Source organism: Hypanus sabinus, chromosome 7 (assembly GCF_030144855.1).
Source record: "Hypanus sabinus isolate sHypSab1 chromosome 7, sHypSab1.hap1, whole genome shotgun sequence".
NCBI classification, from domain to species: Eukaryota; Metazoa; Chordata; class Chondrichthyes; order Myliobatiformes; family Dasyatidae; genus Hypanus; species Hypanus sabinus.
The window spans coordinates 138,250,976-139,127,373 of NC_082712.1; the positions used below are offsets into that span (position 1 = coordinate 138,250,976).

Here is an 876,398-nt window from a genome sequence, read left to right on the forward strand (position 1 = left end):
AGAAGTGAAAATAATAGATGCAGCAGTTAGTGATAGAAATTCCCACAAAATAATATCACTGCACAACAATTTTTTCAAACGTGTTGCTTCCTCAGAATTTTTTCTTTGTTTATGATAGACCACTTGAAGCTAAACACAAATATAATTTCAGACTACTTGTATTATGTAGGAATTCGGAGAAACAAGAAATTAACTTTTGTCGAACATGATGTGTTTAATGCATAATGGTGCTAACGCTTTGCAGAACTTCAACAAAGCTAAAAATGTTTTGTTGATGATTTTCATTTTTACTCAGTGTCTGAGGCCTCTCGCTTCACTGTCCAACAATAATCAGCCCAGCACTGATGGACTCCAGTTGCCCTGATACTCTTTGTCCATGACCACAATGTCCCAGAGAAACCTTTCACCGTGCTTGCCACCAACAGCACCAACTGGGAATGCAGAAAATGAATCTTTAGTCAGATGTTGCACTTCATAATTCTGTATGCTTGAAGCACATTATCAGTCAGTTCCGTGCTCTGTAGTTGCCAAGAAAATGTTCAACAACATTCTTGAATGCCTTCCGTGTGATTTTGATAAAATGGTTGAGCATGGTGGGAGTAATGTTCCGAGTTGCGTTGATTTCAATGCAAGTATTGTGTGGATACGATAGGTGGGCTAAGAGCACGGATCAGCTTGTAGAATTATGACATTTTAGCCATTAGTGAGACTTGGTTGCGGGAGGGGCAGCACTGGCAGCGCAAAGTTCTGTGGTCCATTGTTTCAGACGTGACAGAGTGGGTGGGATTAAAGGGGGAGGGGCGCCATTACTAGTAAGGAAAAATGTTGCGGCAGTGCTCAGACAGGACAGGTCAATTTTGCTTGTAGACAGCTCAATCAGAAAGGCTCTGGCAAATGTAGATTGGGATCAATGTTCCCTCTAATTTTTAGTAGTCAGTGTGCGCAAAAATCTTAAGTTGTGTAAATTTTTTCCTGTGACAAAAGTATGTGCACTGAATGCACACATGGCACAGTTTATGTAGGTTTACAAAATATTTGACATAAAACTGCACAGAATAACAACAAAATAACATACATATTTAAGTCACTCAGTTATTTTTTCTCTCTCCTGTCTTTGGCATTTACCCATTCTTTGTAAACTCTATCTAGACTAATAGAACACCCATCCAATCGATAGCTTTTGATTCTCGTTAACATATCCAAATGACATTCACCTAAACAGTTTCTCAGCTTGTTTTTGAGTTGATTCATTAGGCTAAAACCTCGCTCACAGTCCGCACTAGACACAAGAAAGGTTCCCACAATGTCCATCAACTGTGCCAGGTCACAAAACTGTTCATTTTGAAGTACAAATGTCACCATTTGAGCAAAATTTGAAATCAGTTTGGATTTAATTTTTTCTTGCACGGAAAATTTGAAATCATTAAACTGTCTAACTATAACAGTATTTTCAGCTAGAAAATCATGATATTTTAGACATAAGGCATTAACTTGTTCATCGCCAAATGTGAAGTTTATGATATGAAGATGGCTGCCACCATGATGCAGCTGTACAAACCGGAACAGGAAAGGTGAGGTGATGTAAATTAGTGTCGTGCATTGTGGTATTTGAAAAACCAACTAACTAGTTAACAGAAACATTTAGCTAAAAGATTATTTTCAGTAAGTATAATTATTAATTACTACATTATTTTTGGTAACTAACCTTTTGTGCGCACATTAATTTCCTTTGTGCACTGGTTGAAAAATGTGTGTGCACGCACACAGCTTAGAGGGAACATAGATTGGGATGGGTTGTTTTCTGGCAATGGGATGCTTAGTAAGTAGGGGGACTTCAGAAGTGAAATTTTGAGAGTACAGAGTTTGTATGTTTCTATTAGGATAAAAGGCAAGGATAATAGGTTTAGGGAACATAAAGGTCAAATTAAATTTATTATCAAAGTACATATGTCCCCATAAACTACTCTGAGATTCATCTTCTTGCGGGCATACTTAGATTCAATGAAAAATCACACAGATGGATAAGCAACCCAAGTGCAAAAGACGACACACTTTGTAAATAGCTAAAAAATAAGAAAATAAGAAATAAGCAATAAATATGGAGAACATGAGTTGCAGATTCTTTTAAGAGTGTGTCCATGGATTGTGGAATCAGTTCAGTGTTGGGGTAAGTGAAGTTATCTCCTCTGGTTCAAGAGCTTTATGGTCGATGGATAATAACTCTTCCTGAACCTGGTGGTGTGAGATATGATGCTCCTGTACCTCCTTCCTAATGGCAGCGGTGAGAAGAGAACATGGCCTGGTTTATGGATGCTTCTTTCCTGTGCCAGCGTTTCTTGTAAATGCGCTCAGCGGTGGAGAGGGCTTTATCTGTGATGGACGGAGCTGGATCCACTACATTTTGTAGATTTTTCCATTCAAAGGCATTAATGTTTCCAAACCAGGCCATGATGCACCAGTTTAGTATAATCTTCACCACATACCTATAGAAGTTTGTCAAAGTTTTAGATGACATGCCGAATCTGCACAAATATCTAAGAAGATAGAGGTGCTGCTGTACCTTCATTGTTATGGCCTTTGCATGCTGGACTGTTGTCTGAAATGACTATGCTGAGGAATTTAAAATTGCCGACCCTCTCCGCCTCTGATACCCTGATGAGGACTGGCTCATGGACTGATGGTTTCTTCTTCCTGTAGTTAATAATTAGCTCCTTGGGTTTGTTGACATTGAGTAAGAGGGTGTTGTTGTGGCACTTGTTCAGCCATATTTGCAATTGCCCTCCAATGTACTGATGCATCGCCACCTTTTGATTTGGCCAGCGACAGTGGTTTTCATCAGCACACGTAAATATGGCATTAGAGCTGTGCTTAGCCTCACAACCATAAGTATAAAGTGAGTAGAGCGGGGGGCTAAGCACATAGCTTTGTGGTAAACCTGTGCTGATGCTGATTATGGAGGAGAAGTTGCCAAACTGAACTGACTGAAGTTCAGTTTGGCAACTGACTGGTGAAGAAGAAAATGGAGGTGCATTCAGCAAGGAGCAAATGAAGTGCTGAGGAGGATAAGTATATGAGGGCTAAAAAATAAAAGGCATGAGCTTGCTCTAGCAGACAATTTGAAGGAGATTCCCAAGGGCTTCTTCAGCTGTATTGAAAACAAAAGGGATAGCAAGGGTCAAAATGGATCCACTTGATGATCAGCGTGGTCATCTATGTCTGGAGCTGAAAGAAATGAGGGAGATTTTACATTTATTTTTTGCATCTGTATTTCCTCAGGAGACACACTCAGAGTCTATCGAACTGAAGCAAAATAGCAGGGAGGTCACAGACCAGCTAATATTACAGATGGGGAGGTGCTTGCTGTCTTGAGGATACGTCTCCAGAACTTTGTAGGAGTTAGTGCAGAAATTGCAGGGGTCCTGGCAGAGGTATTTAAAGTATCCTTAGCCTTGGGTGATAGGCTGGAGGTCTGGAGGATAAGAAAGGTTCTAACGTTATGCCAGGAAATGATAGGCCAGTGAGCCTGACGTTGGTAGAGGGTAAATTATTGGAAGGTATTATCATCCAATATACATGACAAAAACAATGGGTCCAGCACTGATCCCTGCAGCACACCACTAATTCCAGGCCTTCAGTCAGAAAGACAACCCTTCAGTGTACTACCACTCTCGGGCTTCTGTCACAAAGCCAACGTTGAATCCAATTCACTTCATCCTGAATGACAACCGACTGAACCTCCTTGATCAACCTCCCATGTGGGATTTTGCCAAAGATTTTGCTAAAGTTCATGTAGACAACATCCACTGCCTTTCCTTCATCAGCTTTCCTGGTAATCTGCTCAAAAATACTACAGGATCGGTTAGACATGACCTATCATGCACACAGCTATGTTGACTATCCCTAATCAGACCCTATTTAATACAAATACTTACATATGTGGTTCCTTAGAAACGTGGTAAAATGTGCTGAAAAGTGGCAGATGGAATTTAATGTAGACAAGTACAGTATGTGGTGGTGCACTTGAGTTTAAACCAGGAATGGACTTGCACAGTGAATGGTAGAGTGTGGTAGAACACAGGGATCCGAGAAAACATATCCATAATTCCATGAAAGTGGCATCGCAGGTAGCTAGGCTCATAAAAACAGCATATTGGCTTTCATATATCAAAGTGTTGAATCTAGGAGGAGGGATGATACGTTGAAGGCATTGGTAAGCCCAAATTTTGAGTATTGTATGCAATTCTGGTCACCTTCCTACAGGAAAAATATCAATAATATTTAAAGAGTGCAAGGATGTTGCCGAGAACTAAGTATCTGAATTAACAGGGAAAGGTTGAAGAGGTTCGGACTTTATTCCCTGGAGCACAGGAGAGTGAGGGAAGTTTTGATAGAGATATATAAAATTGAGGGACACAGTTAATGCAATCAGGCTTTTTCTACTGAGTATGGGTGAGAATCGAACTATCGGTCATAGATTAATGGTGAAAGGTGAGGTATTTAAGGAAAACGTGAAGGGGATGTTCTAAGCTCAAAGATGGTGTGAGTGTGGAACGAGGTGGCAATGGCCGTTACAATATGAACATTTAATAGAAGTTTGGATAAGTTCATGCATGAGAGTGGTGTTAATAAAGGGATGGGATTGACGAATAAAAGCGATCATGTCATGAACCTTCTTAACCACCCTATTGACCTGCTTAGCCACTTGGAGGGACCTATGAACTTGGATTCCAAGATCCCTGGGCTCATCAATACTGTTAAGGGTCTTGCCCTTACCAGTGTACAATCTCTTTACATTCGACCTACCAAGGAGCAACACTTAATATTTTGCCAGATTAAGCTCCATCTGCGTCTTCACCCATATCTGCAACTGGTCTATGTCCCGCTGTATTCTTTGCCAGTTTTCTACGCGATCTACACTACCAATCTTTGTATCATCTTCACACTTACCAGCCTACCCATCTATATTTCTGTTCAGAACATTTATATACAACACAAACACTGGAGGTTGCAATACAGGTCCCTGTGGTCCTGCTGGAGTAAGTCCCTTCGATCCTTGGCTTCTGCCTGTTCTTGCTGAACCCTTGAGTCATAACCTCCCACTAATCTCTGGCCCACTCCAGCAATGGCTGCTCCCACAATGGTCACTTCACTTAAACCTAATATCTTTTTTATTGTCCCTTGCTAAATTACTAATAATCCAAGCAATCCCCTGCTCTGCAGAAAGTCCCGACAGCCTGCACTCTCTTTTTATAACTGGCACATAAAGTCCACAAAGATCTGGTCATGACTCAGGTCCACCTACGTGCCTTTTCCCCATAACCTTTAATTCCCCTCTATGCAATAATCTATCCAACTGTGGCGACCCATTTCCTAGCGTATCCGAACCGACTCACAATTAGATAGCCTACGGGGGTTTGCGAGCACAGAGCTTTGGAGCCTCTGCGCCATGGGGGGCCGGTTGACAGAGGCTTAAAAGTGAGGCTGAAGTTTTCGAATAAAGTTTTTTCCTTCGACTGCAGTTACCGACTCCGTGTCGTAATTTTAGCGCTGCGTGTAGCACACCGCTACACAACCTTGTCTTTGTTACGAATGTGGAGCAACTCTGATAGGCCAAAGGGTGCAAAGTCGCCCCCTCCTTTTTGAGAATCACAGGATCGCTATTACTTCAGGTCTGAGACCCAGGAAATGAGAGAGATACACAGCATGTCAGTAATGAGAGAGACACAGGAACAGCAAAGGCAGTTGTTATAGACACCGCAGAATACACAAGGTTTGGAATGTCTCCTGACATAAGTGGAACGGAACCACTGATTACTGCTATTGTCCCTTGGAGAAGGAATTGTGTATTGAGTACTGTTCTATTCACTGAAACCCCTCAGGGGACAACCAGAGTGGTCTGGTTGAGGGATTGCATCATCCCAACCTGATTGACATCTGAGACCCCGTGAGGATAAAAGTCGGGTCTGGGGAACACCCCTCAGACACACCAGGAGAAACGCTAGAAATCCGGTGACAGCGTTTTATAGCGAAAGCCGGTGAGGGCTTGTGTGTGTCCTCCCTTGCCTGGGTGGCGGGCTCATCACGGAAGAACGGTTTAGCTAAAGGAGAGGTCACACTTGAACGGCCACAACAACGAGACACCAACGGATTGAAATCATAAAGGAAGGTTGGCAAAACACTTAGCGGTAACTGTTCCCATTCTCCTATTTCTCTCTCTCTCCAACAATTGCAACACAGCGACAAACAAACGACGGCAGCCTGTGTGAACTGAAGTGAACTTTATATTTCCATCGGACAATTCATTATCCCCTAGACAACGATAGAGCTTATTTCTTATTGATTATTATTATACCCGCACTTTTATGTTTAGTATTGATGACGTATATTATCTGTATATTTGCATTGATATTATTTTTGTGTACTTTTACTAATAAATACTGTTAAAAATAGTATCATCAGACTTCAACAGACGTCTCTATCTTTGCTGGTAAGTAATCCAGTTACGGGGTTCATAACATCTTAAATATATTTACTGAGGTAGCCTCTGCTTCACTGGGCAGGGGATTTCACAGATTCACCTCCCTCTGGGAAAAGCAGTTCCTCCTCATTCATTTCTGTCCTAAATTTACTTCATCGACTCTTGAGGCAATGTCCCCTAGTGCTAGTCTCACCCACCAGTGAAAACAACTTTCTGCCTCTATCTTATCTATTCCTTTCAAAATTTTAAATATTTCTTTAAGATCTCCTCTCATTCTTCTGAATTCCAGCGAGTTCAGTCCCAGGCAACTCAATCTCTCCTCATAGTCTAACTCCCTCATCTCTGGAATCAACCTGGTGAACCTCCTCTGCACCACCACCCAAGCCGGTATATCCTTCCTCAAGTAAGGAGACCAGAACTGCACGCAGTACTTCAGGTGTGGCCTCACCAGTACCCTGTACCATTGCAGCATAACCTCCCTGCTCTTAAATTCAATCCCTCTAGCAATGAAGGGCAACATTCGATTTGTCTTCCTGATAGCCTGCTGCACCTGCAAACCAACCTTTTGTGATTCATGCACAAGTCCCTCTGCACAGCAGCATGCTGCAATTTTTTTTTACCATTTAAATAATAATCTGATCTTTCATTTTTCCTTCCAAAGTGGATGACCTCACATTTACCAACATTGTACTCCATCTGCCAGATCCTTGCCCTCTCTCTTAGCCTATCTAAATCTCTCTGCTGACTCTCCGTATCTTCTGCACAATTTGCTTTTCCACTCAATTTATTATTATCAGCAAACTTAAATACACTACACTCTGTCTCTTCTTCCAGAATGTATATCTGCACCAAACCCTGCGGCACACCATTCGCCACTGATTGCCGACAAGAATGACACCAATGTATCCCAACTCTCTGCTTTCTGTTAGATAATAAATCCTCTAACCATGCTAATATATCACCTCCAACTCTATGCATCCTTATCTTATGGATAAGTCTTTTATGTGGTACCTTATCGAATGCCTTTTGGAAATCCAAGTAAATAACGTCCATCTGTTCCCCTCTATCCACTGTGCTTGTTATATCCTCAAAGAACTTCAATAAGCTTGCCAAACAGGACCCGCCTTTGCTGAATCCATGCTGTATCTGCCTGATGGATCCATTTCTTTACAGTTGCCTCACTACTTCTTTAACAATAGCTTGAAGCATTTTCCCAACTACAGATGTTGAACTAACTAGCCTAAAGTTACCTGCCTTTTGTCTACATCCTTTTTTGAACAGTGGCGTGGTATTTTCTATCTTCCAAACACTGGCATCTGCCCGGAGTCCGGAGAATTTTGGTAAATTGTCACCAAAGCCTCTACTATAACTTATGCCATTTTTCTCAGTACTCTGGGATGCATTCCATCAGGACCAGGGGACTTGTCTATCTTCAGGCCCACCAGTTTGCTCAGCACTACCTCTTTAGTGATAGCTATAGTATCGAGGTCCTCACCTCCCATTGCATCCATAACATCTCTCTTTGGCATGTTAGATGTGTCCTCCAGCATGAAGACCAACACAAAATAGTCATTTGAAGCCTCTGCCATTTCCTCATTACCCAATATTAATTCATCTTTCTCGTCCTCCAATGGATCCACTTTCACTTAGCCACTGCTTTCCACTTTATATAATTATAAAAACTTTTACTATTCATTTTAATATTGTGTGCTACTCTATTTTCATAACCTAGCTTCCCTTTTTTTATTCCTCACTTAGCAGTTTTTTATTGCTTTTTAAAATTTTCCCAGTCTTCGAGTTTCCCACTACTTTTAGCGAATTTGTATGCATGAGCTTTTAGTTTGATGCCTTCTTTCATTTCCTTAGTTATCCAAGGCTGGCTGTCCCCACCCTTACTGTTCTGCTTTTTACTGGAATATACTTTTGTTGAACACTGTGAAAAATCTCATTGAAGGTCTTCCACTGTTCCTCAACCATCCCACCACATAGCCTGTGTTCCCAGTCTACATGAGTCAAATCCTCCCTTTTCCCATGAGAGTCTCCATTGCTTAGACATTATACAGGGTTTTAGATCGAACTATTGTACCCTCCATTTGTATGAGAAATTCAGTCATACTGTGATCACTCTTTCCAAGAGGATCCCTAACTACAAGATCATTAATTTTACTTGTCTCATTTCACAGGACCAGATCTAAGATAGTATGTTCCCTTGTAGTTTCAGTAACATGCTGTTCAAGAAAGCCATCACGGATGCATTCTCATCCAACTTGATTCACCCAATCTACATGCAGGTTGAAGTTCCCCATGATAACTGCTCTTCCATTCCTACATGCCTCAGACATTTCTCTGTTTATTGTCTGTGCCACTGTCATGTTATTATTTGGTAGCTGATAGATAACTCTCACCAGTGATTTTTTTCCCCTTTACTGTTCCTAATCTCTACACAGATGAACTCAACATGCTGCTCCTGAGATTTTATATCATCTCTCACTATCGCCCTGATCTCACCTTTAATTAAGAGTGCTATCCCACCTCCCTTACCTTCCTGCCTATCCTTCCGTATTACCTGCTATCCTTGGATATTTAAACTCCCATTCCTGTCCACCCCCACCCTGCAACCACATAATGGCCACTAAATCATACCCACTTGCACTGATTTGTGCCACAAATTCACTGACCTTGCTTTCGACTACTATGGGCATTCAAATAAAGTGCCCTTACTCATTGTGCTTTTAAAATCTTGTAATTTTTTACTCTTTTGTTTGACTTCACTTCACTCCTACTTTTCTCTTTTTTATCGTTATCCACTTCTTTCTTTTTTACTTTGCTTCTCCAATCTGTTGAACCCCCCCCCCTCCCCCAACACCCTACTATTTAGTTTAAAGCTCTATCCACAGCCCTAATTATGTGATTCACTAGGATCCAGGTCCCATCACGGTTCAGGTAGAGCTCATCCCATTGGTACAGCTCCCACCTTCCCCAAAACCATCGCCAATTTCCCATGAATTCAGTCCCACTTCTCCCACAGCAATTCTATAGCCACACATTTAACTCTCTAATCTTCTTGACCCTCTGCCAATTTGCATGGGCTCAGATAGTAATCCAGGGAATACCACCTTTTTGGTTCTGCTTTTTAATTTAGTCCCCAGCTACACAAATTCCTTTAGCAGAACCTCTTGTTCTACCCTGTGTTGTTGGTGCCCACATGGACCATGACAACTGGATCTTTCCCCTCCCAATGCAAATTTCTCTGCAGGTCAGATAAGATGTTCCAAATCTGGGCAAGAGGCAGGCAATACAACCTTCGGGGTGCTCTATCCTCGCGACAGAGTACCGTCTATTCCCATGACTGTACTATCCTCAATTACCACAACATTTCTCTTATCTCCCCCACCCCTGAATGCCCCCTGAGCTACGGTGCCACAGTTAGGTTGCTCATCAATTCTACAGCCCCCATGCTCATCCACAAAGGGGGAAAGAATCTCAGAGCTGTTGAACAAGCTCAACTGTCTCCAGCACTGTCTCTTGGATCTGAGGCAGCTAATCTAATGGGTTGGACTCCCCTGTGAAACAGAGAATCCAGGTAACTCTTTCCTTCCCACAGCGTTTGAAGTTCAGATTCCAGGTCATCGACTTTGAGCCTGAGTGCCTCGAGCAGCCAACACTTGCTGCAGGTGTGGTCACCGGCAACCACAATGGGGTCCACCAGCTCCCACATCATAAAGCTACAGCACATCACCCTTATTTTACTTAAATAGCTGCAATTTAGTGACTTTTCCTCCAACCACTACAAAATCCATACCTGTGCCTCCTTGCCAAAGCCTCTTAAGCCAAAGCCTCAAGTTCCCACTCCTACACTGGTCCACTCGCACAATGGCCTTCCTGCTTTGACTCTGGTTTACTTTTATTTGCTCCTGCTAATGATTCACGAATTGATTAGTCCACCACTAATACGCCGAGCCCCACGAAACACTCGTTTTTTTAAAACTCTTCTCCTTGACCTGTGCAAAGCTCTCTCTCACTGAGAATTGACTGGTCCACTGCTAATTCACCGAGCCCTGTGAAATGCTCCTTTTTAAACTCTTCTCCCTAACCTCTGGGAAGCTCTCTCTCTTCGAATTGACTGGTTTGTTGCTAATGCCAAGAGGGTGATTGCCCTTTATTTGAGCTGTAACGTCAGTTCAGAAGTTACTGCTGTAACAGTAAGCTTGTTGTGCAAACCCATCGAGGTTGCTAATAACCCTTAGTAAGGATATCTCACAGTCTGACATTTATGACTTCATACCCTCCAATGTGGATGATACTTAATCACCATTGAACTTGGCAGGTAGGTAGATCTTCAATATATTCTGACATTGATAGTATCCTCCACTTACTTCCCCATGCCTTTCTCTTTCCTTACTGCCACTTACTCTTCCTTGCCCACCCCTTTTTCTCACTCCCTCTCCCTCTCCTCTCCTCCTCCTCTCCCTCTCCTCTTTCTCTCCCCTGCACCCCACCTTCCAGCAGATAAATATCAATAATGGATATGCAGTTAAGCCCCTAGGATGCTAATTGTTCAGTGCCAAAGATGTGTGTTTAACCATACTGGGCTGGCCATTGCAAAATTGTGCCTCCTAATGAAGGACTCAGTCTAGTGGATCAGCCTTACGCAAGTCAAGCTTCCATTTACCTTTGCTGTCAGTGGAGATTCAACCGTTAACTCTGTCCAGTGGATCTTCGAATTGAACTTTATAGGCCAGAGCCCACAATGTGAAAAACTTTAAGGGCATTGTGCAACCTTAATTTTTAATTTGTGAGGTAAACTTCAAAAAACATTGCAGCTGATGTGCAGACATGTCAGAAAAAAACTCTGTTAGCTGTAGTCGTCCGTAAAAGTCCGCTGCAGGAATAGGCACTTGGACTGGAAAAAGGAGGGCAAGCACAGTGAGCGGTCAAAAGAAGAAATGGACACCCTGAGGCATTGCAGTGACTCTCTGAAACATGAGTGAGCAGATAAGTATCAGCCCATTGCAGCTGAGGGCTGATGTTCTGGAACCTGAAAAAAACACAATTTAAGTCAAGCACAATGCATCTTGTATAGTCAAAGATCCTTTCAACACAGTTAACTCTTCCACATGGAACTGCTGGCAATCTACATGTTGCCAAGGATTTCCTCTAGATGGCACCAAATTGAAAATGACCTCCGATTGAGAGAATTTTATTCTCTGGAGCCTGGTGAATCTTTGTTTCCCGTCTCTTTGTGGCCACAAAATATTGGAATTTAAATTAGTGGTTTTTAACACTGTTTCTGAAAAGTGCCTTGTAACAGACCTTGAATTTTAATTACTTTTAGTTGAACATATTAAATTAGTGCAATGAGACAGAAAGTCAATGTTACAGAATGATTTCAAGCAAATGTTCACCATGGTGGAATATCCGGGCACATTGACCAGTTAACTTCAAATTCAAAATTACAAAGCAGCCTTGCACAATCTTAGGTCTGAGACATGGTTAATGTGCTTTCCTCTGTCACCAATTTTGCCTTTGCCGTTTCTTGATGCTGGCATGTTGTTAAGTTGGAACAGCAGATTTGAAGTATGGTTGGAACTCAAAACAGCAATAGTTATTTTTTTGTTCTTTCATGGGATACAGGTGATCTGACAATACACTGTCAATCACGTCTGGTTGACGAGCTCTGGGATGTGTCACAGCAGTATGATTACCCCTCTGCATCTGAAACAGTTATATATGATGCTGGGGAGACCACATTCCAGGTAACCACCCCAAGCCAGCAAAATCTGGGTCAGTGTATTGAAAGGTTGAAGTAAAAACTATTGAAAACCATTTTTAAAGGTGGAAGTAAAATTGTCTCCATTTGATGAATTTTTTGAGCGTTCTTCTGTGGAAGATATTTCTTACAGTTAATGTGAAGTTATTACTTGTGTTGTTTTTAATTTCTCATGGGACTAACTGTGGGATATATATTAAAACAGAGATATTGATAAACTGTGAACTCAGATGAAAAAATGGATTGCTTCCAGGTTTCAGGAGAATGAATGAGTGCCCGTAAATTGGATTTGACAATTATTGGTTACTAAAAATCATTTTGCGTGCTTAAACGGTGGCAGTATTTCGTGTTTTTTTTATGGCCCTTCCTCATATTCTCCAGCTTGGGTAATGAACTTAATACATATTGGATTAGCCTGATTGTCACAATTAATCCTAACGATATTAAAAACAATCTAACTGGAGACCTGTAGTTTGGATGAAAACTAATGAAATTGTGTTGTGCTGTCACTGTTGCAGTGTGAATTTCAGACGCTGAGGAATTCCTCACTGAGCTGGTGAAGGTGTTCTCAGTTGAGCTGATTCCAAAAGTTTAGATGAATTACTTGTAAGTCGTGGTACTAGAATTTGATTCTCCATCATTAGTGAACAATGAAATGAGTGCAAGCAACACACGCAAAATGCTGGAGGAACTCAGCAGCATCTAGTAAAGAGTACAGTCGACGTTTCAGGCTAAAACCCTTGATCAGGACTGGAGGAAAAAAGACAAGGATTCAGAGTAAGAAGGTGGGGGGAGGGAAGGAAGAACCACAAGGTGACAGGCGAAGCTCGGAGGGGGGAGGAGTAAAGTAAAGAGCTGGAAGTTGATTGGTGGAAGAAATACAGGGCTAGAGAAGGGGGAATCTGATTGGAGAGGACAGAAGGCCTTGGAAGATAGAAAAGGGGGAGGAGCACTAGAGGAAGGTGATGAGCAGGCAAGGAGATGAGGTGAGAGAGGGAAATGGGAATGGGGAATGGTGAAGTGGGGGGCAAGTTCGAAAAATCAATGTTCATGCCATCAGCTGGAGACTAGCCAGACGGATTATAAGGTGTTGCTCCTTCAACCTGAGCATGGCCTCATCGCAACAGTAGAGGAGGCCATGAACTGACATGTCGGAATGGGAAATGGAATTAAAATAGGTGGCCACTGGGAAATCCTGATTTTTCTGGCAGATGGAGTATAGGTGCTCGGTGAAGTTGTCTCCCAATCTACATCGGGTCTCACCGGGAAACAGGAGGCCACACCGAGAGCAGATGATTTGGTAGGTGACCCCAACAAACTCACAGATGAAGTGTCGCCTCACCCAGAAGAAGTTGTACCACTTGAAATGAGAACTTACCTTGCTCGAAAATCAACCAATCTTCCCAGATTTGCCAAGTGACTTCTTTAAAAAAGCATGAATTGTGCATCTGATACCTGCTACAATTGCACAGCCTGAACGAATATGACTCATAACAACTGGCTGATGTAGAAAGATGGGATTTCACTGGCCCATGGAATAGTGGACCACTTGCAGGAGAGAAAAAGTACAATGTTTATACTACGATTGACATGAAGAATGTGCACCTGGAATTGCACTTAGAATTTTCTGTTCCTCTTTGGGGTAAATGTAATCTTCATATATTGAAAGGCAAATAATTATTAATAAACATACATATTTTAGATATAATCTAAACAAACCATACAAGGGGGTTGTATTACTTAAGTAAAAACATTTTAACAAATGTAATCTGAATACTGATGCCTGAATATATCCAGTATAACTGACCTTACTGCTGAATTATGAATATTTCCAGCAGTTTCTGATCAATTTGCCAGTTACTTTTTGTTTCAATTATTTGTCATGTTGATACATACATATTTGTGTGTGGAATTGCAAGTTTTTTGTCCTTTTGAACCTTGGTCAGTATTGAGGTGCCTCAGGGAACCAAACTGCAAAGTCTCTCAAATCTAGAGAACACACACTACTCCTGACTAACATTTGAATGATGACCAGCCTGCTATTGAGGCACTGGAAAGGGCAATAACTTGCACAGCATTTTAGGCTAAAGGAATTTTTTTTCTCTTCTTAGAACCCCCCGTACAAAGAAAAAGACAAAATGTACATACATCACAGCCCCTGCAATTCTGTTTGAACAGTTGTATTGATCATCTTGAGCCAACTGATGTGTAGTTTCTATTAACATTTCTTAAGATGTTATTCTGAGTTCAAAGCTTCTGATTTTTAAAGGGCATTTTTAATTCGGGGCCTCATGGTGTATTATGCTGGAAAAAACATGGTGTTAACAAAGCCATAATGTATAGATGCATGAATGCATTTGCAGGGACCCTAAGAGCTGGGTTTGTTGTGTACAAGCTGTTTTTTAGTTATATACCTTACCAAACAGTAGTAATGCTAAGCTGTCACAATTGGGGAAAGGGTATAAGTCTTCAAAGAATCAACCCCTGCTTCCTCTTTTACATTTTTTTTTCTCTAGAGTTCAGCCAGGAACATTATTTTGAACTGATTCTGTTTCTATAGCCTGCTCGAAGCTGGGTTTGCTGCCACATTCAGAAATAACTTCAAGGTACAGTATCTGACTGGCTTTCTACTCATTTTCAAGCCTCTTCACTTCCACCTTTTTTGATTGTATATGGCTGTTAATGGTCTACTGAAAAACTGAAAGGTCTACATGGCAGAGGTAGCAAATGGACCTTGATCAAAAGCAGATCTGTTTGTACTTTTTTTTAACATGACCTTTAAAGGTTTCTGTATAGTTCAGTACGTGGCACTGTTTAATTTCTCTCTCTACCATCTTTCTAAGGTTAAGGAATGCCACAAGGTTTTTGAAAAGGTGGAAAGAAAATGGATTTTGAACAAAAAAAAAGTTCATAAGTTCAAAAGTAAATTTATTATCAAAGTACATAATACTACCTTGAGATTCATTATCTGATGGGTCTTCCCAAAGAAACAGTAGAATCAATGAAGAACTGGCCACAACAAAGGCAGACAAACAACTGATGTGTAAAAATCCAAATTGAGCAAATACAAAAAAAACACAAAATAATAATAAATAAATAAAAATATTGAAGCATTAGGAGAGGCAGAAGTTTATTTGAGAAAGGGCACAAACTACAAATACTAGAGGAGATGACTTACTGAGACAGAGAGGGTTAGAAAGGGAATTCTGTTTCATGGTTCTTATGTAGTGAAAAACATATGCCTGTATGATTATAAGGAGCCTTATTGCAAGTGAAGGATCCTAAAATTGTTGTCTGGGTTGGAGCGCTGATGGTAAAAGAACAAGCAGATCTTGGCAAACTTGCTGAGTCTGTAGAAATCATTCTTAAGCTTTTGCACCATTGTGCTATAAATGTGCTTGTCATGGATATTTTTGCCTACTGTGTCAACTTTTAGCCTACTGTTAAACAGTTTTTGTTAAAATGAAGGCAGATCTGAACCTTAACCCTAACTCTATGATGTTTAAATATGATATTGAACATACCAATCCACTTCCAATAAGTAAATTAGCTACCAACCCTTGACAGGTTTTGTTTAGTGTCTCAAATTTTCGCTCTGTTAAACTTTACCTGCACATCCAAATTAGTTAGTTTTGACTGCAAGGTTAATTTTTCCTGGTCAACAATTAAACATGATAAAAATCTGATTTAGTATTATTGTGTGCAAGGTCCAATAACAAATCAGGTTCAAAGAGGAGATTAAGGTGGGTTGGGCAGGTTATTAAAAACAATGCATTCCTGAACTTGTCAATGAAGTTGCTTTATTTAGAGTCCCTCAAAAGAAAGCAATCCAATTGGTGACTTACAGAAGTTTGGCGATAACATATTGAGAAAGGATGAGGTGTGATTTTATGCAAAAAACAATCTCACCTCAAAATCTCAGCAAAACCGAAGAGCTGATTATTGACTGCAGGAGGCAGAAACTGGAGGGCCAAAAACCAGCCTTCATTAGGGGATTGGCGGTGGAAGGGCTCAGTAATTTTAAATTCCTTGGCGTTATTATTTCAGAGGATTTGTCCTGGGAGCAGCACTTAAGTGTCATTACAAAGAAGGCATGGCAGTGCCAAAAAAAGCAGCATTCATCATCAAGGACCCCTATCAACCTCTCTCAGTGCTACTACCATCAGGGAAAACGTACAGAAGCCTTAGGCCCTACACTTCTACGTTCAGGAATGTTTATTACCCTACAGCTATCAGGATTCTGATCCAGTGTGGATGACTTTCCTCACCCCAGTGCTGAACTAACCAACAACCTATAAACTTACTTTCCAGGACCATACAACTCATGTTCTCAGCATTACTTATTTTTTATTATTTGCATGATTTGTCTTCCATCATGATTAGTTAGTTGTTTGTTGGTCTTTGTTTATATATAGTTTTTCACAAGTTCTATTTTCCTGTAAATGCTTACAAGAAAATGAATCTCAACATAGCATATGGTAGAGGCAGTTCAATTTTGTCATTTAAAAAAAAATTGTACAGGTATATGGACAGGAAAGGAATGGAGGCTTATGGGCTGAGTGCAGGTAGGTGGGACTAGGGGAGAGCAAGTGTTCGGCACGGACTAGAAGGGCCAAGATGGCCTGTTTCCATGCTGTAATGGTTATATGGTGACATACAGAGCACGTCATTTTTTTCTAATTCTTGGTCAGCACTGAAATTAGTAAGACATATACTGTATAAAATGTGAAACTGCTTCATGTCATTTAAATGACAAAACTCAATTTCACCGAGAAATCCCTCATTCTGGGTTAAACTCCAGATTTACAAATAAAGATTTCAATGGGAATGGAAAGGTTGTGGGAAAGGTAAAAAAAAACTCCATCTGTAAATGTACCATAATGTTTTAAAATTATTTAAAAGCCGTTTATTCTTGCTTGTTTTTAATTCTTGTCATTTATTCTCTAATATTCAGTGGTAAAGATCCTGAGAGTGTCGATATTGCATTTTATTTCCTGCAATTTGTCTGTCTTATTGGTGATTTAGTAAGCAGATAATTAAATCACCTATGAACTGGTGTACCAGGTAATTTATGATTGTTTACTTTGTGGCATTTTGCAGAGGGAAAAGTTAGTAATAATCACATCAAATTTCATGAAATCTTTATCTAATCTAAATCATAGTTTTAATAAATAGCATGCAAGTTCTAGTGTTTCAATGGAGAATGTTGGTCATAAAAATAGAACCCCTTATTTTGCTACTAACATTAATCATTCTAACTTATTCAATATAGCATGATTCTGCTTCCTTATACAACTACTTCAGAAAAGCACAAAAAAACCCAAAACAAATCATAAAATAAGATTGAGATAAATTAGTTTTCCTTAGACAAGAGGGTGGAATTGCTCATTTCTAAAGGTGAAAGCTGCTGACAACAAAACACGTTGCTGGGATGACCCAGCATAATTAATTATGCAACTGCAGTTTTATGTGGATAAATAAGGTAGAACTGAAATGGGGTATAGAATGTGAGTGGATGAACACTAACCTGTGATTTCAATATAAACATTCATGTCTGATAAAAACCTTTGAAAGGATCTCAAAAGTTTGTTGGGATGTTAGTGAGTGTGACTGAATTTGCTGTAATTCTGGTTAAACTGGCTAATTACTTTACTTTGGGTGCTTTACAATAGAAAGGTCATTAAAGCCATGCAACATTTCCAAAAAAATTAGGTAATTTCAAGTCCTTGATACCATCTCTATGACAAGCATATTAATTGCTCTCCATTGAACAAAAGCAAAAGGTTTAGTAGAGTATTTTAAAGCTATTAACTTCTGGTCGTTCTTGAGTCCCACATCTCTATTTCTCCCTTCTTTGTATCCATGATGCCTCTGAGGCCCTCTGCCTCTTTGAGTTTCCTGATCCTGACACTCATTTTCAGAGAGCATATGCTTTCCGTGTGTCCCCACCCTACTGTGTCAAGCTGATGTGAGAAATCTTAGCTACTTCCTTGAATAGAGGCCCAATCACACTTTCACCCCATTCCTTTACCAGGTCGGTCACTTTCCCCCCCCCATATCAAAAGCATAACTATGGGGATTTCCAAAAGCAGTGAAACAATATACTCATTTCTTTGATGGACACGTGGAACAACTCCTTTTTCAAATCCGTTCAGGTCTCCTCCCTCCATAAACTCTTCTGTTAAATTAATGCTACTTCATGCACCGTTTCTCCATAATGAAATAAACCTTCCAAACAAGCATTCAAAATCGTGAAATATTGGGGAGCTACGATCATTTAAAAGGAGTGAGATATTATAATTGACCTTGAAGACATTTCTGCTTCCTACAGATACTTCAAATCACAAACAACAGTAAATCTGCATATGCTGGAAATCCAAGCAAAACACACAAATGCTAGAGGAACTCAGCAGGCCAGGCAGCATCCATGGAGGGAAAAAAAAGTATAGTCGACATTTCAGGGCAAGACCGTTCAGCAGGCCTGCTGAGTTCCTCCAGCATTTTGTGTGTGTGTTACTTCAGACAGTTACCTTTGACTTTTTAAATTTTATAATCAACACAATCTTCTCCAAGAAATCTAAATATATGCACGAGATTAAAATAGTACATATATTGGCAGTGTTTCTGTGAAATTCAATGTGAAAACTAGCAAACAGTCCTTTGTTGTAAAGATGTCAACTTTTATTTTATATATATATGTACAATATGAACAGCTAAAAATGTTTCTCTTAGCCTTCATTTAAACTCGACTAAGTTTTTAAATCCCATAACAGTTATCAAAAAATTGGACTAATGATATGCATCTATAAATTACAAGAATGAAGTACAGGTGGAATACCCCTTATCCAAAATGCTTGGGGCTGGAAGTGTTCAGGATTTCAGATTTTGGAATATAATGAAGTAGCATGGGATCACCACCATTTCCAACACTGAATTTATATGCTACTGGTAAAAGTGGTCTTTGTCTTCACTTGTTCATCACATACAGTAGGTACTTAACAGTAAAAATGACATACCATTAATATAATGAAAATATGATGTGTACAGGGTAGCAAAAACAGCACAGCAGCGTTGGGAGAATACCTGAATCAGCTGTTGTTGAACAAGACCAAACAGGCTCTCAGTCTCCACCTCTGATGCTCTGTTTTGACTAAAAGGTTACAGTACATTGTATTGTATTTTTTAAAGATTTTCTGTAATGTATGAAAACAATCAACATCATAGACTTGTTCTGGTGCTAGATTTTCATGATCAGCAAATACTTTAAAAGTTTAACGCCATTCCTTTTCGTAAATTTCTGCAACAAGCTTGCAGAATATTCATAATTATCTTCAATTTTCAGTTCAACCTGATAGATCTTTGCTTGTTTCATGATCTGCATACCATTAAGGCATTTATTAATTCCGATGCTGATGATGTACGAGCAAGATCTTCATATTTTGCTTTATTCAGGGTTTTTCCATTTTCCATTAACCTGTTCATTACATGTGGTCACTTGTCAACATTGTCTTATGTGCAAAGACCTACACACTGCCCGAGACCCTTCCCAGCACTTGTGGAATTTTACCATTTGTGATACCATGTCAATGCTCAAAAAAAAATTCGGATTTTGGATATTTTCAGATTTTGGAACTTCTGATAAAGTGTACTCAACCTGCACCATTTCATCTCACTTTAGACATTACATACAGAACTTATTTAAAATGCAAGGGATAAACCTTGTAAAAATGCAAGCACAAAGTGAGAAAACTCAAGATCATTTTCACAAAAGATTCAAAAACAAATCAAATGTAGGAAACATTTGGGACAATGTTGGTAAGAGCAAGTCACATACTAACTCAGAAAATAAACCCAATGGCATTCTCTGCTCAGTAAAATGTATTGTAATTAAACAAGCCTGAACATTGACCAGGAGACCTTGTTAAAGGATAGTACTAGTTTGTAGATGACTTCACAAACATCATTTTATAGTTGCTTTTCAGATCCTGCTTTTTGGTATTTGCATCTTCTGACTGATGTTCTTCACTACTGGATTTCACATCTGAAGAATAATCCTTTGACTGACCTTTGTTTTCAGAATCATTCAAGCTATTGGTTGCCAAGTGTCCACCAGTACTGACTTGTTGGTCTGAATCTGCTGGTTCAGGCTGTAACACAGGTGAAAATTATGTCCTCCAGTACAATCGTCAATTAATTGCTTTTAATGCACGCTCTTCATAGTAAATTAACATTAAAGTGCTAATGGTGCTAAGCTGCTTCAGAGCTTCCATTCTAATACCATACTCCCAATCCCAGATGGCTCTTACATACTACATTTTATTGCATACCCCCCCCCAGACAATAAGAATTAAGTATAACAAAAAATGGATTTGAGTTGATAATTGATTAACATCGTAGTCAGAATTATACAACCACAGGCCAAATTTTACCATAACTAGTGTTCAAATTGGCTTTTGTTAATCAGGTCTGCACCTTCAGCAAAAGCAAGACCCAGCATGTGAATGCTAGTGACAGTACTGAACCATTCACAATGAAGTTCAGCCAGACAGTCTATCCTGGCTTCCTCCTGAGATTCTCACCATGACAGAAGCTGCTCTTCCGTTCAACTGGACTCTTCCTATGTGAGATTGACAAATGGGGAAACAGCACTGGATATAACAAAGGCCATGGAAACAAAACATATCCTAGCCGTACTATTGAAAACCTGCACTCAAACTAGCTGCACCTCCAGACAAGCCATTCATTCCAGTACTATTACAACACCAGCACCTACTAGAATGATATCCATGTACAAATTGATTGCAAACAAAAACATCTATTAACACCTGATAAGCCTTCTCACAAAATAATAGAAGTGGCTATAACAGGGAATTTATTAACAAGCTGTTCACTATTGCCCAGACCAAAGCAAGTTTATTATGAAAGTATGTTTCACCATATACCCTCCAGAAATTCATTTCCTTGTAGGCATTTGTGGCAAAGCTTGTGGATACAAAGATAGGTGGAGGGATAGGTAGTGTTGAGGAAGCAATGCAATTGCAGCAGGACTTGGACAAATTTAGCAGCTTTGGGCCTGTACTCACTAGAATTTAGAAGAATGCAGGGGATGGGGGAAAAGAGGAATCTCACTGAAACCTACCAAATGTTGAAAGGACTAGACAGGCTGGATGTGGAGAGGATGTTTCCTGTGGTGGGGGTATCCAGTACTCGAGGGCACAGCCTCAAAATTGAGGAGCAACCTTTAAAACAAAGTCAAGGAGGGTTTTTTTAAACCCACAGAGTAGCAAATCTGTGGAATGTTCTGCCACAGACTGTGGTGGAGGCAAAGTCTGTGGGTATATTTAACACAGAAGTTGATCATTTCCTCATCAGTCAGGGCATCAAAGGATATGGTGAAAAGGTAGGTGTTTGGGGGTTGAGTGGGATCAGGTAAGAGTCGTGGTATGTCAGAGAAGTCTCAATAGGCTGAATGGCCTAATTCTGCTCCTATGTCTTGTAGTCTAGAAGAAAATACAATAGAATCAAAGAAAAACTACACACCTTTAAGGTTTACTGGGACTACTTTGCTCTAGACTCAACATCTTTGTCTAAACATGGACCAAAGTGCTGAATTCCAGAGGTAAGGCAAGGGTAACTGACTTTGATCGAGGCCAGGTAAAGCGACAGTTAACAGACACTGAAGTGAAGTCTACAAGGCTGCTGACATTCGATGTTGTGATAATGATGTGTGCAGTCCCAGGCTATCAATGAATCTCCATCTAAATGAATGAAGCAATGTCTACTGAGAAAATTCAATTGCTCTGACAACCCCTCACAAGTGTGGCCCATGCATGCACACCAGAAGTCAAGTTGGGTAAGTCACCAGGACCAGTCGAGATGTACCCCGGGCCACTGTGGGAAGTGATGGAGGAGCTTGCTGAGCCTCTGGCAATGACCACTGCATCATCAATGTGGACGGGAGAGGTTCTGGGGGATTGGAAGGTAGCAGATGTTGTTCCCTTATTCAAGAAAGGGAGTAGTGATAGCCCATCAAATTATATACCAGTGAGTCTTACTTCAGTGGTTGGTAAGTTGATGGAGAAGATCCTGAGAGGCAGGATTTATGAACATTTGGAGAGGCATAATATAATTAGGAGTAGTCAGCATAGCTTTGTCAAAGGCAGGTTGTGCCTTACGAGCCTGATTGAATTTTTTGAGGATGTGACTAAACACACTGAAGGTAGAGCAGTAGATGTAGTTTATATGGATTTCAGCAAGGCATTTGATAAGGTACCCCATGCAAGGCTTACTGAGAGTAAGGAGGCATGGGATCCAAGGGGACATTGCTTTGTGGATCCAGAACTGGCTTGCCCACAGAAGGCAAAGAGTGGTTGTAGACGGGTCATATTCTGCATGGAGGTCGATCACCAGTGGTGTGCCTCAGGGATCTGTTCTGGGACCCCTTGTCTTCTTGATTTTTATAAATGATCTGGATGAGGAAGTGGAGGGATGGGTTAGTAAATTTGCTGATAACACAAAGGTTGGGGGTGTTGTGGATTGTGTGGAGGGCTGTCAGAGGTTACAGTGGGACATCGATAGGATGCAAACTGGGCTGATAAGTGGCAGGTGGAGTTCAACCCAGATAAGTATGAGGTGGTTCATTTTGGTAGGTCAAATATGATTGCAGAAAATAGCATTAATGGTAAGACTCTTGGCAATGTGGGGGATCAGAGGGATCTTGGGGTCCAAGTTCGCAGATTGACTCTGTAGTTAAGAAGGCATATGGTGCATCGGCCTTCACCAACCATGGGATTGAGTTTAAGAGCCAAGAGGTAATGTGCAGCTATACAGGACCCTGGTCAGACCCCACTTGGAGTACTGTGCTCATTTCTGGTCGCCTCACTACAGGAACGACGTGGAAACCATAGAAAGGGTGCAGAGGAGATTTACAAGGATGTTGCCTGGATTGGGGAGTATACGTTATGAGAATAGTTTGAATGAACTTAGCCTTTTCTCCTTGGAGTGAAGGAAGATGAGAGATGATCTGATAGAGATGTACAAGATGATGATAAGCATCGATCATGTGGATAGTCAGAGGCTTTTCCCCAGGGCTGAAATGGCTGGCACAAGAGGGCATAGTTTTAAGGTGCATGGAAGTAGGTACAGAGGAGATGTCAGGGGCAAGTTGTTTTTTTTAAAAAAAAATGCAGAGTGGTGAGTGTGTGGAATGGGCTGCCGGCAGCAGCGATGAAGGTAGAAACAATAGGGTCTTTTAAGAGACTCCTAGATAGGTACACGGAGCTTAGAAAAACAAGAGGGCTATGGATAAGTCTAGCTAGTTCTAAGGTAAGGACATGTTTGGCACAGCTTTGTGGGCTGGAGGGCCTGTATTGTGCTGTAGTTTTCTATGTATTGTGAAGAAATCCATTACCTCACTGAAGCCCAATCCACAGTGTCGCCTGTTCCTTCCTGACAGCTGGCTGTCCAAACTCTGATGAAACTGATGTTCCAATTCCTCATTTATTTTTTTCTCTTCATCACCTTTAAAGAAAAGCAAATATCTTCATAATGGTAACTTATTGGCCACTCTGAGCAAGTGCAAGATCGTTTGTCAAAACTGGATTAGTACATGGAACTACGACATTGCAGCCATTACAGAAACTTGGTCCAGAGAAGGGCTGGACTGGCAGCTCAACATTACAAGGTACTGTTACATATCCACAGTTTGATCTCGGGACTGTGGGATGATGTAATTGTCTCTTGACTGTGGGGTGACTTTATGTCACGTGACGGCATGATCCAAACCGTATTTAAACTAACCTGCGGTTTGTGACACGGTTCTCATTTTTATTTTTGATGCAATGTTGTTGTTGCACGTTTATTTTTCCCTTACAGTCCAGTATCGGAGAGTGAAGGCATTACCAGAGTTATCCGAGTTCAAAGGATTGGATAAAGTTAATGTCGTTCAGCGTTTTAGGGAATGATAGACCTTTGACTTTGTTCAGGAATCGTGGCATGCATATTTGAGTTAAACCCTTGCAAAGTCAGGAAGGTTTGTGCAGTGACCACCCTCCAGTCAAAAGGTCAGTTCCTTTTATTTCCTCGTGATTTCTGCGAACAAGGCATCTACCGGCTGTGGGATTGGCAGATTGTCGTTACTTCGAAAGTATCGTTTGTTTCAGGGAAGTCTCTCCTTACTGACTATATAGATCACATGGACCTTTGAATTTATCACTTTAAGTCTGTGCTTGGATGAGAATTCATTAAGAACAGTTTCTAAGTTTGAATGTTTGTGCTGCCTGTTAACTTCAGTTAAATTATTCATTTGTTTATTTTTCTAAGTTTTGAGTGGAAGTTAATAAATCTCGGGATTTGTTTTAAACTCTGTCTCAGTTTCACATTCATTGCTGCTGCATTTGTAACAGCTCAGATGTTTTAGATGTGGCAGGAGATAAATGAAGTGAGGGATTGCTTTATGGGACCATAGTTGCACAAAGAGGACATCTTGGAGAACTCATCCAGTAAGGTCCTTTTGGTACAATTTGGGAATAAGAAAGGCGTAACTGCTATATAGGATCATAATAGAGGACTTAGAACCTTAAAATATATAGAAATAACCAGGTTACTATAATTGATATCGAATGGAACTCCCTTAGAGCCGGGGTGTAGATAGGGCAGAATTTGTTAGGTGCATCCAGGAGAGTTTCTTGAATATGTAGGTATTGGGCATCACGCTATCGTAGTGTTGGTGCATGGCTAAGTGGTTAAAGCGTTCATCCAGTGAACTGAAGGTCACTAGTTCGAGCCTTGCTGAGGCTGCATGTGTGTCCTTAAGCAAGGCACTTAATTACACACTGCTCTGCGACGACATCAGTGCCAAGCTGTATGGGTCCTAATGCCCTTCCCTTGGACAACATCAGTGGCGTGGAGGAGGGAGACTTGCAGCTTGGGCAACATCTGGTCTTCCACTAAAAAAAAACACCTTGCCCAGGCTTGTACCCTGGAAACTTTATAAGGCGTAAATCCATGGTCTATCAAGACTAACGGAGGCCTACACTACTACATACATCGTAGCAGTTAGCACAATGCATTCCAGCATCAATGATCAGGACTGAAGATTGTGACAGGGTTTACTCATATTTGAAAAGCACAGATTTATTAGATAGAGTCAGCATTACTTTCTCTTGGCAAGAACCTGTCTCAGTAATGTGACTTGAGATTATTTTCAGGAAGTGAGACAGATGATTGAAGAGTGTAAGGCAGTGGATGTTGGACTTTAGCAAAGCATTTGAGGAAGTCTCTATGGTACGCTGATCCAAAAGATAGTCAAACAGGATCCATGACAAGTTGATAAACTGGATTGAAAACTGACTGATCATAGCAAAGGGCCTTTCTTTGTAATAATTACTTGAAGAAAAATGTAGGTGTTATGATTAGTAAGTTTGCAGATGACATAAAAATTATAGCTGTGGATAGTGAGAACACTGTCAATTTCATAGCAAAGATACAGCTCAGTTGGAAACCCTGGGTAGAGAAATAGAATAGTGTTTAATCTGCATGATGGTACGTAATGGGAGGTCAAAAGGGAAAGTATACAGTGAATAGTAGGACCCAATAATAGGATTAGGTACAGATAAATCTTGGAGTGCAAATCCAAAACCCAATAGAAGCAACAACACAAATGGATAGAACAGTTGGAAATAAACATGTATGGACTGCTTCTCTTCATTGATCAGGGTGCTTAACAGAAAAGTCAGTAAGTCATGTTTAGGCTTATGCCTGTTTGGTTACATTTGGAATATTGTGTGAAGTTCCAGTCACCACACTATAGAAAGGATGCAGATACTCCAGATATTTTGGCATGATTCACTAGGATGTTGCCTTAACTGGAGAGTAATAGCTACAAAGAAAATGGAAGATAACCCCAGCGAACAACCAAACCAAGGGCGACATCCTTCAGAGAGGTCACAAAGCTGTTTCTTTCACACCTTATTTTCCTTTTAAATGTGGTTCTGCTACTGTTGGAGCCTGTGATCTACATTGTGTTTTCAGGCTAATTGAGTGACCTGGCACTTTGCTGACTGACAGGTTCTTGAGTTTTCAGGTGAACCATGCTGTGCTGCCTCTGTGGTCAGTTAACTTTGTCATTTAGCAGCCTCTGCCGGTGGTTTTGTATAGTAGTCATTTAGGTCATGTGATCTGTCTCTGATGACATCATCAGTAGGTATTGAAGCAGTTCTTCATGTTAGAGCTGTGGGAAACATGTCTTTTCATTCTGACGTTCAGATCTTTAAAAACATTGTCGGTATGCAAAAGTAACCTTTGGGTTTATCATTTATTGATGTATATGCATATTTTCACATATCAGATATCTGAATGTTTTGTGTGCAGCTAAAAATACAGATGGAATATTCATGTGGGCCACACATTCCTACAGACAAAAAAGGGATTTAATACAGCCTGACAAGGAACCATTTAATTCTAAATTGTATTTTTGTAGGCCTCTTTAGTAATGGCATTATTTTCTTGGGAGTATCATTGTCATTGTTTTATATTTTATGTTCTTAGGACTGCCTTTTAAAGTTTTATGGAGTGCTGGGCAAGCAAGGAAATTTAAGGTACCTATACAGGCAATAGGCATCATTGTATTCAGCAGATGATTTAATTATTCGAGGTTGAAAGGGATGATATTTGTAAATGCTAAATTCCCCCTTTTAAATAATAAATAGCTGTTTTTAATGTAAGTATTGTAGTAAAACTTTTGACCACTGTCAGTAAGAGTAGGTAATTGTGTTTGCTATGGGGGTAAATTGACTACGAGTATCCTAATGGCACAGAATGCATTGGTGCCTCAAGAAGGTTCATGGTGGGATATCTGCACATGGACTTTGTTAATTAGCTGCTAATTAGAGCTCAGAACGAATTAAATTTAATCATTCACAAATGTAGAAAGTTCCAAGAGCATTTGGTAGTTAAATGTTTAAGATATAGCTACATATAAAGCAGTTTTCTCAACATGCTGTGGGCAGCCATGGCTTACATTTCCTTGATTCCAGAATGTTATGGCAATTGTTGGTCTGTTGACTGCTTCAGTAACACACACATGTATTGCATCTGAGATTGAAATTACTTGATAGGAAAACAAGCCATTAAGTTGAATCCTGATAATGTGTAAACCTGGCTAGCTTGTAGTGAGAATATTTGCATAAGATACATTGTAAATAGCAACATCATGCTTACTAGTAGCCTATCTTTACGATACATTTGGAACTTATTTGTATACAGTATCTTGTGTATTATCGTGCATCATTTGTGGTATAATTAATACTTACCTTAATGGAATTTTGGATGCTTTTTGACTGTGTTTTTCTTTGTCAGTTTTACCCTACTGCCAGTTGCTACATTAAAGAAAGTCAACTTGGAACATCTTTCTCAGTGTAGTAATTGGGGATGGAGTTTATCTGCCTGTCAATTCATGTAAAGCATGTGAAGAGGACAGAAAAGCATGCAGCCTCTAGGCCTATAAGCCATGATGGACTCCATTTATCGCCAAGGAAGATGGAGATCATTGAGGTGAGTGCAAAAGATGAGTTCAATGCCATCTACTAGCCTCACGCTTGCTGCTGTCAGAGGAAGGTGCCTGTGTGTGATGGTCCCTCTCCCCCTTGCTCGTTGCTCTGGAAGGAAGGTCCCTGCATTTGAATGGTCTTTTTCCCTCTCCCTCTTGCTCGATGTTGCTGGAGGATTGTGTTAGAATCTTGGCTCTAAGGCATGATTAAATCAACACGGTTTGTGGATTGGACTCTGTAGTTCATGTTAAGTGTTTCTGGTCCCTAGTCACTTTATTTTGTTAATATTTTGACTGGGGTTGCCTGCAGATAATGAACGACAGTGCTAGTTTGAACCAAACTGAACTAAACTGAATATGCCCGGACTCTTTTACTTTAGTGTTTTCTATTCTGCTCTCCGCTCTTTTGCCATTTGCATGATTTGTCTTATCTGTGCTGGGGATGGTGGGGTTGATGTTTTTGAATGGGTTCCAGGGTTTACCTTGTTTTGCGGCTGCCTGTGGGAAGATCAAGCTCAAGGTTATATACTGCATATATTCTTTGAAACTTTGAAGTTGGATAGACTTGGACTGTATCCTCTGGACTGAAGGAGAACCTTCATGTTCCAACATAAAACTGAGAGGCAACGATTGAGGAGATAGCCTTTTCCTTTTAGAGGGCATAAGATATGGTAAGAATGGGCATGTTTAAGGGAGATTCGTGAAGAAAGATTTTATTTTTGTTATACATGCACAACAGCAGGTGCTTGGAATGCACTGTCAGGGGAGCCGGCATAAATGGATATGACAGCAATGTTTAACAGACATTTACACACATGATCAGGTAGGAATTAGAGGACTGTGTGGCAGGTGGGATTAGCAAAGCTGGCATCAGCTAAAGGACCTGTTTCTGTGCTGTTCCATCACAAAAACAGTCCAATCTATAAAATACACAGCAATAGTCTTAATTTTCTCTTCTGTAATTACTGTTAGATGATTTTTAAAGCTAACACTAAGTAGCATTCAAACCAGGAAAAGACACGGTACACCTTTTTTTCAAAAAAAAAAGTTCCTTTATACTTTGTATAATTTCTGGACCATAATATCTCTGATAGAAGTCTCATTGGCAACCATTTTAATGTTTTTAATTATGGGATATCTGTAACCCATCTAAGTAAAAGCACATACATCCCATCCCCATAAACAAAGGGAAAATAAAAGCATTTACAGTAACTACAGATTTTTCTGACACCATCATGAAATTGCACTTCTGGTATCATCCTTGTGAAATCTCACCATGCCAATGCCTCCATTTTCTTTTTACAACATGTCAACATGCAAGTTGAACATCATTATAAATAAAAAGAGTGGGGGGGGGGACGAGAAAAAATATCTTACCCCTAGAACTTCCCCCACTAAATGGAAATGAAAATTTCCAATTCAGGTAAAAGCTTAGTAGGACTCATTGTCAGAGAGATTTTTAAAATCTATGTAAATGTTTCAATTCATTTTCAATTACTGTTCTTTGACATGATTTGCATAAACCCATTGTGATGAACAGAACTACACAAATTGATGATAGACTGCCTTCATTGATAAATTGATAAATTCAAATGTACAACCAAGTATTCAAAATAAGTGGCAGTACAAGGGGCAAGTAAATTAAAATTGCTTAGAGTCATTATCAACTCTGCATACAAGCTCCATTAGACTCTGTAACCCCGAACTCTCACCCCATACCTCAGTGTCTGCAGCAGAAATTCTAAAGGTAGCCTTTTGCTCACCCGTTCTGAAGTGCGAAGTTGACTTGTGATCACCTGGATGTGCACGTCCACCGTGATCTTTCTAGAGAAAAGAATCATTGTGTCAAAAAAAACAAGACTATCAAAGTAAGCTTCCATATTGGAGGAAAAAGCTTAAAAAAAATTGCTTTTCTCAAAGCAAAATAAATTTCAATTCACACAAGGCAATTAAAAATTACAGGCAAATAACGTACTCAATTAGCCTATGGAAAAATTCTGACTATTGCAGAGTCTCTTTATGGTAGTGTTTTATTAAAAATGAAACATGTTTTTGCAAGTTGTCAGACACTGACCAGCTAGTGGCTTCATCAGCATCTTGTGAAACTCAATTAAAGTAGTTACTAAATGGAGACATAAGGCTGCAGATGCCGAAATCAGCAGCAAAATTCTGCTGGAGGAACTCAACAGTTCAGGCAGCAGTGGTAGAGGGAAACAGATACTTAACCATAATACTTCAGATCAAGACCAGTTATCTGTACATAAAAGGAGTAGAGGAGAGTTGAGAGGGAGGGGTGGGACAAGAGCCTCCAAGTGATAGGTGAATTCAGGTGAGCAGGGGTGATTGGCAGCTGGAAGGAGGGGAGGAAATAGCGACAAATAGCCTTCTTTGCTGGACATCACCCACTCCACTGAGGCCTTCTGGAGATATGATTTTAATACGTTTCCCCAATCCCATACAAACTAGTCTGTCCTCTACCTCCTCACCACTAGGGTGAGTCCAAATGCAAATTAGAGAACAGCATTCTCACCTGGATAGTTTACAAACTTTCTCATAAGCACTGAATTCTCCAGTTGCAGGTAACCTGCTACCCTCATTTACTCACCTCCCCTGGTCAATCCAGGTCCTTCCACACACACCCTCAAAAACAAAACCCCTCAAGCTCCTTGTCGGTTTGTTCCACACCTATTCTATCACCCACCACCCACACACTCCTCCCACTGGATCCCCTCAATTCAAAATTCAATATGTAATTCTTTAACCCAAACACTGATTGCAATTTTTCTCAGTTGAAAAAGCAATGATTAAAAGGTGTTTGACATCAACTAAGAAAGGATCAGGAAGGCACTGTTCATGAGAAGCATGTTGCTTCTGATGCCACAGCAATGTATTTGATCCTAAAAGGAACTGGAACAGCCTTCTCTTCTGAATGATAACAAAAACCCTGAAGTCATCTGGATACTAGGATTCAGATTAATGAATAATAGAGATAGTACCATAAGTAAATCAGAACTAAAAAAAACTAGATTTGATTCCCAATTGCTATCAATACCAGCATAGACTTGTTTTACAAATTGAGGTGACCAGTCTACCATGCCAACAAAGAACTTCAGCTTACTACCTTAACTCATCTCAAAAGTCCAGATTACAACAGTCCTACTAAGCCTTCCACATTTATGACTATTCTAGATGGCTTCAATATCCATCTAGGCTTTGAATTAATCTCAAATTTGCAAGTACTGAAGGCTTATTCAGTGACTATGAATGGAAGAGGGACTATGTCCATCAATTACAAAGCAATGAAAGGTCTTACATTGGAGAACCAAATGCCCAATCTGCAGATTTGCTTAGCTGCAAGAGAACCTGCTTAGGAATTCTTGAATTTGTTCAGCACTACTCCATATAATGGCAATCTTTGATATTGGATATCTGCAAAATAGGTGCTTCTGTTCCACCATCTCTTATCCCTAAAACCACCTTTGCAAACCCATTTTAAAAGTACTGAGCTGACGCAGACCTCTGCTTTAAGTAAGCAACATCCAGTATTAAATTAAACCAAATGGCTTGACTTCCTGGAAGGTGACATGCAAAAAAGAAACCCAGATCAGTGTTGATTTCAAAGTTAACGATAAAAGATCAACATAACCAAACACAGATAACTGGGATACCATACAAGACCTTAATACCACACAAGAACTTAAATGACTGCAAGCTACTGAATGCTGCATCAACTGGTTCAACTGTAAATCATGCACACAAATAGCAGCAGTTTCAGTCTCACAAAAATGGACATACTTGGTCAGCGTAAAATGCAAAATCTTAGAAATCATCATCTAACTATAACAGATAGCCAAGGAATTGCTCCCATGCAGAACACAGCTGGAATCACTGGCACCACCATGGATAAAAGATGGCCTAAGGTGATAACACCAATGATGATCATTGGGGACAATTCATATTGCTAATATATTCAACTGTCCAAGACAAACATCTAGCTTTATTTATAAAAAATTTCCCAACCCTCCCCCCAAATTTACTGTTCTTTCTTCTGCTGGAAAGTGACCCAAGGTCCAATGCAGGGTCGAGGAAATGCCTGTGACTGGACTGATATCAATGGGTGAAAGGTGAAAAGTTTAAGGGGAACACGAGAGGAAATTTCTTCACTCAGCTTTGAGAGAATGGAATGGGCTGCCAGCACAAGTGGTGCATGCGAGCTTGATTTCGACGTTTAAGAAAAGTTTGAACAGGTACATGGAAGGTAGGGGTATGGAGGTCTATGGGACTACCCAATTTAAATAGTTCAGCATGGGCTAGATGAGCCAAAGTGCCTGTTTCTGTCCTGTACTTTTCTATTACTATTCACATTGTTCTTACCTGCAGTTATTTCTTCCCAAAACAGTTTTATTGTTAAGTCAAGATAGCAAAGCAAAATAAACGTAGAAAGCTGGCTTCACTGAGAAATAGAGCACTCAACACACTGCATTTATTGACACTTAATTAGCTACTGGCCACAATCCCTCATTTTCGTATTTATTAATTAACTTTTTCCAGATCTGCAAGCTTCTGAAAAACACTGCTCCAACTATCTCTGACCCATCTAGTCCATGCTTTTCTACATCCTTGATTCCTTTGACCTAGCATTGGCAGCTGAGCCAAGTTCTCTGCTTGTAATCACTCTGCTTTTCCTTCCCCTTTCTTAGTCAGCCTCCCTCTCATGGTTTGTCATCAAATTTTTGCCAATGATATGCTCTGGGATAAACTAATTATCAAATGCAAGTTGCTGTTGTGGGTAACAAATAAAAAAGTGACTAACTCCTAACAATAGATATTTGTCCCATAAAGATGGAAAACTTTGTATTTTTAGCATCCTTTAAACAGCAACATGCTCTCCCAGGCACAGGTTAGGGTAAACAAATGGACAAACTTACAGTTATGTAGTACCTCATCACATCCTCAGGATGTTCCAAAGCACTTTACAATCAATTAAATACTTCTGAGGTTCATTCACTTTTATGATAGCAGCCAGTTTGCACACACCAAGATCAGACAATTAAGTTGTATTGTTTAATGGAAGAATGCAGTCCAGGACATCAGGAGAACTAAGCTCCTCTTCAAGTTGTTCCATGGAATCTTTACCATTCACCTGAAAAAGCAGAATGTGCCTCATTTTAAATATCTCATCTAGAGGGCTGCATCTACCTCTGAAAATACAGCACGTATTTAGTACTGTATTGGACTATCCGCTCAGATAATGGCCATAAGCTTTGGAATGAGCTTCAAACTTATATTCTATTGATTCAGAGAAAGGTGATGATGATTCAGCAAATCATCAATTTATCCAGTCAAAAGCAACACAAAAAATGCTGAAGAAACTCAGCAAATCAGGCAGCATCTATGGAAAAAACAGATTCCACAGCTGACATTTTGGGCCAAAACCCTTCTTCAGTATTTGGAAAGGACAAGGGAGAAACACAAGAATATAAAGTGAGGGGGGGGGGGGGGGTGGGGAAGAGAAGAGAAGGGGAAGGAGGCTAGCTAAAAGGTGAGAGGTGAAGCCAGGTGGGTAGGAAAGGCAAGGAGGTGACCCAGGGGGAGGTGATAGGTAGATAAAGAGACAGAAGGTGGGAGGGGGGGAAGAGGATTTATTTTTCATAAATTGTAAGGAGAAATCAATATTCATGCCATCAGCTTGGCAGCTACCCAGACAGAATACAAGCTGTTGTTCTTCGGCCTAAGGGTGGCATTACCGTGGCACAAGAGGAGGCCCCAGACCAATTGGAAGTGAAACGTTTTGCTACTAGGAAGTTCCACTTTTGGCTGATGGGAGTAGAGGTGCTCGAAACAGACCCTGTAGGATTAATTGGGGGTAGCTGAAACAGCAGACGACCCCAGCAGGTACGCAGGTCAAGTGCTGCCTCACCTGGAAGAACTGTTTGGGGCCTTGAATGGAGGTGAGGGAGGAGGTAAATGGGCACAGATATACTAGTCTGCCTGCAGGGAGATTAGTAAGGAGGGGTGAAGGGACAAGGGAATCACGGAGGGAATGATCTCTGGGGAAAGTGGGGGGGGGGGGGGTAAAAGATACGCTTGGTGGTACGATCCATTCGGAGATGGCGGAAGCTGCAGAGAACAAATGTGTTGGGTGCAGAGACTCATGAGGTGGTAAGGACAAGAGGTACTCCATCACTGTTAAGGTAGTGGGAAGAGTGTGCACATTTAGAAAATGGAGATGCAGCTGAGGGCAACATCAATGGTGGAAGGGACACCCTGTTCTTTGAAGGAGGTATTCTCTGATGTTCTGGAGAGGAAAGCAGCATCCTGGGAACAGATATGGTACAGACAAGGGAAATGGAAAAATAACAATTTTATAGGAGACAGCGTGGGAAGAGCTACAGTCAAGGTAGCTGTGGGAATAGACAGCTTTACAAAAGATGTTGGTTGACAATTTGTCTCCAGATATGGAGGCAGATTAAGAAAGGGAAGGGAGGTATCAGAAATGGACCAAGTGAATTTAAGGGCAGGGTAGAAGTTAAGAAGCAAAATTGATGAAATTGACGAGCTCAGCATGGGGGAATGAAGCAGCACTGATGTAGTCATCAATGTGGTGGAGGAAGAGGTGGGAAGCATTACTAAGGAAGGCTTGGGACATAGACCATTCTACATACCCAACAAAAAGGCAGACATAGCTGGGGCCTGTGGCTATTCTGAATCTGGAGAAAGAAAGAGGAGCCGAAGGTTAAAAAAATGTTGGGGGTGTTGGTAGAGGGGAATTAGTTGGTTCTTTTATTGGGAAAGAAGCCATGAGCTTTAAGGCCTTCTGATGGGAGGGGAGGAGGCGAAGGAATACTAGTGTATAGGGATTGGACATCCTGATGCAAATGAGGCAGTCAGGGCCAGGAAACTGAAAGTTAGTAAGGGGATTGAGAGCACAAGAACTGAATCAAGGGGATGGAATGGAGTCACGGTATGAGTACACGAGCTCAGTGGGGCTGGAGCAGGCCAAGACAGAAACAATGGGCCTACCTGGACCATCAGATTTGTGGATCTTGGCTAGGAGGTAGAAGTGAGCAGTGTGGGGTTAGGGAACTGAATTTGGTGGTAGTGGCTGGGGGTTCTTCAGAGTTGATGAGGTTAATGATGGTTTTAGAGACAGTTTTCTGATAGTCTGGAGTGGGGTTCTCTTCAAGGGGTAGGTATCTTTACCTTTCCTACTGACCTGGCTTCACCCACCACCTTCTGGCTATCCTCCTTCCCCTACCTCACCTTTTTATTCTGGCGTCTCTCTCTCCCTTTCTTTTCAGTCATGAAGAAGGGTCTCAGCCTGAAACATTGACTCTTTATTCATTTCCATAGATGCTGCCTGACCTGCTGAGTTCCTCCAATATTTTGAGTGTTGCTTTGGATTTCCAGCACCTGCAGAATTTCTTGAATTTATCTATCACTCCTGGGGTATATTTGGACAAATTCAGAGCAACAGTACTCTCATTCTCATGTAGAGTCCAGATAGCTAGTAAATAATCTTTGAAGAAAATGGAAAATTAGCCACAGATTCCAAGTGGTCATATAACATTGTTACTGCTCTTCAGGCTCAAACAAAAAAAACCCCAAAAACTTTAGAAAGAGGATGGCATCTGAAGAGTTTCGCCTATTTTCCTGTTCCGTATTAAAATTCAGTACAGAGTAACCTGCAATTTACCTTCCCAGCTCCCATCAGCCTCAGGAATTTTAGCTTCCGCTCATCGTCACCTAAATCAGCTGATTCCCAGGTTGTACTAGATCCATTATCCTATAGGCAAAAGGAAAGAATTATAAGAATTTTAGAACAACCCAATAATGGACTTCATACCAATTGTACAATATTACAGTAATTTCACAAAAACAGAGCCAGTTAAATTTTTTGTACATAACTATTCATTTTAACATCCTATGGTCAAGAACAATGCAAGTGGCTTTAGCTCAATTGGCACCTAAAATATTTATTTACAACCTACAGTATTAATTTCAATTCCTTTACACTTCTTGGTATTAGTTAACATAACCTTATTGACGACAATTCTCAGCTTTATATTAACATATAACTTTATATTATTCCTTCTAGTGGAACAGGTGAGCAACTCCAGTTCTTAGAGTCAACATCTCAGAGGATCTATCCTGGGCCTAATACAATAACAAAGAAAACATGCCAGTGGTTATTCTTCATTAAGAGCTCGAGGAGATTTGGTACACCAGGAGACTCCAGATTTTTTATAATATAGATGTGCAGTGGAGAGCATTCTGACAGGTTGCATCATCACCCAGTGTGGAAATTCCAATGTGCAAGATCAAAAGAGAAATTTACTCAGCCAGCTCCATTACAGGCACCATCAAGGGCATATCCAAAAGGCAGTGACTCAGGAAGGAGGCATTTATCATTAAGGACCAGCGGTGTAGGGACATACCGCTAGAGAGGAAGTACAGAAGCCCGAAAATCCACACCCAACATTTTAGGAACAGCTTCTAACCCTGCACTATCAAACTTCTGAACGGTCACAGAACACTACTTTGCTATTCTTCTTTTGCACTACTACTGTAAAATATAGTAATTACTCTTCCGCTGTATTGCTACTGCAAAGCAAATTCACAGCACGTCAGTAACATTAAATTTGATACTTTCATTTTAAAAATCAGGTTCAAATCCGGAGGAATGTTTACATTTGAGCAATCTAACAACTTGGAACTAGGACCATATTGTTAGCGAACATCGAACGGAAAGCAACAAAATAATCTTCGTAAATATTTAAGGAAAGCAAACTCGCTCTGGCGCGGACTGATGATAGACAAACAGGTCACATCTCCGGTAACACATAAGATGTTGGAGGTACTCAGCAGGCCAGGGGGCATTTTATGGAGGAAAATGGAGAGTTGACATTTCGGGTCAGTGTCTCCGTGAGGTTGCACTCCCTATATTTAACTGACACACACCCACTCAAACATCTGGAGTATCACCCAGTACCCCCACTCCTTCCCCGTGAAGCATCGAGAACGAACTCAATCACCAACCCTTCTCTTGGGCAGAAAAGTTTGCTCTGGGTGAGTTTCTGGGTTAGCCCCTTCTCCTTGTGCAAATTTAAAAAAAAGGCAGGCAGTCCCTCGGGGCCGGGGGGTGCAGCGTTTAACACGCAGCCTCGGCGAGAACCGAAGCCCGGTGGCATACACAATAGGCCGCTGCTGGCGGCTTCCTCCAGGACTTCACCTGCACTCCCGCCCTACACCCAGGCTTTCTGCCCACCGGGTTAGCTCTCACACGCACACCACAAGCAATAAGGGGCGATTTACATTGGGTGAGGCAGGCCTCTTGGCACTGTGCTCCTTCCGGCTACCATCAGCAGAACTCATCTTGTCCTCTTACTCGGGCGCGCACTTGCCCAACCTGCCGCCTCGTTTTAATCCGGCCTCACGTTCCCAGCACCCTTTGGCTCGCCGTTCCTGCTGCATGGTGGGACATGTAGTGCAGTGCTGCCGCTTATGTCCCACCAAGAACTGCAAACGCACTAGGACTCCCATCATCCAACATGCTGCTGGCCAGAACGAGCCTGCTGTGTTGACTTGGGATTGGCACAGTGGGCAGAGAGCATTGTGCTGGAGAGTGACCCACTTTTCCTTATTTCCAATAAACCAGGATTGCACAATGTTAGCAACAGAAAGACGTGCTCCTAAAAATATACCACGATCTTTGTATCACGTATCTATGAAAATTATAATGACCTCACAATATAAATAAAAGCAAAAAATGTTGTTAACTGACAAGGGTCTCTGAAACGAAATGTTAATTCTGTTTCTATTTTGACCTGCTGAATATTTCCAGCATTTTCTGTTTTTGTTTTAGATTTATTTTACATCAGCACAGGGACAGGCCCTTTGGACATCGAGGCTCTCTGTCCTGAAATTTGATGTTTCTATTTTGAAAAAGTGACTCAGACTCTCTACCTTATCTATGCCTCTCATAATTTAAAAATTACTATTCAGGTCTCCCATTAACCCCTGATGCTCCAAAGAAAACAATCCAGATTTGTCCATTCTCCTTCCCTTTCCTCCATGGTCCACTATCCTTCTGTAGTCCTCTACTTCTTCCACCTATCTCCTCTCAGGTTCATCAACCCTCCCCAACCACACACCATCCCCCTCAGCAGAACTGCCAGCTTGTATTCCATCCCCTTCCCCTCACCTTCTGTCTCTTTGCTTTGCATTTCTGATTATGGGTCTTGGCCCAAAATGTTGGCTGTTCTGCATAGATGCTGCCTGACTTGCTGAGTTCCTCCAGCACATTCTTGGCTGTTGCTTAAGAGTTCCAGCATCTGCAGAGACTCTTATATTTATCAAATTTGTTGATCCTCTCTTTATAGGTAATATTCTGCCACTATTCATTATTGCATAATAATCCAAAGCTATATAAGACTGCAACATGACTTTTTTACTTAACACCCTCTCTGATAAAGGTAAGTATGGTATATACATGAGGAAATCTGCAGATGCTGGAAATTCAAACAACAACACACACAAAATGCAGGTAGAACACAGCAGGCCAGGCAGCATCGATAGGGAGAAGCGCTGTCGATGTTTCGGGCCGAGACCCTTCATCAGGACTGGTATGGTATATGTCTTCTTTACCATTGTATCTACTCGTATTGTCACTTTCAGAGAGCTATGGGCTTGCATGCCAAGATCCCTATGTATCTTAGAGCTCTTAAGGTTCCTTTGCTGCATACTTTCAGACAGACAGACATACTTTATTGATCCCGAGGGAAATTGGGTTTTGTTACAGTCGCACCAACCAAGAATAGTGAAGAAATATTGCAATATAAAACCATAAATAATTAAATAATAGTAAGTTAATGTGGTGAACTATGTGCCTGTCTGGACACGCCCCCTTCTGACTGCTCCTGTGGCTCCTCCCACAGGCCCCTGTATAAAGGCGATCTGAGGCCTGAAGCTCGGCCTCAGTCTCCAGGACATGGTATGATGGACACTCACTCCTGGTTCCTTCTTCCAGTCAATAAAAGCCGATATCTCGCCTTACGTCTCAGTGTGAGTTATTGATGGTGCATCAGTTAATCATACCAAGTGGAAAAAATAAGTCCAGGACCAGCCTATTGGCTCAAGGTGTCTGATACTCCGAGGGAGGAGTTGTAAAGTTTGATGGCCACAGGTAGGAATGACTTCCTATGACACTCAGTGTTACATCTCGGTGGAATGAGTCTCTGGCTGAAAGTACTCCTGTGCCTAACCAGTACATTATGGAGTGGATGGGAGTCGTTGTCCAAGATGGCATGCAACTTGGACAGCATCCTCGTTTCAGACACCACTTTCAGAGAGTCCAGTTCCACACCCACAACATCACTTTCCTCTTAAATTTGAGTACCACTCCATGTACTTGTCCATTGTGATTAAACCTCACCTGCCCACATTTTTAGCTCGTGTATATAATGCTGTTAGACAAACTGCTTCACTCTCAACAACTCCATCAACATTTACTTCCTAATCAATCTTCTGCATGTTTAAAATTTTTCTGCTTTTCTTTTCATTTTTAATGTAAATTGCAATTTTGTTACCAGTGTCAATAAGTGTTTTATAAGCGTCTGTCAAAGTCTCATGACCTAGTTTCTGTAGTATCATGGGCTGGTGAGATAGACCAGAAGAGGGGGAAGAGAAGTCTTAGAGTAGCAATAGTGGATGTAGCTGCTGTGGTGTCAGCAACCAAGGCACCTAGCAAGGAATTGCTGGAGTAGACGTGGAAGGGTAAAGGAGATGATTTGCTACAGCTGTGGCTTCTCAGGCAATGTCCTGAAAAGCGAGGAAAGTGTGAGAATAACTTACCAAAGCAGGCAGAATCCACAGCAGTGCCCTCTCCTATCCTGATTTGACTGCTGTCCAGATTATAGAGCTGGTGAATCTAAAGATGATTTGTGAGATGCCTTCAAGAGAGTGAATTCAAGGAAAGCTTTTGGTCCAGACAGAGTTCCTGGCTGAGTACTGAAGACTAGTGCTGACCAGCTGGCTGATGTACTCACAGATATCTTCAATCTATTTGTCTAGCAGTGTATAGTCCCCACCTGCTTCAGGCTGGTTTCAACTGTACTGGTGCCCAAGAAGAGTGTGGTAACCTGTCTAAATAACCATCATCCAGTGGTACTTACATCCACAGTGATGAAGTGTTTTGAGAGGCTGGTGTTGAAGCACACCAGCTCCTGTTTGAGTAGCGACTTGGATCCGCTCCAATTTGCCTACTGAAGCAACAGGTCTACAACAGATCTCATTGGCTCTTCACACAGCCCTGGAACATCTGGACAGCAAAGATGCATACATCAGGATGCTCTTTATCGATTACAGCTCGGCGTTTAACACCATCATCCCCTCTAAACTAATCAGTAAATTCCAGGACCTAGGCCTCAATACCACCTTGTGCAATTGGATCCTGGGTTTCCTCTCTTGTAGATCCCATTCAGTTTGGATTGCAAAAACATCTCCTCCACAATCTCCATCAGCACAGGAGCACCTCAGCGATGTGTACTTAGCCTCCTGCTCTACTTGCTTTACACCTATGGCTTTGTGGTTAAGTACAGCTCCAACACCATATACAAGTTTGCTGATGACACCATAGTTGCAGGCCATGTCAAACTGGGTGATGAATCAGCATTCAGGAGGGAGACTGAAAAGTTGGCTGAGTGGTGTAATAATAACAGCCTCACACTCAATGTCAATAAAACCAAGGAACTAATAGTAAACTTCAGGAGAGGGAATCTAGAGCCTAGACTAGCCAGAAATCATTGGAGAAATCAGAGGTGGAGAGGGTCAGTAACTTTAAATGCCTGGGTGTCACTATTGCCATTGAGCATGGAGGCCCCCCAGGGCCGTGTGCTCAGCCCACTGCTGTTCACTCTGCTGACCCATGACTGTGTTGCAACACACAGCTCAAACCACATCATCAAGTTCACTGATGACACGACCATGGTGGGTCTCATCAGCAAGAACAATGAGTCAGCATACAGAGAGGAGGTGCAGTGGCTAATGCACTGGTGCAGAGCCAACAACCTGCCTCTGAATGTGAACAAAACAAAAGAGAAGGTTTTTGACTTCAGGAGGGCACTCTCTGCTGAACATCGATGGCTCCTCAGAAGAGATTGTTAAGAGCACCAAATTTCTTGGTGTTCACCTGGCGGAGAATCTCACCTGGTCCCTCAACACCAGCTCCTTAGCAAAGAAAGCCCAGCAGCATCTCTACCTTCTGCGAAGGCTGAGGAAAGTCCATCTCCTACCCCCCCCCCCATCCTCATTACATTCTACAGAGGTTGTATTGAGAGCATCCTGAGCAGCTACATCACTGCCTGGTTTGGAAATTCCACCATCTCGGATCGCAAGACCCTGCAGCAGATAGTGAGGTCAGCTGTGAAGATCCTCAGGGTCTCTCTTCCCGCCATTACGGACATTTACACTACACGCTGCATCCGCAAAGGAAACAGCATTATGAAGGACCCCACGCACCCCTCATACAAACTCTTCTCCCTCCTACCTTCTGGGAAAAGGCACCGAAGCTTTCAGGCTCTCACAACCAGACTATGTAACAGTTTCTTCCCCCAAGCCATCAGACTCCTCAATACCCAGAGCCTGGGCTGACACCAATTTACTGCAACTTACTGTGCCTATTGTCTTGCTTATTATTTTTTGTGATGCCTGCACTGTTTTGTGCACTTTATGCAGCCCTAGGCCTGTAGTCTAGTGTAGTTTTTTTCTGTGTTGTTTTTATGTAGTTCAGTGTAGTTTTTGTATTGTTTCATGTAGCACCATGGTCCTGAAGAACGTCGTCTTGTTTTTACTGTGTACCGTACCAGCAGTTATGGTCAAAATGGCAATAAAAAGTGACTTGACTTGACTTCAAAGGACCCATCCTAGACCCATAATATAAATAAAATTGCAAAGAAAGGACAACAGCGCCTCTACTTCCTCAGGATATTGTGGAGGTTTGGCATGTCATCAAAAACCTTGGCTGTCCTCTATGTGGTGGAAGGTGTGCTGACTGGCTGCATTACGGCCTGGTATGGGAACACCAATGCCCTTGAGCGGAAAATCCTACAAAGTTAGTCCACCAAAGACAGTTATTACCCCTCAACCATCAGGCTCTTGAACAAAAGGGGATAACTACATTCATTTTAGGACTCTTTTATTTTGTTATTTCATACTTGTTATTTATTGATATTTATGATTAGCAGTTTACAGTTCCTGATGTTTACAGTTACCGTTCTATAGATTTACTAAGTATGCCCACAGAAAAAGAATCTCAGGGTTGTACATGATGACATGATACACTCTGATAATAAATTTTATTTTAAACTTTGAGGTCAGACAAACAGCTGATGCCAGTGTTGGTCATCCACAGATGCACACGAGACATTTATTAGGGGCCTGGCAATGTGAAATGTTAGTGGACATGGGGTCAGTATTATCAATAGCAGATCTAGCCTTGCCCATGAACGGAGAGACGATTACATTACCAGAACAGGAGGTGAAACAATGAAAGCAGGGAGAAATCAACCACAGGCATACAAATAATAATGTGCATTTTAAAGACTATTGTTCCAATTTCTGGAGCAATCACTGCTTTGAGTCTTGTAGGTAGCCATTAGGAATGAAAGTGTAGATGCCGATGCATAGGGGTATAATAGGTAATTGCGGAAGGGGTCTGAAGTACGGGGCAGTTTTGCTGCCCTATTTGATTAGATCCTCCTTAAACACAGAAACATAGAAAATCTACAGCACAATACAGGCCCTTTGGCCCACAAAGTTGTGCTGAACATGTCCCCACCTTAGAATTTACTAGGCTTACCCATTGCCCTCTATTTTTCTAAGCTCCATGTACCTGTTCAAAAGTCTCTTAAAAGACACTGTCATATCCACCTCCACCACCGTTGCCGGCAGCCCATTCCACACACTCACCACTCTCTGTGTAAAAAACTTACCCCTGACATCTCCTCTGTACCTACTCCTCAGCACCTTAAACCTGTGTCCTCTTGTGACAACCACTTCAGCCCTGGGAAAAAGCCTCTGACTATTAAAGTTTGACCTTTTTTGGAACAAATTTATTTTTGTCCAGGAGGGCCAAGAGGAGGGACTGTGAGGGCATATTTTGGAGCTATGGTGTATAGCAAATATTCATTTCAACAGCAACCAGTCTTCAGATTTGAATGTGGATTGCAGATTGAATTTAAAATACAGTTCAAAACAATGGGCTTCTTGGGGCTGCAGACCGGAGTCAATTGCAAAGCAGAAAACACCCTCCATTGACTTGAGATGTCTGTCTATGCATGAATGCAACTTAGAGGCAATGGGGATTAACGTTCAGTCCATTGTGTCTGGAGTGTTGTGGTATGAAGTTCTGGTGTTTGAAAATTGCATGTAACTCAAAGGAAGCATTGTCAACCCAAAGTATTGAAGTAAACAATGTGATTGTAACTATTGAAACTGTGTTGAGTTACCATTGATCTTAAGGGTATATAAATGTGATGTACTTTGAGTTTACAAGCCTCTTCTTCCAAGAGTGCCTCAGTATGATGCCTGCTCATTTTGCTGAATAAGGACTTTTAAATACACCAGCTTCAGTGTCTCTCTGATGACTTCGTTCACAGTCACAACATCTACTTTGAGCAGTCATGCACCTGAAATTCCTTGAGTCAGTAATGGTTTTGCATTTCCCCAGAGTAGCTTTGAGCATATCTTCTTTCTGTTTGGTAAACTATTGACACGAGAGAATGGAGCAAGAAGAAAAGATTCGGTTTCACAGATTTTGGATCTGGCTTGCGAATGATGTGGCCTATCCGACTATCACTAAGACTTCAGTAGTGGGAATGTTTACTTATGAGAATACTTTGTTACACAACCTTCCAATTAATTTGGGGCATTCTGTAAACAATGTTAGTGTGTTGCTGCTACAGGTCATCCAGCACTCAGAAGTATAAGTGAAGGCTTCATTCAAAGCTTAGAGCACAACTTTTGAGTTTGCTCAGGTGCAATTATGGTCTACATGTTGAAGCTCAACCACTGAGCTAAACATTGAGTTGAGTATCTTAGATTCTGGGACGAATTTGCCATAGGTTGAACTGTTTGGCATTTGTTTTGACGATCGGCTGAGCTCCCACTGGAGGTTTGTTGTTGGAATTGAGAAGCAATATTACAGCAAGAAAGACTGAGAAGTGTGTTGTGGCAATGCCACATTCTTATTTGGCACTGATCCTCACTGACAATGGAAGCAGTTCTGCAGTGTCACTCTTGGTGAATGTTATGCTTTTCACGCTATCAAAGAGCAAACATAAAACAAGTACGAATTTCTGTTGATAGCTGTATTTGACAACCCTTGACAATTGATGATGGCTTGATGAGGTCTAAGCAGACCATGTATAATGGCTGGTGCTGCTCCCTGCATTTTTCTTGAAGATGTCATAAGTTGCCACTTATTTTCATCTTTGGAAGAGTCCACAATGTCACTTAGACTATACAGCAAGCGAGCAGATTTAGGTCATACAGCCCATTGGGTCTGCTTCATCTTTCCATCGTGCCGATCCTGGTCCCACTCAACACCATACACTTGCTTTCTCACCATATCTTTTGATGCCCTGACCAATCAGGAAGCTATCATCTTCCATCTTAAGTATGCCCATGGACTTGGCCTCCACCACAATCTGTGGCAGAGCATTCCACAGATTCTCTACTCTCTGGCTAAAAAAAATTCCTCCTTATCTCTGTTCTAAAATGTCGCCTCTCAATTTTGAGGTGTGCCCTCTAATTCTGCATACTCCCACCATATCCTCTCCACATCCACCCTATCTCATTCTTTCAAAGGCAACACGAGTGAATCTGCAGATGCTGGAAATAAATAAAAAACACAAAATGCTGGCAGGACTCAGCAGGCCAGACAGCATCTATGGGAGGAGGTAGTGACGACGTTTTGGGCCGAAACCCTTCATCAGGAGTGAAGTAACATGGGATGGTCGAGGAGGGATAAGAAATGGGGGGAGGGATGAAGTAGAGAGCTGGGAAGTGATAGGCTGGAGGGAAATGGGCTAGGGGGAATGTGGAGAATTATGGGAAATAAAAGAGAAAGAAAGGTAGGGCTGGGGAGAGAATGAAGTGAGGGGGGAAAAGAGAGAGAAAGAGAACCAGACTAAAATTATAGATATGGATGGGGTAAGGGGGGGCAGGGGTATCAACAGAGGTCAGTGAGTTGGATGTTCATGCCAGCAGGAAGGCGGGAGATAAGGTATTGCTCCATCAACCTGCGTGTGGCCTCATCTTGGCGGTAGAGGAGGCCATGGACAGACATGTCGGAGTGGAAATGGTCTGTGGAATTGAAGTGTGTGGCCACAGGGAGATCCCGCCACTGCTGGAGGACTGAGCTCCTGTGTTCGGCGAAACGGTCTCCCAGTCTGCGGCGGGTCTCCCCAATGTATAAATGGCCACATTGGGAGCACCGGATACAGTATATCACCCCAGTTGACTTGCAGGTGAAGTGGTACTTCACCTGAAAGGACTGTCTGGGGCCTAGGATGGTGGTGGAGGGAAGAAGTGTGGGGGCAGGTGTAGCACTTCTTCCGTTTGCAGGGATAAGTGCCTGGAGGGAGGTCGGTGGGGAGGGATGGGGAGGATGAATGGACAAGGGAGTCGTGGAGGGAGCGATCCCTGCGGAAAGCTGGGAGTGGGGGGGGAGGGACAACTTTTGTTAGGTTTCAATGAGATCCCCACGCATTCTCCTAAATTCCAGTGTGTACAGGCCCAAAGCTGCCAAATGCTCATCATATGTTAACCCCTTCAATCCCAGAATAATCTTTGTGAACCTCCTGTGGACTCTCTTCAATGACATCACATTTTTTTTGAGAAATTGTTAATGATACTGCAAGAGTGGTGACCAGTGTCTTATCTCAGGATTGTTTCCTTGGTTTTATGTTCTAATCCCCTTGAAATGAATGCCAACATTTGCATTTGCCTTTTTTTTACCACAGACTCAACCTGTAAGTTAATCTTCTGGGAATCTTACACAAGGACTCCTAAGTCCCTCTGCACCTCTTAAGTTTGAACAGTCTCCCTATTTAGATAATAGTAGGCACTATTGTTCCTTTTTCCAAAATGCATTATCATACATTTCCCAACACTATTCCACCTGCTCCTTTTTTGCCCAGTCTTCCAATTTGTGCAAGTCTTGCTGCAATTGCATTGCTTCCAAGGCACTACCTACCTTTGTACCATCTAACTTTGTATCATCTACAAACTTTGCCACAAAGCCATCAATTCTATTATCCAAATCACTGACAAACAATGTGAAAAATAACGGTCCCAATACTGACCCCTGAGGAACACCACTAGTCACCAGCAGCCAACCAGAAAAGCCCCTTTTATTCTCACTCACTGCCTCTTGCCTGTCAGCCATTCCTCTATCCATGCTATTATCTTTCCTCTGTCACCATAGGATTTTACCTTGTTAAGCAGCCTCATGTGTGGCACCTTATCAAATGCCTTCTGAAAATCCAAGTAAATGACATCCACTGCCACTCCTTTGTCCACCCTGCTTGTTTCTTCCTTGAAGAATGCTAGAAGATTTTCCTTTACAGAAACCATGCTGACTTTGACTTATTTTATCATTAGTCTCCAAGTGTCCCAAAACCTCATCCTTAATAATAGACTCCAACACTTTCTGAACCTCTGAGGTCAGGCTAACTGGCCTATAATTTCCTTTCTTTTGCCTTCCTCCCTTCTTAAAGAGTGGAATGACATTTGTGATCTTCCAGTCCTCTGGGACCATGTCAGAATCAAATGATTCTTGAAAGATCATGACCATTGCATCCATTATCTGTTCAGCAACCTCTCTCAGTATTCTGGGATGTAGTCCATCTGGTCCACTTTAAGACCTCTGAGTTTGCCTAGCACTTTTTCTTTTAAGAGTAATGGTACTCACTCCTGCTTCCTCACACTCATGGACCTCTGGCACACAGCTAGTGCCTTCCACAGTGAAGATTGATGTAAAGTTCATCTGCCATTTCTTTGTCTCCCGTTACTACCTCACCGGCATCATTTTCCAGTGATCCCTTATAATTTCTCACCTCCCTTTCACTCTTTATATAACTGAAAAAAAACTTTTAGTATCCTGCTTTATATTATTGGATAGTTTGCCTTCATATTTCATCTTTTCCCTTCATATAGCTTTTTAGATGCCTTTTGTTGGATGTTAGCAGCTTCCCAATTATCAATTTCCTACTCAGGTTTGCTACCTTTATATGCCCTTTCCTTGGCTTTTATGCAGTCTTTAACTTACCTTGTCAGGCATGGTTGCCTAACCCTGCCATTTGAACACTTCTGTTGGACATAACTATCCTGAGTCTTGTAAAGTATTCACAGACTCTTCAGCCACCTCTGTTCTGCCATCATCCCCGCCAGTATCCCCCTCCAACCCATCTGGGCAAGCTTCTCCCTCATGCTGCTGAAACTCCTTTTATTGCATTGTGATACTGATTACGTGACTTATGCTTCTCTCTCCTAAATTGCAGTATGAATTCAATCATATTATGATCATTGCCTCCTAAAGGTTCCTTTACTTTAAATTCCCTAATAAGATATTGGCTATTACACAACATCCAATCTAAGATAGCCTTCCTCCTGGTAGCCTCAAGCACAAGCTGCTCTAAAAAGCCATCTTGTAGACATTCTACGAATTCCGTCTCTTGTGATCCGACAACAACCTGATTTTCCCAATCTCCTTGCGCATTGAAGTCCCCCATTACAATTATTACATGCCTTCTGCAGCTTCATTTGCAATCTCAGCCCCACATCTTGGCCACTATTTGCAGGCCTATATAAGGTTCCCATAAAGTATTGCTTTTACTCTTGTAGTTTCTTAACTCCACCCACAAGGATTCTATATTCTCTGACCCCACCTCTTTCTGAAGATGTAACTCCATCTCTTACCAACAGAGCCACACCACCACCTATGCCTTCTTGCCTGTCCTTTCAAATCAAAGTATATCCTTTGATGTTAAGTTCCCAAATATGGCTGCCTTTCAGCAATGACTCAGTGATGTCCACAATGTCATACTGACCAATCTCTAATTGTGCCATGAGTTCATCCACCTTATTCTAAATGCTATGCACATTTATATGCAGCACCTTCAGTCCTGTGTTCTTCACCCTTCTGAATTTTGCCTCTGTGGTACAATTTCTCTCTTCTATCTGTCTGCATTTGTACCCAATCATCAGCTTGTCCTTCCTTACATTCAAGTTGCACCCATCATCTACTTGTAAACCTGCTGGCTCAGCCTCAGTTCTATCGTACTTGTTTTCATCCCCCTGTCATATTACTTTAAACCACTCCCAATACTTCTAGCAAACCTGCCTTCAAGAATATTGGTCCCCCGCGGATTCAAGTGCAACCCGTCCTTCAAGTACAGGTCATAACTGTACCAGAATAGTACCGATTACCCAGAAATCTGACTCCCTGCCCCCTGCTCCAATTCACCCCCTCACATTTATCTGCCACCTCATTCTATTCCTTTTCTCACTGTCGTGTGGCACAGGCAGCAATCCTGAGATTACTATCCTTGAGGTTCTGCTTCTCAGCTTCCGTCCTAACTCCCTGCATTCTGTTTTCAGGGCCTCCTTTCTTTTTCTACCTACGTTGTTGGTACTAATATGCACCATGACTTCTGGCCGCTCACACCTCCTTTTCAGGATATCATCGACACATTCAGAAACATCAGGGAGCCTGGCACTTGAGGTGCAGACTACCATCCGTGCTTCTTTTCACGTCCACAGAATCACTTATCTGGGCCGCTAAGGACAGAGTCCCCTATTACTGCTGCCATCCTCTTCAGTTCCCTACCCTCCTGAACCACAGATCTAGACTCTGTGCCAGAGGCACGGCCGCTGTTGCTTCCCCCAGGTAGGTCACTCCCTTTCCCCCATTCGATGCAGCACTTTGGTTGCCAAACAGTGGCAGCGCAGAAAAGCAGCAAATGAATTGCTAAGTACTTACTTCAGCTGGATGCATCCCTTTCTTGAGGATAGACATCTCCAAAGCATCCGGGAATATCCTCTTCTTTCCAGACAGATGTGGTCAATGAGGCTATGAAGCTGTGACAAAACCTTCACTGCATAGTTTTAGAGTTTCATTGGCAAAAGGACCTGTTTTTGTGCTGCACTCTTCTATGTTCTGTTTCAATAAGGATCCCGTCTACTCCCATAGGCCTTGTTCATTTTAAAATTCAAATCCGGCTTCTTGACTTTCTGTAGGTTAGTGACAATGGCTTTGATAGACTGCTGGGAAATGGCATCAACTTCATCCCGCCCAGGACAATTGCAGTTGTGGAGGTGTTTAACCAGATCGGGAGAAATCTGGATTTAAGTAATATGATATTGGAAAATGCTTAGTAGCAGAGCAGCATAATGTGTGGAATGTTGCAGAGAGCTTGAACTGCAATTGAACATTTGATGAACTGCAAGGTATCTCATCATGTTTTTGAAAACATTCTGATTATACTATATTCATCCCATCGTTAACTTATACTTTCTGTATGTATTTAACGATTCAGCTTCTGGCATTTTTTGAGTGTTTGCCAGTCCTGATCTTCAGTAGCATGGGGCTTTTAGACCACTGATGACCCCGAAGAAGTCATAGCTATTGGGGTGTTGCTGAATCTCTTTCATTCTGTCAATCCATTAGGACTTGTATTTTCTTCTGAACCTCTGCCTTTAGCTGTCTGTAAAGCTGTTTTTCTTTAATTCTCTTGGCTCAAGGCAGAGTTCCAATCCGGGAACTCGTTGCACATGTGGTTAAGATCTCTTTTTAATCTCCTGCCCATTCTCTCAAACCATTCCTGACCCCTTTTGTTAGAAGAGACAGGTGGCTTCAGGTCAGTCATAAGGTGTCGAGGGTATGCAGCTCCAGTAGCTTGGGATTTGACAGGTTGTCTAGGAGTTTGCAGGTTGTCTGTGAGATTATGTCTAAGAAAAAGCTGCGTGGTGAGTCTTTGAAAGGGTCAACATTGATCTTGCAGCAATGCTTCTGTTGATGCTGATGCTTGGGGCAGGTTGATGGAGATAGTAGAATGGCAGTTTGTATCAGGTAATGCAGACATCTTTGCACTGCCTTGCTTAGATGATGATATATTCTAACAAGCGTCAGTGCTCGGACTGGGGTTGTTGTCACAGCATCCTATGAGCTCACTCTGATGAAACAAGATGTTCATTATCAGAAGGTCATTCTACAAGTGTGCTGTGGATGTTTGAGCCCTGATGGAATTAGCCTTCGCTAGTCCACCCTTGCTGACCATCCCTTACCAGAGAGTTACACACACACGATGCTGGGGAGCTCAGCAGGCCAGGCAGCATCAATGGAATGGATACACAGTAGGCATTTCGAGCTGAGACCCTTTCCATCAGGACTGGAAAGGAAGGGGGAAGGTGCCAGAATAGGGATGTAGAGAGAGAGGAAGGACATCAAATCAAAAGTGATAGGTGAAGCCAGGCGTATGGGGTGGGGGGTGGAGGGGATGAAGTAAGAAGATTGGAGATGAAAAGGCAAAGGGCTGGAGAAGAAGGAATCTAATAGGAGAGGAGAGAGGACCATGGGAGAAAGGGAAGGAGAAGGGGCACCAGGGGGAGGTGAAGGGCAGCTGAGGAAAAGTGGTAAAAAGCCAGAACAGGGAATTGAAGGAAGAGGGAAAAGAATTGAATCAATGTTCATGTGGTTGGAGGCTGCCTAGACAGAATATGAGTTGTTGCTCCTGCAGCGATCATCAGCCTCATCATGACAGAAGATGAGGCCATGGATCAACATATCAGAACGGGAACGTGGGTATGAATTAAAATGTTTGGCCACCGGAACATTCCACTTCTTGCGGAAGGAGTGGAGGTGCTTGACAAAGTGGTCCACTGATCGGCATCAGGTCTCACCAGTGTAGAGGAGACTGCATCAGGAGCACTGGACACAATAGGTGACCCCAGTAGATACACATGAAGTGTTGCCTTACTGGTAAAGGCTGTTTGGGGCCCTGACTGGAGATGAATGGACATGTGTAGCACCACTGCCGCTTGCAGTGATAAGTGCCAGGAGGGAAATTAGTGGGAAGACACAAGAGGTACACTGAGTGAGAAATCCCTGTGGAAAGCGGAGAGTGGGGGTGGAGGGGATTAAGATATACTTGGTAGTAGAGTCCATTGAGGATGGTGGAAGTTGTGGAGAATGCTGTGCTGAAAGTTCATGGGGTGTTGAAGACAAGAGGAACTCTATCCTGGTAAGGTGGCAGGAAGATGGGATGAGCATGGATGTCTGGGAAAAGGTAGAAATGCAGGTGAAGGCAGCCTCAGTGCTGGAGGAAAGGAAGCCCCATTTCTTTGAAGAAGGAGGATGACTCTATTCTTCAGTTTTCTCAGTTCTTTCGTCTCCACCACATCTGTTCCCAGGATGAGGTTTTTCTTTCCAGGACGGCTTCATCCTAGGAACAGATGTGGTGGAGACAAAAGATCTGAGAAAAGGGAATGGCACTTTTACAGGACACAGGGTGGGAAGAAGTACATTTGAGATAGCTGTGGGAATTGGTGGGTTTATAAAAGATGTTGGTAGACAGTTGGTCCCCAGAGATGGAAGCAGAGAGTCCAAGAAAGGGAGAGTTGCCAGAGAGTTATGTTCCTTTCCATCCTGCTGAAGTCACTCAGAGGACCAATGTTCCTTCTGAGATGCGGACCAAGACTTTTCAAGGTCAGAAATGAGTTTCTCCTTGCTTTGTCTTAAGCTCTTTTTAATCAGGGTGCATACACTGGCGATTATAGTTGGCATGAGCCAAAGAGTCGCAAAGACATTCACTAATTCTGTAAGGTGAATCACTGTTACAACAGGCCAGCTCATTCTCAAATGCAAAATGCACTCTGTGAAGGTGGTTTTCCACATCCAATTTGCAGCTCCAGAAGTACATGTATCCGTGTTGATGTACTAGGCATAATTTTCTTTCGAAATGTTTCCTTTCTCAAAAAAACATGTTTGTTAAACTGTCATTCCAGCTACGAACCAGATAAAACGAATAAATGCCATTTTCCCAACATAATTTTTTACATGCTAATACATTTTTGAACAGATAAAATTTCTGTGTAAAATTATATTTGCTTTATTGTTAGCTGTAATAACTAGCCTTTATCCCCAAAATTACAATTCATAGAACTTATGTAAATATTTAAAGAAAGGAAAAATATTTCAGTTCATCTAATGTCGTTCAGGATTAGCAGATTCCAAATTGCCACTTCTAATTGTAATTGAATAACCAAGAAAACAACAACTAGTAACTTAATTAGATTATTTGTGGCATATTCCAGCAGTTTTTTTGTTTCAAATATGTTATATTAAAATGGGTAAACATCCAACATGTAGACAGAAATTAATAGGCTATTACAATTGGTATCAAAAAGAGTACCTTGTGTAAATCGATTATACCATATTCATAAAAAAGCAAAATAAAACCATATTTAAAGCAATTAATTACACTCAGGGGAGTAATTGATTATGAAAACTAGAAAGTCCTAAAGCGAAACACAGTGGCTGCTGTAAATCCAAAATAAAAACAGAAAATGCTGGAAATGACCATCAGGTCGGGTCATATCTATGATGGGAGGAAAAAAGATCAATGCTTTAGATGATTAACCTTTCATCAGAATTTTTGAGAAAATTGAATGTTAAATGTTTCCTTCTCCATATATACCGCCAGATTTGCTGGATATTTCCAAAACTTTCTTAATTATTTCAGATAATTGTGGTTAGGGCTTAAGAAGAAGTCGGCTTAAGTAGTGCCATAGGGCATAAAAGTTAGTAAAGAGTAGGGGCGATGAAAAGACATTTTAGCTATTATCCATGCACCTATCCAAACTTCTCTTATACATTAAAATCGAGCTTGCACACACAACTTGTGCGGGCAGCTTATCCAACACACTTATGACCCTCTGAGAAGAAGTTTTCATTCATGTTCCCTTGAAACTTTTTACCTTTCACTTTTAACCCATCACCTCTAGTAATCCCACCCAACCTCGGTGGAAAAAAGCCTGCTTGCATTTACTGTATGCATACCCTGCAAAATTTGTTTACCTCTATCAAATCTCCCTTCTATTTTTTATGTTCTAAGGAATAAAGTCTTAACCCATTCCTTATAACTCAGGCCCTCCAGTTCCGGCAACATCCTTGTAAATTGTACTTTCTCAACCTTATTTACATCTTTCCTGTAGATAGGTAACCAAAACTGTACACAGTTCTCCGAATTAGACCTCACCAATATCTTATACAACTTCAACATAACATCCTATCTCCTGTACTCAATATTCCCTATACTTTCTATCTCTTTTGAAAATGCAGTTTCCAAAATGCGGTATTTCATGACTTCCTTGTTCGTGTACTTAGTTTTCTTTTTTCAAAATGTGAGTCAGTGTACTTTTCAATTGCTTTCTCAATCTGGCTTACTCCTTCCAACGAAGTATGCATTTGGAGAAGGAAGTCGGAGGATCAGAACTGGAGTGCGGCGGGAGCCATTTTGATTTTTTTTTCCTTCTTCTCATTGGAGTTAAGAGTGTCGGGACTGTGCAGGCGTGTAAAGCGGGGAACATTTAAAAAAGTAACACAGCCTTATACAGCGGGCAGCATCGTTAGCGGGCAGCGGAGTGAGCCGCGAGCAGAGTGAAGGCTTAAGGGCTTTGGCTCAACGGGCTTAGGCGGAAGCGGACAAGGCAAGGTAGGTTTAGGTTTCAGTTTTTCCTGTTATTTGAGGAAAGGGGAAGTATGAGTGTGAGGGCAGCTTGTTGTTCTCAGTGTTGGATGTGGGAGGTCCTGGAGTCTCCTAGCCAGATGCACCGAGCTGCAGCTCCTAAGGGACCGAGTTAGGGAACTGGAGCTGCAGCTCGATGACCTTCGTCTGGTCAGGGAAAGTGAGGAGTTGATAGAGAGGAGTTACAGGCAGGTGGTCACACAGGGGCCAAGGGAGGCAGACAGGTGGGTCACGGTTAAGAGGGGGAAGAGGAAGAGTCAGGTACTAGAGAGTACCCCAGTGGCTGTACCCCTTGACAATAAGTACTCCTGTTTGAGTACTGTTCGGGGGTGGGGACAGCCTACCTGGGGGAAGCAACGGTGGCTGTGCCTCTGGCACAGAGTTCAGCCCTGTAGCTCAGAAGGGTAGGGAACGGAAGATGAAGGCAATAGTAATAGGGGACTCAATAGTTAGGGGGTCAGATAGGCGATTCTATGGATGTGATCAGGAGACCCTAATGGTAATTTGCCTCCCTGGTGCCAGGGTCCAAGATGTTTCTGATCGCGCCCATGATATCCTGGAGTGGGAGGGTGAGGAGCCAGAGGTCGTGGTACATATATGTACCAATGACATAGGTATGAAAAGGGAAGAGGTCCTAAAAGGAGAATATAGGGAGCTAGGAAGGGAGTTGAGAAGAAGGACCGCAAAGGTAGTAATCTCAGGATTACTTCCTGTCCCACGAGACAGTGAGAGTAGGAATGGAATGAGGTGGAGGATAAATGTGTAGCTAAGGGATTGGAGTAGGGGGCAGGGATTCAAGTTTCTGGATCATTGGGACCTCTTTTGGGGCAGGTGTGACCTGTACAAAAAGGACGGGTTACATTTGAATCTAAGGGGGCCAATATCCTGGTGGGAAGGTTTAATAGAGCTGTTAGGGCAGGTTTAAACTAATTTGGCAGAGGGATGGGAACCGGAATGATGGAGCGGAGGAGAGGGAAAACAGAATTAGATCTAAGGTAGTGAGCAGTAAGGATGTCAGGAAGGACAGGCAGGAGATGAGCAAATTTGCAGCCATTGGGATGAGTTGCAGTGCAATAAAGTTGCAGTGCAATCGATGCAAAAAGTACCAAGTACTGGACTTAAGGTGTTATACTTAAATGCACGCAGCATAAGGAATAAGGTGGATGATCTTGTTGTACAGTCACAGATTGGCAGGTATGATATTGTGGCCATCACTGAGACGTGGCTAAAGGATGCATGTCTCTGGGAGCTGAATGTCCAAGGATACACGGTGTATCGGGAGGATAGGCAGGTAGGTAGAGGGGGTGGTGTGGCTTTAATGGTAAGAAATGATATTAAATCATTAGAAAGAGTTGACATAGGATCGGAAGGTACAGAATCTTTATGGGTTGAGCTAAGAAATCGCAGGGGTAAAAGGACCCTGATGGCAGTTATCTACAGGCCTCCAGACAGCTGCAGTGATGTGGACTACAAATTACAACAGGAAATAGAAAAGGCTTGCCAGAAGGGCAGTTTTATGATAATTGTAGGGGATTTTAACATGTGAGTGGATTGGGAAAATCAAGTCGGCACTGGATCTCAAGAGACAGAATTTGTAGAATGTCTACAAGATGGCTTTTTAGAACAGCTTGTTGTTGAGCCTACTAGGGGATCGGCTGTACTGGATTGGGTATTGTGTAATGAACCAGAGGTGATTAGAGAGATGGAAGTGAAGGAACCCCTAGGAGGCAGTGATCACAACATGATTGAGTTCACTTGAAATTTGAGAAAGAGAAGCCGAAATCCGATGTGTCGTTATTTCAGTGGAGTAAAGGAAATTACACTGGCATGAGAGGAAATGGCGAAGTTTGACTGGAAAGGGACACTAGCGGGAAGGACAGTAGCAGAGCAGCAGTGGCTGGAGTTCATGCGAGAAGTGAGAAAGGTGCAAGACAGATATATTCCAAAAAAGAAGAAATTTTCGAATGGAAAAAGGATGCAACCATGGCTGACAAGAGAAGTCAAAGCCAAAGTAAAAGCAAAGCAGAGGGCATACAAGGAAGCAAAAATTAGTGGGAAGACAGAGGAGTGGGAAGTTTTTAAAAGTTTACAAAAGGAAACTAAGAAGGTCATTAAACGGGAAAAGATGAACTATGAAAGGAAGCTAGCAAATAATATCAAGGAGGATACTAAAAGCTTTTTCAAGTATATAAAGAGTAAAAGACAGGTGAGAGTAGATATAGGACCGATAGAAAATGATGCTGGAGAAATTGTAATGGGAGATAGGGAGATAAGGAGATGGAGGAGGAACTGAACGAGTATTTTGCATCAGTCTTCACTGAGGAAGACATCAGCAATATACTGGACATTCAAGGATGTCAGGGAAGAGAAATATGCGCAGTCACAATTATGACAGAGAAAGTACTCAGGAAGCTGAATAGTCTAAGGGTAGATAAATCTCCTGGACCAGATGGAATGCACCCTTGTGTTCTGAAGGAAGTAGCAGTGGAGATTGCGGAGGCATTAGCAAAGATCTTTCAAAAATCGATAGGTTCTGGCCTGGTTCCGGAGGACTGGAAGATTGCAAATGTCACTCTGCTATTTAAGGGGTTAAGGAACCAAAAAGGAAATTATAGACCTGTTAGCTTGACATCGGTGGTTGGGAAGTTGTTGGAGCTGATTGTCAAGGATGAGTTTACAGAGTACCTGGAGGCATATGACAAAATAGGCAGAACTCATCATGGTTTCCTTCAAGGAAAATCCTGCCTGACAAATCTAGTACAATTTTTTGAGGAAATTACAAGTAGGCTAGACAAGGGAGATGCAGTGGATGTTTGTGTATTTGGATTTTCAGAAGGCCCTTGACAAGGTGCCGCACATGAGGTGCTAAACAAGATAAGAGCCCATGGAATTATGGGAAAGTTACATACGTGGATAGAGCGTTGGTTGATTTGCAGGAAATAGAGAGTGGGAGTAAAGAGATCCCATTCTGGTTGGCTGCTGGTTACCAGTGGTGTTCCACAGGGGTCTGTGTTGGGGCTGCTCCTTTTTATGCTGTATATCAACGATTTGGATTATGGAATAGATGGCTTTGTTGCTAAGTTTGCTGATGATACAAAGATAGGTGGAGGGGCCAGTAGTGCTGAGGAAACAGAGAGTCTGGAGAGAGACTTGGATAGATTGGGGGAATGGGCAAAGAAGAGGCAAATGAATTACAATGTTAGAAAGTGTATGGTCATGCACTTTGGTAGAAGAAATAAACGGGCAGACTATTACTTAAATGGGGAGAGAATTCAAAGTTCTGAGATGCAACGGGACTTGGGAGTCCTCGTGCAGGATACTCTTAAAGTTAACTTCCAGGTTGAGTCGGTGGTGAAGAAGGTGAATGCAATGTTGGCATTCATTTCTAGAGGAACAGAGTATAGGAGCAGGGATGTGATGTTGAGGCTCTATAAGGCACTGGTAAGACCTCATTTGGAATACTGTGTGCAGTTTTGGGCTCCTTATTTAAGAAAGGTTGTGCTGACATTGGAGAGGGTTCAGAGAAGATTCACTAGAATGATACCGGGAATGAGAGGATTAACATATGAGGAATGTTTGACCACTCTTGGACTGTACTCCTTGGAGTTTAGAAGAATGAGGGGGGACCTCATAGAAATATTTCGAATGTTGAAAGGCATGGACAAAGTGGATGTGGCAAAGTTGTTTCCCATGGTGGGGGAGTCTAGTACAAGAAGACATGACTTGAGGATTGCAGGGCGCCCATTCAGAACAGAGATGCGAAAACTTTTTTTAGCCAGAGGGTGGTGAATCTATGGAATTTGTTGCCATGGGTGGCAGTGGAGGCCAAGTCATTGGGTTTATTTAAGGCAGAGATTGATATGTATCTGAGTGGTCAGGGCATCAAAGGTTATGGTGAGAAGGCGGGGGAATGGACTGAAGGGGAGATTGGATCAGCTCATGATTAAATGGTGGAGCAGCCTCGATGGGCCGAATGGCCGACTTCCGCTCCTTTGTCTTATGTGTATCCTCCAAGCTATCGATTTTCATGTACTTTTAGAATTGTGCGCTCTAGTTTAAGTTCTTTGTTTGATCATTTAATCACTCACATTTCTCAGCACTGAATTTCATTTGCCATATGGCTCCAAGTTTTGGGTCATATTTAAGTTTGCGAATGATGCTGTGCATAACCAACTCCAAGTCATTAATATAAATTAAGAAAAGCATTGATCCATGTTCTAAATCTAGGAAACTCAAGGGAATATTGCCCTCCAACGGAAAAACTTCTACCATACTGACTACTTTCTGTTCTGTTCCAGTGTAACCATGCTGCTACATTCCCTAGTACTGCACGGGCTTTCAATGATGAGCCTATGAACCAACCAATGTTTGGAAAACCACGTACCATCAACTTAATGTCCCTCACTGATCCAATTTTCAACTTCCTTTTCTTCCCAAATCTTTCTCCCTAATTCCCACTAATGCATATAATTGCAGATTTGGTGCATATTTAAAAAACATTTCGCAAGACCCCCTCTCTTCCTTTCGCTTCCCCCTTTCAATCCACTTCTCTTTCCCTTCTTTCCCAATCCTCCCCTCCTCACCCCAGTGCTTCTCTCATGTCCTTTTCCTTGTTCTCACCTTCTCATTTGTAACACCACAAAAAAATTAAAACCTGATTCTTTCAGATAAAGCTCTAATTAAAGTCCTGTTTCTTCTCTGTGAATGAACAACTCAGACTATGTGTTACAGCAGGTTAAAATTGGTAGCACATAAAATGTGTTATATTTAGAAGTCTTTTTATTTTCACCTCCTTCTCCAGAATTTGTTAATAATTGTGATGTCAATGTACTATTTCAGAAGTCATTATTCTATCTCTTGTTCAGTATCAAATTATTCTAGTTTTTTTTATCATTTTCAAATGGCTGTTTAAACACCCAGCCAGTCATCTGCAGCACAACATAGAAAAGATGTTATTTTCCAGATAGAGTACATCGAAACCCACCACCATCAGAATACAAATGAAACTTTAGATTTTACAGTGATTCTGCCATTAGTTTATGTCTTTGCTCATCACGTTGGAGTCAAAGTTGTATCTCGGAGCATTTTGAAATCAAGGCACCATTCAACCTTGTGCCACTATCACAATTCTGCTCTCTTCTGCTCTGAGGGTCTGTCAGATTCAAGTTTCAATAATGTGCCATTGTCAATCCTCCAGCTTGGCCCACTGGGGCCTGTAAATTGGCGACAGACCCCCAGTTGTTATGGTGCAAGGTCAGTGTGTCTCCAACATCAAAAGGCCCTGTGGACACCTGACAGAGCTGCAGTAAGGCAGGAACCAGTGACTGAATTACTGATGCTTTTGTTGATTTCAGGTTAGATACTGATGATTTGAGGTGGCAAATCTTCCCTTTAAAATAAGATCTTCAAAATCTTTAAAATAAGATATTTGAACTTTGAAGATCTCCACAGAGCTTTGCGTGTGTTCAGGAAATGTTAAGTTAACATACAGACAACCAGGCACAGGTAGGGAGATAGGTAATCAGAAAACCCCAGAAAACATCTTCTTTCTGGTCCTCATGGTCTCCTTGATTACATCTGTGGGAAGTGCACCCAGCTGAAGTTCCTGACAGACTGGGTCAAGGTCCAGGTCTCAGACTGGTGGGACAACACAGATTAGAAAGATAGTAGCTTTATTTGGCACATGTGCAACAAAACATAGAAACATACAGTGAAATGTGTTGTTTATGTCAACAACCAACATGGTTTGAGGATGTGCTGGGGATAGCCTGAGCGTTAACATAGCATGTCCACAACTTATTAACCCTTACCCGTACATCTTTGGAATGTGGGAGAAAGCGGAGCACCCAGAGGAGATCCACGCAGTCAGAGGGACAATGTACAAACTCCTAACAGACAGACACAGGAATTGAACCTGATTTCCTGATCAGTGGTGCTGCAAAATGTTACCCTAAGTGCTATCCTTCTGTACTGCTCCCACCACCAGCAGCAGACCAACAGGACAAGTAATGGCAGTAGGCAGTCAGCGTAGGTTTCCCTGCGACCATTCCCCTCACAGGCAGGTATATCTCTTTGGATACTGCTGAGGAGGATGTTCTTTCATGGGGCTCTCAGCAGTAGTCAGATCTCTGGTACTGTGATTAGCTCTGAAGCTCAGAGGGAACGGGTACACACAGAGTGATAATTAAGGGAGACTCAATAATGAGAGGCACAGATTCTGTAGACACAGAAGGGATTCCATGTTGCCTCCCAGGTGCCAGGGTTAAGGATGTCTCTGAGTGGCTGCAGAAAGTTCTCGAGGGGGAGGGTGAACAGCCCACGGTTATTGTACATATTGCACAAACAGAGAGACAGGGATGAGCTACTGCAGTGTGAGTGAAGACCCCACCCCCTCCGCAATACTCAGCACGACCTCAGGGAGTAGATGTGTTAAGAAATTGCATATAGTTGTGAGAATAAAATGGGACTGCTGACAAGAGATTTCAATTCTCCCCGTATAGACTGGGTCACCTAGAGTGCAAAAGGTCTGAACCTGTGTGGTGCATCCATGACAATTCCCTCACATTACATAGGAACCTACTCAGGAAGGAGCATGCAGAACCTTCCCTTAGGGAATGAGGTGGGCCAAATGACTGTAGTGATAGCTGGGGAGTACTTCTGGTCCAGTGGCCACTGTTCTACTAGTTTTAAAATAGTTATGGATGTAAAGATAGAACAGGTCCATAGGTTAAAGTCTTGAACTGGAATGGAGCCACCTCTGAGGGCATTAGGCAGGATCTAGCTAGGGTTGACTCTAAAGAGGAAGGAACAGTTGGCAAGTATGGGGCTTTTGAAAGGGTCATATCCAGAGTCCAGGAGTAGCATGCTCCTGTTAGGGTGAATGCTAAAATATCCATATTCAGTAAATCCTGGCTGACGAGAGATACTGAGTCTCTGGTCAGACAAAAGAAGGAAGCATACATTGAATGAATCACTTGACGAATAATACATGTTTAAGAGCAGGTTTAGGAGAGAAATTAGGAGGGCATAAAGTGGGTATGAAAGGGATTTGACAGGTAGGGTAAAAATAATCCCAAGAGGTTTTTCAGTTATATTAACAGTAAAAGAGAGACCAGGAAGAGATCAGGTCCATTTAAGGACCATCAGGGACGTGTACATCTGGAACTGCAGAAGATGGCTGAGGGTTTGAATGACTATTTCTCATTAAATGACTATTTAATGAAGAGAATATTATGGATGCCAAAGAAGTAAGTAGTGAAGTCTTAGAAGATATTCATATTACAGGGGAAGAGATATTTGCAGCCTTAAAGCACTTTAAAATGGGTGAATCCCCAGGGCCTGATCAAGTTCACCCCGGACCTTATGGGAGCCAGGAAAGAAATTGCAGAGGTCTTTGTAGAAACATAGAAAGCCTACAGCACAATACAGGCCCTTCAGCCCACAAAGTTGTGCCGAACATGTCCCTACCTTAGAAATTACTAGGCTTACCTATAGCCTTCTATTTTACTAAGCTCCATGTACTTATCTAAAAGCCTCTGAAAAGACCCTATCGTATCTGCCTCCACCACCATTGCCGAAGTTCCACTGTTGAAGACTAGAGAGTGGATAATGTTCCATTGTTCAAGGAGAGTAGCAAGGAAAGACCAGGGAATTAGAGACTGGTGATGAGGAAAGTTACTGAGGGAATTCTGAGAGACAAGATCTACAAACACTTGGATAGTCAAGGCCTAATTAGGAATGGTCAACATGATTTTGCATGTGGGAGGTCATTCACATCTGATGAATATTTTTGGAGTTTTTCAAAGAGATGACTAAGGGGATAGAGGAATGTATGGAATTGGGTATTGTCTACATGGCCTTTGACAAGTTCCTGCATGGTGGGCTGATCTGGAAGGCGTGTTCACTTTGATTTAGAGGAAGTCAGTCAGATGGATTCAGAATTGGATCAATGAAAGAGAGCAGGAATGATGGTTGAAGGTTGATTTGGTAACTAGTGGGTGCCCCAGGGGTCATTGCTCGGACCTGTGTTATTCATTATTTATGTAAATGATTTGGATGTGAATATACTGTACTTGGAGCAATTAGCAAGTTTGCTGATGATACTAAATTCAGGGACTTTTGATAGAGAAGCAAGTTATAATGAATTACAAATAAATCTTTTTCAGTTATGGAGATGGACTGAGGAATAGTGAATGGATTTTAAATTGGAAAAGTGAGAGGTGATGCATCTTGTACTTCAAACCTGGAAGGACCTAGTAGAGCTAGTAAATGGCAGTGAGTGAATGTTGTGGAATGGAGGGACCTGGAAGTACCAGTACACAGTTCACTGAAAGCAGCCACACAAGGTGATAAAGAAGATATTTAGCATGCTGGCCTTCATTCATTAGTTGAAGAGTAGGGGCATTATTTTGCCATTATCTAAGCTGTTGCTGAGACAGCACTTAGAATGTAGTGTACAGTTCTGGCCACAGTGTTATAGGAAATAAATTATTCAGCCGAAAAGGTGCAGGAGCATGAGGATGCTGCCTGGACTGGAGGGCCTGAGTTATAGGGAAAGATTGGCCAAACTGGATCTTTAATCCTTGGAGCGTGGGAGAATGAGACGTGACCTCAAAGAAGTTTATAAGATCGTAAGGAGTATGAATAGGTGTACAATCACTATCTTTTCCTCAGGGTTGTGGAGTCCAGAACTAGAGGGAATAGACATATGATGTGAGTGATTTAGAAGCAGAGGGTAAGTGAATCAGCAGCCAAGTGAAGTGATCAAGATGGGTACAAATGCAATATTTAAGAAGCATTTAGATAGGTGATGCACCATCAATAACTCACTCTGAGACGTAAAGGCGAGGTATCGGCTTTTATTGACTGGAAGAAGGAACAAGCAGTGAGTGACCACCATACTACATCCTGGAGACTGAGAGGCCGGGCTCAGGCTTCGATTGCATTTATACAGGGGTCTGTGGGAGGAGCCACAGGAGCAGTCAGCAGGGGACGTGTCCAGACAGGTATATGTAGTTCACCACAATAGGTACATAGAGGAGAGAGGCTTGGAGTGTTATGGGCCAAACATGGACAGCTGGAACTAGCAGTGAGGATGCTGTGGTTGGAATGGACCAGCTGGGCCTAAGGGCCTCTTTTCGGGCTGCATTCCTGAATGACTCTATGACTAGTTGTCCTGCATTGGAAAACAGAGGGGCTGAATACTATTCTGATGCATCTGGCAGAGTGGGTGACTCAGCTGTATAGTGGTGTTTGGTGGGAGCAACAGTTCATGGAAGAAAGTGGTAAAGGCAGTAGCTTCTGTGGCCATTTTCATGAATACGGGATGGCACAAAGTTCAAATATGTCACAAAATATTGTGGGCTTATAACAAGAAATGGTAAACAGCCAGAGGCTGTGGTTCATATTGGTGCTAACAACATAGGTAAGAGATGAGGTCCTGTAACATGAATTTAGGGCTTAAAGTAACTGATTAAATAGCAGAGCCTGCTAGATCTATAATTCTGGATTAACTTCTGGTGCCAAATGCTAGGAAGTACAGCATTTGATCAGATGAATGTGTGGCTAAACCAGATGCTACTAAAGGGAAGAAATTTAGATTCCCGGATAATGGCCATTTCTGGGGAAAGTGCAAGCTGTAGAAATGGGACAGGTTTTCCCTGAACTGGAACATCGTGTGGGGAGGTTCGTGAGTGCTGTTTGGGGAAGTTTAAACAAACTTGTAGGTTAATGGGGCACATAGTAGATGTGTGGTTGGCGGGAGTTGCAGTCAAATATAAAAGAAAAACAAAGTAAACAGAGGATACATACACTTCATAAGGCACTTATAAGGAATTGAAGGCTACATGACATCTATTTTAATGCAAGGAATTAAACTAGCAAAAGAGATGAACTGAAAACATCAACTAAGAAGGGCAGGACTGGCAACTCAACAGTCTGGGCTATGGAATTTCCTGGCATTGTGGTGTGTGGGGACGAGCGACAGCCAGGGATGTAAAGGAGATGGCAATTCAATGTCAATTGAGTACAGTAGTCAATTACTGCAGTGTTGACAGAGGATATCCTAATAGAAGGTTGAGTGTAGAAACAAAAGGGGATGATTATTTTGCTGGCCTTGACTACCTCTCGGTTGGGTGACTGGATTAAAGCATGGGATTAAAGAGAAGTTAGCAATTTGGATCCAAAATTTGGGTTTTTAATAAGACGTAAAGGCTGATGGTTTGAGGTTGTGTCTGTGACTGGAATTCAGTGATCTGTGGTGTACATTCTGATTGATATATAGGATTAATTCTGGCATCCTTGCTGTTTTGTTCTGCACATTAACAATTTGAATGTGAATGTAGGAGCTGCAGTGTGTAGGAGGAATTAGGAATTGATACGAGAAATGGTGGTGGAGTTGACCATGTGGAGGGTAGTTTTAGATTACATCACAATATTGAGGAATTAGCAAAAAACGGGAAGAGTAATAATAGTGGGAAATGGGAGGTGATGCACTTCGGGATGACCAGTGGGCTAGGACAAAAACAATGAATGGATCACTGAAGGCAGCTGCGGAGGTGGATCAGGTGGTTAAGAAGGCATACAAAATTATTGCATTTTATTAGTTGCATAGAATACAAGCGCAGGGAGTTTACACTATAACATGGAGAACTCTGTGACTCTATTATAATCAGAAGGCTCTGTAAACTGGGCACTTTTTCAGTCGTATTTTGTTTTTACTATTTACCCTATCATCCAGTAAACTGATTTCTCCTTATCTTACTTCTGATAAAGGCTCTTTAACCAGAATGATTAATTCTATTTCAATAGACTGCCTACCATGCTGAGACTTTCCAGTATTTTACATCTTTATTTCAGATTTCTTTATGTCTGCTGTTTTTTTAAAAAACATTTCTAGCAAGGAACAGACTACTTTAGATTCGAAGGAATGAAGTACAGCCCTAGTACAAAAACTGGGTAATTAACTAAAATATTTTGGCTTGGATTCTGAAGCATTAATGAGATTATGTCAAGTGATACATCAGCAAGGACATTGATACATGAAATGCAGGCAGCTGGAAAATAAGTAAGAGAAATTAGATGGAGAATGTTTATTCTATGGGCTCCCATGCATTCAGTCAGCCCAACACTATTACAACTTGGGGTCTTCAGGAGTTCAATTCTGGTGCCAATCTGTAACATGTCTCCATATGTCCTCTCCATAGAACATGTAAGTTTTCTCTGGGTCCCCAGGTTTCCTCCCACAATCCAAAGATGTAACAGGTAGGTTAATTCATTATTGTAAATTGTTCCATGATTAGGTTAGGGTTAATTAGGTTTGTTGGGGGTTACTGGGGCGATGTGGCTCCAAGGGCCAGAAGGGTCTATTCTGTGGTGTATTTCCAAACAAACGTATAAAAAAACAAATGAACTTCGTGGATTTTTTCCTGCCATTCTCCATCTACACAAACAGATCAAATAGGGAAATTGTGGTTTTGTATACATAAAATTGCAATGAAAAGCAATAGTTAGTGAGCTCTGCACTGTGGCTTATGGTAGTCTACCAAAGAGATTCCATGGACCATTGTGGATTATTTTCACTGTTGCTTTTTCAGAAACTCCTGTGTATTGGATCTGTTTGGCATTATTTTCAATATCTATGGCCAGTTGTTGAGAATGTGCGTTTCCAAGGGGTAAATCCATAGAGCAAAGCAAATTGACCAGGGACATTAGAAGTGGAACCCAATGTGGGAGTACTTTAAAGAGGAAGATTATCAAAGAAAAATAGAGATAGAATTGATTGATGATGAGAAGGTTTCCCTTATCCCAAATGATATGCTCTAAAATATTGACAATGAACTTTTGAAATATTGGAAAGATATTTTTGATATTATATCTGCGGTTTTGAATATTGATTTACAACCTCATCCTATTACCGCAATTTTTGGTTTACCAATGTTAGATTCACAGCATTTATCTTCTTCAGCCCGTCGAATGATTGCATTTCTAACTTTGATGGCTAGAAGATCTATATTGTTGAATTGGAAAGAAATTGATCCTCCCAATGTATTTAATTGGTTCTCTCAAACTATGTTATGTTTAAATTTAGAAAAAAATTAGAAGTGGTACTTTTGAGACTTCTATTAAATTTGAAAAGTTATGGAGACCATTTATTCAACATTTTCATATGATGTAATATGACCCTTTGCCAAGTACATTTGATTTCCCAGCTTTTAGCTTATGTACTTTGAGAGGACCGGAAGTGACGGCATTGATGAATACTTATTTTTGTGAGATATTATAAACAGCCCACTTTTTTTTTCCTTCTCTTTTGTTTGTTTTTTTTTCTTTTATATTACTTATTAGCTATAGTTATTAGATTAGATTAGTTAGTTCTGCATTATATAAATTTTTTTTTGTTTTTTTTTCTTTCTTTTTTCTGTTTTTTTTATATTATACATTATGAAATATTTAGATTTACTATGTCCATACATATATCTTATGGCTTATGTCTTGGTAAACTCATTTATATTGTAACTATTATGTATGTTTTTTTTCATATGTAATGGAATGTGTATGTTGGTAATTTCTTTATCAATATATCATCTGTATTCTGTCCATATTATTAATATTAATAAAAAGATTTAGAAAGAAAGAAAGAACTTTTGAAAACTGAGTATAGAACGGAATTGCATGAAACCTGGAAGCCAATGAAATAGGCTGATATTGCTACTGATTTGAAGCAATTAATTCTGACGTGAGGATTTTACACTTCTGAGACTTTCAGCAGATTTGATGAAATTTCAGCTGTATTTAAATGCACAAAATGAAAACTAACAGTTTTTACAATTGTTGGATCAAAGGGAGCAGACTCAATGCTGCATCGATCATTGACACTAGAAAATGGGGCAGTGTACATGCCTCTGTTTGTAACAGTGGCACTGAGATGGAGATGGTTGAGATCTTCAAATTCAGGGTACTACTTCCAAGGAGCTCACCTGGTCGAGCCACCTTAGATGACATAGCCAAGAAAACACAACTGTGCTTCAAGTTGCTTAGAAGACTAAGGACATTCTGCACTTTCCCAATGACCTGTGCTAACTTTTATAGATTCACTACAGAAAGCATCCTATTCGGAAGCATTACAGCTTGGCATGGCAACTGCTCTGCCCAAGAGCACAAGCCATTGTAGAGAGTTGTGAAAGCAGCAGCTCAGTCTACTGCAAAAGCCATTCTCCACTCTGTTGATTCTGTCTATATTTCCTGATGCCTTGAGAAAACAGTAGAACATAATCAAAGACCCTTCACACTCCAGCCATTTTTTCTCCTCCCCACCTTCCATCAGGCATAAGATACAAAAAGGTCAGAACATCTACCACCAGGCTCAAGGACACTATTATAAGATTCCTAGACAGACCTCTTGTACAACAAAGATGAACCCTTAATCTACCTAATCATTGTTCTTACATATTATTTGTCTACCTACATTGCATTTTCTCTACAATATAGCCTATATTGTATTCTGTTATTGCTTTCCTTTTGCACTATACATGGAATGATCTTCCTGGATGGCATGCTTGTCTCTATATCAGTACTTGACAATGAAAAACCAATTAGCAATGGAATTGTTGTTCAATCCAATCAGGGGAAGTAAGGACATACATTGACTTTCACCAGGAAGCTGAGGAGCAAACAGTAGGAACTTCCTGAAGTGCAATTCAAAAGTATTAACATACCTAGAATATAGAACAGTACAGCAACATATGAGTCCTTTGGTGACCTATATAAACCTACTTCATGATCAATCTAACCTTCCCTTCCTACACAGCTCACAGCCCTTAATTTTTCTTACATCAATGTGCCTTTCTTAGAGTCTATTACACATCCCTATTTTATCAGTCTCCATCCCCGTCTTTGACAGTGTGTAACAGGCACCCACAACTCCCTGTTTAAAAAAAAATCTACCTTTGACATCTTCTCTAAACATTTCTCCACTGACAAGTGAACTTTAATGCAATGGACAACTTGCATTCATCTCTAAGATCTGTTTGGTTAGATACAGATACATCATCTCAGAGGTTAACATAAAGAAAGACACTGCAGGAGGCAGCTGGTACTAGCAAACTTGCCATGTAAAATCTCCACAGAAGTGGAAATGATGGAGTCAATTTCAGGTGAATTGTGAGAATGTCTGCAGTGGAGATTGGCAAATGTGGCAGCTCAAGAATGAGAGGGGATTTGATAGAGGTCTACAAGACTATGAGAGGCATAGGTAGGGTGGATAGTCAGTACCTGTTTCTCAGGGCACCAATAGCAAACACCAGAGGGCATATGTACAAAATTAAGGGAGGGAAGTTTAGGGGAGACATCAGAGGTAAGTTTTTTATACAGAGGGTTGTGAGTGCCTGGAATGGTTGTGGAGGCTAAAACATTAGGGGTATTTAAGAGACTCTTGGACAGGCACATGGATGAAAGAAAAATGGAGGGTTATGGGGTAGAGTGGGTTTAGTACTTTTTTAAAGGATTATATGGGTCAGCACAACATGGAAGGCTGAAGGGCCTGTACTGTGCATAGTGTTCTATGGTTCTATGGTTCAAGTGTTAATGACAGGCCATGACCTGTTGCTTTTAAATAGAGTAGTAGAATTTTAATCCATGACCATGCAATGCGACATTGATCACTTAGATCCAGTAATTAAACTCATGGTGCCTTGCTAGCATTCTCCATTATGTAACTCCTCATTTCCACTCAGATTTAAGCAGTGCCCAACTGTGAATTAGCTCCTTGTGAATGGCTCCCATTGTGAAGGCAAATGCTGGGTGAGATGAGTGGATGAGTTTAGTGCAGAAGGGAGGGAGGAGGGTCATTGGTGGTCATAACAGTAAATGGAGGATTTTATTTCATGCGTTTTGCTGTGTGAGGAAGTGATTGGTGAATGTTGCAGATGTCCAGGTCAGCAGTGTTGATGGCTGATCTGGTAACAGCAGTGCCTCATCCTCTTGTTGTTCTGCTTGTTCTCGTTTTCTATCTTTTTCCAAGATGAGCAATGAGCTTTCTCGTCATCCTGTGTCCATCACTTTTCTCCTGTTTGGAATGTTGCTGAAACCGCAGCATGTCGCTGTTATTCTGGCCATCACTGCTGGCGAATACTGAAGGGAGCCATCAGCACTCTCCATTCACCTGCAGCACTCCCATTGTTTCATCTGTGATAGATCTAATGGTTCCCATCGTAATGCTCCTGCACATCGTAGAAGGGGTGCGAGTATTATTTGCTTTTCGTGTCCCAGCTCATGTTGAGTTCCTCGAACAAAGAGATCTGGAGTGTTGGGAAGCTTCAGTGTGAATGTTTTCTGACACTTCCCAAGGCACCCTGCTGTCGAGCTCCTGTTCCTGGGCTCGCCAAATGAAAGAAAATGATCCTTTCCAATGCAACCACCATATTGTTCTAGTGAATCAAATGTACTTTTACTGTTCAATTACTGCACAGTTGCAGAGTTTTTGAAATTCACAACATATGTGTGGCATGTTGCTTGGCTGTGCACCAAGTCAACTGCAGTATATCCTTTTTCTCCCTTCCTGGTCTGAAACACGGCAGCTGACTAACCTTTAGTCAGCTGTAAAATCCAGCCTGAAACTAATTTAGGCCTAGATAGAGTGCCTGTGGAGAGGATGTTTCCAATGGTAGGAGAGTCCAGGACCAGAGGACACAGTCTCAGAATGCAAAAACATCCCTTTAGAATAAGCTAGAGGTTAGTGAATGTGAGGAATTTATTGCTACAAGCATCTGTGGAAGCCAAATCATTTGGTATATTTAATGTGGAAGTTGATAGGTTTTTGATTAGTAAGGGCATATGTCTTATAATATCCAGAATCTCTACATTGGTGTTTAGTAAGCTGTGAGTTGTTCTTCCAGTCATTATTGGGCAGATAGATGGACAAATAGCTTTTACAGTTTATAATTATTACACATTGCTGTGGGGGTGTTCTGTTTTCCACAGGTGTGCAGTTCATGGGTCTCTGTATCAGAGAGGGTTTCCTGAGGGTCCTTTCAGATTGACAAACGTATATTCAAATATCCACAGGAACTGCAGTTCAATCTCACTAGGCTATAAAAAGTTGAATCTAAATTAAATAAAAGTTGATTTTAAAAATCTCATCTCACTAATGTTTCCAAAGGATCCAAATTGCAATAGTTATTCACCCAGTTCACTAATTTACATTCCAACTTAATTGAATAGTTTATTTCAAATGTCTCCATTAAACTTGGTTACTGGTATGTTGGAGCTGGATTGGCTGTTGAAGACCAAATACATGAACTATCCAACCAAATCCAACCCATCTCTGCTTGGATGATAAAATTCTTTTAATTAGCACTGTTTCTCTCTCTACACATGCTGATTGGCCAGCTGAATGTTTCCAGCAATTTCAATTTTATTCCATAAATCTTTAAACTGGAATAATTGTACAATATCTTGATGAAATGAGGCAATTACATCTCAAGCAGAACTCTTAAGCCAAAATAACTCTGGTCAATGCTGATATTGGAGACAACCTTTCCAATATCAGCTCTGTGAAGATTATTAAGTACCAATATATAACATTCTCAATCCTTTTCTGTAGCTCAGGATGTTGAATGAACTGTGAATAATGCAACTGACAAAAGCAGTTTTTGATCATTTGTTAGTGCTGAGTTCTGCCAGAAAAGCAGTAGAGCCTGTAATCTTAGGACTGTGAACACAAAAATATTCCTGATGCTGATCACTCTCCAGTAACCCTTGCCTGATTGCAGTTAGAAGACTGATGCTGATTTTGCAGAGATCCGTCTTGTGACTGAAAACAACAGCAGCGCGTTTATATTGCAAATTTAACATAATGAATTGTGCCCTGATGCTTCGCAACAGAACTGCTGATAAAAAATGTCACAGAATGAAATATTAAGCCAGGTCACCAAAATATGTGGTTAAGATATGGTTTTATGGAATATCTTCAAGAAGGAAAGAAATTATAGAGATGGTTTTGAAAAAGAGTTCCAGAGCATTGGAACAATACCAAAGAGAAGAAATTAAAAACTAAAATATCAACATTAAAATTATAGGGTTTCTGGATATTATGGGCTAACACAGTTTCAGGCTATAATTTACAGCAGAACAAAGGGAGTTGGTTAGCTACTGCGTCTCAGAGCTAGTCTGCATAAGAAGGGCATATCGCAGTTTGCTTAGTGCACCACCATTCAACATGTTACATGTTCACAGTCTTTATTATAAATGTTAAAACTCTGCAGAAATGCAAGAGTTCAACAGTGAAATATTAAATAAGCAGCCAGAATTGTTGGAAGGCAAATATCTTGAGTCACACACACACACACACACACAGGAACGCAGCAGGTCAAGTAGTATCTAAATAGTATCTAGGGAGAGGAATAAAGAGTTGACATTTCAGGGCAAGAGCCTTCATCAGGGCTGGAACAGAAGGGGGATGACACCAGAAAAAAAAAGTGGGTTGGGGAAGGAGCAGTAGCTGGAAGATGATATGTAGAAAAGTTGAAGGGCTGTAGAACAAGGAATCTGACAAGAGTGGAGACTGGAGCACGGGAGAAAGAGGAGGAGGAACATCAGAGGGGTTTGCTAAGCAGGTGAGGAGAAGAGAAGATGCAAGAGGGGAGCCAGAATGGGTAATGGAAAAGGAGAGAAGAGGAAAGCAGGAGAAACTACCGGAAGCTGGAGAAATCAATGTTTATCATGCTGTCAGGTTGGAAATGTTGCTCTTCCATCCTGAGGGTGGCTTCATTGTGGCAGCAGAGAAGGCCATGGACCTACATGTTGGAATGGGGATGATGAATGGAACTGAAATGGTGGACCAGTGGGAACTCCTCCCTGTTGCGGACGGAGTGAAGGTTCTCAACAAAGTGGTCCCCAATCTCTGCTGGACCTTACAGATGTAGAAGAAGCTGCAGCGGGAATAGTGGATAGAGTAGATGACCCCACAGACTCACAGGTGAAGTGTTACCTCACCTGGAAGGCAGATATCTTATAAGATTGTAGGTCTGGAGAGGGCAATTTAGATAGGGATAGAAGAGGTGATCATGAGGGAGGGATGTTAAAAAAAAGTTGAAATTATGTTATTCTTCCACTGGAAACCAATGATTATTAATGAACACAAGTACAGTTTGCATTGCCATCAAAGGCCAATGTGAAACAAGCATTCAATGTGTTGAGTGCCATGATAAGCAAACAGGAACCAATTTATCCCAAAGTCCTTCAAATCATTGCTGGGTACTTTAATCAACTTTCTTGAAGAAATCTCTGTCCAATTATTATTGTTGTAATGTGACCAAAATCACTGGAGAGACACAGAAGAGATTGGAGACAGAAATGTTTTATTCAAGAAAAATGAGCAGCAAGCATCACATTGAGACAGTCTTGGTGGAAGAGGCCAGTTTGACCCAATATTACTTGACATTTTATATGCTAAAGATCAAAGGTAACAGCAAGACAATTCTATAGTGACAATGCTTCCTTTGAATTGCGTAGTTTTCACACACCTCCTTCTTCACACCCACACTCCAGACACCCAAAATGAATGCTAATCAGTATTATCCAGTTTTCATCCAACTGGTGTCCACAGCTTCGAGAAAACTATTGTTCAGGACTGCATTTTAAATTTAATCTACAATCTACGTTCATGTCTGAAGATTGGTTGCTGTTGAAACTAGTATTTGCTATATAACCTAACTCTAGAATGTGCTCTAATAGTCCTTGCTCTTGGCCCTCCTGGACAAAAATAAATTTCTTCCAGGAAAAGCCAAACCTTAAGGAGGATCTAAATCAAACAAGGAAGCAAAAATTCCCTGTACTTCGGAGTTCCCTTTCTCAATTATCATAAGTGCATCTACATCTATGCTATCATCCTAATTGCTACCTAGAAGACTCTTAAGCAAAGATTGTTCCAGATATTTGACTAACTGTCTTTAAAATGCAGCTTCATCATTTGTTTACCTGTTGCTTGCTTCCCTGCTGGCTGACTGCAGTTTAATCACATTCTTTATCGTCACCTCTTCATGCATCAGGCTCACAGGCAACAGTTCACACTCCATCTCATGACATAAGATTGTCAGAATCTTGATGACCAGTCTCTCAGATCCTCTCATCGATGTACAGGAGGAGTTGGAGTGGTCTCTATTTGGAAAGCTGCAAAATCCTCACCCCATTGGTGCCCCTTTCCAGCCTGTCCAGCCGATTGTTGACCTAACCACTGAAAGGGCCCAGCTACAGTAAATTCTTTCTTGGTCTGCCACGCCAACCAAGTTGTTGAACCTGGTGTCTGTGCTGTAACTCGAATTGCCTCCCATTCATTTTTCCCCAACTGTTTTTCTATACTGAGCTATGCACCTGATCATCTGCCTAGAGCAACCAGCATTCATTAAAGTTACCATTATACTTTAACATGCCATTCATAACTTCCTGTCACACTCTCTCAGTGTCCTCTGCCTTTGTGTTTGCTGTGGGTCTGCTTCCATCAGCTGTAGTCCAGTCTGATGCAGTTAGCTGGTGTTCATGTCACAACCACAGATTCAGCAGCACAGCAGATATGGTAACTGCGCTTGTGAATATGCATATGTTAACTAATTATTATTTCATTGTGATGGTATTTAACTCCATTCTTTTTGTCGTAGTGCTTGTCGAAACTTGAGCAAAGCACAGCAATGTTTCACTGCCTGCTTGCATTCAGCCTTGCCTGAGAAATTGGACTGTCGAGTCAACTGACTCTAAAGACTAGCAGTATTTGTTTTACATTTAGTTATTCCTTCCAGCTGCGGCATTGGCTTCATTTTCCTTTTGAGAGTTTTAGTTAACGGCCCTGTTCAGCCTAGTGCTTATTGTTTTCTTTTCCCTCTAGCTGTTTGCTTTAAAGTCTGTGAACTATTGACCCGTTTCAGCCTCTCTCACTCCACACTTGGGCCATATACAAATGTAGTGACAATTCATCACTTGGGTTCTCTGCAATTACACTGTTTCTGGGTACACTTGATCTCTTGCTCTGTCTGTGAGGGAGACGAGAAGATGGGCCATATGGTTTAACCTGACTCCAGTGTATAAATCATCTCCTTTACCCTCCTCCTATGTGTATTTCAGCAGTTCCTTGCTACTTGCCCCAGCTGCTGGCAAGTTCTCAGTAATGTCACAGAAGCTACCTTCACTACAGCCAATTTAACTTCTTTTCCCCGTCCTCTAGTCTGTCTCACCTGACCATGATTAGGTCAATCCCACTGCTATCCCCAAACTTCCTGGTGGGTTGAGTTCAGGCCTCCCTTCAGTATTTTTAGGAAATCTGGGTTATCCCTCCCTGGATTATCCAACCTTGAATACTCCTCATATATTCAATATTTATGCTCTGCCTAATCCATGGCAGGCTCATCAGCTCTCTGCATCATTCTCCAGTTACTCACCTCTACCCCCCCCCCCCCCCCCGGTGACTGCCTCACTTCCACTTTAAAGAAGTGATATCTCTTTTCATTGCTGTTATTCCCAGTAGTTGCCCATGTACCAAATGCACACTCTGGACCATACTGTCCCACTTATTTCTCGGGCACTTCACTTTTACCAATGTGTGCATATCTTTAGGGTCCCACTGGTGCATTTCAATCATTTCCTTGAGCTTGCACCAGAATTCTGCATTTCTGAAAGTGACTTTAAGTGTGGGCAACTCTGATAAAATGCTCTGCAGCTCCCTGGGGTGAAAGGTTAAGGGTCATAATCAGAGTTAAGGGCTGGCTCAGATCATCAGGATTCTCAACTTGATGTTGCTTGACCTCAAGTGGTGCCACCCCGACGGGTATATCTGGGTATAACCTCTCCCTCAGGTATCTCCACGCTAATTCCCACACTATGCAAAATATAAATAATCAAATAATATTAAACAGTACATACTTAAAACCACAGACTACGTACCCTGCAATATGCCACTTATGTGTGACTGAACTCATAATGGCTGTTATATTTCTTTGCATTTAAAACTGTTACACAAAGGTTACAGATGTATTTTTAATACACACATACTCACAAATGTAACTGCCTCTAGGCAGTTCCTGAAATGAGTACTCCACGTACTCCACTGGTATCCTGAACAGTTAGTAACTGCTCTGCCACAGCTGTTGACTACCCTTCTGTGATTCCAGTTTGGGTCAGAATTGCCACTTCTCATGTGAAATGGCTTTCTCCAAGTTGTACCTGGACCTTTTACTTTTTTGCCAGACCCGGACACCACTGATCTGACCCTCAGCAGATTGTGGATCTCTTGGTTCATCCAGGGCTTCTGATAGAGGAAGAATGTAATTGACTTTGTGGGGCTATACTCTTCCACGACTGACTTTATAAAGTCTGTGACCACCATGGTGTACTCGTTCTGATCCACCAATAAATCCATGAACCACCCTTCAATGATATCAGTGCCCAAGAAGAGCATGGTAACCTGCCTCAATAACTATCATCTGATAGTACTTACATCCACTATGATGAAGTATTTTGAGAGGTTGGTGATGAAACATATCAACTGCTACCTGAGGTGTGACTTGGATCTTTTCAGTTTTCCAACAGTCACGACAGGTAGACAGCAAATCCAATTTCATTGACTCTTCACTCAACCCTGAAACATCTGGACAGTGAAGATGTATACATCCAGATGCTCTTTATTGACTACAGCTCAGCATTCAATGCTCTCATCCCCTCAAAACTAATCAATAAGATTCAAGATCTAGGCCTCAAGACTTCCTTGTGCAACTGGATCCTTGATTTCCTCATTTGCAGACACCAGTCAGTTTGGATTGGCAAAACATCTCCTCCACAATCACCATCTGCACAGGTGCACCACAAAGCTGAGTACTTGGCCCCCTGCTCTACTTCTTTATACTTACGTCTGTGAGGCTATGCCATATGTAGGTTTTCTGAAGCCAACGCTGCCATTGGCTGAATCAAAGGAGGTGACAAATCAGCATATAAGAGGGAGATTGAAAATATGGCAGAACAGTGCCACAACAACAACAACCTCTCACCCAATATTGGTAAAATCAAAGATCTGATAATTGAGGATGGGGGTAGGAAACTGGAGGTCCACAAGCCAGCCCTCATCAGGGGATCAGAAGTGGGGAAGGTCAGCAACTTTAAATTCCTTGGCATTATGATTTCAGAGGATCATAGGTGCCATTACAAAGAAAGCACAGCAGTGTCTTCACTTTCTTAGACATTTGCAAAGATTTGGCATATCATCTAAAACTTTGACAAACTTTTATAGATTCACAATGGAGAGTATTCTGACTGGTTGCATCACAGCATAGTATGGAAGCACCAATGTCCGTGAATAGAAAATGCTACAAAAAGTAATGGATACAGCCCAGTCAGTGACAGGTAAAGCCATCTCCACCATTGAACACATCTATAACAAATGCTGTTGCAAGTAAACAGCATCCATTATCGAAGACTCCCACCACCCAGGCCATGCTTTCTTATCGTTGCCATCAGGAAGGAGGTAAAGGGGCCTCAGGGCCCATACCACCATCAGAAACAGTTATTACCCCTCAGCCAGAGGCGATAACTTCATTTAAATTTGCTCACACCAACACTGAACTGATCTCACAACTTATAGACTCACTTTCAAGGATTCTTCATCTCATGTTCTTGAAATTTATTCCTTATTTGTTGTTATTATTATTATTATTATTATTATTTTCTTAGTGTATTTACATAGTTTGTTGTCTTTTGTATGCTGTTTCTTTGGCCATCCTGTTGTGAGTGATCTTTCATTGATGCTATTGTGTTTCTTGCATTTACTGTGAATGTCCGCAATAAAAAGAATCTCAAAGTAGTATGTAGTGGCATATATGTACTTTGATAATAAATTTAATTTGTATTTTGAGTGAGTGAGGTTGCTCGCCAACAGTACTTTGTGGGCAATGCATTAAGATTGTCCTGATGTGGCCAATGCCATTTTAGTTGTATCACTCTGTCATGTTCATGAAATAGAGTAGACAGTCAGCATCTTCTCCCCAGGGTTGAAACGTCTAATACCAAAGGGCATGATTTAAGGTGAGGGGGGTAAGTTCAAAGGAGAAGCGAGGGGTAATTTTTTTTTACACAGAGGGTGGGGGGTGTCTGGAATACACTGCCTGGGGCAGTGGCAAAGGAAGATACATTAGGGACATGAGACATTTAGACAGATACATGAATGTTGGGGAAATGGAAAGATATGGACATTGTGTAGCAGGAGGGACTAGTTTAGTCGGCCATTTGAGTACAACATTGTGGGCTGAAGGGCCTGTTCCTGTGCATTACTGTCCTATGCTCTATGTTCAGAAAAGTAGAAAAACAAAAAAAAACTGCAAAAGGAAAAACACGGATAATAAGGATTAAATTGACATAAGTATTATTTCTCCAGAGTGTCAGACCATTTGATGGATGATAGCGGAGAATTTTTCTGATCACTACCCATTCCCTCTGATATTTATCAGAAAAGGTAGTGTTTGCAGAACGAGATGCAGCTAACTGCAGCACATTTGCAAATTAATTTCTTTGCTCCAAGGCAAATGAGCATTAATAGCATGAGGCGAGTATAACCAGAATTTACGACTGCAAGACTGAACGTAAAGCATGTTAAGGTTTAAGCTTTTTTCAATTAGCTAACAGATATTTCCTATAAAATTTTAACCAAATGTAAAAGGTTTTCATAATGACCAATTAAGAATGACTATGCCAGAATATTTCAGTGATTACAACTAAACTTATTAGCTAAATACTTTGTCAGAACTTGCAAACAGATTTGCAGGTCCCATGCTACCATTCATAATGTACTTTAACCTCATTATAACAAATTGCAGCAGTAATTATCATGGCATTCACAGGAAATGTGGAACGTGCCATGAAAACTTCCCAGCCCTAGCATTCTGAATTTAAGAAATAAATTCAAGAAAGGAGTTCAAACTTAACTATGAAAAAGAAGTACGTGTATAAAGTTCCTGCATACAATACAAAGATGTCAACCCAGAACTTTTTAGTCTGACAAAAGGTGCATTTCCAATTAGTTGTCTACCACTTGCTCTAGTACCACTGTCTCTAGTACTTGCAGCTCAGTCTTTATTGAAGGGAAACTCTGTTTACATTGCATTGATAGAACTTGAATTCCATTGCCTGGAAGAGCACTGCACTTAAATATTATGACTGATTTGCAAATACCTTATCCAGTTGCAATTTTAGGAGTTGATTTTTGCCAACAGTTTGGACATTAAAGAATTTCCAAGATAATTAAAATGGGATCTCAAACTGAAAAATGCTGATTTAGTGATCAGAGCACGAGTCAAATCTTGGTAAAGTGAAGACACCAAGGCTGGATTATATTTTGGAGACACACAGGAAAATAGGAGCAGAATTGTTCATACCAACCAAGTATGCTCCTGGCTCGTCTGCCTCAGGTTTCATCTGCTTTTTGGTATCACTTCCATTTGTCCCTCAATTCCCTGATCTTTCAGTAATCCATCTACTTCCTGTCATACACTCTCAGTGATTTAACGATAAAGCGATAGACTCACTTCAAGGACTCTTTAACTTGTTATTTCATGCTCTCATTATTTATTGCTGCTTATTTACTGTATATTTGCATTTACATAATTTGTTGTTCATCGATCCTATTTACAGTTACTGTTCCAGAGATTTGCTAAGTATGCCCGCAGGATGAAGAATCTTTGGGTTGTGAGTGGTGACGAGTATGTACTCTGATAATAAATTTTACTCAACACTTTGAACTTTGAACACAAGTCTCTTGAGATTCACCACAGTCTGCAAGAAGATGCAGTTTTAAATGACTCCTCCTAATCTTGTAACTAAATTCAGCATAGTCCACAGAGTACAGCCAGAGCCTTTGGATCATTTCCACAATTGGTAATGCACTTCAAACTGAGGAGTTAATAGAATAGTACTATGGAAAAACGATTCAAACTTCTAAAATCGTATTACAGGTCCACCCCAGGTTATAGCAGGGTTCCATTCCCTTGAACTTTTCGTAACCTCAACAGTTGACATGTCAGAAACGTGGCTGACAACCAAGTTCCCACAGGGCAGACAACAACTGAGAAATCCACATCTTAGACTCCCAAACCCTCAGTCCCATCTACACAGGTTGAGAGTTTATAAGCTAGGGAGAACTTGTACAATGAAGTGCTAACCTTGCTTTCTGAAATATTCTCATAGTATCACTCATATTCAAATTAACAGTATTTTAATACTATTCCAGCAATCATAAAAACTGGCTAGCCTATTGAAAGAACTCACCTGTACTTGCCTGCAGTCAGATAAACTAGCTGAGGAGACAGTCATCCAAAATAAGTAATTTTTTTCTGATGCAGATGCATAATGGAGAGAAAATCAAAGGAAATTAATGGAATGAAACATGCATGTTTAACGTACTGCTGAATTTCACAAAATTGACTTAAGATGTTGTGTTTCTCCAGCTCTTTTAACAGAAAATACAAACTTGAAAGCTGCATGTTAACTAAAGGAGCAAAGATTCTTTTGGTTATTGAAATAAGGATTTGAATTTATTTGTTATCATTTTATTTTCTTTATGATAGCATTAATTTTATATGAAAAATACATATGCAAAACTAAGTATTCCTTTCTGAGAATCCAATTATTGTCAATTAGATTTCTTCAATATTTCCCTCAAGAATTACATTACTATCCAAGGTAACAACAGGTGGCTAGCTAGACCTTTTGCCTCATGAAAAGGCACTTACATCCAGGTCTGTTCATTAAGCCACAGAGAATGGAATCTACTGACTTTTTTTCTAATCGTGGAATACAAGAAAGTACAATAGTTACTGGTCACTTCTAATTACCCTGGATGGGATCTTGGAATTGAAATTATGTTCCTGAACTTGCTGCTCTTCCCCTCCGTTGACAGTTCAGGCCAAGACGTTCAGGGAGAGACCCTTCATCGGAAGTCCTGATGAAGGGTGTTGGCCTGAAATAGTGACTGTTTATTTTTCTCCATCGATGCTGTCTGACCTGCTGAATTCAGCATGCTGTGAATATTTAGAGTACTTAAGTCAGATTTTATTCTCAGTGGCTTCAAAATCACACGTAGGGCAATTGTGCCCTTTGGAAATTGCTTCCATTTTGCTAAGTGCAAGTACCAGGTGCTTGCCATCACCTAGGTGATAAATGTATTTTTTCAACTAGGAAAGTATAGAGAAATATCATCAAGAAAAGAAAGTAACACCAAATTCACTCCATCCTCCATCAATAAGCAAATGGGAGAATATTTTTCTATGGATAATGTGATGGAAATTAACTTGAGAAAATGTGTAGTTTTAAACTAGACACTTTCTGAAAGTATAATATGTTAGAAGACTTAGTTATGGAGAACACTTGGCAGGTCTCCCATTTTTCATTAAAAATAAGTTTCACCAAGTCATTTTTAATAGGCAAAGTAAAATCCACTGGTAGAATACTGAGTATGATTGACCTAAGCACACAGTGCTAAGTTAGCTGAGAACTGAATGAAGAATTAGATAAGTATTTAAGAATAAAAAACATGTTTTATTTCAACTGTGAATGTGCTGCACAATAACAGATTGTATTTTTGGAATTCTTTTGACATTCCTTTTAATGTGTGGACTTCGTCCAGAGACCGAGCCGCAATAAATACAAGTGCAGTAATTGAAACTGAATTGCTGAACTGCTGTTATATACCAGGTTCAGACTTTGCAGGGCTACCAGAACATTCTTTCAAAGAAAGTCGGCCAGAGCACCCAGTCTGTACTCTCATTCAGTGAACCCTGTGGGAAATGGTTCTGCCTAGTCTAGTCAAATGTATCCCTGGAGGTCTCATCACATGACTTACAATTTCAGCCACTCAAGTTGCCCATTTACTCCTCTCTTGAAGAGGTGGCATATTTACTATCAGTTCTGGCGGTTTGGTAGACCCTGAGACACTACCTGGAAAAGTGTCTCATTAAAAAATGTTTCAGTTATATATAGTGCTCCCCCTTAGAATTTTTTAAGTAGTTACACTACCATTTAGATATTGAAAGCTCATTCAAATAGCTGAATGCATTTACTATCTTCCATTAATGATTTTATGTGGTTTTCAGTTCACAGACACTCTGGAGTCTATACAAATCCAGGGAGCACAGGCACAATTCCTTTTACATAGCTCAATAATCCATTTAAATAAATGGGAAGTGGCATGTGGTTAGGTTTTATTGTGCTGACGATAGGACAATAAAATACCACGCCTAAGCTTTAGGGATACTTTCAACAATCTCCACTGTAGCTGTTCCTGTCTTATTACTTTCTGCATAACCACAGGTGCATGCTTCACTAATTGAAGGGAAGTCATGGAATGTATCATAATAATAAGATGATATTATTTCACCAGGGCATTGCAGAATCTTACACTGACAACAATTCTAAAAGTTAAGGCCAGTAGAGCTGGTGTCTCACAGCTCCAGTGATCCAGATTCACTCTTCATCTCCAGAGCTGTTCCTCTATGGCCCACACATTCTCCCCATGACTGCGTGGATGTCCTCTGGGTCATCTCATTTCCTCCCACATCCTGAAAGCATGCACATGGTAGGCTAATAGGCCACTATAAATTTTCTCTTGAGTGCAGACGAGTGGTAGAATCCAGGATACAGTTAGTGGGACATCAAGAGAATGAAATGGGTTAAAGTAGGATTAATGTAAAAGATAATGGAGGCTTGCTGATCAGCATGGGCCCAGTGTGCTCAAATGCAGCTTTCTGTGACCATCTTTTAAAGTGAAGACATTGAGTTCCACAATGACAATTTTCTGATTCTAAGGATAGAAGAAGAAGTAGTTTCAGGCAGTGATTGCTTAAGTAATATTGCATTGAGTCCATTGTGTTAAGTATCAGGCATCCATGATGGCTGATTCAACACAGTCCCGTATTTTCCAAGTCACACAGTTCAGAGAGTTCTTTGCAAAGTTATGTTAAAAAAGAGAAACATATATTAAATACAGACCGTGCAAAAACTACAGGAAGTCTAACATATACAGAATTTCTGTGGATAAATTTTAAGGATGATCTGTGCTGTCAAAATAGTTACAACAACTAACTTGGACTTTAAACATGAAAGATCATGCCCATGTTATCCTTAATCTTTCTAAAGGAAAGTAAATGTGCTGACCTCTATATCACTGGATTCTAAGTCTTTTGAAATCTTTTTTTTTCACACAAAAAAGGATATAATTTAAACTCCAAGTTACAAAACAAAACACAAGGATCCAGGCTGATTCCAGAACTAAATGATTCTTCTGGCTTCCATGGCAGCCTCTTGCTCTCGAATTATATGAAACATCTACCAAGGAACAACTATTGAAGAACACTTCACCAAAATCTATGCTACGCTGATGATCTCTTCTTAAAAAAAAGTTTAATTGTAGAGCTCCTAATGTAGCCTTGAGGGAATTTCAAAGAAAGTAAGGTAAGGTTAGAGCCTGATGTGTTTAAAGTTCAAAAGGATTTATAAAGATCATTACAAAAAGAAATTAATCTTCCTTTCCCTTAATAAATTAGCCATCAGCTTTTGCCAAAAATTCTTGTTATATTCATTATGTGGCTGAATTCTAATTTCCAGTTGATGATGTGACTCATTCAGATATTAATATCTCGTCTCAAGCATATTTTTTGAATGACTTTACTGAATGAAACTTGCATTTGTTAATCTAGCCAGCATTTTCTTCAGAATGTTTAGCATATCCCAATGTGGGCAGATGCTAGTCTTTCCTGGTGTGTGGTCAACTCTCGTTCATCAAACAAGAATCTTGGTTGAGGATGATGAGTCTGTTGAGAAATTGAGTGACCTTCTTTACATTTGCTCCAATTTTCTTATGTTCTTATTGGCTGACATAAGGCTGATAGATAGAATAGGAAAATTGAATCTCAAATGGCCCTTTTTTGAGCGTAGAACAGAGTTTGTACTTCAATAACTGCTGCTTGGAAGTATGAACATCCGTCGTAATCCTGCCTTCAGTCAAATAATTTGCTGATTCCAAACCAAAAGAGCAGCAGATAGTGGAAATCTGAAAACACTGGAAACATTCCGGAAGTCAGGCATCATCTGTGAAAAGAGAAAGAGAGTTAAAGTTTCAATCACCAAGTGGACAGGCTGAACTAGCAGTTTGATGAGCTGCTATGTGGAACCACACACTAGTGAGAAGCAATACCTTTAGGAAAGAGAATGAGCATTAGAAATTGGACAACACAATACCGCCTCTTTATGAGCAACTTGATTCAGTTTCGGTGAAAACTCAGACAGGAAAAGCATGGACTTACCAAGCGATCAGGAAGTCGACAAGTTTCCTTTGGAAGCCGCCGAGAGCAAAAACTCTCAGCACGTCAAGGTGATGGATCACCTGTTGTGGTGACCAACACGTCCTCCTCTAGATGTCAGTTCCAGGATCTTTACTGCAGGTCAGGGCCAGCCATGTAGAATCAAGCCTTTGTGAGGCATGTTCCAACATGACTGAGCACGCCAGAGACCGTGGAGTCCTCTGCTCATCTATGCCTCTGGTGGGTCCCTTAAAACAAATTCCCTGACACTCAGCTCCCCAGCCTCCCTCGACTGCAATGAATACTCGCCCTCCCACCAATACTCTTTTCATCTTCTTCTGATTTTATTAACCCCTGAGTCAGTATTCACCATAACTCTGTGTGTCTCCTTGGCTTCTCTCCAGAGATCGACTCACTTGATGTCCACTGCAAGCTCAGCAGTTGCAAAGGATGCATACGAGAAACCTTTAATTGTTGAAGGCCTATTTTTATAGCACACATCACCATGTTCCCTGTGTACTACTGAATTGTAGCAAGCCCCCAAGCAAAACATTTGCTAGTCTGCCACACACAACCCCGTTAACAGGCACCATTCAGTTTCTAGGCAGTAAGGTAGAGACTTCAGCTTTCAATTTTTTGCACTTTTTTTTTTATTTTGATCTGAAGTCACTGGACCTGAGAAAACTGAATAGGACCTAATTGATAAAAAATTTACAGCCCCCTTAAGCTCTAGTAAACAGCTTCAAGCAGATCTGGCTATAAAAGTAGTACTCAAACCAAATTTATATTCCTGAAATGTGTGTTATAGATACCACATTCTCTCCTAACATTACCACCAAAGGGGAAGGAAAATTGCCTGTGGCATTTATTGCTGTCTGGTAATTTCTTTTATATTCTAAACATCTGAGGAGTTCTGTTTTCTTTTAAATAAAGAGAGGTCTTTAATTTCCACAGAAAATGTTTATTCAACCAGACTTCCCTCATTTGTGTGTTGAACACCCCTAGAAATTGCTTATTGGAAATAACAGCAATATATCATGATTATATCTATTTTAACTACTAGTAACATATACAAAGCATTTGCTTAACTCTATACATATTATATGCAATTAAATATATTGGCAAATATATTTGTATGTGTATACATGAGAGTGTGATATTAGATGACAGAACTACTTTACCTGAAGTACAGAATTGGAAACAATATTTTGATAATGTGTGACAGTTCATTACATAAATGACTAGCAGTTCTTTTGAACTAGACACAGAGCTGACCAACATTTCTGAAGCTTATTGAATATAATGGTAAAATTCTGCAATTGGTTATTTTTGTGAAAATCTCTTGCTCTTTTCCTTCAAGCGTTGTCCCATCTCAGCCTGCAGTCCTCCAGGAACTGGCATTTTCCTGGACACCCATTCTTTGAGTGTGAGTTTGGGTTATGATAGCTTAATCTGGGCTGATATTTTAGCACGTGTTCCACACCAGCCCACCTGGAATTTTCAGTTGGACATGGCTAAGCTGCTGAGGCCAGCAGATGGTGCTCTAATTTTAATGAACTGGCTTGATATCCATTGCCATGAATGTGTGCCAGATGGGATCTCTGGTAGTTCTGGAAGAAAGCCATCTTCTTTGTGGACGGGGGAAGACAGAGAAGTGATTGCTGTATTATCCCATATAGAGCTGCATTTAAAAATAGAAGGCCCAGTTTCACTGGACGAAAGCTATCTGCACTTCTCACCTAATATATTCAACCACTATGGGAGTGTGATTAGTGAGGTGTAAAAAAAATTCCCAGCCCAGAACTTGCCTCCAACTGACTGTGGTTCATTGAAGAAGTTATCTTATTTTGTGCAATGAAAGTGTCTATCAGCGTGAAGCTGGCAGGAAAGGTCAGGATCTGGCATCTCTTAAAAAAGAGTCTGTGGGTGCTGGAAATCTGAAACAAAAAGATGGGAAATGCTGAAAACACTCAGCAGGTCAGCTGGTATCTGTGTACAATTAAACAGTTAACATTTCAGGACTAAGACTCTGGTCCTGAAGAAAGTTTTTCAACCTGAAGTATTAATTGTTTTTCATTCACAGTTGTTGCTAGATTTATCACTTTTACTAAACTTTCAGAAAATTTAGAACCATCGGAAATGGAGAATTCATATACCAGTAACCTACGAGTATTTATACGGCACTATCTATGCAGCCGAGAGGTTTCATGAGTAGTCAGCACTATTTAAGATTATTTTACACTAGTTTATATCCTCCTCCAGCCCTTAAAGGGAGGTACATTCAGATGGCAGCTGATGCTGGCAAGTACTTTGGAAGTCAGTCTGACTCAGGAAAATGCTACATGAAAGAGTGCTGTCTCCAAAACTTTATGACCCTGTGCTGGAGGTTTTATTCCAGGACATGGAAAGAAGGTGGTGTGCTCCGTCTTCAATGAATCACAAGGTCCTCCAGGCAAATCTCTGAAGACAGTGGGAACAGATGGCCCGTAGCAGGCATAGAGAGCTGTATGCAATTTATTTCACTGAATGTTATCAGGCATCTGCTCATCATGCACACGAGCACAAGGACGGGCAAAGCCACACCATAGTGAGAAAAGGAAAAGAACTGTTGATCAATGGGATTTGGATATGTGTTCACTGGCATTGTAATTGGATAAGTTGCACATGACCAGGTTAAATGAAAACAGGCCAGTGGGTTAACTGCTGCCTCCTAATCAATAGACTGTCACCCAGTAGTAGCTGGTTGCTTGCTGCAGTGTTCAAATACTGATGACACAGCAGACTGCCGTGAAATGAAGACATTATGACTTATGCTAGCACAGCTGACACTGATTTTTATGGTTTAACACCTGTGGTTTTATACCAGCTGAAGATGGAGAGTGTCATTCCTTGAAGCTGTGATAAATGTCAGAGATAAAATACAGTACCTGTAAAGACACAAACACGAGGAAATCTGCAGATGCTGGAAATTCAAACAACACACACAAAATGCTGGTGGAACACAGCAGGCCAGGCAGCATCTGTAGGACTAACTGAAAGGAGAGATACTAAGGAATTTGTAGGTGGTGGGGGGAGGGGGAAATGCGAAATGATGGGAGAAGACGGGGGGGGGGGGATGAAGCAAAGAGCTGGAAAGGTGATTGGTGAAAGTGATACAGAGTTGGGGAAGGGAAAGGATCATGGGACGGGAGGCCTCAGGAGAAAGAAAGTGGGGGGGGGGGGGAGCACCAGAGGGAGATGAACAGGCAGGGTGAGGGGCAGAGAGAGAGAAAAATAACAAACAACTAAATATGTCAGGGATGGGGTAAGAAGGGGAGGAGGGGCATTAACAGAAGTTAGAGAAGTCTATTTTCATGCCATCAGGTTGGAGGCTACCCAGCCGGTATATAAGGTGTTGTTCCTCTCTTTTCCTTCGCTACATCAACGACTGCATTGGCGCTGCCTTCTGCATGCATGCTGAGCTCATTGACCTCATTAACTTTGCCTCCAACTTTCACCCTGCCCTCAAATTTACCTGGTCCATTTCCGACACCTCCCTCCCCTTTCTTGATCTTTCTTTCTCCGTCTCTGGAGACGGCCTATCTACTGATATCTACTATAAGCCTACAGACTCTTGGCCTATAGACCTGGAATATTCCTCTTTCCACCCTGTCTTTTGCAAAAATGCTATCCCCTTCTCACAATTCCTCCATCGCCATCGCACCTGCTCTCAGGATGAGGCTTTTCATTCCAGGACGAAGGAGATGTCTTCCTTTTTTAAACAAAGGAGCTTCCCTCTTCCACCATTCTCTCTGCTCTCAAATGCATCTCTCCCATTTCCCACACATCTGCCCTCACCCCATCCGCCCACCAGCCCACTCGGGATAGGGTTCCCCTCGTCCTCACCTACCACCCCACCAGCCTCCAGGTCCAACATATAATTCTCCGTAACTTCCGTCACCTCCAAAGGGATCCCACTACCAAGCACATTTTTCCCTCCCCCCCACCTTTCTGCTTTCCACAGGGATCGCTCCCTACATGACTCCCTTGTCCACTCGTCCCCCCCATCCCTTCCCACCGATCTCCCTCCTGGCACTTATCCTTGTAAGCGGAACAAGTGCTACACCTGCCCTTACACTTCCTCCCTCACCACCATTCAGGGCCCCAGACAGTCCTTCCAGGAGAGGCGACACTTCACCTGTGAGTCAGCTGGTGTGGTATACTGCGTCCAGTGCTCCCGGTGAGATCCAACGCAGACTGGGAGACCGTTTCGCTGAACACCTACGCTCTGTCCGCCAGAGAAAGCAGGATCTCCCAGTGGCCACACATTTTAATTCCACGTCCCATTCCCATTTTGATATGTCTATCCATGGCCTCCTCTACTGTCAAGATGAATTCACACTCAAGTTGGAGGAACAACACCTCATATACCGGCTGGGTAGTCTCCAACCTGATGGCATGAAAATTGACTTCTCTAACTTCCGTTAATGCCCCTCCTCCCCTTCTTACCCCATCCCTGACATATTTAGTTGTCTTTCTTCCGAGGCCTCCTGTCCCATGATCCTTTCCCTTCTCCAGCTCTGTATCACTTTCGCCAATCACCTTTCCAGCTTTTAACTTCATCCCACCCCCTCTGGTCTTCTCCTATCATTTTGCATTTCCCCCTCCCCCCACTACTTTCAAATCTCTTAGTATCTCTCCTTTCAGTTAGTCCTGATGAAGGGTCTTGGCCCGAAACATTGACAGTGCTTCTTCCTTAAGATGCTGCCTGGCCTGCTGTGTTCCACCAGCAATTTGTGTGATCTGTAAAGAAACATGTGCAGTAAATGGCATGGTGCCATATGGGGAAGTCGGCAATCTTTGCAGACATCCCTCCTCTACTACTCCCTAGCACGAAAATGAATGTCAACTTTCTCAGATTAGAGAGAATCAGTGACCTTATGTATTCAGACTTGGGTGGTTAACTGTGAGATGCTGCAAATATCTCTAGCTCCAGCCTTGAAGGAAGTTGATACATAAAAGCATTGGGCTACATTTATTTTGACAAGCAATGGTAATAAAGTCCCCAGTCGGCTCTGAGGTTTCAGTTAAATGCAGCTGTCCTGCATGCTTTCTCTCATTGTAGTTCATTTCAAAGAACCGTTGCCCAAACTCTCTGGGCAGTCATGGCCTCCTCCTGAGAGCCCGTCTCCCTTTCCCCCCTTCCCTCTTCTATCAGTTTGACATGCTGTGCATTCTCTTTTCTCAGCTTTCCATTCATGTTGTATTCTAAAGAGGATACTGGTGCAACTATGGCTGGCAGCAACTGGTTCATGTAGAATCCTGAGTCTTTCAGTATCTCTTACTTCAATCTCAATAAGCTTTGGGAACTTTAAACTCGAGGAGAAAGCAAATGCTTGTACAATTGTGGCAGCCCATTAAAATCAACCCTGAATCCACAGTCAGTCAGTAAGGCCTTGCAAGGACTAGGCCTCAGCTGGTGTACCATCGAGGCTGCTCTGTGGAACACCTAAACAGGGAGTAAAGCAAGAGATAGAATCTTTTATTCTTTCAGAGTTTGTCAGACTTTGTATCGACCTTTATCTCCGATTTTCACACATTCAAAAACTCTTAAAATAATTTAAAAATGTACTGGAAAAGTAACATCATTTTAAAATGTACTGGAAAAGTAACATCATTTTTAAAAACTAATAATTAATTAAATAAGTAAAATAAGGAGAGAATAACTGAACTTGGCTTTCTGTTTCCAATTTCAGGTTTGGGAATAGGGATTCCTACCCAGTGTCAGATATGACACATGTTGGATCACAGAGGTGAATTTCTTTGTGTAATGCCAAAGAATCCCAATAAATTCGGCATCTCCTCTAGATACAATGAGGTCCAACGTGAAGGCAAAATGATAAAAGTTCTTCAGCTGACCTAAAACCTGTGAATTGTAGAACACTAACAATTTTCTCTGTACTGTTGGCACAGCTGCCTCAGTTCCATCTTGGACCTGCTATATAGTCAAATAACACTTCAGCCACAGACGGGCAATAATTGATTAGCTGGTGGCATTCAACGTGACGGTGGGCATGAACTTTTTAAGGCATGCGGTGAGAGAATTCTGGCTGATGGTCTTTCTACAGTAATGCAACAATTTAGTGTGCCATTTGTGTTAGAACCACCAGGATCTCTCTCTCTCTCTCTCGTAAAAGGTGTCTAAGGAGAAAGTAGATCTCCTTAGATATCAGAGGACCACCTCTGCCTTGAGCTGCAGGAGAGGGTCAGTGACTTTAAATTCCTTTGTGTTATAGCCAGCTCATAGCTGGAGGATCTATTTTATTTTATTTATTTAGTGATACAGTGCGGAGTAGGCCCTTCTGGCCTTATGAGCCCTGTTGCCCCAGCAACATCTAGTAAACCTGATTAACCCTAACCTAATCACGGGACAATTTACAATGACCATTGAACCTAGCTGGTATGATTTTGGACTGTGAGGGGAAACCAGAGCACCCAGGGAAAACCTATGATGGACTCCATACAGACAGTGCCAGAACTGAACTTCGAACACTGGAACACCCCAAGTTGTAAACATGTCGCGCTAAATGCTACAGTACCATGGTGCCCATGTCCTGGGATCAGCACATAAGTGATATCACAAAGGAGGCACGGCAGCGCCTTTACTTTCCTAAAAGTTTGCAGGGACTCGGCAAGTCATCGAAAACTTTGACAACCTTCTATAGAGGCACCGAGCAGAATATCCTGCTTGATTGCATCACTATCTGGTATGGAAAGACCAATGCCCAGGAATGGCAAAGTCTACAAAAGGTTGTGAATGCAGCTCAGTCCTCATCATCACTGGGCACATTTATAAGGAGAGCTGCCAAAAGAAAGCAGCATCCATCATCAAGGACCCTCATTATCCAGGCTGTGCTCTCTCCTCACTACTACCATCGAGGTACAGGAACCTTGGATCCCACAACGCCAGGTTCAGGAACAGTTACTCCTTACAACCACTGGGCTTCTGATCTGGCGTGGATCATCCTACCTCAGCACTAAACTGAGTGCAATCCTTATAGACTCCCTTTCAAGGGTGGTTAGCACAATGCTTTACAGTCCAGCGACCCGGGTTCAATTCCCATTGCTGCCTGTTAGGAGTTGGCGCGTTCTCCCCGTGAACATGTGGGTTTCCTCCGGGCACTCGGGTTTCCTCCCACAGTCCAAAATCTTACTGGTTGGTAGGTTAATTGGTCATTGTAAATTGTCCTGTGAACAGGCTAGGGTTAAATTGTGGATATGCTGCGTGGCGCAGATCAAATTGCTGGAAGGGCCTATCCCATGCGGATCTCTAAATAAATAAATAAATAAATAAATCCGAGGCTCCACATTTCATGTTCTCAGTATTATTTATTTACCTTTTTTATTATTTGCACAGTTTGACTTCTTCTGCACATGGGTTTTTTGTCAGTCTTTGTTATTTACAGTTTTTCATCAATTCTATAGTATTTCTTCATTTTCCTGCAAGAAAATGGGTCTCAAAGTAGTATTCAGTGATATTATGCACTTAGTTAATAAATTGACCTTCAAATGAGTGTGATTTTTAACTCATATTTCTCCTTGGTGTTTACTGAAGAGAAAATCTTTATGTTCAATAGATAAGGGAAACAAGTGAAGATGTCTTGGAGGACATTAATATTATCTGGGAAGAGATATTTGCAGCCTTACAGTGAATTATGTTGGGTAAGTTCCCAGGGCTTGACCAAGTGTATTCGCAGGCTTAATGAGAGGTTAGAGAGAAAATTGCAGAAGAACTTGCAGAGATATTTGTTTCATTGCTAGCCATTGACGAAGGTCCTGAAGAGTGGAATGTGGTTAATGTTGTTCCCATTTTTCAAAGAGGGTAGCAAAAGCAAGTCAGAGAACTATACTGCAGTGAGCCTGACATTAGTAGCGGAGAAGTTATTGGAAGGAATTCTGAGGGATAGGAGGTACTGGCATTTGGACAGAGATAATATGATTAGTGTGATGTTGTGCATGGGAATTCATGCTTAATGATCCTGTTGGATTTTTTTGAAGAGTTAACAAAAAGGATATAGATGAGGGTGGGGCAGTGAATATTGTATATTTGCACTTCAGCCTTTGACAAGATCCTGCAGAGCAGGCTGGTCTGGAAGGTTAGTCTCTATGGAATCCAGAGAAAGCTAGTTCGGAAGGGTCTCGGCCCGAAATGTCGACTTTACTTCTTCCTGGCCTGCTGCGTTCCACCAGCATTTTGTGTGCGTTGCTTGAATTTCCAGCATCTGCAGATTTCCTCGTGCTTAAGAACTACAAAATTGATTTGAAGGTTGGAAACAGCGAGTGGTGTTAGAAGGTTTCTTTACAGAATGGAGTTATTCATTATTTATAGAAATGATCTGGATGCAAATGCACAAGTCTTGATCAACAAGTTAGTGAATGACATAAAATTAGGAGGTGTTGATAGTGGAAATTGTTATCAGATTTTACAAGGGGAACTTGATCGGTTAAGGAAGTGGGGTGAAGAGTGGCTAGTCAATTTCAATAAACGTCAGTTGGTACAATTTGAAAGTCATATCAAAGTAAGACAGACTGTGAATGGTACATCATAATTGTATACTATGAATGGAGTGCAATGGGACAGAGTCACTTAGGAGTACAAGTGGATAATTCACTGAAAGCGGTATCACAGGTAGTAATAATGGTGAAAAAGGTGTTTAGCACACTGGTCCATCAATCAGAGCATTGACTACAGGAGTTGGGATATTGCATTACGGTTGTATAAGTCATTGTTGAAGCCACACAGAGCACTGTGAACAGTTCTGTTATAGGAAAAACAAAAAGTCTGAAAAGACTTACAAGGATGTTGCTAGAACTAGAGAGCCTAGGTTATAGGGAGAGGTTGGCCCAGGCAGGGGTGAGGGTGGTTAGCACAATGCTTTACATCACAAGCACTTAACCATCGGGTTCAATTCCCATTGCTGTCTGCAAGGAGTTTGTATGTTCTCCCCATGACCACGCGGGTTTCCAATGGGTGCTCCAGTTTCCTCTAACATTCCAGAAGTGTATGGGTTAGGGTTGGCTCTGTAAGTATGAGGTTACTTGCAGCCTGCCCTCAGCGTGTCCTCGGACTGTGTTGGTCCAAGGCACAAAGTGCTGCATTTTACTGCACGATTCAATGTTTTGATATACATGTGACAAATAAAGCTAGTCTTTTATCTTTTAGAGCTATTTAAAGTGAACCTGAGGGGCAACATTTTCACACAGACAGTGGTGAGTGTATGGGCAGAGCTGCCAGATGAAGTGGCTGAGCAGATACAATGGGATCATTTAAGAAGAACTTGGCAGGTACATGGAGGGATGAGTCTCAGGAGGATATGGGCCAAACTCAGGAAATTGGGACCAGCTGCCAATTGAGCACCGTGTTAGGCATGGACTTACTGGGTGGAAGAGTGGCTATCAGGTGACAAAAGATATTTGTTGTAAACCTGTCTTCATGTGGTGCAGCAAGCTTTTAATATGTTGAAATGATTCTCCTCCTATTTTGACTGCCCTTGATCCTTACAAAACTGGGTCAAGTGAATATCTGGAGCTGTGTTATTCTTCTGTGTGCTCCACAGCTTCAACACATACAGGTATGAACAGCAAACCGAGAGAGAGGAGCTGCAGCACAAAGAGAAAAGAAAGGGAGAGAAGGAGTTGCTTTCTGGGCAGTCTGTTAAAAAAAATACAATGTAAGTGTGTCTCCAGTAATAACAACACTATTTCCCAAAGCACCAGAGGTCCTCCTTTTACCTTCTCATTGTTACTGAATGTCAGTTTCTGCTGTATGACAAAATTTCAACCCAATACAAAGTTAACATACAAAAAATATATGCATTATATCATGCCATTTTCCAAGAGTCAGCCAGTTACTCTTGTGTATCCATTTAGAATATGTCTTCAAAGTATCTTTGTACTTCTCCGTTTACAACAGTTCATGAAATTGACTACAGATGACTTTGGAGGATAACCTGTATTGAAGCTGTACTGAATCAGTATGGGTGTCAGAAGTCAAAACTAGCTTGCTGATGGAAACAGGAAGAGCACTTATGCTTGTCATCAGCCTTCTTCTCCAATCCACACATTTCATGTCCTTATCTGAATTCTCCACAGCAAAACTCACGTGCAACTTCACTGGCATGCGCGCTGTACTTTATCCTGGCTCTTCTCCACGCCACTTGTCTTCACCACATGGAAGCTTTCCTCTCTAAATTTCACGCATTATCAGTATCTGAGCTGAGCTGTTGGCTGTGAGCATGAAATCAAGTGTCACTCTGCCTTGCTACTCCATCAATGAAAGTTCAAATTGTAGTTCTGAGAAAGGCATGTGTGTGCATGTAACCGGGTTTAGGTGGGTGGAGGGACTATGAAGGCATTGAATAACATGTACATGATACAACATCTGCACCTTGCTGCTCAAAAGAGGGTGTAAGTAAGGTGGCTTGTGTTGAGTGAAAATGGTAACACGATACCAACATCTTTACTGCTTTCAATACAACAATAGTAGCATTCTCCACTGCAGTCATCATTCCTGTGCTGCCTAAAGCTGTCACTCACGACTGAGTCACTTGCTTCTAATGATATTGTCCTTCTGGGTGTGCTTAGCTTGCAAACCAAAGATGCGTGAAATTTTCAGGCATGCAGCGTGTTTGGGTAATCTGGCAGTCTTGGTTGTTTTCAGATACTGAGGTACGTGAATGTGAAACTTATGGCAGTGTAAAATGTAAGGAGATAGAGTGCAACATAGCAGTGTGAGTTTGATTGTTAAGTGAACGATGAACTTGAGTAGCGCTGGGGCTGGTAGTTCTGTTTGTAGAATATGGTATCTGAAGTTGATATGGGTGAAATTCATAGATTGGTTTATTAGTGTCACCCAGTTTTTCATAGGAACAGAGGAAAAATTTGGAGTCAGTTTGGAATCTGGCTACACACAATCATGAATGCATAGAGGTGCAGAGTAGAGGGCTGAGGATGCAGTGGGGCTCCAGTGCTGAGGATAATTGAGGCAAATGCTGATAATTTGCTTGGAATTATAGTATTGAAGGCAGAGCTGTAGTCAATAAGCAAAGTCTAACATAGGCATCTGCACTGTTCAGACCCAACTGCAATGGGTTGAAGTTGTTTGGCAGACATTAAATAATATATGCCATACCCCCTCTCTTGATCGTCCTGATGGTAGATGCTAGATCCAGCCGGCAGTAATCAATATTACCTTATTTTTCAATGGATGTTCATAGGTACATTTAACGTCAATGTATACAATATACATCCTGAAATTCTTTTTCTTAGGTGCTAGGATGATAGTGGTCTTTTTAATGTAGATGGGAACCTCAGACTGATGCAGACAGAAGTCATTAAACGTCCTCCATGCAGGTCATCTTGGTTGGACTGCAGGCAAAGACTCCAGTCTAAGCAGCTTCCCCTGCCCTCTGCATAGAGGGGCTCTTGGCTCCTTGTAACACTTAGGAAAATTGTGGAGCAGGTTCTGTCCTATCCTGTGCCAATTTCTTTTCTTGATCTCCAGGCCCTTCTTCTTCAGGACAATGCAACCTCCCAGTAAAAATACAGGCTGCTTTACACATTGAAGGCTAATTATAACTGATGTTTGCCACTAACAATAGTGGGACATTCCTGAAGCATCCAGGAATTAGAGCTGGTTTTATGTTGTGCACTTTATGTATGAATAGCAGCTTGAAGTTGTTGTGCTGAGTGCCATTCTCAGCCGCTTTCAGAGTCTGGCAATTTCTGGATTAACCTTCTTCCCTTAACTAATCTAATTTTTAATATTCCACAACTTGCTCTTTCTACATAGTGGTCGCCAACCTGTCAATTGTGATCAACTGGTCGATCTTTGAGACTTTCCCAGTAGATCCTGAGAAAAAAGAAAAATAAATACACAAGTACTGTTGAGATTGTTTCTGGGCTGCAGGGTTTTAGTTCCGATCTTTCTGCCCAGTGCGCATGCGTGTAGCTCCCCTGCCACGCACTACAGTGTACTTCCGTGGTCACCAACCACCGGGCCGTGAGGAAACGATATGAGTCAGCTGCACCTTTCCTCAGTCCCTGTCACGTCCACTGTTGAACCTGAATGCACACGAGGTCGTCAGTCGCCTAAACACAGTGACACCCTCACGTGGCCGGTGGGAAGTGCCATTGCTGTTGGCCTGGAGCATGGAGAGATGGGCGCCGCCTCTGAACCTGTTTACCACACCGAATGACGTGGGGAACCCGCTGCTAAAATATTCACAAATCTCATTCGGGCTCCGGGTTTCATAAGCAGCAGAGCAACTACTGCGCTATGATCTACTGAAACAAACTTTTGTCAGCCGATAGATCCTACAAGGGGGGTGGGCGTCCTAACGCACTCCTCGCTCGGTCGGCCGCTCTCTCCGGGCTGCGACTACCACGGCCCCGGTACAGGAACAGCCACACCTGGCCAAGGTGTCTGGCGGTGGGCGGGCGGAGGTTGTCTAATGAGGCAATGAAACCCTCAAAACTGCTTCAGTACCCTGAGTCCAAACACCCTGCACTTAAAGAGTTTTTTTGAGTTTTGAGTTTTTTTCCAGCCGAAAAAACGTGAACAAGAGGGGCAGAAGCTAAGTGCCGAGAGCCACGTAAACTAAATTGTGAAAAAGACTGGACTGGACATAAGGAACCTGCTTCGAGTATCGTTGTATTCTGGTCGTGATTAACACCCCCCCCCCCCCCCCACCTCCTGCTGGTTGGTCCACAAGAATATTGTGAATATTAAACTGGTCCACGGTGCAAAAAAGGGTGGTGACCCCTGGTGTTCATGCATCATCTCTACCTCCAGTTTGCGAGGTTCCGGTCTTTCTGCGCATTTGTGTAACTAATCGATTTGGGGTCGACCTCACCTTTCACTAAGGCCGAGGTATGGGATCTTGGGCTTAAAAAGTTTGGTGACTACTACAATAGAGGGACCAGTGTCACTAGATTTAGTCAAAAGACATCTGGCAGCTCTTACCCTCAACAGTACTCCTACCACTTCCTACTGAATCTGAAATTGTTCCATCTCCGATATTTTGATATGAAGGGTTTGACAATGGTAGAAGTATCTTCTTCTCAAAAAAAAAAAGAATTTTACGGTTCTACTGTAGAGATAAAAGAGACTTGTAGTAAAGCTAATGATAGGAAATGACGACTGTCTTCATACTCTAGTGATTTGATATAATTAATCACTGAAGAAAAGACTTACATTGCTAACCCTTGCACTTAGAATAATTCTGAGATTATTAAACATGAGACCACAGTAATTAATGCATCACTTAACTTCCCTTGAAAAATGTCAATTGTATTTTTACCCTTCTGTTTCAAAATGAACAACTTTCCATCATAGAAGTACTTTCAGCTATGGCTTGTATGAATACGTTTACTTTACCCCCATGGGTAATCATTTGTTTCTTGATGTTATCATGTTGCTTCTGATTGCCCTTTGTTGTCCTTGTTCACATCAAGGACATTCATAACTGCACATCTGTCAAACCAGTTCAAACTAAGAATTTCTCCAAGTATTCTTTTGTTCCTCCTGTAACTCCTCAACTATTCTGCCTTTAAGGAAGTAATGACAGATGCATGCTTCAGAATCAGAGTCAGGTTTAATATCACCAGAATACATTGTGAAATTTGTTAACTTAGCGGCAGCAGTACATTGCAATAAGTGATAATGGAGAAAAAAATATAAATAGTAAGCATATGTATGCATATTAAATAGTAAAATTAAAAAAACAGTGCAAAACAGAAATTAAAAAACTGTGAGTTAGTGTTCATGGGTTCAATATCCATTTAAGAATTGGGTGGCAAGGGGAAGAAGTTGTTTCTGAATCACTGAGTGTGTGCCTAATGCTTCTGTACTTCCTACCTGAAGGTAACATTGAGAAGAAGGCATATCCTGGGTGGTGGGGGTCCTTAATAATGGGTCCTTTCTGAGGCACTGCTCCTTGAAGATGCCTTGGATACTATGTTGGCTTGTACCCAAGATGGAGATAACTGATTTTACAACTGTGCAGCAGCCGCCAACCAGCCCCATACCAGAGAGTGATACAGCCTGTGAGAATGCTTTGCAAGGTACATCTGTAGAAGTTTTTGAGTGTTTTAGATGACAAGCCAAATCTCCTAATGAAATATAGCCACTGTCTTGCCTTCTTTATAGTTGCATCAATACTTTGGACCAGGTTAGATCCTCAGAGATCTTGACACCCAGGCACTTGAAATTGCACTCTTTTGTTGCAAGTATATCTTTCCTTGGTTAGGGAAAATAGCCTTGTGCACACTATTCTTGGTGAAATCTAACAAGGTCTTTGTATAATTGAAGGTGTCTCTATTCCAGTATTTAATTTGTTGTATCCTGTGCTCTCAGCCATTTCTTCAAGTGGAACAAATGAATGAAATGAAATTAATGAAATTTTATTTTGGTCAATGCAAACATAACAAAAACATCATTTGCAACAATGATTTCATAAGGAAAAATTAAGTAATAAAAATCTTTAAAACAAACTGAAAGGGTGTAGGCTGAAGCTACAGCTTGTTATGCCTACCCCTCTTACCTATACAAAAACATATTAGGCATCAACCATCACATCAAAACAAAAAACTTTTTAACACAAATCCAGTTCCAAGTATCATTTATTTACATTACTCCCATTCATTTTAAATCATGTATTTTATATTTGTTCATTAAATCATTTTAAAATAGTTTTTAAATCTTGTTAAGTGTGGCGTATGTTTTTAAATTCTCACTACAACTGTTCCAGAGATTCACCCCTCTGACTGAAATACAATGACTTTTTACATTTGTTCTTATCCTTTGTCTTTGAAATACACGGTGTTCCTCTCAAATCATGTTCACTTTCTCTCATTTTAAACAATCTTTGGATACTTTGTAGTAACTGTCTATTTTTTACTTTATACATAATTTGTATTATTTTAAAATCTACGAAATCTCAGAATTTTAAAGTGTTTAGTTGAATAAGTAGTGGATTGGTTGGCTCATAATAACTTGTCTTATTTACAATTTGTATGGCTTTCTTTTGGAGGAGAAAAATGGAGTTCGTATTTGTTTTGTATGTATTTCCCCATACCTCTACACAGTAAGTCATGTATGGGACTATAAGTGAACAATATAATGTATATGAAGATTCCTGATTTAAGAAATCTTGTGCTTTGTACAGTATTGCAATAGATTTTGACATTTTTGATTTGACATATATAGGGCTTCCAGATTAATTTCTTATATATTACCACTCCTAAAATTTTTGTTTCAGATACCTTATCAATTTCAACATCATTTATTCTAGGGTTACTATTTCAGTTTGGTACATGGTTTCCAAATATTATGAATTTTGTTTTACTTAGATTCAGTGATAATTTGTTAGTATCAAACCATTTCTTTATAACTTTTAGTTCTTTCTCCACTGTTTCAGATGTTCCCCACTACAAAATATAGTTGTATCAACAACAAATAATATACATGTTAGTGTCTGAGAAACCATACATACACTGTTTATATACAAAATGAATGGGAATGGACCAAGCATGGAACCCCACAAGTTACCCTCAAAAGTTTTGAATTTGAGTTGTTTATATGTACATACTGACACCTGTCTTCCAAATAACTACTTAACCAGTCATGTGCCACCCCTCTAATACCATATCTTTCTAATTTTGTTAATAATAATTTATGGTCAATGGTGTCAAATGCTTTTTTTAGATCAAGGAATATTCCCACTGTGTATTCATTTCTTTCTATAGCGTTTGATATTTCTTCTACAATATCTATTAATGCTATTGTAGTGGTTCTGCTTTTTCTGAAACCATACTGGAATTGTTGAAGCTGGCCACCGTAATGCCACTGATCTTAGGAGAAGCCAAGATGGCTCCTTCATTTGGCATTGATTTTAGCATACACTTGCTGGCCCTCTCATTGTTGACGATGTAGATTCTTTTGGGGCCTCCTCCCCCCATTTGCAACTTGATTGTCCGTCACCGTTCTTAAATAGATGTGGCAGAAATGCAGGGCTTTTGATCTCATGAGATTGCTTATGTTTGTGTATTGCATGCTGTTATTGTGGTTAAGACCACCTTGTAGGCCAATGTTAAACTTTCATTAGATTGACAGCTTCTTTACAAGTAGAACTGCTTCTACTTCCAGCATACCCATCATATCAGATAATAACTAGAGAGACAAGCAAGGATATAAGTTATAGATTATAATGGTGTGTCTTTCTGCTCCTATTGACGATCCACAACACTTCATGACTGGCCAGTTTTGAGATGTCAGATCTGTTTAGATCTATTTAATTTATCATGATCGTCATGAAACATATGTGATGTGACATGACTCTACATGCTCTGTGCAATGGTCATTTCTACCAATACTGTAAAGTACAGATGTGTCTGATAAAGCTGGGTTGGTGAGAACGAGGACTGTTTAGCATTTTGGTTCACATTCACCACCTGCACTTGACCCAGTCTTTTCAGATGTGTGTCATTCTTGCTATTTTAATAAGCTATTTTAATTTTAATAAGCTATTTTGAACAAATTTTGATAACTATTGAACTTTCTTTTCCTGTAGAACTTTATCATTGTATTTCCCCTTAGTAGGTATTTCTCTAATTGATAAACGTGAGATTGTCCAGATGCTGGAAATGTTGAGAAGTGCACACATAATACTGGAGGAACCCAGCAAGCCAGACTGTCGCAACCACGGATTCGGCGGCGCAGTAGATACGGCAATTGTGCTTGTGAATTTGCACGTGTCAGCTAATTATTATTTATTCCTGATAGTATTTAACTCCTTACTTGTCATCGTGGTGCTTGTCGAGACTTGGACAGAGCACAACAACGCTTTGCTGCTGTTTTGCATTTGGCCTTCCCTGAGATATTGGACTTTCAAGTCAACTGACTCTGAACACCAGCGATATTCATTTAATGTTTAGATGCTCTTTTCAGCCACAGTGTAGGTTTTGTTTTTCTTTTGAGAATTTTAGTTAATGGCCCTGATTGGCCTAACATTTGTTGTTCTATTTTCCCTTAAACCCTGTTTGTATTAATGTCTTGTGAACTATCGACCCACTTCAGTGTCTCTCACTCCGCACTTGGGCCATATCCATACCCAGTAACACAGGCAGCATCAATGGAGGGGAATAAACAGTTGAAGTATTGGGCTGAGACCTTTCATCAGTCCTGTACTAGTTAATCTGTGCCAAGCTGTATTCAATAACAGAGCAATGCTCCCCTTGTTTAGCTACTGCTATTGTAAAAATAGCATACTGTCACTGGAGGAGGTGTTGACTTCATACTTTGCTGCAGATTGATTACATGGTGGTAGAGCTGCAGAAGTCACATCTCTATATTAGAGTAAATGTTTGGACATCACTTATACAGACCTGTGCAAAAGTCTTAGGCACATATATATAGCTAGAGTGCCTAATACTTTTGGACAGTACTGTATTTGTCAACATGAAGCTGAGAGTATGTTTGTAAATTTGGCAGGGGCAAAGGACATTGGGAATGGTGAGGGTGGACGGGTGTGGGACAAGTGACGGAAAAGGAGAGCTGGGGTGGGCTGGGGTTGTTGTGACGCAGGCTCAGATACACCCACCCCTGAGACACCAGGCAAAGTCATTTGATTCCAAACAATTGGTTTATTGATCATAACAGAATGAAAAAGCTTCTAGAGCTTTTCCAGTGTATATGGCGAATAAACTCTTCTCGGTCTTCCAGGTATCAGGTACAGGTATCAGTTATAACTGACGTTTCGATGACAAACACTGCCATCTTCATTTGTTACCTGTACCCGGCTGGAAGCTTGAGAAGAATTTATTTGTCATTGCAGAATATCTTTATGGTGCTTCATCCCACTCTGTCTTCTCTCCCTTTCCCAACCATTATTCCCATGATTCCACTCTCCTTGTCCCCTTCCCACTCTCAGTCAACAAGAGACACCCATATCTGAAACAGGTTTATAAAATTTGTTTTTTTTTACAGTGGAAGTACAGTGTAAAACATAAAATTACTAGAGTATTGTGCAAGGTTTTATATATATATATATTTATGTGTGTGTGTGTCTGAAACATTTGCACAATACTGTATATTATCTATGTTTATTTAATATTTGCAAATATAGCTTTTTACTTCTATCAGAACAGCAGCTTTTGACAGCTGATTGTAAGTTCTGTGACCTTCAATAGTAAAGACAATAAATACCGTGTTAAACTTGAGGTGACTTACAAGTGTTATTTTTTAAAACACTACCGTCTGGTTATTCTCCAGCACCTTGGTATGAACATCGAATTCTCCAACTTCCTGTAATTCCCTCCCTCTCCCTTCCCACATCTTACTTCCACTCTGCCTCCTCTTCTAGCTGCCTATCACCTCTCTCATGATTCTGCCTTTTTCTACTCCCCATGGTGCTTTCCCCTTTCCATTCCTTCTTCACCTCGCCTGTCTATCCCCTCCCTGCTTCCCCTCCGCCACACCTTAAACTTTCCTCTGATTGGTTTTTCACCCTCCCCTTCTTTATAGGGCCCCTGTCCCCCTCCTCCTTCAGTCCTGATGAGGGGTCTCGGCCTGAAATGTTGACTGCTCGTTTCAACGGATGCTGCCCGACCTGCTGAGTTCATCCAGCTTGTTTGGACGTGTTGATTTGACTACAGCATCTGCAGTGCATATTGTGTTTATTATTTTTTAAAATATGGGCTCAGCTGCAATATCTTCCATTCTGAGTATTAATTCTTTTTGGTAGCCTGCCTGCAGTTTTGACTTAAATTCTTAAATTCTGTATTGTGAGTGTAATTTTTTTTTCTTAATTGTGATTTGCCTTTATCATGCCAGTAAATTATTTCTTCTGTGGCTTAGAAAATGAGGATTTATAAAGTGTGTATCTGAATCGAAACCACAGAAGTGGTTTTTTTTTGCAGTATGAAAGTGTTTCTCCTCTGACTTCATAGAATTTAAGGTCAATTGTAGTTTGCAATAGAAATTGAAAATGCTGGCAATATGCAGCCTCTACAGAGAGAAGAACAGAATCAAGGCTTTCCACAGAAAGTTAGACATAAAACAAATTTTAAACTACAGAGAAAGGAGGTGGGGTCAGAGAATACCAAAGGGTGGAGAGTGCAATAGGAAAACATAAATGATGCAAGGAGTTCTGGTGCTGCCTGAAAGAGAATGGTAACTGTACTGAATAATGTAGCATCTCTAGCACAAATGGAAGTGGATGGAGTTGAATGAAAACTGAAATTATCTGAAGAAAAGGGTAAGAAAACTGTATGTTGGAACTGTGAAACATGTTGAAGCCTTTGTTGGAGCTGAGATGCTGTTCTTTCAGCTTATGTTGAGATTCAATGGAACAGTGTAGGAGGCTAAAGACAGAGAGGCCAGAGTAATGGGGAATTAAATTGACAACAACTGAAAGCTCAAGGGTAATTTGTGGATTAAATGGAGTTTGGTAAGCTTTAAAGCAATCTGGGGTTGACTTCCCTAAAGCCAAGGCAATCGTATCATGTGCATTGAATGCTATACACTATAGAGAAACTATAGTTAAATTGCTACTTCATCTAGAGAGAGTGTTTGGCACCCCAGGTCACTGAGGCAGAGAAGCATTTGCTACTGTTAGCTTCCTACACTGGTTCAGTGAAGTTCAGCATAAACTGAATAAACAATGCCTGTTCTTTGAACTAGTCATAGTACAGGCTTCCACATGAAGGGATTATTTTCTCATACTTCTTCCTACTTAATAACCTGAATTTGCTAGTCCTCAGATGATGGAGTTAGATGTTGCAGTTGAGAAGAACATCAGTTATTCTATTCCTAATGGTTTATTATTGCCACATGTACTGAGATACAGTGAAAAACTTGTCTTGAATACTGTTCATACAGGTCAGATCATTGCACAATGCACTCAGGTAAAACAGAAACAGGATGCAGTATAAAGTGGAAAGTAAGTGCAATGCAGGTGGATTATAATGTGCAAGGTCATAACAAGGTAGGTTGTGAAGTCAAGATTCTGTCATATTGTACAAAAGTTCAATTCAAGCATCAGATAACAGTGGGATAGAAGATGTTCTTGAGCAAGGTGGCACATGCAGTGAAGCTTTTGCGCCTTCTGCTTGATGAAAGAGGGGAGAAGATTGCATTGGCAGTAGCTAAAAAAGTTATCGCAGTTACTTGGAAATCTGATTTATATTTAACTGTGGATCATTAGAACAATGAAATATATAGTTGTATTCCACTTGAAAAAATTACATATAATCTAAGAAATGAATGTGATATATTTTTGAAAATTTGGCTCCCATACCTACAAAAGATGGGATTAAATGTATAGGTCCTTTGAAGATAAAATTATAAAGTAATTGAGGAAAGTAAAAATAAAAATAAATATTATTTTGAACTCCATGGAGCATGTGGGGATTCTCCGATATCCAGGCAATCTTTTTCTTCTTTCTTTCTTTCCTTTTTTTTCTTTCTTTAGATAAGGGTTAAGGGGAGGGGGGAGGATTAATATTATTTTTCTTTTTCTTCCTAATTTTTCATTACATTTATTCTTCGTAATTTTCTAAAAAATTAATAAATATTTTTTTTAAAAAAAAGAAAGAGGGGAGAAGAGAGAATGTCCAGGTGAGTTCTTAAATTATGCTGGCTGCTTCACTGAGCCATTGAGAAGGACAGACAGAGTCCATAGAGAGGAGACTGGTTTTGTGATGTATTGAGCTGTGTCCACAACTCTCTATAGTTACTTGTGGTCATATGTAGAGCACCTGGAATACCAAGCCAATACACAAAAAAGTAGAATGCTTTCTATGCTTCATTGATAAAAATTGGTGAGGGCTGATGGGATGATGCAAAATTTCTCTAGTCTCCTGAGGAAATGGAGGTGTTGATGAGCGTTCTGGGCCATGAAATCAACATGCTTGGACTGGGACTGGCTATTGGTGATGTTTAATTCTAAAACTTGAAGCTCTCAACCCCCTCAACTTCAACACCTCCAGCAACCCCTCCCCCAGTGAACTCAATGACCAGCTCTTTTGTTTTGTTGACATTGACATGAAGGTTATTGTTATGTCACTAAGTATCCTGCTCCCATTGTTATGAAGCATCATCCTTGTGCAGTTAAAAAGCAAATCTTATTGCAAGTTGGGAAGCACCAGAATCAAATTGTTTTTCTGTGCTAAATATTCTCCAGCACAACACACATTGGAGGAACTCAGCAGGTCAAGCAACATTTATGGAAATGGATAGACAGTCAACGTAGGGTCTCAGTCTGATATGTCAACTACCTATTCATTTTCATAGATGCCACCTGACTGCTGAGTTCCAGCATTTTGTGCGTGTTGCTCTGGATTTCCAGCATCTGCAGACTTTCTCATGTTTATAAATATTCTCCAGTTGCGTATCTGGCAACATGTGAGTACCTGCAGAAAATGTCTCTTTCTGGATCGTCATATCTTTTGACCAGTTTATTACTATGTGAAACAAGATGGCGCCGGTAAACCATGTTGACTTTCAGAGGGCTACCTACAATACTTCTAAATATGCTTCTTTTGAATTACTCTCACTGCACTCTGAAGCTTGTAATTTTTCTCACTGCTGCCATCATGAAGAAGGTACATGGGCTTCAGGACTCACACCACCAGGTTCAGGAATAGTTACTACCCCTCAACCATCAGACTCAAAGGGGATAACTTCACTCAAGTTCACTTGACTCATCATTAAAATGTTCCCACAACCTATGGACTCTCTTTCAAAAGCTCTTCATCTCAGCTTCTTGATCTTTAATGCTTATTTATTTATTATTATTATTTTTTTCTTTTTGTATTTGCTGTTTCTTGTCTTTTGCAGACTGCTTGAATGTCCAGGATGGTGTGGTCTTTCATTGATTCCATTATGAATTTGTTGAGCATGTCCACAAGAAAATTAATTTCAAGGTTGTAAATGGTGATATATATGCACTTTGATAATAAATTTACTTTGAACTTTCAAGGTACAGTATAGTAAAAGTGCTCTTAATCTTGCTTGATTTTTATCAGCCAGACCTTCCCCAGTAGAGATGGAATTCCCTAGCATTTTTTTGATAAATATAGTAAATTGACATGCAAAGTGCAAATGCCAAATTTTGAATGTTTATCTACTTAGGGTATATTCAACAGTTTACGGACAAGCTCAATGTTTAATGCAAGATCCAAAAAAAGCAAAGAAATTAGAAAATTACAAAGGGTAAGTTATTTAGTGAAACAATACTTTCACAGGTCATTTCACCTTGCTTCTGGTTTCTAGTTCATTTATTTCAAATGGCTTTACAGTTTTAGCACAATTTTAAATAAGATACCTTTCACACTGCGTAGCAGGATAGGATTTGTCATCTGCCCTATGATGCCAGGGCAATGTCTGTGAGGAATTTTATTACTCTTCCATTTCATGTTCTTTAGGTTATCACAGTTTCACCATATCTTTCCACCTGAGGATATGTTGGCTTGATGTACGAACCAAGTGGTTTTCGTATACACCCAAGGCTTTCAATATAATCTGTCAAGACAGGCAAGCTGCAACTCCCCCTATCCCCCCACCCATTTAATTGTGGTACAACTACATTTGGTGCATGTAAAGTTCAGCCAGCCATCTTCCTTGCCATTGTAGGTTGCTATACACATAAAAGTCATCCATGTGAAAAAATAGTTTTGGTGTGACAAGCTACTTAAGACTTGCCAAGTGAGAACTATTAATGTCCTTCAATAATCTAAAATGAAAACTTACCATCCACATCCCATCAGTTTGTAATGCCTTCATATATATTGAGATGTAGCAGACATATGCCAAGCGGTCAGGTTTTTATTTTGCAGACCAATTATTTACATGTTGCTGCAAATTAAATATTTTAGACTACAGGCGGTCCCAGGTTATGGAAGACCAGACTTGTGGTGAAGATCAGACTTCACCCAGATTCTCCCATGTCAAAAGTAAGGTTGGCTGCTGTTCATCCTTTTGAAATACAAAATCACTGCAACCCAAAAAGAACTTGAAACTTTTTCCTCCCAAGCCAGAAATTTGGTGATATCTTCCTTTATCAGTAATCTACGGCAGTGCAAAAACACAGTAGTTGTGTGTACGTAAATCTGAAGATGTTGTTAGTCCCATTCTTTTTTTAAAGTACGTAACCAAGAGAAATTGAAATATTATCATTTCACAATAATTTGATATTTCTTCCCAGATCAAACAATAATCTAAAGCATCCCCATGAGAAATTATTATTTCAAACTTCACTTAAGACTGGAATCAGAAGTAGTTGATAATCATTAACCCTAATAATCATCAATAATTATTATTATTAACATTATACTACCTAAAAGGTTAATTTCTCTGCCATAAACAGACATTTCTGTTCATTACAAAAAATTCTGTTTATGGACAGTATTCAAGAACAGATGCTTATGTAACTTGGGGTTTGCCTGTACTTGTGAAATTGGCACAAAATAAAATCAGGTTTAATTGGCATCTGTTGTAAAATTTGTTGTTTTGCGGCAGCAGTATATTGCAATATATAATAATAAAAAACTGAACTACAATAAGATGCATGTATATAATTATTTTTCTCACCCCTTATGAAAGGTGTGTATGTGTATTTTTCCCTCAATCTCGAATCCTCTACCTGAAGCCAGGAACTTGAGGGTTCAGTGCAGCTTCCTTGCTGTTCTTAGTAGTGCATTCTTCTGGACCGAGATCTAGATGTTGTTCCCAGGATTTGTTGGAGCTGCTCTCCCACGCCACGTATCACAGCACCAAGTGCTCCTATCACCACTGGGATTACTGGCTTTAACCTTCCACATCCTTTCTATCTGCTCTTTCAAGCCCTGGTATTTCTCCAGCTTCTCAAGTTCTTTGTTCCTGATGTTACTGTCATTTGGCATTGTCACATCTGTTACCATTGCTTTATTCTGTTCCTTGTCTGACATTGCTATGTTTGGTTGGTTCACCAGTACTTGCTCATTGGCCGGTACTTGGGAGACCCACAAGATCTTAGCTCAGTCCTTCACTGCCTTCTCAGGAGTTTCCCATTTGGATTTGGGAGCGTCCAATCCATAGTGCAGATGTTCATGTACACAATTCCTGCAACTTGCTTGTGCCATTCAGATGCCTGCATCTTGCACCCTGTTACTATGTGCTGGATGGTTTCAGCAGATTCCTTGCACTGTCTCCATCTTGGGTCTTGTCTGGTGTGATAGACCCCTGCTTCTATTGCTCTTGTGCTCAGCATCTGTCCTTATGCAGCTATGAGCAGCATCTCTGTACAGTCCCTCAGCCCTACCACTTCCAGCCATTGGTAGAATTTCTTATCTCTGATATCTGGCAATGGTACGTCCCGTGCAGTGGCTTGTCCTGCCATGGCCTCTGGTCCTCTGGCTCTGCTTCATCCATTTCATTTCCTTCTTCCCTGCCTGCTGTCTGAGGTATTCTCCCATCAGGTCATCCTTAGGGGCCATCTTCCTGACATACTCAATGTTTGACATTTCTTCTAGGACTGTGACCTTTCCAAGTACCTAATTTCCTTTATTCCGGGGGATGTACAGTCGCTTGACATTGGACTTTGGATGGAATCCTCCTTGAATTGTTAGTAGTTTCCATGTCTTGATGTCAGTGGCTTCCAGTTTGTTCCTCGGCCCGCACACTATTGTGGCTGGGTATCTGATGACTGGCAGGGCGAATGTGTTGATGGCTCTGATCTTGTTCTGCCCAATCAACTGGCTTTTTAGCACTGTATTTGCATGTTACAACCTTCCTTGTGTGCTCACCATGGCTTCATGCACCTGCAGGATCCCCAGGTATTTGTATATGTAATAATAGAACAAAAAGAGAAGGAAAAAAGTAGTGAAGTAGTGTTCATGGAAATCTATTGTCCATTCAGAAAGCTAATGGTGAAGGAGAAGAAGCTGTCCTTGAAATTCTGAGTGTGTGCCTTCAGGCTCCTGTATCTCATCCTTGATGGCAACAATGAGAAGGAGGCATTTTCTAGGTGATGAAGTCCTTAATAATAATAGATGCCACCTTTATGAGGCATTGTCTATTGAAGGTGTCCTGGATGCTGGGAAGGCTAAGGATGGAGTTGGCTCAATTTACAACTTCATGCAGCTTTTTCCAAATCTGTGCAATGCACCGTCTATGCCGGACAGCGATGAAACCAGTTAGAATGCTCTACATGGTGCATGAGTAGTAATTTGTGACATATGAAGTCTCCTCGTGAAATACAGCTGCTGCCATGCTTTCTTTGTAATTGCATCAGCAGGTTGGCCTGGGATAGATCTTCAGAATTGTTGACACCCAGGAACTTGACACTGCTGATCTCTCAAAGAGGACTGTTCTGTATTCTTTTGACTTCACCTTCCTGGAGTCCGTAATTATTTCTTGGTCTTACTGATGTTGAGTGCAAGGTTGTTGTTGTGACACCACTCAACCAGCTGATCTGTCTCCCTCCTGTACGCCTCCTTGTCACCATCTGAAATTTTGCCAACAATAGTTGTGCCTTTGGCCACTTTATAGGTGGCATTTGAACTGTGCCTAGCTACACCATTGTGGGAGTAGAGAGAGCAGAGCATGCATCCTTGAGGTGCACCAGTGTTGATTGTCAGCAAGGAGGAGGTGTTCAAAGGATGTGTATTCAGCCCACTGCTCTACTCTCACTACACAATTCACCTGTCTAGGAACACAATATGTTTGTGCATGCATACATAGGCAACAGCATGTTCCATGATGACAGATTAATTATATGGTCCTTCTCAGAGCCAATTGTATTATCCTCAATCCCAATCTTAGTAAGATTGCTGTCATAAGGTTCTTTTCTTACTTGTCCAATTATAGCTAGTATATTTTAAAAAGTGTTTTCTCTTGTCAAAATACACTTTACTTCCCATTAACTTTAGTGCTTTAGCCTGATTCCCTTGGTTTTTGTTCTATATGCTAACCCTTGGCATTCTCTGAAGATGTAGTGTCAAGTTCCAAATGGAAACTGATAGTACCAGTACTACCACTTTACAATCTGCCTTAATTCCTTTAGTTGATATCCATTCTTGGATAAGCCGTATTAAGCTTCAACTAAGGAGGCTGATGCTCTTTCCTTTAACTGACAGCAAACTATCCATATCTCTTTGCCATTTATTCCAATGGCTTCCACGGCCACCATCTCTGCTTGGCTATCAGCATTCCCACTGCCCAGATCTAAAATTGGAGTGAAACAGTGCACGGTGAATAAGGCTCCAGCAGCCGGGTTCATTTCCAGTCTCCGGTGAAGTCTGTGTTGAATTTGCATGTCCTTCTTGTGACTATGTGGATTTCATCTGGGTGCTTTGGTTTCTTACTGCACTCCATAGATGTCTAAGCTAGCACCGTATATTATTCTGTGTGTTTGACTGGGTGTAAAAAAATCTGTATTGAGGTTGAGGGAATTACATGAAGAATAAATTGAACTAGCCTAAGGTAACTGTAAATGCCAATAAGGGCGTGGTAGGGTAAAAGAACTGTTTCCATGCTGTAGACTCTAGCAGGCTGAGTTAGTTCATTTTGACATATAACGTAAAAACAATCAGTCCCGACAAAGACCCCTAGTGGAACACCACTAGTTACCAGCAGTCAGGTAGAAAAGGCTCCCTTTATTCCCACTCTTTGCCTCCTGCCAATCAGCCACTCCTTTTTCACCAATTTTTCAATCTACTGGAACCATTCCAGAATCTAGTGATTCTTGAAGGATCCTTACTAATGCCTCCACAGTCTCTTCAGCCAACCTTTTCAGAACTCTGGGATGTACACCATCTGGTCCAGGTGACTTACCTACCCTCAGACCTTTCAGTTTCCCAAGAACCTTCTGTCTAGTTAAAGTAACTTGACACACTTCATGACCCTGACACCTGGAACTTCCACCATACTGCTAGTGCCTTCCACAGTGAAGACTGATGCAGGATACTACCTGCCGGTTCTGCACTTTCCCTGTAGCTACAACACTTCATGCTGCATTCTGCTGTTGTTTTCCCTTGTGCTATATTGATGCACTAATGTAATGAAATATGTTTGGATGGCATAAAAAACAAAGCTTTTCACTGTACCTTGGTACATGTGACAATAATAGATCATTTGCCAATATACATGATGAGGTAATGTGGAGTAACATAACAAACTTTGCTCAGTTTGCGTTGCAGGGATCCTTGGTGTTGAGCAGACATGGTAAGTGTCACTTGATGATGTGCTCTATGATGTTATGATATTCTCTGAGGCTGTATCTCCATACGCACAACTGATTCTAGATCACAATCAAATCACAAGTGAATACTTAGCCAGATTTTGACTTGCATTGAGAGGTCAAGTGCAGGTGTTGCACTGGACTGCTTTAAAATGGAAAATCAGAACTACGCCATAATAATGGACATTCACCTGCATAGTGTGATGCTCCTGGTCTGAAACATTGAGGGAGAAGAATCCCTTTGTTTAGTGAAAACCACCACAAGGAGCACACTGCATCATTGAAAGTCAGCCATCAGCACAAGCCTTCCTCATCATGACTACTTCTGCGTAGCCTGATGAAATGAGATGATACCGTTTTTTCATGTGTAACGAACTTATTAATGTAAGTGTGCACTACAGACTATGGTAGTGGTTGCTAACCTGTCAATCGCGATTGACTAGTTGATCTTTGAGACTTTCCCAGTAGATCCCAAAAAAAAAAGAAAAATAAACACACAAATACTGTTGAGAGATTGTTTCCGGGTTGCGGGGTTTTAGTTCCATTCTTTCTGCCCAGTGCGCATGCGTGTAGCTCCCCCGCCACGCACTACAGTGTACTTCAGTGGTCCCCAACCACCGGGCCGCGAGGAAATGATATGAGTCAGCTGCACATTTCCTCATTCTCTGTCACACCCACTGTTGAACTTGAATACACATGAGGCCATTACCCAAGCACATCAGGGATCACTGGTTGGCTTCGGGTAACCGGCCAGCAGTAAGTGCTGTTGCTACTGGCCCGGAGCGGGGACAGATGGGCATTGCCTCTAACCCTGTTTAGTACACTGAATGTCCGTGAGGAACCCAGTGCTAAAATATTCGCAGACAACCTAATTTGGGCTCAGGGTTTCGTAAGCAGCAGAGCAACTACCTTGCTGCGATCTACTAAAGTCATCCCTTGAGACAAACTTTTGTCAGCCAATAGATCCTATAAGGGGGGCGGGCGCCCTGTCGCACTCCTCACTCGGTCGGTTGCTGTCTCCGGACTGCGACGCCGTGTCCCCAGCACAGGGACACAGGGACCTCATCCTCTCACCCCACCCACGACCAGCCGCACCTGGCCAAGGCGTTTGGCGGTGGGCAGGCGGGAGGGTGTCTAATGAGGCAATGAAGCCCTTAAAGCTGCTTCGGTACCCTGAATCCATGCACCCTGCACTTAGAGACAAACCCATTGAGATTTTTCAGTGGAAAAAAAGTGAGCAAGCTCAGAGCCACGAAAACAAAATTGCGGAATAGACTGGACATAAGGAACGTGCTTTGAGTATCACTGTATTCTGGTCGTGTGTAACACCCCCCCACACCCCCCCCCCCACCGTCGGCCGGTCCGCAAGAATATTGTCAATATTAAACTGGTCCGCAGTGCAAAAAAAGGGGTGGTGACCCCTGGTGTTCATACATTATTTCTGCTTCCGGGTTGCGGGGTTGCACTTACGGTTTTTTCTGCCCCAGTGTGCATGCATGTAACTGATCGATTTGGAGTCGATCTTGCCTTTCACTTAGGCCAAGGTAGGGGATCTTGGGCTTAATAAGGTTGGTGACCACTAGACTATGGGATATTGTCATCTCCAGCAGTAGCCTGGAAGAAGTTAGACCCGTTAGAAATGTTGTCCTTGTCTGGCCTTCACTTTCACACTGGGTTGTAGCAGATGGCAGATTTCAGTCACGATTGTTTTTACGAAATGAATATATTACTTACAATTTTTCTTCCTGAGAATGAGCAAAGATTTGCACATGAACACCCTCAGTAACCACAGCCTACAATGTGTTCTTTTCTTCCTCTTTCTCCTCTTGATCTTTATTCACTCAGCCATATTTGACTACTAGATGAAGTATGTATCTGTAAGCAACTTGTTGCAGTATATACTGGATACCTAAACAAATAGAAATATTTCAATGCTCATCCAACCAGCGGTTGTTGCCATGTAAGTTTCAGCCAAGTGGAGAAAAGTTCCAAATACACGTACAATTTCAGCAAAAGCAAGAAGATTCCACTACTCTGCAAATAGGTCAATATCTCTTTTAGTAGCATTTTTTTTTTCATTCCATTTAATATAGCTTTTAGTCATGGAAATTCAAGATAAGATGTTGCCTAAAAATATATAATTCTGGCATCGGAATCAAATCACGTTTGTATTCCATTTGCCTGCAAGTCCAGGCCAGAAACTGGAGACTGGCGGTCTGTGAGTTTGAGAGTCTAGGCCCAAGGACTGAAGTCTCAGAGGTGACCTGTTCTGGGGTCTGAGGCCTCTATGTGTCTGGGGAGGAGGGGAGAGGGGTTGGAGGGTGGGAATTCAGGCTTGTTTTGTTGTTGTTTTGGCATGTTCTGTTGTTGTTGCTGCTGATTGTGTTGTTCCATGTTGTATGTTGTGTTCAGCATTGTGGCCATGGTATACTTGTGCCGGAATGTCTTGTGACTCTTGCCAACTGCCCCCAGCACATCCTTGGTTGTACTGGCTGTTGACACATTTCACAGTACGTTTTGATATACATGTGATAAATAAATCTGAATTTGAATCTGAATTGACATCATAATCTGCTTGTTCTTCATGTTATCAGTGGTTATGAGCACGCATTTATGATGTTCAGTATGTTTTACATCAGAAATGTCCTAATTTCCGAATTTAATTACAATGTACTCAATCCAGATCTACCCCTACATCCTCACATGATTAGCATTTGATATTGTTTTAAACATTGACTTAGAAAATGAATCTTCATAAAATGAATTTAGGATTTTCACTGCTGAAGTGTATAGGATTATGTGAATCATATTCATTAAAATGTGATTACAGAGGCACTTTGTAAGGGTGGCAATCTTGGGCTTCTTGCCACCTCTTGAGGAAGCTTCTGTGGGGCCTTCTTCCAAAATATACTATATATGTGGATGAATGTTATTCAAAAGAAGCCAGATTGCACATGAATATGAAGTTATTTATAATTTCCAGCAATGATTTAACAGTACAGCTATGCAGTAATAATTTTCCCTCTTTCCCTGAGGGGAAACCTAATATTTCTCTTGACTAATTCTTATTTTTTGTCTTAATGGTTAAGAAATGTGAAGTCAAAAATCATCCTTGCTTTTTAGAGCTTCTCAGGGTTCTTTTCAGCATTGAGATTTAAGTTTCAACAACACTTGACACGGAGATTGAAAATTGCAGTGAGCCAATTCAGCTGCAAACTGCTAGTGTTATCCCTTTTCCCTCAACAGATGAATTGAAAGTGCTCTAGCAAGAGCAAGAAAAGAAGGAGAATTTCTCGAAGCATGGTACTCTATGGAAGGAACCATCAACAAACACATCGACATAGATCTGGTATATGAACCCTAAAGGGGAAAAGGGAATCAATTATGTAACAATTAATAGATCGCTGGCAACCTTGGGATCTGGACAGAGGCAAACACTTTCAATGCACCTCCCTTGAAGCTGGCCAATCAGAATCTTCCACTGCTAAACCGTTCACAGGGTTTTGAGCCAGACCACCAGATCACTAGGTCTAATCAATATCCATTCAGACCCCGGTGGAGTAAGTGCACTGATGATGGCTTCTTGACTGGAGCTGAAATGGCTGTAAACATTTTGCCTAGCTTGGTGATCAACTAAGCTTCCAAATAGCCAACTCAAGCTACCAATATTCTGCAATGTTTTAAAGGTATGTATTCATCGAAAGGATCTGTCACGCTATAGAGCATATGCAATTCTGATAAGAAGTATACACCATGAAACTTAAATGAGAGCACAACCCAGAATAATGAAGAAATGATCACTATTGAATGAAGAGTTAACCAACGGAAGAGCATGACCCTCCTTGGAAGTCATCCCCACAATCTGAACAGACTAGATAGTGACAAGGCAGCGTTGTATGCCTGGCTCAGAGTTGGGGACCTCTTGCCAGAAACCAAAGGGTTCCTTGTGGCAATGCAGGACCAGGTGGTTAACACAAAAAATATCAAAAATACTTAATAAAAGACCAACAAATTCAAGACAGTAAGTGTAGAAAATGGCAAGAGAAACCAGAAACAACCCAACACATTATAGGACCAGCTTAATTCACCTTGATTACTTACACAGGCAGAATCAAGTGGTAAACATCATTCACCAAAATCTTAAAGGAAACCATATCTTACTATAAGTACAAGCCTAATCCAGTTTTAGAGTCAGAGTCCCACAAATTAGGTTACGAATGATCCATTATTACAGATAGGACAATCCATAATGATTGTCTAGATATATAGTAATAACAAAGGAGAAACAATCAAGAACAACTTACTTAATGGATATAGCCATTCCAAACACACATAATTTACAGAAATCAATAATTGAAAAGCACCAGAAATATGCTGAATTAAAAGAGAAAATTAAAAGACCTTGGAGCATGAACTTTGTCCCGATAGTGCTATGTACATCTGGTATTATTCCAAAGACACCACGCAATAACATTGAATAATTAGGGCTGCGCAATGTAAATGCTCAGAAAGCCACAATACTAAATAACACTCGAATAGTCCAAAAGTTCCCAGCAATTAAGAAACGAGTGTTTTTGGCTATGCCTTTACTTCAGGTTTTACCAGCTTGATCTGAGAAAAAATTAATAACCATAATAACAATAATAATAATAATAAATTGCAATAAATAATAAGCAATAAATATTGAGAGCATGAGATGAAGATTCCTTGATGGTAAGTCCATAGGTTGTGGGAACATTTCAGTGATGAGGCGAGTGAAGTTGAGTGAAGTTATTGTCTCTGGTTCATGTGCCTAAAAGTTGAGGGTAATAGCGGTTCCTGAACCTGGTGCTGTGAGGCCTGAGAATCCCCAATGGCAGCAGCAAGAAGAGAGCATGGCCTGGGTGGTGGAGGTCCATGCAGTCAGACTCATTGATCTTCTGTGGTAATCTCCCACTTTTTACTCAGTATGCTTCTTTTATATTTTCCAGTAAAATGTACAGTTTTACATTGTGAAAATCAGAATCAGGTGAACCAGGATCCGATTTATTACCATTGACAAATGACATGAAATTTGTTGTTTTGTGGCAGAAGTAAAGATCAAAGACATAAAAATCTATAAATTACAAAAATATATACATAGTGCAAGAAAGGAATAATGAGGTGAAATTGTGCTCCTTTACTCAGATCTTTTCCTATTCACTTAACCTATCCCTGTATCATTTGTAGTCTCCTAATTTCATCTTCTCAATTTAGTTTTTTGCCATCTTTATGTGATCAGCAAAATTCACAATTTCAGCCTTGTTCGCTTCATTCAAGACATTTATATAAAATGGGCAAAAATATAAATCCAAGCATATAATTTGAAAATCCAAACACACTGCAGACACTAGAAATCTGAAACAAAAAAACACAATGCTACAAAAGGTCCAGAGATTCTACAAAATAAAACCAATATTGTGCAAAACAAATACTTCTTGAATGGTAAATGCAGCAGAATCATTTTGTTTAGTGATAGCGTCTTTGTGGACGTTAAAATATCTCTGATATTTTAAGTAGGTTGGTGTGTCACGGGAAGATTTAATGCATGCTAATAAATGGTAGTCAAAATAAGTGAAGATAATTTATTTTGAAAGTAATTAAGATTTACATTTATGTAATTTCTTTCAAGTCCCTTTTAGGATGTCCCAAATTGCTTTAAAGCCAATGAAATAATTTTGATGGGTAATCACTGTTGTAATGTAGGAAATAGAGCAACCAATTTGTGCATGCAAACAGCAATGTGGTAATCACAAAAATATAAGCTTTCTTGTGTTATTTAACAGCAATAACTCTTCATTATTCTTCAGAGTTTCCCATGAGATCTTTTAAGTTCTTCTTAAAGAGAGCAAGCAGCATGGAACTGCCAATAATTCTCTCTGCAACTGCCCAAGAGCTGAGATCTCCTGTGCTAACAAATGCAAATGTGGAAGAATTTGAATGCTAGTTAACCTATTAGTATGCTCTGGCGCTAGATTCCAAGGTTGCAAGTGGTAGGGCCTAAACCTGCTGAGATTCCTTAGCACTTACAATGTGCACCCATGCATTCATGGTAGATGTTATAATTGTAAGAAAGAAAGTTAAGAATAATGGAGCTTTGCCAACTATCAAAGGTTCTCAGTAGTTCTGTCAGCAGGATTTTCTGATCCAATATTGTCATTTCAAGCCAGCAATTCTGCCCTTGCAGATCCAAACCAAGTTATCCAAGTAGAGCTCTGAGAAATCTAAGCTGCAAAGCAGGCAGCTTATATTTCGTGCCATGAATACCTTGTATACAATACTGTTTTTGCTGAGTTACTCAGTAGGTCAGGAAGCAACTGTGGAAAGAGAGACAGAAAGAGAGAACTAAAGGATTTTCACCCGATTTCTCACTGGTGTTACAAACTGTAGCATCGTGGGGAGCTAGAACATCGAGACAGTGAGTGCAACTGTCAGAGTTTTCTGCACTCGAGTGACAGCTCTCTCCCTCTCGATGGTGAGTGGGAGTTTGCTGCTGATCCTCAAACTGGAGGAACTCATGAAATAAAAATGATGCTACACGCTGTAACATCAAAACAGCAACTGTTTCTCTCCCCTCTCACTGTGGAAGGTGTGATACCTCCCTCCCTTGTTAGCGACACAGAGAGCCTGAGGGTTGTCGAACAGTAGTTTTTAATGGACTGTAGACCCCCATGGTCTCTCTTTGGGGCTTGCATAGTGGGTGGTGGCAATGCTGATGCTTTTTGCTAGGATAATTTGGAGGAGAGTTGATGCTGCTTGAGTGTGGGAGGGGCAGGAGGCTTTGGGGTTCTGAAGATCTTTCTGTCATTCATTTCTTCTGTTTTGAGGATGTCTGTGAAAGCAGGAATTTTACATTGCATATTGTATACAATCTCTGATATTAAATGGAACCATTGAACTATTGAATTAAACTGCCTATTGCTGGTCTTCAGCCACTTCCAGGTATGCCCTGGAATTAGTTCATCTGGTGCAGGATAAGAATTCCTGTTCATCTGAATGGAATTTCTGATCTGGAGATTCGAAATGAGAGCATTTTCTCTTTATTCTTAATGTTACAAAATTAATCACAGTTACAAGGTGCAATTAAGAGGAAGGGTATCTAATATATTATTTTAATTAATTCATTAATTGTGCCTAGTTTAATTTTATTTCTAACTGGACACAATGGTATGTCTATAGTTGCACAAAAGAATTTCTGGGCCCTTGAACCTCCTCAAGGCTCTCAGGAACATTATCAGATGCAGCTTAGAAAATAATCACATTTGTTAAGTATTATTTCAGGTGATCAAATATCAGGTGAAATTAATAGGTTTTAAAGAACATCGTAGGGTACAACAGAGAGACAGAATGAAAATCATTCATTGGCCATGGGAAAATGAAGGCAAAGCTATTAGTGGTTGAGAAAGGAAAACTAGAGGAGCATAGAGAATTGGAAAACTGTAAAGATTTTACAGAGATGGGGAGATGTTAGGCCTTGAAGAGATTGGAAGCTAAGAGAGGGCTTTTCTTGTCTAATGTTGTATATTATGAGAAACTACTAGCAAATTGAAATTTTTTTTATTTTTCCAAATTTCAACTGAAAGCACAGGGAAAGGTCAGGGTCTAGAATTTGCTTGGAATAGAGTACAGTGAAGATTTACTAGAATGTTACCTGGGTTTCAGCACCTAAGTTACAGGGAAAGGCTGAACAAGTTAGGTCTTTATTCTTTGGAGTGTAGAAGGTTGAGGGGGGACTTGATAGAGTTATTTAAAATAATGGGGGGATAGATAGAGTTAATGTGGATAGGCTTTTTCCATTGAGAGTAGGGGAGATTCAAACAAGAGGACATGGGTTGAGAGTTAGGGGGCAAAAGTTTAAGGGTAACACGAGGGGGAATTTCTTTACTCAGAGATTGGTAGCTGTGTGGAATGAGCTTCCAGTAGAAGTGGTAGAGGTAGGTTTGGTATTGTTATTTAAAGTAAAATTGGATAGGTATATGGACAGGAAAGGAATGGAGGGTTATGGGCTGAGTGCGGGCCAGTGGGACTAGGTGAGTGTAAGCGTTGGCATGGACTAGAAGGACCGAGATGGCCTGTTTCCGTGCTGTAATTGTTATATGGCTATATGGAATTAAGGAAAGCCACTCATGCTTTTAGCCCTAAATCCTGATCCCTTGGAAAACACTATCAAAGAAGATGGTTCCAATCGGACTGTAGTCTCCACAAATTTACTTTGACAGTTGCGCTATAAAACTTAGCCAGGCTGATCTGACTGTCAAAACCGTTAAATGGCTTGAATGTTTGTGAATTTAATATTGCAAGTAAAATTATTAATTAAATTATTATTTTTTAAATGATTAAACATTGAAAACACCTAGAGCACTAAATTGTACTTAAAACTGCTGAAGTTAATTAACTTGAATCAAAAAAATGCAAGGTATCTAAATTATGACAAGAATGAATGGCAAATCTGCCTCTGAGGCAGAAATAATTGGGGTCTGTGTTAAGGTCAACCCAATGAATCTTTGGAAGCTGACGAGTATCACAGGACGGTAGTGTAACAGTTAGAGTGATGCTATTATAACTTTGGGCGTTGGAGTTTGGAGATCAATTCCAACACTACTGTAAGGAGTTTGGAGGTCCTCCCCTGAATGCGTGGGTTTCTTCCAGGTTCTCTGGTTTCCTCCCACATTCCAAAGATTCACCGGTTAGTAGGTTAATTGGCCATTGTAAATTGACCTGCAATTAGGCTAGGGTTAAACTGGTGAGTCATTGATCTGGAAGGGCCTGTTCTGCTCTGTATCGCAAAATAAATAAATAAATGACATTTCAGAACATTTTTTAAAAAAGCACATTTTGAGAGGTGAATTCTTATACTGAAAGGATACAGGAAGGATGTTCAGGAATAAATAGGGTGTAGCAGACCTGCCATGGATAGTGACTTGGTGATGTGGATCAAACCTAATTGTGGGGATTCAAGTAAACATTTACAGAATCCTTTCCAATAAATTGTCAGGTTGTGAATCCTTGGATATGGTCTTCAGTCATTCTGAGGGTGGAGGGGCATTGTGTCAAATTGATCTCTTAATTAGACACCAGAGGAATAGTACCTAAATAATCTTTGTTCTTGCACGAGGTAATTTATTTAAGTTTTGTACACTTTCTACGACTTGCTTTGCACACATATTGTCTTCCTTTAATTAAAATTTTGTTCTATAGTTTCTGGAGTGCTTTGGTGAAAGTTGAAGTTCATCTAAAATAATTTTGTTATGAAAATTTGCTCATTAGTGTGACTGCTGCTGGAGGTGCCCCTGTCGTGCTTTAATTGCCACAACCCAGTCACAAGTTCAACTTAGCTAACGTGTGGAAATGTACTTTACCTGTACTAACAAAATGGCATTTTTTTTCTGTAACTAGATGGAATCTGTATTGTATCAGAATGCTTTGCTGATAGTGTTCGTGCAACATTATGCTGACGGTACCTGAGTCCTTGACAAACTGCAGACCAGCAGATGTATTACTGGAAGAATGCCAAGCACATTGATTAAGCGGGACTGAATGCACCTTCTGCTTGAACTGAACTGAGGCAGGGATAACCGTACTTTTGTATAAAGAGGTAACTATGCAGTCTGTTTCTTGGAGGCCATCACTGTCACATGAGTGGCGATGGTCTCCCCTTGCTGCAAGTAAGATAAATGTACTTATGATTGATCCACTTTGTGTTATTTGTTGTTTGTTGTGGGACAAAAAGGTGCTTGACAAATGTCATGAAAATATTAATTTTTTATTTCCTCAGAGAATTTTCCACTTGTCCACAGATTTGTATGGGAGCGATACAAACTTAGACATTTGTCGTACTTAGATATCAGTACAATAGTGTGAGGGAACATCTGGATGCTCTGACAAAAATGTGAGAAAGGGGAGCTGGGAAGCAGGTGGGCAGGCCAATGTGAATAAGTTAAATTAGTTTCAGTGGGCATGCCTTTGTGGAGCTTTGTGTTTATGGAGCTTTGCTTTTGCTTAGTACTAACTTAGATTTTCATAGCCAAAGTATGATTCACCTGTCTTAACAAGCCAATTGAAATTAGTAAAGAGTTGCAAAGACTTGGAAGATGTTTGAATATTTTACATTGTGTTTGATACTATGGTGAAGTCATAGTCCATATAGAAATAAATCCAGTGATGTTCCACTGAAAATTCAACTATAGTGTGGGCCCTGAATCATAATTCACTTTTACAATGGTAGCAATGTTGATAGCACCTCATATGGAGGAATATCAAGAGTTCTAAGCTAAGTTTGCTTCAGTATCTTTCTCTTGACTGGGTGAGCTCTGACGTGGGTTACCAGTAACTAGGACAAGTGACGCCCATTTGCAATGGGAATGAGGATTTCACTGCTGAGACATGCCAGGTTTTTGACCGTCTGGGAAATGGAAGGGACGCAGCAGATCAGATACTTCAGATCACATTCAGAGCTGGATTACACCTTGGAAATCAGGATCTTCACAGTGGCATGTGGCTGGAATGCGCCTTGGAGGGCTTGAAAGATGAGCTGTCTACTCGGGAGATGCCTACCGACCTCGAAAACCTCAACAATCTAGCCTTCTGTATTGACAAGCATCTTATGGAACCACCTTCCAGATCATCAACCAGAAACACAGATCCATTCCCAGAACCATTTCAGGCTGCAGGGCACTCATCAGCAATGCCACCAGAACCCATTCAGTTAGGGGGAGCTCCCTGAACCTCCCCCCACCCCTGTGAGCATAGGTGGAGAAACAACGTGTGCTTACTGCAGAGCAGCTGAACACCCACACATCAAATGCCCACTGCCTCCAGCAGTGGCACCATCAGATAGAGATGAGGGGCCTTTTACCTGGTAAACTCCCCCCGGCCCCTCAATCCAGCACCGTAGCCTGACTCACTCTCTCCGTTCTCCTTCACACCCTGAAAGCACAACACAGCAGGAGGGTCTGGGGGATTCTGGCACAGCAGGCAACTTTCTGGACCAGACTCCACACTTACTAAAATGACTGAATATCTCACTGAACATCCATGCAAGAAGCAACGCATATTGTTGAGGCTTTGAAGTGAGCATTAATGTTTTAACACAAGAGCTTCTGCAGATGCTGGAAATCCCGAGGAACACACCCAAAATCCTGTAAGAGCTCAGCAGGTCAGGCAGCATTTAGGTAGAGGAATAAGCAGTCAACATTTCAGGCTGAGATCCTTCATTTAAAATGGAAGAGGAAGAAGATCAACTTTTTGAGCTCCTAGAATTTCAGTCATTGTAAGTTCTCATCCTTATGTACTCCTTAGAGTCAAGAATGACTTACTTTCAGTTCCAGAGGTTTTGAGGTGACTGATGAGGATGATGTGGGACCTACAGATTTTGCCACTGTGGGTCATAATGTGGTGAACTCTTTCCATGCTCCTGCTTTGACAAGATCTTGCATGGGAGGTTAGTCATGAAGGTTCTGTCACTTGACATTCACATCCCGACAGCTCCATGCACATAGAAGTTTCTGGTAGATTCTGGTGCATCAGGCAACTTTCTGGACAGGACTCTGTATATGTAACTTGGCCTCACTTCTGAGCTTATCTCTCACTCTGTCTGCACCACAGCCATTGATGTATGCCCCTCAGGGTCTGGGATAGTCAGAGCATGCACTTGAGCATCGGAGAGCACAGTGAGTTCACCCAAGCCCTCTTGATCGAATTCACCCTCTCAAGTTGCATTACCTATTGGGATATCTCCTCACGACCTTCACTCTGTCTGGTCATCCAGTTCATCTGCTGAGTTGGGGACCCATCTACCAGACCACCTGCCTACAAGTTCTGTTGACTTCACCCTGTAAATCTGTGGAGACAGAGGAAACACTTGACATAACCAAACTCCCTAAGGGATACCAGAACTCAGCTATTGCATTCTGTAAAAGGGTGGTAGCACTTTGTCACTTTTCAGACTCCTCTCCTGGACACCACCTCTCCCCAAGGTCTTCTCTTCTGCCTTTCTTCTCCAGACACCCAAGCCATGAATGAATACATTGTTGAAGTACTACCTCATGGCTTCATTCGTCCATTCCAGTCCCCAGCTGGCGCAGGATTCTTTTTTGTCAAAAAGAAAGAAGTGGGAAATGGGGGGGGGGGGGGTCTCCGTCCCTGCATTGACTATCATGGACTCAACAAGGTCACCATTAAGAACCATCATCCTTTCCCCTTGATGCATAACACATTCAAAACACTCAGTAAGGCCCAGATTTTCACCAAGCTGGATCTACAAAGTACGTAAAATCTGATCTGGCATCCGCCAGGGGGGAAGAGTGGAAGAAGGATTTCATAACACCCACTGGCCATTATGAATACCTGGTGATGCCCTTCAGACTTCCCATCAGTCCAGCCATTTTCCAAGTCTTCATTGACAAGACCCTCTGAGACATACTACACAAGTATGTGTTTGTCTGCCTTGATGACATCATCATCTTTTCTAAGAGCCCCAAGACCACATCTGTCATGTTCATTCACTACTTCAATGTCTGTTCGAAATCCAGCAGTATTGCAAGCTAGAAAAATGCTATTTCCACACCCCAGTCATTTCCTTCCTGAGATGTGTCCTTTCATCCCAAGACGTAACCGTGGATCCAGTCAAAGTGCGTGCCATTGTTGAATGGCACCGATCATGTTCCCTCAAACAACTACAGTGCTTCTTGAGCTTCCCGAACTTCTACTGTCATTTCATCTGAAACTACAGCCAGATCGCTTCCCTCCCCAGGTCACCTACCTCTCAGATAACCTGGTCTGCTGCCATGGACCATGCTTTCAAGAAGCTCAAGAGATGCTTCACAACTGCACCCAGTCTCCACCAATCGAACTCCTCCGGACCTTTTGTGGTAGAGGTGGATGCATCTGATGTAGGCACTGGGACCATCCTTTCTCAGTGTAGACTGGACAAGAAGACACACCCTTGCACCTTCTTCTTGCTCAAGTTCAACTCTACACCATGCCATTATGTAGTGGGAGAAAGGGAGCTACTTGCAGTTAAATGGACCTTGGAGACATTGGCTGATGGAAAACACTAAGCCCTTCCTGATCTGGACTGACCACCAGAACCTCATATCCATACAAAAGACCCACCAACTCATCAGGCTCACTGGGTTCTCTTCTTTGAACAACTCAACTTCACCATCTCCATTCAACTAGGCTCCAAGAGCACTAAGGTGGACACCCTATCATTACAGTTGAACCCAACTGAAATGGAAATGGACCCTCAGTGCATCATTCCATCCACCCAGATCCTGACCCACAATCATCTGGAATCTTGAGAACCATATCCACCAAGCTCTACAGTACGAGCCTACTCCGATAAGCACCTTTAACAACTGCATGTACATGCTGGCAGCCATGCACTCTGAGACACTTTAGTAAGCCCACTCCTCACCCTACTCCGGCCACCTAGGTGCATGATGGACTCTGGATTTTCTGTATCTCTGACTCTGTGGCCCACTATGATCGCAGATGTACGTCTGTTCTCAATGTGCTCAGTTCAGTTCTTCCAACCAGAGTCCTCTGGACTCCTGCAGCTCCTGCCAGTTCCTTATCAACATGGATTTCACCACAACTTTGCCACCTTCTGATAGGGCCATGGTGATCATGACAGCTGTGGACTGGTTCTCCAAGGCGGCCCACATCATTACCCTCCCCAAGCTTCCGTAAGCTGTTGAGGTGGTGGACTTAGTTCTCCAACATGCAGCTCGCCTCCACGACTTCCCTCAGGACATTGTGTCAGAACAGGGCCCACAATTCTATTCATGCTTCCGGTGAACTTTCTGTTCCCAATTGTCATCTGGCTATCATCTGCAGTCCAATGGGTAGAGCCGATCTGCAAGTGGAGAAGTCTCTACAATGCTTCATAGCCTCTAACCCTTCCACATAGAAGAAGTATCTTCTCTAGGCAGAGCTATCTCTCAGTTTACAGGCCTCCACTGCCAGGTATATGATACCCTTTGAAGCGCTTAATGTCTCCCAACTCACGTTGTTCCTCACAGAGGAGTCAATAGTAGAGGTCCTACCAAGTCCTACAGGCCCCTGGTTTGCGGCTGGAATGCTTGGAAGACAGCATGGAGGGCCATCTTAGCTGTCAATTGCACCTTCTGCCGCCAGGCCAATTATTGATGGCACCCCGCCAGACTGTATACAGCTGCCCTCATGAATCTGCCCCAATGCACTGACTCTCACAAGCTCTCCCCCGGCTCATTGGTCCTCTCAAGATTATCCATTGCATCAATCCAGTCACTTACCACTGTCCCTCAGAATCACACCTACCTTCCATGTGTCCTGCCTCAAGTCCATTGTCCATGGACCACTCAACCCATCTTAACCTGCACCTCTGGAACCTAGAATGGTGAAATGTGGTCCAAAGTACATGGGTTGCTTGTTGATGGATGCACATCATTGTGGATAGGGTGTACAGTAACTGGTTGACTGGGAAAGTTACAGCCCAGTAAAGGGCTCTTGTTTCATCTTGGATCATTCATAGAGGAGTTCTAACAAGCCCATCCGGATCGCACTGGACCATCGGCTGCCAGCCCTAGGAAAGCGTAGGGTGGAGGTCCTGTCAGGCCTGCACAGCCAGGCACCCCACAGTCTCTAACCAACTAACAGGAATCACCCACCACTTGTTTCCAATGCATCACCTGCAGCCTATTTAAACCCAGCTCTCATCCACAGCTTTTGTTGACCAATTGAAAAGTCAGCCTTAACCAGTTGCTCCTAGCCTTCAGTTACCTAGTTGTAGAGTTTAGTACCTGTTGTCTCTTGTTTTGTTGACCTTCGTGGTGTACTATTTTGCAATTTATTATTAAAGTTATTGTTCACCGCTAATCATCTCTGCTGATTTGCTTTTGCGTCAAGCCTCCTCTACACTTCCTGACACCCTCTTCCTGTACAAGTTTCACTTGGAACATGTACATTTCAATGAAGAGCATTGAGTATACTCTGTTATCAGTGGGTGTCATCCAAACAGTACACATACATGATATATTTCTTAAACCAAAACTAAATATTTCAACTTTTACATAATTCCTTCCTAACACTTTGGAAATGGGAAGCATGCTGAATCTGCTGTGCAGTAAAAGTTCATATGTGAGAGAGCTTCTGATTTAAAAATTCTAAACTATGCTGTTCTATGTACGATGTGCAAAATATTTTACCCAGTTCATTCCCTTTCTATTTTAGAAGATTTGTACATAAAGCAGTGAGCATTATACATTCAATTCACTTAAATATGTGTTGATACTAAAAATAAATGCAATTACAAAAGTTTCAGGCATACATTTTAATGAAAAATGGATGTATGCTGTCCTCAGTTTTTTTTCATTAAAAATCTCATATTTATAAAAGTCCTCTAACCGAAGCTCTACATTGGTCTTTTCGCCAGACTTCTGTCTCCACACATGAAATACAATATAGAACATTACAGTCCAGGAACAGGCCCTTCAGCTCATGTTGTCTGCACTGAGCACAATGTTGGATTAACTCTATCTCTGCTGTCTGTACATGACACATATTCTTACATATTCATGCGTCAAACTGTTATATCTGAGTTGGATAAGTTGCCAGGACCAGATGAGATGTACCCCAGGCTACTGTGGGAGGCAAGGGAAGAGATTGCTGAGCCTCTGGCAATGATCTTTGAATCATCCATGGGGATGGGAGATGTTCCGGAGGATTGGGGGGTTACGGAGGTTGTTCCTTTATTCAAGAAAGGGAGTAGAGATAGCCCAGGAAATTATAAACTAGTGAGTCTTACTTCAGTGGTTGGTAACTTGATGGAGAAGATCCTGAGAGGCAGGATTTATGACCATTTGGAGAGGTATAATATCATTAGGAATAGTCAGCATGGCTTTGTCAAGGGCAAGTCATGCCTTATGAGCCTTAAAGAATTTTTTGAGGATGTGACTAAGCACATTGTTGAAGGAAGAGCAGTGGATGTAGTGTACATGGATTTCACCAAGGCATTTGACAAAGTACCCCATACAAGGATTATTGAGAAAGGAAGGAGGCATGAGATCCAAGGGGACATTGCTTTGTGGATCCAGAACTGGCTTGCCCACAGAAGGCAAAGAGTGGTTGTAGACATGTCATATTCTACATGGAGGTCGGTGACCAATGGTGTGCCTCAGAGATCTGTTCTGGGACCCCTACTCTTCGTGATTTTTATAAATGACCTGGATGAGGAAGTGGATGGACGAGTTAGTAAGTTTGCTGATGACACAAAGGTTGGAGGTGTTGTGGATAGTGTGGAGGGCTGTCAGAGGTTACAGCGGGACATTGATAGGATGCAAAACTGGGCTGAGAAGTGGCAGATGGAGTTCAACCCAGATAAGTGTGAGGAGGTTCATTCTGGTAGGTCAAAATGATGGCAGAATATAATATTAATGGTAAGACTCTTGGCAGTGTGGAAGATCAAAGGGATCTTGGGGTCCGAGTCCATAGGACGCTCAAAGCTGCTGCGCAGGTTGACTCTGTGGTTAAGAAGGCGTACAGTGTATTGGCCTTCGTCAATTATGGAATTGAATTTAGGAGCTGAGAAGTAATGTTGCAGCTATATAGGACCCTGGTCAGATCCCACTTGGAGTACTGTGCTCAGTGCTGGTTGCCTCACTACAGGAATGATGTGGAAGCCATAGAAAGGGTGCAGAGGAGATTTACAAGGATGATGCCTGGATTGGGGAGCATGCCTTATGAGAACAGGTTGAGTGAACTCAGCCTTTTGTCCTTGGAGAACAGAGGATGAGAGGTGACCTGATAGAGGTGTATAAGATGATGAGAGGCATTGATCATGTGGATAGTCAGAGGCTTTTTCCCAGGGCTGAAATGATTGCCACAAGAGGACACACGTTTAAGATGCTGGGGAGTAGGTACAGAGATGTCAGGGGTAAGTTTTTTACTCGGAGAGTGGCGAGTGCGTGGAATAGGCTGCCGGCAACAGTGATGGTTGTGGATACAATAGGGTCTTTTGGATAGGTAAATGGAGCTCTGAAAAATAGAGGGCCATGGGTAAGCCTAGTAATTTCTAAGGTAAGGATATGTTCGGCACAACTTTGTGCCTGTATTGTGCTGTAGGTTTTCTATGTTTCTGTGTTTCTATTTGCTTCTATCACCACTCCTGGCTATCCATTGCAGGAACCTACCACTTTGTGTAAAAAAAACTTGCCCAGCATATCTCCTTTAAATGTTCACCCTTCACTTTATGTGCATATTCTTTGCTATTTGATATTTCTACACCGAGAAAAAAAACTCTGACTATCCATGCTATCTATTTTGTAAACTGCTATCTCAGCCTCTGATGCCCCAGAGACAACATCCCAAGTTTGCCTAACCGCTTCTGACAGTTCATACCCTCTAACGCAGGTAGTATCCTGGTGAACCACTTTCCAAAGTCTCTACATCCTTCCTGTAATGGGGCAACCAGAATTGCATACAATATTTTGATTGCATAATAACCAAACGTTTAGCTGTAACATGACTCTTTACACTTACACTCAATGCCCAACTAATGAACGCAAGCATGCCACACACCTGCTTTACCATTCCATCTACTCATGTGCTACTTTCAAGGAGCTATGAATTTAATCCCCAAGATCCTGCTTTACATCAGTTCTGTTAAAGATCCTACCATTAACTGTATACTTTCCCCTTACATTTGACCTTTCAAAGTGCAACACATCACACTTAAGTGAATTAAATTCCATCTGTGATTTCTCTGTACCCATCTGTAACGAATTACTATTCAGCAATGGACTTTGACAGCCCTTTACATTGTCCACAACTTCACCACCTTTCCAACACTATCCTGTGTCTTTTAAGGCAAGCCAATTCCGAAACCAAACTACCAGGTCTCTAGTAATTCCATGCATCTTAATCTTTTAGATAAATTTATTATGAGCGGCCTTCTCAGGTGCCTTTCTGAAATCCACGTAGACAACATTCACTGCCCTACCTTTTTTTAATCTCTTGGTCTCCTGCTCAAAAAACTCATTTGAGTTTGTAAGACATGACCTGTCCTGCACAAAGCCATGTTGACGGTCCCAAATCAGGCCGTAGGTTTTCAAAATTACATAACTCCTATCCCAAATAATCCTCTCCAATTGCTTCCCTACCACTGATGTGAGGCTCACCGGCCTATAATTTCCTGGATAATCTCTGTTTCCCTTCTTGAACAAGCAAACTACATTGCCTTTTCTCCAGTCCTTCAGGACCTTGCCTGTTGCTAGTCAGGATACAAAGATCTTTGTCAAGGCCTTTTTGACTTATTCACCTTGATGTTCTTTAAAAGACCCAGTATTGCCCTCTTCTTGAACTCCTAATGCCGTAGCACACTAACATGACCCACACTAACCTCACTATCATCAATGTCCTTCTCCTTGGTGAATACTAACACAAAGTACTCATTTAGCATTTTGCCCACATTCCAACTTCAAACATAAATTCTGTCCTTTATCCTTGAGTGGTCTTACCCTCTCCCTAGCTATCCTCTTGTTTTTAATTTAAATGTAGAATCGCTTGGGATTCTTTTTAATCTTACTTGTGAAGAACAGTTTATGAATCCTCTCAGCTTTCCCTGTCCCCTGCTTGAGCTCTTTCCTGTTATCTCTATGAATAATAGCACAAGAAACAGCATAAATGATCAGTTATCACTGTACATTGCAGGATAACAGTGTTGTTTGTTCTATCACCTGCACACTTCAACAAATAGCTTAAAATTGAACATATGTTGAAGGTGAACAAACATTCAACTTCTATCATTCTCAATACTGGTCTTTGTTTCAGAAAAGCAGTTTACACATAGGAAACAATGAAATTCTGATCTTAAAGCAAATTGTAAGAATATGTTTCTCATTTCCTCCATTGCAAAACCTGATTTGTTTTAAAGAATAGCCAATCATTCATTCAAATTGACAGAAATCAGGGATTACATTTCAAATCTGATATATGGAGATGGAGGTGCAGTGAGAGGATCAATATGCTTCTTAAAATTCCAAATGTTTGCTTTGAATTGATTTCATTCTCTATTGTTTAAGTAGTAGGATGGCACTTATTAGAGGCAACAAAGGTGCTAAGTACTTATTTGCACAGAGCAATGTTAGAATAGTTAATGAGTACTGTTAAGGAAAGGGATATTCAAAAAATATCAGTAGAGCATGCATGGTAGAGGTAATAATTGTGTAGACCATTGTTCAGTACAGTGACTGGTAAGGTTGGTTGTGCTTACATTCAGTGAATCACTTGGTTCTGTATGAAAATGGCATTTGGGCAGATAAGTGGCTAGCAAACGACTAGAGCAGGGGTGCTGAACTTATGGCACATGTGCCCAAGATGGCACATGCAAAAAGAATCGTTGGCACGCACCATGCAGTGCTGCCCCTTGATTCTTTAAACCACATCCATAATAAAAAAGCTGCATAATGATTATCTTTACTGCCAAATGAAGCAGCAAATGACTTTTTACAACCCGAGAGCAGTGAGACGTTTTCACAGGAAATGTCTCACGCCAGCTTGGCATCAACTAGACAGTTGCAAGAACACTTGATGTTGGATGATAAATTTTGAAATCCTCACAGACCTGGTGTACACATCAGTATTTGGATAGTAAATGGTTGTAATAACATTACTACTTTGAAAATGATGTCATTTTTTAATTGTCTTTTTAAAAGACTAATATCAATAATTTTTGAACAAGTTTTCTAAAATAATTTATTTGACAATGTCTCTGATATCCTTTTATTAATAGTAAAAAAATTGCACATAAATAAGCAACAAAACTCATCTTTTTTCCTTAAAAGGTTCAGAATTATTGTTACGAAGTGATTAATTACTGATAATATCTGCTTCAAATTGCCATGACACAAGACAGAAGATTTTAGGAGATTATCACAAATTTGGCACATGCTCTCAGAAAGGATTACCATCCCTGGACTAGAGCGATACGGGCCAAATGCAGGCAAATGGGATAAGTGCAGATGGAAACTGTGCTTGGTATGGATTGGGCTGAAGGGTCTGATTTTATGTTGTACAACTCTGTGATTCTATAACTCCTTTATACGAAGACCAATTCTGATTCACTGCTTCCTTCATACCCACCCAATATAAAGCTCATCTACCAGGATGAGGCTGTGAACCTGAAGAGGAGTAAGGCATGATGCACCATGATGGAGAGGATCGGCAGACTTTTCTTTTATATCTTGGGTCTGGGTGTGAACGTGGCTCATCAAGAATAAATAAAAGTTTTTGGATAATAGTGTGATCACCTTCTGCCATGGTTGAGGTTAGATCTTTTTCTCCATCTGTATCATAGCAATACCTGTGTTGGATCAGAATGTTTTGCTTTGTTAAGTGGCTGTATAGTTCCAAACTTAAATCCCAGTGTGTCAGAGGTAACTGATGATAAAAATGGTCCAACTACTGCATATAGGTGCTCCAGTTCACTTCTGTTAAGGAAAAATGACTTAATTATTCAGCCTCTCATTCCTACTGGGAAATCAGCTGTTGACAGCTCTCCAAGGGATGAGGACTCTGGAGCTTCTGTTGATGGTTATTTACTGGATGGGGTTGCAAGCCTCTCGCCCAACCCTCCTCCTTTCGCAGCTGGGCTTGGGACTGTCCATGGTGGAGTTTAAGGAAAAATTAGCTGGAACTAAGTCTAAAGCTTATAACCTTGTTGAAAAATAGAAGGAAATGTATGGAATTTACACAATGCCGGGATTAGTAGTTGCTGGGAAATGTTACTTTTTTTTAGTGTTCTGATAAACTCAAGTTCACCAAACGACTGGAACATTGCAAATGCCACTCCACTCTTGCAGAAGGAAGAGAGGCATAAGAAAGGAAATTATAGGCCAGTTAGTCTGAGCTCAGTGTTTGGGAAGATGTTGGAGTTTATTGTTAAGGATGTGGTTTTGGGCTACCTGGAGGCGCATGACAAAATAGGCTGAGGCTTGGATTTTCTGAAGGCCTTTGACAAAGAGCCTCACTTGAGGCTGTTAAAAAAGTAAGAGCCCCATGGTATTACAAGAAAGATACTAGCGTAGTTGCAGCAGTGGCTGATTGGCAGGAGGCAAAGAGTGGGAATAAACGGAGCCTTTTCTAGTTGGCTGTCAGTGACTAGTGGTGTGAAACAGGGGTCTGTGTTGGGACTGCTTCTTGTTACGTTATATGTCAATGACTTGGATAATGGAATTGATGACTTTGTTGCAAAGTTTGCGGATGACATGAAAATAGGTGGAGGGGCATAGTTTTAAGGAAGTAAAGAGGCTACAGTAGAGCTTAAAGAGATTAGGAGAATGGGCAAGAAGTGGCAGATTCAAAGATTCAGAGTACATGGAATTCAGTGTTGGGAAGTGTATGGTCATGCATTCTGGTAGAAGAAATAAAAGGGTAGACTATTTTCTAAATGGAGAGAAAATTCAAAAATCTGAGACACAAAGGGTCCTGGGAGTCCTTGAGCAGGGTTCCCTAAAGGTTAATGTGCAGGTTGAGTCTTTGGTAGGGAAGGCAAATAGAACATTAGCATTCATTTCAAGAGGACTAGAATATAAAAGCAGGGATGTAATGTTGAGGCTTTATGAAGCACTGCTGAGGTTTTATTTGGAGTGTTGTGAGCAGCTTTGGACCCCTTATCTTAGAAAGGATGCATTGACACTGGAGAGGGTCCAAAAGAGGTTCATGAAAATGATTCCAGGATTCAATGGCTTGACATATGAAGAGTGTTTGACGACTCTGGGCCTGTATTCATTAGAATTCAGAAGATTGAGGGGTGACCCAATTCAAACCTATCGAATGGTGAAAGACATTCATAGAGTAGAGAGGGGAGGATATTTCCTATGGTGGGAGAGTTTAGGACCAGAGGACATTCTTTTAGAATGGAGTTAAGTAGGAATTTCTTTAGGCAGAGAGTAGTGAATCTGTGGAGCTCTTTGCCACATGCAGCTGCAGAGGCCAAGTCTTTATGAATATTTAAGGCTGAAGTTGTTAGATTGTTGATTGGTCATGGCATGAAGGGATACAGGGAGAAGGCAAGAGACTGGGCCAGAGAGGAAAGATGGATCAGGCATGATGAGATGGCAGAGCAGACTCGAAGGGCCAAATGGCCTGATTCTGCTCCTCTATCTTATGATTTTATGGTTTAACTCATCTACATCCCAAAGTGGATGAGAACAGAAAGGGGTGAAGATGGACAGAAATATCTTGAAATAACACATCAATAGTAGGTCTTTGTTTCAGTACTTTATTGGAAATCTAACTATATTTTCCTGCTTTCAGTCTTCCCATATGGCTAACCTCCGAACATTCTGCACTGTGTAATTATCCATATTGTCCTCCACATGTGGGCTTAATACAGAAACAGAGAACTAATTTGTCCACCAGGAATGTTGTTGCAATGATTGACATGCATTGTACAAAATGGAAGACTTATTACTGCTTGTTTTATTTGAATGCAATTTAAATCTGCTTTTTATTACTTCTGTTACAATACACAGAATAAATAGTAGATTATACAGTATATCAGTCTGTGGAACTCAGCATCTGTTTCACTAATACAAGAATCCCAGGAGTTTTGCAAACTCTATAAAAAGAAAACATAAGTGTATCATTGATTCCATTGAGTGTCTTACTGCTTGGGGTTCATGTTTAGTTCAGTGGCTGGAAATGGAGATTTTATACATTACCTAATATAATGTTATTAGAATGTCAGTAATACTAAAATGTACTGCAGATGAGACCAAATTTGGACCCATAATTGATGAGTAGGAAGACTTGCCTGTCTATTTTTAAGTCATTATTCATTGTAATACATGGCTTGGTGTTAACACTTCAAAATACACTTAATTTAACGTGATCAATTCATTGTATCCTTTGAAAAAGAAACTATCTGTTCTCTGTGTTCACAAGGATGGCTTCTTCTTAAATGCCGCTAGTATTGCGGAGATATGGAAGAGAGGGGCTCTTGTCTGCACAACATAACTCACTCCAGTAAAGGTCTCAATGCTTAACTGGTAAAGAGGAAAATGAGGGAAGCTTAAGCCGCTTATTCTCAAGTTCTGAGCAGGAACTTGAGGTTGTTGTTTGTTTCCTTCAACTCGTAGAAATTGGGATTACCCAGTGTTGTATCCAAATATATCCAGTATATGCTCTGGTAGTAGATCGATGTTTAATTTTTAATGAGGGTTAACATACTGCCATGACCATTGCCTTTTAGTTAATTAGTTAATTTATTTATTTTTGAACTCTTGATTCATCAGTATTCCTATTTGAATTTTATTAAAGAGAACGCAGTCAAGTCATCTGTAGCAACCTAAAAATTATTTTAAAAAAGACCTGAATAAACCTAAAAATGAGCCGAGCTGTGATATACAAGATTCAATAAATCATCACAATGTGTTACATGTGAGTAGAAAAAGATAGTGACATTACTTAATAAATGATGTTGAACCAAAAGAGAAACTGAGAGAGATTGTGGAAGACTTAGCAGTTACCAGATTTAATTATTGTGGAGGATCAATTAATAAAACTTGCAGAATGCTGAGCTGAATTGGCAAATCAATACAACACAATAGCAATGTCATAATGATATGGCTGAATAATATTACAGTCACATTTTGAATATTTCATTGGGCTCAGGCAGTCAGTTACAAGGGAAATTTCAAAGCTCTGGAAGCAGTACAAAGTGCGCCATGAAGCTGATCCTAGTGTCAAAGGAATGATTTATGAAGAGAGGTTTGATAACTCGAATTCTTCTTCATTGATGAGAATAAGATAGTGTCTTGTGCAGTTGTTTGATAATAAATGGAACAGAAAGTGTTTACCACTATTCCTTAAGTTGGGATGTTGATGATCCTTTTGTCAAAGAACTGGAGCAGTGCATCCTCCAGGTGTGTGCATAACATTCCTTTCATAACCTCACATTCAGTTGCAATTTTAGGTGTGCTGTGTCCTTAATGACAGTGGAAATTCACTTAAGTATCAAATGCTTGCATCACTTGAAGGAAATGAATTTATTTGTGTAATGAGGAATGACTGTCACCCAGTGGCACTTACGTGCGCAGTGATGAAGGGTTTTGAGACGCTGGTGTTGAAGCATATCAGCTCCTGTCTGAATGGCGACCTGGATCAGCTCCGATTTGCCTACAGAAGAAACAGGACTACAGCAGATTGTTGGCTCTTCACACAATGCTGGAGAATCTGGTCACCCGGATGCTCCTTATTGATTACAGCTCTGCATTTAACACCACCATCTCTTCAAAACTGATCAGTAAGCTTAAAGACCTGGGCTTCCCTTGTGCAATTGAATCCTGGATTTCCTTACTTGTGGACCCCAGTCAGTTCAAATTGGCAAAAACATCTTCTCCACAATCTGTATCAATGTCGGAGCACCGCAGGAACGTGTACTGCTCTACTCGCTTTACACCTGTGACTGTGTGGCTAATTTCAGCTCCAACGCCATATACAAGCTTGCTGCTGACAACACTGTTGTGGGCCGTATCAAAGGTGGTGATGAGTCAGCATATTGGAGGGAAACTGAAATCTTGGCTGAGTGTGTAATAACAACAACATCTCACTCAATGTCAATGAGACAAGGAACTGACAGTAGACCAGGAGAGGGGAACCAGAGGTCCATGAGCCAGTAATCATCGGAGAATTTCAGGTAGAGGTGGTCAGTATCTTTAAATTCCTGGGTGTCACTATCTCAGAGGACCTGTCCTGGACTGATCATATTAATATTATTGTGAAGAAAATGCCACAACACCTCTACTTCCTCAGGAGTCTGCAGAGGTTCAGCATGTCATTGAAAACCTTGGACTTTTATAGCTGTGAGGTGGGAATTGTGCAGGCTGGCTGCATTACAGCCTGGAATGGGAACACCAATGCCTATAAATGGAAAATCCTACAAAAGGTAGTGGATTTGGCCCCGTACATCATGGTAAAACCCTCTCAACCATTGAGCACATCTACATGAAACGTTGCCGTAGAAAAGCAGCATCCAGGCCATGCTCTTTTCCCATTGATGCCACCAGGTAGAAGGTACAAGTGCCTCAGGAGTCACACCACCACGTTCAAGAACAGTTACTATCCCTCAACCATCAGGCTCTCGAACAAGTGGAGATAGCTACACTCATTTAAGGTCTCTGTTATATTGCTATTTCATGCTTGTAATTTATTGATATTTATTTACAATATATCTTCAATTGCGGTTTATTTACAGTTTACACTTGCTTTTCTATAGATTTGCTAAGTATGCCCCCAGAAAAAGAAACTCACGGTTCTATATGGTGACATGTATGTACTCTGACAATAAATTTTACTTTAAATTTGGAACTTTGAGGAAAAGGATTCATTTCTTTTGGAAGAATTTCTTGAAATGTTGAGCAATACCTCATTTCATTATTAATTGTGAACAGTGTTGATCTTTCTTCGCCTTCTCCAAATCTACCAGCTTTTGTTGATGTAGCTAGTGATCTTCCTTTAAGTTCAATCGTAATGGGCCCAAATAAAAAGTGTAGCTATGAGATCATGAAGTTTGGCTCTCTGCATATGCGCACTTTTGAGTTGATATAAATAAGTGTTATTCAGGAGCTGGAAAGCTGCATAAATTTTCTACCTTCCCTAGCCTAGAGGTACTGAGGACAATTTATCTCCACCCAGACTAAAGAGTGTATTGTGTATTTAGCCTGCAGAGATTTGTCTATACAAACACTCTTCTGTACTTGTACGGTAACCTGTCAGATGGAGTGGAGAACATGTTCTTTGAAAGTGTAGACAGTGATCTTGCAATTTAAGAATTATTGTATGAAACATGGTACATTCATGTTGCCCTACTTACTACATTGGTCTTCTGAAAGAAGTTAAAGGAAGCAGAATCCCTGTGCGAAATGCAATATTCATCCTATTCATACATAATGAATAGACAGCATACATAGAGCAAAGCACTTCTGTAGTCTAACTGATGGTATTTAATAGAGGCAGATTGTAACAGGCTTGAATCCAGGAAGATTTTTCCTCCAAAACACAATGAGCAATTGTCTGACAACAGTACAATTCATGGAAGTGCTGCAGACTTCTGGTCCATGGGTCAAGTTTAATTATGCCAAGTGTAATTATATTGCCTGTGCTGAGGTATTAACTACGTACTTAAGGGAGCTCCTATGTGGAAAATAACAGTAGAAGTGTATTTTTCTAATAACTGATAAAACTGAAACTCCATACCAATATTTACCTACAAAAAATATTCTGCAGTTTTATTTGATTCTTGCATCCAAATTAAATAGTTCCACATTTCCCATCTTTCATTCTGTTTGCCTTGTAGATTGGGCAAATCAACTTCGTTTCTATGTCTAATCTTTTATGATTATAATCTGAATATATGCAAAAAGATGACAAGAGGAACTACATATTTTAATACTAACCTTTCAATAGATTGCAGATTTAAAAGCTGAAGCCCATACAGCCATTACATTAATATTTCAGTCTTAAAAGTATTACATTCCATGCTATTCCCAAGTGGAGCAAATTAAGATATCTGAAAAATTATTTAGTGTCTATTGGTTATGTCTTGGTATGCTTTTCACTGCAGAATTCCTCTTCAAATAATTTAGATAAGAACCCTTGTGGAAAATTCAACATTTATTGAGAGAAATAATAGGACGTGCCATCATATTACTTGACCCCACTAATCTCATGAAAAGCATTGCTAGCTTCCATATTAACTAACTTCTGCCTAGATTCACTGAGTACCTGATCACTGAGAATGAAAGGGAGAGAGAAACATATTACAAAAATGAGAAGATCAGGTGATGCTGGAAATCCAAAACAACACAACCAAAATGCTGAAGGAACTCAGCAGGTCAGGCAGCATCCACGGAAAAGAGTAAACAGTCAACGTTTTGAGCCGAGGCCCCTCGTCAGGACTGGAAAGGAAGGGGAGAAGACGGTGGGGGAAGAAGGAGGAAGAAGTACAAGGTGGCAGATGATAGGTGAAACTGGAAGAGCGGAGCGGGCGAAATAAAGAGCTGTGAGGTTGATTGGTGAAAGAGATAATGGGCTGGAGAAGGGGGAGTCTGATAAGAGAGGATATATTGTCTTACCATGTCTCAGAGTTTCACCCACTAATGAAATAATATTGGAAGAATAGACACATTTTGAAACTGAAAAAGCACTTCATGATATAACAGAGTGGCACTAGAACTGCTGGGGGCCAGGGAGGAGGGATTAGGAGTTCCACGAGGGCTGCTGAAGTGTTAGTTGTGCCGTTTTATGAGATATATAATGAACCAAGGCTGCCTGAGGACATACAACGGTGATGAAAGTTACTTACCCACTTTTAAAACCTCATTTTCTTTCTCCAGTGTGTGTTTTAAATATGTTGTTTTGAAACTATAGCCAATATGACGATTCTGAATTGATCCCAAAGTTTCCAGATATTAATGTGAATCTACTTCTCCATCATCTGAACCTGTGTTGGCCAGATAATTGCGTACTGGACAATAGACTGTAATTTGTCATCAATATGTCCTCTCAAGATTGGTTCTATCATTATTTTACTAATTAAGAATGCCGCAATATAATTCAGCAATATCTTGTAAAGTAAAATCACCACTGCAGAGAATTTTAACTGCAGATATCTGGAACTAATCAAATATCTGGCATCTGGTGTCAGCTTGTAGAATGTCTCTGTAAGGATATTTATGGGTGAGCCACACTCCTCCCTGGGGTTATTGGAAGGGTCTAGAATACTCCCACTGGCAGTCTGCAGATCTGATGAGATTATGGTGGTGTGATGACAATTCCTTTACACAGCATGTCAATACAACTTCATGATAAGTAAGTATATCCTTAGGTGGATAATCCTTAGAGGCCTGTGGTTTGCTATATACTGTATATAACGTCCACAAATAATACAAGGAGATTATGTTTGATAGAAAGAGATGTATAATATTTGTGCAAATCATTTGTTATCTGGAAAAAGGAATATTACTTAGAGGAAATCAGGGGTCAAGCTCTTTTATTAGTATTTTTTTTCTTAAACAAAAAGAAACCACGCCAAAGTGCAATATCATAATGAAGTGCTAAACCACTATCACGTGAGCTCTTCAAGAATTCCGTCTCTCTGTGGAAATCAACAAAAACAAGTGTAAAGTGATTAGCTAGGAACCTATGTCTTGCCTGGTATGTTCTGAAAATTGATCTTTGATATCAAATCAGGTACCTTAACTATCAAATTGAAAAGTCAAGCAATTTACTACAGGCATCCACAGGTGCCAAGTCCTGTTGGCAGAGGATGAAAGATGGAGAGAGAAGAGGAAGCTGAAAGTTGGTGGTGCATTGGATTGTAGGCAAGCCAGCACCCAATACCGCTCTGGATCTACTGGCTTGTAACTGTCCAAAAAAATGTTCACTCCCAAGATGTGTGTGTGTTGCAAATGGCCTCAGGTGCACTGACATGTGTAGACTGGCAGACTGTGAGAACCAGGCATCCACCTCAGAGAGTGTGGGAAATTCAGATGAAGATGTGGAAAACTTGGAAAATTACTATGATTATTAATATGTTATGAAAATAATGGAAATCAAAGTATAGAAAGCAGTCTTTGATTAAATATATTCATTTCACAACCAAATGGGGCCTAGGTTATGGCCATGTGGAACCCCACATTTGAATTATTGTACTGTATGCTATGACAAAAGCTTAAGATTATTTTGATTTGATACAACAATATGGAAAATATCATGACATTGATAAAACTCCAGAAATCTCTCCAAATGAGGTTTTTTTTAACCTTTTGAGGGGTGGGGTAACATTTTCTGCTGTACTGATGTTAATATAGAATATACACAAAAAGTGATTACTTATTTGAATTCCTGAATACTCTACAAATCCATGTGATTATATGTGTCAACACGAGTGAATCTGCAGATGCTGGAAATAAATAAAAAACACAAAATGCTGGCAGACATGTTGATTATATGTGCCTTATGGTTTTTATTGACTTTACCAAAATAAACAACAGACAAATATTTTTCTAAAAATGAAATGATTCACTCTACTGAAATCGGGCACTGCACTGCGAGTGCCACCAATGACATAGTTTTTAATGTAGAATTTTATAACAACATTTGATGAAAAGTGCTTGAACTCAGCTATCATTGTGACAAATTTCAATGTTGAGGGATCACTGATGACAAAGTACCACTAGGTTGAATATATATGTTGTACTTTATATTGGCCACTTTTCAGAAATGCTTATTTTAGGGTAGTGTTATAAATGCATGCTAGCACACATAAAGCTACCACTGGTGCAATGTTATCACATATTTTCTAACTCTAGACATGTATCCCTTGCCAAAAATCACTATTAGCATTATTCCCCTCAGGTGGTACCAACCAACCTTACTGGCTCACGGACTATTAGTGATTTTTCAAAACTTCACCAGAACAGCAAAAGAACAAAATAGTTCAGGGTACAGTCTTCTGAAAAATTGTGGGTATAGTGAATATTGGTTCTGTGTTAGATGTAAAATAAATAAAGGATAACACAAGCAAGTGTTTCGATTTCCATCTGGTTTATTTCCAAGCCAAATGAGAGAGTCTGCTTTTGCATGATCTTCCAGTGCCAGGAGTAGTAGCAGGCACCAGGTTCAGTTACATAATCACGATTGAGCTAGATGGAATACTTCATGGACGTGTTTCACCTCATCAGAAAGAGTGGCTTACATGACATACTGAGGCGATCAGTCATCTTCTGTGCAGTGTTGATGATAACAAGTGTAGCTACTAGGGTTATAAAATGATAAAGCACAAAATAAAACCATTCAGCCCATAAACAACATTGGCGTATTCAGTCTTGCTTCATGGGTGATTAATTCAGTGCTTTTCAGTTATCTAATGATCAGTGGCTTTATTTTATCATGGCAAAATAAATACAATTAAGACTGAGGTGGATGGGAGGTAAAATGAATTAACTTAAAATTATAAGATGATGAGAGGCATTAATCATGTGGATAGTCAGAGGCTTTTTCCCAGGGCTGAAATGGTTGCCACAAGAGGATACAGGTTTAAGGTGCTGAGGAGTAGGTACAAAGGCGACGTCAGGGGTAAGTTTTTTACTCAGTGTGGTGAGTGCATAGAATGGGTAGCCAGCAACGGTGGTGAAGGCAGATACAATAGGGTCTTTTAAGAGGCTTTTAGATAGGTACATGGAGCTTAGTAAAATAGAGGTCTATAGGTAAGCCTAGTAATATCTAAGGTAAGGACATGTTCGGCACAACTTTGTGGGCCGAAGGGCCTGTATTGTGCTGTAGGTTTTCTATGTTTCTATGTACGTTTCTAAGTTCCTGTGCCTCACTTGATTTCCGCTCTGCAAGATGGGACTTTATTCCCTATTACATGGCTGATGGTTCACCAGTTAATCTACTTACTAATGAAACCTGAAATTGGGATTCTGTGATTAGAACTTGGTTCTTCTTTTCTGGCTTCTCATAATCTCTTAATGTCTGGGTAATAGACATGATTTTTTCCCACTGCTCTCAAGAATTATAATATTAGAAATTTCCCCTGCTTTCATTCTGCAATATGTACCTAAGCATTCAGCTTGTGTAAGTGGGAAATGTAGAATTTCTTCTCATAGTGAGACATCATCTGTTCATATTTTATGCAATTTTGATTTGTGATGTGAGATAAACCAGATACCAAATGACCTAACAGGAGTTGGTAACCTTAGTTACTGAAATGCTTTGCAAATCACTGGGCAGAGCTTTAAGCAATGTTTATAACTATGTTACTGATTTCAACTCAATGAGGCAAGACAGAAGATGCCTGAGCTTGTCGTGTGCACAAGCTATTTCATTTGTCCTTGAGATATTTTATTCTTTCACTTGCTTGACAGCTTCTTCCACTTTCCTCATAGCTCTGGTGTACACAGAAGCTGTAAATATACATGTAAGATAAGTTGCTGCTGATGAGTGGAGTGTGATCTTGCTAAGAAAGTTCCGTGCTGGTGAATGTAAGATTATAAGAACTGTACAATGAAAATGACAATGTAGCTACCTAAATGTGAAGATGCTTGCTTAGACTTTGTCAGCCTGTTGGGAGCTGCATAGCGCCACTTAAATCCAGCACTGCAAGACCAATAATTTGGTAGGGGAGATGACGGCTAGTGAATATAAGAAATAAAGCAAAGGGTATGTCATTCAGCCCCTTGTGCCTCCTAGCTAATTATTAAAGTCATGGCTAATATTTTACCTAAGAGTTGCTTTCCTGTACTAAATCCTAATATCCAATAATATATTGTTCTCTATCCAGAAAATATGTGGTGACTGCAACATATTGCATAGCTCTCTTGGGTTGAGGATTCCGACGATTCACTAACCTTTGAATGTATATGTTTTTCATCTCCATCCTGAATTGCTGACCCTTTATTTGGAGTCAGTGACTCCTGGTTCTATTACCACAGCATGGGTGAAGTTTAGATCAGTACTTACCTTGTCTGGTAAGGATTTTGTACATTTCAATGAGATCACCTCTTATTCTTCTAAGCACTGGAAAAGTGTCCTCAAGTGTTATCCTCCCATTCCAGGAATCAATCTAGTGTATTTTGTTGTATTACTCTCGTAATTATGTTTCCTTGGTTAGCTACCCTAGATCTGTAGATAATAATCCAGGTACCATCTCACAACTATTCAATTTAGTTTTAAAGGATGCCTTTACTCCTTCACTTAAATCCCTTGCAATTAATGCCTACATTTTGGTTGACTTCTAAATTTCTTGCTGTTCCTACATTTTAACTTCCAATGATTTGAATGCAAGGGCATCCAAATCCCTCTAAGCTCTGACACCTGTCAATTTTTGACCATTTATAGAAAACTATCTTTATACATTTCTATCAAGATGCATGATTTTTATATATTCCGTGGCCACTTCATAAGCTGCAGGAGTTACTGAGTGTATTTAAGTATGTTTGTGGCCTTCTGCACTGCAGCCCATCCATGTCAAGGTTTGATGTGTTCTGCATTCATCTATGATGTTCTGCACACCACTGTTGTAATGCATGGTTATTTGAGTTGTGATTGCCTTCCTGTCAGTTTGAACCAGTCTGGCCATTCTTCTCTGATCTCTTTCATTACCAAGGTGTTTTTACCCACAAAACTGCCACTCACTGGATGCCTTTTTTTTTGCTTTTTGCACCATTCTCTGAAAACTTTAGAGACTGTTGTGCATGAAAATGCCATGAAATTAGCAGTTTCTGAGATACTCAAACCACCCCATCTGGTACCAACAATCATTCCATACTCAAAGCCACTTAGATCAAATTTCTTCCCCATTCTGATGTTTAGCTTGAATGACAAATTAAAATCTTGACCATGCTTTTACGTATGGGGTTGCTGCCACTTAACTGGCTGATTAGATATTTGCATGAACTAAAAATGTGGCCAGTGGGAGTATATGTAATATTTAAATTTGAATAGGGCTTACATGGTTTAGAAAACTGAGAAATTTCAATACGTAAATTATGTTACAAGTGTCTATGTAATTTTTGAATCCATTCTTCATGTGCAGAAGTAGACCATTCGGCCCCTCGAGTCTGCACCGCCATTCTGAGATTATGGCTGATCATTCACTATCAATACCCAGTCCCTGCCTTGTCCCCATATCCCTTGATTCCCCTATCCATCAGATATCTATCTAGCTCCTTCTTGAAAGCATCCAGAGAATTGGCCTCCACCGTCTTCCGAGGCAGTGCATTCCACACCTCCACAACTCTCTGGGAGAAGAAGCTCTTCCTCAACTCTGTTTTAAATAACTGACCTCTTATTCTCAATCCATGCCCTCTGGTACTGGACTCTCCCAACATCTGGAACATATTACCTGCCTCAATCCTATCAAATCCTTTAATTATCTTAAACGTTTCAATCAGATCCCCTCTCAATCTCCTCAATTCCAGATTTGATGAAGTTTAAAGCACAGTTTCTGTTGGGTGTTAAGATCTCACATATAAGATGTTAAGATCTCAATTATACATTCATGCAGTTAGCAATCCTCTGATTAGATCACAATTTATGGCACACAGTTAATACAACAGTAATTACTTTTCATATCCCTTCATGTTCTAGCCATCAGTGCAAACTCCTTGACCCACTGCCCTCTGAAGCCTCAATGCCTCTCTATTTCTAGATTCTGGTGCATCACTCATTTTAACTGTTCCACCTCCGTGACTTGAGCTTTCCACCACCTTGATCATGAACCCTGGAATTATTTTCCAAAACTTCTCTTCCTCTTTAACATTCTTTTAAGACACTTTATAAAACCTACCTCTGAAGAATCTTTGGCCATATGTAGAATTTACCTTTAATGGGGTTCAATTACAAATTTTTTTAAAAAAAATTGAAATAACATGTTGCGGTAATGGTACCATATAAAATCAATTTATTCCTGAATTGTTAACTTGCTGTTTTTGTAATGAATTGCTGTGTCAATGCCATACAGGATGGATTCTGGTGATGACCATTTCTAGCAATGCAATGTCATTTTAGATTTAAAACAAAATATTCACCTCTTCTGTTCGGTAGATTTTCAAATCTACGTAAATCATTAATTTATAAATCTTGTAATTGCCTGCTTATGCATTGCCTTTGAGGTTCAAAGTTCAAAGTAGCTTTAATATCAAAGTATATTTCATCAAATCCCACCCTGAGGTTCATTTTCTTACAGGCTTTCACAGTAGAACAAAGAAATACAATAGAGTTAATGAAAAACTACACACAAAGTCTGACAAATAACTAATATGCAAAAGAAGACAACTGTTCAAATAAAATAAAATATTACTAATAATAACCAATAAATAAATGAATAAATAAATAATACTGAGAACATGAGTTGAAGGGTCCTTGAAAGTGAGTCCACAGGCTGTGGAATCAATTCAATGTTGAGGTGAGTGAGTTAACCCCTCTGGCTCAGAAGCCTGATGGTTGAAAGGTAAAAACAGTTCCTGAACCTGGTGGTGAGGGACAAAAGGCTCCTGTACCTTCTTGCTGATGGCAGCAGTAAAAAGAGAACATGGCTGAGATAGCTTCTTCCTCTTGATTTTTAGTTATGTCAGCTATGGTTACAATAATAGCATTGTCCTAATTCTTGTTTAATGCATATAATATTATAATATTAATGCAGAGATCTCCAGATCAATTGCTCTGTAGAGAAACACCACATACATAATGAAACAATTGTTCTACATGGGGTGAAACTAAACATGTGATTTATCTAGTAGTGTGAGAATATGTTCACAAGCTCTACAACTATTCAAAGCAAACATCTTCTTCTCAACATAATTTATACTAATAAACCATTATGGTCTTTATGACATTCCCTAAATGGTGTTAGATAGACTTGCAACACACATAAAATGCTGGGGAGCTCAGCAGGCTGGCAGCATCTATGGAAGAGTAAACAGTTGATGCTTCGGGCTGAGACCCTTCACCAGGACTGGAAAAAAAGATGAGAAATTAGGGTAAGGAGGTGGGGGAAGGGAAGGAAGAATTATAAAGTGATAGGTGATGAGTGAAAGTGGGAGGGGGAGTAGGGAAGTAAAGGGGTGGGATGCTGATAGATGAAAGTGATAAAGGGCTGGAGAAGAGGGAATGTGGTAGGAGAGGGCAGAGCTTCCCAGCCCTTTCTATCACCTTGTCCCCCACCATGGTTTCACCTATCAACTACCACCTGGTACTTCTTCCTCCCCTTCCCCCACCCCCTTCACTCTCTACTTCTCATCTTTCCTTTAAGTCCTGATGAAGGATCTCAGCCTGAAATGTTGACTGTTTACTCTTCTCCATATATGCCGCCTGGCCTCTGAGTTCCTCCAGCATTTTGTGTGTGTTCCTTTGGATTTCCAGCATCTACTGATTCTCTTGTCTTTGTTAGGTAGACTTACCTGGTCTGTTGCCCATTAATAACATGGTCTATTTTTTTCCACAACCTTCCCTCCTTCACCTCTTCTTCATATTTTCTAACACGTCAAGTCTCAAATTTTAGTAGTACGGGCTAACATAGACATCATAAATTTCAATAATGACACTTATCCTGTATATTCAAACCTTTGGGTTATATGTCATTCATGCAGAATGCAGAGGAGACACTAGTTGAGATAGTCATTATTCTGTAAGTATGATATTGATAACCTGTTCAGTATTAACAATAGACATTACAGATTCATAAATGACATTCTTTTTGTTTGGAACTCTAATACATATATATTTTCTCTCATTATAATTTTAAGAACTCTGCTGAAATTAAGAACTTGTGTGCACCAAAAACAAATAAAAGAATACTGCTGGAAATCTAAAATAAAAGTGAAAGCTGGAAGTACTCAGCATGCCAGGCAGCATCAGTGGAGAATGAAAGAAGCTTCAGATCAGAGATTTTCATGAGAATTATAGTAAATAAGTGTTTTATTAATTTCAATATAAATGCTCAAATATACTGTACAGTATATAGAAAATTGTGATTCATATTGACAGATATTCCAGAAAATTGAAAAGTATCAAGGAGAGAAAATTGTTTCCACCCCATTTTATTCTGTGATAGCTCTATTGTTACAATATATAGCATGCAAAATATGCAAAATATAGCTGAATAGCTAAGTCAGATTAGTATTTTGATTACCTGTCTAATAGAAATTGTAAAGTTATGACTTAAAAGCATTCTATTTAAGATTCTGACTGTCTTGCATAAGAATAGATTATCTGACTTGATTCCAGAATCCTCAGTGGAGGAAACAAGTGATATCTTATAAACCCTCCTGCAGAGATGCCAATACAACTTCTCTCAAGTTGCCCTTGTGCCATTCGAATCATCCTCGTGCAGATCTACTGGGGAATTGCCAAATAGTTTCAGCAATCCAGTTAATATATTTCTTTTTCTATAGACTATCCAATTTCCTCTGAATTTTCTTTGTAACAATTCTACTTTTGTTCTTTACAGCTACTCCTAATATCTTCAGCATACATAATGAGCCATTAAGTTATATAAATTATATGGTATACTCTTTTTTGCCATATTGGGTCAAGCTGGTAGAGCATGTTAAAGATTCTTTGAATACCTATTTAAATGCTTAAATAGCTGTAAAGTTGGGTTGAGGTTGCATATGATGCTGTGTTTTGTTTATATATGAGTCCTCATTTTACCTCTGCAAATCCAACAGTATTTTAAAGCAATGTTAACTTTGATGGCAATCCCACAAGCATCCAGATTATTTGAATTCTATTACAAATTAATTTCTGAGTAAAATATAACTGATTAGATTTGAATCAAGCAGCATGCACAAAATGCTGGTGGAACGCAGCAGGTCAGGCAGCATCTATAGGGAGAAGCGTTGTCAACGTTTCTGACGGAGGGTCTCAGCCCGAAACGTCGACAGCGTAGCTCCCTATAGATGCTGCCTGACCTGCTGCGTTCCACCAGCATTTTGTGGGTGTTGTTTGAATTTCCAGCATCTGCAGATTTCCTCGTGTTTGAGATTTGAATCAACATTGGTTCATCCAAGTTTTCCAAGAAAGGTCTATTCTTTCTTGTCTGGAGGTTCAGTATTACCAATGAGAAAAATAACACCTTTATATTATTGATAAGATGCAATGCAAGGGTTGATAGTGTTTGAATTTATTATACAAATGTCAATTATATGAATTACTAACTACAGTATATATAATGCCAAGATGATTGTAGACTTTTGTGGTTTCTTTACAGATATTATTTACCTGAATTTGTGTATTTCAGGGTGTTGGAGACAGTTTGTTGAGTATGAAATGTTATTGATCTGTCATCAAAACTGAAGTGTAAAAAACAAAATGACTAGTCGGACAAAGTAACGGAATCTACCATGACTTGACTAGGTAAGTAATTTCATTTTGTTCAGTCATTAATCCCTAAACTACATTCCTTCATTGTATAATAGTGGTATTATTTAATGGTGAGATATAATTCATCTGTTCTTTCTCATTTTGAATTTCAATTTGGTGACAGTTATAAACACTTCAATTGTGGAAGATTAATTTTTGACTAGACCAACAAAATAAAAGTCCGTCCTTTCTTCTTTGATATAGCTTGAACAAGAGCAGAAGTGCAGACACTTAAATCTAGACAATGTCCTACTTTTGACACCAATCTTGAATCAATCTATCTCACTATAAGGTTCATCTGGATTTATCTGAGAGTTAAATGTATTAAGGTGGTCTTCAACAATTTCTTCAATGAAATATGGAACATCATCTGAGCCATTCATTTTAAAGATTTATTGACTGATAGAAATTATCAAAGAAAGAAAGGATTTATAAAATACCTTTTTTTACATTCTATCACAGAAAGGTCCAAATTTCTTTGAAGTATAATATCTGATGTCACCTGGAAAGCATGGAATCTCTTTTATGACCGCACTAAATTTTTATTGGTGCCCATTTGATGAAGGCCTTGCTGGAAGAGTTTCATCAGAGGGACAAAAAGTCTGCTATCTCTGTTTTCAGCCTAAAACTGGCAGATCTATACTTTCCTCAGAAATCCTGTATTATTATAAACATAATGTAAAAGCAGAAGATATGAGATCATACACTTGTGATGAAATCTCATAGACCAGGGCATTAACTCCTCTTTCCACAGACGCTGTCCGGCTTGCTGTGTATTTCCAGCATCTTTCATATTACTGCTAATTGCTCGTGTGTCTTTCTACAATGCAATAAAACCATGACAAATCTTTTAAGTGGCATCTTCTTATATATCTACATTGCTTTCCCCCATAACAACATGTTCATTCTTTCAGTACTTTTCTGTCTTAACCATTTTACATTATGAACTTGTACCAAGGAAGACACATTTTATGAAGAATTTAACAATATAAATCCCAGAAAATAAACACCTCCTTAAAATCATATAATTTCTAAGATTAATCAATAGCCTTTTTAAAGTTTAAGTATTGCACCTATAGTCCAAATCATTAAATACCCTTAATACAGGATAAAATCGAAAAATTTAGCAAGGATAAGGCACTAAACACGTCGTGAAATGTGTTTATAATTAGTAGTTATTTTGTAGATGGCGTCAGTGGGGCAGTAAAGGAGGTTCAATACATAATAAAATTAGATATATACGGCCTCACATACAGTTGCTATTGCAATGCGCCGAGGCTATGGAGATGTGACCGAACCCGCAGAGCTCCCCCGTGGCACCTTCTTAGGGAAATACGTTTTGTGCCCAATGTTCACTTTCTATCGATGTGTAAGTTCCCACGTGTATATTACTTGAGTGAGGCGTTAGCTCATGTGAGGTCAACACTCCGGAAGATAAAGTTTACGTATATATTTGTTCTATTGTATAATATTTAGACAGAAACATATTCAATGAGAGTCTCAGGGGTTGTTTACCACACACTTTAAACACGAAATTAATGGCCATAAATATGTTTTCAAAGTACATATTGAAATCGCCCGGAGAACATGATGTATTTTAAGTTCAAAAGAAAATGACGCTCGAATTAGAAGCTAATACACATTATCAGAAACTTTTAAAGGATGAGAAGCCGAGATGCAAAGTCGACGCATGCAAAGCAGATAGTCTTTCACCGTACTGTTCCTAAACAAAAAAAAAACCGTACAAAATGTTCCAGTTTCTTTTAATACATCGACTTTTGTTTTTTCTTTCAAGGAAGTAAGCATTTCGTGTGTTAATAAAGTTCACTATTAGCTCGGCCGTAGTTTTTTATGTCTGAGAAGTAAATCTGTGATCGAATTTTAACACCAAATCGAAGCATGAGAAAAGTACCTGAAATTATCCATTTCAGTGCAGCTAAGGAGATTGCACAATAGCTTTTACTCTATTTCTATTTTTCTGCGATAGAAAACTAAAGCCGGAAATGAACATTTGCGTTCTGAGTTAATTGTTCATTCCAATAGTTGCGCTTTGAAAACATTTCACTATTCTTATTTGTGTTATATTATTATGCTTATTTTAAAGATTATTATATTTGTAATATTCGGTGTATTGCATTTGTACTATTAACTATGAAACAAGCTAGATATATTGTTCCAAGATAATATTTTTGATATAAATTGCTTATATTTTCGTTTACTTTTAAAAGGGTTACGGATATATAAAAAAGTTAGTCGAAGATGGTTTGCAATACCGAATATAAGCAATTGGGGGCGTCTGAAGCACACAGACTGGCTTAATAATTCACTCATTGTAAAACGTTCTACCTGTCCCTTTCGTCACTCCCTCTTCTATGAGTAAAGCAGAGACTTCAACTTGAAATATATCTTACCAGAATCAGGCTGCAAATATGCCTTCGTATTTTAATTTGATGGTAACCGATCACTAAATACTAAGAGTAAACATAAAGCTTGCAAAGTAATTTTAAAAATCTTTGTCAATTATTTATAGTTTATTTATAACATAGCAGTTAGTAAAACGGAACGATTTCAGTTCACATTTTTATGAGGTTGGACATGGAAAAGTCAGCGGTAAACTACAGGCAGAAGCTAAGAACTTCTATTTTAAATGAACAAATCGCTCAGCATTGAGGCTATTTAGACTTTAGTTAACAAGGAAATTTTCTTCAATTGCACGAACGTTTCTTTGACAAGTAATGTAGTACTTAAATGAAACACATATTAAGAGATGAAGAAAACTACGAAAACATTTATTTTTCGATGCCGTGAACGTTCGATGGTCTTCTTGAATTACTCAGTTGCTGAGGAATAGTAACAGTTATTCCTAAGCATAACATTAAATATACATACTACTTAAAAATTGAAATAAAAGCGTCTGTGGAAATGAGACTGTTAATTTCACCGAAAGGAAGATTTGTTAACGCCCCGCAGGTTTAAGTGAAGTGAAAATTTCTTTCTCGTTTTGCCTCTTGCTGTACCCCCCAAGCCTCTCTCCACGGCCTCGGGAATTGCGGACTGTGAATGTTCTCTCTTTTTTATGTAATCCACGAAATATTTGTCCAAATCGCGAAGGATTCATTTCCAGGCCCATAGTCACGTCGCATATATGATTTAGTACAAACAATTGCTGTTTTTAGTGATATCCAAGCTATATTAAATGAATATATCCATCTTTTCTCTGGCCTGTTACGCATTTTAGTCACCAAGCTTTGCAGCTAATATTCGACTGCGGTCGGACCACAACAGTACTTGAAAAGTTTGCAAAAAGCTTCCCCAGGGTGGCGGGAGTCGGGTGGGGGTGTAATATGCGAATTATTGCGTTCTGATAAACGATTATTGAATTTGGAGTTTTACTGCATTCTGCTATTCACAGAGAATTTCGCCAGTCATGGTGCATTCTGTAAATACTTTTACGCAAATAGAAAACCACTCTTGCTGAACAGTATTTCTCAGGAAGCATAAAGGACTGTTGTTCTTTCCCTCTCAGACTTTTGACACTAGCTAATCGCTATGATCGGAGCATGCGTTGTTTCATATTTTATCTATATGAAGACCTTCCATAACCTCAGAAGCATTTATTAGAAGTTGGAGCTAATTTGTTATCTGCTTATCCAATGCGTAACTGTCTAGCGCCAAACTCCCCAAACACTGAGGCAAACACTTGTCTCCTCCCATCTTTTCCCCACCCACCTAGCCTCCACCCTCGGCTCCTTCCTGCCCTAAATTACCCACATTTTGCAGCCCGTAATGAATTTACTGCCTTGTTTTATTTCTCGGGTATCCCTTCTAGATAGCGATGCTTTGCTGCATCGTTGAGAATTTGACGATAATCCTTGGAGTAGCTAGCTGCTCCCTCCCATCCACTGGAAGCTTTGATAACAATTCAGCAAATGCGACAATAATTCAGTTTTCTTTTAAACTGAATTGTTTAAAGGGGGCTCTCTGTCTCTGTGCTGTCTTTACCGTGCACAGAGTCTAACTAAACTAGATTTTATTCCCGTTTTCTGCATTTAATTGAGAGAGTGCTGCTATTCCTGATGGATACTCGACTCAGAATGAAAATCGGGATTTCTATAAGCATCGTGTCTATGAAGGAATACTAGTTAATTGAAGAGACATCGCCTGATATGTACTAGAAGAGCTTTGCATGTAGCACTTTCCGCTATATTTGTTACATAGACATATTTTTGAAGTTAGCAACTTTATTTTCTCTCTATTCTTACAAATCATGGTATCTGGTTTATTTCACTTCCGACAGTTGTGTCTTGTCAATAAAAGTAAGGTCGGCTGAGATTATTTCAGGGGAACTCCATCCATTTTCAGTGAATTAGTTCAGTGAAAGTGACATTCTGTCTCCTTTTTCTATGATCAGTTTTTAAATTTTAATTCATTTTCCAATTAGTTCTTTTTTTTAAAAAAAACGAGGAACTATTATTGACCCAGAGTTTGCTAGAAAGTGAAATGTGTTGAATCCCTCGCAGCCAATGCACAGTTTGATTTAATTATTCATTTTTTGGTGCAAGATGGTGACGCGTGTGTTATAGAACAAAGGGAATGTGAAAATGAAAGGCAGAGATTGGGGTGGGGGTGGGGTGGGGGGTTGGTGGAGAGGGGGAGCTGACGCTAAAAATCAGCTGGTAAAGGTAAACCTCCGGCTTGTCAGTGCCACTCCTCTCAAACCGGCCTGGATGACTCTTCCATTAACACAAACTGCTTTTCCAACAGCATCCAGCCCTCATTCCTTGTAAGTACAGCCATCCTATTAATAGCATGCCAATGTTATTTACAGTATTGTGTAGCTGTGTGTCTGCTGTCAGCGTGCTCACACCGCCACCGACAAGGCAACGCTTGAAACTTTTATTTTCACTTACTTAATCTTGTACCAGAAATTAAAATATTAAGATTCTTAGCTTGTTTTGTGTGGGCAGGTAACATTTAAAATCCAAGGGAAATATTATTTTGCGCGCCGTTCTGTTTTAGTTCTTTTGTGTTTCCTTTTTTGAGCTTGCGGTCAATTGCTTACAAAAATAATTGTGCCTGAACTGTTTGTACATAAAGTAAGCATTCTGCATTTTGCTGAGTAACATTTGCTCTCCCTCACTTATATTCATTGGGTTTGCTGTCATGTAAAAAGGCAAACAATGGTTTCTAACTGTTAACCTGAACGCTCGCTTTAAATCTGAGCGCCCGACTCACCATATCAGACACCGAGTATATTTAATGAACACTTTGAGGTAAGTTCCTTTAACTTAAACATATATTGCTTTTAATAGTAAGAATTTATTTAAGGCTGTTTTCAGTTCCTTTAGGCTCGGCAACAACACTCTGGGTAACTTTCACCCATACCTTTTCGCTTTTGTCACATTCCTTCACAAGGTTCCATTTCCCGTAGTTTTACTAATCCCACTTGAATCAGACAGGCCATGGAATCTTTCTTAATGTGAATTGTTATAAAAAGTACCTTTAGTAAATGCGATGGGGGGAGGAGGGGGCGGTCAAATGCTAATGTGGTAGTTGTGTTTGGGCGAGGGTGGGCGACCGGTATCGATTTCATCCAGTTTATCGGTAAGACTAGCGCAACACTGAGATGGTCAATGAAGATTGGTCATATTTCATAAGCTTAGCTGCGATTTAAAGACAAGCGCGTAATAAGAGATTCAAAGGACTGAGGAATAATTTTGTCTTCGTTCTTTGTGATAGACTAATATGTTCGAAATTGGATTTAACTTTGTTTTGGATGTACGAAAGAGCTCACCAGATGTTTGTCTCAGAACAGATTTTGGACTGATTTATTCTCGGTCTATGTGTTACGAAATTCAGCTTCCCAACTCACGCCGTGTCATTTTGTTAAAGTTGGAGGCGTCTATTCTCTTGCGCGCATCACACTAGCCGCATGGATAGAAACACAACCATTCGTGTACACTCTTCAAGCAAACACACGCACGCTCGCGTACCTGGAAGCACCTACTGCAAACCGTGTGCCAGTGCCAATAGCTGTCACCTGGGTGAGCGGAATTGTCACGAGCTGTCAGTTTCAAAGTAAAAGTTTCTTTAATACATCCAGACTCCTCAAACTGCCTTTTTTGCAGAGCTGAACAACGGATCGGCTCGAAGCTGCTCCAGATTGGCCGTTGCGCAGGGCTCCCTGTGTGCAATTGAGAAATAAATCGGGGCTTTTGATATTGTTGCGGATGGAAATCTATTAGTTTTGACTCTGTCAGTATTCCCAAACTCATCAACGTGGGCGGGGGAGGTGTTCTTGTCCATTTTGTTGCGCTGTTGGGTTTTATGCTGTTTTTATCGATACTTAAATCCAGTATGAAGGTATTTAAGGCATGCCTCACCCTATAGCGTTAGGAGACGCAGGAAGTCAACCATCATTGCGGACTTGGGCAGATTTGTATCCATTTCCGCAGGTTGTGGTAGGCGGTTACATTTAAACAAAACAAAAGTTGTGACATTCAGGTCGGCTCCGTGAAGGAGAAAGGGCAAGATTAGAGCCCTCCCAACACCCGGCTACCTGCTTCCCATCCCCAGAAAATGCCTATATTTTTGTTCTCGCCTACTGTGCCTCCAACCTGGAACATCGCATCATCCTGACACGAGGTCAAAGACACGTTATTGGCCCAAATGCCTTAAATTCACTGACAAGCTGCACTTTTAACAAAGGTCGATTGTACTTGGTCAGCCCTGAGTTTTTATTTCCGTTCTTTGTATTAGAGAAGACTCCGCTGACTTACAGCGATCAGCGATTTTGCACAACTCCTTGCATGCCTTAAGTATTCACCGAAGCGGACAATCCCTCCCCGTGTAACCCAGGTTGTTCCAGACTCGTTATGTTGGAGTGTTATTCTCCTTACGCAGTTCCATTTAGCTGCAACTTCATGCAAAATGCATCGAATCGCAAAATGACCAACGGGAACTTGACTTAATTTTCAAATACTTGAGACGTCTAGTTGTTTTCACATTTTTGGTATGTTTACTCCCTTTGAACATACCATTAGCTTTTTTTAAAAAAAACATCTTAATAGGAGCGGATTTGGGGAAGAAGCTGCCATTTGATAAGGAAGCGATAGGTGACAGTTCCTACGGACAGAACAACCAGGTCAGAGTTGATACGATGGACGAGTTTGCACTGAAGTTGTGTCAATATATTAAAGCACAGCCATGAAGGCTCGCGTGTGCACAGTCTTGTCTCGAACTGCGGGCAATCTCTAGTCACATTGCATTACCATGCTTAATGCACACAATAAATATTAATATGAAAATCACTTACTTGATGTTAAAAATGTCAATGCAGTTCCCAGAATAGGTAGAAATGTTGCTTGTAAGTTAAGTTTTTAAGTTAGAGACACACAGAACTTTGTAATAAATTGCACCCCTCCACTCCGTGCAGTGCTAAAGTTTGTGTGCGTGAATCTGGAATGTGACAGCATTTACCCTTATATGTCGGGTTAAGATTACGATCAAGGTTCTGCTGTTAAACAGCTATCCTTGAAATATACAATCTGCTAAACGATTGGCACCGTGTTGCAGTTTATTAAATGAGGCATTTATACATATTTGTGTTATATTCAACATTGCAGGCATGAAATTAATCTGGAATCTGAATTTCTTTCTGTATGCAGGCAATGCAGATTACTAACCGGAGTGGTAGTTTTCGTGATGGTACCTGTTACGCGTTTGCTAGCTTTCTTTCCTTTTCATTTCGTCTAATAATAAGCTACCTCAGTGAACACTTACCGACAGCAATAGATAGCAAAGCTTTTGTAATTCGGTATCATTTTAACGGAGAGCTGGAAGTTTATCTGTATTGATAACAACTGCCGCGCAAGGGTGAAAAGGGGTCATTTTGTGCCTTTCAGTACAGAGAATCTGCAATATCCGAAATCAAAGCGTTGCTACTTCAAATGTGATTTCATGGGGGTGGGGGGGGGGGGTTGCTGGATATACTTATAAGCTATGCACCCTTACGGCTGCTGCGTTGTAAAATATAATACAGATTGATTACATTACCAGCTAGGTGTCAGTTTCATTGATGTTGCCGTTGATTCCAGGTTCAGCGATATGTCACCTTATACATCATCTTCATACCGGCTGACATCAATAGTTTTAACTCCAGTTGCATAATCAGATTGGGCAGCGAAGTTTCAGATTTAAAAAAAATCCTTTTAAATGTGGTTCTCTCTGCTGGCCACAAGTTCAGTGATAACATCTGAAAATGCAAGCCCGAGAAAGAAAGAGTAGCTTAAACTGAAAAAAGGAGGGTGCCTGGTGTCTGTCTCCCCTCCCTTCCCTAAATATATTTAATATTACTTTAAGTGCACGAGATAATTGACTTATCTGAGACTGATTATCAAATCTCCGAGAAGTGGCGGCCAAAGGGTTAATGTGTAACTCTATCAGATTTCCGAGTTGCACAGCATCGGTAAAAATGTTACACACCAGATGATCGGCGCGTATTTCTCAGTGTTAGCTTTCGCAGCCGTACTCTGCGATCCGAATAACAGCTCCGGCAAGCGCCGTTCTCTCATGAATCCAATCAATTATTCTCAATAGTCTTATCACAGCCGCGGAGATCGACCCAGTCGCTCTCTCTCCAATGGTATCACTTTCCGTACAAACGATAGGTATCGAGATCAGTGCGTTTTTTTCCCCAAAGGCCAGCGTGTTTATAATGTGGCGGTTTCTTTAATTAAAATAATAGCTTTTTAAACAACAAAAAAAAGTTCAGGAACATTAACGCTGGAATTGGCAGATTTTCTGAAATGCGTGGGAACGGTAGAGGCTGTGGTCTGTGCGGATCGGCGAGGGAGGGAGGGGAAGTTGGGTTTTCTTTCAGTTTTGATGCGTTACATTTGTTCGCGTTTGCGAAGTTCAGCAATCTCTGACCAGCATGTGGATGTAAATAGCTGGCAGTGTTGTATGTAGCATGAGTTGGCCCGGTGGCTGGCCGATCTCTTCCCCTCTTGCCTCAGTCCCTCACTCTCTCTCTTCTCTCTCTCTCTCCCTCTCTCTCTCTCTCTCTCTGGTTTTGGGAGCAGTAGACATCAAGGCTGGTTGCGAGGGGGGAGCCATAAGATCAATGCCCTGGCCATTCACTTTCTGATGTTGCACGACGGGAAATGCTTTGAATACTTGCGACATGGCCGCTGGAATTGATCGCCAAGATTGACAGCACTAACCATCGCCTTCACTTGTTCCACAAGAGAATAGCAATATTATTTTTCGGCAGCCCACCGGCAACTTCTGCCAGCGATTCGGACACCCCCACCCCCATCACCCCCTATCCATGGCCTGGGGACGCTCCAGCTGACTTTAAGCTCTTCGTTCCAGCTCTTTTGTTTTTTAATACATAACGATTGTTTTAAAATTGTAAAACGATTAGACACATCTAACGACACGGGATAGCTCGGAGCTGCGTCTCGCCAGACTGGCTTCTAAGGTAACCGGGCAAAACCCTTCTGTTTTTGTTTTTGTGTGTGCGCGCGTTGCTTGTTGTGTCTAGAGTCCTTTGCTTGTGTGCATTTCTACGGATTTCTTCTTAAGGGTTGTGCTGTGGCTGGAGGCTGATTTTTTTTCTCTCTCTCCGTTGTTGTTGCGATCTGGTTAGGGTCAGTTTGTGCGGAAAGGACAGCGCGCCTAGAGGTTGCTCCGCTAACAAACCGCACCCCCCCCCCCCCCCAACTTCAGATAGTCATCTACAATCTAAAAATCCTTGCGAGTTATTGCAAATTGAAATCTTTATGCTCCCTGTACACACATGAAAAAGTCTCCCCCTCTGCTTAGCAACCCCTATTCTTCGCTTCCGCGATCCGCTCTTTACGCCAAACCGCACGCTTTGGAAGGCGATCATCCCATACGCTAGGAATCAGAGTTTTACCAAGCAATCCGGGGTGGGAAGGAATTCAGACCCCGGCGTTTCCGAATACAAGTGGGAAAATAAGATTTTCGGGAAAGCTATGATTTCGTTTTGATAATAATAGTGTCGCAGCACCTTCAATAAATAACGCGAAGTTTAGTTTATGTTGCTCTGGTCATCCGTGCAGTATCGAAACAATTAGCAACAGTTTCCTGATACAGACAGGCGGCAATTTCGACTCTGTCCACACAGCGGTACTAGATGTTAAGTACCGCCCGCGGAAAGCCTCTGATCACAGAATTATAAAGTTGCAATCTGGACGCTTAAGATGCTGCCTGATGTTTATATTAAACTATAGTTTTCACGCAAAGAATTTATAAGGCTGGCATTTCTGTGGTTTTATCCATTCCCGCCTTTGTCTGAGATAATCTCTTCTTTAGTAAGTTCTGCTGGGGTCATGCAAATTGACCTGAGAAGAATGCACAAGCACGTAAATTAAAATAAAACAGGCATCCGGAGACCGACCCATAAGGAGACAATACCCAACCTTTCCATATAGCAGACTTACTTGGCGCGATCACGCACTTCTGTCAACTACAGGGGCCAAACGTGAGTCGTAAAATTTATTTTGAAACACCACTGATAAAATTATTTTTGAACAGTACTGAAATGTAGGACTTCACGATTTCCCCCGAACTGAATGCATATCGATTAGATAACAATGACCGTATTGTTTAGAAAGTTTTATGTAGTTTTATATTCATGCACCCAATTTCCTTATAAAATCAGAGTATTTACGTTTTGTTTGGCGTCGATCTCATCTTTAAATTTGGTTTTAATTTTAATACGGTATGCACTAATGCATTTTCTTAACAAATACACACTTTAATTTAATTTGGGGTATTTCTTTCTGTGGCTCCATCGGTGACGTGCTGTTTGTAATCCGATTAAGGTATTTTTCTATGAAATATTGCAATATCTGTTCTCCCCATTGCGTGAAAGAAGGAAAGCGTTAAATGATATCTCTAAATGGGACATTGCCTGTTTACCAGTTAGAACTTACTTATGTTATCGATCTGATAGCTGCCTTTCCTGAATTCGCACTTTTATGGTTGAAAAAGAAGAACAAGAGAGAAATTTGAAAAGACAATTAATGTTGTGCCTGTTACTGTTTTACCTCGGTGACGGGAAGGGGGGGGGGCGTTGTGGGGAGGAGAGAGTGAATGTGAAAGTTGTCTGGGGAGAAGAGATTAGCTCTTTCTGACATTCGGGTCAGGGGTGTTTCCCAAAATACTGAGTCAAAACTTTCACCAGAAAAAAAAATAATTCGCATGTTGAGCGCAGATAAGAAGCGTGTTTAACCACATCACATCTGTTTACTGAAAGTTTTTGGAAGTCATTTGCAATATTACATCTCTCCCATTTTATTTAGCATGACACACAAACCACTTTCTGAAATGATGCGAATATGCGCAAGAATTGTCATCTTCGACTGATTTTAAAATGTCTTTATGAAAACGGTCTGCGTGACTTAGCTATACCTTCCTGTGCATGGTTTAAAAAAATGTACTGTTTTCTCTTTATGATTTGTATCTGCTGTTCATAAATAGGCATAATGAAATGGTAAACCTGAAGGTAAACATCTCGATTAGACTCTAGTGATGAATTGTTAACTGTATTGAAACTCTTTATTAGAAATTTCACCTGATAAGACATATGTAGAAAACACACTATTTCAGTTTTCTACTGTGGTTGCGACTAATCGAGAATTATTCCGAATAACTATATATAATGAGAGTCTCACTGGAAGGTATTTGCATGATGCATGTACTAAACAATCCTCTTATGTTAACAGCAGTCTTTTAAAATGACGTGTTCTGTTTGCTTTCATGTGATTTCTCTGCACAGCAAACGATTATCAAGATAGATTTTATTGACCGTTCCTATAAGTTATCGAGACGCACTTCATTTAATAACCATTCTTCGTTATACATAATGCAGCTAATGCTGTAAGACTGTTTGTAAAACAATACCCTGGCTAGTCCTAGTGTTAGGGAAAAGTTGATCTGCTAATGGCATTTTGTTTTGAACAGCTGTCTGACTTGTTGCTTGCTGTTAAAGTAACTTCCCTCATAAGGTATGGTGGCACTGAAGCTGAAAGGATGTCCAAATGGCACATTTATAATTAGATTGCAAATTCAGCAGATTGTGTCCATACTACAGAGCTAAACTGCAATGTCTGGGATCTCAATAGAGGCGTCTTAAAAAGCGACTCCACTGAGTCTTGGATTATTCTCTTTTCACATTCTTCAACCTCTACAGCCGCGAACAGCAGGGACACTTGATTAAGGCAGTATATATTTCACATAATAAACACCTACCGAGGAGCTACAAGGCTAAAGTTTGGAGTCAACAGCGGGGGTGTGATATTCAAATTGTTGACAGATATAGACTCTGCAACCGCGATATGCCATTAGTTTAGTTCATATTCAACATTCTACAGCTCAGGTATAATTAATTATAGTGAAAAGCAAATTAAGAAGCGTTCATATATTCATATTTTCAGAATTTTGAAAAAGATGTCACTATTCAATATTGATTTTATAGCAGTTTACAATTTGATATTTTGTACGACCTGTGGATCATACATTGGATATTCAAATACCTAATAAAAATTGAAGCCAAAGTTAGACAATAATAATAATAATAATAATAATAAAGAGATTCAGGAATATCCATTAAACTAAAATAAACAAAGAACAATTTTGGAGTAATTTTACATTTCCTAATGTACCATTTATTGATTGCTGCTCACTACCGGCCTTTTCAATCAAGACAACTTTTTAAAGCAAAAATCCCATATCATTTCATCATAAGGATTTTTTCCCGAAATCAGTTATTTGAACTATGATCATTTACAAATCAACCTAAAATTCAGTATCGTTTACACTTCAACCCTCAGCCAAACTACAGTTTTTTTTGCATATTCACAGACTAAATGGAACGCATTTGGAATGATTTAAACTGCAGCGGTAATCATTATTGTTTGTCCAAGAAACGCGTCTAATTTATAGTACAAATTGAACTTAATGAGAATATGAATCAAAGGCAAAATTGCAAAGGGACCATCAGCAACTTGCATTTCAACATCATCGTCATATTTCCCATGAAATGAAATTCTGAATAATTTAAAGGTAGTGGGAACTAAATGGATAACATTCTTCTGAAGTTTAAAGTAAAAATCAAAATATAGAAACATTTTAACTAGTAAGACAGAAAACAAATTCCCTTTGCTTTTGATGCTCTTCGCAGTATCGATGTAATAATGTAGTTTGTATACAGTATCACCCAATTTCGGTGGGGCCATGGATAATTAAGGTTGAAAATGTACATATACCCTAAACCCTGCGATTGGAGAAAAAATATTGTTCCTTCTTAGAGAGCCTGTGCCGCTCCAGTTAATAATTTGATTAGTTATTATAATGGAAAGTCAATACTTTTTGCTGACTGCCGTACGACGGAAGTTGCACCTGGTTAAAATAAATGCTCTCAAAATAATAATGTCATTTGTTGGAGAACCAATAGCTATGTAAATTGTACATTTTATTTTGCAGAGCTCTGGGAAAATATTTGTTTAACGTGCAATTCAAATATAATTTTTGAGCTAAATACATTAGCTCATTGATGCACGTTAGCATTTCTAGGGTTAATTGACGTTTTGCACCGCTCGAAAATAAACCGTGACGGATATAATCCAGGTTATTGTAGATTCATTTTATTTCTTTTTTTAAGGTCAAACTAGTAGGTTTGAAAGTTGAATTTGCGGTGTTCACTTTCAAAATATTTTTGTAGTTTGAAATGTTGCAGTTGGGGTATACAATCGGAGCCTATGATTCTTCCCTATCTATCATCCCACCGACTCTTTCAGATGAGGAGCGCAGATGGCTTCCCCCTTAAATAACTCTTAGACTCGAGATATCACCGTATCCAGCGTATTTAGACTTTGCAGGTGCTGCAGACCCAGTTTGTGCTCGCCTGAGAAGTGAACTAGCCCCGCCTATGTGCATCCTGAGCACCTTTTTGTGGCGCGTCCATTCAAACAATGCTTGTTCCTTATGCGTGTCGTTTGGACTGGACAGAAAATCTGTGCAGGCGCAAAAGGGGAAAGAATGGAGGAAGAGAAGCGAGTGAGAGGAGGGAAAGGAGAAAAAGGAGACAGAATGAAGAGGAAGATCGTGCTGGTAGCCAACGGCAAACGTTAGAGAGAGACACGAGAGCAAATGCTTAAAGAAGCTGAGTACCGCGAAGGGAATGATCGAGAAAACACTTCTTGACGCAAACAGTTCAGTTGTAGTTGAAGAGCAACTGTGAAAAAATTAAAAGGAGGTTGCAAGAGACCGGGATAGGAGTGTGGGCTGTCAGACAGGGTTAAGGTCGGGACTGGCTGACAGAGTCTCAGATTTCGCGTCACAGCGGGCACAAGTCAAAGCAGCAGTGCGAGTAGGTCTGAAAGGACATTGTGGTGCCGGGGTTACTCAATTCAACCTAACGCAGTTCACCCCTGCAAGATATGAACATCCAACACAAATACGCGCAACCAAAGGTCCCATCATATAGACTTAAAATTGCTTGACATGATATTGGATTGAACCCCCCCCCCCATCTCCATTAGAGAATAGACGTTGTTTGCGAACGGCTTTTTGTTTTTGATTTGTTTAACAAGCTCTGTTGTGTAGTCCTCAGTTGTGTGTGATTTTGTTCGTGCAGCAGCTTGGAGTTGGTGAATCTTTGGCGATTTCTCCCTCTAGGCTTGGCAAGCACTCAAGATGTAATTTTCGCAAGACTCTTTCTTCTGCAAACGGATACAGCCACAGATCCGTTCATTCTGCAGGCTCCAGCGAGCGAAGCCCCAGCCGCAGCAGTAGTCAGTAGTAGCATGCACCACTCTCCAACTGGCCGTGTGTTCGGGAGAAAGTCAAGAGAACTATCCATTTCTCTGGCTTCTCTGGAACAGGTCATAAAGTTTCGAAAAGTGCACTTACTGTATTGTGAATTCAAACTAACCCAGTCCAAAGAGCAAACATTTTGGAGTTTTCAGCAATGTATTTTTGAAAAAGTGTGCCAACAGCTGGAGATATATAGGAACAATTCTTATTGAGAAAACACACGGAATAGTTCATAGTCTCTATGGGGCCCATATATTGTCTGCATATAGAAATAGATGAACTCTCTTTAAAATATTGTTATTTCAGTATTAATAGTGTTATTTAATAAAATAGGATTTTTCTATTTTGCAAAAGTGGGAAATAGATACGAACTGAACGTTTTCTTAGCCTTTCTTGTCTCACGTGTTTGAAAGCAGTTGTGCTCCCTAACGCCTTGATCAAGCCCTGAAGACTTATTCCAAGGACGTAATGGAAAACAATCGTCAATTATATGGAATCTCAGTTGCTTCTATTTAATCGTTGGTCTTTTTTTCATTGAATAGCTGAAAAACAATTGAGACAACTATGACTTCATTAACATGTCGAAGTAATTATTTGCTGACAAATCATATTTCTTATTAAACATGCAATACTCAAGTTTGTAACAGGAGACTAATCATAAGCAAAACATTAGGTATACAAACGGAATAATGTTTAATTATTTAGACTCTAGGGAGAAAGTGCCCATTCCTGAAGTTGATTGTATATGTGTATGTATTCTTGACATGATGCAAATATGCTTCGATAATCCTCAGAGAGTTCAATTGTAATTAACAGATCCCAAAGCTGCACCTTGTGCACAGTCATACAGCTGCATTTTTAAAAACTGTAGTGTTTAAGTAGCACTTAACTCTTATGCTTTATTTAATCTGTAATCCAGTGGAATATATTGAGTTCATCAAGATGCAAGATATATTTTATCTGGCTATTGACTGTATTTGAGGTCTACAGCAGTAAACTATTGACTGCAGAATTGTAGAGTGATTAATTGACTTATAATACCCAAAGTCGAAATCTGAGAGTATTATTGCACAGCAGAGGACAATTCTGTGACCTGCCAACCAAAGATTCAGTTTATGGACCGAAAGTTGTGATCACTATTAATTGGACAGAATACTGTTTTAAAATGGGAATCTGCTTGACCGATAAAGAGTCTGCTGTGACAATTCTATGTCTTATAGCCTCTGTTCTTTTGTACATGGAAGTCGTCTATTGCAGACAGTTGCTTGTTGATACTAATTCAAAATCAGTGAGATAATTTTTTCTTTCCATAAAGGAATAAATCTTCCTCCAATTTGATTAGAGTTGTTATTCTAGATTCAGTAGAACCTGTTATCACTAGGATTTTAGTTAAAACATAATTGTGGGTGTAAAGGCATTTTGCAGTGTTTCTGTTTGAATTGTAAAGTGCAATAATTATGAATATTGCCCTCATGCCTTACACTTGCTAAGGAAGAAATGGAGCTTTAGAAATCTAATGTGGAATTTCAATAGCTGTAAGCCTACTACTGAGAGCAGTTTCACGAGTTTGGTATATCACTCAAAATGCATATTGCCACATACATTTCTTTTAGTTTAAGCCTAATTTTCTTTTCATTTTTTGCATATTGGCATCAAATAAATGCGTGACAACACGGGAAATATATACCAGATGTATTTCATGCCTGAAATCTTTCCTGTCATTAGAAATATAATTCTTGTTATGTCATCCTGGGATTGAAATTTATGTCTCTCAAATGACTAGACTTGATTATTCAAAAACAACAAAGTAGTGAGTATATCCTGAATATATGAAGCAAAGACTGGACCATGGCACTTTCTCACATCTTCTGGGTGTAGCCCAAGTCAGTTGAATGATTACAATTTTATCCAATATTTTCTGGTCTCAGGTGCCATTCCAGATGGAGTACGACTTACAGCTTTTGGACACTTTCTATTACCAACTCAGATCTATGATTGGTGGTTGGTAGATTGATCATGAAGAGAAACACAATAGAGCTTGATTTTTATAGTTCCTCGATGTGCACTCTCCAGCAGGGGTCATAGGATAGGACTCAGAAGTGAAGGCAAAAGTTTTTCCTGAGCATCTTTTGCTCATGACATTGTCCCAGTTGAGATCACATTACTCCAGGCAGACCAGGATTTAACTTGGCGCATACCTTGCCCAACTCCATATGAGACTGTATAGTACATTTACCTGGGGACATTAGCTAAAAATTCCTTATGAACCTGTGGTAATATTGTAACAATCATTAAACATATAATGTGAATATCACAATGGGGTGACCAACAGCTAAAAATCTTTCAGATTAATAAAGAACACTTTTGAAAGATGTAATGCATCTGGAAATGAAGAACATAGTTGCTTGGGATTAATTTGAAGGCAATAGTCACCCTTTTGTTCTGTATACAGATTATTGGATAACATCGAATTTTAATCAACCAACTCACTTGAAATAGTGCCCCATATTAATATAAATCATTGACTCAACATGTATTGATGGATTAAAAACAATTCCACTCTATTTTAAACAAACTGAGTTGACCTGGTAGGTCATAGCCTTGTAGAAAGTTGATGTAACATGGTTGACAGGACTTGGTTAAGGCCTTGCCCCTGTCATTCACATTAGGATGTAATAAGAGCTCAGTTAATGAAGTATTTACATTATTTTAGCATTTGAGGCAAGCCCATTAGAGTGAGACCCTTCCATATATTGCAGCATCTTGTGCATCTGTTGAAATGTTTGCTACATTTTCATTAAAGTGCAATGAATCATAAAAGTAAAGATTAGCATTATTATCACATTTACATTGAAACATACAGTGAAATACATCACATTGCATCATTGATCACCACAGTCCAATGATTGTGCCGAGGAACGCCACAAGTTTTGCCACACCTCCAGTGCCAACATTGCATGCCCTCAACTCACTAAAGCAAATTTTAACTGTATGTCTTTGTATTATGAGAGGAAACTGGAGCACATGGAGGAATCCCACACATTCACATGGAGAACATAAAAAAATTTTTACAGACAGTGATGGGAATCAAACCCTGTTCAGTGATGCTTGGCACAATAAAGGGATTGTGCTAACCACTATTGCAAAAGAGAAAAATATCTTGATCAGTTTTAAGAATGCAATTTAACAATTCTATCATTGTTAATCATAGGTTTGAGCTTCCTTGTGTACAGGGGATCCCTTGCCTTCTAGTGAACCACAAAATGCTTCTGCAACATTTAGGCTGTTAGAAAAGATGAAATATGAAGGCAATGAGTCAATGATATAAAAGAGGGTACCAAAAGATTTTTTTCAGATACATGAAGAGCAAAAGAAAGGAGGGAGTTGATATTGGACTGCTGGAAAGGTAGTAATAGAGGACAAAGAAATGGCGGATGAACATAATGAGTATTCTGCATCAGTCTTCATTGTGGAAGACATTAGTAGTATGTCAGAAATTTGAGAGTATCAGGGAGAAGAGGTGAATGTAGTTATTGTTACTAAGGAGAAGGTGCCTGGGAACCTGAAAGGTCTGATGATAGATAGTCATCTGAACCAGATGGATTACATCTCAAGGTTCTGATAGAAGTAGTTGAAGAAATTATGGAAGCATTGATAGTGATCTTTCAAAAATCACTAGATTCTGAAGTGGTTCCAGAGGATTGGAAGATTGCAAATGTCAGTTAACTCCTGAAGAAGGGAGAAAGATAGAAGAAAGGAGATTGTAGGGCAGTAAGCCTGATCTTAGTGATTGGGAAGAAGTTGGATTTGATTGTTACGGATGAGGTTTTGGGATACTTGCTTGGTCTGCTTGGTCTAATTTTGCCCCTATGTCTTATGCTTATGCAGTCGGTAGCATAGATCACAGATATTTTCCCTATTAAAAAGACCAGGTAATTCTTTATAAGTGAAAGACCATACTGACTGTTAAAATGTTCATGCAGAGAAGGCCCAGGCTTCATTTGTGCAAAAAATCACTTGTATACAGTTAGCAAAATTAATCAGTTTCATGCCTTCTCTTCACCTAAAGCTTAACACCTCCAATAAACTGTTCAGTTATTTTCATGAGAAGCTGTAACATTCTGAAATATAGCCCTAAGCCTTAAATTTGTGCGGTCTAATGTTAGTGTGTAAATGCTGCACAAATCTGTATGAAATTCTTCAGTGCTCTATTTTAGTGGTGTCAATAAATCATTCTGTATGTTTAATCAGCACTAATATACTGTACACTAAGATCTCACCATATAATTTGAACAGTATAATGTTATTCACTTTGAGCTAAGGACTTGTTGATAATTTAAATCTATTATTTATAATACTTTCAGGTTTTGTGCAATGCAGTTTTTACTTTAAATATATTGATACTTAGAACATTTTCTTAAGATTTAATCAAAGCCCTAGAGATGGCATTTTCAGTCATCTGTATATCATTGCATTGAATAGTGGTATGATCTGTGCACAAATCATATCTGGATCATTACTACTAAATGCCCATATATAAAGAAACCAATATATGGATATCTTGAGCTCTGGAGATGACAGCGGGTGGGTGGATGAGAGATAGAGTCATAGAGTCACAAAACATGCCCTTTGGCCCATTTAGTCCATTCCCTGCCATTAATCTGCCTAGTCCCATTGATCTGCACCGAGACCATAGCCCTCCATACCCCTCCCAGCTATGTACCTACCCAAATTTCTCTTAAATGTTGAAATCAGTCCCACATCCACTACTTGCATTGGCAACTTGTTACGCACTCTCACCATCCTCTGAATGAAGAAGTTTTCCCTCATGTTCCCCTTAAGCATTCCACCTTTCAACCTTAACCCATGACCTTTAGTTGTAATCTCACCTAACCTCAGTGGAAAAAGCCTGCTTGCATTTACCCCATCTATAGCCCTCATAATTTTGGATACCTCTATCAGGTCTTCCCTCAGTCTTCTACATTTTAGGAAATAAATTCCTAACCTCAGTTACCTGTGACATAATTTTCAATGAATTATGGATGTCTGGCCCAGATCCCTCAGTTGTACCTCACTCCTTGGTGCCCTACCCTTCACTATTGAAGACCTATCCCGTTTGGTCCTCCCAAAGTGCAACACCTTACGCTTGTCTGGATTAAATTCCATCTGCTATTTTTCAGCTCAGTTTCCAGCTGGTCCAGATCCTGATGTAAGTTTATATAGTCTTCCTCACTCTCCACTAGACCCCCAGTCTTCATGTCAATAGCAAATTCACTGGTCCAATTTACCACATTATCATCCAGACCTTTGAGATAGATGACAAACTACAATGGACAAAGCACCAGTCCCTGCAGGACAGCACTACTGACGGGTCTCCACTCAACGAAGCAACCATCTAACACTCCCTGGCTTCTCCCAAAAAGACAATGTCTAATCCAATTTATTATCTCAACTTGAATGCCAAGCAACTGAACCTTCTTGACCAATCTCTCATATGTGATCTTTTCAAATGCCTTGCTAATGGCCATGTAGACCATATCCGCTGCCTTATTTTCATCAACTTTCTTGGTAACTTCCTTGAAGAACTCTATAAGGTTGGTTAGAAATGACTTTCACACACAAAGCCATGTTGACTATCCCTATTCAGTTGGTGTCCATCCAACTACGTATATTTCTGGTCCCTTAGAGTACCTTGCAATAACGTTCCAACGAACTGTTATTAGGCTCATTGGCCTATAATGTCCTGGCTTATTCTTAGAGCCTTTTTTAAACAAGGAACAATATAGCTATCCTTCAATCCTCCAGCACCTCACCTGTGGCTAAGGATGACTTAAATATTTCTGCCAGGACCCTTGCAATGTCTGCACTAGTCTCCCAACGGATCTGAGGAAAACCTTGTCAGGTCCTGCCAATTTATCCACCCTAATTCGCCTCAAGATATCAAACACCTCCTGCATTGTAATCTCTATAGGGTCCATAACCTCATTGCTGCTTTGCTTCACTTCTATAGACTTTGTATCCGACTCCTGAGTAAATACAGATGCAAAAAAATCCATTTAAGATCTCACTCATCTCTTTTGTCTCCATGCATAGTTACCACTCCAATCTTCCCAATGAACCATTTTTGTCCCTTGCAATCCTCTTGCTTTTAATGCATCTGCAGAAGTCCTTAGGATTCTCCTTCACTTTGTCTGCTAGAGTAACTTTTTAGCTCTCCTGATTTCTTTCTTAAGTGCTTTCTTGCATTTCTTACACTCCTCAAGTACCTCATTTTTTCCTACCTGCCTATACCTGCTATGAAACTACTTTTTTTTTCTTAACCAGGGCCTCAGTATCTCTCTAAAAACAAGGTTCCCTAAAACTGTTATCCTTGCCTTTTATTCTGACAGGAACATTCAAACACTGTACTCTCAAAATTTCACCTTCCCGTTTACCAAATACACCTTTGTCAGAAAACAATCTGACCCAATCCACACTTGCCAGATCCTTTCTGACACCATTGAAGTTGGCCTTTCTTTAATTTAAAATCTCAACTCAAGGACCAGACCAATCCTTTTCCATAAGTACTATTACCTTGTAAGTATTGGTATTATGATTCCTGATTGAAAGTGCCTCCCTCGTTCCCTAATAGAGATTTAGTATCACACTTTCTATGCTTGGGACTTCGATGTACTGATTAAGGAAACTTTCCTGAACACATTTGACAAACTCTATCCCATTCAGACCTTTAACTGTATGGGAGACCCAGTCAAAATGTGGAATGTTAAAATCACCTATCATCACTACCTTATGATTCTTGTTACAGTCTGCGATCTCTCTACAAATTTGCTCCGCTAAATCCTGCTGACTGTTTATTCTATTCTGTAATCCCATTAATGTGGTTATACCATTCTTATTCCTCATTCCTACTCATAAAGCTTTACTTGATGAGCTCTCCAGTCTGTCCTGTCTAAGCATTGCTGTGATATTTTCCTTGACTAGATGCGACCCCACCCCCTTTAATCCCTCCAATTCTATTGTGTCTGAAACAATGGAACGCTGAAACACTGAGCTTCCAGTCCTGCCCCTCCTGCAAACAAGTCTCACTAATGGCTACAATATCATAATTCCTCATGCTGATCCAATCCCTCAGCTCATCTGCCTTTTCTACAATACTTCTTGCATTGAAATATATGCAGCTCAGAACATTAGTCCCACTATGCTCAACCTTTTGATTCCTATCTTTATATGTAAGCTTAATAACATTTTTCTCAACTATTGGTTCTGGCACTCTGGTTCCCATCCCCTGCAACTCTAGATGTGTGACTAATTCCAGTATTAAAGTTACATTATATTTTTGGAGTCAGGTGAGATCTCATTCTGCATTATAGCATTGAGACCCTCTCAAGGTGATCACCGGAAAACATTTATGCTTGATATCAAATGGAACAGAAGAGTAGTGCAGTGATGTGGCAGGTTTAAAAAGCACTCAGGCAGGTCTGAAAAAAATTACTGCTAAATAGTTTTAACATGTATTTTAGGAGCTCCATCCAACAAAATATTTAAAATCTAGCAGAACTCTGCATCTATGCATGTATAATGTTATCAATTTGGATAGTATAAAGTGACATTAATCTAATGCTGGCTGATTCCTGCCAGCTTTCCCATCTTTTGTTATTCAGTAGCAAGCTCTTTAGCCCCCTCCACATTACTGATCAGAACAAATTTAATTGGCTCATTTTGTCACTCTACATCTTTTTGTGTTGATGTGGATCTCACTGGACCACAAGAATATATTTTGAAATTAATGAAGGTGGATTGAGAGTTGTGCTCTTGTATCTAAGTTTGAAGCTTTTGGGCTGAAGTCTTACTTCAAGCAATTATGCACAAATTAAGATTGACCACTGTCTTAAAATTGACAATAATCTTGTAATTAGATGTGCAGAAACTTTAGATTAGGAAGGCCAAAGACTTTGTCTTGGTTCCTCTTCACCTTCTGATCTCAGCATTGGACACCCTCCCACCCCCAGTAGCTGTCCAAAATAGAACTGTTGTTCACAACATTTATTTGACCTTCTTTGAACATAGTATCACCAAGTTTGACAATAATACTTCCATTACATTTGACTGTCTTCTCCACAGCTCATCTGCTGATGAAACTTTAATCTCTCTATAGATGGCTGCTATATTATACCCTAATTCTACCCTTTGTGTGCTTTATGTCGCCAAAGCCGGGTCGTACATGTCTCACTCTTCATCACACCTTGTATATCCAGGACCTCAGTGCTGAGTGACTGAGTTCAATTCTGGTGAAACAGCAATGCAAGTTCATAATTATCATTCTTGCTCTTAAATCCACATCTTGCCCCTCTATATATCTGTAATCTCTTCCTGATCAGCAGAATAGGACTAATGGGTTTGCTTATGCATGTGCTAATCCAAGAGTTTCTGAAATGCCCCTAATATATCTGCCGCTCCCACTAACCCTGGTACCATGCACCCTGCATTGATATGATAGGAGGAATGGCCTCCTTTTGTGCTTTAACAGTTCATACATGTATTATTTTAGATAACTATGGTTCTTTAATTCTGACCTCTTGAATTGACAAATTGAAGAAAATTGAATTGCATGTACATTGACAATTGTGTCTACACTTGCAAATGTTCTAAGCTTTAATTTTCTTCTATTACCTTTTTAGCTTTCTTCCCCCAAGACTTCACATAAAATATTTTCCTTTGTCCTGGATGATCATTTGCACGAGCAACTTATGTGACCACAGCCAAATTTCATACAACAGGGTATATTACAAAACAGTACACGCTCCCTTGGCCCACAATTTTGTATCTACTTGAAGATCAATTTAACCCTTCCCTCCTACAAATCCTTCACTTTTTCTATCATCCATGTGCCAATCCAAGAGTTTCTGAACTGTCTCTAATCTATCTACCTCTTATCACCAACCCTGGCAGAGTGTTCCATGAACCCACCACTCTCTGTGTAAGAAATGTAACTTTGACATCCACCCTTACTTTCCCCCAATCACATTAAAATTATGTCCCTGGTATTAGAAATCATGCCCCTGGGATAAAGTCTCTGGCTATCAACTGAATCTTGCCTCATATCATCTTATATACCTCTGCCAAATCATTTCTCATCCTCTTTCGTTCCAAAGACAAGAGCCCTAGCCCGCTCAACTTATCTTCATAAGACATGCTGTCTAATCCAGGCAGCATCCTGGTAAATCTCCTCTCTAAGACTTCCATATCCTTCTGATAATGAAGTGATCAGAATTGAACACAATATTCCAAGTGTGGTCTTACCAGGGTTTTATGGAGCTGCAGCATTATCTCCGGGCTCTGGAACTCAATCCTCCAGCTAATGAAGGACAATACAATGCTCACATCTCTACATTATAGGTACTATATAAATACACATTGACGTTGCCCATACCACAAACAGTGCTTTCACTGCTGCAGTTGGTTGCTTTCAGATGAGATCATAAACTAAGTGCACTCTCAGGTAGATGTAAAAGTTGTCACTATGTGATGGGCTGAGCTTGTGAAAGATGAATCATAAATCACGATTGTGAATCTTTTTCTCTTCAGCCCTAACCATTTTCCCACTGGCTCCACTCTAATAATAAAACGTGATATGTTTTAGAATGCAGATATGTGCAGCTGTATTCACACATCAGCACACAAGCAGATAGCTATTTTAATGTTTTTTGATACAAGAAAAATGTGAAATTGCCATAATAATTTATGCTTGTTGATCCCTCATTCTTCAATGCAAATAATGGTTTCAAACTGAAATGTATATACAAAAGCAACCAGAAACTAGTATATTCAAGTTTGTAACAATATGCATTATTTTATTTGTGTGATGCTGTGACAATTTGACATTGAACTTTATTGAAGGAGAGGATTGTGTAATCATTTGGAACATGTTTACAGTGTGTCCCTGGGACAATTTGCCACTGGCAATATCCTGGTTGTGTATTTCCCGTTAGTCAATATAAAGCACCTAAGCTACACAGCTCTGTGGAGTCAACGAACCAAATACCAGTACTTTACCAGAACCGCTGTTAGAGACAGTGTAAAATCCAATGTAATCCTTCTTGGATTTCCAAATACAAAGCACAGTCAGAGTCCAAACTGGGAATACATTGCTCATTGGTCTTATGTCCCTTGTTTGAGTACAACTTCCATGTCAACTTTAACCACACCATAAAAAGCAGTATTACTAAGCTGTCCTAGAGTGCAACCACAAGTGTAAACAGCAGGCGAAGGCTAACAGACATTGTTCTAAGTACCATTGCTGAATCTGTCAGTGATTTATTTCAAAACTGCAATTTTCTGAAGCTCACAGTGTTCTGCAGAGGCAGACCTTGCCTCTTTGGCATTGGTGGGGCTAATTTATCAATACACAATTCAGCAGTAAAATGAGGTTTAAATGCTTCTCTTTTTCTCAGTAAAGGCCCAGCTTTCAGTCCAGATTTCAACCTTGTGGAAACACTATTTGTGGTTTTATTATTTTCACTCTTTCTCCTTTTACTTGTTGTAAGTTGTAATTTTAGGACACTGGAGGTATTTGGTGATAGTTATTACAGCTGAGATCTGATATACACACAGGCAATTTATTAAAGTTTTGTGAACTGCATTTTAATGTTAAAAGAGCAGTGATTTGGTGCCCTGGTATTCGGTGCTTACATCAGGTATGTGTTTATCTGCAGTCGACTGTGCTCTGTATCAGTTTGCATAGCTTAAAAAAAATAATGTTTAGGTCTGGTATGTTAAAAATTGTGCAGACCAGCACTTCACACCTTAAAAAGGCAAAGCTTCTCTGCAGTATTTTATTCTGTCCATGTCTTTTGAAAGCAGTAGAATTCAGCATTTGGAAGCACTGGAATGCTGTTTGTTCTATTAAATTTAACTTAAGAGCTAGCTATAATGCTAAAATAATAAAAACAGACCTATTTTCATCATAAATCCTATCTCAAAATATAATTATGCCTGTTGGAGTTTTAGCTACATGACTAAATGATGTACTGTATCTAATCTACATATCTTTTTACATCTGGAAGCTAATAAATTCCTTTAGCAATAAGGTTTTTTTAATGGTGTAAAATGCACTTTCCATCTTCATGGCCATCCACCCAGCAGTTTCAAATAATTATATTTGCAGATAGTTTATTATGATAACAGGGACGACTTTACTAAGAACTCTGATTTAATAGTCTTGCATTCTAGAAGCTTGAAAATGCTTTGTACTTTTGAACCTTTCGTCCCACAGATTTTGCTTATTCCTTCCACATTCCTCTAAGATATAACAAAATGTAAACATTTAAATTCTGTTTAATTAAATATTCTATGTTTTTGAAAAGAAAGTTTCACAACCAGTTTTAGTAAAGAATGAAGATTGTTTTTAAATTAGCACTTACATTTGCAGTTTTTTTAGACAATTCTTACATTTTTTGGAATGCTGCTGCATTTTAAATGCCATAAGCGTATCCTTCCAGAGTGAAATAGTTTTACGAAAAATAAGTTCACGGGGTTAGTCCTTGTGTAAACTCATGTGAAGAGGCAATTGTCTCCAAACACTATAACGAGGTTAATGGTGGAAATATATTTTAGCAGTTAACATTTCAGAACATCAAATCAGGCAGAGGGAGACACTAGGGATGATATTATACAGATACAGTATTGGGAGATTATGTGTATCTCATTAGTTTAAAGCTGAGAAGGATAATGTGGCTCAGACTCCTGATTTATTTGACCGCGATACTTCGAAAAGAAAACTAGGTTTTTTTCATGTGCACATTTGAGTGATAGTAATCGAACTGTTACTTGGGCTTTTCAATGTTACTGGGAGGAAAATTTCAGTTCTTGATGCCAGTATGTCTAGAGCTTCTAATAGCGTCTGCTAAAACTACACTTTTTATGCTACAAAATATTTGCCTTTATCTTCTTTTAAAAACTGACTAAAAAAGTTATATATTTTTAGCTTAATACTGGAAGCATTTATGTGTCATAATAATTTGCATTTATTATCATTGCACCATATTTAATCTTGTACATTATGATCTTCATAATAACCCAACACTAATTTTTGAATGAAATTCATCAGATGATATATGAAGAACCAACACTATTTTACTGAGGCTTTGCAGAATCTGGTTTAAATTCAGTCTGTTTAGATTGGAGCCAAAACTGGGCTAAATTTTCACCTTTAATTTACAGCAGTGCTATTTCAATTGCAAAACAAAAAAAACTGGCTTAGACCTTACTAGGGAGGAAAATTCTATTTTTGACTTTAGTGCTGACCGCCGTTGTCCAGCTAATCTGTACAGATGAAAGGCTTTTGATATATTTCACTTTATATTTAGAGATGTTAATTAATAGACTATGTCCCATACTTACTTCTTTCTATCAGAATTGATTAAATTCACCCAGACTGATAAATTTCTGATTTTAAGTACCTTGCATGATCAACCATCTCCTTCTGATACTTGGCTGAAGAAATGGAGTGATGAGGATTAAAAATAAATCAGGTAACTCAAAGTGAAGCAATGCCTCTCCAGCCTGACATTCCCCCACCCACACATACCTGTAACGCTAACTTCCTAGTGTCTGGACAGGAAGGGTTGAAATTGCCACCGCCACAGCTGCTGGTGCAGAATCTGCACTTGTGTCAGCAATCAGGTCAAACTGCGTTGGCATAAACAGTATTAGCATTGTTGAGCCAAGCCAAATATTTTGCCCACTGGGTCTACAAGTGAAATGAAAAGTTTATATCGAAAGTATCAAAATTCTGTTTCCCAGCCAAACTTTGACTGATGGTTTATGACTAGCAGACAATTAAGAGTGCATATTCTTAGTTAACTCCTCTAAGACTAGTGTAGCTGATTTCCCAGGGAGCTAAAAAAAAAAATCAAAGGCATTATATTTTACAGCAAATAAATGGAAATCAACTTCCATCCATTTTATCTTTTCTCCCCTTTTGTGTGGATGGCAGTAATTCACATTTAGATACATGATCAAACAGAAACAGATTTCTAATTACTTCTCATGTGTATAATACTGGCCAGTAGATCCTATTTCAACCTTTATTAGGTGTGGAAAACAGATGCTTATTGATTGAACCTTTATTATACATTCTGCATAGTTTGATTTTCAATGGAAAACAATTTTATTTTCACAATTTTGTGAAGAATTTATTCCAGGTAGACAATCTACAACTACCATTTCTCTCCTAACCTGCATCCTTTCCCAACCGTAAGCAAGTTAAAATGAGCAACACACACAAAATGCTTCAGGAACTCAGCAGGCCAGGCAGCATCTATGGAGGAAATGAACAGTTTCATTGGTACTGAAGAGCCTTGGGCCAAAACGCTGACTGTTTATTTCCCTCCATAGATGCTGCCTGACCTGCTGAGTTCCTCCAGCATTTTGTGTGTGTGTTGCTCAAGATTTCCAGCATCTGCAGAATCTCTTGGGTCTAAAATCATCCCCAGGTTAGTTAACAAAGAATTTTTTCAATAATGAACTGGACTAATTTCACCTCATGTTCTCAATATTTATTGATTATTTTTTATTGTTATTATTTCTTTTGTTTCATGTCTGCACAATTTGTTGTCTTGAACACTGGTTGAATGCCCAAGTTGGTGCTGTATTTCACTGATTTTGTTATGGTTATTATTCTATGGATTTATTGAGTATGTGTGCAAGAAGATGAATCACATGTATATGGTGACATACATGTAATTTGATGATAAATTTACTTCGAAATTTGTATGCTAATAGGATGTGTATCTGTAAAGTTCCACTTATAACAGTAGTCATGAGATCCAGATCAAGGTAGGAACCCTTTCAGATTTTTCTTTAAACCAGGCTGACATGACAGTTACAGGACTAGCAATTGAGACATTACTAGTTCAAAAAGAGGTTATTGAACTGAAATGTTCACTCTGTTAACCTTTCCCATAGACATTGCAGACATGCTGCATATAGTATTTATATGCATTTTCAGTTATTTTCATATTTCTGGCATTTAGTACATTGTGCTTATGCTAGGCCATATTCCACGCTGACTATTTCAGGTAATTATTTTTCACTAACATCTGGAGTTTTTTTTATTTCTTGTCTGCCTTGTACCTGCTGATTTTTCTGTGTTCCTTCTTTCCCTCCCCAAATTCTCTGAATCTTAAAACTCATTTATCTGTAACTATTCCTTAACTCTTCCAATAGATCACTGACCTGAAAAGTTGCCTGATTTTCTTATCCCAGGGGCTACCTGATCTTCTATGGCTTTTTAAAAGTCATTCTAGTATTTTAATTTTATGGCCATGTATGAAACTGATTTTTGCTAAATCTGGTCATTGGTGGCACAGCAAAAGAATAAATGCCTGAAAAGCTAAAGACAAACATTATCATGACTGCAGCAAAGTCTTAAATGATGTAACTGATTTTAATCCCCTCAGGAAAATCCAAGGGAGTGCAATCATTGTTGTCCATGTCCAGAAAATTAACTAATAACAGATTCATAGAGAAATAGTGAAGACAAGTGGTATAAGTCATTATTTCTCTTCACAAAATGCACTGTTCTACTAAATCTTCAGTCCAAAATACCAAGCATTTACTCCTTCCCTCTCTATCTAGGGTGAATTAGAACATGATATCCTTAAGTGGCCTTGCTCAAGAGTGTGTATTTTAAAGTAGGTCTTGATAGTTTGATTGGCAATGTAATGAGATCATTGCCTTGAAACTTCTATCTGTTGATAACTGGGTGTTTTTTTTAATTTGTTTTGGTTTGCATATGTTTTTTGTGGGAGAAATACCCTCTGTCTTTGCCTTATTGCATATCTGGGGCTATGTGAAGCTGTTGGTGGTGCCTAAACTGTCCTAGTGCAAAATTTTCCATTATTCAGCATTAACAATGTGACAGGGGTGATATAAATGTTTCTGCTGTGGTTGATATAATGTCTGCTGCAGCTCAGATTTTCTCTGCTCTCCAAGATGGCAATAGGTATTTCAGAACTAACTCCATCTGTAATTGTTTCAAGAGTGGATTCAAGTGTTTCTTGAGTCCATATGTCGAAAAGATAGTTCCTCCACTTTCAAAAGTACCAATACTTATGTGCATATGTGAGGCAGACCACAATCTGATGATTTGTTGCTGAATTAGCCTCTTTGGCTTTAAGGTAGATTTGGTAGCACTAGCAACCTGCGACTGTTAGAATTGATAAGTTCATGATGGTTGCAAAAGATGTATTTGTACCTTTGACTCTTCAGCAGCTGTTTTGCTTGATGGTGGTAAGAATGGGCCAATAATTTGTGTCTTGCTGCTTATCAGCCAGGCTGAAGATGATGGAACTGTCATATAATGGCAACCATTGGACAAGATACATTTTCTGAACTGCATGTGACGATACTTCGAGCTGGTTTATCTACTGATATTTGCAGTAAACCAATGCAAATATATTGCCAATCTGTGAATGCATGGCCACTAATGTCACCTAAAACCAATCTCTTTCTATGGCGCTGGCTGCGCCCATGTTCCCACATAAACAAGCACAGAGACAACACACAGACCTGTGAGCTAACAGATGAAAAAACAGAACAAAAAGATTCAATTTATTGGAAGAACATACAAAATAAGAAAAAAAACGTATATTGAAGTTCACTAATGCAAATATTATTGTCAGGATTAGAGATGTACATATGTAATTCTTGTTCAAGATGTGGACATCAGCACCCAGTGTATCGATTGGTTGACAAACTTAATGAACAAGGACAGTTCCTATATATCAATTGACTCCCAAGGTTGGTGACCAAGCAGTGATTCACAATTCTGGTCTATGTTTTAAGAGGCCGATAAGGATCACCATACCCAAAGCTGTGGGAGGGTACTGTTCGGGATGGAAAGCATTTCCATATCAAAGGGCTGAGTGTGCTCAGCAGTACAGTAATTAAAATGCAGTGGTTTGGGCTGTCTCTACTGGCATTGAGGCAGAGTGTTGTTGAAAGTGAGTGCAGTGTGCAGCGGTTACTTTGCCACATTTTTCTGCAAATACACTTATAATTTTCTACAAACATCAATCCCAGTCCACACTCTTCTGTGGCTGGCTTGCTTACAATCCAAAACCATTAAGAGTTGAAAGTATTTTTCCCTATCAACCCTCTCATTGTGGGTTTGTGCATTGACTATTTTTATTCTGCTTGTTTGTATTTCCTTCAGCTAAATTGAAAATCAGACTGTTTTCTGTTTCTATTGAAAGGGTTGTTTCTTTACACTTGATTTATTCCCCTCTAATTCCCCTTCCCCATTTAGAAAGCACCCGTGTGTTATCCAATTACTGTTACTGGTATATGGTCTGATATCATTGCTATTATAAACAGTCTATGTCAGGCTCAATGGATGGAGGAAATCAGTTCTTCATTACTTCCTAAAGAGAGAATCTAAATGTTGTATTTAGTGCCATAAAGTGGATCGATTGAAGGGCACTGACTGTGCCAAGGTTTCAAAATAAATAAATAAGATGGAATATATACATATTAGTATATAAGTAATTTCCTGCATTCAGCTGGGCATTTATTTTTCATTAATTTTGGATCTAATTTAAGGAAATTCATGCTTCTTAGAACAAATATGTTCCTCTGTTTCATCTATCATCTCATCATGTTGCATTAAAAATCTGCAAATGGTTTCTAAGTGCTTAAAAACTCACTTTTATAAACTTCAACACGAGGAAACTTTATAGTTCTTATCTCAACAATGTGTGCTCATTTTATTTCAAGGTATTATTAGCAGAGGCATTTAATTCAGGTTAAGAACTGCTATGCCTAGTTCTCATATTCGTTGCCCATGAGTCAACTGCAGTCTTCGTCTCCAGTGCATGTTAACAAATTAGTTTTGAGAACACTTCCACAGGCTTGTTTTCCACATTACAATCACATTTTCACCATCCATAGGCTGAACTTTTTCCTCATGACTTTATCTCCATTATGGTCTATTAGCCACCGATAGGCATTCTCTTCTTCAATCCTTGCCACTTATATCTTTGTTTATAAAACTTCTCTGAACCTTTTACTTTAGCTTGCATTGTCAGGTTACCTGTCCAGTGTTATATTTTTTCTTTATTTCTGCTTGTTTCTGTATCTATCATTTCCCTTTGCTTTGTGAAGCTCTGAAATGTTTTAACATATGATGTGCTTAAAAATGTTACCAGTTGTTCATGCAATCATCTAAAGTATTGCATAAGTGTATATAAGAAACTATAACAAATGAAAATTATTTCTTAACTGAATACAAATAAGTAGAAATGGGCACAAGTTGCACTTATGTTAAATCTACTCAAGTGTTTGTCTGTAGAGTGAATAACATGGAAAAATTAAAGAAGAGGCTTGACATTAATTGGTGGACAAATATAGGTCACCTAATCTAGAAATGAAATGCTTATACAGTGTATATAAACATAGGGAAATGGTTTAGTCTTCATCTGTGCCTGTACTAGGGGTTCTTGAAGCTGACAGCAGTGTCTGAATTGGAAGAAAATTCATTTCCCAGGATAAGTTTTCATCGGGGTGAAAAGCAGAAGGAGAAAAGTCAGTTAATGAGCCACTCACCAGAAAGTGGAAACATTTTGACTCCAGCCATGGTTGGAATGTATGTGATAAGTGTAACAAAATGCACCTTCTGAGGCAGCTCCTTTTCCATGTGAATTATGAATGTTACTTCTTGAAATAATTCCAATTCCTTGACATGGAGAAAAAACACAATAAAAGCAATGCTGTTACATCACAGTAACATTAAATACTTTGGATCTTCAGTATTATTATGATTCCTGTTGACGTGCTCCCTGGTGTGAATAAAGTGGTCTATAGTGAGAGTCACATGGTGTATCCTTACTTGGGTTTATGGAGCTTAATATTACTTTTTAGGGGACATTTGTAAACTATTGTATGTGTGTCACCAGTTTATTTGAGCAGTAAAGTGGTGTTAAGAAATAGGGGCAGAAGGAGTTCGTTAACCTGATCTCATATTTTTCTATCTTTGAAAGAGAAGGTAGATTTATTTCTAAATATCACTTTTAACAAGTCGACACATTTACTGTGGAGTAAAAGGAATGCAAAGCAGTAAAAGGAGAGATAACTGAGAGCACTTCTGAAGAGAAAAGCTTAGGTAGGGAACTTAGTGGTAGAGAAATTTCAGTCTTTACTGTGGAAGACACTAGCAGTATGCCAGAAATTTGAGTGTCAGCAGGCAGGAGTGTTGTTGTATTTCTAAGGAGGTGCTTGGGAAGCTGGACGGTCTGAAGGTAGATAAGCTACTTGGATCTGATAGACAACACCTCAGGGTTCTGAAAGAAGTAGCTGAAGAAATTATGGGGGTATTAGTAATGATCTTTCACGAATCACTAGATTCTGGAATGGTTCCAGAGGACAGGAAAATTGCAAATGTCACTCCAATCTTTAAGAAGGGAGGGAGGCAGAAGAAAGGGAACCATAGGCCAGTTAGCCTGACTTCAGCGGTAGGGAAGATGTTGGAGTCCATTATTAAGGAAGACATATCAGGGTACTTGAGGGTGCATGATAAAGTAGGCCAAATTCAGCTTGGTTTCCTTAAAGGGAAATTTTGTCTGACAAATCTGTTGGAATTCTTGGAGAAATAACAAGCAGGATGGATAAAGGAGAGTCAGTGGATGTTGTTTACTTGGACTTTCAGAAGGCCTTTGACAAGGTGCCGTACATAAGGCTGCTTAACAATGTAAGTATCTATGGTATTACAGGAAAGATACTAGCATGGATTGTCTAACTGGCAGGAGGCAACAAGTGGGAATAAAGGAGGCCTTTTTGAGAGGACTAGTATATAAAAGCAAGGATGTAATTGTGAAGCTTTACAAAGCATTGTTCAGACTGTATGTGGAGCGTTTTGATCTGTTTTGGGCCCCTTTTCTAAGAAAAGATGTGCTGGTATTGGAAAGCATCCAGAGAAAGTCCATGAGCATGACTCCTGCAAGGAAAGGGTTAATGCATGAAGAGTGCGTGATGGTTCTGGGCCTGTACTCACTGGAGTTTTGAAGAATGAAGTGGTGATGTCATTGAAACCTATTGAACAATAAAAGGCCTACACAGAATGGATGTGGAGAACATGTTTCCTATAGTGGTGGAGTCTAGGACCAGAGGGCACTACCTCAGAAGTGAGGGACATTCATTTAGAACAGAGTTTGAGAGGAATTTCTTCAGCAGGAGGGTAGTGAACCTGTGAAAATCATTGCACAGATGTTTGCGGAGGCCAAAGTATTGGGTACATTTAAGGTGGAAGTTGATAGGGTCTTGATAAGTCAGGGCATTAGACGTTAAGGGGAGAAGGCAGGAGAATGAGGTTGAGAGGGATAATAAATCAGCCAGGATGGGTTGTTGGAGCAGACTTGATGGTTTCAGTGGCCTAATTCTGCTCCTCTGGGGAAATGTGGAGGTGCGAAAGATGATTGGATGAGAAATTGTAAACTGTTGATTACTAGGGCTCTTACTAATGATTAAACCCACACTCTAATGCTTGGTAAAACTGAGGCATCATGTTGTTCCTCTATTGCCTCATTTTAACTACTGTGCATGCACCAAACTATATACAGTCCTCTCAGAATGTTGTTAGTATGGATAAAACAACATCTTGTAAGAACACAGCAGGATAAGGTAATGGCAGGGAAAGTTACTTTGTGGAAGGGAAAGTAAATAGCATGTTCCTACGGAATTTGAAGCTCACTATAGGAATGCACATTGCAATTTTGAACCTTTGGGATCAGCCTGAACTTGTGTGTGCATTGACCGGGAGGATGGGTTTGCTCACTGGTTTAAAGAGGTTTTTGAAAAAGAACAATTGGGATGGATGTGGATTCACCCTTGTGGATCTGAAGAGAGCTCTGGTACATTGTTGGTTTGATATCAGCCAAGTAATTCAGGGTAGAGTGATAATTGGCTTTGGAGGAACGTGCATGCTGTCAGCATACGAATCAGAGCTGATCATAGTTTTCAGGTGAATGGGAAAAATGAGGAGTAAAGATTTCAACCTGAACAATGCTTGTAAGCTGATTGGCTGGGATGAGGAAGGTCAATTTCTAGGCAAAGTAAGATTGAATCAAAAAAATGGATGGCTGTGGAGATGAAGGTACAACAGTCAATACTGAAACTCATAAATGTTTTCTGTATTTTGCGGTGATCAGTGGCTCTGAGAGTCTTGTTATTGTGAGAAAGTTCATTGTTAGAAGTTGATATTAAATGTAAACCTCCTTGTTCCATGTGTCAGTAGCCTAGTTGCTAAGTAGCAATGCACAGGAAATCAATGCAAACAGGCCATCAAGAAGATAATTTTAATTCCTTCTGTGTATTTGTACCCAGCATATATTAGAACATTCAAGAGAGGAAGCAAAAAAAACTGACAGAACCAATAAGTGGCCAGGGTATCTCACTTAACCCAAAGCAACACTTGAATAAGCCGAATGTTGAAAGTTATCACAGACAGACAGACATACTTCATTGATCCCAAGGGAAATTGGGTTTCGTTACAGTCGCACCAACCAAGGATACTGTAGAAATATAGCAATATAAAACCATAAATAATTAAATAATAATAAGTAAATTATGCCAAGTGGAAATAAGTCCAGGGCCAGCCTATTGGCTCAGGGTGTCTGACACTCCGAGGGAGGAGTTGTAAAGTCATGGCTTCACTATCCATGAAGGGATTTTACTGAAACACTAAATTTATATACAGACCCAAGCAAGTATTTGAGATATTAAGGTGGCATTTACTTCTAGCCTTTTGACTTCCATTGAAGTCTGGCACCAAATATTAACTTAAATATCCTGGTAATTATTAATAAACCTTGCAAAGATAGCAGGATGGTAAAGATGTTATCAGTATCTCTAAATGGGAAAGTTTGCAGAAACAGGTTTTATAGGCAGAATTGCTGAAGCTTAACAGTATTGTACTTACATTATGTGGCATAATCCTTCCCACAAATATCCATACTCTGAGGGGCCATTTAGCAGTTACTGTGCAGCTGTTACACAACGTTTTAATTAACTCTTGCCCCTTTCCCATGTTATTGTGCCTGAAATGATCTACATGTTACTTATTGCAATCACATCTGAACGATGTTGAGCTGCCTTCACCAAAAGCCTTCCAAATACATGGGGGAAACATTATTAATGGCACACTCTATAAAATGAATAATAATAATAATAAAAAGAATAATTTAAACACTTGTGTTTCTCCCTCCTGAGAGTGTTTAGTATAATTAAATTTGAAATATTTTTCTGTTAGCATATAGTTAGCTGCACCTACCTCTTGGTCAAATGTGATAATATATCTAGGATAATCATCACAAAATGTATTGTTTGGGTATGGAGTTAGAATTAGACGTTCCAGAGGTTGCAATTCGTAGCTCTGGTAGCCATTGTAATTTGTGGCCTTAGGAACTAGATTACACTGAAATCAAATGACTAGTTAGTTTGTATACAAACACTATAAACAACAATGTCACTGTGCAAATTCTATACATAACAAAGAAAGTGAAATTGCATTTATATTGCTCTTTCAAATTTCCAAAAATGACTGGAAATCATTTTTCACTCTGGAGGAGTGATCTTCAGGTTCATAACACTGGAAAAAAATATTGCCAAACAACTGGATTCCTTGGCAATTTTAGTTTGCTTTTTAGTCCCAGCAAACATCCAACTGGTCCATTGAGGATATGTGCAGGTCCACTTTAAATAAGCAGTATGCTCCATTTAGTGACATAGAGTAAACCTTGTTTCTGTAGTGCATTTGACTAGAATCTTTGTAACACACGAAGCAAGTTTTAATAAGCAAAGAATATTGCTACTAAATTAGGATATTAAAAATAACATGATTTATGCCCAGAATCTGCTGAAAGCCAGCAATACTATTAGATTTATGCCATGTGGCCATTTTAGTAAATTTCTTTATTTTTTCTGTCTATATCTTAACTGTTGTCTTTATCAGTTTGGATATGTCCAACGAGTATAATCCTGGGTTGCCCTTAACTTCTCCCACCATGGAAAAACAATGTTTGACAGGATATCATTAAAGCAGTGGCTTGGCCCTATACGGAGATGTGCAAAGTCCTGGCCTGTTACTCAGACGGCACATACACAATGAATAGAGTGCCCTATGTCTAGATATATTGCTTTCTTCTGTGTGCTATCTTAACCTTCTGCTATTTGAATGTTTAAAACTACTGGATATAAAATCATTCCTGTGGAAATGATTAACTCAGTCTTATGCAGTTCTTTCTATGCTTCTTAGTACTAACATATTTATAATAAATTAATTGATGCCTCTGCTGAAATGGGGAAAAGAATTTTACTCAGATGAATAAAGTACTTTCCCAAAGGGAATTTCAAGGTCATGGCTGGTTTGTTTGAGTTATTAAGTTTAGATAGAAGCACTATTCTCAGAGTTTTTGAAAGTTATTTGGAAAGTTCAGTCAACTTCATACTGTTTGAAAGTGTTAGTGTGAGAGTACAGTTCTTTTGCTTGTGACATATAGTGTTACTATTCTATCACTTTTTCCAATTTCCACTTTTTTCAGCATTCTCTTTCACACCGGTCTGGAGATTAGTCCAGCACCCATAATGACAACACACCCAAAATATATGATTTATTACATCAATCTAAGATTAGATTGCATATCATTTAGAAGTGTCAAAGATTAGGATTAATTTCTTTTTTGCCCATCAGATACTGGACATGAGGCGGACTAAAGGGGAGAAGGCATGATTCAGGGGAGAAGAACCTATTCTATTTTACTGCTGAGAATTAATAAAATCAAACATAGTTCAAATAATTAGCACTTTCAGAGTACAATAGTAAGACAAATTTGTGATGGTGAAGAGGTTGGAAGGTATGATTTCAACCTTATTATTTAGGGTAATGGATCCCATTTTTTGCTTTAGAAATGTCTGGGTATGTAACTTAGAGGTGGACTGTCCAATCCGAAACACAGACAAGAGTGCATTCATCATACGAAGGGGAGTGACTGCTTAGATCAATTTGTGTTTGTAATTCAGCGATCTGCAGTTTGTTATTCTGAAACTGAATTTTCATTGATGTTTTCAATTACAGACAGAACGGGATATATTCCAGTAATCAACAAGGCGCCACATTGTCATTGTGGTGAACAGTTACAAGTGAAAGCAATTAAATGTACAGTAGAATCCTCTCATATGCAATGGGTCAGGATTGACAAAAGGGAAAAAGTTGCATAAAATCAGACTGGAATATTGTGGTTCTGCGTAGATAAGTGCTGACTGTGTACCAAACAATGTTGTGATTTGATAGCATTTGTATCAGTTAGATTACTGTCAGAAGTTCATTTTTTTAAAATGTATGCTCATATGCTAGCTATATGCATGTGTGCGTGTGTTAGTCCATACTTTGAAAAATTGAACAGCAATAGGTTTGCTAAGAATTATTGGTGTCAATATGTGGAGATAATACTTTATTTCCAATGTGTGGCGTCTAGCTGTCCCATTGTAAGAATTTTCTGCTCTTACACTTCCACTCAAAAAAAGCTCTAACTTGCAATATGAGAGTTTTATATTCTTATCTTAAAATATTGATCCAAGTTGTCATAGACTCTGATTAATAGTGATGGGTGCTGGGCACTTTTCAAATGTGGCAGCATTAATGGTGTGTACGTTACTTTAAAATTATTTTTGTATATATTTGAAGAAGAAGATTAAAGGGGTCCAAAACACCTAAGTGTTGAGAACACCCCTTCAATGCAAATCAGTGCATTGGAATTTGCAATCTATAATCAACAATGAAGGGTTGTGGGGCTTTTTACTTAACATTGAATCAAAATGAACAGCACTGAGATTATATTACAACTTTGCGGTTTCTGTCATCATAAAATTAGCTGAATGAATTTCAGAAATGAAAAGTAAATGCTACCAAATAAATTAAATATTTTTCATATTGGCGAGACTCTTATAAAGGACAAAAACACTGAGAATGAATCTTAAATAGACGATTTGACACAGAAAAAAAATCTTTAGAAGTGATTTTAAGTGTCCCAATGTTGCGACTTCTTGTTTAAGGAGGTACATTGCAAATCCCTCTTCAAGAAAAAAACAAAATTTATAAACATTTTCATTGTTTTTATTGAATATATGAAACTTGAAATATGAATTCTTAAAATATAGTTGAAGGGACACGGAGAGCTTCACTGTTGTAATCAGGATGTGGTGATGGAAACTAGTCAGTTGTTTAAATACATGATTTAAATAAATATGATACTGACATAAAAACAATATACCATATCAGAAATCAACCACACCTCTGTAAGAATTAAAATTCTGTACCAAATGATGGCTTGCATGGATTTACCCTTAAATATTTATATTTTTTGGCATGCAAGTTACTCTGATCATTGTTTTTCAGAAATCCTATAAAATTCATATTTTCAATTATAGTTCTTTATCTATATTCAGGTCAATGAAAATTATCTTAAGACAGTTGTGAGTAAGAATGAGGAGAAGATTGCAGTCCATTAAATGCTGCTTGGTGTATCATCATTATAAGAATATTTAAACAATTAATGTTCATAGATTAACATATGGGGCAGAGTGGTGCAGTTGGTAGAGCTACTGCCTCAAAACTCTAATCATGTATGTTAACTCCTGACCCCCCCCCCCCTTGCTCTCTGCATGGACTTTGCATGTCGGGACTTCCTCTGTGTTCTCCAGTTTTCTCTACAACCCGAAGGCTTATAAGTTGGTAAGTTAATTAGGCAATTAAGTAAATTATTCTGAGTATGCAGCGATGGACTCGGGTGAGTTGGGAGAAAAGGCCGCAGAGAAAATTAATGACAGAATGGAATTGCTGTATGGATTTGATGGGCCAATATGGCTGATTTCCAATGATATATGGAATTGCTATATGGCAAACCTTCTACTAGCTACAGAATATGGAGCACACGAATACAGGAACCAAGTGGTGGTTATCTGAAGCACAAATGGATATTCAACTAATAATGTCTTTTGTTGAAAATGTGGTAAATGCAAGAATCTTAAAAGGGAAATCGCGTATCATTTATCTCCGTACCTCTGCTCCACTTAGGGGCTGGCTCATGATAAGCTGCCAAACTCACCATTCCTCAGGTAGAGTATTCATTTTTGTCATGACTATTAACGGACAAGCTCAGTATAGGCCAGATCCTACCCTTTGTAATGTCCATCTGAATTTATTGGCGAATAATCTCCAGAAAGGACCCTGCTTCATCTGTTCCCTTCTTAACTTTGCTGTGCTGAGGACAACAGTGATATTCTTACTGTCATTCCACTAATTTAGTGCAGGACTGAGATCAAAGCTAGCCATTTACTTTATAATTCAGTGACGTACAGGCCAACACATTTCCAAATGGTCTGCATTGATATTACTGAGGTTGTGTTGATCACTGGACATGGTCTGGAATTGAAATTTTGAACGTTATTTAACCATGGAGGTTGACATTTAAAAGCTTGCTGCAGAAAAATTATCTCTCTCATAGTTCAATAATCCTTCACACCCGTGGAATACATTAGAGTGACACGTGTAGAGGCTGCTGTTATGAAGCCACTTTATTAGTTAAAATAAAATACAGATGGTGCAAAAGTACTGTCTAATCATGCAACAGTGTTTTAGGAGAGAGTTGAATCTTGGGCTAGTTTGAATCTAATAAATAATTATCTCTTATTTTATAATTGATAGTAACTCTATCCTGATAGTGTTTAGATTTGGTCATATAAAGTATAAAATGAAATGTGAAAATACAATTGAGTATAGTCAATTGCAGTTAATAAGTATTATTCATTTGATTTATTCATGTGATTTCTGAGGTATCTGGTGAGTGAATGACAGATACCACCTTGTCTTAGAAATAATGCTTCTTTTATTTTCCATTTAGTATGGCATTTTATCGTGACTCAGCCCCTGAAGGGGAGCAGGGGTAAGGAGATAAATGGAGCTGTATTAGTGTGCAAGCGGCAGAGTGTGTAACAGAGAGCTGCTGACTGAGTGGCAGTGGAAACGGCAATATAAAATATGAGCACCTGAGAAGTGATTGACAGAATAAAATGAAGAGTTAAGCATTCCTCTGTTAGAATGAGCAAACATAATGTTGAGGGTCAAGTTACAGATAACAATGGAAACGCAGACGAGAAGTAAGAATTCTAAGAGTGAGTTTTAGGTATGCACAGTGAATGCCAGAATGATTAAAGTGAATGACAGGATTGCGATTCAGTTTGAGGACGTCCAATGAAAGTACTTGACCCTCAGCATTATGCTTGTAAAAATTATTCCCTATAACCGACTCATAGGTCTTTTTTTTGATATGCTTAAAAGGAAGGGTGACTTAGGAGAAAAATCTACTGTATCAGACTTTAATATTACCCCTTTTGTTCATCTATCCTTTAATTTTACCACATAAATAAAAACAAAATGCTGATTTCTTTTTTTGTTAATCTCTTTCCACACAGCGTAAAACCAAGTGGAAAAAATAAGCAAATATAGCATGTCTCTCAGACGGTAAAAATGTTGAACATGTAGATGTACATAATGAATTTTAAAGATCAGAATTATGTATCTCTGAGATTTTGAGATTCATTCAAGGGGTTTAGATAATAGGATAAACAGCGTAAGGTTCCCAACCATACTTTTGCCACCTAGCACCATGATTGTGTTGACAGCTGTGTAACACACTCCCAGCCATCTGTTACTCTCTATGGCCTGGAAATGACACAGTGTGATATTAGCATGTGTGTTTGTATGATTGACTTTGTCTGCTATTTTGTTGAAGCCAGTAACTTGGTTATCCTAAATTGTTTAGGATCCTCTATAAATATAATAGAGAGGATAATTTCATTTAAATGCACTAAGCATTTGTCAGATATTATCACTGTGTAATAATTAACTTATGTGTTATACAGTGGGGAAGTGGCATATAAGAGAATATTCCCGTTGACAGGCTGTTGATGGTTCAGTTTAATGGTGGAAGCTGGACCCTGATATAGGTGCATGAATCTTGTAAACAATGTTGGGTAGCAGCGGTAGGATTGAGCTGTCAACACAGAAATAATGCAAAGGGCTGAATGGGATGTACTGACACCATCTAGAGCAAGAGTGTTGCAAGGCATGTGAGAAGGCAGGAGAATGGGCTGGAGAGGGGTAGGTAATAAGTCAGCCATCATAGAATGGTGGAGCAGACACAGTGGGCTGAATGGCCTAATTCTGCTCCTATGTCCTATGGTGTTTTGGTCTACTGAGTGGCTGAGGATCACCAACTAGAAGCAATGGAAAGGTGTTCTTCCTTTTGAGGAGGAAAGTTGTATGGTCTGGACTGGAATTATTGGAATGGCCTGTCACAAAATATGATTAGAAATATGATTATGGAAAGATAGCTACACAACCTGTTAGAGCAGGGCTTTCCAAACTTTTTTATGCCATTAAGCAAGGGGTCTGTGAACCTCAGGTTGGAACCCCTGTGTTAGAGGAATGAGCATAGGTTAGCGGCATTAACCCACAACAGATTTATTAGAAACCAATATGTTGTTCAAATAATAATCATTTTCATTCATTTCATATTTTGCTCTGAATTTTCTGACATCTCGCATAGATAAAACTATCCCGTTTGGCTCTATCCGCTGCTTTCTCCCATAGCACTGCGAATGATCCTTTCCAACGATAACGACAATGTATCTTTGTGAATTGAGGAGTATAGATTTTATTTCCTTAGATGGATAATATTTGACTATTCACTTGAGAGAGGCTGGCTATCTCAGCTCTTCACATGGGTAGTGCTATCATCAGTGAGGGTTAAAGTTTTCTGCACGTTTATGACGCTGATGTGGAAAATAAGATGAAGCATTTGCACTAATCATGGTGCTCGCTGCTGGAGTAGTGACAGTACGGCTGCCCTGCCAGCCCTTGCTCTTGTCAGCTCCTGAGAGGAGCAGAGAAGTAGTTTGTTCCTGACAGCAGACAGCCCCTCTGCTGGGCCCTGGTTTCATGTTACATTAAGTATTAGTGCTGTTCTTTCAGGAGCCATTATGCTTTGACATCAAAGATCGACTTGCAGGGCAGTCCTATGTTCCTCCGGATTTCTGCTAGAAGTTATCAGGCATGGAATAAAACATATATAATTAACCAAAGGCTGGGAGTGAATCAGAGTTTTTAATCCTGTTATTTTTGTTCCAGCGCAAGTAGATAGTTTCATTTGTTTATATATATCATCGAAATACAAATGAATATTTAACATTTAAATCGATGAATTGGGGTCTGTAATGCTTTGTTTCTTAATGGCCCTAAAATTATGTAAGTTCAAGGAACATATGTATAACTGATTTGTTACTGATGACAAGTCCACCTACAAGATCCGCATAACACAAAATCATGGTGTGACTGGTTATTCCATCTTTTTAACCACAAAATTCGTGTTCTGGTGACTTGTACTGATGCTCATCCTGATTCTTTTATGGTCTGTCCGGAACTATTGAGGAAGGCACTGCAAAGTAATAGTCTTAAGTGAGCTGTACGTATGAATATTTCCAAATGAATTATGGTAGCTACAAAATTTACATCTTAAGTAAACCAGCCTCTAGTCTACAGTGAGAACTGTATTTCAAAAGTATGAACCGGGTTGAGTGTGCCATTTGCTGTGGGCAGACTTTGTTATGGGTACCAAGCACTCAAGTTGTTGATGTAGCTTGCTTCTGGGAGAATCACTGCAAGGGTAAATTTAAATTTTTTTCTGGGAGCAGCAGTGACCTCACAGTGCTTGAAGCTCATGACAAATGACTGGCTCTTTAGCAAATGTAACTCTGGGACATGTGTTGATCTCAAATAGTTCAGCTTTGAGTTTCATTGGTGTATATTGTCACAGCCCAGAAAGTCAACTGTTTATTCCTCTTCATAGATGCTGCCTGTCCTGCTGAGTTCCTCCAGCATTTTGTGTGTGTTTCTCTGGATTTCCAGCATCTGCAGAATCTCATGTGTTTAAGATGCCCTTTTTTGATATTATAAGGGATAGTCAATTTTCCACTCAGATGAAGGACTTCCATTCTAATATGTGACTATTAGCAATGAATTCCTACAGAAAATTAGATTTTCACAGCTATTCCCTGGAGCCCCTCTGTAGACGGCTTGTAGTTGTTGTACCCTCCTCTTTCTCAGATCATTTCAGTTTGTCTTTTAACTTTGCTGAATTTAGCATGCAGCTGTGAACTATTTGGCTCTGTATTATAAACCAGATCTTGGGAGTACATTCTAAAGTGTTCTGCTGGTCTCCCTTTGTGAATCAGTCAGAGTGCATCGCACCTGCAATTTTTACCAGGTTAACAATGCTATGTTATGATATTTTTACAAAAGTACTAAGTCTGCATTTGATCACATCACATCAGGGAGATTCTTGATGAACAGGGAGACAATTGTTACTGGGGATAGACAGGAATGTAGAGTTGGGGCTTCAATCAGATCAGTCATGATGTTATGGAAAGCTGGAGAGGGCTTAAGGGACTAACTGGCTTACTCCAGTTACTAATTCATATGTTCATATGTTTGACTGCCATGGTGACATGTATAGACAATGACCAGCATTTGGCTCACTACTCCCAGTCCTTGACCACCCAGACTCAATCATCCGGATGTGGAGGGCTGGATAAGCTGACACACCGCCCCTGAGCAATGGATGCCGAAGCTCTACAATGCTCAGTGCTTGTGTGCTCCCTCCCCCGACAGGAACCCCACCTCCTCTCAAAGTTGGGAGGTATTTTGACAGTTTTAAAGAATCTCTGATTAATTAAAATTGAAGTGCATAATAAGAATATTACTATTTAAAAATATATATAACCCTGTGAAAGACTTAGCAAATAATGAATGCATTCAAAGAGGTAAAAATAGTAAATTAGGCTACTTTTCTGTAGGCCATTGAGAAACCCCCTTTCAAATCAATAGACTTCTGACCCTACACAAGGTCAGCATGTTCAGGCTCCAGCATTAGGCTTCATGTGGAGTCAAGCAGTGGAGTGAGGACGGAAATGCACTGGCATCTTTCACTCAGTTTGTCTCAGCATCAGTAATTCTAGCAGCAGCCAGCAAAGCCCAGCATAATATGGGACTTACTTGTTGCTAATGTGAACCAATTTGGATGGGGCATGGGGGTCCCTCTATGGGAATTGATATTCTAAGAATAATATAAAAGTTGATGATATTATTAAATCAAATATAATGTTTCATTACACTGCCTGTACATGACTTGTTATACATTTTTATGAGCATTATTTTTGACGTCTATGTCGTGGTGATAAAAAAGGCGATTATATGGTAGGGGTTAGTCACAGAACAATTGCGTTGATTACACAGCTGCAGTAAATGAATGACAATTTGGAGACTCCAGTCAGGCTTTTATTTGTGAAATATATGGTGTAGCTTTTGCAAATATGTAGGTCATGTGAGAGTATTTCAAGTCAATAAGAAGTACAAGCATCTCTCCCTCATCTATAGCGAGGGGATGACAAAAATCTCAAATTCGTTTATTTAAAAAGAAGTCTGATTTGATTCCTTATCAGAACCTGAAATCCCACTATTCTGCCTCACTACCAATTTGCTCCACTGACAGACCTGCTAACACTCAATTCAATTTGTCTGGGGTTCACCTCCGTAGGAATTTGCTTAGCACTGTAGTTTGTGCATGTATTTCGTCATGTGAGCTTTGGCAGTCCAAAGCAGGAGAGGCCAGTGATAAGTCTGGATGCAAAATATTGATCACAAAAGTAGAAATCTATTTCTCTCTCCACAGATACCGCCTGAATTGTTGAGTATTTCCAACATTTCCTCCTTTCATCCCATGTTTTGTTTTCGTCCCAGTTTAGTGCCTCATGCTAGGTAGGAGAGAAATCGGTCTTGGTTTCTTAAATGAAATGATATAATAGGAGAGGATGGGAATGAAATGGCTTTTGATAATGAGTGCCATTGCATACCAGAACTGATACGTTATCACCCTGAAGAAGAGGTAGGAATGGTTAAAATATTACTTGTGCCGAGTTAGTTTAGCCTTCAGTTTCACTAGTTTGCTTCATAATTGAAAAGTGTGATGTCTGTCTGGACGGACGTGAGCTTCAGCAGCAGCATTTTTCCATGATCATGATCTCCCTGCGTATATGGTAATCATATGGTCACTCATATCTCTACAGCCTATGCAATTGACACGTTGTTCAGTCAGGTGGAATGAATGGGAAGAGGGGTGAAAGCAGGAAAGAAGGGTACTGACATTATCCAGCTTTGTCCTGACAGTATGACAGCTGGTGGTCTTCGAGAAATCCATTGCAAAGGCCTTCCTGACCCACAAATTGGCAAGCAGCCTTTGAAGGAAAAGCAGAGATCATAAAAAAAATTCCACTGGCATTGAACCTGCTAACCCGTGTAACTGCCTAATGAATAACTGCTTTAATCTAATCAATATGACCATAAAAAATAAGGCTGTTCTGCATGAGAGCCTCGTGGTCTCTGATGTCTGGGTGGTGGTATGGTGGGAAGGAGTCGAAATCACAACTCACAAATATTGTGTTACAAAGCAGTGCAAAAACTGCCACTAAGCAGAACACAATAATGTTAGAGGAAATAAAGCATAGGACTCCAATCTCTTACCACCTCCACCCTCCTCCTAAACTCCCCACCCCCCACAGAGGGCGCCTGCAGTCCTGTTAATGAGTAGAAATATATTAAAGCATTTGTTGTTATAATCATACTGGTTCATTGTACAGGGCTAGGGTTAAGCACTGTAGCATTATACGTTAATGAGTTTTGATTGGATTGGCTCTCCATGTTGGCCTATAAAAACAGTTATGAAAATTAGAAAAAGTCAACTACGCCAAACACAACTTTTAGTTTACCCCACGGACGAGCTAGTTATTTTTTACAATTACAGGTAACATAAGTCTGTCGGCATTGTTCTGTTCTTCCCATAACTCAGAGAAATGACTCCCAGTGACAGATTTGTAGTGAAAATTTGTTTTGCAACTTTTTTTTCTTTCTCAAGAATTTCTGGCACAGGCTGAGGAATTAAATAAAGAACAGAGTGAAGTTTGTTTAATTCAGCATGTTGCATATATACTGAATCCCAGATCTGCTCTGTATTTACATGTTAATTTTTGGAATGACCAGGGTGCAATTATATTTATGGGCCACTCTCCTCCCAAACCCTCACCCCACATTGCCCCCACCCCAAACTTTACAATGGTAGCTTTGCTGCAAATACTTTCTCAGTGAAATCAGCCCCATTACAATAAAATGCTTTATTGTGCTTTTGGAGAGTGACACACAGGAAATCGAAAAATATAAATTCAGAATGCAAAATTCAAGGGCTGTGGAATGTATATTACTCTGACAGCCATTAGTCATGCCAAAAATGGAATTTGTTTTCTGGAATAACTGTTTTTTTTGGAGCTTGTAACTCTTGAAATATTTGTTAAGTGAAATTGTACATTGAAGCATTAATTATATCATGGTGATGTACAGTAGCTGTGAGATGTGCTTCTTTTTGTTAAAATCTTCCAAAAAGGAAGTGTCTGGTTAACTTGTATTCAAGCCATTTGATTTTTAAACAAAAATTAATATTTTACTAGGGGGGCCTTAAAATCATTAGTAAAATTTACTGACCTGTTAGCGAACTCCCACATTTAGTGTGGCGATGCGTAGTTCATTTGTACGCCCATCAAATAATAAGACATTTCTATGTGACTACAGAACACAAGTTATTAAAGTTTAATTTACTTTTTCATGCCAGAGTACACAGCAATGCAATGCCTGCATGCCGTGTGTTTTGTCATTAAGACATTAAAGGAGCATCTCCAGAGCTATACAGACTTTAACTGCTAGGCAATAATTATCATAAATTTATCCAAAAATGTGGAAATGCTGAAAGAATAAGAGCAGAAATTTAGGATGATAAAGTAGACATCATTAATGCAACACACACAAAACGCTGGTGGAACACATCAGGCCAGGCAGCATCTGTAGGAAGAAGCACTGTTGACGTCTCGGCCCGAAACGTCGACAGTGCTTCTTCCTATAGATGCTGCCTGGCCTGCTGTGTTCCATCAGCATTTTGTGTGTGTTGCTTGAATTTCCAACATCTGGAGATTTCCTTGTGTTTGCATCATTAATGCACATCATTGTCAGGAAAGAATCAATGGCTGTGCTGTGAAGAGAGTGCAAAGCACAAAGTTCTGTGGTAAGCACATAACTGATGATCTAACCTGGACCCACAGCACTTCCTCACTAGTCAAGAAGGCGTAGCAGTATCTGCACTTTCTGAGGAGACTGTGGTGTACAGTGGTCCCCACTCCCATTCTAACAACTGTCTGGTGGCATCATTGTGTGGCACAGAGGCTGCAAGGCATCAGGCAGCAAAACCCTACCGAGGATAGTAAAAACCCGCCGAGAGGATTATCAGGATCTCCCTCCCCCCACATTTGTGACATTTATCGGCAGCATTGCACCCAAAGGGCCCGAAACTTTTTTTGAGGATCACCACCACCCATCCAACAATCTCATTAACCAACTACCATCAGGAAGGACTTGTATAAGCATCAGAACTAGAACTACCAGACTAGGTAACAGCTTCCTCCCTCAGGCTGTGGAATAATGAATTCCCTGCCACCATTGAAGTCTCATCAGTCGGTCAGGCCGCTGTTTGCTGTTTACATGAGTGTTTTGGTTTATGTGCTGTGTATGTTCTGTGGGTGCACTGTAGTCTGGAGGAACCTTTGGTTATATATGTGCAACCAGATGACAATCAACTTGAACTTGAACTAGACAATGTTTGAAAGACAGAAAATAGGTGAAATAGAAAGGAATAGAATCAATATGGCAGACAGTAAGGTGCAGGAAAAGAAAACCAGTGAATATGACAGGCTGTGAAGTATGAAGAGCCTACAGAGTGGAGCACATGCGTAGGTTAGTGTAAAATGCAAAGGAATATTGCGAGAACAGAGCAATAGAAAGGAGGAAGTGCATAGCAGTACAAGATTCAGATAGTGAGACAGACTAAGATGTGGAAAAATAGATAAGGAGATATATCAAGAGCTGGACTCAGACAGAAAGCAGACTAAGCCAGAGATAGTGAAGTAAAGATTAGGAGCCAAAAGAGACAGTGGTGATGAGATAGAAAATACTGTACTTCATTGTTGACTCTACCTCGATCTTCAGAATTGGAATGTTTTGCTCTAACAGTCCATTATGAACTCAGCATTAACATCGCCAGCAGCACAATCTTAACTTCAAAACAGAAACTGGGTGTTATATGTTGGGTTTGACAGCTAATTGTGAATCAAGTTAAAAGGTGAATTATCCAGTGATCAACAGTTGATCATCACTAGGAGGTACAGCAATAAGATATTATTCATCATATTAAACCTGAATATTCTGACATTAAGATGTTCAAATTTTGCAACACAGAATATCCTTTGAGGTACTAAGTAGTAAAAAAAAATCCAGGAAGTTACCTTTGGCTAACCACTTCAACATAATATATGAAAGGAGAGAAAGTATTTTATTTCAGTCACTGGTCATAAGTGTAGTTATTGAACAATTATTTGTATGTTCATATGTCTGAATTCTGAATAAATCCAGTTTTCAGCAGGTGGCAAAGGATTATCGAAGGTGTAGCCCTGAGACATAAGCATGGGAATTAGAAATGTCACACTTGTGTGGTCAGGATTACTCTTCAGAAGCTGAGGTTACGATTTGTTGCAAGGTTTAAGGTACATGGCTTGTGTAAAGTAAACTTCACATTTGATGTGTGAACTCTCAATGTCAGCCTTGAGAGCAAAAATAAAATGTTTCAATTTGCAGTCCTGAAGCTCTAATCTTGATAAGCACAAAATCCACCCTACTCTATCTTATTAGTAGTGGCCTTATCATTCTGAGCACTGTTGCCTGCGGTAGTTATTCTCATTTGTTTGCTTCAAGCAGTGAATTCCTTTACTGAAAACAAATATACTGAACATAGCTATGCCTTCAGTTCTGCTTGTTGTGAAGTTTATGTTTAGATTTCCTCATCAATGCCAGACAAAACTATTAGATCAACGGGTGCAATTCAGACTTCTTTACAAGGGTATCTTTGAAATAACTGGGCACTCATACAAATGAGTGGAGGGGGAAAGAGGATGTGTTTGAACCAGGAAATGATTGGGACCCCAAGAGATTGTTGCTCCATAGAAACTATATGGAACCTCAAACCTCAGAACTTGCAGTCGAGTTTCACATTCTTCCACATAGTTGGTGGCAGTTTCCAGACCAGGTTTCCAAAATAGTTTTCCGGTAAACTTCCTGTGAAGCTAATAATACATCCTTGTACATCATGGTTAGAAGTTCATGGAGTGAGGAGTTGGGATGGTGGTGATATTGGTGAGTAATGGAGGAAAGGATCCATGCCTCACTGTCATCATCTCTGTATTGTTTTGAGGGTGATGACCACTAGTGATGATTGTTAAAAGCTCTCAAGAGGCCAGAGAGGTTTTTGTGGCATATTGTTTGTCCAAGACATTCCCTGCACATTGCAGCATTTTGCAGGATCTGCATGCAGGTGAGTTTAATTGTATTTAAGTAAAGTCTATTATGGAAATGGATCAACCTTGATGCTATATCTCTTGATTGTAGGGTAACTTACGCAATGTTTCTTTCTCATATCTCAGCACACAGATCTACAGCAATGTCCTGAGCTTGTACGTGACGGTATGATATTACTTTTCAGTGAGAAATTTATAGAGCAATGAAACAAAGTGCTTATCCTTCTGATTAGCTATGGGTAGTTTTTATTTCTTCAAAGTAGGTGGCCAATTTAAGTAACCTTCTACTATTTTCATTGCAGTATGTGTTTGAAGATTTATGAATTTTTGATGAGAGATAATTCAAGGGTGTGAAAATCTCTCAACTAAACCAATTTCTGCCTATCCTAGCTGTATTCAATTGACAGTGTTGTCCTCTAACACAAGGAAAATTGTGAAAATGGTGTCTGAAAAAGCTGCATCTTTACCGTATAATCTGGGGAGACATTCCAATGGGCGAGTGCTATATTATTGAAGATGTGAACCTTTAGATAGGATTTTAAAGTGAATATTGAACAAATCCCATTGTACCATTCCAAATTAATTCTGGTATATCAAAGAGTATTAATACAGGTTGAGTACTTTATCTGAAGTTCCAAAATCTGAAAACCGCCGAAATCTGAAACTTTTTTTTGAATGCTGATGCAACGTCATGAACTGAAAATTCCATAAGGCACTGGGAAGTTTCCCAGGCGACATGCAGGTCTCTGTACTCCACAAGCAGTTCTAGGAAGTGGCCTCACATATGTAGTGAACAGACGTTAATAAAAAGACATTGAAAAACACTATATAAAGCAAAAAATGAAGATCTCGATTGTGTATTGAAAAAATGAATTCATCAGCGTCTGAGTGAACATATGCCGCTTAACAGTATGCTGATCATGAAACAAGCAAAAATCTATCATAATGAACTGAAAGTTGAATTTAATTGTGAATATTCAGCAGGCTAGCTGCAGAAATTTAAGGAAAGGTTCAGTATTACATTTTTTAAGATTTAAAAAAAATTAAAGATAATGTGTCTGGTAATCATAAAACAGCAGAGAAATTCATTGATAGGTTTGTGAAGATCGTTGCTGATGAAAATCAAACACCAGAACAAGTCTACAATGCAGATTGCTTTTATATCATACATAAAATTAAAGAAAGTAAAATACAAATATAGTGTACTGAAAACATTTAATCAAAACATGGCATCATAGGTGGAGACTGAAAGCCTGCTTTTGTTTGTTTTTGTTCAACAGCTGATTCAGGTATTCTGGTGCTTTTGATATATTTTTATTTTATTAATAGTATGTAAATGTTTTATTGTTAAGGATATATGTGTGATGAACAAATGTAATACCAAGTCTACTTGCCAGTAGCACATAAATTCTGAGTCAGAACTAATGCCAGTCTCAAGCTACTTTACTATATATTCCAAATTCTGAAAAAATGAAGCACTTCCGGTCCCGAGCATTTTGGATAAGGGGTACTCAACCTGTATATGTTAAATACTTGTTCTATTTTTTGTCTTAGTATTAGAAGGTAGTGTTGTTACAGTTGATTTTTATGGCTCAATTAAACTTTTTGAGTGAAGTAATAATTTATTATATGAATTTAGTTATTTTTGTTTTTGAGTCATTTGCAGTTGCAACATTTGCTGCTTTGCACACACATCTAAGATATGAAGACCTTACATTTGGTGCCACAGTGTTTTATGATTAAGCGTGATTTACACCAGTTCTTTGAATAGATAGTCAAGCAGGTTGGGGTGCAGAGGTTTTCAAGGAGAAATGATCATGGCTAATGTGACTTCTTTATCAGATTGATTCTTGGGGTGGCAGATTAGATTAATTAGGCTTGTATTCACTCTTGTGTAGATGAAGGAAAGAATTTAACTTAAAAAATATAAATTTCTGATAGGTGAAACAGACAGGATGGAAGATGGACCTTTTCCGGACTGGAGTATTGAAAATGAGGGGTGTCAGTTTACAGGGCAAGAGAACTAGGACTAAGATGAGGAGACATTTATTTGACTCCAAGGTGGTCACCATGGATAATTTACTTCCATAGAAGATGGCGGAGACCAGCTCACAATATTTTTTAGGATAGAGTAGCTACACATCTGGATGGAAAAGGCAGTGATGTGTATGCAGCGAACCCATAAATATGAAATTGAGATATATGATCTGCCATGATTGATTATGCATTTCTGTTGCTATTTGGTAGCACTCCAGGAATATATCACTTTTGCTCTTTGTACGCTGAAAATCATTTCCCAATTGCAGTACAGACAAAATGGCAACTCACCTAGTAGGTCTTAGGGGGTTCATGATAGATATCATCATGATTTTAATAAATATTGTGTCAATATTAAGATGATGTGAAAGACAAAAAGAGCAGAAGAGGACTTTATATTGTACTTTCATGTAGTGGTTTTGCTATTTAAGGGAAAAAAAGTCTTTGTTTAGCAGCTTAATTTTCTAGTACTGAGGACATTATGAAGCCTGAAGTTTTGTATATTTACAAGGGAAGAATTGGTCATGCTCAGATTTGGCCACATATCATCAACAATGGCAAAAACATTGACTTATGCATGAACTAAACTCCTAGATTGTCAAATGTAGAATGAAAAACCCTCAAAAGTGTTAGCCAAACAAAGCTGTGAGGTAGCAGCTGGCTCTTTGTCTAATGTCTCACAGCAAAGTACTGTTGTACATTTCCTTTGCAGCTTTCAAAATATATACATTTCCTATCAAACAACTTCTGAAAAAATAACACTTAGCAGACTATTTTCAGCGGATGTTACAAAGTCGTCTTGTAATTTTGAACTGAACCAATGTTTGTCTCCTTTTTTGTGATATTCAGTGGAACAACCAAAATACTTCACCTTTGCCTTGAGTATTTTTCCCCCAATCACTTATAATGAGAGGATATTGGGTACAGTAGCATAGCGATTTACACAACGCTTGACAGTACCAGTGACGCGGGTTCAATTCCCGCTGCTGCCTGTAAGGGGTTTGTACATTCTCCTTGCGGGTTTTCTCTGGGTGCTCCAGTTTCTTTCCACAGTCCAAAGACGTACCGGTTGGTAAATTAATTGGGCAGTGTAAATTGTCCTGTGATTAAACTAGGATTAAATTGGAGGATTGCTGGGCGGTAAGGCTCGAAAGGCTGGAAAGGCCTACTTCTGTGCTGTATGCCAACAAATAAATAAGTAATATTATTTTTCTCTTTCCCTACAGATATTGCCAGACCTCCATATGTTACAAAATTTTCTGTTTTCCTTTCAGATTTCTAGTATCTACAGCAACTTAGTTTTGTATTGACTCAGAATAAAATTTATGAAAACCAGGCTGAAAATGTGTTACCACAGGTAAAATTTCAGTCTAATAATCTTTGGTTGCCTTGTTCAGATCATGCCATAAGAAATATTAACAGAGACTGTTTAGTGATAGGTGATTAGAGAGTTCAATAGATGTAAAAATTGTTGGAAGTGTAACATGGAGTGTAGATTTTCAATCACCCACTTTAATCTGCTGCCAGAAATCATTTTCAACTTTTCCCCAACTCTTGAACACCTTGGCAAATCAGATGGATTGTACAAAGCAGCTTAGCACAATATATGCAACTTTTGGCATCTTAAAGATTCCTCAGACATTCTACTGGCACCTCTATAAATAACAATTGGAGATGTTAGAGACAGGTTAATTATTTTATGGAACCACTGTACAAAGGCAAATAAGAAGTCTCCACCACCAATACAAAAATGTGGTCCACCTAATCTATGACCCTACCCAATTCCCATTAAGAGTCAATTAAATGGAATTGATTAAGATGAAGGATTCAATATGTTATGGGAAAAGAGAAGTCTTGAACATTGAAAGTAAGCAAATAGATTAGGTTTATAAGTGTGCATAATTATCTGGAGCTAAAGAACATGCTGAATGAAAAGGGTTGCCCACATTAACACCGAGGAGTGGAAGAGTGTAGAAGTATGTGATTCTTCAGAATTCTCCATCCCAGTGAGTTGTGATTCTGAATCTGTAAGTTTATTTAAGGCCCAAATAGACAGGTGAAACTGCAGATACTGCAAATCTAAAAATAAAAATAGAAGGTGCTGGAAACATTCAGCAGGTCATATGGCATCAATGGAAAGAAAAACAGTTAATCTTACAGGATCAGGGCTTCGTTAGAACTGAGAAAGAATGGAACAAAAGGCAGTTCCAATAGCAGATAAGGTGGGAAAGGGATGGGTAAAGCAAGTGCAATATTGCTCATAGCTTGAAACCAAACTGAAGAATCATTATATGCATCTAAGTATTATTTTAATTCTTGCTATTAACCCATATGGTCCCACCAGTTAGAGATATTTATTCTTCCCATTACTCTTCCATCTTCCCTACTACAGAGCTGACAAATTTTTCCATCTTACCCAGTACTGACAGAGTTAATTGTTTCTTTTTCTACAAATACTGCTTCCAACATTTTTTTTTTGCTTGGAAAGATAGATTTTAGGCCTAGAAGTAAAAGGGTAATGTGAATGAGGCAGGATAGCAGCCAAGGATAATATCACCCATAATCATTTTGGATGACGGTGCAGGCTCAAGGGCCTATTTTGAATTTTCGTACTTCTACTTCTGATGTAAACTGAAATTGGAATCTGTAAGTATCCATGTGGAAGGTTATGATGTAAAAAACCTCAAAGAAAATCCTTTACTAAAAAGTTGAATAAATCATGGAGAATATATTCTCTGAAGCGATTGGGTAAAACGCTTCTCTTCAATTCATTGTGTTCTAAGTACAAAAGCACAATTTCATCTTATTTCTTAGCATTAATACCAGTGCTTCCTCTAGAGATAATTTTGCAGTGACCTCATTCCAGTTAGTTTACAGACTGCTAGTTAGCACAGAGCACTAATTTCAAGCTGTAGGAATGGACAAAATACTGGCAGGGTAACAATTTGATTGGTTTGTTTATCACTAAATTCTTGCTGTTGTGTTATCTGCCAGGATTCCAAAAAAGCATCAGATGTCAAGATAGCAGTGTAGGATCCATTTAGTGGATTCTGACTCAGGAAAAATGGTTGGTGATTTTGAACTGATGTTCATAATGATTGTGGAAACTCGAGAAATTTTCAGGAATGATAGGATGAAAAGTAGTGATAAGTGAAAAATGAACAGAATTACTACCATTTCAGAGAAATAATAGTTTGCATATTAATATGCAAATATGATGATAGTTATTACCAACACTTTGGGCTAATGTTTTGAGTCTTATAAAAAGGAAATATTCTTTATGAATTGCACAATGTGAGTGTGTATATTATGTTAGAGAGCTTTCTGCTGAACCACCTGTTGTAGCCAATTGCAGCAGAAGCCTGAATGTACACTTTGTTCAGCCTCCTTAATTGAGAGGTTACCTTAAGCTGGTAGTTCCCACCTGATCTTTTCAGGGCATTCCGCCAATCATTGACACTGAATCTGCTTAAAATAGGCCCAGATCATTGTGTGTTAAAGAGCCGCTGAGACTGCTGCTGTAACACATGGAGTTGCTCCATTAAGAGAATCATTAATGGATTGTGTGCCACACCACAGTCATCTTAAGCAGCTGCCTTATGCTTGGAAGCTAGCTGAAAAAAATGCATTAAGGTCCCAAATATGCCCTTGTCAATGGGAGATCTAAATGAATACAACAAGAACTCTATTGGGGTGATCATTATATCCCACAAATAGGCAAAAAAAAAGGGGGCTACAAATATTTACTTCAGACAGCCTGAAGCCCTGGCAGTGTTCCTTGTTATCACCAGCTCTGCGGTGTACTGGACAAAATGCAAAAGAAATATAATTTACAAATTACAGTTCTGCACCTCCAGAACACTTAAGAAAATGGAACATTTTAGAAATAATCTGCACTTGGCAGAAAGAAGATGATAATCACAGTAACAGGATTAACCTTTCCCTGACTCATTCCTTCCCTTCCCCCCCCCCAACCTTTTGCACACCACTAAAGATGGTTGGAGGTCAAAGGTTATGAATAAGGCTCATTCTCTGTAAGTGTTTTATTACCAGTCATTTAGTTTAAAATGTAATTCCAAATGATCCTACCTGTATGTCTAATTCAGGGTGCTTACACAAGATCATTAGTTTGGCTGATTCTTAATTAAATTGAACTAAAACTTTCTAGCAGATTTTTAACAAATATTTCATCTTTTTAAAATGCATTAAAATCATATCCTCATTGTATTTGCCAAATTTATTTAGAGAATTTTTGAGTTCTTATAATATTTGTCTTATCTGTTGCCTTCTATCCCCTCCTCCCACTTGTCTCGTTCTGCCTCTTTTCTTCACTCCCCTTGTTTCTTTTCATCTTTCATTTTTCCTTTTCAAATCATCCCTCTGTATTAAATTATGTAGGATGCCGAAAAAATTGAATGACAGCAACTTCTGAAGGCCTTCTCATCTTGCACCAGGTTGAAGCAATTATACAAGTAAATCTCAGCCCACAAATGTCACAAATTGTAAAATGTTGATCTTTAGCCAAAATGTGGCTAATCAAGAATAGGTTTATGTTTTAAAGTAGTACCAGAAAGTCATAAAAACATCACAACCTGATCAGGTTAAAATAAGGACTAAGAAATAAGCAGATGCTTTAATGGGTTGGCACAATCTACAATTTAGTGACTCCCTGCTGCAGGTAATCTCACAAAGAAATAAAGGCATTTCAAGTTCCCCACAACTGCCTAGATGGTTCAAAAATTCTACCCAATCTACCATCAGGATGCACAGACCAGGAGGCTCCTGAGTTGATCCCTAGCTTATCTCAGCCAGGCCAGCAGTAAGTACAAGATGCAAAGAGACCTTGGCTGTGGGAAAGCTTTTAGAAATTATAAACAGGGGTAAAAAATGATCAGGCTCATGGAGATATTTGAATTAAGAAAGCATAGCTAGCACAGGAATTGCTGAATGTAATTTGTGTATGATTAACATGAATGATGTTTTTGATAATGTTTCAGAAAAGTCTGATGAAGTGCATTCACTAGACGTCTACATGGTTTCTTAAGAGGTATTTGATAAAATCCTACTCTGAAGGCTGAGATGCAGGAAAATAAAGTCAGAAGCAGCATTGGTAGCAAATTGGGTTATTGGTTAAGAGTAGAGAGCATAAGTGAAAGATGGAAACATTGGTGTTTCCTAGAGGCCAAAGATAGTCAGCTGCTTTCCTTAGATAAATAATAATGGCTTAGACATGTGTATGCAATGTAAAATTGGCAGATTTGTAATGATGCAAAGCTTGATGGTGTGGTAAACAGGGAGAAAAACAGTATTGTACATCTCTTTACTGTCTGTAGGTTGTCTAAATGGACGAACAAGTGGTAGATGAAATTTAACATAGATGGGTGTGCAGAGACACACTGCGAAACAAAGGATAAAGTTAGATATGGTCTAAATGGCATGGATTAAATAGATGTGAGGGCGGTGAAGAAATTGAGTATATAAGTGTAAAAACCTTTGAAGTTGCATGGGATATTGAAGAGTGACCAGTCGGCATAGTAAACCCTGGATTCATACACTGTGTACAAAAGCAGGGAAGACGTATTGAACCTATTTAAAACACCAGTTCGGGCACAATTGGGTTATTATGCCTAATTCAGAAGACCTAGCTTTAGGAAAGAAGTGAAAATCTACTAAAGGACTTGGGCTAGGTTTCTAGAATAGTTCCAGGAGCGAGGGATTTCAGCTATAGAGGTTGAGTTGGGGAAATGGATTTTTTTCTCCTTGCAGTAAAGGTAACTAAGAGGAGATTTTATGAAGGTATGTGACGGCCATATGTAGGTAAATAGAGGGAAGCAGATAAAACAAATGGGCAAGGGATATGAGTGGTGTGTGAGGAAGGGCATGTTTATATTATGACAGTCATGATCTGGAAGTCAGCAAGGATTTTTTGAAAGGGAAAGAGATGGTATTTGAGATTTTCATGGGAAGACTGCAAGGCCTTGAGATTATCAGCATTGCTCTATTAGGAGCTGATACACATGGGTTGAATAGTCTCCTTCTGAACCATAATCATTGCCTGATATTGTGATTCTTTGATTTTAAAAATTAGCAGGCTTGGTGAAAAGACAAAATTGATATGGCCAGGAGAAGAGCGGAATATCCAGTATTGAAATTTCTGTTCATTATCTGGTAGTATGTGCTGGAAGGTATGATTGATGGGAATAGGGTTGTGTCACTGTAGCATTTTCCATCTGTCTGTTGGTCTTGACTGTCCATGCTCAGAGATAAAATATCAGCATTTGTGATGAAGGTGCTTATTTGGGAAGAGATGTAATTGCAACATCGACCACCAGGCTGAGGCTGTGGGTGGAGGGAGGCAATGTAATAGTAATTTTGGGACTAATTAGTTGGATGTTTGTTAATAAAGATTACTTTTTACTTATCACATATACATCAAAGTATACAATGAAATGTGTCGCCTGTGTCAGCGACCAACACAGTCCGAGGATGTGCTGAGGGCAGTCCGCCTCCTGCATTGCTAAGCTTCCAACGCCATCCTTGCTCACCCACAATTTACTAACCCTAACATCTTTGCAACATGGGAGGAAACTGGAGTATCCAGAGGAAACCTCTGCGATCACGGGGAGAATGCATGAACTCCTTCCAGAGGGTGGTGGGATAGTTGGTCTGAGAAAAGAAGCCTTGTCTTTGCACTTGTTGAAATGTTTGGTGAATGTTCTGAATTCCCAAGAGAGTTCATTAATATTTAATATTGTTATTTTAAGGACTTATTCTTAAGACACAAGATTAATGAATTTTCATGAAAGTTTATAATATAATTGCAAACATATACACTAAGATGAATTTAATGAAAATTGGCAATGAGAGTTACGTATGATTTACAGAAAATAATATATTTGTACTCATATAATAATTTGTAACAATCTTAACATCTTCTATACTATTTGTCGGAACAAAGCCTTTTAAATGTACTATGTGCCATTATAATATGGGATATTAAAAGAGGCTTTGCATTTAATAAATGGTCAGTTGGCAAACACTTTACTCAGTGTACAGTTGATCTATAAATGCCAGCAATGTCTGATAGCTGGTTAGCTGATTTTAGTCTGGTTGGAAAAATAGCTCTCCTACAGATGTTTTTTCTCGTGTCTTCCAAGGGGAGGAAACATCAGTTCCTGATCCAGTTTGCTATCCACTGAAACCTGCTGAAAAAATACATTTGTATGAATACTGCTAGAGGGAAGGTAACTTGTCTAATTTCATTTTTAAGCCTAAGATGTCAGTAAGCCATTAGTCATGTCAAGTATTGCAGTCTAACTCAATGTGACTTTGACTTTTGTGTGCAAATGGTTACTTCCTAGTATCAATGAATAACAATAAGAAATGTTCATCCTAATTGATTTCTCTTTCCTCCCAAATGCAGAGATCAATTCCAGGAACAATTTTACAATTGGCTTAGATTGTTAGAGCAATGATCATTTTTTAAAAAGTATGGCCAGTTTATACATGACAATACCTATATATAGTATTTTAAAAATTGGAGAATTGATTCCATTCTCCTAATTTATTTCTCATTAAAGCCAAAGCAAGAGTTTTGTAGGGAAATGGCATTGCAAAATGTAGTATCAGGTACTTAATTTCAGTCTATTTTACTGCCTCCGCACAATCTGTTTAAACTTACTTTCATGTGTTAATAACTAGGATTTAAGTGAGTTGCTCAGTTATCTGCTTATCTCAAATTCCTCTGCTAGTAATGAAACTGGAGTTAAAACAGCTCACTGGCACAACCTGATATCACTGTTACCTTTCTTTATGTTTATTTCTTTTTGATACATCCTGTACACCTACATCCTCCACTCTACAAATTTTCACTGTCTCGGGGAACTGACTGCCACATCTTTCTGTTAATTTTCAGATCTTTCCTTGGTGTTCCTGCATTCCTTTGTATCATCCATTCCTTCAGTCCTCACTGAGCATTACCCCGACCTTCATTCCATTAATGTAGATTTTCATTTTGACTCTACTTCCAATACTTCCTTTCCAAATGTCTATTTTTCAGTTTCTCTAAAAACTTCCTGTAATTCTCCTTCCAAGTACTGATTTACTTTGCCCCTACCCCTTCCTGTTCTGCCTACCTACATTACTTTGTGAAGTTCTTTGAGATAGGTTCTTTGTATCAGCAGGAGCACAATGGAAATGCAGCTATTACAAACAGTCAAAGTGCTACACCTGCCCATTCATCTCTTCCCTCACCTCCATTCGGAGCCCCAGACAGTCCTTCCAGGTGAGGTAACATTTCATCCGTGAATCTGCTGAGGTTGTCCATTGTGCTTTCGATGGGCCTCCTTTACATTGGTGAGACCCGTTGTAAATTGGGCGACCGCTTTGGAAAGCACCTCCACTCCATCTGCCAAAAAGTAGAACTTCCCAGTGGCCAAACATTTTCATTCTGGTTCTTATTTCCATTCTGACATGTTGGTTCTTGGCCTGCTCTTGTGTCATAATGAGGCCACCCTCAGGGTGGAGGAGCAGCACCTTAAATTTCATCTGTGTAGACCAACCTGAGGGCATGAATATTGATTTCTCCTTCTGGTAGAAAACAATACTCTCCCCATCCCTCTTCTTCTATACCACACTCTGGCTCCTTACCTCTTCCCACCTGCCTATTACCTCCAACTGGGACCCCTCCTCCTTCCCTTTCTCCTTTGGTCCACTCTCCTCCTATCAAATTTCTTTTTCTCAAGCTCTTTACCTTTCCAACCCACCTGGCTTTGCCCATCACCTTCTAGCTGCCCTCCTTCCTCTTCCCCCACCTTTTTATTCTGTTGTCTTCCTCCTTCCTTTCCAGTCATGAAGAAGGGTCTTGGCCCGAAACATCAATTGTTAATTCATTTCCACAGATGCTGCCTGAACTGCTGAGTTCCTCCGCCATTTTGTGTGTGTTGCTTTGGATTTCCAGCGTCTGCAGATCTCTCGAGTTCATTGTTGGTTTGCTGTGATGTTTCATTCATTTGTTAGCAGCTTTTTGGGGCAGCTGCTTCTTAAACCCAAGTCAGCAGTCACCTAGACTACACTTCATTTCTGATGTGTTCCAGCAATCAGAGTTCCATAGAACTCTTTTCTCTTTATATATGAGCACAGTGCAGGGCCTCATCCAAAGGCTGTAATGACAGAAATATTATTGCCGGCAGTGAAGTCCCCCTCCAATCTTTCAGGTCATCTAAATGCTGGGCATCAAACCTTCTGCTTCAAATGAATGCAATGTCTTTGAAATTAACAACCATTCATCGGCACTCAGGTCCTGATGTAAACTTAAAAACATATATTGCCTAAAGAAAATAAGGTTTAAAGAGTAAATTCGCAGTCAAATTAAAAAAATAAAACTAACGAAAAAAAGAGTTTTACTTTTATCCCAGCAGCCAAATTCTTCCATTGATTCGAAAAGCTCACGGTATCTATTCCAGTTTAATCTTGTATAAATTTGGAAGGATTATTTTTTGTTTTTGGAGATTCAAGCTCTCCAATAAAGCTACGTTATGAGTCCTCTGGCCAGTCAATGCAGAAGACCCAGAGCTTGGACTGTGCTGGGTGGAAGGCCTCTGTTTTAGAATGGCTCAGTTAAGGGTACACCTGCTGGTAGTTCCTTCATATATCATAGCAGAAGGCTCACTTTGGTATATATATTCACATATTTTTGTCTGCAGTTCTGACACAACATGCTTTTTAAAAAATTTATAGTAGGCCAAAGCTTATACTGAATATAATACTACATTTCTAATGCTGTCTGATCAGTACTGATCATCATTCAACCAATCAGTAAGATTTTGAAATGCAGGGATAAAAGCTCCAAGACACTCATCTATTTTAATCAACAATTTTATTGTCCTGTCACTGTATCTCTCAATCTTGTAATCTGCAGGTACATATAAATACACAGGCTATAACCTTTAAAATTAATTCATGCTGGTAGTGAACAGGTTAAGATGTTAGGTGGAAAGTGCATTAGATTAACACAATTCTCAAGCATTTTAGAAATAAGTAGGCTAGTGACTATATTAAAATAATGCACAAATGAATTAATGTGAACCTCTTAACTAGTAGGCTATCAGTGGAAACAATTTCTTTGTGGTTCAGAATTTTGTCTGACTTCTCTTCAAATCACTTAAATACAAATATTTAGTTTAACATCTAATCATTCTTCTTCCCCACACAAGGACCCCTCATGCACAAATTCGTCTATTATCTACCCCTCCAACTCAAATGGCCTTCTCATCCCAGTACTTTTTTGGTTGAAATGTATCAATGCAAATTAGCCAATCAATAAAATCTAACTGACTTCATTGGTTAAGGGAATCTAGAGGAAGTTTTGCACAAAGACAATTTTTAAAATTTGTATTAACCTGTTTGACAAAAATGCAATGAATAATTCACCTTGGATACAAAATGACTGCACAGGGTTGCAGAACAATTGAGCTTGTGTGATCACATTAGAAGTGAAGAAGCTGTAAGTGGAATTGGTAATGGATTTGTAGCAATGAGAAGTGGTTTTATTTTAAGTGTCTTGTGTATGAAAGCAATTTGTTGAATATTGAAAACTTAAGTTTTCATTCAATGTGTTAGGAAGAGCGAAAATAATGGTCCTAATTTTCTGGAGTCAATTATTCAAGAACATCTGTACATATTCTAAATGAGACATCATTACATACACATGGAGTGGGTGTGTGTCTAGAAATGTAGTGTGAATTGCACACATTATAGAGGGGAGTGAGTCATGGCAGCAGCCAGGGAAACCAGTAAATGTAAAATATATTCAAAATACTTCCTCTGTCTGACTTTTTTTTCATTAATCGACTGAATACTCAACTATTTTGGTCTGAGGTGAATGAGAACATTTGTGACAATAGCAGACCACCATAGTGAAAAGTCTCACGATTACTTCTGTTTATCAATGACATCTTTTGTGGAAAACGGCAGGTTGGTACACTTGTGTCTATGTTAAAATCTTGCAATCTTGCCCAGAATCAACAGATTAAGATCTCTAGTGAATTTTGCAGGAGATGAGATTGTAAGCCCCAGCCTGTAGTTGCAAAATACCCTTATTATTAATATTGCCAATCTCAACCAGAGACGGTACAGGAAAAGTTACCACAGTTTTAGCTGACTATAATAAAATTGCATCAGTTTTCTTACCAAGCTAGACATTACTAATGACAACCATGAGGAAATCTGCAGATGCTGGAAATTCAAGCACCACACCCAAAATGCTGGAAGATCACAGCAGGCCAGGCAGCATCTCTAGGAAGAAGCACTGTCAATGTTTTGGGCCGAGACCCTTCGTCAGGACTAACTGAAAGAAAAGATACTAAGAGATTTGAAAGTAGGAGGGGGAGGGGGAAATGCAAAATGATAGGAGAAGACTGGAGGAGGTGGGGTGAAGCTAAGAGCTGGAAAGGTGACTGGCAAAAGGGATACAGATGTGGAGAAGGGAAAGGATCATGGGATGGGAGGCCTAGGGAGAAAGAAAGCGGCAGGGGAGCACCAGAGGGAGATGGAGCATAAGCAGAGTGATAGGCAGAGAGAGAGATAAAAAGGGGGAGGGGGAAAAAGCAAGTATATCAGGGATGGGGTAAGAAGGGGAGGAGGGGCATTAACGAAAGTTAGAGAAGTCAATGTTCATGCCATCAGATACGAATGACAACTTCTATTGTGCACAGCAGAGAGTATCCTATACCACAGCCTGATAGTGGAACAGCAGTGCCCAGGAGTGGAAAATTCTACAGAAAGTGATCCATCACAGGCAAAACCCTCATCACCATTGAGCACACTTATTAGGAGCACTGACAAAAGAGAAGAAAAACATCCATCATCAAAAACCCCCTTTATCTGTGTCAGGCTCTCTTCTCACTTCTCGTACCTCCTACCATTTGGCAGGAGGAATGGGAGCCTTAAATGCCACCAGGTTCAGAAACAGTCATTACCCCACAATCATCAGGCTGCTTAACCAGTGTGGACAACTTCACTTACCTCAGCCATGAGCTTATTCCATAAAATACAGTCTCACTTTTAAAAACTTTACAATTCATGGTCTCCATATTGCTTAACAAGTGAGGCCAATCTTTTCTGCTCCATTTTTTTAGCACTCATCAATACTTGCTAAGGATAAAACAGAAATGGTTGATCTAAAACACTAATATCTTCCTTTGGGCAGATCTTAAGAAGTTTGAGCTTCAGAGATGGCATCTAAGCTCTAAGTGCGACTGTGCAGAGGGTATAAAGTTATTTTACTTAATATTGTAAAGAATTTTTGTTTTTCAAATGGAGTGACTCAAAATTCAGCTACCCACTTTTGATGTGCCAGACTTTACTTGTTGCTTGAATGTTTTGTCTGAAATTAGAGTGGTAAATATCTTAGTATCATAAAACAAAACACATGACAAAGAGTCTCCTGACTCTCTTTGTCTGTTAGAAACTGTTACGAGTTTCTACTCTTTCCCAGTTTTTATTATGTGTCAATTGAAGGAGTCATTAGTAATGCAATTTTGATGCAATTTTATTATAGTCAGCTAAAATTCTTTCATTTATAGTTTCCTCCTACATTTAGACTTGAGTATTATCTTTAGTGCTGCACTCTATTAAGCAAGTTTAATTTTGCTAGGAAGAAAAATGGTAGGTGTGAAGCTTATTAAAATACAATAATAATGCTGGGAATAGTTCTCAAAGTGGTGTTTTTTTATACTTTGGTAAGCCCGAAGACATATAAGAAGGAGAAGGAGGTATTACTTTCACTTGTATTAAAGTATCTATTTTTTAGGTAAATGTTCAGACTGAAAAAAAATTGAAAACTGCTGCTGATACGTAGACATCATTGAGCTATTCTGGAAGTTTGTGCAAAGAAGTGCATAGATTATCTATTTTGCAGTGCTGTAGCATGAATGGACAATCCAGCAGGATTTGGGTGCAGATATGTTATTGTGATCAGGAATTGGCTGACAATTCAGCACCCTTAAAAAGATTCGGTGTGGTTATTTCTCAATGTTCCCATCCTAAATTTTGATGTAGTTTGGTGCTGAGTGAATGCACGTAACGGAAGATGACACTGCCATTTAATTTAAGCATTTTAAAATGTCTACTCTGTGAATTTATTAACTCTGGCAGTGCTGAAGCATGCCCACAGGGGGATGGAACTTGAATGAAATGATGTCCCTAACACATATTTTTACAGTGGCTCTTCAGCAATTATTTGCTCCTTCCACTCTGCTTTTAAGCTAATATATTAAAAACAACAGGGAGAGAATTTTTTTTCGCAGACTAGGATTAGTGAGCTAAGGATAAATTGGCCAGAACAGTTTTGTGTTGCTGCTTAGAATAGTCTTGCTTTTATTTGCCAAGGCATTAGATGAATACTTTATCTGGAATAGTTCTGGCTAAAGTTATAAGCAGAAACTCTGTAGGCTACCAATCTGTAAATGAAGTGATAACTGAGGAACTGTTTCATGACACAAATGCCAGTTTTAAATCTCACCTGCTGTAAGAAGGTCAAGTGACCTAAACCCCACCCAGAATTTGTGTTTTGATGTTGACTTACATCAATTATTTACCTTTTGTCTCAGAATATTTAATTTCTTTTGTTTCTCTTTCCTAAATTCATGTTTGAACTTTGTTTTTACTTTCCATCTTCTTCTCTGGAGCATGGTGGTTTGTGACGAGATCCAGTGGCCCTCCTGCACTTTGCCTAATGCTGCTTTTCTTCTTGTGTGAGTTATGACTACAGTGATGGTCTGTTTGGCACTGGGAAGTGCTGGGGGAAACAAGAAGATCATAGCCAAGCCTGATCCCATCCCTATTTATCATTATTTTTGGCAGCAGTGGTAACTAGAGAGCAATCAATAGGAGGAAGCCTGGTTGAATTTTCATATCCATGCCAATGGAGCTATAGGCCAGTTCTTGTATCCCAAATGCTACATAACTGCTCAGTTTCCTCACTAATAATGAGGATTCAATCTGAAACCTTTTCATGCTTGTATATCTCAAATTCGCATAGGGCATTGAACCATCAGGAGAGGTCTTTAGCTGTGGCTTGTTACATTAGCATTAAGTCCAGGAAAGCTTTTTCAGCTGAGTGATTGAAACATTCTGCTGAAGTGATCTGCGATTTATAATCTCATTGGTAGCTATTACTGTGTAATGTTATTTTCTCAAAACACTGCTCTTGTTTGGCTTGAAAATAATGAAAACCTTGTGTCTAGTCCTGTGAGCCAAATTGTGGTGACCTTCCATGTGACCCACCTGTCGAGCTCTCACAAATGATAATAGTTACCTCATGCTACCATGATCTGAAGTGTACTATGGTGTCTGCTACTTTAAAAAAAGATTACTCTTCCAAGTCCTGTAGCAATTTGCATGAACAGATAAGCCAAAGTGATACCCGCTGCAATTTCCCCTTAAGCCTTGCTTAAGATGTTTTTGGTCACCAAGCTAAAGAATTGTGTAGACCCAATCTTGTTTCTTTGTCAGGCATGCTTTAAAAAAAAAGACCAAGCATTGATTTAGTAATTCCCATATAAAATAATGTTTAGTGAGCAGAATATAGGAAGATTTGAATCGGGTAATTCCGAGCATGGTTGGAGTAATATGGAGGGAGAGGGAACAAAGCAAGTGTTTGCAAGTATAAGTTCCAGTGAATTGGAATAGGGTCACAGGAATAGAGGCGTGGCCAAACAGAATTGACTAAGGTTATGGAAGTACATGAAGCCATTGTATTTGGACCTTTTTTCATAAACTCTTTTCCCTTACCATTACTTTCATCCCTGATTGCATGGATGAGGCTAAATTAGACTGTTTCCTACTCTGTGTTATATTGACCCTTAGATGAGCTTTGGGCCACATTTCTATCTCATCCCAAAGGTTGTCTAATCTCACCTTCTGAGCATAGTCATATCCTATCTCATATTCCAAAATTTCAGCCGTGCCATTGTTGCTTATAGATTTCTTTATTTCGGTCACATCTGACTGGCCTTCCTAAACTTACTTACTGCACGCTATGCCACTGGCGTTTAGGGCAGCACTAAAGGTCCTCCACCTCTGCTGTGTTTAGGGCTTCCTTCACCATGTCAGTAGCTTCCTGTTGATTTTCACTACTGGCAGTCATACAGGTCCTGAGTGGAGACCTAGGGATATCATTGCATTCAGATGCAGAAGGAATCTTCATTGCTGATTCCATAACAGTTTTGTTTTACCAGTCAGATTTGTTAGACTGTTCTTAGTTTGGCCTCTACACTTTGACCTGTTTGGCATGGGTGACCCTAGAAACAGCCAAAGCATAAAGCTCTGACTTTAGCCAAGACAGCTCAACAGGTCACTGAGGCACACAAACCTCTAAAACCAACGACAAGTTTGTGGACCTCTTGGAGGTCCCTAAGCTTACGGTCTTTTAAAATTATGCTTGACCATATGTAACTCACCAAGTGTAATTCACTATGTCATGTCGCCTACTCCCCAAGATCTCATCTTTTGCCCAGGATTGACCTTTAGAACATTCCTTCAGCTGTCAAGCCGTTGCTTTGGAGTTCATTCACTATACCTCTTCAACTATCCTTCCTCTCTTAAGGTACTTCAGGGTCTACCTTGTTGGTGAAGCTTTTGATCAAATACACTAATATCTCCTTATGTGACTAGCGCCTTGTATTGTTTTACCACCAGGTAAATTAATGTTGTCGTACTTCAATATTGTAAGATTCAATGATCTTGTGCATTAATTCTACTTTTAAAAGCCAAAGAAAAGCTATTTAGACCATTAGACATAGGAGCAGACTTAGGCCATTCTGCCCATTTGAGTCTACTCTGCCATCCCATCATGGCCGATTTATTATACCTATCACCCTATTATCCTGTCTGCTCCCCGTAAACTTTGACCCCCTTACTAATCAAGAACTTATCCACCTACACTTTAAATCTACCCATGTATTTAGGTGATATTCTTGTACATAACCTCTCTTATTACAAAAGCTTTCCATTTCATCCTGTCACCATCAGGAAGTTGCTGCTTAAAGCAGCTGTCGTTGTATTGTGGTAAAGCCCATGTTTGTGCAGACTTCCTACAAACAGGTGGCATGTAGTGACATGAAAGGAATTAAGCAATTGGAATGATCCATCTTTGCTACATCTTCCTGAATATAATCTTAACACATTGTAGAAAGTTTATTTCTGGATTGTAGCTGTTTGCACGAGAATATATGTTGGGGTCTTGACATCATGAGTATTGATGTTGTGTAATATATGAATTGCAGTTACATGAAATATTTTATGCCATCTGGACACATCTGTTGGAAATCAGATGGAGGTTTGTAACAATGAATGAGCTATAGGAAAAGAAGTTTTATCTTTCTTTACAACAGAAAGGATTTTCAAGTCATTTAGCAAGAAATGCATGATAAATCAAAGTTGTTGAAGGCTACAAAGAGAATGTGTAAAATCATCCACGGTCTGGGGGTTTTAAGGAAATAATGCTGGTTACTGTCGACAAGCACAAAGAAATGTCCCGAGGCAAAGGTGAGGATCTGTAGGATTTGAAGCAACCAAGTTGACTTTAGTTTATTGTAAATATGGGCACTGTAATTATTATTTCACCTTTATTATAGTTCATGCGAGTATAAATTTGCTGCCTTTATCTATTTATTTATTTATTTATTTATTTATTTACTGATCTATTTATTATTTTTTGAGATACAACGTGGAATAGGCCTTCCGGCTCTTTGAGCCACACCGCCCTGTAATCCCCGATTTAACCCTTGCCTAATCATGGGGCAATTATCAATGACCAATTAACCCACCAATCAGCACGTACTTGGACTGTGGGATGAAACTGGAGCAGCCGCAGGAAATTGTGTGGTCACCGGGGAAACCCCTTACGAGCAGTGGCGGGATGATCCCTTAATAAATATACTATTGTGAGCTGGTTACTGTTCTAACATTGCAAGAAGCATGAACTTGCAAAGGCTGCCTTGTCTAATTTGTTCCTATTGTGTGAAAGAGCAAGAAAAGTTATATTTCAGATTTAGTATCCAAATAATTGAGAAAATGAAAGGCAGAGAAAATCTAGGTGTTGAACTAAAAACAGAAAATGATACCGATGTTCATCATGTGTGGGTAAAGAAATAGTGTTAAGGCTGTAATGAAAGGTCATTGACCTGAAATATTAACTTTATTTCTTGCTTCACAGATGCTCCTCAATCTGGTGAGTGTCACCAGCATTTTATGTTTTTATCTCTGGGGAAACATCTATCACTTTTGTACAATGAAATTAATTGTAAGTGACAACAGTATCAGATTGTCTAAACTATACTTTGTGATAGTATCTCTCTCAACACCAATATTGAAAATGTAATCATTTAAGAATGCAGATAATTATCATTGATCATTCTACACTTCTCTGTTTGAAGACAGAGGAAATAGAAATCATAACAAGGATTTACAACTGATGGCTGGTCAAATATTCATTTTATATTATAACTCTTGAGTTAAAATTAACTCAGAGGTATGTAATATAAGATGGGGAAAGTGGATTTTTATTGTTTCTTAACAACTTGGATATTGACACCAATACAAATTGCTAGATTTGCTGAAGGCACCAAACTAGAGAGTGTATTGAAGGTGATAATGTTAGCAAATGTCTAGCAGAAGGATTTAGACTGGTTACATAATCAGACAGACAATTGGCAATTGAAATTTAACCTTGAAAAATGTATGCTGAGAGCATGTGCATCATAAGTAGGCAATGAATGAAATTGAATTATCCAACTTGGAAAGGCATTTGGGAGTTACCTCAATAATGTCATTTTCAATGTTTGGGCAATGAAGGAATACAATAATAAAACAAATGGATGAATGATGTAAGAACAAGAGAAAGTCTGTCAGCCCGTGTGCTAGGTTCACCATTAAATTATATCATTGCTAATCTTCATATGGAGTCCATTTTCCGATCCTGGACTGAGCAGTTAGACAGCTCCAGAGAATGCAGTCTTACGTCATTTGGGGTTGGCACTCCATGCAATTTAACTTCAGTATTTTGTCAAAAAATGATAAGATCTGTCTAACAAATGGAGAAATGGAGCTGAAGCCAAGCATTATAAAGAAAATGCTAACTAAACTAAACTAATTCTGTAACTACCAGAATCCTTACTGTACTTGTGGAGTATAAAATATTTCTAGTTTTATCAAATAGTTAAAGTGCCCATCATTTAATGTTGCAACTTTGAGGGACATATGTAGATAACAAGCAAACTTTGTGGCTATTTGTGCAAGGAAAATAAATACATTTGTTCTTGTTTTTGAGGTTTCAATGATTCCACATGCTCTGGAATAGACTAGTAGGCTTACTATTCCAAAACAGAAATTAAGTAAGAAACCTCAAATGATATAAACAGAAGATAACTTGAGAGGAGCAGTAGGGAGGAAAATAAATCATGTGATGAGAACCCGAGCAGCTCACGCATGCCAGCAGCTCTCTACCATTTATTGGCTTCCATTTTAGTCCAGCGTTTTTCTAAATACTACTGTTTCTCACTAACTAGCTTTATTTATCTGAATTTTCTTTTATTACTGTCCAAAGGAGATAATTTATTTATCAGAGACCCCTCTACTTATTTCATGCTTACTAATATAGAGATTACATCTCATTCAGGAATCGTTAGTTGAATTCCAGAAATTGACCTGCTGTAGACTTTCTGTTCATTTGGAAAAATTATAGATTTGGCTCCGCAAGTCTGGTCACAGGAAGATGCATGATAATTTCCCGTGAAGTCAAGCTTGTTGAATTGCTCTCTTTAACCTCTGTATCATTGTGGCAAAGCACTCTCAGATTTTGCTGCAGGAAGCTAGTGTATTAACCTAGTCCGTGAGCCTTATTTGTCTGATTGTGTAAGCTGTTATTTTCCTTGTTTTGAAGATAAGCTGTCCTGCAGTCAGTATCAAATTTATCAAATTCCAGTTTGAAATTCTGCTCAGTGAGGCAAAAGCTTGAAAGAAACAGCAGCTTTTGGATGGAGATGATTCTGATATGTGAAAACAGTTTCTAAGCAATCTGTTCGTCTTTTGCTTAACCTGTATTAATCATGCCACTGAAGGTCCATTAGGCAACATTTATCTTCTCCAGCTGGTGTTTTTTATGCTGCATCTTTCTGCCCAGAGTGCATTACAATCGGCTCATTCCAGTTCATTGTTCTCCTGATTTTCTATGGAAAGGTTCTTGACCCCACTGTGTTATAATGGGAAAACAAAATATATAGATGCTGAGTTATGAAATAAATGCTAGCTTTATGAGCTGTGATATCATTGGAATGATAACTACGTGGAATGTTCCTCTGTTATTCTCAGCATGGATGCTGCTTGGCCTGTTGAGCATATCCACCATGTCTATTTTAATTATAATGGGATCTTCATGTGAGTTCCTACTACATTTTAATAAGGACACAGATCTTATCCTCAAATCAGTAACTTAGTTGTGATAAAAGCCTATTTGATTACACCTCATCCAGGAATCATTAGTTAAATCTTTAAATCACTGCCACACCCACCTGATGTGGTTATGAGCCAGGTAGATTAAGAATGCAGGATTTTCCCTGTCCTAGGTTAATTTTAGTCATTTTGACTATAATAAGAGTAAAATTGAATAACTACTGCGAGTGCTGTTGGTTGAGGGAGAAATCAGTCACTCATGAGTGGGGGACATTGGCTAACAAAAGTGGTTAGCTCAATTGTGGGGTCCCTACCATGTCTTATGGTTTAGTAGCTTCCAATTCTTATAGAATTGGTTTACACTGAACAATGGTTCTAGCAAAATACATGCTTTCAAGAGGGCAGTTGAAAATTGATTTGGAAAAGAAAGAGTCACTGTTGCACTCAAGCTTGAAGTTTCAGTGTGTGGTCAAGCTATACCAGTAATGTTTCCCATGATATTGGAAGAGAGCAGACCGTGTTTGGTAATCAAATTTACTTCTAACAGATCCTGGCAGCTTCTTCTACTTTCTTAACATATTGATTGCCTGATTGGAGAGGTAATTTGACCTCTAGAATTCAAAGAGCATAGTTTTTGGACGAGAGCGTTAAACTCAATTATGTCAGTGCACAGTGAGCAGACCTTACATTTGTTTCCTATAAAGAAACAGCTTGGCAGCAAACAAAACCATTCAGATAGAGCAGCTGTTAAATGGTAAAGCAATCGAGTCAAATATTTAACTAAAGGCTTTCAATTGCTATTAAAACCAAAGGTTGAAAGTTCTCATTTATGTTTTTATCTCTGATACAGAAGAGCACCAAAAAAATGTAATCCTTGGAGCTCTTTCGATATCCATAAGTGCTGCTGCTTTATTTGCAGCACTCAGGCATCCTTTATAAAATATTTTGGAAGTCTGAGCAGAATACGTCTCTCAGTATTGTTTGTAAGATAATATAGACACACTTCATTATTGGTTTTGTGAATTAAGTCAGCTCCATGGTCAATGACTTGACCATGAATTTACTGCAGCCAAAAAGGCAGCTGATACCCCTGAAGTAATGTAGGTGCTGTAGTTAAATGAATGTTATTTTATTAACACAGCACACACAAAATGCTGGAGGAGTAATATTGAGATGGTGAGGAATTTTGAAGATGAAATAATTGGAGTGGTGCCTTTATTACAGTACATTTTTTTGTGAATAGAGTGAGCTAGATGGCTTGAAATGCTCTGTTTTTTTCAACTGTTTCTTACATTTGCATTTTTTGATCATGGCTGGTCATGGGGTGGTTTAAGCATGCTGACTGCCTTATGCAGTGTGGATTCAACATTAACACGATGATATTAGCCTTTTTATACTCTCGTTCAAGGTCTAATTTAACTATACTCTGAGTTAGGATTCATTCACTGGACTTAGAGACAAACTTTGAATTTTGAATTTCAGAATTTTAGCTTGCTTTTATCTGAGGTGAAACTAACACCAGACCAATAAAATTTAAATTCAAAGAAATAAGAGAATTGGAATCCTTTTTAGTAGGTAGTGAACAAATGAGGAGGACACAGTGGGCAATGTGTAGATCCTGCTTAGCCCCCCCAAGTCAGGGTCATGTAAACCCATGGGAGCAGGTGGTGGATGGTCATCCAAGCATATGGTACATATCACGAGTCCTGGTTATGTGACCACCGACACCAGGCAGACAATTTATTCAGAGTGTTGATAATGGCTGCGGTTACCCATCTTGTAAAGGCACTGTCCAGAAGAAAGCAAAGGCAAACCACTTCTGTGGAACAACGTGCTAAGAACATTCAGAGTCATGGAAAGACCATGGTCATCCATGTCATACGACATGGCACATAACAAAGGAATACTCTTATCAGAGTAGCACATTTTAAATCCTTCTTCATTTTTGTTTAACATGTTCCTTTAAAAATCTATTCCTCAAATCAAAACATCTAGCTTGGGCCAGTAGTAAATCTGTGTTATTGACCCCCCCCCCCCCCCCCGATAATGATTTGTACAGCTTTGTTTCAACATACTTTATTGGAGTACTTCTGTGAGATTCTGCTTCCAGTATGGAGTAACAAGTCTAAGTACATGAGAATCAAGTTCAGAGTTATGGTTCAGATATTTGATAAACAAGTACTATCTAGTACAGCTTCAGGCCATGAATCGAATCTTGCAAAATTGTCTTTACCTTTCATCTATAGTTAGGTACATATTTCTTACAATTCTTAGACTTGTCAGCATTCAGATCTAGATGTTTGTGCAGGGCAAAGGTGAAACTGGAACCAATGAAATTCATTGCTTATAGTCTGGTGATATGCTTAGACCAATTAGGATTATTTTCCTGTCCAAGCTCTGGAAATGTTGGAATGTAAGATCTTGCATTGGTACAGGTACCCTCAGTCATTTTGGTTGGAAAAATGTTGTGTTATTCATGACAAACGAATTGAAAAGATACTTTAGTCTTCTAGGCAGTAAAGGATCAACCACCTACACAGTTCAGATAAACATGATTGAACCTTGCCATCAAGGCCTTTTCAATATAATATGTTGGGAAAGAATGACACTTCTGGTCCAGAAATACTTTGCTGAGGAAACTATTTATACCAATTGAATAGTTTGAAAAATATACCAGTCGTTTTTTTTTCCCCTAATTTAATGTTCTTTCATCTGGAGCCCAAGTAAACTATCAGAATGTGACCAACAGGGTGATGTGCAAAACTGTTTATTTTTCAACTTCACTAAAGTTTCCATCGTGTAACTGTAAAATTTCCATTCTCAAAGTGTCCTTAAAGGATCTGGAGAAACAAAACTGGGAAAGAGTTCTATATTTTGAAGACTGTAATGGATGAGCTGGAAACAGGCAGGATATGTTATGGGTGCACGGATTCCGAACACAGTTACAGAGCAACTAGTAGCCCCAGGGCAAACATTAGCCATGGTTGGTGCACGTTCATTGAAAGGTAATCATTTGTGTTGGGGTAACTATCTGAGCTGCTGTAATGTTCAAGTAGCATGTTGCTTCTAGGGTAAAGGGAATCTCGTATCACATGTGAAACTCCTTTTTATTCTGTTTTTTTTTTGCTTTTGGGTAATAGAGGAGCTAGTAAGTCTTTTTCCTAATTTGGTGGGAAAATAATGGGTTGAAATATTCAGGCATGTGTGCAGATTGAGTTTATTATCTCTATCTTTATTTCCACTAGCCACAGGAACTGCTGAGATATTCAGACTGAGAAATGATTTTTTACGAACATAAACAGAAGATTTTCAAATAATTTATAAAGTTATTCTCAACACATCACTATAAAGACATTCCTTTTTCTTTATCACCACCATAAATGACTTGTTTGAAAGTGTTGACTTGTATTGGTGTAAATTTATTGGCACTGGTACCTCCCCGAGGTGAATTTGAAATGAGTGGGTGATTGACTGTGGGAGTATATCACTGCTTAATTTGGAGCAGGAATCCCAGCTAATTTCTTCAGTAATTAGGGCAGAGTTATTGAGGCAAGTGTATTACGTACTGATGTATTTCTTGATTGGTATAAACTAATGTAGAATAGAATGAACTATGGAATCTTTCTATGTGATTCAATTAGTTTGTAGGAAGCAGCAGAGCAGGTGAAGCAATCTGATAAATTGGTAAATTGGTTTATTATTGCATCATGTAGTGAGGTAAAGGGAAAAACTTGACCTGCATAGTGTTCATACAGATCAATTAATTACAACAGCGCATTGAGGTGGTAATAGGGAGAACGGTAACAGAGTGCAGAATAAAGTGTTATAAAGAAAGTACAGTGCAGGTAGACAAATGCAGGTAGCAATGTCATAATGAAGGCAAGAGTCTGAGCTGGCATCCATCTTATCGTACCAGGGAACTTATAACAGTGGGATAGATGCTGTCCTAGAGCCTGCTGGTATGTACTTTCTGGCTTTTATATATTCTGCCTAGAGGAACGGGGAAGAAGAGGGAATATCTGTCATAGGTGGGGTCTTCGATTATGCTGGATGCTTTACCAAGGAAGCAAAAAGAGTAGACAGAATTCTTGGAGGGAGGCTGGTTTCCATGATCTGGGCTGTGTCCACAACTCTCTGCAGATTCTTACCGTCTCGGACAGAACAGTTGCCATACCAAGCCGCAATGCATCTGGAAATGATGCTTTTTCTATGATGCACTGATAAAATTGGTGAAGATCAAAGGACATGCCGAATTTCTTTAGACTCCTGAGGAAGTAAAGGCGCTGGTGAGCTTTAGTGGCCGTTGCGTCATTGTGGTTGGCCCAGGACAATCTATCATTCAATCCTTGGGACGTGAAGCTATCAATTCTCCATCTCTGTGCCAATGATGCATTGCCCCACCTGCTGAAGCCAATGGAAGGGTCTCGGCCCAAAACGTCGATAGTGCTTCTCCCTATAGATGCTGCCTGGCCTGCTGTGTTCCAGCAGTATTTTGTGTGTGAAGCCAATGACCACCTGTTTTGCTAACATTGAGGGAAAGGTTGTTGTCATGATACTGCGTCATTCCTTCTTGTCCTCCGACTCATTGTTATTTGAGATACAACCCACTACAGTGGTACCATCTACAAACTTATAGATAGAGTTAGAACAGAATCTAGCCACACACTCCTGAGTGTACAGGGGATACTCCTGAGGATGCAGCCTTATTGGGACACCAATGTTGAAAATAATTGTGGGAGCGGCATTGCTGCCTATCCTTACTGATTGTAGTTTGTTGGTCATAAAGTCAAGGGTGTAGATGCAAAGGGTGGTATTCAGCCCCAGGGCTAGAAGTTTGCAGGTGTACTTGTTTAAAATAATAGTATTGAAGGTAGATCTATCATCAACAAACAAGAGCCTAATGTAGGTGTCTTTACTCTCCAGATGCTTCAGAGAAGAGTGTATGGCCAGGGAGATGATGTTTCCCATAGACCTGTGTTAGCAATAGGCAAACTATAGTGGGCCGAGGTTGTCTGGGAAACTGAAGTTAGTGCATGCCGTAACCAGCCTCTCAAAGCACTTCATGACGGTGGATGTCAGAGTCATGGACGGTAGTTATTAGGCATGTTAGCTTCTTGTTTTCCAGTTGCCGGGATGATAGGGGTCTTCTAAAATAAGTGGGAAATGCGGGTTGAAACAGGGAGAATTAAAAAAAAGTCTGCTAATATCCCTGCCAGCTGATCTGTGCAGGATCTAAGGAGCATCTTTCAAAATGGAAGTTAGAAAAGGGAGGTTTGCTCAGTAAAGTCTTGTGTTGTATATCAGCTTGTCTATTTTCAGAGTCTTTTAGAGAATAAAATAAAGCACAGGTAAGCTGAAGAGGATGTAAATCTTCGTGCTGCAGCCTGTGGCTTTTGCTTACTCAATTCTATTTTTTAAACATTCCCTTCAGTTTCGAAAGACAGTTAGTGAAAGATAAATCAAAGTCCCAGTTTTTGCAAAGATTGCCTTTCAGGAATCAATTGATTTCTGGTATTTAGCAGCAGCATGAACAAGTGAAGTGTAAGGAATGTAATATTACTGTTTGAATAGAGGGGGGCAATAATCATTCTTGTGAAGACCGATGGCTCTCACCTTAACCTGAAAGTCCTGGATCAATTGGTTCCATTCTGCTTTAATTTACCAAATTGTTTACTTGCAGTTGTATAATGCAGGGAAATAAGCACGCACTTTGACTGCTGGCTTGAAGTAGTAAACCAACTCATTCAAATGAAGAAGCAGCCTAATTATAACCTTTCTAGGTTAGGCAAAAGTTTGAAGAAATGAGGCCAACTATGCTCTTTGTATTATATATCCCACTGATGTCTGTGCAGCCTTAGTGTCACAATATTCTCCTGAAGTGTCATGGATGCAGTTCTTATTGTGATAGCATTTTTTAAAATCCTTTCCCCCCCAGAAATATCACAAACAATGTAAACATTCCTATCTTATCACCACTTTGGAAACTGAATATTCAAAATTACCTCATACTTCCCTGACTTGTGCTTCTGCAGCCATAGCTCAAATTTCAAATCTGTCAATCACTCTTTATTTATTTAATGTTGGTACCTACTATTCCTGTACACCTGACTTTTAATTCTCCCCTTACACTTCCCAGTCTAAAGGCAGGGTTAATGATCCCATGCAGGATTTGATGATGCTGCTGGTTTAGTTGTTAGCTCCCTTCAATCATCCAACATTTAGCTTCCACAACTAAAACTACACTCCCTCACCTCATTCGTTTTATCTGCTTTCTCTATCACGCTCCTGATCTTGATGATTTTCTCAAATCTTTCAACCCTGTCTCAAGCAGGATCAAATCTATCAGCACTGCTGAAAACACCATTCTTGCTGACTTCAGTTTTCACTCAATAATTGCTGCAATGGTGATGCTTGTCTGCTGATCAGGCTAACACTAATTGGGAGTCTTTTGTTTTGCTGTGCGGCCCTGAATAACTTATCAATTAGCTTTTACACCCACCTCTGATCTTGTGAGTACTCAACTATGGTTCGGAAAGATATACTCTGTAGAACATTTCCACTTTGTTTGACACCATAGATCAATTGACTGTGAGCCTTTGAAATTTTTTTTGCACCCTTCACTTGATCCAATTGCTACTTTCACTCTTCTGTCTCTTCTAACTGTGCATACAAAGAAACTGGTACTATTCTATTCTCATGGGTTGATTTTCCCCTTGTACCTCAGGTCTGTCATTTCATTGCTCAATTAAAAAACATCTGCATATCATATCTGGGACCTTGACTGGTATAAAACATACTGAGACAACATCACCTTGTTTGTCAATTCTGTATTACTGCAGTCTGAGTTTTAACTATGCACTTTATAATGGTGGCATGTTGGACCTCTTAGCAGCTGTACATTTCAGTCTATTACCCATCTTCTGTAACCATTGTGAGGTTTTCTTTGTTTCTTTGTATTAGTGTAGAAGCAACAAACACTCAGTAAACCAGAAGCACTATGTTTAAGACTATAGATGAAATGACACAGGGTCTTAGAAAATTCTTTGCTTCCACTAAATTAGCTGGTATCTTATCAACCTAGAATTTATTTTACATTCTACATACTTTAGTTTCTTTAGATATGCACTGTCAGTCACCTTGCACTGCCATCGTTGTTCATTGGTGGGTCACTACTTTACTTCAGCTTGTCAAGCTGAAGTTTCTTCATGTATCTCACATGTCTATTCATTAGTTGCTACCTGGAATGATCTCTGTTTTAGTTTTTAGTCTTTATTCATATACTTCCAACTGAAGTTCATCTGATTTTTAAAAGTGATCCCTTACCTCAGCTCTATTGCAAAACTTAACTCTAGGAACCCTGATTTCCTCTTAACATGTCAAATACTAAGCAACACACGCAAAATGCTGGAGGAACTCAGCAGGCCAGGCAGCATCTATGAAAGAGAGTGAACAGTCAATGTTTTGGACAGAGAACCATCATCTGGACAGCTGTATCTATAGATCTCAAGTCAGTTGAAATCTATAGGAATTTCAATACATTTTGTTTTAGATTTTGGATCAGAAGCAAGAAAAGCTTTGCTTATTTGGCAGCAATTTTTCTTTTACACTTAGCCAGCAAACTTACTCTGTTTCACACTCTCTGTCATAGACTTCCTAATTTTCATTAATTACTCAAAACTTCTATGATGTTTCTTTGTGCTTTCATTCTCTTTAAAGATTGTAAATATTATACTGAACACCTCTATATCCCACAGTACTGAAAACAAAAAGTCCTGAAATCTACTCAGATTGATGCTCTGTCAGTGAGTTGAATGGCTTCTTAGCCTTTATGTTCTTTGGGCTGTTTATATCAAAGCTGGCCAATATCTAATTAGTATTTTATGATTTCCTTAATCTCATTCACTTTTACCAGCTTTCATATTCCCTGAAATGTTGGGCTTGACTTTGCATAGTTTGAAATTGATTTCTACTCTCTTCAGGTAACATTAATCGATGATATATGCCGATGTCTTTGGGGATTTCTACTCTCTTCAGGTAACATTAATCGATGATATATGCCGATTTCATCACCTTTGGTGGCAACATTGGAATGAAATCACTCACAATATCATTCTCCCACAACATCACAACATAAAAGGATAATACCTCTGACTTTTGCCAGACCACAATACTTGATTCAGATATGTAGAACATGGAAGACAGGTTTGAAATCTCTTTGGGGATTTTGTCTCTTCCATTACTTATAGATGCCCCAGATTTCCTGATGGATTATGAGAAGATAATGAAGATTAGTGTAGGACCTACAACACAGAAACAGGCCCTTCAGCCCATCTAGTCTGTGCCCAAGTATTAATCTGTCTACTCCCAGAACATAGCCCTCCATGTACCTATACAAATTTCTCTTAAATGTTGAAATCAAACCCCCAAACAACCACTTCCGCTGGCATCTTGTTCCACACTCTCACTGCCCTCTGAATGAAGAAGTTCCTCCTCATGTACCTGGTAAACATTTCATCTTTCACCCTTAACCCATGACCTCTACTTGTACTCTCACCTAATCTCAGTTGAAAAAGCACTGCACTTGTGGCTTGATTTCTTGCCTGTGACACAGTAAGTTATCTAAATTAGACCTAATTCCTGTATCAACTACCAAATACAGAAGCTAATTACTGATTTGTGGGTAATAAAATGGATTGAAGGGTTCTGTATTTGAATTTATTTGTATATTCTGAATTTGTGTTCTCATTACTAGACTCATTTTTAATATTACATCAATATTTGACATTACCATCATTTAGAAAATAGTTGTGCCAATTGCTGCACGGTAATCCTGATGCAAAGCAACACTTAGCAATGTTAAATTAAAACAATTTGCTGATATGTTTTGTTCATAATAACATTGCTTATCTTTAGAACATTCTGACTCCTTGTATGCCCAATAGTCTCTTCAGCTGAAATTCATAATACCCATATAATTAAGTTACGATACAAGCATCGTGAGTCTTTATTATTTCAAAAGCCCCAGAGTGTGCTGAACACTTGCAGTACATACAGTGTATTTCAACACATGATATCATTAAAATTACACATGGTAAAATTATTATTCTAGCAGATTCCTGATGAAATCCAATATCCTATTTTATTTAAACATTTTGTTCACCTTTTGAAACATTTAAGTTGTACTATGCCTTGAATTGTTTGTTTGTGTTATAATTCTTCAGAATTGTGAGAAGGTTCAGATAGAAGGAATGCCATGCATTAATATAGTGCCTTATTGTCTCAAAGAATCATCAAAGTGCTTCACACATAATGGGAAACATTGTATTGGTGCAGTTACATAGGTGAATGCAGTGACTACTTATTTCTCATCGGGTTCCACAGATGGGAATTAAATGAATGGCAAATCTGTTCTACATAAACTTAATTGATTGAAGGGTATTGACAAGGATGACACTAAGAAAACTATCCATGGCTGATTTAAATTTTGCTCGGCCTGACATAAACAGCTACTAGTTGCCTTTATAGTGCTGATCTTCGTAATGATCCTCAGTACCCACTGCATCTTGTTGAGGAATTTGGGAAGGGATACAGATGCATACTTTTTTTTCCATTGGAAGGCTCATTGGAAAATACGAATTAACAGTTAATGACTGTGGTAACATTTGCTTTCAAACTACAGAATGATTTGTGGTTAAATGAAGACGTGGGCTGCTGGAGCCAGTTTCTTGGCACTCCCGCTCTGATTTCTCCCGTTTTAGCTCTCTTCCTCACAGGCCCCAGTGCTCCTGCGTATTAAAATTTAAGATTACAAATCAAATCTCTTTAGGTGGGCAGGTTGCTTTCTTCAAAGTGATAGAAGAAAGCTGATTTTAAATTATGATCGGGCAGCTGGTGAAAAGGCAGCCATAATAATAGCCTTTGTGACCAGGTGTTAGAGCAGCACTGAAGTAAAAGTGAACCGCCCTTCCATTACCACCATCACAATTACTGCCAGTCCATCCTACTGGGAACATCACCTTCCAAAGAGGAGAAAATTAAAGGAAAGACCCACTATCAGCCTCTTAACTCCTTATTTTATCTATTTTGATAGACGGTGTATATCTTGATAAAATCAACATTCAAAATGAATAAGATTAAGGTTTTATAATTGTGTGTGTGTGTATAATAAGTGAATATAAATGACAGACCACATCAATCCTGTTGGCGAGCCAGTCAATAAACAAGGATGAAAGGCAGGTGTTGTTCTACAGGTATTACACTTGACTCTATGGGAATAAGTGATGTGAAATAGTTGTAGTCCCCATTTGAAAATAAGGTGCTGGAATTTCAGCTGTTAAACACCACCATTCACATTCTCGGAATGTTTTAAAGCATTTTATAATAATTCAAAGATTGTTGCTGGGTAGCAAAACGTGGCAGCCAATTAAGGTACACAAAGATCTTCCAGATTATAGCCCATTTATGTTTTTGATCCTAAAGACAATGAGGAACTCTGTAGCTGATCATTATATTTACAACCATTTATAGCTATCCCGTCAGGAAGCTTGGGTGTAAGGTGAATGTTTCCTTGGAAAATAGGCAACTATGTCAAAGAGATATCTGGCTCTGTGGTGCCCTGGAATATATACCCTGATTACATATTTAGAACTTACAATGGGGTATGAGCCCATGGTCTTTTGGTTTAGGGATGAGAACACTGCCACTGAGCCAGTGTCTGGATTCACAACACCATAAACATCAACTGTGGATAGCTAATCAAGTGGGAGGGCTCAGCTATTTAATTCAAAACCAAAATCATATAAGTTGTATTTGTTTAGAGGTGTGTCACTATTTGAATTTTTCCTTTGAGATACACGTTTATAAATGCACTCTTCATTAAATTATATCTCCTACAAATTGATGTTTATGTTGACTGACCTGATAGTAAAATTTAGTTTCAAAATGGAGTGGCAGCTCTAATTTAAATTTACATTTTTTATAGCACAGAATAATACTGTGAGGGTGTTTTGTACGGTGAAATTGAGCTTCATGTCACAGAATGAGTTTCAACCTCTCAATCCCTTTTAGTGATGCATCTGTCATCAGAACTATTTCACTATCTATATCTCCCTGAAATATTCTCGCTATCAGGAATAATTAACAGAGATAACACCATTTGAATCTTAAAGAGCTTGAAAGGAATCAAATTAATGAAGGAGACTCATAAAAATATTTGTCACACTTGAGAAAACCATAAACCTGGCTAATTTGGGAGTGTGTCAGTATAAAGCAGACTATGTACCTGGCCCAGTTTTGCCACGATACATAACCTAGACCATGGGATACTCTTATTTTTTAAAATAGTTGAAAATCATCCTTCCTAAATAACAGAGGGTTAAAAAATAATGGGCTTATAACTGGTTACTAACAGCAGGCTACTGATACATGATGATGACCAGTAAATATAGACTAGCATTTTCTGGATTTTCCGGTGTTCAGTTTGTGCTCAAAGCTATCCCAATCCAAAATGATAAGACTCTGAATAGCAAAAAGGCCCTGTGTAGTGGTAGAACCATGTACAATAAAATGTCAGCATGAGGATAGGACTTGATGAAACTAAGGAAAAATCCTTTGACTTTTGTTCAAACCACGCTTCCAGTTTTAGCCTATTCCTAAACATCGAGAACTTAAAATCCCGAGAGTTCCTAATATTCACAAGCCAATAAAATCATTCAAAGATTCAAAAAATCTTAAAAACAATTAAAATTAAAAAACGTAACAACTTTATTTACCCTATACTTACCTAAGTTCCTTGTAGACCATTCTTCTCCACTCAAACAAATGGATTCACTGTCCTGAACCAGATATGAACTAATGTAAGCTCAGCAGGCAATCTCAGCTCTGCGTCCAAAGGTCATGTATTCATGCCCTATCTTATGACTGAGTACATAATCTGAGAATATATCAAGAATGAAACTGCTGAGGATTGTATTGAGTTTATGCTTTGCTGATGCACTGCATGAGGAGTCCAAAGTTGACTTCAGTCAGGGAACCTCCAGTGAAGGATGGCTAGCAAGTTCAGAACATCCGTGTTCTCATGGAATCCTGAACTTGGTTACACTTGTGCTGAGAAAGCCCAGCAGTTCAAGGCAGAACTGCTTGTATTTCCCAGCATGCTCTGGCCTAATGTCAAGGGACAGGAGGAGTTTATGAAGCTTGATTTAATCATCTACTGTAATGTTTAGTAGAAATATCGCCTATCCAGATTATCTTGAGATGCTGTCACTATTCAGCAAAAATTACAGCAGCCAATCAGAAGGAACCTAGCAGCATTGGTGTTTTACAACAGCTGTTTCATTTGTTGTGGTTGGTTAGTTTTGTGTTGGAGTAATACGTGCTCTACACTGCAGCATACTGAAGAAGTATCAGAAGGCTCACGGTCATCTCTCCTCTGGATCTCTTTCTGTTCTGTGATTAGTCTTTGTCCCCTTATTCAGAGGCCTGGATCCCAGCAGGCAATGAATTTCTTGGATGGGATCTTATGCAAACATATTTAACAATTTAACCCTAGTGCTGTCTTGAAGGAAAGTCTCTGTTCAATGTAGCTCTTATATAGCCAGCAAATAGCTTCATAGGAAAAGCTTTGAGAGGGCATTGCCAAAATGTGGAAGCTTAATTTTCATCATCTTTGATTTGTGGTTGTCTCAAATTTTAATTTTAATTTCTCCTATTGTGTATTATTTTAATATTCAGTGCAAAACACACATTTACAAAATTTTCAGGGTTCATGTCCATCATGAGTAAAACTGTTAAATGTATTAAAATAAGGAAACAGCAGAATGGTTCTAAGAAAGAAGGGGTGTAAGCATATGAGAATAGGTGAAATTATCAATAAATAGCATTAAATCTCTTAGTGTGAGTGAATCCTTTCACAGTTTTAGTTTCACCCTGAAGTAAGTCATTGCTCCCAATGTCAGAGGGTGACACTTTCCACCAGCTTCTGCTAAGGCCACTTGAAGAATCAAATTGAAACAAGGAGAGGCAGCTACTTAATAGACCTCTGTTCTAACTGATTTTCCATTCCACAGTCCCACTGCTTCTCCATTGGTTAGAAACTGTGCAACAAGTTATTTAAATTAAAAAAGTGAAAGCTGCATTAGCCTTCCCTGGCTGCCTCTGCTGTGTGTATCTGGATGGAGGCGGGTGTTTTGGAAAGATCTGTCATGAAATTGAACTCATGTTGCTTATGTTTATGTGAGTTTGGAAGAAAGCATCGGGCCTACTGTCTGTGTAATTGGTACTTCAGTAAAGCATAGTAAAGCTGATTCTAGAAGCTGTGCGCCATTCATAACAGGATGCTTATTTTAAAGGAGGAGCCCTTGGCAAAAATTGTTACATTAGTGAGGCTCAAACATCTCCGAGTAGCAATGCTGTAACTGAGAAAGTGAGAAATTACCACGTGATAGGGAAGTGTGAGAGCCTACGGGGAGGGTGACTATAGTAGAGGGGAAAGATCATGGGGAGGGCAAAGCAATGTTTGGAGTTTAATCATGATCATGTGAAGTGATGGATTGTGGACATTTCAAGACATAACATGGATGGTGGGGTCCTGTAGGGATTGAAGAACAGAGGGATCTTTGTGTACAGTTACAAAGATCTCTAAAGATGGTAGTGCTAGGTAAATAAGGTGTTGAAGAGACAGTTCCATTTGTTTGCAAGAGCATAAAGTATAAGAGCAGTAAGATAATGTTGCAATTTTATAAAACATTGGTTAGTCCACAGCTGGTGTACCCCATGATCTTCGATCTTTACACTACAGGTAGTACTGAACGTGTACAAAGGAGATTCACCAGGATGTTGACTGACTGGAACATTTCATTTATGTGGAGAGACTGGAAACATTAGACTTGTTTTTCTTGGAGTAGAGGAGCTGAGGGTGTATCTAACTGAGCTATACAAAGCTACGAAGAGCTCCGATGGGATAGATGGCAAGAAACTTTTCCTTATAGCAAAGGTGTCTCAAATCTAACAAGATAGATTTGATCAAAGAGGTGATGGTTCAGAGAGAATCTGAGGATTTTTTTCCATTCATTGTGGTTGGAATTTGGAATACATTGCCTGAGAGTTTGGTGGTGCCAGACAGTCCCATAATATTTAAGTGGTTTATAGATAAGCCTTTGAAATGCCAAGATACTGAAGAGTTCCTCTTCGTCCCTTTGGCGCATTGGGCAGCATTTGCCATTTCTTTAGCATTTGTCTGTGTTTAATGAGGTCGAGTTGCTAGCTTGATGCTCAACCCAGCATGCATGGAGAATGTGCAAGGAGCCGGCTGGATTTGAACTCGCCTCAAAGTCTGGTGTGGATGCCACTACGCCACTGGCTGGCAAATGACATTGAAGACTACAGGACAAACACTGGAAAATGTGGTGTATATGGATGTACACTTGATGCTGGGCACCTGTTTCTATGCTTTTCTCTCTATAACTCTAGTTCTATGGGCTTAATGTGTGATTGAGAAGCTAAGATATAATGGGTTAGGTGAGAGATGACAGGATAGATGAGGAGTGTGAAATTCCAGGAAAGGATGAGAAAGTGTTATTTGCTGGTGAACGTGAAACATCATGGGGTGGGCAAGAGGCCGTCACATGGCAGGTAAGATAAGAAATGGAATGTACTAGTACTTGCCGTATGTCAAGTTTACCGATAGAATAAGTCATAGCAGATGGGCTGGAATTCTTACTCTGTATGCCGGTTACTGTTGCACACCATAAATTGGCACTGCAAACTCCTTACCTAGAGGCAGCCCATATAGTTCTGGAACACAGTTCAATTCCAAACTATGTTTTATTTTGCACTTAGAAATTGAATGAATGCTACATGGCTTCCACAATAATCTTGTTTTCTGCACACAGATTTAAACTGAGATTTTCTTTATGGGTGCCCAGGGTGATTGGTAAAGATCCTGAAGTACAGGGTTGGCAAATGTAGCATTGAGGATGCGAGATTGCTATGCAATAGTGAGGTAGGAATTCACCAGTTAATATGAGCTTAAAGCCTTGTTTGTAACATGGAGAATGAATGATTGCTGTGTAACCAAAAGAGTCATACATTATTTTTTTTATTGCAGTGTGAGAAAATGTTCTCTGCAACAGGGTAAGAGATTGCTATATGTCAGAGAACTTAAGATTGTTGCACATCAGAGCAATGAGGTTACTGCATATTGGAGATTAAGTGATCACTGAATCACTGACAATGTGAGTGATCAATCTGTACTGGACAGATTGAGAGAACGCTGTGTATTTGAGAGAGAAAAAAATCATCAGAATATATATTGGACAGATCACTATATTAGACAGAATGATAGATCACACTATATAACTGGGAGATTGTTGCACATACTATATTGCTGTACATTCAAAAGAGTGAAAGATTGCTGTCATTGGAGAGTAGCCTTTACATAAACATTGGTGAAATTACTGTACAGCATTGCAGGGGATTACTGCATGCGGGAGAGCATGCTTTAGATTATATCAATATGGGAGTTCCTCAGAAAAGTTTTCTGAGCTCAGCTTTTTTCATTGGTTCCATCCATAACCTTACCTCCTTGATAAGGCCAGAAACAGGGCTGCTTGCTGATGTGTTCACTCCCATGCACGGCTCGTCTCATAATGAAGCAGACCGTGACAAACTGCAGCATGACCGGGACATCATCCAAGCGTTGTTTGAGAAGTAGTAAGCAATATTTATGTCATAAATGGGAGCTGTTTATTTTCAGCAAAAGTTTGGGGGGGGGGGACCCTAAGCAGCTACTTTGCTCTTCAGTGGTACTTCCTCCACCCCAAGTACCCAGTGCTGCTAACTTATCACGTTGACTTGGATTCCAGGTGCTGGATCAAAGTTTTCTAACCCTCCATCTAACTCCACATTGACTGCAATGGGTCAAGAAGATGGCTCATTTATTTCCTTTGCGAGACAACCTGTCAAAGGCAACCGGGTATCATGGCAACTTTACCTACATCACAAAAGACAGATAAATATTAAAACCACATTAGCATAAAAAGCAATGTCCCACATGGCTTTCCAAGAAAACGTTATCCCATATACCCGCCGCCTTAATAGTGATAGAGGCCCTCTTGTCCTTACCTACAAACCCATCAGCCTCTGCATTCAATACATTATCCTCCACAACTTCTGCCATAATCAAAGTGATCCCACTACTAAACATATCTTTAACTCCACCTCCTCCCCCCACAGGGATTGCTGTCTCTGTGATTCTCTTGTCTATTCATCCCTCCCTACTAATCTCCCTCACAGCACTTATCCCTTCAATTGGTCTAAGTGCTATACCTCACCCCTCATTTCCACTCAGGATCCAGGCAGCCCTTCCAGCTGAGGCTGTGCTTACCTGCGAACCTGCTGGGTTATCTATCGTGTCGGGTGCTCCTGGTGCGGCCTCCCCTGCATTGGTGAGACCCATCATAAACTGGGGGACAGCTTTATCAAGCACCTGCTCTTCACATACCAGAAGTGGGATTTCCCAGTGGCCTAACATTTTAAATCTCATTCCCATTTTTATTCTGACATTGTCAGCCCACGGCCTCCTTTTGTGCCAAGGTGAAGCCACCCTCAGGGTGGAGGAGAGACAACTTCTGTTCCATGTGGGTAGCCTCCTATTTGAAGGCATGAATACCCACCCTGTGTCCTTCTATTCCCCACTGTGACCTTTTACCTCCTTTTCGCCTGCCTATTACTTCCCACGGGTGTCCTACTCCTTCCCTTTAACTTATGTCTCACTCTTTTCTCCTGTCAGGTTCCTTCTTCTCCAGCCCCTGACTTTCCCACCTGGCTTCTCCTATCACCTTCCAGCTGGCCTCCTTCCTTCCCCCATCTTTTATTCTGTTATCTTCCCCCTTCCTTCCCAGTCCTGATGAGGGGTCTCAGCCAGAAACATCGACTATCTATTCACTTTCACAAATACCGCCTGACTTGCTGAGTTCCTCAAGCATTTTGTGTGTGTTCCAAAAGTTATAAAATGAATCCTGAACTAGGAAAGAGAAGATAAGAATAGTGATTCATAGCTAGTCCATTCTTTGATTTTGTTTGCACGTTGGTATGGTCCTTGAGGAGGGTATTGGAGTAAAACCTCATGAGATATGGAAAGAATTTGGAATGAAAGCAGATATGAGGAGCTCAGCCAGTCAAGCAACATGTGTGGAAGGAGAAAATAGTCAGTGGTTGACTCTGCTACCAATAGTGACTGAAGACAAGGGTATCAAACAGACCAGAGTCAGAGTAAAGTGTTGGTTGAGAGAAGATCAGGAGATCCATGAGACTTTAAAAATAAATGGGCACAAGCTTGAGGGTCAGCATTTGAGATCACTCAAGGTAATTGAAGACAGGAGAATATGTGATCAAGTGATAGAACAAATGAAAAAGTATTGGTTGAAGTGATTTGGTCATGTTGGGAAATGTATAGAAGGTAGGGAATAGCAAATTTATAGGGCACTGAACATCTAGGATGACCAAATGTGCATGTAGATGTGCATGTAGTGGGAGAATGACAGAGTTACCATAATTAAATACATATTAAACATATTAATAAAATAAAAATATTAAAACCAAATTAAATAAATAGTAATAATAATTTAGGTGGTACAGAAATTAAATCTCATCCAAAAGCCACGACGAGAAACAAGATTGGAAAAGAATTAGAGTGCCTTGGAACTATTACCACCCACTGTCTTCCAACTCCATCCTTTCATCATCCCTCTTCTCACCTGGTTCACTGACTGTCTGCCAATCCTTGCCTCAGCCCTCTCTTCTCTCCTCCTTATACTGGTTATCGCTCGTTATACTGGGTTTCGCCCCTCTGTGTTCCCATTGCCGATGCAGTCTCATTGTGAAATGTTGACTGTCCCTCTGTCTTTACAGCTGCTGAATAGCCCACTCTTCCGGCACTTTGTTTTTTGCACCTTGAGATGGTCCCTGGGGAGGATATTGGATCATTTTGCATGAAAAGAAAATCACAAGGCTGAGAATGATGCTTTAAATGATACATTAAATTGGCTGAAAGTGGATGTTTTTTAGTTCTCAATTTTAAATAAGTACCTTGACACAATGGAGTAGTATTGGGCTCTTGATTGTAGTGATGGTAGATAGTGAATGAAGTGTATGGAAGAATATGTAACATAAAGATAACACTCAGTTTTAGAACAATATACCATAGGCCTTTGTATATCTGGGAGGAATTATATATCATTGAATGTGCTGTATGCCAATGCAGTATATTCTGTATGAAATATATATTTAACATAATCTGGTATATACTTTATTTAGATTGCAATATATTGTATATCAAAGAGCATGTGCTTTTTCTCACATATCATGAAAGACTGCTACATATTAGAAGGATTATTTCATAGGAAACAGTGCTATAGATCAAGAGGTTGCTGTGTATTAAAGAGAATATTATGTGCAGAGAAACTCTTTGATACCAGAGGAATGTTTAATATTATGAACAATCAGTACAATTTAGAAAATGTTTTATAACAACGATACTGTATGCACTGTATATCACAAATTATACTATGTATTCAAGGAACTGGTGCAATTTAGAGAATGCTGTACATATAAAAATGTTCTTTATCGAAGAAACTTAGATTTTGCATGCTGTAAAATTAAATAAGGTGTTCTGTTCCACTGAATCACTGATTATGTGATTCTGCAAATTTTCACTGTACTCCAACTACTTTCTTGTATATTACAAATACCAATGCATTATGCAGAGACCAATATACCAGAAAGAATATATTACATCAGATTGATTATTACATATTAATAGAAGTTCTATATTGGAGGGATAACAGTATTTCACAGGCAGCACTCAAGGGAAACAACATACACCTGAGAGAAAGCGATGTGTCAGAGAGGTTGTATGAACGGGCAACTACTCAGTCTAAGAGAGGGAATTTCAATGATGGGAAGAAGAGCCATATATCTCTGGGATTTCAGTACATTAAAGAAATTATTTTACTCCTACAGAAAAGTTTAACATTTTAGAAGGCAATATTGTTCGATCTGGGAAGTTTCTACCAGAAACAAAGTGGAAATGTTTGAAGATACCTGTTGCAGAAATAATGGAGTGGAGTTCTCGATGCTGCAATTGCAGAGGTCTGAGGCAGACTCCACTATTAATCCTGGAGGTCTGGTGAGAGAGTAGGGATCCATTCACAGCCTAACAATGTGCTGCATGTGGCACCACAACAAATTCCTAATGCATGTAAATGTATAATTCAAAAAAAGTTGATCATTGATCCTTGTATATCTCGGGAGAGTCCTGAGGTTTTTCCAGAACAACGTATAACTTGATGCATTTCTGCAAATGTTTTAAATCACTTTCTCAGGTGGTAAATATGTTTGTACACAGAGCTGAGCGCTATATTGTTTTATCAATTTATTCTGAATCGTCTGTACCATGTAAATTTTAAATACAGCTTTGATTTAATCAGTTCTTCTGCTGACAATATTGGTTACTATTGGGAACATTCTTTAGATATATAACTCTTTGATGGATGAATTACAGTTGAATCAATCGGTATCAAGGTTTGCTCCTCTAAACACTTATTTCCCAGCTGAGTTAAATTGAAGCTTGGTTCTCGTGTATGTCAGTGCTGTGAGTGGTTGAAGGGTGCTGGATTTTTCACAGGCTGGAGTTGCTATTGGATCAATTCCCTCCTGCTCTAGGCTGAAAGGCAGGTGGTGGCATGTTAATAAGGGTTTGTGGTTAACATTACCATGAACTTACTATGTCAAGGGCAAGAAAGAATCTAACAGAAACTAACAGGTTCTTACCAGAAACCTGTTGCCCATTAAGAATGCTTGTTCTACTTTGTGGGATGTGGCTTAAGGCAAAAACAAGTGCAAATCACTGACATAATTTAAAATATTCACATAAGGTTTTGTTCATTGTTCTCCATCAAATAATACTTCTGCCTTACATGTGATAGTATAGCCATTTGTATTGTTTTCTCAATATTTGTGTTGTACTCCTTCCCCTCTCCAATTTTCCTCTTCTGGCTTCTTCTCCCTCCCTTTCCAGTCCTAATGAAGGGCATTGGCCCAAAACATCAACTCTTCATTCCTCTCCATAGATGCTGACTGACCTGCTGGGTCTCTGCAAAGTTTTGTGTATAGTATATGTTTGTTTCTGGAACTTCAGCATCTGCAGAATCTCTTCTGTTTATGTTTACAATATTCTTCTTGGCAGTTTTGAGAACTTTATGTATAAAGCCAAGTACAGTGAACATGAGCTTCTAAAGGGAACTGGGCCAGTAGAGGGAGTTGAGGGCTGTCACACATTCTTGGGGGTTCAAGTAATGTTTATGAGCCACTCTTGTTAATGCTGTTTTGCTTTAAGTCAACATCTGAACTCAATTGTATTCCAACATTTGATCTCTTTTAGGTGTTTATAGACAATAAACACTGATAGCATTAGATGCTAGAAACCAGCTCTTAATTGATGGGTAATACATTTCCATGTTTTTGTCTCACATGCTGCAGTCCCAGAATGTGAAAATTACCTTGTTATAATAACATGCCTTTTTCTTCTCAGTGTACATGGCATGATCTGTTGAGAATCACCTGATCAATTATCTGCCATGATGTCTGCTGGTAGGATATGGTAGAACATATCTTGTGAATAAATACGGCTTCATGGTTGCTATCTAATATTTAACACAAGAGATTCTGCAGATGCTGAAAGCCTAGAACAACCCATGCAAAATGCTGCAGGAACTTAGCAGGTCAGGCAGCATCTATGGAGAGGAATAAACAGAAAATGTTTTGGGCCAAGATCCTTAATCAGGGGCTCGGCATGACATGTCAACAGTTCATTCCTCTCCATGCTGCCTGACCTGAGTTCATCGAACAAGTGGTGAACAAATTGATGAACAAATGGCAGTTCTTGCCATTTTGAAGCTTTGTACTGATGTTCCCATCCATTGATTCCTTTCAGTTATCTATAGCTCATCTTTCCTTTTACAGTTCGACGTACAGTATTTACTGAGTATTAGTTTATCCCAAAGCAATGTGTTGGGGAGACAAAATCTTGGTGTTTGATCTGAAAGAGATCTTTTCCAAACACAACTCCAGGTTTAACTCTGAAACCAAACCCAGCTCTATGTCTAATCCTCACTCTACCCATGACTTCCACATAAAACCCAACTTGGTATATTTAATAAGTCTGAGCACAAGCATAATTCCCATCCAATATCTTCCATCCTAGTCAGGACGTTTTCACTTTGGGACAGTATACAAAACTCTCAAGAGAAACTGCAAAACTAGGAGGCAATGGAATGTTCAAACAATTAATTTAGAAGGAGTTAGCTATGATAGTAGGGGCTTACTAGGACTATGCACCGGGAAACCTCTAGAGGGTGGTGCCATGGTATCTTCATTTTGTGGCATCCAGTTTTCCATTCCAAGGGCAGCATTTGAACATTCATGAGCGAGCAAAGCATTAGGCAGATCAGCCTCGGGAAGTCAACAAGAGCTATATGAATTCCTGGAGATTAAATTACATGATTTTCTACCCTCATCCTCCTGGCCTGTCAATCATCTTTTTATTTCCTTATAGCTAAGCCATCAAGGAAAAGATATATATATTTAAAATATTTCTATAAATTTACTTCTTGATTTTGTGATTTTGGCCTGGTGATTTTAGAAACAGCAGAGCAACTTCAGGAAGCCTAAACACCACTTTCAATTCCCTAGATTAAGACCAAACGTGGAATGCCTAGAATCTGCTTTGCTGAGGTCAGGTAGGTCAACATGGAACAGAAACATTTGAACTGGATGGAATATATCATTCAAATCCACGTTATATTTGTGACTGGTCTTTCTGAGCAGGCTGCTTACCAAATGATGTGATGTAGTAAGGGTTCTGGAGCAAATCTATTCAGAATGGAGCTGCCAATACATTTTAAGAAGAATAGACTGTAATTGAACGCTGTTATTAAACAACACTGCAATGCTGAGTAATCCCTGACTGGAACTAGTCAGCAAAATAAAAGATCTCTTGAGTATTAAGGGTAAAACTGCCTTCACACCCAGCAGGAGGGCTACATTAAATTAGTACATATTGTATAGTTGCCTCCCTCTCAATTAACACAATCAGTATTATTTAATTTGGCATTCTTTCTATCTTTAAATGTATGTAATTGATTTTGATTTTTCTTGAAAGCAGTAGAGTAATTTGCTTCTGTACGTGCTTTATTTCTTGCTTTTTTGTGGTTTGATTTGTTTCTAAAAGGGGTCACTGCTACTCTCATTCAGACAGGAACTTTGAGTCTGCCTAGGGTTTTGCCTGCCCTGACACTTGTCCAAGATGAACAAAATGCTAGACTTTGATATAAATGCCAGTGGCTTCATAAGGTTGGGCCAGAGTTCGCTTTGAAGTGGAATCCTTTTATAAAGAATGACTATGGTATCCTTAGTCTTGATCTCCTACAATGTTTATTGCCTATATTAGAAAGTGATTTTAAAGTAAAATTCAAATGAAATATCCCAATTTCTAAAGGCTTAAACTATTTCATACAAAATATTTATCAAACAATAATACGGTAGTCTTTTCAGAGAGGAGAGGGAAGTCACTACAATTAATTAACTTATTACATTTAAAAATATTTAGTGAATTAGTATCAGAATCATGTTTAAAATCACTGGCATATGTCATGAAATGTGTTGTTTTGTGGCAGCAGTACATTGCACTATATAGCAATTAAAAAACTGAATTACAGTAAGGTGTATGTGTAAATGTGTGTGTATATTATATATATATATAAAAAGGTTAAATTAAATAGTTCAAAAAAAGTAGTGGAGTGAGGTCGTGTTCATGGGTTCAATATCCATTCAGTAATCTAACGACAGAGAGGGAAAATCTGTTCCTGAATCATTGAATGTGTGCCTTCACGCTCCTGTACCTCCTCCCTGATGGCGGCAATGAGAAGAGGATATGTCTTGGATGCAGGGGAGACCAGTGCCCATGACAGTATTCATGGTATCAACATGAAATACCTTGTTGGATATTATGGACCAATTTTAGCCCAGATAGACACTGACTCAAATTCATTGGTAACATTCAGTTGGTAACTGTCAATTGGTACTACCTCACTCCTCTCTCCCCCATTCCTTCCAATGCACATCCCCTCCCATAGCACCCTCCTGTCACTCTGCAGATTACACTTTGTTTAGTATCATTCTCCCAATAGCATGATTGAGTTTGCAAGTATTAGTAATCCTGGCTGCAAACCAATTTCTGGCACTCCTTGGCACAATGCACTGGAACGTCAATGTATTTCCTGATTTAAAAAATAACTACAGCTGCATGGACCTGCCCCTTATTGATTTAACAGGAGGTGAAATGTATGTATACAGTTTTACAGAGTGCAGATTTTGTCTTCCAAAATCTGTTCTTTAAAGATATGGCTGCTCTGCTACCATGATATCTCCTCAATTTCAAGTCAGTGGTGCTGCTGACAATACTATCTGGATGGGTAAGTGTATATGGCTCTTAAAAAGGAAATGTATGATTTGAGATTAGGATAAAGCTTGTTCAGGCTCTTTTTGTCGTTTCTGATACCAGCAATACTAAGCTGTTTCTGTCAATAGCAAAAGTGAGCTCTTCACCAACACCATAGGAAACATAAGGAAGTCGCTCCATTGTGAGGCATGTAGCTGCCCAGCACCAATATTTAAACAGCATTGCAGCACATACTTGGTATTGTTGTAAAATATGCTGAAAGCTGGGTACTGTCACTAAATGACCTGACCTTTTTGATCTGTGAAATACTTACCATATGTGGAAATGAAGGCTAAATAGAATTAGGCAATTCTTTTTTCTCTTTTAGAAATGAAAGACTGTTTCTTTATCTGGGTTAAAGGACCTTTTTTTTGGCATTTTAAACCTGTCCACCAATGCTTACTCATCCTAATTAATTACTGCTTTTTGTCAATGTTATGGATACAGTTTACTGTGGATATTTTTAAACTGGCCTCCACATAAGTGGAGCCTAATAAGAATGTAATTCTCATTTGAAGACAAAATTGGTGAGAAATCTTCTGAAAGAGGATACAGGAGGAAGCAACAACATACACCAAAACCTTGGCAATGAGCTGCAAAAGGCAAGGCATGGCATACTCTGTATTGTGACAACTAACACAACTAGTTGGTGCAGTCTCCCACTACCTTTATCATTTCAAACTTCTGAATCACTGAGTGCACTCTTGAAGCCCAAGTGACCATTTTATGGAGCCAAACCTGAATACATCAATTTGCAGGCTGTTCTTGGGGAATGAAATGCATTCTTTTTCAAATGATGTCCATGTTAATTTTGTCCATGTGTCACAAGGTACAGAAAAATCACTCGATAGGATAACTATACTTCCTCAGTATTGTACTGAGTAGCGTTAAAAACACATAGATAAGAAAAAATTATAGATGGAGGAATCCAGTTCTGCCATTCACAGGAATGAACATATGTGCATGTAGATCGAATTATTGAATTTAATGGGTGCTTGTCAGTATGTAGATTGGGGGTTCTCTGTTAATTTTTTTTTTCTGGATCTGAAAAAAGTAGCATGATGGCCTTTTAACACAGTAACTCAATGAGTTGCTTTGTATGCCTCCCCTCTCTCTGTGAAAGGAGACATCTCTCTTTCCCTTTATTATTACAATTCACAAGTTGAATTGTCGAATGAACGATTAGTTTGTGTTGTGCTGCAGATCATGGTCTTTGCTGGGGGTCATGCTGCTGCATACCCGGTGACGTTTTCTTGCGGAAGTGGGTGGGGTGGGGGATGGTCATTGTTTGGCTCCTGCTTGTGTGTAGTGGGAGTAGGGGGGGGCTTTGGGGTTCTAACCATTTAATTGTCTCTCGTTCTTTGGAGCACTCTTCGGTTTTCGTGGATGTCTGTGAAGAAAAAGAATTTCTGGATGCATATTATATACATGTCTCAACTTTAAGTTGAACTGTTGAACTATTGAACATCATGGCCAAGAAATGCATTTATTGTCTATCTGTAAAATGCCCTACAGAAAGCAGTTAAGTGCAGCTGTGTTGAATCACAGAATGTCTTCTGGATAGGAGCTCCAGGAGTTAGATCTAGTAATACTGAACAATTAGTAACATCTTCTGAAATCAGAATGTTGTGGTAACAAATGAAAATTTGCAATATAAAATTTCTGGAATATAATTATGTAGTAGAATCTGCTCACAGTTTTGAATATTGGCCACATAAGGGATACAAATAATATTTTGTGATTACTTATTTTGAATAAAAATTTCAAATGAATGCCCACTTCCCTAATTCTGGTTCAGAACTGGAAGTTATTTTGAATCCATTTATTGCTGACGTGCACGATGAAAACATCACAGTTTGAAAAATCCGCATAAGCTGTTCTGAGTCATTGGTTTAAGTGAGTTTGAACCCTTCAGTCAAAACTCAAACGGAAAGATGCAGAGAGCTGCTGTAGCTCAATTCATTTTTTTTCCCCTTTTAAGTTTTGTTTCTGTTTTGTTCCTTTCAAGCTTTCTGCAGTGCGTCTTGCTGCATGGTGTCTGAACGAAGGTGTTATCTATCTGACAGCAGGACAGAATTTGGTCGGTCATCCAGCTTCAGTGGGTGTGGTTTTCTCTGTTTGTCTTGCTTCTTTTGTCACATCTAGACATCAGGGTCACTTTAGAGCATTTTCTCTGCCCAGCTCCCATTCTGCTGCCCCATACTATCCCTAAGACATCTATATCTTGAAAGCTTTTAGTTTTTTTCCCACAGAAATTTAAACTCAGCTTTTCTTAACAGCTGTTTATAATACGTCCACATGTAGTTGTTTGGTCAACTTTAATAAGAATGGTTTGCTACCATCAAGTAAGCTGCCTTCTATTCTGTGTACAAGGCAGCATATTTAAAGATCCAAATCAGTTTGCCATGACCTTAAGAGCCATTGTTTGTGACACAGAACCAGGTTAATGAGACAGTTAATGAGATTCAAACACATTGTAGAAATGTACAATGATTGTCATGTTAATATTGAAAAGAATCACTGATATGTGTTGTGATCATATTCCTGCACATGTGCAGTAGAGGATGATATTGCAAACAATGCTTGACAAGTTCCCAGTATGTTCTAGCTTTTGCCAGTAAATAATTACCAAATAATATCACCCCTTTAAGCTGTTCTGTAGACCACATATCAAAACTATGAACTCAAAAGTCTTGTTTACAAAGCAGTGATGGAATTTCAGTCATCCAACTTACTGGCTTCCAATATGTATGATTAATCTTTTACACACTACGGCTGCTGCTTGGTTGGATAGAGGTGTGTTAGATTTGAGAATTGACGATCTACAGGAAAGAGGGCACTGATGCTCCTGATTCTTTCTTTCACCTGAAGTATTAATCATGCCCCTTTTTTTATCTTTGGTGTCCTTTGTGTGCACACAAAGTGAACAAAACTTTGCCATGCGACATCTTGTAGACCATCTGTATCAATCAATTCAATTGCAGACTCTTTTGGTGTTCCTGCGATGGAATCTTCGAGATACTCAAGAAGCAGAAATGAATAAATGAGAAAATCAGCAGATGCTGGAAATCCCAGCAACACGGAAAATGCTGAGGAACTCCGATTTGATTTTGATGAAATTCACAGAGGAGGTGGAACAAAATTCTTACCAATGATGACCAATAATCTGTTGCTGACACATAGATAGAGGCAGCTCTGTCTAGATTAATAAGATTATAAGAATCTAGATGATTCAGATATTGGTATTGTAGCTTTTCACAAATAAAACAGTGAAAGTGTTTTATATTTAAGAAAAGCTGGAGTAACTTTTTTATTGAACACCAAAAACTGAACACAAAGAGCAGTAAAATTCCTTTATGTAATTTACCTCATCACATCAGACAAGCCTCTTAAAGTGAGCTGTTTTCTTGCTGGCGTACTCAGTAAATCCAAGAAATGTAGCAGAATCAATGAAAGACTGCACCCAACAGGATGAACAAACAACCAAAAGACAACAAACTGTGCAAATACAAAAGAAAACAAATAAATAATAAATATTGAGGATGTGAGAGAAAGAGTCCTTAAAAGTGAGTCCACAGGTTGTGGGAACAGTTCAGAGATTGCTTTAAATATACACAAATGACTTGGCCTACACGGTCTGCTGTGGCAATGAATTCCACAGATTCACCACACTCTGGCTAAAGACATTCCTTCTCATCTCTGTTCTAAATAAACATCAGTCTATTCCAAGTTTGTGCCCTCTGGTCCTACACTTGTCCACTATAGAAAACATCCAATATCCATTCTATTAAGGCCTTTCAATATTTGATATGTTTCAATGAGATGTGTTTCCCCCCCCCCCGCCATTCTTCTAAACTCCAACGAATTCAGCCCAGAGCCATCAAGTGATCCTCATTCTGTACACTAACCCTTTCCCAAAATCATTCTAGTGAATCTCCTCTGGACTCTCTCCAATGCCAGCACATCCTTTCTTAGACAAAAACTGCTCCCAGTACTCCAACTGAAAAAATGTTTGATAAAACCTCAGAATCACATCCTTGATCTTATATTTTAGTCTTGTTGAAATGAATACTGACACTGCAGTTGCATTCCTTACCACTGGCTCAAGCTACAGGTGAATGTTTAGGGAATCCTGCACTTACCCCTTTTCAGCTCTGATTTTTGAATTTTCTCCCTATTTAGAAATTTTTCTATGCCTTTATCCATTCTATCAAGTGCATGACCATACACTTCCCTACACTATCTTGTCAGGCAAGATTTCCCCTAAGGAAACCATGCTGACTTTGGCCTACTTTATCATGCACCTCCAAGTACTTCAAAACCTCATCTTTAATAATGGACTCCAACTTCTTCCCAACTATTGAATTCAGGCTAATTGACCTATAATTCCCTTTCTCCTGCCTTCTTCCCTTCTTAAACAGTAGATTGACATTGGTTATTTTCCAGTCCTCTGGAACCATTACAGAATGTAGTGATTCTTAAAGATTATGACTAATACCTCCACAGTCTCTTCAGCCTCTTTCAGAACCTTGGGGTGTGGTCCATCTAGTGTAGGTAACCTATCTACTTTCAGACATTTCAGGTTCGCAAGCACATTCTCCTTAGTAATAGCAATGACGCTCACTTCTGCTCATTGGCACGCTTGAATTTCTGGCATATTGCTAGTGTCTTCCTCAGTGAGGGCTGACAGAAAATACTTATTAAGTTCATCTACCATTTCTTTGCCCCCATTACTAACTCTCCAGCATCATCTTCCAGTGGTGTAATATCCACTCACGCTACCCTTTGGTTCTTTATATACCTGAAAAAACTTTTGTTATCCTCTTTGATATTATTGGCTAGATTTACCTTTATATTTCATCTTTTCTCTCCTTACGTCTTTTCAAGTTGGCTTCTGTGTTTTTTAAAAAGTTTTTCAATTCTCTAACTTCTGCTATTTTTTCTATATTATTTGCCCCTCTTTTGCTTCAATCCTTCCCTTGTCAACCATAGTTGCCCTATTCTCCCTTTAGAATACGTCTTCATCTTTGGAATGTAACTATCCTGTGCCTTCCAAATTGCACTCAGAAACTCCAGCCATTGCTGTTCTGTCGTCATGCCTGCTGGTGTCCCCTTCCAATCAGCTTTGTCCAGCTTCTCTCTCATGCCTGTGTACTTCCCTTTACTCCACTGTAATACTGACACATCTGACTTCGTCTTCTCCCTCTTGAACTACAGGCTAAATTCTATCATATTATGATCACTGTCTCATAATGTTTCCTTTACCCTAAGCTCCCTAATCAAATCTGTTTCATTATGCAATATCCAGAACTGCCTTGTCCCTAGTGAATTTAACCACAAGCTGCTCTAAAAAACCATCTCATGGGCATTCTACAAACTCACTCTCTTGGGATCCAGCACCTGCCTGATTTTATAAATCTACCCGCATTGAAGACCCCATGTCTGTTGTAACATTGCTCTTATTATATGTCTTTTCTATTTCCTATTGAAGTATATACCCCACTGGCCATTGTTCAGGGCCCTGTATACAACTCCCATCAGTGTATTTTTACCCTTGCAGTTTCTTAATTCTAACCACCAGGATTACAATTCTACCAAACCTATGTGACTGTTTTCTAAGGATTTAATTTCTGTTTTTACCAGCAGTCACTCCACCCCCTCTGTTACCTGCCTGTGCTTTCGATACAATATGTATTCTTGGATGTTATATTTCCTACTATGAACGACTCAGTGATGCCCATGGTGTCACACCTGCCAGTTTCTGGCCATGTTACAAGATCATCCACTTTATTCAGTGCATTCAATATACTGAATGCATTCAAATATAACAACTTCAGTCCTGTATTCATCACCCTTTTTGATTTTGCCCCTATGTTACTGTATACTTCAATTGATCCCACTGACTGTAATTTTGCCCTCTCATTTGCCTCTTCTCCCTCATAGTCTCATTACTGCATTGATTTGTATTTCAGCTGGCTCATCCTTAGCCCTTTCATTGTGGTTCCCAGCCCCCTGCCAAATTAAACCGTCCCCACAGCTCCAGCAAATCTTCCTGCAAGGATGTTGGTCCCCCTTGGATTCAGGTGTAACCCAACTATTTTGGGCAAGTCATACCTTCTCCAGAATAGATCCAAAAGATTCAGAAATCTGAATCCCTGAACCCTTCACCACTTCCACAGCTACTCATTCATCTGCACCATCATCCTATTCCTATCCTCACCAGCACGTGGTACTAGGAGTAATTCAGATATTACGATCATGGAGGTCCTGCTCTTCAGTCTCTAATTGAACTCCTTATACTCCATCCCCTTTCTACCTACTGTACATCATTGGTTCCAATGTGCACCACAACCTCTGGCTGCTCACCCTCCCTCTTGAGGATCTTCTGCAGCCACGCTGAGACATCCTGGACCCTGGCACTTGGGAGGCAGCACACGATCCTGGATATGCACAAGGACGTTTTATCTAGACTGGTTCACCTCACACTACCAGCTTAACTGTCTATAAAATTCTTTAAATATAAGTACTTATTGATCAAGACCTTAACACACAGTCTTTCCCTGAATAACCAATACTCAACTGAGGTCTTACCTTCAGAACCCTACGTTTTCATCTGATTGAGTTCTGAGCCCAGCATGATTTTGAACTCTTTCCTGACATCCACACCCAACTCTATATTTACTTCAATGTCAATTTTATTGGACAGACACACTAGCCTATTAATCTTCTCTCTTGTTTTCCGTTTTCCTGATCCATTTGGACCTCTTCCCCTGGTCTTTGACTCTCTCTAGATCTGAGCTGGAATGACAATGACAAGGAGCTGATTATTGACTACAGGAGGTCCATGATCCAGTCCAAATTGGGGTATTGAAGGTGGAGAGTGTCAACAACTTAAAATTCCTTCGGGCCATCATTTAAGAGGATCTGCCCTGGGTACAGCATGTAAGTGCCATTACAAAGAAAGCACAGTAGCAGATCTACTCCCTTAGAATTTTGTGAAAATTTGGCATGTCATCTAAAATTTCAAAAAACTTCTATATCTGTGGAGAGTGGAGAGTATGTTGACTGGTTGCATTATGACCTTATATAGAAACACCAATGCCCATCCATCGCAGGTAAAGCCCTCCCACAGTTGTGAATAATGTTTGATGTGCTAAGTGACAAACCAGTCTGGTCTGCAAGTTTCTTTGAACTCAGTCATAATGGTGCAAATAACTTAAATCAGTTTTGTGCGATTTGATGCAGGTCGGTTAACATAATCCTATTGTCTTATGTTGATTACATGTGACCTAAAAGACGCATTTTCAACAAAAACAAAACTGAATATTGGTTTGAAGTTTAACTTTGTCAAAAATAACTCTGACCCTTTGGAAATGTCATGCTGCTGTTCTAGAAAGCTGAGGTTAGTAATAAGCCATTTGAGCCCTGAGTAAATAATGTGAATATCCATCACAGAGCTGCATGATTTAACCAATAATTTTGACTTGGAATATTTATTTTATACTGCTTTTTATCTAGAAGCAAGTGGACGTTGTGATGGTCAATGGCAGAGCTAAAGCTGATGAAGGACAGTTGCTGAATAGAAAATTAGGATTGTTGCTGCTGGTGTCTCATGTGGGTCAGTTTACTTTTACTGCAGCTTGAGGAAGAAGATGTTACCATGGTTGCTTTCTTCCTTTGTCCACCTCCTCAAGATCTAGCTCCAGCACGGCTGTTGGAAAAGGCTATTCCTTTACCATTGTAGGTTCATCTAGGAATGTCTAGCATCCTTGGAGCTTGGATATCCTTCCTTCTGAGCACTGTAGGGCTTCTCCAGAGCATTACGCATAACCGTCAAGACATATGTGGCAGCTTGGAACACTGATAAGTTATGTGGATTGCACACAAAAGTAATGAGACAATTGCTGTAGATGGTCCTTTAGTTATTCTTTCGCTTCCATAGGTGGCACGGCGATCATTGTAAGCCAAATTCATCATTCCTGCTCTCAGAATTCCTGCATAATTCACTGCCTGCTCAACTTGCTGGTTCCAGCACGGGATAGATTAGGCACTTGGCACTTGCAATTGATATGCATGACATCAGAACCACAGAGAAAACCTGCAATCCGAGTAAACTCCCTGTTTTGGCTCCTTCTGCTACTCTAAGAGCTTGTGGTACACTTAAGCCCCTCCGAAAAGAGAATTTACGTAATCTCTCATAAAGAACAGTGAATGTCATCTTGCTCCTTCTGAAAGCGGTCAAAGGCATAAAACTTCATTGTATGATGATCTCTATAGCCACACACAATGTGGTCCTTGCTAGCTTGGAAATTGAGGCATGCTATGGTAAGTTCCAGGAAAAAAATACTCTGAAAATTCTCCTTCTCTCCCCCTCCCTCTTCCGTCAGTCTTGTAATCTCAGTAGAAGGGAAATGCCAATAAAATGCACCTATTCTAGGAGCAACTAGATTTGTGCACCCTCAGCATCTGCGACCACAACTTGAGAGCTATATAACTCAAAGCAGTTTTAGAAACTAGCAACTGTAACAATAGTCAGAAGAATACAGCCTGGAGCCAATGCGGATTCAGCACTCTAACCCTTTAAATGAAACTCTTTCAGGGTTTCTCCTGTTGTTAAATGTAGGTTCAACCATCCAAGGTTAACAGGAATGATGAGATCCAAAACATCAGCACTGTGGACAAATCTACATTAAGGATCTTGATTTCTAACCAACCCTCTTTAAGTTTAGTCTCTAGAAAAATCACAATCCTGATATGAAGTTTGTAAATCGAAGTGATTCAAAAATTATGCCCTTGCTGCTGGTTTACAAATGCTCCAGAAAAGTAGCTAACAAAACTTGGTGTTACTGAATCTTGTTAGTAAACTATGGGTTAGAAGTGGAATGATCAGTTTGGAGCAAGAAAACAGTTAACTAGGTCAGAATTACAGGTTCCACTGAGAGGTTTGCCAAATATTCTATAGTACTGCTTGATTATCCTTAACAATCAAAAAACGGTTTCTGCTAAGTCTTCTCTTGGAGAATTACATTCATAGTGTACACTTTAGAGTAGCTTATACATGATCTGTTAAGGTAGAACCTGTGATCTGTGGAACTAGTTGCCTTTCGCTCCTCATGCTTCCTTATGTACTCGAGGCATTTTTTTAAATACCCATTTAATTCCACTATGACAGAGACACTTCAGCTGTTATGCCTTAGGAAGATGGTGCATATACTGATGCAAAAGAAGCTCAGCCTTAAAGTTGAAAAAAACCTACCTCCATTTAAGATCTGGCCTTTTGAAGAATGAAAAGTGCCTCAATTGGCTACTGAACCATGCTCTGCAAGTTTGACTATTTCCTGGTGAAGTCTAATTTGTGAATCATTTCATCTCTCTTGAATGGGCCCTGATTATTTGGCTGTTTGCGGGCTCCTATCCTTTTCAGATTGCACAAGAAAGGAAGGCTGATAATCTGAACAGTGTTAAAAAATAACCCTTGCTGTCCATTGTACTTGCTGCTTCTCTAAGCATGCCTAATAGGTGATATGTGGATTCAGACAATGAAAATAAACAGCATTGTTAATGCTCAGAGGTTCTGCAGAGATGTAACCATGGATATTGTGAACCAAAAAAAAAGTGAGTGTATTGCATTAGTTAAAATGAAAATTTATCAGACGAGCTTTATAGTTAGAACTGTATGTCTGCCACCTTTTCAAAATGCTTTTTATTTTGCGCAGTGGAGGAGAAATGTAGTTTGATTTTACCACATATATGCATGCAGACCCTTGAATCTTCTCATCACTGGGAAATAGATTTCTTTACTCACAGACCTTTCCCATCTTTTTAACCATGAGTATGTGCTGTCTGCTACTGTGTATGCTTGACTCAAAACTTGTAAAGAGAATGTTTTTACCTTAATTGACTACTCTTTCCTCAGATTACACAGTTCACTGGATTTACAACCTAAATTACATACTGTCCCATCTTGTACTATGTTCTACATGCTTGTTGAGATAAGTATCCATTAACTTTCCACCAAAAATACATCAAGTTTAAACATACGTGTTTGGTAGAACAATTTCCTCTTTTGGGCAACATAATGTCTCATATTGAAAACACTGATTGCTGTGATGTCTTAGAGCAATGTCTGGAAATGAGTTGCGAGTTTACAAGTAATAAAGTATATTTGACACTGAAATGCTTTGATAGAAGTCTTCTGTCAGCATATATTGAAAACAATTAACATGAATTATTTGGGAATAGTGATGACTTAGACAGTAATATTTGGATAAAACTATAACTCTTGTGAATTTTTTGTCACATTATGATTTCATCAGAGCTAATGTTTGCTGCTGACCATTCTTGGAAAAAGTAATTTGATGTGATGTGACCGACTACTGCAGATCCCCACATTTAGAAGGAAAAAATTTGCATTTGTATAACAGTTTGCCACAAAATACCTCACAATAAAGAGCTGTTGAGGTAATATCACTATTCTTATTAAATAAGCACATAATCTGTGCATATTCATTTATGGTTAATGGAAAAATAACAAAATATTGACAAACAGATGACTTCTTTGATTTAACATAATTAAACACTTTGTTGAATGCCTGCAATCATAGGCTTTTGCAAAGAAAGTAGAACAACACAGTTCACTCAACAATCATTTAAGTAAGATATAAGACTCTTGACTGGTTGTGTAGGGGTCAGAACCAAGATTCTTGCACTCAGCATCAACAACATCAAGGAATTGATTGAGGACTTCAGGAAAGGAAAGTCGGGAGAGCACACATCGGTCTTCATTGAGGGGTTAGCGGTGGAAGGGGTGAGCAGTTCCATGTTCTTGTGTCAGCATCTCTGACCATCTATCATTGATGAAATCGCAATGAAAGCTCTATTCAATAGGAGAGTTGGTATGTCACCAACAACTCTAGCAAGTGTCTACAGGTGTACGATGGGGAGCATTCTGGATGGTTGCATCGCTGTCTGGTACGGAGGTGCCAATGCATAGGTTCATTAAGGCTTCAGAGGGCTGTAGACTCAGCAAGTTCCATCAGAGACACAAGCCTTCCCACCACAGAGGACATCTTCCAAGGGTGGTGCCTCAAGAAGGTGGCTCTCATTGTTAGGGATCCTCACCATCTAGGATATCCCCCTCATTACTACCATTAAAAAGGAGGTACAGAAGCCTGAAGATCCCCATTCAGTGCTTTAGGAACAGCTTCTCGCCTCTACTATCTGATTGCTGAATGGACCATAAACACTACCTCACTATTCCTCTTATGCAAAATTTACTTATGTATTTATTATTTTGTAGTAATTTGTTATTCCTGCAGTGTACTGCTGCCACAGAACAGCAGATTTCATGACATATGTCAGTGATAATAAACCTAATTCTGATTCTGACTCTTGTGGGTATGGCCAGTGGTCCTATCCAACAATTTATTGGAATTAATTGGCTGACCACTTCTGCCCAAGGTAAAATGATCGAATCTACCTTTTTAATACTAATAATACCACTGTATGCTGCTCAAACACAACTATACCGCAAACAGTAGCAAGGGTAGGAGGCGAACTCTAACCTTCTACGCCATGTGCATACATAACCTTCAGAAGATAGTGAATTGCCATATGCAATATTGAACAGAGAAGTGTTATCCAATTAATGATGGATGCCAATAGAGCATGTTTTAGGTCAGTGTGGGTTGGGGATTTTGCTGCAGGAGTAGTAGAATCAGGGTGGTGCTTACAATGTGCTGACTGGTGCTCACTGAGTGCTGCGTTGCACGACTATGTCTCTGGAACCTTGTGTTGATCATTTAGGTATTAATCATTTTAGTTTAAGTATTAAACTGTTATATATTACAGTTTATTTATATCCCAAAACAAGATGGTTCCAATGGAAGAGGAAATTATTATATCTCATGGGTCTCAAATTTATTCCATCTGATTCTTCCTTTGATAGGTGTGTGATACAAATAGAAGGACAAACTGTTCTTCTCCCTCTATTTGTCCTTGTTGCTTCCTTCTGTCTCAGAATTATCTTTTATGCTCTTATCTTCTGCTGACTGCTGCAAAAACCATCGTTGTTGTTTTAGGCCTGACTTCTTCAGGGTTCATTTGGCTAGCCTCCATATTAACACCACTTTTGGAATGGACAGACATAAATCAATACTCTATCACAGTTATACTCTTTAATATTCAGAAACTCCTCTTGAGGGGTCAACTTTAAAAATTGTCATTTGTTCAAATTCCTCCTTGACTTTCTTTGCATGCTTATCGACAAAGTGTGTGTTCTCCATTCTTGACTTCCAGAATACAAGAAAAAATTGGAAACAGACAGTACATATTAAGGTAATAGATTGTATTTTCACAAGTAAACTTAAAAAAAAGTTCTTACAGTCTATTGTACTTTGAAATGTTTATCTCAGGAAATGCTAATCCTAATACTTAAACACAAGAAAGTCTGCAGATGCTGGAGAATCCAAAGCAACCCACATAAAATGCTGGAGGAACTTGGCAGACCGGGCAGCATCCATGGAAATTATTAAACAGTTGACGTTTCGGGCCAAGACCCGCCTTCAGGACTTGAAGATAAGGGGCGAGACATCTGAATAAAAAGCTGGGGAAAAGGGAAGGAGGGTAGTCAAAAGGTGATAGGTGAAGCCAGCTGGGTGGGAAAGGGAAAAGGCAGGAGAGGAAGGAGTCTGATAGGAGAAGAGAGTGGACCATTGGAGAAAAGAAAGGAGGAGGGGCCTCAGGTGGAGGTGATATGTAGGTATGAAGAGGTAGGAGGCCAGAGTGGGGAATGAAAGAGGGGAGGAGGAGGAAAACATTTTTTTATCAGAAGGTGAATGTTCATATCATCGGGTTGGAGGCTTCCCAAGCAGAGTATAAGGTATTGCTGCTCCACCCTGAGCATGGCCTTATCACGCCACTAGAGGAAGCCGTGGACTGATCTGTTGGAATGGGATTGGGAGTGGCCACCAGGAAGTTCCACCTTTTGGCGGATGAAGCAGAGGTGCTCGACGAAGAGGACCCTGAAATTTACAATGGGTCTCACTAATGCAGAGGAGGTACTACGTAGACTGCTTCTAGGGATGTGCCAGGACAGAGAATGGACAGAGAAGTCACAGAAGGAGAAATCCCTGTGGAAAGTTGGTGGGGTAAGAGGTAAAAATGTGTTTGGTGTGGCACAAGATGTGTTAGATGTGGAGGCTGATGCAGTGGTAGGTAAGGACCAGAGGAATTCCATCCCTGTTAAGGTAGCAGGAAGATGGGGTGAGTGCAAATGTTTTGAAATTGCAGGAGATGCAGGTGAGAGCAGTATCAATGATGAAGGAAAGGAAGCCATGTTCTTTGAAGGAGGTTATCTCTGATGTTCTGGAAAGGAAAGGCCACATCTTGGGAACAGATGTGGCAGAGATGGAGGAACTGAGAAAAGGGAATGGAAAACTTACAGGAAAGACGTATAGTCAAGATAACCATGGAAATCAGATTTATAAAAGATGTCTGTCAGCAGTTTGTCTCCGGAGATGGAGACAGGGATGAAGAAAGGGAAGGGAGGTGTAATACCAAGTGAACTTAAGGGCAGGGTGGAAGTTAGAGGCAATGTAGATGAAATTGATGTGCTCAGTATGGATGCAGGAAGCAGCACCAATGCGGTTGTCAATGTAATGGAGATGCCAATAGTTTGTCTCCAGATATTTAATATTTGTCTTTCTTTAAGACCAAAATTTTTGAAGTAGTGCTTGCAACTCAGTAGGATATTTAAATAAAGTTTTCAGAATATTTTAGTTTCTGCACAAATAACATTTTTTGAGTTGATTACAGGGGATCAGTCTGTACATCATTATACACTCTGTTAGTGACTTTGGGAGTTTTGTATTTCACTTCGTATCGAGCTCTATAATAAAAAAAATCAAACACTGACTTTCACATCACAGCTTCAAAATTCAGACTTAAGTTATACTGTGCTGCTCTAAAATTGTACTACACAGGAGTGTCTAAAGATGGTCATTGGCTTTGATGCAGAATGTACACTCAAGCAGTGCCATTAAAGCCTCTATAGATCTCAGAATTAGAATCATTGACATATGATGTGAAATGTGTTGCTTTGTGGCTGCATACATAAAATATACTACACATTACAATAAGAAATGTATAAAATGTAAATAAGTAGTGCAAAACTATTTAGGTAATGTTCATGGGTTCAATTTTGTGTGTCTTCATGCTCCTCCACCTCCTCTCTGATTACAATAATGAGACAAGTTTATGTCCTGGATGGGAAGGGTCTTTAAAGATTGATGTGGTCTTTTTGAGGCATCTCCTTTTGAAGCTGTCCTCGTTGCTGGGGAGTCTAATCGTAGTCATCATGGAGCTGGCTGAGTTTCCAACTTTCTAAAGCTGTTCACAATCCTGTGCAGAGGCCGCTCCATACCAGACAGTGATGCAACCAGTTAAACTGCTCTCCACGGTACATCTGTAGAAATATGCTAGAGTCTTTGGTGCATCTTAGCTAGCAGTTTAGCAGCAATATTTTTCTAATAATACAGACCATAAAAGTCTTGATTTTTAAGCAAGTCCCCATCCTCCTCCTTTAATAAACTGACACATATTGTTATGCAGTCAGAAAGATAATGATAACTTCTGATACCCAGCACAGTGGCTATCAACTTCTTCTGGATTGAGACCCAACAGGCAATAGGAAAGTTGGAGAAAAGTCTGATTGAATTCTTACCAAATATTAATTTAAAGTTCTATTCTAGCTGGGAGTCATTGACAGTCATTAGGAGTCAGAATTTTTCTCTGGTTTTGAGCTCAAGTTTAGTCTCCCTTATTTCTACCCAACTAAGATTGAGAAGATCAACACATAAGTAGTGTTTATATAGTTCCCTATCATTGTAGCTGTGTAATTATCAACTGAGAGAAGAAGAGCTAACTTTCAAAAATAGTTTCCTATCAAAGGTTCTTGGAATGTGTATCTTTCGGATACTGTTGAAAATGCTGCCAGTTTGAACAATTGTCGTGATATTGATTTTTTTATACAGAGGCTTTGCTGAAGGCTTTCTTCATGCCATTATTATGAGCAGTGATTAACAGCAAATAGAATTCCATCAGAGCAGTTCTCTTTACCTCATATATTTTATTTTCTGGAATTTTCTTCATGAGAGATGCACATTATCTATCACATCGGCTATCGTATACCTCAGGTAAAGACAAGTAAATACAGTTGACAAAGTTCATTTTCGATTTATCTTTATTGGAAAATGTCACAAAGACATTCCTTCATCAAAAAAGGGACACTTTATTTTAATATGGCATAAAAATCCTATTACAGTGTGCATAATCAATGAGAAATGTGATGAAAAGGGGCTTTGCGTCACTGTGTGGCTCTGATAATTTCATCATATGATTTACTCTATAGAGTCAATGTTAAATACTTTTTTTCCAGGACATTGGCACTAGTTCAGTTTTTCATTAAAATCAGACCTTTTATTGTTTGTTTAAAAGACTTGAAAGAGCTACATATTAATGTCACATGTCATATGGAGGCAGTTACTATAATATACACTTAAGCAACTAGTTTTACTTTTCATCACTTTAATATGTCTATTAACCTTACTGACATTCGGCTCAAAAGACCATATTTATCAGATAATTTTCCATCACTCTGTCCAACCCAAAAATTCTTTGGAACTATTTGCTAGATTAACTGCACTGCAGGAATCTCACTCTGTTTCTTTCACTTGCTTTATACATGCATCTTGAGTTTTGATGCCTGAGATTAACAGACTCCATGAATGGCAAACGCATCAGGGATCGGGTTGAGAGGACAGGCAAATGAAAAGCACAAACATCAAATGCTTCCAATCTGAAATAACAAAATAGGTTGTTACATAAAGGAGGCCAGTCAACACCTGTAAATTCAATAAATAAAATTTTCACCAACACTCTCTTCTTGCGCATATATATATATAAAAGTTTGTGTGTGTGTACAATAGTATGTAGTGTACATATATATGTACTACAGTATATATGTGTAATCAATTTATGAGTGTGTGTGTATGTATAGATATAGATTAGGTTAAGTGTATACACACTCATTCAAATGCAAGTACACACATGGAGATATACTTAAGAGTGTAACAATATACAGGAATTCACAAATACAGAATAATCACTAATTCCTGGTGCTCTTTAAGCAGTGGGCAAATGTAACACTTATTTTTAGAGTGATACTGAGCAATTACTCAATGTTGAATAACTGCTGGCTGCCATCAGTCAATGCAGAGTTATTTCAACACCTTAGCCTCCATTTGGGTAGCCTCTAACCAGATGGCATGAACATCGATTTCTCAGACTTCTGGTAATGCCTCCCACCCCATTCTTTACCATCTCCCATTCCCTTTTCCCTCTCTCAACTTATTTCCTTGCCCGCCTGTCACCACCCTCTGATGCTCCTCCCCCCTTTTCTTTCTTCCATGGCCTTCTGTCTCTTTCACCAATCAACTTCCCAGCTCTTGACTGCATCCCGTTCCCTGCCCCCACCTCCAGGTTTCACCTATCACCTTGTGTTTCTCTCTCCCCATCCCCCCCACCTCTTAGATCTACTCCTCAGCTTTTTTTTCTCCAGTCCTGCCGAAGGGTTTTGGCCCGAAATGTCGACTGTGCTTTTTTCTATCGATTCTGCCCGGCCTGCTGAGTTCCTCCAGCATTTTGTGTGTGTTGTTTGGATTTCCAGCATCTGCAGATTTTTTCTTATTTCAGAGTTTTTTAAGGAGGGTTTTACATCAGTATGTTAGAACAGAATCAGATTTATTATCACAGGTGTATATTGTGACATTTGTTTGTAGAGGAGACAGCTTGCTAAAGTTCCTCAATATTACTTTCTATTCAAAGACTCCTGCTGGAGAGTGAATTTGTTTAAACTGGCATCATGGTCACACAGAAAGAAAGGACTGAAAAGGCTGTTGCTGTGCTATATTCTTCGATGTTCTTAAGACATGGACACAGTAACAGGTGATATTTAAAGTTGTATCTTTTTTGCCTCTCTCCATTGGACGGTGTGAAGTCTCACACACAAATTCTTTGGAAACCTTGTTTTTCCAAGGTTCTATGTTTTCAGAAGAGTGGGGAAAATTGGAGATAGGTGTCAAAAACTAAAGGAATGTAGATTGCCATCATGTATGATAGATCACTAGATTCTAAAGGACATGTATTTCTGAGTCTAACTACATGTTTATGAGCATTAGCATCTATCATGAGACAAGGAATACATTGGGAAGTCACAAACATTTTATTGATTAAAAATCTTAGGTGAAGGACAAAGCTAGGACATCTGGACAAAATAAGTTAAGTACTAACATTGAGAACAGAATTTATACGATACAGCTCCAGTATAGAGATTGTGGCTAGGAATGAGCGGAGTGAATAAATCAACTGAAAGAGTAAATGATAATGAATCAAGAAGTGATAAGTAATGATGATAACTGAAAGTTTATTGCGAAGATAAGTATGAACAGATTTTTGGAAAGATGAGTCAAGAAATCAAGAGTTTTGATGAAACTAAAGACCTAATTATCAGGATGCTAGGAGCCGACTTTGGCACCAAAGGAGGATAAGACTATAAGATTTAGGAGCAGAATTAGCCATTTGGCCCATTAAGTCTTCTCCGCCATTTCATCATATTTGATCCATTTGCTCTTTCTCCATATCCCTTCATGCCCTGACTAATCAAGAACCTATCCTCCTCTGCCTTAAATGTATATAAATACTTGGCCTCCACAGCTGCTTGTGGCAATGAATTCCACAGATTCACCACTCTCTGGCTAAAGAAGTTCCTTTAGGATTTTCTGCACAGGCCATTGTTTAAGAGATGTTTGGATGGGCACTTGGACAGTTGGGGTACGGAGGGCAATGGTTCCAGTGGTAGTCGATAGGAGTAGGCAGTCTAATTTTGTCATGGACTAGATGGGCCAAAGGGCCTGTTTCTGTGCTGTACTTCTCTATGACTCTCTTAGAGTTATAAATGCAGGGGTCTGACAGGTTGAGGAGGATATTGTGGTAGGCAATGAGATTGATGAAAGTTGTTGATGTGGCAGAGGTGAGGTTAGAGAAGGTTTGAAGATTTATGCAAGCACAAAAACTTTAATTTTAATCTGCCCCTTCCCAGCACCAACCCACCCTCTCTACCATACTATTGTTTGAATGGGCCTTTGATTTTTTTTTGTTTTGAAATCACTTCTAGCAGCCCATTGATAATTTCATGATGGAGGAATGGTGATTAGTTCAGTAAAAGATGGAGGCAATTATGCTTTGGATAGATTGGAACTCTCACCAAATTCATTGGCTGTTTCAATGTTTACTGTGGGCTTTGTGCTGTTTGACATTGTTCCAAAACATTGCAGGAGTTTTCAAGTGGAATTCTTTGCCTATGAACTAGTTGTGGGATATTAGGATTGCGTAATGAACACTGCATCAATATAAGTTCATTTCATCATGGAAGGTGGAGAATTGGCCAGCAAGGAGGATATTGGAAAAGTCTAAAGGAGAACATTGACATGGAGAAGAAAGAATATGCAGATCATTAGAGGGACAGTTAAATTAAAACTAATTGATAGAAGCCTACCTTGTATTTTTCAAAACCTCTAGAAAGGATTATTCATCAATATAAAGAGTTTCACTATTCCATCAAATACTTAAAAGAGGTAGGCCATAGGATGGCTTTTTAAAATTTGAATGCTAAGGATACATTGAGGACGAAGAGGAACTAACACGTGAATTGTTTCAGATTATCACCAACCTTAGGCGAATTAATAAAGAAAAGCAACACAGAGTTTCAATCACGGGAGCAGCTAGAAGTTGGAACCCAGAGAAGAATTAGACAAAGGATGTGAGAAGTACTTTATGTCATAGCCACATAGTAACACAAGAGGTACTCAGATAACTTCTCCAGATGTGGCACAGTGTTTTTGTAGTACACTGTGCCACTTTAAAAAAAACTTTAAAAAATAGTTATTTCCCACTGTTTGTTTTCCTGCCAGACTATTTTTCATATGTGGACATGAAGTTAGGCTCATGGGTTAAAAATTAATTGTGCTTTGACTAGCACTGTACTGCTTTTGCATCTAGTACCTTTCCAGAGTCACAATCTGTTGCAAAGGACAGTCAGTCACTGTAATTAGCTATACTTCCTCAGGGTGGATGGGCAACATTTTATATTCTGTCTGGATAGCCTCCAACCTGATGGCATGAGTATCAATTTCTCATCCTGTTAAAAAAAGTTCCCTCCCGGTCCTCTCTTCTATTCCCCACTTTGGCCTCTTACCCCCTCTCACCAGCCTTTCACCTTTCCCTGGGTCTTCTCCTCCTTCGCTTTCTCCAAAGGTCCACTCTCCTCTCCTATCAGATTCCTTCCTCTCCAATCCTTTACCTTTCCTATCCAACTGACTTCACCTATCACCTTCTAGCTAATCCTCCTTCCCTCCCCCCAGCTTTTTATTCTGGCGTCTCTCCCTCTTTGAGTCCTGAAGAAGGGCCTCAGCCCAAAATGTTGACTGTTTATTCATTTCTGTACATTCTGCCTGACCTGTTGAGTTCCTCCAGCATTTTCGTGTGTGTTACTTTGGATTTCCAACATCTGCAGAATTTCTTGTGTTTATCCTTCCTTCAGTTATCTTTAGAGAATTGATAAAAATTTGAAAAATCCTGGAGTTTTCCTTCTCCAGAGTAGCGAGGGTAGCAGGAGGGGTCAGTCTGCTAAGACTGAACTGCTACGGATCAAACACCTCAGTGAAAATACAACCACTTAAAATAATTTTAGCAAATAAGTAGCAGGACAGAAGTTTGTTCTTTCAGATTCCAAGCATGCACATTAATGTTAATGAGGCCTTTTTTCAATCGACATGAGAGAATGAAGGCAGCAGCACCTGCCCCTCACGGGGAGGGGGGAGGGGAGGGGAAGAGCCATTGACTGCCAATTGTAGAATATCCCTGGAAGCAGCAGCTTTTCCTTTTATTCAGCTGCTCTTTGCAAATCCTACCAGGAAGTGAGAGTCTTCCTCAATGGCAAATAGAACCATGTTGTCTGTGATCTAAGTTTAATTGAAGTGAATTCTTGATGTAATGAGATCTTTACTTGTGCACTCGCTGGTTCCAAATATCAGTCCGGAAAAAAAATGAGAATGGAAGTAATGAAACTTACAGAACATCACTTTCTGTCTGTGTAAGTATGACAGAGAGAGGGGCAAATTCACCCCGAGCAAGGCAGGTGCTAGTTTCTTTAAAAATAGTAAACAGAGGTGAATATTTTGTTCTATTTTCTGCATCTCTTCCCTTGCTGGAGAGGAACAGATAACCTTGCCGTAGATTAGACATTTAATTGAAGAATCAAATTCACGACCCTTCCCTTTAATTCGCTTCCCATTTCTGACTATATACTTTTCATTTTTCCTTCATTGCCTCTCAACTATAAATGCCCTCCTGTTGGTTGAAAGGGTTTGGGTGTCAGGCGAGGACAGGCTAATCTGTGGTGCTACCACACTTAGCTGAATTTGCAGTGGTACTTATTATCACTGCTTATATAGATGACTGGCACCTTGGATGAGAAGGGAAACTGTTATCTGTGGGACTGCCCCCTTAAATGAATCAGCACATCTAGTGCAGGAGAGAGAACTGGGAGGAAACAATTTTTAAAAATCGCTGAAAATGTCCATTATGCACACTAATATTGGACAAATACCAAAATTTAAACTGATCTGGTTTGAATTCCAAACTTCATTTCTGAAATACAATGGGCAGTCTGTCCCCGGTACAAAAACAGACTTGTTTGGCCATTCTTTGTTAACTCTGTTCAGTGGCATCCTACCTGACGTTCATCTGCTTCAGAAATCAGTAACTTGTAGCATGGATATACTTACAATGTGTGAGAGTTGGATCTTTAAATTCTCAATGTGGATCAAGGAAAATGCCAGTGATGTTGGTCTATGGCAGGCGCAGTGACCTAATTTGACATTTAAATACTTATTAAACCACTAAGCTGCTATATCAACTTTGGCCTACATGGTAAATCAAGACTGTATTTCTCAGCTAGATAGTGATTCTCTGAACCCAGGGATGACTTTTAGATTTAAGGTCTCTAAGACATAAATTAGCAAGGGTAAATATGCTTAACACTTTAGGAGCAAACTCTCTTTCTTATTCTCATTCTAAGCAGAGAATTTAATAAAACTTTGTATAGTTGTATATAGTAAAACTGTGAAACTATTTTCAGAGTAAATACTGTTTGTGTTTTTGATGTAATTGCTAGGAAATGTACGTTACACTGGGTAATTAAAAGATCACTTATTATATATCAAAGCTAAGTTTAGGACATCATATTAGGTAACACTGTATTTCTTCTCTGGATTGAAATTTGGGTGAAAAAAAGTTTAAATATAGTAGAAACTTTGGGGGTTGTATCTGTTGGTTCATCAAGTAGCAACACATTTTTCAGATAGGCTTTGATCCAAACAATTTTAACTATGTGACCACTGGGAAAAGATGGAATAATAATATGGGTAAAAAATAAACCAATATAATCCCAATATCCAGAACCTATTGGAATGAATACCAGACATAATCTATTTAGGAACTGACCTTCAAAGACCACTTGTAAGTTTGCCATTTCTTATGTATAAGCTCTGGATGTAAGGTGAAAGATGTTGGGGATTAAAGAGATAAGGGAAGAATAAATATCATCTTTATCTGTGAATTCACACGATGCATTATTTTTGTCTTGCAATTAACCAGAAGCAAATATTCAATGAACTAAAAATTAGAAGTTACAGCACTATAATTCTTTATGAATACATAGTGGCTGTATTATTATTGTAAAAATGATGATGGCCATGTTCTTCCCGTACAGAATATATAATGTTCGTGTTACGCTACATGAATCAATTAGTGCTGTTATTGTGTGAAGTGTATAACATGTTCTATATAGTACTTATTGGGAGCACAATTCTATTGAAAATCTTGTGCCTGCATGCTTGTTGATAATTATTCTTCCCTGTTGTATAATTTTCCATTGCGTTCTACCAATCAGTTACTATTGTCACTTGTGGTTTGGGATATGTCCACAGGATTGCTAAATCTCTTCATCTGTACTGACCATAACAATTGCTAATACTGTGAGAAATTGCTGCAGAATGTCATGAAGAAATACAAAAGACTTGTTGGATTGTGGTGTAGAATTGGTATTTGTCTACCATTTTCATTGTAGTTTAGCTTTCCTATGCTTGTTTATAAATTTTATATAATCACCTATCGATGAATATATGTAATTGTTCAGTGTTTTTTCTAGTAATTGTAGTATAGCTGATTCTGTATTCAGAAGCTGGTTTAGCAGCTTCTCAGCTTTTCTGCAGCAGGTGTCACACCACTTGAATCTGGCTATTTAATAGGTTAATTGTTATGACTGGAATGTTGTTTAGCTCTCGCCTGGGTATGAGAAGACTATGATTTCTTTTTCCTCATTTTTTTTTGTTGTTTGCTTTTTGTTTTTGTGACACTTAATGAAACAGCTGCAAGCACCAACTTTCAGTCTTGGTCAATATTACAGGTCCAACAGAATTTAAGTTTAAGAATAATCCAGAACTTCCCTGTACCTGCCTCAGCCGTAAATTAATATTAATCTTTAATTGACTATTAAAAATGGAAGTGTAAATATGCATATTATAAAAGGCACAGTACATATGATAAGGTACATCAATTTGTTTTGCAAAAGAAAAGATATATACACCTGTTTTGTGAAACATAGGAATTTTGGTCCTTGAGGGCCTTTTGACAGTTGGCCTCTGGATGGAACATAGTCCTTAACTTGCTCTGTCCTTCCCTCATCTGCATCACTAGCTACTTGAACCATTTTCATACAATCCACTGTTCTTCCATATCTTCATCTTAGGCAGTCTTTTGCAACTGAGCCTGTAAATTAACAGCACATTGTTATGACCCTATCAATATTAAACTGATAAAGGGATTTGATATCAATAAATTTTGCTTTTGTGCATTGAGAATCCTTTTTACCAGTTCAACTTTTATTTGCTAAGTAATTTAAAAGGTTTGTAATTCCCTTACCTAAATGCAATACCTCAATTTAAATGTGTCAAAATTAATTTCCCAATTACATGGCCATTTTGAAAAGTTTGTTGCAGTTTGCTTCAGTATTGTCAATATCTTCCTAATTTATTGTCACATGTGAAATTTGACTTAAATTCCATTTCCTAAATTATTGTTAAATTGTGAATTGATCCCAGTATTGATCCATATAAGGCCCACTTTCCACCTACAAAATGTTTGACCTCACTTTTTAGTCTAGTTTATTCTTTTACTGTGCTTTGATCACATGGGGAAGGTCCAATTTTGGATTAACCTTATCCATCTCTCTCCTCTATTGAATGTATTAAACTCTTCAAACAGTGTTACCTATAATTGATATTGGTTGAAACAGTTTGTTCTCTATATGGCCATCTCCAATTGCAAAACCTTCAATTTCTCAAATATTCGTATCGTCCCATCTGCAGATCTCTTTCCACAATTACTCATCTTGCTAAGAGGTTTTAGTTCTGTTTGTCAGCCTTAAATTGCAGTATTGCAAAAATGTATTGAGAACTTGAGCTTTGACCTCCTGTGTTCCAGTGTTATTTTTCCATCTCTTTCAATTTGTTAATTCTGCAGTCTTGTTGTCAATTTTAGTCCTTTTATCACTTTGACCACAGAATGCTCAGCTAACATTCCCAGAGTTTGTCTGCTTCTTGACATCTTTCACCCTGTTACAGATTTTAACATGCACCTTGCTATCTTAAAGTAGCTCATTCGTAAAGTCCTTTGAATATTCTTTCAGCTACCTATTGCCTTCTTGTCCATTTCTTGCTTACAAAAAAGTACATTCTCCAAATTTTCATTACCCACTTGTATTTATATCTGTATGTATAAAAATATGTATAAAATATGATTTAGTGCTCATCAAAGATCATTATTTTAAAAAGTTAGAAAGCTACAAATTAGTTTTCTTGCATTCTCAATTATTGAGTGATGGATACTGATGGCTTTTACTCACATAGTTTTAGCTTTAGATGCATATGTTATTTGAAAGCTGTCAAACCATGTTAAACATGACTGCACAGCCGAAAGCCCAGGCGGCCTTGATTCAACATGTATCCATGTCTAGAATGCGTGTTTATAAAGTTCCAGGGAGCATCCAATTCCCACTTCACTTATATCAGCAAGACTTAACTCACTCATTAATCTAAATTCTTTTGCAACTTTAATCTACATGTTTAATTAATCATAAAATGAGGCAGTAAGTAATTTCAGCAATGTGTGGCTTGTTATCAGATGCATTTAATCACTCCACTGTGAACTCATTTGGAAACACCTGAAGATGTCTAGAGTGGTTTGAATAAGCATAAATTATTCTTTGTCAGTTTACTTAGTCCACTAGCAAAAGCAGCATGTTAGGATTCCACTTAGTTCCGGAAATATGTAGAATGTCTGCAAATAGTGTGAAATGTCATGCATCTTCTTTGGTTACTTTTAATTCTCTTTTACTTAAAAAACATTCTGTGTTCAGTCCGTAATCAACAAGCGCATAATCCCACTCACTCCTTCAGTGCAGCACAGAGGGAATGCTGCACTGGTGAAAATACCATTTTTTTAGATGAGAATTTAAACCGAAGCTTTTACTTGTGAGTAAGTTAAAGCCCTTGTTGAGGCTTTACATAGATGATTATTGTTTTGTGTTTTATTTTCTTTGTGCCCCAATAACCTGTATCATCAAGTAAGAATTTCCTAATCACATCCCTCTGCAATTGGATTCTTGATTTCCTCATTGGGAGGCCACAATCATTGATACCATCTCCTCACTGACAGTCAAGGATGTGCGCTTAGCCCACTACTCTGCTCGAGTGTGTGGCTAAGCGCAGCTCAAATTCTATTTATAAATTGCAGAAGACACAATGGTTGTTGGTAGAGTCTTGGATGGCAATGAGTGAGAGCGGGTGGTGTCACAATAACAACCTCACACTCTGTATCAGCGTGACCAGGGAATTACTTATGGACTTCAGGAAGAGGTGTATGGGAGAACACGCACCAGTACTCATTGAGGGGTCAGTGGTGGAAAGGCTGAGTGGTTTTGTGTTCTCGATTGTCAGCATCCTTGAGGATCTCTCCTGGGCTCTGCTTCATTATGAGTTTGAGATGATCTGGTGCATCACCAAAGCCCCTTGCAAACTTTTTCTTATGTAGGGTATTCTGGCTTATGTAGGGTATGGAGACTTCAATGCACAGGATCATGAGACTGCACAGGATGGTGGACTCTGCCAGCTCTATCATGGGCATGACCCTCCCCATCACTGAGGACATCTTCTAAAGGCTGTATCTCAAGAAGAGGGCATTCATCATGAAGGACTCTCACCGTCTGGGACATGCTCTTTTCTCATTACTACTGTCAGAGAGAAGTAGGGGAGCCTAAAGACATACATTCAATGATCCATCTTCTCCTCCATCACCAGATTTCTGAGTGATCCATGTACACCACCTCGCTATTCCGCTTTTTATGAACTGTTTATTTTGTAGGTTACAATAATTTTATATATTGGCACTGCTGCTGCAACACAACAGATTTCATTTCATTCAAGACAGTGATCATCAACCTGATTCTGATTCTGACGGGAACAAGAGAAAACCTGCAAATGCTGGAAAACCGAGCAACACACACAGAACACTGGAGGAACTCAGCAGGCCAGGCTGCTGGAGAAAATTACAATGGAGAATCTTTTTTCCCTATGGAGAAAGTACTGTCGACATTTTGGTCTGAGATTCATCAGCAGGACTGGAGAAAAACAGATGAGGAGTAGGTTTAAAAGTGGGGGGGGCAGAGGGGTAGAGAGAAACACAAATTGATAGGTGAAACCAGGAGGGGGAGTGATGGAGTAAGGAACTGGGAAGTTGATTGGTGAAAGAGATACAGGGCTGGAGAAGAGGGAGTCTAACAGGAAGGTATGGAAGAAAGAAAAGGGGGAGTTTATGGGCAGGCATGGAGATAAGGTGATGGTGAACGAGGGGGGTGGGGTCATTACTGGAAGTTCTAGAAATCTATGTTCATGCCATCAGGTTGGAGGCTACCCAGACGGAATATAAGGTGTTGTTCCTCCACATGAGCGTGGCCTCTTCATGACAGTGGAGGAGGCCATGGATAGACATATCGGAATGGGAATGGAAAGTGGAATTAAAACAGGTGGCCACTGGGAGATCCTGCTTCTTTTAAATATGAAATGATCTGACATTTCATATTTAGCCACCATTCTGTGTATTAAATGGCATCTTAGCCTGTTCCTAGCACATTTAGAACATTACAGTAAGACTCACTGGTCATTTGCCTGAGAACTTTGGCTGTTTCTGTGCTCTCTTTATTACCCTGTACAGTATTCTACTCTGACAAAATCCAACTCAGTAGAAAGTAAGGAATTGAACCTCCTTTTCAGTAATCTTATCAACTGAATCATCAAAGAGTTTTCTTTTTAATTGTTTCCTATTTTAGTTGGATTAAAATTCATGCTTCATACAGTGAACCAATTTTAGATTGTTATTTATATCTATAAATAACTTGAATAATTTGGATCAGAAGTGAACTTCGGTCAGAGTTATTCAGCTGAACTGGACTCAGTTCCTTCTTGTTCTAAATAATGAACAAAATAATCATAGGCTTTCAGGTAGAGTTGGTGCAGTTCAATATTGTTCCAGGTTTTAACATGCAGTAAATGTGAAAGGAACAGAAAATTTAAAAAAAAACTCAAGTAATCTTGTTTATGATTTTGCATGATATTTGCATGTGCAACTTTCCTAGACGTCAAACTACATACTCATTGATAAAAATGTAATTTTGTAATACTAGGGGGTGTACATTTAATGTGAGAGAGCTAACTTCAAAAGATATGTGTGGGGCAAGTTTTTTTTTAACTTGGTAGTGGAGACAAACACGATAGAGGCATTTAAGATACTGTTACATAGTTACGTGAATGTCCCAAGAATCGAGGGGTAGGGACATGGTGTGGGAAGAAGGGATTGGCTTAATGTGCAATTAGCAGTTTAATTTGGCACAACATTTGGGGCTGAAGGGCTGCTTTACTGTCCTATGTTCTAATATAACTAATTACAAAATAATTAGCCTAATAATTTTGCCATATGCCTTATTATAATTTTAGGGATTATGATATTGATCATGTGGGCTTAATAATGCACATGTACACTGTCTAGAATGTCAAATAAACCAGATATCCCCAGACCTTTCTGCTTCCTGCATATTACTCGGCACACCCTGTTTGTTCATTATTGGCTGAAAATCCACGGGGTAGAGCACACATATAAAATCAGGTGTTGCATTATATATGGCTAGGATTATCTCTTAGTCTGGTGTGTCACACTATTAGTGTATGGGCCATTTGCTAGGTCAAGCACATGTTCGTACCTTGGTCTTCCTTCAGTCTTAGCAGTGCTATGTATCACAGATTTGCAGAGTAATCAGCCGGTCAGTCGAGAAGGGTCACCACAAGGCTCACTCACACTCAGTAGAACACCAAGTAGTACTTTAGAACTGGCTGCCCTCAGATTTAGTTGTGTTTCGGTGGAAAAACAGGGTCAAAATTGTTTTCTTTTACTAAAAGAATGCATTAGATTCTGCTCTAAGAGGCTTCCATATTCAAAGATAGGAGCAGGCTGTTGCTCAGAGTTTAAGCTGCCAGTACTCAAATTGGTTAATGCTGTTGGGCAGCTTCTTTTGGCTACATTTCCACTTACCACATTAGCCAAACTGACTCTTGTGTCGGTTTCAGCATTAATGCTTACAGATGTCTGGAGAAGTGGAAAGGGAATGAATTGTGGCTCAGAAATTAGAGTTTGCCTAATTTTCTTTTTTTGAAAGTTGGCCACAATTTGCTCTCCCTGTCCAGTGACATGATAAATGCTGCCTTACTAATCAAATAGAACAGTAGTTCCTTATCCCTTAAAAATAATTTGAGGTAAAAATTAATTCTGTGTTAATCATTTTAATTTTGCTCCTTTCAGATGCTTAAATTAGCTCATATTTGAAATTTTTAAAAGAGTAAAATGAAGCCAATATGTGATTAGGAATTACAATTGAAGTTTAATTGCTTCTCAATTATGTCTTTCAACAAGCATGTAAGAGATACTAATCATTAGCTCCTGAATAGTTTGAGTTATGTGAAGGGTACTTGCACACCTTGCTTACGTTCCATATATCATTGCAGTCCTTTTCTTTTTCTTCCCCACCCCACCATCACACCATGTGTCCACTACTTTCTCCACTTGTTTCCTGGAAGCATATATTCCTCCTGGATATGATTCAATGGGAACTTGCAGATTTCTGACTTAAAGGTTTCCATTTTAAATGTGGGCTTGGACAGTGAATCGCATTTGTCTGTTTGATGATGAAGATAGATAAGAATCTGAACATAATGACCATACCTTCCCAATAGGCTTAGTGGAGAGGATGAGGATTGGAAGGTCAGGCAATTTATTTTTTAGCCATTGATACCATGGATTGGATTCCAATCAGTTACCCTGGTGTTATGGTCTGCACAGTTCTTGACTCAGTGGAGGCCTAATCACATTTTCAGCAGAGGTAGAAATACAGATGACTTCAAAAAGTCACTCATTAAAAACAGAAATGTTGGATTCTTTTTCTACATAGAATGCCACATCTCTGCTGGCCTCAATGGATCTGAGAGCAATTTACTCCACAGCAAACAAGCTATTAGCAGATACTTATGGGGCTGACAGAAAAATAATCAAAGAAGTAGGTAAAAGGTGACAATGTGGGGTTGGGTTTGGACTGTGTTTGTGACAGTCTTAACTTCTTGTCCATGGAAAATGTGAATATATTGTTGAGTAGAATGTGCAGCAATGGAGATGCACCAAAAGGGTTCTAATATTGTGGTTAATTTATCCCCATTACACATGTCACTACAGAAAGTCAGGCTTGCCAAACAGCAATGCAAGAAGCCTGTAAGCCGATAAGTTAGACATCTATATTCTGTCACATTGATCACTTACCAATCTGAACTCTTCTGCTCAGGTGTCCAATGACCATTTGAGTCCAGGTACCATTAGAAGAATGCCAAATGGTTACGACAGCATTATAATACTGAATATCGTGGAATTCCATTTCTGTACAAAAGTCACTGCAAGAACAAAATTAAGTGTTAATAATTCATAGCCCTAATCTTTAATAAAGAATATGTTCATATGGTAGTACACTGCCAAGGGATTACCAAGTATGCAATAGTTACTGTAGTTAATAATCCTGCAAAAGACACCTGAATGAGCACCTTCTCAAACTCAATTGATACCTGCAGTTTGGTTAATGTGTTTAAATAGAGTTCACAAATCAGAAAATGTGCAACTTTCACCCAAAGATGATGAGCAAGCTTAGTCAGAACAAGCTTGCTTTTTTTTATATGGCCCGCAAGCATTGGTTTGAAGGTGATGTTTACAGAAGAAAAGCAGCACAGATTGTATCTCTTCTCAGGAACAGCCCTTTGACAGGATTTCACAGGGTAGAGTCATTGCCTGTTTTATAGCAGCATTCCTGCCACCCTTTTTTACCATTAACACAGTTTAAAGGACCACTGCCATCAATAATTTCTGATTTGCAAACCAGACCTTTTATATTCATATCATCCATCTTACAAAGCTTTATAACGTTACTGAGATAAATCTTTTGCCATTGCATTTTTTGTTCTGGCCCTGTTATAACTATCAGATGCACAGTGTCAGATGGGCTCTATGACACTGTGTCTCAAACCCCAAATTGGCAAATTAATGACTCATTATATAATCACAGCAAAAAAATCTGAACAGCATGAGATAAATTTAAATTGTGCAAGCTAATAAATACCTCAAGTATAGCTGAAGCCTCTGTTGAGAAAGCTATGTATTGATGCTGATCAATACAAACCAATTTCTGGCCCAATTACTGTACTGATCTGTGCTGAGGTAGCTGATTGCAGCCAACATGTATGTAATTTCCTTTCAGTTCTCAAAAAGTTCTAGAGGAGCGTGGCACGTGTTAACCTTTCGGATGTCACCTTTCTGTTAGACAAAGGGCCTAATCTGAGAAGTTAACCTGGTGTTCCTCTGTTCAGCTGATGAAAGGGCTACAGCCAGCAGTAAATCAGCCAGGACACGGGTTCTTGATTGCTGTTCAGTAGCATCTGTAGGAAAATACCCATGCTTGGGTTTTGGAGTATAATATTAAAGTCAGATGTGCTGATTTTTCTATTTAAATAGCTTGCCAATGTTCATTTTAAACTCACGGATTATAAATGACTATTAGATGACCTCACTTGAAACGGAATGATAACTGTTACCTCCTAATTTACTGTGGACCAGTGCCTTCAAGATTAAGTTCGGAAATAAAGTTAGGTCCAAAGAAAAAGCAGCGAATAAGTGTTCTTAAAAAATTCTGCTGTATCGCCCCTTGCAATTTCAGATGCACTTTATCTCAATTTTTCTCTTAGGCAAAATATATTGAACAATTTTTCAGAGATTTATCTAGTCTGCTTTTGCTTCTGAAAATAAGAAAAATATCCTCCCAGCTGTGAATTTAATAATAATAATAGCTGAGAAACTACTAATTACTCTATACCTCCATAGCTGCCTAATGCAATGCATCACTTAAATTAATTAATGATTTCAATCATGAACTTTTTGAAAAATGGTACAATTCCTCCCATGTCTACAATGCAGTGACCTGGGAGTGTGAAATCTGTATTATGTAGCAAGTAACCAATTAATTGATTCGCAAATTACTTAAAGTTTGTTAAACCCAAGGGAGCAGTCAGGCTAATGACAGAAGTCCTTTTCCCTTCCTCTGATTGTTTTTAAAAAGCCATCAATCTTGGCACTTCACTGGCCCTTTTGAATGGTACCTGTGATCCAGCTCAGTTACCTGTGGACCACAGATCTGCAGTCAAATATTTTGTTTAAGCATTGGCTAAGTGGCTGCTACTGTTCCCTGGTATCAGGCAGCCTAATCTCAGCCCCTATTAGCAATTGCTGTCATTCAGACACACAGTGTCTGGCTGATTTAAATAAAATGAAATGAAGATAGTTGTTTCTGGTCCCTTGGCTTCAGTCATTGCTATAAACATATGCTCCACGTCCTGCTTCTTTCCATCTTATTTATGACTTTAATTTGTTGTGTGGGCTGTGTTAGAAATTAAATTTAATACAATTCTCCGAGGGACCCTGTCATATAATAACATGGTAATTTCTGTGTATCCTTTTGAAAAATGAGGAAATTAATTCTTCTTGACATGTTCTAATTATTCCAGTGTGAATGGCAAACGTACTTTCCTGGCCCCTGAAGTGTTATAGGCAAGTGGCTGCTTTGCAGCACTGAGGTGCTAATGCTGACCAGCAGTGCGTTTAATTTGAAACATGAGTAGACACCTTTCAACACACCTTAGTAATATGGGAGTGCTTTACAAAAATTAATTCACAACTTATTTAGCGGCTTAGCCTCGGGGTTAGATTTTTTTTCCCAGTCTGGTGTTGGTTTCTGAGAGGAATTTTTATAGATGTAATTCATTATTTTTTAACCTACTGTATTTCATTAATTGCTCAAATGCAACTCAGATACGTTAAGATATTAACAAATAGTGTTTTCTCTTCAGTCATCTTTACAAAATAAACAGTTACTGACCTTGGGATTATTCATTTTGCCAACTGGTGGGGGGGCGGGGGAAAGAAAGAAAACAAACTCACAGATTTAGTCATCTTTAGAAACATGACCTACGTAGGACCAGGAAGAACTCTATGTTTACTGAAAATGAAGTGACCCAATGGTAACTAAAGAGACAAATTTGCCAATAGTGAAAGAGAGGAGCAGACCTTTTTGAAAGAAAAGTTGCAACATTGGAGGTTTGAAATGAATTTGGTTCGGTGGGCTTACACTGCACGTTTGTGCTGTGTAAGTTAGTTTCAGCCAGGATAGAGCTGAGGTTATTGCAATTGATTTTGCTGTTCCTAGGCTACAGAGGCATGGAGGAGGAGGCTGGAATTCAGCTATGGTCTGAACCTTAACTGCATCTACTCTAAACTCACAAAGGAATTAAAGCCACTTGGGGAAGGCACTAGAGTTTGGCCTTGTGCCTACCAAATGGCAATCCAGCCATACAGCTTACTCTGAAAAAAATGGGAAAAAGGTTTTCAATTTTTTCAACAAGAATGAAAATGATTATGTGTCAGTGATTAGTGTTGATGGCAGCAAAAGATTAAGTTTCTTCTGCAGTACTTTATATGTAAGCAAGTAATGCAAGATTGCAATATAGAATGGAAAAGGATAAATATGGCATACATTTTTGTATTATTGGTACATAAAATCAGACTAAATATCTACTCAGACATATGTGCCTCAGAATTAAGTTTCTTTTAGGAATTCATCTTATATTTTTACAATTCTGTAGATGATTTGCCTTCCATTTACCAAGTTTATGGATTTAAAATGGTTTATCATGTAGCTTTTCAACACCTCCACATTCTAATATGATGCAATGCTTTGGCAAGCATTAACACAGGAGTTACACTGTATGTCATGAAGCAAATCCTTCAGCATACTGTCCCCAACATATTGTTGTGTTTTTGAAATCATCTGTAGTCTCACCCATGTAGGAATAGCAGAATGCTTTCCTTAAAATACATATAGAACTTCATTTGCTGAATTTAAATTCCCTAGCTGCTATAGTGGGACATGAACTTGTGTTGGGGTATGAACTAGGGTCTACAAATCTTTTGTCCATGTTTCTTAATTACTAGTTGAGTCATACAATTCTATCTATCAGACTCATACTACATAATTGATCCTTACTGAAGCAGTTGTCAATGTCCTTGAGCTGTAGAGTTGGAAAAATGTCAAATGGAAATCCTTAGTCCTATCACCTCAGCTTCCAATTGTTTGTATGTTTAGGAGAACTCTATATGGAAGTGAGTGAATGAACAATTGGGTGTTTATATTTGTGTGTAATATATGCTTGAATATAGGAGTTCGTTGATTGTCAGAGTTAACCAGCTGGCTGCTTAACAACACTAATGAGGATTAGATCTCACTAAGATATATGCTGTACACTGTGGAAACCAAATAATGGTCCCAATGTGGCTTTCCATTACTGGGGCCATGTAATATTGCTGGCTCTGAAATCAACATGTCTTGAAAAATTACATATTTTCAGGCATTAAAATTGTGATGAGTATTACGGTAGGATTCTGCCTTGTACAGATTGATGAAGTCTCTGGTTTAGGCAAAACTCTAGGCCACCCAGTAAAAGACCTGGGGAAATAATTGCACAAGATGGTAAATTTGTCACCTCTATTCTACCTCTGTTGTCATCCTATTTGTGCTGAGCAAAATGAGCTAAAGTTGCCCATGAGTCAAGTTTTATTTTACAACATAATCAGATAAACGCTTCATTCCTCCTGCTCTACTAACGTCACTGGCCAAATAACTTCTGTGGTCTGTTTTTATTATCATTCAGTTGTTAAAATGTTTGAACACTCCAAACACTTGTTCGATTTGAAGGCTCCATTTCTGCTTGGGCAGCTCAGAGAATTACGGGGACTAACCTGGGATGATCCTGGTCTGTGCATTTAAATTCTGCTTTAAACGCCCCAGCCAATGTGGGTACCTCTGTACAGTTAATGATGTGGCATTCAATGGCACAAAGTTATCCATCTGGGCATGAGTCCTCTGAAGAAAATCTCTTTGCTCAGATAAATTCATAACTCCAGTAAAACACTGGAACACTGGCGGCTTCCATTTCTTTAGCTCTTCTTTCTATCAGCGTCCTGTCAAGTGTGTACGAGTTACTACACTTAGCTGCTGATTTATTTTATGTACCTGAACCAAGAACATAGTGTTCACTTTGCTGCTCCTTTCTTTCTATATGTTTACTAAGTAACACTGATACCGCATTAGATCACACTACGTTTAAGATCATGTTACCTGTCACATGCATTGTGAAATGTAGAATCAGGTTTCACTTGCCTCTTAACACAGTGAAATTCAAGGAGAAATTGGTTTTGGAGTAGGCTGGCCGTGAGGGTCATAAAGGCAATTGCAAACCAATACTATATTGAGAGGAGATCAGTAACAGACTAACACATATAGAAACGGACATTGATAATAAAACCACACTGAATACTCTTATCGATAACTAACCGATTTGAGAATGAAACAAAGTCCAAGACTTTTCCCATGTTATTTATCACAGATTATTGACAGATCAACATCATATAGAACAGGAGATCAGTATACTATAGAACAGGGATTATCACAGCTACTTATTCAATGTGGCACACTGCCATTCCAGACTTGTAAAACAGTGATCTGTATCAGACCAGTTGTATGCAAGAGCAAAGATAAATGATGTCAGGTTTGTGTAGTTAGTTCCCATGATTTAAAAGTTAAAACTACCAATGTGAGTCAGTTCATAAGATGTGCTCAGCAACAATAAATTAACCAGTTAATGCTATCTTTTGCTTGTGTGTGCAGAGCAGTGAGAGATGGTAGCATTTGATCCTATCTCATTCCTTGAAAGTTTTGCTATTTTTGTTGGCATTTGAATGAGAGAAGTATTTGTTTGTAGCAGAGCATGTGGAGGAGGAAACAAACACTTTCACAATGTCATATCAGTGGGACTTGGCCAGCTGGCGCTTAGCAGACTTGTGGGGGAAAGTTTCATTTGGATGCAGTTATCAGTTCCATTACAACTTAGAACAGTTTGTTTCCTAATGAGCTGCATGGCAGGGAGTGGGTGAGGCCGAGGATCAGTGCCAGCATGCATGTGGATGGAGAGGGAGACTGAGGACTAAGTTGGTAAGTACGCTGCTGCAGCTAAATCAACTCCGAGGAATGAATCTTCTCATCAGTTGAAGTGTCCATGCACATGGTGCTTGTATTAACCCCAATCTTATACTAGATTTTACTGAATTACAAGTGGCATATCTTGGTTCCAGTCTTATATAGGAAAGGCTTTCCCAAGTAGAGTCTTTCTGTTTTTAAAATAGTTCCATCATTCTACCTTGCACTGTGCATTCAGATAGAATATAACTTGTTCATTTTTTCCATGAGTAATTGGAGAACAACATTCATCTTGCAATGATTAAATATCTGTACACTTATATGCAATACAATATTAAAGCAGTATTTTGAACCTGGCTTGGGAACATCTTTAACATTATAAATATTGGCTACATCCAGTTAAAATTAACCAATTGAAAAGTGCAGTTGCCACTGTTGGGCAGAGGTAGCATTATTAATTACTATTAATTAATTATTATTAACGGGGAATAGAGAGGTACGTGTAGTTGAGGTTACTGTCAAATCAGCCATGGTCATAATGAATGGCAGAACAAGCTTGGAGAGCAAATGACATCCTCCTGCTCCTGATTTTTATGTTCACACGTAGAAATGTAAGTCACTTACAAGCAAAAGAATAATAGTATGACTCTGAATCCAAGTGCTCAGAGGGCAGTCGGTGGCTGCACCTGTTGTTGTCTGAATGATAATAGGAATTGTGGCAGAGGGCACTGGGTACATTAGTCAGGCATTGATACCGTGCTGGTGAGACATCTGCCTACTTCTGTTGCCTTACCACGTGCATTGAAAACTGTGGAAGCTACAAAAATCATGAGCTCTCTTGTTGAATGGATCCATGGACCTTCTGCACAGATTTATTTGAGGCAAATATTTCACAAATTTTGCACAAGGTAATTGTAAGATTATTTCCTTTTGGTTTTTGCTTTTATTACAAATATGCAATGGTAAATGGTTTCTTGCTGAAGGAAAATGACAGCCACCTTTTCCAGAAATTCCACTGAGTACGTCTGAGCATGAGTCATCCTTGCACGTGTGGTGTAATTTCTTCCTTGGGGCTCAAGAGATAACATCTTTCTCTTATTCAAACTTTTCTTGGAGCATTGCAGAAACATTTGGTGCACATTGTCCTGAGAGTGCATGTTGTTTGCTCTCTGGAGGTAACTAAGTTTCATTACTACTACCCCAGACATGGACATCTGATAGGCTAGGAAATTATCTACCTTCATTGTTCCATGTCCAAACCCCAGTTCCCTATCACCCAACATCCCCACCCCAAAGCTCAATAATGATTATTCTGATCCTCATGATCTCTGGCCCCTTCCTCCCCAGCATTCAGTACCTCCATGGTCACAAAACATGCCCAAGTAAGTCCATGGTGACTAAATTTCACCCTCCACCCCTTTCCTATATCACTGCCTCCCAAATCAAGTTTCTGAAAGAGGAATTGGGTAGGTGGCAATTATATTAAAAATATGCAATGAGACTTGATCCTCAGGGAAAGTGAAGTTTTTAGTGGTGGGTCAACAACTGATATGGTTTGCACCCCTTTAAGGTGCACTATTATTTCTGAGCAATATTTGTAAGTATTATAGTTGTTAACTAGGGCATTGTGTTCAGGGTCAATTACATGCTGAGCAATTTTCATGGTTAGTTGCTTCATATGCTGTGTGGTTGTCCTGAAGAGATAATATGGCATAATTTTGTCTTTACTTCAGCATAACTGTTGAAACTGTGGTAAACTTTGTTCTTAAGGTATGGTTTTCTTTTGCAGTTTTACCTTGAAGACTTAACCCTTCATTGGGTATAATTAGGCTGAAAGAAGATCTAGTTTGGAGCTTAACATCCAAGGATACACATTGTGTTGAAAGTACATGCAGGTCGGCAGTTGGCACAACCTCAAAATTGAGGGGCAACCTTTTAGAACAGAGCTAAATAGCTAGAGGGTAGTGAATCTGTGGGATGCTCTGCCACAGACTATGGTAGAGGCCAAGTCTGTGGGTATATTTAAGGTGGAAGCTGATTGTTTCCTAATCAGTTCGGGCATCAACGGATAATGACGAGAAGGCCACATGAATAAGGAGTTGAGTAGGATCCAGGATCAGCCATGATGGAATGGTGGAGTAGGCTCAATGAGTTGATTGGCTTAATTCTACTCCTATGTCTTATGGTCTTATAGAGGTTGGGGGGGGTGCGGGGGTGTGGGATGGCTCTGTTGATAAAGAATGAAATCAAATCTTCAGAAAAAGGTGTTATAGGATTGGAAGATGTAGAATCCTTGTGGGTAGAGTTAAGAAAATAACAGGCATCCTTTAGTCTCGTGAGACCATGGATTTGCGTCTTGGAAGGTTTCCAGGGTGCAGGCCTGGGCAGGGTTGTATGGGAGACTGCCAAGTTTCCCATGCTGCAAGCCTGCCCCTCTCCACGCCCCGATGTTGTTCAAGGAAGGACATTAGGACCCAAGTAGCTTAGCACCGGTGTCGTCGCAGAGCAATGTGTTGTTAAGTGTCTTGCTCAAGGACACAATGCGCTGCCTCAGCTGAGGCTCGAACCAATGACCTTCAGATCACTAGACCGATGCCTTATCCACTAGGCCATGTGCCAACAGAGTTAAGAAACTGCAAGGATAAAAAGACCCTAGTGGAAGTTACACACAGGCCTCCTAACAGAAGTTAGGATGTGGGTTATAAATTACATCACTAGATAGAAAACACATCAAAAGGTCAATTTTGTGGTAGACATGGGGGATTTCAATATGCAGATGGATTGGGAAAATCAGGTTGGTGCTGGATCCCAAGAGAGAGAATTTGTAGAAGCCCATGTGATGGCTTTTAAGAGTAGCTAGTGGTTAAGCTCACTAGGGGAAAGGTTATTCTGGATGTTGCATAAGAACTGGATTGGATTAGGGAGCTTAAAGTATAGAAACCTTTAGGAAGCCGAGATCACTGTGCAATATGAGAGAGAGAAGCCAAAATCAGATGTGTCAGTATTACAGTGGAGAAAGGGGTATTATAGAGCCATGAAAGAGGAGATGGCCAAAGTTGATTCGAAGGCGACACTAACAGATATAATGACAGAACAGCAATGGCTGACATTTCTGGATAAAAATTCAGAAGGTGCAGGATAGGTACATCCCAAAGATGATGAAGTAGTTTAAAGCCAGGATGATGCAACCGTGGCTGATGAGGAAGGTCAAAGACACCATAAAAGCAAAAGAGAGGCCATATAATGGAGCAAAAATTAATGGAAAGTTAGAGGATTGGGCAGCTTTTAAAAAACAAAAGAAGATAAATAAAAAAGCCATAAGGAAGAAGAAGATGAAATATGACAGTAAGGTAGCCAGTAATATCAAGAGGGTAACAGTTTCTTCAGATATATTAAATGTAAAAGAAAGGTGAAAATGGATATTGGACTGCTAGAGAGTTAGTAATGGGGGGACAAGGAAATGGTGGACAAACTAAATATATATATATTGCATCCATCTTTGCTGAGGAAGACATTTGCAGTATGTCAAAAGTTTGAGAATATTGAGGACCGTAGTGAGTACAGTTGCTATTAATAGGGAAAAGGTGCTTGGGAAGCTGAAAGGTTGGATGTCACCTATCCCAGATGGACTACACTCCAGGGTTCTGAGTGAGGTAACTGAAGAGATTGTGGAGACATTAGTAATGATATTTCAAGCTGCTGGCATGGTTCAGGAGGTCTGGGAAATTGCAAATGTCACTCCATTCTTCAAGAAGGGAGCGAAGCAGAAGAAAGGAAATTGTAGGCCATTTAGCCTGACCATAGTGGTTGGGAAGTTGTTGGAATTGATTATTAAGAATGAAATCTTAGGGTACTGGGAGGCACGTGATAAAATAGGCCAAAGTCAGCATGGTTTCCTTAAACAAACATCTTGTCTGACAAAACTGTTGAACTTCTTTGAGGAAATAACAAGGAGAATCAGTGGATGTTCTGTACTTGGATTTTCAGAAGGCCTTTGACAAGACCCTGCACACAAGCCAGCTGAACAAAATAAGAGACCATGGTATTATAGGAAAGATACTGGCATGGATAGGGGATTGGCTGATTGGCAGGAGACAAAGAGTGGGAATAAAGGGAACCTTTTCTGGTTGGCTGCTGGTGACTAGCGGTGTTCCACAGGGATCAGAGTTGGGACTGCTTTTTACGCAATGATTTAGATGACGGAGTTAATGGTTTTGTGGCCAATACAAAATAATTAGGTAAGTGTTGAGGAAGCAGGGAGGCTGTTGAAGGACTTAGACAATTTAGGAGAATGGATAAAGAAGTGGCAGATGGAATACAGTGATGGGAAGTCTATGGTCATGAACTTTGGTAGAAGGAACAAAAGCATAGACTACTTTCTAAACAGACAGAAAATTCAGAAATCTGAGGTGCAAAGGCAGTTTTTGTGCAGGTTAACCTAAAGGTTAACCAGGTTGAGCTGGTTGTGGGGACGGCAAACGCAATGTTAGCATTCATTTTGAGAAGACTAGAACATAAAATGAAGGGTGTAATGCTAAGTTTTTATAAGGCATTAGACAGACTGCACTTGGAGTATTGTGAGCAGTCTTGGGCCCCTTATCTAAGAAAGGATGTGCTGACTTTTGAGAGGGTTCAAAGGAGGTTCCCTAGAATAATTCTAGAAATTAAAGGGCTATCTATCATATAAGATTCATCTGATGCCTTTGGGACTGTGCTCGCTGGAATTTAGAAACCTATTGAAACCTATTGAATGTTGAAACATATAGATAGAATGGATGTGGAGAGGCTGTTTCCAATAATGGGGGAGTCTAGGACCAGAGGATACAACCTCAGAATAGTGGAATATCCATTTAGAATGGAGATGAGGAGGAATTTCTTTAGCTAGATGGTGCTGAATGTCTTGAATTCATTGCTACAGGTGGCTGTGAAGGCCAGGTAATTTTTGGGTGCATTTCAGGCAGAGGTTGATAGGTTCTTAATTAGTCAGGGCACAAGGTTATGGGGAGAAGGCAGAAGAATGGGTTTGAGAAGGAAAATGGACCAGCCATAATGAAATAGCAGAGTAGACTCGATGGGCTGAGTCAACTGCTATCTTTTATGGTCTTATAGTAGTTCCCCAGGTTTAACTACCTTCATGTTCCTCACCTGGTTTTTAACAAGTATGAACATTGGCAATGATGTGAGGCACAGATATTCCGCAGTAATCTCGCAACCATAGGAATGTGTTTCAGCAAGAGCTTCCAGTCCATTGTATCGTGTGGCTTACTGAATTGCAAAGTGCAGAGTGCAAAAAAAAATCACTCATAGTTAAAATAGGGCAAGAAAGATCTTATGGGAGCTCCTTGACCATGAACTTTCTTATTGTCATTATCCACAGATACTAGCTGACCTTAGAAGTTTTCTTTTCAGTATTTCCAGCATTTTCTCTCTCTATTTCAAGAGAATTAGCATGAAACAAGTATGGATAAGAAATGGTGAGTGAAGTGAGAATGGTGAATAGTTCCCTGGTAATGATAAGACCTGTATTATTTCAAATCTGATTTAGGAAAGCAAGGCAGATTGTCCAAATTTACATATGACATCAAAATAGTAGGGTCAGCTGCATCTAAGATGGCAGCTAAATACATTGAGCTAGATAAAATATGGCAGAAAATAGAAACAGTTTAATATATATTAAATATAATACACTACTCTTTAGATGGCTGGCTACTGGTTTAGCAGTATCAGCACCTGGCTTCGAGGCAATTGGTCTTGGGTTCAAATCCAGCCGCTTTCCATCCCTGCAGGGTTGAGCATCAAGCTAGCAACTTGGCCTCGTAAAAAAAAAATCAGATAAAATGCGAAAGAATTGGCAAGGATGCCACTCGATGTGCCACAAGGCGCGGAGAGGAATCACAACTACTCTTTAGTAGAATAAATATGTAAACTAAATAGAAAGATGTACTGAGAGCTATAGTGTAAGTGGAAGGACACTTAAGCTAAGCTGTGAAATACGAATGTATGCTAAAGATAGTAAAGGACAACTTTAAGATTTATGCTGGGAACATCCTAAGATAAAATGTGTTTATCATAGGGAATTAGTTCTGAGAGGAAAGAAGTGGAGATGGAACACCATAAGCATAGGGGCAGAATTAAGCCATTCAGCACCCCCAGTCTGCTCTGTAAAGTAATGGTAGGTTCCTCATGGAGGAAGTATAACATTTTCCACATGTGTGCTAAGATAAACAGAATAATACTTTCATCTTTGTCTAAGTTATGACTTTTTAGAGGTAATTAAGAGCAGTAACTATATCTGCCCTTGGCTTCAGTTTAAACTAGGGAAGTGGGTCCAATTGTACCACTGCTATTACCCACCAGCCTAATTTATTTCAATCAGCAGTGGTTGGAGATTTGAAATCCCCAGCCCATATACTCTGTCAATGATGGATACTTGAAAACTGTTGACACCCAGCTATTCAAAATTTAAAATGTAGTTAGCATTTGAACACAACTATGTTTGCCAAACTTGAGAACAACACAAGTATGGCCATGTAATTTCGTTCTCCTGGCTTCACCTGACTAAGAAAGTATTGCTGACAAGCAGATTTTGAACTAAAATATCAATTAAGTGGCCTAGCTTCCAAAACTACAAACCGCTATTAACATCTGCCACTTGTCTCAGCCTTGATGGAAAGTTCCAACTATTTTAAACAAATTAATCAAAAATGATGTCAGCTGGACTTGAGAAATGAGCTGTAATATTTGTTTCAGGCTGAACAATTTTTGTCAATGTTAGAACATGGCACTCAGTAAAGAAACTACAGTTCATGTGCAGAGGCTGTAAAAAGGCAAGAAAAAAAAGCCATAATCATTTTGCACCTTATTACATCTCTTAGAAACATTTCAAAGTATGTCCATTACAGCAAATTACTTCATAGTGGTTGTTATTTGGTTAACTGCTATTGTCAGTTTGTATAGAGCAAGCCTCCATATAGAGCAAAGAAATGGATGAACATTTTATCTGGTTTTGTTAGCTGTTGGCCAAGGCAGCAGAAAACATCCTGCTCTATTTTGGATGTTGTTGCAGGGTCTTTGAAACTGAACTATCAGAATGAGCAAATGAGAGTTTGTTTTTACACTGCAACTGTAAGAACTCTTTCTCATCGCGACCATCAGGAAGCCTAAAGATACACACTCAATGATTCTGGAAAAACTTCTTTCCCTTTGCCATCTGATTTCTGAATGGACATTGAATGCCTGATCACTACCTCACTACTTTTTTATTTCCTACTTTTTGTACTGCTTATTTAATTTAACTATTTAATACACTGTATACAGTCAGCCCTCCTTATCCGTGGGTTCTGCATGCACGGATTCAACCAACCGCGGATCGGGAAAACATGGAAGTTCTCTCTCCAGCACTCGTTGTTTGAGCATGTACAGACTTTTTTTCTTGCCATTATTCCCTAAACAATACAGTATAACAACTAGTTTACATAGCATTTACATTGTATTAGGTATTATAAATAATCTAGAGATGATTTAAAGTATACGGGAGGATGTGCGTAGGTTACCGCGGATCGGGATTGAAAAAAAACCCAGAAGTTCTCTCTCCAGCACTTGTTTAAACATGTACAGAATTTTTTTTCTTGTCATTATTCCCTAAACAGTACAGTATAACAAATATTTCCGTGGCATTTGCATTGTATTAGGTACTATAAGTAATCTAGAGATGATTTAAAGTACAGGCAGTCCTTAAATCAGATTTGTATATAAGTCGGAATAGGTACATCCAGTATTATTTAGCGTCAGTTAGTCAAACGTTTGTCTTTGTATATAGTATATATTTTACCTTTCTATGCATATAAAACACTTAAGAAATGTATATATTTCAATAATTAAACCACTGCGTTGCTTAGTAATAATTGTAGCTTTCATCGGGGCAGGGTCTTTCACATGCTCCATTATTCTCACTGATGGCGTTTCGCCTCTTTCCGATCGCTTTATTATTTCCACTTTGTTTTCAATCATGATCGTTTTCTATCAACGGAACAGAAACACTGTGGATTCAGCAGCAGCTGCGGGTGGCGGGTCTGGAGCTCCCCGGGTCCTAAAGTCCACCACACTGAGACAGGTTAGATACGGGACTTGAGCATTTGCGTTTTTTGGTATCCATGGGGGGGGGGGGGGGGGTTGGTTCTGCGGATAAGGAGGGCGGACTGTTTGCCGGTGATATTAAACCTGATTCTGATTCTCATGACATATCTGACAATGCAGGCCATCTTCTATCGCACACTTTAAAAAATTATGAGAACAGATTTTTAAAAATTCTAAACAGAGCTAATGTGTATACATTTCTGTAAAGAAGAGTGTATGAAGTGGGGTCATATTGAGATTTCCAATTATGGAGATGGGTGGACATGGGAAAGATCTCCAGGATGAACTGCTAATGGCTTAAGGTATTTGCGATCTCATCATCCTGTGCTTACTGGAACAAGTCAAACAAGCCTTTGATTCTTGGTTGATATCATCTATCCCACTTTTGCTCTTCATTTTAGTCACCTGCATGTAACTCTCATTCTGCTAATACTAAAGGACAAAGTTACATTTGAGAGATTTTTGTCCAACAGGAGATCAAGAGGGACATAACTAAGAAAAGCTATATTTTGTAAAGTTTAAAATTAGAAAATAGTGCTAAAAACAGAGTTGGTGTGTGCATATTGAGGCTTGATGAGTAGATTTCCTGTTCCCTCTTTTCATGCACTGGTAAATTATTTGCATTAATTTATCAGATTAGAGAATGGGAACAAATAGGGTACACTCCAACCAAAGCTTTTAAACAAATTGTTGAGTAATAAACTTGGAAATGTTGCACAAAGTATTTTTCAACATGCATCAGCATTTTGCAATAGAAAGGTATCAGCCAAGAACTTCCATCCAAAGGTTTGAACACGGTTACATTTACTATTATTATTGTATCCTCTGAGCAATTATTTAACTTGCTCTCAGATAAAGGACACTGTTGTCTGGTCAAGATCTACTGGTTATTTTCTAATCATTTTAAATACTGATTGTACACTTAAAATAGATTTTTCAAATAAGTTTTCTATCATGAAATAGAACATGGTCTTAATAAACAAAACTAAACAGTAACTTTGACATGAGTTGTCACAGTAATGCAATTACGAAAATGGAAGTTCAAAAGGAAACATTAGTGACTTTAAATTGATTCTCTGTTATAGAAAGATAAATTTTAAAATCATACGATTTTGCTTTTTTTGGCTGTGGTTCAGTCTATACGATCAGAGATCTATTATTAAATTGTGATTGCTTTATATGGTTAGATGTATTCCTTTGTGAGGTCTAGCATTATAGATTATGTGCTGTCTTTCAAATTGAGGTTATATGTATGTACATAGCACAGTTTATATCACTGGTGCGATTTGATTTAAATAAATTGCTTTTGCTTTATCAGGGTCTTTAAGAGATTTGTCTTGCAATACATGTAGAAATAATGAGGGATGGACACATATTTGGCAATTATTAATTAGTTTAGCTCAGATTTAAAAACTTGAAGACATACCAATTACTCTGTCCTGATAAGGGTCTCGGCCTGAAATGTCAACTGTGTATTCATTTCCATAGATGCTGTCTGACCTGCTGAGTTCCTCCAGCATTTTGTGTGTGTTGCTCTGGATTTCCAGCATCTGCATAATGTCTTGCGTTTACAATTACTGTGTTATTTAAAATGGATTTATTTTTATTTGAATGGCATTAAGACATGGGGAGTCAAAGAACATACCTTAACACTAAGTAACTTTCCACTACCCCTACTCAAATGTCCCCATTATCTGATTCATAAAAGACAACAAAAGAGAGATAGTAAAATGTTTCCTCAACTTTTCACAATCCCACAAGCAAAGCCATCCTTGCAGTCCAAATCATTCTAGCAGTTCAGTCCTGTCCTGCATTCCCCATAGCCCAAACTGTTCCTAGTGAGGGAGTGCTCTGCTCTGAAGCAAAAATGTTTTAAAAAACTCAAAAGATGTGTAAAATGTGGAGAAAGTCTATAGCATTCTATTGAGACCCTGTTCATTAGATGCAACACAACATCTTAATTTTATAAGGAAGTACATAATATATACAGTCAGGGCAAGAAGGATTTAAGAAATAATAAACTATGAATTTAGCTTATTTTAATTTGAAATAAACATTTGCTGAGTGCTTCATCTCTGGCTGACATGATGGGGGTGGGAGGGGGGTGGTTGAGGCTGAGATGAGTGAAAGCTGCCAGGTTGCAGGCACCACAGTATGGAATGAATTCAGCAGCCGAATTTACTGTAAAGTCAAAAATCTGTGCTGTATTAGTGGGACGCGCAGAAGCTGTGTTAATTGCTAGCTTGTATTCCATATGGTTCTATTTTAACAGAGCACATTCAGTGCAGATGGTCGGAAAGTGAGTTGGACAGCTTCTAAACTGCCTCTGACTGATTCATACTGTGAATTTTACTAAACTTTAATGTTTAACTGTTCTGTTTGTGGAATTCTTTAATGTGTGGTTCTTTTAGCCCTGAAGTGAGAGCACAGTGCTGCCTAGTTAGCCTCCTTTGTTTAAAATTGGACTCCCTGAAAAGCAAATATTATGATATATGCAGTCACTCTTTTCCTTCTGTCTTGAGTTTTTTTCTCTCTTGTTCACTTCCTTCATGAGCATGCACACAATACAGATTCAAACCACACCCTTAGTTTGAAAGAATAAAGAAGCAGAGAGCTTTTTTTTCAAAAAGAACAAAGTTTCAATGTAATCCCTGGCTTCATGGTTTTTTTTTGTGTGGTGCTGAGGTACAGAAGGCCAGGCACTGAAAGGTGCTGAAGAGCGTTTTGCAAACAATTCATGCTGGAGTTGTTCACACTTTACTGCCTTTACTTCTTTGTATTATGCAGCCCCCCCCCCCCCCCACAAAATGGATCCTAGACCCTAGAGATTCTAAACCATTGGAGATCCTTACTGCACTTAAGCATCAGAAAGACCTTGCAAATACTATGTGGCATATCATTTCTAATTAAATGTGTTATCATACTTGTGACCCTTACTAGTTTCGGGCAGAAAGAGAGTACCCGAAGAGAATTTGAGAATTGGCTGGGTTTGTGTCATTTTCCAAAGTGGGCTCTGTTCTACCATTGGCAACTTTCTGACCCTCATTCTTGCTAAAGAAAAACCTTCAACTTTTCTGCCTTCCCTGCTGAGGTAGGGTTTGTTCAAATGGCCATTCCTGAGGTCCTGCTGGCATTTCAACCTCTCCCAAGTGTCTACTTTTCTGTGAGTTTGGATAGATTGGGGTGGGAGCATGGGGTGTTGTATTTTTGCACAGGCATTTGAGCAGGTTCTGCCAAAATGAAATGTAGAAGTGATCCTAGTGGGTAAACCAATAGGATAGAAAAGTTGAAAATTGCTTTTGATGATCAAGACACAACTTAATTAGAAGTCTGATCTCATCTGCAACTAAAAGTTAAATGTGCATTCTTTGATTGCTGAAGTCACTCTGGAGCAATAATCACTGCTTCTTATCATAGGCATAGAGACCAATTGGTATACCCTTAGTACTTTTCTGGTAGTGCACTTAAGTTTCATACTAGTTGGGACTTGAGCTGAATAGGGAATAAGTAAAGTCTTTTTTAGGGCAGGAGAATTGGGTATAGAGGGATAATAAATCAGCTATGATGCTATGGCGGAGTAGAGTCAGTGGGCTGAAAGGTTTAATTTTGCTCCTATGTCTTATGGGTTTTCTTCTACAATCCTCCTCTAAGCACAGCTGTTTTTTTAATATTTGGCCTTTGTTAATGTTGTAGAGCTGTGTGTAGTTTGGCCTGGCTTGGGAACTGCAACTCTGTTAGAAAACATCTGAACATGTTGACACATTCCAATCCATTGTTAAGTCAAAAAGCAGTTCTTTCAGATTAAGTAAAAATAGCATTGCAATAACATTAAGACTGTGTGGCAGGTGCTGTCAGCCTATAGCTGCAAAGTTCACTAGTTGACTCATCCTCAAAAGATGTAAGATGGTATTACAATGCAAACTGTCATAATTTTTTTCAGAGTGCAGAGTAATGAAGGAGAATAGAGATGCATTTGTGCTCCAGTGACATGAACCATGTAGTCAGACTGGGTTCTATGTACTGTTATTTTTGTTTAGATTTTGTATTGTACTCATTGATGTCTGCAAATATATGAAATAAGTATCTAATATTCATTATTTTATATTGCATATTTTGACCGAAAGGTAGTGTTGGTTCAGTTTTGCACTCTGGTGTAAAAAAGATGACCACAGTAATTATTTACTGTATAACTTGATTCCAAGCATTGAACATTAACATTTTAAAATTAGCTTTCTTTTTTAAAGTCTTTTTTATGTGCATAATTGAATGGATTGATGTGTCCAACTAGGAAAGGATCCAAGCCCTGATTGTATCTATGAATCAGTGCACTTGTCCCTCTTATTCTTGCATTAGGGTTGTACTGTTAGCTCTGAAGGGCCAGTCTACATCAGAAGTTAAGGTTTCATTAACACAAACCATTCTGCAGTTGCTGGAAATCCAGAGCAACACACACAAAATGCTGGAGAAACTCAGCAGGTCAGGCAGCATCTATGGATATGAATAAACAGTGGAGGGTTTGGGCTGTGATCCTTCTTCAGGATTGGAAAGGAAGGGGGCAGATGCTAGAATAAAAAGGTGGGGGGAGGGGAAGGAGGACAAGCTAGAAGGTGATAGGTATAAATTGAGGGTGACCTCTTACACTGGTGAGACTTGACATAAATTGGAGTCCGCTATATCGTCCACAACTGCTCCTTCCACCAGAACTGGAATTTCCCACAGTGGCCAGCCATTTTAATTCCTATCCCCATCCCTGTTCCAACATATTAGTGCATGGCCTGCTCTTCTGCCACGATGAGGCCACTCGGAGTGGAGGAGCGGAATCTCATATTCCATCTAGTAGCATCCAACCTGAGGGAATGAGCATCAATTTCTCCTTCTGGTAATTTTTATTTTCTACTTTCCCCCCCCCCTCCCCGCCTTTCCTATTGCTCTGTTCCCCACTCTACCCTCTTACCTTTTCTCCACACCTGCCTATCTCCTGCTCCTGGTGCTCCTCCTTCTTCCCTTTTTCCCATGGTCCTCTCCTATCAGATTCCTTCTTTTTCAGCCCTTTATCCTTCCCACTCACCTGCCTTCACCTATCACCTTCTAGCTCATCCTCCTTTCTCTCCCCTCACCTTTCTATTCTGGAATCTTCCCTAGTCCTTTCCAGTCCGGATGAAGAGTCTTTGCCTGAATCACCAACTGTTTATTTATTTCCGTTGATGCTGCCTGACCTGCTGAGTTCCACCAACATTTTGTAGCCTGTGCCCACTTCTCACGATCAGTCACATAGAAAAGGGAAAATTTGACTACTTTTCTTTTGCTCTGCCAAAATTCTATAAGAAAGGGGTGAATGTGACATCATTTTGCCTTATGTAATACATAGTCACTTCAACACGTGTGAAATATTTTCCCTGATCTTTTACAACCCTGTGCCAGAGCTGTGTAACATTTTGCCAGTGGAATATTTTGCTTTATAATAAATGATCACCTCTGGTTGTGCTTTTGTCTTTGCTGCTCCATGCCTTCTTGCACGTACCTCGCCCATCTTTGCATTCTTATTGTGTGACAATCTCTTGATCCTTCCAGCTATTTTGCTGAAATCAATCTCATTCTTAAGGAAAACACAGATCCACATGAATACAAGTGAAATTAGTGTTTCATTGGCAACAATGATGAAGAGCAGGATAGAATCACAGCAAAATGCTGTATCAGATATACCTGCTTTGAATGAAAACATCATTAGCCAAGCATGTAATTTTTGATAGGAGTCCCGCACTCTGCCTGACATGAATATGATACAACTGGAGCTGAAATAACCACTGAATTAGCCTTAAATTCAAGTCATGCTAATTAAAAGTAAATCCATGAAAAATACCGTAATATAAAGGCTTGGGAGGACATGGAATGCACATTCCTATAAAGTAATAGACATTGAATCCTTTGGTGCTTTTGAAATGTAAAGATATTTAAACAATTTGGAGTCCAAATGCTAAACACAAGAGATTCTGCAGATGCTCAGAATCCAGAGTAACACACACAAAATATTGGATTAACTTAGACGGTCCAGCAGCCTCTATTGAAAGGAATGAATAGTTGGATTTTTAGGCCTGATGAAGAGTGCCAGGCTGAAACATTGACTGTTTATTCTTTCCCATAGATGTGGCCCGGTACCTTCAGCATTTTGTGTGCATTACTGTGGCATCCAAATGTTTTGTCTAGGCCCAATGAAAATGGGAGCATTGATCCTGGGGTGCATCAAGCTCCATGTGGGCTAATCCACAAGTTGTGCTCTAATGTACAGATTAGCTTATATAAGTGTTAATGTGGTTCTGTGACTGTTTGGTGCATGAAGCCTTGCGAGCAGAGGGCCTAGCTTGAATTGAAGTCAGAAGGGAATATGTGATAAAGGCAGAGTTCAAACCAATGAGAACAACTCAGACTTGTAATTTTTAGTGCATCAGGATGCATGGTGTCGAATTGATAAAACAGAGTGCACTGATAAATCTTTTGCATGAAGGCGAGCTTTTTTGCTTGGTGTAAAATGATTCTCTATTCCGAGGATCTGATGTATAGTTGAAAGTGATAAAGATGATGGCTCATTGGACCAAGCTAATGTAAATTTTGTTAATAGAATGTGCCTTAAAGTTGACTGGAAACATCGTCTGTTAATGATTGACTTATCATATGGGGACAAACATAATTGTGCTCTTGATTGGGGCTGTCTTCAGTAATTTGTTGCCTACTCACTGAAGCCCATCTATAGTAATGTGCATTTGAAGGGTTTAATTGTGTGACATGAATGGTGAACAATGACTTTGGACAATTTGCTAAGCAGTGTTGAAGCACTCAGTGAATTAATGCAAGTATCAGAAACTTCCCCTGTGCACACCTTTGTATCAGGGTGTACTTCATTACATGTCTTTTCATCTCTTGTCCTTAGCCTCTATGGTTGTAATAGCAGTTGTGGCTGCAGTGGATTCCCCTCTCACTTTCAGACCAGAGTTGTTTCTATTGAGTGATACCAGTTCCCTACTTATGAAAGGATTGGTGTTCGCCCTGTGTATTTTGGAAAATGCACGCAGTTGGTAAAAGTGCAGATGATTTTAATGTTGTCTGTTTCCTCTGGGAATATTGAAGCAAGGTCTGTCCTAACAAGGCAGCAATGATATGCATGATGTCACCGTGCTGGCCGAAATATTTGGCAGATCCTGCTTTGTTTTAAGTGACCTTGCACAATAGAAGTTCGAGCCCATGTTCGCTGTGATTGGGGCCCTCCGTTGGTCAGGGTTGGCCATGGATATTGCATCCTAGCAGTCTAATTGAAATACAAAACAGTACGCAGGCCAGGGCAGTACAGTACGGAAAGCAACCTGTTGTCCAAGCAGCTGGCTCCCCCTCTCCATGCTGCTGGTGAATCCAAAGGAATGACAGAGACCGATACCGTTTGTCACCAGCGGCTTCACAAGAGTTGCCAGTCAGCGTTGAACTCAACGTAGGACTGCCTCAAAGATTCCAGCTCTGGATTCTTCCTTGGAGTTTATTCCCAAACCCTTTCCCATGAGTGGGTATAGCCGCAAGGCATCGAAGGTTTGAGGTCAGAGTTTCCTTCTCCTATATGACCTACCAGCCATGGCAGATGAGCTATATTTGCCTGAAGCAACTGGTTTTAAGGTGCTAGTAACCCATCCTTGATTCTTCTCCTGTCAGTAGAAATAGTTCTGCTGCGCTTATTAGCTAAGCCATGTCAAAGCCAGGAGCTGGACTTTGTTGTCAGAGGCTATTTGAGATGCACGCCTAGTGAAGGCTTACCCCCGCTCTTTCCCCCTGCTGTGACAGCCTTAATGAACCTTGCTGTGATTACATTTTTTAGATTTACCTTTGATGTTAAAGTCATTTGGAGGGTTGGTTACAGGAGTATGTAAAGCTCCTGTGAGCCACCATTTGCAAATTTTGACTAATAATAATGGTAATGTTCTAAATGCGCAAAAAGAGCTTCAGCAGATTTAAAGAGTTGTGGTGAGATAATGGAAATTTGGAGGTATGAGGTCAAATAAAATGTTTAAAGAAGAACCAGGCTTTTAATAAATCAGATTGGTGCTTTATCTGGAACTAATGTCAACCTGTGAGAATAGATGTGATGTGCAAATAATTTTTGGTGCAGGGTAAAACATAGGTGGCAGGGTTTTGGATAATCTTAAGCTTACAGAGGCTAGGACATGAAAAAAGGCCAGGAGTACAGTAGAAAAATCTAACAAACAGATGGTAAAATGGTAGATGATGCCTTCAGCAGCAGATGAGTTGAGAATGGTAGAGTTAGTGACTATTGGTCGTCATCATGATAGTGTGGATATCTGTTTAGTAGTTTATCCCAGGTGGAAATAAACAAGAAGTTTGCAAATGATCTATTTTACCTTCTCTGCAACTGAACACTACATTGTTTTCTCACATTTTAAATTCTGACAATGGGTCTTGGACCTTGAATTTTAATGTCCTGATATAGAGTTTCGACCTGAAATGTTATCAATTCCTTTCTTCCCATAGATATTGCTCCACCTGCTGAGTTCTTCTAGCAAGTCGTTTGTTGCTTAAATGCTAACTTTATTTCTCTTTTCACCAATGCTGACTGACCTTCTGATTATTTCTTGCTTTTTTTTCTGCTTTCATTGTAAACTTCTGAGGAAGTTTCCCAAGGAAAATGGTGAGATTAGAGTTTCTGACTTTCCAAATAGTTGGTTCTGCTCCTCCTGTCAATATAAGACTAGCAGTCTAATAGGGAAGAGCTGGTTGGTAAAGTATAGTTGAACAGCATTGTGGAACCTGATATCCTGTTGAGGGGTGGCCTATAGATCCTGGAGGAGAAAACATTGGGAATCGCTTGCATGTTATGATGTAGCTACGGTATAAATGATGGAAATGAACAGGAATGGGGGAATGCCTTGCCATCAGTTGGGCAATGGTGGATGAGGATGAATATGTCCAAAATGTCAAAATTACGGAATAAGGTGAAGAAGCTTGAAAATGGACCATTTAACTTTGCCATAATCAAGTAGGGTGCAGTTTATAAACTAGTTATGAGCTGTTTTAGTGTATTTGCAGGAGAAGAACCTGATTGGAGCAATAATTAAATAGCATGATAACATATATATATATAAACACAGAAGCAGGGATAGGCCATTCAGGCCTTAATACCCACACAACCATTCAGTAAGTTTATGACTGAACTTTCTCCTCACTTCCCCTTTCTGCACTAACTTCGATTAATAGATTCACTTAATCTAACAGCAGTCTCTGAGTTACAGGGTTCCAAGAAGGACAGGTAGGGGTGTGTAAATTAAAATATTTTGTAAAAGATCAGCTTGGAAGAATTCCTTTGCTCTGAAGATGGGTGATGATGGGAGATTGAAGGGCAAGGAAGAGTTCCCAAATGGAACCAAGTAAATAATATTAACTAAAGCTAGAGGTAAGAATTGAAGTTACTGGCTAACATTTTAATGAAAATAATCTCACCTCACTTTCCTGGAAAAAGGAGAGCTTGTCATAGAACCTCAGGGGTGTAATAAATGTAAACACCTTCAAGAATGAGGGTGTTCATTAGTGGTAATCGCTATAGGGAAGGTTATCGTGAGAATTCTATTTGACCGCCTTTTTAAAAGAACTGGTCCCAATGTGGAAATGCAGATTCCACCCAAGAGGTACAAGGATATGATTTTTACTACACGACAAACTTAAGAAAATTATATAGTATGGAACCAATCACTTTTCTTGACCATTTTCAGTCTCTCAAAAGCATGTAAAACGTGAGGCATTTTAGAGAACCCTACTCATTTTCTCTGTTTTCTATTATTTGTTGCTATTATCTGTTTCTATGTTGACAACATAGTAAGTGAAAACAGCTCTAAAACAGAAAGGTACTGGATGTCCAGAATCTTTAAAGAAGAAGCATTCAAATGCTGTGGTCAAACATTATCCCAGTCAACACATTGGTCTCATCAAGACTCACCTCTGCCAGAATCTGTGGCTCCCATAGACCTCTCAGAAATGCCATAGAACCAAAGCATCCTTGACTTTGTGGCACCATCTACAAAGAAATGAATGGGATCGAAAGATCAGAAATGGATCTCTTGGACACAATAAGCTTGAGTTGGCCACAAGAGTGAAACTAAACAATGATGCAAGTTTAAACTACAGTTGCAGAGGAAAATTGATAGAAAAAGTTTGGTTTTGTATGCTTGGGAAAAGAAGGCAGAGATGGTGAAGTGGATGTTTCACAGGCAACTGAATGTATTGGATGAGGGTGGAGGAGACAGTGTAAAGGTCTGGGATTTGTTTTGCATTTTAAAAGATCTTGTATTTTTTGCTTTTGGTAATCACTATCATGATATGCTCCCTTCAAGACAGCTCAAACTCAGCACAAATATTCCCGATGGCAATTACGTTCTAGGTTCGCAGCAGCCATGCCACTCACACACTGACTCATGGGAAACGCGTCAGGGTTTTTCATGATGTCATTCAATGACATTTGGGTCTCTGAGTGAAATATCCCCACACTCCTGCACACAGCCCCGTCCCACCCCACCAAGCCTCCACAATCAGCTGCAACAATGGGTCCACACCTCAATTGAGTCACTGTTCTTTATTCATAGACTTCTTGACCTTTAAAAAAATGGCAGAGAGGCTGCCAGCACTGGTTTCAGTTTAATTAAAAGTACAGGGCATGCCCTTAAACCCACAGTATGAAAATAATCTTAGGTAAGAACATGTACTTTTTTACACTTACTTCACTGTTTACAGCATGATGTATGTCTTGTGACTTACTTATAAAGGTAATTGGTCATGACCTATCGGTCAATTTTTTGTCATTAAGTAATTAAATTGAACTACTCTTATTGATGACATCATTACATGAGGGAAATTCACAAGCAAATTAAACCTACGTTGGCCTGAATTCCAACCGGAATGCCTGTTCAATTACCTGGTGCTGAGTTATCAACAGAAAGTTGGTGCACGCTCTTCAAACTGGGCAACAGATGCTTTTAAAGCACAATTTATGCATAAACCATAGGCAAAAATGGGTCCAATTTCTAAACATATGTGCCTGGGGAGCTGCAGTTTCAGTGGTGTATAACGTGAAAAGAGAATAGCTGTCGTGAAATTCGTACTAAAGTGGCATGTTATTGTCCTCTTGGAGAAAGGGCATTAAACAGAATTTAGACCTAAGAGATTCCAAGGCTAATAAAATAAATCTTATTTTCGGGGATAAAATGAACCATTCTTATTCCTGTTATTTCTATGTTCAGTGATGTCTCTGTGCTTCCAGTTGGACCTTGCAGGGGATCCTTTGAATATTTTGACATTTATAATAAAGTATCTAGATAGTGACAGACTGGTCACATGCAGTGCTGAAGAAACCAACCTAACCATTAGAATTAAGTTCCCCCAGAGTTCACTACAGGGGAAAATGAAAATTGCTCCCGTTTCTTCACAAGAAATAGCAGAGCCAGTCATGAGGAATAAATGGACTCGGAAAATCATCAACACTTGGTGAGAAGGACAAAGATACAATGTCAAAGCTCCTCAGTACTCCAGTGCCAGTATTCCCAGGGAACATCTGAAAGGTGTGACTGAAAGAGGAGAGAGTTCCAGCAATGCTCATCTGTTAAAGAACAGGCAGCAGATTGCTCATATTGTAAAGTTACTTGATGGTGCTCAGTTTTACTTTGTGGTGGCAGAAGATGTGACTTATGTGCAAAACCACACACTACAAACATCTCTGTTATTTGTTTGGCAATAGCTAAGTAAAGGGGAGATACGGTTCAGTGACTTTTGGTCTTTTTATAAAGTAATTTTTCCTGTTGTTTTTACACATTGTCAGTGGAGTTCACTTAGCAATCTGCACTGGGCATCTGCTCTCTGAATTTTGTCTTTTTTGCTGGATTGTGTGAAATGTCATTCCTTAAACAATCTGGGTCTTAAAGCAAGACAGATAAGAGTTTTGAAGAGTGAAAGGTGTGAAAGCCCTGTGTTTTTTTTTGGCACATTTCTTTCTGTGTCTTGCATGGCTTTACCACAATTTTGCTAAACAATGAAAATGTTATTTTAAAAGTAAAAGTAACCAGTGAAGGAGAGCTGTTTTATATGTGAGACTCACACACACACACACACACACACACACACACACACACACACACACACACACACACACACACACACACACACACACCTGCTTTTTCTCAGCTTGTTCAGCATCCCTCTCGACACTTTGAGTGACATTGTGCGACGCAAAACCATATGTGGACTACAAGCTACTCTTCAAATGGTTTGGCACAACAAAATATTTGTGAAGTCTTTCATTGCATTTCTTCATGAATTGTGATCTGGTTGACACAAATTTTCATCAGAAAATTCTGCAGGTAAGTGCTAATCGGTTCACTACTTACATAGAAACCATATTTGCTGTTGGTAGGCATAGAATGTACTTTGGGTGAAGGGTGGGACAGAAGAGCAGGTGGATTCCTAACAATTGCTATTTTTTATCCAACCCTTTACATTATATTTCTCAAAGGACTGTCCGATGCTGATATATTATCAAATTATTCGACCACTGGAGGTATCACTATAAAACCCCTTGCACTCCCTGTGTTTGGTTACTGGCCAAGCTTAACAAGTGTGACTAAATTTATATTTCCTATATTATTTTTAAAATATTTGAATAGCTACATATGCATTTTAAGTGTTGAATAAGAATGGAATTAAACTAATCTTTGAGGTAAATTATAGGTAGGAGGGAGAGTGGTATTTTTTGATGCACCTCTCAGACTAGTTCAGTTGTCCCAGTCAGCATTATTTACTGACTGTGGAGTTTTTGAAACCTAGAAAGCTTGTCAAGAAATGCATAGGTTCAAATTGGCCACTTATTTCCTGCTCTGCCGGATTTCACATATCATTGGTGGGGGGCTATGTTGAAATTACTTCATAACTTTGGTGAGCAATGCAGGTTGCTGTGAATTCTTATTCACACCGTATCCCGATGACTCCACGCACAGCTTCTGATCAAGACATAGCTTCCAGTTATTCATGGGTCATTCTTGATAAATGATCAGAAGTTCATTTAAAGAAAGGGATGAAACATATCTGATAAACTCCCAATAAAAATGTTGTAAAATATTTTAAGCAATTTTTTCAAAGGCAAAGGGAGAAACTAAATTAAATTAGTTCTGCAGCTTTTTGTGGTAACCTGTTTTGATCTTATTCCATCACAAAAAAATCTATGGATTATAACATTGCTAGCTCTAGACAATATTTGCACACTAGAGAGAAGCCATTCTCTGTAATTACAACAATATAGGGACAAAAAAAATAATTTGGCAAATGCAGTTTACTTTGGTTAATTTTAAGTGAAAATTCAATCATTTGAATGAAACAATGTAAATAAAACAGCAAACTCTGTTCAAAAGTTGTGAATGAAGAAATGTTCATTGCTTTGATGTACAATGAATGTTAATGGAATACAAACAAAATTTCATCAGACGTGAATTGGATAAGCATATAAAGCGCATAATGAAGAAAGTGGATATTGCAGGTATGGTTATTCAAAAAGAAATATATTTGCTGAAGTGGAGTTAAATACACAGTTTTACACAGCAATATTGTGCTAATTTTAGTTCGTTCTATGTTGAGGCCAATAACACAGGCCAGCTTTTATAAAAGAAGAATAAATTAAAATAATGTGCATCAACTATTCACAAATGTTGATTTCCCAAGAGACTTTAAGTGTTCTCTTTGTTTCTGCCTGCTCTCCCTCCTTCCATCCACTTCTCTGGTTTTATTTTATACTGGCAGAGTGCAGTGGTATTCACTGTGTCCTTCTCCTAAGCGGTCATCAGTGACCTCTGCCATAAAGTGACAGGATGCAGAATCGAAGTAAGCTGAGCCTCAGTAGCATGTCTCCTTCAGCCAAAAAGGAACAAGCTTGCAGAAATAGAAATGTATAGATGGTCTATATATAACCTAAGCTTTCTTTAAGTTCTTTGCTAGTTGTATCTCTTTACTTGGTATAACAATGCAGGCTGTTACTCACGGACAGAAGGAGAGCTTCAGACTTGGTTGAAGTAAGACCATAAAACCTAAGAGCAGAATTAGTCCATTCAGCCCATCAAGTACGCTCTATCATTACATCATGACAGATTTATTATCCTTCTTAACTCCACACTGCTGCCTTCTCCCCATAACCTTTGACATCCTGATTAATCAAGAACCAATCAACCTCTGTCTTAAAATATCCAATGACTTTGCCTGCACAGTCACCTGTGGCAATGAATTCCACAGATTCACCACCCTCTGGCTAAAGAAAATTTTCCTCACCTCTGTTCTAAATGGGTGCTCCTCAGTCCTGAGGTGGTGCCCTCTGGTCCAAGGCACGCTCGCTATTGGAAACATCCTCTCCACATCCACTCTATCTAGACCTCTCAGTATTTTATAGATTTCAATGAGATCCCCCCTCCACCCCTATTCTTCTAATCTCCAGTCAGTACAGGCCTAAAGCCATTAAACTCTCCTCATATGCTAACACTTCCATTCCTGGGAACATTCTCATAAACCTCCTCTGGACTGTCTGCAATGCTAGCTCATCCTTTATAGATAAGGGCTGCTAAATTTCTCACAAAACTCCAAGCGCGGTCTGACCAATGCCTCGTAAAGCCTCAGCATTACATTCTTTCTTTTATATTTTAGTGCTTATGAAATGAATGCTATCATTACATTTGTCTTCCTTACCATTGACTCAACCTACAAGCTAACCTTTAGGGAATCCTGTATGAGGACTCCTTAGTCCCTCTGCACCTTTGATTTCTTGAATTTTCTCCCCATTTACAAAATAGTCTATGACTTTATTCCTTCAACCAAGTGTACAATTCCCTACACTATATTCCATTTGCCACTTCTTTGCCTTTTCTTCCAATCTGTCTAAGACCTTCTGCAGACTCCCTGATTGCTCAACACTACCTGCCCCTCCACCTGTCTTCGTATCATCTGCAAACTTGGCCACAAGCCATCAATTCCTTCATCCAAATCATTGACATATGATGTGAAAAAGAGTGGTCCCAACACTAACTCCTATGGCACACCACTAGAAAAGGCCCCTTTTATTCTCACTCTTGCCTCCTGCCAATCTTCTATCCATTCATGTAATACAGTGGGCTGTTATTTTGTTAAACAACCACATGTGCAACATCTTGTCAAAGGCTTTCTGAAAAATATAAGCAACATCACCTGACCCTCCTTTGTAAATCCTGCCTGTTATTTACTTAAAGAAAACCATGCTGACTTAGGCCTGTTTTATCATATGCTGACAAGTACCTGAAACATCATCCTTAATAATAGTCTCCAACATCTGTCCAAGCTCTGAAGTCTGGCTAACTGGCCTATATAAAAGCATACAACCTGGTGGTATGAATATTGATTTCTTCTTCCAGTTAAAGAAGATTCCCTCCCCTTCCCCTCTTCTTCCATTCCCTACTCTGGCCTTTTACCTTTTCTCACCTGCCTATCACTTCTCCCCCAGGTTCACTCCTCCTTTCCTTTCTCTTATGGCCCACTCTCTTCTTTTATCCGATTCCTTCTTCTTCAGCCTTTTCCCTTTTCCACCCACCTGGCTTCACCTATAACCTTCCAGCTAGTTTCCTTCCCTCTCCCTATCTTTTTCATTCTTTTACAGTCCTGATGGAAAATACATTAAATTCCTCCACAATTTCTTTATCCCATTACTAGCTCTCCCCCATCATTTTCCAGCAGTCTGATATCAACTCTCATCTCCCTTTTACTCCTTATATAGCTGAAAAAAAAGTTTTGTATCCTCTTTTACATTAGTGGCTAGCTTACCTTCATATTTCAATTTGTCTCTTTTTTCATTTGCTGTCTGTTTAAATGCTTCCAAATTCTCTAACTTTTCACTAATTTTTACTCTATTATATACCTGCTCTTTTGCTTTTATGTTGACTTTGACTTCCCTTGAAAAGAACTGTTGCCTCAACCTCCCTTTAGAATACTTATTCATCTTTGAGATATATCTTTCCTGCTCCATTGTAAGTATCCCCCTGAAGCACCAGTGAATGCTGTCATCCCTGCTAGTGTCCCTTTCCAATCAACTTTGTCCAGCTTTTCTCTCGTGCCTCTGTAATTCCTTTTACTCCATTGTAAAACTGATACATCCAATTTCAGCTTCTTCTCAAACTGAAGTGTGAATTCTCTCATATGATGACCGCTGGTTTGTAAGGGTTCCTTTACCTTAAGCTTCCCAGTCAAATCTGGGTCATTACATTATTATATCTTGGAGATCTGTCTTAAATACAATGAGTTGTGTCTTAGTACTTTGATTATTTGGATTGGCAGTGAGTCCAAAGGTAAAGATTTTGTTTCAGGTTAAACCTAAAAGAAAATCCAAACCAAGTTCAATTGGGCCAAATATTGTGTAACTCTGATGCGAGCCAGAGGCGTGGAAGATAAAGTATATCTCCCACATATAGTGCTGTTTATAATGTGAAACCTCCAACTCAGACTTAACTGGAAATCACTCTAGCATGCAGTCCCTTCTGAAGATTAATAACAAAGGATTTGAATGGAATTTATTAAGGTGTTGTAAAAAGTGATGTAAGGGATAGTTTGCACAACCTGCATGCTTGCAATAAAGTGATATGTTCTGACGAAAGATGTATTGTAGTACCTGCCACAAAATTAGAAGTGGTTTATTGGGAAGCTTGAGAGAACCGTGATTGAACAAATGAATTTTGAATGGGCAATAATTAAGGTACAGTGGAACTGCAAGAGCTTCTGCTATTTTAAGTGGTGCAGTGTAAGCATTTTTAATATCAATTTTCTTTTGTGGTAAAATTATCTTCAGTACATAGAGTGACATAAATAAAAAGTGTTAATTATTACAGATAATTTTTGCTGAAATAAAATTGCGATAAATTGTAAAAGCTGCACTTTGAGGAGTGGTTCCATTAGAATAAAACAATTGCTACAGGATGAATGAATGGACCTGCACAGTACTGTCACAGGCCACCATGTTAGGAAATGAAAAATCATACTCCAAACGTTCGAAGACTTTAAACATGAACAAAAGTAAGGAGGAACAAGGTTTAGGGTGGAATTCTGTGGATAGGTTGATTAAGTGCAAAAGAGGGCGTAAAAACAGCTTGTCATACTGGTGAACTGAGACAGAGCTACGTAATGAGACTGGTGTGCCAAACACGAAATGCCGGAAGAATTCAGTAGGCCAGGCAGCCTCTATGGAGACAAGCATAGTCGACGTTTTTGGGCTGAGATCCTTCAGCAAGACCCTTTTCCAGCATCTGCAGATTCTCTCTTGTCTGGTGTACTAAATGCACCTTCTGCAGCTAACAGATTCTATCTACTCTACTTTTTCAATATTGGTATTCAATATTTTTTGTCAGATGGATGAATTTTGTAATACTGAGTTTAGATTTTCACTTATAGATAATGCATTTATAGTACCTTTCAGGCAGTAGAATTTCCCATTACCCCATATTCCTCCTCAGTATTTCACTTGGAATTCCCGTTTTGGGCACTTGGCAGCAATTTAGATAAAGGTCAAATGATGTGAATTCTGAAAATTGATGGAATCATGAACATTAACAAGGCAATTTCTCAAAGCTTTGATCATGATTAAAATGGATCTAGATATTCAATTGTCCAGAATGATCCTTTTCATTGTCTTCTAAATTCATCCACATCTAAGCAATCTTAATCCTGTAGCATATAGGGGCTGCAAGGCTGTGCTCTGCTGGTGGTATATTCCAGAAGCTGAAGTATGCATGTTCTTATTTAGGACTGGGCAGAATCAGTGTCAGACCAAAATGTATAATCAGTTGTGCAGATTCCATCATTTTAAGTAGCGCCAATTTGGTTGTAGTATTGGTTCTGGGAGAGCCCTGTCTTCAAATGGAAACCATCTTGGCTTATTTTATTGGAAAGTAAGAGAGATTGAATTTGAGAAACCCTATTAAAATCCTAGAATCAGCAATATGTATGAGCTGGATAGTCTGTCACCAAAAAGGCAAATAGAATGCAAAGAAAGAGATCAGGGCATCCTAGCCCAGCCAGATGCTGATTTCCCGGTTTTTATGGCTTGTACAACTAAATCACTAGACCTCCATGGAGTGTGCCTTGTTTATTTTTAGATAAGTTTTGGTTTCACAACTCTTAAATTGGAACGTTTTGAAACTCAGAATTGTCAAACTCCTCTGATGGTCCTGAGATTCTGAGATTGAAGAATTGTTATTGCACTCAGTTATACATTCACTCATTAACTGTTATCAGCCACTTCAGACCTCATAAAAGAAAGATAAAATAATAAATTGGACTATTGAGCCATGGGGTTATGAGGTACTTGTGTTTACATAACACCTCGTCATGTTACTGAAGCCATCTCGAATGAATTGCCTTTTTAAGCAATCACTGTTATTATGTAGGGAAGTATGGGTGGTTGAGAGTTACTTTACACATAACAAATCTTATGGATAGTAGTAGAATGATCAACTAGCCTGTATATTTTTGGATTTGGTTCTAATGATTGATGAAATGTCAATCCTGTTTCACTCCTGACAGATGCTGCCTGGTCTGACATCACCGATTTATCAGGGCGCCAGTTCAATGCTTCATCCAAAGTATCACAATTTAGATTTGCACTAGTGTGCCAATATAATCGATGTGTCCCTGTGGCGGTTTGTGCTCTGGATTGCTGTTGACATTTATTATGCAGCAGAGAACCCAAACCAACTAATTCAGTGTTCTTGAACTGGAAATCTGAGGAGCAGGCAATGTAGCCACATCTAGTTGCTCTTGACAGTCCTTGCTGGGGAGGCTGAAGGTTGAACTATGAAGGGAATGGAGGGCTGGCTAGGCTGTGCTTTCCTTTTGTGCTGTTTGACATTGCTCAGAGTCCAGAGACATGGACTTCAGGAACCAAACTCCATCATTAATGTGCAATGCGACATTGAACTTGGAAAATACACGCCATTTTCTTCTTCTCTCTTTTCTCCATGTAAGCTGCATGCATCCCAAATTCTGTTCTTCCGTTCCTCTTTTTCTCTGAGCAACAGCAGCAGGTCCAGCCAGGAAATGAGCAGTTTTCAACCAGTGGTCTTAACCTATGCTTTGTGAACCCCAATATATGGATTTGGATAGGTGGCGAGGTGGCAAAAAATTGAAGGAATGGATGTGAATTTACTGCCTACAAAAAGGATGCAGTTAACAGTATGAATCCTAGCACTTCAGGAACCAAACTCCGACATTAATGTGTGATGAGACTGGAAAAAATTAGCAGTATGAAGCATGGTTATCAATCACAAAGAGATTTATCTTTGTGCCAACTGAAGAAATTCATTTCTTTTTTTTTCCCTTTGCAGTATGTAGGGAATAAATGCAGATTTAGGAATCTATAGTGCTGTATATACTGATAAAAAGACATCTCACTACTTTTATGTTGTAATTGGGGCATGTAAAGATTCTATTAATTTTGTGAAGAAGTCTAAAGTGTGAAAATCAAAATAATGCATTTCATGTTATTGATGTTTCTTCATGTTAAACTGTAGAAAAGCTATACTAATTATTCATATAATCTAAATGAATTTACTGGAGGAGCTTGAGTGCTAACTTATAAAAGACAGGCAAAGGAGATGTGATAAATAGGATTCAAACCGTTAACTGCATCCTTTTTGTAGGTGGTAAGTTCACTTATCCGTTCCTTCAATTTTTCACCATCCCACCACCTATCCAAGTCCATATATTGCGATTCACAAAACACAAGTTAAGAGCACTGGTTGAAAGCTGCTCCATTTCCTGACTGGGCTTGCTGCTGTTCTTCAAAGAAAAAGAGAAACAGGAGAGGATTTTGATTTGGGATCCTAGCTTACAATGAGAAAAGAGAGAAGAAAATGGCATCTATTTTCCAAGTTCAAAGTAAATTTATAATCAAGGTAGATATACAGTGTGTTACCATATACTACCTTGAGATCTATTTTCCTGCAAGAATTTACAGAAACAATAAAGAAATACTATAGGATTTATGGAATACTATACAACGACAGAACTACAACTTATGTGCAAATGAAGTCAAACTGCGCATATAAAAAGAAAATAATTCTGAAGACATGAGTTGTAAAAGGCCTTTGGTCATAGAATCAGTTCAGTATAGTGATGAGTGAAGTTATCCCCACCGGTTCTGGAGCCTGTTGGTTAAGAGGTAATAACTGTTCCTGAGCCTGGTAGTGTGAGCTAAAAGCTGCTGTACTTCCTGCCTGATGGTAGTAAAGAGAAAAAAAGCATGGCCTGGATGCTGGGGGTCCTTGATGATGGATGCTGTTTTCTTGTGCGAGAGCTCCATGTAAATATACTCAGTGGAGAAGAAAGGGCTTTGCTTGTGATGGCTGAGGCTATATCTACACTTTCTGTGTGTGGTCCTTTCCATTCCTAGGTATTGGTGTTTCCATACCAGGCTGTGATTCAACCAGTTAGGATACTTTGCACTGTGCATCTATTAAAGTTTGCCAAAGTTTTTGGTGAAATGCTGAATCTAAGAAGGAAGAGGTCTGTTGTGCCTTCTTTGTCACGACATTTATGTGCTGGTCCCAGGACAGGTTCTCTGATATGTTAATACCAACAAATTTCAAACTAGTGATCCTCTTCACCTCCGATCCTCTAATGAGGGCTGGCTCTTGAACCTCCAGCTTCTTTCTCCTGTAGTCAATATTCAGCTCTGTGGCTTTGCTGACTTTAAGCAAGAGGCTGTTGCTGTGGCACCACTCAGCCAGATTTTCAGTCCCCTCCATTCTTCGCCACGTTTGGTTCGGCCAGCAACAGTGATGTCTGCAAATTTAAATACAGTAATGGAGCTGTAGTTAGCCACACAATAATATGCCAGTATAAAGTGAGTAATGCAGTTGTATTTTCTTGTACAACTACACAAATATTTCACTTGGCAAGTGGCTGACAGTGAAGAGAGTTATGGGAATTGGAGTTATTTGTGAAAAATCTCATGTTTGAGTTATGTTCAAAAGGAGTTTTACGCAAGTTTAACGGATTTAATGACACATACATTATGCGTGTTATCCAACTACCATGGAGTGCTTCCTCTTTCATATTCACTGTATAATGGATAACAATGGACAAGTTAATATGGAGAGCTTTAATTGTAATACAGTAAATTTTGCTACTTCTAGTTTTCGATTTTACTATGTTTTGGTAGTTTAAGTTTTAATTTAATAGGGTACACTATGATGACTATATATTTTATAGCATCATAATATTATACAGATGAAAATGATTAATCATCTTGTTTGTTCTGGCAAAAGCAAATTATTGATGCAAACAATGTACAAGCTCTGTGTACACTGATCAGGGATCAATTAGATTTTGGCAATAAGTTTAAAATATCTGTATGAATGAACTTTGTGAGTGTAAATTCATGTGTATGATGGATGGCTGATGGTATATGCTTCTGAATATCCTTTTCCGTGTGAGTGCTAATGGGTACATATAGGCAAAGATTTTCCTGAGTTTATGTGTGTGGATGGGTATGATATGAATATTGTGTGAAATTATGCTGCAACATTAAATAACAGAGTGCAAAGTTTTATGTGAAAACTGATGACTGTGTATTAATGTGGTAAGGATTTGGAGTGAAAATATGGTGTCTCTATGTATCTTCATATTTGTTTAAGGAAGTTTTAGTAACACCAATAAAATCTTTTATTGCAATTGAACTCTCACACTATCCCAGGAGTCATGTATACAATGGTAAATTTTAATGAGGGTCTTTCTCTTTTGTCCGTTGTGTAAGGGTGTTGTACGTCTGTCTAACAGGCTTCAGGGTTAACCATAGGAGTGTACACAAAATGCTGGAAGAGCTCAGCAGGCCAGGCAGCGCCTATGGAAAAGAGTAAATGGTAGAAGTTTAGAGCCAAGACGACTTTATTAGGAGTCCTGATGAAGGGTCTTGGCCTGAAACATCGACTGTTTACTCTCTTTCATAGATGCTGCCTGGCCTGCTGAGCTCCCCCAGCATTTTGTGTGTATTACATTGATTTCCAGCATCTACAGATTTTCTCTTGTGTGTTAACCATAGGAACATTTTTAAGAAAACGAGAAAATATAGTGATATAATGCTTAGTATAATGCAATTACTAATTGTATGTACAGCAAATGTAATATTTGTTAAACAGAAAGATTTTATTGAGGTTAACGGTTTTCTTTGAAGGTTTTGTAACACACATACCTTTCTATTGGATAGAATTGGTTTCTGTGGATAACTGCATAGTGTTACAAAGTGAGTGTAAGCATCCTTGTTTGTTAAATTTTACCTGCTTTTGTGTATTTTGTAAGTGTTCTGTATATAGATTGTTTTATATGAAGTGAAATTATTAGGAATTTTGTCTCTCCCCACAACTACCACTACTTTATCATTTCCTGTCAGAGTCACCTCATGTACAGATACTCCTGTGCCTTGCATCATTTTATTGTCAAACTAATAATCTACGTATCTACACTTATCTTATATTTTTCTCAAGTAAAATACTCGAGATTCAACAAATCAGACAACAGCCTTGGAAAAATATTAAAGTTTCAGTTTCAAGCTACCAATGATTTTATTCTGTCAAGTTCACGTGGTATAATTCTGAGCACATATGCAGCTTAAGATCTACTCACATTCCATATGTCATAGCTTTATTTCTAGAGCGATTCCAGAGTTGATATCATTTTATATTATAATGTTCTTTTTATTTTGTTCCTTATCTTATGTTTTTTTGTGCTGCATTGTATCTGGAGTAATAATTATTTTGTTTTCCTTTACACTTGAGTATTGGCAATGACAGTAAACAATCTTGAATCTTGAGAAGTTAACATATTGTGATATTGCTGATATAGTTGGAAGACATTTTCAATAAATGATCAAAGAGTTAACAGAGGGTTAAAAGTTTGTGAGATTACTGATACAACAGGATGCAGTAACCTAACCTGAGGTGGAATTAAGAGATAGGCTGTTGTGAAAGCAAAAGATGGCCTGTATGACATCACAATTATAATAATATGAAAAAGGATTTTAGTGATATAACAACACTGAATGGTTTGTAGTGGCATCACTGGCTTGGCATAGCAACAAGGAATGGCCTAATATGACATTGCTACTTCAACAGATTGGCCTGTAATGGAATTAATGGCTTAGCAACCAGCCACCCTTGTTATGATCTGGCACTTGACCAGCCTTCGTTCTGTTCCTTGCCTTAACCAGCATATAATTGTGTTTTTCAAGTGCACCAAGCCCTAACTACCTCTGACTATTGAAGAAGTGAGGTTATGGATTGTTCTCAGAGTGAATATTTAAAAAAAACGAAGTGAGCTCTTTTTGTGTTGAACTGATTTATACATCACACCTTGGGAAGAAGGGTTTAAATATGTATAGAAAACATTTCCAGTATTCAAATATCCAGTATCTGCACAATTTGAATACATTGAATGGATGATGAGAGAAAATAGAAAGTCTCTCTTGAAAACAGTATTGCTTTACATGGTTGGATTGGGTGAGTTTTATTTCATTATTCCCCTAACAATTGTGTTCTCCCTTGTAATAGTCTTGTTTTCCTTAATGGGACATGTGATACGCTTATGGAACTCTCTTGTCTCTGCCACTATTAGTAAGGATTGTCTTATGGGTACTGACAAAATTTTCCTTTTTGTTGGACAATAAAGAGGAGCATTGCATTACAAAGGCAGCTTTATGTTGGATTTGTTTTAGGTATAGCTTTTCCCTGCTTTCATTTTAGGGTGTAATTAGATCAATTTTGTGGTACACTACAAACACTCATAACTACTAGTTTTGAATCATGAGCATCCTCTGGAGTAAAACACCACTGTATGTGGTGTACACTTGTTTGAAGATCTTGTCTAATTTTATTATTAAAGAGACAGTGCAGTCATTCTTTCTTTAGGTCTTTATAGATAGAAGGCCTACCCGACATTCTCTTTTGCTTACCTCATACTAGTCACACAATCCTCTCTGTGTTTGAATTGATTCAATTGAAGACGATGACACTGGTACTGCAGAATTCAGCAGGGTTCTTTATTCACAACTGTGCTGGACCTCTTTTGTACAGTCCTTCAAACTGAATCTCCATCTCTGTTAACACATTCGGCACTGACAGACCTTTTGCAGCTTTCTGCTTGGCCTGCCAAGTCAGTACCTAAGGACTTAAGTGAGCAGACTCACACTGATCTTCAGAACATGTCTGCTGTCTACCAACTCAGATTATAGCTCAACAAAACTGAGGCTTTGTTGAGAGGAAAAAAAGAACCTTGTGCGATTTTTGTTGCTCCCCCTTCTGTTGAAGCTGCTGACTCATGCTAGTATATAATTCCATAAGGACTGGCTGTCCTCCAATACCTGGCTCGAATGGACATTATTCATGTGTGATCCAGACGGTGCGTATTTGGGGCCTGTTAGATTGGCAAGGTTGTCATTCCTGGCTGGACATTTTCTTGGAGGTTCCATGAGATGACTTCCTGCTTCGCTTGCCTCACCCAGTCACACTGGCCTTTGATCACCTTTTTCAATATTTGTACAATTTGTCAACAAATAGGTTGAAAGGAAATGAAAAATCATATAATAATTTAATAATTCTACTATTTTCACATTAGTTGCTCACAGCTGCTTCCAGGAACTTATTATTTGACTCATGGAGATGCCAAGATAATCTTGAAGGGTTAGGAATACTATTACTTTGGAAAGCTGGTGGGCTGGGAGAGGAAAATTGCATCATACAACCATGCCTGATCAATCCACACATGATATAGACATATGAGTGCTTTCCAGCTTGGGAATCAGAGCACTGTGACCACTGGATTCTTGGTTGCCACCTCACCAGGTGGCCTGGGCCTTTTATAGGCCTTATTGCTGATCTGCATGAGGCAGGCCAGAAATTGAACTTGGAAATTTCTTCACCACCCTGGATCATCACCATACAATATACTTCTCCATTGGGCAGATTTTCCTTTTACCGCTGCTGAATGGAAACACAATGAACACAGATGAGTTTCTCAGGTCCCAGCAATCTCTGTGTCACTGTGCACCTTATAATCGTGTACAAATTGGTGTGCTAAATTGACAGGTTGGGCTCTGAGCTGAATTTAAGAGCTTACGTGGGGAATCTAACATTTTCCTTCAAGAGAAGCAGAAATTTTCCTCCCCGTTTCACAAAGAGTCAAAGAGAGGATATGCCACCTCATCAGCTTATTTCTAAATTTTACTCCTTCCTTACAGCATGACTCAAGAAACAATTCCTTTCCTCCCCCTCCATCCACCCCCCCCATGCTGCTTGGCCCACTGGTTCCTGCAGCAGATTGATGCTAGTCAAGAAGCCTCCTGTAACGGTACTTAACTACAAGTTTATAGATGGCATAGCAGACCTGAGCTGACTGCCACAACTTCTGTTCTTGGTGTGAGAAGGTTACGAAACTTCAGCACCAGAATGGCTTTACATTGGGAAACTCACTCCTACTTTAAAATTTTCTCCATGGATAGCTTAGTATCTTTATAGTAATTTCTCTCAAACTTCATTGAAATCAATGGATATTTCGTATGTATTCCATAGATACCATCTTGCCAGGTGATTGACAGAAGCAGTTCTTGGCGTGATTTTCACCTTGGTAAGTGAAAGGTTAGCAGCAGTTCGAATGATCACTAACTGTTGAAAATGATGTCAACTCTGGAGTGGCTCTAGAGATAAAGCTATGACAGCTGGAATGCGAGTAGTGCATGTTCTTAGATCTTAAGCTGCATATGTGCTCAGAACTATACCAAGAGAACTTGACAGGATAAAATCATTGTTAGGTGGAAACCTGAAATGTTAACATTAATATTTTTTCCGAGGCTGCTTGTGTGTTTTGTTGAATATCTCTCATATTTTACTCAAGAAAAAAGTAAATACTGAAAGTGAAAAGCATAAATCAAATAACATTTGGACAATAGGTTGTATTTATTATGAAGTACTCTTATAATTTATTGAGGAAAACAAATTGATGGTAAGGTTTGGTGGATCATGATTCTGTTGACTATGCTTGGAGTGTATCCACCAATGGATATAAAGTGCCTTCTGGGATGTGCAAAGAGATATTTCATCTGCTTTTTTAAAATGTTCATTCAAAGGCTGTGGGTTTCATAGTCTGAGCCAGCATTCAGTTGTCCATCCCTAATTGCCTTTGTATGGTCAGACCAGTGCTTTGTACAATCCTAACATAAAATCCCACTTTTATGTTAGATTAAATTCAAATATGTCTGACCAATGTTTTTGATGTAATCAAGAAATTGGTAACTTTTTACATTCTACTTGGTCTTGTTTTAAAATTCAACCATTTTGGATAAATTTAAGACTTTTATTGGAACAAATTACTGGAGTACAACTCCCACATAGTCCACGATTATTTTTATTAGGAGACATTGAAGGGACAATACCAAAACTTAAATTGAACAAGTATCAGAAAAAATTTATAAAAATCGCATTGGCAGTAGCCAAAAAAGTTATCGCAGATAGTTGGAAATTTGATTTATATTTAACTATGGATTGTTGGAATAATGAAATACATAGTTGTATTCCATTTGAAAAAATTATGTATAATTTAAGAAATAAATATGATATATTTTTGAAAATTTGCCTCCCATACTTACAAAAGATAGGATTAAATACATAGGTCCTTTGAAGATAAAATTATAGTTATTGGGGAAAGTAAAAAATAAATATCAAAATTATTTTGAACTCCATGGAGCATGTGGGGATCCTCCGATATCCAGGCAACCTTTCTCTTCTTTCTTTTTTTCTCTCTTTAGATAAGGGTTAAGGGGGGGAGGGTTAGTATTATCTTTCTTACTTTTTTACGATTACATTTATTCTTTGTAATGACTAAAATTTTATAAATAAATAAATAAATCCCTCTTTTTGCACATTCTGAGCCTCAACTTATGAAGGCAAGTTTGTCACAGCCTTTCGTTGCCATCCTTTCTAACTTGTTTTCCATTTCTAGGGCTTAGGACAGATCCCCAAAGTCTACGTGTTCATCAACATTCCTTAACATGCTGCTTTTTGCATCTAGTTCCTTCTTGACTTTACCAGATGCATCAACTCACAATCGTTGGGATTAAATTCCATTTGCCAATGCTCCACTTAACATTATATCTGATCTATTTCCTTACCATCTACAATACTGCCAATTTTCATGTCTTCTGCAGATTTACTGATCATACCTCCTGCATTCATCCTCTTATCCTTTATGATACATTAGTATATACAATAAGCAGCAAGGCACCCAGCACTAATTCCTAGGGTCCAGCACCGATTATGGATCACCAATCAGAAAATCATATTTTCACCACTCCCTCTGTCAGTTTGGGATACAGTTGGTCAACTTTCCTTGGATCCCATGCACCACTGTTTCTGGACTGGGCTATCATGCAGGATCAGGACCTTACTAAAGTTCATTTGGACAACATCTACTGTATCATTTTGCTGTTACCAACCTTCTTAATTACATCCTCAAAAATAAACCTCATGTTAGTGTGGCAGGACTTTTCTCTGCTCCAGACTTCCAACATACCCCTCCTTGAACATAGTATCTTCTATACTTTTCTCATGGTGAGTGCAGATGAGAAGTATTAATTGAAGACCTCATCCACATCTGGCTCCATCCATGGATTACCCCTTTACATCCTATGGGGGCCACTCTTACCCTGACTACCCTCTTCCCCTGATATACTTATAGAGACTCTCCTTAATCTTACTTGCCAAGGATATTTCCCTTTTAATGCTCCTAATTTCTGTCTTAGGTTCTTTCCTACATATACTATATTTCTCAAGAGAGTTCTTTGATCCTGTTTGGAGGATCAGTCTTATCTTTTCCCATACTTAAGTATTTGAAACTTACTGAAGTATGGTCACTGCTCCCAAAGTGTTTTCCCACCACTACCTTCCCACTTTCATTTCCTAAGACAAGTTTCAGTACTGTTCTGTTGCCAGTATTGGTGTTTTTTATGGTGTAGAAAGGGTAAAAGGTGTCATTAATGATAAGGTGCTGGGGCTCCACATAGAGAAAGTAGATCTGAGCAGAATTTGCAATGTGTTGCTGTGATTTGGTTTGCCATTTTGATAATTTAAAGTAAACAGAATAACACATGCTGTATTTCGCAAAGTATTATGTATTTTCTATAAATGCCTTATTACAAGTATAGATATTTTTCCCCCAAGGTTCCCTTGTATTCTTGATGGTGTTCTAGTTGAGAATGGGCCTGAGAATGAAGTGTAGATAGAGAGGAAAAGTATCTTAAGAAAGTAAAAGGAAGGAATTATTGAAACATAGTCGTTCATATTCTCTTTTCATAGTAATAAATCTGAATTCAAAGCTGTCTATACATTGAATGGAGCAGGAAATGCACTCACATATGTTTGTTAAAAATTGTCATTTCATAATTGTTCCTGTCACTTTCTATTTGTATGCCCATCGCATTGATTGTGTGACGTTTGCACTTTTCACATGTGGTAGAATTGTTGAAATGAATCTATCTATGCTAGTATCATAAAAGTGAAATAAAACAGCAGGCAATATACTGTAACAATAAAGTTAAAATACAGTTTATCTGTAAAATTAGCAGATTACTCTCCTTTAAGGCAGTTTAATCCTTCCTTGTATCTTGTTCAGTAAATTGATCTAATGTATATGTAAATTTAAGGGCATGTTTAGTTTGGGAAAGTGCTATGGACTGCTTGTTATAAATAGTCTCTTCAGATATGTGCCAATATGTGTTACCTGGAAGTAGTTGTGTAACAATTTCACTTCAGATTCAATGGGTGTCAATTGGACTTTGAGTGAGAGTGAAGAGAGGGTAAAATGGTAAAAGCATTTGCTATCATCTCTTCATAGATATATTGGACAGCTAATCTAATAGCATCCAGTTTACACAATTCTCCAAGTCTAAGTTACCCCTCCAGGATATTTTCTGGGTTACTGATAGGATTATGTGTCTTGAACCATAATTCATATCACTTTAAATTGGCAGGTTAATTTACCTCGTGAGTAATCTCTATAATGCAGAAATTCAACCACTTTAGGAATACATTCCTGATCAGAGTGGTTTGGTTTTTTTTAAGACAGCATTCTATTCTCTTGCCCAGGATGACAGTTAAACCCTCACCCCCCCCCCCCAAAAAAAGGGATTTTTTATTGTGTAACTCAAAAATGATGCTCCATGTACACAAAGCAATGCCGTCACTGTGTTGTATCCTGGCCAATTAATGGCTTGTTCATTTCAAACCAGCATGTTGCCGTGTTTCAAACAGCAGAGAGTTGCAAACTGACACATGGCAAATTCAAACTGACATCATTAGGAGCTGATTGCTGGGGTTAGATCACTCAAAGACATTGTGCATGATTTCATCATCTGTCAGTTACGGGTTTTTCACACTTGTAAAATAAAAGCACCATAATTAACCTTTACCGTTGTGTAATTAACCTTTACCAATGTGTAATTAACCTTTACCGTGGAGCACTGGCCAATTTCTTTTATTTACATTTGTTACTGGTGATAGAAGATGAAACAGAATGGAGCCAGTGTACAGGACAAGTAGGTGGAGGAAGTGATGGAGGAGAATTTGGGCTGTTCAGTGTTCCCTGTGTATATATTGACATAGAATAGAATTTACTTTAAGCATTACTGTTACATCTTTGAGCACCTGTTGATTTTGAATATATAAATTTCAAATCGGCTTCAAAGATTCAGGCTTTTACCTAATACTTAGGTGTATGTATGCTCAATTTCACTTGGAAAAAAGAACTCCTAAAGCCAATAATTAGCACAGATTGATGAGATGGGCAGTAGAAGCCATCGATTCTTATGGCTGACTTGTCATCCAAGGTGGCTTCTTGGACGGTGGAGGAAAGAGTGGCACTTCTTGAAGCTGCAGATTTTGGTTTTTGCCTGTGCTATAGTCGGGAGAAAGACTGGTGGCATTGATCCATTGATCAAAAGCAAAGAGAGCCAAAACAGTAGTTGAAAGTGCAATTATCAAAAGGACAAACCAACTAAAAATATAGCAGAGTGCATTGTGTGTGACAGGTATAATACTACTGTCATTTTATACAGTGTATTATTTATGTTGCCAGGGCCAATACCACAGGTGATCTACTCGAATGTACTAAAAACAATTAGATCTTTTATACCAGGTGTCATGCACTGTTACCTATATATAAAAAAATTCAACAGATGAGGGAAGTACACCAACTGTTGAATGCTGAACACTTCTGTTCGAGGTCCAAAACTAACTGGCAATTCCGAATTAATAGATGTCTTAACCAACCAACAATAAACACGAAATGATCTGAATGTATTTTACTTACTAACAATAACACTTGTATTTTGTCAGAATAATGCATTGTGTACTTACTTATTGCACGTCATACCACTGGCATTTAGGACAGCAATGAAGGTTTTCCATCTCTGTGGTGTTTGAGGCTTCCTTCATCATGTCAGTAGCTTCCTCTCAGTTTTCACTGCTGTCATTCCTGGGTGGAAACTCAGATGTAAAAGGATTCTTCATTGCTGTTTCCATAACAATTTTGTTTTACCAGTCAGAGTTGTTGGCCCTGGGCTGAACTCCTGAAGCTGGAGGACTGGTGGACCACTTTTAGTCTGGTCTCTACCATTTGACCTGTTTGGCATGGGTGACTCTACGTAGAGCCAAAGAACAAGGCTCTGACTCCAGCATAGTTTTCAGGGTCATTTAGGTATGCAAGCACCCAAACCCTGACAAAGTTGTGGCCCTGTCTGAGGGCATTGAGTACTGCATAGCATAAAAAGGCCTCCATTACATAGCATCTCATCTGCTATGCCACAAGCAACCACAAAGGAACTCCACTAGAATTGTATTAAAATAGCAATGCAATAGTGACATCTCACTCTCCAGATGCCACCCTCCAGGTATCATGGGAGATTACAGACCCAGAATAATCTTCCTGAGCTAGCTGCCTTTGACGTCTGCCTCTCACATGCAGCCTCAAACTGACAAGCACATTATGACCTGTAAAGTTTCTTGAACAAACACAAATAAAATCTGAAAAACAAAATGATTATCTGTGGCCTTGAGAGATCTGTTTTTCACTTTAAGAGCATGACATGCTATGTGTCTGGAGTTTAATACTTCCTGCTTTCTGTATGGTTTATGTATTTCCACCCTTTCTCTATTTTCATGCAGGTGGGTTCTGATAAGTGATGGTATAAAGTTACTCGTGCAATGGCTGCTGGAAGAGATTTGCTTAATTGGCAACTTCTCAATACATCCCGAAATAGTCCATAATCAAGTTGTTCAATCATCTGGGTGCTATTGTAATCAAGTCTAAATCTGATCCGAACTCTTTACAAAGGCTGGCAGTGAGAATCTTGGCTTGTTAGTCTTGCCTTAACAGAGGAATATGAAGCCAGTTTAGTACACATAATCATCTGGAGGTCGATTGGGAGAGCACAGACCAGAAAACTGGCCTTTTTGGGATGGCTGTTTGTACTATGGTGTTCCCCAGCCATAAAGTGTTGGAGCAATAGTATTCATAAACATTTATTTACTATTGAAATAAGGAAACAGTAGCCACAATGTATTCAATAACTGCACATTAAATGTAGAAATGATGTGCCTGGAAATTGGATGTTGTCCCTTTTTATAAATTCTAAAGCCAAGTCTGCTAAAGATCATGAAATTGGCCAAAGTATATTGAAAACAGCCCAGTAGATGGTTTACATCCAGACTGATGTGTTAAAACAAGACCATCAAAGTTCCCAATGGGACTGAGTTCAGTTGGGCATGACTTCTGACAACTTGCTGTGCATAATCCTAAAAGGTTATCAGCCCTTAAAAGCATACTAGATGGCAAAGGGGACAGTCATACACGATATCACTGCCATGGAGAGAGAAGGAGCGAGAGAGGGAGGGAGAGAGAGAGAGAGACCGCAGGAGAGAAAGAGGATTCTCAGAATCTCTGAGAGACACTTGGCATTCTCAATGGTGAGTCAAATGCCAGTAGGATCACATTGGAAGTTCATGGCAAGAAGTAACTCCAGGTGTCTCCTCCAGATGTGAGAATCTGTTCTCATTTGAGCAGTGTAAAAATAAATTCCATGTCCTCACAAGAAATGCCACAACTCTGACAACAGATATAATGAGCCAGTTCAGTAAATGGATCAAGAATTCATTTATTGATATGTTCTGATTAAGGCAAGTGTTAGTGCCAAGCAGATGTGAGGCTTATTCAGAATCAGCTGGGTTCTTTCAACTGTTTACTGATGAACTGCAATGGTGTTATGAACTGCTTTGGGGAGAGGGTCCCATTGGATACAGTGCTATGGTTTTTTAGTGTCATTTTTAATCACATCCCTATGTCAAGGCTGTCAATACCACTGTCCTTGGACATCAAAGGTTATGGTGTTTGAGAGGAAAAATAAATCGGCCATGATTGAATAGCAGAACAAACTCAATGGGCTGAATGATCTAACTCTCCTAAGTCTTATGGTCTTATGGTCGAATGGTCTGTTAGGAGATGAGATGTGGTGTTCTGCTGGGATTTTCCCAGTAGCCTTCCTTTGTCCTTGAGCTCCTCTTCCTCCTGCTGATTTTCAGTCTGCATCTCATCCCCCCCACCCCCGGCTCTGACAGAGGGGAAAAAGTAACAGCTGCTAATACATTGTTCCTGTAGGAAAATGGCTAAAGCTTTTTGTGTGTAATTCCATATCAGTAAGAAATTTGCACAGTGAGAAACTGAAGTTGCTTTCACTGCAGGTTGGGCCAATTTAATAATCTTCATCCAGGATCAGAGGCCATTTTCAGATTGCAGCTTTCCATATACAGCAATGATGTATCTGGACCAGCTGTGTATGATATATTGAGCACATCACACTGATGCAGACACCAGAATATTACTTTCAGTAGTCCTATAACACTTCCCACAGTGGCCTTTGCACTTCCGTGTCCTGTAGCAATTCACTGAACTATTGCCAGGAGCCAGGGAAGAAGAGGTTAAACCTCACTACACAGGATCCAACTTCCTGGATGGTGCCACCTGGAGAAAATGTCTGTCCACTCAGTCTCCATGAGGATGAACATTGATGCTGATGCACCATCAATAACTCTCAGAGACGTGAGTTAAGGTAGGCTTTTATTGGCTGGAAGAAAGCACAAGCAGCAAGCGACCACCACACAACATCCTGGAGACTGAGGAAGGGGCTGTGCCTCCAATCACCTTTATACTGGGGTATGTGGGAGGAGCCACGGTCAGTGGGAGGAGCCACAGGAGCAGTCAGCGGGGGTGGGGGGGGCGTGTCCAGACAGGTATATGTAGTTCACCACAGATGCACTTCCCAAAAACATGTTTTAGTCCACCAGGAATATCCTTTGGTGCTCTTCAACTAGTTTAACATTGAGGGAGTGGAAGATTTCTGTGGAGTAAAGGGCCCAGATGTTAATGAGAGCTGCAATCTGCTGGACCAATTCACGCATGAGCAGACTTGTCCATGTTTTGGGCTGAAACCTTGCATCCATCCTCATTGACAACTATTTTCTTCCCTCAGATGCTTCTCACCTCACTGAGTTCATGCAGCAGGTTATTGCTCCAGATTCCAGTACCCACCATCTCTTGTGCCTCCATGAGCGAGAGCTCATATTGGGCACCCGGGTATAGCCTGCACTCACAGTAAGCCATAAGTTTTGGCAAGTCCCAGAGCTTGACATCGACCTCCTCTGAGAGACCAGTCCAAAGACCCGAGTACAGTGAGATGTCATTTTGTAGAATGTAAAAGTGAGATTGTGACTGATTGCTGATATGAAAGGTGTAGGGAGGATGTAATGTCCTCAGGGGTAGGATCTTCACTGGTGGGTGTGATTTTGCTCCATACCCCAGAATCCCTGAGCGACCTGATCACAAAGCTGGCAATGTCACCACTCAATGACTATATTGGCAGCTCAAATGCTGTTTAATAGCATTTCCCATTAGTGTAAGTATATCTGAGCTTTGGTAGGCATACAAAATGCTGGAGGAATTCAGCAGGTCAGGCAGCATTCAGGAAAAGGAATAAACAGTTGATGTTTCAGGCCGAGGCCCTTCATCAGGCCTGAAATGACAAATGTGTATTCCTTTTCATAGATTCTGCCTGACCTGCTGAGTTCCTCCAGCATTTTTTATGTGCCCTGATGTCAGCAGAAATAGGAAACTTGTAACCAATCAGGCAATGTGTTCCCCGCAGACTGTTGAATAAAGTTCAGCCTTTATGCCAGAAGGGCATAAATCATTCAGTACTAGTGCTACCACTGGACAGATGTCTGAGTCATGGAATTTGTTAAACTTTATAATATGAATGGAAGTAACTAGCCCAGTTTCCCCAGTGGAGCCAATTTCACTGAAACATCATCTAACATGGGCGTTAAATTGCTTCAATGAATAGTTGTGCTTTAAAAAGGGTGTTTATTGATCCACTTCTATGCTACTATCTATAATAAACATCATCAACGTCACTGAGCCAATTGCTTTGTTGTGTTTTTGCCCAGCCCACCACTTTGGTTGTTTTCTCTCTTTATTTTCTACCCAATTGCAACTTTTGTTTGCTTGATCCTTCATCTGGAGCCTATTTCTTAATCCTGTTCAAAATCCTCATCTCAGCTGGAACTGCATCACTGCCTCCAACACAGTCTCTAGCCTGTCAATTCTCCTGTTATCGAGTTGCCCACAGAACAGAGTCTTCCAAGGCTGCTTCTTTTCAACCCCACCAGTCTAATCCCCGTCATGTGGTCTATGCTGGTCCTCCCCCTCCCCTTTCCCTGTGATGTACCCAAGGTTTTCATTCATTAGGACTCCTATCTGTTTTTGTTAATGACTCCTTACCCACCTTGATTCTGCCTGGTCTCTCTCCTCTGCCACCTTTTATTTGAGGGCTTCTGAATGTATATATGAATAGGGAGGGAAAATAAAGGGCAGAAAGGAGTGGATTAAGTGTGCAGCTTGGTTTAGAGGTTTCCCTTTTTAACACACAGCGTAATGGTCACCTGGCAGCAAGTCATTAGCATTTCCCTCAGCCCCTCTTCCTCACAAAAAAAAATCCGCACCACATGCTAATTAGAGGTTTTGAAACTAAGCAACCTGTGTAAAATCAGACATTTTAATTTGCAGGTTTAATGGCTGTATTATGATAACTGGCTTTGAAATGTGCTTCTCGTGTTCCATCAGTGTACACCAGATTAACAGAGGCTGACAAAATTAAAAACCTTACAATGTGACCTTTGCCTGGGATAAAAGGCTGTTTCATAACAATTTCCTTTTGTTCTTTGTTTGAGCTATTACTCCAAAAGGAGACTCCGTTTAATCTAAGTAAATGCATCATTACAGGCCTAATCCATGTCCTTCTGTCAATGTCTGCTTTAATTAAATGAGAAATGCCAGCTAAAGGATCTCACACACATGGTTACGATTGGAGTGGGAAAGGCTGGTTGATTGGATCTGGATGAACCTGAGATTTCATTTCATTATTTTATCCTCGTGTCCAATTGTGGGGCTATTAATTTATAGCATACAAAAGACTCAGATGAAATTTGCATAAAATATACTTTAAAAATGGCCATTTCACTTATTTGTGTTGATTGTTCCCCTGTCTATGGTTATTAAATAAACTTGATTGTACCTTGTTATGTGATAACAACACAGTAGTTTCAGGTCATCATGAACTATAATCACAAAAGACTATTAACTTGAACTCTTAAACACTACTGCCATATTTATAATAACATATATCTAGTTCAGATATAACAGAAAATGGTTGTCTCATTGGAAAAAAAAATCACAGGTTTTACAAATTTAAACAGAAAACTTAATGGATTTATTAATACTTTGGAGATCAGAAACTTTAAAACAGTGATGTTTTTTTTACCTGTCTTTATGGATGACCTTTGTAATAAGATTGCCACAGCTACTGTTTGTAGTTAATATTTCAGTAATATTTGAGTAATATTGTAAATATTGTTTGATTAAGCATCCTTTGTTGTTTATGGGTTAGATATAAAAGTACGTAAATGGCATATGCAATTACACCACTACATCATACGAACACACCTCATTTAAAGTACAGGCAGTCCCCAGGTTACGTATGAGTTCCTTTCCTGAGTCCGTACTTAAGTTGGATTTGTACGTAAGTCGGAACAAGTACGTCCGGTATCATTTAGCGTTAGTTAGAAAGATGTTTGTCATAGTATATAGTATATATTTTACCTTTCTATGCATATAAAACACTTAAGAAACATATGTATTCCAATAATTAAACCACTGCGTTGCTTTGTAATAATTGTAGCTTTCATCGGGGCAGGGCTTGTCACATGCTCCATTATTCTCACTTTATCCGTTATCCTTTAAAATTGTTCTGATCTTTGACCTTCTGTAGCCTAATGCTTTTCTAATGACCGATGGCATTTCACCTGTTTCCAAACGCTTTATTATTTCCACTTTATTTTCAATCGCGATCGCTTCCCGTTAATGGAACAGAAACACTGCGGGTGTTGGTTCCCGATCTCCACTGGCTCCCGAGGTCCGCTGGGTCTTAAGGACGACCGCACACCGTCAACGGAACAGAAACACTGCGGGCGGCGGGTCCCAAGCTCCGCTGGCTCCAGAGGTCTGCTGGGTCCTAACAACCACCGCACTGAGACAGGCTGAATGGGACAAGTGGGGGCTGTACTCGGTTTGGGTATTTGATCATCCACAATATCCCGTGTGGGAATTTAAACTGGAGGTGGCAGTGTTTTTTTTTACGAGGTTGAGTTGCGAGCTCGATATCAACCCGGCATGGATGGTATGAGAGTCACTGGATCGGCATCAACCTGGCACGGGAGCAGTCTATCATGGGATCGAACTCGAAAACCTTTGTTCTCCAGCCCGGTGCTGATCTCACTGTGCCACCAGTCAAGCGGAAAGGTGGGTGGGGGGGGGGGGTGGCAGGGTCAGAGTGAATCTTACTAAGAAAATTTTAAGCCAAATACAAAGTTAGACACTCAACACAGTATCAATGGCAACGACTTAAAATGGTGGACGGCGTTGCGATCCGACTTAAAATGGCGGACGGCATTCTCCTTCCTCGGTTCATAAGTATGAGTTGTCCGTCAGTTGGACGTTCGTAACTCGGGGACTACCAGTAAAATCGAATTTAGGTTTGCATTTCCAGCTCCCTGGTTTTCCTTTCAATTAGTTTTATGTTTTGGAGTTATAAAACATAATAGTTACCAACAAAGTTTTTGCCCAACTGCTAACTCCAATGCAGTCCTAAGTGATCTTTGAAAATACTATTTCCAGTCCTGTTAATATTAAATACCCTCATTGAAACATCTTTAAAATCTTAATGTACGCTCAACGGCTCATTCTGGACATTGAAAATTCACCCAAAATATTGCCCTTCTCTCAGATATTTCTGAAAATATTATGGCGGTGCTCAAATCTCTGCTGAAATATTCACAGAATCTGAAGTGGATAGGTCTACCCAAATCTGATTCCCTGAAATTGTTTTCCATCCACCCTTTTTCTTTAATGTCTTGTTTTTTTCTTAACTAAATTATACAAAATATAAAAAGAATGTCTGCCCCAAGAGGTGACGGAATAATTTTTCTCCTTTTATCTTCAATCCCTGGTTGTGTAATGTGTAACTGAATAGATCTCCTTGTAGCATTGAACCCTGGAATGCTGTTATAAATGGTTGAAAGATGGCTGCTGTAGTGTGTAGTAATGTGGGTTACAAGTGGTTCTGTGTTCCAGAATGATGCCCAGAATGTTCTGGCCTCATTTAAATCCTGCTGTACAATATCATAACTCTACCAGGTAAAAATATAATGTGAAGGAAGAGAAAAGAATCACACAGCTGAGAGGCTGCTAATTGAACGCAAATAAGTAATGAAAAGTCTCCTGAATACTTAAGTTACTTAAGTTAAGTTATTTTTATAGGACATTCAGTCCTCACCCCACCTTTGCAAAGTGTCATTAGTTAAGTGGTCTTCTGCCTTACTAGATGTCCATAAAAATCGCCTGCAGCGTTTTGAAGAAGAAGCAACTAGAAACCAGAAATGTTATGATGTGTTTCTGGTTCCTGGTCACTCCCTTTTTCGTTTGTTGCTATTTTTTGCGAATTTGATTGGGGCGGGCTGTAGTTAACAAATCACACAGCACTAGATTGGACAGATCTGAATATGCTTGGACTCTTTCGATGATGACTTTGTGGGTTGGTGTTTTATATTCTGTGTTTCTCACTCTTTTTTTTGCAGTTTGTGTGATGTGTTTTATTTTGTATGATGGATTTGATGTGTTTCTTTGAACGGATCCATGGTTTTCCTTGTTTCATGGCTGTCTGTGGGTAGGTGAATCTTATGGTTGTATACAGCACACATACTTTGATAATAAATGTATTTTGAATCTTTAAATCTTTGAATCTTTGAATTGGAGTTTTCACACCAGTAAATTGGCCAATATCTACACCTCAAATACCTTAGTAATCCAGTTTACATGGCCATTAACTTATTGACGTATGTGAGACCTTACTTATTCAGGAGAGTGCTGTGTGTTCCATTTTACAACAAGAATTACATTTCAAGGTTTTATCACATCTGTTGCGATATGCTTTTCTTGTCGATAGAGCATACTCTAGCTGTTAACTGGCATAAGCAATGCTGGAGCCCAATGAAAGAATTTTATTTAATTTAAAATTTAAAATTTAAAGAATAAATTTTATTTATAGATGCACCGTAGAAAGCATTCTTCTAGGGTGCATCACAACCTGGTATGGAAGTTGTCCTGTCCAAGACTGGAAGAAGTTGCAGAAGATAGTGAACATAGCCCAGCACATCACACAAACCAATCTTCCATCCTTGGACTCACTTTACACCACACGCTGTCGGAGCAGTGCTGCCAGGACAATCAAGGACACGACCCACCCAGCCAACACATTTTTTGTCCCTCTTCCCTCCAGGAGAAGGTTCAGGAGCTTGAAGATTCGTACAGCCAGATTTGGGAACAGCTTCTTTCCAACTGTGATAAGACTGCTGACTAGACCAAATATCTGGACCTAACTTGCACTACCTTACTTTCCTTTTTCTATTTTCTAACAATGATTTATAATTTAATTTTTTAATTATATTTACTTGGGTTTGTACTTCAGGGAGCACGAAGCGCAGAATCAAATATTGCTGTGATGATTGTACGCTCTAGTATCAATTGTTTGGTGACAATAAAGTAAAGTAAAAGTGTGGGTAAACTTGAGAACTTGCCCTGATGCCAGTTGATATAGGAGAAGCAGTAAAAAATCCATCCATGACATCTCTCACCTCCTGCTAAATGCAAGCTGGAAATATTCCAGGATGGACACCCTGCAGAAATGTCTTTGTTCTACTGTGAATGCCTGCAACAAAATGAATCTCAGGGCAGTATATGATGACATCCAGTATACGTACTTTGATAATAAGTTTACTTTGAACCTTGGAATGGCTTTTGGATCACAGGCTCTTCATCATTGATCTTGGCTGGAATTTCAGGTTATTTGTGTTTATACAGTAAAAATGATGTTGCACACACAAAAAAAAACATTAAAAAGAGAGTAGAACCATCACGCAAGACAATAAAATAGGACAATCTCCCCTTGGTTAGCCTACATGTTAAGTATTCCAGTGTTTCACCTCTAATTTTAAGCAGGTTAAAGCAACCTGTTAAGTAAGAATTCTGTCAATAAAACAGATCTGGTGATGTTAATCAGGGCAACATCTTCAACTAGTAGATAAAGTTGGCCCTTTGAACATTTTGTGATTTTTAAAGTCCACATTTATGTTGGATAGAGAAAGAGCACTGGTAAATTCAGTTTTTCAGAACTGCTTGTTTTTGTCTTATTTATTCAGATACACTTAGGATACAGTAGGGTCTTTTAAGAGACTTGTAGGTATATGGAGCATAGAAAAACAGACATTTATGCAGTAGGGAAATTCTAGGCAGTTTCTAGTGTAGGTTATATGGTCAGCACAACATTGTGGGCCGAAGATCCTGTAATGTGCTGTAGATATTTATGTTCCATGTTCACTCAGAGAGCAAATTAGGCAGTGTGTGGAATATACTTTATCATGGGTGAACTTATCAGTGCTTGCATGTTATTTCTATGGACTTAAGTCATGATGGATTTGGATTTTGCATACTGGAAATGTAATGGCAAGCGTAATTAGCAAATGGAACAATGGGAATGGTGCAACAGTGCCTGTGTCACCATATAAGGGAAGGAAATAATAGTGTGAATGTTCCTATATTTGATTGGTAAACCATTAACCCTTAGTGGAGGTACAATTTCTAGAGTAGGTTACATGGTTGGCACAACATTGTGGGCCGAAGAGCCAGTAATGTGCTGCAGATATCTATGTTATATGAACTGTTTTTGGGAGAAGACTGAATTTTACTGTGGCATTCTTCCACAACTAGCTTTTGTTTGTATACTTTAGGCGTCTGTTGTGAAGAGCAAATCTCCTGAGGCCTATGGAACTGTAGTGCATTCCAACTAATTTGGCTGTTGGTTAATTGGGACAGCCACTAATTTGGGACAACTCTTAAAGAAGAAAAACTGATTGAGATAAAAGCTGGGATTCCCTTCCTTTATTTGGGACAATATACTGCTCAATTGGGAAAGGAAACTGTTGCTGAACAGCTTCTAACTAGCATCAGATGTGTATACTTATGAGGCCATTAGAAATTACACTGTGCTTAGAGAGAACAATTTTTAAATGGGTTCGGTTGCCTGCACTTGTGTTCAAAAAGCAGTGACTTTTGTTACTGATAGTTGGTGAGAAATACGATACAGAATTGCTTTGCTCCCTGCAGCTTCAAGCATTTGGCATCTTTAAGCCTGAATGCTTGAGTGAAAATAAAATGATTTCACTACTTCAACTAATTATGAACTACGAAGAATTTGGAGGTATCGACAGTCATCTTGAATGTTACAATGAAGGTGAAGATTTGAAGGATGCAATCGTTGACATCATTGTATGAAGGCAGTCCTTTATCTACACTAGGAGTCTGCACTGATTTTGTTCATTTACAACCAATCAAAGGAAACTGCAGCATACACTGGAAGAATTCTTCCCTCAATAATAATTAGGAGCTAATCCATTGTATTATAGTGCTGTGGTAGAATTGATAGTTTTTAAGTTTTTCTGTATTTCATTTAAATACTTTGTTACTCAGTTAAATGGCAGTTAGTATTTTGTATACTTTTAAAAAACTTTCCATGAAACTTCGGCTAATTAAGGTAGCCGCTTAATTGGGCCAAAATGTACTTGTCCCAGTATGTCACAATTAACTGGTCTTCATTTGGAAGTGGGAAGGGACAGTGGCAGAAGTGATGCTCTGTTAAAGTGAACGTTGGTCTTATATATACTTGAGTGATGTTCTAGATGCAAAACCTCCTTTCTACCACTTATTAATTGTAATTAAATATAGTGGAGAATAGCAATTAATTTGAATACTCACTTTTTATTAGTATGGAAATGTGCAAACCTTGTCAAAGCTGTCATATTTACATACATGGTGTAAAAATATTTAAGACAGGATATCTGTTTTTCAGGTAGATGCTGAATAAATCTCAGCAGCAAGATGTTTTCTACTTTCCTCATTCCCCACAAGATATCTGACATTATTTGATGTAATAAAAAGGAAAAGGGTGTAACAGTCAGATTCTTAATTAATTTTGCTTAACCAGATGAAGATAAATGAAGCATGTTGTGGTTCATGACAACGAGAGGTCCATTTAATGCTTTTTGCTTCTATCCTTTATTCCCTCATTCACTCACTTATACCCCTTTTCTTCTGCCTCTATCTTAGCATCATAAGCAGGAATTAATAGTTCTGGGGAATGGTCCTCAGGCAGAGATTGGTGACATCTGTGCATTGCTTTCCTCTGTTTCACTTATACTCTGTTCTCTTCAATCAAGGCTTAATGGAAATTTAAATTCCCATAGCTATAAGGAAGGTAATATAGCCCATGTACTTAATGGTATGAATAGATCCAACAACACATCACAAAGCATAAAAATCTGGGTCTCATATGCTGCCTGTTCTCTATCAGTCTGGTCCTCTGCATTAAAAAGGGTATCATCAATGGTGGGAATATGCTGCATATCCTATTGAAAATACCACAATGCAAAAATGTCTTGCTGCCCACTGCCCTTCTTTTCTATGATTCTCTTTCCCTGGTTTTACTTTTATTTTTCTCTATTAGCTGTTTCTGAACAATTATAAAGCAGCAAACAAAGGCTTGTTTTTAGCAGCTCCCAGGCATTGCTGTTTAAATTACCTTTTCGGACAAAAAGTGACTGTCAAGAGATTCTGTAATAGCCCCTGTGGACAGTTTGGGATGGTGCATGTATGGCAGTACAGACTTATCATTATGCCACCCATTCTCCAGTCGTTTATTTTTTCAACTATTAAACAATAGGTTGTTGATTGTGTGGACAAGGCCAGAACAATTATGTTCTGTGTTTAATGGTAGACCAGCATTTTAATGCCCTCTTTTAATAATGGTCTCATTATTGTTTTTTTTCTCCTTAGACTGGGCCTCAGGAGGAGGAATATTTTGTGGAGGTACGTCATTATTTTGCAAATTTCGTTTAGCCCATCATGTTGTATGTGTTACACAAAAAAAAATCAGAGCTAATTAAAGCATCGAGATAGGCCACTGGTATTCAAGCACATAATTTAAAAGGTAGCATACATGATTGGCTGGCTAAAAGGTGGTAAAAAGAAGGGATTAGGCCAGTTGCTGTGGTAACTCCCACTTTCCATCAACACAGAACAATGCACTGTGTTTCGCTCCCACCTTGGCGCAGAAGTTGGTTTTGTTTTGAGAGGAAAGGGCTTTATGATGAATTGGAATTCAGCCTAGCAGGATGGAGTTTTAAAGCTGTTAGAGGAGACCTTTGGGGATAACAGAGATGAAAGGTCACGGCAGACTCCATGGACACCAAAGGTCACTGGCTTTTACAACAATACTTTGTCCTCTGTGATTATCGGCTAAATGAAAGGTGCAAGCTTGCACTGAAACAAATATCTCTGCTTTACCAGGTGGATTCCTTCAAAATGGCTTTTAATTCACTGTTCATAAAGGTTAAAGGAATCTCTTTTTAACATGCTCTTTGTTGCCATTTTATTTTATTTACCTTTTCCCTGTCTTGTTTATTTCATTCATCCACATCAACACCTTCCAGCCTAAAGACTATAAATTTTCTGGAACCTTGTGCAGGTGATTTCAGCAGGGCACTACTCAATAAAGGTGTCAGGATATGAGTAAGGTTGTCAAAACCTCCCGTGTTTCCCAGAAGTACTGATTTATAGCTGCATTTCCTTGGACACTTGCTGGAGAAAACTCACTTTGCATCTGTCCATCTCAATGAGCTTCACTGAACCAGTCCTATCCTTGCCCCCATCTTGAATACCTTTTAATTCCTGCCATTCCTCTTTTGGAATTTCCTACCGGTTGGTTACCTTGCTTTGGAGACGGTGAAATTATGGTAATGAGTTGGCATTAGCAGTCCGCGGGAATAAAAATAAGCTGAAAGGAGTCAGACCAAAAGAGAACAGAACAGGATGCTAGTAAAATTAAGGAGTGGGGAAAAACATCTGCATTCACTGTATATGGCTTAAAGGATAAAAAACTAACCTACTTTTAAGGAGTCAGCTGGGGCATTTCAAAGTATTTTTGCTATTTTGCCCGAGGGTTTCAGGATTGTGTGTCACTACAAATGCCTAAACTTAAAAAAAGCAACTGTGACACCTGATGCACTTTTGGGGGAGTTCTGCATTGTCAGAGGTGCCATCCTTCGAATAAGATGTTCCACTATGTCTCGGGTATGCCCCTGTGCCAGTAATATGAAGGTTAGAGGTGTTATATCCTAGGTATTCTGGCCAATATTTACTCCTCAATAAACAGAATTAAAACAAATAATTTGGCCATTGTTCAATGTGGCTGCAGGTAAATTGGGTGTCACAAATTACTATAGTGACTACCCTTAAATGGATTCATTTGCTTTTGGCTAGGGTGAAATTGTTCTGATCTTTATAGATACAAGTTATTTTTCCTTTTAGATTTTCTCCCCAGTCGCCTGTCATTCAGGAAATAAGCAAGTTACAATTACAATGCTACAATATATGCAGTTTGTTAAGAGATTAAATGGATATAAAATAATTTTGCTTCTTTATCAGGACAATACTGTATTACAAAGTAATGCAGGTGTTACCATCAGTGATGCATCTATGGAACTGATAGGTAAAGTGAAATGCATTTTCCTTTTCACATACGTTACTATTGCACACTGACCAAAGTGTATGAAGTTAATGAACTATTAATACTTTAATGGTTACTGTGGGACTATGTGCAGTAATAAGCAACAGATGTGCTATGGGTGGGGAACCAATAGGAATCACCATTCCTATGTATGTCATTTAGGAGTCTGGTCTTCAACATGTTACTTGTGATCAGGGTAACTGAGGTGCTAAGAAATATTGAAGTCATTTTGTTAGTTGATAAGTTAGAAGGAGTATAAATTAAAAAATAACAATTGTACCTTAGGTTCAATGGAACTACTCACAGAAATTCCTTGCCATAGTTATGGGGATGAGTTAAGACTGAAAAGGTAAAAGAAATTATTGTTTCTATATAGTGGACTTCATGTTCTTGTTCCAGGATGTGGTGAAGCCCTTAACAGCAGATGATATACTTTTGAAATATGATCACAGTTGTAATATAAAAACATGCAATTACTAATCTGTATATAGTGAGCTTCCACAAGCAACAATATAATAATAACCAGATTATCTGTCTTGAAAATATTGATTGAAGCATTAATATTGACTAAGTAATCAGAGATAACTCCCTTAATACAATGCCACGTAAACTTCATCCGCACCTAAATTAATGGATGGTAACTCAGGTTAACAATTTGTTTGAATGTTCATTCCAACAAAATAACACTTCTCATTACTGCAGTGCAATGGCAGCTAATATTTTTATACTCAAATCTATGGTGTGGGATTTGAGCTCATGGACTTAAGAAGAACTGCTGCTAGCTGCTACGCAGCTGACTCCTGGAAGCTAAGCTGAGAATTTGATATTTACTGTTCTACTATGTATTAATAAGAACAGGGCAAGGAGGAAAAGCCTGCATGATTTTGCTGTGGTTTGATTGGAACAAAATGCGGAAATAGAGAAGAAGGAAGATGTGGAGAGACAATAACGTTTTTAAATAAATAAATGATCACAGACTAGTGCTGGTAAAACTACAAAATGTGTTGATGGGCAGATCAGTTTTACAAGGCTTGAATCGCAGAAGTATTTAAAGCATTGTATAGAAATTCCACTTTGTTCATTTTTAACAGACAGAGTGAAAACTCAGATTTTTGAAAGAGTTCTGAGATGCTGAATTGGTTTCTGCTTTTATGAGAGCTGAGTCCCTTGCCTACTGCTCATATATAACTGTTGCTCAATTCTTTATTCTGCTAGCCAGCTGCAAGCTGCCCTGGAATAAACTGGTGTGTGGTGCATACACAATGGTTCTCTGTAAAATCCAAATGACTTCTGCACTGGCAATATAGTAAACAGCTGCTGCATGTGACAGTACCCCATACTAACGTCCTTCACTAGACGAGAGGAGGAAGACTTTAAATAACTTATTAACTTTTGTTTCCTGAGTAGTGATGGCATGTCTATGATCTCAGTATTAACATGCAGCATATTAAATAACGAGGCTCTATCTGCCTTAAGAGTCAGCCATTGCTTAGAAAACCATGAATTTTCCCTTCCCAAAGCCCTCAAATTCCACCTGAGATAAGGAATGGGACTTTGGGCACCTGGAGCAGTTATATTTCAATCTGGTTAGTGAAGTAGCTTATCATGATATGTCCAGGATTTGGAGACAATTCAACTTCAACACCAAAGATATAAAACAATAAAATAAATGGCTGTAATTCAGAAAACATCTGCATTCTAAAATGCTGAAAAACGGCTCTTAGTAATTAGCTTCTGAATATTGCTTTATTTTCTGTTAATATTATTGGCCCTGTAGATAACACTCAAAGTGAGGCAGTTGCATAATAAAGACAGGTAATTGTAATGTTGCAGCCAGCAGTATCTTGTATACGTATACAAAAGTGAAATATAATAGATGTTGAAAATCTGAAATAAAACAGAAAATGCTGTAGGTAAGAGCCCTGACAGTTTCTTTGGAGAGGAAAACAGTATTGACTTTGCAGATTTCCATCAGAATAGAGTCAGTTGGCTTGAAGTATTCATTCTGTTTTTCTTTCCATTGATGGTACCTGAGCATTCCCAGCATGCCTTGTATTTGTTATGGTTAAATATGACATTTTTTATATTGCTTGTAAACTGTGAAATTCTTGCAATGCATACCATGCTTTGTTTACCTACTGGCTTGTTCTGAGATTCTGCAAAGTCAGTCAGTGGATGAGCAATGTGATATGGTTCCTATACATTTCACACTATGTATATTTCAAACCTAGACAGGTTTTCTAGAGGCAAAAGATGTAGAGTAGAGAATTTATGCAGCAAAGGTCAATGGATAATCATCTGGATCCTAAAAAGTAAGGATTATTAATGGTATTGGAACATGAGGCATCGATTCCTCTGACCTTGAATGGTCAAATGCCATCCATTCTATTTACCCATTGAGTTCTCCTGCATCATTCTGACCACAGTTAACATACCCCAGTGGTCGACTATAATACTGCGTGATGCCATCTCCAAATAAGAAACTGTCCATCCTGACGCATTTCAAATCATAGTTGGAGGCTTCAACCAGGCTAGTTTGAAGAAAACCCTGCACAACTACCATCAGCATATAACCTGTAGCATCAGAGGTCTTAACACACTAGGCCACTGTTATATTAAGATAAGGAATGCCTACCATTCCAAGCCCAGAATGCATTTCACTGAATCAGACCACTAAGCTGTTTTTCTCCTACCTACATACAGGCAAAGCTCCCGAGGTTAGGACAACAGAGATGAGGTCATGGGAAGTCAGGAGAGTGGCTATGGGATTGCTTCCAGTCAGTGGACTGGACCATGTTCAAGAACTCATCTGTGGATCTAAATGAGGTTTTGTCGCAGTTTTTATTAAAACAGTTGTAGATGAGTGTGACCTACAAAATCATTCAGAGTCCCCTCAATCAGGAGCCCTGGATGAACCATGAATTCTGCAATCTGCTGAGGGCCGGATCAGAAACATTCAAATCTGCTGACCATGCAAGTTACAAGAGGCCCAGGTACAATCTCTGGAAAGCCAACTCATAGTTGAAGTGGCAATTCCAGACTGAACTTGAATCATTGAAGGCTGTTCGCCAGTTGAATTCTATCACCTCTTATAAGTTTAAATCAAGTGACATAGGTGACAACAGGGCTTCATTTTCAGATGAGCTCAAGCCTTCTATGCCCACTTTGACCATCAAAACATGGAGGAACCATTACAAACTCCCACAGCCTCTCATGATCCTGTGATTTCAATCTCTGAGGCCAAAGTGAAAGCAGGACGGTGAACCCATAAAAAGCCTGTAGTCCTAGAAACATAGAAACATAGAAAATAGGTGCAGGAGTAGGCCATTTGGCCCTTTGAGCCTGCACCGCCATTCAGTATGATCATGGCTGATCATCCAACTCAGAACCCTGTACCTGCTTTCTCTCCATACCCCCTTATCTCTTTAGCCACAAGGGCCATATTTAATATCTAACTTCCTCTTAAGTATAGCCAATGAACCGGCCTCAACTGTTTCCTGTGGCAGAGAATTCCACAGATTCACCACTCTCTGTGTGAAGAAGTTTTTCCTCATCTTGGTCCTAAAAGGCTTCCCCTTTATCCTTAAACTGTGACCCCTCGTTCTGGACTTCCCCAACATCGGAAACAATCTTCCTGCATCTAGCCTGTCCAAACCCTTTAGAATTTTATACGTTTCAATAAGATCCCCCCTCAATCTTCTAAATTCCAGTGAGTATAAGCCTAGCCCTGATGGGATACCTGGCCAAGTACTAAAGATCTGTGATCATTAACTGGCTAGGATGTTCACAGAAATTTTTAACATCTTGCTTTGGCCGTTTGAAGTACTCACCTACATCAAGCAGGCTCCAACTATACCAATGCCTAAGAAGAACATGGTCTCCTGCCTCAATGACTATCATCCAGTAACACTTAGCTCCACAGTGATGACGTGTTTTTAGAGGTTGGTGGTGAAACATATCAACTCCTACCTGGAAGTGACTTGGATTCACTCCAGTTTGCCTACTAGAACAACCGTTCCACAGTAGATGTCATCTCATTGACTCTTCACTCAACCCTGGAACATCTAGTCAGCAAAAGTTCATACATCAGGATGCTCTTTATCAACTACAGCTCAGCATTCAATATCAGAGCCCCTCTAAATTAATCAATAAGCTTAAAGACCTTGGTCTCAATAACTCTTTGTGCAATTGGATCCTGGATTTCCACATTTGCAGACCTCAGTCAGTTTGGATTGGCAATAACACCTCCTCCACGATCCCCATCAGCACAAGTACACCACAAGGCTGTGTGGATAGTCCCCTGTTCTAATCGCATTACACCTATGAGCATGTGGCAAACATAGTTCCAATGCTATCTTAAAGTTTGCTGATGACAGCACTGCTTCAGGCTGAATCAAAGGAGGTGATGAATCAGCATATAGGAGAGAGATTGAAAATCTTGCTGAGTGGTATCATAATGACAACCACTTACTCAGTGTCAGAAAGACCAAGGAGCTGACTATTGACTTCAGGAGGATGAAACCAGAGGTCCATGAGCCAGTTCTCATCAGAGGATCGGAGGTGGAGAGAGTCGGTAATTTTAAATTTTTCAGTGTTATTCTTTTGGAGAATGTGTCCAGCACATAAGTGCAATTATGAAGAAAGCATGCAGAGCTGCTACTTCCTTAGGAGTTTATGAAAATTTAGCATGACATCTAAAACTTTGACAAACTTCTATAGATATATAGTGGAGAGTATCTTGACAGGTTGCCTCACAATCTGGAATGGAAGCACCAATGCCCTTAAATGGAAAACCCTAAAAAAACTAGTGGATATGGCCCAGACCATCATGAGAAAAACCTTCCCCACTGCTGAGCATATCTACATGAAATATTGTCACTGAAAAGCAGCATCCATCATAACAGACCCCCACTTCCTGCTCTCTTCTCAATGCTGCCATCAGGAAGAATGTACAACAGCCTCTGGAGTCACACCACCAGATTCAGGAATAGTTAATACCCCTCAACCATCAGGCTCTTGCACCAAAGGGGGAACGTTACTCAAGTTCACTTCATTATTGAAATGCTCCCACAACATATGGACTCACTTTCAAGGACTCTTCATCTCATGATCTCAATATTGAATACCTAAGTTGTTATGGTCTTTCATTGAGTCTATTAAGGTTATTGTTCTGTTATGGATTGATTGTGTATGCCCATAAGAAAATGAATCTCAGAGTTATATATGGTGACATTTACGTACTTTGATTAAAACTTTACTTTGAACTTTGATTTCTTTTCTTGTCTTTGGCTTGAGGTCAATTATATTATACTTGTCATTTATCCAGCTTGGACTAATTAATATTATAGGAAACAAGGGTTGAACCTTTGCTCATTTGGATTTGCGGAGCTCATTATGGGTTTCAAACTGAACTCTCTTTCATCTTTATGATGATATTAGACCTAGAAATTGAGTCATCTAATACCACATTTACATCCATTATGTGATCCAAACTCAGGCAAAATTCTTTAAGATCATGCACTTAATGGGAATTTTAAAAAGTCTGAGATTTTTGTTTCGGGTCCTTGTGCTCTGCGGGAAATTATCTGACTCAGAGGTGTCCTGTGATACTTAATTTGTGCCTGAATCCTGTGATGACTGGTCACATCAATTCGCCACTCATGAAGAGGTAGAGACCTTTCAAAGACTGAGCAGGTAACCAAGGTACATCTCTACTTTGATAGTCCTTGTTTAGGTATGTCCTTATCTGGCTCTTCTTTGGCAACGTTCCCCCCACCCACCAGAAGCCACACCAGACCAATGCGACCCTTGCCTAACTTACTTTCCCTAACATTCGGGTGGCTAATTTATTCTTCCTTGCCCTAAAATAAGCAGATTTACTTAATGTGCATTGTGATGGAGGAGGTTGTAGGAAGGTAAGGCTTTTTCAGTGGTGTAGGACAATTGTAGTGTTATTCACTATAAAAACGTCCAGGGGTGGGTCTAAAAACCAGCCCTGATAAAGGGTCTCAGCCCGAAACGTTAGCTGTTTACTTTTAACCATAGATTCTGCCCAGTCTGCTGAGCTCCTCCAGCATTTTGTGCATGTTACTTTGGAGTTCCAGCATCTGCAGATTTTCTCGTGTTTCTGAAAACCAGGTGCTCGTTGGTATGTCACAAAATAACTGTGACATTAAAGATGCCAGACAATTATTAGACATTATTATTTGAATGAATCAATTTCAGTGCCATGGTGTCATATTTTAGAAACATTAATGTCATAGTTAATTCCTAAAGAGCAATAGTAATGTTAACTTTGATTCCCTTCAATGGAATCTCCATAACATCTGCTATTCAGATGATTGGTGATATTATATCATTTTAGCTGATTACTGCAAAACCAACAAAGTAAGCTTTACCACTTCCATCAGGTCATAGGAAATTTATTAGCAGCTTTAAAATATCGCAGACAACTTGATATGAATTTGACAGTGAATAAAAATGAATTCAGATATTATTGGTGTATTTATCCGAGAGATGGAGACTAATAATGTTGTTACTTTGACTACCAGTGAATGGCTTCAGTGCCCTTATGTGTGACTGTGCAATGCTTTTGCTTTTACCCACCACAGATGAATTTCTAGGCAAATATTTCTATGTCTTATTCTATATGGTCTAGATTTGATTTTATGATTTGTCCTTTCACCACATCCCACCATACCCTCCAATACACAAACCAACCCTCCTGCTATCCATTACCATCGCTTCTGCTTCAAAGAAATGAATTGTTCTGTAATAACCTAACAAGTTCCTTTATTATTTAAATACCACTGTAGATCACACGTCCCAAAACTTGGTATATAAACACACATGTCCCAATCTAGGTTGTAAGCCAGAGTAGTGCACAATTTCTTCAGACCTTTTGTCCTGGACCCATTCTGATGTTGTACCCATTTATCAGGATTCCCACCCCAAGATTTGGTGTGTAAATTTGAATTCTGTACCCTAGATGGGGTCTGATCAAGGTATTGCATATCTGAAGCATTACTTCCTTACTTCTTTGTTCTATTGTCGTATTAAATTACATTTTTGTACTTGTGGACTAAGTTTCAGTATGCATTGACGTTTCATTGCTTCCTAGTTTATGTTCACTCACCATTAAACAAATACTTTGATTTGTCTTTCTCAGATCTAAAATCTGTAACTTCTCAGATTCATGTGTATTCAATTCTAATGACATAATTTTGCCCACCTACTTAATCATAGAATAAATATTCTAGAAGAAATTGATGATTCTATCTGGGAATAATGAAACAAATGGAAGATACATGATGGGGAACTTTGCAGGATTCAATACAACTCATATTAATTTTTAATTTAGAGAAAGCTGTTCAATGTGTATTGCAAATGTGTAGAAGCAACAAGTTATGCAAAATATTACCCAAGTGGATTAGTGAAAATGTTGAGAATGATAAATATAGATTGGGGAATAATGGGGCATGAGTTGGATGTAAAAGGAATTTTGGACTATGTAGGTTATACCCAAATGGAGAATGGGGTCCCAAAAAGTAAGGAGAATAATAAGACTTACTACATGATACCCAGTGGAAAACAGCAGGAAATTCAGAGGAAATCTGTGGAATTACAGGATTTGTAAAAATGTTCAGTAAGGAACAATATAATACATAAGGAATATTTCTGATGGGATACCTTTTACTTAGTTTAATATATAATTGAATAGATTCCATAGGGGTTTAATGTTCTTTTTTAATGGCTAACATCTGAAAGCCCTGTTGATATGTCAGACACTCTAAAGACATTCTAAAAACATTCCATTACTGGTAACACTTTCTGTAAGAGAATTTGGTATTGTGGGCACATTGAATGACATCATTATTTAAAATGAAATTGCAAATCAAAGTTAGTTACTATATTATGAAAGTTGTCTAATACTAAATGACCTTTTTAGTACATGTGTGTGTTTATTTAATATTGATATGCCCAATAACTTACAAGGTGTCTTGCTACAAGATGTTGAACTATACCAAATGTTATACAAATATCTAATTAAGTTTAATTATTTTCTAATATCTGCAAAGTAAAACCATGTCTAGCAGATGGTTTTTGCAAGCAAAACACTTAGCACTGAATGGAGGATTATTTTTAAAAATTTGCTGTAGGAATGCCTGATGCTTACAATGGATGTTTGAATAAAGGAAGCAGACCATACCTTAACATTAACATTCCTTACCTAGTTGCACACAAAGAGAATTTTCCTCCTCTCAGTAGACCATGATTCCATTAAACTCTAATACTTGAAAATTCAGGCCTGCGTGACGGTGAGGCCAATAGTTTTGTGTCCAGTTCTATTCACATCTGACATTTATCCAAAACATCTATCTGAAGGAATTGTTGTTTAGTAATTGGGACTGAGAAACATGATTCTTTTTTTTCTCTCATTTTTCCTTTCTTCTTTCTTACCTTATGACATGAAGAAAAAGTTGTTTGCTTAGAGATGGGTGAACCTTTGGAATTCTCAAGTCTATTCTCAGTCGGTTATTAGCCATATACAAAACAGATTGATAGACTTCTGTCTATTAAAGGAATCACCGGATGTGGTGGCTGGCAGGAAAATGGCATTTGAAGTGGAAGAACAAGCATGATCCTGTTGACTGTAGGACCAATGTGGCCATAATTTTTCTGCTCCTATCTGTCATGCAGAATAGAAAATGTAGAACTCTCCAGAATAGGAACAAGCCCTTTGGCCTATCATGTATTCTCCAACCATGATGTCAATCTAAGCTAATCCTATCTGCCTGAACATAGTTTACTTATGTTCTTATACTACTGCTTTCCCAGTAAACCACCCTGGATCTGGGAGTATTCTAAATGACTTTGGGACATTCCCAACTGTCTGGCTCAGTACAACACTAAACACTTTATTAACTATTACTGCATTCCTGTCATGGAAATTAACACACAGTCAATAATTAAATTGTTCTTATAAATCCTTATTGAATTAAGCCAATCCTTAAAAGTCAAGCCTTAAACTAATTATAGTTTTTTTTGCTTTCAATTTGTGTCGTTATAATGTAAAAGTTAAACTGTACAAACTTGATAAGGCAAAACTACCATGCAAGCGTTTTGCTTCTTTATTGGTGTGTGCTTCAGAATCCAGTTAGGAGATTACTGAGCATTATTTTAATAAATGATCTCTTCTTTAGGTTCTTCGTATAGCCTTGAGTGATGTTCAAATTTGCTGCATTGTTTTATGATCATCCTTCTGTTGTGTTACCTCTTAACTGATGGATTGTGAAAGATGACCTTTGTCAGCTCCCAGCTATTGTTTGTAGAATGGTTGCACATTCCCCAGGCTGTGAAAGGGCACATCTGCCATAGTGTTCTGGAAAACCTTCAGAGCAAAAGCTAAAGGGGAGGCTGATCAGGAGATAGAAACAGAATCTCTTTTGCTTTCCAAATATTTGCCTGGCCTTCACAAGCTATTTGCCTTTCACTGTTTACACTAGCTATTTAAGCATGCTTGAGCCAGATAGAGAGAACAAGAGAGAAGCAGAGAGAGACAAGGGAATAATGCACTCTGCTGACACAACTCATATTACAGCTGATCACAGGTATTCAGGTTCAGGCCGAGACTCATTTGCAGGTGTTTACAATAAGAAGCAACTTATGAATTATTATGGATATTGCCTGCTTTTTCTTCTGGTCAACTTCAGTTATAAATTCAACATTGATGTGATCTAGAAATTAACACGGGATCTTAAACTTTCATAACTCATAATGTTATTTTGATTTGAAAATTATGAAGGATGTTTGCATGTTGAAGTGCCTTTTTACAATGACGTACATCCAGTTTTCAAGCATCATTTTATGGAACTTTTAAGGACTCTAGTTTAAAATTGGAAGGAGTAGACATGGGTCAGAGAGTCAGGATATACACCTGAGTTTTAATGCTAGCTGAGTATAACTAACTTAAAAGCACACATATTACAAATGAAACCTCTGTATCATACGACAAACATGTAGAAAGACAATGAAATTCCACTCAAGAACACTTTTAAGATATGGTTTAAGTTTTAAATTTCCAGAAAATCATGGAAATTCCAAGTAACTCAGTTAGTGGCAGGTACAAAGCAATCTTAGAAAGGAAATGCTGTTAATGTGTGGAGTAGAACTACTTTAAGAGTCTGGTCATGTTTGGTTCTTCACCTGCTGAAAAGCTCCAAATGTTCATCCACATTCTTCTATGCAACGAGAAGGTTAAATATTGTAGGGTAAGTTTATTTTTCAGAGCCCTGAATTAAGTTGAAATTGATATATGTTACATTTTTGCTTTAATGGTGATGCAAAAAATTTTTGAATGTTGGTATAAATCCAACAGTAAACAGTGCACATGGTTTTTATTTTACTAAGTTGTAGAATTGTTGGAGCATGCTTTATGAGGCAAGGATGTAAGAAGCATGGCTTTGCTTCTTCGACCGCCCTCTATAAATTCTTTGTGTCTTTCTGCACTGGGGTTAATTATGTGAGGCACTCGTCCAGTTATGGTTACAGCCTATTTTATATTAAATCATATAATAATTGAGAATTTACATTTTATTTTCCAAATATTATGTGATTTAATATAAAATTAAAATCTATCCAAAATGCTCTATTGGGAGCAAAACAATTGTACCTTAACTGGCAAGCGTTAGGAAAATTGATGTGGATTAGAATTAGAATGAGAAGCAGTATCAGACTTATTATCACTGTATTATATGACATGAAATTTGTTACTTTGCAGCAGTACAGTGTATAGAAATTAAATCACTAAAAGTTACAAAATAAATAGTCCAAAGAAAAGGAATGATGAGGCAGTGTTAATAAGCTCATGGGCCATTCAGAAATCTGATGGTGAAGGGGAAGAAGCTGTTACTGAATCGTTGAGTGTGGGTCGTCAGGCCCCTGTGCCTTCCATTAATGAGAAGAGGGCATGTCCCATTACTGAAGGTCCAGCTGTTGAAGGGGGTCTCGATGGTGGGGAGGGTTGTACCTGTGATGGAGCTGGCTGAGTTTACAACCCCTGTGCAGTCTCTAGCAATCCTCCGTACCAGGCTAAGATGCCTGCAGCCAAAATGATTTCCACCACACATAGAACATAGAACAGTACAACACTGTATGTGCACTTCACCCATTGATGCTGTGCCAACCTATATACTTTGCTAATATCCACGATCAATCTATCCTAACGTCCTTCAGAGCCAATAACACTCTGATTTTCTTGCATTCATGTACAAATGTAAGAAATGTTTTAATGTCTCTGTTGCATCATCCTCTTGCACCACCCCGACATGTGCTCCAGATACCTATCGCTGTCTGTGTATACCCCTAGAAATTTTGGAGAGTCTTTGGTGACATACCAAGTCCCTTTTAACTTTCAATGAAGCCCAGCCATCACCGTGCATTCTTTGTCATTACATCAATGTGTTAGGTTACAATTAAGTTATATAATTGTTATAAACCGTTCACACACCAAGCTCAGGAATTGTATTTAAAAAAGTTCGGAGGGAAAAGAAACACTTTTTATTTAACAATTATTAACAGGATCAGAACTTTGAATGGAAGGCTTTTAAAACAAATAGCATAAATAGGATTAAGTGCCAACAGATGCAATTTAATGGAGCAAAGTTTGAAGACTAAGTTAACAATATTTCTATTTAAATATAACAAATTGGACCTTTTGTGATTGCTGTGGTTCTTTGATTTTAAAGGGTTATTCTGAACATCTGAGCCTATTTTTCCCAGTTGTAATGCTTTGAATAATTTGAAAAATGTTGATAGATTTAAGTGATTTCATTAAAGCTGTGAAAATGATTATGGACTCACTAGTATCATGATGGACACTCTGATTTAGCTCAGGTTTTCTTCTGCTTGTATAAACCTCTTTAAGTATATATTTAAAGAAGAGTTTAGCATGGAGCATCAATGTTATATTGCTTGGGCAATGGTCATTAATACTGATAATTGAGTTCTGACCATAGGCTTGCCATGTGATGTACGGTGAAGAGGAGGAAAGTCTGGGATTTTCATATCATAAGAAAAACCTTTCAACTTTTAAATCTTACAAAATCTGGCTGAACATTTAAAATTTATTTTACTGCAAGGGCAATGTCTCTGAGCCAGGAAAGAACTCACAGCATTTTCCTGTAACTCAAAGTTGTACTGTAGGCACACTGTCTTGTGCATTCTGGTGCTAGACTTGCTAGCTTTAATATATTAATAATCCTTAATTGCATAGTATTGGCGTTAATCTCCCTAGAAGAATCTGATAGTTCACTAGTTCTGGTAGTTCATCACTTGATTATCTTGTTTGATGGAGACAAGCTCCTCAAGTCCATCCGTAGTCCCTAAACTGTAGAATGAGAGACAGCCGGATTTGCTTCTGCAATAGCATCACCTTTTTGATCTCCATTGTCTCGATCTGATCTTCACAGTACAAAAAAAGATGAAAGATGAGAGCTTTTTGAAGGAAGAGGTCTAACATTCTTTCAGATCCTCTTGATGGACAGTTCTGTAGCTGAAACAACTGAATCTGAGGGTAAATCTGATGGCCTTCTCCTGGTTCATCAGCTCTGATAAACCCAGGATGATAAAGGCTGGCGCTCACATCTGGTAGACAAAAGCATTATGCTATGTCATTGATGGTTACCAAGAAGTTAGTAAAATGCAGTACATCCTATAATTTATTGTGTTCCTTTACAATTTATTTAAAGAACTACAAGTCATGTTCCATAAAAATGTGAAATTCAATGTATAGATTTTCCACTGTTGTCTGAAGTGATAGTTCACATTGCAATTCGTACTGTCTAATGGAAAGTTCTATTAAGTAAAGATTTTTTTTAAGTGATAACATTATTTCATTGAAATAGTGTGGAGTTCTTTTGGATACTTGGACTATATTACCAGATAATGCCCAAATAAATGCTCCAGTTCATAAGGAGAGAGCACACATTTTCAATATATTGTTTACACTGTGCATTGGAAGTATAGTTGACTAAATTTCAAAAAGCATTATAACCACATTGGCTCAGTGTTAAAGAGGCACATGCAACTAAAGAAATGTTCAAAGTAAATTTTATTATCAAAGTACATATGTATCACTATATAAAGCCCTGAGATTCATTTTCATCTGTAATTTTCTCATGCATTCATACTTTAAGATTTTTCAAGTAAACAAAATATTCAAAGTTAACCAATATAAACAAGAGAAAATACAGTTATAAGCTTCAAAAGTTTCAAAAGTCACAATAATATTTTTACTCTCCATTATCAACATTGTAAAGTATTCTGGTGCATCCATTTTTCCTATACTGTAAGCTTAAGCATTGCTCCAGATCTCCGAGAAACCACAATTTTGATCAGCTTAAGTATGTTTATACCACAGCCTTTTATTTCAGTGACTGATTTCTCTGAGTAGCTGGTATTTTCCTGACCTGTGGTTTGCTAGCATTGACTTCCTTTAAACTAGAATGTTGAACCATCACCTATGCTCACCCTAACATTCGTATTATATTTTAGAATTGTCCTTGTAAATCATTTTTCAATTAACCTTCCACACTTTCTGTGTGATTATTTTCCATTAATTTTCTGTCTTTCTTTTTTGGTCTACCTATCAGATTATTCTCTGTCAGTAATTGCTGATCATGTCTATTATTTATTTTATGTTGTTTAAATGGTATGCTGAATAAATTGTAGACTCCTGTCTGCAAAGAATAGAATGTGTGGTCTGCATGGCTTTTGAATTAATTACTATGTGAGGCTGCTTTGGCCAGTTAGAGGAAGAGCAGTCAGCATTTGGTTAGAACAAGTGATGTGCCAAGAGACTGTGTCAATGAAATTCCATCTTCTCTGGCTCTCTATCTGCTGCAAGGTGTTGACAGTTAATTCCAGCGACAACAGTAGTGAGGCCAAATGTCTATCTCTTGTTATTTTTAGTCAAATTAGATCATTTTTTTTCAACTGAATGTATGCAGGGGAAAGCCTTGCTGTAACTAATGAACTATTGTCCATTTGGTCCTGAGCACAGAGCTGTTTAATCGAAGCAGTGTTCAAGGTAATTTTCTCAATTTGTCTCAGCAGAAATCTAATTACGATTTGTGCACGAAAAGGGCACAAAATTGCTTTTCTTTGGGCTGCATGCTGTGAGCCTTTCTTTCCTTTCTGCAGTGTGTGTGCTTGAATCCAGTTCAAGCTCCCATTTTTGCTTTTAGAAAAAGATGCAACGTTTGTGGAGGAACATTGGCTCATTCTGTGGAAGCATCCCAGATGTTTGAAGGGCAGTGGTACCAATTCAAATACCCAGCCTTCTCTTGCCAACAATGACTTCATGGTTAATCGATGAGCTCTAGTCCACAAAACAAGACACAGTGCTCCTAACAATGGCCATGGATGCTTACTTCCTTTTAGCATATTTGCATGCAATGATCTTCAGTGTCCATCTACTTTCCGGTAGCTGGATAAATTAGCTGGTTCTAATTTGCAATTGTTGGCATTTTTGGCCCGTCTTTTAGAGTTTTCTCACAGTCCCTTTCACCCTCTCAACTAATTGTGCCCTCAGTTCCACAGAGACACTTGTGATTTTTTTTCTCCTGTTTTTTGGCATCATCTACTTTCACTCCCTGCAACACCCCCCCTTCTCTGTTTCTCTCTCTCTCTCCCCCCATCTCTCTCTGTCTGTCTGTATCCCTCTCTCTCTTTCTCTCTCTCTCTCTCTCACACACACACACACATACACACACACACACACACACACACACTCTCTCTCTCTCTCTCTCTTTCTGTCTCTTAGCTGGCCATTTTAATGTGGACTGTGGGAGATTTTACACTTGATTTGTTGAATTTGAGCTCTTAGCTGTAAACTCGCACCACACAGAAGAAACTATCTTTGTAAATGACAGAATGGACCTGGCCTGAATGGTGCTTTGTTTACTGTTTTCCTAGAAGGGGCCCCTCTATATTTCATCTGTCAAAGTTGCTTTTCTTTCTTTCAACAATGCTTGATTGTTTTCACGAAAATTCAGGTTCCATAGACAGGAGAATTCTGTATTATATTTTCCTGCCAAATTCCAATCTCTGTTTTCCTTCCCCTGCGCTCACAAAGGGCTCATAACTTACTGTCAACTGTGAGCTGAACCACAAAGCTCCACTGTTGCTCAGCAAATAGGCACTATTGGATGATGGCTCGATTGGCTGTAAAGTTTGCTTAGCTAAAGCAGCAGTGGGAGAAACCACGTTAGGCACTGACTCTTCAGAAAGACTTGCCACTTATTCGCCCTTCGACCAATTATAACTTTCTTTTATTTGGTGAGGAGGAAGGGCAACTTTTTATTGATAAAAAGGGCCTTGAACAACTTTATCCTCTTACTTTTTTTTCCTTTTCTGTGAATGAATACAAGGAGAGATTTGGGATTTTTGTGACAATGGCTTACAGTGATTCTTAAGTTAGGCAAGACGAACCTGAGATGTTATGCCATCAAGTTGTGAAGTCGTGGATGCTACAATAGGCCAAAGTAGAAAAGGAAAGTGGAAGAACGACAATTCAATGTGAGTGAAATGTAGTAACTCGGTAGGCAGTTTTGTCTGTCTGTTAATCGATTAGGCTAATCTGTCAATTGCTACTTAAATGTTTAAGGGAAATCTCCAAGGGGGAGTTTCATTTTTTTTTCAATACTAAATTTTTAAATTGATTGATTTGAATTATACAATAGTTCCAGAATTTTGAAGAAATTTGCAGCGTTATGGAAACATGTTACTGGCTCCGAGATGACTGACATTCATGAATGCAATCAGTTCTGAGTTGAACTTAGACTCAGGTAATTTAATATCACGGTAACATTTACTGCTGCCTTGCTGATAGGCATTCTGCTATGGTGTGCTTAAAACTATAGTATCCCTTACCTAATTATTGCTAAGTCATTTTGAGATCTGATTTCCTTCTTGTTTTTTAAGTAACGGTGTCCAACTAATTAGGAATCATTGCAGAGATACAATGGAATTAACGTAGCAAATTTCAAGAAATAAAAAATATTTTTCCTAACATATTCATATGAGTACTCTGATATTTTATTACAAAATATTCTTTAAAAATTATATATAACTGATATTAGTTGATTATTTTTCTTTTGTCTGGAAATTCTTACCTTCCTTTTATTCTTAAAATCAATGTTTCAGTTTTCAGTTGTTTTTTTGATTTGTCTTGAGTGTGTAAACTCCTTTTGGGAGGTGGGTCTTGTGTAATGATCACTATTAATACTCTGTCACTTGAAATGTTTCCCCAATGAACCATTAGTAAAGCTTGTCTTATCAGTAATAGGCCCCAGGACAGGGTTACGGACGACGTTCAAACTCATCTTTTGACAGGCAAAAAAAACTGAAGCGTGCTATAAATCATGGAAAGTTAAACTATGGCAAGTGACTGTTTTTACACACCGCCTGTATAAAGACTGTGTCTCAACTGTGTGCGAGCCACAGGTTTTCACTCAGGAAAATTTTGCTCGAGAGGGAACAACCTGTGCTTTCATACGCTGTGCTCAGCCCTCCAACCCCTGTCAATGTAAACATTGTTCCTCTGACAGCACACTATTGTACCCAACATTTTTCCACAGCATGAAAAGAAGTTCAAACCAAGATTATATTTTTAGACCCTACATTAACTTAGCCTTATGAATTCTCAGCTTGTCTCAACTTGTTTGTATTTCTGTTTTTATAATGGTGGTTTTAACAGTCTTGTTTTATATTGCTTGGCAATATACTGCATACTATAACTCTGTTTTTCTTTTCTTTTTTTAAAAATAGTTTCGAAATAGGTCATTCATAAAGCTAGATTTGATAGCATATGTAATGTGTTTTCTTGATTTTAGGATTTCAATTAACTCATTAATAATCATTTAATCATCCACAAATGATTACTTGATAGCCCATGTATGATAAGTTTCTGAAAAGCTGGATGAACTAGGGTCAGCTTGACAGCTAAGTGCAGAAGGTGTAGGTAATGTAGTTATGGTACTCAGTGTAGAAGATCTATTATGAATATGGTTAAATGTTTTTAATCTATTGGTTTAATAATTTCATATCAACGTTTAGGTCAAAAGTTGACAATTAATCTATTTAGTTTTGTGGCACAATAATGCTGGTATTGTTAGTGCAAGAGAAAATAAAAGTTTATGGAGGTTTTCTGCATTTAAATTCAGTGGCAGTACTACAAATGTTTTTTACTTATGTCAGATGAGCAGCTGCTTTGTTGCTTTATCAGGTTGCATTTTATACTCTGTGGTGGCAAACTCCAATTAATGCTGCAATATTCATGCTTCAGTCTTTATCAGTAGGTGCAACATAGCAATCCTGTGAGGAATATTCAAGTCTTAGTGCTGATAAATTGGGTAGGCAGTGAACATGCTGTAAAGAGCTGCATTTATTAATGTCTAAATGTGATTTTCAGAATTATATTTTCCTTAATTTTAAATGCAAAATTTATATTCACCTGAGAGTAATAAGCAAATATTTTAAAAATCATCGCAAGGAAACAAAGTTAAACTAAATAAAATTCAACCAAATAAGCCTAAATGCAGTACTTTCTGCTATTCATGCAGTGTGCATGTTACAAAAAGAATTACCTCCAACAAGACTGAAATGGCAAATTTTTGTTAGCATTTGGAGCTAACTCCACACTGTCATACAAAGTGATTCCATTACACCATTGGCAGGAATATGGTACCGATCTTTGGAGAAGTCTGAAACGATGAAGGAACAATCTAAAAAAGATGACAATAGTAATTAAATATAGAACAATAAAAGACAGATAATGCAGGTTCAAGGGGTTTCCTGTGTTCATGTGCCGTTAAGTTTCTTGGCTTTAATCAAATAACTGTAATCATAAGTTTCCCTGACCCTTGTTTGCTGGGTACTAATTAAATAACTGTAATTATGATTTTACTTTTGAGCCAGAGCCTCTTTTATCATTTCAATGATGTTTTTTTTTGCATGGTGTTGATCAAAAATTGTACACTTTCACTGCGGTGGGTGACAATTTGATTGCCATCAATAGTGGAAACAAGCAAATGCTGTCAAGTAGCAGTAAATCACAAACCAGGGAGCCATTGGCAACATGATTTAACACCTAATTCGTTTTCCTTCTCCCTGGCTTATGAAACTTCAGTGAGTCAACATTACCTCATTGAGAGAAAGGGTGTAGGAAAACTTGACATCTTGCATATACAGTTGTTTCGGTCTGTGGTGGCGGTGGTTGTATATTTTGACCACATTTGCCAAATGAAATTGCTGATGAATTAACAAAGCTGATGATGGGTTCATGAGGCTGCTGATAGATTGTAAAAGCTGCTGCATCATAAAGCAGAGCAGATGAGGTGATTTGACAATTTGTACTTTTATAGAACATAATTCAAAAGGATAATTAATATTTGCCTTTTGCAACTATGCCACTTCGTGATCAGGGTTCATAGAATCATGGAAATTTTGCAGTGTGTAAGGAGGCGTACTATTTCTTCGTGGTATAGAAACTGTACCAACCTACTTCTACCTTTTGGCAGTAGAAATATAGCCATAGGTCTCTAAGACCATATCCAAGTGGTATATAATGTAGTGAGATTTTCTGCCTGCACAATCCTTGTGGGGAACTGGATCCAGGCTCCTGTCATTTTTTCATTGACAATTAAATCCTCATCTTTCTTCCACTCTTTTTATTCTAACACCCTCTGGTTATAAACAATACACTTCTAATTTTGTTTGAGTTTATGTTAAAGACAAAATTATTTTATTTTCAGGGCTGTTCAATGGGAACTCTTTGGCTTCTCTTCTTATTGATTGATAGAAGAGTGAAATTTTAATTGCACCCACTAATGAGTGGGCGATTAAAGTGCCCCAGAGTGCTTGGATATAGAATTAACACTTGATTTCCAATGCTATTGATTTTAATCTGTTTGTACAGTATAGGCAGCCATTCAAGGCAACCAACTTAACTTTTTGATACATTTTCAAACTGGGCCATAATGATTACAAAGGATCCTGGCTGCAAAATTGACTCGGGCAGAAGGAAAGTAATTACCAAGGTTTAATGCAAAAAAAACACAAGTTGCTGGAGGAACTCCGCAAGTTAATCAGCATCTATGGAGGGAGAGTAATTCTCAATGATTGGGTTGAGAACTGCAGGCTGCTCAACCACAGAGTTCCTCCAATTGGAGCCAGTCAGAAGAGACATGGGATGTTAGCAAATAGATAGACTAGACAGAGTGGAGTTTATGAAAGGTCGAGTTATGAAAGCATATAAGATCCTAAGGGAACTTGATCGGGTAGAAGAGGTATTTTCACTTGGTGGGGAGGGGGTGGTATGAACAATAAAACATAGTTATAGAAATAAGGGAAAGGACATTTAAAACTGGCGTGCATTGAAACTTTTCTTTTAGAAGGTAGCTGATCTTTGGAATTCTCGGTCATCTGAGGATGGTGGACGCCAGATCATTTTATATATTTAACATGGAGATGGATAAATATTTGAAAGATAGGGGAATGGAGGCCTCTGAAGACCTGGCACAGAAGAGGACTTTAAGCCAACATTGATCAGCCAAGATTGCATTGAATGATGGGGCAGACATAAGGGGCTCAGCGGTCTACACATGCGCCTACTTTCTTGTGTTCTTACGAGGAAATCTGCAGATGCTGGAAATTCAAACAACACACACAAAATGCTGGTGGAACACAGCTGGCCAGGCAGCATCTGTAGGGAGAAACGTCGACAGCGCTTCTCCCTATAGATGCTGCCTGGCCTGCTGTGTCCCACCAGCATTTTGTGTGTGTTGTTCTTGTGTTCTTGTTTGTCCTTGTATTGAAACTTGGCTCTTTACTTGAATCAGAGACTGGGGACCTAGCTTTGAACCTCCCTCATCTCACCTATCTACTTTGCCATCTAACTTCCTGAAACTGCTGCTATTTCTTGAGATAATCTAGTGGTAAGGCTTCTTTGTATCTGCCCAGAATCCCCCTAGAGCTGAAATTATAGCCAAGGTGACTTCACATTATGGTAATCCTTACTTGAAAACTGCTGGATTAGAAAGAAGTACATTTGATTGTAAATCACACAAACAAAAGGGGGCTGACATCTCGATCTTCTGCTCATTGACTGTTGATTGCTATCTGATGATATCAGCTTGAAAGTAAACTGTGAACTGGAGCATTAATATGAAACCGCCCCACCGCAAAATAATGACAGACTGCATCTGCAAAGCATCTTTAATATTAAGGCATTTCTTGGGACCATATTATACAAAAATAACACTGGGCCACATAAAGTAAGGTACCTCTGTCTGATTTGCCCAGAGATCTTAGAGTAGGTCGAAGGGCTGGCACAACGTCATGAGCCAAAGAGCTTGTACTGTACTGCACTATTCTATATGCTATGGACAAGGATGGACTTGATCTTTAGAAACCGGAGTTTGCGACTGGAACTGGATAATTGCTTAAAAATTTTTCAGGAGATTATTTCTGTTCATCCACACTGAACTAGCAGTCTGTCTTGCAGTAGATACTACCTCATGCAGAAGGTAAAGGAGGGCCAGCGGTGAGGAGCCCTGAGATAGAAAAGAGAGGCAAGTCTAGATGTCCATTAATCAAGTCCAGATTATTGCCTGGACGATCTATATTGGCTGCAGTAGTACAACATTCAATGTAAAATGTGTATAACGGAAAATCATCTTTTTAACCAGCATTTTGGAACCCTTCCAGCTCAATTGAGCTTGGAAACAGTTAATAATTGCTGATCAGATAAAATATAGTAAAGTTAGATGAAATGATTCTGTGGGTTCTTGGCTACTCCTCCTGCAGTTGATTTAAGTGTGCCAAAAGCAATTAGTGAGCAAAGAACACACAAAGCCAAATGCAATCCCACAACAGCCAGAGCGAAGTTCAGAAAGTGGCTGCATTATTGAAATGAAGTAAAAGTACAGTAATTATGCTGTTACACATTTAAAATATGTGCATAATACAACATATTTACAATATAAATTTAAGCAATAGCAGGAAAGATGTATGTTCTCTCAGTGTAAAGAGCAATGTCAAGGTAATGCACGTAATTTCTGCTGTTTCTAGCTGTTCCTGCCCTGCTGCTGCCTGAAGAGAGTGAAGTTATTTTCATGATGGTTGGCATCCTCTAAATGTGAAACTTCTTAAAGTACTTAACAATGATCAAGGAGGCTGCTGTAATTATTGTTGGCAGCCACTTTAAGATATAAGACAGGTGTAGTGGAATATTTAGAATCATGCTCATCAAACCCAGTGTGAAAGGCAGGAACAATTTCAAAATAATTAATCATCCCAGAGTGATATCATTAATTCATCTGATCAAGGTGGAGATTATTTTGTTTTAGTTTTTCATGGGCAAATCCCAACATAGTAAAATGATTGTAAATTAATTTAACCAGTTAATTTGCCAAGTTCTAAATCCAAAGAGCTGTGCTTGTCGGATGTGATTTCACTGTGTTCAAATGCAAAGACAATGCCATCTTTTCCTGTTCAGTGTACTAATAAAATCAAAAATTGACTTTAATATTGAAATTAATATTCTGAATATTAAAATAGAATTATATTTTTGATAAAATTGATGAACAAGAAAAATATTAAGACTGAAATTAACTTGGTGAAATTTAGTCATTTCTTTCATCTAATAATTTCAATTGGCTAAGCAAAATATTCTTGAAAAACTTTAAACAGCTCAGCTATCCTAAGAATGAAGATTGTTTAATTTATGGTTAAAACTAAAATGATATCGAGAAACATATTTTATCAGAAGTGGAAGTGTTCATTAGTACAAACAAGAACAAGATTTTGACCATTTGAAATAGTAATACATTGTAAAATAGATTCTAAAAGTCTGGAGGCTTTTTATAAATAGAATTTCTTATAGTACTGGCTAAATCAATCAAAATAGTAGTTGTATCTAGAGCAACACACAAATGCTGGAGGAACTTAACAGATCAGGCAGCATCTGTGGAAATGAATAAACAGTCGAAGTTTTGTGCCGAGACCTTTTTTTTTATTTCTTTAGATGCTGCCTGGCCTGTTGAGTTTTTCCAGCATTTTGTATGTTTTGCTGTGCATTTCCAGCATCTAAAGAATCTCTTGTCTTTATGATTAGCTGTATCTGTAGTTCTGTAAAAATATGACTGGCTTAGCTTCATTGGTAGATGTTATTGAAATGCTCTGCTAAAGCTACAGTAATAAGCAGCTGATTTAAAGTTAAGATGTGTTCTTTTGTTTCAAAAAGAATATTTTAATTTGAATGTAGCTGGTTGTCTAGCATCATACTGATCTCGCCTCTGATGTAACTTACTTGTCAGAGAATTTTAATTTTATATTCTACTTCATAAACTTGAGCATGTTCTCAGGTGTCATTTTATTGTGGTCCTGAGGGAGTGGTGCTTTTTCAGATATCTTTCAGGTGCAGCGTTAAATCATAGTCACCTTCCGTAACTATAAAGAATACCACAGTATTGGAGAAGAGAGTTCTGGCTGATGTTCATCTCGCAATCACTAAAACAGATTATGTAGTCATGATTTCTACATGTAGGGCATTTTTGTGTGTGCATTGGTTTTGCATTTGCACACAATACAACAGAGTCCTTTAAAGTACGTACTGACTATAAAGTGTGTTGGGGCTACTTCATATTGTGAAATGTACTATATAAATGCTAGTGCTTTCTTTAAAATAGTTAATAATAAAGCTGTTGAATTTGTGATATACCTAGTACTGGTAACATTTTATGGGACACATGCTGAAACAGAGTTCAGGCAGCATGAGTATCTAATAAAATCAAGTTTAATTGTCATTCAAACCATACATGGACACGGCTAAATGAGACAGCGAATGGGATGTAATACTATTAACTTCTAGGAGTATCATAAATAGAAACAGCACCATCTCATCGAAATTTACCTAGATTACATGAAAATCTTGCATCCTGGCACACTCCTTTTGAACTGTTTATAAAACTCTTATCTATAAAGTTCTAATGGAAGCAACCTATATCAAGTTCTTACAAAGCAATGCCACCCTCCCAGCTCTGTATCCTGGTTAAATTATCCTCTAATTTTGGTTACCCAGGATACATAAGGAATTAATTTTTCTCAAGATCAACTAGTATTATATGTTAGAAACCATGCATCTAAGGATTATTCTTGCCTATAAAATTTAACTTCTTGTTGGTAGATTTTTGTCACACTTTGCGTCAACTTCCTTCATGGCCAGTTCTTACAGATGAAAAACAATCCGATTCTCCTCCAGCAGGATGCCATCCCACCAGTAGGGCAGACACTTGGACTTTGCAGTTGTCTTCATATCATAGTCTTTATTTCTGGAGAGAAAAGAGAAGGAAGCTCCTTTCCTTTGACTACCACGTTTCTTTGCTTCCCAAATTGGCATATGTTTGGCTGCATTACTGTAATGGCAATATAAAATTACTGTAACACTGAAATATAAGCACGGAATTTATGACTGATTTATATCTGGGGTGCCTTAGACCAATTAACCAGCTTCAAATCCTGCACTTGAAATCTACACATGTCCAATGGGGGAAAAAAGTGGGTGGTGTAGGAAGGAAAGTAGCTTTTATTTATAACATATTTTATGTCCTCATTATTCTAGAGGGCTTCACGGCCAATGAATTACATTCAAAGTGTAGTCATTCTTGTTATGTAGGCAGACATGGCCATTAATTTGCATGCAACACAGTCTCAGAAACAATTTAGTGGGGAGAAAGCCAGCTGACAATGGTACTGGTTCTTCCGGTAGTGTTGACGAATATTTTATATGCACATGAGCAGGCATGAGAGGTATTGTTTGGCTTCACATCGGAACGGAAGCACCTCTGACTTTGGAGCAGTCCTGTGAAGCTTTACTGGAGTGTAGGCTAGACTACAGGGCTCAGGTCTCTGAACCGAGCTTCAACTTCCATGATTCTCATACATGTCCTTGGTACAACCAAGAGAGATGTACAATAAATGATACCCGCAACACAAATGTCCGTAGACAGCACATTTTGTACAGCTGGGTGAAGTAAAATGGCAGAGGTAAAGTTATACAATGCTATGTAATCACTTGTATCTAGGTATAGTTCATGGTAAACCTCAATCTGTATGAGCAAAAATAATCCACATCACACCATAAACAGAATTTGTATTTCCCTTTGAATTCTATTATCATTGATAACACAGGAAACTTTATTGCATGTCTCCATAGTGATCTTAAAGTGACTGCCTGCACCTCCCAAATACACGATCATCTTAATAACCATTGTGAAGGCAGGCCGACACCCCGTGGTGTAATTCTTTTTCTGCTTACTGTATATTTCATAGTGTCACTCGCTTCTCAGTGATATCCATTTGTTAGTCTCCTTTGCAATCACATTGCTGATTTGACAATGCTGTGCATAAATTGCCTGAACAGATTCTGTGAACTGTTTTTGGTACTGATGTATCAGTATTGAGGAACAATGACAAGTGGCAACAATCACTCAAGCAGATTGCAGAGAAGATTCCTTTTTAGCCAAAAATGGCTTTTTGTTATGGGAACTGCTGCTTTGCTTGAGTCATGCAGCTGAAATAATGGTTATGTGTATGGTTTCCAGAAAATTTGACATGGTGCTTGCTTCTTATTGTTGGGTATGTTCATTTTTCTATCTCTGAATAGAGCTCATCCACATAAAATGTGTCAGCATGGTATTTGGAGTGTTACAGTTGACTAATAAAGTATGATTGACAGTGTGTAGACAGTCTTTCCACTGGGTGAATGAAGCTACCAAGTAATGCGCTAAAGCCTGACTGGGTAGGTTGCCAGAAAAATGTTTTACTTTTTTACAATACAAAACAGGTGGCAAAGATTCAGTGTGAAATTATTTGATTTTTATGCAAGGAACAGAGTATGGCAAAAACAGCACAGTAATATTGTGCCTCCTCAATCTCCAGGATCCTGGCAAAGAAAATATAACTCTTGGCTTGAGTCACTGGTGCCTCTGATAGTTTCTGCTACTGAATGAAGGCTTTTCATTTATATGCTGTTGAACAATCGTGCACAGATGATAGAAAACTACTGTATATTGCAGCGTATTAGCAAGGAAGACTTAAAGAAAAACTAGCTAAACATGGGGGGAAAGGGAACATATGGTAATGGAGTAAGATGTTGTAAGAAGGGGAGGAAGGTCATGATAAGCACAAACAGTTGACACAGATATAGAGGGTGAAATGACTTGCCTCTACACAGTAAAGTACTATATTAAAATGACAATTTGTGTCAGTCTTACTGGTTAAGTGCTTTAGACAGAAGCATGCCTGAAAGAAAAGAAAATACCATCCAAGTCGTAAAGGTACCAACAGCTGCACTTCCACCAAAAGCAACAAATAAGTCGTTACTTGCAGAAACAAAAGTAAGATCTGCTGCTTCACTACGTTTTGGGGCATTCCCGCCTTTAAAATTGACTGCAACTCGAGTCTCCCTGAGGATATGTGACTTCCCAGCAGTTACTGATAGAGCCTGGAGGTATGAGCCTCTCAGTTCCTGTGACATGACTAATTGTTGTTTAATGAGTGGCCCAAGTAGGATTATAAGCTTTTACGGTATGTATGTATTAATCAATCAATCAGTGTGCAGTGATAAAAGCTTATCCTTCTTTCATTCCATTGTGCTACATAGCCTGAATTTCAAAACAATTAAGATTCAAATTAAGTCAGTGAAACTAATTCAATGTGCGCAGAGTTTTGTCACATGTTAAATGATATTTGTGAAGGAAATTAATGTTTTATCAGTGTTCACATTTTCTCAGATGGGAATAAAATTTGCTTAATGTTACAAATGGTATTGGTGATCTTGTGAGTTTAAAATGTCAAAAAAGCTGCATGAAACATTCAGAGGATGTGGAATAGATTTGGAGAATGTTATTTTATTTCTTTGAATACTTTTCTATTAAGCTCTTCTTAAGAGGGTCTTTGGTGGTTCAGCGCCTGGTGTAGTAACCTCTCACTTATTAGAGAAGTACTGAACTGTGTCACAGTGGAACAGCAGTTAGTGCAGCTCCAGTGACCTGAGTTTGATCCTGATCTTGGTGTTTGCCTGTGTGTGGTTTGCATGCAGTCACCTCATTGCATAAGCATCTTGTAGGTGTTCCTCCTGCATCTCAAAGATGTGTTGCCAATAAATTACCCCATACAGTAGGTTAATACTGAAAGTAATAATGGGCATGTGTAAAACAAAATGAGCTGCAAGACTACATGGGAATAAAGAGAGGGTTAATAAGATTAATAGGATTCTCAAATCAATAAGCCTGAATGGACTGAATGGCCTCTTTCTGTGTTGTGATGAATTAATGAAGTGAGATCTACTGATTGTATGTGCTATGTGATACTGAGTGTTGGCTGGCTGATTGGAATTCAAGGGTTAAGATACACTAATGAGCTGGGATAAACTTTATTCAAATCTTAAATCCTATCCAGTGATCTAGAGTTAAGAAAGGGAAAACTTGCTTTATTCTAGCACTGTCTCGTGAGCCATCAAAGCCTAAAACAATATGATATTAAAAATTCATACAGTTTGCAAAACTTTAAAAATTGTTGGGGCACAATTTATACAGCAGTAGGAAATAGGAACATTTCAGAGTCTGACCCAGATCTATGGACAGCTCTTGGCTATTTTATTATTGCAGAGGCCTCTCATTAATGTGCCTTAAAGTTTCAAAGTGTGGAGTTTCCTATCAATTACAGCAAATCGTTCATCATAACTTCATAAACATTGTGCAGCATTTAAGAAAGCTATTTATAGAAAAATCTTATTGGCTCCCTAATCCCCAAAACAATAATAATAAGATATAATACTGACAGAAATTGAAGGCTTATTGAATGTTTAACTTTCAGAATTAGGTAGAACAAATAGATACAAAATAGGTTTTGATTTTAAATTGTTATTTTGAGAGTTTCCTAATTCTAGTTTAATTACATGAACAAAAGAAGCTCAAGGTAGAAATATTAGAATGTCTTCTATATTATCTTTGGAGTAAAGTTTGCATTGTTCATGATTTTGTACAGTCTTTCAGTTGTACATGGTCCAATTATTTAAACAACTTAGCAGTATGAGCAGCTTATTGATTACAATCAGTTGAGAGCAGTATTTTGTGCTAGCTCTCTCAGCCTGTTACCTATGTATCATTGACATCTTTGTTTATACCTTATGTACAGTACTGGAGAGTATTCAACACTGAAAGGAAAATGCCAGTAATTTTATAATTAAAATGTTAATTTTTCATTGTGACCTTTTTAGCAATTTTAGAATTGTTTTGCAATTAAATTTAAAAACTGCTCTGCCTGACATTTGACTCAATAACTTAAAGCATCACAGAGTGGGGTAGAATAGCTTTTGGAGCCTGCCAGCAACCACTAAAATAAAAGATGCCTTCTCGTAATTCATTTTAAATTTATTTAAAAAGCATGTTTTTTGTCATCAGCCCGGTTTAGTTGTGACTTTGGTGGCCAGCTGCATTTCAAAGTGCTGTCACAGTGAGAGAGGAATGATAAACTAGTGTTATCAAGGACAGTCTGTGACTTGTGAGTCGGAGTTGAGAAACCACAACTTTAGCTCGGCAGAAATAGGATATCCGTTTTGATATGGGGAGACACTTGGCACTGTTAGCGAACTGTAAAGGCAGACAGCAGTAAGTCCATAATGCTAACTAATTATATACAAGTAGTTGTTGAATGTAATGCTATATGTAGGGAAAATTCACAAGTCAAAACATCCCATCACATCTGAGCTGTAGGCATAGAGTTGTTTTCGGCTGCTGAAACCCAGTGACAGAATTGCCTAAGTTTAAATATATCCCATTAAAATTTACCATGTTTGTGGGCTGTATGATAAAGTAACCTTTCCAGAGTTCCTAGTGAAACCGTAGTCCTTTCATCATTTTCAGTTAGTTGTCAGCAGCATCAACATTTCATTCCATTGTCTACTTCTTTTACATGGAGAAACATATCCTGATCAAGCAGTGATATGTTTGTAGCCTATTTTATTAAGTACACTGACGGATTGTTTTGCCTGGGAATCATTCTGTCAATGAATAACCCTTGTATAGATCTGGCAATCACTGCCAAGACTCAGGAAAACAATAAGAAAAGAAAAACCGAGTGACAGAGAAAGAGGAACAGAGGTTAACAGAAAGCATTGAGAAATACTGAGGAGAAACATAACTGTAAAGATGACATACTGAGAAGCTTAATAGAATATTTACATAAATTAGAAGAAATTCAATGAATTGTAGAAACTTCCCATTTTCACATTTTAAAAAAATTCATAAGTTAAAAAAGTGTACTTGTGACTGATCTGTAATTTTAAGAATATTTGTGCATAAGCAGTGATCACTGTCAGTATTGTTAGAGAACTGACTGGGTGAATCACAAATATATAAGGGCGATGAACAAACTTACACAGATGTGAGGAGAGGATTGTGAGTTGATTACAACATCACTGAATTATAATTCAGCCTACTCATGTTCCCTGTAAAATATCTCAACCAATGCACCCTAATAATCTATCCAAAGACTGCTGTTTACCTCAACAATCTAATGCTTTGTGAATTCAACACACATACCTAACTCTCTGTTATATAGAATTATAGGATAAAAATCAGAATCAGGTTTAGTATCAATGGCATATGTCATGAAATTAGTTAACTCTGGGGTAGCAGCAGGATAATGCAATACATGATAATATAGAAAAAGATTGAATTGCAATAAGTGTATGTGTGTGTGTGTATATTTTATACACATGCATATAAAATAATTAAATAGAATTAAATAGTGCAAAAACAAGAAATAAAAAAGTAGTGAGGTAATGTTCATGGTTTCAACATCCATTCAGGAATCGGATGGCAGAGGGGAAGAAGCTGTTCCTGAATCACTGAGTGTGTGCCTTCAGGCTTCTGTACCTCCTTCCTGATGGTAACAATGAGAAAAAGATTTTGGATCAAGAACATTTACAGCACCAAAAGAGGCTACTTGACCCCAATGACTCTGTGGTGATTTCTTTTAACATACAGTCTGAAACTAATCTCACTTGAACTCCATTTACATGAACAAATTGGTGAAAAGATCAGGGCAGCAGTCATTCCTGGTGATCAGATCTCAGAAATACTCTTGGTACTTCTGTCAGAGCAGTAGATCGAAAATAAATACAGTTCACTTAGCTGTATCAGTTGATTTGGGTTAGTCATTTGGGAATGGAGCCTAACTTCATGCAAGAGCACCTTGAAACTGTTTTTCAAAGAAAAAGCTGTGGTATTTTTGACTACTTCTGTTTTGATTGATGATCAAGGTTTTATGATTATTTATATCACACTCAAATTTGAATTGAGATCTTATCCAAAGCTCATTACATGTGATATTTAAAATATAGTACTGTATCAGAGTATGAAGGAAGAAAAGACCAGTACTCATTTAGTTCCCTATTATGTCAGAACATCCCAAAATATGTTGCAGTGATGGATAGTCTTTGAGGTGCAGTTGCTGTTTTGTAGGCAAGTGTTGTCACCAATTTGAATGCGGTGAATGATTGGAAAACTACAATGCGAGACTGATTACATGCTTACAGCCTGTTGGAGATTGATGTATTTTGACTCAGTTATGATATAGAACCAGGTCATGCTCTTCATATGTCTATGCTTGTTACATCACGGAAAGTCGCCATTATGCCCATCCAAACTGTGTTCACTTCAAACATGGCTATCCTATTCCCTCTCTACTGTTTTCTCAGTAGCCATATGAACTATTCTTTCTTGTGCCCACCAACTCAACATTTCTTTCATTTACCCTAAGTGTAGACTACAGTAGTCAATTTTTGATGTGGGAGGTAACTAGAGCTCCTCTTAGAAACCCAGGTGACAGGAAGAACATGCACTAAGCACAGAGACAACACCCTGAGGTCAGGATGATACCTGGGCCACCAGAACTGTGAGACGGGCACTGACTGCTGTATCTCTACGGTTCCCTACCTGTGCATGATGCCTCCAGCTGTACTTACTCTTTTCATTGTTGTGGCTCTCATTGTGTTTACTGTCATAGCCATCTCGCAAAACAGAGCGATGTGCACTGGGGCCAGGCCTCGAAACATCACAAGCTCAAGTCTTTCTCTCAGATGCTGCTGAAACTGTACAGGCAACTCATGGAGTCAAAAACTTTCTTCACCATATCTGTGTCTCTGGCAATCAGGGACATTTAGAAGCTATTGAAATATTTCTTAAAAATAAATTAATTTGTAAATGTTGTAAAGATTAATCAAAAATTTAACTTAAATTAAAAAGGTCCAAAAAAAATCTTGGCTTCACTTACTTGTTGGTGTAAAGTTGACAAGTATTGAAGTGGCCATCCATAATGTATTTGGCCTTTCAGCTTAGAATGATTTGGATCTGCCTCTGAACTCCCTATATTCAGTGATGCCATGGGATATCCACTGCAGTAGTATAGATGAATGAAACCACTGCTAGTCATCAGTGCAATCTGGCCAAACACTGTCCTACAGTTCTAAATCAGGGTGAGAAAAAGTAGAGGCCATTGAGTGAAGTTAATACAAATAAAATGTGTATTTAAGTTTTCATAAAATAACACTACATGTGACATTCTTAAATTTAAATAAACCCTGTCTTTGGATTTAACTTAAATGAATTCTTGTATAAATACATTTCAATTTAATTTGATTAAAGGAAACAACTTTATTGGCCGAGTGAAAATGAGGGTATGTTATTCCTAAAGAAAACACCTCATAGCTCAATTTTTAAAAATTAAGTTATAATTTTTCAGCAGACTGTTTTCACAGCTGTGCTTAAGCATGTCATGCTTTAAGAACTTCAATATTTCTTTCACGTACTCTGCTGTGGCCATTTGAAAGTAACTTATAGGAGGTGAAAGGCTTTTGTTTTTGTTTCTCAATCTACCATCACTAATATCTGTTGCAAATTCAAACAGGTTCCCATAAAGTGAATAATCAATTCATCACAAAGTGTTGTTTATTTTATGGGGCAATATTCAGCGACCAATTTACCACTTTGAGAACAAGATCACAATAATGTATTGTCTGGGGACGTGAAATGGAGCACGTCCTGTATACCTACAGTCAAATCCTTTTAAGTGAAAATTCCTGACTCGATTGTTTCTTCCCTGTGCCTCAGACCCAACATGTACTCATTCCATTTTTTATACCAGTAGACCTGCTTCTTCCATGTTCAGATTTTATGTAAGAAGAGTATGCTGGAAATATAATTTATTTGAATAGACTCTGTAAGGGAAAAAACATTATTTCAGGCAGGGTACTAATGTGAAGATCTCATCTAAAATAGTAACTCACCTTTCTTTCAGATTGACCTGTTGTGCATTTGCTGCATTTTTATCTTTAAAAAAATGATCTGCTGACATTCCTGGACTTTTCTTTCCTTTCCCAGTATATTGAGGGCTAGGAAGCTGTTTATATTGTAGACTAGGAATGAGAATTTTCACTGACAATGCTTATTAAACAAAATAGCTGGATTAAGTCTTCATAGTGTTGGATTGGAATGAAAATGTCATATTGCATATTTAAATGGGATTTAGAAGCATTATTTAAATAGCAGATGTAGTATTTTAGTTGTTCTGGGACTTGAAATTCTTTGGAGAACTGTGTGTTATCCCTTTGAGCACTGAATGTCCTTTGCAGCTTTCTAAATTCTCACGTTTCCTGTAAGATCCACAGAAAGAATTGTCTCTGACTGTCTTAATGGTGAACATTATAATGTAGAATTGGAACAATATGTGTAAATCAACCTGTCAATTCCATAATATCTTAAAACCTAATGTCTAATGACATCCATGTGTATGGGATAATTAGAGAATGACATTGGCGGTAAATAGATCAGCACAGAGGAACCAGAGACCCAAGCGAATGCAAATGTTGAAAAACTGAAATCAAAATTAAAATAAAGGGCAGATCGAATAACACCTGAAGGGTAAAGGTGAGTTAGCATTTCAGCTTTGGTCCTTCACGAGGGCCACATGGGAATTATTAACCTAGTTTCCTGTCTCATTTTTGGATTCTTTTAACCAAACTTCTACAGTAAAGATTTGGAATGTGTTGCTTTTAACATTGCATTTTCAAACCAAGTATATTCTCACAATTTTTTTTAATAAATGGCACCTAGAACAGAGTTGGTTAATGTGCTAATGAAGATATTCCCTCCAAAGGCTGTGAACAATAAGCAATTCATTAACGTCTCAGTATTCAATAAACACCTTACAGCCATTTTGGTAACATTACATGCAGATAAGTTATCCTGATTGAAATAATTTTAACTGTTGCTCTGCGTTTTCATGCACTGTGAAATAAAGCAGCTGTTTACATCAAGCTTCATCTTACCAAACGTCTGCCCTGACCACCTTCTGGGGGATTGAAGAAGCACATGTGTGAAAGATATGAATGTCCTTTTCAGCATACAAAGTGATACTATTGTGATTGTATCATAGAAGTAGATAGTAAGCAGTCTGGAGAGCTTTCCATAAATGTTCTAACCATTTGAGGGGATGGCAGATGCGACTGAATCTAAAAGAAAATTAAGCCAAGACCCACTTTGGTATCACTTCTGCTTACTTATGCCAAGTTATCAATTGCATATTTCTGACATTTTATTTCCTGTCATTGAAATTTGTAATAAATATTGGCATGCAAGTGTTTGAATATTGGGTCAGGTAAATGATAGATTTTATCAAAGAGAAGATCCATTAGTAAAATGATATTTCAGCATATATAAGCAAAGTTATAGGTTTGGCTTGTCTAGTGGAAATTTCAGTGTTTAAAAATTATCCTGTCAACACATCCCCAACACAATGAAATGTAATTCTTACTTATATTATGTTCCATTTCAGCTATTTCACAAAATGTCACGGAACTGTAATTTGAGAATAAAGATTAAAACCACTCGATCTAGCTAATCTGGCTACAAGACAACAAACAGGATATGTACAGTTAATAATAGTTACATTTTTCTTATTAAACTGATAGATTTTCATCCACTTTATTGATCTAACAATTGATCAGTTGCACCAGTATATGAAAACACTGCCCACCAAACAGCAAAACAGTTATCCTTCTCAATCAGCTATATTTCTGTTGTATTTGTTTGTATCTGTGTATTGCCTCGGTCATTTATATCTCACAGGTAATCCAACATAACATATGTTACCTGAACAGGTTGCAGAAATTGAGTTTCATAAATGCAGAGTAAAGCTTCCTTTCAAACCATCTAATGTACTGAAAAGTTTTTGGGTTACTGCTTCTAACCTCTTTACTTTTGAACATTGCAAGCCATTCACACTATTTGTTGTGCTATCTCAGTCAAAATTAATATCCACCCACCACATTGTGAAAATAAGATAAAACACAATTTTTTTTTGATAAAGAATTTTGAAATTCTGAGGGAGTGGCATGAATAAATTATCTTCTCTATTTTTACTGAATTTTATTAAAACAGATGAAAGCCCATTAAGCGCTTGGTTAATGGACAATATTGCTTAATTAAAAGAGTTGGGCAAAGTGGATGATTTTTTAAATAAGGATAACTACGGGCAGAGATTTTGTGCCTGTTTCATGGTGAGAACAATTATCTTTTTCATTGTTTACCATTTGCCTTCCATCTTTATGCAAGCGAGTGAATGACACAGGAATTATCAAAGATTTGTAATGCACGGCAAGTAAGTTCACATAAAATTGATTTAATTGTTTCAATTTTGAATCGACAGGAAGTATTTGTAGTTGGTAATTGAGAGATATGAAACTGAATGTAATCAACTTGCTCATTAGTTCCAGTAATATTTACTATCTAAGATAAAAGTAAATGTAGATTAGTCAAAAATTTGAAAGGCCACAAAAAGCTTGTATCCTTTTTCTGACATCAGATGTTTTTAAGCTGAAGAATGATCATTGCATAGTCTATTTTAATGAGTGACATCAGAAGAAGTGTGGCTCTAAGTAACATGCAATCTGTTTGAGTGATGTGACTATCAGAGTAGAATAGTAGGTGATGCAGATGTGCGACCTGCAGCTGTGCGAAGTGCGTGAGAGTGCTGGGACCACGTGAGACCATTAGAAGTCCTGATCAATAGAGCTTGCTGGTTGGTGAGTGATGTACTTCAATGAGTTGTGCCTGATAGTGGTGGTGCAGATGCTGGATTATGGCATTTGAAAAACAAATCCAATAACCCAGACTCCCCTGTGGGGCCTTGACTCTTGTTCCTTTGCAGTCTTAGTGCACCTGGGAAACGCACTAATTCTCTGCTCATTTGTTTACCTCCAATGATAAGTCTGTTGTAGAGTACTCCATAATCCTCTTCAAAAAAATTTGGGGCTAAATTCAATAACACTTAGCAATGGTCAGAGGATCACAATGCATGATTAATCTGTACTTATTGATTATAAAGCAGGTGTTGCAAAAATCTTGTCTTCCTTATTAGTTTTAATAATTGCACTGTTCTGCCAGTGGTGTGCTGTATTGACTGGCTCCAAAAACCAACTGCTTGAGTGGCCAGCTCCAGTTAAAACAAGCCCTAGGTCTAAACTACACTCCCTAAAGAGAAGCAACATTGGATTGAGCAGGTTTCGGCAGAATGTTTCCAAGATGAATCTGACTCGCAGAACAGAATGGCCATAGGTTTGCAGATGCAAAACCTTTTCAGAATCTGCGGTAGAGAAGGCGCAAAGTAGGAGAGATACCCTGCGTTCTCAGAGATTCAGTGTCCCAAGGTATGCCCAGCCTGCAAAAGACCAACAGTTAAGGACTCACAGGGAATATTCTATCAAATGCATAATCCACCATCTGCACCACCACTGTCAGACGTGGCTCACCGATGAGTAATCTGTGTTGGACAGCCCACCCAGTGGCCACTGCACTCTTGCACGTTTAGCATCGCTGCCACAGCCGCAGCTATTCCATTATGCTAGCCACATCGAGTTGTACATTACTCAGAGGCACTCTTCCCTACAGCAGGGCAGCATAGATGGCAGTCGCTTCTGCGGGAGGACAAGTGCAACCACATGTCCGAACCAGTATGGAGGAAACTAAACAGGCAGTTGTTGAGGCTGAGATAGCTCTGGCAATGAAAGAAGATGATTGCAACTTTGTGCCTAATCTTTATATTCCATCATAACCTCAACCCATGCTCTTTAAAACTGCTGTAAATCTGCACCTCTAGATTTCACCTTATGACTGTCTTTATTCACTTGAAAGATCCATGAGCAGAAACTTAGACAGGAAAGAAGGCTAAGAAAGCTTTCCAAAACTGTAGTTATCAACTCTGATATTGACAGTGTATGTGATTTAGAAGATAAAAAACTGATAGGCTGTGTAAATGGTAAAAAATTGGACATACAAACTGTAGTCAGCGCATGGGGAAAAGATAATGCATGTGATGGCTCGCTGCATGGCTATTCCCTATGGTATTTTTTTCCCTATGGGAATTTCATAGGGAGACTTTGATGGGCAAATGCTGACAATTGCTTTTTTGTTTGGGATGTCATTGCTACCACATGATAGTCTTTGAGGCATGTTACCATGCTTTTCTTGGAAAATGGCTTGACTGAAGCCTGCCTGAAGCAGGTGGATACCTCAAACTGTTGAAGCAAGAGGTTGAACTTATCCAGCCATTGAATTAGCAAAGGTCTTCAGTACATGGCATGGCCAGATGCTTCCATTGGATGCCCCCTGCTGATGAATGCTCTTATGTTGGCCTCTGTGAATGAGATCACAAAGTCGTCGGGGGACTGTGGGGTTTGTGAAGGTGCTTCCATATTCCGTCGGTCAAGGCCAGCATTAAAGGCATTGGACATACCTAATGAGATTCATCTGCTATTGAGATATTGTGGTGGTAGGTAAATTGGAATGGAATCATCAGTCCTCAGGTAAGCGTTAATAAGTTTCATGACCAAACACTCAAAATACTTCTTTGCGTGGATATAAAATAAGTGATGAAGTGCTTCGAGAGGTTGGCCGTGAAACAGATTAACTTCTGCCTGAAGAGTGAACTGAATCCTCTCCAATTTGCCTACCATCAAAACAAGTCAACAGTAGATGCCATTTCATTGGCTCTTCACTCAAGCCTAAAACCTCTGGACAATGTAGACGCAAACATCAGGATCCTCTTCATTAACTACAGCTCAGCATTCGGAACTATCGTCCCATCAAAATTAATAACTAACCTCCAAGACCCAGGCCTTGGGTTCTCTTTGTGGAACTGAATCCTCTATTTCCTCACTGGCAGGTCCAGGTTAGTGTAAATTAGCAACAATATCTCCGCAAGCACCAATCGAACAAGTGCACCACAGTGACGTGTGCTCTGCTCACTTTATGCTTATTATTATGTGGCAACGTACAGCTCCAATGCCATATTTAAATTTGTTGACGACACCACTGTTGCTGGCTGAATCAAAGATGCTGACAGATTAGCATATAGGAGGAAGACTGAAAATCTGGTGAGTAGAGCCACAACAACCTCTCACTCAACATCAGCAAAATCAGAGAGCTGATTATTGACAACACGAGGAACACCCTGGCACTAACTTATCAGAGGATTTGTTGTGAGACCAGTATTACAAGGAAGGCACAACAACACTCTTACTTCCATAAAAGTTTGCGTAGACTCGTTCTGTCACCAAGCACGTTGTCACGATTCTACAGATGCACAGTGTACAATATCATAATCATGGCATAGTGAGGAAACATCATTGCCCAGGAACTGGAAAGACTACAGAAAGTGATGGATACAGCCCAGTCCATCACAGGCAAAGCTTTCCCCAGCACTGGGTACATTTACATGTAGTGCTGCCACACAGCATCCATCATCAAAGACCCCCACTTTCCAGGCTGTGCCTTCTCCTTGCTACTGCCATCGGGCAGGAGTACAGAAGCCTTAGGTACCACACCACCAGTTCAGGAAAAGTTAATACCCTACAATCATCAGCTTTCTGAACCAGGGCGGATAACCTCATTCACCACTCCTTTGAACTGATTCTATGACCTACAGAATCACGTTCAAGGAACCTGTACAACTGATGTTCTCAGTATTTTGTTCATTTGCAGTTTTCTATAGCTTTTTGTAAATTCTATTGTATTTCCCTTTTCCTGTAAACGCCTGCGTGCTGCACCTGCAAGAAAATGTATCTCAAGGTGGTACATAGTAACAAGTCTGTACTTTGATAATAAATTTACTTCAAGGTTTGAAGTTTGAGAAGTCTGCCAAAAAGCCCGCAGCACCAAATGCCTCTAGAGCTTTGCAGGGAACTTGTAGCCCATTCTCTTCCATGTGAAAATAATAAGCAACTCTAGTGGCACATTTGCTTCTCCAACCACAGCGGTGACTTGCAGGAAGAGTAGGAGAGGCTCCTATAATCTCGCAGGAAGGTAGCCCCCTTCCTCCCTTTCTTGCGACGTTGCCACTGCATATGGCAGCCGGCCTGCATTGCTGCGGCACCTGCAAAGATGGTGGAGGCAGCCAGGTCTACATGTGGACGTCCTGTCAGGCTTTCTGCATTTCCCTTCTATACTCTTCCAACAGCTCTGCTGGGTCACTGGTATGACACTGTATCAGAATGTCAAGTCAGAAACGTCACACTCAAGGTCAGGACTAAGAGGAAGTACAGGGGTGCTTAATTGACTTAAAATCATGTCTTAATGCTTAGGGGTGTTTTGTAATTTTTTGTGTAGACTTTCATTTTTTCCTGATGGTCAAATGGTCAGCAAACAGGGGAAGAGTGATTTACACAGCTGATATTTTGTGCGGATGGGACATTTACCATCTTGTCTTTCCCTCTCCCAAACCTAAAATGCTGACATGACATCCAAGTCTCGACTTCACCACTCCGTTCACACAGAAGGCTCATGGCCTGAAACCGCGGCTGTTTATTTTTCCTCCGTAGGTGTTGCCCGACCTGCTGAGTTCCTCCTGCATTGTGTGTGTGTTGTTTAGGATTTTCAGCGTCTGTAGAATCTCTGTATCTGTGAGGGATAGTGGAATTGGGACTGTCAGTCGATACTGGCTCAAAAGCAGAAAATGCTGTGGATATCCAGCTGGCCGGGCAACTCTTGTGGAAAGAGAAACAGAGTTAATGGATTTTGTCAAAGGTCCTTCATCAGAACTGAGAAAGCGAAGAAAACAAACTAGTTTCAAGTTGAAAAATGGGTGGTAGAGGGATAGGTAGGACAAAAGGAACATCACTAATAGGGTGCGGCCAGTGTTGCTGTGGTGATAAGCTATTTATGAAGCCATCTGTTTGATAGATTAATGAGCAAACTTAGAAGGAAAGAAAACAAATATGGGAACATGTAAAAGTCATAAAATATTGGCTAGAAGTAATAATCATTGAATTGTGTGTCAACAAATTGAGTGTCAGCAAATAGAGAAAAAACACATTAATATTATAAATGGATAATCTACATATAAATCTGTGAGTTCTGCTACAAACAGAGAAAGCTAGTTGTCTGAAGCTGTTGAATATGACATTGAATCCTGATGGTTGTGGAATGACGTTATGTTCTTCAAATTAACTTTGGGCCTCACTGGAATTAAAGTGACAAACAGCTGGAAACTCAGTGTCACCCATTTGGACTGAATGGAGGAGCTCTGCAAGATGATCATGCAGTCTGCATTTTTGGCTTTGATGCAGATGAAACCACATTGTGAGTAATGAATATAATACACTAGATAGGGAAGAAGTCCAATTGAATCTCTGCTTCATCTAAAAGAACTCTTTGGATCTCAGGCTGGTTGGAAAAGATAAGATAAAACTGCCTATTTCTGTCTGGAGCCTCCCATACTTTTCCAAAGAGACCCAACGTAAATGTGATGAAGGGCCACTAATTTCATCTCTGGTCACATTGCAGGCCTCAAGGCTCAACATCTAATTTGACAATTTCACATAATTTATTTTCTATACTGCCCAGTTCTGCTAATGCATTATCCATCAAATGTTTTCTCTCTTTACTGAAGCCACCTGACCTGCTGAGCATCTTCTCTAACTTTGACTTGCACTTTACGTGTCTAACAAGATCCTTTGCTTTCTCACTCTAACTTCCCTTATTAATCATCTCAGCATCATGAGAACATGGGCCAGAGATACTTTCTTTGTCCTAACAATTCAACCTCAACTTCTCTGCAATTTATAACCAATTACTTTTCTGCTTTTCCAATTCTGACAACGGGACTTTGACCTGAAGCATTCACTCTCTCTTTCTGCTTTTATTACCTGACCTGCTGATTTTCCATCATTTTCTCCTTTTACCTTCACCAGAAAGATTTCAACCATTCAAGGAAGCTGCTCATCACCATGAAGAAGGATGGAAAAAATTGGAAGTGAAGTAGAGGAATATTATAAGTGGTGTTAAATGGCAAGATCGAGGTGAATGCCAATAAACAAGTGTCATTTGACCTTGTTATATATTAACTATTAAATTTCAATATTACACTCATAGAACCAGAATCATACAGCTGGTCATTTGATTTATGATGTCTGCTCTGGCTCTTTGAAAATGCTGCACAATTGGTCCCACCCCCCTTATTTTTTTTCACCATAGCCTTGTGATGAAAGAAAAATTGGTCTTCATTGAAAGGTCATGCGAGTGCATAGGTCCAATCAGAAGTGTGTGATGCTTGTAGTCTTCAGTTTTAAAGTTAATGAGAGCTTGGAACTATTGAAATGGGCTATTTTATGTAACTCGCTGTCAGCCACCCACAATTCAAGTACTCTTCATTATCTAGGAACATGAAACTTGTAAATCATTAACATTAAATATGAAAGACAATTGATCAGAGAATTTCCTCATTATGTATAATTTGGCTTTAAATTGCTGTCACAGTGATTTCTCAGATGTAATTTTGAAATATTTATGTGTTTTTCAAAATATTATATTTATTAAAAAGTCCATAATTAGATTAGTGAATCTCATTAATTTCTTATTCTCTCTTATATTAATATTTTCCCCTGGAAGACAGAAACTTTGCACTGCACAACCTCCATAAATTTTGAGAGTTGTAGCAATAGCTGTTAAATCCTTTTTGAAACATGGACTGCTTCATAAAAGTCCTATTTAAATAGGGATTAGCTTAATTATTTTATCTTGCACCTGATATTTCAAGCACTTCATTCACTGAAATATTCATGAAAACATGTGACAGATTTGTAAATTTTGTCTTTAACAGTTATACACTGCTTTATGAGCATTTTAATCAGGATGTATTTGCTTGAAGAAACCATAGGAGGAAGTTAATGATTTTGCTAATTTGAAAAATGCTGGTATGATTACCTAAGGTGAACTGATTTGGGCATTTTACAGAATAGAGTACAAAGTAAATTTACTCTCTGCAGCAAGCAATCAAGAAGTAGAACCAAAATGCTTATTTCCTTTATTTGCTTCTGTTGTTTTCTTTTTTGTGTTTAAAATATTTTCAAACTGATTTTTTTTTCTTATTTCCCTTTCCTCCTAATTCCTCTCTTAAAACTGTCATATTTCATTCCATTTTTCATCCTCTTTCCTCTTTTTTCCCTCCTTTCTTTCTCAATCTTGTCATTTTCTCTCTTTTCATGTTCCAGTGTTTTCATTGGCTATGATTATCTCTAAGAAGTCTTTCACAGTACATCTAATACCTGACTTCAGCTGGAAGAACAAACTGTTGACCCTCTGTTTGCTTGAGTCAATAGTTTGTCTCAGAAGCATTCTGTGTAATGGAAGAGGTCAGGTAGAGCAGACAAGGTGTCAGCTCTTCAGCTAAGTAATACAACCCCAACTGGGACTTGGCAGAGTTCCTGTGCACAGTGAATATTGTGATTGAATCAGTCCCAGTACTTGAAGTGAAACCCACTGAGAGTGTGCACCTGGCAAGATTGAAGTGAAAAATGAAGACAGCTATTGAAAATATTTTCTAACTCATTGTGAAAGAGATTTGGATCAATTTGTTACCATCTCAATTGCATCCTGGTCAAATCAAATTGGTCTTGAGACATAATTCCAACACATTCTGGACAAATGCAGCACTGTGTTTTGTGACAAATAACATGTCAAACCATCTGAAAAGATCATTATTAAACTATTTCGAAAGCTTGAATCTGCAGTGACTACGAAAGCCCAGTGTAGTTCTGAGCCACAGAAATCAGGTACAGTTGAAATAACTGACCTTGCATAAATACCACCAACTGGTATTTCTCATGAATAGTCAGGGCAAGATTATCTGCATTTTAGGCAAAGCAACTCCTCACTTTAGCAATAATCCCTCTTGGCAGCATTCTTAGTTTTTCACTTTGTTCCATTCCAGAGTGACTTGATATTACCACTCAGTATTACTCCTGCTTCCTCCATTGATGCCTCTCAGCAAGTGTTGGCTCTACCTTTGGTGTTACTTCTGGTTCCTCTCCTCTGCAATGCTTTCAAATCAGATATTCTGAGAGGAAGAAGTAGATGAAGAATGATATCATCATGCTGGTGGTGGGGGGGGGGGGGGAAGGAGTGCTATCTTAAATTGGAGGCAAAACTTCATCATGTGTTGAGGAACACAGTTTTAAGTAGGTGTCAGGTTCTGATTTTCGCCAGTCAAAACTGTTGGATGGTAAGGTCAATGCCTCAAACCACTGTGAAAGTTCCTAATAAGATTTACAGCCTGTTCAAAAACATGAGCATAGGAAATGGAACTGGCTGTGTATGCTTTCTATGTGCCAAAGATAGTGGTTTTAGCCAAGATAGATTGAAATAGTGAACAGTTCTGGGTGAAATTATGTGTACGGGACATTGGCCCAGGTATTTCCATGAGCAATTCAACTTAGTGCAGCTGAGGCTTACTCTGCATTGTTAGCATGGTTACGTGACACATTTTCAATGGCTGTGGCAGAGTTTTTGACCTTCTCACAGAAAAAAATTTGGAGGACATGGCACACAGGGTTAGGAAATGGGATGGCAGTTGAATGTTCCACGCGCTGTCATTGAGATAACTTCTACACTTGCTAGCTTCACATTTCAGTGGTCAGCATCGTGGAAATGATTCTGTGATGGTTGCTTCACTGGCTGCAGCCTCCTTGTACAAACTGCTACTGATTTGTTTGCTACAAAAAATTGGTTCCTTTACTAGCCCATATCTTGGGGTAAATTAGGGCCAGAATGATGGTTGCTCAGGATGGATAACCATGTAGGTGGTGCCCAGATACAAACAAGCACACCCTTTCCCTCTCTCAATGTGCATTACCTCATCTCAATGAGATGTGGCTGCCGCGGAGAGAGTAATTTTTTCATATAATCGACCGTAATCTCTGTATAGAAGTCCTGTCAGGAGCTGCACTGTCCCTCTTTTCGCAGAGAAACCTGTGTGATGAATACCATAACTCTTCTTTCATCTAACTTCACAAACTTTTTCAAGAAATCCAAGTGAGATTTGCACAACACATGATTTGCAGATTTAAAGTGCTCGAAATCCCATTTCCAGATGATAGACTTCTAAAACATAAATTATGCATACAAAGCTAAGCAAAGTCCAGGCATTGTTACCAAACTAATCTTAAGTTTTAACACTTTCAAGGAAAGAAGCAAGTTTAATTGACTCACAGGTTAGGGTACAGTAAGCCTGCGTCACATTGCACCTTCAATGTAACTACATATCATAGAACTAAATCAGGCTGGCTTTGAGTTATTGTATGTTTAAAGTTTTCAAAATGGTATGTATAAGGTGTTGGTAGCTTTGGACATAATAGGGTAATTTTGTCAAAAATTTCCTATAACTGAATGAGGTTTCATGACAGCATCACTGGATAGGTGGTAATGTAGATACTGGTGAAAATGGAAATGATGTTTGTCAGAAATGCACCACATTGTCAAAAACTATCGAGCTCTAACTGTCATATGTGGATGAGATAATTGTGCTCAGTTTATAAGGATTGTACTATAATAAGTGCCAGCTTATATAGGAGAAGAGTACTGAAAAATATGAAAGCAAACATTGTATTTGGGAGCCAGAACATACAACTATCATTCCAAAACCTTGGCTTAATTGTCCTTTATTTTAATTTAAAACAGCATACTTCTTTTCACTTCAATAGAAACTAAGCTGGATCGAGCTGAACATTTGAGTCTCATCATTTAAAACTTTATGATTCTGTATTAGGACCCAAAGGAATGAAAGACAGAATGGATGTGATCATTAAACAAGGTGCCTAGTTTTGAAATTAAGATGAAGTTTATTTTGCAAATTGCAGCACACTGAAAACTAGGCATATCAGCGTTAGAACAAGGCGTATTTCATGTGCTTGGGCTGTGTCATTATAAATGCTTTTTCTGCATATGGTTCTGTGTGTTTAGGATTGTGGCTTAAGAGTGATTTGCAGATTTATTTGTGTTACACTATTGTCAGGTTAATCTCACTTTCAGACCTCTCTCTCCTTCCATTTTCCTTCTATTCTTTCTCTTTCAACCACATATATTATCTCCTTCTCTTTTTGGATCATTTACATTGACAATTCTCCAATTGTCTGCTATTGGTTAATGCAGGCATTTAAGTGGCTTCTTGCTCCACCAAACTAGTCTACTGAGTCTGCAAATTGACTGCAATTCCAGAAACATGTAACTGTGAATAAATACAGGGTAAATTTTATGCTTTGTATGCACACATGTCAGTGTGTGTCGGGCTATATTTTTTGGTAACCAGAGGGTCATGTAACAGTCTGTGTATTATAATTGGTAATCAAATCCAGCCTTTTCCCATTTGAACTTTAAGTGATTGAATCTCTGGTTTTCACTTTGCTGGTGCACCCTGTTGCTTTTTACCATCTTGAAGGAATCATATAAGCCATGGTGATTACATCACTAACTTCAAACGGCTCTTTGGGATATGCACTTTCCCTCATAGGCCTCTGTATTTGCCCTGTGCATAACAGTACGTAGATCCACACAATATAAATCTATTGGTTTACAGCAATTCACTCCAGTGATTGTTGGAGAGTTTGTGCTAATTCAGGTTTTATGACCCAATGGTTTTGCTTTTTTGGTCCAGTTATGTTCACTCTGCAACTTTCAATTTCCAAAATTCATTTGAGATTGCTATTCTTAGAAAGAACTGCTGTTTAGTGACCTGTTGCAATGCTGCTCTTATGTGTTCTATTACTGAGTAGGACAGTATAAAATGACTTAGTGTACTTTCACTTTTACCACCAATTTCTTTCTCTTTGTCCTGACCTATTGAGACTGAATGTCTTCAGCTAAGTGGGTTCTTGTCCAAATTTTGGATCTTTACAATTTCCAGAAGGAACTGATGTATTTAAAGGTGGGAAATACATTTTTCTCTACTTTCTTAAGAGGATTCATTAACATTGATTCCTGTTTATTCCATTTGCTCTAAGTTTGAATCAGTACTGAATGAGTGAATCTTTGACAACTCGGCTTTCAGAATGAATTTGGGTTGGTTGGGTCGAAGCGGAGTATGGAGAGGGAGGCAGGGAAGTGCATCTTACAATGTAATGCATTAACCAGACGATAAGCCAGACGGTTGTAGGGTTAGAGACTGGGCCCTTCTTTGCGGAGCAGAGAATGACACAGATTTTAAGGATGACTCACTTTAAACTGTCAGTAGACCCCTAGTGAACTGAGTTTGATAGACAGGGAGAAGCACTTTATCTGTCCGCACTCAGACCTGGCAAATGAAGGAAAGATCTTTGACCAAACTGTCAACATTTGATTGTAAGGGACCTTTTTTTTCCTTTGATGGATTCTCATATGTTGTGCACACCCAGGCTTTTTACAGTGGCTTTCATTGCAGAGTTGGCAAAATCTGTGGGATCCTCAGTTTCCAATTCTCCTTATGAATTCTTCACTAATTTAGGGATCTCTGGTATTGCTGCCAGAATCAAAGTATTGCCAGATGGAAAGCATAGTAAGTTCCATTCTCCAGTACTGAATTAACACTCACCCTGATGAGTGACAGATTATGTTGGCTTACATTCTCAAAATGTTCATTTTAAACTATAATTCTATTTTCTCTAGAGTTTTCTCTTTTAAAAGCATTGATTCATGGTGAGTTCCACAGCACTCAGAAGTGTTTAACCACCTACCCAAATAACCAATCTATATTCAGTAGCTTGTGCCTTAAACTGTTCTCCTCTTTAGTTATTTTAGAGAGATTCAAATGTTCAACCTTCCACACAGAGATAATATCTATTAGTGGTGAACTGTAAAACAAAATGATGGAATAAGTTTTCTATTCTCCATTTTATTTTTTTCAATTCTTCATTCCAGTCAGGTGTTGTCAGGACATTATAATAACCCAACAGTTATCCCATCCAGACATGGCAACTAATTTTTTGCACAGGAAGCTCCTCCCATTTCAACATTATGATAATATCCAGATTGACTTTAACTTTAAGATCTATAAATGAACAAATAATGATGATAGGCGGTATCCATCATTAAAGACTCTCACCATCTTTGCGTAACAATTAGTGAGGACGAAGTACAGGAGTCTGCAGACCCAAACTCAGCATTTTAAGAACAGTTTCTTCCACTTTTCTATCAAATTTCTCAATAATCTATGACCGCTACTTTGTTATTCAACTTTTGTACTATCTACTTATTTTGATAAGTTACAGCACTCTACTGCACTATGTGGCTTACACTACACTGCTGCCACAGAACAACAAATTTCAAGACATATGTCAATCTTAATAAACCTGACTTTGGTTCTGATTCTGATATTGATAAATGATAAATATTGGTCAGAACACCAGAGAAAGGACTCTTCTGCTCTCAAAAATGGGATATTTGGAGATCTTTTTAATTCATGTGAGAAACAGATGTGGCTTTAGAATTAATTGCTCCTATTCTTTAAATTTTTTCTGCAAGGGATTCTTTGGGACAGCACAGTGACACAGCACTGGGTGATGCAGTAGTGTAGCAGTTAGCACCCCTGCCTCACAGCTGCAGTGATCCATATTTGATGGTGTCTGCTCTCTGTGTGGAGTTTGCATGTTCCTCCAGTAATGGTTCCCACTGAGTGATTTTCTCCCACATGACAAAAATGGCCAGTTGTGGGTTAGATGGCGACTGCAAATTGTCCATTGTGCAACGGGGGGGGGGGGGTCAAAAGAAACTGGGAGCGAAAATTTGTGAGGATGTGAAGTAAGAAAAATGGAATTAATGTATGATGTTGACAAGTGGGCTGAAGGACCTGTTTCGGTGTTCTATGACTCTGTAAATTCAGATTAATTTGGTTTCTGGTTCAATGGAAGATCTCCTAGTGTTCTAGGTTATTTGCTAGTTTCTGTTTCAGTTTTAAGTTTATCCGATGTCGAACGGAGAATCAGATTTTTGAGCACTTGACTCAGTTGGATGATTAACTGTTGCTTTACAAGATGTGGATTGTACTTCTAATGTACCTTGTTTTGCACTTAATAAAGATGAATTGAAGGCCACAGTAATTAAAATTTGAAATCAGTAAGGTGGGAAAACCTGCTGATTGGGAAATGCTTGCAAACATCAAGTTTGAGGCCAAGGGAAACTTACTTTCACTTTATTTAGGATTACTGTGGTCAACATGTGAGCAAGGCACTACCATGCCATGCATTTTACAAGGAAAGGCTTAAATGAATTGGAAGTCTTGCTAACATGCAGCAATTTGGATGATGCTATTTTTTAGTAAGCTGTTTAAAAAAGTAATTTTAGCCAATGTCTCTTAGGATGTACTTAAAACTTAAAACAAGTTGCTATTGCATAGATGAGATCAGAGGTATTTTGTAAAGGTTCTGTGTTTACCTTTAAAGATGAGGCATTTCTCTGAAAGCCTTTGGGAGTTCCTGCTCTGAGATATAATCTGATGTTCCCAATTGTCTGCATGGCCAGAGGCTTTATGAAAAATTATATTGTACTTTGAATTTTATTTTTCTTCATCATGTACACAACTATTATCAGATAAGACAGAACACAAACCAGGGAGTCAGGAAGTTTTGGGCAGTACATGTAATAAAACTTTTGGGAACTTTGGCTGGGAGACAGGACTAAGGAGAAGGGGAAAATAAGGTGGAGATCTGGTATTAAGATTATTTTGACAACACCTGTGCCTTGCATTCCATAAGATGCAGGCAAAAGTCTGGAATAGGTTACCAACCCTAAGCTACGGCTGCTGTTTAACTTGGAGAATCTAAAGAAGAAAGAAATCAAGTCTATTGCCAATTTTTTGAAACAATTATTATCTAATTGTTTAAAAGTTGCAGTTTCCGAGCTAGAGAATCAGCAGCGGCTCCTTTCCATCTTACGGTCAATCTTGGTGTTAAGACAGACAGTGGATATAAAAAGGCCATGTAATATCACTTGCCTAGGTCTTTCTGCTTGGCTTTCACCCCAAAGATCCCAATAAATGTTTGAAAGCATGTTGTGATGAACCCTGGCATGTACTTCATCCATTGACACCTCCATCCTCACACTCAAGGGGCTTTCTTTGGCAGCTGTCCACCAGAGGCAGTCCTATGACTCCAAAGGGCAACTGATAGATAGTGGTAACCCAGTAGGGAGCAAGGTCCCACTATTTTCTGGTTGCTCATTCTTTCAGAATCATTACTAAATGATCAAACCTAAATTATGTGGTAATAGTGGGCTCTCTCTCTCTCTCTCTCTCTCTCAGCAATATATTTATTACCTGTATTTAAATTACTAAGCGTATTTGAACACTTGATATTATTTCAGTGAACCTGTATTGCACTTATAGTAATTGAATCTGTGTTTTATTTTCTTTATATTTTAACAGTAGAATGTCTTCCAAGCAAGCTGCCTCTCCGTATGCTTCTTCTGCTGATGGAGAGGAGGCAATGGTCCAGGAAAGAATGGTACGGGAGAGGGAAAGGGAGGAGCTCAATGACCAGCACACACCCTCGCACCTCCCCCTGCATACAATAGTAATCAACAAACCTCATCCTGAGGAGCTACAACCGGTTGTCAGCAGTCTCCAGCCAGACAGTGATTGGGACAACATGGCTACCACCCAGCACAGAGCAGTAAGTACATTGCCTGCACGTTTGCTAATATTTAATAATTATGTTTCCGAGGCTTTGCTGTCCAAATGTACCTTATATAAATTTAGTCATATCACTTACAGCTATGTGATTTTTAAAACATCTCTGCCACCCCTGGAGGTAGTGGATAATCTATTTCAAAGGCATAGATAGAGTGGATGTGGAAAGAATGCATTCTATAGCGGGGGAGTCTAGGACCAGAGGGGCCAGCCTCAGAATAGAAGGGAATCCCTTCAGAACAGAAACGGAGAAGAATTTCCTTAGCCAGAGGTAGGTGTGAATCTGTGGAACTCATTTCCACAGACCGCTGTGGAGGCCAAGTCACTGAGAATATTTAAAGCAGAGGTTTTGATTCGGAAGGATGTTAGAGGTTATCGGAAGAAAGCAGGAGAATGGGATTGAGAGGGATAATAAATCACCTATGATAGAATGACAGAACTGGCTCAATAGGCCCAATGGCCTAATTCTACTCCTATATCTTCTGGTCTTATGGTTTACTTTGCACCCCACCAGATTTTTATATCTATTAACTGCAATGGAAACAAGTATCTAGTGGTTGTAAACTGTTCTTTGATCTACAACCACTTGTTATCCACCTAATACTAAAATTCAGTCATACCTATCCTTTTTAAAAATGCAATGCCTGATGACAAGAAGAAGTGTCCTCCTCAATTTTTGTCTTGCTTTTTCAAGGAGATCGATCTGTTCAAAGGTACACATTGAAAGGGTGCTTGTAGTCCCAGTGTGTATCACCCAAAATAGTCATCATTTGATGCTGGTCTTGTGCAATTGTTTAATCAGATAAAGACAAATTATTCTTGCTCAGTATCCACTCATGCGCGTATTTCTGAGGCTGGTAATCTAACAATGGGATTCTTGACGTTGGTTTTCCAACCTTAGTTCGGGATGTTGAGATCGATAGCTGTCTAGCAACTGTTGCACTGACAAAGACCAAGTCTGCGGTCTTCTTGGGTTCTATCCACGTGCAGCGTACTGTGTAATTAATTTATCCCTGGCCACTAAGGGATCTCAGAAGTTCAAAGATGCATTTTACTTATAGTACAAGTAAATAGTAAATGATAAATGGAACTGCTTACAAACATTCAGTATGCTCATATGAATTATACTTGCCCTTTTTCACAAGATGCACTAAATGGTTTTGCTGTGACAAGCACTCTGTTGATTTTAACCTGAAAACGCTGTAAGCGTGCTCTTCATAAAATGCAAAGAAAGGGCAATACTTGAGGAACACAGTTCTTCTCAGTGGTTAATCTGGCATGCAATTCCTCCTATCTCTCACCTCCCTGCACAACCCACAGCGGCAGCCTTGCCTGATGAGAATACATGTAATCCAGTACCTTGATTGCCTTTTTTGCAGCATGAAAACAGGGGATGAGAAATTGGAGCTGAAATTGAGACCTCCTGGTGTATAAGTACCATTCTTTGCATACCTGATCATAATGCTGTGATTTTACTACTTGACAACAAAAAAACATTTGGTGTAATTATGATCATTTAGAAATTATATAGTTCCTATAAAGTAATCAATAGTTTTCCATGCCCTTAGACATCCTTATGTTGTTCTATGTTAATAAAGATTTAAAACATGTTACTCTGGCATTTGGAAGAAGACAAACCTAAATTTTCTTAATTGATTGGCCACATTAGTTCTGTGAGCAGAATCATTGCAAAATGATTAATGCAGTTAGACTTGTCTTACAAATTAAGTTTACCCATTAACTGTTACATTAAGACTGCTCTGGGTTTAGATAGCTTTAACAAGAACATTGTCAAATGTTTCAATTGAAAATATTTGTAGGCTAGAAATGAAAGAGATGACTCTTAATATTTTATGTGTATGTAGGTGCAGGGACAATCCTTTCAAAACTTCTTAATTAAACCAAGGTAGTTAGCAGAATTCCAGTTGTGCAGATTCGAATGAGTTGTTGAATTTGGGAATCGAACAGGAAGGAAGAACAACTGAGTGAGTCAGAATAAACTCGGGAAAACTGAGTTCAGACTTCAGAGCTATGCAAGGCCAGTCTAAAGATATTGATTGACAAACAGGTGGAACTATACAAGATGAAGTGTTCGATTAAAGTCAGAAAAGGGAAAGTATTGCTAAATTTGTTTAGATTTTGCAAGTCTCATGGACGATGTGATGAGAAAGAAATGTTTGGGAAAACTTGTCAATGATTTGATTTTAAAAGAAATTCCAAGCAGCATGTGTTGATGAAGACATCAGAATTCCATGAAGTGGATGACATCGACTTCAAGAGTTCAAGTTGAAAAGATTATGTCTGTTTCCATATGAGGTCAGTTACACATTAGGACTATGCAGTAGATTTATCTATTAAACGGCATTACTGCAAGACCAACCAGTGGCATTTGATGTTAACTTGGAAGCAACAGGTAATGTTCCCCAAAAGAAAGTCATCAATCTCAGGCCAGTTGAGTTAAGCTCTGAGTTATGTACTGTTAGCATACAGTATGACTATTGAAGGTGTTTGTGAGATGCCTACTAGAAATGTTGGATCCAAATAATCATAAAAACCATAATGTGAATCTTATTATAGTTGACTGAAAATATGGTTTGTCCATACTTTGAAGTACTAAAGTAAGGCCAATGTCTTCGTAAGGCCAATGTCTTCGTAAGGTAGAAGATGATGTAGTCATTGGGAAGCAGCAGAATTGGATAAGAATTGTATGGCACTGCTTGGGAATCATCAACAACCTGAGCAAGTTCCTGCCGCATTGAGGAAGATAAGTCACTCAGAAATTCGGTCAGAAGAATGTGGAAGTGTGAAACAAGCAATGAAAATAATCAAGGAGACAGTCACAACAGAGCAAATATTGAAATAATTTGACAATACGGAGGTGCTTCAGAATAAGTTCTTAGAGCAATGATCTTGACAGCGAGTCAGCTGACAGTACATTGAAAGAAATTTGATAAAGATTAAGATGTATTATGTGCAAATATAGGAGGAGCTACAAGATATGACCTTTGGATTGGTGAAGCTTCATCAATATGTTTAGGGGACAATTTTGCAAGTGTACAGATAATGAAAAGCATTGCTGTTAAGTTGCTGCAGAGTCAAACGAGGAGATTGCAGACCACATGAGTGAGGAGGGAGGCATACAACTTAAAAATTCAGTATTACCAGGCAGACAATCTCTGCAACCAAGACACTTCGCTGAATCCATTGCAAGGTGACCAGATCTTCAACTAACCAGAGCAATTGATTCCTTACTATGACAGAATAAAATGATAAAGCAGCATTCTTTCATCTGGGAGTGAATGACCGACTCTTCATTTTGAGAGTAAGTATTAGTGGCCAGGCTGGAATGGAGAAACTAGGGAGCATGTACTGGAACACACTGACTTACAGAAAAGTATTTATATATGCCCCTACCGTGTTCTCCTCACTAACCTGTCTTTGTCATCCAAATTGCTGCATATAATATATTTTGGGAGGTTTTTAAATGCAAAAAGTATTAAATAAGTAAAGTCAATTTTGTTGTGATGATTATTCTGGTTGGCAGGATCTTATTGACCTGGTCTGGAACTTATGCCTACTTGTAATTAACCAAACAGATAGTAGAATCTGTAGAAGTCACTGTGGTCAAAGAAATAGCCAGGTACCAGTGGACAGGTGGACAAACTGTTCTGTCCAGGCAATCAAAATTGGGGAGAAGCAAAACTCAAAAGGAATATGTGGATTTATGCTTGATTAGAAAGTGCGAAAGAGCCAAAAAAACTTTGATTCCTATTACTAACCATGGAACGGAATATCATCCAATATTTTCTGTCTTCAAAGGTGAAAGTATAAAAAATATGTTTCTGACTCAAAGTGAGAGAGGGTAAAAGAGAGAGGGGGAAAAAAACTGAAAAGCCAAAACAGATTGAGAGAGGTTGAAATAGTATGTGATGGGCAGTCATCAAGCAGGGAAAAGTAAAGAAATTTGCTTTTAGATTTCAGCCTAATAGTTGTGGTACTGGAGCTAATGTAATGGATACAAATCCTGGTAATTCCAGGCCAAGTTAACAGACTGCAAGACACCAATTTGGAATTGCACCGATTTGGCACTACTGAAAAATTATTAATACTTGTAACCTAATTCGGATTCAGGATTTGAGGTAACTTTCACATTGACAATTCAAGTTATTGTGTTATTAAGTAAATTAACTTAGCTAATTTTTGAAGCCCTTTTTCTTTGTTATACATTGTACAGACCCAGTTTGAACAGATTTCCCCAATGTCGACACCATTTTCTCCAATTTTCTTTGCAATATCTCACAGTTACGACTTGTAGAGTAGATCCCCAGTTCTGGATTGTCAGTCCTTTTCCAGAACCCACTGCCCCATCCTCAGGATTGCTGTTGTCAGAGGAACTTCCATGAGAAAATGTCTGTTACATTCTGTTAGGAAGGTTCTAACTCTGCTGGGGATGAAAATACGCACTATCTTTAGTGACAGTTTAATACTTGTAGTACATCTGAAACCGTGATACAATGTGATGTGTCATATTGAGGTTTGAGGGATATTGATCATTATATTCCCTATTGATTAGGACTATTTAGTTCAGTCTAGTTTTTGTACTGTGTCATGTAAACCATGGCCCTGAAAAATGTTGTCTCATTTTTACTATGCACTGTACCAGCAGTTATGATGGAAATGACAATAAAAGTTGACTTGACTTGACTATTGAAATATATTATTTTATGTATTTTGGGGAGATTTTCCTGTTCATACTGGGGATAAATTACATTGCTGGGGAATGGATTGTTGTTAGCTCCAATGTCACTACCGAGCATTTTAATTTGTTGGTTATGGAACAGTTACATGAAAGAAAGAAAGCTCTCTCTGCTACGTCACATATTCCCAGGTTGAGTATAGCTTCAGTCAGATGCAAAGCAAGATATTTTCTAGTCTGTTCCATTATGTACATTTAGGAATGGCAAGGGTTAATTGGATTTATAGAGCACTACAGCACAGAAACAGGCCCATTGGCCCATCTAGTCTCTGCCAAGCTATAATTCTGCCTTGTCCCATCAGCCAACATGTAGATCATAACAATCCATACCCCTTCCAGCCAAGTATTTATCCCATTGTTTTGTAAATTTTTTTCATGCAATTCACCATTCTCAAGTGTGACATTTGACAAACCAAAATGAAATTCTTCCTTCATATTTTATATCATTAGGTGGATAACAAAGTAGTTGCCAGTATGCTGCCTATTATCACTCTGATTTGGTTCAAATGCCTTATTTCTCTAGTGATTTCTTTATTAAATAGTTGTATTGTAATACCTGTCCACCTGGACAACATTTCTACTAAGAGCACTGAATTCCAAAAAAAATCTCTTGGCCACAAGTTAGAACTCCAGACTCCACTAGAAATATTATTGCATTATTCATAATGCAACTGAAGAATCTGCTCTGAATTTAGCTACTTTTTCAAGGACTGATGCTCTTCGTGCAAGAGTTAAAATCCGTTACTTCTGCTGAAAACACCAACAAGTGGGCAGTAGTCTAAAAATATTTCTTCACAGAAAATTTCTGCAACATTGACCTTTCTACAATTGTCAGAATTCTATTCAGTATTGAATCTAGTCACTTTGGCTGAGTTTTGACATCAATAACTCAGAGGTCGAATCTACTTTTTTAAGGATTGATTTATTGTTTATAAGCTCTGTTGTATTTTATATTATTAAAGCTTTGATTTGGCGAGAGCAGAGCCATGTTTCGACACCAGTATAATTCGAGGGTAGATGTCAACTGAATATTGTCTCTTGATGTATCCCAGCTTGCATATTAAGTCCCAGTGCAGATAATTGAAATTCCCTATCTGAATTCTACTAAGTATTATTTTATTTTCAGCAGACATCTGAAAACTGGATGACTGCATCAATTTAATTTAATTTAATATAATTCAATTTAATCTAATTCAACTAGTATTCGGCAGGGTGGAGGACAGAAAGAAAAGATTATGGATGGATTTGAACTTCCATATGCCTACTTGGCACAGAACATTTTGCTTCGATGTGGCTTTCATGTGTATATGTTCTAAATGGGATTTTTTATGTCAGAACAGAGAAATGGTACGGTATTAATACTTACAATCATAAAAGTTAACTTTTTTTATTAATGTTGAATACCTTTAGAAAGTGATAAAGGTTTCACTAGATCTCGTGTCTTACTGACAGTCTTTGAAACTTCTATTTACATTGTGCAGTGAGAATTAATTAATGCCATCATATTTTATTTCACATTCTCGTTTATAGCAACTTAAAAATTCAAAAGCAGGGCCATCACCTATTGAAGCTGCATTGTATCAAAGAACCATGATTAGGTTATGCAAAGTTTGGGACCGGATATTACTGTATACATTGTAGAAAGACAGAAAGGTGGCAGGAAGGAAGGAGCTCAAAGTTTAGTAAGTTGGGTTTTCAGTGAACTGTGCAGAATGAATTTTCACCATGTTTTGAGTGCTTAGTGTTTAACCTGCTGCTGAAAACAGATGAAATTATATTTTATATCATGGTTAACATTAATGTTTGTGAGTAAAGAGGCACAAGTTTTAATCTGCAATTTAAGGAAACAAGTTTCTCCTGTAACTCTCAAACCAAGATGTGAATGCGTATCTCGTTCAGGAAATGTATTCCTATCTAGTTGCATAATTTGCATGTTTGTCTTCCAGTAGTGTGGATGAAATTGATGATCTGACTTCACGTGCTTCAGTCTCAATTGCATTATTAATGTCATAGAGATAAATAAAAGCAGCAAGGCTCAAGTGCTCCTCAGAGACACTGACTTACTGATCAAAGGCAAAGCTGAAAATCTCCCGCAGGTTTGGAAAACAAATGGCATTCACAGTCTAACAAAGTGTGCATTGCTGATTCTGAGGAGCTGTCATTGTGCAATAATCAATATGCAAGTATTCTCACTCTTGTCACTTGCATCTAAAATATACAAATCTGCAGAGAACTTAACTACTTGCATCCTTAGAGTTCCCTCTGAACATGTTACTCCTTGTTTCATTTAACTGTGTTTAAATGAAGGAAACAATAAAACAAAGGCTGGTTTCCTTTCATCCTTTCGATTTCTAACTCCTTCTTATTTACTTTGATATACTGTTATCCTGTGTCAGCAAGGGCTGGAGTGCAGAGAAAGGGAAAAACATGTGGGACACATCCAGACTGTTTGTTCTTCATAAAACAATTGCATTGTGGGAGTAGTTGATATATTTTTATATTGTTGGATGGGGGAAACGAGTGCTTAAGAAGCTGAGGAAGTCCACGACGCATACAATAAGAAAAGGATGCACAGGGATATGCTACCTGTAAGGAGTTTGTACATTCTCTCTGTGACCGCGTGGGTTTCCTCCCACGGTCCAAAGACGTACCTGTTGATAGGCAAATTGGACATTGTAAATTGTCCCATGATTAGGCTAGGGTTAAATCGGGGACTGCTGGGAAGGTCGACTCGAAAGGCTCGAAGGTCCTATTCCGTGCTGAATCTCAATAAATAAATAGATTTAATAGTCTTGCCAAAGCAAGAATATATTTATCTATTGTACTTAATAATCAGAATCAGAATCAGAATCAGAATCAGACTTTAATCGCCAAGTACCTGTGCACATACAAGGAATTTACTTCCGGCAGATGTTGTCTCTCTGCTCATAACAATAATAATGAAAAATATAAATGAATGAATGAATGAATAAATAAATAAATAGATTTAATAGTCTTGCCAAAGCAAGAATATACTTATCTATTGTACTTAATATACTCCATAGTGAAGTAAATCTCAGGATGACTGTATTCAGGTTATGCAATTGTCTTGCAGTTCAGGCCACATCAATAAAAACATAGCATTTCATTTTTATAGTGCCTTTAGCTTAGTAAAAGATTTAAAGTGTTATTGAATGACGTTTATCAGAAATGCATAAGTGAATGTTAGGACAAAATGGTATTTTATAAGGAATGTCTGAGAGAGAGGGATCTTTAGGAAAGTGGGGGTGTTAGAGTATGATGTACCATGGATGAGCATGAGGCATGGGGTAGAGGAGGGCAAGTAACTCAAAAGATTATATGGCTGGAGGAGGTGAGATATGGAGAGGGATTAAAACATAAACTGAATTGACCCAAAAACAAAAGCTAATGGAGATTAGCAAAAATAGCTGTGCTGACCAGATGAGGTACGTGGTATGTGAGCAGCATAAAGATCCAGTGCATAGGATGCAATCATAAGGAAAGCATGCCAGCATCTTTACTTTCTTAGGAAGTTAAGAAAGTGTAGCTTGTAATCTAACATTCTAACAAACTTCTGCAGATGTCCTGTTGAAAGTATTCTGATTGGTTGCATTATAGTCTGATACAGCAATTCAAATGTGCAGAAATGTACGAAGCTGCAGAGAGGAACGGCCTTGCTCTATATCTCACAGACATGTCCATCTCCATCATTGTTAGCATCTATAGGAGAAGCTGTCTTAATAAAGCAACATTTGTCATCAAAGATTCCCCACCGTCCAGGCCTTGCTATCTTTTTGGAGGAACAGAAGCCTGAACACCAGGTTGAAGAGCAACTACTTCGCTTCAACTATTCAGTTCTTGAACCAATTGGCAAAACCCTAAACACCACAGTTTAGCAACACCATGGCATCTTTTGATCACTGTGCACTAAAATGGACTTTTTTTTGGTTCTAATTGCTTTTTCTTGTAAAAGTTGTGTGTAATTTATGTTTATGATTTGCTTGAAAAACTGACAAAGGTCACCACGGTAGCGTAGTGGACAGCATGACACTATTACAGCTCGGGGTGTTGGAGGTCAGAGGTCATTTCCAACACTGTCTGTAAGGAGTTTGTGATAGCGTGGGTTTCCTTTGGGTGCTCAGATTACAGTCTATGTTCCAAAGATGTACTGGTTAGTAGATTGATTAGTCATTGTAAAGTGTCCTGTGATTAGGCTCAGGTTAAATAGGTGGATTGCTGGGTGACGTTTGTTGGGCTGGAAGGGCCTGTTTCACAATGTGAGTTTGAAAAAGATACAATAAAATAAAAATAAAATGCTCGATATAAGGCAGGGTAGTCAAGAATAATAGGGGCAGGATAGACAAGGGAGAGTCAGTGGATGTTGTTTACTTAGATTTTCAGAATGCTTTTCACAAGGTGCTGTACATGAGGCTGCTACTACTAACTATTCCTACTGAATGTACTTTTTCTGGACTACGATCTCTGCTATCCGCAGCCTGCGATTTCCTTTTGGGAGTTGTGCTCTTGAAATGTCTGTACGAGTTTCTGTGGTATCCTGAAGGATTCAGCAAACTTGACTCTCAAGAATGCAAGTACAGCTGTGGTGGCCATTGCTGGAGCAGACTTTGGGCCAGATTGAAGTGGTGGCGGCTGGGCCCAAGAGGGAAAAACGAACCCAATGTTCAGCCGATTTAAGCACAGTGCCAGATGAAAAAGATGAAGGCCAAAGGACAAACCAGCGTTCAGTTCACTACTCTATGAAGCTGTAATCTCCTCAACCCTGAACTGCAGCCATCAGCATTCAGTTCAGCGCTGAACTGGCCCCATGAATGTGGATTCACTTTTGAGGATTCTGCAGTTCATGTACTGTGTATTGTTTGATTACTTTTTTATTGTTTGCATGATTTGTTCTTTCTTCACACCTTGGATGTTTGAGGGTCTTTGTGGTTGGGGTTTTTTGTCGATTCTATTGTTTCCTTTTTTTGTGGCTGCCTGCAAGAAGATGAATCTCATGGTTGTCTATATTATACATACTTAGGTAATAAATGTACTTTGAACTTTAAACAAGGTAAGAGCTTGTGTATTACAGAAAATATACTAGAATAAACAGAAAATAGGCTGACTGGCAGAAGGCAAAATGTAGGAATATAGATTTCCTACAGTCGGCTGCCTCTGTCTAGTGGTGTTCCACAAGGGTGTGTGTTGGATCTGTTATATGTTGGTGATCTGGATGAAGGAACTAATGGTTTTGAGGCCAGGTTTTCAGATGATACAAAGATAGGTGGAGGGGCAAGTGGTGAGGTGGTGTCGAGGAAACTGGGAATCTGCAGAAGGACCTAGATGAAAGTTCAATGTAAATATATTATCGATGTACATATACAGTATGTTGCCATTTACTACCCTGAGATTTATTTTTTGTGGGCATTCACTACAAGTACAAAGAAACAAAGCTAGACAAGCAACCAATCTGCAAAAGACAACAAACTGTGCAAATCCTAAAGAATAATAATAATAGATAAATAAGTAATAAATAATATAGAGAGTCCATAGGTTGTGGAATCAGTTGGGATCTCAACGTTGGGGTGAGTCAAGTTATCCAGTCTGGCTCAGGTGCCTGATAGCTGTGGAGTAATAATTGCTTCTGAACCTGGTGGTGTGGGACCTAAAGTTCTTGTACCTCCTTCCAGATGGCAGCAGCAAGAAGAGAGCATGGCCTCAATGATGGATGTTGCTTTGCTGCCACAGTGCTCTTTGTAAATGTGTTCAATGGGGGAGAGGGCTTTCCCTGTGATGGACTGGGATCCAGTACCTTTCATAAGCTTTTCCATTCAAGGCTATTGGTGTTCCCATTCCCGACTGTGATACAACCTGTCAATATACTCTCCACTGTGCATTTATAGAATTTTATCAAAGTCTTAGATGATATGCCAAATCTTTGCAAACTTCTAAGAAAGATTTGTCATGTCATCTAAGACTTTGATAAAATTCTATAGATGCACATTGGAGAGTATATTGACAGGTTGTATCACCTGTGCCTTCTTTGTAATGGCACTTAAGTGCTGGATGTGGGACAGATCCTTTGAAATGCTAATGGAAACGTAAGCTACTGACCCTCTCCATCTCTGATCCCCTGATGACGACTGGTTCATGGACGCCTGATTTCCTCCTCCTGTAGTCAATAATCAGCCCTTTGGTTTCACTGAGGTTAAGTGAGAGGTTGTTGTCGTGGCACCATTCAGCTAGATGTTCAATCTCCCTCCTGTATGCTGATTCATCATTACCTTTGATTCAGCCAACAACTATGGTGTCATCAGCAAACTTAAATACGGCATTGGAGCTACGCTGAGGCTCAAGGTCATAAGTATAGAGCAACTAGAGCAGGTGGGTAAGCACGCAACCTTGCGGTGCTGATAGGTAAGGAGAAGTGGCAGAGGAAGTACAGTGTAGGGATGTGTATGGTCATGCACTTTGGTGGAGCAATAAAGGTGTAGACTACTTTCTAAACAGGGAAAAAATCCAGAAATCAGAAGTGCAAAAGTACTTGAGAGTCTCAGTGCAAGATTACAGAAAGGTTAATTTGCAGGTTGAGTAGGTAGTAAGGAAGGGAAGTGCTATGTTAGCATTCATTTTGAGAGGGCAATACGAAGATAGGTGGAAGGGTAGATACTGCAGAGGAAGCAAAGTGTCTGTAGAAGGACTTCAACAGATTGGGAGAATGGGCAAAGAAGTGGAATATATGGAAAATATGATGAAAAAGATGGAATATAGCATAGTGATTTGCATGGCCATGCACTTTGACAGAAGGAATAAAGGGCTGGACTGTTTTCTAAATGGGGAGAAAATTCAAAAATCAGAGGTACAAAGGGACTCAGGGGCAGGTTTTTGTACAGGGTTTCCTAAAGGTTAACTTGCAGGTTGAGTCGGTGGTGAGGGAGGCAAATGCAATGTTCGCATACATTTCCATAGGACTAGAATATAAAAGCAAGGATGTAAAGCTGAGGCTGAGGCATTGGTCAGACCTTATTTGGAGTATTCTGATCAGTTTTGAGGTCCCTGTTTTGAAAGGATATGCTGGCATTGGGGAGGGTCCAGAGAAGGTTTAGTCAAGTCAAGTCACTTTTTATTGTCATTTCGACCATAACTGCTTGTACTGTAAAAATAAAAATGAGACAGTGTTTTTCAGGACCATGGTGTTACATGAAACAGTACAAAAACTACACTGAACTACGTAAAAATGACACAGAAAAAAATCTACACTAGACTACAGACCTACCCAGGACTGCATAAAGTGCACAAAATAGTGCAGGCATTACAATAAATAGTAAACAAGACAATAGGCACAGTAGAGGACAGTAAGTTGGTGTCAGTCCAGGTTCTGGGTATTGAGTCTGATGGCTTGAGGGAAGAAACTGTTACATATTCTGGTCATGAGAGCCTGAATGCTTCGTTGCCTTTTCCCAGACGGCAGGAGGGAGAAGAGTTTGTATGAGGGGTGCGTGGGGTCCTTCATAATGCTGTTTGCTTTGCGGATGCAGCGTGTAGTGTAAATGTCTGTAATGGCAGGAAGAGAAACCCCAATGATCTTCTCAGCTGACCTCACTATCTGCTGCAGGGTCTTGTGATCTGAGATGGTGCAATTTCTGAACCAGGCAGTGATACAGCTGCTCAGGATGCTCTCAGTACAACCCCTGTAGAATGTGATGAGGATGAGGGGTGGGAGATGGACTTTCCTCAGCCTTCACAGAAAGTAGAGATGCTGCTGGGCTTTCTTTGCTGTGAGCTGGTGTTGAGGGACCAGGTGAGATTCTCTGCCAGGTGAACACTAAGAAATTTGGTGCTCTTAACGCTCTCCACTGAGGAGCCATCGTTTATGAGAATGATCCCAGGAATGAAGGGGTTAATGCATAGAAGCTGTTGATGGCTCTGGTCCAGTGGTTACTGGAGTTTAGATGAATGAGGATAGATCTCACTTAAAGTTAACGAATATTGAAAGGATTAGCTAGAGTGGACATGGAGAGGATGTTTTCCATAACGTGAGAGTCTAGGACTAGAGGGCACAGCCTGAGAATAGAAGAATGTCCCTTTAGCCAGAGGGTGGTGAATTTGTGGAATTCATTGCCATAGACTGCTGTAGAGGGTACATTTAAAACTGTAGTCGATAGATTCTTGACTTTTAAGGGTATCAAAAGTTACAGGAAGATGGCAGGAGAATGAAGTTGAGAAGTAAAATATGTCAGCCAAGATCAAATAGCAGAGCAGACTCGATGGGCTCCTAATTTGGCTCCTATGAGTCAAATTTAAAACCAACTTATGCAAACTCTGTTTCCATTTCAGTCAGTCAGTCACCAGAACAAATAAAAGAAATATGAAATTTGTTATTTTATTTGTTATTAACTTTGATCTTTGATCTCCCATCTTTCTGGAGGAAGTTTCTGTTCATCCAGTACAGGAAGCAGCCTGAAAATTTTGCGAGTGGAACATTTGGGAAAGGCACTCATGAGGTACTGCTGAATATCACTAATGTGTTTTTGATGTCACAAGGGACTGCATGCAATTTAAGAAAGATTGTGGGTTCAGGATTCACCGTTCCCAGCAGAGGTAGTGACCTGTGAATGGAAAGGCTAGCCAATGAAAGTGATCGCTGACTGGGTGGATTCGAATGAAGCAGGTTAGTACATTTCTATCCATTTGGAAGAGAGATGCTGCAGTGGGATTGTGTGGTCAACCATGTCAAAGGCTGCAGACAAGTTAAAAGGATTGAGAACTGTCAGTCATTTCAAACCTTCGATGAGAATCATCGTTACTGTGATGGGGGGGACGGACAAAACCTGATTAGAATTGTTCAGACAGATCGTTCTAGAGAAAGGCAGGCACACATTTGGGAAGCTACAGCATGTTTAAGGACTTTGTGGAGGAAGACAGATAGAGGTGGGGTTGTCACCACGCATTTTTCTGAATGATGAATTTGCATCTTCAGATGACATGACATAGTTCTTTCAACTATTTAGATCACCCACTGGGTTGAAGTGAGCTCATTATGGGGTGTAACTTGACATTTCAGACTGGTATTTCCCCACCTGCATAGTTCTGAATGAAAGTGAAGGGTCAGTGACTAATGTAAAAATAATTGAAAGTTATGATAAGCGGGACACACACACACACACACACACACACACACACACACACACACACACACACACACACACACACACACACACACACACACACACACACACACACACACACACACACACCCCTACCTGGTTCAATTCTGGTTGTATGGGAACCAATACCTAAGTAAATGGTGCTTCATTAAAACACTGGAGGGCAGGAAACAAATAGCAGAGGCTGAACCATGCCATAAAATTGCAAAGTATCAGAGTTTAGGTGATGTTGGTAGCATTCTTGAGTTCTACTTTGTTCAGTGATATCATCTGGATTCTTCTAATGTGATAACAAGCTTTGTTGCTTTAAGCAGCTCCTCTTTAAATTGGCTGAGGAGAATATTCAGGTGAATTATTTTTTCATGTGCTTAGACAAGCTGGAGTGAAGCTGGAATTAAAGTACACGCCTTGTCCTCAATGATTGACTACATGACCACTTGACAAGTTTCAATGGCATTTGCTTTTGATTTTTCATAGTCAATCTCACAGCACTGAACTTCAAACTGCTTGGCTTCGTAGCTGTCTTATTTTACATGAAATCCACCATAAAGGGAACATAAAGGACACATTAGAACTGTACTCAAAGAGAATAAGAACATCTTGTTTGTGCTGCTGTCGCAAAACAATGAATTTTGCGCGATATGTGTTGGCCGTCCGTCGTTCCCAACAATGATGTAACCTGTGCGGGAGGAGTTTTATAGTGAAAAATATGTTGCACTGGTGCATTTCCACTCTCCTGGCCTCAAAAATCTTGGTCCAATGGTACGAAAATCATTCACAACTGGAGACTTCCTTGGCTGCAATGGATTACCATGACTCCTTCTGTGCTTTGTCATGCCCTTTGCTCTCCATGAGGGGTGGCAGCACCACCTTCTTGGCCATTGGTTCTTGTAGTTGATCGCATCTGCCCAGTCCACTAGAACTGGCTTCGCAAGCCAGGATAGGCATGTCTCTTTATCACTGGGGGTGGAGGTTCTTGGCGACCCTCACATTGTTTAACCTGTCTGTCGAAGCAGTGTACCGGGATGTGGCCACTGTCACATACAAACAGTTACCTGGAGGCACAGGTGAGATCTGGGAACCAAAGGTGGAAGAGCTGCCCCTGGTCAGAACATGACAAACCCACCACCAGAAGTGCTACCCCTTCCTGACACCCATCCCCTGTGTTATAAGCAGGTGATAATAAACCTGATACTGATTCAGAACAAAAATCATTTACTGTTCTTTTGCCAATCCTATCTGATCTACCACATATTTCCAATATTTTCTACTCTATCTGATTACTAGTATTTGTAATTTTTAAATTATTTCTACATGTATGATAGCATTACAGCCTTCCAAAATGTAACATATGTACATGAAAATACTGAAGTTTTAAATAAAGTATAAACTAAGATCTAAATCCACGACTCCTTACTATTTTGGCCTAATTCTGCTCCTATATCATATGGTCTTACTTTCTTTTAAATTTCCTTTCTGTTCTGTAATTTGTATATTGTGCACAGTTAATTTTCCATTTAACGTTCAAAGTAAATTTATTATCAAAATATGTATACTACATACAACCTTGAGATTTGTCTCCTTACAGGCAGCCATAAAACAAATCCAATAGAACCCTTAAAACAAAAGACTATCAAATACCCAATGTGTAGAGAGGAGAAAAAAACAAATTGTGCAAACTATAAAGTAATGAAATAGCATTCAGAACCAAAGTACATGAAAGTGAGTTCGCAGCCAAGCATCACCGCAGCCGATTCAGAAGCTTGTTGGTTGCGGGCCACAGCCGCAGTTTAGTGCAGACGAGTAAACCTTATGGAGCAGTGAGCTAGAATGGCCCATCCCTTGCTGCTTGCCTCTGGCCCCAATACTCTGACCTTTTCAATCTGGCCCAGCGCTTAAATCATCCTAACCTTGGTTGTTCCTTGCTCTCGGATCTAGGCCCTGCCACTTCAATACACTCTCAGATCTGAGCCCTGCCACCTCAATTCAATCTGTACCCAGCCTTTCCAATTCACTCTGTGCTTAAATCCATCAAACTCTGGTTCTTTCCTTGCTCTCGGGCCCGGACTCAACCCAGCCTTGCTTCTGCTTGCCTCAGCACACTCTGCTGCATCAAATTGCCTCCAAGTCCATTCCAGCAATGGCCAAACATTGCTTCATTTCCCGCTGTCTGGCCTAGACCCAACAGCCTCAATTTAGCCTGCACACGCCGCACTGCAACTGTCCTGCACCTTCGAGTTTATGCTCATGTCACATGTAACAAAGACATTAAGCTACATTCAGCAAGACAGTTTCAGGAGCTGCTGGCATTGGGTGTATCTCCAAACTTTGACTAGATTAAAAAGTGTTCCCAGGAAAACTCAACTGACACAATTGAATATGTTTGGGAGGTGACAAAAAATTTGACAAAAACTGAGGGATTTGACAAATCTTTCAAAGCTTTTGTGTTTTTGTTACACTAGAGCAGATACTACAGTTTTGTTAAGATCATATTGTGTGTGCGTCTGTGTTTTTAACATAGTATTTGGAGCAGGAATTGTTCTAGATGTATGTCTGTCGCAAGATTACAGGATAAATACAAAAGGGTCGAGGTATACAGCACTAAAGGCAGCCATTCAGCCTTTTAATGCTTTTTCTCTGTTTGAACAGTCCTTCCCTCCTTTTCTTTTTTATATCACTAATTTTTTTGCAACACCAACAAATTACATTCAATATAATCAGTTGCCGATTATATTTTGACAGTTTAACCCAGCCACCCCCTTCTCCACCCCTCCCCCCACCCCCTCTTCCCCCCACCCCTCTCCCCTCCACCAACCAACTCAATAGTAGTGCATACACAGACAGAGCATTCTTATTTTAACGGAAGATCTTTAAGTTAGATATCAAATTTGTCCAAATTAAGATTGTGTTTGGTCATGCACCATTTACTCTTGCTGATGATAATTCCAGGTAAGAAATGTCCAAAAAGCTCCGAAGCCAGTGAGTACTTGAAATATCATGGGGAGGTTTCCAACGCTGGACTACAATCTTCCAAGCTGCAGTCAGGCCTGCCAGCCAGATTTTGCGTGTTTTTTCCGTAAGGGAAAGCTGGGAGTCATCGTTTAGAAGATGTACAGCGGGATCCACTGTAACTGTACCCCCGTTAGTTCTGTAAGAGTACTGATGACCCTCCCCCATAAACCAGAAACCGCTGGACATTCCCATACAACATGTATAAAAGAGCCAACGGTTCCATGGGGACACAATGAGCAATATGAGTCAGGAGCCAGTCCCATTTGTTGTCCAATTCTCCGTGTTAGATATGCTCTATGACAAAATTTCAAGTGTATATACTGATGATTTGGGTTTTTTGAAGCACTGGCGGCATTATCCCAAATTGCATCCCAGTCTAAGTCTTGTCCCAATTCAGATATGTCCCTATCCCAGGCTTTCATTCCTGATGTGGGCATATATTTCTGGCAATTTAATTTATCATAGATATATGACACTATCTATCTTGGAGCACTCTGTATCCAACATAAAATGGGATGGTCCTTTAAATCTGACCCCCAGGGAACCCCATCAGTTTTATAAGCTGATCTTACTCTAAAGTAGAAGAAAAGAGAGTGTTTATCAATATTATATCGAAATGCCATTTCTTGAAAGCTAAGGATAGTACTTGCCCCATTAATATCTTGAAGAGTAGTAATATCTTTATCCTGCCAATTTCGGTTAGTGAATGGTTCCCCCCCAGATAGAAAATGATTATTGTTCCATAATGGAGATGATTTGCACCATACACTTTTAAATTTTAGGAATTTTTCTGCTGCTTGAGGCATATGTGTTAAAATTGGACTGTAATACAAATCACATTTTTTGGTAGACATACCCATAAGGAGAAAGTCCTTCAACCTTATTGGTGCTGTTAGCTCTTGTTCTATATTTTTCCATGACAAAACTTTATCCTCCTCCATCCAATAGCTAAGACATTTTAATATAAATGCCCAGTGATACAGTTTAAAATTTGGACATGCCAATCCCCCACCTGACTTTTTGAATTGTAGAGCTGACCACTTTATATTGGCCTGTTTACCGTTCCAAACATATCATCGTAGTAAGGAGCCCAGTTTTTGCCAATATCCTGCTGGAGGCGCAAGTGGGATCATTGAGCTGATAAAATTAATGCGGGGTAAGATGTTCATTTTAAGACCGCTATACGGGCTGGGACTGATGCTGGCAGGTGTCTCCATCTATTAACATCTATTTTTTTCAATTTGTTTTAGCCACAGACGATAGGGAAGTATTAACTTTAATACTCAAGTAGAGGACCTCATTTGTAACATTAATCAGGGGAGGGAGAGACACCTTACTTTTATCTGTATTAATCAGCATCAGTGCTGATTTTGACGGATTAACTTTGTATCCTGAAAGAAATCCAAATTGCTTCTCTGTTTTTAAAACATAGGGGAGAGTTTGCTGAACATTTGCCATATAAACTAATGTGTTGTCCATGTAAAGTGATATCAAATGTTGTACCTATTGTAATAGGGGAGATCTGAGGAGAGTTTCTAATTAAATATACAAGCGCTTCAATAGATATAGTAAAAATTAAAGGAAACAAAGGGCCCCCTTTTTGTGTGCCCCATCCTCTGTCAAATAACTCTTAAAAACCTCCTCCCGGGCTGAGGGATTAGCATACAGTATTTGAATCAAGTTGATAAATTTATTGCCGAACTTAAATTCTTTTAGAACTCTCCAAAGATATGACCAGTCAAGGCGATCAAACGCTTTTTCAGCATCTAGAAACAGCAGGCCACGGACAGGCAGGATTTTATGTGTTGCACTCAGTACGGATAAGAGCCGGTGAATATTATCAGATGCGAGACATCCCCTGTTAAAGCCCTTTTGATCTGGGCTAGTTATTTTCCCAACTACTGTCTCAAGTCTACTGGCTAAGACTTTGGAAAATATCTTGAGGTCGGCATTTATCAAGGAGATTGGATGGTGATTGGGTGGCTGCAAGGGGTTCTTACCAGGCTTAGGTATAACTGTGATCTGGGCTGTGTTTAGATCTCTATGGAAAGTGCCATTTCCAGTAGCATAATTTAATGTATCTAGCCATACTGGTCCAAGAATATCCCAAAGTGCTAGGTAAGGTTCCACAGGTATGCCATCTATACTTGTCATATGGCGCTTATTTGTAGCTTTGACTGCTTTGAATAGCTCATCCAGTGTCTTAGGAGAGTCTAGAGTTTTGGTGTCCTCTAATGACAACTTAGGGAGGTCTAATTTACTAAAGAAAATCAGTGAAGCCATTCTCAGAAGGAACTGAGCCACTTGTATACAGTTCTTTAAAGTAATTCTTGAATGTCTCATTTATTTCCTCTGTTGAAGATACTACTCCATGTTAAGCACATTTAATTGCTGGTAAAGACCTTTTTAGCTTCCTGTTATTTGAGTGTTGGTGCCAAAAGATGGCTCGGTCTGCTGCCTTCTGCGTAATACTTATGTTTGGTTATATGGATCACATATTCTGCCCTGCTTCTTAATAAATCATTTAATTCTGCTTGTTTTGCTTTGAGCTTGTTTTCTTTTGTTATGGAGTATCTCCCTTTGAGATCATTCTCCAAAACCTTACGTTGTTCTTCAAGTGTGGAAATCTTTTGAAGCCGGCTTTTATGTAGATGGGAACTGAATCATATGGCGTTATTTCGTTAAAAAAAACCCTTGATGGAGTCCCAAACCACTGTCACATCTGAGACACTATTTTTATTCAAATTTATAAATTTTGTGAATTTTGTTCTCAGTTGTGTTAGAAATTCGTCATTTCTTCCCTCCACTTTTGAACAACCCTCCTTCACCACCCTGACTTCTCTATCTCCCAAACTTCTTCATTAATCCAATTTCCCCCAAAAATATGCAGAATGTCCATGACAAAACACCTAATGATTCAACAATACACAAACACTTCGTAATCCCTCTGCTAATTTACAGTGAAAATTTTAAAACTGATGGTGTTCACAATTAGAGGAAAGTATTCCTGACTTGGACATCAAACGCTTCAATAGAATGTCTAAAGCATTGTATTGAATCTCATGCAGGCCCACTCTAGGAGGGTCGATATTATAGGTCCCTCCTGGATCATAATTTCCCATACTTGCCACATTGCTGAGCAGTCTGATCTCCATTGTACACAACTGTGATATCCATGTTCACTTTATAATGGGTTCCGCAGAATAGCAGGTTGAGCTCATACCGTGGCTAAACTGATGAAGTTTAGCCTTTTATAACATTTCACCTCTGTTCAAGCATATATAAGACCATAGGAGCAGAATTAGGCCAATCAGCCCATTGAGTCTGCTCCAAATTATATATTTGATCTACTCTGATCTGTCTAAGCTTCCGCACACTTCAGGATCTTACATAGAATATCCAATATGCCTTTTTGTTTCCCTGCCGAATATGTTACCATACACTTATTCATATCACATTATACTGTATACCATTTGTCCATTCTGTTAATCTATCCACATTCACAAAAAAACCCTCACATGTTGGGCTAAACAGAATGTGCTGGTAATACTTAAAAGCTCGGGCAGCATCTGTGAAAATAGAAACAGGAATTTCTGCCTCTGCCAACATGATACCACGACCAGAACTCCTCTCCATTTGTAGTACCGCAAAAGGATTGTTCTTTTTGTGAACCTTTAGATGAATCTCCCTTCTCCACTGGCATACGTTCCTCTTCTCATTCCATACAACCAGAGTGGATGCAAAATCTGATCTTTTTACTTTCTTCCAAGTGAAGCAGTGTTTTATTCTACACCAACAAATGTGATCTCCTCTATTTGGAGAAACCAAGCACAGATCAGGTGACAATTTTCTCCTGTCCATAATTTCTACGTGTCTCAAGGAACAAGAGTGGACATAACACTGATCCATAGGCCACGCTACTTCAAACTCTTCCAAGCTCTTTCCCAACTTCATCAACATACATTTCTCATAATTACACTATTTAGCAACATTTCTGACCTTTGCAAATGGAAACAATATTGAATTTGGTACCAAGGTTACCAAGCTTATGTAATGGTTGCTGATTGTCCTTCAAATACTGTTTAATCCCTGTCAATGTCTCCAGACAGAATGAAATATTCTATTCGAGACTTGAATTCAGTTTTATTTGCAGTTGAATCTTAGCTTTTCCTACGTCTGATGTTAATTTTGCTTTATGTGAAGGAGCTGCCTGAGCTAGATTAATATAAATGCTACCCAGCCTTTCATAAAAACAAACCACTTCAACATTCACTTCACAGTAACTGCCTGAGAGGGATTGCGTTCCAAGCTAAATCTTAGTTTAGTGTGAGTTGATGAATAAGAGAGATAAATATTAGATCAACAAAACTAGTAGCCTTAAAACAAAATGATTTGCATTTAAGTTCCAACCACTGTTAGCTACTGGAACAAAATTCTGGCAATTGAAATAATGCAATGAGATTAAAAACACATTTTGCTGCATTTTTTAGTGGTTTGGTTGGCAATTACACTGCTTAGAATGATACAGAGAGTCACCCAAGGAAGCTATCAGATTTAATCCTTTATCTGTCCTCAGTTATCTGGCCTTAGTTGGAGTGATGATGGCAGCCAGATGATTGAGATCAGTGTATCTAAGTGAGGAAGTAAGAGGAAAGGTCATTCCATAATCAGAAGCTAATCATTTCCTTGGCAGAATATACAAAATAAGTATTAGAAATAGAATGTTAAGGCACTGACTCTTTTTGAAATAGATGAGTTGACATGTACCAAGATCAAACTTACGTCCTTCTGTAGCTGTGATTTAGGGTGTTATGTTTTGCTGTTTTCCTTGGTTTCTTAACAACAATTTGCAAATTTGATAGCACCTCCATCCTCTCTCACCTCTCTTGTTCTTTCTTCATCGAATTGTTCTTGTGCTCCTAAAAATTGTTGGATTAGGGTGTAGAATTGTTATTTTTCATACATTTTTTTCTGTAGTTTCACTCTCTTATGCTTACTTGTATGTTTTAATGTGATCACCAACAGTGCCTAGAAAAAGTAGCCTTGGAAGTTTTCAAGTTTTATTCTTGTACAACATTGAATCACAGTGGATTTAATTTGGCTTTTTTGACACTGATCAACAGAAAAAGACTTTCATGTCAAAATGAAAACATATATCTACAAAGTGATCAAAATCAATTACAAATATAAAACACACAAAATAATTGATTATATAACTATTCACCCCCTTTAATATGACACACCAAATCATTACTCGTGCTAATTGGTTTTAGAAGTCATATAATTAGTTAAATGGATATCACCATGTGTAGTCAAGGTGTTTCAATTGATTGTAGTAAAAATACACCTGAATCTGAAACGTCCAACTACTGGTGAATCAATATCTTGGCAAAAACTACACCATGAAGACAAAAGAACACTCCAAGCAACTCAGTGAAAAGGTTATTGAAAAGCACAATTCAGGAGATGGATACAAGGAAATTTCCAAATCACTGAATATCCTTTGGAGTACAGCTAAGTAAATTGTCAAGAAATGGAAAGAATATGGCACAGCTGTAAATCTGCCTAGAGGAGGCTGTCTTCAAAAACTGAGTGACCGTGCAAGAAGGGGACTAGTGAGGGAGGCCACCAAGAGACCGACAACTCTGGAGCAGTTACAAGTTTCAGTGGCTGAGATGGGAAAGACTACATGTACAACAACTGTTGCCCAGGTGCTTCACCAGTCACAGCTTTATGGGTGAGTGGCAAAGAGAAAGCCACTGTTGAAAAAAAACTCACATGAAATCTCGACTAGAGTTTGCCAGAAGGCACGTGGGAGACTGTGATGTCAGCTGGAGAAGTTTTTATAGTTTTATGAAACCAAAATTGAGCTTTTTGGCATCAAACTAAACACTATGTTTGGTGTAAGCCAAACTCCACACATCATCAAAAGCACTCTATCCCTAACGTGAAGCATGGTGGCGGCTGCATCATGCTGATGGGGTGTTTCACTGCAGCAGGCTGTGGAAGACTTATGAAGATAGAGGTAGCAAAATCCAGGGAAATCCTGGAGGAAAACCTGAAGCAGACTTTAAGAGAACTGCGACTTGGGAGAAGACTTATTTTCCAGCAAGACGACAGTCCCAAGCATAAAGCCAAAGCTACACATGAATGACTTAAAAACAACAAAGTTAAAGTCTTGGAGTGGCCAAGTCAAAAACCAGACCTCAATCCAATTGAGAATTTGAGGCTGAACTTAAAAAAAACTGTTCTTTCACGAACCCCATGGAACCTGACAGAGCTTGAGCAATTTTGTAAAGAAGAATGGGGGAAAATTGCAGTATCCAGATGTACAAAGCTGATAGAGACCTATCCACATAGACTCAAGGTTGTAATTGCTGCCAGAGGTGCATCTACTAAATACTGACTTGAGGGGGTGAATACTTATGCAATCAATTATTTTGTGTTTTCTATTTGTAATTAATTTAGTTGAATTTGTAGAGGTCTGTTTTCACTTTGACAGGAAAAAAGCCCTTTTCTGTTGATCAGTATTAAAAAGAGCCAAATTAAGTCCACTGCGATTCAATACTGTAAAACATGCAACCTTCTGGGGGGGGGGGTGGAATGAATACTTTTATAGGCACTCTATATATGTGTAATTGTTCAGTAAACTTTCTTTACTAAGCTGATTCTTTACTTTCTAGAAGATTCTCTGTTTCTCTGCCGCAGATGTCACAACAGCTATTACTGGAATTTTGTTATCTCCAATCTGAGTATGAGACAGTTGCGACTTTTTAAAAAACTTTTTTTTTGTTTTTTCTCTTGTAACTTTTAATAAAATAGCTGTAACCACTGAGTTTATGCCTCATGTATGACTTCCAAAGAACTTCTGGATTAATATCAGCAGATCCAAGAATATACAAGTAATGTAACTTTACACATATTTTGTATACTGTCCCTCTGCTGTCACATCTGGAATCAGAATCAGGTTTATGGCATATGATTTGAAATTTGTGCAAAATTCTTAGGCGCATGTACATGATTAAGACTTTTACACAGCACTGTGTTTGTCAATGTGGAGCGGAGAGCGAGTTTGTAAATCAGTAGGTTGCACTCAGTTTCTATGTACAAGCTGTGATACTTATGGCTCCTGTACTAGATTCAGACAATTTAGTGCAAATTCTGCCATTTGGAGAGATTAGTAGGTGAAACATTTTAGAATGCTCTCAAAACTTCCTTAAAGAAATGTAACATCCACACTGCTTCTTGCACATGGCAGTTCAAAGTCGAGAAAGAGCTTTTGGGATGTTGTTGAAAACCTCGAATCTATAAAACTGATACACACTGAGGTCCTACCTAAGTGATGGAACTAATAACACCAAGAGTATTTGTGAAATGCCAGCCCTGTCAGACACCTCCTGCTCCATCTGTTCCCACATATTGACCTCATTAGACACCTCAGTATTCCCAAAACCAATGTGAACCTAGAGGGATTGTTTAAGAAGGAGAAATGCCAAAGACGGAGGCAAGTGAGGCTCCCCCCACCCGTCATTCTAACCAATTTTTACAAGAGTGCCATCAAGTGTCCTAACCAGCTGCATCACCATCCGGTTCGGGAATTGAAAGGCATCTGACCTCAAGTCCCAACAAAGGATTGTGAGGATTGCTGAGAGGATCATCAGGGTCTCTCTTCCACCCATCAGAAATATTTATCAGGAACTTTGCGTACACAGGGCCCTTACTTTTGTCAATGATCCCTCCCATCCTTCCAACAATATCTTTGACCCCCTACAGGAGCTAGTGAAGCATTAGGCCAGGAACTGTTAGGATAGGAAACAGCTTCTTCCCCCAGGCCATAAAACTACTGAGCTCTCTGCCCCTACACAGGTCTCATCACGTACAGTGCGATGTTCCTGTAGCGTTATACCATTTACTGTTTTAACTTATGTTGTAAAAGCATATTTTTATTCATTCATTTATTTATGGTAATATTACTTTATGTGTTTTGTGTGTGAGTTATATGTATGTGCTGTGTTGTACACCTTGGTCCAGAGGAACATTGTTTTGCCTGTTGGTATAAATTTCAATGTATGAATGACAATAAACTGAACTTGAAATAGGCATGCCACAGTGCCCAGAATTTTTCCCTACTTCCCTTGGCCACAGATGGATTTTATGGAACCCAGATGCAGGAATTAAATGAGGAGACTCTCATCATATGATGTTACATCACTGGTTGCTAGCTCAGAGTTTCATTTGTTAAAAAAAAACATCTGTTTACACTTGTGCACATTTTGGAAACTTCTGCTCCAAAAGTAGCATCTCATTTGAAGGAAGTGTGAATCAGAGAGTCTGTGTGACTATTTTGTCACAGTCCCGAGTAATGACTAGAAGACTGTACACAATGTTCTAACTTTGCAGTTCCCAATCTTCTCTCCTTGCAAATTTGAGCCATTTATATATTGTGCTCAAATTGGTGCCAATGCTTATTTATTGTCTTTTTCACTGGCCACTTCTTTCTCTCCTCTTTTCTTCCCTGAAGGTATTTGAAAGTAAGTCTGTCTAAAGAGAAATAGTAAATAGTGAAAGGTGTTGACAAAAGATTGTTTTGTACTGTGAACAAACGGGCTTTAAAACTCACTGCCTGCAAAGATGGTGAATGGCAGAGCCCTTACCAATTGAACAAGTTTCTAACTCAAATTTTCCAAAGATGTCAGAAGTTCACTCATCTGGTTATTGTGTTAATTTTGTCAGTAATTCTCTGAATGCCACTCAGCCTGGGCAATATCATGGCTAACGTCCATCTTGTGTTGACCCAACACTTTTTCTAGATAGTGATACTGATTTAGTTGATAAGACTTGTTCTTTTCACAGTTCCTTGGATACCTCTACTCAAAGGTCTATCAGTGAGCCCTGGATTTTAAAAGACGTCATTTCTCAACTTTGCTAACTTGTTGATCCTATTGTTGCAGCAAAGGTTGAGCACTCCTTATCCAAAACCTTTTTTGAGAACTGACATGATGTCACAAATGGAAAATTCCAGAAAGTGCTATGAAGGTTCCCAGGTGATGCATAGGTCTCTGCGCACCACAGAGAGTTCTCAGAAGTAACTTCACGTAAAATATAGAAAATCACTTTATGAAATGAAAAATGAAGATCTTGAAATGTATTGATAGAGTGGATTTGTCACTGTTGGAGTGAACATATGCCATTATGAACGTATACTGATCATAAAACAAGCAAAGAAATTGAAGACAGTTGTGAATATTCAGCAGGCTGGTTCCAGAAGTGTAAGAAAAGGCATGGCATTATATTTTTAAAAATTTGTAAATAAAGCATCTGTTGATCACAAAGCAGCAGGGAAATGCATTGCTGATGAAAATCTTAAGAGTTGAATGAACATATGTGTGATGATCCGTGCAAGACAAAGACTGCTTACTGGTAACACATCAGTTCAGATTCGGGAATGATAGCGAAACCAAACAGGCAATGACTGTCCACCTGACAAGCCAAGTAGTGATAGCTTACCTTTCTGATGGTTCAATGTACATATTATTGTTTCATATGCAAAATTATTACAAAGCCTATTTAAAACTACCTGCTGGTTTTATGTCTAAGCTGTATATGTAATGTCAATGGTTCATTTTTAAACTTGGGTCTCATCCCCAAGGTATTTCATTATATAGATACAAATATTCTAAAATCCAAAACACTTCTTTCTGCAAGCATTTCTGATAAGGAGTGCTCAACCTGTGCTTAATATTGGACAGGCTGTAGGCACGGAGGAATGTAACAAATCTGAAGCAGAGTGTTCTGTCTTAGCAAGGGCCGTACCTTTGACCCGTGCACCGACACCCACCACGATGCTCAGCTTTTCTTCAGTCACATGCATCTCTGAGCCTACTTCTTTGACAAGTACCCCCCCCCCCCCACACTGATTACCCCCTTCCCATGTCTTAACCCCCCCTCCTCTTATTGAACACCCCATCTTGGGCTTCTGCCTGTTGTAGATCTTTTCATCTCTGTCAACCACTTCTCTTTTCTATTCCCTCCCCACTTCTTCTGAAGGCGTTGTTTTCCCCCTCCCTGAACCAATTCCAACCTCACCATCAAACCCATTGAAGGGGGGTTGCTGTTGTAGCTTGGTGGACTGACCTCTAGCTTGCTGAGGCTAGACGGTACCTCACTTACCCCTTCCATAGGACCCCACTAAGGAGCATCAGGACATTGTCTTATGCACCATCACTGAAGATCTCCCAGCCACTGTCACCAACCTCATGGTTCCAGGAACACACACTTCTCATTTCTCCCTCCTACCCACGATCCACAAACCGGACTGTTCAGTAAGCCTATTGTTTTTGCCTGCTCCTGTTCCACTGAACTCATGTCTGCATACTTCAACTCCATTTTGTCCGCCTCCCTACCTACATCTGTGACACATCACTTGCTCTCCATTATTTCATCCCTTTCAGTTCCCTGGCCTGGATTACCTTATTTTCACTATGGATGTCCAGTTCCTGTCTTCTTTTGCCACCTGCCTCTTTCTGGCATAGGACCTAACTAGTTCTGTCTGGTGGGACTGTTTCTTGCCCTTCACAATTTGTCTTTCAGCTTCTCCTACTTTCTCAAACCAAAGGTGTAGCCATAGGCACTCACATGAGCCTCAGCTACATCTGCCTTTTTATCAACTACAGGCAGTCCCCAGGTTACGAACGAGTTCCGTTCCTGAGTCCGTCTTTAAGTCGGATTTGTACGTAAGTCGGAACGGGTACAACTGGTATTATTTAGCGTAAGTTAGTCAACCATTTGTCTTAGTATATAGTATATATTTTACCTTTCTATGCATATAAAACACTTAAGAAATGGTTGTATTTCAATAATTAAACCACTGCATTGCTTAGTAATAATTGTAGCTTTCATCGGGGCAGGGCCTTTCACATGCTCCATTATTCTCACTTTATCCTTTACCTGTATCCTTTAAAGTTGTTCTGATCGTTGACCGACTGTAGCCTAAAGCTTTTCCAATGACTGATGGCATTTCACGTCTTTCCAATCGCTTTATTATTTCCACTTTATTTTCAATTGTGATCGTTTTCCATCAACGGAACAGAAAACTGCAGATTTTATGTTCTATTGCTGAGCAGCAGTGAACCATCTGATTGGCCTATCAGAGTTCTCTTTAGGCACAAGTTGACTTGGTCAGCATTTCTGATCTGGCTGTTGTTCACGATCACATTTAATAAAAAAATACAGCAGCAGCCATGTGCGGCGGATCTTGTGCTGCTCCTGGTCCTAAAGTCCACCCGTACTGACATAGGTTAAATGGGACAAGTAGGGGCGGTGCTGACTGGAAAAGGGGGGTTAAAGTGAATCTTGCTAAAAATATTTAAGCTAAATACAAAGTTACACACTCAACACAGTGTTAATGGCAACGACTTAAAACAGTGGATGTCATTCTCCTCCTTCCGTTCGTAAGTACGAGTTTGCTGTAAGTCGGACATTCATAACTCGGGGACTGCCTGTATGTGGACCAGCCCATGTTCCAAGCGTACACTGGTAATACTGCACAACCTCTTCTCCACTACATTCAACATGTACAAACAAGCTGGATGAACTCAGCAGGTTGGGCAGCATCCGTTGAAATGAGCAGTCAACGTTTCGTGCTGAGACCATTCGTCAGGACTGAAGACGGAGGGGGCAGGGGCCCAATAAACAAGGTGGGGGAGGGTGGAAAACCAATCAGAGGAAAGATCAAGGGGTGGGATAGGCAGGAGAGGTGAAGAAGGAATGTAAAGGGGAAAGCACCATGGGTAGTAGAAGAAGGCAGAATCATGAGAGAGGTGATAGGCAGCTAGAAGAGGAGACAGAGTGAAAGTGGGATGGGGGAAGGGAGAGAGAGGGAATTACCGGAAGTTGGAAAATTCAGAGTTCATGCCAAGGGGCTGGAGACTACCCAGGTGGTATATGAGGTGTTGCTCTTCCAACCTGAGTTTGGCCTCATCATGGCAGTAGAAGAGGCCATGTATGGACATATCCGAATGGGAATGTGAAACAGAATTGAAGTCGGTGGCAACCGGGAGATCCTGTTATGCTCCTCTTATGTTGACTCCTTCATTCCCAGAATCATCCTCGTGAACCTGCTCTGGACTCTTTCCAATGAAAACACATACTTTCTGAGATATGGGGCCCAAAACTGCGGACAATGCTCCAAGTGCAAACTGACCAGTGTTCCATAAAACCTCAGCATTATCTACTTGCTTTGATATTCTGGAACATTTGAGATGTCCTCTCTTTTCCAAAGAATGGGCTTTCCTTTCCACCACCATTGATGCTTCCCTCATCTGCATCTCTTCCTTTTCCTGCAATTCTGCCTTCTCCCCATCCTCCCACCATTATAACAGGGATGATTATTACCTTTTTTGCTTATATACCACCTCATGAACCTCTGAATCCAGCACATCACTTCCACCGTTTCCGATGGGATCCTACCGTTAAGCACATCTTTCTCTCCCTGCCCCCTCCGCTTTCCAAGGGTATCAGTCTCGATGTGACTCCCTTGTAGGACCGTTTCGTTGAGCAAATTTATCCCCCTCCACTGATGCTGCCAGACTTGTTGAGTTCCTCCAGCATTTTGTGTGTGTTGCTCAAAATTTCCAGCATCTGCAGAATCTCTTGTGTTTATGATTGTAACATATGTTGGCCACATAATGAATTAACTTAGGATTTTATACTTAACAGGAGATGACTTCTATTAGTTATTGTAATATTGATTTTTATCTGCATCCAACAAGTGAAATGAGGAAGCTAAAGGCAAACAAATTTTTGATGAAAATATTGTGTAAAAGCCTTGGATAATTTTTCATAATTTTTGACACAGTATAAAGCCAAGACTGAAAATTATATAGCTACTTTGTAACTGTCAATTATTCTGTGTGTAGCAGTGTTAATGAGTCCGCAGAATCACTTTTTATTTGATAGAACCACCTCAGTTACACCAGGATTTTGGTAACATTGCTTGATGTTGTGAATCTCATTTGCAAAAAAAAAATGTAGAATGTTCTGCACAAGTGGCAACTTCTTTTCTTAAAATAACTTTTCTACCAAAAGAGAGATTTGGCAGGAATGGGATTGCATTTTTCAACTGCTTTTCAAATCGTTTTTCACAGAGGGAGTGGAATGTATTGTGTACTCCTAACAATATGAGATGTATTCGGGAAGTCCGTATCTAATCAAAACATATTTGGTGCTTGTTACTTGACCTCTTTATGTTAACTATGTAAGGAATCCAGTAATAATTTTATTATTGCACCCTTGGGCCAAGATCTTTAAACTGTTTGGCCATAATGGAAGTGAGATTGCAAATAATTGTTTTTTTAACTCTTGGCAGCAATATAACTTCCAGTTTAATGACATCATAAGATCTGAGATCCTTAGAATGTTATTTGACTTACACCATATAACCTAATTTGTGCAAAAATTAGCAGTAGAAGTATATAAAATAACACAAGGTAAAGTTGCAGAGATTGTATTTAAAATTTTCTGAATGAGGTAAAGAATTGTTATGTAAGTAATTCATTTGCAAATTTATTCAAAAAGTTAACATTTATAATTTCATCATATTTTTATAAGCAGCATCCAGAACAGTTCTTTCCATATACTGAATTCGTGAATCAAGGGATGAATTGCCACCACTTGGGATAACAAATTGTAAAAAAAAAACAATTTTCTCATGCCTGAGACCATAGTTTATCAATACTTAATCTCTTTTTATTCTTTAAGTATTAAGTGTTATCACAATAAAGGATATTCAATGGTCTTATAGCTGTCCTCGTATGTGCTTGCAGACTTTTGTATCTTCCGGCCAGTGGGAAGGGGAAAAGAGAGAAGGTGGGTGAGATTTTTGATTATGCTGGCTGTTCTACTTGGGCTTTATTGAGGCAGCGAGACGTGAAGGTTGAGATGTTCAGAGTCTGAAACTAGAAGTTTGTCCCCAGTTGTAGAATTCAAGTGACATCACATTGAGCCAGTCAATTTTGCTTTTGTTCTCCGTGTTTAATCACCAGAATTAGGTAAATTATATTTTGCCTTTTGTTGAAGTAAGCCTTTGAATGGGACACTGTTGCCCATTATTGTATATCTGACCTTGAGTAATATGATTGATTCATATTTAGCCTGTAAATTTATCAGTGTGTGGGACTTTGCTTTTGCCATTATTGTCTGCATTGATTTCACTGTTGGAGTGTAATTGTTCCCCTTCTTCTAGGAAAAGCACAATACTCATGCATTTCCTTGTGATATTAAAAGGTGTCATGACACATTCAGAACATTTCATCCATCACTGAAGGTTTGAACTTTCACTGAATTAAAAAACACGACGACTAATCTATGTTTCAAGTTGTGTCATGTTGTGGCTTATGTTTATTTTATTTAGAGAACCAGCATGGTAACAGACCCTTCTGGCCCAACGAGCCAGTGCTGTCTGATTACAGCCACGTGACTAATTAACCCGTTAACCCATAGGTCTTTGGGATGTGGGAGGAAAACAAAACACCCTCAAGAAACCCACACGGTAACGGGGAGAACATACAAACTCCTTACATATACCACTGGGAATAAATACAGGCTGATGTTGCTGTAATAGTGTTACTTAACTGTGAAATTTCTTCCATTCCGGCTAAATCTTGACTTCAGCCTACCAAAGCTTACCATGATGGAATTGAATGAAACTTCCAGGTGTCAACCTGAACTCTACAACTGGTGCCCAACCTCTGGGTTCTAGCCCTGAACATCACAATCTACACATCTCACTGCCTCAGTAGAACAACCAGCAGAGTCAAAAGTACAACCCATAATCTCTCTTCTCTCCCCCCACCCCCGTGAGCACATACTACTGAGCTCAAGGACAGATTCTGACTCACTGCTGTAAGATTATAGAATGCCCCTAATTCTAAGATGGACTGTTGGCCTCAAAATCTACTTTGCTGTGACTTTGTACTCTGCTGTCTCCCTTCGCGGCACTCTCTCAATACTGTCACACGTCATTCTGCAGTATGTTACTGTTTTTACCTTGTACTGCCTCAATGCACTGTTGAAATGAATGGATCTGAATGGATGGTATGCAAGAAAAGATTTTCACTGTAGCTTGGTGTATGTGAAAATAGTAAATCGATTTACCAATTTCTCATTCTTCCTTTGAGACATCCTTAAAATGCATTTTGGTTGTCTGCCTAAAATGTTCCTTATGTTGCTGAGTGTTCAACCCTCCCTGATAAAGTCTATCTGAAGCACCTTGGATGTTTTAGTACATAAAAGGCAGCCTAAAAATGTAAGTTGCTAAGAATTGTTATTAAGTTACATGTGACATTTTGTCAACACTTTTATTCCAATGGAAAACCCCTAGGAGCGACTCCCTCTGCCCACTCGAGAGTCTGGATGCATTTCATATCGGGCTTTGGCTCATCACCTGGATTGCTCACAAAAGAGAAAATTTGTAATTCTAGTACCTCCTGGTTGCCAGTTAGGCAAAAACATTGGCAGACGCTGGGAATCAGACAGCGATCCAGACGGCACTGGCCTGTTTATCTGCAAAATAAATCTGATGTATTCCAACACCACTTTAGCAAAATGAAAAATTAATTTGCAGTAATTAACTGTCAGAAGCAACATACAAAATGTAACTGCCAAAAAAAACAATCTGATGGTATTCTGTGAGCCCCAATATGACCATCATTGGCTGATGATAAAAGTTAATACTTGAAAAGATGAAAACTGGGGTGATTTGTGACATATTTGACAAAGAATAGAATATGGATGGTTCTGTCATACATTATCTGGGAAATTTCTAGAGCTTCCTTGTGGCACTATCATACCTCAATTAAAATATTTAAAGCATTAGGACCTGAAAACTGATTGAAAGAGATAAATACTTCAGATGTTTCTCTGACATTCCTGTGTCTGCTTTTGAGCTGGAGATGCTGACCAATTTGAAATGAGATGGCGATAATGTTAAGGTTGGGTCTCAGACAGTTTTTTTTTAGGGTCATAAGAATGGTTTGGGGCACAAAGATGGGAACTAGGGGTCTAAATAGGATTTAGGGACTATGTTCCTACATGTTCTACTTCTAAGGCCAGGGACGTGAACCTGCGATGAAGGACATCCAAGGAGAGGTGTCAGACTAACAAGAACTGTGGACGTAGAACAGTGGGGATGAGGGCTGCTGGTCCCCCAGGTCAAGCGAGTCCCCCCTTATGTGAAACTAACATTTGTCTGTCAGCTAACTAGTAGCTGCAGTGGTTACTCCCAATTCGAGGCAGTTAGTAATGAAAAGAAAAGTTGTAAAGGAAGTGTTTGATATTCCATGTATCTTCATGTGGAAGAAAGAAGTTTATAAATATGGATATGCCATAGTATTTGAACCTCCTGCCTTTGTACACTAAAACCAAAGTAAAATCCCTTGAGCTGTATGTATCAAACCGTGTTAATGTAATATAATTTAAAAATGATTCTGTGTTGTGGATTGAGGCATCTTAGAGCAGCATTTCTTAAAACAATATGTTCTGTACAAACGAAATTATATTTGATGTTTTTGTATTTTTGTTATTAATATTAAATTTTAGGAAAGAATTTTGCTGGCACAGGGATTATAACTTACTGGCTCTTATAGGTAGAAAAGCCAAATTAGAGGTTCATTCTGGATTAGGAAATTTGAATTTGTTTTAAAGTATGGTTTTGATAAGAGGGAAAAGAAATTACTTCAAACAAAAATTCTGTCCAGAAGAGGTCTGAACGTTCTCCCTGTGACTATGTGGATCTCCTCGGAGTGCTCTAGTTTCCTTCCACATTCTAAACCTTTAATAGATTAGTAAAGGTTAAGTTGTGGACATGCTATTTTGGTGCTGGAAGTATGCCAACATTTTTCAGCTCATATTTGGACTGTGTTGGTCGTTGACACAAACAACGCATTTCACTGTATGTTTCAATGTTTCAATATACATGTGACAATAGTGCTAATCTTTATCTTTAAGTAATTCCCTTAGACTTCAATTTGAAATGTGGTTGATATCAGTGGTGTTGTTAGAACACTATGCCATGAGTAATTATATAAAAGCCAATTCTACTTCACCAGTAAAGATCACCTTACACAATTATGAATTTTAAGACTATTTTCAGCCTTAAATTATTTGAACATTTTACTCTAAACCAGAAGAATGGAATGATCAACCTGGTAAACTTTGATATAATGACATTGGAATTCTCCTGCTGGCGATTACTCTCAGCATTCAGGTGATTGCATTACCTATCATATGTTCAGTTAAGTGGTTGTATATTACAACATATAATGGCTTCAATTGTTCTTGCTCCAGTATTTAAATATTTTCCTTATGTACTCATCATTCCCATTGTGTCTCTCTTCAGAGATAAAATTGACTGGGTTTTAACATACTGACTTAAGATAAAGCATGGTTAAATGATTGAAATTGCTTTGACTAAAGTTGTAACAGTGAGAACCTAAGTCTTTTCCTTCTTCTGTGATGTATAGCTCTGTAGTGAATGAGTTCAAAACACTTTGGATGTGTTTGATAATAAATATTATTTGAAACATTCTTCGATCAAACTATGACACAATGTACAAAGAGATGTAAACAGTATCTGTTTTGATAAATAGGTATCATATCTCATTTAGAGAACATTTGGATTATTGCATCTTTTTCAAATTTCAAAGCAGATTTATTATGAAAGTACATACACAACCCTGAGATTCATTTTCACAGTATATACCAGCTGGTGGTGCAGGGGCATCTGCACCAGACTTTGAGGTCAGTAGCCCCGGGTTCAGATTGGCCAGCTCCTTGCATGCTTTCCATCCGTGCTGGTTTGAGCGTCGAGCGAGCAGCTTGGCCTTGTAAAAAAACAGACAAAAATGCTAAAGAAAGGGGAAGATTGCCACCCGATGCATCACAAGGCATGGGAAGAAACAACAATTCACAGTAAATACAAAGAAACAACAAAAAAAAAACAAGCTAAGTAATAATAAAGGAAAATAAACAAGTGCGAAATCTCAAAACATGAGGTGAAGAGTCCTTGAATGTGAGTCCATAGGTTGTGGTGACAGTTCAGTTTGGGGGGAAAGAAGTTGAGTGAAGTTGTTCTGCTTATGTTATAACCAAGCAGATAGAAACAGGTGGCTGATGATGTACAGGGATGACATCAAAACAGTAAGATTTATAGCTATTAGGGAAATGTGACATGATGAACCTTTTCTCTCTTAAAAAGGGAAACTCAAAGGGAATATGGTCTTTAAGGTTTTGTTAGTCGGCGAGGGGGTTTTTCCATTTGTGGGAGGAGCAGATAACTTTAGAATATGCAAGGAAACCAGAGCACCCTGAGGAAAGACCTGTGGTCAAGGGGAGAATGTACAAGCTCCTTACAGACAGAACTCGTTGTTCAAGGTATCTAGAAACTATCAGTAGGGTAAGTCCCCAAAAACAAATAGGGATTCAGAAGAAATTGATGTGCTTAAAATTTTGCACTGAAAATTTTGAAGTCATTGCTGCTGAGTGTGGAAGGTTTGGATAATAAAGATACATTTAAAGGGAACTAGGTAAGCGTGTGAGGGAGGTTATTATAGTGGCTTCACTGACGCAGTTAGGTAAAGAAAAATAGATAGAGGCTTATGTATAGCATAAACACCAGCAAACAATTGTTGGGAAATGGCCTGATACTGTAACATTCTTTGCAATTTCCCAATACCAATACCGTCTGTGCTGTGAAGTACAATTTGTACTGTTTTCTAATAATATTAATAAAAATAGATGTACTTATAAAATTAAAGCACAGAAGAAATTCACAGGTGCTCATTTGGGATTTTGGAAGATATTCACAGAACCCAAGAAAACGTATTACAGAACAGGATATCGTTCAGTCCTCACTCCATAAGTTTTGCCACTATCTTTACTTCTTTAATCAGCTTACTATGTGAATGTTGTTAAATCTATATTAAATGCAATTCCCTCAATGACTTCTCAAAAACATCAGATCATAATCTTCTCTTTGATTAGTCAGACTGGAATAAAAATGGGAAATTCTGGAAATAATCAGCAGATCAGGCAGCATCTGTGGAGAGGGAACATGATCTTTGGGTCAGTGACATTCGAATATCTGCAATATTTGGATTGTGGGTGGATTGGATCTTTCCTTAGCAAGTGTATGTTGACTATCATCGATTAATTTAAGCCTCTAAATAAATGCTTATATTAGCCTAATTCTAACCATATTAGAATTGATTCCAATATTTTACGTTCTTTGAATTTTAAGCTTAAAGTAGCTACTAAATACTTACCATCCATTCACATTTTGAAATAACTGTGCTATATTAGAAGGCTTCCAATGTTTTGGTACCTTTCCTGCAGCAAATAGAAATGGCGGTCAGAGCCTTGGCCGCTCCCACTCTTTGTTTAACAGCCTGGAAGATGCTTCTATTAGAATTGGCAATTTTATCTACTTTAAAAACTGTTAAACATGTAAACACTTCATTTATTCTAAACACCTGAATGTTTTCACATTTTACTAGTTTATCCCATTCATTATTTCACATTTGTCAATGTGGATTAAACACCAGCTCCCAGCACCTTTCACCTTGTGTTTCTCTCTCCTTTCCCCCCCCCCCCCCACCACCTTTTAAATCTGTTTCTCATCTTTTTTTCCATAGATGCCACCTGGCCTGCTCAGTTCATCCAGCATTTAGTGTGTAATACATAAAGTAGGGCTGGGAGCTCCCAAACCTCCTGACACTCCTGCAAGCTGTGCACTCCTTTTGCCTCAGATAGGCCCTTTACCACCCTTCTCCCTCCTCATCACTATTGACTCCTGCCCCTCCCTCCCTTGAGTGTCTCTCTAATTTCCCCTTGAATCTCTATCCTCTGCACCCGTACAGGATTGAGTATTATCATGGGCAACATGCCCTTTCAGAAAACAGTCACAGGGAATTAATTCAGTCTTGCTCACATCCACTGCCTTGCCACATAGACTAAGCTTTTTGGCCACAATATGTACTACTCTTTCATTAGTTATCTTCTTATGTACTTATCAAATATTTTTAGATTTCCTTTGGTTTGACTTGTCTGTTTTTGTTGTACTCACTATGCTTTCATAATATCCCTTTATTCCTATACTCTCCTTCTTCGCTGAGCAGAATATTTTCCTTTTTTTACATTCTGTGAGCTATAGTGACTTAACTCAGCAAATATTTGGACGATCGTTCAAGTTACATGGAAAGTTAAGGCCATTTTATTGGAAGCAATCATGGAGCTATAATCATTGTCATTATAACATGGGAGGTTAGGTTGACACCTGTTCACTATAGCAAAACCTAAAAGTGCTGATTAGATTGTGACATTGGAGATCAGGAAAATCCTATTCTTTGGCTTCTCCTCTTTTTGTTTTCACATGTTACTTTCTTAAGATTATGGTGAGTAACTTCATGTTGTCAATCATCTCGACTTAAAGATGGCATTCCTTGAATAAAGTATGTCATTGGTCTGTCTTTGGGACTATGAATAATCGGAAATTCTAGATTGAAAAGATGAAATTTATTGGATAAGATTTAGCAGCTGATTGCCTTCTTGTAAACCCTATTAGAAACCCTATTCAACAAAAAAAGTGTTTATCTGGAATCCCACTTTGTGAATCACAATTACACCGGCACCATGAAATATTAATGAGTTCACGGTACCAGTGTAATTGTGATTCACATAGTAGGATTCCAGATAAACTCTTTTTTTGTTGAATTGTAATTGATGATTAAGGAATACACAGCGTGCTATTATTTGGATGTGTGTATAAATTGTGACTCTATAGAAGAGATTGAATCTTGATAATTACAGCGATTGTGCAAAATGTCTCCTCAACGCGCAAACCCATTGTAAACTCCACTTCTCGTCCCAAGCAGCGAGTCAAATGTGCATGTTGATTAACAACTTCTGCCTGTGAACGTGTGTGTGTGTTTGTGTGGATTGCTTTTTGAATGTCTGCCAATAGATTTGAAAAACAGACCTTGACTATGTGCACACAATACGCAAGTATTGTTTTGTGGCTGGCGCTCACTTCATATTGTAACACAACAATACACTCCTTACACATCGCTTGCTCAGGCAAAGCAATACCTTAATTCTCTCAATACTGGGATAGAGGAGGAGTGAGAAGATTTGGGTTGACTGGTGGAACAAACCTACTGACCAGAATGTTGCACCACGTGTAACATGAAACGTGCAGCAGAACAGCAAGCATTCACTTTAAGCTTTCTGCATTCCTGCATGTTTATAAGGATTATCTGTCTTGGTTTACAGCCAATCACTCTCCTCCTTTCTTTAATTGGACTTCTCAATGTTTAATCTTTTATGTCAATTTGAGCTCTTAAAGGTGTGGCAACTAGAGCCTGGACAATAAATGTGTTTGTGGAATCTGTGCAACTAGCTGATAATGTTAAATTACATGCAATTACTGGCTTTTAGGTATTAATGCTCGTACATAGCGGTGATGTGATTTTGCAGTGACATCTTTGCCCTAGTTAATTTATGAGAGGTCACTTTTACGTTGCCCTCACAAAAGTCAAGCTAAATCATCTTTGGCTCCATGCGCAAAATATACACCAGAGTATTGGCTGTCCATTGCAACCACAACCACAACCCGATGTTTGGTCCATTCAGGTGAATGGATCACAACGTGTGGAGGTGGGCGCTATCCATGGCTTCCACCCTTGCACAGGCAACCAAAGATGAATTTATTTAACATGGTTTTGTTTGCACTAGGCCTGATACCATCTCCTTAATGGTTGAACTCCAGTTCAATTATCATTCAACCATACATGAATACTGCCAAACGAAACAGTGTTCCTCCAGGGTCAAGATGCAAAAGTTATACACAGCACAAGGCACAGTTAGGATATCAAGTAAACACACAGCCGCGCCGAAATATATATATATAGCCCAAGTCCCTGAGTGACATATCCTGTAAATTGATGGTGAACGTCTGTTATTGGCGAGAACAAGCAGTTCTCAACAGTCTGCAGGTGAACTTGCGCGTGCACACACACACACACACACACACACACTCTCTCTCTCTCTCTCACACACACACACACACACACACACACACACACACACACACACACACACACACACTCCAGCTTGTCATTTCACCAATTAAACACTGGAGGGCAGCACCAATGGGAGGGGCCTGCCCCAACCCTGCGTGGATGCTATGTTACACCGCCTCTGGTGTCTCTTCTCCTACACTGCTGCAACAGGCAAGCCTGTGACTTGAGGCCCAGTTCTTGCTCCAGCTGAGGCCAAACTGCTCTCCTGCTATTTGTCTCGCCAATAAACAAGGGGAAGAGACTTGCAGCATTTTGCTCTCTGACTGATTATTATGTTTGTCATGCACACACATCTCAGAACTCAATGCAGATGTGAACTGGGATCTATCTGGCAAAAAACGTCAGCAACTGTACACTTACATCAAGAATAATGAAATTCCAGGCTAAACATAGGTTTATCCCAGTAAAAGGGCATATTCGCCAGAGATTGTGTTAATGCATCACAGTCATATAACTGAGCGACAACCACAATTGAACCTCTGAAACATGGTGTAATTAATACTCTTTAATTAAAATATTTAAATAAAGGTCATTAAAAGATGTGACTGCCTGTACCTATTATTTTTGGTTAGAAATTATCCCAAGATGTCTACACTTGTTTGTGCTTTGAGAGCCTGTGTGATATCTCTGTGGTTGCAAATAATAGGAGTGTTCAGTAGTAGAAGAGAAACCCACATTAATCTGAGCAGAATTAAGCTCTTTGTAATTAACTGAATTATATTACACATATGGGATTACGCTGCTTAAATTGAAAAAGCACGTGTTTGTACTGAGCAGATGATACCAGAATCTAGGGAAGCTATGGGGGAAAATGGCATCAAGTTTATTTCAAATTTCCTAGTTTATGCTGCACAATAATTTGATTATGATGAAGATGGACAGAAAAGATAAGCTCCTGTGCGGAGATGAATGGTTCACTTCAACCAGTTAGGCATGAAGTTCTAGCATTTGTTTTCAACTGCAAACGTATTAAAGGGTAATTTTTATGTGAACATATTAATTATAAACTGGAGTAGGCTACTTTGCCCCACAAGCCTGCTCTGTTCTTTATTTGTTACTTACTTTTATCCCTTCTTGAATAAATTTATATAAAAGTGCAATAATTTAAAAATGAAGAAAACAATGGTTTTATTTATATCTTGCATTTCTGGATATTCCAAGTCACCTTTAAGCCAATGTAGAGGAATTCTATTGAAATGAAGGAAAAATGTGTCCTATTTATGCATTGCAGAAAAACAAAGAGTATTGTGACAGTGACGTGAAAAGATATTTCAGTGAATTTGTTTGATGAATAGCTCATATTTTCTCATAATTATTCCATGGGATTATTTATATTCACCTGTGAGAGCTGGTTTTAATGGTACATCGGAAAGGTGGCTCTTGCAACAGAGCAGCATTCCCTCAAGAGGTAGCCAAATCTCAAATCTCTGAATTGGGACTTGAACTGACAAATGTCTGCTTCAGCGATGGGAATGCTACAATTTCAGTAAAAATTAGTTTCCTCCTTCATGCCTCTTATTGGCTCTGTTTATTCAACCAGCTCCTGGCTATACAACACAATCTTATGTAACTGGCTGCTCCACATATGTCAGTAGGCAAACACGCAGTGAGAACAGATGCACTCTATCAACATCATCGCCAGGTTTCGTCAGGGAGTGTGCCTGCAGGGAACAATGAAGTTCTGCAGAGCTCCTATCTCAATCAACCTTTAAAAAAATCCCCAACCAACAGAATGTATTCAAATTCACCAGATACAGGTTTTATTTCTGAGGATTAATGAAATCTAATTTGTTCTGTGATTCTCTGCAGTTCTACATATGGAGGGTCTTGGGTGACACTTTCGACTTCTTCTGTTACTTCTCATAACCTCACAAGAAAGATGTAATATTTGGCTTGGTCTTAGTGTCAAACAACACCCATTGCTTGAATCACTGCGTGGTATACCAGCAGAAACCTGTGTATAGTGATTGGATCTCACTTTTGGGGGAGTGCTGAAAGAGTTGTTAATCTCAGGAAATACCAGAACTGTGGAAACTCATCCTTCATGTTTTATCTAATCGAAAATTTTCATTATAACTTGGCACAAAGAAAGCCTCTTCATGCTGATTATCAATACTTTCCTTTTTTCATCCCCTAATTTCATTTTCACAGAACTTTTATAGCTTTAATGTAATGAGAATCAGGCTAATTCTGTTTGCTAAATTCACAAGAGACTTAGTCTAAGCTTTAAGGATGAAACCATCAGCATTGTGTACCCTTGAGAAAGTTACTGAGATTTGTATGTGATGTCAGTATTAAAAGATCTTGTTGTCAGCATAAGCAGCATTGATTACAGACCAGATTATGAATGAGGCAGGCTAGGAATTAAAGCCTCCACCCAAGCAGCATTATGTAATGAGGTCACATCACTGGTTTAAGCTAGCATATCTGCTTGAGTAATCAGACTGTATAGCATGCTAAATTTACGAGATTTATTAAACAGTTTGTGATGCTATTCTGGGTGTATGATAGAGGTGGCAGAAGGAGGCATTGAATGCATAGCTTCCATTCTATGGAGGCCTTTCAGATTCTTGTAGCAGGGTTTCAGAAGTTCATTGCTGGGCTAACGGTTTACAGGTGGGGAAATGTTGCCTCAGTGAGGATGATCTGTCCAAACGCATTTTTTAAAAATACTTTGTAAGTACTATAGTCACAGTTCCAGTCGCCTGGGACCAGTTGTGAACTCCAATGCTGCCTGTCATCATGTGGATTTTGTCTGAGTGCTCTGGTTTCTTCCAATGTCCTACAGACATGGAGACTGATAGGTTGATTGGCTGTTAGAGTATGGGTGAATGATAGAGCTATTGAGACTGTGGAGAGAATAAAATAGAATTAGTACAAGATTAGTGTGAATGGAGTTCAGTGATTGGTGCAAACACATTGGGCAGAAGAGATGGTTCATTATATTGTGACTCCATGACTATAAGTTAAGGGATTCACTGCATTTCTTAGTAAAATCCATTGTGTATTGTTAATGATATTTTTTGCATAATAATTGGTAGGTTGTTCATGAAGAGTATTGGCCCAAAACATCAATTGTTTATTCATTTCCATAGTTGCTGCCTGACCTGCTGAGTTCCTCCAGCATTTTGTGTGTGTTATTCTGAATTTCTAGCATCTGCATCATCTCTTGTGTTCAAATTGATGTTGCTGAGGTGTCTATATCTGATAGGTATTTATGACTTCATCTAACAACAATGCTTTTTGTAAACTAACCAATCAAACAGACACACATCACAATACTTGTCATGGTAGTATTCACAAAGGTTAAGACTCCAGCCTGAATTGACAAAGCTTTCCATGAGCTTTCCTTAAGTCTTTTTTTTAACAGGAAAGAAGGAATCATCACTATTAAAATTCTACTGAATGTCATATAAGTAAATGACATGAATGGTGTTCATGGTGATAACATTTTATTAAATCATTCGGTCCTCCCAAATATGGGAAGAGGAGGAAATTAGCTGGATTGGATGGGGGTGCGTAGTGTGTATTAAGTGTTTGAAAATGACTTCATAAAAGATACTGCAACAATTTTGTGTTGGTGCTGAATGGGATTGTATCAATATATACTTATTTTTCTCTTTTTAATAGGATTCTGACAACAAAGTCTGTTCCTTGTACTCCTTCCGCAATGCAACTACCTCACCGCACAAGCCAGAAGAAGGGGGCCGTGAGCGCAGTGACATGATCACTGGAGTAGGTTTTGGAACACCTGAGAGGCGCAAAGGAAGCTTAGCTGATGTGGTGGACACATTGAAACAGAAGAAGCTCGAAGAAATGACAAAAACTGAACAAGACGGTAGGCAGGGGCACCTTTTCCCTTTTGAGTTCACACATGGGTAATAAAACCATTTTGGTTTGGTAGCCAATGCAAGTGTATAGGATTGGCATGGCAGAAAATGATCTCCAGAGGTTGTCATGGTGATAGTGTTTTGATGCTTAGTTAGTGTCCTTTCTTTGGTTAAATAATGTAATACCAAAACTCTTCAATGTTTATTTTCTCTTCTACTTCAGTCATGAAGCACACCGATGTAACATTAAGCTAATAAGATCCACCTTATCCATGAGTTACAATTATGTACCAAGAAAAGGGACATTGCCCCATATCATTCAACTTTCACATCGTAGCAAGGAGAGGGTCAGTCATTAAAATTTATTCATACTGACAAAAGAGATCAGCAGTGACTAACTAGATTAGAGTATGAGAATTTTCAGTAAACTTTTCTGCCAAAACATAAATAAGTCAGTTTTGTATTGTATATATACTTTTCGATGTTGATTTTGTTTGAATTGAGATATCTGAGAATGCTGCATCATTAGCAAAGGTAGGGCAAACTACTTAACAGCTAACCTTTCCCCACAAAAGGCCTTGTTAGATTATAATTTTAACCTTTACTTGGGAATGAAAAGAGACTTTTTCTCTGTTGAATGTGTAATTAAAGCATCTTTGTATTGGCTTCCCATATCAGTATATCTCTAGTGTGTGAGATCATAAAGCTTCTAAAATTAATTTATTATTCAAATTGAACTTTATGGGTTTATGACACCCAAAACTTGGTTTAAACTATCAGGGTATATTTTGTGTGGGACTATTTAAACTGATAGGTGACTTATCTTTCCAGCTGCATGGATAAGCAGGTAGCACCAAGTCTCTGTTGTTTTGAGCATTTCTTTAAACTACTGAGTGGATTTCATCGATAAGACATAGAGTATGTCCAAAACCAGATTCTAGACCAGCACAAGCTGTCTGAACCCACCCATCATTCTCAACAAGGTTTGCAACTTTAACAATGAGCAAACAACAATAGAGTCAATCAGAATAGCAAACTGCAGATCTCAGAATGCTGTACAACACGCTTAATGCTGCAGCCATTACACTTAGAATCTTGCAGCACCTATGTAACAAAGATATTGTTCCTGTAGGTGTGTAGAATATATCTTTTGCATGGGGAAAAAATGTTTCTTTTGAAATAGAGACAACTACAATATCGTATTTCTATGTCTGTTCACAGAAGCATCTCAGAAAATGCCTTCTTGAAACTGATTGCACATTTGTTATAAGTAAAATGTTTTCACTGATATTCATTGCAAGCTAGTTTTACTGGAAATGTTAAAAGTAGAACCTATTTTGTAATTGTCTTTGGCCTGGCAGAAGCTTTGGTATCCTTAGCAGACTGCAACTAAAATGTTGACTTAAGAGTTCACCATTATTATAGCCATGTAATAAGATGAATGGTTTTCACCATTACTGGAGCCAATCAAGCACATACTTTGTATTGAATCTTCATTGTCCTTGAGGTGTTGAAAGAAGGCATGTCTTTTGGGAGGGCGTGAGGCTGGTGGAACTTGGAAAAAAAAATCCAAAAATAGAGAGTCCATTTACAAATTAGAATAAAAACTTTAAAAAAATCTATCAATTAGAATATTCCATTCTGTGTTGGGTGCGCGACTTTATTTAGAATACCAAGGCAATGGAATTGAGCCAGGAAGTTTACTAACATGATTGATTTGAATCTATGGGGGGAATGTCAGACTATCGGCACCTTTCATTCAAGAAAGAAGGTTAAGATCAGGTTGAAAGTTCTGTTTATATTCATAATAGTTTGGTAAAATAATTTGAAGAATATTATTTCTACTAGTAATTGAAGTAGTGTGATCTAATATTTAAGATATTCACCAAAGGAGCAAATAAAGAAGTCAGAATAACTTTATAACACAACTGATTAAGCATGAAGAGCCCAGAAAAAACAACAGGAAACTTAATTTGCAATATATTTAAAAGGGAAATGTTAATGCTTGAAAAATAAAGACAAAGTAGCTGGTGATGAGGTTTCATGGAACAAACTGCACCACTCTTTTAGAGAACCAGTGGAAATAGTACTGCAAAGTGATTTCCTCCTGTGCCATAAATCTGTTGATTATCAGATGAAAGTTAATTACTTTATGCCCTCACCTAAGCTGATGAGTCAATCAGTCTAGAGAGATTGAAACAATATTCCAGTTATAACCAACAATCCGGTTGCGTTTGTTAAATAAACACAATTGGGTTCAGCTCAACACTTTTCTTGCCTCGGAAGAATTCTGGATGTGTACCTGGGTGAACAAATATTTCATCAAATAAGGAAGACTTTCTCTATCTTGCTTACCTTAAAAAAAATGAGATGAAATGGAGTAAAAACAAGATCTGAGATGGAAGTCAGCCCTTTGCAATAGAGTTCAGTATTCACTGTATCAAAAACTTTGTATAGGTTCATATCCATTCTGATGAGTAACACTGAGTTTATGCATTAGATTGGCATACCAGAAAGGAATGTCACCACAATCAAGACAGAGGCAAGGTATTGGTAGGCTGCCCAAGACTAGCTTCTGCTGTAAGAATGATAAGGCATTGCCATTGAGTGCAGCTGAAGGATTATGAGAAGATGGTGGAAAGGAATCTTAGTAATAATATATCAAGTTCAAACTTATTATCAGATTGGGAAACTGCTTTGTTGTGGACCTTCGATCTGTCTACCAAAAAAAAAGCAGGATCTCCCGGTGACTACCAATTTCAATATGACTTTCCATCCTGACATGTCTGTAAGTGGCCTTCTCAACTGCCATGATGAGGCCAAATGCATAATGGAGGAACAACACCTCATATTCCATCTCGGTAGCCTCCAACCTGAACATCAATGTCTCTAACTCTGAGTTATTTCTCCCTCTCCCTCCTTCTTTCTTTTTCCATTCCTCATTCTTGATACATTCTCACTCCTCTTCCACACCTGCCCATCACCTCCCTCTAGTTCCACTCCTCCTTCCCTTCCTTCCGTGGTTCACTGTTCTTCTTCAGCCCTTTACTTCTTCCATCCATCCCCTCCCAAGAAGTGGGATTATCTCACTTTATCTCACTTCCACTACCCACCCTTGTTCCACCTCATTTGTTCTCACCTAAATTCTGTCAGCTTGTCTTCCTTCCCCCCCCCCCCCAACCTTGCCTTCTTATTCTGGCTTTGGCCCCCTTCATTTACAGTCCTGAGGAAGAGTTTTGTCCTGAAACTTTGACTGTTTATTCCCCTTCATAGATGCCACCCGACTTGCTCAATTCCTCAGCATTGTATGTGTTGCTCTGGATTTCCAGCATCTGCAGGATATCTTGTGTTTATGATTTCCTGTTTATGTTCACTTTGTTATTAATTTCTAATTATTTATTACTTGCTGCAATTTTAACTTCAGAAAGTGGGTCAGAAAATATACTTCAAGGTCTTTGATAATCTGCTAATGTAGCTCTTGAGTGAGTATGTTAAAGGGATTTGCATCTCTGTTTCCTTGTCTTTCGTATCCTATGCCACTGACAAAATCAGAAAGTTACTGTGTGGGAGCCTGTAGGTTTGAATGAGTATACCCATTGGCATGACAAATTTTGATTGTGCATTAATATTTACCTTTGTACTTTCTCCACTCCTCTGTCACCAGCAGTTTGTATTTATTAACTACCAGAAACAGATGATGCCAAGTCTCTGAAGAATTTGTCCTTTCAGAAAAACCTCTAAGCTGCATGACAAATCAGAAACTATTAAAGTGCTTGACTAACTTTACAGAGACTTTATTGTAAAATATTTCAATATATATTATTCTCTGAAGAATGCTGCATCATGTTGGAGAAAGGCGCTGTTTCTGTTGCTATCATGCAGTCTTTTTGGCTGCAACATGTTATATATTGATCCCATGCACCTTGACTAATTGGTTGCCTCACAGAAGAGGATTTTCACACCAGTAAACATATTTTATTGCCAGAAAATATGCATCATATTGACAAGAGGTATTGCTGCCAGCATCTCAGTAGCTGCCTCTGCAAATCATCACAACACAATGGCAATTTGTACATTACCCTTAAAAATGTCTTTGCATGATCCACAAAGACATGAGGAAAATAAAAAGCATATTGAGCCAAAAGATGGAGGACTCATCATAACTTGGCCAAGAAAATGGTTCTTAAGAAGGGGTTTGAAGGATGAGTGGGAGGAGAGAAAAGCATCAGCAGTACATCACAACATGATTTCTGGACAGTGAAATGCACAGCCATCATTAGTGGGGAAAGGGAAAGAGAGAGATGTTTGAGAAGCCACAATTAGAAGTCTTATTGCACTGAAGGAAACTCTAAAAATAGGAGGGAGAAGCTCCATAGATGAACTTGACAAAGTGGTGTCAGAATCCTAGTTATTCAAATTATACCAGCTTACGAAATACATCAGTCTTTTTTATCACCTCCTCTGAATAGTCACGTATTAATCAGGAATGGGAGAAGCTGGCTGATTTCTCCTTCATGTATCAGGGGCCTACAGACAATGGTTGTGCTTACACTGTACCTGAGATCCAATTCTTTCACTCTGTTGAAGAGTTGAATCCAGGATTTCCATTCTTTGTGGACAGTTCAGTCACTGGGTAGTGGCATTTCCCGGTTATCCATTGGGTGAATTTGCTAGTTAGATTTGTTGTTGGTCTTTTTTTTTGGACTCTTCCCTCTCCCTTGCTAAAAATGTCAATAAAAAAGGAAATAGCACCTGTACTGTATTATAGCACTATGGCACCTTTAGTGAGCCCATCATTGATGTTGCAAATGTGTCTTTCCATTTACTTACCATAAGACCATAAGACATAGGAACAGAATGAGGCCATTTGGCCCATTGAGTGTGCTTTCCCATTCAACCATGGCTGATCTTTTTTCCCCTCCTCTGCCCACTTGCTGTCTAACAGCATTTGGTACAGTGATGCAAACAGTCCTTGCTCTGTCCTTGTCATTGAGTCTGGTAATTTGATCATGTGTTACGCTAAGAACATTTTATGTCCATTTTCATTTTAAAGAAAAGAAAATCTTAAAAGATAAACCTTGATGCATCAATTTAGTTGCTTTGAATAGAAGGCTGGATCTGCTGAATTCAGCTTGTGTAAATGGACGTTGTTACTCACGATCTCTGCTGTTTTGGTAACTGGGATCTTTAGTGAGTCTGAAAGAGTCTTAAGTGCTTATGACCACTGTAATGAATGAAAATGACTCCAGAGAACTGCATTAGTTTGAATTGTCACCGTAGCAATAAAGTGCTATTCGCAAAAAGGGAAGGAAGATCCTGTAAGTAAGAACTGTGTGTAGTATTTTCTATACATATGTATTATTTATGAGGTGAATACAGCTGGAACTTCTGATTATAAAAAAAAGGTTTAAGTTTAAAACTCCAGTATTTTATACGAAAACATTAAAATGTTCCTATTCCACATTTAGGACAGTATTTATTCTGTGTTTATTTGGAAAAAATTTGTTCCACAGACTTAAGAGGCTATACTTCACACTAAAATAATGAAAGTGGAAAATGCTGGAAACAGTCAGCTGGTCAGGCAGCATCTGAGGAAAGCGAAACAGAGTAAATTTTTCAGGTTGAAAACCCTTGTTCAGAAATGATGCAAATTTTGATATTCCTTTGATGTTTTTGCGATCTTGGGCATCTCATACTTGGACCACATCACAAACGAGAAGGTCTGCAAGACCATCCAGCACCACATTGGCCTCCATGAAGACCTTCTCACAATGGTGAAGAAAAGAAAACTGAGATAGTAAGGCCACGTAACAAGATCCAGTAGCCTTGCAAAGACCCTTCTTCAAGGAACTGTGGAGGGGAAAAGAAAGAGAGGCAGATAGAGGAAAAGATGGATGGTCAACATTAAAGAATGGACAGGGAAAACATTAGCGGTGACCCAGGCTCTGGCACACAACCGCGACAGATGGAACAGACTGGTGCAAAGCTTGTCATGACGGTGCCCCAACGATTCCACCAGGAGTTAAGGGTGCAAGGATGGAAGGAAGGAAGGGATGCCTTTGACTGGGTTTGTTGCGGATGTGTGATGATTATCAGTTAACAGCCATAGGACGTCATCAGATGGTGCTGGTCACAGGATAAGCACAATGTTGCTCCGCAAGCTAGCCTGGCAAATGCTTTTAATGCAAAGTTGAGAAATACAGGTGGAAATCAGGAAGTGTGCCACAAAGAACCAACAATATTATAGTTAAGAAACGTAAGCAAAGGCAGATTGTAAGGAAATGCAGTCAGGAATTGCACTGAAATCTAAGAAATAGAGGACTTTATCATGAACCAATTGAAAGCCACTGTCATTGAATTGTGCTGCTGATTTGAGATGGTGTGCTGTCTTCTCCTGGGATGCCATAGCCCAGTTCAATGTAGTGAAGGGTCTCTATGGGGACAACTTGTAGACTTTGTTCCCACAAAGGCATTGACAGCTGGCAAGGTACTGCCCTCAATCACTGGCTGTCAAAGCTGTCACTAAGCTCAAGATTTGTTGCTCAGAGAGTATTAAAAACACGATAAAATGATTAAAACCAGATATTTGCTAACATATTGAATCACTAAAGCGTACTCAAGCACATTTAAAACAATTATATGCATTTACACTACAATTAATTCAAATCAAAAAGTGTTCCCGGCAGGCATTTCATGATCATTTCAATAGACGGGTTGTACATGCACCAGATTAGCAGGTTCAGCAGGCGTGATTTCCTGCCTGAGTGTTGGAAAATAGGAGGAAGATTCTGCTGTCCCTTTGGACTCTTGGTGGAGTGCTGGAATCCAGAGCCAAATGCTTACTGGAGCAGAAGACTGCACTTCTGCCGGCACACACCAGTCCTGAGCTTCTGCTCAGTTAAGTGCTTAAAGACCATCAAATCCAACACACCTGCCGAATTTTAAGCAGAAGATCAGCCCCTGAGTTTAGAGGAGGACTCAACGCAAGTGTCAAATATCTGTATAAAGTTCATATTCATAGTCAAAGTTGAGCATATTATCATATGCACAAGTACTTGTATACATAGGCTCAATGGAAAACTTGCAGGAGCATCGCAGACACATAAGCAACATTCACATGAAACATAAATTATACTTGATTTTTATGAGAAAGCAATTAGTGCACACAGAAAAGAATTCTATTTTAGTGCAAAGTGCTCAAATTGGTCATAGTGTTTGTAAATTTTATTGACAAGGCTGCGTGCTTAGCCCCTGCTCTTCTAGATTTACACTTATGATTGTGAGGCTAAGCACATCTCCAATGCCATATTCAAGTTTTCTGATGACACCACTGTTGTTGGCTGAATCAAAGGTGGTGATTAATCAGCATATAGGAGGGAGATTGAAAATCTGGCTGAGTGATGCCATAATAACAACCTGTTATTTGATGTCAGCAAGACCAAGGTGCTGATTATTTACTTCTGGGGGTGAAAACGGAGGTCCATAAGCCAGTCCTCATCAGGAACTTTAAATTACTCACTGTCACCACTTCAGAGGACCTGTCCCGAGCCAAGCATGCAAGCATAATTACGATGTAAGCATGGTAGTGTCTCGACTTCCTTGGAAGTTTGTGAAGATTTGGCATGACATCTAAAACTTTGACAAACTTTTATAGATGTGTAGTAGAGAGTATATTGACTAGCTGCATCACAGCTTGGTAAAGAAACACCACCCAGATCATGCTCTCTTTTCGCTGCTGTCATCAGGAAGAATGTACAGGAGCCCCAGGACTCACACGACCAGGTTCAGAAACAGTTATCACCTTTCAACAAACAGGCTCTTAAACCAAAGGCTCTTTACTCATGTTCATTGGACCCCCTCAGTGAAATGTTCTCAGAACCTATGGACTCATTTTCAAGGATGCTTCATCTCGTTTCTTTCATTTTGTATTTGAAGTTTGTTGTCTTTTACACACTGGTTGAATGCCCAAGTTGGTCCAGTCTTTCATTGATCCTATTATGGTCATTTTACTATTATGGATTTTTGAGTATGCCAGCAAGAAAATGAATCTCAGGATTGTATATAGTTACATATATGTACTTTGAAAATAAACTTACTTTGAATTTTGAACTTATTCAAAATGTAGGGTGATGAACTGGAGGCTAGGGGAACAAGAGGTTAGGGGAACAACATTACGTAACTATTGATAAACATAAAAAACCTGCAATAGAGAAAGAGTGACCGAAATTCAGAGATTAAATACAAAATGTGAATGTCACAGCTGAAATTAAAGAACTCTTGGACTCCAATCATTTGCCCTCCGGTGTAATCATTCTTAACTTTGTGCATACTACTATTGGATATCAGTCAGCCAGCAATTTTCCATTGATGATTATTCTAACAAATGACACCATGCCCTGATTGTGATACAGATATTTAAAATTCATTTCCATTCAGTTAGCACAATAAAACCTCTCTTCCTCAGTTAGCCTGGCCAATTATGGGATCCACGTAGACATCCAGGCTTGACTACTCTTAGCCAACTTAATGAATTGAATCTTCACACTTACAATGCTACAATGTACAGTTTGTGCACAATTTGGGACCTTTTTGTATATACAGCATACTTAAAATAAAGACATTAGTGCCCCGGGGTAGTAGCTTATTACTAGAAAGGCAGAGGAGAATCCAACAAAGCACTATAAAACAGCAAGAAAATTGCTTTCAATATTGGGAAAAATTTAAGACATTCCAACAACCACTCAAGTGTTTTCCATTGCATTAATTAATGTGCTTTGCTATTGATTATTAAAGGATGATTTTACATTTAAGATCATCTGGATTAAAATATGTTTTCCAGAGAATTTTGCTGTAGAAGTCACTTACAATAATACTACAGGGGTTAAAGAAACAGCCTTGATTCAGATAGTGCCCTGAGTTACAGTAGATCAACCATCCTCATACCTCACCATATGCAGTTCTGTAGCTTGTTCAAGCCTGCAGGAATTGCCAGTCGCATTGGCATAGAAACTGATGATTCTAAATTCTCTGGCTGATGTTATATGCAGTTCAGATGCTGTCTTTAAATCCATATGTTGTTATTTTTGCAAACTGTTTGCATTTTAACTAGGCTTAATTTAAAACATTTACATTTTGGATAAACTAAAAAAAAACTGTTCTGATTGTCAAGAAATGCCAGGGAAGTGGATGTGTTTGCATAATTGTTGGATTTACTGATGATCAATCAAGTATAAAGGGGATAATAGGTTTTAACATTCTAATTATTGTTACTGTGTATTGTTCAGTAGATTTTCCACCAAGCTAGAGGATGTCCTAGTTGATTTTTGTTCCATAGCCCCTATTTACTGATGTTGATTTTGCTACACACTCCAATCGCTCTTTTTCTATTGTAATCATTTCCATCTTTGCCTATCATTAGATTTCAGTTTGCTAGCATTTTTAATTATTGATGATGGCATATTTATTTATCTTAACCCTGTCACTTAAAGAAAAATTTAGATCTGATGTATCAAATACACTATTTCCAGTGAAATCTTGGGGAGTGATGACCAAATTATATGGAGAATAATGGGATGTCCCAATGTGACATATGAAAACCACTGATGAAACATTGAGTATTAACTCTTTGCAATTTTGTTGTGGTTTACTTGGCCCTCATCGTTAAAGGCATCCTGTAAAGGAAACGGTATCACTTTTTGTCGGGAAGCAGATAGAATCATGTTTCAAGAAGGGTGTATGCTTTAATCATATCATATTTTATCAAAGCTGAAGATTTAAATGTAGAGTGAATTTAGTTTTATTTTAATAAGAAAATTCTGAAGGATTTGGATTGGATTTTACTGCTGTTTAATGCATTGGCAATACATTTAGGTTGTTAATTACATAATTGCTTTGACAGCAATCTTAGCTCTAAAATTAAACTTGATGTTTTTTATCCTTGTGTACAAATTTCTTTTTAATATTTTAATATCTGATTACTGTTAATGAATGTAGGATCTTGCAAATATGATGTTCAAAAAAGAGCCTTTTCATAATTGAAATATGAAACATATTTGACGAGGTGTAATTGGTGGTAAGGGGTGAGATTGATTGGCTGGTTGAATGATACCGCAACAATAGCCTCGTACTGAACAGCAGTAAGACAAAGGAACTGATTGTGGATTTTAAGAAGGTGAAGTTGGTAGAATGAACACCTGTCCTCATTGAGGGGTCAGTGGTGGAAAGGATGAGCAGCTTCACTTTTCTTTTGGGGGAGATTTCTCCTGGGCTCAAAACATCAATGTAGTCAGGGTAAAGGCACTCTGTTCGTAGTTCGTGGAAATTTGGTACATCACCAAAGACACTTGCAAATTTCTGTAGATGTACAGAGAGCATTCTTACTGGTTGCATCACAACCAAGTATGGAGCCTCCAATGTACAAGATTGGAAGAGCTCATCCAGCTCCATCACAGGCACACCCCTCCCCTCTATCGAGGATATCTTCAATGGGTAGTTCCTGGAGAAGGAGGTATCCGTCATTAGGAACTGTCACTATGCAGGTCATCCCCTTGTCATAATACTACCATCATAGACAAGGTTCAGTAGACTGAAGACTCCACAATTTGGAAACAGCTTTTCCCCTCTACCATCAGATCTCTGAATGTTTCATCAACCCATTTTTAATTTTATAGAGTAACCCACTTTTTATTTTAAAACTTATAGTAATAGTATGTCTTTGCACTGTATTGCTACGGCAAAACATGAAATTTATTATATAAGACAGTGATAATAAACTTGATTCTAATTCTAAGATAGTTTACGCAAATGAAGCAATGATAAAAATAAATACTGTGAAGAATATCGTGACATAGTCTGTGAATTGTTACCTGAAGTGTTCTCAAATTAAATGTAGATTCATTCCCAACTAAAAAATTTTCTGAAAACAAAATCAATTTGACTACTTTATTTCAATTTACATAATTCATATGTGGTTCTAAGCATGACAAGTACTGTACTAAATGTAATCCCTTTTAGCTGTGACATGCCCCTTTTAAAGAAAACACTTTGAAATATGCATCATTATTAGGCCCTGGTTCTAACCCATAAAGCTGTGGCTGAAAAATTGAACACCATAGATGAGTCTCTGAACCCACAGTAAAAAAAAAAGCCTCATGGTATAAATAGAACATATGCTTGCCAGCTGTGGAATATGACTGTTGTAGCACTCGTGAACACGACCAATGTAACCAGCCAGCAGTGCTCTGGTTCACGTGCAATGGAGTCATGTACCACAGACGTCCCCTGCTTGTTAGCCTCTTCAGTCTTTGTCATTCATTTAATAAAATTGCATTTCAAGGTATGGGAAAAATAAGGTTTTTAACCTTAATTTGTTCTAAATATTAAAGAGGATAACCAAGGTCCAATTCATTCTTCATTCAGTTATAAGAGGATTACAATTTCATTATTATTGTAACTCTTATTATAACTGACAACTTCTCATAACTAACTGTTCAGAATGGATCTTTGAGAAGCTGCAATTGAATCATACCAGGAAATCCCACCTTTAATAATCAGTCATTCATTTCCATTGATGCTATCTGACCTGCTGAGTTTCTCCAGCAATTTGTGTCTGTTGCTTTGGTTTTACTCCAAACATACCTTTGCTCATTGTATCAGAATTCTGTGTCAGAAGTTTGCAAAGGAACATCTAAACAAGCCTGATGCTTTTTGGAAACAAGCCCTATGGACTGATGAAGTTAAACTAGAACTTTTTGGCTGCAATGTGCAAAGGTATGTTTGGAGTAAAAAGGGTGCAGAATTTCATGAAAAGAACACCTCTCCAACTGTTAAGCACGGGGGTGGGTTGATCATGCTTTGGGCTTGTGTTGCAGCCAGTGGCACGGGGAACATTTCACTGGTAGAGGGAAGAATTAATTCAATTAAATACCAGCAAATTCTGGAAGCAAACATCACACCGTCTGTAAAAAAGCTGAAGATGAAAAGAAGATGGCTTCTACAACAGGATAATGATACTAAACACACCTCAAAATCCACAATGGACTACCTCAAGAGGCGCAAGCTGAAGCTTTTGCCATGGCCCTCACAGTCCCCCGACCTAAACATCATCGAAAATCTGTGGATAGACCTCAAAAGAGCAGTGCATGCAAGGTGGCCCAAGAGTCTCACAGAACTAGAAGCCTTTTGCAAGGAAGAATGGGAGAAAATCCCCCAAACAAGAATTGAAAGACTGTTAACTGGCTACAGAAAGTGTTTACAAGCTGTGATAGTTGCCAAAGGGGGTGTTACTAAGTCCTGCCCATGCAGGGTGCCCAAACTTTTGCTTCGGGCCCTTTTTCTTTTTTTGTTATTTTGAAACTGTAGAAGATGGAAATAAAAAAAGTAATCTTGCTTAAAATATTAAAGAAATGGATCATCTTTAACTTTAGGTTTTTTTGAAATCTGGTCATCTTTTACTCGCTAAGCTATTCACAGTAACAGAAATTTTGACCAGGGGTGCCCAAACCTTTGAGTGCCAGTGTATATGGTGAGGACAGGATTCAGTTTAACAGTGATAACCTTAGTCAAGTATGCTGTCAGTACTTTTCATTCGGGAACCTTCACACATAAAGAATGGCCATTTGGGAACAAACCCAAGAGCTGGCTAACAACCCATTCTGAAAGGTTTAGTATTTACAGCAATGGATAGAAGATAAAGATTTCTAGGCAAGTCCAAAATCTAATTCTAGTGGGATCTTACTTTGATAGGTCTGCCTGGATAATTCCAACAATCTCTTTGATTCCAGATTTTGAGCCACTGCTTTCTCATATTTCTGGCGTTGTTTTTGTTTCTTTTTCTTCAATCCCCATTCATCTCCTTCCAGCTACATCTCTTGCAGAATTATCAACTATGAATAACAGCTCTCTCTCGCTCTCGCTCTCAGCCGACACCACCCTCTCTTGTGTCATTCACTCTCCCCTTTCATCATTTCACCCTTCTCTGCAACTTAAACCATCTTTGATTTCTAACTCTTCTGTTCCGTCGTTAGCCCAAAACATGAACTCCATTTCTGTTACCATAGTTGGTGCCGGACCTGCTCACTATTTTGGTCTGACTTCTTTTAGACCAGCATAAAGTGCATTCTGTTCATAAAGCCATTTCTACTCTTAATTTCAGTGAACATTGAAATTTATATGTAATGAGAAATGATTCTAGAACTGTAAAATTGACACCCTTGTCCTTGCCTATACATAATAGATAACTGAGGTAAGACCATTTTGAATTCTAAAAATAACATCAGATGTATGCAGGTCCAAGTCAAAACATTGCATTAATTTGCCATCTGTAACTATTAAACTTGGATATCAAATGAAAATTTACTTGTTGCGGTGCCAAGGTGGCTTAATTGATACATTTATTGCCTATTGTGAAACTGAGCCACCTGGATCAGTACTGTTCCAGTTATGATCCTGACTTTGTGCTGCTTTTAGCTCATCTTAGTCAAGTTGTCATTCTGTGTTCAGAATAGTCAAATGCATGTAGGGCTGAATAATTATAGTAAATGATAAAACAATCAGTTTACACATTGTGCTGTTATGAACTTAATTGTGGTTGTCTCAGCAGATGAGTTACTTGTGCACATTCACATTCCTGATGCACATATAATTAGTGGCCATTTGGGTGTCTGGTGAACGGCTATGGAGTCTCTGGAACATGGCTCAAAGTCTTTGTGTAAGAGCAACATGGTAGCTGGGAAACAAACTGAGGTGACTGAAAATATGTTCATTTGACACGTTGCTACTGACTCACCCACCTCAACAATATTGAATTTCTTTGTGTCCCTAATATTCTTTGTTTTATTGCAACATATTCTTCTCTCTGAGTTTGTACTACTGCAAAGTATTTTGGAATGGAGCTTAGAATCTGTTGGGAAAGCTCTAACCGTGATAACATCAACAGGGCACTGGGACTTTCTGAACAAGGGAATGCACTTTGTGCTGGTTTAAACAAGTCAGACCAAAATACAGTATATTACTCCCATCACACAAATGCTTGTTACAATTGCATTCGGCAGTCACTTGATTTATTATTATATTACACATAAGTGAAAATACCCACACAAAATTAAGCTTTAAAAAGAAAAGTACCCTAAAATCATACTTAGTCAAAATATATTGATGTCAGACTGAATGTGCAAGAATATAAGTTAATTTTAAAAATTCAGTGTCTGTTTGGTATGAGAATAATAAAAATAATAAAAACACAGAAGCACCTATTAAAAATTGTGGAATCTTAATTTTGTCATGTAAAATATTTTCCATAATTTTTCTACATCTTTATCTTTCATATTTTTATATTGTTATAGAAATACTGTTTGATTTTAAAACTGTAACAGACCCCTTTTGACAGTTCTTAAGTGCATTAGTCTTCTCTTCTGATACATTTTTTTTGGTATTCCAGTCACAAAATCCATGAAGTACATACTTTTTAAATGAATATAATTTATTCATTGTAAGACACGATTTTCCTTATTTCTTCAAAATGTATTTTAATTTGGTAACAGTAGTGAAAAATTAAGTCAACAAACATATTGATATTTCAGAAATTGTAAGGGTGGTTGTGCATTGGTAGGTAAAGGACCGTTGTGTGTTAAATAGATAAAGTGGATAGGCTTTAAATGCAACCTTCCCAGATTCCCAGGTTCTGGGAATTTAAAACAATTTGTTGTTTAAGTAGCAAATTTATGTGTGTAGCTTGGGTTAAATACTCTTGGATAAATTAGAAAACAAATAGTTGCTTGGTTGGTATTATTTTTGCAGGATATTGATCTCATTGGCAATATGCAGCAAGAGTATTGATTTATCCAAGACAAATCCTACTCCCTTATCTTGTAAAAGGTCTCTCATATTCCAATGTTTCCCACTTTTAGTGTCTATCCGCTCTTTGCTCTGTGCTTATTTCCTTATTCATTCTAAATTTCCTTTAAAGCTTTGAAGTTTTTTTTGAAGACTAGCTTTATTGTCACATGTACTTTGAAACATACAGTGAAATACTGTACATTGTTTGTGTCAAATCAGTCAGCAAGAGTTGTGCTGGTGCTTCTGCTGCCAATATGGCATGCCCACAACTCACTAACTCTAACCGTATGCCTTTTCGGAATCCAAGAGGAAACTAGACAGTTGTGGGGAGAATGTATAAACTCCGTACAGTGGCAGGGATCAAAACCGGCACTGTAAATCATGGCACTAACCACTATGCTACTGTTTCCCTGCCCATCCTAATATCTCTCTTTGTTTATTAATACTTACATCCCACAGTTTTTAGAAACTCAAAGTTACTCCATTCACTTACTAGTACTTAATTAATTCATCTTTTGTTGACATTTTTAAAAGCATGGTAGTGTCCTGCATTTCTGGAATATTGGCCTCTGCCGAAATTTATCTTTATGCTTTGCTGTAAAGAGCTTTGATAGCTTTAAATCTTTGAAGTACATTAAACTATGTGAAAATTAAGTTATTTATTCAATTCCAATACATAAATCAGCCAAGCTATTTGCTTGAAAAGCACAGCATCATTCAACATCTCCTAGGTGAAGCATTATCTGATGTAACAGACATTTTACCTAGACCATTTGTTAAAAAATAACATTTTTGTCACATTGATAAAATATTACATTTCAGACTTTTATGGGGTATGACAGAGTTTGTGTGGTTTATGACTGCATGTTTCAAACTCATTGAAGCCTATATGAAGATGCAAATTGTATATCAGATCATAAACAGCTAAGATTCAGAGAGGACTTTTGAATTCAATAACAGCTGAAGCGCCTTAGAAAGTTTGTTTCATTTATCTTTGAACTTCAGTGTTAACAGGAGGAAAAACTTGCATTTCTAGAATGAGTTACCTCATCTGCAGAAGCATCACCAAACGTACAGTGAACTACTGTGAAATGCAATGAAAATAGACAGCCATGATTTGGCACTTTGATAGTGTTTCATGTTTAATTACAATGCCTCTAAAGTATAATCAGAAACAGAATCAAGATTAAATTACTGATGTATTGTGAAATGTGTTGTTTTGTGGCAGCGGTACAGTACAAAGCATAAAATATACCATAAATTATAATAAGAAATATCTTCTTGGGGCCTCTGTTAGTTGGGGTCCATCACTGGTGTTGCATGCTAGCTGAATAGAATCAGTCGCTAAGCATCAGTACGCAAGGCAGGGCAATACTCTCCACACAGCTGATGAAACCAAAGGAACGATAGAGACTGAGAGAGTTTGGCACCAGTTGCATCGCAGGAGTTGCCAGTTAATGGTGAACTCAACGTAGGACAGCTTTGGGGACTCCAGCTCCAGAGTTTTCCTTGGGGTGTACTCCTGAAACTTTCCTCATGAGTTTGTATAGCCACAAGTAGTGGAGGTTTCAGGTCAGAACTTTTCTTCTCCCCGATGAGCTATCAAACATGGCGGATGAGCCCCTTATGCCCAAAGTGACTGCTTTTAAGGAGCCAGTAACCCACCTTTGCCCCTTTTCTGTCAGTAGAAATGTTTCCACCAGGCTTAGTAGCTCAGCCACACGTGAAGGCCAGGAGCTGGACTTAGTTGTCAGAGGCTATTTGAGATGCATGACATTGAGAACGTTTCTATTAAGTAGTGGGAGCTTATCCCTATTACCAACCTGAACCCCTCCAGCTCTGACAACCTTAATATATAAAGAATTTAAATAATGGATTTCTCTCAATAATAAAAGAAAAGAATAAATGGATCAGTCCAAACAGTCTAAGTAAATGTAGTGTTCCTTTCATTTGCCAAAAAACCATATATTATGTGTCTAATTTGAGCAGAGATTGGCTAACTTTTTGGGACATAGTACTAACAAAAAGCACATCGATTTAGCAGTCAGGTGGCCCTTGCCTAATCTGAGTCTTGGTGCTTATTTCTTGGTCCTTGAACTGATGCCTAACTAAGCCTCGTGCATAAGTTAATAAGGCTAAAATCTTTGGAAGGGCCCTTTTTAAAAATTCTGTCCTATTGAACAGTGTAGATATTGAGAATTTATATAAATGTTGAAGCCACTTCTTACTGAGTCAGAAGGAGTAGGCTGCTCTCCCGCTGTCCCATGCGCCATTGCAGCCATCCGCAACTACCCTTCTTCACTAAATTACAGTTACCCTAGGTAAAGAAACATCTGTCATGTATGCAAGTCTTTTCTCTTCAACAAATCAAAATAAGAATTGCAGCAATAAAAAGACCCATGCAAGATTTTGCCTGAGCTTTCTTGACTGTCAGACTGCAGTTCCCTGGAGCAATTCAAGCTGATTTAACATCACTCAGTTTCATTTTTCTCTCTTGTTTAATAATGTGCAGTTCACTCTGTCCAGCTTTGATATAGACAACCTGCTTCTTTTGAAAAGGCCGATTCATTTGATCAGAAGCTTTCCAGTGTTTTTCCCATTGTGTGAGATGAGAAGTAGAGTGGTGTAGTGGCCTGCCTGTCACTTTTGTCTGAATAGGTAATGCCGTCTTGTTCAGCTGAAGAGGCAGGAGCGCGAGTCGCTTGTTAGGCCGCACGATCAAAAGTCACTCTCCTGTTTTTTCCTAATCAGTCCTCTCAATGCCCTGCTAGGCAGACATGAAATAGATTTTCCTTCCCCTGGTGAAAGCACTGAGCCAGCTCGACATTTGAAATGTTAACAAAATTTACAAGACACATTCCATTGCTAGGTGATTTGTTTAGCGCGATGCCATTTTGGCCTATGAGATGATTTCAAAAACCTCAGGCTATTACTGATTTCTTGCAGCGTGCAGGAGTTAGCAACATGTTACATGGATGGGGGCACTTTTCAACTTGGCATTTACATCTCAAAATCTTGCCTACACTACATGGAAACTGAGGAAGAAACTTAATTCAGTAACTGCATGACTTTATTAAATACTTCAAAGTGCTTTTGGTCCACCCTGGAAAAAGGGTCCCGCCAATGGCGTAGGGTATTATGAGCGGCCATGCATTATTGTCTAATTAAGTCATTCAGAGCTCTGCATTTTTGCATTTAAGTAATGTGCAATGCATATTATTGATTCTTAGCATATCTTTAGCGGAATGGTAATCTGGATATCTTCAGTAAGAAGGAACTGGTTTTCAAAGCTGCAGATAACATGATGTCATATCAGTTGTTCTATCTGCTTCCGCACAGTCCTGTTTAAGTTACTGAGATGCTCACCCGTAGGATTCATGCTCCTTTTAAAAGACAGTTGAAAAGGAAATAGCTCCTTCCTTTTAAAAACGTAAACAAGGCCATCACTGTTATTAAACAAACACTGTCTTTTTGATTTCTAAATTACCAGTGTTCTCCTCTTGAGTGTGGACACTGTGCCCAGTTAACTTCTTTGTACTTTGGGTGACATCATTGCGATCGTGTCACATTTGGAAGTGGCCCAGGCTATTCCTGGCATTGTGTGGCTTCAAATGGTTATGTGGGACAATGCAAGTCTTTTCAAACATTATGATAAAATCTTTATTTGAAGGAAAAATAAGATCTTTTAAGTACACAAAATACAGTGTTAGTAGAATGCCTTTAAAATGGAACACTTCAGCTTTAAGTAACTTTATACAATGGATTTAAAGTTTGCAGCTGGTCCTTAGATAGACTTGTTCTTTAGAACCCATCCATGTAAGTCTTCCACTGTCTCTATTTCTGTTTAATTAAAACACAGTTTCATTGGCAAATAATACATAACACTCCACCTTTCACCCTCCTCTTCCTCTGTGCTGTATCACAGCTACTGATTACCACATTGCTTATGTTTCCTAACTTTATCCACCTCATTGTAACTATCTTGCATGAGTGAAGACCGAGATATTACCTTCATTAACCAAGTTCTTCATCAACAAAGAAAAGAAAACCTTCTGATGTGCTTCCTTCCTTTGATGCAGGTTCTGGGGAATTCCCATAGACATTTGCCAGCCGCTGCTACCATGCTACTAGTCTTCATGCGTGAGCCCAGCTAGTTAATTGATATATGAGGAAGGCAAACCTGATTCTGCACGATGCTAACAATAAGAATTGGAAGCCAATCTCCTACTTCTTCATCTCTGTTCTTTTCCTCATATAGAACTTTCAAACCAAAAGGAATGAATATGAAGCCTTTGGCAGAATTACCAGACTTGTCCTAAAGCAGGGCTTTCTGACCTTTACCAGTGGATTCTTACCATTAATCAAGGTGTCTGTGGACCTTAGACTGGGAACCCCTGCTCTAGAGCATGGATCAATCCTAGGATAATCTTTGATTATATGCTTCAGTATCATATTGAGAATGCATATACCAAATGAGTTTTTGACCATGTTGGAAAACAATTTAAAAGATAATTTTGTTAAAAATCTGCTAAATTGGGGCCGTTAATAGTGGAATGCTGTGATTTGAGATAGTAGCCCAATTGTGTCATTATTATATCTTCACTCCAGTCAATGTTTGGAACAAAGAGCATAAGGGGCCAGAATTTATAGCTGAAGGTGACATGCCAGCACTCTCCATCGACAAATGGAAAAAGGATGGACATGTCTGTTATGGAAACTTCAGCATCGATCTGCTGGCAAGTACGACCCTGATCCAACATGGCAAGCCCTTAGATGGTGACATGGCCTTAAATGAGATAATGGCATCACATGGCTGGGTCAGAACACAGCAGGCTGATAAACCAGCCAAAACATACTTTGACTGCTCGCAGTGCCTTGCCACTGCTTTGCCAATCGTCAAACCTATCAAGAACTTTGAATAATTTTGAATAACTATGACTTCAGAAACACTTAAAATCTATGATAAACTGAACCAAAAAATCATATGAAAGCACTTCTAAGTACTTCTAAACAGTTATAAAAATTAAAGCAAACTAATTTACAAATTTTGCATTATATTTTCCTTGCTCCATTGCAGTTATTCTTTCCATTCAAATGAATGAGCTTACTGTCATTGCACTCAATTGAACTAGGTTGGGTGCCTTGGCAGTATGGCAGTTAGCATGACGCTATTAAATATTACGCCATTCTGGAGCTTGGAGTTCAATTCTGGTGCTGGCGATAGGGAGTTCGTATGTTCTCCCTGTGAAGCATGTCGGATTCCGCTGGGTGCTGTGCTTTTCTCCCAGAGTCCAAAGATCTACCGTTATAGGTAAATTGTCCTGTGATTGGGCTAGTGTTAAATAGGTGGGTTGCTGGGCGTTACGGCTCATTGGGGTGGAAGGTCCTCTTCTGCACTGTATCTCTAAATAAGACCATAAAACCTTAATGCATTGGAGCAGAATTAGGGTCTTTGGCCTATTGATTCTGTTCTGCCATTCCATCATTGCTGATGGAATATAACTCCCATCAGAGTCTTTTTAACCTTGCAGTTTCTTAACTCTACCTACAAGGATTCTATACCTTCTGATTCTATATCACCTCTTTCTAAGGATTTGATTTTGTTTTCATCAAGAGTCTCCCACTCCCTCTGCCTATCTCTGTCGTTTCGATACAATGTGTTTCCTTGTATGTTAAGCTCCCAACTATGATCTTCTTACAGCCACAACCCAGAGATGCCCACAACGTCATATCTGCCAATCTCAAACTGACCTGGCCGAGGCACAGCGGCAACTCTCAGATACCTCCTCTTATTTACCCCTTGATCGTGACCCCACTAAGGACCACCAGGCCACTGTCTCCTATACCATCACCAACCTTATCAGCTCTGGGGATCTCCCATCCACTGCCACCAACCCCATAGTTCCTACACCCCGCACTTCCCGTTTCTATCTCCTACTCAAGATCCACAAACCTGCCTGTCCAGGTAGACCCATTGTCTCAGCTTGCTCCTGCCCCACCGAACTCATTTCTGCACACCTTGACACTGTTTTATCCCCCCCACTTGTTCAATCCCTTCCCACCTATGTTTGTGACACTTCTCATGCTTTGAATTTTTTCAATTATTTTAAGTTCCCTGGCCCTCACCGCCTTATTTTCACTATGGACGTCCAGTCCCTATATACCTTCATCCCCCACCAGGAAGGTCTCAAAGCTCTCCACTTCATTTTGGATTCTGGACCTAACCAATTCCCCTCTACAACCACTCTCCTCTGTCTAGCGGAATTAGTTCTTACTCTCAATAATTTCTCCTTTGGCTCCTCCCACTTCCTCCAAACCAATGGTGTAGCCATGGGCACCTGCATGGGTCCCAGTTATACCTGCCTTTTTGTTGGCCTGGTGGAACAGTCCATGTTCCAAGCCTTTACGGGTAACCGTCCCCCTCTTTTCCTTCGCTACATCAACGACTGCATTGGCGCTGCCTCCTGCATGCATGCTGAGCTCGTTGACTTCATTAACTTTGCCTCCAACTTTCACTTTGCCCTCAAATTTACTGGTCCATTTCTTTCACCTCCCTCCCCTTTCTTGATCTTTCTGTATCCATCTCTGGAGACGGCATATCTACTGATATCTACTATAAGCCTACAGACTCTCACCTCTACCTGGACTATTCTTCTTTCCACCCTGTCTCTTGCAAAAATGCTATCCCCCTTCTCACAATTCCTCTGTCTCCGCCGCATCTGCTCTCAGGATGAGGCTTTTCATTCCAGGACGAAACAAAGGGGCTTCCCTTCTTCCACCATCTACTCTGCTCTCATACGCATCTCTCCCATTTCCTGCACATCTGCCCTCACCCCAACCGCCCACCATCCCGCTCGGGATAGGGTTCCCCTTGTCCTCACCTACCACCCCACCAGCCTCCGGGTCCACCGTATAATTCTCCATAACTTCCGCCACTAGCAAGCACTCTCTTTCTGCTTTCCACAGGGATCACTCCCTACACGATTCCCTTGTCTATTCATCCCACACCCCCCATCCCTTCCCACTGATCTCCCTCCTGGCACTTATACTTGTAAGCAGAACAAGTGCTACACCTACCCTTACACTTCCTCCCTCACCACCATTCAGGGCCCCAGACAGTCCTTCCAGGTGAGACGACACTTCACCTGTGAGTCAACTGGTGTGGTATACTGCGTCCGGTGCTCCTGGTGTGGCCTTTTATATATTGGTGAGACCCGACGCAGACTGGGAGACCATTTCGCTGAACACCTACACTTGGTCCGCCAGAGAAAGCAGGATCTCCCAGTGGCCACACATTTTAATTCCATGTCCCATTCCCATTCTGATATGTCAATCCATGGCCTCCTCTATTGTCAAAATGAATCCAAACTCAGGTTGGAGGAACAATACCTTATATACCGGCTGGGTAGCATCCAACCTGATGGCATGAACATTGACTTCTCTAACTTCCGTTAATGCCCCTCCTCCCCTTCTTACCCCATCCCTGATATATTTAGTTTTCTCCCCTCTCTTTTTTTTTGTCTCTTTCTGCCCATCACGCTGCCTGTTCTCCATCTCCCTCTGGTGCCCCCCTTCCCCTTTCTTTCTCCCTAGGCCTCCCGTCCCATGATCCTTTCCCTTCTCTAGCTCTGTATCCCTTTTGCCAATCACCTTTCCAGCTCTCAGCTTCACCCCACCCCCTCCGGTCTTCTATCATTTCACATTTTCCCCTCCCCCTCCTACTTTCAAATCTCTTACTATCCTTCCTTTCAGTTAGTCCTGACGAAGGGCCTCGGCCCGAAATGTCAACAATGCTTTCCCTTATAGATGCTGCCTGGCCTGCTATGTTCCACCAGCGTTTTGCGTATGTGGCTTGAATTTCCAGCATCTGCAGATTTCCTCATGTTTGCACTACAATATCACCAACTTTACTCTGTATACTATGTATACTCAAATATAACACCTTCAGTCCTATATTTAGCACTATATTGATTTTGGCCATTTTAACTCATCTCACTGACAGCAATTTTGCCCTATTGTTTGCCTGTCCTACCTCACAGTCTCACTACACACTGCATTGACTTGTCTACCAACTGTCCCATCCTCAGCCCTGTTCCGACCCCCCTGTCAATTTTGTTTAAACCTTCCCCAACAGATCTACCAAACTGCCTGCAAGGATATTGGTACCCATGGTTTCAGATGTGACCCATCTTTATCGTGCAGGTCATACCTTCCCTGAAAAGATCTCAATGATGCAGAAATGGGAAATCCTGCCTCCTGCACAAACTCTTTAGCCAACAGATTCATCTGCCACATCCTATTTTTACCCTCACTGGAACATGGCGCAGGCAGTAATCCAGACATTCCTACACTGGAGGTCCTGTTTTTCAGCTTTCTGCCCAACTCCCTGTATTCTCTCTTCAGGACCTCCTCCCTTTTCCTGCCTATGTCATTGGTACCAATGTGTACCAGGACTTCTGGCTGTTTTCCCTCCACGTTAGAATCCCCTAGAGCTGATTGGAGACACCCCTGACCCTGGCACACTTACCATCCAGGTGTCTCTTTCATGTCCACAGCATCTGCTTTCTGCTCCTCTAATTATGGAATCCCCTCTCATTAAATAAAATAAAAATATTAAATAAAATAAAAAGTGTTGGTTCAGCACAGTGTCTCTGGCAGAACTGGTGAAAAATTCTGCAAATTTGTGATGTACTCCATCATTGGATCCAACTTCAGAAAATGTTCAAGTAATTGCTGGCAGAACTTGAGTACCAAGTTTGTATAGAAGTCCCAAACTTCCCGATTGTTTGTGCAGGAGTAAATATCAATATTTCCCAGCAATTTCCAGCTCAATGTAATTGAATTGACCACTGATTATTCATCCCCATTTTAATATACTGAAACATACACTCAATCTTAGACAGATTCACACACTCTTATACACACTTACTGACACCCGGACACTTGCCACTTTGAAAATTTAGAGACAAAAACTAAGATGAACTTGAACACTAGTTACAATATTTGATTTAAATAATGTTTAAATGTTGACTTTGTGGTGACAGTATATGACAATGGCAATTTAGAATATTTTTAAAAATGTTTGCATCTAATATCCACTTACCCTAAATTTAGGAGCATCTTGTTAAAATGGCTTATTTGGAGTCTTAATATAACACACAAGATGCATTAGCTTTAAGCTTAAATGACAGACTGTATACCTAATAACTTATTTAGAGACTGCTAGTCTGTTGATGATGTAAAGAATGATCATGCATGTCATGTACTGAAATAATGGATGGAAAACAGATTAAAGAGGCAAAACAGGAACGCTCAAATCAGCTTGAAGTACTTAGTATCTGTTATTGGCCTGTTGCTCAGCAGTCATATACACATATGCAATTGATTTTTAATTCAATATAGATTCTAAGGAACTGACTTTTAGCTAACGGTACTCATGCTTGTCAATTGGAATTTTGGATTACTCTGTTTGTAAAACAACTGAATGTATACCAAAGTATGTGAAGACCAAATAACATGCAGTGATGTTTGTATTGATTTTTATCCACAATTGTTTTCTTAGTTGAATGAGACTGAGAGAGATAATAATAAGGTTTGCGATTGTGATGGAAGATATGGGTGACTGTGAATATGAAGGGCTGAGGGATGAGGGAGAACATTGTTTGGTGCATTAAAGGAGAACTCTTAATATCTAAATCCAGCAAGGATTTCATCTGATGTTTTATCTTTATGATTTTCCTTCAGGTCTTGTTTCAAAGTTCAAAATTCTAAGTAAATTTATTATCAAGGTACATATCATACGTCACTATATACAACCCTGAGATTCATTTTCTTGTGGGCATACTCAATAAATCAAATATGAATATGTTGGTCCCTTCTAGGATTCTCTGTTACAGTTTCTTTCAGATTTCGCAACTGATTTATTACATTTGCATTAGAATAGGTACCCAAACAATATTTTCCCCACTTTGGTTATACAAGATGTATTATTTTATTGGAAAAGGGAAAATCATTCATGTTTCACAAACACAAGGAAATCTGCAGATGTTGGGAATCCAAAGCAGTACACACAAAATGCTGGAGGAACTGTGCAGGCCAGGCAGCATCTATAGAAATGGATAACTGAGCCCCATCATCAGTTCTTCGTTCTAGTTACCTTTTAATCAGAGTTGTACGTGTCTCAGGAGGAAGGAAATTTAATTCTCATTCATTCTGTCTGTTGTAAGTTTTTAACGTTTAGGGAGGTTTAGGGAGTAGAACTGGCCCTGTGCACTGATGGCGCTAGTTTGTTTTTCTCTGGTGTGTATTTTAGGGCCATTGGCAGCAGCATTTGTTGTGTCTTAAGTGGAACATTTGACCATTTTGTGCCAGTCATTTGCTCTTCAGCATTTTTAAATAAAAGGCTAATTTTGAACTACACTTTCAATCTAGTAATTGCCACTTTGTCTCCCCTTGGTCAACTTCCAGTCTCCTTATCTGTTCAAGTTTGATTTTATGTTTGGGAAGTGAACCCTGTCTAAGCATTATAATCATCCAGAGAGCACTGATGAATTGAGAATCAGTATGATATTAATAAACCTTAAATGTGTCAATGTGTAATGAAATCTGGTTCAGGAACAGCTAAGATTTTTTTAAACTGCAAAAATCAGCGTGAACAAGAACAGATGTTGATGTGTTTGACTTTATCTGTTGTGATCCCATGTGCAGAGGTCAGGAAGAGCAAACACTAGGAATTGTGCTTAACATGCTAATGACAAGATTGTCTGTACAGCATTTCCCAGAGTCAGAGCTAAAAAAAATCCTCCCTTCAAAATACTTTCAATGCATAAGGACATTCCACAAGGCCACAAGGTTTTCATGACAGATGTTTAAATGTCACATAACAGAACTGAAGGAAACAGAGCAAATAATGTGGCTCCATGAAGAGAATGCAAATTCTGAGAAATAGTGTAGCTTCTACTCAGAATGTGAACTCTGGGTGATGAAAAATGTCTATTTTTCTGTGGTTTGATTAGGGGTAACCCACTTCCCATTTACGTGTGCTGGCCATGATTAGCTCTTAATTCACTGCCTGTCTTTTCCAATAGAAACAAGTCATATTGGGATTTGGCTTTATGGGTACCAACTCCCTAGGATACTTGCCCAGTGGATACCTTTTGTGCCTAAGTTCAGACTGCGTGTTCTGCTAAGCAATGCCACCAAACTTTTCCTCATCTCCTGATCATGTTGTATTTACTTTACAACCATGGTGTAATCCTAAATAGTCGGATGCTAGCATGAGGAAATCTGCAGATGCTGGAAATTCAAACAACACACACAAAATGCTGGTGGAACGCAGCAGGCCAGGCAGCATCTATAAGGAGAAGCACTGTCGACGTTTTGGGCCGAGACCCTTCGAAGGGTTTTGGGCCGAGTCCTGACGAAGGGTCTCGGCCCGAAACGTTGACAGTGCTTCTCCTTATAGATGCTGCCTGGCCTGCTGTGTTCCACCAGCATTTTGTGTGTAGAGTCAGGTGCTATGCTGTTAGTTTATATATTGTAGAATTACACCGAAGTGGCCTGAAAATTCAGTGGAGTGATTCTCCTGCTGTATTTGGTTTGGAGGCTTTTAGATATCCTGATATATGCAAAAAGGCTGGTTATTTGTGTAGTTTCTCAGGGGATTCCTTAGGTCCATCACTGAAGTTACAGCAGGAGACTAGAATAATGAGTCTCATGGAAATTCCATAGAAGTATATTTACCCACTAAGCTAATAGTGTACTGGACACTTGATCTTAATTAATGTTTTTCTGTCTTGCAAGGCAGATTCAATTCTGAAGTATCTGATGATGAGACAGATTTTCATCTTTCTATGTGGATTTGAACATTTCAAAATACAATTTATTTTGGATTGATCATACCAAATCTGTACCCACCAATACATTCTGCAATATATTGTGCCAAGTGCTGTGTATAATGTACTCATTGAAACATAATTAGTCTATAGTGAGTGATCCAGCAGATTTTATTCTCCACTGGGACACAAAGAGCTAATTCAAGCAGGAAGTGAGAACGGCTGGATTCATTACCAGAGCCATTCATATAAGGTGGGGGAGGAATCTCTTTTAACATTTATTTTACATAAACACTTGAATTTTGAGTTTGTTTTTGTAACATCACATATTTGTTCAGTTCGTTTTTATGAATTCCTTCAGGAATTCAAAAATCTTCCCCAGGCTAGTTCCATGTAACTTATTTATTTTCTACCATGTGCAATAATTAATTACTATATTAGTAAAAGGTGAAGTCACCATGCTTTTAATTTTGATGCTGGTTTGTCTTTTAAAAAAAACTTCTCCATAGTCAGGTAGTCTGCCAACAGTAACTACTGGGGTACAGACTTGAAGGCTTTAACATGTGGACAAGGCTTTAACAGCTGTGCTCTAGAAAGATTAGAGCAGAAGATGGAAAACAATAAAAAGCAAATAATAAAATGCTATTAAAAATATCCTTTCTTGGGCTTTTATCATGACCCTATTATTGATAATTTAGATGAAGATTTTTGAAGATCCCATGTAACATTAATTAACTGTTGTACATTCGAACGCATAGTTTACAAAGTGATGACTGCCTGTGTAAAGTAGAGAATGCTTTGAGAAATTGACCAATAGATTTAACCCAGAGCACCTGGAGCAGATAGTGGCCAAAATGCAAAGACCAAAGGATAATTATTGGACTGTCTTAAGTCCCAATTCTTCTTTTGGTCCTTCTTGTGTCGATGCACAACTATGTATCAATTAAATAAAAGCGCACACACAGGAGATGGCTTTCACTGGTGTATTCACATTGCAATGAGAGTGAGAAAGAGAGAGAGAAAAATGTGCATGAGTAGAAAGCAGCGCAAGCGCAGACAACAAATCAACACATAGTGCTGGGGTTGGGGGGTGTCATTGCTCTAAAAGAAATTGATCCATACATTACAATTCCTGCCCCTTTATATTAAGGCAACATAAAACTCTATATGAACAAAACATTCAATTACCCTTTCATAAACCCATATTCCAATAAACATACTTTCACATTACCGGTCCATACAAAACTTCACAGTTCTAAAGATTCAGTCTTTTTCGTGGCACTCTGTTTCTTTCCAGATAGTGCCTCTGGACCTGTTGTATGCCATCAGGTTTGGCAGGTGTCTTGGCAACGATAACATTCTTACCATGCCTCTGGACCCATGGAGTGACTTCAGGTTTGGCAGGTGTCTTGTCTAAGACAATGCTCTTGGTTTCTGCTTTCAATTTGCTGTCAGTGACATCATTTCTGAGAGGTAAGTCTGATGACTATAATGTGTCCATCTTGTTGGATGCAATTAACTCAGGGGTGTTCTTTGGTTGAGCATATAGTATCTGGTCTGCGTGACGTCTCCATGTCTGATCTCCACCATCCACTGTGTACATCAGTGGTCTAGTTCTTGTAGCTATCCGACTTGTCGTCTTGGTTATCATGTGCTAGGACTTCCTGTCCAATCTCGAAGCTCCTTGCTGCTTCACTTGGCAACTGGCTGAATTGTTTACTCTGTGCAGATCTGGTTTGAGGAGGTCTATGTGAGATCTCAGATTCCTGTTCATGAACAGCATTGCAAATGTTTGATTTGTCAACATATGAGCAAAGTTCTGATACAAAAAGAAGTTGTCCACTTTGTGCTGTAGAGAAATGTCCTCCTTGTTCATTGCTTTCATGAACTTCTTGAGGGTTTGGATAAACCTCTCAGCTAACCCATTCACTGCTGGGTGGTGAGAAGCTGACTTGAAATCTCTGATGCTGTATTGGCATGCAAAGTGCTATGAAAAGAACACGCTGAGGCAGAGAGAGCTGAACTCGGAATGGCTTTACTGATTCCAAAACGCGTGCTTAGATCTCCCCTCCCATGCGTCCCTGCGACCCACGGGGTGGACGTGATGTCAGACCGTCCCCAGAAGGTCCGCCCCGAGCAGACCGTGTGTCTGCTTGCGGCTCCCGATGGCGGATCGAGTCCCGTGTGTGTGGGCCGCCACACCAACCCCACCAGGAATGTCCATCGGGGGAGTGGAGCCCCCAGTCTGTGTGGCTTGCCTGGTTGCTCAATGTCCAAGTGCGCCGGTTTGAGGCAGTCCACCTTAAAAGTCTCTTCCCGGCCACCCACCTCCACGACACAAGTAGATCTGTTGTGCCAGATCACCTTGAAGGGTCCTTCATACGGCCGCTGTAGAGGTGACCTGGGCATGCCCCTGCGAATAAAAACATACTCGCAGTCTCCAAGGTGTTTAGGGGTGAAGGATGGCGCGGGACCATGCCTGGAGGTTGGGACCGGTGGTAGGGTCCCTACCTTGTCCCGCAGCCTCATTAGCATCGCTGCTGGAGTTCCTTCTGAAACTCGGGCCTCTGGTACGAACTCACCAATTCCACCGAGGAGGTGCCCAGATCCTCTATGGGGGCTGTGTGGATGCCCAGTAGGATCCAGGGAAGCTCATCTATCCAGTTGGGGCCCCGGAGGCGCGCCATCAGGGCCTACTTGAGATGCCAGTGGAATCGCTCAACCAATCCGTTGGACTGGGGATGGTACGCTGTGGTGAGATGCAGTTGGGTGCCCAGGAGCTGTGCCAGTGCTGTCCACAAACCAGACATGAACTGTACCCCTCTGTCGGAGGTGATGTCCGTTGGGAGGCCGAACCTAGCGATCCAGTTTGCAATGAGCGCCCTGGCGCAGGACTCAGTTGACGTGTCTGCGAGCATTATGGCTTCCGGCCATCTGGTGAACCTGTCTACTGTGGTAAAGATAAACCTGGTGCCCCGGGAGACTGGCAGGGGGCCGACGATGTCCACGTGGATGTGCTCGAACCTCCTGTGCATTGGTTGGAACTGCTGGAGGGGAGCCTTCATGTATTGCTGGACTTTGGCGGTCTGGCAGTGTATGCAGGTCCTGGCCCAGTGTCCGACCTGTTTGTGCAAACCGTGCCAGACGAATCTGTCCGCTATCAGCTTGATGGATGCCCGGATGGACGGGTGGGCCAGGTCGTGCAGCTTGTCGAACACTCAGCGCCTCCATGCCGCTGGTACCACAGGTCAGGGTTTGCCGGTAGTCACGTCACACAGGAGTTGATCCTCTGCCGGGCTGATGGAGATGTCCTCTCAACTGGAGCCCCAAAGCGGCAGTGCGGTGAGCCGGGATCTCGGTGTCTGACCGTTGTGCTTCTGCCAGTGCTGCATAGTCTATTCCCGAGGACAGTATGTCTACTGAGTGGAGGGAGGGGCCAGACTGTGTGTCGGCGATGACGTTGTTCTTCCCTGCGATGTGGCGGATGTCCGTGGTGAATTCAGAAATAAAGGACAGGTGCCTCTGCTGTGAGCCAACCATGGGTCTGACACCTTGGCCAGTGCGAAGGTGAGGGGCTTGTGGTCCGTATACATGGTGAACTCCCTTCCCTCGAGGAAGTACCGGAAATGCCAGACAGCCAGGTAGAGCGCTAGCAACTCTCTGTCGAAGGTGCTGTACTTCACCTCTGGTGGCTGTAGGTGCCGGCTGAAGAAAGCGAGTGGTCGCAACTGGTCCTCGACAAGCTGCTCAAGGACTCCGCCGACTGCCGTGTCGGAAGCATCGACTGTGAGGGCCGTGGGTACATTAACTCTCGGACGCACTAGGAGGGCCGCCTTCACCAGCGCCTCCTTGGCCTGCTCGAACACCTCCGTGGACTCCGCATCCCATGCCACTTCTTTGGCCTTGCCGGCCATCAGGCTGAACAAGGGTCTCATGATGCGGGCCGTCGACAGCACGAACCGATGACAAAAGTTGACCATCCCTACGAACTCCTGCAGGCCCTTGACCGTGCTGGGCTTGGGGAACCGGTGGATGGCCTGGACCTTGTCCGGTAGGGGACCTGCGCCATGTTGGTTGAATCTGTGGCCATGAAGTCAATCTCCGTCAGCCCGAACTGTCACTTCGCCGGATTGATTGCCAGACTGTGGTTACTCAGGTGTTGGCAGAGCTGGCACAGATGTGCCACGTACTCTTGGTGAGAATTGCTGGCCACCAGGATATCGTCCAAGTAAATGAAAATGAAATCCAGGCTGCATCTCACTGAGTCCATGAGCTGTTGGAAAGTTCGGGCCGCATTCTTGAGACCGAAAGGCATCCTCAAGAATTCGAACAAGCTGAACGGGGTGATGAGGTCTGTCTTGGGCATGTCATCGGGGTGTACTGGGATCTGATGGTATCCCCTGACCAGGTCGATTTTCAAGAAGATGGTCGCTCCATGCAGGTTCGCTGTGAAGTCCTGGATGTGAGGTACTGGGTATCTGTCGGCGGTTGTGGCGTCATTGAGCCTTCTGTCGTCTCCGCAGGGCCTCCATTCTCCTGTGGACTTGGGCACCATGTGCAGCAGGGATGCCCACGGGCTGTCTGAGCGGTGTAGGATTCCCAGCTCTTCCATCTTACGGAACTCCTCCTTGGTGAGGTGGAGATTGTCGGGTGGGAGCCGGCGAGCTCAGGTGTGCAGTGGCAGGCCTTGCGTGGGGATGCGGTGCTGCACGCCGTGCTTGGGGTCGGCCGTGGAGAACTGCAGGGTGACTATGGAGGGGAATTCCGCCAGCACCCTGGCGAATTTGTTACTCGAGAGGGTCACGGAATCCAGGTGGAGGGCAGGTAGCTTGGCTTCTCCAAGCTGGAAAGTCTGGAACATTTCGGCGTGGACCAAACGCCGGCCTTTTAGGTTGACCAGGAGGCAGTTGGCTCGTAGGAAGTCTGCCCCTAGTAGTGGCTGTGACACCGCTGCCAACGTGAACGTCCAAATGAAACGGCTGGACCTGAAATGCAGTGTGATAGTACGTCTGAATACTGGTGCCATGTGTGGCAGTGAGTTCGGGGCCCGGGATCGCGTTACGAGTGTCCATGTTTGAGGGGGAGAGTATGCTGTCTTCGGCCCCATTGTCTTCCAGGAAGTGCCGCCGGAGGGTCTATCTCAGAGGTACAGGAGGCTGTCTCGGTGTTTCCCGGTTAAATACATGGTGGACAGCAGTGGCACGCGCCTGAGCCCCATCTTTCATGATAGAAACACCATTGTTCTGAACTTTGGTCATTTCCCCCCGTGGGTCTTGGCGGCTTCAGTTGAGGGGCCTGGGCTTTGGGGTGCGCAATTGTGGCTAGGCCCATAGAGGCTGCTCCATGTTGCTTGCTATGCCAAAGGACATCTGCTTTAGCCACGACCCCGCGCGGGTCGCTGAAATCCTCACTCGCGAGAAGGAGGTGGATGTCCTCTGGCATTTGCTCGAGGAACAACTGTTCAAATAAAAGGCCCGGCTTATGGCTGTCCATGAGCACCAGCATATCGTTCATGAGCTCGGATGGCGTGTGGTTGCCCAGGCTGTCCACGTGTAGGAGCCGCGCAGCCCGTTCACGGCGGAAGAGTCCGAAGGTACAGATCAGGAGTGCCTTAAGCTTAGTGCACCTGTCCTCTGTTGGTGGCTGGCGTAGGAAGTCGATGATCCGGCCTGCCGTCTCCTGGTTGAGCGTGCTGACCACGTAGTAGTACCGCGTGGCGTTGGCTGTAATGTCTCTGATATTGAACTGGGCCTCAGCCTGCTGGAACCAAACGTGGGGCTGAGTGGCCCAGAAAGTTGGGAGCTGCAGAGAGACCGCGCTGTGCGAATTGCTCGGATTCATGGCTGGTTTCAGAGTCGCCGGTTCCAGATGCCGTCTGGAACGTCAGGGACACCAATGTAGTGGCGCGCAAAGCGCTATGAAAAGAACACATGGAGTCAGAGAGAGCTGAACTGGGAATGGCTTTACTGATTACAAAATGCGCGCTTAAAGCTCCCCTCCCATGGGTCCCTGCAATCCGCGGTGCGGACGTGATGTCAAACCGTCCCCAGAAGGTCCACCCCGAGCGGACCGTGTGTCTGCTTGCGGCTCCGGATGGCGGTCCGAGTCCCGTGTGTGCGGGCTGCCACAATGCCACTTTTCTTCATGAATAGTCGGAATTCTTCTGACATGTGTTGTGGTCCGTTGTCACTCACAGTTTTTTCTGGTAAGCCGTTTCTGGTGAAGATTGTCCTCAGAGCAGAAGCAGCTTTCACTGAAGTGGTTGACTTCATTGGTATAACCTCTGGCCACTAAAAATGAGCATCCGCAGTAATCAGAAGCTTGAAGTCCATGAAGTCGCCAAGTCCCGGCGAAGTCAATGTGTACTCTTTGCCATGGTGATGACAGCCACACTCACAGGTGTAATGGTGCCTGTGGGGGTGCATTTTGAACTTTTTTGCATCCTGAACAGCTTTTGGCCATGTGTTCAATCAATTTATCTATTCCTGGCCATCACACATCACTCCGGGCAAGACTCTTCATCTTGACTGTGCCCAGGTGTCCTTCATGCAGATTTTCTGACACTCTGGTGTGCAGTTTTGAGGGAACCACAACACGAGATCCACACATTGGCGTCCTTCGACATACCGACAGTTGATCTCATCTCGCTGAGAACTCTGGAACCATAGGGTTTGATGCACCATCAATAAATCTCTCTGAGATGAGAAGTTGAGATATCGGCTTCTATTGACTGGAAGAAAGAACAAGCAGTAGTTGACCACCATACTACATCCTGGAGAATGAGGCCGGGCTCAGGCCTCAATCGCTTTTATACCGGGGTCTGTGGGAGGAGCCACAGGAGCAGTCAGCGGGGGGCGTGTCCAGACAGGTATATGTAGTTCACCACAGAGTTACCATGAGTTGGCCACCCTTGCATGGTGACATCATAGAATTTTGACATGTCGGGTCATTCCTTGTTTCCCTGTTGTATTTTAGAATTTATTGCTGGCAATTGATCCTCCAATATGGTGTGGGATACTTCTGCTGGGTCACAATATGAAGAAGTTACTTCTTCAGTTGCCAGTAGTAGAAGACGTGACAAGCTATCAGTGTTGTGGTGTTGTTTGGTTCCCTTGAACTCTATGTCTATGGGCACCTTGGAATAGTGTCCAACGATGTAATCAGGTAGCTGTCATCACTGGGATTCCCTTCCTGCAATTAGAGATGGACACGTGACTGGTGATCTGTCACTAGCATAAACCTTAGCGTGTATAGGTAGTGGTGGGATCTTTTTATTCCTCATAATAGGCAATGGGCCTCTCAGTAGATCTGTGTGTAGTTGCATTCTGCACTTGTCAGTGATCTTGAAGCAAACGCGATTGAGTGTTCAGATTCATGTTTCACAATGTGCGACAAAACAGCTCCAATGGCATATGGGCAGGGATGGGCATAATGGGTGAGCAGTTCATTGGATGTTATTAGTCTCTTTGTTTCCTTTGAATGCTTTTTCACATCTTTCTGACCATTCCCAATTTGCTTCTGTCTGTAATAGTGGGTTCAATGCACTGTAGTAATGTTTGAGAGAAGGCCCAAGTACAACCTGAGCTGTGACACACTTTCCACTTTGGGTGCCTGTAGTGCTGCTTCAGTCTTCTCTCATGGAATTGTAAGCCAGGCTTGTCAGTGACATGTCCACAATATGAGATTTCATTGTTGAAAAACTCACATTTCTCTCTTTTTGCGCAGACTATACTCACTCAGCCTGGTAAGCATTTTGCCAAGGTTCTGGAGGTGCTCTTCATCATTTTATTGAAGATGTTATTGTGTTTCTGGGATATTTTGGAGCACTTGATCCATTGCTCTTTGCCAAACTGCTGGAGCTGATGCGATGCCAAAGCCGAGACGATTATACTGGAACAGTCCTTAGTAAGCGTTGATTGTGAGGAACTTGCTGCTTGACTCCTCATTCTCTATTTGCAGATCGGCTCGTGACAGGTCAATCTTTGACAACATCACCCCGCCTGCCAAAGATGCAAAGATGTCTTCTCTTCACGGCAGGGGATACTGCACAATATGCAGCACTGGGTTGATGCTCGCCTTGAAATCCCCACATATGCGAATGGCTCCAGCCTTCCCTTTCTTGATCACTGGGCCAATGGGAGTGGCCCAGTTCTCCACTCAACCTTGGACAGAATTCCAAATGCCTCCAAGCTCTGCAGTTTGGCATCCACTTTAGGACATTGTGCATAAGGCACTGGATGCGCTTTATGGAATCTTGGTATTGCTGTTTCATCCAGTTCTATTCTGGCCTTCATGCTTTTGAGTTTACCAATCCTCTTCTCAAACACCTTCTCATTAGCATTAAGCCCATCTCTGGTTAGTACTACCATTTGGGTTGCTGTTGCCTGTTAATACCACACTGAGAGCTCTGAGAGCCAGTCCAGTTGGGTTTTTCTTAACTATTCACGTCTGAAAGTGCTGGCCATCCTCTTTTCTATACATGAAACTCTAACTGCTGTGTTTGACCTCCATAGATCACCTTCACATTAAGTTTGCCTTTGTTGGACACTTTTTCACCTGCGTAGGTCTTTAGCATCACTGGGGTCTTCTCTGATGGTATCTTGGAAAACAGTCTGTTGTAGTCAGCCTCTGGAATTATAGACAAAGCTGACCCTGTATCCTGCTCCATTTTCAGTTTTTTGCCAGATGCATCTATTGTGATCTGCTTCAGTAATTCTATGCAGTTCTAAACATAAGAGTTCATCTTTGTCAGACTCTGTGTTGTCTGATTCTGTTTTACATGTGGTAACTTTACGCATTTGCTTAGTTTTGTGTTTGAGACTTTCAGTTGGTTGTGGTTTTTGTCTGCCTTGCATACTCTCCCAATTTGTCTTGTCTGTAACACTTGTTGCAGACATTTTCTTTTCTGCAGTCATTTGCATCATGGGACGATTTGCCACAACGATAACATTTTTGGCTTTTTGCACCATTCAGGGACATTTTGTGCATTTCACATTCTAACATTCTTTTTTTGTAGTTCTGCTGCACCCTTTGCTGCAGTCTCTAACAATAATGCAATGGTCAATGCCCGGTCTAAGATTAGGAGTCTTTCTGCCAGTAGCCTCATTTTGAGTGCTTTGATTATGCAAGCCACGTACAAGCCTGTTCCTTAATGCATCATGAAGTCCATCTAAAGTCGCAGTACTGGGAAAATTTGCACAGCTCTGCAACGTATTCAGAAAGGCTGCCATCTTTTGACTGGTTCCTTTTGTAAAATCTAAGTCTCTCAGCTATTACCAGTGGTTTTGGGCTCAAGTAATTTTGTAAAATTGTAACAATTTCATCAAACGTCTTGCTTGCTGGCTTTTCAAGGGTTGCTAAGTTGTATGAGGGACTGTACATTCTTGGGTCCTTTAAGCTAAGAAGAACAGGGGCTGTCTTTTGACCCTCCACTTTGTTCACGTTATGATACAGTTCAACAGCTCTCAATATTTGACTCTCAGCCTTCATTAGCACTGTGAAATTCATCAACTTTCCCGACTGAAGCTATCGCCATGTCATTTTCACGATAAGTTCAGCGTGTCTTTCACTGTTACTTATCTGTCCATTGCTAGCGTCCTTGACTGCTTTCTTATGATGTTTAACTCTTGCTGTTTCGTCCGTAACTGTCGGTGCATTTCGTGATTTTTCTGACATTTTGGTTCATCCTCGTCAACAATTTGTTAAGTCTGTGTACAATTGTATATCAATTTAATCAAGGCACGCACATGGGAAATGGCTTTAACTGGTGTATTCACATTGCAATGAGATAGCGAACAATGCTCATGCATAGACAACAGTGGATACGCAGACAACAGATCAATAAGGGGGCCTTGATTCTAAAAGAAATAGATCCATACATTACAGTCCTCCTGTTCCATTTCCCATGGAAAATAAATGTTAAAAAATAAACAAATTCCGTGATTTGGAAAGGCAAAATTTGGAAAGGCCAGTGGCTTTGGTGGGGAACCCACAGGAGAAAGGGACTGAGAAGATACCTCTTCTGGGACTTAAAGGAACAATTTCATCACTCAGATAATGTTTTAATAAGTCAAAGATTCAAAGTATATCTATAATGAAAGTACAGAATAAAACTGTGAGATTCATTCTCCCGCATTCAGCCACAAAACAAAGAAACACCATGGAACCTGTTCAAGAAATCATCAAAGCACCCAATGCACAAAAAAGAAAACATTGCACAAACAGCAAAAAGTGAGTGAACAACACATAGAAAATCAAATGTCAATCAAGTGGTATTCAGTTTAGTTCCGTTCAGTGCCACTCTGCTTGCCAACGCAGGCCACAAAGTGGAATTCTTCGCCAAAGTTTTCCAGTCTGCATAGATCACTCCATTCAAACCATTCAAAAACAGGAAAATAAATCAGTAACCTGAATCTGGGAGCACATGCAACATGAACCTCAATGTCCCCCATAGTGAGTCCACTGCCTCAATGATTAATGTGGGTCCCAAGGCTCCAACAGCAGTTAGGGAGAGGGATAGGTAGGCAGGCGGCACTGAACACCCGTCTGTCCTCCACTCTCATCCTCATTGACTTCAACCTTGCTCGATACCTGAATTGGAGAGAAACTTGGAATTGATATTAGACAATAGACAATAGACAATAGGTGCAGAAGTAGACCATTTGGCCCTTTGAGCCTGCACCGCTATTCTGAGATCATGGCTGATCATCTACTATCAATACCCGGTTCCTGCCTTGTCCCCATATCCCTTGATTCCCCTATCCATAAGATACCTATCTAGCTCCTTCTTGAAAGCATCCAGAGAATTGGCCTCCACTGTCTTCCGAGGCAGTGCATTCCACACCCCCACAACTCTCTGGGAGAAGAAGTTTTTCCTTAACTCTGTCCTAAATGACCTACCCCTTATTCTCAAACCATGTCCTCTGGTACTGGACTATCCCAGCATCTGGAACATATTTCCTGCCTCTATCTTGTCCAATCCCTTAATAATCTTATATGTTGCAATTAGATCCCCTCTCAATCTCCTTAATTCCAGCGTGTACAAGCCCAGTCTCTCTAACCTCTCTGCGTAAGACAGTCCGGACATCCCAGGAATTAACCTTGTGAATCTACGCTGCACTTCCTCAACAGCCAGGATGTCCTTCCTTAACCCTGGAGACCAAAACTGTACACAATACTCCAGGTGTGGTCTCACCAGGGCCCTGTACAAATCGGCTTATGCCCTGTCTTCAGGCTGCACAATCCGCTCCAAACTCTTCAAACTTCATTAGAGGCAGCAAAGTGCCAGATCACTGTCAGCCCTAAAACACACCATCAAATGTAAATCACAGATTTCAATCTCCTGCCACTTAGTAATAGAACCATACTTAAAGGAAGAAATGAAAGAAGAAGTTTCATGGACTATTAGCAGGACATCGCCATTGGTCGCATTGTTCACTGGTGCTGTCTTGACAAAATTATTAATGTTAGACTTAACAGATGGGATTTGTCAGTGTTTGGTCCAGCTGAAGATCCCATTTTGTCACTTATTTGCTGATTAATCAGAGTCCGATTGACATAATACATGCCTGATTTAGATTAATTTGAGATTTAGGATAGATATGTTACAAGTTATTATTGGGATTGGAGACAAATAGCTAACTGGCATGATTTTAAATGACTACCTACTTGATTTCCACTTCAGTTAAAACTGTGTCAACAATGTGAACCACTATTTAAGATTTTAGAAAGATTTCTTGTCTGGGTGTTTGGGTTAGTTTATGTGTGTGGAATTCATTTACATTAACTAGAATAATTCCAGGTTAAGCTCCCAGTCTGTGCTGAATAAAGTTAAGGCTATTACAGTTTAAATCACTATGTGTATCCAGTGTGAAGAAAAAATGCATTCAAGGCACCGATTCTTATTTCTTTATAATTATTCTGTCGTTTCTGCTGGAAGGAATGTGTGATGAAGTTTAGATTGAACTTGCTTACTAAACTAGCCATAGACGAATGGATTGCCAATATTAACCGCCTGGAGTTATAGATGGAATGTGACTGCTTTGGTGAGATTCTACAAGGCAGTCATTCACTGTAGCTGCATATCAACAACATCACAGGAGAAACTTGGAGTAAAGTTAAAACTTTGAAATACATCATTAGTCGCAATATGATGTTATTTTATTGCACGGTCTATGAGAAAATGCTGCAAAAATACAATGGGTTTAAATCAAAACATTATGTATGATTTCTTAAGCTGAGCTTCAACAAAATCTGTCAGAACAAGAATTTTAAAGTGGCAGACTGCCGAAACATCTGCTGATGCTTTGGTACAGTGGCAGAGTGGTTTCGTTACTGAAGGAGCAGCCAGAGCTCTGGACTGCTGATCCAGAGACGAAAGCTTGAACCACACCATCCCAGCTGGGGAATTCAAATTTAACTAATTCAATTAAAAAAACATGGAATAAAAAAGTAACCATGGAACTACTAGACTGTCATAAAACAAAAACATCTGGTTCGCTTATGCCGATAACTGAAGGAATCCTTCTTTGCTTCTCCATTCTGACCTAATATTGCGTCCAGATCGTCAATGTGGTTGACTCTCAACTCAATCATTGTAGGGGCTGAAGGTTGCCACAATGCAGAGCAGTAAGTAAATACACGCAGAAGTAATAGAAAAAGAATACCATACAACCTCCTGTGTCTGTTCTATTGTTAAATGATCATGAGGTGATCTTTGACCTAAATCCACTTTCCTGCTCTGTCTCCATGTCAATTAATTCCCCTAGAGTGTAAAAATGTATCTCAGCTTTCAAAATACTCCAAAAAAAAAATCAGCATCCACAGCCCTCTTGGGTAGAGGATTTCAAAGATTCGCAACTCTGTTAGAGAAGTGATTCATTCTCATTTCATTCTTTAGTGACTAACCTCTTAACCTGAAAGCATGCTCACTAGTTCCACACACTAATCAAGGAAAGCCTGTTTTGCAACATCTACTTGGTGTTCTCCACCAAGTGTTCCCTCCAAAATCTTATAGCTTTCATTCACATTACCTTTTATTCTTCTAAATTCAGAGTATAATTCTGTTCTACTATATCTTTACTCAAAGGAATTCCCATCATCCCAGAACAATCTTTTTATTCACAGGAAACAATTAATTGAGCCTTCACTGCACCAACTCGAAGGCAAATATATTCTGATGCAATTATGTGGAATATTAGGCTGATAAATGCCTCAATTTAACTTAAAATGGTTCAATTCACACTAAACTAAATACACTATCTCTAATTGTAAATTTATCTAATAAATATGCTGCAGGTATTTACAGCTCCAGTATATTGGCTATAAGCCTGACCTTATCCAGTTAACATGCTATGGTTATTCACTTATCTTATCTATCAATCCTGAGCTTGCATTGATCTAATTAATGATAAACTAGTCATTGCTGCCAAACTTGGGGGGATCATTTTGAAGAACTGATATCACTTCATCAGTTTGTCAACCTTAGGCTTGAACTTGACCTGGTAAAGCTAAAGTGGCATACAAGTATGCACTTTTCTACTCAGTTATCCCAAATTTGACCTGTCAGCAATCAGTGTTCTATGCCTAATTTAATTACAATATTAAAACTTGGTGCCACTCTAATTTTTTTGAAAATTGAGCCTGTGAACACTTGGGAAGAAGGTAGATATTTTCTACATGTTTATACTTTTTTCCCTAAATCTGTGCCATTAAATTCAATCAGAAAATTATTTTTGTCAAACAAATAGAGGTGTAAAAGAGCACAAAGTCCTTTAAAATAACATCTTTATATATCCAAAGCAGAGAAGGGAAACTCTGATGAAGGTCTGCAACTTGAAATTTTGCATTTCCACAGATGCCGTTTCACTGCCTGGATTCTTCCAGAGTTTCTGTTTCTGTCTCAGATTCTAGTCTTTGAAGTTTTATTTGTTTACCATCCTTACCCTTTATTTTGCAGCAAAATAATTTGTATAAAGGAGCTAACATCAGAGAGGGGTTGCATACGTCTGTTACTGAATGAATGGAAATTGGTTGTTTTACTCAACTATACCGCTGAAAATGTTTCCATGTATAATTATATATTTTAATTTTGCATCTTAATGTTGTACCCAGATTATAACAAAAAAGTATTGCCATAATTATTAAGTGTTCTAGTTTTCTATTTTACTATACAGGCAACTCCTCATAGTGTAGTTGCTTAGGTATCAGAAATGCACATGTACAGGATTCATTCCGAAAAATTTGAGATACGGAATAAAATTCACTTTCATGGAATTTATATGAGAAAAGTAAATAAATAAACACAACATTAATTATTTTTCAACTTGTGTTTCTTGACACATGCTCAGATGATGCAGCCTCTTGTTACAGAAAATCAAGATACGGACAGTTTTCTTGTAAGGCAATTCTTTCCCTGCAAAGCGTGGCCCAGCTGTATTGCATGCCAAACATTTTGGTAATTAGAATTATATCTTGATGATTCTACTCTACTTGAATTGAGAAACACTTTATAAAATCTGTGTTAATGTGGTTTTGCATGAATACTAGAGAATCCTGGACCATTGTGTTTTTCAGTGTCCTCATTCCCACCTGACTCTGCAACTGCCTGTAGCCCTACATTTTTGCAAGAGATCTGTGTTCTTTTCTCTATGACATCCCTGATTTACTTTATCCCACCAGTAGTGGCTGTTCTTTTAGTTGCTCGAGCTCTAAACTTTGGGCTTTGCTCACATATCTTTTTTATTTCTTAAATTTCTTTTAAGGTATTCATTAAAATCTACCTCTTCAGCCAAGTTGTTTGACTTTCTTCTATTTTTGTTTGGAGTCAAACATAGTTTGAGAACCTATAATAAGAAGCAGTCTAACTGCTTTGTAAGCACTTAAGTTTTGTACTCAGACGATGACCTTGCAGTGCATTGAAGTATGCCATCCTGGCACTTCACAGCTGCACACATGCCATCCATGAAGGCACAATCAGGCAGAGTCCTAACACCGGAGGCTGATACATATGTTGATTTTTATTTTATTCTTATGACATTAATCCTATTTGCCAGCTGTTCACCCAGCTGCTATTCTCCAGCTCAGAGGAGATTGGAGTGATTGAAAAGGGGACAGCTAGGGTTAAGCCTTACAGCCTTTTCTTTTCCATTCGACTTGCAGCCAGCCAGTGAAGGTTGAGTTCTGATTGGACTTCAGGATCAGTTTGTTTGAGACATCCTCTGCTTACATGCAGTCCCTGCTTAGAAAGAGTTTCAAATAGGAGCGTTGATTCTCTAACTCTTCCAATGTCAAGATTGTTATGCAGAAGGCACTACTCATAGAATTGAAAGCAATTGTTTTGAGTACATCTCATGATTGTTTAGTACAGTTTGATTGCAATGGTATTGTGTTTTCATCAAACTTTATTTCTGACAGAACATAATAGAGCTAAGGAGGTGTGAGGCAGTACTGTATCCAATTCACAATACCTTCAAAATATAGACCAGATGCCGATTTGTTGATCACATTTTTAAACCTGACAATTATTTAGGTAATTCCATATTGATTTGAAAAGAAATATTGCTGCACAAATGGCATTTAGTCTTGCAGTTACAGTTGTGGAAATAGTTAATATCATTTTAAAAGACTGAAACATCCTAAGCATGGAAACATAGTGAACATGTCATCGTTGTCAACACTCATGTAGACAGCAACTCCATAGCACAATAGGATTAGCACCTGTGAGAAATGAAAAACTGACACTGTCTGTTTAGTGGGGTACATGGATTTAAATTAATCTTGACAGTGTTAAAGAATTGCTTCTGAAACCCACCATTTGGCATTAATTCTGGTCCTGCTGAATTAATGGGGAATCCAGATGGTTAGCACAGCAAGTTCTGAAACCGATTCTTTGGGAGTAAGCTATTGCCTGATTCTTTAGGAGTAAGCTTTTAACCATGCACATATGCTTAAAAGGGCAGATTATGACATCTAAAAAAGATAAAACTTTATGCCACATGTAATATTTCTAAACTAAACATTTAGGAAAAAGACTAAAGTTTTAATAAGTGTTCCTATAAGAACATGTTAAGTCCCTGCAATGCATACTAGCATTGCCAAAAGCAAAATTCATTAGTGCCTTGAGTCTAAAGTCTCAGTGAGTATTGGTTCACCGTTGTACATCTTCCTCTGTGTGCTGTGCAACATGTGAAGGAAAACATAAGGTCTGAAAGCTCAGGGTGAGATCGATGTGATGCTTGAGGGCCCGTTTGGGGCTGACGGTAGGGTTGGTGCAGCAATGGATGGTTGGACGCTGTGGGCATTTTAGGGTGGAAAGTGAATCATAGTATTGAAATTGCCTTTGGGAGTCAGAGATTGGATGTCCGGGAAGATTAGTGGAGAGTTTGGGGTCTGAATTATAGAACTGTATAGCATGAAAGCAGGCTATTTGACCCAACCTATTTACATTGACTATTGGGCACTCTTTGTATGAATACTATTGATCGATAGCCCTCTGTGCCTAATTGACTCAATTTCTCATCTAGACCCTCCATAAATGCTGTCAGTGACCTAACATCAATCACTCTCTGAGAAAATGAACCCTTGACTTAAGCATCAGAATAAGTATTTGAAAAAGCAGCAGCTCTTTCTGCTACATTGGTACTCAACTCATGGTCACATTTCTAACTTGCGAACTGATGAGTTGCTTACAGGTTAGGAATCCTCTCAGAATCTGAGGAGGAGCTATACCTTTTCAGTAAAGCTCTCTGGCTGAAGTATATCCCTTCAGATCCCCTTTGAAGCACGAGATTGGAGCTGGCCAAAGGTGGTAGGAAGGGGACACAAGGAGAGTTGACAACAGAGAAGCTAGAGTTTCTGGGAGCAACTTGGAAGATGCAGGGCAGATACATCCCGAAGAAGTATTCTAAAGGCAGGATGATGCAACCACTTTGACAAGGCAAGTCAAAGACAACATAAAAGTGAACGAGAGGGCAAATAATAAATCATTGAGAGACTAGAGTGCTAGGAAGCATTTAAAAGCTAACAGAAAGCAACTAAAAAAGCCAAAAGTGATGTAAAGATAAAATATGAAGGTACGCTAGCCAATAATATAAAGAGGATACCAAACATTTTGTAAGATATTTAAAGAGTCAAAGAGAGGCAAGAGTAGATATTGGACTGCTGGAAAATGATACTGGAGAGGTGTAGCGGGGGAGAAAGAAATGGCGGATGAATGGAATAAGTATTTTGCATTAGTCTTCACTGTGGAAGACGTCAGCAGTATGCCAGAAGTTTGAGACTGTCAGGGGCAGAAGTAATAGCAGTGGCAATTACTCGGGAGAAGGTGCTTGCGAAGCTGAGAAGTCTGAAGGTCGATATGTCACCTGAACCAGATGGATGACACCGCAGTGTTCTGAAGGAGGTAGCTGAAGAGATTGTGGAGACATTAGTAATTGTATTTCAAGAATTAGTAGAATCTGGAATAGTTCCGGAGGACCGGAAAATTGCAAATATCACTCCACCCTTCAAAAAGGGAGGGAGGCAGAAGAAAGAAAATTATAGGCTAGTTAGCTTGACCTCAGTGGTTGAGAAGGTGGTGATTGTTAAGGATGTGACTTTGGGGTGCTTGCAGGCACATGATTAAATAGGCCAAAGTCAGCATAGTCTCCTTAAGGGAAAATCTTGCCTGACAAATCTGTTGGAATTCTTTGAGGAAATAAGCAGAAGTATACACAAAGGAGAATCAGTGGATATTGTATATGTGGGTTATCAGAAGGCCTTTGACAAGGTGCTGCTCATGAGGCTGCTTAACAAGATAATAGCCTATGGTGTTTATTACAAGAAAGGTACTAGCACGTGTACGGGTGGAAACATAGGCATAATTCACAACCATTGACATTGAGTTAGGGTTCACTTTAAGAGGCTGTGTCTGATGTGATGAAGTAATGACATACTGAGCTTTTTGTTAGGTGTTTGGTTAGCAATACAGTAAATTGCTATGGTTCCCTTAACTTAACCCATTGATATCCCTCTTGGTGTATTTTCATAGTGTCATATCTAACTGGCCTTTCTATAATTCTAGTGTGTGTTCTCATCTGTTCTCATCACCAACAGAAGAAATAATTTCACTCTATTGACTCCTTCTCACGCTTTAAACACCACACTTAGATCAACCTTTAACTTATCAAACTCAACACAATACAACTGGCCACAGTGAGGTAATCAGTTGTCATAAATCAGCTGTGGTACCATTTGGAAAGCATAGCATATTGCCTGTAATATTCAAGGAGTGTAACATTTTCCTCAAGACATTTCTTTCCTAGGTTTGTGTGAATAAACTTTGTTGTCACAGTTTTCTTAATTTCTTTCAATGAGAAAAGGGGTCTAAAGTTTCCAAACCATCCCCAAATATGTCCAAGGGCAGCATGGTGTTAGGGCAGCTACTGTTGTGGACATACGATCTCAGCGACCTGGGTGTTTTTCTTTATGGAGTTTGCACATTCCCTATTTGATGGTGTGGGAATTTTCCAGGTGCTCTGGTTTTCTTCCACATTTCAAGGATGTGCTGCTAGCTTAATTGTCTATTGTGAGTTGACTCCAGTGTAGGTAGTTGACAGGAGAATCAGGGTGAAATTAATGGCATGTGAGAAAGGAAAGGTTACAGAAAATTATAATAGATGGGAATACTCTGAGAGCTCAAGGGGCAAAATGGCCTCCTTCTGTGTCTGAAGAGAACATGATTGAATATGTATGCAAGACCTATAGATTTTATTGCAGAAAGTTGGCTTACTAACTGCAAACTATTTGCCATAAGCAAATCTATCTCTAAATGGTAAGCTGGATTTTTTTTACCCCCCTGAACCAGTGAAAAATAGAACTTCAGGCACATCTTTGGACTGGGAAGTGATTAAAATATTTTGGTTATAAATGGGTATTATAGAAAATATGCCAATTTACACACAATAAAATCATAAAAAACAGAAGCAATAATGATAAATTCGTGCTGTTTGAGGAATAAATATTTTCCAGGATAGCAGATTTAGTACTAGGTTGATCTTTCAATAGTGCAATGAATCCATGATAGATGAAAGTGCTACCAACTGAGCCACAAATGAAAACTGCATATTTAATCTGCAACAAATAAAATTACTTCTAAAATGACTGGGTTACTCTGATGATATTTGTGTGCACTTCCTGCTTTTTCCCCAACCGAAATTAAATGTCTTTATTATTTTCCTTCCCTCTCATTACTCCATTTCTTTTAATGGAGAAAATTACAGCTACAATTTCTTGGTATCTGATCATCCTGGTTAATTTTTCATTAATCTGGGGCTTCATTATGATGGAATATTTTTCTTCCCCTGGAGTGTAAGAAGCTGAGGGGTGACATTATAGAGGTTTATAAAAGAAAAAGTAAATGGTGACTGTCTTTTTGCCCACAGTAGGGGAATCTAAAACCAGAGGGCAGCACAGGTTTAAAGAGAGGCAGGAAAGATCTAAGAGGGATCTGAAGGCCAACTTTTGTTCATGCAGAATGAATATGGTATGAGCTGCCAGAGGAAATGGTAAAGGCAGGTATTATAAAATTTTTAGAAGAACTTTAGACAGGTACATGTATGGGAAAGCAATATGAGCAACATAGGGAAATGGAAGTAACTGTAGTAGGCATCTTCCTTGGCATGGGAGAGTTGGGCACAAGGGCCTGTTTCTGTGATGCATCGCTCTATATTATAAATCTGTGCTCTATTTTGAGAGAAAAATTTGTGTTTCCATATATGAAGTCTTTGCCCCAATAAATCTGAAAGTAACTTTGGAAAACATATCTAGAGTTTTTCTGTTTTAACTCTACTTTTGAGAGAGCAAAGCCCAAGTTGTTCTAATATATAGTTTGTCAAGAACTGGCAACCCCCTCACTGGCTCAAGTATATGAAAAATGGCAACAGGCCAGTAGAGGCTCATAACCAGTTTTCAAGTGAAGAGAGTTACTGTAACTCAGTTCTTCAGCTGGTGTAATGTTTTGTTTATCCTAAATACCTATCAAGCTTTTGTCAAAAGTTGAAACCAATATCACTTTTAAAATGTACGGTAAGCTCTCACTTTGTTCAAACCAAATCAGAATGGTTAAAAGCTGCAGTTGCCTTTTCCTCTTTAATAAATTAGAATATTTCTACTTTCTATCTCAGTAACGAAAAGAATGAACTCTCAAGTGCATATCAAAACAGCCCAAATTTCCCAAGTTCAAATGAGCCAGTATTTGTGTTCTTATCCATGTCTTTACATCTCCTGTCCTAATGTTGACATCTTAAGCTGTTCCTGAAAGATCACATCATTATTGCACTCAAGAATGCAGGCACCCTTGTGGAAGTGATTGATGATAAAAAGTTCTTGTTATCATTGAGGATGAAATATATCATGTAAAGTTATATGCAGCCTTTATAAAAACCATCTGGTGAAAGTATAGGCTAGGCGATATTGGTGATGCAGACAACTTCATGTAATTGCATACCTGATAGAATAAATATCTCACTAAAGCCAATGGAAATTGGAAATCATGAACTGTTTCTGTCTATATCCACTATACTTTTAATTTTAACTGGAGGGTTTGCTTTGATTAATATTAATGTATCTGTGTTTTTTTCTGCCATTTAGCATTTGCAACAGCTTGCATTAAGTGCTTCACATTCTGGAAAATGTAGAGAATGTATAACAGATTTTTTTTGCAAAGAGCCACTATGAACTGCATAGTTTTTTTTAATTGACACTTGAAAGGGACTCCAGAATAGAACAGTTTCTGAAGTATAGTGTTTTGAATCTGAAGCATTGTGTAGCTCTAATTTTGACTTATATCCCACTGTAAAATGAACTCTACTATTACACATGATGGGTTCAGTATATAAGCATTGTCTATTTATAGACAATCTGCACAGTTGCTATTGGTGATCTGGGCACCACCTAAACGAAAACCTACAGGTGACTATTAGTTGTATTCATTAAGTGGAATAATGACGGATATTTGGCAGCATTGAAATCAGAATTCCCTGAGGTGCAGGTGCTCCACAAAGTACTGACACATGTCAAATAGTGCAGGCACTTCACCCATGCATATGAACTACATTTGCATATTAAAGAGGCCTGAAATTATTTAACTGAACTAAAGTCTTTTCAGAGATGATGGAGGTTATTAAAACTGTTGACAAGAAAAGGGTAATTGCCTGAAAATGAGAGATCAGATTCTGTTGTACAGAGAGAATGTTGTTTTCCTTGCATTGTGCTAAACTGGCTGAGTCTAGCCTATTGCATTCAGATTGCTCCCTTGCAATTAGACCTTTTTGTCTTGCATTCAATTAGACGATGATTATGAGGGATTCGAAAACACTTGATGTATGTTCCATTCTCTATTGTGATGCAACTTCATCATAGCCGAGCAAGTGTTGATATTTTTTTCTTGCTGTTCCTTGAAAGTTCAAGATTATAATTTTGATTACAATTTTTATCACAGTGTAGTTCAGTAAAGCATAGTTCTTATACAAGGTAATTAATCTTTACTGAAGCCTTTCCAGCTTCTTAACTAATTATTTGAAATGGGCAATAAGAGCATTAATAAATTTAACTGCACTTGGCTTGAAATCTTACATATCACAGGACTTCAGTTCATTTTTTTCACATTTTAACAAGTGCCAGTGTTTTGGGCAATGGATGAAGAACTAAAAAAGTTAACAGGGATTAAAACAGCCAAGGAGTTCTGATGACACTGTGAAGAGCAGGGGTAAAGCTAAAATGATTTGTGTAAATTACCTCAACTAAGGAATTGTGCTATCGCCTTTAATTCTTTATTATTTCAATTTTGCTTTTTCCCTGCTTGGAAATTAACAGCAATTTATCGGTAGACTCTTACAGCTTTAAGAAGAAACTAACAGCAGTCTATTAATGTGAACTGCAAACAATATGTATCAAGTACTTCCATCAGTTATATGATAATAGAAGTTTAATGATGTCTTGAAAGTACTGTGATGAAGTTTTACACTTCTATTACCTTGCATTTGTTATTGTAATTCTTCAAAATTATTTTATCAGTCTGTGTCTTTGTCACTAAAGTAAAATCATACAATAAGCCATTGAAAATGTTTGGGCAGCTGAAAATTTATTAAGCAGAAATATTCCTCCCCACCATTTGAGAACCAAAATTGGATCTAAATTGCATGGTGTGTGGCAGCAATCAGCATGTATCCTAAAATTCTTTAGTGCTATCCCAATAAATACTTAAAGGTGCCATTCCAACTTAATAATTGAAGCAAATTGAAACTAGACTGAAATGTAATAAACGCTTACATCAGTTAGAGAAAAACAAGTTGCTTTTCTTGAAGCTGGTTTCTATATAATTTTGTAAGGTTGCATCTTGGAAGATGTAGATAAACTTAAAATGGGAATACATTACTGTTACTGGATATTGGAAGCAAAAACAGAAAATGCTGAGATATTTCAACAGATTAGGCAGCACCTGTGGAGAGTGAAGCAAAGTATTGCTTCAGGTTGATGAACTGTCATCAGATGAGAAGTCATCCCAAAATATTGACTCATTTCCTTCTCCACAAACATTGTCTGAAGTATTGAGAATTTTATTTTAAAAAATATTAATTTGGTCCCAGATTATTAGTCATTTAGAAAACAAAAGTGAAGTTGATTAAATATTTCTAAAAACACAAATAAGCATTTATGTTCATGTTTTACATGCCCATTATACATTTTAATGGAGGAATGTATTAAAACAGCTGATTATGACTGGCAAGAAATGGGAGATGTATGAAAAAGTTCATTGCTTGGAGTTCAGTTGTTTTTGAGTGGGGGCTTATTTTCACTAACTATATACAATCTGCACTTAACTATAAAAGTTGGAACATGGCACTTCTAATTTCTTAATTCATGAATGCATTATTTCATATAGAACTAAACCATTTGTACTGTCCATCCCAGATTCAGTAACAAGCCTTTCCTAAATGGATCTCAGCCGGTAGAATAGTAGGATTTGCTGTATTTCTTTCCTCGATGCTCTGAACAAGATGGAAAAGATATCAACTAGGGATCCTGCTTCTGATGAGTTTCTATTTTGAGTTGGACATTACACAAGGAAAAGATTTGCTACACGTGTGAAGAAACCTAACTGAACTCACATAATGTTAGCTGGTTCTTGAAGAAAATAGTCTCCACAAGGGAAAAAATACCCAAGTACTAATCCAAGTAGTACTCTACTTCATTACAATACTTTAGTGCAGATAAGCAACTTGACGTTTGGAATCAGATCACTTTGATTCTGTTCAGCTTACAGTTTCACTGTGAACTTATTTCAAGCCTTACTTGTTACTTGTAAAAATCTTCGTGTTTATTGCAGTCAAGCTCTGATGAATCAAAGAAATAAAAAATAACAAAGAAAAATAAATGCACTTAATTATTACAGTCAAATTATTGGAAGCTGCTTAAATAAATAGTTCTAAAATGTTGATGCTATATTGCGATTGAGAACTGGATGTTGCAACAGAACATTTATTACGATGAGACAAAGCTAATCTGAAGGGAATTAGCTTTCCCTAGAAGGACACATGAAATTGCTAAATCAAGTTTAGCATCAAACAGGACTTAGATGCTTTAATGCCTATTAAAATTTATGTTCACTGAAAAAAAATGAATGGTTTGACATAGCTGCATCTGGAAGGTTAAACAAAACCTTTTCATTGTCTTTATAAAAGTATGATTTTTATTCAGCTGGCAGTGACCCTTTACAGTTGCAATATAACTGGCTCATTTGAGAGCCACATTTAAATCACAGCTTATGTTTTCTTTATTTTTATTTACAGTAATAGTTTTTGTTTTCTTTCCTGTTTCAAATGATAAGAAATTTTCACCTTTTGTTTTGGATAATCTCTTTCCCGAATCTTTTTTGCATCTCTCTTGTGTCCTTTTCCTTTTCTCTCTCATTGCTTCATTCTCTCCTATTTCCTTACACATGTCTTCATTGCTTTTGATTTTCTATTAACTATTCCGTTTCCAATTTTTTCCAGTATTTCTTCCTTGCAATTATTCTACATTTATTTTAACTTCTTTCTTATAGTTTGCTTACCTCATTTTCTTCATCTTTCAAGTGTTCTTTTATTGACTATTTCTCCCCTTTAGCTTTGTCAAATTCTACCAATTTTGCTCTTTTGCATTTTCCTTCCTTATTTCTCTCAGTTTCGTTTATGAAGTTTGCTGACCGCGAAGTCCTAAACTCAAATGAACATCTTAAGCCCCATCTGAAAAAGATAGCTACAGGTATCCTCACTAAAGGGTGGTTATACTGTAGTTACCTACTTTTCAAAGACTGGTTCAATGCTCTGTTTATCATAGTGAGTTTCACAGCTGCCAATCCCCATGATTCGAGCAGTACCACCTCCACCCCTCCCCCACCAAGGAGGAGATATTTCCACCTAACAAAGTAGTTTAAACACAGAGCATTTATTTTTAGTGATACATGTTTAAATTTAGATAAAATTCTTCAAACACATTTAAAACTCATAGAGGTTTTCTATGTTATGAGTTCCAAATTACAAGCAATTTCTAAATCACAAGGGATTTCCAAAATCCAGGTACAATCCTTATAAGTTAAAAAGACATACCGATGAATTGCAGATGAATGAATAGTCTATTGTAGAAATTGAAGGCAAAAAATGGATTCTAGTCCCCCGTCTTTCTGTCATTCTTCTTGATGTTCTTTCCCACTCTCAAAATGCCTGACTTCTCTACATTTATACTATTTTCCTGCCACTTATGATATTGTTTTCCAATACCTTGTCATCTTTTAGCTGGTCTGAAAGCTTCTGCAACAGTGGTCCCAAGTACCCACAACTAATGCTGTGAAGCTGACTCTTTGAACACGCAAACCTTCCAACTATTAAAAGATCAGCAATTTGATGCACTAAGTGATAGTATCAGTCTAGTCTGCAAGCTTCTTTAAACTAAATAACTGAGCCATTGTTGCCCATTGTCAAGTGAATTAACATAACCCCATTGTCTTACACTGCATCTCCTGAGCAGTAAACCTTGTGGTGTGGAGCAGCTATATAGACAGCATTGTTTGTTTGCTAAGCTGTCCTTTTAACTTCAGACTGATTACTGCTTTCCATTTACATTAAGAACTGAAGACTGGCTCCCAATTATGACCAGAAGCTGAACAAAGAACATCGGTTGGAAGTTTACCTTACTCAAAAACAACACTTTGATCTTTAGAAGCTCACAGCTGCTGTGTTCAGAAAACTGACTTTGGCAAAAAAAGACACCCTGGCCCTGGACAGTGACTATCCTCACACCATGCATTATCACTTACTAACATGACATAAGATTTGGGTTTCTTCTCTTATTTCTTGCAGTTACTCTGCATCTCAATTTTTAAGTATTACATTTATACTTTTGTTCTACTCTTTCCCACTTTGATAATTTTTTTTTCATTTCCTTCTGCTCCCTTTCTGCCTTTTTCCATTCTTTTTCCTTCTGCCATGTCAGAAAAAGGTCAGCAGTAATCTTTCTTAAAATGAATGGATTTTATTCAAAAGAATGAAGGAGACACTTTTTCATCATAGGCTACTTATTTTAAAGTGATCATTATGTGAATTATAAGGAAGAATATTGCTGAACGGTAGAACACAAGTTCAGAGTTGATTACCCCTTTATGGTATCCTCAGAACCCTGTCATCATATTGCAAAATGCAATATCCATACCACAATTTAAGGAACCAAATAAGTGTTGCAACTAGCCTGGTATTAATGTATTTCAGCCAGCTGAAGTACTGTTTGGAAATATGATCATGAATAATTATACTTGCAAGATTGCTTAATTAACAGTATTCTAATAATAAACTGAAGTTTGCTGACCTTGTCTTTGGATAGAATGGAAATGCTGCTATATTATCTTACTGACCTATGCAGGTCTCTACTAAGACAGATTAAGGAACTAAAAGTCTTCCCTTACTCTCTTGTTTCTCTTAAAAAAGAAACATATCAGTTGTTTGCAAAATATCAAGCAGCTGCCCTACAGTTCTGCATGTCAAGAGCCTCTTGCCATAATAATGCCTGGGTCTTCAATATAATGTGCAATGTCTTAGTTATTTCACGTTTTATTGAAACCATGTCTTGCAGACAATAATAACAGGAAATTAAGCAAAGTTTTTAGAAGAATTGTGTGGCCTATTTAGCAAATGAGAAAGAATAAGAAAACATCTTTGCTTAGCCTAAACTGCAATTTCCATATGTGTGTTTGGCTTTCTTTTTCTTTCATATAATAGAATTACTGTTTTTGAGAATGCAATATCTTATGGCAAATTATAATAAAAGGTCAAGTCTCATTAGTCCCCACTTCGATATAGTTTAGTGTAGCAAAAGGAGAGTATTTTTCAATTAGGATTTGCTTGCATTCCCTGAAGTGCCTTATCCTTGTTTAGTTTCCTAAGTGGTCAGTAAGAAAACATAAGGGTTGGCTGAGATGCTGTTACTGCTGCAGGGCATCTACTCAAGGGCAGATGGTGATTAATGTTTTATGCAACAGCAATTGGGATGAAATACTAAAAGAATATTTTGTAAATTTAATTAATATGATAAAATATGCATAGTGTTATGTGAAGCATATTTACAAGCCACAAGAACAAACCGTTATCTTGTGAGACAAATGCAATAGATAGAAATGAAGGTAAACAAAAAAATGGACTTTGACCTTGCGATGTTAATTTTTTGATCTGCAATTATTAAAAACAAATATTCTGTTGAAAATACAAGCTGATTTATTAAGTTTATGTGATTCTGGATTTAATGCATTTAAATATTAGAAATGGTTTTGTTAATATGGACATTTCTACTGCTGCCCTTTCTTGTGTAACAGATAAATGTTTCCAGTCTTTCAAGGGCTGTAGTTTCATGGAATTTCTTTTTTGCATGCCAATAATATTTCTATGTAAATTAGATTCATTTGTCTGTGGCTTCAATACAGTAGCTGTTCTTATGGATTGGGGCAAGTTGTTAACATCCTTTCAGTTATTCTACCTACAGTTGTCAGTGTGTTACTTGTAGTAATTATTATCTAGTTCCTAAGTATCAAAGTAAATTTATTATTTAGGTATGTATACAGTTTGCAACCCTGAGATTTGTCTTCCCACACACAGCCATGAAACAAAGAAACACGATAAGCCAGTTTAGTGAGAAAACCCAGCCAACAAAGACCATCAAACGCCCAACATGTGCGAAAAAGAACAAATTCCACAAACAGCAAAAAGCCAACAAATAACACACATAACATTAAGCACCAAACCACAGAGACCCCCAAACAGTCCCCAAATGAAGATCTTTTTCTAAGGTTTTAATTCCAGAAATTTCACACTTTACAAACTTTAAATCAATAACTGGCCTATGGTTAAATTATAATAAAATCTTGTTAGTTGGTAAGTATTGATATCCTTTAGGGATGTGGCAAAATGTTCAGGTTCAATATGTAATTTGAGGCAGCAAGTCTTTTGATCTGGCTCTGTTTGTTAACTTTTAACTCTTCATTTAATTTATGAGAATTTAAATGTTGAAATTTTATTTTCAATCTTTCTACTTCCACATGAGGGTTCAAGAAAGTGAACCAGATTTCTAATGCAACAGAAACTCATGGCCATCTTTATGAAAAGTAGCTTTTTGGACGGTGTGGAAACATGCAAACCTGAAATGTTAAGAGATCACATAAGAAATCCAAAACACCAACTGTGGACGGCCAATTCCAATAAACGGCTTACATTTTTTATGACTGGACATCAGCCATGGTTAGGAATTCATCCAGCTTCCTTTTGACCACTTGTAGTGACTTGCACTCTCTGCAGGAGCTTGCAATGTGTTCCAAAGCTAGGCAAAAGGAAAAGCTTACTGACATCTAAGCTAGATTTTTGCTAATACAATTATGTTCCCTGGCTATCCCTACTATATTGAATTAAAATAATTTATTCGTGTCCAAGTGGTTTGATCCTTTCATTATTTTAAGGACCTTGATGAAGTCTCACTAAAATCTATGCTATTCTGAAGTAAAAATGATCTACTGCGTACTTCTCCCAATTGCACAAAAATTTGTATCAACTAGAGACTGAAGAATGCATTCACAATGGACAGTTTCCTCGCTGCATTAATATACTCTATATTGTCAAAGCAATGACACTACAAACACTTCCTTCAGATCCCACTGATAGCTGGTTTCTATGCAATATCACCAGCGCTTTTTAATAAATGTAACTAGTTCCATTCCTACTCAAAATCTACCCATCAAGTAGATCCTATTATTCAAAAACAGGTTTTTGGGTACTACTTCAAATTTGCATTTTCTAATGGCAAGTAATACTTAGTAAATCTGAGCTGTGCAGCCTCGAGATCCTTCCTCATAGAGTGGTATGGTATTCAAATCTACACTTTAGTCGAACTGATCTCCTGCTTCCTCAGAACATCCTGTCATTTCTACTTTGTAGTACGACATTTTTTGTGAGCTAAATAGTTTATGGAATTTTGTGTGAGCCTCGTTGTGGAGAAACAGCTAGCATGAACAATTTTAATTGCATATCTTCCAGAATCTGGGTTAAAATTTATGCTTTGTTTTCTGTTTTAAATTCTTCCTTTGTGAATCCATTTGGAATGAGAATAAGGGAATTATCTTGGCCCCAAAAGTAGGTTTTGGATGCAATGCTTGCATTTGTTTATAAAACATCTTAGTTGGAGCATGCCATGGTTGAAAGGTTAGGATGGATTGCTGGGTGTATATTGTGTAAGCCATACAATACTATTCAAATATTAGTACACTCAGTATAATAAACATCAAAAAACACAAGAGATTCTTCAGATGGTGGAAATCCAGAGTAACACACACAAAATACTGAAGGAATTCAACAGGTTGGGCAGAATCAATGGAGAGGAATAAGGACCTGATGTTTTGGGCTGGGACCCTCCATGATGATAACCAACTCAGCTTATGTTGGTCAGCAAGAAAAATATTTGTCATTTGCAGGATAGATATGTGAAGCACATTTAGCAGAAAGCACATTCAGTCTGCTTAAAATCATTAAGTTCACCAATTATTCCAAAGTGACACAAAAATATTATTAGGAATTTCATGGATTAAAAAGAGAGACAAATTGGTCATCTGAACTTTTATCTCCCTTCCCCATGAATACTCATTATTGCTTTCTCAAAATTCAATAACAAAACCCTTGCTGCATATGAATGCATCAAGACTTTCAGTTATGCTTCTAATATGTCTTAATGAGGAATTCTCAACCTTTTTTGTGCCATGGATCAGTACCAGTAAGCAAGGGATCTGTGGACCCAGCTTGGGAACCCGTGTCTTAAGGTAGCAATAAACTTAATTTTCAATTAATGAGATCAAAGATTGTGTAAGGACTTGGTACATGATAGTGCTGGTTACCCTTAAAGCTTCCTTAAACAATGCTGCTTTTTTTTCAGATAGATAGTGGTAATTCAGGCAGTGACCACATTCTCGGTGTAGTGTACTCTATTTCTCTTGGAAGTTGGCCTCATAATCTTAGCAGAGGCATGATATATTTTCTGCATTTTTACTGCAGAATCTCCTTCTCATCAACCATTAAAAATGGAATAAGCACCCTTTTAATTTTCTGTGCCACTTTATTACATTTGTTAATGTTTGTACAACTGTTTTTACTCCTTTCTTCTTTCATCAAGCGAGACATTTCCTTGTTTGATTTCTCTATTGCTATTTTCTTTTCCAGTGAACCTAGGTACATTAACAATTCTTAATGTTAGATTCTACTTCTGCTTTTGTTTTTATCCTGCATTTCTATCATAACCATAGTAATAAAGTTGTATGCAAATAAATGCACATCTGCTTCAATAGACAAGGCAGATTCTACAGCCCTGCAGTAAAGAATTCCTGATCCAAAGTTCAAAAGTTCAAAGTAAATTTTACTATCAGAGTACATTCACTGTATGCCACCATGTACAATCCTCAGATTCTTTTTCCTGCAGGCATACTCAGCAAGTGTGTAGAATAGTAACTATAACAGGTTCAATGAAAGATCAAGTAAACCACTGAAGACACCAAACTCTGCAAATCCCAATATAAATAGATAGACATAAATAACAACAGCATGAAATAACAAGATATTAAGTCCTTAAGGTGAGATCACTGGTTGTAGAAACATCTCAATAGATGAGTGTAGTTATCTTCTTTTGATCGAGAGCCTGATTGTTGAGGGGTAGTAACTGTTCTAGAGGCTGGTGGTGCGAGTCCTGAGGCACTGGTACATCTTACCTGACGACAGCAGCAAGAAAAGCCTGGGTGGGGAGGATCTCTGATGATGGATGCTGCTTTTCTACAACAGTGTTTCATGTAGATGTGCAATATTAAACAATTCTAAACCAACTAAAAAGTCTTTTCCAGCCATTCAGTTTTAAATGTCAGTCCCTCTAAATACAGTTAATTCATCAGAAGTCCTAAGCACAATTTACAAGCTGGATCAATTCTGTGCATTAAAACTGTTTCTGTTGTGTTTTATCTAAATTGATTAGCTGAATAAATGATTTGTTTGGGATATGAGATTGAAATATGCAAATTGAATACACTTTTTTGGAAGCTTCAGAAATCATAGAATTTCTTGGCAATTTCATTAGGTACTTAACAAAATATATCATCAGATGATAAAGTCACTGCTTGATCCATAGGCATTGGAGCTTACTGTATAGGAATTCACTTTGGTATAATATTAGGATGTGGGTCAGTCTAGTAAAAGAACTTATTTATACTGTGATCTGTCTGAATAAAGGGATATAATTGACTGTACATTTACTCATGTCGGAAGTATCCAATGCTGTGGAAAATAAATGTCCCGTATTTGTTTCTCGGCTGCTGCTTGAATAAGCCATTGTTCCATGTTGGAAAATTTCAACATTAACTTGTTCCTGTTGCATGGGATTACAATAATACACGGAATCTTATGACTCTGTCTGACAGTTGTATTGGCAGTTTGCCATGGTGCGATGGGTGAGGCTTGTGAATGGCATATTATGGTTAACAGCCACATGATTAAATTTCTAACTCATTTCTAAATGAAATCACTTCCTTTCCACATATCTGTACCCCTAAAAGCGTAATAAGTTATTTGTGAGGTTGATGAGGACATAACCATGGAAGAAATGGATCATCCAGATCTGTCTGACTGGTGGGAGGCTTCATCACTTGAGACTTAAAAATATATATTTTTATTTTGTATTCGTTTCTCCCTTCCTCCCTGAAGGCAGTGACTCATGTTGAGGTATAGCTCCAAAGAAGCAGGACAACTTCCAATTTTTTCGTCTAGAGGCTATTGGTCACATGTCATCTTGGACATTAATCACTGATGGGCAATTCAACTTCAAGGGCAAGAGTTCATTTGGTAACCAAACATTGACAATATGTGGCAGAAATCACTTTTTGTTGATTGTCCAGTCAGTTAAGAACTTTAATGGTAAGAGAGTTCCAGCTGTTCAATCAATAGTCTTGTCTGATTTTGTAGGTTTCAAGGCTGACTGGGTACCACTTGAACATAAGCACCAACTGGTAGAATGGCTCATCTTTAAGAATAGTGAATAGAACTTTGGAATTCTGGCTGAGATCAATTGTACATTCCCAATTGAGCTCTCGGTTGAGATTGCAGAGATCTCATGATGGAAATGAGCTCAAGCTATCCTAATCTTTTTTTAAAAACTTCTGCGTGGGACGCATAAAATAAATTGATGAAACCATTGATAAAATTCCTCTGTTTGCTATCTTAACAAAAGTACATAAACTAAATGTACTGAAATGTTTATCAAAAAAGCAAACAGAGACATTTCACCCAAACACATGAATGAAAGAGTAAATTCTGTTTCCAGGATGAGATGATTCATTTCCATGCTGTACGTATTTCTGATTTTATTGTTTGTAGGTGTTGCAGGAAGGACCAGAATTTAATGCCCATCTCTCATTGCCCTTGAGAAGGTGGCAGTGAACTGTTTTCTTGAATTCCTTCTTGCCCTTGTATTGATATTCCTTCAGTGCTGTTAGGTAGTGTTTCCCAGGTTGGTAACTCAGTCATAGTGAAGATAGATAGATACTTTATTGATCCCGATAGGAATTACAGTGTCACAGTGAAATTACAAGCTGTACAGATATACAAATATTAGAAGAAAAGTAAGAAGGAATAAAAAAAAGCTGCCTCAAATAATCTAATGGGGGGGGAGAGGAGTCATCATTTCCCTGGCTATAGGTTGGCTCATTATGGAGTCTACTGGGTGAGGGTAAGAATGACCTCATATAGTACTCTCTGGAGCAGCACAGCTGTCTTAGTCTGTTACTAAAAGTGCTCCTCTGTTCAGCCAAGGTGGCATGCAGAAGGTGAGCAACATTGTCCAGAATTGCCAGAATTTTCCGTAAGGTCCTTTGTTCTGCCACAGCCTCCATTGTGTCCAGTTTGACTCCTATAACAGAATGATTAAATATTTTCAGGCCAGGACATGGTTTGAGTCCTGGTGTGGAACTTGCAGGTAGAGGTGCACATTTCATTTACCTGCTGCCTTTGATTTTCTGCACCATCGAGGCTGTAGGCTTGGAAGGGAATGTTGAGAAAAGCTTGGTGAGTCTTTTTGCAGTGCAGTATAGATTACACACATTGCCTTCATTTTGCATTAGTGGTAAAGGAAGTGATAACTTATGATTGTATGGGAGACAAACCAATCTACCAGTTTTGTCTTGGATGATGTTGACCTTTTTGACTGATATGGAAGCTGCCCAGTCTGTTATCCTCCTGACTTGCAATTAGTAGATCCTGGAAAGGCTGTCGGAATCAGATGGTGCAACCCTCCATTGAAGATCTGAGTATTTGATGAGATCTTTGATGTCCCCAGTCCTCCTTGATATCAATCACAAAACAGCCTCACCTGTGGGTGTATCATTTGTTGTCATTGGCAATTGGTAAGATACTATTGTGTATGGAACAGAGAATCCAGCAATACTGAAGGAAACCACTGTGTCATTAAGCATCTGGCAAACATCAGACTGATGATGTGAAAGATTGTTCTGCTTCAGTTCCCATTAAGTGGGACATGTTCACACAGAACATGGTGTATTGATTCACTTCTGCACAAAGAATTATGGTTCATGATACATCCAAAGTTGTTCTTCATTCTCTTAGAAGAATGATAATATTTAAGTATGTGGTATTGCCTTCCATGAGGTGTGGCATCAAATCAACTAACAAGTTAGATTCAGCATTATTCCCAAGGAAATGGCCCAGGGTGAGTAAAGGAAAATCTACCTTGTAAACTGATCAAATGCCTCGTCTCATAAATACTAGTCATATATCTACAAAAGGTTATGAAGCAAAGCTTTTTAAAATGTCTTAAATATTTGTACCAATGCTTTTCTTCTTGAAGCATTTCATCAGTTTATTATTTTGGGTGTGTACATGTCACTTGATGTGATTTTTAATCAGGGACATCAGAACGATCTTATATTTCAGACAACTGATCCTTTCCAGACCTGTGGTTGGACTCTACTGTATTCCAGATTTTAAAAGAAATCAGCATTAGACTCCATTTTTCTATCTAACAAGCAGAATTGGAGAGTCCACTAATGTAGGTGCCACGGAACAACAGACAAGGATTAGCTGTGATATCATCCATAGCTGTCTTTGGCTTGGCTCAAACATGAAGAATGATTGGCTCAGCGGGTGTGGTACTGAGAGGCAGCCGCTGAATCATTTGCCACCAGTCAATTCCTGCAGGAGAAGGTAGAACATTCAGGAGGGATGGATTTGGCAACAAAGATCAGATAAATTAGATGTCTCTCATGATGCTTCTACATAAGATAGAGGCACTTTGATGCTGCCAAAATGATAGCAATCTCACCGTTAGTTCATTTGGTAGGTATTTGTCTGTGAGCAACAGACAACTGCCTTCCCTTCATGCCCTTCCTGTATCTAATTTGCACAGTAATTCTACTAATTAGAATAGGTGGTCTGGGAATGCTAATAAAACAATAATGCACACATACAAATTATCTCACAACAGTCTGTTGCACAGGATGTGCTGACATGATTTCAGTGCTCCATAATAAACAGAATAAGTGGTGGTATGCAATCAACATCTCTTTTCACAAGACAGAAAAGGCCTTCACACTACACACAAGCCTGTGGCGCTTGTAATTTCTTGGTCTTTTTCTGGCTGACCCAGTATCCTGCATGTTTACTAAGCATGACGCTGGAATGTGCTACAGTAATTCTAGCGAGTCAGGCTTAAGCAGGCAGGGCAGGCTGCTTCCAGCTGTGATCTAGCTGTGTATTTCACTTCCAGTAGGTTTGAGTGGCCAGGAAAGCAGTACTTCATACTTTCACATCAAAGTGATTCATTGCAGACAAGTGTAGAAAACTAGCAAGCACCTCAAACAAAGCCAAGCTGCAGAACACAGGCCAAGAGCTTCAGCATTCTTATTGGAAAAGTGGGGCAGTTTTGGCACAAGGGATTGACATTTGGGATGTAATTCATGTATTTCAAAGTTCTAACGGTTCCGAAGTAAATGCTAACTTCAGGCAGGTTCGATTGCAAGCAGAAGAATGCAGAAGGACGCTGAAGACATTGGCTGCCACTTACTGCAGTGTTTAATTTGGTAGGAACATCCTTGATGAAATTTTAAATGATTCTTGGAAGCAAGTCATTTGGAGAAAATTGTATTGTAATTTTAAATGCATAAATTTCATTATCCTATGGTAATGTAAAGTTTGCCTAAATAATTTAGGGTGAAATCATTGAGAAAACCATGATCTCTCAAACTTGGATGTGATTGATCTACTTGGCTCTAAACAATCATAAACTTTGATGCGTAGAATCAGCTGCGACTGAAACCATGGGAGAAACCACTTCTCAGTTGTGTAACTGGAAAGGACTTTGCAAGCTACTTTTTAAATAATTTTTATCGGGGGTTCTTTTCTCACCTGATGCTCATGTGTCTATGAAGAGGGAAAAGAGCAGGGGTCAATGTTACTGAGAGACAACATAGGATAAAGCTATGCAAGTGTCAAATGAACTAGAGAATATAATGTTGTTCCTAAAACTACATTTCCAAATTGGTCTGCTTGAGAGGGTAATGGTAGAAAAGAAAAATACTTATCCCATGAAACTTCACCAACCGACGTCCTCTTGCTGTGAAAACAACAAACTGTCTTACTTCACAAATACTGTACTGTATAGTATAAAACATCACATTCTTAACATCACCATTGCCAGCTATTAATTCAGCACCCTAACTAATCCCTGATGCTCTTCTGAGGGCTGGAGCTATCAGTGATGCTTGGCTGTGCTATGGTGTTAAACCTGTTGGGACTGAAGTGACATTCAAGGATGGGATGAATTCTTTTACCTCACTAGGGTCCTGATACGTTTGTTCAAGTTCAGTTAATTGTCATTCAACTGTGTACACATGTATATCAGCAAATGAAGCAGTGTTCCTCCGAACCAAGGTGCACGCACAGTATATAGAACTCACACACCTAATGCATAAAGTAATATTATCAGAAATAAAATAACAACAAGTAAAATGCATATACAACACAGGTTAAAGTGTAAACAGTATAACACTATTGGCACTTCATACATGTGGTGAGACCTGGGCGGTGGCAGAGAGTTCAATAGTTTTACAGACTGAGGAAGAATCTGTTTCCCATCCTAACAGTTCTTGTCTGAATGCTATAGTACCTCTTGCCTGATGGCAGGGGGGTGGGGAGGGTCAAAGATATTGTTGGATGGATGGGAGGGTCATTGACAATTCTAAAGGCTCCGTATGTGCTGCATTCCTGGTAAATATCTCTGATGGGTGGAAGAGAGTGGAAAGATGATCCTCTCAGTGGTCCTCACAATCATTTATAGGAAAGCAGTCAGATGCCTTGTGTTTCCTGTATCAGATGGTGATGCACCTGGTCAGGGCATTCTCAATGATGCTCCTGTAGAAGTTGGTTAAAATAGTTGGGAGTTGGGGGGGGATAGGACCCTCACTCACCTCAATTTCCAGAGGAATTGCAATGCTGCTGTGCTTTCTTGACCAAAGATGTGGTGTTGAGAGAGCAGGTGAGGATCACCTGTTACGTACACTCCCAGAAACTTGGTGCTCCTAGCGCTGTCCATAGAGGAGCCGTTTATGTGCAGTGAGGAGTGGTCAGCCTGCACCTCGCGAAGGTCCACAATCATTTTCTTAGTCTTGTCCATATTGAGACTCAAGCTGTTGAGTTTGCACCATTCTACCAGCTGCTCTACCTCTTCTCTCTACATCATTTTGTCATCGTCGTTGATGAGCTGCTTGTTGTCACCTGGTGCAGACATGGCCCAAGTGCGGAGTGAGAGACACTGAAGCAGATCGAATTTTCAGTGCGAACGATGTTAAAGGGAAAAAGAAAACAATAAATGCTAGGCCAAACAGGGTCATTAACTAAAACACTCAAATGGAAAACGAAGCCTACACTGCTGCTGAAAAAAACAACTAAGAATAAAACAGAAACCGCTAGTCTTCACAGTCCGTCGACTCAACAGTCCAATTTCTCAGGCACAGCGGAATGCAGATAACAAAACATAGCCATGTCCAAGTCTTGACAAGTGCTATGACGGAATGAGTGGAGTTATATACTATCACAGTGAAGTAATAATTAGCTGACACGTGCATTTTCATGAGCACAATTGCCGAATCTGATGCGCTGCCGAATCCGTGGTTGTGACAGTTGTGTCATCAACGAACTTGATTCGGATTGAACTGGACCCAGCAATGCAGCTGTGCGTCAGCAGTGGGCTGAGCATGTGGCCTGGGAGCATTGGTGCTCAGCATGATGGAGCGCGAGATACTTGCCAACACTGACTGGCTGCGGCCTTTTCTGTAAAGGAGTCCAGGATCTAGTTACAGAGTTCTGTTAGAACCTTAGTTAAGCTGTTAAGACCCAGCAAAGCCAGTTTACCCACCAGCTTCTGAGGGTTAATTGTGATAAACACTGAGCTGAAGTCAATAAACAGCATCCTGGCATATAAGGCACCATTATCTAGGTGGAGCAAAAGGGAGTGGAGTGCAGAGGCTATGGCATCATTAGTAGACCGATTTGAGTGATAAGCAAACTGAAAAGGATCCAATGTAGAAGGACGATGGGATTTAATGTGATTCATAACCAGCCACTCAAAGCACTTCATTCTTGTTGAGGTCAGTGCCAATCGACGGTGTTTGTTGAAACAGGTTACTGTTGGCTGGGCACCAGGATGATAGTGGCCATCTTGAAGTCTGAGGGGCAGCAGATTGTTCCAGAGAGATGTTGATGTCAGTTAGAACCTTTGTTAACTGGTTTGCATTGTCCCTCAGGACCCAACCAGGTACATTATCAGGCCCTGCAGCTTTAACTGGGTTGACCCTGGTTTGGGTCTTCCTCACGTCAGCAGTTTCCAGACAAAGTGCCTTCTCCTCATGTGGAAGGTGAGGGGGGGGGGTGGTTTCCCTCCCCAGTGCATCATTCTATGCATCAAACCAACACTTATCCTATCAGGGCAAGAAGCATTACTACCATTGATATGTAGGGTGGATTTGTAGTTTGTTTTGGTCTGAATGCCCTGCCACACGTGCCCTGTGTCTCTAGTACCACAGAAATGTCTGTATATTCTCTGTGAGTTATCCCTTTTTGCCTTCCTGATGGCACGGGCAAGTGCAGCTCCAGCTGGCCTGAGAGTGTCATCCCCAGACCTGAAGGCAGTAGCCCAGTCACTTAGACAGGCCCAGACCTCTGCTGTCAGCCATGGCTTCTGATTTACCCCCACAAGGATGTGTTAAATAACAATGATGTCCTCATTACACTTCTTGATGTAGCCAGTCACAGACATCAAATATTCATTGTGAGGAGAGGTCTGAGCTGACTTGATATAGCAAACAGTCTCATGATTATGTTGATTTAGATTAAACTGTAGGTGGGCTCTAGATACCGAATGCACTGGGTTTTGGATCTTACTGAGTGAATGTGAAAGAAGAAATTTTGCCTTAATTCATGAAATTAATGATCAGTGTTGCATTTGTGTGTAGAAATTCACTGAAATGAGGCTGACCTACAAAGTCATTTTCCTCAGTTTTTGATGCACCATCAATAACTCACTCTGAGACGTAAGGCGAGATATCGGCTTTTATTGACTGAAGAAGGAACCAGCAGTGAGTGACCATCATATTACATCCTGGAGAATGAGGCAGAGGATTAGACCTGAATCGCCTTTATACAGGGGCCTGTGGGAGGAGCCACAGGAGCAGTCAGCAGGGGGTGTGTCCAGACAGGCACACGTAGTTCACCACAGTTTTTCAACTGTGACTCTTCATAATTTTTCTGCTGGTTCTTGGGTTCTCATGATGCCCTTCCCAAGAATTACTCCTTGCTATAGATTTTGTTTGATTTTCATAGAAACGTAGAAAACCTAAACCACAATACAGGCCCTTTGGCCCACAACGCTGTGGCGATCATGCACTTAATTTAGAAATTACCTAGGGTTGCCCATAGCCCTCTATTTTTCTAATCTCCATGTACTTATCCAGGAGTCTCTTCAAAAACCCTATTGTATCCGCCGCCACCACAGTCGACGGCAGCCCATTCCACACACTCAGTAAAAAAAAACTTACCCCTGACATCCCCTCTGTACCTACTTTCAAGCACCTTAAACCTGTGCCCTCTCGTGTTAGCCACTTCAACTCTGGGAAAAAGCTTCTGACTATCCACACAATCATTTCCTCTCATTATTTTATACACCTTATTTGATCATCTGGCAAAAGAAAATGTGAACTAATAGAAAGTTGCCAGTTGACCTGGATGAACAAAAATCATAGTTTTTCACCTGCCTGACCTGATCTGGAGTGAGAGATGCCAGTACTTCTCTATGGCAGCAGATAAGTGCATGCCAAGCCCACTATTCCCTGAAGAAGTGTACATAGCAGATCTGTTGGCAAAGATCATGGAAAGCTTGATTAATGTAAATATTGGATACATCTTCAGTAAAACCCCATTCACAATATGTATTGGCAGTGCTGGACCGATGTAAAGAATCTATGCCAGTTTTGTCATTGGCTTCTTGTCCATATCTACAAATACACCTGCATGTGGAGTCTCTTACCTGCTGATGACTATGGGGAATTATCAATGAATCATCAAAGATCAATTTGCAAAGCCCTGCTATCTGCCATTAGGACAGCTACAGTTTTCATGACCATTGGACCGACAATACCAGAGGCCAGTACCTACAACTCACTTTGTCTAGTTAGTTTGTTATACTAATTTATTGGAATGCAGTGTTAAAATGGTGTGTGTCCATTCCTGCCATGCTGGACCCTCACCAATATGGTTACTGTCGAAACCACTCTATAACATGCACCTGGCCCTGACACTCGAGGAAACAAAGAGAGTAATGTCAGAATGTTGTCTCTGGATTTCAGTTCAGCATTCAACACCCACAGACCTTGGTGAACAAACTCCGACTTATCAGTCTAAATTCACCACTGTACAACTGGTGTTGGATTTCCTAATAAACAGAGCTCATGTAGTCAGGATGCTCATCATCCTCAACATGGCTACATTGCAGGGCTGTGTGCTGGAGAATTGCTGTGCATTGCACAGCCGAACACCCGGGTATCACAGCGTTATGTTTGCCGATGGCGTGACAGCGGTGAGCCTCATCAACAATAATGATGAGACAGCCTGCAGAGAGCTCGAGGCCTGGTGCCGGGCAAATAACCTCTTCCCAAATGTTAACAAGGCAAAGGAAATGGTGATCAGCTTCAGGAGAACTAGCACCATTCACACCCTTCGTGACATCAGCAGCACTGCAAAGGAAACTTCAGTTTCAAATTCCTGGGAGCACCCATCTCACACAACCTCTCCAGGTCCCAGAACGCATGCTACACAATTTGGAAAGCTCAATAATGCCTCCACTTTCTGAGGAGGCTCAAGAGCGCTGGACTATGCACATCTACAGATGCGCAGTATAGAGCTTCCTAACATGCTGCATAACAGCATCGCACGGAAACTGGACCATGGCGGCCAGGGGGGCTCTACAATGGGTAGTGAAGACTGCCCAACATGCCAGCTTTCCCACCATCAAGGACATACAGTAAATACAGAAAGATGCTGAAAAAGAGCCAGTAGCACCGTGAAAGATCCCACCCACCCTGATCGTGGACTGTTTGTCCCACTTCCATCTTGAAAGAGGCTACATAGCATCCACACTAGCACCACCAGACTCAAAAATTGTTACTTTTCCCAAGCAGTACAACTGTCCACCACCTCCGTCCACAAGCCAACCGCTCCCACACACCCCTCCACTACCACAATTTATCATTTCTTGTCAGAGTCACCTTATGTATGGACACTCCTGTGCCTAGCGTCATTTTAAGGACATGCAATCAATCTATGAGTATAAGCAATCTTGTATATTTACCTTTATTGTGTTCTTTATCTTATTGTACTTTTTCGTGCTGCATCAAATTGGAAGTAACAATTCTTTGTTCTCCTTTACATTTGTGTACTGGAAATGACATTAAACATTAGACAATGTAAGCAAGACCATCATTTTTACCTACATCACCTTGCAGTGAAACAAGTTGGCAAGTTCTGAGCTGTTAACTGTTTGCCTTCTTTCCTTTTGCTTTCTTTCCACTTCAGTCTGCCACATTTACCATCTTACCCATCAACTGCACACCTTCAATGATCCTTGAATGATCTTTCAAATAGCGATGTTTGCTCCTTATTTTGATGCTCCCTATAAATAGCTATTTCATATTGGATGATTTTTTTTGAATCTTAAGAATGGAATCCTGCATTGGGGGAGATGTGTGGTGGAGTGGGGATAGCGCAGTGTCAACCAGCTGCACTGGCGTTCCAGCAAGATAATCTTGCAGGGTGACCTGGTCCATTTTGAAGACTTTACTTTCATTGGACTCCACCCAGAAGTACAGAACCCAGTTTGGCAGCTTCACACCACTGTGACATCCCACTGGCTTCCATGACAGACAAGGGTAAACTCTGGGAACAGGCCAGACAGGGCAAGCAGGGGAAAATATTTAATGCAATGCTCCATCCACCTCTCATCTGGGACCAACTAGTTAATCAATTCAGATGAGAGATCAAGCTAAGAGCCCTCTTGATCTTGATAACCCAGAAATTTTCTGTGACGTAACTAAGTGATGTATCATGAAAATAGCTACAACTGTTTTTTTCAGGTATGTAAGCTTAATACTTAAACAGCATTTACTAACAGTTGCAATATACTGTACATTGAGTGACATGAAAGGATGTTACAATTATGATGTCAGTTCCATAGAAATCTCATATAGAAGGTCCTCAAGCTCTAGTTGAACTGGAAGCATATAAAAATACTTCTGGAAGCACTAAATATGATTGGCTGTCCTGATGTACATTATTGAGAAGCAAAGATATTGAAAAATCCCTTTCATTACTTAAGTCATTAATAATACTTTATATTTGTAATGAGTTGATTTATTTTCCTTCAGATTTATTAACAATTCTGAGGATGACGGATTGTGCAAGAATCTATTAGCATTTTGCTGGGTGTCAATTAAGTATGTGTGTAGAAACTAATGGCAGCAACATTCAAACCAAATAATAATCTGGAATGTCTCATGGGCAAACAATTTCTCCATCTATTTGATGGTTCTGTCAAATATGAGGGAGTTAGAGTGAATCAGGGATGGTTATGAGGGATCACCCACTTCAGTCTATTGCCAGTAATGGCAAATATTCTGTTAACTCCAAATGCCTTAATCAGTTGCAGTCTACATGTCATTTCTTTTGGGATTCAATTTAACCTTTCTATCTTTCAGTTTTCGGTAAAAAGCTGAAATAAATTACTGAAATAATTTCGGTAATAAAGAAAAAGGATAAATTTACAGATAAATGTACTTTTTGATGAAAAGTTTTAAAACATTGTTGCTTACCCAACCAATTGATCTTTTAGCATGTGGTATCTACTGATCAACCTCCCAGGTTTGTTTCGCATAGGCTCCAAATACATTACAGTGAAGTAGCTAACTAAGCACAGGCTTAAATTCACTAGAAAAGGACCACGTACTATTGACTTCTCTTCATAATCTTTTGACTTAAATTGTTGCTCAATTTGACTATTTGATTTTCTCTTATTTCATTCTCATGATAACTTCAACCTCTAGATATGATGTTGGGTCCCTTCCAATCTCCTCCATGCAGCCCTGAACTCAGATTGGTATCTCAACTGGCCTTGGGGTAAAGAAAATCTCCAGAGACAGATAATTCTAAATGTTTCTATTCTCCTGACTCCAGTCTTCAAATGAAATTTATTATTCTTATTAAATTCTACAACATTCAGACTGTTTCAAATTTCATATGGAAATTAAGGAGCTTTTCACTAATGTTAAGCTGTAAGTTTATGCCACTTTGCATTTGAACATTATTTTTGATTAATAATTTAAAAATGATCTTTCTCTCAGTTTATGAAGTTTGAAAGATATTTTATTAAGAGTTCTGATTAAGAGTGCACCTTCTCCATTAAAAAGCATTTGGCAAACTTTTTTTGTTGCCAAACACTGCGACTCAAGCTTACAAATCATGTCAGACATGTAATTGCACTACAGAAGTGTAATTTGGATGAAAAGATGAATGTCTGTTTCAGTGAACCCCCTCCCATGCCACAAAGACAGTGTGTCTTTAAACTGCAATACTTCAAGTGTATCTTAACCACTTAACTGCTGGGTTCAGTCAAACGTTATTACTTTGATGCTCCAGCTCTCATTAAGTGCACATTTTGATCAAAGCTGTTTCAAACATGTGCATTGTGAAGCATCACGCACTGTTCTAGGTCAGTGAAATGAACAATTCACATTTTCCTCTCCCCCGTTATGATAGCAAGACATGTATCACATGTTTCAGCATCTTCTATAAATATTTACTTGGTGTTTTATAATTTTTGATCTGGGACAGAATGACCTGCTTTGTGGTATCACAAACAATATATTCAAGGGAGTATAGGGATCCAGTAATGAAATAAACTTTTGATTGAACTTATAGTTTTGTAATTGTTCATGACTCCGAGTTTTTAAATCTTTTCTTGAATTTTACTGTCTTTTTTTTCTGCTTCTCCCTCTGATTGTGAATAAGGGAGTAATGTCACAACAGGGGAAAATCTGCAGATGCCTGAAATCAAAGTAATGCATGCTAAATGCTGGAGGATCTCAGCAGGCTAGGCAGCACCTATGGAAAAGAGGAAACAGTCGACGTTTCGGGCCGAGATGATGAAGGATCTCGGACCAAGGCGTCGACTGTTTACTCTTTTCCATAGATGCTGCCTGGCCTACTGAGTTCCCCCAGCATTTTGTGTGTGTTGCAAGGGAGTACTGTTCTTGGACATCGTTTTCTCCCTCATGGTAAGCATACTGACATTACATAAGGAGTAAACACAGGTGGATAATTTTAACCTAATTTGCCCTTTTCAAAACAGGTGAAAATGTCTTGCTGCCATTTTACATTCCCACTCTTCTAGCAAGAAGTATACATGGAGCAAAATAAAAAGGATGCATATAAGGCATTTTCAACATGAGTCTGAATATTTCTTCCTTGCAGATTAAGTTGAAATGAGTTATATGGACACCCAGGAACCGTGAAGTGGTTTTGAATCTGTGGGCAGTTGGTTAACCCCCTTTACCACCTTCACAGAAAATAGATGGTGTTGGAGACTTTCCAGGATAATTCTGCTCAGGGCTTTAACAGCTGAGTATTAACTTGCTGAGCCTTGAGGGAACCTTCATTTGGTGCTTGCTCATTTTTCCAAGTATCTCTGAGGTCATTTATTTTAGGCACCTGAATAATCATTGCATTCATTCCTGCTAAGCAGCAATGGCAAGTTAAACTAATGAAACAATTGAAATCCTGTAAAGCTTATCCCTTGTTGTTAGTTTCATTACTTAAAATGAAAGGATTATATTGCAAAGTGGCTATATTTCATGCGCAATATATTTTGGCTGAAAGGGGGCCCATATAAATGTATGTTTAAATCTCTGAGCTAAACTGCTGAGAAATCCATATGAATAGAGTTTCTATTTATGTGGTATGGAATGCATATATTTTCTTTTTAGGAGGCATCATCACTTATCCAAATCCAGAGAATGAGGCTGCGGATTGGTGAGAAACAACCTCCAAGGAATGTCTAATAAATGTCAAGAAAAATAAACAAAATTAGAGTTTGTGATAATATAAGGACATGGGTAATGGGCAGAAAACAGAGATCTAGAATAAAATGGTCTTTATTTAGGTTTGAGACTGTGATTAGTGGATATTTCATGGGACAATGTGATTCACAATTTATATTAATGATTTGGATGAAGGAGCCAATTGTAATGTGGCCAAGTATCCTGATGATGCAGAGCTAGGTTGTGAGGGGAATGCAGAGTGGCTTCACAGGGACCATAAGACAAAGTAGCAGAATTCGGCCACCCGGCCCATCGAATCTGCACCACCATTCCACCATGGCTGATTTACAACCTTTCTCATCCCTATTCTTCTGCCATCTCCCCCTAACCTTTAATGCCTTGACTAATCAAGAATCTATCAACCTCTTGCTAAAGTGGTTCTTTCTCACCTCAGTTCTAAATGGATATCCCTCCATTTTGAGGCTGTGCTCTCTAATCGCAGATTCATCCATTACAGGAAACATCATCTTCACACCCATTCTATCTAGGCCTTCAATATTCAACATCTTTCAGAGAGTTCTCCCCCCATTGTTCTAAACTCCAGCAAGTATAGCCCCAGAGCCATCAAATTCTCCTCATATGTTTATCTTTTCATGCCTGGAATCATCCTTGTGGGCCTCCTCTGGACCCTCTCCAATGCCGGGATATCTTTTCTTAGACTTTATCTTCTCCTTCTCAAACCTCAAGGTGATGTCTGTCATATTATGATCTCTGCCTCCTAAGGATTCCTATACCTTAATCTCCCTAATCAAATCTGGTTGATTACTCAGCACTCAATCTAGAATTTTCTTTCCCCTTATGGTCTCTCTCAACCACTAGCTGTTCTAAAAAGCTATCTCATAGGCATTCTACGAATTCACTCTCTTGGGATCCAGCACCAACCTAATTTACCTATCTACGCACATATTAAAATTCCCCAGGACTATCGTAACATTGCCCCCTTGACATGCCTTTTTTATCTCTCATTTGTATTCCACATAGTGGGTACAGTTCAGAGGCTTGAATATAACTCCCATCAGAGTCTTTTTAGCTTTGCTGTTTCTTAACTCTACCCACAAGGATTTTAAATCCTCCGATCCTATGTCATTTCTTCCTAAGGATTTTTATTTAATCTTTTCCCAACAGAACCACCCAGCCCCCTCTGCCTGTTCTTTTGATACAAGGTGTATCCTTAGATGTAAAGCTCCCAGCTATTAGGCATGACGCAGTGATGCCCACAATGTCATACCTGCCAATCTCTAACTGCACTATGAGCTCATCTCCCTTATTCCCTATATTATGTGCATTCAAATATAACACCTTCAGTCCTGTATTCGTCACACTCTTCAATTTTCCCCCCGTGTTACACCTTAACTCATCCCACTGACCACAATTTTGCCCTATCATCTGCCCGTTCTTCCTCACAGTCTCACTCCACACTGCATTGACTTATACACCAACTACTCCATCCTCAGCCCTATTACTCCAGTTGCCACTCTCCTTCCAAATTAGATTAATCCACTCCCCCCACCCCCAACAGCTCTTGCAAACCTGCCTGCAAGGATATTGGTCCCATGTGGTTCAAATGTAACCCATCCTTCTTGTAGAGGCCATTCCTTCCCCAGAGGAAAACCCAGTGATCCAGAAATCTGAAACCCTGCCCCAGGATCAATTCCTCACCCATGCATTCATTCGCCAAATCATCCAATTTTTAATGCTCCTTGGTGTGTGGTATGGGCCAGCAATCCAGAGATTACTATCCTGGAGGTCCTGCTTTTCAACTTTTTTTTAACCTAACTCACATATTCTTTCTTCAGGACCTCCTCCCTTTTCCTACCTATGTTGTTGGTACCAATACGTACCATGACTTTTGGCTGTTCCCCCTCCCCCTTTAGAATGCTGTGGACCTGATCTGAGACATCCTTGCTCCTGGCACCTGGGAGACAAAATACCATCTGGCTGTCATGTCTACAGAATCCCCTGTCTATTCCTCTAACTATGGAATCCCAATTGCTTCTTCACTCCTCTTCTGCCCACCCCTTTCCCTTTTAAGCCACAGAGATAGACTCAGTGCTAAAGACTTAGTCGCTACGGTTTCCTCTTGGAAGGTTGCTCCCCAACAGCATCCAAAGCAACATACATTTTATTGAGGGGAACGGCTATAATGGTACTCTGCACTTGCTGTCTGTTCAATTTAGAGACACAGAATGGGTGAGGACATGCAGAATGAATATGGAGGTAAAGATCATATTGATCATGGAGTAGGTCGGTACAACCTTATAGGCTGAGGGGCTCTTACTGTGTTGTACTCCTCTGTTTTTTTGCTCTATGTATACTGTACCAAGAAAACAGATGAAATTGGGACTAACTTGACAGGAGAACAGAAAGAGATTAGCTTTATACTTCACAGGTGTGGTGAAATATGATTTTTGCGTCAAATCTGTGAGGATTGTAGTGGCGGCAGCCCCCAAGTGTTGCTACACGTCTGCTGCCAACACTTCATCACTGTTTTGTGCATCACTTCCTTTGTGAAGAGGATATAAAAATCATAAAAGCAAAATGTATTTTTAAAGAAACGAATAGATGAAATCCTTAAGAGCGTTGTTGGCATAATGTTAATTTCGGGCACTTTAAACAGAACAATGTCTTCACAAAACAAATGACAGCCTAAAGCTTCTTGGCACACTTCCAGAAATTATTAATTTTCCAAAATAATAAATGTTGTAAGCACATCTTTGCCAGTAGGCGACAATAAAAAGTATTAGCTTACAGGTTTGTACTCTGTGTTAGGCCAATTTATGTTAAAGTAGTAGGTAGCTTAAAGTCTTTAAAAAGTATCAAATCAATTTCCTTCCAAAAGCTCTTCCCCCTTCCCTTGAAAAGGGTTAACTCTTAGTGAAGATTCCATTGCCTTTGTCTTATAGCAGTTATGATTTTAGTGTGAACACTAGCATTTTTTTCCAACTTTTAAGGAATTCTGTACGGGCTTAATCTTATCCTCACTTGGTAATATGTACGTACATATATTAATCCACAGAACTTTGTTCTCATCAACAGTAGCAGGAATTTACCCATTCTGTTATATTCAAGTAAACTCTGGCCCAAAATTGTTAGTGACAGAAACACCTCTACCTTATCACCTCCCCGAGAATCAAGTATGATTTATGGCATGTCTGAATATTGATTAAAAAAGAGAGGAAAAAGTTTTAACATCAGATAAATTATGGTTTATTTTCTGTTTCTATGTGGCAATGATGGATTAAAGTGCATCATTGCAAATAATTATTTGCACAGTGTGGTATCACTATCTGTTCTAAATACTGGGTAATGATGATAAAACCCTGTGTGCGTAGCAACAAAATCAGTGGTTTCTTTCAGTGATAGTCTGGTGGGATATTGTAAAGGTCTGAATGCATTCCAAAAGCTTACCAGTTTTGAGCCAGGCACTTTGAAGGATGGTGTAGTATGCCATGAAAACCTTGGGAAAATGTAAATACTGACAAGGGATCATCTATTGTTTTCATTCCACACTTTTGCAGTTTTCAAGTTATTTGAAAGACATTCTTGCCTTCATTGGATGTGGTTCAGCTCAGCAACTGAAGTTTAACACTTTCAAGACAACACAGGCCACTTCTAATAGTCCAGGCACTAGATTTAATGTTATCATGGAAATGAATTGTTAAGACAAGTAATGATTTTGAACATTGCTTGACTGAGTGGTATCAAATCATGTCAGACATGATATCATTCTGCCTCACCTGACATATACCCCTCCTGTCATCAACTGAGATGCTTCAAGACATCATAGATACAATGTGAAGCATTCAGTAAACTTCATCTGCCAATCCATCTGAAGTTCTCTGTTCTCTTCACTCTCCCTCAATATCCCCACTCATCACATGATTTTGGGGAAATCCTTTTGGTTCTCAGACCCTTGGAATATCCGTGTGAATAGCAATGATAAATAGAATAAAGCCTGGACCAAATAATCAACTGCAGAAGGAAACATACTCATGTCCCAAGGACAAATTTCCATGAGTTTAACCAGCCTTAAAGTTCATAGACGGTTATAAACAGGATCTGAGTGAACATAACCAACATGGCCATGTAATGCACAAGTGACGATTCAAACCGTCCTTAGTAATTGTGATAACCCATATCAAGCAGTCAGCTATATCCTTGCACCCTGCAATCAACACAATTCCAATGCAATAATATTGAGATAAGCACTGCCTCTGAAATGGCTGTAAATTGGCCAGTGAATCACAGTCTTAGTTTATAAATGCCTGCTCCTGCTATCTATAGATAAAAGAAAATAAAACTATAAGACCTTAAGATATAGGAGCAAAAGTAGGCCATTTGGCTCGAGTCTGCTCTGCCATTTCATTATGGCTGATCGAATTTTCCTCTCAGGCCCAATCTCCTGCCTTCCTCCCGTGTCCCTTCATGCCAAGAATCTATCAACTTCTGTCTTAAATATACAATAAAGACTTGGCCTTCACAGCTGCCTGTGGCAAAGAATTCCAGATTCACCACTCTCTGACTGAGACCAGTGAGGTACACATTTGATTCTGGACTACACTAAAGTGACTGAAATCATCTAAATTCTAAAATGCAAGTTTTAGTTTGCTTTCATTTCTATGGTGTTGCAAGGAGAAAATGCTGGAAATGAATTTATGACTATTTTTACATCTTTAAGATGTCCTAAAATGAATGAACGAGAAATGAATTACTGTTTGAAGTGGAGTTGCTATTGGTGGGTAGAGTGCAAGCATCTAGTAACTCACTGGAGATCACCAGTGGTAATTGATCTTGTATTAACACAGATGAGGACTGAACTGGCTGTATATAAATCATCTTGCTGGTTTTCACTGTCTGGACTGAAAATTAGCCGCTTAATTAAGATACTGGAGTTAGATTTAGGGATTAGATTCAAAGAATATTTCCCTTTCTTGCATATAAAAGCCACCTTTCACTGGTGACTCCACTCGTCCCATGATTAGGTTAGGGTTAATCAGGGTTATGGGGTTCCAGGAGCCGCATAACCTGGACTGGAAGGGCCTGTTCCATGCTGTGTCGCTAAATGTTGAAACTTTGAAGCGAATGTGGAAGGTCAGCGCCGCTGCCTGCTGTTTTATCACTGGTGGGATCACCCTGAGGGGAGACTATGTGGTCTGCCGCTATGCCTGGGGAATGTTATCAAGGTTTTGGATATGGATATGGATGTGGATTTGGACTATGGACTACGGACTTCTTTTTCTGTCTTATCTTCTGTGTTTTATGCCTGATCTTTCTCAGTTATTTTGTGCGGGGAGGAGGATTTGGGGTTTGACATTCCTCTTCCATTTCTGTTCTCTCTTTGTGTGGGGCAGTGGGTATTTTGGGGTTGATGATCGTGTTGCTGTTGTTTTTTGACTCTTGGTTTGATGGCTATCTGGAGAAGAAGAGTCTCAGAATTGTATACTTAGTAAACCTTAGAATCCTTTGAAATAAATAAATAAATGGTGCCCCTCTAAAAATGGATTAGAATGAGGAGAAACTTAAACTTTTTATGTCTTGTATTGAAATTCATCATCTGATTTAAAGTTATGCCATTTGGAAAACCATTGATTTCAAGGGGAAAGAATTTGTCTGGAAGGGTGTGAACCATGCGCAAACAGATGAATTAGGAGGGGAGCCGGCCCTCATCCTCTCAAGCCTCTTCGACCATTCACTAAAATTATTCTTGAGATCTAACTTCAATGTTAAGTCCAGTTAATTGTCAAGGCTAAAACATGTACACAGTTACAATGAAAAACCTACCTGCCTTCAGCATCACAGGCACCTAGTGTTAGAGACAAAATATTGAGAAGGAAAACATAAATTATATCGGAGCTGTTCAAAAAAGAGCACATTCAGAACCAAAAACATAAGCAAAATTCATTGTAGTGCAAAGAGGTTAAAGTGGTTGTAGTGCTCCTGTACCGAGGTAGTGACAGGATGTGCAGGTTGGCTTAAGAACTGAACGGTTGAAGGGAATAGCTGTTCTTGAACGAGGAGTTGTGGGACATCATGCTTCTCTACCTCCTGCTCGATGGTAGCGTGAGAGAATGGTATCACTCTGTATTCCTGCTACCACCCCCTTCCTTGCCAAGAATTTATCTACTTCTTCAGAAATTCAGACTCTGTTTCCACCACTCTTTCGCAGAAGAGAGCTACAAAGACTCATGACCCTCTGAAAAAAAAATGCTTTAGCAGTTTTGAATGAGCAACCCATTATTTTCAAACAGTGAACTCTCATTTTGGATTCTCCCGTTGGAAGAAACATCCTCTCCATATTGCCCTGTTAATGTATTTTTTCATCTGTTCACTGTAACTGCAGCTGGATTTCTTCTGCCATTCGAGTTAACATCAGTGACACCAGGAAATACTATATAGAGTATAGGCTGATGGTGTTTTCTGGGGTTTGTTAGAGAGGCCTCTGCACAGGAGGAAGCATATCAACATGAAAAACAGAAGATGGAAAACATTTTTTTTTAAAGAGAAGCATCATCCACAATGAGATTACCAGAACAGCGTATAGTTTTCAGCGAGAGCTCCCTAATTCTCCTTGAGTTACCAGGACATGGAAAGCTTAATTCTGGGCACTCATCTCTTAAGCACACACTTAAGAACCAGTGGTAATAGTGATCCTTGAAACCATGTGAATTTTCTCTCGAGCGAGGTTCACCATGACCAGACATTCCAACATAATCAGACCTATAGAGTATGGAAGTAAATCATTTGACCTTCTGGGTGCAGTGTTGGTCATTGAGAACACACTAACAATAAAACCCCCATGACTCTCAATTTACTCTCCCCAGATTCCATCATTCTTTACATAGGAATGGCAATTTACACTGGTCAGTTAACCCTTCAATCTGCACATCTTCGGGGTGTGAACATGGGGAGGCCATGTAAAGTTCAAGCAGACAGCACTGGAGGTCAGGTGTGAACCCACGGCCCTGGACCTAAGAGGTAGCAACTGCACTGCAAACACACACATAAATGCTGGAGCAACTGAGCAAGTCAGGCAGCATCTGTGGAAAAGAGAAAACAGTTGACGTTTTGGGCTGAGACCCTTCATCAGGACTCAGAGGTGAAATCTGCAGAAGGGCTCCACTAGATGTACCACAATGATGCCACTCACTGAAAGAACTCAGACTTTTATAATGGGCAGTTTATAATGTTCTTGTTTGTGTTGAGTATTACTAGTGCGAATACTTAATTGCTTTTAATGCAGTATTATTATGAAGGGAATTAATCTGGAGCAAGGCTCAAAACAGTTTTTAAAATTATACAATATAAAAGATGAATAATAAGAGACACAAGGTTTGAATTCAAAATAGAGCATTATGCATTGTGACCATGAAGGCCATTCTACTGTCTAATTCAAGAAGCCAAAGTTGTTCATTTTATAAAGGCAGGGCTGGGTAGATCTGAGCCAAGGAGACAGGAAAATATAAACACAAAGAAGTCTGTAGATGCTGGAAATCCAAAAGCAACACACACACGCGCACACAAACACACACACACACACACACAATGCTGGAGGAACTCTGCAGGTCAGGCAGCTTCAATGGAAATTAATGAACGGTCAGCATTTTGGGCTGTGACCCTTCGTCAGGACTTTCTAGCTCACTGGAGCTGGAGAGACAGAATGGGTACAGAGCACTGCATCAGTGTTAACTGGAGAGCACCAAATGTAAAATGCACAGGAATGTTTACAGGAGGCAATAGGAGTGGTACAGATGGCAGCAGGAGCATGTCCACACTCTCCAAATAATCATTAAGAACATTAAGACTGAGCATTTATAATGAAATTCCATTTCAACCGTGTCCTATTTAATTTCCTGCACAATACCCTGGAAGATTATTTGAGAATATAAGGTATGAGCAGCATTGTGTTTGGATGTGAGGTTGTCTCTCCATTTGCATCACACTCTAGCTCAATCAGCACAATCCATCATATCCCCCGAAACACCCGTTACCACTAACCATGGAGCAATGTCTCAACTTGAGTTAGCATCCTGTGAATTGTGGGAAAGAAGTAACAATTAATGGGGATCCATTTTCTCTCTATTTTCCTCACTGTGCAGTCTTGGTCATTTACAATAGGCCCAGGGGTCAGAGGGCTAATTGTGTCTGGGTTATGTTATTTCTGAGAAATAAATAAACCCAGCCATCCATCACTTGCTGTACAATGATTTTCTTTTCAGCAGTCAAATGCCTTGAGTGTGGGGAGGGAAGGATGAAAAATGAGGATCAGGCCTGGATGTGGCCACTCCCCGGGGGAGTGTGGTGCACAACCTGGGCTGGCACTGGATTATCTAAAGCAGTTAGTGCATTCCTGATGATCAGATGCTTGCAAAACCAGGACTCCTTCTGATAGAGCATTTGTGTTGATATTTATGTCAATATCGTCTTATATGGGAAGAAATACAGTCATTTGTTGGAACCAAGAGGCAGGTCACCATGGCAGCAACCAGCTGCTTTTGGAGACATTTTATCCAGTGCATAAATCCCTATTATTAGAAAAATAAGCTTTAATGTCTAACAATTCAAGAGTTTAAACCATTTAAAGTTAAATTATGTCTCCGAGGCAGTTCCTCTTATTTATAAGGTTCTGTCATTTGTATTTATAAAACTATGAATTTAAATTTAGTGCTATAGCTTTGTTTGAATTAAGTACAGATGTAGACCTGAATTATGGACTGTAATTCTTTTTTGACTAGAACCAATAAATCACTTGGGTGATGCCTTTAATGCTAAGAACTTATATTTTATGTTCAGTTTTAATAGTTGGGATTCATTCAGCCACAACACTCTTATTGTAAATGTAACAGCATTACCCTATTCATCTTCTGCACAGCCTAATATTTAAAGTTTGCTTATAAAAGCTGAAATACATGGATATTTACCAAGTAAGAGCATTACATTTAGATGTAACCACATCTATCCTTCAAATGGAAAATATGAACTAAAAAGTTTACATTTTGAATGATTCTTTTCATTGCCTTTATCCAATTCCTTTGCCTTTCTCCCATATCTCCCTGACTCCCATATCATAAAAATGTAAACTCCATTCGAATACCCCTTAGATGCCCTCTAAACTATGTTCAAAAGATGATTTTTTTATGTGGGTGGCTCAAATATTGAGTGTGTTGAAAGGTCATTTGATTACAGACAATGCAGCAGCCAATCCCAATCCTTGTGACTTTTGAACTCAGTTTCCCGACTAATGAAAACCAACGCACCATACGCCTTCTTAACCACCTTATCAACATGCACCGCACCTTTGAGGGATCTATGGACATGGGCTCCCTCGGTTTTTCCACATCCTAAGAATCCATATTCTGTCTTCAAGTTTGACCTTCTAAAGTGCATCATTTCATCCTTTTCTGGATTTAACTCCATCTGGCATTTGTCAGATCGGCCCGGCATCCTGTTGTAATCTACAGCCTTCTACACTGTCCATAACACCTCCAATTTTTCAGGCACCTGCAATCTTACTAACCCACCCTTCCACTTACTCACCCAAGTCATTTACAGAAATCACAAAGAGACATTGGTGAGACCTGACTTAAGTTGGGGGACCACCTCTTTAAGCACCTTTTGCAGGTCTGCCTGCTGCAAAAGGCAGGTTCTCTCAGTGGCCAAGCATTTCAACCCCACTTCCTATTTCCTTTCTGACATGTCTGTCCAAGAACCCTCTACTGTCACAATAAGACCACTTAGGAGCAGAATCTCACATTCCATCTGGATAGCCTCTAACTTGATAGCATGAATGTTTATTTCTCTAACTTCAGTAATTTCTCCCTCCCCACCCCCTGTCTTTTTTCCATTTCTCATTCTGGCTCCCCTCTTACCCCTTCTCTTCTCTTCACCGGTCCATCACCTCCCTCTGGAGTCCCTCTTCCTTCCCTTTCTTCTAAGGTCCATTATCCTCCATATTAGATTCTTCCTTCTCCAGTCCCTTAATTCTTCAGCCTATTCACTCATAGCTTCTTACTTCATCCCACTCCACCACCCACCCTCACCTCGTCTCAGCCTTCACCTGCCAGTTTGTACTCCTTTCCCTCTCCCCACCTTCTTATTCTGGCTTCTGCCCCCTTCCTTTCCAGTCTTATTGAAGGGTCTCGGTGCAAAAGTCTACCGTTTACCTTCCTATGGACTGCCTGAGCTGCTGAGTGCTCCAGTTTGTGCATGTTGCTTCAGATGATAATCTCACTGCACGTGAAGCAGGACATAGATTTTCACCTTCCAAAGTCAGCTGAAGTCTAGCTATTTAAAATCAACTTTCCAAGAAAGTACATTTAAAGTGAAATCATAGCTCAGAAAATGAAGTGAGCTTCAAGTAATTGAAAAATGAGGTGTTAAAGTGACCTGCATAGACACACAATTGACAGGTTACCACGCACAGGGGATAACAATAGAACTATTAATCTGACAAAGGGCATTGTATTTGGCGCAGCAGCTCATAGGTAAGGCGGAAATGACACTCATTAAAATACACTTACAACACAAATTCTCACTGAGTGGCATCAGGAATAAGAACAATAGCACCTTTAGGCAACCTACAGGATCATAGAAATAGAGACACTGACACTAGCCCCTTCCTTTCCAGTCCTCTTGAAGGGTCTCACCCTGAAAAGTTGACTACGTACTCTTTTCTGTAGATAGATAGTTCCTCCAGCATTTTCTGTCTGTTGATATTAAGTAGAGATTTCCTGTTTCACTGAAGGAGGCCATTTGGCCTATTGAAGCTCTACCAGTTCCATAGCAATCACATCAATCATTCCATTCCTCCATATATTTCCCTTAAATCCAGCAGCTACTCACCTTAATTCACCTCCTGCCCATCTATACTAGGGCCAATTTGCAGTGACCAGTCTCTCTACTAATCAGCACATCTTTGGGGTGTTGTAGAACCCAAAGCATCCGGGGGAAATCACAATCACAGAGGGAATATGCAGATACCACAGAGGTAGCAGTGGAGGCCTTGACTAAAGCTTAGTCACTTTCCTGTTATTACTAAACAATGTAGAGGTGGTAGTCTTTTTATATAAGCTCTTGGTACTACTGTATAGTGTTTTAGCATTTACAGAAATTCAGAAGATATGATTGTACCCTATATTTCTGGCTTTCTTTTAGCCTAATTGGGGAAGGTTTATACAAGGCAATGATGTGAAAACTATTGGATAAAGTGGCAGGTGACAGATGATAATGGCTGCTTGCATTGTGAGCCAGCTGAAAGAGCTTCCATTGAAGCTGCTGGTGGAAGTATCAGATGAGATGGTGGTTGTTGTTGGCAGCAAAGCCACAGTATTCAGACTGCTGCTGCCAGGGGAACGGCATCTAAATCTGAATATGCTTCTCTGTCCTTTCTGCATTCCCTGTTGTCTTTTCTGAAATATTCAGCAAGGAAGCATTAGGGCAATTAAATACATTCAAAACAGTGCTCCTTGTGCTTTGATTGCTATACAGATGGGAATTATTATTGATAGGTGACGCAATATATCTATTTCACAATACCACCAGGAATTAATCATGTTTTGTCTATTTGCAATCAAAAAACATTGCATAATATACAAACAACACACATACAACACACATAAAATGCTGGTGGACTCTGGCGAAGGCCCGAAACGTCGACAGCACTTCTCAGTATAGATGCTGCCTGACCTGCTGCGTTCCACCAGCATTTTGTGTGTGTTGCTTGAATTTCCAGTATCTGCAGATTTTCTTGTGTTTGCATGATATATAAACTCCTCAACCTAGCAGTGGGTTATATTTTTAAGTTAAAGAAACTGTAAGTTAATAGGTTAAGCAGTTTCTGTTCAAAAAGATATGTGTATTATTTTCAAAATTACATATTTACCCAGGGAAAGCCTTGAAATCAGACCAAACCAATCAAAAAAGACGGTGGATACTACTCTTCAGGCAAAGAGCTTCCCATGAATTGGCAAGGATGAAGCAACCTTTGAAAAACTCTTGTGCCATTTCCTCTGACCTCCTAGTCATCTCCCTCTCTGTGATGGAACTATAAGTGCCTGTTTACAGAGTCTGGTATCCAGGAGCTAGGGCTTTACTGTCTGGAGAGAAGGAGGGTGAGAGGAGACATGATAGAGGTATACAAGATATTAAGAGGAATAGACAGAGTGGACAGCCAGCGCCTCTCCCCCAGGGCACCACTGCTCAATACAAGAGGACATGGCTTTAAGTTAAGGGGAGGGAAGTTCAAGGGGGATATTAGAGGAAGGTTTTTTACTCAAAGAGTGGTTGGTCCGTGGAATGCACTGCCTGAGTCAGTGGTGGAGGCAGATGCACTAGTGAAATTTAAGAGACCATTAGACAGGTATATGGAGGAAGTGGAGGGTTATATTGGGGGGGGGCAGGGTTTAAGGGTCAGCACAACATTGTGGGCCAAAGGGCCTGAACTGTGTTCTTTGCTCTTCTTTGTTCTTTATGACCTATGTGGATCATTTATAAGAACAACCAGGTGCAATTCAAGCCCCAATAACGGGGATGTTGGCCTTGGAAAGAAAACTGATTTGGGTTTGGAGGATGTTGTAGAGCCCAATGTTGTGGCTTGTTCTGCAGTACTTTGAGTTGCCTGCTACGTGTGGCCCACACTACTGAAATTGACAGGAGGACATGAGCCTTGTGCCAGATTTCAGACAGCAGAGCTGACTGGCTTGTTCGTGTGCCTACGAGGAGTGTGCCCAGTGGTCAGCGATGAGCACTTTTTACCCTGTTTGACATAGGACAACAGTGGTTATTTCAAGTGCTGTTTGCACCTGCTTCCTTTGAAACTGAATAAATATGAAGGTGAACCACCAAATGGGCCCCATGGAAATGTGAGAAATAATTCAGCTTTTCCCCTTGAACCACTAGTTAAGGTGAAGTAGATAAAAGAAACCCTATTTCTGTCTAAATTTAAATTATTAAAATGAGTAGATGGTTACTTCCCAAAATGATACACTAGGTTCAGTACTACACTTGCAGAAGTAATTCTCAGCTTTGTCAAAGGTGTTACAGCAATTTCTTCATTTTTTAAATATCAGTGTTCTAAACTAAATGAGAGCTTGTCAAAAACGTCCACTGTTCATGTTTGTATTACTGTGACCAATAACATTGTTCACTGTTTACATTTTCAAACAATGTATGAACAAGTGTAAGCAGAGAATTTTTTTTGGGAGGGGCTTTAGCTTTGATACTCTTTGAAACTGTGCTGCGTTATGAAGGTGCCGCGAGTAGAAGAAATCCATGTCATGGGCTGCTGTTGAAGTTGAAATCTTACATCGCGTTATACCGCAATCATGATGGTATTACATAAAACTGTTGGTGATTTTGCCATTTATTTCTTCCACTACTAGCTGCTTTGAGAGACTTAACTTCCAGATTTACTTTGATCCTGTGCCAGCAGGTATTTACCTTCCCGTAGATGATAGAAACCATAGCACAACTTTTGTATAGATCAACCCATGGACAATGCATAATGGAAAATAACATCGTGATGGTAATTGAAAGAGATTTGAAGGAAGATTGACTGGCTAGGACAATTGTCTTCAAACCTAAATAACAAAGCTGAAAAATCACTTATACCTTGCCTACCTATGGGATAGGTTGTAAATTTAGTCACATCTTCTGCAGTTTAGACTGTTGTAATTCTGAGCAGCTAACTTCAAACACTTGAACTGGAATCCAGTGCAGAATTTTGACCGTTATGTTACTGTCTAGGTTCTGTAGCTTTTACTCTTCGACCAGCTAATGAGAGATCAGGTAGTAAAGCCAGGAATAAATTGATGGCTTCAGTTCGTACAAGGACTGCAGAGTCCCATCTGTGATTCCTGTACCTGAGCCAGAGTACGTTTACAGATCAAATTGCAAATTGCTGTTCATGCATAATGCTCTGTGTCATTCCTGAAGCTGTTGCAGTAAGGTGAAGTCCGGTATGTAATAGCTAGTGACCAGTCCCTTTCCTGAAAAGCCAGTTGTGGCTAACTCTCAGCATTCACTTTTCACTCCACTGGTTACAATTCTTCTGCACTGTAACGTATACTGTATAACAGTAACATCTTGTGGTTGAAATTAATCTTCCACATTCCCAAGCAGACATTGACCTGAAAATGGCATGTTTGATGTTGGTGACTAATCTTGTTATCCTGTCTGTTTTTGCTTGTACAAAGATTAAAAACGCTGCCATGGATTCAGCTTCATTTTCTATAGGGTAGTTCCCTTTCCTTTTGGCAGGTCATTGAGATCAATTTTTAAACTGCAGACGATAGCCCAGTGTTGCCAAAGCCGCCTATAATATTACTTTTCTATAGCTTATTGATTTGTGAGGAGCTTTAACTGTTGCACATAAGATCACAGAGTATGTGTGATGCTGCAGAGAATGCACATAATGTTTGTACATGTTTTGAAGGGGTTTTAGCCATTATCTGAAGATCCCTATTTTACATGTATTTCCTTTTTGTTTTAATTTCAATATTTATTTAAAGCATCAGCAAAATACCTAAATTAAAATATTGTACTTGTGGTCCAGGTTTCACTCAAACCCCTGCGGTAACACACACAAAATGATGGAGGAACTGTGGTGCCCAACGTTTTTGGAAGGCCTCCATGAATCAACAGATGTCACACACTCCCTCTCTAAGGACACAGAGGTGGAATGTAAGCTTGGAAGAGGAGCAGAAAATCAGCTTGGAAGGACATGCCCATGGCCATCTCAGCCAAGCCTAGTCTAGACTGATGGGGAGATCTCTTGATGGACTCCTCCCCTCTTGCATGCTGGATGCCAAAAGATTAGGGATTTGGAGCTGAAGCACAGTCAGAACCTGAGGAACATAACTTCAAATGGAAATGACAGGTGGCCTGTAAGTCACCGACACAATGGGACAGAGCTGTGCTGTACTCTTCACCCAAGGTCCCCATTGTAGACGGAAATATTCCCACATAGAGAGATTTCCTCTGGAACTTCTGGCTGCCAGGTGTGTAGGAACAGCAGAGGTTGTGGGAAGTGCAAAAGAGCAGCCTGATTTGAAGGTTTGCCATGAATTTGATCACTTCTTTAAATCAGAATCAGATTTAATATCGTTGGCATATATTGTGAAATTTGTTGTTTTGCAACAGCAGTACAATTGAATATTTAATAATACTAAACTGTAAATTACAATAAGAAATAGATTTATAATTTGAATTATATTAGTGCAAAAAGAGAGCAAAAATTAGTGAGGTGGTACACATGAGTTCATTGTTCATTTAGAAATCTGATGGCAGAGGGGAAGAAGCTGTTTGTAAAACACTGAGTCAGGCTCCTGTACCCCCTCCTTGATGGTACCAGTGAGAAGAGAGCATGTACTAGGTTATGGGGTTCATTAACGATGGATGCCACATTCTGAAGTATCACCTTTTGGGGATGTTCTTGATGCTGGGAAGGTTAGTGCCCATGATGGAGCTGACTGAGTTTGCAACATTCTGCAGCTTTTCACAGTCCTGTACAGTGGCCCCTCCATACATGATGGTGATGATGCAACCAGTGCTCCCCATGGACCATTGGTAGAAATATGTGAGAGTCTTCGATGACATACCAAGTCTCCTCAACTCTTCAAACTCTAAATGTAATATAGCCACTGTCATGCCTTCTTTGTGATTGCATCAATTTGTTGGACCAGGATAGATCTTCAGAGATGTTGACACCCAGGAACTTGGAACTGTTCACGCTTTCCACTGCTGAGTCCTCGATGGGGACTGGTGTGTGTTCTGCTGCTCTTGGAAGAACGGACAAGATCTCTGACAAGAAACAAATGCAGTTTATCAAGTTGTGAAAGTCATTGAAAGTTGTAGCTATCTAGTTTTGGAGGACAGTGTTTTACAAGCCATGCTTGTACCTGTTGGTATTGAGTCTCAAAATGATGTCAGAGTGACCCATTTTAATCAGGGCTGTTAAGTTCTACATTAATAAGGGAGGCACACATAGATGTATTGGATATCCTCTGAGTTTTTTTTTCAGCACACCATTTTGTTCATGAAGTACTTTAAGTATTTTTCATTAAGAATTCAAGTAACAGGAAATAAAATATCACATGGATATGTTGACTGATCCACAAGCAAAGTGATGCAAAACGCAAATCTATCTCATGGTTATGAGGTTCTTTAATTTCTGAACAAGTCATTTCTTGCCATGCAACATGGTTGGAAACTATAACCTTTCATGTTCAAGTGGAGTGAAGACAAATATAGAATGAAATTGTCCCTTGATTCCAGATTTATAGGCCAAGGCAATCCACCAGTAGCACCCCCCCCCCACCAGGATAAAGGTCGGTGAGTCAATTTATTTATGCAATATTGCATGTATTTTTTAATGGGGATGCACACAGGCTTTGGTAAGCATTCTTTGATCTTCTGTTTTAGTTTTTGATATCTGGGTCCCGGCACTGATCTGTGCTGTCAAAAAGAACATGCCAGACTGAGCTTGCAAAAGTTCATCTTGATGAGAACAAGCTGACCCCTAGATTCGAAGACGACTTCAGAGCCCAGGGTCTGGCAGTTAGCAACATGCTCTTTATCACAGTCCTTGCAAGGGAAAACAGAATTCCAGCAATGATTCATTGCAATGAGAAGACATGTTAATTGTTTTCATTGCTGGGTTCTGATAGCGTATACTTCATGTCATCTTTTACCTAGTGCTCGCTTTAACATTTCCTTTGTAGTGCTGCTTATCAGCGCAGACAGTCTTCTGATCTACCTTTCTAAAGCTGTCAGCCTGAGATAACTCTTCATCTTTGAATAAACTGCAAACTGTATCAATAAGACAGCAGAGACTGAATATTCTAAACAATGAGTGCATATTTTCCCCAAACTGTAGAACCAATTATTTAATATGAGAATATGATCATTGATTTTTTTTTGTAAGACATTTTTTTTCGTCTTCTGACTTAAAACTGCATGACAAATCCCTTTCTTCGGTGATGGGGAAATGAGACTAGTGACGCGCAGACAAAAGATAAGCAGGGATATTTAACACCGTTTTTGGAAGCAAAAGGAACACTTCGAGTAGGAGAATGTAGTGCTATATGTGGTACTAAGCCATAGGGACAAGGACTGATCCTTAGTTTGTGGTATAATTGTTAAAGGTATGGTGTATGACACCCCGCTATACTTCTCTGTCAGAATCATGTTTAATATCACCAGCATATGTCGTGAAATTGATTGCCTTTGCGGAAGCAGTACTATACAATACATAAAACTAGAAAAAAACGTGAATTACTATTATTAAAAATAGTTATAAGAAGTGGAAATATAGAAATAAAAATGTAGTGAGTTAGCATTCATGGGTTCAATGTCCATTCAGAAGTCGATGGCAGAGGAGAATAAATTGTTCCTGAATCATTGAGTGTGTGTTTTCAGGGTTCTGTACCTCCTCCCTGATGGTAGCAATGAGAACAAGGCATGACCTGGGTAATGGCAGTGGCTAAAGGTGGATGCCTCCTTTTTGAGGTATTGCTCTTTGAAGATGTCTTGGATACTATGGAGGCTGGTGTTCAATATGGAGCTGACTAAGTTTACAACTCTCTGCAACTTACTTTGAACCTGTGCCGCAACTGCACTTCCCCACCCCCATACCAGACGGTGATGCAGCCAGTTAGAATGCTCTCCACAGTACAAATTTGCAAGTATCGTTGGTGACATACCAAATCTCCTCAAACTCCTAATGAAATATAACCACTGCCGTGCCTTCTTTGTATATGCATCAATATGTTGGGTGCATTACCTCTTATCAAGCCCCCAATCTCCTTGTCAGATATTCAGGACTGGGTAAGTCATAACTTCCTCCAGTTCAGCATCAGGATAACTGGAACCATTGCATTATCTCCACCTCCTCAGACAGTAACTCCAGTCTCTTGGCAGCAATACTGTTCTGCCTATTATATAATAGTTAATATTACATACTAGTATTAATAGTTTTACCGTGGAGAGCATACTAACTGGCTGCACCACTGTCTGGTTTGGGGCAAGGGAGTGCTGGTTATGGCACTGATGCACCATCAATAACTCACTCTGAGACGTAAGACGAGATATCGGCTTTTATTGACTGGAAGAAGGAACCAGAAGTAAGTGACCATCATACTACGTCCTGGAGACTGAGGCCAAGCATCAGGCCTCAGATCGCCTTTATACAGGGGCCTGTGGGAGGAGCCACAGGAGCAGTCAGCAGGGGGCGTGTCCAGACAGGCACACGTATTTCACCACAGGCACAGGATTGAAATAAGCTGCAGAGAGTTGTAAACCTAGTCATCTCCATTGTGGTCACTCACCTCCATAGCATCCAGGACATCTTCAAGGAGTGATGCCTCAAAAAGCCAGCATCCATCATTAAGGACTCCCATCGCCCAGATAATGCCTTATTCTCATTAATACCATCAGGAAGGAGCTACAGAATCTTGAAGGCACACACTCAAAGATTCAGAAAGGGCTTCTTTCTCTCCGCTATCTAAAGGACATTGAGCCCATGAACGCTATTTCACTACATTCTTATTTCTATTTTTCCACTTATTTGACTAGCACATATCTATCTATCTATATCTATCTCTCTCTCTCTCTGTCTATATATATATATATATATATATACATACATACATACACACACATATATATGCATACACTGCAATTGAACTTTTTCTTTTATTAAGTACTGCAAAGACAACAAATGTCATGACATATGCCAATAATGTTAAACCTGATTCTGATTCTTATATTATAGTAGTAATAGTTAATATTATAGAATATTATTATAATAGTTGTAGCCTATTATGTAAAATTCAGTTTCTTGGTCTGTTACCCTGGTCTCCTCTCTGGCCCTTTGGCTCTCTGCTCTGACCCCACATTCTTTCCTTGACAAGTAGTGTTTCCACAACCTCTGCCAATATTTTTTTGGAAGCTTTTGTTACTCCTAGATTCAGTAATGTTCATGTCTCCTCAGAGATCCACATTCCTTAGCTTGCCTGTTCCCTTGTCCTTGGTGACCTTTTCCCAAAACATGAATTTTCAAATCCCCTTCCTTATCTTCAAAGCCTTGCATGTGCAAGCAGAATCCAGGGTGAGGGGGGCGTAAGTGGTAGATGTAGGGATGCGAGATTCAGCCACTTGCTCTGGGTCTTAACATTAATAAGACCAGGTGAGACCTGGAGTTATAGAGATAGTGTTGGCTGATGGAGTCATTGCAGAACACATTACTGCAAGAATAGTCCACTTTCTCCAAACACCTTTTTATCAACTTACAGAAACAGCTTCTTGCCCTCTTCCCCCTCCCCTGCCATCAGATGTCTGAATAGTCTATGAACACCCCCTTGTAATTTTTTTCCACTATTTATTTGTTTTGTTATCCATAGTAATTTATGTCTTTCCTCTGTACCACTGCCACAAAATAACCAACTTCACATCATATGCATAGTGTAGGCTTCTGTTGGTCATTGTCATCCATGGATATTATGTCCTAGCTGTCTACATACTCAAGCCTGGGCAGTATGATTTGCGGAACAGGCTTTTGTCCATGTACCAGACTCCCCCTCTCTACGCATTTGATGAATCCAAAGGAACGGCAGAGTCCGATACAGTTTGGCATCAGCAGTATTGCGGGAATTACCAGTCAGTGTTGAACTCAAAGCAGGACTGCTTTAGGGAATCCAGCTCTGGAATTTTCCCTTGGGGTTTACTCCCGAAGCCTTCCCCATGAGTGCATGCAGCTGCCAGGCATTGGAGGTTTGAGATAAGAGTTTTCCTTCTTTTAGATGAGCTGACAGCCATGGCTGATGATCCCCATCTGCCTGATGCAACTGATTTTAAGGTGCCAGTAAGCCGCCGTTGCCCCTTCTGTCAGTAGAAACTGTTCTGCCAGGCCTGGGAGCTAAGGCACACGTGAAGGCCAGGATCTGGACTTGGTTGTTAGAGGTTATTTGAGGCACACGTCTTTGGAAACATTTAATAGGCAGTGGGAGCTTGTTCCCATTATCATCCCCAGCTACTACAACCTTAAGGAGCCATAATCATACAAGACAGTGATAATAAACCTGATTCTGAGAAATCTGATTTGTTTACATTAGGTCTGTGTCCTTTTCCTTGCAGTTGTAAGAACCCTGAACCTTTAAGTAAGATTCAGCTACTTTCATACAAGAACCATTGCCTGCATGTTGTGGCTCTACATCCACCCAAGATTTTATGTCAAGATGTAGACCTTCTGTGCAACATCTTAACCTTCCACTAGTAGCAGAGGCTCCAATAACCTGTCTTCTAGGTACTGCAATTACTTAAACTTGTCACTCAGAGCTTTCTTTTTAAAAATCTTCTAAAAACCTACTTCTTCAACCAATTTTATGGTGACTACTACCATCTGACATCTTGCTGAATGCTCAAGTGGGAAGTGAAGGGTTTTGCGGTTACCATATTTCAGTAAGACTATAAGCAGGAAGAGTGTTTTTGCTTTAGTCTACAGCAGTGGTTCCCAACCTTTTTAATGCCATGGACCAATACCATTAAATAAGGGGTCTATGGACACCAAGTTGTGAACCCCAGTCTAACAGGATAGTCATAGGTCTGTTAGACTGTTAAGATTTTAAGCCCTCCTTCACTTTCCAGCAATTCTCACAGGAATATGCATGCTAGTTATTTAGAGGTTTGGGTGCTTAATCATCACAAATTGATTAGCCAGGTGTTAATCAGTTTATAGGTTTACATTAAGGAAAGAGTCAATGAGATAAAGCATTGGAAGGGTGACAACACTGCACAAACACATACCTGGAATGGATCAGCATTCCTTGGAAAAAAAATGGCCTTGTGGGGTTAAGATCAGAGATGATGATTTAGGTCAGATCCATTAAAGAATATATACATCATGGAATTCCATGATCTTAATTCCATTTATGATGATATTTACCGGTATATTTGGGAAATGGTCAATAGACATCACTGCTTTACAAACAAAAATAACTTCTACAAATTCTACAAAAGAAAGCAAAAATGAATGCAAACTTTCTCACAAAATATGAAGACTAATTTTAATAGCTAATTCCTGCACTTAAGAATGGTTTTATTTTTGGAAATTATTTTAAATTTTCCAAATTTCTGGAGCAATTTTGATAAGTTGTGTATGTTACTATTGATTAATCAAATGTTTTACCCTGATTGGAACTGCTATTTAAAACAATCAATGGTTTTAGCTTTCAATACAAACTAATACTGATTGATAACAAGAAATCTAATGTCCATATGATTAATAATCATCCCACAAATAAATATTCATCTGGAATTGCAAGTAAACCATGGGTCTTAAATGATTGAAGCCACACAAATTCTGTCTCTCCAATCTTTATGAAAATAAAAATAAATTCCTTGTCTGTGACAAAGGAACATTCAGTCAACAAAGTCCTGTTTGAATTTCAGAAACTGGCAAAGAGAAAGAGGAAATGATCTAGGTGGTGGAAGAAACCAGAGGTCTTTGAGCCAGTGCTCATTAGGGGTTCAGACGTGGAGAGGGTCAGTAACTTTAAACTCCTTGGCTTTATCTTTTTGGCAGATCTGTCCAGGAACTCCCACATAAATTACATTACAAAGAAGGCTCTGAAGCAGCTTTACTTTCTTAGTGCAGATTTGACATGTCATCCAAAACTTCAACAAGCTTTTATAGATGCACAATGAAGAATCTCCTGACTGGTTGTGTCCCAAGCTGGCATGGAAACACCAAAGCCCAAAATTGGCAAAGCTTACAAAAATTAGTGGATACAGCCCAAGTTGATCACAGAATAAAGCTCTTGCTGCCATTGAGCACATCTAAAGGGAGCACTGCCACAAGAAAGGATCAATGTTCCCTACCATCCGGACCATGCTCTCTTTTCACTGCTGCCATCAGTTAGGAAGTACAGGAGCATAAGGTCCCATGTCACCAGGTTCAGGTATACTTATTACCCTTCAACCATCGGACTCCTGAAACAGCATGGACAACTTCAATCACCTCAAACTGAACACAACCTCTTGACTCACTTTCAAAGCCTCTGCAACTTTTGTTCTCAGTATTTTTTTTAATTTATTGTCATTTTTTTTGTATTTGCATATTTTTGTCGTCTTGCACGCATGGTTCACTTGTCAGTCTTTGTGTGCAGTTTGCATTGATTTTATTGTATTTCTTTGTTCTGCTGTGCTGCCTGCAAGGGAATTAATCTAAGAGTAGTATATGGTGACGCATATGTATTTTCATAATAAATTGACTTTGAAATTTAATCTTGCAATTTAAACTAGGAGGCAAAATACTTGAAGAAAATTGAGTTTTATCTTTGGAAGGCTTCCTTTTTTTTTAAAAAAAGGAACTCTGTTAGAAAAATAAGAGTCAGGGTTATGAAAGCTCAATGAAGAGTCAGAAATAATCTAGAAGCCAACAACAGGAGTGATTCTGCAGATGCTGGAAATCCACAGGAACACACACAAAATGCTGGAGGAACTCAGTAGGTCAGGCAGCATGTATGGGACTGAACAGGTCAGGTACCGTTTTTAGAAATGAAGTTGATGTTTCGGGCTGTGTAACCCAGAACTAGACATCATGGTAAAATGGAGAAGGCTGGTAAAACAACCATGCCATTTAGGGTGATTAAACTGCATATAAGAAAAAAGTTGGTGCACAGTTAGAGTAAAAGGTGTGGGTTATAATGAGAGAAACTTAGACATTTTGGTATTGTAGGATGTGAATGCAGAGAAAATTCTCTGATAGCTCCTTCAAATGTTGAATGGAGTTGAAATGTTACAAAGGATCAATAAATTTCATTAACTCCTCATTCCTTTTATACAAATGAAGTCTTTTGTCAAATGTCAATTATTTTGATTCATCAATCTATGTGTAGGTATTAGCGAAGCATCTCTGATATAGGAACTTGAAGATTTTACTTTTGTTTCAGATACCTGGAATAGATAAATATGCCTCAGCAACTCAAAGATATGTAAAGGTCTCTGATTAATGTTTTGTAGGCACTGTATGATGGAATTATAGTTTAAGATGAGGGAACGGTGTATGTTATTCATCAATATAAAGAAAAAGAACAAGAGATGAATTAAGAAATAACAGCAGGTTCACTTAACATTCATAATGGGAAAAATGGTTGAGAGGATTTTATGAGATGCTATCAGTGTTCACGTAAAGAATAAAGGAGCCATAAGGAATAGTCATCATAGATTTAGGAGGCAATAGTTCATGCCTCACAAATTCACTAGAATTCTTCGAGCAGGTAACTAAATGTGCAGGTGCTTTTTTAGTTAAAGATTTTCAGAAGGAGATTTGATGAAATTCAAATTGCAAGCTTTCAAAAATGATCAAGGCTCATAGAATTAAAGGCAAGTCAATGAAAAAACTGACTTGGCATAAAAAAAGTTGAAAGTAATGTTGAGGAGAAAGTGAAGTCCTTGTAGCATTTAATTTGCTGAATAATACTGCTCCATTTAACAGCTCATGGGATAACGTTTTGTAACCATAGTGATGTGAAATATACATTGTGGCCACTTTATTAGGTACACTGGTACTCCTTGTTAATGCAAATATCTAATCAGCCAATCATGTGACGACAACTCAATGATGAAAAGCATGCAAACATGGTCAAGGGGTTCAGTTGTGTCCAGAGCAAACATCAGAATGGAGGAGAAATGAGATCTAAGTGAGTTTGATTGTGAAATGTTTGTTAGTGATGGATGAGGTGGTTGTAGTCTCTCAGAAACCGTGAGGCTCCTGGGATTTTCAAGCACAATGGTCTCTAGAGTTTTGTAATGAGCTGAAGAGCGTTGGGCTCCAAGGTTTATAGAGCACTTGAATTGGTTAATTGTTATTTAATAACAATTGCTAATCATTTGGAGTTCCTTGTGTTTTCCTCCAGTAACTCACTCTTTGTAACACAGTCTTTTGGTGTTTTCTGTTTAAGCTTAAGTTTATTTTGATAGACTCAATAATTCTATGTTACTTAAGAGGATTCCCGATTAACAGTAATCGCAGGGTTCTAGTTTAGAGACTGTTACTTCTCACAGTGTCACTTGGCTGAGCCACCGATGTTCTTTTGGATTATTATGAATAAACTCTCATCATTGCCACTACATTAGAGCCTGTCTTTCCTCTGCACTTGGGTTCCAATATCGTTAGGGCACATTGTGACATGTTTACAGAGAATGGTACGAGAAACAAAAGAAAAAATCCATTGAGCAACAGTTCCGTAGGCAAAAGTACCCTGTTAATGAGAGACATCAGAGGAAAATGGCCAGCTTGATTAAATCTGACAGGAAGGTGACAGTAACTCAAGTAACCATGTATTACAACAGTGGTGTACAAGTAGAACATTTCTGAATGTAAAACACATCAAACATTGAAGTGGATGGACTAGAGCAACAGAAGACCATAAATACATGATCAGTGGCCACTTTATAAGAGCTACTAATAAAGTAGCTAGATTTGAATCAATCCATGTTTAAACCTTCAAATATGATAGTAAGAGGTAGCATTTTTCTGTCTGTTGAAGAGAGTATTGTCAGTACTGGACAGTGGATTATTTTCTTTTTGAGTCCTAATATCAGAATCAAATACTTCTGGATCTGATGAAGCTCTGGCTCAAACACTGATCAACCTCAGACACTGTTCTGTTTCCCATAACTATCATGTAACTGTCACTTTGGTCTGGACAAAAAGCTGCTTTCTTTTGTGGGTCCATGAAACCCATGGTTCACACATAGACAAATGGAATGAAAGTCTTGGCAATTATTAATGAAATTTACAGAGTTACTGTTTAGGCTAAGCATTTACTTTGTTAGCAGAGTATTTATTATTTCAGATGTTGATCAAATGCCATACCAGGATCACCAAATATTTTCACTGTTCAGCAGTAATGTTTCTTCTAAATAATATGTATTTTTCCCCTCTGCAGAATCATCCTGTGTCGAGAAATTTCTCTCTAAGGACTGGAAAGAGAAGATGGCTGGACTCAATACAGGGGAGATTCTTGGGGAAATCAAAGGTACTCCATTATTTGGATATGCTGCTTAATACTGTGGAGGAAATAGTTTATTGAGGAAAGCAACCTAACACAGAAAAAATGGACTAGTCAAGATACTGTATTGTTAATTATTCTTTTTCATCTTAGCTTTTCTCTCTGGTAGATAGCTAATTTCTCCTTCATTACATTCTAAAGATATATTGAACTTGAATATACAAAATGACTATCTGGTTAAAATGTTCATTGCCTGATCTGGCTGGATTACAAGAGCCACAATGTGATCCAAACTTACATTTGCAAAATTTCCTCATTACTTTGGTATTATCCTTGAATGGAAATACATTCTAGTTTCTTTTCTTTACAATTAGATTTTCTGAAAGCCCTTCCTGCAATTTTCTTCACCCACAGCTTTAACAAGTACGTGTGGAATACTCTTCACTTGCCTGAATGAGTTCAATGCCAATAACTTTCATTAAGTTTGACATCAAACAGATAAAGCAGCTCAATTGATTGGCACCCTATCAACCACCTTCAACAATCATTCCCTTCACTGATGACTAGTTCACCCAGTTACTGTAGTGAACTATCTACAAAATGTACTGGGGTTATTAACTCTAATGGCATCTTTGGAACTGGCAAAGGACAGGGCTGCACAGGGATACCACCAAAAAACCTTCCTAACTTGAAAATACATTTACAGCCTGTTGTGGCTGTACAACTACATATCAATTAAATAAAAACACACATATAGAGGTGAGGTTAACTGGTTTATTGACTTTGCAGAGAGAGAACAACAGATCAATGTGCATGGGTAAGTTATCAATCAATAAATAGTGCTAAGGGGAGTCATTGTGCTAAAAGAAATTGATCCACGTATTATACTTTCTCTCTCTTTAGATTAAGGTAGCATAAAACTGTATTATGTATCAAAACATTTCATTTCCCTTGAACCATATTCAATAAAACAATAAGAGTTCATAACTAAATCAGTCTTTTGGGTGGTGCTCTGTTTAATTTAGAATATGAGATGCACAAAAGTGACCATGAATGGTGCAAAAACCCAAAAATGTCATCCATGTGGCAAATCCTCCCATGATGCAAATGACTATCGGTTCAAAGAAAAAAAAATGCAGTAAGTATCACAGACAAGGTCATAGAGAGAGAATGTGCAGGGCAGACAAAAGGCACAACCAAAGAGAAAAACTACGCAGAGTGAAACGCTTCAAACATAAACTAAACAAAAGTACAAAGTGACTGAATGTGAAACTGAATCAGACAACAGAGAGTACAAAGATGAGCTGTCATGCCTGGAACTGCATAGCATTGCTGAAGCAGATTGTGAAATTATTGGGATCACAACAGATGTGTTTGATGTAAAATTGAAAGTGTAGCTGGATACAGGGTCAACTTTGTCTGTAAATTCCGAAGTTAACTACAACAGACTGTTTTCTAAGCTACCATTGGAAAAAGACCTAAGTGAAGCTAGAGATCTGCACAGGCGAATAAGTGTCCCCCAAAGACAATCTGAAAGTAGACCTAATGAAAGGCAAACTGAATCTGTCACAAGCCCCAAATGGAGATTAGGAGTCAAGCAGGAAGTTCCTCATAATTAACACTCACAAGGGACTGTTCCAGTGTAATTGTTTCATTTTTGGTGTTGCATCAGCTCCAGCAATTTGGCAAAGAGCAATGGTCAAATGCTCCAAGATATCCCAGGAACACAATGTTATCTTGATGATATCATCATGACTAACAAAAATGATGAAGAGCACCACCAGAACCTTAGTAAAGTGCTTACCAGGCTGGGTAAGTATGGTCTGAGCACAAAGAGAGAGAAACATGAGGTTTTCAAGAATGAAATCTCATATTGTGGACATGTCATTGACAAGAATGGCTTACTTAAGTCACAAGAGAAGATTGAAGCGGTGTTGTAGACACCCAAATTTGAATATGTGTCACAACACAAGGTCATACTTGGGCTTTGTATACTACTACCACATATTTCTCCCAAACCTTGCTACAGGGCTGCATCCGTTGAACACACTGTTGCAAACATGAGCAAAGTGGTTTGGTCAGAATGTGCCCTGGCCAAGAAACATCTGTGGAAGCTTTTAATAGTTCAGAGAATCTTGATCAGCTTTACTGGACATCAAGACCTTCTCCATTTTCAAATGTTTCTGAATCTCTCCTGTACCCAGAAGTACAAAAATTAATAAAAAGAAAATTAAAAGAAATAAAATAAAAAATAAAATACCATTCATAAAAAGAAGCTCTCTATCTATTCTGCAGCCTTACTATCCTCAATGAAGTTGTCTCATGTGCCAGAATCACTGGTAGTTTCAACCAGAAATGCCAGGATATCCCGGTAAGGTGCAATCCACTGATTTCTTTATCACCAACATTATAGAACAGCTTCCCCACAGCTCTGAAATCTGCCCCTGTTACAGCCCTTTATCTTGTTTCACATGTTTCAGCTTGATTTCCTAATGAGACTCCTCTGGTACTATCATCCCATCTCTTACATAACAGCTCCTGACTGTTCAATTTAGTAAACTAACACTCATTTCCAATCTCTGTTTCCACTGCATTGTTCTCAAATGTGCTGTGGCCTGTCTCTTTTAGAATACCATATTTGAGTCCTTCCATTCAATTTAATGCTTCAACTTTACCCACAATGATCCCACAGCTTAAAAATTATAACTTGTCGCAGTGACAGAAGCAGACCCGGCCTTCTAACTTCTTTGATCTGCTTTTATTCTTTCCATCAGTTAGTCACACTACCCTCCTCCAACACCTCTTTGCCTGCTAATGTCCGACTGGATGGAGCCTCACTGATTCAGTTCAATCCAGTGTGTACAAAGACTTATCCAGAATGACAATGTCACCTGCTCCCTGGCCATAACCTCTTAAGATCTGTCTTTCTCTCCATTCTATATATTAGCATGCTGCCATTTAGCCAAAAATGTTGTATCAGTTGCAATGAATATTCTGTAGAAATCCAGCTCCAGTTTACCATTGTGTCTCTCAACCATTGACACTGTCTCCAAATTGTCATCCGGCATTGCCAATATCCAATATTCAATGTGCCTAGATTCCTTCCAAATAAGTGTTGGGGACTGGAAATGTATTGTCTTTACATATTTCACTAATTATCTTTTCTAACTTTCACTCTGTTAACTGTCTGAACCAAAATCAGACTGTTAATATTGAGGGTCATTGTTGACCTGAGATAGTCTTCTTTCCATTCCATCACCACATCTACTTGCTTCTGTCTCTGTAATATAACTCATTAATGCCCTACTTCGGTTAACCTGCTTCTGTTTGATCACTTCCTGGTTGACCTGTGGACATCAATCCCAAAGCACTATATTCTACAATCCAGAGTTTTGAGATAATTTAAAATTCTAGTGCCAATGTCCTGATGCAGTAATTCCAGTATGTCCATCCCCTTTGTTCTCAATAGTTATTGCTTAACCAATGCATTGTCCATTGTCATTGACCATTGTCAAAAGTTAACCATTGTCATTCTTGTCTTTAGTCCTTCCTTGGGGTTGTTCAATTCTAAGACTGCTATGTTATCCCAGTTCTGGTTCTCTTTGCTATCATTGATTTTAACCATTCTGCCTCTGGCACCCATGCTTTCAGTTGCCAAGGCATTAATATTTACAGTTCACTCACTAAACCTCTCACTTGCTCAATCTTATTATCTTCCAGCTAGGCACTACTTAGAATATAGAACACTACAGCAGAGTTACAGGCATTTTGGCCCACGATATTGTACTAACCTTTTAACCTAATCTGAGATCAATCTAACGCTTCCCTCCCATACAGCCCTCCATTTTATTTCCAGTTCAAGTTTCTCTTCAATGTCTCTAATGTATCTGCCTCTACCATCACACATGGCAGTATGTTCTACTTGAAACCTATTTATGTATTCAAATCTAACATCCCTTTGTGTTGTTTCATTTCAATCTTGTTGATAATATGACTGTGAAGTACATTTGGATATTTTACTTAAATTAAGGCATTATTTATAACCATATAGCAATCACAGCACGGAAACAGGCCATCTCGGCCCTCTTAGTCCATGCCGAACTCTTAATCTCACCTAGTCCCACCTACCCGCACTCAGCCCATAACCCTCCACTCCTTTCCTGTCCATATACCTATCCAATTTTACCTTAAAATACACAACTGAACTGGCCTCTACTACTTCTACAGGAAGCTCATTCCACACAGCTATCACTCTCTGAGTAAAGAAATACCCTCTCATGTTTCCCTTAAACTTCTGCCCCCTAACTCTCAAATCATGTCCTCTCATTTGAATCTCCCCTACTCTCAATGGAAACAGCCTATTCACGTCAACTCTATCTATCCCTCTCAAAATTTTAAATACCTCGATCAAATCCCCCCTCAACCTTCTACGCTCCAATGAATAGAGACCTAACTTGTTCAACCTTTCTCTGTAACTTAAGTGCTGAAACCCAGGGAACATCCTAGTAAATCGTCTCTGCACTCTCTCTAATTTATTGATATCTTTCCTATAATTCGGTGACCAGAACTGCACACAGTATTCCAAATTTGGCCTTACCAATGCCTTGTACAATTTAAATATAACTTGTTGAAATTGATGCAAGTAGGAATATGAAACTTGATTTCTCACAAAATTTGATTGCATGCTGTCCATACTCACTGAGATTTTTGCTGAACATAAAGTGGTTGCTTTACCAGTTCAAATAATCCATTCAGAACTCCCTATGGCTGCAACTTGTCAGCCAATTGGATTGGTCAATTTTGCAGTAAACATTCAAATTACATCATGCAATCATTGCTATAACAGGGAGATTTGATGCTGTACACACTCTTTTAATGAGCTTGCATTTTGTTTTTGAACCTAAGAGCTCATTGTTTATGTAGAGTGAGATTTAATTGATGGAGGAAAGGAAAGTACACAATCAGTTTTAATCTGTGTCCAGGAACACTGATGTTTATGGCTCATCAGCTGCACAACTCCAATTAGATGTCCAGCTGAAACTGAGCATGGAGTTTGGATTACAAGCAACTTCCAACAACAGAAAAGGAATGCTCCCCATGATGGGAGCAAGCTTTTGAGAGGACTTAGTGACAATGAAAATAAAAACCCTAAATGTTTCTTTGGAACAACAGCCCCTCCTTCCCCAAAAAGATCGTAAAAGCAGTCTGACTTGACATAGCCCCTATTACTGAGTGTCTTTACACATCAGAGAAGCCTCAATGACTGATATACCAAGGTAAGATAACAGACTGGATCATAATATTAGATATCCATCTATGAAGTTCTGGCAATTGCAGCTGCTTCAGTTAATCATTTGCTGTTTGACACAGATAAGGTCAGAGCTGATCTCTATATTTAAGTAAATTCTTCAGATGAATTCCTGAATAAATAGATAGATAAAAATTGCAAGTTAAAATCACAGGATGCATTGAGTCGCTCTCTTGCTCAGTGACTGCTGGTGGATAAAAGCACAAAATAGGTCTGAACTATGAATCTTGATGATGCTTTTTAAGACATAAGTAAACACACACACACACACGCACACACGCACACACACACACACACACACACACACGCACACACGCACACACACACACACACACACACACGCACGCACGCACGCACGCACGCACGCACACACACACACACACGCACACACACACACTTTTCACTTTCCAGGGCCCAAGAGCTTATTGCTGACCTCAGCTTTCTATATTTCTACCATAGCAGCATAACCTTTCAGAAGGGTCAAGAGTTGTTTGTGACAAAGTTTAAACTTCTATTAAATATTTCTTACTCAAGTTTTTGTCTTTTTTTGTAAACAAGTAAACAGTGAGGTCTTGTTGGCCCATGTTTAATCAATGTAAGACAATGTAGCATGTTAATTGGACTGCATCAAATCAGAGAGCACAGGCTAAGTTATTTTAATCATTATAACTGTGTTCATGGAAGCTTGCAGACCAGACTGATTTTGTCACTTAGCACATCAAACATAGTCACAGGTATAGTTAATCAATCAATAGTTGTGTATTTATGTACTCCAAGAGTCAGCCATCACAGCATTAATTTTTGATGTCTGGGATCTGTCTCCTGAAGCATATAGACAACAGCATGAATTGCTTTGTTGCAGTGTAAAAGAGTTTCATTTACTCTGTAGAGGTATTGAGTTTATTGTCAACAATTCAGATGAGCAAGTTGTTCCACTCCAGAAACCAAAGGTTAAGGAATTAATTCTAGTTCTTCTTTCTGTCACCCCACTTTTCTGTCATTCTCTTTGTCATTCCTTACAATCCACAATGCTTTCTCATATTTATACTGTTCTGCAGCTAGTTGACATTATCCACATGTGATGTTTTTCGGCAACCTTTGCTGGGACAAATTAATTTACACAGATGGTCTTAAAGCTTCTGGGACAGACATCCCATACATGCAAAAAAATGTTGTGAGAGCTGACTCTCTTGAGTACACAAATATCCCAGCTATTGAGCGATCATATCTGTGAATGTGTTTAATATGCTAAGTGACAAAATAAGTCTGGTATGGAACTTTCCTTGATCTCTTTTACAATGATGCAAATAATTTGGCTGTAGTTGCCTGGTTTGAAACAGGCCAATTAACATAACTCTATTGTCTTACATTTGGCTGATGCAGGTGAAAATGTCCCATGGTTACTTCACTTTGCAAATAATATTTCTTGAGTAGTCAACCTCTTACTGTGAACAAGCAGCCTGTGCTCTGCGGACAGTGCTGTTTGTTTGCAAAGTTGCCTTTTTAACTTCAAATGGATTATTGCTGGCAATTTACATGATAATCTGGTTCTTTCCAGAATGGTTCACATTTACAACAAGAAGGAATATTGGTTAGCAGTTTAACTGTGTCAGAAACTATTCTGACCCTTTGGAAATGTCACGCTGCTGTGGTAGAAAGCTGAGGTTAGCAATAAGCCTCCCAGGCCCTGAAAAGTGAAAGCCTTTGTAGTGTTTGCAAACAAAGGGAGATATTGAAGGCCACAAGGAACTACGTTATTAGAGTTATATAAAGCATATAATACAGAAATAAAGACAGATGATTAATAAGTAGTAGTAGATAAAACAGAATAATACATCATCCATCTAATGAGCCGTTCTGCATATGCCAGAGGGGAACCACAATCTAATAACCTTTCACGTACTCTTCTCTCGCTCCCTTTGCCCTTGTTTCTATCTCCAACTCGTAGCGCTAGCACTAGTTGTTAACCCAGCCTGAGAGAAGATTTTCCCTTATTGTCCCTTTTTATACACTTCAAGACACCTTTCTTTATCTCTCACAACTTTTGGCCTAGGCATACATAATTAAAAATGATGAATAAGAAATAAGAACAGGTACGTAAGGGAGAAAACATTCTTCACTGATATCTAATCTTAACGATGTGCATTCAAAATAAAGACATACTATTGGTCAATAGAAGGGTAACAAGCCATTACCACTTTCCAAGATGACACCACTTTGTCTTTTGATCTTGCGTTTTAGTTTGGCATGTATCACGGAGGAATCACATTTAACTCTTTCCTCACAGGATAACACTGGCAATGTAGTTCAATGCATAAATTCTGTCATGAAACTATAAGTATTTGGTCAGTATAAAGCTTTTTTCCCCTGAGCTTTAATAGAGATACTAAAGGAGAATAAAGCCACATGATATCTCTTGGTGAAAGAAGTCGAAGTAAGTCTTCTAGAGATTGACATTGTTAGACTTTTGCAGAATAATGCTATACTAAAATTGAACCAAGAAGACACAGGAATCTAAAATAGGATCATAAATCCTTCCTGAATTCATTCATTTATGAAACACTTGACCTATTCTATTTTTGAATATAGATTTACTCCAGTGACACAAGAATGATAATCAGCTGAGGGAACATTCCGGGAGATGTGTTTATTAAAAGATTTTAATTAGACTTGAATACAGCTGTGGGCAAAATTGAATGAGATCCGAACAGGGGGTTGTTGTTATTCCCAGGCCTATTGAAGCTTTTGTGAGAAATGACACTTTGTCTAGCTTTTAGTGGGAGCTCTTTACTTTGGAGGATAGCGGTTGTGCAAGTGGAAGATAACCTGAACTCACTCTCCCTCTAGAACTCTGCAAGGTCCATATCCTTTTACAGCATTACTGCAGGAAGAGCATACCTGGGCAACATGCCAGCAAGGCAGCATTAATACCCTTCAGTTCTAACTGATGGAATTCTTCCTGGTATACTATGCAGCGAAAGGGAAATGAGTGAGGTAACAAACAATGAAACACAGTCAGCTTCTGTACATAAACAACCTTTGGAGAAAATAAATTATTTTCTTGACAGGAGTGTTTAATTGGGTTGTTCATAATGTTCAGGATATTGACTACATGAGAAATGAATTGCAAGCAGCATGGCTGGAGAGTAATGGAAAATAAAAGTTCACCTGTCCAGAATTCAGGGTTTAGAAAGTGAATACTTAGTGTGAAGGAAATTGCAAAGGCTTTAGTCACTTTGTTAAATTGTGATAACAAGTTTCAGTACTTATTATCTTATCCTCCAATGAAAATCTTAATCTGTGTTATTTGATTTTAATTGTAAGCAACACTTTTAAAGTAGGTATGTAAATAAAAGCAAAACTAAGTCACTATATCATGACCTTACATGCTTATATTATGGCCTTAAATGGGAGCCTTGGTTACTGGGCTAAATGAGCCTTTGTTACAAATCATTCATTTGGTGTTAAACTCAATGGAAATCACACCTTTATGTATTTCAAGGTGTACGAAGTGCATTCAGAATATAGAATTTAAAGTGTTTGCTTAATTATTTTGATTTTCTTCGCTCTGTAAATTAGGTCCATGATATTTTAGTAGAAACTTTAGGATGAAGGACCCTGGGGTACCAATGAGGTGAAAAAAAAGAAAGTAGGACAGGTAGTGAAATAAATCATGAATTTGTGGAGATGTGATGGTAACCTTAGGATTTAAAACCTTGTAGATTAAAGAATAAAGGGAGGAGTGAGTTGCATTTCTATCATTGCCGTTTGTCTAACATTGAATTTTTGAAATTTGCCTGAGAACTATCGAGAGAGCTAGGTACTCTTGATGTATTGCATCAGTTGTACTGTGGTTTATGGTGTAGAATTTGGGTGAGTTGGATAGTTCAAGATCACCCTTGCTGTCCAATAGCTGATAAACATCTCAGAGGTCATACCTTTTATGTTGTGAGGAAGAAAGTATGACATACAGCTTTTTTAAAATAATACCCATCTAATTAATTTGGTTAGACTCATCTGAGCTGTATAGATCTGGAGAACTCTTTATGCCACAGATGCTAAGGCTTGATTTTTAATGCATTTTTATATAAATCTGTTGTCATGATCAGAAATGTTTAAAACCATAGAATTATAGCTCATAGCAACATATAAAGAGGCCGTGACTCCCGCTTTGTCCACACTTACATTTTACTGCTGAGAAATGTTGATAGATTGTACAAAGGCTGTCTTTAAAGACTCTCCAAAACTCAGCATTATGGAGGCAACATAATTGGTTAGGACAAATACTGGAATAATTTTGTCTCACCTTTTTTTTCTGAAGGTAGTTTCTCAGCTGTTTCAGACAATCACGTGAGTCATTCCTGGCTGAGAGTTTGTGTGAGATCCTGAACCTCTCTTGCTCTTATGTTTATTCTGAAAATACTTAGCAGTAGTTCAGGTTGACTCTTCCCCGTCTACTCCTTTCCCGACTGACTGCAGATTCTTTTTCCAAGCCAGTTCCTGCTGCTCTGAAAATATATCCAGAACTGAGAACTTGTTGTCCCTAAACTCAGTGAAAAGGAATGCTAAGCCCTCCTTGTGGAGAATTGCATAATATAGCAATACTCTGTTCCATGTGGCCACCTTTCTGCACAGACAGCTTTCTCTGATTGTGGAAGTTTTGTCCCTAGGAAGTGGGAGGAATGTCAACCATACTGTAATAGAAGTATGAATGCATATTGTATATATTTTCAGTTAACAATTAAACTCTTCCTTTATTTCTCCAGTGCTTGATCCTTTCTTCCCCTTTGCCTTGAATTGGGAGAAATGCCTCAGAAGATCCAGTAGCTTTGTTATCTTGGATTTGCATTTGTTCTCTCAAATTTTGTTTTAATTTTCTTCAGGCCAATAATGAAAGAAATTAAGTTTCAGTAAAACTGAAAAATTATCATCCAGTTTTAGCATTTGTAAATCTCATTATGTTAGGACAGAACAAAGGTCTTCCAATGTCAGTTTTCATCAAACTTGCTTTTATTTTTGGATTCACATACCCTATGGGGAACAAATCATAAGAGAACCACAGGAAAAGATTTGGAAAAGGGCCTATATATGATGTCATAAATTGTACTGTCAGGCAGCCATGTGCTAGCTGAGATTTAGTTTTTGAATATTTTGTATTTACTTCAACCCAATTAGTGCACCCTTCAAAATGTACTTTTAAATATTTATACACCCGGAATTGTTCTTAAAGCTTAACTAGGTTAAACATCAGTTGGTCTATTCTCATTGTTTTTACATCTCCATAAACTATAGCTATCAGTTTTTAAAATTATACCAGATGACTGCTTGTGGTGTTTCTCACAGATACTAATCATACTTCTAAAGCACTCAATAGAACAAACACCATTATATTACTTCTTAATTTGTTTTTGCACTTGCCTCATTTAAAAAAAAACAAATTCTCATAACTTTCTATAGTTTGGCTTTCAGTCATCACTTTGCCTGACACTTATCCAACCGTCCTATTGCCTCTTTGTTGTCAAATTGCTTGATTCTAATCATAGATGAGCAGCTGTTTCCTTCATTTCACATTAGGAATAATAACGTTTCCATTTTTGTTCTATATGTTTGTGCAGCAATTAGAATCTTTAACAGTATCTACCCCAATCCTCTTTCAGGCTAATGGCTGCCGAAGCTCTCACACATTTTCAACCTCTGCTAAAACTTTCCTGGATGGATGTGTTATCTACAGCCAATTTTATTTTGTATGTCATTCACCCCAAACTGCTCTTCTTATTAACTTAGGGGCCTTTAATCTTCAGAATTAAATCCCATATACCTTGTCCTTGTGTAAATCTGTATTTTCCAGCCTCATGGACTTTCAAACATCTCTGGCCATTTGAGTCCAGACTTGCCATGCAAATATGCTTCTGGCCCATGCAATGCGGATGTCGATCAGAGTGCGGATGCCTGTCAGGAATGAAGATTTGATTCTTTGGCTCAGAATTTTGGGCCTGAGTATGGAGTACTGTGCTGTGAAGTACTAAAAAAAGTGGAATACAGAAGGTAGATGCTTTGTGTGTATTTGGGAAATTGATAGAGACAAAGGAGCGAGATATATCAGTTAGTTGAGCGGTGTCACAGCAACAACCTTGCACTCAGTGCTCAAAGGTGATCATGGACTTCAGAAAGGGTAAGACGAGGGAACACAAACCAATCATTATAGAGGGAGGAGAGGTGGAGGGAATGAGCAAATACAAGTTCCTGGGTGTTACTATCTCTGAGGACCTAACCTGGACGCAGCAATAAAGAAGACAAGACAGCAGATTTTCCCATTAGGAGTTGGAGGAGATTTGGTTTGTCAACTAAACACTCAAGAACTTCTGCAAATATACAGTATTTTACTGGCTGTTTCACTGTCTGGTACGGGGGGGGGGGGGCAGGTGGCTACAGCACAAGATTAAAGTACTGTAAGATACAGAAACCTGTAAAACTAGTCAGCTTCATCATGATTACTAGCCTCCGAAGTCTCTGGGACATCTTCAAGGACCAGTGCCTTAGGAGGGTGGTGTCCTCCATTAAGGGCCCTACCACTGAAGACATACCCATCAGGAAGCAGATACAGACACCTGAAGACAAACACTTAGTGATTCAGGAACAGTTTCTTCCCTTCTACTATCCAATTTCTAAATGGACATTGAACCCATGAACACTAACTATTTTTTTTTAATTTCTGCTTTATTTTCACTATTTATTTTAACATAACTATTTACTAGGGATATGTATACTTAACATAATTCCATTTTTTCTCTCTATTTATTTATCATGTATTTCATTGTACTGCTGCCATAAAGTTAACAAACTTCATGACATATGTGGTGATATTAAACCTGATTCTGATAAAATGGAATAATAAGTTTATGATTATGTTTTCTTAATTTTTGATTTTTTTAGAAAAGTTTAATTGGTGGAAAGCACATGCCTCTATCTCAAAATTATTTTTAATGCAGTATAATTTGCTAGAATTTTTTCACTGGTGAGAAATATTTAAATTAGATAAAAACCAATTGAAAACAAAAATATTTAGCCAATACTAGAAAAAAAAATTCACAATGATACGATTCTGTGATCATAGTGTATGTAACAGATCCAACTTTAACAAAAGGTATAAACTATTATTATGAAGATTAAGGCTTCTTTTTTAAATTACTTATAATTGATTTGCTCAGATCTTCCCAGTTATATGCTTTTGAATATCATTAAGTAGACTTAATTGTAATTGCCTTTTGATATTCTAATTATTGTGTCTTATAATTTAATATTTCACTTTGTGGGGTGCCTGAGGCAATGAGCTCACTGTCAAGTAATTAGCAGATTAAGTGAGATTGATTTAACCTGTTGGTCCTCAGTCATTGACTTACAGATATCCACATCATTACACATAGAGAAACCGCTATTCGGTAGTCCATGTTACAGTATGAGAACATTGTCTCATAAAGTCAGCAGATATCAATATTGTGTAGTGCACAGTACTGAAAGTACAATTAGTATTTGCATTTTTTTTTGTCATCAGTCTCCTTCCCTCTTTCCTCAAGTAATTTTCTGTTGGTGGGGGTGCAATTCAGATCCTGTAAGCCCCTGGCATTTTAGCCAAAGTGATCATTCTCTATGAGTAGACCTAAGCGATCCACATGAGCAGCAACTTATTCTACCAAATGTTTATTGGTTTCCAGCTGGGTCCTCATTATAACTAGAGACCTAAGAATAGAAGTATGACAATCAGCCCCTCAAATGGCAGGATTCGGGATGAAAAAATCTGAAGAAAAATTGTCAGGGAAAGAATATGATAGAATGAAAAATATCCCAATTAAACAAAGGATAATATGAATTTATTTCTCTTTATTACAGTACTTGAGCTTTAATTTTACAGATCTCCATCATTTCTGGCTTTCTGTTATATTAATCTCTTAACTTTGATTTATCTGTGCATTTTAACCTAACCCTGTAAGGCACCAACCCCTTAACTGGTATGCTCCTTTGTAATGGGTAAAGCAGACAGATAGCACCAATGTGTAGAATGTTTTCAACAAGCAGGAATAGATGCTTCGTCTGTGGGATAGGTTCTAGAACAGAGATTCCCTACCTCGTTCTTGCCATGGACCAATACCATTAATCAATGGGTCTGTGGAGCCCAGGTTAGGAACCCCTAAGAAGTTCCAGAGAACTCCCAAAGCCTCTGTCTCAGAAGTAAGCATGCCCTATGTGATGAATTGGAGGAGAAGGAGCTCGTAGGTTATTAATTCACCTGTCTCCAGGCACAAAACAAAATATTTATAATTGATGACCAAATACAGAAACTCCTGAATTTCTATGTTTATTCTGATTTTATCTTCATGTTCTTTTCTTTCAATTTCTATGACATGCTGAGGTATCACTTAATGGGAAAAAGCCGCCCTCATGGATTTCCTTGCCAGTGGGTGGACTTGGCATGCACCTGGCTACTGTGAAAGGAAATAGTAACAGTAATAGTAACAGTATTAATAGTAATACTGTGAAAGGAAATAGTGATATAAATATTCAGCAGGTCAGGCAGAATCTGTGGAAAGAGAGACTGAGTTAATGTTTCAGGTAAAGATTCTTTATCAGGACTGTGTAGAAGAGAAAAGTTGTGGAAGGGTGTGTAGAACCAAGGGATATGGCAGATTAGTGTCACTGTGGAGTCATTCTATTTAAACAATTAATAGGTCAGGTGGAGGGAGAGAAAATGAACACAAGCTATGAATCAAGGTCAGGTTCAAAGTGAGAAATGTAAGAAGTTGGAAAATCCATCTGTGATATTGCTTCACTTTTCCTCTGTCATGTAATATCCTGTAAGGTTTGGCTGTGCTGATGGACAAGGAAAAAGATAAGACAATACTGAATGTGAGGGGATGGGCTTATATGCTTGGAATCTAGTTGAAGCTGGCTGGAACTGTGAAAGAAGGTTAGTTGAATATGTAGGCAGGTGGAGTAGAAGATGGCGACGAAGATAGTCTTTGCTGTGTTCTTATAGAGAATGTATGAGAGCAGGTGTGCTGGAAATAGCCATGGACTTGGTCAGCGATGGGAGAAGGGAAATTATGATTCAGAAAGAAGGAAGACAGCTCAGGGGCTGCTGTGCCGTAAGTCTCATCATCAGACTAAATCCAACACAGGAGAACTGAGGCAGGGTGGGAAAAGTAACATTTAGATAGGTGTGGGAGCTTGTGAGCTTGTAAGGGTTGCTTTTCATAAGACTGGCCCTTGAATTAGAATCTGAGAGATCCAAAGGTAAAGGAATAGTCAGAGATGAACCAGGTGAAGGTGAGAGCAGGATGAAGATGGCACTAATGTAATTAAAGTTCCAAGATTTGTCTGATTGCAGGAAGTCAAACCAAAGCAGTTGTTGATGTGCTGGAAAAAAAAGAGTTGAGTGAAAGGACTCAGGTCAGACTGAAATAAACACATATCTGATCAACCACTGGTGTCAGCAACTCAATGCATTAAAGCATACAGACATGATCAGGAGGGTCCATTGCTGTTCAGACAAAACATCAGAATGGGGAAGAAAGGTGATCCAAGTGACTTTACCATGGAATGATTGTTGGTGCCAGGCAGGGTAGCTGGCATTTCTCAGAAACTGCTAATCTCATAGGATTTTCACATACAACGGTTTCTGGAGTTTGCAGAGAATGGTGTGAAAAAAAAAACATCCAGTGATTAGCAGTTCTGTGGGCAAAAGATGTCTTGCTAATGAGAGAGGTAAAGGTGAATGGCCAGACTGGTTCAAGCTGACAGGAAGGTAACAGTAGCTCAAAGAACCACACGTTATAACAGTGGTGTACTGAAGAGCATCTCTGGATGCACAATACATCGAACCTTAAAGTGGACAGGGTACAGCAGCAGAGCATCACAAAAATACTCCTAGTGATCAGTTTATTAGGTACAGGAGGTGCTTAATAAAGCAGCCACTGAATGTACATAGGGACAGCGTGGGCCCATAAGATGTTCCATTGCTGTACAACTGAATGAGAGAAAGTGAGTGGAGTTGAAGAAGAATAAGTTCTGCCATGAAGATGAGTGTGTTGAAAGAGGGGAACTGATTAGAAGTGTTCAAGCGGGAAGTAGAGGTGACTTAGAATATCTTGGCGAGGGGTGGAAGTGTAGAGGGGATAGTTTTTTCCATGGTAAAAGCTAAGATAATAAACACCCTGGGATTGGAAACTGTCAAAGTGGCATCAGAGGTATTGCAGGTAGAACTGGGAAGGGATTGGAGATAGTGGAAAGGTTGGACTCAGGGTAGATGGAAATCTGTTTGGCAGGCAAGAGCTCTTTGAAATCATGGGTCTGCCTGCAATGTTCTGCTTGTGAATCTAGTTCAGCAGGAGGTGGAAGTGGTCAATGCGGGGCTGGGAGCTGTGGAATGTTGGTGCTAATTTAGTCTGCTGAATTGATGTCTATCTCATAGAAGGCACAAATCTTCATCCTCATACCCCCTTTGCATCATGAGATTGCCACCAACCGTCAGACCTCTGTCACCAGTTATCAGATTCAGTCGTTCAAAGAAAATTCCCTCCACAGCTTATAACCTTCCATACTCGATAATAATTTCTGCAACTTAACTTGCTGGCACTGTCTGCATCAGAACTGGTCAATTGTGTTGCAAGTCATCCATCTGTGATATTGACTCAGTTTTTCTCTCTCAGCGCAGGCAGACCTGCTGAGAATAGCCTACAACGTTTATCAATTACTTTATTTGTATTCTCACTATCTAACCATCCTCAGTTTGTGGCTTGTTCATTTCTCACTCTGTCTAACTCATCAGCTGGATAACTCCTGCAGTTTAATTCTGTGTCCTCACCCTCAAAGAGAGAATTCATGTGTCCTCTCCATTTCTCCCCCACCTGCTCTACAACTTAAAGCTAAATTCTTTTTCTTTTTTTCCCATTCTAAGGAAGGGTCTTACAACAGTCTCTGCTTGATCTGCTGAGTGTTTTCAGCACTTTCTGTTTCTATTTAAGATATATAAAGGTTAGGAGTGGGACATTTGTATAATTTGGCTCCCCACTGTGTAGCACACTGGCTTCTAGTGGCTCTAGTGAATGTTTATACAAATGAGTTTAGATGGAGATTGAACAAATAAGGGCACCATGGATGCTTTCAGTCCATATACAACAATCATTATATTGTGAATTCCAGAGCATCTGTCATGTAGACAGGGATAGACATTGAGTAGAGGCTAAGTATTTTCCCATCGGGACTTGGAAAACCCAAGTTGATTAGTCACATCATTTTACAATTAGTTTAAAAAGATATGAGATAAGTTACTTATCAACTTTACTGGCAAGTGTGTTGCTACAGTGAGAGGCCTAGGATAGAGGGAGTACCTGGAATTATAGGAAAAATGTTGTCAGAAAGTATTTCTGTAGAAAAAAAATTAAAGCAAGTCCATAATGCTTCTGCCAGTTCCGACCAGCGACTTGTATCAAGCCAGAAATCTTCAGCAACAAATGCTGTCTGAGATCAAATCTGTGCTGCTTTATAACTGAGCCTCTGCTTTTAAAGCAACAGTGGTGAAGCCTGAAGTTCATCTGGCTGGATCACTTAACCAGCAGAAGGATCTAATCTAGTTAATGTCCATAGAAATCTCTTCTGGAGTATGTTATGGTCTAAAAGTGGGAATGTGATGCTATGATTAAGGAATAAAGTTCATCCTTTTGGTTGTAATGTAGCTAAAGATTTCAGAATCAGGTTTAATATCACTGGCATATGTTGTGAAATTTGTCTTGCGGCAGCAGTGCATTACAATACATAATAATAAAAGCCATAAATTACAGTAAGAAGTATATCAAAAAGAATATTAAATCAACTAAGTAGAGCAAAAGCAGACTGGAAAAACACTGAGGTAGTGTTCATGGGGTCATTGTCCATTCAGAAATCTGATGTTGGAGGGGCAAAAGCAGTTCCTGAAATGTTGAGTGTGTGTCTTCAGGCTCCTGTACCACCTCCTTGATGGCAGCAATGTGAATAGGGCATATCCTAGGTGATGGCAGTCCTTAATGATGAATGCCACCTTTTAGAAGTGTCGCCTTTTGAAGGTGTTCTGGATGCTGGGGAGGCTAGTGCCCATGATGGAGCTGACTGAACTTACAACTTTCTGCAGCTTTTCCAGATTCTATGCAGTGCCTTGCTCCAAACCAGACAGCGATGCAGACTAGTTAGAATATTCTCCACAATATATGTGTAGAAATTTGCAAGTGCCTTTGGTGACATACCTGTTCTCTTCAAACTCAATGATCGGGAATTAAATTTTTACCATAGATATGCACCAGTTGATTTAATTGTGTGTTATCATACCTGACTATATTTGTCATTCAAGAGGAGTGATGAATCTAGAGATGGTATCTTGTGTACTAACCACAAAATAAAAAAAAAGACGCATTCTGGAAGCACTCCAAGCCACGAAGCTAGAAGCAAACTAGAGCAAGGTGTGTGCGCAGTTTAGCCTCTAATTTTAAATGCTGCTGCGGCATCTCCCCCAGGGTATGACATTGGGCTTTGACATTAAAATCAAAGCAATCAAAAGGGATCTGAAAGAATTCAGCACTGGGATAGTTGCCATAAATTTAATTATTAACTAACCCTGGATATTGGTCAAACAAAAGAGCAGGCAGTGCAAAGAAATGCATAATAAATGGAAACAGATTACATTTGTGTGATACAGAAAGCAAAATTGCTCAATTTTTCAGTGATAATAATAGTCATAAGACATCCCTCCCTGCATCAATTTATTGATTTGTTATTGCACAAATATTGATAGGTAATTACTAATAGATCATTAGAAATAGTCATTAAACAATAGTTAATGCAACCATCAGTTAGTGACAATGAGATTATCATATTTAGTGATACCTGTGAAAAGTAGTGGGGAGCAGACCATCTCAAATCCCACAAGAGTTCCAAAGTGAGATACTCTTAGAGACGCTATAATGGTACTCATGCCAGGGAATTGATTTACAAAAGAACAGATTTGAGGATTATTGGCAAATCTGCATGACTTGCTTTCAGTGGGGCTTCAGTTTTTCAAACCATCTTCCAATTCCGTAGAAGGTTCTCAGTAGCATTATATTACAACTACTTTATTGCTTCATTTAAGCAGTCACATTGCTAGTGTTGGATTTCAGATCCAGTCGTCTTTTAATTAAATTTTTGGAACTTCTACCCAGCGCCATGTTCCTCCCACCTTTCCCGAGGCACAGACCGAACTTCTAAGCTTCTTGTTCTCATGCATTGTTATTTTCCGGTAGTGGCATGTATTGGTAGACTGCTTGATCTTGGAGGGGCAGCTGGTTTATTCCTCACCTTCATCCCTTTTCAACAAATGCTATGGACAGACAATCAGCTGAATATATTTCAAACATGAGAAAATCTGCAGACGCTGGAAATCCAATGCAACACACACAATATGCTGGAGGAACTCAGTAGGCCAGGCAGCATCTATAGAAAAGAATAAACAGTCGACGTTATGGGCTGAAAAGGGCTGATGACGAGTCTTGGCCTGAAACGTCAACTGTTTACTCTTTTCCTGGCCTGCAGAATTCCTCAGCATTTTGCAAGTGCAGCTGAATATATCTTTCTCTTATTAGACAGTGGGTCCAAAATAAGTTAACTGTGAATGTATCTAGTTGAAAGAATGGATTGTTCTACCTTGCTAGAATAACAGTCAATAATTGTAAGGTTTTGATTTGGACTTGTTCTTATGTATAATTTTCTTTCAGGTTGTTCACAAGTTTTTATAATTTCTATACATACTAATTGAAAGCATATAACCAATTTCAGGTAATCTTATTAATCTTCAAATAAATGGGAGATCACATTCAAATAGCACAGTCTGAACGTCTTGAAAATCCATCAACAAATGTATGTCTTGGACAGTACCAATCCAAATCCACTTGCTGATCTGAAAGATCAAAGTAAATTTATAATCAAAGTATATATATGTCACATCTACAACCCTGGGATTCATTTTCTTGTGGGCATTCACAGTAAATGCTAGAAACACAATAGAATCAATGAAAGATCACAACCAACAGGATGGACAAACAACCAGTGTGCAAAAGACAACAAACTGTGCAAATATAAAGAGAAAAAAACATAAATAAATAAGTAAAAAATATTAAATATCAACAACATGAAGTGAAAAGTCCTTAAAAGTGTGTCCATTGGTTATGGGAACAGTTCAGTGTTGAGGTGAATGAAGTTATTCCCTCTGGTTCAAGAGCCCGATGGTTGAGAGGTAATAACTGTTCCTGATCCTGGTGAAATGTGTTCTGAGGTTCCTGCACCTTCTTCCTGATTGTAGCAGTGAGAAGAGAGCATTACCTGGGAGGTGGGGTCCTTGATGATTGATGCTGCTTTCCTGCGACAACACTTCGTGTAAATGTGCTCTACACGGCTTTACCCATGATTTTCTGGGCTGTAACAACTACTTTTTGTAGGCTTTTCAATTCAAGGACATTGGTGTTTCTATATCAGGTTGTATTCTCCACCACACATCTGAAGAAGTTTGTCAGTTGTTTTAGATGACATGCCAAATTTTCACTAACGTCTAAGAAAGTAGAGGCGCCATTGTGCTTTCTTTGTAATGGCACTTTCATGATGAACCCAGAACAGATCATATAATATGATAACCCTGAGCAATTTAAAGTTGCTGACCCTCTCCACCTCTGATCCCCTTATGAGGACCTTGGGTTTCCTCTTCCTGAATCAATAATCAGCTCTTGCTGACATTGAGTTTTGCTGATGTGGAGTGAGAGGGTGTTGTTGCGGCACCACTCAGTTGGATATTTAATCTCCCTCCTTTTTTCTGATTCACCTCTGCCTTCGATTCGGCAACATTCTGAGGCAACGTTCAGCAACGACAGGTATTGCCGTGACCTCGGAAACTGTGCCACTGAACAAGCTGTTTCTCTTCAAGCTGACATTTTCTTTTTGCTTTTTAAACCTTGCCTTCGTAAGAAGTTTCCGGCTGTTTTGTTCAAGTGAAATTAGTTTTATGTTTCGTCCCACCCCCAGCTTTTTGTTAGAGAGCAAGAAGAAGGGAAGGGGAGAGGAAAGGTTGGCCTCATTTATATTGATTATATACTGTTTGAAGTTTGACAAGCATTTTCTGCATACACCTTCTCCTTATGACCAGACTGTTTAAGTGGTCAGCCTGAATGCTTTGCACTCTTGGCATGCCAACTATTTCACTGTCTGCCATGCATCGTAATGAAGTACAATTGCAGCATTTATAAAATCTTAATTCACTGAATAGAGGGTGACAGCATATGGGAGCTTTGACAATAGCCAACTGATGTTTCCACAAAAGAATTCCAGTGTTCATTTCTGTTTTTAAAAAAATCAATGAAATTAGTCATAATGGCTCAGCTGTCCTGACTGAAAGGATGATAAGATAATACAGTTCTTTTAATGTTTTTACACTCAAATCTTTTATCTTTATTATTAACTTGGGACTCATCAAAGTGGAACAAAAACATATTTTATAAACCATGTGCTTCCAACTGGAATAAGAGGAGAGTGGAGGGGGAGGTGATGGTGGGTGGGGTAACAGGGAGTTAATCGAATCCTATTGCCACTCACCACAAAAGAAAAGGCATTTATTTTCACAGACCCAATTTGATTGAGTCTTTTTTTGAGGGTTCTCTGCTTTTTTCTTTGTTGACTTTTGCTGCCCTACATAGATGCTACTTGTGGCATTTGAAAATCGGTGGAATCAAAAACAAAGTAGCAGCAGAGCAAATGCTAAGTGCTGGCCAGATTCCCTCTGAAGTACAGACATCATAACCCTTCAGACCTGTCGATCAGACATTGCTGTCTGTCACACTTTTGTCCCTGAGTCACCTCTAGTCAACAGAGAGATCAAATGCGTCTGCGTCGCATTGACTGTGTTAGCTTTCAAAATGGAGAACCGCACACTGCCAAGACGTGGCCAAAATGAAAATATGCAGCTGTTTATAGAAATATTTTTATTTGATAATATTTGCCTGTTTGTCTAGCTGACAGAAGCCAAAATACTTTTATATTTTATAGTCTAGGGTGCAGTTTATTTGTGTGTTTGCTTCTCCTGGAACTTTGCTGATTTAATCGGGCAGTTACAGAGAATAATTTATTTCATTTCCTTTTTCACTGAGGTTAATTTTAGTAAGATACACTCAAGTCGTGAATTGTAACTTTATACCTCTAAGTTTTCATTGTTTACCCATTGTTTCCAGGCTTGGAAAAAGGCAGTTAGGTTCAAAGTAAAGGATATTCCCAATAACACAGCTTAACTTTCAGGCACCAAGGCATTCTCCTACTTTGCCACTGTGACATTAATCCTAATGGTAACTAATCTTACAGGTTTTCTCAATGATTCCACCAATTTCATGCCAGTTGAGCTGTATTTGCCAAAGTACCATTCAGAGCACTCGGAGCCTGAAGTACCCAGCAAAGTGGGTACCAATATCATTTGGCAATGATGGGCAGGAAGGGGAAGGAACACCATGAGCATCTTCTCACAGATAAGTGAGATGAAAGCTCAGAAGCATATGGAGCACTGAATCTGCCAGGGGCCATAGGTGTCAGGGAAATGTGCCACAGCCTGCCTCAGAATCACCACATGAATATTATTATCATAGGAGGGCAACACTGAAAAATTCACAGTTTTCTATGTCATAATGTCTTTAGCCAACTGCAATCCCAGCAGATTTTGACTGTATTAACAACCTATGCCAAGTGTGCTATGTTTGGTCTCACTGTGCCTCGTACTTCAATTTAACTAGCAGATGGGATCATCCATCCCTGCTTATCTCTTACCATCAGGTCAGGATAGATTGATTTTATGGGTAGCCAGCAATTTACTATGTACTGACATTTACTTTGCCTTGCATGTAACATCTTGCAATCTGGTAAAAGTCCGGAGGAAATGTGAGGATGAAAGCAGGTGATTTGCTGTGCCTGTGACTGTAGCTCGTCAACCAGCGTTCCCAGAGCCAGTGTACCATTTCGCAAGGATGGAAAAGACCAAATTTGATTGACCAGAGTTTTAGCATTAATGCAACATGCCTTAAAGGCATCAATCCAACATCAAGATTTTAGAATCAAACTAAGTAATCTACATCAATGTGAGAGGCCACACAGAAGTGAATGTGAATGGTCTTGCACTTGTAAAGTTACAGACCAAATAGTTCTAGAGGCTTCTGTGGGCAGAGAAACAGTTAACATTTCAGGTAAATGACCATTCCTGATAACCAGGCCTAACAGGCTGTATAAACACCCTCCCCCCCACCCCCACAGCCCCCAAAATTTTGTTTCAACTTTCCAGCAGCTGCAATGTTTTTTGTTCTTCATTAAAAATAGCTTGCTGATGTTTTTGACAATTTTGAGCTGTCTCCCCGTCTCCCTCTTTCTTTCATAAATTCTATATCTGTTTCATAGGTTTTTCTTCGCATATGTTGAATACTGCAGAAGGCATTTCTTATCATAGTTTTCTTGTGCTATTTTCATTCAGTTCCTTTCTTCTTCCATTGCACCAAAAGCATCCTTCTCTTTCCCAAAATGTATTCTCTTTTTTAAAATAATTTTTTAATGTGTTTCTACAATACATCTACAAAAAACCCATCACCAAAATGGAGATTAATACAATGCAAAACCAATGTGTCTAGTATATAATTCATAACAATAAGGAAAGAGCACCCAAAATAAAATCATATAAAGTTAGTGTCCTCGCCACCCTCCCACGACAAAACTCCAGGCCAACCGTTACAATATGTAAAAGGAGTGGTTGGCCCTACAGAGCTGTAACTAAATATATATATATGTAAAACATGCCTACTACCAAAACTATAATGTAATTCCCATCAAAATTCTCTTTTTCAAATATGCATAACTTTTGAATTCTTCACTTGTTTTCCTGAATGTAATATGTTTGAGATGCAGATATCACTTTTGCGTATCATTGCTAATTTTTTGCAACTTTAACAAAACAATATCTGAAATTTGCCCCATTTTTATGAGCAATGCCTTGACAAGTAGAAGGTAGGAAAGAATAACCTTTCTATTTTTACAAATGTATGCATACTCAAGTGACAGCTAGGGAGTGAATGACAGCTTGTAATAAAGTTTAAGTGTGCTAGCATATCAGCATGCTTAGAATGCCATTGTAACCCATGGCTTAGCATTCCTTTGGTAGTGTATATGGAAGCTGTAAATAAAGTTCTTTGGGTAAATAATTTAGAGCCCAATCTGTTAATTTGGGGGAAAAATCATGGCCTTAGTCTTTCAGGAAAGGTAATGTATAACGGCATGACATGACCCTTTCAGGTACTACTGAAAGGGTGGATGCTATGTTGTTTTTAGTAGCAGAGGCTTTCTGTAAATTGCTGTGAGTAGACCCAGCAGCTGACAGGCAGTATTAAGACAAACTGCCCCTTCTCCGACAGATAAAATAAATCAGGTGTTTAGTCAAATTAAAATACTTCTGCTGAACCAGGCTCTTGGGAGCACTGATCCACCTGACAAATCCAGGAGAAACTCAAGACAGATGTGCCCTGATATTATTTTAAGGACTTGGAGAAAAACTTAACACTTGAAGTGCCATTTCAATCTCTGTCTGTCCTCCCTCACGGTTTCCCACAGGAAATATGCTTCTCAGAGCAGTTGGAATCCCCAGGTCTCTACTGCTGTTAACACAGAAAAATTGCTGAGCATGAAATTACTTGTCAGCATATAAATTTAGATGCAAAACCAGGTATTATCCAAAGCTGCCAAGTGCGATCTTAAGACAAGCAGAGTTAAAAGGTGAACTTCAATCTCTTTCTTGTTTTCGGTCAGCGGAATGCTACTGGCTCAGTGTTAGCTGTGCTACAATATGCTGTGCTGAAGGGACTAGAGTTGAAGCAGAGGTCCAATGCTCTAGGCTTCTCCTCTAAACTCTACGGATATGTAAATAGATAGTAAAGAATGTGGTTTGTAAGGAAGAAAGTGGTTACTTGTGAAGACCTCCCTATCCCCATACCCAGCTCAAGAAAACCTTCTATTCTGAAAGCAAAAAATATTAAAATACTGAGAGAGTAGCGGCATCTATCAATTTGGGATGTAGAGATCATGCTGCACTTTTTCACTTTGAAAATTATACTAACCCACCAAAACCTGATGATTTCTATATTTGCAACAACCTTTAGGGTTGGTTAGATACCACCGTTTTGATGATGCTATAAACTCGAAGTAAGCGATTTCAGTCTCTGATCCATAGTGCAGTCCACCTGAGCTTTTTGGTGTTGCATGGTAAATCCAAAATATTTTAGTGACCTATGCTTTGAAGATTAATGAGTGAAGTCAAGCTGACAGGTCAACAGGGTCATAGTCCATCTCGCCAGCAAATATAGAACCCTTAAACAAAGCAGATGTTAGATTTTTGTGTACTAGGGCACAGAAAGAATCAGTTTGGCCCACCATTTCTATGTCAGAGAGGAGCACAGTAAAGACTGCCCGGAAGAAGGCAATGGTAAACTACTTCTGACAACAAATTTGCCAACAACTTTCATGGTCATGGAAAGACTATGACACAGCACATAAAGAACAAACAAAAGAATTCCTAAGTTGTTTTCAAATTTATTATTTTTTTAGTTCATTAAATCTATCTAAAAAAAACGTTTCTGCCAGAGACATTAAAAAGCTCCTTATAGTGTCATACTATTGAAAACTAAAAGGGTGTTCCACAGCAGGGTTTCAGTATACAATACATTGTCCTCTTGGACCCTACTCTGCCTTTCAAGGCTTCTCTTGATGTGGAGGGTCAGCTGCAGTGGCTGTCCATACCTGGAATACATAAGATCAATTGGGCTGACATTGCAGGTAGTGAATCCAGGCAGCGGCTGTTTCTTGCAATGATTGTCCCAACACCTAACAGATGGCAGTCTGTGGCGATGTAAGATTCGCTGATAGGATTAGATGAGGCTAGGTTGGAGGAGGTTAGTGTGGAGCAAAAACAATGGCACAGATTAGATAGCTCAATTAACCTTGTTTGGATATAAAAATCTACCTAAGTTATATGGCTTTTTTCTGAGTAGCGTCACTTTGAAATCATGCCTGTACCACAATTAATCGTAAACATGGTATTAATGATGAAATTTTGATTGTGATAAATTACCTGAACAATTGAATGGGCAAATAGTGTAGGTGGTCAATAGGGAATAAACAGGAAATTGAGAACTGAAAACAGATGACACTGAGTGATACAAAAAGGAAAGACTTCACCAGCTTTGTTTTGATCTTTGTTATTGTGACAGCCACTGCACTGTTATGTCAAAACCAGTTTGATATAATGTAGTTCCTGTTTTGTTTCTGCATTCATGAAGGATCCACAGCAGATCAACAAGTATCAGGCTCACAATGTGGTTTCTGTCAGACTTCTTTCCTAAAAAAATGTTGAAAGGTAGTGTCTGATGCTGCTTGCAATCTGCAATGTTGCTTGTTGTGTTATTTATTTCAGTTCCTTTTTTAATGAAGAATTTATGGAACATAGGACCAAAGTAGACTTAGATTTTCAAGGTAGATGAAGAAGAAGAAGTATTGTTGATCTGCATGTTTCCCAAATGTTTTGGGTATGTCAGATGTTAAATTATAGGCCACTGTTGGGTAATATTTGGGATTAGACTCTTAGTAATCCGAAATTATTCAAAACACAAGGTACACTGCAAATGCTGGGGTCAAAGCAACACGTACAACAAGCTGGAGGAACTCAGCAGGTCAGACAGCATCTGTGGAAATGAACAGTCAACGTTTTGGGCTGAGACCCTTCGTCGGGAATAATTGAAATTATTCAATTAGCCTGGCATCTTTAATGAGTAGAATGTACTTACAAATACATGAAAAAATAAGAGCATAAGTAGGAAATCCAGCCCATCAAGTCTTCTCTCTCTATTCAATATGATCATGACTTCTCTGCCCCAAGCTGTATTTCCACTTCTGTGTCAGATCCCATTACTCTCAATTCCCAGATCTTTCAAAGATTCACTTACCTCTTTAAATACCCCGTATGATCTATCTTCCAGAACCCAACGGGATAGAGAATGCAGCACTCTCCGCAAATATAGATCAGCATTGGTTTCAGGGCTTTCTAACACATCCAACATTTTATTGGCTCCAAATGATGAAAATTTAATAAAAGAAAAGAAGCTAATACTCTTCATGTTGGAGCATTTTGACATGGAATGAGTTAATAATCTGTTTTGGGTGAGTTTGAGAACTAGGTGAATGCAAACTGCACTGTTTCGTTCTCCAAGGTTATAATCTCAGTTTGTCAGTAATACATTTATATATTCACCCATTTTGTTTTGACGTGCACCCCTCTTCCCAACATGGAAAATACTGTATAATTCTCAGCTTTGAATTGAGATGCCTTCCAAAAGGACTGTTGCATCACAGACGGTTTCTTTGCTTCCAGAGTTATTTGTCACTTATTTGGTAGCTAGCGTAACATTTGAAACAGAACCTTGGAAATGAGCAGTGACCACTCCTGAGACAAAAGGACATAATCTGCAATTTTTGCATTCCTGTAAGATGCATTCTGTGTATACTGTAACTTCAAGCCAGCACAGTGATTGAGTATTTTGTATTTCTTCTCTCCCAACTTGATTTTGATTGAGATATCAGTGTCCAAGCATTGACTTTTAGAAAGCCTATTTAACATCACAGCTGAATTTCATCCAGATCTTGCCGACGCACTTTTGCCAGCAGCAGCGACAGACTGGAAGAAATCAGCAATAAGATCCATGACTCAGTGTCCATTCTGGCTTCCTCATTCCAAGTGGATTCAGGTCAATATTTGGATCCTTATTGTCCACTCAGTTAAAAAATAATCTAAGTGAGTATGGGTGGAGAATACTACCTTTTGCTTCTCTGGTATGGGTCAATTCTCCACCAAGTAAAGGTGCATAGAAACTGGGGCTAGTCCTCATTAGGGGATCCTAGGGGAGAGGTTCAGTAACCTTAAATCAGTAAATTGTATCCGAGGATCTGTCCTGGGACCTGCATGAAAGTGCCAATTCAGAGAAGGCATGGCAGTGCTTCTACTTTCTTCGATGTTTGTGCTGATTTAGCGTGTCATCTAAATCTTTGAAAAATTTCTATAGATGCACAGTGGGGATGATCCTGACTGGTTGCATCACAGTATGATATGGGGAAAAAATGGGTTCAGGAACAGAAATGCCTACAAAAAGTAGGGGTACAGCCATCACAGGAATATCCTCCTCCACCAACACAGCAATATCCCTCTCCACCGTCACAGGAATATCCCTCTCCACCGACACAGGAATATCCCTCTCCACTATCACAGGAATATCCGTCTCCACCATCACAGGAATATCCCTCTCCACCGACACAGGAATATCCTCTCCACCATCACAGAAATATCCCTCTCCACCGTCACAGGAATATCCCTCTCCACCAACACAGGAATATCCCTCTCCACCGTCACAGGAATATCCCTCTCCACTATCACAGGAATATCCGTCTCCACCATCACAGGAATATCCCTCTCCACCGTCACAGGAATATCCCCTCCACCAACACAGGAATATCCTCTCCACCATCACAGAAATATCCCTCTCCACCGTCACAGGAATATCCCTCTCCACCAACACAGGAATATCCCTCTCCACCGTCACAGGAATATCCCTCTCCACCATCACAGGAATATCCCTCTCCACTATCACAGGAATATCCCTCTCCACCAACACAGGAATATCCCTCTCCACCGTCACAGGAATATCTCTCTCCACTATCACAGGAATATCCCTCTCCACCGACACAGGAATATCCCTCTCCACCGTCACAGGAATATCCTCTCCACCGACAGAGGAATATCCCTCCCCACTGACAGAGGAATATCCCTCTCCACTGACAGAGGAATATCCCTCTCCACCATCACAGGAATATCCTCTCCACCGTCACAGGAATATCCCTCTCCACCATCACAGGAATATCCCTCTCCACCGTCACAGGAATATCCTCTCCACCGAAAGAGGAATATCCCTCTCCACCGTCACAGGAATATCCCTCTCCACCATCACAGAAATATCCCTCCCCAGCATCACAGGAATATCCCTCTCCACCATCACAGGAATATCCCTCTCCACCGTCACAGGAATATCCCTCTCCACCATCACAGGAATATCCCTCTCCACCATCACAGGAATATCCCTCTCCACCATCACAGGAATATCCCTCTCCACCATCACAGGAATATCCCTCTCCACCGTCACAGGAATATCCCTCTCCACCGTCACAGGAATATCCCTCCCCACCGTCACAGGAATATCCCTCTCCACCATCACAGGAATATCCCTCTCCACCGTCACAGGAATATCCCTCTCCACCATCACAGGAATATCCCTCTCCACCGACAGAGGAATATCCCTCTCCAGCATCACAGGAATATCCCTCTCCACCGTCACAGGAATATCCCTCTCCATCAACACAGGAATATCCCTCTCCACCATCACAGGAATATCCCTCTCCACCATCACAGGAATATCCCTCTCCACCATCACAGGAATATCCCTCTCCACCATCACAGGAATATGCTCTCCACCATCACAGGAATATCCCTCTCCAGCATCACAGGAATATCCCTCTCCACCATCACAGGAATATCCCTCTCCACCATCACAGGAATATCCCTCTCCACCGTCACAGGAATATCCCTCTCCAGCATCACAGGAATATCCCTCTCCACCATCACAGGAATATCCCTCTCCACCATCACAGGAATATCCCTCTCCACCATCACAGGAATATCCCCCTCCACCATCACAGGAATATCCCCCTCCACCATCACAGGAATATCCTCTCCACCGACAGAGGAATATCCCTCTCCACCAACACAGGAATATCCCTCTCCACCATCACAGGAATATCCCTCTCCACCATCACAGGAATATCCCCCTCCACCATCACAGGAATATCCTCTCCACCGACAGAGGAATATCCCTCTCCACCAACACAGGAATATCCCTCTCCACCATCACAGGAATATCCCTCTCCACTATCACAGGAATATTACCCTCCACCATCACAGGAATATCCCTCTCCACCATCACAGGAATATCCCTCTCCACCATCACAGGAATATCCCTCTCCACCAACACAGGAATATCCCCTCCACTATCACAGGAATATCCCTCTCTGCCATCACAGGAATATCCCTCTCCACCGTCACAGGAATATCCCTCTCCAGCATCACAGGAATATCCCTCTCCACCGTCACAGGAATATCCCTCTCCACCATCACAGGAATATCCCTCTCCACCATCACAGGAATATCCCTCTCCACCGTCACAGGAATATCCCTCTCCACCATCACAGGAATATCCCCCTCCACCATCACAGGAATATCCCCCTCCACCATCACAGGAATATCCTCTCCACCGACAGAGGAATATCCCTCTCCACCAACACAGGAATATCCCTCTCCACCATCACAGGAATATCCCTCTCCACCATCACAGGAATATCCCCCTCCACCATCACAGGAATATCCTCTCCACCGACAGAGGAATATCCCTCTCCACCAACACAGGAATATCCCTCTCCACCATCACAGGAATATCCCTCTCCACTATCACAGGAATATTACCCTCCACCATCACAGGAATATCCCTCTCCACCATCACAGGAATATCCCTCTCCACCATCACAGGAATATCCCTCTCCACCAACACAGGAATATCCCCTCCACTATCACAGGAATATCCCTCTCTGCCATCACAGGAATATCCCTCTCCACCGTCACAGGAATATCCCTCTCCAGCATCACAGGAATATCCCTCTCCACCGTCACAGGAATATCCCTCTCCACCATCACAGGAATATCCCTCTCCACCAACACAGGAATATCCCTCTCCAATATCACAGGAATATCCCTCTCCACCGTCACAGGAATATCCCTCTCCACCATCACAGGAATATCCCTCTCCACTATCACAGGAATATCCCTCTCCACCATCACAGGAATATCCCTCTCCAGCATCACAGGAATATCCCTCTCCACTATCACAGGAATATCCCTCTCCACCATCACAGGAATATCCCTCTCCACCATCACAGGAATATCCCTCTCCACCAACACAGGAATATCCCCTCCACCATCACAGGAATATCCCTCTCCACCATCACAGGAATATCCCTCTCCACCAACACAGGAATATCCCTCTCCACCATCACAGGAATATCCCTCTCCACCGTCACAGGAATATCCCTCTCCACCAACACAGGAATATCCCCTCCACCATCACAGGAATATCCCTCTCCAGCATCACAGGAATATCCCTCTCCACCATCACAGGAATATCCCTCTCCACCGTCACAGGAATATCCCTCTCCAGCATCACAGGAATATCCCTCTCCACCATCACAGGAATATCCCTCTCCACCATCACAGGAATATCCCTCTCCACCATCACAGGAATATGCTCTCCACCATCACAGGAATATCCCTCTCCAGCATCACAGGAATATCCCTCTCCACCATCACAGGAATATCCCTCTCCACCATCACAGGAATATCCCTCTCCACCGTCACAGGAATATCCCTCTCCAGCATCACAGGAATATCCCTCTCCACCATCACAGGAATATCCCTCTCCACCATCACAGGAATATCCCTCTCCACCATCACAGGAATATCCCCCTCCACCATCACAGGAATATCCCCCTCCACCATCACAGGAATATCCTCTCCACCGACAGTGGAATATCCCTCTCCACCAACACAGGAATATCCCTCTCCACCATCACAGGAATATCCCTCTCCACCATCACAGGAATATCCCCCTCCACCATCACAGGAATATCCTCTCCACCGACAGAAGAATATCCCTCTCCACCAACACAGGAATATCCCTCTCCACCATCACAGGAATATCCCTCTCCACTATCACAGGAATATTACCCTCCACCATCACAGGAATATCCCTCTCCACCATCACAGGAATATCCCTCTCCACCATCACAGGAATATCCCTCTCCACCAACACAGGAATATCCCCTCCACTATCACAGGAATATCCCTCTCTGCCATCACAGGAATATCCCTCTCCACCGTCACAGGAATATCCCTCTCCAGCATCACAGGAATATCCCTCTCCACCGTCACAGGAATATCCCTCTCCACCATCACAGGAATATCCCTCTCCACCAACACAGGAATATCCCTCTCCAATATCACAGGAATATCCCTCTCCACCGTCACAGGAATATCCCTCTCCACCATCACAGGAATATCCCTCTCCACTATCACAGGAATATCCCTCTCCACCATCACAGGAATATCCCTCTCCAGCATCACAGGAATATCCCTCTCCACTATCACAGGAATATCCCTCTCCACCATCACAGGAATATCCCTCTCCACCATCACAGGAATATCCCTCTCCACCAACACAGGAATATCCCCTCCACCATCACAGGAATATCCCTCTCCACCATCACAGGAATATCCCTCTCCACCAACACAGGAATATCCCTCTCCACCATCACAGGAATATCCCTCTCCACCGTCACAGGAATATCCCTCTCCACCAACACAGGAATATCCCCTCCACCATCACAGGAATATCCCTCTCCAGCATCACAGGAATATCCCTCTCCACCGTCACAGGAATATCCCTCTCCACCGTCACAGGAATATCCCTCTCCACTATCACAGGAATATCCCCCTCCACCATCACAGGAATATCCCTCTCCAGCATCACAGGAATATCCCTCTCCACCGTCACAGGAATATCCCTCTCCACTATCACAGGAATATCCCTCTCCAGCATCACAGGAATATCCCTCTCCACTATCACAGGAATATCCCTCTCCACCATCACAGGAATATCCCTCTCCACCATCACAGGAATATCCCTCTCCACCAACACAGGAATATCCCCTCCACCATCACAGGAATATCCCCTCCACCATCACAGGAATATCCCTCTCCACCATCACAGGAATATCCCTCTCCACCAACACAGGAATATCCCTCTCCACTATCACAGGAATATCCCCCTCCACCATCACAGGAATATCCCTCTCCAGCATCACAGGAATATCCCTCTCCACCGTCACAGGAATATCCCTCTCCACTATCACAGGAATATCCCTCTCCACTATCACAGGAATATCCCCCTCCACCATCACAGGAATATCCCTCTCCACTATCACAGGAATATCCCTCTCCACCATCACAGGAATATCCCTCTCCACCATCACAGGAATATCCCTCTCCACCATCACAGGAATATCCCTCTCCACCGTCACAGGAATATCCCTCTCCACCATCACAGGAATATCCCTCTCCACCATCACAGGAATATCCCTCTCCACCGTCACAGGAATATCCCTCTCCACCATCACAGGAATATCCCTCTCCACCATCACAGGAATATCCCTCTCCACCGTCACAGGAATATCCCTCTCCACCATCACAGGAATATCCCTCTCCACCATCACAGGAATATCCCTCTCCACCGACAGAGGAATATCCCCTCCACCATCACAGGAATATCCCTCTCCACCGTCACAGGAATATCCCTCTCCACCGTCACAGGAATATCCCTCTCCACCATCACAGGAATATCCCCCTCCACCATCACAGGAATATCCCTCTCCAGCATCACAGGAATATCCCTCTCCACCGTCACAGGAATATCCCTCTCCACCGTCACAGGAATATCCCCCTCCACCATCACAGGAATATCCCTCTCCACCATCACAGGAATATCCCTCTCCACCATCACAGGAATATCCCTCTCCACATCAGCAAGGAGCACTGTCAAAAGAAAGCAACAACCATCATTAAGGACCCCCCACCTTAATGACCCCCCCCCATGTCATGCTCTCTTTTCCTTGCTGTTGTCAGCAAAGAGGTAAGGGAGCAACTTTTCCTCGAATTTGTAAAGATCAATATAAGCAAAAATCTTGTGCTGTGCAACTTTTTGCCCAGTGACAGCATTGTGTGCGCGCTGGATTTTTCAGTGGAAGTAAACCTGAAGCTAGTCTAAGGGTAATAATCTGCCAAGTCCATCTTGATGTTCATTGTTTAAAAGACATAAAATAATACATATCAACATGTATTATTTTTCATATTCTCATAAAGCATACATAGCAGTCCCATAGAAGATAATGTAGGGCTTTTGCACATATGTGATTTGTTTGCTAAATGACGCTCAAAAAAGTCTAGTTTCCAAATATCACTCTACTTCTTCCCACTTACAAATTCTCAAGCAACTTTTGCATCGCGACAATACATGCAGGAAACACCAGTTTCTGTATTGTGCATAAATATTTCTCGTAGCTACACGTTCCTGACCTCATGAGCTTTTGGTGTAGCAGTTTCTACTGCTTCATTTCGCCATTCCGTTTTAAGTGAACCAGCAGTTCTTTCCACTTCCCGTCCTTTGCTTCCTTGGAATTTGACACAGTGAATCAATAATTACTTCAATTAAAAACCGAGTCAATAAGCCAGTTCTAAAACCTGCAGATAAATCATCACAAACTTCGCGTCAGAAAACGGAAAAGGAAATGCGATTTGTACAATCGTGAAATATACTGAACATGCCAGTGAGGTAGAGGGTGACAAACTTTTGTGCGAAGTTTAAATTCCGTTCTGTGTTAGCAGCGAAAAATGTGTGTGAGTGCAGACATGCACGCATAAGTGGGAACATTGTGCAGGAGCCTTAGGTCCCACACAACCTGGTTCAAGAGCAGTTATTATCCTTCAAGCACCAGGCTCCTGAACCAACATGGACAACTTCACTCATCTCAACGTTGAACAACCTACCAACCCACTTTCAAAGATTATATAACTCATGTTCTGAGTATTTATTTATTTAGTATTATTAATATTATTTGTGCTTTTTTTTTCTCTTTATTTATTCTACTGGATGTCTGCAAAAAATGCAGGGTAAGCAGGTGACAGGAGGTTTTAACAATTGAAACTATTGAAATCTTCTTTTTCATGGCTATCGTGTTCAAGCAGCAATACACGTGGCACATTGATGGCCAGTGCAGAAAATACACCAGGCTTCATATTCACATATTGCTTTGAAGTTAACAGCTGATAAGATTTCTGTCTACATAAGAAGCATGTCGACATTAAACTTGCTCCCAAAATAGCATTAGTGTGGCTGATCCATTTAGAACAAAAGGCCTGTCAGATACTATTTATAGCTTGCAAGGATCCAAAATAAGAAGGGCACAGGTTGTACCTCAGTTTCCTTCCCCACCCCCCCCCCCATCTCAGTACAGCAGAAGCCTGTCCCGTAAGATAGTAATTTGCCGTGCACAGTTTGAACTCTCTTATATCTTAAATTGACCATTATTTACAGAGGAGCAGATAAATTCAAGTAGGGCAGTTTCTAGTGACAATGCTGCTTTAATAACCAATAAATGATTGTGAGTAATCTGTGTGGAGTTATTATAATTTAATTACACTAATAAAAAAATTGATGGTAATTTTGTAAGCAAGCTGACACATGTGAAAGATTATGCAAAGTAGATCTGAATTTTCTAAGTAATAACTCACCAATATAACATAAAGTGGTGTCCAGATATTGCAATTGACTCATGCAGAATAATGCATGAAATATAGAAGCAGTGATTCTGCAGGATATTGTATAATTTACTATATTCTTTTGAATGGGAAAGTAAAGTTGTGGACTGACACCACCACATACACTCCTCTCCCACAGTACTGCCATTCTTTTCATCTGTATTGTGACCTTTATGCCATGCACCTGCTGAATAACAGTTAAAAGGAACAGGCATTATAAATGTAACAAGCAGTCATGAAGGAGAATCTGTAAGTATTTTGATATATATAAAAAAAATGAAAGGAGTTAAAATCATGCAGCATCAATTGAGCAACAAAGGATGCTTTCATGGTTTGGGGGAAACCTTCAATTAGATTATATTTAATGTCCAGATTTAAGCTAATAGGTATCAAATTGGCAGCATACATCAGTAGTGACTCAATTGTCACTTTTGACATGTTTTGTTAATTGTTAGTCACCTGGCACCATCAAAACAATGGAAATACATAACAAGCTTTTGAATTCTCTGATGAAGCCTAATCTTATATACAAAATTACTGGACAACACTGTGATATGTCTTGTTCACCTTAGAACATGGCCTCACAACTTAATTGCACAAATTGTCTTGGGGCGATTATACATTTCTACAATTCTTCTATCCGTGTGACAGCTGAGGGAAAGAGTGTAGTAAAGTACCTGCAGAAAATTAAGAATCGCTACTTATAATACATGCTGGGATTGTGAAATTATTTGTTTTTACTCATCAAAAAATCCTTAACAACATCAAAGACAACTATTCATCTGAGTTTCCTCAGAAAACAAGATAGCAGCTCTTTAAAGGGCACAGTAACCCTGATAGCCCCTAATCTTCAGGACATATGCATTCAGTGAAGAATTACATCCGCAACAGATTTCCCTTAGATGGAATGTAATGTAACCATATATTCTTTCTGTGATAATTATGTTCATGATATAAAGCCTTGGATTATAAAATATCTTACATAGTTGGATTATAGTGACTATACTAAAATAAATTCGAAGTTCTAGTTAACTCACAGTCCAGATGAAAGTTGTAAAGCATTTGAGCTTTCTTCTTATGATTTATGATGTGATCTGATCTCTTCAATAACCTTAATGTCTTTTAATCATTCACAATGATCTATGGCTCTAAGTACAAAGTGATGAACCTTTTCTGTATTACTATTTCTGGCTTGGTTCAATCACCAGTTATTTGCCTGACTTATATTGAAAAACAGTATGACAGCTCTCAGTGTGTGATAGTAAATTTTTAAGAAAGATTTGACAAGTCTGCTTAACCAGTGACTTCATTGGCTGTAAAGGACTTTGGGGCATCATAAGAAGTGTTTCATAAATAGAAATCTTTCTTTCTTTTCATTTTACTTAATGTTTTTGGTTTTTTTTTTACTTCTTTTGACTGGCAACATATTGTGCCTGGAACTTTAAGCAACATATTTTCTTACTGGAGGAGAGGGGACATTTCTAGTTATCACAGGCTGTATTCAGTAAAGTGCGTGAAATCTTTGATCTAGCACTTTGGCTTGGAAATGGATGAAATCTACTATTGCTGTCAATTTGGAAATAAAAATATTTCACCTAAAGAGAGAAATGACTATGGTACCAGACCATTCTGAAACAATACTAACAATTAAAAACATAATTAGATAGAAATTCAGATCAAGGTAACTAATCCTGATGGCCAATTGCATTTAGTACCTGTGGTTCTAATTTATGCCACACTTAGGAAAAAATTCCAAACTGAATTCTTGCTTCATGCTGATTTAAGTTCTCATCTCCAGTGTCTATAAGGGTATGAACAATGGCTACATGAATCCTGAATAAAGATGGGTAAAGATCAGCGAACACTCCCATTCATAGTCACCCTGATATTTGCATGCTGGCAAATGCGTTAAGCTCCTTAGATTCAGTTTAGGTTTAAAACAGAATAATGGCTGTTGGATGAGGCCATCTGAGCTGCTTCTGCATTGCCTTGCATTCTACCTTTGCAAAAGCCATGACCCACAGGAGAGAACAACAGTATTACAAACACCACAGCCTCAAATTTCAGCTGATGTTGTAGCGTGTCTACACTTTGATGTCCAGGTTTCTGATATCCGAACCTTTTATAACTGCCATTCAACTCACCAACAACTACTATTATGTGCATAATATCTTTGTTGGACCAGACGAGTACACTTGCCAAATTTATACATCAGCCAAGAACATAATGTGCAAAAGCATTTGGTGCAAATCCAGTATTCAAGAAAGCCTTCAAAGAAAAAAAAGAGCTAACGTTTGTCAACTGAAAGTGGAACAAATTAAGATTGTGAAATGCTAATAGCAAGGATGCTGGTTTGTTTTGTGTGGAGAGAATGTTTCTGTATACTCTTTGTTGTATCTCATTAATATATCACCTGTGAGTCTTACTCTGCAGTTAACAAAATGACAGAAGAACTGGGAAGAGTTTATAATACATCTTCTAACTGCTTGTATTAACAGCTGAGAAATCTTTAGACATTTTGTGTAAGTTGATATGGAGAAATGTTATTGCATTCATGCACACTTCAGTTTCATTGAGATCTGTTCAAATCTCCCCTTCATTTCCTCTAAATCTATTTGATTACCCTTATTCAGAAACATTACTAGTAAGCAGAATGAACCTCACTAGAATTCATTCTGGGTTATTACCTTAACTAGATCTCTAGCTTTGATAGGACTATTTTAACTTTACTGGGTTGTCAGGTCTTGATTTTTCTTATGATGCAATGAAGATGTTTTTACTATGGTCACTAAATAATCTAAGTATATATGCACTCAATGGTGTGTACAAGCTGGGGAGCATGCCGTTGATTTCTCTAGTCATGTGGATATGTATAGTATATGACTATAGATGTGTGTGCCCACATTTATATTAAAGTTGTATACACATTTATTTCCGAAAGTTGGTAAATTTAAAGACCTGAGTACCTTTCATGTGAGGTGCATATTCCACTTGTATACCAATCAGCTTTTATATAGTTAGTCAGTCATCCTTCTAAATCTACTATCCACTTATGTACAATTACATAGGATTTAGTCACCTCTTTCCCTACCAATATCACTTGATCAGCTACCATTATTTAGGTTTTTATGTGTTCATCCAACAGTTTTCTAAATTATTGTGGATTTACTGTATGGAGTGAAGCGCCTTCTGTTCTGCTGTTTAAATATAGGAAATACAGATATATCTGAAGGACTCAGGTTTCTGATTTTTTTTTTGATCCATGCTTAACCTGCTGGAACAAATCGTACTGCTTCCAGAGAGACAGACAGTTCTAGGTGCTACCACCACTCTGCCTGTTCATTTCATGCAGACTATTACAATGTACACTGTATTGCTAATATATTTTGTTAATAAAATTTGAATTATTCACTAATTTTAGTTAAGCAAATGAATTGCTTTGTTTGATTTTGATTCAAATCAACAGATTAGCAACAGATACATCTTGCATTTATAAAATGAGTTTAGTAAAGAATAACAAGATTCAGAGAGCAGCAATGGCAAAGCCGAGAAAAGCAATTTTATGACTTAATGCATGGATTAAAGGGTAGTGTTGATGGATGGATTTAAAGGAGGATGGGAAGGTAAAAGAATTTTTAAAAAATATCAAAACAGTGGCAGAACATGTGGCTTGGTATTATAGGTAGAACCTGCAGTAGTATGCAAGGGTACATATAGACGAAAAACTAGCTGGAGTTAGACTTTAAGAGATAGACTAATTAAGAAGGCTAGTGAAATACACTTTGAAGTTCATTGCGATTTCTCTATTGTATAACGACTGACAGCCAATTTGTACACAGTAAGTTCTTGGTTTTTTGTAACAATGTTTGCAGAAAGATGAATATTGGTTAGGATGTGAGGATTATTCTTTGCTCGTGTTTAAAATAGTGCATTGCCATACTTTATAATCCTTTGAGAAAGCAGACAAGCCTTGACTTATTTTGTTCCTACGAGTCTTCCGACAATGCAGCAGTCCTTCAGTACTGTGCTGGAACTTAAATTTTTAAATTTAACTCTTTGGAGTGGGACTGGAAATTGATTCCCTGTGACCCAAATGCAAGCAAACTATCCCAGGGATTTTTTTAAAGACCTGAATAGACCATGTATTGGAATTAGTAGGAATCCTCAAGGTGTGCTTTAAATTCTCTCTGATTCCTGTTGGTGTTTGAGATATCCAGTGAGGAAATGGCAGATATTTGGTGGAAGAGGAAAGGAAATGATCCCCATAAGAGAATTCAATAAATAAAAAGACATGAATTAGCAGGCTGAAATCTCTGTAGGAAGCGTAAATAGCTGGTTTGTGCATGAAAAAGAAGTCAAGTATAGGTAAGCTGTGTCAATTTTGGATATCATCACTTGTTTCTGCTGCCAGTGAAATTCAGAATATAGTCAAATAAATATATCTTTCGTCTTGAACAAGTAAATTTCATGCTCCATGCAGATTGCTCCAAAGGTCTGTTATATTCATGTATAAACCTACTGCTGATGCCAGTTTCTAATTGAGTTTGTAGCAGATTCATTATAAATTAACAATTTTTGGACTAATATCTGGATTTTTAATCCAAAATGATGCACAAGATAAAATGTCAAAATTCAGCATGTAGGATTTACCCCAGATTCGCTTTGAAAAAGAAATTATTCCCTCCTTATGCAATTAAATTTATCTATTTGTCTAAGTGACTCAATGTGGTTGAACTGAATTTATAGACATGTGACATACCTCCACATTTATAAATGTTTTAGTTTTTGAATTGCTAGCATTTTTGAAGCAATTTGTTACATTTTGCTCTTTTTTGACATTTTCTGACATTTATGACCATCTGTGTGTGATATACCAATAAATTTTGAATGCTGTGAATAAGGCTGTTGATTGCTCAGCCTTCATAGAACCAGGCACCTATACTAAAACATGAAAACAGTTATTAAACTGATAATGCATAAAATGGTTTACCTCACAAATTTTCAAATACTTGTTGCTCAGTCAGATAATCATAATTGTATTTTGTATAAAATCATATACAACTGCAGGATAATAATTAGATTTTCATGCACTTACAGAGAAAGCGTAGCTGACTGCAAGTGCAGCCAACCTTCCAGAATTAGGAGAGGAAATTGCGGAATTCAGACATACTTACTGGTGTTCCGAATGTTCCCAAAGCAAAAACAAATACATATCAGAAGTATTTAACATCTGGTTCCTGAGTTTAAATAATATTATCAACCAAATCTAGGTAACTCAGTTTTACATTCTGATGTGGCTTCTCTGAATGTTATAGGGCTGAAGATTTGGGAAGGACATTTATAGGACAGTTCTCTCATTGGACAGTTTAAGTCAGGATAGCGAGATCTGTTTGCTGTTTGATGTATATACAATCTAAGGAAGCTGAATTTAAACCTCTGAAATAGCATCATAATAGCAGACACATTTCTCATTTTCTGAAATGATATGATGCAACCTGCACCCCATTGGATATGGTTGGACATTAAGACTAAAATTAATTAGTGTAATATTATAAGAGATGCAAACTACGATTTAGCTAGTTCAGAAAGGGAAAAATACTGTCTTTTTATTGGGGTTTAAAATTCACGTCTCTCACATTGGGATTGAAGAGATGTGTAGGTGCAAACAGCTGTACTTCTCTAACAGCTGCAGTTCAATTATTTAAGAGGTGTATGTCACTCAGGAGATGCAATTTGTCTATCCCAGTCTACAGCTTTGCTGTATAATTTTAAAAGTTGCAAAGGGAGATATATGTACACTCAATGCTTGTTATCCTTTTGTTTTATTACCTGGAACAGTTGCCTTAAGACAGCCTAGGGCAGGCATGTTGGAACGAAACAAACGTTAACGCCCTACTGGCTTCATATTTCGGGCATCTCTTAAATTTTAATGGATGAAAAATCATAGATGGGATCACAGGTATTCTCCAGTGCATGGAACTGGAATTTGAGGCTCTCATGTTGCCATGGACCGGTGTAGAAGTAGTACTGCTGTGACACCATGAATAGAGATGGTGAACGGTAGGTACTATGCCTCAGTCATAATGTCATGGGAAAGACTTAATGTTTTCAGGAAATTATGGCATTAAATGTGCCATGTTCAAAAGCAGGAGATCCCAACCTTTTTTTTATGCCATGGACCCTTACTATTAACTGAGGAGTCCATGGACCCAAGGTTGGGAAACCCTGTTCTTGAGTGTCAAACAAGGTAACAAGAAGTAACATAAATGAACATACATTTAGGAATACATCTTGAAGCCTAGCATTACAGACTGTTTATTTACATGTCAGGCCAAAAGTGAGAAACTCAGCTTTATCCTACCTTCTAGCATTAGGTCAGTAGTCTTTTACAAACGATCATGTTGGCTTACCCTTCTGGCTAGTATTTTTGATGCTGACTACGAGGTGCAAATCAGTTGTGATCTAATTGTTTAGTGAAGCAGTTTGGAGAAACCGGATCACCTTATCTTGTTCATGTGCATTCTTTCTGTAACCAATCTATTACTTTATGCATATTCCTGCATCAGCCATCAATGACACTGTTTCCCTCTTCTAGGTACGCCGGAAAGTCTTGCAGAAAAGGAACGTCAGCTGTCTGCCATGATCAACCAATTAATTAGTTTACGGGAACAGCTCCTGGCAGCACATGATGAGCAGAAGAAGTTAGCAGCGTCGCAAATCGAGAAACAAAGGCAGCAAATGGAACTTGCCCGCCAGCAACAGGAACAGGTAAGCTAGAGGCGTGCAAACAAACTACACCTTATTTAATCTGGATCTACGTACTCCAACAGCTAAGGGACAAAAGGTTATTAGAAAATAGAGAATTTATTGATTAAGTCATATCTTTAAGCCTTTCCTTTATACTAATGTCTCATCCTAGATATCGTTTTGGAGTTAGTGGCCAGATAGGTATCATAGTGAGTTCCCCTGTAACCAATTATTCAGAATGGACTGTACTTTTCCTCTGTGACTTCTTTGACATATCACACAGCTACACAAAGATAATGGGTCTTCTCTTTTCTATTTGTACTAACCACTTCTCCCTAAACTACCCACACAAAGCCACAAGGTGATAGGTGAAACTTGGGGGGGGGGGGGGCAGCAGGACGATGGAAGAATGAAGTAAAGAGCTGGAAAGTTCATTGGTGAAAGAGATACAGGGCTGGAGAAGGGGGAATCAAATAGGAGAGAACAGAAGGTCATGGACGAAAGAAAAAGAGGAGGTGATGGGTAGGTAAGGAGATAATGTAAGAGAGAGGGAAATAGGAATGGGGAATGGTGAAGGGGGCCGTTACCGGAAATTTGAGAAATTGATGTTCATGCCATCAGGTTGGAGGCAACCCAGACGGAATACTAGGTGTTGCTCCTCCAACCTGAGTGTGGCCTCATCGCGACAGTAGAGGAGGCCATTGACTGATAAGTTGGAAAGTGAATGGGAAGTGGAAGTAAAATGGTATCCTCTGGAAGATCGCACTTTTCCTGCCAGGTGCTTGGCGATGCGGTCTCCCAGTCTGCATCGCGTTTCACTGATATACGGGAAGCCACACCAGGAGCACCAGATGAAGTAGAAGACGTCAACAGACTCACAGGTGAAGTGTCGCCTCACCTGGAAGGTCTGTTTGGGGCCCTGAATGGCAGAGAGAGAGGAGGTGTAGGGGCAGGTGTAGCACTTGTTCCACATACAAGGATAAGTGCCAGAAAGAAGATTAGTGGGGAAGGATGAAAGGGCAAGGGAGTCATGTAGATAGCAATCCTTGCAGAAAGCAGAAAATGGAGGGAAAGACATGCTTAGTGGTGGGATCCCTTTGGAGATGGTGGAAGCTACGGATGATTATGTGCTGGATGCGGAGGCTGGTGTGGTGGTAGGTGGAGACAAGAGGATCCTTGGTGGGATGGCGAGTGGATGGGGTCAGGACAGATGGGCACGAAAAGGAAGAGATACAGTTGAGGGCAGCATTGATGATGAAAGAAGGGAAGGCTCCACCATCAATGAGGACATAGAAACATAGAAAACCTATAGCACAATACAGGCCCTTTGGCTCACATGTCCCTACCTCAGAAATTACTAGGCTTACCCATAGCCCTCTATTTTTCTAAGTTCCATATACCTATCCAAAAGTCTCTTAAAAGACCCTATTTTATCTGCCTCCACCACTGTCACTGGCAGCTCATTCCACACAGTCACCACTCTCTGAGTAAAATACTTACCCCTGACATCTCCTCTGTACCTATCCCCAGCACCTTAAACCTGTGTCCTCTTGTGGTAACCATTTCAGCCCTGGGAAAAAGCCTCTGACTTTCCACGTGATCAATGCGTCTCATCATCTTATACACCTCTATCAGATCATCTCTCATCCTCTGTTGCTCCAAGGTGAAAAGGCCGATTTCACTCAATCTGTTTTCATAATGCATGCTCCCCAATCCAGGCAGCATCCTTGTAAATCTCCTCTGCACATTTTCTATGGCTTCCACATCCTTCCTGTATTGAGGCGACCAGAACTGAGCACAGTACTCCAAGTGGGGTCTGATTAGGGTCCCAGATAGCTGCAACATTACCTCTCGGCTCCTAAATTCAATTCCATGATAGATGAAGGCCAATACACCATACGCCTTCTTAACCACAGAGTCAACCTACGCAGCTGCATTGAGCGTCCTATGGACTCAACCTCAAGATCCCTCTGATCCTCCACACTGGCAAGAGTCTTACCATTAATACTATATTCTGCCATCATACTTGACCTACCAAAATGAACCACTTCACACTTACCTGGGTTGAACTCCATCTGCCACTTCTCAGCCCAGTTTTGCATCCTCTTAATGTCCCGCTGTAACCTCTGACAGCCCTCCACACTATCCACAACACCTCCAACCTTTGTGTCATCAGCAAACTTACTAACCCATCCCTCCACTTCCGCATCCAGGTCATTTATAAAAATCATTAAAGGTAGGGGTCCCAGAACAGATCCCTGAGGCACACCACTGGTCACCAACTTCCATGCAGAATATGACCCGTCTAAACCACACTTTGCCTTCTGTGGGCAAGCCAGTTATGGATCCACAAAGCAATGCCCCCTTGGATCCCATGCCTCCTTACTTTCTCAATAAGCCTTGCATGGGGTATTTTATCCATTGCCTTGCTGAAATCCATATACACTAAGTCTACTGCTCTTCCTTCATCAATGTGTTTAGTCACATCCTCAAAAAATTCAATCAGGCTAGTTAGGCACAACCTGCCCTTGACAAAGCCATGCTGACTACTCCTAATAATATTATACCTCTCCAAATGTTCATAAATCCTGACTCTTAGGATCTTCTCCATCAACTTACCAACCACTGAGGTAAGACTCACTGGTCTATAATTTGCTGGGCTATCTCTACTCCCTTTCTTGAATAACGGAACAACATCCACAACCCTCCAATCCTCTGGAGCCTCTCCCGTACCCATTGATGATGTAAATATCATCGCCAGAGGCTCAGCAATCTCCTCCCTCTCCTCTCACAGTAGCCTCGGGTACATTTCATCTGGACCTGATGACTTATCTAACTTGATGCTTTCCAAAAGCTCTAGCACATCCTCTTTCTTAATATCTACATGCTCAAGCTTTTCAGTCTGTTGCAAGTCATCACTACAATTACTAAGATCCTTTACCATAGTGAATATTGAAGTAAAGTATTCATTAAGTACCTCTGCTATTTCCTCCGGTTCCATACACACTTCCCCACTGTCACACTTGATAGGTCCTATTCTTTCACTTCTTATCCTCTTGCTCTTCACATACTTATAGAATGCCTTGTGGTTTTCCTTAATCCTGCTTGCCAAGGCCTTCTCATGGCCCCTTCTGGCTCTCCTAATTTCCTTTTTAAAGCTCCTTCCTGTTAGCCTTGTAATCTTCTAGATCTCTAACATTGCCTGGCTGCCTGAACCTTTTGTAAACTTTTCTTTTCTTCTTGACTAGATTTATTGCAGCCTTTGTATACCACCGTTCCTGAACCCTACCATAACTTCTCTGTTTCATTGGAACGTACCTGTGCAGAACTCCACACAAATATCCCCTGAACATTTGCCACATTTCTTCCGTACTTTTCCCTGAGAACATCTGTTCCCAGTTTAAGCTTTCAATTTCCCGCTTGATAGCCTCATAATTCTCCTTACTCCAATTAAATGCCTTTCTAACTTGTCTGTTCCTATCTCTCTCCAATGCTATTGTAAAGGAGATAGAATTGTGATCACTATCTCTAAAATGCTCTCCCACTGAGAGATCTGACACCTGACCAGGTTCATTTCCAAATACCAAATCAAGTACAGCCTCTCCTCTTGTAGATTTATCTGCATATTGTGTCAAGAAACCTTCCTGAACACACCTAACAAACTCTACCCCGTCTAACCCCCTTGCTCTAGGGAGATGCCAATCGATATTTGGGAAGTTAAAATCTCACACCACAACAACTCTGTTATTATTACACCTTTCCAGGATCTGTTTCCCTATCTGCTCCTCAATATCCCTGTTACTTTTGGGTGGCCTATAAAAAACACCCAGTAAAGTTATTGACCCCTTCCTGTTCCTAACCTCCACCCACAGAGACTCCGTAGACAATCCCTCCATGACGTCTACTTTTTCTGCAGCCATAACACCTTCTCTGATCAACAGTGCCATGCCCCCACCTCTTTTGTCTCCCTCCCTGTCATTTCTGAAACATCTAAAACCTGGCACTTGAAGTAACTATTCCTGTCCCTGAGCCATCCAAGTCCCTGTAATGACTGCCACATCATAGCTCCAAGTACTGATCCACACTCTAAGCTCGTCTGCTTTGTTCACAATACCCCTTGCGTTAAAATAGACACATCTCAAATCGTCCATCGGAGTGTGTCCCTTCTCTATCGCCTTTTCCATAGTTCTGGAATGAAGAGCCTCATCCTGAGAGCAGATGTGGCGGACACGGAGGAATTGAGAGAAAGGGATGGCATATTTACAAGTAACAGAGTGGGAAGTGGTATGGTCCAGGTAGCTGTGAGAGTCAGTGGGTTTATAATAGACATCAGTAGATAAACTGTCTCAGAGATGGAGGGCAGGGTGGAAGTTGGAGGCAAGGTTGATGAAGTCGATGAGTCGGCAATGTAGCGTAGGAAAAATTGGGGAGTGATGCCACTGTAGGCTTGGAACATGGACTGTAGCCGACAAATAGGCAGGCATAGCTGGGACCAAAGTGAGTGCCCGGGCTACACTCTTTGTTTAAGGGAAGTGCAAGGAGCCGAAGGAAAAATTATTTAGTGAGGACAAGTTCAGCCAGATGGGGGAGAGTGATGGTGAAGGGGAACTGGTTGGGTCTAGCGTCCAGAAAGAAACAGAGAGCTTTGAGGCTTTCCTGGTGGGGATGGAGGTGTATAAGGACTAGACATCCAGAGTGAAAATAAGATGATCGGGGCCAGTGAACTTGAAATCATCCCTAATCTGGCCTGTTTGTATAAAATGTGATTAAATTATTCAACTCATTGATGCCATCATTCCAAAAAAAAAGCCACTCTGCTTGCTTAAAAATAGACTGTCTAAATTCCAGTTTTTCTTCTCAATCTCCAATAGTTAACTTCATTCTATTGCTTCTACAGGAATGTTCACCATCATCCCTCCAGCAAGTAGTAATTATGATTATCATTTCATGTATCTGAAATGATACCATCTTGTCATTATCATCTCAAAAATATCTAAAGTTTTGTCTCCATCATTTAGTCATACAGAGTCCAATGATGCACATACTGCACCAAAATCATTTTATATAATAAATTTCACTCACCAGAGCCCGGAGATACAATTTTCTACACATTAGGCTGATACTGAATTCAAATATTTTTGAACAATTAGGCCTAAAAATCAGATAGAAAAGTACAGGGAATAGAAAGAAATGTAAACACAAATTAGGGGTGATTTTGACATTGGATCTTGCTGTAAAATAGGCAAAAATCAAATTAGCTTTCCATTTCATCCATGATTAATATCCCTTAAAGTCAGATCAGGGCAAGATCTTATCTGGGTACCTAATTTCAAAGTGATGTTTTATATTTACTATGCCAAGTGTTGTTCCTGAAGCTTTGCAACTATTATTTCAGTGTTCTCATCTTTTTAAAAATCACCCAATTTTTAAAATTTGTACAGAAAAATTAGTCTGCTCTCTTGTAACAACCAAATGCATTCGACTGTAGCAAGCAACATAATAGGCTTTACAAACTGGAGTACATGCTTCCTGTGCTGGTTTGGGGTGGGGGGAGAGATTGGGAGGGGTGCGATTGGTGTTCAACAAGATCTTATTGAGAGTATGGTTATTTGGGGAGTTTTGAGGAAGTCAGTTCACTCCACCAGGTCCTTCATTCATTATTGATGATGGGTGATGGAAATCAGGAAATAGCTTTGAAAATTTGATGTGTTTAAAAACACAATGTGACATTTATTTTTTCTCCATGCTTTTTCATTTATTTGTTCATAAATCTGCATTGAAAGGATTGGTTTTGTAATTCTTCTATTTCACTTGACTCTCCTGAGTGTGAGTTTTCTAGTTACAGAAAAAGCTTTGATGTAAAGGAGCTATTACAAGTTAACAGTCCCATTAGGGTTGAAATTACTATCCCAAATAGTGAGGAGATTGTGTGTACGTATTGTACTTTTGCTGGCCAGCTGCCCCATGACCCTCCCTCCATCCAGGGACTAGTCAGATTAAAAAAGTTAATTTAGCTTTAGCTTTTTATAATTATGCTCTCACCAAAAAGAGCTTCAGATTTAGAACCTGGAACGTTACCCTATAGGAACAGGCCCTTTGACCCACAATGTGCTGACCACAATTTCAATCACACATCTGCCTGTATGTAATCTGTATCACTCTATTCTTTGCCTGTTCATGTGTAGTCTACAAATATTCTGAAACATTGCTAGTCTATCTGTTTCTGCCAGCTCCCCAGCAGCACATTCCAGACACCTAAACTTCTGCATGAAATGGTCTCATGGGAGAGTTATGGTGCAGGTGTGGGTCGATGGGACTAGGCAAATAACAGTTTGGCATAGACTAGATGAGCTGAAAGGCCTGTATCTGTGCCAATTAAAAAAAAACTTGCCTAGTAGTTCTTGTTTGAACTCACCCACTCTTGCCTTAAACCTGTGCCCACTTCCACCCTGGGGAAAATAGATACTGATGTAATTTACAATATGTTTCCTTCTGGCATTCTTTGACTTCTTACTTCAGTGGATTTTTTTTCTGTTTTACTTCTACTTCATTTAAATTTCCATTTGCTTGTCTTTTGCACATTGGTTTTCTGTCAGTCTTTGACTCTCCTGTATTTATTTGCTCTACTGTGAATACCTGCAAGAAAATTCATCTCAAGGTAATATATAGTAGCATATACCTACTTTGAAAATGAATTTACTTTGAAATTTCAACCTATTGTTTCACACGTATCCACCCGTTTCCTCTACACTTTTAGATCTTATTCTTTTAGTCTCCTTTAAGTTATGTTTATCCAAGATTCTGCCTGGCTTTCTTATTGGCCCCTCCCCCTCCACCACCCACCTCCGCCCCGCAACCCCAGTTTCTCCTCCCACCACCTACACACTTGTTGAGAGCTACTACGTGTAGTTGATTTGGAGGAATGACTGTAGAATTCAGATTAACTGAGCACCAGCCTTCCTGGTTTCAGCCAAATCTGGATAAATGCTCTTAAAGGCATTTTAAATGTACCTGGGAGATGCAACTCTTACCTCTGACCAATTATTTTAGCCTTTTGCATCCGAAGTAGACAGGAAATGAAAACAACAGGAACTGGAAACATAAGCTTGGCACTTTTGTTTGCTTCTGTTTTCTCAGACTATCTGGTTTTGTTAAGACTAAGATTCCTGACAGGTGCTGTCAAGCTTCTTAGCCAATTTCACTGCTTCTGCCAGTCACGAGTTGTTGTCATTATAGTCCTATGGTGATGTTAGTTACAGTGTATCTGTTTCTCTGTGAAATTGCCCTCAGGGAGCCAGTCTCTGCTAAATACAGAGGTGAGAATGAGCAGCTTCTGGAAAGTAGTATACATTATGAGCCTTGGGACAAAAGAAATAAAAGAGAGACTTGAAATCATACAGTGCCTTTCACAATCCAAGGGCAGCTCAAAGCACTTTACAGCCTTTCAAATGTAGTCACTGTTGTAACATTGGAAATATTGCCAAGTGTAGTGCAGTCACAAAAGTAGCAACAGCTAGGTATGACCATTTGTATGATACTGGTTGAGTCTTAAATATTGGCTGGGACACTGAAAAGGGCTTTGCAGTTTGCAGATTTCTTTGAATTAAGCTGTGGAATCATTTTTATGTAAGGAAGCAGATAATGCCACCTCAAGGATTGAGAATGTATTGTATTCATTCAGCACTTCAACTGGATTAGTCTTGTGCAAATGGTCATAAATATCCAAATGCTGAACATCCAGAGGACATATGTCCTTCACAAAGCTGCCCTGGTGCATAACGTTGCTCTCTGATTGTGCAATCAAAGACAATGGTCAGTTATTGAAAAATGTGGATCATTTTCCTGTTTCTTGAAGTGACATAATATGAAGGCAGATATCAATGGTGATGTCCTCCAGACTGACATTCATCTGACTCAGAAAAGGGGGTGTCCCTACAACTTCCTATCTCAAAACGCAATCCTTCAGGCTAGAGATAACTCGTATTCACCCTTTATCTTTGTGCCGCAGCTTTCTGCAATTTTATTTTGGTTAGATAATAATTTATCAGTCTTCCTTTCAGTATGAAAAAGTCAAGTCAAGTCAAGTCAAGTCACTTTTATTGTCATTTCGACCATAACTGTTGGTACAGTACATAGTAAAAATGAGACAACGTTTTTCAGGACCATGGTGTTACATGACACAGTACAAAAATTAGACTGAACTACGTAAAAAACAACACAGAGAGAAAAAAAACACACAACAACTACACTAGACTACAGACCTAGTCAGAACTGCATAAAGTGTAGGCATTACAATAAATAAACAACAGGACAATAGAGCAGTAAGGTGTCAGTCCAGGCTCTGGGTATTCAGGAGTCTGATAGCTTGGGGGAAGAAATGGTTACATAGTCTGGTTGTGAGAGCCCGAATGCTTTGGTGCCTTTTCCCAGACGGCAGGAGAGAGAAGTGGTTGTATGAGGGGTGCGTGGGGTCCTTCATAATGCTGCTCTCTTTATGGATGCAGCGTGTGGTGTAAATGTCCGTGATGGCAGGAAGAGAGATCCCAATGATATTCTCAGCTGACCTCACTATCCGCTGCAGAGTCTTGCGATCCGAGATGGTGCAATTTCCGAACCAGGCAGTAATGCAGCTGCTCAGGATGCTCTCAATACAACCCCTGTAGAATGTGATGAGGATGGGGGGTGGGAGATGGACTTTCCTCAGCCTTCGCAGAAAGTAGAGACGCTGCTGGGCTTTCTTTGCTATGGAGCTGGTGTTGTGGGACCAGGTGAGATTCTCTGCCAGGTGAACACCAAGAAATTTCCTTGTTCCCACCTTATTCTTTGTTTTGCCAAATTTTTGATTGAAACCATAGGGTTTAAAAGGCTTAGAGAAAGGAACTGGGAAATTTAGGATGCTGAGAAAAGAAGGTAAAAGGATATTCCATACATTGAGGTCAATGATGTGAGTGATGCGGGAATCTGGGGTAAAAGGATATCTTCAGGCTTTTAGGATTCATGAGGCAGTGTCTCAACTGGGAGCTTAACTGGTGCTGTGCTGGAAAATAATATAACAGACGTTACAAGTGGAGTTGATTAATGTATCCAAATAAGCCAATGTAACAGAGCAAGTTCCAAGATTGTAGAGGAAAGATCATGACTGACATCATAACCTTTATACGAGAGAAATTCCTGATTGGACGAGCTTAGTGCTATAATGGGTTAGTGGCAAAACTGAGATGAATGAGAGCAGATTTGTTAGGGTGGGGTTGGTAGGTGGTCCTGCATATCCAACCACTTCTTAGGATCTTAACCCTTGAGGGAAAATTGTCATATTAAAACCACAAAATTAGAGAACAGTTTTTTTTAGAAAAGCTCTCAGCCAAAATTGATCTGTATTAATGACTGGAATTAGTAATTACAGTCACAAGCTGATTGCAGCTGTGCTCCAGGGTCTGGTCTCACCACTAGGCAACCCTCTGTACAAGACATGATAGCACCCATACCACAGTCACAATGCAGTAAATGTTGCCCTTCTAACTAGGGCTTATTGCTGAAATTATATTGACATTTTCACCTTTCTATAAGAGAAGGTATATAATAGTTCTGAAATGCTGAGCTTGTTTTAATCAGCCTCAGATCACCAAGCTCTCCGTGTCCAAATATTTGCCCACAAGCAAGCGTATACACTCTTCTTATAATGGGAAATAAGATACAAGACTATGTACAAAATAAGAAGTTAGGATGTCATTTAGATATGCAGACACGACACAGTAATTAACTGTTGACACTTGTGAATAAGCTAGCTCAAATTAATCTTGACACATTTGCAGACGAGTGATATCTTACAGTGAACACTTTGTAATTATATTTGAAAATGAAAATTAAATGACACTTAAAACTGGGTTGTCATGCTCAATGAAGCAGGAATGTAGTTAGATGGATGGGCGCAATAAAAACAATTTGTTTCTCCCTTGTTGGCAGCCTATTTGAAACAGCAAAAAAAGTTGTGTTTTGATTTATTTTGTTAATTTTGTTTTATTAAAAAAATCTTTTTCCTCTTATTCAGATTGCGAGACAACAGCAGCAACTATTGCAGCAGCAACACAAAATCAATCTTCTTCAACAGCAAATCCAGGTCAGTTGCTATCTCCTGAAGGGAGGGCTCAGGTTGTATTCACATTGCCCTTCCATGGAGGTTTCCTGCCCTTGGTGTACCTTCCTTAAAACACTTGAAATATATTTTGAATGTTGCTAATACTGTGCATTTTTGCCGCACTCCTTATGGATCGAAGGATATCTCAGATCATGCCAGATGGAAGTAGAGGGATACAGAAAGGTTGCTCGAGGGAATGGAAAATTTCAAAATGAGTGTCAAGACAAAGCGGTCCCAAGAGGAGAAACCTGTATAGTGACTAAAAGAATGTCTGATGATAGTGAAACTGGTAAAGTAATGAACAAGGAGTAATGTGATGCCAGAGCAGTTGTTAGACATCTGTGCTGGAAGGTGATTCTTATTGGTGAATAGAGTGTGACCATGGAGGAACATCCTGAGTACTGGAATTCTGAGTCTAAATCAAACACACTGAATCCAACCAACCGAATCCTGTAGGGCTCACAACCTGTGAAACCTATAATTTCATTGCAATTGGATACTTGCCTTCTTAAAAATGAATACATTTTTTACATAAAAAAAAATTTTCAATTGTTGAGTTTAGTTAGATTCATTATACTGAAGATGGAAAGTTACTTGGTTTTGCTGTAACTATCACAGAGTATAGCAGTGGGCTTGACAATGCTTTTTCTGTGATTATCATTATCTTGGATACATCATTACTGGCAAGGTGCAAAGGCTTGAAAAAGTGTGGGGAAAATAAAGTGATAAACCAGAGGGATTATTTCTGATGGCAAATGTTTGGTCTTTCTCTTAGCTCTAATGTTCATTGGGATTTAACCATTTATAGATCTTTTATGTCTTGTTAGGTGTTTTGTAATGGTTGGCCATGAGACTGAATAAGTCTAAAATTACTAAATGACATAGTGTGCACACTTTAAAATCCAACCATTTACCCTATACTATATTTTGTTACATGCTGACTTTTGAGCAGTATTTTGTAGCAACCAAGTATCACAAATACGTTCATCAATATCTCTTTCCTACGCATGGCAGTGGAGAGGTAAGCCACTGGAATGGTGGAATCGCATGGATGAATGAGTCCAGTGACAAATGGGAATTCTGGGGACTAGAAGGGGTCTTACGAAGGGATAGTCCAGCAAAGAAGGTTGCATAGAATGTATGTTGGTCAATGTCCTAGTGAAATCCAAGTTAAAAGTGGATGGAGGTAAAGAATTGTGAAGTTCTAATCAAATACCTCACAAATACCTCAACAGCAAATTTAGTTGGAGCAGAAATGTTGCAATGTGATAAACTTTCATTGCATGCATCATCTTATATTGTATGAGGAGGCTCATACGATATATAGAAAATTAAAGTGTGCTGCTGTATCTTTGTTTGCTTTGCTTATCAGGTTAGCCGCGCATGCGCCATTTAAATGACACGTTTTATTTTAAAACAAATTCCGCTCAGGTCCTTTTTAACAAATGAAAAAATTCCAAATTTTCTGCAAATTACAACACTAATTATTTGTTCATTTTTTTGCATTACTTTTCAGGAAAAGTGTGAGGCACTTTTCACACGTATTGAATCTCTGGGGACTTAGCAAACTAACACCTGTAAAACACATTTCTTAACAAATTCTTTGTATATTTCAGTTCACGGTGAGTTACTCCAGTCTTGTTAAATAAAAGGACAGATGATGTGTAATATGATTATGTTTTTCATTTTAATTAGAACATGCAAAACGTTGTTCAGACTCTTCCTTTAACATGGTTTTGATTTGAAATCGATGTTGGAAGCAAGAATTGTCTGACTTGTGACATTCTAAAAACTGCTTTTACCACAGAGCTCATATTAATGGCATTTGCTGTTATTTGCTCAAAATAGTCAACTGGCACAGGAATATTGCAAGCCTGAGTCTTACTCTACTCCTAACTGGCTGGTCTCTGTTTTGAATGGCAGAGTTACATTTCTTCAGAAAAGTGCCTCATGTTCTGACCATCGTCCAGTAAATATGTTCACAGGCAAGGTCAGCTTTGTTATTGTGGTCTTGATAGCTAAATCAACCTGCTCCCTCTCAAACACAAATAATTTATGAAGAATAGCCATTTAGCTAAGTACTAGATGGATTAGAAAAAAAACTCTTTTATGTAGTTTTATATTCCAGTATCATTCAGTACTGACAGGAGAGGAGACAAGGGGAGAAAACACTTCTTATAGATCTCTGAGCGTGAACTTCATTGAAACTCACATACACTGATTTGCAACATTTACTGGCTCATGAGCTTTCAAGTTGTCTATGTGTTTCCTTTCACTTGTCATTGCTTTTTATATTCCATTAATTATTTTGGTCATGGATTTGCTAAACTGACACCTGAAATACTAAAAAAAGATTGTAAGAAATTGCAAAGAAGAAAAGACCACTCAGCCCATCAGTGTATTAAGTGGCACTTAAAGTGTATGCTAATCCCATTATGGATTTTAATGTCATGGGAGAAAATTCTATGTAAGTACTTACTGATCTCCAAGAGCTATCAAGCAAATCAATATTCATTCATTTGTTCACTCAATTCCCCTATCTCACTGTAGGCAAGGCAGAAACATCAAGAGCCAACTATGGTGATTGGTGATTTAACCCTTGGCATATTTTGCGTCTTTGTTGTTATGCAAAATATCATTTGGAATTTCATCAAGTTGCTATCCTGTAGAAAGAGACAGCTTTGCAAATGATCCAAAATAATCAATGCCATGAGGAGGAAAAGGAGGGGAAAATAATTACTCTACTCAAGCCTATTTTACTCATAACCCAGACACCTAGCAACCAATGTTCCCCTTAATTTGTGATGACCAGTGTGCACAAAAATCTTGTACTGTGCAATTTTTTTGCTTAGTGACAGCAACGTGTGCACACTGAATAATTTCTTCAATGAAAACATTATTAATAAGCTAGTTCTAAAAGGTGTGACAAATCATCGCAAATTCCACATTGTCAACACTGTCCACTTAAGAAACTGGAAAAATAAATGATTGTGTACGATCGTGAAATATACTTAGCATGCCAATGAGGTAGAAGGTGACAACCTTTCGTGCGCTGTTTAAACTCCTTTGTGCACTTGAAGCAAAATGTGTGTACGCACACGCGCATAGCTTAGAGTGAACATTGCTAACTGCTTTGTTTCCATTTCAACAACATGATCAAGAATAAGATTTGAGAAGGTGGCAGAATGTTGACATCAGCTGCTTTGAAGCTAAATGGTCAAAAGAAACCTGTAAAGGAAATGGGATTGTCAGAGGTTAGTAGTAGTGCATTCAGAATGAGCAGGTATAACAAGAAAGTGAACAGAAAGAGAAAAAAACACTGATGTTTTAAACATTTACTGTGCTCTGAAAATGAAATGGGTTGTCAAAGGTTGTGAGGCAATCAAATGGGAAAACTCAGACTGAAGTCAGCAAACAGACATCTTAAATGGTGTAACACACACAAAGTCAGGCAGCATCTATAGGGAAAAGCACTGTTGACGTTGTAATTGAATATCCATAAATAAGAATCACTTGCATTTATATATCATTGTTTTTGACCTCAGGATGTCCCATTTAACTTGAAGGACTTTGTAAAGTCTAAGATTATATTATAAGAGACATAGTGAGTAAAATCACACAGCAAGTTTCCACATTCGGCAATATAATAGCAACTAGATAATCTTTTCTTGATGATGACCTGAGGGATAAATATTAACCAGCCCAAGAAAAACAACCTGGGGAAATTCAATTTAGAAACAAAAGGATAGTTATTTGAAGTTTTCAGTGAAAAAGTGGTGGCCCAATCCTAGGAGCAAGTGATGAGCTCAGTTGAAATGAATATTTAAAAAAAATGTATGCATGCAGTGGAAGTTGAGATCAAAAATTAATGGAATAATGCCTGTTCCATATTTACATGTTCGACTTTCAAAGGTTCTGAAGTAACACTTCTCTAATGTGGTGGTGGCAAAGTAAGTTAGTTAGTTACGCCTTGATTTCTATAGAAACTAATCTGACAAACAGGAATCTGGTTACACCTTTCTGCAATGCCCCTGCTTTATCTTACGGTGCTTTGCTGTCTGCACAGAATCTGTTTGTTAAACACTATCTTATTGCCTCAGTAATCACTCCCTAGTCAATCGAAGTTCAGTACAGAATTGAGTTATAGCAAGTAGGATGACATCACTGTGGAGAATAAGATACAGAATGGTTCTGGATCAGTAGGAAGCACATTAAATCTTACTGTTATGGTCTTAACATACACAGTTATATCACAGAGCTGTGTCTGTGTACTATTTTTGGCCAGGAAATGGCAACCTAAGAGTAATCACAATTATTGTCATTGACCCTAGAGACCATTGCTTTTTTTTGGTTATTTATCTGGTAATTGATCCCCTCCCCATGAGCACAGTGTAGGAAGGTACATGCTGAAAATCAACTCAGCTAAGGAAAAGCACACAGAGTGTTGGAGAAACTCAGCAGGTCAGGCAGCATCCATGGAAATGAAAATACCGATGGTGCTACAGGACTGGAGGGGAAGAAGGGAAGGAGCCAGAATAAAAAGGTGGGGGGAGGGAAGGTGGGATAGCCAGAAGGTGGGTGGGAAAGGGCTGGAGATGAAGGAATCTGAAAGGAGAGAAGAGTGGACCATAGGAGAAATGGAAGAAAGAGGGGACCCAGGAGGAGGTAATAGGCAGAGCAGAAGTGGTAAGAGACTAGAATGGGGAATGGAAGAAGAGGGAAGGGGGAGGGAATTTTTTAACTGGAAAGATAAATAGATATTTATGCCAAAAGGTTGGAGGCTACCCAGACAGTATATAAGGTGTTGCTCCTCCACCTTGAGGACGGCTTCTTCTCGGCACAAGAGGGGGCAATGGACCAGTGTGTCAGAATTGGAATGGAAATCAGAATTAAAATGTTTGACCCAAATGACCCAAGTTAGGCTCACAGTGACTGGAAGCAGGCATTGGATGGCTGTATAAGCAGCTGGTGCATATCATAAGTCCTGTTTATGCAACCACTAATCCCAGGCAGACAATCTCTGAAGGGTATTGGTAATGGCTGGGTGCTCTTATCTTGTAAAGACACTGCCCAGAAGAAGGCAATGGTAAACTACTTCCGTAGAAAAATTTGGCAAGGACAAAAATGGTTCCTGAAAGACCATAATCACCGACGTTATACGACATGGCCCATAACAAACAAATTAATATCCTGCAAGCAGCTGTAGCAGAGCCAAAGGAAATGAGGAAAGAGAAAGGCATTTTTTTTTACAGGAGACCGGGTGGGAGGAGGTATGGTTAAGATGGCTGTAGGAATTGGTAGGTTTATAAAAGATGTAAGTCGATGGTTTGTCTCCAGTGATGGAGACAGAAACATAGAAAACTTACAGCACCAGAGAGATCAAGAAAGGGGAGGGAGGTGCCAGAAATGGTCTAAGGGAGTTTAAGGACAGGGTGGAAGTTGCAGGCAGAGTTGACGAGCTCAACATGGGTGCATGAAGCAGCACCAATGTTGTCAAGACGAGAGAAGGGATCATTGGTGAGCTGGGATGTTCTTGTTTGAGAAGTGGGTTCAGAGGCGGATGCAATGGAAGCAGAGCTCAGCATCGTGGCAGGTGCGGATCTCACTGAGGTGCAGGCAAAGGGGCAAAGGCAGGGCACTTGCTGAGGACAAAACTTTCTGCATCCAAGAGGGAGAAGTCGGTGGGAATGGTGATGACATGGCAGGGATTAGAGGTGGGGAGGAGAGAGGAGGGTTGGGGTGCTCAGGGAAGGTGGGGTGGGAGGACGATGGAGGCTCTGAGGTGATGGTGGAACATGGAAGACCCGGGGTTGGAGAGTGGTAGTGGGGGAAGGGGAGCCCAGGGGCACCGCATCAGCTCAGGAAACCTGACACTTCCATTGGCACACTACATGAGTCTGATATGTCTCTGAGAGAAGGCAGCTCTAAACAGAACAAATAGGTTTAACCTATTCATGACATGCCATTGTTGAGGTAGACCACACCAACTTCGTTTCAGTAAACTATAAAACAACAATTCTTATTTCACTATTCTTATTTCTTGCCTCTCTCCTGCATTCATTAAGGAGATTTAAAACAAGTCTAGTATTTAACTTTTATTTTTAACACACTATCCCTAATTAACCAAAAGGGCAGCTAATTGAATGGAAGCTGGCTCTCACCCTTTGAAGTGCCTTGTGATATTTGCAGCTGTCATACTGTGCTCTCTGCGTCTGTAACTCAGCCTCTGTAAAATGATTTTCAGAATGTTTCGCTTTGAACACACTCTAGATCAGATAAGTATGCCTTTAGGACAGATTGTAAATGTTTTTCATGCTGTTCTGATAGGGGGAATGTGTTCGGCTGGCTACCTGTGCACTTAGGTGAGTTCAGAATGATCTGGATGATTTCAGAAAAGCACCAATATATAACTGACACTCACTCCTGCGCGGTGCTGAGGAATGCTGCACTGACAAAGATGCTGAGTTTCAAATAAGATGCTGAAATGGAAACCTACCCTCAGAGAAGTGTCCTCATTCTTCAGGCTAATACTGATTCCAATATTAATGAAAAAAAAACAGCTTTTCTGAGCATCACTATCATTATTTAATTGACATAGATCCTTCAAAGAGCACTCTCATCAGGATTTTATGAGAAATTATTTATTAAACAAACAAGGAAAAGGTTTCCATCTACAGTGATGGAGCTAGTAAAAATGACGTGCCAGTTACTGTTAGAAATAAGAGAAATTAATTAAATCAAAAAGGAAAATTTTCACTCATAAGTAGATTAAAAACTGGAAGTATATAAAAAGTAAATAAAATAATTGGAAAGAAGTTGTCCAAAAAGGAAGAAGAGTTGCCACTAGGGAGGCACAAGAGACGGCTGACACAGGAATCTGAAGCAACAAAGAATCTGCTGGAAGAACTCAGCGGGGTTTCAACCCAAAACTGCATCACGTTTTTGACCACAAACCCTCTCCTCCTACAGTTGTAGCCTGACTTGCTGAGTTGCCCCAGAAAATATTTTATTGTATGAGCTGCCACTACTTTGAGAAGATCTGAATAATCATCTCATCCTGCTGATAACTCTTTCTAATATCAAGTCCTTCTTGGATCATTCACTGACAAGGGCACAAACGGGAGGGTTGTTAATGCATATGTATCAATCAGCAAGGTTACTATCCCTGATAACAAATATGAATAACTCATTTTATATTATTGGACGTTAGTCACTTATAGATATTATGTCAAACTGATTTATAGGTCCCAAATTACTAATTGCTAAAAGATGGATCAGGCAGGCATGATTATCAAGGTGCATTAAAATATATATAAATATATAGTTTTTGCCCACGTGTCCAAATTAGAACAAATAGCATTATTCATTAAGACAATTTTCCATATGAAAAATAGTTTCCTTTAGAATAATCTATGGTGCTCATGATCTTCTGTGATGAAGAATAGCCCAGGTAATTCCTGGGATGTCAGGACTGTCTTATGCAGAAAGGTTAGAGAGACTGGGCTTGTACACGCTGGAATTAAGGAGATTGAGAGGGGATCTGATTGCAACATATAAGATTATTAAGGGATTGGACAGGATAGAGGCAGGAAATATGTTCCAGATGCTGGGAGAGTCCAGTACCAGAGGGCATGGTTTGAGAATAAGGGGTAGGTCATTTAGGACAGAGTTAAGGAAAAACTTCTTCTCCCAGAGAGTTGTGGGGGTCTGGAATGCACTGCCTCGGAAGGCAGTGGAGGCCAATTCTCTGGATGCTTTCAAGAAGGAGCTAGATAGGTATCTTATGGATAGGAGAATCAAGGGATATGGGGACAAGGCAGGAACCGGGTATTGATAGTAGATGATCAGCCATGATCTCAGAATGGCGGTGCAGGCTCAAAGGGCCGAATGGTCTACTTCTGCACCTGTTGTCTATTGTGTATTATCTACTGTAATGTGTTCAGGGAGTTTTGTCCCAGAAGATTAGAATTGGTGATATTGTTAAACAAGAGTTGAATGTATGTAAATAATATTCCTTTTCTCAGAGTTTTAATTTGTATTAATTCATTTATTTTAAATAGCAAACCATAAAAGTCCATGCAAAGACATAAAACTTTTATTGCTAAGAATAATTTATGGAATAGCAGCTTGCTCTCCAAATTGTACTGCCCAGGCTTGTGTATCTAGTGAGCTAGGATTTAACATTCATGGTCAACCTTGACTGATTGAGGCATCAAGATTTCTGGAATCTTTTCTTGTATGGTAATATATTTATTGTATATCTAGAAGTTGGCTTGATCATTTTTGGATAAGGCATTAATATTCATTGCTATTGAAGAACCTAGAGCATCCTCAAGAGAATCCCTGATGTCAGTGTGTCTCTCAAATACGACCAAAAGAAAGAGCATGTTACCTTTGTAGCATTAGCTACAGCTTTGAGATTACACAAAACACCTTTGGAATTAATGGATTTTTTTGAATTGCATTCATTGTTATATGGGCAAATGCAAGAGTCATTTATTTAAAGGAAGCTATGTTGATCAGGATGCTGAGAAAACTGTTTCTTTTTAAGCAAATGCCACAAGAAGCTTTGTACTGGCTTTTCCCAGGTTCAGCACCTCATTCCATGATACAACACTTCTTCAGCGCAGCACTGAAGATGCCAAGACATGAACTGAAAGCTGTTTGTTTGTGGAGCATGTTATCAATTAAGCCAAGCTGACACTTAAATACAACACAAACAAAATGCTGGAGGAACTCAGCACGTCAGGCAGCATCTATGGAGAGGAATAAACAGTCAATGTTTTGGGCCAAGACGCTTCATCAGGACTGGAAAGGAAGGCTGCCAAAGCCAGATTAAGTATGTTGGGGGCGAAGGAGTAAAATCTGACAGGTAATAGGTGAGACCGAAGGTGGGTGGGTAGGGGAAAGTGAGTGAAGAACAAAGCTTGGACAGAAGAGGTAAAGGCTGATGAAGAAGGAATCTGATAGAGGAGGAAAGTGAATCATAGAATAAATGGAAGAAGGGGGGACACTAGAGGGAGTTGGTAGGCAGGTGAGGAGAAAAGAAGGGGTGAGAGGGTGACCATTGTGGGGGAAGGAGGAGTATGAGGTAGTAAAGAGAGAAGGGGGAAGGTAGGATAAAGCCAAAGCTTAAACTTTTCTTTGATGTGCCGTGATTTTGAGGAAAAACTGGAAAAACCTTTGAAGAAATTTTGTGCTATTTATCTGAGAGAGATCAGGCAACCTCAGTGGAAACTGTAAGCTGGTAGTATACAATGTACCACGATGAAGTTTCATCAGCAGTTTCCTTTCCATGAATTTTCCAAATGTTTTGGCCAAGCTGGTCCTTGAAATTCCAGTTTATTTAAATTATTATTCAAAATTGTGACCATGAGGAGATAGATTAGATTTATTTAATTGGTATGATGGCTTAGGGACGATAGAGGAAATATCGGTTCTGTTTTAAATCTGCAACTCTGAGCTTTTTCCCTATTGTAATGATTCCTTCTGGAATCAACTTTCCAAATGGTCAGTACTGAACTGATGAGTTAATAGAGTCACTCATTAATTTTTGATTTTCTGAACACTGTACAGTGTAAGCCCCTGCTAGAAATGGAGGAAAATGTGTCTGTTCTCTTGCAGGGTCCAAATTAATTTGAAACCATTAGAACCTTTGAGCAAATAAAGTGAAATTCTTTGAGAAGGTTGGAAGGTGTTTTTAAGATCACTGTGTTAATTTAATTTTTATTGGCTTGGAAATGCAGCTTACGTAGAATGAAGACAGAGTCTCTCTGTATTTAATAAGCAGCCATATGGCAATGGTGTGTTTCATTATAAGATATTGTGTCACTAGTTTGAATGTAACCAGTAGGGTGGAGTTAAGACTCACTTAATCACTTCTACCATACCCCATTATGGTTTTCTATGCTACATTTCAGTTTGGTTAGAAGCATTTCAAAGTTTAGTGTGTACCGTTCATTCTTGAGTGGGTCCTTCTATAACACAGCTTTTTGAAGATCATCCTATGTGGGCCCACTCTGATATATTTTTAAGGCAAGTAAATTTGAAATTATTGATAAAATGTTGTTTAAACATTGACAGATTATGTGAATAAAAATTAAAACTGCAAACACCTGAAGCCTCAAACAAAATTGGGAAGGGTCTAAAGTACAGTTTTCATTGAAAGATAAGTCATATTTCTCATTTACATTTGTAGGGAGGGACAGATTTGTAGATGAATGCATGATGAAAGTTTTAAAAAAGTTATAAGATTTAGATATTGCTGTTGATAATATTAGCAGATGATTTCCAATTCATCATATAAGGTCACTTATCGACTTGTTTATTAGGGGCATTAACTTTTTAAATACAAATAGGTTTCACTTCAAAAAAAAAATACTTGTTGAGGCTACTACTCATCAGCTGTTTCTCTCCAGTCCTGCCAAAGAGTTTCGACCCAAAACGTCGACTGTACTCTTTTCCTAGATGCTGCCCGGCCTGCTGAGCTCCTCCAGCAGTTTGTGTGTGTTGTCAATTCTGTATCCATTATACATCAATATTCACACTGAAGTGGCTACATACCTACTCCTCAAGACCTGTTTAATTTTATTTCTTGTTAATGTGAGATCACAGCACTTTTTGGTCATGGGCAAATAATGTTTCTGCAGCATTCAGAAAATCATATCACTCCTTCAGATGTTTTGTTCTAATTATAGTCCAGTAAACCTTAGAATAGCATGTGCTAGCAACATGAGGAGCAGTGTAGATAACAACTATAAGATCATAAAACCGCCTTGTGGTAGAGTTGACCAAATGTGCATGAATGGCATTTCATGAAGCAATAATTCTGCAGGAAGAGGTCAGAAGGCTCAGTCTAATTGAGAATAATGTAATTATTGGTCTTTTATGAACAATGGCCTTTAGATATACAGCAAAACCTGTTACATATAAAGCATAATTTATCTTTTTAGAGGTGCACATGACTATTATTTAAATGTCTTAACTCTCATAAAATGATTTATCATTAAAAACCAATAGTTTATTGGGGGATAAAGTTCCCTGCTTTCCACATTTAACAACATATACTCAAGTTGATCTTAAATATAGTACCATACTTTAATCAACTTCAGATTTAACTGCTTCTGTGGATGTTTCAAATTCTTTACTAAGGTGGTAGGATGAGCATTGGAGAGACGAAAGGTCAGAGTAGAGTAGGTCCAACTTTCTTCACAAGATGTGGAGAAACTTTGCCAATGCTTTTGTCCCACAGAGAAACTTACTTGGCCCTCCCAGTGTAACTCATGGAAGATTTGGTCTGGCAGGGAAGTAAAGGTATTGTTGTGTGGTGGTTATATTGCTGGAGCATGTCCAGCAGTCTAGACTATAGATGGAGAGCCATGTGTTGCAATTCTACCATGGCAGCTGGGGAATTTAAATTCAATTTTGAAAGAAATTGTGTAATTAATTAAGTTTGGAATGAAAAGCTTGTTTAAGCAATGGTGACATTGAACTACTATATTGCTGTAAAATACCATCTGGTTCATTAATGACCTCCAGGGAAGAAAATCTGACATACTTAGGATTCCAGACTGACCAATCTGATGGGCTTCTAGTTGCCCCTGAAAAGGCCTAGAAAACCACATAGTTCATTTTGGGTAGACAATAAATGTGGTTTTTCCCAGTGACATCTTATTTCTGACAAACTAACGAAGAAAATAAGTTGTTCCCCTCCTTCACAGTTCAAATAAATACACTTTCTGGCCACAAAAACATCTATAAAAAGGCTCTGTGATTGTCAACTGAAAATTGGATGCATAATCATACTCAGTTGCTACTTTATTAAATACATCTCTTCATTGATGCAAGTATTTAATCAGCCAATCATGTAGCAGCAACTCAATGCAGCAAAGCATGTAGACTCAGTCAAAAGATACAGTTGTTGTTCAGACAATCAGAATTGGGAAGAAATGTGATGTAAGTGACTTTGACCATGGAATGATTGTTCATGTCAAGTGGGGTGATTTGAGAAACTGCTGATCAACTTGAGAAACTGATTTTCACACACTATAGACACTAGGGTTTACAGAAAATGGTTAAAAAAAAAGGCACCCATCAGTTCTGGTTCTGAGGGCATAAATGGCTTGTTAATGAGAGAAGTCAGAGGAGAACGGCCTGTCTGGTTCAAGCTGACAGAAAGGCAATAGTAACTCAAATAACCACACGTTACAACAAAGGTGTGCAGAAGAGCATCTCAGAATGCACTAAATGTTGAACCTTGAAGTGGATGGGCTACAGCAGCAGAAGACAACAAGCATACACTCAGTGGCCACTTTATTAGGTACAGGAGGTACCTAGTAAAGTAGTCACTGAGTGTAGATTAGTTTAATTGTCCGTCTCTCCAATTCCTCAACTAATTTACACAGAGCAGGATGGGATTAATGGACCCTTATCTGTTAAACAAGAACGTGCTATTTTGTGTGTGCCCATAATTTTCATCAAAACAACTACTAAGTTAAAGCAATTCTGCACCAAATAGAAATGTTGTTATATGTATTCAACCAAAAAATCTTGAATTTCCATAAACTATGCCTTGAGGAAATTGGAGTATTATCAACCTCATAAATACAGGAAGCTGCACAATAATGGAAGGTCCTTATTGATTAACTTAATCTCATAATGAATAAAATATCCTTGTGGCAAATGTTGAAAGATGATTTGAGAACTGGAACTTTTGAACTGAATTTGAGATGAGACCTTCATTATCTGGCATAATCCGGAAGATACATCTTCCCCCATTTTCTTAGTTAATTATAGAGTTTGCTGAATAACTGAGAGCCAGAAATTTTGCATGGGATATCAATCCTATAGCAACATGCAGACTGCTGGAGTGACTTAGTGGGATGAGCAGCACTGGAGAGCAGAACAAAATTGTCGACGTTTTGAGTCAAAACCTTGCACTATGACTGAAAATCGAGAGGCAAGGTGGCCAGCATAGAGGAAGAGGAGAAAGGATTCCAAAATGGACTGAGGAGGGGTGTAAAATAATATGCAAGTGGAGTTGGAAGACAGTAACAGGTGTATGATACATAAAATCAGAGAGAGGAAGAAGACGAAACAACAGATGGAGCAAGATAGGGGTGGTGGGGAGCATGAAGGCAGGAGACAGCTCCTGGCGGGAGATGAGCTGGAGCATCTGGATTATTCTGAACGGAGTAGGGGAGAATGGAAGTCATTAGAAAAGAGGGAAATGAATAACATTTGGAACCACCAAACTGGTGGGGGGGCAGGGGGTGTTGGGTGTTTTTGAAGTTAGTGTATAGAAATAGGAGGGGACAAAAAAGGACATTCAAGGATCAAGGGTGAAAGGAGGTGAAAGAGGATGGGAGGGAGATAAAAAGAAAAAGAAGAGTTTACCTAAAACTGGAAAACTCAATACTCATGCCATTGCGTTCTAGTCAACCCAATTGGAATACAAAGTGTTGCTGCTCTGTTTTGCATTTGGCTTCATCCTGGCAGTAGAAGGGGAAAGATGGACAGATTAGTATGGGAATGGGGAGAGGAGTTATAAAAGTCATCATCTGGGAGCTCAGGATGGCCATTAAGGACTGAGCATAAGTGGTCTGCAAAATGATCGCTGAGTTTGCACTTGGTCTGGCTGATGTAGAGTAGGCCACAAGGGGAGCATCGAATGCAGTAGCCATGATTGGAGGAGGTGTATGTTAGCCTTTGCACTACCTGTTGGACTCCTTAGCCCCTTGGATGGTGCTGAGGGAGGAGCACAATGGAAAATGCCTGGGGTGAGGGAGGGGATAAGCAGACGAAGGGGTCACGAAGGGAGTGGTCCTTCTGGAAGGTGGGGAGGAGAAGGCGTGGACGGTGCTGGGATCATGTTGCAGCTGGCAGAAATGATGAAGGATGGTATGATAGGTGTGGAGGCTTAAAGGACCAGAGGAGCTGTATATCTGCTCTGTCTGGGAGGAGGAGGTGCAAGAGCAAAAGTATAAGAAATAGAGGAGATGTGAGATCAATCTCCATTAACCACAGCAGAAAGGAAGACACATTTCCTCAAAAAGGAATATATTTCAGATGCTCTAGAACAGAAAGCCTCATCCTGAGAGCAGTTGTGGCAAAGCCAAACTATGAAAAAGGAATGGCGTCCTTGCAAGGGATAGGGTGGAAATTGTTATGGTCTAAGTTGCTGTGGGAGTTGGTAAGTTTTCAGTAAATAACAGTGATGTGTTTGACTCTGGAGATGGATACAATGAGGTCTAGAAAATGGAGATCATTCCTTGAATTGTTTGCTTATGTTACACAACATGAAAATTATCTGCGAAGAGTGTGGAAATAGGAAACTTTATTCATGTTTTTGGCCCAGATACTGATCCAGGATTGCTCCATAAGTTTCCACATTTCTATTTTATCCTGTATTCCCTATGCAGCAGGTTAAGTGCGTTATTCCAAGTATGAAACTGAAACCCTGCTGATATGAGTGAGATCATGACTGTTTTACTGGGAGAGGTAGAGGTTATTCAAGAGATTTAGGAGAAGAGGAATTATCTTTGATCTCTGACACTAAAAGTGTGAAGGAACATTGGCCAGTGATTCTACTCATTGAAGTAGAATGAACTTACAAAACTCTGGGCAATCAGTGGCCAGTTTCCTCACAGTATAGTGAACAAAAATGAATTTCTTTGGAGGTTTCCCATGCTGTTCATGAAAATTTGCTTAAAAAAATAAGAATTAAAGGGTCTTGAATATCACCCAAACATTTTATTTGACTTCTGCTTGCTTCAGTCCCACATGATTGACTCCTTGCCCAGAGTTTACATCTTATCTCCGAAATCAAGCCATAGGGAAATGTTTCTTTTTAGTGTTTATATTATCAATATGACTCAGAATCTTCAGTTTCGATGAGATTGCCTCCCGTTCTTCTAATCGCTGATAAATGCAGGTCAACTTTACTCAGGCCCTCTTTGCAAGGCAATTTTGTCATCCTGGCAGTCAACTTTGTAAATCTGATCACCACCAAGGTGCACACGTCCTTCCATAAGAAGAGAGTCTAAAACAGCACAAGTGCCTCAGACACAGTTTCAAAGTTCAAAACTTCAAGTTCAAAGTAAATATATTATCAACGAACATATATGTTATCATATACAACCTTGTGATTTATTCTCTTGAAGCTGTTCTACAGTAAATACAAAAAACACAATAGAATCAATGATAGACCGCCCCCAACAGAATGGGCAAACAATCAATGTGCAAGAGACAACAAACTGCAACTATAAAAAGAGAAATAAATAATAATAATAATAAATAAACAACAAATATCAAGAACAGGAGATGAAGAGTTCTTGAAAGTGAGTCCATAGGTTGTGGGAACAGTTCAGTAATGGGGTAAGTGAAGTAGACTGAAGTTATCCACTCTGGTACAAGAGCCTGATGGTTGAGGGGTAATAACTGTTCCTGAATCTGGTGGCATGGGTCCTGGTGCTCCTGTCCCTTCCTGATGGCAGCAGAGAGAAGAGAGCATGGTCTGTAAGGTGGAACTCATTGATGATGGATGTTGCTTTCCTGCAACAACACTCCATGTAGGGAGGTCTTTACCTGTGATGGACTAGGCCATATCCACTACCTCTTCCAGGCTTTTCCATTCGAGAGCTTTAGTGTTTCCATAGCAGGCCGTGATGCAACCATCAAGCTCATGGTAAATTACTTCAAACTTCCTTAATCAAACTTAAATCCCTTGTAATAAAGGCAAACATATTATTTGTTTTTCTATTTGTTCATGATACCCATATATTTTTATGTGATTTTTTAACGAGCATTCAAGATCTCACTGCACACCAATATAAACTTTTTTCTCCTTATTTAAAATATTCTGTTTCTCAATTCTATATAGCAAAGTGAATAACTTCATGTTTTCTCATATTATATTCCATCCACTTCTTCGCTCACTTAGTTGTCCTGTAAATATTACTTGACAGACTTTTTGCACCCTTCCACAACTGTTAAACCTGCTTACGTTGCGCTTTCATTTTTTAATTTGTCATTACTTTGTAAATACTACTGTCCCACTACTGATGTTGCAGCACCCCGCTGGTAACAGCCTGCTCTTCTGAAAGTGCCATGTATACTTTCACGGCACCGTTTTTTGTTGTTTAACCAATTCTTTTTCCGCGCTCATACATAACCTCTAACTCCATGTGGAAATGAAAAAGAGAATAACCAGTTTCCTCCTTGATTTGATTCTTGTGTTAGTTCCTTGACTTAGTTCTCTAATGGGATGGTGTGTGGTTCATCATTAACAGAAAACTATGGAAATCTGCCTGCTGTGATCAAACATGTTTTACCCAGTCTAAGTAAAACTCGAATTCAGTAATATAACAGTGAGAGAAAATAGCAAGATCATTAATATGTACAGAGAAGGTGCACAAGCAGAGAAACTTTACTACAAATCAAATGAAACCGATGAGATAAAAATCCTGGAGACCCACAGAAAATCGAGTAGAAAGGGATCACAGATGCCCAGAAAGAGTGGAGCAATGGTGCAGTGAACACTGCAAAGGTCAGAGAGACGGAGATGGATTCAAAATCTCAGACACTAGAACACATTAGAGTGGAGGGTTTGTGATCAGCTAGGGCGAATGATTACTTTTATTTTTAGAAACCACCTGAGAGTAAATAACATTATAACCACAGCCTTTGCCATGTATTCATTCCATTTTGGTCTTAGAAGGCCACAAAGTATTAAAAGAAAACAACAAAAATGGGTAATTTTAAATTCCGAAACTGGTTTGTGTCTGGAAGCATGGATTAATTCAGACAGTTGTTTAAACTTCTGACTGATTAATTTTGCTTGACAGTTGCCTCAGTAGTTCAGGCAATAGGGGAGGACTACACCAGTATCAATATCAGAGCACGTGCATGACCATACCTTAGAAAAGTTCATAGTTAATAAAACAAGTTTACAGGCATTGTAGGAAAGTAATGGGGTGGGTTGTGGAGATGGCGTAATAAGTGACATTAAAACAGTAGTAACTAATACAAAATTAAATCAGCACTTCAGGATCGTTTATGTATTCCAGTTGCTCTATGGATCTGTGGTTCAATGTCTCAAACTAGTTAATGTTTTCCATTCAGTGCCGATGCTATTTATTCTATCCATTAACTTTTGTTTAATTTAACACTCTAGAGGGAGGAAGAGGTCCTCTGACTACTAGTACAACTTTGCTGAGTGATCACATATTATGCAAAAAGACAGGGAAATGGGTGGCACTCATGTTTGCACGGGAGGGCCTTATTCTCTATCTCTGTGCCGATGATTTTTAAACCGTGGTAGTAATGCTCCTCTGCTGAGCACTTGGGCTGTTCTGTGTTCTCTGTGAGGGCTTGAAACCAGATTCCTCGTGCCGATCTGGTTTTACTTATCAAACCCAGACTTGCCTCCCTCCTGCCTGCTGTGCAGTGGCAGCACAGTGCAGCACCAGTTTCTTTCTCTTCTGTCTCCCCTTGTCACAAGGATTCCAGCTGTCAGTGCAAGGCAAAGACATCCTCTTTTCTAACTGTGCAGCTTCTGATGAGAAAATAGAAGTACACAGCAGCCAGAGCTGTATATTACTCTAAATCGTTACAGCATTAGCAAGTAACCTATTGTATATCCTCTCACCCCAACTTAAAATAGATAGTTAAGGGCAATAAACAAGTAAACACACACACAGCCACTGCTGTTTAAGAACCAGGAACAGAGCAGATGAAATGATTTATTGGGCTTTATATAGGGAATTTAAAGGGTATGTATTGCCAACGATGTGACTAGCATCCTCGCTGCTGCTCTAAGTAGCCCCTGGGACAAACCTTTGTTCCTCTGTACTTGACAGGCATGTGTCTGCTAAATGAGAGCTTAATTTCTCTCACGTGTGTGCAATTTTGAAGCCCAACAAAGCAGCCGAGACTCCAGCTATTTAAAAGCTCCGGGTCTAGAGGAAGCATTATTGAGAAAGTGATGCTGAAGGGCTAATTGGTTGATGTGGTTTAGCAGCTGTTTTCAAGGAGTGTTCCAACACGGAGGGCTACTACACTTGATCTGCAAAGCCATATTCTAAAAGGAGGAAAAGGCTTTGAAGGTCCAATTTAGCAACTAAATTTGTCAATATGTAGCCTTAACTTCCCATTGGTGTTTTGAATCAAGGATATCCAATGATAATTTTTGCGAGAGGCAGGCTGTGTCATCAATGACCAGCATCGGTAGTTTATATATACCATAGAGTATTGAGAATGACATTGCAATGTGTTGACTAAAGGATTAGCAAAACCTCATGCGAGTCCCTTACAGATTGGGAGGAAAGAAATAACACAGAAGAAGAAATAGTAATGGAAGTTAAACTAACAATGAAATAAATCAGTTAACCTATGGCATTCTTTAACTAAGAGATGGTGGAGACTTAGTTGCTAAATTCAATACAGAGGTGGTTAGATTTTTTTTGGAAGCTAGCAGAACTAAGGGACATGGAGTTATTTCAGGAAGGTGGTGATGAGGTACAAGGTCAACATAAATCCATATAACACCTGTTTATCATTGGAGGCATTTAACATATCATGTCCATTAGAATTCAAAAGACAGAATGCATGTGGGGGGGGGAGGAAGTGGGGTTCGATATTTTTTCTTTGAATGGGTTCTATGGTTCTTTATTTTGAGGTAGGCTGTGGGGAAGACAGATCCCAGGGGTTTGTGTGCTGCATTCATACTTTAATAAATGCACTTTGAATCCTTTGCTACATATTCTAAGTATAAAACCCTAGTTCTTTTACTTCATAATTATTTTCTGAAAAATACATTCTGAGACCATACTAAATTCTGTCAAATCCAATTGCGTCGAAAAAAGTTGCAGCAGTTTCAGGATCAAATTAAATCCTTGCCTTACATGGAATCTATGAGCAGCATTTTACTTCTTATAGGTAGTGTAGTGGTCGGTACGACACTATTACAGCTCAGGGCATTCTGGAGTTCAAAGTTCAATGCTGGCACAATCTATGAGGAGTTTGTACATTCTCCTTGTGAAAGCATGGGTTTCCTTCCACAGTATCGTTAGTAGGTTAATCGGTAATTGTAAATTGACCTGTGATTAGGCTAGTGTTAAATAGGTGGGTTGCTGGGCAGTGTGCCTCATTGGGATGGAAAGGCCTGTTCCAAGCTATGACTCTAAATTGAAAAGACAATAAAGAACAATGGCATTGAGAAGGTGCTAAACAGGGATGAGAAATTGACTTGTATTTGTTGACTCATAGTTTAAAGCGAATCTGACTTCATGGAAAGGATTTGGAATCACGACCTATAATGTTTGTTGCAGCCAATTTATGCGCTTACAAATAAAAAAATAACCATTTACAGTCAGAGGCACAGTGGGGAGGAAAATACACAAGAGTAGGGACCAGGAGGTGGAGTGTGAGGGGAAGAAATTAATACTGAGCTAATCAAAGAAAAATTCACAAAAAAATAACAAATCCTTAGCTATCCACACAAAAAATGCTGGTGGAACGCAGCAGGCCAGGCAGCATCTACAGGGAGAAGCACTGTCGACGTTTCGGGCCGAGACCCTGGGTCTTAGTCCGAAACGTCGACAGTGCTTCTCCCTGTAGATGCTGCCTGGCCTGCTGTGTTCTACCAGCATTTTGTGTGTGTTGCTTGCTTGAATTTCCAGCATCTGCAGATTTCCTCGTGTTTGCTCCTTAGCTATCCAACAGCTTTGTAGAATGTCATCGATAACAGACCAGCAGCCAGCAATGGGTTTTTAAGCTTAAGTGAAAAAAAAATCTTTAGAGAACTTAATCCAAAAATCTATAAGCAAAGCTTTGCAAGAGCCTGTGCAAAAATTATAAATACTGGAAGTTTGAAATTAAAACCTGAAAATGCTGGAAAAACTTAGCAGATCAGACAGCATCTACTGAAAGAGAAGCAGAGCTGCCATTTCAGGTTGAAGAATCTGATGAAAGGGCTTCTGACCAGGCAATCTGTTTCCATTTTCACTGATATGTGATAATTTGATTGACCTGCTGAGTAGATCCACATTGAATGTTTTTATTTCAGCAGTTTATGCACCTGGACTTTGTTTGATAGTGGAGATTTTTTTAAATTTTTATTGATTGATTGATTGATTGATTGAGTCATAGAAATATTCACTGAACTTTTGAACATTTCTTGCGACGGAAAAATTACTGTATGGAATTTTGCAACATTCAGCTTTTTTCTTGTAAATCTCATTTTTCTTTTATGCATTTTTTTCTAATGCTCAGTCCTAAATGACTGGATTCACATATTTTCCCTTTTATGTATTTAATGAAATAGTAGACTCCTTTGTTTTGGTTGTGAGAGTCATTAATAATTGCTCAACACTTTCACTTAAACTGGTTGGCTGTTGAAATGTTCAGATGTGCAAGAAGTATATTTGGTTTTAAATGTTCCATCATGAGAGAAGATTTCTTCATTCACTGTTTTACATCAATATCACATAGCATGATTGCAGACACATGAGATGTTGCAAAGAGGCTCATGTGATAAACAAGAGGTAAAGCCCCTGTCATTCAATTGGTCAACTGCAGCTGTTTAGCAAGTACCAGCTGAAATAGTGAGTGTACATGGTACAGGGGACATTGAGGTGGCTATGAGAGCAAATGAAAGAAGAAATATATAAATTGATATAGTTTATAAATAGTTTCCAATTTAAAACACTGGTAAGGTGTACAACATTTTAGTTTGCTCGGAGTGCATTATGATGAACAGCTCAGTCTGTCTAATTGCTGTCTATTACGGAAGTTGTTAATGTACTTACCCCAATTCTTTCTCTAGCCATTTTGCATATTCAAGATCTGAGTCTTTCTTTCATGAGGTGTTTTTGAAGTGCTTGCACACTGCTTGACAGAAATCCAAAACTAAATAGACTCATTTACCTTATGTGATTGCCCATTGAGCTGGAGGAAAGCATTTGTGGGGAGAGAAAGTAGAAGTTTCTGATGTTATAACAAAGGAAATGTTATATTCAGAAATGATGGATTAAAGCAAACTTCTGCTGCCTCTTTCCATTATTTTAATGGGAAACACTAACTGTTTGAAGATGCCCATATTCTGTGGCTGTAACATTTGAATTCTGAATATTTCTACAGCTTATTTCATGTACACATTGATCTCCCGGACAAATCAAAGAAGAGCTAGGCTTTCAGTTTGTTCTCGTTATTTCAGTAACTTATTATCTGGGAGTGAAAACTTTCAAACGATGTATTTACACTGTGCTTTGATAAGGTTTTCACCTCCAAATCATAGAAAGCACAACTTGTCTCTACGGTAAGACCTAATTTGGGAAAAAAAATCTCACTTAAAACATGAATGCCAGAAGAAGTCATAATATTAAGGGAAGGGAGACTTTAAATAGGCCAAACATTGACTTTTATTTTGAAAGATGTTTGTTACTAAGGTTGTACTGAGTTAGGCTACTAACTATCCACAAAAAACAATTCTGTGAAAGTAGATGTGATAATTGTACATAGAGATAGCATGGAAACACAAGAAAAATTTAGATACTGGTGTCTAGAGCAACAAAAGAAAGGCTGTAAGAACTCAGTGGTCAGGCAGCATCTATGGAGGGAAATGGATGGTTGATGTTTTGGGTTGAGACCCTTCGTCTAGACTAGAGTGATAGCAATTAGATGAAGGTTGGCAATTAGAGACAGGATGGAGTGGACTGTAAGGCAAAGGGACAGCAAGGGAAAGGGGGAAGATAACAAGCTTTAACAGAGGTAGCAAGCTGAGAGAGAGAAAGAGAGATCATGTACAATTGAGTGATCGGCCTAAAGCAGTAGGTTAGATAAAGCTAAAAAAGAATGTTTGACAGGTACAAGTAGCAGGCCTGTACTGGAGCCAGCAATGCATTTTGTGATGTTAATATGATACCACCAATCCAGAATTTGCTCATACAGAACTACTTCAAGCCATTCAAGGACAGCGGTAGCATTTTTGTTTCATTTCCAAAAATAATATGAGCTAAAAATGTTATTTAAAAAAAAACTACTACTATTTTACACGTTGCTCTCATCATGTTCTGTGATATCCCAAGTTAAAGTGGAAACATTTTAAAGGGAAAAACGAGCAAGGGTGTGCATCTTTGAACAGGTTCTGTGGCTCAAACTGATGTTACACAACAACCTGTTTTTATTAAACATCCCTTCACTTTCTTCCATAATTTCCTTTTCACTTTTAAATTAAAGCCATCCAGTTAGTGTTTTCTGCCAGCTGGTTTAGATGTGTGCCAATCGCTGAGTAGATTGCTGCAATAACATTTTAATAACGAGAGAAATAGTGATCAGAATTTCTTTATTTCAAACATTCATGAGCATTTATTCATTTTTAGGAGGCAAGCAACTTGTGAGAAAGAATTTTGCCAAAGCTCAGCTTTGATTCATCTTCTTGAAATTCACCTTCTCTTTCTTTCCTCTTACCAACCTTCATGGTAATGAACCCATTTGCCACTGACCTATGTACTTTTGCCTTTACACTCTCCCATCATTTCTGTTTTCGATTATTTCTTTTTCCCCAGCTTGAATCCATTTGATGAAGCTATTAGCCCATTCAGTGCAATCATGCCCCTTATAGAATAGAAAACTTACAGCGCAATACAGGCCCTTTGGCCCTAAAAGCTGTGCCGAACATGTCCCTACCTCAGAAATTACTAGATTTCCCCATAGCCCTCTATTTTACTAAGCTCCATGTACCTATCCAAAAGTCTTTTAAAAGACCCTATCATATCTGCCTCCACCACCGTTGCCGGCAGCCCATTCCACACACTCATCACTCTCTGAGTAAAAAAATTACCCCTGACATCTCCTCTGTACCTACTCTCCAGCACCTTAGATCCTCATGACCTGTTTTCTCGCTGCTTGGACGAGGAAGAAAGTAAAGCTGACTTAGGACTGGCAGCACCGGAATTAAGAACACTTACTACTCGTTAACCATTATTGTTATCTTTTAACGAAGACCATTACTTCACGCAGATGAATCATCATCATTTCAGGGTTTGGAAAAAAGGCCATATCTTTTTCAGGTTCGGATCCAGATTTATTTATTTACCACATGTACATCAAACCATACAGTGAAATGTGTCATTTCTGTTAACTCCTAAGGATATGAAGGGGCAGACTCCAAGTGTTGCCACACATTCTGACACCAACATAACATGCCCACAAGAACAATAAAACAAGAACAACAAAAACAAGTTCATTTCCCAATCTCCCCAACACACAACCACCTCCACTCCTCCAATCCTAAAACAGGTCATACCTAGGCCTCCAGTTATTGGCTCAGCTTCTGCAGACTCAGCATCAGGCCTTAACTTCCAGACCCATACAGACCTCTCACCTTGGGTTTTGTTGACTTGGGATCACTGGCCCTCCTGCCTCCTGCCTGCCTGGACTTCTGACCCAGGACTTGTTAACCTGGGGATTGTTAGACTCTGTCCTCAGGGTCTGCCAAGTTGACTTCTGAATTTCAACTGGCCTTCAACTGCGAAGCATTTGGAGTCAGAACACCAGCTCCAGCCAATGATGTACATTTACTGGTCCTGATCTCTAATTCACCCTCCTCCCTTCCCTAAACCCTAAACTGACCCGTAACTCCACATGCTGTCCCCAAAATCATCGCTACGAACCTAAAAAAGCAAATAACTTTGAGCCACAACCTCAATGGACATCACAGCTTGGCATCATCTTGACTGGAAGTAGTATTTCTGCTGATATGTGTTAATGGTTTTACGGTCATTTACGTTCTTTCCCACTTCACTAAGTTCAGCTCCCTGTAGAAAGTGTGAACCCCCTGACCTCTTACAGCCTCCTTTTAAACATTCTCATCAAATTATTACTCCCTTGGCAAGGATTAATGTAACATGTCAAAAAGACCACTATTATTATGTATCTAATTTTTTCTAGCATTGCTCGTCCCATCACCCCCTCCCTCTTTGCTGATGAAGTAGATTTCCAGGTGGATAACATACTGAGCTCACCAAGATGCTACAGAATGTGGGATTAGGCTTGATAAGTAATATGGCTAAATTGTTGACCTGAATTTGGATACACTGCTGGTGGCAATACACATAGTGGCAATGTCAGATCAGTGGACTGCAAGGAAGCGTCATTAATTAGGAAGCTGATCTTTGTGTGTTTCACACCTAGCATGAGCCAATCTGTTTATTTTTTTCTGACTGTTGTCAGTGCTGCCTGCGGTCAAATCAGTGACTCAACTCCCTTTGAATAGACATAACCCTGTCCTTTTAGTGCCACTTGCCAAGATGTGAGGCTGGATCAGAGCTGAGTTGCCCCAAAGGAGTGGGCTGGTGAATTAACAAACAAGAGAGAGCCTGCAGCTGCTGGAAATTCAATCAGCATACACAAAATGCTGGAGGGACTCAGCAGTCCAGGCAGCATCTATGGAAAAAAGTACAGTCGACACTTCGGGCCGAGACCCTTCGGAGTCCTGCCTTTTTTCCGTAGGTGCTACCTCACCTGCTGAGTTCCTCCAGCGTTTTGTGAATTGGCTGGTGAATTAAAGCTGGCCTTCAATACAAGGCGCTGCCCTTTGGCTGAATGACAATGGCTATCCTGTGCATCAATAGTTGCCTACTTTCGGAGTCAGCTGAAGGATATGAGCAATCTCACAGTGTGAACTTTGACCTGCCATTACTCAGCACCAGCAAAGAGATTGTGGAAGCGGCCTGAATGGAAAAAGAATTAACAGAGAATGGACAAAGAGGATGATATGTGCTTTTTCTGTTTTTTTATAGACATCAGATAAAGGAAACACTGACCCAACTGATTAGCCTTTGATTTAATATATTGACACATGGGCACGAATAATTCTGTTTAGTGGCTTTTCCCTCAGATGGATCAATTTAATTAGTTATAAAATTTGACTTCTTGTCAAGAGCCAGAAGAAATGCTGACTTAAAAAAAAGTTGCATGCAATTTAAACAACAAAGCTATCGAGACTCAGTTAAAAGTTAATGATGCACAGAAATTGGCTTAATAGAGACAACTTCAGCAATGAAAGTGATGGTTGGGAAATTAAGCTAAGTGGATGGCTTTGGAATTGTAATGCTGCCTGTACTCTTAAACAAATTCATAAATTATTAATGCATTCAATGCAAAGAGAGAGAGAGTAATTCACTGCTCTTTTTTTAAAACAAATTTTGCTTTTGTTACGTATAATTAGCGTATAGAGTTTTACGGGGAATGGCAAATAAAAAGTGCTTCTCTTTCAATATATCACCCTGTGTCAAATTGGAACCATTTTTTAAGAAAAAGTTCTTGGGTCATGTTTCTTGTTGTTGGTGTTGAGCAAACTGTTTTGTCTTTGCGTTGACTTACTCTGGCCACAGCCTACACAGAAGGAACCACAGAGAAAGGGGGTTATTAATACTCTCTTTCTGCTGTGCATGGCCAGCCAGTAGTCGGACTGAGGCCCGTGTTTTCTTAGGGCTCGGGTGGCAAAGCAAAGCTTTCAGCCCTCAGCAGTCCAAAAAAGTGCCTTTTTGTTTTCTGCCAGGAGAGTTGGAGTATTCCCCATGGAACACAATGAATGGAGCATTTTGTCAGACACCAATTCGGAGACACTGAATTCTTGTTTTTGATAATTATACTTGTCCGTCACTGGGTGTGCACATGACATTTGAGCGTGTTTAAAGTCTTAACACACTCATGTGCCTGCAATAAAGTCACTTAAAACAAGGCGGGCTTTCTGCAGACAACAGAGCTGTGTCTGTTGTTTTCTCAGGCCTAAGCAGCTGGGAGGCAATTGTAGGACAACAGCTTAGTCTCTGTGAAACATTGGATGAGGAGGAAAACAGACCCAGTCTTTTCCTCATCAGTTAAAACAATGGAAATTCTGTAATGTTGCTATTGACATGTGCAGAAAAGAATTGCTGGCACTGGGGGTTTAAAGAGAGCAATTAAAAAGAGTGGGGGGGGGGGGCAGAGAAAAAAAATGATCGTCCCATGTTCAATTCCTACTGCCTCAAATTGTATTATTTCCTTTCTTTTGTTCTATTATTACTTGGCAAATTGCATCCACAATGGAACAGATTTTCATTTTCGTGTGTATTTCATATCCCTTTGCATTCAAGTTGATTCACAGACAGGTAGTCAGTAAATCAATAGCCTAATAGGATTTGAATATCATTTATGAAAAATGAATTGTAATGAAATATTGGGGAAACAGGCAATTTTACTATAATTTTAATTAAGTCACACGCAATTCAGTGATGGCATTCTCTTGGTCAAAAAGGTTGCATAGTTAGAAATTTAACCTGAATATCCAAGCTCATTCCATCAAAAGTCTACTGTGTAACTCTTCAACATCTTCTGCATGTTTGGATGTAGGCTTTCCACCTGAAAACCACTTGTAATTCAGTATTAAAGTCTAAAAGTTCATGTAAACTTGTGTTTCCATCTCAAATTTCCCAATAGGATGCCGGATATATTTGAACAGTTTTGGCATTGAGGCTAAGGCAATTAGACTCCACTTTTTGTGTCAATGAAGAGCCAGTAATGGTGTATAGTTTCTTCAGTAAGCTGGCAATTTCACAGGAACAGGATTGCATGGTTCATGAAACTGAGAATTGCAATGTTGGTAGAGCAGGGGTATTCTGAGAAATGAATCCCAATCGGGTTTAATATCAGCATATGTTGTGAAATTTGCTGTTTTGTGGCAGAAGTACAATACAATACATAATAATAACAATACTATATATGATAAGAGTAAATATATACTGTACATATAAAATTTAATTAAATAGGTAGCACAAAAAGAGAGATGAAAAATAGAGCTAGTGTTCGCTGGGTTCCTGAAATCCGATGGTGAAATGGAAGAAGCTGTTCCTGAAACACTGACTGGGTGGCATCAGGCTCCTGTCTCCCCTCCTTGATGATATCAATGAGAGATGGCATGTCCTGGGTGATGGGGGTCTTTAATGATGGATGCTGACTTTTTGAGGTATGGTCCTCGATGCTGAGGAGGATAGTGCCCAAGATGGAGCTGGCTGAGTTTACAATGTTCTGCTGCTTTTTCTGAACCTGTGCCGTGGCCCCTCTATACCAGATGGTGATGCAACTAGTTAGGAAGCTATCCATGGTACATCTGTGGAATTTGCAAATGTCTTTGATGGCATAACAAGTCTCCTCAAATTCTAATGAAATATAACCACTGTCGTGCCTTCTTTGTAATTGCATCACTACTTTTGAGCCCAGGGTAGATCTTCAGAGATGTTGACATCAGGGAGCTTGATCGTGCCCACCTTTATCTCTGCTGATCCTTTGATGAGGACTGGTTTGTGTTCCCCAGCTTTCCCTTCCTGAAGTCCTCAATTAATTTCTTGTTCTTACTGATAGTGAATGCAAGAGTTTTGTTGTTACACCACTGAACTTGCTGATCTATCTCACTCCTGAACACCTCCTTGTCACCATCTGAAATACTGCCAACAATAGTTGTGACACCTGCAGATTTGTAGATTGCTTTAGAGCCACACATTCGTGGATGTAGAGAGAGTAGAGCAGTGGGCTAAACAGGCTTCCCTGAGGTGTGCTAGTGTTGATTGTCAGTGAGAAGGAACCAATATTTTTAGTGAACATAGACTGTGGTCTCCCAGTGAGATAAGCAGGGATCTAGTTACAGAGGGAGGTAACAGACACCAGTCCTCCTTGAACGATCAGCAGTGGAGAGGGAGGGATTTCAAGTTCCTTGATGTGAACATCTCTGAAGATCTAACCTGAGCTCAAAAAAATATTGATGCATTTACAAAGAAGGCATGGCAGTGACTATATTTCATTCGGAGTTTGAGGAGATTTGTTATATCACCAAAATCAGGCTTTGGAGCTTGCTGATTTGAACCGTAGGTGTGATTATGTTGGATGCTGAGCTGTAATCAATAAACAGCAGCCTGATGTAGGTATTCATATTGTCCAGGTGATCCAGGGCTGATTCAAGAGCCACTGAGATTACATCCACTAAAGACCGATTGTGATGCTAGGCAAGTTTCAGCAGGTCCAGGTTCTGGCTTAGGCAGGAGTTGATACAAGCTATGACCAATCTCTGAAAGCATTTCATCACAGTATATGTGAGTGCATGGGGCAATATTGCTGAGGCAGCCTCTCTGTTCTTTTCAGGCACTGGTATAATTAGGCCCCTTTTGAAGCAGGTGGGAACCTCCGACTGTAGCATTGAGTGATTGAAAATGCCTTGAACACTCCTGCCAATTAGTTGGCACATGTTCTCAGAGACCTATCAGATACACCATCAGGGCCTGACGCCTTGCAATGATTCAACTGGCTGGAGGTGAAGAACCTGTGCTTGGTACCTAATTATACACTTAACCGGATTGCTTGATATTGATATTGGATACAGTTCTAGAAATAGATGGCATTCCACTTGCAATATTAACAGCCTCACATGTAATTCACAAATATAACTATTGTTTATTGCTAATAAATTTCAGCTGAGCTTTTCTAATTTCTCATGATTTGTTAACCGCCTTTGTTAATTTTGGGTTTGACACCAACACCGTTGTTCTCTTATCAGAAATATATCTTGAAGTTTCTTTTGCAGGTGAAAAGATGGTTAAATTAAAACACAAACCTTTACAATTGCATACCCACATAATTTAATGAAATTACATTACTAAGCGCTTTTAACTGTTGAGTTCCATTTCCCTTAAAAATTCTCAAACTTGTTTTCAAAGTTCACTAAGTCCCTGCTCCTCCCAGTCAAATTTACTTCATCATTTTTAACCTTCAAAGAACTTGCACTTTTTCAGTTGAGATCTCTGAGTTTAAGGACTCCACTGTAACAAAGGCCCTAAAACTCTGGGGTTCCCTTGCTGAACATCTCTATCCATTCACCTCATGTTCTTTATATTCCTAGTTGTCAACTTCTTTGACCATACCTCAGGACTTATACCCTAATATTTTGGCTCTGCTTCAATTCATTCCTATTTGATAATCCTGTTCTGTAACGAGGAATATGAGCATGCGTGTTCGGCAGTGGGCTAGAAATTGATTTAAATGGCTTTAAAGCAATTCTGTGCAAATTACATAAGGGTGGTCTCAACTGCAAGTTTCCCCTTATAATGCCATGCTGCATTTGGTATTATTGGCTTCATCTGGCAGTCCTTACAAATATGTTGCAAGTTCTCACATTTGCAGACTCTCAGACACACAGTTGTGATCTCTGCGGCCAGGAATATAACTCTCGGCAAGCACTAGTCTTGCAGCTACAAGGAAGTAGAATTGCTTTGTGAATGCATAGAGTAATGCTTGTGGGTGTGGTGTGTTGGAGAGTGCTTCTAGGAAGTGGAAGAGGGTGGAGAATGGATGGCAGAGCAATGCCAGAGTAATCTAAGCAGGCTGGTGGAGAGCAGTACCCACATGTTCTGTGAGCAAAGGGTGCCCCATAGACCCAGCGTGGTAAAGTCTGGTCCTCCTGACAGCCAGTTGTCAGGGAGATCTCTGAAAAGATAGAATTGCAATGCCTGCACACCTGCAATTTAGGGAATGACCCTACCTACTCTGTCTACTCCTGTGGACTGTAGGAATGTACATGAAGTCTCACCTTCTTGAGTATGGAGTTTAGATGATGTTATTGCACAGTGACCAGCTGTAAGATGGAGCAGAAATCAGCAGCAGCAACCTAGAGTGATCCTGAGGCTAGGAAAACAGAGAGTGACCATCCTGACCACCACGAGTGTGAGGCAGTACTTAAAGTTGTAGGAGGTTAGAGATCTCAGTGAAGATGTGGAGTTGGTGCTATTGATGCCTTTTCAAGGATGCTTTGAGAAATGAATCTTCCCACAGCAGTCAAATGCATTGAAGATATCATCAAGACATTCTTCCCGTATTCTACAGCATTAAATTTGTTAAGACTTGATTCATTTGTGCTACATTGTAGTGGCATTGCCAATCACTCTGTATTCAATGATCACTTGAAATAGTTATATAACCATATAACAATTACAGCACGGAAACAAGCCATCTCAGCCCTTCTAGTCCACGCCGAATGCTTTCTCTCACCGAGTCCCACTTTCCTGCACTCAGCCCATAACCCTCCATTCCTTTCCTATCCATTTACCTATTCAACTTTTTTTTAAATGACAAAATTGGACCTGCCTCTACCACCTCTACTGGAAGCTCATTCTACACAGCTAATGCTCCCTGAGTAAAGAAGTTCCCCCTCACGTTACCCCTAAACTTTTGCCCCATAATCAAAATTATTTAAATTATATTAAAAATAACTTTATGGAATACAAAATTTTAATCACTTTGGAAAAAGCACTCAATTATTTTAAGTATTTTTCTCTAACTCAACTTCAATGATCCACCCTCCCTTTATCCGTGGTCATGAATATCAATCCATATTCATCTTAAAGGACAAAACTCAGACTAAGGTGGAACAGACCTTCTGAAAATCAATCTGAAAGGTTTAGCTGTCAGTTTCATTTTTCCTGCCAAGGTGCAGCCTAGTATTCAATGAAGGTGGAGGCAAGAGCAGGGTAAGTGGTGGACATGTCCAATTGTGGCAGATACTTATAACATATATCCACATTTTCTTTCTCATTTACAGTTATTAGATTCTATTTTACATTGAGCAACATTTCAAATTATATTTTATTAAAGCAAAAGGATCATTTAACATTTTCCCTGGCTGGGTGAGCTTTTTAATGAGAATAGTCTCAGTAAAATTAAATCTGTTTGTTAATGATGAAAAGTCTCAAAATCAATGCTAATTTTCCCCCATGCACTCATATTAAATTGGCACTGATAAGCTATCCTTGTGCGTCTATCAAAGATCCAAGAATGTTGTTAATTATTTGAATGTTGTCATCTTGAAAGCATGAAAAGAACAGGGAATGCCAAGTATTGATTGTATTAGTGATATTGCTTCACGTGCTTTATTATGTGCTTGCTATTTATGTCATACCAGGTAATTCTCCAACTTCTTTTGCAATGTTTATAAAAGTTACTGAAAAAGATGTTCTGGATTACTAAGGATGAATGGATGGATTTGTAAATGTGTAGTTGCTGCTCAAGCAGGTTACAGGTGCTATTTGAGCTGTCAGCTTGAATTACAGTCTCATTCTTACTCCCCTCCATTAACACATTTTTAAAATACCTAAAATAATCACAATTGGATGAAAACATTGCTAATAACACTTATAAATATCACTGAGGTAGGACTGATTGAAGCCTGTGAGGCATGTGCAATAGAGGGACCATATGTAACTCATAGAGAATCAGGGTCAGAATTAGGTTTAATATCACTGATGTATGTCATGAAATTTATTTTGTGGCAGCAGTACATTGCAATACATAATAATAATTTTAAAAAACTAAATTACAATAAGACACACACACACACACACACACACACACACACACACACACAATATATATAAAACTACATAAGTAATTCAAAAAAAAGCAAAAATAGTGAGGTAGGATACATGGGTTCATAGCCCATTCAGAAATCTGATGGTGCAGAGGAAGAAGCTGTCCCTGAAAGGTTGAGTGTGTGACTTCAGGCTCCTTTACCTGCTTAATAGTAGCAATGAGAATAAGATATGTCTTGTGTAATGAAGGTCCTTAACGACGGATACCACCTTTTGGAGACTTTGGCTTTTTAAGATGTCCCCTATGTTGGGGAGGCTCATGCCCATGATGGAACAGACTGAGCTTGCAATACTCCGCAGCTTTTTCCAATCCTGTGCAGTGGTCCCTCCATACCAGATGGTGATGCAACCAATCGGAATGTTCTCCATGGTACATTTGTAGATATTTGTAAGTATCCCTGGTGACACACCAAGTCTTCTTAAACTCCTAATGAAATATAGCCACTGTCTTGCCTTCTTTGAAATTGCATCAATATGTTGGGCCCAGGATAGATCTTATGAGATCTTCAGAGAACTAGTAACTGCCTGCCTGTGGCCATCAAACTTTACAACTCCTCCCTTGGAGTTTCAGACACCCTGAGCCAATAGGCTGGTCCTGGACTTATTTCCACTTGGAATAATTTACTGAATATTTAATTATTTATGGTTTTATATTGCTGTATTTCTACACTATTCTTGGTTGGTGCGATTGTAACAAAACCCAATTTCCCTCAGGATCAATAAAGTATGTCTGTCTGTCACCATTTCCTTTGCTGATTCCTCGATGATTCCTCAACTTCCCTTTCCTGAATTCCACAATAAGTTTCTTGATCTTATTGACGTTGAGTACAAGGTTGTTATTGTGATACCACTCAACCAGCTGATCTATCTCACTCCTGTACGCCTTCTCCTCACCATCTGAAATTCTGTCAACAGTAGTTGTGTCATTGACAAATTTATGAATAGTGTTTGAATTTTGTCTAGCCACACAGTCATGGGTGTAGAGAGAGTATAGCGGTGGGCTAAGCATGCATCCTTGAGGTATGTCAGTGAGGAGGGGATGTTATTTCCAAACTGCACTGACAGTGGTCGATCAATGAAGAAGTCAAGGATCTAGTTGCAGAGGGAGTTACAGAGGACCAAGTATTGGAGCTTGTTGATTAGAACTGAGGATACGATGGTGTTGAATACAGGGCTGAAATTAATAAACTGCAACCTGTCGTAGGTATTGGTATTGTCCAGATGATCCAAGGCCGAGTAGAGAACCAGTGAGATCTCATTTGCTGTAGACATCCTGCCGATTTGCAAATTGCAGTGGGTCCAGGTTCTTGATTGGGCAGGAATTGATTCTAGTCATGACCAACCTCTCAACATAGCCTTCCAACATAGTAGATGTCATTGTAAATGGGCGATAATTGTTGAGGCAGCTCATCCTGCTCTTCTTCGGCATTATTGATGAATTATTGTTTCCATTTGAAAGGAGATTAATGACAGAATCAATGCCCCAGTTAAATTTCTTGAGTTATGTATTGTGTAGAGAACTTTGTTAACAAATCTGGTGACTCAAAGTTATTAGCCCCATTAGTTTGTTACAAACACAGTGGATTCTGGTTAATTGGACCATTGGTTAATCTGAACAGCCACTTATTTGGGACAACTCTTAAAGAACAAAAGCCAATTGATAAAAAACTGGCCAAGATTCCCTTCATCTATTTGGGACACTATTCCACTTAGTTGTGGTGGGATACCTTTGTTGACGACTTTCTGATTGCTGTCAGACGTATGCATTTGTGTGGCCATTAGACATCACACAGTTCTTAATGCAAACAGTTTTTCTGTAGCATTAGTTGTGTGTGCTTGTGTTCAAAATGTAGTGATTTTTGTCACTGATATTGGTGAGAAATAAGGAGCAAGACAAATCAGAACTGCTTTACTCACTGTGGTTTCAATCATTCAGACCTGGAAATGCCTGAAAAGGCTGTGAGTGTGTTTTAAATTATTTCACTACTTCAACATTAGGAACTACAGAGAATTTGAAGGTGTTGACAATCATCTCAAATGTTACGATGAAAATGAGAATTTTGGAAGATGCAGTCGTTGAAAATTATATCAAGGCAGTCCATCGTCAGTACTAGGTGCCTGTACTGATTTTGTTAATTTACAGTCAATCAAATGAACACAGCAGCATGTACTGGATCCATTGATAACTATTAGGAACTAATACACAGTTTTATAGTAATGTAGTAGTATTTATAGTGTTCTAATTTGTTCTGTATTTCATTTAAAAATGTAATTTATTTCTCAATTGAATGATCTTTTTCCTACCTTTTTCATTACTGCCATGAAATTTAGGCTAATTGGGGCAGCGGCTTAGTTTGGCCAAAATATATTGGTCCTAATGTGTCTCAATTAAATGGCATCCAGTGTATTTGAAAATAATTTAATTTTCAAACATTGGTAATGGACTAAAATTAGGAACAATTATAGGTGAACATAAGGCTCAGGTGTTTGATTACAAAAGCCAATAATAATAGCAGTGTTTTTGTACTTCCATATTATATGAAGGAAACCACTTGGCCCATCAAGTCTATGTTGGTACTCAGAACACTCCCATTCACCCATTCATTTTCCTTCAGTCTATTTTCTCCCACTGGCCCATTAACATCCTCTGATTTTGCCATCAGCAATAACACCAAGCGTATAGCTGAATTTTGCTGGCTGGTGGCGCAGTGACATCAACACCGGACTCTGGAGCGAAGGTTCCCAAATTTGAACCCAGTCAGGCTGCCCCCGGGCACACTTTCCGTCCGTGCCTGGTTGAGTGTCAAGCTCGTAACTCGGCCTCATAAAAAAAAACACTGCGCTGTGAGAAGGACGTGGGGGACCACTCACAGAATCTTTTCTCCAAGGCAACCACGTGAAAAGAAAGGTTGTCTCTGAAACTCTGGCAGAGTATGGCACACAAGATAAAAGTAGCTGAATTCTCCTGATTCTCCCTCCTACCACCAATGCTGGGGGTATTTTATAGTAGCCAAGTGATATAACAACTGCCACATCTTTGTGATGTGAGAGGAATCTAAAACACTAGGGAAACCCAGGGGGAAAGAGCAACGTCCCTACAGAATGTAATAGAGGTTACAAACAAACTGTGGTCTTTGAAGTTGTGAGGACATTGCTCTCACTGCTGTACCACTGCGCTGCTCATTGCAGAATCTCCCTGCAATGTCATTGAAAATCTGAAGTAAACCTAAGAATGTCAGAGATACTCATTAACTTAGTTGGCATTATGGAGGCAGAGAAATACAACCAGTGCTTCCCAGAAGAAGAGTCAAATGTTGAAATGTTAATTGTCTGTTGTTTGTCTTTATATATATATTGATTGGCCAATTGTGTGTTGCTGTTCTTTGAGATTTTGGTCAATTGATTCTGCCACATTTGTTCTACATCACATTGAGAATGATAAATCCTACAACTTGTGTCTTGAGACGTTTCTGGTTTGTAGATGGGGTGGTGGGATGGCCAATTAACTGTCATTGGATATCAGAAGGAAAATGTTTAAAACCATGTGGTTAATATTGTGTGGACAATGATGCAAGTGGGAAAGAATTAAAAGATATCTATTCTTAAGTCATTTCTATCTAACTCCCTTCAAACTCCACACTCCATTTAGAAAGTTGGAGCCCTATGACCTGTCTCCATTCCACATTTGGAGAGAAGCTTGTGCTATGTGGCAGTAATAATACAATAAATGGGTTTAACTACATTTGTCTCAAATAGACAGTCTCTTTGTCAAAGATTGCTGGTACAACATAAACAAATTATGTGTTTGTGGGACTTTTCAAGTAAGCCTATCTAACAGAGTATAGATTGTGTTTCAGCAGCTGTAGATTTAATCTGCTACCTGTCAGTTAAACAGGCATTTCCTCCAGCAGATAAACCTTCCATACAGAAAGGGGGAAGGGTGAGTGGGAAGAGTCACGGCTGGACAAAAGCCTTTGTTACTGGTTCATAATTTCTATGCAGATTTGCCTTCTTTTTTCCCCTATTAAGCTTTTCAACAATTTTGTTCGGCCCATTTTTTTTTAAAAAAAAGCTTTTGTTTTCTTTTTAAAGAGAGTGAACCTGGTATTTATTGAAGTGCAGTTGAGCAGAAAGCAGGAGGATCAAGCCAAGTATTTTTGCTTTGAATCTGGATGATTGTCATCTGGAAGCAAAGGGAGTACCAAGAACTTTGTAACTTTGAAACAATGCTTTGAACTTTGAACCAGTGGCCAGCATTTTATCTGCAGAATTTGTTGCTTTAGCTCATGTGGCAAAGAAAGTGATATTTTAAATACTTTTCCTCCTTTCCTTCTGTTCTGAATCTCTCACCAGTTCTGCGTGTTCACTGGCCGCTTCCCCAAGTGGCCATTCACATGTGTAGTTGACGCAGACCGTGCCACTAAGCAGCCACCCCATCTACCACTAGCGTGCTGCAAGTGTGCGGTGTTGCAACCCAGCTGGGCTTCATTGCAGTAGCCTGTGATCACTGCCACTGAAAAGATACGGTATTTGTTTCTCCATAACACTTCACCTCATCCCTCAGCTAAGAAGTTCAAGTAATTACATCTAACAAACAAATCTAACTACATAACAATCCCTTGTAGTTCCTTACTATCCACTAATGGCTTCATTCTTGTTTGCTGGCATTGTGGAGCTTTTGTATATTGAAAGGAAGGTTAATGTTCATGTATCAAAAGAGATTTCCTGTTTACGAAGTTTGTAGTCTGAGATACCTTTTCATCTTATAGTTCTGTTAGGATTCACTATATTTTACTCCTTATACATGTGACATCACTTTTTTTTTAACTAAAACAAGTACAATTGCAAGTACAATATTAATGACTATTAAACGTTTAATTTATGTTTTGGCAGTAAAACAGTCTAGATGTAGTTCTCATCTAAATATTGCTCAAAATTAAAATCCTACACTTTAAATGTAAATGCTTTGCTTTTATTCCGCATTCCCTGATAAATAAACAGACCAAAGAAGCTATAAGTGGCCTGGTCGTTATCCTTCATGTATTTTGCCCACAGGCCTTACTCACCTTCACCCTCTTTCAGAAACCTATACCTGGAGAATATAGTATTCAATTTTAAATGATGTAGCTTCTGCTAAGTAGAAAAAGACAAATAGATTTTGTAGAAATATGAACAAAATAAATAAGAATCTAGCCTTTAAAGAGGAGGAGTCATTAAGAGGGAAGAAAAGCTTGTTCAAAGAAAGGGGAGTTTGACAATGGGATTCCATACTGTGAGCTCAGCCATAATTCCAAAGGACATAGGAGCAGAATTAGGCAATTTGGTCCATCGAGTCTGCTCCACCATTTGATCATGGCTGATCTATTTTCCCTCTCAACCACATTCTCCCTTCTCCATGTAATCTTTAACAAGAGAAAATCTGCAGGTGCTGGGAATGTGTGTATTGCTCATGTAATCTTTGGTGCCCTTGTTAATCAGGAACCTGTCACCTTCTGCTTTAAATATATCCGAGGACTTGGTCTCCATAGCAGTCTGTGGCAACAGATTCCACAGATTAACCACCCACTGGCTAAAGAAATGGCCATTAAAGCAACATTATAAAGGACAAAACATTACCTGAGGTGTCTGTTATCAATAATGCTAAGTTGCCTTTGGATAATATCTTTTATATGTCTTTAATCAAGACCTTACTCCTTACTTCATTATGAAAGCTGACATTTGATGGAAGTTCCATGTAATGAATGCCCTACAAGGACATCAAAAATTGACTAAAATGATCCCTTTAATACTTTTTATTTATTATAAGGATCATCTCAGTATCCTTGAAATAGGTTCCACATATGATGTTTTAAAGTTCAAATTTCTTCTGGTTGGTAAACTTAAGTGTACACCCACTATAATTATATCTGTAATATTATCATGTTCATAGCATTTCATTCTATTTTATTCAAAGCACGTACAAAATAGAAGTTTAGAATTAGTTATTGCTTTTCTCTCACTACAATTAGAGCAAAGGGATTTCCACCCACATCCCACTTCCTCCCACAGGATAAGTTCCCTATCTCAGCAACATTGCCATGAGAAAGTGTGTTTTTTGCGAGCAGAGGGTAAATGAAATGACTACATAACACCCGTCTGTCACTTGCTTTATTTTAGCGATCACCACCACCACACTCCTGCTCTCCATCTCTTGAGTTACTTTGAGACAAGTATTGCCCGAGGAGTGTTCCTATTGTTTTCTTTAACACATTACACGCTACTCTATCGTTCCATGAGAAGATACTAAATGTCCCCAGGGAGTAAAGGAAAAGTAGATGAAGACTTCCCATCTCTCATCTTCTGGTAAGCGTTTTAGAAGGATAACGTACAGGATTAGTGATGGCCTGTGTACTCAGTCTGATGCATGGAACCTTGAAGGTAATACAAAAAAAAGAAAGTTTCTTTGGAATTGTAGAGTTGTTCAGCATAGAAACAGGTCTTTTTTTTTTGCCTTCCACTTTCTTTTAAACAACATTATACAAATGCCCTGACAAAAGCAGCTATTCTTGCATTCAGACTGGAAGTATAGACATGCCTTTCTTCATTTGCTTTTTAAATAGTTCTGCTGCTCTGTAAGGTTCCCTATGGCATTTGTTCACTAGTGTATGATGACAATACAAATAGTTTAAATATTTCTGGCACAGAATCCAATAAATATAGACCATGTTTGCCTTAAAACAGAGCTGAATAGTCATGTTCATGGGCAGTTTCAAATCATATAAACCGTGAAAATATTTATACTAACAATTTGCATTAGAAAGAAATGCATGATATGTATTGTTTATAAATTGAGAAAAAAGAACCATTTCCAAATATGTTTCTGTGGAGAGAATAAAAAAAAAAGCGGACTCTTTTTGGTTCATTTGCTGTTTCGTTTCCCTGTTCCTTCTTAGATGACTAAAATGTGGTCTATTTCCAGGTTTGACTGTGAGGCTTTCATTACGACAGCCTGGTATTAAAAGTGCTAATTCTATTCAACGTTGTAGTGAACTCCCACGAAGTGCAGATTCAAACCCCTTTCCTTTCAACTTGTTTTTGGTTGAATGGTATGTCTCCCAAACCTTTCTTTTAACTGACCCCTTGGAGGTTCAGAGGAGCAGGGCTGGACCTCCCTCTGCTTGGAGGAAGCTGACACATACTGTGATGCAAAAAAAAGACTCTAGACTAGGGAGAAGCCGAGTTCTGCCATTTGTTGGAGAGCGCCATCAAAATATTCATGACCATGCCAACCCACAATCATATGTCGCTTTAACAAAACTAATACAAAAAAATTGGGTGCATACGACATTTAGCCTTCCAAAGCATTGCTGAGGTTTAAAGGCAGGCGACACAAATACACAGTGGGCCTGCCATGGTGGTGGGATTTCTATTCTTGCACTCCTATAAATAGTAATGAACTGCATATCCTATTATTACTCTTTGGTGTTAAACATGTTTCTGCAATATGCTGTCAACGATTTGCTTAATGTTGGCTTTGCTTTGCAGAACCTCATCTGGACTGAATTATAAACAAAAAGAAGAGAGAGGAATAAAAAGCCACATCTTTCAGCTTTTTCTCATTAACCATAATGGGTTGGTGACCACTGACAGTGACAATTTGCATAATAGTCAACTCTTCACTTTTGTAGTGATGAGTGTTTGTTTCTGATTAAATTTAGGCTCACTTAATTCTTCAGGCTTTTTTTCAGAAGTTGCAGATACAGAGCTTTTGCCTCTGGTTTCAGCCAAAGAAACACACACTCGGGGATAACAATGTGCTGAGAATATGCATATTTTTCCACTGATATCTCTGTAAAACACCTACAAATAGATCCTTCTGGAGTAATAAATACACAGCAATTTTCTTCGCTTGCACTTTATGTGGTTTTAACAAACTATTGCTTCTTAACAATAATATTTAATTGACAAGACTGTGATGGATTCGGCTACAGTAATATTAAGTATTAATGCAGGTCTTTGCAATTTAATATTCTCATATCAGTGTTGACTTTTTAAAGTAACAATGCTGAGAAACAACCTATATTTCACTGAATTTTCTCCTGTGCCGTGCTAATGGTTCAGAGGACAAACACATTATCTGAGCGTACTCTGAATTATATAAAAATGAGGAAGTTCCCTTTGCAGTTGTCATTTTTGCTTGGAGGTTTCCTGATGTGAAGTTCTACCGCCAAACACCCCAGCTAGTTGACTAGTGTTTTACATGACGCCTATATGAAAATACTCAAAGAAAATGGAAGAAGAAGAAGAAAATAATCTCTTTTAATGCCTCTAAGATGTTTCACTTGGGATAATAACAATCGTCCATGAGGTGAAAATGCACAGTAGTTCTTAGGGATATTGAAATGAATTGGTTTTGAAAGATTGGTAACCATCTCGCTTCTTTGTAATAGTTAACAACTTTCATGTAAACAAATAACAGAATTGCCATGTTTATTTTCAGCTCCATTGTCTTTGGGACACAGTAGTGGCAGATAGAAAATATGTATTGGAATCTGTGAAAAATTAAACATGGTCCACTCAGCCTTCTCCAGGAATTTACATAACACAGTCTGCAATATTCACAAAAGAGACATATTCTGCAGTGATATGACTGAACTTACAATAGAACTTTACTTTGAAATTTTATAAGGTTCTTGAATTCATTAACTATTTGCAGGAACAGAAAGGTGGAAAAAGTAACAGCAATTATGTGATTTTGCTACAGAATCCTTAGACAACAAGGTCAATGGAGAAGGAAGTTAGATGTGAGATAACTTATTATCAATCTGTAATAAGCAATTTTCAAATATCGTTCACCCTCATGGTATCTGAAGGAAGTTCAAGCAGTGTCAAGATAAGTACCAGATGTTTCCTAGACTAATCATGATATAGCTGAAACAGGTGACTCAAGTTTGGATTTTTGGCACTCTAACAACATATCTTCAATTCATCCCTGATGCAAGGCAAGAAACATCAAAAATGGGAAACAGGTCAGCAGGAGAGTAGTAATGAAGCATGAACGTTTTTCATGAGGTTGACATCTAAGCAGTTCTGGATAAGGTGTTTTAAGGAGATAAAAACAGCTAGATGTACGTATGAAAGGGAACCTCAGGAAAACGCGCTGTGCAGCATGTAGAGAGAATGTGAACAGATTAGTTGCAAGGAATCCAGGTAGTATTTATAGGGAGAATGCAGGAATATCTTGGAATTTTTTGACAAAGGTAGTATACTTCAAAAAGGATATTTGCACAATTTTCATGCCTCAGAGAATAAAAATCTTTATTTTGGCGCCAGATTGTATTGGAATTGACTTGCAGGTTTATGGCTATTGTTCCTCTTTCCACCCTCTCCATCTCTTTGCCAAAAGGCACTAATTCACACTGAGCCAGAGTTTAAAAGGATCTGGATGCCCTCTGGTACTTCATCCAGCTGAGCATTTATTTTGAGCAAGTCTTGACAGGAAGTGTTGACTGACTAGTTTTACATGAGGGAATCATAACTTAGCCTAACTCAGTTCCCATGCAGCATGCATACTTGCCAACAGAAATCATTAGACAGCAATGAATGATATTTTTCTGTTCACTTGCTTCAGAGTGCTGATGCCTCAGCTGCTTCCCCAGCCAAGATCAGCTAAAGCTGTTTTAATATTTTAGCACCATTAAGGGGCAACAGTTTTGCTAAGAGTCTCATTGTATTATTTCTCTCCTTTCTGCACTTCTTCCTGACACCAATCTCTCAGACATCCTAGAGAAATGAGCTGCCAAGTATTGGTGATGATTCTTAAAGACTCACAAAAATAATTTTATATCACCAGCAGAACAAGATAAATGATACTAACCATCAGCAGCAATAAATATTAGTTATTATCATCATCTGCAATCATAAAGTGTAAAATAGGCATAACCAGCACAAACTGAATCTTTGTTTTTGGCTCCAAGTCACTACTTTGCCAATCTGAGCTACCAGTGTAGGCTGGAATAGGGAAAGATTAATATAACATAGTGTGTTGTCACTTTAGTTAAGTTCATTCCACTTTGTAGTGAAATATTGGCTGAATTATTGCACCCAAGTAATACATTTTTTGTACTTAATATTCAGGATATGTTCAAAATTCATTTCAGAGTCAAACAGCCAGGAGATTCACAAAAAATATGAAGTGTCTCATTGAGCCAAATTACCCGGGAACTGGTATTAATTGTCCAGGCTGCCCCATGAAAATAAGCCCATGACTTGCGTAAATCTTTTGTATGGCCAGGAATTCCAGAGTGACAACTTACAATACTCTGTTCCCTTGCTGGGTACCTCACACAATCCTATATTGCCTTGCTAGCATTCTTTATCTTTCTTATCCTATGTCAGGTGTAACTGGTACAGGAAAGAACCCTTTTGTTTCATCGGGATTCGCAGACTATAATAAAATTCCTCATAAGCTTTGACCAGAGATGGTCTTCTGGGAATGGCTATCAGAATGTTTCTGGTTTCTGGAACCTCAGCAGTTCACCATCTGAGGCCTAATTTTCACTTACCCCTCCAGTTAGTTCACGGTATCAGCAAGAACTTCCTTGTACATCCCATGCAGTCTAGCACTGATGCATGGAGAGACAGAAGTGGGAAGTGAAGGTGGGCCTCCGATCCTGCACAACTCTGCCCAGTGTAAAAGATCAAATAGCCCTGGACATAGATCTTCTGGTTCCTGTGAATATTTTAATAATTCTGCCTCAGTTGTGTGGTCTTGATGAATTACTTGATCAACTATCTTCCAAATTCTTTGAGAAGACTCATGAGGTGTCCATCAAGCAAAATGCATGTGCTGAGAACCTGAAATAAAAGCACAATATGCTAGGAGTACTCACCAGGTTATTAATGATTAGCAGGTTTCAAACAAGTGCAGAGCAGGAAAGGTGGGAGCAACTCCGCAGTTTGGTTGGGTGGACTGGGGTGCAATAATTGTTGACAAAAGTGGGGTGGGAGAATGCAACAAAGAGGTGAAGGAAAAGCCTAAAACTAAAACCAGTGCAGGTGGAGGGAGGAAGGGGTTAAATTACAGTAGAAATAATGGTGTAGGAAAAAGGGACATGAATGGTAGAAAAGAAATATAAGATTAATGCTATAATTAGTACCAGGCGTAACTGGTGACTGGGTTTCCAGCTCACTACCGTTCTGGCTTTTGCACATGCGTCCTGCGTCCAGAAGGTAAAAGCTTGCTTATTCATTGACGTGGTCTCTGGTGTGGAGTATGAAGAAAATAAACTGAATGTAAACCTAATATGTATTATTTAGGTTCTTTTACTTAATGACTTTTAAATACTCCAATGTTTGGTTTTCTTTGGTGATATAAGATAAATGTCCTATCTAATTCAACCTTCAAAAAATGGTGATTCAGGCCATCCGGTCACGAGGGTTTAAAATCGGAAGAACTCTATTGACCTGAGGTCACAATGACACAAAATATTAATACATTAAACAGGAACACTTTGCTCCCTCTGAGCAGCTAATCCTGTTGATAAGTATGGGCCTTTGGTGTCTCATAGGACACTCTTCTTCTTCTTCTTCTTCTTCTTCTTGGGCCCTTCGCTCCCAGTGGAGCATTGGCCATTGATGATCTCCCATCTCTATCATCCAAAGTCGATGGTCTGGTTGGAGTTCATTAATGTCTCTGTAATCCACTTATATCTACTGTACGGGTGATTGGCCTGTAAAGCTTCACCAGAGCCCTGTTGGCCAGCCTTACCTATTTCTACCTCTCACGAAGGGGACGTGGGGTTGGACTTTGAGAAGCCTCATATGCCACTGATCTTTGAATATTTTATGTGGTCAATAAACAATCTATTGCACCCACCCTTCAGCATAACGAGCTTCAGGCATTGGCTAGCAAATAGCTTTTGAGTAGAGTCTCACTTTCACCTCCTGTTGGGTTACAAAACGTATATATCCGCAATTCAGTAACCATTCCTGTTCATGTACTGTAAGGAAGATCAGAAGTTTTCCCTCATTGGTGGGCATTGTCATCCTTCCTCGTGCACTTCCTTTTTTTGGCTTTCACCGTCCATTTAATCCAGACTACAGGTGCTAGCATCTGGAAAGTATATTCACTGGCTAAATAATGCTCTCTAACAAGCAAGAACAAAAACTGTTTAGCAGATTATATAGCAAAGAAACAGAATAAAGCTCTTCTCTCATCCTCCCCCTTCTCCTCTGCCACTTCATCGGATTAACTTATTACGACAAGTGCTACTGAATTTCATATTTATTACAATTCTTGATCTGAGACAGAAACATGAGCTTTAATCAGAAAGTCAGAACAAGCTGAAACATCTCATGTAAGGTCATTTTTATTTGAGCTTAATACTCTGATATTGGAGCATGTATATTGTGCTGTTATTTTCATGTCACGAATCCTCCCAGTTGGCATCTCAGGAAGAGATGATTTAAAGCCCCTTAAGAAAAAATTTAATTACTCTCCCGGCCAGTTTATTTGCATTGCAGGCTTGATGATGAGTGTCACACAGGGTAGCACTCTGACTGACTGCTGCAGATGCTGAGTCTCAAGTACTCTGAGTCAGATCTTTACAGTGCGTCTACTGGGACAAACAATAGCACCTGTTCCTCACAAGAAATCAGACCAGTTAGTCCATTCATGTATCTTTAATGAAGCTCTGGGGCAGATGGCAAAAAAAGAGAGGAAAAAAATTGAATCATACACCACTAACTGCTGCTGAGACAAAGGAGAAGGCGCTGTCTGTGTAACAATGTGCTATTTTTATGAGCAGCAAAGAGACAGTGTAGAAGTGTTCCAATGGCATCTGTTACTCTTCTATCTTTCAGTTGGGCGTTGAAAGCATTTGTTCAAGCAATTAAAAATTTCTGGGCATGCCGCCGATTGCTGGGTTGAAGCACTTTATATAAAATGTACAGGAGAAAAGGGTATTAGGGGTGTAAGAAGTAGGGGAAGGAGGGGGCGCAGATAACTGGTCTCGTTTCCTCCATTAGAGAAAGACAGGGGAGGGTAAATTAGATCTGTCAAGAAAGACTTTAATTTGCTTGCTTTGGAGTGCTTGTAAGCTTACCTCAGCTAAAATCTAAAAGGAAGGAACCAAGAGAGAAAAAAAAACAGCAAGCAAAAGCTGGCTTATTTCATGCCCCAGTGATGTGGTGGTAATTGCAAGAAAACTCTCTTTTTATTGCATGCTGGTTTAATGGAGAAATTCATTCAAACCAAATTTGGTAAGGTGTTTAATTTTTTTGTCGCCCTTTATTAACCCCAACTCCCAGAGCTTTCCTGTGCAGAAAAGGTTCATTGACAAGTTAAAACACCCTGCTAAACATTTTATTTTATTATCTCTCCCCCCATCACCACCACAACAAACACCAGTACCTGAGGCTCCAGCATTACAGTTTATCTCATTCATGACTAACTGCATGATCATTGATGTTACAGCTCATTGCAGAATCGGCAACCCAGCTACAGATTGCCCTCCAAACTGCACTAGTTTTCGGAAGTTTTTTCTTTCGCTCAAGCTTATGCTGAACTTATTTGCATAACATTGAACGTAAGAGCTTCCATGGTTCCAGTGCAATCAGATATGGAAGGAATTAGACATGTTTCAATGGACTACGTGGCAATTCTGATGAGGGCATAAAACAAAACAGTAAAATAAAGCAGAGCATCAAATTGAATTAGCACCTTTAATTAACATTGAATTTTTATTCCATTTTCATTGGCATTTCAAGCTAAGCGTAAAAACCAAACATGAATCAATTCTGTAATATAGAAATGGAAAAAAAAATCACAAATCACAAGGCAGCGTAAGCTTCTGCTAGTAATAGACTAGAGGGAAATTCCCCTTTTTTGAATATGGTAAAAGGCTACATTTAATCAAAGATAAAAGCCATAATGTTGACATGCATAACAGGAAAATTCCAGACATCTCAAAATATCAACTTTAATTAGTTGGTATTTGTTGTCAGTTCCAAGATAAACACCTCTTGCTTTGTAATTTTGAAATGAAAACCAGGAGAAACATTTAAACAGTTAAAAATTACATTGTCAGAAATGACTTGTCCTTACTACTTTTCAGTATGATTAGCATGTTCAAACGTTAACCTGCCATCTTAGATGCAGTAGGAGTAGGGGTAGATGGCAAGTGGCGAACGAGTGTTAGGACCAATTAGGGACAAATGACTAAGCTTTGTGAAGTTGTCGTACATCTAAAGGAAGAACTAGTAGATTCCATCTTGACACCTCAGTGACACATTCAATGAGAGGTTTCCACCTGAAATACTGATTGTTTCTTTCTCAACAGATGCTGTCCAACCTGGTGAGTATCTACAGCATTTATGTTATTTCAGATTTCCAGTATCTGCCGGCTTTTGCTTTTCAAAACAGATGAGTGGTTCTGTGAAGTTGTATGGTGTTATTTGAAGAAAGGATCAGAAGATTGAGAGGTGACCCATCTTAGTGTAACCATTATGCATCACAGGTCTATCCACTGTCAAAATGGAACAGCAGATTATCTTTAAATTGTAATTTCATTCATGACCTCTGTGGTGAACTATGTGCCTGTCGGGACACGCCCCTGCTGACTGCTCCTGTGGCTCCTCCCACAGGCCCCTGTATAAAGGAGACCTGCGGCCTGAAGATCGGCCTCAGTCTCCAGGACCTTGTATGATAGACACTCACTCCTGGTTCCTTCTTCCAGTCAATAAAAGCCGATATCTCGCCTACGTCTCAGAGTGAGTTATTGATGGTGCATCAACCTCAACCACTTTTGCAGAAATATCATGAAAGTTTGCTCAACGTACACAAAATTCTGGAGGAACTCCAGTTGACATTTTGGGCCAAGACCCTTCATCAGGATCAGGTGAAAGATCTCGGCTTAAAATGTCAACTATGCTATATTTTCCATAGATGCTGCCTGGCCTGCTGAGTTCCTCCAGCATTTTGCTTGAATTTCCAGCATCTGCAGATTTTCTCTTGTTTGTGGACGTTTCTTCAACAGTGCTTTTCAAACTTGCAAACTCTGAACATAATTGGGGAAGGGAAGTCCGGAATTGAGAGTATCAGAACTGCCTACTTACCATCATCCAAGCATCAGCACCACCGTGATTCAAGAAGGTGCCTCATCATCACTTTCTCAAGGGCAATTAAGGATGAATATTAAATACTGACTTTCTTACCAGAAGATAATTGACATTTAAGTTACTATCCTTTTGTTCCTAAAAGTTTTCCCTTTCTGACTGCACTCCATTTGAAAATCCACTGGTTGCTGAAGTGGCACCTGAGGCATACAAAGCAGTATAGGAAGCATCAGCTAATATCATCTCCATCACTGTGACTGTGAGTAGTGAACGTGAGGCTTGGGCCTAGTCATGTGCAATCTAGTTTGGTGTCAAGTGCACCGGCTGTGAGCAGTCCTGTATTAAATAACTGAAAAAGAGAACCACTTAATGGTTGCATTGATGCAACAAAATCAGAGCCTTGGGTAAAGTGTAAAACAGAAAGCTTTATAAAGATGAATTCTTATTTCCATCCACCTAAGCAAAATAACCCTCGCTTAATTTTAAGAGCCTTCTCAAATGCTTGCTAACTGGCACAATTAGTAGAAATACACAATGGTGCTTAACTCGATCTGGGAGGATGGCCAAGTTTAGTGACTGGGACCCACTTCCAGCACAATGTTTCTAAACTGGTGTAAAGGATCTCAGTGATAGCAGGAACTTGATTTTTGGTGGATGTAATATAAGCTAGCAACTTCTCATCCTTTTGTTGTGCCTATTTGTCAGATATGGGGTGAGCTATTCTTGGAATAACAACACAGTCTCCATGCCCAGAACTGTTCAAAACAAGAAATGACAACTTTTCTTCATTAGAGATAACTCATTAAAATTTTTGAATCCCGAGCTTCAATGCCAAAGTTAAGGACTTGGGTCCAGAGAACAATTTCTGCTATTTGGAAGATTAAACTTCCATTTCTTTTAAAATCATAGGCTAAAAATTGATTCACATGAATGGAATTGGAATTGAAATTAGTTTATTATTGTTACCTGTACCAAAGTACAGTGAAAAGCTTGTCTTGAAAATAGTTCAAACAAGTCAATGCATTATACGGTGCACTGAGTCTGTAAAATGTAAAATATTAACAGAATGCAGAATAAAGTGTAACAGGTACAGAGAAATTATTGGATGTTAGAAAACTCAATGTTCATGTCATCTCCCCTCCCTCTGTCCCCTTCTCTCTTTTCTATTGCTCATTCTGGTCCCCCTCTCACCCCTTCTGTTCATCTCCCTGTGGTGCCTCTCTTTTGTGGTCCACTATCCTTTTCTATCAGCTTCTCTCTTCTTTAGTCCTTTACCTTTTCCACCTGTTACCTCCCAGCTTTTCACTACACCTCTTCTCCCCAACCTATCCACCTTCCCCTTCACCTAGTGTCACATATTATCTGCTAGTTTGTACTTCTTCCCCTCCACCTCCTTCTTATTCTGGCATCTCATTAACCCCCACTCCTTTTCAGAGCAAGACACACAAAATGCTGGAAGAACTCAGCAGGTCAGGCAGCATCAATGGAGGACAGTAAACAGTCAATGTTTTGGGCTGAGACATTTCCTCAAAACCCTCTCTTTCAGTTCTGATGAAGGGTCTCTACCCGAAATGCTGCCTATTTATTCCCCTCCATATATGCTGCCTGACTTGATTAGTTGCACGAGTGATTGTGTGCAAATTATATCATTTTTTGCATAGTACATATTTCTACCCTTACCATCATAAGATGGAGCAGAAAGTAATCATCATGAATCACTCTCAATAGAAATAAGGGCACAGTACTTCAAAATAAAGTATATTTTCTATATGGTATCGTTGGTGACACACAAATACTTTGGACATATGCAGTGAGGTTATAATATTTCTTTCAGCAGCGTGTGATTGGGAATGTTTAAACATGGAGGAAGCCATGGGATGGAGCCACTTTCTGACAATGGTAGCGTACCAGGCTCCTTTGGAATGTATCTCTTTGGTCAGGACATCTAATACCTGGTCCCTCAACACCAGCTCCATAGCAAAGAAAGCCCAACAACATCTCTACTTTCTGTGAAGGCTGAGAAAAGTCCAACTCCCACCCCCCATCATCATCACATTCTACAGAGGTTGTATTGAGAGCATCCTGAGCAGCTGCATCACTGCCTGGATCGGAAATTGCACCATCTCGGATCGCAAGACCCTGCAGCGGATAGTGAGGTCAGCCGAGAAGATCATCAGGGTCTCTCTTCCCGCCATCACGGACATTTACACCAGACGCTGCACCTGCAAAGCTAACAGCATTGTGAAGGACCCCACACACCCCTCATACAACTCTTCTCTCTCCTGATATCTGGGAAAAGGCACCAAAGCATTCAGGCTCTCACAACCAGACTATGTAGCAGTTCCTTCCCCCAAGCCATCAGACTCCACAATACCCAGAGTCTGGACCGACACCAACTTACTGCCCTTTACTGTGCCTATTGTCTTGTAATGCCTGCACTGTTTTATGCACTTTATGCAGTCCTGGATAGATCTGTAGTCTAGTGTAGTTTTTGTGTTGTTCTACATAGTTCAGTGTAGTTTTTATATTATTTCATGTAACACCATGGTCCTGAAAAACATTGTCTCATTTTTACTGTGTACTGTACCAGCAGTTTTGGTCGAAATGACAATAAAAGTGACTTGACTTGACTTGAAAAGTCAGGACACTGGAAGAACCCAGAAAGTCAAGCCGCTTTCACCTCACTGATACTGCTTGATCCACTGAGTTCTGATTTTAGTTCCAGATTCTCACATCTGCAGTCTCTTTTGTTGTGCATTTTGGAAACTGTTTCACTCATCTCTGTAGCTTCAACCTCCTGCATGACTAGTAGGGATTATTATGCTATGCAGTTGCCATAATGATTGCACCTTTAAAGCACTGTTATCGTTCTCTGAATGCTGCACAGCAACATGTTTGGAGATGTACAAAAGTGGGTGATGTCCCACTGGGGTGAAGCAAATCTTGTTCGTTTGCTTGTTTCTGAGTAGGATTTTTCTTCGGTAGGGGATCTGGTTGAGTGTTAGCAATACGTGGAACCAGGATTTAGCTGGCCGAGCAACGCACACAAATTGCTGAAGGAACTCAGCAGGCCAGGCAGCATCCATGGAACAAAGTACAGTCGACGTTTCGTGCCAAGAACTTCGGCAGGACTCTGCTGATCTTCTCTTGTTTGTGTTATCTGGCCAAAAATGGTGCAATGCTATTTCAAGACAAATGTGCCTGAATTTTCCAAATCTGTTATGTAGCAGATAATGATACCGCTTCTGAAAACCCGTATAAGCAACAATATCATACTTCTTTTATCTCCATTCTGTTTATAACAGAAATTACTTTGTGAAGGATGGCCTGTCCTTTGCAAATATATATTGCCCGCTGATCATGATTTTGTAAGCAATTTGAACGTGTCTGTACTTACAAAGAAAGCAATGAGGTAGACAATTTCTGTATTGTGTTTTGCCAATAGAGCTGTATATTGAATCTGATTACAAGTTGATCAGTATGCATGTACATACTCAGACTGTGAATGGATAGATATAATATCCTATGATATGATGATGTGACATATAATATGAATACAGCAATGACTTAAAACCTTCCAAGCTCCTACACATTTCCCATTTTCCTTGACTTTGAAGACAAGCAACTGTTGTTTAAAAACAGATCATTTTACTGCTGCCTCCCTTTATTCAAAGTTCAAAGTTCATTTATTATCAAAGTATATATACACTATGGGATTCGTCTCCTAACAGACAGATACAAAACAAGAAACCCAAAAGAAGCCATTAAAAAATGACCAATATGCAGAGAGAGAAAAAAAAAAACAAATCATGCCAATAACAAAAGTAAGCAAATAGCCTTTAGAATGAAAGTGAGTCCACAGGCACCAAGTCCAGAGCAGACGGAGCAGGCCCACAGCCTCAGCTTCAGTGCAGCAGAGAGCGGGGTGAACCTGGAGGAGTAATGAGCTGACCCTCGCCTCCTGTCCCGACGCCATGAAAAACTGTAGCAGTAGGTAGTCCAGTGTGACTCTTGCAATCTTCATTTGAGTATTTTGCAGCACATCAGATCAATCCAGACACCTGCTGAGCTTTGTGCAGTCAATAGGACGTTTGCTGATGATTGGTGCACAGAGATATTTAAATTCACTAACTATAAGATGGGCATGAATCTTTAATGTGATGAGCCATCTAGAATCTCATGATTTCTCTAAATGATTATTTGGACACCTTCTTGCTCCTCCCTGTACATGCTCTTATATGTTGTTTGAAATAGATATATTATTTATTCAATGTTTCTCTGGAAAATTGCAGTGCTTTTGATCTTCCACAAAGTGCTGACTTCTCCTTCTTTGTTAAGTTCGTTGGAGTAAAACATTATGGTGACACTGAGGAGATGGTTGCTTTTGTTTTTATAAGTAATCATTTCTGTTGAAGTCAATGAAACTGAGCAAGTGATCAGTGTGAAGCTACCTGTCTTGCATATTGCTGTGTTTGATTTCATTCTTACAGAGTTACACCACCTTGTAATAAAACATGGGGTGGACAACTGCATTACCATTTGTTGCTATGTACAAATAAGCTAAAGGGAAGAATCCTTTTCTGCTGGAAATGGTTATTCTCTTTAGTTTAGGCAGATTGGATAGCCATATAAAGGCAGTCAGTGACTCCTAAGGAAATCCTACTATTCTGTAAAATATGGGTTCAACATGTTGTCCGTTATCTATAGAGGAACATGCACCAGTTTTACCAATGTATAGTTTGGCTTCTGCTTTGTGCCGAGTTTGTCCCCACAGCTTAATGATTAAAGTGATGCTGACGTGACAGTGGTGGTCAAGCTATACAATAAATTTCTGGAGTGGAAGAATCTATAATCTCCAGTCTTCAATCAAAACCAGCCATGGCTTGCATCATTGATGTCAGGGTCCTGGCTGGTACAAACCTCTTCAATGGAATGAATTAGAAGTTGAAGTTCAACACACTAACTGTACTTACCAACTGGATTTGAATTTGTAGAAATTTATGTATTTAGTGTGATGACATTAATCTAAAATTCCTTAAATATTGATCTGTATTCTTGCGGGATGCAAGATGTTTTCTATATGAAAGCCTTTGTGCCATATTGGAATCTTGAAAGTATTTGAAACATAGAAACATAGAAAACCTACTGCACAATAGAGGCCCTTCAGCCCACAAAGCTATGCTGAATACGTCCTTAACTTAGAAATTACCTAGGGTTACCCATAGCCCTCTATTTTTTTAAGCTCCATGTACCTATCCAGGAGTCTCTTAAAAGACCCTATCGTATCCGCCTTCACCAACGTCGTTGGCAGCCCATCCCACGCACTCACCACTCTCTATGTAAAAAAACTTACCCTTGATGTTTCCTCTGTACCTACTTCCAAGCACCTCAAGATTGTGCCCTCTCGTGCTTGCCATTTCAGCCCTGGGAAAAGGCCTCTGGCTATCTACACAATCAGTGCCTCTCATTGGATGTGTCAAAATGGCAGCTCCAAGTAGCTTAGAAGCAGATGACAAATCAACAGAAAAATACAGTGAGAAACATGCTTTGAAGCTCACCCTTGTTACCTTTTGGTTTCTACCAAATTTGGATAAATGTGCATTAATACCTTAGTTTAATTTTACTGCAATTGACAGAAAATCTGTAGTATGTGGTGTCATCTCATTTGTGTCATTTGTGTTTAAAAGTCAAGGAATATGGGCTTTTTTTTCACCTTTTCGAAAAGAATCCAGGTAAACATCGCATGCTGTGAGTATCAGCAGTAAAGATTCACGTTCCATTTCTCCCCACCCACTTGCAGCAATGCTCTCTTAATATTAGGGATTTGTGAAAAGTTATGGGTAACCTTAAACTTTTTGCATTTTCTTAATTGTATTGCAGCAAGTGATTTGGTGAGTTATCCATTGGGGTCCCAGTGCACCCAGTGGGGTCAGACAACTGCATGCAAAGTGCATATTGAGATAATGCAAGCGAATGATTGCAAATGTCTTAACTTTAATCTTTCTTTGTACTGTCATCAGTCTCAATGATAGTTCAAAACTTTAGCAGAATCAAGCAGTAATAAACAGAACATGTGATATATCACCAACTCTTTGTAACTATTTACTCTGTAGAAGGGGAGGTTGTATAGGTTTAATTAATAGAAGCTTGCAATTACATTATAGAGGAATTAAGAGCCCTTTCCAGGTATGAAGACTCTTTAATGATGGTACAGATGGTAGTGAAAACTGCTGATGTTATGCTTCCTTCTCATATGCATTCTGGCTTGAGTTCAGGAATAGATCAGCATTTGAGTGATTTAATTGGATCAATGTTCATTGTTGAATTCATGCTGTATAGTCATTATTGTAACTTGGATGGCAATCAGTAGAGGTTAGTGTAACCACCTAACAAAGTGGGCTGGCACTGACTTTTGGTCTAACTTAGTAATTCCAATGACAAAATAGTGTTCACAATGAAATAGACTGAGTACTTAGTTAAGATCTTATCTAGGGTATAATAAGATCCCCATGCAGCTGAATTCCAAAAGCCTTTCTTGTGATACCTTATTCTGTCTCAACACTAATCTAAACTAGTTTGATTGAATCGGCTCATAACTCTGTTAACATTAAATATCAAAGTAGAGCAATGTTATTTCATGCAATATAATCCTATATGCAGACAAACGCAAATTGTTAAAAACACTCTCAATTTGAGGTGAAGGTCTAAGAGAAAAGATCCTAGAACAACAGATGTAGTATAGGGCACTCACAGAATTGCCTTTCACCACCCACAGTGTTTGGCTTCTTCATATAATTACTCTTGGCAAAACGATGTAGAGGATGTGTCACAGCCAGAACTGTGATGGAGATGATAAACATCACCAGATAAATTATGAGTGGAGTTGTGGTCAGGCTTGCTGTGGAGATCTTTATCATGTCATCATGATGGGTCTGATATATTCTGTTCATAACATCTGTGGTATGTATTTAACTAATAATAATGCTATTAATAAGTATTTTTATAGCCAAAGGAAAATAGTTGAGCTGACATTTAGTGCTTCTATGACATACCTCTGAAATATAAATGTTATTGCCCTTGTATACTACAGAAGAGGTGAAACTGGCAGCCATACAGCAGTACAGCAGAAGGAAGCACCAGTCCCTGTATACAGAGGCATCACCTTCCAATACATTTTGTTGTTTCTTTGGCATACATATTCACAAGTGCACTTTAAATTCTAGTATACGTTCCTTTGCAGGATGAAAGTTTGGATATTTCAAAAGCAGGAACACATTGCGCATGGTTGACTTGGGGATTTGGATGCAATCGTTCTACCAAAGTTAGTGTGAGAGACATGAGGCAGGCTTGTAGCAATCATGTTACCGGTTCAATTACTGGGTTGACATTAATGGGATATGTTGACAAGTATCTGATAACTTTAATGAATTTAAATAGATGCACATACTCTATGCCAAGTATTTTATGCAACATTGTATAGAGGCGAATTGACTTCTGCTTTAACTTTTTGCGATGTGCAATGAGCATCAGCGTAAAGAAAACTCATGGTAAAAGTTGAGGGCTCTATCTATGCACTGTGAACAATTTCCAGGTACAGATGAATGCAGAAGGCACCCTGACACTGGAGTTCCCTTATTTCTGAACATCGCAGTAATCTGACATAAGTGAAATGCAATTACAATATATTCATTTCTGTATAGCCAACATGGTATACCAAAAGTTCAAAGTAAATTTATTCTCAAAGTACATAAAAGATTATTGCCATATACTAAATTGAGATTTATTTTCTTGCTGGCATTCACAGTAGAACAAAGAAATACTCTGTACTCAATGAGAGACTACACCCAAAGACTGCCAAACAATCAATGTGAAAAAAAAGAGAGTGCAAAAACAAAAAAAAGTGAATAGATAATGTCAAGAACATGAGTTGCAGAGTCCTTGAAAATGAGTCCATAGTTTGTGGAATTAGTTCAGATGTGAGATAATTCATGCAGCTTCTGGAGCCTGATGCTGAAGGGTAATAGCTGTTTCTGAATCTGGTGGTGTGGGACCTAAGGGTCCTGTACCTCCTTCCTGATGAAGAGGGCATATCCTGGATAGTGAAGGTGATGGATATTGCTTTCTTGTGGGAGTGCTCCTTGTAGATGTGTTCAATGGTAGGTAGGAATGGCTTTGCCTGTAAGTAGACTGGGCTGTATCTACCACTGTTTGTTCTTGGGCAGTTGTGTTTCCAGACCAGGCCATTATGTAGCCACTCAGGATACCTTCCATTGTACATCGATAGAACTTTATCAAAGTTTTAGATGACATGCCGAATCTACACAACCGTCAAAGAAAACAGAGGCACTGTGGTCCCTTCTTTGTAATGGTACCGTGCTGGTCCCAGGATAGATCATTTGATACAATAATGCCAAAAAACTTGGTGTTAATGCAAGTTTCTGACCTTCTCCAATTCCTTAAGGGGGACTGGCTCACAGACTCCGGTGTTTTTCTCTTGTAGTCAATAATTAGCTGTTTAGTTCTGCTGATGTTGAGTGAGAGAATGTTGTTGCGGCACTTTCCAACCAGATTTTCATTCCCTCTCCTCTATGCTGATTCACCACTTTTGATTTGACCAACAGTGGTGTCATCAGTTAATTTAAATATGACATTGGAGCTGTACCACAGACATAGGTATAAAGCAAGTAGAGCAGGGGGCTAAGCATACACTCTTATGGAATTCACACAGAATGTAAGAGCGACATTGTAAATTTTAATAATTTTGAAACCTGGCACTGATCTAAAGACAAGCAAGAGGAAATGCATAAACCCATATTTCAATTGGTGTGTTCATGCATGTGTGACATTAAATCATATATGCTAGGCTTGGAGTTAGAGGCTATATGAGACATTTAGTCAGGCAAATGCATATGAAGAAGATGGAGGGATATAGGCATTGTATAGGTAGGAGGGATTAGTTTTTGGGTTTTTAAGAATTTAATTTTTAGCTGGTTCGGCACAAAATTGTGGGCCAAAGGGCCTGTTTCTGCGCTGTACTCATCTATATTCTAAGTTTTGTGTTATACCAGTAGGAACTCAGTCCATTTGACTGTGAACTAAGTTTCTAAACTTGCCAGAAAGCAACAGCTTGTACACGTTTATAATCCCCAATGAACGTACAGAGTGCTAACAGGAAACTAGGATTTAAATAGTTTATGAAGCATTGTGTATTCATTTTTCACACGGAGAGGTTCTGACCAATGGAAGTATGAGAAATTTTACCTCAACTATACAAAACATTTTCAACAAGAACCTTGTACAAAAGGGAAAATAATGCAGCCGGAGGGGCTTTTGATATAATGATGTGAAATTGGTGGGGATTAACAGGTTAAGGGAGAGCATTCTGGGAGTCCATGAGCACATGTACGCAATATTTGCTGTATAATGCTTGTCAAGAGACATTTGTTCTGTGTGTGATCAGAACTCTTGTTGTCTTTAGCAGGTTCAGGGTCACATGCCTCCACTCATGATCCCAATTTTTCCACACGACCAACGAACATTGGCAGCGGCGGCTGCAGCTCAACAGGGATTTCTGTTCCCCCCAGGAATAACATACAAACCAGGTAAGCTTGATAACAAGCATTACATATTGCTGTAGAAGGCAAAATAGATATTTTCAAAAACTTCAATGAGAAACTGCCAAAGTATATTTTAAAATTGTTATGATACCAGTACATTTTGTTCAATATTTTATTTCAGCTGTTTATTGCTTACCCTGTGCCTCCTGGGGAAGCAAGATAATCTGTAGGCTGTTTCCCTTGGATTCTGTGAGTTTTCACCCAATGTGCCCCATGCAGTGTGTGTGGTTTCATTTTCTATGTGTGACTCTGTTCTAGCACGTGGTTCGTTCCTAGGTAATTGTTTTGCCAATAAGCCTGTTTTCAAATTTCAATCGATCTTATACTAGAAGAAGTAAACTGGAGGTTAAAGCCTGGTTCTCATGGGTTTCAACCTGCACTTCAGATTTTCAGGTGACCACTTTCGGGCAGAATATGTCCAAAAGCCCCCTTCATCTAAAAGCACGTAAGGGTGTCACAAGAAGAGACTTGGAATTTCTAGATTTCTCATATATATTTCAATATGTACTCCTGAAATGAAGTATTTGGCCAGATTTGATCTCTAATGACATCCTATAAAAGATAGGAAAATAATAATGGTTCGGTCCTTAGGTAGAAAAAATATAATGTTGTTTTCTGGTCTTAATTTTATTCCTCATAACTGATATTTTCAATATTAACCCACATCATCTTGTTTTCCTTTAGATGTGCTCACCCACCCACATTTTCCTCACTAACCAGTTCTGCAGTCCTCTGTCACTCTTCTATTTAATGGCCTTGATGGCTTGCCATCTCTTTCTCTGTAATAGATTCCAGTCCTTGCAAGAAATCTGTGTTATCATAGATATGGCCTCCTATGCATCCTTCTCTCCCTTTGCCCTTCCTTTGACAGTCCCAGTTCTCCTATCTACAGCTCCTCTTCTACAACTCTCTCTAAACCACCCTACCTCTTCACAGTTCATTTCCTGTAGGCCTCTTTAAATTCCCTTTTTTAACCAACATTTTAAATGCCTTCAAAACTGCAGCACTATATAATGTCACTAAGTCAGAGAACACTTCAGCACAAAAGCAGGCCCTTTTACCCATCTAGTTCATCCAGAACTAATTTTCTACCTTGTCTCATCAACCTAAACTTGGTCCATTTCCCTCCATCTCCCTTCCATCCATGTACTTGCCAAATTTCTCTTAAATGTTGAAATTGGCCCCACGTCCACCACCTGTGTTAACAGCCTGTTCCATACTCTCACCACACTCTGAGTGAAGTTGTTCCTTTGAACTTTTCACTTGCAACCTTAACCCATGAGCTCTAGTTGTAGTCTCACCCAACCTCAATGGAAAAGGTCTGCTTGCACTTACCCTATCTTTACCTCTCATAATTTTGTAAACCTGTCAAACTCCTTTCAATCTGTTATGTTCTAAGGAATAAAGTCAACCTTTCCCTATAATTCAGGTCCTCCAGTCCTGACAACATCTTTGTAAATTTTCTTTGCAAGCTTTCAAACTTACGTACATTTTTCATGTACGTAGGTGACCAAAACTGCACATAATACTTCCGATTAGATTTGAGCAATGTCTTAGACAATTTCAACATAACGTTCCATCTCCAGTACTGAATACATTGATTTATGAAGGCCAATGTGGCAAAAGCTTTCGTTACAACTCTATCGACTTGCAACACCAATTTGAAGGAATTATCGATCCCTCTGTTCTGCTGCACTCCCCAGTGCCCTACCGCTCATCATGTAAGACCTGTCTTGGTTGGTCCTCCCAAAGAGCCTCACGCTTGTCTGTGCTAAATTCTGTCTGCCGTTTTTCAGCCCATTTTTCACAGCTGCTCCAAATCCCACTGCAAGCTTTGATAGTCATCCTCACTATCCACTATACACCCGATTCTGGTGCCATCTGCAAATTTGTTGGTCCAGTTTACCACATTATCATCCAGATCATTGATATAGATGACAAACAAAAATGGACTCAGAACCGATCCCTGTGGCACATCACTAGCCACAGGCCTCCAGTCAGAGAGGCAACCATCTACAACCACTCTGGCTTCTCCCACAAAGGCAGTGTCTAATCCAATTTACTACCTCCTCTTGAATGCCAAACAACTGAAGCTTCTTGACCAACCTCCCATGTGGCACCTTGTCAGGGGCTTTGCTAATGTCCAAGTAGACAACGTTCACTGCCTTTGCTTCATCAACTTTCCTGGTAACTTCCTTGAAAAAGTCGCTAAGATTGATTAGACATGACCTACCATGCACAAAGCCAAGTTGGCTATCCCTAATCAGACTTTGTCTATCCAAATACTTATACAGTATATCTGGTCCCATAACAGATGCCAGGCTCACCGGCCTATAATTTCCTGGCTTATTCTTAGGCATCTCTTAAACAACAGATCAACATCAGTTATCCTCGAATCCTTCAGTACCACACCTGTGGTTCAGGATGTTTTAAGTATTTCAGCTACAGTCCCTGCGATCTCTGCACTTGCCTACTATAGGTAATGTTGTGAGACCCTGGGGATTTACCCACCCTAGTTTGCCTCAAGACATCTAACACCTCCTCCTGTGTAATCTGTATAGGGTCCATGACCTTGCTGCTGCAGTACCTCACCTCTATAGACTCTGTGCTCATCTCCCAAGTAAATACAGATGCAAAATAAGATCTCCCCCATCTCTTTGGTTCCAGACATAGATTACAACTCTGATCTTCCAGAGGACCAGTGTTGAACCTTGCTTTCCTTTTGCTCTTAATATAAGAGGGAGGTTATGCTAGGGTACAGGAACTGTGGTGTACAAAGACTGTAATAAATCTAGTCAAGAAGAAAAGAAAAGCTTACAAAAGGTTCAGAGAGTGAGGTAATGTTAGAGATCTAGAAGGTTATAAGACTACTCGGAAGGAGCTTAAGAAGGAAATTAGGAGAATCAGAAGGGCCATGAGAAGGCCTTGGCGGGCAGAATTATGGAAAACACCAAGGCATTTTACAAGTATGTGAAGAGCAAGAGGGTAAGACATGAAAGAACAGAACCTATCAGGTGTGACAGTGGGAAAGTGTGTATGGAACTGGAGGAAATAGCAGAGGAGCTTAGTGAATACTTTATTTCAATATTCACCATGGAAAAGGATCTTCATGATTGTAGTGATGACTTGCAGCAGACTGAAAAGCTTGAGCATGTAGGTATTAAGAAAGAGGATGTGCTGGAGCTTTTGGAAAGCATCAATTTGGTAGGTCACCAGGACTGGACAAAATGTACCCCAGGCTACTGTGGGAGGTGAGGGAGGAGACTGCTGAGCCTCTGGCAATGATCTTTGCATCATCAATGGGGACGGGAGAGGTTCTGGAGGATTGGAGGGTTGTGGATGTTATTCCTTTATTCAAGAAAGGGAGTAGAGATAGCCCAGGAAATTATGGATCACTGAGTCTTACCTCAGTGGTTGGTAAGGTGATGGAGAAGATACTGAGAGGGAAGATTTATGAACATTTGGAGAGGCATAATGTGATTAGGAGTAGTCAGCATGGCTTAGTAAAGGGCAGGTTGTGCCTTATGAGACTGATTGAATTTATTGAGGATGGGACTAAACACATTGATGAAGGAAGAGCAGTAGATGTAGTGTATATGGATTTCAGCAAGGCATTTGATAATGTACCCCATGCTAAGCTTATTGAGAAAGTAAGGATGCATGGGATCCAAGGGAACATTGCTTTGTGGATCCAGAACTGGCTTGCCCACAGAAGGCAAAGAGTGGTTGTAGACGGGTCATATTCTACATGGACCAGTGGTGTGCCTCAGGGGTCTGTTCTGGGATCCTTACTCTTTGTGATTTTTATAAATGACCTGGATAAGGAAGTGGAGGGATGGGTTTGTAAGTTTGCTGATGACACAAAGGTTGGAGGTGTTGTGGAGGGTTGTCAGAGGTTACAGCGGGACATTGATAGGATGCAAAACTGGGCTGAGAAGTGGCAGATGGAGTTCAACCCAGATAAGTGTGAAGTGGTTCATTTTGGTACGTCAAGTATAATGGCAGAATATAGTATTAATGGCAATACTCTTGGCAGTGTGGAGGATCAGAGGGATCTTGGGTTCCGAGTCCATAGGACGCTCAAAGCAGCTGCGCAGGTTGACTCTGTGGTTAAGAAGGCGTACAGTGTATTGGCCTTCGTCAATTGTGGAATTGAATTTAGGAGTCGAAAGGTAATATTGCAGCTATCTGGGACCCTAATCAGACCCCACTTGGAGTACTGTGCTCAGTTCTGGTCGCCTCAATACAGGAAGGATGTGGAAGCCATAGAAAATGTGCAGAGGAGATTTACAAGGATGTTGCTTGAATTGAGGAGCATGCCTTAAGAGAATAGGTTGAGTGAACTCTGGATTTTCTCCTTGGAGTGACGGAAGATGAGAGGTGACCTGATAGAGGTGTACAAGATGATGAGAGGCATTAATTGTGTGGATAGTCAGAGGCTTTTTCCCAGGGCTGAAATAGTTGCCACAAGAGGACCCAGGATTAAGGTGTTGGGGAGTAGGTACAGAAGAGATATCAGGGGTAAGTTTTTTACTCAGAGAGTGGTGAGTGCGTGGAATGGGCTGCCAGCAACAGTGGTGGTGGTGGATATGATATGGTCTTTTAAGAGGCTTTTAGATAGGTACATGGAGCTTAGTAAAATAGAGGGCTATAGGTAAGCCTAGTAATTTCTAAGGTAGAGACATGTTCAGCACAACTTTGTGGGTCGAAGGGCCTGTATTGTGCTGTAGGTTTTCTATGTTTCTACATCTGTAAAAGCCCTTCATATTCTCCTTCATCTCATCTGCTGGAACAACCACATGCCTTCTTTTAGCCCTCCTCATTTCCTTTCTGTGTTCTCTTGCATTTCCTATACGCCTCAAGCACCTCATTTGTTCCTGTCTGCCTGTGTCTGCTATGCACCTTCTTCCTTTTCTTAACCAAGGGCTCAATATATTAAAAAAAACACAATTTATCTACACCTGTTATTCTTGCCTTTTATTTTGAAAGGAACATGCAAACTTTTGTACTCTCAAAATTTCAATTTTGACAGCCTCCCATTTACCATATGCACCTTTGCCAGAAAACGACCTGTCCCAATTCACAAGTGAAAGGCTAATTATACCTACTTAACTTAAACATAATGTCTAGTGATCTTTGGACATCATTCACCAATACAGTACTTGTTAGAAACCCTTCAATATACCAATTGATTTGATCTGAATCCAAAACCAGTTGGAAATTGATGATGTGTGCTATTTGCTCATGAATTATAGATGGAATTACCTATTCCCATTATTAACTGAGATCCTGTTTTGAACTGAACTGGATTTTAGTGAAGTGAAGATCAATCACAAACACACTCTTCCCACTTGTTTTCTTCCTCCATATTCCTATCTGCCCTCCCTAGCTCTCTCACTGGAATCCATACCCTCTTCTCCTATCAGATACCACCTATCACTTCCCAGAGTTTGGTGCTATTTCAATTTACCCCTCTTCCATCTCCCTATCAATCCCCAACCCTTCCAAGCTGGATGCACCTAACACTTGCTAACTTTTGCTTCACCTCTTCCCTGCACCTGTTTTACTTTGCAACACACACACAAAATGCTGGAGGAACTCAGCAGTTCAGGCAGCAGCAATGGGAAAGAGTAAACAGTCGAAGTTTCGGGCCGAGATCCTTCATCCCGAGGAAGGATCTCAGCCTGAAACATTGAGTATTTACCCTTTTCCATAGATGCTGCCTGACCTGCTGGGTTGCTCCAGCATTTATGTGTGTGTCGCTTTGGAATTCCTGCTTCCGCAGAGTTTCTTGTGTTTGTGTTATCTTTTTACAGTACCTAGCTTCCCTCTGTTTTTCAGTCCAAATGGCAGTTCTCAATTCTTAACATCGACTGGCCATTTCCCTCCATAGATGCTGCCTGGGTTACTGACTTTCACAAGCATCTCTTGTGTTGCTGGAGTTTAGTAAAGCCCAATACTACTTCTACTTCAAACTTCTTTTGTTGCTGTGTATGGTACTGTCATTTTATAGGAATTCACCTGAAGTTTTATTTCTATGTTATGTCAGATCTGAAATTAGTTTTAGCTGTGTGGATTACCCTGTTAATAAGTGCACTATTTATTTGTAACTGCCTTCAAGGAGACTTTGATAAAATGGTAGAATGATCTGAAAAGTAACAGATAGAATTGAATGTTAGGATGTGGGATGCAGTAAATATTGCTTACCTAATAAATTAAATAGTAACAATGCCATGAAAGGAGAAGATGAGTAATGGCATACACATTTGATGCTTTAGGTTCTTAAGATGTTAAAAGCAGCATTTTAAGTGCATAAAGTAATAAATAACAAATAGAATGCTGGATTTATTGGAAAAAGGCACAGAAAATAAGAGCTGAGGTCTAATGGTGCATTATAACCAGCCCATTGTATGTAATTTTGAAATCTACTCCAGGATGGCACAGCATCATAGAGAGTGGCACAGTTTCATAGAGGGTGGTATGGTGGTATAGTGGTTAGCGCTTTGCTTTATGGTGCCTGTGGTCAGTGACTGGGGTTCAATTCGCATCGCCATCTGTTAGAAACTAGAAAGGGGAGGAGGGAAGAGAAGAGAGCGATAGTTTTAGGGGACTCTATAGTTAGGGGGGCAGATAGGAGATTTTGTGGGGCAGATCGGGAGTCTCGGATGGTATGTTGCCTCCCTGGTGCCAGGGTCTGGGACATCTCAGATCGGGTACAGGCTATTCTTGAAAGTGAGGGCATGAACCCAGATGTAGTGGTCCATGTAGGGACCAATGATGTAGGTAAGGTGAGTGAGGGGGTCCTGCTTAGAGAGTTCAGGGGGTTAAGAGTGAAGCTGAAAGGCAGGACCTCCAGGGTGACAATCTCAGGATTGCTACCTGTGCCACGTGCGAGTGAGGCGAAGAATAGAATGATTATGCACATTAATACGAGGCTGAGAGCATGGTGCAGGAAGGAAGGGTTCAGGTTTTTGGATAATTGGTCTTTGTTCCAGGGACATTGGGATCTGTTTCGAAGGGATGGTCTACATCTAAACCGGAGGGGTACTAACATTCTTGCAGGAGTATTTGCCAGTGCTGCTTGGGGGGGTTTAAACTAGATGTGCAGGGGGCAGGGATCCAGATCCAGAGGGTTGGTCAGAAGGTGCATGGGGTTAAATGTGTAGAAGGTTTGGGTGATCTTGAGAAGGTCATCAAAATTCAGGGTGCAATTTGCCCGATGGAAGTTCAAGGAGCTGGGTTAGGTACAGTAGACAGTGTTTTAAGCAAAGAGAGGAGGAATGGGCTAAGAATTCTATACTTGAATGTGCATTGTGTCAGAAATAAGATAGATGAGCTTGAAGCTCAGATGAAAATGGGGAACTACGATATTGTTGGGATAACGGAAACATGGCTGCAAGGGGATCAGGCCTGGGAATTGAGTGAACCAGGGTATACGTGCTATCGTAGAGACAGAAATATGGGAAGAGGGGGTGGGGTGGCCCTGTTGGTGAGGAATGAGATTCAGTCCTTAGCAAGACGTGACTTGGGAACAGGGGAAGTAGAGTCTGTGTGGATTGAGCTGAGGAACAGTAAGGGTAAAAAGACCCTAATGGGTGTTGTGTACAGGCCCCCAAACAGTAGCGTGGATATTGGGTACAAGTTGATTAGGGAGTTAACATTGGCATGTGCTAAAGGTAATGCAGTCGTTATGGGAGATTTCAACATGCAGGTGGACTGGGAGAATCAGGTAGGTGCTGGAACCCAGGATAGGGAGTTTGTGGAGTGTCTAAGGGATGTATTTTTGGAACAGCTTGTGCTTGAGCCAACCAGGAACAAGGCTATTTTGGACTTGGTGATGTGTAATGCACAGGAATTGATAAGTGATCTTGAAGTAAAGGAGCCATTAGGAAGTAGTGATCATAACATGATAAGTTTTTATCTACAATTTGAGAGGGAGAAGGGCAGATCAGAGGTGTCAGTGTTGCAATTAAATAAAGGAGACTACGGAGCCATGAGGGAAGAGCTGGCCAAAGTTAAATGGGCGGATGCCCTGGCAGGAAAGACAGTGGATCAGCAGTGGCAGATATTCTTGGGCTTAATACAAAAGATGCAAATGCAGTTCATTCCAATGAGAAGGAAGGATTCAAAGAGGGGGAAGGGGCCACAGTGGTTGACAAAGGAAGTCAGAGATTGTATAGCATTAAAGAAAAAGAAGTATGACAGGGCTAAGATGAGTGGGAATACAGATGATTGGGAAAGTTTTAAGGAACAGCAGATCTTAACTAAAAAAGCAATACGGAGAGAAAAAATCAGGTATGAGCTCAGTCTAGCCAGGAATATAAAAGGGGATAGCAAAAGCTTTTTTAGCTATGTGAAGAGAAAGAAGATAGTTAAGAACAATGTTGGCCCCTTGAAGAATGAATTGGGAGAAATTGTTATGGGAAACAGGGAAATGGCAACAGAATTTAATGAATACTTTAGATCTGTCTTCACCAGGGAGGACACAAGCAATCTCCCAGATGTATGGATGGGCCAGGGTCATAAGATATCAGAGGAATTGAGACAGATTGACATTAGGAAAGAAACTGTGATGAGTAGACTGGTAGGACTGAAGGCTAATAAATCCCCGGGTCCAGATGGTCTGCATCCGAGGGTTCTAAAAGAGGTGGCTCAGGAAATTGCGGATGCATTGGTAATCATTTTCCAATGTTCCTTAGATTCAGGATCAGTTCCTGAAGATTGGAGAGTGGCTAATGTTGTCCCACTTTTTAAGAAGGGAGGGAAGGAGAAAACGGAGAACTATCGCCCTGTTAGCCTAACGTCAGTCGTGGGGAAGATGCTTGAGTCCATTATTAAGGACGAAATAGTGGCACATCTAGATGGCAGAAATAGGATTAGGCCAAGCCAGCATGGATTTACCAAGGGCAAATCATGCTTGACTAATCTGTTGGAGTTTTTTGAGGGTGTAACAAGGATGTTAGACGAGGGTAAGCCAGTAGATGTTGTGTACCTAGATTTTCAGAAGGCATTCGATAAGGTGCCACATAGGAGATTGATGAGTAAAATCAGAGCTCATGGCATTGGGGGCAGGGTTTCAACATGGATAGAAAACTGGTTGGCAGATAGAAAGCAAAGGGTAGCAGTGAATGGGTGTTTCTCAGACTGGCTGGAGGTGACTAGTGGGGTACCACAGGGCTCTGTATTGGGACCACAGCTCTTTACGATTTATGTCAATGATTTAGATGAGGGCATTGAAAACTATATCAGCAAGTTTGCTGACGATACTAAACTGGGTGGCAGTGTGACATGCGAAGAGAACGTTAGGAGAATACAGGGAGACTTGGATAGGCTGAGTGAGTGGCAGATACTTGGCAGATGTCATTCAATGTGAATAAATGTGAAGTTATCCACTTTGGAAGCTGGAACAAGAGGGCAGAGTATTGTCTGAACGGTGTCGAGTTAGGTAAGGGAGTATTGCAAAGAGACCTAGGAGTCCTAGTTCACCAGTCAATGAAGGTGAATGAGCAAGTGCAACAGGCAGTGAAGAGGGCAAATGGAATGTTGGCCTTTGTTACAAGGGGAATTGAATACAAGAGCAAGGATGTTCTTTTGTATTTGTACAGGGCCCTGGTGAGACCACACCTGGAATATTGTGTACAGTTTTGGTCTCCAGGTTTAAGGAAGGACATTCTGGCAATTGAGGAAGTGCAGCGTAGATTCACTAGGTTGATTCCTGGGATGGCAGGGCTGTCTTACGCAGAGAGATTGGAGAGATTGGGCTTGTACACGCTGGAATTGAGGAGATTGAGAGGGGATCTGATTGAAACGTTTAAGATAATTAAAGGATTTGATAGGATTGAGGCAGGAAATATGTTCCAGATGTTGGGAGAGTCCAGTACCAGAGGGCATGGATTGAGAATAAGAGGTCAGTTATTTAAAACAGAGTTGAGGAAGAGCTTCTTCTCCCAGAGAGTTGTGGAGGTGTGGAATGCACTGCCTCGGAAGACGGTGGAGGCCAATTCTCTGGATGCTTTCAAGAAGGAGCTGGATAGATATCTGATGGATAGGGGAATCAAGGGATATGGGGACAAGGCAGGGACTGGGTATTGATAGTGAATGATCAGCCATGATCTCAGAATGGCGGTGCCGACTCGAGGGGCCGAATGGTCTACTTCTGCACCTATTGTCTATTGTCTATTGTCTGTTGTTAGGACTTTCTACATTCTCTCTGTGAGTACATGGGTATCCCCCAAGTGCTTCAGTTTCTTCCATGTACGAGCCTGGGTTTTTAAGTTTTGGGCACATTATGATGGCACTGGAAGCACAGTGACACCTGCGTACTGCCCGCAGCACTTCCTCAGACTGTGTTAGCCATTGAATCAAATAACGCATTTCACTGTATGTTTCAGTGTATTTCTGATGAATAAAGCTAATCTTCAAAAGGATGAGGTACACAGAGGATACAGCCCTGATTTGCTGAGATGCCTCACAGTGCAGAGATACAAAGAGACTTGACATGTTGTAGTATAAAGGTTATTATAAAATCACTTCATAGATATTTATATAGTAGTGGCAAAAAGGTAGATGGAAACGGTTTCTTCTAGTAATTGAGAGATTTGGACCATTGATATGATTCAGCAGAGTGTTGAAACCTTGTGTTATGTAGTTTCAGACAGGGTAACCAAAACAAATAACACATGGAAAGTAACAATCTGCTCAATAGGTTGTTGAAGGACATCAGTAAAAAAGGATATCAGAACTGAGCAACACTCACAAAATGCTGGAGAAATACAACAGGTCAGGTGCCATCTATGGAGGGGAAGAAATAGTCAACTTTTTGGGCTGAGGCCATTCATCTAACTGCAGTCTGATCTACTGAGTTCCTCCAGCATTTTGGGCATATTGTTTAAGATTAACAGCATCTGCAGAGCATTGCAGATATGCATCAATGCAAACACAACAAATAGCAAGTTTCCATGTTGTAGTTCAGTTTAGGATGATCTAAAACTAGATTTTGTTTCGTCTGCAAAGTCCTGTCACCTACTGGTTGATAGTGACATTTGCCCCAGCGACCTGGTGAACGGCATGTATTGGATGCAATTCCTGATCTTGTTTGCTCACTAGTGACCTACTGAAAAGTGAGTGTGGAAAGATTCTGAATGAAACCCCATTGTATTAGATATTTGATTTTGCAAGGTTTTAATGTGATGTGCATGACTTCAGGCACAGAAAATCAATTAGTAATAATAATTGGTACTTCCTTGCATTTGGTAAGTTTAGAAACAGAGAACACTGGGCACACAATAGTAACATCAAGCACTTATGCTGATGAAAAGCCCTGACATTATCTGAGCTACCACTGAAGGGTCTGAGAGCCATCTACAAAATTTTCACAGGTTATCATGTGGCATTTGATGCCACAGAGAGGGGCAAGTGCTTTGTTGTGGGAAGCAAACTGATATTATTTTCATGCTATTAGATTTAGATGGGACTTTTTTCAGAGGCATTCGATATCTGTTCATTTCAAGCTTGGCACACTAAGGCATTTGGTCCTGCTGTTTGAAGTGTTGGTTTTATAAACTGAGTAAATGGTATTGGACTCATAGAATCATATAGCACATGAACAGGTCCTTTGTCTCAATATATCTATGCCAATTATTACTATGTAACTACTTCTACTAATTCCTTTTGCCAGAACTTAGTCTTTTATGCATTGGTGCTTCAAGTATCCATCTAGACACTGTACTTCTTAAATGACGTGAGAAAACCTGACAACACCATTCATTCAGGCAGTGTGTTGCAGATTCCAACCAGGAGAAGTTCTTCTTAAATCCCCTCTAAACATCTGTCTTGTTACCCTAGACCCAGGTCTCCTTGTTCTGCTGCTCTGAGTTACTGATCTTGCACTATAAAATCCAAGTAATTATATTTCTGAGCATAATCATGTAAAATGCTTGGGATTCAAAACAGTGGTCTTGCTTATGAGCAAGAAACTCATTCTCCTGGGCCCTGTCAAAACTATTTCAGAGACTTCACCTTTCTGGTTCATTCCTCTTAATACAACGTGCTTAACACCAAGTCTTCATCGGTGTCACAGTGCACCAGCCGACTATAAATCTGAACTTTACAAGCCACTGCTGTGGGCTACCAAATTACTGTGCTTTAAAGTTGCTGCAATCAGTATTCTATCATTCCTTCAGTCTGCTTAACTCTCTGTAGCCTTTGCTTACACATCTCAATTTTCATTTCCAGATTGCCATGTTATGACATTGAAGCAGTTAATGTAGTTACATATGGGCACAAGAATATTACTAATTCAACAACTTCAATCTCTGAATTGCATTATTGTTTAAGTGCCTGTAATTTTAATGTTTTAATATCAAAGATTTAGAGTGAAAATGTAAATGCAATTGATTTTAATTTATAAATCCAGCTCAACTAGTGAAGAAATAGTTGTTGAAGCATCTTTAATTGTGATAGTGTCGAAACCACAGGAGATTTGGAAGGAGCTGGAGACTGGATGATATAAATCCTCCAAACTGGGAAACAAAGAATGCTTTGTTTCACGAAAAAGACTGTTGGCATTCAGTATATTCAATGAAAGACAAATATTTTGTGAAGCTTTCTGGGTATGTCCAATTTTCATAAACCTTGACTATTCTCTATTCTTTCTTTCTGGCTTCTTTTTTACATTTTCCTTAACTTCTGTTTCTGTCATCACCACTAATTTTTTCATTCTGTTGTTTAGTTGATATTTTTTCCCTCCATTTTTCACCATGTTCTATCCTTCCTTTCATTAATTCTTTCAACTCTTTTTACTTTCATCATCTACTTTCCTTTTCATTATTATCTTCTTCCTCTTTTCTTTCTCAGATCCTTAAAACGTGCAGGTCACGACACAGACGCACTGGTGTACTGCTCAAAATGAAACTGCTGCCCTCAAGACTGGCACTCAGTTTTCTTGGCATATTTTTCACAAGATCATTATTGCATTACTGGTATATGTAATTTGACAAGTTCCAATTAACTTCAGAGGGGTGGAAGGAGAGGAACAGTAAATTCAAACTGATTCTACTTAACACATGGGAACCACAGGAGCCTTACTGGTTGTTTGGAACAGATGGGTGTGTGTTAAATGAAAACAAATTATGATGTTTTACAGGTATGTTGCTAGATTATGGTAATTGGAGAGCATTGTTAAAGTCCAGTTTCATGGTTTTGGAGAGAAGAGGATAGGTAACTCAGATCAGGGTATGTTGTAGAGTCAAAACTAAGTGGAGTTCAGTATCATTGGGTATAAGGAGGATGATGAGTTAGAGGACAGCTGTATGTTAAAGCTTCAGACATCCAAGCCCAAGTATACACTAACAGGATAATGGAATTTAATGCCCAAGTTTAACTGATATTAGAAAAAACATGGCTTCAGTTTGTCTGCTGTTAGGCTGCAAAACCAAAATTAACAACCATGTTTTAAATACTTGATAAAAAACACAAAATGCTGGCAGAACTCAGCAGGCCAGACAGCATCTATTGGAGGAGGTAATAACAATGTTTTGGGCCGAAACCCTTCATCAGGAGTGAAGTAACATGGGATGGTCGGGGGGGGGGGGGTGGATAAGAAGTGGGGAGAGGGATGAAGTAGAGAGCTGGGAAGTGATAGGCTGGGGGGAAATGGGCTAGGGGGTAGGTGGAGAATTATGGGAAATAAAAGAGAAAGAAAGGTAGGACTAGGGGGAGAGATTATAGTGAGGGGGGAAAACGAGAGAGAAAGAGAACCAGACTAAAATAATAGATAGGGATGGGGGTAAGGGTGGGGGGCAGGGGTATCAACGGAGGTTAGTGAGTTGGTTGTTCATGCCAGCAGGAAGAAGGCTACCCAGACGGGAGATAAAGTATTGCTGCATCGATCTGTGTGTGGCATCATCTTGACGGTAGAGGAGGCCATGGACAGACATGTCGGAGTGGGAGTGGTCTGTGGAATTGAAGTGTGTGGCCACAGGGGGATCCCGCCACTGCTGGAGGACTGAGCGCCGGTGTTCGGCGAAACGGTCTCCCAGTCTGCAGCGGGTCTCCCCAATGTATAAATGGTCACATCAAGAGCACCGGATACAGTATATCACCCCAGTTGACTCGCAGGTGAAGTGGTACCTCACCCGAAAGGACTGTCTGGGGCCTGGGATGCTGGTGAGGGAAGAAGTGTGGGGGTAGGTGTAGCACTTCTTCCGTTTGCAGGGATGAGTGCCCGGAGGGAGGTCCGTGGGGAGGGATGGGGGGGATGAATGGACAATGGCCCGAAACATCGTTATTACCTCCTCCCATAGATGCTGTCTGGCCTGCTGAGTTCTGCCAGCATTTTGTGTTGCTTATTTATTTCCAGCATCTGCAGATTCACTCGTGTTGCCTTTTAATACTTGATTGTCATTTGGGACTTTGTCAAAGGCTGTATGATGAATTAAGGAAGGAGGTAATGAGGCAGAGGTGAAAAAACTTTCCATTTATGCTAATACCAGGGTAGCATATGCAATAATGAGGTAATGTGGACCAAGGAGGAAGCCGTGAGTTAAACACCAGGTGGCTGTGGACCATGAGAGAGAAAACCATCTGAGGCAATGCAGTGCCAATGATGTGACAGGTAGTTGTGAAATCAGGCTGGAGACAAATGCTTTGCAGAGAAAAGCCATCCAAAGCTGCAGTCAATTCATGTGCCTGAGGGGTTAATTGTAAGCAGAACTGCAGCCACATTTTACATGTTATTGACATAGGGAAGACAGTCTTAGCACAAACTGGCATACCTACTAAATGAGAAACCATCAGCAGGTGGAAAAAACAGTGACCCAACAGGGTAACACAGCATCAGCCAAATACTCTGCCTGGCTTTGCACTGCATTAGCTTAATAGAGATTAAAAACTGAGGACTACATGAGGGTGTAAAATGAGTAACTGTTTCAAATCTGAGAGTCTTCTGCCAGGAGAGGTAGGTGAAAATTTCTTCCAGTAAGCCACCAAGTGAAGCAAATGGATTTCATCACCTCTGATACGTCGGGTACATTGTGAAACAATTAATGCTCCACCCTTATTGCAGTCGATGGCACAAATATCCAGCAGCTGGGAAGCATTATTAGGCCTACGATCTACAATGGTGTGTTTAGCAGCTACATCCTGAGATGTAAAAATCTGCACGTTGCAAATATGCACCAATTGGAAAATATTAGAAAGGAGAGTAAGCTATTTAACATCTAGAGATAGATTGGCTAATGTTCACATTTTTACTGCACTCTAAATTAAGGATCCCATTTCAAAGCAGTAAGTTGCCTACCTTTGACTAATCTGTCTTTCCAATTTTTACTCCAGGATGATTTGTTAAATTAATGGTTTTTGGACACCAACCTGAGATGTGAGGTTTTTTATGAACATCTATTCAATCCCAAATACTGATTATATATCTAAAAAAATAGGCAATGCATCAGGAGCAAATGATAAACATTTGAGCCCACGTGACACGCTATTGTATGATTTGAAAATGCTAACTGTGCTCTTCTATGGTAAGAGAGCAAAAGTACTATATGGAAGCTTGTTTGGACACGTGTCTTTTTCTTCAAACAAATTAAATAAATTTTTTCCTCACGCAAGCATTCTTAATCCAGAGAACAAATTTGCAGAAGATTGCTACAGCATGCCCATTGACTCCAAGCCAAGGAGAGTCAGAATGGAAGGCAATTTAAAAGCAAACAAACAATCTTAAGCAGTGATTATTAAAACTTTTCCAATAGATTGTTGACAAATGCACTGACCTGTAGAGATCAGCAAGATCCCCAGTCTCTGCTAAAACAGCTGACCCAGACAAAGCTAATAAAAATGATGTAGCTGGCTTATTGGGTTGAATAAATTTAGTCTTATGTTCCTAAAAGAGCAGTCAGTTAGAAGATGTATCTCAGTTCTCCTAAACAAAGGGGAAAATCTGCCAGGAAATATATTTTGACAGTGATTCAGACACCTCAAACGTGAAAAGATAAGAGTGACAATATCCAGAGAGTATAATATTTTATGTGGCATTATACCCTCACATGGTAACAGTTGTTTGCCTGTAGCTATTATCTAAGTTTGTAAATTGAAGATGAAATATTTAGGCACAGTTCCAAAGGAAACTTAGAAATCTTGGACCCCTAAGCCAGAATCTTTGAGAGAAGAAAAAACTTCAACACAATGAAACAGGGCTAAAGAGCACTTTAAATCTTTCTTCAGAACATTAAAAGATACTGGATTTTTATAACCCAATATGGTCATGAAGAAAACATTTCCATTTCCATATTTTCCATTCATTGATCCATTCACAAACATGAAGCATGAAAACTGGAGTTTCCAATTGCCAGGTGTCAGGCCTGCACAGGCAGGCAACTCCCAGACACCACCCAGCTAACAAGAGTCATCTGCCACTCATTTCCAACTCATTACATGCAGTCTATTTAAACCCAGCGCTCACCCACAATCCTTGTTCAGTAATCAAACCAGCCAGCCTCAACCAGTTGTTCCTTATTTTCAGTTACCTTTTTGCCTTGTCACATTAATATCTGTCCTTTCTTTTCTGTGGTCCCTCATAGCTTGTTATTTTGTAGTTTATTACTAAAGTTATTGCTTACCGCTAAATTATTTCCACTGTTCTGCAATTGGGTCAAGCCTCCTACATGTTTCCTGACACAAGGTGGTATTCCTTTGCCTGTGATATGATTGTTTTTAAAATTACAATGCATAAACAATGTTTTTAAAAAGTCAGTCTTCTCTAAGTAACTGCACTTTGATTATTATGAAACAAAATTTGTTAATAGAAGAAAAAAATCACCTCTGAGCTGCCTCAGGTGAGGTACAAAAAGTGAGATGTAGAGTGCAAGAATGTGCTAAGGAGAGACCAATCAGTCATTGCTGCTGGAAATCAGTTTTTTCTTAGTGTACTATCACAATGTCTGTACTACAAGGAATTTTTAGATTATCTTTTTAATAATTTCAAAATGAAAAAAATAATTTATGGCATGTAAAACAACATCTGTGGAGTTCCACTTTTCTTGCCTATCCATCTGCACCCCAATCATCCTTCATCAAAAATAAATGTGTGCATACTTGGTTTCACATCATTTTACTGCTGGTCGATTTGGCTGATTAAAGAGAATATTTGTTAAAAAAAAATCACACAAACAGTCCTGGCTGATCATTTTAAATTGTTGCTTTATTATTTAAATTGCCCGAAGAGAAAAACAAATCTTCTGAAGTACCAGACCACAGGACACCAAGGCGAGGTAGTATTATGATATGCAGTGTAGCAGAACTTTAGGAGCAGCCAGAGGAGAGATCTTTATGAAGCATACATGCTTTCACTGTGGTGCATGGATTGATGAGGTGCAGATTGTTTTGTATGTGTTTGTTTCAATGGGTCACAGAGACCAAAAGGGCAACTGAAAGAGCATGTATCAGGGAAGCAGTGGCCCAGTTTCAGATGGTGCTATTGTTAAGTTTGGTCCTGTTTTTTAAAAAAAATACATTGAATTCCATGTTTGTGGAGTTACTGATCTTAATATTCTCTCTACCTGCATATCCACTTAACAACAAGAAGCAATTGGTCTTAATATATCTTGTTATTTTTTTTCTAAAATATAGAAGGTCAAGTTTATTATTATTCAACTGTACACATGTATACAGATAAAAGGAATAATGTACCCCTGAGAGCAAGGTGCAAAACATAGAACATATAACACATTCAGCACACAAAATAATGTTAACACAACAGTATTAACAGATAATAAAAAATCTGTAGATGTACAACTTGACATAAAGTACTTATAAGTGCTTATAGTTAAACATATAACAGTACAATGCTACTGGTGCTGTCATAAGTATTGTACACTGGGTGGTAGCGGGGTGTTCAGAAGTGTCAAGGCTTGTGGGAAGAAACCATTACCCAGACTAACAGTCTTTGTTGTTATACTGTGGTAGGAGGACAAAGGGATTGTAGGATAAGTGGGAAGGCTCTGTAAACACAACACTTCTGGTGTATGTCATGGATTGGTGGGAGTGCGAGGGGTGGGTGAGAGAGACCACAATGATTCTCTCAGTACTTTCACAATCCATTGAAGGGTCTCCTGTCAAGAGGCCTTGCAGATCCCATACCATATGGTGATACAGTTGGCCACTCCGTGTGGGTTAGAATATGGGTGAGGAACTTTGCTTGCCTCAGTCTTCTCAGGAAGTGAAGGTGCTGCTGTGCTTTCTTGACCTAAAGAATTGTCATGAGGGACCAGATGAGACCATCTGTGAGGTGCACTCCAGGAAACATGGTGCTACAGACTCTCAACGGAGGAGCTGTTGATGTGCAGTAGGGATTGGTCAGCCTGCACTTTTCAGAAGACCACAATTATCTCTTTTATATTGTCCACATTGAGACTCCAGTTGTCATGCTCTACTTCCTCTCTGTATGCCGACTCATCTTTGTTTCTGATGAGGCCAGCCACTATTGTGTCATCAATGAAGCTGATGATGTGGTCAGAGCTGGATCTCATCTTTGTATCCGTGTACAATTGTTTCTCGTTGCTTTGTGAAGCTGCTTTTCAGTTGCCATTTGTTACCATTGTCATTTCCCATTACAGTCAGTTTGGACTTCCATATACTGTAAGCCTTGAATTTTTGCTTTATTGTAAGTGAAATGGGTTGAAAAGGTCAATGAAGAGAATTGTTAACTCTGTTTGATTTAGAAAGCTTCTCATGATAGGGTGGCTCAAGATGGTCACAGAGAATTGGTATTTTCTGTATGCAGTGTCCGCTTTCCATGATGCATCCTGACAGATAAATTTTCTTGCCAAATTGAAGTGATTGATTTAAAAGATAAATCTTATAGAATATCAACAACTATGGATATAGCTCAATAAATTAATATTAATTCATTTTAACTCCAATGAAACATCAATGGCTAGTTCATCGGCATGGACCTGCTGCTAGATAGCTTGCTGGGTTGAAGTCTCAGACTCCAGCCCGAAGACATGAGTAGTGGTTGGGTCTCCAACAATGCAATGGAGAAGCTCCATTCCCAGTACCATGCTAAAGTGTATCTTAGACAACCGATGGTGTGGCCCAGCTTTGTCAACTCTTAAATCTATAAGCGTCCTTATATATCTCTGAATCTAATGCCAATGAAAAGTGAAATAAAGAATACAATTTTAAAAACCATACTATTTTAAAAAATCTTGATTAAAAGTTTATAAATAATTAAAATATTAAATAAAATGCACACACTTAAAGAGAGGAATTTACCTTCTCCACAGGTTTAGGGTTCCCATTGAAATCAGCCATGGACCCAGCATTAGACCCTATACAGCAATGAATCTGAAGAGTAGATATCCCAATTCAAATGGCAAGGAATCTAATGAAAACATTGATCAGCTGCTGGAGTTTGTGAAATCCAATGGTGATCGTGGCTGGGAATTGTGTAGTGAAACTCAGCAAGGAAGCGGAGCTAATGTGCGACTACATAGGAATCCCAGAGCTCACCAGAATTTATGCTGAGGAATGTGGATAGTTTGTTGTGGATTTGCCAACATTTCCAGCAAAATCTGGACTACAGTTTTGGATTTCGATCCAAGAATGGTGCTATTTCGACCCTTAAAACTAATCATTAAAGCTTTCTGTTACTGATACCTTATGTCTTTTTAGCAAAAAGTCCCCGTAGTGTTCATTATATGAAAGATTGTTTGAGATCTGTAGTATTTATCCTGATCAGCTAAAGTACTGACCATTATCACATGGGCGGGTAATCTTTCACACAGAACCTTGTCAATAAGAAGACTTCAGTAACAGACCTTACATTAATTAAAACAGATTGACGAGAAGCTTTTTATACTGCTATTATTTTATCTAACTATGAGTAGAATTTTACCCTGAAAAATTAAAAGAGCAGACCTTCCCCATTCTCAATGATTTGCCTTCGAGCCATCTGTGCACAAAAGTTCCACGTACGCATTGCATGTTTCTGCCCAGCTGAGGCTTCTGTTCGGGCAGATGTTCCGGCTCCGTGTAGCGCTGTGGTGCAAAAGCAGAGGCAGAGGCGTGTTGGCACATGTTCGGTGTGATTCTTTGCTCATTGTCTGAACCTGTGTGCATTGTTCTTCATCGACAGGTGATAGCTACCCTGTGCAGCTCATTCCGTCGACAATGGCAGCTGCAGCTGCGTCTGGACTCAGCCCATTACAGCTCCAGGTATGTGCCACAACAAAGAATTCTGGGACGAGAGCCAAAGCTTAATGATGAATGCCAATAAGAAAACTTGAGATTTTTGTTCTTTTCACTGTCAACCAAAATTAACACTTTAAGTCCTTGATGAATAGCAGCATGAAAAGTAGGTTTTCTGGGTATTACAGTGTTGAACATGGTAATATCATTTTAAAGCAGCCATATGGTCATGTTTTGCAGCATGAGTGAGTGGAGTCCAGCTTCTGGCTGCTTTCCCACAGGTTTTACATTTGAAGTCTGCTGCAGGTCTCCTGCAGGATAGCTGAATGCACAGTGAGGACATTGCCTTCAGTAGATTCCGCCCATTAAATTAGGGGGCCAGTATACACTGCAGAGTACCATAATCTGCACAAAACAACTCGGCCAAGATGATCTTCTCGATGATGTTGAAGTCCCAGCAGCACATGAATTTTGTCACTGTGCATTAGTTTGTAAGTGTTAAATGCAACTGCAGAAACGTGCAGCATTGAGGGAGTGTTGTAACACAAAGGAGAGATATCAAACCAAGACCCAATCTGCAGTTTGATAAGCCATTCAAATGGTCAATTTCCCCCAGTATTTTAGACACTACTTATTCCTCAAGTTAGCTCAGTGAGCAGATTTTCCAAGAAACCATATCACAAAATGTTATAGCTACTTGTGCCATTTTCAACAAGAAATGAACTGATTATTGAAAATCTGAGATTTAGTAGAAGTTTCATGCTTTGTGATTATTATTCTGCTGTGGGTGCACCCCACACCCCATACATGCACAGCAGCATCTGAGGAAATGCTTTCTCAGCCTAGCCACCTTCTGTAATTTATGGATGTAAGTGCAAGGCCTGTGTCTTCCTTGGCCTCCTCCAGCTGAAGTATGTTTCCATATTATGAATTTAATTGTGCTGCCTGACCTGTTCTCATGCTAGCTACTTTATGATAGATACTTACCTAGTCCCTCCTACCCTCTCAAGACAGCCGTTAGTGTAGTGACGTCAGCACTGGACTTCGAGGCGAGTGGTCCTGGGTTTGAATCTGGCTGCTCTTTGCTGGCTTTCCATCCGTGCTGCCTTAAGCATCAAGCTAGTAACTCTGCCTCGTAAAAAAAAACAGACAAAATGCTAAAGAAACGGCAAGGTTGCCGCCACAAGTCTCGGAGAGGAATAGCAATAACATACCCACCCTGTACAAGATACTGCTTCCAAAATTACTATTCTAACACCATCTCTTGATCCATCAGCCCAACCTGACCTCTTCTTTCCAGACTTCTAATTACATCTTGACTGCTTCTCACTTAAGCACTGATCTCTGCTCTTTTCCATATACTCACCAACTAGCAATCCAATCCCCACTCTAATTCATAGTCCCATCCATCTTCATTATTGACTGCCATTCCTATTAATGACTTGAAAGCAATCTCACCAACAACAACAGTAAAATCTATCTACCACTAATGGCTGGCAACTAGTCTACGTCCTGAAACATCTACCCAACAGTTAGTCAGGAAGGAGGGTAAGGTGGCTTACCAAATTAAAGAGAGGACAAAATGACATTTCATCATAGAAAAATGAGTAACAACAATCGTGTATGTCAGCAAAGAGCAGAGCAATCAATCATACTAGTTACCTCCAACTAGAAATAGGGAAAAAATGGTAAAAAGACAACTTGGAAAACTGTTTCCTATGAATGCATGCCACAATTAATGGTGCAAATAAAAATATATAAAATTATTGTGATATCAATGATGTTGTAGCAAAGTGATAAAGAATGGGAATTTCCAGGCTACTTAGCTCTCAGAAGCGAAAGACAATACTCAAAAGATTGGTAGATAGCTCTGATAATAAGATTTATGAGAAAGGCAGTGAAAAAAACTGGATCAATTCTCAGAAAGCCCAGAAGTAGAACCTTTATGGATGAAGCCAAGAAATAGCAAGGGGCAAAAAGCTTTGTTGTGAGTTGTCTTTAGTCCCCAAACAACACTGGCAATGTAGGGCATAAGTATAAATCAAGACATTAGACTTGCATGTAGCAAGGTAATACATTAATGATGGGCTCTACATGTCAATGGGGCAGAGCAAAGGAGCAAAAGCATTGTAACATAGAAGTTGAATTCATGGAGTATTACCAAAAAGTTTTCTAGTGATATTTTGAAGCAGCAATTAGAGATACACTATTTCAGAATATATTGTGCAAAAAAGTAGGGTTACTTTAAGGAACAGTTGATGTTTCATGCCAAGACCCTTCATCAAGTTGACTATTTACTCTTTTCCATAGGTGCTGCCTGCCCTGCTGAGTTCCTCCAGCATTTTGTGTGTGTTGCTTTGGATTTCCTGCATCTACAGATTTTCTTGTGTTTAATTTAAGCAAACTTTAGGGATGTATGTATTAAGATTGAAGGTGATTTAGATCAATTCTAATTTAGGAACTTAAACCTAAAGGTAAGCTACAAAGGTAGGAGGTTTAAGTTGCCTATGCTAAATTGGAAAGCAATATTGAAATACACAACAGCAAACAAAAGTGAAACGTCTGATGAACTAACACACAATATATCCTTTTAAAGCCAACAGGAAATTGGTCCAATTGATGCTTTAAAGAGAAGTTAAAGATAGTATCAGAGCAAAGAAAAAAGACATAATATTGCCAGAAAGAGCCATAAGCCTATCGATTGGTAAATTGTCAGAATTCAGCAGAGAAGGATGAAGTCATTGATGAAGAAATGGAAAGTAAATGGAGTTATATGCTAGTGATAAACTTAAAAGCAGATTGCAAAAGCTTCGAAAATATGTAAAAGATTAAATATTAGTAGAAGTCACTTTCTGAATGATGCGGGAGAAATTATATTGAGGGATAAGGAAATAGAGAAATTAAATTGATATTTTCATTTTGCATTGTGGAAGAAGATATAGGCATTCTGTGGAGAGATGCAGGTCAATGAGGAGCAGAAGGAAATTAACATTGGTAAAATAATCAGGAAATCAATGGGACTGAAAACCAATAGATTTACAGGATCTAATGACCTGCATTTCATGTTTTTCAAACAGTCAGTTATATAAATAGTTGATTCCCCATGGCCAGCACCCAAACTTGCACGAAACCCACAGTATTTAAGGAAGGAGGGAGTGAGTAAAAAGAAAATGTGATTAATCTGATGTCAGCAGGGAAAATACCCTAGTTCAATATTAAGGAAGTGAAAGCAGTCCACTTAGAAAATAATGATGGGATCTGTTAAAATGGATTTGTGAAATGGAAGTTTGAGTTTGGATTCACAGACTGGATAATGAGGAACCACTAGCTTTGTGCATTTGGATTTTCAGACGGCCTTTGACAAAGAGGTTTTTAAACAGAATTGGAGCATTTGGGGGTTATGCTGTATAATGATAAATACTGAGGTGTGTCAATGGATAGCAAACAAAAATCAGGACTATTTTTTTGAGTTGGGAGGCTGTGATAAGCGGGTGCAGCAGAGATCATAGTTGATATACCAGCTGTCTTCCATCTATGACAATAATCTGATGAAGGGACCAGTGGTAATTTAATCGAATTTTGGGGATTCCTAAATTCCTCATTCCACTGACATGCAACACTGAGCGTCATAGGAAGTCATTCCTGCCTGTGACCATCAAACTTTACAACTCCTCCCTTGGAGTGTCAGACACCCTGAGCCAATAGGCTGGTCCTGGACTTATTTCCACCTGGCAGAATTTACTGATTATTATTTAATTATTTATGGTTTTATATTGTTATATTTCTACACTATTCTTGGTTGGTGCGACTGTAATGAAACCCGATTTCCCTCGGGATCAATGAAGTATGTCCGTCTACATGAGGAAATCTGCAGATGCTGGAAATTCAAGCAACACACACAAAATGCTGGTGGAACGCAGCAAGCCAGGCAGCATCTATAGGAAGAAGCACAGTCGACATTTTGGGCCGAGACCCTTCGTCAGGACTAACTGAAAGGAAAGGTAGTAAGAGATTTGAAAGCAGGAGCGGGAGGGGAAAATGCAAAATTATAGGAGAAGACCAGAGGGGGTGGGGTGAAGCTGAGAGCCAGAAAATTGATTGGCAAAAGGGATACAGAGCTAGAGAAGGGAAAGGATCATGGGATGGGAGGCCTAGGGAGAAAGAAAGGGGGAGGGGAGCATCAGAGGGAGATGGAGAACAGGCAGAGTGATGGGCAGAGAGGAAAAAAAGGAGGGGGAAGAAAAACTAAATATATCAGGGATGGGGTAAGAAGGGGAGGAGGGACATTAACGGAAGTTAGAGAAGTCAGTGTTCACACCATCAGGTTGGAGGCTACACAGCCGGGATATAAGGTGTTTTTCCTCCAACCTGAGTGTGGCTTCATCTTGACAGTAGAGAAGGCAATGGATAGACATACCAGAATGGGAATAGGACGTGGAATTAAAATGTGTGGCCACTGGGAGGTCCTGCTTTCTCTGGCAGACAGAGCGTAGGTGTTCAGCGAAACGGTCTCAAAGTCTGCGTCAGGTCTCACCAATATATAAAAGGCCACACCGGGAGCAATGGACGCAGTATACCACACCAGCCAACTCCCAGGTGAAGTGTCGCCTCAGCTGAAAGGACTCTCTGGGGCCCTGAATGGTGGTGAGGGAGGAAGTGTAGGGGCAGTTGTAGCACTTGTTCGGCTTGCAAGGATAAGTGCCAGGAGGAAGATTGGTGGGAAGGGATGGGGGGATGAATGGAAAAGGGAGTCGTGTAGGGAGCGATCCCTGTGGAAAGCAGAAGGGGGAAGGGAAAGATGTGCTTGGTAGTGTGATCACGTTGGAGGTGGCAGAAGTTACAGAGAATTAAACGTTGGATCCGGAGGCTGGTGGGGTGGTAGGTGAGGACAAGGGGAACCCTATCCGGAGTGGGGTAGTGGGCGGATGGGGTGAGGGCAGATGTGCGGGAAATGGGAGAGATGCATTTGCGAGCAGAGTAGATGGTGGAAGAAGGGAAGCCCCTTTGTTTAAAAAAGGAAGACATCTCCTTCATCCTGAAATGAAAAGCCTCATCCTGAGAGCTGATGCAGTGGAGACAGAGGAATTGTGAGAAGGGGATAGCATTTTTGCAAGAGACAGGGTGGGAAGAAGAATAGTCTAGGTAGCTGTGAGAGTCTGTAGGCTTATAGTAGATATCAGTAGGTAGGCCGTCTCCAGAGATGGAGACAGAAAGATCAAGAAAGGGGAGGGAGGTGTCAGAAATAGACCAGCTAAATTTGAGGGCAGGGTGAAAGTTGGAGGCAAAGTTAATGAGGTCAATGAGCTCAGCATGCATGCAGGAGGTAGCGCCAATGCAGTCGTCGATGTAGCAAAGGAAAAGAGGGGGATGGATACCCCTATAGGCTTGGAACATGGACTGTTCCACAAAGCCAACAAAATGCAGGCATAACTGGGACCCATGCAGGTGCCCATGGCTATACCTTTGGTTTGGAGGAAGTGGGAGGAGCCAAAGGAGAAATTATTGAGAGTAAGAACTAATTCCGCTAGACGGAAGAGAATGATGGTAGAGGGGAATTGGTTAGGTCTGAAATCCAAAAAGAGGAGGAGAACTTTGAGACCTTCCTGGTGGGGGATGGAGATATATAGGGACTGGACGTCCATGGTGAAAGTAAGGCAGTGGGGGCCAGAGAACTTAAAATCATTGAAAAAATTCAAAGCGTGAGAAGTGTCACAAACATAGGTGGGAAGGGATTGTACAAGGGGGCGGGGGTATAGAACAGTGTCAAGGAATGAGAAATGCAGAAATGAGTTCGGTGGTGCAGGAGCAAGCTGAGACAATGGGTCTACCTGGACAGGCAGGTTTGTGGACTTTGGGTAGGAGGTAGATACGGGAAGTGCGGGGTGTAGGAACTATGAGGTTGGTGGCAGTGGATGGGAGATCCCTAGAGCTGATAAGGTTGGTGATGGTATAGGAGACAGTGGCCTGGTACTCCTTAGTGAGAGTCTGTCTGTTAATGTAGTGATGATGTTACCTCTGGCGAGATGTCTGGAACCAGGGGCTACAGTCTCAAGATAGAAAGTTGGTCATTCAGGGCTGAGATGTGCAAAAATTATTTCATATAATAGGTAATGAATCTTCAGAATTCTCTACTCAAGAGGGCTGTGGGTGCAGCTGCTGAACATATTCACTTTAGATGTTTGCATATAAAGGGAATCAAGGGATCTGAGTTAGGGTGGTGCAGAAAGTGGTGCTGATTAAACAGATTATTCTGGATCGTATTAAATGGCAACGCAGGCAGAAGGCGCCAAATGGATTACTCTTGCTTCTATTTATCAATCTTCCTACAACCCTCAAGTATTACACATTTCCTTGCTCTATTTTTGCTCAAGAGCTCTGGGACCCAGACTCGCTCCCAAGCTTGTCCAGCTTCCTCAGCTCTCACAACTCTACGACTATGCACTATCGATCATGCCAGGCACAGGCACTCGATCACAATGCTTGTTGACTTGCTGTGAACTGTCTGAGCAACACAGCTTAGGAAGCATCAACTAATTTCCGAGCAATTAGTTGATCATCAGTCTGTTTGTAGAACCTCACTGCATGCAGATGAGCTATCACGTTTGTTGTAATATTAACTGACTGTGCATGAAAAAGGGCATTATTAGGAAAGCTTTGAATGTCCAAAAGGTGTACAAAATCCTGTCAAAATGGAAGTTCCTTGTGTGTTATTCACTGTCAGGTCATATGTAAGATTGAAAGTAATGATAATATTTTGATTGGTATGGTTGTGTAAATTTCTTATTGCTTTGGTCATTATCACCAGCAAAGTTCTCACCATTTTCTTACTGGACCAACCTACTGGCCCATACCAGCTTTCATCTCTAATTCAGACATCAGATATAAAGCAGAATCAGGCCATTCGACCCTTTCAAGTCTGTTCCAGCATTGATCACAACTGATTTACATTTCCTCTCAATCCTATTATCCTGCTTTCTCCCCATAATCTTTCATGCCCAAACCAATCAAGAAATTGTGTAATGGTTAATATTGACAAATCTTGATTACCAATCAGATTTGTTAGGCAAGGTTTTCCCTTAAGGAAACCATGCTGACTTTGGCTTATCTTATTCTGCGCCTCCAAAACCATTTCCTTAATAATCGATTCCCACATCTTCCCAATCACTGATGTTAGGCTAACTGGCCTATAATTTCTTTTCTTCTACCTTCCTCTCTTTTTGTAGAGTGCAGTGACATTTGCAATTTTCCAGTCCTCGGGAACCATGCCAGACAGATCGTTACTAACATCCGCAATTTCTGCAGCTAACTCTTTCAGAACCCTGGATGTAGACCATCTGGTCCAGGTGATTTACCTACCTTCAGGCCTTTCTGTTTTCACAAGCACCTTCTCCCCACACTACTGTCGGCACTAAATTTACACTTTCAATTGGAAGCCATGCCCACAGCCTGTGCATTAGTAGAAATGTTCAGGCATTTGGCCTATGGTTCGAAAATCCGATGGAATGAACACAGGCGATGAAGACGATAAAGTAGCACATTTTCACCTCTTCTTATTGCAGCTTTCTCCCCCTCTCTTTATTGTTATTGGGAAACATTCCTGTGTATTGAAAAGATCCTTACTACCCCTTAGTGAAACTGGACAGAGACATTGGTAGGTAGCTGAGTTTGGGAGGTTAGCACAGTTAAGCTTAAAAATGTTTGTAATCCAATAGGTTTTCACTACTTCAATTTTTGTAGCTTGCGTAATGGCCAATTCATTACTGAGATTTACTGGGTTCAGTAGTTCCACACCATAATCCATAAATTTATTGGGAATATCACCCTATTGTGTTCTTATTCTTTCGAGTAGTGAAACTTGTGGCAGCTTTGTTATTGTTACCAATTTAATAACAATTCTGGGAACGAAGCATGCTTAATCCAGCAGCAGCTGATGTTTTCATTGCTGAAACCTGCTCTTAGTGTCGGGTACAGATGCCAAAGAAAAGCTGTGCTTGTAAGTCTTGTGGAAGGGTAAGTGCACCACATTTAACCAGTTTAAGCCAGCGTCCAGATGCTGGTCTCTTAGATTCCAATCTATAAATGTCCACAATATAAAAGCAGCTTTTGTGCAGTATTTATGTTCTGAGTTATTATATTCCAAAGAGAGAGTATTTCATATCAGATTCTCCAGAGAAGCAGTACAGGGTTCACAGCTCCCATTGTCATGCATGTTAATGAGATTTGACTCTACGATTTTTACCACAATATCACAAAGAGGGAAGATGAGGGCATTCTTCGGATGTCTTGCATATCATTGTTAATTAAAAGCATTCACCTCACATTTAACCCCTGGATTGGGAATTGATAATGAGAGAGTAAAAAATCAGAATACAACTGATAATGGGCGATAGCATTTATGCGTTAAAACTTTAAATGGCAGGATTGTTACCAAACAAAGCAAATACTTCTTGAAAAATGTGACATGCAACTTTTCTTCTAGATACAGTAGCGTAATTTGTCCTTCACTGCTTATCGCTTAGAGCTTTAATGAGCCTTGGCAAGTCGTAACAATGCATGCAGCTGCAGAACAAGCACCAACAGTTCCACCATCCGATTGGAATTCATGTACAGTATTTGAATGTTGAGAGAAACAAATAGAATAGTGGGAGTGGGCTGGGGGGGGGGTGGCGTGGGTGCGGTGGGAAAGAAAATGAAAGTGGAATGCACAGATGCCCGTTAAAGAGTCTTCTTCGTAACTGTAAACAAAGTATACTTTGGATAATGACCTTTTGTGGTTATGCCGGGTGCTGGTCCAAAGCAGTACTGAAGCATTTCTCAACACGCCTTAGGGGCAAAATAATGGTGGAGCGAAGGCCAAAGAATTCTATTTTTAGTAGAATAGCACAGCAGATGGAGTCATGAATAGTCATATATCTGAAGGAAGGCCGAGAGGCTTTAAACATTAATTTGGATAATGTATTTGTTTAACCCTGGGAACAATTCAGAAACTATAACTCTGAGGGCATTGCGTGTGTTTGACTTTTTAGCTGAAGGGGGAGACAACTGAGAAGAATGTTTACAGTGCCATTCTTTGAGCAGGTTTGAGCGTTAACTGAATTGTTCACAAAATTTCTGATGTGCGTAAATTCAAATTATGTTTCAGGATCTTTCTTCTGTCACTTCCTCATTCAACAGCAGCCATGACAAAGTTCATGGTGTTGTTCCAGCAGGAGCTTTTTGCTGTATTAGTTTAGTGTCGGCACCAACAGCTAACAGCCCAGAGCAACAGGGGCCAGCCAATGAATCCTTATGGGAAGCCTCAGCAACAAATAATCGCAAAGTTGCCTGATTTGCCAGTTCAAGGTCAAGTGTACAGACACTGCTAGGTGTAAAAGAAGGAGAATAACAAATGTGAAGGTAAAATAATGAACTTAAATCCTGAAGCCTTTAGAGTTCCATTTTTTTAAGGAATCTGAGAGGCAACTAATTCCTTCCAGGACATTTGATTTTAATGATTTGACATAGCAAAATAATATGATATAAGGTGCTTATAAAATTATATTACTTTCTCTTTTACTAAAACATTCTTCAATAAACCATGGTTTGTAATATGGCTCATATTTTATCTTTCATAGAGAATGACATAAAATGCCTTTTATAATGTGCTTATCATGAGATTGCCAAAAGAGGTTCTTAGAGTGACAGTGTATATATTAATTCCAAATCTTATAAGACCAGTGGCTGATGGAACAAATCATTTTATAATGCAAACTTAAATTGGTAATTTTTTGCTGAAAACATGTTTGGCCAGACAGTTTTTTCATCTAAATTGAATACAATTGATGTAAGTTTCACCAAGCAGATTGTGCCATTTCAATGCCTTATTTCTGTGATAAAGAAAACATTACTTAGTTCTAATTTAGCTCCTTGTTTTTAAGCAACATTTCCTTGAAAAAACTGAATAATAGATAAAGATTTTTAGAATGTTTTAATCCCAGTTTATAAAAATTAAGGTCAATTTTGGTCAGTTCTCACTTCCATTTGCCCTGGTAATCCATGATTCATCAAGTCTTTTCATTTTTCACCTCAGTCTTTCAAGAATATTATCCTAATGAGAACATGGTGAATAGAATGCATAAATATCTTTCCATGTTTTTGAAATCTGACCTTGCCCTGACCTAAACCTCCTCCTATCAGTTTACATTTTAAGTACTTCCTGGAGATAGAAATTATAGAATAGCAAAAAACGGCACTCATTGAGACTCATTAACTCCATGACATAGCATTAGTATCTTTAGATTCCAAATCTGATAATTTCTCTTAATGTCTTTGACTATTAGTATGGAATATAACTTCCTATCGGTTTTATCATATTTTTGTGCAGGGATGGGAGGGCATGAACTGTAGTTTTGTTGAGTCTTATTTTAGCATATGGGAGGCCTGTTGGAGAAAGGCAACTTTTCAAATGAACCCATATTAAATCAAATCGAAATTGTTCTTTGGTCTCCTGTTGTGCCAATCAGAAAATCTACTGTAAGGTACTAGGCTAGGATTTGCTTATAACAGTTCATTCCACCATGATATTTATTGCTAAATAATAAGGGTATGCAGTACATATCTCATCTGAAGGTAGATTATAGTTATGTATAACCAATTGAATTCTTCAAAATGGTTGCATTGGCACTACATGCTATAATTTGTACATAACTATTAGCAACTAATTCCATAAAGAACTGACAGGTAACTGAAGTGCACAGGTCAATATGTTCCTGATTGCCAGACTTTTGTGTTACAACATAGTAGTCAGGTACTGAGGGCATATGACCTGCCACTCCACTATAGGACTCAAATACTGTGTGTAGTAGTTGACCTCAACTATGCTGAGATGAGAGGCCACGTAACTCCATTTCTAGTTCCTTGGTTGCGAAATAGTTAAACTGGTACATGCAACATTTATGAACTGAAGAGATAAGTACAGGATATTGATGTGCCTTTCTTTATTTTACTCAATATAAAAGCTTTAATTACATTCAATGGCCACTTTATTAGGTACCCTCTGTACCTAAAAAAGTGGCTTCTGAAAGTATGTTCACGATCTTATGCTGCTGGGGCCTATCCACTTTAAGGTTCAGTGATATTCTTCTGCAAACTATTGTTGTATAATGTGTGGTTACTTGTGTTTCTGCCGCCTTCCTGTCAGCTTGAATCTGTCTGGCTCTGAGCTCTCTCATTAACAATGTGTTTTCACCCACTAGGTAGTTTGTGTTTTTTGCACCATTCTCTGTAAACTTGAGAGACTGTTATGCAGGATATCAGCAGTTTCTTAGATACTCAAACTACCCATTCTGGCACCAACAATCAATCCACAGTCAAGGTCACTTCGATCACATTTCTTCCTCATTCTGATGTTTGCTCTGAACAACAACTAAACCTCTTGACCATGTCTGCTTGCTTTTCAGCTTTGAGTTGCTGGCACATGATTAGCTATTTAGATATTTGCATTATCAAGCAGATCTATAGGTTACCTAATTGATAGTCGGGATCAGCTCTACTTTTCAGGATAGCTGTAGCAATAAGGCATGGAGCTTGGATTGCCCTGTGGGGCTGCAGAACCTCCATATATTTGTTGAAAATGTGCAGGGACAAGTATAAGGCACATGTCTAGTAGGGGCATGGTTTGATCTAATAAGGTAAAATCTGTGTGTATTAGATATTTTTGAAATTGATTGATATACTCTATTAGGGCAAATATAATTGTATTTTTCCCAAAAGTACACCTTATTCATAAAATAAACAAAATTACAACCAGGGCATGCCATTGTCTTCATTTACTGTACCAAGAAATACAATGCTTTCACTGATAAGTCAACATCACGAAGGTTTCATCACAAGCAATGCATCAGTGAAATGTTTGAGGCTGAAGTACAAGACCTGGACCTTCTGTGTCCATTGCTAGCAACGATCTAGGCTGTAGTCTTTCCTCATAGAGCATTTGAGGTAGCTGTACTGACCCCCAGTACAATTTTGACTGGTTTTCTGACTACCCTAAAATGGAACCCACCATAAGAAACGAGTACTGCATTTAGTTTACTCAAGTCCACCAAATGCAGTCTACTAGAACTTCTTGTCCTGCTAATATCCATTAGCTCTCATGTTTCCTCAATAATATTGAGACCTTACATGAATCTTATTTTCCCTTCTGATTCTGGAAATTAAGGTACTTCTAGCTCAGAGTTTTATTTCTTTTTGAAGACTAAAGCCATCTGAAACTTTGACTATGTTTTATATTTGTAGAATGCTATTCTTAATATTTGAAATTGATCTAAGCATTCTTACATACCCATACTTTTCAGGTTTTAGCTGTTATACTGGAAGTCCAGTTTAAAAGAAGTTTCCTATATTTGACCTCAGGTTTTGGTATTAAATTCTCTATTTCTCACTCTGCTAGAATAATGAGTATCTGGTATCGAAATTTAGTTCTTCCTCTTCTGGAAGCTGCAACTCTTGTAATCCTAGCTCAGGTACAAAAGGATTGATACATTTATCTATTGTACCTTACTGAAAACCAATCACTCCCAGTTCTTATAAATGAAACAACCTTCTCTTTCAAGAGCTTGGCCCTGAGATTTTAAGTAGCGTGCAGGCTTGTGTAGCAGCATTCAAAACCAATTGGAGATGTAGATTGGAGATGTAGAGTTCCTGATAAAGTTAACAGGTGGTCATAGCTTTGTTCTATAATTTAGAAGTGCCTTAAGTCAGTCGCTTCCTTTACTTTCCCATTGCTTTAGCTGGCTAAGATCAGCTGGAAACTGTTAAATTTAAATTAAGCTCTTAACTCTACTATAGGAGATTGATATACATTGTTGAATAAGATGTGTCATCTATGCCAGGTCAATCACATGGCATTCCATCTGCCAAGATAAAAATAGTATCAGATACATACAGTATGTAAGGAGTTGGGATGTGTACTCCATTTAATAATGGCACTTTCAGCTTTCCCCCACCACCCACCCCATCTCCATCTCCATATACTCTGATCTCACCTGCCTGCCGCTGGTTGATGCCGTAACCTTGGCACATGCGGATGCCCAGAATCATATGGGGCAAGTAGCAAATCAGTCACAACCTTGAAACTGTATCTATGTAGTCCACCCCAGAAACCATCAGGATGAAGATTGGATTCTGCCAGAAAGATCAAAAATCATGTTTGAAAATACACATATCTCATATTATCTGATCTTGATGGAGACATTGTAGCAAAGCTGATTCCAAGCCCCCTCACTGGATTGTATTGGGTTTGTATGTAGGGTCTTGGCTTATTTCACCCTTAATTCCATAGCAGACAAGGTAATTATAATATCTCTACTGCCACCCCAGAAAGATTTTTAAGCTCCATGTGGATTGATGATGATGCGTGCTTGGATACACTTGCGGCCTCCTGCCTGATGATTCCAGATGCCCACTTTCATTATGCCCCGATATTAAATTTATCAAGCCTGTATTCTGAATCAAACTCAAATTGAAAATTGATATAAGCGTACTTCCACCAAGGACATAGAGAATGTTTTATGTTAAACTGCTTATTTTGTTGAAGAAACTGTCTTCTTAGATAGTGAGGATAAATATACAAATCTTATTAGAATCTTCTTATTTAAGAAATTAATTTCTGGAGCAGGATTTCAGTAATTTTGTGCACTCATGCATGCAGTTGCTGACAAGCCTGCCAGTCACATTGCCAGACAGATACAATTTGATGATATCTGTCATAATATGCAGGCCGTCATGGCCTAACACTTTCTTATGTGTAAAACTGCATTTTAGGAAGTGACAAAAGAAGGCTGTGGACAGTGAAAAATAAGCAAAACATTTTCATTTCTAGAAGTGGCGACTGTCACTTGTCTGTCATGATAAAGGTGGGGTCAGCAATGCGAGTGACTGGCTGTCAGCTGCAATTACTGCACACAGTCATTTTTGGCAGCATGTAATAAATGTAACAAAACTGATAAAGGAAGTAAACTAGTAGAGGAGAATCTCTGGAGAGCCAGCAGCCTTTATTACTCTCACGGAATCTGTTTAACTAAGTGCAGACGGTGAAAGGGTTAAGTGTGTAGTGCAGTCTGGTTCTGACTATGGACACTGACAAGCCATTGTTCGTGATCAGGAGAACTGCGGCTCTCTGCCATTTTCACGTCAGAACAACAGGAAGTAAGAATGCCCCGAGAAGGTCAAAGGTAACATTAATAGGCTATTTTATTTCATCTTTTGGGTTGATAGGAAATGGCTTCAACTTTGGTTGACATAAAAGCCTGGAATATCCTCAAACACTGTAACTGGCAAGTTAAGCCAAAATTTTCTTTTATTTCTGTGCTGTTCATACTAAATGAGGACTTGATCTGAACTTCTTTGTAAACTTCGTTAACAAATCAGATGGCAATCAGTTTATTGACTTAAAGAATTTTATGTCAGATCTTTACTTCAGGCTACCTTTTACATTTAAGAATTCCATTGAATAAAATATCAGTGTTTCAGTTTTGACTATCACTCTTTTTGCTATAAAGGTAAGTTCATTGAATACACATCAAGTGATAATGAGGATAAATTTTCAGATCCAAAATATGATTTTGGGTCCTGCTTCTTTCTCAATTTAGGTATAAATGTGTAGGCCATTATTAACTGGAGCTCATATTCCCTAGTTTTTTGTCTCATGAGCCAGAATATTGCCTATGTGCGGCACAAATTTTGGTGAAGATCGCAAACTGTTGAGGCAACCCAAGCATAGCAAAAAAAGATGCAACTCATATTTTTGTGAATTTCCTTAAATCTTCGTGTTGTAAGCTAGCATTATATCACAACTACCCCATTACTTAAGGAAATTCCAGGCCATAGAAGGTGGCATAGTCATTTGTAGGAAGTCCCTAAAAATATTCTAAAAGTTAAAAGTTCTAAGTAAAAAATTATTATCAGAGTGTGTACATGTAATCACATACAACCCTGACATTTTTTTCCTGCAGGCATACTTTGCAAATCTATATAACAGTAACTGTAAACAAGATCAATGACAACAAACTGTGCAAATGCAAATGGATAGCAATAAATAACAAGAGCATAGTCTAACAAGATAAAGAGTCCTCAAAGTGAGATCATTGGTTGTGGAACAGCAGAAATAGAATGAGTGTAGTTATTCTCTTTTGTGCAAGAGCATGACGGCTGAGGGACATTAACTGTTCTTGAACCTGGTGGTGTGAATCCTGAGGCTCCTGTAACTTCTACCTGATGGCAGCAGCTAGAAAAGAGCATGGCCTGGGTGATGAGAATCTCTGGTGATGGATGCTGCTTCCCTACAGCAACATTTCATGTAGAGCTGCTCAATGATTGGGGGGCTTTATCCATGATATACTGGGCTGAATTCACTACCTTCATAGGACTTCTGCTCAAAGGCATTGGTGTTCCCAAGCTAGCTTGTAATGCGGCCAGTGAATATACTTTCCACCAAACCTTTGTCAAGGTTTTTGATGACATGCCGAGTCTCCGCAGACCCCGAGAGCCCTGAAGAAGGGTCTCAACCCGAAACGTCAACTGTTTACTCTTTTTTGTTCGCGCTGCCTGGCCTGCTGGGTTCCTTCAGCATTTTGTGTGTGTTGCTTTGGATTTCCAGCATCTGCAGATTTTCTTGTGTTGGGACTTCCTTTCTCCTCCCCACTTGCTTGACCTCCAGAGTTCCTCCAGCAGCTTGGTTTTCTGTAGAAACTGGAAATCTGAATTACCATGTTGTAAATTCTCATCAGGACAGGCAGTATCATTCATGTGATCTGAGCTATCCTTTTCTAACTTTCTCTGCACTACCTATGTATAAGGTGGTTCTTTCCTCACTAACTTTCTCACCCTTTCTCTTTAAAGGGGTGATTGATAGCTAATGTATTACAATCAAACACATTTGCTTGAAGAATCTCAGCTTTTTAGATTTTAGTTATTCCTCTCATGGCTCACTCCCCTCACCTATTTGCTTTACTCTGGATTTTTTTTTTGGTGCTGAATTTAACCTGCCCATCTGAATTGAGCATTTGGCCTATCAAGTCCACTAAATCTTACACCAATTCCATTTATACATGTACCCATCATTTTCCACCAGATTGTACAGCTCACCGAGCCAATGGATGTATACCTGGGAACAAGTTACAATGGCCAATTAATCTCCGACTCTTGGATGATGGAAGAAATGCATGTAGTCATGGGGATGACATGTAGATTCCACACAGACAGTACCAGCCAGTAAAACAATGTGTTTCACTGTATTTTTCAATGTACAGTAATAAATAAAAGAATCTGAATCTCAAAAGTGGATCAAATTTAAATTTCTGGAGTTGTGAACCAATAGCCCTAATAGCTGCCCTAAAATCTGCCTTTCTCAAAATACCTGTATTCTTGCAGGTCTGACTGTCGGAGCAGATGGCAGTGCCAATAGCTGGAAGTCTGCAAAGTTCTTTAAATACGCAGGTTAGGGTCTGATCAGGATCTAACTCCCGTTCTAATTACACCACTAGCCAGTGTCACATCTAAAGTACTTTTCTTCACACGCTTCCAACAGGTGTACCTTTCCCTCCTACTCAGAACGAGTTAAACTCAAAAGTTGTGGGATAGCTGCAGCTACCCAAGAACTTACCCTCCATTTCTACTGTGTATATGGGATGAAAATCTCCCATTTAGTTACTTCATTGGTATTCTGTACCAGGCAGAATGAATTACAACCTTTAATCCAAATACACACGTTTGTATGTGCACTTCACCTGTGTCACTAATCAGTTTTGACTATGCATTCTGCAATAACAGTCTGCTGGACAGTGAAGTGACCAACATCCTGATTAAATAAAATATACTCTGAAATGGAGCTGTAAAACTTGAAGAGACTGTGGGAAACCTATTTGTTGGTATTAATTGAGAATTTAATTGTCTGAACCTATATTTTCAATGTGATTCTCAGAATTGAGAAATTGCTGGAAAATGGATAATATTACAAGAGACTTTGAATAAGGTATAATTTTAGTTGTTGATCATTCATCAATGGAACTAAGTTAAGAAATTCACTATACAGCTTGTAATTAATCGAAGCTCATACTTTATTGTTTCTGTACAAACAACAATGTAACTCTGTTGACTCCAGGCTAACATCAGAACATGAATTCTACTGTTCCCTCTGTACCAATACTCACTCAGACCTCTTGTCCAAGATCAAAACACCAAAGTAGGGGATCTCCATTGGCCAGATGATTGATCCTTTCTTCACCCAGCTCCTGGCCTGAGGGTTCTTCCTTGCGATGGTGGGTCTCTTGAGGTAGTCATCGCTGATCGTACACTTGAAGTGTTCGCTTCTATAGTCGTTCCTCACCAATTCAAATATTGCATTCCAGTGTCATTGACTCAAGGTCATTTGATTGACCATTAACACCTTTTTATTGGCTCTGCTCCAGGCCAGCATCCATTTATTGCCCTCTTCCCAGCAAGGGACAATCGGTAATTTATGGCTCTTTGTTCTCTTCAGTAATCAGCTCGAATCATTCCAGACAGGCACCAAACCTGACATTCATAAACCTGCATGTTATATCAAAGAACACCTCACAAATAACCTCTTTGGAAGTGATTTCTAGTTGAGCAGATTATCTGAAACTTTACCTTTACTTTAAAACACAGAAAACGAAGTAACTTCATTGCACAAAATGGAGGACATTAAGCAGTTCCAAAAATGGCAGCTTCCATCTCCAAGCACATGGCAGAAACAAAGACTATGATCTGTCTGCTTCCACTGTCCTTGAGTTTGACATTTTCTTTCATATTGATCATTAAGAAGGCCTTAAGGCATGTTTCCCAACTGTAATTAATACTCTTCAAAAGCGTATGCTCTGACTTGATATGTTCTGATTCTGATCCTGATGAAGGATCTCAGCTCAAAATGTCAACTGTTTATCCTCCTCCATCGATGGTGCCAATCTTGCTGAGTTCCTATGGTATTTTGTGTGTGTTGCTCTGGATTTCCAGCATCTGCAGAATCTTTTGTGTTTATGCTTTGACTTTGTTTTATTTTTAATTTAGTTAGTTCTCTCATCTCGTTCATGCAGTTTATTTTTACTAGACTATAGCCCCATGGTCACAGAGCAATATGATCACATTTTACATTTGAACACACGACAGTGAACAACATTCACCTATCCAACCACAGGGGGCAGCAAAGCTGATTCTGCTTTACCCAGAAGTGACACACAAACAGGATGGACTGCATTCATGAACTCCTGACTGGTCTTTCTCCCCCCACCTTAGAAGGCGCTGTTGGATGAAGGATGTGTGTTGGCTGGAACATTGAAGTTATCATGGAAGTAGTTACATCCATCTTCACAAACAGTTAACATCTTCTCCAAAAGAGCTTTATTCCTTCAGTACTACATTAGTATATGGGTATTGCTTTTGAGCTCAAGATTTGAAACCGCAACATCAATATCAGCGCTGAGAATACAATTTCAGTTGATTTCACAAACTTTTGTGCTTGCAATATTTGTCCAGAAAATCCTGCAAAATTAAAATATCAAGACTTAAATCTGTAAGACTTAATCTTGCTTGCTGACTTCAAAGTTTACTAGCCACTGCCTTTATTTCTGGAGTGCCAGGGGTCAGTCCAGCAGGTTGCATGCCAGTAGATGAAACAGCAGTTAGAACATACTGGGATGGATTAGCGCTTTGTAGCAGCAGCCAGATTTCCCCTCATCCCTCCACCCAACCACCCCCCACTAACATCTGGGCAACAGTAGGTCAAGAAAACTACCTCAGACCCTGGAGCTACCATCACCATGTGCCGAAGAGCGTGGGGCTCCCACAGCTGTTTATGTGATTAGTGTTTTGAAACAGCAATAATACAAATTAATACTTGGATACTTACTGCAAGGAAACATGGGGATAAATTGAAAATGGACAACAAAAGGATAACAGAGAGATTACAATTTGTAGTCATCATTTGAGCTCTCTGTGTCCAAAAGGGTTGTATTTAATTAACAGTGGCTAAAGGACTAACCTTCAAGGTGACTTGAAATGATTGGGCTACATTTTCAAATCAACAGGGAGCACAAAACTAAAATTAAAAGGCATCTGGTAACTCGGCTCTCCCTAACGAAGCTGGGCTTCAATGGCCCATTAAATGCTCAGTCCGTCAAAGGGTATTAGTCCAGCCACTCAATTGTATCACACTTCCTTTTCAAAATATATTACAGAAGAGAACACATTTCGGTGTAATACAAGAAAAAGAGCTTAACATCGTATTCTCAGTAGAGTTACCTCTGTCTGCAGGAGAGAGAAGAGAAAAAAGAAAATGAAATCAAGTGATCAAAACAGTGGAGTCAGTATGGATTTGCTGTTCCCCCTCCAGTCAGCCACTTCACCAGGGGAATAGCTGCTTGCAGCTTTGAGCTCTAGTGCATGCACGAGAAAAAGGGCTCTTTTCATCACTGTTGCTTTGTTCCTTGTGGTCAGCCTTTGGCCCTGCCTTTGTTCAGTACTGACATGGTGAAAACAGTGCAATTTCCCAAGGGGGAGCGGGGCAGTACCTACCGGCTGCAAGGGTAGATTTAAGATTGACTCAAATTTTAAAAAATACATAAGATTTAAAAATATCGCGCATGTGTGTGTGTGTGTGTGTGTGTGTTGTCATTTTGCTTTTTGCTTCTCTTGAAGCTGCCTCTAAAATTATTTCCTGCATGTAAATTCAGTCGAAATTCAATAAAGCAATGTGCAAGCATATTTAACGTGGCCAAGAGTGCTGAGCAAACTGTTGGGCTTGCTTTAATTCAATGCATTTCCTCATCTTTTGTCTTCTATTTCTCCCTTCCCCTGAATCCCCACTCACTACCATTTCACCATCCAACCAGTCCAACTCTCTTTATGTTGTGCACTTAACAGGGGCAGTTGAGGAAGCTTGGAGCAAGTTAACTCTGAGAATGGCTGTGATCTGAAAGCAACATTTGATTGACCATCAAGTTATCTGTTGTGGGCTTGATAACTTTGTATCATGGGTGTATCCGTATTGTATCTGATGCTGTATTTCTTGCAGTATGAAGTTTTGTTTGTCTTTCTTTTTAATTAATAAGTTAGAAAATTGGAACTGTAGGTGCTTTATAGAGGTCAATGGCAGATCTGTCCAATAATTCGATGATGTCATCACTTGACCATTCCACTACATAGTTTTGGGTTTACAAACAGATGAACTATCTCACTCAAAACTTTACCAGATAGTTAGAGCTTTAGTATTATAAAATGAGGCAAATTAGTACTCCTGATAGCATCAAGTCATCTTAAATAGCATTCCCCTCATGCGATAAAACAAGTCAACAGATATTAAGCATGCAAAATATCAATAGTAAGTATGCAAATCTAACTAGAAAATTCCACTGCACTATTAATCATGTTGTTTCCTGTTTCATCCTTGCATGGTAATAACAATACAACTGTGGTTACCTCCTCTGATGCTTGTAAGTCATGAGCAATCAGAATTGGGAGAGTTTATTTGCTTTGTACAGGTTAAACAATTTTAAAATACTCATTCTTGTTTTGAAACCTCTCTGTCATTTCACCCCTCCTTGTCCCTGCCATCTTCTCCAGTACTATAGCTCTCCAGGGTACCTGCACTTCTCCAATTCTGAAAGCTTGACTGGTGTAATTGTGCCATTATTGGCATCAATGCTTTTAACTACTGAAGCCCTACACTCTAATTTTCTCCCTAAACCTTCTTCATCAGTTCTTTGCTAACGTTTCATTTTTTAAAACGTTCCTTTAAAATATCAAGGCAAACACGAGGAAATCTGCAGCTGCTGGAAATTCAAGCAACACACACAAGGCCTGGCCTGCTGTGTTCCACCAGCATTTTGTGTGTGTTCCTTTAAAATATCTCTCTGGTCAGTCATTGAATCAGTTGGACCAATATTGTGGCTCAATATCAATTTGACTTTTGATAATGTCCCCATGAGGCACTCTGGAAGGTTCTCGGCATATTAAAAATACCATAAAGCATGATGTTATTATTGTTATGGTGATGGTATCATCCATACAGCTCCTGAAATGGATCTACAAATTTGGCATGCAACATTTATTAAGAGACCACCATACTATACCACAAACCTGGGCTTTGCTCTGGTCAAAATTGGCTACCTTTACCAAGATAGACACATCTTGGGATGTCTTGATTTTGTTCTATTGGGATGATTTAATACCTTTTTCAACCATAAGTCAACCATAAGTAATAGTCAACCATTACGGCCTTGAGTCTCCATCACCTACAAGAAAAGAGAAAAGAGAAAAAATAATTCACCAGCTCTACTTTTTTACCCATAAAATGAACTTGTAACTTGGTCTTATGTTCCACCACAGAAACAGGGAATTATTCAATCATAGAATTATTTCAGCCAGCAGAAGGACATTCAGCCATTATGTTTACGGTGGTTTCTGGTAGGACAGACCAATCAGTCCCATTTTCCCATTCATTTTGTATAACCTCGCAAATTATTCTCTCTCAAGTGTCTCTCCAATTCTTTGTTGAATATGGTGAATATTTCTCTTCCAACAACCCAAAGGGCTGTGAGCTGCAGGTTTTGGAGATGTTACTTTTCTAAGGAGATATAATTTGTCCTGGATCAAACAAATAAAATAAGTGAAGGTGAATTGGAACTCCTGTTTTACATGATGCCCAATGGTCTTTTCTACTGATTCCAATAATCTTTGTCATCGTACAATATGATAACAATGATTAATTCACCACTGCTTGTTTTGCAGCATCCAAAATGGTGAATTCACTGCTGTGTTCTTGTCTTCAGTAGTACCCACATCTCCATCCATATAGCAGCACTATTTTAAAACCTTTTATATAAAAAATGTGACTGTAGAGAGCAGCACTCAAACTAAGACTGAATCAACCATTTTCAATGCTTCTGAAATGGCAACGGAAAGCTTTGAATTTGATGGCTGTTTGTCACCAATCGTAACAGTATATCACTTCCCGAATCTTCTTTTAACTCAGTGTGAGTTTTCTACTTTTAGAAAAAAAAGTCTTGGTTGGAATGGGTCCAAAGCAAAGAATAAAAAAGAAACATTTTCCAGGCAAATATTATGACATCAGATTCATCATATTGAGCTGAGCTGAGATTTGTATTTGTTAAACCAGGCTCCCAGCCATCCATATATATAACAACTTACTCTGACAAAATAAGTCTTGATTTGTATTGTGGATGGTCAACCTTTACATTATTGGCTTTCAAAACCATTTTTGCAAAAAAAATAGTTCAGTATATAAATTTGGGTGGCTTTTGTTGGCTAGAATTTTAAAGGAAATATTCTTGCATGATTGAGTACAGTGGGACAATTAAAACAGAACGCTTTACATTGTTTCTCATTAACTCTTCGCTTGCCAATCTTTCACCAGTTGCAGCTGTCAGATTTTTTTTTGCTTGGAGGAGCAATAGATCTTTGATTTACTTTTTCTTCCTTGGAATTTTTTTCCAGGGGGTGATCCAATGTTACAGTGTAATCTGTTATAGGACGCCATCTCAGAAGTTTCAGGGAAACCCAAGAGAAGCCTGTTATTAAAATGCTGAGCATTTAGTCTGAAGACTAGATTGAATCTAGGTAAAAACATAGCAACCTTTTCTGAAAAGTGGGCAATATTTCGCCACCATCCTCATTGTTGTATCGAGCAATGTAATGAATTGGGATCACTGTAGCCTTAAATATGGCAAATCAAGATACTAGGTTAACAATATATCTGTGCATTGGTGTCCATTTTTGATGCCTGTTATGACAAAATTTGACAGCTCATAGTTTACATAAGAGGAAAGAAGAACTTAAAGCAGCTTATAGATAGTTTTCAAGTTCAAACAAAAATAGATGAAGGTCTGCCCAACATTTAAATTATCACACTTGTCAGTATCTTGGTTAACTTGATAAATGAAAATTACTGGGCTCCCAGTTCACCTGAGTGAAAATGATGAACAACAACACAGAAAGGTTTTTTCTTGGTTTTTCTGCCTAGAAAGTAAGCTGCAAAAAGAGACAAACAGTTAAAAAATGCAATTTCACACAATAGAATAAATTGTACATTTCAAGTACATTTTATTTGTGAGAGATGGAAGAAAAGAAGCTGTCTCTTTAAATATTCATTTAATGCCTATTTCAAAAGAGAACAAAACATGTCTTTTCATTGCTCCCCATCGAGGTCAAGATCCCTCAATGTGGTCAATGACTTTTTTAAATAGACCTTGGCCACATCTGTCCAGCAGACCATGCTGGCTGCTGTGAGGGTAAGGACCTTTAATGGACCCTAAACTCATTCAGCAACATTATCTTGCCCAGCTGTGAGTGAGCTGAGATTTTCCAGAATGTGACGATCACCAGTGGATGTCATCAAAAAAAGTTGCTTTTTAGTGGCTTGGAGAAAAAAAGAAAAACTACAATGCTATTTTTACATTCACAAACAATTAACAATCAGTTGAGAAGAAGGCAGCTATTAAATTAAAAAGGAAGGACTATTCATATCTGTAAGGGAGCTTAATCAGGCTCTCATTTCCAATGCTGATGAATCCACAGTTGCCCGAGGTACAGTGGAAGAAAGCCCCTTTTGTGTCCTGATAATGTGGAAGTGATAAAGTTTCCTATAGCAGACATATGTGTTTACATCACAAGATGTTGTTTGGCCAAATTCTTTGTTCTGTATGTGTGTGGTTCCTTCCTTCTCTCTCTCTCTCTCTCTCTCTCTCCCCCCCCTCTCTTTCTCTCCCTCTCTGTCTCTCTCTTTCTCTGTCTATGTCTCTGTCTCTCTCTCTCACTTTCTACCACCCCCTCCCCAATGCCACAACCCACCCTCTCCCAAACTCTTTTTTTATACTATAGCATTCCAAACAGGAATATTTGCTTCTTTGCCTGGGAGCAATTTAATCAGCTGCTGCATTTTTTCACCCTCCCCAAAATAGCTGTTTTTGTTAACTTGTCTTTAATGCAGTTCTCTCAGTGATGTCTGTGTGTATCGGGGCTCTGAAACTGGAAGTGATTTATCAAGATGTTTTTTCAAATATTTGTTGAGAGCCACAGTCCTAAGCAGTATCCTCTCAATTGTGCTTCAACATACTGCTGAGAGGTGGGTCTACTGCTGCAGTTTCTCACACACAGAACTCCTGATTTCAAATGAATCACACTAAGTATTGACAATTGAAAGGCAACAATAAGAAAGTTTACAATGTCTTCATAAAAGCTTTTCTATATTTATTGGCATAATCCCATACACAAATCGCTGCGTGCTCTCATTAGGCATGTTGGGTGAGGTAGTGTGTGGCTAGGGAGGGGATAATGGAAGTGTTCCACATCGTTGATTGAAGGTCTCTAGGCATATGAAACAGCAAATGTAATGTGGACCATGTGTGTAGGATTCTATGTGTTTCGTAAGATGCAAGTTATCCCCAGACTGCAGTATGAGTTCCATTAATTTGTAGAACAGAAGACATATTGCTACAAATGAGAGGTAGGTTAAATTTTCCCTCCATTGCTTAAAAAATGCCCATGTAAAAAGGCAGTAAAGATGTGTTGTTACTTGTTGAGTATCTGGACTATTAACAGCATCTCAATTGGCACACATAATCTTCTTGAAGGTATTGCCGAGAATTTTAATGTATTGATACTTAAAATGAAAAAAAAGTCATTATTTTTGACTCTCACCCTTAACAAACTAGATTGACGTTTATATTTGATTTATATATCAGTTATATCTTGGAAACTCCAGTGTATTAGTTATGGTGTGCTCAGAAGTTGCTCTCATCTGGACAGGATGTTGAGGTGAATATAAAAGATTCTCTGCAACTATTTCAAAGGGGTTCAGAGGAACTATCCTGAGGGCCAAGGCTGATGTTTACAGTAATCTCAATTAATATTACTCGATTTTATTAATATCTGGTCCTTTACATATATTATTTTCAGGGAGCAAATGTCCATAAATTGGGCATTACCTTTCAACATTTAATAACTGTGATTGCATTTGAAAAAAGAAGTCTCACTATGAATGCTTAGAGTTACGAAGGAAGTTACCATCATTCCAAGTCTTTGTGATTGTTATCAGTTTGCTCAATTTGGAGCAGGGCTTCAAAGAGAAGACAATTTGACATTATAGAAAAATGTAGTAACATTTTCCTTCCTCCAAAAAACATGAACTTTCCCTTTCTCTAAAAATTATAAATTTTGGAACTGAGTTGTGTGCATCATCATTCCTACCTACCACTGGAACTTCACCGGAATATCGTGAGAATCAATGGTTTTGCTGAGGAAGGAATGTCGGAAAAGCAAAGCTGAGACAAAGCAATCACAAATTTGGATGGCATTTATGTTCTTTGAATTAGATTAGATCAGATAATGAAACAAATTCTTCCAATAAAACAGATGTCCTTTGCTGAAGAGGCATCCCAGGTTATATTGATCAAGACACCTGTGTTTGTGATTCTGGAAATCAGCATCTAATACTTTTTCCCAAGAATACCCATGTTGTGTTTCTAAAAGTAAAGAATTTTAATTTATGAAAACGTGTTGGAGAATTGACTGGATAATCCAAGTAATTATTTAGAATACAAAAGACCATTTCAAGATTGGGATTGCTGGGTAAAGATAGATATGTGTTGGAAAGTTTTATTAGGAAGAAAGTGACCTTACTAAAGACCCAGAAACAGAAATTCTGCACTTCCTACGTTTTATAAAGCTACCATTGTCTCTCATGGTCTCTTTACAGACTCTTGGTCAACCCGCTCTTTGAACAAAAGGGATCACTGATGCCAGTATCTTTTAAATGAGGCTGAAGTGATTTTAGTAATGTAACTTGCAAGGTATTTACCATACAATATGGCACTGACCGTGTCTTTGCTGAACTGACACATCACGGATCATCAGAATAGCAGAAATGTACTTCACCATAATCTGCGATCTCATGTCCCAGTATATCCCTGATTAGACCCTTACTATCAAGTTAAGGGACCAACCCAGGATCAATGATGTGTGTGGAAGAGTATGCAAGGAGAAGTTCCAGATATCCCTGCTAAGGTGGTACCAATCTGATGAAGCTGCAACACAGGAGTACATCCATACTAAACAACAAAGCCACTGTGCACTAGGTCTGACAACTGATGCATTAGATCCAAGCCCCGCAGTTCAGCCTTAAATTGAGGGAAATGGGTTTTGGGCAATTAGACAGTTAATCGGAGGGAGCGACTCCAAGAATTATCTCATACTTAAAGATAGCAGGGCCAGGCAAGCAAATGTTAAAGACAGCATTCTGAACCGTGTTCACCAGAACTGCTGATTGAATGACCTCCCCTCACTTCGTCCTGAGATCTCCAGGGCTCCCTCTTCAATCCACCAGTCATCCATTCCTGCCATTGCCCTTCCCCTCTCTATACCAGCCACCTTGCTTTTCTGCTGCCAATACTAGTGCAGGGTTTCAATCTGAAATATTGAAGGTTCTTTCCTCCTATCGATGTTGCTCGACCGGCTGAGTACATCCGGCAGATTGTGTGTTGCTCCAGATTCCGCTATTTGCAGTCTCTTGTGTCTTAATCAATTTGATACGCTTCGTGTGATTTCAAATGCCTGAGAGCCTACAGCAAAGACCACTGGACCAGACAACACCCCAGCTGTAATACTAAAGACCTGTGTTCCAGAAGTAGCAATGCCTCTAGCTGAGGTAATTCTGTACAGTTACAAACATGACATCTGTCCATCAATGCAAAAAAAGGACAAATTTAGCCTGACTAATTACTATCCCGTTGGTCTCCTGTCAACATGGTGAAAGGTGCTATTGGCTGTGCTATCAGGTGGTTGCTCATTCACCAACAACAACCTACACGCTGATGTCTCATTTAGATTTTGCCTCAATGCAGACCTGGTCCGAGCAAGGACTAAAGCACTGAGTTCCAAAGTTGAGGTGGGAGTGACTTCTGTTAATTTCAAGATAGCTTTTGTCCAAGCATAGGTTCAATGGGTCTTGGTAAAAGTGAACAGAACAGCAGTTTTGCACCTGTACTATTCCAACATTATCTTTCAAATTCACAACCTTTAACAAAAGAGGCCCAAGGACTTTAGGCACTGACAGCTCCACATCTGTAGATTTCCCTCAAAGTCCTACACTATCCTACTCTCGTTCAGGCACTCATCCCCCTGAACTAATTGGCCTTTCCTAGCAACCACATTGATGGTTGCTTGGTATTTAATGTTGACTTGTCACGGCTATTGTTATCACCGTCATGGATTTTAACACCTGATCTCATTATGTGGATTAGAAACAGAAACAGGTTTATTAACACTGACATACATTGTGAAATTTGTTTTGTGGCAGAAGTACAGTGCAAGACATAAAAATCTCTAAGTTACAAGAAATACAGAAATAAATAATGCAAAGGAGGAATAATGAGGTAGTTTGCATGGATTTGTGGTCCGTTCAGAAATCTAATGGCAGAACGGAAGAAGCCGTTAATAAGACATTGAGTGTAGGTCTTCAGTCTCTGTACCTCCTATCCGATGGTAATTATTAAAAGAAAGCTTGTCGCCAATAATGAAGGCCCTTTCTGGTGGATGCTGCCTTTTTGAGGCACCACCTGTTGAGATGTCCAAATGGTGGGGATTGTGGCTCTGATGGACCTGACTGAGTTTAAAGCTCTCTGCAGCATCTTTTGATCCTGAACATTGGGGCTTCCACATGAGGGGGTAATGCTAACAGTCAGCTTGATCTCCAAAGAACATCTGTAGAAATTTTCAAGAGTATTTTGGTGACATACCAAATCTCCTCAAACACTTAATGAAGTAGAGCTGCTGGTGTGTCTCCTTTGTGATGACACCAATCTGTTAGGATAGATCCTTAGAGATGTTGACAGTTAAGAACTTAAAGTGCCTCACCCTTTGCACCACTCATCCTTCAATGAGAACTAGTAATGTGTTCTCCCAACTTCCCCAAGTGGTTGTCAATTCATGGCGACCCTATGGATTGTGTAGTTGTCCCTAGGGTTTTAGGGTTTTCCAAGGTATAGAAGTAGATAGCCAGGCCTTTTCTCCGCACAGATACTGCTGCTGCCCAGGTTGGGACCCGACTGGATTCGAACTCAGGACCATCTGCTTCAAAGTCCAATGCAGATGCCACTACACCACCGGCCAGCCCAATCTCCACTTACTGAAGTCCAGAACCAAATTCTTTGTCTTGCTGATCTTGCATGCAAGATTGTTTTTGTGATACCATGTAAGCAGCCTATCTATCTCACTCCTGTACCTCTCCTTGTTGCCATCTGAGATTCTGCTATCAACAGCAGTGTCATCAGTGAATTTATAAATGGCATTTGAACTGTGTCTAGCTATACAGTCATGAGTGTAGAAAGAGTAGAGCAGTGAGCTAAGCACGCATTCTCGAGGTGTGCCTACGAATGTCAGTGAGGAGGGGTATCATTACCAATCTGTATGTATTGAATTAGTTAGTTCACTTTACCTTAGTGTTGCATTGGATCTGAAGTAGAAAGTATTTGTTCTCCTTAAAACTTGTGTACTAGAAATGACAGTAAACAATTTTGAATCAATAAGTAGCTTTTATGAGTATCTGGGAATACGCACTTCAGGTCTGCTGGTTCCTTCAAGTCTGACATAGTGAAAAGGGGGAAGAGGTCCTGTGTGGTGAGTGTGGGGAGTTAGGGAAGAGGCTGAGGAGCAGGACCTCCAAGATAGAATTACTGATGTTGTGGGCTGTTGATGGAGAGAACTGTCAGTTTCGTGGGGCAAGTGCAAGAGAGCTGAAGAAAATTGATAGTGATGAGGATTAGGCAGGTGTCAGGACTACTGTGGTGGATGATGGTGGGGTAGCCAGACGTATAGCGTTATAAAGAGGCTTCATATAGGTTTCTGGACATGAGAAAACCAAAGTAGTTGAGTGGTTGTGCCGGGTGCTGTCTGTGAGATCACTGGGGAAGGGCCGTGTTGGAGTAAAGGGGAACAGAGATGGTCAGAGTGGATGGCATGGGGAGGGTGGCAGTCAGAGAGATCACTGCTGTGGTAAAATGCGGTGATGTTGAGGATTGTTAATGACAGGAGGAGAAAAATAATGATGATCTATAATAGTGGAATTATAAAGAAAGTACCTACTTGTGGCAAGGTGGACGACTGAAACATTCAAGCAGCAGCCCAAATAATGTGGAACACGGTAGCAGATAGAAAAGAAGGCTTCAGTCTTTTTATTCCAAATTCATTGCACTCAATAGAATTTTGTGCAAGTGACTTTGGACCAGTATTATGTGCTGTTTAATGACAGTGTGCATGCACAGATAGAGGTCTCCATTTAATGACACACGTGGGTGCACCAATATATCTGCTCCTATTTGAAAATGGCCCTTGAATCCCAAAGGTTTGAACACTACTCCACTAGCTGGTGATTGCCCCCAGAGAAGATCGTGTATTATCCTGCATACTGGAGTATATGTTGCCTGCGCTGCACCTTAAGGCTGTGACAGAAACACAGAGAACCAAAAACTCATTATGTTTAGAAATACTGACTAGAGGATTTTTTAAAAAGCCTTCTGAAAAATGTTTACAATCATTTAATGGCAAAATTAAATTATGATTTAGTTTCCTGTAAGAAAATCGTTTACATTCTAGAAATAATTCTTCCACAAGATGACTTAAAAGTTTTGGTGGAGAATGCACAGACTATCTAATTTTCTCTCCTTTTAAAGTAAAGCTTTAGATAGTCAGTGAATGCATTTCTTTGGCAGTGAGTTCACATTAAAAAAAATAAATTTATTACATCCACAACAAGTTAATAAAGGGACAGTGTTTATGACAGAGGAAATGAGATGGAAACCGAAAAGTTTGGGAGATGGAAACATACAAAGAACGTACAGGTTTTTGAAGTAAATGTTAGAGAAAGGCAACAAAATTCTGTTGTTAAAGTTCATCACAGCCTCCCTGCCCCCCTCTCCATCACTTCCTACAGACCTGCAACCTTGGTAAATTTGGTATATTCCTCAATATTTAAACCATTGCTATTGCTATTGCTGTGTCTCCAATCATGAAAGGGTCTACGCTGAGGCCTGAAGTGTCCCTTCTTTCTTTTTATGTCATTCCATAAAACTTAACTCTTTTTTCTCTCTTATCTCCATATAGGGCCTGGTGCTTAATTTTGTCTGGTATACGTCTATGAAATGCCCTTGAGGATTTTTACTAAGTTAAGATGCTATGTAAATGTGAATTGTTGTTTGGAGCATGTGTGATAGTGCGTGTGTGCACTGATGCAAAAACATTTCTGACCATTGCCTTCTCTGTACTGTAATGCAAATGGCTCTAGATTCTCCAGAGATCCACTTCAGTATAAACACAATGCTAGATGTGCAACATATGACCAGGAGCAGCACAAGAAGCTGTTGGTTAAATAAAGTAGCAAACCTCAATTACACAAAGTGTAAAGAACAAAAGCTGAGTGTCCAATTACACATTAAGTGTCTATGCAGTATGTTGAGGCACAAAATACAGCAATACTAATGGCTTTGGATGTAGTAAGTTGTGGAAAGAGGCAGAAATAGGGGAAGCTTTCTCCAGGATTTAAATCAATAGTAGCCCAGGCCTAACTAGTGCGTCAGTAGTCTACAGGGAACTACCCTATCCCCATGGATTGCACAGTCAGCAAGACACTATTGTAATAGGCTTGAGACAAAGAAACTGAAGCTATTTATTTTGTTCTTAAAGCATATCATGTACTGATCTCAAAAAATAGCCAAATGTCTGCGGAAGAGTTTAAATACATATTATGTGATCCATGAACGTTTCTGAGTTTGTAAATCCCTGTTTTGACTCATATGCTGAATCCTATTTTTAACTTAAGATATTATAAGTGATGTGGTCCGGGAAAAGGCTTTTGTACGTCCATTGGAGAATTCCTCAACAACCTACTGATTTGTTATTTTTGTCTCCATATCCACCTTTACTTACACAAGTCCATTCAGAATATGTGCACCCAACATGACATCTGGATGCCTGTGGGTTGGAATACTGGATTACAGCAAAAAATACCACAGACACTGCATGCTAACAGTGGCTGAAGTAAATGCTTACTTAAACAAGCTAGGTGATATGCGATTGGGAAATTTTGCAGTGTCTAAAATTAAAATGGTATGATCAGGTAGCAATTCAAACATGAATTAAATAACATAACAAAACTCAACATGTTCCAGTACTACTGGGAGGATCAATCCTGTCTGTGCTTTGTATTGCACAGTTACCATAGCCATAAATATGCCTTGTAAAACAACAAAATGTGTTGTAATGCATACAGTATTACTTTGCATCAAAATGTGCTTCCCAGCCCCCATTACAACCTGCATCTAACTGCAAATTTCTCCCCTGATTTTGGAAAGTGTTCTTCTCTGAAATGTAGTGTTATATAAGGAATCAAACAAACATTTGCCTGATGGCTATTCGTAATGAGTGAGCTCAGATTATCAGACTATTTATTCCACTATAGAGGGCTTCACAGAATTAAACACAAGCTGGAAGTCAGAAAAGGGAACACTCCTGATTTAAGAGCACTCCGGTCAGTAAAACTGTCCTTCTGGAAGTGGGTTTGAAATGACCTCACCTGGCCTGATAATGATACTCTCAATGTGCCTTCTATTTACTTATTGCACTGAATAAGCTTCTTTAAATAACAAAGCTGATGTGGTTAAAGTTGGCAGGGTCACATTTCCAAGTACACTCTCCTCTTGGTCATCATTCCTTCCCCCTCCACAGTATGTTATTAATGGTTCAAAGGACATTCCAAATCCCACCTCCCAAGGCCAAGGAATGATATCAAGGACCCAAATGAGCTAAATGATGGAGGATCAGAAAACATTCACATTTAGGAGCAAGAATAACTATTCAACTTATCTGAGTTGGCATGTTAGTTCCATGTTCACCCACTCAAGGCAAGACCAGTTTCAATGAAAGCTGAACATTATGTTGATACTATGTTATAGCTTATAATAGCAGTGTGAGTAGATCTACTTAAAGACGTGTTAGTCCACAGAGATTTCTCTTCCTTTGTTGCTGGGAGAATCTCTGCATCTGAGAGATTAAATAATACCAACAGAGGACTAGACAAATCTCAAGAAATGCTCACTAAAGCTGTGCAGTTCTGCGTTGGATCCGATCCAGTGTAAAGAAAAGCTTCTTTTAGTTAAACCCTGATTGTCCTTTGCCAGAAAGCATAGCGTTCATGTTCCAGAGCAGACATTGATTAGAAAAAAAATGCAATGGTTCCACTCTCATCCTAACATTGTAAGATGTAAAGAGTACTGTACTCAAATGAAACATCAGCATATTATTGTGGGAAATTATTTTTATTGTGTTTTTTTTCCAAGGGGGCATAGTTTTAAGGTGCATGGAAATAGGTACCGAGGGGATGTCAGGGGTAAGTTTTTCACACAGAGAGTGCTGGGTGTGCACACACTGTCGGCAGTGGCGGCGGAAACAGATACGATAGAATCTTTTAAGAGCCTCTTAGATAATACATGGAGTTTAGAAAAATAGAGGGCTATGCAGTAGGGAAATTCTAGGCCGTTTCTAGAGTAGGTTACATGGTCGGCACAACATTGTGGGCCAAAGGGCCTGTAATGTGCTGTAGATTTCTACATTCTATGTTCTATAAAATAAAACTGTGTTCACAACCCCCAGAAAGTAAAACATACGAATCAGAAATAGAAGCCAGACCATCCAGCCCTTTGAGCCTTTTCCGTAATTCATCAAGATGATGACTGATCTTCTATCTCAGCATCACTTTCCTGCACCATGCCCAAGAGTCTAGAAACCTATTCATTTGTCACCTGAATGCACCCAGTGGCCGAGCTTCCACGTCTGCCTGATGTAGATAATTCCAAAGACTGGCCATTCCCTGACTCAAGAAATTTCTCATCACGTCATTCATGAATGGTGTATCCCTTGTTCTGAGACGTTGACCTGTGGTTCGAGAATTCTCAGCCAGAAATATTATCTTGTCCACCAGTTGATTGAACCCTGTAAGACTTTGCAAGTTAGTAAGTATGAAAAATTCAAGTGACTCTCTACAAATGTTCACTGTTCAAGCATTAACATATACTCGGTACCTTTTATTTGTTTTTTTGTCCTGGGGAAGCAATAGTTGGAAAAGATTCCTGATGGTGGGTGTGGCTCATTAGTTTGTATTTACCTCCTTATCTTTATTTGAGAGTTCTTAGAAGGTGGAATCTACTACCACCTCCTGGCATGATGAGTGAATAGAATGATACAATTAAGGAAATGAGAAAGAGAGGATCACTCTGATGGAAAAACAAGAAGATGGGAGCATAAACATCTAGAATGCATACTTCTCCAAATAACCTATTATTGTGATGTCATTTCTGTCTTAAAAAATTACAATAGACACACTCTCATCCTAACATTGTAAAATGTACGGATTACTCGAATGAAACAGCAATATATTATTGTGGAAGTTATTTTTATTGTGTTCTTTTCCTAGCTAACAACTGCAGAAATCAATAATAGACAAGGTGACCTCAGGATATTCCTGAAGTACATAGAGTCTCTGGGTAGAGATCTGACTTTGCAAGATGGTGATTTGTTAGCAACAATGGTTGTTATATTCACACATATGGTTAATGCACACTCTACAAATTAAATATGTAGATAATATGCAGATCCTTTACCCACACTGTGCATGATACAAATCACTTGTATGTACAGTGATGTGTACTTGCTGTACATGGTTCTGAAACAGAGTGGGAACGAAGAGATGTTAAGAGGTGAGGATAAAGACTCTTGGAATAAGCAAAGAGGAGTGTTTTAAGAAGCACTTACAAAATGAGAGCTGAAGCAGAGAGGTCTGGCAAGAAAATTCCAGAGAACAGCCTTATGATGGGTCATCAAGCAGTAGGGGAGTGGAGGAGCATAAGTTAGTGCAGAGGAGATATATTCTATTTAGCAGCATTGCAATCACTCACAGCGACAACAAAAACTTACTAATGGAAATAAAACAACGATTCATGGTAAATGAGATGAGGAACAGGAGACAATCTCAAAATGCAAATAACGTCGGCAGCTTAAGGGAGGACAAGCTTTATGTTTCTGAGCTGTGGAATAACTATTTTCATGGTAGCTCAACAGCCCACCAAGTAAATAATTGTTTGTGGTAGGAAGTATGATTTAGCATCTTTTATATTGTGTAGAGTATCCTGTTGAATGTGATCACTTTGTGTGTGTGTACGTGTTAAGTCTTTGCTTGTTTTTTTTCAATGACAGCTGGTATGCGGCGTTGCTGGTATAAGAGCATTCTAGCCATTCTAATCAAAGTATATATCATGTTTTAGTGTCCAGTGATAGAAGAATGAATGCTGTCCTCTATATGCGTTTCATATCTCCCTTAGTGTTACAGGTGGGTACAAAGTGATGAAACTTACGAAGTGTCTTCTCTGGCTTTTTTAGCAGCTGTATGCCGCACAGCTGGCCAGTATGCAGGCTTCACCTGGTGCTAAGATCCCGTCCACTCAGCAGCCAACAAATCCAGCAGGCGCACTCTCACCAACCACGATCAAAAATGAAAAGCACGGGACCAGCCCTGTGGCTCAAGTCAAGGTAGATATTCTATATCTGTTACTATGTGCTCTACCCAGGATTTCCCTTGCCCAATAGCATCCTTGTCTGCATAAATTGCTGTTAATTCACTGTTAGAAAGAAGCTTGATGTGTAAGCTATCAAATATTAATGGGATTATTAAATATTACTTATGGGAGCTAATCTTCCAGAGCGAAGCACCTGGGGACTCCAAGGTGGAGCCCAAGAGTGATGTTACAGCTATTAAGCCAGAACTTTATATAACTTGATCCATTTTATTATGTTACTCAGGTGTTTCCCGTGAGAAAGTGGTCTCATTAACCTCAGCCTGAGATCAATAGAAATAAATGTGAACAAAGTGTAAGTTGGTAGCTGATGGTGAAGCACTGCTCTCTGTCCACTAGCAGGTTATCAAGGAAAAGCTGTATCTGAATTGTGATATATACAGGATAGATATCTCAGCTTATAACAGAGATGCTTGCAATGATGTGTACATTCAGCTTGCTTTTTTATTTTCTATGGTATGTGACCAATATTCATTCTCTTTTTGCCTGTTACACTGCTGATGTTAGGTACAGCAATGAAGGTCCACCATCTCTAGCGGCATTCACAGCTTCATTCATCATCTCAGTAGTTTCTTCTTTTTCCAATACTGTTAGACATAGAAGTCCCAGGTGGAGACTCAGGAATACACAGACACAGATAAAGAAGGATTCTTCATTGCCATTTCCATAACAGTTTTGTTTGACCGGTCAGGGTTATTAGCCCTGAGTGGAACCCCTGAACCTGGAGGATCGGTGGACCACTCTTAGTCTGGCCTCTACCCTTTGACCTTTTTGGCATGGGTGACCCTATCAAGAGCCAAAGCATTAAGCCCTGACTCCAGCCAACATAGCTCTCTGGGTCATTGAAGCACACAAACCATGACAAGGTTCTGGTCCCCTTGGAGGAATATTCATTCCCCTACTGAATAATTTAACTGAAGTAAGTTTATACAGTACTGTGCAAATTCGTAGGTGTGTATATATAGCTAGGGTGCCTGGAACTTCTACACAATTTTGTATATTATGCCTTTCCAGTTACTAAATAACACTTAATACTACTGAGCTAGTACAAAGCTAAGTAAGTCTTAGGTACTCCTGCAATATATATGTATCTAAAATTTTTGCAAAGTATTGTAACTCACCAGCCTTCCCAATATTTGCCCCATTTGTCCAAGTTGTCAATATCAATGCAATGAATTTATCAAACAGCATGCTGAGACAGAAGGGAAAACACGCCAAGAGCATGGTAGAGACCGTGGTTCTCATATTAAGCACCCATCTGCATTCCTAATATTTTGCCATTCTATCTTAGCTGTTTTGTTTCAGTAACAAACATTTCCTTGGTTTCAGAAATACAAAAGGGCAGAAAGATGTCTGCATTTCTCACCCCTTTCAGAACACCCCAAGCATTTACAGCCAATTAGGTTTTTGCTTACTGCCACCCTTGTAATGGAAATACAACACGAAGAAATCTGCACATGCTAGAAATTCAAGCAACACACATAAAATGTTGGTGCAAAGCACCAGCAGGAGTCCTGACGAAGGGTCTCGGCCCGAAACATCGACTCTACTTCTTCCTATAGATGCTGCCTGGCCTGCTGCGTTCCACTAGCATTTTGTAATGGAAATACAACAGCCATACTGCATTCTGAAAAACAGCAGTACGAGAGCGATGAAAGAATTTGGATTAGAAGTATTAAATTAAGAATAAATATTGGGTACAGGGATTTACACTTTTGCTCATCTTTGGAAAATGTGTCAATAGGCACTTTATGCATAATCACTAACGTATTAAAGGCTGGAATTTCCTCTACTTTTCTTTCCTTCTGTTAAAAACATCTGAACGTCCGTATTTGACTGAACTATTAGTCATAGAACATGGAATAGTACAGCACAAGAATTGGCCCTTCAGTCCATGACGTTGTGGTGAACTAACAAAACTGGTGATTAAAGATCTAACCTAATGAATCCCTTCTGCCTACACAAGCCCATATCCATTCATTCTCTCTGTATTCATGCATCTAAATAAATACCTCTATTGTGTTTGCCTCTTTACCATTCATGGCAGCTTAGTCCAGGCGCCCACCACTTCTCTAAACACACCCTGCACATGTCCTGTGAACTTACTTTTCTCAACTCCCATGATACCCTCTAGTATTAGTCATTTCTAACCCCTGGAAGAAATATAGCAGTTGTCTATCTATGCCCCTTATAATTTTATATCAGCCATCTGCCCTAACATCTCTTTATGAAGCTCACTGTCAAATTTGGTTTGCAGAAGATCTGTAGAAGCTGTTCTGAATTGCAGGATGCCCATACATTTTATAGCCAACAAAATAGCTTGAGTTATGGTCACTAAGGTGATAAAGCAGCATATCTTCCTGTTTTAACTGTTTATTCTTTTCCAAAGATGCTGCCTGGCCTGCTGAATTCCTCCAGCATTTTGTGTGTAAATTTAATGTAGCATTGAGTGGTCAGTTTAGTGTGATTCTCCATTCTTCTCATTTTGAGTTGGGACAACTAGGCCAAGTCTAGGCTAGTCGTTAAGAGCAAATAAAAATATACAGCAAAACAAGCCATTCAACCCAGCAGTCTATAGTTTGGATACATAATTTACAATGTGCTAGATTGACCCTTGTCACATTCATTTAGTATCTTGAGAAGAAGGTTCACATAATTTCAAAAAGGTGATTTAATTTAACTTGTTTAACATGTCTGAAATCTTTCAGCATTGATCGGTTTCTTTCTGTAGCTGATATTTTTGAAGTGGAGGACAAGGACTTCAAGTGTCCTAAGCGTATAGTCAACAATTTGTTGTAGACTTTGTTGACATAAAGCAGGTATATGCTAATGTTAGATACACCTCATATTAATGTTGTTGGGTACTTAACTGCTGATCTACATCCTTGGTCATCTTTCCTCCAAAAGTGAGCTCTTTGTTTCTGAGCAGAGTGCTGTGTAAAAATCTGTGTGAAGGGACAGCAAAGGAAAATTGATTCCAAACACCTCTTCATCATCCAAATAATAATATAAATTCCTCTTCAAAATAATTATTTTCTATGAAGCACTTTTGAATATCCTGAGGAAAACAGACACTACACAAGTGCATTTTTATAAATATTGTAACAAGTTAACAATAGATTTTGAAAATCCTCCTATTGAAATTCCTTTTGCATTTTGGAAAAGAAGATAAACAGAATTACTTGCTGATTTTCAATATTGCTAGTTCAGAGTAACTTGAAGTTCATTCATTCAGCTGCAGTCACATGTTGAAGGTTTGGTGGGCTGAAGGGGAATTTAAAGCAGTAATCTCCAGGTAGCAATGCAGCCCTGAAATTAGCATGCTGAAAAGTACCTATTTCCTAATAGAATTGAAGCTGAAAAGAAGTATCTTAAGGTTAAACACTGTTGCAGCTAGGCTGAAGCCCTATCATGAATATGCTATCAGACAGAAAGAATGGTAAACTATTCTAAGTAGGAGGTATTTGGATAAAATTGTTGATCTTACAGATCAAGATTGAGGCTGTACACAGTAATATTAAAAATACATCAGTTTGGACACGTCAGTCTAGTTCTCCTGATGTGGAGAATATTTCCTGAATTCAGGTTTCAGATGGAACAGTTTGAAGTAGCAATGTTCTGGTTATGGAAATTAATTATTAATACAAAACTCCTCAGTATTCCCCATAAAACAATATAAATTATACTTAAAGAATCTCCAAAAATCTTTGATGCAATTATCAAGAGCATTTTCTTGATAAATTCATTCTTTTAACTTTCATTTAAAAACACCAAATAAATAGTAATTATTATAAATACTTATTCAGAAAATACTGTAAAGTTAAAAATGAGCCTAGAATCCTAGGTTTTGCCATATAATGTAAAGGTCTAGTTCATATAGTGATTAAACACCATAGAACTTAACTGCTGTAATGCAATATGCCTTATTCCATGAGCTAATTTTAAGATCTCCCTTTTCAATATTGTCTGTTCTCCTGTAGCGTCTTGTTTCCCTGTATGAAGTGGGAGCACTCTTCCTCTGTTTTATCTAAGTAGGTATTTTCAATTGACTCCTTGATCTTAAGACACCAAGTCAAGTGTTCAATTGATTGTTTGATCTTGGGTACATTGCATCTAAGTTCCATGTTGTCTGTACTTGTATCCATGCCCCTTCAGGTTGAAGCTCCATGGAGAACACAGACAGCAAATCTAATGTCAAATAATTTATCATAAGAAACTTAACAAGATTAACAGAGGGAAAGTTCAGATGTGAAAAGCAAAGAACAATTAAAGAAAAGGCTTCAGATGTAGTTTGAAAGCAAGAAGAGAAGAAACACATTAGAACATTTGCAGGGAGCAATGGAAAATGGAATTTAATCCAGATAACTATGTTGTAATGCAGCTTGGAAGGTCAAATTCTGTTAGGAATTATAGAGTAAATGGCAAAGATCTTAGAATCGTTGATGTAAAGAGAGATCTTGAGATGCAAGTCTGTAGCTTCCTGATGACATGGATGGATAGGACAATTAAATAATTAATATTTATTATGCTTGCCTTCATTGTCTGAAGCACTGAGGATAAATATTGGGATGTCATGTTACAATTCTACAAAGAAAGTTGTGTACCTTTCGCTTTTCTATACACTACACTACAGGAAGGATGCGGCAGCAATGAAGAGAGTGCAGAAGAGATTGAGTTTGCTTGGTTTGGAGGACTGTTGTTAGAAAGAAAAGTTGGATAGGCTGGGTTTATTTCTACTTGCATGCAAAGGCCATGGGATCACATGGGATTTACAGAATTATGATGGACATAGGTAAGGTTTTCCAGGGTAAGGGAGTTCATAACTAGAGGGCACAGGTTTAAACGAGATCCCAGGGATAGTATTTTCCACACAGGTTTTTGAATATTTGGACTGAGTTGCTTTGTACAGATTACTTTGCTTAGATACTTGGAGAGGAAAGGAGCAGAAAGACATGGGCCAAATATGGGCAAGTGAGATTAGCATAGATAGGCATTACTGTTGGCATAGCTAAGGTAGGCTTATTTCTATGCTGTATCTTTCTATGATTTTATAAATTATTCACAGGAAGGAAACTTTTAGGGGACAATTAATATTACAACTGAAAAATCAGCCTTTGTGTAATGGCAACTGTGAATGAAAAAATTAGCTGATCAAGGAGTAATGACTCCAATAATAACATTATAGGATGTTCGTCCCCTCAAACTTCTGGACACTTGTCACTTTAAATCTCTGTTCCACTTCTACAGTGATTTCTCTCCCATGCTTCCATTCTATTCTAGTGAACCTCAAAGTTATCTTGAGGAACAGCTTTCAATTCCCTCTCTGGGGACAGGACAGCTTTCTGGATTGAACCCTGCATCTAATACATTCATTACCTATTTACATTGACGCCTCCTCTACATTCATCTCTTGCTTCTTTACATGCTTATCACTATCTTATTTTACCCTGCATCCCTTTAGCCATTTAATGTCTCCTGTCACACCACACAACTCCTCTTTTGTTCTCGTCCCTTTTTTCCCATCTTTAAACTCAATTTATATCAAAATTCTCCTAGTCCGATGAAAGGTCATCAATCTGAAACATTAAATCTCTTACTCTTGCGACAAACACCACCCGATGGGTTAAATATTTCTAGCATTTCTGTATAAATTTCATGTAGCTTAGTTCTGATTTAATTTCCAGTCTGGGTTAGATCACAACTAACATAATGTAGCTCCCTCATTACTGCACTGAGGGTTTTGTTGTCCATCCTTAACACAGAACATGTATCCAGAAGCCAGAGTTCCACTGTAACTGGTTAAACCGGGCTTGTGCATAGAAGGATCAATTCAATTTTGAATACAGAAAACAAAGTGGGATATTTAACTCTTTCTTGTTAGAATACATTTCAAATGTAGTTGAGCTGATAGTTAGAAATGCAAAGTATATTAGTTCCAAATTAAATTTGTCAACATGAGTAAGCACCGACATTACAATAATAAAATTACTGTGTTTATGTAAATAAAGGCAAGTACAGAGAGAGACTAATGAGCCTTCCTTTAGTTAAATCTTTTAGGAATTGGCTAATTAGCTTCTTATTTGAATGTTACAGGAGAGAACCATTTCTGTCCCTGAGGTTAAAAAGTAGCATCCAACCAAATAATCAGATGTTGTATTCACTCTTTGTTATTTTGTATTTTCAATTAACTATGCAATGTACCACAGTTAATACTGCAGGTTTTTGAAACTATCAGAGGAGCAATTTTCTGTTCCTGCTGCAGATACACAAACACACCAAATCTTAATGAATGTTTTAAAAGAGGATGCACACAACATTTATTTTGTCCAGACTCAATTTCCTATTCTCTGTGGTAATTTGTAATTTACCCCATATTAGAAATCCATGGTAACTGGTGGTCTCTGCTATCTTGCCCAAGTGATCATTTTTTATACGTGAACCCAGCTGGTGATGGACAGCAGGTTGTTCTCCTGTGTGGAACACTGTTGTTGAAAACTATTTCTGTAATGGTTCTGGTTGGCTACCGGTGTCCAGTGGTCTTCTGCAGGGGTTGGTGTTGGGATTGCTTCTTTTCACATTATTTATTTGTACTTTGTATTTAGAGATACAGCACACAACAGACCCTTCCTCTTAACCAAGCCTCGCTGCCCACAACCCACTGATTTAACACTAGCCTAATGATAGGGCAATTTACAATGACCAAGTAACCTACTAACCGGTATGTCTTTGGACTGTAGGAGGAAACTGGAGCACCTGGAGGAAATACACACACATGGAATGTACATACAAATTTCTTTACAGAGGATACCAGTATTGAACTCTGAACTCCGACACCCTGAGATGTAAAAGCATCGCAGTGCCCTATAGGTCCTTGATTTGGGTGATGGATTGAGGGCTTTGTGGTCAGGTTTGCATCTGAAACAAAGATAGGTGGTGGGTCAGATAGTGTTGAAGAAGCAGAGTCTGCAGAAGGACAAACAGATTAGGAGAATGGGTAATGAAATGGCAGATGAAATACAATGTAGGGAAGTGTATGGTCATGTATTTTTGTAAAAAGAATAAAAATATAGATTATTTTCTAAATGAGAGCAAATTCAGTAATCAGAGTTGCAAAGGGACTTTGGAGTCCTCATGTAGGATGCCTTAAAAGTTAACTTACAGGTTAAGTCAGTGTCAGGAAGCAAATGCCATGCTAGAATACATTTCAAGAGGACTAGAATATAAAAGCAAGGATGTAATCCTAAGGCTTTATAAGCCTTTGGTCAGACTGCACTTGGAGTATTGTGAACAGTTTTAGGCTCTTTATCTAAGGAAGGATGCACTGGCATTGGAGAGAAACCAGAGGAGGTTCATGAAAATGGTCCCAGGAATGAAAGGGTATGAAGACTGTTTGATGGCACTGGGGCCATACTTGCAGGGGTTTAGAAGAATGAAGTGAGGGGGGGGGGGCATCTTATTGAAATCTATTGAATATTGAAAAGCTTTGATAAAATGGATGTGGAGAGAATGTTTCCTATAGTAGAGGATGTCTAGGATCAGAGAGTGCAGCCCAAGAATACAAGGACGTCCCTTTAGAACAGAAATGAAGAGGAATTTCTTTAGTCAGAGAGTGGTGAATCTGTGGAATTCATTGCCAAGTCATAGGATATATTTAAAATGGAGGTTGAAAGGTTCTTGATTAGTAAGGGCACCCAAGGTTACGGGGGAGAAGACAGGAGAATGGGGTTAAGGTAGATAATAAATCAATCATGATGAAATGGCAGAGCACGCTCAATAGGCCAAATGGCCTTACTCTACTCCTATGTTTGTTGGTTTTATAGTCTTATGGTAACCCTGTACCTTTCCAATCATTTGCCAAGGCATGCATCAGCCATTCAATCTGTACCTTAGAGCCAGGAGATGGAGCAGCACTGGAATGCTCTAAAAGACCGCTTTAGACTGGGGTTGATAAATAGCATTTCTGTCATTGCCCTACCATATTAAATTCAGTAGTTGGGTGTGGCACACTTCACACTCAAAATGTTCCATCTGGCTCTCTCCTCCTCCCACCATCAGAACCCTAAAATTTGATTTAGGTCAGCCATAGACCCAGTGGTGGTCATCATGATTCCTGAAATCAGGACTTCCTTCCCTATTTATATTTGGTGGCAAAGGTCTTTTTGATGAAGGGTAGGGATTGAAGCATACTATTTATGAGAATGGCGAGCTGGGCATAGGAAAGGACAACCTTCGTCTCCTAGCAGTGAGTGCAAATATCAGGCAGCCTTGCATGAGGTAGAAACAGAACAGAGGCTGCCATGCGGACATGCAGGTGGGGTTTGGAAGTATAGCAAAGATGGGAAATGTCAAAGCATCAAAGGTTCTGGGAGTGAGCTGGACATTGGGGTTGTTTGGGATTAAAACAAAACACTTTAGAAGCACCAAACAGGTCAGACTGCATTTGTGGAAAGAGATAAAGGATTAACCATGTTACATATACTTAGAGAGTTTGCGTGGATGGAAGACGTATCGTTGCTTCTCTATGTCATTGTAGGAGTTTGATGGAAAATTAAAGTAGCTGTAAGTAGTTTGTTTCAGTGTGTAGGGGGAGGAAGGTAACGCCAACACTGAAGGTAAGTAATTCCTGTGGGTCTCTCAGATTGGCCAAGGATGGCTGCTCCCAAGACAATATGGTCTAAGTCCTGCAATGTTCCAAAGCAAGTCCTTTGTCAATTGCGTGTATGATGCCGACATTTCCACAATGTGAAAATTTCAATGCAGAAAATGCTCAAGCAAAGCAAAACAACCTTGAAAGGGTAATGTGTTTCACTCATAGTTGTATAACACTTATAACAGACAAACAATGTAACACTGCCTTCAGTCTGAAAAGAAATGGGGAACTGACATGTTACAGGTGGTTGATTCATGTGAGGTCTGGGATTTTTTTTTTGAGAGTCCAAATAAACATTGGTAATTATGGTACATGACCTGAGTGACTTTGGCATTAGACGTATGTTTTAATTTGTTCTATCAGTAGATAAAATTAATTAATGAAAAGGGTCAGGTTGATTAGCTACTGCCAGGCCAAAAAAGCTAAAAGCCTACCTCTAAATGTTTTCACAAAATAGGTAACATTCTGTCTTCAGATGCCCCTTAAAATATGTATAAGTTCAAAATTAATAATGTTTACATCAGGATAAATATATATTGGCATATTTCTAAATGACTATTATGGTAAGTTCTGAGAGAATAAATCTGATAATTTGGATTTCCAATTTCAGTATCTAAGTTTCAGTAAATATCTGCTTGCTGTTTCTATGTGGTTGCTGCTGCAATTTTAGTAATGAAAGGCTTTTGCTAGCCATGTTTGCATTTAAGTTTCTCTTTTCCTGCAATGCTCTCTTTCTTATTATGTGGTTTGTATAATGAGAGGATACTATATGTTACAAACTACTAAGTTATTGTCTTCTGTTATGTCATCGAGGTTGTTTCCAAATGACAGGGAAAGCAGTTAACAAAGTTCTTTTATCTTGGTAGCATATTAAATGGTCTCAATTTAGAAACAAGATTACCAAGCCCTGAAGCCTGCTTTAATAGACAACAATTCCCTTTCATAATAGTGTCATCTGAAGATCTTATCAACTTGAGCTGTGCTTTTGGAGTATTTGCTACACATGAATTAAGAATAGTTGGGCTCCACCACATACTTTGGGTCATTTCGGGAGGCAAGTCATCCCACTCTGAAATTATTTTTCTATTATTCCCTTTCAGCTATCCTTTAACTGATTTTACAGAAGAAATTGTCTTCAGAGTGAGCACCACCTTTCTTATGAAACTTAAGCACTTTTAGAAGTCTATTTACAATTAACAGTGCAGCTTTCCAATATCTATTTTGGGTGTCAGGCTCTCCAAAAGTCCAAGCTGTTGATTAAGCAGGACCACTTTCTTTTCAAATTGTCTTGACTGTTAATCTCAATGATTATTTTACAAAATTAGCACCAGCTTTTGTTTAAAAATGAAAACAATGCATGAGATTTAAATATCAATAAATTTTCAATCAGCAGAGTTCACAATGTTATTCAGTCAAGTTAAAGTTTCTTAAGTTAAATCCTGAAATTATGCTTACTATGAAAATTTAGAAATCTTGAAACCGCTGTAGCTGGAGTATCTTTGTGCGGTGTGCAATTGAATGGACTGGGATCCAATACCGATTCTTTAAAAGAGTATGTCAGGTTTGTGCAGATTTCACTGTTGATATGTGTTCTCACTTTTGGTTCATCTGCAGGATGAAGCAGCTCAGCCACTCAATCTGTCAGCCAGGCCTAAGACTTCAGAACCTGTCCGATCCCCCACATCACCCACCCAAAGCTTCTTCCATACAAATAAATCCAGTCCGGTCAATCTGCCCAACAAAAGCAGCATCCCCAGCCCTGTGGGAGGTACTCCAGGAAGAGGATCATCTTTAGGTAGGTACAAAAAAAGAAATACAGGCCAGTTTTCATGCTGTTGACCTTTCTTGATATTATAATGCTCTCCTTTGCTACTAATGAGTGGCCATTTTACAGGTCATTGCATGGGCTGGTGAAATCTGCTGTCCACTTTATGGAGTTTGGACATTTTGGTAAGCTCATACAGGTTAGAGCTTGTATTATAGAGAAAGAAACATAGGAATTAGAACATGGTTCCCTATAAATTAACGGAAAGTACTTTCCAGACCTATGTTTCTTGGCAAATTCAGCTACGGAAATAAAACAAGTCTGGCATTGGAATTGTTTTAGAGAAAAGACACTGCAGATAAGATAAAACTTTATTTATCCTGAAGGAAATTATTGTTGTTCAGTCTGAAATATATACTTTAAAACACAAAATGTAAACATTGAGGTACAAAGAGAAAACAAAATATACAGTAAAAAGTAATAGTGCAATGAAATCATATACTTACTGTGTATACTTAAGGAGGAGGAGTTGTAGAGTCTTATAGCCACAGGGAGAAAGGATCTCCTGTGGCGTTCAGTGGTGATATTAGTCTGTTACTAAAGGTGCTCCTCTGTTTGTCCATTATGTCATAGAGCGATTGTCCATAATGCTCTGTAGCTTCCGTATCATTCTTCCTCTCAGGCACAACCACTAGGGAATCCAGCTCCACCTCCGCAGAACACAAAAACAGCCTTCCTGACAAGCTTATCCATCTTCTTGGTATCAGCTGCTCTCACCCTGCTCCCCCAGCAGAGGACAACATAGAATAGAGTACCGGCCGCCACTGAGTCGCAGAACATCTGCAGCATAGTACTCCAGATGCTGAATGATCGGAGTGTCCTCAGGAAGTACAGTCAGCTCTGTGCCTTTTTGTGCAGAGCCTCGGTATTTTTAGTTGAGTCCAGATTATTGTCCTGGTGAGTTCCCGGGTATTTGTAGTCCCAGACGACTGCCACATCCATTCCCTTTTTGGAGATGAGAATGCAGAGTGTTTTCACCTTCCAGAAGTCCACCACCAACTCCTTCGTCTTAGTGATTTGAGCTGCAGGTGATTCAGCCCACACCACTCAGCAAAATTGTCCACCACTCTTCTGTACTGGATTCTTGAGCAACATACTGTATATCCACGAAGGAGAGCTGGACACCTTTCTTAAGTTTGAAGTGATCAGGTTATATGGGGAGAAGGCAGGCACAGGTTATTGAATTTAGATGACTGGCCATAATTTTATTGAATAACAGCATTTAAAACACATTTGGATAAGTATGGTACATAGCAAGGAAGGGTTGAGAGGGATATGAGCCAAATGAATGCAAATAGGACCAGTTTTGTGGGCACCATAGTTGGCATGGACAGGCTGAACCAAAGAGTGTGTTTCTATACTATGAGTCTATGAATTGGGGTCCAGCCTTAAAGGGCTTTTGACTATTTTCTAAATAATCTCCCCATCCTAGAACAGCACTATTTGGTTGATTAAAATGATGGATATATTTGGACGCCTCTTCTGATAATGTACCCTTCTCAATTCATTAGCTCTTTGTGCAAGAGAAAGTTTATAAAACATGACCAAAACAAGTGTCTTTTGATATTAGTTGGTTGTGTATTTCCAAGTAAAGGAAGAGATGTATACAAATGAAAATGCTTTGATTTTAGTTTTAGTCTATGTCTCTTATTTGTGAAAACTTTGGAGATCTGTTTTCATGTTAGAGTTGTTTGATTGACGTAAATCATCCAATTACAATACAGGCCATCCGTCCTATTTCAAAGTACTACAGCTTGTGATTGTGAATTATATAATCATATGACCTCAATGCAGCACAGCTGGTAACTATATTTCCCAGAAATTCTAGTTTACACAAAAACTTCTAAGGCTGTGGCAAAGTGCCTAGGTGCAAATTTTCCCAGTGTGTGGAGTTGATGACCATAGTTCCACGTAAAGTTCGGTTGGGGGGAAGTAAGCAGGGGGAGTTAGAGATGGAGGTCAAAAGGTGAGGTGTTGGCATTGAAGTCTAGAGTTTTGAAAGACATGGGTTTTGGGAACTTGCCTTTTTTGCTATGTATTGATGAGAATGTGATGCAGATGTAGAATTTAGTGGAATTCAGGCTGGCATTGCTGGTGGATGGATAGGATATGGACCAGTGTTTGAGATATTAAATTTGGAGGGGTATGGTTTTCTGTAGTGTGCAAACATGTGGATGGATGTGAATGAACATTTGCTTCCTATGGGGAGGGGGGGTGCTCTAGCCGAATCTGTGGTCAAAGTTAGGAGCTGGTAGACTGGGGCTCGTGTGAACACAGTGTTGATCTGAGGTGTCCGTGCTGAAGAGAAGGGGGCCAAGTCTGAAGGTTGGTAACAATCTTCACTGATTAACAGCCTAGTCCATTACCCAGTGGGAAGATCGTGTAGGGCAGGAATATCTGTTATGGGGATGTGGCATGCAAATGATGGATAAATCTCCAATCAAGTTATCGTTGGTTCAGTCACTCTCCACAATGCTGGCCCTCTTGTTTTTAACCACATGTAAGCCCAATGTGGCTTGTTGGTCATTGTATTTCACTGTTACAAATATCATTCCCACCAGGGTTGTCTTTTTTCCAGTTTAAGTTCTTCATTGGATATCTGCAGGCTTTAGTTAATCTTTGAAATGCTGTTCAAACTCATTTTGTGGAATGACTGAAACAGCTGAGCCAGTGTCCAATTCAATTTTAATTAATTTGCTGTTCTGTTCTAGTGCAAGCCGTATTGCTTGTCTATTGTTAGTTTTCACATTTTAAATCTCAAGGCTACACAGTCCTGTGTCACTCTGATCATTATCAAGTTTCACCTTTAAATCTGCATTGGTCTGGTGTATGTGAACCATTGCTACAGCAGAAACAGGATCAGTTCAGCCAGGCAGATGTTGTAATTTTGTTCATGCTCACTTTCAGTTCTGACTGCAACTCAATTGCATATTTGCCTGCTATCTCCACTGAACTGGTCTTTTAAATGTAAGCCGTGTTTCAGTTAGGAGCTGTTTTTGAATGCTTTCTTGTAAGCATCCACAAACTAAACAATCCCCAGTGCATCATTACGCCCATCTTTGAGTTGACAATGCTCAGACAATCACTTCATTTCAGCTATGTACAACAAAGTGGGCTCCATTTCCTTTTGATTCCCCTTATGAAACACAAACTGTTCTATATTCAACAATGATTTTGGTTCAAAGTTTTCCTGCATTATGTTAACAATCTCAGCAAAACTCATTCCTAAGCAAACTATACGCCTTTAAATCCACTGTACTCAGCAAAATTGGTACTTGCTTCTCATTGGCTATTCTATTTGTTTTAAAATTACTCCTCAATCTGTTCCATTTACAAAATCCGATTATCTTTTGTGTAATCAAACACATCAGGCATTCTAATGTAGCCAGCCATTCCTGCTCTATTTTTATGATTATTATCACCTGGTACTCACTGTTTATGAACCCATCAAATCTTCCATTTTCTGACTTTTTTAAAACTCAATTGTCTTTTCCATTGTGAGGAAATGTGCTTCCCTGAAAAAAATGTGCTACACTGTTTCTTTCTCATCTGTATCTCACTATGCTTTTTTTTAAAACTCAGACATCTCACTGCATTTCAACAGGTAGGTAGTCATCTTCCTCATCACCACTATTATGTTTTTTAACTCCAAAACATAAAACTAATTTAAAGGAAATTATGCAGAATCCAAGAGTTGTGTCTAACTTCATTTTTATTTTAAGAGAGGGATGCACAAATCACCTGGTGGTGTGATGACATATGCAATTCTCTTATTTTTACATATAATTTGGAATGAAATATTTAAACAAACAAGAATGCTTAACTAAACCATACATTTACAATATTACTCAAATACTACTGAAATATTAAATACACAACAAAACCAATATTCTTTGTTCAGCTTCTTGTATTAAATAGGAGCCAGTGTTCAGTCCTTAATGTAAATAGCCAGCAATAATCATGCAAACGAACAACACTCTCTATAGGAACCAGACAACCCTGTCTCAGTTGTTTAGTTCAAGGAAGCTTGCAGACCAGATTGATACAATCACTTAGCCTATCCAATAGCTGATTTGTTAATAATTGGAAGGTTTGTGTACTTAAAAAATCTGTTCTGCAACATTAGTTGTAGGTATCTGGAATATCTGTCTCCAGAGCTTTTGAACCATCTGTGTGAAAAGGTATTTTAAAAAATATCACATGTATGTGAAGTCATCCAAGAGGCAAAGAAACAGTGTAAATGTAAACAGCAGTCAGGCTTGTTAGGAATGGTAAAGATGTTTAAGAAAAATTACAGAAAGATGGAGTGAAATAGAATCCATTCTTCTGCCTTCAATTTCTGCAATGGACAATTCTTTTGTCTGTAACTCACTGGTATGTCTTTTATGTTTGTAGGCATTGTTCCTGTGTTTTCGAAATCCTTTGTATTTTAGAAATAGTTTGCAATTTGGAAAGCTTTTATAAGATAGAAATCCTCTGTGAGATTTAAATGTTTTTTAAGAATTTTGTCTGGATTTATATGCGTATCACTGAAAATTAATGAGCTGTATTTAAGCTACTTTGTTAGCTGAACATATCTCCTCCTTGGTAGGGAGGGGGGAAGCCACTGCTCAAATATTGGGATTGGTCGCCTAACTTGGTGTGGAGGATAAACAGGGACATTAACTTTACACTGAAGAGTAGGCAGCTGCAGTGTAACCTCCCTTTAGTGAGGGTACCTATAGCTATATTTATCAGCGAGAGCTTAAGATCTTCATTTGCATTTATAACTTTGCAATTAGCGAACCCAATGCTATCAGAAGACTAGGGGAATTTAAACAATGCAGCCCCGATGTAAAAATCACTTCATGACTACGTTGGTATATGAGGCCTGGAAGTATTTGCTTAAAGTTCTGGAATTAAGTAAAATCACCTGGAAATGTTTGCAATTGTATTTCATTCCAGGTGAAAAAGAAATTTCAATTGCATAGCATTGATTAAAATATGTTATGTGATATTTCTGGTCAGTTGGATCCTCTCTGCCTGGGCAGTCTATTTTACCAAAATTTGTAATCAAATAGCAAGACCACTTTGTACTTACAAGCTTTGGCAGACCTCTTGCCCCAAGTGTACCTGGGCCTGATTCCACTACTAGCTGGCCCTTGAGTATAAAAACAGACACAATTCAGGACAAGCTGTGAGAGGGAGAATATTTTTTTAAGTGAAATTAGTAAACGGATGTTCTTTAAAGTAGGTCTATGAGAGTTGTCATTGGTTACTCAAGGTTATAGCACTCTCTAAAGTTTTGGCCTTATTCAGGATATTTCATTTCTATAGTCTGTATTCACTAAAAGCACAGTGTTGAGTGAAGCCCGACACTGAAAGAAAATGATCCAGGAATTATTGCTAGGGAATAAATTTCCCCCTTGCTACATTTGAGATAATGATGTAATTGCCCAAAAGTTATCTACTTGCAAGTTCTGCTGCTCTATTTCTAGAAGGTAGTAAGCTTGCAAAGTATCTTTTACCTAGATGTTATTCCCACCTCGAGCAATGTGCTGCATTTTGTGACAAAAAAGAAGAGAACAAACAAATGAGCAAACTCAAAGTGCATTCTTTTGTCCTCATCTGCAATACAGAGTTCAAAATAATTTGTAGCTCTGATTAAGGCAGTGGCGCTGAACATAATTGAAAAGTGCTTATTGGCTTTGGATGATGAGCAGCAGAAAGCCTGACTGATACAACTGAAAATAGAGTCCGGAGGGAAACATTATTCATTACCAAAAAGTCCTACATCCCTATACAGATCACTGCACTTCAGTAATTCACATCTTAAGCAAAATTGGTTATTTTAAAACCAATGATGAAAATTGAAAAGATGAGAGTAAAAAATAACAGCAACTAGGAAAGTAGTTTAACTGCAGTCTCAGCTTTGCCTACTTCAATATTACCTGTATTGGGTCAGTGGTACGGGGTCTAATACATCTAGTTAAGAAGCACAAGTCTATTTGCAAGAGACGATTGTAGCAATGCAGAGCGCATTCTTGGGAATCAATGTTCCAGATAATGTACTGAAAGGAATGGCTTCATTAATAATTAACAGCTTTGGCAGATTCTTATCTGAATCAAATCTGCCTCTGTTTTAATGAGTATTTTTTGAATGATAAAGTAGACTGTAGAATAAGGCACATTTTTTTCACTCTGAGTAATCTTGAATTTGACAACAAATGGATGATACTATGTAGTTCATAATTAGTTCTTGTATTACAAAGAGGATCTCTGTTGTAAGTTGTCAATTGTTATGACAATGTAACTTCTCTCTACCTTAGACATCCTCTCAACTCTGAATGCAACGGCCTTCCTGGGTGACCAGGACGCAGTGATGAAGGCCATCCAGGAAGCTCGGAAGATGAGAGAACAGCTGCAACGAGAGCAGCAGCTTCAGCAGCCCGGCCTCGATGGAAAGATGCCGTCCATGAATAACCTCGGACTTAACTGCACGGGTAACAAGGTGAGTGGTTGCAGTAGCAATCTGCAGAACCTTCCGCACCACAACTGTGTGACCTCTGGACTTTCTAGAACAGGGAAGATATTTCAGCTTTGTTCTGTCCATTAGCTGGGCCTTTAAATTTCAACAACAGGGCAAGTTGTGATATTGTCCTAGTTATCAGAAGTGAATCTTATTTTCTATTGTCTTCCATTCCAGTATTTGCATATCAGGAAACAGAGTGGATTCAGCCTGCTGCCCAGATTCACTGCCCATAGTCCCCACCCACTCACTTACCCACTCTTAGCTGTGGTGCGATGTGTAGGATCAATCAAGCTGATCCTCCGCACCCAGAAGGTAACTGATGAGGCATAACAGAGCCTCCATGACAAACAGGACTGGTACCCCCCGAGCACCCTAATGCCTTTTAAAAAGAGGCAAGAGTGGCACCGAATTTTGCATTTTGCTAAAGCTGGGAATATACTCAAAGAGTTTTGACTGTGTCGGAATTCTAACATATTTCTGACTCAGGTTTAATTTCATGGCATAGGCCGGTGATATTAAATCTGACATATCTAATAACTTATGTGTGTAAAATTAATTATAAATACAAGAACACACTGAGAAATATTTAAAAACACTAAAATAATATAAGTAGACAATAAATAACATATTTTCTTTCAAATCTCCAGGCTAGGAATCCCCATTCAGTTGAATAAGTTTCTTTCCCTGAGTCTGATTCACAAAGTCTCCATTGTAATGATGGGGTACTCCTCCAAGAGGGGTTACTGCCATTGTCCTTCACATGGAATCCAGTGACAGAAACAGGGTCACTAATGTGTTTGAAAGCTGGCTTGGGTCACCAGCACCAAATGTTGGTAAAATTGATCTGGGTATTTAAATGACCAATATTGTGGAGGATTTTGATTTGTATTCTACAGACGAAAACTATGTGCTAGTAGAAGGTAAGGGTCCTCATTACTTTACCACATCACCAGGGAACATGCAGCATAATGATTTTTTTACCTTTGCATAATAGTTTTGAAAAACTCTAAATTCATCAAGGAACTAACTCAGTCTATACCATCAGAGAATTAGACACAAACTTGATCAATAGACTTGCATCCTGAGAAGTTCCACCTATGGTAGACAAGCACTTGTTTCCTAATTACTTATATCCTCGGTAGAATTCGAAGATTGTAATCATTAGGGATACAATATGAGGTTAAAGCATCATTAAGGTAATTGGCATATCCCGATGAAAGATAATTAATGTAATCAAACACCGAAGTTTCAATGATACTCCATGTCACACTGTTATAATGGATGGTAAGATTAAAGGCACAGCTCTGCACTTGTTCTGATGATTCAATCAGGGCAACGTTTAAACAAAGTTATTCAAAAGTTGATAGATGTGGGCGGAACAAAGAAAAAAATGACAATTATGATCACAATTCTTTTATTTGTTTTCTCAGAGGAGTTGTTATTTTAATAGCTTGTGGCGAATAGCTTGAAGAATAACTTAGTATAGTAACATAGACTTCAAAGGTCTTGTTACTATGCTTCTTGCTTCTTGGTGCTCAGTGCTTCATTTCTTGCCACGTTGTGCTGATTGAAGTCTATTTAATTTAAGATGGGTTTAAATGAAAAAGAACCTGCACTGTAGTGTGAAAGAAATCAATGTTAAGCTTCATGATGTCCCACAACTAAGAAGGTGAACACAAAATTTCTAATCTTGTGCTGAAATGTACATAAGTGGTCCTGTTTCAGTTGAGCAATGTTAGATTGGAAAGTATTTGCAAACTGAGTCTCCAAAGAAAATAGTTTACAAGAACAAAAGAAATATTCAGGCCTTACCCCGAAGAACATTCCTTGCACTCAATTACACGCTCACATGACAAGCAGAGTTGTGGATTTCTTGGGAACTCCTCAGTTAACTTGTTCATTACTGTCGGTCCTCGAGTCGGGAGACTCAGGGAAGTGAAGCGGAAGATTGTAACATCAGAACAGTGAGCTGTTGGTCTCCCACTCTCCTTGTTGCAGGAGCAACTTCCCTCTCCTTAACTGGAGAGAGAGAGAGAGAGAGAGAGAGAGAGAGAGAGAGAGAGAGAGAGAGAGAGAGAGAGAGAGAGAACAAACCTGTCTGAGATACTGAAGTGTTGGGCAGGACTGTAGTTTTTGATGGACTCCAGATCAAGGTCTCTTTGGGGTCTTTGCTATCCTTGCATGGTTGGGGGGGGGGGGTGTCAATGCTTTTGCTGTTTCTTGTGCATGTGGGGGAAGGGGGCTTTGGGGTTCTGATGCTTCTATCATTCCTTTGCTTTTTTTTCTGTTTCACGGATGTCAATGAAGAGTAAGAATTTCAGATTGTATACTGTATACAATCTCTGATACTAAATTGAACCATGAATTTTTCCTGCTAGAATGCACATGGTTGTACAGGAAGTCTCTGACCTATGAAAAGTGAGTTTTACCTAAGTTGGAGTTCAACACCGTTAGATTTATTACCATGCTTTGATGACACTGGATTCCTATCCTACCATAGTTTATGCATTGCACGAGCATATTGTTTTCTGCGATGAAATATAAATATGCTAACTGGACTGTGGAAATAAAAATTACAAAATTCATGGATTAATTAGAAAACTTCACATATCATCTGGTTTGATTACATGGTGTTTCCTTTCATCTTTGAACAAGATAATAACATCAAACATTGAAATTGCTTCAACTTATTGAACAGCTACATGTATGGCAAGTAAAACAGACAAAGAGTAGCCATAAGAACTTAAGTAAAAGGAAGAGGAGTCGGCCATCTGGCCCGTTGAGCCTGCTCTATCATTCATTAAGATCATGGCTGATCTGACCATGGACTCATCTCCACCTACTTGCCTATTCCCCATAACCCTTAATTCCTACCCATGTGACTGCAAGCGGTTCCCACTTATATGGCACAAGTAAGTATTTTTTGCTAAGGGCAAAATTACATAAGTTGAGTGTTACATGACACAGGGAGGGAGTCACAACTTGATTAGAGCCACAACATTTTTCAAATAATGATGGCTGATGTGAATATGACATGTTAATAAATTTCACTAACTTGCCCGCAGAGGCAGCTGTCTCTTCAGTGAGTGTTCAGTTAATCGGAAGTATCCTCATTCAGCTAGCAAAAGAATGTTCAAAAGACAATGTGAAATTTAGGGTTGTACACAGGTATGAGAGCCTCTTAATGGGCAGATGTTCTGCAATGCTCAGGACTGACTTAAGTTTCCATTAGCAGGGTAATTCAGATGATGAAATCCAATAACTCTAATCATTCGATTGCCCTTCACTCCCAGTGGAATGTGATTCGTGTCATCTCACTTTGACTCCAGTTTCATTCCCACAGGTAGAAAGCTCATAGGGAAAGACTATTTATTTTGATATTTGATTTATAATCTGTGAAGCATTTAATATTTTAATGGAATTTCCTAAGATGTAAATATATTCAAACGAAGAAATGATCTGCATAAAATGAACATTCTGACAAATTGAGCTACTACCTTGTGGAATATTTCACATAGCTGTCTTCACTTGTGTGCACATTTTACTAAATTTTTTGTTAGCTGGTTTGACCCTGCGGTACTTTTTCCATTCATTTGAAATTTCTGGATGATCTTTTACAAATTGTTTGGTATGGGTTTCCAACCTGTATTCACCTGACCCTAAAATACCTAAAATAGAGGAGCAGATCCTGATATACAGTGAACAGGTGTTGCTCTCCAGGTAAAAAACACTTTTGCCATATGATTGTATGTGTATGCAATCTATGTATGAACTTAATTTTGGCAGTATGGTTGAAAATGTAAAATATTGACCTCAAAACCCACTCACTGAAGAGGCCAGCTGCTTTTCCTGAAGAGGCACAAAGGTTGCCTCCTAAATTAATAAGTGTGGTTAATTAGTATTGGAGCTGGGATTGGGTTAAATCCTTTGCTTATGTAAGATGTGTGTTTTCAACAGTTGCCCCAAGTTGTGAAAAGACTAAAAAGGATTTTCTTATTTCAACTTAAAGAGCAAGCAGAAGCTGCTCAGCAGTTGTAATCCATTTGGAGGGAGGACACACCATTTAAATGTATTCTGAATGCTGTCCCTACCAGCCATTGTTAATTCAGATAATATTCAGACACACAGCCTGGACTGAGATCAGTAAAGCATTCAAAGTTTTTAAATGTCATTTCCAGTATACAAGTGTAAAGGAGAACAAAATAATTGTTACTCCACACCCAGTGCAGCACAAGAAAACACAATAAGATGAAGAAGTAGTAGTAGTAGTAATAATAAAGCTCAATGAATAGTTATGTAAGATAGCACACATACATGGATTTGATTGTATGTCTGTAAAGTGACATTAGGTACCGGTGTCTGTACATGAGGCGACTGACAGGAAATGATGAAGTAGTGGTGGTTGAGGTTGGGAAGGTCTTGATCAGCTTTATTACTTGGAGAAAAAGACTGGTGGTCTGGGCTTGGATTATATGTTGTCTCCTCACCAGTGGGACTGGAACAAACATGAGCAGGCTGGGTGGGCAGTTTTCTGTAGGTATGTCCTTGTTGGCAGTAAGGCTGGTGCTGGTGCTGTGTTGGGCAATTTTGACTACGTGTTGCAGAGCTTCCTGCCCATCGCAGTGCAGTCTCTGTTTCGTGCTGTGATGTAGCTTGTTACGATGCTCTTTACTGCGCGTTCGTAGAATGACATGAGTATAGATGTGCAAAGTCCAGCTCCCTTCAGCCTCCTCTGAAAGTAACGGGATTAGTGAGCTTTCCTGACTGTGTAGAATGTGTACTGGGACCTTGACAAGTTGTGCAGGATATGCACTCCCAGGAGTTTGAAATTACCACAGTTTCCATTGCTGTGGCGCTGATGTAAAGCAGCAGGTGAGTTGGCACGAGTACTCCTGAAGTTGATAACTATCTCCTTTACATGTTGACATTGAGGAAGGGGTTATTTGCCTCGCACCAGACCAACACTTTAATAAAATAAGATGCAATCTTTGCTGTGTCCTTTTCCACTTCTCTGAGCTCCAGGACTTCAAATATTGGTTAAGACCTGTCACAGGACCATAGTGTCACACAACATGGACACAGACCTTTGGCGTCCTCAGTGACAGGTTCAAATTTAATTATCATTTTACCATACCTGAATACCCATGAATAGAGCCAAATGAAACAGGGCCAAGGTGCAAAACACAATAACAACAGTCATACACAGGACAAGGCACATATACCACATATAAGTTAGCAAGTAAACACACAGTCACACAAAAGCAAATATATATATATATATATATATATATATATATCTCAAGTCCCTGAGTGACATGTGCTGTAAAGTGATGGTGCATGGGTGTCATTGGCAAGAACAAGCAGTTCTCAGCATTTCATAAACAAAGGTACACGTGCACAGAATCCAGTTTGTCATTTCATTAATTGAACACTGGCAGGCAGCACTAATGGGTGGGGCCAGCTCCCAACCCAGCATGGACACCCCACTACACTGCCTCTAATGTCTCCTTTCTTGGACTGTTGAAACAGGCAAGCACACAGCTTGAGGCCAACACCTTGCTATAATCAAGGCCACCCAGCTCTCTCTCATCTGTCTCCCCCATAAACAAGAGAATTAGACTTGCAGTATTTTACATTATCAATGTCCAACACAGTCTTGCAATCACAAGAGAAACATCCAGGACAATCATTCGCAGTTGGACTGCATACCGTCTTCGTGCACCAACTCCAATACCTCTCTGTAGCAGGCAGAAACATGTTCCGCACCAAGTCCAGCTCCCCAGCCAATGAGCAACTCACTGAAGGAATAGACCCGCAGTATCTGAATTTCTTCATGTCCAGCATTATCCTACAATCAGGGATGCAGTGCTTGCCGGAGCGCACCCAGCACATCTTTAAGAAAAAAGCCGAACTAAACAAGCTAATTAATTAGGTGCCGCCCAGGGTGATTTGAGTGTCTTAGAAACTGCTGATCTCCTGGGATTTTTACGCACAACAGACTCTGGAGTTTACAAAGAATGGTGCCAAAAACAAAAAAAATCCAGCGAGTGGATTTAGCAAGATGTTTCCGCTCACAGAACAGCCACTCACTGGATGTTTTTTGTTTTTGGCACCATTCTTTGTAAACTCCAGAGCCTGTTGGGTGTAAAAATCCCAGGAGATCAGCAGTTTCTGAGATACTCAAATTACCCTGGTACTCAAATCACAGTGGTACTGTAGATCATAGACAAAATTGAAATATATTCATTTACAGCAACATAACATACAGTCATAGAAAAGTACAGCACAGAAAGAGGCTCTTTGGCTCATCCAGTCCATGCTGCACCATCAACCTGCAGTAGGACCATATCCCTCTATATGCCTAACACCTATATCCCTATACAAACTTCTTTTAAACATTGGAATTGAGCTCACATGCACTACTTGCGCAGGGAGCTCATTCCACACTCTCAGAACCATTAACACTTAATCCATGACCTATAATTGTAGTCTCTCCCAACCCAACATAGTGGGGTCAAAGGCAGAATAGTTGAAGCTGTAAATGGCACTAGTTTGGTCTCACTTGATCTAATTTACATCCTTGCATTCAACTGAATGATGAAAAGTTGGAGAAAAAATAAATACAGTATTTCTCTTACAGCCTCCGCCACCACCACAATGTATTAATCTCTCCCCCACTCCCTCTCTCTCTCCTTCTCCCACTTCCCCTCTCCTTCTCCCACTCCCTTCCCCCTTCTCTTCTTGTACCACTCCCTCCTCCCCTCCTCCCCCTCCCTTCCCCATTCTCTTCTACCACTCCCTCCTCCCCTCTCCTTCTCCCACCCCTCTCCCTCTCCCCTCTTCCTCTCCCTCCTCCTCACTCTCTCGCTCTCTCCACACACATACCATTCCACTGTGACAACATGCTCTCTCTCTCTCTCTCTCTCTCTAAGACATGTCACAAACATGCACACCCGCTTGCCCTTCCACCTATCTAACTATCCAACTACGTGCCTAATTATATATAATGAAGTAATTCATAGTCTGATGTTTTGTTGCTTTTTCTTGTTGTAGTTAATAGGAATAAACACACAATTAGACTTTAAGATGTCAGAGTAGAATCAAGCCATTCGACCCATCAAGTCTTCTCTGCCATTCGATCACGGCTGATTTATTTTCTCTCTCATTCCCATTCTCCTGTCTTTTTCCTGCACCATTTCATGTCTTTACTGATCAAGAACATATCAAACTCCACTTTAAGTGTATCCAAAAACTCTGCCACCACAGGCAATGAGTTCCACAAATTCACGATCATTTAGCTAAAGAAATTCCTCCACATCTCTGTTCTGATGGGACATTCTTTTATTCTGATGCTCTTCCCTCTGGTCCTAGACTTTTCTACTATTGGAAGCATCCCTTTCATAAACACTCTGTTTTGGTCTTTCAATATTTGCTAGATTTCAACAAGATTCCCCCTCATTCTTCTGTAATCCAGTGATTACAGGCCCAGAGCTATCAAACACTCGTCATTTTCGTGAACATCTTCTGGGCCCTCTCTAATGCCAGAATATCCTTTCTTAGATAAGGGGGCCCAAACCTGCTCACAATACTCCATGTGGTCTGAGCAATGCCTTATTAAACCTTTGCATTATAACCTTGCTTTTATGTTGTGGACCTCTCAAAAGAAACAGTAACATTGCACTTTCCTTCCTGCCATCAACTCAGCCTGCACATTAGCCTTCAAGGAATCTGCATGAGGCTTCCCAAGTCCCCTTGCACCTCTGGTTTCTGAATCTGCTGTCCGTTTAGAAAATAGTTTACACCTTTACTCCTTCTACCAAAGTGCATGACCATACATTTCCTTACACTGTATTCCATCTTCCACAAGTTTGCCCATTCTCCTAAAGCCACTAGTTGCCAGAGCCAATCAGAACACGTGCTCTTTACGCTCATAAGCTTACTTTCTCTCTGTCAGTCAATTTGTCCATGCTAGTATCTTTCCTGTAACACAATGGGCTCTCACCCTGTTTAGCAGTCTCATGTACAGCACCTTATCAGATTTGTCAGGCATGATTTCTTCTTAAGAAAATCATGCTGATTGCACCCCATTTTATAAGGTTCCGCCAAGTTTCTCAAACCCTCATCCTTCATAATGAACTCTTCTATCTTGCCAAACACTGAAGGCAGGCTAACTGGCTTATAATATTCTGTCTTTTGACTTCCTCACCTCTTAAAGAGTGGAGTGACATTTGTGATTTTCCAGTCATCCAAAACATCTAATGGTTCTTGAAAGGTCGCTACTAATTCCTCCACAATCTCTTCAGCTATCACTTTCAGAACCTTGGTGACTAGTTCATCTGGTCCAGATCACTTAACTACTTTCAGACCTATCAGCTCCCCAAGCATATTCTCTGTAGTCATAATGAATATATTCACTTCTTCTGCCTCCCTATACTCTCAAATTTCTGGCATGCTGCAGGTGTCTTCCCCAGTGAAGATTAATACAAAATACTTATACAGTTCATCCGCCATTTCTTTCCTCCCCATTAATATCTCTCTAGCATCATTTTCCAGTGGTCGGATGATCCCCTTACATCTTTATATATCAGGAAAAACTTTAATCAGAGGACACTGGGATTGCAGCACTCTCCATTCAGCACAAAACAGCATACTGGCAATTCAATTACTAAAAACACAATAACTACATTTAACATAACTTCTCAGTTATTTAAAACAACATATAAATTACAACTGAATCAGAAACAAGTAACTCTAATATTAAAAGAAACAGTGGCTGCCTCATTTTGGTGTCTTATATATTATTGGCTACTTTAACTTCATATTTCATCTTTTCTCTCATTGCTTTGTAAGTTATCTTTAGCTGGTTTTTAAAAGCTTCCCAATGTTTTAACTTCACACTAACTTTTCTAAATGATATGTACTCTTTTTTGCCTTTATGCTGTCTTTGACTTCCCTTCTCAGCCACCGTTTCCTCATCCTCCCTTTAGAATGCTCTTCTTCTTTGGGATGAACTGATCCTGCGTCTTCCAAAACATTCCCAGAAGCTCCAGCCATCACAGCTCCATCATCATTCCTGTTAATACTGCTACCTAATCAACTTTGGTAATCTCCCCTCTCATGCCTCTATAGTTACCATTACTTGTAGTACCAATAAATCCAATTTTGCCTTCTCTCTCTCAAACTGCAGAGTGAAATCTATTATATTATGATCACTGCCCCCCTTACCTTAGGCTTGCTGTTCAAATGTAGTTCATTATGCAAAACCCCATCCAGAAATGACTTTTCTCTAGTTGACTTGACTGCAAGTTGTTCTAAAAAGCCATTTTTGTAGGGATCCTACAAATTCTCTTCTCTTGGGATCCAGCACCAACGTTATTTTTCCAATCTACCTGCATTCTCATCTGTGCTTTCATTGCACCACTACCTATGAAAGGAAGGACAACGCGACCAAACCCATCCTGCCTATTAATGTTGACCCTGTTCATCAGTAGGGCACCAAAACTCATCATTTTGTAAATGTTTTTAAATGATTCCAAGATTGAGAGGCTCTCCAATTAATCAAATAACCATTTTAAATAGTAGAAAACATTTAATATACACAAAACATTTCAATAGACTTAAAACAATAAAAACAAATCTAAAAATGCACTTGCCTTAATTGCTTAATGCATATTCACTGTAATCCATGGAGGTAAACTCCCAGTGACAGGTCTAATTTGATGTTGATTCTTTCGTGGAGATGCTGTAGAACTGATGCAGATTTGGAGCTCCTCATATTAGGAGACCGTCAGAGAATGGCTGCCTGTGACTTTGGGACTTCTGTGTTTGTGCACACTTACTTTAAAAATCCCAAGTTTGCTGAAATTTATACTCAGAATTGCCAACAACTCCTTGCAGAACTGTTATCATTTCCCAGCAAAATCATGCACACTTACAATGTGAATTTTAATTCACATACCTTCTTCTAATCTTTGTGTGAACAAGCTGCCAATTCTACACAACATTTAACAAGAATGTTCCTCAATGACTTTATATACTTGGCGCTCCCTCGTTACCCCACCATGCTCTCCCATGTATTTATCTTTCCTGAATCTTTGCTACATGGAGGCTAAATTCTATTTTGTCCTTTATTGCGCTTCCTTTAAAATGGTCCTTAAAACTGAAAATAAAAGTTGTGGTGTGGAGTAGGTCTGAACACAAATTAGAAACATAGAAACATAGAAAATAGGTGCAGGAGTAGGCCATTCGGCCCTTCGAGCCTGCACAGCCATTCAGTATGATCATGGCTGATCATCCAACTCAGTACCCTTGTACCTGCTTTCTCTCCATAACCCCCTGATCCCTTTAGCCACAAAGGCCATATCTAACTTCCTCTTAAATATAGCCAATGAACCGGCCTCAACTGTTTCCTGTGGCAGAGAATTCCACAGATTCACCACTCTCTGTGTGAAGAAGTTTTTCCTCATCTCAGTCCTAAAAGGCTTCCCCTTTATCCTTAAACTGTGACCCCTCATTCTGGACTTCCCCAACATCAGAAACAATTTTCCTGCATCTAGCCTGCCCAATCCCTTTAGAATTTTATACTTTTCAATAAGATCACCCCTCAATCTTCTAAATTCCAGTGACTATAAGCTTAGTCGATCCAGTCTTTCTTCATACGAAAGTCCTGCCATCCCAGGAATCAATCTCGTGAACCTTCTCTGTACTCCCTCTATGGCAAGAATGTCTTTCCTCAGATTAGGGGACCAAAACTGCACACAATATTCTAGGTGTGGTCTCACCAAGGCCTTGTACCACTGCAGTAGAACCTCCCTGCTCCTGTACTCAAATCCTTTTGCTATGAATGCCAACATACCATTTGCCTTTTTCACCGCCTGCTGTACCTGCATGCCCACCTTCAATGACTGGTGTACAATAACACCCAGGTCTCATTGCATCTCCCCTTTTCCTTATCAGCCACCATTCAGATAATAATCTGTTTCCCTGTTCTTGCAACCAAAGTGGATAACCTCACATTTATCCACATTAAATTGCATCTGCCATGAATTTGCCCACTCACCTAACCTATCCAAGTCACCCTGCATCCTCTTAGCATCCTCCTCACAGCTAACACTGCCGCCCAGCTTCATGTCATCCGCAGACTTGGAGATGCTGCATTTAATTCCCTCGTCTAAATCATTAGTATATATTGTAAACAACTGGGGTCCCAGCACTGAGCCTTGTGGTACCCCACTAGTCACTGCACATTGAGCCTTGCGTTCCTTTGAGCTACACAGTTCATGGAAGATAGGACTTGTATTTGAAAGTGAAGTAGAAATGGTGCATGCGGGTATTCTATTCCCCAGTGGACAGTGATCATTCAGTGCATTAAGAATGTAGAATGCAGTAACATCCATATAAGCACTATGCATCTTGTGGAATGGGTCTAAATTACATATTCATCACAAGAAGCCTGCATGGTTACAGACTGCAGAAACAGAACTACTCTTCAAGTCCCACATGCAGTGAATTTTAGCAGATTGATCTCTGTTTGAAGCTAAAACAAAAATTGATTTCATACTCTCACTGAGGTTTGATTGCTTCTTTTTCCAGTGATGTCTAAAGTTGACCAGCGATAATTATTACACAAGGTTGCTCTGCAGGATTTAATTTAGCCATGTGGCTACATGCACCAATCCACAGTGGGAAAAATCAGAGAAACAGCAATGTTCAATGCATTTGTTTATGATTAAAAATTAAAGTAGTGGTTAGAGCCGCACATTCATTACTGCAGAACAATATACAGTAAATAACATTCAGTAAGCAAAATCATATCCATTTGATTATATGTGGAAATGATTTTTTATTTAGAATTTTTAAGCAAATTGGGAATCTAAATTCCCCAGTGTAATTTTAAATGAATCGGTTAACACATTTGTGTGAAATTCTGTTGTTGCTATGTTAATAAAAATAATTGTTCTCGCTGATGGGTTAATCATTTCATTTAAATACTGGTAGACGAAATTAGTATTCCACGATGATAACCCAAAAAGAGAATATACAGTGAAGAATATATTTTGCTTAATATTCAAGTGTGCAAATAATCCAATATCTGTTGTGTGCAAACTTTTGCAGCCCATAATTCAAAGTTAAGTGAATGACCATTTTAACAACATGAGCTAATCACATAAGAACATCATGGATTTACTAAATCCAAGTTAAGATGAACTCAGTAGGAACTCTTCCAAGCAATGATTAACAATTGGGTAAAAGGTTTCTTGTAATATTGCACTTTAAGTATTTTGATGCAGATTTGAAATTTCATGAGGAGTTAGTGTTGAAACTAAATTAGCGGTTCGTCAATGAATGTCTGCCTGTGAATATGGGACTTTTGTGTTTGTTCACACCTACATTGAAATCCCGAATTTTTGACACATATCAAGAATTGCTGAATATTTTATTCCTAAATTTATAGGCATCTGTTAGTCTTGAAAGACTATGGATTTGCACCTTGGAAAGTTTCCAGGGCACAGGCCTGGTCAGGGTTGTATGGGAGACCGGCAGTTGCCTATGCTACAAGTGTCCTGTCTCCACGCCACCGATGTTATCCAAGGGAAGGGCAAAGGCCAATACAGCCTGGCACTGGTGTTGTCGCAGAGCAATGTGTGGTTAAGTGCCTTGCTCAAGGACACAACATGCTGCCTTAGCTAAGGCTCTAACTAGCGACCTTCAGATCACTAGACTAACGCCTTAACCACATGGCCACACACCAACACCCTAATTTATATATCTGATATCAAAAGAAATGTACCATTATGGAAAGAATTAGTTGATTAAATTTTGCTGGCAGCTGCAGTTCCATACATACCTGGTCTGCATGCACTAGGCCTAAATTTCTGGCTTTGGCTGTCCAGCATATCAGTGTTGAATTCTGAGTGAGCATCTGTCTGTGTTGAGATACAGACATTTCTTAATATCTCTGACATTCAGAAATAGTTTAAAATGTAACACAAACTTAAGAATTAAAATGATTACAGATTTTACTGTCTGCCGGTCATGCTAGTACCTTTCCTGTAATACCATGAGATCCTATCTTGTTTAGCAGCCTCGTGTATGGCACCTTATCAAACGCCTTCTGAGAATCCAAATGTACAACATATATTGACTCTCCCTGATCTATCGGCGTATTACTTCCTCAACAATTTCAACATATTGTCAGGCAAAATCTCCACCAAGGAAACCATGCAGAGTTCAAAATGCAAAGACGTTTTGGAAATTGTGTAGAATTTCGAGTTTGGAGGGAATGAGCAGCACAAGGAAATTAGTTGTAAAAATAATTGGACTGTAAGGGAGGAAGGTCTCTAGATAATCTATTTCCTAGAACTTAGACTGAGACAGGTGATTTATTGAACTTCCAAATAGATTCCAGAATGTTTCCACCGATTGGAAAGTAATAAATGTAACTTAGTCAATCAGGAAAGAGGGGAAAGGAGCTCAATATCAATAGTCAAGAAAGTTCAGGAATCAGGTATGAAGGTATTGGTAACAAGGCATTTAGAAAATAATAGGATTGGGCACAGTCAGTGTTGAAATTTCAAGTTCAAAGTGAATAAATACTGTAAATGCAGCTAAAAATAACTTTGCAATAAAAAATAAGTCATAAAACTTTTTAATTAGTAACTTTCTTTCTTACCTGTCTTCAGTGACTTTACATGTTTCCAAGACTTTGTTCCTTGTGGTAACTGGTGCAGGATCTTAACAGGATGAAGTTCTGCTGATAGACTCCACAGGGAGTCCAGAAGCAGAAGATAGCAAAGCCAAACGTTGCGAGATAAATCCACATCCTGCACTTTAGACTATGGATTTGCATAAGCCCAGGACTTCATGGCATTTACCACCAAAATCCTGATCCTAGAAAGTACATCATTAATTCTCAGCAGAGGAAAAGTGAGAAAGAACACACAAGTTCATCTTCATTTTCTTTCTGTGTGAGTGGTCTGTGTTTCAGCATTGGGGGGAAAATGGAATATTTGGGGTGATAGCACTGAGGGAAGTAAATTGAAGTGAGAGACAACTGTCAGATACACATAGATAATGAGAGATATTACATTGTATGTTTTTGGAAAGACAGAAGCAAACCTGTGTAAACAATTTATCTTCTTTTATATGATTTGAAACATTTCTTAGTTTTGGAATATGTCCCAGTGACTCATCCAGACTGGAATAATTAAGATAACTTGGTTTTGACAATGTTGTGTTGAACATAGCCTTCACCGTCTGTTGAATCGTCCCACACAAGTTATATTGTTTTTTTCTTGAGTTTATTTTAGATTGTATTCTTAAAATACTATGAGAAATATTTGGTAGATAGTTGACAAAATACCTTAAGAGACTTAATCCAAAACTTCAGGTCTATGATATGAAAGGAAATGTGTACTCCAATATCTGAAGGTGCCAATCAATTGTTTGCATGATTCCTAGTCCCATACTTATGTTCATGAAATGAACATTATTAGTAGCTGCTATTTTTTACATTTAATATGAAAGATTTCCCAGGTAAATGAAACTTCTTAACTAAGAAAAAAATCCTTACAGTGACCACTGAAACCATTTAGGAACTGCAATATTGTCATTAATTCCCCCATATCCATCTAGATCCCAAGCTAATACAGGATTGAGTTTGGTATAAATATATAATTAAGATCAATTCCAGAAAATCCTGCAGTATGTGCATGTTCTTAAACTTGGTCATTATCCAGTTAAAAAAGGAAGTATACATTTGGATATTCGCCTTCGGGGTCTTACAACTGGCTGTTATTTGAGATACCAAGGAAGATTAGCTCACCTTCAGATTTTCGGAATGTCATGGCTCTGGAGGTGGATGGACTCGAGGTCGGTGCCTCTACAGGAAATCAGTGTGTTGTGGGAGACGAAAGATCTCTGGCTGTGTGCCCAGAGACCTGAGTTCTTTGGGCACAGAGCTCAGAAAATTCAATGCAACAGATTTTTAACATCGTAATCAGCGAGTTGTTTGCTTTGTCTCCCATCTCGCTGTGAAATGGATACCCCTCTTTTTCCCTTATTAGGAAGTGAGAGAGCCTGTGGTATGTCGAGTTACTGGGTGAATGAGTAGTTCTTGGGGTACTGCAAGTCTGTGTCTTATTGATGTTTTGCTGCACGCTTGAGCGCTCGGTGGAGGGTGCTGATGTTTCTTTTGCTGGTGGGGAGGGGGATCATTGCCTTGCTGCTGCTTACGCGTGGGAGGGGGGAGCTGGGGGACTTTGGGGTTCTAACATTTAACTGTCGTTCATTCTTTGGGACAGTCCTTTGTTTTTGTGAATGGTTGCGAAGAAAAAGAATTTCAGGTTGCATATTGTACACATTTTCCTGACATTAAATGTACCTTTGAAACCTTTATATTTAATACAGCAGTTAAGTCTCTGTGAACAAATTAACTATTACTCCCCAGGCAATAAATGTTAGCAAAGGACTGATTTTTAATTTAGAAATACCAGATAATAAAGGACATGGCCCATTTACGGATACTGCCATTACCTCATTGAGTAGTAAAATATTTCCATAAAGTTCTTTCTGCATGGTTACAGGTAGCCTCTAAACAGCTGTAATTATTTTTACAAAGCCAATGAGTGGTGTTTATCGGCTTCAATTTTTCTTAGCTGATAGTTGAGTAGAAGAATAAATATAAATGTTTGTCTGATTAAACTTTACTACAAACAGAAACTGCTGGAAATATTCAGCAGGTCAGGCCACATCTGTGGGAGCGGAAATGAAGTTAATGTTTCATGTCAAAGTTCCTTTGTCAAAACCGGGAAGGAGGGAAAATAAGTATTTCCAGCATTTTTCTATTTATTTTTTACATTTTCAGCATTTGTAGATTTTTGATTTGTGTCAGATTGCACTTTGCAATTTGAAAACAAGGTTTAGATGCTTCAAAGCTGTAACTGCTGTCAAAGACAAGTGACGATGGTTTAAAGTTAATAATTAAAAGTATACCTCCTCCAAAATACCATAAGATAATATCTATTCCAGGACTAATCTTTTTTTCCTCTGGCCAAGATTGAGCAGTCTGTCATGTGCAGTATTTATGAATAATATGCATACTTGGGCTGAATTGAAAAGAAAAAGTTAAGTGGTGAATTAATTATTTTAAACAAAATAAACTTTATTCATATTAAAAAAGGTTTACAAGAATAAATCATTCAGTGTGTTTTCATTCATAGTCCATGCTTTCTGTACTGTTGTATTACATTCATACACACCAATAGCACTGCTGCCACTCATGCAACACTGTAGGATGGTATACGACAACAGTAATAATTGAAGGCTTCCTTTTCTATTTTGACACCATCCCCTCCAGTAGGAGAACCCTACTCTGTGGTCCTTTTCCATCTGAAACTTCTGAAGCTTCTGCTTCAAGCTTCAGTGTGTCCCTCAGCATGTCGTTCTGCAGCCCAGAGCATGCCAGTCAGCAGCCTTCCTCCACGACATCTCAATGTGCCAGCACACCAAAGAGCGTCTCACCAAGTTGATGTTGAATTAATTGACCCTTTAAAAATTGCGAAGGATTTTTGAGGGATCGAGTACATAAATAATGTTTACACTTTTGGAGGAAGGTGATCAATATCAAGCTTAGGCCATTAATATCAAGGTGCTACCAGGGAATCAAATGGGGTATTCAGAAGAAATATCTGTACCCTCAGAATTGTGAAAGCTTGTTACCATAGCAAAAGACAGAGGTGAATAACATTTCTGCATTTAAATAAAAAGATAACAAGCTAATGTGAAGAGAGGGAATAATGCTGATAGGTTGAACTGACAAAGAATGCCAGATGTTGGAGACTGTAATTAGTAACATGGAATGGTTGGATGAGGAATTTCCAATTTTCTGCAATAGTATTTGTACCATTACTAGGAAAAACTGAAGGATTTTTTTTTTGCTATAAAGCTTCAGTGATATCTTTACATGTATAAGCTTAATGGTATTAATTAACTTTACAGTAATCTCAGTTGACATTGCAATTTTGGTCAAGGAGAAACAATGCAAACAGATAACTGGGGTTTCATGATTAGATGTATGATAGATTTTCTCAATTTCTTGAAGCCCAGGAATGCTCCAGTTTTTTGAATTGTATTTTTTTTGTGATCAATGAACAACTCGTGCTGTTTATAATCGCAAGAGTTAGGCATTTCTATTGGGGTACTTCCTATGAACTTAATCAGCAATGGCCCCGTAACAGGAGCCAAGATTAGAAACCGCAGTACAAATTCAAGCTGAGATAGAAATACAAATTCATATCTACTGTGAAATGTGAATTCCAGCAACTGGCCCACATAAACAATTGTGTGACTACAGAACATCGCAATGTCTCCTGGATAGAAAATACCGTAGTCATTGGCTGCAGCATGTGTCTGCAGCATAAGGGAGCTAGGGCTTTACTCTTTGGAGAGAAGGAGGATGAGAGGAGACATGATAGAGGTATGCAAGATATTAAGAGGAATAGACAGAATGGACAGCCAGTGCCTCTTCCCCAGGGCACCACTGCTCAATACAAGAGGACATGGCTTTAAGGTAAGGGGAGGGAAGTTCAAGGGGGATATTAGAGGAAGGTTTTTCACTCAGAGAGTGGTTTGTGCGTGGAATGCACTGCCTGAGTCAGTGGTGGAAGCAGATACACTAGTGAAGTTTAAGAGACTACTAGACAGGTATATGGAGGAATTTAAGGTAGGGGGTTATATGGGAAGCAGGGTTTGAGGGGCGGCACAACATTGTGGGCCGAAGGACCTCTACTGTGCTGTACTATTCTATGAAATTTTATGAAATTCTATATTCCCAGATTAAACTCCAGAGATCATGAGTTTGCTGGTTTCTCAGTTCAAAAACGCATTGTATGCCAGACTTGACACATGTTGATGTCCAACATCTATAAAGATATTAGCATAATGTTAAGAGATAGCCTGGATTTTGGGTGTCTAAAAGCAGCAACCCTTTTCATTATATCTTCTGTTGAGTAAAACCTGATCAAAATCCGTAATGAGCTGATCATCCAATAGTTTTCTTTATGCTGTTACGTTTAGAAATGCACCCCGCCAAGTTGACTCAGAACTCACTGTAATCAATACTTGTTATGGGGGAGGGGAAGGTGAGGGTGTTGATGGGTGGGTAGTGGTTGTGCATGGTCAGTGAAAGTCAGATTCCAATTCTCATTATAAATACAGAAAATCCTGTAGCCTCTCAGAAGGGCAAGCAGAAAATGTGGAAAGAGAAACAGTTTTAGGGCGAAGAACCTTCATAAGAAACTTAGCTCTTTATTTGTCTTGATTCACTAGTGACACCTGTCCAGCTGAGTGTTTCTGGCATTTTCTAAAGTATCTTAGAGTAACAGCATCAGCAGTTTTTGATTGTTAAGACTGTCATTCCTGATTGTTAGCCTGTCAAGTTTCAGTTGAGAGTATACTGTCATGGTTGTGAGTAATTTGCCGGCCCCATACAAAAAGACTACCTGAATACTTGATTGAAGTCTGGGTTGATGGAAGCATGATGTGCCCACAGAATCTTAAATCAGTGTATTTTAGGTGAAGCTGGAACAGAGTGCTACAGAAAGAAAGCTAAATTGCAGATACCAAAAGGTGACTTCCAACATGGTGATCTAACGTGGAGATTTAGTTTTGCATTTTACGATAACTTCTGAACTCTCTGATTAAATTCTTAGCCTGTAATCAATCTCATTCATCCTTTCTCTCTTTAACCCATTCAGGAATGCCCTGACATTTCTACACTGAGTTTTAAATCTAACCAGATCAATACCTTCCTATTTATAGGAGATGTGTTGTGAATTATGGAATGCCTGTAACGTTGGACTTTCTCTAATTTCACTTTTGTGATCATCTGAAATTTACGATGCCATAAATTATTCCAATCCCATCTTTGAATAATGTGTGACAGTTAGTTCTCAGACCAATTCCACTTCTCTGAAAAGATATCTATCAAAAAGGAAGGAATCTTAAAAATCAGTAATGAAAAATATGATGAACTTCACCCCTTTTATCTTTCTCATTTGAGTCCTTTTATTTTAAAACTTAGTGATGACATCTTTAAGATCTGACTGGTAAGGAGCCAACATGTGCAACAGTAGCAATAATAACAAAGAACAGAGAAAAACACAAAGATAGAAATACCCAACAGGCTGAGCAGTAATCACAGAGGGAGATATGTTTCATATTAATAACCTCTTAGAAGTTCATTTCCAACCGCAGAATCAACTGCTATTGACTCTTGAGCAACCCGGTATCTTAAATCATACCATTTGTAAAGTTATCAAATCTGGAGGCACTAGTTTATTGGTGCAACACACAAAATTCTAGAGGAACTCAGTGGGCGAGGCAGCATCATTGGAGAGAAATGGATGATCGTCCTTTTAGATCAGGAAATTTAAAAAAAAAATTCATCAGGGCAAAACAGGATAAATAAAAGGTCTTGACCTGAAACATCGACTGTCTATTTCACATTATTTATGCTGCCTGGCCCACTGAGTTCCTCCTACATTTTGTGTATTGCTCCAGGTTTCCAGCGTCTGCAGTCTCCCTTGCGGCAATAGTTTGTGTTTTCCCCACGCGTTTCTACAGGCACCTCCTACACATTATCTCATTCTTTCATTTGCACATTCTCATTCATTTACCCCCTGAAGACACTAATGTCTCGCTTGTGTGTGATTTCACAAATTCCAACAAAGTCTGAATCCTTACATAAGCAGCCATCTTTCATCTGTTGCATCCTCTGTGGAACCTATAATCAATTGAAAGTATTGCAGCAAGAGCAGATCATGTCCACATTCAACATGTGGCAATAGGACTTCACTCTGAACTATTCCATATTGATTTGAATGGAAATGAATTTCAGAAGCTGTATTCACGATCATTTAAGCTAATTTTCACTTATTTGTGCACTTACGTGATTTAATAGAAATGAATTTTGGAAGTGACGTTTAATGTTTAGCTATTACCATATTGTCAGGTTAGCAAAATCTGTTATGATGAAACCCTACAGTTTCTAGAAGGGTTCGAGAAAATTGTCAAAGAGCATAGCTGTTAGCAAATCTTAGCCCCATTTAAAGTAAGAAATAAACAGAAAAAGTTTTATTAGTTTGGCAACTACTATTCTAGCTAATATCAACAAACCCAATATAGATTGGAGATAAGGTCCTGATGTTTTGCTCATATGTTCCATAATGCAAAATGGACAGTACAAATATCCACAGAATTGATAGAAACTCTTGAAATTTTATATGATGTCTAGAAAATGAAACTTTCAGATTGATTTCACCAAAGCACTGAAATTGAGAAAATATTTGCTAATGACTACTATCCTACCTTATTTATAGTAATAGTATTTAGGATATAAAACTACAGGGTTTAACTCGTTCTCCCACATCTCACCACCAGCCAAACCCAAATCGAAAAATATATCCTCTATGAATGTTCAGATGAAAATGCAGTCTTTAAAGTATTGCTGTTACTGCTCAGTGTTTGTAGTTTTCATGGATATACGTACATGAAAGGTATCAGCAGATTTCAACAATAACATGTGTAGGAAGCGTCGCCAAATTGTCTTCTAAATGCTCTGCCCAGAAATAATCGCAGCAGTTTACCACTTAGGTAACTTAAAATTATTTTGAAAACTTAAATGAATTTTACAGAATCCATCAAGTTATTTCATTTGCTTTCTCTTTGTGTGAAAGAAATTGCAATATAGTGGTTTTGAGACGCTCAGTTCCGCAACTTTGGTCAACATTAGTACAAATCTTACAGTCCATCAATCATCACTATTGCTGCTCTTTCATTAACAGCGATAATTCTCGAACATGATTGATGCTACTGATGCAGTTCTTGGAACATTTAACATTGCCTGGCTTTAACAAGCCCTTCATCATCTCAATCTCTTCATCCAATATATAAGCACTATCTTGTTTATCATAATCTAAAGATGCTTAAAGCATACAGCCAACAACTCCCTTACACAGTGCTTCAATTTCTGCTACAGAAATCTCCATTAGAGCCTGACCGGTAATGACTGATGAAGCATAGGGAGATGCATTTATTTGCATTGGCTAAATGATGTATTAACATTTGCCTTTCTTGAAATTCCAGAACAGAAGGTTCATTTTTCTTTATTGCACCTCTTAAGTGATGGTGCTCCTTTCTGTAAGCTCTGGTCGTCAATTTCAAGTCTATTTTACAATTTCTGAGACTAACCAGCCAATGCATCTTTTATGCTTTCAGATGCAGTTGCAGGATTGTCAGTAAATAAATGAACACAATAGAAATTCAACCATCTTAAATGGGAAGAAAAAATAACAAGTAAAAATGAGGCTAAGCACAAAGCTTAAGTACTTCAGTAAATTCTAAATGTGTATATTTAAAAATTATTTTTGGAATATAAACTCATAAGAGCTTCACTGTTTTAAATCACAATCCCTGAGTAAGGCATCATGGGGGAAGATAAAATCTGTGTTTATCCAAAATCAGATTTATAATTTTTCTTACATCTAACACACAGGAAACATTTATCCAACATAGAGTATAAGAATGCCTTTGCTCTTATATCAGGCTGTGCCATTTTATTATATCCAGATATCATGCTTTGGTACATAGTTAATTGACCAAAATTACAATGTAGGAGAAAAACCTAGTGATACCCCTGCACCAACTTACAGGTCCTCCTTAGTATGCACAAGGGATATTTTTTGTAATGTTTTCCCCCAATGTTGCAAAGTTAGTTGTGCCTAATAATTGAAAACCTTGTCTTAAGGTTTAAGCAATGCATAACTCAAACTTGTTTAAAATACTGTGCAGGATGTTTAGCGGGTTTATTCAAGTAGGTTTACTCAAGGAATATCCGTTATAATACAGACCTAACACATCTTTATGTATGAGCTTTTTATACTGTTAAATTGCAACATCAGCCAGGCTGACAGAAGGGGATTCTGCCTCTTATCCTTTGTACTGTGCTGTGTGAGAGTGTTACTGCCTGCTTGTGCTGTGCAGCAGGTCCTGGTTATCAGACAGATTGTGTAGAATGATACTTTTTGTCAGACTGACCTTTTTCGACTACATGGAAGCATACAAAACCTCAGAGGCTTTCCCTGCATTTTGTAATGTGCTTGACTTGCCACTGATGTTGCATTTATCACTTTGCATGAAAAAGGATGGAACCTGTTCCTCTGATAACTTACGTTCAATGTGCCCTAACCACTTAATTAAAACTAATTAGCCTGGACATCTATAATATTAATACCTTATTTAGGTGCTGAGCATGTTAAACCAACTCAGTTACTATCCTGCACCTTGGATCTTATAACCTGAGTTATTAATGCCAAACAGAAATTCCAGGTTAGGGATTAAGTACACACTGTTTAATTTATCAGGTGGGAATATTTGTCTGGATCTGTTAGGTATAAAATGAATTTGTGTTGCTCAATTGACAAGGTGTATGTAACATGTATAACCACTCAAATGTTAAGTTTCTTATGTTCCTTACTCTTGGGTGTAAAAATCTACACAATTAAGATGTATTTAAGATATATTGCTCACATTTTGACTATAACCAACAATACTGTTGTTAGCCAACATGACAAAGTGATAAAGTTTCAACTCAATGTATTATCATGAGAAAGTCATACAATCAGTGACGAACTGTAAAAGCTAGTATTCTAATTCTGTAGGTTTGCAGTGAAATGTATTTTCTTATTTCATGAACATACAAAACTAGACAATGTAAAGACACATAGTGGATCGTGAACATCCAACACAAATTCGGTCCATAGTTCCTGAAGTAGAATGAAGGCAAGGCTTGAGTATTTTATTATGAATGAGTCTCAAAATGTGATCTCCTTCTATGGCAGTGAGTCAAGATTGCAGCAGAAGTGAGTCGTAGGGAGGATCATGCACTTTGGGTCTTTGGAGATCAGGGAGGCTCACTGATGATGGCTGAGTGGACAGAAGAACCAAGAAACAGCCTAGATAGGCCAGCTAAAAGAGAAGGGGAATGGGTGTGCTAAGAGATTATAGGATGATCAGGCGGCATCAGCAGTGATGGATGGATGGATGGAGGAGGGTGCTGTGTGTGTATGTGTGTGTGTGTGTGTGTGTGTGCGTGCGTGCGTGCGTGTGTGTGTGTTTGTGTGTGTGTAATAATTGCAATTTATAGAGGGTACTGAGAGCAGGGCGATGAACTCCTCAACTACCTATTTAGTAATGCTAGGTTATGTAACCAGTCCTAAAGAAGACTGCAGCGACCAGTTAAAAACTAGCTATTCAGGAGTTTCCATGGGCATAAGGTGCATATTTATATTTTGTATGTATGATATCTGCAGGTTGTTATCATCGTGCAGGTCCAGCTGTCTCCCTGTGATATGTTGCCAAAAGTTTTCTTCTTCTGCTTTTGTCTACTAATAGCTCTCCAGCCACATCCATTTTAGCTTCTCTCTGCTTTTCTTGCAATGCAGATAACATAGAGAAAATGTAAAAAATCAGTATAATACCATGCAGAGTATATTTATAGCATTACAGACAAAACAGATAATTGAGATACCCTCCAGTCTGGTGCAGCTTGCAGACCAAAGATTGAAATGAGAAACAATGGAATGTGCTGTGTGTTATCTTATCAGTTCATCTGATAATGAAATATAGACTTGTAAGTCCATGGGACACACATTCTTTTAAATCAGTGTGGCCCTGCACCATTGCATATGCTTCTAGATTAATTAATGCCATTTTGTACAACCTACTGTTCCAGATCAATCTGACACCATGCAATATAACATGCATTTCTAGATCAATGACATGCCAGGCAGTGTGACATACTGTTCTAGACCAGTGAAGTACAATGTAGCATGCAGTCTTCAAGCAGTTTCAAGCTATCCTATTATTGTAAGTACAAAACTATGTTTTGTTTTTAAGTAAATGTAATGCTGCAGTGAGCTTTATGTGTGCTCTCAGTAAGTTGTGCACCTGTTAAGATGTGAGTATTACAAAATGAAAATCATATGTGTACCAAATAATGCACTGTTTTAACCGGTTTGTCAAACTGAAAATCTGCTTGGAAATGCATTTAATTGATCAGATATCCTTCAGAGCACACAGTGGGTTTAAGTAAAATATTACTCTAGTTTATAAGCCTTGTGACATTATACGTTGCTTATTAAAGAATAAACAGGGACACAATGAACAAGTAAGATATTAGATTAGAAATAATTGTGCATGCAGAGCAATACTAAGTACGGATATCCAAATGCTGAATTTAATTGCGTAATTGTGATAACCATTACAAAGCCTGTGAAGTTGTTCAGGATCTTCTGTGTAAATGGTGCTCAGGTGCTTTAAAGTGTAGTGACATCCAAAATCATGCAGTACATGTCAAATATTTCTCATATTATTATATAGAAGAGATCGTTTGGCCCATTGAATCTACAGTTGGCACTCAGAACAATTGCATTCCACTGCTTATTCTGAGTGATCTGTTCTCACTTCCATGCGCATCAATGCTATCCTGATTTTTGTCCCACCCACAATACTAAAGGAGACTTACTGAAGACATTTATACCCACTAACCACAGTGACTTTGGGAGGTGGGAGGCAACCAAGGCTCGTGAGGAAAACCCTTTGAGATTATAGGAAGGGTGTGTAAACTCAATAGACAATAGACAGTAGGTGCAGGAGTAAGCCATTCGGCCCTTCTAGCCAGCACCACCATTCACTGTGATCATGGCTGATCATACACAATCAGTACCCCATTCCTGCCCTCTCCCCATATCCCTTGGCCCCGCTATCTATAAGAGCTCTATCTAACTCTCTCTTGAATGCATCCAGAGACTTGGCCTCCACTGCCTTCTGGGGCAGAGCATTCCACATATCCACCACTCTCTGGGTGAAAAAGTTTTTCCGCATCTCTGTTCTAAATGGCCTACCCCTTATTCTTAAACTTTGGCCTCTAGTTCTGGACTCACCCATCAGCGGGAACATGCTTCCTGCCTCCAGTGTGTCCAATCCCTTAATAATCTTATATGTTTCAATCAGATCCCCTCTCATCCTTCTAAATTCCAGTGTATACAAGCCCAGTTGCTCCAATCTTTCAACATATGACAGTCCCGCCATTCCAGGAATTAACCTTGTGAAATTACGCTGCACTCCCTCAATAGCAAGAATGTCCGTCCTCAAATTTGGAGAACAAAACTGCACACAATACTCCAGGTGGGGTCTCACCAGGGCCCTGTGCAGCTGCGGAAGGACCTCTTTACTCCTATTCTCAATTCCTCTTGTTATAAAAGCCAGCATGCCATTAGCTTTCTTCACTGCCTGCTGTACCTGCAAGCTTGTTTTCATCGACTGATGTACAAGAACACCTAGATCTCGTTGTACTTCCTCTTTTCCTAACTTGATTCCATTTAGATAGTAATCTGCCTTCCTGTTCTTGCCACCAAAGTGGATAACCTCACATTTATCCACATGAAACTGCATCTGCCATACATTTGCCCACTCACCCAACCTGTCCAAGTCACCCTGCATTCTCATAACATCCTCCTGACATTTCACACTGCCACCCAGCTTTGTGTCATCAGCAAATTTGCTAATGTTACTTTTAATCCCTTAATCTAAATCATTAATGTATATTGTAAACAGCTGCGGTCCCAGCACCGAACCTTGCAGTACCCCACTGGTCACAGCCTGCCATTCCAAAAGGGACCCATTAATCACTACTCTTTGTTTCCTGTCAGCCAGCCAATTTTCACTCCATGTCAGTACTCTGCCCCCAATAACATGTGCCCTAATTTTGCCCATTAATCTCCTATGTGGGACTTTATCAAGAGCTTTCTGGAAGTCCAACTCCACACTGATAGCACTGGAGGTCAGTATTGGAAGTTGCTGGAGCTGTGTAGCAGAGGCCATTCGCAGAAGTATAGGCAACTCTTACAGAAAAAGAAAGCTGTCATTACAAACGTCAGAATCAAGAGAAATCCTGCAGATGCTGGAAATCCAAAGAACAAACAGAAAATGCTAGAGGAACTGAGCAGGCCAGGAAAAGAATCCAGTCCTACCGAAGAGTTTTGGCCTGAACCGTCGATTGTGCTCTTTTCATAGATGATGTCTGTCCTGCTGCATTCCTCCAACATCTTGTGTGCCTTATTACAAATGTCAGACCTGCTTCTGAAATACTAAACAAGTGCCCATCTCAAGATTGGTAGTCTGGTACAGTTAGCTCTTTGCCATCACAAGGATGGTCATCCCTCCCATCATGACAATCACAATGCTGGTAATTTTTAAGCTTTCAGAGAATCCAGTGATATGGTGCGAGAGATCAGTTTTGGTTTTATTGGAAGGTACAACAGGCACAACAGGCCAACTAACCAATTCCTATTCCTACTACATATGTATTCATCCCAGCCCCCAGTTCTCTGAGCTGATCCTCATGCATCCAATCTGCTTCCTTCTTCCTCCTCCTCACCCTCCCCTTCTCTCCACCATAATGCTCCCTTACAATCCTTAATCCAGACTGGTGTTCCTGTGAAAGGTCCAAAGGAGGAATATTGAATCGTCATGGTCTGTTCTAATGCCAGCATCGAAGAGTTTCTCTGCCAAATTTTGCCTTGTCTGTTTTCATTTGGATCATTGTCTGCCACTTGATAGGGTGTAAATCAATGGGATGCAAGAAGAGGTTGGTTTTCCCACAATGGCTGAGGAAAATTGATGACCCATTGCTTGGTTCTTAACTGATGCAGGAGCTTCGAAATATAAATGTAACATGTGCAACTGAAAGGGAGAAATCACTTGTTGAAATAGACCTATTTGTCGTGCACTTCCAAAAGAATACCATTGATTATGGAGGTAGGGGAGCAGTGTGGCATTCAAAAGCCTGGATGGTCAGAATCTGTTTGGTATTGATGAAATTATTTTAAATGTATTGCAGAAGCAGCGAGAAATTGAAAGAAATTTCTCTGCACTGGGTATATGGGAATGATGTTAAAATGATTTTTTTTATTCTAATGGGATTGTGTTTTCTCACTGTGGAAGAGGTATTTTCTTCCTTTGTCCTTGCAACAATAAAAAAGCGTGCTTGGAAATTGTTTTACATCAACTTTAGCTGCATTGAATATATATGAGGTAAAGCATTAATGTTTGCCTGGACTGTGGGAAAAAACATTAAATTTGTCAAAAATGCATGGAAAGTAGTAATATTTTGATATGATGCTGCATTATGTGATGTACTCTTGTTTTTTTATTGGCAAGTTGAAATGATTTAGGGTTTGTTGTGGTCAAGGCAGAAAGGATGGAAACATTCATTATTTAATTTGTTTAATGTTTACTAGTGAACTAATTAAGGCTCTCTTTGTTTAGTCTCTTATTGGAGAGGCATCAACAATATAGTACTCATCCATTACTTGTATTCTCTGATAGTGAGAGACCATAAACAGTACATTATGAAACTAGAAAATAAGCTCTTATATAGCAAAGCATGAATGAACAGATATTCAAAAACAAAATACAGGGAAAATTAAAAATAACCATTGCTCTACACTTCAAGTGATCCTGTCTGAAGCAAACCCACTTAAACTTATGTTTCTGAGGGTGCTTTTAATTTTTGAAGCATAGGTGAGTTAAGGCACTTTATACAGATTGTGTTAAATAGTCCTCCTGTGTAGTATAGAAATCGCTGGAAACTCAGTTTGTCTGGATACTTTGCCAATGAGGGCTTAGTCACAGCCAGGCCAATCAATTTACATCCAGGCTGTAAAACTTACACTTCTTTAGTCATAGAGCCAGTTGTAGACAGTTGCACGACATATTGGTAACACCTCCTGAGCCCAGGCATATCACAGTTTAGAGTTATATAATCGCACACCGTAAAAGGAACCATTTGCACCAGTGAGTCTGTGTTATAGCTATACAAAGCAATCCAGTCAGTCCAGTTCACTTTATCCAACCGTATGTTCTTGTGAATGAAGCTTTGTATGGACAACAATAAAAACAGTTTGAACGACAGGCAATGCTTTTGCCTATACCCCTACCACACAGGCCATGCACTCTTCTCACTGCTGCCATCAGGAATAAGGTACGGGAGCCTCTGGACCAGGCATGGGCAAACTACGGCCCGCGGGCCAAGTGCGGCCCGTTAAGCTTTTTAATCTGGCCCGCAGAACTTGATGAAATTATGTTAATAAACCTTGTTAACGTTTTTTCCCCAGCAATTCTGGCGTTTTCCCAATAGATGATGCACTCTATATACATTTGTGGCGACCCATTTCCTGGCACATCCGAACCGGCTCACAATTAGCCAGCGTTCCGGCTAAGGGAGATAGCCTGCAGGGATTTGCGAGCACAGAGCTTTGGAGCCTCTGCGCAGGGGGGGCAGGTTGAGTGAGGCTTAAAAGTGAGGCTGGGGATTTCGAATAAAGTTTTTTTCTTCGACTGCAGTTACCGACTCCGTGTCGTAATTTTAGCGCTGCATGTAGCACACCGCTACACATTGACCTTTGTTGAGGTGCAGCGTATTACTCCACATTTGCGCTTTACTCTTTGTTCGGCTCGACCTATTTGTGTGAACAGGTGTTCAGCGTCATGAACATCAACAAAGCCAGCCACAGATCCAAGTTAACTGACCAACATCTCAGATCCATCCTGAGAATCGCCACAACAAAACTAAATCCAGACTTTGATGCGCTGGCTAAAAAGGGAGACCAACAACACTGTTCCCACTGAAATTAAAAATAAGTTTCTTCGTTGTGTTATGTAAAAATGCATTTGAAAATATTTTTTTCAATAAGCCTTACATGTTACATGTCATTTCTGTTAAGTGATGGACATGAGTAGTGCGCAGGTGCACGTACATTCTCAAAATAAAAAATGCGCTCCAGATCAAATAACGCGCTCCGCATACTGGCGCGCTGTCACTGTTCTGTCATTGTGCGGGTCGTTGTTGAGTTTTGGCACAGGGGACAATTGAATAAGAAGGAGCAGGACAAGTAAACCTGCATCTCCTACAGTTTTTGAAATAAAGACAGTCAGGAGGAGAGTGATGATGATAATATCTTGAAGGATAACAGAATTTTCAGTGCTTTAAAATAATAACTGTTACTATTAAAAAAAAGCTGTATTTTATTCATTTAATTTTCAGTGTTTTAAAAGTCATTTCAATAAATAGCTAAATACCATGGGACTTCAAAGACAGATATTTTGTTGTAATGCATTTGTTCATTTTCAATTGAAATTAAAGCACATGTTTTCTACATATCCCATGATATTTTATTTTCTCTTATGAGGTGTATTACCAAAACACTCCGTCCATCTGCTCCTGGTCCGGCCCCCCTGTCAAATTTTAGAACCCTTTGCGGCCCTCAAGTCAAAAAGTTTGCCCACCCCTGCTCTGGACCCACATCACCAGATTCAGGAACAGTTATTACCCCTCAACTGTCAGGCCCTTCACTCAACTTCACTCATCCCATCACTGAACCGTTCTCAAAACCTATGGACTCACGTTCAAGGGCTCTTCATCTCGATATTTATTTCTTCTTATTATTATTTCTTTCTTTTTGTATTTGCAGTTTGTCTTTTTCAGATTGTCTAACCATCCCGTTAGGTGCGGTCTTTCATTGATTCTATTATGTTTCTTGGATTTACTGAGTAAGCCCACAAGAAAATGAATCTCAGAGTTGTATATGGTGGCATGCTGTCTACAGTATGTACTTTGATAATAAATTAAATTTGAACTTAGAACTTCGTGCAGTGCATAGCTCATTCTGGAGAAAAATCTGACACTACATCTTCAGCTCCCTGAGCTGCTATTTTATTGCATTAAATGTAAGCAGATCTGACATTTAATATTGTTTCATGCTTATGGAAACCACATCAACAGGGTTTTCCCTGTCCTGAAATACTGCAAGCTATTACATTATCTCATTTGAGTTAGAAACTAACTCAGAAGTAAAACACCAATTCATATGATTGAGAATACAGCAAGAATATGTATTAGACCGAACACTGGATGTAGATCCAGCAGCATTTATCTTACCAGGATTGACACACAGACAATCTAACAAAGCTATTGGTTCTTTTCGTACAGGAGCGGGTGCCCTTTGAGAATCTTGCACAGCCGCTGACAGGAAAATCAGGTGAAGATATGAAGGCTGGTCCAGGGGTCATTGACCTTACCAGGCCAGAAGATGCAGAAGGTGAGTGGGTGACCCTAAGACACAACAAAATCTTTGTTATTCAGTGAGTAGTCAAATAAAGTAAGTGTTAGATATACATTTTTTCTTCACTGTTCTATTTTGTCATGAAAATCGTCAACAGCTTATTGCAATTAGAAGTCCATTCATTGCTTCATCAAAAACATTTTTGAAAATTGTTATGATCAACAATCACAGTGTAATTCAGGTTTGAACATGTAAACTAAATAAATGTACTTCATTTGGTATATTTCTAGATGTGCCTAAGTGAAATCACATGTGTGCCATCTGATCTGATATAAGAAATTCGAATTATACTCCTCAAGACATTACCAAAGCACTTGCGGGATCTTGGAGTCAAGTATAGGCAGGCAGAAGATGCTTTTATTACTTTTCACTTTAACTCCAAAAAGAATCCAAGTGAATCTGGATTCTGACCCAAATAATGCCTCTATATTCCTAAATGATCCATTTGCCTACATGTTCTGGTTCATGGGATGCTAAACTCTGTACGTCTACAGCAATTTACAGGAATTGCTTTCTAGATGTTAAAATGCTAGTGAAGATTAATGTATTAGAGTTCTGTGGAAGTTATATATTGGGAATTTGACAGAGTGATTTTATGGCAAAGACAATGTTAACACTGCTAGACCCTTGTGGGAGTAATATATTTCTTGTGCAGTGGATAAATCTTACTGCATTTATCCACTGGACCACAACATGGAATTTAAAATATCCTTTAAAATTCCAAATACATTCTGAAATGATTCTAAGGTGGAAGGAAAGAAGAATATTTGGATCACTGGAATAAAAATGCATCGAGTTTTATATTCTTCTCAAATCTTTCCAATTCCACATATATTCCTCAAGAGAAATTTGCAATAACGTGCCAATTATAACATCATTTCCTTGATTTGTTTACTAAATGCTTGATATGGCCAATTGTAATCCTGAAATAGAATAGGTCTCGAGAAGGGGTTCCTGATCATTTTTATGCCATTGACCAATACCATTAAGGAAGGGGTCCATGGACCCCAAGTAGGAAACCCCTGGTCTAGAGGGAAGGATTCTTGGGACTATGCACATTTATAATTCATACTATATTTAGAAGGCAAGGCTTTAATTTAATTATGACATCTGAGATGGCGAATGGTTAAGCTGACAAAAATTAAATTTCTCGCATTTTTCCCACTAATAAGCAATTAGATTCTGAAGCTCAGCTGTGGAACATGATAAATACAAATGGATAAATGTCTTATCAATAAGTTCAAGGGAATCTACTAGTATCACTAGACCCCAACACAATTCCAAATGGGCAGCAACGAGAAGCAGTGTTTCTTGCATGCCAGCTTATCTTTCTCTAACCGTGTGGGTCTGACTGATACAGCAGGAGTAAGTACTGTTTGGCCCAGCTGCACCATTGGAGGTTCAAGTCTTAGAAATTACTGAGTTAGTAAATCATTCAGGGAAAGCACTGTCAGGATGATGGATGTCACAAATGATCACACACTGATTTCCCGTAGTGTTTTCACCCTGTTTCATTAGGTTTCACGCGAACCTCCTGAATCCTCTGCAGCGTTCCAGTAGCAAGATTCTAGTAGTAGCTCGGTGGCACAGCTGGCAGAGCATCCATCTCAGAGCTCCAGCAAGCTGAGCTCATTCCAGAGCTCCGGTGCTGTCTGTGTGGAGTTTGCATGTTTCTTCTGTGTAAATCTCAAAGATATGCAGTATGTTGGTCAGTTAACCAATATAAATAGCCCATAATGTGTAAATGGGTGGGGGACGGAGTTAAAGGGAAAATGGGGACAATGAAGTGAAATAGTGTGGGCTTGGTGTAAATGAGGGTTTGATGTTCAGCATGAACTCAGTGGGCTCATAGGCCGGTTCCTGTGCTTTTTGACTCTCTGTCCCTAGATGACAATAAAAGACATTATTAAAGTAATTCAGTAGAAACAATGCATCTGGGCAAGCTATTTCTTTTCTAATTAACCAATGGCTGCTCCATATTTACCCTGACTGGTGTTTCAGTCACTGACCAGTTCCCAGTCTGGTTTGTCTTGTGCCACCTTGCTGAATGTAAAGGTAACGGGGTGGAGGTTGAGAATGGAAAAGAGATAGTCTAGTTGGAGAGTTTGAAATACTTTCTTAAAGTTAGCGTGAAACTCAACAGTTGAACCCAGGAGCTATGTTAAGTTCTTCAGATGACTGCAATGCAATTACTCCACCCAACAGTTTTTCTGTCCCATTAAACCGGTGGATTAGTCCATTGATGAGTGCTGCAAAATATTTATCCTGTTCATCACTGTCTTACTTAAATCACCTGTTCTCATCATAAGGTACCTCAGGTCCAGTATCCTGAAGAAAAAGTATATTTACAGCTTTAAGGTTATTTTGAGGCGCAGAGCCAGATATTGTCTTTCTGATTCTCCTTTCACTGGTGTAAAAAAACAAAAACGTAGAGAATTTTAAAAAGTAAGACACTATATTTTGGCAGCCCAACCTTCTTATTGGTATAGAACAGTGAACATGAAACCACATCGCTGGCCTTGATGTGCTCAGCTCATGTGAGACCAGAGAATTATTAGCCTCTCCCTCTGGTAACAGTCTTTCTTTTTGTAAGAGTGCTGGTGTAAGCCATCTCCTTAGGTGGATATTAATAGCTTCATTACTCCCTCATCACAAGCACCAGTCCAACCCAACCACTAACAATGAGACCACCATTGTTAGCAGGTCTGTGCGGTAAAGACAATATTTGCTTTTGTGTTTTCAGGTTTTGCTCCTCTGATCGTTTTTATGTACCTGTTGGTAGAATTTGTTGCATTTTCAAATCCCTCTTTGTGCTTATGCCTGTGCTTTTTTCAATGTTTACACATGTTCACAACCCTCTGTCTAGTCTGTGACTCTCATGTGAATGTGTCTCCAGGTATGTCCTTCTTGAGACTTACTTCTTATGCCTTGTGCATATCTTTGTCTCTCTCACTCAGTCTCAGCGGAAAATAGTGCTGTCACTCAACCATTCATTTAACATCTCTCCTGATTTTCATCTCTGTTGAATCTAATACAGTCTGTCCACACTATTGATCAAAATTATTACCAGAGCATGAATTTGATAGATGTTTTTGAACTTTATACATTTTGCAGAGCATTCTTATTTTTGATCTGCGTCCAATCATCATTGTCATAATTTTCAAAACTCTTGTTAGTATTTTATCAAATTACTGTACATATTGGTTAGACAGCTGAGTAAAATATGCTACACATTCAGGGCAAACTCAAACTGTAATATAATCTGTTTTCTTCTTGCAGCATTTAGGTGTAAACTGTGGGGAGAGCTTGCATGACAAAAGCTGCATCTACTTTTGTGTTTCTCATCTGTAACTGCAAAGAGAAACAATTCCTCCCGTGCCAATATTTATCATGCATAAATATTTGCAACAGTTGCCATGGTAGTTTAGAAAAAAAGACAAGAAACAGTAAATGTTGAAAGTTACACCGGGAACAAGGATAAATATTTCTGGAGAAGAATTTAAACTTTAGATAGCGTGTAGGTGAAATTTTGGAAATGTTATCACACAGAGGGACTGTGGTCAGAATAGAAGAGTAACATTTTCCTTCATTTTCAGTCAACCATATGTCCCATGCATCAATTCATCCCACAACCATTAGGACTATTTTTTAACTGCTCAGATGTAAAACATTAGCAGATACCACAAAAGCTTCAGTGAGGTCTTTTGTTCTCTTCCATGTGGTAGGTTAGCAGGTCCTGTGTTGCTTGGGTCGCGTGTTTGCTTTAGCTTACACTGTCAGGAGGGGAGGGGATGGGAACACAAGAAATCTAAGCATGAAATAGACTAATCCAAACGTGGTTTTCAACAGTACTAGACAAATTTTGAAAGGGGCTGATTATCCATTACGATGGAATTGACTCCATATGGACTTGACAATAATAAGTCTATTTTATCCCCCAGTTTTCAATTGATGGTTCAAGTTTCCTCCTGTCTAAGAATTCATACAGAGGATAATCTTTAACATTCTCAATGATCATAGCTATTGATTCCACTTTAGAATACAAACTTGTGAAACCAAAAGGTTTCCCTTTTCATCTTAATGCTACAATGAGGGAATATTAATTTACTTAATTCAATGAGAATCTTGTTATTTGAAAACAAAGTGTTATCCCTTTCTTGGCCCGCCAAACAGCATGGATAAAGTATTACCTAAAGTGCTTTGTTACAACAGCATAATTGTTCCTTTGCTCGACAGAGCTACTCCCCTCTATGCCTGTCCTGAAGGTGCTGGCTCACATGGCGTTTACAGCTGTCAGCCAACCTCAGATGGTGTATCTTCGCAGTGAGTCTGGCTAATGAATAGTGGCAAGGTATTCAATTATGACCGCCATTGCATCCAGCCCTGGTTCAGTGCTCAGCCTGTAATTTTTCCACAAGCACGCACACTTTTGTTTAGGGGTCACTGGGCAACAATTAAGACAAGGAACTCTAGCTGATTTTGTTTCCTCCTCCTTCCCAGTTACGATGATTTGGTACCACCCGGGTGGAGACAAACTAACTTAGTATGAATCAGGGATCAGAAGTGGAACCTGACTATTCATGGGTCAGTTTGACTTTGGATGGTTAATTTAATAGCTGAGCTTTCTATTTGACAATTTTAATATGCTTTTGACATAAGGAAGTGACCCTTGAAAACAGTGAATGTCAAAATAGAACCAAATTATCAATTACTATTACACAAAGATCCCAAGTTAATTGTGTAAGGAACAGTTAGCTACCTTTCAAATGCATGCAAACTGTTTGAAAAATCCACCGTTAATTAATCAATATTTTAATTCCCAATTACTACATTTTTGTCACCTCCAAATGCAATATTATGATTCAATTTAAAAGCTGATTAAGCACATTTCTGTGGATTTTGTTAAAGACTACAATCTAAAAGCTTTTGAGAAATAAATCCTTAATTCAGAATGTAAATAAATAACATCAATTGGTCTTTGGCTCCAAGGTAAATTATACTGATGCATTGTAAATGATATATTGTCACTTAAAAGGAATACTATTACTTTTATTGGACCCTGCAGCTATAATTTGAGAGGGTTACAAATCAAACGTTCACAACATATTGTTCAAAGTGAATCATAGGGAAAAGAAACTGTGCTGTGATTTTCTTATACAGCAAACTTTCAATACTGAAGTAGATGGAGAAGAATTAGGTGTCAGATCAGAAAACTGTTCATGAATTAAGCTGCCTCATAAAGCCTTGCATAGTTTGAAAAGGAGAATGTACACTGCTAAATGGAAACCAAGAAAATGAATGCTCTTTCACCTTTTTATTTGTGAGTTGTGGATACTTTGTGGGCATGGATGACATTTATGTCCTCTTCCCAGTTACTCTTGAGAAGGTATTTTTTGGACTTACAGCAAGAAAGTCAGAAGGAGAAAAGAGGGTTGGCATTCTTTGCTAGTGGGGTGTAGTGAAGATTTGTTACTATGACTCAACAGAGAACTGGTGAGATCACACTTGTAGTAATGTGGGCAGTTCTGGCCCCCTTCTTTAAGAGAGATATGCACCAATAAGCATCAAAGGTTCACTAGATTGATATCTTGAGGAAAGATCAAGCAGGCTTTGGCTATACTCTTTAGCTCTGGGGAATAAGGTGACCATGTTGAAACATTTGACTGAAGGGCTTTATCAGGGGAGGTGTTGTGGAAGAGTCTAAAGCTAATTGGGCATAGTCTCAATTAAATGTTTGGTTCTTAAGACTGAGGTGAGGAGGAATTTCTTCTTCCAGAGATTTTTGAACATTTAGACTTCGCCACCCAAATATATATTCAATGCTGTAATAGACTTTTGGGGACAATCAGACACTATGATATTGAGGCTAAAAAGTGGATCTTATTGATTGAAAGAGTGGGCTGAAAGGATTGCATGGCCTCTCCCTGCATTTCCTTCTTATGTTCTTCTGTCTTAGGAACCACCTTCTTAACTGATGTATCCTGTTTGATGAACATACCCACTGTTAGGTTCGTGGTTTTTAGCCCAGTAATGATACATATGTTTGCATGTTAGGATGGTATGTAACTTCAGGGGGGGATCTGGAGATACATAGTATGGTGCTGCTCCAATTCTTCTTTTTCAATGAAGATTGTTGGTGTGAGAACAACAAGCAGTCTGAAAGAGGAACTCAACAAGCTGAGCACCAGCTTTAGCAGAAAAGAAGTGTCAATGTTTCAAGCTAAAATCCTGCATCAGGACAGTCCTGACCAGATGCTGCTCAACAAACTGCCTCCGGTAGATCTGTTTGTTCCAGCATCTGCAGTCCCTTGTGTTTCCTTATGGATTTGAGAGTTGCTTTTGAAGTAACCTTGACTTGTTGTTCTCCACATGTTGTAAGTGGCACACAATACAACCACAATGGAGAGGGTGGAATTAATGATGGAAGGTAGTCAAGCAAGCAGGCTTCTTTGCTCGAGATGGGGTTCAAGTTTCATTGATTCTTGGAGCTACATGAATCCAGGCAGGATGGATGATACTCCATCGATATGGTGCATATTGAAGATGTCTCCACATCTGTTACAGTTCTTGATGAGTGTCTTGGATTGCCCATGATTTCTCAAAGAGATTTCATGTTGTTAAATGGCTCTTGTTGTAATTTTCTTGAACTTTTTAAATTGAATTCGAAAAACAGGAGTTAAAATGCTCCTTAAGATCTCTATCACTAGAAAAGAACCATATGTCCTTTTAGAATTTTCAACATTAATTTGAAGTTTTGAGCTTAAGTTCTACTGTATATTCACATGGAAGTTGATTCATGCTTTCTCCTGACAAAGAATAATGCAATATAATTCTGTGTTATTGGCTTATTCTACTTTAACGTGAATTTCAGTGTGAAAAATATCTGCAGCATAACCACAGCAATGAGAAAAGGTCACTAGTATTCCAAAACTTAGATTAAAACATTCTCTTGAAAGTATGTTTGTTTATATTCTTTAAATTTCCCTCTTCTCTCATTACATTGTTTCCTGAAGCTGAACAGACAATGTTTGTGTGAGCGTTAATTCTTTTCAGGAGCCCATTTCATATAGTGAATTCCTTTGTGACAGCTTGTCTGCTGTGGCACAAAGGCATAGTCGAAGATCAAGTGAAGAGTTCTGGCGTTTAGCTGCATATCTCACTTCAAGTGTGGGCCTGCTTTAGACAGGTGTGATTAGGAACTGTACTTTTAAGGACATTTATATTTGTGATCCAAGAGAAGAGCTATTCAGAAAAGAAACAATGTTCAGTAAACACATGTTGTAAATCAAGTTCTAAAATGTGTTCTGCTTGCAAGACTTACCAAATGGATAATATGCATATCAAGTATCCTTATTTACATATAGGCTTGAATTGAAAATTCCCAATACCTAACCCTAGGTTATGACCAATTTGTGCCTATCAGTGGACCCCTCACTCACTTACACCCTATGAAAATATAAAGCTAATTCCCTGTAATCTCATTTATGTTCAGTCAAATAAGTATAACACAGTTATCAAAAAGATTTGTTTTAAGCAATGTATTTCACGACAAACGTTAGTAGTAATAAACCTGATTCTGATTCTTAGAATGGCTTTCCTTACACAATGTAACTCGAGCAATAACTTTTTATTTATTGTGAGTTATTTCTCAATAGATACATAGTCGGCATCAGCACAATTTTTAAGTTTCCGTTGGAAATCCTGATGTTTTTCATCAACTTGGCAAAGATCAAATCAAACACTCACAGAAAATTATTTTTAACATTGTAGCAGTGATAGATACTTCTTTATGACTTTTTAAAAGATTGTCGTCTAGTTTCAGCATTTGGGTTTAAGCGATAAAACTTGATTTTGAAAGTGGACAGCAATGTTCTGTCATTGTAATCATTATTAAATCTGCGTTAGTGTTTTCCGTCCAACTTTAACCACTCTTTATAAAAGCATTATGTTTAGACCTGTTTGGATGAAACCCTGGCCACCATTTTAATGTTTTTTTTGTTGAAATAGAACTGAAAGGAATTTAATGCAGCTTGTGATTGCTATAGACCCTACTACAGCAGAGCAAAATTTCAATTCTTTGTGAGTTTTGGCATGTTCCATGTAATTCAAGTCAGTTGATTGCCGATATCTCTGTTTCTTGACCATTCTAAAAGTATTGTGGAAGCAGTTTCACATTTCTCTACACATACTTTCCTCTCTATTATTCATCTTGAATGGTTTGCTGAAAGTAATTTACCACAGTCATGGACACAGCACTCAAGGGGTTAAAAATTGTTAGAACAACTGGAGTCTGGCAATTACAAAGTGATTGAATAGTTTTAGATATCACAGGCACGCATGTGACTGTAGATAATATAGACATGTCAGTACACACTGCAGGAGGGTGTAAACCCAACTTCAAATACCTTTCTACTGCTTATTTAATCAAGGACAATATATCTAAACTCCTACAATAGAATTTTCCATTTACATTCAAATTTACTTGGAATCTAAAAGGATTCATTGCCAAGTTATCTTTAAATATCTGTTGATCATGGTGTTTTGTCTGCAATGGTCATGAGCTGTTTGAATGTTAGCTATTATTTGAAAGCCTATGATCTGAAATAGTGCACTACTGAGAATTCTTTCCTCTAGTAAAGATAAGTCCAAAAGGTGGATGATAAACACCTTAAAACCTATTGCTTTGTTTCTATTTGCTCTTCTTTATGTTGAACTACACAGAAAAAAAGTATTTTCTGCATATTTCCTAACTTTCTGCCTATTGGTCATTTCCTGTTTCATTTCAACATAAGGTAGTATCATTTTCCAGGCTATATTACATGTCATTAGTACGCAAAGTAACTTACCAACAGAAATTGGATGAAAAGGTTATGATTTACAACCCTCTATTAAACAAAGCATACAACATACTGAAAGAGTAAGTTGAGGAGTATTAAAGTTCTGCTCTGGGAAATTTTTGTAGTCTTTTATCTATATTCCCACCTCAATCCCCTCACCTCACATGTGTTTCAATGTATTAAAAATCACATTACCAGAGGCGACAAGCACAGTCCAAAGCATCTGTGCGCTGCTAACTTCAAGTCACAAATGTCTAAGTCTGTGACTTGTCATGGATGCTGCCACTGCCCGTGGCAAACCCCCCTTCCCACTCCCCTTGGCACTAACACAGCCCCATCCATGTGTAATGAAGTCTCCATCTGGAGACCCCGGTGTTTTTGCCTTCCTTACTTGGCACGATTGCCAAAGAGAAATTGCAAGTTAGTTCATTTGTTTTCATTAATGTTATTTGCACGTTCTTTATTTTTCTCAAACATTGATCCTGTTACTGTGAATTTGAATTTTACAGATTAAGAAAACTGTTAAAGAAATTTCCCTTCTTTGACAAGAATCTGTGGTCAGCATATCTTCCACCAAGGACAGTTGTTTCAGGGCAGGATATCCTTAGTAATATGGGAAGCATTGTTAGACTTCTTTGGTCACCGAAGATCAGATAGTTCAGCCTTCCATATTCTAACATATTGTCCAGTTCTTGGCACTACACCTCAGGAAATCTACACAAAAAACTTTAAAGTGGGTGTAGAAGAGATTTATCAAAATGATTCCAGAGATGAGGGCCATCACGTATGTGGATAAACTGAAGAAGCTGAGGATGTGACGAGATCTAATGGAATAGTTTATCATCAGAAAGTTTACATACATATTGGACGGGATGAATCAGAACCAGCAGATGCAGAATGAAAATGATTGGCAAAGTAACCAAAAGTGGAACCATGAATACAGTTTTGCATGTCAGATGGTTAGGATCTGAAAAGCTGTACAAGGGGAAATAGTAGAGGCAGTTTCAATTGTTAAGTTCAAAAGGGAGGTGGATAAGTATATGAAGGGAAGGATTTATAAGGCCAGGCGGAGAGGTAAGGAGAGTGGGATTACATTTATTACTTTTAGGTAGAACTGATGGGCTGAATGGCCTACTGCTTTCCAGTAACTATTCTGTGATTCTCAGGGTGTTATAGTTGGCTTTGGGTGAAAAAGGATTGAGTGCTTTCCTGCTGTATGTGATGAATAAACTCTTGGGCTGGAAGCCTGAGAAGTGTTTGTTTATCATCCCCAGGATTTTGACCAGAGAAGGCTGAGTACACTCTTCTTTACTTACATAAAGGGTGAGTGTGACTGAGCAGTAATGATAGAGTTTAAATCTACTAATTTAACTTTGCTGATCGGCAGAGAGGTTATCTCTTGTCTTGGCCAATAGTTATTCCTCTACACTTTGGTATTTACATAGAAGATATCTTTAATCATCCAGGTTATCTGGTCAATATCATGTTGCCGGTTGTAGGAGCTTGTAGTGGAAAAATTACCACAATATCTATCCATTAAAGCACTTCATTAGTTGTTAAGAGCTTTGGGTCTTCCTGAGGTTCTGAAAAGCATAAGTCCAACACTCCCTCTTTGTTTCTCCTGGCTTTAATCTTTCTCTGCATTCCTCTGGTCATTTGATTTTATTTAGGCAGCAGATCAGCAAACATTCAAAGTTCCATTGATACTGTTTCTCCAGCTCTCTGCAGATCTTCTGCACAATTCTGCAAAGGCCATCAGGAGGACAACTGATTAGTGAGTTGTAATCTGTGAATCAGTGAATCGCAGAGGCTGTTTGTCCAGTGTAATGCTTGGCGGTGGGGGAGGGTGGGTTATAGAGTTTGTGGATGGTGACAGAATTTGGAGGATTACAGTGCATGCAGTTAGAGACAAAGAATCTTCTGACACATTGAGCTGTTGGAGCTCAATTCATTCCTTAACTATTGAGATCACTGAACTCAGAATTCTGGCCACTGATCCAGCAAATGTGATTGAGATTCTCACCTTGCCTTTGGAGTTCAGAAAATAAATCTGGACCTTAAAAAGAATGACTAGTTTTAGAAATGGTGTGACCTCAAAAGTATACAGATATATAAAGTCCAATATCCTTCAGTGAACAAAGTCTTTCCCACAGTCTAACCTATATGTGACTCCAGACACACGAAGATGATTGAGACTCAAAGGTCTTCTCAGCTTAGGGTCAATTATAGATGGAAAATAAATAAATGTTGACCATATCCAAAGAATAAATAAATTTTTAAAATTCCAGTACACAGCAATAAATACTGCATCCTCCCATTTCATCATTATTATGAGTACTAACATTCAAAGTAAAATAAAAACAATGGGCAGACATTATAATTATATCTATGATATGCAATACCTTAAATTGTATTTGTTTGTAATAGCCTTGAACTGCGGTTCAGAGAATTTTTTTTTGAGTATATGCTTCCATGATGGTGCCTCATTCACTGGGAGCACAGGTTACGACCTAGAACACATGCTCCACATGACTGTGTCTACTAAAATCATTGGGTGGGAAATGGTGATGATCATGTTCCTTATCTTTCTGATATGCTTTGCTGACAGATATAGGTCTAGGAAAAGATCTCAAAATCATAACATTATTTCTTTAGAAATGAGAAAATCTGCAGATGCTGGAAATCCAAACAACTCACACAAAATGCTGGAGGAACTCAGCAGGCCAGGCCTGCTGAAGGTTCTTGCCCCAAAATGTTGACTGCACTCCTTTCCTTAGATGCTGCCTGGCCCGCTGAGTTCCTCCAGCGTTTTGTGTATGATGCTTACATTATTTCTTTACTGCAGCATTTAGTCGAGGATAGTTTCAGAATTTAGTATGCCTTCGGTTCTCTATGCTCTCTGTTTTTACTTTGACCTCAGTTGATCTCTTGTATGTGGTAATGAATAATGGATTATAATCACACATTGCATCATTGCAATTAAAACTTGTGGATTTAGAACTAGAATGTCGAAGCCATTGTTATTCTAAGTCAGTAATTGTTGATATGTGAGGTAACATAGGAACATTACAGCAAATCCCTTTTTCCTTATCAATGATAAACACTTACAAACATGTCACATATCAAGTATCATAATGAAAAAAGAAAACCCCAAACTCTTCACCACCTCCAATCGCCTTCTCCCCCCCCCCCCCACCCACGTCAGCTTTCCATAGAGAGGGAGACGCGGTGACACGACTGGACAGATAGAGCAAGAATGGTTATTTAACACTAAGACAGGATTTATTGACTTCTGTGCATAATGAAAAGTATTAAAAATGTTCATTCCAGCTTAGCTGAAAGCAGCTGTCCTGGCATTGCAATCTTTGCTTGTGAAACATGGTTAGGCTTACAAACCTGAAGGAGCAACTTCATTAGATTAGAGAGCCTTTTGAATTAGTGTCAAGAATGCAGCAATTTAACATCGAGCTGAACCTGAACTTGCAGCTTGCTCTAGCTCATCAAACTGTCAGTCAGTAATACTCAGTCCTGACACACTGAACAATATACTAGTGCCAAAACCGATCTAAATGTTCATTTTCCAAGGGCCCCACCGTACACGGAACAATGTACTTAACTACCTAAAGGTGGCAGGAACCTGATGGTTCAACATATTATGAAATGGAAGACTAAAGTTTGCACATTTATGTATGCACACTAGAATATTTATTCTGTTAAAAGAGTGTCAATCAGAAAGCAATAGCACTGGGGATATCATAAATTTCTAAACTGATCCTGAGGAACAGACACTAGCTGTCATGTTTGAACTAGCATTTCACTGCTGGGGTAATGGATGCCTTCATCTGGCCCAGCAGTCATCAGATTGCCCTGTGTTGATGGATACTGTCAGCTGAATGCTACACTAGATTTCACTGCACAATAAACACGGCTTTCTGAGTCCATGCAAACTGAAATCAATTTATCCTGTATGCTTGGTGCATGCTAAATGAAATTAATGTACTGTGTTGCTCTCTTTTCTTCCTGCTCCGGTGTTTCAGGGAGTAAGGCAATGAATGGGTCTCCAGCTAAACTACAGCAGTATTATTGTTGGCCAACAGGAAGCACTACAGTGACGGAGGCACGGGTCTACAGAGAAACCAGGGGTCGCAGCAACAACGAGCCGCATATCAAACGGCCAATGAACGCTTTCATGGTGTGGGCGAAGGATGAGCGCAGGAAGATACTGCAAGCATTTCCGGATATGCATAACTCAAACATCAGCAAAATTTTGGGTGAGTGGTCAGTGGAAGGTTTTTACACAATAATTTTGATACCGTTTATTTTCTGGCTTTGACTACATATTGCCAAGTCTATATCAATTCAAGATATTTTGACACAAGCCCGAAGCATCGATATGTGGAGTAAAATCTGTGTGAGAATCCCAATACGTAACTCCAAGAAACTTTATCCAGGAATATAGAAAACTTACCTTTATGTATAGCTATTTAGCATTTTGTTGTGCATCTCAAGAATAAGTGCAATTATTCTATCCAACTAAGCAAACATGGTACCCTTCCAATGAAAATCATGCCATTATTCCCAGAGTGCCTGTACAGTCTTATGCAGGTCGTGCAGGGTTGGGCTTCTGCAAGAGTTCCATCATCTATCTATAAAACCCATTGAATCCCTCAAAGTCTAAAATGCTGAAATTGTCCAGTTCTTCTCAAAGTTTTACTTAATTATTTTTTCTGAGTCAGGTAATTCAGCAGAAAAAAAACCAAAGGACTTAAGGCAAGTGAAACAGGATGAAAAGAAAATAATCTTTCTAGTTTCAATGGATGCAGAAAGGAAATGCCTTTCATTTGAACAAAATATTAATTGGTATGCATTAAACATTTTGTTTCAGTGAAATGAGTCAAAAATAAAAGGATCTTAAGAAATAAATGGAAAATAGTGACAAATTGGTTTAGAATTGATATCAGGAAGAAATTTGTTCACTCAATATGTAAAGCTTAACAATAATCTATAAATGCAAAATAATAAAAACAAACAGAATATCATATAAGTTTTTGTTAACTATTTGCACTGGCATTTTTGCATTTGCCGTGGTGTATGGTAGCAAGGCCAGTCGGTGAAAATGTCTTCATAGGCTAATTGATGTAATTTGTGTTACATTGCGTGAGTGAAGAACGTTGCTGACAAATTGAAATATGTTTGCTTTAGATCTTCTTTTACACAGTACCAGTGTTGATTACCATAGTCTTTGGGGTTGATATTTTTCCAGAGCCTGTACACATACTAACCACAGCACAAACACTCCCCCACCCCCCACGAACCAGTTCCCAGCAGTCTGAATCTTATTGTAAATCAACATTGGAGTTAAATATCAACTGATTCCTGCACATTGATTACTGTCCTTTGTTCATAAGCTCTTTAATTAACTAATAAGTGCTGGAGGATTTGTTTTGTAATTTTGGAGTTTGATTACGTTGGTACAATTGAAAAGGCTGCATTTTACAAAACTGTATTTTCCCCACTGAATCAGCCTGTACTCCTTGTCCAGCCACAGACTAAAATATGCATCTTATGACAAGATGGTTAGGTGAAATCTTGGGTGAGAGTATTGTTTGGTTTAATGAGTGGACATAAAAGGGATTGTTATTCTGAATGGTATTTAGATTCAGAAACACAGGCATTCACACAGTCTAAAGCACTTTTAATAGAAATGAATAGTGATCATAGAAAGCAATCAAATCTCCAGACACTTGGATTATCCTGTCTTTGACAAGAAGGTTTGCATTTGAAATATTTTTGTTGTGAAAACAAGTGTTGTGAATAGCTGAGATGGATACCAGCTGAAGCGGAAGGGCATCACTGTGGGGAGCGTGAGCCGGACGTTAGCGCAGTATTGTGTCCCACTGACAAAGCTGGTAGTATTGCCTGTGATTTCAAAAAAAACAAATTCCCTATGCGGCCTCTGCCAGATCAGCTGTTTATTATCAGTGAGGGGAATATAAACACAATTCGAAGGGTCAGGTAGTATTGAGAAGCAGATGCATTTGTTTGCCAGGTTGCAGATGGACACCACCAGTTTTGAATTTACAGCTTTTCTTATAATAATAATATGTACAGTTTGTGTTCTTCTCTCATTCATCCATTTAGCATGCTCTGTAATGGAGTGAGCTACCCCTCATAGAAAGATCATGATTGCTATTTGTGCATCATTGAAATAATTTAATTAAATGCAGATTGACTATCACCTTTACCAGACCTGAAACTCCACTGGTAGTGAAGAGGAATCATGAAATGGTTAAACAAAATGAATACATTGTTTTCTTCTTTAAAGAAGTAAATTACATATTTATCTCTTTTACACATTTGTGAGCTATAAACATTTACTGTGCTGACTCACTGATAGTTAACAGTGACTTACTTAATGAATATGTTTTTAAATATTCAAATTCCTCTGAAAATTTGATATATTTTGGATTTATTTCATATCTGTAATAATTATTTGAAGATAATGTCAATTTCATTCAATTGGAAATTTATCATTTTAGCTGTGTCTTTTAATATTTTAATTTTCAAATTTATTAATAAAGTAACCATAACACAAAGTAGGGAATTATACCCATAGTAAATTGCTTTTACATGCAGATTGCTGAGATATGGCTGGCTGAAAAAATGAATACCACACACTTCTGCTAAATGATGGATTTATGCTTTGAAATGATGGTGTGGAATGTTAGAACATGGAGACTCATGTTAATTGCTGTCACTGCAGTTCTGAAATTAATATTGAATATTTCTGTTTAATTAAATAATGCAGGCATTCCAGAATATTTAATTACTGTACAGTGGTGTATTAAAACTATGAAATTAGCACAACATTTAAATATTGTGATAAAATCTTACTTTATAAAAGTTTTCTAAAACATTCAAATGCTAGCTCCATCGACATAGTTCTCTATGTTAACTTTTTAGCAGAGGCTTCTTCACAAAATTTGTATCTTAAATAATGTTTTGACAAAGTTTGAGTGCCAAAACTCTTTAAAACTTTTAAGACAATAATCATCTAAATAAATTCCTAGTCATTCCCAATGTTGGATTCTGGTGTTCTAATCTAAGGCTCTTGCTGAAGTGAGGAAAAGCATGTTGCTTTATCGTCCTTTTATTAAGCTTTGATAGAACAAAGGAAAGTTGAACAGTCATAAAAATCTACTAAGTGAAGGGAATGCTAAGATTAAGATGGCGCTGCTTTCTGGTTAGCCATTTTATACTCATAGAGGTAAGGAAAATTTCATTCAAAATTGTAGATAAGAGTCAACCAATGAGAAAGGACTTATTCAACACTGCAGTAGCAAATTAACCATTGAGAATGCACTGATTCAAGTAATGCAGAACAAAGAAGTTTCCAGAATTATATTTTGTATAGTCACTAGAGGGCTATTAAGCTGTCATGTGCATATAACAACTGCTTAAAATATAAGCTGAAAATTAATTGTTAAACTGCAAAGAAAGTAACAATTAAACACTCTGATCTCCAGTTAAGTCATTTTCCTTTATCTGTAATTGTTCCACGTTCCTGATTGAGTAAGTTTAAAAATCCTAATTCAAAATTCAAAAGCAAAATACCATTTAGAAGCATTTAAAAGCCCAACCTGATGTCTGAATTTACAATGTGTGCATGTAGTTTATTTTTTTTCGGGGGTGGGATTTGTTTAGGAAGAGGAGTAAAATGAATGGAATACCAGATAAAGAAATGGCACTTGTAATATTTATTCATAGTTTGTAAAATCCTCAATCCAAACATACTGTAACACTTCATAGCAATACTAACTATGTCCAATTCTTAGAACCCAATGCAATAGGAAGGTAGTTCTAAAGTTACTGACATGTTTGTAGTTTGTGTGAAAATAAGTTCCTTTTAACAGGAGAAGCAATACAGTATAGCATCAGGTGAAAATGAACAGTTTTTTATGCTATGAAGTAAATCTAGGTTTCTTTCCAAATCACCATTTCAATTGTTTAAAGACCGAATAATCAAGTTTTCTGTTGAATGTACAGGAGCTCATCGTCTTTGCTGCTTCAGAGACTGCCTTCAAAAGTTGTGTCAAAAATGGTTTGCTGAGCCTTCCTTTTCTGAAACCTCAGTGGTACTAACTTCTGATGAGAGTTCCACTTGGTTGCAAACAATTAATAAAAATATTGCACACTTTAGCAGCATATGCTCACACCCCTGTGACCCTAGGGCCATGGCATATATATTATAGTTCAACTGATGGTGTGCACTAGCCGATGTGCCTTTTCCCTGCAATTAAATGCCCAGTCATCCAAATGGAAAGCTTTTTCTGCTTCAGCTATCTCAAATGTTGAAATCTTTCCAAATGCTGGGCTTTTGAATTTGTACCGGGTATCAATGAGTCTCAAGCTTTTTGCTGGGGATTGGGTTTTCCTGCCTAATTGCCACATCATACCAACATTCTACAACTAAATCTTTCTCCTATCATTTCTTTTTTAAAAAAGTATTGGACAGCATTTTAAATGCTGAATCAAAGATGATCTCAGGATATTAAAACGGTTCTTTATAGTATCACCAACAAGACAGTTAAAATTCCTAAGTACTTTGAAATCTGATTATCAGTGAGTCTGTCTTTTCATATATATTCATGGAGGTTAGAGGCTGCAGGATGAGTCATTGACTGGGTAGCAGTCTCCCTACCTTGAAAAAAATCATCCACTAACCCACCTAAATACTAAAAAGGCAAACAAATGTGCAATCCAGATGTGTGAGACAACTGTGGATGACTTACACCCCTGGGCATTGTACCTAAGCTGGAAAGTTAGGAAACAACTACACTACTGAGAGGTTTCATTGGAAAAGGAAAAGGAAATTCAAAGCACGGAAAGTGAATCTTTTCTGATGTGCTGACAGGTAGAACATAGATTGTGAAAATGTCTGTTTCACAGGAAACATGTCTGACATCAGCCTCAGAGCACATGAAGTGACTACAGTATTGCAGAAGTTCTTACGGTGCAGTGATGTCCCTTGTCTGCTCCAAAGCAGCTGCTTCGATGTAACATAAGGCATATGTAGATAGATAAAGTGCAATCTGGAGAATGGCAAGGTGAGATAAAAACACAGGAGATCCTGCAGATGCTGTAAATCAAGAGCACCGAGTACAAAAAGCTGGAGGAATTCAGCAGGTCAGGCAGCATCTATGCAAATGAATAAACATCCAACGTTTGGGGCTGAGCCCTTCTTCAGCAAGTAAGTTACAAAGTTATTTACAGTCACTCCCAGCTATATAAGTGGAAAGTGAAGGAGGAAATGAAAACATTTCTAAAATGGCTGGATAGAAAATAAAATCTTACCCTTTCCCCCTAATTTACCAATATATGTGTTGTAATCCATTGTTGATCACAGAACAATGTTCCAAGTGCAAACCACAGGGCCAGTAGATATACTTCAAAGCTCCTAGAATAAAAGATAGAAGAGACATCATAAACAAGACGAAATCTGCAGATGCTGGAAATCCAAGCAACACACAAAATGCTGGAGGAACTCAGCAGTCCAGGCAGCATCTATGGAAAAGAGAACAGTCGATGTTTTGGCTCAAAATGTTGACTGTTCTCTTTTCTATAGATGCTGCCTGGCCTGCTGAGTTCCTCCAGTATTTTGTATCTGTTACTCAGAAGAGACGTCACTATCAGTTTTCACCTTTACACCGTGAAGGTGCAAAGAAGGAAATAAAGAATAGCACAGAACTGGAGGTCAAGGTGCCAAGGAGCCACAGTGTCATTGCAATATAGAAGTCAGTCAGTCCACTGCAGTGATGCCAGCTCTCTGTAAATCAATCTGTTAGCTTCTTCCTCGGTCCTGTCATCAAGTTCCTTTCTTTCCAATGACGATACTGTTTTATCATTAAACTATTGATTGTTGTCACTTCAATCACTCTTGTAGATTGAGAGTTCGGTTACTGCATTAATTAAGAGCTTCTTCAAGTATCCCCTTGCATTTCCTCTCAGCCAATCAGCTGATGGGAAGACTTAAGGCTAAGGGTGTGAAATTAATACAGTTGTGCAAGCACATATTTGTGAACCTTGGGAAGGAATAGGTACATGGATGTACCAGAGTAGTAGCTGATCTGTTTCTGCTACTCTGAGAGCTGAATTTTAAGAGGATGCTTTATTGAAATGTCACCAAACTGATATACCATCCTGAAACCACTTTTAACCAATTTTCTGTATGTTAGAGCTTGCACACAGAGAGAGGAACGTGGAAGCAGTGTGCTATCATAACAGGTCCCAAAGCATAGTAATCATAAATAATGGGAAAAAAAATCTATGGTCCTTCCATATGGAGTGGATTCTAAATGAATAAATGAGAAAAAAGTAATAAATGAAGGCATACATTAAATGAAAAAAGTCTAACCACAACAATTGTTCCACAAAATCTGTTTCTTGTTAAATTATTTGTTGATGTTCCATTTCCTCCAGAGTGAAAAAAAATCTGTTTGAAATTAATGTCCCTTCTTTCAATACCTTTACATCTATCTTCAAGCAAAAGCAGGAGATTCGGCATGCTGCACTTTCACTACATGGCCATGTTCCATACATACTGTATTTATCGATAATGTTTGTTGCTCATAAAATGTCATTCCACTGTGGCAATATTCTGTTCATTCTAAACTGCTGCGCATATTGCAAGGCAACATCATGATTCACTTTAGCAATTTTTGACTAAAACCCTATTACAAAGCACCAACTGTTCTTAATTACAATCAGTATCTTTATAATCACGCTAACTACATTATTGCTTAGGATTTTGCGGCAATATATAGCAAACACAAGATTTGTTACATTGCATCTCTCTCTGAAACTAGTCTCCGTTTTAAGTTGATTAGATTAAATGAGATATGTAGTACTCGGAAGTCCTGTTTATGTACAGTATTCACAATTGTAGATGTAGTTAATGGCTACAATAATAAAACCTGGTAACGATTGGAAAGGTTCCATGAGAAAGTGTAGACATAGTAGGGTAAACTATGCCACAACATCAAGTTCAAGAGCATAGAATTGCTGAGTTAAAATTGCAACAAAATTCCACATAACTTTTTTGTATATTTTTCTCTCTTGCTGGCTACTGTGCTCTGCAAGCTGTCCCCAGGAGAATTGTTAGTGTATAGTAGAGTTAAGCCTTTACATCCTTGAATTAATGCTTTCAACATTTTTCACTTGGCAGTCTCCTTTTAAAGGAATACTTTAGTGATAAAATGAAACATACGGTAGCCACTTATTTCCTAAGGTTGTGTCTTACTTTTTTCCTTTAGTAAAAAAATGATGTGCATGCAAGCATTCTATTATAACTGCATTAAATCTTTATTTTCAAAATTAGCTTTTCACAAATAAATAATTTAAAGCCTGAAGAAAAAGTTGTTTATTACTAAGAACAAAAATAAATTTAATTGGTAATGTTGTTTATAATAAACCAGAAAAACAATTAGGTAAGTGGCATATTGTAAAAATTAGTTGAGAGGCACAGTTCTTATATTGAGTATACACTTCAAGAACACTGAATTAATGTTGACTGTATCAACTGCCAGTAAGGAAGTTGTACAATAGAGTGGAATACTTTTAAAAATCAGGATGAGTGGTGAATTGATCAGCAAATAGCAAAATAACAATTAAGTGATTCATAAGAAACAGAAAAAGCAGCAGAATGTAGCCTCTCGTGCTAGCTCTATCATTCAATAAGTTCATAGATAACCTTTTACCTCTGTGACAATTCCTTTCCTAACCCGACATCCCTTGATATTCTCAATCTAAAAAGTCAATTGAACCTGCCCAATCATCAGCTGTCGAGAATTACAAAGATTCACTAGCGTCTGGATGAAGAAAATGCTTCTGATGTGAACTGGATGACCAGCCCCTTACTCTCAGACTGTGATCCCTGGTTATAGAAATCCCAGTGAGAGGAAACATCATTCCTCCATCCACCCTGTCAAGTCCTTTAATGTTTTTGAATGTTTCAAAAAGATGTTTCTGACTTCCATGCAGCATAGATCCAATCCACTTATTTCCACTCACAGGACAATCTTTCCTCTTCCCATGAATCAAATCTGATGAATTATTGTTTCACTCCCTCTATTGCAAATATTTCCTCTTACAGGCAGGTTTATGCACAATATCCAAGGTATAGTATCAACTAGCTCCTATAAGGCTTCTTTACTCTGGAGCTTTAATAATTAAACAATAAAGACCAAGCTACTGTTTGCTTTTTCAATTGTTTGCTTCTCAGTTGGACTGTGCTGATTTATACAACTTGACTCATGAAGATTCTTACTATAGAAGGGATTACAGCATAAAAATATCAGTTTAGGTGTTCCTTCTTAATGACCAGTGGATGTTTCTGGAAATTACGTCCACCTAGAGAAAGGGTCAGACTTTATCATATTATACCACAGAGCAAAATAGTTTGCTAAAGCTCACATGGAGACCAGACATTTACATGATCAAAGGATCGGCAGAATTTGTAAACATGCATTCTGGACAAAGGATCTTTATAATCTCTTCCTCTGCAATTTATAACCAAATTAAAGTTATCGTTAAACTAGAACCACGTGCCGAAGCAAACAGTCCCTTGATTACAACATCACAGAATGCATGTAATTGGAACTCTTAATCTGTCGAGAGCTGCTTTTTTGATTGGTATCTGTTTGTCTTCTGCAGGATCTCGCTGGAAATCAATGTCTAACCAAGAGAAGCAGCCATATTATGAGGAGCAAGCCAGACTCAGCAAGATGCATTTAGAGAAATACCCTAACTACAAGTACAAGCCCAGACCAAAGCGTACCTGCATTGTGGATGGCAAGAAGTTACGTATTGGTGAATACAAGCAATTGATGAGAAACCGAAGGCAGGAAATGAGACAGTTCTTCACAGTAGGGTACATGTTTTGCTTTATAAGTGCAAGTATTTCCTGTGTTATGATTATTGAATGTTTTTAAGAAGAAAGGGGCTGTTGTTCAAGAGGAACAAAAGAACTGATTATACACCATGGTCCTCTCTGACTTTTCATGACCCATTGCACATGGCAGGGAGATACTTAGTCAGTGCATATTAATGAGACCCACCCAGCAAGTGAGTGGGATCTCAATGAAAGTTATTGGTTATTAAAATCTATCTAATATAATCCTTTACATATCCATATTTCTCAAATAGTTAGATCACGTGTAATTCTTTATCATGCCTCCCTTATAAAATTTTCGATGAAATGATGTGAAAATTCAGTGAGACTGCAAATACACAACATAATCTGGATTCAGGAGATTTTTTTTATCAATTAAGTTGCATAAGTTCATTTTAGACAAATTGAGATGGGCCTTTTCACACTGAAGTATCAATGGATCTGTTTATGGGGAGACATATAGTAGAGCATGAAAGTGTTCTGACAAAGCATCACTTGCATTTTAACAACTACTGTGCCACTTTTTCATAGAATTATCTTATTGTTTGAGCAAAGTTAGTGGTGGCAGAAATAGTGCTTTCCTTTGTGAATATCCGGCACCAACAAGTCAGAGCAACTAGAGATGAGTAAACCTTCTGTTCATTATGCCTCTCTCCAATCTTAAAATGCCCATGATGCCAACATGTCATTGTTTTATGCTTTTTATATAATTCAAACATATGGCTTTTCTGGATAAGATTTGAACTTTGTGTTTTGAACTTGGATTTTCTGTGAAGTATATTTAGAATATTGAAACTAATTTCATATGAGACCCAGAGGCAGAGTGTGGCTGAACTATCAACCCTCTTCATTGTAATTAAACTTTAGAAATTGAGAGATGTTAGATCCTCCCCTCCCCCCAAAATAAAATCAGATCAATGGTCATTTGTTGACAAATTCACAAGCTTGTGAAACCAGACATATTTAGAAGTTCATTCCTGGTTTGTAATGCCAACCATGCAAAAGAGGTTACTCAATGATTGGAATGAATTTTGGAGTCAGTGTATGATGGTCTGAAAGAACTATGAATAGGGAGGAACTTCCAAGAGTAGGCAACCTCTTAACTTGCATCTAGTTGAATGAGTAGAAATTGGGCAATTATAAGAAAAACCTTGTGATTATTTCTAAGTGAAATCAGAATAAAATTATTCTCACAACTGTTGCAGATGAATTAACCTTCAGGCACCTATTTTTGCCCAGTTCCATTTTATTTTTGGCTAGAATTATGTATGTTACTTTGAAGATAATCAAGATTCCATTAACATTAAAGTTCAGCATAAGTAAAAATGCATGACATTCACAGCTGCAGGGATTCAGGTAAATAATATATATTGCCAGGGAGTGCCAAAGGCCAGAACTGTAGGCAGGGCGGCAAAGGTTTGGCAGTGACATAGAGTCATTCAGAAACTCAGTGAAAAGGGGCTGAATTTAGATGTTCCAAATGGGCAATGCAGTGGATGGATATTGGCGATTGAATGGATAACTGATTAGGAAAAGTGTACCTGAAATTTGTACACTTAAGTTCAAAGTGCTGCAGGCAAGAAGCAAAATTTCTGATCCGTATACTACAAGGCATGCTGAATTAACTAGGAATTATGTGGAAAACTTAATGCAGTTAAAAGGCTTGGTGTACACCGTCAAATGCAGATCAACTGATATTGAGTTAAATAGGCAAAATTGTAGGGGAACTGGCATCAGACTACACAACAGTTTTCCCAAATCAATCCCTTAACCCTCTGTGCATGTCTGGTATTATGGACCTCAGATTTGATGAAAAGCTAGAAAACTTGGACTTTTCTCCTAGTAATAAATGTTTCTGAGGCATGATCTACCAGAGGTGTACAACATTGTTAAGGGGTCCTGATAAAAATAAATCCAATAAAATTATTTTAAGTTATATTCCAACTGTATAACAAAAGGACACATTCTAGACTTTCAAATTAGAGCCAAGGAATGTTGCTGCGAACCTTTGGCAGTATATTTCATGATAGAATGGCAGAAGCAAAGATCCTGCTGAACAGTATGAAAGACCCATAATAGGGCCAATGGGGTGTCCCTGTCTGAAGAATGCAATGCAGGTTGGTTTTCTTGGGTGGAATGTTAAAATCCTCAAAAGTCACAAGAATGTCAAGATGCATAACTGGCATCATGAAATAATTGTCCCAGGCAGTGATTATGTGCATGATATTATCAATGGCAATAATGTTTAGTTATCAGGGAAATGAGTTAGCGTTGTGCAGTGTTTGAGGGCTTTAGCTGTTCTTGCTATCTGTTGACTGTACTTGCTAACAAACCAGTGTTCATCTGTGCATAGGCAACAGCCTCAGATTCCAATCACTACGGCAGCAGGTGTAGTGTATCCTGGTGCTATCTCAATGGCAGCCACAGCAGCGTCACCACAACTGACATCGGAGTGTTCCAGTGAATCCGGCAGTCCAGAGCCAAGCATCCCAGTCATCCAGAGCACTTACAGCATGAAAGGAGAAAGTGGCAACCTGGGCGTGAATGAGATGCTGAATGGTGAAGATGAAATGGAAATGTACGAGGACTATGAGGATGATCAGAAATCAGACTATAGCAGTGACAATGAGAATCAAGAGGCCATCAGTGCCAACTGAGCAGCAACTGCAATCAGACTCTTACTCTGAACAAAAAAAAAGTTATTGATGAGCCTGCATGTGTGGCTCCAACAGATTCATCAGCAATGGTCTTAACTGTTTCTTAATGTGTGAAGCATTCTGAGTTTTTTATTTTTACAAAGTATCATGGACATTTTACATTACTGGCTACAGCCTGAAAACAAAAAAAAAATTAAAATGTCAGGACTTGAAAGCTGTTGCTTGATATAAACTCATAGCTATCTGGCAGTCTTAATTTTTCCCTTTCTCTTTTTTGAGCTTGTTTTCAAATACTTTAGTTACTGTTTCTTAAGGGGTGGGGGGTTATATTCTCACTCAGGTATGCTGTGCCAACCAGCAACTTGTGAATGTGTTTTTAATCTGAACTATTTAAAATAATTTAAATTTCGTAGTTTTAAAAAGAAAGTTAGCGAGGGGGTGGGAGGGAACCAAATTTAAAATAACAGCACATGTGCACAAAAAGCACAGCATAAAACAAACAACAAAGAGCTGAGCCTTGGCTGGCTTTCCTTTCATTTTATTTCTTTTTCTTTTTGATTTGCATATTGTACAGTTTGAATAAAGAAAGTGCCAAACATCTATCATTTTAATCTTAACACTCTGAAAAGTCTTACTTGGGAGACACTGCAAAAGTCTTAGACAATCGTCTGTGATTTAATGAGGAACAAGAAGTATATATAATTACTTACAAAAGGGGGATCTCTCCAGACAGTGGTGAAGTTACTCAGGAATATGGAAAAAAGGATTTTTTTTTGAGACAGAGGAGGAGCTTGCCAGAGTGCATGTGTCCCGTAATTTTATTTTAGACACTCAGTTGTGTCACAAATAGGGTGTTCAACAGTTATTTGTCAGTGCAGGCCACATAACAGATTGCTGCCCCAGTTGTCTTCTTAGAATGGTTTCTTACCCTTTACCTCATTACACTGAGTTCCAGTGAGAGTATCTTAGTCATTCCAGAGATCCAAGGGGCCAATAATCTAGGATTATTGAATTTAAAAGAAAATACTAGGGGTGGTTGGGGGAATATTTTAAAATTGTTGGGTAAAATTGTGAGTCTAAACCACAGATATTCTGTTCAGCACAAGAAAGCTTATATCAAAGCAGTATAAAATGTAATCTGAACAGGAATAATTCATTAGTCACTCAGAGACAATATCCACCTCCTTACTGCCACTTTAACTGTCCCTCCTCCATCCCATCACCAGAGTCACTGAAGTTCAAATGGCTATTCTCAATTCAGCTTTGAATGGACACAGTTGAGCTAATGAATAAAAATACGGAATGAGGAGCAGTTAGAGAGAGGAGGCGAGTTTAGGAATATGGGGGGGGCGCTTAATATTGCTTTTGACATGGTCTAATTAACTCTAGGAGTGTCAGCAATGGCTTACTTGAGAGTACTATTGTTTCTGAGCACTACATTCTAGGCTGCCACTTTAGTACAGTACTGAGGGAGTACTACACTATAGAAAGTGATGTTTTTTTGGTGGCAACCTTAAATAGAGCTCCTGCTTGCATTCATGAGCGAATATTTAAAGAAAGATGAACAGGGGACTTATCCCTGTCTTCTTGCCCAATATATTAATCCCCAAATCAATATTTTGAGAACAGATAATTGTATCATGAATATTAGTGGGATATTTCGGTGCACACTGGCTTGCTGTATTTCCTATTATTCGACAGTGACTGCAGAAGTATTTCACTGGCTGTAATGTGCTTTAGAGCAGTTTGAACAGGACATGAAGGATACCATATAAATGGAAGTCTTAGTCTTTCCAAGAGTCTTATCTACCATTCAATGGTGTTAAAGCAATTCCATTCCTCTCCACTGCTGGCATTCACCTTGATGAGCACAAACGGGGCAGGGATAGGGTGAAAGGAAACTGAATACAAATGACTTAACCTTCTTAATTTCACAATGTCTTAATTCACCTACTGCATTACTGTGAAAATGTCATATACTAAGGTCTTAAATGAAATTTGTTGTGCAGGAAGTAAACTGGGGCTATCAAAAATATAAACAGCACAGAGAAATAAGAAATTAAGTGCATCTCCAAAAATATATAAAATGTATATATTACCCTGCATACTCAGATTTCCTGTCTTAAATACATAATGATACTATAAAATTAAAACAGCCATTACCATGTTAAGAAACTACTGTTGTTGGTATGCGTATTTGAGATGATAAATTGGGGAAATACCAACTATTTCTGAGAAGTGAGGCAGAATTCTGCTTTCTATTTAAAGCCCCACTGAATAGTAAAGTTCCATTATTTAATCTTGGACCAGTTTGATGTAGACTGTGATAATTTAGTTGGAACGTCTTGCAATGCGAATAACTGATGAACACTTTGTTTCTTTCGCAAATCATTCAAGGTACTGATAATATTTCATTATAAAAAAAATAAAATATTTGAACTTTAAATCTGGCTTCAATGAGGGAGGGTGGGAGGTGTGAGGGAATGGTTCCTAAATCTTACTTAATTATAATTTATTAAAGTTCACATAACCTCTTACTAATAAACAGCTCCCCTCAACAGTTTTGTTTTTAAAATTCAGTTTTACTTAGGACAGTGTATGGCTTTTAGTTTCAGAGAACAATTTGTAGTTTATATTTCATTGCACCCACACATTTAGTTGTTTTAGATGTTTTGTTGCCATGCCAATATAATATAATGCAGGCTGGTGGAAAAACAAAGGACTGTTTTTTGGGACTGAAACTTGATTATGCTTGTAGTGTGCGTATGTATGTATTTTATATATATATATATATATATAATATATGTAATATGATACACATACACACATATAGACACACATTTACATGTTCACTCACACACACATGCACACACATGCACACATATATACACAGGATGTTTTAAAGTGTTATGAGCACTGGATATAAATGATATTTTTTATCACTTCTGACTAATGTGAAACTGTATTAAGAGATATTACATGAACAAAAAGCCACCTGTAAAGACTCGTGTGGGCCTGCCTCACAGTTGCCAGATTTGAGTCATTTTATGTCTAGTAATTTTATTTATGCAAAAAAATGTTATGTATGAATACTTTGTTTTAGCTCCATCCAAATCTACTGTTTTAACTCACTTGTAGCTATTGTTGCTTACCTTTATTTCTGTTTTCTCTCTTTCTCCTCTCATTCACAAACAACCCCTTGCCCCAATGATTCCTAACAAAATACTTTGTTTTCCACCATGACCATATGCTTTTTCACTCAATTGGCTAAACAAACAACAACCACCTTTCTTTCCTCCTCCCGATGGTCTTAATTATCTCTTTGTAAATTGTATTTGAAAGTCGACTAGATCAAATAAATGTTTGTTTAATATTTATTAGCCGAAATCAGGCTCTAAAATATCACTGCAGAGTTATTCTACCAAGACAATCAATAAAGGAAATAGTACAAATTTACTTAAATTGGAGCTTAAAACAAAGTTACAACAAAAAAAATCCACCATCTCATTTTAGATTTTTTTGTTAAATTGTAAATATAACATAGGAAATAGAATTCTATTTTTGTTCATGAATACATAGTGAAATATAAGTTATGTATTTACTGTTTTGTTATACATCATTGTATGTTGGTCCACATTTTTAAATGCTGACAATTCGCTGTACCTCATGTAGATGCTGAAATCACACCCGCAATGATATAGCAGTATTGGACCTGTAGCTGAGGCACTCAGACTCCTCACTTATGGTCAGTTTCTCATGTTTTTTGTATTGTAATTATTATTAATAAGGATATATATAGTGTTACAGTTAGTAATATGAGGAGTAGGGAAATAATTTTATTTAAAGAGAGAAACACTTTTTGAATTACTTGTACTGTGCCCACTTCTTAGCAAGAAGAAAAGAATCAGCAAAATTTGTAAGTTCTTATGGATCTACATTCTCCTTCTGTGTAAAACACTTATTAAGCAGGGAAGATGAAGGGTGTGATAGTAAATGGGAGGGAAGATTTGCATAAGTCAAATATTTTCTAATTTTTCTGGGCTACTTCTAAGAGTTTATGGGAATAGGACTTCACACTCCCTGTTTCTAAGTGGCATAAAGATGTTGATGATCCACAGGTAGTGAAAAGTGCCAATAGTCAGCAATGAGCACCAGATGGTAATGAAGTGCTAAATAAACAAGGAACTTAACAAGTAAGAGAGATTCTCACTTGATACCAACAGTTTAGATCATTTAAATGCTTTTACCTTGGTTCAATTTAAATACCAATTGCCCGTGACACTGATCATTTTTGTGACCTTCTTATTATGCATCACTGCAGGTGACTGCAACACTGCAGGTGAGTGCTTGACAAAACTTAATTTGGAAAAGGGAAAGATCGAGAGCCATACACCATTTTCTAAGCATTGTGGGTTTTTTTTTCTTTGTGTTATGTATTACACTAAATGAAGAACAAAAAAAGGATTCCGAACATTTATTTTCATAAATTTGGGAAATATTCAGGCGTAATTCTGTTAAAAATCTCCAGAGCACAAATAAGTTCTGAACATCATGTGAACGGCAAATTTGCCAAAATCTGTCAGATGTCCCTATGTTTCGGTATACCAGGTATCTATGAAAAAATCTGGAGATTATTCTGATTCCTAGATTAGCAACTGCACTTTTTATAATGCTGAGTGTAATAAGGTAGAATAAGCAACAAGGCAAAGGCTGTTTTGTATTAAAACCTGCACCCTTCCTGGAAGCCACCTTTCTAGACAATTAACGTTATGATAATAAGATTGTAATCCCGGGCTATGGCATATATTAAAAAAAATGTCACTCAAGCTGCATGGTTTTAAAAAACATGCCCATTAACTTCACCTGCCAAATGAATTAACCTCAAAGTTGACCTCTGTGTCAAAATGTATTGAAAGGTATTCCCAAAATAAATGCAGTATTGAAAATGTCTGGTCCTCACAGCCAACCAACAATATGGTTAACTTTGGAGGAATAGAGTTTATCTATTAGTGAATACAATTAGGAATTATACCCAAACTTCACCCTTACTTCTTTCCCTGTTATTGTCACAAGCCAGCAAAGATGCCAGGCTGCTGTGAAACACAAAAGTGAGATGCTTGCCGCTATTGGGAGTATGGGGAAATGTGCAAATAACATGTTAGTTTTTGTATCCAGCACACTGCAGCCTTGCTATGTGCATCCGCTGTTCTGTCTCCTTTGTACCTTGTGTTTTGTGCTGGATCGTGCGATTTTATAAAATACCCCATCCTCTGCATTACTGAGAGGAATTTTTTATAGCGTTTTTGTTCATTCATTAAGTATTTGCCATTTTTTTCCAGTTGTTGGAAAATACATTAAAACATGCTTATAAGCTGTTCCTATGTAGCTTCTTACTGTAACTTTACCTTCCACAATTGGAAGTTTTGTTTTTATTTTGATGTATATTGTGATGTTTTTCTTCATGTTAATTTAATCAGCATAATTCACTGACTTGCTGGACTGACATGCTAGCTGCTGATAAAGTATAAAGGTTTCATTAGATTTGATTTTGTTTTAGCACGCGCGTATGACTGACAATTGGGACTCTTGTTGCCATGGTACTATGCTTTCAACCCTATAGCTACACTGGGTGTGGCTCTAAAGAAACACAGGGCCACTCTACATGTCTCTTGTACAGCAGGATTTGATAATTTAAAAAGTTTTTTTTAAGAACTTTAAACATTGCATTTTAAACAAATAACAGTGCAGGTACCTGGGCCCACAGCAGGTATATATTTGGGTGTCTAGAGAAACAAGTGTCTGCTGCTGCTGCTTTGATGATGTCTGACAAATGTAAATAATTTATCAAAAAAAAAGAAAAAAAAAGACATGTACAGTCTAGTGTAAAGTTTGTAATTGAACATAAGAAAGAAATCTCCATCACCATGTTCCTCATATTCTGCTCTTTATACAGTACAAAAGCCAACTTGTTTGCTGAGGATGATGTAAAATCTTCTTGATTATGTTTGATGTCCTCCTGTCATTTTTCCCCTGCTTGGCATTATTCATAATGTAAATCAGCCTTTTATTTTCTGCAGTATTGACGTGAGGTAAAGAAAAAAACAATTAGGGATAAATTTATTTTAGTGGTACTATTAAGTCTGACCTCCTCTGCCTCCATTATATTTGAAATAATAAAAATATGGATGATAAAAACACTAGTCAAAAGACAACAAACCTGTTATTTTCTGGAGTTTTCAGGCACCTTATCAATGTGTACAAATTCAAAATAATAATCCTATCTTTTTATTGAAACAGAATAATGAACATTGAAAAGACAAGGGATATGGCACCTTATGGGGAGTGTCTCTGTGACTGACTGAGTTATTTACCTCAAAGCTATCGTCTCTCTTTCTCTCTCTCTTGATATATATATCTATATAGATATATATATCTATATATATATATATATATATTCACCATCACTCCATCTTTTGTACTGCTGTTGACACTTAATTAAAGATAAATTTTGTTTATGAGGCTTGTGTTTCTTCTATGATTTATTGAGGGTTTAAATTATGTTTACTGTTTATTTTAGTTTTATAGAGAATTTTAGTAATAGAATAAATTACTCGAGTATATTATTTATTCAGGGTTGTCAAATCTGTTTGCAAAATGCGTCAACATAAATATTGAAAAAAGCTCTTTTGGAAGAATCAAAAATACATGAAATTAGATTTTTCAAAGGCATTTTAAGCACATTGATTAAATGTTTCTTGCTTTTGTTATTAGATGGACTTGGTAACATTTCTGAACTCACTGATGAACTGAGGGCAGAATCTGGCTTTGGAGAATTTCTCCAAAACTTATGAAAAGTAACTTGCATTTGCACAACATGTTTAAAAAAATAACATGGACTGGAGCACATAATCAGTAGAAAAGTGATTAATAGATTGAGGAAAAATAAAGTGGGAACAAAACCAAAGTAGAGTGAAGGAATAGAGGCTTTTAAAGTGACAAGTTGCAGTGAGAGAGAATTATGCTGGGAGGGAATATTGCTTTCAACTGGTGCCATTAACAAACAGTAATTGGGAAAAGGTGCAGATACTTCAAGTTTGCAGAGTTTGAAGCAGTCAAACAGGATGAATGCAATAGGTAAAGTCTACAATGACTGGAATTATAAATTAAACTACCTAGCAGGTAAGTGGTGAGTTTGTAGAAGCTAATTGTTTAATATAATTCAGTTTAATTTTCCAGCACCTTCATGGGAAAAAAAATTAAATCTATAAAGTGGGATGCTGACGAGATTCCATCAATTTTCCACCTGGCAGATTTAACTAAAATTATCCTGCAAAATTAAGAATTGGATGCCACTCTTTACTGGGACATTTACTGGATGTAATTCCATTCTCAGTGGTATCTCCTGCAAAAGATTGTGAAATCCATCAAAAAGTATGTTAAAGACAATACTATAGTGGCATACAAGGACAAAATGCTAAAATGGGATGTGAAAGGTTCTCGATGAGGTGTACATGAGAAGTTCACAATGATCATGTGAGTGCTACATTGATCACTGACTTTAAATAGAATCTTCCTCCAGCAGTCCAGTGCATCTGAATTACTGGCTGGCAGATAACTGAGAAAGATAAGATATGGTAATAACATCTGACTATCCCCCATATGATCACCTGCCTGTCCCGAGTGGGCCCCCATCAATAAGAGTTGCAGGACAATGAGGAAGAGATGATAGCAGCTCCAATATCCATTGTATAGAAAGTCGCAATCAGTGATGGGACAGCCAGATATGAGCTAGAAAATCTCATGAGCATACAAAACAAACAAATGCTATATGAAAGGCATTGATATCAAAACAGTTACTTTTGATGCCATCATTGCAGTTCCTTGTCTTTATCATGAAATGGAAGGCATATAACCCATTGTGACCATGCTTGGTTTCAGCAGAGCAGTCCTCTCATTATTCCCCTCAGATGCCCGTCAATTCCCCTTTGATGCAATTTTCCACTTTGCTCCGACAGTGGTGATCATACGGCAGTCGATTCAGCTATCAGCACATATCTGGTAGGTGGAAGGTTACCAGAGGCACCCCTTGGAATCTCTCACAGTCACAGGGAGAACATGCAACTCCACACTGACAGCACCCAAAAACAGACAGGACTAGGGTGCCCTGGAGCCATGTGGCACTTCACTACTGAACCGTTGTGTTTCTTCTTATTAAATTATTCAGATAAAGTCATAGTTTGCACTCAGCTGCTAAGGGTGGACATATGTATTAGAATTGGAATTGATTTATCCACATCCAGTGAATAACTTGTCTTGCATATTGCTCATACAGATCAAATACAGATACACAATGCATTGAGGTAGAACAGGATAAAATAATAACAGTGCAGAGTAAAGTATAAAAGCTCCAGAGAAAGTGCCGTGCAGGTGTAAAATCACAATGAGGTAGATTATGAGCTGCAGCTTGAGGTGTCATTTGGTGCCTAACTGCACCGTAGAAGCACAAAGAAATACCCAGGTTGGTTTTACAGTGGGAGTTATTTCACTTGGATATAATCATCAGTGCAATTAACCACAGGTTATATCAGGCACTAAGTTCTTCTACTTATTCCCATACTTTCCACAGAATGAGATTAGATAGCAGTTTAAAATAAATTTATTATTTCAAATTACAGTTTTGAAGCTCAGGTCATGATCCAATTTTATGAGTTTCTGTCTTACTTATTGCATAAGCTGGACTTGATAGAAGAACTTGATGTCTTATGAATGGGATAAAATGTCTTTATTACAATTATATCTGTACCGTTTATAGTAGAACATTTTGATCATAATTGCTGAAAGGGAATATTTCTAATCTGTGTAAAAGAACTATAGAATGGTCAAGGGTCAGAAAATGTCTTTATCTCCTAAAGCAATCATGCTAGTTCAGATTATATTTTACTAGTTTTCGGAATACCTCCAACTTTGCCATTGACGTTGCTCAGCCTAACAAATGTTTCAGACATATATCCCTCTTTATGTGAAAAATGTTCTCTCAAATTAAATATATTTATCATAAAATTATTTTGAGTATGATCTTGTGAACTATTAGCCTATGAAGTTCTCAAAGCAATTAATAATTTTTATTTTAGTGGTCCTTTCATTTTCAATATTTTCTTTTCAAAATCAATCTCTCCACTCCTGTTATGAGAATTGAAAATGGGGAAACGATCTTTTTTAAATTCTGAAAGCTATAACAACATAAATAGGAAAATTTTTCTTGTACCATCTCTCAAAGTAGGCCAGCTGGTGGTGTAGAGGCGTCAGCTCTGGACTTCAAGGCGAGTGGTCCTGAGTTTGAACCTGGCCAGCTCCTTGGACGCTTCCTATCAACGCTGGGTTGCCAATTTAGCAATTCGGCCTTGTAAAAAGCAGTCAAATGCTATGGACGTGGCAAAAATGCCACCCAATATACCATGGCATGAAAAGGATCTACTCTCAAAGTACATAGGCAATCATCTCACATGTAAAGAATAATAAAACCATTCATATTCTACATATATATATTAACTAAAGATAAATACAAAATTACACTATTATTACATGCTTTGAACTTTTATTGTGTGCATTCTTTTTCTTTGGATGTCCCTTAGCATCAAGTAAGATGTTTGCTTCCACTACAGTTTTGGGGGTTTCGATATGGCTCATGACCCCATGTGGGCATTTCAAACCCTTCTCCTCTGGGACAGTTGGTAACTGATGGGTTTATGGGGAGATCCTCATGTGCCTGCTGCTTACGCAAGGCCACTATATATTGCCGATTCATGGCGAGGTTCTCAGTACCATCTCTAATGCTCCTTCACTTTGACCTGTCACAGGCCAGAAATTCCAGAGATTAGTGGAGATGTAGCATTTCTACAAGGAGGCATCCTTGAATCATTTCCTCTGCCTACTGTTAATCTCTTTCCTGTGACAGTTTGTGTCCATTTTAGCAATATGATATCAAGCCCCGTATAGCTGACCTCGTTATAGAGGATTTTGAACCATTGTGTCATTTCGCAAATCAGCTCTTCAATTAGTATTGACTGCTCCAATCTGCTATAATCTATTATATCCCTTTCTCTCAAGTGTTTTTCTAACCCCTTTTTGAATTATAATTTCATCTCTGTTTTATCAGCTGTCAGCTTTCCACAAGCTAAAGACTCTCCATGTGACAAAGAAAAAGTTTGCCTAACTTCTCATTTTGTTCCACTGGTGATAATTACAATTCTCAATCGATCTGCTAATGGGTGCCATCATCTACTGTCTCAAAACCTTATATTTGTCAGTCAGTCATAATTACACAGCTGAAAATATTATTTCCTGAATATATTTACAATCCTTCTTGTATGATAAGTTAGTGAACTTCTTTAACATGTAAGGAAGCTTATGCCAAATATTGGGAGTAAGATTTAGTTACTGACTGGTGATGACTGGTGTTAGCTATTTTGGCTAAAATAGGCATCCAAAACACAAGCATTTCCTTCATAATCACAATGTCTGGATTAACTATTAAGAAGAGAAATCATTCTGATATGGGAGATGAGGACAATTAGGAGAGACATTGCCTCAGGACACCAGTGTGCTGGCTTCTATCCTTTCAAATTCTGATTTAGATTTATTTAATGTCATATATACCAGGATGCAATGAAATCCCTTCCTTGCATGAAGTTAACAGAGTGAACATACAAATGGTAATAATGAATACAACAATGTGGAGTTAGCCCTTTTACCTTGTGACTGCATGCATTTCCTCTGGCTGGTCTGGTTTCTTCCCACATCCTGACTAGTAAATTGATTGGACATTTTAAATTGCCACTGGTGTGTCGATGAATGGTAGAGCCTGATATGTGGGGAGAACAGAAACAAAGGTTGAGAGTTAGCAGGGACATGCAGGCGGAAGAACCTTTCGCTGTGCTGTCTCTCCATGACTCTGTGATGTGCTTTAAACTAAGAGCATTTATGTTATCTCATCCCCTACCTACTATGTGTATACTTTCAGCTTCCTTTTGCAACCTTGGTCTTAGTGAGCTGCGTTACCAAGAATTGTGATGAAGAACGGTATGTCATTGTTGTCGTGTGAAAAATATCACAAGAGAGTCACAGCTGTAGATATAAAGTAGTCTTTGATTTGACAAAATGAGACATCATATTGAGACCCTTTTGGAGGAAGAAGCCTGTTCAACACAACATTACATGACATTTTATATGCTAAAGATCAAAGGCCAGATCTATATTTACAACGTATCTATAGTGCTTCCTTTGAATTGCATACAAATTTCAATCCTCCTCCTTCACACCCACTCTCCAGACAATGTTAATTACCATTGTCTGGTTTTTCAATTAACTGCTGTTAACCGCTCTCAGAACCTATTCTCCAGAACTGCATTTTAAATTTAATTTACAGTCCATATTCAAGTCTAAAGACTGGTTGCTGAAGTTCATATTTTGCTGTACACCTTAAGTCCAGAATATGCCCCAACAATCATGTAAAATAACAGTAATTGATCTAAATGTTAGTGGAAACATAAATCTTATCAGCATTAGCAGTCAAAAAAAAGACAATTAAGTTAAATCTACCCTTCAGTCCAACCTGAATTTAAAGATTGTCTTCCCATGAAGCAAAATCATCTTCTAGTTCAAAATAAACATTGCTATAAGTGTTTTCCCTGCTATCCTCATTAAGAAAGCTAAAATGATTGAAAACTGCCATAAATTCTTACACAGGTTGACCACTGATTTTCTGGAAACTGATGGTTTGGCACCTCTTTTAATTCAGGTGAAATTATGAGGCCAGATATTGCTCACATCTCATGAAAATTCTGTTTTGTGAGGTGAATGCCAGCAATCCTGTAGAATTTATTAAAGAGTTTAACATGAAGGACGTTCTTTGGTTCGTTGCTCGAGTGTGGGAGTAGGTAGAACCTTCAACACTAAAGTATGGCTGGCTCAAGTTGTGGTCTGCTTTGATGTTTGATAATGTGCCTGAAGAAAAGCTTGATGATGATTTTACAGAATTTCATGTACCAACGGAGAAAGCAGTTGTTCCTGATTTGCTTACGTGTGCAAAATGTGTTACAGGACCTGCTTTCAAAGATATAGCAAGTAGTTCTACTGAAGAAAATCTACATGAGTGGATGCTTGTTGACGATGAAACACCTGTTACACATCACTTCACAGACTCAGAAATTGTAGACAGTATTCTGAATGCTGATAAAAACACTGCAAGTGATGAAGATTGCAGTGATGATGATGAAATGGATGAAGCTGAAAGAATTACTATAGACAAGTTAATTGAGTTATGGGGCAGTCCAATCAAAGGTTAGAGTAACGTACCTTTGTGACGAAACAAGAGCTAATGAGTTTTTATTTAATGCAAGAAAAATTACACTGGGAGAAATCAAGACACATGAAACAACTTCATCTGGATGAAATGTTTAAAAGATAACCGAGAAGCAACATTCTTTCTAAGCAGAGTAATAAATTTACATTTAATTTTTGTTTTAATTAATAATCCTTTTTAAGTTTCTACAGTCCATTTTACCATTATTATTGTATAGCCTCTTTTAATCTGGCAAAAATATTAATCTGGTAAGGCTCAGGAACCAAGGGTGCCAGAAAATGAATGGTCAACCTGTATATGGAAAGCAGGTAATGGAATTAGTATTATCCTTAAATGGAAATCTTGATTACATGTAGTAATCATAAACTTGTAGTCATAAACTTGAATTCAAATCCCTGCTCTTGATAGCCACAACCATTAATTACTTTTTCCTGCATTTTCTGTCAGATTAGCAAGCTATGTAGTTGAACAGCTATAGGACTTTTTGCTGCAATAGTTGCTTAGGGTGAAGTTTGTTCTTAAATCAATAGCTTTCGATTAGCTTACATTTCTCCCTAAACATCAGCTCTGTCTGACCACTTTGTAAAGGACCAGTATAAGCAGCATAAGCAGAAAGCAAAATGTTAGTTTAAGCTATGATGTGGTGTGAAAATAATGTATGACATTTTCCAATTATAAATCATGCTGCTCGGCAGTTGGAGATTTCTGCAGAAATTGGCTATGACTGTGGATGTATTGTTTTGTACCATTCCAAGGTTATTCTTTATACTTTGTCCTTTTATCTGAAGAAGGACTTCTTGATATCAATCTTGAATTAATCTTCTATTCATTTGATTAGGTAACATGGCCTTTTAGCCTTTAATTTAAAATAAGTGTTGTAGCTCAGTCTTTTCTATTCCATTTAAAATGTTACAGAACTCTTTCCCAGAAGGGAAAAGAAGTCAAAATTCCTCTAGTCTTTCAGCACAACTCTGACATCAGAGTTTTACTTTTTACTTTTCCTTGTAGCTTAAATGACCCCTTGGTACATTGATTTTCAAAAGCTCTGGTTTAATAACCGTGCAATATAGTTTGATTGTAACTTCTTCTAACTTATTTGAACTTGTCAACATAGAATTCTAATGCTGTGTAAGCTCTGTCTAGTCTGGGCATTAGAAAGACAAATATAATAGTTCCTTTTCAACTCTAAAAGATCCTTTACAGTACCAATCTCATTTCAATCATACCTGGCTATTAATTAATTTCTGACTTTAAAGTTCAGCACAGCTCCTGAAAAGCAACCTTTGCTATTCCAGAACCCATTTTGACATCTAATATTACCAAATATTTTCAATAAAAGCCATAAATTACAACTTGTAGAGGCAAACACAATAAATAATTTATTTGGTAACGTCAAACGTATATGATAAATAATAAGCTGCTCTTCATGAACAAAGAGATCTTTGAGCTCAAGTCCAATGTGCCCTGTAAGTGGCGACATAGATAGATAGAATGGTGAAGAAAGTATTTTGCATGCTTGCCTTCATAGGTGGGACAAAGAATATAAAAGTTGGGATGTGGTGCTTCAGTTTTGCAACACACTTGTTTACACCATAACTTGGAGCTTTGCATTCCGTTTTGATCACCACAGTTTACAGTAGGAAGGATGTGGAGTACTGGAGCAGTGCAGAGGAAATTCATTTGGGTGTTGGAGGACCAGTCATGGGAAGAGGTTGAATAGGCTAGCTTTGTTATTCCTGGAGCAGAGGTGGCTGAGGGGTGACTTGAAAGGTTTATATAATAGTTGTATATAAACTTAGAAGGCGCATTGATGTTGGCAGATAGACAGAATTTCTCTTCCCACGGTAGGGGTATCAGACAAAAGTTTAAGGTGAGAGGAAAGAGACTTAAAGAGGAAATGGGGGAAGAGATTAAAGATTAGCCTTATTGTCACATGTACATTGAAACATCAAAATATACAGTGGAGTACGTTATTTGCTAGGTAGCCTGTCAGTGTCGCATACTCACAATTTACTAACTCTAACCTGTACATCTTTGGAATATGGGAGGAAACTGGAGCACCTGGAGGATATCTGCCTGGTCATAGCGAGAGCGTACAAGCTTCTTCCAGACAGTAGTGGGAGTTGAACGCTGATGACCTCTGGCACGGTAATATGCACCGATCACTATGCTTCCATGCTGCTCTTGCCACACTACCAATCCACCTTTGAAGCAATTTTTGTTATGCAGGGAGTGGCTGTTATCTAGAACCCACTGCCAGAGGAGGTGATAAAGCCAGATGGAAAAAGGATCTGTATGCATATGATGGGCCAGAGGGATTAATTTTAGTGAATAATGGAGTAAATAATTTAATAATAAAGTGAAATGTACAGTATTCTTCAAGACATACCATAGAGCTACAGTCTATGGTATTTTTTGATGATAGACTAAATCTTGCAGCAGTTTTTCAACCAGGTAGATCTATAATTGGAGTAATAATTTCTGTTTTGTGCAGCACAAAGGATATAGGGAACCAAAGAAATGTTACATAGATCTTACAATATCCGTTGTGGAAATGATCATACTGTATCCAATAGTATTGATTAAGGCTTGTACTTTAGTGGCTCATATCCAACTGTATTGATTAGACTACCCCGTTCAGGGCTGGACTATCCAGTTCTACTTCATGCATCCAGCATTATTTAATGGAACTGCTAGTTCTGCCACTATATTTACAATATCTAGTGGAGTGAATGCATTTATCAGCTGTATCCCATAACATCTTTGGAGAAATTGGTTGTTTCTTGTAGATGGACACTGTTAATATACTGAAGTACCTTGAGTAGTTAACAGACAAAACTTGGCCAAGGTGAAGTTATTTATACAAACTAATCAAACTGAGCTCTTTTAAGGAAGAGAAAGATAGAGAGAGATTCATATTCCGATTTATCAAAACTAACTGCGAAATGTGTCATATGCATAAACAACCAACACACCCGAGGAAGTACTGGGGACAGACCGCAAGTGTTGCTACATATTCTGGTGCCAATGTAGCATGCTCTCTAAGTTCAATATAGCTGCCAACACAACCCACAACACACACCAATGCAACCCGCAAAACACACCAACACGAGCAGCAACGCACACCAACACGAGCAGCAACACGCACCAACACGAGCAGCAACACACACCAACGCAAGTAGCAACACAACCCACAACACACACCAACACAAGCAGCAACACACACCAACACAACCCGCAACACACACCAACGCAAGTAGCAACACAACCCACAACGCACACCAACACAAGCAGCAACACACACCAACACAACCCGCAACGCACACCAACACAAGCAGCAACACATACCAACACAACCTGCATCGCACACCAACGCAAGTAGCAACACAACCCACAACGCACACCAACACAAGCAGCAACGCACACCAACACAAGCAGCAACACACACCAACACAAGCAGCAACACACACCAACACAAGCAGCAACACACACCAACACAAGCAGCAACGCACACCAACACAACCCACAACACACACCAACACGAGCAGCAGCACACACCAACACAACCCACAATGCACACCAACACAAGCAGCAACACATACCAACACAACCCACAAAACACACCAACACGAGCAGCAACGCACACCAACACGAGCAGCAACACACACCAATGCAACCCACAACACACACCAACACAACCCACAATGCACACCAACACAAGCAGCAACACATACCAACACAACCCACAAAACACACCAACACGAGCAGCAACGCACACCAACACGAGCAGCAACACACACCAACGCAAGTAACAACACAACCCACAACACACACCAACACAAGCAGCAACACACACCAACACAACCCACAACACACACCAACACAACCCACAACGCACACCAACACAAGCAGCAACACATACCAACACAACCCACAATGCACACCAACACAAGCAGCAACATGGCAACAGAACAAAACAAGACAACAACCCCAGAATCCTCCCAACTCCTCACACACACAGGCCTCAAACCCCAGTACAGGCTGCTCCTTGGACCCAGATTCTCAGACTCATATAGTTCAGGCCTCCAACCTCCATTCTCTGGCCTCGACTCCCTGACATTGGGACTCCAGCCTCCACCCTCTGATCCCGACTCGCGGACTCGACCTTTGGGCCTCTACCTCCAAACTCACTGACTTTGGTCTTCTACCTTTCAGGCTTTTTCTGACTATCTGAGCTCTGTACTTTGACCTTTGGCATTTTTCTCCAGACCAGTGACTTCTGGGTATCGACTCCAGGACCCGCCAGTGACAGCTTTGACCTTCAGGTCTCTACTGACCTGATCACTAGGATTGTTGACCTTCAACTATGGGGCACCTTGGACATCAACTTCTGGACGCACATAGATTTCTGATCCTGGTGGCTGGGCAAAGGCAGCTCTCCAGCCCTTGTGACTCCCATCCAAAGGACCTCTGACTCAGAAGTCACTGACCTGGTGATCATGGGTCTTCTCAGTGCTTGTTCTCTAACTCAACCTCTGGATCACTGACGTTCAGCCATGGAGTATTCCAACCTGGATTCCTTCCCCTAACTATTCACTCTCTCTCATCCCTGTCCCTAAACCTTAACCTGATTCCTAACACTCCATGCTGTTCACAAAACCATATAAAAAAAACAATTAAGTCTAAGCCACAACATCAAGCACATTGCAGCTCAGCTCATCTTGACCAGAAGAGACAGAGATGTTGAAAGGAAGGATTTCAGAGGTTTAGATTTCAGCAGTGTTAAGCACACTGGCTAATGGCCTGGGCCAGAATAGATGTTAGGGCCAGAGTAGTTTACAGAGATAAGTCGAACAAGACCATAACATAATTTGACAGAAACAATAAAACTGAAGTTTTATCTGATATTGAGAAAGAGTAGGCCAGAAAGAACATGATGATGGGGGACTGTGGGGACATGCAGCACAGTTTTAGATGAGTATGAGATATGGGGTTGGTGTAGTGATGGTGAATGTTGTGAGGATTGTTAAAAAGGTCAATTTCAAAAGGCACACATGAATTTCAGCTCAGATGATAGGGAGAGGGTTGTCAATATTATGAAGCTGCATTATCTGGCCTCGTTTTCCTCTCAACTAAAGTCAATTGAGAAACATCTTTCCTATTTGATGACATCTGCAAACTTGACCATGTCGGATGGAATTTTTGAGCTTATATTACTGATGTAAATAAGTATTATTAGTGACACACTTAACATTTTTATTTCCTTATTAGCACTGGGCATTCCCTGCTTGACCCCTTATGAAGATGGTGATGAACTTGCTCCTAGAGTTGGCTAGGTACAGTTTTCAGAATATTGCACCAGCAGTGATAAGAGCAGCAGAGATAACGTCCAAGCCAAGCTGGTGGATGATCAGGAGAACTACTTAGAATTGGCAGTCATTCTCAGGATGGTACTGTCTTTGTATTTCTATATTTGGGTGGTAGTTCCAGAAGGTTTTGCAAGCCAGTGCTTTTCTTTCAGATGGTACACATTGCAATTACAGTTTACCATGGTGGAGGTGTAAATATTTATAAAGATAGATGGATAGCTGCTGTGTCTTCAAATTTTGTGAGTTTGTATGGACCAGAAGACATCTAAGCAGTTGAAAAGTAAATGGACTGATGGTCATCTGTTTTTTTCCATAGAATATATAGCATCTGACCTGTCCCTGTTGGTTCTGGTGAATGGTGGTTACTCTCTGGATATTGATGGTGTTTGATTCTATGATGAAAATGTTGAGGAGATATGGTTAGACTCTCTCCTGCTGGAGATGCTCTTTGGCAATTGTCTAACACATTATGTTGCATACCACTAATGAGCCCAAACCTGAATTTATTCAGGTCTTATTATATGGGAACACAATTTGGTTACCATCCAATTTGACACAAGTGCTCTAATCAATGTCTGTTGTTTTCAACAATTGTGAATTTTATGTCTATTTATAAGCTGACCATTTGAATTCATAGTTTTTTGTTTTTGCAAGCCAGATTTGTGGATTTCAGCAACAAGTTGGATTTCTGTTGTAGAACATAAGACCATAAGACGCAGGAGCAGAATTAGGCCATTCAGCCCATAGTATCTGTTCTTTCTGCAGGCTCCCTGTTTCCTCAACATTACCTGCCCCTGTACCTGTCCTTGTATCATCTGCAAATCTGGCCACAAAGCCATCAATTCTACCATCCGAGTCATTGACATGTAATGTGAAAAGTGGTCCTAATACCCACCCCTGTGGAACACCACTAGTCACTGGCAAGCAACCAGAATAGGTCCCCTTTATTCACACTCTTTGCCCGTGTGGCATCTTGTTGAAGGCCTTCTGAAAGCCTAAGCAACCAACATCTCGGTCGAAACACCGACTGAGAAATGCCATAGATGCTGCCTGGTCTGCTGAGTTCCTCCAGAATTTTGTGTGCATTGCTTTGATTTACAGCATCTGCAGATTTTCTCTTGTTTGTGATTGAAAATCAATGGGCTCTCCTTTGTCTGTCCAGCCAGTTATTTCCTCATAGAATTCCAACATTTCCCCTTAAGGAAACCATGCTGAGTTTGGCATGCGCCTCCAAGTACCCCAAAACCTGATTCTTAATAATGGACTCCAACATCTGCCCAACCACTGAAGTCAGGCTAACTGGCCTATGATTTCCGTTCTTCTGCCTCCCTCTCGTCTTAATGCGTGGAGGGACACTTGCTCTGGAATGATTCCTGAATGTCGTAAAATATCTTTACAAATGTCTCCACAATCTCTTCAGATATTTCTTTTGGAACCAAGAGTTGGAGTCCATCTGGTTGAGGTGACTTATCTGCTTTCAGAACTTTTAACTTCCCAAACATGTTCATCTTAGTAGTAGCAACTAAATTCACTTCTGTCCCCTGACACTCTCGAACTTCTGGCATACTGCTGGTGCCTTCCAGCGTGAAGACTGACACAAGATGCTTATTAAGTTTGTCTGCCATTTCTTTGTTTACTTCCTCACCAGCATCATTTTCCAGCCGTCCAATATCCTCTCTTGCCTCTCTTTTCCTCTTTATATATCTGAAAAATAAACACTTTTGGTATCCTCTTATTGATAGGCTTACCTTTGTGTTTCAACTCTTCTCTCCATATGGCTTTTTTAGTTTTCTCATAGAATATAAATGGATAAATATATATTTTATTGATCCCAGTAACATTACAAGTGCACAGATATACAAATATTGGAAGAGAAGTAAGAAAGGATTTTAAAAAAGTCACCTCAAGCAGTCTAACAGGAGGGGGTCACCACTTCCCTGGCTATAGGTTGACTCATTATAGAGCCAAATGGCCAAGGGTAAGAATGACCTCATTTGGCACTCACTGGAGCAGTGCAGTTATCTTAGTGTATTACTAAAAGTGCTCCTCTGTTCAACCAAGGTGGTACGCAGAGGGTGAGAAACCTCGTCCAGAATTGCCAAGATTTTCCATAGGGTCCTTTGTTTTACCAAAGGCTCCAGTGTGTTCAGTTTGACTCCTATAACAGAGACAGCCTTTCTTCTAATCAGTTTATTGAGCCTGTTGTCATCACCCAGGTTGATACTATTGCCCCAGCACACCACCACATTGTACTGGTGACAACAGACTGGTAGAACTTGTGAAGGCGAGGCCTGCATGCTTTGAAGAACCTCGGTCTTCTCAGGAAGTAGAGGCAACTCTGGCCCTTCTTGTACACAGCCTCTGTGTTGGTGCTCCACTCTAGTCTGTAATCCAGCTGCACCCCCAGGTACTTTTTAGGTCCAAACCACTTCCATGTCTTAACCATCAATAGTAACTGGCAGCAATGCAGGTTTAGTCTTCCTAAAGTCCATCACCATCTCCTTTGTCCTACTGATGTTGAGCTGCCAGTGATTCAGCTTGCACCATTTGACAGTCCTCCACCAGGGCCCTGTATTTATTCATCCTCCCATCCTCCCTTTATACACCCAACTATTGATGAGTCATCGGAGAATTTCTGCGGATGATATGACTCAGCGTTGTATCTAAAGTCCGAGGTATACAGGGTTATCAGGAAGGGATCCAATGCAGTCCCCTGTGGGGCCCCAGTGCTGCTTATAGCCATGGCTGACACACATCTCTGAAGCCCCACGAACTGTGGTCTGTCAGTCAGGAAGCCCATTATCCAGGATTGAATGGAGCTTTCCCCCCAGCAATAAGGGCTGCATGTTATTGATGGCACTTGAAAAATTAAAAAAACATAATCCCCACAGTGCTGCCCAGCTTATCCAAATGCATCAAGTATTTTTCGGGCAAGGTTTTCCTCTTCAGAACATGACAATTATTGTTGCCTAGATTATCCTTGTTTGCTCCTGGTAAGCTGTTCTATTCGTTTACATGAAATTGAATTGAGGCTATTAGATATACTTTCTGAACTTGGTTAATTGATATTGTAGCAAAGGCTGACAGCTGGAGCTGTGCTTAATGATTTAAGAGAGACATACACGCAGAATTAAATAACTAGTGTGTCCTAATAAATGAATACCCAAGTGGATCGCACCAGATGTGTGGTGGTCTTCCAGGAGAGAAAATTCTCTCTTCTTTTAAGGAATGCTATAGGTAGATGGGGTCAGTAGCCACGGAGATCCAAAATTCCACAGGATCATGTATGTTGTTGTTGCTCTCCTGCATGCTATGGGTACTCTCTACCACTGACCTCCGCCTGAATTATGAAGTCATTATTTAAATATACTTTAGAGCTCAGTTACTCAAACCTGAGTTAAAATATGAAAAGAGGAGGGGGGGGGTGGGTGGTGGAGGTTGGGAAATTTGAAACTCATTTTAAAACAAAACAAGAACAGTTAAAACTTGTTACTGCAGACTGAGGGAATACTTAGAGTAAGTTTCACTTGGTGCAATGACTATCAGAAATTCGTAATGCTCATATAAGATCCAGTAACATTTTTAAATCATGGCATCACACTTGTCATTGGCTCCCAAAGAAGTGCAGCAATAAGGCCTTTGTTTTTTTTTCAAAACGAACCATTCCCAAAGAGCAAATTAATTGTTGCACTGCTTAAAGGCATTTTATTCTCAGCACAAGCATAACCATGGTTACCATCCTCATGAATTCACAGCACAAAAGCTCCTTAAACACTTCATATAAAACGTACTTTATTTTCTGGTTGTAGTTGGCTTGCACAGCTTCATACAGTTCTATCATGAACTCAGGGAATTCTGCAGATGCTGGAAATACAGGGTAGCCCACACAAATACTATAGGAACTGATGAAAGGTCTCGGCCCAAAACATTTACTGTTAGTTCCTCGAGCACTTTGTTTGTGTTTCTCGTCACAGAGTTATGTTGTTTTTTTATATTGTAATATAGTTATTAACCTGCTTATTTGATTGGTTCATAACAATGTTGCTATAGTGAATGAAGACAATTTCCATTTTCATTAATTTGTACACCACTGCTGCAATTCAAAGCACTTCAAAACTTAATTTAACACTTCATAGTTAGGAATTAATCTAAAATGCCCATGCTGCAGAACTGAACTTGCTCATTTTAATATCTGTTATTTTATAGCAACCTGGTTTACATTTCTTCCAATATCCTCCAAAGATTTGCTGATGTAATACTGCAAGAAGATGGAAATTAAGGAGCAGGCCTGTATCATTTTATGAAGGAAGGGACTATGCTTAGCCATCCATTGCATCAAAGACCCCACTAATGTCAAAGATATGAGGAATTTACATATGCCATGTCTCACAACATATCACTGCTTTAAGCTAGATACCATGAGCTTCCTTCTGTGGATTGGCTGCTCAAGAGAATCTACTGAAATAGATCTAGAAGGCTGGTACCTGGGCCACCCTTTCCCATGCAGATGTTAACTCTAAGCTATAATTCTCATTATTAATTGTTTTGTGGTTGGCTGTCTTAGGTTGAATTTAGTTTGCCAGACAGACCTGAAATGTGAGTGCTTAGTTTACTCTAAGCAGTACCACAAGTAGGTAGCCTGTTGAAGAAGGTGTTTGGCACGTTGTCCTTCATAAGGCACTGAAGAAGGGAAATTCTATTTCAGTTGTACAAGGCACTGGTAAGATTGCACTTGGACTATTGTGTACAGTTTTGGTCATCCCATTTTAAGAAAGATGTTATTAAACTCAAGAGTGTAGAGAAGATTTATCAGGCTGTTGACTGAGTTAAAAGAAGATTTTGCATAAACCAAGGCTTTATTCACTGGAATGTAGGAAATGGAGGGATGACCTGATAGAGGTACACCACATAAGGTCATGAGGGGCATAGACAGGGTGAATGCACATAGTGTTTATTTTCCATAGTAAGAGGGTGCTAAAAAGGATCAGAGGTGACAGATTTAAAGGGATATTAGAGGCAGCTTCCTCTCAAATGGTGTGGTGCATACATGGAATGAGCTGTCAGAAGTGGTGACTGAGGCAGGTATATTAGCAACGTTTAAAATACAATTTAAGTACTTGGCTAGGAGGGACTTAGAGAGCAATGGGCTAAACAAGGGAAGATGGAACTTGCTTAGTGGGCAACACAGTTGGCATAGACCAAAAGACCGGTTTCCAAGCTATATGCTTCTATGACCTTCAGCATACTAAATCTTTTACAGGTATGTGCAGAGATCCACCGTCTGAACTATGTCCTCCTATTCCCTTTGCATTATATGCTTTCTAGCCTCCATGGACCATTTCCCATCCATTCTACCCCTTAATCAACACTCATATGCAGCACCAGAAAAGCAAGAAACTGGTATTTTCTTGTCTTGTGCCAAACCATAGTTGTTACTACAATCATTGTCATTAATTCACAATCCATGAATGTACATTCTCTTTCAGAGGTGCAGACTGGTTTTGATGGGCTTAAGCTGGGAAGAAATAACCAACTAAATTGGCAGGAGACTACAGGCAGGTTAGTGGACATGTGGTTCCAAGATTGAATGCCACTATTCTACTCAAATTTCTTAGAGTCTGACATGGAAATATCAATGCCCTTGCAAGGAAAAGCCTACTAAAAGTAGTGAGTACAGCCCAGTCCATCGTGGATAATGACCTCCCCACCACTGAGTACATCTTGATAGAGCATTGTCACAGGAAAGCAGCATCAATAATCAAGGACTCCCAACATCTAGTCCACATGCTTTTCTAGTTGCTACCATCAGGACGGAGGTACAGGAGTCTTGAGTCCCACTGTATCAGGTTAAGAAACAGTTATTATCCCTCAGCCATCGGGTTCTTGAAACTGGGGGATGACTTCACTCAACTTCATTCAACCCAACACTGAACTGTTCTTCCAACCTTTCAAGGACTTTCACTTTCCTGGACTCTTCATCTCATGCTCTTGATCTATCTATCTATCAAATAAATAAATCATTTATTTATTATTATTATTTTTCTTCTTCTGTATTTGTGAAGTTTGTCTTCTTTTACACTTTGGTTGTTTGTCCTATTGAGTGTGGCCTCTCATTGATTCTATTGTGTTTCTTGTATTTACTGTGAATGCCCACAAGAGGATGAATCTCAGGGTTGTATATGCTGACATATATGTACTTCAATAATAAATTTACTTTGAACTTTTTTGAACTATGAATGCTATCTCTAGGCATGGTTAATTATACACCACTGATCTATCAACCATTTTCCATTCATCTCCATTTTATCCTCCTCTGACCTTTCAGCAGGAATCTTTATATAGCAAACCATTTTGGCAGCTCTGGCAGAATTTGGGAGTCCTGGCACAAATTTGATTACACTGAGAAAGATGCAGAGGACATTCACCAATATTTTCTGGAATGGAAAATATCACTTATGAGGAGAGTCTGGGTGGGCTGAGTTTGTTTTCCTTAGAACAATTGAGAAAAAGAATGATTGAAGGATATAACATTAGGGGAGGCATAGACAGTATGAATAGCAGGAAGTCTCCCCCCTCTACTAGCAGAACTGTCAAAAACTGGAGGATTTACACTCAGTGGCTACATTATTAGGTACATCTGCTCTTCAATGAAAATATCTGATCAGCCAATCATGTGCAGTAACTCATTGCATAAAAGCATGTCAACACGGATAAGAGGTTCATTTGTGGTTAGAATAGGAAAGAAATGTGATCTAGGTGATTGACCAGTTAATAATTGTTGGTGCCAGATGGGGTAGTTTGAGTATCTCAGAAACTGCTGACATCCTGGGATTTTCATGCACAACTGTCTCTAAAGTTTACAGGGATTGATGTGAAGAACAATAAACATCAGTGAGCAGCAGTTCCATGGGTAAAAGTGCCTTGTTAATGAGAAAGTTCAGAGGAGAATGACCAGACTAGTTCAAGCTGCCTGGAAGGTGACTTTAACTCACATAACCATGTGGTGCAGACCTGTGTGCATAGAGCATCTCTGAACACACAGCACATTGAACCTTGATGTGGATGGGCAACAGCTGCAGAAGACCATGAACATACACTCAGTGGCCATTTTATTAGATACAGGAGATAACTAATAAAGCGGCCTCTGAATGTACATTTAATTTCAGGGAAAAGAGGTTTAGAGGAGATCTGAGTAAGATTTTTCTCACCCAAATGTATGGATTCTGGAACACCGTGTTTGAATAGGTGGTGGCAGCAGGCATACTCACAATAATTAAGAAGCATTTTGAATGCCAAGCCATAGCTACAGACTAAGTGTCGGTAAATGGAATTAGTATGGATAAATACTTGATCAGCATGGGAATGGTAGACTGAAGGGCCTGTTTCTGTGTTGTATGAATCTATTACTTTATATTTTCCCATTCTCACAGCCATCACATGCTCTCCTCTTATTAAGCTCAGAGAATCAAGAGTGCAGAGTAATACATTAATAGTTATCCTGCCAATCATTCAGAAATTGAATCTGAAACCTACTGAAAATAAAGACTTGGCAATGAAGGGATAAAGTCACAATAATTCTAATTATGCCTACAGAAGTCTAAGGATTCTTATTCATTGTCATCGCAAGAGCTGTGTGCATTAATGTGATATTGTGATGCCAGGATTTCTTGCAAAAAGATTAAACCACCAACAAACCAATAAATAAAAGTGATTAAATGAGAGCTGAAACTCCCAAGACCAACTGCAAAAGATGGAATCCATGCACAGCATGTGTACTGAAAAGCAGATGGAATAGTAAGCCATTCTGGAAACTAAATTATAAAATAAAAGCAAATTTTTAAAAGAAGTTAGATGCAACTTGCTCAAGTGCTTTCTGGGACTTCTGCTGGCAACTCCCATAGATCTTGGTACGACCACCATAAAGAGCATCTGTTATGAACTGCACATTGTTGCATTTGGGGCACAGGCTGCCAGATGGTGCTGCTTTCATAATCCGTCTGCATCCAGATGCTCTGGAAAATAGCCCAGGCAGAGAAATTCATTTGTAGTTCCCACTTATCTGGGTGAAGTTTTCCAAACTTGGCATCCATTTTTGAAGTCATACAACTGGAGGACAGCCATTTAGCCCTGACCACGGAGAATGCTTTGCTATTTTTCTGCCCTGCCCTTTCTCAAGAGACTTGAGGTAATCCTCCCACTATTCACACTACCTTCTGCCTTCTGCTTCTGTTTGTTTTTTAGTTAAATTTGATCCAAAAACTGATTTTTAATCTGTTATAAGTGGAATGTGTTTTGTTGCAAATATTCAATACTGATTCCTAAAACCACACATGATAGCTTAAGTTGCACTAGATTCTGACTAAATATCTCCAAGATACTAATGTTCTCAGCATTTTTTCTGGTAATATTGCTTCAATGTTTTATTTTCCAGAGCTGCAACCATTTAAATATCTGTGGTATTATTTTGTTTGGAATAATGATGCTGAGGTGAGATTTCGTTATGATATAATAAATTATAAGAGGCTTTGAGAGGATAAAATTTTAAAAAGGACTAACTTTCTTTAGCAGAAAGAGCAGCTAAGGTACATAGATTTATGTTAATTGGTAGAAGTACACTCAGTGGTCACTTTGCTGGTTACACCTGTACTGCTTATTAATGCAAATATCTAGTTATTCAGCAGTAACTCAATGCATAAAAGCATGCAGACATGGTCAAGAGGTTCAGTTGTTGCTCAGACCAAACATCAGAATGGGGAAGAAATGTGATCTAAGTGACTTTGACCATGGAATAATTGTTGGTGCCAGACGGGGTGGTTTCAGTATCCCAGAAACAAGGATCTACGGGGGAGTTTCATGAACAGACGTCTCAAGAGTTTACAAAGAATGGTGCAAAAAACAAAAAAACATCGAGTGAGGGGCAGTTCTGTGGGCAGAGATGCCTTGATAATGAGAGGGGCTGAAGGAGAATGGCCAGACTTGTTCAAGCTTCAGGAAGGTGACAGTAACGCAAATAACCACGTGTTAAAACAACGGTGTGCAGAAGAGCTTCTTGAATGCACACCACATCAATTTTTGAAGTGGATGGGCTACAGCAGTGGAATACCACAAACATACACTCAGTGGCCACTTTATTAACTACAGGATGTACCTGATAAGTGACCACTGGGTATTTTAGAGAACAGATAAGATGAAGTGTGTAACTCACTAGGTGATGTGGGTCTGTTTTTTGCCTGAAAGTAGTGGAGTCAGAAACCCTCACCATATTTGTAAGATACAGGAGCACTGGAGTACCATAATCTGCAGAGCTAGAGACCAGGAGCTGGAACATCTGGCGTGACCAACAAGGAGAAAATGAGCTGAAAACTTTCCTTTTGTACAGTAAACTCCTCAGATTCTTTGGGAAATTAGCAAATGCATAATTAAGAATAATTAACAGTCTAACAATATTGAAAAAATTTTTAAAAAGAAAAATGAAGTAAATTGAGCTTCTGCAGGCATAAACTCATGAAGGGTCCACGATGAGATTCTACAGCATATTGCCAAGGAATCACAGCTTGACTGAGTCATTCCACTGAACCCTTATGAATCTTGTCAAAGAGCTTACTGACAAATTTGTCCCCACAAATCTGTCTGCAGCCCCCATACTCACACTACATACAGGATTTCTTTAATATAATGGCTGAAGTTATTAGTGATAGTCAAGATGATTTGGTCTTATTGCTTATAGATCAAGCTTATTCATAGGTAGTGCAGTTTAATACAAGGCAGCAACTTATATTTGTGGCTGTTTCAGTAATTTTATTCACCTGCTATGCTGAAGTTTGTCAATTAGCCAATTCACATAAAACTGCGACAAACTTGTATTCCCAAAAAGAACAATTAATGTCTAAAATTGTTACAAAGGATCATCTTTTATTATATAAAGCAAAGCCTCATAGAATTGGAAATGTTGGCCTGACGAAATTGAAAAATCTGTGGATCAGATATCTGAAACAAATCAGGGACGGTGGTTGGATAGAGCGAGCAGGTCGTAGTTCTCATCAGGTGGTGAAAGAAGCGAAGGTGTTATTTTCGGAACTAACTTTTCCTGCACTGAAGCATTTGGAATTAGACATAATGAAGGCCCTACAAATAACCTGCTGATCAGAGATAATTTACAAATAAGGAGTTATTTGTGGGATCTGTGTGCTTTTATAAGACCATAAAATATAGGAGAAGTGTTAGGTCCCTTGGCCCATTAAGTCTGCTCCGCAATTTCATCATGGCTGATCCATTTCCTTCTTAGCCCCCATCTCCTGCCTTCTCCCTGTATCACAGCATCCGCAGTATACTTTGTGTTTACCCCGTATCTCTTCATGTTCTGGCTAATCAAGAATCTATCAACCTCTGCCTTAAGTATACCTAAAGACTTGACCTCCACAGCTGTTTGTGGCAATGAATTCCACAGATTCACCACTCTCTGGCTAAAGAAATTGCTCTTCATCTCCTTTCTAAATGGATGTCCCTCTACTCTGTAGCTGTATCCTCTGGTCTTAGATACCTCCACCATAGGGAACATCCTCTCCAAATCTGCTCTTTTGAGGTCTTTCAACATTTGATAGATTTCAAGAGATCCACATGCCCAGAGCCATCCAACGCTCCTCATACGACAAGCCATTAAATCCTGGTATAATCTTCATGAACTCCCTATGAACTCTCTCCAATGTCAGGAGATCCCTTCTTAGATAAGGGCCCAAAATTGCTCACAATAATCCAAATGAGGCCTCATCAGTGCCTCATAAAGCCTTAATATTACATCTTTGCTTTAATATTCTAATCTTCTTAAAAGGAATGCTAAGACTGCATTTGCCTTCCTCACCACCTGCTCAACCTGCAAGTTAATCTTTAGGGAATCCTGTACAGAGAGTTTAAAATCCTTTTGCAGCTCAGATTTTTGAATTTTCTCTCCATTTAGAAAATAGTCTACACTTTTATTTCTTCTACCAAAGTGTATGACCATGCACTTCTCAACACTGCATTCCATTTGCCACTTCTTGGATATTCTCCTAACCTGTTTAAGTCCTTCTGTAGTCTCTCCGCTTACTCAGCACTACCTGCCCCTCCACCTACCTTCATATCATCCATAAACTTGACCACAAGGCCATCCATCTCCTCATTCAAATCATTGATGTATAATGTGAAAAGAAGTGGTCCCTTTATAGAACCCTGTGGAACTCCACTGGTCACTGGCAACTGGCTAGAAACACTTCCACTGATTCTCTTTGTCTATTCTGCTTGTTATTTCTTCAATGATATGTCTGGCAAGTTTTTTCCCTTGAGGAAACCATGCTGACTTTGGCCTACTTTATCATGTGCCTCCAAGTACCCCCAAACCATATCCTTAACTATTGATTCCAACATCTTCCTAACCACTGAGGCCAGACTGACTGGCCTGTAATTTCCTTTCTTCTCCCTCCTTGAAGAGTGGAGTGACACTTGCAATGTTCCAGAAACCCCAGCATACTGCTACTGTCTTCCACAGTGAAGACTAATGCAAAATATTCATTTAGTTCATCAGCCATTTCTTTGTCCCCCATTACTACATCTCCAGCATCATTTTCCAGCAGTCCAATATTTTCTTTCACATCTCTTTATATATCTGAAGAAACTTTTGGTATCTTCTTTACTATTATTGGCTAGCTTACTTTTGTACTCTATTATATAAGGTAGAAGAAAATGAGCTGATATACAGAGAAGTCTGTGTCAGTAAACTGAATTGGCCTGAGCCCAGTGTTTGACTTGAACTGCCTATAATTGGTGTGAAATGGCCTGATTCAGCACAAAATAATGAAGAAATGACCTTAGAGGTATCTGGTGAGGGGTTACCACCTTTAGTCATTGGCCAGAGTCAATGAGAGATGTACACAAGATGACCCTATGAAACAGCCAACAGAATGGTGGTTGGATCTTATAAGGAAAGGTATAAGAATTGAAAATACACTTGGACTAAGATGTTAACTGTCCTATGCTATCATCAGTGGGATGATCAGTTGATCTGCCACCTGTCTTCAGGAGTTTCGGCTCAAGACTCCCTCGAGGTGGTGGGCCAGCAATGCTAAAGCACCACCTCCCACTGGTGAGCTCAAAAACTTGGCATCTGCCTCTATCAGAGTTGTTGGTTACTTCTATCCAACAGATAATCTACTCTTCAGGTGTCTATGGAAGGGTTTGCAAAAGATGGCTACACTGTCCGACTATCTGCCCCTCTGGGTGTACTTGGTCCACACCCATGATGATCCTGTCTCTGCTGCCTCAGCAGTCCTGCTGGTTGACTTGATCTCTCTTCTAGTGAAGCCAAAGTCACACAGCCACTTCTGGAAAATGAATGCAATAAAGCCACTGCAACCTGCTTCGAATGGTTCCACCCTCTGTCTCTGCACTCTGATCTTAATTCTGCATACTTGGTTAACTTGCACTCATGGGCTTCATCGATGTTGTCTTCCCAGGGGACTGTGAGATCACCAATAACCACTTCTCTACTGGTGTCAGACCAGACGATTATACCTGGACGCAATGTGGTGAAAACTATTTGCTCCAGGAAACCGCCTTTCCCATCCAGGTCGGCCTTGACACACCACTCATTGGCTGAAGAAAGTATGCTTGATCGTGGGCCTGTGCTGTACACCCTTGACTTGGAGCCTTCTTTCACAAATGATATGTGATGTTCTGTGCAGCATGGGGCATGAGATAAGTTGTGCTGCAGTACTCTCTGCTCAGCCACTTCTGTTACAACTTTCAGAACATTATTATGTCTCTAAGTGTACATGCCGCTAGAAAGATTGACTCTGCATGCACTCAAAATATGTTGAAGTGTTCCCTTCTCGCCACAAGTAGCACACCTGTCTGTCTTATATTCATACCAGGTGCTGAGGTTGGCAGGTGTTGGGAGCAGGTCATACACTGCTCTGTATAGGAAAGAAACACGGAGCGGTTCCATCTGCCATAGAACATTCCAAGATGGATGTCATTGTTCAACACTTTCCCACCAGGTCCAAGCCCCTTGTTTGGCCAGGCTAGCTGTTTTAGCTAACATCTTCTCCTCTTCTACCTCTCATATTTCTTGCGTTACAAGCTCACGACGCTCCTTACCCTTAGAAGATGACCACCACTTGTGGGTTGTCCACCCAAGTCCCTGGCAGCCTAGCTGGGTAGCCCCAACTGTGCCTCAATCTAGACTCTGCCTCATCAGCTGCTACATGGGCTGACCACTTCCTGCCTGTAATAGGGTGAAGAGAAGAAGCTGGTTGGTCAACTTTAGAGTAGAGAAATAATTTCGTAGGGGCTAAGTCTCAGTATTAAAGAGACAGCTATTTAGGACTGAGATGAAGAGAAACTCTTTGACAGAGATTGTAAATACTTATAATACTCAATGTAGAAAGTCTGTGGTAATCAGTAACTGAGTTTGTTCAGTACAAAGATTGATGCTTTAAGAACCAAAGAAATGTGAAGATTGGATTCATTTGCTTAATTGAATACCAAAGGGGCTGGAAGGGCTGTATATTCTACCTCTGCTGGTTCCATGTTCTTTTTGTTCCTAATCTTGTTTCTGGATTGTCTAAGTCAGAAGTAAACTTAGTCTCTATCTCAAATTCTCCCAGATTACAGAACTGTGAATAAGTCTGAAGCAGCTTGATTAAGATGAAGTCCTACATTGAAGTAATTAATAGCTTATTTCATTTCAGGGAACTTAGCTGAATCATGAGTTCAGCAAGGAAACAGCATGCATCGATTACTACATTGTGTCTACTGGGCCTAATCATAGCAAATGATTTTGGATCTTCAATTTTAAAGGAAGAAATGTGCACTGTTGACGTTTTCTTTTGATCTCAAAGTTTGGGCCTATGGATAAGAGATTTTTGAACAATGATATTAGTGAGAGCCACTTAGTGTTCTTCTAACTTAAAGGATGATGGTCAGACATTAGCAAGCACCATAATCATAGAGGGCCCTCTGATGGACGGTATCAATGTTGAAGATGGGATATCAATGCCGTCGTCTCATGGGGAAGGGAAATGAATATATAGTCAGCAACATTCTCTACTCGGGCAGGGAGCCTTCAAGTTCAGACTGGTCAGCAATTGCCTTGGTTTTTCTCCACCGAACATCACGGGATATCCCAGCCAATAATCTATTACTGTGTGCGTCTATTGCATATCTCTTGTAAAGCAATCAGTCAACAGTCATATTGCAAAGGTATCTTATATGAAAAGAGGTCTTTAATTAGTCACTAATAGAGAGAACCAATAAAGTTATAACTTGGGCTATAGGGCTTGTACTGTACTATGCTGTACTGTTCTATAACCTCTGTACTCATAAACACCAACGGCAGATTGGCAAACTGGGGTGCTAGGATTAACAATTAAGGACAAATCCATTTCTCTCATTCTTTCTTGCTATTGAAAGTACTTCAACTGCTTGTTTCACCTCTGGAACAGCAGGTTTCCCTAGGACATTTCTGAAGGGTGAATCAATTCTTTCTTGTACATTATCAAAGCCTGAACTACACTTGGTTTCTAGCCCAAAATTCAACAGCAAAAAAAAATAGTTTTCAGGTTCCACGTTATAATCCTGGGTGGAATGGACTATGTCAAAAATCACTGCCAGTTTTCTACAGCTTGCAGGAAAGTACTTGCTTGGAAATAAAAAGTGGCAGTTTCTCAAACATATAATAAAGAAAGCTTTCCGTCACCTTAAGACACTAATGTTAACTTGTAGTTCAATGGATTCTCAAAGGAACTTGGGCTTCATGCTAACACTCTGCTATTGTTTCAACTGTTCTCAATTGGATTGATGGACAGTAACTTAGCAGATCTGCAATTTTGCTCTAACCGTCTATATGATACCAATAGCTACAGAAGCAACTTTGACCTATTGATATTCTGCTTATATTGGCTCATCCTGAATTGAACCAGGTGGAGCAAGTATGTTTTTGTTACCTGCTCTTTAGAAAATGCCTGCTTTGTTCACTGTTCAACATCTTAGTAAAGCCAGAATTATCTTCAACCTCAAAACACTTAAACTAATGCAATTCCAAGTGCCCTGTGATTTTGCTATATCCATGGTGAAACACAAGTGGTGTGAAAAAGTTCAAAGTTTCCTTTGCCTTTTCTCAGCTCTGAAATTCAATTATGATCTTGTTGCATTTCTGAAATGTAATAAAGGTGGAAGTATTAATTTATTAATGTCCACTGTATCATGTATTTAATAAAAATCATGTGTTATCAGGTAACTCATTTAGAGCTGGAATAGATTTTCTGTAATTATCTAAGAATATACTGAAATAAGGCAAATTGAATTTAACTTAATATGTATTACATTTTTATTGAGCATGGTAAAGAAATAGTTAAGTTACTCCCCTACTGTTCTATTGGTCCTGAGACATGAGTTTGAATCACAACTGGGCAATTTAAATGTAATTAATTATGTAAATCTAGATTAAAAACTATCATTAGCATTTGTAACCATGAAATTAGCAGATTCTTGTAAAATAAAGTACCCTATTTTGTTTCGATCAAATCCTCCAGGGAAGAGAAGCAACTTTCCTTGCTTAGTCTGGTTTTTTTTTACTTCACATTGTTTAGTGTGGACTATGAATTCCATTAAGTTCACTGGGCATTTATGGATGGACAATAAATAAGGGTCATGCCTGTAATGTCCTCATCCTACAAATAAGCTATAAAAGTCACCTAATCATAAATATAATGAGAGATGACCTTTCTATAAGAAATTGACTGTTTCCTGTTTATGCTTGTTAAAAGTCTCCAGGTGCTACCACTTTAGTTTGGAACACTGGTTCTCAGAAATGGGTATATCAAAATATTTCATCTTGATTCACTTCCTGTGTTTTATTTATAGCCGCTGCACTTTCTAACCTAATTGATTAGCATTAAGGCTTTGGACAGATGTTAAAAATGACATCCATTTTACAACCAACATGTATATTAGTCTCATCAAATGAATATTTCCACAGTAGGTAGACAAATGAGACATAGAAGAAAACAATCAATCTGATTGTGCGCCATCATCCCAATTGCTCAGACTGCAGACATGTGCCTCATTCTTGTGATACAGTCGTTCTTTTTTTATATATAAAGCTCATAAAAGAGTTCAATTTACTTTGTGTTACACAAATTCTAAACTAATGCCAGCTGGAAATGAAATTACCTTGTAAGATCTTAGAATAATGATGCAGTTTAAGTGTTGTGTTTGGATGAACTGCCAGAATGTTTGTAAAAACTAGTAGGTGTTTGTGCAGTAGATTATAACTAATGTGCTGGTGGTCGACTTGGGTTGTTTCTGTTATTATTATATGGATATTATGATTAAACATTGGGTCCAATCACTGGAGAACAATAATAATATTTTACTGTTCTGGAACACTGTATTGTCACAATCATGATACATAGCCAAGTTCCAAGGAATCAGTCTTTATAAACTATTCTCTTTTGAGTTCTATTAAAGCATAATAAAATGCAGCTTTATGTATTGCATTCGAACCATCTGTTGGATTAAAGCAAAAAAGGACTGAGTTCTACACTCATGTTACATACTGGATGGAATCTTTCAATTATACTGAACTGTTTTATTCATTTCCATTGTACAGCCTTCCGATGTATAAATGAAGATCAGTCATTTCAGTTGAACAAAACCACTCTTAACTCTCTCTTTTTAAATGACACTCCTATAAACAATGTTTCTCTGCATTTACTTCGGCTGCATGGAATTTCTGATTTAGAAAAAGTTCCAGGACAGTGAATGTTACCTTGTGATTGCTATTTAAAAATGGAACATTATTTTACAAAGAACTATTTTGCAAAGAGTAATATCAAATTTTATTTTTTTAACCAGCTTAGGTCATTTGAGGATTTGTTTGAAGGCTTTAACTCTTAGTTCCAGCAGAAATGACAATGAGTTCACTTGCAGAGGTAGGAATCTTTCAGCATGTGAGTGGTGAAAGAATCATGTGTGAGGGTAAACATATGAACATACATTTAGTGGCCACTTTATTAGGTGCACTCATACACCTGCTCGCTAATGCAAAATATAAATAGCCAAACATGTGCTCGCAGCTCAATGCATTAAACCATGCAGGCATGGTCAAGAATTTCAGTTGTTGTTCAGACAAAACATTAGAATGAGGAAGAAATGTGATCTAAGTGACTTTGAGCATGGAATGGTTGTTGATGTCAGATGGGATTGTTTGAGTATCTCAGAATCAGCTGATCTGGGATTTTCAGATGTGACACTCTGCAGAGCTTATAGAGAATGGAGCGAAAAGCAAAACAGAAATGGTGAGTGGCCATTCTGTGTAGGCGGAAAACGCCATGTTAATGAGACAGGTCAGAGGAGAGAATGGCCAGAATGGTTCCAGCTGACAGGAAAGCAACAGTAACTCTAATAACCTGCCAGGCCTGCACAGGCAGGCACCTCCCTGTCCCCACCCTGCTAACAGGAATCACTTGCCACTCATTTCCTACTCATTACATGCAGCCTATTTAAACCCAGCTCTCATTCTCAGCCCCTGTTTATTTATTGAACCAGCCAGCCTCAACCAGTTACTCCGAGCCTTCAGATGTCTTGTAAGCTGTGATGTTTAGTATCTGTTCTCTCTTGTTTTTTGGTCCCTCGTAACTTGTTACTTTGCGGTTTATTACTAAAGCTATCACTCAACACTAAGTCATCTCCATTGCTCTGCTTTTGGATCATGCCTCCTCTACATTTCCTGTCAGGATGACTGCACTAGCATTCGACCCAGAAGAGTTTTCTCACCTAAGTGAACTTGTCCATCAACATGGGTACATGATCTGGAAGCAGCAAGAAATTACTGACGAGCTGTTGGACACTCTCAACCATCTCTCCATTTCAATACAGCAACCCCGTGCCAGTCAACCTCCTGCCTCAGTACCCTGGATTCTGGTGTCTGAGTGGTTCAATAGATCCCCAACCCAATGCTGCAATTTTCTGTCCCGGTGCATCTTACACTTCAAGCTCCAGCCATCTCTGTATTTTACGAATTGAGCCCCAAGTTGCCTTCATCATTTCTCTCTTGACTGGGTTGCTGCTAACTGGGAAAATAAGAACCCCATCTGCAACAGATATGCTGATTTCACCACTGAGATGCGCCAGGTTTTCAACCATCTGCAAGTGGAAGGGAGGCAGTGGACCAAATACTTTGCCTATGTCAAGGCTCACACTTGGTGCTGGATAAACCATGAAATTCAAGAGACTCATGGCAGAGTGTGGTGGGAATGTGGAAGCGTTGCTACCTCATTACCATCACAACCTCTCAGAGCATCTGAAAGAGAGCTGTCTACTCGGAAGATGCCCACTGACCTTGAAATCCTCATCACTTTGGCCTGTATTGGAAATGTCTTGTGTAATCACTTGGCAGTTCTCCACTAGGCCCCTAATTCCATTCCCAGAATCATTTTAGGTTGCAGGGCCCTCCTCAGTAACACCTCCAGAACCCAGGAAGCTACAGAGAGCTCTCTTAATACCCCAAGAGTGTGAGAGTCAGTGGAGAAACAACTTGTGCACCTACTAAGGAGCATCCAACCATCAACACATCAAATACCCATTGCTTCTGAGAAACAGCACTGCCAGGAAGAGACAAGAGGCCTTCTACCTGGTAAGCTCCCCTCAGCCTCATGTTGCAGCACCATAATCTGACTCACTCTGGCTCTATGTGCACAGAAGGCACTTATAGATTCAGGTGCAGCCAGCAATTTCCTGCACTGGAATCTGTGTGTGCAACCTGGACTTCCTACTGAGTCTGTCTGTCATCCATTCTGCATCATGGCCATTGACAGCTGTCACTTGGAGTCTGGGATGTTCAGAGTGTGCACACGACCTGTGTACATGAGCAATGGAAAACACTGCAAATCCATCCAATTCCTCCTTATTGACTCATCCAACAATCTTCTTACCTTGGTTCTCCTCTCCACTCATGACCCTCACTTCACCTGCTCATTCAGTTCATTGCTGAATTTGGGACCTATCTGTTTGCAATGTCAGTTGACTTCATCCTGTAAATTTGTGGAGATGGAGGAAGCCCTCAAACTCAACAAACTCCCAAAGGAATATCATGACCTCACCATTGCCTTCATTTAGATGGAAAGTAGTACACTGCCACCTCTCAGACCACACTGTTTCTGTGCTGTACTTCTCTATGACCGTATAACTGCGTGATCAGCCTCCACTTGGGCACCATCCCTCCCTAAGGTCATCTGTTCTCCCTCTCCCTTCTTGAAATTCAAGCCATGAATACCTACAACAACCAAAGGGCTACAGTATGGCTTCATTCAACCATCCTAGTCCCAAGCCAGTGCAGGTTTCTTCTTTGTCAAAAATAATGATGTGGGTCTTCATCCCTTCATTATCTACAGTTGTGGCAAGGCCAAACCCAAGTGCAGGACACAGGTACAGGGGCAGAGTCATGAGGCGTTAGCACTGTCACGAACAGGGAACCGGTATCCAGGAGAGTCTTTACACAGAGACAAGGTTTACGTAGAGTGTCCAGGAAACGATGCAGAGCTTAGAACTGACAGTCCTAGGGAATCAGGAAATGAGGTTTACTCACACTAGAGTCGACCAATGAACCAGCAAAGCAGGGCTGTGACACCCAAGTTTTATCCTATGTTTGCTAATGGGAACCAAGTGTGCCGTAATTAGTGGGACTGGGAATGATTGGAAATCAGACAAGGGGATTAAGGCCCAATTAACGAGGTAATAGCAAGATGGAGAATGCCAGATGGGACTCAAAAAAGTCACCATCAGGAATTTCTGCCCTCTTCACTTGATGGATAATGCATTCAAAATGCTCTGCAGGGCTCTGATCTTCACCAAACTGGATCTACAAGGTGAGTTTAACCTGATCTGCATCTGGTGGGGATAAGAGGAAGATGGCATTCGTAAGACCCACTCTCTCTACTCTACTGCCTGTTAGGCCTTTTTTGCTGGAATTTAGGGCAGCGATGAAGGTGCACCATCTTTGGCGATGCCTAGAGCAAACTTCATCATGTCAGTAGCTCGGATTTTACTACTGTCAGTCATGCATATTCCAGGTAAAGACTCAGGAACACTGTCACACTCAGATGTCGAAGGACTCTTCATTGCTATTTCCATAACAATTTTGTTTTAGCCATCAAGGCTGTGATCCTCTTGAAGGATAACACCCTTCAGCCACGATAAATGATGCCACACAGACTTTTCAAGTGTCCAGCCATTTTACAAGCCTCCAACACCAAACGGATTTTCCACCATGTGGACCCCTCCAGACCTTATCTGGTAGAAGTGAACACATCTGACATGGGTGCCAGAGCCATCCTCTCCCAGTAAGGAATAAATGGCAAGGCACACCCTTGTACCTTCTTCTCATGCAAAGTCAACTCTACACAGTGCTGTTACAGAGTGGGAGACAGGGAGTTACTCACTATTAAATGGACTTTGGAGGAATGGAGACATTGGCTGATGTGAAACACTGAGCTCTTCCTGATCTTCATATCCACACAACAGATCTGCTAACTCAGCCTTTGTCAGGCTTGCAGGGCTCTTTTCTTCGATGAATTCAGCTTCGCCGTTTCCTACCGACCCGGTTCCAAGAACATTAAGGTGGATGCCCTGTTACATCAGTTCAACACAGCTAAAACAGAGATCGACCATTAGGTCATCATTTTGATCTCCCAAATTGTCTGAGACCTTGAGAAGCTGATCTGCTCTATAGTATAAGACTGCCCCGGTGACACACCTGACAGCCACATGTATGTGCCAGTGGTCAGGCACTCTGAAGCCCTCCAGAAGGCCCCTTCCACTCCCACCAGCTACTCAGGTGAACACTGGACTCTGGATTTTCTGTGACACTGATTCTGGTGGCTCACCACAATTGCAAATATGTGTCAGTTCATTGCTGCCTGCCCTCAATGTGCCCAGCTCCATTCCACCAAATAGAGGCCCTCTGGGTCTCTGTGGCACCTACCGATCCCTCAACACCCTTGGTCCCACATTGCCATTCATTTCGTTATGGGTTTTCCACTTTCCGATGAGGCCATGGTGATTATGACAGTGGCGGACCAGTTCACCAAGGCAGCCCACTTCATTGCCCTCCCTAAACTTCCATCAGCCACTGAGCTGGTGGACCTGGTTCTTCAACATGTAGCTTGCCTCCATGGTTTCCTTCAGTACATTGTGTCCGACTGGGGTCCACAATTTATCTCCCACATCCGGCAAGCTTTCTGTTCCCTCCTCCACACCTCAGCATTTGTCCTCATCCACAGACCAACAGGCAGTCAGAAAGAGCCAATCAACAAGGGGAGAAGTTTCTGCAATGCTTCACTGCCTCCACCCCTTCCACATGGTAAAAGTATCTGCTCCGGGATAAGTTGTCCTACAATTTATACACCTTCTCTGCTACAGCTATGTCCTTCTTTAAAGTGCTTCATGGCTACCAAACCCTGTTATTCCACATAGAGGAGCCAATGGTGGAGGACTTGTCTGCCAGGGCCCTGCTTCACCGCTGCCAAAATGCTTGGAAGAGGGCAGGGAGGACCATCCTAGCTGTAAACTACACCTACTGCCATCACATCAAGCCAGTCATGGACTGTCTCCAGCTATCACCATCCCTTGAGATCACACCTACCTTCCACATGTCTTGGCTCAAGTCCATTGTCTATGGACCACCCAACCCACTTGAACCTCCAGCTCCATAACTTAGAATGGTAGAAAGTAATCCAGTGTACACAGTTCACCATTTGATGGATTCATGTTGTCGTGGATGGGGTGTACAGTACATGGTCATCTGGGAAGGATGCAGCCTGGAGGAGAGGTCTTGGGAGCCATCCAGTTTCATCTTGGATCCATTGCTCATCAATGACCAATCCAGACCATTCTGGGCCATCAGGTGCTGGCTGTGGGAGGCGGGGAGGAGGGTGTTGTGTTAGGCCTTCACAGGCAGGCACCTCCCAGTCTCTGTGCAGCTAACAGGAATCACTTGTAATTTGTTTCCAATTCATCACTTGCAGTCTATTTAAACCCAGCTCTCATCCACTGCTCTTTTTTCACTCATCGAATCAGCCATCTTCATTCAGTTACCTTTTTGCTGTGGTGCTTAAAACCTCTCTCTTACTTTCTGGCCCTGCGTTGCTTATTATTTTGCAGTTTACCACTAAAATTATCACTCACCACTAAATCATCTCTGAAGTTTTGCTTTTGGGACAATCTTCCTCTACATTTCCTGTCATAACCACACTTCACAACAGTTCAGAAAAGCAGCTCTGAACACATAACATATTGAGCCTTGAAGTGAATGGACGACAGTGGTAGAAGACCACAAATATACACTGATGCATTAATTGTCCATTTTATTACATACAGGAGATGCCTAATAAAGTGGCCACTGAGTGTATATATATATGAATTTGTGAATTAGGAAAAAGAACCTCCTAAGCATGTGATGGTTGTAATCTTTCCTCTTCATGGTAACATTCTTGCCTATCAAGAGTGTATGTACCTCTCCATAAAAGTATTCAACAACTTAGTTTCTACTGTCCTTTGAGGAAAAGGCATGGTTTGAAAGAGAGAAAAACAATGCCTCACCTTGGTCTTACATGTGCAATTCCTTTCATTAAACAGTAATCCCTAGTTCTAGACTCTCCCACAAGATAAAATATATTGTCTCCACGTCCATCATCAAGACTCTTTTATATTACAGCCTATTTCCTATAATTCTGCTAGAGTTAATTTAATACAATCCAAACTTGAGCAACTTTTCCTCCAAGGCCAACCCAACTATTACTTGAATGTAATGGGAAAACCTTTTATAATATTTTTTGCACTCACTTGATGCAGGATGTGGCAAAAAGACAGCTTTTGCTTACATACTGCTTGGGCATGAGTATGCCTCAGGAACACAGCCAACATAATCAAGGCCTCCCTTCCACCATGCTCATTCACCTTTCTCCTCACATCCATCTGGCAGAAGGTAGAAAAGTTTGACAATGCATACTTCCAGGCTCAAGCACAGATATAATCGGATTTAGTAAGCCTCTTGCATAGACCCCTTGTACATTAAAGATGATCTCTTATCTCTCAATATGCCTCCACATGGTTCTCGCTCTTTATCTACCTCCTGCACTGCACTTTCTCTACATTCTGCTTTTTTCTCTTTTATACTACTTCAATTTATATGGATCGATCTGCCTGGATGGCATGTAAACAGAAGTTTCTCATTGTAGCTCAGCGTTGACCAATGTGTAATTAATTAATAACAAACAGTGTGTCCCAGCGGTTACAGATTACAGGCTCATGCTAAAGCAGTGCTCATATTGCCAGCACATGCACTAGAGTTGTTAAAGCAGTGACTGCTAGGACGCCCTTGGCATGATTGTCATTCTAATCTACCTGTGTTACTTACATGTATCACCCACAGTTTCACTCAAACAGTTAATCGTTGTATGTCCTGACAATTTTGTGGAAAATGCCATGTGAGTTAGTGATTTCCCAATCCCGACTGTTGGAGACTGTGTGAACACAGCAAACAAAAGACAAGGATTAAATAGCGTGAAAGTAAATACAGGAATCCACAGGAAATAATATTTGCTTGGCTTCCACTCACAGGTTCACTCGCTAAACGTATTTACTGTTCAGAACAATAATTACTTCCTCTTAGTAACATGATCTAATGTATCACCCATCAATTTATATGTGGTGTTAACCATAATGAAGTATATTTTCAAATTACTAAATCTTTAGGGGGTAAAATGCACCTCAACTAGTAGTGTAAATCAATCAACAGCAAATCAACAGACCAATTTGCCAAATTTATTTTATTATTGCACTAATTCATCTTAGATTTGACCTGATACTGCCCTTCAAATGCCAACTTTGATCCAAAAAATGGCCATGGGTACAGAGTTGACCTTATGAAGAGAGGTTTTCACAAGATGCAGTAGGTTCCATGTGGCCCTGAAGTAACAGATTCTAAGGCTCTACTTCCAGAATTATTATGGAAAATTGTGTCATTTGATAACTTGCTTTTAAAACTGTTTTATAGAAACTCTGATAGTCAAGGACCCTTAAATATAATTCAAATAAACAAATAACTAAGAACAAACCTATTAAGTATATTTTAAAAATGAGATTTAATTCAGAATACCTTAAAGTACTAGTAAGTAACTACAACAAATAAAGAGAACACCACATACCACTTACCACTGCCTTTCCTTACAGAGATAGCAAATGGAGTTGTATTTCTCATTTTAGACAGCATAGATGTGAAGACCATCTGGCTCCCTTCTCCAGAGGACTCAAGACTCAGAGGTTTCACCACAGGACTAAGAGCTGAGTCCACCAGCAGAGCAGGAGATTGGAAAAACTGGCATCTGATTTATTTTGGATATGTATGTACAATAAGATCTGCTGAGCCACAGACGTTCTCTGTATAAATGATGGCTAAAAGTAAAGCTTGATCCACAAAACTAACTTCATTGCAAAATATTATTTGTCAGAATGAAACAAACAGAATATCACTGGTTCATTCATCCTTTAGGCTATAGCTCCCAAGATAAAACATCATCAACTTAGGTTTACTAATTACAAACAATCCTTACTAAGCCTTATATTCCAGCTGTTAAAATATGCATTAACAAATTTTCTGCTTGTCGAATGGTCACGTTGTCCATAATGCAAATCAGGAAATGCTTAGAAGTTTAAAATCAGCATTTGAAAGAAAAATAATGTTTCAAATGGATCCTGTCAATAGTACAACTAAAGGATAATTTTTTTTGGTTTTTTTCTATTTTGAACCATTCTAAAATTTAGTTTAGATGATCATCGTATAATCCAGCTCTCTGAAAAATACTGCTTAAGTTCCTATTCTTGTCTCAGCTGCAGGATAGTAGACCAATTTATTAGGGAGAAATAAAGGAGACAGGACATAGGAGAGCATTATTTGGTTGGAAGGTTTGTACTGCAACTTTTTTAGTTGGAATTTACTAGGCTGGGAAACTGATTAGTGTAGATTATGAATTACTTTAAAATAGATATTACTAGCTTTTCATTTTTCTCTATTTTTCACTACTTAAAGGATTTGTCCAAATCTTTATTTGTGTCTATAGATTTGTTTAAAGATGCATGGAATATCATTATGCTTGATAAATTATCACAATTAATTGTACATAAAATTACTCTTCATTTCTCACAATATTTATTTGGTGATCACAAATTTTTACCACTAAGCACCAATTCGTTGGCTGATGAAATTAGCTTTCTCTATTGATTTACAAAACTTCTCAGAATTGGGAAAAGTCATTTTCATAATTTTCCACGTTCTAATGAACCCAAGTTTGTTCATTCTTACCGAAAGCCTCATGTATTTTGTAGCACTTGAGTACATTCGTTCTTGATTACTGGAAGGTGCTCCAGAACGGATACAATGGTGATTTACAGTCCAACCACTGAGTAGTTTTCCTGTTCATTCTATGAAATTTATGTAAGTAATCTGTATAATAAAGATTTTTTTTCAAACCATACTAATATATTTGCAACAGCAAGTCCAAGTTCTTTCAAAACAACATAAGAAAGTATTGCACATCAGTGTAGAGGAAAAAAATATCGGTATAACATGATTTCTTTTCAGCATAATCCAAGACTTCACAAGTCACACACAATCTTCTAAACCTGGCAGTAGGGGATGAGAAAAGTGGAAAAATATTAAGTAACCTGATATGTTGACAGTGTGGGAAAGGTTTAAACATGTGTGGAGTTTGGAAGACAAACTAATAGAAGGGTAGAAAGGTTTATGAAGTAATAATAACCTGGATAAAAGTTTCAGTAGTGAAGTATTGTGGTTAAAGGATTTTTCACGTAAATTATTTATTTTATTTTTATTTATTTAGAGATTCAGTGCGGAACAGTCCTGTCCAGCCTAGTGAGCCACACTGTCTCTCAACCCACATATTTAACACTAGGCTAATCACAGAACAATTTACAATGAGCATTTAATCCACTAACCAGTCCATCTTCAGACAATGGCAGGAAACCGGGGCACCAAAAAAAATCTCAGTAAGTCTTGAGGGGGACATACAAGTTCCTTACAGACAGCACTCGAATTGAGCTCTGAACCTGGAACGCCATGAGGTGCAATAGCTTTGTGTTAACTGCTTTGCTACACTACTGTAGCACATGAGGGGCAGTGGTGGGGTCGGGGGGGGGGGGGCTGAGGCTTACTGCAAACTCAAGATCAGCTGTTGTCAGCTGGAGAGGTGACTAAAATGGGGATGAATGTAACTCAATTGTCAAAGACAATTAAGATAGAACTTTATGACAATGTGCTATGGATTCTCCAGCTTGACATAAAGCTTCTGACACAGATGTGATTATGGTTGTCTTGAAGAACTTACGAATGGAAAAATGACCCATGGATAATTTATCACCAAAGGAATATAAGAAGACAAAGCTTGGGTTACTCTAAAGGTATCTTTATGAGAGTATAAGGAATGGACTGCTGTCAATATATTTCAGTGAACCCTGCTGATGGAAACTCAAGAATTGGGGCAGTAAAGGAGAATTGGTTATTTGAGCAGGTTGGTAGTTTTACTCAAAGTAACATAGCTAACCATGGGTAATATGTCAATAAACTATGAGTATTAAATATTCCAATGAGGATGAAAAGCATTATGGCAAGTGTGGAGCTTAGAAGGATTAAACAGTTAAATGAACAGATAAAAGCCAAATTGGTTTTACAGACAAAATCTTACTTCTGTTTCCCTTCTCATTTAAAAAAATAGTGACCTTGTATTCCATGGCTTGGCAGAGCTCTGGTTGACCCCTGATTGAGCAGGGCTTTCAGAATCATGCCTTGCAATTTCCTGAGAAATATCTTCTCAGGAGAGAAGATATCTTGATCAGTGACCCCTGTTAAAACATTCCTCTGGACTCACATGAAGAATGAACATCAGAGCTCTAAGAATACAGAGAAGCATCAAGATATAACACCCTCTGTTGGTCAGAGTCGACCATGGATGTTGTGTCCCAGCTGTCAGCGTGATACACAAGCCAGGGCAAGTCAATATGGAGAGCAAGCTGTTGCCCATGGAGCAGGCTCCCCTCGTCCATGCAGCTGATGAATCTTCCACAATCTCCATCAGCATAGGTGCAGCACAAGGCTGTGCATTTAGCCCCCTGCTCTACTCAGATTACGGTTATGACTGTGAGCACTGCTTCAATGCCATATTTAAGTTTGCTGATGACACAATTGTCATTGGCCAAATCAAATGTGATGATGAAATCAGCATATATGTAACGCCCTGGTTAAGATTTTTACAGTTCTGCTGTAGGCATTTCATTTTAGCAGTTCTGTGGGGCAGTCTGTTCTGCTTTCAGCTTGTTTGGGTTTGAGCTGAGATCAGAAGCTTTGTTGTTCAATTTAGGAATGAGCTGCCAGCTAATCAGGGTAGTGGAATTGGGAGAAAGTTCTGGAGAATGCTATGTTGAAGGTCTTCGTTGGCAGGAGCTGGGAGAAGACAGGAAGAATGATGGGTGAGGATGCCATCCCCTGTTGCACAAGGTGCTCTGTGTAGATGAATGGCTTCAAGGAGGAAGGAACAGCAATCCCGTGGGAGACCTGTTTGTTCGAGATGGATTTCGAGTGACATTCGGAAGGTAGTGACTGCTTTCATGTTGACTGAGTGTCCAGCGTATGAGTGATAGACAAATTCAAGGTGAGCTGCAACTTAAGAGCACATCTGACTGTTTAAGAGTAATGGGCCTTTTTTGTATTTTTTTTTTGCTTTCTTTCATTTAATAACTGTTTGCTTAAATTAACATTCTTAAACATACTTCTTTATAATTGTTTGCAGTGTATGATCTGATATTCCTTGCTGTCGCCAGTAAGTCACAGAGCATTTGCACAAACTAGCGTTTAGGTGGGCAGGGCATCCCAATCTCACAGGTTTGGCGGGACCAAAGTCAGTACACCCTAGACATATGGAGTCTGAGAACGATGGGTTTGTCGCTGCAGAATCCGTGCCTGTTAGCGAGGGGCTAGCAAGCCACATTTCCAGAGACGCCTAGTAAACAAGGGTTCAAATTACAAAGAACACACAAAGCCGCTCTTGGCCCAAGCGCCCCTGTCCATAACTATTACCCTGTTCAAACCACTGAAAAACAGCAAGAGTAACCGGAATCCAGAAATACATCCACCATAAACCTCAAAGTTCCCCAAAATGTGTCCATGCCCTTGCTGACCAATGAATGTAACATTGGTCCCAAGGCTCCTGCACTTTCCTCTGACTACAGCTAGCAAGAGTGAGAGGAAGATCATTCAAAAGCAGGCAGATGGCACCGAATACCCATCTGTCCTTTGCTCTTGTTGACTTCAATCTTGCTCGATGCCTCAATCAGAGTGAAGCAATGAAGTTGATTATGGGCTTATGCCTTCAATGCCTCAATCAGAGAGAAGCAATGGAGTCAATCATGCTCCATCTCTAGGCTTCCAGGCCTCCAGGCTGCACACTCCACTTGAAACCTCACTGAACTCCCTCAGAGACAGCAAGGCTCCAGATCACTCAATTGGCCCAAAAACACATTATCAAAATTTAACTCATAGGTTCAAACTGAATGCATCTTTGTAGAAGAATCATATTTGCAAGAAGTAAAAGAAGTAGTTTTGTGAACTGTCTGCAGGACATTGCTATTGGTCACATTGGTTACTGGCCCTCTCTGAGTGGTGCCACTGCAAGAACCCTTCAATCAATGTCAGCAGGACCAAGGAGCTGACTATTGACTTAAGAATTAAGAAATCGGAAGTCTATTAGCCAACACGTAAGTGCCAAAATGAAGAAAGCAAGGCAACGCCTCTACTCCCTTTGAAGTTTTGGAAGATTGTCATGACATCCAAAACTGACAAACTTCTGTAGGTGTGTGGTGGAAAGTATATTGACTGTTTGCATCATGGCCTGGTATGGAAACACTAATGCACTTGAATAGAAATTTCTACAAACAGTAATGGATATGGCCCAGTCCATCACAGGTAAAACCCTCCCAACCATTGTGCACATGTACATGGAGTGCTCCTGCAGGTATGCAGCACCCATCATCAAGGACCCCCACTTTCTGTTACCCTGTTTTGTTAAATATGTTGTGAAACTTTCTGCTATTTAATGAGAATAATTTAGCTTGTTAATTATTAGCAAATCTCCTGCTTGTGGATTTACTGGTTTAAATATCTTTGGCTTTATCCAAATCAGTTATCTTTAGTTCTGGACTATTAGCAATCTTGTATTTATAAAAGCCATCAATGTAAATCAGTTCAAGTCTTCATTCCTTGTAAACAAAGACACAAGAACAAATAATGAATTTCTAAGCCAATTTCAACAATGCTTAAATAATTAAAATCTTTTAAACTATTTAATAAGTACTTTCTTGCCACAACTTCTATAAAATTAAAACATTTAACTAATTTATTTATTTTTCATTATATTGGAGTATGATCCGTTGCTTTGGGAACAAAATTAGCCAAGGCCAAGAAGCTGAGGGGCACCATGATCTTTGTTTGCACTGGCTGAGCAGTTACAGCAACTTCTGCAGCTGGGGATCCTTTGCAATAGCAAGCCTCAGTGCTGTTACCCTGAACATCAGTCACATGGTGGAGGATATGGAATCTGCTCATGTAGAAGATTGTCCATAGACAACTCATCCAGTCATGCCATCAACATTAATATATATATGCCTGACACACAGCTAGGGACACAACACTGATCCCTGTGGCACATTACCAGACCTCCATTTTGAAAAACAAACCCTCACTCCTGCAACCAAACACATTATATATCCAGGGGGCCACCTGATGATGAATTCTATGTGATCTTCCTTTTGTACCAGCCTAACATATGGGAACGTCAAAGGCCTTGCTCAAATCCCTGACCTTACAATTTGGTTGGCCGCGTCTTCAAAAAAAAAGCATTATTTCCCTTGAACAATTCTATAACAGCTATCCTTAATCAGGGCTGACCTTCCAAATACAGAGAGATTTTATTTCTCAGACCCCCCTTCAGACAGACGGACAGACATACTTTATTGATCCTGTGGGAAATTGGGTTTTGTTACAGCCGCACCAACCAAAAACAGTGAAGAAATATAGCAATATAAAACCATAAATAATTAAATAATAAGTTAATTATGCCAAGTGGAAATAAGTCCAGGACCAGCCTATTGGCTCAGGGTGTCTGACACTCTGAGGGAGGAGTTGTAAGGTTTGATGGCCAGAGGCAGGAATGACTTCCTATGACACTTAGTGTTACATCTCTGTGGAATGAGTCTCTGGCTGAACGTACTCCTGTGCCTAACCAGTGCATTATGGAGTGGAAGGGTGTCATTGTCCAAGATGAATTGCAACTTGGACAGCATCCTCTTTTCAGACACCACCGTCAGAAAGTCCAGTTCCACCCCCACAACATCACTGACCTTACGAATGAGTTTGTTGATTCTGTTGGTGTCTGCTACCCTCAGCCTGCTGCCCCAGCACACAACAGCAAACATGATAGCACTGGCCACCACAGACTCGTAGACCATCCTCAGCATCGTCCAGCAGATGTTAAAGGACCTCAGTCTCCTCAGGAAATAGAGACTGCTCTGACCCTTCTCGTAGACAGCCTCAGTGTTCTTTGACCTTTCCAGTAACCTTTTCAGTAACCTTTCCATCAGCCTCTCTGAGTGCTTCTCTCTAAGTGGAAGCAGGATGGATGGTGGAAGATTGCTGGCTTTCAGTGAAGAAGAGTGGAGCTATTCTTTGAGGAAAGCCTTAAACTGTTCTGGTCTGTGAAGTTAGGTAGCAGCAGACACCAAGCACAAACACATCGGCTAGCTGGTTGTGTGGGACAAATGGTGTCATCCTGAAAGGGGCAGAAAGCCCATGTTTCATGTATTCCCCTAGCATTTCACAATATGCTAGATGACACCCCATAAACCCATTTGAATAGTAACAATGAGTACTTTAGTGCCTCTGAGTGTCAAAAATTTGGAACAAGAGTGTGGAAGATCTCTGCAGGTTATAGGTTACAGACATTTACTAAATCAAAAAAAGAGGAGTCCATGGAGGAATATGAGAAGGAAAATGTTCTTGTTGTTTCAAAAGTGAGTATTTTAAAATCAATACTGGTTCATGAACTAATGTAACTCAATGAAAACTGAGGGAAAAGTGAATTAAACTTGCTGTAAATTAAGAGTTGGGCAATAGAGGTTTTACATTAGATCAAGTTAATACTGAATGCAATGTTGGAGCCCAGCTAAACATGTTTTGAAGCAATGAAGTCTGGAGATACAGAGATCATAAGGGAATTTAGCTGCAGATTCCTTCAACAGCTGAATTGAAGCAATGTTTGCTGCAATTGACCATGCATTTATCCTCAATTGTTTTCCACTTTCTGTGAGACAGTTGTCCATTGGTGTCTACTTGGAGCCATCTAAACATAAAAATATATAAGTTAGGAGGTGGATATTTTGCCATTTGTACTCATCCAAGCCCGTTACTCCGTTATGCTGCGTATTTGGTTTCATGACGCAGTTTCGTTTCAAAGTGAAGTTTTAATTCTTACTGTAAGGTACATTGCCATCCAAGCCTGGCCAGTATACTTTAGACCATAAGACACTAGGCCATTCAGCCCTTTGATTCTGCTCCCCGATTCCATAATGGCTGATCCTGAATCCCACTCAATCCCATACACTTGCTTTCTTGCCATATCCTTTGATGTCCTGACCAATCAGGAAACCATGAACTTCTGCCTTAAATATGCCTATGGACTTGGCCTCGACTGCAGTCTGTAGTAGAGCATTCCACAGATTCACTACTCTCTGGCTAAAAACAATTCATCCTTTCCTCTATTCTAAAATGTCTAAAAGGTCAACTTTGAGGCTATATCCCCTGGTTCTGGATATCTCCACCATAGGAAACATTCTCTCCACATCTACCCTAACTAGTCATTTCAAAATTCAGTAAGTATCAATGCAATCCCCTTATATTCTTCTAAATTCCAGTGAATACAGGCCCAAATCTGCCGAATAATCCTCATATGTTAACCCCTTTATTCCCAGAATCATTCTTGTGAACCTCCTCTGGACTCCTTCCAATGAACATGACAACACATTCTTTCTGAGATATGGGGCCTAAAATTGTTGACAATACTCTAAGCGCAGCTTGACTAATGTCTAATAAAGGATCAGCATTATAAAGGCTTGCTTTTATATTAAGACCATAAGACCATAAGATATAGGAGCAGAAGTTGGCCTTTCAGCCCATCCAGTCTGTGTTGCCATTCAATCATGGGCAGATCCTATTCTTCCAGTCATCTCCACTCTCCTGCCTTCTCTGCAAACCCTTTGATGCCTTGGGTAATCAATAACCTATCTATTTCTGCCTTGAAGGCACCCAATGACATGACCTCCACAGCCGCATGTGGCACCAAATTCCACAGATTTACCACCCTCTGACGAAAGTAATTTCTCTCCATCTCTGTTCTAAGTGGACGTCCTCAATCCTAAAGTCCTGCCCTCTTGTCCTAGACTTCCCTACCATGGGAAATAACTTTGCCATATCTAATCCATTCAGGCCTTTTAACATTTGGAATGTTTCTGTGAGATACCCCCTCATTCTCCTGAACTCCGTAGAATACAGCCCAAGAGCTGCCAGATGTCCCACCTACGGTAACCCTTTCATTCCTGGAATCATTCTTGTGAATCTTCTCTGAACCTTCTCCAATATTAGTATATCCTTTCTAAAATAAGGAGCCCAAAACTGCAAACAATACTCCAAGTGTGGTCTCATGAATGCTTTATAGAGCCTCAGCATCACATCCCTGCTGTTATATTCTATATCTCTAGAAATGTATGCCAACATTGCATTTGCCTTCTTCATCAGCAACTCAATCTAGAGGTTAACCTTTAGGGTATCTTGCACAAGGACTCCCAAGTCCCTTTGCATCTCTGCATTTTGAATTCTCTTCCCATCTAAGTAATAGTCTGCCTGTTTATTTCTTCCACCAAAGTGCATGACCGTACACTTTCCAACATTACATTTCATTTTCCACTTCTTTGCCCATTCCCCTAAGCTATCTAAATCTCTGTTTCCTCAACACTACCTGCTCCTCCATCTATTTTTGTATCATCGGCAAATTTAGCCAGAAATCCATTAATCCCATAGTCCAAATCGCAGACATGCATCGTAAAAAGCAGCGGTCCCAGCACAGACCCCTGTGGGACTCCACAGGTAACCAGCAGCCAGCCAGAATAGGATCCCTTTATTTCCACTCTCTGTTTTCTGCCAATCAGCCAATGCTCCACCCATGTTAGTAACTTCCCTGTAATTCCATGGGCTCTTATCTTGCTAAGCAGCCTCATGTGTGCACCTTGTCAAAGGCCTTCTGAAAATCTAAGGCTATCTGGGAGACTGGAAGAAACCCAGAATTCCCACATCTGACACCCAGAGCAAAGTGCTAACCCTACAGACATGCTCTTTATTCCTTTTTAAAAAAAAGGAAAGAAAAAAAGATGAAATCCACTCACCCACTTACCTCGCCGAAGCCCAAATGAGCCAAAGCCCTACCGGTCTACCTCAGATCACTACGTCAATGGCTGCCCCACTAGGCGGTATCTCCCTTTTATGCTTGAACCTTCCCTGCTATCTAACTCATGATTGGTGCTCCCCTTGAAATGAATATTCTATTCCCCTTGAAATGAATGCCAACATTGCATTTGCACTACCTACCCCTCCACCTGTCTTTGTATCATCTGCAAACTTTGCCACAAAGCCGTCAATTTCATTATCAAAATCATTGACAAACAATGTGAAAAGTAGCGGTCCAAATACTGACCCCTGAGGAACACCACTAATCTCTGGCAGCCAAACAGAAAAAGTCCCCTTTATTCCCATTTACTGCCTCCTAACTGTCAGCCATTCCTCTATCCATGCCAGTATCTTTCCTGTAACACCATAGGATCTTACCTTGTTTAGCAGCCTCATGTGTGATTACCTTAGCAAATGCCTTCTGAAGATCCAAATAAACAACATCCACTGCCTCTCCTTTGTCCACCCTACTTATTACTTTCTCGAAGAACTCTAACAGCTTTGTCAGGCAGAATTTCCCTTGACAGAAAGCATGCTGACTTTGACTTTCTTTTATCATTAGTCCTCAAGTGCCCTGGATTCCAACACTTTCCTAAGCACTGAAGTTAGGCTAACTGGCCTATAATTTTCTTTCTTTGTCTTCTTCCATTCTTAAAGAATGGAGTGACATTTGCAATCTTCCAACCTCCAGGACCATGCTAGAATGAAGTGATTTTTGAGAGATCATGACCAATACATCAGTTATCTCTTCAGCAACCTGTCTCCAGACTCTGGGATGTAGTCCATCTGGTGCAGCTGTCTCATTCACCTGCGTTTGCCTAGCACTTTGTCTTTTGTAATAGAAAAGGCACTTACTCCTACTCCCTGACACTCACAGAGTTACGGCACACCGCTCATGTCTTTCACAGTGAAGAAAGATGCAAAGTGCACACTACGTTCATCTGCCATTTTTTGTCCCCAACTACTAACTCACCAGCTTCATTTTCCAGTGGTCCAATATCAACTCTCATCTCCTTTTCACTCTTTCAGAATCAGGTTTATTATCATGTGACATGAAATATGTTAACTTAGCAGCAGCAGTTCAATGCAATATATAATACAGAAGAAAAAATAATAAATTAAGTAAATCAATTGCAGTATACATATATTGAATAGATTAAAAAATCATGTAAAAAACAGAAATACTGTATATTAAAAAATGTGAGGAGGTGTCCAAGGGTTCAATGTCAATTTAGGAATTGGATGGCAGAGCAGAAGAAGCTGTTCCTGAATCGCTGAGTGTGTGCCTTTAGGCTTCTGTACCTCCTACCTGATGGTAACAGTAAGAAAAGGGCATGCCCTGGGTGCTGGAGGTCCTTAATAATGGATGCTGCCTTTTGGAGACACCGCTCCCTGAAGATGTCCTGGGTTCTTTGTAGGCTAGTGCCCAAGATGGAGCTGACTAGATTTGTAAAATGAACGGTACAGCAATGTGACCTGCGACCCGGTGTTGAGTACGACTTTAGCATAACTACCCTCTATCCATAGCAACACACTGGAGCATGGACCCACTAAGCCTTCAGGAATAGGGTGTTTCACTTTTGGGGGTTCCTTGGTACTTTGCTGGGAACATGTTCCCCTAGAGACACCAGGCCATTCCCTCACTGGGTCACCTCTAAACGACTCTCCCTGCTGAGGTACCCGGGGGCTCACTCTCCTTCTGGCATGACACCTGCTGCCAGCAGCCCTCTGCATTGTTTGTCCCCTTAGGGGATCCGCAACCCCCATCAGCTCCATCATATGGGGGTGTTTACACCTGCTGATAACAGCCAAAGCACCTCCGTTCTCAATTCTGCCACAATCTCCTCTAATGCTCCCTGGGGTAGGCTATTCATGGTCACTTCACAGCAGGGGGTCTACTACCGCGGACTGTACCCTGCTGATGGAGGCCTCCTGTGCCTCCGATGCATTCTCCAATTCCCGTACCCCTCTAATCAGCTCAACAAAAGATGGAGGGGGGGGGGGCACGTCGTATGAGACTGTCAGAGACCCCCAAGCAATCAGGTCCTGGGACTGGGCACCCCTGGCGATCTGGTCCATTCTTAACTGATCCACCTCAGCCGCCTGAATGGCCCCTCTAGCCAAAAAATATACGCAGAATGCTTCTCCCCCTTCTCCTGATGCATGTTCTGAAACCCAGTCATGAGCTCCCCTAGGCTTCCTGATGGGTCAAAAGCATTGTCCAGTGCTTGCATGTAATTGGCAGCTGTCACTACGGGATACCGTAACCTGGCAGATCTCACAACATCAGCGGCCAACCCACTCAGACTTTTAACCAATCTCTGTCACTTTACATCATCACAGCACTGCCACTCATCCAACAACTGAGAGGTTTGCTCCGCCCAAGTCTCATACTCCTCTTCCTCTTTAGGGGTGGGCATTATTCCAGAGGATAGGTGGAGCCTTCCATAGCTGGGACTTTGAACCTGTGCATTTTTCCATTTATTCGCCAAAGAGGTAAGACTGGATACCAAATCAGAATTCTCACTGTTCACCAGGCGACGCAGAATAATTAAACATTCCAAATCTGACCACTCCTTCCCCTCACTCCTCAGAAACAATAGTACCCTGTCTTTGAATTCTCTGCCCCCAGCTACCGCTACATCAGTGTTGGTCTGCATTAAAATGAGAGCTGCCATTTTGTCAAAGCTCTGCCCACAAACACAATTTTAACAGTACTTAACAGGTGAAATAAGAATTCATCTGAAGTACAAATATCTACCTCACAGGTTCAATGCTCAGAGTAATCACACAGCATCCAACAATTGTAACCCTCAGTTTGGATAGCAGCTTAATCTAGGGAATGTTACCCCCTGGCCTGGCCAGACTTAAGAAATCTTGTTTGGGTGGATGCTGTGAGATGTGTCCCATGTTACAAATCAGCACCACAAAATAACGAACAGTACACGATATACAATTAAACAATTGAGATTTATAATTCTTAATTTGACTATATGGTTAGTAAAGAAACAAAAAAAAAAGGGCACTTTCTCATAAAATAGTCTAATGCACAAACATTGGAGTTCACAATTCATCCATTTGTTCCCGTCAACCTCCTCCGAGCATAGCTGACCCTTGCTTCTCAGTCCATTCTGTCCATCAGTCTACCAACTCTCTCCATTTGTGTCCCCTCTCTTCATTGCTCCCTGACAAAAGACCACAAAATCCTTGCTCCCAGAAACACAAGGAAGAACAACATGCTGCTCATTGGCTAACAGGCCCCATTATCTCTAGTCATAACCCAAACATTGCTGCTACAGAGAAACTGTTACATTAGCCTTCACAGTGAAACATTACAGAGAGGCATTACATTAGCAAGGAAACCTTACAGCGCATTACACATCTATAGAAGTTTCTGAGTGTACTTGTTGACATACCAAATCTCTTCAAACTCCTAATGAAGTATAGCTGCTGTCTTGCCTTCTTTATAACTGCATCAATATGTTGAGACCAGGTTAGATCCTCAGAAATCTTGACACCCAGGAACTTGAAATTGTTTACTCTCTCCACTTCTGGTCCCTCTAGGAGGATTGGTATGTGTTCCTTCAACTTACTCTTCCTGAAGTCCACAATCAGCTCTTTCGTCTTACTGATGTTGAATGCCAGGTTGTTGTTGTGACACCACTCCACTACTGGGAGTATCTCACTCCTGTATGCCCTCTCATCAACTCTTGCTCCAGAATCCCAAATTTTTTGGTAATAATTTCTTTGTACCTTTTTCTGTCTCAGCTAAAAAGTTCTGAGTGACATTGTACTATGGCATATGTATCCAAATACTGCCCTCTCTGCCTTTCTGAGACACCATCAAAAAGGCAATTCGTGTAAGTAGCACCAAAGAAAATAATCAAATATTCCTGTTTAGGCTGCTACAGCTGAAAGCCACAGCTATAGACTACAGTGTTTGTAAAATTGTTTTAAGGCGATTAAAAGATTTAATGTTACTCAAAGTTGACAAAACATGAACGGACTCTGATCACTGAAGTGTTTCTTCTTTAAGACAGCAGAAGAAAGCATGCTGTGCTGGTTTAAAAGTTCATTTAAGGAAGCTTGGATTTTGGCTCCCAATACCAACTATCCTGCTGGCAAACGTTCAGACCCTGGTAAATAAAATCAAAGATCTCAGAGCAAGATTGCTGTACTAGAGGTACATTAATAGCTGTTGCATTTTTGTTTTACGGAGACTTGGATGTCCTCCACCATTCCACATGCAGTGATGAAACGCAATAGCGTCAAAATTCATCACCAAGCTAGGACTGTTGAGCCTTTTAAAGAGAGAGGAGGTGGAGCATGCTCTATGGTCAATTCTTTGTGGTGTGCAAATGTGCAGTGCTGTCCCAATCCTGCTCATCCAACCTGAAACATCTCATGATCAAGTGTTGTCCATTTTATCTGCTGTGTGTGTTTCCAACCATCATGGTGTACATCACACCTCAGACCAGTGTCAAACAGGCTCTAGACGAACTGGCAACTTAATAACCATGCATGAATCAGTGCCTCCTGATGCCTTCCCTGTCATTTTGGGGCATTCCAATCAGGCTAATTTGAAAAAGTCTCTAAATAATTATTACCAAAATATCACTTGTGGAACCAGAGGACCCAACACACTGGACCACTGTTATATTACTATCAAGAGCACTTACTGTGGCATCCCATGCCCATTCTTTGGAAAGTCTGATTACCTGGATGTACTTCTACTCCCTGAGTATTGGCTGAGACTGAAGATTGTAGCATCAATACTGAGGACCAAGAAATTTGACAAGGGAGGCACAGGAGCGATTTCAGGACTGCTTTGAGTTGATGGACTGTACTGTATTCAGGGATTCATCTTCAAGTCTGAATGAGTACACCACAGTTCACTAAAACCTATGTGGATGAGTGTGTGCCTATGAGAACTTACTGTGCATACACAAATCTAAACCTGTGGATGAACCAGATTTGTAGTCTACTGAGGGCTAGATCCGTGGCATTCAAGACTGGTGACCTAGGACTATACAAGAAGACCAGGTGGAACTTGTCTTCTATTATATGCCTATCTCAAGAGAAAAGGAACAATTCCAACTGAGGCTAGAGATGGAGTCGGATGCATGTCAACTCTTGCGGGCTATTACTCTCTACAAAGCGAAACCTAACATCATGAATGGCAGTGAAGCTTCACTCCTAGATCAGCTCAATGCCTTTTATGCTCACTTTGAAAGGGAGGATAAAAACTACAGCTTTGAGGATCCCTGCAGCACCCGGTGACCCTGTGATCTCTGTCTCGGAGGCCGACGTCAAATTGTCTTTCAAGAGGGTGCACCCTCTCGAGGCAACAGGTCCCAATGGAGTACTTTGTAAGACTCTAAAAATCTGTGCTAACCAACTGGTGGATGTGTTCAAAGACATTTTCAATCTCTCATTGCTACAGTCTGAAGTCCCCACCTGCTTCAAAAGAGCCGCAATCATACCAGTGCCCAAGAAGAGCATGGTGAGCTGCCTTAATGACTATTATCCAGCAGCACTCACATCTATGGTAACGCAGCACGACAGCAGCTGTATTTCATTAGGACTTCGAGGAGATTTGGTATGTCACCAAAGTCACTGTGGAGAGCATTCTAACTGGTATCATCTGGTATTGGGGGAGTGGGGTGGAGGGGTTAAAAGAAGCTGCAGAAAGTTGTGGACCCATTCTGCTCCCTCATGGGCATTAGCCTCTGTAGCATTCAGGACATCTTAAAGGAGTGAGGCCTTAAAAATGTGGCATTTCTTATTAAGGACCATATCACCCAGAACATGCTCTCTTCTCATTGCTGCCATCAGGGAGGAGGTACAGGAGCCTGAAAGAACACACAGAACGATTCAGGAACAGCTTCTTCCCCTCTGCCATCTGATTCCTGAATGGACATTGAACCCATGAATACTACCTTACTAATTTTTACCACTACTTGTTTAAGTTAACTACTTAATATAAATTCTTACTGTAACTTACAGTTTTTATCGTTATGTATTGCATTGTACTGCTGCTACATAACAACAAATTTCATGACATATGCCAGTGATATTAAACCTGATTCTAATTCTGATGCTGATTCTTTTCTGTGATTCTCATTTACAGAATGCAGAATGATTTGTAACCAGAGCATTAAATCAATATATTATTTGCTTTCTCAATGAGATATTTCATTTCAGAAAAGAGATATGGACCACTCAGTGTTCTGAATAATATTCCACAATCAATAGGACCAAAACAGGTCATCAGGTTATTTTGTTATTGTTTATGGGACATTGCTGTGGTGAAATTGGTTATGATTTCCCCCTAGCACAAGACATTTCAAAACTACTGATTGGGATGTATGCTTCTCTGGAACGTCATTGTTACATAAATGTTAATTCTGCTTCTCCTCTGTCCTCATGACCACCTCCATGTAAACCAGCAGCTCTGGAAGAGTTATTATTTATCTTGTGACTACATGAAAACTCACTGGCCGTTCTGCTTGCCAAGTGACAATCTCGGGCAGGGAAATAAAGGCATGTTCTCTTTCTTTATGGTATTTTTCTGCATTTTAACCTTTTGGTGCACCTTCTGTCTGGGTAGGTACATTCCTTATTGAGTTTCTGACTTGGTGTTGGAAGAAAAAATGAGTCTATTCACAGCTTTGGTATTATCTTTGTCTCTAAGAAGCCCTTCATCTTCCTATAGATGCTGCCTGGCCTGCTGCGTTCCACCAGCATTTTGTGTGTGTTGCTTGAATTTCCAGAATCTGCAGATTTCCTCATGTTTGCTTTTTAGATTAATTCCTCCCCCCATTTTGACTTATTCTCTCTCCCACAGGAGCTCATCTGGAACTGCTGCGTGTAAGCCAACAGGGAGCAAACGTTCATCCTTTCTCCTGTACTTGCTGTTCTACACTGGATCCTGGGTAAGCAGTGCCTTAATAGAATTCTCACCCTTGTTTCAAAACACAAGCATATCTCTATCTCTGATCCAATTCGCGTCTCTGTCATATTCTTGATCTATCATTTGTGGCCATCTTTCAGCTGCCCAAACTCTGTTCTAAGGGATTCTCTCCCCACATTTCTCTCCCTTTTCCATTTCCTTCTTTTCATCCAACAAGCCCCTTCTTAAAACCCATCTGTTTGTCCAAACTTAAGTTCAACTGCCTTAACACATCCTTGGTGGTCAGTGTTCAATGTTATTTGATTATGTTCTTTGGAAGAACTTTTAAGATAAGAAGTTTGTTTTTAAATATTGTAAAACAATAAACATGGCCCCATGACTAATATAGGTTGGGGAATATGTTGTGTCCGGAAGCAGGATTTTGACCCAAAACATTGACACTTCCTTTTTTTCCCCCACAGAAGTTGTCTGACTCACTGAATTCCTTCAACAGGTTGTTTGTTGCTTTACGACTATACTGTATTGTCTGAAACTACTAGCTAACGTGCAGAATCAGTGCTTAAGAAAAATACAAAGGACTAAGTCATTCACAATTCACTAGAATTGACTTAGTAATGCTAAAAGCCTCCCAGTTGCTGAGAGCCTTTAAAGGATGCACTCACTCATAGGACTGAAAGCGTGCCATGCTATTGTCAACCTAATCATTGATAGCTGTCCTCTAACCATGACATCTCACAGCCTTCTTGAGTATTCAGCTGTTGTAGAGATCTTTCCTCATTTCTATCCTGACAGATGCCCTTTCTCCACAGGAGCCACTTCACTGCTGCTGACTATTTCTGACCTTTCCCTTTGTAAAGAAGAAGTCTGGGGCTTAATTCAAAACTGAATGTCACCGAGCAATTCCACTGCAATCCTGCTTTCAGATGAAATCTATACAGCAACAGTACTTTAACCAAATCTCCACCGTTTTTGCTTACCGAGTATGGACAAGAGTGGTCAAGTAACAGAAGGAAAGGAATTGCTCCATGGGCAAATCTGCTAGCCTATCTAATGCAATCCTAAAATCCTTTGTTGGTTTTGTGAATGTGAATCAAGGATGGAATATGGGCCTGCTCAGAATTAGCTGAGTTTTGAGGGATTGTACCATGGATCACATTGCAGATGAGGAGAAGAGAAGAATTTAGAATTTAAACTCTTCCCCTGATGCAGGGTGGTATGCTGAATATTTCCAGTGATTTAAATTTACAGCAGATGCAGTTATTTTCCTGATTTTCGCTAGTGAGAATGAGAAGTGATCTCGTTGAGCCACAGAAGATTCTGGATGTGTCTGGCACTGAGGGTGTAATACATCTAATAATGATTGCAAATTGTATGTGTTGCTTTAAGACTGTCATTCTTTTAAACACTCTGGTGTCTGACTAACTCTTTGAGATACAAAAAGCTCTAAGGTTAAAGGAGTCAACATCCTGGAGGATCTATCCCAGGCTCAGTGCATCAATGCAGTCACAGAGAAGGAAGAACGGTAGTTTTACTTTGTTAGGAGTGTAAGAAGATTTTTTGTGTCACTGAAGACTCTTGTGATCTTCTTCTTCTTCTATGACAGAGAGCATTCTGAGCATCATGGCCTGGTATGGAGTCTGCAATGGACAAGGTCACCAGAGGCTACAGAGAGTTGTAGACCCAGCCAACTCCATCACAAGCACAAACCTTGCCGCTATCAAAGACATTTTAAGGGGTATTGCCTCCAGATGGCTGCATCCATCTCACCATCTAGGACATGCACTCTTCTCACTTCTATCATTAGGGAGGAGATACAGCAACCTAAAGACCCACCTCAAGATTCAGAAACAGCTTCTTCATCTCCACCATCAGATCTCTGAATGGTTTGTGAACCCATGAACACTACCTCAATATTCCTTTCTTTGTTACACTCTTTGCACTACATGGTGCACTTTGGGTTTGAGGTTATTTGAACATAGACCAACACAGTATTGGACAGCTATTCAGACTACAGTGATTGACTGACCCTGATACCAATTTATACTAAATAACCCCCTCTGTGTATCTTCTCTATCCCTCTATTCCCTTTGTGTTCATGTGTCCATTTAAAAGCCTTTAAAAATTTCACCTGATTCCACAGCTAAAGCTGGTAACCTATTCCAGACAGCTACTACTCTGTGTAAAAAAAAACAAACCTTTCCACTCAAGTCACCTTTAAACTTCCCCCCTCTAACCTTAAAAGCATCTCCTCTAGTGTCTGATGTTTCGACCCTGGGTAGATTCTGATTGTCTACCATATCTATGCGACCCATAGTTTAGAAAATCTCTGTCAGGTCTCCCCAAGCCTCCAATGCTCTAGGTAGAATGCCTGTCTCACCTTTGCTTATAGATCACACCCTCTTATCCAGGCAGCATCCTCTCCATAGTCCATACATCCTTGATATAATGGGGCGAAATGAACTATACAAAATATTCCTACTACATTCTGACTGAAGTTCTAAACACCTGCTGCATGTCTTCTGTATTCTTATACTCAACACCCTACCAATGAAGGCAAGCATGCCATATGGCTACTATACCATACAAAATCCGAAACACAAATACTCAATGGCCAATTTATTAGGTACACCTCTATACCTACTCATTAATGCACATATTTAAGATCATAAGACCATAAGATAAAGGAGCAGAGTTAGGCAATTTTGCCCATTGAGATTGCTCTGCCTTTTCGTCAAGGCTGATCCAATTTTCCTCCAAGCCCCAATCTCCTGCCTTCTCTCTATACCCCATCATGCCCTGACCAATCAAGAACCTATCAACCTCTGCCTTAAATATACATAAAGACTTGGCCTCCACTGCTGTCTGTGACAACAAATTTCACAGATTCGCCACTCTCTGGCTAAAGAAATTCCTCTGCATCTTTGTTCTGAGGCTGCGTCCTCTAGTCTTAGACACTCCCGTGATAGGAACCAACCTCTCCACATCCACTCTGTCAAGGCTTATCACCATTTGATAGGTTTCAATGAGGTTACACATTATTTTTCTGAGTTCTAGTGAATACAGGCCCAGGGCCATCAAACACTCTTCATATGACAAGCTGTTCAATCCTGGAATAATTTTCGTGAACTTCCTTTGAACCCTCTCCAGTTTCAGCACATCCTTTCTAAGAAGAAGGGTCCAAACCTGCTCACAATACACCAAGTGAGGCTTCACCAGTGCCATATAAAGTGTCAACGTTACATCCTTGCTTTTATATTCCAGTCCTCTTGAAATAAATGCTAACATTGCATTTGTTTTCCTCACCACAGACTCAACCTGCAAATTAACCTTTAGGGAATCATGCACAAGGGCTCCCAAATCCCTTTGCACCTCAGTTTTTTGTATTTTCTCTCCATTTAGAAACTGATCAACCCTTTCACTTCTTCTACCAAGGTTCATGATTGTACACTTCTGACACTGTATTCCATCTGCCATTTCTTTGCCCATTCTCCTAATCTGAGTCCTTCTGTATTTCCTCAAACTACCTGTTCCTCCACCGATCTTCCCATCGTCTGCAAACTTTGCAACAAAGCCATCAATTCCATCATCCAAATCACTGACATAACATGAAAGGAATCAGTTGCAACATAGTTGCCTGTGGAACACCACTAGACATCGGCAGCCAGTCAGAAAAGGTACCCTTTAATCCCACTCTTTGCCTCCTTCCAGTCAGCCACTGCTTTATCCATGCTGGAATTTTTCCTGTAATACCATGGGTTTGTAGCTTTCTAAGCAGCCTCATGTATGGCTCCTTGTCAAAAGCCTTCTGAACTCCAAGCACACAATGCCTACTGATTCTCCCTTGTCTATCCTGCTTGTTACTTCTTCAAAGAATTCCAACAGATTTGTCAGGCAAGATTTCCCCTTGAGGAAACCATGCTGACTATGGCCTATTTGATCATGTGCCTCCAAATACCCAGAGACCTCATCTTTTACAATCAACTCCAACATCTTACCAACCACTGAGGTCAGACTAACTGGCCTATAGTTTCCTTTTTTCTCTTAAATCTCTTTTACACTTCATGTACCTGAAGAAATATTTGGTACCCTCTTTAATATTATTGGCTAGCTTACTTTCAAACGTCATCTCTACTTTCTTAGTTGGCATTTGTCGGTCTTTAAAAACGTGCCAATCCTCTGACTTCTGACTAATTTTTGCTCTATTATATACCCTCTCTTTGTCTTTTATGCTGGTTTTGACTTCTCTAATTGGCCATGGTTGTCTCACCTTTCCTTTAGAATACTTATTACTCTTTGGAGGATACATATCTTGTTCCTTCTGAATTGCTTTCAGAAATTCCAGCCATTGCTGCTTTGCCATCATCCCTGCCAGTGTCCTTTTCCAATCAACTCCGGCCAATTCCTCTCTCATACCTTTGTAATTTCCTTTACTCCACTATAATATTGATACATGTGATTTTAGCTTCTCCTTATCAAATTTCATGGTGAATTTGATCGTATAAACACTTCCCTGAAGGGTTCTTTTACCTTAAGCTCTCTAATCAGTTCTAGTTTATTGTACAACACCCAATCCAGAATAGCTGATCCTTTAGTGCGCTCAACCACAAGCTTCTCTAAAAAGCCATCTCATTGGCACTGTAGAAATTCGTCCTTTTGTAATCCAATACCAATCTGAATTTCCCAATTTACCTTCATATTGAAGTCTCCTGTGATTATGGTAACATTGCTCTTTTAGCATGGATTTTCTATGTCCCATTGTAATATGTCTACCACATCCTTACTATTGTTTAGGGATCTGTATACATCTCCCATCAGGGTCTCTTCACCCTTGGAGTTCCTTAGCTCTATCCACAACGATTCAACAACTTCTGACTCTATGTCATCTCTTTCTAATGATTTGATTTCATTTTTTTGCCAAAAGAGCAACACCACTCCCTCTGCCCTCCTGCCTATCCTTTTGATAGGATGTGCATCTTTGGACATTAAGCTCCCAGCTATAATTTTTGAGTTATAATTCTGTGATGCCTACAACATCATACCTGAAAATCTGCAACTGTGCTGCAAGTTCATTTACCTTGGTCTGTATTCCGTGTACTTTTAAATACAACACCTTCAGTCTTAAGTTCACCCTTTTCAACTTTGTCCATCTTTTACATTGTAACTCATCCTGTTAACTGCAATTTTGCCCTATCAACAACCTCTCCTCACTGCACATTGCCTCTTTTTGTAAACCAGCTACCTCATCTTCAGCAGTATTATATGCCTTTCCTACAATACTTACCATTTAACTACAGGAAGCTCTTAACTTTGTCTGATGTCTTACCAACATCTGCCTCCACAACCTCTCCACTAACTGTTCTGGAATTCTGGTTCCCATCCTCTGCAAGTCTATTGTGCAGCATTATCAAATCTACCTGATGATTGGTGGCTGATCAGAGTTGTATTATGCTGCTGCGACCCACTCCTGCCTTTTATCCTTGGACAGTGGGCCTGATTGAAGTCCTCTCCTCTCCAAACATCCAATGTCTGGATTGACCACTGCTCAAAGCTCTTTTTAGATAGACAATCATGTGGCAACAACTTAATGTATAAAAGCATGTAGACATCTTCAAGAGGTCCAGTTGTTGCTCTGACCAAACACCAGAATGCAGAAGAAATGTGATCTAAGTGACTGATTGTTGGTGTTAGATGGGGTGGTTTGAGTATCTCAGAAACTGCTGATCTCTTCAGGTTTTCCTACACAGCAGTCTCTAGAGTTTACAGAGAAAGGTGCAAAAAACAAAAATGTCAAGTGAGCAGTATTCCAGTCAGTGAAAATACTATGTTAACAACAGCAGACAAAGGAGAATGGCCGGACTGGTTCAAGCTGACAGGAAGGGCACCATAACTCAAATAACCATGCGTTACAGCAGTGATATGCAGAAAAGCATCTCTGAGTGCATAATGCATTGGACCTGGAAATGTAAAGGCTACAGCAGCTTCAACTGCCATGAGCCTCCACTCAGTGGCCACAGTTTTAGGTGTAGGGGGTATCTAATAAAGTGGCCTGTGAGTGTATCTTTTATTGAGAAAAACAAGGCAGACAATTCTACTATCAGGTGAAAATTCTCAACATGAGAAATGGCAAATACTTGGAATTTTCCATCATGCAGGCTGAGTAGGATCGGTCCGCCACGGGAAGGGTGAAGAGGGCTAACAATGTTCACATTGACATCGTCAAACCGTCGCTGAGGAACCTCAAAAGATGCCAGTGGTGGTGAACGTGACAGTTAATTTTTGCCTGCTGGCACTCCACACAAGCTGCAGTCCAAACACACACGTCCTTTCTGAGGCTGTGCCACAAAATCTTTAGTGCAATCAGTTTCTGTGAGGCTTACCAGCCCGGATGCAAGAGGCCCGGTATGCAGTCGGAAACATTCTGTCTCCAGTTTACAGGCACGTTGGGTTGAGGACCACCAGCTGAGATATCGCACAGGAAAGAAACCTCAGCTTCCCTGAACTTAATGTCAGCTAACTGCAGGCCCGTAAGCCTGGGCTACTGGGTCAGTAACTTAGTTGCCTGTCATGCCGGCATAATCAACCCCTATGTGTACGGCCTCAATGACTGGCCATGACAGGCAGACAGCCATTGCATTATTTTCCCCCTTGATATGTTGTACATCCTTTGTGAACTCGGATACGTAGGCCAGATGGTGTTGCTGCTGTGCAGATCTAGCGTCTGATATTTTGGCCAATGCTTGTGTGAGGAGTTTGTGGTGAACAAACGCTGTGGAATGGTGACTTTCTAAAAAAAAATGGAAATAGTGGACAGACACATAGAGACGGAGAACCTCATGGTTACACCTCATGTGTTTCCTTTCGGGAGTACAGAGCTGCTGACTGAAGAAGACGAGTGGCTGCCACATGCGCCTCACCAGCTGTTCATGCACAGCATCCACAGCATAGTCTGAGACATCAGTAGTGATACCTATGGGGAGCAGATGCACCAGTAGGATCGCATTAGAAAGAGCTTGTTTGGCATTATCAGATGTTCTGGTCATGTCCACTGACCAGTCAAGCACTTGTTGAGGGGGAAAATTTAAGCACACTCTACAGGGGGAGCATGGGTTCTGTAGCTCTTGGAATGAAGTAAAGACAGAAATTCACCATGGTTAAAAACTCCTGTAGTTGTTTAATAGTGTGGGGCAGTGGGAAATCTATAATAGCAGCTACTTTTGATGGGAGGGGTTTTGCACCTTCTATGGAGATGTGACAGTTGAGAAAGTCAATGGTTGACAATTCAAATTGGCATTCAGCAGGGTAAATAATCAACCCGTTTTTGTTTAAGTGCTTGAAAAGTGTGCTGTGATGAAATACGTGTTCGGATTTGGATGCACAGGTGACAAGTAACACACACAAAAACTCAGCAGGCCAGGCAACATCTATGAAAAAAATAAGAGTTAACATTTTGGGCTGAGGCCCTTGGGCAGGACTGGAGAAATAAAGCTGAAGAGTAGATTTAAAAGATGGGGGGAGGGGAAAGAGAAAGTTAAGGTGATGGATGAAACCTGAAGGGGGAGGAATGAAGTAAAGAGTTGGCAAGTTGATTAGTGAAAGGGACATGGGGTTGGAGAAGGGGGAGTCTGATAGAAGAGTACAGAAGGCCATGGAAGAAAGTAAAGGGGAGAGGAGCACCAGAGGGAGGCAATGGAAAGGCAGTGAGATAAGGTGAGAGAGGGAAAAGGGGATGGGGAAAGGTGAAGGAGAAGTGGTGGAGCATTACCGGAAGTTTGAGAAGATCGGTCGGCTGGTGACGCAATGACATCAGCGCCGGACTCCGCAGCGAAGGTTCCTAAGTTCGAATCCAAGTCGGGCCACTCCTGAGCACGCTTTCCTTCCATGCTGGGTTGAGCATTGAGCTAGCCACTCGGCCTCGTGAAAAAAAAAACAAGGGTCAAGTCAGGAACGTTCATACCGTGACCCGGTTAATCTGGGTCCAGTTTATGCACATGGGCATGGACCGCTGGCCAGTTGTGGGAATGTGGTGCTCGACCACATGTTTTGTGACTGTAGTGGGGAAAATGGGCTTAGTGAAGTCTGGGAGTTGCCCCAGCTGTTGAGTAAATACACATGCAGTAGTGCATGCATTTGACTGAATCATTGTGGGGAACTTACTAGGGGGAGCATGGTAATGACCCAAAGTCCTTGACATCCAGAGGAACTGAGTGATGTAATAAACAGGCATCAAAAAACACATCCTGATGCTTGTTTGGGCATTTTTGGGGTTAGGTTATATGACAAATAGCTTCAGCCACTGAACTTCAAATTTGACTATGGACTGTAGATAAAATTTAAAATGAAGATCTGGACAATGGGCTCCTGGAGCTATGAAAACAGCAGTTGCTTGAAAGATCAAACAACGTTGATTAACATTGACTTTGTTCATGTGACAATAGCCTTCCCTATCATCTTGGGGGATTTCAACCAGGCCAGCTTGAAAAAAGTCTCTAAATAATTATCGCCAACATATCACTCGTGGAACTAAAGGAAACAACACTGTTATACTATCATCAAGACTGCTTACTATGCCATCCTTTGCCCACAGTTTGGAAAGTCTGATCACCTTGCTGTACTTCTACTCTTTGTGTATATACAGAAACTGAAGTCTGCAGCACTAATGCTATGGACCAAGAAGATATGGACAAGGGAGGTGCCGAGTTCTTACAGGACTGCTTTGAATCAGTGGACTGGACTGTATTCAGGGATTCATCTTTGAGTCTCAATTGTCACTAACTTCATTAAAACCTCTATGGATGAATGTGTGCCTCTGAGAATATACTGTACATACCCAACTACCCAAAGAAAGCCTTGGATGAACAAAAAGATTGTCAGTCTGCTGAGGGCTAGATCTGTGGCATTCAAGTCTGGCAACCCAGAACCATACAAAAAAAAACAGGTATGTTTTACAGAAAACTATCTCAAAGCAAAGGAACAATTTTGAATGAGGTTGGAGATGGAACTGCATGCACGTCAACTCTGGCAGGGTTTACAGGCCATTACTAAGAAAAAGCTAATCTCATGAATGGCTGTGATGCTTCACTCGTAAATGAGCTCAAAGCCTTTTATGCTCACTTTGAAAGGGAGAATAAAACTACAGCTATGAGGATTCCTGTAGCACCCAGTGACCCTGTGTCTCAGAGACCCTGTGTCTCTGTCTCAGAGGCCAACATCAGACTAAAGGACTAGTTGTGGACTTCAGAAAGGGTAAGACGAGGGAGCACAAAGCAGTCTTCAGATTGGGATCAGAAGTGGAAAGAGTGAGCAATTTCAGATTCCTGGATGTCAACATCTCTGAGGATCTCTCTTGGGCCCGACAAGAGAGCTACAAAGGAGGCACAACAACGGCTATATTTCAGTAGGAGCTTGAGGCGATTTGGTATGTCCTCAAAAACACTCGCAACTTTCTACAGATGTACCATGGAGAACATTCTAACTAGCTGCATCACCGTCTGGTATGGGGGAGCAGACTACTGCACAGGATCAAAAAAAGCTGCAGAGAGTTGTAAAGTTAGTTAGCTCCATCACAGGTACTAGCTTTCATAGTTTCCAAGACATCTTCAAGGAGCAATACCTCAAAAAGGCAGCATCCTTCTTTAAGGACCCCCATCACCCAGGTCATGCCTTGTTCTCATTGCTGCCATCAGGAAGTAGATACAGAGGCCTGAAGACACACACTTAGTGATTCAGGAACAGCTTCTTCCCCTCTGCTATCTGATTTCTGAATGGACATTTAAATCATGAACTATCTCACTATCTCACCACTTTTTTATTTTTATTTTTGCATTAATTATTTAACTTAACTATTGTATATATATTCACATAATTACTGTAATTTATGCTATTTTCCTTTATTATGTATTGCATTGTACTGCTGTCACAAAGACAACTTTCATGACATTATGATATTAAACCTGATTCAGATTCTGATTCTGGTCCTTATCAATGATGGTAGGCAGATGCTATAGAAGGCTCTGTTGATAGCCTTCTCCACTATGAATGGTCCCAACTTGCAGCCCTTTACTCTTAATGGAAGATCTCCAGATACTATCCAGACATTTTTCCCTTGCTTGAGAGTCCCCACCTGTTGGCGAAGCCGATCAGTCTGCATGACATATTGTTTCTGAGTGCGTGGCAGTGAAGCCCTGGCCATACACATTTGTAGCGTTGGACCAAATATTCAGCAGCAGGCAATCCCATCTCAATCTCTTGGTCAGGGAATAGTGGTCATAGGAATCCCTTCTGGCATTCAATGCAGAACATTCCGTGGAGGATGACTGGAGGTAATGGAGGGCAGCCTCTGCCTAAACCAGCTCAAGATTGTGGGTTGACTCCAGCTCCTGATTCACCCTCAGTATGGCCATTAGATTAGGGGTGGAATCCCTAAGAGGTTGGCTGTGGCTCCCAAATGAGAAGAGAAAACCTTCCAAGAATGAGACGTGAACTGTGTTCCTCGATTAGACTCTACATCCTGAGGGAAGCCATGCAGCCTGAATAGATGCTGAACCATGAGGGTGGCAGTCTCATGAGATGATGGGAGCTTGAGGTGAGCAATCAAGTAGGCTGCTTTAGAGAACCTGTGCACAACTAGCAGAATAATAGTGTTCCCATCTGACGGAAGGGTGATGAGACACAGGCAGCACCCTCTCTTGTAGTTAATGCTCTTTAATCAATGACAATGCTTTGGTGAAGATCTGCACTATCTCCAAAGCATCCACATCGTTCTTGACATACTGTGACCAGAAATGCCACAATACGCCAAATGTGACCGAAGTATAGTTTTATGTAACTGCAGCCTAATGTTCCAACTTTTATATTCAACACTTTGATCAAGGAAGGAACGAATGCATCTGCCTTCCTCACCACACTATCTGACCACATTCAGGAGCAATGGACATGCATCCTATAATCACTTTGTGCACAGATTCTCCTCAGGATCCTACTATTTACTGTGCACTTTCTCCTGTATTCGACCACTCCCAATGTCCAACACTCACACTTGTCTACATTAAGCTTCATCTGCCATTTCTCTGCTCATATTTCCTACTGTTCTTCATTCTTCTAAATCCTTCGACAACCATCCTCACCATCCACAACCTTGTGAATTTTTGTCTTAACTGCAAACTTACTAATCAACCTCTTACGTTTTAATCCAAATATAAATGACAAACAACAGTGGACCTAGCACTGATCCCTGTGCCATCCCACTGATCACAACCTTCTATAACCACTTTCTGTCTTCTTCCATCAAGTTAATTTTGTATTCGGTTGTAATCTAACATTACAAACTAGTCTGCCATGTTGGTCTTGTCAAAGGCCTTGCTAAAATCCAGGTAGACAACATCTACCACATTGACCTTATCAATCTTCTTTGTTGCCCTTTCACAAAACTTTTGAGGCATGATTTCCCATAGGTGAATGGAAATAATAGGATTTCTCTGAGAGCTGGCATAGCTTCGGAGGACTGAATGTCCTCCCTCTATGTTGTAAGGTAATAATAAAAAATATTAAAGTTCTTCAAGCTTTAATTTAAGGCAATTTCAACCTTATCTGCACTAGGGGAATGTGAAAGGAAATGGCTTTCCCATAACACTATTTTCCTCTTGACAGATTAGTTGAAATCACGCTCAGGACAAAACCTAATTTTGATGGTTTACCATTAAAATGCTTGCAATTAAAACCTGTCAAGTTGTTCTTATCCTTCTCAGTGAATTTATAAAGAACTTTTAAAAATAATGACCAATTCATTAGTAATGTATATTACCTGAGATTATAGATGGTTGGAAAAGTATATATTGCAGGTTATAACATATAGCCTAACTTAAAACCAATAATCCAACTTTTAAAATTTGGAAAGGTAACCCTCAATTCATGGACTAATGTATCAGCAAATGACATTGATTGATTGAAATCAAATAGCTTCCAATTCTGAGTTCGCTGACGTCAACGGGAATGATCATGATAAGCTATAATTGCTTTTGGTATATCTAGGGCTTTTAAAAAATTCATTTCTAGGGACCTGTGAAACACCAATGAAGCCAACACATTATTGGCCATCCTTAGTTGCCCTAGAGGACATGAAGGTTAATGGTCTTCTTGAACTACTGCAGTGAAGGCACTCCCACAAAGCTCTTGGGGAAGGAGTTCCACAAATTAGACCCATCAACAATAAACTAATAGCAGTATATTTCCAAGAGAGGGTAGTAAATTACCTGCTGGGGAACATACAGGTGGCAAAAAACAAACTGCAAATGCTAGAAGTCTAAAATTTGAAAAAAAAACATAAAATGCTGGAATACACCAGCTCAAGCCAAATCTGCGGTAAAATAAATGGAGATGACATCTCAGATTAGCAAAGTTCTGATGAAGGATCATCAACCTGAAATTTTAACTTAATTTCTTTTCCCAAGTGTGCAGCCTGGTTGGCAAAGCATTTCCAGCATTTTCTGTTTTCGTTATAAACAAGTGGGCTTTGATGTTTCCATGTGCATGAAGAAGTCCTGTTCCTTCCCACTTGGTGGATGCTCCAAGTTGGTAAGATGCTTTTTTTTTTCTGTAGCCTGGGTGAATAACCTTTTGTAGATTGTATACACTGCAGCCTCCATGTCCCAATGGTGAATGAGCTGAACGTTTAGAGTGATGGATTGGGCTGTTTTGTCCTTAAGAGCAGTAAGCCTTTTGAGTGTGGTTGGATCTGCACTCATTCAGGTGAGGAGAAGGTATCCCACTATGTTTCTGAGTTGTGCATCGGAAAGACTCCAGGGGTATCAAAGGATGTGTGAAGTACCCAGCCTCTGATCTGCTCTTGTTGCTGGACTCGACGAGCTTTTGTTCAATGGTGGGAAACTCGGCAAACATATTGCCATTGAATATCAAGGGCAGGTGATATCACTCTCCATGGAGTTGCTCATTGCCTGGCATTCTTATAGCCTAACTATTTCATGCTATTTATCAGCCAATGCCTGAATGCTGTCAAGATCTTGTTATATGCAAGTGTGCGCCATGTCATTTGAAAGAAAGATTTGAATGAATTCAGAGTTGTACCAGTGAGGGAAAGTAATTTTTGAAGGATTTTTGGACTGATTTTCAGCTATTGATCCCTATCATGTTAGGACACAAATGGGATGACAATGATACTTTCAGTACCTGAATACAATAAGGCATGGAAGAATTGCAATGGTTCAGAGGACCATGAAGCTGCAGGACCATGAAGTTTGGAGAGTGCAGCAGAGGAAATGCAGGAAAGAAAATGTTGTGCTGTGCATCTTGATCTGAATGAATCATGAAATTTACTTTTGCAGTACAGTATTTGTATGTACTGACTAAACTCCAGAAACAGTAACAGCTCATTGACCAGGAAGGTTGTGGCAGATCTTCTAATGAGTCTGAGATCACAGGTCACAGCTCTTCACCAGCAGTGCTTCTCCCAGTGCAGCCTTCCAATCGCAGCCAACTCACAGACGATCAAAGGAGTCCAGAGCAGCACAATACTGTACAGGGTTCCCCTCAGGAACTGCAATCCCACAATGGCCGCACAATTGTCAAGGGGCTGGGACTCAACTACAACAGAAGGCCTATGCTGAGGAACCCTGACCATCTTCTGAGCAGAAGATCAGGGCTGTTTACTGTTCTTCTCTGCAGGGATGCTGCCTGACCTGCTGAGTAATTCCTAACAATTTCTGCTTTTTATTCCCAGAAACAAGTGATAACTTTTCTATAGATCAGCTGAAAAGACTGACATTTCAATGAACTGATGCTAATTACCAATGCTTTGATATGCAGAGCTCTGCAATGGCGGTTGCTTGACTCCAAAGCTAATGGCATTTAAAAAAATGCTGCTTTTGGGTGATCTTTGTTCTAAAGAAGTTGATTCTCCAAGCATAATTTACTTTTATATCAAATATATAATTTTAGCAGCATATTTCCTTAAGTTCAAGGGAATTATAAATCATTTCTACACAGCAAGATACTTCAAACATTTTGTTAAAGCTTTCAGCACATTTGGCGTCAGAGACAATCTTACAGTTCAGCATTGCAATATTGGCATCTGTCCATTCATTAGTTCTTTAAAGATTTCTGCCATCCAATTATTAACATGCCTGTTAAGTTGCAAGAATGTTTCTGCTTAATTAACATATTTTTCTTAAGCTGGTAAAGAGGTATCTTTGATAAAATAAATAACATAACCAATAATGGATTCAGGAAGAGGCACACAAGAATACTTGTTAGATCACACTGAGCACTTTAATCATTAAAACAAATGGTAAGATGCTCTTTGTGTAAATTGCAGGTTTCTGTGTGTACTGCATTACATTATACCTCAGGATTTTTATTTTGATGAGTTACTAGTAGTGTGTCCAGAGATACAGTACCTTCTAGAACACATAAAGTCACTCTTAACAGTATATTAACAGAAGCTGAAACTCATGAAACTGCAGGGAAATTATTGACCTGACTAAGGAACTATCTGAACTCTGAGGGCACATCTCAAGTTATCAGGTTGTGATAATGGGATCCTGCAAGGGTATGCCTTTGGGGTGCATCTGTGTACTGCTGTCCATGATGCAAAAGAAAAACGAGCCTACCAATTTGCTGCAACAAGTAGGTGGCATTGTAAGAAGTGCAGATGGAGCATAACATCACATAAGTACTTGGATATCTGTGGCAATGGACCAGGAGAGTGGATGCAGGATTGACCAAATGTTGTTTCAGGTTTTGAGAGTAAAAGCTAGTAATTTAAAAATTACTTCCAGATACTGATGATGGTCTGTCAATTGTTCACTTTAAATCTGAGATATATGGATTTTTTAAATCCAATGTGTCTAAAGAGGGGTGACCTCAACTGTCCCCATATTACTGTAAATATCACTGTACCTTTTACTTTGCTTTTTAGCTTGTGTGATGTAATATCTTTCATTTTGCACACCACAGAACTTCTAGCTTGTGGATTGCTTTATCATTCAGTCTTGGGGCTTGAGGTGATGCTGACAATGAAGTCTAAGCAACTGTTACAATGCATCTTGTAGCCAATACTCATCACAGTCACAATACTCCAGCAGAACCTAATATCAATCAAGAGCACTCCTACAGTATATCTTGCTTTCTCTTTCTACTATTAATTTATATATTTCTTATGATTTTTATGTATTGCACAGTGCTGTTGCCACAAAGCAACTGCTTTCACAACGTAAGTTAATGATATTAGACCTGAATCCGACTCAGATTCAGATACTGGATTATGCTGAGCCTCTTAAATAGTGATGGAGTTGCTCATCCAGCCAAGTTTAGTTAACTTTCAAATGATAGAATTTGAAATTAAGAACAGAAAATGCTGGAAATATTCAGCAAATCAGGGTGCTTCTGTGCAAAGAGAAACAGAGTTACTATTTCAGATCAAAACTCCTTCATAAGAATATTCTTTTATGTTCTGAAGTTCTGACATGTGGATGATGGAAAGACTTAGACAGTGAGGATGTAAACTCCTCGCTTCAGAATACTGAGCCCCTAACTGGCTGCTGCCATCACAGAATTTATGTGAGTGTCCAGTTCAGTTTCTGGACAAGAGTGATCCCCAAGATATTTGACTGGATTGCAATGACAACCAGCTGGTAGTTCAGCAGAGGGCCACCGGATAAACACTGTGCCTGCATTACCCACCTTCTAGATTTCCATATCAATGCACTGCAGCAAGGAAGCATACACTGCACTAGAGGTCCTGTGAAACTCTCTCAGCAGATAGTTCAGATACACTGTACGTACACTCAGTGGCCACTTTATTAGATACAACTGTACACTTGCTCATTAATGCAAATATCTAAATCAGCCTACAGTGTGGCAGCAACTCAGTGTCTAAAAGCATACAGACGTGGTCAAGACATTCAGTTGTTGTTCAGACCAACCAACCATTAAAATGGGGAAGAAATGTGATCATGGAATGATTGTTGGTGCCAGAATGGGTGGTTTGAGTATCTCAGAAACTGCTGATCTCTTAGGAGTTTCACACACACCAGTCTCTAGAGCTTATGGAGAGCGGTGTGAAAAACAAAAAAAAAAATCCAGTTAGCAGCAGTTCTGTGGGTGAAAACAGAGGAGAATGAGTAAACTAGTTCAAGCTGACAGAAAAGTATCAATAACTCAAATAATCATCTTTACAACAGTTATGTGCAAACGAGCATCTATGAATGTACAACATGTCGAACCTTGAAGTTGATGGACTATGGCAGCAGAAGATCATGAACAAACACTCAGTGGACACGTTATTAGGTGCAGGATGTATCAGATAAAGTGGCAACTGAATGTAAGTATCTCAGTCCCATTTTCTGAACAGGTTTCAGTTACTTATGGAAACAGTTCCCTGTTTTTTGCTTGATTGCCTGTATATAGTTGTGTTATGTCCGCAGCCCCCTCCTTTGTGAGAATCGCAAGAGCACTAGTTGAGGGGGGGTCAGTAGACCCAGGAAATGGGAGAGAGGGACATGCTGAATACCTCATTCCACCGCGAAGCAAAATAATGCGACATTGATCATTGTCTCCTGGAGACCACGTTTGTGGATTGGGGACTATGCTACGTGCAAGCCCTTGGGCAAAGTGGGCTGGTTGAGAGAGAGATTGCATCATCCCAAACTGATTGACATCTGAGACCCCGTGAGGAAGTATAAAAGAGGGTCTGGGGGAACACCCCCTTCAGACGCACCAGAAGAAACGCTAACGATCCCATAGTAGCGGGAAGCCATTTGAAGGAAGCCACGTGTGTTGGATTCCGTGCCTGGAATCCATGGCTGGAATCACGGAAAACCGCTTTTAGCTAACAACAGGGAAGCCCGCTCCCCTGATTCAACGGATTTGCTTCATAAAAGACCCGGGCAAGTTTCTTTTCTCACCAATCTCTCTCTCTCTCCGACAAGTGAAAACCCAGTGGCCCCCCACCCCCCGCCCAAAGGCTGAAGCCTGCAGGAATTGAGTGACTTTTATATTTCCATCGGACAATATATTATCCCCTAGACAAACGATCGAGCTGTTTCTTATTGATGGTTGTAATTAGACCCACGCTTTTAGATTGAGTAGTGACAATGTATATTATCTGAATGTTTGTATTAATTTTATTTTTGTGTCCCTTTCATAAATAAAGACTTTTAAAAATAGTACCATCAGACTTCAACGGACCTCTCTATCTTTGCTGGTAAGTGATCCAGTTACGGGATTTCGTAACAGTTGGGGTTCTCGTCTCAGGATTTGACACCAAATTGGAGGGCCAGTGAATCGGGCTTGTAGGTCCAAAACTTGGATCTGGTTATGCGAGTAGCCAGATGGGAAACCAGCAAAGATGGACATGGGTGTATTTATAGAAAACCCAACTCTGGAGGCGCTGGAGGTGGCCTCCAAATCGGACTTGATAAAATTGGCGAAGGAGTTAAACCTCGCAGGGGTGAGGTTGTCAATGAAAAAGTGGGAGGTGCGAAGGGCAATAACTCAGTATTATATTGGGAAGAATGTGTTTACAGCTGAGGTATTGGAAAATATCCCTGAAAAGGTACCAGCTAGTGGGGTGGCTCAGTTAGAGTTGGAAAAATTAAGGTGGGAACATGAAATTAAGTTAAAAGAGCTGGAAGCAGCTGAGAAGGAGAAGGAAAGGGCCGAGAAGGAGAAGGAGAGGGCCGAGAAGAAGGGGAGGAGGAATATGACCAAGTAAAGGTGGCCATTCTCCGGGGTTATGAGCTAGTACCGGAAGCACATAGACAAAAGTTCAGAAATTTACGGAAAGGGTGGAATCAGACGTATACCGAGTTGGCCCATGAGAAGGGTGTGCTCTTGGACCGTTGGTGCACTGCAGAAAGAGTGATCGAGGATTATGGGCGTCTCAGGGATTTAATTTTGATTGAGGAATTTAAAGGTTGTGTTCCGGAGGAGATCCGGATGTATTTGAATGAGAGGCTGAATAAGTCCCTCTCAGAATTTGCTAGGTTCGCAGATGAATATGCCCTAACCCACAAGACAAAGTTTTCCTCGACAAAAAGTTACCCGAGTGACCGTGGGAATGGTAGGGAAAGCCCACCGGCAAAGGGAGAGATTCAACCAGGAGCTAGCAGGAAAATTGAGGATGAGAAGCCAGAAGCCAGGAGATTTCCTGGTTTGACCTGTTTCAAGTGTGGAAAGGTGGGACAATTGCATCTAAATGCCCTGCTCCGAGGAGGGAGCCAGAAAAAGGGAAAGCAGCTATCCCTATGGACTGTATTGCGTCGATCAGAAAATTGACGAGAGGGCCCCCGGTAGATGGAGTACAGGAGGGGCGTGAGACATTTAGTTCCGAAGGAACCGTGTCTGTGAAGGAGGGAGGCCCACAAATTCCAGTACGGATCTGGAGAGACACGGGGGCTGAGCTGTCATTGATCAGCCGTAAAGTGCTAGAGTTCGGACCTCCGACGGGAGAGGTAGCCCTGAGAGGCATAGGAAAATGGACCGAAGTGGTGCCTTTGCATAGGGTCATTCTAGATTGCGAGTTGGTGTTGGGACCAGTGGAGCTGGGGGTCCTGCCGGAGTTGCCGGGGGAAGGCGTGGACGTCCTTCAGGGGAACGACCTAGCGGGGGGGAAGATTGGGACAGCCGTGAAGCTGACAACCCAGCCTGCGAGGGTTGAGGCCCCTCCCCCAGATTCCAAGATCTATCCCGCATGCGCGGTCACTCGCAGAATGTTGAAAAAGGCAGCCGAGACAGAGAGCCGTTTAAATCCGGCCAGTGTCGAGTTGGCTGAGACGTTTTTGCCAACTCTGTACCAATGAGGGTCAGAGGAAGGTAAACCGGAGAGTAGGGAGGGATGAGAGAGTAAACGGGGGGAGGTAGCCCTGCCCTTAGCAAGAAGAGAGTTTGTACGGGAACAGGAAGGTGACGAGGAGCTGGTAGTCTTGAGAGAGTTGGTTCTTTCTGAGACCGAGATTGAGACAGAGCCCAAGGGTTACTACCTGAAAGAGGGTGTGTTGATGAGAAAATGGAGGCCCCTCGTGGTGCCGGTCGAGGAGGACTGGGCGGTGTTACATCAGATAGTAGTTCTGAGAGTGTATCGGGACGAAATTTTGAACCTAGCTCATAAGGGACCCTTGGGTGGGCATTTGGGAATAACGAAGACAGTGGATCGGGTTCAGAGAGAGTTCTATTGGCCAAACCTGAGGAAAGATATTACTGAGTATTGTAAAAGGTGTCATACCTGTCAACTGGTGGGTAAACCGAACCAAGTTATCCCTAAGGCACCCCTCCGACCCATCCCCGCTTGTGAGGAGCCTTTCTCCCGAATCATTGTGGATTTTGTGGGTCCCTTACCTAAAACTGCAAGTGGGCGGCAGTATATCATGACCCTGATGTGCGCCGCCACACGATTTCCAGAGGCTGTGCCTCTGGGTAATATTAGGACCTCTGTGGTAGTGAAGGCCCTCATTAAATTCTTTACCACAGTGGGGCTGCCTAAGGAGATACAGTCGGATCAGGGGAGTACATTCACATCTAACTCATTTCGGCAGATGATGACCCAGCTAGGGGTCGAACAAATTCTAGCCTCTGCATACCATCCGGAATCCCAAGGAGCGTTGGAAAGTCTCCACGCTACACTAAAGACCATGCTTAAAACTTATTGTCAGGAGAACGTTCGAGACTGGGATGAGGCTTTAACCCTTCTGCTATTTGCTGTAAGGGATACAGTCCAGTGCTCACTGGGGTTCAGTCCATTCGAGCTCATTTTCGGTCACAGGCCCAGGGGACCGCTAACCCTACTGAAAGAAAAGTGGTCCAGCCCGACCGTTCAAGTCAGTGTGATTGACTATGTTCTGAAATTCTGGGAAAGGCTGCAGAAAGTATGCGCCTTGGCAAAAGAAAAACCTGAAAGACTCCCAGGAAAAAATGAGCCAGTGGTATAAACCAAGAACGAGAGAGCGAGAGTTTCACGTAGGTAACAAGGTTTTGGTCCTTTTCCCAGTAGTGACCCACCCCCTTCAGGCGAGGTTTCAAGGACCGTATACAGTGCGTAAGAAAATAGACTCGCTGAATTACGTGATTGAAACCCCCGATCGGCGAAAGCTGACCCAGTTAGTTCACATGAACATGATGAACGGATACCATGAAACCACCCCCGCGGTGGTCGGTGCAGCCATGAAAACCAATGAGGTAGAGGGGGGTGGTAAGGAGGAATCGGAGCGGTTTGAAAAGATAGGTATAGTCCCCACCAGATTGGAGAACTCTGTCGTATTGGCAAGCCTTGCGGATAAGGTTAGCCACTTAAAGCCTGAACAGCGGGAGCAGGTAATACAGCTCATTAACCGGCATACAAACTTATGTCCAGATGTTCCCAGAAGGTGTAGGGGGACGACACATGATGTGATAGTTACCTCAATCCACCCTATAAAACAGGCCCCTTATCGGATGAATTCTGAAAAGAGCCAGTTAGTAGAAAAGGAGGTTGAACATATGCTAGCTGCTGGGATAATCCGCAAATCCTCTTCTGCGTGGGCTTCCCCTTGCGTGGTTGTCCCAAAACCGGACGGTACCATAAGATTCTGTACCGATTACCGGAAGGTCAACGCTGTCACCCAGACAGATGCTTAACCTATCCCCAGGGTGGATGATTGCATTGATCAAGTGGGGAAGGCGAGGTACATCACTAAAATTGACTTGTTAAAGGGGTACTGGTGCATTCCTTTAACGGACAGGGCTCGAGAGATTTCAGCCTTTGTCACTCCATCTGGGTTGTACGAGTACAACGTTATGCCGTTTGGAATGAAAAATGCACCAGGGACATTTCAGCAGATGATAGACACTGTGATAAGGGGGTTAACCCACACCAAGGCTTATCTTGACGATGTGGTAGTTTGGAATGACACCTGGGGGAGCACCTGGAGGCTGTAGAAAATCTGTTTACCCGAAAGTCGGCAGCCCAACTTACGGTAAACCTCGCAAAGAGCGAATTTGGCCATGCCACGATCACCTATTTGGGGTATGTGGTGGGAGAGGGGCAGTTGGCTCCTGTGCAGGTGAAGGTACAGGCTATTTCTGAGGTCCCTGTACCCTACAATAAAAGGGCCCTGAGGAGGGTTTTGGGCATGGTGGGATACTATCGGAAATTCTGTAAAAATTTTGCGGATGTTGCTCTCCCTCTTACAAAACTCCTATAGAAGGAGGAAAAATTTGAGTGGGGTCATTCTTGTCAGAATGCTTTTGAAAAGTTAAAAACCATACTGTGCCATCACCCTGTGTTAAAAGCACCCAATTTGTTAGCACCCTTCTTGGCGACGGACGCGAGTGATGAGGCTGCAGGAGCGGTCCTCTTACAGCAAGCAGGGGATGGAGTGGAGCACCCGGTAGCATATTTCTCTCGGAAGTTCAATGTACACTGGTGGAATTACTCTACTGTGGAAAAAGAATTGTTGGCCCTTGTGTTGGCGATACAACATTTCGAAGTGTACATTTGTCCAGCGCAAAAACCCTTAGTGGTCTATACCGATCACAACCTGTTGGTATTCCTGGCCAATATGAAAGATAAAAACAGGAGGTTATTGAGTTGGAGTCTGATGCTGCAAGAATTCGATATTAAGATACAGCATATTAGGGGGAGTGATAATGTGCTAGCGGATTGTTTATCTAGATGCTGAATTAAATATATACCTGTATTGCTCTGTAGTGAAAAGAAAAGCTTGTGTATTGTGTTAGATTCAAAAATCCTGTAAGACTCTGTACGAGTCCGTTTTTAACGGCTGGTAAAAATCACCTTTAAGAGGGGAGGTGTTATGCCCGCAGCCCCCTCCTTTGTGAGAATCGCACGAGCAGTAGTTGGGGGGGGGGGGTCAGTAGACCCAGGAAATGGGAGAGAGAGACATGCCGAATACCTAGTTCCACCGCGATGCAAAATAATGCGACATTGACCATTGTCTCCTGGAGTCCACGTTTGTGGATTGGGGACTATGCTACGTGCAAGCCCTTGGGCAAAGTGGGCTGGTTGAGAGAGAGATTGCATCATCCCAAACTGATTGACATCTGAGACCCCGTGAGGAAGTATAAAAGAGGGTCTGGGGGAACACCCCCTTCAGACGCACCAGAAGAAACGCTAACGATCCCATAGTAGCGGGAAGCCATTTGAAGGAAGCCACGTGTGTTGGATTCCGTGCCTGGAATCCATGGCTGGAATCACGGAAAACCGCTTTTAGCTAACAACAGGGAAGCCCGCTCCCCTGATTCAACGGATTTGCTTCATAAAAGACCCGGGCAAGTTTCTTTTCTCACCAATCTCTCTCTCTCTCCGACAAGTGAAAACCCAGTGGCCCCCCACCCCCCGCCCAAAGGCTGAAGCCTGCAGGAATTGAGTGACTTTTATATTTCCATCGGACAATATATTATCCCCTAGACAAACGATCGAGCTGTTTCTTATTGATGGTTGTAATTAGACCCACGCTTTTAGATTGAGTAGTGACAATGTATATTATCTGAATGTTTGTATTAATTTTATTTTTGTGTCCCTTTCATAAATAAAGACTTTTAAAAATAGTACCATCAGACTTCAACGGACCTCTCTATCTTTGCTGGTAAGTGATCCAGTTACGGGATTTCGTAACAGTTGGGGTTCTCGTCTCAGGATTTGACACCAAATTGGAGGGCCAGTGAATCGGGCTTGTAGGTCCAAAACTTGGATCTGGTTATGCGAGTAGCCAGATGGGAAACCAGCAAAGATGGACATGGGTGTATTTATAGAAAACCCAACTCTGGAGGCGCTGGAGGTGGCCTCCAAATCGGACTTGATAAAATTGGCGAAGGAGTTAAACCTCGCAGGGGTGAGGTTGTCAATGAAAAAGTGGGAGGTGCGAAGGGCAATAACTCAGTATTATATTGGGAAGAATGTGTTTACAGCTGAGGTATTGGAAAATATCCCTGAAAAGGTACCAGCTAGTGGGGTGGCTCAGTTAGAGTTGGAAAAATTAAGGTGGGAACATGAAATTAAGTTAAAAGAGCTGGAAGCAGCTGAGAAGGAGAAGGAAAGGGCCGAGAAGGAGAAGGAGAGGGCCGAGAAGAAGGGGAGGAGGAATATGACCAAGTAAAGGTGGCCATTCTCCGGGGTTATGAGCTAGTACCGGAAGCACATAGACAAAAGTTCAGAAATTTACGGAAAGGGTGGAATCAGACGTATACCGAGTTGGCCCATGAGAAGGGTGTGCTCTTGGACCGTTGGTGCACTGCAGAAAGAGTGATCGAGGATTATGGGCGTCTCAGGGATTTAATTTTGATTGAGGAATTTAAAGGTTGTGTTCCGGAGGAGATCCGGATGTATTTGAATGAGAGGCTGAATAAGTCCCTCTCAGAATTTGCTAGGTTCGCAGATGAATATGCCCTAACCCACAAGACAAAGTTTTCCTCGACAAAAAGTTACCCGAGAGACCGTGGGAATGGTAGGGAAAGCCCGCCGGCAAAGGGAGAGATTCAACCAGGAGCTAGCAGGAAAATTGAGGATGAGAAGCCAGAAGCCAGGAGATTTCCTGGTTTGACCTGTTTCAAGTGTGGAAAGGTGGGACAATTGCATCTAAATGCCCTGCTCCGAGGAGGGAGCCAGAAAAAGGGAAAGCAGCTATCCCTATGGACTGTATTGCGTCGATCAGAAAATTGACGAGAGGGCCCCCGGTAGATGGAGTACAGGAGGGGCGTGAGACATTTAGTTCCGAAGGAACCGTGTCTGTGAAGGAGGGAGGCCCACAAATTCCAGTACGGATCTGGAGAGACACGGGGGCTGAGCTGTCATTGATCAGCCGTAAAGTGCTAGAGTTCGGACCTCCGACGGGAGAGGTAGCCCTGAGAGGCATAGGAAAATGGACCGAAGTGGTGCCTTTGCATAGGGTCATTCTAGATTGCGAGTTGGTGTTGGGACCAGTGGAGCTGGGGGTCCTGCCGGAGTTGCCGGGGGAAGGCGTGGACGTCCTTCAGGGGAACGACCTAGCGGGGGGGAAGATTGGGACAGCCGTGAAGCTGACAACCCAGCCTGCGAGGGTTGAGGCCCCTCCCCCAGATTCCAAGATCTATCCCGCATGCGCGGTCACTCGCAGAATGTTGAAAAAGGCAGCCGAGACAGAGAGCCGTTTAAATCCGGCCAGTGTCGAGTTGGCTGAGACGTTTTTGCCAACTCTGTACCAATGAGGGTCAGAGGAAGGTAAACCGGAGAGTAGGGAGGGATGAGAGAGTAAACGGGGGGAGGTAGCCCTGCCCTTAGCAAGAAGAGAGTTTGTACGGGAACAGGAAGGTGACGAGGAGCTGGTAGTCTTGAGAGAGTTGGTTCTTTCTGAGACCGAGATTGAGACAGAGCCCAAGGGTTACTACCTGAAAGAGGGTGTGTTGATGAGAAAATGGAGGCCCCTCGTGGTGCCGGTCGAGGAGGACTGGGCGGTGTTACATCAGATAGTAGTTCTGAGAGTGTATCGGGACGAAATTTTGAACCTAGCTCATAAGGGACCCTTGGGTGGGCATTTGGGAATAACGAAGACAGTGGATCGGGTTCAGAGAGAGTTCTATTGGCCAAACCTGAGGAAAGATATTACTGAGTATTGTAAAAGGTGTCATACCTGTCAACTGGTGGGTAAACCGAACCAAGTTATCCCTAAGGCACCCCTCCGACCCATCCCCGCTTGTGAGGAGCCTTTCTCCCGAATCATTGTGGATTTTGTGGGTCCCTTACCTAAAACTGCAAGTGGGCGGCAGTATATCATGACCCTGATGTGCGCCGCCACACGATTTCCAGAGGCTGTGCCTCTGGGTAATATTAGGACCTCTGTGGTAGTGAAGGCCCTCATTAAATTCTTTACCACAGTGGGGCTGCCTAAGGAGATACAGTCGGATCAGGGGAGTACATTCACATCTAACTCATTTCGGCAGATGATGACCCAGCTAGGGGTCGAACAAATTCTAGCCTCTGCATACCATCCGGAATCCCAAGGAGCGTTGGAAAGTCTCCACGCTACACTAAAGACCATGCTTAAAACTTATTGTCAGGAGAACGTTCGAGACTGGGATGAGGCTTTAACCCTTCTGCTATTTGCTGTAAGGGATACAGTCCAGTGCTCACTGGGGTTCAGTCCATTCGAGCTCATTTTCGGTCACAGGCCCAGGGGACCGCTAACCCTACTGAAAGAAAAGTGGTCCAGCCCGACCGTTCAAGTCAGTGTGATTGACTATGTTCTGAAATTCTGGGAAAGGCTGCAGAAAGTATGCGCCTTGGCAAAAGAAAAACCTGAAAGACTCCCAGGAAAAAATGAGCCAGTGGTATAAACCAAGAACGAGAGAGCGAGAGTTTCACGTAGGTAACAAGGTTTTGGTCCTTTTCCCAGTAGTGACCCACCCCCTTCAGGCGAGGTTTCAAGGACCGTATACAGTGCGTAAGAAAATAGACTCGCTGAATTACGTGATTGAAACCCCCGATCGGCGAAAGCTGACCCAGTTAGTTCACATGAACATGATGAACGGATACCATGAAACCACCCCCGCGGTGGTCGGTGCAGCCATGAAAACCAATGAGGTAGAGGGGGGTGGTAAGGAGGAATCGGAGCGGTTTGAAAAGATAGGTATAGTCCCCACCAGATTGGAGAACTCTGTCGTATTGGCAAGCCTTGCGGATAAGGTTAGCCACTTAAAGCCTGAACAGCGGGAGCAGGTAATACAGCTCATTAACCGGCATACAAACTTATGTCCAGATGTTCCCAGAAGGTGTAGGGGGACGACACATGATGTGATAGTTACCTCAATCCACCCTATAAAACAGGCCCCTTATCGGATGAATTCTGAAAAGAGCCAGTTAGTAGAAAAGGAGGTTGAACATATGCTAGCTGCTGGGATAATCCGCAAATCCTCTTCTGCGTGGGCTTCCCCTTGCGTGGTTGTCCCAAAACCGGACGGTACCATAAGATTCTGTACCGATTACCGGAAGGTCAACGCTGTCACCCAGACAGATGCTTAACCTATCCCCAGGGTGGATGATTGCATTGATCAAGTGGGGAAGGCGAGGTACATCACTAAAATTGACTTGTTAAAGGGGTACTGGTGCATTCCTTTAACGGACAGGGCTCGAGAGATTTCAGCCTTTGTCACTCCATCTGGGTTGTACGAGTACAACGTTATGCCGTTTGGAATGAAAAATGCACCAGGGACATTTCAGCGGATGATAGACACTGTGATAAGGGGGTTAACCCACACCAAGGCTTATCTTGACGATGTGGTAGTTTGGAATGACACCTGGGGGAGCACCTGGAGGCTGTAGAAAATCTGTTTACCCGAAAGTCGGCAGCCCAACTTACGGTAAACCTCGCAAAGAGCGAATTTGGCCATGCCACGATCACCTATTTGGGGTATGTGGTGGGAGAGGGGCAGTTGGCTCCTGTGCAGGTGAAGGTACAGGCTATTTCTGAGGTCCCTGTACCCTACAATAAAAGGGCCCTGAGGAGGGTTTTGGGCATGGTGGGATACTATCGGAAATTCTGTAAAAATTTCGCGAATGTTGCTCTCCCTCTTACAAAACTCCTACAGAAGGAGGAAAAATTTGAGTGGGGTCATTCTTGTCAGAATGCTTTTGAAAAGTTAAAAACCATACTGTGCCATCACCCTGTGTTAAAAGCACCCAATTTGTTAGCACCCTTCTTGGCGACGGACGCGAGTGATGAGGCTGCAGGAGCGGTCCTCTTACAGCAAGCAGGGGATGGAGTGGAGCACCCGGTAGCATATTTCTCTCGGAAGTTCAATGTACACTGGTGGAATTACTCTACTGTGGAAAAAGAATTGTTGGCCCTTGTGTTGGCGATACAACATTTCGAAGTGTACATTTGTCCAGCGCAAAAACCCTTAGTGGTCTATACCGATCACAACCTGTTGGTATTCCTGGCCAATATGAAAGATAAAAACAGGAGGTTATTGAGTTGGAGTCTGATGCTGCAAGAATTCGATATTAAGATACAGCATATTAGGGGGAGTGATAATGTGCTAGCGGATTGTTTATCTAGATGCTGAATTAAATATATACCTGTATTGCTCTGTAGTGAAAAGAAAAGCTTGTGTATTGTGTTAGATTCAAAAATCCTGTAAGACTCTGTACGAGTCCGTTTTTAACGGCTGGTAAAAATCACCTTTAAGAGGGGAGGTGTTATGCCCGCAGCCCCCTCCTTTGTGAGAATCGCACGAGCAGTAGTTGAGGGGGGGGGGGGTCAGTAGACCCAGGAAATGGGAGAGAGAGACATGCCGAATACCTAGTTCCACCGCGATGCAAAATAATGCGACATTGACCATTGTCTCCTGGAGTCCACGTTTGTGGATTGGGGACTATGCTACGTGCAAGCCCTTGGGCAAAGTGGGCTGGTTGAGAGAGAGATTGCATCATCCCAAACTGATTGACATCTGAGACCCCGTGAGTATAAAAGAGGGTCTGGGGGAACACCCCCTTCAGACGCACCAGAAGAAACGCTAACGATCCCATAGTAGCGGGAAGCCATTTGAAGGAAGCCACGTGTGTTGGATTCCGTGCCTGGAATCCGTGGCTGGAATCACAGAAAACCGCTTTTAGCTAACAACAGGGAAGCCCGCTCCCCTGATTCAACGGATTTGCTTCATAAAAGACCCGGGCAAGTTTCTTTTCTCACCAATCTCTCTCTCTCTCCAACAAGAGAAAACCCAGCGGTCCCCCCCCCCCACCCCCGCCCAAAGGCTGAAGCCTGCAGGAATTGAGTGACCTTTATATTTCCATCGGACAATATATTATCCCCTAGACAAACGATCGAGCTGTTTCTTGTCGATGGTTATTATCAGACCCGTGCTTTTAGATTGAGTAGTGACGACGTATATTATCTGAATGTTTGTATTAATCTTATTTTTGTGCCCCTTTCATAAATAAAGACTTTTAAAAATAGTACCATCAGACTTCAACAGACCTCTCTATCTTTGCTGGTAAGTGATCCAGTTACGGGATTTCGTAACAGTTGTATGTGAGGAACATGACTGCACAAACAATAAGCTTTGGAGATTGTCAGAATGTTGCTCATTTGGCAGTCTTAATAAGTGGCATGAGTTGAATTTCAAGGGAATTTAGAATGGAGATTTCAGGAGCAGATCAGAACTGGTCATTCTCGGTTGTGCCTTCTAACTTGGCACTGGGTTACTAACATTTCTGGGAAGTGATCGAAGGCATTTTTCAAGTATGGCAGAAGCACTTTCCTAGAAAGTGACCATGGACTTCACTTAAAGGTGTGTGACAATGGTTTAAACTCCTTATTAACAACTGAAGCAGGAAAGTGAGGAAGAAAGGAGACAAAGACAGAGCAACATTGGCTGATATGGGAAAAGCGGACACGATGGCCAGAAGTGTCTGTTGAGATCTGCACCTAGATATAATGGATGGTCCTCCATCTCTGGAAGTCATCTACCTGAATCTTTAAATCTTCAATGCTGTGTCTGTGAACATGTGCACTTTCTTCCTCAAACCTTGAACTTCACTAAAGTGGATGGTTGTGCATCTTTCCCACTTTCTGAGTTAGAGCTACATATTTAAGTACATAAATATTGCTTCTAATCTAAGATTGAGTTCTAAACTTCCAGCTTTTTGATTTTGCAACACCCCCAGGTAACTATAAAAGAAAAAGTTTTTAAAAGTAAAATAGTCTTTTTATATTGTTCTATTCACAGTCTTATGCAGTTCCAGAGTACTTTACTGGTTTTAAGTGCAGACACAGTTGTAACGTAGTAAATGCGACATCATCTAATCTGAGCACAGCTGATTCCCACTTAAAGTAATGTTGATAAAGGATAAATATTAGAAACAATGGGAATAACTCCTCAGTTCTTCCTCAGAAAAGCATCAACAGCTAAATCCTGCTGATGTGATGGAAAAGAAAGAGTACCTTTTCAGGGATAATCATTAATTTACCTCTGCATTGTGAGTCAAACCAGTCTTTCAGACTGGCCTGTTCTATTAATACAACAGCCATTTAGTGCCTGTGTTCATCTTCTCACAAAATAGCATCCATGGAAGCTTCCCACACAAAATACAGCATTTAGCCTTTCAAGTCTTAGCCTGTATTTTTCTTCAAATCTAATTCTACTTTGGAGCTTGCTCTTCAACTCCTTAATGCCTTCATCTTCAAGCACTTATCAGCTTCCTTTTAAAAAAAGATTTATGGTCTCTGCTACACTAACAGAGAATTACACATTTTAGCCTTCATAAATGTAAGTTTACCTGTTACCATCTGGCCTGTAATTGTGCACAGTTTTAGATTTATCCAGTGCTGGGTTGAATCAGCATCAACATTAGAATGCCAGTAAAAGACTTTGAACATCTGAGAAAATAGGTGTTTATAGATCAAGGCCTCAAAACCAGCATGAAGCTCATGATTTACCTGGCAGTGGAGACACACATCGTTCTTCAAGATAGCATCCAGCTGGTGACACATAAAATCTTTAAAACCCATCAGCCAGGGTAAGCAAATTAACATCAGCACCCTCTGTCACTGACACTGAGTTCCTCATTATGTTGAGGCAGTTCCACTCAGCAGGTCATGACTGCAACAGCCACTGATTTGGCATTGCAGCAGATATGACAATTGCAATCATGAATATGCATGTCAGCTGATTATTATTTCATTGTGATGGTATTTAACTCCAATCTTATCTTTGCAGTACTTGTCGAGACTTGAGCAAAGCACAGAAATGTTTTGCTGCTTGCTTGCATTAATCTTGCCTGAGAAATCGGACGGTTGAGTCAACTGACTCTGAAGATTAACAGGATTCATTTTATATTTAGTTTTTCCTTCCAGCCAATTTGTTTTCCATTTGTGGGTTTTAGATAATGGCCCTGTTTGGCCTAGCGTTCATTGTTTTCTTTTCCCTCTAACTCCGTTCGCATTAAAGTCTGTGAACTATCAACTCGCTTCAGTGTCTCTTGCTCCTCACTTGGTCCAATTCCAAACACAGTTGATAGCAAGTCTGAACCACACAAAGATGAGCCCAGCAGAGAGAGAGCAGCTGGCCTTGGCCCTGAGATTCATTGGTCAGGTAGGGAACAGGCTACAGGTAATTGAATCTATTTTGAATGAAGTTACAGAAGCAATGAAGCAGATAATCTTATGCTGACAAACCCAGTCTCATCTGGAGGAACAAGTCTTATCCCTAGCCACAATGGGTCCCACCTAGTCCATCCTGAACTATTGTTCTGCCTAGTCCCATTAACATTCACCAGGACCACAACCCTCCATACCCCTCCCATCCAAGTACCTATCCAAATTTCACTTAAATATTTATTTTGAACCTGCATCTATCACTTCTGCTGGCTACACTCTCGCCATGCTTCGAGAGTTCCCCTTAAATATTTCACCTTTTGCTCTTAACCTATGACCTCTAGTTCAAGTCTCACTGCACCTCAGTGGAAAACACCTAGTTGTACTTATGATATCTATGCCCCTCATTATTTTGTATACTATCAACTTACCCCTCCTTCTCCTACACTCCAGGAAAAAGATATCCTAACCTCAATCTTTCCCGGTAACTCAGGTCCTCTAGTCCTAGCAACAACCTTGTAAATTTTCTCTGCACATTTTCAATTTTATCGATGTCTTTCCTGAGGGTAGGTGACTGGAATTGCACGCAATACTGCAAATTAGGTCTCACCTAAGACTTACAACTTCCTCCTCCTGTATTCATTCCACCTCCTACAGTCAGTGCTTCGACTTATAAAGGCCAATTTGCTAAAAGCTCTCTTTACAACCCTATCTACCTGTGTTGCCATTTTCAACAAATTATGGATCTGAATTCCCAGATCCCTCTGATCTACCACATTCCTCAGTGTCCTACCACTCACTGTGTAAGACCTACCCATGGTTGTCCTCCCAAAGTGCAACACCTCGGGCTTGTCTGCATTAAATTCCATCTGCCATTTCTCAGTCCATTTTTCCAGCTGATTGAGATCCCGTTGTAAATATTGATAGCCTTTCTCACTATCCTCTATGCCCCCAATCTTGGCATCATCTGCAAATTTTCAGATCCAGTTTATCACATTATGATCCAGATCATTGCTATAGATGACAAACAACGGGCACAGCACTGAATCCTGCAGCACACCAATAGTCACAGGCCATCAGTCAGGGAGGCAAACATCCACTGTCACTCTCAGGCCTCTCCCACAACGTCATTGTCTAATCAAATTACTACCTCATCCTGAATGCCAAGGGACGGAACCTTCTTGCCCATCCTCCCGTGCAGGACCTTGTCAAAGGCCTTGCTAATTTCTAAAGAAACAACCTTATGAATTCCTTGGAAACATTGACTCATGGCTTTCCAAATTAGAGTAGCATACAGGATGACCTTGAATCCATGTGTTAGGAGCACACAGAGGTTCAGGACGAGCATGAGAAGAGTACAACATCTCATGACCCACAGTGGTGCTCTCTATAGGTCCCACATCATCCTCCTCAGTCACTTCAGAACCTATGAAAATGGATGCAAGTCATTTTTAACCCCAAGAAACAGTTAAGGTAGAAAGGCTTCAACAACTGTAATTCTAGGAGCTCAAAAAGTTGATTTTCTTCTTCCTTCCTTTTCAGTTCCAGTGAGGTGTCTCAGCTCAAACCATCAAATGTTTATTCTGCTGCATAGATGCTGCCTGACCTGTTGTTTCCTCCAGCACTTTGCATGTGTTCCTCTGGATTTCCAGCACCTACTGAACTTGTATTGAGAAGTTGATACACACTTCAATGCTTCTATAATAGAAGTTGCTCGCAGCATAGATGCTCCATGAAATATTCAGTCCTTTTAGTAAAAAGCAAGGGGAAAATTTCTGTCTGGTGAAAGTGAGTGAGGTGCCTATGATTCAGTTAGAATGTCATTGAAATGAACAGCATAGCCACAATCACAACATTACACCTTTGTGTTTGTGGAACTCAAAAAGACCTTAACACTGTAAGATACAGGAGCAGAATTAAGATATTTGGCCCATTGAGTCTGCTCTGCCATTCCACCATGGCTGATTTATTATCTTTTTTTATTCCATTCTCCTGCCTTCTCCCTGTATTATTTGACACCTTTACCAAACTTTGCTTTATAAATACCCACTACATTAGCCTTCACAACCATCTGCAGCAATGAATTCCACAGATTCAACACCTTGTGGCCAAAGAAGTTCTCCCTCCTTGTCAGGGTGCTGGAGCAGGGATCCAATCGCAGACCCAGTACTGTGCACACAGTGATATTAATTAAGTAACAAGCACTGAGGTGCAAACAAAGTTGGCATCAATGTTCAGACAGAGATCAAAACATCCAGAGAAATCAAAAAACCAGAATCAGGAAACAGGCAGAGTCGATATTCAGACGAACAGAGTACAGATACGAACACTGGAAAGGCTCAGGGAAACTCACTGGCACAATCTGGCAAAAAAAGACAGGTGAAAACACAGGACTGAAATACACTGAGCAATAAACAGATGATCGGTGGAACACAATGGGACACAGGTGGCAGCAATACAGGTAATAATGAGAAGCAGATGAGGGACGGAGTACTCAGTAATACAGGGGCCAGAGAAGAGCAGAAGCAGGGACAGGAGCACATGGCAATTCGAAACCACAGACTGACAGCTAGGGGAAAACACAGAAAAAGACAAAATTCAACTGGGAGTACTGACACTCCTCTATGTTCTATACTGAGGCTGTTCTCTCTGGTCCTTGACTCCCCACTATAGGAAGCATCCTCTCTACATCCATTCTATCTAGGCCTTTCAATATTCAATAGGTTTCAGTGAACTCCCTTCTCATTCTTCTAAATTCCAGCAAGTACAGGCCAGAACCATTATATGTACCTCAGATCTTATATTCCATCTGCCACTACTTTTCCCATGCTCTCAATCTATTTAATCCCTTTTGCTATTTCATTGCATGCGCAGCATTACCTGCCCTTCCACCTATTTTCATATGGTCTGCAAGCTGGCCACAAAGCCATCAATTCTATCAGCATGAAAATAAGTGGTCATAATTCTGACCCCTGAGGAACACCATTCGTCACCAGCAGCCAACCAGCCAACCACTTTTTTTTACCACTGTTTGCTTCCTGCCAGTCAGCCTTCTATCCATCCTCCCTCTAATACCATGTGCTCTTATCTTGTTTAGCAGCCTCATGTGCAACACCTTTGCAAAGGACTTCTGAAAATCCAAATAAACAATACCCAGTGACTGTCCTTTGCCATTTCTGCCAGTAATTTCCACAAATAATTCCAACAGACTTGTCAGGCAAGATTTTTCTTTAAGGAAACCATGCTGACTTTGGCCTAGTTTAGCATTTGGCTCCAAGTCCGCTGAAAATCATGGACTTCAACATTTACTCAACTACTGAAGTCATGTTAACTGGCAGCCCTTCTGCATCCTCAACACTAACTGCCCCTCCATCTGTCTTTGTATCATCCACATTCCTGTCCACAAAGCTACCATTTTCATCATCCAAATCATTGACATATGAAGTAAAATGAAGAGGAATACCACTAGTCACTAACAGCCAACCAAAGAAGGCTCCTTTTATTCCACCACTTTGTCTCCCGCCAATCTGCCAGCCCCCTATCCATGCTAATATCTTTCCTGTAATACCATTGGTTCTTAACTTGTATACAGTAAGCAGCTTCACGTTGGTACTTTGTCAAAGACCTTATGAAAATACAAGTACATAACATCCTCTTTGTCCATCCTACTTCTTATTTCCTCAAAGAATACCAACAGATTTGTCAGTCAAATTTTTCCCTTAAGGAAACCATGCTGATTTTCGCCTATTTTATCATGTGCCTCGAAGTACCCCAAAACTTCATCCTTAATAATGGAGTCCAACATCTTCCTAACCAGTGAAGTTAGGCCAACTGGCCTATAATTTCCTTTTATCTTTCTCCGACTCTTCTTTAAAAGTAGAGTGGGCATTTTGAGTTTTCTAGTACTCCAGAACCATTCCACAATCTAGTGATTTTTGAAAGATCATAACTAATGGCTCCAAAATCTCTTCAGCTACCTCTTTCAGAACCCTGGTGTGTAGTCCATCTGGTCTGGGTGACTATCTACCTTTAGACCAGGGGATCCCAACCTGGGGTCCATGGACCCATTGCTTAATACTATTGGCCCATGGCATAAAATTTGGGAACATCTGGTTTATACCTTTTAGCTTCCCAAGCATCTTCTCCTTAGTATTGGCAGCTATGCTTACTTCCAGCTGACACTCTCCAAGTTCTGGCATTCTGCTGCTTTCTTTCACAGTAAAGACTGTTCCAATATAGTTATTGAGTTTGTCTGTCTTTCTCTCCCCCCGCCCCCCGCCATCCCATTAATATCTCTTCAGTGTCATTTCCCAGCAGTCTAATATCCACTCTCACCTATCTTTTACTCTATATATACCGGAAAATGACTTTTTCTATCCTCTTTTATATTATTAATTAGTCTATCTAGATATTTCATCTTTACTCTCCTTATTGCTTTTTTTTGTTGCCTTCTGTTGGTTTTTAAAAGCTTCCAAATCCACTCTCTTCCAACTAATTTTTGCTACATCATATGCCTTCTCTTTTTCTTTTACGCTGTTTTTAATTTCCCTTGTTGACCACAGTTGCCTTATCCCCCCTTTAGGATATTCCTCTGGGGATAAATCTACCTTGTGCTGTATGAATTGCTCCCAGCAACTCCAGTTACTGTTGATCTGCTGTCATCCCTGCAAGGATCCTCTTCCAATCAGTTTTGGTCAGCTCCTCACTCATACATCTATAGTTCCCTTTACTCAACTGTAATGCTGATAGATCTTATTTTAGCTTTTCCCTCACAAAATGCAATTTGAATTCTGTCACATTATTATCACTGCTTCCTAAGGAATCCTTCACCTTAAGCTCCCTAATCAAACCTGATTCATTGCACACCACCCAATCCAGAATTAACTTTTTTATTGTGGGCTCAACCACAAGCTGCTCTAAAAAGCCATGTTGTAGGCCTCCTGCAAATTCTTTCTCTTGGGATCCAACCACAAAATGATTTTCGAAATCTACCTGCGTATTGAAATCCGTTAAACTATCAGTCAGTTGTCTTTTTTGCATAGTTTTTCTGTCTCCCATTATAATTTGTATCCCCTATCCTGTCTACTGTTTGGAGGACTATATATAACTCCCATCAGGGTCTTTTGACCCTTGTAGTTTCTGAACTCTACTCACAAGAATTCTACATCTTTCCGATCTTATATCACTTTCTAAGGATTTGATATCATTTTTTACCATAAGAGCCAACCCACCCTCCTCTGTTTACCCACATCTTTTTGAATCAATGTGTATCCTTGGATATTAGGCTCCCAACTGTGATCTCCCTTCAGCCATGACTCAGTGTCATCCCTGCCAATTTTTAACAGTGCTACGTGATTCAGTGTGCTACGTGCATGATGTGGGAGGTCAGGGACACTGATGGTGCACCCAGCTGCTACAGCTGTGGAAAGTATGTCCAGATTCAGCTTCTGAAGGAGAATGTTGCAGCACTGAAGAAAGAACTGGATGACCTCAGGTTCATCCGCGAAAACGAGAGTTTTCTGGACAGCACCTACAGTGAGGTCGTTACACTGAAGAGACCAGAAGAGAGAAAGGGGGCAACGATGAGGAAGGAAAGGATGCTTGAAGTACAAGAGACCCCAGGGGATGTACCTCTCGTAAACAGGTTCACCCTGTTGGAAGCTGTCAGGACAGAAGATACTGCCAGTCTGAGAGGCAGACAGGTCTGCGAGCTGAAAATTGGTGCAGAAGCAGAGCCGAGGAGTCAGACATCAGGAAGAGCCGTGGTAGGGGGGGGACTCCATAGTAAGAGGTACGGAAAGGGGTTCCTGCGGCAACAGGCGAGATTTAAGGATGGTGCATTTCCTCCCTGGTGCTAGGATCCAGGACATCACGGACCAATTGCAGGGAATCCTCAAGGGTGAAGGTGAACAGCCGGAAGTGGTAGTGCATGTCGGCACAAATGACATCGGGAAGAAGAGGAAGGACATTCTGCAGTGGGACTTCACAGAACTCGGAAGGAGGCTGAAAAGCAGGACTTCCAGGGTGGTTATCTCTGGTTTGCTTCCAGTTCCTTGTGCTGGAGAGGGCAGGAACAGGGAGATAATGGATCTGAATGTGTGGCTGAGGAACTGGTGCAGGAAGCAAGGATTTACATTCTTGGACCACTGGGATCTGTTTTGGGGTAGGGATGAATTGTACAGAAGAGACGGGTTGCACCTTAATAGGCGGGGGACCAGCATTCTGGCAGACAGGTTTGCCACTGCAACACAGATGTGTTTAAACTAAGTAGTGGGGGGGAGGGGATGAACTGGAAATATAAGGATGGAGTTAAAGGGAAAGGGAAAATAAGAAAAGTTAAAAAAGACAACAGAATCAATGGAGTAGAAAGCTCAAGAAGACATCATACCATATAGCCAAGTGAAATAGGAATTGATATGAAAGGAGAGGGGAGTACCGAATTAAAAGTAATGTATATGAATGCACGAAGTATAAGGAATAAAGTAGATGAGCTTGAGGCTCAGTTGGAAATTGGCAAGTACGATGTTGTGGGAATAACTGAGACATGGCTTCAAGCGGACAGGGCCTGGGAAATGAATATTCAAGGATATACGTCTTATCGAAAGGACAGACTGACTGGCAGAGGGGGTGGGGTGGCTCTATTGGTGAGGAATGATATTCAGTCCCTTGCGAGGGGGGACATAGAATCTGGGGATGTAGAGTCAGTATGGATAGAACTGAGAAATTCTAAGGGTAGAAAGACCCTAATGGGAGTTATAAACAGGCCCCCAAACAGCAGTCTAGATGTAGGGTGTAAGTTGAATGAAGAGTTAAAATTGGCATGTCGCAAAGGTAATGATACAGTTGTCATGGGGGATTTCAACATGCAGGTAAACTGGGAGAATCAGAATGGTACTGGACCCCAAGAAAGGGAGTTTGTGGAGTGCCTCTGAGATGGATTCTTAGAACAGCTTGTACTGGAGCCTACCAGAGAGAAGGCAATTCTAGATTTAGTGTTGTGCAATGAACCAGATTTGATCAGGGAGCTTGAGGTAAAGGAAACATTAGGAGATAGTGACCATAATATGATATGTTTTAACCTACAATTTGAGAAGGAGAAGGGAAAATCGGATGTGTCAGTATTACAGTTGAACAAAGGGAACTATGGAGCTATGAGGGAGGAGCTGGCCAAAGTTCAATGGAACAATACCCTAGCAGGGAAGACAGTGGAACAAAAATGGCAGGTATTTCTGGGAATAATGCAGAAGGTGCAAGATCGGTTCATTCCAAAGAGGAAGAAAGATCCTAAGGGGAGTAAAGGGCAGTATAAAAATAAAAGAGGAGAAGTATAACATAGCAAAGATGAGCGGGAAACTGGAGGACTGGGAAGCTTTTAAAGAGCAACAGAAGATAACAAAAAAAAGCAATACGCCAAGAAAAAATGAGGTACAAAGGTAAACTAGCCAAGAATATAAAGGATAGTAAAAGCTTCTCTAGGTATGTGAATAGCAAAAAAATAGTTAAGACCAAAATTGGGCCATTGAAGACAAACGGGTGAATTTATTATGGAGAACAAGGAAATGGCAGATGAGTTGAACAGGTACATTGGATCTGTCTTCACTAGGGAAGACACAAACGATCTCCCAGATGTAAAAGTGGCCAGAGGAACTAGGATAAAGGATGAACTGAAGGAAATTTATATTAGGCAAGAAACAGTGTTGGATAGACTGTTGAGTCTGAAGGCTGTTAAGTCCCCGGGACCTGATGGTCTGCATCCCAGGGTACTTAAAGAGATGGCTCTAGAAATTGTGGACGCATTGGTAATCATTTTCCAATGTTCTATAGATTCAGGAACAGTTCCTGCTGATTGGAGGGTGGCTAATGTTGTCCCACTTTTCAAGGAAGGAGGGAACGAGAAAACAGGGAATTACAGACCAGTTAGCCTGATGTCAGTATCCAGAAAGATGCTGGAGTCAATTATAAATGAGGAAATTACGACACATTTGGATAGCAGTAGAACGATCAGTCTGAGTCAGCATGGATTTATGAAGGGAAAATCATGCTTGACTAATCTTCTGGAGTTTTTTGAGGATGTAACTATGAAAATGGACAAGGGAGAGCCAGTGGATGTAGTGTACCTGGACTTCCAGAAAGCTTTTGATAAAGTCCCACGTAGGAGATTAGTGGGCAAAATTAGGGCACATGGTATTGGGGGCAGAATACTGACATGGATTGAAAATTGGCTGGCTGACAGGAAACAAAGAGTAGTGATTAACGGGTCCCTTTCGGAATGGCAGGCTGTGACCAGTGGGGTACTGCAAGTTTCGGTGCTGGGACCGCAGCTGTTTACAATATACATTAATGATTTAGATGAAGAGATTAAAAGTAACATTAGCAAATTTGCTGATGACACAAAGCTGGGTGGCAGTGTGAAATGTCAGGAGGATGTTATGAGAATGCAGGGTGACTTGGACAGGTTGGGTGAGTGGGCAAATGTATGGCAGATGCAGTTTCATGTGGATAAATGTGAGGTTATCCACTTTGGTGGCAAGAACAGGAAGGCAGATTACTATCTAAATGGAGTCAAGTTAGGAAAAGGGGAAGTACAATGAGATCTAGGTGTTCTTGTACATCAGTCAATGAAAGCAAGCATGCAGGTACAGCAGGCAGTGAAGAAAGCTAATGGCATGCTGGCTTTTATAACAAGAGGAATTGAGTATAGGAGTAAAGAGGTCCTTCTGCAGCTGTACAGGGCCCTGGTGAGACCCCACCTAGAGTATTGTGTGCAGTTTTTGTCTCCAAGTTTGAGGAAGGACATTCTTGCTATTGAGGGAGTGCAGCGTAGGTTCACAAGATTAATTCCCGGAACGACGGGACTGTCATATGTTGAAAGATTGGAGCGACTGGGCTTGTATACACTGGAATTTAGAAGGATGAGAGGGGATCTGATTGAAACATGTAAGATTATTAAGGGATTGGACATACTGGAGGCAGGAAGCATGTTCCCGCTGATGGGTGAGTCCAGAACTAGAGGCCACAGTTTAAGAATAAGGGGTAGGCCATTTAGAACAGAGATGCGGAAAAACTTTTTCACCCAGAGAGTGGTGGATATGTGGAATGCTCTGCCCCAGAAGGCAGTGAAGGCCAAGTCTCTGGATGCATTCCAGAGAGAGTTAGATAGAGCTCTTATAGATAGAGGGTTCAAGGGATATGGGGAGAGGGCAGGAACGGGGTACTGATTGTGTATGATCAGCCATGATCACAGTGAATGGCAGTGCTGGCTAGAAGGGCCGAGGGGCCTACTCCTGCACCTACTGTCTATTTTGTATTGTGAACATCAACCTCATTCCATATACAGTGTATATTCAATTATAACACCTCCAGTTCTGCATTCTTTTCAGTTTTTTCCCCCATGTTGCTGGAATTTAAATTCTATCCCCTTGCACACTGTTTGTCTTTTTATATATTCTGGAGACTTCCATACCTTGTCCAGCACTCTCCTTCCCTTTTACATTATCCTCATTTTTCCAAATTGTTGAACTGTTGAATCTACTATTGAGCTTAAACACTTCTACCCATCCTATTGGGTGCAATTTTGCCCTATCAGCTGCCTACTTTCCTCACATTCTCACTATACACTGCTTCAATTTGTATACCATCTGCTCCATCGTCTGCCATATCATTTGTGTTCCCAAACCACTGCCAAATTAGTTTTAACCCTCCCCAACAACCCTAGTCCTGTCTGCAAGGATATTGCTCCCCCTCAAGTTCAAATGCAAACTGTCCTTTTTCTACAGGTCATACCTTTCCCAGAAGAGACCCCAATGATCCTGAAATCTGAAACCCTGCCCCTCGCACCAATTCCTGAGTCAGTTCATCCTTTTCTTACCCCCACTGGTGCATGGCCCCCACAGCAATCCAGAGATTAATACCCTCGGGTCCTGCCTTTCAGATTTCTGCTTGAGAGGTTCTTGGTGTTTGTTGTGGTCTGTTTAATGCTGCACGACCTTTTGGCTGTGCTGTCATTAATAGATTTCCACTCTTATCACTAGTTGAATGGCAGGTAGCTGCAAAGAAAGAGATATTGCACAGGAAGCCCCTTTCTATACAGGTTGCCATTAATCAGTTAATCTCACCGCAGTCCTTTGAACACAACCTCAGTTCTACACTAAATCTGCTCATGCTCTGGTATTTTCCAAGAATTGCATGTCACAATTGTATACAAAGTGTTTCCTCAGGTTAAGAGCTCTCAAATTATTTATTTTAGCCTCCAGTCACATGGGGGAGATATTACATCCTTCTTCATTAAAAAAGTTATAAATCACTACTTATATACACATACATAAAGTTGGTCTATTATTTCAATTGAATTACAATAGTTTACAAGCTTTACAGCACAGGAACTGGCCCTTTAGCCCTGCACTTTCATAGGGAATTGTTCTCTACATGACCCACTCTCTACTGGTCCCTTCCCACTGATTTCCCTTCTGGCTCTTATCCTTGCAAGTGTACAAAGTACAGCATCTGTCCCATCAGTTCTCCCCTCTCCACAACTGTGGGACCCAAACAGTCCTTCCAGGTGAGCTAACACTTCACTGGCATATCTTTCGGAGTCATTTATTGTATCCAATGCTCCCAGTGCAACCCCCTCTACATCAGAGAGACCAGATTAAGGGACCTTTCGTCAAGCACCTTTGCTCTGTCTAGCGCAAATGGCAGGATCTTCCAGTGGCTACACATTTCAATCTGGCTTCTATGGCCACCTCTACTACTATGATTAGGACAAACTCAGGTTGGAGAATCATATTCATATACTATCTGGGTGGTCTCCACCCAAATGGAATGGATATCAATTTCTCTAACTACTGTTATTTCTTCCCCACCTTTTCCATTCCCCATTATGTTTACCTTCTACTCCTTCCCCTCTCCCCACTATCTTATCCTACTTTTCCTGCTTTCATTTCCAAACCTGATGGGGTGTTAGCCTGAAGCATCAATGACTTATTCCACTCTGTTGATATGTACATTTGGGGGATGTAAAGCTTTAGATGCACTGTCTGTGACTCTCATAGATTTATATACTTCATTCTGGTCATTCCTCAGCATCCACGGCTCCAAAGAAAACAGTACCTTTGTCCAGTCTCTCCTAATACCTCTTATGCACCCTCTCCAAAGCCTCCATATATTTCTGCAGCATCCGGATGTCCAAATGTGGCTTAACCAAAGTTTTATATAGCTGCAGCATAGCTGTTCAAGTTTTATACTCGATATGCCGATCAATTAAGGCAAGTATACCACCCGACCTATCTGCATTGCCACTTTCAGAAGATAAAGACTTGAACCTAAAATAGGGTGACATAGGGTCAGAAGATGTTGAATCATTGTGGATCGAGCTAAGGAATTGTGAGGGTAAAAAGACCCTGATGGGACTTGCATACAGACCCTTAAATGGTAGTAAGAATGTGGTCTACAAATCGTAATAGAAGATAGAAAATGCGTGCCAAAAGGGCAATGTTACAATAGTCATGGGGGCTTCAATATATAGGTAGATTGGGAAAATCAGATTGGTGCTGGATTACAGCGGGGGGGGGGGGTGGATTTCTATAGTGCCTTTGAGGTGGCTTTTTAGAGCAGCTCATGGTTGAGCAACTAGGGGATCAGCTATTCTGGATCTGGTGTTGTGCAAAGAACCAGAATTATGACAGAGTTTAAAGTAAAAGAACCCTTGAGGAAGTGATCATAATATGATTGAATTCACCCTGAAATCTGAGAAGGAGAAGCTAATGTCAGATGTATCAGTATTACAGTGGAGTAAAGGGAATTACAGAGGCATAAGTGAAGAATTAGCCTGAATTGATTGGAAAAGAACACAGACAGGGATGACGGCAGCGCAGCAATGGCTGGAACTTCTGGACATAATTTCGAAGGCACAGGATATAGACATCCCAAAGAGGAATAAGTATTCTAAAGGCATGATGACACAACTATGGTTAAAAAGAGAAGTCACAGTCAACAAAAAAGCCAAAGAGAGGGCATACAATAGAGCAAAAATTAGTAGAAAGTTAGAGGATTGGGAAGCTTTCAAATCCCAACAGAAGGCAATTAAATAAGTCAAAAAGAAGGCAAAGATGGAATACAAAACACAAAGTACACTGCAGATGCTGTGGTCAAATCAATACATACAAACAAGCTGGAGGAACTCAGTAGGTCAGGCAGCATCAGTGGAAATGAGCAGTCAACGTTTTGTGCTGAGACCCTTCGTCACCTTGCCTGATCTGCTGAGTTCTTCCAGCTTGATTGTACATGTAAAGATGGAATACAAAAGTAAGCCAGCTGATAATATTAAAGAGGATTCCAAAAGTTTCTTCAGATACATAAAGTATAAAACAGAGGCAAGAGTGGATCTTAGACTCCTGGAAAAGAATGTTGGAGAGGTAATAATGGGAGACAAGGAAATGGCAGATAAGCTGAATAAGTATTTTGCATCAGTCTTTACTGTGGAAGACACTAGCAGTACGGTGGAAGTTCCAGGAGTCAGGGGTCATGAAGTGTGTGGAGTTACCATTACAAGGAGAAGGCTGTTGTGAAACTGAAAGGTCTGGATATAAATAGGACACCTGGACCAGATGGTGTATATCCCAAGGTTCTAAAGTGGTGGCTGAAGAGTTTCTGGAGGCATTAGTAATGACCTTTTAAGAATCACTAGATTCTAGAATGGGTCTGGAAGACTGGTTGGCTGTCGGTGATTAATGATGCTCCACAGAGGTCTGTGTTAGGATTGAGTCTTTTTACACTATATGTTGATGATTTGGATGATGGAATTGATGGCTTTGTTGCAAAGATTGCAGACAATATGAAGATAGCTGGAGGGGCAGGTAGTTTTGAGGAAGCAGAGAACCTACAGAAGGATTTAACGTATTAGGAGAATGGGCAAAGAAGTGGCAGAGGGAGTATAGTGTTGTGAAGTGTATGGTCATGCACTTTGGTGAAAGAAATGAAAGAATTGACTATTTTCTAAAAGGTGAAAAAGTACAAATAAACTGAGCAAGAAGGGACTTTTGCTCAGTGCGAGTCCTAGTGCAAGATTCCCTGAATTAAGGGTTCAAAGAAAGTTCATGAAAATGATTCCAGGATTGAATAGCTGTCATATGAAGAGCATTTGATGGCTCTGGAACTCAGAAGAACGAGGGGTGACCTAATTGAAACCTATTGAATGGTGAAAGGCCTTAATAGTTTGGATGTGGAGAGCATGTTTTCTATAGTGGGAAAGTAGAAGACCAGAGGCCACAGGCTCAGAATAGAGGAGCGTCCTTTTATAATGGAGATGAGGAGGAATTTCTTTAGCCAGAGAGTGGTAAATCTGTAGAATTCTTTGCCACAGATAGACTTTTGATTGGTCATGGGATGAAGGGATAAAGGAAGAAAGCAGAAGATTGGGGCTGAGAGAAAAATTGGATCAGCTATGATGGAATGGCGGAGCAGACTCGATGGACCAAATGGCCTAATGCTGCTTCTATATCTCATGGTCTTATGATTACAATCCATCCAAACATCATTGCTCTTAAAGGTCCTGCGTCTAACTATACAATGCTGTCTTACATTTGATTTTCTAATGTGCAACACTTTGCACTTTTTCAGATCAAACTCCATCTGCCTCTTCTCTGCCCACATTTTCAACAAGTCTTATCTTGCTTAATCCTTTGACAACATTCCTCACTATCAACTAAAATACAGAGTGCTGTGGAAGCATCATTCCATAAATTAAATCTAACTGTATGTTTCCTACATCTAATGTCTAGGTTCATACTTGCAGAAAAGTAGATGGATGAACTTGTGAGAACTTAGTCAGTATAACAGACTCAGTATGTCACTGAAGGTGCTCCTCAGGGCAGTGTCCTAGACCAGACCATCTTCAGCTGCTTCATCAATTCTTCCATAATAAACTAAGAAGTGGGAATGTTCACTGACACTTGCAATATATTTAGTCACACTTGCAGCTCCTCAGCAAATACAGTAGTCCATGCCTACTTGCGGGTAAGACCTGGACGACATTCAGAATGGGTTTATCAATAACTAGACAATCTCCAAGAAGAGAAATTCTAACCACCTACCCTTGACGTTCAAGAAGACTGATAACACTAAGGACAAAGCAGACAGTTTGAGAGGATTACTGGAGTCTCCCTCTCCCCTATTTGTGACATTTACCGGGACTGTTGCAGATGAAGGGCCCAAAGCAATGCTGAGGATCCCCACCACCCATCGCATAATTTTTTTGACCCACTACCATCAGAAAGGAGTATAGATCCATCAGGACTATGACTGTCGGATTGTGTAATAGCTTCTTCCCTCAGGCTGTGGGACTAATGAACAACCTGCTACCATCGAGGTGACATCACTATGTCAGTGTGCTGTCTACTGTTTATCTGTCCTGCATGCATTTCGAATTATATTTATTTAACTTATTTCTGGTCATACTTTGGTTTATGTACTGTGTGTGTTATATGTTTTGTAGGTGCACCATGGTCCAGTGGAACTTTATTTCATTTGGTTGTATACCGAATGTGCAGTCTTACTTACTTACTGCACATTACGCCACTGGCGTTTTGGGCAGCATTGAAGGTTTTCCATCTCTGGAGGTGTTCAGGGCTTCCTTCATCACGTAGATAGCTTCCTTTCAGTTTTCACTACCGTCATTCTCACAAGTGGAGCCTCAGACATCCTGTCGCACTCAGATGCAGAAGGATTTTCCATTGCTGAGTCTGTAACAAGTTTGTTTGACCAGTCAGGATTGTTAGCTGAGTTGAACCCCTGAACCCGGAGGATCGGTGGACCACTCTTAGTCTGGCCTCTACCCTTTGACTTGATTGGCATGGATGACCCTACTAAGAGCCAAACTATTAAGACTGCCTCCAGCCAACATAGCTCTCCAAGTCATTGAGGCACGCAAGCCTCCAAATCCAGTAAAGAGGTTGTGATCCTCTTAGATATATGTACAGTTAGGTGACAATAGATTTGAACTTGAACTTGATTGTTACCCATCATTCACTCTATGTATTTAATGCCTCCACCACCAATGCACTGTGCACCACCTACAATATGCAGTTTAGTTAGTTGCTCATGCTACTGAAACAGCACATCTCAACAAAGGCACTGCTAACACAAAGGAGGATAAGGGCAACAGATACGTAGGAATATAGAACACCAGCAGCTTTAAGTTTCTTCCAGCTTGTATACTATCTTGTCTTGGAAATAAGTAATTAGTCATTTACCCTTACTAGGTTTAAATCTTTGATCTCCCTGTCCTACAGCATTGTGGGAGTACCTTGATATGAAGGAATGCAGCAGTTCAAGAAGGACTTAACCTTCTTGACCAAATCTTTGAGACCACATGGTAGTACTTGGTTTACTCTGGGTTGAATCTGAGAAGGAATTTTCCTTATCATAAACAGCCTCTGACCAGGAATCTACAACATTAGCATTATTATCAGACAGTGATTCAAATTAGAATTTTGATCTCCTTCTTCTGTTTATGGTGTAAATTGTATTAGGTTAAAATTTGGCATACCTTTTGTAAACAGTCAAGCCACCTGATCAGAATAGCTTGGTTCATCCTAGTGTTCATCAATCATGTGATTGACATATAGAAACTAATTTTTACAACTGCTATTCATCCTGAAGAAACATTTAAGGTACTTGTAAAGATTCTAGCATGGTTAAAGCAGTGGCTGAAAGAGTGCGAATAAAGAGAGACTTTTCTGGCTGACGACTAGTGACTAGTGGTGTTCCACAGGGACCAATTCTTTTTACATTATATGTCAACGATTTGGATGTTGGAATTAATGGCTTCATTGCAAAGTTTGCAGACAATATGAAGATAGGTGGAGTGGCAGGTAGCTTTGAGGAAGTAGAGAGGCTCCAGAAGGACTTAGATTAGGAGAATGGGCAAAGACATGGCAATTGGAGCACAATGTTGGGAAGTGTATTTTCATGCACTATGGTAGAAGAAATGAAAGGGTTGACTATTTTCTGAATGGAAGGAAAATAGAAAAGAAACTGAGGTGCAAAAGAACTTGGGGGTCCTTGTGCACGATTCCCTAAAGGTTAATTTGCAGGCTAAGTTTGTGGTGAGGAAGCAAATGCAATGTTAGCATTTATTTCAAGAAGACGAGAATATAAAAGTAAGGATGTAATGTTGAGACTTTATAAAGCACTGATAAAGCCTCACTTGGAGTATTGTGATCAGTTTTGGACCTCTTATCTTGGAAAGGATGTGCTGAAACTGTAGCGGGTTCAAAGGAAGTTCAGGAAAATGATTCCAGGATTGAATAGCTTGGCATAAGAAGAGCATTTGATGGCTCTGGGCTTGTATTTACTAGAATTCAGAAGAATTGAAACCTATCAAATGGTGAAAGGCCTAGGGGATGTAGAGAAGATGTTTCCTATGGTGGGAGAGTCTAAGGCAAGAGAACACAGCCTCTGAATAGAAGGTGATCCTTTTAGGACAGAGATGAGGAGGAATTCTTTATCCAGAGAGTGGTTAGTCTGTGGAAATCTTTGCCACAGGCTGCTGTGGAGGCCAAGTTTTATTCATATTTAAGGCAGAGGTTGATATATTGTTGATTGTTCAGGGCATGAAGGGATATTGGGGAGAAGGCAGGAGATTGGAGCTGAAAGGAAAATTGGATCAGCCCTGATGGAATGGCCGAGCAGACTTGATGGGCCAAATAGCCTAATTCTACTCCTATATTGTTTTGGTCATGTATATTTTCAAATGCTTCCAGCAGAATCATTTCACTCACTCTGAAAGATTGATCTATCGCAATTTACAATTCTTGCCCTTCCACCTCTGGGAAATCCACATATAATTGTTGCCATATTCTAGCCAGTAAATGACTTGAGTGCTAGGGGACAAATGTTGCATTTTGATTACTGATTGTGAAATAGAACATGCATTTATTATTGCCATGATGTCCTTAGATAGCTTCATGCCAAACTGTTTGTCAGACACATCCCAAAGCATTGTTCATGCAAATTTTTAACAACTGAGATCTGTATTTCCTGGGAATTAGTATTCTGCTTCCCACGTAACACATCTTTTGTCAAGTGACAACTCACTCTTACTAATAAAATATGAGTGAATAGTTTCATCTGAATCTAATAAATGAGCTGGCCAACCGATGGCTTTGTAGTCATATACCTTGGCTAAAACAGAATCGCATTTGATTGTGTTGCCAGTACCAAACAACTCTTCCAGATATGAGGAATCAAACAGCTCTTCCAGATATATATGAGGAATTGCTATTTGGAATATCTTGCAATGAGGATGGAAGCTTCAATGAAAATCTTTAGATCTGTACTGAAGCAGAGTGAGCTATGCCACATTTGTACTTATCTTGCAGGTTATGCAGAAACTACAGATTTTGAAGTCAGGATAACTGTTGAGGCTTATGTTAATTAAAGAATAAACTCACAAACTTGCAGACATCGGAGCCAAAGCATTTTGTTCTGCTAGAACTCACTTTCACTGCAGAACTGAAATACATGTACAATAGGCCTTTATTAGATGCTTCAAGCAGTTCGGAAAATCACCATGCACTGGTTGGTTTTCTTTTGACACACTAGATTAAACAAAAGTATTCTCTGCATACTGTCTTTAACACAGGTTGAATACTTTGTCACATTTTTTTTTTCAGTTCCATGAAAAATCTTTATTCAATGTCTTACTAACAAACGCTATGAAGTTGCCACACTTGGAATGGAAGTAAAGTGCTTGTTGACTAAATCCAAGAAGTATCTGAACCATGAGATATTTTGGGAAGTGGGGCTTTCTTGGTTGAGTTAATACCATCAGGTTTTTGGCACCATAATAATTTTGCTCAGTCTTGGAAATAATGTTCTCACATTTGTGTCTTTTCAGTTCCTTTTCAATTTTACCTCACAGAACATATGGTACTAGGCATAGCTTGTCATGAACTGGTCTTGTAATCCTTTCAACTCCCATATTAGCCTTGAGCTTCTGAATCAAAATAGCTGTTCACTACGCCCTGGATACTTTTTTTAATGTTTTGCTATTTGAAATACCTCATTCCAATATATTTTCAATGAGTTGTACTAATTTCTTTCTACTGAGGTTGGTGTGATTCCTTTCACTATAATGATAGGCAAGTTGACACATTGCTGCCTGAGTGTGATTGGAACACACACACTCTCAATCATAGGAATCTCCCATGCTTTGATGCTTGGTAAGAGAAACAACTTTTTGACAGCAAGATATTAGCTTGCCTTTGCCATGGCCAGCATTATCATTATTTCCAGTGTGGCTTTTTGCAGGCCTTTGGGAACCATGACAATCTGCTGCACCTCAGAGGCAGATTGGCTTTCTTTCTGAAGCTAATTCACTCCTGCAGATGTCTGTTGACCAACTTGGCCCGGAGCTCATGTGAGTCTCGATCAGTCATGCCCATGGAAAATGCTGTTTGGCACTCTAAAGTAAATGTCAAGATGGAAATTTTGAACAGCTCACTGCAAATACATATATTGTTCATCCTAAACACACAAAAAACGTCACACAGTGCTCTACCCTGGAAATTTCTAAAGTAGCAATATGTTGAAAGCATTTTGAATGCTACAATAAACTCAAACATGACCTTATACTGGAGCTGCTTCTTTTTCTTGATCTCCACTGTCTAAACACTTTCCCGATATTTTCAATATTTCAGTGACATGTCCTTTGGCTATGCCAGGACTAGTACATTTGGAAGGGTTTCTCCTCAAAGTACACTTTGGTTAAATGAATTGTTCTTAAATCATGCTGGCTTCAGTCTGAATCTTTACAAAATTTCAAGATATTGTTTGAAGTGAAAACACCTCTGATCAGTACATGAATAGACTGACAGTCTCTTAGTCATGGCTAATATTCTCCCAATCACTCAAAGGTTTCCAAGGATTCACCCATCTTGAAACAGGCAGAGCAAACGTCAGCATTCCCTGTTACTGGCCTCCTGAATAGACTAGTCCCAGGATCTCATGGAGTCATAGAGCAGAACTGTAAGGGTACAGGCACTTAGACCCAAGGAGTCCGTGCCAACTACAGTGCCCACTCAGCTAGTCCCAATTTCATGCATTTGTCCCATATCAGATCCAGGTTCAGATTAGAGGGGAGCGATCCCTGTAAAGCTCACCCCCCTACGTAGCTATTGAATGCTTCTTAAATGATACTAGTGTACCTGCCTAAATCACTTCCTCTGGCAACTTGTTTCAAATACCCACAACCATCTGCCCCCCAGGTCCCTTTTAGCTCTTACCCCATTCACCTTAAATTTATGCTCCCTGGTTTGGTACTTCCCTACCCTGTGGAAAACACTGTTTCTGTCCAGCTTTTCTGTATCTCCTATAACTTTATGCATTTCTAAAAGTTTGCCCCTCATTCTCTTACATTCTGAGGAATAAAGAGCTAAACTGGTTAATCTCTCCCTATGCTTCAAGCCCTTTAGCCCTAGTAACATCCTTATCAATCTTTGCTGCCTTCTTTTCAAGTTTAACCTGGTTTTTCCTATAGCAGGGTGACCAAAACTGTACACAGTACTTCAATTTATACAGCTCCAACATAATGCCTAGTTCCTATACCTAGTATCCTGACTGATGAAGGCCAAAATGCTAAACACCATTTTCACCACCCTGTCTACCTGTGGCTGCATTTTCAATGAACTATTCACTTGTATACTCCTAGCTCCCTCTGTTTCAATACACTCCAAGTTCCCTACCATTCATAGTATAAGTCTTATGCTGGTTTCGTTTTCCAAAATGCATCACCTTACTCTTATCTGTATTGAAATCTATTGCCCCTCCTAATTTCCTGACATCTGCAATTTTACAGATTAAGACCTGTGCATTGGCATCCAAATCATTTCTATAAATCATGAATAACAAGATTCCCAAAGCCAACTTCTGCAGAAAACTACTTGATACTGGCCTCCATTTCAAGAAACAACCTTCTAGCATCTCCTCTGTTTCCTACCTCTGAGCCAATTTTGAATCCACCTAAATAGCTCTCCCTGGATTCCTTGGGACAGGATCGAACCTTCATGACCAGCCTATTATTTGGGACCTTGTCTTGATAACGTCCAAATAGATGACATCTACTTTTGGTTACTCCTTCAAAAAATGCTTAAAAGTTCATTAAGTACAACTTCTATGCACAAAGGCACACTGTTTTCTCTTAATCAGACTTTGTACCTCCAAATTCCAGTAGATCCTATCCCTCAGAATTCCCTCGAGTAACTTTTCCTCTACTTATGTCAGGCTTGGCCATCTACCCTTCTTAAACAACAGAGCAGCATTAGCTGCCCTCTAACCTTTTGGTACAATATCAGTGGCTAGTGATCAAGCAACTATCTCTGCAAAGGCCTTCACAATTTCTTCTCTAGCCTCCCACAAAGTCCAGGGATGTATTTGGATGTATTCATACCTCCTCCCTGGTATTATGCATTGCTTTCAGAATACCTCCATCAGTTTTCCTTATCACTTGAGCAATGTTTAAATTAGTATACACTGAGGGAAAATAGTCATTAAAAATCCCATCTATCTCCTATGGCTCAAGACATAGATGGTCCAGCTGATCTCCAAGGAGACCTACTCCTTCCCTAGCCAACCCTATATTCTTTTTATCTATCTATCAATCTATATATATATATATATACGTGATTTCCCTGTCCATTTCTTAGCATTTATCCTTGCAAGCAGAACAAGTGCTACACCTGCCCCTACACTTTCTCCCTCATCACCATTCAGAGCCCCAATCAGTCCTTACAGAGGAGGCAACACTTCACCTGTAAGTCTGTCGGTGTCATATACTGTGTTCAGTGCACTCGGTGTGGCTTCCTTTATATCGGTGAGACCCGACATAGATTGGGAGACCACTTCGCCGAGCACCTATGCTCCACCATCCAGAAAAAGCACGATCTCCCAATGGCCACACATTTTAATTCCACTTCCCATTTCCATTCTGACATATCTATCCATGGTCTCCTCCACTGTCATGATGACGCCACATTTAGGTTGGAGGAACAGCACCATACATTCCATAAGGGTAGCCTCCAACCTGATGGCATGAACGTCGATTTCTCAAACTTCTGTTAATGCCCCCACACCTCCCCTTTTCACAATTCCCCTTCCCTTTTTCCCTCTCTCACCTTATCTACTTGCCTGCCCTTCGTGTCCCTCTGGTGCTCCTCCCCCTTTTCTTTCTGCCATGGCCAGCTGTCTCTTTCACCAATCAACTTCCCAGCTTTTTACTTCATCCCTCTCCCTTCAGGTTTCACCTATCACCTTGTGTTACTCTTGCCCTCACCCCACCTTTTAAATCTACTCCTCTGCCTTTTTTCTCCAGCCCTGCTGAAGGATTTCAACCCGAAACATCGACTGTAATTTTTTCTATCGATGCTGCTTGGCCTGCTGAGTTCCTGCACCATTTTGTGTGTGCTGCTTGGATTTCCAGCATCTGCAGATTTTCTCTTATTTCCTTTCTTTGCTCTCCAGCTTTCCCTTTTACATGGATTTATCCTCAGCCTCCTAAACCCAGTGCATATTTTCATCTTTATCCTGACCAGAGCCTCAATAACCCTCATCAGCTAAGACTCCCCAAACTTTCCAGGTTTACCCTTCATAGAGGAACATGCTGCTCCTAGACTCACACCTCACACTGTTAAAAGCCTTCCAATTGTTACACGTTCCTTTCCCTTCCAACAGGCTCACCTGTGCTAGATTCAAATACAATTTCAGGTTCAATTTCAAGTGTATTGTCATTCAACCACACACATGTATACAACTAAATGAAACAATGTTCCTTTGGGACCAAGGTTCCAGAATTCCACCAAAATTAGACCTGCTCCAGTTTAGAACCCTAACCTATGTCCTATTCTTTTCCATTACTTTCTAAAAACTAATAGAACTATGGTTCATTAAAGCCAAAGTTCTCCCAGCCTGCCACAGTGTGTTGGAGGCAGCTCACAACTGTCATTGCACATACTGGTGCCAGCATTTCGGGTGAAGACAGCTGATTTACAGTGGAGGAGACTACAGATGCTACTGAGGGATAACTCTCGAACCACTGGGCTAGTAAGCTGGGCTTTGGACTTCACCATCTCACGTAAGTAATAGCAGCCTGGGTCGGCACTTGCAAGCAACAGTGATGGGATCACAAGATCTGCCATTCTTGTTTCAGACTGCCCTTGCTGGAACTGGGTAGCTGTGGTATCTGCTATGATGCCTGATAAATCTCTCCAAACACTGGCATCCAGAATCACCACAGGGGTTGCCTACATTTTCACCAGTGCTCTCAGACTTTGTCTCGTCTCTGCTTGGGCTGTTTTAGAATATGCCTGATCTTTCTTTCTTACTCTTCTTTCTTGATACAGCATGGAACAGGCCTTTCCAGCCCTTTAAGCTGAACCACCAGCAACCCACCAATTGAACCCTAGCCTAATCAAGGGACAATTTACAATGGCCAATTAACCTTCTAGCAGGTAAATTTTTGGAGTGCGGGAGGAAACTGGAGCACCCGGAGAAAGCCTACACTTTCCATGTGGAAGACGTACAAACTCCTTACAAAGGACAATGGGATTGAACTCTGCACTCTGATGCCCAGGGCTGCAACAGCATCACACTAATTCCTATGCCTCTGTGGCATCAGGTGTAGCTCTGTAAGTACAACAATGAGGCTGGCTGCCTCCTTTGTTTTAAAAAGCATGGACTCTAAGCTCCTTGTAAACTCATCTTCATAGCTGGTGTTGGACCCCACCATAGTCCTTAATCCTGCTTGCAAGCATTTTAGCTGGCCTTTCCAAGGTACTAAAGGACCTGTCAAAGCTTATCCTGCAACCTGTCCCAAAGAAGCTGTCAGCTCTGTCATCTGTTGTCTACACCCCCTCTGTCATGTAGTTATCCTTCATAAAATTTCCCCTTACTTTAGCAGGTAGCCATTCATCTCTAGTACATAGATCCCACCTCTAATCTGAATTGTACCAGGTATCAGTTTCTGTGCTAGTGGCTGGAAGGTTTAAATTGATTTCAGGCATATCTTCATCTTCCATCTCTTTTGACTCTTACCCCAATGCTTGGCCAGACTTCAATCCTTGACTATCTTCAAACGTTCAAACGTCAAATTTAATCAGTCACTGAAGGTGAATGAGCAAGTGCAGCAGGCAGTGAAGAAGGCTAATGGAATGTTGGCCTTTATTACAAAGGGAATTGAGTACAAGAGCAAGGAAATCCTTTTGCATTTGTACAGGGCCCTGGTGAGACCACACCTGGAGTATTGTGTACAGTTTTGGTCTACAGGATTAAGGAAGGACATCCTGGCTGTAGAGGAAGTGCAGTGTAGATTCACAAGGTTAATTCCTGGGATGTCCTGATTGTCTTACGCAGAGAGGTTAGAGAGACTGGGCTTGTACACGCTGGAATTAAGGACATTGAGAGGGGATCTGATTGCAACATATAAGATTATTAAGGGACTGGACAAGATAGAGGCAGGAAATATGTTCCAGATGCTGGGAGAGTCCAGTACCAGAGGGCATGGTTTGAGAATAAGGAGTAGGTCATTTACGACAGAGTTAAGGAAAAACTTCTTCTCCCAGAGAGTTGTGGGGGTCTGGAATGCACTGCCTCGGAAGGCAGTGGGGGCCAATTCTCTGGATGCTTTCAAGAAGGAGCTAGATAGGTATCTTATGGATAGGGGAATCAAGGGATATAGGGACAAGGCAGGAACCGGGTATTGATAGTAAATGATCAGCCATGATCTCAGAATGGTGGTGCAGGCTCAAAGGGCCGAATGGTCTACTTCTGCACCTATTGTCTATTGTCTATAGTTTAATGTCAGAGAAATGTATACAATATACATCCTGAAATGCTTTTCTTTTGCAAACATCCACGGAAACAGAGAAGTGACCCAGAGAATGAACAACAGTTAAACGTGAGAACCCCAAATTCCCCCCCACAGTTTCCCCCCTCCCTCTACCAGCAAAAATAAACATACATCGGTACTATCACCAAGCCCAAGCATAACAAGTTGGGTCTCTATTCATTGGAGCGTAGAAGGTTGAGGGGGGATTTGATCGAGGTATTTAAAATTTTGAGAGGGATAGATAGAGTTGACGTGAATAGGCTGTTTCCATTGAGAGTAGGGGAGATTCAAACGAGAGGACATGATTTGAGAGTTAGGGGGCAGAAGTTTAAGGGAAACACGAGGGGGTATTTCTTTACTCAGAGAATGATAGCTGTGTGGAATGAGCTTCCTGTAGAAGTAGTAGAGGCCAGTTCAGATGTGTCATTTAAGGTAAAATTGGATAGGTATATGGACAGGAAAGGAGTGGAGGGTTATGGGCTGAGTGCGGGTAGGTGGGCCTAGGTGAGATTAAGAGTTCGGCACGGACTAGGAGGGCCGAGATGGCCTGTTTCCGTGCTGTGATTGTTATATGGTTATCTGCTAAGCAACAGCAAAGACACAGACCAAAGTTACCCCAAAGGCTTTGCATTTCATCCGAAATGCGACAAAACCACAGGTTGTCTCTCTCCTTAGCAAGGGAGAGGGAGATGTCCCCCATTTTCACAGTGAGCGGGAGACATAGCAACAACCTGCTGGTTTATGATGTTAAAAGTTAGTCTAAAAGGAAATTTCAAAGTATTAAGACAAAGAGAGCCATCTTTTAAAAACCTGCTGTGTGTGAACTCAGAAGGGATTGTAAAATCAAGGGTAAAAGGAGGTGGAAGGGAGATTTAAAGATAATGCTCCCCTCAGTTTTTCTCCCCCACCACTCATGCCCAACACAAGGTTGCAATACTGTATCCTCCATGTGTGGGAAGGGGTCTGTACATGTACAAGTCTCCCAGTTAGCCACTGCCGTCAATGATAATGAGTAGCTTTATAATATAGGAGTGATGAGGTGTGTTACTAAGTACTGTGAATAAAGTAACTGCTATAGTTGAACAACTGGTAGTGTGTGCAAACTGTGAAAAGTGGATGTAAGTGCAGCATCCTTACATACATCTAGGTCCTGATTAAAGGAGTTTCTGACTACTTGAGTGATATTAGAATGATGCATGCTTTTATTCCTGGGGCTGTTGGTACCATCTGGCTTTTGAGTCCATTTATGGACCTCCACCATATGAGTATTTATTAGTTTTGCTGGTTAAGACCCTGGTTCTAGCCATTCATCTTTTGAGTGCTTCCTCCAGCACCTTCTTCTCAGGCAGTGCCTTACGGAACAGGACGACGTGCATTTACCTCATTTCTAAGTGGTCCGAGGAGGCTAATATGTGATCTACAGGCTCTGTCATGTGTGCAGTAGGAAGCATTGGGTAAGATGTTAGGAAGGTGATACATTCATTTTGTAATTTATACCAGGCTTCTGTGTGCTCCCAATGAAAATACCTGGAGATCTTAGCACATTCCCTAATTTCCATCTGCATTTTAAGCCATCATAATTAGGAACTTCAGCTCTTAGTAATATTATACCTGATTCAGAGGGCTTTAATGGCATCCTTTAATCACCTCCTCTGTCCCCAGGTGGTCTTTGGCCATGGCACAGCTCTGGGAGTAGAATCCCAGTCATGGGAGTCTGATTGTAGGCATGCAAATGACATTAGCTGGCTGTGTATGATTATAGCCTCGGGAGACATGTTCTATGCTCTTCAGGTGTTGCACAGAAAGCATTGTAAGAGGAGACCAAAGGGGGAAAAGATGCAGTCTGGGATTTTGAAAGCCTTCTACGCACATATTGTAAAACTGAGATTTTGGTCTAGGAAAGGGTACTAAATCAGATTAGTGACCCTGTGAAAGATTGATTTTGCTGAGTGTCAATCTTCTAGTCCAGGGAACCTTCCAGCTCTTAGATATTTCTTATATTACAAAACCATCACCAAAACTTCAGAGGTATCACCTGTAAAGCTTAGAGACATGTGGCCTCTCAAAGTCTCCTTGATCAAGTCATAGCTAAGTAATTCTTAGAATCATGGTAATGCAACATTGATAAAGGCCCTTCATCCATGACCAAGATGCCCATCTCGGAGGGCTCTATTTGCCCATATTCCGCTACTCCTTTCCCATTCATGTACTTGTCCAAGTATCTTCTAAATGTTGGTATTTTACCCACCACAATCACCTCCTCTGACAGCTCATTCCCTATTTTGCTCCATCCTCTGCATGAAGTAATTACCTGTCAGCTCCTTCTATATAATTACAGCATAGAAACAAGCCATCTTGGCCCTTCTAGTCCGTGCCGACGCTTACACTCACCTAGTCCCACTGGCCCACACTCAGCCCATAACCTTCCATTCCTTCCCTGTCCATATACCTATCCAATTTTACTTTAAATGACAATATCAAACCTGCCTCTACCACTTCTACTGGAAGCTCATTCCACACAGAAATTCCCCTCTCACCTTAAACCAGTGCTGTCTCATTTTTGACTTTTTCCCCTTTCTTGAAATGATACCTCATATTGCAATTACCACTCAATTAAATATTATGATATCACCATGTTGCACACAAGTTATGTACAAAAGGGACAACATTTCTACATTAATAGCCACAGTTTTCTCCTGTGGGCTAGTGGTTTGATGAAATAGGTTTAGATTGACCCACCACAGTGTATTTGGGAGTGTAACAACAAACAAGATCACATATGTATCTAATTTATTCTTTGACACTTTATTGCTTCACATAACAACCTCTGCAACTTTTTACCCTCATTTTGATTCCTGGAAAATGTCTGGTGCCTCACCAGAGTGAGTAAAATGCAAAAAATTAGAAGCTGAGCAAAGCCATTAAGAATTTAATATACTTCTCATTAAATGCTGTTTCCCTTAATTACAATAAAATGGAATATACTTTTTTCTCGATTATCTGATAACTTATTTAAAATCTTTAATTTGTATAAATTTTTTAGTCATGGGGAAGTCTATTTAGTACTGTCTATTTACAAATTAGTATTGGATATGCAATTTAGATTTAATTTGCATATTAATTCATATATTATATAATTAGCATAACTGTCCCACATTTAATGAAGCTCGAGCTTCCATTTTTTGATTTAATGTGGAAAGTCTATTTCTAATTAAACTAGTCTGCATATGTAAATTAAGCATCATTAGCATTATTAATGTATTATCTCTAATAGCATAATGGTCATACCCAAACATTGTAAAGATAGGGGTTTCCTCAGTTGAGGAAAAATGCATATTCTAATTAACTATTCAGGGTATGCAAATTATATCCAATTAGTTTAACTGATTAATATGGTTCCTATGCTGCACAAGGAACTGAAATTATTGTCTAGGGGACCGCAAACAGAGGTTGCACTGTTATGAAGATGATTAACTATTCTGTAATTTTGCTCAATTGACTTTAAGGATCAGGAGTATTCAGCAGAACATTCTCCAAGGAGGCCATGTGGGTGGATCAGAGTTCACAATAAGTTAGGCCCTACATGGTCTGTGTCAGAAGAAGATTTAATGGATTGAATGTTTTTTTTCATGTCTCAAGCTACCTTTTCATAATGAACATTAAGTTTTGTGTATATTGACCATGAAGGCTGCCTGGATACTCTCTATTTTATTTATCTGGCCATGTTGTCTTCAATATTGTTGCACTCAATTTCTCTTCCAGAGGTAGTGAAAAAAGGCAAATTAATATGAATCGATTAAATATACAACACATCATTTGATAAACTATGTACTTATGATCATACAAATTAAGAGCAGAATTAGGCCACTCTGCCCTTCCATCTGCTGTGCCATTTAACAAGATCATGGTAGTATTGTGCACTCCCATCTCAATGAAATACCCTTTCTGCTCCTTGTTTGTAAAAAGAATCTGTAGTCTTTTGCATTGAAGACATTTAAGCATTCTGCTTCCATGTCCTTTAAAGAAGAGCTGCCCATCTGGAAAGTACATCACTACTAAAATCACATCTGTAAATTGTTGAGAATTTTTATTATCAAATTAGCAATAGCATCACAAATAAAACATTCTATTGCTTTATTGGAGGTTTATCCTGTACTTGCATTACATTGGAGCTTGTTCACTAGGTACTTGGAATGATGGGGTTATATTAAGAATAATGTTTATTTGAAACAGAATTCTGAAGGATTGCTCTCAAGTTAGGTAAAAACGATCTTATAAATAGTTGGATTAGGCATCTCCATGAGGACAATTTTATGAGGTAGTTTTTGAACTTACCAATTATGCTGTATTTTTGATTTTATGAAGATTAACATCTTCTCTTATAAATTTATATTGTGGAGCATGCAGGGTCCGTTCTCTAATCTGGACTTGTGTTGAGAACTGATTTCATTTGTCATCAACAGGTTCCGATTCAAGTTGGCTGAGATAAAAATGTTTTTTCTTACTTAAGTCCAGTGGAAATAGACGAATAACATTTCTTGTAATGAGGGACCCAGCTGCTAATTTTGCACAGAAATTTGGATGGTATAGAAATGGGAATATCTCACAATGCTGTTGTGAATTTGAGATTGGGCCATACTGGTGTAAGACTAGGCCTATTCTTTATATTCTTTTGATAATATGATGAATGGTGCTAATGCTGGGTTCTTAATATGTGAAAGTGTTGTATTTCCCTAGGTGAACATCAACCACGTTCTTAAAGTAGGAGAAAGGCTTTTTGTTTTTATAAAGAACATTTGAAACATGTCCCATCAACACCTCATTCCCCACTGCCACCCCCCCCCCAGCTTTTGACTTCAGCCTTTTATTCAGAGAAAATCAAAATTAAAATTATATGTTATAAACTAAGCATGAAGCAACATTGGAAATGTTCCCGGTACAAGCAGAAAGCATGTAACAGTGAAACAAAATTGGTTCTGACAATTGGCAGCAGAAAGTTACATGTAAAAAGGTAGGAATGTAAAATGAAAGAGTGACTAAATGCTTATGGTTGATCTTTGCCTCTAGAGGAGAACTTTGAATTGTCATGCAGACAAATTAGAGTTCATTGTTGCTGAAGCTCAATCTAAATTCCATACATTCTCGATTTAACTGACATTCCTAACATTAAACTTTGGAAACATGCTGAAACATGGTGGAAAATTAAGCATGCTCCAAGAGAAAACTTAATATGTGGACTTCTTTGCATCAGCTCTGTGAAAATCACTCCATGACAAATGTGGAAATGTATTCTAGTTTAACCTAGACCAAGTGAGGGCTTTACATCAACAACATGACTGCAAGCACAAATTGCATTCGACAGCAGATACAGCAGGATTCAGATCGGAATCCTACACAATCTACTCCACCTTCTCTTCATTTGACTTTGATTATCTCTTTCTTTCTAGGACATTTTGTATAGTTTACCTGCCTGTTCCAATCAACTCCACATTTCCTCTTCTAAAGATTTCCTGCCACCTCCTATTATTCCCTATTCTGTTACTACACCTCTTCTGCTAGTTATAATTGTTTTACAATAATTTCCAGTCATTTCTCAGTGGCTCGAACAAAGTAAACAGAAATCAGAACGATAGAGAGTGTGGGAGGTAAAATAATATATAAGATAACACAAAAGTAAGTATCAACTCTGCTGTATGCTACTGTGATTTATTTCCACTCATTTGTTGTGTGAATTATAGTGAAAGATGCTCATTGTAGAATGTACAGTTCAAACTTTGATCAACAAGTGTTTCTTCAAGAAAAAGAATAATTTCTTGAAGATGGTCATAAGGAGGAATAAAAACTAAAACTAAAAATTATCTCTTTCAATTACTCCTTGATTTTAGCCTGACGGGAACAATGAAAGTGAATAAATTCAAGCCAGATACCTGATTTACACACCAAATTGTCTTCTGCTCCTCTGAATTCAGAGATAGAAAATGCTGTAGAGTAGAAATTGGATCTTTCAGATGCCTCCACTTGCTCCTTAGCAGAGATGTTACTCTCTTAAAATAAATTAATTTGCTATCCTTTCCAGACCCTCCGTGTATACATCAACTCATAAAACCTATTACAAACTAATCTGTACAGAAAAGCCATGAATACAATTTTTATTATATACAAAATCTGTAAAGTGCATGCATGTGATTGTAAATCTAGTGCTCTTTACCACTGGAAATCCTCTAAACCAAATGTAATTTCCTAGATGGATGTTTGGAAAGATAAAGAGGCTGTATTTAGAACAGAAACTGTTGTAAGTACTCAGTAGGTCCGGCAGCTTCTGTGGAAAGGGAAGGGAAGTCAATGTGTAAGTTGTGTGACCTTATCGTAAGGTTATATATATTATGTATCATTATCCTTCTCCTAGGATCACACCTGTTATGTTCTGAGATAATCTTCTACAAATGCATGTAATGGTCTCTTCCTTTAACATCTTTGCCTTAACTTTTCATCATAGGCACAGGCATTGGTGAGAAACAATGGAAGCACGTTATTGTTTCTTTACTAAGAAACTGCATCATTTGAGCCCACTCATCTCACAATTTTTGTTCTTTGTGCACTATTTATTTCACAGATTCCATTCAGTAGCAGCGAATGTATACAGTATACAACCTGAAATTCTTACTTTCTGCAGACGTCCACAAAAATAGAAAAGAACCCCAGGGAACGAATGGCAGAAAAGCATTAGGAGCCGAAGCAGCCCTCTCCTTCCTCCCATACACAATCAGCAGCAAAGCATAAACACTTCCCCTCCCATTCCCCCACGTGTCTCAAGAGCAAGCATCGGCACGCACCACCCACCAAGCAAGCAATAGCAAAGCCCCCAAAGAGAGACCATGATTCGCAGTCCAATGAAAGCTATTGTTCACCCAACAATTCGACAAGCCATAGGCACTTTCTCTCTCACTAACAAGGGACAGAGAAGTGTCACCTCATTTTTAAATATTTCTTATTGTAACTCAGTAATTTTTCTATACATCACACAATACCACAACAGTAAAACACCAGCGATAATAAACTCGATTCTGATTCTGAATATTCAGTGTAATTATTGCATTGCCACGGAATACAGGAAAGCAGGTACCTATAAGATCCTTGATATTTCACTGGATACACTCCTGTGTACCATGTAAACTCACCTAGATGACAGAATCTTTACGAGCTGTTAACTCTGAATTCCATAGCAGTAGTCTGCCTGGGCATATAGGAACCAATAGTAATCATTAGGTGGATCATGGTTAAGCCTTAAGTTCTCATACACTTCATAATCAATAGTGCACTGGAAGGCTCATTATTAGTCGATATTGATTGTTAAGGATCACTTGTTATTGCCATAAAGGTAAGCAGGGAGGCATCCTACCTCTACCAACAAGCCAAAAAAGCATTTACCATCATAACAGCAGTTGCTGAACTTCAAAGGCATCTCATATGGTTATTGTGAGACTTTACTCAACGTCCTGATAAAAATACTATAATAAAACATGCCTTTCATTGTCCCTTGAGCCATTTGTATTTACTGCATCTGTGTTGGCTTAAGACTCAAGCTGATGCCTGAACAGTGGTTGGTGAACATTGAGGAAATCAATGATAACTTGCAACAGAACTCTAAAAAAACCAAATTATTATTTATTATTTACTGATCAAACAATAACTTATGAAGTATGTGATAATTAATAACACCAGGAAAGCATTTGTACATTTGAAATTTTCAGAAATGTATAGATGATTTCTATTGTTAACTGGACGCTCTGGATGAAAGAATAAAAACTGACAAGAAAAAAAATCATTCTTATTATCTGAGTATCTTTGACTATAACTACCACCATGCATACCACACATTTAAGCATAGATTTTACATTTGATCTTGTGTAAGTCCTAAATTACAGACATTTGCAAACAGTTGCTATGGTTGACATTTCGTTAAATTTGCAGCAGCACACAGGAAGCAAAAAATAAATATGACATCATTTTCTTTTTATGTGTATAGAATAAACCCTTTAACTGGAGTTGAAAGCAAATCAGCAATTTACTGGTGAACACATAAATGAGTATTTCAGTGAGAACTCCCAGTGATTTTTCCAGATAAATCAGTAAACATATTTCAATAAAAGTTGCATTCACCTAATGGAAACAGAAAATACATAAAAAGGTAATAAATTTACTTTGTATTTTGTTTTGAAGGTGTAAGCTGTCTGAGGCTTTGGCAAAATCCTGGCTGCTGGCCAATGACAACAAAATGTAACAAAAGAAGGTTAGGCAAACAACAATAAAATGCTTTAGTTACTGGGTCAACTGAATCATCTTTGACATTTGAAATTTATTAAAGGTCGTGCCATTAATAAGAGAAAAAGCCAGACAATGATAGAATATAGTAAATAGGTTCAATGAAAGCAGTGCCACTGAAGCACAGTTTAGTAACTGATGAAACATAAAACTAGATATTCTTCCTATAAGCATTTTTGCCTAATTTGCTTGTTGGCACTTGATATAAATCTCTACATCATGACATCTACTGCATGATGTAAAACTAATTAATCTCAATTTCAAATGATACTGATGATGACCAAATTACAATTTTAACCAAGTTAATACTGAAATATAAGGAGAGAAAGCATTGCAGATATACAATTAACATGTACCTACATCAATGTTGTCCTCTGTTCATTTATGACCAACTACTGGCATTTTTTAAAGTATCAACTAAAATTTCAAGCCAACTTCCTCTTAATAATTTCAACTTGTTTCTCTCAGACTAATTCCAAACATTTTCATCATATACCTTTACTTTTGTTCTTAAACAATGTCTTCAGTTCTTGCAGAGAGAAAAAAAGCTGTTGGGAGATGGGAGTGACTCTGGGCCAATAAACAAAAGAAAGGTTAAACTGACATCAAGGACATTATAAAAACTATGATGAAATGGGCAAATAAAAAGATTAAAATGGCAAGCAGGAGAGGGATGCAGATGCATTCAAATAGCTTGAATCAAAACTGCTATTGAGCAGCAAATTGCCTGAAGGGTAAATACAATAGGAGTAGTGTCCCAGTGAGACAGGATGGGAAAGGGTATAGGAAACATCTGAATGATGTTAAGTAAACAGAAAGCAAGTGTCAGAGCAAATAAAAGGCTCCAGAAAACCAGCAAGACCAGCCTGTGTGATTGTTGGTTGAGGAGGCTTATAGGCAATGTTAGTTTCAGAAGGAAATAGAATGAACATAGGTCATAGGACACCACAGCACAGTACAGGCCCTTCAGCTCATGATATTCTGCCAGCTTTTCAGCCTGCTCTGAAATCAATCCAATTCTTTTCCTCACATAGCCCTCTATTTTTTCATCCTTTTTCCTCTTAAACAACCATTATGTATCTACCTTTACCATTCCCTCTGGCAGCACAATTCCACACATCTACAATTTTCTGTGTTAAAAATCTACCTCTGTCATCCCCCCCCCCATACTTCACTCAAATTGTCTTAAAATTAGACCTTCTTGTATTAGCTATTTTCACCCTGGGAAATAGTTTTGCATGTCTACTCAATTGATGCCTCTTATCATGTTGTACAAGTCACCTCTTATCCTCCATTGCTCCAAAGAAAAGTCTCACACAGCCTATCCTCATAAGACATGCTTTCCAGTCTGGGTAGCATCCTAATAAATCTCCTCTGCACCCTCTCTAAAGCTTCCACATCCTCCCTATAAGATGAGATAATAGAGTGGTGGTTAGCACAACTCTACTACATCTAGCGGCCTTGGAGTTCAGAGTTCAATTGCTACCTCATCTATCAAGAGTCTGTACATCCTTCCTGTGGAACGTCCATTTTCTCTTGGTGTTTCACTTTTCTCCCACAGTTTAAAGGAGTACTGGTTAGTAGGCTAATTGGTTATTGCTAATTCCCTCATGATTAGGCTGGAGTTAAACTGGGCAGCACAGTTCAAAGGGCTGGAAGGGCCTATTCTGCACTGTATCTTAATAAATAAAAATTTAAAAATAACGCAGACTGAACTGAATACAATACTCCAAGTGCTGGATACAAAAGCAAAAATAAATAGGAACCATGTCAAGATTTTCAAACATTTGTCTATCAGAAAATAGATGAATACAGATATCAATAATTTAAATGCAGTTACCATGATTACCCAGGGATGTCCAATAGCATATTAGTTCAAATAAATCTGTGCTCTCTGTAAATAAAATATGACATACTGTACATCCATGACCAAAGTATGAATGTTACTTCTTGACTGTAGATAGAGACAATTAATGCCTTTGAGTTTGTAAACTTCTCTCAGAATGAGAATATAAGTAATTTACTAATGGAGTCCAAGTATACAGTAAGGACATAATACCATATTCAAAATTCAGGAGAGACTCAGCAGGTTGGGCAGCAGCTATGGAAAGGAAGAAAAGGAAGAAAACAAACAAAGAAATTAAGGGAGAGAAGTTTAGGGGAGACATCAGGGATATTTTTTTTTACACAGAGGGTTGTGAGTGCCTGGAATGACTTGCCAAGGATGGTGGTGGAGGCTAAAACATTGGGGGTATTTAAGAGCCTCTTGGACAGGCACATGGATGAAAGAAAAATGGAGGGTTATGGGGTAGAGTGGGTTTAGTACTTTTTTAAAGGACTATATGGGTCGGCACAACATGGAGGGCTGAAGGGCCTGTACTGTGCTGTAGCGTTCTATGGTTCTATGGTTATTCTTTTGAGCCAATCCAATTCATTGGGACTGGAAAGGAGGGGGAAGAGGCCAGAATAAGTAGGTTGGGGAAGGGAAAGGAGGACAAATTGAAAGGTGATAGATAAAAGCAAGTGGGAGGAGAGGGGACTGAAGTTAGAAGCTGAGAGATGATAGATGGAAAAGGTAAAGGACTGAAGAAGAAGGAATCTGATAGGAGAGTGCAGTAAGCCATGGAAGAAAGGGAAGGAGGAGGGGCACCAGGAGGAGACGATTGGCAGGTGATCAGAAAAGAAAAGGTAAGGGGGGAGCTTGAGTAGGGAATGGAAGAAGAGGGAAGGGAGATAGGAAAAAAATTATCAGATGTTAGAGAAATTGATGTTCATGCCACCAGGTTGGAGGCTACACAGAAAATAAGGTGTTGTTTCTCCAACCTTAGAGTGACCTCATTGTGACAGTTGATGAGGGCATGGACTGACATGTCAGAATGGGAATGGGGTTTGGAATTAAAATGGTTGGCCACCAGGAAATCCTCCCTGTTGTGGATGGAAAGAAGGTGCTAAACAAAGTATTTCCCAATCTATGTCGGGTCTCACTAATGTAGGAGTGGCCACATCAGGAGCACTGGATGCAGCAGAAGACCACAAAGTATTTTCAGGTGAATGGTTGTCTCAGTTGGAACGACTGTCTGGGACACTGAATGGAGGTGAAGGAGGAAGCAAATGGGCAGGTGTTGCTCCTCTTCTGCTTGCAGGGATAAGTGTCAGGAGGGGTATTAGTGGAGAGGGATGAATTTGAACAAGGGAATCCTGGTGAGAGTGATCCCTGTGGAAAGTGGAGAGTGGGAGAGAGGTAAAGATGTGTTTCATTGTATCATTAGGTACTATACTGTGCATCGAGCAAGCAATATTAAACTGTGTCAGTTGGATACTTTTCTTCAAAAGCAGTGATTTTTGTCACTGATAGTTGGTGAGAAATAAGCAGTACAACAATATAGTGTGCTAATTCTGTTCATTTAAAGTAAAAGGATACAGATGAATTCCTCCATCGATAAGTATTAGGAACTAACACACGGTTTTATAATACTGTAGTAGTATTGGTGGTATTCTAATTTGTTCTGAATTTTATTTAAATACATAGTTTGCTGTTCAGTTTGTCTTTTTTTATACTTTTTAACCTACTTCCATGAAACTTTGGCTAATTGGGACAGCTGCTTAATTGGGTCAAATGTATTGGTCCTGATTTGTTCAAATTAACTGGAACCCACTGTATTTAAATTAACACACGATATGAAAGCAGAAATGGCTATCAGTCTATCCAACAGAAGTCAGCAACGTGTACGGTACTTCCAACAAAAGAGTAAAGTGCAGGACCTGCAGATGTCAAGGTCAGCACTAGGAATTCAACAACACTGATGAGAAATGAATATGAAATTATTCATTCAAGATAATAAAAGGTCCTGATTCTCCTGTTACCAAAACAAAAGTATTTAGTAATACCTGGCTGAGTGATTTTGTAACAACAGCTTCGCTCTTAATGTTGGCTAGACAAAGGAAACTATTGTGAAGTTGAAGTCGGGAGAGCACACTCCAGTCCTCAACAAGGGGTCAGTAGTAGAAAGAATGAGAAGCTTCAGGTTCCTGTGCAGCAGCATCTCAGATGCTCTATCCAGGATCCAACACATACTGGCAATCATAAAGAAGGTATATCAGCAGCTCCACTTCATTAGGAATTTGAGGAGACTTTATATGTCACCAAATGTACCTTGGAGAGTATTACGGTTGGATGGATCACACCCTCTTCTCATTTCTAATACCAAGGATGAGGTACAGGAGGCTGAAGATCCACAACCAGTGATTTAGGAACAGTTTATTTCCCTCCAACAGCC

General features: G+C 39.6%; 2 protein-coding genes and 2 long non-coding RNA genes across 26 annotated transcripts; 1 reads left to right on the forward strand and 3 right to left on the reverse strand.

Annotated features, from left to right (window-relative positions):
* Positions 1 to 18,913: 18,913 nt before the first annotated feature.
* c7h11orf58 (chromosome 7 C11orf58 homolog) lies at positions 18,914 to 37,258 on the reverse strand. Its single transcript, XM_059975746.1, has 5 exons — positions 37,111 to 37,258; positions 35,492 to 35,581; positions 29,559 to 29,619; positions 23,659 to 23,768; positions 18,914 to 20,395 (listed from the first exon to the last, which is right to left on the reverse strand). The coding sequence occupies exons 1-5, from the start codon at positions 37,168 to 37,170 to the stop codon at positions 20,183 to 20,185; spliced, it is 534 nt and encodes a 177-aa protein (XP_059831729.1). The 5' UTR covers positions 37,171 to 37,258; the 3' UTR covers positions 18,914 to 20,182.
* A 118,554-nt stretch (positions 37,259 to 155,812) lies between these two features.
* Positions 155,813 to 758,066, forward strand: sox6 (SRY-box transcription factor 6). Of its 23 annotated transcripts, XM_059975754.1 has the most exons (19): positions 155,813 to 156,592; positions 206,757 to 206,843; positions 227,031 to 227,085; positions 328,320 to 328,352; positions 377,899 to 378,145; positions 420,858 to 421,065; positions 516,958 to 517,047; positions 558,559 to 558,731; positions 568,759 to 568,827; positions 624,871 to 624,994; positions 645,147 to 645,226; positions 679,691 to 679,840; positions 690,149 to 690,329; positions 696,668 to 696,849; positions 720,700 to 720,795; positions 726,980 to 727,088; positions 739,987 to 740,220; positions 748,661 to 748,877; positions 751,252 to 758,065. In XM_059975754.1, exons 3-19 carry the CDS (start codon positions 227,051 to 227,053, stop codon positions 751,553 to 751,555), a joined length of 2,532 nt encoding a protein of 843 aa, XP_059831737.1. In that variant the 5' UTR covers positions 155,813 to 156,592; positions 206,757 to 206,843; positions 227,031 to 227,050; the 3' UTR covers positions 751,556 to 758,065. The 23 variants fall into 23 exon arrangements, with proteins under 23 accessions (XP_059831737.1, XP_059831744.1, XP_059831746.1 ...); XM_059975761.1 differs by lacking the exon at positions 227,031 to 227,085; XM_059975763.1 differs by lacking the exon at positions 227,031 to 227,085 and having other exon boundaries at positions 377,902 to 378,145.
* On the reverse strand, positions 580,387 to 645,171 carry LOC132397259 (uncharacterized). Its single transcript, XR_009513319.1, has 3 exons — positions 644,285 to 645,171; positions 610,841 to 612,410; positions 580,387 to 584,568 (listed from the first exon to the last, which is right to left on the reverse strand). It is a non-coding gene; the product is annotated as an uncharacterized LOC132397259 (long non-coding RNA).
* Positions 663,629 to 678,244, reverse strand: LOC132397260 (uncharacterized). The gene is made up of 4 exons (XR_009513320.1): positions 678,058 to 678,244; positions 668,174 to 668,239; positions 666,329 to 666,483; positions 663,629 to 663,733 (listed from the first exon to the last, which is right to left on the reverse strand). It is a non-coding gene; the product is annotated as an uncharacterized LOC132397260 (long non-coding RNA).
* Positions 758,067 to 876,398: the final 118,332 nt, after the last annotated feature.

Coding starts and splice junctions, on each gene's coding strand:
- c7h11orf58 (XM_059975746.1), bottom strand. CDS start 37,170: ATGAGTTCTGCTGATGGTAGCCGGAAGGAGCACAGTGCCAAGAGGCCT. Junction 29,620..35,491: donor GGCTGATGGGAGCTGGGAAG/GTAAATTGCAGG, acceptor TCTTTTCTCTAG/AAAGATCACGGTGGACGTGC. Junction 23,769..29,558: donor AACTTCGCACTTCAGAACGG/GTGAGCAAAAGG, acceptor TTTTCTTTAAAG/GTGATGAAGAGAAAAAAATA.
- sox6 (XM_059975754.1), top strand. CDS start 227,051: ATGCCGATGTCTTTGGGGATTTCTACTCTCTTCAG. Junction 227,086..328,319: donor GGGATTTCTACTCTCTTCAG/GTAACATTAATC, acceptor TTTTCTCCTTAG/ACTGGGCCTCAGGAGGAGGA. Junction 328,353..377,898: donor AGGAGGAATATTTTGTGGAG/GTACGTCATTAT, acceptor ATATTTTAACAG/TAGAATGTCTTCCAAGCAAG.